General features: G+C 35.8%; 6 protein-coding genes across 10 annotated transcripts; 4 read left to right on the top strand and 2 right to left on the bottom strand.

Moving 5' to 3' along the window:
- Positions 1–32,260: 32,260 nt before the first annotated feature.
- LOC150097148 (small ribosomal subunit protein uS5) lies at positions 32,261–77,688 on the top strand. The gene is made up of 5 exons (XM_090407761.1): positions 32,261–32,522; positions 41,066–41,173; positions 62,486–62,659; positions 64,306–64,465; positions 77,491–77,688. Exons 1-5 carry the CDS (start codon positions 32,262–32,264, stop codon positions 77,649–77,651), a joined length of 864 nt encoding a protein of 287 aa, XP_090263887.1. The 5' UTR covers position 32,261; the 3' UTR covers positions 77,652–77,688.
- Positions 77,689–98,128: 20,440 nt separating this feature from the next.
- Positions 98,129–455,472, top strand: LOC150097146 (tether containing UBX domain for GLUT4). 2 transcript variants are annotated; one of them, XM_090407282.1, is made up of 14 exons: positions 98,129–98,273; positions 167,934–167,989; positions 184,634–184,843; positions 190,356–190,419; positions 248,730–248,803; positions 262,384–262,762; positions 272,144–272,201; positions 324,187–324,262; positions 339,724–339,869; positions 352,537–352,599; positions 400,871–400,920; positions 413,000–413,124; positions 430,992–431,173; positions 455,361–455,472. In XM_090407282.1, exons 1-14 carry the CDS (start codon positions 98,166–98,168, stop codon positions 455,369–455,371), a joined length of 1,602 nt encoding a protein of 533 aa, XP_090263408.1. In that variant the 5' UTR covers positions 98,129–98,165; the 3' UTR covers positions 455,372–455,472. The 2 variants fall into 2 exon arrangements, with proteins under 2 accessions (XP_090263408.1, XP_090263409.1); XM_090407283.1 differs by lacking the exon at positions 98,129–98,273 and adding an exon at positions 155,544–155,594.
- LOC150097147 (lysosomal cholesterol signaling protein-like) lies at positions 131,972–155,742 on the bottom strand. 3 transcript variants are annotated; one of them, XM_090407279.1, is made up of 2 exons: positions 155,665–155,742; positions 131,972–137,250 (listed from the first exon to the last, which is right to left on the bottom strand). In XM_090407279.1, exon 2 carries the CDS (start codon positions 137,216–137,218, stop codon positions 134,678–134,680), a length of 2,541 nt encoding a protein of 846 aa, XP_090263405.1. In that variant the 5' UTR covers positions 137,219–137,250; positions 155,665–155,742; the 3' UTR covers positions 131,972–134,677. The 3 variants fall into 3 exon arrangements, with proteins under 3 accessions (XP_090263405.1, XP_090263406.1, XP_090263407.1); XM_090407280.1 differs by lacking the exon at positions 155,665–155,742 and adding an exon at positions 155,059–155,132; XM_090407281.1 differs by lacking the exon at positions 155,665–155,742 and adding an exon at positions 139,939–139,987.
- Positions 455,392–568,994, bottom strand: DCTN5-p25 (Dynactin 5, p25 subunit). Its single transcript, XM_090407284.1, has 6 exons — positions 568,610–568,994; positions 560,809–560,877; positions 540,336–540,454; positions 523,431–523,542; positions 481,361–481,463; positions 455,392–455,617 (listed from the first exon to the last, which is right to left on the bottom strand). The coding sequence occupies exons 1-6, from the start codon at positions 568,655–568,657 to the stop codon at positions 455,520–455,522; spliced, it is 549 nt and encodes a 182-aa protein (XP_090263410.1). The 5' UTR covers positions 568,658–568,994; the 3' UTR covers positions 455,392–455,519.
- Positions 568,995–588,134: 19,140 nt separating this feature from the next.
- LOC150097144 (UBA-like domain-containing protein 2-A) lies at positions 588,135–611,894 on the top strand. The gene is made up of 3 exons (XM_090407038.1): positions 588,135–588,361; positions 606,436–606,546; positions 610,599–611,894. The coding sequence occupies exons 1-3, from the start codon at positions 588,254–588,256 to the stop codon at positions 610,836–610,838; spliced, it is 459 nt and encodes a 152-aa protein (XP_090263164.1). The 5' UTR covers positions 588,135–588,253; the 3' UTR covers positions 610,839–611,894.
- Positions 611,895–627,877: 15,983 nt separating this feature from the next.
- On the top strand, positions 627,878–964,077 carry RNaseZ (ribonuclease Z). Of its 2 annotated transcripts, XM_090407252.1 has the most exons (22): positions 627,878–628,270; positions 645,706–645,756; positions 664,063–664,133; positions 667,812–667,876; positions 712,731–712,785; positions 734,669–734,857; positions 746,796–746,860; positions 760,860–760,918; positions 767,789–767,849; positions 778,888–778,939; positions 794,233–794,395; positions 811,312–811,450; positions 834,373–834,461; positions 850,143–850,258; positions 860,019–860,112; positions 875,217–875,358; positions 895,022–895,170; positions 914,733–914,823; positions 927,418–927,535; positions 958,654–958,732; positions 958,933–959,077; positions 963,815–964,077. In XM_090407252.1, exons 1-22 carry the CDS (start codon positions 627,939–627,941, stop codon positions 963,971–963,973), a joined length of 2,484 nt encoding a protein of 827 aa, XP_090263378.1. In that variant the 5' UTR covers positions 627,878–627,938; the 3' UTR covers positions 963,974–964,077. The 2 variants fall into 2 exon arrangements, with proteins under 2 accessions (XP_090263378.1, XP_090263379.1); XM_090407253.1 differs by lacking the exons at positions 712,731–712,785; positions 734,669–734,857; positions 746,796–746,860.
- The last annotated feature ends 26,455 nt before the right edge of the window (positions 964,078–990,532 follow it).

The raw sequence follows: 990,532 nt of genomic DNA, 5'->3' as shown, positions 1-990,532 counted from the left end.
TATTGTTTCATAGCCGAATAAGAAACTAAAAGAGTTTCATGCCGAATATAGAAACTATATAAAGTTCGGCGAGTCCAAGCATAAGCAAATGCCTGGATAGTCCATATGGTAGTGTAAATCATAGTAAAGGTGGAGTAAGATCCGATCACTGTATATGGGATGTAATATCCCTTAACTTAAATAATTTTACGTCGCCGAATTGAAGCCTTTGGCTCTTCATATAATTAGTAATTTATTAGGAACCTTCTTGGCAATTCTTATAGTAGGGTATGTAAGTTCTGTTTGCTACAACTTTGTTAACTAGGTACCTACTCACTGATGAGACCTCAATGAAGGTTGAAACCGGTCTGGATAGTGACCTCTCATAATGTAGAACAGTAATACAGCTCCTAGGAGCTGGGTTTCATATTATGAGTAAATACCAAGAACAGTGATCGGAGCTTGCTCCACCCTTACTATGAGTTGCCCCGTGTTGCACTACCATATGGACTATCCAGGTATTTGCTTACGCTTGGGTTCGCCGAACTTTATATTATTATTATTATTATTATTATTATTCCTGATACCTCGAAGGAGTCCGAAAACTCATCGCAGGAAGACACCTACAACTGCCTCAACAACTACACCGAACCTCTACTATGAATCAACGCCATCTACCGCCCACCACCACCACAACTAGTATTTTTTGTCTGTAAATTGAGTGTGTTCTGAAGGCCTGATTTGTCTGTAATCAGGATGAAAAAATAGAGTTTCCGGGAGAAAAAACCCTGCTATAAGCAAAAACATTTCTCTTTACTCTGATAAAACAATAGTCTTCTTCCCAATCATTGTTTAATTTATAGGTTCGTTGATTTTTATTTGGATTACTCTGAAGGGCCAATTTGTCTGTATGCGGGATGAAAAACCCGAGTTTCCGGGAGAAAAAACCCTGCTACCCCCGTATGAGATCAGCTAACTCACCTTCGATTGAAATCGTCCAGATAAGGATTCCTCCCGTCGCGATAAGAATCTAACTTAGGCCTATTCCAATCGAAGGGTGCAATGTACTGTCGTTCTTCCGATTGCGCTTTGGAGTCGCTATATGATAAAAGGAAACAGAATAATAAGCAATATACATATATTTAAGCCAACGCTGATACAAAATCGCTCCAGGATTAGTGTATATAATGTCCAGTCTATACCAACTTTATTATATTGAAGTGAAACGTGTACCATAAAAAAGAATGAAAAACTCATTCAAACAACAGATAAAATTTCTCAGAAAAACAGCTGAATATACCAACTGAAACCATAAAACAAGTGAAGAAATTTTACAACCCCTGAATATAAAACTAATCAACAATACAAGACTGCCAAAAAATACTTGTACGCATAGAAAATAAATAAAGAATTGGAAGACCAATAAAGTAACGGTATGAGATCGGAACAGGCCATTTGGCCTAAAATCCATGATAAGGAGGAAAAAAGGGAGAGATTGCAAGGGATTCATCAGGATGGAATATAATTAATGTCAACGAAGGGGGAGACTCTTTCTAAGGTGAACTGAATGTTCATTATTTAGATGTGTTAAAATAAGGTTGAGAGCATGCAGGACATGTGTCTAAATGGAGACCACATCATCAACAAAACAGCCAAAGAGACTATGTGGGGCAGAGTTTAATGCTTTCTCTTCAAATCTTTCCATAAAGTAGGTAACTTGGTGGAGGGGGGCGGTAACAATATATTATACAGCTGTTGTTGTATAATATATTGATTCTCGTAATTCTGTAATTTGTAGCATTTACCGCGATTTACTGACTCCTAATATCAAATGCTAATTCCTCTTCCACTCAAACTCACTCTACACATCCCATAACTTGCAAACATTGCTTCTACACAGTTTACACATACTCTCATGTCAAAATTCTCCATCAATCGTTTAATATCCTCTTTGATACTTTTTCTTCATCATTACTATCCCCAAACTCGTGATAGATATATACCCTCGTAGTGTGTACAGGGTATGAAGTGATAGTCCTACATGAAAATGTTGCATTGTCACTAATTTCCTATTGACAATGTTCCTCCAAGTCAGTCTTATCTCTTAGGTCTCCAGTTGATCTTCTAAGGCACTTTGATATTCGGCCAACTGTTTGTTCTAATTTTCTCAGATCCCTCATATTTGGTTCAGTCTTTTATCAAATGTTTTATTTCTAACAGCTCACTACTCCATAACTTAAAATTGGTTTGAACACAGGCTTGTATACAACTGGCTTATTCCTCTTATATGATCCATATTTATTTATTCAGTTGATACCCCACAATATTGCGGTCTTTTTCGATATTTAATTTTCCATATTCACTAAAAATTGTGGCTAAATGATAGAAATGTTTAGCTTGGTCTATAGATCCTTCATTTAGGATGCGGTTGATGTTTTAATTGTTATTGCACATTTTTAGTCTTTTTATTGCTGATTTTCTTACCAAATTTATTACATCAGTTATTCAATTTAATCAGAGAATTCTGTAGATTTGAATACGATTTATATGAAAGGATAAAATATCTCATTAAACAGTTGATATTAACATCTCCAATTTTGATATCAGGTTTAATACTACTTTCATAATGAGGACCATGCAATTGATATGTAAAAGTGGAAATGTGCATCCTTCATGCATGATTTAACACGAAACCATCATCCTGCATTTCCTTCAATTCAACTAAAATATGGATTATATACAGGAAAACCTCGCTTAACGCGCTTAATTAAGCCATCAATTAATGCGCGTTAAGTTAAGCGAATACGATAAACAATAGGGATAATTATAATATATCCATCAGTTCAATTTTTTTTAAAAATTACTGTATAAGTGTAATGAGTCTTTGGACTCCTTGGAAGTATCAGGAATAATAATAATAATAATAATAATAATAATAATAATAATAATAATAAGCTACTAAGCTACACTGCTCAAAACAATCAGGGGATATTTTGGTTTTCTTGTAAATTATAAAGTTATAAAAATAATTTACAAATGTAACACATTTATTTTAAAATATTCTTAATATACAAGAGTGCTGCCGTCTCTTTGTACCTAACCCTAACAAGATATCTCACTCTCTGAAATAACGTGGGTATTACGGTCGGGTTTTTTTTTTGAGTTTACGCGATGAAAATCCCGAGTTTCTGGGAGGAAAATCAAGCTTGCCTGTGCCAGAGAACGATTAACTCGGGAAACTATCGAAGAAAGACTTAGAAAAAGTTCCTCCAGTCGGCGTCTAGACTTGAACTTAAGTCAAACTTCGAGCGACCAAGCGCAGAGGACGCAAGAGTCACTTCCACTGAGCTACACAGGCCTTCATCCATAAGTAAGAAATATTTATTCATAATTATTTGCAGAACTTTATAATTATCCAACAGAATGTGTAGCTCAGTAGAAGTGGCGTTTGCATTCTACGGCGCTTGACCGCACGAAGAAAGGATTTTGTGGTTCAAATCTAGTCGCCAACTAGAGGAAATTTTTCTAAGCCTTTTTTCGACCGGTTCCCGAGTTATTCGATCTCTGGCAAAGGCTAGCGGTTTTTTCCTCCCGGAAACTCGGGTTTCGTCCCGTAAATTCAAGAAAAATGACCATCGAACCCATATTATTTTCAGACATTAAAAATATTGTGTTAGGGATCACGAGATGGCGGCACTAACTTGTCGCCTTCTTCACTGCATACGATGAATCAGTGATAGCCTTGGGCCATCTATCTCTTTGATTGGCTACCAGTGGAGATTGAACTGCCCACTCAGTGTCCAAACGTCAGAAAGGGTAAATGGCCCAGTCTACTCCCTATACGGGAACAAATAGGCGTTAGCTGATTTTTTTTTTGAAACTAAAATATCCCTAATTGTTTTGAGCAGTGTATTATTATTATTATTATTATTATTATTATTCCTGATACCTCCAAGGAGTCCGAAGACTCATCGCGGGAGGACATCGACAACTGTATCAACCACTACACCGAACCTCTACTACGAATCATCTCCATCTACCGTCCACCTCCACCACAACTGGTATTCTATGTCTGTAAATTGCGTGTGTTCTGAAGGGCCGATTTGTGTGTATGTGGGATGAAAAACCCGAGTATCCGAGAGAAAAACCTTGCTATCTCCTTCGATTGCAATCGTCCAGATAAAGATTCCTCCCGTCGTGACGAGAATCGAACTTAGGCCTATTCCAATCGAAAGGTGCAATGTACAGTTGTTCTTCCAATTGCGCTACGGAGGATCCATAATTTGAAGATATTTTAGTTTCTGTTGGATAATTATAAATTTCTGAAAATAATTATGAATAAATATTTCTTACTTATGGATGAAGGCCTGTGTAGCTCGGTGGAAGTGACACTTGCGTTCTCTGCGCTTGGTCGCTCGAAGTTTGACTTAAACTGAAGTCTAGTCGCCGACTGGAGGAACTTTTTCTAAGCTTTTCTTCGACCGTTTCCCGAGTTAGTCGGTCTCTGGCACAGGCAAGTGGGGTTTTCCTCCCAGAGACTCGGGATTTTCATCGCGTAAACTCAAGAAAATCGACTGTAGCATAGTTCGCCCACCATTTGCATATATCTTCTTGGCATTTTGACAAGAATAGTCGATTCATGCTGAAGGGGAGAAAGAAATGAAGGATGTACGAATTAGTCGCAACATGCGAAATCACGTGCTTTCTTGCTGTCACTGTACTAACACTAGCTTGATTTTTGTTGTCGCTTTTTTGCATTTTTTTTTATTATTAATTTCTATGATGGATCCAGTACAGCCAACAAGTTCTGTTGGTAAACGTTTCAGTAGCTCTTGCAAAACAATATTGAATAATGTGCTGACATTCTGCGAAAAAGAATCGTCAGAAGGCCGTCTTCTTGTTCCCCTTTCTCAAGTCATAAAACGTGCAAGTGCAATTGCGGGTGTATCTGGATCGACTGTTAAAAGAATTCGTAGGGAATCAAAAGGTGAAGGTAAGCTAAAATTTAAATCTCATAAAAAAAAGCCCCAGAGAAAGAAAACCATCGAAACTGTAGCTTTGAATGATTTTTGATATAGACGTTATAAGAAGAACTATTCACGAATTTTACGTGGTCGAGAAAAGAGTGCCAACTGTTCCGAAATTGATTCCTGTGCTTAAAGAAAAAAATTAATTTTCTTTGGAAAAGAGAAACTTAAAGGAAAATACTTCATGAAATCGGATTTTGTTTTAAAAAGTCCCAGAATAAAAGGAAACTTATCATGGAGCGAAGTGACATTGTTTTATATAGAACTCAGTATTTGAGAGCAATAAGACGTTTTATGGAGGAGAAAAAGACCGATTGTGTATCTAGATGAAACTTGGATTGATAGTAATTTAACTTATGGAAAATGTTGGAAGTCTAAAGAATAATGTGGAGTGCTACAAACCGGAAATGCCTCACGGCGCATAATAATTTTGTGTGCAGGTGGAGAAATGGATTTTTTTTACCGAATTCAAACTTACTATACAAAGCCAATTCAACTACTGGAGATTACCATGAGCAAATGAATTCTACGAACTTCGAAAAGTGGGCAGAAGAAAAACTGATTCCAAACCTTCCTAAAAGTGCTGTTGTTATAATTGATAACGCTTCATTGATTAAACAAAGTTCCAAATTGGTCTAATAAGAAGCAAGTTCTTATGGATTGGCTCTCTGCAAATAACATTTCTCATTCCCCAGATATGCCAAAAATTGAATTGCTTAATTTGGTCAAAAGAAACTCGCCCACAACTAAACAATTTAAATTCGACATGATGCTCAAAGAGCATGGATTTCTAGTTTTGAGGCTACCACCATATCATTGCGATATTAATGCTATTGAGTATGTTTGGGCAGAAGTGAAAAGTTTTATTCGCCATCGCAACGTAACTGGTGATATTGACATGTCGAAACTTTTTAAGCTTTCAGAACAAGCGATTGAAAGTATTACAGTTCAAAACTGGGGGAAATATCTTTCATGTCACCTCATTGGAAAATATATATTGGGAGAGAGACGGAATTATTGAAGAATTATGCGAACCTTTGGTGATCAATTTAAGTGAAAGTGATAGCGATTCGGACACCGATTCAGATGACTCTGAAGATTAAAAGAATTTGACAATGGTATTTTTTCCAACATTTTTTTTTTTCATGGGTTCGTTAAAAGAGTCACAACAAGTCATAAATAATTAATCAGTTTAGGACATTAAAGTGTCTCAGTTCTCACAACTGTAAATTTAGAGTATCTAAGTTCATTTGAAATAATTTCTGTTTTTCTGTATAATTATTTTTATTTAATAGCTTTCTTAAAAATAAACTTAGTTACGTTTTTGTTTTATGCTATACCTTTTTTAATTTTGTTAACACTCTACGTACATTTTTCCAACTGTTATACAAAACAAAATAGTTACACTTTAAAAACAGCAATCTTCGTAAAAGAAAAGCTAAATTTTCCGACCCGTAATAATAAACAAACTCATCCCAGAAGACAGAGTGATTACGCTATTATCAGAATGGATTCTCCTTTTTCTGATATGCGCAGAAGTGCCGAGGGACCTTTAATCGGTGGGCGAACTATACCCACATTATTTCAGACAGAGTGACATATCTACGGAGGATCGGAGGAGTGTGTTAGAGAATAAAATCATCCAAGTTAAAAATCAATCGCTTAAATTTTTATTTAAAGTCTGAACATTTGACTGAGCTACTATTTTTACAAAAAAAAAAATTATGTAAAGATTTGAATAGTGTTCGACTTTTTCGTCTTGTCATGCAATTTGCAATAGCAGGAGACTGCTTTATCAAGATTTCGGCCGACTTCGAAGCTTCGTTCCCTATCAGGATCAGCATCAAACAAAATATCCTTAGCATGCTCAATGTGATTGAAAGTTAGCTCAACTTCTATTGCAGTTAACTCCTTAGTCCCAACATTCTCTTCTTGTTCGTTAAATCCAAATTATTTTCCAATTGTGCTGATTTGGTCAATAATGTTGAATCTTGGGTTTGCGCACGATAAACTAAATCGGGTTCAGTCAAGTCACTTTCTGCATTGCCTTCTAATAAAAGCGCGAAACAATATTTATATACTTTGTATCCTATTTGAGATGCTTCAGATTTAGCCAGGAAAGCTTTTGTCAGCATATGCTTCGAAAAGAGATCACTTTCGTCGACGTTGATTATATGACGATCGTCATAATGACCCTCTTGAATTTTCCTTTGCAATTCTTCAGGAAAGTTGGCCACAGAATCTTTATCAGCACTAGCAGTACTGATAAAGTTATTCTTATATAATGTAGTCCAGTTCGATTTTAAAACAGTGAAACCATCCTGAACTCGCATTAAAGTTTTCACTTTCCGCTTGAAATTTGGTCTCTTTCAATGATGTAAAAATATTGAAAGATTTTCCTTGAATATTTCTTGTACTAAGAGGTATACTTTTTTGGTTACAATCATCAGCCTAGAGTGAAAGAAGACGTTCTATCACGATCATTAAATGACTTCTATTTCGGGTGATTGGCGTGCTTAAAGAAGTAGTAGCAACTTTTCCTTGTTCTTTGCTCTTATTTAATATTGTCCGGACTGAAAACTAGCTGTATCCCCGTTCTAGAACAATCATTGTATTTCTAGCTATGCGAAAATATCAATGCAAATCCGGCTGTGAGAAGGCCAGGGTTGCTCAATATAATTGGCGTTTCCATGCATTGGTCTAAACCACTCGAAGAACGACTGTTCTAGATTCGATTTAGCCGCCGACTAGAGGAATTTTTTCTAAGCCAAAGTTCCAAAGAGTTCCGGAGTAACTTCATCTTTGGCATTCACAAATTGGTTATTTTCTTCGCATTTTTAATCCCGAAATTCAAAACCATCGATTTTACGACCCACACTGCTTCTGACAATATGATGCACAGCGTTTTGTATTGGAATTATGGATCATGCAATGTCGGCAATTACTACCCTACTCTTTTTACCGAATGTCATTTGAAAACATGTTAGAGGCTTAGGAGAAGATTCGTTCTTCTAGTATTTCGTCTGAGTCTCAAAAACATCTTCAGGGAATACGATAGGAGACTTGTCATACGAATGCAACGCAAAACTAATTGAAACACCTGGACGAATGACTAGAATCATAACTATCCAGGGCATCCTCTGCGGACATCTTTTCGAGGCTTCGGATATAAACTGCAATCTCGAAGCTTTCGTGTTGCTTCGAGATTTTCGGAAGTTTTATGAAACGATACCTAATCTATTGAGAACGATTTTAAACAGTTGTTCTGCTGCAGATTCTATGGAGTCCTCTTCTAAACTTACTCTAATAGCATCGCAGATTGTTTTTCAATAATGATTCATGTTAGATCTTTTTCAAATTGCCTGCAAGTTTCGAATAACCATAGTCATGATGTAGATAATGTATTTTTTATATTCTTCTATGCAGATGGTTGGTGATCTTGCTATCTATCTAGAATAGGTTGATTTCCAGAAATAGGTAACTCCATATACACCAGGAACTGAGAGAGAAATAACTTGGTCCTTAATGGAGATGATAGGGATAGTTAATTTCAAGTAGAGTTTAAAAGCTGTGGTGAAACTGTAGTTCATTAAGATTTTTTCTGATGTTCCTCGGACTTAAGGATTAGTGATAGCATCAATAAAATCCTTGTGAAGAGATATTTGTGTACTATGGAAAGGATAAATTAGATTTTTGATTGTAAAAAGGTAAGAAGGTATGGTGTGTATCGCTGAGTCCTGCTGCAAGTTAAGCCTCATCGGAACAAAGTTATAGTTATATTATTTGCTGTTTGATGATACCATATTGTTGAAAGGGAAGTGATAAGAAAGTGATAAAAACTTTCCTACTAAATGTGTATGCCTGTGTGAGTGGGTTTCCTGTATACTCAAAAGGACGAATTACCATTAAGTAGGAAAGTTACCAAGATTTCTAGTACGATCAATTAATTATTACTCTCCTTTTCTATGGTAAATTGGATATTTTGTTAAAGACTTAAGGTGGCAGAGGAAAGAGTCCAATGTGCCTGAGTCATGAGTCCAAATACAGAACACATCTCTAACATATCATATCCAGATGGAAATTTTGGGGCTAAATGAAGAGACTGTTTTTCAATTTCTTCAATGAAAAAAAAATTGGAGAGGGAGGTGAGAGGGAGAACAGATAGTGGTACCCCCTATCAATTCCTTTAATCCTTTCTCAATACTATTTCAGACCACTAAGCCCTCAACATGAATTCCTCCCAGTACAGCGCTAACACTCAGATACTGTTTAAAAATCATTAATGGTTTTGCGCAGGAATGTCTCATTTGTTAATAGTTGAGCTTGACTTCCTTCCAATAGTTTGATTGAGCTGAAGATACCATTCCGATTGCTTTTGAAAAATAAACAACTTTGGAGGATTGGTTTATACTATCTTATTTATTTATTTTATAGGGACGTGAGTTTAGAAATCAGGTGTAATATCACGGGAATATGGAAAGGACTTTGTATCACTTCTAACTGGAGGATGTTTACCATCCTCTAGTTAGAAGAGTTGTAGTCTCAGCTGTGGTAATTTCCCAAGGTAATTGGAAGGAGGTCAAAATATTAAATTTTCTACCATAATATTAAAGTCTCCTTTGCATAAAGGAGACTTTAATATTATGGTAGAAAATTATGGATCGAACAGTATCTTGATAGTAGTGTTAAAAGCATTTTAAAAGTTGGGTTAGAGACAGAATTCCGGGAAAGGTGGATTCCAGTATAACACTGTATGAGGAAAGCATGTCATTCAGAACGGTCATGCCGTTCTAATTTACTATTTTTGTATAATGGAGTGACAGTTGGGCAAAGATTCTTTCCACTGAATTCTGCTCCTGTATAAATCTCTCTGGTATATCTCTATTCACCATTTGTTATCAACATCCTGACTTCATATCCATTTCCATTTGCTTCAGTTTATGTATCAGCGTTCAATGCGGTATCCAGCAATATCACCTATAGTTAATTCCTTCATCCAACTGAAATGTCCCTTTATTATAAAAAGTATATTATTATACTAATGTTAGTATAATAAATTAACTTTATTATACTAATGTGTGCCCCTCATTCACAAAACCACAATTTCTCCAAACAATGTACCTTTCCTATGCACTCCAACTGAATTCTCTCTTTGACCATTCTCTCCAATTCTTTGACCACTCTTGCTGAAACGCTGGTCATTCGATAATTTGCTTCTTCTGTCTCGGAGCTCAATTTATGCAACCGAACTATTTTCCCCTCCTTCCATCCTGTCGATCCCTTGGGAACTGACCTGAACTTATTTCCTTGTCTTATTTTTTCTTCCTTACCATACCAGCCATCCTTCCAGCCTTAATACTGCTCATGAGCTTCCTTATTACTTTTTTCCTTGAATCTACCAAACACTTTTTTAAATTCCTTCTTATTACTGCAACGCATCCATTTAATTGCCTAGGCCATATTGTTCTTAAGTTTTGTTCTTACAAAACTTAAGAACAATATGGCCCCGCAAATAGATATAATAGAAGCACAATTAATTATAAAAAAATACGGGCAACTTTGTCAACTTATAGCCAAATCGAATTTAATCAAATGATCCCAGACTAGTGGAATCTGAGAATAATATGTCCTGTACATAAGAATGGCGATGTAATGATCTGCGCTAATTATAGAAGATCAATTTATTATGTACCACCTATAAAGTTTTCTCCAACATTTTATTCAAGGAACCTTACCTCTGTGTAGAGAATGTTGCTGGTGATCATTAGTGCGGATTCCATTAAGAAAGATCTACAAATTATCAAATTTTTCAAAATGCCAAATACTTGAAAAATGCAATGAAAGCACAATCTCTTCATAGATTTTAGAGATTCTGGATATATGACAGCATATCCAGATCTCATGTATTTATTGCAATGAAGGAACTACAGATACCTATTGCTTTATTTAAAGCTACATCGAGACACACTCAATATCAGATTAAAATTCAAAATATCTTGTCTGATTCAATACATATAAAAAATGGTGTTCAACAAGGAGATGCCTTTGCTTGCTTATTGTTTAACATATTGCATGAAAAGATTTTCAGATATTCTGGTATTAATACAAGGGGAACTATCTTCTACAATTCAATACAAGTTCTGGTGTTTGCAGATGATATCGATATTATAGGAAGGATACAAAAAGCAACGAAAGGAACATTTTTTAGCTTAAAAGAAGGCAAAAGAGAAGATGTATCCACAGATTAACTGAGAAAAAAAATACATGACGGTAACAAGAAAAACTTGTAATGATGATCCTTCAGAGACCATAATTCGCACCTATAAATTTGATACCATTCCAAAAATAACTATGTATTTTTGGTATGGTATCAAATATCAAAAATACATAGTTATATATTTATATTTAATATAAATATATTTTATATTATATAGAGCTTATATGATATAAAATATATATTTATATTTAATATAAATATATATTTTATAGAGCTTATATGATCAGCATTAACTTAGTTTACTGAAAACTGGTATTATCAACGGCAGATGAAAGACTGTTAGGTCTATTTAAAACCACGTTACCGGCCAAGACGTCTATAGAAGTCAAGGTTATCAGGGATACAAAGCCCATATTAAAATTGTGATACTATTGATATTACATTGAAATATATGATCGATACGAAGCGTGTCAGGATGCATATTTTATCCATAATGGCTGGTTAGGTGGTTAAAAGAAGGATTATTAAACATATTTTTGGAACAGTACCATAGAATGTTATGCTTAGAAAAAGATGCAAGTATAAATTATATAGATTATTTTATGAGCCACACATTACAGGCAGCCCTCGGTTTACGTCGCAGTTCCATTCATAAAAAAACAGGCGTAAACTGAATCGGTGTAAAACTAACCCAATTTTAATTGGAGGTATGAAGTGATGCTCTGCGCAGTCAAAAAATATGCACGATGTATAAAAAAAAAATCAGCTAACGCCTATGTTGTTCCTGTATGGGGAGTAGGCGGGGCCGTTTACCCTATCTAACTTTGGAGACTTAGTGGGCAGTTCAATTTCCACTGGTAGCCAATCAGAGAGATAGCTGGCGCAAGGCTATCACTGATTCATCGGTACGCAGTGAAGAAGGCGGCAAGCTAGTCCCGCCATCTCGTGGTCTCTAACCCTAACACAATATTTTTAATGTCTGAAAATAGTTGGATTCTACGGTCGATTTTCTTGAATTTACCGGACGAAAAACCCGAGTTTCCGGGAGAAAAAACCCGCTAGCCCGTGCCAGAGATCGACTAACTCGGGAACCGGCCGAAAAAAGGCGTAGAAAAATTTCCTCTACTCGACGACTCGATTTGAACCACCATCCTTTCTTCGTGCGGCCAAGCCGCTGTAGAGTGCAAACGCCACTTCTACTGAGTTTATTTGTATCAACAACAGTAGCTGTGTACATTTAAAAATAAATATATATACAGCTATTTACAATTTGTACATAGGCTGCTAATTCTATTAGGCATTTTCATTTACTCGTTACAATATACTTATGACACCTGTTTTACAATCACTGTTTAAATAAGATACAAGTCACATGCTCAATTTCTATTTTCCTTATTGTCCTATTGAGTTGTTTGAGCTGTTATTTTTGTTGGTATATGTTACATAGTGATTTCAGTCTATTTATAAGTTCCATTATCAGATCAGTCTTCGTATATATATATATATATATATATATATATATATATATATATATATATATATATATATATATATATATATATATATATATATATATATATATATATATATATATATATATATATATATATATATACACATCCACATACATATATACATGTATATACCTACATATACATACATATATATGTTAGCATTGACATTTTCCATATGTACAATTCGTTATACATATATCTTCATTCTATATCTTTGTTCACATGTTTTGGATGATTATTTTATTAACTTAATTTAAATGCACATCTTATTCTTAAAATACATACATTGCTTATGTCTTTATTTATATTTATATATGCATATATTTTGGTAGTATCTCTATACCTCATGCAGATTTTTTTTTTTTTTTTTAGGCACTCTTATTTTTTACAGAATGAATTCCATATTGCTTTAACATTATATTGTTTGCTTAACTTAAGAGGTAAATCTGTAATTTCTTATATACAAAAGTTTTCTGAATTGCAGAATTAGTTACAGGTCTGTAAATGGATAACATATCCTATTAACATTTTGGGTTATTATCATGTTATGAACTTATGTTATCTGCATTTCTTACAATTGACATTTCTACTGTCCTTGTGTCTGTATATACAAGAACATATACATATTTGTGGTAATATATCTTAATCTGCATATTTATTACTAGAATAGTATTGACTTATCTTAAGGAGTAATTGCTATTTACATTTCCATTTTTTTCCCCTTACACAATTAGATATACATATACAGTATATAACATTCTTATCCCTTATATATAGGAGTAACCTATATATTATTATTAATATTTTTATTATTTTTTTAAACTTTTATATATTTATTTATTTTAATTATTATTTATATATATATTTTTTTTTTTCAATTTATTTATTTTTATTTTTTATTTTTTATTAGATTTGATATCTTGTTGTCATTATTCCTCTCATTGTGGCGAATGGGCCTACGTTAACAGCACCTTTGTCTGGGATTATGCTTTTTGTTCAGATAGTGGGTTATCATTTTTGTTTACCACTAACTACGGGGGTTCCATTATCGGTATGAGTTTTATTTTTCCTTCTTCTTCTCCTTCTTCAATTAGGCCGAGTTTCCTCCATTGCTGTGTTGTTAAGCTTTTGGTTTGTGTAGTGTTTATGATAATTTCCTTTAAATAATTGTTAATTTTTGCTAGTATGTCTGGTCTGGTGTCTCTTCCGTGTATTTTGTCACATCTGTGGGACCATATTGCATACATTGTTATTATTATGATTATTAGTTCTGTTTTTTTTTTTTTTTCATTTTTTGGTTTTCCAACCAAAATAATGTGTTTTCAGAGAATAGTCGTGTCTTATGTAGGAATTTCTGTATGGTGTTCCATACTATGGACGTTTTGCTACAGAACATCATAATATGATATATTGTTTCTGGGTCGGGACAGAAATGACACTTCGCTGGGCCTTGTAATGGGATTATTTTTGCTACACACCACATTTTTGTGGGGAGACAGGCATGAGGTACTTTATAGAAGAATGTTTTGTATTTTGGTGATATTGGAAGTCGAAAAATTTTGCTAAGCACCGGACTTAGACTAATTTCTCCTTTTCTTATTTCCCTGTGTTGGGGAGGTGGGAATGTCACTTGACTTAATGTTTTATATAGTTTTCTTGGTTTGACTGTCAGTAAGGTTTCGGTATCTGAGTGTTTCATTATATATGTGTACCCTTCGGCTATTTCTTTGAACATTCTCGGGCTTGGTTTTTTTATATCTGGAAGTGAGCTTATAAACCTATGCAGCAAACACTTTTGTAAGAATGTTGCCGCATAGGCATGATAGGTTTTTGTGTGTGCCCGGACTGCTGTTATTGCCCTGCCGATGAGTTTTCAGATGGATGTTTAGCAATGGTAAACCTCCGGCTTCAACTTCATGGAAGAGTGTTCTGCGCATGGGTTCATACTGAGAGCCCCATATGTATGTAGCGCAGAGCCTGTGTATTTTTTCGGCCCACCTTCCGTGATACGGTGTTGTGTATCTTGTACCACAGGCGAGATGTTAGGCAGATGTTGCAAACCCGGGCCCTTCCTCTGACCGACAGCTGTCTAGGGCGCATTACATTAATTTTCTTCTTTATGCCGTCATGGAGTTCTTTCCACAGTTCTTCGTGTGATTCTGAGCTTCCGATGTTGATGCCCATAACCGGTATGCAATTATTCACATGTATTCCTGAAGGAATCCTTGGTTGGTTTTTCCACTTTCCAATTATTTTGCAGTGGGATTTTGCCAGATTCACATTCAGTGCTGAGGCTTTGCTGAAGTCTTTTATTATTTTGAGTGTTGTGTCCAAGGATTTTTGTGTTCCTAGTGTTAAAGTGATGTCATCAGCATATGCCAAAATTTTGGCGTCTCTTTCTCCGTATATGTGTTCCTTTGATATTGTTGCTTGTGTTAATGGCTATAACGAGTGGTTCATTATAGCCATTAACTAGAGCCATGGATAGTGGGTCTCCTTGCCTGATGGAACATTTTATTGGGAATGAGGCTGAGAGATTTTTATTAATGATCAGCCTACTTTCCGCGTTTCTGTACAAAAGCTTAATCATTTCTTTCCAGTTTACTCCAACTCCTATTCGGTCTAGTGTTTCAAACAGGTATTGGTAGCTAACTGTGTCAAATGCCTTTTGAATATCTAGTCCCATTACAATACATGGATTTTCTGTGAAAATAATCGCAAATGCATTGGAGGTGCATTATTGTGTCAAGAATATTTCTTCCTTTCACTGCACATGATTGTGCTGGTGAGATAAGTTTATGGAGGTGCTTTTGTATTCGGTTTGTAAGTATTTTAGATATTATTTTGTAATCAGTATTCAGTAGGGTTATGCCTCTCCAGTTTTTTATGTTTTGTAACTTCTACTGATCCCCAACCTTTGGTGGTAATACAATGTGTCCTGTGTTGAATTTTGCTGGCGTTGTCTGTGTTGTAATCATCGTGTTGATCATTTTAATAAAAATATGTTCAAATTTTGGGAAGTATTCTTTATAGAATTCGCCTGTTAGTCCGTCTTCACCTGGTGATTTGTTATCCGGGAACTGTTTCACTATAAGACGGCATTATGCTAAGGGGATTGGTGCGTCGATCTCCTCAGCCTCCTGCTGGGTGATTTTTGGGAGGAGTGAAAGGAATCTTTCTCTTTCTTCCTGACTGTTGGGTTTTTCTTGAAATAGTGAAGAAAAGTATTTTTGAACACCACAAATTATTTCGGAGTCTTTGTTTAGAGTTTGGCCTTCGTATGTTATGGTTTTTATTCTCTCTTTTGCGTTCCGTTGTTTCTCAAACAGCCATGCTGTCGAGGTCTTCCCTTCATCATTTTCAATTATTTTGAGACCAGCACGTAGCCACGCTCCTTCTATTTCCTGAAACTGTTTCGCTGTTATGCGGTTTTTAATTTCTTCTATTTCTGTTCTGATGTTTTCATTATTTCTATCATGGTGGTGATACAATTTTGATAATTTCTTTCTTCGTGTCGGCGTTCTGTTTGTTAATTTGTTGCTGCTTTTTTATTCTACTAATTTTGATTGCTGTTTGTTTTGTCATGTGTTTAAATTTCTCCCAGGCTGTTATAGCATTTTCTATGGATTCTATTTCCTCAACTATTTTCTCTATGTTATTGTTGAATTCATCGTCATCTTTAAGGTGTTTATTAAATTTCCATAGGGGGAAATTTCTGTTTGTAAACTTATCAGCTGTTCTGTTTGTTGATTTTGTAGTTCAGCCATCACCATATCGTGATCGCTGAACATGACAGGTGTGGGTTGTACAGTTTTGACCTTTATATTTCTGAATGTTTGGATGTATATGCGGTCTATTCTAGAGGCGTTTCCGGGTGCGAAATATGTGAATTCCTTCTTTTGGGGATGCAAGATTCTGAAGGCATCTAATAGGCCACAGTGGGTGAAAACTCTTGTGAAATATTTCTGCAGAAGTAAGTTTGGATGTTCTTGATCCTTTTGTGGTTGTTCTGTAAAGTTCATATCTCCTGCTATTATTGTTTTTTTTTTTGTTGAATATAGTGTCGCACTTCCTCCCAGAAGGTGGTCTTATGATTATGTGTGGCTGGTCCATATATGTTAATTATGTTGTGTATTTTTTTTCTGCCAAAAGAGCTCGACCTCCAGAACTCTATGCCTGATTACGACATTATGGGATAATATTTGGAGGTTACCCGATTTTTTTATTAGTGTAGTAACTCCACCTATTCCATTGGTCTGAGCGTCTTCGGCAACGATACGGTACATTGTTTGTAACTTGTATTTGAAGCTGTTTGATGGGTCAGTGTTGTTGTGTAGCCTAGTGTCTTGTATCATAAGTATATCGGGTCTGTGTTGAAAGATTAAATTAACTGTTAGTTGAATCGATGTTTTATTATTTAGCCCGATGATTTTTAGATTGTGAGTCATAGTTAGAAAGTTGAAAGTTTTCTAGAGCCTTTTCTTTCCGGACTCTTAGCTAATTTTTTTTCTTTGGGTTTTGACTTCCAGCTTTGGGTGATGTTAGGCGTAAACTTCATTTTTGCTCTCTTTACTGGGGTCTGTTTAGTATTCCATTCTGATTTCTCTACTTCGTTTTCTAAATCCGTTTTTCTTTTTTCTGTAATTTGTGTTACCGAGATGGTTTGAATTATTTCAATGTTTGGAAGTTCTTCATCTTCAACCAGGCAATTATTATTTAATTCTTTATTTGTATTATTCGGAGTGATTTTTTTTTCTCTGTAGGTTCAGGTTTTGTTACTTTTTCTGAATCTTAAACTGACCTTTGGCTGTTAGTATCCACGCCCGCCCGGATAATCCCTTCCTTTGCCTTTAGCGGAGAATTATTCTCATTACATTCCTCGTGACCGTAGGTGTTAAGCGCTGCGGTGCTGCTCTCATTGACCCGATTCTCTGCATCATATTCACTAGTTGAAGTTATTTCCTGGAAGTCTTCTGCTTTTTCAAGTTCATCGCATGTGTTCGGTTGACTTCCCGAAGGGCGCGCGGCCAACATGGAGGCATATGTCTTCCCAGGACATTGTTTAATATCGTGTCCGATTCTCTTGCATTGCTCACATTTCGATGCTGTGCATTCTCTTCTTAGCTGACCTACCTGCCTGCATCTGAAGCATACAGGAGGTCTTCCTGGAATGATCACTAAGCCTGGCATTTTAGAAACTTTTATAATGTACGGGATATTTTCTATTCTGGCATCGTCATTCAATGTAATAGTCAATCTTTTTTTGTTGGATAATACATGCGCCCATTCTTTATCTTTTATATTGGATACATTTTCAATACATTCTATTTTACCAAATGATTCAAAGTGCATGCCAACTAATCTACTAGATATTTGGGGAGGCAACCAATGAATTAAAATATCTAATTTTCAAGATCTCACAATGGGGATAATTTCACATGTATGGTTATTAACATTAAGCGATTTTAATTTAGCAAATTTTTCTTTCAAAGAAACATGTTTAAATGAAATTATGAAAATATAACTGAACTTTAAGGAGCCAAGGTGCCATACATCGGAACCTCTTACCTTGCCTTTCAAACTTTCAATGATATCCAGTTCTGTATATGGGGCGCCAGAAGGATCACACTTTAGGATGCAGGCCTTGCTCCACTCTAGTTCATCTGGGAGATTCAACGATGAGAGAACATCTGAATTGAAATCCTTCGTTGTACTGGCAGCAGGCGACTGAAAGACGGTCGCTGATGCCTGTTCCATTGTGTTATGTAGATTTGTTACTGTAGCGACTGGGGATGTATCCTTCAGATATCCAGTAGCCTTGGTACTTGAAGAGGTATTGCCAGATGAAACATTTCCTTCCGGTAGTTGTTGAACGCTAGTAGCCTTAATAGGTGAGTTTGTATTAGCAATTGAAGATTTTTCCGCGATCGACGACATGCTGTATGAAAGCAGACGGTACGTTAAGGGCAACGTGCCCGCACTGGTAAAGGCTTAAGCAGCACTAATCCTCTTACGCTCGAACACTAAGGAGCACACAAAAACACGTCTGCTCTGGTCTGAGTCAAACTTCTACTACACGCCACTTCTACTGAGCTACACAGGCACATGATGTATGTGTAACATTATTATATTTAAAGCTTTCATAATACATACATATATATTTGTTAAAATAAAATTATTAATAACGAAAACAAAACAATTATATACAAAAAATATGAAACTTCGAAAAGATATTACATATTTCTATGGTGAAGTTCCTGGTTTCGGATCACCTGCATTTTTTTTTAAAATGTATCCAGTGTTATCTGCCTAGATTTTCTTCTTTCTTTAAGGAGTTCAGTGAAAGAGAGCCTGTGTAGCTCAGTAGAAGTGGCGTTTGCACTCTACAGCGCTTGACCGCAGAAAGGATTTGGTGGCTCAAGTCTTCTTCACTGCATACCGATGAATCAGTGATAGCCCTGGGCCAGCTGTCTCTCTAATTGGCTTCCAGTGGAGATTGAACTGTCCACTCAGTCTACAAAAGCTAGTTAGTGTAAACGGCCCCGCCTACTCCCTATACGGGAACACCATAGGCGTTAGCTGATTTAACTTTTTTTTTTTAAATTAAAGTTCAGTGTAAGGTCGAATAGAAGCGATTGCAGTCCTTTTTACGTTCGCACTCCGTTCCCAGCCGTGGTCCATTTCGCAGTGTTCATCAGTCAATGTCTCTATGCTTGCAAGGATACGCTGTAAATCGGCCGTTTTCATATCTCTCAGAGGACCGCTTTCGTTTTCTTTCTCCTCCTTTGGATGTTGACTTAATTGTTCGGCTAATTCTTTTAAGTCTTCATTGGGAAGCGGTTTATCATGGCTCTCTAAGACTTCTGTCACATCTTCAGCTGTAATATCGCACAATCCCACCTCTCGATCAAGCGTGGCAACGCCTTCAATAACATTCTCCTCTTGCTCTAATTCCTCGAAGTCGAGCATAAATGCTGGAAGAAGTTTTCGCCATGCTCCTTTTGCTGAGATGTCGTTCCAAGCTGCCTCGATGTTGTTAATGCCCTTCAAAATATCGAATGACCGCCAATAGTCTTTAATAGTGTTTCCTGAAGTGTCCAAGTTTCTTAACATTTCAATAATTGTTATACGGAGGAAATAGTCTTTGAAGATTGGATTGATATAATCCCCTGATCTATCGGTTGCAAAAGCGATGTTGTGTTTGGGAGGAATGTAAATAACCTTTGCATCCAATGGTGGTATTACTTCAGCAAGGTTTTGAGGATGTCCAGGGGCATTATCCAAGAGAAACAATGCCTTGGCTGGAAAATCATTTTCATTACAGAAGAGAAGCACCGTAGGACAAAAATAATTTGTGTACCAATCTTTAAAAACGTCTTGTGTAACCCAAGCTTTCTTGTTCCATTTCCAATAGACTGGCAGCGTGGCTTTTAGACCCTTGAAGACTCGTGGTGTCTGTGAATGGTACACCAACATTTGTTTAAGCTTCAGAGTTCTGGGGACATTTGCACCCAACCAAAGCGTGTCTCACTTTTGCAGCTTTACAACCTGGAGCAGAACGTTCTTCAAAGGAAATGAAGGTGCTTGATGGCATTTTTTTTCCAGTAGAGCACAGTCTCATCAACATTAAAAATTACATTAGGAGGATAACTTTCTTGATCTACACAGTCTTGAAATTCTTTAGGAAAAGCAGCTGTTGCTGCAACATCTGGGCTTGCCGCCTCACCACCTAATTTGACACTATGGCACTTCGAGACTTAAATCTCATGAACCAACCTTTGCTTCCTAAAAATGTTTCTTCTCCTCCATCTCTCTTTTTAAGATCCTCAAAAATTGTTTTTGCTTTCTCAGTTATGACATCCTACATCAGAGGAATATTTTTCTGATTCAAGTCAGCCATCCATAATGATAATAATTTTTCCATTTTTTCATGAAATTTACCCCTCCCATAACTAACATGTTTTTCATTTAGTGCAGCCGTAGATTGCTGCGTAGAGTGTTTTATTCTATCTGCATTTTTCATAATTGTAGTAACAGTCGATGGAGGTAAGTTCATACTTCTACAGACATTAGCAAGTGTCTGCCCATCTTCCATTATAATAAATTTAGTTTAATCCTTTAACGAAGTGTGAGCAAACAAAGTTTCTGCCTGAAAATATCTTCAGGACTGGGGTAAGGTAGTACAACGCTGGGAAACTCGTAGCAAAGGTGGACCAAGCTAACTTCAATCCTATCTCAGTATCTTCCATAATGCAAAACACATCTCCATGCAGATATGTATAATGTTATGCATTAAGGGACGGGCCACTACTCAGACTTGTTTCGACTTTATTGAAGTCTCTTCAATGGGAGCCAGGTCCAGAAGTGGAGATACCAGGCAGAAGCAATGGCGAGGTCATCTTTACCTATTGGAGTTGCCAAAAGGTATGACACCTTACTGGGTATATTTCACTTGGTTAGAGTATAATAAATTCAGTTTAATCCTTTATCCAAGTGTGAGCAAACAAAGTTTGCACCTGAAAATATCTTCAGGACTGGGATAAGGTAGTACAACAACCGAGTCGTGAAGATATTTTCAGGCGCAAACTTTGTTTGCCCACACTTGGATAAAGGATTAAACTAATTTAAGTGAAAAATAAACTTTCACCATCTCCCATTTTTTGAATCACCTACATCTTGTTTTCAAGTGTAATTGTTTTCCGTGCCTTCTTAACACCAAGTTCTGCTAATTTTTTTTGCACTTCTATTATCAGACATGGTATGCAATTAGGTATTTTATCAAATCTTTTTTTTAAAATTTTTCTTACGTATGATTAATTTTACTTACGTACGTAAGTAACATTAATTTTTTTTACGTATGTACGTAAAAAAATTAATTAGAACAATTAGGTAGATTCAACATTAAAACTAGGTTTGATACATATACATCGTAGTAGCGCTGTAAACACTCAAACACTAGAGTGCCTGCTAGCGTCGTTTCTCAGTCAATGACACTACAGTAAGAAAACAGGCGCAGGCTACCGCGTTATTGTGAATCGGCGTAAACCGAGGGCTGCCTGTATTAAGTACATTAAAATCAATAGATTAATTTGATTGGGCGCATGGATAATAACACAGTTATTAAGAAGATATTCAGTCCTAGCCTGGAATGAAAAAAGAAATTTTGAAGACCTGAATTTAGATGGTAAGATGGAGTGATCCAAGATATTTATATTTTCATAGTTGAAAACTGGATAAACTTAGCAATGAATAATAAAGGCTGACAGTAGTTTCTGAAGAATGCCAGGGCCCACACAGGACTATCGAGTTAATGAAGAACACAAGCACGCACTGTATTAAACGAAGAGTACATTGCGTACCTAGAGATAGTAGTATCAATAAATTGAGAACAAAATGAATCATCATCATCAAATTCTCAAGTTATTAATTCTTCTATCTCTAGGTATGCAGTTTGCTCTTCGTTTCTTCAACACTTCCCATGCACTACTGAAATCTTTTTCCTTAAGTATGATCATTCTCACTGCTCCTAGCATTATCCTAAATATCTTGAGAAATTGCACTGTGAAAATTGTACATGTTCAGACTCCTCCCAGGCAGCGTTGGACCAAGGTAATTTTTCACCAAAGGCAGAATCCATGTTGGTCATATTGCAGGATCATTATATATACTTTCAGATAGTACTTTCAGAAACGAGAATAATATTCTCCCTTCTGAAAGTAATTTTATATAAACATGAGTCATTATACATTATAAACAGCTTGTGTTCAGCTGTTGTTCGGATTTAACCACAATACTTCGGAGCGGAAGAAAGTATAGCAATGCTTCCATTGCCAGGTAATTATTTTTGGAAGGAGCGCAGGATCTAAAGTCCTAGTACCAGTCTTAGTTTTAGCACTCTCTACGTTTAACGCCCAGGTAGGTGTCTGGGCAGCGCGCCCCTTACTCTGGCACTGCTCTTAGGTCAAAATTGAATGCCTATTGACGTTCTTGCTTATTGACGATATAGTATTTGCATATTATTTGTAGACAAATCTGATGTAATCACTAGTTCCAGAAATCTCGATCCAGGTTTCAATAACTATTCCTTAGTGGAAACTAAGGAATAGTTATTGAAGGCAGCACGTAATGAAACATAAGTGCCATAGTGTCAAAAAAAAAAAAAGAATGGTTATATGGATGGAACGAAATGGAACCATTTCGTTCCATCCATATAACCATTTTCTTTTCAATTTATATTTGCATAAATGACGTTCATCATCATGCATATCAAGGGTTTAGCCTAGAGTGGCCTGTTCCGGTCTTAGAAGTCATCGTTAAATCTTTTAAGAGGACGTCTGGTTTTATTTTTCCTCATGGCTTCTACTTTAAGGTTTGTTTTTGTAATGTTTCTGTTTTCATTCTTTGAACATGTTCCATTTATTTATGTTTATATATATTTTTTCCTATTCCTGATTTAATTCTTTCATAATTTCTTTTGTGATCAACAGTGTATACTTTGCAGTTTTTCTCATAAATTTCATTTCATAAACTGTTATTAATCTTTGTTTGTCGTTTTGTTTTATTGTCCAGATTTCACTTCCATACATTAGGACTGGTAGGGCTAATGTATTGTATACTTTTAGTCTGATTTGTTTTTGAACTAGGTTTGTTTTAAATATAAAGTTAATTACACCTGTTATTTTTAAGTATTTTGCAATTTTTAGGTTTATATCTTTTTTATTTCGATATGTAATGAAATAAATGAAGTTACCCGTAATAATTGTAGCTCTAATTGGGCTGTTTGTTATTATATTCTTAATTTTCACCACATGAGCGATGTGAATGCGACTTTCAGCGGATATTCCGAAGCGTTTTTCTGAATATCCTTTCTTTAGTCTTTTATCAAAGCTAAGAACTATACACGTAAGTACTGAAGTTGAATAAATCTCTATAATCTTTTTGTTAACTATTGCCGATGCTATTATACTGGTGTATACAATAACTATTATTCACAGAGCTGTTATTGCAAGAAATTATTTTATGTATTTATGAAGAATTAAAGCAAACAATGCGTTACATTTTCTCTTTATGTTCATTTAATTGCGTGTCATCAGTGTTTTGTTCGAAATGTGGAATATAAAACTTATATTTATTATTTATTATTATTATTAGATTAATAAAAGAAATTTATATGAATTTGAGCTTATACGCGTTAATTTCATCATACCCTAAAAGCTTGGGTTCATATTAAAAGAATTTCATGAACGAGTTTTCTCAATATTCGATATTGACGTGTATAAAAAAAAAATAGTTGAGTTTAATTGAACCTTACTAATCGTTGTGTGTGTTACACGATGATTTTGCTGAACAGGAAAATAATCCCATTTCATAAGGGAGGTTCTAAAACTGCAGTAACAAATTATAGACCAATCGGAATCCTTGGCCTAATAGTACTGAAAAAAATTGTCAAAACGAGAATTCATGAATGGATGAAAACGTGATACTGTATGATGGGCAATAAGGCTTTGTGAAGGGTCGGTCATGCCTTTAGTAATTTACTAATTTTTTATAAGAGAGTTAAAACTGAGTTGGATAAAATGTAAAATTTGAAATATAATTACACGATGATTTTGCAAAGGCATTTGACAGAATACCACATGGAACTCTTACGCAAATTAGAACAAATGGATGATACTGGTTAAGTGGATAAGGGGGTGGCTGCTGGACAGATATCAAAAAGTGGTATATGAAGGGGCCGAATCGAGGTGAAAACAGGTGACTGGTGGTGGACTGCAAGATTAATATGTACATAAATCATATAGGAAATAACCTGAAAGGAAATAATCAATAATTTGCTGATGATGCGAAATTAGGTAGTAATAGTAATGCACATAATTTTCCAAGGTTTTAGCAGCTTTGTGGGAAGTATTCAGCACATAATATCAATAAGGAGTTTAATACAACTGAGCAATTAAAAACTCAACAAATTTAATACATTTCGTACAAGACTTGTATCAGGTGTACATAAGTTTTACATCACAAAAGCCAATTAATTACACATATTTAGATAACTTATATTTATCAGTTTATATATAACAGTTTGTTATATTAAACTGATAAATATAAATTGTTAAATACATACAGTAAAATAAATTTGTTACTGTATGTGTTGGAACATTGCTAGTTGTTGCTATCACGTTCTGTGGTAACAACCATTCTATATCCTAGGTTCACGGCAGTTAAATTTTTGATGAAAGCAGATCATGCATGATTGTAAATTTAAACCTTGATTTTCGTTACATTGTGTAGGAATCCTAAGCATTTGTGAGGCTTCTTTAAATTTTCTTGTAAAACAGTTCCTATCTTATCCTCATCTGTTCCTTAGGGCAGGTTGGGTAACCCCCCCCCCCCATAATAAGAGGCTTATGATGAATTGCAGCTGGCTTGTCACACCTGCTGCATCCCCTAAGGGCAAGTATTCATAACTCTACATCCAGGTGTATTTATGGGGCCAGTTTGCTTTTTGACAAAAATCTGAGTTTCTGGGTGAAAAATCCCCCCCCCCCCCCCGTTCCTCCATATGAGACTAGCTAACTCGCCTTTAGTCGAATGAGACCAGGTGAAAGTTGCTCGTGTCTTGGACAAAAATGGAATCCAGGTCTTTTCGACCAAACTGCTTAATCTATACTGACTGAGCTACGGAGGCTCTGTAAAACAGTTATGATCAATATATGACATTTTTGTTTGTTGCCAGAGTACTTGATGGTCAGTAGTGGTTGTTGTGTGAATGCCAGGCATGAGTTATTCTCTTCTTTTTTTGACATCTTTTATGTGTTCAGACATCTGGATCTCTATTGACCTTTCCTGTCTGACCTACATAGCAAATGCCACAAGAGCAATGAATCTCATAGCTATCTGGTTTTTTCATGGGGTGATGTTAAGGTTTTGGTGGATGTAGGAATCTTGATATTTTTTCTAAAGGTAAATCCACTTAGTATGTGACATTCTTGATGTAAGGTAGCGTAATTATATTCTTGAAATCTTGTTGAAGTAAGGGAGTTGCAGATGTATTAAGAATTTTCCTGATTGTGTGAGATTGTTTCAGGTAATGCAGTTTTTTATTATGCCTATCTTTTGCAATGGATGGTGGTGTGAAGTGGCATTTAAAAAGCTTCTCATTGGCTGGATTTTCTGTATATGGAAAAGGTAACTTTTTTCCTTTTTGTTTATTTCGACAAGAATATCAAGGAACAGTAAATTTTTTGTGCTATTCTAGTTTATGAGTGAATTTTATATTGGGATGCAGTTCAGATGATCTTTGAAAGCAGTTAGCTCATCCACTGTTAATGACCAAATAATGAAAATATCATTGATGTAACATAACCAAATTTTTGGTTTCCTCTGATAAATTTTTTAATGCATTCTTTTTGAAATTTTCATAAACGGTTGACTAAGGCTGGAGAAAGGGGGGGGAACCCATTACAAGTCTTTTTTGTTCCCAATATTTGTCTTGAAAGTCCTATTCAAAAGTTCAGAACTTAGGAAATATTGATGAATATGAAATATTTGGGCAGATTAATATTGAGTGGTCATTATGGGAGATAAATACAGCAATATAAATTGGGCTGAGGAAACAATAAAACAGTATTTCTGGAATTCTTAGGACAAATGTCTTAGCATTGGAAGAGACACATGAGGGTCGAGTTTTGGATATGTGGTAATAGTATCGATTATGACAGATCCTTTCTGCCCAGTTGGTAGTTATATGATCTTAACTTGAATTGCATTTGATGGTGAATAAAATAGTTTAAGCAACCACCAAGTGAAAGAATTTGAAGGACATTGAGCAGTGTACTTGGCAGTTTTGGATGAAGGGAATGCCTAGGAGAATTGAACAGAAATTGTAGATTCTATTATATAGTGAAACCTGTGGAGTATTCATAACTAAACATATGCACGTAAACCACAGTAATTAAATATTTTAATAGGTAATATAGAAGTCTGCAAGATTCCCTGACTAAATTGAATAACTGTTGTAAGATAGTCAGCAATAAAAAGACCATGAAAATAGGCAGAATCGTTGAAAATGTCAACTGCGTTGTGAATGCGGAACCTGTGGAACAAGTAAAACATTTCAGCTACTTAGGCACGATTTTTACTGAAGATGGTAAATTAAATATGGAAATAGACAACAGAATCAACAAAGCTGGTATGGTAGGAAGTCAATTGAATAAATTCATGGAATAAGAGAGAAATTAGTCGGAAGACTAAATTAGCTTATACAAGACAGTGTTCAAACCAGTTTTAACTTATGGATCTGAGAGCTGGGTCAGAAGTAAAACACTTGACCAAAGACTAGAGACCACAGATATGCTAGTCCTGAGAAGGATTAGAGGCAATATCATATTAAAAACTAGGATATTAGGAAAGAACTTGACATTGTTAGCATCCAGGAATGTGTTAGCAGAGCTAATCTCAGATGGTATGGTCACTTAAACAGAATGGGCGAGGAAAGATTATCAAAACAAGTGTTCTCTGCCAGGTTGGCAGGAAAACGACCCAGAGGAAGACCAAGATATAGGCGGATTGATACAGTAAAAAGTGCCTTAGAAGACAGAAATATAAGAACTGATAATGTTGGAGTCTTGACAGGTAACTGATTTGGAGGAAAATTGTAGATAGGAAGTTAGTAATGATGTAAATTTTTCATGTAATACTTAGCATATCCTGTACACCCCTTGAAGGTACATGGCAGGAATTTGATGTAAATATTTTGTCCTAAGTAAGACATCAGTAGAGTTATTTCACACAATACTAGGAATAACATACAGTAAGGGTGTATGCTTACAATGGAATCCCACTATGCGTGCAGTATTGTGTTATAGAATTAAATTAAAATATCTGAAAAAAAATAAATTAGATTAAATTAAAATAACATATGTAAATTTATTTTACGCAATTAAGGATGACAATTTCCAGGACTTTAAGTATAGTAAGAACATCATTACGGTTTAAATTGGGTCTGTGACGTATGGTTTCAGCACTTTCTTTATATAAACGCACGTATATATAAGTATCTATGTGGAAGTTTGGTGGTTTTCCATTGGATCCTAAACTATAGGATCCAATGGTTATATGCTTATGTTTAATTAGAAATTGTAATGCTAAACCAAAAAAACTTATCGGAAAGTATAAAGAGAGGAAAGCAGCTAATATGGTAAAGATAGAAGAAATTAGAATAAAAGAAGACTACCACTACATTCTAAGCATTCATTGTGTGGTTTTTTGGCAGACAAATAGTTGTAGATCCTAGATGGAGATGGTGGTGATGACCTTCCTAGATGGAATAATGCAGATGTCAGTAGGAATTCTGGGGAGGGTGAATGAATAGTATATATGCAATACTGAATACTCTAGATGTCAGTAAGACTAGAAGACTTCCATTTGTTTTAAGGGAACGTGCTGATGTCACTGACTCAGCCATTTAATGAAAATCTTGCAACAAGAGGAATCCCCAAGTAGCAGCATGAGGGCAAGATAATCCCATTGTGAGGTCATAGTAGAGTGTAGACATAGAACTCTAGATCACTGTTTCTTCTTGAGTAAGTCTGGAGGATATTTATGAAAGTTGGCATGTTTTTGTCACAGGGTGACTTTGTTTTTTTAATATTCTGGTTGCCTTTTATAATCAAGTAACAATAGTGATTGATGAGAGAAAGGCCTTACTGTAATTGTCTTGATTTGTTGAGATATTTGATTGGATGCCAAATGACAAGTTGATATTTAAGTTGCAGTGTATGGGTTTAGATGGCAATCTAGGGGACTGATTTTGAAATTGTCTGGCATGGGCTAAGATCATTATTGCTCAATTGTTATTTTAATAGCTAATATAGCCTACTTTCATTTAGGAGTGCCCCCTTTTTTTTTTTTTTTCTACAATGTCATTGGCTCTACTCAAAACTTAGGGCATTACTGAAGTATTTTGCACATACCTTTTGTATGTTGTTTTCTGTCTCCTTATTCCGGTGATGTGCCTTCATATGCTGTTAAAGGTGGGGGGGGGATTATTTGAAAAAAACCTGGGTATTTTTATATGCATAAAAAATTTACATATAAGGTATTTTATATGCATATATATTATTATATCAGAGTAGGAAATGATTGTGAGACATACAAAAATATTTTGGGAAAATTTGGAGAAAAGAGCAAAGCTAATAATAATGGCAAATATCTGTTGGATTTCTGCTCAGGACATGGACTAGTTATTACTAACACCATGTTCCAACATAAAAATGTGCACAAATTCACAAGAGGCTAGGAATAAGAAAAGTCTCATTGACTATGTTATTGTTGATAGTGATGTTTTCTCCCTGGTGCAGGACACCAGAGTGTACAGAGGATTTGAAATTGGAAGTGATCACTATTTAGTCTTGAGCAGGATAAAATTGAATTTCATATTGAAAAGAATAACATGTAAGAAAGTTTTAAGGCGAATAAAACTTGAGCGGCTCTCAGATGTGAACTGTAGACTAAAATACACAAAGATTATTGAAGAAAAAATGAAAGAGTTTGAGAACAGGAATCAAACCTTGGAGATTCAGTGGCAAACTCTGAAGAAAACATTGATTCTGCCAGAGAGGCATGTGGTGAGGTTGTCTGCAAGGATAAAAAAAAATCAGAACTCCTTGGTGGACACAGGAAGTTAGAGAGGCAGTGAGGGAAAAGAAGAAAGCATATCAAAAGTTCCTGGCAAATAAGTCAGCTTGTGCTCTTTGAGAGATATATAGAGACAAATGCAAGAATGCTAAACACTGTGTAAAACTAGCTAAACAAAAGTCATGGGAGGACTTTGGCAAGAATATAGAAAATATCAAGAAGGTGGCAAAATATTCTGGAGGTTGTTGAAGAAGCTTAGGAATGGAGGAAAGAGTGCTGTAAAAGGAATTAGAGATGATAACGGTGACATGAAAATGGGAGAAAAAGATATCCTTGAAGTATGCAGTAATTACTTTGAAAAACTGCTAAATGAAACAAGCAGTGATGACAGCACAATGGTAAAAAACACTGACCAGGCATGCAGTCAGGAATACATATCCATACTTTAAGTAGAAAAAACCATCAAAGGCTTGAAATGTGGAAAGGCAGCTGGAGTAGATGATATTCGACCAGAAATGTTGAAGTAGTGGTATAAGAGTCTTACAGTGGCTGCAGTGCATAGTTCAGAAAGCCTGAACAGAGGGACAAATTCCCGATGATTGGAGTACAGCTCTCATAGTACCCATATATAAAAAGGGAAATAAAACTGAATGTGAGAATTACAGAGGTATTTCCCTACTGAGTGTTCCTGGCAAGATCTATGCAAGTATACTTGAGAAACAGTTGAGAAGAATTGTGGAAGAAAAGCTTGGCGAAGAACAAGCTGGATTCAGGCCAAATAGAGGCTGTCAGGATCAGATCTTCACTTTATGACAAATAATCGAGAAAGCACTGGAATATAACAAAGATCTGTATTTTAGTTTTGTTGATTTGGAAAAGGCATACAATAAGGTGCCAAGAGAGAAGCTGTTCAATACGCTACAGTTATATGGTGTCAATGGGGCATTATATCAAGCAATTCTTAGTCTTTATTTGAGTTTTAAGTCAGCATTTAGAGTTGAAGGAAGTACAAGAAGATGGTTTAATGTTAAATCTGGTGTGAGACAGGGATGTACGTTATCACCTCTGTTATTCATTATCTATATGGATCACATTATGAAGGAAAGTGGTATTAAACATGATATCAAAATTGGAGATGTTAATATCAGCTCTTTGCTTTATGCGGATGATATACTTCTAAATAAATCCACTACAAGTCTGCAAGATTCTCTGACTAAATTGAATAGTTGTTGTAATAGATATGGTATGAAGGTCAGCAATAAAAAGACAAAGACAATGAAAATAGGCAGAATCATTGAAAATGTCAACTGTGTTGTGAATGGAGAACCTGTGGAACAAGTAAAACATTTCAGCTTCTTAGGCACGATTTTTTACTGAAGATGGTAAATTAAATATAGAAATAGACAACAGAATCAGCAAAGCTGATATGGTGGGAAGTCAATTGAATAAATTCATATGGAATAAGAGAGAAATTAGTTGGAACACTAAATTAGCTGTATACAAGACGGTGTTCAAACCAGTTTTAACTTATGGATCTGAGAGCTGGGTCAGAAGTAAAACACTTGACCAAAGACAGCAGATATGAGAGTCCTGAGAAAGATTATATGCGTGAACAGATGGCATCAATGGCAATATCATATTAAAAATGAGGATATTAGGAAAGAACTTGATATTGTCAGCATCCAGGAATGCATTAGCAGAGCTAATCTTAGGTGGTATGGTCACCTAAATAGAATGGGCAAGGAAAGATTTGCAAAACAAGTGTTCTCTGCCAGGTCGGCAGCAAAACGACCCAGAGGAAGACCAAGATATAGGTGGATTGATACGGTACAAAGTGCCTTAGATGATAGAAATATAAGATCTGATAATGTTGGAGTCTTGACAAGTAACAGACTGATCTGGAGGAAAATTGTAGATAGGAAGTTATATAATGATATAATTTTTTCATGTAGTACTATCATATCCTGTACACCCCTTGTGGGTACATGGCAGGATTTTGATGATGATATATTATTATTAAAGGTAAGTAGAGAGTGTTTGGGGGTACCCCCCCAAAGAGAAGGATCTGAGGATAGAAATTATTTTTTTAGGGTAGAGGAGGGATTTAAGAGAAAAAGTCACGGGTGGGAGTAACAGGGTGTGAGCCATTTTGACAGGCATCATCATCTTCAAGCAATTATTGTTCAAGCTTTTTGTTACTGATATCACTGGGTCTCAGGAAGATATTCAGTTGTTCATTTAAAGATAATGTGAGGCTGGGGAGTTATTAATTTGAATAAGCTAGCAAGCTGGACAAATGAATTGGGATATTAGTTTAACATCAAGTTTTGAATTTAGGGACACAGGTAGGAAAATTTGGGAGGCATTCAAGAACTACACAACCCAGAAGATTGCTGCAATACTGGGAAGGAAGCTAACTACCATATGAGGGTGGTAGTTTCATTGTGTAATGCTCTGATCAGATCTGGTTTGTGATCAGAGGGATGATGACCAGAGATGATACAGAGGTGGGTAGAAAAAATGATAAGATTGTTGAAAATAGGTTATGAGGGGTTGATGAAGGCTCTCGAGAGTAATTGATAGAAGATGAATGAGCAATAGTTGTTTGTGACTTAAACTGTTGAAATTTATCAGATGGATATAATGGAGATATAACACATATGGAGATAAGTATATAATAGGTGCTCTTGTCATATATGAACATTGTGTGTGTATACATATATATATATACTAAATAAATTAACACAATTAAAATCAAAGCATGAGGTAATTCATAATTGCATACTGAATAGATTAGCATTCTCATTTCTTTCTGATAATAAAATTTGAACTGATCTAAAAAGTTCTATTACAGTTAATTTTAGAAATGAATCTTTTTTTATATATAGAATGGCGGACACAGGTCCAGCCGGTGGAGGAGGAGGAGGTGGTGGTGGTGGAGGAGGAGGAGGAAGAGGAGGTTTTCGTGGTGGATTTGGGGGTGGTGGTCGTGGTCGTGGACGAGGCAGAGGAAGAGGTAGAGGACGTGGTCGAGGACGAGGAAAGGAAGGTGAGAAAGAGTGGATACCAGTGACAAAGCTGGGAAGACTTGTTAAGGATGGGAAAATAAAGACAATTGAAGATATCTATTTGTTTTCACTTCCCATCAAGGTATGTACTTATAAATATTGTAACATATAGGTAATCTATAAATAAATCTTTCATATGATAAAATATTTTCTAGTTATTTTTATTTATTTTTTGTATGAATCCCCATTCATGAAATGTCAGATAATCAAGAAAGTGACCTTGTTGGATGCTGGGGATGTGGAGGAGTGTGATCAAGTTTTGTCACATGTGAATGAATTGGACTCATGATATGCTGTAGAACAGTGCTTCCCAAACTTCTGGATGTCAGGGCCCCCTTTGAAAAAATTAAAATATTTCATGGTCCCCCTCGGAAAAAAATCGTAATAGAGAGATATATTATTATAATATTTATTGTATTTATATTCAATACAAAACATACACAGCGAATATTGCAAAAATCAAATGCATATATTACATTTTTTGCCTCTTACTGTTTGGTTCTGAAGACGATGCGAGCTGTTCTGGAAAATATGAAATACTGTCTTTTTTTTTTTTTTTTTTTTTGAGTCTGTTTCTGCTTCTTCTGATTGTTCGCGGGATTTTTTTTTTTATTTTTTATCAGCCACTTATCCATCTTAGGGTTAAATTTTTTAACATAGAATAGATCAAATAATATCACCACTTACTGATACTGGTACACCACAGACTGATAACATGAGATTAGTGAATATTACCTGAATAAGGGAATCCCCGGACCAGGAACATTTTTCTCTTTTGTGACTTTTCTCCCTTTACGGTAATTAAGCCTAACGTGAAACAGACAGCAAAGGCAGGTTATTAAAACGTGCATATGATTGGTGCAGTATTAACAAATGATCGCGCAACCGAAAGATAAAAGCATAGCTGACAATTGAGTTGAAATGCTAACTCTCTTTAACCGAATTCCATATGTGAAACTGCCATAACATTCATTATATATATATATATTACTTAGTTTTAACACTTTTACGAATTTTAACACGTTCGGTTGAATTTTATTGCTGCCTTGGGAAATCGAACTCACACACACATCTAATTAATAACAATAATTTTTAGTTAGATACTGTGTTTGCCCATGCAACATATGGTTTTGTTTCAGTCTATACAGCATAGTTTCTATATGAGGGGACATGTGATTTCTTTAATTAGCGTGTATTTATCCCAGTTGTCTCTAATTGCACTATTTGTTGAGAAATATATTACATAGACTCCTCATACCTTATTCACTGGCATAATAAAAGTACTTGTTTTTGTTGCCTCTGCAGTATAGTGACTGTTAGGGAGGGTTGTTTACCAATGCAAGCGAGTTACTATCTCTCCACATGAACTTGTTTAAGCTTTTTTTCATGTGTGAAGTATATGCGAAACTTTTATTGGTAACAGAAAACTAGCTCGGATGACAGTGATAATATAAAACGAGTTTTGATACGTATATAAAGTCAATATCAACAGTCCTTGATTACGAACGTGTGATGATAGGGACAGGAAGATTTGGAGCTTCCCTGGAGAGCATTCGAAGTAAATACAATTAACTGCTTTGAAATGAAACATATGAATAAGCAATATTTACTAATATTCATTAAGCGCGAAATACTCAGGAAGCAAAATTTGTGAACCGACACCAATGTGTGAATTTTCCCATTAAAATATAAAAAATAACAAAAAAAAAGAAATAATAAATAATAAAAGTTAAATACGTTTCTTTTAAAATAAAAAAAATCTACTTAGTCTTAAAACATTTTAAATTTGTTTTCATTATATCACGGCCCACAGTTTGGGAAGCGCTGCTGTAGAAGATGCTAGTGATGTGACTTCTGCCATTTTGTCATTTGCTGGATGCTGTGGTTGTTTATTTGAAGTTGTCCAGGCCTTGTTGCCTAAGTATATTTTGAAGGGATCTGATTATGCAGATAGAGGAAAAATTATCAATGCATCCATCTGCAGATTCTGGTATCCATTCCTTTAACAGATCTGTGGTGAGGGATTACACTGTTAATAATTTGTGTTTATTTAAAGAGGAGATATTATCAATCTCTTTTTTTTTCTAACAATTATTTTTTTAAATTCCGAGTGTACCTATATATTATTATATGCACAAGGGTTCACTCCGATTGCAATGATCTCTTTTTACTATTTCTTTTAGAATCCAAATAAATCATTGACTCAAGACCAAAATACAAAATAAATACATTTAATATAACAAAAACAATATATATACACTTCAAACAAATATTACATAACTAACTACAAATTAATTGGATCCAAAGCCTTTTAAAAATAAACTTACACTTAAGACTAGACTAAACACTTTGTTTGCACAATCACAAAATGTTCATAGCCAGTTTCCTTCTCTGTCAAGGCCCTTTTCCAAAGATATATGACTTTATTTTTCATTTTCACAGGATCCTTTACCATCACTTATGTAGCACACATTAATTCTTTCTGACTTAATTCTGTCTCTTTTCTTCAGTAGAAATAATAGTCAGATCCAGCATCCTTAATACAGATGAAACTTCCTAATCAGTTTTCTCGAACATTCCTTTAGAACGTAAATAGCAAATTCTTCTTTTATTGAATAAATGCTTATTGACAGTCTTACTCTCCCAATTAAAAAAAACTTAGTTCTACGATTCCCTTTTCGGAATCTATTATAAATCTTTCAATTAGTGTTTCCTCCAATATTCCATTTAAAATGCATGTAGCAATATTTTCTTTTGTTTATCCACATTAAAACTTGATAGTTCCATGATTCCTTTTTCGGAATATACTATTAATTTTCCTCCGACTGTCACATAAAAAAACTCAAGTTCCTCCAAACCTAAATATCTGCTAGCCTGTGTTCTAATTTCTCTCCGAACACTCTCTTGTTTTTCAGCCATTACTCAGATACCGAACCCTTTCCTTGTCAGCTGTCAATCACACATCAAACTTCTCGGCGAGCATGCACACTCCACGAAACTGGTAAGCAAGAAGTTAGGTATAAATAATGGCTGACATGTTGTCTCCGTTAGTGACGAGAGAATGTCTTCATAAAAACAACTTATTCCTGTAAGTAATACAAATATCACATCTGATAAGTACATCAATTTTTTTAACTTCTTTATATATAATTTTTGACAAAACAATTTCAATAACGGGCGCATTGCAAGTGCAGACAATGCATGTTATGAAAACTAATAAATATTTTAACATAAATGATTCGTAAAAATATTCAACATTTTAATTATGATTATTTTTACAACACTGAGGGAGTCCACTTCCGCCAAAGCCTTGTGAGGGAAACTTTCATGAGAACAAGTGCAGTTCTACCAGGAAAGGAAGAAAGGTAATGGAAAAGAGAAACTTTAAAAAACAGAAGAGGACCTCTAAATCAAGGGATGATATTTTATATGGTGGTAGCATCAAAGATACTTAGTCCATTGTTTAAAATATACAAAACCCAAATGTATTAGCAACATCTAATAAGTGAAGAAATCGGTTTAGTTGTGCATATAGGATTACTGGGAGAATGTTAGGCAATTCAAAGGACTGAGTAAAAAAGAGATGTCTTTAAAGAATGTTGGCCGGGAGGTACTTGTGTCAGGAGTGTGTGACTAGAGCTATAAAGAGAGATGAGAATGTAGATGAAATGATTGTAATGGTTGGGATGAATGATTTGAAAGGCAAGGAATTTGAGGGAGATGTTAGACTGTTAGATTTAAGACCCTTTCAGAAGTTTGTAGATCTCAATGATATTGCCCTTCTTTCTACTGTTTGCTAGTGTCTGCAGTCTACAAATTCTCAGTCTGTTTTCATAATCAGTATTCCATAATCCTGATATCATTTTTAACACTCTCCTTTGTATATCAGAATCACAACGGAAACCAGGAGACCAGACCTTCGCACAATAGTCCAAGTGAGGTCTTATCAAGACCCTGTAAAGAGGCAAAATGACATCCTTATCTGTACATGTGAATGTTTGTTTCAGCATTGTAATTATCTTTTGAGTGGTATTTGCATTTGTGTTTGCTACATAGCCTCCTGAACTTCAACTTCCTGTCTACTAACATCCAGGATCCTTAGCCTCATCAGTTTCTTCAAGCATAATCCCACCAATATAATACAACATTGGATATCTAATCATGTCGAAGTGAATGACTATATATTTACTCACATTGAACTGACACCCATTTTCCCATGCCCACAATTACAGCCTATTCAGGCAGCATTCCTGATTACCCTATCTTTCATCATCAGCAAATAGCTGTATTTCGCTTGTCAAATCCTTCCCAATATCTTTCATGTATAGATTGAATAACAGTGGACCAAGCACTTACTTTAAATCTTGCAGATTCACATCCCCCATATACTACTTTAATATCTGTCAGTCAGCCATCTCTTATTCACACTAATATTCTATAATCCAAACCCACATCTTCAATTTATTCAAGTCTATCGTGTTGTATTCGTCAAAAGCCTTAGCAAAATTCAAAAGTATTATGGCATATCCATTGTTATAGAATGTGAGCATGTTTCTAAAACATGACCTTTCCTTAGTAAATCCATGTTGCTCATTGCAAAGTAGAGATTCACTGTCAACCCATTTTTTTGAATGTGAGCCCTCACCAATTTTTCCTAAATCTTCACCACCGCTCCGGAGATACTAATTGTTTGATAGTCGGATATATCAGTCTTTGCACCACCCTTGTGCAATGGAATTACCATACATTCTTTCCATTCCTTTGGAATCTTCCTTTATCCGAGACTCGTATTAAACAGCCTGGTCAAAGGAATGACCAGTTCAGCTGAACAATGTGTTAGTGTACATGTGATCTATATAGAGGTAACAGTCGGTTCACTGTTGCATACACCAGGTTGATAGCTTTTAACAAAATGGGCACTCATTAGTTGAACAACCTCTTCTGCATCTGTAACCCTCATGCTGTCTGCATTTAGAAGAGTTATTCTTTCATATTCACTTGCGGCATATAGATAGAATTCTTGTGGGTTGTCTTTAGCATGCAAAGATGTTGAAAGTTTTTCACTTGGTTATACCATTATATATAACCAAGTGAAAAACTTGGTTATATATAATGCCAAGAGATTATATTTTTGGTTTCATCCGTTATCCATGTGTAAGCAAACAAAACTTGCACATGAAGTAACTTCACAACTGGGCAACTTGTATGTAGAAGCTAATGACTTAAATGTGGGTCTTGTCCCCTGACAAGGAATCAAAGGATGAAACCAGTCTGGGTAGTGGCCCTTTCCATAATGCATAGCATTTTACATGTCTAAGGATATGTGCTTTGCATTATGAAATACTATATGAAGATACCAGGTCATCTAACTTTATAAACATTTTGACTTACATGTTGGAAGTACCATGTTTGGTGGTGTTATTTATATGGGTACTCCATGGAGTCAAAAGGCTCATCGTGTGAAACTCGCTTTATCCATTAACAATGTTTATCATACGTTTCCTTAAAATGGTGTGATGGGTAGCCAGCTGAATATCACTGGATGTAATCATAACCATCTCTGACAATCCTAGTCCGCACACCTTTACTTACCGCATTCTTTGACAACTTCCAAGTGTCATCCCTTGTTTTCCCTGTGCTTCCCATGTATTAACAAACCTTGTACATTCACTGTTATAGTTAGGTTCTGGGTTAAATTGTCATAAATAAAAAAAAAATAAAAAAAACTAATAGTATTTATCACATGTGGTCATGAAAGTAATATACTGATATACTCTGATCTATGTGGTAATTACTTTCTTGGGGAAGCCACATAAATCATAAAAATACAGATTACAATCAAGATTGTTGATTGTAATATGTTTTTCTAGCACCATTCACATTAAAAATATATTAATACTTTAAAAAGCACATGTAGACACTGACAGAAGGTGAATTGTCATCAGTGGCATCTCAACATTATGCTCAAGAGTAGAAACCTGCGTGTGCACATGTTGAATAAATGTTAAGAATGAAAAACTGCACTGTATAAAAATGTGTTGTGTATACTTGTATCTCATGCAACAACCTAGGTAGATCTGGAAAATGCAGACAACAAAGTGCCTAGAGAGTTGTTACTCAGCAGTTAGAATTGAAGAAAATACAGGAAGAAAGTTTTTAAAATTAAGATTGTCAATGATGCACATTACCTCCACTCTTACTCATCATCCATATGGATCACATTATGAAAGAAAGTGGCATCAAGCCTGATAATAGAATTGGGGATGTCAAACTGATTCTGCTTTATGCAGGTGATGTTCTCTTAATCACATCCAGTGCAAGTCTCCAGGATTCACTAACTAAATTGAATAACAACCATAACAAATTTGACATGAAATAGACAAATTATGAAAATAGGATCTATCTTCAGCTGCATTCTGAGGATAGATCCTATAGAACAATTAAAATATTTCAGCTATTTAGGCACAGTTTTTACTGAAGATGACAGGCTAAATCTGAAAATAAACAACAGAATAAGTAAAGATGGTGTGATGGGTAGCCAGCTGAATAAATTTATATGGAATAAGAGAAATTAGCCAAAATACCAAACTAGCCGTATACAAAGCCGTGTTTAAGTCAGTTTTTAGTTATGGATCTGAGAGTTTGGTTAGAAATAAAGTATTTGTTTCCCAAGTGCGTCTAATTACTAAGAGTTGTACATTCAATATTATCACACAAATGTAGGGAGTTTGGGAATACAAAAGATCACTAATGAAACAAGTGTCACCAGCAGAACGATTGCATTAACAGTCAGCTGTCGAAGGTATGAGGGGGGGGGGAAACACCTTGTGGAACCAAAATATGTTCAGAAGTAACTTATAAAAGAACCCTATTTTCTCATCAGTTTCCTGATATATAACTGCAAGGGGTTTTCAGGCTATTGTGCAGCACCACATGATTGATTACATTATTAATAATCTCATCAACAGTTTTTCTCCAAATCATTTTATATTTGCGAGCACTTCAATATTGTCATATCTAAGATGTGTCTCTAAGACACTTCTGACTGAATCAATCTGCCTAGACCTTGTCTTCCTCTGAGTATCTTTTCTACCATCTTGGGATCAAACACCTGTTTTTGTTAACCTTTCCTACATTCTATTTATGGTCATACCACCTTAGATTAGCTCTGTTGGTGCATTGTGGACAAGAGATTTTCGTCACTTTCATGGCATATGTCCAAAGATATTGAACAATGACAAAATCCATATTAGTGATTGTTTTAGCTGATTTACAGGTAACTAGAAGTTTATTATTATTACGTGACCCTCCAGGGAGTCAGCAAGGGAAGGTACCTACTCCACAGCTCTGCTTCCACCACTCAATCCACCAACCACAGTAAACTGCAACTACCATCATCATCCATACTGACACTATCTACTGCCCACCATCACCACTAATATTTTCACAATCGCAAACATCCATGCCCACGGTGAGATTTGAACCTGCGGCCTTTTGACTCGAGGGCAGGTACACTAACCACTCAGCCAACCCGGCCAGCAAAAATACCATGCCCACTGTGGGACTCGGTCTCACGTCCCTGAGATTAAGAGTCACGCTCTGAGCTACCCTTTATCAGGACTATGTGTGCAAGCCAGTCATATAGTAGTAGGAAGGTTCTTCCCTTCACCTCCAGAAAGTTACTTATTCCACACACACACACACACACACACACACAAAAAAACATTGTCCCAGTGACTTGTAATAATGATGCATGTTTTCTGTTTTACCGATGTCCAGTCACATGATTTTGAAAGTGTGTGCCATTTTTATATACAGTAGTCCCCTTTTATGGGTTTGCTTTCTGTATTTCAGTTACCTGCTGTCAACCCCGGGCTGTAAATATTAAATGGAAAATTCCAGAAATAAACTGGACAAAGGGATGATCCACAATTTACTGTACTGCATATGCTACCTACCCGTTAGTCACTTAGGGTTAAAATTGGAAAGAATTGAATACACCTAAAATTTGCATAACATGAAATTTCTTACCTTTTAGTTATAACAGTTCAACCAAAGAAAATTGGACTCCTCAGTACATATTGCATTAGTCCATTTCGAAAGTAGAACTCCTTCCCTTCCACTGGTCATTTCAATAACATAAGAGTTTATGGGAGACCACAGTGGATGCATCACTGCATGACTTATTACGGTATATCATTATACAACAATTGTTTTTTATTATTAGTTATTGTTGTTAATCACTGACTAATTTATAAATTAAACTCATAGGTATGCATATATAGTAAAAACATAGTATATATAGGACTCAGTGCTATTCGTGGTTTCAGGTATCTCGGAACGTATCCCCTGCAGATAAAGGGACTGCTGTATGAATATATAAAACTGGGTATATGGCTGTTGCCTTATTCTGTTATCAGTTAAGATTAGTTCATTGTTAAACTCTCCATTACCCGAGGGGAAAAAAATGAAAACTTTCTGTTTTCAGTGCAGTTTTGAGGGAGGAGGGGGGGGGTGGAACTATTTAAGCAGTTCTTTTTTTTTTTTTTTTTTTTTTTTTTTTTTTTTTTTTTTTGTAAGTTATTATACTTGAGTATATTTCATTTTAGTTTGTTTTGCTTATAGGAATTTGAAATAATAGATTTTTTCCTGGGTTCCTCATTAAAAGATGAAGTTCTCAAGATTATGCCTGTTCAGAAACAAACTCGTGCTGGTCAGAGAACTAGATTTAAGGTATGTGCATTTTAATAGCATGAGTTTTCATAATTGCTTACAATAATTGATAAACTTATCATTTTCCCAGTTTTTCTTGAATTTTCACTTGTCATTGGATTGTTTGTAGTTCACCAATTCTAACAAGATAATTTTGTAATTTGTTTTTAAATGTGAAATAGCATTATGAATATATAATCAAATTTACAAGCATTCCAGAAAATTATTTAAACAGTAATATTTATACTTAGCACTTGATTCTGCTGCAAGATTCATATTTTACATCCATCTGTGGTTGGATTCCAGTGTGAATTAATGTAGAGCCCTGATTTGCTAGATATTAAGGATTGTATATGGTGTGTGTGTGTGGGGGGATACTTAAGTAAAATCTGGATTTGGAGGTTGAGAAAATGGCCTGGAAAATCTCTTGAAAGGTATCTTCAAGTGAATGTGGGAAGTATGGTTAGCATGAGAGCTATATTAGTACCCATATCTCATCTATCTCCAGTAAAGCATTTCACTTTATTTCTCATTGCACAGAAGATGGACTTGCTACCACTAAAAATTCTCTCATTATAATAAATGTTTTTATTTTTTTTATTTTTTTATTCATTACAATTCTTGTAGTGGATAAAACATACGTAATAAACATATGTTGTAATACATAATACACACACACACCATATACAATCCTTAATACCTTAATAAACATACGTTGGTAATACATAACTGTCAGATTTTAGGGAAAGACAATGTATACTAGAATATTAATTAAACTTTAATTAATACATCCTATATTTTGGTAAGAAAATGATGGTACAACATGACAAAATTTCATGCCGGCTGGGGCGTCGCCCGGTTAAACAAGGCCCCCGTTGTTTTCCCCAGGGAACCAGGGCGAACAGCGAAAAGTCAGCTACTGGAACAAATCTGAAAACAAACCCCAACTCAACATCACCAGAGTTAAAGATCGGTACTATCAATGTAAGAAGCCTGAATGGCAAAGAAATGGAGCTAGCTGAGGAATTAGATAAGTACCAGATCGACATAATAGGGGTGACTGAAACAAAAAAGACCAAAACTGGTGAGATCTTTCTGAGCAATAAATACAAAATGTTATATTCAGGCAATGACAATCGAGGAAAAGGAGTAGCCATAGTATTCAACACAAAATACGAGGCTAATCTTCTTGAATGGCAGGCAGTCTCAAGTAGAGTAATGTGGGCAAATATGAGAATGGGGAACTGGACAATGAGACTTATTTGTGCCTATGGTCCCACAGAAGGTTCTACTAAGGTAGAAGTGGAAGAATTTTTTGAGGCTTTAGAAAAAGCAACTGACACAATGAAAAAGGAAAAGTTGGTCCTTGTTGGGGATCTAAATAGCAGAGTAGGAAATGATTGTGAGACATACAAAAATATTTTGGGAAAATTTGGAGAAAAGAGCAAAGCTAATAATAATGGCAAATATCTGTTGGATTTTTGCTCAGGACATGGACTTGTTATTACTAACACCATGTTCCAACATAAAAATGTGCACAAATTCACATGGAGAGAAGAGGCTAGGAATAAGAAAAGTCTCATTGACTATGTTATTGTTGATAGTGATGTTTTCTCCCTGGTGCAGGACACCAGAGTGTACAGAGGGTTTGAAATTGGAAGTGATCACTATTTAGTCTTGAGCAGGATAAAATTGAATTTCATATCGAAAAGAAAAACATGTAAGAAAGTTTTAAAGCGAATAAAAGTTGAGCAGCTCTCAGATGTGAACTGTAGACTAAAATACACAAAGATTATTGAAGAAAAAATGAAAGAGTTTGAGAACAGGAATCAAACCTTGGAGATTCAATGGCAAACTCTGAAGAAAACATTGATTGATTCTGCCAGAGAGGCATGTGGTGAGGTTGTGTGCAAGAATAAAAAAATCAGAACTCCCTGGTGGACACAGGAAGTTAAAGAGGCAGTGAAGGAAAAGAAGAAAGCATATCAAAAGTTCCTGGCAAATAAGTCAGCTTTTACTCTTACAGAATACAGAAACAAATGTAAGAAAGCTAAACAGTGTGTAAAACTAGCTAAACAAAAGTCATGGGAGGACTTTGGCAAGAATATAGAAAATAAATATCAAGAAGGTGGCAAAATATTCTGGAGGTTGTTGAAGAAGCTTAGGAATGGAGGAAAGAGTGCTGTAAAAGGAATTAGAGATGATAAAGGTGACATGAAAACAGGAGAAAAAGATATCCTTGAAGTATGGAGTAATTACTGTGAAAAACTGCTAAATGAAACAAGCAGTGATGACAGCACAGTGATAAAAAAACACTGACCAGGCATGCAGTCAGGATTACATATCCATACTTGAAGTAGAAAAAGCCATCAAAGGCTTGAAATGTGGAAAGGCAGCAGGAGTAGATGATATTCGACCAAAAATGCTGAAGCATGGTGGTATAAGAGTCTTACAGTGGCTGCACTGCATGGTTCAGAAAGCCTGGACAGAGGGACGAATTCCTGATGATTGGAGTAGAGCTCTCATAGTACCCATATATAAAAAGGGAAATAAAACTGAATGCGAGAATTACAGAGGTATTTCCCTACTGAGTGTTCCTGGCAAGATCTATGCAAGTATACTTGAGAAACAGTTGAGAAGAATTGTGGAAGAAAAGCTTGCTGAAGAACAAGCTGGATTCAGGCCAAATAGAGGCTGTCAGGATCAGATCTTCACTTTACGACAAATAGTCGAGAAAGCATGGGAATATAACAAAGATCTGTATTTAAGTTTTGTCGATTTGGAAAAGGCAAATGACAAGGTGAAGGAATGTGGTATTAAACCTGATATCAAAATTGGAGATGTTAATGTCAGCTCTTTGCTTTATGCGGATGATGTTATACTTCTAAATAAATCCGCTACAAGTCTGCAAGATTCTCTGACTAAATTGAATAGCTGTTGTAATAGATATGGTATGAAGGTCAGCAATAAAAAGACAAAGACAATGAAAATAGGCAGAATCATTGAAAATGTCAACTGTGTTGTGAATGGAGAACCTGTGGAACAAGTAAAACATTTCAGCTACTTAGGCATGATTTTTAGTGAAGATTGTAAATTAAATATAGAAATAGACAACAGAATCAGCAAAGCTGATATGGTGGGAAGTCAATTGAATAAATTCATATGGAATAAAAAAGAAATTAGTCGGAACACTAAATTAGCTGTATACAAGACAGTGTTCAAACCAGTTTTAACTTATGGATCTGAGAGCTGGGTCAGAAGTAAAACACTTGACCAAAGACTAGAGACCGCAGATATGAGAGTCCTGAGAAAGATTAGAGGCGTGAACAGATGGCATCAATGGCAATATCATATTAAAAATGAGGATATTAGGAAAGAACTTGACATTGTCAGCATCCAGGAATGTGTTAGCAGAGCTAATCTCAGGTGGTATGGTCACTTAAATAGAATGGGAGAGGAAAGATTAGCAAAACAAGTGTTCTTTGCCAGGTTGCAGGACAACGACCCAGAGGAAGTCCAAGATATAGGTGGATTGATACGGTACAAAGTGCCTTAGACGATAGAAATATAAGATCTGATAATGTTGGAGTCTTGACAAGTAACAGACTGATTTGGAGGAAAATTGTAGATAAGTAGTTAGTAATGTAATTTTTTCATGTAGTACTGTCATATCCTGTACACCCCTTGAGGGTACATGGCAGGAATTTGATGATGATGATGATGATATTTTGGTAATGTTGCATTATCATCTTCAGGGAACAAAATAATATGTGCACACAGGCACTAACACTACACAAATATGGCTGAAGACAACGACTGAAGTCGGTCTTTCCAAAAGGTTCCCCCTAGTGGACTAAATAGGGTTCTCTTGGTTGTTGGTCTGATCTTAGAATGCAAGCTTCCCATATTTGGGGCAGTCTCATGCAACCAAATTTGTTAAGGTTTGGGGAATTTTTAGACCTCAGGCTGATTCCAGGAATAATCTTGCTGTGGTTTAGTAAAGTGGATATCAAAATATAAGAATAAAATCTTATAATTGCACATATGCAATAGTCCACATTTCTTATAAACAAAATAAATTTGTTTTCTTTGCAATAGAAGTTTTTATGACAAACAATCTATAAATAATAAATATTATCTAAACACAATAATATTGAAATACATTATATTTCTCTTTTGTTTTTATACTTCAAGTAATAATCAACAGTACCAATCAAAGGGCATTTTTTAATTTCCATTTTTAACTTCTAACCACATGGGGTGCTTAAGGGTCAAAGCTGTATAACAGAGGAGACCTCCACATAGCCTTTAAAGCAATGCAGAGGACCGACCAGGGCTTCTGACCTAATGTCCAATCCTCACCTTCTCGTAGTGCACCCTGTTGGGTACCTACTTGGATATTGAACAAATGAGGATGGGCTGGCAATTTGGGATTTAGCTGACCAAATTGTATTCTTATTGGTTAAACCAAAAATTAAGACATGACAAAATTTCTTGCCAGCTGGGGCGTCACCCAGTTAAACAAGGCCCCCATTGTTTTCGTCAGGGAACCAGGGCAAACAGCGAAAAGTCAGTTACTGGAACAAATCTGAAAACAAACCCCAACTCAACATCACCAGAGTTAAAGATCGGTACTATCAACATAATAAATTTAGTTTAATCCTTTATCCAAGTGTGTGCAAACAAAGTTTGCACCTGAAAGTATCTTCAAGACTGGGGTAAAGTGGTACAACACCGGGCAATTCCTTGCGAAGGTGGAGCAAGCTAACCCTTCCCTTAATGCATAACATTAGACATCTGCAAGGAGATGTGTTTTGCATTATGGGAGATACTGAGATAGGAGTGATGTTAGCTTGCTCCACCTTTGCAAGGAGTTGCCCGGTGTTGTACCACTTTACCCCAGTCCTGAAGATACTTTCAGGCACAAACTTTGTTTGCACACACCTGGATAAAGGATTAAACTAAATTTATTATAGTCTGACCAAGTGAAAAATAAACTATCAACATAAGAAGCCTGAATGGCAAAGAAATGGAGCTAGCTGGCTGAGGAATTAGATAAGTACCAGATCGACATAATAGGGGTGACTGAAACAAAGAGAAGTAGTAGCCATAGTATTTAACACAAAATACGAGGTTAATCTTCTTGAATGGCAGTCAAGTCTCAAATAGAGTAATGTGGGCAAATATGAGAATGGGGAACTGGACAATGAGACTTATTTGTGCCTATGGTCCCACAGAAGGTTCTACTAAGGTAGAAGTGGAGGAATTTTTTGAGGCTTTAGAAAAAGCAACTGACACAATGAAAAAGGAAAAGTTGGTCCTTGATAGGGATCTAAATAGCAGAGTAGGAAATGATTGTGAGACATTCAAAAATATTTTAGGAAAATTTGGAGAAAAGAGCAAAGCTAATAATAATGGCAAATACCTGTTGGATTTCTACTCAGGACATGGACTGGTTATTACTAACACCATGTTCCAACATAAAAAGTGCACAAATTCACATGGAGAGAAGAGCAAGGAATAAGAAAAGTCTCATAGACTATGTTATTGTTGATAGTGATGTTTTCTCCCTGGTGCAGGACACCAGAGTGTACAGACTATTTGAAATTGGAAGAGATCACTATTTAGTCTTGAGCAGGATAAAATTGAATTTCATATTGAAAAGAATAACATGTAAGAAAGTTTTAAAGCAAATAAAAGTTGAGCAGCTCTCAGATGTGAACTGTAGACTAAAATACACAAAGATTATTGAAGAAAAAATGAAAGAGTTTGAGAACAGGAATCAAACCTTGGAGATTCAGTGGCAAACTGATGAAAATTGATTGATTCTGCCAGAGAGGCATGTGGTGAGGTTGTCTGCAAGGATAAAAAAAATCAGAACTCCCTGGTGGACACAGGAAGTTAAAGAGGCAGTGAAGGAAAAGAAGAAAGCATATCAAAAGTTCCTGGCAAATAAGTCAGCTTGTGCTCTTAGAAAATACAGTAAAAGCAAAACACTGTGTAAAACTAGCTAAACAAAAGTCATGGGAGGACTTTGGCAAGAATATAGAAAATAAATATCAAGAAGGTGGCAAAATATTCTGGAGGTTGTTGAAGAAGCTTAGGAATGGAGGAAAGAGTGCTGTAAAAGAGTTAGAGATGATAAAGGTGACATGAAAATGGGAGAAAAGGATATCCTTGAAGTATGGAGTAATTACTTTGAAAAACTGCTAAATGAAACAAGCAGTGATGACAGCACAGTGGTAAAAAAACACTGACCAAGCATGCAGTTAGGAATGCATATCCATACTTGAAGTAGAAAACCATCAAAGGCTTGAAATGTGGAAAGGCAACTGGAGTAGATGATATTCGACCAGAAATGCTGAAGTATGGTGGTATAAGAGTCTTACAGTGGCTGCAGTGCATAGTTCAGAAAGCCTGGACAGAGGGACGAATTCCCGATGATTGGAGTAGAGCTCTCATATTACCCATATATTATTATTATTATTATTACCACGGGCTACTCCAGGAGTCCTTAGACTCATCGAGGGAGGCCCTAAACATCATGTTCACGCAGCTGTTCAACATTCTCACAGTATCTGTCATACCTTGCCTTGAACTCGCTCACTGTCATAGCACCCACAACAGACTCTGGCAGCTTATTCCACTCATTTACCACTCTAAAAGTAAAGAACCAAGCTCTAACACCCCTGCTAACCACGCTCTTGTCCAGCTTCCATGGGTGTCCCCTAGTTCTCCCACCACCAGTCCTGATCTCAAAAATATCATCTGAATTAATCCTATAGAATCCTTTTAGCAATTTGAATGTCTCAATCATGTCTCCCCTTTTCCGCCTATCAACTAGTTTCTGCAACCCACAAATCTTCAACCTGTTCTCATATGGTTCATTCCATAGACCTGCTATCATCTTAGTCACTCGCCTCTGGATCCTCTCAACTTCCTCCCCATCAAGAAGGAACCGAGGTGACCAAATCTGGGCTCAGTAGTCGAGATGAGGTCTTATCAAGGCTCGGTACAGAGGTACAATAACTTGTTTTTCTCTGTTCGTCAAGGTATTTTTCAACAACCAAGTGAGTTGATGAGCTGATTTAGCTACTTTCGCAATGTGCCCCCTAAACTTCATCTCCCTATCCACCAACACTCCGAAGTCCCTGGCCTCATCAATCTCTTGGAGTACAGTTCCACCAATGTGGTATACTGCTGCTAATCTTTTCACTCCGAAATGCATAACCTTACATTTTGTCACATTAAATTGACATCCATTCTCCTTATATATAAAAAGGAAAATAAAACTGAATGTGAGAATTGCAGAGGTATTTGCTTTCTGAATGTTCCTAGCAAGATCTATGCAAGTGTACTTGAGAAACGGTTGAGAAGAATCGTGGAAGAAAAGCTTGGTGAAGAACAAGCTGGATTCAGGCCAAATAGAGGCTGTCAGGATCAGATCTTCACTTTTCGACAAATAGTCGAGAAAGCATGGGAATATAACAGAGATCTGTATTTAAGTTTTGTCGATATGGACAAGGCATATGACAAGGTGCCAAGAGAGAAGCTATTTAATACGCCACCGTTATATGGTGTCAATGGTGGATTATATCAAGCAATACTTAGTCTTTATTTGAGTTGTATGTCAGCAATTAGAGTTGAAGGAAGAACAGGAAGATCGTTTAATGTTAAATCTGGTGTGAAACAAGGATGTACATTATCCCCTCTATTATTCATTATCTATATGGATCACATTATGAAGGAAAGTGGTATTAAACATGATATCAAAATTGGAGATGTTAATGTCAGCTCCTTGCTTTATGCGGATGATGTTATACTTCTAAATAAATCCGCTACAAGTCTGCAAGATTCTCTGACTAAATTGAATAGCTGTTGTAATAGATATGGTATGAATGTCAGCAATAAAAAGACAAAGACAATGAAAATAGGCAGAATCATTGAAAATGTCAACTGTGTTGTGAATGGAGAACCTGTGGAACAAGTGAAACATTTCTTAGGCACGATTTTTACTGAAGATGGTAAATTAAATTTAGAAATAGACAACAATCAGCAAAGCTGGTATGGTAGGAAGTCAATTGAATAAATTCATATGGAATAAGAGAGAAATTAGTCCGAACACTAAATTAGCTGTATACAAGACAGTGTTCAAACCTGTTTTAACTTGTGGATCTGAGAACTGGGTCAGAAGTAAAACACTTGACCAAAGACTAGAGACCGCAGATATGAGAGTCCTGAGAAAGATTATAGGCGTGAACAGATTGCATCAATGGCAATATCATATTGAAAACGAGGATATTAGGAAAGAACTTGACATTGTCGATATCCAGGAATGTGTCAGCAGAGCTAATCTCAGGTGGTATGGTCACTTAAACAGAATGGGCAAAGAAAGCCCATTCTGTTTAAGTTCTCTGCCAGGTTGGCAGTAAGACCAAGATATAGGTAGATTGATACAGTACAAAGTGCATTAGACAATAGAAATATAAGATCTTATAATGTTGCAGTCTTGACTAGTAACAAACTGATTTGAAGGAAAATTGTAGATAGGAAGTTAGTAATGATGTAATTTTTTTCATGTAGTACTATCATATCCTTTACACCCGTTGAGGGTACATGGCAGGAATTTGATGAACTTCTAACCACTTGTACTGCGTTTTAAAATACAATGCTTGCTTCTCGTTCCAGCAATCAGGTAAATGAATTTCAAAAAAAAAAAAGTAAACAAGAACAATGCGCTGGCAAATTTCAGAAAAATTTAACAAAGGGCTTGCACAAGCCCCTTTTAGTGCACCACTGGGTATATGGCAGGAATTTGATTAGATCAAAGGTATCTTTTAGTGGGACATTGGTGAATAAGGAGGAGACATCAAAACTGACCATTATGTTAGTATGTTGGAGTGAGAAGTTTTTTATACTGGCTTTATAGTGGGCTGAATTTTTTGTGTGTGAAGGTATGTTGCCAATATATTGTGTATGCACTTTGGCTAAACATTTGGCCAATTTGTATGTGTGGGAATCAATGTCATCCATAATGGCACATTCTTCAGATCACGAAGCAACCTTAAGGAGCCTGTGGTTTTCTGATTTGAGAACTGGTAGGATCATATTCTATAGGGAGGTAGGTAGACTGATCTAACAGTAAAGAGGTAAGCCTACCTGTGTACTGTAGCATTATCCTTATTCGTTTTAATTATTATTTTACTGTTTTTATTTCCTGCAGAGCTTTAAATTCCTTAGGTTGCTTTTTGGTGGTTTAGCTTGGGCAAGAACACTGGCTACATCCAGTCTGATATTATTGGCAATATGGTTGGGAAGATTGCAGATACCATGTTCTACCTGTATCATTATTTTTTCGTTGTGCTGTGGCAAAGTTGTGGCCTAGTGCAAGTGCGCTGATTGCTTTTGGAATTCCTTTTCTGCTTAAGCATTCGAGACTTTAGAAAGGATAGTTCAAAGGTCGTTGTTTGCAATAAAGAGCTCTGCAACTCTTCTAGTGCAAATAGCCTCATTGGGTGGCAGCAATCTGCTCCCGTAATAGTGAAGCTAGTGTGTATATATGCGGAGAGCTTTAGGTGACATGAATCAGTGTTTTAATTTTACACAGTTAGGGATCACATTATTATCCTGGCAGCGTTTTAGAAAGGCTAATCGATTCATTTGTCTAGAGATCTTCAGTTTTAACTTGCACGCAATGGAATCTCTGTTGATTATTTTAATTCTTGTAGATAAACTTATACGTCGGTAATTTTAGGTAAAGACAACATTTACTAGAAAATTAAGTAAAAATTGTTTAATACTTCCTATATTTCAATAATGTGACATTACCAGTGGTGAGCTATAAGGGGCTCGCCCAAGCCCTTTGTTAAATTTTTCTCAAATTTGCAAGCCCCTTGTTCTTCTTGTTTACTTTATTTTTTCAAAAAAAAAAAACCCACAATTTTTTGAAATATATTAAGCGAAAAACTTATGGTAACCTAACAAAGTGATTTTATTAAATAAAATATTATAGTTACTGTAATATTTTATTACAGTAACTATAATTCTTAATATGTAAAATGGTATATTACATATTAAGAATTACATATAATTTTACATATAAGAAATCACTTTTGGTAATCGCATATAAATAAAATAGGACTATAAAATAAAAAACCCTATTGATTGGTACGGTTGATTATCATTTGAAGTATAAAAACAAAAGAGAAATATAACGTGCTTCAATATTGTGTTTAGATAATATTTAATTTTTATTTATAGATAGCCTGTGTAGCTCCGTAGATGTGGCGTTTGCACACCACAGTGCTTGGCCGCACGAAGGAATGCTTGGTTTCGAGTCTAGTCAGTGACTAGAGGAAATTTTTCTAAGCCTTTTTTTCGACTGGTTCCCGATTTAGTCGATCTCTGGCACGGGCAAGCAAGTTTTTCATCCCGTAAACTCAAGAAAATCGACCATAGAACCAACATTATTTTCAGACATCAAATATGAGTGTTAGGGTTATGGACCACGAGATGGCAGCACATGTAGAGCCGTCTCTCTTTACTGCGTGCCTCTTAATTAGTGATAGCCTTGGGCCAGCTATCTCTGATTGGGTACCAGTGGAGATTGAACTGCTCGTCTCCAAAAATTTAGATGGGGCTAAAAACAGTCTCGCCTTCTCCTTGTATATACGGAAATAAAAAGGCGTTAGCTGATTTTTTATTTATAGATTGTTTGTCATAAAAAACTTCTATCGCAACAAAGGAAATTTATTTTGTTTATAAAAATGCAGACGATATGTGCGATTATAAAAGATTTTATTCTTATATTTTGATAGTTAAAAAAATGTAAGATAAATTAACTGATTGTGTGCATATATTTCATGTTTAGATCATGAAAGATTTGTTTAAAAATTATAGCCTTTAGGTTGATTGTCCCCTCATACTTTTTTGATTGGCATTTGTATCAAGCTGTATTAATAGAAGTTTTTGTGTGAAATAGTTTTTTGCTCGAAGATGCGAGCCGTTTGTTAAAATTTCCATAGCTCACCATTGGACATTACCATCTTCGGGGAACACAAAATAATGATATCTGCACACAGGCACCACAATTTCAATAAGACCTGGTAGTTGATTCAAAACAAATGAAGGAAACTTTTTTTTTTGGCAAATCTGATTGGTATGTTGAATCATTGAATGCAGTGATGTTCCTTCCCTTGTACAAAATCATAAGAAATTTACTGAATAAAGATGCTTTTACAATGAGTATCCGCTTCTGTGATATCAACTTCTTATGAACTGGCCATTTTTTAACCTAATTGTAGTCTTAAGCTAGAAAATTCCACTCGCATATAAAACAAATGCGATGTCTTCTGCATTGCTTGTTATAGACACTCACTTAACATGTTCACCATAATATTCCACCTGTATTTAATGTAACTGATATATTTAAGAAGAAAATTCATATTCTCATAGAATTCATTTATATGGTTAGCACATACTGTTATAAAGAAAGATTTATAGAATTGACTTCAAAGTAAGATTTGAAGCATTTTACCAGCAAATGCCTTTCATCGGGATCTTCTTTCTCCTACATTGCCTTTATCCCACAAAACTAGTAAGAATACACCATTTACACACAGTAAGTCTGCCTCTTAGGCTTAGTTGCTTTAGTTATAGTTACAAAAAAAGCCATCTCCACATTTCCATAAATACTTCAATATTCTTGCAAAACACAAGGTCACCTGGAGGGGGGGTGGGGGGAATTTAATTTTGTTGTACTTTTGAAGCCAGGTGATCTTATGCATTTCAAGTAGTGTTCCAAATTGCAGTGTAGTCCTCAAGATTTCAGCTTGTGTTTAGTATGAACTCTATTCTGACATTATCATTCAGTGCTACTTGGATTATCAAATGAGTTGTTTTCAACTGCAAGCTGAAAATCTGGATCTGGTTACCAAGATGCACATTGAGATCCGTTGGTAAATGTCTTCATGCACAAGTTTCAGGTGGTTTGGGAACTATTATGAGGTACCAGTCTTATGATTGATGGCAAGTGTAACACTATTACATGATTTGACTTTCTGGAAAAGCCAGCAATATCTTAACAGAAGTAGCAACTTGCATGGGAGTTTAGGTGCTCTCCATACCATTGGGATAGCAAATGTGTGTGTGTACCCTTTAAATTGCATGCACACCTGCTTGTAACATGTAGTCATGATCTCTTCCTTTACATGCCAAGTACAATTCATGTTTTCAGATGCACACTGTCTGGTGATTCAGTCAATCACCAGACAGTGTGCAGCCTGAAACTTCAGAACTATCAAAATGTGGTCTAACCTTGCAAATACACTGAATTCCCAATATCATCATTTAAACACCATCAGTTAACAGAAATCAAATACTTGATAATGTGCCTGCAAAACCAGATGTGACATGCACATTCCTCGTGGTATGTCTTTTAAACTGATTTAGTACTATTGACTTATGAAACAGTATGTGGATTTCATTTTTGCATTCAAAAATGTTGGTTGGAGAATGGATTCATACAATTAATTTAAAATCACCTGCATTTATCTAAAAGCAAATTTATAGTGTAGTAGTAGTATTTGGATAGCTAAAGATGATGGTAAGAAGGGTAAGTATATTTTGTGAATATTTTATCTTAGGAAATATGTTATTTCATAAAATTGCAAGTTGCACTCTGTGCCAAAATATGGTTTTAAAAACCTTATGATTTGGTTCAATTTTTAAACTTGCAAAATAAAATACATTTGATCTTGAGTGACTTTGGATAAGTTGCTTTCATTACAAATGGAACAGAATTTATCAGTTGTGTATTTTATGCAGTAGTGTTAAGTAATGAATGAGCGAGTTACCATTGAGCATGCAATGGTATTGATTGATTTTGTGCTGCTTCAAAATGACCAATCTGTATTCTTTGCAGAATAACGGGTCTTTACAACTGAGTGCAGTTATATTTTTATTAATTATTCGAATGAAATTAATTAGTAAAGAATTCTATTTTGTTATTAATTGTATGATATAAAATACTACAACAGGAGAATAAACAATTTGAATGGTAACTTTTATGTGACTCCATTCACAAAAGATAGTAAGCTTATTGTACGTTTGCGGTGAGTGAGCTGAGCGGTCTGTATTTCTATCAAGTTTATACAGTCTGGAAACCCTGCTCTAAAAACATGGATCTTTTTCAAACTCTTTCTTGTAAACAGAGCGGTGGTTTCACACTGGGCAATGAAGTTCATCACTCACCTAATGACAATCACAAACAACAATGTCCACTGTGGGGTTTCAATCCACAGCATGTTGGTTGATTGTTCCAACTTGACACCTTATTCATGATTTTTTTGCGATTAATTTATTTCTGTTTCTGTACAGTCGACTCTTGTTAGCAAGCTCATAGGGTCCATAGGAATAGTATGGTATATATAATTTGCTATAGTTAATTTCATTTAAACAAGCAAGAATGTGCTTTGAGAGAATACAGAGAAAAATCTAAGAAAAAATTTTAAAAGTAGCTGAGAAAAAGTCATAGGAAGACTGGTAAGAATATACAAAAATATCAGGATAGCCTTGGTATAATGACTCCCTCTGGTTGGAAAAACCTGGAATTGAATCTGTCTAGGCTGCAAAGAACCTTTATCAGAACTTTTCAGTTGAAGATAAGTGAGCTAGTCAGGTGGCAGGATTTTCTTCATTCTGTTAAACAAGCATACTAACCAGAAGAACACACATTTTATAGATATTGCACATGATGGAGATGGATAAATAACTGGCTTATCCTAAGAAGGAAACAAGTTTTTTAAGAAGCTAAAATACTTGGGCTAGGGCTTAGACTACAGACCACAGATATGAGAGTCCTGAGAAAGATTAGGGACATGAACAGATGGCATCAATGGCAATATCATATTAAAAACGAGGATATTAGGAAAGAACTTGACATTGTAGCATTCAGAAATGCGTTAGCAGAGCTAATCGGGGTATGTTTGGTCACTTTAACAGCATAGGAAAGGAAAGATTAGCAAAACAAGTGTTCTCTGCCAGGTTGGCAGGAAAACGACCCAGAGGAAGACCAAGATATAGGTGAATTGATATTGTAAAAATTGGTGATGTAAGTTTTTCATGTAGTATAGTTCGCCCATAGTTTGCTTGGCAAGATGCCTCTGCTTGGCATCTTGCCAAGAATAGTCGATTCATGCTGAAGGGGAGAAAGAAATGAAGGACCTATGAATTGTTCGCCAGCACACAAAATCACATGCTTCATAGGTAAAATTTTCCAACTGTTATACAAGCAACATAGTTAACTACAATGATCATAAAAGAGAAGTTAATTTTCTGATGTGTAATAATAAACAACTCATCCCACAATACGGACTGATTACCTTATTATCGGAATGGATTCTCCTCCTGTTGACATGCGCAGAAGTGTCGAAGGGTCTCAAATCCGTGGGTGTACTATACTATCATATCCTGTACACCCCTTGAGAGTACATGGCAGGGTGGGCTAATGTATCTAACATGAAAGGCAAGATATGAAAATTTGTTATAAAATAGCATGTTTATAGAGCTTTACTTTACTATATTTGATAACAAAGATATCAAATAGTAAAAAAATGTCGAAACCGGTCTAGGTAGTGACCTCTCCTCATAATGTAAAACAGTAATACATCTCCTAGGAGCTGCATTTTACATTATGAGAAAATATTAAGGATAGTGACGGAGCTTGCGCCACCTTTGCTCGGAGTTGCCCTAGTGTTGTACTACCCAAGTGATGACTTACACTTGGACCTGCTGATAGTTCTTCGGCATGTAACTCCTAGATTTCGATCTCTGAGTTTCATACCCGGCTGTAAAATAAAAATAACACAGGATTTATTATCCCCTTAACTTAAATAGTAAAATGTTAAATTGAGATAATATTTCTGGAAAATTTTCACGGCATCCACTACCCATCATCAGCACTAGTATTTTTACAGACAATCGCAAACATCCATGCCCATGGTGGGATTCAAACCCGTAGCCTTTTGGCTGGAGAGTGGATACGCTGACCACTCGGCCAACCAGACCGGCGATATACTCATATTTTACTCAATATTCAGGGCATTACTGATCTTTTAAAGTGTAGATATATGAAGAATATAAGAAAGGAATAATTTTGGACATACCTAAAAATCATAATGACAAGCTGCAAAAGAAAGTTTGGGAACAAATGAAAAGAGGCCTTAGCGACTGAGATAACAAATTAAATGCATTATTGAAGAAAAAAATATATAAACATAAATGGATGGAACACGTTCAAAGAATGAAAACAGAAAGATTACCAAACAAGCCTTAAAGTACAAGCCATTAGGAAAAAGAAAACCAGGACGTCCTCTTAAACGATTCAACGATGACTTCTAAGGCCGGAACAGGCCATACTAGGCCTAAATCATCATCATGATACTCATGATGATGATGATTAAAGAAAAGAAAACAAAAATTGGCTCAACTGAAGACAATAGAATCAAAAATCGAATACCACTGAAAAATTGCAAAAGCAGCATGCAGAAGAATAAACAGAAACACATCGGACAATTTTGTAAAAAAAAAATTTGACTGTATGCTCAAAAGACCTAACACATAAAGATCTAAATAATGAAACTAGAGTAAAAGTACATTATTACCATTAAATTGGAAACATAGCAAAATTACTACCAAGATCTGTGGTATGATGAAAACATTCAAAACAGAAAATCACCCTTTGTAAACAACTTGAAAAACATCACTCTAGAAGCATTAAGCCAAAGCAAAACAGGAAAAGCTCCAGGAGAAGACTTGAATTCTCGCTGAGGTTACTTAACTTTTATAATATACCCACAAGATTGGACAAAAGCAGTAGTTATCCCCATCTACAAAAAAGGACATAAATCCGATTGTAACAATTATCATGGCATCAACTTACTTAGTACCTGTTATAAAGTATATGCAAAAATCTTAGCATATAAACTTCATCATCATCAAATTCCAGACATGTATCCTCAAGCGGTGTACAGGATATGATAGTACTACATGAAACATTTACGTCATTACTAACTTCCTATCTACAATTTTCCTCCAAATCAGTCTGCTTATTGTCAAGACTCCAACATCATCAGATCTTATATTTCTATCGTCTAAGGCCTTGGTCTGCCTCTGGGTCGTTTTCCTGCCAACCTGGCAGAAAACACTTTTGCTAATCTTTCCTCACCCATTCTGTTTAAGTGACCATACCACCTGAGATTAGCTCTGTTAACACATTCCTGGATGTTGACAATGTCAAGTTCTTTCCTAATATCCTCGTTTTTAATATGATATTGCCATTGATGCCATCTGTTCACGCCTCTAATCTTTCTCAGGACTCTCATATCTGCGGTTTCTAGTCTTTGGTCAAGTGTTTTGTTTCTGACCCAGCTCTCAGATCCATAAGTTAAAACTGGTTTGAACACTGTCTTGTATATATGTGTATATATATATATATATATACAGGGTGTTCGGGATAAATTTGACATATTTATAATTAATTATATTTTTCCGTAAGTTACATGTATTAACACACACTTCTCTTCATTTAAAAGTTTGGATTGGACCCTTCTTCATTCATATACAAGATGTCAGAAAGGATGGATAGCTGGAACCCACCTGAATCATGGAAGAGAATAACTTGTATCATGATGATTCGTGCCCGCCATCAAAATAAGGATATTACGACTGCTGCCCAATGCTCCCTGAATACAGTAAAAACAATCAGGCATGAACTAGAGACTTGCAATGGTGACTACGAGGATGTAGCAAGAAGAAAGATCCCTAGCAGACGATCTGATTGCGTTCGTACAGCAGAATTCCTCGCAAATCTGCAGGAACAGGTGTTGAAGAACCCTGGCATTGGAATTCGGGCTTTGTTCGTGGAGTTGCTAACTGTAGTCAAGCCCTGGATAACAAGGGTAGCCAATGGTAGGCCGTATGTATGGCAGCAGGATTCGGCCCCTTGCCACACCTCTGGGAAAAGTCAAAAATGGTTGTCTGAAAATTTCTACGACTTCACCAGTCCAAATGTTTGGCCTCCAAACTCCCCAGACCTTAACCCCATGGATTATTTTGTATGGGGCACAGTTGAAAAAGACACCAATCGCACTTCCAGTAATACAAAAGCCCAGTTAATGGATAAAATTAAAACAGTTTTTGCGGCCCTTCCCAGGGAGACTGTAGCATCAGCTTGTTCGAGGTTCCGAAGCAGAATTGAAGCTGTGATCGATGCTAATGGTGGTTATTTTGAGTAAATCTTGTTGATAGTATTGTAATTAACTCTGCCTGTAATGTTTTTTTGTCAATTCATTAAATTTAATAGATACAAAGAAGATTTTCTTTTTCCTTACGAAACTGTCAAATTTATCCCGAACACCCTGTATATATATATACACAGCTAATTTAGTGTTCGGATGGCTAATTTTTCTTATTCCATATGAATTTATTCAATTGACTTCCTACCATACCAGCTTTGCTGATTCTGTTGTCTATTTCTATATTTATAATAAATTTAGTTTAATCCTTTATCCAAGTGTGAGCAAACAAAGTTTGCGCCTGAAAGTATATTCAGGACTGGGGTAAGGTGGTACAACACCAGGACAACTCGTTGCAAAGGTGGAGCAAGCTATCAACACTCCTGTCTCAATATCTTTTATAATGCAAAACACATCTTGCAGATATGTCTAATGTTATGCATTAAGGGAAGGGCCACTACCCAGACTAGTTTCGACCTTTATTGAGGTCTCTTCAGTGGGAGCCAGGCCCAAGCTGAGATACCAGGCAGAAGCATTCATAGGTCATCTCTACCTATAGGAGTTGCCAAATGGTGTGCCACCCTTTTTTAATAAATTACTCTGGATTTAGAGAAAGATGTTGAAAGTTTATTTTTCACTTGGTTAGAGTATAATAAATTTAGTTTAATCCTTTATCCAAGTGTGAGCAAACAAAGTGACAGGAGTGTTGATAGCTTGCTCCACCTTTGCAACGAGTTGCCCTGGTGTTGTACCACCCCCAGTCCTGAAGATACTTTCAGGCACAAACTTTGTTGCTCACACTTGGATAGAGGATTAAACTAAATTTATTGTACTCTAACCAAGTGAAAAATAAACTTTCAACATCTTTCTCTAAATCCAGAGTACTTCCTTGTTTCACACCAGATTTAACATTAAACCATCTTCCTGTACTTTAATTCTAACTGCTGACTTACAACTCAAATGAAGACTAAGTATTGCTTGATATAATGCCCCATTGACACCATATAACTGTAGCTTATTGAACAACTTCTCTCTTGGCACCTTGTCATATGCCTTTTCCAGATCGACAAAACTTAATTACAGATCTTTGTTATATTCCCATGATTTCTCAACTATTCGTCATAAAGTGAAGATCTGATCCTGACAGCCTTTATTTGGCCCAAATCCAACTTGTTCTTCACCAAGCTTTTCTTCCACAATTCTTCTCAACCGTTTCTTAAGTATACTTGCATAGATCTTGCTATGAACACTCAGTAGCAAAATACCTCTGTAATTCTCACATTCAGTTTTATTTCCCTTTTTATATATGGGTACTATTAGAGCTCTACTCCAATCATTGGGAATTTGTCCCTCTGTCCAGGCTTTCTGAACTATGCAGTGTAGCCACTGTAAGACGTTTATACCACCATATTTCAGCATTTCTGGTCGAATATCATCTACTCCTCCTGCCTTTCCACATTTCAAGCCTTTGATGGCTTTTTCTACTTCAAGTATGGATATGTATTCCTGACTGCATGCCTGGTCAGTGTTTTTTACCACTGTGCTATCACTGCTTGTTTCATTTAGCAATTTTTCGAAGTAATTACTCCATACTTCAAGGATATCTTTTTCTCCTGTTTTCATGTCACCTTTATTATCTCTAACTCCTTTTACAGCACTTTCCTCCGTTTCTAAGTTTCTTCAACAACCTCCAGAATATATTACCACCTTGATATTTATTTTCTATGTTCTTGCCCGAGTCCTCCCATGACTTTTGTTTAGCTAGTTTTACACAGTTTTTTGCTTTCTTACATTTGTCTCTGTATTCTCTATGAGCAAAAGCTGACTTATTTGCCAGGAACTTTTGATATGTTTTCTTCTTTTCTTTCACTGCCTGTGTCCACCATGGAGTTCTGATTTTTCTATCCTTGCAGACAACCTCACCGCATGCCTCTCTGGCTGAATCGATCAGGGTTTTTCTTCAAGGTTTGGTTCGTGTTCTCAAACTCTTTCATATTTTCTTCAATAATCTTTGTGTATTTTAGTCTACAGTTCACATCTGGGAGCTGCTCAACTTTTATTCGCTTTAAAACTTTCTTACATGTTATTCTTTTCAATATGAAATTCAATTTTATCCTGCTCAAGACTAAATAGTGATCGCTTCCAATTTCAAATAGTCTGTACACTTCTGGTGTCCTGCACCAGGGAGAAAACATCACTATCAACCATAACATAGTCAATGAGACTTTTCTTATTCCTTGCCTCTTCTCTCCATGTGAATTTGTGCACATTTTTATGTTGGTACATGCTGTTAGTGATAACCAGTCCATGTCCTGAGCATAAATGCAACAGGTATTTGCCATTATTATTAGCTTTGCTCTTTTCTACAAATATAAACTTAAATATAATAAACCCACGATTAATGGAACAAAATGGATTCAGAAAAGGCAGGTCTTGCATAGACTCTGCATTTACATTAAAATTACTAATCAAAAAACACAAATCAACACAGTTTTTATAGATTACACCAGAGCATTTGATAAAATCATCAGAAAAACGAGAATTCTGAAGAATACGAAATATCAAACCGACTAGGCCTTATTTAATATTTATCAAGATAATAAATATCTGTGAAGTACTATAATTTAACATCAAGCTGGAAACTAATAAATAGATGAGTATATCAGGGTTGCCCTCTCTCACTGTTTTATTTTACCCTTTCTGCCCTAGTTATTCCAATTGGAATCACATTTTGGCTTTCGTAGTCCATATTATGTGGCAAATGATTCCATTTGGTATCGTATCGGAGTTCAATTATTTTAATATAATAACAGGTATGTATTATACGTATAAATCTTACTAATATCGGTTTTTATGACTTAGTAGAATAATATGTATATATTGGATTATAGAGTATAAGCTCAGAAGTTGAATATTTGCTACCAGAATATAATGATTCCATATGGAATCAGTCTGTCAGAATTCCTATCCTGAAATGTATTTTTCAGAAAAATACTTGATACTCTTGCTTTTTTAGACCTAAAGACAAAATAAATAGAAAGAAAAATTTTTTTTCATTTGGAAAAAAAAATTCAGTTTAGAAAGGGTTAATATATACATAAATGAATGGAACATAACAAATGAAAGAGAATTCAAGATAAACCGTAACAACAGATTAGCTACTCTACTTTTTGCTGATGACCAAATAATCCTTGGAAACAATGAAGATGAACTACAAAAAAAAATCATTATGCAGTCTTAAGTAATCTGATAAAACATGGTATGGAAATAACAACAGACAACAAAAGTCATGTGCTTCAAAGGTGCTAATCTAATAAGAAGCAAAATAGTAATAACAAAATAATAGAGCAAGTAAATACATTCAGATATTTAGGATGCACAGTATCATATGAAAATGAAGCTGATGTAGAACCAAAGCTATCAAACTTTTTTAGAAGTAACAGGCATTATAAATGAAATTTTGAAGCCCAGTTATGTGCAAAAACACATGAATAAGAATCTACAGTACAGTAGTTAAACCTCCCTTACTTTATGGTAATGAAGTAAAGTAAGGAAGAAAGAAGAATTGAATCATCCAAAATGAAATTTCTGTGCAGAACTGAAGGAGTCACAATAATGGATAGAATGAAAAGCAGCGAAATTAGAAACTTGAAATTACAAACTTCCTAAATGAAAATTATTTACAATAGACAAAAATGGAAACATGTACTGAGAATGAATAGAAGCAGAATACTTAAACAAATTCTAAATTACCATCCAAAAGTTACCTGATGCAGAGGAATAACCTTAAAAAGATGGAATTGAGCCTGGAACAACCACTTGGCTTATAAGCCTGGAAAGGAAGAAGACCTATGATATATCAGTTATGAGTAAAAATCTGGGTTTTGTAACTAAACACAACTGCTTCACTGATTTTCACTTCTGCAAATTTTCTTAACCCTTTCATTAATATTTCCTAGATTTCTCAGTAATTTGTCTAATTCTCATTCAGTTTTATTTCCCTTTTTATAAATGAATATCAAAATTTGCCCTTTTACAGGCTTTCGTAGCAATAGGAGACTCAAATGGCCATGTAGGTCTCGGAGTTAAATGTTCCAAAGAAGTAGCTACAGCTATTCGAGGAGCAATCATTTTGGCTAAACTATCAGTAATACCTGTGCGCAGAGGATACTGGGGAAACAATATTGGGAAACCACACACTGTTCCCTGCAAGGTAAGATGGGATTTCTGTTATTATATATTGCTTTGTGGCTTTTAAAGAAGTTTTTTTATAATGCAAAATAAAAAAAAATTGCATTATCTTCTGATACAGCTATTAATTAGTTTTCAGATACTTCTATGAGAGATGTGTTCCTTGGTTAGAAAGAATTGATTCTCTCTCTCTATTCATCATGTATTGAAAAATTTCTTTTATGTCAATCTTACAAAACCTCTTTAATAACTTTTTAATTCATATAAAATCTCCATTTGAGATGCAGTTAATGTTTTTGGTGTTACTGCCTGTTTTCATTGTCTTTTTATTGCTGATTTTCAGACCAAATTAAAGTGGTTATTCAATTTAGTCAGAGAATCATGCAGACTTGTTATTTAATCCTAAATAAAATGTATTTGCATAAAGTTGAACTCTGACATTAACATCTCCAATTTAACATTAAACCATCTAGGATCCTGTACTTCAATTCTAACTGACTTATAACTCAAATATAAACTGTGTATTGCTTAATATTATTTTCCATTTACATTATTTTGAACAACTTTCCTCTTGGCACTTTTTCATATGAATTTTCCAGATATATAAAACTTTAATACATATCCTTGTTATTCCCATGAGATTTCTCATCCTAATTGATTCTCAGATTAAATCTGATCCTGACACCTATTTTGATCTGCAAGCTTGCCTTCCACAGTTTTTCTTAACCTTTCTAAGCTATCATTAAATCCCTCTAATTGTCACGTTCAGTTTTATTTTTCTTTTTATAGATGGTATATGGAGGATGTGAGTACATGATTTAAGGTGACCAAGGTCGTGGGATACTGGCAATGGTATTTTGCATTTTATGGAAGATTGGCGAGAGGACATCCATGGAAGTTAGGAATGAATGAATGCAGTCAAGAAAGGGTGTTGGGAGTTAAATTTTTCTCCATTTGGAAGGTGAGTTCAGATAGTAATGAATTCAAGGAAAGTATGATATGATGTGAATGTGGCTACCTTAAATGAGTTCCTGACTCCCTGCAGGTCTCTAATAATAAGGAAGATAAATGTTTTGGGGGTGCTAAGAAAGCTATACTATTATGCCATGCTCTGAATTTGAGAGCTAAATGCAGTCAACTTGCCACTTGTACAAATTGCAGTCGCATATTCCGGTCACTTGGGTGCATTCTGTCCATTGGTTTCCCCTCTCCTCAGTAGTACTGTTGCAACAACTAACGACAAATCCTTCTGCCATCACTATTCTCTTGTGAACACCTTATCAGCTTCCTCACCTGTTATCATTGCTGGTGATTCTTAACAGATTGTTAGCAGATCTGTTAAGTATTCCAAGAACAGTGCATTGTATGTCACTGGTATAGCTTGCATACTTGCATGCCATTTTTATTTTCCCCTGCCATTGAGATATGATATGAAAGAAAACTGACTTTTCTGCTTTCTACATTTAATACAGATTTGTGCAACCTCTGCCAAGGGTTTTAATTATTTGCTTCTTTCTTTTAGACTTTATTTTTAAATATTTGTGCAATATGTATTTGGTCTTTTGTCATGCTTATTTTCCTCCTGATATAAGGGAGGAAAATAAGCAGGATTATGGCTAAATTGTCCAGTGATTAGCAAAAGTTTAATAGATAATATCATACCAACAGGTAACTGGCAAGTGTGGAAGTGTTTTGATGAGACTTATACCTGCTCCTAGAGGTACAGGTATTGTTTCTGCTCCAGTCCCTAAAAAGTTGCTAACTATGGCTGGAATTGAAGACTGCTACACATCTGCAAGTGGCTCTACTTCAACTCTTGGGAATTTTGGTATGATTTTATTGTTTCTTTACACTGTAATTTGAATCTTTACATTATATGTCTAATATTAACTATTTATTTATCTAAATAATTTTTATGGAAAAAGGTTCTTTTCTCTACAAGAGATTTTTTTGCAGAATTCTGTATTTGAATAATTCAAGATGCATTCTCTCTCTGTTTTAGTTTACAATGTCAGTGAAGTAAGTCTCATTAGTTGTGTATTTTAAACATGCACAAAAATAAGTATGATACTAATTTTAGGTCAGACAAGTAAATTTACCTATGTTCACTTTTAAAAATTAGTGCCACCAATACACCTGTGTATGCATGTCAAAAAAATAACTTAATTGTTCATTTTGTTTTGTATAAAGTTTTAAAAAACTTGTTTTCACTTAATTTCCAGCAAGTTATGATTATTAGCATTTCATTGCAAAACCATAACTGAGCATGAAGCATTACTTGTACAAAAGCTGACTGCTTATTCACTGATCTATACAGTATTATCTAAGCAAACATTTTCATGTGCTGCCTATAGTCTTTATTTTTTTTTTGTAGTTTCAAAAAAAAAAAAACACTGTTTATTTCAATATCAAATTCAAACAGGAAATGCAATTTGTCAGTGTGTAGTGGGCACAAAAGTGTCTTGTAAAATGGTGCAACTTACATTTGTAAAAATGTAAGTTGCACCATTTAGAATGACATGACTTTTGGTGGGTTAAAAATTTTAATTCCTGAAAAAAATTAGCAAAGAAACACTAGTTTATATGTAATTTGGTATCTATTCTCAGAATTAATCTTCAACAATTACCTAAATAGTCTTACACCTATATATATATAAAAAAAGATACAGTTTAATAATACTAAAATACATTAAAAGAACATTGTCACTCAACTATATCTGAACCTCTCTTGAATGAAACATTTTCCTTATCCCTTTGGTGGAAACAGTCCTTGGAAATAACTGTATATTTCCTATTCCTTGTCGGAGATGCAAAAAATTCAGACTTGAGAATAAAATCTCCAAATTTTTGAATGGTGTCTAGCATTCCTCTGTAAAATTCCTTACAGAAAAATCACAAAAATGTTTCTTCCTTCTACTTTCTTGTTCAAAATTAACAACCTTTTCCCCTCTTTGTGTGCAAAGAGGGGAAAAGGTTGTCAATTTCCAAGGAAAAATGATTGAACACTTAAAAATCAGCTTGCGGTATCTTCCATAACAATTGTTAAATCATTACTGCACTAATTGACTCTTCAATATCTGATAAACATTTCACCTCCTAAATGAGAAACTTCATTTATCAAGTTCCTATAAATTTATTCCACAACTGTTATTTCAGTTACTTTTGTAACATAACTAAACTTTCAAAACATTTTTCTTTCTGAAAGAAAACTACTAAAAGAATTTTTTCTCACTTGTTCCAAAAACTCTTCCACATCACTTATATATCTTTATCTCTGTTATTACAGCTGTTTACTAGTTATCACTTTCTTTTCACTTTTGTATGATACTTCCAGTTCCACTTCAGTCATGAAGTGAGGAAATCATTACCATTACATGTTATCTTCATGGCACTTTGCTTGAAAGGTAAAAACTCACATTTTCAATCACTGAAGTAAGTCTTATTAGTGTTAGTTTTAAATATGCACAAAAATAAGTATGATACTAATTTTAGGTCAGACAAGTAAATATACCTATGTTCACTTTTAAAAATTAGTGCCACTCATAAAGATATGTTAATTATACACAACTATATATATAAACAAATCAGTTTTGCTTTTCTACACAATGTATTGGGTTGCAAATGAAATGGCTGTTGAATGACTCAGGTTTCTACTGGTTGCTGAAGAAAGCAAGCGCTGAGGTATATGCAAATTTTTTATGTCATGTGACAGCATCACACGTGGGTGATGCAATTGTAGAATTTGTTTCGTTCAACGAGCATTAAACATCGAATACTACTGACATCAAGTCAATCATGGAACCCAGTCGATTAAGGTTGCTATACCTTTACGAGTTCAAATTGGGAAATTGTGCAGCGGCTGCAGTAAAAAACATCAATAAAGCATTCGGTGGAGGAACAACTAATGAGAGATCCACTTGGCATTGGCTTGCAAAATTTTGCTCAGGAGATTTGAGGCTACAAAACGAACCCCGTGGCCATCGTCCTTCCTCCATTGATTCGAATGAATTAAAGGATTTAATCGAATCAGATCCATGACAAACTGTACGAGAGATTGCCCAGACACTAAATGTACAGTTCTCAACTGTTTCACAGCACTTGGCAATAATATGAAAAGTAAGGAATCTCTACAAGTGGGTGCCTCACGAACTCATTGATGAAAACAAAGCACGGTGTTTGGAAGTGTGCTCTTCTCTCTTAAGAAGTAAAGAAGAAAGGTTCCTGCAACAAATTGTGACTGTGGGTGAGAAGTGGATATTCTACGACAATCGTACACGTTCGTCGCAGTGGTTTGGAGTGAAAGACGCTCCAGGAAGGACTCCAAAGGCTCTTCTGCTGGTGTTATTCATTACTCATTCCTTCCACGAGGTGAAACGATAAATGCAGCTTGATATTCTACAGATATGCAGCAAATGCATGCCAAATTGTGCCCTAAGCAACCAACACTTGCGAATAGACATGCAGTCCTATTGCTTCAGAATAATGGCCGACCACATACGGTAGTGTCAACCGTACAGCAAATTAACAATTTGGGATACAAAATTTTGCCTCATTTTATACTCTCCATTTCCCTAACAGATTACCATTTTTTGTCCAAGAAATGCTTTGCCAACGACACATCAATTTATCAGGCAGTGGAGGACTTCATCACTTCCAGAGACACTGATTTTTATAAATGTGATATAAATGACCTTGCAACAAATAAATGATGTTGGCAACAATGCATTGATGCTGCTGGAAATTACTTTGATTAAACAGGTATTCTTCTTTTTCAATTGGCCATTTCATTTGCAACCCAATAAATGCACTAATAATGGAAAATGGTAATTTGAAGCAGAAAATTTAAGTTTACACTAATTTACACAAAATTCTGTAGAACATCTGTTTAGATATACTTGTGGGCTACGATTTCATCTTGTGTTTACTTAAATTTTGCCATCATAACTCATTCCTTTTTTTTTCCTCCCATATGCTATCATATAGGATAAATTCTTTTTATATTATTTGCTACTTAGTTTCATTGATTACACTTTTATGAGTATGTGGAACATGCTTTTCTTTTTAAATAACTGGTCGATGAAAGCAGATATAGACAGGAGGTAAAAATTCTTGAACATAAAAATTAAGTATATATTGTTCCTTTCCCAACACTGATTGTAATTCATAATTGGATGTGTACAGCATAGATCCAGTAACACTACTGTCAGTTTAGTAGGTGGCACTTTAGAAGTTCTTTGACATGTTAAGGTATACAAATTATGCCTGTTAAGTAATGTGATACATCAAAACAAACAACTATATTTGGAATTGTCAATTTACACAGATATAATCACATATATTTACAATATTGTAAATCACAATATTTACACAAATAATCTCCCTCCAACTTCATAACGTTTACATCTGTCACATAGGTGTTCGAAGGCAAGGTGGCTGTCCTCACTGTCACTGAAAAGGAGGAAAAAAGCCTATGGGAGCCAAATCTGGTGAGGGGGGGGGCAGGGTATTTGATCACACAAATCAACTTTAAAGCCAGGAACTGTTTCAAGGGCAGTGCAAATAAAATGCTAATAAAAAATGTAATTTTTTTTTTTATTGGCAAAGAATTTCTTTTCCAATGTCAAGGGCATCTTCAGTGCGACTTTCAAGATTCAATATGAAAACACATGAACTGCACTTACATGGTATAGTAACTAAGGTCCTAACCAAGTAACTTTAAACAAGAGACTATTAGTTAATTGGTTCAACTATGAAACACATTATGCTTCTCTTTATAGGCATGTACATACAACTTTAGGTTTGGACAATGTAGCAAAATTTCACAACTTCCTTTATATAAGTTCTGTAAGGTAGTTACTTTTGTAAAGAACCTTAACCTTCCTCCAAAGGATTAGATGTTTGGGGGAAGCATGTTCTGCAGATTCTTGCAACTGTCAGGCTCATGGAATTTAATGTAGCCTAGATGTTCACAACACATGGCTGCCGATCTACCAGGGTGGGCCAAAGTTGGAAGTTTATCTTCTGCCTAGAAAAGTAGAAATTTTGTTAATAGGATGAGAGGACACTTGTAGGTTGCTGGATCTAAATTAGGCTGTACCGTTGTCATCACCGTGATAGTATGTGATAAATCTATAATTCAATGATTTTGTTGACATATGACATAATAAATCCATTTGTAAGAAAGGTGGACTTGATGTAATTTATTTCCTGAGAGCAGTGTTTGAGCAGAGAGTGAGATTGATGTACCAGTCTTAATGGTGCTAGATTTTTAATAAGTGTGGTGGTGTGAAAGAGCATGGTAAATTCTTATATGGGTTTTCTTTCTGAAACTGAAAAATGAAACTTGCCTGACAATGAGGCTGACAAAGTACAAGAACTAAAAAAGGTAATCTGATTATTCTCTTCAACCTCAGCATCAAACACTAGTTGGATGTGTACATCTAGAAACAAGATGGATCCATTTCCACTTGTCTACTGAAAACCAACTTTAACAAGTAGCTATATCCACAATACATCAGCCTACCATCCATCCATCTCAAAAATATGGCATAATTAGTTCCCAAAGTCTAGCACAAAATTTGTTCCTCTAAAGAATCTCTTAAACAAGAATTGAAAACTCTCAACTAAACAGCCCTACTAAATAGATACAATCCAAGAACAATATAGAAAACAATTAACTCTTCTATATACAGTAACTCAGACGAGAAATCCACAGGACTCCTATACCATATATTAAAGACATCTCTGAATAAGTGGCAAAAATTATGAGAAAATATGAACTCATTGCTCTCAATAAGTTCATATTTTCATATAAATTCAAAAAATATGAACAAACCCATCAACCAAATTCATAATCTGTTACCTTCTCCGAAAGACACCCATTGACATCTGGCCTATCCCAACATGGGAATGAAAATACCAACCAGGATCCAATGGGAAAATGCCAAATTACATAGATTCATGTTTATACAAGGAAAGTGCCGAAGCACTGTTTCATTGACTGAACCTCAATTGTAACCACTGTTTCACTATTGCTGTAAGTGTGAGAAATTGTCATCCTTAACTGCATTAAATAAATTGATTATTTTTAACAAAAATCCAATTTTAATTTTATTTTCAACTTAATAGTGTGTGTGTGGGGGGGGGGATTCCAATGTAATGCATGCAATCTTTGATTCAAATTCCTTATTTTTCTCTGTCCACACTGATGTCTTATATATAAGACAAAATATCTGCATTATCCATTTTTGCTATGGTGTACATGTGGTTCTATAATAATGGATATCCCACAGGTTTTATTATACGAGAACTACAAATCTGCTCCTAAATCTTAAGCACATTTTTTTAAGATGGTGACTTTAAAATGTTTGTACTGCCAATCTCAGCAAACTTATAAGGGGCTGCAGGAGTAGTTGCTGTAGTGAATTTCTTTCTTTTAAAATTACATTACCTGTGGAGCTTTGGTTAGTACTCCAGTAGTTTGCTTATAGTGAGTTGACTATTCTGGAATATATGTTGTACAGGAATACCTTGTATAGCGCGGTTAATTGGTTTGTAATAAACAAATATTAATTTGTTTATTACAAAAATTTAGGATAATAAAAATCTTTAAAAATGAAAAAAAATGTCATTTTTATTAACTGAATAACACATAAAATCCTTTTAATTTGATATAAAAGTTGTAGAAAACAAAACAAATATTGCTTCAATTTTAGCATACAGTAATTTACTTTTTACTAAAGTAGTCTTTTAGTGTTCGTTGAACTCCTTGTCTTCTTTGTCTCTTCAAATACTAGATCTCTGTAGCATTTGATGGCATTATTGAGACTTTGTCTCACTTTGATGCTTCTTTCCAAATTCGGGTCGGCATTTATGAGAAAGTGGGAAGCTTTGTCGATTTTTCTCACAAAAGTTGAAAGGTCAGCAAAGGAAAATTCTTCATGACATCAGTGGGGTCATCTTCATCGTCTTTTGCTTCATAGCTCGTTGTTGTTCCAACTCCAAAAGGGTTTCACATCCAGATTGTTTGAATGAGAATCAATATATTCGTTCACATTGTCACAATCGAAACTTATAAAACCAAGATCTTTGCACATCTGCACAATTTCTATTGAGATTTATGTGCTACAAAAGCAACAAAGTCCTTTGAACAATGCAGCAATATATTATGCCATACGACTCATGTTGCTTTGAGTCACCTCTTGCCAAGATTCATAAATATTTTGAATGGCATCTTTTATGTTAAATTTTTTCCAAAATTCACTCGAAGTCCAAGAATCTTCTTCTGCTGCAGCTTAAATAGCTTGATCAAAAATTCGTCTTAAATAGTAAGCCTTGAAAGTGGAGATAACGCCTTGATTAATCGGCTGTAGAATTGATGTTGTGTTTGGAGGGAAAAAATGAATCTTGACATTTTCATCTAAGTCAGTCAATAGAGTTGGATGGCCTGGCGCATTGTCTAATAAAAGAAAAATTTTAAAAGGAATTCTTTTTACAATAGCTTTTAACTTCAGGGCAAAAGTTTTAAACCAGTCTTCGAAAATTGAACGAGTCACCCATGCTTTTTTTATTCTTACACCAATGAACAGGTAAATTGTTCTTTGTAAAGCCCTTAAGAGCTCTTGGGTTTTCCGCTCTGTACGCTAGCAGTGGCTTCAATTTTAAATCACCTGATGCATTACCTCCTAATACAAGTTAAATCGGTCTTTTGACACTTTATACCCAGCTTGCGTTTTTTCCTTCTGCTAGAAATGTGCACGATGACATTCTTTTCCAGAACAAGCCAGTCTCGTCAGCATTAAAAATTTGGCCATCTGTGTAGCCTTCCTTCTCAATAAGCTCCTTCAATTCATTGGGAAATAATTCTGCAGTTCTAGTGTCAGCACTTGTGCTTTCACCTTGGAGTCCCATAGGCTTTTTGAAATTGTAGAACCACCTGCGACTTGCTATGAAAGTTTCACTGGTTGTACCTCCTTCATTTTTGCTTTCATTTTCTTTTATTTTGTCATATAGACTTGTTGCTTTTGCCTGGATTATCATTTGACTCAAAGGAATCTTTTTCTGATTACAATCTTCAATCCAGATCATTAGAAGGCGTTCCATATTTTCCATTGTAGAAGATCGATTTCTTGTGATCACTTTTGACATATAAGAAGTGGTGCTCATTCCATGTTGTTTAATCTTTTCTTTGCTCTGAATAATTGTTTGTATACAGATGACTCATTCATTGAATTCTCACGTGCTATTTTAGCAAACAAAGCACCATTCTCATGACATTTTATAATTTCAAGTTTCTTCTCTAATGTCAACCTCTTGCATTTTTTTGTTACTCCAACAGTGTCTTGTTTGTTTTGTCTCTTTTCACTCATACTTAAATAATAAAAAAATATTAAATACTAATATTAACGTAAATAAAAAATGCTGCGGGGAAAGAACGTGTCTACGTGAGAGCCAATGGAATAACGACTGCATAAACGTGGCTCTCGACTGTCACTTGCAGCGCCCGGGAGTCTTCGGTTAGTGTTGACAATGTTAGTGTATGTAATAATAAAAACCACACTATACAAGGTATTCCTGTATATGGTTTCAATTTGGACGTTGAAGATTCTGTTTTTTTTTTTTTTTTTTTTTTTAATATGCCACTTTCAGATCTTTGTATTGAGTATTATAAATGTAAACTTCTCTTTTTTTTTTATATTGCAATTTTTTAGTTTTACGGTGTGCTTTCTGATCATCGATGGTTCAATTTTGTATTAAGTTTTCTATTAAATCTTTGAAGTCTTGAAATTTTAGTTTATTCTTTTGTGCTATGCAATTATACTTCCATATGCATGTGACCTTTTTTCTAAGAACTTTTCTGTCATATTAGAAAGTTTTGCATTAAGAAGATCGATTTCTTGTGATCACTTTTGACATATAAGAAGTGGTGCTCATTCCATGTTGTTTAATCTTTTCTTTGCTCTGAATAATTGTTCGTATACAGATGACAAAATGCAGAGGTAAATTTTTTATTTTGCCCTCTATAAGTGTCTGAAAACACCTTACAGGTACTAGAGAGAGAGAGATGGGAAGAGTTTAGAAGTACATGAGAAAGTACATTTTCATAGAGCTTGGGTCTCAGTTTCAAACTCCTTCACTTTTTTCTTCCTGAATTACATTTGTATTCTGTAAAGTTTTAACACCAGCATCATCAATAGTTCAAATTATAACTGTCAGACAGACACATTAGAATATTAGAGTTCAGATTGTAACTAAATAGGAATTAACACTCACATAGCTAGTAAGGAATATTGTGAACTCGATTCTTGCCTAATTATCCACTTCATACTGGGTGCTCATTAACTACCTGGATATTGAACAAATCGAAATGGCCGCAATTTTGGAACTTAGCTGACCAGATTATATTTTGGGTTGTTTAAACCACAAACAAATATGGATTTTAAAAAAAAAGTGATGATTTTACAGGAAGCCTGTTGCTGTGTAGTTCATTAGTTAATCATTTGCTGTACTGTATTTTATATTTGTTATAAATTAGTACTTATAAAAAAGTACTGTTTCTTAGCGCAGAAATGTGTGCATTCTGAGGGGTTGGAACAAATCTATTTTTCCATTAAAACAATTTGCCTTTCAAAAATTTTACATGAATAATCCTGTTGAGCCAGTTTTCTTTTGGGGAGGGATTAAGAGTTGATACCTTCACACTGGCAAGAGTATATGTGGGGATTGAAGTAGGAAATGACCATTTAGTTATGAGAATAATAATAATAAAAAAAAATTAAACAAATTTTAAAAAGCAGCAGTCATAGGGTAGGTTGTAGATATTGATATATTGCTACATTCTAGAGTATAGTTCGCCCACCAATTAGAGGTCCCTCGACACTTGTGCGCATTTCAGTAAAAGGAGATTCCATTCCGATAATAGGGTAATCAGTCTGTCTTCTGGGATGAGTTTGTTTATTATTACAGGTCGGAAAATTTAGCTTTTCTTTTACGAACATTGCTGTTTTTAAAGTGTAACTATTTTGCTTGTATAACAGTTGGAAAAATGTATGTAGTGTTAACAAAATTAAAAAAGGTATAGCATAAAACAAAAATGTAACTAAGTTTATTTTTAAGAAAGTTTTCTATAAAATAAAAATAATTATACAGAAAAACAGAAATTATTTCAAATGAACTTAGATACTCTAAACTTACAGTTGAGAGAACTGAGACACTTTAATGTCCTAAACTGATTAATTATTTATGACTTGTTGTGACTCTTTTAACAAACCCATGCAAAAAAAATGTTGGAAAAAATACCATTGTCAAATTCTTTTAATCTTCAGAGTCATCTGAATCGGTGTCCGAATCGCCATCACTTTCACTTAAACTGATCACCAAAGGTTCGCATAATTCTTCGATAATTCCGTCTCTCTCCTAATATATATTTTCCAATGAGGTGACATGAGAGCAATATTTTCCCCAGTTTTGAACTGTAATACTTTCAATCGCCTGTTCTGAAAGCTTAAAAAGTTTCAACATGTCAATATCACCAGTTACGTTGCGATGGTGAATGAAACTTTTAACTTCTGCCCAAACATACTCAATAGCATTAATATTACAATGATATGGTGGTAGCCTCAAAGCTAGAAATCCATGCTCTTTGAGCATCGTGTCGAATTTAAATAGTTTAGTTGTGGAGTTTCTTTTGACCAAATTAAGCAATTCAATTTTTTGCATATCTGGGGAATGAGAAATGTTATTTGCAGAGCCAATCCATAAGAACTTGCTTCTTATTAGACCAATTTGGAACTTTGTTTAATCAAATAGAGTGACATGAAGCGTTATCAATTATAACAACAGCATTTTTAGGAAGGTTTGGAATCGGTTTTTCTTCTGCCCACTTTTCGAAGATCGTAGAATTCATTTGCCCATGGTAATATCCAATAGTTGAATTGGCTTTGTATAGTAAGTTTGAATTCGGTATAAAAAAAAAAAAAACCATTTCTCCACCTGCACACAAAATTATTATGCGTCGTGAGGCATTTCCGGTTTGTAGCATTCCACATTCTTCTTTATAGAGTTCCAACATTTTCCATAAGTTAAATTACTATCAATCCAAGTTTCATCTAGATACACAATCAGTCTTTTCTTCTCCCTGAAACGTCTTATTGCTCTCAAATACTGCGATCTAGATAAAACAATGTCACTTCGCTCCATGATAAGTTTCCTTTTATTCTGGGACTTTTTAAAACAAAATCCAATTTCATGAAGTATTTTCCTTAAAGTTTCTCTTTTCCAAAGAAAATTAATTTTTTCTTTAAGCACAGGAATCAATTTCGGAACAGTTGGCACTCTTTTCTTGACCACGTAAAATTCGTGAATAGTTCTTCTTATAACGTCTACATGAAAATCATTCAAAGCTATGGTTTCGATGGTTTTCTTTCTGTGGCGTTTTTTTTTTTAGGAGATTTAAATTTTGGCTTACCTTCACCTTTTGATTCCCTACGAATTCTTTTAACAGTCGACCCCGATACACCAGCAATTGCACTTGCACGTTTTATGACTTGAGAAAGGGGAACAAGAAGACGGCCTTCTGACGATTCGTTTTCGCAGAATGTCAGCACATTATTCAATATTCATTTGCAAGAGCTACTGAAACATTTAACAACAGAACTTGTTGACTGTGATCCATCATACAAATTAATAATAAAAGATAATGCAAAAAAGCGACAACAAAAATCAAGCTAGTACTAGTACAGCGACAGACAAGAAAGCACGTGATTTCGCCTGTTGGCGACCAATTCGTACATCCTTCATTTCTTTCTCCCCTTCAGCATGAATCAATTATTCTTGGCAAAATGCCAAAGAGGGATCTACAAATGGTGGGCGAACTATACACATCAACATTTAAGATATAAAAAGCTACGCTAGTGGCCAAAATTGTGGAAACCTTTCGGAAAAAGTGTATTTCTGAGGTTTGGTGGCTCATAACACCACTTTTTTTTTTTTTGAGTAATACCATAAAATTATATATCACTGAAAAGAATAATTTAATCAAGAATGTAATGCAATAACTTTTATGAAGGATTTTTTATTCGAACAGCAGTTATAAAGAAGAAAAGTAAAACATGGAAAAAATGAGATATTCAAATGTGAGTTAATACTTAGTTGGGTAACCTTTAATGTTAATTACGGCCTTACAATGCCTTCCCATGGAGTGAACCAAGTTTTTTAGTTCTGCAGCTGTTATAATGTGAAACGAATATTGAATTATTGCTTCGATTAATTGGGTTTTATTGGTGGGTTGCTTCTGACTAACAAGTTTCTTTAGTCGGCTTCATAGATTTTCGATTGGGTTAAGGTCTGGGCTATTCCCAGGCCATTCCAGCAGTGGAATGTGATTATCTTGAAACATTTTCTGCACACATGACATGGAGCCGAATCCTGTTGAAATATAAATGTTTGATTATCTTGGAAAAGATCACGTGCAGAAGGCTTCAGTTTGGGCTCAAGAAACTTGTAATCTAGCTGGAATTTATTGTTTTCAGCATGTAGTGCTAAAATATAAAGGCAAGAAATCTTTACACTGGTTAGATTCCATAATTTAAAAGGACTAGTGGGAAGGTTGTAAATCTGGATGATTGGAATTGAAAAGTCCACATAATATCAATTGCTCTTGAATATCTCTATCTGTACTGAACTCTTAAAAATTGCATATCATAAATTTTTCTATTCTATAAATCTCATGAAAAAGTTTGTATTATATACAGTAAACCCTCGCTTTCACAGACTAATAGGGGCTAAGGGGTGTCTGTTAAATCAAATTTTTTTAAATGAAGATATCTAACATTATACTTCCATTTTATCAATATTAGCACTGTAATAACAAAAAAAAATGTTTTACACAATATTCACACTTTTAAATAAGTTAATATTCGATGTTGAGGTGCTTGGTTTAGATAATCCTGCTTTGATAAAACTATCAATTTTTTTTTTTAGATATATATAATTAACTCCCTAAAATTACGAAAATGTGTGTAATAAAAGTGTCGCAGAAAGAACCAGTTACAGTGGATCATTCGCCGAAAATGTTTTATGAGCGGTGGCTCATTTATGTCGGCTAAATTACAACAGTGTTTTTACAACATATGATGGCCTATTCGCCAAAATTTGTTTAAAATAACAGGAAATTAATAACAAAAAATAATCTGTTAATTTAATTATAATCAAATCTTGGTTAAAAGCATTTTAAAATTAACAGGATGTTAATTTTCACGTGACACAGACTGGAAATTTTGTCCGTTAAATCGAGGGTTTACTGTAGTCTGAAATAATTGCTACATTTCAACTAAACTTGCAGGCAGCACTTAATGTGTAACCTATGCTATGAAAATAATGCAGGCCCTATACAAACTGAGATAAAAGAAATTAAAATTTAGAAGTGCTTAAATGTTTTTGGCATTAAATCACTAATATCGTCATGTGGAAATTTTTATGTCGATTCTTCTGAAATGAGTCAGCAAGCACCATATTTATAAATTTATTTTTATTTATTAATTAAATTTATAAATATAGAGATTGGAACCTTTTTTATTTTAGGTAAATTTTCTAAACTCCATCTTTGGCTCTTCTTTCTGCTTTAATATATATATAATGGAACAAATGAATATTTCACACAATTTAAATATTAAATTGTAATTGTTAAATTTTCAAGTATTGAAAATTCAGAGCTACCATAATCTGTATATATATATCTACATTAACGTTTTTATGGTAAGAATAATTTGTTATAACTGAGTCTAAACTGTATTATTCTTTACTTTTGTGTGCCTTTAAGTTCTTTTAATTTTAATTTAAACTGTTTTTCTTTAGCAAAAGCAACTTATCTGGCAATTCAACAGACATACAGCTATCTCACCCCTGATTTGTGGCATGAAAAGGAGCTGATAAAATCTCCTTATCAGGAATTTAGTGACTACTTGATGACCCACAAACCCATGGGTGCTGCACAACGTGATGAGCGAGCAGATTGAAATTTGAACATGCTGAAATAAACTTGAAGTATTTTTATCTGGTGTTTGTCTTCTTAACACTGAACTGGTATCATTTTTACAAGTAGGACTAATCAAAGCATCTAATTGAAGAGTAAACTTAAGGAGGTGCTGAAATTAACAGAAAAGATAATTTCACTCCATTGATATGTTTATCATCTCATGATCATGTTTGTTTACCAATCTAAGATCCATCAAATTTATATCTAAAAAATTACATAGTAATAGTTTATCTTTAAGCAAAGCATCCATTATTTTTTTCAGCCAAATATATTCAAAACTATAAAGTTTTGAAGATTTCAACAGAGCTAGTGAGAATACACTTTCAGCAATCAGTTTCCTAGATATTAATTAAAACAAGGAATGCAGGTTGCCCAGGCACCCACATATTCATCTTTTGTTTAGTACATTTGAATGTTTTGCATTAACTGACAGCTATTTAAAACTAGATCTCAGTGGATAAACAGAAACCTTACCCCCCCCCCCCAAACTCAATAATGCATCTTTTCAATATCACAAAATTGCATACTGAAATTGTAATCGGTTTTGAGAGTATAAAGTTTAGAAATGGTCAGAGCTTTCTCCTCCACATATTGCACCACTTATTGGACTATCCATAGAAGCTTTTATATTGCTGTAGAGTGTACTCATTCTCCAGTTAGTTTTAACTGGAAATTAATTTGGAAAACCAAAGATAGCTTTTTAAGTATTTAATAATTCTTTGAAAATTTACTAAATGAAATTAGTTCGAACTCAGTAAATCTAGTACAAGTACTGTTGGATACCCTGACTTAATTGAATGACTGCTGTAATAAATTGGGTATGAAAATCACCAGTAAGATTATTGAAAATGGGCAGAAAATCAGCAGCTGCATCTTAAATGGATGCTGTTGATGCAGAAAAAGTGAGCGAACAGGTGTTACCTAATGCATGAATCCATATGCCTTCCCAACAAAAAAAAAAAATGGTGGGGGAGCGCGCAAGATAATTCTGGGATTTGAACAAACTTGCTATCTTGGGTACCAGTCTAGTTCATTAAATTGGTCTTCATCTATTTACTATTAACAACTCTCATTGGGCTTAAAGCAGTCAGTATTTCATGGTGAGTTTTTACATTGCACCCAGCTGCAAAAGGTTACGTGCAAAGTATGTGTTATACCAATGGTGCAGTAAGGGTTCTTATATAATTTGTATTTCATTATATATATATATTTTACATAGTCTGGTTTAGAAACAACTTTTTCGAGTTACATAGGCTTCCAATAAGTGGATGACAATCTAATGCATGTATTTCTTACAAATATCATCTCTTTAAAAGTAAGCATAATGTAACAGGATGTTAAACCACAGTTGCCTTCAACCAGTTTCATACTTGAAATGTGGAATCTTACATTAGGCTTAATAATGCAACAGATGTTGGTATTACCGTATGTAATGTTGATTGAACAGATCTTGGAATTGTGATATTAACCAATTTATATAATCTTAGGTTAATTTAGCCAGAGTACTACTGATCTTTTCCTGGAAACCGTTTATCAATAGTCAAAAGTTCATGTTGGAGGTTTAATGGAATATTATCAACACAGAGGATTAAAACTAATTTTTAATGCTTCCAATATTTTGTCTCACAGAAATTTACATCTTTAGGTTATGTCTATAACAACACTAAAACAAGTGAGTGAAACTGAAGTCCTATCTAGGTGGTGCACCCTCTATGGGCGTTTGTGGCCTAGGATGTAAAGAGGGATCTCTGATGTTTCCCAAAATTTGGGAAGTTTTATTTTATTTATGCAACTATATTTGTTTAAATTAGGTTGATTCCTGAGTGCAGATGCAGATTCGTTTTGAATTTACTACAGTGGAGCATGGTGGTTTTTTCCAGAAGATCCTTCTGGGTTGTATCCAAAACATGGTCTGCAAGGCCAGATTGACCATAATCACGATTGCAGATGTATGACGTGTTCTAACTGGGATCTGTCTGTCTGAAGTAAGCCAGTTTACAGGAACAAGGTACTCTATATATATATATACTCCAGGCATTGCGGGAGCTGATCTTTGGTGGAACGGATAAGGGAAGTAAGTTTATGGTATGGCTTAAAAGCTGTATGGAGGTTGGCCATTTTCTACAATCTGACTATTTTTTCTGATATGCCACAGATGTAAGGTTTGGTGATAGCATTTCTGAAGAGAATGGGTTGGAGAAGGACTTGATTATTTTCTTAATTCAGTAATCACTGTAGCCATTGGAATGGAAGGTATGTGTTTGAGTTCAGTTGAAAGTGTGGTTTTACTGGAACAAGGATTGTGGGCTCTAAAACCTAATGATACAAACTCCCACCACCACCCCTCTCAATAATATGGTATTGTTAAAACTTGAACCAACAGAGCCCACAATCTTTGTTCAAGTGAAATATTTATTGTGTGCTTGTCTCTACGTATAACAAGTTGCTTACAGGAATGGGTTGAGAAACTACTACTTCATGGGTTACTAAATGGTCGTGGTTTAGCATTTGCTGATATTTTATAATTTATGGACGAGTTGGATAATGGAAATTGATATACTGATACTTTGCTAAAGCATTGCGCCGCTCGAAAGAAGTATAAACTGAAAAGTATGGGATTGAAATACAAACTATTACTTCATTTGGATAAGTAGTTGGATGCGTATTAAAAATGGTACGTTGAGGGTGTGAACGTACCATAAGATAACCAGTGATGTTCCCAGGGCCGCATTTATACTTTCAGAGGCCCAAGGTGCAACATCATTTGAGGCCCTCAAAAATAAGCATTTTTTTAGTTTATTGAAAATAAAAGTCAACATTTCCATAACTCATTTTAATAACACAATACAATATTGGTATACATATATTTGCATTTAAAAAAAAAGTATAAAAATAAATCATTTCAAATATAAATAAAAAAAAAGTTTTTTTCTGGGTTTGGTTTTAGCAAATATATCTATAATGTCATAGTTGATCGAGTCCATTACATCTGATTCAATGCATAATAACGACAGGTCACTTGTTTTATTTTGGTGCAAGTTGCTTCTTAAATAAGTTTTTATTCGTTGTTTCAACACTGAAAATGAGCGTTCAGCACTTGCATTTGAAATAGGCATCGTCAAAAATATTAAAATTGTTTCTACGTTCGGAAAAGTAGACCTTAACCCATCGTTTATAAATTTGTACACATTTTTAATTAAAGAATTTTCTTCCTTTATCATTATTAATAATTGCTTAACTTCATCAGTAAAATTTTCTGGATCAATATCAGTCCCATAAGTTTGTAACATTTTATCAATACTAGTCTTGTACTTTATATATTATATATATTCCTTCAAAAAAAATATCAAACATATCTAATATTCCTTCAAAAAAAATATCAAACATATCTAATATGCCGAAATAGCTTTTTGTTCTTTCATTAATTTCCAAAATTAGCTTATCGCAAATGACATGAAAAGTGTTTATAGCGAAATTTTCTTTCCCATGTAATATAATCTCATTGGAGCCTGTGTAGCTCAGTGGATGTGGCGTTTGCACACCACGGCGCTTGGCCGCACGAAGGAAGACTTAGTTTCGAGTCGGCGACTAGATGAAATTTTTCTAAGCCTTTTTTCGACTGGTTGCCGAGTTAGTCGATCTCTGGCACGGGCAAGCAGATTTTTCGTCCTGTAAACTCAAGAAAATCGACCGTAGAACCCACATTATTTCAGACATTAAATATATTGTGTTAGGGACCACGAGATCGTTGCACATTTGAGCCGTCTCTCTTCACTGTATCGCTTAATTAGTGATAGCCTTGGGCCATCTATCTCTGATTGGTACCAGTGGAGATTGAACTGCCCACTCAGTCTCCAAAAGTTAGATAGGGCTAAATGGCCGCGCCTACTCCCCGTATGCTGGAATAAAAAGGCGTTAGCCGATTTTTTTTTAATTTTTATTTACTTTTTTTTTATAATCTCATTGTTAGACTGAAACTTCGTCACTCATTTTTTTTCGTTTTTTAACTCTTTCCTTTTCATCTTTAAAATTTGTCTCATCTGTTAATAAATTCGCTTCATTTACAGCAGCAAAACTATTTCTTATATCTAAAATAAAACCAATTAAAGAGTGTAACAAATTATTAGCAAAAAACAAATCCATATCTTGTAGAGGTTTACTAGTAGCATTTATTCGTTGTAATGTAAAATAAAATTTTGTCCGACATAACTGTTAAAATTGCTGTTTCTGATTTGTCAAAATATTCAGCCAATGATGAGCTCTCTAATTTAGAAATAGGTTTTTCATGGGGAGAAATGGATAGTTCAACTAATGCGTCTTTAATTTGTTTATATCCACGTTTCAAAGCCAATATATAGCATCAGCTCTTGGAAACCACCTCGTTTCACTCAAGTCTTTTAACCGTTAAAGATTTTTTTTCTAAATGTTTAAGGAGTATACCCCCATCGTGTTGAAAATGAAAAGTAATAATTATATATATTATACATTTTGAAAAAAACAAAAATATTGCACTGCTTCTGGACAAGATTCCGCGGCACATAGTTACCAATTAAATTTCAGGAATGACTAGAACACGGTATATAATGTGCAGAGGGACTACGTTTTTTCAGCCTAGCTTGCAACCTGTATAGATACCTTTCATATTGGCAGCGTTATCATAGCTTGCCCTCTGCACATTTTTATATCCAAAGATAATTCTAATTTTGTTAATACTACCTCTTCTATCTAAATATAAAGAATTATATTGTATAATTCTGATGAACCTGATAAATGTTTCTCTAATGTCAGAATTTGGGCAACATACCTAAATATAGCTAGTTGGTCATTATGGGCAACAATGTCTGGCGTTGAATTGAGTATTATTGCAAAATAAGCAGCTTCCTTAATTTCTGATATTAATATTTCTCGTTTTTTTTTTAGCTATTAATGCTATGAATTCATCACAAGTATGGTAATAAAGATCTGCCAGAACCACAGTTGGCATACAGTTTCATGTGATGTTTTAAAAAATCATCAAATTTACTTAATGTAAACATGATAAATAATTTCCGCAAGAATCAGAAAAAATATCATTTGTATTTCCTCTAAATGCTTTGCTCAGTAACTTAATCGTAGCCATTCTTTTTAAAACCTCCAACAATTTTCTTCAGATTGTGTTTGTTTGATCAATTCGACCATTTACAGAACTTGATTTTCGTTTGCATATGTGCACATCGCTCGTATATGCTCAGTAGAATACTCGTTATCACATAAGTTCCGTGTTATATTTCCCAGTCATTAAAACCCCTTCATTAAGCTATTATTTGATTAGAAAACAATTTACAAACAAAGCAGTAAATTGCTTTGCTGGTTTCTAAAAAAATTAGCCACTCTCGTTTCTCCTTTGTTCCATTCGCTTTTTTTTTTTATAAAAATGTGATATATTTGCATTTCTGACATGTATTCTATTGCGTTCTGTGTATTCATTTTTTAAATTTTCGATTTCACCAACATTCTGGAGCATATTTATTAAAATATGCTCGATAAACTGTTCATTAATAGTAAGTGGCCACACTGCTGTATCGGAAGGATAAGAGATAGCTTGCTTGCTGGTCAGTACAGACTCCGATTGAAAATTTTCTTCAGAATGCTCTTGATTTGTTTCATGTACTTCTTTCTCTCCTATGTTTTCCATATGATTTTGATGTTCTTCATTTTCACTTTCATCTTCTGATAATGATACCAATCATTCGTTTTCATTCCGAGAACTGTGAAGTACAACTTCAGTTCTAAGAAATTCTTCATTTTCAGAACGCAAGAAAGACAAAATTTTGACTATTTAACTGTTTTTCATTTTTTCTAGGTTCGTTTTCTTTTACTAGTTCCGGATTCAAATTTTCTTGGCATCATGTGTATTAATCTATAAAAAGCGATATAAATATTTATTAAATCCAAAATAAACATATAAATAAAATAAACAATTACGTTAAAAGCTTAAAAAATAACAGTAGTATCTTGGTTTTGTTAAAATAAACGAATAACAGTAAAATAAGAATAATTAATTGAAAAATATAGTTGGCTGGATGTGGGCCGCTACAATTCGCGTATTTAGCAGGTGTAGGCCGTGGTTTTGTGCGAGGGATGGCTGTCACCACACTTTACGCACTTGTAATCTGCTTTACATAACTTTTGTGCATTCCCAAATTTTTGGCAGTGATGACATTGACCGGCGGATGCCTTTCTTCTGAGTGGTTCGGTCTTGATGAATAAGCTGCAGATTATCTTAAGGTCATAAATTTCTCTGTGGTCTTTACTGATCTCTAATAAGACCAGAGGCATGGGGCGCCTGTCTGTGCGGTACATGCATGGGAACTTAATTGGTTCAAGACCTTGTGATCTAAGGTCAGTAGCTATTTCATCAGATGTAATGGTTTCTGCCTGACCTCGGATGACTACTTTTAGGTTTTTTTTCACTCTTGAGTTGAAATGTGTGATATGGGACATTCAGTTCATCCATAATCTGGTGATCAGGTGGTAGTCCAACGCCCCTTCTGGTTGATTTCGGATTCCGTCATCTGTGTTCCTAGCTGATATAAATTTGATGTTGCTGTTCTTCATTGTCTCCGCGATTGATGACCATTTTTCTTTTAATTTTAGAATAACTGGAGGAATCCTCTCTTTGAGCTGTGCCCCTGAGTCCGTCGCTCTTTCTTCAACAGGTTGTGCTGTTGTGTCCATTGGAGCTGTATTTTCCAAGGATTGGGGTATTATTTCAGGATCTGCTGTGGGGGGCTTTTTCTTTCTCTTCTGACTTCCTGAAAGCCACTGGAGTTTCAATTGGGGATGTCTTCAGTTGTTGCTGGCTCGCTGGCGTTGTGATGAGAAGAGGGCTGGAGATTCTCTGTCTCTACTTCAAGAACCTGGTGTTTTCCGATTTTATCGGGATATTTTGTGTTTAGTACGTTGCCTAAATGCCTGAAAAGAGCCAATAGTTCTTTAAAACTGAGATTGTCAAAAGGCAAATCCATGTCAGGGCAAAAGCTTTAATGTGGGGGGGGGATATTGAAGTATTGTCAGTGGGAGCTAGGCTGGTCGAAACCGGTCTGGGTAGTGGCCCCTTGCCTTTAATACAAAATATCTTGCATCCCCTTCTTGGAGATGTGTTTTGGCATTAAGGGTAAATATTAAGATTAGTGATCAGAGCTTATGCCACCTTTACCACGAGTTGTCTTGGTCTTGCACTACCTGTAGGATCAGCTAGACTTGCAATACTTGCAGGCACAAACTTGACTTATTATTTGTCTGTTTGCTTACTTGCGAAATGGAGTAAAACCAGCTTTAAAATTGCTTGGTATTTTTAACATTTATTCTACCCAAGGTAAAATACCTTCTACATATATGTAAACATAAATAAGTTATAAATTATCATTGACCTGCTTGCTTTTTAAAAGTTCATATTGAAATATAAGAAAAATCTTATGAACTTGCATAGACTACATAAATTTACATGACCAGTAAATAGAAGTGGCTGTATAACGTTCATAAGCATTCATTATTCGTGAATTCGTAAAGAAAAGACTTCCCATGTCATTTATTTTGGTTGTACTGCTTTATATGATTTAGCGATTTTGATAAAATGCTGTTATTAATTTTAGAAATTCTGCATTGTCTAAATCCGTACTTTAAATTACGGAACTGAAAGTCCTGGGATTCCATGGAGATGTCATATAATAATAATAATAATATAAAACAATACTAGACATATGACTTGTAATTATCTTTGAAACAATGATAATTTATAAGTAATTTATGTTTACATATATATATATATATATATATACACATACATACACACGGATTGTTCTTGTTCATTAGTGTCTGCGGTCCACATATTCTTAATCTCATCTGCGTTTCAACATAACAATTATCTCCTATAGCATATTTGCAATTTTTTCTACATGACCAACAACTGGATAGGAATTTGAAATCAAATTCCCATCTTCCTATCCACAATTGTATGATTCCTAGCCTCATCAGTTCCTTGTATTATAATCTCGCCACTGGAAATATCACTTCACGCTTATTAAAGTGATAGCTAATTAATTTTTCCAAATATTCAGCCTGTTCAAATGCTAAGTGCTGTATATCAATATCATCCGATTGTTCTATCTTCACATCAGCAAATAATTGAAATCTGTCAGGTCCTTCCCGTTATCATTAACGTAGAATGAACAGCAATTACATATGCTTCATAGACTTCCAGAAGGCCTTTGACCGGGGAAAACAATAAATTGTTCAATATATTAGATATATCAGATAAATTAGACTAAGAACACCATGTATTCAATATATTTCAGTTATTATTAATATTATTAATATCATTATGGGCTAGTCAAGCTTATTTTAGGAGCCCCTAAATATCAAGACCTATACAACATTTGTGCAGTATGTATCATACTTTGCTATGAACTCATTCAGATTCATGTCACCCAAAATAAATTCACCCATTCACTAATCTCCAAGCAAAAGACCTAATTCTAACACCCTTGTTAACTACATTCTTACTCAGTTTCCATGGATGTCCCTAGTTCTCTCACAACCAGGCTTGTTCTGAACAATTTCACCTGAATTATTCTTATAAAAATCCTCAGTAATGTTTGTCTCCATAATATCACTCTTTTTCGCCTATCAATTAGTATCCATTACCCACAAATCTTCAACCATATTCTCATAAGGATCATTCTGTAGACCTGCTACCATCTTTTTCTCCCGCCTCTGGATCCTCTCCTCCTCATCTCCAAAAAAACTGGAGCGCAGAATGTGTGCAGTATTCAAGAAGGGGGGGGGTCTTATCTAAGCTTGATAAATGGCAACAATAACCTGCTTGTCATTGCTCGTCAAATTATTCTTCAGTAGCCAAGTAATCTGATGAGCCACTTTAGCCATTTTTGCCACGTGCCTCTAAACTTTAACTCTCTATCCACTAATAACCCCAAATCTCTAGCTTTGTCAATTTCCTGGAGTACAGTTCCTCCAGTGAGGTAACTGGCTGGCAATCCCACCATAAAATAAATAATCTTACACTTTGCCATATTAAACTGATATATATTCTCTTTTGGAAAGTCTGCCTAGTTATTCAAATAATCCTTAATAGAATCCACATCATCCTTAATAATCCTTAGATTAATACAGATAGAAATAAATAAATAAACTAATGCCTTTTATTCCCTAATAGGGAGTAGGTGAGGCCTTTATACCCTATCTAGCTTTTGGAGACTGAGTACGTAGTTAATCTCCATCGGTAACCAATCAGAGATAGCTGGCTCATGTCTATCACTAATTGTAGGTGACTACTGATGAAGAGACCAGCAAACAAGTGCTGCCATCTCTTGGTTCCTAACCCTAATATGGTAAGTTATTGTCTGAAATAATGTGGATACTACCATCGATTTTCTTGAGTTTACGGGACGAAAAACCTGAGCTTCTAGGAGGAAAAACCCGCTCGCCCATGCACAGAGATCGACTAACTCGTGATCCGGTCGAACATAGGCTTAGAAAATGCTCCTCTAGTCGGCGACTAGACTTGAACCTAGGTGTAACTTCGAGCGGCCAAGCGCAGAGGATTCAAGCGTCACTTCCACTGAGCTACACAGGCCTCTACAGATAGAAATTTCCATCTGTATTAACTGTTGCTCTAACCAACTTTGCTTCATTGGCAAATAACTGAACAGTTCCTCTCAGATCCTTTCCTGTATCGTTAAAGTACAAATTAAACAGACGCGACCTAGTACAGAACCCTTCGGCACTAAATTAGTCACCGACATTCTTTTGGACTCTAATCCCGAATAAACTACTCTCTAATATCTCTCCATGAACCATCCTCCTATCCACCTCATCAACTCCATATCCATTTCTATGTGCTGCAGTTTACTGATTAGAATTCCATGTGGTATCCTGTCAAAAGCTGTTGTAAAGTCCAGTAGTGTCACAGTTAAACCCTTTGTCTTTATCCAACTCAGCAGTCACTGTATTACAAAACGTGAGCAAATTACTGAGACATGACCTACTTTTCACAAAACCATGTTGTCCCCATACATTATCCCAATGCCGTTTACCAATTCCTTGGGAAAATAAATATCAGTAGAAGTATAAAAGTTTTACAGTGGCTACAATGCATAATTCTGAAGGCCTGATTCTAGGATCGGATTATGGATAATTGCAGTTCATAGTACCATCTATAAAAAGAAAAATAAAACTAACTGACAGTTACAGCAAAATCTCCACACCCCTACTAACACAACTACTGAGAGAGTGTTCCTAGTAAGATTTATGCAAGTATACTTGAGAAAAGGCTAAAAAAATCACGGAAGGAAAGCTTGGACAAGAACAAGCTGGGTTCAGGCCAAATAGAGGATGTCAGGATTGGATTCTCACTGAATTGAGAAACAAATCGTATCCTAGCCACTTCAGCCACCAATAATCATGATATATTTTTCTAATCAACATATTATTCATTACCTTATAGCTGTTAACGTTAATCAAAAACGAATATTATTAAACAGGTTATATCCGCTTCTGGAATAGCAGTACCAATTTTAAGTATATTGGTTCACTCACCCCCCCCCCCCCCCTCCAGCCACATAAGACACAAAAATATTATTATTGTTATTACTACTGTACGGACACTTCTCCTACTTTGTACTTCTCCTGGAAACCATTAATAGATGAAGCATTCACAACAGACCCTGGCTATCCATTCCAATCACTGACAACCCTCCAATCATAAAATCTAGTCTCCATACCCCGACTAACCACTACATTATTCAACTTTCAGGGATGACTCCTTGTTCTAGTACCTCTAGCCAATTGCAGAAACATTTCCCCTGCATCTATCCTATAAAACCTTTTAAGCAAATTAAATGTTTCTATCATATTCTCTCTTTTTCTCCTATCAACCAACTTCTGCCCACACACCTTCAGTCTGTCCTCATATGGAACATTCCATAAGTCACTCACCATCATGGTCACTAGCTTCTGAATCTTCTGCATCACTTCCTCATTCCCAAGAAACCCAGGACAACAGACTTGTGCACAGTATTCCAGATGTGAGTGTATGAAGCCCTTATAAATAGGAATAACAACTTCCTTATTACAACTTGTTGATGTGTTCTTCAACAGTCCAGTAATCTTATGGGCTACCTCAGCAACATGTCTTAAACTTTAACTCTCTGTCTATCACCACGCGTAAATCTCTAGCATCATCACATAGTGCCATCAATGTGATATACAGGTTATACTCTATTGATACCAAAATGTATAATTTACATTTATATGCATCAGACTGATACCCATTATCTTTTGCTCATACGAATGCCTATTAAAATCGTCTGGATTAACTATAGGGTGTCCCAAAATTCACGCAAGAAGTAATTTTGATAGAAAACACAGGTTTTTAATTAAAAATTGTAATTTCTTATTGATTTATAAAGTATACAGTATAGGGTTATGCATGGAATAGCATATCGGGTAAATGGCCTCCACGGCTTTGCTGGCACATACGCACTCTTTTGTCGAAATTTTCCATGACCGTTTTGCATAAATGTGGCTGAATTTCGTTGATACAGCGCTCAATTTCCGCCTTCAAGGCGTGGGTGGTCGTGGGCTTGTTGGCATAAACCTTAGACTTCAAAAAATCCCAAAGAAAAAAGTCCAACGGCGTTAAGTCACATGATCTGGACGTCCAATTCTGATCACCAAAACGTGAAATTACACGACCAGGAAATGACTCGTGCAGTAATTGAATTGTTTCTCGGGCTGTATGGCATGTGGCACCGTCTTGTTGAAACCACATGTCGTCCACATCCAGATCTTGCAATTTAGGCACAAAAAACTGGATTATCATGTCGCGATAGCGAGCACCATTAACTGTTATTGCCTTACCAGCCGCATTTTCGAAGAAGAATGGACCGATGATGCCTCCAGCCCAAAATCCGCACCAAAACGTGACATTGTGGATGCATTTGTTTCTCAACAATCACTCGTGGATTTTCTGAACCCCAAATGTGACAATTTTGTCGATTAACGAAGCCATCAAGACGAAAATGAGTCTTATCGCTGAAGATGGTTTTGCTGCCAAACCTTCATTATTTTTAAAATATTGCTCAACAATGAAAATGCGTTGTTCTTTCGTGTAGCGCTCCATTTTTTTCTCGTTGGCAACACTTTACCGCACAAATGGCGCTAAATTTAAATCTTGCGTGAACTTTGGGACACCCTGTATTACCCTACCCAATTTCGCATTATCAGCAAACAACTGAATATTTCCTTTCAGGATATTTCCTAAATAATTTATGTACAAATTAAACAGCAATGATCACAGGACTCAACCATGCAATACATCGCTAGTCATTATCTGTTTTCTCATCAAATCTATCCCTCCATATACCATTTTTTTATATCTGTCCAGCAGTCATCCTCTTATCCAGGTTCATATCAATCCCCCATTTGTTCTAAATTGCATAACAGAGTTTAATGTGGTATTCTTTAAAATGCCTTTGCAAAATCCAGAAGAATCATCATGTAGTCTTTTCTTTCATCCAACTCTGCTGTTGCTTCATTATAAAAAGACAATAAATTACTAAGGCATAACCGACCCTTCACAAAGCCATGTTGCCATTCATACTGTATCTTATTTTATACACTCATTATTAAATTCTCCTTTTCACCATTTTTTCCGGTATCTTTACCACCACACCTAATATATTTATTGGTCTGTAATTTGCTACTGCAGTGTTAGAACCTGTTTTATGCAATAGAATTATTTTCTCTCTTTCCACTCCCTTGGAACTCTACCAGATCTGAGGCTTAAATTATACAGCCTGGTCAGAGGCATTGCGAGTTGCCCAGAACATTCTCGCAAAACCCGAGCTGATATCCCATCATATCTCACAACTGTATTTACATTGAGATTCTGCAATATCCTAAGAATCTCCAATTTACTCACTTTTGTTCATGCATTAGTGTCTGTAATATACATTAAAGCAGTATACTCACCAAGATGATATACCGTTGCAAAGTGGTCACTCAGTAACTGAACTATTTTATCTGTTGGTCACTTCGTGAGTTTCATCACTTACTAAGGTTAATTTTTCATAGTTACTTTCCACGTTACGAAACATCTTTCTGGGATTTCCTTTGGACTGCTCAGTTAGATTCTTCTCATAATCTGATTTTGCCTTCCTTGCCATGTTGGTCACCTTTCTTGCCTGAGTCTTGTATTGTCCATGTCTTTGCTGGTCACCTTTCTCTTTATATACCCTCCACAACATTTTCTACTTCTGCAGCTCGTGCTTATTGATGTTACTCATCCATCTAACTCCTACCCGATTTACCTCCTTACCTTAGGTATACAATTTAATATTGCTTCTTCTTAGATGACCCTTACTATATTCTTGCACTACTGACATCCTTACCCTGCAGCGTTTTATGGCATGGCACAGATTTAAGTTTCTTCCTAAGTGTGTCATAATCATCTGCCCTGTAATTCCACATATACCCTTCTTGACAGAATATAACTAATGTTTTACATTTTCCCAAGTGAAGACCACATGGTCGCTTTCACCAAATGGAATTGATACTGCTGATGTCAATTGTAAATTGCGAAAGTGTCCGTGCAATTATTGGTAGATAGGGTGTATATATATAATGGGACTGTGCAGCTCAGTGGAAGTGGCACTTGCATATTCTAAGCTAAGCTGTCCACAGATGGACAGCTTAGCTTAGCTTATGTCCAAGTCTAGTTGTCAACTGAAGGAACTTTTTGTAAGCGTTTCTTCGACCGATTCCCGAGTTAGTGGATCTCTGGCATTGGTAAGTAGGTTATTTCTTCTAGACACTTAGGTTAGGTACCAAGAGACGGCAGCACTTGTTCGTCCACATATTCATTGGTTACCACTTATTAGTGAATAGTTGGACCAGCTATCCTTGATTGGCTACCAGTGGAGACTATACTGCCCACTCTGTCTCCAAAATCTAAATATATTTAAAGGGCCTTCCCTATTGCCTACTCCCTATAAAGGAATAAAAGATTTTATCTGATTGATAAAATCTTTTATCAATCATCTTTTATCAAACTATTCACTAATGATAAAAAATCTTTTATCAAACTATTCACTAATGATTATTAGTGAATAGTTGGACCAGCTATCCTTGATTGGCTACCAGTGGAGACTATACCGCCCACTCTGTCTCCAAAATCTAAATATATTTAAAGGGCCTTCCCTATTGCCTACTCCCTATAAAGGAATAAAAGATTTTATCTGATTGATTGATTGAAGCAATAATAGTAGTTACATTTCATTTGAAAAGAGTTTTCTGCAACCACCCACTGTAGAACGATAAGTAACTCAATTTTGAAGCATTGTCATGAAAGATCTTGAAGGTTGGAAGGTTTTAGCAATAAAACAGGAATGGAGAATACTATAGTCATGAAATCTATAGATAGGATTTCAATTCAGTTTATGAAGATCTTTCATTTATAGAAAGATTGTACTAAAAAGATTGTAGAATGAAGAATGACGATATCTTGCCAACTGGGCTTTGTGAATGATATTCTAGTAACACTAAAGCAGAGCAAAAGATGTTCTCTGCACTTCTGTTCAAGACAGTAGAGTTACACATGCTTTTGATGTTTGTGTGTGTGAAGGACAGTAGAAATCGTTTGGAGTTATGGAAATGGCATTTGCATCCATTCTACAGTCTATCTAATCACCTCCCCCCTTCCCCCAAAAAACATTACAATCTGAATCTTGTTGTCATCTGGAGGAACGTTTTCTTTTTATGACAGGTTCTGGAATTAATCGATCTCCAGGAGTAGTAGGTTTTTCACCCCCTTCCACAAACTCCAAGAGTTTGTGGGTGGGGTGAAAAACCCACAAATATACAAGAATCTATGCAATAATTATATTTGTATACAATTTCTTGTATACAAATATACAAGAAAATATACAAGAATCTAATATAGAACTCACCTAACAACAATTATACAAGTGATAAGGTTTAGGGTTACATGATGTCAGCAGTTGTCTGTCTGAGAAAATACAATGATGCATATTTAAGCATAAGATTAACCACCTTATACTAAAAATAGACGGTCAGTCTTAGACCTAATGGACTTGTAGCTATTACAGATTATGATGAATGAAATATTAGAATGAAAACATATTAGAATAAAAAGACAGTTGTTTCGAAGAACTAGTTAATTGCAGAGTAGATAAATGGAAGTTTAATGGATTAATATCATCATTAAGCTGGATCTACAAAAATAAAGAAACAATGGTTGAGCGAATTTTAGGGGAAAGGTGACCAGTTGGCACAAAGCGCAGGACAGAAGGATAACTAGTGTTGTAAGAAAGGCAAAAGCAAAGGATGAATAGAAGTTAGCAATACAGACTAAAGATAATCCCAAACAGTTCTTTTGATAAGTAGCAAGAAAAAGAAAGAATGTATATCGCAGAATGATTTTAATGAATGCTCATGACAGGGAGTTAACTGAATAAGTAGATATAGTAGAATTACTAAGTAAACACTTTGCAAGAGTATATCATCCCCATAGTGATATTGCAGGAATGAGAAAGAGACAAAGACTTCTATGGGAATTGAGCAAACGAAATAAAGGTGCATAGCATATTACAGAACTTTAATGTGAATACAGCTGTGGGATTGGATGGAATACCAGCTCGAATTTTACGTGAAGTGGCGAGGGAATTGTCAGCGCTCTTGACTATATTGTTTAATCTAGGTCTCAGCTCTTGATTAGTTGCTAGGGGACAGAATAAGGGGAAAACAGTTCCATTTCATAAAGGAGGCTCCTAGACTGATGTTGCAAATTACCCACCGATCAGCATATCAGGATTTTTTCTCAAAGTACTGGAGAAGTTGGTCAAGAGCAAAATACAGGAATAGATAAATGGAAACGGGATACTTTATGGGGAAGCATGATTTTTGTACCTTACTTGCTCACGTTTTATAATACAGTGACAGCTGAGTTGGATAAAGGTAATGGGTTTACAGTGATACTGCTGGACTTTGCAAAGACTTTGGTTCCAGGAAAATGAAATATGTAATGAAGTATTTATTAAATTACTCTACTAATTACTACAGCATTAGTAATTTGATGACATGTTGCATATGGCAAGGGCCATTCGTCTCTAACCTTACATCTTCCCGCTGATGGTCATATATCAAAAGAATCCTTGGTCTTATTCTTAGAGTGCAGTTAAATCTTTATCCAAATTCTAATTTCTCATTCCTAACTATTCTAGTTAGGAATGAGATATTTCGCCAAAATTGTTTTACACTATTTACTTTATGCATTATGCATAAATTCTTTTTTATCTGCATTTCCTGCTTGAATTCTTTAGTCATGCATGTTACCAGGTGTGTACCACATCCTTTTCTCTTGGGCTTATGTTATTTTCGATAAACCAGAAGATCTGCCTTTATTTGTCTTGAAGCATTAAACATCTCACATTAAATATTATGAGCCAAAACAGCCTGTACTTGCTGAGCATGCTATCTACACTAAACACATATCATGAGCCAAAACAAACTGTATTTGCTGAATATGCTATTTACCCTAAACATATATCATGAGCCAAAACAACCTGTACTTGGTGAACATACTATCGACACTAAACATAAAGATCATAGGAACAAAATACGAATCCGTCATTAAAGTCGTTTCAGAGTAGAAAGTCTCATATATATAAATATTTATATATAAATAAAAAATCAGTTAAAGCCTTTTATTCCCCTATATAGAGAGTAAGGCTTAAGCCCTATGTAAGGTTTTGATACTAACAGGGCAGTTCATTCTCCATCGGTAGTCAATCAGAGATATCTCGCCCAAGACCATCACTAATTATACATGCATCCGGTGAAAAGAGAAGGTTGACAAGTGCTGCCATTTTGTGGTTCCTAATCCTAACACTATGAGACCTAACACCGTTTAGAGTAATGTGGGTTCTGTAGTCGATTTTCTGAAGTTTATGGGAGAAAAATCACGTTTGCCTTTGCCAGGGATTGCCTAACTTGGGAGTCGGACGCAAAACAAAGGCACAGAAAAAAGTTTGGATATATTCACCATTTCAGACATATATCATAGGGTAGTAAGTTCAATTCTTGGTCGCCGACTAGAGGAACATTTACTAATTCTTTATTTGAATGGTTCCTGAGATTGTCGATCTCTGGCATGGACAAGAAGGTTTTTTCTCCTAGAAACCCATGTTTTTCGTCCCGAAAACTCAAGAAAATTGAAAACGTAGAGACCACACTATTTTTAGACTTTAAACATAGAGCTCAGATTACAGACCATGAGATGGCGGCACTTGCCAGCCGCATTTCTTCACCGCATGTCATCTATAATTAGTAACCTTGGGCTAGCTATCTATGGAGATTGAACTTCCCCTAAGCCTCCAAAAAAAGTTAGATAGAGCTAAAACGGCTTCACCTACTCCCTATATGGGAATAAAAGGCATTAGTTGATTTTTTTTCTCATCAGAGGGAAGTGTGTGGTTTAGTGGAATCAAGGCATATAAAAATTAACTCTGCAAATAAAAATTACCGAGTACTAGGACTAGTACTCTGTAATTTTTATACTCATCATATATAGGAAGTTTTGTTGGGATATTCAGTTGTTTGCCAATGATGCTAAATTGGGAGGGCAATATTTGATGAAAGTGATATAAATAAACTATAATCAAAAATATCATGTCGATGACAACTGACTAGATAGCATACCCTCTCCCACCAATGGGCTGTGGATTCGAAACTCGCAAAGAGCACGGATGTTTCTAATTGTTTTTAGGAGAGATGAATTTCGTCGTTGAATGTGAGACCACAGCACTGCTTATTGGATGGCGAAATGGCTTGAGTAGTTTCTATGTTTGGTCTACAGCAGGTTTCCTGACCACGTTAAAATGAATAAAAGTTACAACGAGAAGTAAATAAAAATAGATTTCATGTTATCTTTTTATATATAATATCGTTTATGGTGTTCTTTTACCTACTAAAAATAAGTCTCGCCAGCCTGGTTGGCCGAGTGGTTAATGTATCTGCTCTCCAACCAAAAGACTGAGGGTTCGAATGTTGCCGTGGCCATGGATGTTTATGATTGTCTGTGAAAATACTAATGGTGGTGGTGGTGGGCAGTAGATGGCGTTGGTGTAGTTGTGGTTCGTTGTATGAGTAGTTGGTGGATGGAGGGTTGGAGACAGAGTTTAGGTGCCCTCCTCGATGAGTCTTTGAACTCTTTGGAGTTCACATGATAATAATAATAATAATAATAATAATAATAATAATAATAATAATAATAATAATCCTTTCTGGTTTCTAGATAGTAATCCTTAGATATAGTAGAAGATAACCCCAACAATCACCAGGCTACATGAGATTATTCACAGGTTACATGAGATTATTCACCACGTTTGTGATCTCTAAGTGCACCTGTGATCTTAAACAAGCTCTGTAAACGATAACTACATAGACCATATCTCTCCTATGCAGGAAAATGGAGTCATTTTCAAAATACACGTGTATTCAACAACTGAAACACCTCATCTTCTGAATTAGTTCAGATAAATATACATGTACAAATATCAGTGGTTTAATTCTAAACGAATAAGTTCTGGGCCCTATTCAAAATAATCAATTGTATTTACCTTTGAATGCTATCCGGGGAAGCTCCAAACCTCCCAGTCCCTTTCATCACGCGTTCGTAGTCAGGCGACTGTTGATATTGACTTTTATATTTTAAATTTATCTTGCATTTTAAATTTTAAATTTATCTTGCACTGCATTTACTTTTCATATATCGTTTCAATTTTCTAGCGAAAGACATTTTCGGCGAATTTTTTCTGCGCTGAATTTACCCGCGATGAATTGTCCATGAACCGTGGGAGCGGAGTTTTAGCCTTGTATAACTTATGTAGACTGAAGGGACAATTAGAAATATTCGGCACAAGACAATCGCTAATTATAGACGACACCCGGTTTAGAAAGGAAAACAAGTATTGCTATTTCGTGGTCGCTAACCCTTACACAGTATATCATTTGTTTCAAATACGAGTTCTATGGTCGATTTTCTTGAGTTTACGGAACGAAAATTCCGAATTTTCGGGAGAAAAAGCCCGCTTGTCTATACCAGAGATTGGATAATTCTGGATCTGATCGAAGGAAGGTGTATAAAAAAAAAAAAAATTCTATATTTTTTTTCAGTGACTAGAATCGAACTTTGAACAGTCTTTCTTCGGTAATTCTAGCTATGAATGTAAACGTCATTACGTGGCAGCATTCTTAGTTATACCAGCTCCAGTAGTGTATATTAGTTGCTATTGTTAAAAAGTTCATAATTGGATTTGATTTTAATCAGGTGGTTACCCTGAACGATCTCACCAGTCCTCTTGATTCTCTACACCGTGTCTTGTGTGTCAGTATATTTATTTTGAAAATGATGGCAGGCATAACCCAGAATAATAATACATGTAGTAATGGAATAGGATTTTCTGCTTTTTTTCGGTTTTTGGAACACCAGCTAATGTTAGATAGTGGCAGACAGAAGGGCACATTCTTATTGTCAAGCTAGAGATGAAACACTTGAACCCCGGTAAGATGAACTACTGCAGAAACATTGGCCAAGAATGGCTTCATTAATTAATAACCAAAATTATAGTGGAGGCAATCAAACCTCCCTAGTTCTACCATTAACGATGGCAACTAACAATCCGCCTGAGTTCCTTAGCTGACTGGGCTAGCCTTCCGGAATACGAAGTGTTTTGGGTTCCTGGGATTGCAAACTAACTCTAAGAAGGTTGTACTTACACTTTTTCCTAGGTTCGCGGTGTTCGAAGCGCTAGAGTGCTCCCTGAGTCCCTCTGCATTGTTTGAGCACTTAAATGGTTCTAATTCTTTGACCCCCAGCTAGAGCCTCGTACACCTGTGCATAAGTACGGCCCTCCTGGAAGTAAGGCTGTATTGCTCAAACGTAAAGGTATTGAAAGAACGTATCCACTAGGAGTAGTCTGCTGCTTATTTACTTAGCGAACGAGAAAACTTCCTGGCGCTAGAAGGATTGACAGATTAAGATCTCTTTCTAAAATCAGTGGGTGATGGTTGTGCGTGGCCGTTCTGTTTTGGTGGAGAGATTTGGGTTTGTCAGTGAGTTTCGATAATGAATGAGGCCAAATTTATATACAAAATATGCCAAAGAAAGTGGATAGTATATCCTCTCTCCAACTAGCAAGTTGTGGATTTGAATCCCACGATGGATGTTTATAAAACTAAACTGTCGTACTTGTAAAGCTTGATCTGGGCAGAGCTTGTATAGCCCCCTTGAGTTTATAAGGCTTGTCTTCTTCTTCTTCTTAAGAAAAATTTACTTCAATATAATAGCTGATTTTTTTTTTTTTAATATTATGATATATTAAACATGAAAAAAAAAAGCGTGTGTTGTTATTAGATGTCACTGCAATACGATTTTAAGATGGCAACTATGTCTGTAGTAGTTTTATGCCCTAATGGCAGACGACAAACTGTTAAAGTATCTGCAACTTCGAGCTTGCTGCAGGTAAATACATCTCTTTATGAATAATCATCAGCTTAAAGCCTATGTGTAGGCGTATCTATAAGTATACATAATTGAAATATGCAAATAAAATTAAGTTAAATTGCTAAATCATCTTGCTGATACTTGCCTATCGATAAAGTTTACAGTTTGTTTATGTTCATAAATTATTATTATTATGTGACACCTCCAGGGAGTCCAAAGACTCATCGAGAGAGAGTGTACCAACAGCAGCGAACGATTAAACCTCTTCCAACTACTAACCGCGCTCAAACTTGCTTAACTTTTTGCGAGCCATCAGTAGCAGAGGCTCTACCAATCGACCAACCTTTCTTTTCTCTTTAACACTCCTGCACGTCTTTTCATCCTCCAAGTGATGACTACATGGTTACTCTCTCCAATGAGAGGTAAGGATGACATCTCAGATAAAATTGGAACTTCTAATAATGGAACCAAATCTGATGATCCTCGTGCTTCCTCTACTACACTGGCTATGACATCTGCCTCTCGAGAATTCCAGAAATTTCATTCCCTTATTACTGTTATGTTTCCTCTGCCCATTTATACTGCTATAATTAAAATCTCCCATACTGATCACTTATTAAATTTATCTGCCTAAGCATTTTCTAGAGGGGCACCAGTTAGGACTGTAGGAGCTCACTTTTTACAGTCTGTGTTTACCTTATTAATAGTAAGTTTCCAACATGCACATCCTCAATATGTCTCTTTGTGCCTGGTGGACAAGGTGAAATACTGGCTTATTAATCTAATTAGCTAAATAAATTCAGTTAGTTAATTATTAGCTTTAGACATCCATTTTTTCATTAAACAATGCAATGATAATAATTAAATGTCCAAGCATCTATACCAGATTAAACATTTTTTACTTGTCATCTGTGTGTTCCGTAGCCTATAGCAACATACCACTAAACATCCAGTCCTACTCACCTTCACTCACATCACGCTTAAAACCATCAGTATTATTTCCTTCTAAATTCCCTATTCTGAGAGGATACAACTCATCACTTCTCATTAGTAACACTCCACCATTCCCATTTACCCTTCCCATTGTACCAACATAAGCTATAGCCTTTTACTGCTATTAGAAGGATCTAAGTTAGAATCCTGTCTAGGACACAAAGAATTTTTATTAGTGCTTTTTCAATTATTCAGAACGTTCAACTGTCAACCATGTTTCATTGATTCCAATAATCTTTGGATAAGCTGAGGCTATCAGTGCTACCAATTCAGTCTTTATATTAACTAGCTTTGCAGGCTCCGATAAACACCACATTTAGGCTTCATATGTATAATGTCAAGCATTAGAAAACATGTGAAGACTAGTTGCTAACCAATTTCAAAAAAAAAAAAAAAAGTTAAAAAAAAAAAAGAGTGGTGTGTGTAGTTTGAGGAGGAAAGAGTTACTGAAAGAAAAGAGTGAAAGAGTTAAGATAGTGAGTCTGTTACCACGGTATGATAGAGTTGAGAACGAGGGCCATGATAGAATGAGTCAATGTATAGGTTATGAATGAGGAATGATGCAGTGTTTGTTGATATGTGGATTGAGTTTGATGGATGAAAGGACTTATACGAGGTGGATGGTTTGCATTTGAGTGGATTTGGTGTGTCAAAGTCTGGAAAAAGTGTTGGTGAATGAAGTAAAATTGAATGTGCAAAATCAGGGAAACTAGAACTTTTAGGAAGGAAGCTGTTTGACAAATACACAGATACCAGTGGCGGGGGGGGGGTTTGAGTGTAAGTGAAAAATCTCTATTAAATACTACGTGCCAGTACTTGTCAATTAGAAACGAAATTAGATTCCTTTTTAAACTTTTTTAAAACATTTTTAACATACTATAGTAATGAGCATTGTAAAATGTAATATGCATGTGAATTTGTATATTATTGTTATTACAGTAATCTTCAGAGAATCAGCAGACTCATAGGGTAAGATCCTCTTAACTAGTAACATGTCTGTTATATCGAACCCTGAAATTATTTGCACTCCTTGCATTTACAAAGCACGTTCTGGAATACATTCCTCACCTGCAACTTTCCATATAAAAAATCTACTCTTCGCACACACACATCTTCATCACATTTTTACACAGTTTCCAGGAATGGCTTCTTGTTCTTCCCACCTCATTTTATAATCCCTTCCATATTAATTTAGCAAAATTCCTTCACTAACACGGTCTCTTTTCATTTTACCATTTTACCTCTTTTTTCTCTTATCCACCAAACTCTGTAGTCTGCATTCCCCCAACATTCCAGAGTCATGATATTACTTTTGTCATTTGTCTCTGATTTTTTTTAGTGTTTCCTCATAACAATGAAAACTAGAGGCCAAATATGAGGACAGTAGTCAATGTGTAGGTTGACCAATACCTTATGCAGTGGCACCATCTCCTTATCTCTACTTGTCAATGTACTTCTTATCATAGAAGCAATACAATGCACAGTCTTTGCAACACTTGCAGTGTATCATTGGAACTGTAGTCTGCTGTCAGCGATTGTTCCATGATCCTGAAGCACAGCTACACCAATACATTATGTAGCCTTATATCTTTACACTCTAAATTGCAGCTCCTTGTATTTATTAATATTAAAACTACATTTCACTTATTTGTCCAAGTTAAAAGTCTGTTCAGATCTTCCTGTAGGAAATTAACATCAACAGTACTCCTCTACTTAACTTTTCAAACATTTGAAGATCAGCAGTTAATAAAGCTGATAAGGGCAATGCATGTATAAATCAAAAGGAATACAACAAAAAATACAGGATCTTATAGATGACACTTCTACTTATTAAATTATAGAAGAAAAAAAGGCCACAAATTATTGAAAAAAAAGAGTTACTTCTTGGCCCAAAGAAATCATTAACAAATTAAACATCATGCATATTAAACCACACTGTATTTATGGGGCCCCTAAATTTCATAAATTGAATACTCCCTATATCCTGTAGTTGGTGGTGTAGATAATCCCACTTGCAAACCTGCCTAGCAGTTAGCTAAATCATTCCCTCCTCTCATAGGTAACTCTTCTACTTTTATATACATATGTATAAAAATTAGGTTCATTTCAAATTTATAGTAAAAAATCACATCCTTATTTACTGATGTACTACTGACAGACATTTTTGTTTTAATAGAATTAATCCTTTCCCATTCTTTTTGAGTTATTCAAAATTTACTTGCATGTGGGTTACTTGGCAAGGAAAAGTCTACAAACAAATGGTGCTGAAATGTGCTCCCCCCCCTTCCTTTGGTTGATTTTTACATGGATCATTTCGAGAACAAAGCACTTAATACAGCTACTTTCAGACTTTTAATCTGGTTGCACTATGTAGATGATGTATTTGCCATTTGGCCTCATGGGCAAGACAACACCTAAACAGTCAATGGCCTCTATAAATTACTCTGTCTGAAAAGGAATCATAATCATATAACTGTTTTGCCCTTTCTTGACCCTATGACAGATTATTCACTATGTTTTCTATTTATAGAAAGCAAACTCACATAGAAGACATACATAAACAGTCACATCATTCAGCTCAACAGTACAGAATCCTCAAAACGTTAAAACAAGCTAAAGTTTTTTTTTTCTAGTGATGTAACTCTTGCCACAGAACTCAATTATCTTTGTTACTTTCTTGGCCAATGGTTACAGCTCCTACAAAATAGATAAAATACCACACGCTTCCCTCCTCTCACCTCAGACATGCAAGATCAAAGATCCACTATTCCTATCCCAAAAATCCAAATAAAAAAAAATCAGAAAAGATAGCTGAAGTACTAAAAAATGTAACCTTCACATCATGTTCAAACCACACTTCAAATTAGCAATCCTAATCTACTTGCCTAAGGACAAACTCCATCCTCTATCACATCCTGAAGTATCCTGTGATAGTAACATGGCCTAATGTGGACAGGCAAGCAAATCTGATAATCTACCTCACAGAACACAAGAAATACATTCACTACCGTTATTATGGAAAGTCAGAACTGGCAGTCTATGCTTAGGACATATAGTATGTCCTAAGTATTTAGGACATATACAGTATGACCTAAGTATTCACCCACAATTAGATGAGGAGAAAAAAAAAGTACTATATAGAAGTCGTTACAAGTTGGAGAGGCTATTTTTAGTGTGGCTATGAAGTACTCTCCTAACCTCAAGTATGGCTGCATTAATCTGCCAAAATTCTGGGAGACACTCATCTTAATCATTAAACCAGCAGCTGTAAAAACCTCTTCAATACAGCATTAGCAGGAGCCAAATTAGTTCTTTAGGTGTTTTGTTCATTATGATTTAAATAGTTTCATGTACTCATTATTGCATAGTTATGCTCTAAAGATGCTAGTTTGAAATCCAGTGAAATATGAGCTAGTTAATAATTTATTATTATTATCATGTGACACCTCCAAGAAGTCTAAGGATTCATTGTGTAGTGGTGTGTCCTCACACACCACTACACAAGTCACCATCTCCCCTACTTAATCCTCCAACTACACAACCACACTACTATCATCAACACAAATAATCATCTACTGCCCACCACAAATACCACCAACAGTATTTTTTGTCTGCAAATTGCATGGGGTCTCACGGCTGATTTCCCTGTATGCAGGATGAAAAATTCAAGTTTCCTGGAGAAAAAATCTGCTACCTCTGTATGAGATTGGCTAACTTGCCTTCAATTGAAAAAGACCATATAAAGATTCTTCTCATCATGATGAAAATCAAACTTGGTTCTTTTCCATTTGAAGGGTGCATTGTTCCATCGTTCTTCCAATTGCACTACAGAGTGGGATTTATTTTTTGTGTTGTAATACCATGAAAAAGAGGTGAATATCCACTCAGCCAAGTAGATAATGACTGTGCTCTCCAATCAATGGGTTACTGGTTTGAATCCCACTGCAGGCTTGGATATTTATGAGTATCTTAAGTGAAAGATAAATTTCATTGCTTGATGAAAGACTGCCATACCACCTAGTGGAGGCCCGAAATGGCTTCAAAAAAGGATATGTTACAGAAATGAAACTTAAAACATTAGAAGAAACACTTCCAAAAACGTTTTGTGGCATATAGGAGGAATGACTCATTAAAAAAAAAATAAAAAATAATATGGCTGGCCTGGTTGGCCGAGTGGTTAGCTTAGCGTATCCGCTCTTCAGCCAAAAGGCTGCAGATTCGAATCCCACCATGAGCATGGATGTTTGTGATTGTCTGTGAAAATGCAGACAATCATATGTAATAAATATAATAAATACAGTGGTAGATGGTGCTGGTGTAGTTGCGGTTTGTTGTAGTTGGTGGATCGAGTGGTGGACACAGAGCTGTAGAGTAGGAGCCCTCTCTCAGTGTGTCCTTGGACTCCCTGGAGATGCCATGTAATAATAATAATAATAAAAATAAAGTCTTCATTCATTTCAAATTTCACTCCACAAAAAATTTATATATGAATTCACTTCATGACAATATAGACAATTTCAAGATATTTGCTGTATCTGTAAAAAGAAATTCTGACCAGTACAAGTGAAACAGTTGATGATGGTGTTCAACAGTCTTCTGTATGGTTTGAGGAAATTATGTTGAACTGTCTATGAACTGCATCTGCTGTAGTCAACAGCATAGACATTCTGAGAAAATGTCTTGCCTTCTGTCTCTATAAACTTACTGTTACAGAACATTATATTTCAAGATATTTGCTGTATCTGTAAAAAGAAATTCTGGCCAGTACAAGTGAAACAGTTGATGATGGTGTTCAACAGTCTTCTGTATGGTTTGAGGAGATTATGTTGAACTGTCTATGAACTGCATCTGCTGTAGTCAACAGCATAGATATTCTGAGAAAATGTCTTGCCTTCTGTCTCTATAAACTTACTGTTACAGAACATTATACCAATGACGGTGCTATGTTATAAATTTTTCTGTCATGTTGAACTGCTTTGGTGCAGCTGAAATCTGTCAAAGGTTTGTTTTAGTGAAAAGAAGTTGTAAGAATAGCCTATATAGAAAGAGAACAATTGAACAAGATAAGAACATCTTCATTTTCACTTCTACTTATTACAGAAGTAACTTCAGTTGCACAGAAAAAAAAGTAAATAAAATACTCAGTTGATTGAGTTCTTCTTGTATATTAAAAGTTTTTCTAAGTTTTCCTTAAGTGGTTATAAGTTTCATATCTTTATGCTCTAGTTTTTTTTGCAAAAGCATTTTGAAATGCCTTGATCAAAAAAAAAAAAAAAAAAAGTTATCATTGTAGCATGATATTTCAAGGTCTAGCTATATTTGCTGTACTTTGTCTTTTAACCTCTCTACCAGCCATGGTGGATGAAATAGTGAGACCAAATTGCACTTCTTATCCATATTATTCAATAGGTGTTACAGAATTGTATCCGTATTTCTCTGAATGTCTATAGACATCATGGCCAGTTGTGGTGTTAATGGCGACTACTTGGTATGTTGTAGATCTGTAAATTAAGAGTCATTCAGATTATGGAATCATGCTAGTTATGTTTATTTCATTTTCCTACTTTTGGGTTGAAAGCTGGAGAATGAAGTAACCAATATTAACAATGTAAGACAGGATAAGGAAATGACTAATGGAGTGAATGATATTTGAGTGGATGAAATATGAGTGAGAGTATGAAATAAATGGCTGAGAGGTAATGTGGATGATGAGGCGACAGTGAGAAGAGAAATAGCACACTTTGTGGAGTCCTTTGCAGTACGAAACATGAGCTTGCGTGTTGAGAAATGGTGCATGGCAGAAACAAGAATGAAAGAAAGTGAATGGGAAAAGTACAAAAGAGGAAGAAACCGAGAGTAACAAGAAGGTATATTATAGAGATTTGATTATGAGAGGTGTACTTAATGACAATGTGATGAAAGTAAGTGAAGCTGTTTGCAGATGGGAGAGGTGAAAGAATTTATTATTTTGGCAGGCAAAAAAGATTTGAAAGGTGAGAAATATGCAATGAAAGAAGTTATGAAAGAGTTACTGATAGAAGCAAAAAAGAATTAAAACTTAAATATTGAGAGTCTGTTGCCTCAGTATGATAGGACTGGATTTAAAAGGGCTGCAATTGTCAATGAAGCGATTGTACAGGAGGAATAGTGTGCAGTTTGTAGACTAATGGAGTAAGCCAGTGGTCAACATCTTTACATAGTTCAGCAATTTACGTATATTGAATCAACTTTTTATTATCATCACAGTCAAATTTCTGATTTGTACCCTCAACAGGAATGAAGCAGGATAAGTTAAAGTACCATATGAAAAGATATTGTTACTAACTTCCTATCAACAGTTTTTCTCCAAACTAATCTATCTGTTATGACTCCAATATTGTCAGATCTTATACTTTGGTCTTTGGGGTGCCTAAGGGTCAAAGCTGTATAACAGAGAGGAGACCTCCACATAACCTTTAAAGGAATGTGGAGAACTGACCAGGGCTTCTTACCTAATGTCCAATCCTCACCTTCTCATGGTGCACTCTGTTAGGTATCTACCTGGATACTGAATGAACAAGGATGGGCTGGCAGTTTGAGACTTAGCCAACCAAATTGTATTCTTATTGGCTTAAACCGAAAATACAAAATGATGGTACAACATGACAGAATTTCATGCTGGCTGGGGCGTCGCCCGGTTAAATAAGGCCCCTCTGTTGTTTTTGCCAGGGAACTAGGGCAAACAGCAAAAAGTCAGCTACTGGAACAAATCTTAAAACACATCCCAACTCAACATCACCAGAGTTCAAGATCGGTACCATCAACATAAGAAGTCTGAATGACAAAGAAATGGTGCTAGCTGAGGAATTAAATAAGTACCAGATCGACATAATAGAGATGACTGAAACAAAAAAGACAAATACTGGTGAGATCTTTCTGAGCAATAAATACAAAATGTTATATTCAGGCAATGACAATCAAGGAAAAGAAGGGGTAGCCATAGTACTCAACACTAAATACGAGGCTAATCTTCTTGAATGGCAGGCAGCCTCAAGTAGAGTGATGTGGGCAAATATCATAATGGGAAACTGGACTTCTTCAAGTGTCATTCCCTAGAAGGAGGTTGGCAACCATGTCATGGAACTTTTTTCTTTCTTTTGCTGCTCTGGAACATTTATGGTAATACAAGCCAGTCCAATCCTTAATGTCTTCAAACCACATTCTCCTGGGTTTAAGTCTCTCCCTTTTTCCATCTAGTTTCCCTTCTAATATTAATTTCTGAATTCCTTCTTGTCTAGTTAGATGTCCAAAATATTTAATTTTTCATTCTTTAATTATTTTCACTAATGTTCTTTTCATTTTTGCTTTCTTTAAGACATCTTCATTTTTCATTTTCTCTGTCCATAATATTTTCAACATTCTTCTGATAGTCTACATTTTGAAAGCTTCTAATTTTTTCTCTGCTTCTTTTTTAGAGTCCATGTTTCACTGTTGTAGAGAAGACTTGACCAGATTAGCATTTTATTAATCTTTTTCTTGTTTCTATGTTAATGTCCTTGGATATTAGAACAGTTTTCATATCAATGAAGGCTTTTCTTGCTATCTCTATTCTTCTTTTTATTTCTTTAAGGAAATTTCCTCCATCTGTAAACATTTGTCCCAAATATATAAAAGACTGAAAACCTGTTCAATTTTCTTTTTGTTAACAGTTATGTTTAATTTCTTATGTATTGGTTCTTTTGAAATAATCATTCACTTTGTTTTCTTTAGGTTAATAATTAATCCCATGTCCAAGCTTCTGTTGTAAATTTCTGTGACTAACTTTTGAAGATCATCTTCAGATTCAGCTGTAAGGACTGTGTCATCTACATACTTGAAGTAGTTAAATTTCCTACCCCTTACTTTTACACCCTTCAATTCTGAAATATCTTTAAAAACTTGCTCCCTATATATATATGTTATACAGTAAGGGTGATAAGACATCCTTGTCTTACTCCTTTTATGATTTCAAAGTTGTCAGAATATGCATTTTTCTATCTTATTGAGGCCATTATTCCAGTTTATATTTGTAATTATACGTAGATCTTTTAACCCATTATTCTGCAGGATACGTATTAATTTTTTGTAATGTATTGAATCAAATGCTTTGATTTAATCAATAAAACAAAGATATATGCTTTTCTGGTTATTGAGGCTTCTTTCACATAATGTTTTCAAATTGAAAATTCCTTCTGTTGTACCTTTGTCTTTTTGAAAACCTGATTGAGTGTCTTCTATTTCTATTGACAAAAGTGCCTTTTATTCTTTATAGGATTATTCTCAGTAGTAATTTTGTAGCATGGCTTGTTAAACTTATTAGTCTACATTCTGAACATTCAAAAGTTCTTGGAATTGGGGAATAGTGACAAAGATGGATTTCCTTAGAACATCAGGGATGTATCATGGATGTTATCAAAAAATAACCTTTAGGTCATTAATTGTGTTTTCATTTAATTTCTTTAACAATTCAATAGGGATCTGATGAGGACCTGGTGTTTTACTTGTTTTCATTTGAATTAGAGCATATTCTATTTCTTTTCCAGCCTGGTTGGTCGAGTGGTTAGCGTATCCGCTCTGCAAAATCTGCTGTGGGCATGAATATTTGTTATTGTCTGTGAAAATACTAGTGGTGGCGGTAGATGGCATTGGTATAGATGATGAAGGTAGTTGTGGTGGAGATGGAGAGTTGTAGAGTAGGTGCCCTCTCTCGATGAGCTTTTCGACTCCCTGGGGGGTGTTAAGTAATAATAATAATAATAATAATATGTAATTGGTTCACCATCCATATTTTGTATATCTGGTGCATCTGTGCGATCCGAGTCAAACAGTTTTTTTCCCATATTCTTTAAATCTTTTTAAGATATCTTGTGTCTCCAATAGCATTTTTCCATTTTGATCTTTTTATACAAAGATTATGGGTTTTTTTTCCCTTTTTATTTGTCAGAGCATGAATTGACTTATGCATTTCTTTATTTGTTTGTTGTCCAATTCCTCTTATTTCTTTAAATTTTTCATTTCGCCACTTGTCTTTTACCTTCCTGCATTCATTTCTTATAATTTTAGGAGACTTATTTGTGTCTATAGTCCCACAGAAGGTTCTACTAAGGTAGACGTGGAGAAATTTCTTGAGACACAATGAAAAAGGAAAAATTGGTCCTTGCTGAGGATCTAAATAGCAGAGCAGGAAATTATTATTATTATTATTTAGGCCTCCATGAAGTCATAAGACTCATCGTGGGAGGTTTCTCCTAGGAAACACGAAGTCTATCATACCACTCCTTAAACTCATTGACCATTCTCACTCTCACCACTCTATCAGGCAATGCATTCCATAGTTCAACCACCCTCCATGCAAAGAAACCACTCCTCACCCTCTTGCTCACAGTTTCCTTTTGTAACTTCCAGGGATGGCCCCTTGTCATCACTCCTTCCCGCTGTTCAACCAAGCGAAAGAACTCCCCAGTGTCAACCTTGTAACCACCTCTCAACAGTCTAAAAGTCTCAATCATATCACTTCTCCTTCTTCTATCCACCAAACTCTGCAATCCACATTCCCTCAGCTGATCCTCATAATACAGTCCTGAAACCATCTTTGTTATCTGCCTTTGTACTCTTTCCACAGTTAATTTATCCCCTTCAAATCCTGGGACCAAATCTGAGAACAATAGTCTAAGTATAATTTGATCAGGGTCTTATACAATAGAATGATAACTCTTTTATCTCTACAGGTCAGCATCCAAATGATTGTCAGACATACAAAAATATTTTGGGAAAATTTGGAGAAAAGAGCAAAGCTAATAATAATGGCAAATACTTGTTGGATTTCTGCTCAGGACATGGACTGGTTATTACTAACACCATGTTCCAACATAAAAATGTGCACAAATTCACATGGAGAGGAGAGGCAAGGAATAAGAAAAGTCTCATTGACTGTTTTATTGTTGGTAGTGTTTTCTCCCTGGTGCAGGACACTAGAGTGTACAGAGTATTTGAAATTGGAAGTGATCACTATTTAGTTGAGCAGGATAAAATTAAATTTCATATTGAAAAGAATAACATGTAAGAAAGTTTTAAAGTGAATGAAAGTTGAGCAGCTCTTAGATGTTCTGAAAACTTCACAATTGTTCAAGCCTTCCACCCTCCCCACTTTTATTTTTTCATTCATATTTCGGTGCTCGTTATTCTCAACTATCACACTACTCGACACTCGAAGATTTCCCGTCCCTGATGTAACGATGTTATCGTAATATCTAAGTCACTAAATTCCTTCTGTTGCCTACATTTTGCACATAGACTTGAAGTAGAAAACTCCATCAAAGGCCTGGAATGTGGAAAGGCAGCAGGAGTAGATGATATTCGACTAGAAATGCTCAAGTATGGAGGTATAAAAGTCTTACAGTGGCTGCATGGCATAGTTCAGAAGGTGTGGACAGAGGGACGAATTCTGGATGATTGGAGTAGAGCTCTCATAGTACCCATATATAAAAAAGGAAATAAAACTGAATATGAGAATTACAGAGGTATTTCCCTACTGAGTATTCCTAGTAAGATTTATGCAAGTATACTTGAGAAATGGTTGAGAAGAATTGTGGAAGAAAAGCTTGGTGAAGAACAAGCTGGATTCAGGCCAAATAGAGGCTGTCAGGATCAGATCTTCATTTTACGACAAATAGTTGAGAAATCATTGGAATATAACAAAGATCTGTATTTAAGTTTTGTAGATCTGGAAATGGCATATGACAAGGTGTCAAGAGAGAAGCTATTCAGTACACTATAGTTATATGGTGTCAGTGGGGCATACTATGCTATATGTTCACTGGGCATCTACAGATGCCGTATGGTCACTCCGATGCTGCTCGGTGATGTGCCACACCAGGCCTTTCCATGTAGTCCTGTTGTTTGCTTATCTGGCGGCCTCAACTCTCTGAAGATGAGTCTTTCCACGCACACACCATTCATTCATCTCATTGATCATCTGTCCCTTCCTCTTTTTCCAGGATCTTTACCTTTTATTACTGTTCTGAGAAGTCCTCCTTCCATCCTTTCAATGTGCTCAAAATATTTCAACTTTCTTCTCTCAATATCGTTAAGGAAGCCTTAAAGTTCTACTGATCTTTTCTAATCACCCATTCATTTGTATGCCTTTTAGTATATGATATCCTCAACAGCCTTTTGTAACACCACATCTCAAAAGCAGATATCCGTTTCTTATCTGACTTCTTTAGCTACCAAGTCTCATATCCATCCATAAGTCCCTGTTGGAAAAACAACTACATCCAAAATCCTCAACTTTGTTCCCATGGAGATAGATCCATCCTTCCAGATTTTAGACAGGCCTCTGACTGTTGTTTTAGCCATTCCTAACCCTCTGACATCTTCTGAACACCAATTCTTCACATTAATAATGGATCCCAGGTATTCAAACTTGTTGACTTCCTCAATTCTTTCTCAATTAAGGTACACTTGTTTCTCAAGAGCTTCTCTGTTTGTATTTCCTTTGAGAAACATAATATTTGTCTTGCTAGGATTGAGTTGAAGTCCTCTGTTATTATTGATCTTGTTAACTTTGTCAAGAATTAGTCCTAGTTCTTCCATGTTATTACAAGGGAGTACTGTATTATTAGCATATCTCAGATTACTGATCAATCTTCCTCCTATCCTAATTCCTGTCCTGAGCTCATCCAATGCTACACTCATGATGTCCTCCACATATATACTAAACAAGTGAGAAAAAAGTAAACATCCTTGCCTAACTCCTTTTCCAACTTGAAGCCAGTCAGTCAATCCAACACCTGTTCTTACCGTGGCTTCTTGCTCCCTGTATCAGGTTTTCCTCAACCTGATAGTGTTTTGAGGAAAACCCATTCTTTTCATTACTTCCCACAGTTTCACATGCTCAACACAGCCAAAAGCTTTAGAGTAGTCTAAGAAACACATTACCAGGGGAGTCTGAATTCTTTATATTTTTCTATAATCTATCTAAGGCAAAGGATCTGATCTCTGGTGCCTTTACCTTTCCTAAAACCTGCTTGTTCCTCAGGCATCTCTGCTTCAACTTTGGCCTCAATCCTGTTTAGCACAATCTTCAATAAAATTTTGCTTGCATGAGATATTAAATTAATAGTGTTATAGTTCTTGCATGCCTTCATATCACGTTTCTTATATAGCGGTATGAAAGCCAACTTCTTCCAGTCTCTAGGCCATGATCCTGTCTCCCATATCCTTGTAATCAATCTATGAAACACTCTTATCCTTCCATCCCCTGTGGCTTTAATTAACTCTGCTGGGATTTCATGTGCACCTGGGGCCTTATTGCTGTTAAGCTGCTCTTTCAACTTCATGTCTAAGTGAAGGAGGTTCCAAATCAAAATTTTCCTGGTGAGAGAGCTCCACATTTTCTTTATCCACTCTGCTGTACAGTTCCTCACAGTATTTTTTCCACCTGTTTTTGATTTCCAACTCTTCTGTTAGTAATGCTCCATTCCTACCTTTGATGACAGTCAATTTAGGCTAAACTTGTGTTTTAAGTCACAAACTAAATAAAACATCCTTTTATAATTGTGCTTCCTCATCTGGAACTCTATCTCTTTACATTTATTAGTATAGAACTTTTCCTTGCCCTACTTGATGGCTCTTCTGACTTCTCTATGTAATCTCTTCTATTCTTTAGTCCCTATGTCTCTTTATTTTTCCAGCTGCTTTTTTTTGATTAGTTCCAATGTTGAATCTGATATCCATGGGTCTCTTGGTCTTCTTATTGGGCTGAGATACTTCTTTGCTGTATCCTGTATTATTACCTTGACTCCTTCCCAAAACATTTCTGGTGAGTTCTCCTCATTGGTCTCCAAAAAATTATCCAGCTAAGTTGATGTTTCTTCTGTGAATCCACTAGGAATTATTCTAACATCCATTCTAGTGGAATGTGCCTGACCTGGAAGTTTTCGGAGTCTTAGTCTTACTTTGGCTCTTTCTGTACCGCAATCTGCTCCAGGACAAGTATGCACATCAAAGATGCTCGTCTTCCACCGCTGGAGAGCAGGATGTAATCAATCTCGTGCCTTGACCTATCAATGTTAGACGTCCAAGTATAGGTCCATTGTGGATGTTTCTGGAAGCAGGTATTGGTAATAACTAATCTGTTAGCACGGGCAAATTCCAACAGTCTTTCACCATGGGTGTTACATTCACCCAGACCAAACATGCAACACTCCGGCCTGACTTTCATACTCTTTCCTACTTTTGCATTTAAGTCCCCTAAGATGTAAAGTATCTCTCTCCTTGGTAGGCAGTTCAAAACAGTTTGTAAGTTTTCATAGAATTCTTCACTCTCTTCTTCAGGCCTATGCATGTGGAGATATGCATAAACTACTACAATTGATACATTGGTAGGCTGAGCCTTAAGTAGAAATATCCTGTCATTAATGGGGTTATAACCAAAAAGGCTTCTTGCTTGAGCTGTATTCAGTATCACAGCTACCCCATGATGTTTTGAGTCACCACATGAGTAAATAACTAGCTTACCATCCTGTCTTTTGAAGTAACCTTCTCCATTCCATCTGGTCTCTGTAATTCCGAGGATGTCAATTTTTTATACCTATCCATCTCTTTATAGACGATCTCAAGAGTACCCATCTGTAGACCCCAAACATTCCATATGGCCAGCGGTGAGCTATGGAAATTTTAACAAAGGGCTTGCATCGTCGAGCAAAAAAAAAAAAAAAAAAAAAACTATACCATCGCCATCTTTCGCTGACCGCCATCACTAATATTTCCAGAGACAATCACAAACATCCATTCCCACGGTAGGATGTTTGTGAACGCTAATGAATGTTTATAAACAAAATACATTTGTTTTGTTTGCGATAGAAGTTTTTATGACAAACAATATAGAAATAATACATAAATATTATCTAAACATAATAATATTGAAATACGTTACATTTCTCTTTTGTTTTTATACTTCAAGTGATAATCAACGGTACTAATCAAGGGACATTATTTTATAGTCCTATTTATTTATATGAGACTACCAAAAGTAAATTCTTATTTGTAAAACTGTAGTAACAGTAACTGTAATATTTTATTTAATAAAATCACTTTTGAAACTATGAGACGATTTTACATGAAAAAAAAAACTCGCTGTCTGGTGCACATTTACTCAGAAAAAGCTCTCTCCTTTACAGGTTAACATTTACAAACAATTACTTTAAGGAAATACTTATGGCAAAAGCTGCCACACCTTATTTCCTCTTTCACGTCTTGTGTTCTTCTACGAGGATCTATAGCTGAGCGATGATTTTCTAGAAAAGATTTGACATAGGAATTCGGATTAAATTCATTCAAGGGTTTGCCATTTATACATATTGTCATTAAATTCGAAATATGTTATAGTGAGAGAAGATCTCTTCGTCGTTAAGATGTTATTCATCACACTAAAAGCTCGTTCGGCTTCAGCGCTGCAAACTGCAATTGTTGCCATAAAAGCTTTGGCTTTTTTCGCCATGCTGGGAATTTCGTTTTGTAACTTTCCAGTCAAAGCCATTTCCATTAAATCACTAAAATCATTAATTTTAATTTCATATTTCAAAATAAAATTTAAAGATCTTATCTTTTTTTTCCTTCTAACCATGGACACGTAACTTCTTCCATACTCCATGTTTCAGGATAACATACATTTAAAATGTTTTTGAGTTCTTCATCTTCCAAGTCCTCATAATTTTCATTTTTATGTTTAAAATTTCTTTGCTGGATTAATCTATCCTTTAAAGACATTATAAGAGAGTTTAGTAATGTTTCTCGCAGTAGTTTGTGAAATCTGATTTTGCTTTCAATTGCTGTTCCTTCAAATTGTTTTGATTTTAACATGGTATCAATTTTAGATTCACAAGAACCTACAGAATTTTTAAAATCATTAATTGCATTAATTGTTCGCATGATTAAGGAGTTAGCCCTTATAATACTTATATTGTGACTTTGTAGAGCTTCTGACAGATGTGATAATTCCTGTAGGATATCAATCATTAATGCTAGATCTTTTAAAAATTCAAATTGAGAAGTCGGTTTAAAAAGCACTTATATTTATCGTTCGATGCAAAATGCTTGCAGAAAGCTGAGTAATTTCTCCACACAGCAAGAGCCATTTGTAAACTGCAAGCTGCCCATCGTGGTCTAAACACACTGCCAATCTTTAAAATTTCGATACCAAGGTCTTTTGCAATCGTATTTAATTCTTGTTGATGTTTTGGTGATTGATGATGAAAAGCATCTAATTTATCCATAAATATTTCAAAATGATTTATTTCCTTAATGTTTTTTATCGAATCGTCTAATGCTAATTGTAAACGATGAGCTATGCAATGCCAAATCACAATGTTGGGAAATTTTTATAGAAGTTTGATTACAACATCCGATTTGTTTCCTGGCATTACACCAGCTCCATCAGAACAAAATGCAATGAGATGATTTTTTAAATTGTTATCAGAAAATCCATATGAATTTAAAGTAGCATGTATACATTCCGCGGTGGTATTTTCTAGTTCTGCAAGATCTACAAAAATCATACATGGTTCAGTGAGCTCAACTTGTATGTGAATAACAAAAACACTTTTTTTTCTATAATAGCAGACAAATTGACAACATTATCGATTCATCTGCTATTATAGAAATTTTGCATTTTTTTTTTCTAGTATTTTGGAGAATATTTCTAATTTTATTTGTTTAGAAATATGTTCAACTATTCTAATTCATGAGAATCTAGAATTCAGTGATAATCCTAGATCAATATGATTTTTAATTTGGAGCTCGATTAAATCTGACAAATCAGACATTGGTCGGTTTCTCTTCACCAAACTATAAACAGAATTAAGCATTCTTGAAGTTATCAAAATTTCTTTTTCATTTAGTTCGTCAATTAAATTTGGTAATATAGATTTGCTACATTCTTCATTTATTTTTACGATTTTATTATGAGCAAATAATTCATTATGTTTGGATAACTTTTTACGCAAACATGCAGTTCTTGAGTCTGTGGTGTTTCCATTTTGATTTCTACCCATTCCTTTGATGATAAAACAACTTTTTTCTCTTTCAACACTTAAGTTTTTATATTTTGAGCAAACACGACATCCTAATTTACCATTTTTAACTTCTAACCACTTATACTGAGTTTAGAAATGTGATGCTTGCTTCTCGTTCCAGCAATCAGGTAAATTATTTTCTTTTTCTCCTCCAACTTGTTGCATATTCATTGAATCAATGTGCGTATATCTCCAAACTTTATCTTCAACAGCAATAGAATCAGCAGAATCACTTTTCATTATTTTTTTTCCCCAAAAAAATTTAATATCATAAATTTCACTGTCTTTTCATGTTTCATGGGTAAAAATACTTTTACAATTATAAAAATAAAATTTGCTGAATCTACAGTTTTTTAATTTATTATTATTTTTAAATTTTAAACACAAACAATTGTTATACATCACAAAACTAAAGTCCAGTGGAACAGCCTGCTGATGACAGTTTTATGAAAACCTGATTGTCTAGTGGTTTTACCATGTGATTGCGTATTTATTTTCAAACTTTTGTTATAGAGGAGTTGAAACAATAATTCCAAATAATCTATACACTGCCGAATAGACTAATTTTTGTTAGGTTACTGAACGAGTTTGTGGCTTAATATATTTCAAAAAATTGTTTTTTTTTAAAAAAATAAAAAGTAAAGAAGAAGAACAAGGAGCTTGCAAATTTGAGAAAAATTTAACAATGGGCTCATGCGAGCCCCTTATAGCTCACCACTGCATGTGCCTATGTAAAATTCCCTTCTAAGATTAATCTTATACCTTCTGTGTTGCTCATTCACAGTATCACTGACTTTTGATAGTGACTGTAATATACTTCTTGAACAGGACCCTATGCTTAAGCCCTGAACGCGGCTCTGATTATTCTGCATGGCGACCGATGCAGCATGAGATGTGTTATAAGATACAACCATGTTAGCATTTTGGAGTGAAGTCATTGCAAGGAGAAAGCGTTAGGGTTGCAGAAGCCATTTCCTCATAAGATGAGAGATGGAATAGCAAAATAGGAAAGATCACCCCCTAGCCCTCGAATACTCTAATAGTATTAGGGGGAAGGAGCAAGAAGAAAAGAAAGAAAAAAGGGGAGGGACCAGTCTACAGATAATATAACAGATGTATATTATGTGAAGTAAGGCATGATCCAGCATCAGGTACCTCAGGTTTGCCATGCCCGTACTCACTAAAGTGAGCCCTTGAGCCAAATGGGGCATTATATCAAGCAATACTTAGTCTTTATTTGAGTTGTAAATCAGCAGTTATAATTGAAGGAAGTACATAAAGATGGTTTAATGTTAAATCTGGTGCCAGACAAGGATGTACATTATTCCCTCTGTTATTCATTATTTATATGGATCACATTATGAAGTTAAGTGGTATTAAACCTGAAATCAAAATTGGAGACGTTAATTGTCAGCTCTTTGCTTTATGCAGACGATGTTATACTTCTAAATAAATCCTCTACAAGTCTGCAAGATTCCCTGACTAAATTGAATAACTGTTGTAATAGATATGGTATAAAAGTCAGCAATAACAAGACAAAGACAATGAAAATAGGCAGAAGCATTGAAAATATCAACTGCATTGTGAATGGAGAACCTATAGAACAAGCGAAACGTTCAGCTACTTAGGCATGCTTTTTAGAGAAGATGGTAAATTAAATAGGGAAATAGACAACAGAATCAACAAATCTGGTATGGTAGGAAGTCAATTGAATAAATTCATGTGCAATAAGAGAGAAATTAGTTGGAACACTAAATTAGCTGTATACAAGACAGCGTTCAAACCAATTTAACTTATGGAGCTGAGAGCTGGGTCAGAAGTAAAACACTTGACCAAAGACTAGAAACCGCAGATATGAGAGTCCTGAGAAAGATTAGGGGCATGAACAGATGGAATCAATGGCAATATCATATGAAAAACGAGGATATTAGGAAAGAACTTGACATTGTTAGGAACCAGGAATGTGTTAGCAGAGCTAATCTCAGGTGGTGGTATGGTACTTAAACAAAATGGGAGAGGAAGATTAACAAAACAAGTGTTCTCTGCCAGGTTGGCAGGAAAAAGACCCAGAGGAAGACCAAGATATAGGTGGATTGATACAGTAAAAAATGCCTTTGAAGATAGAAATATAAGATCTGATAATGTTAGCATCTTGACAAGTAACAGACTAATTTGGAGGAAAATTGTAGATAGAAAGTTAATAATGATGTAAATTTTCCATGTAGTACTATCATATCCTGTACACCCCTTGAGGGTACATGGCAGACATTTGATGATGATGATACTAAGGTACTCCTTATTGTATCAATCCGTCTAAATCATGATCTTTCTCCGAGTTTTTTTTCCAGAAATCCTGGAAAAAATCATTTTGTCAACCGTTCCTCTTCCATTCTGTTTAAGTGACCATACAACCAGAGATTAGCTCTGTTAATATATTCCTGAATGGCAACAATGTCAGTTTCTTTCCTAATATCCTTGTTTATATTTTTTTTTTAAATTCAATCCTTTTTTATTATTAAAATTTGATGACGTATTTAGATTACGTTTGATTACATATAATACATACATTGATTACATATTTTTTTATTCAATCCTTTTTTATTATTAAAATTATGATTACATATTGTTATTGCATTACAATGCATATGATTTATGGATAAGAAAAGATACAGAAACCTAATAAAAAATTGCAAAAGCTATTCCAGGTCCTGACATCAGTAGTGACCATAACCTTGTTTTAATGAAAACAGAATTGAAACATAGGAAACAAATCTGAAGAGACAAACCAATAAGATGGAACCTTGAAAAATTAAAGAAGTAAAGAGAAGGTATCAAGAGGCAATTGATCACAACATTCCAGAAAACGTAAATAGTCAGAATAATATTGAAAACCAATGGAATATGATTAAAGAGATTATTACAACTTCATCAAATCAATTATTGAAAAATACAGAAAAAGAAGAAAACATTGGATAACAAATGAAATTCTTTGCCTTATGGATGAAAGAAGAAAATATAAAAATGGAAAATTAAAGAAGAAAATGTGGCCAAATACAGATATCTTAAAAATCAAATTACAAGAAAACATAGACAAGCTAAAATAAAATACCTGGAAGAACAGTGTAATAACATAGATGAATTATTTAAAAAAGAAAACATAGAGAGAGCCTATAAAGAAATTAACAAATTGACTTTCAAATTTAATAAGAATAGCAAAAAATGCCATCAAAGACGAAAATGGAAAATTACTTATACAATCTGAGGATATTAATGGAATGGAAGAATTATCTTGAAAATCTCTGTAATGGCAACAGACTAGATGTTCATATTAGCATAGAAAATCAAAATGAAGATAATCTAGGACCCCCAATAATGCGAGAAGAATCTGATAAAGCATTATCCAAAATGAGTAAGGGAAAAAGTCCAGGTGCAGACAATATTCCTAAAGAACTGCTACAAACTCTAGGTGATGAGACAAAAACCTTACTCTATCAATTAATAGCCCAAATCTATGATAGAGGAGAAATACCAAAGGAGTTCACGAAATCAACTGTAATACCAATACCAAAAAAGAATAATGCTAATAAATGCAGCCAAATCAGAACAATACAATAGCTTTAATCCCAAATGTTAGCAGAATTCTACTAAAAATTATTCAAAATAGAATTTATTCAAAAATAGATTGTCTGCTGGATGAAGACCAGTTTGGATTCAGAAAGAATAAAGGAACAAGAGAGGCAATACTCTGTTTAAGAACTATAATAGAGAGAAGAATAGATCTTATTAAAATAAGATCTATTCTTCTCTCTATTATAAGCAAATGTAAGAATAAGATCTATTCTTACATTTGCTTCCTTGGTTTAGAGAAAGCATTTGATAAAGTAAACCAGCAAATACTCCTAAATTGTCTAAATAATATTGGCATAGACTTGAAGGAGAGGAAAATAATTTATCAAATTTATAAAAATCAAAATGGACTGATTAAAATCAATGATAAGGAGAAAGAGTGGAATAAGACAAGGATGCATACTTTCACCACTTTTATTTAATTTATATATTGAAAATGCCATTCAGGAAACTAAAGATAAAATAAATAGTGGCATAAAGATAAATGGTGAGCAAGTCATGTGTATGAGATTTGCTGATGACATAGCCCTTGTAACAGAAGAACATTAAAAATAACCTATTATTTTTAATTACTAAATAATAACCTCGAAAAATATAAAATGAAAATCAACACAGATAATGCTAAAATCTTTATTACTGGCAAAACCTCTATCAATATAGAGCATATAACATCCACGGGAAACAAACAAGTAAAAAGCTTTAAATACTTAGGGAGCCTAATAACCTGGATTCTAGGCAGAGAAGACATAAGAAGATTGGAGGCTTTTGAAATGTGGTGCTGGCGTCGCATGAACAGAATAAAATGGACAGAGAAAAAATCAAATGAACAAGTCCTGAGAGAGATAAGTGAAGCAAGAAGTCTAATTAGATCAATCAAAATTAGAAGGGGTATTGGACATATACTTCGACATGATGGATTTGTTAAAAGAATAACTGAAGGCAAAATGGCAGGGAAAAGAAAAAGAGGCAGCCCAAGGAAAAGCTTTGTTGACCAAGTCAAAGAAACTTGGGCCTGAGGAGCTACCAAGAGATTAAGAAGAAAGCCAGTGACAGGACGGAATGGAGGAAATTGCTGCTGAGCTACCAGTCCCAAGACTGATGCAACTGATGATGATGATTTACATATGGTTACATTTTTACAACACTAGTTTTTTTTTTTTTTTTGTAACTATGAAATTCATACAAATTTTGCTTTTTTTTTTTTTTTTTTTTTGAAAGTTTATTTTTCACTTGGTCAGACTATAATAAATGGATTAAACTAAATTTATTATTTCCTTTTTTTTCTGTATAATGTATTAATAATACTGTAGTTGGTAATTTATAGTTGCGGTTGAATAACATTGCATTTTTACAGTATTTATACAATAACGATGAGTTATATATTTACAATTTTTGATTTAATGTATTTAAGTGCTGTAACTACAGCACTTACATGTAATATACGTATTTTTTTATCTTTTTGTTGATCTCAGTTGAGATGTAATTTCTCAGCTTACATCCTAGAAGCTTTTTTATTAAGCTTATCCGAGGATGACACCGGTTAGTTATTGTTTATTAGTTTGATTGCTGTGTTGGAAGTAGGCTGATGCTTGATAGGTCTGATATCCACTACAGCCGTAGGTTGAGAAATTCATTCACACACACGATAATTTGGAAAGTCATGACATGTCGCTGAACTGGAAGGCCTGAAATAATAAATTGTGTTTCATTAAGTTTGTATGATGTGTAGGGTGTGTGTTTCTTGTTTATATTATGATTTTATTATTATTATGGTTATTACATGACACCTCCATGGAACCTAGGAATTCATTGCGAGAGTGCACTCTACTTCGCTAAATACATCTTACCCTCTCCACTACTATTTAATTCTCCTACTATGTCCTTAAGGCTCTTTTCAGGCTATTGTAGTTTGTAAGGTTCCTGTATTCAAAAGGTAGTTTATTTAGCTTATCTGGATGTAGAAGCTTTGAGTGGCCTTTCCATAGTGATTATTATATTTATACGTGATGTAATTAGTTGTCTAAGGTCTTGTTATACGGTACGTATTTCTGGCTGTCCTGTAGTTGGCATTGAAATAATGTTTAGCATAGCTGTAGTGACACAGGTGTTTTGCCATTAGTATTTTGTGTTAATTTAGTGTTTTGACATTCCAGTGTATATAAAGCTGGTATTGTTTCTTTGTTCCCAAAAGATCAGTTTCATCATTTTGTACTGCAATGATGTTAATCTATTTAGTTTGCAGCCACAGAACGTGTACGTTGTTATAGCATTCTTAGTATATTTTGGCATAGTGCTTTGTATATTAGTGTTTTTAGGCGTTTGAGAACTGTCTTTTAATCTATAGAGTTTGCCAGTTATTGTTCGGAGTTTGTTTGGTAGATGGTTTCTGTGGCTATTCCAGTTCATATGAGCATCGAAGTAAATTCCAAGGTATCGTATTGTTTCAACCTGAGTGATGGTAGTAGTTTTGCTGTTCTGAGTGTATTTTATGTTGGAGTAATAATAATATTATTATTGTTATTACATGACACCTCCAGGGAACCCAAGAACTCATTGCGAGAGTGCACTCTATCTACTTTGCTAAATACATCTTGCCCTCTCCACTACTATTTAATTCTCCTATTACAACACTACCATCAACGCCATCTACCAACCATCATAACTAACAACAGTATTTTTTTGTCTGTAAATTTTATGTGTTCTGAAGATTGATTTGTCTGTATGTGGATGGCTTTGTTTACTGATAGAAAAGGCCTTATCATAGCTATTATTTATCATTCTATCTAAAAGTGACCATAAGTTTTTCTATCAGTAAACAAAGCCAAATCAAGAAATTCGATGTTCTTTATGAAAAAAATTTTCAGTCAAAACCTAGTTTGCACTGTTATATTTAATTACTTAAATACATCTTACCCTCTTAATTATTAATATATACTTAATATACTTAATTATAATTAAATACTTAATTATAATTAAGACAACACTGTTATATTTAATTGCTCCGATTGTGTTCTATCATATAGACCAGAAGTGAGTAATACTTAAAAAAGGCTTCAATTTTTCTATTACTCCTAATCTAATTCCTAAAGTGGACATTATATGCAATATAGAAAAGGTCGTTTCGTTGCTACTGGAAACCATAGCTAATGATCTCAGACTTAAAAGCAGTATCATTCTCTCTTCTTCAAGAGTTCCCCACAAAAATATCACTCCTCTAGAGAGAGAAGAGCTGTTTAGGTTAAAGAAAGATAAAGAAATCATCATCTTAAAAGCCAATAAAGGCAACTGTACAGTGATCTTAAATACTAGTGATTACAAAGATAAGATCGCCTACTTACTATCTGATACATCTACTTATAGTGTTTTAGATTCAGATCCTATTTTAAAGAATGACAATGATACCAACAATTTATTACGTAATATGGATAGCTGGTCAACAGATTTAAAACAGAGATTGAAGTCTATGCATCCACTAACGCTGAGATTATACGGCTTTCCAAAAGTTCATAAAAATGGAATACCATTATGCCCCATCGTTGATGGTATTAATTCACCTACATATTTATTATCTAAACACCTTGCAGGTCTTCTCAAAGCATACATCCATAATTTGGATACTTACATACGAAATTCACAACATTTCTTGGAGAAATTAAACAACATCTCGATCTCCAATACAGATCTTCTGGCAAGCCTGGATGTAACATCATTATTTACCAATATTCCAGTAGAGGAAGTGATCGACATTTTAGGAAACTTCTTCCTCAAGACATTACTTCTTTGCAGAGGCGTAGTGAGGCTATGGCCAATGTGGCCCTGGCCATAGGCGCTAATTTTACATAGCCGCAAAAAATGAGATTTTTAAAGTTTTTTTTTTTTTTTAGAACTGTGCAATTTTCTTTCCTGGACATAGGTGCCAAAATTCCTCACAACGTCTCTGCTTCTTTGTTCCATCATTGTTTAAATTCTAACTTTTTCCTATGGAATAAAACTTTTTACCAGCAATTAACAGGCCTTGCAATGGGAAGCCTTCTTTCACCACCTTGTGCTGATCTCTTTATGGAGAAATTTGAAAATAAAATTTTATCTCAACTGGACCCTAAACCAACAGTTTGGTGGAGATACTTTGATGATATTTTTATTGTTTGGGAAAATAAAAATACGGAAAAGGATTTGTTCGATTTCCTAAGTAAGATCAACTCTTTACATCACAAAATTAAATTCACTCTACAACTGGAGAAAGTTAGCCAGTTACCATTTCTGAACATTTTAATTAAAAAAACAAATAAATGGACGCATCAGCCTTACAGTTTATCGCAAACCTACCCATACAGGTAGATACTTACACTTCACTTCTTCACACCATATTTCTCAGAAACTTAGCATTGTACACATGCTAAAAAATAGAGCCTCTCTCGTTACAACTGATGATAAAGACCTCCAAGATGAACTATCCCTGATATCAAATATTCTTACAAAGAATGGTTATCCTAGGAGATACCTAGGAAATTGATCCACAAGATTCTTTTCTGTGACCCCCCACAAAGAAAACCGGAAGATATACATTACAATTCTACTATTGTGATTCCTTTTACAGGGACAGTTTCTAATAAGATTGCTAAACTCCTCAAGCCACATGGAATACAAGTAGCTTTTAAACCTTCACAGACCATTCGCCAGTTATTAAGATCCCCAAAAGATAGTCATCCTTTTTTCAAATATGCCGGAGTTTACAACATACCCTGCTCGTGCGGCTTAAACTGTATTGGCCAGACTTCAAGAAGTTTTGAAATCAGAAAAAAGGAACACATAGGAGACGTCAATAATAATAGAGAAGACAAATCGGGATTAGCCTTTCATTTTGCTATGACTAACCATGTTATAGAATGGGATAAAAGTTCTATGCTACTTAGAGGAGGATTTCCACTCCTGAATGATAAAAGAAGCCACAACGGTTCTCTGTTGAGAAGAAAACCTAAATAGAAACCAAGGATTAATTCTGCCGAGATCTGGAAGACCCTCATTAGATCTTTCAACATGCCAAAATTAAATTTTGCTGCTAGAAATTATAATAACTAGTAGATTATACATGTGCTATACGTGTGATGTACGCGTTCTGCTTTTATAAACATGCAATTGTATTCGATCCATTTATGGTTTCAGTGCAAACAGTTTTTAGCATTTAAGTGTTCTTACATTTATATAATTTTAACCCTGATGAAGCCAACAGCCACAGTTGGCGAAACTAGTTGGTATAACTTAATTTAAAATAAATATATTTGACCAAAAAAAAAAACCCAAATAGTAGTCATTCTCTCCTATAGTTCTCGTGGTCAAAAATAACCGTTTTATTATCATGATCTTTATTTTGATTTTGTTATAATATTTGGATGATTTCCATGTACTGTTTAGTTTTCTGAAAGCAGCATTTGCTTTTGTCAATCTTTGCATTATATCTCTGTCAGTTCCACCTTCAGCATTAACATTAGCTTCCAATATAAAACTCTTAACTGATTCTATTTCATGTCAATTGATATTTTAATTTCTTTGTGGCATTTAATATTCCGTGTAAGAACTTTTGTTTTCATCATATTTTCAGCTACTTTATACAAGGCTTCTGATTTTGCTTGTATATCATTGTATTTTTATATCAGAACTATGTTGTCTGCATAATCTAGATCAGCGTTTCCCAAACATTTCATATCCCATTCTGATCACCAAAAATTTATAATATTATAAGTACTTACGAGTGAATGCAGACTTTTTCTCCTGTGTGCTGGTAGTTTTCCCCTCCTTTTGTACATCCTGGAGATTGCTTTGTAAGCTGGTGGTGGATGACTCACTATCTGTTGCATCACAAACACTTTCAATAAGATTTCTTAATACCAAAATTAAACAAAGTCCCTTGTCTCTTATTCATATTAAAATTTAAATCTGCAGGCCTTTACTTTTTCGAAACTTTCACCCTACAATACGAACTTGTGAAGAAAGTATTCGGTATTACTAGATTTGAGAACTGGATACAGACTACCTTGATCTTCAGTTTTAGTGGAAAAACTTTCTTTATACTTCCTTGCTAATTGGTCACTAACATTCACAACACAGATATTATTTCTTTCAGTTTTGAGAACAGAGGATACGCCACCCATTGTTGTAATCGGCTTGCAGGCAATTTTTACGATCAGTCATAAACAGCGGTATTCCCTTTTCCAAATGTTGCAAGGTTTCGATGTGTGAAAATTGACAATAATTCATGAATGCTTCCATGTTTAAAAATACACGGCTTGGTCACTAACATTTGCTACATAGATGTTATTAGGTGTTCTGGGTCTGAGCTTTTTGACATATTCACGAATATTATTCTCCTCAGAATATTTTCACTATAAAATATTTATTCATGAAAAATGCTTAGAAAACTAAAATGACAAATTCCAAGAGAACTTATCGCAGAACACTGTTTGGAAAACCCTGATCTAGATCTTCCAGCTATGATATAGAATTCCATTTAATTCATCATCTTACACCTGCAACTTTTCTCATATAGTGAACCAGATATTACACCACCTTTTCTCACTTCACTCCTTATTTCAGATCATTCTGATGCTGTCTGCTGTACAATGGGACAGCTTTTTTTCCATTATACATTTCTTTCATTCTCACATGTTTGTCAAGAATTCCATAGCTTATAATAATTATTTATAATGTTTCTCTATCACCACTGTCAAATGCTTTGACAAAATATGTAAAATTTAGGTATAACGACATTCTAAATTCTGTGCTTTGTGCAGTGATACTCCTTAAGATAAAAATGTAATATACACACCCACTTGATCTAAACCTTGCTCATGCCTTAATATCTTTTTAGTTTCACTTCTAATCCTAACATAACAATATTTTACAGAAACGTGTGGACAGACTTATGTGTTCGTCGAACATGTTGTTTATTATTTTAACGGTATATTAGAACACAGAAACTAAGTAAATAATTAATTTATTAACTTATTGCTGATATTTCGCTGGTGTTATAACCAGCATCTTCAGAGCACAAAAAAACACTGTTTTTCACAATACGCGAGACTATAACAACATGGTGTACTTAAACAAAATTGTAGCAGCAACACAGACTAGAGTCCTGATTTTGATGCCCTCTATCTGAAGGAAAAAAAAAAAAAGGTATCATATATTACTAGAGTCCTAGAAAAGTGCTAGTTTTTTCTTAATATGACTGTCTCCCAGATCTTCGGCAAGTTAATACAGCCATATTTGTTGAGATTTGGAGTGTGTTTTAGGGCTTCTGTTACCTCTAAGAACAATCTCTCTGATTTATATGGGTTTCTGTGCAGTACTTTTGTGTTTTTCCAGTTGATCCTGTGTGCAGGGGGTATCCAGAGCATGGTCTGCTAGGCCCGACTTCCCATAATGATAATTCTGGACGTATCTTTTATGTTCGCTGATGCTGATGTTCACAGTTCTTCCTGTTTGACCGTAGTAGGCTTGATTACATGAGCAGGGTACTTGGTAGACTCCTGGATGTGATAAAGGAGGAATGCTGTCCTTGGGTGAGCGGATGAAGGTAGCTAATTTGCTACATGGTCTGAATGTAGTGCGTAGTTTATGTTTATTGAGAATTCTTGAGATCTTTTCGGATGTGCCTTTAATGTAAGGGATGGTGACTGTTTTGTTGTAGTTCTCTGTGGTGGATGGTGGGAGAGGTTTCTTAAGAGTGTTTAGTATTTTGTTTATTTTATGTGGATTGTAGCCGTTGGCCAAGAAGGTGTGGCGTAAGTGAGTCAGTTCAGCAGTGAGAGCCTTGTCATTGGAACAGATTGCTCTCGCTCTATGGGTTAGCGTTTTTAATATGCCATATTGTTGAGAAGGATGATGGTGTGATTACACTACCTTCTGGTATCTCTCCCTGAGCCATTCTCCTATCCATATTACCAGTTTAGTATCCATCACCATCTGCTCCAATTTGAGCAACAGTATTCCATGGGGTATCCTGTCAAAAGCCTTAGCAAAATCCAGAAGCACCACTGTGTAGCCATTTCCTTTGTCCAACTCAGATAAAAAGCTAATAAATTGCTAAGGCAGGATTGACCTTTAACAAAACCATGTTGGCCCCTATAGAGTATCATATCCTGATCCACCCATTCTTGAATTTTGTCTTTAACCAACTTTTCCAATACTTTTTAACCACCACTCCCGAGATGGTGATTGGTCTGTAATTAACTATCACAGTTTTAGAGCCACCTTTATGCAAAGGAACTACTTTGCCTTCCTTCCACTCCCTAGGGACTAGAGTTCAAACTTAAGTTAAATAACCAAGTAAGAGGCGTTGACAATTCATTTGCATATTCATGCAACACCCAAGTTGATATTCCATCTAAACCAACAGCAGTGTTTGCATTTAAATTTTGCAATATACTAAGTACCTCTGATTTCTTGACTTCAATTCTCACATTAGTTATTGCTACAGGTACAGAGATAACCTCGCTTGGATGATAGACTTTTGAAAAGTGATCACTTAGTAACTACTATTACATCTGAATTTGTCACCTCAATACCATTAGTACCCACTAAAGTTATCCTTCCGAAGTCATTCTTCCTTTTACTTGCCACATAGCAGAAGAACTCTTTGGGATTATCCTTAATCTCCATGGCTAAGGTCTTCTCATAATCTGATTTAGCTTTTCTTACTATGCTGGTAACCTTCCTAGCTTGAGCCTTGTACTGCTCGCCTTTCTCGTTGTAAATTCTCCATAACATTTTCTTTCTTCGCAGATCAAGCTTGATACTACTACTCATTCATCTAACATCTACCTTGTTTGTCTTCCTGACCATGGGGACACAATCTGATATTGCCTTCCTCAGATACCCACTGATTTTATCCCCTTTTATACCCCTTCTTAAAAGAGAAATCCACAGATTTTGCAACCTCCCAAGAATGATTGCTCTCACCAATTGGAGGTAACGAGGACACTTTACTTATGCATATATCCTCTGAACCAATGACCAGGTCCAACACTCTCACAACACGTGTCCCTTCAGTTATGTGCTGTTTCGGATAATTATCTCGTAGAAGATGTATGAAATACTATTCCATTAGGGAAGTGCCTGGTTGATGACACAATCACATTCACTCCATGATTTTGTGCTGTTTGTATTAAAAGTTTAAATTCAGGAACTTCAAAAACAAAAATTCATAATTTTTGTTTCTACTAAATGTATACAGTGGAACCTCAGTTGTTGAATGCCTCTGTTCTCAAACATATTTTCTGAAGAAAAAACGCCCAGGTTCCCAAACAGACAAACGGCAACCATGTGCTTAGCTGTAAGGTGGGAAAGCGTCAGCCTTGGTTCAGTGCAGACATCTGCTCGAATTTGCAGTGAGTTTTCTTTATGTTTTGTTGTTTTTTTTCCATAAATTATTATTAATTAAGCCACCATGGGACTGCAGAAGAATATTGATAGCAGCAAAGGGAAAAGAAAAGTTGTTAGAACCACCACGATAGAGATGAAAAAAGAAATCATATCCAAACATGAAAATGGTGTTCGTGTCTCGGATCTTGCTGTGCAGTTCGGTATGGTGAAATCAACGATCTGTATAATACTCAAAAATAAAGAAGCAATCGATTTTCGTCTATATTTTTATCTATTTATTGTGTTTATTCTTTTTATGTAAGATTTTATGCATTTTCATTATGTTTATATATACGATCTTATGCATGAGGTACTGTTGTAAAGGTTTAAATAAACAATCATCTGGGGTTCGGGAACGGATTAATCCATTTTACATTAATTCTTATGGGAAAATGATTTCAGTTTTCGAACAATTCGGTTTCCGAAGTCTTCGGGAATGAATTAAGTTCGACAACCGAGGTTCCACTGTATTGGCTTCATATAATTAAAAATACATTTATTAATTTTAAAAAAATCTTGTTTCACATGTTTATTATAACACAAATGTTAAAAAAATAAATGCTTGATAATTTTTGTTTGAATGAAATATAACTTCTCCCAAATTGCCTTTCACTGAGGAGTATGCCGGTGTTACTAAAATTTTAAACAGGGTACATGCATGGGTACTGAAAGTTTGGGAAACACTGCCTTATAGTAGCATTTACTTGCTTCTTTTCTTCAGAACATATTTTCCTTGTCATCTCGTTAAGTTTTCCAATGTGCTTTAATGCTGCAGCCTTTTGTACTGCTTCTGTCATACTCTCTACAATTCCTTTTATCTTCTCTTGTCAACTGACTTGTCTTTCTAATATTGCTCAAATGAATTTTATGTTTTTCTTCTATGAGTTTCCAGAAGTTGTCTGATAGCTAATCTCTGTTCTTTTTTTATAAGTTCCAAATTGCAAGCCTATGCTTGTTCATTCAGTATCCAAGTCAATATATAATAATGGTGTACACTATGAGGTACATATTGGACATTAGTGAACTGACCAGAGCTTCTGACTCAAGGGCTATGTAGAGGTCTTTTCCAAGTTATTTAACTTTCTCCTTTAAGCAACCTGTAATTCATCTACTTTTCTCCAATTATGTTAAATCACAGTTGCTATTGTCATTCTGCAGTTCTTCAAACTTGCAGAACAAATTGTTCTTCCCTGGTGATGTCATTCAGAAGTCTCCTCTTACATGAAAAAGAATATATAATCTGTGGGTCTTCTAATATCAAAAAGTTTTTTCTGATCACCTCAGCTTGCTACTCTTCTGCGGGACTAATGCTATGATACATTAGCCCTGTCGTAAAACTTTTTTTTTTGTGTAAAATTACCGTAAAATTAAAAAAAAATTGCTGCAAAGAGCAATTAAGTCAAACTCATTTACTCGTTATATTCAATAACATTTTTAAATTCATAATTATTGTTTTCATAAATGAAATAGGAGATATTAAAGATCCATCCTTATTTCATAGCTGAATATGTATGTAGAAACTTCAAATTTTGCAAATTGATTAGTGCTCATGACAACATATAATCTTCAAAAGACACAAGTGTTGCCCAAGCATCTTTTCATTTGCCTTTTATTAGTGCTTTTAAGATTTCGATAGCCTGACTGCTGTTTCAAACTATTGGAATTCTCATCAGAGACCAGATAGAAACTTTAAGAAGGCAAAAACCTTCATTCAATACCATTAACAATCATATTCAAATTATAGTTTTCATAGTTCTTAATTTTTCTACAAGTGTTTTAGAAATTTTCTAGTTCATGCTGCCACATCTGGTTTATAATACACGGTTTATTTGCTCCCCTTTCCCCATCACTAGAGTTGGAATTGTTTTCTGTTTTGCATTATTTCCTGCCAAAAATTGTCACACTATCATTTACTTCATATAAAGAAATAGGCAAGGTCATTACTAGATCTTATCTATCACAATAAGTTAGTAAGGATCTGCACAGTAGATTTTTTTGCTTGGAGAGTGTTGAATGGCTGAAATGGATTGTCTCCAAGTTAATTATGAGTGCCCTGACAGTAATGAGTTTAAGGAGAGGATATGATCTTGTTGTGTGAATAATGGTTAGTTTGTGTCTCCTATGTTGAGTTTTTTTTAATCCAATAGAGATGCCCATATAATAATTCTGCTGATTATCTAAATCATTCATGCCTGAATCTCCTTTTTAAGAAAGTTTACTTTTCTTTAACTATAAAGAAAATTTGTATTCTCATTCCCTTTTTTATTTTTTTATGTGACTCTTACTTATATAAACTTGTAGTACATTGCTTCAAAGTGTGGTGTGCATACCCACTGGAATACATGAAAGGTCTTTAGAGTAGGGGTATGAGGCACTTTTTTTTTTTTTTTTTTTTTAACTTCCATGCTCACAGCAGGATACAAATGTGCAGCCTATTAGTTAGAAAGTAAGTTGATTGTTTTGGATTTACAAAAGCCAGTGTATCATATCTGTAAATTGCATGTATTTATTCTTCTGGTCAGTTTTTCATCCTGTTGTAGGATGAAAACTTAAGTTTCTGGGAGGAGGAACCTTATTACCTCCATACATATCGTCCATTTTCATTTGAAAGTGGAGGATATGTATGTATGCTAACCAGACTGGTAAACAAGACTGCTTAAAAGAAAATACATTAAAACATCATTAGATATTAACAAAGGCCAGTTTCTTGATTCAGAATCAAGAAAAACTTTAAACGATGTTTTGTCACTGTTAAAAAGTTATGCTTTTCTTAGGTTGGCTCAAAATATAGATAACTGAGACATGGCACATTAACTTATTGGATATAATTATCATGGCAACCTTGTTTAGTCTGCTAATTATCTGTAAGTGACTGTAACATCAGAAGGCTTAGAAAAATCATCTTGCTTTAGTAAAGGTGGGAGGAGAGCTTTACTTCTTGACTGGATATTATTTTGGATAGATATCTATGTTAGGATAGGAAAGGGGGATCTGATGCTTTTATGCATACTTGACTAAACAAACTAGAATGTGATCTTGATAATGCGTATAAGTATAGTGAGTATAAGCTTACAATGGAGTAAAATGGTTCTATGGAATATATAGTGCAGCTACATAAAACTTTCCCACTATTTAGTTTCATGCGATGTGAGAGCCATGAAGTTTCATATGCAACTATTTTGTATTAATAGTTTCTTGTGAATTGCATTAGGTTGAATTTCAAAGGGAATCGTAGCATAGTTACACCAATTATTATTTGATAAATGTGAAGGAATTCAGCCTTTTTATTTGCTGTTGTACATGTACCAAAATTAATAATTGGCATAATCGTGCATTAAATTCCCTCTGAAATTCAACCTTCAATTCACACGAAACGTTTTTTATAATTTGTAAGGCAAAATTTGTTTAATTTAAAAGACAGTATCAATACAAAATAGTTTTTTTTTTTGTACATTCCATAATTAATTTGCAGCCTGATTTTTAGCTTTCTAATTTAAGAGAGGGAAAAAAACTTTTGTGCTTCTGTGTTCAAGTATGAGTAATTGCCATGACTGAAAGAAACAGTCCATTATTTTCCTGAAACACATTTTTATTATCATTTAACTTTTTTTTTTTCTATTTACATTAAATACAATTTTTTTTTTTTTTTTCCAAGTACAAGAACATTGCTTATTTGCAAGAGCTGCACATGTCTACTACTTGTTTACATTGATAGAAATGACAGATTGTGGGGAATGGTATTGGTTATCTGCACAGATTCAAGATATTAGGAAAAAAATTTGGGGATAAGCATGAAAAAAGCATTTTTTGTAAGTTAAATTTGAGGATGACACGAGACCTTTAAAATTTAAGCTTTATGCAGTAGACTAGAAAGTTGATGAACTAAAGGTAATGTCATCCTAACTGCACTACAAAAGTACTTCCTTACCCTATCTTTATAAAATGGTAGCATGGTTTTATATAAGTATGTGAATTTAATGTTACTAATTGTGCTGTCAAAGATAACGACACTCCTACTTAGCTGTGGGCTTTGTAGCTGATGCTAAGTAATGTTATCATCAAATTCCTGATGTTTGCAAAATACTGTTATAGTTTTGCACAAAAAGTTTATTTACATTATTACTAACTTCCCGTTGATAGGTTTCCTCCAAATTATTCCGATTCTATCAGGAACTACAAGGAACATTACCCTGACTACAAAATTTCACTATATAACAAAAGAGAGTTCAAAAACTTGAACTTAAATATGTGTCAATTACACAAATCATATATTCAGTCAAAACTTGTTTCTTGACCTTATACTGAATCTATTATAAAGAACATCTTGCTCTTTATCTTCTAATCCTCTTACTAACTTCTCTCCACTTTTTACTAGGCATTGGAAATAAGATATAAGTTAGGTCATTCATTTATCTCATCACATTTTAACCAGAAAGATGTTTCAAGAGAGAATTTTTCTTATGAAATGGCATTAATTACTTTTTTTGAGTAGAATGAGTAAACATTTTTATGTCCACCAATTTTTGCTTTTGATCTTTAATTCACATCTGCTTATTCTTATCAAAATAATACACATTTCATCAAGTTTATATTAATATGCATTAAGCTTTTTTTTTAAAAATCTTTTTATGCTGTCTTAAATTCTTTTACTTTTTGAATGTTCTTTTGTATGGTTAAGTTTTAGTTGCATTTTCAAAATGTTTAAGCACATATATTAATCATTTTTGTCCACCCATCATATGCATATAACAATTAACTCTAGCTGGATAAATGTTTATTCATATTTGGAATCTTTACTACCATTTTATTGAGGATCATTTTATTAAGCATCATTATGAGGATAATATCCTAAAAGATTTAGCTGAGTCGGAATTCAGAACTGGAAAGGAATGGAAGAAGTTGGTACATGCAGCAGAGAATCTTAAGAGGTTCAGCAAGCGGATGAAGAAGTTACATCATTATGAGTATCAAAAGAGTTCTAAATGTTTATTAGACACATGTATTCACAAGAATATAACAATTTTATTACTGCATATATTCTAACCAGAAACTAACTGGTCATCATTATATCAGTATAGTCACAAGGTAAAGCTAGAACAAAGAATGTCAATCCTATTTACAGAGCTGAGCCACATGCCAGAATGCCACCTAATGAGTGGTTACAGTGAAATAAGATTACAGTTAAGCCCCAAATTTAAAATGATACAGCATTATTAATTTTTTTTAAAAAAATTAACAAACAGGGAGAATGCACTGTTGCTTGCCATTTAAATAGAATTAATGTTCTTTGTTCTGGCTTCACCTTGTGATTGCACTGATGATGACCGGTTAGTTTCTGGTTGAAATATTTGCAGCAATAAAATTATTATATTCTTGTGAAAAGGTGTAATGAAATTTATTATGCTACAAGTGCCATTAAAAATTAGTTCTAAATAATAATTTCATTCTGGCTTGGATGGGATTTAATGAAAATTGGTATTTAGGATCTCTACTAAAACTTGAGTATTTTACTCAAGTTTTAGTAGAGATCCTAAATACCAATTGCTTCTGATGGTTTACATGCTTTAAATTATGATAAACTGTCTGCGGTTCATCTATGGGCCTTTTAACCAAGTGGATAGTATCTCTGCTTTTCATTACATTTTATTATCATCATTATAAAAGAATGCCATTGCAATATGGTTTTATGATAATCTGTGATCCATAGGTATTGTTTATTAAAAAAAAAAAAAAATTCTTCCAGCACATTCAAGCTTCTATGGCATTCATAATTTTCACTCTTGTAGTAATTGTTAATTTTATTTTACAATGCACTTTCTATTAATCTTGTCATTCCCTTACTGAACTGCAGCCTTATGCACAAGTAGGCACGGAAAGCAATGATTGTGATGATCTTACTGAACTATCACAGTATAATCAAGTGGTAGTTTGAGCAGCTCTTACAAGCGAGTCTCACTATTAAATCTATAGTACATTTTATTCTTTAAATTTTATTTTTAATTGTTCTAATTTGTATTTTTTAAGTCTCAGAATTAATACAGTTTGTGAGAAAATTGCCTACCAGCACTAATATAAATATAACTATGAATGTATCTTGAAAGAGAAAAATATCACTTTAATACTGCATGTGATTATGCCACAAGCGTTCTACAGTCAACGCTCACTACAGCACACAGTGCTATAAGAAATTTGCCCAGCATGAGCATAACAATCTACCAGAAAGTCCCCATAAAATTGTTATTCCTGTTCTGACAAGTTCTCCACAGTAAGAGTTGATCGCAGACAACACTAGGTTACAAATCTGTAGAGTTGAGAACTATCTGTAAAGTTTAGTTTTGCTGTAACATGTTCTATTATTCTTCCACACAATAGGTGCTTTCCATAATTTTCTGCTTCTTTTCTAGTATGTGCTAATCCTACAGCTATTACCCAGTCTATAAAATCACATCCTGAGAAAACAGATGTATAATACTCCAAACCAACACTCTTATCACATGGAAGAACTTCTATGCATTTATCATAATGATAAGTCAAAAACTGTTCACATGTATGTTGGGTTGCTGGCAAAAGATTATTTATATCTGGAAGAATAAACCTTTCTGTATCACTGTATATCTTTTTCCAAAGTCGCATAACTGCCCCAATCAATAGCTCTGAATCAAAGCCAAAGATAATGCATGAAAATATTCCTTGACCATAATTCATGATTACATCAAGAAACTCTAGCTCTATAAAAATTCCATTTGTGGCATCCATTACTAGTTTCCACAGACATATAGTTAAGCCAATAATCATAGACATGCACAGTAGTAACAGCAGTACAATGTGGCGTAAAATCTGATGTCTGTCTTCATCACCAATTTCTTGGATATTTTGTTTATCCTCATACTGTTGTACAAGTACAGCACATTGTTTTCTATTTTCTAGACTACACTGATAGTGTGAATCACACATCAGTTGGTTAGCTGGTTTACTGCTTTGTTCACCTATCTCTGCCTCCTCCTCCTTTTTGATTTCTTTAGGAGTTATAATCTTTCTCTCAAGACAGGTTTGAATAGAAAAGTTTTCAGAATTGCAAGTTTGGTTGTTATCTTCTGATGGTGTTAAAAGACCGAACAAACATGAACCAAGATCTTCCATATCAGGCAGGTGCTGTCTTGTTTCCACAGCTATTGTCTGTGAGAAGATTTTATCCTGCAAATCATTGTCCCAGTCACTTATTTCTGTATCTTTATCATCAAGTGGTTGGTAAGTTTTTTGACCCTGATGCCACTGTTGAATTATAAGACAAATGACAGTAATGACTAGACTTGTTACTATAATTATAAAAGAAACAATAGTTTGGCTTTTACCCAGCTGGAAGTTTGGATCTGTATTTGTTTTATGTGGGACACAGCCCAGTATTTCTGTTGCCAGTAGAACCACAAAAAGTAGAGATATACCGAAGCCCATGAAAATTATAATAAATCTTATGCGTAGCACAAAGCATAAACTTCTGCGATGCAGAATTGCCAACACTAATGCAAGAATTGCTGTCCAAATCCGAGATGCAAAAACTCCTCCAATTGATAACGAATACTGAAGATAGAATTTCCAGTCAGATTTATCAGAAATGGTCCACAGCATGCCTCCTAAAGCAGTTAACAACTGAGCACACACAAGACATAATGTTGTACCATGAGTCACCCTTTTCCATTTGTGGCTCACTATAAACACAATAATCACCCATAAACAACATAATATGCTAATTATGCTGACATAAGTAATAGTTTGCATCAAATGATGATGAAAGAAATTAAAACCAGAAACAGTCAATGTAACCATGCTAGCTGATGCTGTAATCAGTGGTGCTGAAAGTAAGGTACTAGTTACCATCCCAGATGCCACTACTGATGTTGCTATATCATACTGACTTGCAAAAATAAATGCTGTAGGAGCACATGGAAAAGTGCCATAGAGAAAACCAAAACTGCTTAAACTCTGTATTTCAGAGCTATTTCCAGATGCTAACTGGGTTACCACCTTTTGGATTAAAATAGGAAGAACTAAAATTTTAACTCCAACTAGTAGTGCTGGCACTATGAACAATTCTCCTTTTACACTGCTAATTTTTCCAACCATTGTCACTCCAAGCAAAAACAGTGCGGTAGCTGGAAATGCAGACCCTAAAGCATTCAAAATTTTACTCAAAAGTAATGGCACCTGATGATTAAATGCATAATTTCCAGTAATACCTGCAACAGTCATAATAATAATTGGATTGATAATTATACCCCTTAGAAGGCTACAAACAATGTTTTTCGTTGATGCACGTCTTTGTTTGTGCATTTCCATCAGTAATATACCCACTGGATTTAAAATAAGCAGCTGAACTGGAGCAAGAAGATATATGTAATTAGGGTAATCTGAATGATGTTTTGAATAAAGTGATATTAACAATGAATATCCAAGGGCAAAATCATTACTCTGAGTTGAAAAAATGCCATACAATCCAGCTTTTCCTATATGGAGTGGTTTGGTTAATATCATAGTGAGCAAAGCAACTGTTATAAATACTATTGCTTTTGAAAGAAAAATGCAGCCAATAAAGTTCCAGTTAACATTATTAAAGTCTACAGCTGCAAGAGAAGAAAATATTAAAGCTGGCAAGGAAAAATACTGAATAAAAAACTGCAAGCCCTTTGTATCACTACTAGTGACTAGGCAGCACCTTCCTGTAATATAGCCAATTAAAATTATTCCAAAACACTGAACTAGTGCAGGTAAAACATCCTTTGAAAGTACTTCTCCGGGAGCTATGGAAGTTCTGTTTTCAAACACTACATTCATGGTTCTTAATCAGACAAGGAGTTCCTTAGTGCCTGTAAAAGAATAACAAAATTAAAATGCTTAAATTTTTAAGACACACAAACTGATTAAGAATTGTTTAACCTGCCAAATAACAGAAAATTAAAATCTGCTGTTACTTGTCAGGCTTCCAATATTATTAAATCTTACATTTTAGTTTTCAAAAGCACTACTTACTGTCTTGGTCATCCTCTGGATCTTATTCCTACCATCACACATCTACTTTAATCTTTTCTCTCACATTTATGGTAAAATGACTATACATCAAATTCCTTTTTATGTGATTCTCCTACTGGTGTCATCTACTGCTAATTTCTTTTCAGAATTCTCTCATATCTAGATCAGCAGTCTTTGAACAACTGTTTTATTTCTAACCCTCATCTCAGAACTATTTGTTAAATTTGTTTGAATACCATCATGTAAACTGCTATCTTGGTTACTGGTTGATTTTTCTCTCTTATTCCATATACATTTATTAATGTGGCTCACCACCATACATGCTTTTTTACTTATTCTATTATTATACAGGAATCCGGAGACCCTACATCAGCCATTATTCACAGAATACCTTATTACCCTTCTCCTTAAACTCGATCACTATCAGGGTACTCAACAACTACATCTGGCAATCCATTCTGGTCATTTACCAATCAAAATACTTCAACCGGGGTATTTTACATCTGGGTTTACTGACGAGACCTCAACAAAGGTCGAAACCAGTCTGGATAGTGACCCCCTTCCCATAATGCATAGCATCATACATGTCTGCAAAGAGATGTGCTTTACATTATGGAGAATACTAAGGAAAGTGATCAGAACTTACTCCACTTTTGCCATGAGTTGCCCGTCCTGAAAGGTTGCTTACGCTTGGATCCGTTGAAAATTTTATAGTTTCTATATATTCAGCTTTGAAATAATGTTGGATTCATATCCACTTAATTAGTAGCAGATTATATTCAAGAGGAAAGCTAACCAAGTTTTCATCTATAAAAAGGGGAATAAAGCTGAATGTGAGAATTACAGAACAATTTTTCTACTAAATGTTCTAGGTAAGATTTATGCATGCATTCTTGAAAAGAGGGTAAGAAAAATTGTGGAAGAGAAACCTGGAGAAAAACATGTTAAGTTCAGTCCAAAATAGGCCAATATTAGAATCAGAGATATCAAACTTAGCTCTTTGTGCTTTATGCAGATGATGTTGTACTCCTAAGTACAGCTGGTGCCAGCTGTAACAAATTTGACATGAATAGCGATAAAAAGACCAAAACTATGAAAATACCAAGAAACACAGAAAACTTCAGGTGTGTTCTGAATGGAGTAGAAGCAAAATATTTCAGCTGTTTAGACATAGTTTTTGGTGAAGATGGCAAATTAAATATGGAAATAGACAACAGAATAATCAAAACTGGTGTGGTGGGGAGCCAGTAGAATAAATTTATATGGAATAAGAAAGAAATCAGCCAAAACATGAAACTAGTAGTATACAAGACAGTGTTCAAATCACTTTTAAGTTATGGATGTGAGAGCTGGGTTAGAAATAAAGCACTTGATCAAAGACTAGAGACTGCAGATATTGAACTTGACATTGTTAGTATTCAAGAATGGGTGAGCCAAACTAATTTAAGGTATACCACCTTAAGCAGAATGAGAGAAATGTTAGCAAACAGCTGTGTGATGCCAAAATGGCAGGAAAGAGACCCAGAGGAAGACCAAGATCTAAGTGGATTGATTCAGTCAGAAGTACCTTGGAAAAATGAAATGTCAGATACAACAATATTGGAGCGCTGACAAGTAATAAACTAATTTGGAAGAAAATAGTTGTTAGGAGATTAATAATAATGTAAACTTAATCATGTAGTGCTGTCATAGTAGCTGCCTGAATACCCCTTGAGAGTACATACCAGGAAATGATGATTAAAGTTTGCAATGGCTGCAATAAAAATCATTCTGAAAAGACTACCATAGCAGGAAACTTGCCCCATGTTTAAACAGCAGTTGTGTTCAGGTCCTGTTAAGACCCGCAACTTCTTTCCAACCTTATTTTCACTTGTTTTGAATCCTGCTGCCGTGTTACCTACATAAATAAACCATTTTTTTTTTCTCCAACTACTGTCTTAATATTTTAATTACAAAATTTTGTGGAATTTGTATATTATTTTACTCAACCAGCAGAGTCTCCTGGTTCTAATGGCATTTATCTGATTGCCCTAGAATTGACTTTTTCATGAAATCATCATCCACCCAGTATCATGTGTCTTATCTTCTCTTCCATTTGTCTGTATTATCTTTTCATGCACATAACAGTTTGCCCATGCTCTGAGCCAAAAATCTTATTTAAGCCATATTTTTAAAATTTCATATTAGTACACTCACCTGTATTCGCTACAATGCAGATCTGCAACATAGTGATTTTTCATATTTGGATATTACTAAATCTAAAATGGATTGAAATGGAGCCAGCATCTAACCAGAAAATTGTCATGTCAATAGAGAAAATGCTTTTTTCTGACCACCACCCATTTTTATTTTATTTCATTCTAACATTAATTTCCCTGAAGTTAAATCAGTTTTTACTTCTGTAAAGTAAAAACTGATTAGACTAATAAGTACACCAGTGTCAGCAACAGAGGAATTCTTAAAAAGAAAGCATAGCTAATTTTTATGATTTTAAGTAATAATTAAATCAGTGCAGTGACACTAACCTGTTGAAATTACTGAGTCCTAGGTCAGTATTAATGTTCATGGTGGATGGAAGGTGGCATTCAGTTCCTATTGGCAATTACAAACACTATTTCCTATAATTTTACATTTGGTACTGAATTAATTTAAATGTGGAGATAGTTTGGTTATTTTCACTAGAGGAAGTTATGTTTTCATATCTGAAAGCAGATAAATAATCTTTAAAAAGATTTTAAATTAATAACTCATGGCCTTAACTGCTAATATAAAAATATAGCTAACCTACAAATTGACCCCCCCACACACACACATTTAATATGCATTTCTATTTAAAGATACCTATAGTTCATACATGGTATAAGCATAAACAAATTCTTTATTGGTAACTTAAAACATCAAATATTTTGGAAGGTGTAACTAATTCTATTCTGCAGTGATATAAACTTATTTTAAGCTCATAAGTATGAATTTAAAATTATGTGAATTTTACACACAGATTTATTATTTTAGTTCCCTTTATAGGAGTATGACATTGCCTCTGGCCTGCCTTGAACAAATGTATGGACATGCTTCAGTGTTTAGCAGTTATTCCTCTGAGGTTTTGGAGTGCAAGTCAAAACACTAAACAAACAAAATAAGATTTTGTTCATTGTGATTTATACTTTATTTATTATAAATCACTATTAGAACCAATGTCAAGTACTCAAGCATTTTGTGTAAAGATAATGTGGGACTTCCTTGATGTTATCTGACACTTGTACACCACAGTAAATAAATTTATTAATCAAAACATTAACAGTTATTTCATGTCTCATGAACAGCGAAATGCTTGCACTGCAAGGTCTCACTAATGCTTACAATCTGAGGTCCCAACATATTGACCAAGGTAACAAACTCTATCCCTTCTTTTTCAGATACTCCTAGCATTTATGTATAGACATAATAATCTACTTGCATGTTCTTTTGTATACTCTTGTCTGCAGTCTGCATGACACAGTTGGACAACTTGCAGATCTCTATTCTTCTCTAGTGCTTTATACATGTAGACATCTTTGTACATGTTTGATGGGTCTGAACCAGACGAACACAAAGTTGAAATCATTTTATCCTTGTCAACATTTTCATGAAAAAGCCAATTTCCATCATTACCACAGTTATAACATTGTCACTCTCACATTCTCACCATTCCTCCCTTTATAATTTACTTTCCCTGACTCTATGTTAGGTCTCATACCAGTTATTAGTTTTTCAAGACTCCTGATACCAAACACATTCCTGCATTTTTAGCTAATGGCTATAGTTCATATAAAATACTAAACAGCCCTCCACCCTTCTCCACTAATAATATGCAGATTATTTGAAAAGGAAAATACACAAACACAACTGGATGACACTGCAATGGACCCCCCCCCCATTACTGTTTCTACATAGGACACATAGAAAACAAAGCATTCGACATAACCTTGCTCAAATAACTGTCTGCTCTTCTTATACATATTAGGCATACATCATCCAAATTGTTTATTACCTTTTTCTATTTACAAAAGCCAAAACTATTTATATCAGCAATTATAGACTCATTCAGCTCATAAACACTAACACATACACAGAGCCAGGACCATCTGTTCCAATGATGTAGCTCTTGCAACCAAACTCATCTTTGTCATGCATTTTTAACTAATGGTTATAGTTCATATAAAATAGATAAAATACTAAACAGACCTCCATCCTTCCCTTGTAACCAAGGCTGTAGCAAAATCATTATCATCTCCCTATATTTATACCATTTTTGAAAAGATAGCTAGTGCTTAATAAACATGAGCTCCACACCACATTCAAACCATATATGAAACTAGCAGACTCCATCCTCTGTTACATATAAGAGTAGATGAAGTGCTTGTGCCAGCTTATTATGGATAGGAATCTGTTAGCATCTACCTTTGAGAAAAATGAGAAATCCATTTGCTGCCACTGGCATTATTCTGCTAGTCCTGTTTATGGTCAGGACTGGCAGACTATGTTTTAGATAAAACCCAAGTGCCAGGAATCATTACAAATCAGAGAGACTACTGTTGAGTCAACAGCAGCAATTGAAGCTCTTACTAGACCCCAACAAGTATGGTTGCATTAATTTACCAAAACCTGGGATAGTCTTAAGATCAGCTTCTACTGAACATCTAACTTTTTATCCAAAATTAGAGGCTGTCAAAATAGGATGTTCATTCTTTTCTTATATCCATTTGCAACCTAATTAGTATTTGTGTACTTTGACAAATTGTTTGTGATCTGAAGATGCTGGTTTGAAATCAAACAAAATATCAGCAACTAAATAAATATCTTATTTGAATATGTTTCTGTGGTTGAGAAGTTCTGCAGCAAGCTTCCAGTACTCAGACCACATGTTTTTAGATAAATAACAAGTTTAATAAAATAAAAATATAACCCTACAAGTTTCGTAAGTAATCAGGAGTACTAGCAAAAGTTACACACACACACACACACACACACAAAAAAAAAGCCTTTCTTCTTTTTATTATTATTATTCTCTTCCATTCTCAACATGGGTTGAATCCCATGTGAATAAGAGCCTTCTGCCATTCTCTATCCACATATAAGGTTTGGAATCTTTCCTTGGGTCTTGTACCTTCCATAGTGCCCTCAAAAAAAAAAAAAATAAATAAATAAAAAAATCAAATCTAGAAACAATTAATTACACAGATGTTTTCAGAACTTCTCAATTGCCTCATACAAACAAGTAACTAGATTTTAAAAAAAATGTTAAATAAATTACTTTATACATGTTGGAACAATGCTAGTTGTTGCTGTCATGTTCTGTTAAATGTTGTATCCTAGGTCTGCAACAATTAGATTTTTAATGAAAGCAGACTAAACTTTTTTTTTTTTTTTTTTTTTTTTGTTACATTGTGTGGTGGGGATTCATAGCATTTCATAGGCTTCCCTGAACTTTTTCGTAAAACAATTCTGATCAATATAAGATATTTTTGCTTGTTGCCAAACTACTTGATGGATGTTAGTTGCATGGAATGCCACTAACAGACAAAAAGACAACAGAATTAATAAAGCTGGTATGGTAGGAAGTCAGCTGAATAAATTTATATGGAATAAGAAAGAAATTAGTCAAAACACTAAATTAACTATACAAGACAGTTTTCAAACCAATTTTAACTTATGGATCTGAGAGCTGGGTTAGAAATTTGTTGAGCAAAGACTAGAGATCTCTGATATGTGAATTCTGAGAAAGATTAGTGGAGTGAACAGATAGCATTGATGGTATCACATCAAAAATGAGGATATTAGGAAAGAACTCACCATTGTTAGCAGAGCTAATCTCAGGTGTTATGGCCACTTAATCAGAATGATAGAGGAAAGATTATCTAATTTTTTTTTTTTTAAATAACGAAACCTGTGGTGCGTTCATAATTAGAAGAAACACACGTATAAACCACAGTGAAAATTATTTAATTGTAAATATTATTATTATTCCTGACACCTCCAAGGAGTCCGAAGACTCATCACGGGAGGACACCTACAACTGTCTCAACCACTACTACGAATCAACGGCATCTACCGCCCACCTCCACCACTACCACAGCTAGTATGTTTTGTCTGTAAATTGCGTGTGTTCTGAAGGGCCAATTTGTCTGTATGCGGGATGAAAAACCCGAGTTTCCGGGAGAAAAAACCCTGCTACCTCCGTATGAGATCGGCTAACTCACCTTCGATTGAAATCGACCAGATAAAGATTCCTCCCGTCGCGACGAGAATCGAACTTAGGCGTATTCCAATCGAAGGGCGCAATGCACCGTCGTTCTTCCAATTGTGCTACGGAGGCTTAGGATATTTCATCCTAAGTATCTTAGGACATCATCAGTACAGTATTTAAACAAAAATTAGGAATAACATACAGCTAGGGTGCATGATTACAATAGAATCTCATGAAAATGTGCATAACGTGCTAAAGTAGTACAAAAAAAAAAAAAAAAAACGTTAATTATTTAACACAGTTTTGTATGATAATTTCCCATACTTTAGGAATAGTAAGAACATCGTTGCGGTTTAAGAAGACGAATGTGGTCTTGATGTTCCGAGATGCGTTTCTGAACAGACCTACCTGTCTGTCCAAAGTAAGATAATTTGCATGAGCATGGAATCTCATAAACACCAGGTAACATCAAGGGCGAGAATTTGTCCTTAGGAGAAGGTAATAAGTTGTAAATTTGGTTGATAGGTTTGTAAGTAGTGGCAAAATTGTATTTCTTCATAATTTTAGAAAGACGTTCTGAGATGCCTTTAACGTAAGGTATGGGAATCCTATGCACTTCTTCCTGTCTGGTTTGATGCATGCAGAAGTGACTGATGATTTTTTGAGTTGTTTTGGGATTATATCCATTTAGGATGGCTGTATTTTTGATAACTTCTAATTCCTGGTTTAAAGATTCTTCAGAGGAGCAGAATTTGTGTGCTCTGGAAACTAGTGATTTAATAATGCCAGATTTCTTAGATGGATGATGATGAGCAGAAGAATTGTGAATGTAGCAACCTGAGAATGTAGGCTTGCGAAAGACGGAAGTGGCGATGGAACTGTCTTCTTTTCTTTTGATGTGTAAATCCAAAAAAGAGATACCCTGTGGAGATTCTTTTTCTAACGTAAAGTTGATGCGATGATGAAGAAGGTTAATTTTATCTAGAAACAGTTGTAATTCAGGTTCGGGATGATTCCATACTGCAAATACGTCATCGACATATCTTAGCCAAATTTTTGGTTTGGGTTCAAAAGTGAATATTTTTTCCTCAAGGTGTTCTAGAAACAAATTTGCTAGGTTTGGTGATAAAGGAGATCCCATTGCTGTTCCTTCCTCTTGCTTGTAAATTTGACCTTTCCAGGTGAAGTAACCTGATGCAATAACAAACTTGAACAATTCAACTATATCAGACAGAAATTTTTGAGTTAGTAATTCTATTGTTTCTTTATGGGGAATGGGAATGTTAGTGAAGAGGAAGACAATGTCGAAGCTGATTAACAAGTCAGTTTTTGATACTTGAATGTCTTTAATTTTTGTGTGAAACAGTAGAATTTTTGATTGAAGCGACTGAGTGGCCTATGTGAGGGCGGAGAAGGTTAGATAAGAATCTTGATAACTTGTACGTTGGACAGCCGATACAGTCTACGACAGGTCTAAGTGGAACATTAGTTTTGTGTAGCTTAGGTAAGCCATAAATTCTAGGAGGTCTTGCATGGTATGTCTTAAGTTTTTTGATTGTTTCTTCATCCTTAGATGAAGAAACAATCAAAAAACTTACAAGTTATCAAGATTACAAACACCCTGTATAATTACATTCTTATTTTTAGAGGGACCTGTGGCATAGTATAATTATTAAAAACAACACATAAGTCCACAGTAATAACTTTAATTAATAAATAAGGTAGATATTTCGTACTAAAAATAATAGTACATCTTCAGTGTTACCAACAGATAGGAATAGAATACAAGTAACGAATATTCGGTGGATCACCTATTAAAATACAATGTTGTCTATTAACAATTAAGATAAACTGTCATCTCTGTCTTTGGCTGGCATTTACAAAATTCCTTGTGAATGCGATGTTTTTTATTTTGGACAAACTGGCCGTTCTGTGGAAAAAAGAATTAAAGAACATCAATATTATATTGATTACAACAACCCTCAGAAGTCTGGTCTAGCACAACGCAGTATTACCACTACCCATAATATCCAGTAGGATAAAGCTGTTCTGCTTCATAGATGCAGGTTCAAATATGAACATCTCTTTAAAGAAAGTTGTGAAGCTTTTTTACACCGACCGAATTTAAATCGAAATGATTGCCTCTCTCTCTTGAAGATCTGGGAGACTTTTATTTTATGTAATCATTAAAAAACTAATTATCTTAAATATTAATTATTTATTAATTTTATTATTTATTTATTTCATTTCCTAGCTCACGACAACATTTTAATAGGTGATCCACCGAATATTCGTTACTTGTATTCTATTCCTATCTGTTTGTAACACTGAAGATGTATATTATTTTTAGTACGAAATATCTACCTTATTTATTAATTAAAGTTATTGCTGTGGACTTGTGTGTTGTTTTTAATAACTGTATAATTACAGTTGTGTAGGAGTTGATCTTATGATAACAGTCTCCCAAATTTTTAGCAAATTAATGCAGCCATACTTATTAAGGTTAGGAGAATGCTTCATAGTCATTGCTGACTCTAAAAATAATCTTTCTTATCCATAATGACTTCTATATAGCACATTGGTTTTCTTCCATCTAATCCTGCATGAAGGAATGTCCATGGCCTGGCAGTCTAGGCTTTCCATAATAATAGCGGCACTTGTTAATGAATCTTTCTGTGTGTCTGTAACAGTCACAGGGAACTTCACATACTCCAGGATATGCTAGAGGATGGAGTTCATCTTTAGGAGAGCAGATCAAAGTTGCTAATTTGAGACTTGGTTTGAATGTGATATGAAAGTTATATTTTATTACTACTTTGGCTATCTTCTGTTAAATAATGCCATTAAAATAAATTAGGAATAACTTCCAAGAATATGATACCAATTTCAACATATGAATGTGTTTCACAAATGACAATCATAAATGAATCTGATTGTCAGCCCAACCAGAGCTTCATCAATGGCAAAAACAATTTCTTCAGTACTATTCATTAAAATTGTAGGTCCACTGCTGCCTCACTTTGATCCAGCAACATGTGTTGACTCATGGCTACTTAGGGAAATGGCATACAGTTGCACATCGTGCTGGATGAGTACTTAATAAATATTTGGAATTTTTTATAAAAAATATCACACATATTTTACTTATTTTTATATACTTGTATATAATAAATTTATGACTAATAAACTTTGTATTATTTGTGTCTATTATCTTCTTATCCGAAAAACATTATCACACTATTAAGCAACAATATGGCAAATAATTTTTTAGTTTTCTTTTCATGTCGTTTTAATCTTTAATTTTTCATGTTAGCAGAACGATTACTGGCACACTTTTTTTAACAAAAAAGCACTGCACAGATCAATGTAATAGTTTGGTGTTTTCCTTGGATCCTGTGACTGATGTTTTCAATCCCATGTTGCATTAGGCAAAGTTTTTGTTTGCTAAGCCAGATGTGATCTTATTATTCAGATATACATTTATTGACATCTTCCTATTTGTCTGCAGTAAGGCAAGAAGGTTTCCTCTCTGGGTGTTCACTACGTGACATTGAATAGCTTCTCTTCTTCAGACTGTCTTATCAATGCTGAGTTTCTCCTGGAAACTCATTTTTCATCCCACAAAACAGGAAAAGCAAGCAGAAAAGTACATGAAATTAACACTGGCCTCTTAGTCATAGCTTTGGCCACAATCCAAATAACTTTCAATGGCAGTATACTCTAGGGCTCTGTAGTTTAGTCTGTTCTCTTCCTCTTATCCAGTTACCTTCTCTTATCATCAAATTCCTGATATGAATTCTCAATGGAGGAAGGCACTGGAAGAAGATCTCCACATAACTTTTATCAAATGCTAAGAAAACTGACTTCTTTCTGACCTAATATCCAGTCCTTCCCCTTTTACATGTTGTGCTCTGTTAGTAGGCATTCATTGGCTACTGAACAAATGAAGATGGGCTGTCACATTAATGCTTAGAGCTGACCAACCTGTATACTTAGTATTAAATCAGAAACAAATATGATGGTAGAGTAGGATGAAATTTTTTGCTGGCAAGAGCATTACCTTGTTAAACAAGCCCCCCCCCCCCCCATTTTTACTAGGGAACAACTTAGGCTATCAAAGCCTGAAATGTGGAAAGGCAATTGGAATAAATATACAACTGGAATATATAATTGGAATGATATACAACCAGAAATCCTGATATATTATTTATATGGATAATCCATGGAGTCGAAAGACTCATTGTGGGAGACCCACTTTATCCATTAACACAATACCCATAATAAATGTATTCACTGTTGGGGCACTCACAACAACTTCTGACAATTCATTCCACTCATTTACCACTCTCCGAGTAAAGAACCTAGTCTGCACACCCTTACTAACTGCACTCTTAGACAACTTCCTAGTGTGATCCCTAGTTTCCCCCCTACTCTCATGTATTAAAAAATTTCTTCTATGTTAATCTTATAGAATCCCTTTAGTAACTTTCTATCCAATCTCTTCTGCCTGTTAGCTAAACTCTGCAACCCACAGATCCTCAATCTATGCTCATAAGGAACATTCCAGACCTGTCACCAGCTTGATCACTCATCTTTGAATCCTCTCCATCACCTCCTGAACAGTAGCCAACATGTGGCCAAATCATAGCCTTATAGAAGAATAATAATCTCCCTATCTTGTCAAAGTGTTTTTATGCATTCAAGTAATTTTGCTTGAATTGAGCTATTTTGCCAACTCTTGCAATATGTCATCTGAATTTCAAATCTATCTACCACCACTCCCAGATCACTAGCCTCATCAATTTCCTGTAAACTAGTACCATCAATATGATATGAAGTGTATTAACCTTACATTTTGCAACATTGAATTAACAGCTATTGTCATTTGTCCACACTCCCAATTTATTTCAATCATCCTGTAAGATATTTACACCACCTTTATCAAATATTGCCCTCCCTAGTTTTGCATCATCAACAAACAACTGAATATCCTCCTTCAAATCTTCTGCTATAAGTCATCACCCTCATTCGTCTTGATTCCACTCCACCATGATTCCTAAGTCTGTCCATCAGCCAACTCCCCCTACCCATTCCTATTTGCTCCAACTTATGTAAGTTTTCCATGCAATATTCTGTTAAATGCCTTTGCAAAGTCCAGCAGTATCATGGTATGCCATTTCTTTTACTCAGTTCTGCTGTCACCTTATTATAAAGTGTGAATAAATTACTGAGGCAGAAAGTACCTTTTGCAGAGCCATGCTGCCCTCATAGAATATCATATTCCCATCCACCTATTCCTGAATTTTACTTTTCCATACTTTAACCACCACTCCAAGATACTAATTGGTCTGTAATTTGCTACTTCTGTCTTGTAGCAACATTGATATTTTTCAATATACTGAGCACCTCTAGTTCATCCACCTCAGTGCATACGTCTCTGTCGCCTCAGTAGCTGCAAAGTCACCATCTGGATGATATGCCCTTGCAAAGTAACTGAAATATTTCTTTGATGGCTATCTGGATATCATGCTGCCATTGCTGTGGAAGTTATTCGGAAGTGATCCTTGCATGTTTCAGCACAACAACAATGCTCTATGCAATACTGCACTGTATTCGAGACTGAAAAACAACGTTGAAGTATTGAACTGTCCGGCTCAGAGTCCAGACCTCAACCCCCATCAAACATCTTTGAGATGAATTAGAATGCTTAATTTGTTCCAGACCACAGTGGCCGTCATCAGCAATGAGAGAAGCTTTGTGGAATGGAAGAATATTTCTTTTGCAACATATCAAAAATTGGATGAAAGCATTCCCCTTTGTGAAAAATTGGGTGAAAGCCGACATTTAGTGAGATTACTCGTGCTATCCGCATGCTGAAAAATAATAAGGCTCCAGGAGTGGACTGCATACCGGTGGGGCTCCTGAAGAATGGTGAGGACGTCCTGCTGGAGCAGCTGCACTGGCTCATCTTGATGATCTGGCGAGAAGAATGGCTGCCGGACGAGTGGAAGGAGTCACTGATCATCCCAGTATATAAGAAAGGAGATAAGGCTCAATGCGACAACTATAGGGGCATCTCACTGTTGTCGACTGGCTACAAGGTGCTGTCTAACATCATGCTAATGCACCTCACACCATATGCAGAAGAGTGCCTTGGTGACTACCAGACAGGCTTCAGGAGGAACCGTTCTACAATAGACCAACTCTTTACGCTGCGCCAAGTTTTTGAAAAGTGCTGGGAATATAACTGGGAAGTTCATAATATTTTCATAGACTTTTCTAAAGCCTATGACTCAATGATACACCCAAAAATATGGCAGGTGTTAGAAGAGCTGGGAATTCCTCGAAAACTCCGAAAAATGGCACAGGTGTGCGTAGCTGGTTCGAGAGCAAGAGTGAGAGCAGAAGGTGACCTTTCGGACTCGTTTCAAGTACAGACCGGTGTGAAGCAGGGTGATGCGCTTTCTACGATTCTCTTCAATCTAGTGTTGGAAAAAGTAATTAGAAACACAGCAAGTGGCAGGTGGAGTTGACATGGGGGTGCAAGTTAGGATTTTTGGGTACGCTGACGACCTGAACATTATGGCACATAACAGGACGATGCGGTGGCATTGGTTACTGCTATTGAAGAAGCTGCAGAAGAACAGGCCTGAAAATAAATGCCGAGAAGACAAAATATCTTTTTTATGAGTCGCCATGCTGCTCAAGATCCAGAGGGACCTGCAAAGTTGCTTTTTACACACATACATTACATTAGTCAGACGTTATCAGCCCGGGAGACTTTTGGCCTCAAGCACCACGTCGCCACTGGGCCCGGTCCTCTGCAACTGTCTGCCACGTTCTGGTCTCCAGCCCACGGTGAGACAAGCTAATCACATGAGAGTATTCAAGAACAAGATGCTACGACGTATCTATGGAGGGGTAATGGCAGACGGAGTCTGGAAGAGGCGGTCCAATGCTGCCATACATGCTTTATACAACTCGGCAGATGTCTTGATGGAGCTGCGAGCCCGGTGTCTCCAGTGGCTGGGGCACCTGTACCATATGGGTCCCGAAAGGACTGTGAGACAAGCGTGGGAGGCCCAACCCCGATCAGGGAGACTAGAAAAGAGATGAGCAGATCAGGAGAAGGAAGACCTGCAGGCTGTCAGACTGGAGACCAGAACGTGGCGGACAGTCGCAGAGGACCGGGCCCAGTGGCGACATGTGGTGCTTGAAGCCAAAAGTCCCCCGGGCTGATAGCACCTGGCTAATGTAATGTATGTGTGTAAAAAGTAATTGTAAAATTTGCGAAAAGCAAATTATAAAGCAATTCCTTATGTGGGATGTTGTTTTTGCGAGGCTTCGAATGTATTAACTATTTGCATGGAGCTGTCGAAAATCAATTCAACGCTCTACGTGACCAACTATGTGATATTTTAAACGTAGAACTGTGGGATATCCTTGACAGCATCTCTGACACAATGGCTAAAAAAGAATTTGTCAAAGTAAAAAACTGGCACCAGAAAAAAAAAAAATTGAAATTCTCCAACAACATAGTGCTACGAAACGACCACAATTACAAGATCGCATTGTTGTGAATTTATCATTGGTAGCCTTTTACTTGAAGGCAACTACAATATAGTTGCCTGTCTTCTTTCTGAAAGAAGACAGGCAACTGCATCCAAGAAAAGGTATGTGCAAATTTTCTTCTATTAATGCTACATATATTTGTCCCTAAAATACATCTGCAATGCCCTAAGGATTCTTGAGTAAAAAGCCAATGACATTAAAAAAGGGGCACTTCTAAACGAAAGCAGGAAAAATAGCTGTAATAATACTAAATGTTCCTCAACCCCCCGCCACACACACACACACCATCTACTACAGAAGACTACAGCAAAACTGTCACCATCTATACATTCAAGGCACATCTGAAAAAATAGTGCTTCACATAAAACGTTAAGCAAGTTTGAGCTCAGTTAGCAAGGGAGAGTGTGCCAACATCGATGCTGTTGGCACATTCTCCCTCAATGAGTCTTTGGACTCCCTGGAGGTGTCACATAATAATAATAAACATCAGTTATGCATTGTATTTAAATCTTATATTTAAATGTTCACCCAAGAACAGAATTCTTCTTTATCACAACCAGGAGTAAAGTGCCCTGTTTGTGTGATTGAGCCTATGAACAGACAGGAAGAACTGTGGACATCTGCCTTAAGAACATAAAAAATACATCCAGCACTGTCGTTATGGCAAGTTGGGTCTAGCAGACCATGCCTAAGATACCCCTGCAGACATGATGAATTGGAAAAGAACAAAAGTCCTACACAGAAGTCATAAGTCAAAGAGATTGTTTTTGGAATCAATAGAAGCTTTGAAACATACTCCAAACCTCAACAAGTATGGCTGTATAAATTTACTAAAAATGTGAGATACAGTCATTTTAATACCTAATTAATACCTGCTTTCTCTCTTTGCCCCCCCCCCCCCCCAACATAGATGGTGGCTAATTAGGACTTTAATCTTTGTGCTGTCCATTGCAATTGTTTATACTAGTCCCATTGTTATACCAGATTGTTGCTGTTTTGCGTACTGTGACAAACTGTTTTTGTGCTCTGAAGATGCTGGATATAATACCAGCAAAATATCAGCAGTAAGTTAATAAACAGTTATTTTCTCATTAATACCGTTAAAAATAAATTAATAGATACTATGGTAGTACAGTTTGATTATTAAGGTTTCGCGTTATTATTACTATTTTGTATTGATAGTTATTTTTTTCTTCCTTTTTTTGCCAGATTTGTTATTTGTCAGAACTCCAATATTGTCAAATTTCACTCTTCTAGGACACTATTAACTGCATCAGTCCTAGATCTTGGCCTTTCCCTTTTTTTTTTTTTCTTTTTACTGCCATTCTGGCATCAAATAACTGCTTTACTAGTCCTTCTTGTTGTATTTCTGTCGAAGTGACCACTTACCTTAAAATAGCTCTGTTCTCATTCTTGTATAAGATCATTAGCATATCGCTAATAATTTTTGCTCACCAACCTTAAATCCTAGTGAAAGTTTTTTTTTTAATGATAAATACCCATTTCTCTTTTTCATTTGACAAAACTTGATGATCAGACAAACACATAAAATTTTTCATAATCAGTATCAGAATGTTTCCTTGCTACATTCTAGTAAGATATGATAACTTCAGGGCTACTAAAACATTGTCATACAAGAAAGATCACACTTCACCTTAACTCATCTTTGTCGATAACCAGATCTTCTGGCAGGATTAAATCTTTCTTCTTCAGTTGACTTACAACTGTATGTTTTTTTTTTGAAAGTGAAAATTAATTGGAAATTTTTTATATGTATATAAAAAATGTGCACTAATTTGCAGTAGTTTTAAGTAGACTTTTGTAGGATATTCTTTTACAGCATTTAAACAGATTTCACAAATGACTTTGCATAATCACTACGTGTCACGATATCAGACTGACAACTGTCTCAATCAGCTTTTCCATGTCATGCAAAATTGCAGGCCAATGGCATGTAAAATGTTTGAATGTTATTCTAGTATTATTTGACAAGATCTTTGCTGTATGAAAGTGCATTATCATGTGGGAAAATATTACAGAAAGGAAAGTGATCCAAGGATAGAAGATATTTTTCTGGAATACACTTGCACTTTTCTACATTGGCAGGAGCCTTCAATAATGTGGAATTATCATATGCCTTTAGAATTAATGCAGTCCCACATCATAACACACACAGAAAATTTAACATTCCCAAACTGTAGTCTTGCCTCAAAGCATTGTTAGCCATATATTACAAATCTAGTCACTTGCTTTAGCATACAGCACACTAATCTTGGACTGACTGGTAAAAGTTACTTCACCTCAATTTTCCTGTGACTTCGCACTGTTTAAAGCATGAACTAGCAATCTTCTCTGGTACTGAATTCATTTGACCAGTGGTTTCGTAATAGGTTTATTATTATTTTTCTGCCCTCCATGGAGTCACAAGACTCATTGTCGGAGGTCAACAAAGTCTATCATACACTCATTAAACTCATCCAGTCTGCACACTCACCACCCTCTCAGGCAATGCATTCCATGCTCCTACCACCACTATCCATGCAACAAACTTCTTACCCTTTTACTCACTGCTTCCTTTTGCAACTTTCAGGAATGGCCCCTTGTCCTTATCCCCCCCCTTCTACCATATGAAAATTCTCCTCAGTGTTAACACGATAATAACCCTTCAACAGCTTAAATGTCTTGATCATATCCCCCTTTATCTTCTATCTGCCAAACTTTGCAGTCTGCATGCCCTCAGTCTATCCTCATAATCAACATTGTACAGTCCTCATATAATTTGTTATCCATCTCTGCACCCTCTCCAAGGTTACTTCATCTCCTTCAAATCCCATGACAGATCTGAGCACAGAAATACAGATGTGGTCTGATCAAAGCTTTAGACAATGGGACTAGCACACTTTTATCTCTCATGGTCAATGTTGTCTCCTCAACACTGCCACAATTTTCTGAGATGTCTTCACAACCTTTGCAATATGTTCCTGGAACTTTAAATCTCTATCCACAATCACCCCGAGATCCCTTGCTTCCTCCACTTCTTCCAGTATAACTCCACCAACTGAGTATGAAGCATCCCTTCTGTAGATCTCAAAATTTAAAACTTTACATGTAGTTGCATTAAACTGATATCCTGATTCGTTAAGGATGTCAGTTTAATATTCCTAAGAGTTTCTAAACTATTATTATATTACTGAATGCAAATTGATTCTCTGTCTTTTTGCAGCAAGTTGTTTTAACTACATGAACATGTTTTTTAAACTTTGCATCTGTTGATGTCAGTTTCCTAGAGATCATTCACTCGAAAATTTTTTAAAAAAATGGACATCTAGAATTGCTTACTTCTCTGGAATTGCAGAATGACTATGGAAAATCCCAGGCAATCACCAGTCTTTTTTCTATAGGCACCCTTTTCTTTAGGTTCAAATATTCCATATGCTCTCAATATGAAAATATGTCATATGAATCAGCAGATAATCTGCATCCTTTCAGGATACCACCACATCAGATATAACTTAGTAAAACCAAAGCAGTCTTGTATATGTACATTTAGGAACTTTGAATACAGCAATGTACTGAAAAGTTGTGTGTGGGGGGGGGAGCATTCTAAAGTTAATGAATCGTTACATACATGAAGTGTACCATGTTTGTTTGTTTTTTCTAGAAAAAAAAACTTGCACTAAATTTGCATGCGAAAAAGCATATGAGTTTATTTGTATTTTTTTTTCTCCTAGAATATTACAGAAATATAGTACAGTATGCAAAATAAACAGTAAGTCATTATTACTTATATTCAAATACTGGCATACATATTTGGAAAAGAAAAAAAAAAAACAGAAAAATGTCTTACCACAACCGTTTGTTGTAAATGTTCTCGTAGCGGTTAATTATTACCACCCAGCTTATCCCGCTAACTACTTTTAATATGTATGCATTGCTAGGTTTTTTTTTGATCAAAGACTGCAAAGTGAAAGCATGCATTCCAAGTACACCAAGTGCAGCTACTATTGTTATGGAATCTTTGCACACTGTGCTTTGAAGTATATTCAATTAAAAAAATGGACACGAGAATAAGGAGGCTTGCGTAATATAGGATTAAGCATAAGTTATGTATATTTCATAAATTTAATAATGACTTTAAAATAAAATTTTAATAATTAAATAACACTTTATCGTAGCTTGTATTTGCTGTTCGCCAATGTTAATTTTCATAACTTCAAATGTATATTCATTGGCAATCATCATCCACGTAGATAGTCTCACTTGCCTAACAGCAGCGAAAGTAGACTGCCAGCCATCGAGATGTTCGCGGCAGTCACGTTCTAAGAAACCCCTTGCTCTTCACGCAACATGGATAAAAAAATATCGCTGTTTGCAAGTCGAAAGGTTTATTAATATTTTATTTCACTTATTTTTATTATATTATAAGCGTTCGAATAAAAATAAAGTACATTACCGCATTATTTTCCTGGACATCATCAGATTTCATAAACGAAAAGTGATCACCGACACAGCGTCCTAAAGCTATTCTCCACGATTCATTTCTTCCACCTGGCGACACGTATAGTAGTATGCACTCTAAATGAAAATCGAGTGTTAATTTACTATTTGATAAGTACAATTTTGTAATGTAAATTAAATTCTTTATTTGGCTGAACTAAGGTGTTTTTAAATTAACTGTCTAGTTTTTCATTCAGATCTATATTTCGAATTGAAATTCAAAGTTAATGATAATTATTATCATCATCACCACAATAATCAACGATTTTTTTTAAACTCAGTATCCTCTTATCTAATTTGGCTCTGTTAAATTACAAAATAGTTGGTTGAGACGTTACATTTAAAAAATTTTTTTTTTTATTATGGTTAGCGTAAAGTATTCTTTCTCTACAGTGAATTATTATCGTAATGTTGACGTTGTCAGATCCTTTTTTTCTTCTTCTTCTTTTTTTTTTTTTTTTTAACCGTCATTCTTTTCATTTTCGTATTGGCTATAAACGACAGCGGATATATTTCATTACTAGATGCAGAATTTCATCTTGATTTTTCACCAAATACTTTTTTCCCCCCCGGGGATTACAGTAGACCAGTGCTTCCCAAACTTATGGGTGCCAAGGCCGCCTTTGGAAAAATTAAAATATTTCACGGCCCCCATCGAAAAAAAAATAATATAGACATATATTATTATAATATTTATTGTATTTATATTCAAGATTTTGCGTTTGTAATCTTTTTTGTGTTTCTTATCAATACCTTTGAAATGAAACTTATATGAATAAGCATATATTTACTAATATTCATTAATCGCCGAAATACGCAAGAAACAAAATTTGTGAACCATTACTAATGTGTGATTTTTTCTATTAAAATATAAAAAAGAACAAAAATAAATAATAAAAATTAAATACGTTTCTTTTAAGATTAAAAAAAAATCTACGTAGTCTTAAAACATTTTAAATTTGTTTTCATTATTTCACGGCTCCCCTCAACAAAACGTACGGCCCCCAGGGGGGTACGCGACCCACAGTTTGGGAAGCGCTGCAATAGACCATAATTTTTTGGTGTTTTTTGTTTTATTTTCTAGTAGATGTAAACCTCACTTCCGGATGACGTCATTCTGCGATGTTATTTTATTCTTACGCCACTTGTATGATGCAATGTCATGCTTCTGTGATACAGAAGCTCCCCTTCGTTGGAAAAGACCTGGTTCAATTCTCGTCATGACAGAACATTTTTTCTGGACTTTTTTAATTGAAGGTGAGTTAACTGGTTTCGAAGTTTTTATTCTGGCAAACAGGCTAGAAAACACGCCTGTTTAACAACAAAAAAAAAATGCTGTGTATATGTAGCATGTGGTGTAGCCTCCCACAATAAGCCCTGATTACTATTATTATTATTATTACGGGCAACTCCAGGGAGTCATTAGAGTCATCGAGGGAGGCCCCAAATCATATTCATCACAACTATTCGACATTCATACAGTATCTATCATACCTCACCTTAAACTCATTCACTGTCACAGCATCCACCACAGACTCTGGCAGTCCATTCCACTCATTCACCACTCTAAAAGTAAAGAACCCAGCTCTAACATCTTTACTAACCACACTTTTGCCCAGTTTCCATGGATGTCCCCTAGTCCTTCCACAACCAGCCCTGTTCTCAAAAATATCTTCTGAATTAATTTTATAGAAACCCTTCAGTAATTTGAATGTCTCAATCATATCTCCCCTCCTCTGCCTATCAACCAATTTTTGCAAACCACAAATCCTCAACCTGTTCTCATAAGGTTCATTCCACAGACCTGCTATCATCTTGGTCACTCACCTCTGGATCCTCTCAACCTCCCCATCAAGAAGAAACCTAGGTGACCAAATCTGGGCACAGTAGTCGAAATGGGGTTTTATCAAGTCTCGATACAGAGGAACAATAACCTGCTTGTCAACGTATTCTTTAGCAACCAAGTGATTTGATGAGCTGATTTGGCCACTTTTGCAATGTGCCCCCCCTAAACTTCAACTCCTTATCCACCTATGCATACTATCCTCACCATCTATTCCATCACCTGGTCTATAGCAGCACCCAATTGTATATTTTGTTCTGCTAGATTCTATCTCACACCAAACAGCCTCAAATGTGCTCTTTTCTCTATCCTGCAATTCAACTTCTATACTCCTTGGCTGCAACTCATCAGCTATCATCAGTAACACTCCTCCCCCGTTTTTATTCTCCCTGTCACTCCTGAACATGCTATACCCGTCGCATTCTATCCCACTAGCTTTATCATCTTCTGTCAGCCATGTTTCACTAATACCAATAACCTGTGGCCTGGAAGTGCCAACCAAGGCCAAAACTCTTCCTTCTTGTTCCTAATACTCCTGGCATTAGTGTACATGAATTGCAGAAGCCCATTAGTCCCATCCCTACTTTGATGCCTTATACTAACTATCCCATTCTGATTTGTTGTCCTTCGTACTCGCTCGGGCATATTTTACTCATTCATACACTTAACTGCCTCCCTAAAGTCTGCATATCTACTCTCCCCCCCCCCCTTAATAAATCTAGTTTCCCTGAGTCTGTACATCCACTTCCACATCATTCATCAACACTTTTTCAAGCCTCCGTACACCAACTCCATTCAAATGTAACTCATCCATCTTATATAAATCCTTTCACCCTTCGAACTCACTCCACACATCCACAAATTCCACACCACTCTCCATGCATAACCCACGCATAAAGTCATTGGCAATTATGGCCCTCCTTCTAAACACTTCACTGTCATACCGCGGTAAAATACTCGCCATCCTAACTCTCTCACTCTTCTCTTTTGCTACCTCAAGTAATTCCCTCACATTCTCTATCTTTTCCATTTTGTCTTCTTTCAAATCATTTGTTCCTGCCATGATTATCATCTTTTTCACCCTCTGTTTTTGCATTCGAATAGATTCACTGACGTCCTTTATGTTCGCACCCGGCTGGTACAATTACTGGTGGAGATGTCATATAATTATAATGTATGACACCATCAGCAAACAAAGTAAACATTTCACTATAAATCAATGAATTATATTTGGTTATCAGAATTCAAAATTAGTGGCTCTATTGTTCAATTGGAAAAATGATGTGCTTCCATTTGGAAAGACCTCAGTTTGATTCTCAGAATAGGATGCAAGGGATACTTGTACAGGCAAAATTATTCAACAATTGTCAATACCTGCACAATGTTTGTCATATTTTGCCTTGAAGTAATTCACTGGCAAAGGATTTACCCTGTATAGCAGGAAGAAAACCTTTGAAGAATACATGCAGTGTAAAAAATAATTTCCAAAGTAAATTAGTGCTGTGTAATGTAATATGCAGCATGCTTGAAAAAGAAAGCATTTAACATGTATTATTCCACTGTTTACCTATGCATGTGAGACATTATTATTATATATATATATATATGTGATAATCGGCTTTTACTCGGTTGTTGTGATACATTTTAAAAAATAGATTTAATGACTAAAAGCCGAAATAACTTATAAAGATTTTAATAAGAATAATACGACTAGTTTCGGCTTATAACAGCCTTCCTCAGGTATTCTTAAAGGACAAGAACAATAATAAACATTGAAGTATCAAAACAAACTGGAAATTACAGGTAAAAATTGCCACACATAATTGATACATAAAAAACGTATTTTTTTTCAAGTTGTTCTAACAGGCATGCCATTGTTTATTGCAAGCGTGCATGCAGGCTCACGTGAACGCCAATATTGAATAACTGCAGCATGGCTATCTGGGATGTTATAACTCAAACTGTTGTTTAAGTGGACAGGGTTCAGCAGGATTTCCCTCGATTCTACAATTTTCCTCTCAACCTCATCATTGCAGCGAAAGATATTTTCTGATCTATCCCAGCAAACGGAGTGGCTTTGCTGATCATCATTAGGATTATTTGAAAAAAGAACATGACTGGATAACGCAGTTGCATGAGATCTTTTGTAAGAGATGTCTCTCTTATGCTCTTCTATACGTTGTTCAATAGATTTGTTAGTTTGTCCAAAATAAGGGATATTGCAATCGCACCATAATTTATATATACCTGGATATTTTAGGTTGTGATGAGTAGGTTTTGGATGGCTCATTAGAGAACGGATTTTAGGAAGTGTGGTGAAGAACGTCTTGATATTATATTTTTTAAGGACTTTAGCTAATTTTTTAGAGACTGTGCTAATGTATGGAATGGAGATGCTACCTTTAAAATTAATATTTTCTGTTGTGCACTGCCTGGGAGAGTCCAGAAGAAATTTCTTAATCGTTTTTTTAGAGTATCCATTTTGTTTAAAGATAAGAGTGAGGTGATTTATTTCTTTTTGTAGTTCATCTGGGTCATTCAAGAGAGAGCCTGCTCTGTGTCCTAAGAATGACCCCTTTGTGGGTGCCTTCACACAAACTCACTTGCTTATGTTTCCCTGAATTTACATGTCGGCATGCTCGGTGAACAAAGCTTTCTCCAGACACCTAACACCAGAACCATTCAAATGCAGTCCATCTGCATTGTACAAATCCTTCTTTCCATCAAACACAGATCCACAAATCCTACTTTATTCCTTCTGCACAATCTACATATTGACTCATTGGCTATCAATGCCCTCCTTCTCAGTTTGCCTCTATCATAGCATACAATCTTTACCTTCTCACTTTTCCATTTTGCCTCTTCTAGCAACTCTTTACATCCTCCCTCATAGAATACTTCTTGTCTCTCAAATCATTTGTATACCAACCAAAACAATCATTTCCTTTGACTTAACTTTTTGAATCTGTATGGTGTGGCTAATATCGTGGATTTTTTCCCCAAAAAACATGATTTTTTCAGACTTTCGTTACGTACTCCCCTGATCATTGAGTCTCCATACATAATTTTCTCCTTAAGTTGTTTTTCTTGTTTGTCTGGCCTGTCTTTATTATTCCTTCGAACTGCCTGCTTTCTCTTTTCAGCCCTGTTAATCTCATGCCACTTCTGCAATTTTTCAGTTTTGTGCTTTGTCCTATGAAGTATAACATTCAAGCATGCCATTTCTTTATTAATATCCATTTCGTTCTCCTGTATTTCTACAGCTGCACATTCGACATTAATAACATAATTTCCCATCCTACCATTGGTACTCTCCACCATACTAATATTTGCTGCGTTCTCGTCACCTAACAGACACTCACTTTTGAAACACATAATACACACTTTCTTTTTTCACTTTCTTTCTACCTATCCTTTAATTTTCTCGACGAATACATTTCACACACACACACACACTGCACAGAATAAATTCCCTCAAATTCAAATCGCCTGACAACCGTGGTCTTTGCCGCCATTGTTTGTCCACTCGTTGGTGCCATGCTGACAGTGTCATATTTAAAAAAATAAAAATAATGGGTTTACTTATAAACTAACTTGCTCAGTCAGTCCCACACCCATTTAAATCTTTCTATCTTGCCTTACATCATTAATATTAGTTACTTCATTCTCCCGCTTTCCACACAACTTGCATTTATTGCAGTCACATGTGAAACATTTCTGACACACTCTCTCTCTTCATCTTGCTTTCATGTCTTAAATCACTCTTGGTAACAAGTGTATTGAACATTCATTACATCTTATGAAATCTCTCATGCTAAATTCTGTGAACAAGGAAGTGTTGGCCACCATTTCCCTTATATACATTGGTGCCTTAAAAAATTGCTTTCTGAATGATATCACATATTAAAATTCAGAAACATGCTCACTCAACTTTATAGTCTAAATAAGTAAAATACTACCAAAAATAATTACTAATATTTGCTAAAATAACGCATGTGTATCACCATCTGCACCACAAAAAGTACATCAGAAATGGAACAAATGTATATGAAAAATAATAAAAGTAAATTGTAAAAGAAAGAATGCCATAGCTAAAAAGGGACATTAGAACCATATATTGGAATAGCTGTTAAAAGAACAAGCACAATAACGATTATGAAAGTTTATGGAAGATAATGATTTTACAACTCAATAAACATCAATAATGAAGGAGAAACTAACACTAGATGAAGTTACTAAAATTCAAAGCTTGTGGGGAGGGGACCTCGAAAAATGATTATATAAATATGGAATTATGTAAATATACCAGCTTTGAATTTTATACTTTTTTTTTATTTTTATATAATTTTTATAATTAATTATATATAATTTTATAATTTTTGAATTTTATAAGTGATCATTAAGCTTATGGAAAATGGAAATCAGGAACAGCTTTAGTTGATTGGAAGAAATGGAGTAATTTCTTCCAGTGGAAGAGAATAAATTATTATTATTACCCCAAGACCTCATGGAGTCAAAGACTCATCTAGGAGGTCCTTTTATCACACTCACATCTCATCATACCGTGTCTTAAACACACTCAAACTCCTTGCAGACACCACACTCTCAGGCAAGGCTTTCCAATCATTCCCAACTCTGCACGAAAAAAACCTGCCTCTCACTCCCCTACTCACACCCTCTTTATACAGTTTCCAGGGATGACCTCTGGTTCTCCCCTGATCTCCCACTATTCTCTGTAGAACTTCTCCACCATTGATCTTATAACAACCCCTTACCAACTTGTAGATCTCTATCATATCTCCCCTCTTCCTCCTCTCCACCAGACTCTGCAAATTACATCTTCTCAATCTTTCCTCATACTCAACATTCCAGAGGTCAGAAACTACGTTAGTCAGTCACCTTTGGACCCGTTCCAACATCTCTTCATCCTTCTGAAAACCCAGTGACCAAATCTGGGCACAATAGTCCATGTGTGGCCTAATCAAAGCCTTATACAATGAAACAAGAATTTCCCTACTTCTACATGTCAGTGTCCTCTGCATCATTCCCAGAAACCTATGTGTTGTCTTCACAATTTTGGCGATGTGTCCCCTAAATTTTAGATCCTTATCCACCATCAATCCCAGATCTCTTATTTCCTCTACCTCCAACAATATATTCTCACCAAGCATAAATTCTGCATCCCAATTTTTGTTTTCCAAATTTTAAAACCTTACATTTTGCAACATTGAATTCACATCCCCATTTCCGTGCCAATCACTCAATCTATTCAAGTCTTCCTGTAAGGCCACAACAACTTCACTACAATTCATGGTTCGTCCCAACTTTGCATCATCTGCAAACAATTGAATATCTCCAGTTGAATAAATTCAGTTAAATAAACGTTTTTTTAACATAAACGTTTTTTTAACTGAATATCTCCATCCAAATCTTCACCTATATCATTAATATACAAGTTAAACAATAATGGACCTAAAACAGACCCCCTGAGGCACTCCACTAGTGACTTTCCTTTTCTTGGATATCACTCCCCCATACACAACTTGTTGATACCTATCAGATAGCCAGTCTCCAATCCAATGCACCAATCTAATATCCAACCCCATCTGCTCTAGTTTGACTGTCAACCTATCATGAGGTACTCTATCAAAAGCCTTTGCGAAATCCAAGTATATTACTGTCTATCCTTCTCCTCTGTCCAAGGAAGCAGTCACTTTATTGTAATAAATAAGTAGATTACTAAAACATGACCTCCCTTTAGCAAATCCATGCCATCCATCAAAGATAATACCATTGTTGTCAACCCAACTCTGGATCCTAGTTCTCACAAGCTTCTCCAACAATTTAACCACAACACCTGACACACAGATAGGCCTATAGTTTGATGCTTGAGTTCGATCACCTCCTTTATGAAGTGACACAATCTTGTCCTCTTTCCACTCCTTAGGAACTTGACCCAGTGCAAGACTCATATTAAAAATTATGTCAAGGCTGGCATCAACTCCGTGACTCATTCCTTAAGAATACGTGGTGATATATTATCAAGTCCCACAGCCTTATTTACATCTAGTTTGCTCAATTCCCCATACACCTCTTGCTACTTACAGTCAGTCTCTCCTCCCTATCATCAACTGCTCTCAATCTCTCCATGAAGTCACATTCAGAAGGTTCAAAGACCTTTATGAACTGCTCATTAAGTATCTCCACCACACCTTCCGCAACAGCTATCTTTATACATTTTCTCCAATCAATGTCATCCTTCCATAATCATTATTTCTTTTGCTGGTTACATATCGAAAGAACTCCTTAGGATTCTTTTTAGCTTCCTTAGCTAACTGCTGTTCATACCTCACTTTAGCTACCCTCACCAACCAAGTCACCTTCCTTTCCTGGTCTTTGTAATCCTCATGGAATTGGTTATTTCCACTTCTCTTATGCTGCCTCCATAATGCCCTTTTGTTCTGTATTGCATGCTTAATATATTTATTTATCCATTTCACACCTACCTTATTTAACCTTCTCACCCTTGGAATACATTTAGACATTGCATCTACTAGATAGTTTTTGAAAATCCCCCAAGCTGCATTGATCTCTTTTCCAGCTAACTCCTCATTCCATGCTACACCTGCAAGCTGTCTCCTGAGCTCTTCATAATCACCCCTCTTGTAGTTCCACATATACCCTTTTCTCTCAGGGGTCCTCGCACTTCTGGCAACCACCCAGGTAATCGCCTCATGGTCACTCTCACCAATTGGTGGATGATTTGACACCTCATTTATAATTACATCCTCTGATGAGATGACCAAATCCAAACCTTAATCCTCATGTGCCCTCTGTTACATACTGTCTGAGGTAGTTATCCCTCAAAAACTCAAGAAACTAATTTTCTTTACTTCCAGTTGCTATCTCATCATTCCAGTCTATATTGCCATAATTAAAATCACCCATAATGATCACCCTTTTCTTATTTGCTTGGCTAATTTGACTATACATTTCACTATCACCACCATCCACATTACCTGGTCTATAACAACATCCCACCAAGTATTTGATTCCATTCACCTCTATCTCACACCATACTGCCTCAAAACCACTGGCACTATTTCCATCTTGCATCTCTACTTTGTATGGACATAACTCTTTCTCTGTCATTAATAGCACTCCTCCTTCCTTTTTACTCCTTCTATCCTCACAAAACACATCATACCCTTCCATCTCTATTCCTGTCAGGATGTTATCCTCTTCCAACCATGTCTCACTTATTCCGACAATCTTTGGGTGAACAGACGCAATTAGTGCAACCATTTCATCTTGTTTCTTATATTTCTAGCATTGGTATACAAACACAACAGCTCATTTCTGGATCTACAGCTAGTTCCACTGATACCACTCACTCGATGTGATCTCTCCATGCTCGACTGGGGCCATTTCCCTTTCTGCTTCTTCATTTTAGAACCCTGTTCACTTCCAACTCTTTCCTCTTGATCCCTGGTCATCCCATTCCTTTCCTGCCTACACATGCTCTCACCTCCTCTTGGAGCATCCACCTTTCTCACACTGTGTACCCCTGTCCATCCTGAGCCTCCCCATTTCCCTGCTCCTCTTGCACACCCATTCTCTCATTTTCTGTACTCATACCACTCGCTTCCCCGTTCATATCCACTTCTTCAATCTCTCCTTACTCTCCTGCTTTTCCACATCACTCCCCTCTTGATCTGATTCATTCTCTCTATTCACTTCTCTACCTTCCAGCAGCAGTCTCTCCAAGCGACTCACACCATGACCACTCAAATGCAGTCCATCGCTCCCATACAGTTCACTTCGTCCCTCAAACTCATTCCACACAAGTTATGAATTATTATTCGCCCTCCATGGAGTCATTGACTTATTGAGCAGATGCCCACCTTAGACAACACATATACAGCTAGATTCTGGACAAAACATTTACAGCAATATCGAAAAAAAAAAAAATTAAATAGCTATATAAAAAATGTTTAGTAGAACAAAAGGGTTGCTGATATATTGATTGTCTTCACTTTTAAAACATTGGAATTCACCTTAAATACTTATACCCTATTCAAAGATGATCCAAACCCTTTGATTTAGTAAAACGAAATATTAGTTAAACCTGAATGACCTCCACAGTTAATAAAAAGCAATTGATGATATACCTGAAAATACAGTTGTAATACCATTACAATAAAAACCAGTGATATGACTATAGAATGGAAAAAAATCTGATTATATATGTGGAACTATAAGGCTGGTGATTATGCCAAACTCAGGAGACAGTTTGCAGCTATATCATAGAATAAGGAAATGAATGGGAAGGAGATCATTGCTACTTGGGCCCTACTAATGAGCTGTCTGACATAATGTCAGAATGTATTCCACACATCAAGAGGTTACATAAGGTAGGTCTGAAATGAATGACTGAAGACATGAGACATGCAATCAGAAAGAAGCCAGTATTATGTAGGTAGCACAAGGTGAATTTTAATAATCAGTTGCCAGAGAAGTACAAAGCACAGGTGAGAAAGTTTACAGAGAAAGCCAGGGATCCTGATGGATTCCTGCAGGCCCCATGAACACAAATGGATATAGTCATGAATATTGCCATTAGGGAATGCAGCAGAGGAGTGGTGAACCAGCTGCATCAATAGAAAGGGACTCAACCCATCCCAGATGGATGAGAAGGATAGGATTCCTTGAACCTGCTTCTGACTTCAAAAACTATCCTAACCTGAAGAAATTTGGTTGCATGAAACTGTCCCAAATTTTATTTGGGAGGTTCTCATCCTCTGTACTTCAGCCCACTAGAGGGCACTATTTATGACTTTAGGCTTGCTTTTTGTTGTCATGCTTCAACCTCATTATTAAACAAATGCAATATGCCTGCACATATTGTATTTGTTCCCTGATAATGACAATTTGACTTTGCTGAAATATTGAAAATATTAATTAAATTTGTTGTAGTTGATAATCGTCTCTACTGTAATTTCATTAAACAGTTGGGAATAGAATGTCATCAGATAGACTACAAAAATATGAACCAAAAGGTAAAAGAAATAGACAAACACTCTCAAAAAGATGTTGAAAGTTTATTTTCCACTTGGTTAGAGTATAATAAATTTAGTTTAATCCTTTATCCAAGTGTGAGCAAACAAAGTTTGCGCCTGAAAGTATCTTCAGGACTGGGTTAAGGTGGTACACACCAGGGCAACTCGTTGCAAAGGTGGAGCAAGCTACCAACACTCCTATCCTAGTATCTCCTATAATGCAAAACTCCTATAATGCTCACACTTGGATAAAGGATTAAACTAAATTTATTATACTCTAACCAAGTGGAAAATAAACTTTCAACATCTTTCTCTAAATCCAGAGTAATTTATTAAAAAAGGGTGGCACACCAATTGGCAATTCCTATAGGTGGAGATGACCTGCTAATGCTTCTGCCTGATATCTCGACTTGGGCCTGGCTCCCACTGAAGAGACCTCAATAAAGGTCGAAACCGGTCTGGGTAGTGGCCCTTCCCTTAATGCATAACAATAGACATATCCGCAAGGAGATGTGTTTTGCATTATAGGAGATACTAGGATAGGAGTGTTGGTAGCTTGCTCCACCTTTGCAACGAGTTGCCCTGGTGTGTACCACCTTAACCCAGTCCTGAAGATACTTTCAGGCGCAAACTTTGTTTGCTCACACTTGGATAAAGGATTAAACTAAATTTATTATACTCTAACCAAGTGGAAAATAAACTTTCAACATCTTTCTCTAAATCCAGAGTAATTTATTAAAAAAGGGTGGCACACCAATTGGCAATTCCTATAGGTGGAGATGACCTGCTAATGCTTCTGCCTGATATCTCGACTTGGGCCTGGCTCCCACTGAAGAGACCTCAATAAAGGTTGAAACCGGTCTGGGTAGTGGCCCTTCCCTTAATGCATAACAATAGACATATCCGCAAGGAGATGTGTTTTGCATTATAGGAGATACTAGGATAGGAGTGTTGGTAGCTTGCTCCACCTTTGCAATGAGTTGCCCTGGTGTGTACCACCTTAACCCAGTCCTGAAGATACTTTCAGGCGCAAACTTTGTTTGCTCACACTTGGATAAAGGATTAAACTAAATTTATTATACTCTCAAAAAGGTTATGTGAACTGGAAGAAGCCACAAAGCCTGTTCCATTTCACATCATATAAGGAAGTTGTGATAATGTTAATATCATCACATTTGGTATCTGATCTCATATATATTGGTATAGTTGATAATTTTGATTATTTAGTCATATTAATTTTTAAGTGAATTATTTGACGTATTTAGATTTCATAAACTCAAAAGAGTAGGTGTTTTGTTACTTATGCTGTTATTTTATCTTTAGGTTTTGGAAGATGCATGCAAAAAGCAAGGCTGTGATCCTCAGAAATATGATCTTAAGTAAGCTGGTTGTTAATAATGTCATCTAATAATGATCAGATAATAGCAAAAGATTATGAACTACTGTTGCATGGCTGAGTTTTTTTGAAGTCAAGTTACTATTCTAATTTTATTTTGATGATAACATCTAATTCTAATTGGATGTTAATAATGTCATCTAATAATGATCAGATAATAGCAAAAGATTATGAACTACTGTTGCATGGCTGAGTTTTTTTGAAGTCAAGTTACTATTCTAATTTTATTTGCCTTTATTGATATTAAACTTTATTTGCCTAATTGCACCATTTCTTTTGCAGTTTACAGAAAACCTACCCATACAGGTAGATATGTACATAAATTTTCCTGTTGTCCCCTGTCTCAACTATATGGTGTCATCAAAACCCTTGTCAACAGAGCCTCCACCCTCTGTTCTGCCCAAACTTCGCTTACGGAAGAACTCCTTTTATTTGCCAAACCTTTGTTTGGCAAATAAAGTTTAAATGCCAAAAAGATTTACAAATTATCTGTCTCCTTCCACATCTTTCTCAACATAAAGACTTCAGTAATGCCATTAATATTCCCTGTATCTGGGGCACTTCAGAAAAAATAGCCAGAACTTTAAAGAAATATAATCGCTGCACTACTTTGAAACTTCATTTGAAGCTGGCTTCCCTTCTCTGCTCTAAAAATTAAAGATGCCAAGAAATTATATTCTTGGTTTAATCCATCATCCAAGTGTAAGCAAACAAAGTTTGTGCCTGAAGTATATTGAGGGCAGAACAACTTGTATATAAAGGCTAATGACCTCACATCTATCCGATAATGCAAAGCACATATCCTTTCAGACGTGTAATGCTATGCATTATGGAAAGGGTCACTATCCAAATTGGTTTGACCTTTATTGAAGTATCATCGGTGTGAGCCAGACCCAGAAGTGATACCAAGGTTGAAGTAATGCAGAAATCATATTTCCATATACGAGTAGCTAAAAAAGTGTCATACCTTATTATTAAAATACTCTGGATTAGATATAGATATTGGAAGTTTTTCAACTTGGTTATACTATAAATTAAAGATGCCAAGAAATTGTATTCCTGGTTTAATCCTTAATCCAAGTGTAAGCAACCAAAGTTTGAACTTGAAGTATCTTCAGGACAGGGCAACTTGTATATAGAGACTAGTGACTTCATAGCGCTTGCGTTAATATCCCATAATGCTTTGCATTATGGGATACTAAGGCAAGTGATGTGCATAGCATTATACATATCCTTTCAGACATGTATAATGCTATGCATTATAGGAAGGGGTCACTACCCAGACTGATTTCAACCTTTATTAAGTTCAAAAAGTAAAGGAGTGCTCATCATAAGGTCCTAGAGTAGTTAGTATAGGGGTTCAAGAGAACTTGATAGTATTAGAAGCAAGAAAAGACAGATAGATAGAATGAGTAGAGTGAGAGAGAAAAATGTGAGTGGTCTACACCAGTGCTTCCCAAAGTGTGGGCCCTTGGGTCCGTGAAATAATGAAAACAAATTGAAAATGTTTTAAGACTAAGTAGATTTTTTTTATCTTAAAAGAAACGTATTTAATTTTTATTATTTCTTTTTTGTTATTTTTTATATTTTAATGGGAAAAAATTCACACATGGGTGCGGGTTCACAAATTTTGCTTCCTGTGTATTTTGACGCTTAATGAAATTAGTAAATATATGCTTATTCATATATGTTTCATTTCAAAGCAGAAATCTAAGAATTGCAGTTTCAAATATTTTACCTGATATTGGTGTAGCAATATTGAAACACATCCATCACATTAAATTGTTATTAAACTTCTTTTATGTTTTTAATTCTTTCTTTATCACTAATCGTTTTACATTTCATGTGCTTCTACTGCAAATGTACAATAACAATATATCAGTCTATATAAAAATATGAGATAATGTGCCATGTCAGATGCTAAAAATGTAATATTTGCATTTGACTTTTGCAATATTCGCTGTGTATATTTTGTATTGAATATAAATGCAATAAATATTACAATAATATATGTCTATATTACGATTTTTTTTTTGAGGTTGGCCATGAAATATTTTAATTTTTCCAGAGGGGGCCCTAACATCCAGAAGTTTGGGAAGCACTGGTCTACACCACCTAGTCAAAATTTGATATCTCCTAGAATGCTTCTTTCTAAGTACAAAAATCATCTGACTGCAGAGTAAAATTTCAATATTGTAACAAGAATATTATAAAGCATTTGGATGTCATATTGGTGTGGGTTGTTTTTCCCCCCCCCCCCCCCACTAGCACTGGTTTCTTTTTTTAAATAAATATTAAGATTGCTGGTAGTGCAGTCAATATCTGCATTACGGGATTACTTTTGGCAGTATCACAGCCGTCATTTTATAGTAGCTCAAATGTAGCATTTGCTGGTGATGTAGAATTTTTTCTATATCACCAGTAACCAGTTGTGCCAGCCTGGTTGGCCGAGTGGTTAGCGTATTCGCTCTGAAGCCAAAGGTTGTGGGTTCGAATCCCGCTGTGGGCATAGATGTTTGCGATTGTCTGTGAAAATAATAGTGGTGGTGGTCGGCGGTAGATGGCATTGATATAGATGATGAAGGTAGTTGTGGTTGGTGGAGACAGAGAGTTGTAGAGTAGGTGCCCTCCCTCGATGAGTCTTTGGACTCCCTGGAGGTGTCATGTAGTAATAATAATAGTAATAATATCACGGGATTATTTAATTCTCAGTCTTATGACTAAAAGGTTTTTTTTTCCTCTTACAATCAACACAGAGGTTTTAGTCTTTCTTCCTACTTGAGATAATGGTGCCAATTCCTCCAAGGATGCGAACTCTAGGAATTGAAATTCCAGGATGTGATGGAGTGAGACATGTGACTAAGGTTTTAAAAGAGATAGTTGGTGCCAACAAGATTTGTTCTTTCACCCCGTAAAGCAGAGGGAAATATTTAATTGTAGCTAAAGATGTGGAAACAGGGGACAAACTATTGTAGGGTTTTACATTCAAAGGCAGCACAGTTATTCTTGTAATGGTCTGGAGCCATGTTTAAACAATAAAAATCGAAGATTTCCAATAGGATATATAGAGAATAGTAATGAAATTCTTATACAGACATTCTCGAAATCTGGTAAGATTAGTAACATACAAAAGGATTTATCAGGCGAAGATCCTAACTGGTTTTCTGATGATGTCACCTTCACAATGGATATGAAGATGCCTGTACCAAATTTTGTCAACATCAGTACAACCCAAGTCATGGTGTTAAATTGTGAATGAAGCCATGTTATGTAATTTATTATTTTTCATTCACATTTAACATTGCTTATTAAATATTAATCATGGTTTATATAAAATTGTTTATTATTCCTTAAATAAGAATTACTAATTAAATATTTTGAGTAAATATTTAATTAGTAATTCTTATTTAAGGAATAATAAACAATTTTATATAAACCATGATTAATATTTAATAAGCAATGTTAAATGTGAATGAAAAATAATAAATTACATAACATGGCTTCATTCACAATTTAACATAGGCTCACCCTTTCTTTGAAAAATTTTTATTATAAGAAAAATTTTTCTTTTTACACTAGGCTCCTTTAAAAAAAATTGATTACATATTTCCTTTTCGATTTTTCAAGTAATAGCCAGTTTTACTGAAACTTGGTTCTTTATTATGTTTTGTGCCTTTATTCTCTTTCACTTTATCATCAATTCTCTTATTACTATTATTATCACTTTCTGCATGTCTTTCAAGTTTGTAGTATAGGATTCTCTTCTTTGAAATAAATTCACGTTCTCCATTATTAGAATTAAGTCTTTGTTGTCTCACAACCTGGCGGTTTGTTCTACGATATAGATTAGACATTTTACCAAAATTGACTTCAACCTTTAGTTTACTATCAGTGGTAAGTTCTGATTTGGGCTTTGTCACTACTACTTTTTGTTCATCAGTAAGAAAAGGAGTATCAGATTGAATATGTACATAAGAGTTATCACCACTATCTCTATTAGATGATTGATTCACAGCTGATTTTTCTTCAGTAGATGGTCCTGATTCAAGTGGCAATCTAAGCTGTTTTGTTTGATACTTAGACTTATCATAATTATGAATTTCATTTCTTCTAGTACATCTCCTTTTGTTCATCAGGGTTACTTCCTCCTTAGAAAAGTCACAAGAAAATTTATATCTTGCTAAGAAGTTTGTTCCCAAGATAATGTGAGAACTTAGATTGGAAGTAGTGGGGACAACAAGTAGGTCTTGCCACACGTACAGTCCAAATTCTGGCAGGTATATTCTTGCTCGAAGCTTTTCATATGCCACAAAGTTTGAGTCTGAGAGAGAAGTAATCCTTACAGGTTGTCTTAGCTTGGCAGTGCTCTTCCACAGTTTGTTTTTTAATGTTAGGAAATAATCCATCCTGATGGTAGAGGCATTGCATCCTGTATCTAATAAGATGTCACATTTAGAACCCAGGATTTCTCCTCTAACTGTCATCATTCTTTCATTAGGTGCCTGGTGTTTCTGAATTTCATTATTTCTTCTGTGGTTCACATATCCAAATTTTGAATTCCATCTGTTGTTATAGTAATTTTCTTTGTTATGGAAGCAGTTCCTGGCATAATGTCCAACTTTGTTGCAATTGTAACACCTAAGAGGATTTCTTTGCTTTATCTCTGTCTTGGATTGAGGAATAGCAGACATTTGTTGTCTAACATCATTTAATCCTCGCATTACTCTATCTAGACTACTTAAAATAGGTTGACTTTGTTGTTCAACTTGATGTTTGATCATCTCATCAATTTTATTTGTAGTAGGATTTTGATTTTCTTGAGATTTCAGAGTAATAGCTGATAACTGTCTCACAACTTCATTAAGACTATCCATTATAGGCTGCTTTAACTTATTCACTTCCTGGTGAATTAAAGTTTTTACTTCTGTCATCAGTTTCCTGTCCAATTGCTCTTTACTCTCTGTCACGTAGTTTACACTACTCGAATTTTCTCCAGTATTCTTTGCTTTTTCCTTTTCAACTTTACTTCTTTTTTCTATTTCTGATTGGTTGAATGAACTATCAGTTTTATTCACGACATTCACAAGACTTGCATTAGTTGAGGGATAAAGGTCTCCTAGTATTTGTTCTTTTTCCTTAACACTTTTGAGACACTCTTCTAAAGTAGAAATTTTCTTCTTGTAGGCTGTTTCTCTTAATTCTTGCCTAACACCTTGTCTAAATTGTTGGAACACAGCCCAATCTAAGTGAGGTTTATCTTCACCAGTAACATTCAAACTGTTGGCCAATGTTAATAACCGATTGTAAAAATCAGTAACAGTCTCTCTATCCTTTTGAACAATTTTCTGCAATTTCCACAAGTTAGGACCTACACTTCTAAGTTTACAAAATTGAGACAATAAGGTGTCTTTAAATTTGGAATACTCAAAAGTTTCTTGAAGTATTGGAGAAGAATGCAAAAATGTTTTTGCTTTACCTACCAATTTACTTCTAATCAGAACTAGTAATTGAAAATCAGTCCAACCTGCAATTTCTCTAAGTTTTTCAACATAGGTAAAGAAAAATAGTACATCATCTGATTCTTCACCTGAATATTGGGGAAAAACCTGTTGCGGGTTTACCGTACGAAAAAATTCACTGTCATTCATTTCAGAGCTTGACGTGACAGCCATAGTGATTAATAAATTACTATCTCAATTAATTCAATCTTTTTACTTTAAAATTAACTTTTATCTTTGCCTGAGTCCAAATTATAACCAGTTCACTGTGATTTAATTATTTCACTTTCTAAAATTTCAGGGAGTAATTCTACGATTATTATCACTAAACTTAAATTCAATTTCTTATCTTATAGTTGTTAAATTTAATTCCTACCTATTAAATCACATCCTGTCGACTGCACCATTTGTCGTGACGACTTTCTTCCTGTCGTGTTCTAACTCACCATCTAGTTTCAAGTCACTTTTATAATTAAAATAACCAATTGCGAAGTGATCACCGATCCAAAAGTAGGGAAATTTATATTTATACTGCGCCACCCTATTCTTAGATTAGTCTATATAAATAGTAGGATCAATTCTAAATTAGTTTAGCAGTCATCTCATTAGGCCAAATCATTTACTATCATATTCACTTGGGGTTCCCGCTAGATTCGAACATTTATGAACGGTGCAATAAAAAGGAATTCAGGCAAACACAATATTTAGATCAACAAAATAAAACATTTAATATATGATATGGTTAACAAATACAAGAACTCTATTTTAAAATGGAACTATACAATTAACTTAACACATCTTCTTAGGTCACTGATGCTAATTCAATGTTCTAACTTTCATATACTATTCACAGTCTCAAAAACACAAATCTTCTTATCTCAAGTTAATATAACAATTTCACATTTTATTCAGTCTTCACAAATCTTTCAGCTCAATGTTTATATTCACAGCAGGCAATAAACTACGTAAGCTATATTCCAAGCAAATATATTCCCGGACCTTGAGCATCGGAGATATATTACAGTTAATGCTAGAATAGAGAAACTTATACAACTACTCTTACCAGACAAATTCTTCAATACATCAAATTATTGAGAGAGCACTTATGAATTAACTTAATTAACATTAGCGGAACACACATAGCAAATATTCTCCATAGTTTAAACTGTATTACTGTAAGTCGCACTTCACTATTCCAAACAATAGTAATTAGGTACTAATATCTTTTCCTGTTCACTTTTCTCCAAGTAATCAATATAATCTCTTCCTAGGGCAACATAGAATTTAATCGTAATCCAGATTAACTAGAACTAATCAGAATTTTCGCATTGACTGTCCAGTTTCCTTTTATCTGATTACGGCATCAACCTTTCTTCATAACAACAGCAGTTTTCGCTTATAACATTAAACTTTATGTTTCACTACTTATAGGTTCACTTCCGAACACTATACTCATAAATCTCTGCCCTGAGGATTATATAATCTTGGTTCCGCAAAACTCTCTCCTCCTTAATAATAATTCTTCTCTATCTCCCTCTCTATATCTATGACCTTCACTCTTCTCTATATATCTATCTATCTGATCTTCACTCACACCTTACGTTCGAACGCCACGCTCTACTCCACTCGTGGTTGTTTACGCGTGCGTCTCCATGACAACAGACTGCACGTAAACATTTCGCTAATGTAATGTATGGTCTAATATTATTCATGAGTGATTACATAACATTAAATATTTCACAAATAAAAACAACAGAATATTTAAGCTACTTCTTTAACTTTTTGATTACGTATACAGTTAAATATAAATTAACACTTTACGTTACACCACATATATTTAGTTATACATATTTCTAAACATATTATTATTTTATAAACTAATAATAGGTCAAGTTTTGAATAAATATTTAATTAGTAATTCTTAATTAAGGAATAATAAACAATTTTATATAAACCGTGATTAATATTTAATAAGCAATGTTAAATGTGAATGAAAAATAATAAATTACATAACATAGCTTCATTCACAATTTAACAATGGTAAACTATCTTGGAGTACAAAGGCAGTGCCTGTGTTGTGGTTCATATGATCACTTGGGTGATAATTGTCCCAGACTAAATGTTTCAACTGCATGGATATCGGACATATCGCTAATTAGTATCTCAAATCCTGCCAGAAATGCGAATGTTCTGAACACTGCATTAACACCTATCCTTTTAGAACTTTTGCTGAAAGAGTGGGAGCACTGGTAGAACCAATTACAACACCAAATATATCAGAGAGGCATGAAGAAGAGTTCCTGGATCTTCCATTTCAGCCTAGTAAAGACAGCTCTTTTAAACAAACTACACTTGGTAAAATCACAAAAAATGCACGACTAAATCAGCTAGAAATTAGCCCCAAAGTTCCAGAATCTCAGCAGCCACTCTCCCAGCCAAATATGGATGGTACGACGTCAGTTGAAATTACCAATAATGAACCTAGTATAACAACTAAACAGATACAAGATGAAATGCAAAATCATGAAACCATTCTACAAGGAGAAACTGGAGAAGAAACCTTCTCCAGTTTCTCCTTGTAGTTCTTTCAGTTGTTTTGACAGACAACTGAAAGAACTTAATATTCAGACAATATCATCAAAAAGGAAAGATGAATTAATAAAAAAATTAAGGATAAACAAAAAAAAATGAACTACATCTAAAAGAAAAATAAGTGTAATAAAAAAATGTAAAGATGGAGACAGTTGCAGATCATCAAATGAAAACTCTTCAGGCTCAGAAGAGTTTATGGACTATGAAGAACCATCTGATGCTAATAAAGAAAAAACGAGATACAATTAAAGAAAAAATAATAAAGTTTACTGATTCAGAGTTTTCTCGATATGATTATCATCTACATGAAAAGAAAATAATTAGCTTCTAAATCAAGATCAGCATGAAATTGAAATAATGGAAAGCAACTGTAAAAAAAAACTGGAAAACAGTTTACAAGAAGCAGTCTACACAGTTGCACCTTCACAGATTGAAAACCTCATCAGGTTCATCCAAAATATAGAAGTTAAAGACTTACCACTGACACTTCACTAATCATAGCATCTCCTTTCTGCATTGCTTCATTAAATGTACGAGCCACATTTATACGGTGCCAACTACATCATATCAGCTGGAAACTGGAATTGTATTGAAAACCCCACATTTGATAAAATAGGAGGACACCTCAGGAGTGGAAAAGTGGGATATGCACAGTTAAAAACATGTCTCAACAGTGTTCAACTAGTAGACATTTGTAGGATTAGCAATCCTAATCTCCAGGTTTACATGTACATGAATCAAGGGATTGGTACCCATCTTGATCGAATTTATCTCTTCTTCACTTATAAATAGGATAATTCAGATAAAACATCTTGACATCAACATGTCAGATCATAATCCAGTTTTACTTAAGTTCCACTGCATGGAAAATGTAGAGATCAGTTCTGGACCATGGAGACTTCCATCAAATTTTCCATTGATCTTTTCAACTAAATTCCAGACCCTCTGTTCAACTTGGAATAATGTTACCTGGAATTGGGATATGTGGTTAAAATTCAAACAAACAGTAAAACAGAATATGATGGAATGGGGAAAGGAACAAGCTTTCTTCAAAAGAAAAAAAAGTTGAAAGACTTGTATAAAGAGAGAAGCTGGTTCGTAACAAACCAACGAATGGTATAGAATGTAGCAACATCATTAGAAACATTGACATAGAGATAAAATTGGAAAGACAGAAACAAGTAGAAGAAAGAAATTTTAAAATAAGAATACAGCAGCACTTAGCAGATAGCCCTTCAGCTGCATTCTTCAATAGACAATTCACTAAATTCTACAAAGAAAGGATTATCGCTCAGATCTGTGTTGATGCTGAAGACATGTCCACCACTCAAGACATCCTTAACTCCTTTCAAAAACACTACAAAAATCTGTTTGAAGACAATAGTACTGTTGGAAATTATACCTCTTGGAGCATTAATAGCTTTCCTCTTCATATCCAAGATGGGCTTGACAGACCCATTACAGCATCTGAGGTTACCACATCCTATAAAGAATGCCATACAAGAAGATTCCCAGGACCAGAAAACCAGTTTGGATTTTCACCTGATAAACCTTTTCGTATGTTACTAATTTTGAGAATGTCTGTATAAGAATTTCATTACTATTCTCTGTATTCCATTGGAAATCTTTTGATTCTTACTGTTTTAACCTGGCTCCCAACCATTACAGGAATAACTATGCTGCGTTCGAAAGTAAAACCCTGTAATAGTTTGTCCCCTGTTTCCACATCGTTAACTACAATTAAATATTTGCCTCTGCCATATGGGGTGAAAGAATAAATCTTGTTAGCACCAACTGTCTCTTTTGAAACCTTAGTCACATGTCTCGCTTCGTCACATCCTGGAATTTCAATTCCTAGAGTTGGTACCATTATCTCAAGTAGGAAGAAAGACTAAAACCTCTGTGTTGATTGTAAGAGAGAGAGAAAAAAAAATCCTTTCAGTCATAAGACTGAGAATTAAATAATCCTGTGATATAGGAAAAAATTGTACACCACCAGCAAATGCTCTATTTGAGCCTACTATAAAATGGCAGCCATGATACTGCCAAAAGTAATCCCATAATGCAGATATTAACTGCATTACCAGCAATATTAATATTTATTTTTAAAAAAAGAAACCAGTGCTAGTGAGGGGGGGGGGTGAAACCACCCGCACCAATGACTTCCAAATGCTTTATAATATTGTATCGTGGAAATTTTTTTATTCACTCAGATGATATTTGTACTTTTTTTAACATTGTATTTTTGACTAGGTGGTGTAGACCACTCACATTCTGCTGTATTCACCAAGGGGAGGTAAAATTTTGTCTATTTTTGCTATGAGAGGTTTTTTTTTAAATAGTTCCATTATCTTAATTCAGTGTGGTCTTATAGTCAATTGCAGAGATGACTGGAGAGCAATCCCGAGCAGAAAAGGCCAACTTAAATCGGTTAATTCAGATAAGACTAACCAGCTGGTTATCAGTCATCTTTGCGCTTTAGTTTCAATTGGCCTTTTGGTCATTCATCTATATGAGATTGGTGAAAAAGGAAAACTGATAGTCTTTGGCTATATGATGATATAAAAGAAGTTGATGTCTTTTCTCTCTTTCTCTCACACATATATCCGTCTTTTCTTTCTCCTAATACTATCAGGCTCTCTTTCACCCCTATGCTAAATAATCTAGGCCTATGATGATCACCCCTTTACTTTTTCACCTCAATAAAGTCAAAACTGGTCTGGGTAGTGACCCTTCCCATAATGCATATCATTATACTCTGTGTGTTGAGGCTTAAGTGCTGTGAGGACATCATGTTGGAGGCTTGATGGATTGTATGCAGCACTCAGAAAGGATTAGAATAGAATTTAATACTTCCTATATTTCGTTTGTCACTGAGACATTTTCAGGCCTAGTAATCATAGTATTAAAAAATAATCAGTTCCTCCCCCATTCCCCGGCCATCTCTTCAGAAAGAGTTTAGAAATGCCATCACCATACCCTACATCAGTGGCACATCAGAAAAAATAGCCAAGATTTTAAAAACGTACAACCTTCACACAGCATTTAACCCCCACTGCAAACTTGCTACCCTTATCTGTTCTAACAAAGATCAGCTCCCTCCTCTCTCAGTGCCTGGAGTTTATAAAGTACCCTGTTCCTGTAAGCTGGTGTACTTTGGACAGACACGTCATACATCTGAACATAGTCGTATTACCACGACTATGTTCAGTCAGGCTTGGCTGACCATGTCTTGGATACAACCCACAAGATCTCGGAAAAAAAACACCATGCTCCACTACAATAAATTCAAAAAAGAGAGACAATTTTTTGAATCTGCAGCAGCTCTCAGAAATCAACCAAATCTAAATAAATACGGTTGTATTAAACTTCTGAAGATTTGGGAAACATTAATCATCAGAGATCCCACCTTACATTCCAGGCCACCTACAACCACCCATAGAGGGCACACCCCCTAGATAGGACTTTCGAGTCACCCACGTGGTTGGCTTAGTATCGTGTGGCATTTGTGTATATATTACATTAGTTTTTTTGTAATCCCTGAAGATGTCTCAGTGACTGAGACGAAATATAGGAAGTATTAAATTTTATTTTAATCCTTTCTGAGTGTGCTGTATACAATCCATTAAGCCTCCAACATAGCATTATACATATCTGAAAGTATATGTGCTTTGTATTATGGGATACTATTGCAAGTGATGTGAAGTCATTAGCCTCTATTATACGAGTTGCCCTGTGCAAACAAAGTTTGCACCTGAAGATTTGAGGTGCAAACTTTGTTTGCTTACACTTGGATAAAGTATCAAACCAAGAATATAATTTCTTGGCATCTTTAATTTATAGTATAACTAAGTGGAAAAACTTTCAATTTCTCTTCTCTCCTAAGAATCTGCTTTCTTCCCTCTCTATTCCAGGTGTTTACAAGGCTCCTTGTTTTTGTAACTTATCATATTATGCTGGAAGATGTGCTAGCATTTGCCTGGATGAATACAAAAAACACATCTATTTCCACAACTATGGTTAGTGAGGTCTAGCAAACCATGCCTGAGATAACTTGACAGAATGGATGGAAGAAAACTATCTTTCTCCATCACAGTAAATACAAACTTGAAAAACTTTTTAAAATGAGTTCATTTAAAAAACATATTAATCTTAATGAATATGTTTGTATTAAATTTCCAAAGATTTGAGAAACTCGAATTCTTAGGTCTCCTGCCCAACATCTAAGGCTAGTAATTAGTACCCATAGAGGGGGGGACCCCCCTCATAGGACTCTTATATATAATCTAACATCAGTCTTCATATAATCTAACATCATTTCTTCTGCTTATTGTTTCTTTGTGTTTTTGTGTGTTATTACAATTTTAACATTGTATTCCTGAAGATGTCTCTGTGATAGAAACGAAATATTGAAACAATTAAACCTGCTGTTTAATTTTTTCTGTTTGTGCTGCAGTTATTCCATTAAATTGTATTATGAGTGTAAACCAACATCTAAGCCCAAATACTTCACTCATGTGTAAGTTGAGTCTACAATAATTTATCATTATAGGTTAACTTAATGACATTCTGTTACTGACATGCTGTTTAAACTCAGTTATTTACCAAATGAGTTTAATTCATGGTATCATGAATGTGATACCATGAATGATAGGGGAATGTGTGATTCTCCTATCATTCATGGTAAATTGGGGATGGTAAAATTCACAGTGGTAAAAGTATATAATGGCGAAGTAGAAGCATAAAATTAAAAATTAATGTGCCCAGTTGAGTTTTCCACAAGCTGCAGAAGATGGAAAAGCATTTATTATGTGGTATGGAAAAGATCATAGACATGTGAAAAGGAAATACATGGAATTAATTATTTTAATTATATCCTACACTAGTCTGACAAAGTTTCTTAATTTCTTTATTTTTTTACTGTGCGGTTTTGATAAACTCATTTGTCAAATATGTTCATAAATGTGTTGAACACCGAAAATGAGGTTTGGCAAATAAACTTGAATTTTGTAGTTTAATCTGTAATTCATGTTGAAACTAGTTAGTAGTGTTAAGTTTGTGAATAATCATGGTAAGGAATGCAAAAGTGTTGTAGAATAACAGGAAGGTATTGCTTACTAGAAAATAAAAATAAATGCAATAAACGCTAAAGATTTACTAAAGAAAGTTATTAAAAAAATCCAGGGATTTTAATATTTATGGCTATTTTGCCTATTTTCTTAAGGAATACCCCTTTTCAAAAATCCAAGGATTTTTTTTAAAATGTTGACCCCATACATGAAAGGTTACAAGGCCTATAACACTACAGTGCCATTTAAGGGTGAAAATAAAGCCTGTTGATTTGTTTCTTAAAGAGTGGGAGGTTGTACTCAATGGGAAAAACAGTATGGGGAAGATTGTTCCGAAGAATAGTGACAGATGGAATGAAGGAAGCTGATGAGAAGTTTGGTGTGTTCAAAGCTGAGAAAGTGTATGGGTGCTGGCCGGTGGCTACTTAAGTTCTTCTATGGTTAGAAGAAAGTGGAGGAATGGCAGCAGCCAATTCAGAGGCTCAATTCCCAGGATGGCAGTACAGTCAAACATGTGATTGGAATCTCTAGCATACATAACTCATTATGTATAGTTTGTAGATGACTGTCAAAGAAGAGATTAGATCTAACTACATGAGCAGAAGAGAAACTTCCATATCCCACCGTGGGCATGGATGTTTATATTGTGAAAATACTAGTGGTGGGTGGCAGTAGATGACGTTGGTATAGATGATGAAAGTAGTTGGTGGAGACGGAGAGTTGTGGTATAGGTGCCCTCTCTCGATGAGTCTTTGGACTCCCTGGAGGTGTTATGCAATAATAATAATAATAATAATAATAAAGTAGGTTTTCTTTTAAACTATTGTCTGAATATTTAAAGAGCTCAACACATATTCCTTCCAGCCCCTGGCTTTTTCTGTTTCTTGATTTTTTAAATTCTTTTTCTAATTCTTCCATTACTATCTTTTCTGTACTTTCCTGTATATTGATATCTTCACTTTTGTGAGTTTTGTTATTGTTTTCTATTTCTTGCTTTTCATTTTGCAATATTTTATAGTGTTCCATCCAATCCTCTTTGGAAATTAGATTATTTCTCAATTGGTCATTTTCTGCTGTTTGTAGTTGCCTGAAAATTTTGAAACCTGTTCCTTGTGGTCCAGTGATATCCTGCTCTAATGATTTAACGTATTTACTCCAATCTTCTTTGAATTGTTCTGATTCACTTTGTCTTTAAGATGTCCTCATTAAAAAAAATCCAAAGAATTGAGGTCTGGCGAATAAGGTGGCCAGTCAATTCCGCTTCCGTACTACTTTGGGTAATCCAAAGCAATTGCATTCCCATGGAAATGTTCATTCAGAAGCTGGAAAAGAAAATGGATTTTGTACGATGGGACAAGCACTGTCTTGCATGAAAAAGTGACCCGTGAGGCCAGAACCATAGAAGCCCTGAAGGAAAGGAATGAAATTGGTTTCAAGCAAGTTTCGATACCTCAGTGCAGATATGGTCCCCTTAGTAAAAACAGGTCCAAAAATGCCGACTTTTGACAAGGCATGCCCACAGTCATGTGTTTTGGGTGAAGACCTGAAGTAACTGAAATATGCAGATTTTCTGATCCCCATATTCACCAGTTCTGCCTGTTCATGAACCCATCAAGCCAAAAGCATTTGGCTTGATGGGTTCAAGCCAAATCAGATGAGGCACAACCATCTGATTTTCAGATGAGACCAGGGTCAATTTCTTGGTTTTCAATTCTTCTGATCATTGCATTAGCAAAGTCCAATTTTGCTGCTGTGTTCACCTCTGTGAGTGGTTGTTGGGTCTGGATTTTATAGGGAAACAAATGAAGATCTTCCTTGAGAATTCGCTGAAGACTGCTGTATTTGATCCCTAACACCCGAGATGCTCTCCTGGTAGACTTTTTGGGGCTTCTTTCAAATGGTTCCTGAACTTTTGTAGTGTTTCTTTCAGTCCTTGCTGTTGAAGGTCTGCCACGTTTAGAGTGATCGTCTAACACTGACCCAGTCTTGAGAAATTTCTTGATGAAATTTGATATTGTGTGCCTGTCTTGTCCAACTTTGACACCAAACTTTACCTGAAATGCTTTTCTAACCTTTACGGGGCTTTCTGATGATCAAATGTACTCTTTGATGATGAATACCCATTGCACAGTAGTGTAGGCTGACATTTTTCATACCCTGCAAAATGAAAAGAAAACACAAATGGCTTTTATGAAACACAAATGGCTTGATGGCTATAATGTGTCGGTAAAGTTTTTTTCTTAGTGAGTGATAAAAATGGATTGATTTATCAGTGTAAATGAAGAGTACATTTTCAGTTGAAGTTCACATGCCGATTCTTCTATTTTTATGCAGTGGGCATGTGATCATTGGCAACAAAAACCACATGGCAGGTCTTTATTGGTGTCTGTAACATCTAATTTACAGTTGTGACATTTGACAGTATCATTGGATTTATTAGTGCTGGCCAGCTGCACTGTGTTAGACATGCCTGGAACACTGTCATTACATAGATCTGTTGCCACCATCATTGATTTTTGAGGAAGGCATCAGCAGAGGCTTGCACCTGGTCGATATGATATGAGTAAAAATAGCACTAGTGGACACTTAAAGGGTACTTACAGGTTTCTCACTGATATTGAATATTTTAAGAACTACTACTGTACTTTCACTAGGTAAAATTTATTTAGGAAATCACTTTTAAAAGCAAGGACATGTTTAGGTTGACTTATTCTAAATTGTCACCAAGTCTAGAAGAATATCAAGATTATTATTATTATTACAAATCAAGGGAAAACAAAAAAAATGGCTAAGAATCAGCATGTGAACTTCAACCAGCCTTTCTTATGCTCACTGTGCCTCCCTTCAGTAAAAGAAAAAGTTCCTGAACTTAGAAAAATGTATTGAAAGCTTGGAGCAGTACCTCGCTGCTATTCACAAAACCTTCTCTCACAAAATAAAATGAATTGAAGACAACTTAGAAAAGATCCGTGATCAGTGCTTCAACATAAAATCACTCATCATTGTGATACCCACTTTCTCCATAGCCTCATTGCATTACAACTTGATTGTAGATGAAAAGAAACAAATACAACACTATTATACTCAACGTCCATACAGAAAGTGATGATACCCTCAAGGAAAATATCACCAAACTAGATTTTTTTCTTAGTGAGTGATAAAAATGGATTGATTTATCAGTGTAAATGAAGAGTACATTTCCTGAAAATCAGGTTAGGGGAGTCCTTGAAAGAAAGTTCTAATGCTGAATTGGAACTTTCTTGAAAGAAAGTTCCAATTCAGAGAAATTGGAATTTAATGATCACAGAGGAATGAAATTTAATGATGGTTTTCATCATTGGCAGAGTATTTAATTTTATTTCCATTATAATGTCACATGAGCTTTAACTAGCACTTAAGCCTATATATACATCTGATGTCTTTTTTTCCCCCCTTTTTTTAATTCCTTTAAATTTTTGTTGTTTTTAGACACTACAACAAAGTATTAGATCTGAGCTTATCAGTAAGGTATGCTAATTTACCTAATAATGCTCAACTTGAACTCTGTCCCTCCAGCAAGTCTAGACAAGAAAGTAATGTTATAATTCGACTTGATCCTGAATCTGGGAGAAAATTTACATGCGAGTTTTCACCTTCTTGTACTCTGTGGGATATAATTGATCAGTGGCAAAGCACAAGGTAAAAACTTTTGTATTAAAGCAAAATCTTAATATTTCTTTTTAATGTTTCTACAAATATTAATTTTATTCTTTCTTTGTAACGATCTGTATTAACATTTCTTGATCTCCCGTAATTTTTAACTGCAATTCTTGTGACTGTCCTATTAGTCATATAAATTCATCGAGTTTAGCATGAAGGATTTTGTATGATGTAGCATATGTTCTGTGTATTCATTGCAGAGTGTGAATGGGTTTTGGAATGAAAGTAAGAGTGTGTGTGTGTGTGTGTGTGTGTGTGTGTGTGTGTGTGTGTGTGTGTGTGTGTGTGTGTGTGTGTGTGTGTGTGTGTTGTAAATACATGTGCGAATGCAAGAAATGCAAGTCACATGGAAAGTGGGAAAATGAAGTGATGAATATTCACAATGTAAGGAAAGATAGTGAAAGTGATCTGGAGAATGTGGAAATAGTGACTGCTAGTGCACAAAATATGAATGAGAGCATGAAAGAGGTGGTTGAAGATAATGTGGATGATGAGGTTGACAGTAAGGAGTGAAATAGCACACGTACGTAGCATCCTTGTTTCCAGTTTCTCACACTTTCATACTTTCCCCAATTCACTTTTTCTTTCATTCTCCTGCCTACTATACCACAGAACAAAACGGTAGCTAGCAAGACTGGAGAAGCGATTGTTGTGTGGTATAGCAGGCAGGAGAATGAAAGAAAAAGTGAATTGGGGAAAGTATGAAAGTGCAAGAAACTGGAAACAAGAAGATGTTGAATGGAGATTCGATGATAAAAGGTATACTTAATGAGAAAGTGATGAAAACATAGTTTCCAGGTTCTAAGACCAAGGATATTAATGAAGCTGTTAGTTTGCAGAAGAGATAAGTGAAATAATTGATTGTTTTTGGAAACAAGTTCTTTGGAAGTGGAGTAATATACAATGAGGGAGGATATGAAAGTGTTGTTGAAAGAAGCAAAAATGAAGAGTAAGGAAGTAAGGATTATGAGTCTGCTGAATCAGTGTGATAGTACAGAATTGAGAAGAAGAGTGTAGGAGTATTGGCATGCAGTTTATAGATATAGAGTGAATTTGATGGACGAAAGAACTTATATATGCTTGATAAACTATATTTGAATGGTTTTGGAGTTAGATGTTTGGAGAGTGTTGTTCAGTGAGAGTTTGCAAAACCATGGAAACTACAGACTATAAGGGGAATGCAATCAAGCATGTGTTTGGGCCACCTCTGGGATAAATGAGTGTGTGCACAGAAATGATTATGACAAGCTGAATGTGATTGCACTGGTTTCTGATTCAAGTGGGGTGGTAATTATATTACACAAGGGTAATGTCATTACCCTTGTGCAATGTAAACTTGAATGATTATTGAGGCATTTCTGTGACTGACACTTTAAACAATCATAGGGGGAAAAAATTCTTTCCGACATTTGGTCAATCACAACTGAACATTTTGTGGGAAAGAAAGAAAGAAAATGTTCTTTAATTCATTATGAAAAATACCATATACTGATATCTTGTACGACTCTTTCAAAAGTTTGTAAGTCTCAATCATGTCACCTTCTTTCTCATGTTTGCTAGCAGCTGCAGTAATTCCACAGATTCTCAATCTCTCTTCAATCGGTATTCCATGATCCTTGACATAATTTTTAACACTGTCATTTGCACTCTCTCCACTGTATCATAATCACCCCACAAAACAAGGTAACAGACCTGTGCACACTAGTCCAAGTGAGGTCTTAACATGGCCTTGTAAAGAGGCAAAATGATTTCCTTATATTTACATGTCATGGTTTGTTTCAGCATTCCAGTTATCCTGTGAGTTGTATTTGCAGTATTTGCTGTTTGATCAATAATTTGATCAATAGTAAAACTCTATATAGTTATTTAATTAAGTCATCATAAGTAATTTTAGATATTATTTAATATTGTTTTAGTGCATATTTAATTTTTATTTAGTGCCTTTTTCCTGTTCATTCAATTCCACATATATCTCCTGCTCACTTACTAATAGTTCCTTCTCCTCTTCCTTTTCCACTGCATTCAACCTTGCATGATATCACATTCACAAGAATGAAATACCTTTATAAATTGCTCATTAAATATCTCAATTAAATCCTGCACAGCAGTTTTCATCCCTCCATTTTCACCAATCAGTGGCATCCTTCCATAATCATTCTTTCTTCTACTGGCCTCATATCAAAAAAATTCCCTAGAATTTTTTTTTAGCCCCCATTAGCTAACTGTTGCTCATACTGCACTTTTTGCTTTCTTTATCAAGCTAGTTACCTTCCTCATCTGTTCTTTATACTTCTCATACAGCTGGTTGTTATAACCACTCATTTTGTGTTTTTTCCATAATACCTTCTTCTTCCAGATTGCATACCTTATCTCTTGATTCAGCCATTTCACATCTGCTCTATTTACTCTCTTGACCGTTGGAATACATTCTGATATTGCCTTCACCAGATCGTTCTTGAGTAGGGCCAAAGCAGCATTGATAACCTTTCCATCCAGTTCCTCTTTCCATTATATTGCTGCAAGCTGTTTCCTGAGTTTTTCATAATTACCAGCATTATAATTCCACATATATCCCTTTCTAACAGACATCCTCAAATAGCTGGTAACTCTTCAAGTGATCACCTGATGGTTACTCTCACTAACTGGTAAAAAATTTGACACCCCGTTTATGATAACATCATCTGATGAGATGATCAAATAATTAAATGAACACTAAAGAAAATTAACACAGTGGTAAAAAAAAAAAAACACTCAACAGGCATACAGTCAGGAATACATATCCATACTTGAAAAACAGAAAGTCATCAAAAGCCTGAAATGTGGAAAGCCAGCAGGAGTAGATGATATGTGGCCAGAATTGCTCATGTATGGAGGTGTAAAAGTCTTGCAGTGACTGCACTGTATAGTTCAGAAAGCCTGGACAGAGAGAGGAATTCCAAATGATTGGAGTAGAGCCCTCATAGTACCCATATACAAAAAAGGGAAATAAAACTCAATGAGTTACAGAGATATTTCTATACTGAGTGTTCCTGGTAAGATTTATGCAAGTATACTTGAGAAGTGTTTGAGAAGGATTGTGGAAAGGAAGCTTAGTGAAGAACAAGCTAGATTCAGGTCAAATATCGTGGGAATATAACAAATATCTGTATTTAAGTTTTATAGACCTGCAAAAAAAGCATCTGACAAGATGTCAAGAGAAAAGCTATTCAAAATGCTACAGTTATATGGTATCAATGGAGCATTATATCAAGCAATACTTAGTCTTTATTTGAGTTGTAACTCAGCAGTTAGAAATGAAGGAGATACAGGAAGATGGTTTGATGTTAAATCTGGTGTCAGAAGGATGTACATTATCCTCTCTGTTATTCATTATCTATATGGATGAAGCAGTATTAAACTTGATATCAAACTTGGAGATGTTAATCTCAGCTCTTTACTTTATGCAGATGATGTTATACTTTTAAATAAATCCAGTAAAAGTCTGCAAGATTCCCTGACTAAATTGAATAACTATTGTAATAAATTTGGTATGAAAATAGGCAGAACATTGAAAAATCAACTGCATCATAAATGGAGAACCTATGGAACAAGTAAAGCATTTGAGGCATGATTTTTAGTGAAGATGGTAAATTAAATATGGAAATACACAACAGAATCAACAGAGCCGGTTTGGTAGGAAGTCAAATTAAATAAATCTATATGGAATAAGACAGAAATTAGTCAAAACACTAATGTAGCTGTATACAAGACAGTGTTCAAGCCAATTTGAACTTATGGATCTGTGAGCTTGGTTAGAAATTAAACACTTGACCAAAGATGAGAGATCACAAATATGAGAGTCCTGAGAAAGAATGGAGATGGCATCAATGGCAATATCATATTAAAAACGAGGATATTAGGAAAGAACTTGATATTGTCAGCATCCAGGAATGTGTTAGCCGAGCTAATCTCAGCTCAAAAAAATCTACAAGCTATCTCCTTGCTTTGCTCTACCTTTAAGCTCTTTGAACGAATTCTCCTTAAAAGAATCCCACCACTCATCAAAAGAGTACTCCTGATTGAACAAGCTAGCTTCAGGCCAAGAAGAAGTTGCTGTGACCAGTCCTGGCCCTGACAACACAGATTGAAGCAGGCTTCCAGAAGAAACTTAAATTTGGAATCACTTTCATTGACCTAACATCAGCTTATGACACAGTCTGGATCAGGGGCCACCTCCTAAAGCTAAGGCTTGCTGGAACAACCTGGGGTTATGGTGCTGATGTCTTGAGGTCATCGGCACTAGCCCTCACATTCTCTGCAGCAGAATACTGGGCCCCTGTCTGGGAAAGAAGTGTGCACACTAACATTATAGACACCCAGCTAAATTCTACCATGCACACAATTAGTGGAACACTGAGAAACACCCCTCTCCCCTGCCTGCCTGTTCTATCTAACATTGCTCCACCAAATATATGCAGAAGGCAAGCCTCGATTAAAGTATTTAATAAAGTAATGAGCAACCTGCCCCCTGCACCAGACTCTCATAAATCCACCTAGTATTCACCTAAAATCATGAAACTCTTTCTGTTCTATGGATGAACTCTCTTCAACTGCCTTACCATCAACACCTGACATGTGGAGAGAACACTGGTCCAACAATTCTTCCAACAAGTGGTTTCCTGGTTGAAAATCCCTGTGCTCTGCAGCCTGGTTTTGCCCTTCCTAGGAAGATTTGGTCATCTGTCAGCAGAATCAGAACTAACCAGGGAAGATGTGGCTACCTACTGCATAAATGGAGACTCAGACCACACTTATTGTGACTGTTCCCCTGTGGCCCAGACGATCACTCATATTTTGAATGACTACCCAAGGCACCAATTTCATGGTGGTGGCCTCCAGGACATCCACAAGGTTGACAGATGAGGCCCTGGATTGGCTTTGCGATTTTGGACATTGACCTGTAGCTGCTTTTGCCATAAGAATAAATAAATAAATCTCAGGTGATATGTCACTTAAACAGAATGGGAGAGGAAATAGTAGCAAAACAAGTGTTTTCTGCTAGGTTGGCAGGAAAAAGACTCAGAGGAATGCCAAGATATACTTCGATTGAAAGTAAAAATTGATTTATAAGACAGAAATATGAGATCTGATAATGTTGGAGTCTTGACAGATAACAGATTGATTTGGAAGAAAATTGTTGATAGAAAGTTAGTAATGATGTAAGTTCTTCATGTAGTGCTATTATAATATCCTGTACACCCCTTGAGGGTACGTGTCAGGAATTTGATGATGATGATGATGAAGAAAATTAGCACTGGTGCTTGACAAAGATGGCACCAAGAAACAACAAAAACCACAGTTGTGCTTCCAAAATACCCTACTTTGTAATTAATTTACTTTGATTAAGTTCATTTACTCAAAGGATGGATATCTAACTCAAGTATTTATTTATGCAGTATAATGTTAAGGTATTACTGAGTCACATAATGGTTAGTATTTACCTTTATCATAGGGAAAATGTTTCTGACGAAGAATTGGAAAATGGGGAACCTGTTTGTACTTATGCAGGAAGAGAGGTAAGGAAAGTATATTGAAATTAACTGCTCCATATAAAATACCTAATTTTCCTTAATGTATTATGCTTAATTTCTGTTAGTGCTAAGTAATTTGGCTTCTTATGTACCCAAGTTTTATGATGATGATGTGTAATAGAATAATCCCTAAATGGAAGAAGCCAGAACCTGATTACATTCTTACACAAACTAAATATAAAATCTGTGTGAACTCAGTGAGAACATGATCTTTCCCAGGTGCTGTTAGAAGTGACCATGATTTGCAAATTCTATACATGTTGTTTACAATGCCCCTGGTGATGAATTTTTTTAGCAGAAAAAAACTAACCCCCCCCCCTCTTCTCCTGAGGTGTCGCTTTCGCATGACATGCAGAGTGTTTCTGTGGAGTTTTTCATCGTTTGAATTGCTAGATGGTGCTCCATAGGACCTTGAGCTGGATACTTTGATTTAGATCACCTTGTGTATGTATGAATTAAAATAAATCAGCTAACGCCTTTTATTCCTGTATAGGGAGTAGGTGAGGCTGTTTTAGCTCTATCTAACTTTTGGAGACTAACCTAACCCTAACACAATATGGTTTTAATGTCTGAAAATAGTGTGGGTTCCATGGTCGATTTTCTTGAGTTTGCGGGACGAAAAACCCGAGTTTCCAAGTGATAAAACCCATTTGCCCATGCCAGCGATTGACAAATTCAGGAACGGTCAAAAAAAGGCTTAGAAAACGTTCCTTGAGTCAGCGCCTAGAGTGCAAACAGCACTTTTGTATTGAGATATACAGGGTGTCCCATAAGTTCTGAGATATTTCAGTAATTCATAAAAATCAGAAAAATTGGTATATTAGAGTGCAGTTTGCACGAAAGTGTATCGCAAGGAGGGGGATTTTTTTTGGCAGGGAGAAAAAAATTAGTTCAAATTTTCACCAATAGAGGGTGCTGTACTCCCATGCCCTATTTGCAAATATGTGCAAATGAGAGTTCTATAAAATGCAGGGTATACTGCTGATAACTCAATGAATGCGTGTGAATTCCCAGTCATTGGGACGAACAGAATTGTTTTTGTGAAAAGAAAAATTTGTTGATGTGATGCTTACATTGGTGGATAAGGCATTCTAACTGAAGTTGTTTTACGTAAGTGGGGAATTGGTAGCAGAAGTTTTACGAAAGTTTCGAATGTAGAAAAGAATGAAGAAAGGTCGATGTCCCATCACTCCTGCCAGACTACAGTCTCTAATACTACACTTCGAGAAAACTGGAAATTTGTCAGATCACCCTTGAACATGCAGACCAGTGTTATCCAAACCCATACCAGCATTGTGGTATCGCAAATGAATGCCCTAGCGGCACAATCAACAAGTGGTATAAGCAGTGCAAGAATCACAGACATAGCAAAAACGTCCATATTTTGCATCCTTCATGGTGCATAAGCATCACACCACCAATGTATGAATTTTTATGAATTATTGAAATATCTCAGAACTTATGAGACACCCTGTATATGAGGGGGTACACAAAAATAACCAGAATCTGAAGTTGCTGTGCATGCATTTTCTAGTTATGGATGATGCCACTAAGCATTTTGAGTACAGTTTTCCACACCAGTCTGGCAAGTGGTGTCATCCTGTCTGAACTGGTTCATTGTTCTGGCTGCTGTTGTGTTAGTAGTTACAAGCAAGTTTGCTGATTTTGTTGATGGCTGACCACAAGGAACAGAGAGTGTGCATGAAATTTTCTTTTCTTTTGGGTGAAACTATTGTTATGCATCAGCAAAATTTGAGAATAGTGATTTAGATAAAACGCAGGCTAATGAGTGGCTTTCCTGTTTCAAAAATGGAGCCATGTCAGTTGAAGACCAACCACAATCTGGCCAACCTTTGACAAGCAGAAATGATGAAAACATCAGTAAAGGCTTGCCAGGCAATCAGTGAAGATCATCAAAAGATCATTGAGCAAGTTTCTGAAGACGAATTTGTCATGAAGTTGATGTCAGTGAATTTTAACAGATTTGCAAATAAAACATGTTTCTGCTAAATTTGTGCCTCATTTGCTCACAGAGGATCAAAATAAAAAAATATCATGGGAATGTTTGCCATGATTTCAGGGAGCAAGTTCTTATTGGCCAGAACTTTCTTTCAAAAGTTGTGACCAGGGATGAGTCTTGGACTTGTACACAAAGAATTTGTTTCAGCTGGACAGACGAGTGAACCAACATTTTTATCTCAGCTGAGAAGACTGTGTGATAGTGTGTGTGACAAAAACGGCCAGAAATGTGAAATAGCAGAGATTGGTTGCTGCACCATGACAATATCCCAGCCCACATTATCATGGTGCCTTGTCCGTCCAACAGTTCTTGATGAAAAACAACATGGCAGTTGATCCCCTTCCCTTCCTACTTACTCAATCTCTCCATGTGACTTTTTTTTTTTATTCCCACCAATAAAGAAAACCATGAAAGGGCAGTGATTTGTTGATGTGGACAAAGTGAAAGAAAAGTTGCCAGAGGCCATAAAGAGCTGTTTCTTGGTATACTCCAAAACTGTGAATTCCTTATGTTTTCTTATGAATAGAATCAGAAATATCTCTTCAGTAACATCTAAAGTAAAACAAGTGTTTTTGTATGTATGTAATAATAATATTACATACATATGAATATGTTTCAGTTGCAGCAAAAGAACTGTTTCATAATGAGCCCTTACAATGAAGTAGTATGCCATCATGTTTTCACATTGAGGACTACTCACATTTAATAAATTATACTGTTTGCATATTTTTGTTTGTTCATTAAATTTTATTCTTTGTTCATCCTTTGCTACCAAACTGATGTTTCATAGTTGATCTCAGAATGTGAAATTTCTTTTATTACTTAATAATAAATAATATAAAAAAAATCAGAATAATAATATTAAAAAACACTTGAATAGGATAGAGGTTCAGGCTTACATTGTGCATAGCACTTTTTTTTTCCATCCACACAATGTAAATGCTTTGTGTTCCTCCAGTATTCAGTTTAACATACTTGATTTATTAATTAACATAAATGTCTCTCTTTTGTAAACTTCTGCTGTACTTCTGAAAGGTTAATTTTTTCTGAACCGGTTTATGGCATCTCAACATTATCTACGTTGATCTACAGGCAAATTGGCCTTGAGAACACGTTATTTATAGACAAAAAATATTCTAGTGGTGTTGGGCAGTAGATGACAATGGTAGTAGCAATTCTGTATAATTGGTGAATTAAATGGTGAAGACGGAGAGTTGTAGTGTAGAGTGTCTTCCCTTGATGAGTCCTTGGACTCATAGCATAATAATAAGTTTTAATAATGGCAAACCGTGAGCAGACATATAAATACAAAATTAATAACGGAAAAACTCACATAAAAAGATTATTTAATGGTATAAAGGCATCTTCAGTACATTTTAAGCTCAAATTAAACAATAACTGACAATTCCAAAAAGCGCCACCTAAGTAGCTAGTGTAAGATAACTAAAAAGTCAATAAATTTCCTAACAAAAAAAAAATTTTTAGAAAAATTAAAAAAATTATGTATACAATAAAAAGTTAGGAAAGATTAGCTGAATTATAAAGTACTATCTCCCATAAAGGGGATAGACGTAAACCATCAGATCTGTTTAAGTTAGACGAGTGAAGTAAAGTTTCACGTGTTTCTTTATAAAGCCGTTCCATAGAGGAACTGACTTTTGTGAAGGACTCTTGTCTTTTTCCAGTGAACTCTATGTCTAGTGATGATGGCATGTTCTGCAAGTCCAGACTGTTCAGGTTCAAGGTATTGAATATAAGACTGGTGTTCTTCTAGCCGAATAGAGGCAGATCTTCCTGTTTGTCTGAAATAAGATAATCCACAAGAGCAAGGAATCTGGTAAAACACCTGGATAATTACCAGTTTACCCTAGAAGTAGAATCAAATAAGCAGTTAGCCTTTTTAGATCTTCTAATTCTTTGCCAACCAGATGGTAACCTACATTTCTCAGTTCTATAGAGAGAGAAGACGCATACAGGCCATTATATCCATGATGAATCTCATCACCATCCCAGTCAAAAGGCAGGAACTATTAAAACACTGGTTCATCGTGCCCACTCCTTTTGTTCTTCAGACGATCTATTACAGAAAGCTGCAAATTTTCCTTTTTCTTCCTTTCTATCTAATGGATATAAGAATTCCTTCATCAAAAGAGCTTTCAGTAATTTTAATGTCTTCCTCTTCAAATACAGAAGAAATAATGCACATTCCTATCCCTTATGTACAAGGCATTTGTGAGCATATAGCAAAAGTTTTAAAACCACTAAATATTTTTGTTGCCTTTTGACCATTCAGAAAAATCTCCACCTTTCTCACTTCTCCAATGAACAAGGACAAGCTTCCACATCTTAATTATCCAGGTGTTTACCAGATTCCTTGCTCTTGTGGATTATCTTATTTCGGACAAACAGGAAGATCTGCTTCTATTCGGCTAGAAGAACACCAGTCTTATATTCAGTCCCTTGAACCTGAACAGTCTGGACTTGCAGAACATGCCATCATCACTAGACATAAGAGTTCATTGGAAAAAGACAAGAGTCCTTTATAAAAGTCGGTTCCTCATGGAACGACTTTATAAAGAAACATGTGAAACTTTACTTCACTCGCCTAACTTAACAGATCTGATGGTTTACGTCTACCATCAGATCTGTTATGGTATCTTCCCCTTTATGGAAGATAGTACTTTATAATTCAGCTAATCTTTCCTAACTTTTTATTGTATATATAATTTTTTTAAACTTATTTTTTATTTATTTATTTATTTTTTTTGTTAGGAAATTTATTGACCTTTTTAGTTACACTAGCAACTTATGTGGCGCTTTTTGGAATTGTCAGTTATTGTTTAATTAGAGCTTAAAATGTACTGAAGATGCCTGTGACACACAGGTGAAAATTATACTATTAAATAATCTTTTTACGTGAGTTTTTCCATTATTAATTTTGTATTTTAATAATAAATATTCTACGAAGAGAATGCATTATCAATAAACCTTAGATTAGCAGAAAAATTAGAGCTCTATAATAAGCATAGAAGATTTAAACCTCTTTGGAATATTGGGAACAACAATGAGCATCATGATTATCTGAACAGATTGATTAAAAGGGAGGTGAAATTTGAAGAAATAAAAAAGAAAAAGTGGTTACTCAAAACTAGCGAAGAAATCAGTTGTGTTGCTGGATATTTTCAACTTGGAATCCTAGATGTGATCATCTGGGATTCCAAGTGGGAGAATACTTTTACTTATTCATATAAGTTAGTTCACCTTAACAGTACAGTTAGTCTGTGCAGTGATTAATTATCATAGCCATTCCATCCCCAAACTTCATTTTAATGTCCACAATAGCTCCCAGCTCTCTCTCTCGAGGATTATTATGGACATATAGTCAAGAAATCATGGGAACATAATAAATTCTTATTAAGTTCTGATGCTTTCTTGACCATTTTTCATAAGTTAAAATTGGTCTTGCCAAACCCTTTTGGAGAATAAGACAGTTTCTTGTTCTTCAAAAAACTTGCTCTTCTTTCGTCCAAGATCTGTTTTCCACTTGTACACCTCCTAACACTCCTAAAAAAAAAAAAAAAAAAAAAAAAAATGCTATATGAAGAACATTATATGAAAAACTTTATCTTGATGGTGCTAAAATATATGATGAATTTGCATCTGCATCTTTGCATGGATTGCTTTCGCGCGCGCACACACACACCCACCCATATATATATATATATACGGGGTATATAATATACTGCTGTTGATGCCATCTGTCCAGATTAGTGTTAAAAATGAGTTATTAGGAGAGGACATTGTTAGCATTCAGGAATGTGTTAGCAGAGCTAATCTCAGGTGTTATGGCCACTTGAACAGAATGGTAAAGGAAAGATTATCTAAATAAGTATTCTTTGCCAGGATAGCAGGAAAAAACACCCAGTGGAAGACCAAGATGTAGGTGAATTGATACAGTAAAAAGTGCCTTAGAAGACAGAAATATAAGATCTGATAATGTTGGAGTCTTGACAAAGAACATGTTAATTTGCAAGAAAATTGTTGATTGAAAGTTAGCAATAGTGTAACTTTTCATGTAGTACTATTATAATATCTTGTACAACTACTTAAGGGTACACATCAGGAATTTGATGATGATATATATATATGCGTGTGTATATATTATTATTATTCAGGCCTCCATGGAGTCAAGAGACTCATTGTGGGAGGTCCTTCCTAGGAAACACAGTCTATCATACACTCCTTGAACTCATTGACCGTTCTTGCTCTCACCACTTTATCAGACAATGCATTCCACGGTTCACCCACTCTCCACTCAAAGAAACCACTCCACTCCACTCCTCATTAATAATAATGATATACATTATTATTATTATTATGATATATGTGTATGTGTGTGTATATATATATATATATCATCATCATCATCAAATTCCTGCCATGTACCCTCAAGGGGTGTACAGGATATGATAGTACTACATGATTTTCTACATGATATCTACATGATATCTACATGATATCAGTACTACATGATATCTACAATTTTCCTCCAAATCAGTCTGTTACTTGTCAACACTCCAACATTATCAGATCTTGTATTTCTATCGTCTAAAGCACTTTGTACCGTATCAATCCACCTATATCTTGGTCTTCCTCTCGGTCGTTTTCCTGACAAGCTGGCAGAGAACACTTGTTTTGCTAATCTTTCCTCGCCCATTCTGTTTAAGTGACCATACCACCTGAGATTAGCTCTGCTGACGCATTCCTGGATGCTGACAATGTCAAGTTCTTTCCTAATATCCTCATTTTTAATATGATACTGCCATTGATGCCATCTGTTCATGCCTATAATCTTTATCAGGACTCTCATATCTGAAGTCTCTAGTCTTTTGTCAAGTGTTTTACTTCTGACCCAGCTCTCAGATCCATAAGTTAAAACTGGTTTGAACACTGTCTTGTATACAGCTAATTTAGTGTTCGGACTAATTTCTCTCTTATTCCATATGAATTTATTCAATTGACTTCCCACCATACCAGCTTTGCTGATTCTGTTGTCTATTTCTATATTTAATTTACCATCTTCAGTAAAAATCGTGCCTAAATAGCTGAAATGTTTTACTTGTTCCACAGGTTCTCCATTCACAACACAGTTGACATTTTCAATGATTCTGCCTATTTTCATTGTCTTTGTCTTTTTATTGCTGACCTTCATACCATATCTATTACAAGAGCTATTCAGTTTAGTCAGAGAATCTTGCAGACTTGTAGCGGATTTATTTAGAAGTATAACATCATCCGCATAAAGCAAACAGCTGACATTAACATCTCCAATTTTGATATCAGGTTTAATACCACTTTCCTTCATAATGTGATCCATATAGATAATGAATAACAGAAGGGATAACGTACATCCTTGTCTCACACCAGATTTAACATTAAACCATCTTCCTGTACTTCCTTCAATTCTAACTGCTGACTTACAACTCAAATAAAGACTAAGTATTGCTTGATATAATGTCCCATTGACACCATATAACTGCAGCATATTGAATAGCTTCTCTCTTGGCACCTTGTCATATGCCTTTTCCAGATCAACAAAACTTAAATACAGATCTTTGTTATATTCCCATGCTTTCTCGACTATTTGTCGTAAAGTGAAGAACTGATCCTGACAGCCCCTATTTGGCCTGAATCCAGCTTGTTCTTCACCAAGCTTTTCTTCCACAATTCTTCTCAACCGTTTCTCAAGTATACTTGCATAGATCTTGCCAGGAACACTCAGTAGGGAAATACCTCTGTAATTCACATGCAGTTTTATTTCCCTTTTTATATATGGGTACTATGAGAGCTCTACTCCAATCATCGGGAATTCGTCCCTCTGTCCAGGCTTTCTGAACTATGCAGTGCAGCCACTGTAAGACTCTTATACTACCATACTTCAGCATTTCTGGTCGAATATCATCTACTCCTGCTGCCTTTCCACATTTCAAGCCTTTGATGGCTTTTTCTACTTCAAGTATGGATATGTATTCCTGACTGCATGCCTGGTCAGTGTTTTTTTACCACTGTGCTGTCATCACTGCTTGTTTCATTTAGCAGTTTTTCTAAGTAATTACTCCATACTTCAAGGATATCTTTTTCTCCCGTTTTCATGTCACCTTTATCATCTCTGATTCCTTTTATAGCACTCTTTCCTCCATTCTTAAGCTTCTTCAACAACCTCCAGAATATTTTGCCACCTTCTTGATATTTATTTTCTATATTCTTGCCAAAGTCCTCTCATGACTTTTGTTTAGCTAGTTTTACACAGTGTTTAGCATTCTTTCATTTGTCTCTATATTCTCTAAGAGCACAAGCTGACTTATTTGAGAGGAACGTTTGGTATGCTTTCTTCTTTTCCTTCACTGCCTCTTTAACCTCCTGTGTCCACCAGGGAGTTCTGATTTTTTTATCCTTACAAACAACCTCACCACATGCCTCTCTGGCAGAATCAATCAATGTTTTCTTCAGAGTTTGCCACCGAATCTCCAAGGTTTGATTCCTGTTCTCAAACTCTTTCATTTTTCCTTCAATAATCTTTGTGTATTTTAGTCTACAGCTCACATCTGAGAGCTGCTCAACTTTTATTCGCTTTAAAACTTTCTTACATGTTATTCTTTTCAATATGAAATTCAATTTTATCCTGCTCAAGACTAAATAGTGATCACTTCCAATTTCAAATCCTCTGTACACTCTGGTATCCTGCACCAGGGAGAAAACATCACTATCAACAATAACATAGTCAATGAGACTTTTCTTTTTCCTAGCCTCTTCTCTCCATGTGAATTTGTGCACATTTTTATGTTGGAACATAGTGTTAGTAATAACCAGTCCATGTCCTGAGCAGAAATCCAACAGATATTTGCCATTATTATTAGCTTTGCTCTTTTCTCCAAATTTTCCCAAAATATTTTTGTATGTCTGACAATCATTTCCTACTCTGCTATTTAGATCCCCAATAAGGACCAACTTTTCATTTTTCATTGTGGCAGTTGCTTTTTCTAAAGCCTCAAAAAATTCCTCCACTTCTACCTTAGTAGAACCTTCTGTGGGACCATAGGCACAAATAAGTCTCATTGTCCAGTTCCCCATTCTCATATTTGCCCACATTACTCTACTTGAGACTGACTGCCATTCAAGAAGATTAGCCTCGTATTTTGTGTTGAATACTATGGCTACTCCTTCTTTTCCTTGATTGTCATTGCCTGAATATAATATTTTGTATTTATTGCTCAGAAAGATCTCACCAGTTTTGGTCTTTTTTGTTTCAGTCACCCCTATTATGTCGATCTGGTACTTATCTAATTCGTCAGCTAGCTCCATTTCTTTGCCATTCAGGCTTCTTACCTTGATAGTACCGATCTTTAACTCTGTTGATGTTGAGTTGGGGTTTATATTCAGATTTGTTCCAGTAGCTGACTTTTCGCTGTTCTCCCTGGTTCCCTGGCGAAAACAATGGGGGGGCTTTGTTTAACCGGGCGACGCCCCAGCCAGCATGAAATTTTGTCATGTTGTACCAGCATTCTATATTTTGGTTTAACCAATAAGAATACAATTTGGTCGGCTAAATCCCAAATTGCCAGCCCATCCTCGTCCGTTCAGTATCCAAGTAGATACTCAACAGGGTGCACCACGAGAAGGTGAGGATTGGACATTAGGTCAGAAGCCCTGGTCGGTTCTCCGCATTCCTTTAAAGGCTATGTGGAGGTCTCCTCTGAGTTATACAGCTTTGAACCTTAAGCACCCCATATATATATATATATATATCAATTCAAAATACATTCACCCTGACAATACTTCGGATGTATGAAGTGGTACAGAGGATAATCTGCTTAAGAGATGAACTCATCTCTCTCTCTCTCTCTCTCTCTCTCTCTCTCTCTCTCTCTCTCTCTCTCTCTCTCTCTCTCTCTCTCTCTCTCTATCTCTCACACACACACACACACACACACACACTTATTCCAGTCACTTTCTCACAGTGTTTTGTGCCTTTTCTGCAAGTGCTTTGACCAGCAGTGTTCCACCAAACTGTGCATATTATTCTACTTTCCTGGAAATATGTAAAATAAACAAGCAGCTGCACGTGGTTAGCCTAGTGGCTATGCGCTTCGCAACCATATGCCTGGGGAAGGAGTGTCCTAGGTTCGATTCCCGTCAGTGATGTGAGGAGCTTGAAGGATCTTCCTCAGCCATAGCCAAGTTAGCCAGTCTTGGGCGTGGACAGCAGGGTTTTTTCCCCAGTTTATTCTGGGGTTTTTCATCCCGCAAAGCAGGCGAACTGGCCTTGAGAACTCAACACTACAGGCCATAGGATACACCGGGGCATAAGGCTGACCACCTTATCCTGTAAACGGAGTGAGGTCCGATGATCAATGAACCCTCGACACCGCAAGGTAAAAGAGGGTATAAGGAAGATGATGATGATGAACAAGCAGCTGCTAGTCAACATCCATTGTTTCACAAAACCTTTATACAAATATAGGAGAAGACAGGAAAAGAAAACAGGAGAAACTCTAGTGTGGAGGAGGGACTGATGGTGAATGAATAGGAAGTATAATCAGAATTAAGTAAACTTGATGTTATTAAAGCAATAGGACTTGACAGTATATTGCCACATGTTTTGAGGGTATGCTCTATGGAATTAATGACATCTTTGGCACACCTGTTTAACACTAGTCTTGCAACAGAGCAAGTCCCAAAGGAAGGTGAGAAAAATTGTTCCAAAGGGGAACAAAGGGGAGGTTTAAGACTGAGGCTATATATTATAAGTCAATATATGTGTCCGGGAGTTATTAAGATGGTGAAGTTGGTGAGGACTAGGATTCAGAAGTAGGTTGATAATAGCAGTATTCCTTATAATGCTCAGCATGGGTTTCTTAGAGGGAGGTCTTGTTTCAGTAATCTGTTTATGTATTTCAACAAGGTGACAAATTCACTCTATAAAGAAGATACATATATATATAGCAGCGTACTTGAATTTTTCAAAGGCCTTTGATAGCCTGCCACATTACTGTTTAACTTATACATTGAGAATGACTTAACAGAAGGTGTGCAGCTCTCTGCCAATGATGCAAGATTGGGAAGAGCTATGAGAAGTATTGCAGATGTAGCCTTGTAGGAGGATTGCAGTAAACTGTGAGTGGACAAATGGGTGGAGATATCAGTTTAATGCTGCAAAGTGCAAGGTCTTGAAATTTGGTAGACAAGACTGGGATTCAGAATATATAATTAATGGAACAGTTTGAAGGAGGTTGAGATCTGGGAGTGATAGTGGACAGAGACTTGAAGTTTAGGGGTCACATTGCTAAAATTGTTAACATCCCAACAGATTATGGAAATAATGAGGAGAACATTGACATGCAGAAGCAAAGAGGTTATTGTTCTCTTGTATTAGGCTTTGATTAGGCTACGTATCGACTACTGTGCACAGATTTGGTCACCTAGTTTTCAGGGGGGGGATGAGGATGTATCTTAATGAGTTCAGAGAAGGTTATGAGTTAGTGTCAGGTCTATAAAATGTCAGATGCCATGAGAGATGGAGGGAAGAGCCTTGTGAATAGAAAAAGAGAGGTTATGATTGAGACATAAGTTGGTGAGGGGGTTGTTGCCAGATTATTGTGGTGGAGATATTTCATAGAGATAGGCAAGGGTAGAACTAGAGGCCATTCCTGGAATCTTTATAAGAAAAGTGTGAGAGTGAAGTGAGAAGCAGGTTCTTTTCATGGAGAGTGATTAATGGTTGCCTGAAAGTGTGGTGAATGCAGAAACTGTGAATGGGTTTGAGGCATGGTTTGATGATCTTTTTGCATGAGAGAGTATAGACCTCTCACAATGAGTCTTTTGACTCCATGGAGGTCAGACATCAATAATAAAATAGAATGCTTTTGTGTTTGGCAAGTACCACATATGAGAAATTGACTATTTTTCATAATCTGAAATGTGATATTGCCAGATTTTAGCTTTTTTTTTTGGTCCAAATCCAGCTAGTTCTTTATCACTTTTCCCTTCAACAGTTGTTCTTAGCTTTTTTTCAAGTTTTCTTGCATAATTATAAGAGTTTTATCATGCAGCAATGCAGAAATTAATCTTTTCTACAACACTGACTAATAAACTCCTTAATTTTCACATTAGCTTTTATTTCTCTTTTTTTTTGTAAATTGATGTGTTCTGTCATATTGTGGCATATCGCATTATGACAACAAATTAATCTGGAGGAAAATTGCTTGATAGGAAGTTAGTAACGATGCAACTTTTTCATGTACTATCATAGTGATATCATGTACATTCCCTGAGGATACACATCAGGAATTCAATGATGATAATGTAAATTGATGTGATAAGAACTATTCTCAAGTCATCTGGTATTTGACTTTGACAAAACCCTTTGGATTATGTTTGCAGCCAATGCAATGTTAATTATACCATATTTCAGTGTTATTTTTAGCGAATATCTCCAACTGCCTTTTTCAGGTTTCTGAGTGCCTTTTCTACCATACTGATGTATGTGTGTGTACATTATATCATTCTTTCCTCCACACACATGATGTCACAAATCTATAATATTTCATATTATATTTCTCTTTGATAGTTTCTACTACTGGCCTTTTGTTATTTTAGTATTAGCATTGAGAGACTGTCCATTGCGAGACTTCTAAGTCTCCATGATGTCTGAAGACTCATCATGAGAAGTCAGACACTTGTCATCAGCCATTTTTCTGTCCACTGCTGGACAAAGACCTCCCTCAAAGTCCTCATTCAATTCTATTTTAAGCTTTTCTAGGCCATTGAATTCTAGCCATCTCTTTAATCTCATCCTCCCACTGTCTCTTTGGTCTTCCTGTAGCTCTCTTTCCATCTCTGGGATACCATTCAGATATCAGTTTTGTCCATTTTTTAGTGTTACATCTTGCAGTATGACCTATCCATTGATATTTGGATCTTTTAATGGCTGTTTATAATGTCTCTCATCCTAGTCTGCGCTCTGATCTAAGTATTGCACTTTCTCTCTGAAATGGTAATACCGAGTAATGATCTTTCCATTTTCCTCTGGGTAATCTTCAACTTATTAGTCAATTTTTTTTTGTCAAAGTTCACTCTTATACCACAATAACTAATTTTTAGAGAATTCTTGGTGGCACCACCCCAGATATGGGAGCAATATTCAATGGTCAGATGGATTTGCGATTTGTATAAAGTTAGGAGTTGTTTGGAGTTAAAAGTAATGATTCAAACAAAAAATGTAACTTTTTGGATGCAGAGGAGGCAATATTTGTAATATGTTTGTGCCAAGAGAGATTTGAGGTTAGTATTATCCCAAGAAGATAAATCTGAGCATGCGTGGGGATTTGGGTGTTGTCAAAAGTATGGCTGGAAGTGAAAAGTTCTTTTTTTGCATGAGTTTTGCTTGCATTGAAATTGACCAAATTATCCAAACCCAACTGATTAATGTTTTGGAGATCTGTATTTAAGGTGGTGTGGTGGTTAGGGCTCTGGAGATTGTGGTGATTGGTGCATTGCCAGGTTTGTCAAATAAAAGGGAGGAATGCAATGTGCTGTCATCAGCAAAACTATGTATTGGTTGGTAGTTTGCTGGAGTAAGTCATTTACAGTATATATAGAAGGATATGGGGTGAGAGAATAGAACCTTGTGGGGGTCCCCTGCATTGGTGGCATACTTAGAGATAAGTAAACACTCATCATCACCCAAAGTGAGCATTCAGTCAGAAAGTTGGCACTCCCAAGTACAGAAGTCAGGAGGTAGACCAAATGATGGGAGTTTACTTAACAGGCCTTTGTGCCAGACCTGGTTTAAAACCTTGGAGATATCAAGGGATATCTCCAAGGGATATCACTTGGGACTCGCCAAACTTTTCTATGGTATTTGTTCAGATTTGGCTGATATAAGTGAGTAGGTCACCTTTTGACTGACAGTGATGGAACCCATATTGGTGGTTATTTATTAGGTAAGGGTCTTCGAGATAGCATAGCAGTTGAGTGTTGATAGCTCTTTCCATTACTTTGGAAAAAAATGAAGTAAGAGAAATTGGATGGTAGTTTGAGGGTATTGATTTGTTTCTCTTTTTTAGGGATAGGATGAATATGAGTTAATTTCCATACTGTAGAGTAGATATGGCTGGAATAAGAGACTGTAAAAAGATGACAGAGAATGGAAGTGAACTCTGGAGCATAGGCCTACAATTGGGGAAAAGCCATCTGGAGCCAGGAGACTTTTTGGTATTCGGTTTGTGCAAAATTCTCCTGATCTCTTTTTGGCAACTGGGCATTGAGTGTAGAGTAAGAGGTTGGGGGACATAACCCCAAACCCCTCCTTTGTGGTGACACAAGTCAAAGCATGTGTAACTAAGAAAGCTGAGACGAGTAGTGCTTTGGGTTATAGTAATTTGGTTTTCTGTCAAGAAAAGCAAGTGGGGTTTTGTAGACGTGAGTTGGAAATGGACATATATTGATGTAGTGTATTAAGAAGGTTCTGCAAGGTTTGCTATCTGACTGCCATTTGGCATGTACATTTCCTATGCAGTGATAGAGTTTGAGTTTCTGAGCTGGCTAGTAGGACTGGATTTTAGCATTAGTACTCTTTTTTGTAGTTAATTATCCATGCGTCATCTCTTCCCTGTCATTTTTCTTCCAGTTGTTGCTGTAATTTTCTGTTTTGTTTCAGCTATTCATAGGTGAGATTTGGCCAGGCTCATATATGTGACATAGCAGTGGCACTTTCTAACATGTTTTTCACGATGGTTATAAACACTGATCTGCTTGCTGGTGTATTGCAAGTTACTTGGACTAGGCACGGGAGATTCTTTCCATCACTCCATGTATTTGTGAACCTAAAATTATCAGGTATCACACCTGTTTTGAAGTTAAGGTGCTAATTGAAATTACAACACCACACCACTACAATGGTGTTGTATTTTTAATTAGCACATTATACAGTGGAACTGTTACCTCCTTATCCATGCATGTTAATGTTCTTTGCATTATAACAACAATTTTCTAGCTATCCTTTACAAGTTTTCTGAAGATTCCCAGACTGCTTACCTCCTCCACCTCCTGAAACAAAATTCCTTTGATATGTTACAGCTCATTCCATCTTCTCTGACCAAAGTGCATTAATTTACATTTAGCAACATTGAAATGACATTTTTCAGTCCAAAGCACCAACTTATTCAAATCCTTTTGTACATCAGAACTTCCTGATATTGCTGTTTCTAATTTGGCATCATCATCAACAAACACTGACTGTCTCTTCTCTCACCCTGAACTATATCATTGATCAGAAATTAAAGAACAATAGTCCCAGATCAGAACCTGTGGTACCCCACTTGTTACCTTCCTTTTTCTGGACATTGCAATCCATACACAACTTACTGGCTCTTATCAGTCAACCATCCCTTTCTGCTCAATTTCAACAGTAGTTTATCATGTGGTACTTTATCAAATGCCTTAGCAAAATCCAGATGAATCTGTTCAGTATACTAGTCATTTTATTATAAAATGTAACCAAGTTACTAAAGTATGACCTTCCATTAAGAGATCCATGCTATTCTCTCGAAAGATGTATATTCTCATCAATCTAGATTTGTATTCTGTCTCTAGCCACCCTCTTTAACACCTTCACTACACCTGATATGCATGTTGCCCTGTAGTTTGACACTACTGATTTGGATTCTCTCTTATGCAATGTCACTATTTCTCCTTTCTGCATCCAGGTTATGTAAAGTCCTCAACTTTTCCCATTCTTGAACTGTTGATCTTCTGTTCTGTTTCCTATTATTGAAAACCACTCCTAACTCTATACATGACAAAATACCCTAACAAAATACTTACTGAACATTTCCACTATGTCTTCAGCAGCTTCCCTTTCTTGACCGTTTCTTCTACTAGCAATGTAACTCTAGATCTTGGGTTTTGCTTGCTTCACTGCTTCTTCAGCTAATTTCCTTTCATATGTCAGTTTCTCTCTCTCTCTCCTCACTACACTCGTCACTTTCCTACTCTGCATCTTATGCTTCTCTTACTGCTGAGGGATACCCTGTTGTTTATATCTCCTCCATAATGTTTTCTTTCTCAGAAGCTCTTGTATAATTCCATGATTCATCCATTTTACCTTTACTTTATTAATCTCCTAACCTTAGGAATATAATCTAATATTGCCATAAGTAACTGATTGTTGATCAAGTCCTAAGCACTGTTGACTTTTCTCCCCTGCTTTATAATTGCATCTCTCTCTCTCTCTCTCTCTCTCTCATTCCGTGAAGCTTCTACTTGCGTAGCAACTGTTCACACCAAAACCACATAATTACTCTCCCAAATCGGTGGCATCATGGTGATGTCCTTTATTGTCACTGCATAACACGATATATTATTAAATCTAAGATTTGAATCACATATGTTGCTTCACTTACATGCATAAGATAGTTGTCTTCTAAGTAGCTGAAGGAATTCAGTCTCCTTACTTGCATGATATTTCCACTCAATGCTTCCATAGTTAAAGTCAGCCATTATTATTACTCTCCTGTTGCTCACCAGTCTTATCTGTTTACACATTTAATCTTTTCTCTCAAAAAAAAAAGCAACACCCCACTAAATATCTAAAATTTATGCTTACCTCTACCTCATACCAGATTACTTTGCGTAATAATAATAAATAAATAATATTTTTCTGGTGATCCATGCCTTATAATGTATTTTTTTTTCTTTTCCAAAATGTGTTTCTGCAGCTTTCTTTATTTCTCTCCTTATAGATTCCCACTTTTCATTAATTTTTTTTACCATGTGGCTTCTGGGAATTTATTAAATTAATTTGTTTCTTCTCTAAAGTCTGAGCAAGCATTTAGATAATTAGAAATAATGCTGGATATTAGATCCACCATATATTCCTGTATTGTATATTTTGTATGGTTTATTTATGCATTATTTCTTCACTCATAAATAACTTGTCATGATGACTGGGCTATGGTCAGTGTTCACATATGCTTCAGAATAACTTTTACATATTTTCATATGGTTATGATATTTTTTCCAGATGATTTTATAGTCTAATTGATATTGTTCCATGTTACCTGCTGCAATCCATGTATATCTTCAATTTGGCTGTTCGAATAGTGTATTTTCTATGTTTAGCATGTGGCTTTGGCAGAATTTGATGATTCTTTCTCCTCTGCTGTTCCTTTTGCTAAGTCCAAATTATCAATAAGCTTCTCTTCATTTCCCTCTCCAACAGATGCATTTCAATCTCCCATCAAGATCCAGAGGAAGACCAAGATATAGGTAGATTGATACAGTAAGAAGTTCTAGAAGGTTGAATTATAAGATCTGATTTTACTAATATTGGAGATAACAGATTAATTTAGAGAAAAATTGTCAACAGGAAATTAGTAAAATTTTCATTTAATACTACCATAATATCATGTACACCCCTTGAGGCTATATCAAGAATTTGATGTTGATTAGGAGAAGAATCAAATTTTCACTTTAAGACAGATAGTTTAGAAATCATGTGAAAATAAGGATCTGTATTTGAATTTTGTAGATCTGGAAAATGCAAATTAATAGTTTAAAGAGAAAAGCTGTTTGAAATGCTGCAGCTGTATGGGGTACATAGGAGATTGGGTATTGACCAATTGATTGATTGGTCAATATACAATGTACATTGAATGATTATATTGACCAATACATGGTCTATATTCGATGTAATGTTTCTATCTGATATGGCAGTTTAATAGTCTTTCAAAATACTATCGAAATTCCTCAACATTTTCTTTTTTGGTGGGGGGGGGATTAATTAAATCTCCTTAGTTTTTAGTCAGTATTTGAGTTTGTGGTTTATATTCTCTTTTAAATATCCTACTGCATCTGAAGAACTAAGTCATTTGTATTATTTTCAATTGCATCAATTTTTCTCTGCTGGCATCTTCTTTCAATACAGTGTTTTACTAGGGCTAATTTCTGCAGCACTTGTAGTTGTCATTATTTTCTGGTGATGGGTCCTGTAGCATTTTTAATCTCATCTTATGGTTCTTTAATAACCCTTTTACGTGCATTATTATACCTTTGTGGCTACATGTGACTTGAAGAGTTTCTTTTGCACAACGAATAAAATATTTTTGTTCTGAGTCCATTTGCTTCTATTTTTCTATTTCATAGTAGACGGAGCTGAATATTGTATTTCCTACTTTATCTTTGCTATATATTTACATCCCATTACTTTTCAATGTAATATTGACTAGTATTTCTGTTAACATTTCTCCGTTTAACAGAAAGTCTTAGCTTGAAATATGCTATTACCAGGTAGTGATCAGAATGTGCATCAGCTCCTCTGGTTGTGCAGACATTTCTTATAATATGCCTTATGATTATTGCTTGTAATTACAAGGTCTATTTGGTTGCTTACTGTTCCATCTGGGAAGAACCAAGTTGGCTTATGGATATTTCTTCTGGGAAAGTACATACTACTAAGTCCTCTGGAAGATGCAAAGTTAATAGCTGTAAACCCATTGTATTATGAATGTTATGCAGACTATTAGGGCCAGTTATTCGAGCCTAAATACTGACAGATAGAATTTGATGCTCCTTGAGAAGGCTAGTTAGTTCAACTTGCCATCACACCCTAAAGTATCTGTGTTTGAAAGATGCAGTCAGTACACAATAATCTCAGGGGTATTTCCATGACGTGTAGAAAGGTGCAGGCTGTGAATTTTTCTTGAAGAGCTGCACACTAAAAGTTTTGACAAAAACAGAACCAGGATCTTGGAACAATGGAAATTGATCTTGTGAAGCGATTACATGTTACACACTTATCAAGTCAGTATTGTGGTAATGGAGTATGCTTTAGGAATTTTTTACCTTGAATGTTTTGTTCCAAAGAAAAGATTTGTGGTAGTTATGTAATGATGTTAAGTTTCCTTTCATAGTATGGTATGTCTACTGATCATAGATCATAACAACCCTACATGTCACTAATTTTGTCATGTTTGGTGGTTTAAATGTTTCAACACAGTAATAATCCATTCCTCAATGCAGTGATTGTGAACACGTGTTTTAAGAGCATATCACATCTGCATTATCATTGCTCAGAGTTCTGATAGAACATTTGAATATGAATTAGGCTTTGCGCTATCAGAATTAGGGCAACCAAAATAGTCATAATTTCATTAGTGAATGTTTATGATTATTAATGTCTCAGAAGAGTGGTTCAGAATACCACCAACTTGCTGCCAGAAATTAAGCATTAAATTCTATAGAAATTATTGCAGTCATCAAGCGAACAACGTGCTATAAATTTCTGTCATTAAAGACATGTATGTTTAATCTGGTATTTATAATTTATTATTTTTCTTCATCATTAGTAAACTTCAAAAAATGGAAGCAATAGAAGTGGAATTGAAGTTTTCATTCCAGAAAAAATAACTGAAGTTATTTTTGATTTCATGCATGATGGAATTCATGTTTACACTTTGAGGAGTATAACTGTTATTAGCAGCCTGCTTTGCATGCAATAATTCATTTTGGTAACAAATTGGCAATAATTGCATGCAAAACGAACACTATTCCCATTCAAGTGCCATCTCCTATCTAGGAAATTGACTACATGATTTGACTCATGGTTAACTACAGGCATTATGACATGTGGTGAGAATCTTATCTCTTCCACATATTGTTGTAAGTATTCATGGATGTAAACACATGTGTGTTCACAGGGTTGGTTTGCATGTTCTGGTGGACGAAAAAACCCCTACCTCTGTATGAAACTGGCTAACTTGCCTTTAGTCGAAAGAAACCAGAAAAAGGTTTCTCATGTCATGGACGGGAATTGAACCCAGGTTTTTCTAACCAAAGTCCATATTTGTTCATTTATTGTGAGCCATTATCATGCACAGTGAAAAGATACCTCGAAATTGTTACGCTTTTATAAATTTGGAGACATAACTGACATTGCTTGAATTCCTCACATCATGAGGAATTACCAAAACAGTCTAATAAAAAAATAGGAAGGGAAGTATTCATTGTTGAGGATGCATACAGAGGGCAGTAGTTATATAGGTGATGCAGAGTCCCTGTAGGATGATTTAAACAAATTGATAGCATGGACAAAGGATAATGTTTATCAATTCAGTGTGTGGAAAAATGTACAGTTATGGATGAGATGAAAAGATTACTACATTACGTTGATGATGTTGGAATACAGGAAATTATGAGGCTAGGAATTTGGGAGTGATGGTGCAAAAGGATATGATACAGCCACATCTTGATGACTGTGTGCAGATTTAGTTACCTTGGTTTCTTAGAGATGAGGAGATAGTGTATAGGATCCAGAAACAGGGGAGGGTAAGGGGTAATTATATGTGCAATACATCTCTAATACAGAGACTTAGCCTCTCCTTTACCAAGACCATGCTGCGTGGTGAAGAGTCACATCCTTCCAGAGGTGCCCCTATTTTCACGGAACAGTGTGAATCTAGACTGGAAAGTTGAAAAATATTCCAGAGGAAGGCAATGGCAAACCACTTCTGTACCTTTCCAAGAAAATTCTATGAACATGCCAAACACGAGAAAGTGCGATATGGTGCTGGATGGTAAAAGCCCCGGATCTGAAGGCATCCAACATGCAACTGGGGAAGAACAGAGGGTTTCCACAAGTAGAACTAGTTGTTATGATATGTCCATGTCAAACCCAGAAGGAAGCTTGGTCATGGATGTTGCTGGTTGGAAAAGGGAGGCTAGGCTCTCTGTTTTACAAGAATCCACATTGGAACTTGGATTGTTAGAAGTATGAACCAAGGTAAGCTGGAAATAATAAAGATGGAAACGGAGAGCAAGAAGCTGGATATATTGGGAATAAGTGAACTTAGATGGACAGGAATGGACAATTTTCAGGCTATATGGTGTATTACTCAGGACATGAGACAAGTCGTAAAAATGGAGTATCTTTCTTACTCAGGAAAAAAATTGCTAGGTATGTGTTAAGTTATAATTCAGTGAGTGACAGAATCATTTTTCTCAGAGTCAGTGGACATCCAATGAATATGACCATCATACAGGTTTATGCATCCACTATAGAGACATCAGAAGAAGACATAGAAGAATTTTATGGCAAGTTACAAGACGTGATAGATGCAACACCAAAGTGAGATTTATTGCTACTTATCAGAGATCGGAATGCAAAAGTGGAAGAAACTGAGGAACAAGGAATAACAGGTTGTTTTGGTTTAGGTATTTGTAACACTGCAGGGAAGAGACTAGTTAAGTTTTGTGCAGAGAATTCTTTGTTGCTAACACCTGCTTTAAACAGTACAAACGAAGATTGTACATGGATATCACCTGATGGACAATAGAGAAATCAAATTGACTATATACTTGGACAAAGAAGATGGAGAAGTACAGTTCAGCCTATCAAGACTTTTCCAGGTGCAGACTGTGGAACAAACCATAAATTATGTGGCTACAATACATGTGAAATTACAGAAACTGAAAACAAATGTCGATCAGATATGATCTTGGAAACATACTGGCTGAATACAATATTAGCATACAGAATAGATTCAACACACTCAATTTGTGTGAAAGAGAGTCAGATGAACTATGGGAAGAGATTAAAGATATAACACAGGCCTGCAAACTTTGAGTCATGGAAAGTTTCTGGAAACTATTAACTGTTTCTGATTTATTTTTGACTGCTGATTTCAAATATCTCTTCCATTTTTCTCTATCACATAAGGATTTTTCACGAAATGGATCTCAATATTATAGTATAAAATAGCTTTAAAATGCATTATATTAAGTAAAATAACAGTATTTAAAATTTTCTGTAAACATTTTTGAAATGAAAGTATTGGAAAAAATTTTTTTAATTAAAAATTAATCTTTAGTACATACTTTATATTTTGTTGTGGTGTCTTTTTCTTTTTCCTTCAAAGCTTCTTTTTGAAATTTTCTGTGAAATTCTTTTCCCAGGTCGTCTCTATGCAACATCTAGCAATAGTCCACCATCATGTTGACATTCCACCTGCTCTGATACCTTCTTTCCATCTCCTTGATATCTTGGTGGAATCGCTCTCCTTGCTCTTCGCTGACAGTTCCCAGATTCTCAGGAAAGTAGTCTAAACAAGAGTTGAGAAAGTGCACTTTTAAACTCATGGAGCATCCCAAATCCTTGCATTTCTGTAGCATGTTTCCATAATCATTTTATAGTTGGGGTCCTTGTGATTTCAAAGCTTTCCACGCTTCTTTTTCAACAGTTGCCATTTTTTCTTCATACAGTTTATCCTCCATAAGTTTTCTGATGTCCAGACCAATAAAAAGATCTTCCTTCAATTTTGCCGTAGATAATCCCGGAAATTTTGCACAGATGTATTTAAAAGACTCTCCTTCTTTCGACAAAGCCTTAACAAATTGCTTCATCAATCCCAGCTTTATGTGAAGTGGGGGTAAAAGGATTTTTTCCTGAGCAACCTAAGTTTCATGTAACACATTTTTACTTCCAGGTTCTGATGTGATTCTTTTTGGCCATTCCTTCTTGATCCAATGTTGCTCTCGATCTCAACTGTCCCACTTGCACAAAAAGCACGGGTATTTGGATCCTCTTTATTGTCCCAAAATCATAGACATTACTTTAAGATCACTGCAAACTGTCCATCCATGATCATTGTACTTAAGTTTGTTGAGAATGACTGCTAAATTTTCATATCGTTCTTTCAAATGCATGGAATGTGCTACTGTACTGAAGCATACTTATTGTAATTATGGAGTAGCACAGTTTTGAGGCTTCTTTTTGAGAAATCAATAAACAACCTCCAATCGATGACTTCATATTTTACGTTGAATTTGCTTATCAGTCCAAGAATATCGCTACAGTAAACTAAATCACCTTCCTCTGAAAAGTAAGGAAGAAAATCTCTTTCCTCTATATCTAAACCATGAGAAAGAAGTGCCAGGGGCTAACAAATTCTTTTCATTTAGTCTCGAGCCCAGCAGTTCTGCAGATTCCTTAGGAAGACCCAAATCTTCACACTAACTTAAAAAAATGTGCTATCTTTCAGAAATATGATAACCTTAGTAGTCAATGACTAAAGTTCAGCTAAAGAATCACACAAGAAAATGTGTCTGTGACAACAGGAAGGTCATCCGTTATCTCGGCGAAGCAGATTCAAAGTAGACTCCTGCACTCTTATCTGCATTCCTCCCTCCCATCTTAAAAACGAGAAGTTTTGTGGAAATTTCTTTATTTACCATAAAAAAAGGCACTTCAAAAAAGCACTTATACAACTAATTAGCTGTAAATAAAGGAGAATGAAAATAAATACCAATGCGCTGAATTTAAATCCAAATACTACTAATAAAAACAATAAAATTAGAAATTGGGTAAAATTGGTGGGTGATGGAATTTTTTTACTATTTTTTCTGAACTCGGCACCTAAAATTCTATAAGAATCAATTATTACTTCTCAGACAACTTTTCCATCACAGGCCTATGTAATTAAAACAGAAACAAAGAAGAATATTCCAACAGTTTGTAAGAAGAAGTTTAAATGGCTGTCAGAAGATGCCATCAAAACTGCTCAGGAAAGGAAAAAAATGAAGGCCACAGGAAATATGTAGGAAGTGCAGTGTTTGAATGCAGAGTTTCAACGGCAAGCCTGAAGAGACAAAGAAAAATACTGTAACCAGGAATGCCAACAAATAGAAGACCAAAACAAGAAAGGAAGAACAAGAGATCTTTTCAAAAAGATCAGGGAACTGACAGGAAAGTTCAGCACTAAGGTGACAATATTGAAAAGTAAACACAAAGGATATCTTACGGAAGCTGCAAACATCAAAGAAAGATGGAAAGAGTATACAGAAGTCCTTTATAGAAAGGACTCCAAAATTACTGAGAAATTTGAAGAGCAGGATTATACACAGGAGCCAATACCACTAGTGAGTGAAGTGAGGTGGGCAATGCATCAGCTATTCAGTAAGAAAGCACCAGGAGGGGATAGAATGCCTATTGAGCTGCTCAAAGCCCAGAGAAAAGAGGCAGTTAAAATTTTAACAGCTCCATGTCAGTGAATTTGGATCTCAACTACATGGCCTAGGGAATGGAAAAAATCAGTTTATATAACTTTATTGAAGAAAGGCGATGCAAGAGAGTGCGAAAATTACAGAACTATAGCACTGATTTCTCATGCAAGTAAAGTCTTACTTAAGATCATTCAGAAAAGACTGGAATCATTCATGAAGAGAGAAATGCCAGATGAATAGGCAGGATTTCGAAAAGGCAGAGGAACAAGAGATCAGATTGCCAATGTGAGATGGATAATAGAAAGAGCACAGGAATATCAAAAGAATGTCTACTTTTGTTTCCTTGACGATAGCAAGACTTTTGACTCTGTAGATCATGTGAGACTGTGGATTGTGTCAAGAACAATGGAAGTACCAGAGCATTTCATTATCCTTCTGAGGAATCTTTCTTATGAACAAGAAGCTACTGTCCGAACAGATCTTGGGTATTTCATAATAGGTAAAGGGATGCGACAAGGATGTATTTTATCTCCGTATACCTGTTTAACTTGTACAGTGAATACATTTTAAGAATGGCAGGGCTGGAGGAGTCTTCAGTTGGAATTAAAATTGATGGAAGAAATATTAATAATTTGAGGTACGCAGATGATACCGCATTGCTAGCAGAATCAAAGAAGATTTGGAGGAACTTATTATGAAAGTTAAAAAAGAAAGTGCTAAATATGACCTGAAACTTAACCTCAAAAAAACAAACAAACAAACAAAAATTATGGCAACATGTGAACTTAATGATTTTGAAGTAGATGGGAAGAAAATGGAAGTACACCTAAACCTCTTTTTACGCGATAGATACATTTCTAAAAATTACGCATAAGTAGAATTTGCGTAAAAAGAACTTCTGACTCCATAGAAAAAGGGACGATTGGCTCCAAACCTGAAATATAAGCAAAATAATGAAAAAAACAAATATTAAATTCGTTAGGATCATAAGATTTTTATTTACATTTCATGGAGAACACACATACATATAATGAATTTTAATAATTTAAAAAAAAAAACATATTCATTTCAGTTGTTTGCTAAGGATTCTATAAAAAAATTATGTTATTTGCTATCAGTTTCTGACAATAAATGCGAAAGCTTTCGTTTTCATGAGACTAATAATGGTATTATCATCATCGACTTCCGCCTCAACTTGTGGAATTCTTGTCATGTCTTGAACAAAAGACACTGGTTGTTTCAGTAGTTTTAGGCATGAACTCAGTTATTAATCGCTGTATTGATGCTTTAGATAAGTCACGATACAATTCTCTGTATGAAGACATTAACAACTTAAGCTCACGTGAAAACTTCCTGGCATATTCTTCATTTGGATCATGTCGGGCAAAATAATTGCCTAAATTACTGGCCAGTTTAAGACCTTCTTTAATTATATCAGCAGTAAAAGTGGGATTATCTTGATCATTATCATTAACTTCTTCGCTTTCAGGAGTCTCAGAAACAATCTCCACTATTTCGTCTTCACTAAGAGGTTTATCAATTTACAATTCTTCGATATCTGCCAACATCGAATCCTTCTCCGCCAATTTCAAATGCCAAACTTATTATATTGGGTAATTCTGCAGTATGATTGAAGGGAACAGGAGCATTCTCTTTAACACATGTGGGCCAAATAGCTTTCCAGCATGCATTCATAGTTTCTGGTCTCAATTCAGATAACGATAATCGAACCTGATCAATACAATCCGTAATTGAAACTTTTTTCCACACATCCATAACCGACAGTGTTTCATCATCGTTTAGCTTGTTCAAAACGTACTGAAATGTTCGCCTGACATAATATGTTTTAGAAGTCGCAATTATACCCTGATCTAGAGGTTGTAGCAATGATGTGGTATTGGGCAGCAGAAAAAAAAAATTGCACATTTGGGTGTTCTATGGCAGGATGACCAGGTGCATTATCAAGAATCGAAAGCACTTTAAATTCGAGACCCTTGTCATTCAAATAGCGTCTAACTTTTGGCATAAAATGTTTGTGGAACCACTCAGTTAAAATATCAATGGTCATCCAAGCTTTTTTGTTGGCCATCCAGTGAACTGGCAAGTTTTGAAAATCTATGCCTTTCATTGGCCGTGGTCTTAACGATCGATTTATGAGCAGTGGTTTTAACATCCGATCTCCTAAAGCATTCAAACAAAACAGGAGTGTTATGTGATCCTTTGCTGCTTTGAGCCCACCAACAGTTTTTTGCATTTTTGATACATAAGTTCTGTTTGGCATTTTTTTCCAGAAAAGGCCAGTTTCATCCATATTCCAAACTTGTTCACGAGTGTAACCTCCATCTTCAATTATTTTTTGTGGAAATGCTTTAGCAGCTGTTTCATTAGCAGAAGCCATTTCACCTTTAATTTTTATATTATGAAGAGCATGTCTTTTAATAAACTTAGCCAGCCAACCATTGCTTGCATGAAATTCATATTTTTTCCTCGATTGAGATGAAGTGTCTGACTGCAGTTTTTTAATCTGTTCATAAAATCTCAATGCTGATAATGTACAAAAAAGAATGCCAGTTGATGGAATTTCCATCAGCTGGCATTCTTTTTTGTACATTATCTTTTATCCATATCACTAAAGTTTTTTCGGTCTTTTCTAGAACAACATCTCCTGTGTATGATGATAATTTTTCACTCGATTTTGTACCAGAACATACCGCTTTTCTAATAGCCTCATTATTTTTCTTTATAGATCGGACAGTTGATTCATGGACTCCAAAATGCGTATCCACAGCCCTTACACCTTCCCCAGTTTGAAGACGATCTAAAATTTAAAATTTTATATCCAAGGAAATGGCTTTCCTTTTTTTTTTTTGGTTATCGGCAACATCGTGTGAGGGCTGGATTAAAATCTTCGGTTAATGAAATGAAAGTTTGAAAATTACATATAGCTTACCATTTATTATTTCTTGGCAAAATTGCAAATTTTATAACGCAATTTTTATTTTGATTTCACTTAAAAAATGCGGTAACTGTGTTGTCTACTCAAAAACCAAATTCAAACTGCTAAGAACTGCTTTTTTATGTGCAGTCAGTTATGTAATTCTGGGAATTCCCAATAAATGAAATTCGTAAGAATTTAGAATTTTTTAATTGAAACGAGAATACAATTCTACAAAATTCTCAGAATTTTCTAGAATTTAGAATTTTCTTAATTGAAATGAGAATGCAATTCTACAAAATTCTCAGAATTTTCTTGAAGTACGGATTTTTTCCTAACTTAAACTTTAGGTTGGTCGCGTAAAAGTGAATAAAAATCGCGTAAAAAAAAATTATTTTTAATATCCCAATTCGCGTAACTCCGAATTCACGTAAAAAAATTCCCATGAAAAGAGGTTTAGGTGTAGTCAACAATTTTGTGCTCCTAGGATCCCAAATTGATAAAGATGGGTATTATACTGAAGAGGTTAGAAGATTATTACTCGACAAGAAAGCAGTGACAAATTTAAGCAAGATCTTTAAAGATATTATCCTCGCAACAAAAATCAGAATCGTGAAAGCAATGGTATTCCCTGTGGTACTGTATGAATGTGAAAGTTGGACCCTGAGAAAGAGTGAAAGAAGGAAGATTGATGCATTTGAAATATGGGTTGCAATGCTTTAAGAATACCATAAACTGTAAAGCCACCCAATAAATTAGTGATAGACAGAATAAAGCCAGATTGCTCCCTTGAAGCTATGATTGTCAAGCAAAAATTGTCATACTTGGGACATATTATGCGAGCAAATGACAGTCTGGAGAAGATAATGATGCTTGCTAAAGGTGGATGGAGTTAAAGAAGCAACTGAAATGCACCTGGAAAATCTGTCCCTGGCCAAATCTGAAAGATATGGCCAGGGACAGATCTGAATGGAGAGTGTATGTTAATAGAATCACCAGGAGTTGAAAACGACTCGATGGAACATAACAAACACATCCAGAAATAAGTGACCAAGTTGGCGATAGCTATGCTGAAATATTAAAGGTGTTTGTGTGTGAGTTGCAAAATTTGCTTGATAGGTAGAAAAGAGGGGACATGGTAGAAACTTATAAGTTACTAGAGGGGTTTTATAAGATTGATACAAAAGGCATTTTCAATACATGATGAATAGAGAGATAACTAGGAGTCACCCATAGAAGTTCTGTACAAGCATGTTTAGTAAAGGTATGAGAATTAGATTTTTGTTTGGAGAGCAGTGAATGACTGGAATGGATTTCAAGAGGTAGTTGTGAGTGCTCTGACAGTGAATGAGATTGAGGGGTATGATAGATATTGTGGGAAAAATGTAGGTCTCCTATGGTGTCTTCCAAAAATTTTTTGTAGCCGGGTGGAATGAAGCATTAGCCGGATGTGCAAAAAAAGATACTGCGCAGCATTTTGTATTACAGTAAAACATCGAAGTTATGCGGTAGGTGGGACCAACAAAAAGCATGTAAGTCGAATTCGCGTAACTCGGGGTATAATTTTGCATGTAATTTATATATACAAACATACAAAATATTAGTTAATTGGACCAAAGGTTTACAAAAACACCTATATTTTTTAAGAAATATAATAATTGTAGTTTTTCATACATAAAAAAAAAAGAAAGTTATTTTGATGTCGATGGTTTCATAAAATCTAATAGATTCGTCTGACGGCATAATGGTTTTTCTTGTCATGCAAAATTTCTTCATAGCAAGCCAATGATTTTTTTATTCCTTGCCTTGTGGCTACAATTCGTTCCTCGTTAGAACCTATGTCCTCCAAAATCTGTAAACCTTTCTTAATTAAGTTGAGACCTTCTGTTAATTTTGCAATTGTCATGTGCTTTTCTAGTAGAACTGGATCTGAGGTTTCGGTCTCTTCAGTAGCGCTTTGGTCATGCATCTCTATGAGTTCGTCGATTGTAAGCTCCTTGTTATGTGAGTCTATCAGCTCACTGACATCTTCACTGTCGACTTCTAAATCTAATTGCCTTGCAAGGTTGACAACTTCTTCTATTCTCTCAGCAACTTGATCAGTTTCTGGCAACATTTCCGTTTCGCATTTAAAAAAGGATGGACTAAGTTTTTTCCAGACACCATTCAAGGTTTTTTGGGAAATTTCACCCCAAGAATCTCCGATAATCCTTTTAAAAGCATTTAAAACATTAAATTGTTTCCAAAACTCTTTAACAGACAGTTTTCTCATTTTGCCTCATAGCTTCATTCAGACTTGCAAATGAACAGCGTGTGTAGTACGCTTTGAATGTTTTGATAACTCCTTGGTCCATCGATTGAAGTAAGCTGGTTGTATTTGGAGGCAAGAAAACAACTTTTACACGTGGATCAAAATCAATTAAAGTTGCAGGAGGGTGACCAGGTGCATTAGTAATGATGAGCATAACTTTAAACAGAATTTTTTTAAACTGGCAATAACGTTCAACTTCAGGCATGAAGTGGTGACCAAACTAGTCTTCAAAAATAGAAGCTGTCACCCAAGCTTTAGAATTTGACTTCCAAATCTAAAGCTGGCAAGCCAGCTTTAGATTTTTTTTTAGAGCTCTTGGATTTTCATGGTGATAAATTAAGAGAGGTTTTAACTTGCAATAACCAGCTGCATTTCCACTGAGCATTACTGTCAACCGGTCTTTGGAAACCTTAAAGCCAGGAAATGTTTTTTCTTCACATACGATGAAAGTTCTCTTAGGCATCTTTTCCAGAACAAGCCGGTCTCGTCTACATTAAATATGGTTTGACTGCTATAGCTACCTTCCTTGATGATAGCCTTAAGTGTCTCAGGAAAAGAAGATGTAGCCTCTTTATCTGCACTTCCTCCTCTCCACTCTCTGCAATGCTGTGCTGCCAGTTACAGTGATTTTTAAATCAGTAGAACAAACCATTACTGGCCATGAAATTTTCTTCTTTGGCCGCTTCTCCAGCTTCTACTTTTAGTCTCTCAAAAATCAGCTTGGTTTGGCTACATATTGTCGTTTTATCAACTGGATAATTTTTTTACTCTCACTTGATTATCACACCATAATTTAAGCATCGTTTCCATCTCATCAATAATCCCATGACGTTTACGAATTATGCTTGAATTCAGTGATTGGGCATTTTTTACAGTAGCGAGAATATCTTTTATGATTGTTTTTATTGTGGATTCCTCTAGATCGAACTTCTTTGCTAGCTCACAAATTTTCATTCCGCCTTCAGAATCCTTAATAATGTTGAGATTTGTTTCCAAAGTCAATGTTTTTCTTTTCTTGCTAGCTGTAGAAGAATCGGACTTGCTTTTTTTAGACGACATTATTATTTTTTATGTGATAAAATTTTTATCCAGAACATAACATTAAACAATCGCGAGGTTTGTAGACTATAAAAATCTTGTATGAATAGAGGCTGAAACACGAAAACACGAAACATGTCAGTGCTTGTTCACAGCATGTGCGACACTGGCGAATGCGGCCGGCGCCAGAAAGATACAACTAGTGGTGAGGCGTGAAAGCTGGATGGGAATACGTACATATAAGAAACCGCGTAACTCTGGATTCACGTAAGTCGGGGTATTACTGTATTTGTAAATACAAGCCCTCTAATAACAGTGAAAGCTTCAGAATTTCAGTTTACTATTATCTTCATGGAATACCACCAACTAAAAGCTGATATCAATATAATATTAATATTGTAAATATAACTTTAGTGTTTGTTACATACTAAATAAACTTCAAATGCAAAAAGTTTCCATCATATTTAACTGAAAAATGAAAATTCCAACATCCATATAAACAAATCTTAACATAAACAAGTTAATCTTCAATAGAATATTATAAAAACACATATTTTGAATGAGTTAAGAAAGACCCTTTTTAACAAATTAAAATTGTAATTTTATTAGAAATTACTTCAAACAAGGATAATATTTTATATAGTAATTATAACAAACAAGGAGTCCGCTAAGTGGCGTCGGTGAATAAGCTTCTTCAAATTTGTGCTCTCCAATTTACTGTTATTGTGAGTGTTTTTCCATCGAAATTAACCATCAAACGGAAACCCAACAGCGGAATACTTCAGTACAAACTGTAAGTACCTATAAGTGTGTTAATCCAACTATTCTTCCAATTCTTAATCAGTCATGTGTAAGTGCACAATACCTACCATACGCAGCAAAGATGGCGGCATCAAAAGCCAAATGCGAACAAGCACCACGTGTCTCGCCAGCTCAGTGCCTTCGACTGCCACCGACATACCTACTATATGCCGCAGCTGGAAAACTGGTGTCACAGACAGAAAAAAGGGCATATTCTGCGAGTTCTGTTGCCACTGGTTGCATGCTTCCAGTGGCAACAGAAGAACAGCCGTTCTTCTGTTCGCTGTGCCTCCCTTCAGTAAAACAACTACTGAACATAGGTAAACTTGTCGAAAACCTCAAACAGCACATCAATGCTTTAAATGAAACTTTTACCTCCAGAATACAGGCACTCGAAACTAAGCTAGAACAATTTGAAAACCAGCGCAACACAAGCTCCACTCCGCCAACGAAAGAACTTCGCGATCTAATCGCAGCAGCGGTAAATGACTTGATGGAGGCTAAACAAAAAAACTCAATTCCATCATTTTGAATTTCCCGATGGGAAACGGAAAATCATTGCAAGTGGACATCAACAAACTCGCTGAAGAATGCGACATCTATCTTAAGAATATCGTCAGGTGCTACCGCTTCAGGCCTATAAATAAAAGGAAGGACGGTACGAACTTCCCGTGCCTAGTAAAAGTGACTTGCGACATGCTGACAACCTCATCAAAAATAATAACAGCGATCAACAACAAGTTCAAAGACAACTGCCCCCAATCGCACATACATGCACAACCAGACCTATCATTTGTCTTCAAAGACACCAGCTTTGAAGACAACTCGAAGAAAAACGTCAAAACGGTGACAACAACTGGACCATCGACTACAGACAAGATAAGCTGGTGAAAAAACCAAGTGATGCCACTAGCAGCCACCAAGGAGACTAGCATACAGGCACCACATAGGAAATGTGCAAGACCCATGTGGTCCAACATACGACACACAAAATCCTACACATCCACTTCACCAACATCCGTGGCCTAAACTCCAAACTGAATAGTGTCCACTACCTCCTACGGTCTACCAAACTCCACCTACTCTTCCTGGCAGAAACTCAAATCTCACCTCCCCGCAACACCACTTATCTCAACCTTCCAAACTACTCACTCTTCAACAACTTTCATCCAAAGGGTGGTGTCTGAGCATACATCTGCTCTGACATACCTTTGCAGCGAGCACCCTACCTAGAATCACCCAACTTTGACCTCCTTTGGTTGAAGATATCCCTACCCCACTCAGTCCAATTTATCTGCTGTCTCTATCGCTCCCCCAACCCAACCAACCACCCTGAGCCCTTTAATTTCCTCTCCCTAAAAATCGACTTTCTCCAATCCCACTTTCCCAACAGTGAAATCATCCTCCTACGAGATTTTAATGTCCACAACACTAGCTGGCTTTTCCCCTCCAGCTGTACAGATCTTGCAGACAGAGATGCCGAAACATTTCCCATCACTAACGACCTTACGTAACTTGTCCAGATTCCAACCAGAATACCAGATAACCCAAACCACTCCCCAAATACCCTAGATCTCTTCCTCACCAATGACCCCTCCAAATATACAGAGAAAGTAGTGAGCCCCCTGGGCAATTCTGACCATGGGGCTCACTCCTCCCCCATGCAACAATATTTACACAGACACTCCCACACAAGAGTAGTTTGGCACATAACAGTGCCAAGTGGGACAGCTTCCGCAACTTTTATGCCACATTCCCATGGTTGGACTATTGCTTCCAGCATTCCAACCCAAACATATGCACCGAGCTTATTACCATAATCCTCACCGGCATGAATACATACATTCCACACAGCACCCTGAACTGCCATTCCCTAATGAAACCTTGGTTCTCCAAAAGATGTGCCAAGACTAGAGCTGAAATACCAGACATACCACAACTGGCTGAAAACAAGAACCCCATCCTCGTTCTAAGCTTACACCGAAGCCCGTAATAAATGCAAAAAAACAATCAACACTTCCAAAACAGAGTTTGAAAGAGCAAAAAAAGCAGGAAACTAGCAGCCTGCCCAAACGGCAGCTGAGCTTTTTGGTTTCTCGCCAAAGCAATTGGCCATAATTTCTGCCCAACACTATTCCCACCCCTATCACACCCCGACAGCTCTACTGCATCATCACCCACAGAAAAAGCCAATCTTCTGGCCTCATACTTTGCTTCAAATGCATGCATAACTGACAATGGTAAATGTCCTCCAACCATTCCAGACATCCAACATACAGTGCCTCTAATCCTTTTGCCAGAATGAGATCAGAAAAATATTCCAAATTAGACACAAAAAAAGTCTCCTGGCCCCGATGGCATTCCCCCAATTGTTCTGAAAGTTTGCGCTCCGGAACTGACCCCTATCCTATGTCACCTATATATATTCTCCTACTCCACTGGAATCTATCCCACAAACTGGAAATTGGCCTATATTCAGCCCATCCCCAAGAAGGGTAACAAGTCACTGCTATCCAATTACTATCCTATCTCGTTTACCTCATTCCTGTCAAAGGTAATGGAAAAAATCATCAATTCCCAACTCCTACACTGTCTTGAAGACACTCACCAAATAAATGACTGCCAGTATGGATTCTGCCACTGCCGATCAACAGGAGATCTACTGACGTACAGTCACCCATCTCTGGACGAAGGCTATGGAGAGGTTTGGCGAATCTCAAGTGGTTGCACTAGATATCTCCAAAGCCTTTGACTGGGTCTGGCACAAAGGCCTACTAGGCAAACTACCATCATTCAGTCTGACCCAGGGCTTTTGTAGGTGGTTCGCCAGTTTTCCGTCTGGACGCTCACTCTGTGTGATGGCAGATGGCTCCCTATCCTCTCACCACTCAATTAATGCTGGGGTCCCACAAGGTTCTGTCCTCTCACCAACCCTCTTCCTGCTATATATCAATGACCTACTACAATTGACCTCCAACCCAATACACAGTTTTGCAGACAACAGCACATTACACTCTTTGCTTGCATTTGATAAGCCTTACCCTACACAACTCACCTCAACCTACAGAACATCAACCACCATGACCCTCAACTCTGATCTCCAAGCCATCCTTCAATGGGGTTCAGATAACCTCATAAATTTCAATGCCAATAAAACCCATTTCTGTACTATTTACCATAAAAAAGAACTATTTTTTCCCAATATCATTTTTAATGATACCCAAATCTCCAGACAGTTTGAGATCTCACTCCTTGGAATCACCCTCACATCAAACCTCTCCTGGCATAAACATATCTCAAACATTGCATCCTCAGCCTCAAAAAAACTAGAATTTCTCTTTCGCTCAAGACACGAACAGTTATGAACATTATACAAGTCACAAATCCACCCAACTATTAACTACTGCTCTCAAATATAGGGTGGGGCCCCAAAAAGATCTCTCAGAATGCTCGACTCAATACAGAGGAGAGCAATTAGACTTATCAATGATCCATCCCTTACCAACTCCCCCTCTTTCACACAGACGTATGGTCTCTGCAGTATGTATATTCTACAAATATTTCTTTGGGGAATGCTCATCGGAAATATCATCAATAATTCCTCCGCTCAGTACTAAACTCATTGGAACATGTACAGCTGCTGCACAACATCCCTTCACAGTTCACCTAGAAACAAATAGAACAAGTTTCTTTTCCTCTTCCTTCATCCTTGCAACTGCTGCACTGTGAAACAGTCTCCCACCTGCTGTGTTTCCCAAGGAATACGATTTAAAGTCATTCAAATCAAATGTAAACAAATTCATCCTTTCCCAACCCACCACCCATACACGTTCCTAATGTACTGTAGGTTGACCAACCAACCTCCTGTGTATGGGCTCAACATAAAAAAAAAAAAAAGAGACTAGGATTTTTCTTATTTTCTCAATAAGTAATGAAAAACCTTGTAATGCTCATGGCTTAAAATTCTATACATTAATTCTTCTCTTTTTCTGTCAGCAGTTTTTTCGTAATTAAAATTGGTTGGATCTGGTCCTTCCAGTGAAATTGGCATCAGATTATTTAGAGTGTTCTGACTGATGCAATTCCTCATACTGGTTTTTATCCGTTTTAATGCAGAGAAACCCCTTTCACATTCAGCTGTGCTCACAGGTATGGCTAGTCCAACAGCAGCTAGTTTTGCTAAATTTGGAAAAGACTCTTTGAGCTCAGATGTTGTTGCTAAATTCAGCAGTATTTGTCTTGGATCTAGATTTTTGTATGACTGTCCATTAATCGTTTTTGATGCAACTGCCCATTCTAGTTTAGTACTTTCATAGTTTAAAACTGCAGGACTTCCATTTCTAGAATAATAATCAAAAAGAATCTCAGAAGCCTCACATTGATCATGACTTTCTGCATTGAAAAGTCTTGAAAAGCAGGAAATGATTGGCATATCTGGAAATCTTGCTTCTAGGTGTTTAATAACTGTGCCTATGTATTTGTCATATATTGTAGCCTTAAACGTAATAACATTAGAATCTGAATAATCGATGTGAAGGTCTGACCATTTCACCTGAAAGATGCTGATGAAGATTTTGAAAATGACTGCCAGGAGTATCTTTCAATTCCATGATGGATAGTTTTCTGGCTTCTAAGATTGGTTCTATTTCAGCTAAGTCAACATCTTGTCTTTGCTATGATCTAGACAAGTTAGATAAATGCAGTAACACATCTTAAATAATCATTAGTGAAGCTATGAAATTATATGTTCTGATATATTTACTTAAACCTTCAGCTGTGATATCATTTTGTTCCGTGGCCTCTCTTTCCATTGCAGCTATAACACTCACCATGCATTCTCTTAGAGACTAATCAATCATGAGCCAGCCATCTAGTGTCATCACTAGCCGTTTTAAGTTTAATCTGAGGACTGTTCAGTATATTTTGGATTTGGGTTAAACCAGCCTTCCTCACTGAGGAATTTTGGAAGAAGAAAAACAATTGCCTTAAGATATCATTAAACATGACTAAATAAGGCACTTCAGCAGCTGCTTGGCCACTAGCAACAGCCAGTCGGTGGTTTACACAATGACAGTTGACCATGAGTCCATCTGTTTTATCTTTGAGCAGTTTTGTAACTCCGTTTTGATTTCCAATCATTACAGCTGCTCCATCAGATCCTAGACCTACCAGATTACAAGTTTTTAAGCCTTAGACTGTCAAGGGTTTCATTTACTTTGTTATAGTCTCAGCTTTGCTATCAGTGATATTGCAAGTTGATACAAAACTAACCCTGACCTCTTTTCTAAGTTGATAAACATATTTAATGTACACAATCAGCTGTTTTAAAACTGAGATGTCTGTAGTTTCATCACATAAAACACTGAAATAATCTGCAGAATGTATATTTTTCAGTATTTCAGATCTAATTTCTGATGCTAAAATATCAATCAACTCTTGCATTATTCCTTCTGAGGTATAATGTGCAATTTTACCAACGTTAAGATATTCTAAGTAGGAACAGTCCACATAGCCTTGCAATGCTCAAGCATTTTTTCAAATAATATATGTGGTAACTCATTTTTTGCTAACCAATATATGGATCTTAAAGCTCACAGAAAAGCATCTCTCTGCAAGTCATTCAAAATTGAAATTGATTTTTCAATTTGAACTATTCCAGTTTCTTCTAGTATACGTTTTTCAATTATATCTGAACAAGAATCAGTGTGTAACTTGCTTTGTTCATGGTCAACCAAGCTTTCTTTTCGACGTCTTGTGCATGACATAGTTATTATTATTATCTCGGGCAACTCCAAGGAGTCGACAGACTCATCGAGGGAGGTCCTAACATCATGTCAAGCGCAACTATTCAACATTCACATAGTATCTATCATACCTCACCTTGAACTCATTCACGGTTATAGCACCCACAACAGACTCTGGCAGCTTATTCCACTCATTCGCCACTCTCCAAGTAAAAAAACCTAGTTCTGACACCCCTGCTAATCACACTCTTTCCCAGCTTCCATGTATGGCCCCTAGTCCTCCTACCACCAATCCTATTCTCAAAAATATCTTCTGGATTAATCCTATAGAAACCCTTCAGTAATTTGAATGTCTCAATCATATCATCCCTTTTCCGCCTATCAACCAATTTTTGTAACCCACAAATCTTCAACCTGTTCTCATGAGGTTCATTCCACAGACCTGCTATCATCTTAGTCACTCATCTCTGGATCCTCTCCACCTCCTCCCCATCAAGAAGAAACCCTGGTGCCCATATCTGGGCACAGTAGTCTAGATGGGGTCTTATCAAAGCTCGATATAGAGGAGCAATAACCTGTTTGCCTCTGCTTGCTAAAGTATTTTTCAGCAACCAAGTGATTTGATGAGCTGTTTTGGCCACTTTTGCAATGTGCTCCCTAAACTTCAACTCCCTATCCACCAATACTTCCAAATCCTTGGCTTCATCAATCTCCTGGAGTACGGTTCCACCAATGTGATATACTACTGCTAATCTTTTCACTCCAAAATGCATAACCTTACACTTTGCCACATTAAATTGACATCCATTTTCATCACTAGTCACAAGCCGTCTTTTGGACTCCACTCCTGAATAAACCATTCTCTGATATCTCTCCATCAACCACCCTCCTATCCATCTCACCAACCTTATATTCATCCTCATCTGATCCAGTTTACGGATTAGAGTAACGTGGTATCCTGTCAAAGGATACCACATGTTATAGTCTCAGTAAATAATGGCAAGGTCCAGTAGAATCACTGTAAACCCATTACCCTTATCCAGTTCAGCCGTCACTGTGTTATAAAACGTGAGCAAGTTACTGAGGCATGATCTACCCTTCACAAAACCATGTTGTCCCCCATACAGTATCCCATTTTCATCTATCCAGTCCTGTATTCTTCTCATGACTAATTTCTCCAAGACCTTGACAACGATTCCTGATATGCTAATTGGCCGGTAATTTACAACAGCAGTCTTGGAACCTCCTTTATGCAGTGGAACTATTTTCCCCTCTTTCCACCCCCTCGGGACTAACCCAGACCCGAGATTCAAATTAAACAAAATGGTCAAGGGTACTGACAATTCTTTAGCCGCTTCACGTACGACACGAGCTGGTATACCATCCAATCCCACAGATGTGTTGACATTGAGGTTTTGCAATAGACTACTCACCTCCACTTCATTCACCACAATTCCCGTATAATCTATTGGTTCATTCATTTCTGCAATGTCACCACCTGGAAGATATATTCTTGCAAAGTGCTCGCTCAGTAATTCCACTATATCAGCTGATTCGGTTACCTCCCTACCATCGGCATTCTTTAAAATCATTCTGCCATATACATTTTTTCTTTTACTTGCACATATCAAAAAAACTATTTAGGATTCTCTTTAGCCTGCATGGCCAGTGTTCTTTCATAATCCTTTTTTGCTTTTCTTACCACTCTCGTTACAGGCCTGCGCTTTATACCTGTTGAAAGTTTATTTTTCACTTGGTCAGACTATAATAAATTTAGTTTAATCCTTTATCCAAGTGTGTGTAAACAAAGTTTGCGCCTGAAAGTATCTTCAGGACTGGGGTAAAGTGGTACAACACCGGGCGACTCCTTGCGCTTTATACCGTTCATGTGCCTGCAGGTCACCTTTCTCCTTAAATTCCCTCCATAGTTGTTTCTTTTTTTTTTTTTGCAGCTCAAGCGTAATGGTGTTATTCATCCATTTAACCCCTACTTGATATATTATTCGGACTCTAGGTATACAGTCAGCCATTGCTTCATGCCAACACTTCTTTACCGCCTCCCATGCTATCAACTTCTAGCCCTTGCAGTTGTACATGCCATGGCACTGAACCAATCAATCTCCTAAGCTTGTCATACTTACCAGCCCGATAATTCCACATGTACCCCATTTTAATTGTAAAATCCACACCTTTAGCCACCTCCCAAGTCAAGACCATACGATCACTCTCACCAGTTGGTGGCAATGTGGTCATATTTGTTATAGCCAAATTTTCAGATGCAATTACCAGGTCAAGCACTCTCTGACCCCTAGTATTTTCCATTACATGCTGTCGCAGATAGATATCCCTTAATAACCTCATAAAATCCAATTCCTTCCTTCCATGTGTCCTCTCCTCCTGCTAATCAATGTTACCATAGTTGAAATCTCCCATAATAATTACTCTCCTTCCACTTATTTCTTCTATTTGCTTATGCATACTATCTCCACCATCTATTCCATCACCTGGTCTATAGCAGCACCCAATTGTATATTTAGTTCTGCTAATTTCAATCTCACACCAAATAGCCTCAAATGTGCTCTTTTCTCTATCCTGCAGTTCCACTTCTATTCTTCTTGGCTATAGCTCATCAGCTATCATCAATAACACTCCTCCCCCCATTTTATTCTCCCTGTCACTCCTGAACACACCATACCCCCTCACATTCAATCCCACTAGCTGTGTCATCTTCTGTCGGTCATGTTTCACTAATGCCAATAACCTGTGGTCTGGAAGTGCCAACCAAGGCCAAAAATTCTTCCCTCTTGTTCCTAATACTTCTGGCATTTGTATACATGAATTGATGAAGCCGATTTGTCCCATCCCTATTTTGATGCCTTATACTAACTATCCCATTCTGATTCGTGGTCTTTCCTACTCGCTTGGGCATATTACACACATTCACACACTCTACTGTCTCCCTAAAATCTGCAAATATACTTTCCCCCCCCCCCTTAACTCTAGTTTCTCTGGTTCTGTAACTTCACTTCCACCACATTCGACAATGCCTTTTCAAGTCTCTGCACACCAAATCCATTCAGATGTAATCCATCCATTTTATATAAATCCTTTCGCCCATCAAACTCATTCCACACATTCACAAATTCCACACCACTCATCAAACATAATTCACACATAAAGTCATTAGCAATTATGGCCCTTTGTCTATACTCTTCACCGTCATGCTGTGACAACAGACCCACCATCCTAACTCTCTCACTCTTTTCTTTTGCTACCTCAAGCAATTCCTTCACATTCTCACTCATAGCCTTTTTATTTCCTTTCAAATCATTTGTACCCACTACCATTATCAATTCCTTCACCCGCTGTTTTTGCATCCTAATTGACTCGCTTGCATTCTTTACGGTCACACCAGGTTGGTACGATTTTGTTAAACTCTCAACTGACACACCTCTTACTAGGGAATCTCCATACAATACACACTCTTTCATTTTGTTTACACTCACTATCATACCCTTATTTTTTCTGTCATACTTTTGCCAATTATTAGTCAGTAAGCTTATTAAAGATTTTTGCCAACGTTCCAGTTGCTGGTTTACACTATATATCATTCCGTGTAATAGAGCTATTTCACTCATTGCGTCAGTGTCATCATTTTTATTTTCCGATGATTCATTCAATCGTTCTGTATGCTTAACTTCATTCACTCTATCAATGCCACTCTCACAGCTATCAGGTACTACTTCGCAAATATCCTTGTTCATACCTCGAATATCGCTGTTATCCAGATTCTCACTTTCTACAATATCATTCACACAACCTGAAACATTCTTTAAATCCTCATATTCTTTACACTTTTTGCACACATTCACTCCACAATCGTTGTTTAACCAGTCTCCAACCGCTCTTCTCGATGCATACATTTCACAAACAGAACACGGAATCAAGTCTTTTAAATTAAGATTTTCTGACAAATATGGTGACCTGGACACCATTTTTATGTTCCTCTTTATGGGAGCCATGAACACAGATAATCGATCTATCAGTTTACTGTTAAAATATTCAAAAAACACACAAAAATCACCCAGGCACGTTAAACTACTAAAGGAAACAATATTATGTACTATGTGATACTTAATATATACTTAATTATTCCTAGAATAACTTATCACAATCAGGAGCTCTTCTTAGACATGTCTACAGCGCTTTGCTCACTTGTGCCAACTTCCTTGTTTGTGGGTCGTCTCTTTCCGTATTTCATACATGTGGAACACATCATTCCATTATCTTTCACCACTAACCAATGGAATTTTTTAAACCATGCATTATTAATACCCGATAAGCAGTGTTTAGATGCACGTTTTACATTTGAAAGAGACTCTACAGAAGTTAATTCACTAGATGGACCAGCCACTACAATGTCTTTGTCAGAAATCGGCGATTCTGTTGTTGGTTTGGTGTTTTCGCTGCTATGCTTATCGGTTTCATCTTTCTTAAAATAACTTAAGAGTGTGGTTTTCTGATTTGACTTTTTACTCATTATGGGGTAATTTAATAAGTGCAAAATATCATTATTATTAAATTAATCAGAACAAATCACTGAATTGTGCACTCACAGTAATATCCAAGACACATGTGTTATGTCGCAATTTTACTATTTATAAGTATTACTTACTAGGAATGGTAATTGGTATCACTCGAGACTGACGTCATAGTCCTCGAGAGTTTCTAGAATTCTCTGAGATCACAACTATATTTGATGCACAGGCCTATTTTCTTTTACAAAATAAAATATTAAATACTTGACTCATGATCTTCGGACAAAAATCATTATTAAGAAAAATAAATGTAGATTTTTAACATCGATTTTTGCCTTCGATTCGAATTCGCTCATTTTTCATAATTGATTTCTTTCAAACATCAAAATTATGTCTCTTTCATAAAAGATCTTCTTTGCAACCGAAACTGTTGTATTCGAGATACCGAATTTTGTCTTATGTGTACAGATTGGTGTGCATCAAAGTGAATATCTGAAGTTCTCGAGATTGGCTTGCAATGCAAGAAATTGAGCTAGTCTCGCGAGTATTGAGACTCCCCAGTTTGATTTCTCATCACTATTAATTAAAAAATGTCTTAAATTATTTTTCTATTCTTGCTCATTATTTAGCCATGTCAATTCACAACATTAATTACCCGAGACACATAATGTGCATTATGTCGCAATTTTACTATTTATAAGTATTAATTACTAGGATTGGTAATTGGTATCACTCGAGACTCAATGCTTATATTAGATCAGCTCAACTTTTGCCCATCAAAATCCTCATAAGCATCCATACAGGAAAACTAATCTAAACCTAATAAAAGGCTTAGGTGATTATTTATAGTAAAAACAATAATAGAAGCACAGAATAAATAAAAAAATTCATTGAGTAAATAATACTTTATTGGATTTCTAACCAATATCTTCATAGTAAAATTATAACTGTTATAAAACATACATGACTTAACTAGGTTATTGCAGAAATAATTTCAATTCTAACTGAAAAATAATTATAGTCCTATAATAGTGTCCTCCACTGGATATAAAATGAATTTTATTTCAGAGAAGTGAGTTGAATTGCTATCTTCTAGATCTTTGGCAAATTAATGCAACCATACAAGGGGGGGGGGGAGGAGGATCTGGAAAGTTCTAATAAACATCTATAACAGAAATTATATTAAAGCAACTGATATAACCACAAGAAAGAACATATGAGGATATAAGAATATATGAACATAAGTTACCTTCATAACTCAGATACTCTTATGTTCTTTCTTGTGGTTATGTAAGTTGATTTCATATAATTTTTGTCTAGCTGTTTATTAGAACTTTCCAGACCCCCCCTCCCCCCCATACACGTTGAGGTTAAGACAGTTTTCAAAGCTGATGTTTATTTCTGAAAATAGTTTTTCAGACCTATAGAAACTGTCTGTGAAACATCTTCTTCCATTTAATCCTACATGTAATAATGCAGGGTATTTAGAGCATGGTCTTGCCAGTGCTAATTTGCTGTACAGATGAGTGCAAATGTATTTTTTATGTTTCCTTTCCTTTAGTGTTACATGGTGATCAGGAAATTAAAACAATTAAAATTAATTGTTTTAATTTCCCAACATTTTGACCTTCATATGTAGGTCATCATCTGGAGTATACACATATATACAGAGACAAGCTAAATTACATTTCACATATTTTTTTTATAAAATTTATAAAATTTTATAAAATTTAAAAAAAAAAAAGGGTGGCACACCAATTGGCAATTCCTATAGGTAGAGATAACCTGCTAATGCTTCTGCCTGATATCTCCACTTGGGCCTGGCTCCCACTGAAGAGACCTCAATAAAGGTCGAAACTAGTCTGGGTAGTGGCCCTTCCCTTAATGCATAACATTAGACATATCCGCAAGGAGATGTGTTTTGCATTATAGGAGATACTGAGATAGGAGTGTTGGTAGCTTACTCCACCTTTGCAACGAGTTGCCCTGGTGTTGTACCACCTTAACCCAGTCCTGAAGATACTTTCAGGCGCAAACTTTGTTTGCTCACACTTGGATAAAGGATTAAACTAAATTTATTATACATTTCACATAATATGCTGAAGAGACAATGATTTGATCAACGATTATTCTACTGTCCTGACCTCTAGTGAAAATAAAATATTGTAAGCACTCCAATATTGTCATATCTAACATTTCATTCTTCTAAGGTAGTTCTGATTGAATCAATCAACCTAGACCTTGATCTTCTTCTGGCTCTCTTTCCTGTCATCTTGGCATCAAACACCTGTTCTGTTAACTTTTCTCACCCATTCTATTTAAGTGGTGATACCACCTTAGATTTACTTGGCTTACACATTCTTGAATACTAATAGTGTGAAGTTCCTTTCTAATATCTTCATTTTTAATGTGATTCTGCCATTGATGCCATCAGTTCACTTTCCTAATTTTTCTAAACCACCATATCTGTGGTCTCTAGGTTTTGATTTAGTGCTTTATTTCTAACCCAACTCCTAGACGCATAACTGGTTTGAACACAGTCTTGTATATTGCTAGTTTGGTGTTTTGGCTAATTTCTCTCTTATTCCATATAAATTTATTCAGCTGGCTACCCCACCATGCCAGCTTTGTTTATTCTGTTGTCTATTTCCAGATTTAACTTACCAACTTCACTAAAAACTATGCCTAAATAGCTGAAATATTTTATTGTTCTATAGGATTTCCATTCAGAATGCAGCTGAAGTTTTCTATGTTCCTGCCTATTTTTCATAGTTTTGGTCTTTTTATTGCTGATTTTCATGCCAGATTTGTTACAGCTGTTATTCAGTTTAGGTAATGAATCCTGGAGACTTGCACTGGATATGTTTAGGAGTACAACATCTGCATAAAGCAAGAAGCTAAGTTGGACATCTCCAGTTCTAATATCAGGCCTAACGCCACTTTCTTTCGTAATGTGATCCATATAAATGATGAATAATAGTGGTGATAATGTGCATCCTTGTCTTCTCCCTGATTTTACATTGAACCATCTTCCCGTATTTCCTTCAATTCTAACTGGTCACTGATATCTTAAATATAGATGGTGTATTGCTCTGTATAATGTTCCATTCACCCAACACAATTGCAGTGTTTTGAAAATATTTTTCTCTGGACAACAAGTATGCCTTTTCCATATCTACAAAACTTAAGTACAAATCCTTGTCATATTCCCATGATTTCTCAACTGTTTGTCTTAAAGTGAAAATCTGATCTTGATAACCTCCTTTTGTCCTGAACCCAGCTTGTTCTTTTTTTTTATTTTTTATTATTATTATTTAACACCTCCAGGGAGTCCAATGACTCATCGAGGGAGGGTACCTGCTCTACAACTCTGTCTCCACCATTCACCAGCTGACCACAATTACACCAATGCCATCTACTGCCGACCACCACCACCACTAGTATTTCCACAGACAATCACAAACATCCATGCCCACGGTGGGATTCGAACCCGCAGCCCTTTGGCTGGAGAGTGGCTACGCTAACCACTCGGCCAGCCAGGCTGGTTCTTCTCAAAGTTTCTCTTCCACAATCTTTCTCGACTTCTTTTCAAATATGCCTGCATAAATTTTATCTGAAACACTTAGTAGAGAAATTCCTCAATAATTCTCACATTCAGCTTTATTCCCTTTTTTATAGATGGGTGCTATGAGAGCTCTATTCCAATCATTGGGAATTCGTCCTTCTGTCCAAGCCTTCTGAATTATGCAATATAGCCACTTCAAAACTTTTATGCCTCCATACTTAAGCATTTCTGGTCAAATATCATCTATCCAGCTGTCTTTCCACATTTCAAGTTTTTGGCGGTTTTTTTCATCTCAAGTATCAATATGTACTCCTCTTTGCATTCCTCTTGAACATTTTTCTAGTATGATTCTGTCACTGCTTGGTTTATTTAACAATCTTTCAAAGTAATTACTCCAGACATCTAGGATACCCTTATCTTCAGTTTTCGTGTCACTTTTATCATCTTTGATTTCTTTTACAGTACTCTTTCCTCCATTTCTAAGCTTCTTCAATAACCTCCAGAACATTTTGCCACCTTCCTGATATTTATTTTCTATATTCTTACCGAAGTCTTCCCATGACTTTTGTTAGGTACTTTTACATATAGCTTAGCTCGCTTTCATTTTTCTCTGTATGTTTTAGTGCATCTGCTGACTTATTTGCTAGGAACTTTTGATATGCTTTCTTCTTTTCCAGGATTGCTTTTTTAACTTCTTGTGTCCACCATGGTGTTCTCTTATTTTTCTATCCTTGCAGACAACTTCACCACATACCTCCCTAGATTCAGTCAATGTCTTCTTTCAGAATTTGTCAATAAGACTCGAAGGTTTGGTTCTTGTTTTCAGACTGCTGCAAATTTTTTTCCTTAATATTTATATAATTTATATATTTTATTTATAAATACAGGTAGTCCTCGATTTATGACGATTTACACTTACGATGGCCAAAAATTATTATTATTAAAAATTCCCTAATTTAATTTTGCCGCCAGCATATACATACACATATTACATTGCTTTTGTATACATATCACAACGTCGCCACTAGTCGACAAGCAAAGTCTATCACCGATACGCAGTAGCCGCTGCTATGATTCAAGGCTTTAAGTTTAGATGTTAAAATGAAGATCATTAAAGCACATGACAAAGGAAAGAAAGTCGGTGAAATAGCACAAGAAGAAAAACTATCGCATTCGACTATTTCTACAATCATAAAAGATAAATCAAGAATAATTGAGGCAGTTAATATGAAATGTACAATTTCAACGAAAAAAGAGAAGGGCCAATTCATGAAATGGAGAAGCTTTTGATGATATGGATCGATGATCAAATTAACAAGAATATTCCTCTCAGTTTATATACGATTCAAACAAAAGCATCAGCCTATTTGACAATTTAAGGAAACAACAAGAAGATAAATATGGCAAGCATACATTAAATATGATAAATACGGCGAGTGTTAAGCTAGTAAAGGTTGGTTTTATTGATTCAAAAGCCGATTTAACTTACACATAACACACGAATAACGGAAGGAAGCTGCTAGTACCAATTTTGAAAGTGCCGAAATTTTCAAGAAAAATCTTAAAGATGAAGGCTATTTACTAGAGCAGATTTTTAACGTAGATGAAACTGGACTGTTCTGGAAAAGAATGCCAGAACAAACTTACATTCACAGAGAAGCTACATCGCTGCCTAGTTTTAAGACATTTAAAGATAGGATTATGCTTTTTCTTGGAGGAAATGCTGCTGGTTTTAAATTAAAACCATTTCTTGTTTACTGTTCACAAAACCCAAGAGCTTTGAAAAACATTGACAAGAATAAATTGCCTGTTTACTACAGGAGTAATACTAAGGCTTGGATAACAATTGTTTTATTCGAAGACTGGTTCTTAAATTGTTTTATTCCAGAAGTATGTGCCTACTGTCTTGAAAAAAAACATTCCTTTTAAAATTCTATTGCTGCTTGACAATGCTCTTGGACAGTGGTCTCAAACTGGCAGCCTGCTGGCCACATTCAACCCCCGAAGCAATTTTACACGGCCTGCGAATACATTTCAATTATGTATTTGTTGTAAATACGGTGCTTATAGTTTTAGAGACATAGAGATATGGACTGAGCTTATGTGCGCATAAGCTCAGTCCATATCTACAATTTACAATCCGTAAATTTAGTTCACTAGCTGACAGTTGATGGTGCTTCAGTATTCTGGTGTTTCCTATGCACAGCTGCGCAGTTCATATTGCAATATAGATGGAGACAAACTAACGTACGGCTTATCAAACTTGTTTATTTGTGCATGTTGTTAGATCTACATTATATCAATACCTATCGTTTAGAATTGTGCATAACTTTTGAGTGTTGCTTTCATACGAAAATTCATCTTGTTGAATTAAAGTTGTAAATAAAATTATAATAGCGATTTTAATTAAGATATTAAACTGCAAGCCATCTCTTTAACAGAGAGTAAAAGAAAACTGCACGAAGAAGGATTCCAAGATAAATGGGAAATTATGTACCTTTGTGATGTTGTGCACAATAAAATGGTATGTTTTATTTGTAATAAGGGAATATCAGTTCCAAAAGAATACAGTTTACGTCGCCATTATGAAATGAATCATGAAGAATATTTTGAAATGTTGGAAAGCAAATTGAGGGAAGAAAAGTTAATTTCTGAAATCTGGCTTACAACGACAACAAAATTTTTTTACTGAAGCAAATAAATCCAATGAAGCAACAGTTCACGCAAGTTTTGCTCTTGTGCACATCATTGCAAAATGATCAAAACCATTTACTAATTGTGAATTCCTTAAAGATGGTTTGATTAAGTCTGCTGAACTTCTTTGTCCTGACAAACAACAATTATTTTAAAATATTAGTTTGTCAGCCAACATGGTAGCGGAACATATTAACGAAATCGCTAGTGATTTACGATGTCAGTTAAAAGAAAAAAGTATAGATTTTGCAGCATTCTCAATAGCAGTTGATGAGAGTACTGACATCGCAGATATAGTACAACTTGCCGTTTTTGTACGAGGTGTTACTGATGAATTTGAAGTGATTGAGGAATTATTGGAAATAATTCCTATGAAAGGAAAAAACTGGTGCACAGGATATTTTTTCTGAAATAAAAACTAATAGATAAATATAAATTAAGTTGGGATAAAATGGTTGGATTTGCAAGTGATGGTGCAGCTGCTATGGTTGGTAAAAAAAAATGAAAATTTTCTTCTTTCACTATATTTCTTAATTTTAAATATAGTGAAAGAAGAAAAATTTCAGAATAAATTTTGCACTATGCATTGCATTATTCATCAAGAAGCACTTTGTGCCAAAAGTTTGCAGATGGATAATGTTATGGAAACAGTAACTAAAACAGTGAACGTTATCCATGGACGAGCTCCGAATCATCGAGAATTTGTTGCATTGCTTGAAGAAATTGAAAGTGAGTACGGAGAAATGATTTATTATAATGAGGTGAGGTGGTTAAGTCGAGGAGCTGTTAAAACGTTTTTTGATTTAATAAATGAAATCAAAATTTTCATGACACAAAAAAATAAAACCATCGATGAGCTATGTAATGATACATGGATAACAGATTTAGCATTTATTGTTGACTTAACCAGCCATTTAAATATTCTCAATAAAGAGCTGCAAGGAAAGAATAATCTTATCACTGACATGTATGCTCGTATTAAAACTTTTAAAGTTAAATTGCAATTATGGGAAACACAACTGGAATCAAAAAATTTCGTACATTTTCTACATCTTAAATCCTGCCCAATTATTTCAAATGAAAAATCTCAAGAATATGCAAGAAAAATAGCATTATTACAACAAGAATTTGAAGAAAGATTTTAATGATTTGGAGTCCGATTTTACATTATTTTCATTACCATTAAAAACAAACGTGAATAACGCACCAGAAAATCTACAAATGGAGCTAATTAATTTACAGTGTGATATAAATCTTATTCAAAGATTTGAAGATACAGATTTAACTTTTATTCGTACTTGTCAAAAGATAAATACCATCCGTTACGAATTTTGCAATAAGAATAATCGCTTTGTTTGGGAGTACATTTATATGTGAACAGTTTTTTTCGCAGTTGAAAATTAATAAGTCTAAGAAAAGAACCCGATTGACCGATGAGCATCTACAATCCGTGATGAAGATAGTTTCTAGTAATTTTTCTCCAACGCTACAAACTTTATCAGAATCAAAACTCCATCAAGTGTCAAGTTGCAGTAAGAAATAAAGAAGTTTATAATTATTTACATAATTATACATATGTATTTTTTCTGTATGTGTCGAAGAAAAATTTAATAAATAAAAGAAAGAGAATAGGTTGTCATTATTTATTCTCAAGTTATAAAGGTTATAAAAGGGTTTCATGGATAAAGGGGTGGTATCCATACATTAGGAGCAAGTACGGTTCAATATATATGTATATATATATATATTCACTCTCATTTTGTTAAAAAAAAAAATTCCGGCCCGTCAGCTGCTTTCACATCGTGCATTCGGCCCGCATGCAATGCGAGTTTGAGACCACTGCTCTAGGATATCCTCTTCACATCCACGATTTGAATGAAAATATAAATGTGATGTATCTACTGCCCAATACAACAGCTGTGATTTAACTCGTGGATCAAGGGTTGAAATTAAACCATGGGCCAAGGTTTGATTGGTACATTCAAGACAAATTACCTGAAAACTACATTTTCTCAAGCAATAACAGCAATGGACAACGATGCTCTATCATTACATGATTTTTGGAAAAATTACGATATTAGCCAGTGTATCCAGAACATTGGAAATTCATAGAAGGAAGTATTGGATCAATGTATGCGAGGAATTTGGAAGAAGTTACTACTGCAAGAAACACTCAAAGAGTACAATGAGCATAGTATGTTAGAACAAATTCATGAAGAAATCGTTGAAAAATTGCAGGAAAACTGGATTTAGAAATCAGTATTACTGATATAGAAGAATTAGCAGATAACGAAGAAGGTGAACTGACTGATCAAGACTATTTTCCAAAATGAAAGAGTTGTAGAAGAAGAAAGGAATAATGAGGAAGATGAAGAGAAATCGTTAAAAAAATTTACTGTAAAAGGATTAGCTGAAGAATTTTCTAAACTAGATCAAGGACTTCAGCTACTCGAAAATATGGATCAAGACACTGATCGCTTCGCCAAAGTCGAAAAGCGAATTCGAGAAGCAGCCAGATGTTATTGTGAAATATATGAAAAAAAAAAAAAAAACTCAACAGACAACATTAACCAATTTTCTGATTAAAAAAGCTACTCCCGATCGTGAAAAATAACCATATCGTCCAAACGAGTGACAGTTGCTCACCTGTTTAATTAAAGACACCGTTAATAAGTTTTCTGTTAACTATTATTTAAAGGAATTTCAAATTAAAGTGCACCATTTTTGATATGTGTTTATGTATTTTTTTCTTAAATCTTTCTTTCTTAGTTTTGTATTTATGTATTTGTATGTGTTAATAATTAATTTATAAATGTTTATGTAAGTTTGTGCATTTTTAACCGTTTTAAGTTAAATAGAAACTTAATCTATGAAAATATTATAACAGAAATCAAACAAATCAAGAATTAAAAAAAGTCCTCGACTTGCATCAGAATCAACTTACAGCGGAGACGTTGGAACAGAACCCCGTCGTAAGTCGAGGACTACCTGTATATAATTGTGTGTGTGTGTGTGTGTGTGTGTGTGTGTGTGTGTGTGTGTGTGTGTTATATATACATATAGTTAATTAAAGAAATTTAATGACTGGAATTCAAGAAATACCAAAATAGAAAAAACTATTTATTATTTGAATGTGCAGCTCTTCTTAGAAGACTTCATTGGGTGCATAACATGTAAAGAGAAATATAAAAATATATTTCAATATATATATATATATAGAGAGAGAGAGAGAGAAATACATTCCAGAGAAACAACAGCTATAAATTAACTTGAAAATGTATTGCTGACATTTGAAAGCATTCTGGATGCCATAGTGTTGTTTGGCATGTTCACTTAGGCATGAGTTCATGAATGGCAAAGCTGAATAGCTGATGCATGACAATCAGGGGAGGGGGGATAGAACGTGATTAGATAATGCACTGGCTCTAGTTCTGCCATATGTAATGTTACACATTTTCTTCCATGTGCAACTTGGTAGATTTCTTTACCTAACCAAAATTGTGCATATTGCAGTTACACTAAAGACAATAAACTCCTGGAAACTTTAGGCTGTCATGTTTTGGTATAGGTGTACTGAGTAAAGAAAGGAGTTTGACAAGAGGAGTAAAAGAAGTTGCAGATTTTAAATTAGCTTTAACCTCTCTGATTGTCACTCTTTAGCTATCCAGCTATGACATTCATGAGATTATGCTCACGTGAATATACCTAACAATTTCTATGGCATCCAGAATGCCATCAAATGTCAGCAGCACGTTTGTAAGTTAATTTATAGCTGATTTTCCTCTTGTAATATATATTTTGTATTTTTCGTTTCTTTTCATGTTATGCACATTATGAAGTCTTCTAAGAAGACTAAACTAGTTTAACATCCAAATAATAAATCTTTAACATATAATAGAACCAAGGTAAAAAACTCAACACCTGTACTGAAGACGCCACTTAGTCAAAAATTTTACAATAAATTTTTACATGAGTTTTCCTCCTTTTTTATAGTTATTATTGTACCAATTCATGGTATTCCATTATCAAGACAAAAAAGGAAGCACATGTAGTATTTTCTCTCTTTTATAGGGATTGTATCCATTTGTTAAAAAAGTATCCACTGGTTAAAAAAGATATTTTACAGAATGTATACCACATAAATAACTTTATTCATCAGAACATTAACAGATATTTTCTTTTTTGCATCTTTTAAAACATCTTCTTCTTGTAGGCTAAAGAACAATAAACGAAATTTAAATACAATTAAATGAAACGTGAATAAAAGTTGAATCTCTTTGAAATATGAGGGTAGTCGGAAAAGTTCTCAGATTAACAATGAAAAACAAATTTATAATTTCAAAATTATTTTTATTTTTCAACATAATCTCCCTTAGGACTAATACATTTATTCCAGTGATGCCAGAGCCCTTATCCTGTCCCTGTAGTGGTTCTCAGTAAGATCTGCAAAATACCCCCCTACAGCTGCAATCACCTCTTGATTCAAACGCTGACCAGCGAGGAAGAGTTTTAGTTTTGGGAAGAGATAGAAGTCAGAGGGAGCCAAATATGGGGAATACGGTGGATGTTCCAACAATTCATAGTGCAGATCCCTTAATTTTCCCATTGCCAAAACATTTTTGTGGGCAGGTGCATTGTCCTGATGAAAGATGATTTTTTTCTTCTCCAAAACCGGGTCTTTTCTCACGAATTTTTTCATCTAGTCTGGTTAAAAGATTAGAATAATATTCCCTGGTTATTGTTTTAGCCTTTTCAAGATAATTAATAAGCAAAATGCCACCGATTCCATGACCTTTCCTGCTGATGAAACCGACTTTGTCTTCTTTGGCACTGAACAACCAGCTTCTGTCCACTGTTTTGACTGCTGTTTCGATTCTGGTGTGTAATGGTGAATCCAAGTTTCATCCATGGTAATAAATCTTCTTCTTGTTTCTCGTGGAAAGGCTTAGATGTTGGTTATGCATTTTTACTAAATAGCTTAAGGAAATTACGACGTATAATTATTATTATTATTATTATTATTATTACCACAGGCTACTCCAGGAGTCCTTAGACTCATCGAGGGAGGCCCTAAACATCATGTTCACACAGCTGTTCAACATTCTCACAGTATCTATCATACCTTGCCTTGATCTCGCTCACTGTCATAGCACCCACAACAGACTCTGGCAGCTTATTCCACTCATTTACCACTCTAAAAGTAAAGAACCCAGCTCTAACACCCCTGCTAACCATGCTCTTGCCCAGCTTCCATGGGTGTCCCCTAGTTCTCCCACCACCAGTCCTGATCTCAAAAATATCATCTGAATTAATCCTATAGAATCCTTTTAGCAATTTGAATGTCTCAATCATATCTCCCCTTTTTCGCCTATCAACTAGTTTCTGCAACCCACAAAGCTGATTTAGCTACTTTCGCAATGTACCCCCTAAACTTCATCTCCCTATCCACCAACACTCCCAAGTCCCTGGCCTCATCAATCTCTTGGAGTACAGTTCCACCAATGTGGTATACTGCTGCTAATCTTTTCACTCCGAAATGCATAACCTTACATTTTGTCACATTAAATTGACGTCCATTCTCCTTAGTCCAGAACTCCAATCTATCTAAGTCATCTTGCAAGACTTTGACATCTTCTGCATTCACTATCGCCCTACCCAACTTTGCATCATCAGCGAACAAATGAACTGTCCCACTTAGACCATTCCCTATATCGTTAATGAACAGATTAAACAGCAGTGGTCCAAGAACAGAACCCTGTGGCACACCACTAGTCACAGGCCGTTTTTTGGACTCTACTCCTGAATAAACTACTCTTTGATATCTCTCCATCAACTACCCAGCTATCCATCTCACCAACCCTATATCCATTCCCATATGTTGTAGTTTACGGATTAGAATTCCATGTGGTATCCTGTCAAACGCCTTTGCCAGGTCAAATGCATCCAATCCCAGCAGTATCACTGTAAACCCATTTCCCTTATCCAGTTCAGCCGTCACCCTGTTATAAAACTTGAGCAAGTTACTGAGGCATGATCTACCCTTCACAAAGCCATGCTGTCCTCTGTACAGTATCTCATTTTCATCAATCCATTCCTGTATTTTTCCCTTGACTACTTTCTCCAAGACCTTGACAACGACTCCTGATATGCTGATCGGTCGGTAATTTGCAACCATAGTCTTGGATCCGCCTTTATGCAGTGGAACTATTTTCCCCTCTTTCCACGCCTTCGGGACTAAGCCAGACCTGAGACTCAGATTAAACAACATGGTCAAGGGCACTGATAATTCATTAGCCGCTTCATGCAAGACTCGTGCCGGTATACCATCCAATCCCACAGATGTATTCACATTAAGGTTCTGTAATAGACTATTCACCTCCACTTCATTCATCACAATTCCCATATAAACTAATGGTTCCTTCATTTTTTCAACGTCACCACCTGGATGATATACTTTTGCAAAGTGCGCGCTCAGTAACTCCACTATATCGACTGGTTCAGTGAACTCTTTACCATCGTCATTCCTTAAAATCATTTTGCCATGTACAGTTTTTCTCTTGCTTGCAGCGTATTGAAAGAACTGTTTGGGATTCTCTTTTGCTTGCATAGCTAGTTTCCTTTCATAATCGGCTTTTGCTGTTTTTACCACACTCGTTACCCTTATAGCCTGTACTTTATACCGTTCGTGTGCCTGCAGGTCACCCCTTTCTTTAAATTCCCTCCATAGTTGTTTCTTTTTTTGCAGCTCAAGCTTAATGGTGTTATTCATCCATTTAACCCCTCCTTGTTTCACTATTCGGACCTTAGGTATACAATTAGCCATAACCTCTTGTAAATGCTCTTTGATCACTTCCCATGCTCTATCGACGTCCAGCCCTTGCAGTTGTACATGCCATGGCACTGATCCAAGCAATCTCCTAAGCTTGTCATACTTGCCAGCACGGTAATTCCACATATGCCCTGTCTTAATCACAAATTTCACACCTTTAGCCACCTCCCAGGTCAAGACCTTATGATCACTCTCACCAATAGGTGGCAACATGGTCATATTCATTACAGTCAAATTCTCAGATACTATTACCAGGTCAAGCACTCTCACACCCCTAGTATTTTCAATTACATGCTGTTTCAGATAGTTATCCCTTAATAATTGAATAAAATCCATTTCCTTCCTCACATGTGTCCTCTCCTCCTTCCAATCAATGTTACCATAGTTGAAATCCCCCATAATAATTACCCCCCTTCCACTCATTTCATCAATTTGTTTATGCATACCATCTCCACCATCTATTCCATCACCTGGTCTATAGCAGCACCCAACTGTATATTTTATTCTGCCAGTATCAGAATAATATACGTACAACGTATATTAAAATAAAATATAATTTATTTTAATATACATTAAAATAAATTTTAATACACTTCCAATATTTAGACAACGTCACATTGCCATTTTCACAGGAACTTAAAAACAAGACACGTGCATGCAAGCGCAACAAACAGTAAATGAGGACGAAGCAGGAAGCTATTCTTTCTCCTAAAAGTCCTGATTGTGCCTCCCTAGCAGGCAATTGGTATTCTTGGACGATTGGGCTGAAGGTCTTCTGATGTAGGTTTCCCAAATTTGGGGCAGTCTCATGCTACCAAATTTTTAGGTTTGGATTGTTTCTTAGGGCTGAGACTGAATCCATGAAAAGCCTTTTGTTTGAATTTACTACGGTGTATTATCGTGGCTTTCTTCCATCGTATTCTATGGTGAGTATCCAGTGCATGATAAGACCAGAGTGGCTGTATTGGTGAAACCGAATGTAGTTCTTGTGTTTTGAAATTCTGATATTAGCTGTCTTGCCTGTTTGGCCAAAGTAGGACCGACCTCCCCCTTAGACCTACCTGGTATACACCAGGTAGGTCTAGGGGGGAGGTCGGTCGTTAGTAGAGCAGATAAGGGATGCCAATTTTTTATAGGGTCTGTAACAAGAAGTTATGTCATGTTTTCTTAGGATTTTTTTTAGTCACCCACCAGCCTGATGGAACCTTGGTTTTCTCAGTCTATAGAAAACCCACCCATACAGACAGATACATTCACCAACAATTCCCCCCCCCCTCACAACAATATGGAGTCATTAAGATACTACACAACAGGGCTTAACTTATCTGTTCAAATGACAATGCCCTAACCACAGAACTAAACCACATTCTCAACACTTTTTCAGCCAATGGCTATCCCCCCCCCCACAAAAAAAATCCAAAAAATATTGAAACCAATAAACCACAACCCCCCCCCCCCCTCACAACAAGGATTACTCTAAATCCATCAATACCCTATATCTGAGGCCCCTCAGAAAAAATTATAAAAATCTTAAAAAAAACATGAATTGACCTTGTTACAGACCCTATAAAAAATTGGCATCCCTTATCCGCTCTACTAAAGACCTCCCCCCCTCCCCCCGACTTACCTGGTGTATACCAGGTCCCTTGCAGCTGTAAACTGTCTTACTTTGGCCAAACAGGCAGGACAGCTAATATCAGAATTTCAGAACACAAGGACTACATCCGGTTTCACCAATACAGCCACTCTGGTCTTGCAGACCATGCACTGGATATCCGCTATAGAATACGATGGAAGAAAGCCACGATAATACACCGTAGTATATTCAAATACGAAAGGCTTTTCATGGAATCAGCCTCAGCCCTAAGAAACAATCCAAACCTGAACAAATTTGGTTGCATGAGACTGCCCCAAATTTGGGAAACCTACATCAGAAGACCTTCAGCCCAATCGTCCAAGAACACCAACATTGCCCGCTAGGGGGCACCATCAGGACTTTTAGGAGAAAGAATAGCTTCATGCTTTGTCCTCATTTACTGTTGTGCTTACGTGCAGTGTCTTATTTTCAAGTTCCTGTGAAAATGGCAATGTGACGTTGCCGAAATATTAGAAGTGTATTAAAATTTATTTTAATGTATATCTTAGTATACGTTGTAATTTCCTTAAGCCATTTAGTAAAAATAGTAATAAATCGATGCAGAAAATCAGTTTTGTTCTTGTTAAAACGCTCCAAGAACTGTTCAGAGATTTTCATGCTAGTTCATTTTTGATCTGCTGTGAGCAAGCACAGCAGATCAAATGTTTAGTCATCTTGTGCAAAGCTTTTTCATATGCAATTCTTCATGCAAAATATATCCTCGCTGGTCATCCAATACCATATCATGCACTTAATCAATGATTTCTGGTGTTGTTACACTTTTTGGACATCCTTCACGTGGATCATCTTCAAGGCTGATACCCATTTCTTAATTGTCGAAAACGAAGGAGAAGAGTGTCTATAAACTTTTATGAACTTTGAATGAATTTATTTTGGTGTTAAATCTTCTTTTACAAAGAATTTTATAACTGCATGATACTCAATTTTATCCATTTCAAGGGATACCGACAACACTTTTGTTTCAGACAGCTGTATAAAACAAACTACTTGATAGAATGACTTGCAATTTCACATGGATGCTTATGACAGATGTACCAACATAGAAAAAAAAAAATTGTGCCAATAGTGTTGCCATCTATGGTCGAGACTGAGAACTTTGCAGACCACTATCCTCGTGTGTGTGTGTACACAGAAGGTGTGACAGTTTAATTCCCGGAATGGCTGTGTAGTATCGCCTGTGTGGTGATTTGGTTGGAGTCACTCAAGTAATCAACTGATTACTCGAGTGACTCCAACCTCGAGTTAAGACATGTAGAGAAATGTTTTAACTGATGCATTCATAAACAATAAGCTGATAGAGCCATTTGCTAATTGGCTATTGCAAAAACAATAGAGATTTGGAGCAGCATGTAGAGATTCAAAGATGGGTGAGAAGATGTGAATGAAAAACCCAGAAGTGGGTAGCCAAAAACAAAAATGACAGACAGAAATGTGACCAGAGTATGAGATTTGGTATGGTCTGACAGATGATTAAATGTGCAATTAATGGCTGAGGAATTGCAAACGAATCGAGAAACAGTCAGGGTAATTTTTACTGAAGAATTGGGTATGCATTGTGCTGCAGAGAAGTAACTGCAGATCTGAGAGAGTATTCTTAGAATTGTCTTTCTATGTTTCAGCTATAAAACACAGCCCTAACCTCAGTTGCATGATAGGACATCAGTTCCTTTTCTGTTAGAATTTGATTAATTTCTTTAACAACTTACTTGAGTTATGTGTGTGCGCATGCACCCATGTGCATGCGTGTTATTTCAACGTGCACACATGTTTCAGTGTTCAAAATTCAACTGTTACAATGCATGTATTGTAACAGTTGAATTTTGTGCTCTGAAGATGCTGGTTGGAAATTCAACAAAATAATAGTAACTTATTTTCTTGTTTTATTAACTATTTTCTGGTACTGAAAACAGTTAAAGCAATGTGCATCATATTCAGATATTTAAATTGCTATAATAATTATTTAGAATATAAATAAAGAAAATAAATTAAAAAGATAAAGAAAAATAATATAATTTTACTTTATTGGTTTAATAATTTTGCATGAAGCTTGAGATTTAAACTTCAGTGATATATTTTAAGCAATAAAAATATATACTGTTATATTTAGATTATAGGAGAACAAGATTTACGGCACGTAACTTTGCGTAGTTTAGGACTGACCCATGGAAAGGCTGTGATCAGGTAATATTAATCAGTACAAATGTATCTGTAATAGTAAGAAATGATAAATAATGTGTATGTGTTTGTGTGCAGTGCTTTTTTATTGGGGGAGGATGGTATGTCATAATGGTACATTTAAAAAAAAAAAAAAAAACAGCATGTGTGATATACAGATGCAGTACATTCAGAAATTTGTAATATTCAGTATTTTTTTTTTTATAAGTTTAGTTTAATGAAATTTGCATCCCCCCCCCCCAGTTTCTCGTGTTAAGATATTTGCTATATTAAACTTCATAACAACTTTTGGAATTTTACTACTTTCATGGATATTCTTTTCATCTGAGAAGTAATAAAATTTCTTCAACCCTAAAGTAAAAAAAATGAAAAGAATTATTAGTTTCTATTTATTAGTTAACTACTGAAACTGGCTCAGTAGTTAACTGTCAAAGATTGGTTTTCCTAGCAATCATTCCTTGCATCATATTGGCCATATCTGTGCCCAATAACAAGGTTCAAGTTGCTGGAAGTTTGATTAAAAAAAATTGGGCAGAGTATAACTGGGTGAATTATTTTTACGATCTGACCTCCATGGAGTCAGAGAGTCATTAGTACACACTATTGCATACAAAGCTCATCCAACTATGCCTTAAACTGATTCAATGTATCTACATTCACAATACACTCAGGCAATGCATTCCACTCTCCATGTAAAGAACCAACTCCTCTGCTCACACCCTTCTTATATGGATTGCTGTAATTAGTTATTATGATTACCCAAGACCTAATGGAGTCAAAGACTCATCTGGGAGGTCACTTTATCACACACACACAGCTCATCATACCGTGCTTTAAACACACTCAAATTCTATGCAGACACCACACTCTCTGGCAAGGCATTCCAATCATTCACAACTCTGCATGAAAAAAACTTGCTTCTTACTTCCCAACTCACACACCTTCTTTATACAGTTTCCAGGGATGACCTCTTGTTCTCCCCTGATCTCCCACTATTTTCTGTAGAACCTCTCCAGCATTGATCCTATAACAATCCCTTACTAACTTGTAGGTCTCTATTGTATCTCCCCCTCTTCCTCCTGTCCACCAGACTCTGCAAATTGCATCTTCTCAATCTTTCCTCATACTCAACATTCCAGAGATTAGAAACTACCTTAGTCAGTCACCTCTGGACCCTTTCCAACATCTCTTCGTCCGTCTGAAAACCAGATGACTAAATCTTGGCACAGTAGTCCATGTGTGGCCTAATCAAAGCCTTATACAATGGAACAAGAATCTCCTTACTTCTACAAGTCAGTGTCCTCTGCATCATTCCCAGAAGCCTTTGTGTTGTCTTCACAATTTTAGCTATGTGTTCCCTAAATTTCAGATCCTTATCCACCATCACCTCAGATCTCTTATTTCTTCCACCTCCTACAATATATCCTCACCAAGCATATATTCTGCATCCCGAACTCACATCCCCATTCCCGTGCCCAATCACTCAATTTATTCAAGTCTTCTTGTAAGGCCACATCTTTTCTACTCTTCATGAATCATCCCAACTTTACATCATCTGCATATAACTGAATATCTCCATCCAAATCTTCACCAATTTCATTAATATACAAGTTAAACTGTAATGGCCCCAAAACAGACCCCTGAGGCACATCACTAGTGACTTTCCTTTTCCTGGATATCACCCCCCCATACACAACTTGTTGATACCTATCAGATAGCCAATCTTCAATCCAATGCACTAATCTAATATCCAACCCCATCTGCTCTAGTTTGACTGTCAACTTATCATGAGGTACTCTATCAAAAGCCTTTACGAAATCTAAGTATATTACTGTGTATCCTTCTCCTCTGTTCAAAGAAGCAGTCACCTTATTGTAATAAGTAATAGATTACTAAACATTACCTTCCTTTAGCAAATCCATGCTGTTCATCAAAGATAATACCATTGTTGTCAACCCAATTCTGGATCCTAGTTCTCACAAGCTTCTCCAACAACTTAACCACAACATCTGACACAGAGATGGGCCTATAGTTTGATGCTTGAGTTCTGTCACTTCCTTTATGAAGTGGCACAATCTTGTCCTCTTTCCACTCCTTAGGAACTTGATCCGGTGCAAGGCTCATATTAAAAAATATGTCAAGGCTGGCATCAACTCCGTGACACATTCCTTCAGAATACGTGGTGATATATTATCAAGTCCCACAGCCTTATTTACATCTAGTTTGCTCAACTCCCCATACACCTCTTGCTACTTACAGTCAGTCTCTCCTCCCCATCATCAACTGCTCTCAATCTCTCCATGAAGTCACATTCAGAAGGTTCAAAGACCTTTATGAACTGCTCATTAAGTATCTCCACCACACCTTCCGCAACAGCTATCTTTATACATTTTCTCCAATCAATGTCATCCTTCCATAATCATTATTTCTTTTGCTGGTTACATATCGAAAGAACTCCTTAGGATTCTTTTTAGCTTCCTTAGCTAACTGCTGTTCATACCTCAATTTAGCTACCCTCACCAACCAAGTCACCTTCCTTTCCTGGTCTTTGTAATCCTCATGGAATTGGTTATTTCCACTTCTCTTATGCTGCCTCCATAATGCCCTTTTGTTCTGTATTGCATGCTTAATATCTTTATTTATCCGTTTCACACCTACCTTATTTAAACTTCTCACCCTTAGAATACATTTAGACATTGCATCTACTAGATCAGTGATGGCAAACCTTTTTACCCTGGTGTGTCAAACATCTTTTTTTTTTTAAATATTGACGTTGATGTGCCACTTGCATACATGCATTATAAATTTAACTACATAATCATAGATGGTTACTTATACATATTATATTAGTCTATTTATTTAATAGGACATTGATATAAAATCTGTGAATTCATATTATACAATTAATTTAATAAACTGAAATTACAAACTTACATTACATTTAATGACTTTTCTGTTGCTGAGTGCTTGTAGAAAGTTGCTTTATAGAAGGGCTATAGTGTGTACATTTTAATGCTACACAGGTCATTGCTCAATCTATTTTTCCCTTTCGATTTGATATTATTTAAGGCAGAAAATAGAGTTTCACAAGAGTATGTAGAAGAGAAAATTGTTAGAAGAGCTTTAGCAAAGATTTTAAGAGCATGGAAGTTTCCAGGAAGGCTATTCCACATGCTTAGAATTTCACAATCTGAATTTTTACCTGCAGTATCATGCAGACATTCCCGCTCAAGTTCTAATTCATTTCTAAGAGCAATAAACTTTCTTTTCCAGATAGGATTACACTGGAAGTCGGCTAGTTGCATTTCTAGATCTTTTAAATCCAACTACTCAAAGCCATCTAATTTAAGATCCATGAATTCTGTTTCATCAGGATTCTTTATGAATTGGATTGTTTGTTCCAACATTCGAAATTGCTCAAATCTAGAAGGAACTGCTCCGTTACTGACTTTAGAACTTTGATAGATTGGTTGATATGTTGTTCGCAATTTTTGGGGCTGGTTTTTTTAAAAAAATTTTTTACTCTTGGAAAATACTTAAAATTGGTACTTTCTAAATCACATTGAAATATTTTGAGTTTATTCTCAAAGCCAAAACCTACCTTCACCTTAACTGAGAGCGATCTTACATGATTTATCACAGTTTTTTCATCAGAATACCGATATTTTTCAACATCCAAGGTGTGTTGAAACACACTTGAGGGTTTTTTAGGTGTCACGTGAAACCCTCAAGTGTGTCAGTGCTGACACGTGTGTCATAGGTTCGCCATCACTGTACTAGATAGTTCTTGAAAATCCTCCAAGCTTCATTGATCTCTTTTCCAGCTAACTCTCATTCCATGCTACACCTGCAAGCTGTCTCCTGAGCTCTTCATAATCATCCCCCTTGTAGTTCCACATATATCCTTTTCTTACAGAGGTCCTCACATATCTTTATTTTTTTCTGGCAACCACCCAGGTAGTTGTGAGCATTCTGGCAGTGAATGAGTTTAAGGAGAGTTATGATAGGTATTTGATATGTATATATGTTAGTGTGGATCTCCCACGATTAGTTTTCTGACTCTATAGAGATACCCATATAATAATAAGATAAAAACTGAACAAAGTATCTCATATCAGGGTGCAGAGAGAAAGGTAGCTACTATGTTCTGTCCTGAAATCCTTTTATGCTTTTATGGTTTAAGTTTTGGTAAAATCTCGGGCATAGAAGTTAGAAGAATATAGATAAAAGGAATTTGTAAGATTAGAGTAGAAATCGTAAATTGGGACACAACGTAAATGGCGCAGTCGACAGGATGTACTTTAGCTAATAAAATCTTAATTATAAGCTATTTACAATAAGTTGGTTTTGGTAGCAGATCAGACAACTAAGAGGTAGAAATTTAGATAAGTTGTGTTAAGAATTTTAGAGTGTTAACTAGTGTAAACTGGATGCAAGTATGACTGAACCCTCCAGTAGTTTAGGCATGGATAACAGCGAATTCTTTCGTTACATTAACCCACAGCAGGTGTTCCCACAATTTTCGGACGAGGAGACTGATGACGTCCTAAATTTTTTAGTTACATAGAAGAGCTTAGAAGAGTTGGAGGATGGACTGATTTTCAGTTGCTAGTCCTACTCCGAAGTAAACTGGTGGGAAAGGCTAAAGCTTTCCTGTGTTCCTCCCCCATTCTCAAGGAAACCCTGGATTACTCCCGATTTAAGACAGTCCTAATTTCTGAGTTCTCAAAACTGGGAAGCTTGGGACCTAACTTATGGAAGCTCCAGAGGTGCTCTTCGGAGGAAAAGGAAAGTGTGGCTGAGTTCCATAACAGGTTACTGACGATAGCTAGTACCCTCAGTGTCAATAGTAAAGAAAAACCTCACTTGGACTGGGCCATTTTCCAACAATTCAGACAGGGAGTCAGACCTGAGTTGAAGGAAACAGCATTCGATAAGAAATTATCTAATTTAAGAGAATGTTACGATGCTGTAAAAGAGCGCAAACAATTGCTCGGAGACCTTCGTCCCGCACATGTTCATGGGTCAGTAAATATAATTGAAGAGAAAGAAAATTCTGTAAAGGAGCAAAGACAAATTAAAGAGAGTAAGGAAAGGAGAGAAAGATCAAGGACGAGAGAGAGACTAGAAAAGGACAAAAGGCAAGAGATAAACAATTTGACAGAATCTAATATTGATTCAGATAAAATCAGGGATATTGTAAAACAAGAGATCGAGATACTCCAGAAACCCATTATGGATAGGTCAGATGAGGTAATGAGACAATTAGGAACGTTATCTGTTAGAACCCCAGAGCCTAATTGTAGCAGAACTGAGGAAACAATTAAGATGATTAAAGAGGAAGTTGAGTGTCTGCAAAGACCCCTTCTAGATAGATTGGACTCAGTTATGCAGAAACTACCCAAAGTCGTACCACAGCAAGAGACAGTTATTTTCCAGAATCAAGAGAGAATTAATGAGCAAAGAGACAGAAGGGAGCCTCCTAGATGCTTCAATTGTAACGAGATAGGGCACTTAGCTCGTAACTGCTTTAGTAATAGGAGATCCTCCATGATAAATAATAGATATGAGCAGAAGTTTGGGCAAACTCCTCATAATTATGTAGATAGGCAGAGGAATCATGAACAACAAAGAAAGTCGAAAATGATAATTGAGGGTAAGATACAAGGTTTACATTGTGATGTATTGCTAGATACGGGTTCACAGGCCTCTGTCATATTGGAACATTATTTACAAAGAATAAAATCCCATGTATGGCGAGGCATTTCTAAATTAAAAGGACCGATCAGATTTTCGGGGATAGCGGCCTCAAGTGTTTATGTAAATAAGAAGGTTAGAGTGAAAATATACTTACCTGAGTTTAATATGTGTGTGTGGCAGGAGTTGTTGGTCCTCCCTAGGACGTCTCACCCAAGCTCACAAATTATTTTAGGAATAAGATTTCTAGAGAAGTATAAATTCTCATGCGACTTCTCTTGTAATGAAATGTTCCTTATGGGAAGAAAGCGGTCAGGTAAAGAGAGAAATAATAAGGTAAGGAAGCCTAGAGTATCACATCAAGGCAGGATGAAGGATGAGACTAGCATCGTACAAAGTGTACAGTCTAAGAAGGATAATGAAGAATGTTTTGATAACCAGTCTGATTCTTCATTAACTTCAACAGCCAGACGGAGATTTACCTCATAAAGAACGTCAAAGTAGTGGATGATCAAAGTGTAGAGGAAAGGAAATTAGAGGAAAGTAGTCAGGAAGAGGTCGATGTGAACTTAATAGAGAGATTTGAAAGGTCTAGAGGTTACTTTAAATGCTCAAGGTGGAACATGAACAGGAGAAAAGAAATAAATGTACAATCTAAGCGGCAGTTTATTTATGCCAACTTCTTATGTTTTATATTCAAGCTTAGAAGGACAATAAGTGAGTTATTAGTTTGTGATTTACCTCTTGCTATGAAGGCTGCACACATACTCACAGATTGTACAAGATTTGTAAATAATTCAAATGAGAATGGAATTAGGTCCAATACAGTACAAGATAGCAGTAGTCAAATGTAATCAGAAGGAAAGTACAAAAAAAAAGGGGGGGGAAGAGGAACACCTCAAAAGAGAAAAAGAATTTCTCTTAAAGAAATTTTTTTGTTTAAAGGGGGGACCATTGTTACACCTGATATCTTAGGAATATAGTATTCTCAGCTATCATGGTGTAACATGAAGAATAAATATCATAAATTAAAACCCCTGCATAAAAAAATTAGTTATTTAATGGAAAATTTCTTGCATCCAGTAATATGTATAAAACATAAGGGTTGTTGTTAAAGTAGCTGATAAAGGAAGGAATGTATTAATATTGTAATATGACTTAAAATAAGGAATTCTAACTAAATAAGTAGCTAACAAAGGAAAGTATAGATTAATATTGTAATACGATTAAAAATGAGAGAGTTAAGTAAATAAGTAGAAAGGGGTGAGTCATAAAATGCGTTATATGAGAGATTAAGTTATTAAGTAGAATTCATAGAAAAAGTTTGAAAGGGGATTAAGTCAGGCTAGCACAAGAAAAGCAAAGCTATCGCTTAGGGCCGATCTCCGGATTGAAACATTGAGAACGGGCTTGCCATTCAAATGATGTTTAGCGAGAAAACGCCACCCTAATTGGTCGATGATTGAAAAACAAATAGAAGGAGGAGAAAGGAAGTAAGAAAAGGTGCCGTTAGGGAAGCAGCTATAAAAGGGTTGGTAAACCCCTGGGGGGGGGGACCTTTTTTTGGATAGTCGCTTTTGGCCTTGGAGTTTGGTTTTGGTTCCGGTGGAGTTCATGGGGTTTTCCTGAGCGGCGACAGGGGTGATATCTCCTCGTCACAACACGGAAACGAAAGTGAGTGGGATTTCGATTCCCGTTATCCCGAGTAGGAAGCAAAGGAAAAATTGCCATATTTATTGGTTTCCAGCTTGATGTTAAATGATTGTACTTCACAGATATTTTATTATTATTATTATTATTATTCAGGCCTCCAAGGAGTCAAAAGACTCATCGAGGGAGGTCCTTCCTAAGACATAAAGTCTGTCAAGACTCATCGAGGGGAGGTCCCCCCCTGAGAAACACAAAGTCTATCATATCACTCTTTAAACTCACTGACCGTTCTCACTCCCACCACTCCATCAGGCAATGCATTCCACGGCTCAACCACCCTCCACACAAAGAAATCACTCCTCACCCTCTTGCTCACAGTTTCCTTTCGTAACTTCCAGGGATGGCCTCTTGTCATCACTCCTTCCCGCTGATCAACCAAGCGAAAGAACTCCCCAGTGTCAACCCTGTAACCACCTCTCAACAGTTTAAAGTCTCAATCATATCGCCTCTCCTTCTTCTATCCACCAAACTCTGCAGTCCACATTCTCTCAGCCGATCCTCATAACTATCCTTGTACAGTCCTGAAACCATCTTTGTCATCCGTCTTTGTATCCTTTCCACAGTTAATTTATCCCCTTCAAATCCTGGGGACCAAATCTGAGAACAATAGTCCAAGTGTGGTCTGATCAGAGACTTATACAACGGAATGATAACCCTCTTATCTCTGCAGGTCAGTGTCCTTCTCATAATAGCAGCAATCCTCTGTGTTACCTTCACCACCTTTGCAATATGTCCCCTAAACTTCAGTTTCTATCAATCATCAACCCCAGATCTCTTCTCCCCTACTTCTCTAGTATAACTCCTCCCATAGAGTATCAGCATCCCATCGATGTTTCCCAAACCTCAAGACCTTACATTTTGCTGCATTAAATTGACACCCCCATTCATTTGCCCATCTATCTAGCTTATTTAAATCCTCTTGCAGGGCTACCACATCTGCACTATTACTAATAATCCTTCCCAGCTTCGCATCATCCGCAAACAACTGAATATCCCCCTGCAATCCACTGGCTATGTCATTGATATAAAGGTTAAACAATATAGGTCCTAGTACTGAGCCCTGTGGGACCCCACTTGTAACCCTCTGCCTCCTGGAAATTGCTCCACCATACACAACTCTCTGATACCTATCAGACAGCCAATCCTGAATCCAGTTGACCAATCTGACATCCAGACCCATGTGCTGCAACTTAAATATCAGCTTATCATGTGGCACCCTGTCAAATGCCTTTGCCAAGTCTAAGAAAATTGCAGTATATGCCTTTCCCTCATCTAATGTTCTTGTAACTTTATTATAAAAGGCTAGCATATCGCTAAAACAAGAGCGTCCTTTCACAAATCCATGTTGATTCTCACAGATAACATTACCCTCATCTGCCCAATGCTGTATACGGTCCCTCACTACTTTCTCCAAGATCTTAACAACTACTGATGACACACAGACTGGCCTATAATTAGACACTTCCAGCCTGTTACCACCCTTATGCAATGGCACTATCTTACCTTCCTTCCATTCCCTGGGCACCTTTACCAAAGCCGGAATTTCATTGAAAAGCCACATTAAAGGTACTGTCAATTCCCTAGCACATTCTCTCAAAACTCGTGGTGAAATACCATCCAGTCCCACAGCTTTACTGACATCCAGAGTACTCAGTATCTGAAACACACTCTCCTCCTGTACCTCCAGACCTCGAACCAGTCCTATCTCTCTAGCATTAAAACTGACTCCTCTAGGATGAAATACTCCAATAAAGTGTTCATTGAACAATTCCACTATGTCCTCTGCATCAGTCACTCTATTCCCATTTTTATCCCACAATATCATTCTTCCACAGTCATTTCTCCTCCTACTGGCCAAATAGCTAAAAAATTCCCTAGGATTTTCTTTGGATCTTAGGGCCAATCTCCTCTCATATTCCAGTTTCACTTTCCTTACCACACTAGTCACTCTTCTGGCCTGTGTCTTATATTCCTCATGCATCTCTTCACCTGTCTCCTTATATCTCTTCCATAGCCTCTTTTTCGCATGCAATTCCTGTTTAATATTGTTTGTCATCCACTTTACTCCAAATTGTGTCCTCTTCTTCACTCGTAGTATACAACTTACCATTGCTGATAACAAATATTCTTTAACAATTTCCCACGCACTGGTGATATCCCAGCCTTCCAATTCCTCCCTCCATGAAACTTCCCAAAGTTGACGTCTAAGGCTATTATAATCACCTGCCTTATAATTCCACATAAGTTCCCGTCTCTTTGATACTCCTGCATGTCTGTTCATTTTCCAAGTCAACACCATATGGTCACTCTCTCCAACTGGTGGGAGAGACGTCAACTCAGTTATTATCAACTCTTCTGATGCTATAACCAAATCCAAAACTTTTGAACCTCTTGTTCCCTCTGTTACATGTTGCCTAAGACATTTGTCCCTCAAGAATTCTAGAAATTCCATTCCCCTATTGCTACATGCATCTTCCTCTCTCCAATTTATACTACTGAAGTTAAAATCTCCCATAACAATCATTCTTCTTGCACTTGCCAAACTTAGCTGTCTAAACATCTCCTGGTCCCCATCCTCTGTGCTCCTGGGTCTGTAGCAACACCCCACTAAATATCCTGTCTTGCCTACCTCTACCTCACACCATACGCTCTCAAAATCATTTGTCTCACTTCCTTCCTTCGTGGTGGTGGGGTGCTGCTTATGATAAGTGATGACCTATGAGGACATAGGTCATCACTTATCATAAGCAGCACCCCACCACTACGCTTTCCCCTCCTATCCTGACGAAAAATGCTATACCCAGCGACTTCTATTCCTGTTGTTATATCCCCTTCTGTCAACCACGTCTCAGTGATCGCAATAATTTTTGGCCAGGCTGATGCTATCTGCGCCACCAATTCCTCTCCCTTATTCTGGATACTCCTGGAATTAGTATAAAGCATATAAATGCCATTGTTTCTATACCCAGCATTATCCCTTCTAGACTCCACTGGGCTCAGTGTTACCTGACATTGTCTCCCTTCTCCCAAGTATCCATTCCCACAAGAGGCCACCCCTGCTATCATCTTCCCTGGGACACACTGACTCGTTCAGAACAGCAATCTCTCCAGATGACTACGTCCTTCCTCATTCAAATGTAAACGGTCTCTCGCATACAACTCCTCTCTTTCCTCAAACGCACTCCAAGCATCCACATATACAGTCCTCTCTTGTCGCACATTCTCGCTATTATGCCATTTAATATCACCGCTCTTCTGCTCAGCTCATCATTATCATACCCAGCAACATGCATACTATTTTTCCTCTCTCTGTCTTCTTCCGTACAGTCTCAAGCAAAAATCTCATATCTCTCGCTGCCCGACTTACATTACCACTCAAGTCATTCGTTCCTACCATCACAATCATCTCATCCACCCTTTCACCTCTCTTAATTGCCATAGCCACCCTTTCTATTGTTCCTCCTGGCAAACACTCCTCACGCATCCTATCTTGAACACCACGGATCATTGAGTCGCCATACATTATACCTCTTACCATTCCCTCGCTCCTATTGTTTCCATTCTCTCCTCTTCTTTCATTCCCATACCTCTCTCTTCTACTGTTTCCATTCTCTCCTCTTCTAGCACTCCCATACATCTCTCTCATTCCCTCTCTCCTACTGTTTCCATTTTCTCCACTTCTAGCACTTCCATAGCCCTCTCTCATTCTGTCTCTCCTACTACTGTTTCCATCCGCTCGTCTTCTAGCATTCCCATACCTCTCTCTCATTCCATCTCTCCTACCGTTTCCATTCTCTCCTCTTCTAGCACTTCCATATCTCTCTCTCATTCCGTCTCTCCTACTGTTTCCATCCTCTCGTCTGCTAGCATTCCCATACCTCTCTCTCATTCCCTCTCTTCTACTGTTTCCATTCTCTCCTCTTCTAGCACCCCCATACCTCTCACTCATACTCCCTAAATTCTCTCTCTCTCCTACTCTGATTTGCCTTGCATTTATCTCTTCCATTCTCCTAATCTTATCTTTCATACTTCTGCTCTCATTCACAAGACATTCCACCTCCTCTTTCAACTCATCTATCTCCCTCTGCAGGTCAGTCACTCTTAATCTAAATTCACTCTCCCAAACAAAACCATCTCCTAAACTTCCACAGTCACTCACACCTTCCACACTATCAACTATTATTTTCTCATTCTCTCCTATCATACTACTTGTCTTCCTACATTCATTCCCCGTTCCTGGAGCAACAAAGTCGGACATCGATATATCAAATGTACTTATTTCCTCCAACTGCCTGCATTTTGCGCACATACGCTCTCCACTCTCTTTAACAAGCCACATATGTAATTCCCGAGACGCATACATACCGCAAGTACTGCATGCCACAAAGTCCCTTATGATATTGCTAATAATTGAGTTCTTAAATGGCGGAGGACTTGGCGTTACACCACTTGCGACTGCTGCTGAATCCACCATCATTCCTTACTGCCGAGTAGCGTAATCTTTAATAATTATTCAATTAATAAATAAGAGGGAAAAAAAAAGTACAAACATCAGAACATTTAAGTACTAAATATAATTAAATAAAATGAAATATAACTAAATACAGTAACTTAGCTTCGTTTTGTCTTCCACCGTTACGCGTTCGATTCCAACGGTACCAGAATATATTATATCGCGACAGCAACTAACTTCCAAAAAAACAACCACTGAAGTACACTCGTATTCAGAGAAACAATTTAGCACTCAAAAACGTAGAAAAATGGGGAAAAAAGCAGACTATTCACCGATTAAAAATCACTTTCTTCTGCACAGCTCAAATTCACCGCCACGTGCTACGGCGACACTAGCGCCACAATCAAAAAGAAAACTCGCCTCCAGATGGACTCGAACCACCAACCTTCTGCTTAAGAATCAAACGCGCTAGCCGATTGTGCCACGGAAGTTGGTACAGTTTATTATCTTGATATATATTAAATAAGGCTCTAAAGAACTAGTTTGGTATTTCGTATTCTTCCAGGGTTTCCCATAGTTTTTCTCTAATAATTTTATCAGATGTTTTGGTTAATCTATATAAGCTGTATGTGTTTCTGTTCATTTCTCAGTGCTTTTTGATTAGTAATTTTAACGTAAATGTAGTCTATGCAAGACCTCCCTTTTCTGAATCCATTTTGTTCTTCTATTAATTTTGGGTCTTCTTTTAAGTTTATATGCTAAGATTTTTGCATATACTTTATAACAGGTACTAAGCTGATGCCATGATAATTGTTACAATCAGATTTGTGTCCCTTTTTGTAGATGGGGATAACTATTGCTTTTGTCCAATCTTGTGGGCATTTTCCTTCTTTTCAAATCATATTATAAAAGTTAAGTAACCTGAGAGAGAATTTAATTCCTGCATATTTGATAAGTTCCAAGTTTATATTGTCTTCTCTTGGAGCATTTCCTATTTTGCTTTGGGTTAATGCTTCTGTTAATTCTTCTAGAGTGATGTTTTCCAAGTTGTCTGAGTTGTTTTCAAAAGGTGATTTTATGTTTTGAATGTTTTCATCATACAGCAGATCTTGGTAGTAATTTTGCCATGTTTCTATTTTAATGATATTAATATCTGCTTTTTCTCTAGTTTCATTATTTAGATTTTTAAGGATTTTATGTGTGTTAGGTCTTTTGAGCATACAGTCTTGATTTGGTACAGAATGTTAATGTTTTTGCTCTATGGATTCCTCTTTGTCCAATCGTTGTGAATTTCTTGAAAAATGAACTTTCAGTAACAGTAACATTTATTGATTGTTACCCAACTGTTAGGGTGTACAGTTTTTATCATCATCCATTCACCTTTCAAATCAAAAAGATCTTTCCATTCTCTAATTGTTGAACTATTCTCAGTATGCTCTGGATACCATTGCACTTCATCATCTCAGCTGGTGCATCTGCCACCAGCTATCATATTATGTTCAAAGTTACTTAAATCGTACTTTTAGCTTGTTGAATTTTGTGTGCATATGTGTACACATCCCTTAGTGTCTGCATACATTTTATGTAGTTGAAACAGATACATGATGATATCTCTCAGAAAATTGTGCCTTCTATCAGTGACAATTAATTGCTCATTGTATATGTAGAGATTTTTTTAAGTCATTCTTTTGCATTGCTGGTGATCTGTGATATTTGTTTATTTTAGGTTGTTATATAGAAAAGCAGAATTGTTAAGACAGCAGGCTCATGTATATAACCCAGTAACTAGATCACTTTATAAAGAAAAAAGTGATAATAGTGCATTATTTTCAATACAAAATCAGCCTTCTATTGTAAATTATCCACCTGATTCTAATGTGGAAACAGTAACTTCTGTAAATTTTAATGCTGATAATAAAATGGATATCCAGGAAGCAAAGCAAGAAGATGATTCATATGTTGGAGAGATTGATTTGTCACTAAATAGCCAGTCTGAACAGCAGCATCATTCAGTATGTTTAGAAGAGGCTGAAGGTGATGCAGTAAACATGAATACTATAGAAGAATGGAAAGAGGAGGAAGAACAAGAGGAGAATATTATTTTTGTAAGTAATCTCTAATTATACAAATTTGTTGTTACTATTATAATCTTGATTAATTTTGGTAAAAAAAAATATCATTGTGTCCCAGGATACCCTTAAGCAATGCCATCCTTAGATCCAACAAGAGGGGAACCTGCCCTAAGCCACATGTTTGTAGCTGACATCTGAAATAGAACTAGAAAATTATACTGAAGTTAGAAGAGGGGAAAAAATTGAAGTCATTCCTTATGTTTTTTAAGTCTGAATAATTTATTTAGTACAAAATAAAAAATGTTTGTACAGCAATTGACCTTTTGCATTAAGGTATGTATAGAATACTTCAACAGTGATGAGTTTTCATTACTAATATCCCTCAATCCATTTATCCCAATTATTTCATTAATCATCATCATCATAACACTAATTATGGGCATACACCATGCTGGTCTGTTCCGGTCTCATTATCCATGCAATATCCTTTTCTACCCTGCCTTCTCTTTCCAGTTGGCTTATATTTTAGTATTTATTTCATTAACAATTGTTGATTCTTAATTGTTTGCAGAAAATGTTTGCTTCTAAAGTTGTAAAGTATTAATGAAGCGGTTAACAAAATTTAATTGTTTAGCAATGGTTGGTCAGGTTTAATTTAGTGTATTTTCTAAATGGAATTAGGTAGACATTGGCATCTGAAATAGAACTAGAAGATTACACTGAAGTTAGAAGATGGAAAAAAACTGAAGTCATTCCATGTTTTTTTCTCTTTTTTTCGTCTGAAAATAACGTTGTTGTACAGCAATTGATCTTTTGCATGTTATTCTGAGGTTTTAATTTTATATCACCCACTATGCTTTTTTTGACTTCTAAATCCATATTGTTCTTCAGAATGTTCATTTATTTATCAGATTTTGACATCTGTCTAATGCAGGGGTCGCCAAAGTCATTTGCCTGTCGACCCCTTCAAGCGTTTCTTGACTTTTTATCGACCCTCTATATTTTACTATTACATAATTATAATAGGACAAGCAAAAAAAGACGCTTATGTGAGTTTTTGGATTGTTTATTTTATAGTTACAGTGTTTATTGTATGTATAATATAGTATATATTATTATATTACTATTACTATCACTAGTAATATCACTGGTATTACTAGTGATATTAATAAACTACTGGTATTAATATCACTGATATTACTACCAGCACTGCTCAACTCTTCAACATAGAGAAGTTCAGTTCGTGAATGAATAACGATTGAATTATAATATGTATGTTGATGAATTTTAGAACATTAACGCTCACTTGTATGTCGATGCGCAAAAATGAGACTTGGATCGAACACTTGTAAGTATCAGTAAATAAGAACCATGCACATGTTGCAATCTCACCCCACTGCGCCGGCCGGCAGGAATCACTAACATCCGTTTATTGATAAATACGTCATTTTGGCTTACTTGATTGGCCTCAGTAACTATTTTCATGACCTTACTCCATCTTACAGGTCCTATTCATGGACCTGTTAGATGGAGGTACTGATCCCACAATTCACTCTTAATTGCATTGTCATTACCTCCATGTCTTTTGTCATGGAGGTAATCCAAGTTAACCAAATTAAATATTACCCATACAATGATGTCTTATATTTTCCTATTGACCCATGAGCCTGAATCGACCTCTAACAATGTCATATCGACCCCTTTGGCGACCACTGGTCTAATGGTATTTAATAAATAATTTCATGGCATTACTCATTAGCTAATTTTGCAATCTGAATGTCTTATTAAGTTTGCCTTTTGGTTAGGCTGACCATATTTCCTTGAGACAAAAATGGAAAATTAAAAATGGGACATTGGGATGGCAAAAACAGGACAGAGGTTAAGTAATATTCTGTATTAATGAAAATGTAAGATGATAAAAAAGTTTTATTACATAAACACATTATTTTTGCCAAGTTTTTTGCAACCACCAAAATCGGTGTTTGTGTTATCTGCATACAAAGCAACAGTTTTGTTTTGTAAGGCAAATTTGTCACTTACTTACTTCCTTCAACATTACACACTGTAGGTCAGATGTTTCACCAGGTAAGGAAATAAAGTCAATAATTTTGTCTTGAACACCACAATTTGACAAAAAGTACTGCAGAACGATTGGAAAAATGTCTTTTGTTTGTTTGATGCATCTAAACTGACTGTTTAAATGCATTATCAAAGAAATAATAGAGGATTATGAAATCCTCTATTATTTCACTCAATATATGTAGTGATAAAATGTTGATAATTCCTGCTTCTGATTTGGTACGTGCTGAAGAAAATTTTGGTTCATAAATTTTATCTATGAATTTCAACAAGCAGTCATTTTTGCGAAAACTTTGTCTGTGACGCACAGTATAATAAGCAACAAGAGCTTCACTTGTTGCAATTTTATCGCTTTCACTATCACCACGTCTCACCATAAATGAGCTGATGTTTACAACTGAAGCCAAAATCTTTTCAGCATCCTTATGTTTCTGGCTACATAGGTGTTGGTTGATGTCGCTTCTGCTTCCATGAGTAACAGAAAAATGGACATTACAATGTTGGCATACCAGTTTTGTTTCCATCACTACACAGCTTATCTAGTTTAATTAATTTGAATTCTTTCTGGAGATCATCATTAAAACTGCAGTTTTAATGACGATCTCCAGAAAGAATTTCAATGATGCCTCTTTGACATTGCAAGGATAGACTTAAGGCTTTAAAAAAATATGAAATTTAAACCACCAGCATTGAATAACAATGCCCACAGTTAGCATACAGGCAAAACTAAAAGTAACGCTACAGCAGAACAGATGGCACGTCTCTGAGATGTGCAAGTGTTGCCAATATGTATTTTTTAATTTTCTCTGAATAAATCACTGCAGATATCAATATATAGTATCAAACAATGCAATTCAATGGTTATACAAATTACTGGTGTTGGATTCTGATTATGTAGAGATTAGAGTAATTATTATTTGTTTCAGAATCCAACATGATCTTCCATCACAAAGGCTAGACTTGTAAATATTATTTAATGTAAACAACTTATTTTACAATTTAATATTCATATAACTACTTTAATTTTGTCTAATATCTAATTATTTAATCAAAGATATATGTATTAATAATGAAAAGACTGTATTAAATATTATTAAGCTATTTTAATTATTACTATGTTATATTATAAGAATTTGTATTTGATAATTTAACTGCGCATTAATTGAAATGTAAATATTCTCTATTTATTCCTATTTGTAGAAATTTAACGTTATGCTATAGCTCAATTTTATTATGTTTTGTTTTGTTGTCATGGAGACGTATGTAAGTAAGCGAGCACGAGTTTGGAACACCACGTGAGAGAGAAAGCTGAAAGTTTAGTTAAAGAGAGCACGTGAACAATTTAGGCAGGAAGAATGGATATAAAAAAGGAAGAACGCTGTATACTAAAAAAAAAAATAGATTAGAGAGGAAACAGAGAGAGAGAGCATTGGCATTGGGTTGGAATCGGAGCATTGGGCATTCAAGAATCAGAGTGCGATATTAGAGAGTCGGCAAATCACTCAAGCATCTATTTTAAGTCTACTAGTCGAGAAGCAGTTAGCTAATAAGTTGTAGAATAACAATTATAGCTACGAAAAACAGCCGAGAGACTATTAAATAGACTAGCGATACTTGAGTTGAGATTTAATTTCAGCACCGACCTTTCAAGGACATACGGAACCTTGAAGCAAAGTACGAAGTTTCTAGAGAATAGTAGAGGCTGTGAAGTTGAAGTTTACTGTTAGCTGTGTTTAGAATTATAGTGCCTAAAGAATTATTTGAATGCAGGAGGAATGAACAACTGTGCATATAAAACCTCAAGATAAGGAATTATTGTGTATTGCCATAATTCATGAGTGATCAGTAGTACTTCATGCAAGCACGTTTGTTTATGTGTATAGTGACTGATGATTAATTCAGTTATTGCTTAGAAGATTTATTTAATGAGTGCCGTATACTGTTTAAGTGTTTATAGTTATAAAAAGTGTTTACGTATAAGTAGATGAAGAAAAAAGATTATCGGTAAGATTATTCCAACCTTTAATAATTCTATACAGAGAAGTGTGTGAGTTTCATCCTAGAATTTCTCTATACTAACAGTAACTATTGCGGAAATTAGCTGAAGTGTAAATTTAAAAGTGTTTGTCTGTGAAGAGGTGTTACTGCAATTTTTGTTGTATTTGGAACTTAAGGAACTGCAAGGAGACTGTATTATAAAGATAACAGGTTTATCATTGTATGAGTTGTAAGATTGAATTTATCTGAAGAGTTAAAATGTTTGCGATATCTTAATTACTGATTTGAATCTAAGTGTAAAATTTATGATTCTAAAATTAAATGTTTGTTTTTGTTAATCAAAGGTTGTATTTTGCCTGAATCTCTTTTACTGCACCATTCATAAAATATTCGAACCAAAGCTGGTAAATTAAGTAAGTTAAATATTCTCGGCCAGTATATATATAATAACAACATATAAAGGAAGGGTAGTTGAGAGTTGGTTTATCCTCAATTCTTGAACTAATTCAGATATAAAGTGGCGCAGTCTTTAAATATAAATTTTCTTTATATTTGAATTAGAAATCAACTCACAACTTATCAATTAGTTAAGAACATCGTAATAGTAATCATGTCGGATCCAAAGTATAGATTGAGAAGAAGTAGGATCCAACACTGGTATCCATGATATTGCTATACGATTATAGGTTATGAATAATAATTTATAATTGACCAATATTAAAGTATATTTATAGTTTTTATTAAAAATGGGACAAATTTGACATTTTTATTAAAACGACGGGATGGCCAGGAAATATGAAAAAAAAAACGGTACTGTCCCATTCAAAACGGTACGTATGATCAGCCTGCTTTTGGTGAATCAACAATGTACCATAAATTAGACATTGGCATTTTATATTATATTTAATAAGATGCCAATAAGATTATATTTAAAACTTAAAACAAGATTATATTTAATAATTTAAATTAATAAATTTACATAATATTAAATTTAAAATGTTTTTTAATTCAGTGCTACTTATATCTTCTAAATTTTTTAATCTTTCGTTTGTACATAAATTTGTATCTGGTGCTTTATTTTTAACTTAATTTTCTTTAGTTCTTTTTAGTTAAAATTGAAGGTCCATCTATATTTTTACCATTTTTTTTTAGGTCTTGTCTAAATCAAATATGGTAGTTAATGAATTTGTTTCAGGGGGATGTGTCTGTCTCTTTGAATCTATCATCTTTTCATTTTTTATGCATTTGAGTTTTGTTCCTTTTCTTTCCTGTATACTCCTTTATCTTGTATTTTGTAAAATCACAGTGACATTTCATTCTCTTAACATTTGCCATTCTACCATGTTTCTTTTGCCTCATTATATTTTTGTGTTATTTCTTTGTTTATTTTTGTATATTTATTTTAGAGAAAAATCTTTATCATGTTTCTTCCCCCCCCTTTTTTTTTTAATTAATTGAATAATTTCATCAGTCACCATCAATTTATTTCTTTTTCCTTCTGATATTTTGTGCATTATTTTTGCAGTCATCATTATAACATTTGTTTCATTCTCACATTTTCCAGCATGTCTTTTCCCTTTGAAGTAATTTTTATGCCAGTTATTTGTATATAGTTTATATTTATTCAAAGCTTGTCTATCCTCCATTAATTTTGATTTTATTACTATCATATCAATTCCAGGTTTTGGTGTGATTATGTCATCACTAAGATGAGTTTTAACTTGTCTTACTGAATTACTAAACCTGCTTTTAACCACCAAAACATCCATAAGGATGAAATATATCAATTAATTTATGCTTCATCCTGTTATTTCAGTTGTGTCCAAATGTTATTTCAATATTAATGGGCGCTTCACATCCATATAATTGTGTAAGCACATCAAGACCTGTACAGTGGTTAATCATTATAAACTCAATTTGATTCTTGTTAGGTTTCTAGGTTTTTCCATGTATGCAGTCTTGTGTGTGGTTTTTGATATTAGTTATAAATGTAGTAGAGTAAATCCTGATTAATTGGTGGACCAATTAATCAGGACAGCTATTTTACTGCAACAAGTCTGTAAGAACAAACACTAAATGAGAATATCATAAGGATTTTCTTCATTTATTATTATTATTATTATTATACCCTCCATGGAGTGAACAGACTCATTGTGGGAGGTTCATTCAACTGACAACATATTTATCATATAGAATCTTAAAATCTTTAACAATCTTTGCATTAACAACACATTCTAGTAATTCATTCCATTCACTGACAATTCTCCATGTAAAAAATCTACTCCTCACACCCTTCTTCACCACACTTTTACATAACTTCCAGGAATGACCTCTGGTTCTTCTCCTCTCAGCTTCTACTGTTTTTATAATCCCTCTGGATTAATTGGATAAAATCCACTCACTAACTCAAATGTCTCTACATATCACCTCTCTTCCTCCTATCCACAAAACTCTGCAATCCACATTTCCTCAACCTCTTTCCTTAGCCAGCATTCCAAACTCCTGATATTGTCTTAGTCACTCATCTCTGGATCCTCTCCAATGTCTCTACATCACATTGAAAACCAGGTGACCAGATCTGAGCATAATAGTCCAAGTGTGGTCTGACCAGTGCCTTGTACAGCAGCACAACCACTTCCTTATCTTTGCATGTTAAAGTACTTCTTATCATAACAGCACTGCGATGTTCAACCTTGCGACACTAACAATATACCTTCTAAACTTCAGTCTACTGTCAACCATCACTCCCAAATCTCTAATCTCATCCACTTCCTGCAGTACGGCACCATCGATATAGTACACAGCTATATTTCTGCAATCCAAAATGCAACACCTTGCACTTATTGATATTAAAACAACCCCACTCTTTTGTCAATATTGTTCTTTCTTTGTCCACTAGCAGCCATTTCAAACACAGAACAGAATACTCTGATTTTGTACATGTCTATGCAGACAGTTCAAAACCAAAGAGTCTGGTAGAATCTGCAGCAGTCTTCTTGGAAACATATCTGAAAGTTTGCCTGTATTGGATCTCAAGCCACTTAGGATCAAGAGAAAATGTAGTTGCTGATGCTGCAGCAAGGCTAGCTCATTCCCTAAGATATCATCTGCCTGGCCCCTACACAGATTAAAGGCAGAATATAAGACAAAAATTAATACCCCAGTGGCAAGCATCATGGTATAGTGAGAACAACAACAAGCTTCATCAGATTAAGTCTGAAATTAAACTTTTGTAATCCAGTCTCCATAGCATTCATACAGACATAATTGTTCATACTCAGCTCTGCATAATGACTTATGCAGAGCTGAACATGAACTCATTATACTCATCTCACACACTATTGGCATGATAATATGCTTATGTGAGTGCTGTTTATTCACTCTAATTATTCATCAGATGTTAGTCAACTGATCTCATTATTTTAATGCTTTTAGTAATCTTACCTGGGCCTTATGCACTCATTCAGATTTTATCTAACTCAACAGATGTAACATATGTTTTAATTTTTTACAAGAAAACAGTTTATACATAAGATTGATATTTATATTTTTATTACAACTTTTATGTTTTAGCATTGCATATTATATTTTTACATATTTATATGCAGTTCTGTTTTAATTCTTTCTAAACTTTTGGCTTGGCTCAGTGGCTAATGTACCGCAAAAATTCAAATTGGTAAACTGGCCAAATAATTATATTCTTAATTAGTTCATTTATAGCTAATATTGTTTCTGGATTGTAAAATATATTATACTTAACAAGAAATTATATTCCTATTTATATTCCTCATGTTATCAGAGCTTAAACAAACAAAAGTTGCCCATGAAATATCTAGACAACTTGGCTACTTGCATATAGAGAGCACTTAACTTCATATTGCTCAGTCTTCCATAATTTACCACATACTTCCTGCTAAAGCATTTATAATGCCATGCATTTTGATGTCGGTTTGATGCCATATTTTTCTCTATAATGCATGGTGTTATACACATGTGAGAAGATGGTGTGTAGTGCATTATATGTAGTACAAAAAAAACAACAACTTGATGCAAAGTCAGCTGTTCTATATATACATGTGGCTTATTCATGAATATATCCCACATGTAGCTTTTGTTTACTTAGGCTTGGCTAAAAGGAGGAGGAAAATAGGAAAAATATTTCTTTCCAAATGTTATATAATAATCTTTACTCCTGTGATGACCTTTTTTGAGTAGGGTTTCAAGAGAATAACAATCACAGCTGTTCTTGAACCAAGTGAATTCATCACCCACCTGATAATCTGCTGCTGCCAGTAGCTTTTAAGCTTACATGTCTTGTAGTGATGTCCTGTTTTGTATTTAAAGCAAAGGTTCCATATTATTAATCTGTTTATCCACAGTTCTAATGATGTATTGATGCCTCTTTTGTACTTGGACTGGTGCTAACAAATGTACCATATCTTTCAGTTGGACTTGATAATTGTTTTCAGGATACACTGAGAGGAAAGATTCATACTTTATTCTTGCAGTTTGAATGAACAAGCGTGTTACTTCATTCTTGACTTTATTTTGTTATTTGAAAATTAAACATGGAATACTTGCTCTGTTGTTTAATTCTATATTTTCATTAATTTCAACAAGAACATGTAATATATCAGAAACACTATATATGCAATTTCTGTTTCTGTGCTGATTATATATTTCTTTTTCTGTTTACTGGTGAAGTTCTATTAAAAAAATAAATAAATAAATAAAAGAGCTCTGTGAACCTATCATTCAGATTTAGTCATTCTGTAGAATATAGTACTAATGATAGGCCAGTAAATGTTGACTGTTCCTTTGAATATGCAAGAAAAAGTTTTAGTGGAAGCTGACTTATGTAATCTTAGTTGAGGTCTAGTTTTTTCCCCTTCTGCAAAACTAATTGCACAGTAAACATAATTGATAGACATAATATATCTGTCTTACATCTATACATGCCTTGGTATTAATTTTGAATAACACAAATTTCAGTGTCTGCTTTCCATTCCACTGAATCAGTGGGTATGTTCTCTGAAAGTGACAAATTTCCAAGTTGCCATTTGGGACCTATTGACACCTTTGTAATATGTTGTTATTTTTTAATTAAATATTACATTCAAACCTGTGTGGCATGGCAGTAATTTATATCTATGCTGTGCTTTGGCTGAATGCCAATTACTCTTCAAGTAATGCTCAGTCCAGAGGTTTTAAATTGAAATGTATGTATTAGTGGCATTAATTCACTCTTTATATAATTGTTTCTATTGAAAAAAAAAATGCTAATAATAAAAATGCTAATAAAAAATGCTAGTAAAAATATCAATTTCATTTAAATAGGTTGGAGAGAGAGATGCAGTTGTGTTTAGTTTAGAAGATGTTAGTCAGCCACCATCAAGTAAGTGAAAGTTTGAAATATGTAAGTTCAGGAGTTCTTGTTGTTAGGACCCAGTAGATCATTTCAGAGTCTTAAAAATTATTACTGCCTACCACGGCCAAATTTATGCATAAGTTAGACATGCTACAGCTTAGGGCCTCTGCCTCAGTATAAAAAAGCTATTAAGCCTAAAGCTTGCTCAGCCAACCTAGTTGGTCGAGTGGTTACTTTTATCCGCTCTGCAACCAACAGGTCATGCATTTGAAACTCACTGTGGTGGATGTTTGTGATTGTCTTACCTTGTGTACTGCTATAACTTTTGATATGGTGCAGTATGACCTTTGCTGTCCTTGCACCATTAAAACCGTAAATCATCATCTCCTAGTGATGACACACCACTATCCTGCTCATTGGAGATGTGAAGTGACTGCTATCATGTTCCATCACCAGAGTTAGGTCTCCATTTTCTATTCAGTATAGAAAAGCTATTAAGCCTAAAGTTTATCAGTAGAGAAAGACCTCTTAAAAGTTATAGCTTGGAAGCCACAACAACTTTAAATCCAGCCTGACCACTACTGCAACAAGACTTAGGGATCTAGGTGGTGATGACACCACCATCCTGTTCATTGGAGGTGTGAAGTGACTACTATCATGTTCTGTCTCCAGTTTCTATATCCCCCCCCCCACTCCTTATTCCAATTTATAATTACCTAATAACTTTGTTATTAGGTAATTATAAATTTGTTATTAGGTAATTTATAAATTTGTTATTATATTATTTGTTATTAGGTAATTTATTTTGGCATGTTCAATATACTGTTGTTAATAAATTAGGAAGCCAACACCATCTCCTCTGTTTGGAATGGTACAGTAGAGTAATTTTGACAAGCCTATTGCTAATTAGCACATAGTACCAAACACAGTGATCATGCATTTCGAGTAGGACTTCTCAATTACATTAAGTAAAGGGCCACTAACCTTCAGTGTTGAATCTCTGGCAGACTAATCATCAGTCAGTGAGAGAAGTTGATACATTCAGATAAAAATTTTCAAATTAATAAAAAGTAAAAAAAAAAAATTTATAAAAATACTAAAAGAATGTAACTAAATTGTACGCTTTGCATAAAATTGTATATAAAACAATTGTGATACAGTTTCACCAACTGATGAAGGCTTCATTTTTTTTTTTTTTATATGAGCAAGCAGGTTTAAAAGCAGCTAACATAAATCACAGAAATTCTGAAACAAATTTTCCATTTTTTTTTTAATGGAAAAAAAAATTACAGCTACTCTAGTGTTGAAAAATAGTTCAATTTCGTACATTTATACTGAATTTATAAAATTCCTAATTGGTAACCATTAAATACCAGTTCTCAAGAAGCGAATTTTATCATGACAGAGATGCAGTGCTCTATTAGTGATATCAGTAATTACAACTATTATAACTACTACAAGCTGTTCTGAACTTGGCAGCAAATGGAAATTGACTTCTATGAAAACAAATTTATATTTATTAAATTTGTATTGATCTTTTCCATAGTTTCACTGGCCAGACGTAGCCTGCAGGCTACCATTTGAGATGCTGCTCAAATATAACTCTTCTGAAATGGCTTCTCTGCCATTTGAGAAACTCTGCTCTAGAGCTTCCTAATTACCTGGCAAGTAAACTTGTTGCTACTCACTTTGCTAGGTTTTACCTACAAGGACAAAGTATATTAGCATGGGGGAGAAGATACCGTTGAGGCCATGCTTAGTCTGAGCACTGTGTGAAAGTTATATGCAGAAATCCCTCACATCAGATGCATGACCCTGCCCTGTTGCACTAACTCAACCATTTGCTTTAATATAACCAAACAGTTACTAATATGGATTTAAAAAAAAAAAAGCTGCAAAAAAATTACAAAAAATAGAGCAAAATAATCACAAAAATAACAAAAATTATTTTAAAAAAATTGTCCACGTCCATTTCACCATCATCTGGGGCATCAGTACAAGCCTTAAAGATATACATTACCACTTTACAGGCATCAAAGCCTGATCTGCTGTTCTCTAACAAACCTAATTTGGCATGCTCCATATCTCTAATCCACCTCAACTCTCCCAGCAACATATTGCATGATGCTTTCTTTAAGAGTAAGAAGCATCTACTTTTGTCACATCAGGCATTCCTTACCAAAGCTTATCAAATGTGGAATCCCACTTTATGATCAGATCTGGCTCACAATACTTTATAGCATTCATTTGCCTTTACTACTCTCCTAATTCAGACAATCATGCTGCCCATTTTGACTATTTACCTCTAAAACTTGATTTCTTGTAGGTTAATTATCCAAACTGAGAGATTATCTTCCTATGAGACTTCAGTGTTTATAACATAAACTGGTTTCCTTTCTAACTTCACAGATCAAGCTGGAAGGGAGTCTGTTATTCGCTGACCCAAATTGTTCTAACCCAAATTGCTAACATGCCAGCCAGAATTCCAGATATTTCTCATCATTTTTCCAACACACTCTACCTTTTCTTAACCAGCTCTCCTTTCTTCACTCTAAATACACTGTAGATGTTTGCTGTTCTCTTGGCAACTGTAACCATAACCTTATCTGCATCTCCTGTTCTATAGATCAATCTCCTCACAACTAGTCTCTTCAAATAGCTAAAATAATCCTTACTGGATTGAAGGATTCCCCCTCCCCTCCTGCTCTCCCCCCCCCTCCCTCCCTCCAAGCTCTGGTTCTCTAAAAATGTGCTTTTTGCAATCCATTATAAAAATATAGCATACATGAAGTGGTGGAAGTTAAAAACTCAGCTTCTTACTCTGCCATTACTACAGCCCAAAACAAGTTTAAGACAAAATTTTCAACAAATCAAAAGAAGACATCGAAGGGCCAAATTTAATAAGCTTGCTTCCTGCTCAACTGGCAGATGAACTTCTGATCCCTCACTGAAGCTGTTGAGCATAACCTCTGCCCTTACTTGTTTCCACTTCTCTTACATTGTTGTGTGACGGCCATGGTAACATCACCCAAAGAAAAGGCTGACCTCTATCAGTCTTTTCATCCAACTCCTGTATAGACAAGGCAAATCAAATTCTACAATACTACTCATAGCAGCCTCATCTCATAGAACATCAGAAAAATCCTCATTAGCTTTAATGCCAATAAGATTCCTGGTCCAGATGTTATCCCTCCTGTTGAATTCAAAACTTGTGTTTTGAAATTAGCACCAAATATTATGTATAAAGGCTGTCATACACATCTGGTCTGTATCACAGCATCAAGCCTATTCCTAAAAATAAAAGATAATCAGTCAGACTGTCTTTCCATTGCTATCATCTCAATACTCTAAAAGGTGATAAAGAAAGTCATCAGCAACCATCTTCTCCACTACCTGGAGACTCACTAGTTAATAAGGATTATCAATATGGATTCTGCCATTCCCATTCTACAAACCTCCTCTCTAACTTGATCCACCTTTGTATACAGGACATAGAAAGATTTGGAGAAACTCATGCGGTTGCTCTTTATTTCATGAGCATTTGATCTTGTTTGGTATTGAGCACTTGTTACCAAACTTCCATCTTATCTCTCTCTCTCCATTAGTTATTCTTGTCAGCTTCCTCTCTGGTCATTCTGTGCATGTCATGATAGATGGCTTCCTCTTATCAGATAGTTTGATCAATGATCTTCTATTTTCAAATCCTATTCATAGTTCTGCTGGTGACAGTAGTCTTTATTCCAGAGGAATCCTTTTAGGTTTCTGAGTTTTTGAGATATAACACGGGCAACTGTGTAGTCTACAGACTCATTAGGGAGGCCCTAAACATTATACCAAGTTTTAACTCATTCACCTCTGGGGACCTATTCCACCCATTCACTACTCTGTAAACTTAAAATCCAGTTCTCACACCCTTGCTAACCATACTGTTGCACAACTTTCAGGAATGCCCCTTCCCAGTTCTCTCACCACCCACCCTCACATACCTGTTCTGAAAAATTTCCCCTGTATCAGTCATGTAAAAACCTTTCAGTAATTTGTATGTATCACTCCTTTTCCATCTATCAACCAATTTTTAAAACCCACAGATCTTCAACCTATCCTCATAAGGAAAATTCCATAGGCCTATGGTCATATTGGTCAATTGCCTCTAGATCTTTTCCACCTCATCCTCAAGAAACCCAGGTGATGACCAGATCTCTGCACAGTAGTCCAAATGTGATCTTATCAAGGCCTTATAAAGAAGTACAGCAGCCTTGTACTTTTTGGCTGTTTAGCTGCTTTTTAGCTAAACTCCAACTTGCTATCTACCAACACCCACAAATCCATGGCTTAATTAGTTTTCTGCAGTGCAATTTCATCATTATGATGCACAGATGGTAATTTTTTACCCCAAAATGCATAACCTTATGCTTTGTTATATTAAACTGATATCCATTCTCCTTAACTCATCTGCCAGTCTATAAAACATACTGCAAAATTTTAACATCATATGTATACTTTTGCTCTACCCAGTTTTGCATCATCAGCAAACAATTGAATATTTCTGCTCGGATCATTTCCTATATCATTAATGTGTAAATTAAATAGCAGTGGCTCAAGTACAGAGTCATGTGGCATGCCACTAGTTACAAACCTTCTACTGGACCCTACTCCTGAATAAACTACTGTCTAGTATCACTCCATCAACCACTCTCTTATTCACATCACCAACTTCACATCCATCTCCATTTGCTACAATTTATTAAATCAGAGTTCCATATGGTATCCTGTCAAAAGCCTTTGCAAAGTCCAGTATTATCACTGGATAATATACCCATTACCTTATTGAAGCTACAAGATTATTGAACTCTTGTAGCTTCCTTTATGCAATGGGACTGTTTTTCCCTCTTTCCACTACCTTGGTTGGGAGCAGTTCAGATCCAAAAGTTAAACAATGTGGTCATAGGCACTGCCAATTCCATAGCACTTTCTCGTAATACTCAAACCTGATATGCCATCTCACCCCATAGCAGTATTCCCATCAAGGTTCTGCAATATTCTATGTACCTCCAGTTCATGTGTCTGTTTCCGCATCAGCACTTGCCTTTCTTGTTACTGCAGTATTTCAGTTACCTTCCTACCATTGGCATTCATCAAGGTTATTTTTCCATAACAATTCTTCCTTTTTACTTGCCACATACTAAAAGAACTCTGAGATTATTGATTATTACTGAGATTATCTTTGGCCTTCACAGCTGATTTTCTCTCATTCTCTGATTTTGCCTTCCTTACTATCCTGCTAAAATTTCTGGCCTTTGTTTTGCTGATCTCATTACTCTGAATTCCCTCTGTAATTTTTTTTTAATTTGCTTCTGCTTAATGATACTATTCATCCATTTAACTCCCACTTTATTTATCCTACTGACTGTAGGTGTGGAGTTTGCTATTACTTCTCCTCACACACCTTTCATGCACTAGTAACATCCACCCCTTTCAGTATATCATGCCGTGGCATTGATTCACGTGGTCTCTTGAGTTTGTATTTACAGAAGCTCTGTAATTCTACACATATCCTCTCTTAACTGAAAATTCCATGCTTTTAGCACCACCTGTCATGTCAAGATCACCTTGCTGATTGGCAGCAGTGTGGTAATCTTGGTTGCAGATAAATTCTGTGATGTAATGTAATTACTAAATTTAGTTGTTTTAAAACCCCTCCACTACTTTCCATCATGTGCTACTTCAGGTAATTATTTCTTAGTAACTTCATAAATTCCATTTCTTTTCCTCCTTTCAGTCTGTATGCTCATAGTTGAAGCCCCTCACCCTCTACTCATTTAGCTTATTTTCTTATGCATGCTATTTGCATGCATCCACCAGTTATAGCAGCAACCAACTGTATATTTTGTTCTGTTGGCCTCATTCTCACACTAGATGACCTCTCATTCGAGGCCATCAGAGAATTTTCACTGACCTTCAGCCAACTTCCTACTCTTTTTTTGACTGTGGTTCATCATCTGTCATCAATAATACCACTCCTCTCATTCATTTCTCTCTCTCTCTCTCTCTCTCTCTCTCTCTCTCTCTCTCTCCTCCTCCTCCTCCTCCCTGAAAATACTATGACCTTCCCATTCTATCCAACTAACTGTGTCATCTTCTGTCAGCTATCTCACTAATGCCAATAACTTTTGGCCAAGAGGAACTAGCGAATGCCAAAAACTCCTCTTCTTTGTTACTAATGCTCCTAGCATTAGTGTACATAAAGTGAAATTGCCCACAGCTAGCTTTATAATAAATTATCCTTATGCTTTATATTAACTGTCCTAGTCTGGTTTGGTATCAGCAGTACTAATGTGAGCAATTTTTGTGCATTCTCACACTCACTCAGCTCGCTGGTATCTGTAGACTCATTCAACAGCTGCTCCACAGCTCTAGTTTCCCTAATTTTACACCTCCAATCTCACTTATTCAAGAGTATACTTTTTTCCAGACTCGGAACACTAGTTCTGTTCAACTGCAAACCATCCGCCTTGTATAAATTCTTTTATCCATCAAACTTGCTCTACATCATTCCTCCTGCATAACCTATGCACTGATTCATTTGCAATCAATATCCTTCTTTTCAGCTCACCTCTGTCGTATCGTGGCAACAGACTATCTTAATTCTCTCTCATGCTTCTCTTTTGCTACTTTCAGTAACTCTTTCATGTCCTTCCCTCATACCTCTTGTCTTCTTTCACTTCATTCATTTCTGTCAAAACATTCAATCCTTTCACTTTGCATTTTTGCATCCTAATAGCCTCGTTGACATTGTTAATCTTTGCATGCAGAGAACAGGAACCAAACCTTGGCGATTCAGTGGCAAACCCTGAAGAAAACATTGATTGATTCTGCTAGAGAGGCATGTGGAGAGGTTGTCTGCAAGGATAGTAAAATCAGAACTCCTTAGTGGACACAGGAAGTTAAAGAGGCAGTGAAGGAAAAGATGAAAGCATATCAAAAGTTCCTGGTGAATAAGTCACTGCCAACTTAGAGAATACAGAGACAAATGTAAGAAAGCTAAACACTGTATAAAACTAGCTAAACAAAAGTCATGGGAAGACTTTGGCAAGAACATAGAAAATAAATATCAATAAGGTGGCAAAATATTCTGGAGGCTGTTGAAAAAGCTCAGAAATGAAGGAAACAGTGCTGTAAAAGGAGCGATGATAAAGGTGACATGAAAACTGGAAAAAAAGATAAACCTAAAAAAAAAAAAATCCCTGCTCCTTTATATGACACTCTCTTTAACTCACCTTCATTTAAAAAAGTCCCAATAAAGACTCTGCATCAGAGAACCAAACCGAGGTCTTTTCCTTGAAGTATGGAGAAATTACTTCGAAAAATAGCTAAAAGAAATAAGTAGTGACAGCACAGTGGTAAAAAACACTCAACAGTCATGCAATCAGGAATACACATATCCATACTTGAAGTAGAAAAAGTCATCAAAAGCTTGAAATGTGGAAAGGCAGCAGGAGTAGATGATATTCTACCAAAAACGTTCAAGTATGGAGGTATAAAAGTCTCAGTGGCTGCACTGCATAGTTCAGAAGGCCTGGACAGAGGGACGAATTCCAAATGATTGGAGTAGAGCTCTCATGGTACCCATATATAAAAAGGGAAATAAAACTGAATATAAGAATTACAGAGGTATTTCTCTACTGAGTGTTCCTGGTAAGATTTACACAAGCATACTTAAGAAATGGTTGAGAAGGATTGTGGAAGGGTAGCTTGGTGAAGAACAAGTTGGATTCAGATTAAATAGAGGCTGTCAGGATCAGATTTTCACTTTACGACAATAGTTGAGAAATTGTGGGAATATAACAAAGATCTGTATTTAAGTTTTGTCGATCTGCAAAAGGCATTTGAACATTGAAAACATCAACTGCATCATGAATGCAGAACCAAACAAGTAAAACATTTCAGTTACTTAAGCATGATTTTTAGTGAAGATGGTAAATTAAATACAGAAATGGACAACAGAATCAGCAAAACTGGTATGGTAGAAAGTCAATTGAATAAAGTTATATGAAATAAGAGGGAAATTAGTCAAAACACTAAATTAGCTGTATACAAGTTCAAACCAATTTTAACTTATGGATCTGAGAGCTGGGTTAGAAATAAAACACTTGATATGACCACAGATATGAGAGTCCTGAGAATGATTTGGGGGGCGGGTGAACAGATGGCGTCAATGGCAGTATCATATTAAAAACGAGGATATTATGATAGAACTTGACATTGTTATCATCCATTTAAGTGACCATACCATCTGAGATTAGCTCTGCTAATCTCAGATGGTATGGCCACTTAAACAGAATGGGAAAGGAATTATCAAAACAAGTGTTTTCTGCCAGGTTATCACGAAAAAGACCAAGGTATAGGTAGATTGATATAGTAAAAAGTGTCCTAGAAGACAGAAGTATAAGATCTGATAATGTTGGAGTCTAGACAGGTAACAGATTGATTTGGAGGAAAATTATAGATAGGAAATTAGTGGTGATGTAAGGTTTTCATGTAATACTATCATATCCTACTATCATACCCTAAATCCTTGATACGTATGATGATGACTATCATATCCTGTACATCCCTTGAGGGTACATGTCAGGAATTTGATAATGATGATTATAATGGCTAAATAAGAGAAAAGAACAACTGTGGGTATGTAGAAAATACAATATTCTGTGAGGATCATGAGGCTTGCTTAAATATGATTTAAATAGTTTAAATAATAGGGAACATGTGTCATAACTGACACAGCAATTGAAAATTATGTGAATGTTCAGGATGTTGAAGTGATAGTGAGAAAAAAGTTCAGCTGATGATAAAGTGGACGATAATGACGTTGAAAAACAGAATGCAATTAACAGTAAGTTGGCGAGTGTGGTTAATGGTGAAGAAGTGTGTAACTTGTGATAAAATATCGAGAGTGAATGATAGCAAAAGAAGGACGCAAGTTTTGAAAGTTGAGTTGGTGAAGATGTGAGGCAGACACAGACTGAAATGAAGAGAAATGGAAATATGTATGGAAGAGTGAAGAAGAAGATAACAAAAAAACCCATGAGTGGCATTGTGTGGTGATGCAATTATTCGAAGTGTGGTAAGCAAAAAGATTCACATTGTTTTCCGGGAGGTAAAATGAATAGAGTTAGGCATTTGATATGAGGGGTATGCAAGCAAAGGATGTGGTAGTTGTAGTAGGGACAAATGACTTGAGTGGGAACAAGGAGAATGCAAGATTGGGTATCAGAGATTGTTGAGAAAGATAAAAGATAATAGTATGATAGGAAAGGTAGTCATTGTGTTGCCCAGGTATGACAGTGATGAGATGAGGCCAGAGAGCAAGAATTATGAATGATATGTTAGCAGAAATGTGTGAAGAGAAAGGAGTGCAGTTTGTTAATGTGTGAAATGAGTTTGAAGGAAAAATTGAATTAAGAGTGATGGACTGCATTTAAATGGTTTTGGTGTGAGTCATTTGGACTTAATGCCTATCACTGGCAAAATGAGTTCTGTTGTGTCATCATCTAAAATGAATCATATTACTTTCAAGACAGATAGCTCAAGGAAGTTAAATGGTTGTAATATGAAGATGAAGTTTCATTCTGTAATGTATAAAAATCTATCCTGGGACTGCTGATAGAAATTGTAGATTACTACAAGATTTTGAGGCCTTTAGTTCAATTTTAACAAAAATGTGTTGTGACGTAAGACTTGGCCAGAAATCTCGGAAACATATACTGCTTTCCAAATATGCTGTATTTGAAACTTAATCTTGTGAAGTTACCAAATCATTGCTTACAAAATTTCAAAACCTTACACTTTACAACATTGAACTGATAGTTCTACTTACCTGCCCATTCATGCAATCTGTTCAAGTCCTGCTGTAATGCCATAACATCTGCTCGACTCTGTATTGCTGTCCCCAATTTTGCCTCATCTACAAGCAGTTGCATATCACCAGTTAAACCCATCCAACATCATTAATATACAAATTGAACAGCAGTGGCCCCAATACTGATCCCTGCATAACACCACTAGTGACCTTCCTCTTTCAGGATATTGCACTCACATATACATCTTTCTGATACCTGTCTGACAGCCAGTCACCAGTCCAACTCAGAAATCTGTTATCCAATCCCATCCATTTCAATTTATTTAACAGCTTTTCATGTGGCAGTCTATCAAAAGCTTTTGCAAAATCTACCACTATATGCATCTCCCTTGTCCAAGACATTTGCCATCTTGTTATAATATATATGGAAGTTAGTAAAACATGATCTCTCTTTAACAAACCTTTGCTGACAACCACAGAATACTGCTGTTATCAACCCCATTTCTGTATGCTAGTTCTCACCAATCTCCAGAATATACAGATTGGCCTGTAATTTGTCGCTACAGTTTTATCACTACCTTTTTGCAGTGGAACAATTTTACCTTCTTTCCACTCTCTAGGAGCTTATGCTGCTGTAAGACTTTTATTAAACAGGCATGCCAACACTACTGCTAATTCCCCATGTGGTGATATGTCATCAAATCCTATTGCCTTGTTGACATCAAGTTTGTTTATTTCCTGATACACTCCTGCTCACTCACAATTAAGTCATCCTGGGTCACTCTCCTGGCTTGTTCTTTATATCCTTCATGTAACTGATTATTACAATTATTCATCTTGTATTGTCTTCAAATTACCTTCTTCTTCCAGATTTCATGCTTAAGCCCCAATTTACACCTATCTTATTCAGCCTTGTGATTTTTGGAATACAATTCACACATTGATGCTATTATGTATTTTTTGTCAGTTTCCATCCAGCATTTATTTCCTTACTGCTCAACTCCTCATTCCATGTGATAGTTTCAAGCTGTTTTCTAAACATGTTATAATCACTAGCTTTGTGCTTCAACATAAGTCCTTTCCTCACAGAAGTCTGCATATGGCTAGCCACAACCAAAGGTGATCACTCACCAAGTGGGGGAAAATGCAAAACTCCACTAACAATTACATCCTCTGATGAAATGATCAGATCTAAAGCTCTCGATCCTTGCATGCTATCCTTTACATGCTGCCTAAAATAGTTCTCTCAAGAACTGAAATTCATTTTCTTTATTCCCAAATGCTATCTCTTCATTCCAGTCTATAATGCCATAATTAAAATAGCTCATAATAATCTCTTCATCTGTTTACTAACCCAAGTTGTTTATACATTTCTTCATCACCACCCTCCACATTTCCTGGGCTATAGCAATATCCTACTAAATATCTCCTCCTGTTAACTTCCACTTCACACCACACTGCTCATAACCATTGCCAATATTTTCTTCTTTCATGCCTACTGTATGTGACATAATTCTAAACACTATGCATATTGCAGCTTTCTACTGGCCAAAATTCATTTCAGTATATTTCATTAACAATATAAACCATTAATAAACACAAAAATTAAAATTGTGCATAGTCTAATTAAATACTATAGTAGATTTATATATTTTATTCTTCCAATACCTTTTTCCCTAAGTAGGTGCACAATCGTAATATAATATTCTCCTAAGCTTGTTTACATGGCTCACAACATGAATTTAGCTAATGTAAATAAATGTTTGAAATTTTACATAATGAAAATCCTTTTTAATACTGTTATTTAAAAAATACAACTATCTTACAAAAGACACTTACTCATTGTCTGTTAATGTTAATGATCGTCTGTTAACATTAACATATAATGTGCTCTAAAGATACTGATTTGAGCCAGTTAATAAACATCTTTTTTTTTATAATTTAGTTCATTTGGTGTTATAATACCATTAAAAATAAGTTATGGAGATCAGAGAAGAGTATATGATGCAATATCTGGGACCTTCTTTGGTTGGTTATGAGGAGAGGTTGAACAAATGTAAATATGATACTTCTGTTCTCTCTAAAATTATGGAGAAAGTCATCAACAACCAACTGTTGAACCACCTAGAGTCCTACCAATTAATCAGTGTCCAGCAGTATGGATTCTGCCACTCATGATCTAGTTGATCTTCTGGGTTTCACCACCTACCTATATACTCAAGCCATGGAGACATTTGGAAAAACTCACATGGTTGCTCTCGACATTTCAGAGGCATTTAATCAGGTTTGGCACAGGAGCCTACTTAACAAACTGCCATCCTATGGTCTGCCTTCCTCTCTCTGCAACTGGATTGCCAACTTTCTCACTATGTGTCATGGTGGACAGATTTCCCCACCAATGCAGGAGTACTCCAGGGTTCTGTTCTTTCACTCCTGCCCTCTCAGACTTCTAATCCTATCCATAACTTTTTCAATGACAGTACACTCCATCCTCCTTTCATTTGATAAACCTTGTAGTGCTCAAGTATTGGAATCCTTGAGATCTTCTAGCTATATCTTAGTGAGGCAAGGACAACCTTTTAAACTTCAGCACCACCAAAACTCAGTCCTGTCTGATCTCTTGCAAGAAACAGCTTGCATTCCTCCTCCTCCTCACCTTCAGTAATACTGAGTCCAAACATGATGAGATTTCTCTTCTTGGACTGACCTGCACCTCCAATCTTTCCTGGCACACCATATTTCAACTATGGCTTCTGCAACTGCCAAAAAACTTGGTATACTTTTTTGCACAAGACACTACTTCACATCTTCACAGCTTTTAACTCTATACAAAGCCAAATCTACCCAAAGAATATTGCTCCCATGTTTAGGATGGATCACCAAAATCCTCTCTAATCTTGCTTGATTCTATTCCAGAAGAAGGCATTCTGGCTAATTAATGATCCCTCTCTCACATACCCACTTCAATCTCTCTCTCACAGATGTTCAGTTTCTGCCTTGTACCTCTTCTACAGATACTTTCATGGACAGTGCTCTGCTGAATTAGCCACTACTATTCCTCCACTCTCCTCCAAACTCATTAAAACAAGAGCTATTGCTAACCAACATCCCTTTGCAAGTCCGTCTTGAAACACACCAACCCAACTTCACTGCCTCCTACTTCATCCCATCCACTTTTGTCCTTTGGAACAGTCTTCCCCACTCTGCATTCCACAAAGATTACAATCCTCAGTTGTTCAAGCAAAATGTGAACAGACTCCTCCTTTCTTCTATTCTTCTTGACAACACACACACACACACACACTAATGTGCTATAGGTCTTGTGGCCTTTCGTTTGTGGATCAGATATAAAAAAAAATTTAAAAATTCAACTGACTTCCTAGCATACCAGCTTTACTAATTCTGTTGTCTGTTTCCATATTTTATTTGTCATCATCACTAAAAATTTTGGCTAAATAGCTTAAATATTTTATTGTTCTATAGTTTCTCCATTCAAGATGCACATGATGATGTCTGTGTTTCTACCCATTTTCGTTATCTCCGTCTTTTATTGCTGATTTTCATCGTCATCAACAACCATGGGTCCAGTGCCTGTAGGTGTTTGTTGCCATCTTGATATGATTCTTCCATTGCATTCTATTTTGTGCAAGATGACTCAGTTTGTGTATAGAGTTTCCGCACCATTTGATGATGTCATCACCCCATTCTCTGTTTGGTCTTCCTCTTTTGTTCTTTCCTTCAATCATTCCAAACAGCAACATTTTTAATTTTCTCTCATCATTCATTCTACATATATGGCCAAATAGACGTAGTTTCCTTTTGATTATTTTCTGGATCAGGTTTTCTTTTGGTTATATTCGTCTGTAGATTTTCTCATTGTTCACTTTCTGTATCCCACTTATTCTCAAGATCTTTCTATAGCACTTCCTCTCGAATGCCAATATCCTCTTTTCAGATTCTCTCCAAATAGACATAGTTTCCTTTTTTTTATTTTCTGGATCAGGTTTTCTTTTGGTTGTATTCTTCTGTAGATTTCCTCATTGTTCACTTTCTGTATCCAGCTTATTCTCAAGATCTTTCTATAGCACTTCCTCTCAAATGTCAATATCCTCCTTTCAGATTTTCTCAGAAGTACCCAGACCTCACATCCATAGAGCATGCTGCTAAAGATACAGGTTTCTACAATGCCCAGTTTAGTTTGCATCTTTATAGCTCGGCTCTTCCATATTTTGTCCATGGCTTTTAAAATGGTTGCTGCTCTGGCTATTCTAATTTTTATCTTTTTTTGGGGGATCCAAGTCATGCGTCAATAGGCATCCAAGATATGTGAAGTGTTCCACATTTTCCAGTTGAAATCTGTCTATCGTAACTCTGTTCAGTAACTCCTGTTGTCCAAATATCATTGTTTTAGTTTTTTCAAAGTTGACATTTAATCTGCATAGTGTATAGTGTTTGCAATGTCTGGTCCAGCCTTGCTGTGTCTTCTTCAATCAGGACGATGTCATCTGCAAAGCAGAGGTAGTTTATTCTCATGACATTTATTGAAATGCCTCCACCTTCTTCTTTAATCTTATCTAGTGTTCTTCCCAGACGTGTGATGAAGATGATTGGTGATATTGGATCCCCTTGTCTTGTGCCTTGACTAGTGGCAAACCAATCTCCAGTCTCACCTACTATTCTGATTTTTGCTTGTGCTTGGCTGTTTATATCTTTCAGCAGGTGGATCAATTTATTGTTCACACCATAGGATTCCAAGATATTCCGTGTTATATTTTGGTCAATATTATCAAATGCTTTTTGGAAGGCCACGAAACAATATATCTTTTTATTCTTTCTTCGAGCTTTCTCTGCTATTAGTCTTAGTGCGAGTATTTGTTGCACCGTACTTCGCACCGTACTTCGATCTTGTCAAAATCCGACTTGCTCATCCGGAAAATGTGCCTCCATATACCCCTTCAGGTATTCTGTTAGTATTTTCATCAGCACTTTGCCAAGATGCCTCATTAATGCAATAGTTCTGTAATTGACGTATTCTAAAGCACTGCCTTTCTTATGAAGAACAACCATGACCGATTTTTTCCACTCGTCGGGGGCATACCCTGATCTCCATATTTCATTACATAGTTTATGTATTTCTTTTGCAACTGATTCTCCCCCATATTTTAGCATCTCACCTATTATGTTGTCATTTCCAGGACTCTTGTTGTTCTTGAGATGTTTTATAGCCTTATTCACCTCCTCTTCCAAGATGTCATTTTCAAAGATCTCTGCTGGTATAGAGATTGCTTTTAGTTCTTTGATTACTTCTGTTGCAGTATCATTTAGTTGATTTTTATATAGTTCGCTGCAATATCTTGTCCATCTGTGTATGATTTCTGTCTTGTCCATCAATACTTTACCATTTTCATTTTTGACTGCTACTGATCTTGTTTGCCACTTCCTGATGACATTTCTTTTAAGTTTGTAGACCTCTAGTTTTGTGTTCTCCATAGTACTGTTCAATGTCTTTGCACTGGTCCTCCAACCATTTGGCTTTATCAGATCTTGCTGCTTTCCGTACTTCATTGTATTTTTGACGGTATAACTCATCTGCTGCCTCTGAATCATCTCTTTTAAGTTTCAGTTCTCTTTTCTCTTGATTTTCATACCAAATTATAAATTCAGTTTAGTCAGGGAATCCTGCAGAATTGATTTTGACATCTCTAATTTTGATAGCTTCAATACCACTTTCTTCATAATGTAATTCATGTAAATCAGGAGTTTCCAAACATTTTGGGCAGAGACCCTTTACGTAAAAATTCAGTAATAACAAAGACCTCCAAGAGCAATAAGCTTCAATTTAATTTATTTCATAAACAATTTTTTAGAACATCTATCCAATTGTGATTTGCAACACATACTAAAAACATTTAATGAATATTAACACTTATTGCATATCTAATGTGAAGAATGGGATTGATGTGTTTTTAGAAGGGAGGAAATATTCGGTTTGTTATTAGTTAGTTGTAATCTTAGATCTCCATTATTTTCGAGATCTAGTCGATTTCTCTGCTTGGTTAAAGTACTGTTAGCATAGCTAAATCCAGCTTCCCATGTATGAATTTGGAAAGGTCAATAATAAAAGCTCAACAGTTTTATTTTATACAGTTTGGGGTAGTTTTCAATAATATTTTTGCTTGTCCAAAATCCTCTGAAACTTTCTTTTGAGTGCAGTGATTTAGCCCCTTGGTACATCTTTGTTTGAATAATTTCCTCTTGCAAATCTAGATCTAAATCAACTCTATCATCCTCTGCATCAAATGGAGATATAATCCATTCTGGAACTTTCATATCTTTGAGATCCTTGAATCTATTTCTAAAATCCTCTTTTAAGCATTCAAGATGAGATACATAAATAAATATGTTGGCATCTGAAAAATTCCTAAATATGACATATTTGGAAAGAAGTGAAGATTTCTATGACTCAGTAAAGTTTTGAAGAGCATTAACTCTTTTTGAAATCCCAAAATAATTGTACAACTCTTTAGAATTGTTTCTTTAGAGAAACTTGTGACATTAAGATTATAATATATAGACACGCTTACACAAGAATATTATATTTTAATTTGCCAAATATTTCAGTCTGAAAATAACAGACTGTCTTCAGTGGCTACATAGGAACAGTTTTTAACAAGGTGGAATACCAACAATTGATCATTCAAAAGTAGAACGAGCCACGTGATGTTATATCACTAAGTATTAAAGAGAGGAAATAACATTTTTTATCAGAGTAATGATTAAATTAAAGATATTAATTCGCAAATTCATATAATAATCTTAATTTATAAATAACATTAGACTAATGTAAGAATTGAAATTCTTAATTTAAAAAAAAAAATTATATATATATTTATGTGTTATACTGATTAAACTTTCCCATATTTTTGATAAAGATATACAGTCATTTCAATTCAAGTTAGGGCGTTGAAGTAAGGCCTCGGCACTTTCTTTAAATAGACGTTCAGATTTATAGCGACATCTGTGTAGGAGGCGAGTCTTGGACCAGACGATGTTGTGGCTTGTCTCTATTCCGTGCTGAGCCAATCCAGACTTATCAGATTTGTTGTGCTGAATGTATGATTGATGTTCTTGAATTCTTTTTTCTACTGAGCATCCTGTTTGTCCAAAGTAGGGCAGATTGCAGTTACAAGGAACGTGATACACACCAGGCAGAGATATAGTTGAACGTTTATCTTTAGAAGAGGGGAACTAGTGGATATTTTGTTAATAGATATATAAGTGGCTGTTAAATCATATTTCTTCAGAATTCTTGTAATTGGTTCTGAAATCCCAGAAATTTAAGGAATTAGAACTCGACGTATTGAATCTGTGTTGTTTTGGATTGGCTTGTAAGAATCGAAAAGATGTTGTGTACTCTTTTCGGGAGAAGCCATTTAATTTCATGTGGTGTTTGATAGTTGAAGTTCTTTCTGTAATTCATGAGGAGTTGAACAGTTAGTTCTGGCTCATCTAGGTGTCGCTATAAATTTGAACGTCTATTTAAAGAAAGTGCTGAAGCCTTAATTTAACGCCCTAACTTGAATCGAAATGACTGTATATCTTTATCAAAAATATGGGAAAATTTAATCAGGATAACATATTAATATATATATAATTTTTTTTTTTTTAAGTTAAGAATTTTAATTCTTACATTAGTCATCATCAAATTCCTGCCATGTACCCTCAAGGGGTGTACAGGATATGATAGTACTACATGAAAAATTTACATCATTACTAACTTCCTATCTACAATTTCCCTCCAGATCAGCCTATTACTTGTCAAGACTCCAATATTATCAGATCTTATATTTCTGTCGTCTAAGGCACTCTGTACCTTATCAATCCACCTATATCTTGGTCTTCCTCTGGGTTGTTTTCCTGCCAACCTGCAGAGAACACTAGTTTTGCTAATCTTTCCTCACCCATTCTGTTTAAATGACCATACCATCTGAGATTAGCTCTGCTAACGCATTCCTGGATGCTGAGAATGTCAAGTTCTTTCCTAATATCTTCGTTTTTAATATGATATTGTCATTGATGCCATTTGTTCACATCTCTAATCTTTCTCAGGATTCTCATATCTGCAGTCTCTAGTCTTTGATCAAGTGTTTTACTTCTGACCCAGCTCTCAGATCCATAAGTTAAAACTGGTTTGAACACTGTCTTGTATACAGCTAATTTAGTGTTCTGACTAATTTCGCTTTTATTCCATATGAATTTATTCAATCGACTTCCTATCATACCAGCTTTGTTAATTCTGTTGTCTATTTCCATATTTAATTTGCCATCTTCACTAAAAATTGTGCTCAAGAAACTAAAATGTTTTACTTGTTCCACAGGTTCTCTGTTCATAACACAGTTGACATTTTCAACTATTCTGCCTATTTTCATTGTCTTTGTCTTTTTATTACTGACCTTCATACCTTATTTATTACAACAGTTATTCAATTTTGAATAACTTGAATAGTAAGTTATAACTTGAATAACTTACAAATTGAATAACTTACATTAGTCTAATGTTATTTATAAAGTAAGATTATTATTTGAATTTGTGAATTAATATCTTTAATTTAATCATTACTGTGATAAAAAGTGTTTTTTCCTCTCTTTAACACTTAGCGATATAACATCATGCAGCTCATTCTACTTTTGAATGATCAATTGTTGGTATTCCACCTTGTTAATAACCGTTCCTATGCAGCCACTGAAGATAGTCTGTTATTTTCAAACTGAAATATTTGGCAAATTAAAATATAATATTCTTGTGTAAACATGTCTATATGTTATAATCTTTATAATTGTAATGTCTTTGCCTTGCAGGTGTTTTTTTTTTTTTTTTTTTTTTTTTTTTTGTGTGTGTGTGTGCTTCATTGAATTTTGATAATATATCAGCGAGGTGGTTTTTTATTGATTAAATTTATCAGTTAATGATCTATCATGCTCAGACAGAAATTCCACCACTGAGTTATAAACTTTTACAAGCTTTTGCAAATAGTTACTTTTTGTCAACTATCTTACTTCTGTATGAAGGAACAGTTGGTCAAAATTTTCAACAGTTTTTTCATGTATCATAGCAAACAGTCAACTGTTAAGGACATTTGCTTTTATTTTATTTATTACCTAATACAAATTTGCAAAGTAGCATGCAATTCTTCACTTATGTGTTTTGCAACAAGGTTTTGTCTGTGTAAAACACAATGTATGGTTTGTACTTTAGGATTTTCTTTTATAGCTAAAGCTTAAAATCCTCTGTACTTACCTTGGCTGGAGCCTCCTCTATTGCAACTGAAGTTATATTACTAAAGGGAATGTCATTCATACTTTTCAAAATACTCTTGCACACATCTAAAAATTGTTTCACCTTTGGAATCAGTTTTTAAAAATTTGGCAAAACAGAACTCATCAATTACTTCTTTTTCACTCATACTGTAAAACCTTATAAATGACATTAAAATATTTACACTTCCAAATGTTGACTCATATAATTACATAGCAAACAGCCTCTTTCAGCTCTGAATTTACTGTTGATGTCTTGGACATCATTTGCCATCTCAACAATCCTCCATTGCACTGTATTATTACTAAGTGGAACGCTCCTTAAAACTGAATTAGTATTCTTTTGACTCTATGGCTATTTTTATAGAGGGTAGAATTATTTCTTCACCATGAGTATGTAACTTTCCTTTTTTTGCAATTAAGAGACCAATATCATATGATGCTTGTAGTTCAGCACTGACTACCGGTACTGTAGATGATTTTATAAAGGACTGAAGCATTGTACAATTTAAAAATTTTTCCTTCATTGTCTTATTGTTAAATATTAAATATTGAAATATTAAAAATTGTTAAATATTCAAGGTCGTTGTCACTTTTATAGTTATGCTGTTTTTTTCCTAAATGTGCTTTCATTCCAGTCATTAAATTTCTTTAATTAACTATATGTATATATATATATTACACACACACACACACACATATATAATTATATACAGGTAGTCCCGACTTACGACGGGGTTCTGTTCCAACGTCTCCGTTGTAAGTTGATTCTGATGTAAGTCGAGGACTTTTTTTAATTCTTGATTTGTTTGATTTCTGTTATAATATTTTCATAGATTAAGTTTATATTTAACTTAAAACGGTTAAAAATGCATAAACTTACATAAACATTTATAAATTATTTATTAGCACATACAAATACATAAATACAAAACTAAGAAAGAAAGATTTAAGAAAAAAATACATAAACACATATCAAAAATGGTGCACTTTAATTTGAAATTCCTTTAAATATTAGTTAACATAAACAAAAAACTTATTAACGGTGTCTTTAATTAAACAGGTGAGCAACTGTCACTCGTTTGGACGATATGGTTATTTTTCACGATCGGGAGTAGCTTTTTTAATCAGAAAATTGGTTAATGTTGTCTGTTGAGTTTTTTTTTTTTTTTTTTTCATATATTTCACGATAACATCTGACTGCTTTTCGAATTCGCTTTTCGACTTTGGCGAAGCGATCAGTGTCTTGATCCATATTTTCGAGTAGCTGAAGTCCTTGATCTAGTTTAGAAAATTCTTCAGCTAATCCTTTTACAGTAAATTTTTTTAACGATTTCTCTTCATCTTCCTCATTATTCCTTTCTTCTTCTACTTTCTTCTTCTAAATCAGTAATACTGATTTAGATATCAGTAATACTGATTTCTAAATCCAGTTTTCCTGCAATTTTTCAACGATTTCTTCATGAATTTGTTCTAACATACTATGCTCATTGTACTCTTTGAGTGTTTCCTGCAGTAGTAACTTCTTCCAAATTCCTCGCATACATTGTTCCAATACTTCCTTCTATGAATTTCCAATGTTCTGGATACACTGGCTAATATCGTAATTTTTCCAAAAATCATGTAATGTTAGAGCATCGTTGTCCATTGCTGTTATTGCTTGAGAAAATGTAGTTTTCAGGTAATTTGTCTTGAATGTACCAATCAAACCTTGGCCCATGGTTTAATTTCAACCCTTGATCCACGAGTTGAATCACAGCTGTTGTATTGGGCAGTAGATACATCACATTTATATTTTCATTCAAATCGTGGATGTGAAGAGGATATCCTAGAGCAGTGGTCTCAAACTCACATTGCATGCGGGCCGAATGCACGATGTGAAAGCAGCTGACAGGCCGGAATTTTTTTTTTTTAACAAAATGAGAGTGAATATATATATATACATATATATATATATTGAACCATACTTACTCCTAATGTATGGATACCACCCCTTTATCCATGAAGCCCTTTAATAACCTTTATAACTTGAATATAAATAATGACAACCTATTCTCTTTCTTTTATTTATTAAATTTTTCTTCGACACATACAGAAAAAATACATGTATAATTATGTAAATCATTATAAACTTCTTTATTTCTTACTGCAACTTGACACTTGATGGAGTTTCGATTCTGATAAAGTTTGTAGCGTTGGAGAAACTATCTTCATCAGAGATTGTAGATGCTCATCGGTCAATCGGGTTCTTTTCTTAGACTTATTAATTTTCAACTGCGAAAAAAACTGTTCACATATAAATGTACTCCCAAACAAAGTGATTATTCTTATTGCAAAAATTCGTAACTGATGGTATTTATCTTTTGACAAGTAAGAATAAAAGTTAATCAAATCTGTATCTTCAAATCTTTGAATAAGATTTATATCACACTGTAAATTAATTAGCTCCATTTGTAGATTTTCTGGTGCGTTATTCATGTTCGTTTTTAATGGTAATGAAAATAATGTAAAATCGGACTCCAAATCATTAAAATCTTTCTTCAAATTCTTGTCGTAATAATGCTATTTTTCTTGCATATTCTTGAGATTTTTCATTTGAAATAATTGGGCAGGATTTAAGATGTAGAAAATGTACGAAATTTTTTGATTCCAGTTGTGTTTCCCATAATTGCAATTTAACTTTAAAAGTTTTAATACGAGCATACATGTCAGTGATAAGATTATTCTTTCCTTGCAGCTCTTTATTGAGAATATTTAAATGGCTGGTTAAGTCAACAATAAATGCTAAATCTGTTATCCATGTATCATTACATAGCTCATCGATGGTTTTATTTTTTTGTGTCATGAAAATTTTGATTTCATTTATTAAATCAAAAAAACGTTTTAACAGCTCCTCGACTTAACCACCTCACCTCATTATAATAAATCATTTCTCCGTACTCACTTTCAATTTCTTCAAGCAATGCAACAAATTCTCGATGATTCGGAGCTCGTCCATGGATAACGTTCACTGTTTTAGTTACTGTTTCCATAACATTATCCATCTGCAAACTTTTGGCACAAAGTGCTTCTTGATGAATAATGCAATGCATAGTGCAAAATTTATTCTGAAATTTTTCTTCTTTCACTATATTTAAAATTAAGAAATATAGTGAAAGAAGAAAATTTTCATTTTTTTTTACCAACCATAGCAGCTGCACCATCACTTGCAAATCCAACCATTTTATCCCAACTTAATTTATATTTATCTATTAGTTTTTATTTCAGAAAAAATATCCTGTGCACCAGTTTTTTCCTTTCATAGGAATTATTTCCAATAATTCCTCAATCACTTCAAATTCATCAGTAACACCTCGTACAAAAACGGCAAGTTGTACTATATCTGCGATGTCAGTACTCTCATCAACTGCTATTGAGAATGCTGCAAAATCTATACTTTTTTCTTTTAACTGACATCGTAAATCACTAGCGATTTCGTTAATATGTTCCGCTACCATGTTGGCTGACAAACTAATATTTTAAAATAATTGTTGTTTGTCAGGACAAAGAAGTTCAGCAGACTTAATCAAACCATCTTTAAGGAATTCACAATTAGTAAATGGTTTTGATCATTTTGCAATGATGTGCACAAGAGCAAAACTTGCGTGAACTGTTGCTTCATTGGATTTATTTGCTTCAGTAAAAAAATTTTGTTGTCGTTGTAAGCCAGATTTCAGGAATTAACTTTTCTTCCCTCAATTTGCTTTCCGACATTTCAAAATATTCTTCATGATTCATTTCATAATGGCGACGTAAACTGTATTCTTTTGGAACTGATATTCCCTTATTACAAATAAAACATACCATTTTATTGTGCACAACATCACAAAGGTACATAATTTCCCATTTATCTTGGAATCCTTCTTCGTCCACTTTTCTTTTACTCTTTGTTAAAGACATGGCTTGCAGTTTAATCTCTTAATTAAAATCGCTATTATAATTTTATTTACAACTTTAATTCAACAAGATGAATTTTCATATGAAAGCAACACTCAAAAGTTATGCACAATTCTAAACGATAGGTATTGATATAATGTAGATCTAACAACATGCACAAATAAACAAGTTTGATAAGCCGTACGTTAGTTTGTCTCCATCTATATCTCCATCTCCATTTCCTCTGTATCGAGCCTTGATAAGACCCCATCTGGACTTCTGTGCCCAGCTATGGGCACCAGGGTTTCTTCGTGATGGGGAGGAAGTGGAGAGGGTCCAGAGACGAGTGACCAAGATGATAGCAGGTCTGTGGAATGAACCTTATGAGAATAGGTTGAAGATTTGTGGGTTGCAGAAATTGGACGATAGGCGAAGGAGGGGTGATATGATTGAGACAATCAAATTACTGAAGGGTTTTTATAAGATTGATCCAGAAGATATTTTTGAAAATATGACTGGTGGTGGGAGGACTAGGGGCCATGCATGGAAGCTGGGCAAGAGTGTGGTTGACAAGGGTGTTAGAGCTAGGTTCTTTACTTGGAGAGTGGTAAATGAGTGGAATAAGCTTCCAGAGTCTGTTGTGGGTGCTACGACCGTGAATGAGTTCAAGGCAAGGTATGATAGATACTGTGTGAATGTTGAATAGTTGTTCTTGACATGTTAGGGCCTCCCTCGATGAGTCTGTCGACTCCTTGGAGTTTCCCGGAACAATAATAATAATAATAATATATTGCAATATGAACTGCGCAGCTGTGCATCGGAAACACCAGAATACTGAAGCACCATCAACTGTCAGCTAGTGAACTAAATTTACTGATTGTAAATTGTAGATATGGACTGAGGTCTTAGGCAGCATGTGGTGGAGGGAACACGAGAATCGATTTGGTCTTAGCATTCTGGATTTGGTCATAGCATCAGATGATCTGATTGTGACTGAGATGACATACTTGCACCTTGGTGGAGTGATCATGTAGTTCTGACTTGGGGGATGAATAGGCATGGGGAGGTATCAAAACAGAAGGAAGTTATGTGGAAACCAGCTTGCAGCAGTGCAATAGATGAAAGAATTTAAAGGAAGAGGGATTGTTATTAGTGCATGGGAGATATTTAAGAAAAAATTGTTGACAGCAATTACATATTGCATACTTCAAGTGAAGAAGATAAAGCAAAAGAAAAAGAGATTATGGAAGGCGTATAAAGAGAGAGGTGGAGAACAATTACATGAGGAATATCCGACCAGGAAAGTGACTAGTATTGTAAGGAGAAAAAAATTAAAATATGAGAGGATACTACTGCAATCCAAGGAGAATCGGGTGACCAAAGCAGATGACCAAAACAGTTGAGCTATTTAATGATCACTTTATTAGAATGTACCATCCTGGTACTACAGGCTTTATTCCTACAAGGATAATGAGTGGTGAAGTTTTAGAAGTGAATGAAAAGGATATATTCTGAATACTGAGTATGCTAAATGTCAATAAGGCAGGAGGACTAAATGGAATTTAATGTTTAAGGGAATGTGCTCTGGAACTGACTGTGCCATTAACTTGGCTGTTTAATGAAAGTCTTGCAATGGGACAAGTTCCTGGAGAGTGAAGGAGGGTAAGATAGTAAGTACCATAGCGTAAGAGTGGTGGCTGTGGTAAAATGGAGGTATCAAACTATAGGCCTGTTTGTATTTCTTCCGTAGTTGTTAAGATTTTGGATAAATTGGTAAGAACTCATATGCAGAATTGGACAGATGAGGGTAATATTATTTATGCAGACCAGCATGGATTTGTTAAGGATGCTCTTGTTTTAGTAATCTGGTTTCTTTTTACAATAGAGTAATAAGAGCAGTGGATGAAGGTAAGGCATACACTCTCATTTTTTTGGATTTCTCCAAGGCATTTGACAGGGTGCCACATGACAAGTAGATTCTAAGTTGCATCATATAGGTTTAGATTTTAAAATTTGGGATCCACATAAGGGATGCTCCATACTCACTTGATGGAGTTATACTGGAAGAAGAGGAGAAGCAGCTGTTCTTGGGGTGGGGTGATTATGTAACAGGTTTAAAGTTCTGGGGACATATTACAAAGGTTGCAAAGAGATTCTCTGAGATGAAGACATCTCAGAGAATCTCAGAAGACTGTATAACGTTGATTATGAGGATAGACTAAGGTCATGCGGACTGCAGAGTTTGGTGGATAGAAGGGAAAGGCAGGATATGATTGAGACATTTATGCGGTGGAAGGGTTATTATTGTATTAACACTGAGGAGATTTTTCATATGGTAGAATGAGGGAAAGGAACAAGGACAAGAGACCATCCCTAGAAGTTGCAAAAAGAGGTGGTGAGTAAATGGTAAGAAGTAAGTTTTTGGCATGGAGCATGGTAGGAGTATGGGATGCATCACCTAAGAGGATAGTGAACATGCAGACTGTGGATGATTTTAAGCAGTGGTATGATAGAATTTGTGTTCACTAGTGCCGATCTCCCATGATGAGTTTGTGACTTCAAGGGGGTTAAGAAAATAATAATAATAACATGGGAATTTTCCCAGAAATAAAACCTATAATAATAATTTACTCCTAAACACTTCAGAACAAAAATAGCTAGGACACTAGAAATAGCACTGAAGTTTGACTACAGCAATGGCAGTAAGTAAAAAGAAACCAAACATGACTACTTGAATGAAAATCTGCTTAGACACTAACTAAAACAATTTGTTGAAAAGTTTTCGATGGCACAATTTGATGTGCTGCCAGGTACACAAGAATAAGCCACTTTGCTGACTTCCTGACTTAACAAATTGTTTCATTGATGATTTGTGTTGTTAAAGACTTTAGTTAACAACTTATTTTGTGTGCTAATTCTAGATTTCTAGAATTATCTTTGTGAGGAAATATTTTCTTTAAAGGTCTCTAAAATCTTACTAAACTCCCATTTGCTTTATTAGGAACTAAAAACTTCTTCAAACTTGCCAAAGAAGACTGCTGGAGTTGCTACTGACTACTTTGGACTCCCTGATGTAGATGATGAATAACAGTGGAGATAATGTGCACCCCTGTCTCTCACCTGATTTAACATCAAACCATCTTTCTGTATCTCCTTCAATTCTGATAACTGTCTTACAAGTCAAATATAGAATGTGTAGTTCTCTATAATATTTCATTTACCGCCATATAACTGTAGGCTTTTGAACAGCTTTTCTCTGGACACCTTGTCATATGCTTTTTCCAGATCAACAAACTTAAAATACAAATCCTTCTTATATTCCCAAGATTTTTCAACTATTTATCTTAAAGTGAAAATCTGATCCTGACAGTCTCTATTTGGCCTGAATCCAGCTTGTTTTTCACCAAGCTTCCCTTTCACATTTTTCTTAGCCATTTCTCACTTGCATAAATCTTACCATGAACACCAAGTAGGGAAATACCTCTGTAATTCTTGCATTCTACTTTATCTGTCTTTTGTATAGATGGGTATTTTGAGATCTACTACAGTGGAAAGAGGGTCTAATAATGCCAATTCCAAAAAAGGGTAACCTGAACAAACCTGAAAACTATAGAGGAAATACACTCCTTTCTACTCCACTAAAACTCTATAATAGAATGATATTAAATAGAATTGAACTACACATAATTCCATTACTTCGCACAAACCAGGCTGGATTCCTCAAAAAAACGTGGTACTCTAAAACACATTCACTGCATCAGAAGACTAATAGAGGGTTCAGAGGACAAGAACTTACCATTGATTTTGAACTTTATTGACTTTACTAAAGCATTTGATTCTGTTGATAGGGAACGACTGTGGGAAACTCTCAAACTTTATGGCATTCCACCTAAAATTATCAAGGCCACCCTACCAAGGATATCAAGCCATGGAGACAAAAGACAGTTTTCCTATCACCACAGGAGTCTTAAATGGAAATATTTGGCTCCATATCTATTCATCATAGTGATTGACTATATTTTTAAATTGATTCAAGTTAAATCTGGAATCCTCATCAAAGACCCATATATACAGATGCACCTTGAAGACCTGAGCTTTGCAGATGATATAGTCCTCATTGACTTCAACATTACAAATGCCCAAAACCACTTCAGCAGCCTTAGGAGAACCGCAGAATTATTGGGCTAAAAATAAACTCCCAAGAAACAAAGATATTAAAAAATCAGATAGATGGGCACATCTACATAAATCAATATGATCACCTTGATGAGGTAGAGGACTTTGTATACCTAACCTAGGATCACACATGAAGTATTAATAAAGTATGGAAGTCGAGCCTCATCTCAAAGGAGACGAAGAGTCCTCTTTACAAGTGCACCAGCCAATCTATCTTTCTATACTGCTCCCAGACCTGGAACATCTCAACAAAAGCAGCAACCAATATTATAAATAGCTACTTGTCTAAAAATATCCTGGATTACTCCTGGCAAGGCCACATTCCCAACTCTACTATATTAGGTGAAACCCAGCAAGATCCTCTAGTCAGCACTGTTCAAAGAAACCAAATAAAATAGCTCGTCACCAACTCAGACACCCACCCTCTGCACCTTTTGATGCTCTGGTCCTTTATGTAAGCCACTAAGATGGAAAAAGAAAATGAAGCAGACCCCAAACTCAATATTGGAAATACATCAGCAGTATTCTCCCAGTTTTCCCCCCAATTCTCCTCATCAGAGATCCATCAATTAGCATATGACAGAGAAGCCTGGCTTTCCTTCACGTCATAAGAACCTCCAAGTCCTGTCTTAGTGTACACAGACTACTTATTTGTTTAGATTGGTTCCTTATTTATAATTGTAAAATTATAAATAAATGATGATGACTATGAGAGATGACTGCTCCAATCATCTGGAATTTGGTCCTCTGAATTATGCAGTGTGCCATTGTAAAATTTTATACCTCCATATTTGAACATTTCTAGTCGAATATTAATCTACTCCCGCTGTGTTTCTACATTTCAGGTTTTTGATGTGTTTTTTTTGTGCCTCAAGTATTGATGTGTACTCCTGCTTGCATTTCTCTTGAATGTTTTCTACCCACATGGTTACTGCTTGTTCTATCAAAATAATTACTCTAGACATTTTACAATATCATTTTGGTCTAGCTCCTACTGAAGAAACATCAGTAAAGGCAAAAACTAGTCTGGAGAGTGACCCTTATTGATGTTTCTTCAGTGGGAGGTAATGGTGAGTCCATACAGAAGTCATATATTTTCCATATATATGTAAAATGGTGTATCTTCATAATATTATAATACTCTGAATTAGAGATACTGTAGTTGTAAAAAAGATTTTTTTTTCATTTGGTTACGAAGTAAATTATACTTGATTTACATAAATTTTGAAAGTCTAGATATTGTCCCTCCACATAATGCTTAGCAGTATAATTGTCCAAAAGGAAATGTGTTATGCATTATAGAATCCTGAGGGAATTGTTGCGAACTGATGGCAGTTGATATACATGTGGAGTGGCGAAGGTACTTCTTGATAAAACTTCATTTGTGCTTACACTTGAGTAAAGGATTAGAAAATAATATAAATTTTGGTCTAGTATAATTTGCTTTGCAATCAAGTGAAAAAACTTCATTACATCGCATCTGTCTGACAAACACAAAACTGTTTTATTCAGAAAAGAGATTTAAATTCTAGTGACATAGTGATAAGTTAAGAGCTCATAGAATGTCAAGTATTTCATTTTATCACTTTTATTATACATTGATGTATTTTGTATCTCAGTTAGCAAATCTGGAATGAGTAGATCCAATTGCCTTATTTAATTGGAACAAATACAATATTGTCATTATTGATCTACAGTTTGCATTATTTCAAAATAAAAATAAAAAAAACTTCTTTTATATATAACCAAAGTGTTTTATGTCACAATATATCTTTTAGTATATATATATATATATATATATATATATATATATCTGTATAAATTATTAGAATGTTGGTTTACTTGGTTTGTTATCATATTGTTAAATATTTAATGGCTGAACGCCGAGGATTTTAAAAACAAAACTTTAAAAGATCATACGACTAGTTTCGCCAGAACGCCAACTTCATCAGGTGTAACAGCATAAAAATATATAAAAAACAGAAAGACCATAAAAGCATTGCATTTCTAATACAACAGAACATGATAATTAGTTGTAAATAAAGTTTAAATGGGAGACTGAGTTCTAGTTGAAGTGTCACTCACATGCGTGCGTGTGAAATCGCGTGTGTGCTCCAATATTAAATGACAGAACTGTGAGAGTCTGGCAAACTATAACTTAGGTTGCTATTAATGTGGGAGGCATCAAGAACTACTTCTCTTTCGATTCCAGAATTCGTCTCTATAGGTCCTCATAATATCCGTGAACGTTGGTTGTTAAATCTCAGTGTATTTGATGCTGGAGACCATCATCATTAGTGTTTGCAGAAAATAATACAGTTTTACAGATCTTTGGACGGATAATACTGGAATCAAAAATAATTACACCAGAAACTTACAAAATACCTTAAATGATATGATAACAATGAAAGAATTAAAGGACAACCAAAATAAAATAAAAAATGGCAAATCAGCAGGAGAAGATGGGATAAACTCTGAACTGTATAAATTTGCTGGAAAAAAATTTCATCAAAGATTACTAAAATTTAAAAATAAAATATATACAAATGGACAAATGCCAATAGAATGGAATACAAGCATAATAATATCTATATTTAAAAAAGGGGATAAAACAAAACCTGCTAACTACAGAGGTATTAGTTTATTGAATACATGCTACAAAATATATAGCAGAATACTTAATGAAAAACTAAAAATATACAGTGAAAAAATATTATTAGAATATCAAAATGGATTTAGAAAAGGACGCTCTATAGTAAAAAGAAAGAAAAAAAATCAGCTAATGCTTTTTTTTATTTTTTATTTTTTTATTCCCGTATGCGGGGAGTAGGCAAGGCCATTTAGCCCTATCTAACTTTAGTTATATATAATAGTAAAAAGAAGAGAATTTAATTTGGAAACTCATCTTTTGTTTATAGAATACGAAAAAGCATTTGACAAAGTAAAAAGATATATACTGTTTGATATATTACAAAGAATAAATATACCTAATATTTTACTACATGTAATATTGAATATATATAAAGATAATGAAATAAAAGTAAATAAAAAGTTGTCTGAAAAACAATCTATAAACCAAGGAATAAAACAGGGATGCCCCCTGTCTCCAACACTTTTCAATATTTACATTAATGAAATATTAATACAGTGGAACACCTTAAACAATCAAGGTATAGAAATTTCCCGAAATAACAAAATAAATACGCTATTATTTGCAGATGATCGGGTAATAATATCAGATAAGGAAGACAATTTACAGAGAGCAATATATAATTTAAACATTATAGTAGAACAGTTTGGAATGAAAATTTCCATAGATAAAACTAAATCAGTGGCATTTTGTGGACAAACTCCAGTTAGAAACAAAATAGTTATTAATAATAAAATAATAGAACAGATAATACTTTGTTATCTTGGATGTGAAATATCATATGAAGGAGAAAAAGACATAAAATTAAAAACTTCAAAATTTTTTCAGATTTCACATTACTATATGGCAATGAAATTTGGGCAATAAACAAACAAGATAAACAAAGAATAAAAACAAGTGATATGAGATTTATGAGGAGAACTGCAAAATACATGTTATTAGATCAAAAACGGAACGACATTTTTAAAAGAACTAAAAACAAAATCAATAAAAGAAAAACTAAACAATTATAAACAAAAATGGATTGAACATGTAAAGCAAATGGCCAACACCCGAAATCCTAAACAAATACTAAAATATAAGCTAATTGGAAAGAGAAGGCAGGATAGCCTCAAAAAAAGGATATTGGATGGATAATGAGACCGGAACAGACCATGGTCTATACCCGTAATTAATGTTATGATGATGATGATGAATACAATGGAACCTCTGTATTCTTCGTCATCATCAGTTGTTAAACAACTCTCATCTCGAACAAATCAGTTCCCGAATGCATTTTCTAAACAAAAACACACGCCAGTTTCCGAACAGAATCTCGGTTCCCAAACATTCAAACCAGCAACCATGTGCTCTGTGAACTGAGATGTATGGCCAGAGATCGTCAGCTATGCCGCAGCCTCCGCTCAGTGCAGGCACCTGCTCGAATTTGCAGTGGCTTTTCTTGATTTTTTTTTTTATTTTTTTATTTTTTATAAATTATTATTAAATAAGCACCATGTGGCAAAACAAGAATAGTGATAGTAGCAAAGCAAAAAGAAAAGTTGTTAGAACCACGATAGAGGTGTAAAAAGAAATCATATCCAAACACGAAAATGCGTTTGTGTCTCGGATCTTGCTATGCAGTTCGGTATGGCAAAATCTATACAATACTCAAAAATATAGAGGCAATCAATTTTTGTCTATGTTTTATCCATTTTCTGTGTTTATTCTTTTTTTGTAAGATTTTATACATTTTCATTGTTTTTGTATACGATTTTATGCATGAAGCACTGTTATAAAGATTTAAATGAGCAATCATCTGGATTGCTTATTTAATCATGGATTAATCAGTTCGGGAACTGATTAATCCATTTTACATTAATTCTTATGGTAAAATGGTTTCCGTTTTCAAACAAATCAGTTTCCGAACAGCCTTTAGGAACGAATTATGTTCAACAACCGAGGTTCCACTGTATATGGCTGGACAGGGCACTAGCCCAAATTCTGATGATATAAGATATATCTCTTTGATGTTCCTCTAAGTGGAGAAGGATTGATTTTTCAGTCTGACCATACTATGGTTTACCGCAATCACACACAATTTTGTAGACACCAGGAAACTGAAGATTGTAATGTTTCTCTTTTGGATGTCTTAAAATTGACTGGAGTTTGGGAAAAGCTGTGAGAAAAGTCTTGATGTTGTATTTATTTAAAATTTTTGCCAGTTTTGAGGAGAGAGAACTAATATAAGGTAAGGGGATGAAGGCTTTGAAATTAGACGCCTCCTCATGAGGTGGTTGATGGTAATGGTGAAAAAGAATTCTGTTTATATACTTTTCTCAGAGTATCCATTTTGTTTTAAGGTACTTTGGAGGTGTTTCAGTTCATTTTTAAACTTTTGTTCGTCTAATTAGGATCTAGCCTGATGAGCAAGAGTAGAGATGATGCCGAATTTCTCTAGGGGATAGTGGTTGAGAGTCTGCATGTAGGTACCTGTTGGTATGCATAGGTTTTCTAAAGATGGCAAATTCAATGTTTTCAGTTGTCCTGATTAATTTAATATCTAAAAAAGAAAGGGAACTGTCCATTTCTAACTCTGAGGTAAATTTGATGTTAGGATGTATGGCATTTAGGTGATTAAGAAATATTTGAAGGTTATCTCGGCCCTGTTCCCAGATCAGGAAAACATCATCTATATATCGTAGCCAAATCTTTGGTTTCGATGAGCCTTTTCTTCAAAATCTTCAAGAAAGATGTTCGCAAGCACTGGAAGTAATGGGATACCCGTGGCCAATCCTGTATTTTGTTTGTAAATCATGCTTTCAAATATAAAATAGCCCGAATTGACACAGTGAGATACTAATGCGAAGATTTTTTTTGAAACCTTGTTTTTTAAAAGAGTAAGAACGTCTTGGGTGGGACATTAGTAAACAGAGATACATCAAAACTGACCAAAGTTTCGATGTTGATACAAAGTCTGCTGAGTTTTTAATGAAAGAAGATTTACCCGTGAGGAATTTTAATGAAGAAGCGAGATACTTCGACTATAGGTCTTAAAGGAGTATCTTCCTTGTGTATCTTCGGAAGACCATACAATCAGGGCCTTTTCAATTTTTGTGAGGAAGAATTCTTTTGGAATGGATCTGGGAGAAAGAACAAAAATGAGCCCTCTAGAAAGGACATTTTCTTCTGCTGCTGTGAGGTTATGGGAAGCTGTTTGCAGATGATGCAAAACTGGAGAGAGTAATGCACAGTCAGGCTGATGTTAATGCCTTACAAGATGATTTGGATAGATTGCATGAATGGGCACTGAAGTGGAACTGTCAATTCAGTGTTGCCAAGTGTAATGTTTTGAGATTTGGTAAGCAACAATGGGATGCAAAGTATTCACTTGGTGGGGAAACTTTAACAGAAGTAAAGGAGATGAGAGATCTAGGTGTGATGGTGGAGAAGGACCTGAAATTCAGAGGCCACATTGTACAAGTTGTGAAGACATCACATCAAATAATGGCAATGATGCAGAGAACCCTGACATGCAGAAATAAAGAGGTTATGATTCCATTGTATAATACCTTGATCAGGCCTCATGTGGATTATTGTGCGCAGATTTGGTCACCAGGTTTTCATGGTGATGAAGATATGTTGGAAAGGGTACAGAGAAGATTCACAAAGGTAGTCAGTGGACTTTGGAATGTGGAGTACGAGAACAGATTGAGGGAATGTAAGTTGCAGATCCTCGTGAATAGGAGGAAGAGGGGAGATATGATTGAGACATATAAGCTGGTCAGGGGTTGTTATCAGGTAGACATGGAAGAGATTTTTCATAGAATGGGAGAGGGGAGTAGAACAAGAGGCCATTGCTGGAAACTGTATAAGGAAGGTGTGAGCAAAGGAGTGAGAAGCAGGTTCTTTGCATGGAGGGTGGTTGGTAAGTGGAATGCATTGCCTGAGTGTGTTGTGGATGTAAACACATTGAATCAATTTAAGACGCTGTTGGATAAGCATTGTATGCAATAGTGAGTACCTCCCACGATGAGTCTCTGACTCCATGGACGTCAAATGTTAATAATAATAATAATAAGATTTATTAACAACTACTTTGTTGTGAGCGAGAGAATGATTGGTAAAGGAGGAATGTTCTGTAGACGTCTAAGAGATCGAACTTTTTAAAAAGTTTTGTTTTGTTGATGTTTTGTGCTGCTCTAGTTGCCAAAAGGTTGCTAATTTCTTTAGTGTTGTTCCAGGAAACATTGTCAAGGGAGATTTCTGTTCAACTTTCAAGCAATAATTTTTTGGTAAACAAGGATGCCAAAGTACGTTTAGTATTGCAGATCCTTTCAGAAAGGATTTGTAATTTAGCTTTGCGGTAAATTCTGTGAGCCCATTCTGTTTTAACGTTCTCTTTGAATTGAATAAATTTAGGAATAATGGAGTGGAACTTATTTTTAAGAAAATCAGTCGGTTGATGAAAAGTCCATTGCTCTTGATGGTCTTTTGGTATACTTTAATAAAATGTTGGGTATCCTCATCATCAGGAATATAATTATTATTAGAACGTTTAGTTTTTAATTAGTTTACTCTGTTTGTTATCATATTGTTAAATGTTTAATGACTGAACACCGAGGATTTTAAAAACAAAACTTTAATAGATCACGACTAGTTCCATCGGAATGCCGACTTCGTTAGGTGTAACAGCATAAAAATATATAAAAAACAGAAAGACCATAAAAGCAATTCATTTCTAATACAACAGAACACGACAATTAACTGTAAATAAAGTTTAAATGGGAAACTGAGTTCTAGTTGAAGTGTCACTGACATGTGTGCATGTGAAAACGTTCTCGATTTCAAAGTGGTTGTTAATAAATATTTCCATAACCTCACAGCTGCAGAAGAAAATGTCATTTCTAGAAGGCTTAATTTTGTTTTTTTCTCTCAGATCCATTCCAAAAGAATTCTTCCTCATGAAAATTGAAAAGGCCGCCCGTCAAATCCTAACCCAAAGTGCGAATTTACTGTGCATGGAATCCATTTTTGCAATTAATAGTGCCAGACCTTCTTGAGACAGTATTCTTCCTTGTGAATGACAAGCCCTAAAACAACTTAAAAACAATCAAATCAAGACATCATAATCCTCTCAGCTGACAAAGGAAATGCTACAGTAATTCTTAACAAAATGGACTACCGTCACAAAATCTTGGAGTTATTAGACTCGGACACTTACTCTCAACTTGATAGAGAGACCCCCACTAGGGAGCTTCACAACCGCATTAATAATCTTCTGAGAACTACTACAGAATTACCAAGAAACCTCTGCCTTTCTCTCTGCTCACTTCATCCACTTATTCCCCTACTGTATGGTCTTCCGAAGATACACAAGGAAGATACTCCTTTAAGACCTATAGTCGAAGGTATAGACTCGCCCACATACAGCTTGTCGAATTATCTCGCTTCTTTGTTGAAATGCCTCTCAGGTAAATCTTCTTTCATTAAAAACTCAGCAGACTTTGTATCCAAGACGAAAGATCAAACTCAACAACTGTGATGTTATGGTCAGTTTCGACGTTGTATCTCTTTACTAATGTACGCACCCAAGATGTTCTTACTCTTTTAAAAAAACAAGGTTTCAAAAAAGATCTTCGCATTAGTATCTCACTGTGTCAATTCGGGCTATTTTAAATTTGAAAGCATGATTTACAAACAAAATACTGGATTGGCCATGGGTATCCCATTACTTCCAGTGCTTGCGAACATCTTTCTTGAAGATTTTGAAGAAAAGGCTATTTCTTCTGCTTCGTTGAAATCAAAGATTTGATTACTATATATAGATGATGATTAAATTAACCAGGACAACTGAAAACATTGAATTTGCCATCTTTAGAAAACCTATGCATACCGACTGGTACCTACATTCAGACTCTCACCACTATCCCCCACAGAAATTCGGCATCATCTCTACTCTTGCTCATTGGGCCAGATCCTTGTTATTAGACGAACAAAAGTTAAAAATGAACTGAAACACCTCCAAAGTACCTTAAAACAAAATGGATACTCTGAGAAAAGTATAAACAGAATTCTTTTTCACCATTACCAACATCCACCTCATGAGGATACGTCTAATTTCAAAGCCTGCATCCCCTTATCTTATATTAGTTCTCTCTCCCCAAAAATGGCAAAAATCTTAAAGAAATACAACATCAAGACTTTTCTCACAACTCTTCCCAAACTCCGGTCAATTTTAAGCCATCCGAAATAGAAACATCGCGATTTTCAGTTTCCTGGTGTCTACAAAATTGTGTGTGTGATTGCAGTAAACCGTATTATGGTCAGACTGAAAAATCAATTCTTCTCCACTTAGAGGAACATCAGAGAGAGATATCTTACAGCAGAATTCAGACTAGTGCCCTGTCCAGCCACATATTGTTTTCTGCAAACACCAATGATGATGATCTCCAGCATCAAATACACTGGGATTTAACAACCAACGTTCACAGATATTATGACGAACTAGAGAGAGATGAATTCTGGAATTGAAAGAAATTGTTCTTGAAGTCTCCCATATTAATAGCAACCTAATTGTTTGCCGGACTCTCACAGTTCTGCCATTCAATATTGGCACACACTCATGTGAGTTGCGCTTCAACTAAAACTCAGTCTCCCATTTAAACTTTATTTACAGTTAATTGTCATGTTCTGTTATATTAGAAATGCAATGCTTTTATGGTCTTTCTGTTTTTTATGTATTTTTATGCTGTTACACGTGACGAAGTCGGCTTTCTGCCGACTTCGTCAGGCAGAAAGTGATGTGATCTATTAAAGTTTTGTTTTAAAATCCTCAATGTTCAGTCATTAACTATTTAACAATATCTGTGTGTGTTTGTATGTATATATTATTATTATTATTATTATTCATGACATCTTCACGGAGTCTGAAGAGTCATTGTGGGAGGACACCTACTGTACAATTCTCCGTCTCCACTACTACACAGAACCTCTACTACCAATCTCCTACATCAACGCCATCTACTGCCCACAACCACTACCACCACAGCTAGTATTTTTTTGTCTGTAAATTGTGTGTGTTCTGAAGGGCCGATTTGTCTGCATGCGGGTGAAAAAACCCATTATATATATATATATCATCATCATCAAATTCCTGCCATGTACCCTCAAGGGGTGTACAGGATATGACAATACTACATGAAAAAATTACATCATTACTAACTTACTATCTACAATTTTCCTCCAAATCAGTCTGTTACTTGTCAAGACTCCAACATTATCAGATCTTATATTTCTATCGTCTAAGGCACTTTGTACCGTATCAATCCACCTATATCTTGGTCTTCCTCTGGGTCGTTTTCCTGCCAACCTGGCAGAGAACACTTGTTTTGCTAATCTTTCCTCTCCCATTCTATTCAAGTGACCATACCACCTGAGATTAGCTCTGCTAACGCATTCCTGGATGCTGACAATGTCAAGTTCTTTCCTAATATCCTCATTTTTAATATGATATTGCCATTGATGCCATCTGTTCACGCCTCTAATCTTTCTCAGGACTCTCATATCTGCGGTCTCTAGTCTTTGGTCAAGTATTTTACTTCTGACCCAGCTCTCAGATCCATAAGTTAAAACTGGTTTGAACACTGTCTTGTATACAGCTAATTTAGTGTTACGACTAATTTCTTTCTTATTCCATATGAATTTATTCAATTGACTTCCCACCATACCAGCTTTGTTGATTCTGTTGTCTATTTCTATATTTAATTTGCCATCTTCAGTAAAAATCATGCCTAAGTAGCTGAAATGTTTTACTTGTTCCACAGGTTCTCCATTCACAACACAGTTGACATTTTCAATGATTCTGCCTATTTTCATTGTCTTTGTCTTTTTATTGCTGACCTTCATACCATATCTATTACAACAGCTATTCAATTTAGTCAGAGAATCTTGTAGACTTGTTGAGGATTTATTTAGAAGTATAACATCATCCGCATAAAGCAAAGAGCTGACATTAACATCTCCAATTTTGATATCAGGTTTAATACCACATTCCTTCATAATGTGATCCATATAGATAATGAATAACAGAGGGGATAATGTAAATCCTTGTCTCACACCAGATTTAACATTAAACCATCTTCCTGTACTTCCTTCAATTCTAACTGCTGACTTACAACTCAAATAAAGACTAAGTATTGCTTGATATAATGCCCCATTGACACCATATAACTGCAGCGTATTGAATAGCTTCTCACTTGGCACCTTGTCATATGCCTTTTCCAAATCGACAAAACTTAAATACATATCTTTGTTATATTCCCATGCTTTCTCGACTATTTGTTGTAAAGTGAAGATCTGATCCTGACAGCCTCTATTTGGCCTGAATCCAGCTTGTTCTTCACCAAGCTTTTCTTCCACAATTCTTCTCAACCGTTTCTCAAGTATACTTGCATAGATCTTGCCAGGAACACTCAGTAGGGAAATACCTCTGTAATTCTCACATTCAGTTTTATTTCCCTTTTTATATATGGGTACTATGAGAGCTCTACTCCAATCATCGGGAATTCGTCCCTCTGTCCAGGCTTTCTGAACTATGCAGTGCAGCCACTGGAAGACACTTATACTACCATACTTCAGCATTTCTGGTCGAATATCATCTACTCCTGCTGCCTTTCCATATTTCAAGCCTTTGATGGCTTTTTCTACTTCAAGTATGGATATGTATTCCTGACTGCATGCCTGCTCAGTGTTTTTTATCACTGTACTGTCATCACTGCTTGTTTCATTTAGCAGTTTTTCAAAGTAATTACTCCATACTTCAAGGATATCTTTTTCTCCTGTTTTCATGTCACCTTTATCATCTCTAATTCCTTTTACAGCACTCTTTCCTCCATTCCTAAGCTTCTTCAACAACCTCCAGAATATTTTGCCACCTTCTTGATATTTATTTTCTATATTCTTGCCAAAGTCCTCCCATGACTTTTGTTTAGCTAGTTTTACACACTGTTTAGCTTTCTTACATTTGTCTCTGTATTCTGTAAGAGTAAAAGCTGACTTATTTGCCAGGAACTTTTGATATGCTTTCTTCTTTACCTTCACTGCCTCTTTAACTTCCTGTGTCCACCAGGGAGTTCTGATTTTTTTATCCTTGCACACAACCTCACCACATGCCTGTCTGGCAGAATCGATCAATGTTTTCTTCAGAGTTTGCCACTGAATCTCCAAGGTTTGATTCCTGTTCTCAAACTCTTTCATTTTCTTTTCAATAATCTTTCTGTATTTTAGTCTACAGTTCACATCTAAGAGCTGCTCAACTTTTATTCGCTTTAAAACTTTCTTATATGTTATTCTTTTCAATATGAAATTCAATATTATCCTGCTCAAGACTAAATAGTGATCACTTCCAATTTCAAATCCTCTGTACACTCTGGTGTCCTGCACCAGGGAGAAAATATCACTATCAACAATAACATAGTCAATGAGACTTTTCTTATTCCTAGCCTCTTCTCTCCATGTGAATTTGTGCACATTTTTATGTTGGAACATGGTGTTAGTAATAACCAGTCCATGTCCTGAGCAGAAATCCAACAGATATTTGCCATTATTATTAGCTTTGCTCTTTTCTCCAAATTTTCCCAAAATATTTTTGCATGTCTCACAATCATTTCCTACTCTGCTATTTAGATCCCCAACAAGGACCAACTTTTCCTTTTTCATTGTGTCAGTTGCTTTTTCTAAAGCCTCAAAAAATTCCTCCACTTCTACCTTAGTAGAACCTTCTGTGGGACCATAGGCACAAATAAATCTCATTGTCCAGTTCCCCATTCTCATATTTGCCCACATTAGTCTACTTGAGACTGTCTGCCATTCAAGAAGATTAGCCTCGTATTTTGTGTTGAATACTATGGCTACTCCTTCTTTTCCTTGATTGTCATTGCCTGAATATAACATTTTGTATTTATTGCTCAGAAAGATCTCACCAGTTTTGGTCTTTTTTGTTTCAGTCACCCCTATTATGTCGATCTGGTACTTATCTAATTCCTCAGCTAGCTCCATTTCTTTGCCATTCAGGCTTCTTACGTTGATAGTACCGATCTTTAACTCTGGTGATGTTGAGTTGGGGTTTGTTTTCAGATTTGTTTCAGTAGCTGACTTTTCGCTGATTGCTCTGGTTCCCTGGCGAAAACAACGGGGGCCTTGTTTAACCGGGTGACGCCCCAGCCGGCATGAAATTTTGTCATGTTGTACCATCATTTTTTATTTTGGTTTAACCAATAAGAATACAATTTGGTTGGCTAAATCCGAAATTGCCAGCCCATCCTCGTTCGTTCAGTATCAAAGTAGATACCCAACAGGGTGCACCACGAGAAGGTGAGGATTGGACATTAGGTCAGAAGCCCTGGTCGGTTCTCCGCATTCCTTTAAAGGCTATGTGGAGGTCTCCTCTGAGTTATACAGCTTTGACCCTTAAGCACCCCATATATATATATATATATATATATATATATATTTAATGGGCTCATTCCATTTATGAACTTTTCATGTGAGAGTTGCAATCAAAATGTACAGTGAATGTTTAAATTCAAGAAAGTTTATTAACTTAAACATAAATCGATCTTCTTCAAAGTAGTCTTCTTGGCTTGCCTCACACACTTGTCGCAGCATTCCAGTCAATGTTTGAAACAGTTCTAGAAGTCATTTTTCTTTAGTTCTTTTGGACACATTGCAATGGCTGCAACAATTTCTTGTATTGCTGCAAAAACACTTTCCCTTCATCATCGATTTAAACTTTGGAAACAGTCAGAAGTTAGAGGATGCTAATTGGGCTGATGCAGTCACATTTTTTCATCCAATAAGAACTGTTGAATAAGAAGAAAAGATGTGTAGCACTTGGTATTCTAACTAATGAGCTTAGGTGTTGACAATTAGTCATGACTTATTTTTAATGGTATTATCACCACCAAATGAACTAAATGTTAAAAATACCAAGCAATTTTAAACCTGGTTTTACTCCATTTCCCAAGTAAGCAAACAGACAAACAAGTCAAGTTTGCGCCTGCAAGTGATGCAAGTCTAGCTGATCCTACAGTTTGCTTACTTGGGAAATGGAGTAAAACCAGGTTTAAAATTGCTTGGTATTTTTAACATTTATTATACCCAAGGTAAAATACTTTCTACCAAATGAACTATTTTAGAAAAATATGTTTTATTAACTTGCATATACTTTGCTGAATTTCAAATCAGCATCATCAGAGCACAACAACATGTATACTTGACAATGAGTAAGTGAAACAATACATTTGTAATTGACAAAAGATCTAAAGTCCAATTTTTGCACTCTCTAATGTTGTTTAAAAAAAAATTATAGCAATGTGGGAGTTGCTCTTAAGATAAGTCTCCCAAATGTTTGGCAGATTGATGCAACCATATGTGTTCAGGTTAGTAGAATGCTTCATAGGCATGGCTGTCACATGGCATCACAGTCATACAGAACTTGATACACTCCAGGGTGTGCTAGGGAGTGAAGTTTATCCTTAGGCAAGCGGATCATAGTTGCTAATTTAACAAGAGGTTTGAATGTGGTGCAAAGGCCATGTTTCATTAGTACCTCTAATGAAATATGGCCTTCATCAGCAATGTACAACAGATTGTATCTGATGTACCTCTGACATAAGGAATAGAAATGGTAATGTTGTGTTCCCGTGTATTGAAGGAAGGAGAAGTAATGGGGCTATTTAGTATTTTATCTATTTTGTAGGAATTATAGCCATTGGCTAAGAAAGTATGATGCAGATATTTGAGTTCTGTGGACAGAGCTGTATCATTAGAACAAATGGCTCCGGCTCTGTGTATAAGTGTTTTTAAAATGCCATGCGGTTGGACTGGATGATGATGTGATTGTTTATTTAGATGTCTGGCAAGAGCACTTCTCAGAGAACAAATTTCTGCTACTCGCATAGAGCTTAGTAACTTAAACAGCTCTATCACTGTTCTAAATGAGGAACTAATTAATGTTTTAAATCCTGAAATGTGGACCATCATACATTACATCTCCGAAATTGCAGCAAACATAGAATTCACAAAAGTTAAAAGCAGACATCTAAAGAAATATGAAATCCTACAACAGCGCCAACATACTACGTTCCGATCACAACTTCGAGACTGTGTGATTGTAAATTTATTGTTACAAGTGTTCACTGAAGAAGCCAAGAATGATGTAGGTGGAATGGGACATTTACAAACCTCCACTTGCAATGTTTAATGATGTGCATTTAGATGTAGCAAGCATCCTAAATAAGGCTAAACCACCAAAAAGTAATATAACACATAATGTAATAGTAATATACACACAAATATTAAAGGAAGGAGAAGTAATGGGGTTACGTAGTATTTTATCTATTTTGTAGGAATTGTAGTCATTGGCCAAGAAAGTATGGCACACATTAAGTTCTGTGGACAGAGCTGTATTATTAAAACAAATGAGTCTGGCTCTGTGTGTAAGTGTTTTTAAAATGCCATACTGTTGGATGGATGATGATGTGATTGCTTATGTAGAGACTGTGTGTGTGTGTGTTGTCTTTCTGTAAATGGAAAAAGATGGTTATCCATCTAAAATGTGGGTGACTAATGTGTCAAGAAAAGGTAAACAGTTATTAGATTCTTTTTCTGTTGTGAAGTGGATTTTGCAGTGTTGGTTGTTTAGGTAGGTAGCAAATGCATTCAAAGTGTCTTGTCCATGGGGCCAAGTGGTAAACTCATCATCAACATAGCATAACCAAATTAGGGGCTTGTATGTAGCTGTAGGTAAGTACTTTGTTTTCAAAGTGTTCCATATAAAAGTTTACTAAAGGGTGGGGAACCCATAGCAGTACCATTAATCTGTAAATTTTTCCTCCCCGTGTAAAGTAACCTGCATACCAGTGGCGACCGGTGAAATTTTAAGTGGGGGTGCTGCCTATACGAAATAAAAAAAAGTCTTTTTTTCCTAATCAGTAACCAATTTATTAATAAATAAAGCTACAGATTTAGATTTTTTTTTTATTTTGTATAGGCAGCATCCCCATTTAATATTTCACTGGCCCCCACTGCTGCATACATACTAAATTTGAATAATTTAAAGATATCAGGGGGAAATTTAGACTTGGTAAAATCAATAGTGTCTATTAGTGGTACATTGGTAAATAAAAAGGTGACACCAAAACTAACCATTATATCTGAATTTTTAAGGATATGAATTTTAACTAGTAATTTGAAATGGACTGAATTTTTTACAAAAGTAGAGGAGTTGTCAGTAAGGGGGGCAAGAGACTTGGCTAACTGTTGGGCAAGTTTAAGTGGGATTATCTATGCTATCGACTATAAGGCATAGGGCAATGGTGTTCAACCTTTTTTACTACGTGAGCTACTTTTCTATAAAAAGTTATTCGGTGATCTATTCTTATATAGATCACGTTCCCCCAACCTGATATCTGATTACGTACAAATAAATAACTAAAAAAAATACACAACTAAAAACTTTATTTGTGTATTTAAAAATTTATTTATCACTTTTAATTATTTTAATACAACAACAAAAAAAAAAACATATTGGAGTAAAATATTTTTCTATTTTGGAAAACCAAAGTTAGAAAAAACAACTGATTGATTACAAACTCACAAGTTAGGAAATGCTGGTTTAAAAAAAAAAAAAAAAAAAAAGTTAATGTGAAATTTGGCATTGTTTGGACCTCTTAATATTTTCATAGTCAAGTTGATATGAAGAAGTGGCCAATTGCAGACAATCATCCAAATGATCATTTGTAATTTGGTTTCTTAATTTTTTTTTTATGACGGTCATATTTGAAATAAAGCGGATTCTGACAAGTACGTTGATCTGAAACATGACAGAATTTTTCATGTGCATACTTCCAAATGACTTCATTGTTTATTGATTTTAAATGTAAACTATTCTGAATGTTTATTATCCCAAGTTCTACTTCAGCTTGGTTATATCAAACACCCCACTAATTTTATTTGAAATTTCTGTGATGTTCAAGTTTTCTTGAAATGGATTATTGATAAAAGATAAAATAATTTCAGTTTTATTAAACTCTTTAAATCTTGAATTTATTTCTTCCTCAACTAATTCTATTTCACAAATAAATTCTTTTAAATCATAGCGAAGCATTTCTTGATTTTGTTCAAAAATTTTTAATAAATATGGGAGATTTCTAAATTTCCAGTAATTTATATTTTTCTTTAATAAAGGTAAGTATTGTTGGAAAGCTTTTATTGAACTTAACATGTCAATTAATTTTTTATCTCTACCTTGTAACTCTAAATTTAAATTGCTTAATTTCATACAGAAATCTGCTAAAAATGATAAGTGTAACACAATCTTTTATCACTCAATTGTGGATAAATATCTCCTTTTTCATCAAGAAAATTTTTATATCGAATGCAAGAAATCTTTCTAAATATTGACTTCTGCTGAGCCAGCGAACATTATTGTACAACAGAAGTTCCCTATCATCATCTGCCTATAATTCAAATAACCGCCATTGCAGGTATTTTACAATTTACAATTTTAAATGTAATATCCAAAACATCTTTTGTGTTTACTATCTTTTACTACACAGTACTTGTTGGTGAATAATACAGTGGTACGTTAAAAAATCTGGATATTTGTCATCGTTTTTACATAATGAAATGAAGCCTGATTTATTACCTATCATTGCAGGAGCACCATCAGTAGTAATAGACACAAGTTTAAAAAGCAGAAGTTTGTGTTGTTTCAGAAATTCATCAAATGCCGAAAAAATGTCTTCTCCCCTGGTCCTTCCCAATAATAGTATAATTTTCAAAAGTTCTTCTTTACTTGAATAATCATGAAATACCATGTGATAAATACCATTAACTGAGCAATATCAGTGAAGTCGTTCGATTCATCAAATTGTAATGAAAATGCAACACACTGTGAATGTCTGACATTAGCCTGGCCTGGAAACTTTTCTCTGGCAATTGGAACTCTTCCTTTCGGCAATTTGAAACCTTGTCTGCAGCTTAGAAGTAGTCTCTCTCTAGGGATGTCTTGAACCGAGAAGCTCCTTTCTGGAAGCGGGAAACTCCTCTCTCAAGCAACGTGGATCCGGGCAGTCTCTCTGACGGCATCTCTGGAACAGGCACCCCTTCAGTGTCCCTTTTTATTAAGCCTCCTCTGAGATCTCGCATGAAGTTTGGCAACCCCCAAAGAATCGGTATGAGTCTTTCATCTTAAGTTTCAAGTTTGGCACGCCTTTTGTTCTCCTCTGCTTTCTTTTGATTGTAAGTTGCCGGCCATCGGAAAGTTGTTTGAACTCTTTCTGGCTGACTTCGGAGATGTTTACACTTAGAGCTTGCAAGCCTTTCTAATACATACAAGTTTCAGTAACAATCTTTCTAATGCCACCATGTACAGCTTCGGTGACAAAAACATTGCCTTTGTTTTTAACACTCTAACATATTCTTATTAAAGTAGTATATACAGTTAGCTTCAAAAGAGTTATTTACAAAAACATCTAATACAAACTATACCGAGACAAAGTTTATTTTTTTACAATATTCACATGGGACTTAACCTAAGAAAAAAATTGATGTAATGTGCTTTGGAATATTTAAGCTACAATCGAATTTTTACACTTTGCTTATAATTATTAACTCGGCTCGCTGTTTGACTTCCACTGATCCAAATTAATTCATTTACCTGGACTTATAAGAAAATTACTGATTTGACAATTTTAACGAAAAATAAATAAACAATAGCAAGACACTTAAAGCGAATTAAAAATAATACAAAATAATGATAAATAAAATATTATGTTTTCAGTTTTAATTAAATTTGTAAGTAAGGAGGAATACACAAGAGATCGACCAAAAATTGCTCTGCGATCGACGGGTTGAACACCCCTGGCATAGGGGGATATGTGGATTTCTGGTAATCCATTAATGTGGGGTGGTTTAACGTGAACTGGTTTTATTTTTTTTTTTTTTTGATGATTTATTTTGGCCAGGAAGTCACTTTTTTCAGTAATTTGCAGACTTTTTTTCTTTGAGACATAGTGGAGTCTTGATCTATAATTTGGTATGTAGAACTGTAACATAAGGGATTTTGCATTTTTTTGTTATAATCCTCTTGATCCATGATAACTGCATTTTCCTTATCAGTTTTTGCAATAACAATATTTTTATTCTTATACAACTTTTTTAATGGTAATGTTGGTAGCTATTTCGTTATGTGATTATATTACTTTTTGTGGTTTAGCTCTGTTTAGGATGCTTGCTATATCTAAATGCACATTATCAGCCATTGCAGGTGGAAGATCGTAGACGTCCCATTCTACCTTCATCATGATTTTTAATTTAGGAATTTGTTTGTACAACGTGGTGTAGAAATTTGGCGTAGCAGCAAAGTTCTGTTTCAGACTGAGAGCGTTCATGGCATCTTCAGTGATCACTTGTAATGATAAATTTACAATCATGCAGTCTTGTCAAAGTTGTGGTCAGAACATAGTATATTGGTGCTGTTGTAGAATTTCATATTTCTTCAGGTGTCTGCTTTTAACTTTTGTAAATTCTATTTTAGCTGCAACTTCGGAGATGTGATATATAAGATGGTCCACATTTCAGGATTTAAAACATTAATTAGTTCATCATGTAGAGTAGTGTTAGAGCCATTTAACTTACTAAGCTCTATGCTAGCAGCAGCAATTTGTTCCCTGAGAAGTGCTAAACTCACCAGACATCTACATAAACAATCACATCATCATCCACCAACAGCATGGCATTTTAAAAACACTTATACACAGAGCCATTTGTTCTAATTGGGAGAACCAATGGATATAATTCCTACGAAATGGATAAATTACTACATAGCCCCATTACTTCTCCCTCTTCTAATACATATGAACATTACCGTTTCTGTTCCGTATGTCAGAGGTACATCAGAACACCAAAGTACTAATAAAACATGGCCTTTGCATTACATTCAAACCTCGTGTTAAATTATTAAATCTGATTCACTCACCTAAGGATAAACTTCACCTCCTAGTACACCCTGCAGTATATGAAGTTCCATGTATCTGTGACTTGGCCTACTATGGGCAGACAGGAAGATATGTTAACATCCACCTGGAAGAACATAAAAAATACATTTGCTACCATTGTTATGGCAGGTCAGGACTGGCAGATCATGTTTTGGAGACTCCTTCACTCAGGATTAGATGTGCTATTTAGAAGTTGTTACAGATCCGAAAGATTATTTTTGAGTCAGCCATGGCTATGAAGAATTGTCCTAACCTGAACAAATATGGTTGCTTTAATTTGCCAAAAATTTGGGAGACTGTTATTTTAAGTGCAACTCCTATATAGCAGTATTTTTTTTTTTTACAACATTAGAGGGCACCAAAATAGGACTAGATCTTTTATCCATTACAATTATATTGTTTCACTTACTGTCATGTATACATGCTGTGTTGTTTTCTCATGATACTGATTTGAAATTCAGTAAAATATAAGCAATTTAATAAACCATCTTTTTATGAAATAGTTGTTAATTTTGTTAAAAATAAGTCATGCACTGAGTATTGTTGTGACAACATGAATCTATTCACCCACTTGTACGGTCTTTTTTGACGCACATCATTTCACAAACATCCTAGTATTCCTTTATAATATTCAGAGTTGACTGTAGTGCCTCTAGGTATGAATTGTGCTCACACAGTCCCCCTCCAGATAAAAAAAGACAGTGAAATAGGACGGTGTTTCTCAGACTTCAGATATATGCGTATCCTTCTTAAATTTTGATTATTACCAAGTACCCCCTTATCAGAATAATAAAGTATATTTCATTATAAATATCTATTTTACTTGAATTTATATATTCATGTAAACAAAAAATATGATTTTTAATAGAATAAAATTTGGAATAGGTTCCTCTTCATTTCCCGTCCATGAAAATCCACATTTCAATTAATTCATATCATACTTACGAAGATTTTTCATCTTCTTCCTAATTGATTCTCTAGAGATTTCAGACAACACACTCTTATCAATTTCATTTGATCCAGATACAATATCAATGTTTTCTTTGCTTACAGCTACTTGTATTTTCTATATTGCTCTCTTTTGTGCATTTTATAAATCCAGTCTTTAACCAATGATCCATACTTAAGAATTTGAAAGCTAAAAAAATTACCATATTTACTCGAATATAACTCTCACTTTTTTCCCAAAATTAAAGCTAAAAACTCGTGGTGCGAGATAATGTTGGTATTTTTGGAAACTAAAGTTTTCAGAAAAAAATTGAAAATGGTATGATTTACCGAGAAGCTCCTATTTGCTATTGCTACTTTTGACATCAAGAACAGTTTCCATGTGGGCATCGTCAAAGTCACCTATCCAAATAGCTTCATCTTCTTTCCCATTATTTCAAGCAAAAATTACCAGTAATTTACAAGACTTGATACCTAATGAACAATCCTTCACAAATGACTAATGAGAAGTAAAAGCAAAGCGCAAAACAGACAGCAATGGTAGGCCAATAGAGATAGAGCAGCTGTGAAGAAGTACATATAATGTTCATGACCGGGTTGGTGTCAAGCAAAACCATATGTTGCACCAGCAACATATGATTTTGTTTGTCTATATAGCAGTTTCTGTTGGAGGGGAGATGTGATTCATTAGTTAGTGCCGTTTTTACCTTAGTTGTCTCTAATTGCACTATTTGTTGAGAAATATATTACAGACTGCAAATGTCACTGTACCTTATTCAGTGATACAATAAAACTACTTGTTTTTCTTGTATCTTCAGTATAGCAATGCTGTTGTGGAGGGCATGTTGTTTACTGCAGGGAGCAGGTTACTATAATTACGTGGCGATAGTAACTCGCAATTTGAGTAAGAGAATTCATACATAATATAATAATTTATTGAGAAATATATACTTTTAAAATTCTTTTTTTCTTAATAATGATTCCATGAGTTAATGATGCATAGCCAAAAATTGTCGTGTACCCCCTGAAGACCTTTTGCATGCCCGGGGGGGGGGGTACGCATACCACACTTTGAGAAACACTGAAATAGGACTGACATTGAATTTTGAATGGCATTACTTCTTCAGCTGAGGTGAGTTGGGTATTTTTCATTTTGAACTCTGGTTGTTAGTCTCAGGATCCTAATCTTATGACCCAGATTTGTCTTCTATCATGATTAGGGATCGCAGACATCCTGTAAAATACCGAATCATCCCGGTTTTGGCTAATGCGTCCCATTGTCCCGCGAAAACTCTTTGGGACAGCTTTTTGTCCTGTATTTTAAAGTTCAAAACTGAATAACAAAATCGACAAGTTACAATTTCTATTCTATTACAAACATCACTCTTCGTCATTACAGGGAACTGTAGACGCGTTATTTTCTCAAGGTGAGTGATGGAAACACTGCAACAATGATAAGTTCATTAGCACAGTGCGCATGTGCATTGACATTTTGGCGTGTGCCGTGATACTTGCTCAGCTTTAAATAGCACGGAACGGTCCACTTGGCCCGCTCGATTTTAGAAGCTTACTCCAAGAGAAACAGGTTGGTGCTTGCAGAGTATTAATTACTCTACGGCTGCTGTTAAAATGTATGGTTTTTCAATTCTTCTGTGGCTCTGTTAAACGCTGAAAATGCCAAAAAGGAAGTGTAATTATGTAAATGCTTTAAAAACTCAATTTCCGTTTTTAAAAAAATCTACTAAATTGGGTGAGACAGATATTATGGTGGCTTGTTTAGCATCGAGCATGGAAGAAAGGCCGACATTACCCAGCACATTGCTATGAAAATACATAAATCTGCATCTCGAGCTAGTACAAGTGCAAGAGTCAGTGATTTCTTTACCAAGAAAGAGATGGGGGAAGTGGAAAAGAATCTTGCTGCAGAAGAAGCAACTTTCACGTATCACACGTGTTTTCACAAACCAGAGTTTTCGATCAATGGATTGTACATCTAAAATAATACATAAGTTATATGATAGAAAACTTACATGTGGGCAAACAAAAACACAAGCGTTAATTGTAAATGTTTTGGCTCCATTTGCAATCAAGCAATTCAGACTGGAAATGGAGAAAGCAAATTATATATCTATCCTGATTGACGCTTCAAACTTAGTGCCATTGATAGTTCGATATTTCGTTCCAGAAAATGGTATTAAAACCATGATTCTAGAATTTACAGACCTTCCTAGTGAAAGCACAGAATGACTTACGGATTACATATGGGACTTGTTAAATCTTGGAAGATTAAAGATAAAGTCATAGACTTGTCGACGGGAAATACTAATACTAACTTCGGTAGATGTTCAAGATAGGTAAGAAACAACGTGTACCATAAATTGAGAACTAGGTTTGGCTGCGGATTGATTGCAGTTGGTTGCTCAGCTCATATTTTAAACAATGCCGTGCAAACTGCAGCTGATACATTGCCTGTAAACATTGAGACTGTTATAGCTAAAATATTTCAACACTTTTATATATACTCTGTAAGAGTCCAGTCCCTAAAAGAATTTTGTGAATTTGTAGACGATGAGTATAAAACAGTTCTAGGACACTCAAAGACAAGTTGGCTGTCATTGCATCCAGCTATCAAAAGGTTGAATGAAATGTATGAAGGCTTAAAGCCTATTTTCTTTCAATAGATAAATGTCCAACAATGTTGAAAGATTTTTTCCAGAACTCAGTGTCGAAGCTGTTTTTCTACTTTTCTGGAGTCGCAATGTGAAATATTCCATACTACTATCAGGAGCATAGAAAGTGAAACGATATCTTTCGTTGAAGCACAGTCAATTATACAGTCACTGGTTGGAAAAATTGAAATGAGAAGATATTAAATTTGACAACTACCACCGAAAAGAAGCTACTTCTTGAGTTGCAAGAGGAAGGATTGATTAGTGAAAAGGCATTCCAATCTCATAAAATTGATTTCTACAACTTGTGTCATATATAAAAGAATGGTCACAGTATATGCTGAAATTACACATTATGTCTTGGGTGAAACTGAGAACAGCATTATGTTGGGAAAATGTTCTTCAAGCAGACCAAACTATTAATCACACCGCTGCCATATCAAACATTGTTGAATCTGATTTGTTTGATGAAGTAATGATAGTAAAAACAGCTCTGAAGTCCAAAGAAGATAGTGAAGTGAAGGACATATTGAAGGAGAACTATCGAATTTAAAGAAAGCAGTGGAGTTCGTTATATGTATCCCTGGAACAAATGCTTGTGTCGAAAGATTATTTTCTCGCATGAATGCACTGTGGACTGATTAGAAAAACAAATTGTCTGTAAAAACTGTAAAATCATTCTTCAGTGAGGATTGTGTAGCTTTTCATGACATGATTTTTAAAAACAAACATTTGTTAAGTGAAATTCATTCTTCAGAAAAGTATTGCAAGAGTGAGCAAGACTGATTGATTAATAAGAATATTGTCAGGTGAGAAGAGCATTACTGTATTAACAATCTATTTTGTATCTATAATAGTAAGTAAAAAACCATTTGAAGGCAACTTAAAGTTGCTTAATGAAAATATGCAGCCTAACAATTGGATTTACTATTTGTTTACTTATACTTAGTAAAGTGTGTGCATAGTAAACCTTACCACACACACACACACACTTGGAAAGTTAGAATCATTTTGTAAGACTGGCATATGTAATGGATGCGCATACTTTCACTCTCAGTCATAAGTGTCCCGTATTTTTTTCCAATGTATCTGGGATCCCTAATCATGATGTTTTGAAAAAAGTTCGATCTTGCTTACAACTAAGCAAGCAGACCAGTCAGCTTGAAACTGATCACATGACCGACAAATAGATTCTTCTCAGCTTTCTCTCTCTCTCTCCCCAGTTTATTGAGCACTGCAGCTACATTCACCATACTTTTTGAACATGCCTCTTATTTTTGCCATTAATTTGATTAACTTGGTAGTCCAGATGGTTAAAAAATACTCCTCAGGTTTATAAGTATCTTATTTTTTTCAAGCATTAATATATATATGCTCTTTAACTACTGACTTTTATGCATATAAAATTTTATTTATATAAATAATCTTTTGATTTTAGTGGACATTCCTGATGAATTTTTCGAGCTTACAATTGCTGATGCTAGATACTTGTTGGAGGATCTTAAGAAAAAGAGGTACTGAGACTAAGCACCAACATATTATTTTTACTTGAAACACAGAAGAATAATACTGGGAATAATATAAGAGAATAATATTATAACTAAGTGTTATAATAACATTATAACACGGTGTGTGTGTGATAATGTTTTAGTGTTATATATCATATAAATGTGTTACACAGAGGTTGAATGTCATCTTTATATCCATTATTTTCATGCAAGTTTCACAAACAAAAGACTAAAAATGTTAAGAGTTAAAAATATTTTTAAAAAATCATAATAATATAATAAAATTAGTATTTGGTAAAAATGAATATTATACAGTGGTATCTCGCCAATCCGAACCTCTTTATTCCTAACCCTCCAGTAATCTTACGAACTGCGGTTTGAAAGAAAAAGAAGTTTTATTTCTTACGTATTATTATTTTGTGTACTATTATTTTTATTTAATAATTATTATTTTAACTATTATTATTTATTTTATTATTATTACAGTACAGTATTTTTTTCATACTGTCGATTGGACGGTTATAGTGTAGGCCTATTTTGATTCATTGTGTGTTCACGTTTGCTTTTTTATACTGTATACAAATGTAAATTTCACAAACAGATATTATGGAATGGATTACAGGTAGAACTGAAAGTGAATTTGAAATCAAATCAGATGACACTACAGAATGAATTAGAAGATGATGATGACGATAAAGAACTCAAAGAAAAAAAAAAAGTAAAACATGAAGAGGCAGTTGAAAGTTTTAATATGTGTATAGAATGCGCTAAGCAGAATGTATCATTCTGTAATGCCGTATCGCCATTCCACAAAATTTTATTGCTAATGCAACTCTGAGAAGAAGCATTCGAAAAAAGTTTAGCTTCCAAGAAGCAAAAGAAAATCACTGACTTTTTTTACAAAGAAATAAAAAAACTTTTTTTGTGTTGTGAAGTGATTTTTTAAGCAAATTAAGTTACGTACTGAACTATACAATTTTATTAAATCAGAATCCTCAACAATACAGTTACATACAAACTAATCTTTTTACTAAAATAAACTTGTGTACTGTATTATTTTTTAAGTTTTACATTACACTACAATAGCTTTTTTCTATCAGTTACTTCATTCATTTACAGAATTAAATTGATGTACCATTAGAAAATCTGATTATTTTTGTATAAAATAGTAGTTATCTCTTGTGGGGAAATTCGCTAATCCGAACGAGCACGATTTTTATTAGTTTAGATTAGTGAGATACACTGTATTTACATAAAAATATAAAAAATAGTTAGAAATAACTGCAAAAAAAATCTAAATATCAATATTTGCAAATCCTTAGGAGAAACATCCTACGGAGTTTTTTGATATGTAGCAAGTAGAAAAAAGAATGATTATGGCAAGATGATATTAATGAGTGAAAATGGTAGATTGGTAACTGCTTCATAGGACATAGTTGAGGTATTCAGTGAGCAATCCATTTGGATGTTTCATTCTCATCAGTGTGAAATCATGAGATTTTCAAGTGTAGAGAAAATGGGAGAAGACTCACTGATGAGTTTCACAAGAGTCTTGCAGGAGCACACTTCCCAAAGGAGCAAGCAAAAGATATGTGAGGAGTTAAGTAAGCTTGATGTTAATGAGACAGTAGGACTTGATGACATATCATCATGTGTCTGTAAATTAAAGATGCCAAGAATTTATATTCTTGGTTTAATCTTTTATCCGAGTGTAAGCAAACACAGTTTGCATATGAAGTAACTTCACGACTAGGCAACTTGTATATAGAGGCTAATGACTTCATATCGCTTGCCTTAGTATCCCATAATGCAAAGCACATATCCTTGTGGACATGTATAACTAACGATTTGCCCAGTCTTAAAGTTACTTCATGTGCAAACTGTCTTTGCTTACACTTAGATAAAGGATTAAAGATACCAAGAATATAATTTCTTGGTATCTTTAATTTATAGTATGACCAAGTGGAAAAACTTTCAACATCTATCTATAATCCAGAGTATTTTAGTAATAAGGGGTTACACTTTTTGGCAACTCGTATATGAAAATATGACCTCTGCATTACTTCAACCTTGGTATCACCTCTAGGTCTGTCTCCCACTAATGAGACCTCAATAAAGGTCTGGCTCCCACTGGTGGCATTTATTAAGTAGAGTGGTTCTACTCAATAACAGGCTTTTGCTTGTCACTGGGTGAATCCACTGCTGAGTTTCCTGTCCTGGAGTGATTCAGGTTAGGAGTAATGAGTTTAGCAGTGTTCCTTTACAGTCACTCTGTGAGATTTAGAGTGATCTTGTAGATCATTCAGAGTTTTTGGAGAGTATCCCTGCACTTAAATCAATGAAGTCGAAACTAGTCTGGATAGTGACCCTTCCCATAATGCAGAGCATTATACATGTCCATAAGGATATGTGCTTTGCATTTCAGGATATTAAGACAAGTGATGTGAAGTCATTAGCCTTTATTGCCCAGTCATGAAGTTCACATGAAAACTGTGTTTGCTTATACTTGGATAAAGGATTAAACCAAGAATATAATTTCTTGGCATCTTTAATTTATAGTATGACCATGCGGAAAAACTACCATGTGTCTGTTAGAGAATGTTCCAGGTAGCTACCATCATATTTGGCTTCCTCTTTAACAAGAGTCTTGCAACAACACAAGTCCCAAAAGAGTGTTAGGAAGGCAAAATTTTTCCTTTTTCTTCAAAAAAAAAAAAAAAGGCCAAGTCTACAAATTACATGCTTATCTGTGTATCTGGAGTTGCAGTTAAAGCATTGGAGAAGTTGGTGAGAGCTAGAATACAGGAGTAGTTTCATAATAGTGGTGTTCTCTGTGATTGTCAGTAGGAGTTTATCAAGAGAAGTTATGTTTTTTTGAACAACGGAGATACCTATTGAATTAAGAAGAAGAGGTATGATGGCAACCAATTCAATGCGTACATTGTGTAGAAGGAATGGATGTAAGTTTTTGGATGTGTGGAGGATTGGAAGATTACTAGAAAAACTAATAATTGGTATGAAACCTAACACAGAAACAAAATTATAAAGGGAGGAATAGTGAGAATGTGAGTGTAAGAGCATCAATGTTATATAACTGTAGTAATGATGGGCTTTGTCATGGAAATATTCCCAAGAAGAGAACGATTTCAGCTTTGTTTTTGTCCAGTTTGAACCCATCAAATGTTTGTAAAGATGCCTGCATGTATAAGGCACTAGAGAGGAAGAGAGATCTGCAAGTTGTCCAACTGTGTCATGCAGATTGCAGACAATAGTTTACAAAAGAACATGCAGGTAGATTATTATGTCTGTACTTGTAGGCATTAATGAAACCTCGCTATCAGAATCAGGCATACTAACTGGTATCGAGTGTAAATGGTACAGTATTTTCAGGAGGGATGGAGAGGAAGGGGGTGTACTGCTAACGATATCAGATGACTTGAATCCAGTTAGAGTTGAGACCTATGATTGTACTACAATCATAGGTCTCAACAAACAAGATCAATTATATAGTGGGGTGTTGCAGACCTGGTGGATCATTTGCTAGTGATGAAGGAAAGATGAGAGCAAAAAGAGTAATCATAATGGGAGACTTTAATTATCCAAATTATCCAAATGAATATTGGGTAGCTAATGCTACCCAAAATTTGCTGTTGCGCAACAACTTACTTAAGTAAGCATGTGACAGAAGGAACTCTAGGTCAAAGAGTGTTAGATTTTATTATAGTGTCAGAGGATGTTTCAGTTAAAGATGTAACTATTCTGCCTCCAGTTGGTGATGGCGATCATGCTGTGAGAATTGACTAAGTTTATGAATGTTCCATTCAGAAAAGGTTACGTTCTGAACTACAAAGCAAGAAATTATGACCAACTGAGGAGTATATTGAGTTCACTGGAATGGAATCAGGTGCTGGATGGGAAGAATATTATTATTATTCAGGCCTCCATGGAGTCAAAAGACTCATCGAGGGGAGATACCCCCTAAGAAACACAAAGTCTATCATACCACTCCTTAAACTCATTGACCGTTCTCGCTTCCACCACTCCATCAGGCAATGCATTCCACGGTTCAACCACCCTCCACGCAAAGAAACCACTCCTCATCCTCTTGCTCACAGTTTCCTTTCGTAACTTCCAGTGATGGCCTCTTGTCATCACTCCTTCCTGCTGTTCAACCAAGCGAAAGAACTCCCCAGTGCCAACCCTGTAACCACCTCTCAACAGTTTAAAAGTCTCAATCATATCACCTCTCCTTCTTCTATCCACCAAACTCTGCAGTCCACATGCCCTCAGCCGATCCTCATAACTATCCTTGTACAGTCCTGAAACCATCTTTGTCATCCGTCTTTGTATCCTTTCCACAGTTAATTTATCCCCTTCAAATCTTGGGGACCAAATCTGAGAACAATAATCCAAGTGTGGTCTGATCATCGACAGTGCATGGGAAGCATTTAAACAATACTTAAATGATGGGATATCAGAATGTGTCCTGAGAGTTTGAAGAATAAATAGGGTAGGAGTCAAATGGATGTGAAATCTTATTAAGCAAGAGATTCGTAAAAAAAAAAAAAAAAAGGATGATGGGGAAGGAATACCGTGTGCATAAGGGTGACGTCCGTTATGAAAATTATAAGCAGCAGGCTAGAATAGTCACAACTGTTGTAAGGAAATCAAACTCTGAGTTATGAAAAAAAACTGGCTTTGTGTGCTAAAGACAACCTACAAGAATTCTATCGATGTGCTGCAAGAAAAAAAGAATGAATATGAATGAATAACTCTTCTAAATGCAGATGACTTGAGGGTTACAGATGCAGAAGCAGTTCTTCAACTAATGAGTCCCCATTTTGTTAAAAGCTATCAACCTGGTGTATGTGACATTGAGCTCACTGCAACTGCTTCACTGTATGAAGAAACTCAGGTGTATGAGGATGAGGCATTAGAGCTGTTGCACAAACTGAATAAGAATTCGGCAATATGTACTTATGGGATATCAACGCGTGTGCAGCTGAACTGGCTATTCCTTTGTCCAGACTGTTTAATATGAGTCTCAGAACAGGGAAGCTTCTGCAGGAATGGAAAGAATGTATGGTAATTCCATTGCACAAGAGTGGTGCAAAAAAACCGATGTATCTAATTATCCATCAATTAGTATTTCAGTTGTGGTGGTGAAGATTTTGGAAAAACTGGTTAGGACTGGCATTCAGAAATGGGTTGACAGTGATTCTCTACTTGACAATGAGCAAAATGGGTTTACTAAGGGAAGGTCATGTGTTAGCAACTTGCTTATATTCTATAACAATGTTACCATTTAACTAGACAAGAAGAATAGATACACCATGATAATTTTGGATTTTGCTAAGGCTTTTGACAGAATACAGCATGCTAGACTGTTGCATAAATTGGAAAATATGGATTTGGATTATAGACTATTAGTATGGATAAGAGGATGGCTGACTGACAGATACCAAAAAGTGGTATATGGGGGATGTGAGTCTGCAAGATTTACGGTAATCAGTGGTGTACCACAGGGATCAATGCTTCGTCCACTGTTATTCAATCTGTACATTAATGATATTGGGAAGGATTCGACAAGTGACAACATACAGCTATTTGCTGATGATGCAAAGATAGGTAGGGTAATCAGGAATGCTGCTGATATTCTGTACTTGCAGAATGATTCAAATAGGCTGAATTGTGAGCATGGGAAAATGGATTGTCATTGGATGTTGTGAGTGCAAGCAGTGTGAATGAATTCAAGAATAAGTATGATAGCTGGTGCATGTAGTATGTGGCCTCCCTCATGAGTCCCTGACTCCCTGGAGGGCTCTTTTATAATAATAATATACACTGTATACTTAGATTTCACAAAGACTTTTGATAGATGGCCACATAAGTCAGTAACTAAATTACAGATTGGTATTCTCTGTGATTGTCAGTAGTAGTTTATTAAAGGGAGGTTATGTTTTATGGACAACAGAGATACATATACAGTGTATACTAAGATTTTGCAAAGGCTTTTGATAGATGGCCACATAACAAGTTGGTAACTAAATTGGAGCAGATTCTGTTAGATGCTCGATTAGTAAATTGGATAGGTATCAACAAATTGTGTATGGGGTTGTGGTATCCCAAAAGAGAAATATCACTAGTGGTATGCCATAGGAGATTGTTTTTGGGCCATTGTTGTTTAACTTGTAAATTAATGATATTGGGATGAGTTTAACTGGAGATAATACAACTGTTTACTGATGATGCAAAACTGGGGAGATCAATGAAGCAGATATAGCCTTACAGGACTTGAATAGATTGTATGAGTGGGTTGAAGATCAAAAAGACGAGATCTGGGAGTGGTTGTGGACAAGGACTTGAAGTTCAGGAGTCACATTGCAAAAGTTAAGGTCATCGCATCAGATTATGGTAATAATTCGGAGGACCTTAATGTGCAGAAATAAGGAGTTTTTGTATCAATTGTATAAGGCCTTGATGAAGCCACATATCGATTATTATGTGCAGATTTGATTACCTGGTTTTTCTGGTGATGAAAATATATTAGAGAGGATCCAGAGAAGACTGACTGAGGTGGTAATTGGTCTTTGGAATGTGGGATATGAATACAGATTGGGAGAATGCAATTTGCCAAGCCTTGTGAATAGTAGGATATGATTGAGATGTTTAAGTTGGCAAAGAGTTGTTACTAGGTTATTAATGTGGAAGAAATTTTTCATAGAATAGGTTGGGGGTAGAACAAAAGGGGACCATTCCTGGAAATTATACAGGTGTAAGCAAGGGTCTAAGGAGCAGGTTCTTTACACGATGATTGGTGAATAGAATGCATTGCCTGACAGTGTGGTGATTGCAGGTACATTCAGTGAGTTTAAAGCACAGTTTGATAAGCTTTGTGTGTAACAGTGTGTACTTAATGTGGTGAAGCTTTTGCTCTATGGAAGTCTGGTGTTAATAATAATATTTGCAAATTTTTTATATGAATCTCACCCATGAAAGGTTAGCCTATAATACATTAGTACCATTGGATAGACTAAGATTATATGTACAAATCTTAACATATTGGTTAACAACACACTGTCTTGTGCATTTGATAGTAAAGAAGTTGACTTCCTGCTGCTGTTCTTCCTTTATTAAATTAAAATTGTATAACTGTCATCATCATCAAATTCCTGATATATACCTTCAAGGGATGTACAGGATATGATAGTATTACATCATTAACTTCCTATCTACAATTTTCCTCCAGATCAGTCTGTTACCTGTCAAGACTCCAACATTATCAGATCTTATAATTCTATCTTCTAAGACACTTTGTACCGTATCAATCCAACTATATCTACATCTTCCTCTGGGTCTTTTTCCTGCCAACTGGACAGAGAACACTTGTTTTGCTTATCTTTCCTCTCCCATTCTGCTTAAGTGACCATACCACCTGAGATTAGCTCTGCAAATGCATTAATGGATGCTGACAATGTCAAGTTCTTTCCTAATATCCTCGTTTTTAATATGACATTGCCATTGATGACATCTGTATATCAATTTCAGGCCTCTCATATCTGTAGTCTTTAGTGAAGTGCTTTACTTTTGACCCAGCTCTCAGATCCTTAAGTCAAAATTCGTTTGAACACTGTCTTGTATATAGCTAATTTTGCATTTTGACTAGTTTCCCTCTTATTTCATATAACTTTATTCAATTGACTTTCTACCATACTTGTTTTTCTGATTCTGTTGTCTATTTCCGTATTTAATTTACCATCTTCACTAAAAATCATGCCTAAGTAACTGAAATATTTTACTTGTTCTATTGGTTCTCCATTCATGATGTTTTCAATGTTCCTGCCAATTTTCATTGTTTTTGTCTTGTTATGACTGATTTTCATACCAAATTTATTTCAACAGTTATTCAATTTAGTCAGGGAATCTTGCAGCGGATTTCTTTAGAAGTATAACATCATCTTCATAAAGCAGAGCTGAGATGAACATCTCCAATTTTGCTATCAGGTTTAATGCCACTTTCCTTCATAATGTGATCGATATAGATAATGAATAGCAGAGGATAATGTACTTCCTTATCTGACACCAGATTTAACATTAAACTATCTTCCTGTATGTCTTTCAATTCTAACTGCTGACTTACAATTCAAATAAAGACTAAGTATCGCTTGATATAATGCCCCATTGACACCATATAACTGTAGTGTTTTGAATAGTTTGTATCTTGGCACCTTGTCATATGCCTTTTCCAGATCTACGAAACTTAATTACATATCTTTGTTATAATCCCATGACTTCTCAACTATTTGTTGTAAAGTGAAAATCTGATCCTGACAGCCTCTATTTGGCCTGAATCCAGCTTGTTCTTCACCAAGCTTTTCTTCCACAATACTTCTCAACCATTTCTCAAGTACGCCTGTGTAAATCTTACCAGGAACACTCAGCAGAGAAATACCTCTGTAATTCTCACATTCAGTTTTATTTCCCTTTTTATATATGGGTGCTATGAGAGCGTTACTCCAATCATCTGGAATTTATCCTTCTGTCAGGCCTTCTGAACTATGCAGTGCAGCTACTCTATGACTTTTGTACCTCCATACTTGAGCATTTCTGGTTGAATATCATCTACTCCTACTGCGTTTCCACATTTCAGGCTTTTGATGGCTTTTTCAACTTCAATTATGGATATGTATTCCTGACTGCATGCTTGGTCAGTGTTTTTTACCACTGTGATGTGGTAAAAAACACTGACATCACTGCTTGTTTCATTTAGCAATTTTTCTAAGTAATTACTCCATGTTTCAAGGATATCTTTTTCTCCAGTTTTCATGTCACCTTTATCATCCTTAATTCCTTTTATAGCACTCTTTCTTTCCTTTCTGAGCTTCTTCAACAACTTCCAGAATATTTTGCCACTTGATATTTATTTTCTATGTTGTTACCAAAGTCTTCCCATTATTTGTTTAGCTAGTTTTACACAGTGTTTAGTTTTCTTACATTTGTCTCTGTATTCTCTAAGCTCACAAGCTTAGTTATTTGCCAGGAACTTTTGATATGCTTTCTTCTTTTCTTTCACTGCCTCTTTATTTTCCTGTGTCCACCATGGAGTTCTGATTTTTCTATCCTTACAGACAACCTCACCACATGCCTCTCTGACTGAATCAATCTGTATTTTCTTCAGGGCTTACCACGAAATCTCCAAGATTTGGTTCTTGTTCTGGAACTCTTTCCTTTTTTCTTCAATAATGTTTGTGTATTTTAGTCTACAGTTCACATCTAGAGCTGCTCAACTTTAATTCGCATTAAAACTTTCTTACATGTTCTTCTTTTCAATATGCAATTCAGTTTTATCCTTCTCAAAACTAATTGGTGATTACTTCCAATTTCAAATCCTCTGTATACTCTGGTGTCCTGCACCAGGGAAAAATCATCACTATCAACAATAACATAGTCAGTGACGCTTTTCCATGTGAATTTGTGTACACTTTTTTGTTGGAACATTGTGTTAGTAATAACCAGCCCATGTCCTGAGAAGAAAACCAACAGGTATTTGCCATTATTATTAACTTTGCTATTTTCTCCAAATTTTCCCAAAATATTTTTGAATGTCTTACAATCATTTCCTACTCTGTTATTTAGATCTCCAACAAGGACCAAGTTTTCCTTTTTCATTGTGTCAGTTGCTTTCTCTAAAGCCTCAAAAAATTCCTGCACTACCTTAGTAGAACCTTCTGTGGGACCATAAGAACAACTAAGTCTCATTGTCCAGTTCCCCATTCTCATATTTGCCCACATTTCCCTACTTGAGATTGCCTGCCATTCAAGAAGATTAGCCTTGTATTTAGTGTTGAATACTATGGCTACTCTTTCATTTTGTTGATTGTCATTGCCTGAATATAACATTTTGTATTTATTGCTCAGAAAGATCTCACCAGTTTTTGTCTTTTTTGTTTCATTCAGCCTTATTATGTCGATCTGGTACTTATCTAATTCTTCAGCTAGCTCCATTTCTTTGCTATTCAGGTTTCTTATGTTGATAGTACTGATCTTTAACTCTGGTGATGTTGAGTTGGGGTGTGCTTTCAGATTTGTTCCAGTAGCTGACTCTTCGCTGATTACCCTGGTACCCTGGCGAAAACAACGGGGGGCCTTGTTTAACCGGGCAACGTCCCAGCCGACATGAAATTCTGCCATGTTGTACCATCATTTTTTATTTTGGTTTAACCAATAAGAATACAATTTGGTCGGCTAAATCCCAAATTGCCAGCCCATCCTCGTTCGTTCAGTATCTAGGTATATACCTAACAGGATGCACCATGAGAAGGTGAGGATTGGACATTAGGTCAGAAGCCCTGGTCGGTTCTCTGCATTCCTTTATAAAGGCTAAGCGGAGGTCTCTTCTCAGTTATGCAGCTTTGACCCTTGGTGAGGTCTATCCTGTTGAATATCATTACAGTGCTGGAATAAAAGCAAAATGTCAATAATATTTGACTGAGAATTGGAATTTTCAAGTTTAGACCATGATGATTCTTGTGATTATAGTTTGTGCCTCTATATTACTTAGCTAAAAAGTCACTGCTATGATCTCTAAAGTCCTACAAAGATCTAAACCACAAGTCACACACTAGCAACTAATAACTTACTGACAGTGGTATTTGCACAGTAACTCACTAATTATTTACAGTTTCTCTCCTCACATGCACAGGGCTTCAAAATTTTATGTGATTCTGTTCGATATCTGTCTTTAAATCTAAGCCCGTCACTGTATTTGAAATTTGAATCCCCCCCCCTTTAGTAACTGAAATGTCGATTCTTCTTCTTTCTTTATTATAGACTTGTTTGTGGGAATACATAACTCACTGAAAACCACTCCAGAAAGTACAGTAATTCTGAATTATGTGCACTCTGCACATTTTTTATTTTCTCTGGATGTTTAAGTCTCTGGATCCAAGTGTAAGCAAACATCCAGTCCTGAAAATAGTTCAGGTGCAAACTTGTTTGCTTACATTTGGATAAAGGATTAAACCAACTATATAATTTCTTGGTATCTTTAATTTATAGTATAACCAAGTGGAAAAACCTCCAACAACTGTCTCTAATCTGAAGTATTTTAATAATAAGGGATGACGCCTTTTGTCTACTCGTATATGAAAATATGACTTTTACATTACTTTAACCTTCTTATCACTTCTGGGTCTGGCTCCCACTGATTAGACCTTAATAAAGGTTGAAACTGATCTGGGTAGTGACTCTGCCCATAATGCATAGCATTATACATGTCCTCAAGGAGATATGCTTTGCATTATGGGATACTAAGGCAAGTGATGTGAAGTCATTAGCTTCTTTATATGAGTTGCCCCAGTCCTGAAAATAGTTCAGGCGAAAACTTGTTTACTTACACTTGGATAAAGGATTAAATCAAGTATATAACTTCTTGGTATCTTTAATTTATAATGAATTTAATATTGTCTGTTCTTTAGTGTCATAACATATTGAAGAATTTAAAAATTGCAACCCAGCTTTACTCTTATTAGCTGTCACTATATTATGCACCTTCATGATTTTGCATTTAGTGACTTAGTCCAGCCTTTGGCAATTTTGCTCTGTTGTGCAGAGCACAACAGAGAAAAATTGCAGGGCAGCTAAATATCATATGGCAACACACACATAATATGCCTGTGATATATTATATTTAACTCCTAAATGAGGGGTGCTTAAGGGTCAAAGCTGTATAACCGAGAGGAGACCTCCACATAGCTTTTAAAGGAATGCGGAGAATCGAACAGGGCTTCTGACCTAATGTCCAGTCCTCATCTTCTCATGGTGCACCCTGTTGGGTATCTACTTGGATACTGAACGAACGAGGATGGGCTGGCAATTTCGGATTTAGCCAACCAAATTGTATTCTTATTGGTTAAACCAAAATAAAAAATGATGGTACAACATGACAAAATTTCATGCCGGCTGGGGCGTTGCCCGGTTAAACAAGGCCCCCCGTTGTTTTCGCCAGGGTACCAGGGCGAACAGCGAAAAGTCCGCTACTGGAACAAATCTGAAAACACACCCCAACTCAACATCGCCAGAGTTAAAGATCGGTACTATCAACATAACAAGCCTGAATGGCAAAGAAATGGAGCTAGCTGAGGAATTAGATAAGTACCAGATTGACATAATAGGGGCAACTGAAACAAAAAAGACAAAAACTGGTGAGATCTTTCTGAGCAATAAATACAAAATGTTATATTCAGGCAATGACAATCAACGAAAAGAAAGATTAGCCATAGTATTCAACACAAAATACGAGGCTAATCTTCTTGAATGGGAGGTGGTCTCAAGTAGAGTAATGTGGGCAAATCAAATATGAGAATGGGGAACTGGACAATGAGACTTATTTGTGCCTATGGTCCCACAGAAGGTTCTACTAAGGTAGAAGTGGAGGAATTTTTTGATGCTTTAGAAAAAGCAACTGACACAATGAAAAAGGAAAAGTTGGTCCTTGTTGGGGGATCTAAATAGCAGAGTAGGAAATGATTGTGAGACATACAAAAATATTTTGGGAAAATTTGGAGAAAAGAGCAAAGTTAATAATAATGGCAAATACCTGTTGGTTTTCTGCTCAGGACTTGGACTGGTTAATACTAACATTATGTTCCAACATAAAAATGTGCACAAATTCACATGGAGAGAAGAGGCTAGGAATAAGAAAAGTCTCATTGACTATGTTATTGTTGATAATGATGTTTTCTCCCTTGTGCAGGACACCAGAGTGTACAGAGGATTTGAAATTGGAAGTGATCACTATTTAGTCTTGAGCAGGATAAAATTGAATTTCATATTGAAAAGAATAACATGTAAAAAAGTTTTAAAGCAAATAAAAATTGAGCAGCTCTCAGATGTGAACTGTAGACTAAAATACACAAAGATTATTGAAGAAAAAAATGAAAGATTTTGATAACAGGAATCTGACCTTGGAGATTCAGTGGCAAGTCTTGAAGAAAGCCCTGATTGATTCAGCTAGAGAGGCATATGGTGAAGTTGTCTGCAAGGATAGAAAAATTAGAAATCCATGGTGGACACAGGAAGTTAAGGAAAACAAGTTAAACAGGCAGTGAAGGAAAAGAAGAAAGCATATCAAAAGTTCCTGGCAAATAAGTCAGCTTGTGCTCTTAGAGAATACAGAGACAAATGCAAGAATGCTAAACACTGTGTAAAACTAGCTAAACAAAAGTCATGGGAGGACTTTGGCAAGAATATAGAAAATAAATATCAAGAAGGTGGCAAAATATTCTGGAGGTTGTTGAAGAAGCTTAGGAATGGAGGAAAGAGTGCTGTAAAAGTAGTTAGAGATGATAAAGGTGACATGAAAACAGAAGAAAAAGATATCCTTGAAGTATGGAGTAATTACTTTGAAAAACTGCTAAATGAAACAAGCAGTGATGATAGCACTGTGGTAAAAAAACACTGACCAGGCATGCAGTCAGGAATACATATCCATACTTAAAGTAGAAAAAGCCATCAAAGGCTTGAAGTGTGGAAAGGCAGCAGGAGTAGATGATATTCAACCAGAAATGCTGAAGTATGGTGGTATAAAAGTCTTACAGTGGCTGCACTGCATAGTTCAGAAAGCCTGGACAGAGGGATGAATTCCCGATGATTGGAGTAGAACTCTCATAGTACCCATATATAAAAAGGGAAATAAAACTGAATGTGAGAATTACAGAGGTATTTCCCTACTGAGTGTTCCTGGCAAGATCTATGCAAGTATACTTGAAAAACGATTGAGAAGAATTGTGGAAGAAAAGCTGGGTGAAGAACAAGCTGGATTCAGGCAAAATAGAGGCTGTCAGATTCAGATTTTCACTTTACGACAAATAGTCGAGAAAGCATGGGAATATAACCAAGATCTGTATTTAAGTTTTGTCGATTTGGAAAAGGCATATGACAGCGTGCCAAGAGAGAAGCTATTCAATACACTACTGTTGTATGGTGTCAATGGGGCATTATATCATGCAATACTTAGTCTTTATTTGAGTTGTAAGTCAGCAATTAGAATTGAAGGAAGTACGGGAAGATGGTTTAATGTTGAATCTGGTGTGAGACAAGGATGTACATTATCCCCTCTGTTATTCATTATCTATATGGATTACATTATGAAGGAAAGTGGTATTAAACATGATATCAAAATTGGAGATGTTAATGTCATCTCTTTGCTTTATGCGGATGATGTTATATTTCTAAATAAATCCGCTACTACAAATCTGCAAGATTCTCTGACTAAATTGAATAACTGTTGTAATAGATATGAAGGTTAGCAATAAAAAGACAAAGACAGTGAAAATAAGCAGAATCATTGAAAATGTCAGCTGTGTTGTGAATGGAGAACCTGTGGAACAAGTAAAACACTTCAGCTACTTAGCACGATTTTTAGTGAAGATGGTAAATTCAATATAGAAATAGACAACAGAATCAGCAAAGCTGGTATGGTGGGAAGTCAATTGAATAAATTCATATGGAATAAGAGAGGAATTAGTCGGAACACTAAATTAGCTGTATACAAGACAGTGTTCAAACCAGTTTTAACTTATGGATCTGAGAGCTGGGTCAGAAGTAAAACACTTGACCAAAGACTAGAGACCGCAGATATGAGAGTTCTGAGAAAGATTAGATGCCTGAACAGATGCATCAATGGCAATATCATATTATAAACGAGGATATTGGGAAAGAACTTGACATTCTCAGCATCCAGGAATGCGTTAGCAGAGCTAATCTCAGGTGGTATGGTCACTTAAATAGAATGGGAGAGGAAAGATTAGCAAAACAAGTGTTCTCTGCCAGGTTGGCAGGAAAATGACCCAGAGGAAGACCATAAGATATAAGTGGATTGATACGGTACAAAGTGCCTTAGACGATAGAAATATAAGATCTGATAATGTTGGAGTCTTGACAAGTAACAGACTGATTTGGAGTAAAATTGTAGATAGTAAGTTAGTAATGATGTAAATTTTTCATGTAGTACTGTCATATCCTGTACACCCCTTGAGGGTACATGGCAGGAATTTGATGATGGTGATGACAACTTAATATGCAATGCTTTTCTCCTGCTTGCTTCGTTAAGAAATTAATGCTCCAATAGAAAGTAAGCAGAGTCTAATTTATTGAGCTGACTAATTGCAAGTGTGTTTAACTGGGATAGACTTCAATGCATATAACTCATTTGTTCATAAAGAAATCACTGCAGAAATGGATAAACACTAAGAGGTATCAGTTGTTCATATTTGATATTATGTGAATGAAGTCCTTCAGGTATGTGTTTTTAATGAATACTATATGGATAATTGTAGGCCATGTGCAATGACAAGTGTATACATATTATATCTTGATTTTAAAATTAAGTCATCTCATAACTTACTTTACCATAGTTCATTTAGAGTCCATTAGAACTCCATTTGTTTTTATTATTATTATTACAGGTTAGCTCTGGAAGATCGTCCTCTAGAAACATCAACACAAAGAAATGCCAAACAGCAAGCAGCAGATCTTTCTAGGAAGACTATATTAAGGATATACTTTCCTGATAGACTAGTTCTTCAGTGCTGTTTTACTGCAGGAGATAGAGGTAACAGTTTAAAAGTCACTACATTATATGCATTGAATAACTGTTACTTATTATTGATTTTAATTTTATTTGAGACTTAGTTTTGAATATTGTGCTCTTTTTAAATTATTGTTCTTTCAGTTAACGTTTTCAGGTATCCTGAATGGTCTAGTTTACTGACTGTTATGTAAGTTTTTCACCATTGAAAGTTGTCTCATTACCATTGCTGATGGAGAACTATGTTCTATACAAATAAAATTTTTACCATTGTGTCTTTTTTTGTCTGTTCTGTTTTATTTACAATTGCATGTAGACCCACAACCAATGCTATTCAGACTCTCAAAGCCATATCCAGTGGAATATGATAGTTAAGTCTTATTCCAACAATGTGTTCTTCTGCAGGTTGAAAAACCCAGTCACCTCTGTATGAGACCAGCTAAATTGATATTCAGATGAAAAGTCAGAAGGGATCTCTGCTCAGAATATGGCTATTTTACCACTACTTGGTGACAGTGATTATACTGCGCTTTCCTGGGAAGTATCTAATTGTATTGATGCTGCGATTAGAACAGGTTACATGCTGAATTACAAAGCTGGAAATTATGATCAACTTAGGAGAATACTATCTTTGGTCCCATGGTATCAGTTACAATGGAAAAAATGTCAGCAATGCATGGGAATCTTTGAAAAAGTGCTTAAATGAGGCAGTATCTGAATGTATCCCTAGTGTTCAAAGAATAAATAGGTTGGAAGTGAAATGGATGTGCAACCTTATTAAGCAAAACATCCACAAGAAGAAGATGATGATGTGGAAAGAATATTGTGAGAATAAGAGAAAGAGAGAGAGAGAGAGAGGAGTTATGAAATGTATAAAGCTCAGGCCAAAAAAGTAACGAGTATTGTGTGGCAAGCTAAATCGGAGTATGAAAAGAAATTGGCCATGAAAGCTAAAGGCAATCCAAAAGAATTTTATCATTATACTGCAAGCATGAATGTGAAAGAATAACTTTATTGAATGCAGATGGCACTTTAGTGTCAGAAGTTAATGAGATTGTTCAGTTAGTGAGTGCTCACTTTGCTAAGATATATCAGCCAGGTGTATGTAACATGGTGCACAGTGCTACAGCTACATTGGATGAAGAGTTAGAGGTTTGTGAAAATGAGGTTGAAGAGCTGTTGCATAACCTGGAGAAGAATTTGTTTATAAGGACAGATGGAATATCAGCATGTTTGTTAAAGGATTTCTTGGGAAGTATCTAATTGTATTGATGCTCTGACTAGAACAGGTTACATGCTGAATTACAAAGCTGGAAATTATGATCAACTTAGGAGAATACTATCTTTGGTCCCATGGTATCAGTTACAATTGAAAAAATGTCAGCAATGCATGGGAATCTTTGAAAAAGTGCTTAAATGAGGCAGTATCTGTTTTATCTCTGTTATTATTCAATCTGTATATATCTGATCTTCCCATCACTACATCAAGGAAATTTTGTTATGCCAACGATATAGCAATAACTACACAGTGTAAATGCATAAGTCGTACAGAAGAAATTCTAAAAGCTGACTTAACTATTCTGGATGAATATTTTAAAAGATGGAGACTCTGTTTAAATAGGAGCAAAACAGTAATATCTTGTTTTAATCTAAATAATAACTTGGCAAATGTGAAACTAAAAATTGAATTGAACAACACTATACTTCCATATAATACATTCCCTAAGTACTTGGGAGTCATACTTGACCGTTCTCTCACTTTCAAGCAACATCTTTCAAACTTGGCATATAAACTAAGGACACGTAATAATATCCTACAGAGACTCTGTGGCACTACCTGGGGTTCTAGAGCCTCTACTCTTCGGACAACAGCCCTTACTTTGGTATTCTCAAGTGCTGAATATTGTGCTCCTATGTGGCTAAATAGCCCTCCCACAAGGATTATCAATTCTCAATTGAACAATACCTTAAGATTAATTACAGGCTCTATTAGATTGACCCCAACATGTTGTTTACCTCTTTTAGCAGGCATTATTCCTACAGAAATACGTAGACTGAATTCTTTAGTCCGTGAATTCCAAAAAATTGCTGGTAATCCGAACCTACCTATTCATCAGGATCTCCCAACTCTTTTAACGTCAATAGATTGAAATCTCGCCATCCATCACTACGAGCAGCAGAAGAACTAGTGCTAAATAATTTTAATCCTTTATCAAAGTGGGAAGAAACATGGAAAGAAAATATGAAAGAACATTTGCATAACATCTTTAAAGGTGATCAAATCATCACAGGATGATCTACCTCGCAAAACATGGACGATACTAAATGGAATTCGAACAAATCATGGCCTATATGGAGATACTCTCTATAAATGGAACAGACAAACATCTCCAGAATGTGACTGTGGTGTGCTCCACGACAGACCGTGCAACATATTGTAACAGAATGCACCTTCCGTGCTTATCAGAATGACTGGAATACAAGCAGCTCCTGAAGCTGTGACCTGGATTACGAACTTAGATCTGAATTTATAATGATATATATGTTTCTTTTCCTTATTATAACATATTAAGACTTTTACTTTTAACTCTTATTTTAAATTTCCAACTTCTTGGATTAGATCTGCATTTTCCTTCTTCAATTCTGTTAATATATAATGACATCATGATTCTCTTTTTTAACATCATGTTTTTGCCATGAGCCATGTATGTATGTTAAAGGATTGTTCAGCCAAATTGGCTAGGCCTTTCACATGTTTGTATAACTTGAGTCTCAGCTCAGGAATGGAAGTAATGTACATTCCTTGTACAATGGAAGTTCCATTGTACAAGGATGGCAAAAACTGGTGTGTCTAACTACCAACCTATCAGTATCTCTAGTGTGGTTGTGAAGATTTTAGAGAAGTCGGTAAGACTTCTCTAAAAGTGTCGCATACAGAAATGAGTAGACAAACAAGCTATACTCTGCAAGGAACGGCATGGATTTACTAAAGGAAGGTCATGATTTAGCAATTTGCTCATATGTTATAACAATGTTACGACTGAATTGGATAAAGGAAATGATAATGTCAGATTTTTCTAAGGCATTTAATAGGATACCACATGAAAGGCTGTTGCATAAACTGGAGAATATGGGATTGGAATATAAACTCTTGACTTCGATCAAGAAATGGTTGACAGCTATCAAAAAGTGATATACAGTGGGTGAATCTGCCAGATTTAAGGTGACCAGTGGCGTATCTCAGGGTTCGGTTCTTAGACCATTATTGTTCAATCTATACATTAATGACATCAGGCAGGGCCTAACAGATGTGCAATTGTTTGCCAATGATGCAAAGAGGCTGGGCAATCAGGGATGCTACTAATATTCAGCACTTTCAAAATGATTTGAATAGGCTGGAAATTTGGGCAAACGAAAATGGCTATCAGTTTAATGTTAGTAAGTGTAAAGTTATGCATTTTAGTGTGATTAGATTTCCAGCAGCATATTATTATATTTCAAAAAACTGAGAAGGCAAGGGATCTTGGCATGTTGGTGGATAGGAATTTGAAGTTCATAGGTCACATAACAAAAAGTTTCAAATATAACTCAGAGGATAATTGCGATGTTGAAGCGAACCTTGACATGTAAGGATAAGGAAGTCATTTTCCTCTTTATAAGGCTTCACACCTGTATTACTGTGCGCAGATTTGGTCTCCCGGATTCCAAGGGGATAAAGAAGCTGTGGAAAGGGTGCAAAGAAGAATTGCAAAGATTCAAACCAGTTTTAACTTATGGATCTGAGAGCTGGGTCAGAAGTAAAACACTTGACTAGAGACCGCAGATATGAGAGTTCTGAGAAAGATTATAGGCGTGAAAAGATGGCATCAATGGCAGTATCATATTAAAAACGAGGATATTAGGAAAGAACTTGACATTGTCAGCATCCAGGAATGCATTAGCAGAGCTAATCTCAGGTGGTATGGGTCACTTAAATAGAATGGGCAAAGAAAGATTAGCAAAACAAGTGTTCTCTGCCAGGTTGGCAGCAAAACGACCCAGAGGAAGACCAAGATATAGGTGGATTGATACGGTACAAAGTGCCATAGACGATAGAAATATAAGATCTGAATATGTTGGAGTCTTGACAAGTAACAGACTGATTTGGAGGAAAATTGTAGATAGGAAGTTAGTAATGATGTAATTTTTTTCATGTAGTACTATCATATCCTGTAAACCCCTTGAGAGTACATGGCAGGAATTTGATGATGATGATGATATCCAGATTATGGGATTTAGATTATGAGGACAGATTGCGAGTATGTGGATTACAGACTCTCATTAACAGAAGAAAGAGGGGGCGGGGTGATATGATAGAGGTCTATAAACTTCTGAATGGGCGTTATAGGATATGGTCTGATGGAATTTTTCATTGTATGGAAAGTGAGGAAAGAACACGCGAGTTCATCAACAGAATTTAAGTTTGTTCACAGTCAAGGAAGGGATAAGAGCTAGGTTTTTCTCTCACAGTGCAGTGAGTGAGTGGAATAATTTGCCTTTAGAGGTAGTGAGTGCATCTAGTGTGAATGAATTTAAGATAAGGATGACAGCTGGTTTGGGTGATTTATAGCCTCCCTCAATGAGTCCTTGACTCCCTGAATGTCTCAGATAATAATAATAATAATAAAATACCTGAGTAAGGGTACTTTCCCATATTCAATTCAAATTGGGTCTTTCCCAACCAAATTACCTTGTTACAGCTGAGATACAAAGGCTCTCATGTACAGAAAATGGAAATTAAGTCTTAGTGAAGCATTATACTCAATATGAAATCTGACATAAAAAAAAGATTCCAGTATGACAAAAGCCATGCCTATGTTGAAATGCTATTGATATTAGTATAGTTCGCCCACCGATTAGAGAACCTTCGACACTTCTGCACATCTCAGAAAAAGGAGAATCCGTTCCGATAATAGGGTAATCAGTCCATATAGTGGGATGAGTTGTTTATTATTACCGGTTGGAAAATGAACTTCTCTTTTATGATTATTGTAGTTAACTATGTTGCTTGTGTAACAGTTGGAAAATTTTAAATAAAGCACGTGATTTCGCTTGTTGGCGACCAATTTGGACGTCCTTCATTTCTTTCTCCCCTTCAGCATGAATCGACTATTCTTGGAAAGACGCGAAGCAGGGACCTACAAACTATAGTACAGTGGGCGAACTATAGTACATTTGGGATTAAATTTTTTTTGTTGCTTAAATGGGTTGTTTTAGCGAAAAAATTTCTTTATGGTGAACCCAGTAGGACCAGAGAAACTGCTTGTTATAGCACATGGTTTCTTACAGTGAACCTTATAAATATTTTAGTGCATGTCGTGAGAGGGGTATCGAATACCTTAAACTGTTAAAATTAATAACCCATTTTGTTTGCTGATCTGTATTTTCAATTATTTTACCTGCACCTATTTAAAACCACACAGGTTAATTCCAGGTTAGGTTCATACTCTGAGTATCATTTAAGTATCTGTGGTTTCCTTCAATATATTTATCTATACTGGTGTCCAAAAGCTATGGACATACTACATTTTTACCTGTATATGAAAACATTTTCATGACTACAGCCAAATGTAGAAAAAAATTTCCTTTTTATGTTTTATAAAATTGTCAGTTATACATATTGGCACAATCTGATTCATTTGAATTTACAGTTGTAATATTCAGAAATAGTGTTCGTCCTATTAGACTCTATACCCAGGGTCAGGAGTATAAATCAGATAGCAGTTAGATGGACAAGCAGTATTCATCATCATCATCATCAGCCATTATCGATCCACTGCTGGATGAAAGCCTTTCCAAGATTACTCTAACACTCTCTGTCCATGGCTCTCCTTTTCCATGTCACTCTTGCAAATCTGATAATATCATCAATCCACCGTGATTTAGGTCAGTGTCGTGGTCATTTTTCCTCTCGTGGAATCCAGTCCAGTACTTCTTTTGTCCATCGCTGATCTTGTCTTCGGGCAATATGCTCAGCCCATTGCCACTTCAGATGTTTCACTCTTCCTATGATGTCAGAGACTTTGGTTTGATTTCTTATCCATGTATTCCTTTTGTGATTCAATCTTGTGATACCAAGCATACTTCTTTCCATACTAAATTGTGTTGTTTTTAATTTTTGAATTTCCTTTGCATTCAGTGTCCATATTTCATAGCCATCCTATACTGACATATGGCTGTGAAACATGGACATGGATGTTGGTAGTTGACTTTTGAATATTGAATGTAATTTTCCAAATTCTTTCCACCCAAGCATCGCACGCCTTTTAATTTCATCCATGATATTTTGTTCCTGATTGTTTTGCACAAATCTGTGTTTTTGATTTTATTCTGTAGGTTAATTGATTGTTTCATTTCTCTTCGTTTCTTCAGAATCTTTATGTTGTTTCTGTTCTGTGGTACCAGCTATTTCAAGTGAGCATTGTAAAAGGTTTTGGATAATAATGTCATTACTTTCTGATAGATCAGCATTGTCATCTATAATAAGATGTTTAAATCTGTTGTTTAGTTCGTGTTGGTATATATCTTTTTTTAATGTTGAGTTTGTGTACATCTATGTTTTGCTTTGATTTCCGAAACATTTTTCTTCTTTCTTTTTTGGCAGTTTATTTGAATCTTACTGCGTACCATACGATGGTCACTTCCAATGTTGAAGGTATTTATAACAGAGCAGTCTTGAAAGATGTTTTTCTTATTGCTGAGGATAAAGTCAATTTCACTAGTTTTTCCATTTGGACTTTTCCATGTGCACTTTCTATGTGTTTTTTTTCTTGAAGAAGGAATTCATGATATACAGGTTTTCTTTTTCTGCAAATTCTATTAACTTTGCTCCTCTGTCATCTCTCATGCCATATCCAAAATTTCCCATTGGCTTTCATTGGAATGTTGAATACCAATTCTAGCATTAAAGTCTCCCATTACAATTCTGAAATGATGTTTTCCTTTATTGTAGAGCTGGGATATATCATGATAGAAGGCTTCAATATCTTCGTCAGTATGACTTATTGTTGGTGCATAGACGTGGATGATCATAAGAGTGTATCTTTTCAAGATTTGAACAACAATACTTGCTATTCAATCGGATACACTGTCAAATTCTATTATAAACAGAAACTGCAAAAAATAAAATGAAATAATAATAAATAAAAACAAGAAAGAAAATGTTGTGCAGGGTGTGTGTAGGTGTGTGTGTGTGTGTATATATATATATACACACACACACACACACACACACAGTAATTCCTCGATTAGTGCGCCCCTGATTAGTGCATCATTTTTTCGATACCCAAATTCGATTAGTGCACCTATATACATCTTAAAAATAAATGTTACAGATTTTAAAAATTTTCTATCTATACATTTTTATGGCTAACTAACTAAAAAAATCACTCACCAGAATGAAATAATTTAGTTACTGATTTAAAACATTTTATAAAGTTAGTTATTTTTAATGGCATACTACACTACTTCCATGTACACTATGTATACTATGTTCCAAATTTTTACCGCCAAAATTTATGTCGTCTGCTATAGCACGTCCAGACCCCTTCGACACTTCTGCGCATGTCACAAAAAAGAGAATCCATTCCGATAATAGGGTAATCAATCCATCTTCTGGGATGAGTTGTTTATTATTACATGCCAAAAAATTAACTTCTCTTTTATGATCATTGTAGTTTTTAAAGTGGTAACTATTTTGCTTGTATAACAGTTGGAAAATTTTATCTATAAAGCACGTGATTTCATGTATTGGTGACCAATTCGTACGTCCTTCATTTCTTTCACCCCTTCAATGATAACGTCCAAAAGTTAATTAAATCTCATTCTGAAGAATTGAGTGATTCTGACCTGCTAAATTTAGATGTACAGCAGGAAGATCCCGAAGAATATGAAGAAAATTGAACCACTGATAGTCAGCCAAAAAAGATTTCGCAGAAACAATTTGAAAATATTTTTCGTACAATCGAAGTTTTTAAGCAGCAATGCTTAGAGGCTGATACTGATGAAGAGAGAAGCAGTAAAATTTGCAGAAGAGTAGAAGAGACAATAGGGCCATACTGTCGGTTGTATGAAAAAAAGAAACAAAATGCCCACCAAACTATGTTAGCTCAATTCTTTATTAAGAAGTAGAATAATAAAATTTACATTCTGAATATGTTTTATTGTCCTTCAGCTTCATGGTTTTCCTTTAACTAGGCCATGAGACATACCTTAATTCTTTTATAAAAAAAAAATAAGGTTCAAGAAAGAAATTTGAGGAACGAATTATACTTTTTCCCATAGGTTATTGCATTCGATTAGTGCGTTTTCGATTAATGTGCCTGTTTTAAAGAATGCATTAGGCACACCAATCGAGGGATTGCTGTATGTATATATATATATATATATATATATATATATATATATATAGGAGAAAAGTGATCAAGTTCGTTAGCAGTACAAAGCATATCAAACTTCATAACTAATATGGTCAGGAAGACAAAATGAGATTATGAGAGGAAATTATCCAAGCAGATCAAAGGGATTCCCAAGGTCTGCTATGTGGAATAAAAGGAACATTGACTATGGAGAGAGAAATTTAATGAGTGCTGATAGTATGAAGGTAAAAGAAATAGACAAAATAGTTATATTGTTGAGCAATCACTTTGTTATAGTGTACCATCCCTCCCAAGTGGAGATATGGCAGCAGATAAGAGGCACTGATGTGAGAATAAAGATAGATGAACTAGAGGTGCTTCAGTTACTGCAGAATCTTCATGTGAATACAGCCAAGAGATTAGATGGGGGTGTTGGCTCATGTATTATGAGAGTGTGCAAGGTTAATGCTCATGTTAGAGGCTTAATGGAGTGAAACAGCACTGAGAAAGGATTGAAAATATTATTTAATTCTTCCAGTATTTCGTCTCAATCAATGAAACATCATCAGGGAGTAAAATATGAAACTTGTAACACACACAAGTGCAACACAAAACTAAGTAAAACACGTGGACAAAAGACTAGAGTTCTAACGTGGGGGCATCCTCTGTTGGCAGCCTAGAATGTTAACTGGGATCTCAAAGTATTAGTATTTCTCATATTTCGGGAAGTTTATTGCAGCTATATTTATTTAAATTAGACTGATTGCTGAGAAAAGCTGCAGCTTCAAAAATTTGTCTTTTTCTTCTAAATTTACTGTGATGGAGTATGAGCCATTATCTAAAGCAGGGTTTCCCAAACTGTGTTCCATGGAACACCAGTGTTCCGTGGAAGGTGAATAAGTGTTCTGCGAGAAGTTCTCCTGGAATTTGTCATTTTAGTTTTCTAAGCATTTTTCATGAATAAATATTTTATAGTGGAAATATTCTGAGGAGAATAATATTCATGAATATGACTAAAAGCTCAGACCCAGAATGCCTAATAACATCTGTGTAGCAGATGTTAGTTTCCAAGCCGTGTATTTTTAAACGTAGAAGTATTTATGAATTATTGTTAATTTTCACACATCGAAACCTTTCAACATTTGGGAAAGGGAATACTGCTGTTTATGACCAGTCATAAAAATTGCCTGCAAGCCGATTACAACAATGGGCGGCGTATCCTCTGTTCTCAAAACTGAACGAAATAACATCTGTGTTGCAAATGTTAGTGACCAATCAGCAAGGAAGTATAAAGAAAATTTTTCCACTGAAATTGAAGATCAAGGTAGTCTGTATCCAGTTCTCAAATCTAGTAATACTGAATACTTTCTTTGCAAGTTCGTATTGTAGGGTGAAAGTTTCGAAACCGTAGTGCCATGATTTTTTAAAAGTAATAGGTCTGCATATTTAGATTTTAATATGAATAAGAGACAAGGGACTTTATTTAATTTTGGTATTAAGAAATCTCTTAATGAAGGTGTTTGTGATGCAACAGATAGTGAGTCATCCACCACCAGCCTACAAAGCGATCTCCAGGATGTACAAAAGTCGGGGAAAACTACCAGCACACAGGAGAAAAAGTGTGCATTCACTCGTAAGTACTTATAATAATATTATAAATTTTTGGTGATCAGAATGGGATATGTCAATGAAAATCAGCAGAAATTAATTTAATGATGTTTATGTTTAATTGATGTTTAATTAATTAGTAATTAATATTCAATTATTAATTAATAATAAAAATCAGCTAAATTAACAATTAATTATGAATTAATACATTACTAAATAACCAAGGTGTTCCGTGAAAATTTCAGGATTTGTGTAGTGTTCTGTCGTCGGATATATTTTTTTGTGTTCTTCCATGCAGATGTTGGCTGATTTTTCTGTTTGTCCATAGTAGGCCAACTTGCAGGAACAATGCAGTTTATATACACCAGGCATAGAGAGAGAGAGGAGGGAGCTGATCTTTAGTAGAACATATAAGGTAGCAAGCTTCCAGTGGGGCTTATGAATGCTGTGCAGAGATTGTATTTCTTTAAGACTATGGCTATTTTTTCTGAAGTGCTTTGGACATAAGGGATGATAATAGCATTACTAAAATCTTTCTGAAGAGAAGGTTGAAGATTGATGGAAGGATTGATTGTTTTTTGATACTGTGGGAACTGTAACTGTACCCATGATGTATGTGATTAAGTTCTGCTGTAAGAGAAGACTCATTGGAACAAAGGTATAGGCTTTATTAGTTAGTGTTTTAATTATACCATATTGTTGAGAGAAGGGATAATAGGAAAGTTTATGAATCTATCCACCTGTGTTGGTGAGCTTCCTGTATACTGAAAAGTATAAAGGATCGGAAGTATACTGAAAAGTATAAAGTATAACCTAGAAAGGCTAAACTATTATTATTTTCTTTTGATACAGTTCTGACAGTATAAAAAAAATAATAATAATCGGTATTTAAATAAGGGACACTCCTAAACAAAAACAGCCTATAATAGCCGTAATTATAATAATAATAATCAGTCCTTCCCCAATCCTTAACCTTCTCTTCAGAATGATTTTAGTAATTCTGTCATCATCCCCTGTGTCCAAGACACTTCAGAAAAAATAGCCAGAGTCTTAAAGAAATACAAGCCTTGCATGATTTTCGAGATTTTCAATAAAACAGATGAATACTTCTTACTAAAATTCCCTTGTTTTTTCCATAATTCATCTCATGTTTGCACTCTGGTCTCTAGTTCATCTACCTTTCCTAAAGCCTGCCTGTTCTCCTGTCATTTCTCTATTCACATATGGCTCCAGCCTTTGTTGGATCCCTTTCAGCATACCTTTATTTGCATGAATCACCATCGCAATTCTCCCAATTATTGAAGAACTCACATCTGCTATCAATAATTCCAATGGCATTCCATCAGCATAGTAAGGAAAACAAAATAAGAAGAAATTAGCCACACAGGGGAAAGGAAATCTCAGAGCTTTTGTGGCAAGTAGGAGGAAGAATAACTTTAATGTGTGCAAAAAGTAGAGAGATGACAGAGGCAGATGAGTTGAGCTACTGAGTGACCACTTTGCAAAGATATATCCAAGTGAAGATAATGTTATGGTGTTTGACAGTATACCACATGGAACTCTGTTGTATGTGGCATGCTGGATATTACAAAATTGGTGATATGAATAAAAGAGTGGCTGATGGATAGATATGAAAAAGTACTCTATAGAGGAGCAGATTCCAAGAAGACAGTTGACTAATGGTGTGTTGCCTATTCCTTGTGCTTGGATTACTGCTGTTTAATATGTTCATAAATATGTTCATAGGAAATAATTTGAAGGGAGATTCAGTTGTTTGCTGATGATGCAGAATTGGGTAGGGTAATTGTTAATTGTGCAGAATTAATCAAGGTGATATAGAAAGCTTGGTGGATGATTTAAATAGGCTGACAGTATGGGCAAAACATGGATGTCAATTTAATGTGGAAAAGTAAAGTTATGCAGTTTGGGATACAAAGATTGCAAGCTGTATATCACATTAAGGAAACTGTACTCCAGGAAATTGATGAAGCCAGGGATTTGGGGGTAATAGTAATGGTCGATAGAGTTGAATCTTAGTGCATTGCTGAAGTAGCCGGGGTGGCTCACAGGATTACTTGACTATTGAAAAACTCACAAGCAGAGATAAGGGAGCTATCATTGCCCTTTATACAACTGCGTGTTGATTACTTTGCTCAGGTCTGGTCACCTTTGTTTCTTGTAGATGAGGAAGCAGTCAGTGGAGAGGATCCAGAATTGACTGACCAAGTGGTCTGTAGAATGCTCCCTATGAGGATAGATTGAGGGTTTGCAAGTTGCAAAAGTTGGTTAAAAGGCAAAAAAAGAAAGTTTCTGCTAGAAACATTTTTTAAGTTATTTAAGGATTTTATAGGATTAATACAAAGGAAAAATTTCATCACTTGCTTAGAGGTGGAAGAACAAGAGGTCATCCCTGAAAGTGGAGTAAGAATGTGGTTAGCAAGCATGTGAGAACTAGGTTTTTCGCTTGGAGAGTAGTGAATGAATGGAATGGGTTGCTTAAGTCAACCTATTCCATTAGTGTCTGTTAATGGTTTCAAGGAGAGGTACGATAATTATTGTGTTGATAGTTTGGGTCTCCAACAGTGAGTCTTAGGACTCTATCAGGGTGCCCATGCAATAATAATAATAATAATAATTTTTAAGATTGGAAACTTTATAGATACTAACCATATTTTTTTCCTTTCTAGTATGCAGTGTAATGAATTTCATCAGCTCCTTTTTAGAAAATCCTGAAAGTCTGTTTTATTTGTGTAAGTATGTCTTATGGATTATTACAACTCTTGTACAGTAGCTTTGATTAACTTGATTATACTGAAATTTGCGAATAATTTTTGTCAATAAATATGAGGTCTACACCCTTTGTGCAAAAAGAAACTGAACTTTTGATAGAAAATAAAACACAGGCCAATTATAATTATTCAAATCATTTATTTCAATCAATACTCTCCCTCAGCTTCGATACAGCGTTTGGCACGGTCAATTAATTCGTTAAATCAGTTTTTTATATCTGTTTTTGGGATAATGTTGAGAGTCATGGTTACTGCCGCTTGAACGTTTTCATTGGTGTCGTATCGTTTTCCTTTCATCAGCAAATGAAGTCGGGGGAAGAGAAAGAAGTCACAGGGTGCTAAATCAGGTGAATACGGTGAGTGATCCAACACATAAACTTGATTTTTGCTCAAAAACTGATTCACAGTGTTCAGGCGATGAGATGGTGCATTATCGTGCAAAAGTGACCAGCTGCCTGCATCACGATATTCATGCTGTATGCGACGAATTCTCACTATCGATCGCTTCAAAACTTCGAGATAAAACTCACCATTGACCGTTTGGCGGCAGAATGAATTCTTTGTGGATAATGCTCTTGGAATCGTAGAAACAAATCGACTTTTTTTCGGATGCCCCTCTTCTGGTGGTCTCCACTCTGGCACTTTGTTTTGGGCTCATACTCAAAACACCACATTTCATAACGATCGTTTCAAGAAAGTTTGAAGATGCTCAATTTGATACATTTTTCGGTTGTCGATCAACTTGTTGGGAACAAATCGCGAATTCAGTTTATGACGGTGCAAACTCTCAGTCAAAATGTTGTGCACAGTTGATTTTGGAATCCCCAATTCATCTTCAATCAATCTCACGGACGATTTCGGGTTTTCTTTGATAAAATCACGCACTTTTTGGATGTTAACTTCACTCAGTCCAGTTTTTGGATGGCCTGGCTTTTCATAGTCTTCAAGCGTCTCATGACCATTTTGAAATCGCTTAAACTACTCTTAAACTTGTGTACGGGATAAGCATTCATCACTCACCATATGAATTTCAGTAAAATTTTTACCAAGTTTAACACAAAAGTCAATCACAGTTCTCTGTTTGAAACTCATTTTCTGACCATTCGTCAAAACAACTGTCACTCTTGGCACTATAATTCGGCTTCTAATGAAAAAAATATCATAAACAGTTGATCAGCACTAATGAAGGTTGCCGCTTTCTTTAACAAAAAGGTACAACAGATGGCACCACTAGTTTCTTCTATTTTCAAAAAGTTTGGTTTCTTTTTGGACAGAGGGTGTATTATATTTATTTCTTTTGCCAACTGACTGAAAAATGTAGAAATTTGATAAATAAAGAAAAAAATTCTAAATAAAGATATTCTTTATTTAGAATTTTTTTTAAGAAATTATTACAATTAGTTTATGTACTATATTAATTATGTAAATATCATAGTATATATAATTATATGATCAATAGGTAAATAAGGGATACTTAATAAAAAATGTTACCATGCCCTGTAGGATTTGGATGGTTTGTACTCATTTGAAAGTCTGTAGAGTAGATTACCTTTTGTGAACTGAATTGACTCATCAGTATGCACAGGATAGTGTGTGTGTGTGGTGTATTTAAGCATGAGGGGAGGTTGTCATGTAACACAAGTTAAATATTTTTTGGGTGGCGCTAGTGTCCTTGGTAAATGTGGCGGTCGAGTTAAGCTAGTCTAGAAAACGTGTTTTTAAAGTTAAATATAGTGTGGCTTTTTGTCACAAATTGTGCTAAAATTGTGCATCGGTTAGAAACAAGTGTCCTTCAGTGGTATTATTGTTTAGAACTGTGTTGTATATATTGTGTTTTCACTGCCGTTTGTTTCACTATATCAACGTGTAAAGATGGCGTCCAACAAGAAACGTACGTCAGCGGCGCGCAGGACTTCTACTATTACACGAAAGGCTGGCTCAGCGTTAGATTTTTCGCAATGGATGCGTTGCGGAAACTGCTACATGTATGCACCGAAAAATGTGAAGGATCTGTGGTCGGTCTGGCAAAATGAAAAGAAAGAAAATGTCTACGTATGTGAGAAGTGTCGGGATAGGCTGGAGCGTTTAGGAATGGAAGCTGACATCGGGACCGTAGCGGAAGAACTTCGGCGGGAGTTTATGAAAATGAAAAATGACCTTCATCTTCTTCATGAGGAAGTGGAAGTGATCGGTAAGGAGATACTGGAAGTTAAAGCTGAGTTTAATGTGTTAAACAGAGAAATTAGGACTATAGAGATTACTTTAGCTGAAGTAACTAGAACAGGATTACATATGGGTGAGTCTTTGGTGAATGATTCAGTAATAAATAGTATGGGAGTGATTGGGAGTCAACATAATAAAACCACAAGTGGCCAAGAAGAAATGAGATGTAGTGAGAGTGGGGGGGTAAGTAATAGAGAGTTGAGTAATGAAGCTGGGAGAGTCATGCTGAATAGTGTAGAGAATGAGTCCATGAGTGTGAACTTGAATGAAGTTAATAGTGGTAAAATATATGGTGATTCTATGATTAAGGGTATGGAGAGTGGTATGCATGAGGAGTGCTTGGCTGATGGTACAATAGAAAGAGTGGCTTTAGCAATAAAGAGAGGGCATGAAACAGACAAGATGATAGTTATGGTGGGTACGAATGACCTGAGAGGTAGTATAAATCGGGTAGGAAAAGATTCAAGAACATTATTAGATATTGTGAAGAGGAAAAGTGTCAATGGGAGAATAGTGTGTGTGCTGCCTCGTTTTGACAATTACGAGTTAAGTAGACGAGCAATGATAATGAATGATATGATTGCAAGAATGTGCAGAAAAAGAGGTCTGGAGTTTGTTGATGTTTGGAGTGTGTTTGAAGGAAAAAGGCAGTTGTATGCTAGAGATGGACTGCATCTTAACATGGAAGGACATAAGAGATTGAAGAAGTTATTGTTTTCTGAACAGGTTGAAGTTATTGGGCAGGGAAACTAATATTGAAAAGGTTGAGTGTAAGAGAGAGAAACTTTAGCACTGATTGTGTATTTATTGATCCTTATAGGCAGAATAAATTGCAGAAGAGAGGCGGAAAAAATCGGCATAGGACTACGGTAGTTAGTGACTTATATATCAGTTCTAAAGCCGGTACAAGATCTAGAGGGAATCTGCAATTTTTGTATACCAATGCTAGAAGCATTAGAAATAAGAGAGAAGAATTTTTGGCATTAGTCAGTGAAATCTCACCAAAAGTTGTAGGCATTAGTGAAACTTGGCTGTCAGCAGAAGATGTGGTCACTGGAATTGAATGTGATGGGTACAGTATTTTCAGGGAGGATAGAGAAGATAGAACAGGAGGAGGAGTACTGTTGATGATAGCTGATGTGTTGCAGCCAAAGAAAGTAGTATATCATGATGATAGACATGTGAATGAGAGTTCATTTGAGGCAGTCTGGTGCGAAATAGTGACCAACGCAACCAAATATACAGTTGGATGCTGCTATAGGCCAGGGAGTACAGGGGGAGATATTGAATTCATGCATCAGCAATTTAGTGCAATGAGTGAAGGCTTAGTGATTATTATGGGGGATTTTAATTATGGTGATATCAATTGGAAGGAGGAAATATCACGTAGCAAAAAGGAAATGGAGTTCATACATCTGCTACGAGATAATTACTTGAAACAGCACGTAACTGAAGGGACACGTGGTGTGAGAGTGTTGGACCTGGTTATTGGTTCAGAGGTTATGTGCATAAGTAAGGTGACCTCGTTACCTCCAGTTGGTGAAAGCGATCATGTGGTATTGACTTGGGAGGTTGCAAAATCTGTGGATTTTTCTATTAAGAAGGGGTATGTACGAAACTACAGGTTAGGCAATTATAACAAGCTTCGGAGTGAGCTTGCAGCCATCTCATGGCAGAACATATTGCAAGGGAAAGATGTTAGCAGTGCTTGGGATAAAATCAGTGGGTATCTGAGGAAAGCAATATCAGATTGTGTCCCCATGGTCAGGAGGTCAAACAAGGCAGGCATTAGATGGATGAGCAGTAGTATCAAGCTTGAACTACAAAAAAAGAAAATGTTATGGAGAATTTACAAGGAGAAGGGCGATCAGGACACCCATGAGCAGTACAAGGCTCAAGCTAGGAAGGTTACCAGCATAGTAAGAAAAGCTAAATCAGATTATGAGAAGACCTTAGCCAAAGAGATCAAGGGTAATCCCAAAGAGTTCTTCCGCTATGTGGCAAGTAAGAGGAAGAATGACTTCGGAAGGATAACCTTAGTGGGTGCTGATGGTATTGAGGTGACAAAATCAGATGTAATAGTCGAGTTACTGAGTGATCACTTCTCAAAAGTCTATCACCCAAGTGAGGATATCTCTATACCTATAGCAATACCTAATGTGAGAATTGAAGCTAAAGAATCAGAGGTATTAAATATATTGCGAAACTTAAATGCAAACACTGCGGTAGGCTTAGATGGAATATCAGCTCGGGTGTTGCGTGAATGTGCAAATGAATTGTCAACCCCTCTTACCTGGATATTTAATTTAAGTTTGAACTCTGGTATGGTCCCTAGGGAGTGGAAGTTAGGCAAAGTGGTTCCTTTGCATAAGGGTGGCTCTAAAACTGCAGTATTGAATTACAGACCAATCACCATCTCAGGAGTAGTGGTAAAAGTATTGGAAAAGTTGGTTAAAGACAAAATTCAAGAATGGGTGGATCAGGATATGATACTCTATAGAGGCCAACATGGTTTTGTTAAAGGTAGATCCTGCCTTAGCAATCTATTAACTATCCATAATAGAATAACATCAGAGTTGGACAAAGGAACTGGCTACACAATGGTACTTCTGGATTTTGCTAAGGCTTTTGACAGGATACCCCATAGAACACTGTTACGCAAATTGGAGCAGATGGGAATGGATATTAAATTGGTGATATGGATAGGAGAATGGCTCAGGGAGAGATACCATAAGGTGGTGTATGGAGGAGCCGAGTCCAGAATGAGGCAGGTGACCAGTGGTGTGCCTCAGGGCTCTGTGCTTGGGCCAATGTTGTTTAATTTGTATATAAATGATATAGGAAACGGCTTAAAGGGAGATATTCAGTTGTTTGCTGATGATGCAAAGTTGTGTAGTGCAATAAAAAATCAAGCTGATGTTGAAAGTTTGCAGGAGGATTTAAATAAGCTGGTAAAATGGGCAAAAGAAAATGGATGTCAGTTCAATGTGGAAAAGTGTAAAGTCTTGCATTTTGGGATTAAAAGATTACCAGCTGTGTACTACATAGATGGAAAGGTACTCCAAGAGATTGATGAGGCTAGGGACTTAGGGGTATTGGTAGATAAGGAGATGAAGTTCAGAGGACACATTGCTAAGGTGTCCAAGATTGCACATAGGATTACTTGGTTGTTGAGGAACACACTGACATCCAGAGATAAAGAGGTTATTATTCCCCTTTATAAAGCATTGATACTTCCACATTTGGATTACTGTGCTCAGGTCTGGTCACCTGGATTCCTTGGAGATGAGGAGGCTGTGGAGAGGGTTCAGAGAAGAGTGACCAAGTTGGTGAGTGATATAAAAAATGCTCCCTACATTGATAGATTGAGAGCTTGTGGATTGCAGAGATTGGCTGATAGGCGAAGAAGAGGGGATATGATAGAAACATTCAAATTACTAAAAGGTTTTTATAGGATTGATGCAGGGGAAATGTTTCAGCTGTGTGATAGTGATGGAAGAACAAGAGGTCATCTCTGGAAATTAAAGAAGAGTGTGGTTAACAAAGGTGTCAGAACAAGGTTTTTTGCCTGGAGGGTGGTGAATGAGTGGAATTCATTGCCTGACTTTGTTGTGAGCTCTTCATCTGTAAATGAATTCAAGAAGAGATATGACAGATATTGTTTTGCTAGTTTGGGTCTCCCGCGATGAGTCTACTGACTCCATGGAGATACCTGTAATAATAATAATAATAATAATAATAATATTACACTGACATTGAAAATTTGGGAGTGCAACAGTGAAACCTACATGGAAGTGTTAACTTGGATTCAAATGAGGGACAAATGAGATGATGTGACAGGTAATGCATGCTAAGCAGAATGCAAGCAAAAATGGGGGTATTAACGATATTAACAGTATTATTTTAAAATGGCACTACTTCAAATTATTTGTTTCTTGTTTAGTGCTATAGGACAAAATGGTGGAGAGAGGGAGATCATTGCATAGCTCAGTGCAAAAAAACAAATTGAATCACATGGATTTTTCAAGACTAGTACAGTGCTTTGAGTATAATATATATATGGGGTGGGGGTTGCTGATGTTTATGTGGAGAGTAATCTCAGTAAACTTCTTTAATTTAACAATAACATGTATATCCAAATTTTTGGACTCCCTATGAGCCAAAATATTAGCAGTCAGCTGAATTATTCCTATCACACATAGAATCACAGTCCTTTTTCAGCCCTTCCCCACCCCTGCATCACCTTTTATGGCTGATACGTGGACGATATTCTATGCATTCGAAACCAACATGCATCACCACCTTAAAAGCATCCCTAAACGACTTCAGCAACAGACTAAGATTCACCACAGAAACAGAACAGGATAAATCCATCAATTTCCTAAACCTGACATTGGTTAGAATAAACAACAAAAATATTCCACAAACCCACACATATGGGGAACTATCTCCACTTCAACTCATACCATCCTTATTCTATTAAAAAAATCGGTGATCCTAGCACAGTTTATCAATGCTTACAAGTTTTCACCTAAACACAGAAATCAAGAAGTTAACACAGAATTTTCAAAATCGAAATTACCCAATACAACTAATAAATTATGCCAACAAAACAGCAAAAACCCATCAAAACAATCCAAAAACTAAAACAAACTTCTCAACATAAAAAATTATCAAATTACCATACATCACATACACATATAAAGCATACAAATACATTTTCAAACACACTGACTATAAACTGGTATTCACCACAAACCAAAAATTGGCAACACTTTTAAAACCTACAAATTCGTACACACACAAAGAAATATTAGAACACTACAATGTCGTTTACAAATTTCCTTGCCAAAAAGACTGATGACACCTATACAGGTTCTACTATCAGGTCTTTTATGGGCAAGTCTACAAGAACACTTCTGCGACTGTAACATCCCTATTTCAGAATATTTAAACAATAAAAAATGCAACAACCAAAAGAAAAACAGAATATAAAGTACATGGAAAACAGAAATAGCAGTCCACGCCCTACAACAGAAACATATCTTGCAAATTGACAAGGCCATAATAATAGATATACAAAATAACGAAACAATGCTTAGAATATCGAAAATGATAGCCATAAAAATGTGACAAAAATTCAATAAATTCGTGCGTGGAGCATAGCTATTGGTCATTTGACCTTAAAATTATATTAATTCATAACTTAAAGTATTCAAAGTTATCTACGATGAATTGCATTGGACCAATTAAGATGAGCACTGATTGTGCTATGCACTCTTAAAATTTTCATACATCAATAAAAATGCAATCATCTGGTCAAATTAACAACATGAATTTTGTAGCATGGGTTGCATAAGCTACACAGCAGCTCACCCAACCTCAATGGGGACATGATGCCACTGGTGTGTACTGTTAGCAGTTTCCATTGTTCTTCATTGTGTGGAGGAATTTTAGATATCTAGCATAAGAAATACCAAAGAAAAGCATGAATAATAATACCTCAGTTTTTTAGAAGTTTTACAAGATATTTACCTCTGGATAAATGCATGTATTAATACCCATATCACCAAGCATAGAATGAGAAACCTGAATCTGACCATTGCAATCTGCATGATGTCACACAGCATTCCTTAGGTTAGCCACAGAGAAATGTAAACAGTTAAGGTGTTGAGAAGGAGAGTATGGCATAGAGAGAGAAGTAAATTTGAAGTTATGGAGTAAAATGGAGGTTTTATTTAATAAGTGCACAGACACAGTCTGTCAATAGCAATAATATATGTTGGTATTTTCAAGATACTTGTTATAGGAATGTGTTCAATTGATGAATTAAAGGAATGGTTTTTGACTGGAATAGAAGCAACAAATATATGTACTTCCATTATTATGCAAGAAGTCATATTCTTCATTTTGTTTGAAAAGGTGTTTGAATATTTCAATGTGCTTTCTTCTGTTCTTTGATTGCCTCTTTAATTCCTGACTCCACCATGGAGTTTAATTTTTCTTTCAGCAGGCAACCTCACCACAGCTTTATGTCCATGTTTTCTGCATGATCTGCCACTGAAACTCCAGATTTTGGTTTTTGTTTTCATGCTCTTTCGTTTTTTCTTGAATAACATTTGTGTATTTTACTTATCTCAGAAAGTTACAAAACTGAATATCATATTAAAAAGAGAAGCATATAAGAAAGCTTTAAAAAGAATCAAAGTTGATTCTTTTTAAAGAATCAACTTTGAGGAGTTCCATACAGATCTGCAAAAAGCAGTACAGCAGACATCAACTCAAGATCTCCTAATTATAATGGGGGGCTTAAATACAAATGTAGGCAAAGACTGGGATACTTGGCCAAGAGTAATCGGACAGTTTGGGTAGAGAGAAAGCAATGAGCCTGGTGAAAGACAGCTAAACTTCTGCTCAAATAATAGACTAATAATAACCAACACTCTCTTTAAACAACCAAACCCCAAAGAAAATGGACATGGATATCACCAGACAGACGAACCAAGAGTATGATAGACTATATTATTGTAAACCAAAGATGGAAATCAAGATCCTAAATTGCAGCTCTTTTGCTGCTGACTGTGAATCAGACCATAAGCTAGTATTAACAAACTTAAGAATAAAGTTAAAATCTGAAAGCACTTGTAGAGTCAAAAGGAGACTGAATGTAAAAAAAACTACAAGACAACAATATTCTAAGAAAATATGAACTAGAACTAGATAAAAACCTGAAGGAACTACCAAAATAGAATATAAACATTGATGCAAATTAAAGGAAATAATATTAAAATTCAGCAGGAAATACAATAGGTTACACAGAAAGAGAAAGTAAAAAGGATTGGATCTCGAATGAAGTAAAAAAGTTAAGCGATCAATGGAAGAGCATGAAATTAAAACAGAACTATAACAGAAATGAATATAATAGATTAACCAGAGAAATTAGAAAACTAGTTAAAAGAGACAAGAATAACTGGTTAGAAGAAAAATACCAAATGGCAGAGAAGTTATCAAAAGAAAATAACCTCCATGAATTATATAAACAAATAGACCAAATTAGTAAAACATAGACAACAAAAATGATAATGATCAAAAACAAAGAGGGACAACTAATTGAAAGTAAAACAAAAAGAATGACCAGATGAGAAGAATACTTTAGAAATCTTTCTTTTAGGCTTACACAGTGATCAGAATACATTTTGGAAAATTATGGAGACAACTACCATGTTTGAGTAAAACTTTAGTTTAATATAAACCAAAATCAACACTCGACGTTTCGATCTTTATATCAAGATCATCTTCTGGAGCATATACACTAGATACAGAGAAACAAGCTGCACTACGAACTACATGGTTTGCTAAAGTTACTGACCAACCGTTACAACAATTAATGGCCTGACCTCTGGTGAAAAAAAAGAATACACAACACTTTATAAACAAAACTAAAAACATAACACTTGGAAAAGATGATCTATTAGTCAGTTTCAACGTTTCTGCTCTTTTCACAAATGTCGCAATCAATGACACAATTCTTTTCCTACAGAACAATTTCTGCCCGACATTACCGCTCTCTTTGTCCACATACTATGCTCCGGTTACTTCGTGTGGCAAAATAAATTTTACCTACAAAAAGAAGGTACGGCCATAGGCTCACCACTATTTACACTGGTCACACGTCTTCCTTCACGGTCTACCGCAAACCGACACATACTGGCCAATACATACATGCTAAATCATACCACCACCCATCACAAAAATATGGAGTCATTAACACCCTTAAAAACAGAGCTACAACAATTTGCTCTAATCAACAAGCTCTTAAACAAGAATTAAAAATTATTAGCAACACATTTATAAATAATGGCTACAACAAAAATACTATTAATAAAGTCCTTCATAAAACTTCAAAAAAAGAATTTAGATTACAGTAAAACCATAGCCATCCCATACGTTACAGGGTTATCAGAAAAAATCAACAGAATCCTACACCATTATAATTTCAATGCCACCTTTAAACCACCTCCAAAATTAAAAAACATATTCAACTCCTCAAAAGTAGGAAAGCACCTGGCATTGATCAAATACATGCAGAATTCTTAAAAGCAGGAAAGGAACAACTTAGAACCATTAAAAACATTATTTGAAAGGATCTACGGAAATGAAGCAATAACTACTAATTGGACCAAATCAGTTAGAACTCCTATATACAAAAAAGGAGATAAAACAGAATGCAATAATTACAGAGGAATTGGCCTCTCAGTATTCCAAGTAAGGTTTTTATGAAAGCTCCCAAAACAAATTAAGCCATATATAGAACTAGCATTAGTTCTTTCATCAGGCACTTGATTCAATCTGAAGAAAATAACTATGGGAAACTATGAAAGAATTTGGAATTCCCAACAAAACTATAAGAATAATAAAGAATCCATACGAGAAATCTGGAAGTGCAGTACGAGTGGAGGACACCTGGTTCCACACGGAGAGTGGAGTAAGACAGGGATGCAATCTGTCACTGGACCTGTTCGGTCTTACACTGGAAGACGCAATCAGTAAGACCTTAAACAAAGAAGACTCCGGAATCAAAATATATGGGAAAAATATAATAAATTTAAAATTTGCAGATGACATTGCATTACTTGCAAGCACGGAAGAAGATCTACAATGAATTTCTGATAAAGGAAGAATGTATAAAATTTGGATTAAACCTAAATATAGACAAAACGAAAATTATGCACATAGGAAAAAGAAACACCAATCTGAAAATTGAAATTGATAGTAAGGATCTAGAGCAGGTAGAAAACATCACCTACCTCAGAGGAGTAATTGAGTATACTTAATAAAATATGGAAGTCAAGAGACATCAAACAAGTAACAAAAGTAAGAATCTATGAGACAGTGGTCCACCCAATACTCCTCTATGGAAGTGAATGCTGGAATCTCAAAAAAGCTGAAGAGAAAAAATTATTAACTACTGAAATGGGTTGGCTAAGAAGATTACTTGGAGTATCTCTGCTGGATAGACTAAGAAATGAAGACATAAAGAAACGACTAAAAATGAAATAACAATAATAGACAAAATACAAGAAAGAAGACTGCGATGGTTTGACCATGTAACCAGAATGGGAACAGAAAGATTACCAACTAAAGCCCTGTATACAGCAATGGAAGATAAATGATCTAAAGGGCAGCCCAGAATTAGATGGATAGACAAAATAAAAGAGGACCTGAAAACTAAATCACAACAAGCTACACCAAACTGGACAGAATTGTTCGGATTTTCCAGGGACAGACAGAAGTGGAAAGAATTCATTCGGTCTCATCATCATCCACATAGATGATGGAAGAGAGAAGAAAGAGAAAGAATTCAGTTTTATTGTGCTCAAAATTAAATGGTGATCACTTCCTATTTTAGATCCTCTGTATACTCTTGTATCCTGAATCAGAGAGAAGATATTACTAATAGCATAGTAAATAAGCTTTTAATTGTTTCTTCTGTCATCTCTCTCTCTCTATGTGAATTTGTGCACATCTTTATGTTGAAACATGGTGATAGTAATGACTAGTCCATGCCCTGAACAGAAATCCATATCCTTCAGGTACTTTCCAATATTATTAGCTGTGCTCTTTTTCACCAAATTTCCCAAAAGTATATTTATATATCTGGTAATGATTTTCTACTCTGCTGTTTAGATCTTCAGGACCAACTTTTCTTACCCTTTTGTTGGCTGTCCCTCTAAAGCCTCAAAAATATTTCTCCATTTCTTCTTTAGTAGAATCTTCTCTGGGACCATAGGCACAAATAAGTGTCATTGTCCATTCATAGGAAAGAATTTATGGCGACACAACACATATTAGAATAATTACTTCACTTAACATTAAGCATGTAACAATCGACGTTTCGACATCTGTATTGAGGTCATCATCAGGAAACATACACATGTACAACCCATTTAGCAACCAGAACAACACTCCAGACAGAAGAAAATCTCAACACAAAAGGACTGTAGAAATTGTTTAATGTAGTTCTGTTTTTTTCTTCTTTTTCTCACCAGAGGTCAGGCTAGGATAAATAATTAACAAACATTTAGATTCATTTTACTTTTGTATAATGCAGCATGTAGCTTGTATATTGTACATATGTATGTTTCCTGATGTTGTTGTCTTGTCCTTTGAAGAGTCTTAGATGTTTCCGTGTGCTCCTTGTACTGCTTTCGCTATGTCGATGATTTTGTTTGTATAGAGCTGTTGTTCAGGATTAGGATCTATTTCTTACAAGGCTGCTGTAATTGCTGGACAGGTAAAGATGTGAGCGGGTGTCAGTTCAGTATTGGGGCAGTTGTTGCAGTTTCTATATGTTCTCGTATCATCTGTATTGATCTTCATTCCTTTATAATGTCCTGTTCATAGTCTTGCTATCGTGGTGGAGGTCTTTCTGTCAGCACTGATTTTGGGAATTTGATGTATCACTGATTTCAGTGGAATTAGTTTAGCTTTTGCTAGTGCATTGGCATGCAAAAGTTATCATGCGAGTTTCTTGGTTGAGTTCTCTGGCCTCTTTTGCTAATTTATCAGCTGATTCATTGTAATCAATGCCTATGTTTTCTGATGATGACTTCAATACAGAGGTCGAAATGTCAATTGTTACTTGCTTAATGTTAAGTAAAGTAATTATTCTAACACGTGTGTTGTATCTCCATATTCACTATAAATGCTGACCACTATGTAACCTTAAAAGAAAAAAAGTATCATTGTCCAATTCTCCATTTTGATATTTACCCACATCCCTCTACTTGATGTGGTGCCTGCCATTTAGGAAGATTATCCTCACATTTAGTGATGAATGTTGTAGCTACTCATTATTGTTACTTAAATATAAAGAGCCAATAGGCTTCATTTCGGCAATATAAACATTATTTAAATTAAGGGGATATTAAATCCTACATTGTTTTATAGTTTACTATATTCAGCATGAAACTCTCTGATTCCAATATTTGAGTTTCTTATTCGGTTTTAAAACAATGTGGGATTTAATATCCCCTTAATTTAAATAATGTTTATATCGCCAAAATGAAGCCTATTGGCTCTTTATATTTAAGTAACTTAATGGGTGCACCTTTTTGACAACTTGTATAGCAGAGTATATAAGTTCTTTTCGCTATACCCTTTGGTATTAATTTGGTCTAGCTACTCACTGATGAAGTGTCAATAAAGGCTGAAACCCGTCTGGGTAGTGACCTCCACCGTAATGTAATAATAGCATACATTTCCTAGGAAATATGTTTTTGCATTATGGAACCATGGCGCTTGGCCGCACGAAGGAAGACTTGGTTTCGAGTCTAGTCGGCGACTAGAGGAAATTTTTCTAAGCCTTTTTTTGACCGGTTCCCGAGTTAGTCGATCTCTGGCACGGGCAAGCAGGTTTTTCCTCCCGGAAACTCGGGTTTTTCATCCTGTAAACTCAAGAAAATCGACCACAGAACCCACATTATTTCAGACATTAAATATATTGTGTTAGGGACCACGAGATGGCGGCACATTTGAGCCGTCTCTCTTCACTGAGAACCGCTTAATTAGTGATAGCCTTGGGCCATCTATCTCTGATTGGTACCAGTGGAGATTGAACTGCCCACTCAGTCTCCAAAAGTTAGATAGGGCTAAATGGCCTCGCCTACTCCCCGTATACGGGAATAAAAAGGCGTTAGCTGATTTACATTATGGAAAATACCAAGAATAGCCATCAGAACTTTACCGCCTTTGCTGCGAGTTGCCCGAGTTTGTACTACGTACTAGGACTACTTGCATTAGCTCACGCTAGTAATCGCCAAAACTTTTATAGTTTACTATATTCGGCATGAAACTCTCTGATTCCAATCTTTGAATTTCTTATTCAGTTTTAAAACAATGTGGGATTTAATATCCCCTTAATTTAAATAACTCCTTATTGTTTATTGTCATTGCCTGAATATGATATCTTATATATATTCTTCAGAATAATCTTGCCTGTTTTAATGTTTATTTTGGTAATGCCTATCATGTCAATCTGATATTTATCCAGTTCTGTTGTTAGTTCCATTTATTTTCTATTGATGCTTTTTATGTTCGTAATTCCAATCTTGAACTCTGACTTGGCTCTCTGGTGAAAACAGCAGAGCCTTGTTTAACTGGGAACTCCCTAACTGGTATGATATTCTCTAATGATCATTTTCTTTTGGTTTAAGCCAATAAGAGTATGATTTTGTCATCTTAATCCAAGATTGCTATGTCTTTATTTGTATATATCCAGGTGGATATATATTAACAGGGTGCACCACAAGAAGGTGAATATTGGACATCATTTCAGAAGCCCTATTCTATTTTTTGTATTCCTTTAAACTATGTGGAGGCCTCCTCCCATTCAGTTACCACCTGTGAGACATTATATAGAACAATATTTAGCCTATACGTATGTTGTCATTTGCTTGAATACTGGGAAATACTGGAAGATAGTTTGATGTGAAATTAGATGCAATACAAGGATGTATACTATCTCCACTTTATTCATAATTTATGTGGATCACGTTTTGAAAGAAAGTGTCATAATCCTGATATCAAAATTGAAAATATTTGACTGAGCTCTTTACTTTATGCAGATGATGTTATACATCTCAGTAAATGCACTGAAAGTCTGCAAGATTCTCAAAATTGAATAATTGTTGTAGCAAATACAGGTAACCCTCGTATAACACGGATGTTAGGTTCCATAGAAAAGCCGCTTTATATAAATCGCATTATGTGAGACTTAGAGTAAAAAGTAGGGTTATGTTCAGAAATCGTTTTTTTTTTTATATAAACAACAATGACATACCCAACAAAAATATTTTTATTTAATTCAGGTAATTCATGTAAATTAAGAAAACATAAAACTAATACATAGTATAAAAATTACATATTGTACATAAATTTTATTGCACATAATGCATAAATGTTTTAGGCAAAATAAAATAAAGTGCATATTTTAATCATCATCACTGCCTTCAAAGCTAACATTTAGAAGATGTTCTTTATTTACGAGTGGCCAGACGTCGACATTATTTGTATAATTCTCATTGCATACTTCAGCTGGTTTAGTTATCAAGAAGTCTTTTTGCTGAAATTTGTTATTAAGTTCATAATATGGAGCTGAACAAATATCCAGTTGTCTTGTGAATTTTCCAGAGCACTCCATTGAGGAATCATTATCTGTAAAATAACTTCCTGACTTTCTCACCAAGTACAATCCTTCTGCTAATTTCTTTAAACTGAATTCTTTAACGGATTCATCACAATCAGAATCTTTCGCAAAACTTTCCCTGCCATTTGGTTCGATGTCATCTATTAATTGTATAGATGACATCGAACTCTTCCTCATTTAAATCTATTTCCTAATCAATTAATTCACTAATTTCATTTTCAACCATATTGCAAAAGCCCTCTAAGTGGCCATTACTATAAAAATAAAATGTTTACATAAAAAAAGCATTACATATTGTATGTAACTCACCAGAAAATAAAGTGCTCAGCTTGATATTAACACACTGATGATTTTTAATATACTTTCCTGGCAGAAAACGAAGACAATTTTTATCAATAAACACTTTATACGGTAACGAATTGACTTACATGCATGCTAAAGGGTATTTTCCCCTAATATAAATTCGCTACTTATAACTACATGCGCGATACGGGATAACGCAAATTTAATGAAGATAAATTTGAATTTTAAGTCCCGCAATGAAAAATATTTGAAAAGATAAAGGGTAGACAATTTGTAGACCTTGTTTTTATCGAAACCGCGTTGTATAAGTACTGCGTTGAGCAAGGGTTACTACAATTTGTAGACCGCGTTGTATAAGTAACACGTTATACGAGGGTTACCTGTATAATGAAAATCAACAAGGATTGCTAAAGCTAGATAACTAGGAGAGAAACCTCCACATAATCTTTAAGGAAAATGAAGAACCGACTAGGGCTTGTGACCTACAAATAGATTTAGAATTGATTTTTATAAGAGTTATGGCCTGCACTTGAATGCAGTTAATATCAAGAATCTGAAGAAATTAGCTATTGGTATGAGATCTAATTTTAAAAAAAAGTGTCAGGGATACTGGATTATCACTGTTTGCATGAGAGTGATTAAGTTATGAAATTATTAAAGATAAGAATATGTTTAATCAAGGAGGTGATTAGGATGAAAAGATGATTGCATGCTCATTTAGTGTGAACTTAAGGATATCTGTATATGTGAAGTGTTAGATATGAGCATGTGAATATACAAAAGTATGGATGTAACTTATTTTATCTGTACACAGATGCAAAGAGTATTAGAAACAAAGGGGCTGTGTTTGTTACCTTGGTAATTATAGTAACCTCAGATTATTAGCATTAGTGAGAAATGGTAATTAGAGGTAGATATATTAACTAGTATTAAGTGTAAAGGGTACAATATTTTTAGAAAAGATAGACTAGTTAGGAGAGGAGAGAATGTGATCCTAATAATGTTTGATTATTTTAGTCCAGTTGGGGTAGAAAGCTATAATTGAAATATTGAAATAGTGATATGGCTAACTATCACCCTATGACTATGTATAGAGTGGTGGTGGTGGTGAAGATTTTGGAAAAGTTGGTAAGATATTGCATGTGACAGTGAGTTTGAAGCTATTTGTGTGAGCTGGAGTGTAACAAGGTCAAATACATAGTGGGGTATTCCTAAAGCCTAGTGGATCAATTGCTAGAGAGACAGTGAATTGATTATCAAATAAACATGATGGGTGCAAAATGAGTAATCATTGGTGACTTTAATTATCTGAACATTGATTGCAGAGTGGTTAAGTCTCATTAAATCTCTCATGAGCTGTATGAGACAACTTTCTCAAGCAGCATGCTCCATGGTACCATTTGCTAGATAGGAAGGATATCAACAGTGCATGGGACACATTTTAAAAATACTTAAATGATTCAATACCAGAATGTGTCCCTAAAGTATGAAGAATAAATAGGATGAGAGTGAAATGGATGAGTAATCTTATTAAAGAAGAGATTATTAAGAAAAAGATTATATGGAAGGAATACTGTATGCATAAGGATGATATCAGGTTTGAAAATTACAAAGAGCAAGCCAGAAGAGGCTTGCTCCGGTAATTTTCAAACCTTAATTTTCTGTACAACTGTTGTACAGAAAATTAAGTCTGAATATGAAAAGAAACTAACTATCTCTGCAAGCTGAAGACAACCCAAAGGAATTCTATTGTTATGCTGCAAGTAAATGAAAGATGAGAGAATAACTGAATGTAGTGGTATACATGTGACATATGCAGGAGAGATTGTTCAAGTAATGAGTGTCCATTTTGCTAAAAGCTGTCAACCTGGTGTATGCAACATTTAGCTCACTGCTGCTGCTTCACTGGATGAAGAAACTCAGGTGTATATGAGTTTCACTGTTACACAAACTGAATAAGAATTGAACAATAGAAGATTGAATATCAGCATGGATGCTAAAAGAGTATTTAGCTGAACTGGCCATGCCTTTGACGTGGCTATATAACTTGAGTCTCAGCACAGGGAAGATTCCATAGGAGTAGAAAGAAAATATGATAACCCCATTGAACAAGAGTGGTGTGCAAATAATGATATGACTAACTATCAACCTATGACTATGTATAGAGTGGTGGTGGTGAAGATTTTGGAAAAGTTAGTAAGATATTGCATACAGAAATGGATTGATAAAGAATCTATACTTTGCAAAAAACAGCATGATTTAAATAAGAGAAGGCCATGTGTGAGAAAACTTGAGGGGTATTTAGAGTAGACAACTAAACACAAAGAAAAAATTGATCATTGTTAGAGACCTAAAGAGCAGAGGAGGAAATGATTACCATCATCATCAAATTCCTGCCATGTACCCACAAAGGGTGTACAGGATATGATAGTACTACATGAAAAAATTATATCATTACTATCTTCCTATCTACAATTTTCCTCCAAATCAGTCTGTTACTTGTTAAGACTCCAACATTATCAGATCTTATTTTTCTATCGTCTAAGGCACTTTGTACCATATCAATCCACCTATATCTTGGTCTTCCTCTGGGTCGTTTTGCTGCCAACCTGGCAGAGAACACTTGTTTTGCTAATCTATCCTTGCCTATTCTCTTTAAGTGACCATACCACCTGAGATTAGCTCTGCTAACGCATTCCTGGATGCTGACAATGTCAAGTTCCTTCCTAATATCCTCGTTTTTAATATGATATTGCCATTGATGCCATCTGTTCATGCCTCTAATTTTTCTCAGGACTCTCATATCTGCAGTCTCTAGTCTTTGGTCAAGTGTTTTACTTCTGACCCACTTCTCAGATCCATAAGTTAAAACTGGCTTGAACACTCTTGTATACAGCTAATTTAATGTTCTGACTAATTTCTCTCTTATTCCATATAAATTTATTCAATTGACTTCCCACCATACCAGCTTTGCTGATTCTGTTGTCTATTTCTATATTTAATTTATCATCTTCAGTAAAAATCATCGTGCCTAAGTAGCTGAAATGTTTTACTTGTTCCACAGGTTCTCCATTCACAACGCAGTTGACATTTTCAACGATTCTGCCTATTTTCAATGTCTTTGTCTTTTTATTGCTGACCTTCATACCATATCTATTACAACAGCTATTCAATTTAGTCAGAGAATCTTGCAGACTTGTAGCGGATTTATTTAGAAGTATAACATCATCCGCATAAAGCATGGAACTGACATTAACATCTCCAATTTTGATATCATGTTTAATACCACTTTCCTTCATAATGTGATCCATATAGATAATGAATAACAGAGGGGATAATGTACATCCCTGTCTCACACCAGATTTAACATTAAACCAATTACCAGACATATAGAAATGTTTTATTAAAATTTGGAAAAAAGAGGAAAAAAACTAATAATAATGGGAAATATCTACTGATTTTTCTATTTGGGACATGACTAGGCATTACTAACTCCATATTCTAACATAAAGATGTGTGCAAATTCACACGGGGAGAAGACATAAGAAATAAAAAAGCCTCACTGACTATGAGGGGGGGGTCTGGAAAGTTCCAATAAACACCTAGACAAAAATGATATTAAAGCAACTGATATAACCATAAGAAAGAACATAGTAGTAGCAGAGTTATGAAGATAATTTATGTTCTTATATTCTTATATGTCTTGTGGTTATATCAGTTGCTTTAATATCATTTTTGTTCTAGGTGTTTATCAGAACTTTCCAGACCCCCCTTGTATATTATTGTTGACAGTGATATTTTTATGCAGGCTCAGTGCAAAAGAGTGTACAAATGATTTGAAAAAGGATCACCATTTAGTTTTGAGAAGGTTAAAGTTGAATATCATGTTGAAAAATATATAAGAAAATTTTAAAAAGAGTCAAAGTCAAGCAGCTTTCAGAGGTGAAAAAATTGAAGACTTAAATTGAAGATGTTCACTACAGGGTGGAAGGTATTACACATTGTGCTTTTTGGTGCTGAAAAATGAGTTCTTTTTGAAAGTATTTACCAATGATTGACTAATTCTTTTTGCATTATTATATATTTATGAATGTTTGTTTAATTGTGGGGGTTGCTTGCTCAGTTGTATGTTTTTAAAGCTTTAATTTCTGTTTTATTGTATGCTGTATCATACCTCATGGCACTGAGGTTGCAAAAACAGTGACTGGTGATTTCACTACAGTGTGTTGAAATGTATGCATTTTGTTAGAATGAGATATTTATGGAAGAAGAAGGAAGCTAGTGAGTTGGTTTGTTGTAACTCTTTCAAGAGTAAGTGTCAGCAATATAAAGAAAGTAAGAAGAATGATAACAGCAAATTGAAAGATGAAATGCATGAAAATGCAATTGTTAATGGTGAGGTTGATGTTGCATGCAGTACGAGTGACTGCAAGATTGAAACAGTGGGAAATGGAGAGAATGGCAAGATTGTAATTGAAAAGATAGTTCACTTAGGTGGAGTTCTCCACAGAATAAAATGTGAGATTGAGTGATTGGAGAAATACCTGGCACATGACACAGAAGCAAAAGAAGAGGGAGATGCAAGAGAAAAGAAAAGTAGAATAAGCAAGAATAAGGATTGAATTTTTTATGGTGATTCATTGATAGAAGAATGTTTGAGGGGAGTGTGATGATCGTGTTTCCCTAGTACCAAGATTAAGGATGTTAGTAATGCTGTAAGGATGCTGAGAGTGAAGATGAAAGAGATGTTTATTTTGGCTGGTACAAATGATCTAGCAAATGATAAGTGTGGTATGCAAGAAGATATAAAAGAATTGCTAGTATATGAAAAAAAAAAAAGAAGGGTAAGAAGGTGCAGTCAGGGAAAGTAGAATGTTTGGGGGAGGGGGGGCACATGATTGTGGGTCCAGCCAACCTAAAGGTTAGTAAATGGGAGAGTGATCACAGGATGCTTAATTTAGCTTCCTAGGGGTCTTAAGTGTAGTGGACTAACCAACTCAATTTGTAAGAGGGGTTGAGGGATGAAGAGAGAATTGCAGTTTGTATATACTGATGCCAGATTTATGCAGCATTGGTTAGCTCATCTTGGCTAAAAGTTATAAGCATTAGTGAAATTTGGTTGACTGAGAATAATAATGTCATAGAAATAGAATATAATGGATATAGTATCTTCAGAGAAAACAGAATGGGGAGGGATTGCTAATGATTGCTGAAGAATTGAAGCCAAAAATAGTAGAAGTAGATCATGAGGATAGGGATGCAGAGGACAATCCATTTGAAGTTCTGGTGTGAGATAGGGGCCAGTAGGATGGAATATCTAATTAGCTGCTGCTATAATCCAGGGGTGAAGAGAAGGGAAGCATGTATTGGCAAATTAGCATGATGAGTGCAGTTAAATAATTATTATGAGAGATTTCAACTATAGGGACATAGATCAGGAGGAGGGGAGAATGGTCGCTAGGAGGGAAGGAAATGGAATTTATTTATACAGCTGCTAAGAGAAAATTACTTGAGACAGCATATAAAGGAGGGTAACGCTTGGTTTGAGAATGCAGGTCTGGTCATAGTATCAGAAAACATAAGAGTAACCAATCTGACTACACTGCCTCTGCTTGGAGAAAGTGACATATAGTTTTGTCCTGGGAGATTGCTAGACATGCAGAATTTTCTGTTAAGAATGGATATATGTGGAATTACAAAGCAGGTTATTAAAACAGACTGAGGAGTCAACTTTCAGCAGTGCCATGACATAAGAATTTGGAGGGGAGAGATGGTGGTGATGCATAGGAAATGGTCAAAGGGTGTTTGAAGAAAGCAGTACCAGACTGTATACCCAGGAAGAAAAATCAGATAGAAATTAGATGAATAGCATTAATCAGCAGGAGTTGCAGAAAAAGAAAAAGTTGTGAAGGAAGTATAAAGAAAAAGTTAATAGCATGCTCATGAGCAACATGTGGTACAGGCAAGAAGGGTGACTGGTATGGTAAGGAAGGTCAAAACTAATTATGAAAGAAAGCTAGCTGATGAGGCCTACAGAGTTATTTTGCTGTGTGGCAAGTAAAACAAGGAATGACTAAGGAAGAATGACTTTAAAAAGTTCTGATAGTGGGGAAGTAACAGATCCAAACTAAATAGTCGAACGACTGGGTGATCATTTTGCAAAGGTGTGCCATCTAGGTTTCAATATTTGCAATGCTGGATGACATTGACTGATGGGAGAATAGAAATTGAAGAATTGGAAGTACCTAGAATATCATAGAACCTCAAGACAAACACAGCCATAGCTCGTATATTATGAGAATGTGGAAGGGAATTATCAGCTCTGCTGACCAAGCTGTTTTTACATAAGCCTCAGTACTGGGAATGTGCCAGTGAAGTAGAAAGAATGCAAAATAGTCATCATATAGGCAGCTACAAGACAGAAGTTGCAAATTACATACAGGCCAGTGATTATCTCAGGAGTGGTGATTAAGGTATTGGAGAAATTAGTATAAGCCAGAATTCAATACTGTGCAGATAGGATGATACCTTATAAGGAGTAACATAGTTTTGTGAAGGGTAGATCTTGTCTTTGTAATTTGCTTACTCTTAATAATAAAGGAAGCAAATTATGAAGATAAGAGAAAAGACTATTCAGTGCTACTGATGGACTTTGCAAAGATATTTGATTCCACATAGAACTCTGTTGCATAAATTAAAGCAAATGAGGGTGGATATGAATGTGATAATTTAGATTGGTGGCTGGCTGATGGACTGATATCAAATGAGTGGGTTATGATGGAGTTGAATCCAGGGAGAAGGCTGGTGCTAGTGGTGTGTCACAGTACTTGTTCATCTGTTGTTTAATTTGTACATCACTGATATAGGGAATGATCTAATGGGAAATATTTAGTTTACTGATGCATAAATGAGAATAGCAATAGTAAATGAAGGTGATGTATAGATCCTGCAGGATGACTTACGAGGGTGGTTTGAAAAGTTCTCAGCCCTGACCATAGATGGCAGCACTATCGGCAAGCTTTTTTTTTCCTGATTTGGTACATCTGTCATGAGCATCCATGTGAAATTGCAAGTCATTCTATCAAGTAGTTTGTTTTATATAGCTGTCTTAAGCAAAAGTGTTGTCTGTATCCCTTGGAATGGATAAAATTGAGTATCATGCAGTTATAAAATTCTTTGTAAAAGAAGGTTTAATGCCAAAAGAAATTCATTTGAAGTTCATAAAAGTTTATGGACACTCTTCTCCTTTGTTTTCGACAATTCAGAAATGGGCTGCCGAGTTTAAGCGTGGCTGTACTACTCTTGATTGAAATGATCCACGTGAAGGACCTCCAAAAAGTGTAATAACACCAGAAATCATTGATCGAGTGCACGATATGGTATTGGATGGCTGGCGAGTCAAAGTGCATGAAATTGTTGAGACTATAGGCATTCCAAAAGAACGTGTAGAGTATATTTTGCATGAAGAATTGCAAATGAAAAAGCTTTGCACAACATGGGTGCTATGCTTGCTCACAGCAGATCAAAAACGCACTCGTATGAAAATCTCTGAACAGTGCTTGGAGCATTTTAACAAGAATAAAACTCATTTTGTGTGTCAATTTATTATGAGACTTGGATTCACCATTACACACCAGAATCCAAAAAGCAGCAGTCAAAACATTGGACAGAAGCCAGTTCAGCACCAAAGAAGACAAAGTCAGTTCCATCAGCAGGAAAGGTCATGGCATCAGTGTTTTGGGATGCTAAAAACATTTTGTTTATTAATTATCTTGAAAAGGGTAAAACAATAACTGGGGAATATTATTCTGATCTTTTAACCAGACTAGATAAAAAATTTGTGAGAAAGGCGCTGGTTATCAGAATAAAAAAATCATCTTTCAACAGGACAATGCACCTGCCCACAAAGTTTTGGCAATGGGAAAATTAAATGATCTGCACTGTGAATTGTTGGAACATCTGCCTTATTCCCCAGATTTGGCTCCTGCTGACTTCTATCGCTTCCCAAAACTAAAACTCTTCCTCACTGGTCAGTGTTTTTCTTCGAATCAAGAGGTGATTGCATCTGTAAAGGGGTATTTTGCAGATCTTACTGAGAACCACTACAGGGACGGGATAATGGCTCAGCATCGCTGGAAGAAATGTATTAGTCCTAAGGGAGATCATTGATTAAAAAAAATAAAAATAATTTTGAAATTATAAATTTGTTTTTTTCATTCATAGGCTGAGAACTCTTCAGACCACCCCTCATAAGTAGACTGGTAGTATTGGCAAAGGTAAATGGCTTCAAGCTTAGTGTGCACTTTGGGAATTGTACTGTAGGAAACTGATGATGCTGAGAACTTCGGGTGATTGTGGACAAGGAGAGTTTAGAGATATTTATATTGCAAAGGTAGCCAAAACAATTATATGAAACACATCAGATTACATGCTTGTAGAAAAACACATTAAGAAAAACACAGAGATAGGGAAAGTATTGTTACATTTGTATGGTTTAATAAGGCTACATTTGGACTATTTCTGCAGATCTGGTCACCTGGATTCCTTGGGGTTGAAGAAGTGGTGGAGAGGATCTAGAGACAATTGACAAATTTTGTGTCAGGTCTATAGAGGGCATCCTCTGAGAACAGATTGGTCTTTGGCCCCTTCAAAAACTAGCTAATAGGCAAAAAAGAGGAGACATGATATATGCATTTTTATATAACGAAACTTGTGGTGAATTCATCACTAAAAATACATGTATTAACCACAGTAATGACTATTTAATTCGTAAATATTTCATCCCAAGTATCTTGGGACATCATCAGTACAGTAGGAATAGTAAGAGCAATGATGTTCTTACTATTCCTACTTTAGGAATAGTAAGAACATCATTGCAGTTTAAATTTGGTCTGTGTAGTAGGGCTTCAGCACTCTCTTTATATAAACGTTCATATTTATATAAAGATCTGTGTAAAAGTTTCGACTTCTCCCAATGGATCCTATTGTTTGGATTTTCAACTCCGTGTTGGGAGAGACCAGATTTCTGCGGTTTGAAAAGACGAACGTGGTCTTGATGTTCCTAGATGCGTTTCTGAACAGACCTACCTGTCTGACCAAAGTAAGACAATTTACAGGAGCATGGGATCTCATAAACGCCAGTAACATCAGAGGTGAGAGTTTGTCCTTAGGAGAAGGTAACAAGTTATAGATTTGGTTGATAGGTTTGTAACTAGTGGCAAAATTGTATTTCTTCATAATTTTTGAAAGACGTTCGGAAATGCCTTTGACATAAGGTATGGGAATCCTATGGACTTCTTGTCTGGGTTGATGTATGGGAAGGTGACTGATGATTTTTTTGAGTTGTTTTAAGATTATATCCATTTAGTATAGCTGTATTTTTGATTATTTGTAGTTCTTGGTTTAGAGAATCTTCAGAGATGCAGAATTTATGTGCTCTGGAAACTAGTGATTTAATGATGCCAAATTTCTGAGATGGATGATGAGCGGAAGAATTGTGAATGTAGTAGCGACCTGAAAATGTAGGCTTGCGATAGACAGATGTGGCGATGGAACCGTCTTCTTTTCTTTGAATGTGTAAATCCGGAAAGGAGATACCCTGTGGAGATTCTTTTTCTAGCGTAAAGTTGATGTGAGAATGAAGAAGGTTTATTTTATCTAGAAACAATTGTAATTCCTGTTCGGGATGATCCCAGACTGCAAATACATCATCGACATATCGTAACCAAATATTTGGTTTGGGCTCAAAAGTGAATATTTTTTCTTCAAGGTGTTCTAGAAACAGATTTGCTAAGTTTGGTGATAAAGGAGACCCATTGCTGTTCCTTCTTCTTGATTGTAAGTTTGACCTTTCCAGGTGAAGTATCCGGATGTAATAACAAATTTGAATAATTCAACTATATCAGAAGGAAATTTTTGAGTTAATAATTCTACTGTTTCTTTGTGGAGAATATTCGTGAAGGGGGAGACAATGTCAAAGATAATTAACAAATCAGTTTTTAACAGTTGAATGTCTTTTATTTTTGCATGAAACTCTGTGGAATTTTTTATTGAAGAAGCTGAGTGGCCTATGTGAGGATGGAGAAGGTTAGATAAGAATCTCGATAACTTGTAAGTTGGACTACTAATAGAATCTACAATGGGTCTGAGAGGAACATTAATTTTATGAAGCTTAGGTAAGCCATAAATTCTGGGAGGTCTAGCATGGTATGTCTTGAGTTTTTTAATTGTTTCTTCATCTATGGAGGAGGTTTCATCAAGCAACTTGTTTAATTTCCTGAGTTGACGTTTTGTAGGATCATAATCCAGTTTGGCATAAGTATTACGATCTCGGAGTAATAAATTCATTTTTCGGTCATATGAATCAAGAACCACAGTGGTATTCCCTTTGTCAGCTCTGGTAATGATTATATTTTTATTCCATTTTAAGAATGCTTCTGCAAATTGTCTTACTTTGGTCAGACAGGTAGGTCTGTTCAGAAACGCATCTCGGAACATGAAGACCACATTCGTCTTTTCAAACCGCAGAAATCTGGTCTCTCCCAACACGGAGTTGAAAATCCAAACCATAGGATCCATTGGGAGAATTCGAAACTTTTACACAGATCTTTATAGTGCCCTAACTGTATGTTATTCCTAGTATTGCTTGAACTACTGTACTGATGATGTCCCAAGATACTTGGGATGAAATATTTACGAATTAAATAGTCATTACTGTGGTTATTACGTTTGTTTTTAGTGATGATATATGCATATACATTATAAAAGGTGTTTTATAGGATTGAAACTGAAGACTTTTTTTTTTTAAGTACATAGCAGGAAGAGAGAGAGAATGAGGGGTCATCTGTGGAAATTATATAAGAATATGGCTAACAAGAGTATTAGGATGAGATTATTTTGCTTGGAGGGTGATGAATGGGTGAATTAGGTTGCCAGAGGTAGTTGTGAGTGCTTCGTCAGTGAATGAGTTTAAGGAGAGATGTGATAGAAGTTTCAGTAAGGAAATACCGTGAGTAGACATATTACTAACTATTATAATAATGGAATTAACTCACGTAAATTATTCTTTATTCGTAGAATTTTCGCCTGAGTATCACAGGCATCATCAGTATAGGTACAAGGCTAATTAAACAATAATTGTTATATTCACAAAGCACCACCTAAGTAACGAAGGTTAAATTTCCTAAATTTATTTAATTATTATTATTATTTATTTATTTATTTATTTTATTTATTTTTAATAATTTAAATTTAATTATTAAATAATAATTATTTAATTATTCAATTATAATAATTGATTTTATTTTTATTTTATTTTTTATAAATATATATATATGTGTGTATACAATTATATGTTAGGAAAGATTTGCTGCTATATAAAGTACTATCTCGCACAATAGGGAAAGACGTAGACCATCGGATCTGTTTAGGTGTTAGGGGAGTGAAGTAATGTTTCACATGTTTCTTTGTATAGCCATTACATTAGGAACCGACTTTTGTGAATGACTTTTGTCTTGTTCCACTTAACTCTATGTCTGGTGTTGATGACATGTTCTGCAATTCCAGACTGTTCGGGTTCAAGGTACTGGATGTGCGACTGGTGTTCTTACTTATGATGCCTGTGATACTCAGGTGAAAATTCTACGAATAAAGAATAATTTACGTGAGTTAATTCCGTTATTATAATAGTTAGTAATGTGATAGGTATCATGTGAATAACGGAATTCTCACGATGAGTGTTCCCCCCTTCGTGAAGGTACCTGTATAATAATAGTAATAAAAATAACAGTAATGATGCACAAATATCGTTGAAGAAAAAATGAAAGAGTTTGAAAAGAAGAAACAAAACTTGGTGATTCAGTGGCAGACCCTGAAGAAAACATTGATTCAGCCAAAGAAACATGTATTGAGGTTATCTGAAAGGATTAAAAAAAAAAAAAATCAGCACTCCATGGTGAACTCAGCAAGTTAAAGAAGCAGCCAAACAAAGAAGAAGAATGTATAAAAATTTGCAGCAAGTAACTCATCATATGCTTTGAGAGAATAAAGAGAAAAATGCAATAAAGCAAAGCATTTGTAAAACTGTGATAACAAAAGATTTTGGTAAGAAAATTGGAAAGAATTAATACATAAGCCTCTGTGGTTTAGCAGTTCTGTAGCTTCCATTATTGAGACCACATAAATGAGAACAAGTAAATGAGTTTAATTAATCTAAACAAATATAAGCCTACAAGTTTGGTAAGTTGACGAATATACATCGTCAGGGGTATTAGCAAAAGTTGCACAAAAATAGACTAGAAACAATGAATTACACATATTAGATGTTATCAGAACTTCACAATTGGTACATATAAGTAACTAGAATGAAAACATTAATTGTTTTTATTCTGGTTACTTATATACGTGTATACATGTAACTTATATATGTATACGTGTTGGAACAAGCTTGTTGCTGCTGTCATGTTTTGTAGCATTACGCTTATCAAATCCTAGGTCCAAAGCAATTAGATTTTTAATGAAAGCAGACCAAACTTGGTGTAGGATTAAGCCCTAATTTTAGTTATATTGTATGGGGATATGCATCATTTGTGAGGCTTCCTTCAACTTACTTGTAAAACAATTATGATCAATATAAGGCATTTTTGTTTGTTGCAAAACTACTTGATGACCCATGGAAGTTGAATGGGATGTTAAACCTGATTTATGCCTTCTTTTTTCAACATCTCTTTATGTTCAAACATGCAAATCCCTTCCAACCTTCCCATCTGGCCTACATAGAAAATGCTGTGGGAAATGCCATAATTTTCAGAAAGGTGGCAAAATTTTTGAATTAAGATTTCTGATCGCTTTCAGAGTATTTACTCTGGAAGTATTCAGAAATCTTAGAAATGGTGGAAATTACTTTAATAGGAATCAGAGATGATAAAGGTGACATGAGAACTGAAGATAAAGATACTCTAGATATCTGAAGTAATTCCTTTGAAAGATTGCTAAATGAATCAGGCAGTGACAGCACAGTGGTGTAAGACAAAGAGGAATGCAATAAGGAGTATATATTAGTATTGAGGTATAAAAAAATCAGAAACCAGAAATGTGGAAAGGCAGTTAGAGGAGGAGATATTCACTCAGAAAGGCTTAGGTATGGCAGTATAATATTTGTAATGTGGGAAAAAGAAAGAAAGAAAGTTGAATGTAAAAATTTAAAATGACTTTCCCTACTCCATGTTCCTGGTAAGATTTATTCAAGCATTCTTGAGAAAACACTAACAAAAATTGCAGAAGGGAAACTTGGAGAAGAAAGAAATAGATTCAGGCCAAACAGATTGCCAGGTGAGATTTTCACTTTACTACAATTAGTTGAGAAATCATGGGAATATAACAGGGATCTGTGTTTACATTTTGTAGATGTGGAGGCATATGACAAGGTTCCAAGAGAAATGCTGTTCCAAAACACTACAATTATATGCTGTAAATGTGGCATTGTACTGAGCAATACATAGTTTATATCAGTTAGTATTGAAGGAGACATAGTCAGATGATTTGATGTTAAATCAGGTATAAGATGAGTGTACATTATCTCCACTGTTTTTCATCATCTATATGGATCATATTTTGAAGGAAAGGGGTGTTAATCTCAACTTTTTATTTTATACAGATAATGGTTTATTCTTGAATAAATCCAGTACAAGTAAGAAAGGTGTAGCAATAGCATTTACCATGTAATACTAAGATAAACTTTTTAGTTTTGGAAGCAGTTTTGAGGAAAAATTTCAAAATGAGAAATTGGACAGTGAAACTTATTTGTCCCACTTCAGTAAAGTTTTCAATTAAAGGTGATATAGCCAATTATCGTATGAGGATAGCGTGGTTTATTGTCCAGGAAATTTGGGTTTTTCATTTCATGTATAGGCAAATTGGACAAAGAACACAAGCAATTAACAGACAAATTCATATTTACGAATTTAAGGACACAAAACACATGTGATGAAATGATTATTTTACTTATTATTAATAAAATAACACTTGATGTTTCGACCCCTATATCGAGGTCATCATCAGAAAGATACATGTGTATAGGAAACCAAGCTACATGCTCTTGCACTCTATAAAGCAGTGGTATTCAACCTTTTTTACTACGCGAGCTACTTTTCTATAAAAAGTTATTCCGCAATCTACCCTCTTATATATAAGTCATTCGGTGATCTACTCTCATATAGATTACATTCCCCCAACCTGATATCTGATTACACACAAATAAACAACTAAAAAAATCACAACTTAAAACTTTATTTATGTATTTTGAGAGGTGGTTACAGGGTTGACACTGGGGAGTTCTTTCGCTTGGTTGAACAGCGGGAAGGAGTGATGACAAGAGGCCATCCCTGGAGGTTACGAAAGGAAACTGTGAGCAAGAGGGTAAGGAGTGGTTTCTTTGTGTGGAGGGTGGTTGAACTGTGGAATGTATTGCCTGATGGAGTGGTGGGAGCGAGAACGGTCAATGAGTTTAAGGAGTGGTATGATAGACTTTGTGTTTCTTAGGGGGGGACCTCCCACGATGAGTCTTGATAGACTGCGTTTCGTAGGGAGGACCTTCCGCGATGAGTCTTATGACTTCATGGAGGCCTGAATAATAATAATAATAAATAATATTTAAAAATTTATTTATCACTTTTAATTATTTTAATACAACAAATATTTTAATACAACAAAAAAAAAAAAAAAACATATTGGAATAAATATTTATTTCTCTGTTTTGGAAAACCAAAGTTAGAAAAAACAACCGATTGATTACAAACTCACAAGTTACAGGAAATGCTGGTTGATTAAAAAAAAAGTTAACGTGAAATTTGGCATTGTTTGAACCTCGCAATATTTTCATAGTCAAGTTGATATGAAGAAGTGGCCAATCGCAGACAATCATCCAACTGATCATTTGTAATTTGGTTTCTTAATTGATTTTTTATGACTGTCATATTTGAAAAAGCGGATTCTGACAAGTATGTTGATCAGAAACAAGACAGAATTTTTCATGCAATATCAGTAAATATTGGGAAATTTTCATGTGCATACTTCCAAATAGCTTCATTGTTTATTGATTTTAAATGTAAACTATTCTGAATGTTTATTATCTCAAGTTCTACTTCAGCTTGGTTTATATCAAACAGCTCACTAATTTTATTTGAAATTTCTGTGATGTTCAAGTTTTCTTGAAATGAATTATTGATAAAGATACAATCATTTCAGTTTTATTAAAATCTTTAAATCTTGAATTTATTTCTTCCTCAACTAATTCTATTTCATGAATAAATTCTTTTAAATCATAGCGAAGCATTTCTTGATTTTGTTCAAAAAATTTTAATAAATATGGGAGAGGTCTAAATTCACGGTCATTTATATTTTTCTTTAATAAAGGTAAGTATTGTTGGAAAATTTTTATTGAACTTAATATATCAATTAAATTTTTATCTCTACCTTGCAACTCTAAATTTAAATTGTTTAATTTCGTACAGAAATCTACTAAAAATGATAAGTGTAACAACCATCTTTTATCACTCAATTGTGGATAAATATCCCCTTTTTCATCAAGAATATTTTTTGTATCGTTAATTAATGCAAGAAATCTTTCTAAAAATAGACTTCTGCTGAGCCAGCGAACATTATTGTACAACAGAAGTTCCCTATCATCATCTGCGTGTAATTTAAATAACTGCCATTGCAGGGCATTTCCTCGAACAGAATTTACAATTTTAAATGTAATATCCAAAATATCTTTTGTGTTTAATCTTTTACTACACAGTACTTGTTGGTGAATAATACAGTGGTACGTTAAAAAATCTGGATATTTGTCATCGTTTTAACATAATGAAATGAACCCGATTTATTACCTATCATTGCAGGAGCACCATCAGTAGTAATAGACACAAGTTTAAAAAGCGGAAGTTTGTGTTGTTTCACAAATTCATCAAATGCCGAAAAAATGTCTTCTTCCCTAGTCCTTCTGAATAATGATATAATTTTCAAAAAAGTTCTTCTTTACTTGAATAATCATGAAATACCATGCGAATAAATACCATTAACTGAGCAATATCAGTGAAGTCGTTTGATTCATCAAATTGTGATGAAAATGCAACACACTGGTGAATGTCTGACATTAACCTGGCCTGGAAACTTTTCTCTGGCAATTGGAACTCTTCTTTTCGGCAATTTGAAACCTTGTCTGCAGCCTAGAAGTAGTCTCTCTCTCTCTCTCTCTCTCTCTCTCTCTAGGGACGTCTTGAACCGAGAAGCTCCTTTCTGGAAGTGGGAAACTCCTCTCTCAAGCAACGTGGTTCCGGGCAGTCTCTCTGACGGCGTCTCTGGACCGGGCGGCCTCCTCTCTGACAGCAGTTCTGGAACTGGGACCCTTTCAGTGTCCCTTTTTATTAAGCCTCCTCTGAGACCTCGCATGAAGTTTGGCAATCGGTATGAGTCTTTCATCTTAAGTTTCTAGTTTGGCACGCCTTTTGTCCTCCTCTGCTTTCTTTTGATTGTAAGTTGCTGGCCATCGGAAAGTTGTTTGAACTCTTTCTGGCTGACTTCGGAGATGTTTACACTTAGAGCCTGCAAGCCTTTCTAATGTCGCCATGTACAGTTCGGTGACAAAAACATTGCCTTTGTTTTTAACACTCTAACATATTCTTATTAAAGCAGTATATACAGTTAGCTTCAAAAGAGTTATTTACAAAAACATCTAATACAAACCATACCGAGACAAACAAAGTTTGTTTTTTTACAATATTCACATGGGACTGAACATAAGTAAAAAATCGATGTAATGTGCTTTGGAATATTTAATATTTAAAATACAATCAAGTTTTTACACTTTGCTTATAATTGTATTCACTCGACTTGCTGTTTGACTTCAACTGATCCAAATTAATTCATTTACCCGGACTTATAAAGAAAATTACTGATTTGACAATTTTAACGAAAAATAAATAAACAATAGCAATACACTTAAAGCGAATTAAAAATAATACAAAATAATGATAAATAAAATATTATGTTTTCAGTTTTAATTAAATTTGTAAGTAAGGAGGAAATCACAAGAGATCAACCAAAAGTCACTCTGCGGTCGATGGATTGAACACCCCTGTCCTAGGAGATGTATGCTGTTATACATTACGAGTGGAGGTCACTACCCAGATCGGTTTCGATCTTTATTGAGGTCTCATCAGTGAGTAGGTAGACCCAGATGTGAATACTGAGGTTGCAGTGATATGGAGGTTATTTCTTTACTATACCAGTCGCCAAGAGGTGCACCAATAAATATAACTTAAATAAAGAGCCAACAGGCTTCACTTCGGCAATGCAAAATTATGCAAATCAAGTGGATATTGAATCCCACATTACTACACATTACATTACACGTACTACTAGGTGTTGGCTTGTGCTTGGACTTGCCGAAACTTTATATAGTTTCTATATTCGTCATGAAACTCTTAAGATTTCTTATCTTAGAGTTTCTTATTTGGCTAAGAAATAATTGGGATTCAATATCCACTTAATTTGAATAATTCTGCATTGCCGAAGTAAAGCCTGTTGGCTCTTTATTTCAGTTAAAAATAATAATAATAAATAAAAAATAATTAATAAATAAAAAAACTACAATAAACTAAGAAGAATCTTAGTCCTCCTGTATTAAGATTCTTCTGGATTTGTACAGTTCGGATTGTTATACTACGATTTTCTTCTGGACTTGTACAGTTCAAGTTGCTATTTGAAAGTTAAGGAAAAAAAACACTTCATCAAGTCTTCTTCTTGTATTGAGATTTTTCTTTGGCTTGTTCTGGTTGCTATAAAGGTTGCAAATGGTCACCTCCACATTCTTGGAATGGTTAGACCATCATTTCTGTTCAGATTTGGATTATGTTTGAGCATTTCACATGCTTCTTTAAATTTCCTCTCGAACCAGGTTTTGGTGCGGTGTAGGGACTTGATACCTTTCCAATCAATTCTGTAGTATGTTTGGAGTGGGTGGTCAGAAAGGCCGGTTTTCCAAAATGGAGGTGTTTAATGTGTCGTTCGTGTTCGTCCTTCCTAATTAGGATGGTTCCTTCAATGAGTCCTGGTGTCACATAATAATAATTATAATTATTATTATTATTATTAAAATCTGACTTCTGTGGAGTCAGAGACTCATCGTGGGAGGTACACACTATCACACACAAAGCCATGTCTTAAACTGATTTAATGTGCCTACATTCACAACACAATGAGGCAATGCATTCCACTCACCAACCACTCTCCATGCAAAGAATCTGCTCCTCACAACTACGTATTCCAAAGACCACGACCACTTTTGAGAATCTTCTCTGTGCTCTTTCTAACATATCCTCATCACCATAAAAACCTGGTGACCAAATCTATGCACAATAATATATATGAGGCCTGATCAGGGTCTTATTCAGTTGCATCATAACCTCTTAATTTCTGCATGTCAGGGTCCTCCACATCATTGCCAGTATCCAATGTGATGTCTTCACAACTTGTGCAGTGTGGCTCCTGAATTTCAGGTCCTTGTCCATCACTACTCTCAGATCTCTCATCTCCTCTACTTCCTTTAAAGTTTCCCTCCTTGGCATCCCATTGTTGCTTACCAAATCTCAAAACTTTACACTTTGCAACGTTGAACTGACAGTTCCACTTCAGTGCCCATTCATGCAATCTATTCAGGTCCTCTTGTAAGGCATTAACATCAGCCTGACTGTGCATTGCTCTCCCTAGTTTTGCATCATCTACAAACAGCTGCATATCGCCATTTGAACCCAGCTCAATATCATTAATATACAAATTGAACAACATTGGTCCCAAAACTGATCCCTACTGTGCACCACTAGTGACTTTCCTCTTGTGGGATACTTCACCCCCATGTACAACAGTCTGTTATCCAATCCTATCCATTTCAGTTTATTTAACAGCTTGTCGTGTGGCAGTCTATCAAATGCTTTTACAAAATCTAAGTATACCACTTGCGTTTGCATCTCTTCTCCAAAACATTTGTCACCTTGTTATGATATATATGTAAGTTAATAAAATATGCTCTCCCTTTAAAAAAATCGACGCTGACAACTACAAAGAATATTACTGTTATCAGCCAGTTTCTGTATCCTAGTTCTCACCAGTCTCGCTAATACCTTCACACAACTACAGATTGGCCTAATTTTTTGCCACAACTTTATCACCACCTTTATGCAGCCTAACAATTTTGCCTTCTTTCCACTCTCTTGGAGCCTATGCTGCTGCTGTAAGACTCTTATTAAACAGGCATGCCAGTGCTACTTCCGTTTCCTTCAAACATTTCCCCTAAGATGAATGGTGATATGTCATCAAATCCAATAACCTTATTGACATCAAGTTTGTTTATTTCCTGACATACCTCCTGCTCACATACAGTTGAGCCATCCTCTGCTATGTCCTCTACAGTTGAGTTTCTCATGATTTCACCCTGATAAGGATGAAACACTCTCATAAATTAATCGTTGAATTCATCAAAAATGTCTTTTGCAGCAGTTTCCATTCTACCATTTTTATTGATTAACATTTGTCATAATATTAATAACAAATTAACAGCACATTTCTGTTTCACTTATCATAGCAGGTTTTGGTAACTAACAGCCTGAACACACATCTACATTCACTAAGATCTATGTCAGTTTTCATACATGTAAACATGTATATGTTACAGTACTTATTACTAAATCACTTAAGGAATTGAACAACGTAGATACGAATATGAATTAAATTAAACTTTAATAAATACTTCTGATATTTCGGCAACGTCACATTGCCATTTTCAAAAGGAACTTACAAAAAAGCACGTGCATGTAGGCACGTGCTTTTTTGTAAGTTCACACAGTAACTGAGAATGAAGAGATGAACTATTGTTCTCCTAAAAGTCCTGATGGTGCCCTCTAGCGGGCCAAGTAGGTGTTCTTGGCTGTTGGGCTGAAGGTCTGCTGATGTAAGTCTCCCAATTTTGGGGCAGTTGCATACAACCAAATTTGTTGAGGTTTGGAGAGTTTCTTAGGCTGATTCCATAAATAGTCTTTCGAATTTGTATTTGCTACGGTGTATTATTGTAGCTTTCTTCCACCGTATTCTACAGCGTGTATCCAGAGCATGGTCTGCAAGACCAGAATGGCTGTACTTGTGAAAACGGATGCAGTCCTTGTGTTCAGAAATTCTGCTATTCGCTGCCCTGCCTGTTTGGCCAAAGTAAGACAGTTTACAACTGCAAGGGACCTGGTATACACCAGGTAGGTCTAGGGGAAGTGGTTACTCTTTGGTGGAGCGGATGGAGATTTGATGGAGACCTTTGAAGAAAAAGCCTTAGCCTCTGCCCCACAAATACCAACCATATGGCTTCGCTACATTGATGATGTGTTCGCTATTTGTCCACATGGCTCTGAAACACTCCTCTCCTCTTAACACACTTAAACAACCAACACTACACAATCAAGTTCACCTTGGAAAAAGAGGAAAATAATAGCCTCCCTTTCCTAGACACATTAGTCACCCGCTAGCCTGATGGAACCTTGGTTTTCTCAGTTTATAGAAAACCCACCCATACAGGCAGATACATTCACCAATAATCCCCCCCCCCCCTCACAACAATATGAAGAGGTTAAAACACTATACAACAGGGCTAAACTAATCTGTTCTAACGACATGGCCCTAAACATTGAACTAAATCACATCCTCAACACTTTCTCAGCCAATGACAACTCCCCCCCCAAAAAAATCCAAAAAATATTAAAACCTACAAACCACAGCCCCCCCTCCCCCCTCCACAACAAGGATTACTCTAAATCCATCACCATTCCCTACATCCGAGGCACCTCGGAAAAAATTACCAAAATCTTAAAAAAACATGACCTGACCTCCTGTTACAGGCCATACAGAAAATTGGCATCCCTTATCTGCTCCACTAAAGACCAACCACTTCCCCTAGACCTACCTGGTATATACCAGGTCCCTTGCAGCCGTAAACTGTCTTACTTTGGCCAAACAGGCAGGACAGCGAATATCAGAATTTCTGAACAGAAGGATTACATTTGTTTTCACAAGTACAGCCATTCTGGTCTTGCAGACCATGCTCTGGATACATGCCATAGAATATGGTGGAAGAAAGCTACAGTAATACACCGTAGCAAATACAAATTCGAAAGACTATTTATGGAATCAGCCTCAGCCCTAAGAAACTCTCCAAACCTCAACAAATTTGGTTGTATGCGACTGCCCCAAATTTGGGAGGCTTACATCAACAGACCTTCAGCCCAACGGCCAAGAACACCTACTTAGCCAGCTAGAGAGCACCATCAGGACTTTTAGGAGAACAATAGCTTCATCTCTTCATTCTCAGTTACTGTGTTGTAGTGCCTACGTGCACGGGCCTTTTTGTACATTCCTTTTGAAACTGGCAACGTGATGTTGCCGAAATATCGGAAATATTTATTAAAGTTTAATTTAATTTATATTCATATCTACGTTGTTCAATTCCTTAAGTGATTTAGTAATGCATAACCAACGTATAAGCCTGTATACAAGAGTTACAGTACTTAATAACCATCAATCCTACACAAGATTAGATTTAACAATATCACAATACAAATACTAGTATAACTAATATTTTTATGCAAAATACAAACCACACACAAGATAATCTGCACTGCTTTTAAACCCTGAGGTAACCAGTGGTGTATCTCAGGGTTGTCCTTGGGACATTATCGTTATATTACTATTATTACGGTCGACTCCAGGGAGTCCTTAAATTCATCGAGGGAGGCCTAAAAATCATGTCCACAAACTATACGACATTCTCACAATATCTATCATACCTTGCCTTGAACTCACCGTCATAGCACCAACAACAGACTCTGGCAGCTTATTCCACTCATTTACCACTCTAAAAGTAAAGAACCCTGCTCTAATACCCTTGCTAACCACACTCTTGCCCAGCTTCCATAGATGTCCCCTAGTTCTCCCACCAGCAGTCCTGATCTCAAAAATATCCTCTGAATTAATCCTATAGAAACCCTTTAACAATTTGAATGTCTCAATCATATCTCCCCTTTTCCACCTATCAACCAATTTCTACAACCCACAAATCTTCAACCTGTTCTCATAAGGTTCATTCCATAGACCTACTATCATCTTGGCCGCTCGCCTCTGGATCCTCTCAACCTCCTCCCCATCAAGAAGAAACCTAGGTGACCAAATCTGGGTACAGTAGTCGAGATGAGGTCTTATCAAGGTTCGGTACAGAGGAACAATAACTTGCATGTCTCTGCTCGTCAAAGTATTTTTCAACAACCAATTGAGTCGATGAACTGATTTAGCGACTTTTGCAATGTGCTCCCCCTAAACTTCATCTCCCTATCCACCAACACTCCCAGTCCCTGGCCTCATCAATCTCTTGGAGTATAGTTCCACCAATGCGGTATGCTGCTGCTAATCTTTTCACCCCAAAATGCATAACCTTACATTTTGTCACATTAAATTGACATCCATTCTCCTCAGCCCAGAACTCCAATCTATCCAAATCGTCCTGCAAGATTTTGACATCTTCTGCATTCACTATTGCCCTACCCAACTTTGCATCATCAGCGAACAAATGAACTGTTCCTCTTTGATCCTTCCCTATATCGTTAATGAACAAATTAAACAGCAGTGGTCCAAGAACAGGACCCTGCAGCACACCACTAGTCACAGGCCTTCTTTTGGACTCTACTCCTGAATAAACTACTCTCTGATATCTCTCCATCAACCACCCACCTATCCATCATCTCACCAACCCTATATCCATTCCCGTATGTTGTAGTTTACGGATTAGAATTCCATGTGGTATCCTGTCAAATGCTTAGCCAGGTCCAGCAGTATCACTGTAAACCCATTACCCTTATCCAGTTCAGCGGTCACTGTGTTATAAAACTTGGTAAGTTACTGAGGCATGATCTACCCTTCACAAAGCCATGCTGTCCCCCATACAGTATCTCATTTTCATCAATCCATTCCTGTATTTTTCCCTTGACTACTTTCTCTGAGACCTTGACAACGACTCCTGATATGCTCGGTCGGTAATTTGCAACAGAAGTCTTGGAACCTCCTTTATGCAGTGGAACTATTTTCCCCTCTTTCCACACCTTTGGGACTAAACCAGACCCGAGCCTCAGATTAAACAATATGGTCAAGCGCACTGATAATTCTTTAGTTGCTTCACATAAGACCCATGCCGGTATGCCATCCAGTCCCACAGATCTATTCACATTAAGGTTCTGTAATAAACTATTCACCTCCACTTCATTCATCACAATTCCCGTATAAACTAATGGTTCCTTCATTTTTTCAATGTCACCACCTGGATGATATACTCTTGCAAAGTGCTGGCTCAGTAATTCCACTATATCGACTGATTCAGTGACCTCCTTACAATCAGCATTCCTTAAAATCATTCTGCCGTGTACAGTTTTTTTTTTTTTTTGCTTGCAGCATATTCAAAGAACTGTTTGGGATTCTCTTTAGCTTGCATAGCTAGTTTCCTTTCATAATCTGCTTTTGCTTTTTTTACCACACTCGTTACACTTCTGGCCTGCAGTTTATACCGTTCGTGTGCCTGCAGGTCACCTTTCTCTTTAAATTCCCTCCACAGTTGTTTCTTTTTTTGCAGCGCAAACTTAATGGTGTTATTCATCCATTTAATCCCTACTCGATTTATTATTCGGACCCAAGGTATACAATCAGCCATAACCTCCTGTAAATGCTCCTTGGCCACTTCCCATGCTCTATTGACATCCAGCCCTTGCAGTTTTACATGCCATGGCACTGAACCAAGCAATCTCCTAAGCTTGTCATACTTGCCCGCACGGTAATTCCACATATACCCTGTCTTAATTGAAACTTTAGATCATTACTTACACCAAATGCCTCTACTTCTCTTCCACCTTGGTCAGTAGAATTGCAAAAAGGAAGCCAATTAGCATTGTGGTCATTCAGATTACCAAGGAAGATGATTTCATTGTTAGGGAATTTGAATTGTAGGAAATCAAGTTTCAAGAAGAAGTCAAAGAGGTCAGATTGATTTTCAGGATTGGGAGAATGGTGGAGACAGAAATTAAATTATACTTGATCAAGCAAGGAAATCTTAAGCCCCACAAGATCAAAAAGGGGAGATTTAAGATTAGGCATCCTCTGGCAAGGAATATCAGATCACATAAAAACATGACGACCATGCTTGTTGTACTACTTGTGCTTTTGTGTAGTATAGCAGGAAATTATGACCCTGAGGAGTATGCTAGGTTCTGCACAATGGTCAGTTTTTGAATGGGAAGGATATTTTGACAGTGCATGGAAAGTGTTTAAAAAAATACTTAAATGATGCAATATCAGAATGCATCCCTAAAGTTGGAAGATAAATAGAGTAGGAGTGAAATGAATGTGTAATCTAATTAAGCAAGAGATTCGTAAGAAAAAAATTGACGTCGAAGGAATACCGTGTGCATAAGGATGATGGCATTTATGATAATTATAAGCCCCAGGCCAGAAGAGTCAAAAGTATTGTCAAAAGTATGAAAAGAAAAGTCCACACTTTAACTGATGTCACCTATGGACTTTTTTCGAAGTTGGATCGAATTATGGTAGCAATGTGTAGTATGATGTTCTCTCAAAAGATGTCATTACTCGGATGAATACCAGCATCAACACATCACTGGTAGGACAGTCAGACAGTCCACACCATAGCCGAGGAAGCAGGACTTGTTGATGCGCGAGGCCTTCTGGATCTTCCCTTGTGCACATCACACATGGTACCATGCAGTATGTTTCAAGGCTTCTCTTGATTCTAAGAACAATCTCTCTGACTTTTAAAAGCTGCTCTGCAGCACTTTAGTTTTCTTCCAGTTGATCCTGTGTGCAGGGATATCCAAAGCATGGTCTGCTAGACCCGACTTGCGATAGTGCCGGATGTATTTTTTGTGTTCAGTAAGGTGAATGTCCACAGTTCTTCCTGTCTGACTGTAGTAAGCTTGATCACATGAACAGGGTACCTCGTAGACTCCTGGATATGATAAAGGAGAGATGCTGTCCTTGGGTGAACGGATGAGAGTAGTCAATTTGACATACAGTCTAAATGCAGTGCATAGTTGATGTTTATTGAGCACTCTAGATGTCTTTTCCAATGTGCCTTTAATGTATGGGATACTGACTGTTTTGTTGTAGTTCTCCATGGTGGACAGTGGGGAGTATATGTCACAGCAATAAGTTACCTAACAGTGGCTCTCCAAGTTAAACAAAACCCAAAGGAATTCTATTGTTATGCTGCAAGTAAAAGAAAAAATAACTCAACTGAATATAGATGGCATGTGGGTGACTGATGCAGAAACGATTGTTCAACTAATGAGTAACTATTTTGCTGAAAGCTTTCAACCTGACATATGCAACATTGAACTCATTGCTATCTCTTCAGTGTATGAGGAAACTCATATGTATGAAGAAGTAGTACTGGAGCTGTTGTACAAACTGAATAAGAATTCTGCAATAGGAACTGATGGGATACTAACATGGATGCTAAAAGAATGTTCAGCTGAACTGACTATTCCTTTGACCAGGCTATATAATTTTGAGTCTCAGAACGGCAAAAATTTCATGTGAATGCTTTGTCTGTTAATGAATTTAAGAAGTCTGATAGGTATTGTGTGAATAATGGTTAGTGTGTCGATGTAGGGTCTCCCACGATGAGTCTTCTGACTCCATGGAGACACCTGTTATATTTCCCTCTTACGTGTTCTCCTTTGTTATTTTTGTTCTTATACTACGTGTGTTGTTTGTTCGTGGCCTTTTGCTCTAATTCTCTTCCTAAAATTTTTCTCTCAACTTTGTCTATCAAATACAATGTAGGGCCCTTAGATTACCCACTCTCTAACTTGTGTAAGGCATCCCCTTTTTTTTCTCAAACGAATTTATATACTGCGCCAGCCTGAGCTTAGGTACAGAGTATATCTTAACCTAGGGAGGGTCACAGAAATTAGATGCCACTAATGTGGTTACGACTAAATCAGAGACCATAGGTGTTCTAATCTTGCAGTCATAGCCCTTCCTTCTTAGCTTACTTTGGGTATCCCCACGTGCATATACAGATTAACAGGTTCGTAATTTTTATGAGTGGTAAGAGTCAGTCTACATGGTCAGATCACACACATATGAAACAATGAAACATATTTAATGAACTCATAAGTAATACAAGACATAGACATTATGTAAGCAATACTAAGTTAAAATCATCCAATGTTTCACTCACTCTCTCATACCTTAAATATACAAATTTCTCATTACATAGAATGTTTCCTTCAAATGGTTAAAATACTATATACAGTTGATCAGGTGCTCTTTAGGCACAAATACATTTTGTTTCCTTTTTGTATGGGTTAACACATTGGTTCTTAACAAATTCACGGTTCTCGGACTGTCAGTCTAATGAGATTTAAAATGTTCTATAATCTGCTTAATCTTCAAAGTTCAATTTTCATTCTGAAACACAAAATTTCTTCCATTCACAATCATCCTAATGTTTAAGGGACAAAGAATATGCAAAGTACTTATCTACACTGCACAGGTTTTCAGGGTTCCTTCCGTCCTTCCTTCATAGTGGAAAACTTTGTTGTTCAAGGTTTGCTGCCATGTGGGAATCACATGTATTTTTCGAGTGTGGCGCTCGCTTCTTCAAGAACTACATCAGTGCACTTTCTTTGCCGATGGCCTGCAATTTTATCTGCTGTACTCTGCTGCGATGCCTTGCTGGGACTTACGTTAGTCAACTCTGGGAATGTAGGAGTTGGACATCGTTGACCACTGAGGAGCACACGGAGAGAAAACCGGAACACACAAATGGGAGCGGATCCAGACCTTTGTTGCTGCATATATTCTCCCTTTCCAGCACCCTCTTTTCGAGTTAGATTTTGCATATTCTGTCCTTCGATTCGTCCCCGACTGAGGGACTTCATCGCACCACCATACGGGGCCTTCCATTTTTGGGAGTGTGTGCATCTAGATATTTTCCACGGGTGCTTACAATATTACGGTGGCATTTGAGCGACCTTGCCCTTTCTTAGACAGTGTACTGACATTTTTGCATGTGTAGTTATAAATCGCTAGTAATTATCTTTACATATATTCTCTTTGATTATTTTACATTACAATTCTAATTTAGATCTGGCAAAACTTATACCAAAATATTTCTTTCATCTTATTGATCATGATATTAATTCTTCTATGACATGAACTTAATTGCGGAAACGACAAGTATGCTCTCTTAGTGGGGCATATTCTGTTAGATTCTGGATGGGTGACTTCATTCTAAGTGAGTTTGCCCATTTCAGATCTAACACGCCATTATAATAATAATGTGTGTGTGTGTGTTCAAGATGTTAGTCGCCAAAACTTGCTATTTAACACAAAACTTTTTTGTGTTAAATAGCAAGTTTAATATTATGACAAATGTTAATCAATGAAAATAGTAGAATGGTAATGACTGCAGAAGATATTTTTAAGGTATTCAGTATTCATTGATCAATTTATAAGGGTGTTCCATCCTTATAAATTGATCCGAATGTATGATGTAAATGTATGAAATTTGTATGATGTATCGAACTATTGACCAATCAGCATCTCAGGATTGGCAGTAAAAGTTTTGGAAAGGTTGGTCAGGGCTCGCATTCAGAAATGCATTGATAGAAAATTTCTACTTTCCAATGAACAGCATGGGTTTACTAAGGGAAGATCAAGCTCACATTCTATAATAATGTTATCGGTGAATTAAACAAGAGGAATGATGAATACACCATGATACCTTTGGATTTTGCTAAGGCTTTTGACAGAATACGGCATGGAAGAATGTTGCATAAATTGGAGTATATGGGATTGGATTATGAACTATTGACATGGATAAGAAAATGGCTAACTAACATATCAAAAAGTGGTGTATGAGGGGTGTGAATCTGCAAGATTCAAGATGCCTCCCCAGCATGATTCGGTAAGGGATGGCACCAGACTCTTCGCTGGGTTCGAGTATATTGACCTTATCAGGATGAGGATCAATGCCCTGCCTATTCGAGCCCACACAGCTCGATGAGGTAGTGACGACACCAACTGTAGGGCTGGCTGCCACTACAGTGAGACATTGTCTCATATAGCCCAGTGTTGCTTCTGCACCCATGGGGGGTCCGCATGAGGAGGCATGATGCCGTGGTCTCCATTCTGAACAACCGCTTTAAGAACAAAAGTTGGGAGACTGCAGTGGTACCACATTATAGGACCTCCTTGGGTTTGCGTAAGCCAGACTTAGTGATTAAAAGAGATGGTGAGGTTTGGGTAGTTGATGCTCAGGTGGTGGGAACAGGACGCCCACTACCCTATAGCCATAATAATAAAGTAAATTATTATAAAAATAACCAAGATCTAGTTAGTAAGTTACAGGAGGAGTATGGGGTTTACTCCTCTGAGGTTTACCAGCGCCACCATCTCTTTACATGGCGTATGGAGTGCAGATAGTTATAAGGATTTAAAACAGCTTGGACTTACGCAGAAGGATATAAAAGTTCTTTCCTTGAGGGCCCTACAGGGCACACTGGTGGCATGGCATTGCCACCAGAGAATGACTACAATGATCATTAGAACAGACATAGGGTAAAACACTTGTAAACACTTAGTCCTATATCAAGTCTGGACGTGATGTAACGGTAGTACTTTCCATAACCAGTACAAAGATTAATTTAAAAAAAAAATAGCCAGTGGTGTGCCTCAAGGATCAGTCCTTGGTCCATTGTTATTCAATCTGTACATTAATGACATTGGGAATGATTTGATATGCAACATACAGCTATTTGCTGATGAGGTAGGAAAATCAGAGGTGCTGCTGTCATGCAGTACTTACAGAATGATGTTGGAATTGTGGGCATGTGAAAATGGTTGTCAGTTTAATGTTCATAAATGTAAGGTCATGGTTATTTTTGGATTAGATATACGCTGTTGTATTATACTAGTGGGATTATGCTAGAAGAAACTGATCAGGCAAGGGATCTTGGAGTTTTAGTAGACAGAAAGTTGAAGTTCAACGGTCATATAGCAAAAATTGGAAATACAGCTCGGGGAATAAGTGCAATGTTGAAACGAACCTTGACATATAATTATTATTATTATTATTATTACGGGCAACTCCAGGGAGTCATTAGACTCATCGAGGGAGGCCCCAAATCATATTCATCACAACTATTTGACATTCATACAGTAGCTATCATACCTCGCCTTAAACTCATTCACTGTCACAGCATCCACCACAGACTCGGGGAGCGCATTCCACTCATTCACCACTCTAAAAGTAAAGAACCCAGCTCTAACACCCTTACTAACCACACTTTTGCCCAGTTTCCATGGATGTCCCCTAGTCCTCCCACAACCAGCCCTGTTCTCAAAAATATCTTCTGAATTAATTTTATAGAAACCCTTCAGTAATTTGAATGTCTTAATCATATCTCCCCTCCTCCGCCTATCAACCAATTTTTGCAACCCACAAATCCTCAACCTGTTCTCATACGGTTCATTCCACAGACCTGCTATCATCTTGGTCACTCGCCTCTGGATCCTCTCCACTTCCTCCCCATCAAGAAGAATCCTAGGTGACCAAATCTGAGCACAGTAGTCTAGATGGGGTCTTATCAAGGCTCAATACAGAGGAACAATAACCTGCTTGTCTCTGCTTGTCAACGTATTCTTCAGCAACCAAGTGATTTGATGAGCTGATTTGGCCACTTTTGCAATGTGTCCCCTAAATTTCAATTCCTTATCCACCAACACTCCTAAATCTCGTGCCTCATCAATTTCCTGGAGCACGGTTCCACCAATGCAGTAAACTGCCGCCAATTTTTTCACCCCAAAATGCATAACCTTACATTTTGCCACATTAAATTGACATCCATTCTCCTTAGCCCAGACCTCCAATCTATCCAAATCATCCTGCAAAATTTTGACGTCATCTGCATTCACTATTGCCCTACCTGTGTTCCTCTCAGATCCTTTCCTATATCATTTATGAACAAATTAAACAGCAGTGGTCCAAGAACAGATCCTTGTGGCACACCACTAGTCACAGGCCGTCTTCTGGACTCTACTCCTGAGTAAACCACTCTCTGATATCTCTCCGTCAACCACCCTCCTATCCATCTCACCAACCCTATGTCCATTCCCATATGCTGCAATTTACTGATTAGAATTCCATGTGGTATCCTGTCAAAGGCCTTAGCAAGGTCCAGCAGAATCACTGTAAACCCATTACCCTTATCCAGTTCAGCCGTCACTGTGTTATAATACGTTAGCAAGTTACTGAGGCATGACCTACCCTTCACAAAACCATGCTGTCCCCGATACAGTATCCCATTTTCTTCTATCCAATCTTGTATTTTCCTCTTGACTATTTTCTCTAAGACCTTGATAATGATTCCTGTTATGCCGATTGGCCGGTAATTTTCAACAGCAGCCTTGGAACCACCTTTGTGCAGTGGAACTATTTTCCCTTCTTTCCACGCCCTTGGGACTGACCCAGTTGGAAAGATGGTCTCTTTCGATGGAAGGTGAGTTAGCCAATCTCATACGGAGGTTAGGGAGTTTTTTTGCCTTGGGACTGACCCAGACCCAAGGCTCAAATTAAACAAAATGGTCAAGGGCACTGACAATTCTTTGGCCGCTTCACTTACGACACGAGCTGGTATACCATCCAATCCCACAGATGTATTGACATTGAGGTTCTGTAATAGACTAGTTACCTCTACTTCATTCATCACAATTCCAGTATAAGCTGTTGGTTCTTCCATTCCTGCAAAGTCACCACCTGGATGATATACTCTTGCAAAGCGCTCGCTCAGTAATTCCACAATATCGACTGATTCGATTACCTCCCTATCCTCAGCATTTTTTAAGATCATTCTACCATGAGCATTTTTCCTTTTACTTGCAACATATTGAAAAAACTGTTTGGGATTCTCTTTAGCCTGCGTGGCCAATTTCCTTTCGTAATCTGCTTTTGCTTTTCTTACCACCCTTGTTACCATCCTGGCCTGAGCTTTATACTGTTCCTGCGCCTGATGGTCACCCTTCTCCTTAAATTCCCTCCACAATTGTTTCTTTTTTTGCAGCTCAAGCTTAATAGTGTTATTCATCCATTTAACCCCTACTTGATTTATTACTCGGACTCTTGGTATACAGTCAACTATTGCCTCCGATTTAATGAAATATATAAAGTTAAGGAAGTCATTTTGCTCTTTATAGTACCTTGATAAGACCTCACTCAGACAGGTGAGATCTCCTGCGCAGGTCTGGTCTCCTGGTTTCCATTGTGATTCTGATATATTGGAGAGAATACAAAGGAGTGTGTTAAAAATGATATCAGGATTGTGGAATACTGATTATGAAGACAGATTGAGAATTTGTAGGCTGCAGACTAGCAAACAGGAGAAAGAGGGGTGATATGATTGAGAGTTACAAACTTCTGAAAGGGTTATACAGAAGTTAGGCAGGTGGAGAAAAAAAGCGAGGGCATTCTTGGAAGTTGAAAATGAATGCTATTAAGAAGTTGATGAGGACTAGATTTTTCTCTCATAGAGTGGTGCGTGACTGGAATGGATTGCCATTGGATGTTGTGTGTGCAAGCAGTGTGAATGAATTCAAGAACTGGTATGACAGTTGGTGCGGATAGTATGGTCTTTCTCAATGAGTTCCTGACTCCCTGGAGGTTTCTCTTAATAATAATAATAATTCTTTTGTGTGGCTGGATGTGAGCAAATTAACCACTCAATTTTAATGAAATATATCAAACATTTCATTTTAATGAAATATATCAAACATTTTACACTTCATTTTCATGTTATTTTACTGGTATCATAACGTTATTTCAATTTTAGTGGCATTTTGCATTCCATGTTTTGATTGATGTATATACATGTCATAGCTCGGTGATTAGCTGCAGTTTGGTTTAAAGATTTTGTGTTGTCTTCCCCTATCATTGTAATTTTTTTTACACTCTTCAGTTTGATACCTTTCTATACTTAAAGCCAACATGCAATTAAAGTTCTCCAGCTATGAATGAATGAATCAGTCAGTCAAGCAAACAATGGTTCTCTCTTTAATAATATTCTGAACTGACACAGTTTGAGGGTTTTGTTATCTTTAAAAAAAAAAAAAAAAAAAAAAAATGGACATCTTGAAACTGAAAAATGCACTATAATCTCATAACTGGAAGTTGCACATTCATTCTGGTATCTTTGAAATATGCACACTCTGCTTGAGCATATTGTTTTGATTTATAAAATGACCATAGTATTGAAAATAATGTAATAATTAGTGTCTTTTTGAAAAAAAAAAAAAAATTTCAAGATATTAATTACCAAATTAGTTAAAAATGAATCTTTAAAATTTCAGATATAACTCCACCAAGAACAGTATTAGATCCTGATGTACAGTTGTTGCAGGTATGTGAAATGGATATAACCTCTTTGAATAGTACGTAATTTCTCAGATTAGACGAATGGAATGCTTGGTGTAGATGGATGCATGTGCATATAAGTTATACAAAGTTAAAATCTTGACCAAAACATTACTGCTAATTGTAGTTAAGTTTTTTTAAATTTATCACTTTCCTTGGACAGTGTTTTTTTAACTAGCATGACATTTAAAATTATATATAAACTCATTTTGGTAGAAAGGTTCAGAAAAAACAAATTTCGATTTTATTTCTAAAGACTATGGAGGATAGGATTATAATGGAAAATATGAGGGGTGCTTAAGGATTTGAGCTGTATAACTGAGAGGAGACCTCCACATAGCCTTTAAAGGAATGCCAAAAACCGACCAGAGCTTCTGACCTAATGTCCAAGCCTCAATTTCTTGTGGTGCACCCTGTTGGGTATCTACCTGGATACTGAACGAACGAGGATGGGCTGGCAATTTCGGATTTAGCTGACCAAATTGTATTCTTATTGCCTTAAACCAAAATACAAAATGATGGTACAACATGACAAAATTTCATGCCGGCTGGTGCGTCGCCTGGTTAAACAAGGCCCATATTGTGTTTTCGCCAGGAAACCAGGGCGAACAGCGAAAAGTCAGCTACTGGAACAAATCTGAAAACACACCCCAACTCAACATCACCAGAGTTAAAGATCAGTACTATCAACATAAGAAGCCTGAATGACAAAGAAATGGAGCTAGCTGAGAAATTAGATAAGTACCAGATCGACATAATAGGGGTGACTAAAACAAAAAAGACCAAAACTGGTGAGATCTTTCTGAGCAATAAATACAAAATGTTATATTCAGGAAATGACAATCAAGGAAAAGAAGGAGTAGCCATAGTATTCAACACTAAATAGGAGGCTAATCTTCTTGAATGGCAGGCAGTCTCAAGTAGAGTGATGTAGGCAAATATCAGAATGGGGAACTGGACAATAAGACTTAATTGTGCCTATGGTCCCACAGAAGGTTCTACTAAGGTAGAAGTGCAGGAATTTTTTGAGGCTTTACAGAAAGCAACTGACACAATGAAAAAGGAAAAGTTGGTCCTTATTGTGGGATCTAAATAGCAGAGTAGGAAATGATTGTCAGACATACAAAAATATTTTGGGAAAATTTGGAGAAAAGAGCAAAGCTAATATTAATTGCAAATACCTGTTGGATTTCTACTCAGGACATCGACTAGTTATTACTAACACCATGTTCAAACATAAAAACGTGCACAAATTCACATGGAGAGAAGAGGCAAGAAATAAGAAAAGTCTCCTTGACTATGTTATTGCTGATAGTGATGTTTTCTCCCTAGTGCAGGACATCAGACTGTACAGAGGATTTGAAATTGGAAGTAATCACTATTTAGTAATGAGCAGGATAAAATTGAATTTCATATTGAAAAGAATAACATGTAAGAAAGTTTTAAAGCGAATAAAAGTTGAGCAGCTCTCAGATGTGAACTGTAGACTAAAATACACAAAGATTATTGAAGAAAAAATGAAAGAGTTTGAGAGCAGAAACCAAATCTTGGAGATTCATTAGCAAACCCTGAAGAAAACCCTGATTGATTCAGCCCGAGAGGCATGTGGTGAGGTTGTCTGCAAGGATAGAAAATCAGAACTCCATGGTGGACACAGGAAGTTAAAGAGGCAGTGAAGGAAAAGAAAGACAAAGCATATCAAAAGTTCCTGGCAAATAAGTCAGCTTGTGCTCCTAGAGAATACAGAGAATGTAAGAAAGCTAAACACTGTGTAAAACTAGCTAAACAAAAGTCATGGGAGGACTTTGGCAGGAACATAGATAATAAATATCAAGAAAGTGACAAAATATTCTGGAAGTTGTTGAAGAAACTCAGAAATGGAGGAAAGAGTGCTGTAAAAAGAATTACAGATGATAAATGTGACATGAAAACAGAGAAAAAGATATCCTTGAAGTATGGAGTAATTACTTCGAAAAATTGTTAAATGAAACAAGCACTGATAGCACAGTGGTAAAAAACACTCAACAGGCATACAGTCAGGAATACATATCCATGCTTGAAGTAGAAAAAGCCATCAAATTCTTGAAATGTGGAAAGGCAGCAGGAATAGATGATATTCGACTAGAAATGCTTAAGTATGGAGGTATAAAAGTCTTACAGTAGCTGCACTGCATAGTTCAGAAGGCGTGGACAGAGGGATGAATTCCCTATGACTGAAGTAGAGCTCTCATAGTACCCATATATAAAAAGGAAATAAAACTGAATGTGAGAATTACAGAGGTATTTCCCTACTGAGTGTTCCTGGTAAGATTTATGCTAGTATACTTGAGAAGAATTGTGGAAGAAAAGCTTGGTGAAGAACAAGCTGGATTCAGACCAAATAAGGCTGTCAGGATCAGATTTTCACTTTACGACAAATAGTTGAGAAATCATGGAAACATAACAAAGATCTGTATTTAAGTTTTGTCGATCTGGAAAAGGCATATGACAAGGTGCCAAGAGAGAAGCTATTGAATACACTACAGTTATATGGTGTCAATGGGGCATTATATCAAGCAATACTTAGTCTTTATTTGAGTTGTAAGTCAGCAGTTAGAATTGAAGGAAGTACATGAAGATGGTTTAATGTTAATTCTGGCATTATACAAGGATGTACATTAACCCCTCAATTCATTATTTATATGGATCACATTATGAAGAAAAGTAGTATTAAACATGATATCAAAATTGGAGATGTTAATGTCAGCTCTTTGCTTTATGCGGACGATGTTATACTTCTAAATAAATTCACTACAAGTCTGCAAGATTCCTTGACTAAATTGAATAACTGTTGTAATAGATATGGTATGAAGGTCAGCAATAAAAAGACAAATACAATGAAAATAGGAAGAATCATCGACAATGTCAATTGCATTGTGAACGGAGAACTTGTGAAACAAGTAAAACATTTCAGCTACTTACGCACGATTTTTAGTGAAGATGGTAAATTAAATATGGAAATAGACAACAGAATCAACAAAGCTGGTATCGTAGGAAGTCAATTGAATATATTCTTATGGAATAAGAGAGAAATTAGTCGGAACACTAAATTGGCTGTATACAAGACAGTGTTCAAACCAGTTTTAACTTATGGATCTGAGAGCTGGGTCAGAAGTAAAACACTTGACCAAAGACTAGAGACCGCAGATATGAGAGTCCTGAGAAAGATTATAGGCGTGAACAGAAGGCATCAATGGCAATATCATATTAAAAATTAGGATATTAGGAAAGAACTTGACATTGTCAGCATCTAGGAATGCATTAGCAGAGCTAATCTGAGGTGGTATGGTCACTTAAGCAGAATGAGAGAGGAAAGATTAGCAAAACAAGTGTTCTCTGCCAGGTTGGCAGGCAAAAGTCCCAGAGAAAGACCAAGATATAGGTGGATTACTACAGTACAAAGTGCCTTAGAAGATAGAAATATAAGATATCATAATGTTGGAGTCTTGACAAGTAACGGATTGATTTGGAGGAAAATTGTAGGTAGGAAGTTAGTAGTGATGTAAATTTTTCATGCGGTACTATCATATCTGTACACCCCTTCAGGGTACATGGCAGGAATTTGATGATGATGATGATGGAAAATATGGAACATATCTCAATCCAGATTTTTGGGATGTTTAAGGATTCTGTATCTGTAGTATGGGATATGCCTTTCGAATGTTTAAAAATATATACACAGTCATGCTGAAACCAATATATAGTATTTTTAAAAATGCTATATATTGGTTTTTCCAAATTGATTAGATGAACTAAAATAAGAAAGGAAAGAAGAAATTAGTATTGATGGAAGAAATCCACAACAGTTAAACTATACCAAAAGACATATGACATGCAACAAAAAATTCCTCCTTTCACTTCATCAAGCATAGTGACCTAAATAGGAGCATAAATGATGTGGACATGACTTGCAGACATCCAGGCCTGTCCTGTTTTTAACTGAACCTCAGTTTGCAGCTGCAATAACCACTGTTCATCACAGCCATCCAAACCACATTGTATGATTCCCTCCACTTCAAGGATGGTAATTGGTCATTCATGTTATTTAATATTCCATATATACATGACTTGCAGACATCCAGGTCTTCTCTCCTAATCTTCTTAACTGAACTTCAACTTGTAGACAATTATGGTTCATTACAGCAGTCGAAAACTCCATGCTGTATGATTCCTACCACTTCAAGGATGGGGCTTGATCATTCATGTGATCTAACATTCCATGTCAGAGAATTCCAAATATAGAATTTCTGATGATCTGTGACTCCAAATTTCCTTTCCCATCTTTCTATCCTGTTTTCATTTGGTGTCTCTGTTGTTCTCCGAATTTTGAAAATCAGTCAAATCTCTTTTACTTTTTATCCCCAAAGCTGGATTTTCTGCAGTCCATTTTCTTCCAAACAGTGAAGTGATCTTCCTTGATAACTTGTCCACACTCTAGCTAGTTTTTTTCTTTTCCAGGTCCACTAACAGGTGAAAAGGCAGGCCAAAGAATTTTGTCATAAGCAATGACTTAGCACAAATCTTCCACCAGAATACCAGTTAATTCTCAGCACTCACATAATGCTTTTCATCCTGTCTACGTTTTTCATTTTTAAGTATACTGCATGCATGTGTGCTTGCTTCGTGACCTATGATGTTAAGAATAATCTCTGTAATTGCTGTTCTTCCTTTTTATAGTCAGATTGTTGTTTCTTCTCTTAGAAATAATTTTTCCTACAATGAAGCTTCTCTCCTAAATTATCCAAGTTCTGGTTTAATGAAAAATATATAACCAAAAATCTTTTCTATAACAAGTAGTCAGACTAGACAAAAACTTGGAGGAACAAGCCGAGTTCAAGATAACAGGACCAGATTTATACTTTGAGGCTGAGACTTATGTTAAATGACATCTGGAAATCTTTCATTAAATCCTTTATAAACATTGCTTCTCTTACTCTCAACTCCATATACTTTATAAGTCTCAGATCCAACCAACCTTGGAGTGTTGTTCCGACATTTGGGGTGGAGCACCAAACACCTTCCTAAGAATTCTTGATGATAGGTGCTCTGTTTCTGTACTATGCTTTTTCTAAGGTACTTTCGTGGGCATTGCTCCTCTGAATTGGCTGCAGCCTTTCCTCCACTCTTTTACAACCATGTAAGTATTAGAGCAGCCACTGGCTAACATCCATACGCTGTCCAGCTCACAACACACCGAACTCACTTCTCATCATCTTCCTTCATTCCATCCACCCCTGTTTTTTGGAACAGATCCCACATACTGTTTCTCCCACTGAGTACAACCTGCTTGTATAATAATAATGATAATAATAATATCCAACAAGTCTTTAAGAAACATATCAATAGGCTACATTTCTCCTTAATCACTTGTCCACATATGGCAATGTAGTGTTATAGGTCTTGTGACCTTTCATGTGTGGGGTCATCATAAAAAATATGCTGAGAGAAATCCAGAAAGTACTTACCATTATTATTAGCATTTGCAAACATTTCTATATGCCTGTTGGGATTCATTTCCTACTCAGCTGTTTAGATCTCCATTGAGGACTACCTTTCAGCTTTCTTGATGTCAGTTGCTTACTCTTTGTAGTTTGGAAAAGGATTGATTATTTTGATTTGATTCTGTAGGAACTGTAATAATTAGATATCAATGTATGGTTGAGTTCAATGGATGAGTTCTGCTCAAATGAAACCTCATTGGAACATAGATTGTTAAGGTTTTTATGATACTCTATTGTTGAGAAAGGTGTGAGAGGGAGGGGATGGTGAAGTTTGAACGTGAGTGGGTTTCCTGTATAAGTACCATTAGGAAGGTGTGTTATTTATGTCTCATGTTCTCAAAATGTTTCTGAAAATAATTCAAAAAAGAATATACAGAAAATGTGAAGACACCATCGGTGATACCCAATTCGGCTTTAGAAACGGTTTGGGAACGAGAGAGGCTCTTTTCTTTTCTCAAATCTTATTCCAAAAATGTAGTAACCAAAACAAGGAAGTGTTCATTTGCTTCATCAACTTCGAGAAAGCATTTGACAAAGTCCAACATACTCAAATGATTGAACTATTAAAAAGAATAGGATTAGATGGTAAAAACATCAGAATCATTGAAACTTATATTGGAACCAAAAGGCACCTGTTCAAGTTGATGACATTATTATTGCTCCATTAACATCAAATGAGGAGTAAGGCAAGGATGTGTGCTGTCATCTTTTCTTTTTAACATATACTCAGAAGCCATATTTCAAAAAATCTTAAAAGGAAGAGAGGAAGGGATTAATGTGAATGGTGAAATCATCAGTAAAACATTTGATATGCTGATGACACAGATTTCCTGGCTGACAATATTCAGGATCTTCAAAATCTTCTGGAACTAGTGAACAGAGAGAGTAAAAAAATGGGATTAAAAATAAATATTACCAAAACTAAATTCATGGTCATAATCAAGAAACCAATTCTTGATTCGGCACTTTCTTTAAATGGGAAACAAATAGAAAGAGTGACAAAGTTTAAATATCTCGGATACTAGTTTAATGAAGAATGCAATCCAGAAATGGAAATAAAAGTTAGAATTGAAATGGCAAGAAAAAATTTCTCCTGATGAAATCAACACTGTATAATGACAATTTACATTTAGAGCTTAGGGTATGCATGGTTAAATGCTATGTATGGTCTGTACTGCTGTATGGTGCAGAAACTTGGACTTTGAAGACGACATCAATAAAAAAAAACTTGAAGCATTTGAGATGTGGTTATGCAGACAAATGTTAAAAATCCCATGGATAGCAAAAACATTCAATCAAAAAAGTACTGGAACAAATGGGAAATCACATGAACTTTTAGATATCATAAAAAGAAGGAAAACTGCATATCTTAGTCACCTACTTCGTAATGAAAAATATAAGATACTTCAACTGATTATAAAAGGGAAGATAAATGGAAGGAGAGAACAAGGAAGACAAAGAAAATCTTTGCTGGCAGACATCAAACAGTGGACTCACTCAAAGAAGAAATTATTTATGTCTGTGAAGGTTATGCTATTGTTACTTTCCATTTACATCATAAATTGGGTTCTTGGATATTATTATCATTATTATTATTATTATATGAGCACCTCCATGGAGTCCGAAGACTCATCGTGGGAGACCCAATCTATCCATGCAATCTATCATATCTCTCCTTGAACCCATTAACAGACAAAGCACGCACAACTGACTGTGGCAGCCCATTCCACTCATTGACAACTCTCCAAGCAAAAAAGTGTCCCTTACATCCCTACTGCCACACCTTTATTCAACTTTCAGGGATGACCCCTTGTTCCGGTCCCTCTAGCACTCATGCTGAAACATTTCCACTGAATGTAGCATTAATCCTCAGGGAGCCCAGATTACAACCATAGCCTAGGATGGCACCCTACCTAGTTAGGACTACAGTTGTTTGTCTGTTACTTAATTTGTGTGTGTGTGTGTGTACTCCCTGAAGATGTCTGTGACTGAGAAAAAATATTGGAAGAATTAAACAGGTGTTTTTATAATTCTTTTCAAGTTTTACTTCATTAAGCCTTCATCCAGCTGGTATCCTCCTTTGAATATACCAGTCATTGGAAAAGCTTGGATTTTTGATTTGTATTGTTGAAATAGGAAACTTTTCTTCGATATTCTAACGAAGCCTAATGAGGAGCAATCTTGATTTGGAGGTGGTAGCAGGATTTTTGCTCCTCTAGCTTGACAAATTCGGCTGAGAACAACATACATAACAGTTAATAAGCATAACATATGGATATCTTAAATCATTGCAGTTAAATCAGATGCACATTTTCATGTCCATTAGTATGAAGGATCATAGGAAATAGATTTATAAGAAGCTAAGTATATAACCAGCTGTCATCCTTTGCTATGTACTTATGAGTGGTCATATTTTCATGTGGTGTTTTATTAGAGCTGTAAAGCTTATTACAATAAGAAGCTTTACAGCTTATTGTAATAAGCTTACTAAGTGTAAAAGTTACTAAATATATGTTTTGAAAACTCTCTTCAATACTGAACTTTGTCAGAATTTTCATAATTCTAACAGTCCTTAAACTATATGTATTGCCTTTTCTGGCATGAACTGGATCCACTCATTCCATTAGAGCAGATAAATGCAGATCTATTCTATAATTATTGTTAAAATCACAAAAGAATCAAAAGGAAGTTTTAAACAAAATGTGTTTCTTAGCATGTATCGACTGACATCAGGTGTTTGCAGGTTGATGACACAATTGCATTCCAGCCAAGTGGTTCGAACAGTTTGCATTAAAACTTTAAATTCAAATAATCTGACCACACATTTGGAATTCTCCACTAAATTTTGGAATCTTGTATCTTAAATTGTAATGGACCTCAGCACTTTTATTCACCACCTGTGAATGCATCTATGCATGTCTAATTGAGTTTGACATAAATTATCTTCTTGACAAGGAGGCCCCCCCCCCCCCAAATCTACTGCTAAAAAGTAACATATATATAGAACTGGATTTCACCAAACTAATTTCTTTCCAACAGAAAGAGTTTCATTCTTCTCATTAAACTTTTTTATTATTGAAAATTTAAATTTCCCATTTTTGTTTCTCCTGTATATGTATATTGGATTTGTATAATTAAAAATGTATTTAATAATTAAAAATTGTTTTACATATTTGCAATTTATTATAATGCAAATTTTAAAAAATAAATACATTTACAATTATTTGTGAATGTTTGAATGAAATATTAATATAACTTCCTCCAAATTTCCATTGTCGGAGAGGGAGTATGCCAGTGTTACTAAAATTTTAAAATGGGTACGTAGGTACTGAAAGCTGGGGAAACACTGCATTGGTACATGCAGTGATCATTCATATCCTTTGTGGCAGATTTCTTTCATACATGCCCTCTTGTAATGATACAAGAAGCATAAAGTTGATATTATCCAGTTACCAAAATTCTTTAGGTCAGTCATTGGACTTTGGTGAAATGTGATGATGGATTTTGTGATTGTGACTGGGGTTTCCTTATTTTTAGGCATGCTATATCCTCACCAATCTTGCATGAATTCGTACATTTTAAGTGAATGGCACATTCTTAAAGTAATAATAAAAATATAAATAATTCATTGTGAGTATAATTTTTTGGCCACTAACTTAATTTTAGAATAATATTACACTGCGTTTTTTATGGACCAATGAATTGAATGATAAATTATGCCAACAAGTTTCACCAACTGGGCTGTTTGGCTTCTTCAGGGCATACAAAATGGTAAAGACAACCCAAAGTCGCTAGTACATAGAACAAACGTATAAAATATAACATAAATTAAAAAGATGCATAACATCATATGCATGGATCGTGTGCTTCATTAGTTATTGTTGTGTGTGTGTGTGTGTGCATGCTCTGTAATTTGCAGCGAAATTAAATTCTGGCAAGCTTAGCGATCTTATTAAGGTTTTCCATATGTCAGGCAGGATCATCCCTTGATTTCTGTTTAGGCTGCTTTCAGAACGAAGAACACTGTGGCTTCTTTGAAATTGCGACACCGGAAATCTTCTTCTAGATAGGGCATGGAACTTTTGTCCCGTTCAGTGGTGTGGCTTGTGTTGAAGAGGTGGAGGGCTAATCCAGAGCTATCTATTCTGTTGTTTTTAACATCCCCTACATATTTTTTTTTTCTTATTTCAAGACTTCTGGATGTCTGACCTATATAATTTAAACCATAAGAGCAAGGGATGTTGTTTACTCCAGCATATTTGAAGACAATCCTAAACATATTAAGGTCACCGAAAGGCATTGCTGTCTTTTGGTGACAGGTGCATGCCAGTAGTGTCCGGCGCCTGTTTGCAAAACTCTAGTTGCTGCCCCTATACCCCTCCCCCAATAAAAAATCACTTTATAAAAACATATCCATGAATAAAAATGAAATACGAAATATATTAATTATAAGTTTATTGAACAAAAAGCAGAAATTACAAAAAAAAAGTATAAAAAACAATAAACATACAAGAAGGGTACAAAAACAACAAAATTAATTTGGAAAACAATAAATAATAAAATAAATAAATAATAGTAACTTACAAATATATAAAATAGGAACATATTAAGCATTATTGGGTAAAGAAATAGGTAAATAAATATTTAAACAGAAAGAAAAATCACTTCGTGAATTGAACTTTTCTAGTTTTCATTAATGAAAATTCTTGAATATCATGTATATAAAGTTGATCCAAAATATCTGACTCTATTGATATAATGAAAGATTTGAAAGTCTGTCTTGTACCATTGTGGAGCACAAGTAGTTTTTAATAATTTTAAGTGTAGAAAAGGACAGCTCTGCAGATGCTACAGATACCGGTAATGACAAAAGAATCCGAAGAGCAATTGTAAAGTTTGGATAAACTGTGATTAAGTCTTTTGAATAAATATACTGAATTATCTGATATATATCATTTTTAAAATTGGAAATAAATGGTTGACAGTGTAAAATTTCTTCGCATCAATTGTCTGCATCAATGTCTGAATGATTCTCATGTGCTAATTTTTGTCATAACTTTTTACAACAAGATAATAAATATTCTTTATTTTCACAAGTACTTAACAAATACAAAAACTGAAATTAATTCATAAGTTCTTTTAATAAAGTAAATCTTTCCTACAAAGATTGTAATGTTTGATATATTATGCAGAGAAAAAAAATTACTTTAAATGAAATTTTAGGATCTACTATATTTCATTTTCATGTTTGTAATCAAATTGTGTTGTCTTTTTGCATAGCCTTAGTGGTCTACTACTACAAAATACAGATTCTGTGTCAAATTTTACTACAATTAATTTTGAGTTTTCTACAATTTCTGTGAAAGTTTCATCAGACCTATAATCATTTAAAAATCGATTTAGATCCTTAATGGAGCTAAAGCATGTTGGAGATTCATAGATGAAGACTGCAGTAATTTGCTGATAAATTTCACTAATATCATATACCAAATCTTTGGCGCCTTTACTATCCTGGTGCCTGTGTGCATTGCACACATTGCACATATGGCCGGCGCATCCCTGTTTGGTGACCTTAATACGTTTCAGATTGTCTTGATCGGTTTGAAAGTTACTCTAATTTCAAAAGATTCGAAGAGTGTTGCAATCTTTTTTTGATATTGTTCCTGCATAAGGGATGCCAATTGAGAATATATATTGAGTCTTGACAGATTGTTGTTGTTGTGTGAGGTTGCTATGAAGTATCTTTTTTAATTGAATTTCTTGGAAAGCCGTTGTTTACCAGGGTCTGTGATATATGAGTTAATTTGTCCTGGAGATCTTTTTCTTCTGATATGATGCTGGTGGCTGGGTTTTTGAGAAATGTGGTGAGTAGACAAGAAGTGAAGATAACGTCCAGTATGGGTTGGTTTACAGTAGACTTTAAGGTTGATATGCCCATCTGCTTGTTTTTTGATTAGGGTATCTAAAATTGGTAGTTGTCTATCCTTCTCAAGTTCCAAGGTGAATTTGATTTTCTGATGGAAGGAATTTATCTTTGTTAGAAAGTAAAAAAGCGCTGTTTTGGTGTTTCTCCAAATTATAAATGTTGATGATGTTTTTATAGGTTGATCAGATAGGGTTATTTGTGTGGTCTGATTTTTGTTAATTTCTTTTATCATGTGGATGTAAGTAGGGTCCACGTTTATTTCCAGTAAGGCACTGATGACTGCATTGTGTTCTTTGGTATCAAATGCTTTTTTAAAATCAATAAAGAGGAAACATAGAGGGATTCGGTATTCTCTACATTTTTCTGTTAGTTGTGAAATGACCTGGATATGATCTATTGTGGAGAAGCCTCTTCTGAATCCTGCCTGCTCTCTACTGGAGTTGTCTTTGAGAGTGTTTTGGATTCTGTTCAATATTACTCTGTTCATGATTTTATATATGTGAGAGAGTAGACAGATTGGACGATAGCATTTTGTATAGCACAACCAAATATTTACTGATATATGTTTTATATTGTCCACTTTTTTTCCTCCCCTTTAGGCAGGTCTTGTTCCAGCTGCAGTAATCCACTTCGGCACTCAAACACATGGTCCTTATCTTTCTTCTCGGGTTAGAAATCAAATATCAACACCTACAGCTGCAAGCAGGGCTGCTACTATTGCCAGGTAGTCATAATTTCATTTTTAATTTGTGGACACCGTTTTTTTTTTTTTCCACTGGCTTATTATTTTTTTATAAATAAGAACTCTTAATTTGTTTACTTCATACTGAAAAAGAAAAGAAAAAGAAGAATTTTATTGGCAGGGCAATTTGATGATAATGATATGGTAATTTGGCAAACCACCAGGTGGTTCATGCTGGAGTGGCAGCATAACACGAGCTTACAGATGAGTGATTTTTTTTTTTTTATATATATAATTCACAATGTTATTGATAATTATTGGTAGTAACTGTGTAACTGTGGGTGTAACTGTGGGATTGAAAATGTTTTGCTTTTTGATAGATTTATACAGTATACTCTGCATAATTAGTGTTATATGGTGCTGAGAGAATAAGAACAAACGAAGATAACATTGCAGTCAGTTTGATGTGTGTGTGTGGGGGGATTTTGTGGTGTAGTGTGTGCACCATGTACCCCTTGCCGATAGAAAATAGATTGTGGTATGAAAGTGACAGTAGAGAGAAGGTGTGTCAGAAGTGTTTCATGAGCCAGAAACGCAAGACCTACACTTTTTATCGTGTATGCATTCGGAACCGAAATCCTACGGAATAGGTTGATTACTCCTTATTCCTGGAAGTATCCTATGTCTGTAGCTATGTGTGTTCATGGTGCCAGTTTGCCTGTTTACAGGAGGAAAACCCCAGATAAATTTGGGAGAAAACCGTGCGGTCCACGCCCAAGATCGGCTAACTTGGCTATGTCTGAAAAAGATCTTAAGCTCCTCATGTCAGCGATGGGAATCGAACACAGGACACTCCTTTCCCAGGCATATGGTTGCGGAGCGCATAACCATGCGAACATCCTTCGATTACAATGCCAATTTATTTTTAAATCATCCTGCAGGATATTCACATCACCTTTACCAACTATTGCCATCCATGGTTTTGCGACATCAGAAAACAACTGAATACTCCCCCCCCCCCCCCCCCCCAACATCTCGTCCTCCTTGCCTTTAACTCATTCTCAAGATCATTGGTTCCCAACCGGTGGTATGCGTACCCCCAGGAGTACGTGCTGGGCCGTTCAGGGGTATACGAAAAATATTCAGTAATGGCGGAAAAACAAGTAAAGTAAACAGAATGTAAAGTGAAGAAAAGTGTTAGTATTTAAAAACAAGGGGTACAATTTATAGAAATGGGTTTAAAAGGAGTAAACTAGTGTAAAAAGGTTGGGAACCACTGCTCTAGATCATTAATATGCAAATTAAAGAGTATTTGCCCTAGAACAGAGCTTTGAGGCACTCCACTAGTCACTCTCATTCTCCTAGATTACACTCCACCATATACTTCTCTCTCTCTGATAGGTCTGTCAGCTATCCCCATGCATTTATGCCACCAGTTTCATATCCATTCCCATTGCTCCAAATTTTGTAATAGTTTACCATGCAGTATTCTCTCAGATGCCTTTGCAAAGTCCAACAGTATTGTGGTATAGCCATTTCCCTTATCTAATTCTGCTCTCTATTATAAAATGTGCATCATTTATTAAGAAAGGATCTATCTTTTACAATGCCATGCCACCCACCATAGGAAGAGAATACTATTCCTATCCATCCTGCTGGATTTTATCTTTAGCCAACTTTTCATATACTTACACCAGTGCTACAGATATATTAATTGGTCCATAATTTGCTACTTTGTCTTGGAGCAACCTTGATTTAATGGAACTATCTTATCCTCTTTACTACTCCCTTGGTACCTTGCTAGAACCAGAACTTAAACACTAAATCAGAGGCACTACTAATTCTCTTGCACCTTCATGAAGCACTTAGACTGACACAGCATCCCAGTCCCATTGCTCTATTCTAATTGATATTTTTCAGTATGCTGAATCACTCCTGTTTATCTACCCCAATTCTTATATCAGTCTGTCACATCAGAACTGCAAAATCTCTACATGGATGATACACCCTTGAAAACTGATATCTCAACTATTTCTTCTGCTTCTGTCGCCTTCCTAACATCAGTATTAATTTGTCATCCTTCCATAATTGCTCTTCCTCTTATTTGCTATATAACAACAAAAAAAAAAATCGTAATAATGCTTCGTGGTATAAATGCATCTGCATGGTTAGCCTAGTGGCTTTGCGCCTCGCAACCATATGTCTGGGGAAGGATTTTCCTAGATTCGATTCCTGTCGCCGACATAAGGAGCTTAAGGAACTTCCTCAGCCATAGCCAAGTTAGCTGGTCTTGGGCGTGGACAGCAGCCCCCCCCCCAGTTTATCTGGGGTTTTTCATCCCCCAAGCAGGCAAACTGGCCCCTTGAACACACACACAGATCTACAGCCATAAATACAGAGAAAAGCGAGGGAACTCCATATGAATAAATAAATGGTATAAACAACACCAAGATAGGAAAAAATACATTTATTAAACTTACTAATATTTCACTGGTTTTCCACTCAGCTTCATCAGAGCACAATTATAACTGTGGCAGGCATGCAGCACTAAACTAATTATGAAAAACAAGTTAAATTGTGACTAAACACAGAACTAATGTCCTTACATGATAAATTAAAGATGCCAAGAAATTATATTCTTGATTTCATCCTTTATCCAAGTGTAAGCAAACAAAACTTGTGCATGAAGTAACTTCATGACTGGGCAACTCATATTTAGATGCTAATGACTTCATATCAACTGCCTTAGTATCACATAATGCAACACACATATTCTTGCAGACATGTATAATGCTGTGCATTATGGGAAAGGCCACTACCTATTTCAACCTTTATTGAGGTCTCATCAGTGGGAACTAGACCTAGAAGCGATACCATCAGAGGTCTCATCAGCGATACCACTGATGAGACCTCAATAAAGATTGAAGCCAGTCTGGGTAGCCCTTCCCATAATGCATAGCATTATACATGTCTGTAAGGATATGTGCATTGCATTATGGTACTAAGACAATTGATGTGAAGTCATTAGCCTCTGTATACGAGTTCCTGGTCATGAAGTTACTTAATTCTTGTTGAGAGGTTATGTTATGAAGTTACTTAATGTGCAAACTTTGTTTGTTTACAGTTGGATAAAGGATGAAACCAAAAATATAATTTCTTGGAATCTTTAATTTAAAATATAACTACGTGGAAAAACTTTCAACATAATGTCCTTACATGGTTCCCTCTACGGACTGGATAACCATAAAGTGATTTTAAAGAAGTCAGGCTATCAGGTCTCAAAATGATAGTCTCCCAGCTCTTTGGTAAATTAATGTAACCATACCTTTTAAGTTGGAGAGTGCTTCATAGCTGATGCTGCTTTTAAAAATAGTTTCTTAGACTTATAATGACTTCTATGGAATATAATGTAGATGTTTTCCTCCATCTAATGCTATGTGAAGGAGCATCCAGAGCATGGTCTGCCAATCCCAATTTGCTATACAGATGATCACAGATGTAATTTTGTGTTCTTCAAGGTATATGTTAACTAATATACCAGTCTGTCCAAAGAGGCTAAACTGCAAGCTCAAGGAAATTTCACCAGCACTAGAGGATTATTGGGCAGATTCATGATTAATATGAAATTAATAGCCACGAAATAATTCCTTGTCCAAAAGATAAAACTGAAGTTTTTGAATGCTGAGGAGGCAAATACTGGTAATATATGTGGTGGGAGAGAGAGAGAGATCTTATTGGAATTACTCTTGCAGGCAAGAGTAATCCCAATAAGAGAAATTGCATCTTTCCTAGAGATTTTAGATGTTGCCAGGAAGAACACCGAATAAGAAAGAGAGTTCTTTATTGCAAGAAATAAAACAGGATTTAGTGTTCCTATCATTGAAATTAACAAGATCATCATCAAGTACTCCAGCAAAGAATGGTTTGGAAATCAGAATTGAAGGTTGTGGGCATTAATATTCTGGAAGTTTTGTGATTTTTGTAGTACAAGGTTTGTTAAATGAGAAAGAGGAGGGTGCAATGTACTGTTATTAGCAAAACTGTGTATTACATGTGTAATCAGCTAGAGATGGTTGTTGATATGTATATATATAGAAGAGAGTACATGAAAGAACAGAGCTTTGCAAAACACCAGCATTAGTTGCAAGCTTTGTGGATAAAGATCCATCACCTGTAATATGTGTCCAGGCAGAAAGCTGGTAGCCTGATAAACAGACCGTATTATATCTGTTTACTTAACAGATGTGTCAAACCTGACCAGATGTCTTAGAGTTATCAAGGGCAACCACTTGAGATTCCTGAGACTTTTTCCATGACTTTTGTTCAATGCATAAGTGAGATCTCTTATTGATTGACATTAGCAAAATCCATACTGGCAATCATTTATTATTTATTTGCTGAGAGGCTTCATAGTAGTGCAGAAGTTACTTTAGAAAGAACAAATGAGTGAAATTGATGGTAATTAGATGACAAAAATTTGTTGCCCATCTTAGGAATAGGTTGAATGTGGGGTAATTTCCAAGCTTCCAGTGCAATGGGAAAGAATACAATGGAGACAGAACAGGATTTAATGCTGGAGCATAAATCTTCCACTTTGGAAAAGATTCCTCTGATCTGTTTCTGGCTTAAAATCAAAGGGGGACATTGAGATTTGCATGTTTGGAATGGTAGGAGAACATTTATCAAGATCATTTTTTATTATTATTATTCAGGCCTCCATGGAGTCAAAAGACTCATCGCGGGAGGTCCTTCCTAAGAAACACAAAGTCTACCAAGACTCATCGTGGGAGGTCCCTCCTAGGAAACACAATGTCTATCATACCACTCCTTAAACTCATTAACCGTTCTCGCTCTCACCACTCTATCAGGCAATCCATTCCATGGTTCAACCAACCTCCATGCAAAGAAATCACTCCTCGCCCTCTTGCTCACAGTTTCCTTTCGTAACTTCCGGAGATAGCCTCTTGTCATCACTCCGTCCCTCTGTTCGACCAAGTGAAAGAACTCCCCAGTGTCAACCCTGTAGCCACCTCTCAACAGTTTAAAAGTCTCAATCATATCACCTCTCCTTCTTCTATCCACTAAACTCTGCAGTCCACATTCCCTCAGCCGATCCTCAAAACTAACATTGTACAGGCCTGAAACCATTTTTGTTATCCGCCTTTGTAACCTTTCCACAGTTAATTTATCCCCTTCAAATCCTGGGGACCAAACCTGAGAACAATAGTCAAAGTGTGGTCTGATCAGAGTCTTATACAACGGAATGATAACTCTTTTATCTCTGCAGGTCAGTGTCCTTCTCATTATTGCAGCAATCCTCTGCGTTACCTTAACCCCGTTTGCAATATTTCCTCTAAATTTCGGGTTTCTATCAATCATCAACCCCAGATCTCTTTTCTCCCCTACTTCCTCTAGTATAGCTCCTCCAATAGAGTATGCAGCATCCCATCGATGTGTCCCAAACCTCAAGACCTTACATTTTGCTGCATTAAACCGACACCCCATTCATTTTCCCAATCTGTCTAGCTTATTCAAATCCTCTTGCAAGGCTACCACATCTGCACTATTACTAATAACCCTTCCCAGCTTTGCATTATCTGCAAACAACTGAATATCCCCCTGCAATTCACTGACAATGTCATTGATATAAAGGTTAAACAATATAGGTCCCAGTACTGAGCCCTGTGGGACCCCACTTGTAACCCTCTGCCTCCTTGAAGCTGCCCCACCATACACAACTCTCTGATACCTATCGGACAGCCAATCCTGAATCCAGTCGACCAACCTGACATCCAGACCCATGTGCTGCAACTTAAATATCAGGTTATCATGTGGCACCCTGTCAAATGCCTTCACTAAGTCCAAGAAAATTACAGTATATGCCTTTCCCTCATCTACTGCTCTTGTAACTTTATTATAAAAGGCTAGCATGTTATTAAAACAAGAGTTCCCCTTCACAAATCCATGTTGACTCTCACAGATAACATTACCCTCATCTGCCCAATGCTGTATACAGTCCCTCTCTAATTTCTCCAAGATCTTAACAACTACTGATGACACACAAACTGGCCTATAATTAGACACCTCCAGTCTGCTACTGCCCTTATGTAATGGCACTATCTTACCTTGCTTCCATTCCCTGGGCACCTTTCCCATTACCAGACTTTTACTGAAAAGCCAGGTCAAAGGAGCTGTCAGTTCTTTAGCACATTCTATCAAAACTTGTGGTGAAATACCATCCAGTCCCAAAGCTTAATGACATCCAGAGTACTCAGTATTTGGAACACATTCTCCTCCTGCACCTCTAAACCTCGAACCTGCCCTATCCCTCTAGCATTAAAACTGACTCCTCCAGGATGAAATACTCCAATAAAGTGTTCATTGAACAATTCCACTATGTCTTCTGCATCAGTCACTCTATTCCCATTTTGATCCCACAATGTCATTCTTCCACAGTCATTTCTCCTCTTACTGGCTGCATAGCTAAACAATTCCCTAGGATTTTCTTTGGATCTTAGGGCCAGTCTCTTCTCATATTCCAGTTTCACCTTCCTTACCATACTAGTCACTCTCTTGGCCTGGGTCTTATATTCTTCATGCATCTTTTCTTCACCTGTCTCCTTATATCTCTTCAATAGCCTCTTTTTCACATGCAGTTCTTGTTTAATATCGTTTGTCATCCACTTTACTCTAAATTGTGTCCTCTTCTTCACTCGTGGAATACAGCTTACTATTGCTGCTAACAAATATTCCTTCACAAGCATTAATGATATCCTGTCCTTCCAATTCCTCCCTCCATGAAACCTCCCCAAGTTGACGTCTAAGACTATTATAATCACCTGCCTTATAATTCCACATATGTTTCTTTGATACTCCTGCATGTCTGTTCATCTTCCAAGTCAAAACCATGTGGTCACTCTCTAAAACTGATGGGAGAGATGTCATCTCAATTATTATCAACTTTTCTGATGCTCTGACCAAATCCAAAACTCTTGAACCGCTTGTTCCCTCTATTACATGTTACCTAAGACATTTGTCTCTCAAGAATTCTAGAAATTCCATTCCCTTATTGCTACATGCATCTTCCTCTCCCCAATTTATACTGCTGTAGTTAAAATCTCCTATAACAATTATTCTTCTTGCACTTGCCAAGCTCAACTGTCTAAACATCTCCTGGTCCCCACCATCTGTGCTTCTTGGTCTGTAGCAACACCCCACTAAATATCCTCTCTTGCCCACCTCTACCTCACACCATATGCTTTCAAACATTAGTGTCACTGCCTTCCAAAGCCACTCTTAGAGGACATAAGTAATCACTTATAAGTAGTACTCTACCACATGCTTTCCCCTCCTATCCTGCCAAAAAATGCTGTATCCTTCTACTTCTATTCCTGTTATTATATCCTCTTCTGTCAACCACGTCTCAGTAATCCCAATAATCTTTGGCCAGGCTGATGCTATCAGTGGCACCAATTCATCTCCTTTATTCCGGATACTCCTGACATGAGTATAAAGCATAAAAATGCCATTGTTTCTATACCTAGCATTATCCCCTCTAGATTCCACTGGGCTCACCATTACCTGATGTCGTCCTCCTTCTCCCAAGTACCCATTCCGACAAGAGGCCACCCCTGCTACCATCCACCCTGGAACATACCGACTCGTTCAGAACAGCAATCTCTCCAGATGCCTATGTCCTTCCTCATTCAAATGCAAGCAGTCTCTCGCATACAATTCCTCTCTGCCCTCCAAACATCTACATATTCCAATCCTCTCTTCTGACACATTCTAGCTATAATGTTATTCAATATTAGTGCTCTTCTGCTCAGCTCATCATAATCATACCTAGGCAACACGCACACTATCTTTCCTCTCTATGTCTTCTTTCGTACAATCTCATATCTCTCGCTGCCCAATTTACATTACCTTTCAAGTCATTTGTTCCTACCATCACAATCATCTCATCCACCCTTTCACCCCTCTTAATTGCCATAGCCACACTTTCTATCGTTCCTCCAGGCAAACACTCCTTGCATCCTATCTTGAACACCACGGATCATTGAGTCCCCATACATTACACCTCTTACCACCCTGTTCCTCGATTGCTCACATGCATCCCTCTCTCTCTCTCTCTCTCTCTCTCTCTCTCTCTCCTCTAACACTTTCTCTCTGTGCTCCCCTACCTACCTGCCTTCCTGATATCACTCTATCCCTGGTTCCAGTGCTGCCTTGCATCCCTCTCTCCTACTGTTTCCATTCTCTCCTCTTCTATCATTCCCATAACTCTCTTTCATTCCCTCTCTTCTACTGTTCCTATTCTCTCCTCTTCTACCATTCTCATAACTCTCTCTCATTCCCTCTCTTCTACCATTCACATATCTCTCTCTCTCTCTTATATGGGAGTTATAGAAAAATTAAGAAACCAGGAGATTGATTTTTTTATGTGGGTAATGAGTAATGATGTAATAGAACCATCTTAATGTACAAGGCATGGAAGCAATCTTTGACAAAAGTTTTGTCAGAAGAGTGACTATTTGCAAATGATACCAACTTCCTGATTTTTAATCCTTTCATAATCTGTTTTTGGATGCATTGATAGTTTATGTGCAGTTGTTTCTGGCTTTGCTATAAACAGAAAAGGAAGAGTTTAATGAAGGCTAATTGTGATATACTCAGTGTAGAACCCAAAACTTAGATATGGGATGAAAATTTAAAGTAGAATGGGGACTAAATGTTTTCATATCAGTAAGAATTGCTTTAACATTAAATGCACTGCAAATGTTTGGATCAGAAGACTAAAAACTAATCCAAACAGTACATGAAATAGAAGGCATGAAGATCATCCCACTTATCATGGCTATAATGCCAGAATGTATGAAAAACTGCGACTATTGCTCTGCAGGAAAAGAAATCAACACTAGATTGTGGTTTGAATTACCTAGAAGATAAACAGCATTCTCCGTCTTCCTGCAAATTGACTTGCTTCGGACAGACAGTTAGGGGTACAGGATATGATAGTACTACATGGAAAATTTACATCATTACTTTCTATCTACAATTTTCCTCCAAATTGGATTTTCTTATCTGACCATTTTCAAAATGTTCTTTGTGGTGTGCAGTCTTAAGAATTCTTAAGACATGGATCCTCCAAACTAAAGATTGATATGTTGATGATAATTTTTTCTCTTGGATGAAGTGAACAGACATTTCAAAGGTGGCGATCGCATTTTTTTTTCTTCAAAGGAACTGTAAGAATATCTTAGTTTGACTAGCTCTGTTGACCTTTCCTATATGCAATTCAAAATACTTGGGAGCCTTGTAATGGCAGCTGTGAAAATCTTAATATAAATTTGTATTGTGTTGTGAATCTGTTTTGTTTGTATAAATTCTGTTTATTTTATTAAATTATTTTTATTTTGTTTTTACCATGACTCACATTATTATTTTGCAATATATGCTTATTCCATTTTTCTAAGATATGGATTAGAGATAGATGTTGAAAGTTTTCCCACTTGGTTTCCACTGGTTGTGAAGTTACTTCACATGCAAACTTTGTTTGCTTACACTTGGATAAAGGATTAAACCAAGAATATAATTTCTTGAAATCTTTAATTTATTGTATAACCAAGTGAAAAAACTTTCAACATCTGTCTCTAATCCAGAGTATTTTTGTAATAAGATGTGACACCTTTTGGCTACTTGTATATGGAAATATGACATCTGTATTACTTCAACCTTGGTATCATTTCTAGTCTCTCCCACTGATGAGACCGCAATGAAGATTGAAACCGGTCTGGGCTGGGTAGTGACCCTTCCCATAATACATAGTGTTATGCATGTCCATAAGGATATGTGCTTTGCATTATGGGATACTAAATCAATTGATGTGAAGTCATTAGCTTCTAAATATGAGTTGCCCAGTCATGAAGTTACTTTAGGTGCAGACGTTTTTTGCTTACACTTGGATAAAGGATTAAACCAAGAATGTAATTTCTTGGCATCTTTAATTTATAATATAACCAAGTGAAAAAACTTTAAAGACCTAACACTGACTTAGTAAACCTTCTCTGGACCCACTCTAATGCACTCTCATCATCATCATCATCATGCGTATCAAGGATTTAGGCCTAGCATGGCCTGTTCCGGCCTTAGAAGTCATCATTTAAGAGGACATCCTGTGCACTCTCATTCCCTTAAAAACCAAGCGAACAAATCTGCACTGTTGCCTGATCAAAGCTGTATACAAGGGAACAATAACATCTTTGCTTCATATCAATGTCCTTCATTATTGTCATAATTCATTGTAATGTTCTTCAAGTTCTAGCAATGTGACCACTAAACTTTGTCTCTGTCTACCACTACTCCCAGATCTCACATCTCTTGCACTACCTTAAAAATTTCCCCATTAATCTTATGCTCTACATCCCAGTGTCGTCTACCAAATTTCAAGCTTTGTGAATTAAAGACTTGATAACACCAGTTTTTTGAGAGGTGTGATGAGCAGAATTTTGATGAATGTATCTGCCAGTAAAGGAAGGTTTTCGATAAACACTGTTTGATAAATTACCGGAGGCTATGCATGTAAGAAGTATGTCCATTCCCTCCCTTCTTGCCCTTTCTATCCACATGAAAAATATCAGATCCTTTCATTTCTATCCTCATAAAGATATCATTCTCATCCAACCATGTTTCACTTATCCCAACTATTTTTTGGAACATAAACTAAATTAACACAACAATTTCATACTGATACTCCTGTTAATCACATTTCATTTTTTGGTCTATAACCAGTCTCATCCATGTTCCCTCTCATCTTTGACTTCTCCACACTTGCTACTCTTTGCTCATTGTTATCCTTTGTCCCATATACCCCCTCCTTCCCAGACTCAACTATCCCTGTGTATTTCACTCTTCCTTCCAGCAGCAGCAGCCTTTCTAGGCAACTCACTCTACAATCAGTCTATCACTCTTGTACAGTTCCATTCTCCTTCTAACTCATCCCAAACATTCATAAACTGCACTCCTTCTCTTCACATATTTCTGCTAACATTCCATTTAAGATCCCTGCTTTCTGCTTCAACTCATTGTCATACTTGGGCAACATGCAAACTATCTGCATACCACACTATTGCCATTCATTTTCCTCAATAATCTCCTGATATCCATCTTCGTATTCTTCCTATGCAATCCAAATCATCCGTTCCAACCCCTAACTCTCTCTCACACACTCTTACTTCCCGTATCCAGTGCCTCAATCACTCTGTTCATCCACCACACCTTTTATAAGAAAATCTCTACTAGTCATTTGCTACATCTTTTTCTCCACTATCTTTCCTCTTATTCTTTCGCACTCTTTCATTTGTATCCAACATATGTTTAATTACATTTTGTATATGCATCATCTCAATCATTTCATTCTTCATTTCTTGGATTCTAGTAATTGTTCCCATTATTGCTCTGTGGGAAGTCAGGCTTCTTACAGTCACGCTATCTCTTGCAGCTTCAGTCATGATCATTTTCACTTCCACATTTGCGCTCATTTTTCCTTTTTCAATCATTTCTGTATTAACTATCATATTCTCTGCACTCTATATTCTCACACTCACTCTTCTGGCTATCATTCTGTATTACATCCATCACTGACTTTCATCTGGTATTATTCATGACTTTCATTCAATTCCTGCAGTCCATTAATATATCACAGCTGCTGTGGATGCTACTCATCCTCTCACTTCATTTGTTTAATCTCACAACAAATGCATCTGCTACTTTCATTCATGCATACATATTACACTTCTGAACAATGAATCGTCTTAGTAAAATCCACACTGCTCAACATGCTCGATTTTCGTGATGTTTGTGTCTGGTTGTTCTCACCACCATTTTTACTTTTGTTATCTATTATACACAAAATTTTCAACAAAACCTAACAACCTGGATAATTAATAAACATTCAGTCTGAGTATCGTTCATTAAATAAATTGTTTTGATATCATTGTCCCATATATACAATTTTTATTTTTATTTCATTTTATTTTTTGTGCCCCTAGACTTTCATATGTTGCTGATGTAATAATAAGAAGAAAGGCCTCCAGGGAGTCAGGAATGCATCGGAGGCCATACTGTTCACACCAGCTGTCATACCATTCATGCTACTTGCGCGCACACACACACAACATCCCATGGCAATCTATTCCAATTATGCACACTCTAAGAGAGAAAAATCTGGCCCCCATCCCCTTCTTGACAGCATTCATTCTCAACTTCCAAGAATGTCCTCATGTCCTTTCCCCACCCTCCATAAAATGAAAAATTCCATTCACTGAAATTCTGTATAACACTTTAAGAAGTTTGTAACTCTCAATCATATTACCCCCTCTTTCTCCTGTTTGCTAGTGTCTGCAGCCTAAAAATGCTCAATATGTCTTCATAATCAGTATTCTACAATCCTGATATCATTTTTGATGCTGTTTTGTATTCTCTCCACTGTATCAGAATCACCATGGAAACCATGAGATCCGACTCTTATTAAGGCCTTGTAAAATGACTTCCTTATCTTTACACGTCACAATTCATTTCGGTATTGAAATAACTGAGCTGTATTTCCAATTTTTGCTATATGACCCTGGAACTTCAACTTCCTGTCTACTAAAACTCTGAGATCCCTAACCTGATGAGTTTGTTCTAGCCTAATCCCACCAATATAATACAGCATTGGATATCTAATCCAGTGTCGTAGTTCAAAGTGCATGACCTTACATTTATTAACATTGAACTGACAGCCATTTTTACATATAATTCCAGCCTATTCAAATCATTCTACAAGTGCTGCATATCAGCAGCACTCCTGATTATCCTACTTAACTTTCAATCAGCAAATAGCTGTATATCACATGTCAAAATCCTTTCCAGTGTCATTAACTTACAGTGAATAACAATGGACCGAAGACTGATCCTTGAATCTGCAAGATTCACATTCCACCATATAAGACTTTTTTGATATTTGTCAGTCAGCCATCCTCTTATCCATGCCAATTTCTTTCATATTATTCCATTCTTTGTTGATGTCTTTATTTTCTTATACTTTTTCTAAATAGTTATTAATCCTCTGTTGGTATAAATTTAGTGAATTTGTAATTAGATTTTGTTTCTCTAGTTTCTTTGTATTTTTTATAACCAATTTGTAGAAACCTTAATTTTGCCTGCACTAAAAACAATGATCCATGTTATCTATTTCTAGTCCTCTCCTAACTTTGTTAATCTAGGAAGACGCTTACCATTTTTTGCTATTGTTTTTGTGCTCTTGCACACCATGTATATTTTTATTTATAGAATACTAGGGAGCTCTGGCGCCTACTGTGCCCAACCTCCCCCTATGTTCCGGACTGATAGACCAGTTCTCCTTGAATTCTGATGACTCGAAAGGGGTTCCCCCCCAAGCACCTATTGCGCCTAACCCCCCCCCCCTGAGTTCCGGACCAGTAGGCCGTTTCTCCTTGAATTCTGATGACTCAAAAGGGGGATCTGCCCATGAGTTCTGCACCAGTAGGCCGGTTCTCCCTGAATTCTAATGACTCGAAAGGGGAATCCTCCCCCCTGGCACCTACGACGCCAACCCCCCGAGTTCCGGACCGGTAGGCCGGTTCTTCTTGAATTCTGATGACTTGAATTTCAAAGACTTGAAAAGGGGGGTACCACCCTCCCGACCCGGCACCTACGGCACCCAACCCCCGAGTTCCGGACTAGTAGGTCGGTTCTCTTTGAATTCTGATGACTCGAATTTCGAAGACTCGAAAGGAGGGTTCTGGCACCTAACGCCCCCCCCCCCGAGTTCTGGACTAGTAGGCCAGTTTTCCGTTCTCCCCTGAGTTTCAAAACGTTTCAAATAACTTGACAAAAAACGTGACACAAAAACGTTACAAAAAAAGCTTATCATTTTATATTATAGAGTAGATAAACAATGGATCGTTTTCTATTTTTGTTTACTGTTAATTCTCAAAATTTTTCTATATTATTATTCATTTTTTCCTTTCCTATTCTGGCATTAAGATCACTACCTATAATTATATTATATTATCTGATTTATTTAATGTTTTATATATTCCTTGTAACTGTTTGTAAAAGTCATCATTTTTTCTTCTTTTCCTTTTTTTCAGGGGTCTCTCTCTCTCTCTCGGATCTCCCCATGTCTAAGGACTCGTGACCTTCGCCATTTCTTGCTCTTCTGTGTTTTTCTTATTGGTTGTTCTAGTTTAAGTCCAGTGTTGATATTTGGTCAATCCATCTGTAGGGGTTTTCCTCTTTTTCTTTTCCTACATAGTTTACCCTAGATGATTATTTTTTCCAGGCAGTTACTTTCCCTTCTACATATATCTCCAAAATATTGCACTATTCTCGTGTCAATTATGTTTATCAGTCTTGTGTGGATATTCAGTTCTTCTAGGATACTTTTGTTTGTTCGTTTTTTCTGTCCAAGACACTCTTTACAATCTTCCCCAGCACCAGAGCTCAAGTGCCTCAATTCTTCTTCTATCATCTTTTGTCATTGTCCAAGATTCAGAAGCATAGAGAAAGATCGAATAAACTAAGGTTTCTACAACTTAATTTTGGTATTTTTGGAGATGTGCCTGTCTTTCCAGATCTTAGTTAAATCAGTCATCGCTTTCTTAGATAGTGCTGTTCTTCTTCTTATCTCTTTTTTTGTTATTATCACTTCAAGGTACTCCCTATATACGGGGAATAAAAAGGCGTTAGCTGATTTTTAAAATTTTTTTTTTTTCACTCCAAGGTAATTGAAATTGTCGACAATTTCAATTCCTTCTATTGTTTAAAACCATTATTTTGATTTTGTCTTGATTTATTCGTAAACCATGGCTTAAGCTTTCCCATTCTGATCGATTTAGGATGGATTTTAATTCCTGTTCATTTGTTGCTATTATCACTGTGTCATTTGCGTATCGTAGGTTAGTGATTGTTCGGCCACCTAATTTAATGCCTCCATCCCATAAAAGTCATCATTTTTTTCTTCTTTTCTTTTTTCAGGAGTACATTCCAATAATTGTTAGATTTGCTTTATTTAATTTTAATCACACTTCTAATATCCTTTCATTGCAGTGGATGCAATGGGTTATTTTTTGCTTTGATTTATAGATCCAAATCATCATGCCAATTTTTGTACATATTTATCTACTCCACTATATTTGATATAATAGTTAGTTGTTTCTTTTGTCCTTAAGTTTTTTTTTTTTTTTTTTTTGTAAGAACTGTGATTTCTATGTTTTCTTCATTTAAAATTTTATCTAATTCTTTATGTGTTGTGCTTCTAATATCCCATGTTTCACAACTTTTTCTTTTCCTAACATTTCTTAACCTTTTTCAATTTGCAGCCTTTTACCATGTTTTCCATCCAGTTTATTTGAGATATGAAAGTAATGTTTGTTTCCTGTATCAAGCTGCTTGCATGAAAATAGGTATTCTATTGGTGGAGCTACCACTTTTGGTAACTAGGCTTGACTCTTTTAGTAGATAGTTCAACTACGGTTTGAGAGGAGAGTTACCTCCTCATCCTCAATAACTCCAATAACACTGAGGGGGGGGGTAGAGAAAAGAATAGAAGACCAGTTTACAGATATAATATACCTAGTGTATATTATATCTTGTAGGAAGTAAGATCTGAATTCACTGATGTGAGTTCTTGAGATGGATATAAATGTGATGTATTTGTTTGCATCTTAATTTTAGAATACTGTTTCTTTTGGAGTGTACTTGATTGGTTAACTTTGTAAATCATACAGTTACTTTACTCAGAATGTTAACCCTATACCTTTTAAAAATTTATCCTAACCATATAATAAAAAGACATTCTTGCCTTTTGCAGCAAACAGAGAAATAGAGAGTTAGGTTGATTGATTAGCAATTCATCAGATTGAGATGGTTTTATATGTTCATCCAAAATCATACAGTGCTCCACCCTTTAACACTCTTTAACTATATTCACACAAATGATTACTGCATATGCTTTTCACTCTAAACTTTGTTTCAATTTCTTGCTTGATGTGTTTGTTGTATCTGCTTCAAAGAAATTCATATCTTTTTCTAATAAAGTGATAGCTTTTTTTGATTTTCTTGCCCATTCGTGTTCATATGCTTTCCCTTTCTAATTAGATCCCCCCCCAGTTCATTTTTCCCTAAGCAAAATCATTGCTAGATCATTACTATAAGCATTTCTTTTTTTATATGACTATTAAGCAAACAACAGTTGGAATATTCAGAATAGTGAATATTCCAACCATAGTAGCTACACCAGCAATTAAATAAACCTGGGATTGGCCTAATATGGATCATTTCAGGACAGTCAGTTTTACTTTTACACTCTAAAAATACCTAGTTTAGTCATAAATACTACCACTTGAACAGCATATAAACCTTTAATATCTATCAATAAATCATTTACAGTTTTCAGCACATACAAACCACATATATAAAGTGCATATAGCAGAGCAGCACTCAATGTTCGATATGTCCCCCTTTTGCCTTCATGCACACCCAAAGTCTGTGAATCCACTTCGATCCAGATCCACCTTCAGGCTATCAATGCTAGGGTGTCATTTCTTGCAGCTTACTCTCAGAAGCTCCGACCACAATTTCAAGTCCAGTGGATTGAGATCAGGACTTCCAGATGGTCAGTCAGAGGGTGATATGTGGTCTGGCACATTTGCCTCCAATTACTGTTGGAAGGTTCACTGCCCACCATGAAACAAGGTGTTGTTCAGGGGCCATACCATAGGTTCAGCATAGTGTCTTGATATACTTTGGGAGAGATTTTGATCCCTTTTTTGCAGGAATGCAACATGGATACCTCCTGATACGTCACCCCCCACTACCACCAAATCATCACTGACGTGAGGTGATGACCTCTCTGAATCCTGGGTGTTATGGTATGTGCTGTGCAACCATCCAGGCATATAGCCAATCATTTTGGCAGTTAAATGACTCTTCAATGTTGAAAATCTTCTCATCTGTGAAGAGAACATCTCTGTTTCTGTTATTTGCATACCATCAGAAAAAGGCTTTAATTTTTACGCATGGATAGGCTTATGGGTTCGTCAGACATTTTTGTAATCGATTTCGCGATTTGATATTAACACAGATGGATAAGAAAATAACTATTTATTAACTTAAAAGCTAATATTTCGCTGGTATTATATCCAGCATTTTCAGAGCACACAACACAAAGTTTGTTACAAATACAAAACAACCACAATCCAGTGTAACAGTGGGGCTAGTAAAAAAGCAAAAAAAAAAAAAAAAAGGGCTTTAATTTTATCACTCTCTGCCACATAAGTTGTGGTATTAGGAAGTGACCAGTAGAACGATGATAAATTCTTATCCTCCCCATGTCATCACTTAGTACATGTGACATCATTCTCTGCATAACATTCATCTTTCACATCATCACTTTCTACGTTCTCACAGTATTACAGCAGTGGCATGCCTTCACAGCCCGTACAAGCTGTTGGATCCTAATGCAGCATGGTCGACATGTTCTTTGGTGGTCAGATATATCTTCTGTATCATTATAACAGTTAATAGTCCAAATAGTCCAGTTCATAGCATGTTGAAAATAAAATGCTATTAACTGGACTATACAGTTAACTGCACGAGCATTTAACAGTATTTATGGCAAGACTGACTGTATAGAAGACATTGTAATTTTCTTGCAATCAGCTTGGACCACTCTAAAATTAGAATTGATGAATTAACAAGTTAACAGTTTGTAAGTTCTATATACCTGAAAACCTATGCATAATCTATGAAATTTATTGTAAATTCCATTTTTTTTTTAATCTTAAGTGTATTTAGAAAATTATTTTTAATAGTCTTATTGATATAATTGTAAAACATTTCAGGAACTCATCAGATTATGGAAATCTACCACAGTTTCATATATCTGATTCAGGTGAAAATAAAGTCAATACAACAACTAATCAGTCCTCCTGTTCCAGCGGTGTACATGAGGAAGAAGCATCACATAATGACAACCAAACAAGACAAAATCTTGGAACCAAAGTGCCTAAATGGTTCAAATTAGGTTAGCATAAAGTATTCATATTGTTCTGTAGAACTACAAATTTCTCTTACTAATTTAAGTCAAATGAAGATAGAAAAAGAAAAAAAAATCACACTTGGAAATTTAATCTGACCAGTCAGATTAAATCTTATATTACTAAATAATACTAATGCAGTGAACTCTGTGTTACCTAAATAGCTTGGGAAATGGTATCTTCAGATAGTAGATTTTTCTGTATACTAGCCCTCTCCCACTATCCTTTAGTATTAGACATTAATTTGACATAAATTAATGAATTGTCAAAATGTTCATTTTTACAATTAGAACTATTTTTTATTTCCATATTTTGTACTTTACTTTACAAACTGTTTTTTGCTGATATTTGATTAAGAAATATATTTATTCTTCCTTTATAAACTTGCAAAAACAAAAATTAAATGGCATTTAATTTTCAAAAATAAATAAGTTGCACAAATACAGCATGGTCCCAGCAATAACTGTCATTTCTACACTATAGAAGGGGAAACTTCCCATTACATAGTCCAAACTTGGTTTTGCTGTTACTTCACAAAATGCAAGAAGATGGAAGCAGTGTTTTTTACACCTTATTTTCTTTGTGCATTTTGTGCATTCTGTATTAATTTTCAGAGGTTAATATTTCACATTCCAAACAAAAAGTGCATAAAGGTATCTTACTCTCATCCCCATCAGTTTTGTTTTTAAAGAAAAACAAAATGTATATATTATATTATATGACGTAAAGTTACTGACCACTGTCAGTTATTTTACATCACATTTTAGTAGGTTTTATTAGGCCGTAATAGTACAAATGATTATACCCACTAATTTTTCCATGTATGCTATTGGCTTCTTCTGGGTTAGGAAGAACAGAAAATAATACAATAAATGGGTAAACGTGAATCATTACATAATCAAAAAAACAGAGCATGTAGGAAATCATTACACAAAAGTAAAAAACAGAAAACATGTGGAAGTTAGCACAGGTCAGTCATTGTTCGGTAAGTGTGTGTGAAAGTTGGCAGAAAAGTTAAAAGTCTGACATGCAGAAAGATCTAATAAGCAACTTCCAAATATCACACGGAATCATTGCTTGGTCTCTGATGAGCATGCCTTGTGAGTGGATAACCATCCACTCACAAGGAAAAAGATGAAGAGGAACCAGAAAGAACAGTGCTGAAGTTAAGTGAAGAAGGAAAGAAATATGGGCTGATAATGAACATCAATAAAACAAAAACAATGATATTTAGAGAGAGAGAGAATGAAAAAGCAATTCAAGGTTAACGGACAAGAGCTGGAAGAACATACCTAGGAAGTAACATGATATTTAATTTAGTAGCATGATTTAGACTGTAAGAAAGAAATAAGATCCTGAGTAAACCTACAGGCAATGGACAAGATATGGAAAAGTAAATCAGTGCGCCTTCTCATAAAGTTGCAACTGCTGGAAACATGCATATTCACGAGTTCTCTCTATGGTTGTGAGTCCTGGGTAATGGTCAAAGACTATGAGACGAATACTGGCTTTTGAAAGAACATCTTACAGAAATATTCTTCAAATTGGATGTGTACGAAAGGTAACAAATGAAGAACTGAATCACAAAGTAAACTGCAAAGGAAACTAAAGTTTTTGGACATATCTGCAGAATAGGATAACAACAAAAAGATCAAACTGTGATATTTGGTACAATGGATAGAAGGGGATGGCCAAGGCAAGAACAGGTAGATGATGTGAAAGAGTGGAGTGGAAAGTTTGCAAGATTTCAGTCATGTGGCGGTGGATAGAGAAGTGGCAAAGGATGGTGAAATAGACATCAAACAGAAACAGGCATTAGACCCATTGGCAATAATGATGATGGTGATTAAACAATGTTGATAATGCAATAATTTACCAAAAGAATATTGAAAACAGAGAAAATCTCACATAAAAACTTTATTACTATAGAATTTTTGCTTAAATATCATAGGCATCATCAGTACAGGATCACAGAATGGCAATTAAACGAAGCAGACAATTCTAAAATGTGCCACCTGAGTAGCTAATGTAAGATAACTGTATAAGGTCAGTAATTTCCTAACTTATATATATATATAAATAAACAAAATGAACTTCATCATTATCATCAAATTCCTGTCATGTACCCTCAAAGAATGTACAGGATATGATAGTACTACATGAAAAATTTACATCATTACTAACTTCCTATCTACAATTTTCCTCCAAATCAGTCTGTTACTTGTCAAGACTCCAACATTACCAGATCTTATATTTCTATCATCTAAGGCACATTTGTACCATATCAATCCACCTATATCTTGGTCTTTCTCTGGGTCGTTTTCCTGCCAACTTGGCAGAGAACACTTGTTTTGCTAATCTTTCCTTGCCCATTCTGTTTAAGTGATTAAACACTTAAACAGAATGGGCGAGGAAACCATTCCACCTGAGATTAGCTCTGTTAACGCATTCGTGGATGCTGACAATGTCAAGTTCTTTCCTAATATTCTCAATTTTAATATGATATTGACATTGATGCCATCTGTTCACGCCTATAATCTTTCTCAGGACTCTCATATCTGCAGTCTCTAGTCTTTGGTCAAGTGTTTTACTTCTGACCCAGCTCTCAGATCCATAAATTAAACCTGGTTTGAACACTGTCTTGTATACAGCCAATTTAGTGTTCCGACTAATTTCTCTCTTATTCCATATGAATTTATTCAGTTGACTTCCCACCATACCAGCTTTGCTGGTTCTGTTGTCTATTTCTATATTGAATTTATCATCTGCACTAAAAATTGTGCCTAAGTAGCTGAAATGTTTTATTTGTTCTACAGGTTCTCCATTCACAACACAGTTGACATTTTCAATGATTCTGCCTATTTTCATTGTCTTTGTCTTTTTATTGCTGACTTTCATACCATATCTATTACAACAGTTATTCAATTTAGTCAGAGAATCTTGCAGACTTGTAGCGGATTTATTTAGAAGTATAACATCATCCGCATAAAGCAAAGAGCTGACATTAACATCTCCAATTTTCATATCATGTTTAATACCACTTTCCTTCATAATGTGATCCATATAGATAATGAATAACAGAGGGGATAATGTACATCCTTGTCTCACACCAGATTTAACATTAAACCATCTTCGTGTACTTCCTTCAATTCTAACTGCTGACTTAAAACTCAAATAAAGACTTAAGTATTGCTTGATATAATGCCCCATTGTATCAGACATTCTTGATATAATGCCCCATTGTAACTGTAGCATATTGAATAGCTTCTCTCTTGGCACTTTGTCATATGCTTTTTCCAAATCGACAAAACGTAAATACAGATCTTTGTTATATTCCCATGCTTTCTCGACTATTTGTCGTAAAGTGAAGATCTAATCCTGACAGCTTCTATTTGACCTGAATCCAACTTGTTCTTCACCAAACTTTTCTTCCACAATTCTTTTCAATCGTTTCTCAAGTATACTTGCATAGACCTTGCCAGGAACACTTAGTAGGGAAATACCTCTGTAATTTTTACATTCAGTTTTATTTCCCTTTTTTATACATGGGTACTATGAGAGCTCTACTCCAATCATCGGGAATTCGTCCCTCTGTTCAGGCTTTCTGAACTATGCAGTGCAGCCACTGTAAGATACACCATATTTCAGCATTTCTGGTCGAATATCATCCACTCCTGCTGCCTTTCCACATTTTAAGCTTTTGATGGCTTTTTCTACTTCAAGTATGGATATGTATTCCTGACTGCATGATTAGTCAGTGTTTTTTACCACTGTGCTGTCATCACTGCTTGTTTCATTTAGCAATTTTTCAAAGTAATTACTCCATACTTCAAGGATATCTTTTTCTTCCGTTTTCATGTCACCTTTATCATCTCTAACTCCTTTTACAGCACTCTTTCCTCCATTCCTAAGCTTCTTCAACAGCCTCCAGAATATTTTGCCACCTTCTTGATATTTATTTTCTATATTCTTGCCAAAGTCCTCCCATGACTTTTGTTTAGCTAGTTTTACACACTGTTTAGCTTTCTTACATTTGTTTCTGTATTCTGTAAGAGTAAAAGCTGACTTATTTGCCAGGAACTTTTGATATGCTTTCTTCTTCTCCTTCACTGCCTCTTTAACTTCCTGTATCCACCATGGAGTTCTAATTTTTCTATCCTTGCAGACAACTTCACCACATGCCTCTCTAGCTGAGTCAAATAGGGCTTTCTCCAAGGCTTGCCACTAAATCTCCAAAGTTTGATTCCTGTTCTCAAACTCTTTCATTTTTCTTCAATAATCTTTGTGTATTTTGGTCTGCAGTTCACATCTGAGAGCTGCTCAACTTTAATTCGCTTTAAAACTTTCTTACATGTTATTCTTTTCGATATGAAATTCAATTTTATCTTGCTCAAGACTAAATAATGATCACTTCCAATTTCATATCCTCTGTACACTCTGGTGTCCTGCACCAGGGAGAAAACATCACTATCAACAATAACATAGTCAATGAGACTTTTCTTATTCCTAGCCTCTTCTCTCCATGTGAATTTGTGCACATTTTTATGTTGGAACATGGTGTTAGTAATAACCAGTCCATGTCCTGAGCAGAAATCCAACAGATATTTGCCATTATTATTAGCTTTGTCTTTTCTCCAAATTTTCCCAAAATATTTTTGTATGTCTGACAATCATTTCCTACTCTGCTATTTAGATCCCACAATAAGGACCAACTTTTCCTTTTTCATTGTGTCAGTTGCTTTCTGTAAAGCCTCAAAAAATTCCTGCACTTCTACCTTAGTAGAACCTTCTGTGGGACCATAGGCACAATTAAGTCTTATTGTCCAGTTTCCCATTCTCATATTTGCCCACATTACTGTACTTGAGACTGCCTGCCATTCAAGAAGATTAGCCTCGTATTTTGTGTTGAATACCATGGCTACTCCTTTCCTTGATTGTCATTGCGTGAATATAACATTTTGTATTTATTGCTCAGAAAGATCTCACCAGTTTTTGTCTTTTTTTCTGTTTCAGTCACCCCTATTATGTCAATCTGGTACTTATCTAATTCCTCAGCTAGCTCCATTTCTTTGCCATTCAGGCTTCTTATGTTGATAGTACTGATCTTTAACTCTGGTGATGTTGAGTTGGGGTGTGTTTTCAGATTTGTTCCAAGAACATCACTACCTTATTTGCTCAAGACGAGATGTGTCTGTTGCCATGACTGGATGAGGAATACTATTAGAATAATAGGAAGTAAACTGAATAAAAAAACATATTGAAACAGAAATTGTGTGGATAATGCAGACAAGCAACTGCTCATTTTTTTAACCATAATTTAGTGAAATTTTTTTCTAATGAAGAAACTAGGAAGGCTGTTTTCCCATGCCCAAGTGTAAGGGAAATAAGACTGAAATGCTTCCCCATGGAAACTGGAATTTTGCATCCCACAAAACAGAGAAACTAGCCAGAAGAACACCTATAACATGTATGATTCACTAGCCTCACAGCCATAGTTGCTTCACATAAATTCTAGACAAGTTGAAATGCAAAGCTCTTATGGAATGGTAACAGATTGTTCTTAATGGGCATACATACAATCCATTTTTCAATAGGTTAGTGATGATTTTCTCTTGTCTCCATCCAAGGATGGATAAGTTCCCTGCTTAGGAATTTATAGGCAGTTTTAATACAGGTGTCTTGTTATTTCTTTACTACATCCTCTAAGGTCAGTTGCTCCATTATGGTTATTTTGCAGGATGAAAAATCCAAGTTTCTGGACAAAAAACTATCTCACAGGAATCTGGTGTAATGGTTTAACTCACCTTGAATTAAAAAGATTCTTTGCATTCTAGATGAGTTTTGATTCAACCAAAGCATTTGGTTGGATCAAACTAATAAAATTGGTTTTGTCATTACCAATAAAACTACAGAAGTGCTATTTAGTTTTCAGCAGGATTAAAATGGATGTCATTCTAAAAAAGAAAATATGTATGAAAAACAAAATCAGAGTTAAGCAGCTTTCATAAGTGCACTATTAACTTGGATATACAAATATTATTGAAGCAAAAATGAAAGAGTTGAAAATAAGAACAAAATCTTTGAGATCATGGCAAAATCTAAAGAAATCATTGACTGATAAACAGCCATTGAAGCATATGATGAAGTCGTTTGCAAAATGGACTCAAGATGTTAAAGCAGACAGTTCTATAAAAGAAGAAACATATCCATTATACTAGACAATAAATTTAGTAGTTCAGTTGCCTTAGTACCCATAACCCAGTGTGCTCCTTTTGGACATATATATTGCTATGCATTATGGGAAAAATCACTGGTTTCAACCAGTTTTGACCTTGAATGAATCTCATCAGATACTGAGTCAGAAGATAGTGAGATTAAATCAGTGTAGAAGTCAAAAATTTTCCATATACAAGTAATAAAATGGTGAGACCTGTGTAGATAGTAACTCTTCCCATAATGCATAGCAACAATACATGAAAGGAAGTGTGTGTGGAGCATCATGGGATACTGAAGTAATATCAACAGCCTCTACGTACAAACATCCTGGTTGTGATATTTAACTCACAAACTTTGTTTTTATGCTTTGGTAAAGGACTAAATAGTCTTTTAGTATTTTGCCGGCCTAGTTGGCCGATTGATTAGCATATCTGCTCTCCAGCCAAAAGGCTGCGGGTTCGAAACCTGCCATGGGCATGGATGTTTGTGATTGTGAAAATACTAATGATAGTGGGCAGTAGATCGCATTGATGTAGATCAGCGTTTCCCAACCTTACTAAGCCCAAAGACCAGTAAAATGCCTAAAACAATTCTACAGACCACTAAGTTATGTAATATTTTTAAAATGTATGTGGGGATTACCAACATTTACATATAGATTTACAACATATACATATTACATACATTTACATAAATAAGGTTGGTCGATTGGTAGAGCCTCTGCTACTAATAGCTTAAGCAAGTTTGAGCGTGGTTAGTAGTTGGATGGGGCTCAATCATTCGATGCTGTTGGCACACTCGTGTCACATAATAATAATAATAATAAACATTTACAAGTACATATGGATACATAATTAAGTTGGAAGTAAACAATTAAAAGTGTATCATCACTGAACAAAGTTTTAATTTTTATTAAACAAAGTGTCATTGCCATCCCACTGGCACCTACCCCCCATTCATCTGCCCACGCTCATTAAGCTCACCCCACAACATTTATAGCGCCGTTGGTACCATGGGCAAATAAATGGAGAATGTCAGCGCTGTCCCACTGATACCTTCATCTGCCCACAATGACGTTTATCTTTAATCCCCATTCATCTACCCACAGCAACTTTTATATTTTATATGCTAACTAACCCCATTCATCTGCCCATACTCATAAAGCTAGCACCCACAACAACTTTTATCTTCACGCACTCTCTGATTTGACCTGCGACATGGTAAATGTTACCTTACTCCATTCCTCATAATACTGAATACGAACTTGACATCCATGGATTCCATCATGGATGACATCTCTTGTCCTGTCCAAACCATCCCCTGCATATACCCAAAAATTTCACTCAGAACATCCCAAAGCCATTAATGCTCCTCCCCCCCAATCCACACACACACATACATATTTCCGGCCTATACAAATCGCCTTATTTCCCTCAGGAGTTTTCATGACCAGCAAAAAAAAATGTAAGACATCCTGTTATGTGAGGTCATTCCTGATATCTATAAACAGTGCAACCCACGATGTCAGTCGCAAAGTGCCATCCACGTGGTCAGGCGCATTTTCCTGCCAGCGACCGTATGCATGTGATTTGTACTAATCATGTTATGATGGTGGTTTAATTATATCCATCCTGTTTTATCCAGAGGCACAACAGTAGCCATCGTAAATCTGGCAGATTCATTAATCGTGTGGTGGTTTTTATTTATATCCATCCTGTGTGCTGCTTGTATTCTTTATGTCGTGATGTGTGTTTCTGTACAATCCATGATCGTATAGATGTTGTTGTCTGCATGCAACGGATTCAGTGTGCTTGGCCGCATATTCCCGCAAGCGACTGTACAAGATACAGATCTTCACTAAATGGGACGTGGGCAGCTATCCTCCTCGCCAGCAGAGCTGAGTCTCACTGTGATATCACTTTGCGTAACTTTCGTTTCATCCCTGATTTTAGAAATGGATTAATTCCAAAACCAGTAAAGAGAATAATCGGAAACTGTAGTCCAAATAAATAATATGATATAATCATGTTACTACTTACTTTTAATGAGATGGTTGAGCTTCTCGGCCCTTGCAGAGTTGCTGGATATCTGGCTCAATATTGATCAACTTCAGTCAAAGATTGGCGCACACACACACACACACACACACACACACACTAAGACGATTTCTGTATTTTGTTTTTATTTGAAGAAGCGATAAAAATCCTTTCTCACAAAGATAGGTTGTAGAAAACTACATGACGATTTTCAATGCTGCAGATAATTCGGGAAATTCACTTCTCACTGAAGGCAAGATCCAGAATCGAGCCAAACCAAGATCACGGAATTGCATTTAAAGCCCACTGTCACTTGAAAGCTCAATTAACTGTCCTTTTTTCAATAACGAAAGGTCGTTCTCATGACTATAAGCCTGAAATAGATCTCGAACCCACAGAAATTTCTTATAAAAGTTATTCGGAAAAAATGTTTTGAGGTGGTCATAAACCCTTTCCAGAAACTCATAATCAACAAAAGATCATTTTCCACTAAAAAGGATTCCATTGTTGGAAAAGGTGCAAATTATCTGTCTTACATAACTAATGCACAACACCAGTTTTTTTTTTCTTTCTCGAATGCCTTTATTTTGTCGTAGGTATCAAGAACAGTTAAAGAATTTCCCTGAAGGGAGAGATTTAGTTCATTTAATTTCGAAAAAAATGTTTGAAAGATAGGATAGTGTTGATAACCATGCTTCGTTAACAAGGAGTGATGCAAAATTAGAATTACGTTCATTTACAAACAATAAAACTTCGTGCCTAATTGAAATAAGCTTGTTAGTACTTTGCCCCTGGAAATCCAGCAAATTTCAGAATGAAGCAAAAGTTGTATATATTCACTGTCCATCACAGAATACTGAATACTGAACATCACAGAATACTGAAAATAACCTGTTATTTAGCGGTTCCACTTTAATAAAATTAACTAGCTTTACAGTGTTGTATAGCACAGTTTTAAATTCTGGTGGCATTCCTTTGGAGGCCAACCTTTCTCTATGTATGAAACAATATACCCAATTCATATCGAGCCACTTCCTCGACCATAGAAACAACCCCCCAGCTATGCCTGCCTGTAAGGGTGCAAGCTCCATCCGAACAGAGGCCCATGCATTTTTTCCACTGGATCCCTTTGTGTATTATGTAATTATTGAGAGCGTGAAATATTTCTTATCCAGTTGTTCGGAATGACAAAGTTCTACAAAACAGAATATCCTCGTGAATGTTGTTATCATGCGCATATCTTACATAGCATATTAACTGCGCATCATCTGTAACGTTAGTAGTCTCGTCTATTTGTAACGCATAATAAGGGCTCTTCTTAACTCTTTCATTAACTGAGATTCTACGTTACCTGCCATATCGTTAATTCTGCAATCTACAGTGTCATTGAAAAAGGAGTCAAATCAACATATTTTAGTAACTTGTTGTTGAACATAGTTTTTACTACATCTTTTATAGCTGGAAGTACTAAATTTTCCCCAATAGCATGAGGTTTCCATTTTTGCTATGTGCAAACTTAAGAGATAGATGCTTCCATTGCCTTGCTATTAATCGAACCCATGGCCAAAACTACATCTTTCCCATGATTTAATGCTGCCAAGCATCGCTGAAATTTTTTTTTTTTTTTTTGATTTGCTTATTTTTCACATCACAATGTTTAGTTTCTAAATGTCGGAGTTTTGCAGATTTCATTCACTCGTTCAACAACACTTCATAATACAAAACACATTGAGGTTTCTGTTCTCTTTCATCTCCACACTGTTAAATTGTGAATGAAGAATTTTATGATTATTAATGCTTCATTTATGATTTAACATGAATTGCATTTCCTGAGCTAAGTTTGCTCCTAAATAAATTGTAATTTAAACACTTACTGTTATTTGTTCATTGAAATAATAATTGTAATTTTTTTTTTTAGTTATTTTATCTTGTATAAATTATTAATATAACTTGTAAATGTATCCTAAGCAAACTGTAATATATGGATTTTATTTGTTGTTATGGAAAGTGAAAGTATTTCTAATGGTTTCTGCTAATGTGATTTGATTGGCTGCTGTCAGAAAACTAAGTTATTTCACGATAGCGCATGCCTTAGCATTGAGAACTGTACAACGATCACATGATAATTTCGTGGTTTGGGCGGGAAAAAAGGAGAGGATTTATGAGATAGAGGAAGAAGGAACCAGGAGGAAAATGGAGTGAGTGTAGATAGGTAGTGAGACGTGACCTAACCTGAGATCGAACATCGCAACAAAGATTTGGAAGCTTGTTCAGATTTTAATGAATCTTACTTCGAACTCATAATTATTTATACTTTCCTGTCACCTAGTAAAGGAATTTACCTGAGTGAATGGATAATAATAATATGATTGAGATTTATCGTAAGACAAGTTATTACGAGCAAGAAAACATCATTTCCAGTCTTGGCAAATAAGTTGTTGAGCTCAGGGATACTACAAGTTTTGTGTCATCTATAGCAGAAGATTATCGAGTGCCTAGAAGTGATGTAAGAATTTTCCATAATGTGCAAGCTGTGTTGATCATACCGGTAAGAATATCTATTCTATAACTAACGTGTGATAGTGTTACTTGTGTCCGGAGAACCTGGTCAAACTTTGTGTTGCTGGAGCCAGCTAGTCAAGCTTGAATGAGTGATATTATAAAACATTTCCTTGTGAAACTAATGTGAGAAACTTCATTGAAGAATTAGTTTGTGTTTGAATGTATCATCTCACAATGTATATGTAAATTCAAGACTGAGCCTTTTAAGAGCTATTTTAATCCTCTGATAGATATTGATGATTTGATAAATTGAAGTTTATGAATATTTCTCTGAGACTAAAAAGAATTAACTTTTAAATGTTTTGCTGAATACTGATATAGTTTAAAGTGAAACTAAGTTGAAATCCTAATGGATGAGAATTGTGAAAGCCTTATATTTAAGTACTAGTAGTAAATGATGCACTCAGCTGAGTAGATTAATAATTCATTGAATGTATAAATTATTTTCTAATTGTATTGATCTTAATAAAGTTATTGTTTCTTATGTAAGAATAATTTTGTGAGAGAATTAAATATATTGTTTAACTTGATTCTTGTGCTTGCCTAATTTCAGTTTCATTGCACCTCATTAAAATACGAATCTTGCAGGAAACCCTATGTATAAGTAAGAAAATTTCAGCCTATAGTAAGTTCACGTTGTTGTGCTATTTGATGCTTGATTCCTTCGCAATAATTGTGTGAATTCAAACATAGAGTGGCGCAGTATAATAATAATTTTCTTTATGTTTGAATGTGGGGTCAACCAACAGCTAGCAAATATAAGGTTAGATGAAAGACAGAACCAACAACACCAAGTAAACCCGAATTCCAAATATGAACTGTTATATTTCCTGCTGTATTTTTCTTTGAATTGCTTGTTTCTTCTACTTTAATAGTATCAGATTTACTGACCGTTACAACACGTGTATCACAATTAGGGTTAGCATAGGGTTGCTCTTCTTTTCAAAGTCCTAGTTCTAAGCCACTTTTCCATTAAAAAACATTTCCGAAAAATATATAAATACTGGAGTTAACTCACGACACACTTTGTCCAAGTATCATTTAGCACCTCTGAAGGTATACTGAGCCTTAGTTGAAGAAGGAAAACCTTCAATAATAAAAATCAATAAACAACAAACAATTGGTTGAAATGTGGATAACACATGTTCACTTCAAATCTGACAAAACAGCAAGGGAAGGCAGAAGCAATAAAACTATGTTGTTGTTCACTTCACTCCTCTTATTATTCATCATTCTGCCACTACAAATTATTGTAGTGCAGAATGACGAGTAACAAGAGGAGGTGAAGTGAACAATATAGTTTTATTGCTTCCGCCTTTGAACATTCTGACGCTATTTGTTTTTTTTGTTTGTTGTTTTTTTGAAGTCTCCATTTGATTTCAATGATTTTTAGTTACTTATTCAATTTTAATTTGTTTGGATAATTAAAAAATATATATTTATTTATTTAATTAAGTCTGCCTGCTGACCACCTGTCGTTGCAGACCACAGGTTGAGAAACTGGTGTAGATGAGCAGTTCACTGTAGTTTGTGGATTGAGTAGTTGCAACGGAGAGTTGTAAGTCTGGGACTCCCTGGAGGTGTCAAGTAACAATAATAATAATTTACGTTGTAACCAAGTAAATTATTATTATTATTACTGGCATGGTTGGCTGAGTGGTTAGCATATCTGCTCTCCAACAGGTTGCAGGCTCAAATCCCACTATGGGCATGAATGTTTGTGATTTTCTTTAGGTGGAAGATGGATTTCATCGTCCAGTGTGTCTACCTGCTAAATGAAATAATCAGTGACAGCACAGTGGTAACACTGAACACAAGCATGCAATCAGGAATACATATCCATACTTGAAGTAGAAAAAGCCATCAAAAGACTGAAATGTGGAAAGGCAGCAGGAGTAGATGATATTCTGCCAGAAATGCTCAAGTATGGAGGTATAAAAGTCTTACAGTGGCTGCACTGCATAGTCAGAAGGCCTGGATAGAAGGACGAATTCCAGATGATTGGAGTAGAGCTCTCATAGTACCCATATATGAAAAGGGAAATAAAACTGAATGTGAGAATTACAGAAGTATTTGTATTTCTCTACCGGGTGTTCCTGGTAAGATTTATGCAAGTATACTTGAGAAACGGTTGAGAAGAATTGTGGGGGGAGAAGCTTGGTGAAGAATAAGCTGGATTCAGGCCAAATAGAAGCTGTCAGTATCAGATTTTCACTTTATGACAAATAGTTGAAAAATCATGGGAATATAACAGAGATCTGTATTTAAGTTTTGTAGATCTGGAAAAGGCATATGACAAGGTGCCAGGAGAGAAGCTATTCAAAATGCTATATAGGCATTATATCGAGCAATACTTAGTCTTTATTTGAGTTGTAAGTCGGCTGTTAAACAAGTATATACATTGTCCACTCTGTTTATTTATTATCTATATGGATCACCTTATGAAGGAAAGTGGTATTAAACCTGATATCAAAATTGGAGATGTTAATCTCAGCTCTTTACTTTATGCAGATGATGTTATAATTTTAAATAAATCCAGTACAAGTCTGCATTGCAGATTCCCTGACTAAATTGATAACTGTTGTAATAGATTTGGTATGGTCAGCAATAACAAGACAAAGACAATGAAAATAGGCAGGAGCATTGAAAATATCAACTGCATTGTGAATGGAGAACCTATAGAAAAAGTAAAACATTTCAGCTACTTAGGCACGATTTTTAGTGAAAATGGTAAATTAAATATGGAAATATTTAATTTACCATTTCCAGTAGAATCAATAAAGCTGGTATGGTGGGAATTTAGAAATAAAAGAATTGATCAAAGAATATAGAAACCATAGATATGAAAGTTGTGAAAAACTTAAAGGAATAAATGGATGGTGTCAGTGGCAGAATCATATTAGAGAAAAAAAAATAACATTCAAGATGTGAGCAGAGCTAATCTAAAGTGGTATGGTCATGGTCACTTGAGCAGAATGGGAGAAGAAGGGTTAGCTAAACAGGTTTATAGCAGAAAAAACTTAGAACACCAAGGTCCAGCTGAACCAATGTAGTTAGATTTTACTGAAATGTCACTACTCTATGTGAGGAGCCTGTTCATGGTGGAGGGAACCTCCCAGTGATGGTACCAGTCCTTTTCGTTCTTATTCTTTTCAGTGCTTTTTCTTCTTGTATTTTCCACTCCACTTCTCCTGAGTCTTTATTACCATCCTGTCTTCAAGACCATCATCACTGGAATCCAACGCTGTTTTTGCCATTGGTGTGATCCATGGACATCAAGAAAGAGAAATCCTATTAGACTAACACTATGAATGAAGAGTCCTGGATGGCCTTGATCAGGATCAGTTAGCTTGTCTGCACAGGTCAAGGGCATCGCAGTAAGTCTCCTTCCTCATGGTTCACGTCACGGACACGGCCCAAGGCTTTCTGTGGTAGCCCTGGTGTTCCACTTGCGAGCAATCATGCTTGCCAGAGAGTGAGCGTCCGTTTGTGGCTCTGTGGTGATCTCTGGCACTGAATCCAACTCCTCCTGGGAATGAACACCTTAAGTGTTCAAATTCAGAAGGAATTGGATTTAATGCCTTCATTCTCTTGTTTATCAGGAGCTCTCAACAAGCCCCAACCAGGTACAGAAATCATCAACAGAAGAACAACATAGCGTACCCTTCTTCAACCAACAGGTTGTGGGTTCGAATCCCACCTTGGACATGGATGTTTGTAAAAGCCTGCTCTAGATGAGCATGATAGCTCTTTGAATAGTCTCAAAGAGCTATCATGAGACAGCTTGTCTTGATTGTAAAGAGCATCAGAAGCTGTAATAAATACACCGTTTTTATTCTTATGCTCAACAGGAGATCATCAAATTGGAAAAATGTCATTTGGGTGGGTTGGCAGAATCTCCAAAATCTGTAACTGCATTTAGGACATATCCTTATGGAAACAGTTACAGTTGCACAATCAGAAAATTTACTCCATATGGGCAATTTTTCCAATTAGCCCACCTTCATCTGGGTGGGTTGGCAGGATCTCCAAAATCTGTAACTGCATAGCAAAATACTCTAACTGTGCAGACCGCCCAGCATACTTCCTAGCATGCCAAATGTGAAAGGATGAGAAGAAGATACAATAAAATAAAAACAGCAGTGTGTCACTTATCAGGAAGCAATATACTACAAAAATTGCAGCAAAATCTGATAAATCCTCCTACTCCAAGCAAATAAAGTCTCAATAGGAATCCAGACCCATATGTTGATCCTGCTTTCAAACAATTATAACATAGCTAAATGATATATGCTTTTCATCTCCTTTGGCTTGCCAATCAGTAAGGACTTAATCCTGAGGAAATGCCAAAGATGGTCCTGCTACACAAAAATCCACTAATAAAAAAAAGATCAGTGTACATTCCAGTATTTTTTTTAATTTAAATAAATGTGCCCTATAAAATTAAATGATAGTTTTATTGAGCCTAAAAGTCTTCATTCTGGCAACATAAATAAATAGAAGTAATAAAGATCCATGCTTATTTCATAGCCAAATATATATATATACAAGGGCTGTTCAATAAGTAATAAGACTAATTTTACTGTTGCAAAACCACTCATCACAATATTAATTTCTTTGGAATAAAGAAATGTTGCTGTCTGTATTAATTAACAAAAGAAGTTGATAGATGGTGTATACAGGCTGATGTGTCACGTGACTAAACACAAGCTTGTTTCGGCGCTCCTACGAACCTCGACCAGTCGTCGAAATGGAAGCGTCCTTGGAACAGCATTATGCGATTAAATTTTGTATGCGTTTGCAAAAATCGGCATTGGACACTTTTAACATGATACGCGAAGCTTTCCACGATGAAGAAATGTCAAGGGCAAGTGTTTTTCGCTGGCATAAAACTCTTAAGGAAGGAAGGCAAAATGTGGAAGATCTTGAACGTGAGGGAAGACGTTCAATGTCCATCATAGAGACAATGATCAACACAGCAGCGATTATCATCAAGGAGGATTGCAGAATTACAGTATGCCAGCTGCATGTTGTCCTGAATATTTCTGTGGGAAGTGTTCACTCATTTGGGACTGAAACATGTTTGCGCCCGATGGATTCCCAAACTCTTGACACCGGAGCAAATGCAGCACCGAGTGGATGTGTGCACAGAATAGAAAGAAAGACTGGCACAAGAAGGCGACAACTTCTTAAGCTTGTCCAATGCCAATTTTTGCAAACGCACGCAAAATTTAATCGCTCGTAGGCGCGCCAAAACAAGCTTGCGTTTAGTCACGTGACACTCTGGCAATTCAGCCCGTATACGCCATCTATCAACCTCTTTTGTTAATACAGACAGCAACATTTCTTTATTCCAAAGAAATTAATATTGTGATGAGTGGTTTTGCGACAGTAAAATTAGTCTTATTACTTATTGAACAGCCTACTATTAGGCGTGCCGAAACAAGCTTGCATTTAGTCACGTGATACTCTGGCACATCAGCCCGTATACGCCATCTATCAACCTCTTTTGTTAATACAGACAGCAACATTTCTTTATACCAAAGAAATTAATATTGTGATGAGTGGTTTCGCGACAGTAAAATTAGTCTTATTACTTATTGAACAGCCTACGTATATACTTGTGTGTAAACTTGGAAAGCGCTTCAAATAAAGACCAGAGAGCTTATGAGAATGCAATCCTCAGCATCAGAGTTGGCTTAGCTTATACTAGTTAAGAAACTTTTCAAGTTTCTATACACACACACACACAGTATATATACAGAGGGTGACCCATAGTTCATGGAACATTCTGGAGAAAGGACCCATTTTTGTGAAGCAAATATATTAATTATATATTATTTGGGCTATGAAATGTGGATTGATCTGTTTATTTTACAATGTAGAAATTAAGACTTTTAGGCTCTTTACTTATGAAAAGTACAACTCTCTGAAACAGGATTGCTGTAGTATTGAATGAGTATTCTTGTCATTTTAAGCTTTCAAACCAACAGTTTGACACAGCTGTCAATCATCTTAATCAAATATACTGACCCCTCCGATGCTAAGGATTGTATTCTCATAAGCTCTGGTCAATTTTCAAAACTTTAAAAGTTACTATATACTCATATATTGGACTCTGAAATAAGGATTGCTCTCTTTATTTTTGCATTTTCATATGGTTACATGATTAGGTGAAGTATTATTACATAGATCTTTTTTTTTTAAATCTTTCTTTGCAATCTAATTCAGCATATTGAATTAGAAAATATTCTGAATTAAATTTTATAAACAAATTTTTTGAACAAAAAAAAAGCGGGGGGGATATATATACACACACACACACACACACACATACGCACGAGGGTGTGCTGAAAAGTTGTGATAACCATCATGAAGGAATTGAGGTAGAATCATGTAACTTACTCATATTCCTCACAAAGTGTTATACACTTATTACAATGCTGCTGCATTATAATCATTTACAATCCTCTGAAAAAAAAAAGTTTTTCCATTGTTGCACAAACTAGTCCTCAGCTTGCAGATATGATTTCATTATCTGCGGTAAATTTTGTTCCTTTCAAGTGTTTCTTTAAATTTGGGGAACAAAAAATAGTCAGATGGGGGGGGGGGGCAGGTCTGGTGAATAGGATGGGTGAGGCAGATATTGAAAGTCCAAGTTGTGTATTATCTGTGGAGTTTCATGTGCAGGTGTGTTGTCTTGCAAAAGCAACACGCCTCTTCTCAGTTTCCCATCGCATTTTTCCTGCAGTTCTTTCAGAGCTGTTGAATAAACTATTGCTGTAACAGTTTCACCTTTTCTGAGGTATTTGGTAATGTTTACACCATCCATATCCCAAAAGACAATGGCAAGAACCTTCCCTGTTGACTTTTGTGTTTGGAACTTCTTTGGCCGTGGAGAACCTTTGTGTCTCCACCCCATTGACTATGGTTTGGTCTCTGGGTCATAGTGATGAAGCCACGTTTCATCAACAGTCACAATACAAACCAAAACAATTTGCACCTGATTTCTCAAAATGACCCAAAATCCCTTGAGATGACAGCATACATTCTCTCTTTTGGTCGGCATTCAAACATTTGGGAACCCTCTTCATTGAGGGCTTCTGCATGTCCACCATTACCAGATGGTGGATAATGGCCCAAACTTGTTTCCTAGATATCCTCAGAGTCTTTGCAAATGCTTTTGGCCGGTATTCGTCTATCATCAACAATTATGGCATGCACTGCATCGATGTTTTCAGGTGTGATCACTGTGAAAGGTCTTCCTGACCTGGGGACATCTGTTGTCTCAGGATGCAGCACCTCTGTCTTAGAATTTTTTCAAGACGTGACATGTCTTGTTATACTCATATATCCTAAAAGAAAAGAACAAATGATTAAAATTTGATGAAACACGGGGGTTAGAGGGTTTTAAGATATGTTCTTTCTTGTGGTTATATCAGTTGCTTTAATATCATTTTTGTTGTAGGTGTTTATCAGAACTTTTCATCCTCCCCCTTTCCTCACACACTTATAAAAATTTTTATCAAGATATCAAGATTTAATGGTTCAATGCATCTCTAACTTAAATGGACCCAACACTCTGTGGGACAGTGCTTGAACAAACATCAGAGGAAGAGTTGTTGAGCATATTATCGGTTCACCATCCCTTTTCTCAGTCTTCAAGTGTAAACTCAAGAATTTATTTGAAAGCGATTTCTTGCATGGGCAGCCATGCTCTCCATTCATGTATATCACAATGGAAAATTGAGAGAGCTGACTGGCTCACCTTCTCATCATTAGCAGACTTTTTTGATTTTACAGCAGTCAGATCTCCCATCAGTGAATCATGTGACAATGTATTACACAAGCTGCCATGACTGCAGTTCCTAAAACATCTAGTTGGTTTCCACATTTCCCTAAGCCGTGGTGGAATTACGATTGCACAGCAGCCAAAAAAAGTGTAGAAGAAAGCTCGGGGTATTTTTCGAAGATATCCCATTACAACAAATCTCACTGCTTTCAAACATTCCTGAGCTAGAGCAAGACATATCAGGTGTCAGAGCCAAAAGAAATCCTGGATACAATATACATTCAGCATAAGAACAACAACCAATAGAAAAGAAGTCTGAGACAAAATCCGGAGAAAGGAAGATATGCCACCCACTGACTTCTCTATCCACAGACACAATGGTTGCACAGTTGGTGATCCAACAACAATTGCCAACATACTCAGGGAGATTTTTGCAAAAATATCAGCAATATCTTCCTATTCCTTCCAAAAGTTCCTTGCCCAAAAAAGCAGAGCAAAAAATAAATAAATCTAGTTTTCTTTAAATAGCATTGAAGAATACAGCAGGCCATTCACAAAAGAAGAAATCAAAGCTGCTTTGCTTAAATGTCATCCAAAAGCTGTTGGACTAAACCAGGGGTCAGCAACCTGTGGCTTTGAAGCTGTATACTGCTCTTTGAATGAATAATTGCAGCTCTTTTCGTTATTAAACGATCTATCTAAACATAGAAGTAAAAAGAAATTTTTTGTAGGTCAAATGACCCCTAACCATATGTCGATACTCAAAAAACGTCAGTTTACATTGGGCACGATCAGCCAGGCAGAGCGCTACTTTGTAGCGAAAATCAATCGCTACAAATTAAATTAATTTGTAACGAGTGGCGATCGCTACGATTGAGCAGTTGGCTCGGACACATTTATGATGTCACACTAGGCTAGCACATGTAGCGTTACGGTAGCACTTGCCTGTCTGAACGCACCCATTGTCTTCGCATATAGTGCAGGTGTGGTCTGTAAATCTGCTCACTTTGTTAAAATAAGTAAAGGTTTTGTAGTGGACGTTGCAGTGCTTTTATTTACTGGTGATTGTGTTACGTAACGTGAATATCGTAACATTAAATTAAATATTAACAAATAAAAATATTTTTATGGTATTTAAAATGTCAGGAAAGAAGAGAAAGATACAAGAAAATCAGGACTTTGAATGGACCTATGCAATTGTAGCAAATACAGCAGGATTTCCAATGTGTTTAATATGCCACGAAAGCTTTCAAACAATAAAAAATCAAATATACAAAGACATTTTTTAAATAAACACGATACATTTGACAAAGCATATCCATGGGGAGATGAAAGAAAAAAAGGCAGTAGAAGAGTTGCAACGCAAAGTGAACCTAACTAAATGTTCATTTTCCAAATGGATAAAAGAATCAAGAAATACAACTATTGCTAGTTTTGTGGCCGTTCAAGAAGTTGTTAAACGAGGAAAACCTTTTACAGACGGCGAATATGTGAAAGAATGTTTTAGTAAAATGTCCAAATATCTTTTCTGCAATTTTAAAAACAAAGCGGAAATTATTACAAAAATAAAAGACATGCCATTATCTGCTAAAACTGTAAGAGACAGAACTATACGAATGCCAGAAGATATAACAAATCAGCAGGTTACAGATTTAAATTCAACACCAGGATTCTCCATTGCCTGTGACGAATCATGTGATGTGGATGACATTGCACAGATTGTACTTATTTGTAGATAGATAAACTCTCAAGGACCTCAGGAAGAATTATTCGATATACTGCCACTTACAGGACAAACTCGTGGAGAAGACATTGAATCTGCTGTTACCAATTGCTTGAAAAGCAAGGGTATTAATATTAACAAAATAATATCTATTGCGACTGATGGGGCGCTGAGCATGAAAGGTACAAAAAAAGGTTTTGTTTCTTTATTTAAAAAACAAATTTTGCATGACGTGTTTTCCTTTCACTGCATAATCCATCAAGAGATATTTTGTGCACAAACTTTTCCAAAATAGATAACAGTAGTGATGGATTTAGTTGTAGAAATTGTTAACAAAATAATGGCAATACCGCTACATCATCGGAAATTTTGTGAACTTCTTAAAGAAATCAATTGCAAATATTCCGATCTTTTGCATAACAGAATAAGATGGCTTTCCAGAGATGCAGTGTTGATGCGATTTGCCACTTGCCTTGGAGAAGTTAATTTTTTTTCAAAACAAAAGGACCTTGAATATGCACAGTTAGAAGATACTCATTGGTTATAAAAATTCTACTTTATGGTGAATATGACTTCCCATTTAAATGCACTGAATAAGAAACTACAAGGAAAGGGAAATACAGCAGTTTTGCTTTTAGAAGTGATTTTGTTTGAACAAAAATTATATTTGTTTGTGACAGACTTAGAGAAAGGCACATTATTATATTTTCCTACGTTGAAGAAATATCAACAAGAACAAGCTGATAATTCCATAAATTTAACCTTTTTCTAAGAAATTGTGTAAATATGAGATCTGAATTTAATGGGAGATTTGAGGAGTTTAGAAAGAACAACAAATTTTTATTGCGACCACTTGAAATGAATCCTGCCAAATTAAATTTTTCACCTTTTGCTGGAATTGATGAGGCTGCATTTCAACTTGAGTTAGATGACCTGAAAACCAAGGATTCGTGGAATTCAAAATTTAGAAATCTTAAAGCTGACCTGGAGGAGTTGGAAAGACAAAAATCTACCCTTGCAATATACAACACAAATGGTCTGAAATAGAAGATCTTAAAAAGCAGGATCAGATTGTATTTGACACATGGAATTGTTTACTGGACACTTACATTCAGTTAAAAACATATGCATTTGGACTTCTATTGATTTTCAGATTGACATATTTCTGTGAGCAAATATTTTCTAATATGAATTTTATTAAAAGTAAGTTGAGAAACCAACTAAACGACGTGAGTTTTTCGTCATGTTTGAAAATGAAAATTACGGCGTATTCGTGGCACATTGAGAAACTATCCAAAGAAGTTCAACAGCAAAAGTCACACTAAGAAGATATTTTAAATTAAAAAAATTAAAGAAATAAGTATGTTATTGGATTTTATACATATGCTTTTGTAAGAAGGAAATCTTTGTTTTATTATTTAATTCAACATTTTAAAATATAATTTCATGTGACATGTCACCCCTGTGTTTTACAAGTATAACGTGTTACTGTAAAAAAAAAAAAAAAAAACGTGCGGCTCCCTATTTTTTTAACAGATATAATTTTAAAAATGGCTCTTCACTCCAAAAAGGTTGGCGACCCCTGGACTAGACCATATCCATTACAGCATAGCAAAACATTTCACCATCATCCATAGATCAACTTACAACCTTTACAACAGAATTTTCTTAAGAGCATATTTCTGGTTGCTGTTCCTAAGCCAAGGAAAGATCCAAAATCCCCAAATAACTACTACTCAATTGTTCTGACCAGCTGCTTGTGCAGGATTCTGGAAAAAATAGTTAACTCTCGTTTTTTATTGTTTCTGCAGAGAAACAACATTTTTTCCAGAGCACAATCTGGCTTCTGAAAATATCATTCTATTACTGATCATCTAGTCCAGCTGCAGGCATCCATTAGAGATACCTTCCTAAAGCACAAGCACCTGGTATTGGTTTTATTTGATATGGAAAAGAATATGACGCTGCTTGAAGATTTGGAATGCTGAAATACTCATGTAATTTTGGTCTTAGAAGAAATCTCTCCCTTTTTATCAAGAACTTATCTAACCAAATTTTCTAAGTCCAAGTGGGAACTGCCCTCTCCCAATCCTATAAGGTTCTGTTTTAAGCATTAGACTTTCTGCAATCAAGGGCAACTCGATAACGAAATAACTTGCTACAACATTAAGCAATGCCCTATATATGGATGACTTTACCGTAATATGAGGGTCATAGAATGACAGCTACAAGCCAGGGCTAGACCCTATTCACTATCAAGCCATCAGAATTGCAACAGGAGCATTTTGCACATCACCTATTCCTAGTTTTGTAAGTTGAAGCAAACTCCCTTTGTTGTGCTTTGACATCAACAGCTGTCTCTGTTATACACGACAAAAATAAAATTCCTGCTGGATCATCCCATGTGCCCAACTGTTTTTTATCCACAATGGGAGAAGATTTACAACATTTAACAGACTGTCATAAAACCTTCTGGATTGTGGATAAAAGCTCTCCTACAAATTCTAGAGATTGCAGTATGCAGCTTCTCTTTCAGCAGACTATGAAATTTTCTGCTCCTCCCATTGTCTACCAGAAGCTCTTCGAAATTGGAGGACCAGCAGAATTTTCTCCTGTCTTTCCAGGCAATATTATATTTGCACAAATCCCACTGGAGTGTAACTTCACAGCTGAGCTGTATGCAATAGAGCTTGCAATAAAATACACTCAGATTGCATCACTACCAAAGGTGCCAGATCAGGTGAGTCAGAATATATATAGAGTGACCAAATTCTCTTGAGGCAATAAGAAGTCTAGAGTTAAAGAAACATCCAGTGCTCTCTTGAATCCAATGCCTCCTCTTTCAGTTATGGAAGCTACACTTTGATGTATGCTTCTGTTGGATTAAAGGAAACGAGGCTGCAAATACTGCAGCTACGTCAGCTCATTTCTCAAACCCACCATCTGCCTATACCATACACAGATTACCGAAAGATTATCAGACAAAAACTTCTATCCCAGTGACAGTTATCTTGGATCAAAGAGACTAATAAGTTCAAATTAAGCCTGAAATTAAATCATGCAGTCTAGTATGTGTAGGGTTCGATCAGAGGAAATCGTTCTTGCTTGGCTCCACATAAGTCATAGTTGTCTTACTCACTCCTTCCTATATCGAGGGGGTGATATGTCTATATGTGAGTTTCTCTTTTATACCCATCTTTTACATTTGTTTGTCCTGTTTTGCTTGCTAGTTAGTGGTAATAAGTGAGTAAAACAGCATATTTCATGTATGATTATTGCTATTATTTCAATTTTTATATATAGTTTTTGTATCTCTATGTATACCGCTTATTATTACGTGTGTGTTCTGGTGCAGCATGACCATAGATGTCCTTATACCAATAAACTGAAAAGTAAGATCTGACAGTATTGGAAGAAAAAAAAACTATTGATAAAGCATCCCATTATACGTCAACAGAAATTTGATGATCATAATCTATCTAAAAACAAAGCTCATCCCTTTGCATTATTCTTCTGTTTTCTACGTACCAAAAACAACGTACTGCATACCTCACTTTTCACTAGCCAAATTTTATTTATTTTGTACTGTTTATATCTTTCACCCTGCTATTTGTGTTCAAATGTAACATCCATTTTGTATATCATTAACTGTAGAGATTTCTAAACATTTTTAGTGCTATATAACGATGGCAAATTTGTGCTTTTAATTTGTAAAAGCAGAGAAGTAAGTGGTGTACAGTTTGTGAATATAAACTCTAACAAGTTATATTTTAAAGTAACATTTTGTTTTTTTCAACAGTTTCAATATGTGAGAAATGTTTAATTGATATTTTTTTTCTTTATAGGAAATAAATGAAGAAAACATGATTTCAATACTGGTGGTCATGAAATTTTTATTTCAACACAACAAAACTGTATTATTTTTTTTTCAATAAATAGTTGAATTTGAAGTCTGAAAGGATCTTGTTTTGTTACTATAAACATCTCAGCATTGTCCCACATTTCTAAGATTGCTGTGCAGGTCGGAAATGTTGATAGTAGCTTTTCGAGAAATCAATCATTAAATCCTGTGTACATTCTGGTAGCTCTCCATTAAACAAACCTAATATATAAAAATAAAATAAACTCATTTATATATTCTAAAGCAATGCACGTGTGCATGCAATAATCACACAACTAGTTTACAGAAGAGGTGAAACTTCAAGCATGATCAAACTTCTAAATATTTTCAAGTAACAAGTGAATTGTTTCCTAATATACATGTGTGTGTGTCTCAGAATCACAAATGGAGAACAGAAGTAATTCACGAACATTCTTTACTAGAGAGAGGGGGGGGGAAGGTTTTTTCCTTTCCCAAAGAACAACGGTAAAGAAAGATGAAAGAGGTGGGTTTGAAGTTTGACTGTAATGACCAGCTGCCACTAAGTTTTAATGAATTTTGAAGACCAATTCTGTTAAACAGTGACTGCAGCAATACTGAGACAGAAATGTGTATGACTATGGGAGTGAAGTGAGTGAGTGTTGACAATTAGCCAGATCTTCCTTTTATAGACAGAATCAAGAATTTTTACAAAGATGTCTAGTACTTCAATGTAACTGTGGAAAGAGTGGGAGGTGCTTGTGCAATATGAGCTCTGGATGCTTGAGGAAGCAAAAACAAATGACTAGGTTCTTTTGTTCCCTATGGCTGTAGAAGAGCTTGAAGTTTTGATTGTTTGAGGAGTGCATTAGTATCAGCAAAAGCCATGGCCAATATCTGGAGCCACTGAGCAAAGATCACTGATATATATATAGTAGCAGGAGAGTAAATGAAAGAATGGGGTCCTAGGGTACTCTTCCTTTATTAGGAAAATCAAAAGAAAGAAAGTAAGCAATATACCATTATGACACTTGCACATACAGGGAGGATAGGTAAGATTACATAATGGGAATATGCTGAAAAAGGCCTTTATGCCAGACCTAGAACCTGTCCGAGGTCTGTACCTTTCCATGGCACATATCCAGACGCACATAATATATTAAAGATTTCCAATAGACCAAGATTGTCAGAATACTATTTCAGATCACTCCAGTAGTGATGACAAATGCTGCTGAAGGGTTACCTCATTATTCTTGAGAGGATCAATGCAAAAGCAATAGAACAGTAATCTGCTTAAGACTTTTATTTCTGTCATAATTTTAGAATTCTTTTATTTTATTCATCACAAACCAAACCGATTACCACAACAAATTAACAGACCAACACACCTACCAAAAAATCCAAATTCACCCCACCCCGACCTCATTAAACAAATCAACAGTACCCTACACACCCTAAAAAATGAAAACAAAATAGACAAAACCACAATGAAAAACACAACCCCCTGCACCCCTTGTATGTTCGGAAAAATAAAACCCACAAAGACGGGTACCCGATGAGGCCAATAGTCTCCTATTGGCCTCATCGTGTTTATCAAAATTCATAGCGAAACTTCTCAAACCATTAATTACAACATCTAACTTCATGATAAAAAACATGGACGACCTTTTCAAAAAAATAAAAAACCTAACCCTATCACAGGAAGACATCCTCACTTCATTGGATGCAGCCTCTTTATACACCAACGTGGACATCCCCAGAACTTTAGACATCATAAACACACTACTCACAGAAGACCACACCCTACACTCTCGTACTAAACTAACTCCCAATGACATTATTAACTTAATAAAACTAATAATCTCGGCAAACTTCTTCAAATTCAACAACGACATGTATATTCAAATCTTCAGACTCCCCATGGGCCAAAACATCAGCAGACAACTAGCGGAATTATTCCTAGCACACATAGAATCACTCCTACTCCACCCCCCCTCCCCGCATCACCTTTTATGGCAAATACGTGGACAATATTCTGTGCATTGGAAATCCTACACACATCACCACCTAAAAAGTGTCCCTAAACAGTTACAGCAATAGACTAAAATTCACCACAGAAACCGAACAGAACAAATCCATCAATTTCTTAAACTTGACATTAACTAGAACACGCAACAAAATAGCCACTATATACCACAAACCCTCGCATATTGGAAACTACCTCCATTTTCACTCACACTACCATCCATATTCCGTTAAAAAGTCGGTTATCTTATCACAATTCATAAATGCTTACAAATTTTCAACCAATCAGAGTAATCTAAACGCAAAAATAAAAAAACTAACACATCTTCAAAAATCGCAACTATCCTACAAAACTAATAAATCACGCAAACAGGACGGCCAAAAACCACCAGAACAACCCTAGTACCAAAACAAACTTCCCAACACAAAAAATTATCAAACTACCATACACCCAAAACACATACAAAGCCTATAAATATATCTTCAAACATACTGACTACAAACTGGTATTTGCCACAAACCAAAAACTGGCAAATCTCCTAAAACCCACTAAATCTCGCACACAAAAAGAAATATTTGAACACCACAACGTAGTCTATAAATTCCCCTGCCAAAAAGACTGTGATATCACCTACACAGGTTCCACCATCAGGTCTTTATGGACAAGACTACAAGAACACTTCCGCGATTGTAACATCCCTATTCCAGAACATTTAAATACTAAAAAATGCAACATCAAAAAGAAAAATTGAATACAAAGCACAGGAAAAACAGAAATAGCTGTTCACGCCCTTGAACAAAAACATACCCCGCAGATCAACAAGGCCATCATAGTAGACAGACAAGACAATGAAACAATGCTTAGAATATCGGAAACAATAGCCATAAAATGTGACGCGAACTCTGTCAACGTACATAGGCCCTACATAATCTCCGAGGTTTGGAAGCTTCACAGCATAAAATTGAGGTCACAACCCCGACCAATAGGCGATAAGCAGAAGCACCTACCTGACATAGCATCCACTTCCTCCATGTGTTCAGACGACAATCAAGCATAGTCGAAACGGACCGCACCCCGTCAACCCCCCCTCCAAAAATCAGTTGCTGTTTTCAACCCCTTTCACCCTTTCCCACCCTATATAAATATAAAAAAATGCTCCGCCCATCCCTAATAATATAATATATATGTATATATATATATATATATATATATATATATATTATTCAAAAAACCCGGGTGTTTTCCATTTCTATTTTAATTCTCCCACATTGCCTCCCCCCCCCCACACACACAATAGTTTGGACATCGCAGAAAGAAGAAAAGCCACAACACCCAGAAAAAGGTATGTGTAAATTTCTCTTCCTTTATGCTACATATATTTATTGGTAAATATACATCTACAATGCCCTAAGAATCTATGAGTAAAAAGCCAATGACATTTAAATAGGGGTACTCCTAAACAGAAGCAGGCAAAATAGCCGTAAATATAATACTTTTATTTCCTTTTTTTTTTTGAAATATGATAAATATGAGCAAATTTAAGGATCTAACATATAATACCAATAAGTTCTTAAGCACAGACTTTTAGCACATATAGTAGGGTGCAGAAGGTCATCGTGATCATCACAATCAGACTTTCTGAAAGCAAGGCCAGTCAAGATTCTTCCAATTCTCCTCTCTGATAAAAATCAGTGTGTGTGGGGGGGGGCATAATTATAATATTGCTTATTTTGAAGTGAAAGAAGACACTGTGTATGGATTATTAATGTAGAAGTAGTGATGATTAGAAGACATCAGGATATGACTGGGGAAGAAGCAGATAGGAAGAAAATATATGCAGTGGCTTTGCTAAAAACCAGCTGAGACTATCATTTGTATATAAGATAAGTTTTCGGAACAAATATGAAAACAAACCCCAACTCAACATCACCAGCGTTAAAGATTGGTACTATCAATGTAAGAAGCCTGAATGGCAAAGAAATGGAGTTAGCTGAGGAATTAGATAAGTACCAGATCGACATAATAGGGGTGACTGAAACAAAAAAGACCAAAACTGGTGAGATCTTTCTGAGCAATAAATACAAAATGTTATATTCAGGAAATGACAATCAAGGAAAAGAAGGAGTAGCCATAGTATTCAACACAAAATACGAGGCTAATCTTCTTGAATGGCAGTCAGTCTCAAGTAGAGTAATGTGGGCAAATATGAGAATGGGGAACTGGACAATGAGATTTATTTGTGCCTATGGTCCCACAGAAGGTTCTACTAAGGTAGAAGTGGAGGAATTTTTTGAGACTTTAGAAAAAGCAACTGACACAATGAAAAAGGAAAAGTTGGTCCTTGTTGGGGATCTAAATAGCAGAGTAGGAAATGATTGTGAGACATACAAAAATATTTTGGGAAAATTTGGAGAAAAGAGCAAAGCTAATAATAATGGCAAATATCTGTTGGATTTCTGCTCAGGACATGGACTGGTTATTACTAACACCATGTTCCAACATAAAAATTTGCACAAATTCACATGGAGAGAAGAGGCTAGGAATAAGAAAAGTCTCATTGACTATGTTATTGATGATAGTGATGTTTTCTCCCTGGTGCAGGACACCAGAGTGTACAGAGGATTTGAAATTGGAAGTGATCACTATTTAGTCTTGAGCAGGATAAAATTGAATTTCATATTGAAAAGAATAACATGTAAGAAAGTTTTAAAGCGAATAAAAGTTGAGCAGCTCTCAGATGTGAACTGTAGACTAAAATACACAAAGATTATTGAAGAAAAATTGAAAGAGTTTCAGAACAGGAATCAAACCTTGGAGATTCAATGGCAAACTCTGAAGAAAACATTGATTGATTCTGCCAGAGAGGCATGTGGTGAGGTTGTGTGCAAGGATAAAAAAAATCAGAACTCCCTGGTGGACACAGGAAATTAAAGAGGCAGTGAAGGAAAAGAAGAAAGCATATCAAAAGTTCCTGGCAAATAAGTCAGCTTTTACTCTTACAGAATACAGAGACACAAATGTAAGAAAGCTAAACAGTGTGTAAAACAAAAGTCATGGAAGGACTTTGGCAAGAATATAGAAAATAAATATCAAGAAGGTGACAAAATATTCTGGAGGTTGTTGAAGAAGCTTAGGAATGGAGGAAAGAGTGCTGTAAAAGGAGTTAGAGATGATAAAGGTGACATGAAAACAGGAGAAAAAGATATCCTTGAAGTATGGAGTAATTACTTTGAAAAACTGCTAAATGAAACAAGCAGTGATGACAGCACAGTGATAAAAAACAATGACCAGGCATGCAGTCAGGAATACATATCCATACTTGAAGTAGAAAAAGCGATCAAAGGCTTGAAATGTGGAAAGGCAGCAGGAGTAGATGATATTCGACCAGAAATGCTGAAGTATGATGGTATAAAAGTCTTACAGTGGCTGAACTGCATAGTTCAGAAAGCCTGGACAGAGGGACGAATTCCCGATGATTGGAGTAGAGCTCTCATAGTACCCATATATAAAAAGGGAAATAAAACTGAATGTGAGAATTATAGAGGTATTTCCCTACTGAGTGTTCCTGGCAAGATCTATGCAAGTATACTTGAGAAACGGTTGAGAAGAATTGTGGAAGAAAAGCTTGGTGAAGAACAAGCTGGATTCAGGCCAAATAGAGGCTGTCAGGATCAGATCTTCACTTTACGACAAATTGTCGAGAAAGCATGGGAATACAACAAAGATCTGTATTTAAGTTTTGTCGATTTGGAAAAGGCATATGACAAGGTGCCAAGAGAGAAGCTATTCAATACGCTGCAGTTATATGGTGTCAATGGGGCATTATATCAAGCAATACTTAGTCTTTATTTGAGTTGTAAGTCAGCAGTTAGAATTGAAGGAAGTACAGGAAGATGGTTTAATGTTAAATCTGGTGTGAGACAAGGATGTACATTATCCCCTCTGTTATTCATTATCTATATGGATCACATGAAGGAAAGTGGTATTAAACCTGATATCAAAATTGGAGATGTTAATGTCAGCTCTTTGCTTTATGCGGATGATGTTATACTTCTAAATAAATCTGCTACAAGTCTGCAAGATTCTCTGACTAAATTGAATAGAACACTAAATTAGCAGTATACAAGACAGTGTTCAAACCAGTTTTAACTTATGGATCTGAGAGCTGGGTCAGAAGTAAAACAGTTGACCAAAGACTAGAGACCGCAGATATGAGAGTCCTGAGAAAGATTAGAGGCGTGAACAGATGGCATCAATGGCAATATCATATTAAAAATGAGGATATTAGGAAAGAACTTGACATTGTCAGCATCCAGGAATGCATTAGCAGAGCTAATCTCAGGTGGTATGGTCACTTAAATAGAATGGGAGAGGAAAGATTAGCAAAACAAGTGTTCTCTGCCAGGTTGGCAGGAAAACGACCCAGAGGAAGACCAAGATATAGGTGGATTGATATGGTACAAAGTGCCTTAGATGACAGAAATATAAGATCTGATAATGTTGGAGGCTTGACAAGTAACAGACTGATTTGGAGGAAAATTGTAGATAGGAAGTTAGTAATGATGTAATTTTTTCATGTAGTACTGTCATATCCTGTACACCCCTTGAGGGTACATGGCAGGAATTTGATGATGATGTTTTCTGATGTTCCAAAATGTGAGTTAGCTTTGGTATACTGTGAACTACACATAAGGAGGGGTAATGAGGTGCTTTTATATGCATGAATTCTAAAGCAGTATATTTGAATGGAATGAGAGATAAAGACTTCATTTCAATTGGGACAAATAGTTGTTAGATTACAAACTAATAATCTCAGGAAAGGCAAAAAAATATTGCAAAGACATTTCCACTTGGAATTACTGTACAGTCATTTCTCACTATAACAAACTACTGAAAAGTCCTGGCCAAAGATTTGCAGGTACAATATTATACTAAAAGAAATTCATAATAACAAACTATTCTGTGGTCCCTAGGAATAGTTAGAATAGATAAACGTTATATATACATTGTACCCAATGACACTCTATTAGTTTACAGAAAACCTACCCACGCAGGCAGATACATAAATTTTCCATCATCCCTCTCTCAACAAGTGTAATCAAAACCCTTGTCAGTAGAGCCTCCAATCTCTGTTCTACCCCTTACAGCTGGACCCTCCTGTCCCATGGTTACAATGCTAAAAAAAGATCAGCAAATTAACTGTTGCCCATATCCCTTTCAACATACAGACCACAACAAAGCTATTACTATTCCCTATATGCAGAGCACCTCAGAAAAAAAAATAGCCAGAACTTGAAAGAAATATAATCTCTGCACTGCTTTTAAATCTCATTTCAAGCTGGTTCATCTTCTACTCTTGTCTGTTCCAGGTGTTTGCAAAATTCCTTGTTCTTGAAACTTACACATTACAGTCAACCTGGGAGATCTGCAAACCTCTGCCTTGGTGAACACAAGAAATAGATCTGTCACCCCAAGTCTAGTTTGACCATGTCTTGGATACCTTGCACAGGATTAGATGATAAAAAACATTCTTCACAGCAAATAAAACTTGAAAGACTCTTGAGAATCAGCAGAAAATTTAAAAAAAAAAAACAACCTAATCTAAATAAATACGGCTGTGTTAAACTTTACAAAGATTTAAGAAACTTTAATTCTTAAGTGGCGATAAGTTCAGTATGAGAGAGGACATGAAAGGATTGTTGGAAGAGGTGAGAGTGAAAATCGTCAGTATTTTACCTTGCTATGATAAAAATGAATTAAGAAGAAGAAGGGGCTATGATGGCAAACAATTCGATGCATAGGCTGTGTAGAAGGAATGGATGCAAGTTTTTGGATCTATGGGAAGTTTGAGGGAAGATTGGATAGACGGCCTACACCTGAATGCGTTTGATATCAGGAGTCTACAAAAACTAATAACTGGTATGAGACCTAACGCACAGAGTCAGGGAAACTAATTTATAAAGGGACGAATGGTGTGAATGTGAGTCTAAGAGCGACAATGTTATATAACTGTGTTAATGACAGGAATGGGCTTTGTCATGGAAATGTTGATGAGATGATTTCGGATTTGTGGACCCATCAAATGTGTGCAAAGATGTCTACATGTGTAAGGAATTAGAGAAGAACAGAGATCAGCAACTTGACCAACTGTATCAGGAAGAATGCACACAAGACAACAAAAGAACAAACACAAACAAGTAGGTTATTGTGTCTGTACACGAATGCTAGGAATATCAGAAACAAAGGGATAGAGTTTGTTGCCTTAGTCAATATGTTGTGACCTCAGATTGTAGGTATTAGTGAGACTTGGCTATCAGAATCAGACCTACTAACTGGTATCGAGTGTGAAGGGTATTTTTAGGAAGGACAGAAGAGGAGGGGACGTGCTGTTAATAATATCGAGTGAATTGAATCCAGTTAGAGTTGAGACCTATGATTAGTAGTTGAGACTACTACTAACAGTATTTCATGTGGCAGTGAGTTTAAAGCCATCTGGTGTGAGGTGGAATCTAACAAGATCAATTACATAGTGGGGTGTTGTTACAGATTGTTATTGGTTGCTAGTGATGAAGAAATGCATCACCAAATAGAAAAGATGAGCAAGAAAAGAGGAATCATAATGGGAGACTTTAATTATCCAAATATTGACCGAGTAGCAGTAGAATCTCATGAGGAGAATGAAACTGAATTTATTGAGCTTTGCACGAAAACTTCTTAAGTAAGCATGTGACAGAAGGAACTCGAGGTCAAAGAGTGTTAGATTTTATTATAGTATCAGAGGGTGTCTCAGTTAAAGATGCAACTATTCTGCCTCCAGTTGTTGACAGCGATCATGTGTTACTCACTTCAGAAGTGACAAAGTTTATGAATGTTCCATTCAGAAAAGGTTGCATGCTGAACCATAAAGCAGGAAATTAATACCATCTGAGGAGTAGACTGAGTTCAGTGGAATGGGATCGGTTACTGGATGGGAAGAACATCAACAGTGCATGGGAAGCATTTAAACAATACTTAAATGATGTGATATCAGAATGTGTCCCAAGAGTTCGAAGAATAAATAGGGTAGGAGTCAAATGGATGTGAAATCTTATTAAGCAAGAGATTCATAAGGAAAGGATGATGTAGAAAGAATACAGTGTGCATAAGGATGATGTCCGTTATGAAAATTATACGCAGCAGGCTAGAATAGTCGCAACTGTTGTACGGAAAGCAAAGTCTGAGTATGAAAAGAAACTGGCTCTACGTGCTAAAGACAATCCACAAGAATTCTATTGATATGCTGCAAGAAAAAAAAAAGAATAAATAACGCTTCTAAATGCAGATGGCTTGAGAGTTACAGATGCAGAAGCAGTTCTTCAACTAATGAGTGCCCATTTTGTTAAAAGCTATCAGCCTGTTGTACACGACACTGAGCTCACTGCTACTGCTTCACTGGATGAAGAAACTCGGGTATGAGGATGAGCTATTTGAGCTTGTTATCTGAATCCTTATTCAATTTGTTGCACAAATTGAATAAGAATTCAGTAATAGGGACTGATGGGATATCAGCCATGTCTGCTAAAAGAGTGTTCAGCTGAACTTCCCATTCCTTTGACCAGGCTAATATGTTTAATATGAGTCTCAGAACAGGGAAGATTCTGCAGAAATGGAAAGAATGTATGGTAATTCCATTACACAAGGGTGGTGCAAAGACTAGTGTATCCAATTATCGACCAATTAGTATCTCAGGTGTGGTGGTCAAGATTTTGGAAAAATTGGTTAGGGTTCGCATTCAGAAATAGGTTGATAGTGAATCTCTACTTTGCAACGAACAACATGGGTTTACTAAGAGAATGTCACGTTTTAGCAACTTGCTCAAATTCTATAACAATGTTACCATTGAACTAGAAAAGGGCAATGGATACACCATAATACCTTTGGATTTTGCTAAGGCTTTTTACAGAATACAGCATGGTAGACTGTTGCATAAATTGGAGAAAATGGGTTTGGGTTACAGAATATTAGCATATTGGAAGCTTTTTTCCCACTTGGTTAGACTACAATAAATTTAGTTTAATCCTTTATCCAAGTGTAAGCAAACAAAGTTTGCACCTGAAGTATCTTCAGAACTGAGGCAACTCGTGGTAAAGGTGGACCAAGCTCTCATCACTCCTTGTCTTAGTATCTCCCATAATGCAAAGCACATTTCCTTGCAGACATGTATAATGGTATGCATTAAGGGAAGGGCCACTACCCAGACCGGTTTTGACCTTTATTGAGGTCTCGTCAGTGGGAGCCAGACCCAGAGGTGTGATACTAAGGTGGAAGCAATGGAGAAGTCATACTTACCTATATGAGTTGCCAAAAAGTGTTTCACCTTATTATTAAATTACTCTGGATTTAGAAAAAGATATTTGAAGTTTTTTCCCACTTGGTTAGACTATAAATTTAGTTTAATCCTTTATCGACGTGTAAGCAAACTAACTTTGCGCCTGAGGCAACTCGTGGTAAAGGTGTGACCAAGCTCTCATCACTCCTTGTCTTATTATCTCCCATAATGCAAAGCACATCTCCTTGCAGACATGTATAATGCTATGTATTAAGGGAAGGGCCACTACTCAGACTGTGAAAAAAACTTCCAACATCTTTCTCTAAATCCAGAGTAATTTAATAACAAGGTGAAACACTTTTTGGCAACTCGTATAAGTAAATATGACTTCTCCATTGTTTCCACCTTAGTATCACCACCTCTGGGTCTGGCTTTCACTGACGAGACCTCAATAAAGGTCAAACCCGGTCTGGGTAGTAGTCCTTCCCTTAATGCATAGCATTATACATGTCTGCAAGGAAATGTGCTCTGCATTATGGGAGATACTAAGACAAGGAGTGATGCGAGCTTGGTCCACCTTTACGACAAGTTGCCTCAGTCCTGAAGATACTTCAGGAGCAAACTTTGTTTGCTTATACTTGGATAAAGGATTAAACTAAATTTATTATAATATTAGCATGGATAAGAGGATGGCTGACTGACAGATATCAAAAAGTGGTATACGGGGGATGTGAGTCTGCAAGATTTAAGGTGACAGGTGGTGTACCGCAAGGTTCAGTGCTTGGTCCACTGTTATTCAATCTGTACATTAACGATATTGGGAATGATTTGACAAGTGACATGCAGCTATTTGCTAATGATGCAAAGATAGGTAGGTAATCAGGAATGCTGCTGATATGTAGTACTTACAGAATGATTTGAATAGGCTGGAATTGTGGTCATTAGAAAATGGGTGTCAGTTCAATGTCAAGTCATTCACTTTTGCGATACTAGATATCCAATGTTGTATTATATTGGTGTGATTAGGCTAGAAGAAACTGATGAGGCTAGGGATCTTGGAATGTTAATAGATAGGAAGTTGAAGTTCAGGAGTCATGTGGCAAAGATTGCAAATACAAGTCAAAAGATAATTGCAATGCTGAAACGAACATTCACATACAAAGATAAGGATGTTTATTTTGCCTCTTGACAAGGCTATGATAAGATCGCACTTGGACTATTGTGCCAGGTCTGGTCTCGTGGTTTCCATTGTGATTCTGATGTACAAAGGAGAGTCTTAAAAATTATATCAGGATTGTGGAATACTGATTATGAAGACAGATTGAGAATTTATAAACTGTAGACACTAACAAACACTAGAAAGACGGGGAGATATGATTGAGACTTACAAAATTCTGAAAGGGTCATACAGGATTACAATTGATGGAATTTTTCAATTTATGGAGGGTGGGGAAAGGACGAGAGAGCATCCTTGGATGCTGAGAATGAAGACTGCTAAGAAGGGGTGAGGGCTAGATTTTTCTCTCAGAGGGTGGTGCGTGATTGGAATGGATTGCCGTTGGATATGATGAGTGCAAGCAAAGTGAATGAATTCAAGAATAAGTGTGATGGTATATGTGTGCAACTTGCCCAACTGTGTCAGGAAGACTGCAGACAGGACATTACAAAAGAACAAACAGGCAGATTATTATGTCTGTACACGAATGCTAGGAGTATCAGAAACAAAAGGATAGAGTTTGTTGCCTTAGTCATATGTTGTGACCTCAGATTGTAGGTATTAGTGACACCTGTCTATAAGAATCAGGTATTTGTAGTATATGGCCTCCCCAATGAGTTTCTGACTAATAATAATAATTACTCCCCTCCCAACAGCACCCATAAAAAGAGAGAGAGAGAGAGCGCTCCTCATAGGACTTTATACTCAAAATGGTCTAATTTCTTCCACTTATTGTTGTGTGTGTTATTACAATTTTAATATTGTATTCCTGAAAATGTCTCTGTGACAGAGATGAAACACTCTAACCAGTAAACCTGTTTAATTATTTCTCTGTGCTGTATTTATTTCATTACATTTAATATTACCTTAGCCAAACAAAAATCATGGGAACATCTTGGTTAAAACACAATAAATAAGCATCAGGATGGCAGCAAAATATTCTGAAGGCTATTGAAGAAGTTTTGTGAAGAAGAAAAGAGTATGAAAGTAATCAAAGATGATAATGGAGATATAAAAACAAATTCCAGATGACAAATCATGCTCTCATAATTATTACCATCTGTAAAAAGGGAAATTAAATGCGAGAATTACAGAGGAATTTGCCTACTGAGTGTGTTCCGGGTAAAATTTATGCAAGCATACTTAAGAAAAGACTAAGAAAGTCATGGGAGGGAAACTTGGAGAAAAAGATGTTCAGGCCAAATAGAAGCTGTCAAGATCAGATTTTCATTTTAAGACAGACAGTTAAAAAATTATGGAAATGTAACAAGGATCTGTATATAAAAATTTTTTTTTTGATCTGGAAAAGGCATGTGATAAGATACTAATTGAAAAGCTGTTCATAATGCTAGTTATATGTAGTAATAATGGGAAATTTGATGTACAGGAATGTAAAACAATAAACAACATAACATGGATTTAACTTATGTATATATTTTTATTAATATCTTCGCCCCAGTAAAAGGGCATCTTCAGTATGACTTTCAAATTAAACAACAAGAACAAAAACCGGTATATTCAACAATTACATGTGCAAACTGCATGTACATGATGTAGAGCATCATGGTCTAATTATATTAGAACATAAAAATAAGTTGAAACAAGATGTAATAATAAATTTAAAAAAAAATAATTAAATTTAAGTTAATTCCAAAATTTGTGATGAACTATTTCTCATAAGAAGGATAATTTAAGTCCATCGTTCCTATTTAGGTTGTGATAACATGCTTGGCAAGATTTGCAGAGCACACTATCACCACCATACACCAAGTGATTTGGAAGAAAATTAAGGTTCATAAAAGTAATAATCTCTTGGAGCATGTATCCAAAAAGAGTTGTGAGACCTTGCTACACTGACCAAATGTAAACAGAAATGATGGACTTAAATTATCCCTCTTATGGGAATAGTTCTACACCAGTTTCTCAACCTTTTTTGGATCAAGCACCACCTCAACGTCTCAAAGATCTTGATGCCCCCCCCCCCTAGCATAATAGACAGCCAAATTCTGAAAAAGTATAATATAAATATATACATTTTCTAATTGCACCCCCCCTGTGGGACATACACTCCACATTGAGAAACACTGTTCTACACAAATTCCAGAATTAACTTAATTTTATTTATTATTAAATCTTGTTAAAGTTATTTTTATCGGAACCTTAATGTAATTAAGGTTCTGATAAAACTATAGTGGGGATCAGTGAGGACTGTGTTGGCTTCTATCTTACATTAGACACTCTGCACTGACTCTCCATACCCTGCTATTGTCTCCATGTCAGTCTTCCACTCTTGTTGGTCAAATTATTTTGCTATCATCAGCAATACACCCCTCCCTCGTTTTCTTTGTCTTCCCTTCATCCCAGAAGAGGAAAGCCATTAGTGGTACGTAAGGTTCTCTCCTTATAAGCCTGTTAATTAATAGTCTCACTAATGCCAATAATTTTAGGCCAAGTTGAATTGGTTACCCAAGAATTCCTCTCCCTTACCTTGAAGTATTTGTAAACAAGCATATTAATCAAGTAGATATTAGATCCAGCATTATTTCAAAGCTGAATGTAGAAACAATGAAAGTTTCATAAAAATAAGTTGACCAGAGAGCTTACGGGAATACGCCTACCAGCATTTACGAGTAGGCCTAGCACGGACCACTTTAGAAAACATGCACGCTGCCCAAGCATCCATATATTCACTTTCTAATTTGGTCCATTTTTTTAAGGTTTTGAAATAATGCTGGATCTACTTGATTTTTATAATTTGTGCATCACTAAACTGAAGCCATTGGCTCTTTATTTTAGTAAAAAGTATATTAATCATTTGTTAGGCCTGCAGAAATCCCAGCATCATGTAACCTGCAGTATACCAATCACTTCACCCCACCCCCATATGCTTAAACTTAACTTTCCGGGAATGGTTTCATTTCTTTCTGTTCTATTAATATTTTAATCACTTGCATCAACTGCATCCATAATTTATTTCTCAATTCCCTAACTCATCACATTCTTGCCCTCACAGACCAAGAATCTCTCTAAATGTCTAATTTCAAATCTTCTTTGAGGCAATTCATCCTGCTCATGTAATGTCTAATTTATGTCTGAGAACATACAAAGAAAATCTTGCAGAAAATGTTAAAAGTTTCTCATTTATCTTTTATGTCTTTAACCAGAAGATTTCATTCTTTCAAGCTAGATCCAAAAGTAACACTTGTTGCATCGACAGCACTAAGCTCTTTGTTAAGTTTGTATGGTTCTCGGCAACTTTGTGAAATCTGACTTGAATTATCCCTTAGATCTACAGAATGATTTTATCTTCTTGATGACTGTTCCATGTAGTGCTTGTCTTTTTCTTCATAATCAGGAATAATAACATTTAAACAAAGGCAACAACATATAAGATTTCCATGTATGGCACTGACTAACCTCAGACAGAATATTTAAGTATGCTATTTTATTTGCTTTTCCTTGGAAAAATCCTTGACTGTGAAAAATGGGAGTCCTCAAGGTTAGTTGCTACCAGATCTCAATAGTGTATACACACAGTTCTCAGAGAGACTGTATATAACTAAAAGAATCTTACCAAATACAACCACCACCAAACATATCTGCTTCAACCATTCCAAAGATCAATCACATTCTCTCTCTCTCTCTTTCTCATACAAACACACACACACACACACACCGAACTAGAAAAGCAGCTTTATGGATATGAAAAGATTCAGGCTGGATGATTGCAAAAGCAAAAGACCCTTCCAAAAAAGTAGAACAGAACAACATTGCTCTTACTGCACAGAAAATACACATTCAAAACAAATGCCTATTCAGAGAATCTGCCAGGAAATAACCAAAGTAATTGTTGCCAGAAGTTAAATCTGGAAGATAGTACTGCTACATTCAAGAAGCTCAACTATTAAGACTGCTGAATATGAATATAAGAGTATAACAATCAATCAAGAAACCATTCACATATCAAACTGATGGATCTACTGAAATTATATACGGTGCTTGTTGATGCTTATGGCTATTTTGTCTGTTTTCATAAGGAGAGTACCCCTTGTATTACATCATTGGCTTTTTTTTCCTCCAGTTAAATTAAAACATTGATGATGTGTATTATATAAGGCACTTTGTCTGGTTGGGGCGAGTGGTTAGCATATCAGTTCTTCAACCAACAAAGTGTTAGTTCAAATTCTGCTATGGGGCATGGATGTTTATGATGGTCCTTAGGTGGGAAATCACCTGGTGTGAGACCTACTGATTGGAGTCCTGATGTTTAGTTCCTAGGGAAAGATTTCTAGATTATGTAAAAATAAATAAAAATACAAATGTACACACACACACACATATATATATAAAATCTTAGCCCACCCAAGGTACTAATAGGTTTACAGCCTTTCCTGGGTGGGTGGGTGTGTTGGGGGGGTTACATTAAAAAATATGTACTGTCATTCTGATCCATGGAGATGAATATAATGAAAAAATCCAAAATACAGTAGCACTTAATTTATGGATTTCTTCTAGGCTTTTAATTTATTAATAAGTATACATTTCATTGAACCACTTGCAAAAGACATACCTGGGGATCCAGAAAAAACAGAAAATGATGGAACTACTGTTTCAGGAGGTAACACTGTATTATCAGCTATCATGCAGCAATCCTTTAGAACACATCTACGACCCTGTAATAATTTGGCACACGCACAAAAAAAATTCATGTTAGTTGTCAATGTTATTTTATTTCTAGTAAAATTATTAAAACAAACTTATTAATAAAATTAAGCATTACATGGAATAATTCTGCTTGCTTCATATGTTCATAAACCTAACAATCCTACTCACTAAAGGATGTAAAGCAAAAGCACATTAGTATTAATGTGCTTTAGCTTTACATCCTCCTCCTCCCTTCTTAAGCCACTTCATGGTTTTAGTGAAATGCACTGAGAGATGATCCTGTTTTGCAGGATCATCTGTCTGTGCAAGATTTCCAATACATAAAACACAAGTGCTACTACTCCACACTATTTATTTATTAGTAAAGCTTCGTACTGAATGAAAAATGAGAGGATGAGTGTACCTGATTATAATTGTAATCAGGTGTCCAAAACCTAAGGATGGACACTATTTTTGAAGATTACAACTGCAAATTCAGATGAATCGTTTTGTGGCAATTTGTATAACTGACTATTTTGAGTAAAAAGCAGGTAACACATTCAAATTTTTGGATCACGTGGTAGCACTCAACAGGATAAAAAGTGAAAGGATGCACTAAGTGAATTGCATTTGAAGGAAACTGTTTTCATGAAGATATAAAGTTGCAAAGTTGAATGTCTTGTAATGTCTTAAAGACATCATCTAGATGATTTCACACAGGGAAGAATCATTGGAAAGCTTGAAGGCCACAGAAATACTGATATTGCCAGAGAGAGAGAGAGAGAGAGTTTGGAATCTCACTTAGCACATCCAGGCTCTGGGAAGCATTTCAAACCAATGGAATGTGTTCTAGATATTTGCTAAGAGGTAGAAAGATTTTTGGTTATAACAACAAAACATAATCAACACACCACGGCAGGTCAGCTTGCAAGTTGGCTCCATTCAGGCACGGGTACCCAGATATCTTGACAAACTGTGGCAAGATATCCATTTATTCACAGTTCATCTTAAAGCATTTTCAGTGGCGATGTATCCATAAAAACTGGAAAAGACACCAATGGGCTAATGTGCTCATTAGAGATAAGAGTCATTTTAGTCTTTCCTCCGATTCTAGATGACACTTGATCTGACGTGAAAGTGGTACTGCTTACCATCGTGAGAATGTTCTTGGAAGGGATAAATATGGCAGTGCTGGGGTCATGGTGTGGAGAGGCATTATGCTTAATAGATGAACTGAGCTACAAGTGCTGGAAAAAGGGGACTATGACTGGTGAATGATATTACAAGTTCTTCAGTGTCATGTTTGATTGTTTTGTGGTGCTGTAGGCAAAGAATTCATTTTTTTGGATGGCAATGCCACTGCCATAAATGGGCAGTAGAGATACTTCTGGAGACCGAGGATATTAATCGAATTGAGTGGCCAGCACGTTCCCCAGATCTCAATCGCATAGAATACATTTGGAACACAACAGGGCAATGCAATGCTGCTCGAAATTCCCCTTGGTGCTAAGAATGGTACAATGCTGTGAGAGCTGCATTGCAGTTCAGGGTGGACATATTCCATACTGAAATGTCTCTCTGCATAGTTTTCTGTAAGCACTGTATATTAATTCCTGATCTAATTCCTTAGGAAATTTGTAACTTTTGCCAAAAATGTATTGCAATTTAATTTGTACAAAATTTATAACACATTTTTTGTGTAATAATTTATTATGTATGCCGGCAATAAATTTATGTCCACATTTGGCTGTAGTCGTGAAAATGTTTTCATATACAGGTAAAAATGTAGTTTATCCTTAGCTTAGATGGACACCAGTGTACATCTTTATAACAGGGCTCATTTTAGTATGTTTATAATTATATAGAGGTGGCGCTAGTGTCCTTGGTAAATGTGGCGGTCGAATTTAGCTAGTCTAGAAAACGTGTTTTTAAAGTTAAATATAGTGTGGCTTTTTGTCACAAATTGTGCTGCAATTGTGCATCGGTTAGAAACAAGTGTCCTTCAGTGGTATTCTTGTTTAGAACTGTGTTGTATATATTGTGTTTTCACTGCCGTTTGTTTCACTATATCAACGTGTAAAGATGGCGTCCAACAAGAAACGTACGTCAGCGGCGCGCAGGACTTCTACTACTACACGAAAGGTGGGGGGGGGGTGGGGGGGGGGGGGGGTGGGGGGGGGGGGGGGTGGGGGGGGGGGGGGGTGGGGGGGGGGGGGGGTGGGGGGGGGGGGGGGTGGGGGGGGGGGGGGGTGGGGGGGGGGGGGGGTGGGGGGGGGGGGGGGTGGGGGGGGGGGGGGGTGGGGGGGGGGGGGGGTGGGGGGGGGGGGGGGTGGGGGGGGGGGGGGGTGGGGGGGGGGGGGGGTGGGGGGGGGGGGGGGTGGGGGGGGGGGGGGGTGGGGGGGGGGGGGGGTGGGGGGGGGGGGGGGTGGGGGGGGGGGGGGGTGGGGGGGGGGGGGGGTGGGGGGGGGGGGGGGTGGGGGGGGGGGGGGGTGGGGGGGGGGGGGGGTGGGGGGGGGGGGGGGTGGGGGGGGGGGGGGGTGGGGGGGGGGGGGGGTGGGGGGGGGGGGGGGTGGGGGGGGGGGGGGGTGGGGGGGGGGGGGGGTGGGGGGGGGGGGGGGTGGGGGGGGGGGGGGGTGGGGGGGGGGGAATGGGATCGGTTACTGGATGGGAAGAACATCAACAGTGCATGGGAAGCATTTAAACAATACTTAAATGATGTGATATCAGAATGTGTCCCAAGAGTTCGAAGAATAAATAGGGTAGGAGTCAAATGGATGTGAAATCTTATTAAGCAAGAGATTCATAAGGAAAGGATGATGTAGAAAGAATACAGTGTGCATAAGGATGATGTCCGTTATGAAAATTATACGCAGCAGGCTAGAATAGTCGCAACTGTTGTACGGAAAGCAAAGTCTGAGTATGAAAAGAAACTGGCTCTACGTGCTAAAGACAATCCACAAGAATTCTATTGATATGCTGCAAAGAAAAAAAAAAGAATAAATAACGCTTCTAAATGCAGATGGCTTGAGAGTTACAGATGCAGAAGCAGTTCTTCAACTAATGAGTGCCCATTTTGTTAAAAGCTATCAGCCTGTTGTACACGACACTGAGCTCACTGCTACTGCTTCACTGGATGAAGAAACTCGGGTATGAGGATGAGCTATTTGAGCTTGTTATCTGAATCCTTATTCAATTTGTTGCACAAATTGAATAAGAATTCAGTAATAGGGACTGATGGGATATCAGCCATGTCTGCTAAAAGAGTGTTCAGCTGAACTTCCCATTCCTTTGACCAGGCTAATATGTTTAATATGAGTCTCAGAACAGGGAAGATTCTGCAGAAATGGAAAGAATGTATGGTAATTCCATTACACAAGGGTGGTGCAAAGACTAGTGTATCCAATTATCGACCAATTAGTATCTCAGGTGTGGTGGTCAAGATTTTGGAAAAATTGGTTAGGGTTCGCATTCAGAAATAGGTTGATAGTGAATCTCTACTTTGCAACGAACAACATGGGTTTACTAAGAGAATGTCACGTTTTAGCAACTTGCTCAAATTCTATAACAATGTTACCATTGAACTAGAAAAGGGCAATGGATACACCATAATACCTTTGGATTTTGCTAAGGCTTTTTACAGAATACAGCATGGTAGACTGTTGCATAAATTGGAGAAAATGGGTTTGGGTTACAGAATATTAGCATATTGGAAGCTTTTTTCCCACTTGGTTAGACTACAATAAATTTAGTTTAATCCTTTATCCAAGTGTAAGCAAACAAAGTTTGCACCTGAAGTATCTTCAGAACTGAGGCAACTCGTGGTAAAGGTGGACCAAGCTCTCATCACTCCTTGTCTTAGTATCTCCCATAATGCAAAGCACATTTCCTTGCAGACATGTATAATGGTATGCATTAAGGGAAGGGCCACTACCCAGACCGGTTTTGACCTTTATTGAGGTCTCGTCAGTGGGAGCCAGACCCAGAGGTGTGATACTAAGGTGGAAGCAATGGAGAAGTCATACTTACCTATATGAGTTGCCAAAAAGTGTTTCACCTTATTATTAAATTACTCTGGATTTAGAAAAAGATATTTGAAGTTTTTTCCCACTTGGTTAGACTATAAATTTAGTTTAATCCTTTATCGACGTGTAAGCAAACTAACTTTGCGCCTGAGGCAACTCGTGGTAAAGGTGTGACCAAGCTCTCATCACTCCTTGTCTTATTATCTCCCATAATGCAAAGCACATCTCCTTGCAGACATGTATAATGCTATGTATTAAGGGAAGGGCCACTACTCAGACTGTGAAAAAAACTTCCAACATCTTTCTCTAAATCCAGAGTAATTTAATAACAAGGTGAAACACTTTTTGGCAACTCGTATAAGTAAATATGACTTCTCCATTGTTTCCACCTTAGTATCACCACCTCTGGGTCTGGCTTTCACTGACGAGACCTCAATAAAGGTCAAACCCGGTCTGGGTAGTAGTCCTTCCCTTAATGCATAGCATTATACATGTCTGCAAGGAAATGTGCTCTGCATTATGGGAGATACTAAGACAAGGAGTGATGCGAGCTTGGTCCACCTTTACGACAAGTTGCCTCAGTCCTGAAGATACTTCAGGAGCAAACTTTGTTTGCTTATACTTGGATAAAGGATTAAACTAAATTTATTATAATATTAGCATGGATAAGAGGATGGCTGACTGACAGATATCAAAAAGTGGTATACGGGGGATGTGAGTCTGCAAGATTTAAGGTGACAGGTGGTGTACCGCAAGGTTCAGTGCTTGGTCCACTGTTATTCAATCTGTACATTAACGATATTGGGAATGATTTGACAAGTGACATGCAGCTATTTGCTAATGATGCAAAGATAGGTAGGTAATCAGGAATGCTGCTGATATGTAGTACTTACAGAATGATTTGAATAGGCTGGAATTGTGGTCATTAGAAAATGGGTGTCAGTTCAATGTCAAGTCATTCACTTTTGCGATACTAGATATCCAATGTTGTATTATATTGGTGTGATTAGGCTAGAAGAAACTGATGAGGCTAGGGATCTTGGAATGTTAATAGATAGGAAGTTGAAGTTCAGGAGTCATGTGGCAAAGATTGCAAATACAAGTCAAAAGATAATTGCAATGCTGAAACGAACATTCACATACAAAGATAAGGATGTTTATTTTGCCTCTTGACAAGGCTATGATAAGATCGCACTTGGACTATTGTGCCAGGTCTGGTCTCGTGGTTTCCATTGTGATTCTGATGTACAAAGGAGAGTCTTAAAAATTATATCAGGATTGTGGAATACTGATTATGAAGACAGATTGAGAATTTATAAACTGTAGACACTAACAAACACTAGAAAGACGGGGAGATATGATTGAGACTTACAAAATTCTGAAAGGGTCATACAGGATTACAATTGATGGAATTTTTCAATTTATGGAGGGTGGGGAAAGGACGAGAGAGCATCCTTGGATGCTGAGAATGAAGACTGCTAAGAAGGGGTGAGGGCTAGATTTTTCTCTCAGAGGGTGGTGCGTGATTGGAATGGATTGCCGTTGGATATGATGAGTGCAAGCAAAGTGAATGAATTCAAGAATAAGTGTGATGGTATATGTGTGCAACTTGCCCAACTGTGTCAGGAAGACTGCAGACAGGACATTACAAAAGAACAAACAGGCAGATTATTATGTCTGTACACGAATGCTAGGAGTATCAGAAACAAAAGGATAGAGTTTGTTGCCTTAGTCATATGTTGTGACCTCAGATTGTAGGTATTAGTGACACCTGTCTATAAGAATCAGGTATTTGTAGTATATGGCCTCCCCAATGAGTTTCTGACTAATAATAATAATTACTCCCCTCCCAACAGCACCCATAAAAAGAGAGAGAGAGAGAGCGCTCCTCATAGGACTTTATACTCAAAATGGTCTAATTTCTTCCACTTATTGTTGTGTGTGTTATTACAATTTTAATATTGTATTCCTGAAAATGTCTCTGTGACAGAGATGAAACACTCTAACCAGTAAACCTGTTTAATTATTTCTCTGTGCTGTATTTATTTCATTACATTTAATATTACCTTAGCCAAACAAAAATCATGGGAACATCTTGGTTAAAACACAATAAATAAGCATCAGGATGGCAGCAAAATATTCTGAAGGCTATTGAAGAAGTTTTGTGAAGAAGAAAAGAGTATGAAAGTAATCAAAGATGATAATGGAGATATAAAAACAAATTCCAGATGACAAATCATGCTCTCATAATTATTACCATCTGTAAAAAGGGAAATTAAATGCGAGAATTACAGAGGAATTTGCCTACTGAGTGTGTTCCGGGTAAAATTTATGCAAGCATACTTAAGAAAAGACTAAGAAAGTCATGGGAGGGAAACTTGGAGAAAAAGATGTTCAGGCCAAATAGAAGCTGTCAAGATCAGATTTTCATTTTAAGACAGACAGTTAAAAAATTATGGAAATGTAACAAGGATCTGTATATAAAAATTTTTTTTTTGATCTGGAAAAGGCATGTGATAAGATACTAATTGAAAAGCTGTTCATAATGCTAGTTATATGTAGTAATAATGGGAAATTTGATGTACAGGAATGTAAAACAATAAACAACATAACATGGATTTAACTTATGTATATATTTTTATTAATATCTTCGCCCCAGTAAAAGGGCATCTTCAGTATGACTTTCAAATTAAACAACAAGAACAAAAACCGGTATATTCAACAATTACATGTGCAAACTGCATGTACATGATGTAGAGCATCATGGTCTAATTATATTAGAACATAAAAATAAGTTGAAACAAGATGTAATAATAAATTTAAAAAAAAATAATTAAATTTAAGTTAATTCCAAAATTTGTGATGAACTATTTCTCATAAGAAGGATAATTTAAGTCCATCGTTCCTATTTAGGTTGTGATAACATGCTTGGCAAGATTTGCAGAGCACACTATCACCACCATACACCAAGTGATTTGGAAGAAAATTAAGGTTCATAAAAGTAATAATCTCTTGGAGCATGTATCCAAAAAGAGTTGTGAGACCTTGCTACACTGACCAAATGTAAACAGAAATGATGGACTTAAATTATCCCTCTTATGGGAATAGTTCTACACCAGTTTCTCAACCTTTTTTGGATCAAGCACCACCTCAACGTCTCAAAGATCTTGATGCCCCCCCCCCCTAGCATAATAGACAGCCAAATTCTGAAAAAGTATAATATAAATATATACATTTTCTAATTGCACCCCCCCTGTGGGACATACACTCCACATTGAGAAACACTGTTCTACACAAATTCCAGAATTAACTTAATTTTATTTATTATTAAATCTTGTTAAAGTTATTTTTATCGGAACCTTAATGTAATTAAGGTTCTGATAAAACTATAGTGGGGATCAGTGAGGACTGTGTTGGCTTCTATCTTACATTAGACACTCTGCACTGACTCTCCATACCCTGCTATTGTCTCCATGTCAGTCTTCCACTCTTGTTGGTCAAATTATTTTGCTATCATCAGCAATACACCCCTCCCTCGTTTTCTTTGTCTTCCCTTCATCCCAGAAGAGGAAAGCCATTAGTGGTACGTAAGGTTCTCTCCTTATAAGCCTGTTAATTAATAGTCTCACTAATGCCAATAATTTTAGGCCAAGTTGAATTGGTTACCCAAGAATTCCTCTCCCTTACCTTGAAGTATTTGTAAACAAGCATATTAATCAAGTAGATATTAGATCCAGCATTATTTCAAAGCTGAATGTAGAAACAATGAAAGTTTCATAAAAATAAGTTGACCAGAGAGCTTACGGGAATACGCCTACCAGCATTTACGAGTAGGCCTAGCACGGACCACTTTAGAAAACATGCACGCTGCCCAAGCATCCATATATTCACTTTCTAATTTGGTCCATTTTTTTAAGGTTTTGAAATAATGCTGGATCTACTTGATTTTTATAATTTGTGCATCACTAAACTGAAGCCATTGGCTCTTTATTTTAGTAAAAAGTATATTAATCATTTGTTAGGCCTGCAGAAATCCCAGCATCATGTAACCTGCAGTATACCAATCACTTCACCCCACCCCCATATGCTTAAACTTAACTTTCCGGGAATGGTTTCATTTCTTTCTGTTCTATTAATATTTTAATCACTTGCATCAACTGCATCCATAATTTATTTCTCAATTCCCTAACTCATCACATTCTTGCCCTCACAGACCAAGAATCTCTCTAAATGTCTAATTTCAAATCTTCTTTGAGGCAATTCATCCTGCTCATGTAATGTCTAATTTATGTCTGAGAACATACAAAGAAAATCTTGCAGAAAATGTTAAAAGTTTCTCATTTATCTTTTATGTCTTTAACCAGAAGATTTCATTCTTTCAAGCTAGATCCAAAAGTAACACTTGTTGCATCGACAGCACTAAGCTCTTTGTTAAGTTTGTATGGTTCTCGGCAACTTTGTGAAATCTGACTTGAATTATCCCTTAGATCTACAGAATGATTTTATCTTCTTGATGACTGTTCCATGTAGTGCTTGTCTTTTTCTTCATAATCAGGAATAATAACATTTAAACAAAGGCAACAACATATAAGATTTCCATGTATGGCACTGACTAACCTCAGACAGAATATTTAAGTATGCTATTTTATTTGCTTTTCCTTGGAAAAATCCTTGACTGTGAAAAATGGGAGTCCTCAAGGTTAGTTGCTACCAGATCTCAATAGTGTATACACACAGTTCTCAGAGAGACTGTATATAACTAAAAGAATCTTACCAAATACAACCACCACCAAACATATCTGCTTCAACCATTCCAAAGATCAATCACATTCTCTCTCTCTCTCTTTCTCATACAAACACACACACACACACACACCGAACTAGAAAAGCAGCTTTATGGATATGAAAAGATTCAGGCTGGATGATTGCAAAAGCAAAAGACCCTTCCAAAAAAGTAGAACAGAACAACATTGCTCTTACTGCACAGAAAATACACATTCAAAACAAATGCCTATTCAGAGAATCTGCCAGGAAATAACCAAAGTAATTGTTGCCAGAAGTTAAATCTGGAAGATAGTACTGCTACATTCAAGAAGCTCAACTATTAAGACTGCTGAATATGAATATAAGAGTATAACAATCAATCAAGAAACCATTCACATATCAAACTGATGGATCTACTGAAATTATATACGGTGCTTGTTGATGCTTATGGCTATTTTGTCTGTTTTCATAAGGAGAGTACCCCTTGTATTACATCATTGGCTTTTTTTTCCTCCAGTTAAATTAAAACATTGATGATGTGTATTATATAAGGCACTTTGTCTGGTTGGGGCGAGTGGTTAGCATATCAGTTCTTCAACCAACAAAGTGTTAGTTCAAATTCTGCTATGGGGCATGGATGTTTATGATGGTCCTTAGGTGGGAAATCACCTGGTGTGAGACCTACTGATTGGAGTCCTGATGTTTAGTTCCTAGGGAAAGATTTCTAGATTATGTAAAAATAAATAAAAATACAAATGTACACACACACACACATATATATATAAAATCTTAGCCCACCCAAGGTACTAATAGGTTTACAGCCTTTCCTGGGTGGGTGGGTGTGTTGGGGGGGTTACATTAAAAAATATGTACTGTCATTCTGATCCATGGAGATGAATATAATGAAAAAATCCAAAATACAGTAGCACTTAATTTATGGATTTCTTCTAGGCTTTTAATTTATTAATAAGTATACATTTCATTGAACCACTTGCAAAAGACATACCTGGGGATCCAGAAAAAACAGAAAATGATGGAACTACTGTTTCAGGAGGTAACACTGTATTATCAGCTATCATGCAGCAATCCTTTAGAACACATCTACGACCCTGTAATAATTTGGCACACGCACAAAAAAAATTCATGTTAGTTGTCAATGTTATTTTATTTCTAGTAAAATTATTAAAACAAACTTATTAATAAAATTAAGCATTACATGGAATAATTCTGCTTGCTTCATATGTTCATAAACCTAACAATCCTACTCACTAAAGGATGTAAAGCAAAAGCACATTAGTATTAATGTGCTTTAGCTTTACATCCTCCTCCTCCCTTCTTAAGCCACTTCATGGTTTTAGTGAAATGCACTGAGAGATGATCCTGTTTTGCAGGATCATCTGTCTGTGCAAGATTTCCAATACATAAAACACAAGTGCTACTACTCCACACTATTTATTTATTAGTAAAGCTTCGTACTGAATGAAAAATGAGAGGATGAGTGTACCTGATTATAATTGTAATCAGGTGTCCAAAACCTAAGGATGGACACTATTTTTGAAGATTACAACTGCAAATTCAGATGAATCGTTTTGTGGCAATTTGTATAACTGACTATTTTGAGTAAAAAGCAGGTAACACATTCAAATTTTTGGATCACGTGGTAGCACTCAACAGGATAAAAAGTGAAAGGATGCACTAAGTGAATTGCATTTGAAGGAAACTGTTTTCATGAAGATATAAAGTTGCAAAGTTGAATGTCTTGTAATGTCTTAAAGACATCATCTAGATGATTTCACTCAGGGAAGAATCATTGGAAAGCTTGAAGGCCACAGAAATACTGATATTGCCAGAGAGAGAGAGAGAGAGAGTTTGGAATCTCACTTAGCACATCCAGGCTCTGGGAAGCATTTCAAACCAATGGAATGTGTTCTAGATATTTGCTAAGAGGTAGAAAGATTTTTGGTTATAACAACAAAACATAATCAACACACCACGGCAGGTCAGCTTGCAAGTTGGCTCCATTCAGGCACGGGTACCCAGATATCTTGACAAACTGTGGCAAGATATCCATTTATTCACAGTTCATCTTAAAGCATTTTCAGTGGCGATGTATCCATAAAAACTGGAAAAGACACCAATGGGCTAATGTGCTCATTAGAGATAAGAGTCATTTTAGTCTTTCCTCCGATTCTAGATGACACTTGATCTGACGTGAAAGTGGTACTGCTTACCATCGTGAGAATGTTCTTGGAAGGGATAAATATGGCAGTGCTGGGGTCATGGTGTGGAGAGGCATTATGCTTAATAGATGAACTGAGCTACAAGTGCTGGAAAAAGGGGACTATGACTGGTGAATGATATTACAAGTTCTTCAGTGTCATGTTTGATTGTTTTGTGGTGCTGTAGGCAAAGAATTCATTTTTTTGGATGGCAATGCCACTGCCATAAATGGGCAGTAGAGATACTTCTGGAGACCGAGGATATTAATCGAATTGAGTGGCCAGCACGTTCCCCAGATCTCAATCGCATAGAATACATTTGGAACACAACAGGGCAATGCAATGCTGCTCGAAATTCCCCTTGGTGCTAAGAATGGTACAATGCTGTGAGAGCTGCATTGCAGTTCAGGGTGGACATATTCCATACTGAAATGTCTCTCTGCATAGTTTTCTGTAAGCACTGTATATTAATTCCTGATCTAATTCCTTAGGAAATTTGTAACTTTTGCCAAAAATGTATTGCAATTTAATTTGTACAAAATTTATAACACATTTTTTGTGTAATAATTTATTATGTATGCCGGCAATAAATTTATGTCCACATTTGGCTGTAGTCGTGAAAATGTTTTCATATACAGGTAAAAATGTAGTTTATCCTTAGCTTAGATGGACACCAGTGTACATCTTTATAACAGGGCTCATTTTAGTATGTTTATAATTATATAGAGGTGGCGCTAGTGTCCTTGGTAAATGTGGCGGTCGAATTTAGCTAGTCTAGAAAACGTGTTTTTAAAGTTAAATATAGTGTGGCTTTTTGTCACAAATTGTGCTGCAATTGTGCATCGGTTAGAAACAAGTGTCCTTCAGTGGTATTATTGTTTAGAACTGTGTTGTATATATTGTGTTTTCACTGCCGTTTGTTTCACTATATCAACGTGTAAAGATGGCGTCCAACAAGAAACGTACGTCAGCGGCGCGCAGGACTTCTACTACTACACGAAAGGCTGGCTCAGCGTTAGATTTTTCGCAATGGATGCGTTGCGGAAACTGCTATATGTATGCACCGAAAAATGTGAAGGATCTGTGGTCGGTCTGGCAAAATGAGAAGAACGAAAATGTCGACGTATGTGAGAAGTGTCGGGATAGGCTGGAGCGTTTAGGAATGGAAGCTGACATCGGGACCGTAGCGGAAGAACTTCGGCGGGAGTTTATGAAAATGAAAAATGACCTTCATCTTCTTCATGAGGAAGTGGAAGTGATCGGTAAGGAGATACTGGAAGTTAAAGCTGAGTTTAATGTGTTAAACAGAGAAATTAGGACTATAGAGATTACTTTAGCTGAAGTAACTAGAACAGGATTACATATGGGTGAGTCTTTGGTGAATGATTCAGTAATAAACAGTATGGGAGTGATTGGGAGTCAACATAATAAAACCACAAGTGGCCTAGAAGAAATGAGATGTAGTGAGAGTGGGGGGGTAAGTAATAGAGAGTTGAGTAATGAAGCTGGGAGAGTCATGCTGAATAGTGTAGAGAATGAGTCCATGAGTGTGGACTTGAATGAAGTTAAGAGTGGTAAAATATATGGTGATTCTATGATTAAAGGTATGGAGAGTGGTATGCATGAGGAGTGCTTGGCTGATGGGACAATAGAAAGAGTGGCTTTAGCAATAAAGAGAGGGCATGAAGCAGACAAGATGATAGTTATGGTGGGTACGAATGACCTGAGAGGTAGTATAAATCGGGTAGGAAAAGATTTAAGAACATTATTAGATATTGTGAAGAGGAAAAGTGTCAATGGGAGAATAGTGTGTGTACTGCCTCGTTTTGACAATTACGAGTTAAGTAGACGAGCAATGATAATGAATGATATGATTGCAAGAATGTGCAGAAAAAGAGGTCTGGAGTTTGTTGATGTTTGGAGTGTGTTTGAAGGAAAAAGGCAGTTGTATGCTAGAGATGGACTGCATCTTAACATGGAAGGACATAAGCGATTGAAGAAGTTATTGTTTTCTGAACAGGTTGAAGTTATTGGGCAGGGAAACTAATATTGAAAAGGTTGAGTGTAAGAGAGAGAAACTTTAGCACTGATTGTGTATTTATTGATCCTTATAGGCTGAATAAATTGCAGAAGAGAGGGGATAAAAATCGGCATAGGACTACGGTAGTTAGTGACTTATATATCAGTTCTAAAGCCGGTACAAGATCTAGAGGGAATCTGCAATTTTTGTATACCAATGCTAGAAGCATTCGAAATAAGAGAGAAGAATTTTTGGCATTAGTCAGTGAAATCTCACCAAAAGTTGTAGGCATTAGTGAAACTTGGCTGTCAGCAGAAGATGTGGTCACTGGAATTGAATGTGATGGGTACAGTATTTTCAGGGAGGATAGAGAAGATAGAACAGGAGGAGGAGTACTGTTGATGATAGCTGATGTGTTGCAGCCAAAGAAAGTAGTATATCATGATGATAGACATGTGAATGAGAGTTCATTTGAGGCAGTCTGGTGCGAAATAGTGACCAACGCAACCAAATATACAGTTGGATGCTGCTATAGGCCAGGGAGTACGGGGGGAGATATTGAATTCATGCATCAGCAACTTAGTGCAATGAGTGAAGGCTTGGTGATTATTATGGGGGATTTTAATTACGGTGATATCAATTGGAAGGAGGAAATATCACGTAGCAAAAAGGAAATGGAATTCATACATCTTCTACGAGATAATTACTTGAAACAGCACGTAACTGAAGGGACACGTGGTGTGAGAGTGTTGGACCTGGTTATTGGTTCAGAGGTTATATGCATAAGTAAGGTGTCCTCGTTACCTCCAGTTGGTGAAAGCGATCATGTGGTATTGACTTGGGAGGTTGCAAAATCTGTGGATTTTTCTATTAAGAAGGGGTATGTACGGAACTACGGGTTAGGCAATTATAACAAGCTTCGGAGTGAGCTTGCAGCCATCCCATGGCAGAACATATTGCAAGGGAAAGATGTTAGCAGTGCTTGGGATAAAATCAGCGGGTATCTGAGGAAAGCAATATCAGATTGTGTCCCCATGGTTAGGAGGTCAAACAAGGCAGGCATTAGATGGATGAGCAGTAGTATCAAGCTTGAACTGCAAAAAAAGAAAATGTTATGGAGAATTTACAAGGAGAAAGGCGATCAGGACACCCATGAGCAGTACAAGGCTCAAGCTAGGAAGGTTACCAGCATAGTAAGAAAAGCTAAATCAGATTATGAGAAGACCTTAGCCAAAGAGATCAAGGGTAATCCCAAAGAGTTCTTCCGCTATGTGGCAAGTAAGAGGAAGAATGACTTCGGAAGGATAACCTTAGTGGGTGCTGATGGTATTGAGGTGACAAAATCAGATGTAATAGTCGAGTTACTGAGTGATCACTTTTCAAAAGTCTATCACCCAAGTGAGGATATCTCTATACCTACAGCAATACCTAATGTGAGAATTGAAGCTAAAGAATCAGAGGTATTAAATATATTGCAAAACTTAAATGCAAACACTGCGGTAGGCTTAGATGGAATATCAGCTCGGGTGTTGTGTGAATGTGCAAATGAATTGTCAACCCCTCTCACCTGGATATTTAACTTAAGTTTGAACTCTGGTATGGTCCCTAGGGAGTGGAAGTTAGGCAAAGTGGTTCCTTTGCATAAGGGTGGCTCTAAAACTGCAGTATTGAATTACAGACCAATCACCATCTCAGGAGTAGTGGTAAAAGTATTGGAAAAGTTGGTTAAAGACAAAATTCAAGAATGGGTGGATCAGGATATGATACTCTATAGGGGCCAACATGGTTTTGTTAAAGGTAGATCCTGCCTTAGCAATCTATTAACTATTCATAATAGAATAACATCTGAGTTGGACAAAGGAACTGGCTACACAGTGGTACTTCTGGATTTTGCTAAGGCTTTTGACAGGATACCCCATAGAACACTGTTATGCAAATTGGAGCAGATGGGAATGGATATTAAATTGGTGATATGGATAGGAGAATGGCTCAGGGAGAGATACCATAAGGTGGTGTATGGAGGAGCCGAGTCCAGAATGAGGCAGGTGACCAGTGGTGTGCCTCAGGGCTCTGTGCTTGGGCCAATGTTGTTTAATTTGTATATAAATGATATAGGAAACGGCTTAAAGGGAGATATTCAGTTGTTTGCTGATGATGCAAAGTTGTGTAGTGCAATAAAAAATCAAGCTGATGTTGAAAGTTTGCAGGAGGATTTAAATAAGCTGGTAAAATGGGCAAAAGAAAATGGATGTCAGTTCAATGTGGAAAAGTGTAAAGTCATGCATTTTGGGATTAAAAGATTACCAGCTGTGTACTACATCGATGGAAAGGTACTCCAAGAGATTGATGAGGCTAGGGACTTAGGGGTATTGGTAGATAGGGAGATGAAGTTCAGAGGACACATTGCTAAGGTGTCCAAGATTGCACATAGGATTACTTGGTTGTTGAGGAACACACTGACATCCAGAGATAAAGAGGTTATTATTCCCCTTTATAAAGCATTGATACTTCCACATTTGGATTACTGTGCTCAGGTCTGGTCACCTGGATTCCTTGGAGATGAGGAGGCTGTGGAGAGGGTTCAGAGAAGAGTGACCAAGTTGGTGAGTGATATAAAAAATGCTCCCTACATTGATAGATTGAGAGCTTGTGGATTGCAGAGATTGGTTGATAGGCGAAGAAGAGGGGATATGATAGAAACATTCAAATTACTAAAAGGTTTTTATAGGATTGATGCAGGGGAAATGTTTCAGCTGTGTGATAGTGATGGAAGAACAAGAGGTCATCTCTGGAAATTAAAGAAGAGTGTGGTTAACAAAGGTGTCAGAACAAGGTTTTTTGCCTGGAGGGTGGTGAATGAGTGGAATTCATTGCCTGACTTAGTTGTGAGCTCTTCGTCTGTAAATGAATTCAAGAAGAGATATGACAGATATTGTTTTGCTAGTTTGGGTCTCCCGCGATGAGTCTACTGACTCCATGGAGATACCCGTAATAATAATAATAATAATAATAATAATAATAAAATAATAATAATAATTATTAACAAAAGACCTCCATGAAGTTTAAAATATAATTATTACCAAACCTTTATAGAGCTGTGAAGCTTCATTGCAGGATGTCAACTTCAGGCATCATAAAGTCTATTGTACCATTCCTTAAATTCATTCACTGTCTGCATTCACAACCCTTTCCACACACATGCAACTCCATGCAAATGACTTTTGGTATATAATTAATTTCTAAACATCAACTTATCAAAGCTACTGATAAGTGTTGAAGTATCTGTGACCTGTTATAGAGTGATCATGTACCATATTATAACAGGAACAATAACACAATAAATTTTAGTATTACGTACTTTTTTTAGTAGATCAGTTTACTCTGACTAAACTTTTTTGGGAAAGCAAAAGTAACATTCCAAAGAATAAAAAACAAGGAATAAGAAAAGTCTAACTGAATGTGTCATTGTGGATAGTGATATCTTCACACATCTTCAGGATTAGAGAGTATATAGAGGATTTCAAATAGGAAGCAATCACCATTTAGTACTGAGCAGAAAAAAAAGTAAATATCATATCAGATATTAGCTAATGCCTTTTATTCCCTTATAGGGAGTAAGCAAGGGCTTTTAACCCTATTTAGCTTTTGGAGACTGAGTGGACAGTTCAATCTCCACTGATGGCCAATCAGAAATATCTGGCCCAAGAGTTATTATTATTATATTATTAAAAAATTAAACCAAATATATAATCTCTTGGCATCTTTAATTTATAGTATAACAAAGTGAAAAAACTTTCAAAAAGTCTTGGGAAGCTGGTAAGAATACAGAAAATAAATATGAAGGTTGCAAAATGTTTTGGAGGCTACTAATGAAGCTTAGAAATGGAGGAAACAGTACTATAAAATGATTCAGAGATGATGAAGGTGACATGGAAACTGAAGATAAAGATAGTGAAAATGTTTGCAGTAATTATTTTGAAAGCAAATGAAAACAAAAAATGACAGGACAATAGAAAATATTCGGGATAGATGCAATCAGAAGGACATATCAATACTTAAAGTAGAAAAAGCCATCAAAAACCTGAAATGTGGGAAGGTAACCAGAGTAGATATTTGACCAGAAATGCTCAAATATGGAGATACAAAAGTTTTACTGTGACTACACCGCATAATTCAGGTCTGGTCAGAGGTTCAAATTCTAGATGATCAGAATAGAGTTTTCATCATACCCATATATTAGAAGGGAGATAAAAACCAAATGTGAGAATTGCAGAGGAATTTCCCTAATAAGTGTCCCAATTAAATCTATGAGAATATACCAAGGATCTCTCTCTCTCTAAGATTTATAAATCTAGAAAAGGCATGTGACAAGATAAAATAAAGAGAATACCACACAAATGTTACCTTAATATCACCTTTAAACCTTCTGTAAAACTAAAGAACTTATTCAACTCCTCTAAGGATTCCCTTCCTCCCCTGGCCCACCCTGGAGTATACCATATTCAATGCACTTGTAACCTGTATAGGTGAAACTGGATGCATAAAGGTTGGTCGATTGGTAGAGCCTCCGCTACAAACGGCTTGCAAAAAGTTAAGCAAATTTGAGTGTGGTTAGTAGTTGGAACCACGGGGATCAATCGTTCGATGCTGTTGGTACACTCTCCCTCAATGAGTCTTTGGACTCCCTTGAGGTGTCACATAATAATAATAAATCCTATCAATGAAAATGGAACGTAATCATTAAACAAGTTAAGTTTAATAACCAATGGAAAACTTGGATTTTCTGCTTATGCCCTGGATATTCTAAACAGAAATGAAATGAAAAGTACCTATTCATTACATTACACCAAAACCAATAAATAATTATATAAAATTTTAAAAAATATATATTATGTTTAAATTTGTAGGATTGAACACAAATTATTATTATTATTATAAAAAAAACAACACTTCCACTGTTCAGGGATCTCAGAAAGCACATGGAAAGCAAAAGGAGCTCTGAAACGGACCGAATGGTGATGTCACAAAGACCAGACACCAAAGAAAAGTAACGACGCACATCAAGGTAAGCCGCTTCCGGATCCTAAAATTATAGATAACTTTGATTCATTTAAACTCACGGTGAAAGACTTATTAAATGCACACATGGAACAAATTTACAAAAAATTCGAGGAGTATGAATATTACATACAGTTCAATAATGAGACCACTGAAGAAATGTTAGGAACAGTGCGAGAAATAAAGACGAAATTAACGGTAGCAATAGAAACGCAAGAAACACTCCAATGCAAAAATCAAGAATTGCGGAAAGAAGTAAACACACTCAATTGTCAAATGGAACACATGCTACAAAAAGAAAGAAAAAAAGATCTTCAAATTGAGGGAATAACGAAAGAAAATACAGACGACTTAAGCAACATAATGCAAATGATCGGCAGCAAAATTGGAATTCAAATCGCAACCACAGATATCACCTATATCAACCAAGGCCCACAAAAAAATAAAGAGAGACCGCCACCAATCATCGCTCATTTTACCAACAGAAATCTGAGAGACTCTCTTACAGCAAGCAAGAAAACAATCTATATAACGGAACACTGGACTCCATACTTCAAAAATCTTCTATACCAGGCAAGGAAGACAAAAACAGAAAAACTACAAGTTCCTGTGGACAAAGAATTCCCAGATATTTTTGAGAAAGAATGAAAACACTCGAGTATACATAATTACAAGTGAATCCGACTTACACAGCCTACCAATATAAAACACTAACTCTTTACATCCTTAAGAATAAGATTAGAACTCATTTAAAAACTATATAATGGAGATCTCAAACATAGGCGAACATATCCAGTCAGACAACATAAACTTCAAGGTCTTTGACTCTTTGAAGAAATGGTCAGACAACATTTCCACCAACACCAACTTCACTATCATACACACAAACATAAGAAGTATAAAAAAACACTGGCTTACATTGATAACACAGCTCAATTATACCATGATAAACACAGATGCGCTAATACTGACCGAAGTTGCAAAAAATGACACAGAAATTTACGCATACAACATAAATAATTATCAAACCTATAACTTATGCAGACCAAAAAAAAGAGGAGGCAGCATTGTGGCATTTATCAAAGAAAAATACAATGTGACAGAAAAACAAACTCACTTCGAACATGCAGAAACACTAATTTTAGAACTCACAAATAGCCACAATAGTATCAAATACACAATAAACACAATATACAGACCCCCAGATAATAATCCACTCAGTTTTCTTCACGAGTTAGAAACATGGCTGAGCGGCATCGAACCACGTACAACACATAGGCTCATCCTAATAGGAGACATTAACATAAATACTCTTGACCACGCTTCTTCAACCACTAACACATATCTTGATATACTAGGTCAGTACAACATAAACCCTACCATTAACTCCCCAACAAGAGAAGAAATACTCAATAACTCACTAGCACAATCATGCATTGATCATATCAGCATACGGGCTCCCATCCATACATATATATCATCAGTAATTAACGTAAAAATTGCCAATCACTACTTTGTCTCAACTTCGTTTTATTACGTTTCCTATCCCCCCCTCTCACCACCACAAAAGTCGACAAAACTCGATCATACTAAAGAGCATTATCGATAACCAAGTAAAAAATACAGACTGGAATTCCCTACTTAAAATAAATGATCCTGTAACATTATACGAGAATTTTCAACTAAAGTTCACAGAAATATACAAAAAAGCAACAAAACCTAAACAAATGAGGCAACAAACAGACAACAATCCATGGATAAATGACGACATACTAAATACTATTACTGAAAAAGAAAATCTATGGAAAAAACTTAAAAAGTCACCCAGTAACACACATTTACAAACCTTATACAAAAACACAAGAAATAAACTAACAACGAAAATTCGTAAGGCAAAAAGACGCTACTACTTCCAAAAATTCATGGAATATAACGACAACATTAAGCAAACATGGGCTACACTCAACGAATTAGTAACCTGAAAAAAGAAAACTTCAGCACAAGATTTTATTGCAAAAAGCTTCGGTCAGGACACAAACCAAGAGGAACTAGCAGACCCATTCAACCATGCTTTCACAAACAGCATCACACAACTCAAAAACGACAAACTACCAACACAAAGTCAACAACAAACGATGTATTTTCCAACAATAACAAAACAGGAGCTGAAAGAAGCACTCCTAAAACTAAAACCAAAGACCTCTCCAGGAATAGACAAAATAAGACTCACAGACCTTATTCGACACAGCCATTATTCCACAACAACTAAAAACTGCAGTAATTACGCCAATATACAAACACGGCAAAAGAAATGATACTCAGAACTACAGACCAATAGCTACACTATCAGTCATCTCAAAAATTCTAGAAAAAATAACACACACCAGACTACAGAACTATTTACAGAAGTACAACATCATCTCAAAAAACCAATACTACTTTCAGAAAACAAAAAGCACCATTACTCTATTAGAAGACATCGCCGACACAATAAACAAAGCTCTCGACAAAAACAAGTACGCAGTCCTTATACTGCTGGACCTAACCAAAGCATTTGACACACTTGAACATGACATACTACTCACCAAACTATACTCAATAGGTATAAGAGGAACACTGCATACATGGTTCAAGAACTACCTCTCAAACAGAACACAAGTAACAAAAATAGGTACATGTCACAGTCGGAGTAAACAAGTAAAACACGGTGTACCTCAAGGTGCCATATTATCACCCACTCTATTCAACATATACATTAACGATGTTCATTACATATCCATAAGAAGTCAAATATTTCAATATGCAGATGACACTGCACTACTAGCAATCCACACAGACATTAACACAGCTTTCTGCAAAGCACAAGACCTAAACGAAATCACAACATACTTCCACCAAAACGCAATTCTAATCAACGGCACCAAAACACAGATGTTGATAATACACAATCCAAGAATCATACACCCCGCATCACTGTCGATACATTGTCACACATACCGCTGCATTAACAACAAAAATACCTGCCAATGTTCAGAAATCAAACCTATAACACACGCAAAATACCTCAGTCTCTATATAGATTCCCACCTTAAATGGACAAAACATATAGAATACCTACACACCAAACTCTGGATCATCGCAGCAAAACTCTTCCAAGTTAAAGACATTATTCCACCCAACACAAAAAAACTTCTATATCACGGTATCTGTGAATCCCTCCTCATATACGGAATAACAGTCTATACAAATACATCAAACAGCCACCTAACAAAATTAGACAGGAAAATCGTGTCAACAGTGATCTGGACATCTTACACGCAACAACCAATATCTGACAAGCACATGGCGACACACAGAATTCTGAGCATTAAAAACCTGAAACACTACATGACATTAACAAGGAATTATTTCAACATCATCTATCAAAACAACAGAGATACATATCGTATAACACGACCTACAACAACTCTCTACATCCCTACACCCTTCAACAACTCATACGGTTCTTTTGTGAGATCACATCAGATACCCACGGAACTCAACAACCTACCAAGAAAGTTAAAACACGTAGATAACTACAGAACATTAAAAAACGAACTCTGGAAAATATACCAACAAAGTTAAGAAACCATTAACACTAATATACACATCACAAATCACTAGCATCCAATGCCTATATTCCATACATAAACTAGCAACAACACAAATAGTGAAGGCTAAATCCCACTCTCTTCATAAAAGTTGACCCAAGCTTCGAAGTAGGTGGGATTAACTTGCCTCACTCATCTACAAGTAATCATTAAAAGCAAATGCAGAAATTTGTATGTATAATCATTCTTTCTCAAACTTAAAAAATAATAAAAAATTATTAATATTTAAATTAAAGTAATTTAAATTAGATTACTTATCCGATCATATTTTGAAATAAGTATGTAAATCTTTAAAACAAAAATCAGGAAGATCAGAAAGAAAAATAAAAGGATAGAGTACAGAAAAAAAAAAAAAAAAATTACACCAAGACCTCATGAAGTCAAAGACTCATCTGGGAGGTCCTTTTATTACACACACAGCTCATACCATGGCTTGAACACAGTCAAACTCCTTGCAGACACCACACTCTCAGGCAAGCCATTCCAATCATTTACAACTGTGCATGAAAAAAACCTGCCCCTCACTCCCCTACTCACACCCTCTTTATACAGTTTCCAGAGATGACGTCTGGTTCTCCCACTATTTTCTGTAGAACTTCTCCAGCATTGATCCTAACAACCCCTTACCAATATAGGTCTCTATCATATCTCCCCCTCTTCCTCCTGTCCATCAGACTCCACAAATTACATCTTCTCAATCTTTCCTCATACTCGACATTCCAGAGGTCAGAAACTACCTTAGTCAGTCGCCTTTGGACCCCTTCCAAAATCTCTTCATCCTTCAGAAAACCAGGTGACCAAATCTGGGCACAATAGTCCATGTGTGGCCTAATCAAAGCCTTATACAACGTAACAAGAATCTCCTTACTTCTACACGTCAGTGTACTCCACATCATTTCCAGAAGCCTTTGTGTTGTCTTCACAATTTTGGCTTATGTGTCCCCTAAATTTCAGATCCTTATCCACTATCACCCCAAGATCTCCTATTTCTTCCACTTCCAACAATATATCCTCCCCAAGCATAAATTCTGCATCCCATCTTTGTTTTCCAAAGTCTAAAACCTTACATTTTGCAACATTGAACTCACATCTTCATTTCTGTGCCCAATCACTCAATTTATTCAAGTCTTCTTGTAAGGCCACAATATCTTCACTACTCTTTATGGTTCGTTCCAACTTTGCATCATCTGCAAACAACTGAATATCTCCATCGAAATCTTCACCTATATCGTTAATATACAAGTTAAACAGTAATGGCCCCAAAACAGACCCATGATGCACTCCACTAGTGACTTTCCTTTTCCTGGATATCGCTACCCAATAGGTATCAAATAGCCAGTCTCCAATCCAATGCACCATGAGGTACTCTATCAAAAGCCTTTGCGAAATCCAAGTATATTACTGTGTATCCTTCTCCTCTGTCCAAGGAAGCAGTCACTTTATTGTAATAAGTAAGTAGATTATTAAAACATGACCTCCCTTTAGCAAATCCATGCTGTCCATCAAAGATAATACCATTGTTGTCAACCCAACTCTGGATCCTAGTTCTCACAAACTTATCCAACAACTTAACCACAGCACCTGACACACGGATATGCCTATAGTTTGATGCTTGAGTTCGATCACCTCCTTTATGAAGTGACACAATCTTGCCCTCCTTAGGGACTTGAAGGAGTGCAAGACTCGCATTAAAAAAATATGTCAAGACAGGTGTCAACTCCCTGGCACATTCCTTCAGAATACGTAGTGATATATTATCAAGTCCCACAGCCTTATTACCATCTAGTTTACTCAACTCCCCATACACCTCTTGCTTACTTACAGTCAGTCTCTCCTCCCCACATCTACTGCTCTCAATCTTTCCATGAAGTCACATTCACAAGATTGAAAGACCTTTATGAATTGCTCATTAACTATCTCCACCTCTGCAACATTCTGCAACAGCAGTCTTTATACCATTTTCTCCTATCAATGTCATCCTTCCATAATCATTCTTTCTTTTGCCTACATATCGAAATAACTCCTTAGGATTCTTTTTGGCTTCATTAGCTAACTGCTGTTCATACCTCACTTTAGCTACCCTCACCAACCAAGTCACCCTCCTTGCCTGGTCTTTGCAGACCTCATGGAATTGGTTATTTCCACTTCTCTTATGCTGCCTCCACAATGCCCTCTTTCTCGTATCGCATGCTTAATCTCTTTATTCATCCATCTCACACCTACCTTATTTAACCTTCTCACCTTTGGAATACACTTAGACATTGCATCTACTAGATAGTTTTTGAAAATCCCCCAAGCTGCATTGATCTCTTTTCCAGCTAACTCCTCATTCCATGCTACACCCGCAAGCTGTCTCTTGAATGCTTCATAATCACCCCCCCCCCTTGTAGTTCCACATATGCCCTTTTCTCACAGACTCACGCTGCTGGCAACCGCCCTCATGGTCACTCTCACCAATTGGTGGATGATTTCATACCTCATTTATAATTACATCCTCTGATGAGATGACCAAATCCAAGACCCTCAATCCTTGCATGCCCTCTATTACATACTGTCTGAGGTAGTTATCCCTCAAAAACTCAAGAAATTCATTCTCTTTACTTCCAGTTCCTATCTCATCATTCCAGTCTATATTGACATAATTAAAATCACACATAATGATTACCGTTTTCTTATTTGCTTGACTAATTTGATTATACATTTCATTATCATCCACATTATGTGGTCTATAACAACATCCAACCAAGTATTTGATTCCATTCAACTCTATCTTACACAATACTACCTCAAAACCACTGGCACTATTTCCCTCTTGCTTTATATCTGTACTTTGTATGGACATTACTCTTTCTCTATCATCAATAGCACTCCCCCTCCATTTTTAACCCTTCTAACCTCACGAAACACATCATATCATGGTCAGGATGTCGTCCTCTTTCAACCATGTCTCACTTATTCCGACAATCTTTGGGTGAACAGATGCAATTAATACAACCATTTCATCTGCCTTGTTTCTTATACTTCTTGCATTTGTATACAAACACAACAGCTCGTTTCTGGATCTACAGCTAGTTCCACTGATACCACTCACTCAATGTGATCTCTCCATGCTCGACTGGGGCCATTTCCCTTTCTGCTTATTCATTTTAAAAATCTTTTCAATCCCAACTGTTTCCTCTTGATCCCAAGTCATCCCATATCTTTCCTGTCTACACATGCTCTCACCTCCTCTTGGAGCATCCACCTTTCTCACGCTATGTACCCCTGTCCATCCTGAGCCTCCCCGTTTCCCTGCTCCTCTTGCACACCCATTCTCTCATTTTCTATACTCATACCACTTACTTCCTCATTCATAACCACCTCTTCAATCTCTCCTGTCTTACTCTCCTGCTCTTCCACATCACTTCCCATGTGATCTGATTCATTCTCTCTGACTCTACTCACTTCTCTACCTTCCAGCAGCAGTTTCTGCAAGCGACTCACACCATAACCATGACACATATTATCACGCTATGTACCCCTGTCCATCCTGAGCCTCCCCGTTTCCCTGCTCCTCTTGCACACCCATTCTCTCATTTTCTATACTCATACCACTCACTTCCTCATTCATAACCACCTCTTCAATCTCTCCTGTCTTACTCTCCTGCTCTTCCACATCACTTCCCATGTGATCTGATTCATTCTCTCTGACTCTACTCACTTCTCTACCTTCCAGCAGCAGTTTCTGCAAGCGACTCACACCATAACCGTGACACATATTATGACACGTATAACCATGAGTATTAGGAACAAGAAGAAAGAATTTTTGGCTTTGATTGGCACTTCCAGACCACAGGCTATTGGCATTAGTGAAACATGGCTGACTGAAGATGATATAGCTACTGGGATTGAATGCGACGGGTATAGCGTGTTCAGGAGTGACAGGGAGAATAAAATGGGGGGGGGGGAAATATTATTGATGATAGCTGAAGAGGTGCAGCCAAGGAGAATAGAAGTTGAATTGCAGGACAGAGAAAAGAGAACATTTGAGGCTATTTGGTGTGAGACTGAGCCTAGCAGAACAAAATATAAAATTGGGTGCTGCTATAGACCAGGTGAAGGAATAGATGGTGGAGATAGTATGCATAAGCAAATAGAAGAAATGAGTGGAAGGAGGGTAATTATTATGGGAGATTTCAACTATGGTAACATTGATTAGAAGGAGGAGAGGACACATGAGAGGAAGGAATTGGATTTTATGCGGTTATTAAGGGATAACTATCTGCGACAGCATGTAATGGAAAATACTAGGGGTCAGAGAGTACTTGACCTAGTAATTGCATCTGAGAATTTGGCTGTAACGAATATGACCATGTTGCCACCAATTGGTGAGAGTGAACATAGGGTCTTCACTTGGGAGGTGGCTAAAGGTTTAGAATTTACAATTAAGACAGGGTACATGTGGAATTATCGGGCTGGTAAGTGTGACAAGCTTAGGAGTTTGATTGGTTCAGTGCCATGGCATGTAAAACTGCAAGGGCTGAATGTTGATAGCGCATGGGAGGCAGTTAAGAAGTGTTTGCAGGAGGCAATGGCTGACTGTATACCTAGAGTGCGAATAATAAATCAAGTAGGGAATAAATGGATGAATAACACCATTAAGCTTGAGCTGCAAAAAAAAAAAAGAAACAACCGTGGAGGAAATTTAAGGAGAAAGGTGACCTGCAGGCACATGAACGGTATAAAGCTCATTCCAGAAGGGTAACAAGTATGATAAGAAAAGCAAAAGCGGATTATGAAAGAACATTATCCATGCAGGCTAAAGAGAATCCCAAACAGTTTTTTCTATATGTTGCAAGTAAAAGAAAAAATGTATATGGCAGATTGATTTTAAAGAATGCCGATGGTAGAGAGGTAACCAAATCAGTTGATATAATAGAATTACTGAGTGAGCACTTTGCAAGAGTATATCATCGAGGTGGTGACATTGCAGAAATGGAAGAACCAGCAGCTTATACGGGAATTGTGGTGAATGAAGTGGAGGTGAATAGTCTATTACAAAACCTTAATGTTAATTCATCTGCAAGATTGGATGGTATACCAGCTCGTGTCGTATGAGAAGCGGCTAAAGAACTGTCCGTGCCTTTGACCATTTTGTTTAATTTGAGTCTCGCGTCTAGGGTAGTCCCAAGGGGGTGGAAAGAGGGGAAAATAGTTCCACTGCATAAAGGAGGTTCCAAGACTGCTGTTGAAAATTACCGGCAGATTACCATATCAGGAATTGTTGTCAAGGTCTTGGAAAAAATAGTCAAGAGGAAAATACAAGATTGGATAGATGAAAATGGGATACTGTATGGGGGACAGCATGGTTTTGTGACAGGTAGATCATGCCTCAGTAACTTGCTCACATTCTATAACACAGTGACGGCTGAACTTGATAAGGGTAACGGGTTTACAGTGATTCTACTGGATCTTGGTAAAGCCTTTGATAGGATACCACATGGAATTCTAATCAGTAAACTGCAGCATATGAGAATGAATATAGGGTTGGTAAAAATGGATAGGAGGGTAGTTGATGGAGAGATATCAGAGAGTGGTTTATTCAGGAGTAGAGTCCAAAAGACGGCCTGTGACTAGTGGTGTGCTGCAGGGTTCTGTTCTTGGACCACTACTGTTTAATTTGTTCATTAGCGATATAGAAAAGGATCTGAGACAAACTGTGCATCTGTTTGTGGATGATGCAAAGTTGGGTAGAGCAATAGTGAATGCTCAGGATGTCAAAATTTTGCAGGATGATTTGGATAGTTTAGAGCACTGGGCTCAGGAGAATGGATGTCAATTTAATGTGGAAAAATGTAATGTTTGCATTTTGGGGTGAAAAGATTAGCAGCAGTATATCACATTGGTGGAACTGTACTCCAGGAGATTGACGAGGCCAGGGATTTGGGAGTGTTGGTGGATAGGGAGTTGAAGTTTAGGGGACACATCGCAAAAGTGGCAAAATCACCTCGTCAAATAGCTTGGTTGATGAAAAACACTTTAACGAGCAGAGACAAACAGGTTATTGTTCCTCTGTATAGAGCCTTGATAAGACCCCATTTAAACTACTGTGCTAGATATGGGCGCCAGGGTTTCTTCTTGATGTGGGAGGAGGTGGAGAGGATCCAGAGACGAGTGACCAAGATAATAGCAGGACTATGGAACGAACCTTATGAGAACAGGTTGAAGATTTCTGGGTTGCAGAAATTGGTTGATAGGTGGAAAGGAGTGATATGATTGAGACATTCAAATTACTTAAGGGTTTCTATAAGAGTAATTCAGAAGATATTTTTGAGAATAGAACTGGTAGTGGCAGGGCTAGGAGGCCATCCATGGAAGCTTGGTAAGAGTGTAGTTAGCAAGGGTGTTAGAGCTAAGTTTTTTACTTGGAGAGTGGTAAATGAGTGGAATAAGCTGCCAGAGTCTGTTGTGGGTGCCATGACTGTAAATGAGTTCAAGGTGAAGTATGAAAGATACTACGTGAATGTTGAATATTTGTTCTTGACATGATGTTGGTCTCCCTCGATGAGTCTAAGGACTCCTTGGAGCTGCCCGTAATCATAATAATAATAACCACTCAAATGCAGTCCATCGCTCCCATACAGTTCACTTCTTCCATCAAACTCATTCCACACATTAACAAACTGTACTACCATCTCCTCACATGTCAGCCAGCATATCATTCATAATCCTTGCTCTCCACCTCATCTCACCACAGTCATACCTAGGCAACATGCTGCCTATCCTTCCTGTCACACTATTCTCTTTTATCCTTCTAAGCAGCCTCCTAACATCCATTCTGACTTGCTCTTTGTCCTCTGTCAAATCATTCGTGCCAATTAAAACCATCAACTCCTCATATCCAATACCTCAATCACTCTACTCATTTTACCGCCTGGAAAACATACCTTGTGTATCCTATCATCTAGCACACCTTTAATAAAGAATCGCCATATAACGCCACTCGCTCAACTTTCGTTAACTCTTTCATGCCATCATGATTAGTTTGAATAGTTTTTACCCAAATTTTCTTAATTTCATTCCACATCCATTTCATCTCTTTCCTCATCCAATCCAATTCAACTTCCAAATCTTGTGTCACATTCTCTCTATTATTCATTCTTTCAATTTTTTCCACTTTCGATTCCTGCATCATGCCATTTCCAGTTTTATTCATTCTCTCAATTTTGTTTCCTTCTGCCACTCTTGCCTCACTTTCGTCCTTATTAACATCCGTTACAGTTATTAAATCTCTCAGATTTTTTTACTGATTTTTTAACATTCTTTCGCCTCTCTTTCACACCATCCTTCTCTTTCGAATGTACACTCATTTTCCCTGCGACATTCTCGCTACTAACACTTTCTGTCATCAATTTCATATTTGCATTCATCAATTCCTCATTTAGGTCACACTTCACACCACCCTCCTTCCATCCACCCTAAACATCCATAAATCATTTAGGCTGCCACCATGTTTAATCTGCAAGTTACCACTCTAAAGTCTAATAATAAGAACGAATTCATAATTAAGTTTAAGCAAAACAAAATCTCCCACACTAATAATAATGGTAGCACACCACTTTTACAGCAGCTCTTACTCAAACAAACACTCATATAATTAATTATTCCAAGAATACTTATCTCAATCTGGAGCTCTTCTTACACAGGTCCACCATGCTTGATTCACGAGTGCCCTCTTTAAGGAGACCTGTGAAATTCTAATTAATCTCTCTCTCTCATCTCAATTATAATAATTCACTACGTAGACATAAAAACACGTTACTTTTTGGTTTTCTTGTAATAAAGTTATAAAAATAATTTACAAATGTAGCATTTATTTTAAAATATTCTTAATATACAACAGTGTAGAACATGCAACTGCATACAAAATCATGTTAAGACTTGTCGAAACGTGTCTTAGCCGTATTGGCATGTGGGGGGTATAAAAGCGTGGCTTGTTGCGCACACTTCCATAGTGCATAATTATCACTTCAATTATAAACTTGTGTCACGTACCACCCATTATTTTGTTAAAAATTGAAGAGCAATATGATATCCCAGAATCCATGGCTTGGAGAGTCATTGGTCAATTAGAAGCTGGACAAACACAGCAAGTTGTTATTCAAGTGTGCCATGTATCTCAAAGCATAATTTTGCAACTTTGGAATCGCTTTCTGGAGATGGGAAATGTTTGCCAAAGACAAGGTCAAGGTCGCCCATCATCAACAACTCCAAGAAACGATCAGTACTTGTCATTACTTGCCAGAAGAAATTGAACATTTAATGCAACACAATGTCGAAGCGAACTTGCCTCAGCAACAGGGAGGCTGGTGTTGGCACAGACAGTTCGAAATCATCTTCATGCCATAGGTTACATGCTCAAAGACAAATGATTTGCATTCCACTTACTGCAAATCACAAAATAGCCCGAAGAATTTCGGCACAGGAACACCGCAATTGAAAAAAATGAGGATTGGGCTCATGTACTTATTAGTGATGAGTCCAAGTTCAGTCTCAACCAGATAACCAACGTATCTTGATATGGCATGAGCATGGAACAAGAAATAATCCACAGTTTGTTCATTAAAGACCCCAACATCAAGGTGGCCATACTGATCTCTATTTTATCAGAAATGGTTCCTTAACAGCCCAAAGGTATCGCAATGAGATTTTGGAACTTATAGTTCGTCCATATGCTGCTGCAATTGCCAAGAATTCATTTTTATGGATGACAATGCTCATCCACACTGTGCAAATTCCTCAAACTACAAGAGTGGTTTGAGGAAGAAGGTACTGAACAAATGGACTGGCCTGCCTGTTCATCGCCAGATTGTAATCCAATCGAACATGCCTGGGATGCTTTAGGTAGGCACATTTGCTTGACTGATGCCACCACGATCGCTTCAAGAGCTCGAAATTGCTCTCACAGAAGAGTGGGGAAATATCCCATAAGAACTTTGATCATCTTATCCGGTCCATGCAATCAAGCCAAACAAAATAACAGCCAAAAATTCTGTTAATGGACCACACGCCCTATTCAAAATTAACAAAAGCATTTTTGGCTATTCTTGTTAAAATTATTTCATGCTAAAATGTATAATTTGCTAAATTTGTAATAAATATCGATTATTTAAACAATATCTTATCAATTACACCCTACCCGTAAGTAAGAAATATTTATCCACCACTCACCAACTACAATGAACCACAACTACACCAACGCCATCTACTGCCCACCATCACTAGTAGTATTTTCACAGACAACATCCATGCCCATGGCAGGATTTGAACCCGCAACCTTTTGGCTGGAGAGCAGATACGCTAACCACTCGGCCAACCAGGCCAGCATATAACCACAAAAAAGAACATACAAGGATATAAGAACATAAGTTACCTTCAATAGATTGAACATGTCTTTTGATTAATAGGAACTTGGGGATGATTGAAAATTCCCTACACCTTTTGAAAAAGAAAATTTTGAGAAATGCAGAAAGGATAAGTTACCTTCGTAACTCTGCTACTATTATGTTCTTTGTTGTGGTTATATCAGTTGCTTTAATATCATTTGTCTAGGTGTTTATCAGAACTTTCCAGACCACTCTTAAGAAAATAACACACAACATTTCAACCACTATATCAAGGTTGAAATCTACATCAGGAAAATATACATATAAACAAGACACAAGCTACATGACAATACACAAAAGTAAGATAAATCTAACTGCTTTGGTAATTGTTTCCACTAGCCTGATGTCTGCTGTAAAAAAATTAATTAATATGAATAATTATATAAAATTTAAAAATATATATATTATGTTTAAATTTGTAGGATTACTTTGTAATCCTACAAATATTAGGCAAATTAGAAAGTTGGCAAGAATGATAAACTATTATAGGAGATTTATCCCAAATTGTTTGGCCTATCTCAGTTCTCTTACTGATCTTACATAAAAGGGAGTAAAGTTTCTTTGGAGAAAAGTGCAATAACAAGCTTTTGATAATCTTAACTTTATTTTGATGAAACCACCTATTCTGATTCATCTTAAGTTAGGATCTAAGTTTTATATTTTTTTTTTACTTAGTGAAAGACTGTCGAAAGTTGCTGTTGAAAAGATAAGTTTTATTTAAGTTAAGGGATATTACATCCCATATTGTTTCTTAGCCGAATAAGAAACTCAAAGAGTTTCATGCCGAATATAGTAGAAACTATATTTAACTTAAACAAGTCATATGTCGCCGAATTGAAGCCTTTGGCTCTTCACATATCTAGATAAGGTTTATTTTTGTAGTAAAGTTTATTTTTCATAGCTTAGCATAACTGAGTGATTGTGGAGATTTGTGGGTTCAAAGAGACTTTTATTTTTATTATTTTGAAGCTTATAGTGAATAACAACAAAATGGCAGTACAAACCAGATCAGCTCATCGTTTGGGGCGAAAATCAAACGTAATTAACAGCGTTAACTTTTCGCGAATGGTAAATTGTCGTGAATGCAACATGTATATGTGATGGAATGTGGAGATTGAGTCTGTGAAAAGACAACAGGAGATGAGAGCGGGTATGGATATGTCGAAAGTGTGACATTTTGTTAGTCTACGAGTTATCAGTAAATGTGAAACTAGCAGATGAAAGAGCGCATAATTGAAGAGCAAATAACAATATGAATCATGGATAGAAGTAACTGCAGGAGTAAATGACTGTATAAATTGGAAACGGAAGCAAGCAGGACTATAGAAGCAAAAGAAAGTATAGCAGAAGAAACAAAAGTGAGTGACACCGTGGAAACGAAGGAAAGCTGGAATGACGAAACAAATGATAGACTGACAGATAGTATAACTGTCAGGATGCAAGACTGGAAAATTGAGTTGATCAGAATAAGAAGTGAAATGAAAGATATGTGTTAGATATCTAACTTTAGATACACAGATGTGAAAAATAGCATTGGCATGCCTGTTTAATAAGTCTTACAGCAGTACAGGTCGCAAGAGAGTGGAAAGAAGGTAAAATTGAGAAACTGGTAAGAACTAGGATACAGAAATGGGTTGATAACAGCAGTATTCTCAGTGGCTGTCGGCATTGATTTTTTTAAGGGAGATCATTATTAACACGTTCACTGCCAACTACGAGTATACTCGTAGTTGGTAAACCAGCTACACAAGCCAGCTACGAGTACACTCGTATGATGCTTGCCGCCGGCAACGAGATTACCGTACTGACCTTAAAGAAAATACAATGTTGTCACGATAAATGAAAGAAATTAATAAATAATTAATATTTAAGATAATCAGTTTTTTAATGATTACATAAAATAAAAGTCTCCCAGATCTTCGAGAGAGAGAGGCAATCATTTTGATTTAAATTCGGTCAGTGTAAAAAAGCTTCACAACTATACAAATGGCCGTTCTGTGGAAAAAAAGAATTAAAGAACATCAATATTATATTGATTACAACAAACCTCAGAAGTCTGGTCTAGCACAACACAGTATTACCACTACCCATAATATCCAGTGGGATAAAGCTATTCTACTTCATAGATGCAAGTTCAAATATGAACGCCTCTTTAAAGAAAGTTGTGAAGCTTTTTTACACTGACCGAATTTAAATCGAAATGATTGCCTCTCTCTCTCTTTCGAAGATCTGGGAGACTTTTATTTTTTGTAATCATTCAAAAAACTAATTATCTTAAATATTAATTATTTATTAATTTCTTTCATTTCCTAGCTCGCGACAACATTGTATTTTAATAGGTGATCCACCGAATATTCGTTATTTGTATTCTATTCCTATCTGTTTGTAACACTGAAGATGTACTATTATTTTGTACGAAATATCTACTTTATTTATTAATTAAAGTTATTACTGTGAATTTACGTGTTGTTTTTAATAATTATACTATGCCACAGGTCCCTCTAAAAATAAGGGAGATCATGTTTTACTTTCATATATATTATAACAAGATGACAAATGTCTTGGACAAGGGAGATGCATATAAGTGGAGTAATTAGATTTTGCAAAACTTTTGATAGACTGCCACATAACACACTGTTAAATAAACTGAAACAGAAGTTGAAAGTTTATTTTTCACTTGGTTAGACTATAATAAATTTAGTTTAATCCTTTATCCAAGTGTGAGCAAAAAAAGTTTGTGCCTGAAAGTATCTTCAGGACTGGGGTAAAGTGGTACAACACCGGGCAACTCGTTGCAATGCAAAGGTGGAGCAAGCTAACATCACTCCTATCTCAGTATCTCCCATAATGCAAAACACATCTCCTTGTGGATATGTATAATGTTATGCATTAAGGGAAGGGCCACTATCCAGACTAGTTTCGACCTTTACTGAGGTCTCTTCGGTGGGAGCCAGGCCCAAGTGGAGATACCAGGCAGAAGCATTAGCAAGGTCATCTCTACCTATAGAAGTTGCCAAACGGTGTGCCACCTTTTTATTAAATTACTCTGGATTTAGAGAAAGATGTTGAAAGTTTATTTTTCACTTGGTTAGACTATAATAAATTTAGTTTAATCCTTTACCCAAGTGTTGGCAACTCCCTATAGGAGTTGCCAACACTTGGATAAACATTATACATATCTGCAAGGAAATGTGTTTTGCATTATGGGAGATACTGAGATAGGATTGATGTTAGCTTGCTCCACCTTTACAATGAGTTGCCCGGTATTGTACCACCTTACCTCAGTCCTGAAGATACTTTCAGGTGCAAACTTTGTTTGCTCACACTTGGATAAAGCATTAAACTAAATTTATTATAAACTGAAACAGATGGAATTGGATAATAGACTAGTGAATTGGATTGGTGACTGGCAGTCAGATAGGTATCAACAAATTGTGTATGGGGATGTGGTATCCCAAAAGAGGAATATCACTAGTGGTATGCCACAGGAAAGTGTGTTCAACCTTTTTTACTATGCAAGCTACTTTTCTATAAAAAGTTATTCGGCGATCAACTCTCTTATACAGATCATGTTCCCCAAACCTGATATCTTTACACACAAATAAACAACTAAAAACTTTATTTGTGTATTTAAAAATTTATTTATCACTTTTAATTATTTTAATACAACAAAAAAAAACAATTCTATTGGAATAAAATATTTATTTCTCTATTTTGATAAACCAAAGTTAGAAAAAACAACAGATTGATTACAAACTCACAAGTTACAGGAAATGCTGGTTGATTAAAAAAAAAAGAAAAAAAGTTAATGTGAAGTTTAGCATTGTTTGGACCTCGCAATATTTTCATAGTCAAGTTGATATGAAGAAGTGGCCAATCGCAGACAATCATCCAAATGATCATCTGTAATTTGGTTTCTTAATTGATTTTTTATGATGGTCATATCTGAAAAAGCGGATTCTGACAAGTATGTCGATCCGAAACATGACAGAATTTTTCTTGCAATATCAGTTAATATTGGGAATTTTTCATGTGCATACTTCCAAATGACTTCATTGATTTTAAATGTAAACTATTCTGAATGTTTATTATCTCAAGTTCTACTTCAGCTTAGTTTATATCAAACAGCCCATTAATTTTATTTGAAATTTCTGTGATGTTCAAGTTTTCTTGAAATGGATTATTGATAAAAGATACAATAATTTCAATCTTCTTCCTCAACTAATTCTATTTCACAAATAAAGTCTTTTAAATCATAGCGAAGCATTTCTTGATTTTGTTCAAAAATTTTTAATAAATATGGGAGATTTATAAATTTCCGGTAATTTATATTTTTCTTTAATAAAGGTAAGTATTGTTGAAAAGCTTTTATTGAACTTAACATGTGAATTAAATTTTTATCTCTACCTTGTAACTCTAAATTTAAATTGCTTAATTTCATACAGAAATCTGCTAAAAATGATAAGTGTAACAACCATCTTTTATCACTCACTGTGGATAAATATCTCTTTTTTCATCAAGAAAAATTTTTATATCATTAATTAATACGAGAAATCTTTCTAAAAATTGACTTCCGCTGAGCCAGCGAACATTATTGTACAACAGAAGTTTCCTATCATCATCTGCCTGTAATTTAAACATCCAACATTGCAGGGATTTTCCTCGAACAGAATTTACAATTTTAAATGTAATATCCAAAATATCTTTTGTGTTTAATCTTTTACTACACAGTACTTGTTGGTGAATAATACAGTGGTACATTAAAAAATCTGGATATCTGTCATCGTTTTAACATAATGAAATGAACCCGATTTATTACCTATCATTGCAGGAGCACCATCAGTAGTAATAGACACAAGTTTAAAAAGCGGAAGTTTGTGTTGTTTCACAAATTCATCAAATGCCGAAAAAATGTCTTCTTCCCTAGTCCTTCTCAATAATGGTATAATTTTCAAAAGTTCTTCTTTACTTGAATAATCATGAAATACCATGCGAATAAATACCATTAACTGAGCAATATCAGTGAAGTCGTTTGATTCATCAAATTGTAATGAAAACGCAACACACTGGTGAATGTCTGACATTAACCTGGCCTGGAAACTTTTCTCTGGCAATTGGAACTCTTCCTTTCGGCAATTTGAAACCTTGTCTGTGGCCTAGAAGTAGTCTCTCTCTAGGGACGTCTCAAACCGAGAAGCTCCTTTCTGGAAGCGGGAAACTCCTCTTTCAAGCAACATGGATCCGGGTAGTCTCTCTGATGGCATCTCTGGACCGAGCGGCCTCCTCTCTCTGAAAGCAATTCTGGAACCAGGACCCCTTCTGCTTGCTTCAGTCTCTTTTTATTAGGCCTCCTCTGAGACCTCGCATGAAGTTTGACAACCACCAAAGAATCAGTATGAGTCTTTCAATTTAAGTTTCGTCCACGCGGTTAGCCTAGTGGGTTTGCGCTTCACAACCATATGGCTGGAGAAGGGGTGTCCTAGGTTCGATTCCCGTCAATGACGTGAGGAGCTTAAGGATCTTCCTTAGCCATAGCCAAGTTAGCTGGTCTTGGGTGTGGGCAGCAGGGTTTTTCCACCAGTTTATCTGGCGTTTTTCATCCCGCAAGCAGGCAAACCGGTCCGAGGACACACACAGATTACAGTCAGGAATACTGACCCAGCCATAGGTCTGATTCGTCAGCCTATGCCGGTTTACGGAACCCGGATAAAATTTGGGGGGACTAGATGGTACTGTGAACTCCCGTAAAAAGGGGGAACGCAGTATCATCATACGAAATTATTATTATCTTAAGTTTCAAGTTCGGCACGCCTTTTGTTCTCCTCCGCTTTCTTTTGATTGTAAGTTGCCAGCCATCGGAAAGTTGTTTGAACTCTTTCTGACTGACTTCGGAGATGTTTACACTAAGAGCCTACAAGCCTTTCTCATACATACAAGTTTCGATAACAATCTTTCTAATGCCGCCATGTACAGCTTCGGCAACAAAAACATTGTCTTTGTTTTTAGCACGCTAACATATTCTTATTAAAGCAGTATATACAGTTAGCTTCAAAAGAGTTATTTACAAAAACATCTAATACAAACTATACCAAGACAAACAAAGTTTATTTTTTTACAATATTCACATGGGACTTAACCTAAGTAAAAAATCGATGTAATGTTCTTTGGAATATTTAATATTTAAGCTACAATCGAATTTTTACACTTGGCTTATAATTGTATTCACTCGGCTCGCTGTTTGACTTCCACTGATCCAAATTAATTCATTTACCCAGACTTATAAGAAAATTACTGATTTGACAATTTTAATGAAAAATAAATAAACAATAGCAATACGCTTAAAGCGAATTAAAAATAATACAAAATAATGATAAATAAAATATTATGTTTTCAGTTTTAATTAAATTTGTAAGTAAGGAAGAATACACAAGAGATCGACCGGCTGATTGCGATCGATGGGTTGAACACCCCTGATCTACATTCTTCTCCACTTAGGGGACCGATATCCCTGAAATGCACCAAATCTGTTAATGCGGTTGGAAGTTGCTTGGTTACCAGAGATGCTTTTAGTTTTGTTGTGTGGGAAAGCTACGATAGTCAATTTTAATGGACGATAGTTGAAAGTGCTGTATTTCAGTTAAGAGAAGGCGAACATCCCTCGACCGTGCATTAGTAATGTTTGATATACCGATTCCATGGCAATCAGGAAATAACGCGACTCGCATCCGTTCGGTCTGCTCCAAAGCAAGCATGCAAGACAATTGGACATTTTTATCTAGTGCACATTCAGCATAGCCACTTATGCTGTGAGCATTGATGTTAATGATTGTCTCATCTCGTGTAATGCTCTAACCTTTGCTGCTCTTCTACCATTAAAACCATAAATCACCACCACTATGTCAATATGTTATAATCCAAACCCAAATTCTCCAATTTAAGCAACAGTCTTCCGTGTTGCATAGCAAAACCCAAAAATATCATAGTGTATCCATTCCACCCACCTTTCTAACTCAGTGGTAACATTATTATAGAATGTGATCAAGTTCCTAAAACATGACCTTCCCTTAGTAAACTCACGCTGTTCATTGCAAAGCAGATATTATTCATGAACCCATTTCTGAATGCAAGTCCTAACCAACTTCTTCACCACCACTCCTGAGATACTAATTGGTTGATAGTTGGATACACAGGTCTTTGCACCACCTTGTGCAATGGAATTACCATACATTCTTTCCACTCCTGGAATCTTGCTTGTCTTGAGACTCAAATTATATAACCTGGTCAAAGGAATAGCCAGTTCAGCTGATCATTCTTTTAGCATCCATGCTCATATCCCAGAGCCTTTGTATCATTCTGTACAGACGAAGCCCTTTGGTTGGAAAGATGTGGGTTCGATTCCCTTCCATGAAGTGAGGAGCCTTTATCTGGTCTCTTTCGATGAAAGGTGAGTTAGCCAATCTCATACGGAGGTTAGGGAGTTTTTTTGCCTTGGGACTGACCCAGACCCAAGGCTCAAATTAAACAAAATGGTCAAGGGCACTGACAATTCTTTAGCCGCTTCACGTACGACACAAGCTGGTATACCATCCAATCCCACAGATGTATTGACATTGAGGTTCTGTAATAGACTAGTTACCTCTACTTCATTCATCACAATTCCAGTATAAGGCTGTTGGTTCTTCCATTCCTGCAATGTCACCACCTAGATGATATACTCTTGCAAAGTGCTCGCTCCGTAATTCCACTAAATCGACTGATTCGGTTACCTCCCTACCCTCAGCATTTTTTAAAATCATTCTGCCATGAACATTTTTCCTTTTACTTGCAACATATTGAAAAAAACTGTTTGGGATTCTCTTTACCCTGCATGGCCAATTTTCTTTCATAATCCGCTTTTGCTTTTCTTACCACCCTTTTTACCATCCTGGCCTGAGCTTTATACTGTTCCTGCGCCTGTTGGTCACCTTTCTCCTTAAATTCCCTCCAAAATTGTTTCTTTTTTTGCAGCTCAAGCTTAATAGTGTTATTCATCCATTTAATCCCTACTTGATTTATTATTCGGACTCTTGGTATACAGATTATACCATTGCCTCCTGTAAACACTTCTTAACCACCTCCAATGCATTATGAACATTCAGCCCTTGCAGTTTTACATGCCATGACAACGAGCCAAGCACACTCCTAAGCTTGTCATACTTACCAGCCCGGTAATTCCACATGTACCCTGTCTTAATTGTAAATTCCACTCCTTTAGCCACCTCCCAAGTCATGACCTTATGGTCACTCTCACCAATTGGTGGTAACATGGTCATGTTCGTTACAGCCACATTCTCAGTTGCAATTACTAGGTCAAGCACTCTCTTCCCCCTGGTATTTTCCACTACATGCTATCGCAGATAGTTGTCCCTTAATAACCACACAAAATCCAATTCCTTCCTCACATGTACTCTCTCCTCTTTCCAGTCAATGTTACCATAATTGAAATCACCCATAATAATTATCCTCCTTCCACTCATTTCTTCTATTTGCCTATGCATACTATCTACTTCTATTCCATCACTTGGTCTATAGCAGCACCCAATTGTATATTTTGTTCTGCTAGATTCTATCTCACACCAAACAGCCTCAAATGTGCTCTTTTCTCCATCCTGCAGTTCAACTTCTATACTCCTTGGCTGCAACTCATCAGTTATCATCAATAACACTCCTCCTCCCCTTTTTATTCTCCCTGTCACTCCTGAACATGCTATACCCATCGCATTCAATCCCACTAGCTTTATCATCTTCTGTCAGCCATGTTTCACTAATACCAACAACCTGTGGCCTGGAAGTGCCAACCAAGACCAAAATCTCTTCCTTCTTGTTCCTAATACTCCTGACATTAGTGTACATGAATTGCAGAAGCCCATTAGTCCCATCCCTACTTTGATGCCTTATACTGACTATCCCATTCTGATTTGTTGTCCTTTGTATTCGCTCGGGGATATTATACTCATTCATACACTCAACTGCCTCCCTAAAGTCTGCATATCTACTCCCCCCACCCTTAATAAATCTAGTTTCCCTGAGTCTGTACATCCACTTCCACATCATTCATCAACACTTTTTCAAGCCTCTGTACACCAACTCCATTTAAATGTAACCCATCCATCTTATATAAATCCTTTCACCCATCGAACTCACTCCACACATCCACAAATTCCACACCACTCTCCATGCATAACCCAAGCATAAAGTCATTGGCAATTATGGCCCTCCTTCTAAACACTTCACTGTCATACCGCGGTAAAATACTCACCATCCTAACTCTCTCACTCTTCTCTTTTGCTACCTCAAGTAATTCCCTCACATCCTCTATCATTTCCATTTTGTCTTCTTTCAAATCATTTGTTCCTGCCACGATTATCATCTCTTTCACCCTTTGTTTTTGCACTCAAATAGATTCGCTGACGTCCTTTATGTTCGCACCCGGCTGGTACGATTTCGTCAAACTCTCAACTATCACACCTCTTAATAGCGAATCCCCATACAGCACTCGCTCCTTCATTTAATTGACGTTTACGAACATTCTATTATTTTTCGTAACAGACTTTCGACATTTATTAGTCGGTACGTTCAGCACACATTTTTCCATACGCTCCAGTTGCCTTTTTGCTCTGTATATCGCTCTGCTGAAACGTGCGATTTCACTACTCGCATTTATCTCACCATTTTCATTATCAATCAAATCATCCATTCGTTCTGTATTTCTACCTTCATTTACACTTTCAACGACGCTCTCACACCTATTTGGCACTACCTCGCAATTCTCTATCAAACCGCTATTTTCTACATTCTGATTGTCGTTAACGATATCACTCTCGCCACCCAAAACACGCTTGAGATCCTCATTCTCCTTACACTTTCTGCACATTAACTCCACTATCATCATCATCTAACCAGACTCCCACCGCTCTTCGCAAAGCATACATCTCACAGACAGCACATTACATAAACTCGTTTACATTAAAACTCTTAAACAAACATGGCGACCTGGCCGCCATTTTTTTTTTTATCGGTGCCATATGTACGCTATCTTATCTTAAAAATAATAATTAAAATAACACAGAAAACACACAAAAATTGCACAGACACACTAAGAAACAAAAAGCAAACAATACTATGTAAAATTCTAGTAAAATTGCCAATGATAACACAAATTACTACTAATCTTTTCAGGAATTCTCGACAAGCCGACGATCATATCAGTGCACCACCTGAATGAAGTCTTTGCAGAATGATCTGAATAGGCTGGAATTGTGGGCATAGGAAAATGGGTGTTAGTTCAATGTCAGTAAATGTAAAGTCATTCACTTTTGCAAGACTAAATATTCAATGTCGTATTATATTGGTGGGATTAGGCTAGAAGAAACTTTTGTTGATGATGCAAAGATAGGTAGGGTAATCAGGAATGCTGCTGATATGAAGTCTTTGCAGAATGATTTGAATAGGCTGGAATTGTGGGCATGGGAAAATGGGTGTCAGTTCAATGTTAGTAAATGTAATAAATTTAGTTTAATCTTTTATCCAAGTGTGAGCAAACAAAGTTTGCACCTGAAAGTATCTTTAGGACTGGGGTAAGGTGGTACAACACCAGGGCAACTCGTTGCAAAGGCGGAGCAAGCTACCAACACTCCTGTCTCAGTATCTCCTATAATGCAAAACACATCTCCTTGCGGATCCAAAGTGTGATCCTTTATCCAAGTGTGAGCAAACAAAGTTTGCTCACACTTGGATAAAGGATTAAACTAAATTTATTATACTCTAACCAAGTGAAAAATAAACTTTCAGCATCTTTCTCTAAATCCAGAGTAATTTATTAAAAAAGGGTGGCACACCATTTGGCAACTCCTATAGGCAGAGATGACCTGCTAATGCTTCTGCCTGGTATCTCAACTTGGGCCTGGCTCCCACTGAAGAGACCTCAATAAAGGTCGAAACTAGTCTGGGTAGTGGCCCTTCCCTTAATGCATAACATTAGACATATCTGCAAGGAGATGTGTTTTGCATTATAGGAGATACTGAGACAGGAGTGTTGGTAGCTTGTTCCACCTTTGCAACGAGTTGCCCTGGTGTTGTACCACCTTACCCCAGTCCTGAAGATACTTTCAGGTGCAAACTTTGTTTGCTCACACTAGGATAAAGGATTAAACTAAATTTATTATACTCTAACCAAGTGGAAAATAAACTTAGTAAATGTAAAGTCATTCACTTTTGCGAGACTATATTCGTATTATATTTGTGGGATTAGGCTAGAAGAAACTGATGAGACTAGAGATCTTGGAGTGTTAATAGAAAGGAAGTTGAAGTTTAGGGGTCATGCGGCAAAGATTTCAAATACAACTCAAAAGATAATTGTAATGCTGAAACGAACGTTCGCATGTAAAGATAAGGATGTTATTTTGCCTCTTTACAAGGCCTTGATAAGACCTCACTTGGACTATTGTGCACAGGTCTGGTCTCCTGGTTTCCATTGTGATTCTGATATATTGGTGAGATTACAAAGGAGAGTGTTAAAAATGATACGAGAGAATTATGAAGACAGATGGAGAATTAGCAGACTTCAGACACTAGTAAACAGGAGAAAGAGGGATGATATGATTCAGACTTACAAACTTATGAACGGGTCATACAGGATTTCAATTGATGGAATTTATGAATTTATGGAGGGTGGGGAAAGTACGAGAGGGCATCCTTGGAAGCCGAGAATGAAGGCCACCAAGAAGGGTGTGAGGGCTAGATTTTTCTCTCAGAGGGTGGTGCGTGATTGGAATGGATTGCTATTAGATGTTGTGAGTGCAAGCAGTGTGAATGAATTCAAGAATAAGTATGATAGCTGGTGTGTGTAGTATGTGGCCTCCCTCGATGAGTCTCTGACTCCCTGGAGGTCTCTCTCTTAATAATAATAATAATAATAATAAAGGATATAGGAAATAACCTAAAAGGAAAAATTCAGTTGTTTGCTGATGATGCAAAATTAGATAAAGTAATAGAGAATCAAGCTGATGTGAATAGCTTGTAGGATGATTTAAATAAGCTATCAGTATGGGAAAAAGATAACGGATGTTAGTTTAATATGAAAAGTGTAACGTTATGCATTTTGGAATAAACAGATTAGCTATGTACCACATTGATGGAACTGTACTACCAGAAATAGATGACGCTAGGGATTTAGAGGTGGTGGTAGACAAAGAGGTGAAGTTTAGAGGACATATTGATAAGGTAGCTCATAATATTACTTGGCTATTGAAGAATACACTAACAAGTAGAGATAAGGAATTTGTTATTCCTCTTTATAAGGCCTTGATATGTCTACATCTAGATTACTGTGCTCAGGTCTGGTCTCTTGGGTTTCTTGGGAATGAGGAAGTAGTGGAGAAGATTCAGAGGCTAGCAAACAAATGGTGGGTGGATGTGGAACATTCCCTATGAGGACAGCTTGTGTGTGTGTGTGTGTGTACTGCAGAAGTTAGCTGGTTGATAAGAAAAAGGGGGGAATATGGTAGAAACATTTACATTACTTAAAAGGTTTTATATGATTGATGCAGGGGAAACGTTCCAGCACATTGCTGGAGGAGTCAGAGCCTGAGGTCATCTCCAAAAATTGAGTAAAAGTGTGGTTAATAGAGACATGAAGACTAGATTTTTCACTTGGAGAGTTGTGAATGAATGGAATGGATTGCCAGAGTCAGTTGCTAGTGCTCTGTCTGTTAATGGGTTCAAGCGGAAGGAACGATAGATTGTTTGGATAAACTGGGTATCCCATGATGAGTATTCACACTATATGGAGATACCTGTACAATAATAATAAGATTTATATAATTAAACTTTAAAAATTATATACCTGGTTTAATCCTTTATCTAAGTGTAAGCAAACAAGTTTGCACCTGAACTATTTTCAGGACTGGGGCAAATTGTATAAAGAAGCTAAGACTTCACATCACTTACCTTAGTATTCCATAATACAAAGAGTAAATCCTTGTAGACATGTATAATGCTATGCATTATGGGAAGGGTCACTACCCAGACCGGTTTTGCCATTATTGAGGTCTCATTAGTGGGAGCCAGATCCAGAGGTGATACTAAGGTTGAAGTAGTGCAGAAGTATTCAGACTATATGGAGATACCTGTACAATAATAAAGATGCTAAGACTTCACATCACTTGCCTTAGTATTCCATAATACAAAGCACATATCCTTGCAGACATGTATAATGCTATGCATTATGGGAAGGATTACTACTCAGACCGATAGTGACCCTTCCTTTATACAAGTTTGGCATACAAGTTTGGGATGTATCGATGGGAGGCTACATACTCTACTGGAGGAAGCAAGAGATTTGGGGGTGTTGGCTGATAGAAACCTGACATTCAGGGAACATATTGCAAAGGTGGTGAAAGTAATCCAAATTACTGCTGCAATACTTAGAAGGATGCTGACCTACAGAGATAAAAGCGTTGTCATTCCATTGTACAAAGTCCTGATCAGACCACACTTTGACTACTGTTCTAAAATTTGGTCCCCAGGATTTGAAGAGGATAAATTAACTGTGGAAAGAGTGTACAGGTGGAAAACAAAGATGATATCAGGACTGTAGAATGCTACTTATGTAGGCTGAGGGAATGTGGACTCAGAATTTGGTAGATAGAAGAAGGAGAGGTGATATGATTGAAACTTTTAAACTGTTGAGAGGCAGTTACAGGATTGACACTGGGGAGTTTTTTGTTTAGTGGAACAGGCAGAAGGAGCAAGGCCATGGGGCCATCCCTCGAAGTTATGAAAGGAAGTTGTCAGCAAGAGGGTGAAGAATGGTTTCCTTGCATGAAGAGTGATTGAGCTGTGGAATGTATTGCCTGATAGAGTGGTGAGAGCATGAACTATCAATAAGTTCAAGGAGTGGTATGACAGACTTTGTGTTTTCTAGGCTGGGCCTCCCAAGATAAGCCCTGTAACTCTATGGAGGCCTGAATCATAATAATAATAATAAAAGTTACTAATACAGGACCTGCCCTTTACAAAGTCATGCTGCCCATGATAGAGTATTGAATCCCTATCTATCTATTTTTCACCAACTTTTCCAATACTTGAACAACCACTCCTAATATATTAGGAGTGGTTGTTCTAGTTTGCTACCTGTGTCTTGGGGCCACCTTTATGCAATGGTACCATCTTACCCTCTTTCCACTCTCTTGGAACCCTGCCGGAGCTGAGACTTAGATTGAATAATTTCATCAGAAGAAATGCCAATTTTCTCGCACATTTACGTAGTACATGGGCTAATATGCATCTATAACATCAGCAACTGTAAGATCACTACCTGGATGATATACTTTGTGAAATGATCACTTAGCAACTCAACTATTTCTTCTGGTTGAGTCACCTTCAGGCCAAATCAGACTATGAGAGAATTAGCCAAACGGGCCAAAGTCATTCTATCACAGTCACTTTTTCTCTTACTTGCTATATAATGAAAAAAACTCTTGAGTTTACTTTGGCCTATATGGCTAATTCTCTCTCTCCAGGGACGCGCCAGCCATACATGCAATGTGTGCGATGCACACAGATGCCAGGATAGTAAAGGCACCAAAGATTTGGTATGATATTTTAGATAAAGTGAATTTTGTCAGCAAAATACTGCAGTCTTCATCTATGAATCTCCAACTTACTTTAGATGCATTGAATGAGCTAAATCAATTTTTAAATGGTTAGAGGTCTGATGAAACTTTCAAAGAAATTCAAGGGCAAATGCTGGTCTTGAAATTCACGCTTGCTCTTGTTATCGTTCAGGGAGTGAGAGGCATGATTGAAGTCTGATTAGCGGAATAATGAATTACTGACCATTTAAAACTATATATTTAGAAATTTATGTACATTTAGTCATACAAATACAACATTTATTTTACAAATGATATTCTATCTTTTAAAATTTAACTACTTGAATGCAAATTCTACCCTACGGTTCTTCTTTATGAACTGGTCAATAACATCGTCATAAAAAGTTGGTTGTAACTTAATTTTCCCAAGCAACATGCACACTTGTAAAGGCCAGCTGAAGCTCACTGGCCAGAGCTACTTTGACTGCGTGTGGCCTTGTGTTTAAGATGACGTGAAGGGAGCAGAAATGGCTATGTGCGCGCGCATGAAATCACAGTGCTGCAGCGAGTACCTGGAAGCTCCTACAACCGAGCAAGCCAAGGCAGCTTTGACTAGACGAGCAAGCATCGACCTTTGATACACAATGCAAAGCTCAATTGTTGCCACGCAAGCTTAAGACGCCTTCTGTCTACAAAAATAAAAGGCTAAATGGAATGCTTATAAATGCATGCATTTATTAACAAATAAATATTACTTCTTTCTCAATTAATGAGCTTGCATAACAAGCATGGAGAATTCGCCACTGAAGAAATTGTAGAAAGCTAAAATTAATTGCAGCAAAATTTTACGCAGAATCTGTATTTTGTAGTAGTAGACACCACTAAAGTGACGTAAAAAAGACAACACAATTTGATTACGAACACGAAAATGAAAATATAGTAGATCCTGAAATTTCATTTAAAGCAATTTTTTTTCTCTGCATAATAGATCAAATATTACAATCTTTGAAGGAAAGATTTACTTTATTAAAAGAACATATGAATTCCTTTCAGTTTTTGTATTTGTTAAGCACTTCATGAAATAAAGCATATTTATTATCTTGTTGTAAAAAGTTACGACAAAAATTAATAATTGAGAATCATTCAGACATTGACACAGATGATTTATGCGAAGAAATTTTACACTGTCAACCATTTATTTCTAATTTTAAAAACGATATATATCAGATAATTCAGTATATTTATTCAAACGACTTAATCACTTCTTCTTTCTTCTTTGAGTGCCATCTCCTATCGGAGGTCGGTGACCACCTTGGCAAATTTTGAGCGATTCTCAGCTATTCTGAGCAGTCTCTCAGAGTTCATACCAGTCCACTGTCTGATATCTGCCAGCCAAGATTTTCTTCGTCTTCTTTGTCCTCTTCTTCCATTTATCTTCCCTTTTATAATCAATTGAAGTATCTTATATTTTTCATTACGAAGTAGGTGACCAAGATATGCAGTTTTCCTTCTTTTTATGGTATCTAAAAGTTCATGTGATTTCCCCATTTGTTTCAGTACTTCGTGATTGGACGTTTTTGCTTTCCATGGGATTTTTAACATTCGTCTGTATAACCACATCTCAAAGGCTTCAAGTCTTTTTATTGATGTTGTCTTCAAGGTCCAAGTTTCTGCACCATACAGCAGTACAGACCATACATAGCATTTAACCATGCGTACTCTAAGCTCTAAGTTTAAACTGCAGTTACACCGTGTTGATTTCATCAAGAGAAAATTTTTACTTAATCACTTAATCACAGTTTATCCAAACTTTACAATTGCTCTTCGGATTCTTTTCTCATTACCGGTATCTATGGAACGGTCCTTTTCTAAACTTAAAATTATTAAAAAATACTTACGCTCCACAATGGTACAAGACAGACTTTCAAATCTTGCCATTATATCAATAGAGTCAGATATTTTGGATCGACTTGATATACATATTCAAGAATTTTTATTAATGAAAACTAGAAAAGTTCAATTCACTAAGTGATTTTTCTTTCTGTTTAAATATTTATTTAGCTATTTCAGTGTGAGGAGATGGGAGTACAGTTTGTTAATGTGTGGAATGAGTTTGAGGGACGAAGTGAGCTGTATGGGAGCGATGGACTGCATTTGAGTGGTTATGGTGTGAGTCGCTTGGAGAGACTGCCTGCTGGAAGGTAGAGAAGTGAATAGAGAGAATGAATCAGATCGAGAGGGGAGTGATGTGGAAGAGCAGGAGAGTAAGACAGGAGAGATTGAAGAGGTGGTTATGAATGAGGAAGTGAGTGGTATGAGTATAGAAAATGAGAGAATGGGTGTGCAAGAGGAGCAGAGAAACGGGGAGGCTCAGGGTAGACAGGGGTACATAGCGTGAGAAAGGTGGATGCTCCAAGAGGAGGTGAGAGCATGTGTAGGCAGGAAAGAAATGGGATGACCAGGGATCAAGAGGAAACAGATGAAATTGAAAAGGGTTCTAAAATGAAGAAGCAGAAAGGGGAATGGCCCCAGTCCAGCATGGAGAGATCACATCGAGTGAGTGGTATCAGTGGAACTAGCTGTAGATCCAGAAATGAGCTGTCATGTGTATACCAATGCTAGAAGTATAAGAAACAAGGCAGATGAAATGGTTGCACTAATTGCGTCTGTTCACCCAAAGAGTGTCGGAATAAGTGAGACATGGTTAGATGAGGACGACATCCTGACAGGAATAGAGATGGAAGGGTATGATATGTTTCGTTAGGATAGAAGGGGTAAAAAGGGAGGGGGAGTGCTATTATGTCCATATAGAGATGCAAGAGGGAAATAGGGCCAGCAAGTTTTGAGGTAGTATGGTGTGAGATAGAGGTGAATAGAATCAAATACTTGGTGGGATGTTGTTATAGACCTGGTAATGTGGATGGTGGTGATAGTGAAATGTATAGTCAAATAAGCCAAGCAAATAAGAAAAGGATGATCATTATGGGTGATTTTAATTATGGCAATATAGACTGGAATGAAGAGATAACAACTGGAAGTAAAGAAAATGAGTTTCTTGAGTTTTTGAGGGATAACTACCTCAGACAGTATGTAACAGAGGGCACATGAGGATTAAGGGTCTTGGATTTGGTCATCTCATCAGAGGATGTAATTATAAATGATGTGTTAAATCATCCACCTGTTGGTGAAAGTGACGGTGATTACCTGGGTGGTTGCCAGCAGTGCAAGGACCCCTGTGAAAAAAGGGTATATGTGGAACTACAAGGGGGGGGTGATTATGAAGAGCTCAGGAGACAACTTGCGGGTGGAATGAGGAGTTAGCTGGAAAAGAGATCAATGCAGCTTGGGGATTTTCAAAAACTATTTAGTAGATGCAATGTCTAAATGTATTTCAAGGGTGAGAAGGTTAAATAAGGTATGTGTGAGATGGATGAATAAAGAGATTAAGCATGCGATACAGAGAAAAAGGGCATTGTGGAGGCAGCATAAGAGAAGTGGAACGGTATGATGATGAGGTGTGTGTGTGTGTGTGTGATAAAAGGACCTCCCAGATGAGTCTTTGACTCCATGAGGTCTTGGGAAATAATAATAATAATAATAATTTCTTTACCCAATATACTGATGCCTATTTAATATTTTCCTATTTTATATACTTGTAAGTTACTATTATTTATTTACTTTATTTTTTTTTTTCAAATTATTTTTGTTGTTTTTGTACCCTTCTTGTATGTTTATTGTTTTTAATACAGTTTTTTTTTTTTTTTGTAATTTCTGCTTTTTGTTCAATAAACTTATAATTAATATATTTCGTATTTCATTTTAACTCACTGATACATTTTTATAAAGTGATTTTTTATTCGGGGGAGGGGCAGCAACTAAAGTTTTGCACACAGGCACCAGACACTACTGGCGCGCCCCTGTCTCTCTCATAGTCTGAATTGGCCTTCCTTACAATACTGGTCACCCTTCTTGCTTGCATTTTGTACTGTTCATGATTATGCTGATCACTTTTTTCTTTATATTTCCTCCACAATGGTTTCTTTTTTTTTTTTTTGCAGTATTGCTTTATATCCCTACTCATTCACTTAATTCCAACTTGGTTTATCCTCTTGACCTTGGGTATGCAGTCTGATACTGCTACTCTCAAGCAATCTCTGATTCATTCATTCTTTCTTTCATTCATTCATTTCTACTTGCTACTGACATTCTTTCCTTGTAGCTTCTCAAGCCATGCCAATTGTTCCAAGATGACTCCTGCGTCTCATAATCATCAGCCTTATAGTTGAACATAAACCTCTTCTTGACAGAGAATTCCATATGATTGGCAACTTCCAAAACAAGACCACATGGTCACTCTCCCCAAATGGAGGCAGAGTATCTATCTTGGTTATGGATACATCTTCTGATGCTCTTATCAGATCCAACACCCTCAAGCCCTTTGTCCCCTCTATAACATGTTCTTTCATGTAATTATCCCTGAGCAACTGTATAAATCCCACCTCCAGCTTGCCATACCCACTTTCCACCCTGCAATCGATGTCCCCCATAGTTAAAGTCTCTCAGAATAATTGTTCAGCCTACATTCATTGTGCTAATCTGCCAATACATGACATCTACATCTTCCTGTGGACCCCTTGATCTATAGAAGAACCTTACAATGTATTTTGTCCTATTTGCCTCTATCTTACACCAGACAACCTCAAATAAACCATCTCCTTCAGACCTAAAATCCTCTTGAACCATGCTACCATCAAGGTTATCATGGATGCAAAGTGCATATTAAAATTGTAATACCATTGATATGACATTGAAATATATGATGGATACAAAGCGTATGAGGATGCGTATTTGATCCATAATGGCCAATAAGTTGGTTAACTTCTTGGTTAACCAACTTATTCTTCAACAGTTGGTTGTAATTTCTGCAGTTATCATCAGCAACCTCACCTCCTGTTCTGTTCCTTCTATCCTTCCAGAAAATATAATACCATTTACATTCTATTCCTGTAACTATATCATTTACAGTCAACCAGGTCACACTGATGCCTATAATTTTTGGCCAAGTCAAGCATACCAATGCCAAAAACAACTCACCCTTATTCCTGATTTAACCACACATTTACTCAATTTCCAAGGATGATTCCTTATGCTGTCCCCACCAGCCATATGCTAAAATATTTCCTCTGGATGAATACTATAAAACTCTTTCAGTAACTTAATGTTTCTATCACATACCTTCTTTTCTAGTTATCAACCAACTCTGTAATCCATAAACCCTCAGTCTATCATAAGGAGCATTCCCCAGCCCATTTACTATATCATTTGCCTTTGGATCCTCTCTACCAATTCTTCATCTACAAGAAATCCAGGTGACCACACCTGAGCACAACAATCCAGATTAGCCATAAGGCCTTAAAAAATAATGATAACTTCCCAATCTCCACTTGTTAGTATTCTTCAACAGGCAAGTAATATGGGCTACCTTGGCCACTATTACTCTCTGAATTTCAACTCCTTATCCAACATCTTCCAAATTACTAACACTTCAACCTGGAGCACTTCCATCAATACAGTACATAACTTGTAATCTTCTCATCCCAAAATGCGTAATGTTACACTTTTCCACATTAAACTGGTATTGACTTTTTCCTATACTGTCAAGTCTATTTAAATCATTCTGTAAGCTTCTTGATATGCTGTCCAATATTAGTAAACATCTGAATACTTCCCTTCAAATCAATTCTTATGTGATTTATGTACAAATTAAACAGCACAGATCCAATGTTTCATACCATTATCCACCTGCTTTCTCCTAGATTCTGCTGCTCCTCCACATATTACTTTTTGGTATCTATCCATCAGCCACCCTCATATCTATATCACCAGTTTTCATATTCATCACCAATTAGGTAGCCAGTTTTTCTCTCTGGTTGTTTGTTGTTCCATGCAATGATGGATAATGTTTCTATATCAGTCTATATTTCCTATATCATTTATACTTAAATAATATAGAAATACAATATAACAAATAACAGTTGTGTTTAATAGCAGTTGGATGAAAGACTACTTACAATAACACAGTTCTTTCCAATATATACATATGAGCCAATATGAGCAGCATTTACTACCGTATCTTCATTTACAAATACATGATCACCAATGTGAAGTGGAAAGAAAGCAACTCTAAAAATTAAAAAAAAAAAAAATCAGGATACTTTTAAAATAAGATTAAATTACTTTATTAATTATAAATTAATATTAAATACTAATAAATGAATATGTAATCACAGAAAATTAATTTGTTTGGTTGTGGCATCTTTCCAACTGCACTGAAACATTGTGCTCCAGAGATAACACATGTCCTTTATTGTCTCTACAATTTTCTATATTCAGCTGTTGTTATAACGTGTCGTCATAGGTAATATTTACTTAACATGGTTTACCTCCTTTACATAACTATCTCTTGAATAATTTGCCCTATCTCAGCAACGCCTATAATGTGGCTGTCTTTGTCTTACTATTATATACTTCAGCCCCTCACATTATCACGTGCATGAGTCTGATATACAAAGAAATTGTCTCAAGGTTAAGCCAACTCCTTAGTAACAAAGCTTCTGAAGTTAACTTCTCTTAAGGTTCTGGGAAAATTTATTTGTTCCCCTGCGCCACCCAGAACCCTTAGACTGGAAAACCTTCTCAGTCAAGAAGTTAACCTTCAGATATGCAAGTGGTTAATCTAATCTATTTCTATACTAAGTTATCAATTATCAATACCTTCTATAATCAACCATGTTTGCAGTCGTGGTTTAATTAACAATTATCTCCCGCTTAAATCCGAATAATTTATGAGTGGCACATCATAATTTATGAGTGGTGCATAGGTGGAGTGCCCTAGATAAGACTTTAGTGTCACCCACGTGGTTGGGCTTAGTATTGTGTGTTATTTGTTTTTATGTTACATTAGTTTTTTTTGTAATCCCTGAAGATGTCTCATTTACTGAGACGAAATATATAGGAAGTATTAAATTCTGTTTTAATCCTTTCTGAGTGCTGTATAATCCATTAAGCCTCCAATATGAGATACAATTATAATACATAGCACATTTGCTCACCGACTACGATTCAAATATCACAGTTCTGTCTTAATTTTAGATAAGCTCAAAACTTCATGAAGGTCTATGATTCTTAAGTTACAATTACCTTCCTCTCACACATTACTTGATTAAAGGTTTACTATACCGAACTCGAGGATTCCTCATGCTTGTCCTTTCAATTCTTGGATTCCTTTCCTTCCAAACATTTTTTTCCCTCTATGTTAAGGCTAAAATTCCTGTCAACTTAGGTTGGTCCTCATGGAGTCTGCATACCGATCATCTATGCCTAGAATATACTTAGTGCGAGGCGATTCTGCATCCATAAGGCACGCTACCTGGCCACTATCTTTTCCGGGAGTTGCCCGTTGCTTCGAAAATCCTCTATTCGTTCTCGTAGGGCATGGAATCCACGATCCCTCTAATCACGACCCGACACCTCCGACTTCTACCACCGAGAGAAAACAGAGACACCAGACAAAAAGTTTTTTCGGGGGTTTCCAGCCCTTTCATATCAACCCTTACCGGAACTCCTTGTAACCCTAAATTTTCACCCGACACGTTATTCCTTTGCACTCGTGGGTCTTGCCTTTTCATAGCGTCTTCCCCGAAAACTTAGGTCGTCACATGCCATATGTGCGTGTGACCGCTTGAGGCAACTTACTAATCCAGTGTCTTGCCTGCGTACTTTGACCTTATAATCTCAGTTGGTTATATGGAATTTACACAGTAATTCTTTTATATCTATTCTAACAGAAAATATGTATATAACAAATTCATTGTCTAACATACAATTTAGTAGATATTTTACACTAATTACGGTATCCAATATTTGTCAGGCTATATACAACTTATGCTAAAATACAAGCATATCATTTTTAAGGGTTTTAACTTGTCAAATTATGCATGAAACATTCCTTAGTGAATTGTATTCATTCACAATTTAACAAAGGTTTCCCCTCCCTTTAAAAAAAAAATTTTTTTCTTTGTATTCCCCACTTTCAATTCGAGGGGGAGAGGGGAGTCTTCGTCTTGAATTAATCTGTCTTTCAAATTGCTATTAGCCATGACTATGTTTCCAGAATTCCTTCCTTCCAGATTTTTCTCTCACATCATGCTGTGAACTCCTCTGATTATAAAAGTAACGTGTATTACCTGGATGTGTTTTATTTTTTTTTTAATGCTCTGAATATGATTTATTTCACTGCAGGCTCTCCTAATCCTCTTTTGGATGCAAACATAATTAACCCCCCAGCACTATAGGTTGAAATTCATCCAAACTCATGTTTGAGTCACTAATTATTTCTGATACCCTTCCAATTAACGAATTATTGCATGCTGGATGACCTGTCTCTTCTGACAAAGAGGCCTCCCCATGCTCAATTGATTACATACTAGGTTAATCTCAGATCTATCAGCCTGCTCTTCGTTACTCTGTCTCTGAAGCTTAAAGCTGAATGAGTCCTTGTCCTCACTGTAAGGCTGTGATTTACAATCTTCCTTGGTGATTCGTCTTCTTCCAAGAAGACATATCTCCCTCCTTGCGTAATTACATGCGAAGTTATATTTTATCAGGAAATCATTCCCTAGAATCAACTTTATGTGTGGGAGAGAACTTAGGCAGAACCAAAAACTCATGCCAAACACACAGATCGAATTCAGGTAAGTACACCTTTAAGTTTACTGACTTGGTCGCACGAATTGTGGAGGCTGTAATTCCAGATATTCTCATGGACTTCCTGAGATACGAAACTTCCCCTTTTACATGAGGCTCCAATATTCTAAAATAATCCCCTGAAATGATGGAGGTCTGAGAACCAGTGTCTATCAGAGCCTTACAATATTTCCCACAGACTCTTCCTTCTACTATCATTCCATATGACTGCCCTTTACATCTTTGACCTCTGTTCAAGTTCTATTCGCATATACATGGGACCTAGGCTCCTCATTGTAACCTTTGTTGGAGCGCCTCTTACTTCTGAAACAATTGCGGGCAAGGTTGCCCAATCTTGTCACAATTGTAACATCTGGGTGCTTCCCTTCTTTCATTCTGATCACTGGTCCTTCTTAGATTTGATGGATGTTCAGAGATGTCCTGTAAGGTCTCACAACTGTCAGTTTCTGCATGACTGAGTCCAGTTGATCAAGCAGAGGCTTTTGTAACCTCTCAACCTCTTCGTGAATCACCTTTGTAGTTCCTTCGTTCGTGTTGCTGGATGGTTCTGGGGCCCTCATGGATATTGCTCCCAGTTGTTTCATTACTTCGTCTAGTCTTTCCATAACAGGTTGCTGGAGACGTTCTACTTCCTGTTTAATTATAGATCTGACATTACATAGTTCAGGAATGGTTTCTGTTAATCAATTGATTGTCTAAACACCATTTCCCTGACTTCCCCTTTTATTCTTGGATTTATCCTTCCTCTCCCTACTTTCTTTCACCTATTCTTGTTGTTTAATTGAGCTGCGATCTTCCTCAACGATGTTAACAAGGCCGGCAGCAGTTGTAGGACGGATGTCCCCAAGCATCTGCTCCCCTTCTTTCACAGCATTGTAGCACTCATCCAGATTGGATATTCTTTTGCTGAAAGCTGTCTCTCTTAACTCTTGTCTCACCCCCAGTCTGAATTGCTGAAAGACAGCCAAGTCCAAGCGGGGTTTTTCCTCATTCGAGACGTTCAGGGTACTTTTTACAGTTAACAATCTGGTTTGAAAATCGGACACACCTTCTCTGTCCTTTTGAGAGCATCTCTGGAGCTTCCACAAGTTAGGCCCCAAACTTTTCAATTTAGAGAATTGAGAGATTAGGACTTCCTTAAATTTAGAATATTCCACAGTCTTTTTTAGAACAGAGGAGGAGTATAGGAAGTTTTGGCCTTCGCTACCAGCTTACTGCAGAGTAGCACCACTAGCTGAAAGTCTGTCCATCCTCCAGCCTTTCTTAGCTCTTCAATATAGCAAAAGAATGCTATAAGTCATCCATGTCTTCCCCCGAAAATTGTGGGAACACCTGTTGTGGATTTATACACCTAAAGAACTCTGTATCGTTCATTCCTGAACTACTAGTAGGAGTGGACATGCTTATACCTGAGTTTATAATGTACTAAACTAGAAAATATTCAACTTACTCAAAATTTAATTGCTCTTCAAATGCCTGGTCAGAATCTGAAACCTACTCATGTGAACTGTCTAAGATTTTAATTTAATAGTACAATTCACATCCTGCTGGCTGCACCATTTGTTATAATGTGTCGTCGTAGGTAATATTTACTTAATATGGTTTAACTCCTTTACTTAACTATCTCTTGAATAATTTGTCCTATTTCAGCAGTGCCTATAATGTGGCTGTCTTTGTCTTACTATTATATACTTCAGCTCCTCACATTATCACGTGCGCGAGTCTGATCTACAAAGAAATTGTCCCAAGCTTAAGCTAACTCCTTAGTAACAAAGCTTCTGAAGTTAACTTCTCTTAAGATTCTGGGAAAATTTATTTGTTCCGCTGCACCACCCAGAACGCTTAGACTGGAAAAACTTCTCAGTCAAGAAATAAACCTTCAGATATGCACGTGGCTAATCTAATCTGTTTCTGTACTAAGTTATCAATTATCAATACCTTCTATAATCAACCATGTTTGCAGTCATGGTCTTAATTAACAATTATCTCCCGCTTAGATCCGAATAATTTATGAGTGGTGCATCGGATTCTTAGACACAGGCAACCAAATTAATGAGAGCAAAAGATTTATTTAACATAATGATCACCATTCAGAATAAAGAACTCTCAATTATCTCCGAACTACTAGATTACAAAGTAAAACTAATCAATATACATCACACAGTAATTAATACTACAAAAACATTATGTTCAAAGATTCAAAGCTCGCATTCTTAGATTATAAAACCAATAATGACTTTTAGGTGTTAATCAAGCTGTCTGGATTAGACATCTCAACAGCCTCTTAAACATAGCTAGCAATAAACACAAGTACAATTATAATACACAGCACATATTGCTCACCAACTATGATTAAAATATCACAGTTCTGTCTTAATTTCAGATAAGAGTCTCAAAACTTTATGAAGGTCTATGATTCTTAAGTTACAATTACCTTCCTCTCACACATTACTTGATTAAAGGTTTACTATACCGAACTCGAGGATTCCTCATGCTTGTCCTTTCGATTCTTGGATTCCTTTCCTTCCAGACATTTTCTTCCCTCTATGTTAAGGCTAAAATTCCTGTCAGCTTAGGTTGGTCCTCATGGAGTCTGCATACCGATTATCTATGCCTAGAATATACTTAGTGCAAGGCGATTCTGCATCCATAAGGCACGCTACCTGGCCACTATCTTTTCCGGGAGTTGCCCGTTGCTTCGAAAATCCTCTATTCGTTCTCGTAGGGCGTGGAATCCACGATCCCTCTAATCACGACCCGACACCTCCGACTTCTGCCACCGAGAGAAAACAGAGACACCAGACAAAAAGTTTTTTGGGGGGTTTCCAGCCCTTTCATATCAACCCCTACCGGGACTCCTTGTAACAATAAATTTTCACCCGACACGTTATTCCTTTGCACTTGTGGGTCTTGCCTTTTCATAGCGTCTCCCCCGAAAACTTAGGTCGCCACGTGCTGTATGCGCGCATGACCGCTTGAGGCAACTTACTAATCCAGTGTCTTGCCTACATACTTTGACCTTATAATCTCAGTTGGTTATATGCAATTTATACAGTAATTCTTTTATATCAATTCTAACAGAAAATATGTATATAACAAATTCATTGTCTAACATACAATTTAGTAGGTATTTTACACGGGAATATTCACAAGTTTTACACTAATTACGGTATCCAATATTTGTCAGGCTATATACAACTTATACAAAAATACAAACATATCCTTTTCAAGGATTTTAACTTGTCAAATTATGAATGAAACATTCCTTGGTGAATTGCATTCATTCACAATTTAACACTGTCACTTATCCCAATGTATGGAAGCAAGCATTTACCCAACCTGTTCCCTGTTCCAAAAAAAAGGGGAGGAGATAAAAGTCTACTGTAAAAATACCAAAAAACACCATCGACCTCAGTCATCTTCAAAATGATGGAGAAAATAATCAACAGTGAACATCCCACTAACTAGAGGTCTGCTAGTTAATCCACAACCACAATACAGATTCTGCCAAGATCAGCTGCCCTCTTTGCCTACATCACTCACAAGACACGTACTATTGAAAGGTTCAGAGAAATAGGTGCTGTCACGCTTGACATTTCCAGAGCTTTTGATGGAGTCTAGCATCGAGGCCTGCTATGCAAACTGCTACCCTTCAGTCTACTTGCCACCCAGTGTAACTTGATAGCCAGCTTTCTCTCTGGCATATACCCTGACAATGGTCAGGGTATATGCCATCCCTAAATTCAAGAAAATACATACAAGTAAAAATAAAACACACCATTTTTATGCTTGAAGATACAAGATTTCTGGTTTGCTGCTCCTAGGCATTGCCTTAGTTGCTTAGTGGGTTTCAACAACCTTGCTATCTGGTCATTCACTGCATGTCATAGCAGATGGCACAACTCTTCCAGTTTCGGCACCAATGCAGGAATCCCTCACTGTTCTATTCTACAACCTACACTCTTTCTCCTATACATAAACAACCTACTCTCAATCTTTACTAATGATAATAAATGCCATTCCTCCCACTCATTTGACAAATCCAAGGAAACAAATCCTTGTCCACACTTTTACACAGAGAGTTTTGAAAAGCATACTGTGTATTCAATTTGGCTTCAGGAACAAATGAGCATCCAAGCAATCAATATCCAAGAATCCATTTTTACATGAAAAAAAGACCTTAAGACTAGCCTGGTCTTTTTAGAAACCTTAATAAAATGCCTTTCAAATGATAACCTTTCTTTGACTTTAATCTACTGAGTTCCACTTTACTTTGGGCACATGTGTGTTGTTACAACTGTCATCGTGTCACTAAAGATGTCTCTGGGACAGAGATGAAATACTGGAAGCATGAAACTGTTGTTTAATAATAAAAACTGCTATTTTCATTGCATTATGCACTGCTTGTAAAGAAGTCAATGGACATCCTCATGGGCATGCATCAAGCCAAGTAACGAATTATGTGTTTGTAGCCAGTATAAAGTGGAGGAATATGTTGCTCCCAAGTCAGTGCAACCAACTGAATTTGGGTGAAATGGTTGTAAGAGGAGAACTGATGGAGTTTGAAAGAGGCATTGTGATAGGATGCCATGTTGCAGGCCTATCTGTTCAGCAAACAGTTGACAAACTGGACGATCCCAGATCAATAATCGGTGATACTATGCTGAGAGGGAAGCGCAAGGAGTCAACTGCAAGTGTTTGTGTCTGTGCATGGTGGACAAACCCACCACACTCACTGAATATGACCATAGGGTGCTACAAAGACTAATATGTAAAAACCGCCATTCAGCTGACATGTTGAATGCAGAGTTCCAGGCAAGGAATGGAACACAAATCTGCATAAAAACATTCAGAACTGAAGCCCACAACATGGGTTTCCATAGTAGGACTACAATATGAAAACCTCACATTACCCAAACCAACATGCAACATCGTCATCAGTGGTGTGCAAAAAGAGCATGTAAAGTGGGAATTGGAAACTTGAAAAGCCGTGTAAGGAGCAATGAATCACATACACACCCTCTACTGAGCAGATGGATGGATGTGGTGGATTCCAGGTGAACTTCTCTTACCAGAGTGAGTAAACAACCAACTACGAAATTCAGAGATGGTGGTGGTGTGATCCTGTTTTTTCTGGTTTGGCCTTTGACCTCTGTTTGTGGTGCTACAAACACTGAACTCCAAGAGGTATCTAAACATTCTGGACCTGAACGATGCAATGCTTCTTACTTTGTGGCATTTCTACAGAACTGGCTATTGTCTCTTTTAGCAAGACAACGCACCGTGTCATATGGCTGCTACTGTAACTGCATGGTTTGTGAACATGAAGGTCACTACATTGGCTGGCCCTCCACAGAGCCCTGATCTCAACATTATTGAATTTCTGTGAAATGAACTGGAATTTTTGGTGAGGTCAAAGGACATCAGCTCCATTACATGCCTACGGGAAGAATGGTCAAAAATTCAAATGAGTGCTCACTTCACTAAGATCTATCAACCAGATGTATGTAACGGAGTGCACAGTGCTACCACTATAGCGGATGAAGAGCTAAAGGTATGAGGTTCTAGAGATGTTGCTCACCTGGATAAGAATTCAAAAATAACAACAGATGGGATTCAGCATATAGTAAAGGAATGTTCATCTGAATTCGCTCAATCCTTGACATGTTTGTATAATTTGAGTCTCAGCTCAGGAAAAGTCCCACAGGAATGGAAAGAATGTATGACATTATAAATAATAATAAATAAATACAGATGTCACTTAACATTCATTTATGATTTATTTCTGTAGAATTTTCGGCTATGTTTCATAGTCATTTTATACAGTAGGAAGAGATAAACATTAAAACGAACAACAATTAAATTGAATGCGCATGATATTACATATGCATGACATTACACATTACATATCTACTTCAGGAGGATAACTACATCTACATTAATAAATTTCAATGAATAAAATAAAATAAAAATAAAATAAAAATAAAATTTCAAATTTAAATAATTACTTAATTACAATTTTTTATTTTTATGAAACAGATGAATGATGGATATTATTAGGATAACTTCCCAAAATTGAGATATTTGATGCAATCATTTTTGGAAAATAGGATTGTGAATGAGTGCTTTGCAGCTTTCTTTATACCATCTTTCCAGAAAAAATAACTTTTGTGTAGAACTTTAGTGTTATCCCACTGCATTCTATGCTTAGTAGACAAAGTGCGACTAGCTAAACCAGATTTATCAGGCTTTTGAAGTAAAATATATTCTTGATGTTCTTCAAGAACAAATTTGAGAAGAATGATCAGTCTGTCAATAATAACACAGGCTGTTATCCAGGATAAAAGAGTGGAGGGTATTTGTCTTTTGGAGAGACAAGGAAGGTATTTAGTTTAAGAACTGGATGAAAAGAGACTTCAGATCAATCTGATGAAGAAGTCTTAGTATTTTTTCTGACAGTCCTTGAACACATGGAAGAGAAATTCTACAAACTTCTTCTCGAAGAGGATTAAGATAAAGGCCATAATTATTAATTATTTTATCAATATTATAACCCATTAGAGATGAAGGTAGCTTTGATAGTAGACAATTAATTTTTTTAGAAGAGTATAGTTGAACAAATTTTATGAGCTCTGTCAACTAAAGATTTAATTAAACAGTATTTCTGAAAGGAGGTGATGATGTGAAGTAGCATTAATGTATTTACTAGTATGAGTTGGTTTTCAGTATACAAAGAACTGTAGGTTTACAGAGAATGAGAACGTTCAGAAAAGGAAGATGGTTGTTATCTTTTAATTCAACTGTAAATCTGATTCTTGGATTTACTGAATTAATTTTCTCAAGAAATTCATGGAGATTGGACAAAAAAAAAGTTATGAATATGTTGTTCAAAATGTTCCATGATATAATAAATAATAATAATTGTAAGGAAAATGGAAGATCCCACAGCTGTTCCTTCTATCTGCTTGTACAATTCGTTTTTAACAACTGAAGTAGCCTTAATTAATGACAAAGTCGAAAAATTTTACAATATTGGGAGGAAAATCATTATGTAGAAATTTAATTGTATCAGCCAGAGGGATGTTTGTGAAGAGTGAAACTACATCAAAACTTATTAAAAGATCTGTGGGTTGTAAGGTTTCTTCATCCCAGTAACGATTCATGTAGGAGACTAATGAGTTTATTAATTTGCGTTTGAGTCAGGTCTCTATCAGTGCATCTGTAAGTAGTGTGATCTCAAAGTAGAAGACTAAGTTTCCTAAAGTAATTGCTTTTATCACAAACAACAACGGTGCAACCTTTGTTGGCTTATGTTCATATTATGTTTTAGAGACAATAATATCTGAAAATTATTTTTAGATAGATTGCTCTGTGAGGAGATACCAATTTAAATAAAACATACACTGATGGAAATATAATTTTACTAGCTAGAGAATATGGGAGGTTACAAAGGCATTTATCTATACTAACCATAAATTTCATAACAGGAATGGTTTTTGGAGATATAGCATAATCTAACCCTTTTGATAATACTGAGATTTCATCACTGGATACAGGACAGGCCAAAATGTTAATGACAGTTCCTGAGGAGTCAACATGGTTGTTAAGTGGAATAAGCTTATTCAACAGAGACTGAAATTTCTGAATACGTCATTATTTAACTATCATGAACACTTTTTTCCAGTGTCAGATGAAATCTTAAAGACTGCATCATATGCTTCAACAGATAAAACATAGGATAATTCCATTGTAATAGAATCACCACTGTGACTGCTAAAAAAAAGTTGCTTTCATGGATCTGATTAATGAGAGTAATGAAAAACTTGCACAGCTATATATGAAACATGTTTAAGGAGAATGAAAAATCTCTTTAATTTTGCAGCAAGTTAGAATTAACTGTGTTCTCCTGCAGCATTTCAAAAAGGTTATTCTTTTTGTATATTTTCTTTTCAATAGTTCTTTTCCTAATGCAGATATATTCTTGGAAATACAGGCCATGAGTTCAAATCCACTGCAGAATGGATGTTTGTGAATGTCTTTAGATGGTATATGAGTTTCATCACTCATTCTGAGACTCTCCTGTTTACTGGAGATTTGAAGTGGCCTGAAAAAATTCCATGTCTGATCTCTAGAGTTGAGCTACTGAAGTAATCTTCAGCCTACTCACTGTACTTCTGATTGATAGATTTACAACTTTTTGTGAGTGGGATTCACACTCAGTAAACTTTGTTTTTAGTTTATTTATTTTTAATATTAATTTCTTACATGTGATGCTGAAAAACCTACTGCACACTAGTGCCATGTGTAGCTTACCATCCTTTCCTGGGACTATTACCCCACCCCCATAATGTCCATGTCATATTGTTTGTGGCATGGTTTTAAAAACAGAAAGCACCCAATTAAAAGTAGTACCCAATTATACTTTACAGAGCACCTTTAGAAAGAATTAGATATGTATACCATAATTCTCAATTTTCAGTGCCCAATGTGAGAGTGACATTGTTTATTAAGCTTGAAACAGCTTGAAAAATCAACCTCATTTTGACTCTAGAGCAAGATTAATGAGTACTGAATGTGTTATATGTTAGCAACCCTTTGTGAGTAAACCTGGAATTAACAAGTTAAGTCAAAGTTAAACTAGCCATGTCCAACTTCAATATGGAAGTGCCAGCATTTTAGTAGGAAAATGGTGGCATACTGAAGCTTGTGAAAACAAAAGATTTGTGAAACACTAGTGTAAATGAAACATACTCTGACAGAAATGAAAGAAAATACAATATTTGCTACTTAATATATATTAACAATAATGTGAAATTAATGGATCTAGATCGTTCATTTGAAGTTTTTTCATATCCCTATTCTAGCATGCAACATTCCCAGCTACCCTAGCACAAAATAACAATTATGTCACAAAGCTCAGTTGATATGTACAAAATTTCAAAATTTTTTGCATCAATTTTTCCCATATAGTATGGAATAAATATAAAGACAAAACAAAAAACATTATTATTATTAAAATTTATGTGGAGAGAAGAAGCAAAGTATAAAAAAAAGTCTTACTGACTATGCTATTGTTGACAGTGATGTTTTCCCACTGGCTAAGGACACAAAAATATATAAAGTATCTGAAATAGAAAGTGATGACCATTCAGTGTTGGGCATCATAAAATTGAACTTCATATTGAAAAGAAAGATGTGTAAGAAAGTTTTGAAATTAATCAAAGTTGAACAGCAATCAGATGTGAACTGTAAACTCAAATACACAAACATCACTCAAGAAAACTGAAAGAGTTTGAAAACAAGAACCAAACCTTGGAGATTCAGTGGCAAACCTTAAAGAAAACTCGGATTGATACAGCCAAAGAGGCATATGGTGGGGTAATCTGCAAGGAAAGAAAAATCCGGGAAGTTAAAAAGTCAAGGAAAAGAAGAAAGCATATCAAAAGTTCATGGCATACAAGTCAGCTTGTGCTCTTAGGGAATATACAGAAAAATGTAAAAAAAGCTAAACACTGTGTAAAACTAGCTAAACAAAAGTCATGGGAAGACTTTGGTAAGAATGTATAAATAAATATCAGGAAGGTGGCAAATTATTCTGGAGGTTATTGAAAAAGCTCAAAAATGAAGGAAAAAGTACTGTAAAAGGAATCAGAGATGATAAAGGAGAAATTAATATTGAGGATAAAGATATTCTTGATGTATGGAATAATTACTTCAAAATATTGCTAAATGAAACAAGCAGCGGCAGTATGGTGGTAGAAAACACTCACCAGGAATGCGATCTGGAATATATATCTGTATACTTGAAGTAGAAAAAGCTATCACAAACCTGAAATGTGGAAAGGTAGCTGAAGTGGATGATATTCAACCAGAAATGCCCAAATATGGAGGTATAAAAGTTTTACAGTGGATACACAGTATAATTCAAAAAACCTGGTCAGATGTTTTTGAATTATTTATTCATCTGGAATAAAGATGAATGTGAGAATTACAGAGGAATTTCTCTAGTGAGTGTTCCTGGTAAGATTAATGCAAGTATTCTTGAGAAACAGCTAAGTAAAATTGTGGAGGAGAAGCTAGGTTCGAGCCAAACAGAGGTTGTATCAGATTTTCACTTTAAGACAAATAGTTGAGAAATCACGGGAATATAACAAGGATCTGTTTTATAGATCTCGAAAAGGAATATGGTTAAGGAGAAGCTAGGTTCAAGCCAAACAAAGGTTGTAAGTATCAGATTTTCACTTTCTAGTTGAGAAATCATGGGAATATAATAAGGATTTGTTTTATTGATCTGGAAAATGAATATGATAAGTTGCCAAGAAGAAAGCCGTTCAAAATACTACAGTTATCTGGTGTAAATGGGACATTATATCTAGCAATACATAGTCTGTATTTATTATTATTATTATTCAGGCCTCCATGGAGTCAAAAGACTCATCGTGGGAGGTCCTTCCTAAGAACATAAAGTCTGTCAAGACTCATCGAGGGGGAGGTCCCCCTAAGAAATACAAAGTCTATCATACCACTCCTTAAACTCATTGACCGTTCTCGCTCTCACCACTCCATCCAGCAATGCATTCCACAGTTCAACCACCCTCCATGCAAAGAAACCACTCCTCACCCTCCTGCTCACAGTTTCCTTTCGTAACTTCCAGGGATGGCCTCTTGTCATCACTCCTTCCTGCTGTTCAACCAAGCGAAAGAGCTCCTCAGTATCAACCCTGTAACCACCTCTCAACAGTTTAAAAGTCTCAATCATATCACCTCTCCTTCTCTCCACCAAACTCTGTAGTACACATTCCCTCAGCCGATCCTCATAACCAAAATTGTACAGTCCTGAAACCATCATTGTCATCAGTCTTTGTATCTTTTCCACAGTTAATTTATCCCCTTCAAATCCTGGGGACCAAATCTGAGAACAATAGTCTAAGTGTGGTCTGATCAGAGAGTTATACAACGGAATGATAACCTTTTATATCTGCAGGTCAGTGTCCTTCTCATAATTGCAACAATCCTCTGTGTTACCTTCACCACCTTTGCAATATGTCCCCTAAATTTCAGGTTTCTATCAATCATCAACCCCAGATCTCTTGTCTCCCCTACTTCCTCCAGTATAACTCCTCCCATAGAGTATGCAGCATCCCATCGATGTTTCCCAAACCTCAAGACCTTACATTTTGTTGCATTAAACTGACACCCCCCATTCATTTGCCCATCTATCTAGCTTATTCAATCCTCTTGCAGGGCTACCACATCTGCACTATTACTAATAATCCTGCCCAGCTTCGCATCATCCTCAAACAACTGAATATCCCCTTGCAATGTCATTGATATAAAGGTTAAACAACATAGGTCCTAGTACTGAGCCCTGCAGGACCCCACTTGTAACCCCCTGCCTCCTTGAAACTGCTCCATCATACACAACTCTCTGATACCTATCAGACAGCCAATCCTGAATCCAGTTGACCAATCTGACATCCAGACAGACCCCATGTGCTGCAACTTAAATATCAGCTTATCATGTGGCACCCTGTCAAATGCCTTTGCTAAATCTAAGAAAATTGCAGTATATGCCTTTCCCTCATCTAATGTTCTTGTAACTTTATTATAAAAGGCTAGCATATTGCTAAAACAAGAGTGCCCTTTCACAAATCCATGTTGACTCTCACAGATAACATTACCCTCATCTGCCCAATGCTGTATACAGTCCCTCACTACTTTCTCCAAGATCTTAACAACTACTGATGACAGACAAACTGGCCTATAATTAGACACTTCCAGTCTGTTACCACCCTTATGCAATGGCACTATCTTACCTTCCTTCCATTCCCTGGGCACCTTTCCCATCACCAGACTTTTATTGAAAAGCCAGATCAAAGGAGCTGTCAGTTCCCTTGCACATTCTCTCAAAACTCATTGTGAAATACCATCCAGTCCCAAAGCTTTACTGACATCCAGAGTACTCAGTATCTGAAACACACTCTCCTCCTGTACCTCTAAACCTCGAACCTGCCCTATCCCTCTAGTATTAAAACTGACTCCTCCAGGATGAAATACTCCAATAAAGTGTTCATTGAACAATTCCACTATGTCCTCTGCCTCAGTCACTCTATTCCCATTTTTATCCCACAATATCATTCTTCCACAGTCAATTCTCCTCCTATTGGCCACATAGCTAAAAAATTCCCTAGGATTTTCTTTGGATCTTAGGGCCAGTCTCTTCTCATATTCCAGTTTCGCTTTCCTTACCACACTAGTCACTCTTCTGGCCTGTGTCTTATATTCTTCATGCATCTTCTCTTCATCTGTCTCCTTATATCTCTTCCATAGCCTCTTTTTTGCATGTAATTCCTGCATAATATTGTTTGTCATCCACTTTACTCCAAATTTGAGCTGTAAGTAAGCAGTTAGAATTGAAGGAGGTATGGGAAGATGGTTTGAGGTAAAATCAGGTGTGCAACAAAGGTGTACATTATCGGCAGTTATTCATCATCTATATCGATCATATTATGAAAGAACACTACAAAGAACAGGATGCTGCAAACAAAACCTCATCAAATGGGGCTACCCAGTCCATGGAACACCTTCTTTCTTGTCCTTCTTCAATTGCCTTGCACAAAAGAGGATCTCATATTGTGCACAGAAAAAGGAGTTGATTGCACAATATAATGGAGGAATATCTGACCATATTTATTTGTATATAACTTACATATAGTTTCTTTTTCCTTCATATTTTACCTATTATTCCCTGTATAATTTACCTATTAAATTTAAGCTCTTCTCATTTGTAATGTATCCTAATTTGTAAATGTTATACCAATTACTTACTACTGTACCACTTGTGTTTGGATACAAAATAAAAAAAATATTATCAAAGAAAGTAGTACTAAACCTGATATCAAAATTGGAGATGTTAATCTCAGTCCTTTACTTTATGCAAACAATGTTACACTTTTAAATAAATCCAGGACAAGTCTGCAGGATTCCCTGACCAAACTGAATAACTGCTATAATAAATTTGGTATGAAAATCAGCATTTAAAAAGACAAAGACAATGAAAATAGGTAGAAACATTGAAAACATCAACAGCTTTCTGAATGGAGAACCTACGAACAAGTAAAACATTTCAGGTATTTAGGCACACTTTTTAGTGAATATGGCAAATTAAATTTGAAAATATATAGCAGAATTAGCAAAGCTGGTATGTTAGGAAGTCTACTGAATAAATGTATATGGAATAATAGAAAGATTAGTTAAAACACCAAACTAGCTATATATAAGACAGTGTTTAAACCAAGTTTAATTTATGGATCTGAGTGCTAGGTTAGAAATAAAACACTTAATCAAAGAGTGGAGACCTCTGATATGAGAGTTCTGAGAAAGAATAGTGGAGTGAATAGATGGTATCAATGGCAGTATCACATTAAAAATGAGGATATTAGGTAAGAACCTGCATTGTTAACATTCAGGAATATGTTAGTAGACCTAATATCAGTTGGTATGGCACTTAAACAGAACAAGAGAGGAAAGATTGGTTAAACAGGTGTTCTTTGCAAGGATGGCAAGAAAAGGTGGAGCAACTCCATGAAAAGGTGGAGCAAGTTAGTGAGGGATCTTGCTCCACCTTTGCATGGAGTTGCCCTGGTGTTGTACTATCCAAGTGATCATTTACACTTGGTTCCGCCGATAGTTTTTTCGGCATTGAAACTCTTTGGATGTTGATGGATTTCGACCCGAGTTTTGTACCCGGCTATAAAATAAAACGGGATTTAACATTTCCCTCTTAATTAACAAATTCGCCGGTAAAATAGCCTTTTGGCTTATTATCTTTGTAGTTAAAAATTAAATACATTTCTTTTAAGATAAAAAAAATCTACTTAGTCTTAAAAGATTTTAAATTTGTTTTCATTATTTCACAGCTCCCCTCAACAAAACCTACGGCTCCCAAGGGGGCCGCGGCCCACAGTTTGGGAAGCACTGCCTTAGAAGACAGAAATGTAAGGTCTGATAATATTGAAATGTTAATTTCAATTAACATTTCAATATTATCAGATTAACAGATGACAGGCTAATCTAGAGGAAAATTGTTGATACAAAGTTGTAATGATGTAACTTTACATGTAGTATTATCATAAGATACAGTACACCCCCCCCCGAGAGTATATGATGATGAAGATGATGATGATAATTACAATAAAATGACATCATACCCTTTGCTGAATTTCTTGAAAGGAGGTCTAATGACTGCTCGCCTACTTATGACACAGTGGCGGCCAATTCGAACATTAGCAAGATCTCCTCGTATAATGCAGTCAGCTTGAATGATAGTCTGAAATTAATTACACGTATTTTAATCTCAATTCCATAAAATCTTAGTTTGTAATCAGTGACATTTTCGTTAATCCCCAAAATAAAATACACTTTTACTATTAATGTGATTTTTACATAATCTATCTTAATTAAGTAAGATTTAACTCAGTCTTTTTTCACATTTTACAAAAATCACAGAAACTGAAAGACTTGCTATAAAAATGTAAGCATTTAGTTTCTAGTCTAGCTGAATTTTCATAAATCTTCTGAAATAGCTATCCTCTCTTGGAGTACTAGAAATCTGAGATAGAAAAATGTTTATGATTCAATCTTGAAACCAGAAGATTAAACTCATCCACAGTTGCATGAATATTATTATTATTATTATATTATATTAGGAAAAAGACATAGACACTAAAATATCAAACTTTGTCAAAGTAAATTGCATAATAATGGCACACAAGGATTAAGGGTATTGGATTTGGTCATCTCATCAGAGGATATAATTATAAATGAGGTGTCAAATCATCCACCAATTGGTGAGAGAGTGACCATGAGGTGATTACCTGGGTGGTTGCCAGCAGTGAGGACCTCTGTAAGAAAAGGGTATATGTGGAACTACAAGGAAGGTGGGTGATTATGAATAGCTTAGGAGACAGCTTGAGGGTGTAGAATGGAATGAGGAGTTAGCTGGAAAAGATATCCGTGCAGCTTGGGAGATTTTCAAAAACTATCTAGTAGATGCAATGTCTAAATGTATTCCAAGGGTGAGAAGGTTAAATAAGGTAGGTGTGAGATGGATGAATAAAGATTTTAAGCATGCGATACAGAGAAAAAGGGCATTGTGGAGGCAGCATAAGAGAAGTGGAAATAACCAATTTCACGAGGTCTAAAAAGACCAGGCAAGGAGGGTGACTTGGTTGGTGAGAGTAGCTAAAGAGAGGTATGAACGGCAGTTAGCTAATGAAGTCAAAAAGAATCCTAGGGAGTTCTTTCAATATGTAGCCAGCAAAAGAAAGAATGATTATGGAAGGATAACATTGATTGGAGGAAATGGTATAAAGTCAGCTGTTGCAGAATGTGTGGTGGAGATACTTAATGAGCAGTTCATAAAGCTCTTTCAATCTTGTGAATGTGACTTCATGGAGAGATTGAGAGCAGCTGATGATGGGGAGGAGAGACTGACTGTAAGTGAGCAAGAGGTGTTTGGGGAGTTGAGTAAACTAGATGTAAATAAGGCTGTGGGACTTGATAATATATCACCACGTATTCTGAAGGAATGTGCCAGAGAGTTAACACCTGCCTTGACACATTTTTTTAATACGAGTCTTGCACTTGGTCAAGTTCCTAAAGAGTGGAAGGAGGGCAAGATTGTGCCACTTCATAAAGGAGGTGATCAAACTCAAGAATCAAACTATAGGCCTATCTTCACTATATTATTTCAGGAAATTACAACGTACTAGGATATACATTAAAATAAATTTTAATATATTTCTATATTTCGGCAACGTCACGCTGCCATTTTCAAGAACTTAGGTACAAGATACGTGCACGCAGGCACAGCACAAACAATAAATGAGTAAGAAGAATGAAGCTATTATTTCTCCTAAAGTCCTGATGGTGCCCTCTAGTGGGCGATGTTGGTATTCTTGGGCGATTGGGCTGGAGGTCTTCTGATGAAGGTTTCCCAAATTTGAGGAAGTCTCATGCGGCCAAATTTGTTGAGGTTTGGTTCGTTTCTTAGGGCTGAAGCTGATTCTATGAAAAGCCTTTCATATCTGTATTTGCTACGGTGTATTATCCTGGCTTTTTTCCACCGTATTCTATGGCAGGTATCCAGAGCATGGTCAGCAAGACCAGAGTGGCTGTATTGGTGACACCGGATGTAGTCCTTGTGTTCTGAAATTCTGATATTTGCTGTCCTGCCTGTTTGGCCGAAATAGGACAGCTTACAGCTGCAAGGGACCTGGTACACCCCAGGTAGGTCTAGGGGGGGGAGGTTGGTCTTTTGTTGAGCAGGTAAGGGATACCAATTTCTTATATGGTTTGTAACAAGAAGTTAAGTTATGTTTTTTTATAGGATTTTTGTGATTTTTTTCTGAGGTGCCTCGGATGTAAGGTATGGTGATGGATTTAGAGTAATCCTTGTTGTGAGGGGGAGGGTTATGGTTTACTGGTTTTAATATTTTTTGGATTTTTTTTGGGGGGGTAGCCATTGGCTGAGAACGTGTTGAGGATGTGGTTTCGTTCTGTGGTTAGGGCATTGTCATTCGAGCAGATAAGTTTAGCCCTGTTGTGTAGTGTCTTAATGACTCCATATTGTTGTGAGGGGGGGGGCGATTGTTGGTGAATGTATCTGCCTGTATGGGTGGGTTTTCTATATACTGAGAAAACCAAGGTTCCATCAGGCTGGCGGGTGACCAGTGTGTCTAAGAACGGAATGCAGTTGTTTTTTTCCTCTTCCAGGGTGAATTTGATTCTGGGGTGTTGGTTGTTTAAGTGTGTTAAGAAGGAGAGGAGTGCATCAGAGCCATGTGGCCAAATAGCGAATACATCATCTACATAGCGAAGCCAAATGGTTGGTTTTTGTGGGGCAGAGTTCAAGGCTTGCTCTTCAAAAGTCTCCATATAAAAGTTGGCCAAGGGTGGGGAGAGTGGAGAACCCATGGCTGTCCCCTCTATTTGTTTGTAGAATTTTCCTTGCCAAACAAAGTAGCCTGAGTTCATTGTGAACTGAAATAGGGCTGTGATATCGGGAGGAAATTTAGCTTGGATTAGCTGCAAGGATTCTTTGAGAGGGACATTCGTAAATAAGGAGGAGACATCAAAACTGACCATTATGTCAGTGTGTTTGATTGTAAGGTTTTCTATGGCAAGGAAAATTCTACAAACAAATAGAGAGGACAGCCATGGGTTCTCCACTCTCCCCACCCTTGGCCAACTTTTATATGGAGACTTTTGAAGAGCAAGCCTTGAACTCTGCTCCACAAAAACCAACCATTTGGCTTCGCTATGTAGATGATGTATTGGCTATTTGGCCACATGGCTCTGATGCACTCCTCTCCTTCTTAACACACTTAAACAATCAACACCCCAGAATCAAATTCACCCTGGAAGAGGAAAAAAACAACTGCATTCCGTTCTTAGACACACTGGTCACCCGCCAGCCTGATGGAACCTTGGTTTTCTCAGTATATAGAAAACCCACCCATACAGGCAGATACATTCACCAACAATCGCCCCCCCCCCTCACAACAATATGGAGTCATTAAGACACTACACAACAGGGCTAAACTTATCTGCTCGAATGACAATGCCCTAACCACAGAACGAAACCACATCCTCAACACGTTCTCAGCCAATGGCTACCCCCTCAAAAAAAATTCAAAAAATATTTAAACCAGTAAACCACAACCCTCCCCCTCACAACAAGGATTACTCTAAATCCATCACCATACCTTACATCCGAGGCACCTCAGAAAAAAAATCACAAAAATCCTATAAAAAAACATAACTTCTTGTTACAAACCATATAAGAAATTGGTATCCCTTACCTGCTCAACAAAAGACCAACCTCCCCCCCTAGACCTACCTGGGGTGTACCAGGTCCCTTGCAGCTGTAAGCTGTCCTATTTCGGCCAAACAGGCAGGACAGCAAATATCAGAATTTCAGAACACAAGGACTACATCCGGTGTCACCAATACAGCCACTCTGGTCTTGCTGACCATGCTCTGGATACCTGCCATAGAATACGGTGGAAAAAAGCCAGGATAATACACCGTAGCAAATACAGATATGAAAGGCTTTTCATAGAATCAGCTTCAGCCCTAAGAAACGAACCAAACCTCAACAAATTTGGCCGCATGAGACTTCCTCAAATTTGGGAAACCTTCATCAGAAGACCTCCAGCCCAATCGCCCAAGAATACCAACATCGCCCACTAGAGGGCACCATCAGGACTTTAGGAGAAATAATAGCTTCATTCTTCTTACTCATTTATTGTTTGTGCTGTGCCTGCGTGCACGTATCTTGTACCTAAGTTCTTGAAAATGGCAGCGTGACGTTGCCGAAATATAGAAATATATTAAAATTTATTTTAATGTATATCCTAGTACGTTGTAATTTCCTGAAATAATATAGTGAAAATGCATAACCAACGTCTAAGCCTTTCCACGAGTATAGGCCTATCTGTGTGTCAGGCATTGTGGTTAAGTTGTTGGAGAAGCTTGTGAGAACTAGGATCCAGAGTTGGGTTGACAACAATGGTATTATCTTTGATGGACAGCATGGATTTGCTAAAGGGAGGACGTGTTTTAGTAATCTACTTACTTATTACAATAAAGTGACTGCTTCCTTGGACAGAGGAGAAGGATACACAGTGATATACTTGAATTTCGCAAAGGCTTTTGATAGAGTACCTCATGATAAGTTGACAGTTGGGGTTGGATATTAGATTAGTGCATTGGATTGGAGACTGGCTATCTGATAGTTATCAACAAGTTGTGTATGGTGGTTCGATTTCCAGGAAAAGGGAAGTCACTAGTGGAGTGCCTCAGGGGTCTGTTTTAGGGCCATTACTGTTTAACTTGTATATTAATGATATTGGTGATGATTTGAATTGAGATATTCAGTTCTTTGCAGATGATGCAAAGTTGGAACGAACCATAAAGAGTAGTGAAGATGTTGTGGCCTTACAAGAAGACTTGAATAAATTGAGTGATTGGTCATGGAAATGGGGATGTGAGTTCAATGTTGCAAAATGTAAGGTTTTAAAATTTGGAAAACAAAGATGGGATGCAGAATTTATGCTTGGTGAAAATATATTGTTGGAGGTAGAGGAAATAAGAGATCTGGGGGTGATAGTGGATAAGGATCTAAAATTTAGGGGACACATCGCCAAAATTGTGAAGACAACACAAAGGCTTCTGGGAATGATGCAGAGGACACTGACGTGTAGAAGTAGAGAGATTTTTGTTCCATTGTATAAGGCTTTGATTAGGCCACACATGGACTATTGTGCCCAGATTTGGTCACCGAGTTTTCAAAGGAGACCGACTAAGGTAGTTTCTGACCTCTGGAATGTCGAGTATGAGGAAAGATTGAGAAGATGTAATTTGCAGAGTCTGGTGGACAGGAGGAAGAGGGGGAGATACAATAGAGACCTACAAGTTGATAAGGGGTTGTTATAGGATCAATTTTGGAGAAGTTCTACAGAGAATAGTGGGAGATCAGGGGAGAACCAGAGGTCATCCCTGGAAACTGTATAAAGAGGATGTGAGTAGGGGAATGAGAGGCAGTTTTTTTCATGCAGAGTTGTGAATGACTGGAATGTCTTGCCTGAGAGTGTGGTGTCTGCAAGGAGTTTGAGTGTGTTTAAAACATGGTATGATGAGATGCGTGTGTGATAAAAGGACCTCCCAGATGAGTCTTTGACTCCATGAGGTCTTGGGGTAATAATAATAATACTAATAATAAATAATATATTTAAGCCATCCCTAGTACAAAAACACATAAGAATTAGACTATATGTCTTGTAAAAACCAATTCTACTATACGGAAGTGAAACATAGACCATAAAAAGGAAAAATTAAAAACGAATTTAAACAGCACAAATGAAGTTCCTCAGAAAAACAGCTGGATATACCAAGTGGGAGACCACAAAACAAATGAAGAAATCTTGCAATCCCTGAAAATAAAACCAATAATTACTACATAAGACAGTATAAAAAAAATGGCTAGAATATTTAAATCAAACAGACAACAGTAGACTACCAAAAATATTACACAGATACAAAATAAGTAGAAAAAGAAGAATCGAAAGACCAAGAAAGAGATGGCATGAGACCAGAACAGGTCACTTGGCCTAAAATCCATGTTAGGAAGAAGAAGATTATATTATTATTATTACAGCAGTCTCCTCCCGCCCTTATCCGAGGCCAACTCCAGTCTGAAAATAATAAATGGAAAATTCCAGAAATTAACAACTCATAAGTTTTAAATTGAGTTCCGTTCTAAGTAGCATGATGAAATCTCGCACCGTCCCAAGTAGCATGATGAAATCTCGCACCGTCCCACTGAGGACGTGAATTGTATATGCTACCCACCTGTTAGTCACTTAGTAGCCATCGGAAAATATTAAATGGAAAATTTCACAATTAAATAATTCATAAGTTTTAAATTGCATGCAGTTCTGAGTAGTTCTCGATTATCAGATCAAATGTCATGATATCATAGTGCTTGCGTTCAGGTAATCCTAATTTACTTAATAATGACCCCAAAGCATAAGAGTAATGATGCTGGCAATTTGGATATGCCAAAGAGAAGCCATAAAGATACATTCATTCACCAGCAATCACCCCCCCCCCCCAACAATATGGAAAAGGAGGATGACTGCTTTGATTTACATTTTTTTTTTAAATTTTAAATAGATACATTCACCAGCAAAAAAATAAATAAATATCAAGAAGGTGGCAAAATATTCTGGAGGTTGTTGAAGAAGCTTAGGAATGGAGGAAAGAGTGCTGTAAAAGGAATTAGAGATGATAAAGGTGAAATGAAAACAGGAGAAAAAGATATCCTTGAAGTATGGAGTAATTACTTTGAAAAACTGCTAAATGAAACAAGCAGTGATGACAGCACAGTGATAAAAAACACTGACCAGGCATGCAGTCAGGAATACATATCCATACTTGAAGTAGAAAAAGCCATCAAAGGCTTGAAATGTGGAAAGGCAGCAGGAGTAGATGATATTCGACCAGAAATGCTGAAGTATGGTGGTATAAGAGTCTTACAGTGGCTGCACTGCATAGTTCAGAAAGCCTGGACAGAGGGACGAATTCCCGATGATTGGAGTAGAGCTCTCATAGTACCCATATATAAAAAGGGAAATAAAACTGAATGTGAGAATTACAGAGGTATTTCCCTACTGAGTGTTCCTGGCAAGATCTATGCAAGTATACTTGAGAAACGGTTGAGAAGAATTGTGGAAGAAAAGCTTGGTGAAGAACAAGCTGGATTCAGGCCAAATAGAGGCTGTCAGGATCAGATCTTCACTTTACGACAAATAGTCGAGAAAGCATGGGAATATAACAAAGATCTGTATTTAAGTTTTGTCGATTTGGAAAAGGCATATGACAAGGTGCCAAGAGAGAAGCTATTCAATACGCTGCAGTTATATGGTGTCAATGGGGCATTATATCAAGCAATACTTAGTCTTTATTTGAGTTGTGAGTCAGCAGTTAGAATTGAAGGAAGTACAGGAAGATGGTTTAATGTTAAATCTGGTGTGAGACAAGGATGTACATTATCCCCTCTGTTATTCATTATCTATATGGATCACATTATGAAGGAATGTGGTATTAAACCTGATATCAAAATTGGAGATGTTAATGTCAGCTCTTTGCTTTATGCGGATGATGTTATACTTCTAAATAAATCCGCTACAAGTCTGCAAGATTCTCTGACTAAATTGAATAGCTGTTGTAATAGATATGGTATGAAGGTCAGCAATAAAAAGACAAAGACAATGAAAATAGGCAGAATCATTGAAAATGTCAACTGTGTTGTGAATGGAGAACCTGTGGAACAAGTAAAACATTTCAGCTACTTAGGCACAATTTTTACTGAAGATGGTAAACTAAATATAGAAATAGACAACAGAATCAGCAAAGCTGGTATCGTGGGAAGTCAATTGAATAAATTCATATGGAATAAGAAAGAAATTAGTCGGAACACTAAATTAGCTGTATACCAGACTGTGTTCAAACCAATTTTAACTTATGGATCTGAGAGCTGGGTCAGAAGTAAAACACTTGACCAAAGACTAGAGACCGCAGATATGAGAGTCCTGAGAAAGATTAGAGGCGTGAACAGATGGCATCAATGGCAATATCATATTAAAAATGAGGATATTAGGAAAGAACTTGACATTGTCAGCATCCAGGAATGCGTTAGCAGAGCTAATCTCAGATGGTATGGTCACTTAAATAGAATGGGAGAGGAAAGATTAGCAAAACAAGTGTTCTCTGCCAGGTTGGCAGGAAAACGACCCAGAGGAAGACCAAGATACAGGTGGATTGATACGGTACAAAGTGCCTTAGACGATAGAAATATAAGATCTGATAATGTTGGAGTCTTGACAAGTAACAGACTGATTTGGAGGAAAATTGTAGATAGGAAGTTAGTAATGATGTAATTTTTTCATGTAGTACTGTCATATCCTGTACACCCCTTGAGGGTACATGGCAGGAATTTGATGATGATGATGATGATGACATTCACCAGCAGACACCCATCTTCCAACAATATGGAAGGGAGCATCACTGCTGTGATTTTTATATATGATTTCTTCTCTTACTTGATTATCCATTAAATTAATAATCTCATTTTGAGTTATCCATCCTAAACAGTGATCAGTTGTGTTTCATTATTTTTTTTATCTGTTTTCATGTTTGGCCATTCTAGCTTCAAATTTCAAAATCATTATTATTATTATTATTATCCTGATTATTATCAGGATTATTAAATAACCCTGATTATTTAATGAGTCTTGCAGTGAGTAAAGTTCCTAAGAAAAGAAGGCAAAATAATACCTCTCCGCAAGCACTGTTCAAGAGCAGAAGTTTCCGATTATAGACCAGTCTGTATATCTGCAGCTGTGATCAAAGTGTTGGAAAAACTGCAGATATACAGACTGGTCTATAATCGGAAACTTCTGCTCTTGAACAATGCTTGCAGAGAGGTAAAGAATATAGGATTGGGTTGATGAACATAAGATTCCCTATGATGGTCAGCATGGGTTTGTGAAGAGCAGGTCCTGTTTTAGCAATTTACTTGTGTTTCATGATAAGGTAACAAGTGTGCTAGATAAGGGAGAATCATATACATTGATATTCTTTGACTTTGAAATCATTTGCTGGATTACCACATGATAAGCTGGTGTACAAGATGCAGAGAATAGGAATAGCTAGTATAATGGTTAGATGGATGGAGATTAGCTCTAAACTATACCAGCAAGTTATATAAGATGGAGCTGTGTCTCAGAAAGAGAAGGTGACCACTGGTGTACCTTGGCATTCTGTTCTTGGGCCCCTACTGTTTAACTTGTTTGTTAATGATATTTCATGTGGATTGACTGGGGATCTTCAAATGTTTGCTGATGATGTAAAGTTAGGTAGAATAATCAGGAACAGTGCTGATGTTAATTCTCAAAAGGAAGATTTGAATAGACCTTTAGCTTGGACAAATGAGTGGGGATGCAGTTTTAATGTTAATAAATGCAAGGTACTACACTTTGGGTTACAGATATATAAGGCTACATACTGTATTGGTGGAGCTCTACTTCAGTTGATGAGTATCAGGATCTTGGAGTGATGTTGACAGTGGATACATCACACATGTCTCAAAGACTGCACATTATACTGTTGCTATGATAAAAGTACATTGACATGTATTGATGTGGAGGTGGTAGTGCATCTATATAAGGTAGGGGTCTTCAACCTTTCAGACAGTGCAGGCCGCATTAAAAATTTCAATGAAGCCCGTGGATGGCCACTAAGTTATACTGCAGTATTTAGAATTGTAAGATGCTTTCTAGATTCACAAGGAATGCTGTGCATTTGATACTTTACATAAAAATCCTATAAAAATAAACAAACTCAGCTTTAAGAACGTAGGAAGGAGTAGGATTCATGATAAGTAAATACAATCAATACTTGAAAAATGATAATTTAATGAAGAAAACATTAAATTTTTTACAATGTCAATGGGCAACTTGGCAATGTTTTTCCTTGACCAGCTTGTGGATGTTGGCATTAATGTTGGAAGTCGCTACGCGCAGAGTATTCTCGAGATGTTGGTCCGTAATCTGAGTTCTTGTTTTGGACATCACATGCTTCATTCTGGAGAAGAACTGCTCACATAAGTATGTGCTTCCTAACAAGGTGCACATCTTCAAAGCATGCCAGCGAAGATTAGGGAATGCATCCTCAGAAATGTAGTCTTTGTAAGATGTAAGCAACGGCACACTGAATAATTTTTCTTTCAAAGAAGAGTTGTTTTGGAGTTCACACAGCTCCATTTGTACTGAGCCTGGCATTTGGGCAGCACTGACACTGAATGGCATTGAAAATAAATCTAAAGAAGACTGTCGGTTACGAAAATCTAAATCTCTCTTCAAACTCACTTCGCAACACGGCTAATTTTGTAGCGTATTCATCAGGAGACGAACAATTGGACTCAGCGAGAAGCTGAAAATGGGTTAAATCTTTTTTTGAGAGTTGTGCCTCCCAAAGTTTGAGCTTGGCAACAAAAACTTTGATGTGATCAAACAGAGTGAGTGGCCTATGTAAGGACGGAGAAGGTTAGATAAAAATCTTCATAACTTGTCAGTCGGACTGCTAATAGAATCCACGACGGGGCTGAGTGGAATATTATTCTTGTAAAGCTTAGTTAAACCGTATATTCTAGGAGGCCTAGCATGGTATGTTCTAAGTTTTTTTATTCTTTCATCATCTAAGGAAGTGGTTTCATCAAGTAACTTGTTCAGTTTCAAATTAAAAATTCACAGTTTCATGCAAAAATAAAAGACATTCAACTGTTGGAAACTGACATGCTAATTAGCTTTGACATTGTCTCCCTCTTCATTAATATTCCCCATAAGGAAACGTTAGAATTGTTAACTAAAAATTTTCCATCTGATATTGTTGAATCATTCAAATTTGTTATTATGTCCGGTTAATTCACTTGGAAAGAAAAAATTTACAAGCAAGAGGAAGGAACAGCAATGGGGTCTCCCTTATCACCAAACTTAGCAAACCTGTTTCTAGAATACCTTGAAGAAAAAATGTTCACGTTTAAACCCAAACCAAAAATTTGGCTATGATATGTTGATGACGTCTTTGCTGTCTGGGGTCACTCTGAAACTACACCTGTTTCAAGATAAAATAAACCTTCTTCATCCTCACATCAAATTTATGCCAGAAAAAGAATCTCCACAAGGTATCTACTTTCTGGATTTACACATCCAAAGAAAACAAAATGGTTCCATCTCCACTTCTGTCTATTGCAAGACTACATTTTCAGGTCGCTACATTCACAATTCTTCTGCTCATCATCCATCTCAAAAATTTGGCATCATTAAATCATTAGTAACCAGAGCACACAGATTCTGCTCCTCTGAAGAATCTCTAAACCAAGAATTGAAAATAATCAAAAATACAGCCATACTAAATGGATACAATCTTAAAACAACTCAAAAAAATCATCAGTGACTTCCCGACACATCAACCTAGACAAGATTGATGTTCGGAGATGTCAAAGGCATCTCCAAACATCTTTCAAAAATTATGAAGAAATACAAACTTGCTACTACCTACAAACCAGTCAACCAGATCTATAACTTTATAGAAAGGGGGATGGTAAATCCCTTTATGTTTTAATAGCCAGGTACGAAACTAGGATCGAAATCCATAGAGTTTCATGCCGAAAAAACTATCGGCAGGCCCAAGTATAAATGATCACTTGGGTAGTACAACACCAGGGCAACTCCATGCAAAGGTGGAGCAAGCTGCCTCACTAACTTTAATATTCTCTCATAATGTAAAATCCAGCTCCTAAGAGATGTATATATATTGTTTTACATTATGAGAAGAGGTCACTACCCAGACCGGTTTCAACCTTTTTTGAGGTCTCATCAGTGAGTAGGTAGACCTGGAACATCAAGGTTTTAAGTGAACATGTACTTACACACCTCTACTATCGAATTGCCGAAGTGGTGTACTCCTATATTTAATGTTAATTACTAATTTAATAATCCGAAAGGCTATTTCACCGGCGAAATATGTTAATAGAAAGGGGGATGGTAAATCCCTTTATGTTTTAATAGCCGGTACGAAACTCGGATCGAAATCCATGAGTTTCATGCCGAAAAAACTATCGGCAGGCCCAAGTTTGATCACTTGGGTAGTACAACACCAGGGCCACTCCATGTAAAAGTGGAGCAAGCTCCCTCACTAACTTTAATATTCTCTCATAATGTAAAAGCCAGCTCCTAAGAGATGTATATATATTGTTTTACATTATGAGAAGAGGTCACTACCCAGTAATATTAATAAGATTAATATTAATAAAATTAGTAAGATCTATAACTTGTTACCTTCTCCTAAAGATAAACTCTCACCTCTGATGCTACCTGCATGTACCAGGTTCCATGATCCTGTAAATTGTCTTACTATGGACAGACAGGTAGATCTGTTCATAAATGCATTTCGGAACATCAACACCATATCCGTCTTATCAAACCCCAGAAATCTGGCCTCGCACAACACGGAGTTGAAAACCCAAACCATAGGATCCACTGAGGAAAGACTAAACTTCTACATAGATTTTTATATAAACATGAACATTTATATAAAGAAAGTGCTGAAGCCCTACTTCACAGACCAAATCTAAACCGTAATGACATTCTTGCTATTCCTAAAGTATGGGAAATTGTCATACAAAATTGTGTAAAATAATTTTTATATATGTTATCTTATTTTAAAGAAATCATTTTTTTTTCTCCTCCAGATATATTTTAAATTAATTCTATAACATGCTACTGCACGCATATTGGGATTCCATTGTAATCATGCGCCCTAACTGCATGTTATTCATAGTATTATTTGAATTAACTGCACTGATGATGTCCTAAGATACTTAGGATGAAATATTTACTTATTAAAACTTATTACCGTGGTTATTACGTGTGTTTGTTTAGTCAAGAAAATAACTATTTATTAACCTATTGCTTATATTATGCTAGTATTCTAACCAGCATCTTCAGAGCACAAAAACAGTTTGTCACAGCACATGAGACAACAACAATCCGGTATAACAATGGGAACTAGTTTGAACAATGTAAATAGAGAGAGAAAGAAGTTATTAATTAGGTCTTAAGATGACTGTCTCCCAAATCTTTGCCCGTAAATTTATACAGCCATACTTGTTGAGGTTTGAAGTATGTTTCAAAGCTTCTGTTGATTCCAAATACAATATCTCTGATATCGCTTAGGTCTCTTACATTTTTCTCTGTATTCTTTTAGGGCATCTGCCAACTTATTTGCTAGGAACTTTTGATATGCTTTATTCTTTTCCAGAACAGCTTCTTTAACTTCTCGTGTCCACCATGGTGTTCTTTTCTTCTTTTTCTATCCACCAAATACCATTGTCTTTGTTTTTTACAAGTTCATAACAAGTTCAAACCTTCACCACAAACCTCCCTAACTGAATCAATCAATGTCTTCTTCAGAGTTTTCCAATGAGATTCCAAAGTTTGATTCTTGTTTTCAAACTGCTTCAAATTTTCTTCAGTAATGTTTGTGTAGTCAACTCCACAGTTTAACTGTAAAAGCTGCTCAACTTTAATTATATTTAAAACTTTCTTACATACTGTTCTTTTTAATGTAATATCCATTTTTATCTTGCTTAACACTAAATAATGGTCACTTCCAATTTCAAATCCTCTGTACACTCTTGTATCTTGAACAGCATGAAGATATCACTATCAAAAATGACATAAACAATGAAGATTTTTCTATTTCTTTTATTTCTTATGTTTTCTCTCATGTGAACTTGGTGCACATCTTTATGTGGATAATGGTGTTAATAATGACCAGTCCTTGTCCTGAGCAGAACAGCAAATACTTATCATTATTATTAGCTTTGTCCTTTTCCCAAATTTGACCAAAATGTTCCTATATTCCTGGTAGAATGCATCTCCTACGCTGCTGTTTAGATCTCAAACAAGAACAACTTTTTCCATTTTCTTTATGTCAGCTGCCTGTTCTAATGACTCAAAATATTCTTCTACTTCTTCCTTAGAAAAACCTTCTGTGGGACCATAGGCACAAATAAGTTTCAATGTCCATTTCCCCATTTTGAAGTGTGCACATATCGCCCTACTTGAAACTGTATTCCAATCAATAAGTTTATCTTCAAGTTTGGGTTGAATGCTATTGCTGCTACTCCTTTTCCTTAATCATTATTCATCATCATCATCACAAACCATGGGCTCACTACCCATTGGTGTCTGATGCCTCTTTCGCTATCTTCTTCCATCTTTCTTTGTCCAGTGCACAGTGTTGCAGTTTCTGCACACCCATTCCACAGTCGTTTATGATGTCTATCCATTCTCTGTATGGTCTGCCTCTTCTGTTCACACCATCCATAATACCAAACATGAATGTCTTTATCTTCTAGTCCACACTTATCCTGCAAATGTGTCCAAATAATTGCAGCCTGCGTTTCATAATCTTCTGCATTAGATTCTCCTTTGGTTGTATCTTTCGATAAAACTCTTCATTTGTGACTTTCTGTACCCATCCTATTCTTAGAACCTTCCTGTAACAAGTTCTTTCAAATGCCAAAATTCTTTTTCTTGATTCCTTATTTATTACCCACGTTTCAGATCCATACAGTACACCGCTAAAGATGCATGTTTCCAGTACTCTTAGTTTTGTTTGCATGCTGATCGCTTTACTTTTCCAGATGTTATCCATGGCCTTCAGATTTGTTCTTCCCTTTGCAATCCTGATCTTTATTTCAGTCCAAATCATATGTCATTTTACTTCCCAAATATGTGAATTGTTCTACATTTTCTATATCAATTCCATCCACTTGTATCTTTTGTTTCATGTTCTTCTCACCAAATACCATTGTCTTTGTTTTTTACAAGTTCATAACAAGTTCAAATCTTTTCCCTTCCTCGTTTAACAGTTTCAAAGTTTTTTGTAGTTCTTTTTTTTGCCTTCTTCAATAATAACAATGTCATCTGCAAACCTCAGATTGTTAATTCTCATTCCATGCAGATATTCCTTTTGCATCTTCCTTCATTTTATCCATTGCTCTTTCTAAATGTGCGATGAAAATGCTTGGTGATATTGGGTCCTCTCTGTCTAGTACCTCTGCTTGTTTTAAACCATTTCCCCAAAACATCACCTATTCTAACTGCTGCAACTGCATTCTTATAAACATCTTTTAATAGCTACTCTTTTTTTGTCAATTCCGTAGGATTCTAGCACTGCTAATGTCACTTTCTGGTCGATACTGTCAAATGTTTTCTGAAAATCAACAAAGCAAGCATATATGTTTTTATTTTTTCTCCTAGCTTTCTCTGCTATTAACTGCATTGTCAAAATCTGTTGAATTGTAGTTCTTTCCTAAATCCTACTTGCTCGTCTGCAAAGTATGCTTCCAATTGTGTTCTCAGTCTTTCTGTCAATATCATCATCATCACCTTACCAAGATGACTTGTCAAGGCAACTGTTCTATAATTTTTACATTCTAGCTTATTTCCTTTCTTGTATAATGTCACCAATATCGATTTCACCCACTCCTCTGGCATTTTTCCTTCTTTCCATACCAAATTACATTATTTGTGACAAGGAGTCAGAAGACTCATTGCGGGAGGACACCTACTGTACAACTCTCCATCTCCACTCCTACACAGAACCTCTACTACCTTACTAAATCACTTAAGGAATTGACAACGTAGATACGAATATAAATTAAATTACACTTTAAGAAATATTTCCAATATTTCGGCAATGTCACGTTGCCATCTTCATTCATTCTCGGCTACTGTGTTGTAGTGCCTACGTGCACGTGCCTTTTTTTATAATTTCCTTTTGAAGATGGCAACACGACGTTGCCGAAATATCGAAAATATTTATTAAAGTGTAATTTAATTAATATTCGTATCTACGTTGTCAATTCCTTAAGTGATTATGTAATGCATAACCAACGTATAAGCCTGTCTACGAGAATTAACCTCTGCTACCAATCACCTACATCAACGCCATCTACTGCCCAGCACCACCACAGCTAGTATTTTTTTGTCTGTAAATTGCATGTGTTCTGAAGGGCCAATTTGTCTGTATGTGGGATGAAAAACCCGAGTTTCTGGGTTTTTCATCCCACATCAGAAAAAAACCCCTGCTAACTCTGTATGAGATCGGCTAACTCACCTTCAATTGAAAAAGTCCATATAAAGATTCCTCCCGTCATGACGAGAATCGAACTTAGGCCTTTTCTAATCGAAGGGTGCAACGTACCCTTAGTTATTTATATAGTTGGGGCATTTCTGTAACCATACTTTTGCCACCATATTTAATCATTTCTCCAGTGATGTTATCATTACTAGGGCTCTTGTTGTGTTTTAGCCATCCTATTGCTTTTTCTACCTTTCCTCTTAAAATGTCCATATCATACTCATTACCTGGTGTTGATATCTGCTTCAATTCTTCAGTCAGTTTCCCAATGCCATCTAAATCTAGTTTTTCTTCATATAACTCCCTACAGTATCTTGTCCACCGCTGTACAATTTTATCTTTATTCATCAATACTTTGCCTTTTTCATCTTTAATTGTTGTCTGTTTTGGTTGCCACCTTCTATTAATGGTTCTAATCATTTTGTACACCTCCCTTGTTTTAAGCTCTAAATAGTACTGTTCTATATTATTGAATTGGGCTTCTAACCATTTCATCTTATCCATTCTAACTGCTTTTTTCACCTCATTACACTTTCTTCTATATTGCTCCTCTATTTGTTCTGATGTATCCCTTCTTATCTTCAACATTCTTTTCTCCTGTACTAACTTCAGTGTTTCTTGTCTAATCCACTTCTTCTTCTTGATCTTCTCTTCTTCTGGTACTATTTCTTCAACTGTGTCTTCTATCGACTTCATTACTCCTTTCATTCTTAGATTTGAATTTTTTTTCTTTGCCCACACTTTTAAGTTTCTCTTCTAACACTGTTCTGTACCTTCTTCCTATTTCTGCTTCACTTATTCTTGCTATATCTCCTTGTTTCTGATGATGAGGTTTATATTTTCTTTTTAATTTCAACTTTTTGAAATCACTAAACTATGATCCGAGTCTATATCCACTCCTTGAAAAGTTTGACACTGCTGTACTGATGTTATCCGTCTTCTTTTAATTGTAATCATATCGATCATATTCTTGGTTTTCCCATCATTTGATCACCACATTCATTTTCTACAGTAATCATTATTGCTTGAATATAACATCCCATTATTATTATTTAGTAAGATCTCACCTGTTTTTGTCTTCTTTATCTTAATAATGCCATTTATGTCTATGTGGTACTTTTTCAATTCTTCTGCAAGTTCAATTTCCTTTCCATTAATACTTCTTATACTAATGGTCCCTATCTTCAGTTCTTCTGATGGGTTTATTCTTCTTCTAGATGTTGAGTTGGAGTTTGTTCCAGTAGCAGACTTTTCACTGTTTGCCCTGGTTCTCAGACAAAAACAGCAGGGCCTTGTTCAGCTGGACGATGCCCCAGCCAGCAAGAAATCGCATCATGTTGTACCACCACATCCATTTGTGGTTTCAGCCAACAGAAAGTATCATTTGGTTGGCTAAGTTCCAAATTGCCAGCTCATCCTCATTCGTTCAGTACCCAGTAGATACCTAATAATGGGGTGTGCCACATGAAGGTGAGGATTGGACAGTAGGTCAGAAGCCCCAGTCGGTTATCTGCATTCCTGAAAGGCAATGTGGAGGAATGCTCCCGGTTATTTGGCTTTGACCCTTAAGCGACCCCTTTTCCCATATCATTGATATACAAATTAACAACACAGGACCAAGTACTGAGCTCTGTGGTACACCACTAGTCATGTGACATCTGCTGGCACTCCATTATAAAAAGTGAATAAATTGTTAACGTAGGTCCTACCTTTTACAAAGCCATGCTAACCACCTTAGACCATCATATTCCTATCCACCCATTTCTGAAATGTTACTTTAATCAACTTTTCTGATACTTTATCTACCACTCCTGAGATACTAAGTGGTCTGTAATTTGTTACTTCTGTCTTGGAGCCACCTTTATATAATGCAACTATATCACCTTCTTTCCACTCCCTTGGAACGTTGCCGGAGTGGAGACTTAGATTAAAACAACTTCCAGAGACATTGGCAGTTCTCTTGCACTTTCTCACAGCACCCAGTCCAACATATCATCCAGCCCCACTGCTGTATTCACACTGATATTTTCAATGTATTGAGTACCTCCAGTTTATCTACCTCAATTCTCATATCGGAAGATCACCTCAGATCTCTTGCCACCTGATTCACACTGCCTCTCAAGTTCACGCCAAACATCACAATCATCTCATACATCCTTTAACTTTACTTAATTACCATAGTCACACTATCTATCGTTCCTCCAGGCAAACGCTACTCTGGTATTCTATCTTGTACATCATGGATCATCGAGTCTCCATACATCACACCTCTTACCACCTTGTTTCTTTCTTACTGTCTCGCCTTTCTCTCATTCCCTCTCTTTCACTAATTCTCCTCCCTTCTATCATTCCCATAACTCTCTTAACTCTTACTCTGATTTGCTTTGCATTAACTGTTTCTAGGAGCCTGATCTCTTCTTTCACACTTTTCAAATCATTCCTGATACATTCCACTTCTTCTTTCAGCACATCTATCTCTCTCTGCAAGCTACCTACCCTTGCTTGCCATTCATCCTCCCAATCAACACCATCTTTAAAAATTTCACAAGGTTTCAAACCTACTACACTCCTTACTTTTATATTTTTATTCACATTATAACTCTCTCTCAACTCTTATTCTGATTCGCTTTGCATTCATTGTTTCCAGTTGCCTAATCTCTTCTTTCGCATGTCTCAAATCATTCCTGATACGTTCCACTTCTTCTTTCAGCACATGAGAGTGGTCTGAAAAGTTCTCAGCCTAACAATGAAAAAACGAATTTATAATTTCAAAATTATTTTTATTTTTCAACATAATCTCCCTTAAGACTAATACATTTATTCCAGCAATGCTCCAGCACCATTATACTGTTCCTGTAGTGGTTCTCAGTAAGATCTGAAAAATATCCCTCTACAGCTGCAATCACCTCTTGATTCGAAGAAAAATGCTGACCAGCAAGGAAGAATTAGAGTTTTTTGGAAAGAGATAGAAGTCAGAGGGAGCCAAATCTGGGGTACAGGGTGGGTATTCCCACTGCCAAAATACTTTTGTGGGCACCTTTTTCCCTTCTGCAAACCGGATCTTTCCTCACAAATTTTTTCATCTAGTTTGGTTGAAAGATCAGAATAATATTCCCCAATCATTGTTTTACCCTTTTCAAGATAATTAATAAACAAAATGCCTTTAGCATCCCAAAACACCAATGGCATGACCTTTCCTACTGATGGAACCGACTTCGTCTTCTTTGGTGCTGAATAACTGGCTTCTGTCCACTGTTTTGACTGCTGTTTGGATTCTGGTGTGTAATGGTGAATTAAAGTCTCATCCATAGTAATAAATTGATGCACAAAATCAGTTTTATTCTTATTAAAACACTCCAAGCACTGTTCAGAGATTTTCATGCAAGTACGATTTTGATCTGCTGTGAGCAAGCGCAGCACCCATCTTGTGCAAAGCTTTTTCATATGCAATTCTTCATGCAAAATATGTTATTTTGAAATGCCTATAGTCTCAGCAATTTCATGCACTTTGACTCACCGGTCATCCAATACCATATCGTGCACATGATCAATGATTTCTGGTGTTGTTACACGTTTTGGATGCCCTTCACGTGGATCATCTTCAAGGCTGGTACAACAAGGTTTAAACTTAGCAGCCATTTCTTAATTGTCGAAAATGAAGGAGAAGAGCGCCCATAAACTTTTATGAACTTCGAATGAATTTCTTTTGGCATTAAACCTTCTTTTACAAAGAATTTTATAACCATACGATACTCAATTTTATCCATTTCAAGGGATATAGACAATACTTTTGCTTCAGATTTGTATAAAACAAACTACTTGATAGAATGACTTGCAATTTCATATGGATGCTTCTGACAGATGTACCAACTTAGAAAAATAAAATCTTGCTGAAAGTGTTGCCAACTATGGTCGACGCTGTTTCTCAACATTCATCCTCCCAGTCAACACCATCTATACTTCTTAAACCAATTATACTTCTTACTTTTATATTTTTATTCATATTTTGCAGGTGTTCTCATGTGGGCATTAGAACACATGAACTCTTTCAGTTTAATGACACAAAGTCTTTTGGGAATGGCAAAAGATTTAAAACCCTTCATTTCATGAACAAGTTTTAAATGCTGAACTATATCTAGAATAACCTATAATTATCAGGATGATTCACTATTTTTTCTGCTAACTGATCTGAACCTGATTAAAATTCAGATCAATTTCATACTTTAAAATAAAAATTAAAACAATGATGCATATTTAAAATATCTCAAAAATCATTCAATTGATTTACAAGAGTGCTCTATACTGACACTGAAATGTGCACAAGATGAAAATATACCAACTCACCTTCCCACTAAGTACAATATTCTGGCTTCCACACAGTACTGATTGACGACTTACTTTGTTTCCAGAGGCCTATAAAAAAAAAAACTAAATCAATATATAATAAACAAAATGATATGTGGTTATGTATTCAAAGTCAAAGTAGATATCAGAGACTTTTTGCATCCTAAACTGCATGCATTAATTTTGAAACATCTAATTAATGTAAGTGTAAAGCACCTGTTATGCCTTCATGGTGATGGATATATAATAAAAACATTAATTTCCACAAAGACTAATTTAAGATGCAGATGAATGCAGGATAGATGCCATTATTATTATTATTACATAGAAACCACTATGGAATTCGAACACTCACTGCAGGAGACTCACAATAACCATTATCATATCATATCATATCATATCATATATGATATCATAATCATATCATAGGCACCTCTGTAGCACAAGTGGAAGAACAACCGTACAATGTGCCCTTCAATTGGAAAAGAACTGAGTTTGATTCTCATCGTGATAAGAGGAATCTTTATATGGGTTTTTTTCAATTGAAAGTGAGTTAGCCAATCTCATACAGAGTTAGCAGGTTTTTTTTTCTGCCAGAAAGTTTTACATCCTGCGTACAGGCAAATCGGCCATTAGAACACATGCAATGTATAGACAAAAAAAAAAAAAACTGTGATGAACAGCAGATGACACTGATAATGGTTGTGTGTAGTAGGAGAATTTAAGAAGTGGGGGAGACGTGTGTCGCATTTGTGTTGAGATGTGTGTAGCAGAGTGGAGTACATATCCTCCCTCAATAAGGATACTCAATGGATATTATTATTATTCAGGATCTCCATGAAGTCACAAGACTCAAGAGAGGCCCACCCTAGAAAACACAAAGTCTATACCACTCCTTGAACTCATTCACCGTTTGTGCTCTCACCACTCAACAGGCAATGTATTCCATGGTTCAACCACCCTCCATGCAATGAAACTATTCTCACCTTCTTGCTCACAACTTCCAGGGATGGTCCCTTGTCCTCGCTCATTCCCCTTGTTCAACCCATTCCCTTTGTTCAACCAAACATAAGAACACAGGGTGTCAATCCTGTAACTACCTCTCACAGTTTAAATGTCTCAATCATATTACCTCTCCTTCTATCTACCAAACTTTGCAATCCACATTCCCTCAGTCTATCATCATAACTATCATCTTTGTTATCTGATCAGGGCTTTATACAATGGAATGACAACTCTTTTATCTCTGTTGGTCAGTGTGCTTCTTGGTATTGCAGCAATTCTCTGGGTTACCTTCACCACCTTTGCAATATATTCCCTGAATATGCAGGTTTCTATCAATCACTACCCCCCCCCAGATCCCTTGCCTCCTCCACTTCCTCCAACAGAGCATGCAGCCACCCATTTATGTATCTCAAACTTCAAGACTTCACATTTAGCTGAATTAAACTACCCCCCCCCTTTCATTTGCCCATCTGTCCAGTTTATTCAATAAGGGCTACCACATCTGCACTATTACTAATAACCCTTCCCAGTTTCACATCATCTGCAAACAACTGAATATCCCTGCAGTCCATTGACACTATCATTGATATAAAGGATAAACAATACAGGTCCCAGTACTTAGCCTTGTGAGACTCCACTTGTAACCTTCTGCTTCCATGACAGAGCTCCTCATAATACATAACGCTCTGATAATTATCACACAGCCAATTCCCAGTCCAACTACTAACCTGACATCCAAACCCATGCAACTTGAATATCAGCTTATCCTATATTGTGGCACCCTATATTGTGAGTGCATCTTCAATGAATGTTTTCAAAACAAGATACGATAGGTATTTAGGCATTGTATGATCTCAAAGAGGTCCTCCTCAATGAGTCCTTGACTTCCTGGAGGAGACTGTATAATAGTCATTAAAAGATACAAACAGCAATGCAGGACAAACTGCAAGAAGCAATACTCAAACTGAACAACAATAACATCTGAATGATATCCAAAAGATGGAAAGAGGGCTACAGAAAACCAAAGTCATGCTGGAAGGATGAGAATAAAGAGATTTTAGAACTCAGTGGCATAAAAAAACTCAATATAAAAAAAAGTTGAGAAATCTGAGGACAGAAGACAGCTGATGAAGAAAGAAAGAGAAGAATTCACTCAGAGTATAAACCTGGGAATATGTAGGACATTGTTCACGAAATGCTATGAACTGGTTGTGCATGTAAAAGGTGATCCTATGGGAGATTTTAATTATAGGAATGTGAAGTGGAAGAAGTAGATAGTATATGGACACAAGGAGAGTGATTTGTTGAATTTCTGAGAGATAACTTATGTAGCATGTAATAGAAGGTTAGAACGTTGAATTTGATATCCCATAGATGTGTCTGCGAATGAGAAATCAAAATTGACGAGCTGGTGAGAGTAATCATAGATACTCATTTAAGAGGAGGATTACTAACTGTGGGGATATGATTATTACATGACACCTCCAAAGAGTCCAAAGACTCATCAAGGGAGGGCACTCACTCCACAACTCTCTGCCTCCACCAACCACAGTGAACTGAAACTACCATCATCCACACCAACACCACCTACTGTCCACCATCACCACTAATATTTTCACAGACAATCACCAACATCCATGCCCAAGGCGGGACTTGAACCCGCAGTCTTTTGGCTGGAGAGCAGACACGCTAACCACTTGGCCAACCAGGCCAGCAATATATCTGTGGAATTATAAGGTAGCTGATTATGGGGAAGCTCCATAATCAATTAGCATCAATACTATGGGTTGATGATTGATGAGCTATATGGAAACAGTCGAAAGAGTATAGGAGTTGACTAGGATGCATCTGATATCAATGTACAACCATATAGCAAGAATTAGACAAATAAACATAAAGACAGAAAGAATAAAAATTAATGAACAGCAAAATTAGGCAAGCAGAGTGGGCAAAGATATTATGAACGTAGTACAAAACAGTTCGTAGTGATCAGATGCATGAAGAGTATAAAATGCAAGCTGGAAGAACATAGTAAAAATAGAGAAAATACAGTATGATAGGAGATTTACCAAAAAAAAAAAAAATTTTAAGAATTTCTTCAGTACTTGGCAAACCACCTATATCAGAAGCGAAACTACATGTATTTACACAGGTGGATGGTTTTGGTAACAGAGTGAAGAAAAGGATGTAATGGAATTATTTAATGAGCACTTTGTTAGTGTATATCATGGTGTAAATGATGATGTGCAATAGCTAAAAGGGAGGCAAATGATAGTGAGATTAGTGAAAGAATCTGGGTTGCATCAAGTTTTGATTGGGTTAGGTGCTAATAAGACTATGTGAATATATAATATGTTGCCATACAATTTTAGGAAATGTGCAAAAGAGTTAGCTATGCCCTTGAAGTAGTGAATAAAATGGGGGAGGAGTATTAATTGATGATAGCTGATGAGCTGCAGCCAAGAAGAATAGAAGTTGAATTGCAGGATAGAGAAAAGAGCACATTTGAGACCATTTGGTGTGAGATTGAGCCTAGCAGAACAAAATATAAAATTGGGTGCTGCTATAGACCAGCTGACGAAATAGATGGTGGAGATAGTATGCATAAGCAAATAGAAGAAATGAGTGGAGGGAGGATAATTATTATGGGAGATTTCAACTATTGTAACATTGATTGGAAGGAGGAGAGGACACATGGGAGGAAGGAATTGGATTTTATGTGGTTATTAAGGGATAACTATCTGTGACAGCATGTAATGGAAAATACTAGGGAGGGGTCAGAGAATGCTTGACCTAGTAATTGCATCTGAGGATTTGACTGTAACAAATATGACCACATTGCCACCAATTGGTGAGAGTGATCATAGAGTCTTCACTTGGGAGGTGGCTAAAGGTGTGAAATTTACAATTAATACAGGGTACATGTGGAATTATCGGGCTGGTAAGTATGACAAGCTTATGAGTTTGATTGGTTCAGTGCCATGACATGTAAAACTGCTAGGGCTGGAGGTTGATAGTGAATGGGAGGTGGTTAAGAAGTGTTTGCAGCAGGCAATGGTTGACTGTATACCTCGAGTTCGAATAATAAATCAAGTAGGGATTAAATGGATGAATAACACCATTAAGCTTGAGCTGAAAAAAAAGAAACACTGTGGTGGAAATTTAAGGAGAAGGGTGACCTGCAGGCACATGAACGGAATAAAGCCCAGGCCAGAAGGGTAACAAGTGTGGTAAGAAAAGCAAAAGCGGATTATGAAAGAACATTAGCCATGCAGGCTAAAGAGAATCCCAAACATTTTTTTCGATATGTTGCAAGTAAAAGAAAAAATGTATATGGCAGATTGACTTTAAAGAATGCCGATGGTATGGAGGTAACCAAATCAGTTGATATCGTGGAATTACTGAGTGAGCACTTTGCAAGAGTATATCATCCAGGTGGTGACATTGCAGAAATGGAAGAACCAACAGCTTATACGGGAATTGTGATGAATGAAGTGGAGGTAAATAGTCTATTACAAAACCTCAATGTCAATTCATCTGTGGGATTGGATGGTATACCAGCTTGTGTCATATGAGAAGCGGCTAAAGAACTGTCAGTGCCTTTGACCATTTTGTTTAATTTGAGTCTCGGGTCTAGGTTAGTCCCAAGGGGGTGGAAAGAGGGGAAAATAGTTCCACTGCATAAAGGAGGTTCCAAGACTGCTGTTGAAAATTACCGGCAGAGTACCATATCAGGAATTGTTGTCAAGGTCTTGGAGAAAACAGTCAAGAGGAAAATACAAGATTGGATAGATGAAAATGGGATACTGTATGGGGGACAGCATGGCTTTGTGAAGGGTAGATCATGCCTTAGTAACTTGCTCATGTTCTATAACACAGTGACGGCTGAACTGGATAAGGGTAACGAATTTACAGTGATTCTACTGGATCTTGCTAAAGCCTTTGATAGGATACCACATGGAATTCTAATCAGTAAACTGCAGCATATTAGAATGGATATAGGGTTAGTGAGATGGATAGGAGGGTGGTTGATGGAGAGATACCAGAGAGTGGTTTATTCAGGAGTAGAGTCCAAAAGACGGCCTGTGACTAGTGGTGTGCCGCAGGGTTCTGTTCTTGGACCACTACTGTTTAATTTGTTCATTAACGATATAGGAAAGGATCTGAGAGAATTGTGCATCTGTTTGCAGATGATGCAAAGTTGGGTAGAGCAATAGTGAATGCTCAGGATGTCAAAATTTTGCAGGACGATTTGGATAATTTGGAGGACTGGGCTAAGGAGAATGGATGTCAATTTAACGTGGAAAAATGTAAAGTTTTGCATTTTGAGGTGAAAAAATTAGCAGCAATATATCACATTGGTGGAATTGTACTCCAGGAGATTGATGAGGCCAGGGATTTGGGAGCGTTGGTGGATAGGGAGTTATAGTTTAGGGGACACATGGCAAAAGTGGCAAAATCAGCTCATCAAATCACTTGGTTGCTGAAAAACACTTTAACAAGCAGAGACAAACCGGTTATTGTTCCTCTATATATCGAGCCTTGATAAGACCCCCATCCAGACTACTGTGCCCAGATATGGGCACCAGGGTTTCTTCTTGATGGGGAGGAGGCGGAGAGGATCCAGACGAGTGACCAAGATAATAGCAGGACTATGGAATGAACCTTACGAGAACAGGTTGAAGATTTGTGGGCTGCAGAAATTGGTTGATAGAAAGAAAAGAGATGATATGATTGAGACATTCAAATTACTGAAGGGTTTCTATAAGATTAATTCAGAAGATATTTCTGAGAATAGGACTGGTAGCGGGAGGACTAGAGGCCATCCATGGAAGCATGGTAAGAATGTGGTTAGCAAGGGTGTTAGAGCTAGGTTTTTTACTTGGAGAGTGATAAATGAGTGGAATAAGCTGCCAGTTTGTTGTTGGTGCGATGACTGTAAGTGAGTTCAAGGTGAAGTATGATAGATACTGTGTGAATGTTGAATAGTTGTTCTTGACATGATGTTGGGCTTCCCTCGATGAGTCTAAGGACTCCTTGGAGCTGCCTGTAATAATAATAATAATAAAGCTCTTAACTCTCTAATCAAGTGAATTAGAATACTTCCTTTTGAAATTCTCCTATTCTTTCCATAATCCATCTCATGTTTGCTATCTGGTCTCTCTAGTTCCTCTACCTCTGCTAAAGCATCTGTTCTTCTGGCATTTCTGTATTCACATCTTAAATTCCAACGAAACGTGCCTGTCATCATTAATGGAATAAGTTTAATTCTATTGTTCCAGCCTTTTTTGGATCACTTTCAGCATAACTTTAATTTTATGTGAAATTAGAGAAATAGTTCTGTAATTCTCACAAACTCTGGGATCTGAATTTTTAGGATGAATTAATGTGGAATACTGCATTAAAAACTGGTCAACTAGTTTCCATTTTGATGTAAAAACACTGGTGAAGATTCAGAGATGAGCATTATTATTATTTTATTATTATTATTATTGTTGTTATTATTACGACACCTCCAAGGAGTCCAAAAACTCATCAAGGGAGGACACCTCTCTATAATTCTGCCTCCACCACTGAAACCACCAACTACAGTGAATCAAATCATCTACACCAATGCCATCTACTGCCCACCACCACAACCAATAGTATTTTCACAGACAATCAAAACATCCATGCCCACAGCAGGATTTGAACCCACAGCCGTTTGGCTGGAGTGTAGATACACTAACCCCTCGGCCAACCAGGTCAGCACTAAAGTAATATAAAGTAACTAAAGTAATTAAACATAAATTAAAGTAATTACTAAATGAATAACTAAAGTAATAAAAGGCATCTGGAATATTGATTATGGGGAGAAGTCAAGAGAATGTAAATTGCAGCATTTGGTAGCTAGGTAGAAAGAGGTGACATGATATAGCTATTTTAAGTTAGTGAGCAGATTTTACTGGATTAAGAGAAAAGGGATAACAAGTCAGGAGGTTATCCTTGTAAGTTGTGTAAATGTATGCTGAAGAGGGAAGTGAAGTGAAGCAAAGCATATTCCGTCCTATTGCCAGGACAGTGCAGGATACATGAATGCTAGGAACGTGACAAATGAGTTCAAGGTTCAATATGAAAGATATTTTGCTTACTGAATAAGAACACCCATTATGAGTTTGTTGACTCCATAGAAACTTGTTAATAATAATAATAATTAATGTATTGCAGGTTTTTTTTCGCCCTGTTGTAGATGGGTTTATCATTTAAAACTATTACAGGTTTCATTAATCCAGGACTGCCGATCTATTTTATACAACCCATCTCCATATCTGACATACCATATTAACCTGATAAGAACATAGTGCACACAATCATATCCAAAAAGCATAGCTGTCATACATTTTTTTTTATGTACTTTTAAACTTTGTTATAACAATCAACGTTAATTAACTGATGAATGTTTTAAAGTGAATAATATATTCACAATATATATATATATATATATATATTGGGGGTGAGGATTCTATATGAAGGACCTAATTCTAGTGATCAAATTAGATGTTTACTTCTGACAGCGTAATCTTACGTACCAACCATGCAAATACGAGTGTGGACCATGAGGCACCGTTGATGTTTAAGAAAGTGCAATGAGTGTGGTTACCTGAAACTGCTGAACACTAGAAAAGTAGGTGGGGAAAAGGCTTCACTTAATGTCATTAACGTGTTTACAGAAGTTCTCTGCAGGTGCTGGCAGACTATTCGATTCATTTTAATACCCATGAATTAGATAACGTTCATAAAGTTTATTAACACTTACGGTTTCGATGTATTCTTGCTTAGTATAAAAGACGTCTGATAATTCCATATTTGTTCTAAATTAACAGAAATCTGACAGCATTTAATTAAAGACCTGATTTGTTAATGCAAGAACCTAATATATATATATATATATATATATATAATACTTCTTCACTAAAGTGATATAAATTAGCCAAAAAATATCACTCGACACACGATTTCCTACACGAACTAAGAAAACGCCAGAAGCTACACACACTGACGTTGCCAAATGACAACACACACGTAAATAAACAAAACAATCTTCACGGTATCCAATACACAAGGAAAGAAATTCAATAGTTGCTAATTAGTTATAATTATGATTAAATATTACAGATGTACTGCCTCTACGTTTAAGACATAAAGATTAACTGCAACGTTGGGGATTGAGACAGACACACTAAATTAAATAAAATAAAAAAATAAAATAAAAGTTCAGTTTATATTGAGATCACATGGGGGGAAAAAAGGACTACAGTTATGAAAAAATGAGCAAATGTCTTATAATGGTTTTATTAATACAGTATTATTATATTCTTGCCCTCCATGGAGTCACAAGTTTTCTCAGGTTTCATTGTCATTATTATGACTTTATTCACACAACTGATACAGTAGCGAACAAATTAATCCGAACAAGCCGAATTTTCGTCAAGTTTTTGGTTTTGTTTTCAGTTTACAATAATTTTGATTTTGGTTTTAGTTCGCTAGTTCGGTTGAGTGCTACGTGTTTTAACTGCTTCTACGATATTTATAAAGTGTTGTGCGTTTTTAAATAGTGTGAAGAAGTTGCTGTTCGTAGTGTTTCATTCATGTTGTGTAGCTGTAAAATGGATACATCTCCAAGAAAGCATTAAAAAATATGTATTCTTTCTCAGCACATATCCATTGACTCAAAGAAAAATTGCCAATGAGTGTGGTTTTCGTACTGTTAGTGATTTTAAAGAGGTTTAGGGGGAGTGGTACCTTTTCTCTTATAGAAAAGGAAAATTTGGGTGAAAAAGGAAACCTGCACTTACTCAAGATTGTTTACTAGTTAGGAAAAGTAAAATTAATCCAAGATTTTCTGCTGTAGACTTAAATAGAAGCTTGGCAGCTAGCTGGATTAATGTTTCTGACATGACAGTCCATTGAAGATTGTTGGAAGCAGGGAGACTGCCTACAGATTAAAAAAGAAACGACTCCTGATGAAGACTATGCAGAAAAAGAAGCTCCAGTGAGAAAAACTGTACAACGATTGGACTATTAAGATGTGGAAGAAGATCATATTCTCAGATGAGAGCCATCTCTTTGTCTCCAAGGAGAGCGAGTATCCTATTATTATTATTATTATTATTATTATTATACTTGATACCTCCAAGGAGTCCGAAGACTCATCGCGGGAGGACATCTTCAACTGTCTCTACACCTTACCTCTACTACGAATCAACGCCATCTACCGCCCACCTCCAACACCACCACAACAACTAGTAATTTTTGTCTGTAAATTGCGTGTGTTCTGAAGGGCCGATTTGTATGTATGCGGGATGAAAAACCCGAGTTTCCGGGAGGAAAAACCCTGCTACCTCCGTATGAGATCGGCTAACTCACCATCGATTGAAATCGACCAGATAAAGATTCCTCCCGTCGCGACGAGAATCGAACTTAGGCCTGTTCCAATCGAAGGGCGCAATGTACCGTCGTTCTTCCAATTGCGCTACGGAGGCGCTATGTTCTCAAATCAGCAGCTGAGAAGACTCCCAGCTAAAAAGATGTTTGGGGTTGTTTTACACATGACAATCCAGATCACTAGTGCCTGTTGACAGTATGACAAAAAGTTCAATACATAAAAATATTGGAGAAAACAGTAGTTCCACAGATCCAGAAAGAAAAAGAACTTATCTTCCAACAGGATTTCGCTTCATTTCACACTTCAAAAAAAGTGAAAGAATTCCTCAAAAATCATAACATCCAATTGCTTCAGTGGACAGGTAACTCTCCTGATATTAACACAATAGAAAATTTGTGGGCCATAGCGAAAAAAAGACTTGGAGAATTAAATTGTGATACAAAGGACAACTTAATACAATCCAGTACAAAAGTATGATTTCCAGGTGCAGACATAAAAAATGTGTTCTATGATGGAAGAGTCCAGGCCTAAATGAATTAATGAACTTATTTGAAACAGATTAGCACATATTAATTATTAAGTGAAGTTGGAGTTTAATTTTTATACTTATTTCTTCAAATTTAAAATTTTTCTTTAAAATGTGAATGTTCGGATAAATTTGTTCGATACTGTACACCGTCCAGACACGATATCATTCAAACAACAATTTGAATAATGATACAGTACAATTCAGATTCTACCCAGTAATCTAAGAATACTCTTTTAGGTAGCACAGTGAAATATGGACTATTTTTTGTATATCAGGTGTGGTCAGTTCACTGATGCTTAATTCTTGTAAATAGTTGGATAGCTTCTTAAAAATTGCACAAAGTCAACTGGTAACTATTGGTGCGTTTAAGACACTACTAGCCAAATTCGATTGCCAGATCTCGATAATTAATCTTTTTTTCCGTCTCAGTTCTTTTTTGTCGATGTTGTTACCAGTGGATACTGTGATGTAAATAATCTAAACTTGTCGAAGTTCAGTAATTGTGATGTTGGGTCTATTATGTTCCAAAGTCCTATCACTTTGTATTCTAAATTACAGATAATTTTTGCTGTTTTCTTATCCAATACTGTCTCTGTTTCATGCAAGTACGAAAACCATATTTTTTGCATGCATGCCAATGAATTCTTTTGGCCACTTGATCATGGCCATATTTATAATCAGGTTGAGATATCTTGATGCAAGCACTGATCAGATGTTAAAAAGTCTCTTCCTTCTGATCCCATAATCTCTATTTCCTGTTATTACTAATATTCTCAATTTTTACTTTACTTGCATTACTTTGTAACGCCTGTTTTTGAGCGGCTAAAATAAATCCGATTTCTTTCTTAATGAGTGACCACTTTGCAAGTGTATATCATCCTCGTGAATTACTGCTTTAGCATGTGACAGACAACAATGCGTGAACAGAGGTGGATCAATTGGAGGTTATTAGGATATTGCAGAATCTCAATGTAAATACGGCTGTGTGATTAGATAGGATATCAGCTAGGGTTTCGTCTTGCAATGCCTATGATTACGCTGTTTAGTATAAGTCTCAGCTCTTGTAGAGTTCCAAGGGAGAGTAAAAAGGGCAAAATAATTCCGCATTGTAAAAAGGAAGTTCCAAGACTGCGTAACAAATTATAGACCAATCAGTATTTCAGTAGTGATGGGAAAAAATAAAATAATAAATAAGTGAAAAATTAGTCAAAAAGAGAGACCTAAAGAATGGGTGGATAAGAATATGATACTGTATGACGGGCAACATGGCCTTGTGAAGGGTCAGTCATTCCTTAGCAATTTATTATATTTTTTTATAATTGAGAGTAACAGCAGAGTTGGAGAAAGCAAATAGCTACACAACGATTCTGCTGCATTTAGCAAAGATATTTGAAAGAATAGCACATGGAACTCTTATGCAAATTAGAACAAATGGGGATGAATGTGACACTGGTTAAGTGGAGATGAGGGTGGCTGATGGAAGATATAAAAAAGTGGTACATGGAGGGGAAGAATCGAGGCTAAAACAAGTGAACTATTGGTGTGCCGCACGGTTCGGTGTTGGCACAATTGCTGATTAATTTGTATAAATGATATAGGATATATGAAAATCTGAAAGAAAATATTCAGTTGTATGTCGATGATGCAAAATTAAGTAGAGGAAGAGTTAATGAATATGATGTGGAGATGTTGCAGGGCGATTAAAATAGGCTGTCAGTATGGGCCAAAGTTAATGAGTGTCAGTTTAATGTGGAGAAATGTAATGTTATACATTTTGAGAAAAATACAAGTTACAAGTTGTCTTTCCCACTGATGCACCGTACTCCAGGAAATAGATGAAATTAGAGATTTTGGAGTGGAGATAGACAGATAGTTAATGTTTAGAGGGCATGCTGCTAAGGTAACCCGCAAGATTACTTGGATGTTGAAGAACACATTAACAAGTAGAGATAGGAGAGCGGTTATTCCTCTTTATAAGGCCTTGATACATCCACATCTGGATTACAGCTCAAGTCTAGTGTTCAGGGTTTGTTGGAGATGGGGAAATGGTGGAGGGGGATTCAGATGCGAGTGACTAAATTGGTGAGTGTTCTGTACAATGTTCCCTATGAGGTAAGATAGATTGAGTGTGTGTGGATTGAAGAAGTTGTTTGATAGGAGAACAAGAGGAGGTAAGATAGAAACATTTAAGTTTTCTTAAAAGGTTTTATAGAACGGGTGCAGGGAAAATGTTTCAGCACTTTCCTGGAGGGACCAGAACAGTCTATCCCTCAAAGGTTATCCCTGGAAGCTGAATAACAGTGTGGTTTGGGTGGATGGAAGGATAGTTTTTGCGCTTGGAGAGTTGTGAATCAGTGGAATGAGTTTCCAGAGTCAGTTCTGAGCTTTATATATTAATGATTTCAAGTAGAGATATGATAGCTTGTGTGGATAATTTGGGTCTCCTGCAATGAATCTTCAAACTACATGAAACTGCCTGAACAACAATAACAATAATAATTTTGTTTTATTGATCCCTTAAATATTTACATATACTGTATACAATTATCATATTGAGTAAAATTCAGTATATTATTTTACAAGGTCCAGCACTAAGTGCTACATATAATGAAATTTCAATAATAATGATGATAATAACATAGTTTTTTTCCTATCTTTTAAAATAACAATCAGAGTAATAATTTACAATTATACAAGATGCAAACTTGACATACTTGTCTGTTTGCTTAATTGGAAAAAAGAATTAAAACCTAGCTGATAAAATTGCTTGGTATCTTTAATATACTATATACCCAAGGTAAAAAACTCTCTACAATTATATAGTTCAGAGTTACAGAAGTCATATAATATTACATGTAGTTTACTATTTTTAAAAAAAGGTTGAGAAAGAGTGATTATGCAACAGTATTTACACATATGAAATTAAAATATTATATTTCCAATTTCTCACAATCATACAATGTAAACTCATTATTTACATTTTTTAATAATAAGAATAGTTTATTACATTATTTTTTCATGTTACATAGTAATATTATATTAATGATATTATCACATAATAGCAGTATCTTCAGTACCTTCTTTATTGTTTTATATACTTTACTGACTGTTTTGTTACATTTCTGCATTTGATTATAAGGATTACGTGTAGATGAGTGAGGCTAGTTAATCCCACCTACTTCGAAGCTTGGTTTAGCTTTTATGAAGAGAGTGGGATTTAGCCTTCACTATTTTGTTGTTACTGTTTATGCATGGGATGTAGGCATTGAATGCTAGTGATCTGTGATGATATTAGTGTTAATGGTATATTAACTTTGTTGGTATATTTTCCAGCGTTCGTGTTTTAATGTTCTGTAGTTATTTGTGTGTTTTAAATTTCTTTATAGGTTGTTCAGTTGCGTTGGTATCTGATGTGATCTCACAAAGGAACTGTATGAGTTGTTGAAGGATGTAGGTATGTATAGAGTTGTTGTAGGTCGTGTTATACGATATGTGTCTCTGCTATTTCGATAGGTGATGTTGAAGTAATTCTTTGTTAATGTCATGTAGTGTTTCAGGTTTTTAATGTTCAGGTTTCTGTGTGTCGCCATATGCTCGTCAGTTATTGGTTGTTGCGTGTAAGGTGTCCAAATCACTATTAACATAATTTTGCTGTGTAATGTTTCTAATTGTGTTAGGTGGCTGTTTGTTGTGTTTGCATAGACTGTTATATCGTATCTGAGTAGGGATTCTCAGATACCGTGTTATAGGAGTTTTTTTTATGTTGGATGGAATAATGTCTTTTACTTGGAAGAGTTTTGCTTCGATGATCCGGACTTTGGTATGTAGGTATTCTATATGTTTTGTCCATTTAAGGTGGTACTCTATATAGAGACTAAGGTATTTTGCATATTTTACAGGTTTGATTTCGGGACATTGGCAGGTATTTTTGTTGTTAATGCAACGGTATGTGTGACAGTGTATGGATAGTGGTCTGGGGTGCATGATTCTTGGGTTGTGTATTATCAGTATCTGTGTTTTGGTGCCGTTGATTAGAATTGCGTTTTGGTAGAAGTATGTTGTGATTTCATTTAGGTCTTGCTGTGCTTTGCAGAGAGCCGTCTTGATGTCTGTGTGGATTGCTAGTAGTGCGGTGTCATCTGCGTATTGAAATATTTGACTTCTTATGGATATGTTATGAACATCGTTAATGTATATGTTGAATAGAGTGGGCGATAATATGGCACCTTCAGGAACACCATGTTTTATTTGTATACCCCGGCTGTGACATGTACCTATTTTTGTTACTTGTGTTCTGTTTGAGAAGTAGTTCCTGAATCATGTATGTAGTGTTCGTCTTATACCTATTAAGTGTAGTTTGGTGAGTAGTATGTCATGTTCAAGTGTATCAAATGCTTTGGTTAAGTCAAGCATAAGTCAAGTATAATAATAATAATAATAATAATAATAATAGTAATAATATATCCATATTGTAGCCATTGCCACGAGATAACCAGGTTAATTTTTTCCTTTGTCTCAAAGGAATTGGCTATGCAAGAGTTTAATTTCTAGCGCACATCTCCGTTTTTTGTTGTTCCTTTGGTAATCATATTTATTTCCTATTGTTCTTAGGAAGCCTTCTTGTGAAATGGCTTCAAGCATTTGCTCAGTGTTAATGTCAATGTAATTTTTTAAACTAGTTTCATCTTCTTCCACGTCTGTTTCACTTGCAGCAGACCCAATTTACATGTTCTTCTTGGTAGATACAGCCGGTCAACATCACTTTGTGGATGTAATGCATGATGCATAGTCATTAATTTTCGAGTTTTGCTGTCCAATATCTCTAAATCTCCTTTTGTCCAATCTGCTATGACAACCGTTTATCAAATAACAGGTATAGCTGAAGAGTTCCTTACTCGAATTTAGATCGATTCCTAATGTTCTGTTCTGAGAATATTGTCAGGAATATTTTGAAAACCTACTCTTTTAGTATATTCTACTGCCTGTTGTTTATCTTTCGAGTGGAGAATATCATTGGCTCTAATATTCCTATGTATTTATAGTATTATTTAGCAGAAATTGTTTTGATATATTTCTCTTGATCAAAATTAAAATTACCATCACGATTCATTTTTCCTCATTTACTAAATAAAATTTCACACTTTGACCAACCGAATTCCATTATTTTGTCTTGGCTGAAGTCATCCATATACAGCAGATTGGAAATTTTAATATTGTATCTAAAAATTTCATATCCAAGTTTTGTTTCTTCGAAATCATAGACAACGGTATCAAAGAAAGGTTGAAGAGTAATGGCCACAAGGAATCACCTTGGAAAATTTCATACTAATAATAATACACTAACGCGTTTTGTTCCCTTATTTAAAGTAGGTGAGATCTTTAAATCCTTTTTAGTTTTGGAGACTGAATGTGCAGTTTAATCTCCACCGGTAGCCAATCAGAGATAGTTGGCCAGTGACCATCACTAATTATAAGCGGCAACCGACGAAGAGACGGAAAAACAAGTGTTGCCATCTCTTGATTCTTAACCCTAACAGGATATGTTACTGTATAACATAATATGGGTTCTGCAATCTATTTTGTTTGAGTTTACAGGATGAACATCCCGAGTTTCTTGGAGAAAAAAAATTTGCTTGCCCTTGCGAGAGCTCGACGAAGATAACCGTAGAAAAAGATCCTCCAGTCGAAGATTACTGGCATTGAAGTCTATCTTTGGGCAACCTAGCGCAGAGGATGCAAGCTCCATTTCCAGTGAGCTACACAGGCCTGATGGAAAATTCCCTTTAATGCTAATATGACCAAACCGTTCATTATTTACTATTAAAGTAGTTTTCCATGATTTCATAGCAGCAACCAGAAAGGAACATATGTTTTTAGTAATATGAATCCAATTATTTAATAATATTTCTATAGACAAATCGTATGCAAATTCTGAACTCACCATACTACTCACTAACATAAGTATAAAAAAAATTGCCTACACTGTCAACACTACTCAGTAACGTCCTGACAAATATCGATGTTCTAATCTTGACAGAGATTTCTATATGTGATACAGCAGCGTCTGCATATAACAGTAACAATTATCGGTCCTACACCATATGCAAACCACTAGCAAGAGGAGAAAGCATTATCGCGATTGCATAAGTAAAGCACAGTTGACTGAAACCATAACCACATCCAAATATACAGAAACATTACTCTTGGAATTCACGATTAACAACAGACCTAACCACAAAAACACGATGAACAAAATATACCCATGCCCCAGATAAAATTCCACTAAGCTTCTTTCAAGAATTAGAAACATGGCACAAGACATAAACAATTGCGCAACTGATAGCCTTTTCGTTATAGATGACATTAACATAAATACTCTTGACCACTCTTCTTCAACCACTAACACATATCTTGACATATTAAGCCTGTACAAAATAAACCGACCATAAACTCCCCAACGAAAGAAAAATTTCTCAACGATTCACTAACACAGTCATACATAGACCACATTAACATTCGGGCTGCTATCACCACATAAACGTCATCAATAATCACGGACTAAAATTGTTGACTTAATTGCAACTTCATTCCACTTTTACATCCCCTATACACTGTAAAATCCCACTGTACTATCATAGTAAAGGGCATCGTTCATAAAAAAAAAAATTAAAAAAAAAACTGGAACAGACTACTTAATATAGATCCAATAACTTTATACAAAAAAAAAAAAAATCAGCTAACGCCTTTTTATTCCCGTATATACGGGAATAGGCGAGGCCATTTAGCCCTATCTAACTTTTTTGGAGACCGAGTGGGCAGTTCAATCTCCACTGGTACCCAATCAGAGACAGATGGCCCAAGGCTATCACTAATTAAGCGGTACGCAGTGAAGAGAGACGGCTCAAATGTGCCGCCATCTCGTGGTCTCTAACCCTAACACAATATATTTTAATGTCTGAAATAATGTGGGTTCTACGGTCGATTTTCTTGAGTTTACAGGACGAAAAACCCGAGTTTCCGGGAGGAAAAACCTGCTTGCCCGTGCCAGAGATCGACTAACTCGGGAACCGGTCGAAAAAAGGCTTAGAAAAATTTCCTCTAGTCGCCGACTAGACTCGAAACCAAGACTTCCTTCGTGCGGCCTAGCGCGATGGTGTGCAAACGCCACATCCACTGAGCTACACAGGCTCATATAAAGAATAACTTTATACGATAGTCTCAAATTGCTATTTATAGAAATATACAGAAAGACAACAAAACTACCAAAAAAAAAAACCAGGAGATATGCACTAAAAATCCATGAATAAATGGGGACACACATAACAGTATCGCAGTAAAAGCCACATTATGGAATAGAGAAAAAAAATCCTAACATCATTCACCTACAAATATTATATAAAGCACAGGAAATTAACTAATAGCTGAAATTAGGAACGCCAAAAACAGCACTATTTTCAGAAATTCGAGAATACAGATCACCTACTAGAGGAACGTTTGCTAAGTCTTTCTTCAACCAGTTCCCGATTTAGTCGATTTCAACAAGGATAGTGGGTTTTTTCTTCTGGAAACTCAGGTTTTTCTTCTCATAGAATCCAACCTACTTCAGACATTACAACTATTGTTTTACTGTTAGGGACTGCGGGATAGCGGCACTTAGCAGTCCATTCACTGAATGCCACTAGTTATAGTCTTGAGCCAGCTCTCTGATTGGCTACCAGTGGACACTGACTGCCCACTCAGCGTCCAAAAGTTAGAGAAGGATGAAAGGGCGTCGGCTACTCCCTATAAGGTAATAAAAGACGTTAGCTGATGATTGTATTCAATTTTGTATTGGCCAATATTGAAAGTTTGCCAAATTTGCAAATATGGAAAACAATATAATTTTGTAATGTCGTTTTTAGCATTAAATTTTAAAAGGATATCAATCATATGTCACTTACTAATATAATCAGGTATATATTCTCCATTTGAATCAATAACTCTCTTCCAACGTTTGAGAGTTTCATAATGCCATTTCAATAGAATTCAGGTTCGCAGGCAAAGACGTCGCATAGGCTCAATTTTAGTGCCTCTAATGTATCGTATTTTTTTTTTATTAATGATAAATGTGATGATGAGAAATAATGATTAATGATAAATAAAAAATAATTATTACTGATAATATTAATGATAATGAAAACTTAGAAATAAGTGGTAATCTGAAGATGCAAAATCGGAAGAATATGAATTCAGTTTTCTTTCAATTTTTTATATAATCGAACGAGTTGTTCACAGTATACTTCAGCTGTGATTGTTTCGTTTTGTGGCAAGAGTTCAAAGTGTATAATACCAGCTATATTCCACCAAATTCTTAACAAAACTTTCTTAGGGTGAAGGTCTTGTTTTGGCTGAAAATTAGCCTGGTTCCCTCTATGAACACACAGCCATCGGCACTTAATATTCTTGAAAAGTATCCACTTTTCATTATCAGTCACTACACGACTCAAAAACTGGGAATGAACCTCTCGAGAATGAAGAGCAGTGCCGGTGTTGATGCGCTCTCTTCGATTGTTCTTAGTCAGTTCGTGAGGAACCCACTTACTGAGCTTAGACACTATTCCAAGTTCTTGCAAATTGCGATGGATGGTTAATGACACTGAATATTTTGTTAAATCTTCAGCATTGGCATTTCTTGCAATAGTGGCTCCCAGCATATCATTATCAAGAGAGAGAGAGAGAGAGAGAGGACGCTCAAAGCGAGAGATGTCTTCCAAGCTAAAGTCCCGTTGTCGAAATTTTTGGAGTCATCGCTGCCACTTTTGCACATTCAAAACATTATCGCCAAACAATTCTTGCACATTTTTACAGGGTTAGCAGCATTGTAACCTTTATCGAATTCATAAATCATGATATGCCTAATGTGCTGTGCAGTGATCTCCAGTGACAGTAATAAAAGTTTATTTAGTTATTTAAAGAATAACTTATGTATGATGTTCCTGCAAGGTCGTATTCCTTATAACGGGGACGGCTCAGCTTAGCAATACTTATAAAGCTTTAAAAATTCATGTATAGACAAGCTGAGACATGTTTTAACAAGTACGGTATAAAAAAAGCGACATTATATTTGGGATGACCTGATATAATGCGAAATATAATTTTGTGTTATATTCATTGGTATAATGGCGCGAGATGAGTCAGATGCGTCTTTCTATGCTACTGCTGCTGAGATTTATGCAAGTTATCTATTAATATGCGCCTAACTTTTAATATTACTAGTTTCTCCAATTTAGGGGCTTCTGCGCATACTCGTAACAAGACCTTAAATACAACTGCTTTATATCTCGCCATGGTTGTAACGTTAGACTGCCTTTACTTCTATCGCTATAGCTATTTTCACTCGTATCTTTCAGTGTTACTATCATCTTCTGTTGATGATAGTAACACGTATCTTTCAGTGTTACTGTCATCTTCTGTTAATACAAATTGTTGATGAAATCGGCACAAAGTAGTGATCAGCGATTTTGGTGTTAATTTCTGACAAGGCGTATGGTGAGGGAACCCATATGTTGATATGATCAAAATACATGATTGTGTTAGGGAATTGTTAAGTATTTCTTTGTTGGAGAGTTTATTTATGGCACGGATTATGCTGTACTGACTTAGCACATCACGATATGTTTTAGTGGTTAGTAAGAAGCATGATCAAGAGTATTTTTATTGATTTCCCTATTATGATTTGCTATAGACCAGGTGATGGAATAGATGGTGGAGATAGTATGCATAAGCAAATAGAAGCAATGAGTGGAAGGAGGGTAATTATTATGGGGAATTCAACTATGGTAAGATTGATTGGAAGGAGGAGAGGACACATGTGAGTAAGGAACTGGATTTTATTCAATTATTAAGGGATGACTATTTTCAATTACATGCTGATGACTATATCAGCATGTAATTGAAAATACTAGGGGTTTGAGAGTGCTTGAACCTGGTAATAGCATCTGAGAATTTGACTGTAATGAATATGATCATGTTGCCACCTATTGGTGGGAATAATCATAAGGTGACTTGGGAGTGGCCAAAGATATAGAATTTTCGATTAACAGAGGCTATATGTGGAATTACCGTGCTGGCAAGTATGACACGCTTAGGAGATTGCTTGGTTCAGTGCCATGGCATGTAAAACTGCAAGGGATGGGTGTCGATAGAGCATGGGAAGTGGTCAAGGAGAATTTACAGGAGGTTATTGCTGATTGCATACCTAGGGTTCGAATAGTAAAACAAGTAGGGGTTAAATGGATGAATAACACCATTAAGCTTGAGCTGTAAAAAAGAAACAAACTGTGGAGGGAATTTAAAGAGAAAGGTGACCTGCATGCAGAAGAATGGTATAAAGCGCAGGCCAGAAGGGTAACGAGTGTGTTAAAAAAAAAAAAGCAAAATCGGATTATGAAAGGAAACTAGCTATGCAAGCTAAAGAGAATTCCAAACAGTTCTTTCAATATTCTGTAAGCAAAAAAAAAAAACTGTACAAGGCAGAACGAGTTTAAGGAATGACGATGGTAAAGAGGTCACTGAACCTGTCGATATAGTGGAATTACTGAGCGAGCACTGTGCAAGTGTATATCATCCAGGTGGTGACTTTGAAAAAATGAAGGAACCATTAATTCATACGGGAATTGTGATGAGTTAAGTGGAGGTGAATAGTCTATTACAGAAATTTAATGTGAATAGATCTGTGGGATTGAATGATTTACCGGCACGGGTCTTACGTGAAGCAGCTAAAGGATTATCAGTGTCCTTGTCTATGTTGTTTAATCTGGGTCGCGGATCTGGTTTAGTCCAGAAGATGTGGAAAGAAGGGAAAATAGTTCCACTGCATAAAGGAAGATACAAGACTACGGTTGCAAATTACCGACCAATCAGCATATCAGGAGTCGTTGTCAAGGTCTTGGAGAAAGTAGTCAAGGGAAAAATACAGGAATGGATTGATGAAAATGAGATACTGTACAGGGGACAACATGGCTTTGTGAAGGGTAGATCATGCCTCAGTAACTTACTCAAGTTTTATAACACAGTGACTGCTAAACTGGATAAGGGTAATGGGTTTACGGTGATTCTGCTGGATCTGGCTAAAGCATTTCACATGATACTACATGGAATTCTAATCCGTAAACTACAACATATTGGAATGGATATAGGGTTAGTGAGATGGATAGGTGGGTGGTTGATGGAGAGATATCAGAGAGTATTTTATTAAGGAATAGAGTCCAAAAGATGGCCTGTGACTAGTGGTGTGCTACAAGGTTCTGTTCTTGAACCACTGCTGTTTAGTTTGTTCATTAACGATATAAGGAAGGATCTAAGAGGAACAGTTCATTTGTTCGCTGATGATGCAAAGTTAGGTAGGGCAATAGTGAATGCAGAAGATGTCAAAATCTTGCAGGACGACTTGGATGGATTGGAGTTCTGGGCTAAGGAGTATGGATGTCAATTTAATGTGACAGAATGTAAAAATATGCATTGTGGGGTGAATCGATTAGTATACCACATTGGTGGAACTGTACTCCAGGAGATTGATGAGGCCAGGGACGTGGAACTGTTGGTGGATTGGGAGAGAAAGTTTAGGGGGCATATTACAAAAGTGGCTAAATCAGCTGATTAACTCACTTGGTTGTTGAAAAATACATTGACAAGCAGAGACAAGCAAGTTATTGAACCTCTGTACTGAGCCTTGATAAGAACTTATCTCGACTACTCTCCCCAGATTTGGTCACCTAGGTATCTTCTTGATGGGGAGGAGGTGGAGAGGATCCAGAGGCGAGTGACTAAGATAATAGCAGTTCTATGGAATGAACCTTATGAAAACAGGTTGAAGATTTGTGGGATGCAGAAATTAGTTGATCGGCAGAAAAGGAGAAATATGATTGAGACATTCATATTGCTAAAGGGTTTCTATAGGATTAATTCAGAGGATATTTTTGAGATCAGGACTGGTGGTGGGAGAACTAGGGGACACCTATGGAAGCTGTGCAAGTGGGTGGTTAGCAAGGGTATTAATGCCGGTTTCTTTACTTTTAGAGTGGTAAATGAGTGGAATAAGCTGCCAGCATCTGTTGTGGGTGCTATGACGGTGAGGGAGTTCAAGGGAAGGTATTATAGATACTGTGCGAATGTCGTATAGTTGTGTGGAGATGATGTTTAGGCCTCCCTCTATGAATATAAGGACTCCCTGGAGTCGCCCATAATAATAATGGTAATAATAGTAATAAAAATGTATGATCGAGGCCGAGAACTTTTCATACCAGCCTTCCTACATATTCTGATGATAACTTCGATGATGTTAAATCCCTTAAGAAAGAAAATAGAGGGTTCAATTCTACTAATCGCTCTTGAAGAAAGTTTTTAGCTGTTTGTATTTATTTTATTTGTTTGGCTAAATTGTGAATTTCTTAGTTATATTTCGACACTGACAACGAAATATTAACTGCCAAAGTGAAGATAAAATTCAACAGGAAAAACAATACCAGAAAAGAAGGAACCATCGACCTATCAAAACTAAAAGACAGCTCAAGCAGAAGTCGATTTTTAGAACACATGTGCATGAAATTAAAACCCTCTATCTTTCAGAACAGCGGAAAATACTGGGACGAAAGAAAACAAACAGTGTTATTCTCAGCAAAAGCAGTAACAATGATAAAGAACAAGATGACTGAAATTGGGAATATTGAAGATATAAGAAAAATATGGTCAAACCATTTGAAGACTGTCTTTTACCAAGGAAACAAAACTGCAATGCCAACTATAGAAGAAAATAATGATCACCCGAAAATTTTACAAGAAGTTAGATACGCAATAAAACAGAGCACAATAAAGCACCAGGAATTGATACTATCTCTACTTAACTGTGGTCATATGGAAATAGCACATCAATAGAATATTTAACAACCCTATTCAATAAAATACTACAAACAGGAGAGATTCCAGATGACTGGAGAACTGGAAAGTTCATCCCAATATACAAGATAGGTGACAAAAGAGACTGCAAGAATTAAAAACCAATCAATTTACTCTCGCACACCTATAAAATATTCGTGAGAATTATAGAAAATAGATTAAAAAACACCTATGAAGAGCTGATAGGCATAGAACAAGCTGGTTTCCGAACAATAGACCAGATTTTCACATTGCACCAACCAGCAGAGCTTTTATGGGAAGACCATAACGAACTATATTGTTGTTTTGTGGACTTTCAATAAGCTTTCGATAGAGAATCCTTCTTAATGTTCTACTAGAAAAAGCAATAGACAAATATATAATACAGCTTCTGTTAAAATATTACTCTAAAACAAATGCAATAGTTAAAAAGGACACACTCACAACAGAACCCATAGAGATCCAAAAAGGAGTAATGCAAGGATGCCCATTATCCCCATGGCTATTCAACATATATCTAGATAAGTTGTAAAGACGGCAATAGACTATGAGCCTGGAATCAATGTCAATTGTTAAAACATAAATAATATCAAATGTGCGGATGATCTCGTCGTTATTGTAAGAACCCAAAATGAACTACAGAGCTTGATAAACAAGCCCAAAGAAACCTGTATAACATATGATACGACAATAAATATACAAAAGACAATAGTGATGAAAATAGGGAGGAACAGAACTACCATCTCAACCACCCTAAATGGAGAACAAATAAAACAAGTAGACAACTTCATATATCTTGGATCAAAACTAACAGAAACAATAGATGAACTCTAAACAATCAAACACAGCATAGCAATAGAATGGACCACCATGGGAAAATTTCAGAAAATCTGGAAAACAAACAAGATATTCTAGGCAAGCCATAATCAAATTATATGAATTAATAATTATACCAACAGTCATCTTTGGAGGAGAAGCGCGGACAGTTTAGAAAAGACTGCAGGAAAAACTGCAGGCACTTGAAATGAAATGCTTAAGAAAAATAAATTGAACAAGGTTGGATAGAAAAGAAAACAAACAGCACAGTCAGACAAGAATTATTGTAGAAAAAGACAATAATAGAAAAAATTAGAATACAACAACTGCGATGGTTTGGCCCCACTGTATGCATGGACGCAGACAGACTTCCTAGCATACTAATCAATACTTTTGCAACTGAAAAATGAAGACCTGGAAGACCAAGAATTACCTGGCTGAAATCAATAAAGAACATTTTGGGATGCAGAACATATAAGGAACTTTTTCGAACAGCAAGGAATAGAAAAGATTGGAAGATCCTGCTCAAGAGAAGACTCAACCCATCTTAGACGGAACAGAAGAAGAAGAAGAAGATTTTTATTTATTCCAGAATAAACTTGAAAGCTTTTATAACCCTTAGAAATGGTATTTTCATCCATAGTACTTAAATGAATTTTTTGTTAGCTTTTCTTCGATTGGTTCCTGAGTCAGTCGCTTTCTGATTCAGCTAATTTTTTCAACTAAAAACTCGGTTTTCACATTATCAATATTTTTGTACCAAATCGGTGTTTTAAGTGAAGAAACGCCCAAAATATGTTGTTCGAAATGTTCCATAAAATAATTAGCAAGATTTGGGAAAAGGAAAACTTCCATAGCTGTTTTCTCTATCTCTTCATAGAGTTTATTCTGGTTACTAAAGAATCCTGAATTAATGACAAAGTCAAATAATTTTACAATATCAAGAGCAAAATCATTATGAAGTAATTCAATCGCATCTCTTCGAGGGATATTTGTTAAGTGTGAGAGTACGTCAAAACTTACTAGATCAAAACTTTCTGCATAAAAAAGAAATTACTTGCTTCATTAAAGACTTCCCTGTTGTTTGTAGATTCTGCATTTTCTTTTATTAATTGTTTGTCCCATCTCTTGTCAGTAGACATGCATCTTTTTTTCTATTTTAAGATAGCATTATTTTCCAGGACATCTTTATTAATGTATTTTTGGTAAAAAAGTTGTCTTTTTTTCCACTTTGAATATTTTCTCGTCAATGGTTTACTGGAAACTTTAATTGCCGTTTCCATTTAGTTGCATAATAAACAAATATTTGTTTCCTCGGTGTAGTTCCTTGTTCGGATTACTTTATTGCATTATTAGAAAATAAAAAAGAAAATAAAAAACTGCTAACGTTTTTATTCCTTTACAGGGAGGGAGTAGGTGAAGCAGATTTAGGCATTTCTAACTTTTTTTGGAGACTGAGGGGGTGTTCAATCTCCATTGGAGTTCAGTTAGAGATAGCTGCCCAAAACTATCACTAACAATATCTGGCATCCAGCGAAGAGAGGTGGCTCACAAGAGCCGCTATCTCGAGGTCCCTAATCATAACACTATAATTTATTGTCTGAGATAGTTTGGATTCTATGGTTGATTTTCTTGGGTTTTCAGGAAGAAAAATCCAAGTTTCTGGGAGAACCCGCTCGCTCTTGCAAGGGACCGACTAACTTGGGAACCAGTAGAAGAAATGCTTATAAAATGTTCCCCTACTCAGTGACTAGATTTGAACCTATGTCTTCCTTCGGGCAGTCAAGCACCATGGAGTACACATGCTTCTTCCACTGAGCTACAGCGGCTCACTTTTCATTATTATTATTATTATTATTATTATTATTATTATTATTATTATTATTATTATTAAATAATTAAACCTCCATGGAGTCAAAAGACTCATTGTGGGAGGTCCCACTGTTATACATACGCAGTTTATCATACCGCACCTTAAATATATTCACCATCTCCGTGCTCCCCACACTCTCGAGCAAAAAAAACCTTTCTAAAAACCTTCTCCTCACCCCTTTGCTTACCCCCTCCTTATACATTCAAGGATAATCTCTTTTTTCTCTCTTTATCTTCACCGATTCTACACAGAACCTCTTTGACATTAATCTGGTAATAACTTCTTAACAGCTTACATGTCACGATCATATTCCCTTTCTTCCTTTTATCCACCAATTGTGGCAAATTGCGTTTTCTCAATTTGTCTTCATACTCAGCATTCCAGAGACCAGAAATCACCTTAATTATTCATCTCTGGACCTTTTCCAATACAACTCCATCTTTTTGAAAAACCAGGTGACCAAATCTAGGTATAGTAATCCATATGTGGCCGGATTAAAGTCTTATACAAGGGAACCATAACCACAAGGGAACCTTACTTCTAGAAGTCAGTACCCTCTGCTTCATTCCCATTATCTGGTGTGCTGTCCTCACAATTTTAACAAAATGTCCCCAAAATTTTAAGTTCTCACATCTCCTCTACCTTTTTTCAAAATAATGCCACCAATTGTGTAATCTACATCTCATCTTTGCTTCCCAAAATTCAAAACTTTGCAACATTGAATTGATATTCCCACTCATTTACCTATTCAACCAGTGTATTTAAGTGTTCTTGCAAAGCCACAGTATCCATTCTACTCCTGATAGCTCTGCACAACTTTGCATCATCAGCAAAGACTGTATATTACTTTCAGACCTCTCCCAATATCATTTACCTACAAATTAAACAGTAGTGTACCCAAAACTGGCCATTGGGATGCACCACTAGTAACTTTCCTCTTCTGGGATATCGTCCTCCCTAACAACTTGCTGATAGCTAGCAGACAACCAATCTTCAATCCAGCGAACTAATCTACCGTTCAGGCCCATCCGTCCCAATGTACTAGCTTGTCATGTAGCAATTTATCAAAGGCCTTTGCAAAATTATTATTGTTATTATTAGTATTACGTGACACCTTCAAGGAGTCTAGGGACTCATGAAGGGAGGGTACGCTTCTTTTCTAAATACCCTATTTGATCACAAAAGAAATGAAGAAATTATGAAAGAATTAAACCAAGAACCAGTAATAGAAAAAAATTAAAAAATATAAACATAAATGGATGGAACACGTTCAAAGAATGAAAACAGAAAAATTACCAAAACAAACCTTAAAATACAAGCCATTAGGAAAAAAGAAAATCAGGACGTCCTCTTAAACGATTCAACGATGACTTCTAAGGCCGGAAGAGGCCATGCTAAACTTAAATCCTTGATATGCATGATGATGATGATGATGATGATGATGATTAGTATTACGTGACGCCTTCAAGGAGTCTAGGGACTCATCAAGGAAGGGTACGCTTCTTCTCTAAATTATTATTATTATTACTTTCGGATCACTTTTTTTTCTTAAATTCTTTCTTTTTTTTTTCTTTTTTCATTAAGACAAGTTTAAATAGATTAAAAAGACAATTGTTAATAAAATAATTATTAACAGTTGTCTTTTTTATTTATATAATCCTCAGGGCATAATGTCTGTTTATCCTATGATGTTGTTTTATACAAGGCATCCTCACTTCCTGTTTATGTTGTCTATTTATTCAGTTGACGTCCTTTTAATAAAACAGCATGAAATCCAAGGTCGTGACGTCAGAGCCATGATCTGTGTTGTTGTTGTCGTTACGTTTGTGTTAGATGTTTCTTCCTGAGAGCAAAGAAGGTAGTGTTAATTAAACCTGAAGGAATAATGGAGTCGCTTAAAGAACAAGTAATGATAAACCAGTTTGTATTAGCTGCTGGTTGTGGACAGGAACAGGCGAGACAAATTTTACAACGTGCACATTGGCAGTTTGAGGTGAGTTGGTGGCGTGTTTAATCAACAAACATGGCTGATGTAATGTGAACTCTTGCCCTTTGATGTTGTTGTGCGCGTGTTATTAGACGATATTATTGTCGTCAACTGATATTATTAGCAGTTTGTATCGGTTATTTAAGTAGACAAAAATGTTATCCAAGCTTAACTGTTCGTACTGAATGTATATTAGTTAAATATTACTTTTTTCACAATGTTTTCATCCACCACGTGAACTTTTTATCAGCATATTGATCGTTTTTAATTATTGTTGAAACTTGAGCATTTTTAACGTTCTTTATTAGTAAAACCGACATTTCGTGGCAAAAGGCCTTATTTTGGGTGATTGTTGTCTGGATTTTACTGAAAGCATTATTATTTTGTGGCATACATGGAGGCCAAGGTATCCATGCCATGTTTAGTGCTCTCCTTACCACAGGAGAGCACTAAACATGCCACTATTTAAGCTGCCATCCACAACATATGCCATCTACTACCCACCAATACACCACATAATCTATCATATAAACATTACGCTACATATCACTTACTAATAATAATTACTTGCATGTGTGTTCTTTGGCCAGTTTACCTGTATGCAGAATTAAAAAAATACCAAAAAAAAAAAAAAAAACCTGGTGCCTCTGTATGTTGCCTGCAACTTCCTCTGCAGTTGGCTAACTGAGCTATAATTGAAATAGAACATGTTCTACTGGGACTATTCATAACTTAACATACACACGTAAACCACAGTAATTAAATTTTTAATATGTAAATATTTCGTCCTAAGTATCTTAGGACATCATCAGTACATTTATTTCAGTTACAGTTATTCTTAGTATTGTTTAAAATAACTGTACTCATGATGTCCTAAGATACTTAAGAACGAAATATTTACATATTAATAATTTAATTACTGTGGTTTACATGTGTGTGTTTAGTTAGAACATATTATAATAATACTAAATATACCCTTTGTCATGAAGAGAATCAAAGTTGTCTTTCCCAGTTGAAAGTACGGCCCATCATTCTTCCAACTTCACCATTTTATCTACCATTTTGCATAGTGTAAAGTTTGTATGCAGAATCCCATTTATTTAAAAAAAGAAAGAAACCCAGTTAAGACCAAGAATAACATTACAGATAACTGCCTGCTGTTATATGGTTTTGAAAGATAATTGATGCTTTGAATCCCTGTTTTTCAAATCGTTTTTGAAAGATGTGTATTTTTCCTCCTACAACACAGGTAAACTAAGGGAAACAAGCTGTTCGTAGACGTAATACTATTGTGTCATCGGTTTCAGTTGCCCTGTTTTATTCTACATCAGCAAGAGCCAAATGCACTGATAACTTAACAGCTGTGCTTCACTGCTATTCAGACAAATCGCTAATTGAACAATTTGCTGTTCAATTCCTCATCTTTTTTTTTTAATATTCTTATGCTTGTAGTTATTGATTAATAATCTTTCATGATTTGGAGGTTGACATAATTTCAAAAATTTTTTTAAAATGTGGGCAGTTAGTGTGAATCTGATCATCTACGTGGGAAAAAATTATCCCAGAGTATCTACTGCACACTATAGGCTTGCATTCAATTCATTGTCTCACTACTGCTTGCTACAGTATATTGGTTAGAAAGGATATTAAACAAAAAAAGAAAGCTAGGCCAGCAAAACTATTAAAAAATAAAAACTGGATAGTGTAAGCAATATAAATAGATATACTTCGAAAATCAGCAAGAATAGTGGCATTCTACTTTATTCACCATTATAGACCCAGCCCAAGTTCTCTATTGTCAGCCATCGGTTCTATAATGGCATATGCCTCAGACTGCCTGGTACTAAAAGCTTTAATTATCTGTAAATTTTCACCATTATCTATAATTTTTATATAATTTTATAATTTATTTAGTTATATTTAAATATTGTAATATACCTGTATTGCCCTGTGGAAATGGCATTTGCTTCCATAGCACTAGGCCATTAGAAGCCTTTGTAAGTTTGATTCTACTTGCTGAATAAGAGCACATTATCTGGGCCTTTTTCTTTCAGCTGGTCCCTGAGTTAATGTTTTTAGCACAGGCATGTAGACTTTTACTCCCATAAACTTTTAACCCTGCAACTTGAGAAAAATCAAGGTTAGAACCCGTCCTATTTTAGACAATAATATATATATAGCAAGGGTGGCCACAATGTTGCTCGCATGACGCAGCTCTTCATGATCTGCCAGGAAAAAATGAACAAAAACAGAAGAGGAGACAACAAAAAAGAGGAACAAGATAAAAGAGAGAGGAGAGAGAGAAACGAGGTTAATAAAAATTACTGCAATAAAAAAGTTTAATTTGAAACACATTCAGTGGTTTACTTTGAACAATTTTAATCATTTTAAAGTCGAAACACAATAATTTTAGTTACTTAATTTACTAGTAGAGGTTCCTTGTATCCATTTTCTTAGTAAGCTCTTTAAAATTAGTTGTGTAATTAGTCAAAGCAGTTCTTATAAGCTCGTTACAACCTTGCATGCGCACACTCACTTACTCCCGTACCATCGCATCAGTTAAAGGTTGTAGCTCTTCTAAGTCTTACCAGAATTATTTTGGCTCCAAAAGGATGCTTAGTTGGCCATCCTGATATATAGTGTTAAGGTCAGAGACCACATGATGGCAGCAATGTCTGTTGCTTTCTTTCCTAGATTGCTTTGGATCATTGATAGTTTTAGGCCAGCTATCAAAGAGTGCAAAGGGTAGAGATTTGACTGGACATCAATCTTCAAAATAGCATTAAAATTGCCTCTCCTACTCCTTTTGGTGATAAAAGACATCAGTGACTTGTTTATTCATATATTCACACAATTGAAACAGAGCCAAAATAACATTAATATTAATCACAACAATTTGACTGCTTGTAAGGTTCAATTTATATTATTATATTTTATTATTACCCTAACACCCCCATGGAGTCAAAGACTCGTCTAGGAGGTCCTTTTGTTATACACACAGCTCATCATACTGTGCCTTAAACACACTCAAATTCTCTGCAGACACCACTCTCTTATTCCAATCATTCACAACTCTGCATGCAAAAAACTTGCTTCTCACTCCACTGCTCACACCATCCTTATACAGCTTCCAGGAATGACCTTTGGTTTTCCCCTGATCTCCCAACATTTTCTGTAAAACTTCTTCAACATTGATCCAACAACCTCTTACTAACTTCTAGGTCTCTATCATATCATCCCTCTTCCTTCACTAGACTCATTTTCTCAACCTTTTTTCATATTTGACATTTTCAAGATCAGAAACTACCTTAGTCAGTCACCTCTGGACCCTTTCCAACATCTCTTTGTCCGTTTGAAAACCAGGTGACCAAATCTGTGCACAGTAGTCCATGTGTGGCCTAATCAGAGCTTTATACAATGGAACAAGAATCTAATCTCCTTACTTCTACAAGTCATTATCCTCCACATCATTCTCAGAATTCATTGTGTTGTCCTCACAATTTTGGCAATGTGTCCTCTAAATTTTAGATCCTTATCCACTATCACCCCAAGATCTCTTATTTCTTCCACCTCCAACAATGTATCCTCACGAAGCATAAATTCTACATTCCATCATCGTTTCCCAAATTTTAAAACCTTACATTTTGCAACATTGAGCTGGCATTTCCATGCCCATTCTCTCAATCTATTCAAGTCTTCTTGTAAGGCCACAACATCTTCTCTGCTCTTTGTAGGTCATCTTAACTTTGCATCATCTTCAAACAACTGAATATCCTCATCCAAATCTTTTCCAATATCATTAACATACAGGTTAAACAGCAATGACCCTAAAATAAACCCCTGAGGCACACCACTAGTGACTTTACTCTTGCAGGATATTATTTCCCCTGTACACAACTTGCTGATACCTATCAGATATCCAGTCTCCAATCCAACACTAATCTAATATCCAATCCCATCTGCTCTAGTTTGATTATCAACTTATCATGTATTAATTTATCACAAGCCTTTGCATACTGTTTGTGTCCCTCTCCTCTGCCCAATGAAGCTGTAACCTTATTGTTATAAGTAGGTAGATTACTAAAACACAACCTCCCTTTAGCAAATCCATGCTGTCCATCAAAGATAATACCATTGTTTTCAACCCAATTCTGAATCCTGATTCTCAACAGTCTTTCCAAAACCTTTACTGCAACATCTGACATGCAGATAGGCCTATAATTTGATGCTTGAGTTCTATTATCTCCCTTATGAAGCAGTAAAATCTTGCCCTTCTTCCCTTCCTTTGCAAATCAACCCAGTGCAAGACTCGTATTAAAAAAATATGTTAAAGCAGATGCCAACCCCCTGGCACGTTCCTTCAAAATGTGTGGTGATATATTATCAAGTCCCACAGCCTTATTAACATCAGGTTTGCTCAATTCCTCATATACCTCTTGCTCACTTACAGCCGGTCTATCCTCCTCATCATCAACTGCTCTCACACTCTCTGTTGGTCACATTCACAAGAATGAAAGAGCTTTATGAACTGCTCATTAAGTATTTTCACTATATCTTCCACAGAATGCTTATACCATTCTTATAACATTTATTATACCATTTTTTCCAATCAGTGTCATACTTCCATAACCATTCTCTCTCTCTTTTTTTTTTTTTTTTCAGGCTATATATCAAATGAATTCCCTAGGATTCTCTTTTTGGCTTCATTAGCTAACTGCTGCTCTTCACTTTTGCTACCCTTACCAAGTCACCCTACTTGCCTGTTCTTTGTAATCCTCATGGAATTGATTATTACCACTCCTCGTATGCTGCCTCCATAATGCCTTTGTTCTCTGTTTCGCATGCTTAATCTCTTCATTCATCCATTTAATACCTACCTTATTTAACCTTCTGACCCTTGAAGTACATTCAGACATTGCCTCTACTAGACAGTTCTTGAATATCCCCCAAGCTGCATTGATCTCCTTTCCAGCTAACTCCTCATTCCATGCTGCGCCTGTATGCGGTCTCCTGATCTCCTCATAATCACCAGCCTTGTAGTTCCACATATGCCCTTCCTCACTGAGGTCCTCACACTGCTCATTATTCTATTCAGGTGCATATTCTACTCAAGAATCAGTTCTCTGGTACTGTTGTAAAATATGGACTGTTCCAAGTACTGTTTTTCTTTTCATATTGCTTATATTTATTTAAGTTGTCAATGATTGATTCTACATAATTTATGAATTCTTTGAAATTACACCAACTGCACCATAATAAATGAAATGATCTTGATCTGTTTAAATCACAGCTAAACTGCTTTTTTTTTTTTTTTATATCAGTACCACATGATAGGTTGCACAATCCATGGTACATTAATGCTGTGTTTGGACAAGAGTTAAAAAAGAATTAATTATTTATGCAGCAAAAAGTTATGCAATTTTGGATGTAAAGATCACATACCATGTATTATATTGATGATGTAGATTGTAGGAAATGAATGATTCTAGGGATTTTGCAATAGTGGTGGACAGAGTTGAAGTTCAAAGAACATATTGCAAAAGTTGGTAAAATATATCAAAGGATGTTGAACACATTGACAAATAGAAGAAAGTTATTATCAATCTTTATAATGCTATAATATAATATGGCAGGAACAATGGATGCCAATTGATGGAAGTATCGTGGAAGCACTTCCATGGATACTGTTAAAACAAAAGAGAGAGTTGACTGTAGTTGCTAATTAACAGTGTAAGACAGTGAAATGCACATGCTACCATTAATACTCCACTTTGGCAACAGAAATGCATAAATAAATTATTTTTTTATATATATATCTGGTCTACACATCACAAGACCAACCATAACCAGAAAGGCTACAAGACCTAATAGTGCACTAGTGCTGCGTGTGGGGCAGAGGAAAATAGAAGAAAGGAGGAAATAATTTGTTCATTATTTAATAAATAGTAAGCCTAGAGTTACTTATTAAATAAGTATGCCATCTGTGAATTTTTTATATTGATTTGCATACTTGAGAAGGACCTATAAGCACATTAGTGCTTATAGGTCCTTCTCAGGTATGCAAATTTGTGCAAATTATAACACATTAGTGCTTATAGGTCTGGAGTGCAGGTGAGTGCTCAGATGTTTAAACTAGATGCCAATAAGCTTCTACAATGTATAGAGGCTTATTGGCTTTTATTTATTTTATTTTATTATATTTATTATTTTTATTATTTTTTGTTTTTTTGAAGAGTTACAGGTTGTAGTTTGGAAATACTTCTTGCAGTAGGATGTTCCTGAGGATGGCGGTAGTTGGAATAAAAGAGGAAAAAGAAGAGCAGGTTTGGTGTGTTGTAGTTGACCAGTAAAGGGGTGCTGGGCATCTGCTGCTCTCATATTAATAGGTGCAACAAAAAATAGAGGAATCATTATTGCCAGTTGAATGGAGCAGTGTCAATTGAAGTACTTGTAGAATAGACACAGAGCTGAATTGCATCTGTGAGATAGAGGTGGAATTGAATCTGTAAGAGAATGATCATCTGCGAGCCAAATTAGTCTCCTCTGGACAGAGTCAAGAATTTTTAGAAAAATTTTAGATGCTCCACTCCAAACATGAGAGCAGTATTCTAAGCATGGGTGGATTTGTATATAGTTAAGAGTTGGTTAGGTGTGAAATTGCACCTTGAACAACAGAGAATGCCTAATTTTTTGAATGCTGAGGATGCTATTGATGTGAGGTGTACCAGGAAAGACTGGAGGTAAATGTTAGTCCAAGCAGAGATATCTGCTTTTGTCTGGCAAATTATATATACATTTGACTTGTTTTAAAAAAAATAATGATCTCATCCACAAATGCTGGGTGGGATGATTATTTAAAAAAATATATATATATATATATATATATATATATATATATATATTTAGTACCATAGTGGTCTTCGAGTTCATTCATTTAAAAACCCTGGTCTTGAGACTGAACATAATACTTTTTCAAGGCAGTAAAATTCATCTACCACCTAAAAACAAACATTCACACTATTGTTGGAATTTGAAACATAGGTTATGTATTGTGGAGGGATATGGTATTATCTACTCAGCTAACTAGTTGACTGTCTTGAGTAGTTATGGTTTCTGTATGGATTGTAACATGTAAACTTTAAATGAATAAAATTGTTTAGCATGAAAATCAAATCCGGAGGTTTTATTTTTAAATAACCTCTATACCAAGTTTAAGAGAGAAAAACAGCTTGTATGCACAACTTGCAGATATAGTGTACTTATTGTGAATAATAGGCTATCATGAATGAACAAATGATAATAGTTTGTGACAGTATTAATGTAGTATAACATAAGCACGTACACACAAGAAAGATATTTAATTATCCAAATATTTCGGTCTGAAAATTGCAGACCATCTTCAGTGGCAATACAAGAACAGTTTTAAAATACAAGGTGGAATACTAACAATAGATCATTTATAAATAGAACAAGCCGTGTAATGTTATATCACTAAGTATTAAAGAGATATATTTTTAAGCAGAGACATGATTGAATTAAAAATATTAATTAATAATTTCAATAATTTTAAATAACATAAAATTAATATGAATTAATGAGTTATCCTCATTAGACATTCCCAGATTTTTGATACAATATACAGTCATTCCGATTCGGGTTAGGACGATGGAGTAAGGCCTCTACGCTTTCTTTGAATAAACGTTCAGATTTATAGCGGGATCTATGTAAGAGGCGAGTTTTTGACCAAAGGATGTTGTGGTTAGTTTCTATCCCGTGCTGAGCCAATCCAGATTTTTCGGGTTTGTTGTGATATAGGGATTGACATTATTATTATTATTCAGGCCTCCAGGGAATCAAAAGACTCATCGTGGGAGGTCCTTCCTAAGAAACACAGTCTATCAAGACTCATCAAGGGGAGGTCCCCCCCCCCCCCACAAGAAACACAAAGTCTATCATACCACTCATTGACCGTTCTCGCTCTCACCACTCCATCGGGCAATGCATTCCATGGTTCATCCACCCTCCATGCAAAGAACTCACTCTTCACCCTCTTGCTCACGGTTTCATTTCGTAACTTCCGGGGATGGCCTCTTGTCATCACTCCTTCCTGCTGTTCAACCAAGCGAAAGAACTCCCCAGTGTCCACCCTGTAACCACCTCTCAACAGTTTAAAAGTCTCAATCATATCACATCGCCTTCTTCTATCCACCAAACTCTGCAGTCCACATTCCCTCAGCCGATCCTCATAACTATCATTGTGCAGTCCTGAAAAAACCATCTTTGTTATCTGCCTTTGTACCCTTTCCACAGTTAATTTATCCCCTTCAAATCCTGGGGACCAAATCTGAGAACAGTAGTCTAAGTGTGGTCTGATCAGGGTCTTATACAACAGAATGATAACTGTTTTATCTCTGCAGGTCAGTGTCCTTCTCATTATTGCAGCAATCCTCTGTGTTACCTTCATCACCTTTGCAATATGTCCCCTAAATTTCAGGTTTCTATCAATCATCAACCCCAGATCTCTTGTCTCCCCTACTTCCTCCAGTATAACTCCTCCCATAGAGTATGCAGTGTCCCATCAATGTTTCCCATACCTCAAGACCTTACATTTTGCTGCATTAAATCGACACCCCCATTCATTTGCCAATCTTTCTAGCTTATTCAAATCCTCTTGCAGGGCTGCTGCATCTGCACTGTTACTAATAATCCTTCCCAGCTTCGCATCATCTGCAAACAACTGAATATCCCCTTGCAATCCACTGACAATATCATTGATATAAAGGTTAAACAGTATAGGTCCCAGTACTGAGCCCTGTGGGACCCCAACTTGGATGCTTGGATTCTTTTTTCTAGAGCGCGTCCAGTGGAGAGATCACAGTTGCAGGGAATTTCATAAACTCCAGGAAGAGACATAGTTGAGTGTTTGTCTTTAGAAGAAGGAAAATGGGAAGATAATTTGTTAATAGGTGAATAAGTAGCTGTTAACTCATATTTCTTCAGAATTCTTCAAATAGGTTCTGAAATCCTGGAGATATATGGAATTGGAGCTCGACGTATTGAATCTTTGTTGTTTAGTGATGGATTATAAGAATAGAGAAGATGTTGTGTACTCTTTTCGGAAAAGCCATTGAGTTTTATGTGCTGTTGGATAGTAGAAAGTTCTTTCTGTAGAAAATTAGAAGTAGAACAATTAGTTTTGGCTCTTCTGATTAGACATTTTATGATTCCTGTTTTTTGACAAGGGTAATGGACAGATTCTTTAAGAATATAACGACCTGTGAACGTTGGTTTCCTGTAAACTGTAGTTGTAAGAGTATTTGAAGGTGACTGGATGAGGAGAATGTCTAAAAATGATAACTGGTTGTTTTTCCCATTTCCATAGTAAACTTTATACGATGATGTAAGGAATTGATACTGTTTAAAAAAAAAGGTAAGGAGTCTTTGTTGTGAGGCCAGTAAAGATGTCATCTATATATCTTACCCAAAAGGATGGTTGAGGGAATATAGATGAGAAGAGGTCTTTTTCTGGCTGTTCTAAATAAAAGTTGGCTAAGCAGGAGAGAGAGGACTTCCCATGGCCGTTCCTTCTACTTGGCTGTAAAATTTGTTTTGACATAAGAAATATCCAGAGTGTATTACGAAATTGAACAGTTTTATAATATCTTCTGGAAAGATGTCAGTGAGTAATTTTAAAGTCTCTTTGAGAGGTACATTTGTATATAAAGATTCTATATCAAAGCTCACCATAAAATCTGTAGATTGCATTGAGATATTTTTCAATTTTTCTAAGAAATCTGAGGAGTTTTTAAGAAAGGAACTAGAGTTGCCTATGTGAGATTTCAATAATTTAGCTAGATATTTGGCTATACGGTAAGTAGGAGAATCAATGCACTCTACTATTGGACGAAGAGGAAAGTCAATCTTATGTATTTTAGGAAGACCATAAAATCTAGGAGGTCTTGCAAAATGAGTTTTAAGTCTTTCAGTTGTGTCACTGTCTAAACTGATGACTTTATCTAAGAGAGAATTTAATTTCTTTAGTTGTGTGTTGGTTGAATCATAATCAAGTTCTTGATATGTGGAGCGATCTCGAAGTAAAAGAGAAAGTTTTCTTCTGTAATTTGTGGAGTCCATAACTACTGTTGCTTTCCCCTTGTCAGCTTTGGTGATAATGAGGTGATTGTTTTTTCTCAAGGACTGTAAAGATTTCATTTCAGAAGGAGGAAGTTTGGCCTTAAGTAGAGAAGAAGTGACTTCTAGGCGAAGAGCATTAGCTTTATTACTAGTTAGATGACTGAGGTTCCTTTCAACGTTAACTAGGAAATCTAGATATGGTATCTTATTAGGAACAATAGAAAAATCATGTACTTTTGAAAGGATGAGGGTTTCGCTATTAGTTAGAGGACATCCAGATATATTGACGATTCAATTATCTGGAGCTTTGAAGGACTTGAATTATTTAGAAGAAAGAGCTTCATATTTGCGGTTTAGATGTTGACTTAGTTTATTATATGCTCATTGAGTATATAATAAACCATCTGTGAAAGATGTGGATCCAAGTTTGTGGAAATATAGGTGCGAAGATCAGAAATATGATGACTGTTAATAGCAAGATCACGTTTAGCAGCTTTAAGTTGGTTACAGATTAAAGATAAGCTGGTGTTCCGGTAAATATTATGAGCTCCAGGAGATTTTATAGTTTCTTTAATCTTAGCGAAATTGGGAATAATCTTGTTGTCGTGGCATTTTTTAAAAAAATTGATCTTCGCTCGTAACCTACCTTGTATAACTGAAAATTTTCCTAATTTACCGGTTATTTTGGTGGCATTTTCCCTGTGAAGGATTAAAATCTGATATTTTAAGGATACTTGTGACATAAAGATTATATAATATAAGTTTATAAATAGAACAAGCTGTGTGAACACACGTGGCTTGTTCTATTTATAAATGATCAATTTTCAGAAATATTTTACTAATTAAATATCTTTCTTGTGTGTATGTGCTTATATTATACAATCTTTATGTTACAAGTATCCTTAAAATATCAAAGTATTAACGTAGAAATCTTATGTTCCAGAATTATCTGTTTATCTATCTTCAGATGGTGCTTTTGTCCCCTTATAAGAAGCACAGGAAATTATTGTTCTTGTCCTTCTTGTCTCATCACTAATTCGATCTGATTGTTTAGAGCAAGAGCATCAGATTTTTTTCATAAAAAGGGACTGTTGGACTGACATCTACCTCCCTTCCTGGCACAAACACAGATAACATTCATAGTCTTTAAAAAAAAAAAAAAAAAAACCTCCTTTTCTGTACAACATGCTGCTTCTCACCTATGAAATTGCTATACAAATCTACCCAGCTTTTAGAATACCTTTTGAGGTTTTGCACTAAAAACTAAACATTAGTGATACTGTCAGTAGGCAGTCTGATTAATTGATGACCCTTCCTTCTACATGCTCACTCCAGCCACTTTCTCAGACATTCTGTGAGACAAGTGTTTATGTCTTAAGTCTCTTCTTTAGATACTTTTATTGGTACTGTTCTACTAAACTGGCTACTATCCTGCATCCACTTTCTGATGAAAAGAATCGTTATAAGAGCTTTTCAGTTGAAGTGGGAAGGTCTTTTTTCTTCTAAAAATTTCAGATTGTTTCATCCCAGGAAACAACACTCAGTTAACAGACATAGTATAATGACCTAGCCTTAATTGTTTAGTTTTCATTCTAACCAAAGTATTCCTCTACATTCCTCTCTAAGTCTGTAAAAAGAAAAAAAAAAGCTACTAGTTATCATCCATTTGTACTTCAGCTTAAAATATATCTTACCATCTTCTCATCCTTCTCTTTTTTTTCCATTTGCCTCTTCTCTAGAACAGCTCTCCTCACATTGTTTCCTTTTTCTCAAGGATTAAACCTCTGACTGTTAAAAAAAAAAGTGTTCTTAGGCTAGTGTACCGATGATTTTTATATATTATTAGAAAACTTTTCGTGTTTTTCTGTTTAATTATAAGTTAACAGCAGAACTCAATTTTTATTTTTTATATGCTTGCCTGGTTGGTCGTGGTTAGTGCATCTGCTCTTCAACCAAAAGGCTGCGGGTGCAAATCCTGCTGTGGGCATGTGATTTGTGATTGTCTGTGAAAATACTAGTGGTGGTGGGCAGTAGATAGCGTTAGTGTAGATCAGCGATCGGCAACCTTTTTGGAGTGAAGAGCCATTTTTAAAATTATATCTGTTAAAAAAATTTTAGGGAGCCGCACACAGTGATGAGCAACCAGTGGTCCACGGTTGCATGCGGCCCACTCAGGTTTTTTGTGCGTCCACGATGTTCATTTTGTACGGCAGAATTAGTATATTTTAATTAAAAATCTATTTTATGAATGTTGATTTTTACATGTGGATTTATTTGTGCAGGTTAAAAAATTAAAATACATCTAAATAATGGAAAATAAATTAATACTTTCTTATCAAAAAAAAAGAAAATATTCTTTATGCCGAATATTTGATTTACTATTTAATTGCTCATCACTGCTTTAAATTTGGAAAGTACATTGAAAAATATTATAATTAAATTATTTATTCAGTTTTTTTTTACAGTAACACGTCATCATACTTGTAAAACACAGGGGTGGCATGTCACACGAAATTATATGATATTTTTAAATATTAAATAATAAAACAAAGATTTCCTCCTCCTCCTTACAAAAACATATGTATAAAATCCAGTAAAATACCTATTTCTTTAATTTTTTTAAATTTAAAACTTCTTAGTATGACTTTTACTGTTGAACTTCTTGGGATAGTTTCTCAATATGCAACGAATACGCCATAATTTTCATTTTCAAACATGACGAAAGACTCACGTTGTTTAGTTGGTTTCTCAACTTACTTTTAATAAAATTCTAATATGAATTTTATAAAAATTTTCAGGTCCTCTATCTCTAACCTTTTAAACTTCAGATTTTCTTGTTCTATCTTTCTCTTCTTTGCTGACATTTTAAATACTGTAAAAATATTTTTATTTTGTTAATATTTAATTTAATGTTACAATATTCATGTTATCTAACACAATTACCAGTAAATGAAAGCACTGCAACGTCCACTACAAAATCTTTACTTATTTTAACAAAGTAAGCAGATTTACAGACCACACTTGCACTATATGCGAAGACAATGGGTGCGTTCAGACCAGGTTGACTACTCAGCAAAAATATTTTGTACCAGCTTATGCAAGAAAAAGGTACTAAATCTGAAAAAAAGTACTAGATTTTTATTTCTTTCATTTCACTCTGTTTTGGGCGTTTTAGGATATCACTACCTTATTATCATAGATTAACTCAATGTAAAATCTCTAAATTAACACATGTACGACAAAAATGAAAAGAAAAAAGTCAAAAGTCATCTATGAGTCCAAGAGCTGCAGTTGTCATTCATCATAACAGAAGTCCCAGTTGTAACTCTAGCACTTAATATGTGTATTAATTTAATATATGACTTTTAGTGTTTAAAATAATGCAGTGCATATTTTTTAGTGTTTAAAATAATGTAACATTAAATTTTCAGTTATTTAATATGCTATTTTATATATACAGGGGTTCCTACCCACAAGAAAAACACTGGAAGTATTTATTCATTATTTTTAGCAGATTTCGCTAAATTTCTTAACTCTTCAGAAATAGTAAAATTTGTAGCTGATAAATGTTTCGATTTTTCTTTTATCAAAAGGAGTCCACATTCATCAAAGGAGTTTGTAGTTGATTTCTTATTTTATTCTTATTTATTTTCTCTGCTGAAAATATTCTTTCAGTTCCTGCTGATGAATGAGAGAGGTACAATACAGCTTTAACTAATGCCGTTAAATTAGGAAACATTAGTTCTCCTACAGCATTTTTCATTTCAAAAACTTGATTCCATAAAAACCTTTTTTTCAAATGCTTCTACAGTCTTCAATAGTTGCCATTCTCTATCAAGCTCTTCGTAACGCCCCTAGATATACATTTCTATGTCTAAAAACTGCCCATTGTCGGTTGGATTTATCTTTTCAATGGGGTCCAATTTATGCTGTGCATAAATAAAAGGTGGTTACTCATATTAAAATATTTAATTTTTCCACTTGTTTTCATTGCTGTAGTGATCTTATAATGCGCACGAGAGGTGTTTGAATAGCAAAGAATATATTTTCATTAGCTAATATCAGTTGAATTGCGTGAGTATTCGGGGGTGAGGAAGAGAAGGTTAGCGAACAGTGAGAAGGGGAGAAAAAAAAGAGAGAAATCATGCTTGTGTCACTGAATGTGACATATTGGGAGGTGGGAGAAGAGAAAAATATTAAACTCATATGTCTAACTCTCATGTTGTTATTATTATTATTTTTCGGAAGGAAGAAAGTACTAGGTCTGTTGGTCAATGTACTAGAACACTAAAAATCTAGTACGAAAGTACTAGATGTGGTCACCCTGGTTCAGACAAGCAAGTGCTACCGTAGCGCTACATGTGCTAGCCTAGCGTGACGTATTTGGTTTAATAAATTAAAACAACATAAAACATAACTAAAGTAATTTTAATTAGCATGAATAATTAAAACAAATATTTGACAAATCAGTGGGTTTATGAATTCTTGCATTATCCATGATAAAAATAGATTGTTTAATAACGAAAAGAGCCACAATTATTCATTCAAAGAGCCGTATGCAGCTCCGGAGCCACAGGTTGCTGACCCCTGGTGTAGATGATGATGCGGTTCGCTGTAGTTGGTGGATTGAGTGGTGAAGACGGAGAGTTGTAGAGTAGGTGCCTTCCTCGATGAGTCTTAGGACTTCTTGGAGGTGTCACATAATAATGATATTGAACCCTGGGGAAAAAAAAGAGGTCACACAACCTATAACATAACAGTTCCATGTGTGTGCTTTTTATATGCTTATATTTAAATATAACTCTACTTAATATTATCAAGGCTTTTTGTCCATATTTGATGACATTTGACATCCAATTAAACATAATAAGAATTATCTAATCCAGGAGTTTGTTCATACAAATTAATTGATAGTTAACAGCTTTAGCAAGCCTGATAATTATTGATAGGTTAAAATTGGTTTAAAATAAAGAAACAATTGGAGGCAGTCATGAAAAGGTTTATTTCATAATAGCATTCTTGTATATCGATACCATGACTGTTGAACCTAGAGCTGTTTTAAGCATATATATACATACATATACATACATCTTCAAGGCCCTCTTCCTAATTGGGTTGTGGGAGCAACAGCTGCAAGAGGAACTTCCAATGGTCACGATCCTCTGCCACCAAGCTCAGGTGTTCTGGTGGGATTCCCAAACGTGTCCACCCAAGGTTTTGGATATAATCTATCCAGCGAGTCCTTGGCCTTCCACGTGGCCTCCCACCCTCTGGCTTGGCAAAGAGGGCCTGCTGAGGGAGCCTCTCTTGTGGCATTCTGACCAGTTGCCCGTACCAATGTAACTGTGATCTCTCAACACGGAGAAGCAGCGGATGAGTATTGATGGTTTCCCGAATTGCAGAGCTTCTGACTCTGTCGAGTTTTGTCAGCCCTGCAACCCCTCGAAGGAACCTCATTTCAGCCGCTTGGATTCGTGTTTGCATTCTTTCAGTCATTACCCAACTCTCATGACCATAGGTGAGGATGGGGACATAGACTGTATTGAAGACAGCCAGCTTTGCCTTCTGACTTAACTCCCGCTTCAGGTATTTCTCCACCTGCTTCATTGGGACTCCACTTACATTTAGAGTGCACTGGGATGGTTGTTTTGAGACCACAAATGTTTCAGTTTTGGCCACACTGATCTTCATTCCGGCATCTGCACAAGCAGCTACAAACCTATCCAGGGTCCGCTGGAGGTCATCTGTGGAAGAGCTAAGCAGAACTAGGTCATCTGCAAAAAGCAGACGTCCAATGCTACATTTTCGAATTCTGACACACTCATTGCCTCTGCTGTGCCTATCAATCCAGTCCATAAATATGAAAAGGAGGGTTCTGAACTGTGAAAGGTTCAGACTTTGTGCTGTTTACCCTGACACAAAACTCTGGGCATTCATACAGGGCTTGATGGCAGCAAATAGTTGACCATCCACTCCATACTTCTGTACTGTTTGCCAAAGCTTATCCCGAGGAACCCAGTCATATGCCTTCTCCAAGTCCACAAAACATGTGTAGACATTCTTGGCATATTCCCAAGATTTCTCAAAGACTTGCCTTAAAGTGAAGATTTGGTCAGTTGTGCTTCTACCAGGACGAAAGCCACATTGTTCTTCCTGGAACTTTGACTCAACTATGCTCCTGCACTGTCTTTCCAAGCACTTAGCATACACTTTCCCAGGCAGGCTGAGCAGAGAGATGCCACGATAGTTACTGCAATCCTTCTGGTCTCCCTTCTTAAAGACTGGTATTATTATGCCTGTCTGCCATTGCTTTGGTGCTCGCCCAGATATCCAAGCAGCCTGACACACTCGAGTCAGCCAGAGAACACTGTCTCGATTTAAGGCTTTTAGCATTTCGGGCTGAATTTCAACATCGCCAGCAGCCTTGCTTGATTTTAGCGATTTTATTGCTAAATGGACCTCTTCTGCTGTGAGACTAGTCATTTCCCCGATCTGCACCTCTTGGATGTCCACAACTGCTGGGCCACTTGGGTTAAGAAGGCTCTCAAAGTATTCCCTCCATCTGTGGAGGATATCCTTCTTGGTTGTTAAAAGTGCACCATCAGAGGCCTTAATTGCCCTTGCTGTGCACGATTTCCTCCCTCGAAGGCGGCGGATGGTCTGCCAGAATACTTTGTTTGCATTTGCATAGGATGAGTCTAATCTTTCTCCAAAGGATTCCCAAGCCTTCTGCTTTGCTGTCTTTACTGCCTTTGCAGCAGCTTTTCGTGCCTCAGCATACTGCAAACGCATCTCAGGTGACCATATATATTATTATGGATATAATTTTGATTTGTGTGATTTATTGTTATTATTATGTGATGCCTCCAAGGAGTCCAAAGACTCATCGAGGGAGAGCATCTACTCTATAATTATCTGTCTCCATCACTTAATCCCCCAACTACACCAACGCCATCTCCTGTCCACTACCACGACTACTAGTATTTTTTGTCTGTAAATTGCATGTATTCTCAAGGCTGATTTGGCTGTGTGCGGGATGAAAAATCCTACTACCTCCGTATAAGATTGGCTAACTCGCCTTCAATTGAAAAAAAAAAAAGATTCCTCTCATCACGACAAGAATCAAACTCGAGCCTTTTTCCAATCCAAGGGCGTAACATACTTTCTTCCAATTGCGCGACAAGGTGCTAACCTAATTTAGACATTGAAAGATCCATTTGAAATAGCAGATTTTAATTCTAAATACCAAATTTCATTAATTTCCATCATGTTAGGGAGAAATTATCATTCCCAATAATTTTTCCATTAAAATGATCCAGAGTGGGTCAGGGAGGATGAAAGTGTATTTATATATATATATTTATATATATATATATATTATCATCATCATTATTATTCCCATTTCATATTGTTTTGTCAATGCAAATAGAATTATACCCCCCCCCAAAAAAAATTTCATTAAATAATGCGGATCTTATACATCTCAACACGAGATGTATAGTAGTACATAAAATCAGCCACGGTGTTGCCGTGGTACTGTGATGTTGAGAAATCCTGCCCTAATTTTTCCTCTGATGTAATTTTTCACTGAAAAAAAAAAACAAAACAATGGTTGTGTATTTTATGTCAACTATTCCACAGTTTTACACTTAGGGGTGGCATATGGACACTCACCTCTTTGTGGTAAAATATGACCTATCAGTAAAGGGATTAGTGGGCCACTGCCAGAAAAGAAGTTTGAGAAACAAACGCTGACAATTCAGTGAAATCAGCTACCATCCTTAGAATGTAATGAGGTAAATATAATTTTATGCAAAAACATGTTTTACTAAACCACTTTCCTTCATAGAAGTAAAAAATTAAAGGTACCAATTACAATTTTTGTAGTTAGTCAATTCAGATATGCCCTCTAAAATATGAACTCCATTATTTTTTATTTTTTTTAGACTGCTTTAAGCATTTTCTTTCAAGAAGCTGCTTTACCAAGTTGTCAAAATAATCACCACCACCACAGTCATCACTATCATCATCATCATCATCATGGACATATTAATACAGTGAGTATTACTATAACAGCATGATCCAACAATTTGTAGCATATTTAATATTAATTTTTTAGGTGGGGCTCACTCGCACAAGTTTTCTGTAAACAATACATTTAGGTGAGCTAAGGATTTTTTTTTTTTTTTTTTTTTTTTTTTTTTTTTTGTACATTTATTGTTAATTTGTGTGTGGGGGTGGTAAAGTAACTGCTTCTGAATTACAACTCATTTCCTGCCTCCTCAGTATGTGGTTGACTTTTTTACTTTAACATTTTTACTTGTAAAAAATAATGTTTATTATGATTCTGTATAAATATGTAGGAATATTTAGAATTTGAAATTTGATGCTTTTTTTGTTTTATGCCTGTGCCATTGAAAGTAACCAACCAACATATATTAATATATGTATATGCATAAATTTGTCTTCTTTATGAACATTGAGTTCTTTTGAGGCCATTGTAATGTCACTTACATTTGTTTCAGACTTCAGGCTTCCAATAAGCAGATGGCAGTCTCACATCAGTCATTGAAATTCATCTCCTGCCTAACAACATTTGCAAAATATCCACACCCGCAGCCTGTTGGTTGGAGAGTGAATATGCTGACCATTCATCTAGGCAGGCCAGTAGTACCTACAGCAAATTCATGGACATCATTGCCTCACCTCCCAAATGAAATGGGGGAGATTTGGGAGCAGTATAAAATTTATATGTATATATTATATAACATACACACACACTGAGGACTCGACAAATTATGCAAAATCCTACTTGTCATACATAAAATATGCTTTGTGGGTAGTTTTTGTTATTAAGACCACATTATGATGTAAATAAAGAGTTTAATAAAAAGTAAGCAGTTAAAACGTGACAGGTTTCGTAAGTTGTAAGATATCATCAGGAGTACTGGTACAAAAAAGTTTTCACAACAAAATCCTATTGACAATTAATTACATATTTCAGATATTTTGATAACTTCACAGCTGTTACATATAATAGATTAATTACACAAACTTGTCAGGTTTTAATTGCTTATTTTTATTATACTCTTTATTTACATCATAATGTGGTCTCAATACTGAAAACTAGCTACAGAACTGCTAAACCACATAAACTTGTGTTTTCATAAAATATACTTGCCAAGACTCCTTCTCCACTTTTTTTATTGTCTGAATAAGTCAGTAGTACTGCATTTGCATTTTTAACATTAAAAAGATTTGTGTAAAAAGTTATTTTTTTTAAATTAAATATGAAATATTCTATTTTGTTAGTCTGTGTCTACTTTCCAGATGGCCAAAATCTACTCACCACAGGCAAGTGGATGAGTATGTTTGTCAAGCCCTGTATACATATATAAAACGTGCAAATTATGTATGTCAGACCACATATTTACAATTATGATGTTCATCAGATAAGTGATCTTGTTTTTGTATCCTCGGGCCAGCCTGGTTGGCCGGGTAGTTAGTATACCCAGTCTACAACCAATCAGGTCATGGGTTTGAATCCCACTGTGGGCATGGATGTTTGTGATCGTCTTACCTTGTGTACTGCTATAACTTTTGATGTAGTGCACTGTGACCTTTGCTGTCCTTGTGCTATTAAAACCAGAATTCATCATAATCATCATTGTATTCTCAGAATAAATATTACAGATAATACTATTGATTTTCTGAGCAATGGATGGTCCAGCACCTCCTTTAGTCTGGACACAATTATGAGACCACACTTGAAATTCTTGTGACTACCTGAATACTTCAGTGGGTCAACACGAATATATTTAAATAATTACATGCATGCTCGCTTAATTAATGCAATGCTTGTGTTGAAAGATGGCTCCAAAAGTTTATGAAACATTTATGGAATTTCTATCCATAAAATTTGTGGTGAAAAATAATCTGCAAACTATGAAAGAGCTATTGAGTATGTCAATGAATTTGTTAATTGTATAACTGACGAGCACCTCAGTCCCGACCAAGTGTGTGATGCTGATGAAACTGCACAGGATATTAACAGTAGAGAACAAAAAGGATCCACAGGATTTAGACAATCTAAGGATAGACTTACTGTCCTAGGGTACTCAAATGCAGCAGTCATGCACAGATGTAAGCCACTAGTGATAGAAAAAACTAAATGCCCTAGGACTTCATTAATATTTATCCTAATATATCGTGCAAATAAAAATGGCCAGATTACCATTAATATTATTCTAGAATGGTTCGAAAAAACCTGAAACCTGAGCACACTGTTCATCTGTAAGTCTACTGGAAGATTGCAAAAACTCTTCTTGGACAACCTTTCATCTCATCCCAGAACTGTGAACACCTGTGTAAGAAAAATGTTTATATGATACATTTATCACCAAACTGTACATTCCTTATCCAAAACCAAGGAATATTATGTATACAAGTGAATCAAAATGGAGAAGAAAGGAAAATGCCACAGACAGCTGGATTCAGCTGAACAACAGAATCATTCAAGTATCACTCACTTTCCATGAAATGTTTGTTAGATGTAAATTCTGGCAAGACTGTAGAGGCATTTATTAAAGAATTTAACACAAAAGAAGTTTCATGTTCGGTTTCTTACTAGTGACTAGGAGAAGTTACAGTCGTCAACACTATACAAATGTTGTAGCCTGTCCTGGCTTTTGAGAATTCTCCAGATGATTGTTAATGATTTTACAGGATTTATGTCATAGGAAAGGAGAAAGAAGTTGTTCTTGAGTTGCTTGTGTATGCAGTGTTACGCCATCTGCTTCCAAGGTTATAGCAAGTAAGCTTAATGAAAAATATCTTGCCGAGTGGATGAACATTGACATTGCTCATTTGCTATACTGATTCTGAAATTATATTGTTTTGAATCCTTATATATTTCATTTAATCACTTAATTTACATTCATTATTTAAGTGATCACATGTTTTTAGGTCCATAGTGATTTAGAAACATGAGAAAGATATAATTAGTGGGTCAGAGATGCACCAATGAATTATTATTTCATGACTTCGGTTGGTCTGGCAAGATTGATACCGTGGGTGCTGGAAAATCACTGGCCTACTTGTATTAGTAAAATATTGTAGTAAATTAATAAAATAAGATGTGCTAAAAAACTAATATTTGTTAGTCATTCCCCTCCCTCCCCCTTCATTCTTGCTCAGCATTCAGTGATTCTTCTCCTAAAATTGACATTTGGATCCTTGCCTGCCAAATACATAATATTGCAGTAAACATTTTACTTAAGGCTTCATTGTGGACTGAAACTTAGTAACTCTTGGTCAATATTATCCCTGGTAAAAGCAATTAGAATCCATTATAGAAACATGTTTTATGGAAATACGAAAGATGGAGAATGGCTAAGTTGTTCTCTTTAAGAATTATCCTACTGTCACCTCATTTGTAAAGAATGCTGGTTTCTATAGCCAAGCAGATAGCATCTTCATTTTGCTACTAACAACCTTGAATTCTAGTAGCATGTTATTTTTATTGTCAAGTGCAGTAACATCTTTCTTCTGAACTCCTGAAATGACAAAAAAGTTTGGTCTCGGACACAGATCTTTTAGTTTATCTAATCCTTGATCTACTCATTGTACTATTGTGTTTCATGTATGGGGGAGAGAGACTCTCATTAAAGAAAAGAAAAAAAAAAGAATTAAATGATTTGATTTTTTTCTCATAAAAATTTAGAATAGTCATTGTAAAGATGAGAAGGTCCCCCCCCCCCAATGAGTATAAACTGTGTAATGATTTTGAACAGTTAGCATGAGACAGATAAGACTTACTCCATTTTTGGTGATCCAAGGATTGTATAAAAATGCGAACTTTACTAGCTCTGTTGTTTGGCAAAAAATTGAGTGATTTTATTGATGATACAACTTGTTAAAAATTCATTGTACATACACATTTAATGCAGAACAGTATAGAATTTGGAAAAATTGTTTTCCAAAACTGCAGCTTTTATTATATTCTTGCTTTATTATATACACTTGCATCATTAAATATCTTTCACTGGTAAATTTATATGCTCTTAATCTAAAATAATGTATGTTGAATGTTATGATTTTTTCTCAACAGATTTGTACTCCTGCCAATACTCCAGCTACACCACCAAACTTTCCAGAGACACTTCTGGCATTTTCTAACATGGCTACAACAGAGAAGATAAGTAGCTCCCCACAAACATTTTGCTCCATTTCTTCTAGTAGTAACAGTAATAATGGTGTCCCAACATTAACTAATAGCAGTTGTAGTAATTTTGGTTCTCACCAGGCCCCAACACCATCCATTGGAATGGAAGTTGAAGCACAAAGATAAAAAAAACTGTTATGAAATGAAATGCCACCTTGTATCAAAGTGGTTGACATTAGTGTGATGGAAATCTATTCAGTTGCTTAACATTGACTAAATTTGGCCCATTATAATAAACAAGTGTAGATTCTTCATTTTGTGATGTGGGCTAAGATTGTGCAATCAGGATTTGGTGGTCATCTTGTTATTCAGATTGATTTGATTTTTTGAACAGTTTTCTCTATCTTAAAGTTATTTACAAATGTTAATTTTCTTATATAAAATATAAGAGCTTCTTTAGGATTTTCATTGATATTAGAATAAAGTACTCATTAATAGGTATACAGATTATGTATATCAAATCACATATTCACAGTTATGACGTTCCTTGGATAAGTAAGTGATTCCTTGGTTTTCATAAATGTGCAGAGGTGAATATGGTTTCGGATATTTTTAACATACAAATGTTTTTGTAAAATATCAGCCTTGTTTGAAATATAATTTAAGTTTGTAACTTGCTTTTGAAAACTCAGTATGAAGGAACTTGTGATAAGTGTTAGAAGTTTGTGATCACTGTGTATATTTTTAAGATGGTCATCTCTGGTGACTTAAATGAATTTTGTATCATTGAACATACCAATCATCATTTTGAAAATGTAAAATTTTAATTATTTCTAATAGTTAACTCTTGATTATCCAAGCTTTGCAAGTTGGGGGAAGCAAGTTGCATATGTAACAGTATACATGTAATTTGAAAGTTAATATATACAAGAAATAGTCATATGGCTTATAGCAATACTTATGTATTATAGATAAAAAATACACTTTTGTATTTACTTATTACAATCATATAATTGGTGCTGATGCAACTTATTCAGTTTAAAAAGTGAGTTCTGACTTGGATTTGGGAAGATTTGGTGTTTTGAGACTACACAAGTCAGAGGCCAAATCTAAAAAATTAGATAAATTTCTAGATTTGGATTTAGATTTTATTTTCAAATAAAAAATAAAATGATTTTTTGAAAATAATTTGATTGTAAATAATTTACATTTGTAAATAAATTTGAATTGGTGAAAATTTAACATTCCCTCTATTTCATTTCATTATACTCCATTTTACTTAAACTTTTTTTTTTTGACACTGTAAAAAAAAAAAAAAAAAGGTAAAATGTGGCATTTAAGTAAAATGGAGATTTTACCTAAATGCCACACAAAATTATAGAACAATGACCCAGCATTACCCTCAGTGATAATGCAGATATCTAGATCATCTCACGTATCTGTTTTACATATCATCATCATCATCAGCCATTATCAATCTGCTGCTGGATGAAGGCCTTTCCAAGATTACTCCAAACTGTCTGTCCATGTCACTGCTGCAAATCTGATATCAATCCACTGTGATTTGGGTCGGAGTTGTGGTCGTTATTTCTCTCGTGGAATCCAGTCCAGTACTTCTTTTGTCCTTTGTTGATCTTGTCTTCAAGAAGTATGCCCAGCCCATTGCCACTTCAGATGTTTCACTCTTCGTATGATGTCAGAGACTTTGGTTTGATTTCTTATCCACGTATTCCTTTTTTGATCCAGTCTTGTGATACCAAGCGTACTTCTTTCTATACGAAATTGTGTTGTTCTTAACTTTTGAATTTCCTTTGCATTTAAAAACTTTTCTCTTCAGGCAAAATGGTAGTTGGCTTTTGAATATTGAGTGTAATTTTCCAAATGCTTTCCATCCAAGTGTCGTGTCTTTTAATTTCATCCATGATATTTTGTTCCATTGATATCTGTTGTCCTAAGTATATGTAATGATCTACTTGTTTAACCATACTACCGGCCAACACATCGATAGCAGTGAAGGTTATCATGGATGCAAAGTGCATATTAAAATTGTAATACCATTGATATTACATTAAAGTATGTGGATACGAAGGGTTTGAGGATGCGTATTTGATCCATAATGGCCGGTAAGGTGGTTAATTTCATCATTATTGAATTTTATTATTTCTGGTTGGACATGGCTATTGAAACATAACTTTACTCATTATTCAATTGTGGCACAATTCTTCTGTGCTCTTTTAATTTGAGGTTCCATCTTAAGTAACAAATTTTTATCCTAAGTCACTTTGTGTTTCCCTCCACTTAACATGAAGTTATCTGCCAAATAAAGGTTGCATCTTGTCTACTAAGTACTTCAGCAGTCAATCAGATTTAGTTTAGTGAATTGTTCAAATTGTGGAGCAATTGAATATTGAGGCATCTGATTAAATTTGCACTACAAATATCTTGAAGAATGTTTGACACTACCAATTTGCTTGCACTACAAATCTTCACTTTATGCCCCAATTCTTTATTTATTTTTATTTTTTATTTTTTTTTTAAGTCTTGAATTACTTGACCACATTTTGAATATTTTTAAATCATGAGACTTTTTTTTCCTGACAGTTGTTCCCAAAGCCTTTTCTGACAGAGTATATCACAAACTGATCAATGTAGTGTATAATTAAAATATTTAAAAAATAAAAAATAAAAAAAATTTAATTAATTTTAAAAAAATGCAGTTCATGATCATAGCTGAGTATGATGCATCATCACCACTTCCAACAACATGCTTCTCAAAATTGAAAGTGCCAAAATGATTTCTGACCTGTCTACCAGTTCAGAGTTGAATATGAATTATAAATTCAAACTAAACCAAGATAGTACTAGATAGCGGTGTTATCATAACATCCTGTACATCCCCTGAGGGTACCTGTCAGTAATTTGAGGATGACCAAACCAGGATTAAATGTCACTATAATTTCCATGCAGATTAATGTTGAAATTATATCTCATCTTTGTACTAATCCATTCATTGAGAGTGTGACTCGATCTCTGACCTTCATTTTCTTCTCATAAAAATCATGAATCGCATATCTTTCAGCCTTAAGCTTATTATGCCTTTACAAATAAAACTTGCTATTGTGATTACCCTTATTGATGTGTTGCTGTTATTATTAACATCTGACCTCCATGGAGTCAAAGAACTCATTGCAGGAGGTCCATACTCTCTTGCAAAAAATATTGAACTACTCCTTAAACCATTCATAAGTTCTGCCCTTTCCACACTTCCAGGCAATTTCCAATCACTCTTCATGCAAAGAACCTGCTTATCACTTCCCTGCTCATATCTTCCTTATACAGCTTACAGGGATGGCCTCTTATTCTAGAGGGAGACCCTTGTCTCCATCTACTATATGAAAAATCTTCACATTATTCTGATACCCTCTCACCAACTTATGTCTGAATCATATTCTCCTTCTATTCACAAGGCTCTGTAAGTTGCATTCGCTTAATTTCATAGACCTGACACTAACAGTAAACCTTGTTCAAATACATCTTTATCTCCCCAAAAAGCAGGCAACCAAATCTGTGTACAGTAGCCCTTATGTGGCCTGATCAAAGCCTTATACAAGGGAACAATCTCTTTGCTTCTGCATGTCAGTATCCTCCTCGTTATCACCATAATCTGTTGGAATGTTCTTACAATTTTAGCAATGTGACCCCTAAACTTAGTCTGTTCGCCATCTCTCCCAGACCTCTCATCTCCTCGACCTCTTTCAAAATTTCACCATTAATTGTATAATTTAATTGATAACTTGATTCATTTGTCCACTCACATATCTGACATTTTATACACCTAACACTGATTTAGTAAACCTCTGGACCCACTCCAATATGTTCTCATCCCCTCGAAAAGCAGACAGCCAAATCTGTGCATAGTAGTCCATATGTTGCTGATCAAAGCCTTATATGAGGGAAGAACCTTAACCTCTTTGATTCTGAATGTCAATGTCTTTCTCATTATTGCCATAATCCATTGTATATTGTCTTCCCAAATTTTAGCAATGTGACCTCTAAACGTGAAGTCTCTGTCCACCATCACTCTGAGATCTCTCTTATCTTCCGTCTCCTTCAAAATTTCCCCATTAGTGTATGCTCTGCATCCCAACCTTGACTAATAAATTTTAAGACCTTGCAGTTTACAACATTAACCACTGTACTGGGCTGGACACATATATGTCCATAATTACATGGATGTGAAGTGTCCATTGAAGTCAATATGATCTTTGGATATTATAATAAAAATGATAAGGATATGATGCGTATATTTGATCTGTGTGGCCTGTTAAACTGATAGCTCCACTAACTTGGCCATTCACATAGCCTATTGAGATCTTCCTGCAAGGTCACAACATCTCTACTTCTCATTACTTATTTCCCAACTTTGCATTTTTGGAAGCCAGTCCCACAATGTCATTAATGTACAAGTTAAACAATAATGATCTCTAAATAAATCCCTGTGGCACTCCAGTAGTGACCTTTCACTTTTGGGATACCGTTCCTCTATACACAACCTGCTAATACCTATACACAATCAGCTATCCAACTTACTAGTCTATTATCTAACCCCATCTAATCAATTTAGCTACCAGTTTGTCATGTGACAGTCTGTCAAAGGCATTTGAAAAATCCAAGTACACCACTATTTGCATTTCCTTTATCGAGTGAATTTGTCACTTTGTAATATGTAATCGCCAATGTGAGATGGATAATAGAAAGAGCACAGGAATATCAAAAGAATGTCTACCTTTGTTTCCTTGACTATATTAAGGCTTTTGACTCTGTAGATCATGTGAAACTGTGGAATGTGTTAAGAACAATGGGAGTATCAGAGCATTTCATTATCCTTCTGAGGAATCTTTATTAAGAACAAGAAGCTACTGTCCGAACAGATCTTGGAGAAACTGAATATTTGCTGTTTTAAGGATACTTGTGACATAAGACTGAATGATAAATGCACGTAAACACAAGAAAGATATTTAATTAACCAAATATTTTGGTCTGGAAGTAGCAGACCATCCTCAGTGGTATTACAAGAACAGTTATAAAAAAATACAAGCTAGAATATTAACAATAGATTGTTTAAAATAGAACACGCTGCGTGATGTTATAGCACTAAATATGAAACGGAATATTTTGAAGTAAAGACATGATTGGAAAAAAAAAAAAAATTAATGAGTAATCTTGATTATACTTTCCCAGATTTTTGATATAGATAGATATACAGTCGTTACGATTCAGGTTGGGACGATGGAGCAAGGCCTCCATGCTTTCCTTGAACAAACGTTCAAACCTATAACGGGATCTATCTAAGAGGCGAGTCCTGGTCCAAAGGATGTTGTGGTCAGTTTCAATCCAGAGCTGAGCCAATCCAGACTTTTCAGGTTTGTTGTGAAGAATGCAGGATTGATGTTCTTGGATTCTTTTTTCAAGAGAACGTCCAGTCTGTCCAAAATAGGATAGATCACAGTTGCACGGAATTTGATAAACTCAAGGAAGAGATAAAGTTGAGCGTTAGGAAAAGGAAATGAGAAGACAATTTGTTAATAGGTGAATAAGTAGCTGTTAAATCATATTTCTTTAAATTTCTTGCGATAGGTTCAGATATACCGGAGATATAAGGAATTGGCACTCGACGTATTGAAACTTTGTTGCTTTGTGGAGGATTATAAGAATTGAGAAATATTTGATTAATTGAATATCTTTCTTGTGTTTACGTGCATTTATCATTCAATCTGAATATTTCACAATAGGTAAAGGGGTGCGACAATGATGTATTTTATCTCTGAACCTGTTTAACTTGTACAGCGAATACATTTTAAGAATGGCATGGCTGGAGGAGTCTTCTGTTGGAATTAAAATTGCTGGAAGCAATATTTATTTGAGGTATGCAGATGATACCACCTTGCTAGCAAAATGCAAAGAAGATTTGGAGGAACTTATGAAAGTTAAAGAAGAAAGTGCTAAATATGGTCTTAAACTTAACCTCAAAAAGACAAAAGTTATGACAATATGTGAACAATGATTTTGAAGTAAATGGGGAGAAAATGGAAGCAGTTAACAATTTTGTGCTCCTGGAATCCCGAATTGATCAAGATGGTTATTGTACTGAAGAAGTTAGAAGATTATTACTAGGAAAGAAAGCAATGACCAATTTAAGCAAGATCTTTAAAGATAAAGATATTAGCCTCACAACAAAAATCAGAATTGTGAATGCAATGGTATTCCTTGTGGTACTGTATGGATGTCAAACCTGAAAAAGAGTGAAAAAAGGAAGATAGATGCATTTGAATTATGGGTTTGGATATGCTTACTAAGAATGCCATGGATTGCAAAGCAAACCAATAAACAGTGATAGAATAAAGCCAGATTGCTCCCTTGAAGCTACGATCATCAAGCAAAAATTGTCATACTTTGGATATATGCGAGCAAATGACAGTCTGGAGAAAATGATGATGCTTGCTAAAGTTGATGGAAGCAGGAGATGAAGACCAAGAATTAGATGGGTGGATGGAGTTAAAGAAGCAACTGGAATATGCTTGGAAATTCTGAAAGATATGGCCAGGAACAGATCTGAATGGAGAATCTGAATGATCATGGAATCATCAGAAGTCGAAAATGACTTGATGGAACATAAATATGTAGGCAGATTGCTAAAGCATGGCTTTCCTCTAACAAACCCATGTGACCATTATAAGAAATATGGCTATTATTAACCCATTACTGAATCTTAGTCCTCACCAACTTCTTTAACACCTTAGTAACTCCAGATACACAATATTCCTATAATTGGTAGCCTCAGTCTTATCCCAACCTTCTTTGTGAAATGAAATAATATTTCTCACCTTCGTTTCCTTTTACCTTCGCCTGCTTAACATGTTACAAAAGAGTAACATGTTAAGCAGGTATGCAAAAGTGCTGTTAATTACCTGGCTTGGCAATATACTGTCATGTTCTACTGCCTTATTAACAACCCCCAAACTCCACCTCAACTGTCCAAACTATACATTACACTTCTTTGTGCTGCAAGAGTGACACCATGCCAGAGATTGCAAATTCTTGAATCCAATATATTTGATCTGCTTTGGCTAAAAATTTCCATATTAATTAACCTATCCTCATATGATCTCTCTATTGCTTGTTAAACTCTGTTAACCATTCAGATCCTTCAACTATCTCTCTCTGAAGCTTGACTTTCTGCAGTCGAAATACCCCAATAGTGAGGTCATCCTTCTTGGGGACTTCAGTGTCCACAACTCATTGACTTCCTTTCTCCAATTTCACTGATGATTATTGCAAACAGGAATGCCAAGGTATTTGCCATCAGAAATGACCTACCCAAATCTTTAATCTCCCTGCCAGAATACTTGACAATTCCCTCCAGTTTGCCAAGACACTGACCTCTTCCTAACAAGCTCCCCTTCCAAGTATATTGTGGATGTCAGTTCTCCTCTTGGTGACTTGGACTGCAACATCATACAAGTCTCTTTTGCCACAGAACAACCTTCACCTACCAGTTCACAGTCGTGTCCTTTGGTACCACAAGGTGCCAAATGGGAGTACCTCCATAAATTCTATTCTTCCTTCCCATGGTCTGACTACTGCTTCAGTTCTGATCCAAACACCTGCTCAGACCAAATAACAGAAATCATCCTCATAGGAATGAAGACTTTCATCTCTTATTCCACTCCAAATTCTCAGACACCTTTAGAAGAAGCACAAGGCAGAAATTGAATGTGAGATACGGACTGAAGTTGATATGCGAGAGAGAGAGAGAGAGGGTCATTAATTATCCGGATTGCCTTGGATCTCCAAAAGTGTGCCAACACAGTAAAAGAAAAAAATATAGTCTTCCACCAAAAAAGAAATCAAAATAATAATTTAAAAATTCTTAATAACGAAAACAAAGCATCTGGTCCTAATGGTATCTGACCTACTGTGTTAAAAATTGTTCACCAGAAATAACACCTATCTTGTATCACCTCTTCAATCTATCCTGTTCAACTAGCATCTACTCTACAACATGGAAACAGGTTCACCTCCAGCCTACCCCAAAGAAAAGAGATAAAATTCAACAAACTACTATTCAATTGTTCTCTCTAAAATTATGGAGGAAGCCATCAACAACCATCTCTTGAACCATCTAGAGACCTATAAACTAATCAGTGAACAGCAGCATGGATTCTGTCACTTGCAATCTACAGCTGATGTTAATTTCATCTCCCACCTCTGCGCTCAAACCATGGAAAATTTTTGAGAAACTCGCATGGTTGCCCTCAGCAATTCGAAGGCATTGGATCAGCAAGAAAGAGCTCGCATCCATTGCAGTTACGTTCAGTAATATTCAGATATCCAAACAATCAGATTTCTCTATTTGGACTAAACTGTACGTGTGATCTTTCCAGTCACAACCACATTTCAACTATACAGCCGTATAGTTGAAATGTTTCTAACTTCATAGTTGCTAACCCTATACAAATTCTAAATCCACCCAGCCATGGAATATTGCTCGTGTATTTAGGGTGGTGCACGAAAATCCATTCTACGATTACTTGATTCTATACAGAAGAGGCAATCCGAATAATTAATGATCCTCTTTCTCTCTCACACACACATCCACTTCAACCCCTATCCTTCAGACGTTCAATTTCTGCCTTGTGCTTCTACAGATTCTTTTTCAGATTGTAGGTATCTGAAAGACCTGGCTATCAAAATTGACCTATTATCAGGTATCGAGTGTAAAGGGAACAGTATTTTTACGAAGAATGGAAAGTTTGGGGAATGCTGCTAATGATATCGGATGACTTGAAGCCAGTTAGAGGTGAGACCTACGTTTGTAATAGTACTACTAACAGTATTTCATGTGGCAGTGAGTTTGAAGACATCTAGTGTGAGGTGGAATCATTACATGTAATAGTACTACTAACAGTATTTCATGTGGCAGTGAGTTTGAAGACATCTAGTGTGAGGTGGAATCATTACATAGTGGGGTGTTGTTACAGGCCTGGTGGACCGGTTGCTAATGATGAAGAAATGCATCACCAAATAGAAAAGATTTGCAAGAGAATAATCATAATGGGAGATTTTAATTATCAAAAGATTGATTGGGTAATAGTAGAATGTAATGAGAAGAATTAAAATGAATTTATTGATCTGTTGCAGGACAACTTCCTCAAGCAGTATTTGACAGAGGGAACTCTAGGTCAAAGAGTGTTAGATATGATTATAGTGTCAGAGGGAGTTTTTAAAGATGTAACTATTCTACCTGTGGTTGGTGACAGTAATCATGCAGTACTCACTTGCGAAGTGACTAAGTTTATGAATGTTCCATTTAGAAAAGGCTACATGCTGAGCAATAAAGCAGCAAATTATGACCAACTGAAAAGTATACCGAGTTCAATGGAATGGATTGGTTGCCGGATGGGATGAATATTGACAGTGGATGGAAAGCATTTTAACTACTTACATGATGCGATATCGGAATTTGTTACAAGAGTTCAAAGAATAAATAGGGTAAGAGTCAAATAGATGTGTAATCTTATTAAACAACATATTCATAAGAAAAGGATAATGCGGAAGGAATACCGTGTGCATCGGGACGATATCCGTTATGAAAATTATAAGCAGCAGACTAGAATGCTTGCAACTGGTGTGCGGAAAGCAAAGTCTGACTATGAAAAGAAACTGGCTCTGCATGCTAAAGACACCCCACAAGAATTCTATCGATATGCCAGATGGAGTAAAGGTAACAGATGCAGAAGAGGTTCAACTAATGAGTGCCCATTTTGTTAAAAGCTATCAACCTAGTGTATGCATCATTGAGCTCTGCTACCTGGATCACTGGATGAGGAAACTCAGATGTATGAAAGTTGTTCCATAAACAGGTAGTAGTGTCGTACTTGGAAAATGAAGTAGTAGTAGTGGAAAGGATGAATTGTATTTAGCGAAGTAGAGCAGTGTGCCCTCCCACGATGAGGCCTTGGACTCCCTGGAGGTGTCACGTAATAATAATAATAAACTGAATAGAAATTCAGCAATAGGGACTGATGGGACATCAGCAAGTGTGTTAAAAGAGTGTTCAGCTGATCTGGCTATTCCTTTGGCCAGACTTTAACCGTCTTACCGGCCATTATAGATCGAAGACACATCATCATACGCTTCGTAACCATCATATATTTCAATTTAATATCAACGGTATTACAATTTTAATATGCACTTCGCATCCATGATAACCTTGACGTCTACAGAGGTCTTGGCCGGTAGCGTGGTTTTAGTATCAGAAGAGTAAATATTCTGCAGGCATGGAAAGAATGTATAGTAATCCCATTGCACAAGAGTGGTGAAAAGACCGATGTATCCAACTATCGACCAATTAGTATCTCAGGACTGATGGTGAAGATTTTGGAATTGGTCAGGGCTCGTATTCAGAAATGGGACGACAGTAAATCTTTACTTTGCAATGAACAACGTGGGTTTACTAAGGCAAGGTCGTGTTTTAGCAACTTGCTTACATTCTATAATAATGTTACCCTTGAACTAGGTAAGGGGAATGGATACACTATAATACTTTTGGATTTTGTTAGAGCTCTTGAAAGAATACAGTATGGTAGACTGCTTCATAAATTGGAGAATATGGCTTTGGATTATAGAATATTAGTGCCGATAAGAAGATGGCTGACTGACAGATATCAAAAAGAGGTATACGGGATATGTGAGTCTGTAAGATTTAAGGCAGCCAGTGGTGTACCACAGGGATCTTGGATTGTTTGTAGATAACCAGTTGAAATTCAGGGGCCTTGTAGCAAAGATTGAAATACCACTCAAAAGATGAATGCAATGCTGAAACGAACGTTCACATGTAAAGATAAAGATGCCATTTTGCCTCTTTACAAGGCTTTGATACGAGCTCACTTCATTTATTGTGCACAGGTCTGATCTCTTGGTTTCCGTTGAGATATTGAAATAGTGGATAGACTGTAAAAGAGAGTGCTAAAAATGATATTAAGATTGTGGAATACTGATTATGAAGACAGATTAAGAATTTCTGGACTGCAGACTTTAGCAAACAGGAGAAAGATGGATGATATGATTGTGACTTATAAACTTCTGAAAAGGTCATACAGGATTTCAATCGATGGAATTTTTCAATTTATGGAGGATGGGGAAAAGGCAAGCGTGCATTATTGGAAGCTGAGAATGAATGCTGCTAAGAAGGGGGATGAGGGCTAGATTTTTCTCTCATCATAGTGTGGTGAGTGATTGAAATGGATTGACACATTGGATGTTTTGAGTGTAAGCAATATCGATGAATTCAAGAATAAAAATAAGTATGATAGCTGGTGTGTGTAGCATGTGTCCTCCATTAATGAGTGCCTGACTCCCTGGAGTTCTGTCTTAATAATAATAATAATAATAAAATCATTATCATTATTATAAACAAGAGCCACTGTTAGCCAACATCATTATAAAGTCCATCTTCGAACTCATTGAACCAACTACACTGCCTCCTTTCATTCAATCTACTTCTGTACTTTGGAACATTTCCCTCAACTCTGCTTCCCCAAAGATTACAACCTTCAGCAGTTCAAGGAAATTATGAATAGATTCCTCCTTTCTTCTTGAAAACACGGTACTATCGTTGTGGTCTTTCGTGTGCTGATCAAATAAAAAAAATGTACGACTTCTTTCGCTGTGAAGATTGCAATAATCCTATGGGGGCATATCTTCTACAAGTCTACGATAGCGAACGATGGAAATTTTGAATCATTCTTCCTGTAAGCATGTAATGAGGACCTGAACTCTTGTGAGTTAACACTTCAGTACCTTGACATTCGCATCCATAGCGTTAGGCCACCTGACAATGACTGTTCTAAGTTCGAGTTTAAGCGCACGTGTAGCTTTGGGGAAGTGGCATGTGCTCTCCATGAACAAGAACGACTGAAGAAAGAGCACCATAAGTGCAATTCTACTCGACAACTAAAGGAACTTCGACAGATTCCGAGTTAGTCAATTTCTGACAAAGGCAACCAGGTGCTTTCTCTCGGAAACACGGGTTTTCTTCGCGTAAACTCAAGAAAATCCACAGTAGAATTCACACTATTTTCAGATAGTGAATTAGTTACCATTAGGCACCACGGTATGGCGGCACATGTCAGCCGCTTCTTTTCAATAAATGCTGCATATATATATATATATATATATATATATATATATTAGTGATAGTATTGGGCCAGCTATATTTAATTGGCTACTAGTGAATATTGAACTAACCTTGATTCGCCAAACGTTAGATAGGGCCAAACCATTGTCCCGTTCTACTTTGAAATTAACTATTGTCGCCGATTACGATAAAAATTAGCATAAAATAGATCAGCTAACGTCTTTTATTTCCTTCAAGGGAACAGACGAGGTCTTTTAACTCTATCAAGCTTTAGATGACTGAGTGGGCAGTTCAATCTCCACCAGTAGATAATTTGAAATGGCTAACCCAAGGCTATCACTAGTTATAAGCAATATGAAGGGTCTGCAAAGAAGTGCTGCATATTTTGGTATCTAACTCTGACAGGAAATATCGAAATAGTGTGGATTCTGCGGTCGATTTTCTTCTGCTTAGATGATGAAAAACCCAAGTGTTCAGGAGAAATAAACCCGTGCCAGAGATCGACTATTATTATTATTATTATTACTACTAAGGGCAACACCAAAGAGTCCTTAACTCATCAAGGGTGGCCCTAAACGGACTTGCTAAGGCCTTTAGGGCCTTAGCAAGGTCCCACAGTATCACTGTATACCCATTACCCTTATCCAGTGCAGCCATCACTGTGTTGTAAAACGTAAGCAAGTTAGTGAGGCATGATCTACCTTTCACAAAACCATGCTGTCCCTCATACAGTAATCCCATTTTCATCTATCCAATCCGTATTTTCCTCTTGACTATTTTCTCCAAGACCCTGACAAGGACTCCTGATATGTTGATCGGTGGGTAATTTGCTGTTGCAAATTACCGACCAATCAGCATGCAGTGGAAGTATTTTCTCTTCTTTCCACCCCCCCCCCCCGGGACTAATCCAGACCCAAGACTCAAATTAAACAAAATGGTGAAAGGCACTGACAATTCTTTAGCCGCCTCAAGTAAGACCACAGTTGGTATACCATCCAATCCTACAGATGTACTCACATTAAGGTTTTGTAATACACTATTCACCTCCATTTCATTCACCTCAATTCCCGTATAAGCTATTGGTTCCTTCATTTTTGCAAAGTGCTTGCTCAGTAATTCCACTATATCAACTGATTTAGTTACCTCACTACCATCGGCATTCTTTAAAATCATTCTGCCGTATAATTTTTTTTCTTTTACTTGCAGCATATCGAAAAACTCTTTAGGATTCTCTTTAGCTTGAGTGGCTAATTTTCTTTCATAATCCGCTTTTGCTTTTCTTACCACACTTGTTACCCGTCTGGCCTGGGCTTTATTCCGTTCATGTGCCTGCAGGTCACCTTTCTCCTTAAATTCCCACCACAGTGTTTCTTTTTTTTTTTTTTTTGCAGCTCAAGCTTAATAGTGTTATTCATTTATTTAACCCTTACTTGATTTACTGTCTCGAATCTAGGTATACAGTCAGCCATTAACTCCTCAAACGCTCCTTTACCACTTCCCATGCTCCAGCCCTTGCAGTTTCACATGCCATGGCACTGAACCAATCAATCTCCTAAGTTTGTCATACTTACCAGCCCAATAATTCCACATGTACCCTGTCTTCATTGCAAATTCCAAACCTTTAGCCACCTCCCAAGTCAAGACCCCATGATCACTCTCACCAATTGGTGGCAACGTGGTCATATTCGTTACAGCCAAATTCTCAGATATCAATTACCAGGTAAAGCATTCTCTGACCCCTAATATTTTCCATTACATGCTGTTGCAGATAGTTATCCATTAATAACTACATAAAATACAATTCCTTCCTCCCATGTGTTCTCTCCTCCTTCCAATCAATGTTACCATAGCTAAAATCCCCATAATAATTACTCTCCTTCCATTCATTGCGTCTATTTGTCTATGCATACTGTCTCCACCATCTATTCCATCACCTGGTATATATAGCAACACCCAACTGTATATTTTGTTCCACTAGTCTCAATCTCACACCAAATAGCCTCAAATGTGCTCTCTTCACTATCCTGCAGTTCAACTTCAATTCTCCTTGGCTGCAGTTCATCAGCTATCATCAATAAAACTCCTCTTCCATTCTTTTCTCTCTGTCCCTCCTAAACACTCTATATTATTCACATTCTATCCCACTAGCTATATCATCTTCTGTCAGCCATGTGTCACTAATGCCAATAACCTGTGGCCAGGTAGAGCCAACCAAGGCCAAAAATTCTTCCTTCTTGTTCCTGATTCTCCTGGCAATAGTATACCTATAGTGCAGATGCCTGTTAGTCCCATCCCCTATCTTGATGCCTTATACTAATTATCCCATTCTGATTTGTTGTCCTTCGTACTAGTTCAGGCATATTATACAGATTCTTACACCCTCACCCCCCAATAGCTCGAGTTTCTCTGATTCTGCACATCCACTTTGACTTTATTCAGCAACACTCTACTATCTTGGGAACCGGTCGAAGAAAGGGTTAAAAAAATTTCCTCCATTCCGAGACTAGAATTCAACTTAAGTTCATCTTCTGGCAGTCTTGCACAGAGGATACAAACATCACTTCGACTGAGATATTCAGGCTGAAATGTATGACCTTAAACAAATTGTATTACACATTTTTCTTGTATTTTCGTGTTAATTTGAAGAAACCTCTCATGGTACAAGTATTTCTTAAACAACAGACTAGAAGCAAAGGCATAATCGGTTACCAAAAACTGTCCATTGGAGCTTATGTAAGATATATGGTTTTCAAACTTGTAAAACCCCTCTGCTACACTTGTTGATAAGTTATTGAAAATGCAAACATATAATGGGACTTTAAAATTCAGACTGACAAATATCTGCAACATAATATGTTAGACGTCACTACAGTCGAACATGTGTGGTGAATAGATATGGTAATACCAGGGAATAGGAGAGGAAAACTGACCACGTATAGATATCTGGTGATTGAAGTTTAACATTGAACAAAAAAGGTAACGATAATAACAGGTCTAATTCTCATAAGAACTCTAGGGGAAATATCAAGAGCATTTATGAAACTTTTGGAAAAGCTGAACCTCCTAGATATACACACTATCTGAACTCCAGAAAACGGCACTCAGGGACGAATTATATTTTAAACGATATCTAGTAGATTCCTAGACATTACAAAGTCCAGAATTGACTCATTTGCCACTCAAATATTACATAATGCTGCTTCATGTTACTTTTTACTCTTCCGAGTCAAACTCTTTTTACTATTTACTATTCTGCCTATCGTTAGAGTGTAGTCGAGCTAGAGCGCGCCTGAGCGACGCCCTGGTAATTTTTTAAAACTATCAAAATTTTTAAATTCATTATAATAAATTAGAAGAATTAGAATAATGAGACCTGTGTAGATCAGTCGAAGTGCCGCTTGCGTCCTCTGCGTTTCGTTGCTTGAAGTCAGACTTAAGTTCAAGTCTAGTCGCCGACTGGATGTTTGTCTATCTCTGGCACGGGCAAGCGGGTTTTTACTCCCGAAAACTCAAGAAAATCGACCGTAGTACCCACCTTATTTCAGACAGTAACATATCTTGTTAGGGTTAGGTACCAAGAGATCGCAGCACTTGTTTGCCAGTCAAAAAATAGCAGCTTGCCACTCTTGTCATTTTTTTCAGAAAACAAGGCAATCTCTCTGCCATGTGGCCGTCGCAATAATAATAATAATAATGGCACACTTCGTGCTCTGGATTTTTGTTTCTAAGGTAAAGCAATGCCACTATTTCTTTTAGGACTACACCCCTGTCTATCGTTCAATATTACTCTATGCGCAAAAATATTACCACAAATATTCTATCGCTTTACTTCACTGAAACCTAATTTATCGAGATAAGATGGTTTGTCTTATCTCGATAAACTGCTACATTTTAGTGAAATATAGCATTTTTATGCTTTGTCTCTCTCTCTCTCTCTCTCTCTCTCTCTCTCTCTCTCTGTATGTGTGTGTATGTGTTCTTTAACACTCTGTATGCTTTGCAGGATGGAAATAGGAAGAATCCTAAAGGAAAACAAGAAAATTTATACCTTTGTATGAGACCATCAAACTCGCCTCTACTGTCTCCAATCAAAGGAGATTGTGCGCATTGACTAAGCTAGGATGTTACTAATTCTTCATCTAATTAAAAGAGGATCCTGATGCCAATTCGTGTATTCTTATCTGATCTTACCGAAATGATATTTTAATCTCTTTATTGTTTACATTATTATGTCTTACCTGCATGTGCACAAGCATTCATTGCAAAGTATACTCTAAACTGCTGACTCTACATTACTTAAATCGATCTACACAATTTACCATCTACACTCTCTCTGCCCACTAATACACTACATATTCTACTATCTACACATTCGCCATGATTGTAAATTTCGTGTATTATTTGCCTGATTTGTTTTTTTGAGGATGAAAAACCGATCTTCGGGGGAGGGGGTACTATTACCACCATGTGCGATAGACTTACCAACTCTCATTTGAAAGCGTACACATAAAGTATTCTCTCCTGAGTTCAATGAGAATGGAACTCTGGTCTTTGGTAGTCGAAGGGCAAATTTTTCGTCGTTTTCCATCTGCGCTATGGTGGTATCCACTTGTCTTTCTTTCTTTAATTCTTCCAAATGCGTACTTTATTTATTATGGGGATCGCATGATAACATTTTTTAGAGTTCTCAGGTCAAAGCAATGACTTTTTTTCGCTTTCTCGTCCCTTAACACTTAACGCCACAACCGTTAGAAGACAAACGACAATTCCTGTTTAGAATTACAATATTTATTTCTAGAAATCCTTTACCTCTATAGAATTGGCAGCCAGAATATCCGAGAAGCTGCTACCGAAATTAAATATCTTCACTAATGTATACTCAAAAATATAGACATTTCATAGTGTACTATAGAATTTAATGTACCGATTTAAAAAAAAAAAAAAAATCGCCACTGTTGCTAGGAGGTAAAATTAAAACGTGTAGGTGGTGTTGCTGTTCTCATTAGATCTCAAGCATGGTCGTGTGTTTGTGTATGTTTTTTCCTTTTTAAAAAACGTGGCATTTGTAATACGTATGTAATACTTGGATGTATTTTGTGGATTCGGTTGTGTTGTTCAACAGTTGGAAATTTCACAACCTGTTTTCTGTTGTTCTACAGATGAACTGTAGAAGTTCATATTTTAGTTTCCGTAGATTAGCAGGCCATAGTATTTGTGCATGCAGTATCAATCATTTACTTAGAAGAATGCCAAAACAATCTAAATCTTCTAATAATGAACTTCGCCATGTGAGGCTGAAGGCAAAAACCAGTTCTTTTGAAAAATCTATTAAACGGCCAAGTACTGTTTTTTTATCGGTTCTCGGAAATGGAGCAAATGGAACTCCCCGAGCTCTGTATATGGTAACGGATATAGGGAGGTAAATTTCTCATAAACCGTTTTTAATCCTTAATTATCTCACATTCTTAATAATATAATTGCATATATTTATAATTCTCCGTATACAGGTATACGAAACTCGGTGCTTTCCGAGAATGTAGCAAAATAACGTGATTTAACGCTACCGCAATTACCTTTATTTTTTAAATTAAAAAAAAAAGAATAGAGCAAAAATGCCACATAACATACAGTACAACACACACAACTAATGAGCTAGACAGTAGTAATAAATGGAAAGAAAACACTAACACGTGACTCATAACATCATGCTTATAAAATGAATAGACAATAATTATTGCACTAAACACTATTTTATACTTAGATAAGTAAAACACCAAGATGATTGAAAGGAGAAAAACAGCCAAAGAAAAAGGAAAATATAAATAATATAAGAAATACTGTTAGCATCAAGGCGAATCCAAACATAAACATTATAACAGCAAGAAGGAAAAATCACATGCCAAGAACCAAACATCTGTAGCTATTGAAAGCTAATTTGAACTTTTAATTAGTGAAACCAAATATGACTACCACTATGGAAACAAAAACAGCAATTGATACCAAAAATCCTATTCTGGAGATGTATCTACCAAAAAACCTACATTACTGAACATTTATCTGTGGTCCTCAAAAAATGCACTGATTAGTCACACAAAAACACATCTTAAGAAAAATAACCACACAAATACAGCATATAACACCTTTTGAAAAACAAAAGCTAATTGAAAACACACCACTACTACAAACAAACATTAATGCCAAGAACCGCATAAAAGTAAATAACACTGTCTTCACATAAAAAAGTTAACAAACTACATTCAGAATATATTGTTATGTATTTTGTATACTATGTGGCATTTTCTATTTTGTTTTCATATCTGCATAATGCTTTTTCTAATTCCTGGAATATAGTGTCACATGCTTGATGGTACTTCTGGTAATGTAATTGCTTGACTTTAGGAAGCAAACAGTGCAGTGCATTTGCTAATACCTTTCTTACCACTGTCTTTAAAATTTTTTCTTAAATGTTTTTAATATCCTTTCACACATGAGAGGTCAAAGAACCTATATAGCAGATTAATACTGTGAGAGGAGAGGGCATGTGTTAAAGAGAAAGAAAGAACATTTTCTTCTTGGTGAAAAGTTGATACCAAAGAACACACGTTCCATAATTTATGTGAAATAGTGTCTCCTCAAAATCACTCCAATTTTGAAATTATGTGACATAGCCTACTCTCCGGTAACTGCAACATAAGAAAAACCACATAACCTAGTGGGCAGTGTGTTGGTGAAATCACCTCCAAAGGTCATGGATGATCGATACACCATCATGCAGCAGACTTAGAAGGAATGTGCAGCCATATAGCTGAGTAGAATAGAAATCATTCCATGGCAAATTTTGAAGATGTTGAATTTCTAAAATTTATTTTCACAAAAATAAATGTGAGAAAATAGAAAAAACACCTCACAAAATAGTACCCATACATGTATCAGGTATAAAAGTAAACAAGCAGACAAATAGTAATGTGTCAAGACTTTCTGATGCTGTTTATGACTAAGTATATGCTACTAAATTATGTCCAAAAAAAAATCAGTGGAACAACAAGGAAAGGAGAAGGAAACAGGCAGTATTCTTCTACGTCTAGAGCAATATTTCTTAACGTGGGGCGTACGCCCCACAGGGGGACAATTTGAATATTTTGGGGACAATTGGAAAATGATGTTGCATTCGTCACCTCATCACTGATATACTCAAAACACTTACCATTGTTGGCAAGGGGAGAACATCAAAATCTTTGAGACTGGTTATGATCCAAAAAACATTGGGAAATACAGTACTGATCTAGAGGAATTTCACTGCGGAGAACAAGTAGAACAACAAGGAATGCTGAAAAATTAACAGAAGTTAATTTTTCAGCATTCTTTGTAATTCAATTAAAAGGCAAGTAAACAAAAGTTTGTATATTTTCAGTTAATCAAAAGAAAGATTGGAAGACATAATAGCATTTACGATATTATGGACAGTACTACCATTTCCAAGACAGTAAATATTAAGGAATGAACTGAAATAGACCATTGAATATTGCTCTCACATATGGGATGGTGTCCCTTAGCTTTCTAAAGATATTGGACTGAGTACAGAAAAGGGCAGTCAAATTGATTATTCTCTCTCTCTCTCTCGATTGCTCATTAATACACTTCACTCACTTTCACCTCAGTATCTACTACTTGCATCTTCTACAAATACTTCTATGACCACTGTTCATCAGAATTGGCATCAATAGTATCCCATTCTCTGCATGCATTCAAATGGATTTGAATGCATGCAGCTAATCAGCACTCTCTCTCACAGTATCTCCAAACCCAACAAATTTCTTCTCTTCTTTGTTCATCTCTTCCACTAATGCCCTCTGGAATATATCCCAAAGAATAAAATCCACAGCTCTTCAAGTTAAATCGTTACCTCCAGTTGGTGAAAGCGATCATGTGGTATTGACTTGGGAGGTTGCAAAATCTGTGGATTTTTCTATTAAGAAGGGGTATGTACGAAACTACAGGTTAGGCAATTATAACAAGCTTCGGAGTGAGCTTGCAGCCATCCCATGGCAGAACATATTGCAAGGGAAAGATGTTAGCAGTGCTTGGGATAAAATCAGTGGGTATCTGAGGAAAGCAATATCAGATTGTGTCCCCATGGTCAGGAGGTCAAACAAGGCAGGCATTAGATGGATGAGCAGTAGTATTAAGCTTGAACTACAAAAAAAGAAAATGTTATGGAGAATTTACAAGGAGAAGGGCGATCAGGACACCCATGAGCAGTACAAGGCTCAAGCTAGGAAGGTTACCAGCATAGTAAGAAAAGCTAAATCAGATTATGAGAAGACCTTAGCCAAAGAGATCAAGGGTCATCCCAAAGAGTTCTTCCGCTATGTGGCAAGTAAGAGGAAGAATGACTTCGGAAGGATAACCTTAGTGGGTGCTGATGGTATTGAGGTGACAAAATCAGATGTAATAGTCGAGTTACTGAGTGATCACTTCTCAAAAGTCTATCACCCAAGTGAGGATATCTCTATACCTATAGCAATACCTAATGTGAGAATTGAAGCTAAAGAATCAGAGGTATTAAATATATTGCGAAACTTAAATGCAAACACTGCGGTAGGCTTAGATGGAATATCAGCTCGGGTGTTGCGTGAATGTGCAAATGAATTGTCAACCCCTCTTACCTGGATATTTAATTTAAGTTTGAACTCTGGTATGGTCCCTAGGGAGTGGAAGTTAGGCAAAGTGGTTCCTTTGCATAAGGGTGGCTCTAAAACTGCAGTATTGAATTACAGACCAATCACCATCTCAGGAGTAGTGGTAAAAGTATTGGAAAAGTTGGTTAAAGACAAAATTCAAGAATGGGTGGATCAGGATATGATACTCTATAGAGGCCAACATGGTTTTGTTAAAGGTAGATCCTGCCTTAGCAGTCTATTAACTATCCATAATAGAATAACATCAGAGTTGGACAAAGGAACTGGCTACACAGTGGTACTTCTGGATTTTGCTAAGGCTTTTGACAGGATACCCCATAGAACACTGTTACGCAAATTGGAGCAGATGGGAATGGATATTAAATTGGCGATATGGATAGGAGAATGGCTCAGGGAGAGATACCATAAGGTGGTGTATGGAGGAGCCGAGTCCAGAATGAGGCAGGTGACCAGTGGTGTGCCTCAGGGCTCTGTGCTTGGGCCAATGTTGTTTAATTTGTATATAAATGATATAGGAAACGGCTTAAAGGGAGATATTCAGTTGTTTGCTGATGATGCAAAGTTGTGTAGTGCAATAAAAAATCAAGCTGATGTTGAAAGTTTGCAGGAGGATTTAAATAAGCTGGTAAAATGGGCAAAAGAAAATTGATGTCAGTTCAATGTGGAAAAGTGTAAAGTCTTGCATTTTGGGATTAAAAGATTACCAGCTGTGTACTACATAGATGGAAAGGTACTCCAAGAGATTGATGAGGCTAGGGACTTAGGGGTATTGGTAGATAAGGAGATGAAGTTCAGAGGACACATTGCTAAGGTGTCCAAGATTGCACATAGGATTACTTGGTTGTTGAGGAACACACTGACATCCAGAGATAAAGAGGTTATTATTCCCCTTTATAAAGCATTGATACTTCCACATTTGGATTACTGTGCTCAGGTCTGGTCACCTGGATTCCTTGGAGATGAGGAGGCTGTGGAGAGGGTTCAGAGAAGAGTGACCAAGTTGGTGAGTGATATAAAAAATGCTCCCTACATTGATAGATTGAGAGCTTGTGGATTGCAGAGATTGGCTGATAGGCGAAGAAGAGGGGATATGATAGAAACATTCAAATTACTAAAAGGTTTTTATAGGATTGATGCAGGGGAAATGTTTCAGCTGTGTGATAGTGATGGAAGAACAAGAGGTCATCTCTGGAAATTAAAGAAGAGTGTGGTTAACAAAGGTGTCAGAACAAGGTTTTTTGCCTGGAGGGTGGTGAATGAGTGGAATTCATTGCCTGACTTTGTTGTGAGCTCTTCATCTGTAAATGAATTCAAGAAGAGATATGACAGATATTGTTTTGCTAGTTTGGGTCTCCCGCGATGAGTCTACTGACTCCATGGAGATACCCGTAATAATAATAATAATAATAAAAATGTGAACAAGTTCCTTTTTTCCCAACCACTATAGATTGACTAACCTCTTGTGGACCAGGTTTAAAATAGCTTGGTATCTTTAACATATATATATGTATTCAAGATACCAAGTATTTTATATAAACTTGGTTTTTAATCCTATTATCAAGTAAGTCAAGTTTGCATTACTTCAACCTTACCATTGTCAGGTCTGGCTCCCAGTGACAAGACCTCAATAAAGGTCGAAACCAGTATGGGTGGTGACCATTGCCTTTAATGCATAGCAACATACATCTCTGCAAGGGGTTGTGCTTTACATTAAGGGAAAAATACTAAGGAAAGTGATCAGAGCTTAATCCACCATTACCACGAGTTGCCTAGAGTGGTACTACAATGAGTTGCCTCAGACTTGCACTATGTGCAGGCACAAACTTGACTTACTTATCTGTTTGCTCACTTGGGAAATAGGATTAAAAACCAAGTTTATATAAAATTACTTGGTATCTTGAATACATAATATAACCAAATTAAAAAACTTTCTACATATATATATATATATATATATATAATCAAATGTGTTTGTATAAATTAATTCTGTGAAAAAAAAAAGTTAAAAACTTCATGCAGGTTGTCCAAGTCAGATAAGATCTGCCTGAGTGTAATGTGGCTCAGCCAGATTAGTAAAAGTTTTATTACACTTCACCATAACATGGCAAATGGTGCGACTGCATTGAACTGGCTGAAGATACGTGAGAAAACAATAAGACAGAACAAGAAAAGAGGCAAGAACATTAAAAACAGCAGTAGCTGATTCTTTAATGGGGAAACCTATAGAAGAAATACAAACGTTTCAGCTATTTAGGTAAACTTTTTAGTGAGGATATGTCCAATTAAATATGGCACTTAATAACATAATAAGCAAAGCTAGCACGGTTACAAGTCAGCAGGATAAATTTATATGGAATAAGAGAAAAATTAGAACACTAAATAAGCTTTATACAAGACTGTGTTAAACCAATTTGAACTTATAAATCTGAGAGATAAGTTAGGAACAGTTGATCTGAGATGAAATAGAGTTCTGAGAAAAATTAGGTAGTTGGACAGATTGTAGATTCATGATAAAAATGAAGATTTTGACAGTGCTAATCTCAGATGGTATAACAGAATGGCTGAAAAAAATAATAGCAAAATTCACATTGATACAAGGGTAATAGGTGAAAGTCATCTGTGATACACCAACAAACACATCCAAATTAATAACGGCAATAAATAGCAAGCTAAAGGACAGTTGCCCCAATCGTGTGTACATGCTCAACCTGACTTAACCTTTGCACAAAGGGAATATAGATGCCAACTCCGAAGACAGCTAGAAGAAAAACGCCAAAATGGAGACAAAATGGAGAGTTTGTAGTCTATAGTCCAGCTGGACTACAAACAAACCAAACTAGTGGAAAAACCAAGTGACGCCACTAGTAGCCACCAAGGAGACCGCAGGCACTGCATAGGAAACTTACAAGACCCTTGCGGTCAAAGCCATGCCCCACAGACTCTTGCATATCCACTACACCAACATCTGTGGTCTCAACTCCAACCTTAATAGTGTCCACTATCATCTGCAGTCAACCAAACCCCACCTACTCTTCTTAACAGAAACTCAAATTTCACCTTCCCCTGCCACTATCCACCTCAACCAACCAAACTATACACTATTTAATTCCTTTCGACCCAAGGGTGGTGTGTGTGCATATATCCGCTCTGACATACCCTGCCAGAGAGCACCTAACCTAGAATCGTCCAACTTTTACCTTCTTTAGCTAAAAATATCCTTTCTCCACTCAGTCAAATTCATCTGCTGTCTCTATCGCTCTCCTAATACCACCAACCACTCCGAGCTCTTTAATTTCCTCTCCTCAAAAGTTTATTTCCTCCAGTCCCACTCTCCTAATAGTGAAATCATCCTCCTAGGTGATTTTAATGTCCATAACACCAACTGGCTTTCCTCTTCCAGTTGTACAGATCCTGCAGGCAGAGATGCTGAAATATTTGCCATCACCAACGAGCTTATACATATTGTTCACAAGCTGACCAGAATACCAGATAACCCAAATCACTCCCCAAATACCCTAGATCTCTTCCTTACCAATGACCCTTCCAAATATACAGTGAATGTAGTGAGCCCCCTGGGTAATTCTTACCACAACCTAGTGCTCACCTCCTGCCCCATGCAACAATGCTTACACAGTCACACCTGCACAAAAGTAGGTTGGCATTATAACGGTGCCAAATGGGACAGCCTCCATGACTACTGTGCTTCATTCCTGGTTGGACTATTGTTTGCAGTCTTCCAATCCAAACATATCACCAAAGTAATCCTCACTGGCATGATACCATACATTCCCCACACTTCTCTGAACTGCCATCCCCTATCCAAACCATGGTTCTCCAAGAGATGTGCCAAGGCTGTACAAATGAAAAATCAGGCATACCACAACTGACTCAAATTAAGAACTCCATCCTCCATCAGTGCCTATACTGAAGCCTGAAACAGATGCAAAAAAAATTATCAATGATTCCAAAATAGAATTTGAACAGGCAAAAAGCAGGAAACTTGCAGCCTGTCCTAGCGGCAGCCATGCCTTTTGGTCTCTTGCCAAAGCAATTGGTCGCAACTTTTGCCCTACACTACTCCCACCCCTATCATACCCAGATGGCTCAATTACAACATCACCCACAGAAAAAGCTAGTTTCCTGGCTTCACACTTTGCCTCCAATGCACGCATAACTGACAATGGCAAATGTCCCCCAGTCATTTCAACTGCCCAACATACAATGCCCCCTGTATCCTTTCATCAGAAAGAGATCATAAACCTGTTGTCAAAAATAGACACAAAAAAAAGCTCTTGGCCCTGATGGCATTCCTTCAGTTGTCCTGAAGGTCTGTGCAGCAGAACTGACTCCTATTCTATGCCGTCTGTACATCACTCTCTTACTCCACTGGTATATATCCCAAAGTCTGGAAATTGGCCTATATTCAACCCATTCCCAAAAAGGGTGAGAAATCGCTGCCATCTAACTACCGCTCTATCTCACTCACCTCAATCTTATCTAAAGTGATGGAGAAAACCATCAGTTCTCAACTCCTACTCTACCTCAGAGGCATAGCTAGGAAGGGGTGGGGTGGGTCTGCGCTTTGAACCTTTTTGAATTTTTGCAGTTAATTCTAAAATACAGTCTCGAGAACTCATTTCCAATTATTGTAATACTACTGCGAATTTTTCTCACAATTGCTGTAGCTGTTGCTAGTTGTGAGAGGAGTTTTTCTAAATAAAATAGATTAAGAATTACCTACATTATTATGAAATAGACCTTGCCAATGATTTTACTCACAGAAAAGCAAGAAAAATAACATTTTAGAATGTTGAAATTAAAGTTTTACTTCAAAAATAAACATAGTGTTTTAATTTATTTCCCTATATGTTCTTTTGATTTTTGTAGTATTTTTGGTGTGTATTGAGAGGGGTGACAAACTCAGGGACTGCCCCGGGCAGCAAAAGCTCTAGCTACACCACTGCTCTGTCTTGAAGGTACCCAGCTATTAAGCGACCTCCAGTACGGATTCTGTCGATGCCGATCAACAGGTGACCTGCTCTCATATATCATCCATCACTGGGCATATGCCATGGAAAAATTTGCCGAATCCCAAGTAGTTGCACTTGATATCTCTAAAGCCTTTGACCGGGTCTGGCACAAAGGCTTACTAAGCAAACTTCCATCATTTGGACTGTCTCAGGACTTCTGCAGATGGATTGCCATATTCCTGTCTAGATGCACACTATGTGTGATGGTAAATGGCTCCCTATTCTCCCACCAACCAACTAATGCTAGGGTCCCACAAGGTTCAGTTCTCTCACCGACCCGCTTCCTTCTGTACATCAATGACCTACTTCAGTTGACCTCCAACCCAATACACAGTTTTGCCGATGACAGCACTTTGTACTCCTCCCTTTCATTTGATAAACCTTATCCTACACAACTCACTTCAACCCACAGAACATCAACCACAATTTCCCGTAATTCAGACCTCCAAGACATCCTCCAATGGGGCTCAGATAACCTCAACTTCAATGCTAGTAAAACCCAGTTCTGTCTTATTTCCCACAAAAAAGAACCATTTTCCCCCAGTATTATTTTTGATAACACTCAAATTCCCAGACAAGGTGAAATTTCTCTTCTTGGAATTACATTGACATCAGAACCATTGCCTCCTCAGCTTCCAAAAAAATTAGGTTTTCTCTTTCGCTCAAGATGTTACTTCACTTCAAAACAGCTGTTAACCTTATACAAATCACAAATCCGCCCAGTTATCGAATACTGTTCTCACATTTGGAGTGGGGCTCCTAAAATCTCCCTCAAAATGCTTGACTCAATACAGAGGAGAGCAATTAGACTAATATATGATCCATCTCTTACCAACTCGCTTTCCCCCACTTTCACATAGACGTTTAGTCTCTGCAATTTGTATATTCTACAAATATTTTCATGAAAAATGCTCATCTGAAACAGCATCAACAATGCTCCCACTCTGTACTAAACTCATTGGAACACACACACAGCCACTACCCAACATCCCTTCACAATACACCTTGAAACCCACAGAACAAGTTTCTTTTCATTTTCCCCCTGATGTATTTCCCAAGGAATATGATATTCAGGCTTTTAAATCGAATGTCAACAAGTTTTCCTTTCCCATCCCACTACCCATATATGATACTAAAGTACTATAGGTTGACCAGCCAACCTCTCGTATATGAGCCCAACATAAAAAAAAATAAAATAAAATAAATAAAAAAATAGGAAAAAGACAGAGGAATTAAAACCTACATGGATTGATGCAATTAGAAATGTGTTATAAGAATATTAGTGTCCTGACAGTTAACAGACTACTGTGGAAATGGTTAATAGGAAGTTAGTAATTATGTAAAAATGTAGTCCTATCATTGTATTCTGTATTTTCATTTCTTTGTATTCTAACAGCATTGCTAATATCATTAATCTTTGTCATTTCATGACAGTTGTCTTTTATTGTCTTAGCTGGCACTTATCCCAGTGCATGGCAGCAAGCCTATATCCAATCTTTTTCAAAAAAGGAAATAAAAGTCTATTGTCAAACTACTGACCAACTGCTATTACCTCTCCAAAATAATGGAGAAAATTATCAACCGTCAACTTCCTCACTTAATAATAGATACTCGTCAGTTAATCAGCAACCAGTATGGATTCTGCCAGTCAAGATCCACATCAGAGTTCTCAGTCTAGATTAAGGGTCGGCAACTTTTTTTTCACTGTGGGTTAAATTTTGCAATTTGTATGCTCAACACTTAATTCACGGTCATACAGGGAGAGGGGGGTGATGTTAGTAAAAAAAAAAAAAGTTTATAAATCAAGTACTGAGGATTACAGAAAAACAAAACCTGTATTTTTCTCTACAGACGAATATTCAAATTGTTGAAATAATTCATTATATCAGTTACTAGCCCAAGTTTTATTAACCAAACATGATTATCAAGTTGCAGAAAATTTTTGCCTAATTCATTTTTGCCTAATTCATTTCAAAATATTTAAAAATATTTAAATATTTTTAAATATTTTGAAAGGAAACAAAAAGGCTATGAGTGAGGATGTGAAGGAATTGCTTGAGGTAGCAAAAGAGAAGAGTGAGAGAGTTAGGTTGGTGAGTCTGTTGCCGCGGTATGACAGTGAAGAGTATAGGAGGGCCATAATTGCTAATGACTTTATGCGTGAATTATGTTTGATGAGTGGTGTGGAATGAGTTCGATGGGCGAAAGGATTTATATAAAATGGATGGTTTACATTTGAATGGATTTGGTGTATGGAGACTTGAAAAGGTGTTGTCGAATGTAGTGGAAGTGAATGTGCAGAATCAGGGAAACGAGAGTTATTAAGGGGGAGGGGGAAGTAGATATGCAGATTTTAGGGAGACAGTTGAGTATGTGAATGTGTGTAATATGCTCAAGCGAGTAGGAAAGACCACGAATCAGAATGGGACAGTTAGTATAAGGCATCAAGGTAGGGATGGGACTAACGGCGTCTGCAATTCATGCATACTAATGCTAGGAGTATTAGGAACAAGAAGGAAGAATTTTTGGCTGGTTGGCACTTCCAGACCACAGGTTATGTGGTCTGGAAGTGCCAACCAGAAATATGGCTGACAGAAGATGACAGCTCGTGGGATTGAATGTGAGGGGTATGGTGTATGTGCAGGAGTGACACGGAGAATAAAATGGTGGGAGGAGTGTTATTGATGATAGCTGATGAGCTACAGCCAAGAAGAATAGAAGTGGAACTGCAGGATAGAGAAAAGAGCACATTTGAGGCTATTTGGTGTGAGATTGAAACCAGCAGAACTAAATATACAGTTGGGTGTTGCTATATATACCAGGTGATGGAATAGATGGTGGAGACAGTATGCATAAGCAAATAGAAGAAATAAGTGGAAGGAGGGTAATTATTATGGGAGATTTCAACTATGGTAACATTGATTGGAAGGAGGAGAGGACACGTGGGAGGAAGGAATTGGATTTTATGCGGTTATTAAGGGATAACTATCTGTGACAGCATGTAATGGAAAATACTAGGGATCAGAGAGTGCTTGACCTGGTAATTGCATCTGAGAATTTGGCTGTAACGAATATGACCACATTGCCACTAATTGGTGAGAGTGATCATAGGGTCTTGACTTGGAAGGTGGCTAATTCCACATGTACCCCATTTTACAATTAAAATGGGGTACATGTGGAATTATTGGGCTGGTAAGTATGACAAGCTTAGGAGATTGATTGGTTCAGTGCCATGGCATGTACAACTGCAAGGGCTAGAAGTTGATAGTGCATGGGAGGCGGTTAAGAAATGTTTGCATGAAGCAATGGCTGATTGTATACCTAGAGTCCGAATAATAAATCAGGTAGGGGTTAAATGGATGAATAACACCATTAAGCTTGAGCTGCAAAAAAAGAAACAACTATGGAGGGAATTTAAGGAGAAAGGTGACCGACAGGCACATGAATGGTATAAAGTGCAGGCCAGAAAGGTAACGAGTGTGGTAAGAAAAGCAAAAAAAAAGGATTACGAAAGAACATTGGCTATGCAGACTAAAGAGAATCCTAAACAGTTTTTTCGATATGTTGCAAGTAAAAGAAAAAATGTATATGGCAGAATGATTTTAAAGAATGCCGATGGTAGGGAGGTAACCGAATCAGTTGATATAGTTGAATTACTGAGCAAGCACTTTGCAAGAATATATCTTTCAGGTAGCGACATTGCAGAAATGAATGAACCAATAGATTATACAAGAATTGTGATGAATGAAGTGGAGGTGTTGGATCCTACTTCGTTTCAATCTATACTTTGGATCCGACATTGTTATTACAATGTTCTTAACCTAAAAAAATAGTTGCTAGTTGATTTCTAATACAAATATAGAGAAAATTTATATTTATAGACTGCACCACTCTATATCTGAATTAGTTCAAGCATTGAAGATAAATCAACCCTCAACTATTTCTCCTTAATATATATACTGGCTGAGAATATTTAACTTACTTAATTTACCCGCTTTGGTTTGAATATTTTATGAATGGTGCAGTAAAAGAGATTCAGGCAAAATACAACCTTTGATTAACAAAAACAAACATTTAATTTTAGAATCACAAATTATACACTTAAGATCAAAATACTAAATAAGTTATTATAAACACTTCAGCCTTTCTGACAATACTGTCATACAAACTCAGACATTGGTAAATCAGTTATCTCTAATACAGTCTTCTCACAGTTCTTTAAGTTCCAAATACAATAAAATCGCAGTAACACCATTTTACAAGCAAATACTTTTAAATTTACACTTAAGCGAATGTTCACAATAGTTACTGTTAACATAGGGAAATTCTAGGATGAAACTCACACACTTCTCTGTATAGGAATATTAATGGTTGGAATAATCTTACGGATAATCTTTTTTCTTCATAAACTTACACACAAACACTTTTTATAACTATAAACACTTAAATAGTATACAGCACTCATTAAAATAATTCTTCTAAGCAATAACTGAATTAATCATCGGTCACAATACACATAAACAAACGTTGTTGCATAAAGTACTACTGATCACTCATGAAATAAGGCAACACACAATAATTCCTTAACTTGAGGTTTTATATGCACAGCTGTTCATTCTTCCTGCATTCATTTAATTCCTTAGGCAATATATTTCTAAGCACAGCTAACGGTAAACCTCAACTTTACAGCCTCTACTATTCGCTAATAACTCTGTGCTTTGCTTCAAGGTTCTGTATGTCCTTGAAAGGTCGGCCCTGAAATTGAATCTCAACTCAAATATCGCTAGTCTATTTAGTAGTCACTCAGCTGTCTTCCGTAGCTATAATTGTTATTCTACAATTTATTAGCTAACCGCCTCTTGACTAGTAGACTTTATTAGCTGCTTGAGTGACTTGCCGACTCACTATTATCGCACTGTGATTCCCGAATGCTCCGATTCCAACCTAATACCAATCCTCTCCTTTCTCTCTCTAATCTATCTCTTAACAATTTCAGCGTTCATCGCTTATATATCTGTTCTTCCCGCCTAAATTATTTTCGTGATTTCTTTCTAAAACTTTTTTCAATAAACCTTCTCCTCACGTGGTGTTCCAAAACGTGCTCGCTCTTACATACTTCTCCATGACAACAAAACAAAACATAATAAAATTGAGGTATTGCATAATGCTAAACTTCTACAAATAGGAATAAATAAAGAATATTTATATTTCAATTAATGCGCAGTTAAATTATCAAATACAAGTTCTTATAATATTAACATAGTAATAATTAAAATAGCCTAATAATATTTAATACAGTCTTATCACTATTAATACATATATCTTTGATTAAATAATTAGATATTAGACAAAATTAAAATAGTTATATGAATATTAAATTGTAAAATAAGTTGTTTACAAGTCTAGCCTTTGTGATGGAAGATCAAGTTGGATTCTGAAGCAAATAATAATTACTCTAATCTCTACATAATCAGAATCCAACAGAGGTGAATAGTCTATTGCAAAACCTCAATGTCAATACATCTGTGGGATTGGATGGTATACCAGCTCGTGTTGTATGTGAAGCAGCTAAAGAATTGTCAGTACCCTTGACCATTTTGTTTAATTTGAGTCTTGGGTCTGGGTTAGTCCCGAGGGGGTGGAAAGAGGGGGAAAATAGTTCCACTGCATAAAGGAGGTTCCAAGACTGCTGTTGTAAATTACCGACCGATTAGCATATCAGGAATCGTTGTCAAGGTTTTGGAGAAATTAGTCAAGAGAATAATACAGGATTGGATAGATGAAAATGGGATACTGTATGGGGGACAACATGGTTTTGTGAATGGTAGATCATACCTCAGTAACTTGCTCACATTTTATAACACAGTGACAGCTGAACTGGATAAGGGTTTACAGTGATTCTACTGGACCTTGCCGAGGCCTTTGACAGGATACCGCATGGAACTCTAATCAGTAAACTGGAGCAGATGGGGATGGATATAGGGTTGGTGAGATGGATAGGAGGGTGGTTGATGGAAAGATACCAGAGAGTGGTTTATTCAGGAGGGAGTCCAAAAGACGGCTTGTGACTAGTGGTGTGCCACAGGGTTTTGTTCTTGGACCACTACTTTTCAATTTGTTCATTAACGATATAGGAAAGGATCTGAGAGGAAGTGTTCGCTTGTTTGCTAATGATGCAAAGTTGGGTAGAGCAATTGTGAGTGCACAGGATGTCAAAATTTTGCAGGATGATTTGGATAGTTTGGATGACTGGGCTAAGGAGAATGGATGTCAATTTAATGTGGCAGAGTGTAAGGTTATGCATTTTGGAGTGAAAAGATTAGCAGCAGTATATCATATTGGTGGAACTGTACTCCAGGAGATTGATGAGGCCATGGATTTGGGAGTGTTGGTGGATAGGGAGTTGAAGTTTAGGGGGCACATTTCACATCAAATATCTGTGAAAAAAAGTGGCTAAATCAACTCATCAAATCACTTATTTGCTGAAAAATACTTTAACAAGCAGAGACAAACAAGTTATTGTTTCTCTATATCGAGCCTTGATAAGACCCCATCTAGACTACTGTGCTCCACCTCCTCCCCATCAAGAAGAAACCCTGGCACCCAGGGTTTCTTCTTGATGGGGAGGAGGTGGAGAGGATCCAGAGACAGCAGGTCTGTGGAATGAACCTTATGAGAACAGGTTGAAGATTTGTGGGTTGCAAAAATTGGTTGATAGGCGGAAAAGGGGTGATATGATTGAGACATTCAAATTACTGAAGGATTTCTGTAGGATTAATCCCGAAGATATTTTTGAGAATAGGACTGGTGGTGGGAGAACTAGGGGCCATACATGGAAGCTGGGCAAGAATGTGGTTAGCAGGGGTGTTAGAGCTAGGTTTTTTACTTGGAGAGTGGTGAATGAGTGGAATAAGCTGCCATAGTCTGTTGTGGGTGCTATGACTGTGAATGAGTTCAAGGCGAGGTATGATAGATACTTTGTGAATGTCGAATAGTTGTTCTTGACATGATGTTAGGGCCTCCCTCGATGAGTCTGTCGACTCCTTGGAGTTGCCCGAAATAATAATAATAATAATAATTTCATTTCATCTATACAGGCTACAAATGTGATGTTGATTGGTGAAACAGTGTGTGTAGATGATAGCAAATTAGAAGCGGTATGGAATTGTATGAGAACTGGTGGCGAGTTAGTGGTGGGGAGAGTCAGTGGTTCTCTGTAGTGATGCGGAGAACACTGACACGTAGAAGTAAGGATGTTTTGATGCCATTGTACAAAGTTTTGATCAGGCTACGTGTGGAGAGCACAGATTTGGTCTTCAGGTTTTCAAAAGGATAATGAGATGTTGGAGAGTCCAGAGACAATTGACTACATTGGTTTCTGGTGTGGAATATGAGGACATTGAGAGAATGCAAATTACAGAGTTTAGTGGATAGAGGAAGTAATTACCAGATTAATGTGGATGAGATTTTTCATAGAATATCTGGAGACAGGAGGGAGAATGAGAAGCCATCCCTGGAAGCTATATAAGGTGGGTTAAGAGCAAATTTTTTGCATGGAGAATGGTGAGTGATTGGAATGCTTTGCCTGAGATGAGTTCAGGGGCAGCATTTAAGTTGAGGTATGATGAGCTGTTCATGTGAGAGTGGGACCCTCCATGATGAGTCTCTTGATTCCATGGACATCTGTTGATGATGATAATAAAATAAATATAAAATTTTGTCTCTGCTTTGCCATCGAACTTCTGAATGTAACAATAGATCTCCATATCCTAAGTCCATATCTTCCAATAAGAATTTGAATTGTCTGTGTATGAGAGCTGAACGTGCTTTGATTAAATTCATTATAATTACCACAATATTCATAACTTTACTTGTTTTGCAGATACCTCAGCACACAGGCTTTCTTCATGAATTATACAATGAAATGATAAAATTGGATGACAAAGTTTATTTTCTAAAAGCTTTATAAATCCAATATTTTTGCCACACATCAGTGGGGTGCTATCAATTGTTACAGACAAGAGTTTAAGTCTAATCATCTTCCTTCACCAGAATCTTTGAAATCCATATAGTTTTGAAAAATATTAGATCCTTTAGTAGTATCAAACATTGATTAATGTGCATAATTCTTCTTTGAATTGTTATGATTTAATTTGGCCTAACGAACCACTATTGCCAAATGAGCAATATTGTTAATATCAGTACTTTCGTCAAGAACCATTCTAAAAACATCACATGACAATAGATCATTTTTCATTTGCTCTTCAATATTTTTTCACATATCATCGGCTGTATGTTGAACAGTATGAGCTGACAAATGCATTTCTTTAATTCTTAATTATATTGTTTTGATTCTTAAAATCTTTAAAAAGTTCATTAGCACAGTCAATAAAAGCATTTTTCAGAAAATAGGCATCCATAAAAGGCTTTCCATATTTTGTAATACATAGGGATGCAATAAAGCCAACTTTTGTTGGTTTTTTATTGGGAATGACTCATTAAAAAAAAAAATAATAAAATGGCTGGCCTGGTTGGCCGAGTGGTTAGCGTATCCGCTCTTCAGCCAAAAGGCTGCAGGTTCAAGTCCTGCTGTGGGCATGGATGTTTGTGATTGTCTGTGAAAATATTAGTGGTGGTGGTTGGCGGTAGGTGGTGTTGGTGTAGATGATGAAGGTAGTTGCGGTTGGTGAGGTTACCCTCTCTCGATGAGTCTTTAAACTCCCTGCAGGTGTTATGTAATAATAATAATTTCCATGTGTTGTCTCATAGTTCCAGTCATTAATAGTAATGTGTGCTGTTTCTAAATATTTTTAGTAATTAGTAGTAATTCTTTCTCAGATAAACCTCAGCACAGCAGAATAAAGTGTGTACACCATTTATGCTGTAATTTGTAATTACATTCATTTAGAATTATATTTCTTAGACTTTTTTAATAAAAATAATACATAAGAGGTGCATATTTCATGGATTACACATGACCACCATTTTTTTATATATTTATTTTTTTTTTGTTACATTAATTTATGCTCAAACTCTGTTAAGTCTGTATTATAATATTCTATGATTTAATATGTCCATGTTTATATTCCTGATAATGACTTGTTCCTGCTTGATTTTCATTTTAGTTATCTGTTCAATTGTGGAGAAGGTACACAAAGATTTTCAAATGAGCACAAGTGAGTAAATATAAATTCAATATGAAATTTCATTATATTCTAAGAAAATATCATTATCAAACATTCAACTTTCTTTATGTATTATTCATACCCCTGGTGACATGGATAACAACATGAACTAATGGACAGATGTCAAAACCAAGAGAAGGCAGGTCACATTGATATTTCATTTTACAGAGCTTCACACTTGAACCATTGCTGTTTAATTTGTGCATTATCATTTCAGACAAATTATGGAGACTACAACCTTGTTAGAAATAATTATTTTAATTTCCCAACGTTTCGACTTTCATATTAAGGTCATCATCTGGAGTATACACACACACATATATATATATACACAGAGACATGCTATATTATATTTCACATAGTATGCTATGTGAAATATAATATAGGTTATTCTGGTTTGACCTCTAGTGAAAAAAAAGAATTAAATAAGAATTAATATAATTATTTCTAGCACGATTGTAGTCTCCGTAATTTGTCTGAATCAGTTAATTAATGCTGATCACTGTGTAACATTAAATGAAAGGATTGTGCATTATCAGCAATATAGGAAATTATTTTAAGGTGATTATCCAGTTTGAAGATGATGCAAGTCTGGGGAAGGCTGTAGTTAATAAAGATGCAGCACTATGTTTATGAGGAAGAATATACACAAACAAATATGAAAATCTTCTGATGGTCATATACATTCAATCAAATAGACCATATTATAATCAGTAAAAGACATAGGAATTCCCTTCAGAATATCTTGAGTCCTAGAGGAGCTGAGTTCTTAAAAATATATCAAGAAGGTGGCAAGATATTCTGGAGGTTGTTGAAGAAGCTTAGAAATGAAGGAAAGAGTGCTATAAAAGGAATTAGAGATGATAAAGGTGACATGAAAACAGGAGAAAATGATATCCTTGAAGTATGGAGTAGTTACTTTGAAAAACTACTAAATGAAACAAGCAGTGATGACAGCACAGTGGTAAAAAACACTAACCAGGCATGCAGTCAGGAATACATATCCATACCTGAAGTAGAAAAAAGCCATCAAAGGCTTTAAATGTGGAAAGGCAGCAGGAGTAGATGATATCCGACCAGAGATGCTGAAGTATGGTGGTATCAAAGTCTTACAGTGGCTTCACTGCATAGTTCAAAAAGGCTTGACAGAGGGACGAATTCCTGTTGATTAGTGTAGAGCTCTCATAGTACCCATATATAAAAAGGGAAATAAAACTGAATATGAGAATTACAGAGGTATTTCCCTACTGAGTGTTCCTGGCAAGATTTATGCAAGTATACTTGAGAAACGGTTGAGAAAAATTGTGGAAGAAAAGCTTGGTGAGGAACAAATTCAGGCCAAATAGAGGCTGTCAGGATCAGATTTTCACTTTACGACAAATAGTTGAGAAAGCATGGCAATATAACAAAGTTCTATATTTAAGTTTTGTTGATCTGGAAAAGGCATATTACAAGGTGCCAAGAGAGAAGCTATTCAATATGCTACAGTTATATGGTGTCAATGTGGCATTATATCAAGCAATAGTTTGTCTTTATTTTAGTTGTAAGTCAGCAGTTAGAATTGAAGGAAGTACAGGAAGATGGTTTAATGTTAAATCTGGTATGAGACAAGGATGTACATTATCCCCTCTGTTATTCATGTTATTATGAAGGAAAGTGGTATTAAACATGATATGAAAATTCATCATCATCAAATTCCTGCCATGTGCCGTCAAGGGGTGTACAGGATATGATAGTATTACATGAAAAATTTACATCATTACTAACTTCCTATCTACAAATTTTCCTCCAAATCAGTCTGTTACTTGTCAAGACTCCAACATTATCAGATCTTATATTTCTATTGTCTAAGGCACTTTGTACAGTATCAGTCCATCTATATCTTGGTCTTCCTCTGGGTCGTTTTCCTGCCAACCTGGCAGAGAACACTTGTTTTGCTAATCTTTTCTCGCCCATTCTGTTTAAGTGACCATACCACCTGAGATTAGCTCTGCTAACACATTCCTTGATGCTGACAATGTCCAGTTCTTTTCTGATATCCTCATTTTTAATATGATATTGCCATTTATGCCATCTGTTCATGCCTCTATCTTTCTCAGGACCCAGGAAGGTGAGGATTGGACATTAGATCAGAAGCCCTGGTCGGTTCTCCTCATTCCTTTAAAGGCTATGTGGAGGTCTCCTCTCAGTTATACAACTTTGACCCTTATCAAAATTGGTGGTATTAATGTTAGCTCTTTGCTTTATGCAGACGATGTTATACTTCTAAATAAATCTGCCACAAGTCTGCAAGATTCCCTGACTAAATTGAATAACTGTTGTAATAGATATGGTATGAAGGTCAGCAATAAAAAGACAAAGACAATGAAAAAAGGCAGAATCGTTGAAGATGTCAACTGTGTTGTGAACAGAAAACCTGTGGAACAAATAAAACAGTTCATCTACTTAGGCACGATTTTTAGTTAAAATGGTAAATTAAATATCGACATAGACAACAGAATCAACAAAGCTTGTATGGTAGAAGTCAATTGAATAAATTCATATGGAATAAGAGAGAAATTAGTCGGAACACTTAACTAGCTGTATACAAGACAGTGTTCAAACCAGTTTTAACTTATGGATCTCAGAGCTGGGTCAGAAGTAAAACACTTGACTAAAGACTAGAGACTGCAGATATGAGAGTCCTGAGAAAGATTAGAGGCGTGAACAGATGGCATCAATGGCAATATCATATTAAAAACGGGGATATTAGGAAAGAACTTGACATTGTCAGCATCCAGGAATGCGTGAGCAGATCTAATCTCAGGTGGTATGGTCACTTAAACAGAATTGGCGAGGAAATATTAGCAAAACAAGTGTTCTCTGCCAGGTTGGCAGGAAAACGAACCAGAGGAAGACCAAGATATAGGTGGATTGATACGATACAAAGTGCCTTAGAAGATAGAAATATAGGATCTGATCATGTTGGTGTCATGACAAGTAACAGACTGATTTGGAGGAAAATTGTAGATTATTAATGATGTAAATTTTTCATGTAGTACTACATATCCTGTACACCCCTTGAGGGTACATGTCAGGAATTTGATGATGATGATACATGCCTCCAATAGATCTTATCATTCACTACATCATTTGTTATCTTCCAAAACTATCAAGCAGAATTAAAGAGAAATATACAAGACAATCATTAGATCTATTGTTTTATATGGTACAGAAACTGGGAACATAGCAACCAAGATGCATAAGCATTGCAGATCTTTGAAAATAAAATCCTTGGAAAAATCTATGGATCTGTAAGAGATAACACAACAGGTGAATGGAGAAGACATAACCAAGAACTATATGAACTCTATAGATCCTCATTTCTAATTGATGAGATTTGAGCAAGCAGATTGAGATCGCTTGGACATGTGGAGAGAGAATGGCTAAATCAGCATTCAAGATGAAGCCTGATAGTAAGCAACCCAGAGGTAGACTACAAATGTGTTGGGTGAATAATATCCAAAAATGTTTAGCTGAGATAGAAACCAGAAGTGTAATGAAAGAGCAGCACAAGACATGAAGGAATGGAAGAAGTTGGTACTTGCAGCAAAGAACCTTAGAGATTCAGATAGCTGAAGAAGACAGTATGGGCAAAGGATAATGGTTGGTAGGTTCATGATTCAAGTTGCATGTTACACTGATGGAGTACTGCAAGAAATTGATGCTGGGGATTTTGGGAGTGATGGTGGACAGGAAATTTGAAGTTATGGAGGGGGCCATACTGCAAAAATGGATATAAGAGCTTAAAAAATTACTTGATGTTGAAGAATTCACTAGGCTCCAATACAATATGGAACATCAAGACAATGTGGAACCACAGAAAACATGGCAGAACAACATCCTATATTTACACATTACTGAAAATGTATAAATGTAGAATGTTTCATTAGAATACGTTTATAAAGAGTGAAAACTTCACTCCCCTAAAAAGTAAGTGTTGTTAAAGTTAGAGATTTTTTATTTACAATAGGTAAATGAAAAAAAAAAAATAATACTAATTTAGTCTTGAGTGTTCACTCAAGACTAAATTAGTATTATTTTTAATTAGTATCAAGACTCAGGAGTATTCACATTATTCTGAATACTCCTGAGGGCTTCTTTCCAGCAGGTGATGATAATATTTTAGAGACCGGTTTTGTATCATTTACTTTAATGATCCATATAGATAGTTTTTCAGTTTTGCCATTATAGGTTAAATATGTATTTTCACTAGCAGAGCTTGACAAATATGCACACTTGCCTGTGCCTGTGTTGAGTAGATTTTGCTAGGTGGCAAGTAACTGCAGACTGAACAAAATAGAATATTTTTTTATTTAATGCAAAATAAATATCTTCTCCAACCACAGTACAGCTAATCATTTTGTGCTACTGACTTATTTGGGACATAGATGGGTCAATTTTTTGGCATTGTGAGTAGGGTTTTTTGCATAAATTTGTTGATCCTTGGTCTCTAGTACCGTGTCATGGGTGAGGCAAGAAATAGACAAGTTGAGAATTTTGCTCTGAGGATCCAACATAACTTTATGCTACTTGCCCCTAGTAAACATGATCATCAGTTTCCTGATATGTATCCTCAAGGAGTATACAGAATATTATGACAGTACTACATAATTAAGTTTACATTATTACTAATTTCCAGTCAACTGTTTTCCTCCAAAATAGTCTATCACTTGTCATCACTCCAGTATTGTGTGTCTTATATTTCTATCTTCTCTGTCCCTTCTGATTTATCAATCAACCTAGTCTTGGTTCTTCCTGTAGGGCTTTTTCTTGGCATCAAGCACCTGTTTTGCTAACATTTCCTCTCATTCTATTTAAGTGAACTACCACCTTGCATGATCATGCATTCTTGAATGCTAACAATGTCAAGTGCCTTCCCAATATCTTCATTTTTATGATTCTATTATTGATGCCGTCTGTTCGCTTCTCTTTCCTCAGAAATCTCGTATCTGTGATCTCTGGTCTTTGGTCAACTAGTTTATTTCTAATCCAACTTTCAGATTTATAAGTTATAATTAGTTTGAACACTGTCTTGTGTTACAGCTCATTTAGTGTTTTGGTTAATTTCTCTCTTATCCTATATAATTTATTCAACTAAATCTCTACCATTCCAGCTTTGTTTCTGTTTTCTGTTTCTATATTTAATTTGCTACTTTACTAAAATTTGTGCCTAAATAGCTGAAATATTTTACTTGTTCTATAGGTTTCCTACTGAGAGTGCAGTTGGAAGATGGTTCATCTTCCTGCCTATTTTCATAGTTTTGGTCTTTGTATTGCTAATTTTTATGCAAAATTTGTTACATCTATTATTCAGTTTAGTTAAAGAATCCTGGAGACTTGTGTAGTAAATTTGTTTATGAGTAGTCCAGCATCTGTATCACCCACACACACACAGAGACACATTCTGCTTACTGGCTAAACTTTGTAATTCACCTACCAGTCACTATTTTTGTAATTTGCTTCTGGATCCTCTTCACTACTACTTTTATATCAAAAAAAAAAAAAAAAAAAATGCAGGAAGCCAAATCTCTGTGCATAATAGGCTACATCGAAATCTCTGGGTGTAGCCATATTAAATCCTTCTAGAGATTGATAGCCTCTTTATACCTGCTTATCAGTGTGTTTCTTAACATCAGAATGATTCTTTGGATGCCCACTTTCGTGATGTCTTCTGAACTTAGCTCTCTCTATCCACCAATATCCCCAAAATCTCTTGCTTCATCACTCTTGCAGTTACCTTGGTTATGGACAACCTGTCTGATAATGTTACCTCATCCAGTGCTCTAATACCCCAGGTCCCTTTCATCACATGCTGTTTTAGGTAATTATCTCTCAGCAACTTGCACTCTTTTCACCTCATGTCCTTTTCTCTATCTCTGTCCCCATAGTTGACATCTATAATGATTACACATCCTTTGCTCATCAAGCTTATATGCTGATACATGTCATCCACTTTTCTTCCCCCCCACACAGCATATATCAACAATCCACTATATAAATTGGCCTGACTCACCCTAAATAGCATTAAACGCACTGCCTCTCTCTCTCTCTCTCAATCCATGTTTGTGCTTAACTTCTGCTCTTGGTGGTTGCAGGCCTTTAGCTTTAGTATTATCCCTTCTCTGTCCTCTGAAAATACAAACTCTTTTATTTTAACCCACAACAGTATCTTTCCCTGTCCACGAAGTCTTACTAAATCTTATTTTTGGCAAAGTTAAACAAATCAATGTCAAAACCTCACTTTTTTTCCCAATGTTTCTGGGATTAGTACATATGCATCCATTGCATATTCCCCTGGGATCACATTCTGATCTTTGTTATTCTCACACGCACTCATCTGAAAGATTGGCCCTGCACACATGCTTCACTTCAGTCTAATAACTTTAATTTCCCTGATTTTGCATTTCTATTCTCTCAGTGACACCTTATCTATTCAAGTGCAATTCATCTGTCATATGTCCTTTTATCTCCATTCACATCTGTGATGAATACAAAAGGCTAAAACTGCATACTATTCTTGACTCCTGCAGTAATTACCTTCTCAATTCAATCCCATCATATTTTGGTATTAGACTTATAAACTTGACTCTTTCACTGTTCTGTTTCTTCCTGTAACTCATATCCTTTATTCCTTCAACTTTGAAATCATTTGTTCCTGCCAAAATTAACTCTATCTTTTTTGTCTTTGTATTCTGACAGCATTGCTAATGTCATTAATCTTCAAATTGAGAAAGCTGATTTCATTATGAACTCAACAAGGATATCCCTAATCATGGAATCATCGTACAGTATTATCTCCTCAATCTTCTATTTTCATTAATGCACTCCTTACTCTTTTCCCATTTACCTCTCCTTTCTGGCTCTTCTCTGCTGTTCTTCAAAAGATTTCATGTAAGCATGTTCTCTCTCTCTCTCTCACACACACACACATTGTGGCATCTAGCATTTCTTCTCGCCTTTCACCACTTCTTTTATATTATATTCTGATGCTTATGTTTGTCATTATAGTTTGTTCACCTTCACTCATTCCTATCTTCATTCTCAACATTTTTCACCACTTTTCACCAACAGTCTTCTTCACTTTTGCTTACCATCCACAAAACTCTCACTTACGATAGTTAATGCATCACACATCCAAACACACACTGCATCTCACAAAGCCCCTCATATTAAATTGAACAATAGTGTTTGACCATTCTCCTGTTACATTTTGGTGCCATTACCTGAACTGTAATATATGTGGGGGGGGGGTCTGGAAAGTTCTGATAAACATCTAGAACAAAAATGATATTAAAGCATCTGATATAACCACAAGAAAGAAAATACTAGCAGCAGAGTTATGAAGTTAAATTATGTTCTTATAATCTTATATCCTCGTATGTTCTTTCTTCTGATTATATCAGTTGCTCTAATATCATTTTTGTTCTAGGTGTGTATCAGAACTTTCCAGATCCCCCCCCTCCCCTCATATTAAACTAAATGTAAAAATGCATGCCAACTCTGCATTCTAAATTAAAACTTATAAACTACATCTAACAAATTACACATTAGTTCTAATTAAAAATTCTGTCATGTTGTACCATCATTTTAAATCGTTGATTGATTCAGCTAGAGAGGCATGTGGTGAGGTTGTCTGTAAGGATAGAAAAATAAGAACTTCTTGATGGACTCAGGAAGTTAGAGGAGTGAAGGAAAAGAAGAAACCATATCAAAAGTTCCTGGCAAAAAAGTCAGCTTCTGTTCTTAGAGAATACAGAGACAAATGTGAGAAAGCTAAACACTGTGCAAAACTAGCTAAACAGAAGTCATGGGAAGACTATGGTAAGAACATAGAAAATAAATATCAAGAAGGTAGCAAGATATTCTGGAGGTTGTTGAAGAAGCTCAGAAATGGAGGAAAGAGTGCTGTAAAAGGAATTAGAGATGATAATGGTGACATGAAAACTGGAGAAAAAAGATATCCTTTAAGTATGGAGTAATTACTTCGAAAAATTGCTAAATGAAACAATCAGTGACATCACAGTGGTAAAAAAACACTGACCAGGCATGCAGTCAGGAATACATATCCATACTTGAAGTAGAAAAAGCCATCAAAGATCTGAAATGTGGAAAGGCAGCAGGAGTAGATGATATTCGACCAGAAATGCTCAAGTATGGAGGTATAAAAGTCTTACAGTGGCTGCACTACATTGTTCAGAAGGCCTGGACAGAGGGACAAATTCTGGGTGATTGGAGTAGCTCTCATAGTGCCTATACATAAAAGGGAAATAAAACTGAATGTGAGAATTACAGAGGTATTTCCCTACTGAGTGTTCCTGGTAAGATTTACATAAGCATACTTGAAAAACGGTTGAGAAGGATTGTGGAAGAAAAGCTTGGTGAAAAACAAGCTGGATTCAGGCCAAATAGAGGCTGTCAGGATCAGATCTTCACTTTACGACAAATAGTTGAGAAATCTTGGGAATATAACAAGAATTTATTATTATTATTTGACACCTCCAAGATTCATCGAGGGAGGGCACCTATTCTACAACTCTTCATCTCCATCATCTATACCAACGACATCTACTGCTAGCCACCACCACTAGTATTTTTTTGTTTTTGTCTGTAAATTGCGTGTGACCTAAAGGCCGATTTGTCTGTATGTATTTGTGTATGCATGTATTTGTATTTAAGTTTTTGTTGATCTAGAAAAGACATATGACAAGTTGCTTAGTGCTGTAAATGGGACATTATATCAAGCAATACATAGTCTCTATTTAAGTTGTAAGTCAGCATTTAGAATTGATGGAAGCACAGGAAGATGGTTTGAGGTAAAATCTCCACTATTATTCATTATCTATATGGATCACATTATGAAAGAAAGTGGTATTAAATCTGATATCAAAATTGGTGATGTTAATCTCAGCTCTTTACTTTATGCAGAATGATATTATAATTCTGAATAAATCCAGTATAAATCTGCGAGATTCCCTAACTAAATTGAATAACTGTTGTAATAAATTTGGTATGAAAATCAATAATAAAAAGACAGAGAATGAAAATAGGTAGAACATTGAAAACATCAACTGTATCCTGAAGGATGAACCTATAGAACAAGTAAAACATCTCAGCTATTTAGGTACAATTTTTAGTGAAGATGGTAAATTAAATATGGAAATATACAACAGATTTAGTAAAGCTGGTATGGTAAGAAGTCAGCTGAATAAATTTTTATGGAACAAGAAAGAAATTAGTCAAAACATTAAATTAGCTACAAGACTGTTTTCAAACCAGTTTTAACTTATGGATCTGAGAGCTGGAATAAATAAATAAATAAATAAAAAAATAATGTTAGAAATAAAACACTTGATGAAAGACTGAAGACTTCTGATATGAGAGTTCTGAGAAAGATTAGTGGAGTGAACAGATGGCATCAATGGCAGTATCATTAATAATGAGGATATTAAGAAAGAACTTGTCATTGCTAGCATTCAGGAATGTATTAGTAGAGCTTGTCATTGAAGTTCTGATAACATGGAATATTGACAAATAACATATTAATTTGGAGGAAAATTGTTGATCCGAAGTTAGTAATGGTGTAACTTTTCCATGTACATGAATACCTTGTATAGCATGGTTTTGAACAACGCTGGTTTTATTATTACACTTATCATTATTACACTAACATTGTCAACACTGACCGGCGATTCCCGGCCGCTGCAAGTGATAGTCGAGAGCCACGTTTATGCAGTAGTTATTCGATTGGCTCTCACATAGACACGTTCTTTCCCAGTGGCATTTTATTATTTACGTTAATATTAGTATTTAATATTTTTTTATTATTTAAGTATGAGTGAAAAGAGACAAAACAAAGAAGGCACTGTTGGAGTAACAAAAAAATGCAAGTGGTTGACATTATAGAAGAAACTTGAAATTATAAAATGTCACGAGAATGGCGCTTCATTTGCTAAAATAGCATGTGAGAATTCAATGAATGAGTCATCTATACAAACAATTATTCAGAGCAAAGAAAAGATTAAACAACATGGAATGAGCACCACTTCTTATATGTCAAAAGTGATCACGAAAAATCGATCTTCTACAATGGAAAATATGGAACGCCTTCTAATGATCTGGATTGAAGATTGTAATCAGAAAAAGATTCCTTTGAGTCAAACGATAATCCAGGCAAAAGCAACAAGTCTATATGACAAAATAAAAGAAAATGAAAGCGAAAATGAAGGAGACACAACCAGTGAAACTTTTATAAAAAGTTCTACAATTTCAAAAAGCGTATGGGACTCCATAATGTAAGAATCCAAGGTGAAAGTGCAAGTGCTGACACTAAAACTGCAGAATTATTTTCCAATGAATTGAAGGAGCTTATTGAGAAGGAAGGCTACACAGATGATCAAATTTTCAGTGCTGACGAGACTGGCTTGTTCTGGAAAAGAATGCCATCGCCCACATTTCTAGCAGAGAAGGAAAAAACACAAGCTGGGTATAAAGTGTCAAAAGACCAATTGACACTTTACTAGGCGGTAATGCATCAGGTGATTTAAAATTGAAGCCACTGTTAGTGTACAGAGCAGAAAACCGAAGAGTTCTTAAGGGCTTTACAAAGGACAATTTTCCTGTTCATTGGCGTTTGAATAAAAAAGCGTGGGTGACTCGTTCAATTTTCGAAGACTGGTTTAAAACTTGTTTTTGTCATGAAGTTAAAAGCTATTGTAAAAAGAATGATATTCCTTTCAAAATTTTGCTTTTATTAGACAATGCGCCAGGCCACCCATCTCTATTGACTGACTTAGATGAAAATGTCAAGATTCATTTTTTCCCTCCAAACACAACAACAATTCTGCAGCTGATGGATCAAGGCGTTACTCCACTTTCAAGGCTTACTATTTAAGACAAACTTTTGCTCAAGCTATTAAAGCTGCAGCAGACGAAGATTCTTGAACTTTGAGTGAATTTTGGAAGAAATTTAACATAAAAGATGCCATTCAAAATATTTATGAATCTTGGCCAGAGCTGACTCAAAGCAACATGAGAGCCATATGGCATAATATCTTGCTGCATTGATCTAAGGACAACACAGAAAGAGGAAATCTCAACAGAAATTGTGCAGATGAGCAAAGATCTTGGTTTTACAAGTTTAGATTGTAACAATGTGAACGAATGTATTGATTCTCATTCAAATGATCTGGATGATGAAACCCTTTTAGAGTTGGAACAACAACGAGCCTATGAAGCAGAAGAAGAAGATGACCCCACTGATGTCATGGTTGTAGAATTTTCCTTTGCTGACCTTTCAACTTTTGTGAGAAAAATCGATGAAGCTTCCGACTTTCTCATAAATGCCGACCCTAATTTGGAAAGAAGCATCAAAGTGAGACAAAGTCTCAATAATGCCATCAAATGCTACAGAGATCTAGTACTTGAAGAGACAAAGAAGACAAGGATGGTTCAACGAACACTGAAAGACTACTTTAGTAAAAAGTAAATTACTGTATGCTAAAATTGAAGCAATATTTGTTTTGTTTTCTATAACTTTTATATCAGTTTAAAAGAATTTTATTTGTTATTTAGTTAATAAAAATACCAATTTTTTTTCATTTTTAAATATTTTTATTATCCTAAATTTTTGTAATAAATTAAATTGAAAACGTTTATAAATAGACCTCGAACAACGTGGTTTTGCATAGCGTGGACGCTTCTTGGAACCAATTAACCACGCTATAAGGTATTCCTGTACTATCATAATTATCCTATACACCAGGCCTGCACAACTTGATTGTCTTTGAGGGCCAAACCCAATTTGTATCACCTGACCAAGGGCCAGATCATTTCAGACCTTGAATCTTAGACTAGCCCACTGCAGCTAAACTTAAGTAAATTTGTTAGTCGGTCTACAGTAAATTCTAATTAATATGCATATTTAATTTTTTTAAAAAGTTACAATTAAAATTATAATCAAAATGATTTACAAACAGATATAGCTGCAAAATTTCTCAATAAAAACCACTTAAACATAAACACAAAGTTTACTACTAATTTCACTGAGAATATCACACTTATTCTCAGTGAAATATCTGTGACTGAATGTCATATTGTGACATTCAGAATGTTTCAATGTGACACATTGGATTTATTTGTTTCCACTATTTTATCAAAGTTTGGTGTCATGTTTGAAGTAGCCGTTCTTAATATGGCCTCTAAATTGATATCACTTAAAGATGAACGCTGTTTGGTTTTCTTCAAGTTCATGACTGAAAATGTTTGTTCACAAGTATATGTGCTCCCAAACATACAAAATACCTGGTAGGCAGTATCCAACAAACTTTTAAATTTATCTTGATCCAGAATAGAATAGAACTCTTGTAGAGTACTCTCCCTATGCTTGACCCAATAGTTTCAGAACACTGGCTATCAATAACTTCCATCTGGAGTTTGACAGGTAGATTTCCTGCTTCGACAGAAAATGGATCCTCGATCACTTTTATGCAGACTTCGTCTTCATTATTCAATGGCATTCTTTTCTGAAACTCTTCACTTAGAAGTGATATGTGCTTCTTATATTTTCCACCCACCATTGAATGATATTCTGATGGAATATTCTGTCAACAAGTTAAGAAATGTGATATATCCCCCTTAGCAACTTGATTTTCAAAGAAACTTAATTTCATTTTAAATGCCTTTATAATAGTCATTAACTGAAAAACAAACTTATTTTTTCATTGAAGCTGTAAGTTAAGGTCATTCAAGTGACCCAAAATGTCACACAAGAAAAATTAAATCTTGATTCCATTCTTCAGCTATTATTTTTGGGAATTTTTCCATATCTTCTTGAGATTCCAAAAATTCAACTAGTTCATTTTTTAGAGCAACAAAGCGTGACAAAGCTCAACCAACATACATCAATATGGTATGGTAGATCCCTGTACTCAGCATCATTTTCTTCTAGAAACGCCTGAAATATTCTGTGTTTAAAACCCTGAGCTTGAATATAGTTGACCAGAGCAAATACTACTTTAATCACATGATCAAACCGCAAAACCTTTGAACATAACACCTGCTGATGAATTAGGCAGTGAAATTTTGTCAATAGTTTACCTGCATTCTGTTCAATAAATGTTACAGCACCAACATTTTTTCCACACATTGATGGGGCACCATCAGTGCAAACTGCTACTAAATTCTTGAAATTTAAGGATAGCTTTTCTTTTACACACATGTTTACATTTTCTGCGATCTGCTTTCCTGTTGTTCTTCCTTTCATTGAACACAAACCAGCAAGCTCCTCTGTCACCTCAAAATTCTTATTAACACCTCTTACATATATTAAAAGCTGTGCAGTATCTTTCACGTCAGTACTTTCATCCATAGTAAGCGAATAATAGACAAATTCACTAGCCGATTATCTTTAAGATCCTCGGTAATATCAGCCACCCTGCGCTTGAACAGTCATACGGGACAAAACTGATATTTTCAAAATTATTTTTCTTATCAGGACACAATTCAGAAATGCAATCATCTGACACTTTTTTTTATCAACTCTCCCTCAGTAAATGATTTGCCAGCACAAACTATTTCTTGTGATATTTTTAAGCTTACCTCTGTGGCAACTTCATTTGCAGATGTCACTTTTTTAAAGGCTTGTTGCTCACCGCTAAGGACTTTCAATAACTGCTGTTTTTATTTGCTTTTCACTTGTATCCAACTTGCCAAGGTTAGGATGTTTCGATTCAAAATGATGTCTCAGATTGTACTCTTTTGGCACATCGATAGATTCCTGGCAAAAAAATGCACACTATTTTGTACTTAAACAATGTAAAAAAATATTTGTTTGTCCTCTCGGGGTTAAATGCTCGATGTTCCTAATCTATTTTATACTTTTTACTTATGCTCATTGTGTCAAGATTGGCAATATTAATTACAAAAAACTAATGATGAAAAACTCACAATAATGCAGGTTATGATAACAGTTATGTAATGTGTTGCTCCAGCTACAACCTACCACTACACTGCCAAAGCCAGTCAAGGCACGGCCAACTTTGTGTAATACAATTCATTCTCGTTCGTAGACATCAAGTCGTTATCACGGAGATGGAACTTTGAATTTCCCTGCAGTGACACTAGTGCTAACAAAAGCTAGAAGCGATTGTAATAATTTGTTATTAAATATGACAGTAGGAATAACTTCAAATGCAATTTATTGTCGAGTTGAAAGAAACATGATTGTGACATTAATCGCATGAACGTAAACATGCAGAATCTTAGTAAAAATTTAATTCAACGCTAGGAAAAAATCATCTAATTTCATATCCCTGTATGATTAAATAATTTCAATCAGGCAGACGAGTCAAAATAAATAGCATTACGGGCCGTATGTTGTGCAGGCCTGCTATACACCCTCTGAGAGTACATATCAGGAATTTGATGATGATGATGACTGAAAAACTGCTTCCTTAAGCAGCACATGATGGAAGTCATTAGCAATGCAAAAAGATTAGATCTGGTAATAACATCTGGGAATGGAATTGAACTGGTAAATGAAATAAATATTATGCCTCCAATTGGTTAAAGGGTGTAAATTGGTTGTAAATTAAATTAAAATGACAAGAAATTATATTCTAGTTTAATCTTTTATCGAAGTATAAGCAAACAAAATTTGCATGTGCAGTATCTTTGTGACTAGGCTAGCTATAGTAATACCCCTCCCTACCTTCTTAAATTGCCTGTCTTTCATGATTGCACAGTACCTGTCATAAAACTAGTTTGGGTAGTGCCCCCTGCCATAATGCATAGCATTATACAACCTAAATGGATGTATGCTTTGCATTATGGAATACTAAGGCAATTAATGCAAAGTCATTAGCCACTATATGCAAGTAGCCTGGTCGTGAAGATACCTCATGTGCAAAGCTATCATCCATCCTGGGAATTCTAGTTTCCCTGCATTGACACTCCAATTCATTCAGAAAAGGATTAAACTAAATTTATTATAGTCTAACCAAGTGCAAAATAAACTTCCAACATCTTTCTCTAAATCCAGAGTAATTCAATAATAAGGTGGTACACCTGTTGGCAACTTGTATAGGTAAATATGACCTCTCCTATTGCTTCTGCCTTAGTATCTCCACGTTTGGGTCTGCCTCCCACTGACGAGACCTCAATAAAGGTCGAAGCCGGTTTGGGTAGTGGCCCTTCCCTTAATGCATGTCCACAAGGAGATGTGCTTTGCATTATATGGGAGATACTGAGACAAGGAGTGATGAGAGCCTGGTCCACTTTTGCTTGGAGTTGCCTGGTGTTGCACCACCTTACCTCAGTCCTGAAGATATTTTCAGGTGCAAACTTTGTTTGTTTACACTTGGATAAAAAATTAAACTAAATTTATTATGATTAAACAAGAACGTAATTTCTTGCCATTCTTAATTTAATTTTCTGGCCTGGTTGACCAAGCAGGTAGTTTTTTCTGCTCTTTGAGTAGGTCATGGATTTGAATCTTTAGGCAAGTATTGAATTTCGTCACTTGGTTTGATATCATTATCCTGCTTATTGGAAACCTGAAATGCCTTGAAGTTTCCTCTTAGACTGCATCGTAGAGGAATCAATTCAGTAGAATTGGCCAACTTCTCCGAAGGAAGCTATAATTGACTGCATCACTAAAGTATTGAGAATAAATTGCATTGTGTGTTCAAAACTTTCATACTAGAGCTACATATAAAGAAAATGTTATGGAACCAGTATTGAAGGAAATGTGAACCAGACTATATTGAGCTCTATAAACAACAGGCTAAGAAATTGATAGCATGAGAAAGGTGAAATCAGATTATAAAAAGAATTTGCTAAACAGATCAAAAAATCTGAGAGAATTCTTTTTCTCGTAGTGAATGATTGGAAGAATGAGCATGGAAGGATAATTATGCTGCTGAAAACAATTAGGGGATATTTTTGTTTCTGTCAGATAATTATAAATTTCTGCAAATAATTATAACTATTCGGTACTTTATGCATGAATAAATATTTCTTACTTATGGATAGGATGTAACTGGTGTAATAATTGATATTTATTACAAATTTTGTTACATTTGTAAATTATTTTTATAACTTTATAATTTACAAGAAAACCAAAATATTCCCTAAATTGTTTTGAGCAGTATATAATGTTAGTGAGTACAGATGGTTGGAAAGTATCAAATGCACAGAAAATATCTGAGTTATTAAGCATCACTTTGGTATGGTATACTTTCTAGATAGGATACATTGGCTTCCAGAGAACTAATGTGTCTGTCTAGATAATGTATATTTTACCAAAGTTATTACTTAATAATTCAGCTATTTTTTGTACATTCAACACTTTCCTACCATCTGTATTCATTAAGATTATCCTTCTCTATTCATTTTTTCTTTAACTTGCCACAGTGAAAGAATTCTCATGGATTTCCTTTGCATTCAGAGATGGACTGATAACACTGATCCTTTATAGAGAACACCTGGGCTTGAGTAAGTCTAGTTTTAGCAGTCTTCAGCATTTTATTGGAAATCTGAAATTGCAGTTTAGAGCTGAATAAGTGGAATAGCAATACCATGATGCTCTTGGATTTTGCCAGAGGATTGATGGGAGGTTATTATACAAATTTTGACATGGGCATGCAAAATAGTTTTATGACATGAATAGGAGAGGGATTAAATAACAGGTATCAGAGTGATATATGCAGCTGGGTCTAAAAGGTCTAAAAGGAGAGTGATCAGTGGGTGCCACAGTATTCTGTGCTTGAACCATTGCTGTTTAACTTTTGTATTAATGACATTGTGGATGGCCTAGAGGGGAACATCCTGTTATATGCTGATGATGCACAGTTAGGTTATATGATAATGGATGTGTCCAATATAGAATCTTTACAGACTGACTTCAACAGGCTGATTCTCTAGGCAGACATTAATGAGTGCAAATTTAATGTTGCTAAATGTAGTCTTCTTCACAACTGAAGACATTGCAGATCCAATATTATATTAATGGACATTTGCTACAAGTGCTTCATGAAACTAGAAACCTAGGGGTGATGATAGATTGAGCAAGTACATCCTTAATATTTAATGAGAATTTTATTAATAAGCCGGAAGGCTATTTTGCCAGCGAACATGTTAATAGAAAGGGGAATAACATAAAGGGTAATTCCCTTTATGTTTTTAATAGCTGGGTATGAAACTCGGATCGAAATCCATAGAGTTTCATGCCGAAAAAAACTATCGGCAGGCCCAAGTATAAATGATCACTTGAATAGTACAACACCAGGGCAACTCCATGCAAAGGTGGAGCAAGATCCCTCACTAACTTTAATATTCTTTCATAATGTAAAACCCAGCTCCTAAGAGATGTATATATATTGTTTTACATTATGAGAAGAGGTCGCTACCCAGACCGGTTTCAACCTACTCACTGATGAGACCTCAAAAAAGGTTGAAACCGGTCTGGGTAGTGAACACAAACTTACATCCCTCTACTATCGAATTGCCGAAGTGGTGTACCCAGCTATTAAAAACATAAAGGAATTTACCATCCCTCTTTCTATTAACATGTATGCCGGTAAAATAGCCTTCCGGCTTATTAAATTAGTAATTAACATTAAATATAGGAGTACACCACTTCGGCAATTCGATAGTAGAGATATGTAAGTTCGTGTTCACTTAAAACCTTGATATTCCAGGTCTACCTACTCACTGATGAGACCTCAAAAAAAGGTTGAAACCAGTGTGGGTAGTGACCTCTTCTCATAATGTAAAACAATATATATACATCTCTTAGGAGCTGGATTTTACATTATGAAAGAATATTAAAGTTAGTGAGGGAGCTTGCTCCACCTTTGCACGAAGTTGCCCTGGTGTTGTACTATCCAAGTGATCATTTATACTTGAGCCTACCGATAGTTTTTTTCGGCATGAAACTCTATGGATTTCGATCTGAGTTTCGTACCCGGCTATTAAAAACATAAAAGGATTTACCATCCCCCTTTCAATTAGAGAATTTTATTAATTTTGCTGAGGAAACCCATTGGCCAAAAGTATTTGCTTTTGCTTTTAAGTTAAGTAACTTACTTCAAAAACCCAACAGTATTAGGTAGTTAAAATTATCTATCTCCTAAATGTCTGTTAACTGTTATAAAAATTAATAATTTTAACATACCACTGAAATCTGAATATCTGATTTGATGTATAATGTATATGAAAAAGAAATATCAAAATAATGATTTTTTTTTTCTTTTTCAGGCTTAAACTTTCTAAACTGGAACACATTTTTATTACTCACAAAATTTGGGATAATATTGGTGGTCTACCAGGTATGTTATTTAATAGCTCGAATCAAAATTTATTAATTATTATTTTAATAATTTATTAATTGCTATAAAAATTATTATGTGCCATTCAGTCATTTCTGAGTCTTAGTGATGTTATGAACAAAGGTTCTCCATCTCATGCGGTCTCTTGTCTTACCAAATGTGAGAAATGGCATGCATGCAATGGAGTCTTTTACAGGACATTGTAAGCTATAGCAACTGGAAAATCACCTCATAAATGATAAATTAGAAAGTAGAAAGAAAAATGTTAAAAAAACGTTTAATTTTCTTGACCAAAAAGCTCTGGAAAGACTTTTAATGGGATTATATTGATCAAGTGCATATAATAAACAACTATGTTATACCAACTAGTTTCACCAACTAAGGCTGTTGGGTACATGACTGATGTAAGGCACTAAAAAGTAAAAAACTGTTACAAACTATAATCAACCGATTCCAATTATATTAAACAAAGAACAGAGCGCGTACAATACATGCATAGAGCGTGCATGTTATCACTTGTTGTTATTTAGGAACGTTCTATAGTTGGCACTATAATTCAGTTCTGGCAAGTTGAAGGATCTGAAAAGGGTCTTCCAGATCACGGGCAAGATTAGTCCTTGGTTCCTGTTAAGGTTTTGTATACAGCGGATGTTCACTAACATCCCTGTGGAGGACATCATCAACATTTTAGGAAGTTTGCTCCCACAAGACATTACTTCTCTGTTCCGTCATTGTTTAACATCAAACTTTTTCTTATGGAATAAAACCGTATATCAGCAATTGACTGGCCTTGCAATGGGTACCCCTCTCTCTCCATCTTGTGCTGATCTCTTTATGGAGGATTTTGAAAGTAAAATCTTAACTCAAACAGACCCTAAACCCACAGTATGGTGGAGATACATGGACGATATCTTTATTGTTTGGAACCACACAAAAAAGGACCTGTTCAACTTTCTTAACAAAATCAACTCTCTACACCACACAATCAAATTCACTCTAGAACTTGAAAAAGATAACCAATTATCATTTCTGGAACACTTTAATTAAGAAGCTTCCAAATGGTGGTATCAACCTCTCAGTTTACCGCAAACCTACCAATACAGGACGTTATTTACATTTCACTTCCTGCTGCCACATTTCTCAGAAACTTAGTATTGTACACATGTTGAAGAACCGTGCCTCTCTCCTTACAACAGATCAACAAGACCTGCAGGAAGAACTATCCCTGATATCCACTAACCTTACCATGAATGGATTTCCTCGAAGACTCGTCCACAAGATACTTTTCTCTGAACCCTGATAAAGACAACAAGATGATATACGTTATATTTCTACCATCATCATTCCATACTTAGAGACAGTTTCCAATAAGATTGCTAGACTCCTTAAACCCACAGAAACGATTAGACAATTCTTAAGATCTCCAAAAGATAACCATCCTTTCTCCAAATATGCTGGAGCTTATAACATACCCTGCTCATGCGGCTTGAATTACATTGGCCAAACTTCAAGGAGCCTTGAAATTAGGCAAAAAGAATGCATAGGTGATGTCAATAATAACAGAGAAAAAAATCGGGGTTAGCTTTTCATTTCTCAAGAACGGACCATACTATAGAGTGGGATAGAAGCACAGTTCCTTACATGGAGGAGGACTTCCGCTCCCGAATTTTTAAGGAGGCCACAACAGTTGCCCGCTGTATACAAAACCTTAACAGGAGCCAAGGACTAATCTTGCCCGTGATCTGGAAGACCCTTATCAGATCCTTAAACTCGCCAGAACTGACTTATAGTGCCAACTATAGAACGTTCCTAAATAACAACAAGTGATATCATGCACATTCTATGCATGTATTGTACGTGCTCTGTTCTTTGTTTAATATAATTGGAATTGGTTGATAGTTTGTAACAGTTTTTTACTTTTTAGTACCTTACATCAGTTATGTACCCTGAAGATGCCAACAGCCTTAGTTGGTATAACATAGTTGTTTATTATATGCACTTGATCAATATAATCACATTAAAAGTCTTTCAAGGAGAAAGAAAGATATCAAAGTTTCCCAGAATTTTGAAAATTTTAGACCATCATTGCTATTTAGATTAGGCTAGCTGTGAAGAACTTCATTGTATTTTTTGTAGAGTCACTCAAATTTGAAAGGACTTTTGTGAAGAATTTTTGCATTGTTTCATAGCATTCTGGCTAGTTAGAACCTGCATGTTCTACGATACCAGATTTCTCACCTTGAAAGATTTCTTACAATACCAGATTTCTCACCTTGGACAAAATAGTGTAATATATGTTCTGATTGTTCAATATTTCATTCTTGTTTGATATTTCAGTTATACTATTTTGTTTTACACATTCATCGCAATGCTTAAATTTTATGTGATTAATATTAATAAAACTATTAATAGTTTTAATAAACTAGTTTTGTATAGCTCATTAACACTTTGAGTCCTAGACCTACTGGGACTTAAAGAACCCTGTGTCCTGACCATTTTTAGCTCTATTTAAAAAATTGCTGTGCAGTATTTCTCTGGAATATCCAAATAATTATTTTTTGTCTTTTAGTTAGCATCTTTGACAATTAATGAACAAAAATTTTAGTTATAGATCCATGGTATGGACTTCAGAAACAGGTTGCAAGAAATCAAGGTTTTTGAAAAAAAATAAAAAGTCAATTTCTTATTAGTTTCTACTTATATTTACTTCTTTAGTGTTCAAAATTCAACAATTTCAGTCAAAATATTGCTTATACATGCATTTTTTTCCCCTTGTACCACCCAGAGATATATTTTTTTACATTTTGCAAATCTTGAATCTTCACATAAATTGGAAAGTTCCAGATTTTACTTTTTTTATTATATATATTTATTATCAAAACTCCTTTTCAGTATTTTTTATACAAATTTTATAAACATTTCATGATATAAACATGAAATAAAGTATCTATAGCAAGTGTAACAATCCCCCCCCCCCCCCCAGTGTCATGATGTAGAAGTGTTTACAGTGCTGGTTTGGCTATTCTGAAGAATAACAACCCGAGTTTCCCAGTGGAAAAAACCCCCTACCTCTGTATAAGACCAAGTAACTTACCTTTAGTCGAAAGAGATCAGATAACGGTTCCTGGGTTCAGTTCCAGGTCTTTCTAGCCAAAGGGCCTCTTCTATACTTACTGAGCTACGAAAGCTCTTAATCAACACTTCCTGGCATGAATCTTATATATATATATAAAATATATATAAGACAGGAAGACTATTCATTTTATAGAAAGCAGGGATCAGTGAAAAGCATTTAAAAACATGATATACAGTTTTAAGATAATACTAAGGATATGCAGCAAATAAAAGTTTTGATGTATTTCAATAAATCTTATATAGGATTCAAACCTAGGTTTTTTTTTCCATTTAATGGGCAAGTAGTACAGAGAACTTGGGAAGCTACTTTGATTATAAAATAGCAAAATCCAAAACAGCTAATCTTAGAGGCAATTTCATAAAACTGTTAATTTCAGTAGACTTAACTAATTCACTTTTTTCATTTATATGCATTTTTTGTTTTGCAATTTTTTTTGGGTCATCTGTATGAACGCTTTTCTGATGCTTAAAAAGTAATAACTAATCCTCTAATTTTGTATCCTTTTGTTATTTAACTTCACATACATTTTTCTTCCCTTTAAGGATTGCTGTTGACTCTGCATGATATTGGAGCCCCAATAATCACCTTTCATGGACCTACAGATATTGTGAGTATATACCGATATTTTATTTTATTGCATTATTTTTATTATTTTATTTAATTTCATTATCATCATCATCAAATTCCTGGAATGTACCCTTGGGGTGGGGGTACAGGGTTACTAACTTCCTCTTGACAATTTTCCTCCAAATTAATCTGTTATCTGTCAAGACTTCAATATCATCAGATCTTATATTTCTTTCATCTAAGGGACTATTTACTGTATCAATCCACCTAGATCTTGGTCTTCCTCTGGGTCTTTTTCCTGGCATCCTCTCACAGAATGCTTGTTTTGCTAATCTTTCCTCGCCCCCTCCTCATTCTATTTAAGTGTCCATATCATCTGAAATTAGCTCTGCTAAGGCATTCCTGAATGCTAATAATATCAAGTTCTTTCCTAATATCCTCATTTTTAATATGATACTGCCATTGATGCCATCTGTTCACTCCCTCTTATCTTTCTCAGAACTCTCATATCAGTAGTCTCCAGTTTTTATTTTTAACCCAGCTTTAAAATCCCTAAGCTTTCTATTTCTCTATTTAATTTATCATCTTCAAGAAAAATTGTGGCTAAATAGCCGAAATGTTTTGTTTTATAGGTTTTCCATTGAGAATGCAACTAAAGTTTTCTGTGTTCCTCTCAGTTTTCATAATTTTAGTTTTTTTTATTGTTGACTTTCATACTAAATGTATTACAGCAGTTATTCAATTTAGTATGGAATTCTATAGACTTTTACTAGATTTATTTTGAAGTATACCATCATCTGCATAAAGTAGAGAGCTAAGATGAATGTCTCCAATTTTGATATCAGGTTTAATACTGTTTTTAATATGATCCATACAGATAATGAATAACAGTGGAGATAATGCGCATACCCTTGTCTTACACCTGATTTAATATCAAACTGTCTTCCTGTATTTCTTTCAGTTGAAATGTAGACTAAGTATTGCTTCATATAATGTCCCATTTATAATTATAACTAGCATTCCGAACAGTTTTTCTCTTGGCACCTTGTCATATGCCTTTTCCAGATCTACAAACCTTAAATACAGATTCCTGCTATATTCCCATGATTTCTCAACTATTTGACCTAAAGTGAAAATTTGATGCTGACAGTCTTTATTTGGCCTAAATCCAGCTTAGCTTATTCTTCTCAAAGCTTCCCTTCCACAATTTTTCTTAGCCTTTACTTACATAAATACTTATACTTACATAAATCTTGCCAGATTTATATAGTTATATACAAGTATACTTACATAAATCTTGCCAGAAACACTCAGTGGAGAAACACCTCTGTAATTCTCACATTCAATTTTGTTTCTGTTTTTATAAATGGGTATTATGGTTAGTTCTAATCCAATAATCTGGAATTCAACCATCAGCATAAGGCTGGTTACCATACCAAGTAAAATATTTCTGCAACTCAGACACTTGAACTGGAGAGTTCATCAGACCGAAACAATGGAAAACGACCAAGTAAGGATAAATGTAACCAATTAAGGATCTCTCATGTTTTAAAAGTAGCCACGTGGAATGCATGAAGCATAACAACAAAGGAATTAGAATTAGTAAAACAACTAAAAATATTAATATCAGCCTAATATAATAATGATAACAGAAACAAAAAAGAAATTAAAGGGAACGACAGATATAGATGGTTTTACTATTGCTGTATAATGGAGTGGACTCTAACATATCAGAGCTTCTAGCAGTTTGGCATTTTAATTGATAATAGATGGGAAAATAGAATACAAAAGTACAATTTTGTAAATGATCGAATTATAACAGTTAAATTAAAAACAAATAGAAGCTACTGAAGAAGGCTGGAAAAAGGATCCTAAACAGCAAAAATGGCTAAATAAACATAATAAAAATGACTGTATATTAATAGCAGGAGATCTTAATGCCAGAGTAGGAAATAACTTAATCCCAAGTGTCTTAGGAAAATATGGGGAAATTTCCACGAATAACAGTGGTCAAGAACTATTAGATTTCTATACTTTACTTTCAGTAATTTTAAAATAACCAATACTTTTTTTCAAAAAAAAGAATATAAATAAATATACTTGGAGTGTCAGAGGAACAAAGATCTGTAATTCATTATATCATTACTAATCAGAAACTAGCTCCAAAGTGTGAAATTTTTTCAGATCATTTATTTAGTATTCTCTAAAATAGAAATACTAGCAAAATGGAGAAAGAAAGTAAATAAGAAAAAACAAGAAACAGAACAAGTATACAAAGTATAATTGTACAAAAAAGAAGAAAGCATTAGAATGCTATGAATTTGATTAACAGATTACCTAAAAGAAGTCCAAATCAGTGAAGATATAGAAGAAGAATGGAAAACTTGGATAAAGATAATCTATAAAGCAGCCTCTGAAGTCCTTGGAAAGAAAAATAAAATATTAAAAAGAAAAACATTAAAAATCTGGAACACAAATATCGAAAATGCAATAAAAGAAAAACAAGTGGCATACAAATCACTCCTTCAAAAACATACAAAGGAAACAGAAGAAATATAGCTAAATAGTACAGAAAGCTCACCAGGATGCTTGGAACATATTTAATAAAATAGATGAAAAGACAAGATATAGCCTACAAAATATTAAGGAAATTAAACAACAAAGAATGAGATACAGCACAAATCAACATAATACAAGAATCCTTTATGTTAATGTTACGTGGGGATCAGCATGCATTCTACTGGCCTGACCTCTAGTAAGGAAAAAAAAAAAAAACTACATGAAAGCTATATTCTATTTATAACATTATCAGAGAAAAATTCATACAGCATTACAGCAAAAGTGGTGTTCTAATTTAACATGATAATTGTTCTATTAAGAGTTAAGATCCTAGATTACTTACAGTCCTATTTATAATTAACTCTTGAATAAAAACGGTTATCAGCTAAAAAAAAGTCAGCTAACGCGTTCCCGTATAGGGAGTAGGCAAGGCTGTTTTAGCCCTATTTAACTTTTGGAGACTGAGTGGGCAGTTCAATCTCTACTGGTAGCCAATCAGAGATAGCTACCCAAGGCTATCACTAATTAATTGGTATGCAGTGAAGAAGACGGCTAACAAGTGCTGCCACTTCATGGTCCCTAACACTAACATAATATTTTAAAGAAAAACCTGAGTTTCTGAGAGAAAAAACTTGCTTGCCCGTGCCAGAGATCAACTAACTACTAACTCGGGAACCGGTCGAGAAAAGGCTTGGAAAATGTTCCTCTAGTCGGCAACTGGATTTGAACCCAAGTCTTTCTTCGTGCAGTCAAGCTCCTTAGGGTGCAAATCCCACTTCTACTGAGCTACACAGGAATATGCGGGTAGAATATGTGCCTTCCATATTCTTGAAATTTTTAGACCACCATTATTGTTAAGATTAGGGTGGTTGATATGAATTTTACAGGCCTCCTTAAATTTATGTTCATACCACATTTTGGTGTGATGTAAACAAATGCCTTTCCAGTCAATTCTATGTAGAGTATTCAGGACATGATCAGAAAGGCCTGATCATGTCCTGAATACTCTACACAGTCCCTTCACCTATATAGAGCAAATTACAGGTGCAATGAATACGGTATACTCCAGGATGGGCCAGCAGAGGAATTGGATCCTTGGATGAGTTGAATAAGTTCTTTAATTTTGCAGGAGGTTTAAAGGTGACATTAAGGTTGTATTTCTGTAGTATTCTGTTTATTTTATCTGATACTCCTTTAATGTATGGAATGGTTACAGTTGTATTGTAATTGGTTTATTTTTGTTTTTAAGTGAGGTCTTGTGAAGAATTTTGTTGATGGTGTTTTGGGTGTAGCCTTTTTTAGGAAGATATTGCTGATAACTTTTAATTTATCTTTAAGTGCTTGTTCACCGGCACCAATCATCAAAGCTCTGTTTTTAGTATTATTGACCACCTACACTGCTCAAAACAATTAGGGGATATTTTAGTTTCTGTTGGATAATTATAAATTTCTGCAAATAATTATAACTATTGGGTACTTTATACACAAATAAATATTTCTTACTTATAGATAGGGTGTAATTGATGAGATATTGTTTAAATAATCAATATTTATTACAAATTTAGCAAATTATACATTTTAGTATGAAATAATTTTAACAAGAATAGCCAAAAACATTTTTGCTAGTTTTTATTAGGGCGTATGGTCTCCATTAACAGCCAAAACAGTGGTACATCTTGATTGCATGGACCAGATAAGATGATCAAACAGTTCTTGTGGGATATTTCCCCACTCTTCTGTGAGAGCAATTTCAAGTTCTTGAAGCGATTGTGGTGGCACCAGTCAAGCAGAAACGTGCTGACCTAAAGCATCCCAGGCATGTTCAATTGGATTACAATCCAGTGAACAGGCAGGCCAGTCCATTTGTTCAATACCTTCTTTCTCAAACCACTCTTGTACCAAATTTGCAAGGTGTGAATGAGCATTGTCATCCATAAAAATGAATTCTTGGCCAATTGCAGCAGTATATGGACGAACTATAGGTTTTTCTTCCAAAGTCTCATCACGATACCTTTGGGCTGTTAAAGAACAGTTTCTGATAAAATAGAGATCAGTATGACTACCTATACTCATTCCAGCCCATACCATCAAACTCCCACCTTGATGTTGGGGTCTTTCATGAACAAACTGCGGATTATATCTTGTTCCACTTTCACGCCATATCAATAGAAGTCGGTTATCTGGTTGCAGACTGAACCTGGACTTGTCACTAAAAAATGCATGAGCCCAATCCTCATTTGTTCAATTGTGGTGTTCCTGTGCCCAAATTCTTATGGCTCTTTTGTGATTTGAGTAACCGGAATGCAAACCATTGGTCTTTGAGCATATAAACCTATGGCATGAGGACGATTTCAAACATTTCCTGTCTCTAGAAAGTGACTCCAAAGGTCGCAAAATCATGCTTTGAGATACACGACACGCTTGAGCGACAACTTGCTGTGTTTGTCCAACTTCTAATCGATCAATGGCTTTCCAAGCCATAGGTTCCTGGATATCATGTGCTCTGCCATTTTGAACAAACTAATGGATAGTAGGTGACACAAGTTTACAATTGAAGTGATAATTATGCACTGTGGAAGTGAGCATAACAAGCCATGCTTTTATACCGCTATATGCTAATATGGCTAAGACACATTTCTACAAGTCTTAACATGATTTTGTATGCAGTTGCATGTTCTACACTGTTGTATATTAAGAATATTTTGAAGTAAATGTGTTATATTTGAAATTTATTTTTATCACTTATTAATTTACAAGAAAGTTATAATTTAAAGTAAATTATAACTTTATAATTTACTTATCAACCATTTACTTATCAACAATAATGATGGTCTAAAACTCCCAAGAATATAGACGGCACATATTCTACCCACATAACCTTTTTGTCCACGAGTTCATTATAAATAGGACTGTAATTAATCCAGGATCTTAACTGTGATATAACAACTCTCATGTTAAATTAGGACACCACTTTTGCTATAATAAAACTATCTATATGAATTTGTTCGGAGATAATGTTATAAATAGAAAATAGCAGGGTGCTTAAGTCAAAGCTATATACCTGAGAGGAGACCTCCACATAGCCTTTAAAGGAATGTGGAGAACCGACCAGGGCTTCTGACTTAATGTCCAATCCTCACCTTCTTGTTGTGCACCCTGTTGGGTATCTACCTGGATACTGAACGAATGAGGATGGGCTGGCAATTTGGAATTTAGCCAAACAAATTGTATTCTTATTGGCTTAAACCAATATAGAAAATGATGGTGCAACATGACAAAATTTCATGCTGGCTGGGGCGTCGCCCGGTTAAACAAGGCCTCTGTTCCCTGGCGAAAACAACTTGTTTTCGCCAGGGAACCAGAGCAAACAGCGAAAAGTCAGCTACTGGAACAAATCTGAAAGCACACCCCAACTCAACATCACCAGAGTTAAACATCGGTACTATCAACATAAGAAGCTTCAATGGCAAAGAAATGAAGCTAGCTGAAGAATTAGATAAGCACCAGATCGACATAATAGGGATGACTGAAACAAAAAAGACAAATACTGGTGAGATCTTTCTGAGCAATAAATAAAAAATGTTATATTCAGGAAGTAACAATCAAGGAAAAGAAGGAGAAGCCATAGTATTCAACACAAAATATGAGGGTAATCTTCTTGAATGGCAGTCGGTCTCAAGTAGAGTAATGCAGGCAAATATCAGAATAGGGAACTGGACAATGAGACTTATTTGTGCCTATGGTCCCACAGAAAGTTCTACTAAGGTAGAAAGTGGAGGAATTTTTGAGGCTTTAGAGAAAGCAAATAACACAAATGAAAAAGGAAAAGTTGGTCCTTGTTGGGGATGTAAATAGCAGAGTAGGAAATGATTGTCAGACATACAAAAGTATTTTGGGAAAATTTGGAGAAAAGAGCAAAAGCTAATAATCATTGGATTTCTGCTCAGGACATGGACTGGTTATTACTAACACCATGTTCCAACATAAAAATGTGCACAAATTCACATGGAGGGAAGAGGCAAGGAATAAAAAAAGTATCATTGACTATGTTATTGTTGATAGTGATGTTTTCTCCCTGGTGCAGGACACCACAGTGTACAGAGGATTTGAAATTGGAAGTGATCACTATTTAGTCTTGAGCAGGATAAAATTGAATTTCATATTGAAAAGAATAACATGTAAGATAGTTTTAAAGCAAATAAAAGTTGAGCAGCTCTCAGATGTGAACTGTAGACTAAAATACACATAGATTATTGAAAAAAAAATGAAAGAGTTTGAGAACAGCAACGTTTGAGAAGGTTTCGTTTGAAATCTGGCTGAATCAATCAGGGTTTTTTTCAAGGCTTGCAAATGGCAAGCCTTGAATAAACCCCTGATTGATTCAGCCAGAGAGGCATGTGGTGAGGTTGTCTGCAAGGATAGAAAAATCAGAACTCCATGGTGGACACAGAAAATTAAAGAGGCAGTGAAGGAAAAGAAGAAAGCATATCAAAATTTCCTGACAAATAAATCAGCTGGTGCTTAAGAATACAGAGACAAATGTAAGAAAGCTAAATACTGTGTAAAACTAGTTAAACAAAAGTCATTTGAGGGCTGTGGCAAGAACATAGAAAATAAATATCAAGAAGGTGGTAATATATTCTGGAGGAAAGAGTGCTGTAAAAAGAGTAAGAGATAATTAAGGTGACATGAAAAAGAAAGAAAAAGAAATCCTTCAAGTATGGACTAATTACATAATCCCCTCTTCTCCACCTGTAAGCTAAGCTTTACAACCCACATGTCTTCAATCTATCCTCATAGGGAACATTCCACAGCGCTGTCACCAGCTTGGTCACTCGTCTCTGAATCCTTTCCTCAGCCTCCTGATCCCCAAGGAACACAGGTAATCAAAAGTGGGATAATAACCTCCCTATCTCATCATTATCATCAAATTCCTGCCATGTACCCTCAAGGGGTGTACAGGATATGATAGTACTAGATGAAAAATTTACATCATTACTAACTTCCTATCAAAAATTTTCCTCCAGATCAGTCTGTTACTTGTCAAGACTCCGATGTTATAAGATTATGTATTTCTATCGTTTAAGGCACATTATACCATATCGATCCACCTATATCTCGGTCTTCCTCTGGATTGTTTTCCTGCCAGACTGGCAGGGAAAACTTGTTTTACTAATCATTCCACACCTATTCTTTTTAAGTGAATATACCACGTGAAATTAGCTCTGCTAATGCATCCCTGGATGCTGACAATATCAAGTTCTTTCCTAATATTTTCATTTTTAATATCATATTGCCATTGATGCCATCTGTTCACACCTCTAATCTTTCTCAGTACTTTCATATCTGCTGTCTCTAGTCTTTGGTCAAGTGTGTTACTTCTGACCCAGCTCTCAGATCCATAAGATAAAATTTGCCTGAATACTGTCTTGTATACAGTTAATTTAGTGTTCCGACTAATTTCTCTCTTATTCCATATTAATTCATTCAATTGACTTCCTACCATACCAGCTTTGTCGATTTTGTTGTCTATTTCTGTATTTAATTTACCATATTCTCTAAAAATCGTGCGTAAGTAGCTGAAATGTTTTACTTTTTCCACAAGTTCTCCGTTCACAACGCAGCTGATTCAAGGATTCTGCCTATTTTCATTGTCTATGTCTTTTTATTGCTGACCTTCATACTATATCTAATACAACAATTATTCAATTTAGTCAGGGAATCTTGCAAACTTGTAGTGGATTTATTTAGAAGTATAACATCTTCTGCATAAAACAAAGAGCTGACATTAACATCTCCAATTTTGATATCATGTTCAATACTAGTTTCCTTCATAATGTGATCCATATGAATAATGAATAACAGGGGGGATAATGTACATCCTTGTCTCACACCAGATTTAACATTAAACCATCTTTCTGCTTTCTTCAATTCTAATTGCTGACTCAAATAAAGACTAAGTATTGCTTGATATAATGCCCCATTGACACCATATAACTCTAGCGTATTGAAAAGCTTCTCTCTTGGCACCTTGTCTTATGCCTTTTCCAGATTGACAATACTTAAATATAGATCTTTGTTATATTCCCATGATTTCTCCACTATTTGTCGTAAAGTGAAGATCTGATCCTGACAGCCTTAATTTGACCTGAATCCAGCTTGTTCTTCACCAAGCTTTTCTTCCACAGTTTCTTAAGTATACTGGCATAAATCTTACCTGGAACACTCAGTAGGGAAACACCTCTGTAATTCTCACATTCAGTTATATTTCCCTTTTTATATATGGGTACTATGAGAGCTCTACTCCGATCATCGGGAATTCGTCCCTCTGTCCAGGCCTTCTGAACTATGCAGTGCAGCCATTGTAAGAATTTTATACCACCATACTTCAGCATTTTTGGTTGAATATTAAGCCTTTGATAGTTTTTTCTACTTCAAGTATGGATATATATTCCTGTTGAGTGTTTTTTACCACTGTGCTATCACTGCTTGTTTCATTTAGCAATTTTTCGAAGCAGTTACTGGCTCTGTTATCTTCAAGGATATCTTTCTCTCCGGTTTTCATGTCACCTTTATTATCTCTAACTCCGTTTACAGCACTCTTTCCTCCATTTCTAATCTTCTTCAACAACCTCCAGAATATTTTGCACCTTCTAGATATTTATTTTCTATGTTCTTGCCAAAGTCCTCCCATAACTTTTGTTTAGCTAATTTTACAAAGTGTTTGGCTTTCTTCCATTTGTCTCTGTATTCTTCAAGAGCACAAGCTGATTTATTTGGCAGCTACTTTTGATATGCTTTCTTCTTTTCTTTCACCGCCTCTTTAACTTCCTAAGTCCACCATGGAATTCTGATTTTTCTATCCTTGCAGACAACCTCACCACAGGCCTCTCTGGCTGAATCAATCAGGGTTTTCTTCAAGGCTTGCCACTGAATCTCCAAGGTTTCGTTCCTTTTCTCAAACTCTTTCATTTTTTCTTCAGTAATCTTTGTGTATTTTAGTCTACGGTTCACATCTGAGAGCTGCTCAACTTTTATTCGCTTTAAAACTTTCTTACATGTCATTCTTTTCAATATGAAATTCAATTTTATCCTCTTCAAGACTAAATAGTGATCACTTCCAATTTCAAATCCTCTGTACACTCTGGTGTTCTGCACCAGGGAGAAAACATCACTATTAACAATAACGTAGTCAATGAGACTTTTCTTATTCCTTGCCACTTCTCTCCATGTGAATTTGTGCACATTTTTATGTTGGAACATGGTGTTAGTAATAACCAGTCCATGTCCTGAGCAGAAATCCAACAGGTATTTGCCATTATTATTATTAGCTTTGCTCTTTTCTCCAAATTTTCCCCAAATATTTTTGTATGTCTGACAATCATTTCCTACTCTGCTATTTAGATCTCCAACAAGGACCAGCTTTTCCTTTTTCATTGTGTCAGTTGCTTTCTTTAACGACTCAAAAAAAATTCCCCCACTTCCACCTTAATAGAACCTTCTGTGGGACCATAGGCACAAATAAGTCTCATTGTCCAGTTCCTTATTCTCATATTTGCCCACATCACTCTACTTGAGCCTGCCTGCCATTCAAGAAGATTAGCCTTGTATTTAGTGTTGAATACTGTGGCTACTCCTTCTTTTCCTTGATTGTTATTGCCTGAATATAACATTTTGTATTTATTGCTCAGAAAGATCTCACCAGTTTTTGTCTTTTTTGTTTCGGTCACCTCTATTATGTCGATCTGGTACTTGTCTAATTCCTGAGCTAGCTCCATTTCTTTGCCATTCAGGCTTCTTATGTTGATAGTACTGATCTTTAACTCTGGTGATGTTGAGTTGGGATGTGCTTTCAGATTTGTTCCAGTAGCGGACTCTTCACTGATCACTCTGGTTCCCTGATGAAAACAATGGGGGCCTTGTTTAACCGGGCAACGCCCCAGCCGGCATGAAATTTTGTCATGTTGTACCATCATTTTGTATTTTGGTTTAAGCCAATAATACAATTTGTTCAGCTAAATCCCAAATTGCCAGCCCATCCTCATTCGTTCAGTATCCAGGTAGATACCTAACAGGGTGCACTACGAGACGGTGAGGATTGGACATTAGGTCAGAAGCCTTGGTTGGTTCTCCGCATTCCTTTAAAGGCCATGTGGAGGTCTGCTCTCATTTATACAGCTTAGTCCCTTTAGCATCTCCCTATCTTTACTTGTTAATGTGCTCTTCAACATCCAAGTAATCCTCTGAGCTACTTTGTCAACTCTTGCAATATGTCCTCTGAATTTCAAATCTCTATCCACTATTACCACCAGATCCATAGCCTCATTAATTTCCTGTAAAATAGACCATCAGTATGATACAAAGCATGTAAAAATAGAATCCCATTACCATATGTTTTACATTAAATTGACAACCATTGTCCTTGCCCACACTGCCGATTTGTTTAAATCATCCCATAAGATATCTACATCACTGTTATCAATTATTGCCCTTTCCAGTTTTGGGAGAGTAACATTAAAAAACTTCTCAGTTGATAACAGAGCCAGTTCTGTGATCAACAGAGAAGTTTTCCTTTTTTTATACTTCAAAATTAAAAAAAAAAATGTATATTTCAATATGCAATGAATAACCAGAGCGGAAGCTGGTAATCCTGTCATAAATTGGTGGAGGCAGATCATAAAATAGCTTGGTAAGAAGTCAAGGATGCAAGATTTAATGAAGCGCCTTGAAAATTATGGATTGGTAATGAGAGGGAGCACTTGGTCAGTCCTATAGGTAGCAGAATTAATACTTTACTGGATCTCACTTGGTATTGTGTTTGTATAATTTTGACAACCCACAGATCTGGAGGGAGTTATAAGGCTTAAGGTTTTAATATCTGGACTCATACAAAGGTGAAAAGTTTTTTTCCCCTTCAAAAATGATTACCAGGCATAATAAACTAGCTTCGTTGCTTTAGTTGTGAAAGATTGAGGATGGAGGGGCTGTTTTAATGGTGTAAAATTTTTGCCTTGGTATCAATGGCATCGTCAGCATAATACGTAATGAAACACAATTAAACTCCAAAACAAACATTTTGAAAAGTGCCAATTTCAATAACTTCCCAATTAATTAATTATAATTAATTAACATAATAAAATAAGAAAATAACAAATTAGGAATTATGATTTATATGGATTCTCTATGGAGTCACAACATATCGTGGGAGACCCACACTATCCATTAACACAATAATTATCATATGTCTTCTGAAATTTATTTACTCTTGTTGTGCTCACAACCACTTCTTACAAACCATTGCACTCATTTATCACTCTCCAAATAAAGAACGTAGTTTGCACACCCTTACTAACCACACTCTTAAACAACTTCCAAATGTGACCCCTTGTTGTTCCCTTACTCCTCATGTATTAAAAAATTTCTTCTGTGTCAATCTTATTGTATCCCTTTAGGAACTTATAAGTTTCTATCATATCCTTTCTCCTCTACCTGTCAGCTAACTCTACAACCCACATGCCTTCAATCTATCATAGATTGAAGGCATGTGTAGAGAATATATACCACAGACCTGTCACCAGCTTGGTCACTTGTCTCGGAATCCTTTCCACAACCTTCCAATCCTCAAGAAACGGAGGTGACCAAAAGAGGGATAATAACCTCCCCGCTTGTGAGTGTGCTCTTGAGCATCCACGTAATTCTCTGAGCTATTTTGCCAACTTTTGCAATATGTCCACTGAATTTCGGTTCCCCCCCCCCTCAGATCCATAGCCTCATCAATTTGCTGTAAAATAGTACCATCAGTATGATACACAGCAAGTAATCTTTTCAAACCCAAATGCTTTATGTTACATTTTATAACATTAAATTGACAACCATTGACCTTGCTCATTTGTTTAAATCATCCTATAAGATATCTACATTACATTTTATCAATTATTGCCCTCTTCAGTTTTTTATCATCAGTGAACAACTGATTATCTCCCTCTCACATATTCTGCTATATCATCAATGTACAAATTAAAGAGCAGTGGTCCAAGTACAGAGTCCTGGGGCACTCTACTAGTCACCCTCATTTGTCTTGATTCTACTTCACCATACACCACCCTCTAATGCATGTCTATCAGCCACATTTGCTCCTACTTATGTACTAGTTTCTCCATGTGATATTCTCTCAAATTCATTTGCAAAGCTCAACAGTATCATGATGTAGCCATTTTCTTTATCCTGTTCTGCTGTCACCTTATTATAAAATGTGAATAAATTACTGAGCCAGGACCTACCTTTTACAAAGCCATGCTGCCCCCTATAAAGTATTATATTCCTATCCATCCATTCCTGAATTTTGCTTTTAACCAACTTTTCTAATACTTTAATTGCCACTCCAGAGATGCTGATTGGTCTGTAACTTGCTACTTCTGTCTTGAAGCCACTTTTACGTAATAGAACTATCTTACTATCTTTCCACTCCCTTGCAACCTTGCCAGAGACTTAGATTAAACAACTTCGTCAGAGGACTCCCAGTTCACTTGCATATTCTCATAGCATATGAGTGGACATACCATCTAAGCCCACTGTTGCATTCATATTGATATTTTTCAATCTGCTGAGTACCTCCAGTTGAACTACTTCAATGCTCACATCAGTCTCTGTCACCTCAGTAACTGCAAAGTCACCACCTGGATGATTATACCCTTGCAGAGTGAACACTTAGCAACTGAATTATTTCAGCACTGAGTAAAATTATCTTTCCATAATTATTCTTTCTCTTATTTGCTTTGCTGCATAGCAAAAAAACAAAAACAAAAATTGGATTTACTTTAGCCTGCTTAACTAATTTTCTCTCAAAATCTGATTTAGCCTTCCTTCCATACTAGTTACTCTTCTTGCTTGTGCTTGAAACTGGTCATGGGCATGCTGATTGATCACCTTGTTTATATTCCTTCCACAATGCTTTTTTTTTTTATTGCTTCTGCTTTATATTGCTAGTCATCTACTTAATCCCTACTCATTTTATCCTACTGACCCTGGATATGCACCAGTGACATTTATCCCACGTAATTTCTTATGCCATAGCACTGCTCCAAGGTTGTCATAATGGCCAGCTTTATAGTTCCACATAAATCCTTTTTTGATTGAAATTTCCACATGTTGTGCAACCTCCCAAGACAAGACTGCATGCTCACTTTCCCTGATGGAGGTAGAGTTGCTACTGAAGTTTTAGACTGATCTTTGGATGCTATTACCAGATCCAACACTCTCAAACCCCTGGTCTCTTCCATCATATGCTCTTTCAGGTAATTATCCCAGTAACTGTATAAATTTCATTTAAATTAAGGGGATATTAAATCCCACATTGTTTTAAAACCGAATAAGAAAACTCAAAGATTGGAATCAGAGAGTTTCATGCTGATATAGAAAACTATGAAGTATCGGCGACACTAGCATTAGCCAATGCAAGTGACCCTAGTACGTAGTACAATACCGGACAACTCATAGCAAAGGTGGTGAAGTTCTGATCACCACATTTGCTACGAGTTGTCCGGTATTGTACTACGTACTAGGGTCACTTGCATTGGCTAACGCTAGTGTCGCCGATACTTTATAGTTTTCTATATCGGCATGAAACTCTCTGATTCCAATCTTTGAGTTTCTTATTCGGTTTTAAAACAATGTGGGATTTAAATAATGTTTATATCGACGAAATGAAGCTTATTAGCTCTTTATATTTAAGTAAATGTATAAATTTCATTTCCATTTTGCCATGTTCCCTTTCCTCCTTGCACTCTATATCAGCATAGTTGAAATCTCCCATGATAATTGCTCGGCCTTCACTCATTGTGCTAATCTGCTGATGCATGTTGTCCCCATTTTCTTCCGGACCTCCCAAGTCTATAGTAGCAACCAACAATATATGTCCTATTGTTGACAGCCTCAAATGAACAATTTCCATCAGATCCACAGTCTTCCTTAACTTCTATTTTTGTTGATTGAAGTTCTTCGCTATCATTAACCCTTTAACTGCTGATTTTATATTCTACTGGCATTGTCCCATGTGCTGAATTAATTTTGCAAAAAAATTATAAATAAAATCAATTAAAATTCTTATTGAAGGAAGAAGTCTGGACAGCATCATACATTCCTGATATGTACTTGTTCACTCACAAAAATGGCAATAATATTGTTTTATAAAATTTGCATAATCAAGGGTGTCCACTTGATTAAGCAAATTACACACATTAATTTATGTAGAATAACCAGGATCTTCTTCACCTGAAGTACACAATTCACTTAACTCAGATAATTCTTCTCCTGACTCATTTGTTGTTAACAATTCATCAATTTGGTCATCAGTAAGATAACGCAGATATTTACTGGTAGACACCATATTGTGACATCATGGAAATCCATGCAGTCACGTGGTTTATGCATTGTGCTGCATATCATCATCATCATCATCAAATTCCTGCCATGTACCCTCAAGGGGTGTACAGGATATGACAGTACTACATGAAAAAATTATATCATTACTAACTTCCTATCTACAATTTTCCTCCAAATCAGTCTGTTACTTGTCAAGACTCCAACATTATCAGATCTTATATTTCTATCGTCTAAGGCACTTTGTACCGTATCAATCCACCTATATCTTGGTCTTCCTCTGGGTCGTTTTGCTGCCAACCTGGCAGAGAACACTTGTTTTGCTAATCTTTCCTCTCCCATTCTATTTAAGTGACCATACCACCTGAGATTAGCTCTGCTAACACATTCCTGGATGCTGACAATGTCCAGTTCTTTTCTGATATCCTCATTTTTAATGTGATATTGCCATTGATGCCATCTGTTCACACCTCTAATCTTTCTCAGGACTCTCATATCTGCTATCTCTAGTCTTTGGTCAATTGTTTTACTTCTGACCCAGCTCTCAGATCCATAAGTTAAAACTGGTTTGAACACAGTCTTGTATACAGCTAATTTAGTGTTCCGACTAATTTCTCTCTTATTCCATATGAATTTATTCAATTGACTCCCCACCATACCAGCTTTGCTGATTCTGTTGTCTATTTCTATATTTAATTTACCATCTTCAGTAAAAATCGTGCCTAAGTAGCTGAAATGTTTTACTTGTTCCACAGGTTCTCCATTCACAACACAGTTGACATTTTCAATGATTCTGCCTATTTTCATTGTCTTTGTCTTTTTATTGCTGACCTTCATACCATATCTATTACAACAGCTATTCAATTTACTCAGAGAATCTTGCAGACTTGTAGCGGATTTATTTAGAAGTATAACATCATCCGCATAAAGCAAAGAGCTGACATTAACATCTCCAATTTTGATATCAGGTTTAATACCACTTTCCTTCATAATGTGATCCATATAGATAATGAATAACAGAGGGGATAATGTACATCCTTGTCTCACACCAGATTTAACATTAAACCATCTTCCTGTACTTCCTTCAATTCTAACTGCTGACTTACAACTCAAATAAAGACTAAGTATTGCTTGATATAATGCCCCATTGACACCATATAACTGCAGCGTATTGAATAGCTTCTCTCTTGGCACCTTGTCATATGCCTTTTCCAAATCGACAAAACTTAAATACAGATCTTTGTTATATTCCCATGCTTTCTCGACTATTTGTCGTAAAGTGAAGATCTGATCCCGACAGCCTCTATTTGGCCTGAATCCAGCTTGTTCTTCACCAAGCTTTTCTTCCACAATTCTTCTCAACCTTTTCTCAAGTATACTTGCATAGATCTTGCCAGGAACACTCAGTAGGGAAACACCTCTGTAATTCTCACATTCAGTTTTATTTCCCTTTTTATATATGGGTACTATGAGAGCTCTACTCCAATCATCGGGAATTCGTCCCTCTGTCCAGGCTTTCTGAACTATGCAGTGCAGCCACTGTGCTGCATATTATTATTATTATTCGTGATGCCTCCAAGGAGTCCGGAGACTCATCGCGGGAGGACACCTACTGTACAACTCTCAGTTTCCACCCGAACCTCTACTACCAATCATCCACATTAACGCCATCTACCGCTCTCCACCACAACTAGTATTTTTTGTCTGTAAATTGCCTGTAGAGCCGATTTGTCTGTATGCAGGATGAAAAATCGAGTTAAATCGATTTTTCATCGATCGAGTAACTCGACTGTGGCAATTAAAGGGTTAATAATACCCCTCCTCCTATCCTATTTCTTCTGTCATCTTTGAAAATTCAATATCCATTACATTCTTTTCAACTTCTCATTGAACAACACTTTCTCCAAGCATCTAACTTCAGAATCATCTAAGTCTAGTCCATCAGGAATATACAGGTCCTTATGTCCATCAAATTTACTCCACATATTTGTAAACTGCACAATATTCTCAATGACTCACTGGCAATCATGGCCCTTCTTCTAAATTCCGTCTGATCATACCAAGGCAGCAGACTCACAGTCTTTCTTACTCTTTTTTTTTTTTTTGCTTCCTGTAACAACTCTTTCAAATCCTCTCTCATTGTATATTTCTCACCTTTGAAATCATTTCTGCTTACCAAAACTAGTAATTTGCTCACTTCTATCTTCTACAAACTTACAACTTTGCTAATGTCCCTTATCTTCACACCTGGGAAACATGCTTTCATTACTTTCTCATTAAGTATACCTCTTATCGAATCCCCATACAATACTGTCTCTTTTCTCCTCAATACTGTCTTTTTTCGCACACTTTTATGCTTTTCCCATTTGCTCTTTTTTTAATTCTCTGTCCTTCTGCACACGCTAATCATCTCCCCAGTTGTTCAAGCTCACATTTAGTCCTGTGAAGGAGTCACAGCCTCTCTTCGTGCTAGCATCTCATCATCCACATTATTACTTTCAGCCACTTCCTTCAAACTCTCATTTGTATTTTGTTCATTCATTGCATCTTCACGGAAAATATCATAACCCACCATCTCTATTCCTGTCTGGATATCATCCTCCTTCAACCAAGTTTCACTTAGTCTGATGATTTTGGGGCAAATTGACCCAATCAATGCAACAGTTTCACTCCTCCCCTTATTTCTGATACCTCTCACATTGGTGTAAAAACATAATAAGGGGAGTGAAATTGTTGCATTGATACTACCTACACCACTTCGAAGATATCTCCTCAATACCCTCCTCAGTCTCTTCATCTATACCACCATCAATCCTACAACTCTCCCCAAACCCAAACACTCCCATCCCAGGCCATCTCTATCCTTTCTTTTTCAATATGTGTTTATTTTGTGCATATATACAAATGTGTATATAATACCTATGCATTCATAAAATTAACATATTTATTTTATTCATAATTGCATTATACATAAATTTTAATTAATCTATCATAAATTTTAATGAATCTCCTCTAGCCATAACAGTTATCTAACATATTCTTAATGGTGCATAAATTCACTGCTTCTGTAATCTGTTGATGAATGCCAATCCACTTGTTTCTGCCTTCGTAGAAAGAAAAATTAACTTTTTTTTATATTTGTTCTAATTGTTACCCAGTTGGGCCGAGTGGTTAGTGTATCTGCTCTCCAATGAACAGCTACATGTTTGAAGAATCCCACTGTGGTCATGGATATTTATGATCATCATTAGGTGGGAAATGAATGTGATACCCTGATGTGATACCAACATTCTGCTTATTGGAGGTGTGAAGTGGCTCGAAAAAGTTCCATATTTGGTCTCTAGAGAAGGGTTTTTGGACTATGTGAAAAAATAAATATAAAAATACAAAAATATATAAAATCGATAAAAATAGGTGAAAAAAAATCCTTAACCCCAATACCTATGGTACATTTGTACCATAGGTTTATGAATAAACTTTTTGTTGGTGGGAGCCACATTAAAAAATTAATTTCTCTTATTCTTTTCTTCACTATCTCTTTATTTTGTCCTCCCACACATCCTTGTTTAGCCAAGTGCAGTAGACTCTTGCTATCTATGTTATGCATTCTTTGAACTAATGTATAAACTCAGTTAAATATCCTTTGTCTCCTTTTAGATAAGTACATCAAATTGCAACTAACTAACTAACCAGTACTCTTATCATGATCCATTCCTGTCATATACTTATTCAGTCTTCTCTGTATACCCTTAATTTTCTTGATATTCATTGAAATTCATGGCAAGTAAAGTTGAAGCCATGATCCAGTTACTAGTATCATAACCTCCAACTGTATACAAGAAAAACCTATTTGAATTAAGCCTACAGTCTACTAAGCTTTACTGGTTATCTTACCATTATAATTTCTGAATTTAAATTTATCAACCAAAATACCCAGATTCTGTTAATATTCGTTAATCCCCCCTCCCCTGCTCCAATGTTGAAGAAGCTAAGAAATGGCAGAAAGAGTGCAATAAAAAGATTCAGATGGTAAGGGTGGTATTAAAACTGAAGATAGAGATATTCTGGATGTCTGTAATAATTACTTTGAAATATAGCTAAATAGAACAGTTGTAGAAAGTATTCAAGAGGAAAGCAATCAGGAATATATATCAATACTTGAGGTAGAAATACTGTCAGATACCCGAAATGTGGAAAAACAGCTAGAATAGATGATATTCTACAAGAATGCTCAAATATGGTAATATTAAAGTTTTACTATGCTGATGCTATGCTGCATAATTCAGAAGGCATAGTCAGAAGATTGAATTATAGCAGACTGAAGTAGAGATCCCATGGTACTATAAAAATAAAACAAAATTGAATATGAGAATTACAGAGAAATTTTCAAACTGAGTGCTTCAGATAAGATTTATGCAATCGTTCTCGAGAAGAGGCTAAAAAATTGTGGAAAAGAAACTTAGGGAAGAACAAGCTAGGTTCAGGCCAAAAATGGGTGGTCAGAATCAGATTTCACTTTCTGGCAGACAGTTGAGAAATCATGAATATAACAAGGACCTATATTTAAATTTTGCATATCTGAAAAAAATCAGATATTCTCCATCATATTTCCATATCTCTGGATTAGATAGCATAAATACAGAGATATGGAAATATGATGGAGAATATTTACATCACAGATTTTAAACTTAATAAATAACTGTTTGAGTAAATGTGATGTTCCATCAGATTGGTTAGAACTAAGGTTATATCTATATTTAAGAATGGAGACAGAGATGATTAAAGAAATTACAGAGGAGTAAGTTTATTAAATTTGGGTTACAAATTTAATAAACAAAATTTGAAATATTGCAAAGAATCTACTCTCAGAAGAACAAAACGGTGTCAGTGTATACACAATATTTATATATTAAAACAAATTGAAAAATGACGAGAATTTAATGTAGAGACTCATTTGGCCTTTATAGATTATGAGAAAGCTTTTGATAAAACAGAGAAAAATTATGCAACATAATGAAAAAACAAGGATATCCATTACATTTGGTACAAGCTATACAAAGTTTATATAAAGATACAAAAATACAGTTAGTTAATAAATTAACAGAAGAATTTGAAATAAATCAGGGCATCGGACTGGGATATAGCATATCCCCAACTGTATTCAATATATATATCTACTCTATAATATAAAATGATAAGCCTTTTTTTGTAACGTTTTTGTGTCACATTTTTTGTCAAGTTATTTGAAACGTTTTGAAACTCAGGGCTACCCTGAGTGTCGAGTGTTCAAAATTCGAGTCATTGGAATTCAAGGAGAACTGGTCTACCAGTCTGGAACTCGGGGAGGGGGGGTAGGCACCAGGGAAGCAGAACCCCCCCTTTCGAGTCATTAGAATTCAAGGAGAACTGGCCTACCGGTCCGGAACTTGGGGGGGGGGGTGGAGTCCCCTAGTGTGTGTGGTGCGTGTGTGTATATATATATATATATATATAGATCAGATTATTAAAATATGAAAAACAACAATAAAACAGGATATCTGATTAACTGTTATCAATACAGTGCTGTATGCAGATGTTCAGATTACATTACAAGATGGCATTCAAAAAAAGCAGTTTATGAGTTAAACAAAATAAGTCAACACTACAATTTAAAAATATCACAATAGAAAATAAAAGTCGTGACATTTAAAGGACAAGGTCAATTGAGATCAAAAATAGTCATAGAAAGTAAAATAATAGAACAGGTGACTCAATTTAATTATTTCAGCTGCATAACATATCTAAAAGATAAAATATAGATGAAAAAAAAAAAAAAGAAAGAAATATCAGAAAATCTGTGAAACAATTAAAAGTACACTGAATAAAAAAAGCAAGACGAGAAACTGAACTAAATTGTTGAAAGTTTATTTTTCACTTGGTTGGACTATAATAAATTTTAGTTTAATCCTTTATCCAAGTGTGAGCAAACAAAGTTTGTGCCTGAAAGTATCTTCAGGACTGGAGTAAGGTAGTACAACACCAGGCAACTCGCTGGAAAGGTGAAACAAGCTAACATCACTCCTATCTCAGTATCTCCCATAATGCAAAACACATCTCCTTGCAGATATGTATAATCTTATGCATTAAGGGAAGGGTCACTACCCAGACTAGTTTTGACCTTTGTTGAGGTCTCTTCAGTGGGAGCCATGCCCAAGTGGAGATACCAGGCAGAATCATTAGCAAGGTCATCTCCTTTGGCAACTCCTAACCTATAAGAGTTGCCAAACGGTGTGCCACCTTTTTATTAAATTACTCTGGATTTTTGTACCACCTTACCCCAGTCCTGAAGATACTTTCAGGCGCAAACTTTGTTTGCTCACACTTGGATAAAGGATTAAACTAAATTTATTATAGTCCAACCAAGTGAAAAATAAACTTTCAGCATCTTTCTTGAAATCCAGAGTAATTTAATAAAAAGGTGGCACACCGTTTGGCAACTCCTATAGGTAGAGATGACCTGGCTAATGCTTCTGCCTGGTATCTCCACTTGGACCTGGCTCCCACTGAAGAGACCTCAATAAAGGTCAGGACTAGTCTGGGTAGCGGCCCTTCCCTTAATGCATAACATTATACTATCCACTATCACATTATCCATAATGTTCCCCCACCCCTGCAGATGCATATCAGGAATTTGATGATGATAGAAAAAAAGGATGTAAAAGAACAGCCTAATGGAAACCACAGAATGAAGATCACTGACACGTTACACGTGTGAGTGATCCAGACAGATAGCTTGTGCAGCCCATTTGCAGAGATCATTTGATTATGTAAGGCATTCAGTTGTGCTTAGTATAGAGGCTTACCAAGCCTTTATGTTAAGTATAGGTGAATGCCTTGCTTGACTTGACTTACTTTGACTTATCTAGGCGTTGTCAGCCTGGAGGGACTTTTGACCTTAAGCACCACGTGACGCCATTGGGCACGGTCCTCTGCGACTATCCGCCACGTTCTGGTCTCCAACCTGACATCCTGCAGATCCTCCTCCTCCTGATCTGCCCATCTCCTTCTTGGTCTCCCTGGCAGCTTCCCCGATCGGGGTTGGGCCTCACACACTTATCTCACAGTCCTTTCAGGGCCCATATGGTGCAAGTGCCCCAGCCACTGAAGACGCCGAGCCTGCAGCTCCATCAAGACGTCTGCCTAGTTGTACAAACGTGTATGGCAGGATTAGACCGCCTCCTCCAAACTCCGTCTACCATGACCCCTCCATATATATGTTGTAGCATCTTATTCTCAAATGAGGTGGTCGGCTTGCCTCACTGTGAGAGTGAGATGTTCTCCTCTATGGTGCCGAAGCCCACGCTTTGGCACCATAGAGGAGAACAGGTCTGATCAAAGTCTTATGTAGTCCCATTTTTGTAGTCCAAGACAGTAAACGCGAGGCGAAAAGGGTATTGCAGCTTCAACTTTGTTGTCTTCAGTCACAATAGACCCCAGGTACCTAAATTTTGTCATCCTCTCAAACTGAGCAGCTCCTTCTAGATCTTGAGCAGCATAGCGCCTCATGAAAAGGTACTTCATCTTCTCGGCGTTTATTTTCAGGCCTACGTCTTCCACAGCTTCCTCAATAGCAGTAACCAGTGCCACTGCATCATCTCGTTGGTGCTCCATGACGTTCAGGTCGTCTGCATAGCTAAGGATCCTGACCTGCACCCCCCATGTCGACTCCACCCGCCACTTGCTGTATGTTCCTAATTACTTTTTCCAGCACTAGATTGAAGAGAATTGGAGAAAGCCGTCTGCATATGGTGCGAGGATCATTAGCATGATGTTAGACAGCACCTTGTAGCCAGTTGTCAGCAGTGAGATGCCCCTATAGTTGCCGCTTCACACCAGTCTGTACTTGAAATGGGTGTGAAAAATCACCTTTTACTTTCACTCTTGCTCTCGAACAGCTACACACCTGCACCATTGTTCAGAGTTTTCGAGGAATTCCCAGCTCTTCTAACACCTGCCACATTTTTGGGCTTATAATTCAGTCATAGGCTTTAGAAAAGTCTATGTAAATATTATGGACTTCCCAGTTATATTCCCAGCACTTTTCAGAAACTTGGTGTAGCGTGAAGAGTTGGTCTATTGTAGAACGATTCCTCCTAAAACCCGTCTGGTAATCACCAAGGCACTCTTCTGCATATGGTGCGAGGTGCATTAGCATGATGTTAGACAGCACCTTGTAGCCAGTCGTCAGCATTGAGATGCCACTATAGTTGCCACATTGAGACTTATCTCCTTTCTTATATATAGGGGTGATCAGCGCCTCCTTCCACTTGTCTGGCAGACGTTCTTCTCACCAGAGCAGCAAGGTGAGCCGGTCCAGCTGCTCCAGCAGGACATCTCCGCCATTCTTCAGAAGCTATGCCGGAATGCAGTCCACTCCTGGAGTCTTATCATTTTTCAGCATGCAAACAGCACGAGTAATTTCACTAAACGTTGACTCTTCATTATATGGTTCAGCAGTTTGGTAGGGAGTATGGTTCTCTGGTATTGATGTTCAGCAAGTTCTCAAAATATCTATGCCACTGAGCAAGAGCATCTTTTGAGTTTGTTAGAAGATTTCCACTCTCATCTCTTATGGTTGCCACTTGTATCTGGGCACCTCGCATGGCTTTGATCGTCCGGCACATTTCCCGCCCATTATTCATCACCCTATTTCTCTATATGCTGGCCACCTTCTCATTAAGATACTTCTGCTTTTCCCTGCATAGACATATATTCGCCACTCTTCTCACCCTCTCATATGCAGCCCTCTTCCTGCTGTCCGCTAAGTAGTTCAATAGTGCTTCCCTTTGTTTCACTACAGCTTCTTCACACTCTCTATTAAACTTTGCCTTTCTTCTTCTCTTTCTCTTTTCCACAGTCCTTGAAGCAGCAGATGCGACCGTATTTTTGATGGTGTCCCACATCCTATCCGGATCACCCTCCTCCTGTAGCTCCTCAAAGCAGTTCTGCAGCTCTAACTGGAAAGCCAGCTTGCCTTTTGCTGTTTTCAACTTGTCCAGGTCCCGTATAGGTCGTGTGGTAGAACACGAAGGCTTCTGGACAGCGATTCTGTGCCTGAAATTGTAGGTTACCAGGTAGTGGTCGCTATCTCCATCTGCTCCTCTAAAACTCCTCACATCCAAGATGGAGCTGTGGTGATGTTGATACACTAGTACATGGTGTATTTGGTTAGCTGTTCTACCGTTCGGCAATCTCCAGGTCTGCTTGTGGACTTCTTTGTGCGCGAACATAGTGCTCTTTACAAAGCATCCCATGGCTGAGGCAAAACTCGCAAGTCGGGTCCCATTATCATTGCACTCCTTGTGTAGACTCTCACTTCCCACAAAAGGGCGACAGCACGCTCTCTTCCCAACTTCGTATTGAAATCTTTCACCACTAGCTTGACGTCATAAGACAGTAGATTAACACAAGTGTGCTCAAGCACTTCGTAGAAACAATCTTTGGCTTCCTTAGCTCTCTTCTGTAGGCGCATAACAGTTCACAATAGACACATTTTGAAAACATCCCTTACTCTAATAGTGCACAGCCGATTGTTCACAGGTTTAAATTCTAAAATATTACACAGAACTGACCATTCAAAGTTCCTCAACCTTTTTTTTTCAAAGCATTTGTCCAAAAGTGGTTGGGTGAGTGACATTAAAAAACTTCTCTGTTGATGACAGAGCCAGTTCTGTGATCAACAGAGAAGTTTTTTTTTATACTTCAAAATAAAATAAAAAAAAAAAAAAAGCAAATAAAAAATGTCTATTTCAATTGCAATGAATAACCAGAGAGGAAGCTGGTAATCCAGTCACAAATGTCAGGAGGCAGATCATAAAATAGCTTGGTAAGAAGGCCAAGATGTAAGATTTAATCAAGTGCCTGGAAAATTATGGATTGGTAATGAGAGGGAGCAGTTGGCGAGTTCTATAGGTAGGAGAATTAATACTTTACTGAATCTCACTTGGTATTGTGTTTGTATAATTTTGACAACCCACAGAGAGGGAGTTATAAAGCTATAGGGGAATTATAGGATTATAAGGCTTAAGTTTTTAATATCTGGACACATACAAAGGTGAAAAGTTTTTTTTTCCCTTCAAAAATGATTACCAGGCATGATAAACTAGCTTCATTGCTTTAGTTGTGAAAGATTGGGGATGGGGGACTATTTTAATGGTGTAAAATTTTTGCCTTGGTATCAGTGACATCTTCAGCATAATGGGTAATGAAACAAACACAATTAAACTGCAAAACAAACATTTTGAAAAGTGCCAATTTCAATAAACTTCCTAATTAATTAATTATAATTAATAATTATAATTAATTAACGTAATAAAATAAGAAAATAACAAATTAGGAATTATGATTTATATGGGTTCTCTATGGAGTCACAACATATCATGGGAGACCCACACTATCCATTAACACAATACTTATCATATGTCTTCTTAAATTTATTTACTCTTGTTGTGCTCACAACCACCTCTGACAAACCATTGCACTCATTCACCACCTCCATGTAAAGAACCTAGTTTGCACACCCTTACTAACCACACTCTTAAACAACTTCCAAATGTGATCCCTTGTTTTTCCCTTACTCCCCATGTATTAAAAAATTTCTTCTGTGTAAATCTTATAGTATCCCTTTAGGAACTTATAAGTCTCTATCATATCCCCTCTCCTCCACCTGTCAGCTAAACTCTACAACCTACATGCCTTCAATCTATCATAGATTGAAGATATGTGTAGGGAATATTCCACAGACCTGTCACCAGCTTGATCATTTCTCAGAATCCTTTCCACAACATCCCAATTCTCAAGAAACGGAGGTGACCAAAAGAGGGATAATAACCTCTCTGTCTTTTCTTGTGAGTGTGCCCTTCAGCATCCAAGTAATCCTCTGAGCTATTTTACCAACTCTTGTAATATGTCCTCTGAATTTCAAATCTCCATCCATCATCACCCCCAGATCCACAGCCTCATCAATTTGCTCTAAAATAGTACTATCAGTATGATACACAGCATGTAATCTTTTCATCCCCAAATGTTTTATCTTACATTTTATAACATTAAATTGATAACCATTATCCTTGTCCACATTGCCCATTTGTTTAAATCATCCTGTAAGATATATACATTACTTTTTATCAATTATTGCCCTCTCCAGTTTTTCATCATCAGTGAACAACTGAATATCTCCCTCTCAGATATTCTGCTATATTATTAATGTACAAATTAAAGAGCAGTGGTCCAAGTACAGAGTTCTGGGGCACTTCATAGTCACCTTTATTCATCTTGATTTCATTCTACCACCCTCTGATATCTATCACTGATAGTTCCCCCCCCCCCCCCACCCATGCCACCAGCCACATATCCATTCCCATTTGTTCCAACTTATGCAATAGTTATCCATTGCCTTTGCAAAGTCAGCAGTATAATGGTGTAGCTATTTCCTTTATCTAATTCCATTGTCGCCTTATAAAATGTGAATGAATTACTGACGCAGGACCTACTTTTTTCAAAGTCATGTGCTGACCCCTAGATATCATATTCCTATCCACCCATTCCTGAATTTTACTTTTAATCAACTAGCTTTTCCAGTACTTTAAACCACCACTCTAATTAACTTTTTTTTTATGTTGAGCCCATACACGAGAGGTTTAGTACATTAGTACTGTGTATGTGTTAGGAAAAAGGTACTTGTTCACATTGGATTTGAATGACTGTATATTGTTATTGTATTCCTTAGGAAACATATCAAGGGAAGACTGTTCCATAGTATAGCAGTTGCAGGGAAGAAGGATGAGGAGACGAAACATGTTCTGTGAGTTTCAAGGTGCACTGTGTAGGGATGTTGAGCAGCAGCCACACGTGTTCCAACGAGCTTAGTACTAAGTGGGTGAATTATTGATGCTGTTTTGGATGAAAATAGTGTAGAGACCGATCATCTGTGCGAAAGTGGGGGGGGGGGTGAGTTGGTAAGAGATGGGTCATTAATAAGTCTGATTGCTCTCCTCTGTATTGAATCAAGCATTTTGAGGAGATTTTGGGGACACCAACCCCATATGTGGGAGCACTATTCAATGGTTGGGCAGATTTGTGATTTGTATAAGGTTTAACAGCTGTTCAGGGATGAAGTAACGTCTTGAGCAAATGAGAAATCCTAGTTTTTTAGAAGCTGATGATGAATGGTTGTTATGTGTTGATGTCAGGGTAATTCCAAGAGAAATCTCAGATTGTCTGGAAATTTTGGTGTTGTCAAAAATAATACTGAGAGTAAATGCTTCTTTTTTTATGAGAAATAAGACAGTACTGGGCTTTATTTGCATTGAAATTGACTAGATTATCTGAACCCCATTGGAGGATGGCTTGGAGGTCTGAATTGAGGGCAGTGGTGGTTGCTGTTCTGTAGGTTGAGGTGAGTTGTGTGGAGTAAGGTTTATCAAAAGAAAGGGAGGAGTGCAATGTGCTGTCGTCTGCAAAACTGTATTGGGTTGGTGGTAAGCTGAAGTAAGTCATCAATATATAGTAGGAAGAGGATTGGTGAGAGGACAGAATCTTAAGAACTCTGGCATTAGTTGAATGGCAAGAGGATAAGGAGCCATCCGCCACCACACACAATGTGCATCCAAACAGAAAGCTGGCAGTCCAACTACAGAGGTCTTGAGATAGACCAAACGATGGCAGCTTGTTTAGTAAGCCCTTGTTCCAGACCCGATCAAATGGCTTAGAGATATCAAGTCCAACTTCTTGAGATTCGCTAAACTTCTCCATGGCATTTGTCCAGAGATGGGTGACGTATGTGAGCAGATTTCCTCTTGATCGGCAGCGAGGGAATCCATACTGGCAGTCATTTATTAGATGGGTAGCTTAAAGATAGTGTAGAATTGGGAATTGATGATTTTTCCCATTACTTTAGACAGGACTGAGGTGAGCGAGATGGGGCAGTAGTTGGACAGCAGTGACTTGTCTATCTTTTTGGGAATGGGTTGAATATAGGCCAATTTACAGGCTGTGGGATGCCAATGGAGTAAGACAGTATATATAAGCGACACAGGACAGGAGACAGTTCTGATGTGCAAACCTTCAAGACAATTGGAGGAATGCCATCAGGGCCAGGAGACTATTTTCTGTCTAATTTGGACAGCATTTTACTGATCTCTTTCTGGCAAAAATATATATTGGGCATTATATGTTGATCATCTGGAATTGTTTGTTGGACATTTGCCATTATCAATTATGCGTGCATTGGAAGCAAAATGTGAGGCCAGGAGATTGCCTTTTCTGTAGGTGATGATAATGCAATGGAACCATCTGGATATGATAGAGGTGGGAATAGTGTTGGGGCAGAAGTTACAACCGATTGCTTTGGCAAGGAATCAAAAGGCTTGGTTGCCATTTGGACAGGCTGCTAATATCCTGCTTTTTTGCTCTTTCGAACTCTGTTCTGGAAGCATTGATTGTTTTTTTGCATTTATTTCGGGCTTGGGTATAAGCTCTAAAGGAAGATGGGGGTTCTTGTTTTGAACCAGTAATGGTACGTTTAGTTTTTCATTTGTAGAGCCTTGGTGCATCTTTTTTAAACTACTTTTGTTTTGGAGCCATGTTTATGTGATGGAACTATCTTATCCTCTTTCCACTTCCTTGGAACCTTGCCAAAGCTTAGATTAAACAACTTCATCAGGAGTACTGCCAGTTCACTTGCATATTCCAGTAGCACACAAGCTGATATATACCATTCAGGCCCACTGCCATATTCACATTGATATTTTTCAGTATACTGTGTACCTCCAGTTCATCTACCTCAATTTTCATGTCAGTCTCTGTCACATCAGTAACTGCAAAATTACGAACTGGATGATATACTCTTGCAAAGTGATCACTTAATAACTGAACTATTTCTTCTGCTTTTATCACTTTCCTACCATCAGCACTGAGTAAAGTAATCTTTCCATAATTATTCTTTCTCTTACTTTCTACGTAGCAAAAAAAACTCTTTTGGATTTACTTTGGCCTGCTTAGCTAATTTTCTCTCAAAACTGATTTACCATCCTTACTATATATACTAGTTGCCTTTCATGCTTGTACTTCATGCTGCATGAATATAGACAATTGATACTGTTCTTGTGTAAGAGCTTGGTTTTCTTCTAAAGGATTCTGTACTTAGTAGAGATGGCATGTTCAGCTATGCTAGCTTGCTCAGGTTCTTGTACAGGATATAAGATTTATGTTCTTCATTGTAGATAGCAGCAGATATACCCAATTATCTGAAGTAAGACAGGTCACATGAGCAAGGGATCTTGTAGACACCAGGAAAGTTAATTGAAGGATCTGGTGCTGTCTGCCATGAAGAACATAAATCTTATATCTAGTACAATGAACCTGAGTATTCTCTCTTAGCTTAACATGACATCTCTACTAAACACAGTCCTTTGGAAGAAAACCAAGTTCGTACACAAGAGTGGATTCCTTATAGAACATGTATATAAAGAGAGCTGAGACTTTTTTTACATTGTCCAAATTAGAACAAATTTGATGGCCTTTAGTTATCTCCTCTATGGGAAATATTAGTGTATCAATCCTCTGTTAATACCCGATTTATTGTTTTCTTATTGTGTGTGTATATATAATAAGAAAACAATAAATTTCTTATTATATATATAATATACACACACTCTTCCTCCATATTTTGCCTTAGAACTGTTTTTTTTTTTTTTTTTCATTCTGTTGACATGCTTTTTGCCATTCCTTTTTTTCTAATGGTTATCCATTCATTTACTGGTTGTAAGACACTTTGTGTATTTCTTCATTTCTGATTATGTCCAGTTTCATTTTTCCTGCAATTTAGTATTAGTATTACTTTCAAGCCTCCACCATGGAGTTTGAAGACTCATCATGGGCAGTTGAATGCTTGCAAACCACAGTAACTTATCATACCTTGCCTTGAAGTCATTAGCCGTTGGAGCACCACCCACTTTGGCATTGCATTCCACTCATTAACCATCTGCCAAGCAAAGAATCTCCTTTTCGCTTTCTTATTCACATGACCTTTGTTCAATTTCCAGGTATGACCTCTTGTTCTTGTATCACATATATTTTTCCAACTTTGATTAAAACCTTGCCACATTTCTTTCCTACAGACCATCCTTCCCCAACCAATCTCAGCTATAGAAATCTCAAATGTGATCCCAAATGGCACTGCAGTGCCATAGCATATGAAGCTATGCAGTGCCAATTGGGATCACATTTGAGATTTCTATACATTTTTTACATTCTCGAATTATTTTTTCTGCTTTCCTGATTCAAGCATTGGTCCTCATAAAATAACTGAAATAATTCTGACTAAAATGCAGCTGTTCCACTCAAATCCCCTACTGAAGCCCTTCTTCTACAACATATGTGTCAAAGCAGTCAAAAACAGAAATTAGCATACATTCTGTAGGTCAAGTTAAAAACTGCTGCTTCTCACTCAGTTTACATTATAGCCTATAATAACTGTAAAAAATAACATCAACTGATTTCAAGTAGACTCTAATGGCTGAGGAATATAGTAATTCCTCAGCCATTTAAATTAAAGATGCCAAGAAATTCTTGGTTTAATCCTTTATCCAACTGTAAGCAAAGTTTGCATGTGAAGTAACTTCACGACTGGGCAACTTGTATATAGAAGCTAACGACTTCACATCACTTGCCTTGGTATCCCATAACATAAAGCACATATCCTTATGGACATGTATAATGCTATGCATTATGGGAAGGGTCACTACCCAGACTGGTTTCAACCTTTATTGAGGTCTCATCACTGAGAGCCAGATTCAAGCTTACACTTGGATAAAGGATTAAAGTAAAAATATAATTTCTTGGCATCTTTAATTTATAGTATAACCAAGTGGAAAAACTTTCAACAAAGAATATATTAATCTTACCTCCTGCTCAATTGACAGTCAAGCTTTCTGTTTGCTCAACATGCCTGTTGGACAAATACCTGCTCTACCACATTTCTGCCTCTCTCTCACACACACACTTCCTATACAATGGTAACATCTGAAGCTGAAGGTAAGATAGACTTATTGGAATTAGTCTTTTCTTCCAACTCTTGGTTAAACAATCATCTTACTCCAACTATTCCACAAACTTCTCACAACAAACCTCTTTTTATGTTTTATCAGAAGACCATTAAAAAATACTCACCTAGCTTTGATACTTTTAAGTCTCCTAATACAGAAGGTATCTCTCCAGTTGTGCTAAAATCTTGTGCTGCAGAATTAGCATCCCTCCTGTGTCATGTATAATGACAAGAGGGATGGAATACATAATCTGAAATCTACCCAACAGCATAAGTCAGCCATCAAACTATTATCTCATTGTTATTATCTCATTGTTCTTACTTCAGTACTTTCAAAAGTGGTGGAGAAAGTATCAGTGATCACCAATGTGGATTCTGCCATTTGTTTTATGCAGACCTCCTTACTAACTTTCTTCATCTTTGAACTCCAGTCATGGACAAATTTAGAGAAACTGATGTGGTCATTCTTGATTTTTCCATGGCATGTGATCTTGTCTGGTGTCAAGGTTTTCTTACCAGGCTGCTATCTTATGGTCTCCCTCTTGTCTTTTGTGGATGGATTGCCAGTTTCCTCACTAGTTCATTGTCTGTCATGCCAGATAGCTTCCTGTCATCAGATTTCTTTAGCAGTGCTAGATATATAAAGAAATCTAATACCCAAATGATTCAAGCTTCAAGATTCTCTACAACTAATCTCTTAAACATTGATCTCATCACTGTTCTAAGTAAGATGAAGATAATGTAGTGAATTTCAGTGCTATTGAAATACAGTCCCGTGTTATTACCCAGAAGAAAGATACTTCTTTTACTCTAATGATGTTCAGATTCCCAGTCAAAATCAGTTTTCTCTTCACTGACTTTTGCATCTAGCTATATCCTGGTATCAATATATTACATCCATAACCTTCTCAATCTCCTAAAAATTTGGTATTCTTTTTCATGCATGTTTCTCTCTGGTTCAACTCCTAACCTTTAATTAGTCTCATGGGATCTATTTGACCCCAGCCGTCATTCAAGTTTGATTTCTGATAAAAACTAATGATGGATTTTTGTTGCGATTTTGAGTAGCTGAATTTCTTGCTGTCCCTGCTGAATCAGTCACGTGCCGGCCGTCAGCGTAATCAGTTGTGGAGTAAGGAATGATTTCTGACTTTCTGATCCCATGCGACTACTTACATGAGTATTTTTTGAGTGATTTTTTTTTTTTTTTCGATTTTGGACTTTTCTACATATTTTCTTGTTCTAGTCGCAATGATTACATTTGTTGACACTGCTACGTAATATGTCCAAGATCGAAGGATCGTAGAATAAGGTTTTGTTCTCATAAGCTCACCGATAAATTTTCGAAACTTCACTTTCTTTCTACATTTGCCTTTAAAATATGAATGGATCCATAATATCCTTCATTTCAATATAATAAACATCATTTCATTTCATAGAGAACATTGTATTTAAAAAACAGTACAGCATAGAAATGAGAACAAAATTTCACTTACACTTGTCTCTTCAAATGAAAATATTCTTTCCAGGAAAAGCTGGTAGCTAGAAGGAAAAATAAATTTGCTGAGAAAAGAGTCTCCGCAGCACAGTCAGTTTCGACAATGCCCTTTGGTTAAAAAGATCTGGGTTTGAATCATTGTTCTTACTTCTGTATTCTCAAAAGTGGTGGAGAAAGTATCAGTGATCACCAATGTGGATTCTGCCATTTGTTTTATGCAGACCTCCTTGCTAACTTTCTTCATCTTCAAACTCCAAAAAGCACTTTGAAAAGCACTCATAAAGGTTCTTCACATCTAGGATGTGAAGAACCTTTATGAGTGCTTTTCAAAATGGAATTTATTTTAATTGTGAAATATAGAGAATAATTATGGATTTAATAATCAAAATTAAGTTGCAATAAATTATGATGTAGGAAAATGAATTGTGCAGATTTTTTGGAATAGCATATGCCTAATTTCTTCATAAATATTTCCGACTGCTGGAAAAAAAAAAAAAAAAAAAAAAAAAACATCAAGGAAAAAGCTGGTTTTGCTGAGAAATTGTACTGCAGAATAAGTTGAAGATTCTCAACTTAATGAAATGGAGATGTGTTACTTAATGTATTGTCAGTAATATAAACAATAGTCCTACAGCAAAATTTCTGACCAAGTCCATGACCATTCAAGTATATGAATTCTTCATCGCAAAACACAAATTCATTTGTCTTGAATCAGTAAAACATTGTAGTATGTACAAATAGCATTAGTGTTTCTTTGGTTTTTGCAGTGCTGTCATAATTACTGCTATCATTAGTCATTTGGGCCTAAGGTTCTAAATTTGTAAGTCTAAGTGGTTAACATTTCCACTGTCTATTCAATAGACAGTGGAATTTCATTGCTTGGTGTGTGACCACCAGCACCTTGCTTATTGGAGTTCTGAAGCTTGAAAAAGCTCTCATGCTTGTTTTTTAAAGCTGATTTTTCTGGATTATTTAACTCTTAGTCACAGTACTGATACAAATGTACTATAAGCTAATATCCTTTCATGGGTGGAATTCATATTATAGGGAAAAAATCTTTATGTGCAGATGTTTCATTTGACAATCTTACATTACCAATGAATTTAAAAAAATAAAAAAAAATTAACAGGCTAAAATTTTAGAACAAATTTCTCTTTACATTTTGTTACTTAAGTGTGCTGATAAGGCTTATACATTGGCTATTTATAACTGTATTTTTAAGGAAATTACAATGTAGAGTAATATTAACTAAATTAATTTAATTAATGCTTCCAGTATTTCGCAAAGTCAAATTTCCATTGTCAGGGAACAAACTAAGCACCTAAACTCTGCCTCTTATAGACCCATTGTTTGGCTATGCATTTTTTTTTCTTCTTTTTGTTGTTGTTGTTGTTGTGTTCTCCATTTGGTGGCATGGTCTGGATGCTCTCAACATATCAATCATCAACATCCCAGGATCCAGTTCGCATTAGAAAAAGAAAATGACAACATTCTCCCCTTCCTAGATACTTAATTACATGCCAGCCTGATGGATCCCTGGCATTCTCATTTTACAGAAAACCCACACACGCACGCCAGTAGATACATTCACAAACAGTTACCCCCCCCCCCAACAGTATGGAATTATTAAAACTATATCATGAGGCTAAATTAATTAGTTCAGATATAGTTCCCTCTACACTGAACTTGACCACCTTCACAAAACCTTCTTAGTCGATGACTACAACTCCTACCATATCTAATCTAAAAAATATTACCCCCCCTCTTTAGAACAGAGACTACACCAAAGCATCACTATTCCATATATCCGAGGTACATCTGAAAAACTAACAAAAATCTTAAAAATATACAGCTTTTCAACCTTAGACCATCTAAAAAATTAGCATCCCATATCCATTCTACCAAAGACCAGTACCTAGACCTATCAGGTGTTTATTGACAGGTCTGTAGTTCCTAGACCTGTCAGGTGTTTATTAAGTCCCTTGTAGTTGTAATCAACTACAAGAACCAACCAATTTCGAACTGATTGGTTCTCTTCAGAGACCAGGCAGAAACCTTAACAGCTGTCAGGCCAGTGAAACCTTATCAAAATGGACCAATAAAAGGCGAGTATATGGACACTTGGGCAAGCACTCATGTCTTCTATACGGTCCGTGCTAGGGCAGCTCGTAAATGCACAGCAAGTGTATTCCCATAAGCTCTCTGGTCAATTTTTTTACGAAACTTTCATAGTTTCTACATTGGCTTTGAAATAATGCTGGATTTAATATCCACTTGTTTTATATAATTAAGCTTTTTTTTTAATTCAAAAACATATAGCAACAGAATGATTTTTGATATCATAAACTGATGATAGAATTATTATTAAACCAATAGTGCATGTCATGTGATTTCATTCAAATGATTCCTTATTGATCTGTGGTATGCAATTTCTATCATAACCTAGTGTCAAGTGGCTCAGGTGCTTTACATAGGCCAATCACAGTCAGTTTAAGATAAGGACTTAATTTTTATTATGCTATGTTGGGCATCATGTATTTAAATTTGCAAATCTAGCTGTTCAGTACACAGCATTCTTTTGCAAATGTTGCCAAATTGCATATGATGTTTTTTTATTAATAATATGAAAATCCAGGCTCATTTGTGAGCTCTCTTTTTTTTTTCTACATCTCTGTGAATTTCTTCCAAATGTCCCATTTGTCTGATGTAACAGATACCACATGTGTAGAAAATTTTATAAACACCTGGCCTTCACACCATTGAACAAAAGCTTCCATAAGAAAAGTTTAGAAAAAAATGGTCTGGTACCATCACTCTGAGGTCCTTCACTGTGAACAGATATCACACATGGATGAACAGATATCACACATATTGGTTATAATTCTAGTAAAACTTTTGTCCATCTATTGTTCTTGAATCTTGCGATGTGTCCTGCCCATTTCCATTTCTTTCCAAGTATGTTTTCTCCAATATCTAAAAATTTTGTTTTAGCTCTTATTTCTTCATTTCTTATTATCCCACATTAATAAGCTTTTCACTAGAATTATAACCAATAGAATAGAAACAAGACTTGATTCAATACAATCCTCTGAACAAGCTGGTTTCAGAAAGAACTTCAGTACAATAGATCATATTCAATCACTAAGCCTACTTATTGAAAAATGCAATGAATACAACCTTCCTCTTCACATGTCCTTCATAGATTTCAAAAAAGCTTTTGATTGCATTAAAACATCATCCATAATAGAAGCTCTTAGAGATTATGGCATTGAAAAACAATTTTATTAACATAATAAAACATATTTATGGAAATTCTACATCAAATATCATTTTTAATGAAATAAGCGAAACATTTCACATAAATCAAAGAATAAGGCAATGTCATTTCTCTCAAACTCTTCACATTAACACTGGAACATATGATGTGTAATTTAGAATGGTCCAATCAAGGAATCAATTTTAATGGAATTAAATTAAATAACCTAAGATTTGCTGATGATATCCTTATTATTACAAACAATATGAAAGATTTAAAAGAAATGATAGAAGATCTAACAACTAAATCACTAGAAATTGGATTAGACATTAATTCTGAGAAAACCAAAATAATGACAAACTGAAGAGGATACGATGAAAGACATATGAGTCTTTCATATGTCTTTCATCGTCATACAGATGAGTATGTATACTTAAAAAAATTGTTAACAATAAAGAAACAAGGAGTCATGGTAGAAGTGAAAAGAAGAATAGGAATGGGATGGGCAGCTTTTGGAAAATTGAAGAGATTTTTAAACAACAACATAAAACCTGAGAACAGAGCAAGACTGTTCATCTAATGTGTATTGCCTGTTATGACATAAGGAGCAGAAACCTGGCCAATCAAAAAAGGAAATAATAGATAAAATGCAAAAAACAGAAAGAAGAATGGAAAGATGTCTGCTAAACATAAGACTTAGAGATAAGTATCCAATAGTAATAGTTATCACCACTGAACTTGTGGCCATTTTTGGCATATATGCTATAAACATATAATATTGCTTTGCTTAATTTTGTTGTTAAAATAATCTGATTAAAATAAAAACTGTGATGACTTAATATGTTTTAATGGAGGTCCCAAATAGAAAATTTCATTAAATTCTGTTCATCCACAATTATTACAGGCAACCCTCAGATTTACACATGGTACATGTTCCAAGTAATCTGTGTAAAGCAGATTACTTGGAACATGTAATTCATTGTTATTTGTATGCTGATGGCTATTGATTTTTTATTTAAATCTTCATTCCATGCAATTAACAAATTTTCCCATTCTTGGATGGATGCACTTAATTTAAATTCTTTTGCAATGTCAGCAATCTTAAAACTAGACTCAAGTTTGTATGATTTTTAACATTGAGATGTGCTGTTATCCAAATTGATAACAGCAAATCTCTTTTTTTCCACTGGTGTATCATCATTGTTATGACTTTCCTTCACCAGTCTTATTGACATATTTAATATGGGTACAAGTTAAACCTATAATAAATTAAATACACATGGAAACAGTAGCAGTGGAAGTTTAGTGGATTTTGTTGAACTGAGTTGGACAACATGACATTTCAGCATCAGTTTTGAATTTATGCATATAGCTATTAAATTCATATATACATATATATATATATATATTCTTGTGAGTGGCCCAAGTATCTGATGGTATGAAATGCTAGTCAAGATTTATATGTCCCCCATTTTTTTCCGCATCCTTAATATATTTTTCATGTGCATCTCTCCTGATCAGAGATCCCATCTCTCCAACATAGCAGATGCTACATGCACAGAAAAGTTTGTACACTCCTAGTTTCTTAAGTGGTGAATGAGGCTGTTTTTGTGACTTCAGCATCATGGAGACTTTTGTCATTGGCATGAAGGCAACTTTTATGTTGTACTGTTTAAGCACCTTGGCTATCTTATCTATGACATTCTTTTATGTTAGGTAAAGAAACTACACTTTTGTATTCTGCATGTGCTTGTATTGCCAAAATATGTAATGGCTTTTGTAAAATGTTGTTGATAATTTTAAGATTGCAGCTATTTTTTAGGAGTATTTCTTTGAGGAGTACCTCAAGGAAGTACTCCTTGAGTACTTCCTTGATAAATTACTGTAAAATTAAATTATGGGTGGATAGTGGTGGTCTACTTTGTTGCCAACAGGCTGTTGGTTTGAAACCAGCTGTGACATGGATGTAAGCATACCAGGAATTAGACAGGTGATTTACATTTTTCAGTGTGGGAGTGCCACCTGCTTATTTACTAGTCACCTAAAAGGGAATGAAAGACTTGAAAGACATGAATGCCCCTTCAGGTGACCAAGAATACCTTTATTGCCATGCTGTAGGTTCCAGTTGTTCATAAGGTTGGATTATCATTTTTAAAAAAAGTGTACACACAGGGTCAGAAGGTAGCTGCGTACACCTCAGCTCCATATAAGATTAAATATGTAATGCCTAAAACTTTTATGAAATAATCATTATCAAAATCAATAACTGAAATAAGAGCCAACATGCTTCATTTCGGCGAATACCACATTATTTCTTAGCTGAATAAGAAACTCAAAGATAGGAAATCTGATCTAAGAGTTTCATGCCGAATATAGAAAACTATATAAAGATAAAGATCGGCAAGTTCAAGCATAAGCCAACACCTGGTAGTGCAATGCTAGGGCGACTCGTAGTAAAGGTAGAGTATGCTCTGATCACTGTTCTTACTATTTTCCCATAATGTAAAACACACCTCCTAGGAGATGAATTACTGTTCTACATTATGAGAGAAGGTCACTACCCAGACCGGTTTCGAACTTTTTTTGAGGTCTCATCAGTGAGTAGGTAGACCTAGATGTAATACTAAGGTTTCAATGGTCAGAACTTATATCTTAATTGTATGAGTTGCCAAAAAAGGTGCACAAATACAATTTGTATTTGTGCACCTTTTTTGGCAACTGATACAGTAAATATAATTTTGTAATTTTTTCCGAGGTGCCTCGGAAAAAATTACAAAAATCCTAAAAAAACATGACTTAACTTCTTGTTACAGACCATATAAAAAATTGGCTAATAACTGTGGCCTACTTTGGCCAAACAGGCAGGACAGCAAATATCAGAATTTCAGAACACAAGGACTACATCCGGTTTCACCAATACAGCCACTCTGGTCTTGCTGACCATGCGCTGGATACCTGCCATAGAATACGGTGGAAGAAAGCCACGATAATATATCATAGTAAATAAAAATATGAAAGGCTTTTCATATTTTTATTTACTACTAAGAAACAATCTAAACCTCAACAAATTTGGCTGCATGAGACTGCCTCAAATTTGGGAAACCTACATCAGAAGACCTTTAGCCCAATCGCACAAGAATACCAACATTGCCCGCTAGGGGGCACCATCAGGACTTTAACAGAAATAATAGCTTCCTGCTTCTTCCTCACTTACTGTTTGTTGTGCCTGCGTGCATGTGTCTTGTTCTTAAGTTTCTTGAAAATGGCAACGTGACATTGCCGAAATATTGAAGTATATTAAAATTTATTTTAATGTATATCCTTTTTTGACGTTGTAATTTCCTTAAATTATTTAGTAAAAAATAAAAAAAATAAGAAATAATGTGGTATTCAATATCCACTTAAATTTGAATGACATTATCAAAATGATTATTTTGATAATTACACCTTTTTGTTATAAATTAACCTTGCAAATTTCTTAGAATCAATCTTAAATTTTTCTTACAGATTATATGGGTTTGGATCTTCTGCCAATTAAATTGGTCCACATAGATCTCAGTTTTGTCTCAGCCTCTTTTCTGCTATCCTGGCATGAGATATCTCTTGTGCTTAACTTTCTCACTTCCCATTCTGTTTAAGTTACCATTGGTTATCTATGCTCACACATTATTGATTGCTGACAGTGGTAGGTTCCTTTCTGACATCATAATTTTTAATATGATTCTCTCATTAATACCATCTGTTTACTCTAATTTTTCTCCAAAGTCTAGTGTCATTAGTCTTTAATCAGCAGATCACCAACTATCAGATCTGTAAGTTAAAAATGTTTTGGCCAATTTCTGTCTTACGTAAATTTATTCAGCTGGCTGCTCAGCATACCAGCTTTACTTCTTCTGTTATCTCTTTCCATATTTAATTTCACCTTGACTAAAAATTGTATGTAAACAGCTGAAGTATTTTATTTGTTCTATGGCTGCACGTTGAGAATGCAGTTGATGTTTTTCAATTCATGCCTAAAAACATAGTTTGTCTTTTAATTGCTAATTTTCATACCATGCTTACAGCAGATATTCTTTTTAATTAAAGTCACAAAGACTTGTACTGGGTTTATTTAGAAATATAACATCTGCATAAAGTAAAATGAGTTTCAATATATTCAATTTTCATTTTTAATTTTCATAATATGATTCATATTGTTGATGAATCACACTGGATATAGTGTGCATTCTTGTCTTACACCTGATTTTTCATCAGACCATCTTCCTATCGATGCTGGAATTTTAACAGCTGACTTACAAAGCTACACTGGTGTTCAAAAACTAAGGACAAACTACATTTTTCCCTGTATATGAAAGAATTTTGATGACTACATCCAAATATGGACTTAAATTTATTGTCAACATACTAATAATTTCTTTTACACAAAAAACGTGTTATAAATTTTGTACAAATTAAATTACAATACATTTTTGGCAAAAGCAACAAATTTCCTAAGGACTTAGTTAAGGAATTAATGTACAGTGCTTATAGAAAACTATGCAGAAAGACATTTCAATATGGAATATGTCACCCTGAACTGCGATGCAGCTTTCATAATGTTATACCATGCTTAGCACTAAATGATTCAGGAGTTATTGAGGCAAACTGCCACACTCCTCCTTCAGAGCAAGGATAAGGCCTTGTTTGTTTTCTTGAGGAGAATTTCAAGCATCAGTGCATCTCCTTATTGTGTTCCAAATGTGCTCTATAGGATTGAGATCTGGGGAGCATGTTGGCCACTCGATTCGATCATTATCCGCAGTCTCCAGAAGTATCTCCACTGCTCTTGCACGATGTGTTGTGGTATTGTCATCCATCAAATTAATTCTCTGCCCACATCACCATGGAACAATCAACACGACATTGAAGTACTTCGTTGCAATATTGTTCATCAGTATTGGTGAACAATATTGCAATACCTTCCCATACCATGACTTCCCACTACCGTATCTATCCCTTTCAAGAACATTCTCATGATGGTAAGCGGTACCACTTTCACAATAGATCAAGTGTCATCTAGAATCAGAGGAAAGATTAAAACAACTCTCATCTGTGAAGAGTACATTAGCCCATTGATGTCTTGTAGAATTTTTATTGATACAATACAACTGAAAATGTAGTGTATGATGAGCTGTGGATTAAGGCACTGCTTCCCAAACTGGGGGCCATAGGTTTTGTTGAGGGGGGCCATGAAATAATGAAAACAAATTTAAAATGTTTTAAGACTAAGTAGATTTTTTTTTATTTTAAAAGAAACTTATTTAACTTTTATTATTTATTTCTTTTTTGTTATTTTTTATATTTTAATGAAAAAATTCACACATTGGTGTTGGTTCACAAACTTTGCTTCTTGCGTATTTCGGCGCTTAATGAATATTAGTAAATATTGCTTATTCATATGTTTCATTTCAAAGCAGTGGTTAATTGTATTTACTTCGAATGCTCTCCAGGGAAGCTCCAAATCTTCCTGTCCCTTTCATCACGTGTTCGTAATCAGGGACTCGTTTTATATTATCACTCTCATCCGAGCTAGTTTTCTGTTACCAATAAAAGTTTTGTATATACTTCACACATGAAAAAAAGCTTAAACAAGTTCATGTGGGGAGATAGTAACTCGCTTGCAGTGGTAAACAACACGCCCTTCCTAACAGCCACTATACTGCAGAGGCAATAATAAAAGTACTTTTATTATGCCAGTGAATAAGGTATGAGGAGTCTGTGTAATATATTTCTCAACAAATAGTGCAATTAGAGACAACTGGGATAAAAACACACTAATTAATGATTCACATGTCCCCTCATACAGAAACTATGCTGTATAGACTGAAACAAAACCATATGTTGCATGGGCAAACACAGTATCTAACTAAAAACTATTGTTATTGATTAAATGTGTGTGAGTTCGATTTCCCAAGGCAGCGATAAAATTCAACCGAACGTGTTAAAATTCGTAAAAGTGTTAAAACTAAGTAATATATATATATAATGAATGTTATGGCAGTTTCACATATGGAATTCGGTTGAAGAGAGTTAGCATTTCAACTCAATTGTCAGCTATGCTTTTATCTTTTGGTTGCGTGATCTTTTGTTAATACTGCACCGATCATATGCACGTTTTAATAACCTGCCTTTGCTGTCTGTTTCGCGTTAGGCTTAATTAACTTAAAAGTCACAAAAGAGAAAAATGCTCCTGGTCCGAGGATTCCCTTATTCAGGTAATATTCACTAATTTCATGTTATTAGTCTGCGGTGTGCTAGTATCAGTAAGTGGTGATATTATTTGATCTATTCTACGTTAAAAAATTTAACCCTGAGATGGATAAGTGGCTGATAAAAAAAAAAATAATAAAAAAAATTCCCACGAACAATCAGAAGCAGAAACAGACTCAAAAAAAAGGACAGTATTTCATATTTTACCAGCACAGTCCGCATTGTCTTCAGAACCAAACGGTAAGAGGCAAAAAATGTAATATATGCATTTTATTTTTGCAATATTCGCTGTGTATGTTTTGTATTGAATACAAATACAATAAATATTATAATAATATATCTCTCTATTACGATTTTTTTCGAGGGGGGGGGGCGTGAAATATTATAATTTTTGCAAAGGGGGTCCTGACATCCAGAAGTTTGGGAAGCACTGGATTAAGGGATGCAGACAATCTTTGGGCGTATAGGCCTCCTTGTCACAGACATCTTGCCACAGTTTGTCAAGATATCTGTGTACCTGTATTTGAATGAGACTGACTTGCAAGCTAACCTGCCAGCATGGTATGTCAGTTATATTTTACTGTTATAACCAAAAATCTGTCTTCTTGCTCCATGGTAGAGTGAGGACAACCTCTTATTAACCATCTGGAACACATTCCATTGGTTTGAAACTCTGTCTAGAGAGTCTGGATACAATGCTCTGTGAGATTCCAAATTCTCTGGCAATATCAGTAATTCTGCAGCCATCTTAGCTTTCCAATAATTCTTCGCCATGTGAAATCATCCAGATGATGTCTTTGAGACATTACAAGATATCTAAGTTTGCAACTTTATTCCTTTATGTAAAGAGCTCCATTCATGTAATATCACAACCTTTTGCCTTTTATCCTGTTGAGTGCTACCACATGACCCTTTTGCACGCAATTCGAAAATTTGAACTGCTTTCTACTTGAAATCATCATTTATACAAATTGCCACAAGCTAATTTGCTCTCTCTCTCTTAGGAATTCAGTCATTAGTACTTTTAATCTTCAGAAATAGTGTTTGTCCTTAGGTTTTGTTCGACACCAGTGTATATATTATATCAGTCTGTATATTGTCCCTCCCTTTTTTTTTTTTTTTAACATGAGTTGCATTGCACTTACAACTGTACACCGCATAACTGCAGCATTTCTAGCAAATTTTCTTTTAGCACCTTGTCATATGCCTTGTCCAGATCTACAAAGTTTAAATACAGATCTTTGTTATATTCCTATGAGTTCTTGAGTGTTTGCCTCAAAGTAAAAATCTTGTCCCGGCAATTCTTGTTTGGCATTAACAAGCCAGTTTGTTTCTCTTGAAATGTTTTTTTTTAGCCTCCTTTCACAAAAGCATGCCTTAAACATTGAATAAGGAAGGATATTAATTAATAATTATTTAAATAAAGAATACCCCTTCTTTCCTTTATTGATGATGTGGTGAAGAATCCCCTCCACACACACACACACACACACACACACACACACACACACACACACACACACACACACACACACACTCTCACTCACTCACTCACTCACTCACTCTCACACTCACTCACTCAGTAGATTAGCATTCTTTGACAGTTTAATGTGTAACATTAAACTGTCAAAGAATGCTAAGCAAAACACATTGTTACTGAACTTTCCACAATAAAATTTACATAAATAAAAAATCACAAACATAATTTAAATATTAAATATAAACAAAAAAACTAATTAACATTCCAATTTAAGATAGCATTATGAAGAAATATTTCAGAATAACCAGAGGTGCTTGCAGGGCTTAAGCAGTCAGTGCTGTTTGAGAAGTACATTACAGGTCATTGTCACCCGTGGACGAGTGACCATATGTTTTCTTATATCTAATGAAATTATTGTATTGGAAATAATACAATGCAAATTTATATATCACAAAATCCATATAGAACATCTAGTACTAACATACACCCTTGTAAATATACATAGGTAAAGTTACACAATACTTCTGTATTTTTTCTATTTATCTGTGATAGCATATACAGGAAAAAAAAAAAAAAAGGAAGAAACCTTTCACTTGATTGTATGCTTAGTGATAGAGAGAAGAAATTTGAACTTCGAGTTTTTTTATTTAAAAAAAAACAACAACTACAAATCAATCATTATTTAATAATAAATGATATAAAACTTTGATGATAATCCCACTCATGAAAGAGTGGAAATCTATAGCATATTAGTACCATGTGTTGCATATAGGTTAGATAATCTTGCATTTAGGCAAAAATCAATGGTTGAAATTGATTTTTGCCTTCAATCCATTCAATGGTTGAAACTCATTGAATGGATTGAAGATAGCAAGCAGGAATGAACTAATCGACAGTTTATTGGCTAGTAGTTTGTCACCAAGACATTTTTAAGATGACTTCTGTTGCCCTTTCTGTGAAACTTCAAGCTTTAAGTCTTAATCACTTCCACTTTGTTTGCATGTGTACTCATTACAGTTATTTTTCCCTTGATGATGTATCTGACAAAGATGAAATATTTTAGTCATTAAACTGTTGTTTAATTCCTTCCTATGTGCTATCTTTATTCCATTGAATTGTTTACTTATGTTTAAATAATTGAGCAATCCAGTTTTAGAATCCTTTTCTAAGCCACTTCATGCTTCAGTAAGCAGGTTGTTGGTCTGACAGCAGGTGATGAGATCATCTAATACATTCACAAACATCCATGCCACAGCAAGATTTGAATCCATAATCCCACCTGTTGGTTTCCAAATGGAGATTCTGTCTACTCAGCCACCCAAATAGATTATTATTACTCTGACGGTTCTGCAGAATTTTTAATATTAATACTTGTATTTGCATATGCTAGGAGAAACTGTGCACTTCAACTCAAGGATTCACAGCACTAGGAGAGCTACAAGTAGGTATGTAATGCAAACGATCATTTTAGCTTGTTTTATATAATGCTGTAGTAGTTGTTTTCTTGAGAGAGAAATATATTTATGGAATAATACAGGGTGGCCTATAAGTCATGGAACATTCTGTAGAAAGGACCAGTGAAAGGGTCTTTGTGAAGCCGAAAATGGATGGTATTTATGTGATGTGGTTTTTTCATAACTAATAAAAAAAATCTGGTGATGTTAAAAAACTTGTGCACAAAGATGGGCCTTTTCTACAATATGTTACATGACTTATGAGCCACCCTCTATTTTAAGTGTCCTAATAACACTGAAAATAAATTTGTTTTCAGTGTGGTATTACACCATAAAAGAGAATTTTAACTTTATGTAGAGTTTTTTAAGTAATGATTTAACTTAGTTTTTTTATATAAAATTTGATGTTTGCTTTTCATAACAATGTCTCCTCTCCACTCATAAATATTCCTTATTGCTATTTTTTTTTAAAGCCACACATATGGCTTTAAATCTAACATTCATGGATTGACCTGCAGTATAATAGCAAAAAAACTTCACTCATAAATATTCCTTATTGCTATTTTTTTTAAAGCCACACATATGGCTTTAAAATCTAACATTCATGGATTGACCTGAAGTATAATAGCAAAAAAAAAAAAAAAAACAAATTCTAGAATACCATAGGATAATAATCTTGATTCCCAACTTTTCCACGCATATTAGTTTTGAAATTATTTGAATGAATAGATGGTAGTTAAGTCCCTCTTGTTTTAGCAAGTCATGAGGAAAGTGGCAGAATTAAAAAAAAAAAAAAATGGTTATGTGTAATTCTGCCATTCCACTTTCCCCAAATAATTTTAGGCCCTTCACTTGGCCTAGCCTTGCAGCCTTAGGTGCTTTGACAGTTGATCAGAAACAAAAACTACAATCCAGTATGCAGAGGTTGAATCTTCACTATCATTGCTTTAGGTTGTAGAACAATTTTTATTCTTTAACTTGTATTCTTTAGTTTTGAAAGCATAGTAATACCCCACTTAAAGCTGTCCCATTTAGCACTGTTTTGCTGTAGTGCTCCTGCTTAGTTTCTGAAAGTAGCCTTTACTGCATCATCATTACAGCTGTTCCAGAGTGGCAGATGATCATGCAGTGGATGCAGATCACTGTATTCAGTGGGAAAACCTCCCTCTTCTATAGAAGCAGATATAAATCAGAGAAATAATTTTGGAATCTTCCACAGAACTACAACTTTCTCCAAACCTAAACATATTTGGTTGCATCACATTACCATTAATCTGGGAGACTATCATTTTGAAACCTTCAGCAGGATTCCATCACCTCATCCATAGAAGGCATCAGTTAGTGTTGTAGGAGAAGTGCCTACCTTTTGCAATCAGTATATGTTAGCCTTCCTGTTGATGTGTATACATTCATGCACATGCTTACTATATTTCTTTGCACCCATGAAGTTGCCTTGGTGACCAAGATGAAGAAGTGGGTTAATCTAATTATTATTATTATTATTCAGCCAAATAAATTTAGTTAATTATCTCCAGATGTGTGTTTTTTCCACTAAACATCAGCATGAGTGATTATCTGGATGGACCTGTTATTTCTTTCAGGATTCTCCATGAATGCAGGTAACAAAGTTTCCAACAATGGCGATCTTCTCCATTTGTTTCCTATCACTCCGGTCTTCCCATCTAGTTGGAGGTCTGCCAGGTTTTCTCTTGGTTGATATTGGATACTAGTTTGTGACACAAGTGGGATCTACCTGTTGTTGTCACGTCTCGCAATATGACTACCCACTGTGCCTTGTTGTCATGTATGGTTTTCACTACTTCTTTTACTCCAGTTAATTTTATGATAGCTATGTTTGTGATATGGCCTTTTTTACTTATCCGTAAGATTCTTCTTTCCATAGCATGCTGGTTGGTTTGAAGACTTAAGTTCCTCTTTTTGTGTGGTGCTCCAAGTTTCGGAGGCATACGTTAAAGATGGAAGGACATAGCTGTTGAAAATGCTAGCTCTTATTTTGATATCTAACTTTAAGATCTGTGATTATGGATTTTATACAGTAAAATGAGGTCCATGTAGCTCTTTTTCTTTTAGATATTTCTTCAGAAATATCATTGTCCATGTTTATTGTTTGACCAAGGTACGTGTATGATTCATTCTACACTTTCTATGATGATTTTATTTAGTTGGATGGTGTGGGTTTGGCATTATTTATTTTTCATCAATTTGGTTTTGTTAGGGTGAATTTTTAGTCTTGTTTTATTACAGGCATGGTGCACTTGATGAAACATTGTATAACTTGCAGAGAGTCTTGAGCTATAAGTATTATATTGTCTGCAAACATTACTATTTGTAGCAGCTCTCCATCGATGTTTAGGTCACCTTTTAAGTCAATTTCCCTTAAAGTGCTTTCCAGAGTGCATGTAAAAAGGTTTGGTGATATGACATTTCCTTGTCACACACCTCAGTTTATGGTGATAATTATTGTTCGTTGAATAAGGTTATTTGTGCAGAGCTACCAGTGTTGATTTCTTCAATTAGATTGATGTGGACTGGATCGATGCCTTGTTCTAGTAGTGTCTCTGAAACTGCATTATGTTCTATGGTGTCGAAGGCATTTTTAAATTTGATAAATAGAAAGCAAAGAGGGATCTAGTATTCTTTGCATCATTCACTAAGTTGGGTGACTACTTGTATGTGATCTATTGTAGAATATCCTTTTTTGAATCTTGTTTATTTTTTACTATTGTTTTCTTGAAGGGTGGTTTTGATTCTGTTTGATATAATTTTTGTCATTAATTTATATATATGTGATAGCAGACATATAGGACAGTAATTCTTAAATGCCTTCTATGTTGATGGTATTTTTCCTGCTTTTATGTATCAAGTAAATCTTTTGACCATAGCTTTATAGAGTTGTGGTCTTCCTCGTTGAATATCAGTTTTCATCTGATCAGTTCCTTGAGCTGTATTGGGTTTCATGTTTTTGAGTGCATATTCTTTTTTGTCTGTAAGCATTTCTGGTATATAGTATATATTATCAAGTTTTGGTTCAGGTATAGGATATTTTGATGCAAAAAAGGTCATTGTAGAAGTCTTGTACTATCTTTTCCTATTTTTGTTCTGTTTGTGTGTCTTTTTCTATCTTGAACTAGTAATGCTGTTGGGATTGGCTTTTCATAATTAATTCTCTTTTAGCTCTTTTTAGATTCAGTGGCATTTTTCAGCCCTTTTTCCCTGTAGGTGCCTTGTTCTAATAGTGCCTCTGGTATCTTCTTTCTTAATACTTTGCAAATAATTTTGTATTCAAGTTGTGAATTTGGTTTATCTTTCAATTCTCTATTTTAGTAAATTGAAGGTTTATATGGAGAGTCTTTTTTTTTGGGGGGGGGGTTCTTGATTGACTTCAGAATTTTCCATGCACTTGGATAGATTTTCCAGGAGCGTGTCATAATCCGTCATTGTCGTATTCAGTAATATTCCATTCTGTTTGATCAACACATTGCTTAAACAAATCTGGGTCTAAATGTTTGAGTGTCACTTTGCATGGTTTGCATTTGCCATATTTTTTCTTCCTTTGGTCAATTTGTAGATGGCTCTTAGTGGTTGGTGATCTGAATATGTCAAAATGCTTTCTACCAATTGTTCCTACATCTTGGACTATTCTTTTGCAGTCTGTTAGGATTTCATTTCTTATATTGTCATTTGGGGATTCCCAAGTTCACCTTTTTCTACTCTTTTATTGAAGAAAGTATTCACGATGAAAAATTTTTCTGCTTCTGCAAATTCTAGAAATTTCTTTCCACTTTCATTTCTATTACCTAGTCCAAATTGACTGATGAAGGTTTCTTGATTTATGTCCTTCCCAATTTTAGCATTAAAGTCGCCACAGACAAAAGTGTATGTGAACTTTTGCTGTAGCAGCTCCTCAAGATTTTTGTAGAATTCATTTATCTCGTTATCACTTCAGGCTGACGTAGAAGCATAACATGTGATGATTTTTAGGGTGGCCTTTCTTTCAAGATCTATCATCAGAGTACCAACTCTTCTGGAGAGAATGTTACACAAAATGTTCATTGTTAGTCTTTTAATTATAATGAATCTGACTCTGCCTTGTTTTTAATTGTTAGTTGCTGGGCCAAGGAAAATTAATGACTTGTCATCTCTTTTTGTTTTGTTTATGGCTAGAATATCTATTTTTGTGTTGCCTAATTCTTTAAATAGGAAGTCAATTTGAGTAGTCACTTTGCCAGAGTGTGGGTATTCGGAGTATCTACAGCCAAGGTAATCTTTCCAAAAGATGGATTGCCTTCATTTGTGGGATTGTTAGCACCCCTGACTCTTCCTTTTTCTTTTCTGCCATCGTAGAAAAGTGGGTGAAAGTCGCACAAGATTCAGGGCCTATTCTTCTGTTTTATTGTCATTTGCCATGTTATTGCTGCTGACTTTTGCTTTAGTTTTCTTAACTTTGCCAGCCTCGGTTCTGAAGTACACTACTTTCCTCATTCGCATCCTGTCTGAAGTACAGAGAGGATGACGGGCACCACATGAGATGAGGATAAGTTCAATTTGACTTCACTGGACTTGACCAAAATTCCCATGGTTGCAGGAATTATCAGCTCCATTACCATTTTTGATGTGACATGTCATAAAAGCTCAGTGAAGCTCTCCTCCCCATGAATGATTATCACCATCTAAGCATCATCATCAAATTCCTGCCATGCACCCTCAAGGGATGTACAGGATATGATAGTTCTACATGAAAAATTTACATCATTACTAACTTCCTGTCTACAATTTTCCTCCAAATCAGTCTGTTACTTGTCAAGACTCCAACATTATCAGATCTTGTATTTCTATCGTCTAAGACAGCGCTTCCCAAACTGTGGGCTACGGCCCTCTTCGGGGGGGGGGGACGTGAAATAATGAAAACAAATTTAAAATGTTTTAAGACTAAGCAGATTTTTTTTATTTTAAATGAAACGTATTTAACTTTCATTATTTATTATTTCTTTTTTGTTATTTTTTTATATTTTAATGGAAAAATTCACACATTGGTGTTGTTGGTTCACAAACTTTGCTTCCTGCGTATGTATTTCAGCACGCTTAATGAATATTAGTAAATATTGCTTATTCATATGTTTCATTTCAAAGCAGTGGTTAATTGTATTTACTTCAAATGCTCTCCAGGGAAGCTCCAAATCTTCCTGTCCCTTTCATGTGTTCGTAATTAGGGACTGTTGATATTGACTTTATATACATATCAAAACTCGTTTTATATTATTACTGTCATCCGAGCTAGTTTTTTGTTACCGATAAAAGTTTTGCACATACTTCACACATGAAAAAAAGCTTAAACAAGTTCATGTGGGGAGATAGTAACTCCCTTGCAGTGGTGATTTTAACCACACATTAATTAGTGTGGTTAAAAACACACTAATTAATGAATCACATGTCCCCTCATACAGAAACTATGTTGTATAGACTGAAACAAAACCATATGTTGCATGGGCAAACACAGTATCTAACTAAAAACTATTGTTATTAATTAGATGTGTGCGAGTTCGATTTCCCAAGGCAACAATAAAATTCAACCGAACGTGTTAAAATTCGTAAAAGTGTTAAAACTAAGTAATATATATATATATATAATGAATCTTATGGCAGTTTCACATATGGAATTTGGTTGAAGAGAGTTAGCAATTCAACTCAATTGTCAGCTATTCTTTTATCTTTCGGTTGCGCGATCTTTTGTTAATATCACACCAATCATACGAACGTTTTAATAACCTGCCTTTACTCTCTGTTTCACGTTAGGCTTAATTAACGTAAAGGGAGAAAAGTCACAAAAGACAAAAATGTTCCTGGTCTGGGGATTCCCTTATTCAGGTAATATTCACTAATTTCATGTTAAATCGTCTTTGGTGTGCTAGTATTGGTAAGTGGTGATATTATTTGATCTATTCTCTGTTAAAAAATTTAACCCTGAGATGGATAAGTGGCTGATAAAAATTAAAACCGGCAAACAATAAGAAGCAGAAACAGACTCAAAAAAAAAGGACAGTATTTCATATTTTACCAGCACAGTCCGCATTGTCTTCAGAACCAAACGGTAAGAGGCAAAAAATGTAATATATGCATTTTATTTTTGCAATATTCGCTGTGTATGTTTTGTATTGAATATAAATACAATAAATATTATAATAATATATCTCTCTATTACGATTTTTTTTCGAGAGGGGCCGTGAAATATTATAATTTTTGCAAAGAGGGCCCTGACATTCAGAAGTTTGGGAAGCACTGGTCTAAGGTATTTTGTACCGTACCAATCCACCTATATCTTGGTCTTCCTCTGGGTCGTTCTCTGCAAAAGTATAACATCGACAGAGAACACTTGTTTTACTAATCTTTCCTCTCCCATTCTGTTTAAGTGACCATATCACCTAAGATTAGCTCTGCTAATGCATTCCTGAATGCTGACAATGTCAAGTTCTTTCCTAATATCCTCATTTTTAATATGATATTGCCATTGATGCCATCTGTTCACGCCTCTAATCTTTCTCAGGACTCTCATATCTGTGGTCAAGTGTTTTACTTCTGACCCAGCTCTCAGATCCATAAGTTAAAACTGGTTTGAACAATGTCTTGTATGCAGCTAATTTAGTGTTCCGACTCATTTCCCTCTTATTCCATATGAATTTATTCAATTGACTTCCTACTATACCAGCTTTGTTGATTCAGTTGTATATTTCCATATTTAATTTACCATCTTCACTAAAAATCGTGCCTAAGTAGCTAAATTGTTTTACTTGTTCCACAGGTTTTCCTTTCACAACGCAGTTGACATTTTCAATGATTCTACCTATTTTCATTGTCTTTGTCTTTTTATTGCTGACCTTCATGCCATATTTATTACAACAGTTATTCAATTTAGTCAGGGAATCTTGCAAACTTGTAGCAGATTTATTTACAAGTATAACATCTTCTGCATAAAGCAAAGAGCTGACATTAACATCTCTAATTTTGATATCATGTTCAATACCACTTTCCTTCATAATGTGATCCATATGAATAATGAATAACAGGGGGGATAATGTTCATCCTTGTCTCACACCAGATTTAAAATTAAACCATCTTCCTGCTTTCTTCAATTCTAATTGCTGACTTATAACTCAAATAAAGACTAAGTATTGCTTGATATAATGCCCCATTGACACCATATAACTCTAGCGTATTGAATAGCTTCTCTCTTGGCACCTTGTCATATGCCTTTTCCAAATTGATAAAACTTAAATACAGATCTTTGTTATATTCCCATGCTTTCTCCACTATTTGTCGTAAAGTGAAGATCTGATCCTGACAGCCTCTATTTGACCTGAATCCAGCTTGTTCTATACCAAGCTTTTGTTCCACAATTCTTCTCAACCATTTCTCAAGTATACTTGCATATATCTTACCAGGAACACTCAGTAGGGAAATACCTCCGTAATTCTTACATTGTTTTATTTCCCTTTTTATATATGGGTACTATAAGAGCTCTACTCCAATCATCGGGAATTCGTCCCTCTGTCCAGGCATTCTGAACTATGCAGTGCAGCCACTGTAAGACTTTTATACCACTATACTTAAGCATTTCTGGTCGAATATCATCTACTCCTGCTGCCTTTCCACATTTCAAGCCTTTGATGGTTTTTTCTACTTCAAGTATAGATATGTATTCTTGACTGTATGCCTGTTGAGTGTTTTTTACCACTGTGCTATCACTGCTTGTTTCATTTAGCAATTTTTTGAAGTAATTACTCCATACTTCAAGTATATAATTTTCTCCAGTTTTCATGTGACCTTTATCATCTCTTTCCTCCATTTCTAAGCTTCTTCAACAACCTCCAGAATATCTTGCTACTTCTTGATATTTATTATTTGCTATGTTCTTGCCAAAGTCATCTCATGACTGACTTTTGTTTAGCTAGTTTTACAGTGTTTAGCTTTCTTACATTTGTCTCTGTATTCTCTTAAGAGCACGAGTTAACTTACTTGCCAGGAATGTTTGATAATGTTTCTTTCACTGCCTCTTTATCTCTTTGTGTCCTCCTTGGAATTCTGATTTTTCTATCCTTGTAGACAACCTCACCAGATGCTTCTCTGGCTGAATCAATCAGGGTTTTCTTCAAGGCTTGCCACTGAATCTACAAGGTTTGGTTTCTATTCTCAAATTCTTTCATTTTTTCTTGAATAGTCTTTGTGTATTTTAGTCTACAGTTCACATCTGAGAGCTGCTCAACTTTTATTCGCTTTAAAACTTTCTTACATGTTTTCAATTTTAATATGAAATTCAATTTTATTCTTCTCAAGACTAAATGGTGATCAAATCCTCTGTACACTCTGGTGTACTGCACCAGTGAGAAAACATCACTATCAACAATAACATAGTCAATGAGACTATGCTATTTTATTCCTTGCCTCTTCTCTCCATGTGAATTTGTGCACATTTTTATTATTATTACTACTATTATTTCACATCTCCAGGGAGTCCAGAGACTTGTTGGAGGGCACCTACTCTGTCTCCACCACTCAATCAACTAAATGACTGCAACTGCACCAATGCATCTACTGACAACCACCACCACTGGTATTTCCACATTATTATGTTCGAACATGGTGTTAGTAATAACCAGTCCATGTCCTGAGCAGAAATCCAACAGGTATTTGCCATTATTATTAGCTTTGCTCTTTTCTCCAAATTTTCCTAAAATATTTTTCTGTCTGACAATCATTTTGTACTCTGTTATTTAGATCCCCAACAAGGACCAACTTTTTCTTTTTTCATTGTGTCAGTAGCTTTCTCTAGAGCCTCAAAAAATTCCTCCACTTCTACCTTAGTAGAACCTTCTGTAGGACCATAGGCATAAATAAGTCTCATTATCCAGTTCCCCATTCTGATATTTGCCCACATCACTCTACTTGAGACTGCCTGCCATTCAAGAAGATTAGCTTCGTATTTAATGTTGAACACTATGGCTACTCCTTCTTTTCCTTGACTGTCATTGCCTGAATATAGCATTTTGTATTTATTGCTCAGAAAGATCTCACCAGTTTTTGTGTTTTTTGTTTCAGTCTCCTCTATTATGTCGATCTGGTACTTATCTAATCATCCTTACCAAATTAGTGATCTTACATGAAAGGATCATCAGTAGCTAAAACTAATAGTCATGAAATAGTACAGCCAAAAGTGTTCTAGAAAAAGTGGAAATTAGAAAAATAGAAAGCATGAAAAGCCTTATCTGAGACCTCTGAGGGAACTTATTTATGGAACATCAAATGATGACTTCTAGTACAGGGCAAACAAAATTCATGGATTTGTCGTGCCATCTCATGTTAGTAAAGGAAAAATATATAAAGAAAATCTTTTACAGTGATCCAAAGTTCTCACAGTAAAAATACCACCTACATGGAAAAAAAAACAAAAAAAATTCCAATTAAGCATAAAACATAGTCACAAAATGGCAAGCAATTGTGTAAAAAAAACTGGAAGGGAAAATTTACAACAATCAGAATACACAGCTGCTCCTTCACAAATTGATGACCACCCCAAATTCATCTAAAATCCAGAGGATAAAGACTTAACAACAATTCCTCATAGCAAGTCATCTTTCTTCTGCATCCATCCATCTATTCATTGAATATCAACAGATGCTGTATGGTCACTCAGATGATCCATGATGAGTGTATTACTCATCACTCAGATGATCCATAATTAGTGTGGCTCATCTGAGATGATCTCAGATGAGCCACACTAATTCATGCCAGGTGGTCCTACTGTGTGCTTTTTTTGAAGGCTTCCTCTGAAGATCAATCACTTCAGACACACCATCCATCTCATTGATTCCTACCCCTTCCTCTTTTTCCAGTAACTTTACCTTCTATTACTGTTTTGAGAATTCCTCCTTCCATCCTTTCAATGTGTCCAAAGTATTTCAACTTTCTTCTGTCAATATCCTTAAGGAACCTAAAAGTTCTGCCAATTCTTTCTAGCATCCATCTGTTTGTCTGCTTTTCAGAAACAGTCTTCTGTAACACCACATCTCAAAAGCAGCTATCCTCTTCCTATCAGACTTATTTAGGTTTCATAATATAATTAGTTTAATCCTTTTTCCAAGTGTGAGCAAACAAAGTTTGTGCCTGAAAGTATCTTCAGGACTGGGGTAAGGTTGTACCACCTTACCCCAGTCCTGAAGATACTTTCAGGCGCAAACTTTGTTTGCTCATACTTGGAAAAAGGATTAAACTAATTATATTATACTCTAACCAAGTGAAAAATAAACTTTCAAAATCTTTCTCTAAATCCAGAGTAATTTATTAAAAAAAGGGTGGCACACCATTTGGCAACTCCTATAGGTAGAAATGACCTGCTAATGCTTCTGCCTGGTATCTCCACTTGGGCCTGGCTCCCACTGAAGACCTCAATAAAGGTCGAAACTAGTCTGGGTAGTGGCCCTTCCCTTAATGCATAACATTAGACATATCCGCAAGGAGATGTGTTTTGCATTATAGGAGATGCTGAGATAGGAGTGTTGGTAGCTTACTCCACCTTTGCAACGAGTTGCCCTGGTGTTGTACCACCTTACCCCAGTCCTGAAGATACTTTCAGGTGCAAACTTTGTTTGCTCACACTTGGAAAAAGGATTAAACTAATTATATTATACTCTAACCAAGTGAAAAATAAACTTTCAACAAAAAAAAAAAAAAAAAAATTTAGGTTCCAAGTCCCACATCCATAAGTCACCATTGGAAAAACAGTTGCCACAATCCTCAATTTTGTTCCTGAATTGAGGATCCATTCTTCTAGATTTTAGACAAGTCTCTCGCTGTTGTTTTAGCCATTCTTTATCATCTTTTGATGTCTTCTGAACAGCAATTCTTCACATCTATAATGGATCCCAGGTTCTCAAACTTGCCAACTTCCTTAATTCTTTGTCGATTAAGGTACACTTGTTTCTCAGGTGCTTCCCTGTCTGTATTTTCTTTGAGAACCATAATCTTTGTATTGCCATGCCTGACTGATGTACTCTGTTCTTACTGATCTCGTTAACTTTGTCAAGAATTTTTCAATTTACCACCTATCCTAAATTCCTGTCTTAAGCTCATTGAATGCTACATGCGTAATGTCCTCAGCATAGATACTAAACAGACGAAAAGAAAGTAGGCATCCTTTCATAACTCCCTTTCTAACAAGCCAATCAGTTATCCAACACTAGTTCTTATCATGGCTTCTTGCTCACTGTACAAGTTAGCTGTCAACCTGATAGTATGTTGAGAAAAACCCATTATTTTCATTACTTCCCACATTTTCACATACTGAACACAGCCAAAAGTTTTAGAGGTAGTCTATGAAACACTTTACCATAGGTAGTCTAATTTTTTATACTTTTCTATGATCTGCCTAAGGCAAAGGATCTGTTCTCTGGTACTCTTGCCTTTCCTAAAAAACTGTTTGTTCCTCAGGGATCTCTGCCTCAACTTTTGCCTCAATCCTATTTAGAGTGGTCTTTAATAAAATCTTGCTTGCATGAGAGATTAAACTAGTAGTTCTATAGCTCTTGTTATCCTTCATATCTTCTTTCTTATTGTGGTGGTATGAAACTGATTCCTTCCAAACGGCCGTGATCCTGGCTCCCTTCTCTGTCATTTGTTAAATGTATGAGGATTCTACAGCCTATTCAAACAGGAAATTATATGGAAACCAAAAGCTGTCAAAACATCAGATTGCATTCTCCCATATTTCTCCAGATGTAAAAGTATTTATTTATTTAGTGTATGGCATAATAAAGACACATGCTATCAAAATATATAAATACATATTTGTGCAGACAATAAAAATGAAACAAGTAGTTTTGCATATAGAAATATCAGGTAAAAAAGTGACTAAAATTTTAAGTCTAGTTGAACTAGCCATTCAAAAGCTGAAGGATCTGCCTCAAAAAAGTCCAGGTTACCAGGGTAGGCTCTTATGCTGCAGTCCTCCACAATAGGCCAGATGGTTTATGACTCCACAGTCACATTGGGGTGTAGGTGATCTTCCCCACTTGTGTAAGCTGTCTGTGCAGATATCATGTCCTGTGCGTATCCTGTTTAAGCTTTTCCATAGATGACATGGAAGCTCAATTCCTTTCAGATTTTGATTGGGAAGGATATACTTTTTTAAGTCTGGTGGCAGTTTTCTTTCCAAATTTCTAGCCATTTTGAATTAATGTTGAAATTGCTATTTACTAGTTCTTCAGCCAGTATTAGTGGAGGCCATCTGTATTTAAGGCGATTTATACTTATATGTGGGAGGTCTTCATGTATTGGTAACAGGGGATTGCTGTTTATTTTTTTGTACTCTTTTACTAGAGCATCTGCCTGTGCAGGTTCAATGGTGCAGTATTGCAGAAAGTTGGAAGCCAGTAGAGGAGGAGTGGATTTGACACAACCTGTTATTGTCTTCATCGCTGCATTTATTTGCGTGTTGATTTTCTTGATATGAGGACTGTTTAGCCATACTTATGAACAATATTCTGCAGATTAGACTCCTGTATGGAGCATTGCAGTGTAATAGCAGAAGAATTCCATGTAGAACCACACAGTTTTTGTATGATGTTATTATGGGTTCTGATCTTTAAAGAGATATTCTCCAGATGTCTTTTGAAAGATAGTGTTGTATCCAAGGTAACACCCAGATATTTAGGGAAATCTTAGTGTCTCAGCATTGTGTTGTTAAAGCTGATCTGAAGTTTCCTATTTTCAAATTTGGTGTTTAGGTGAAAAGAGCTAATCTCGGTCTTATTGAGGTTTAGTGTTAGTCTCCATTTATGAAAGTATTCCCCAATGGTTCTAAGGTCATTTGTGAGAATATCTTCAGTTACTTTGCTGTTCGTATGTTGGGTGGCGACAGCTATATCATCAGCATAAGCAAATTTTCTTGACTTAGTTATCAGTAGATTAGATGTATATAAATTGAATAAAATTGGTGCTAATACTGAGCCCTGTGGGAGCCCATTGTTCAGCTTTCTCATTTTGTTTCTCGGTACCACATGAAAGAACCTGTCAGAAAGCATACTACCAATAAGTCGTATGATGGATTGGCATGGTATGACTTGTATAGCATCCCCTCTTTCTATACTGTGTCATATGCAGCAGTAAGGTCAACAAACACTACAGAAGTTTTCAAACATCTCTGAAAGTCTGCTTCGATATGGGTAGTAAGGCTTAGTGCAGTCCGACCACAGAAGGGAGAGCTCTCGTTGGCAGACTGCCAAGAAGAGTCAAGTCATGTTGAAGGGGAGAAAGAAATAAGGCAATGAATGAATTGGTCAACACATGCGAAATCACGTGCATTATAGGTAAAATTTTCCAACTGTTATACAAAGAAAATAGTTACCTTTAAAAACTACAATGATCATAAAAGAGAAGTTAATTTTCTGACGTGTAATAATAAACAACTCATCCCACAATACAGTGGGATGAGTTGTTTATTATTAAGTTGAATGGCTAGTTCAACTAGACTTAAAATTTTAGTCACTTTTTTACCTGATATTTCTATATGTAAACTACCCTATTATCGGAATGGATTCTCCTTCTGTTGAGATGCACAGAAGTGTCGAAAGGTCTCGTATCTGTGGGCATACTATACTTGGTCCGTACAACTACGTTGAGTCCTAAAGCCTTTCTCAACATGGATAACTTCAGATATTTTTGGCCTAATTCTGTTAAGGAGGAGTCTCTCGAGGAGCTTATAACAGCAATTGACGAGTGCAATTGGGAGATAGCTCTCTGCTTGATCTTGAGGCCTGTTGGGTTTTAATATGACTATTATTTTGGTTCTCTTAAAGACTGTTGGAAGGTTTCCTATCTTTAAAATGTGAAAAAAGAATCTTGTTAGCCATTGACGGACATTTTTTTTCTCCACAGTTAACTAAGAATTCAGGACGAATACCATCTAAGCCTGATGTTTTGCCTGTTTTTCACCTTCTTTAAGGCCTCAGTTATTTCGTCTGTGGTAAAATCTTTTGAAAATTGGGAACTATCAGCTGCACTTTGTCATAAGTTTTGAGTGATCTTTTAACCTCCCATGCATGTTGTTGATCTCGAGGGCTCTAGACAGCGAGGCTGTTCGACAGGCAGTGTGATCTAGGGTCATGAAAGGATTTTTACGAGTAATTGGGTTACTTCTGCCTAACTTCTTTAATAGGCTCCATGCTTTTCTACTTGATTTTTTAAAGTCTTAAGTCCTCTGTAGTTTTTATCCATGTTTTTCTGCGCTCGTTATCAAGCTTCTGGAGTAATTTGCCAGCTATGTCACAGTTGCCAGATTCTAAATAGACTTGGTTTAGCTCTTCACAGTCTTTATTCCAGCCAGATATGTATTCCTTTCGGAAATCCCTTGGAATATACTTCTTCGCTGTTGGTATGACTGCTCCAATGAATCTGTTTTAGTTTTCACTCACAGGTGTTATCCATCTTACTATTTTATCCAGTTCTTGAGAAAAATCAAGGTTCAAATAAAGGTTCCGTCGTTGTTTGCATCAAATATTAAGTTAAGATTGTTTTGCTCAGCCCAGTTTTTAATTCTTCACCATTTTATTCATTATTATTGTAATTTCACATGGTGTGATGGCTGTTAAAATCTCCTATGTAAATAGTAGGATGTGGAAATATGGGAATTACTTCAGGTGGCCATTCTACCAGGGAAGGCTTATAGATGTTAACCACTATGGGATCTTCAATTTTGGCTATGATAGTGTGTATATTCTGATTAATATGGGCTGATATTAAGTTCGCATTCTCTATATTATTGCATACGTAAGTTGCACAGCCATGATCTTGGTGATTTGTAGCTCTTAGTATATCATACCCTGCAGTTTTTCCCTCTAGATTTCAATTGTTGTTCATTATCTGTGTGCATCTCTTGAATAACAGCTATGTCTATGTGGTGTGACTATTAAATAAGGAGACAAGGTGTGCTATGAATCGTGTACTCATAGCAGTGGGATGCGCTTGTGCCATGAATGATTTTGAAGGTTCTAGAAGCAGTTGAAATTGCATTGTTTGCTGTCGCTTGTAGTTAGTTTCTAGGCAATTATAAAAGAAACACGTGTGAAGTCGCTTTGCTGGAATAATGTCTAACATTAAACTCTAGCAGTGCATTCATCTCAAATTCCTTGTGAAATTGAAGAAATCACCAGCTGAGTGTTTGAAACTATTCCTGGAGGTGTACACTGATAATGTAATGTCACGTGTGCGAATGTTTGAATAGCACAAATGCTTTGTTGAAGTTCGAGAAAACATTGAAGATGATGAACAACTAGGTTGCCCTGTCATGGCAGCAACCAAACAAAACATTGCAAAAATTAATGAAATTGTTCGCAACAATCGCCAATTAAGCATTCGGATGATACAGACATGGTGCACATTGATAAGGAGACTGTACAACAAATTTTGCATGAGCAATGGAACATGAACAGGAGCAGAATGTTTGAATGGCACAAATGCTTTGTTGAAGTTCGAGAAAACGTTGAAGATGACGAACAACCAGGTTGCCCTGTCACGGCAGCAACCAAACAAAACATTGCAAAAATTAAGGAAATTGTTCGCAACAATTGCCGATTAAGCATGCGGATGATACAGACATGGTGTGCATTGATAAGGAGACTGTACGACAAATTTTGCATGAGCAATTGAACATGAACAAGTCTGTGCCGAAACGGTTCCCAAAAACTTGTGTCAGGAGCGAAAGACGTCTGGGAACAAATTTGCACTGACATCATGGAATGGCTGACAACGGAGCCGGACTTGCAAGAGAAGATCATCGCATGTGATGAGACATGGATTTTGCAGTACGATCCAGAAACAAAGAGACAATCGATGCACTGGAAAACTCCCACGTCACCAAGAATGAGCAAGTCAAAACTGAAGGCAATGCTGATCGTTTTTATTTTAATATCAATGGCATGGTAACGGTTGAATGAGCACCAGAGGGTCAGACAGTTAACCAAAACATTATTACCTTGAGGTTCTGGCCAAGCTGAGAGAACGAGTGAGGAAGAAAGAAGAGACCCGATCTGTGGAAGAACAATGCTTGGATTCTCCATCAGGACAACACTCCAGCCCACAGTGCACTGTCTGTAAAGCGGTATCTGGCTGATAAGAAGATCCCAGTGTTGGACCATCCACCTTACTCGCTGGACTTAGCTCCATGCAACTTTTACCTTTTTCTAAAGTTGAAATCTGCATTGAAGGGCACCTATTTTCAGTCAGTCGATGAGGTAAAGGAGAAAACAGCAGCACTACTGAAGCAGATAATACCTGATGACTTGCAGCACTGCTTCCAACAATGGAAAATTCGTATGCAACAGTGTATAGATACACTAGTGGCCAAAATTGTGGAAACCTTTTGGAAAAAATGTATTTTTGAGGTTTGATGGCTCATAATAACACCACTTTTATTTGGTGTAATACCATAAAATTATATATCAGTGGAAAGATAATTTAATCAAGAATAATGCAACAAAGTTTGTTCAATTATCTGTATTCTATGAAAAGTTATAGCCAAATAACCAGAAAAAAGAAGCACAACTTGCTTAGGTTGATATGAACTAGCTTTCTTTCATTTGAATGTAGCCAATGAGCATAGGTGTTTAGAGAGCCAGTCAGGTGTCATCGTGTTTTGGCAATGAGTCAGTAAGGTCACAGTAGGATTCAGCTATTGATGTCATGTATTGGAGCTGAGAGGAGGACATTTGTCAGTGTGTTATGTGATTGCTATCGAGTTGGTTGTTTTTTTTTTTTGTGTTCTTTCATTTAGTTAGCTTGTAAAATATAATAAAATTAAAGAAATACTGCAAAGAGTTGACTGGTCACCCAGAAAGCGATGTAAAATAGTACTATTAAGTGAACAAGGCTACAGTTATGAAGAAATTAGAAGAAAAATTGGTGGAAACTTAACCAAAGGTGGTATTTCTAAATTTTTGAAGAGGTATGAGGAAACTCAGTCACTACAAAACGAGACTGGTAAAGGCAGGAGAAGAAAATCATCTGGGTGTATACAAGATGAAATGACGCAATACAATATGAAGTTGAGTGCAAGGACAGTTCGCCGCAGACTGCAGGAATTTGCTCTAAATGCTAGAATTCCATGAAAAAATCCATTTTTATCTCTCAAACAAAGGTTAAAAAGATTAAACTGGGCTAAAACCCATGTTAACTGGACAGCGGAACAATGGGATAGTGTTATTTGGAGTGATAAGACCAAAATCTCCCTGTTTGGTAGTGATGGCATAAAATACTTAAGGAGAAGAATTGGAGATTTGCATCCTGATTGCATTACACCTACCGTGTAACACCCACTTAGTGTTATGATATGGGGTTGTATGACATCAAAAGGTGTGGGCAGAATTTCCATGATTAATGAGAATATAAATTCCCCAAAATACATAAATGCAATACTTGAGCCCAAATTGAAGCCTTCTGCATGTGATCTTTTCCAAGATAATGAAGCATTTATATTTCAATAGGATTCAGCTCCATGTCATGTTGCTGTTGTGTGCAAAAAGTGGTTTCAAGATAATCATGTTCCACTGTTGGAATGGCCCCTGGGAATAGCCCAGACCTTAACCATTCGAAAATCTATGGAGCCGACTAAAGAAACTGTTAGTCAGAGGCAACCCACCAATAAAATCCAATTAATAGAAGCAATAATTCGATCTTGGTTTCACATTATAACAGCTGCAGAACTAAAAAACTTGGTTCACTCAATGGGAAGGCATTGTAAGGCTGTAATTAACGCTAAAGGTTACTCAACTAAGTATTAACTCACATTGTGAGAATTTTTGTATGTCTCATTTTTTTTGTGTGTTTCACTTTTCTTCTTTATAACTGCTGTTCTAATAAAAAAAATCCTTCATAAAAGTTATTGCATTACATTCTTGATTAAATTATCTTTTCATTGATATATATATATATAATTTTATGGTATTACTCCAAAAAAAGGTGGTGTTATGAGCCATCAAACTTCAGAAATACACTTTTTACAAAAGGTTTCCATAATTTTGGCCACTAGTGTAGAGGAGGGGAATATGTTGAAGGGGATAACAATTAAGTTGCACAATTGTAATAATAAATCACAATTTTGCAAAGTCTTGTTATTTAATAGCCACACCTCGTTTATCATTTTCTCGAAGGATTTTTGAGGGATATTGACTTTTAGCAAAGCTGATTCCTTCAATGTTGAGTTGGCAAATTCGGAAATTAACACCCAGTTTTCTTTTCTTGTGGTCCTGAAAAGGACCATTTGGTAATTGTATAGCTTGTGATTTCATGTGTGTCTGCCAGGAGATTGTTAAGATAGGTCTGCCTGCCAGCAATTGCTCTAGCTCATTTAGCATTACCCAGGGTGCACCACATGGAGGCGAGCTAGAAATACATCCCAATGTAAGGATAAAAACCTTAACTGACAGATATTGGTCCCTATTTTAATGCAAAATTAAAATTTTTCTTGACAATGCCCAATTAGCAGGCATATAGTATCTACCTGAAGTTACTATAGAGCCTATAAACAATGCAAAACATGGAAATCTCCAAGACCCAGACACTCTGTGTACAGAATTTTACTTCAAGGCCTGGGATTTTATTCTTTCTATTCTTGTTGCACACTTTAGCGTCTTTCTCTGTACAGGTCACATCCAAAGTGAATTTGTTGCCAGTACACCATTCTGATTTCAAAAACCAATAAAGATACCTTAATTAACAACAGAGGTTTCTTTATCTACATGATGTTTTATAATAAGAGGCTCAAAATAAAAATGTAGTATATAACCAAAAAAAGCACTCTGCTGTGCCAGTTCTAGACCATTTCGTAGAATATCGTCGTCATCGTCTGAGCAATTCAGGTATAGGGATTTTATGTCCTGTTCCTGCTCTGTAGATGAAGTTGGTCTTTCCATCTTAGTCTTGGATGTCCGTGGTCTCTTTTTCCTGTAGATTTATATTTATATGCTAGTTTGGGAATCCTATTATTATTTATCCTTTCTATGTGGTGTAGCCAATTTTGCTGATATTCTTGTATGATGCTCTTTGTATCTAATTGTTCTCTTATTTCTGTGTTTTTCTTTTTATCTAATCTAGTGAGTCTTAGGAGAGGTCTTAGAAACTTCATCTGTGCTGCTTCCAATCTTTGTCTGTTTCTTTGTTTTAGAATCCAGGTTTCACTTCCAAATTTGAGTGATGGTTAGAGGCCATATTATGTAATCTTAATGGAATTTCTTTAGTCATTTGTTTTCCAAAATTTCTTTTAATTATGCCATTCATTCTGTTGTAAATTTGTAGTCTTGTTTCCAAGTGTGAATCAGTGTTGTATTGCAAGGTTATGTTTTCCATGTATTTGAATTCTGTAACTTGTTCTATTATTTTATTGTTAAGCATAATTTTGACATTTTGAATGGTGTTCAAAATGTCAAACGGAGGGAGTGGGTCTTTGGGTGACTTTGAGTAAGCATTTTATTTTTGCACGAGGTTTAAAAGTTGTATTTCTGTAGTATTCTGTTTATTTTATCTGATGTCCCTTTAATGTATGGAATGGTTATAGTTTTATTGTAGTCTAATTTATCTTTGCGATTTAGTGAGGTCTTGTAGAGAATTTTGTTGCTAGTGGTTTGGCTGTAACCATTTTTTAGGAAAGTATTGCTGATAACTTTAAATTCATCTTTAAGCGCTTGTTCATTGGAGCATATCTTCAAAGCCCTGTTTTTTAGAGTATTAATGGCAACTAGTTTTTGTGTTGGGTGGTAGTAGGAGTTTATGTGTATATATTGGCCAGTATGTGTCGGTTTTCGGTAAATTAAGACGCTCTTTGTGCATGTATTCGTTCTGGTTATTTTGTGTGGCAAAATGCTTTCTACCTACAAAAAGAAGGCACAGCCATGGGCTCGCCATTATCTCCCCCCATTGCTAATTTTTATATGGCTCTAGATTCGTTGACGATGGTTTCGCTATCTGGCCCCATGGCCACCAGACATTAGACACCTTCCTCTGCCACACCTAAACAAACAACACAAATGCATACAGTTCACAGTTGAGATTGAAAAGCAGAACACACTTCCGTTTCTTGATACACTTGTCACACGTCTTCCCTTGGACAGTCTTTCCTTCACTGTTTACCGGAAACCGACAAATATTGGCCATTATATATGTACAAACTCCTACCACCCAACATGAAAACTAGGTATCATTAATACTCTAAAAAACAGGACTTTGAAGATATGCTCCAATGACAAGTGGTTAAAGACAAATTTAAAGTTATTAGTAATACTTTCCTAAAAAACGGTTACAGCCGGAACGATCATATATAGACCTGGCCTTTTGCCTAAAATTAATAATAGAGAAAAGACGAGAATACAATTTAGAAACACATATTGCATTTATTGACTTTGAAAAAGCATTTGACAAAGTTAAAAGAAACATATTATTTAACATATTAAAAGAAAGACAAATACCAAATAATATCCTAAAAACTATCACAAGTATATATGAAAATAATCAAATACAAATAAGATTAAATTACGAGGTATCATATACGAGAGAGATAAACCAAGGGGTCCGACAGGGATGCCCCCTCTCAGCAACTCTTTTTAATATCTCCTTAAATGAAATAATAATAAAATGGAATAAAAATTTCCATCGAGGTATTAAACTTTCTCCTACAGTAAACTTAAACACTCTCCTCTTTGCCGACGACCAAATAATAATTACAAATTCTGAAGATAACTTACAGAAAGCTATTTTAGATCTAAATGAGATATCCAAAGATTATGGTATGATAATATCAACAGAAAAATAAAAAACTATGGCCTTTAAAGGACAAGATCCAGCAAGAACTTAAATAGTAATAGCTAACAAGATCTTAGAACAGGTGAATTCATTTACGGTGAATATGTGAACGATCACATATGAAAAATTGCAAAATATTTAAAAATAACAGGTGTAATTAACTCTATATTTAAACCAAACCTAGTTCAAACACTAAAAGTATACAATACATTAGCCCTACCAGTCTTAATGTATGGAAGCGAAATCTGGACAATAAAACAAAAAGACAAACAAAGATTAACAACAGCAGAAATGAAGTTTATGAGAAAAACTGCAAAGTATACCCTATTTGATCACAAAAGAAATGAAGAAATTATGAAAGAATTAAACCAAGAACCAGTAATAGAAAAAATTAAAAAATATAAACATAAATGGATGGAACACGTTCAATGAATGAAAACAGAAAGATTACCAAAACAAGCCTTAAAGTACAAGCCATTAGGAAAGAGAAAACCAGACATCCTCTTAAATGATTCAATGATGACTTCTAAGGCCGGAACAGGCCATGCTAGTCCTAAATCCTTGATATGCATGATGATGATGATTTTACTGTAGTTACACAAGTTAAACATAACTTGCATTTGAAAATGGGGGTGGGGGGTTTAAAAGGTTTGAATTAATATTTCGTACTCTGTTTTTCTTCTTCTTCTCTTCTCAACCTATTAGTTGGTGGGTAATAACGCTACTTTACTAGGGAATAATTAATAAAGTGGTTTTCCATTGCTTTCCTTGTCCAACAGTTCTTTGCATCCTAAACATGATTCAAATCTAGGTCTTTCCAACCAAAGGGCTTTGCTTATACTGTCTAAGCTACGGAGGCTTCATTCTCTTTATATCCAGGCATGTTATAATACATTTATTTTGCATGATTGTTAGTCAACTTGATATATGTATATATATATATATGAGAGAGAGAGAGAGAGAGAGAATCAATCTATCTATCTTACTTGCTTAATTTGTTCATGTATATATTTATTAGCAAAACAAGATCATACAAGTGGACCATTTGTAGACGACTGCATGGAAGTGCATTATGTTTCTTTACATAGCAGTGTACAAGCAGTAAAAGAAGTGCAGAATTCACTAGAAAATAATAGTTGTTCCTTAACCAAGAAAAATAGCAGTGACACTGATAATAGTGATGAGGAAATTCCTAGGTTAGAACGTGGTATGTAACCTCCCAGTGATTAATTACATTAATTAATTGATATATCATTCATAATTTAAATGCCAAATGTTTATGTTTGCAATATGAACATGTTTCATTTCCTTCTTTGTTAATGCAAAAGCACTAATTGGATGATCTCGTCTTTTGCATATTAGGAAAATAACCTGTTGCAACCAAGTTGCCTGGTTTGCTGAGTGGATGGCATCATGCCTACCCTCAAACCAATAGGCTGCGGGCCTGAATCCTGCTACAGAATAGACGTTTGTGAATGTCTTGGTGTTAAATGTATTTCACTGATCATTGTGAGACCAACACCCTACTTCCTGGATGTCTGAAGTGGCTTGAGAAAGTTCAATGTGTCTAGTGCAGTGTTTCTCAGTGGAGGGTGATATCATCCCCTGAATGAGAGAATCATTTCTTTGGGAATGAAAATTAGCTTTTGGTGCAGAAAATATTAGGAATGTAACCAGCCAAGTACTTTCCTAATTCCAGCAAGTTACAGCCAGAATGTAACACTGCCAGATGAAAGATAATAGATGTATATAACAAATGAAGAAATATACTCTTAATTTTTAAATTCATTAATAAATAATAAAGTATCCCTTTGAGGCATACTGACATCAAATCAAATATTGGGTATTTAGCTAACAAGCATCAGACACAGGGATCCCATTGTACGAAACTAAGTATTAGTGTTATTCCTTTAAATTTCATTAGGAGACAGTTAGGAAATAAAAATCAACTGAAAAACAGTCTTCTAGGGATATTATTAAAGAAAGGTTGAGAAAATAGTCTAAAGTAGGGTTTCTTTTTTTTCTTCAGATACAGAAGGGAGATTTGGTTATAATTTTAGTGAACTTAGAAGAAATTATTTACCGCCCACAAATGCACGTAGTTGGCGTGCATTTCTCAAAGGAAATAATTTCTTGGTATTGGAAACTTTTAAACACCTGGAACCACAGTACACAGGTTGAAAAATGTAAATGTTATAAATAAGAAAATATTGTGAAAGGAAGATTTGAAACTTTACTTGAAAATAATTAAGGAAAATAAAGCAGATAAACATTTTAATAAGAAGTACATGAATATACAGTCTGAAAGAAATTGTCTGGTGGGGGGAAAAAAGTCCTCTAGCATGTTAGCATGTGATTACTAAAGGAAAATTGAGAAGCATGGACTTAAAAAAACAATTTGCTGGCTTGGTAGGCCAAGTGGTTAGCATATCACTCTCCAAACAACAGGTTGGAGTTCGAATCCTGCCGTGGACATGGATGTTTGTGATTGTCTTTAGTAGGAGATGAATTTCATTGCCCAGTGTAAGATCACTGCCCCACTTATTGGAGGCCTGAAGTGGCTTGAAAAATTTCCATGTTTGGTCTCTAGAGCAGGGTTTTTCCAGACTATGTAAAAATGAATAAGAAATTACAAAAAATATATAAAAAAATGATAAAATAGCAAAAAAAAAATCCTTAGCCCACCCATGGTACAAAATGTGCTAAAGGTTTTTAATAATCTTTCTTGGGTGGGAATCACACATTCATCAGATCTGTTGCTAACCTGACAATAAAACCAGTGAATAAGAACTAATCAGTGTCACTTCAGTAAGTTTTACTCATTTCTTCAAAAAAATTCTAGTATAATGACCATATGACAAGAAGTAATATAAAAAAAACTCTATTAAGCTTACAAATGCTGAACTAGCTTTGTATGTTGGCAGGGTACACTTCATCAGGAGTGTATTTACCGACCTGGTTGGCCAAGTGGTTAGCATACCTGCTCCCCAACCAACAGGTTGTGGGTTCGAATCCCACTATAGGTATGGATGTTTGTGATTGTCTTTAGGTGGGAGATGAATTGCATTGCCTGGTGTGAGACCAGCCTGCTGATTGGAGACTGAAGTAGCTTGAAAAAGTTTCATGTTTGGTCTCTAGAGCAGGGTTTCCAGACTATGTAAATATAAATAAAAAAATTACAAAATAATATATATAAAATTGATAAAAATGAGGGGGAAAGCTTTAGCCCACCCATGGTACAAATGTACCATACATTTACTAATAATCTTTCATGGGTGGGAACAACATAAAGATGAAAATTAAACAATAAATACATGAAATCAGATGTACTAGCTGGTACTGTTGCATTATACATGATACTTGTCATAGCCAAGTTGTTTAAACACAACATCATTGATGAATGATGGCCAAACTTGGTGCTTGGTAATGCAGTGGACCACATTGAGTGGGAGATGCATTACATTTTGGATGCTTCTTTAAATTTTTCAACAAAACAGTTATACTATGGCATTTCTATTTATTGCCAGAGTACTTGATAGCTGTCATTGGTTATGTGAAAAGCTCTACCAGATCTTTATTTTTATTTATTATTATTTTTTTCACATATTAAAAGACTTTCACATATTAAAAGAAAGACAAATACCAAATAATATCCTAAAAGCTATCATAAGTATATATGAAAATAATCAAATACAAATAAGATTAAATCATGAGCTGTCATATACGAGAGAGATAAACCAAGGGGTCCGACAGGGATGCCCCCCTCTCAGTAACTCTATTTAATATTTACCTAAATGAAATAATAATAAAATGGAATAAAAATTTCCATCGAGGTATTAAACTTTTTCCTACACTCTCCTTTTTTCCGACGACGAAATAATAATTACACATTCTGAAGATAACTTACAGAAAGCTATTTTAGATCTAAATGAGATAGCCAAAGATTATGGTGTGATAATATCAACAGAAAAATAAAAAACTATGGCCTTTAACAAGATCCAGTAAGAACTAAAATAGTAATAGATAACAAGATCTTAGAACAGGTGAATTCATTTAACTACCTATGATGTATGATCACATATGAAAATGAAAAAGATATAAACATAAAAATTGCAAAATATTTAAAAATTACAGGTGTAATTAACTCTATATTTAAACCAAACCTAGTTCAAAAACAAACTAGACTAAAAGTATACAATACATTAGCCCTACAAGTCTTATTGTATGGAAGCGAAATCTGGACAATAAAACAAAATAACAAACAAAGATTAATAACAGCAGAAATGAAGTTTATGAAAAAAACTGCAAAATATCCTCTATTTGATCACAAAAGAAATGAAGAAATTATGAAAGAATTAAACCAAGAATCAGTAATAGAAAAAATTTAAAAATATAAACATAAATGGATAAACATAAATTTCAAAGAATGAAAATAGAAAGATTACCAAAACAAGCCTTAAAGTACAAGCCATTAGGAAAAAGAAAACCAGGATGTCCTCTTAAAAGATTCAACGATGACTTCTAAGGCCGGAATCTTTTAAGAGGACATCAAGCCAGGCTAGGCCTAAATCCTTGATATGCATGATGATGATTTTTTTTTTTTTAACATGTTTAATTTCTGATAAGCAGTTTTCTTCCTAAATGCCCAGTTTGACCGGCATAATTTCTGTATACTAATGCCAGAAGTATCAGGAACAAGAGGGAGGAGTTTTTGGCATTGGTTAGTGCAACTTTGCCAAAAGTTATAGGCATTAGTGAGACTGGGCTAACAGCAAATGATGTTGTTGTTATCGAGTCCATTGAAGAGCTTCTAGATATGACTGTGAGCCTGTAGAACTGCTTTGGCAATCTGTTGAACTTTGATGGAGTAGAGCTTTTCTATAGGTTTATTGTCAATTTTCTGTAGAGCAGCAACAGTTGCTGGACTCCTGGACAGTTCTTGCATATTTCATAGCTTCTGGTACTGTCTGGCTGAATTTTCATGCCTTTAAAATGTTCCATCCTTAGTCTGGTGATGATTGTGGTTATTTCTCTACTTTCATTAATTTCGCTGATTTCACGTTTCCTCTTGATAGTTTGTTTTAACAATCTTACTTTTGCGACAGAATTAACATCAGTTAGTGGTAGTGGGATGATGATAGATTGGAAGAACTGATGAAGGAATTGGACCATATAAAATGGGGCATTGTGGGCCTTTCAGAGATAAGAAGGAAAGAAGAAACTGTCATGCGATTAAAAGATGGACATCTACTCTATCACTGTGAATGTGACAGAAACTCAACTAGTGGTGTAGGATTCCTAATAAATAAAACAATCAAGGAGAATGTCCTGTTTGTTAATAAAATAACATCAAGAATAGCTGAACTAAGTCTCTTCATAGATAAAAGATACCAACTGAAAATTATACAAATATACGCCCCAACTACGGACCATCCAGATGAAGAGATAGAAGATTTCTATGAAACATTAGAATGCACATTAAATAATTCTAAAGAATTCTACATAATTATAATGGGTGACTTTAATGCCAAGATTGGAAGCAGAGATGACCATCTGAACTCCATCAGTAAATTTGGATTTGGTCAGAGGAATGAAAAAAAGGAAAGAAACTTATTGAATTCACAGAGGAAAATAACCTCTTTATTATGAACAGCTTTTTCAAGAAGAAAATCAACCGAAAATGGACTTGGAGAAGCCCAAATGGACAAACTTACAATGAAATAGACTTCATCCTCTCCAACAGAAGATATATAATAAATAATACTGAAGTGCTTAATAGATTTAATACAGGAAGTGATCACAGACTAGTAAGGGCAAAAGTATGGATCAACAAAAAATGGGAACAGAATAAGCTCATAAGAAAAAAGTCCAATTTAATGAAACTACAAAACTTCTACCACAATAAAAGCTGTTATAGAGAATCACTCAAAAATGAACTAAAAAAAGTTAAACACAGCTACTACCATCGATGATGCTAATGAAATCTTAACAAAATCTATCTTGAATTGTGCACTAGAAATAGGAAGTGTAAAAAGGCACCAAAGAGAGAGGAAACACTAAGACAGGAAACCTTAGATCTGATGAAAAAAAGAAGAGATATGAAAAGAGATTTGAACAACACCAATAAAATAGAATATGAGGAAATTTGTAAAACTATATGTAAAAGGATGAAACATGAAATTAGATCATATGATACTAGGAAAATTAAAGAAACAATAGTAATATGAAGGTCCTAAGATGAACATTATCAGTTGGAACAAAAGAAATAGCCGCTGTAAGAGGAAAAAATGGTACTTATAAAAAATAGAGATGCAATACTCAAAAGAATTCAGGAATTTTATACTGAACTCTATGAAGACAAAGACCGAGACATCCAAGAATCATCTATGGATAACTTGAATGAGGAAGAACACGATGCCCCTGAGATCTTACAAGGTGGAGTGGAAATGGCACTGCAGGAAATGAAGAATGGAAAGGCCCCAGGAGAAGATGGAATTATGGTAGACTTCTTAAAACTGGGAGGAAGTCCTGTCATCAAACAGCTGACTAAACTCTTTAATAAATGCCTAAAACAGAGAAAAATTGGAACAATTCACTTCTAATATTAATTTTTAAAAGGGGCAATAAGGAAGAAATTAAAAACTACAGACCTATAAGCCTACTACTATAAGCCTATACTCCCCACCATATATAAAGTCTTCACAAAAATTATAAATAATAGAATAAAATCTAAACTAGAGGGAATGCAATCCTGTGACATTAAGACAGCTCATTGAAAAATCAATTGAATACAATAAACCCTTATGTCTGGCCTATGTAGACTACTAAAAGCATTTGATTCAATTAAAACATCTGCAACACACTAAAAGCACTTGAAACCCAGGGAACTGAGAAACCATATATTGAAACACTAAAACATATTTACAATAATGCAACTTCTGTAATTAAATTATAGATGGAGAAACATAAATGGAGAAAGGCTGCATCATCTGAAATTTGCAGATGGTATTGTCTTAATAGCAGATAATCCTGAAGATCTGGAAGAAAGGCTAAATCAACTAAATGAAGCCTCCAAAGTAATTGAATTAAAAATAAATAGAGAAAAAAAAAAACAAAAATAATGATGAATAAATACATAAATCATAGAACTGTCAAGTTGAAAACCATGAAATAGAACAAGTTACTTCATATGTATAATTGGGTCAATTGTTATCCTCTGAATTGCAAAAGAAAAGAGATTGAACGAAGAATTCACCTTGGATGGATGGTTTATAGGAAAATGAGAGACATATTCAGAAGTGACATCCCTATGAGTCTAAAAAGGAAAGCTTTCGACCAGTGCATATTTCCTGTCCTAACATATGGAGGGGAAACATGGACTTTAACAGAAGCCCTAAACAAAAAGCTGAGAACAACACAACATTGCATGGAGAGAAGTATGCTAAAAATAACATTAAGAGATAGGAAGACAAATACTTGGATAAGATCTCAAACAGGTGTCATGGATATTGTAAAATACATTAAACAGGCTAAGTGGAGATGGGCTGGCCATATTGTCGGATGCAGTGACGGAAGATGGACTAGAAAAGCAACAGGGTGGAGACCAATGGATGGAACAACACAAAGAGGAAGACCGAGAAGAAGGTGGAGGGATGAACTGGAACAAATTGCAGGAGTGAGATGGATGGGAGAAGCAGAAAACCGAGTGGTCTGGAAAATCATGGAGGAAACCTTCATCCAGCAGTGGACAGAACCAAAAAGTTGAAGAAGTGGTAGTGGATGTAATTTTTGAGGTGAGTATCTTGCTTCTTTGGTTTGTCTGTCTGCTCTCTCATTGCCTTTAATATTTACATGGGCTGGCATCCATTGCAGTTTACAGTTTTTATTTTTCAAATTTAAAGTTGTTAGATGCTCATGAATTTCCTGTATGAATTTTATTTTTTATTTTTTAATTCTTCAAGTGCAGATTTTGAGTCACTGAAGATGTTTATTACTGGATTAGAGAGATAGAACTTTAGAGCTGCTTGTATGGCTGTTAATTCACAAGTGAAGTTTGAAGCTATTTTGCCAGTTGTGGATTTGATTTGCATTTCCTCACCTCCAGGTAGAATTATTAAAACCCCTGCTCCTCCTTGATTATCCCCCAACTGGTCAAGCTAAAAAATCTGGATATGATTCTGTAATACCCATTGAATAACATCGATAAGAAGTGCAATTTGGTCTCACTATTTCATCTACCTTGGCTGTTAAGGAGGTTATGTGCTTCATCAGATGATTCATAAATGTAAGCGATGACATGGTTTAGTTTATTTAAGATGTATAGTGTCAAGTCCTTTTCTTTTATTTTCATGTTGCAGATCCTTTTTTGAACAAGGTTCTAGATTTAAATTGATCATTGTGTTTTTTGGTGGTATAGTGGGAAAGAATGGCTCTCTGCTTATTTCGATAGACAAGTGCTCTAAATCGATCTGTTTTCTAATTTCATGATCATATTGTAAAGTAGATGATCTCTTGAGTCTAGATTTTCCTGTCCAGGTATCGAAAGTCCTGAGTGAGATGTGACCCCATTGGTGGCTCCTCATTCTGTTAGTGAATTTAACTTCAGAGAGTTTTCTTCTGTCTTCTAGTATGTGAAGTCCATACTCCTGTTGAGCTTTTAAATTATTTGTGGATGAGACTACACCTATGATAATTTTTGCTGCTCTTCATTGTACTCTGTTAAATTTTTCTTTTGAGCTAGTAGAAGCTGGAGCCCAGGTGGATGAGGCATATTCCATAGTGGGTTGTATGAGTATTGTATATGTAGTTTTGAGTATCTTCGGTTTTGCACCCCACTTTGTTCCACAAAGCCTTTTGATGCTTTTTAAGAGCTTTATTAGATATATTTGTAATATGAGTTGTAAATCTCAGTTCAGTATCTAGAAAAGTATTTTGAAGAGTCTGTTTTTCCTATTTTGGTATTATATATTTTGATTTGGAGGTTGTTATTATGTCTATTTTTTCTATCAGTGGAGAAGATACTCAGTTTTGTTTTTTTGGGTTTATCTGTAATTTAAGTTCTTTTGCCCATCTTTCTAAGCCTTGTATCGATTCATTTAGGACTTTTTCAGATTGTTGAGGATTACAGCTTGTGTGCCAGATTGCTATATCATCTGCATAGCATACTACTTTTGTATCATTTATGATGTGAGAATGAATATTGTTCATATAGATGAGAAATAGGAGTGGGCTTAAAACAGAACCTTGTGAACTCCAGCCCAAGTCCAGTACATGTTGGAATGAATTCCATTGACTTTTATTTTTCTTCCTTTCATGAAGTCTGAAATCCAAATTAAAGCAAATGATACAGTTACAGGGATTGAATATGTTAAGGGTTTAGTATTTTCAGGGAGGATAGAGAAGATAGGATGGGGGAGGAGTACTGCTGATGATAGCAGATGAATTTCAGCCAAAAAGAATAGGAGACAGATGGGAGGATGGTTTTTCATTTGAAGCAGTCTGGTGTGAGATCAAGGCCCATTAGACAAAATATGCAATTGGTTGTTGCTATATGCCAGGAGGGGGGGGGGGGTGCTCCAAATGATCTGGAAGACATGCATTGGCAAATTAGTATAATGAGTGCAGATTGAGTGATTATTATGGTGAAATTCAACTATGGAGATATAGACTAGAAGGAAGAAATCACATGGCAGGAAGGAAATGGAATTTATACACCTACTAAGAGATAATTACGTATGATGGATGGGACTCAGGGTATTGGACCTTGTCATATGATTAGAAGAGCTGTCTGTGAAAAAGTCTCCCTATGAGGATAGATTTGAGGGTGCGTGGATTGCAGATGTTGGTTGATAGGAGAAAAAGAGTGGATGTGATAGAAACATTTAAGTGTTGGTTAAAGCAAAAGCCATCAAAAAACTGGTAAGAACATAGAAAATAAATATCAGGAAGGTGGCAAAATATTCTGGAGGCCATTAAAAAGCTTAGAAATGGAGGAAAGACTACTGTAAAAGAAATCAGAGATGATAAAGGTGACATGAAAACTGAAGATAAAAATATTCTGTATGGAGTAATTACTTTGCAAGACTGCTAAATGAAACAAGCAGTGTCAGCAGTATGGTAGAAAACTACCAACAGAAATCAGTCAGGAATACATCTCCATACTTGAAGTAGAAAATGTCATCAAAAACCTAATAAAAAAATCTAAAACCTAATAATAAAATGTGGAAAGGCAGCTGGAGCAGATGAAATTTGGCTAGAAATACTCAAATATAGAGTATAAAAGTTTTACAGTTGCTTCATTGCATAATTTAGAAGGCCTGGTCAGAGGGTCAAATTCCAGATGATTAGAGCAGAGCTCTCATCTGTTAAAAGGGAAATAAAAGGCAGCTTGATGAAGAACAATCTGGATTCAGGCCAAATAGAGGTTGTCAGGATCAAACTTTCACTTTAAGATGGAAATATAACAATGATTTCTGTTTAAATTTTGTTGATCTGGAAAAGGCATATGACAAGGTGCCAAGAAGAATTCTCTTTACAATGCTACAGTTATATCATGTAAATGGGGCATTATATCAAGCCACATAGTCTGTAGTTGAGTGTTATAAATGAGCAATTAGACTTCAAGAAAGTACAGGAAGATTGTTTGAGATAAAATCAGATGTGCAACATGGGTGCACATTATCTCTTCTGTTATTCATTAACTCTATGGATCACATTATGAAAGAAAGTGGTATTAAATCTGATATCAAAATTGGTGATGTTAATCTCAGCTCTTTACTTTATGCAGATGATGTTATATTTCTGAATAAATCCAGTACAGGTCTGCAGGTTTCCCTGACTAAATTGAATAACTGTTTTAATAAATTTGGTATAAAAATCAGCAATAAAAAGACAAAGATAATGAAGATAGGCAGAAGCATTGAAAACATAAGCTGCATCATGAATGGAGAACCCTTATAGACAAGTAAAACATTTTAGCTATTTAAGCAAAATTTTTATTGAAGATGGTAAATTAAATATGGAAATGGATTCGACAGAGGTTCATAATAGTTCATTTCCTTTCATGGATATAAAACTAACCAGATCATCATCTGAAAACTAAAAATTTTCTCCTATAGGAAAGGAGCTGAAAGAGATAGATTCTTTCCTGCCATATCATATTATTACAAACCTTAGAAATTATTGATCATTTCAACTCTTGGATCATGTTAGCAGCCCATTGATTGAATGGAAGTGTATCAATAGGCAAGGGGTTCATATGCCACTGTCATCATGGATGTTTGTGAACATTTTTAGGGGTAGTAGATGATTTTTATATCCAGTGTGAGACCATTTCCCTGTTTATTAGATGTTTGAAGTGGCTTAAAAAAGTGCTGCGTTTGGTCTCAGTACCAGGATTTTCAGATTATCTTACCATTATTAGCTCACCCGCAGTACTAATATTGCAACCTCAGTTAGTGTGTGGAATACACATTTAAAAAAAAAGTGCTTGTTATCCTATGAGATTATAAACTGTAAGAATGATTAGCTTCACTTCAGTTTCTTATTTACATAACAGAAAAAACAAACTGAACCACATGAAGATTTCTCAAATCGAAAGACACATTGTACATCTATCAATAATATCAAGGATACACTGCTTTCTCCTTTTGCTATCGTACTAGCCAAGACTCATATCATATACAAAAAGTAGGGTTGTGTTCCAAAATTGTTTTTTTTTTTAAAAAAAAAAAAATTATATAAACAACAATGACATATCCAACAAAAATGTATTTTTATTTAATTCAGGTAATTCATGTAAGTTAAGAAAACATATAAACTATGACACAAATACATAGTATAAAATTATAAAAATTACAAATTGTAATTAAGCTTCATTGCACTTCAATGCATAAATGTTTTATACAAAATAAAAATAAGTGCATATTTTAATCTTTCATAGCACGAGGATTCGAGGATCAGTTAATAAACATTAGTTTTGTCATGTAATCATGTAATCACCTGATGCATTACTACAAAACAGTAGAGTAATTCTGTCTTTGGAAACTTTGAATCCAGGAGCTGATCTTTCATTTTTCGAAATATAGGTGCGTTTTGCCATTTTTTTCCAATATAACCCGGATTCATCAGCATTGAACACCTGGTCTGCATTATAAATGTTTATAAACTTGGGGAGTTTTTAAGATTTCCATCCAAAAGAATTTTCTTTTGAGTGCATCTTCTTTCCAAATCATTAGAGATTTCTTCATTTTTCAATTAGAATATTGCGTACATGAGCAACAAACTTTGCACTTACCATCGACCCAGCAATAAACACTTTCTCGGATTTTATGTTCATTGTTTGATTGTTTGAATTGTTGGTTCATTTAAATTCAAAGTTCTTACAACAACTGGTTTTTCTCCATTTTTCAACCAATCCATGATTTTAATTTTTTTTCTTCAAGACTAATTTTCTTTTCAGTATTCATTTTTTCCCTTTCAATGCAATTTGTGGCCATTACTATAAAAATATTTTTTTTACATAAAAAAGCATTACATATTAATTATGTATGTAAGTCACCAGAAAATAAAGTGCTCAGCTTGAGATAACACATTTATGATTTTTAATGCGCTTTCCTGGCAGAAAACGAAGAAAATTTTCAACAATAAACACTTTATACAGTATACAATTGACGTAATGCGTGCTAAAGGGTGTTTCCCCTAATATAAAATCACTACTTATAACTACCTGCGTGATACGGGCAGACACAAATTTAACAAAGATAAAATTTGATGTTTAAGTCGCGCGGTGAAAAACATATGAAAAGATAAAGGGTTACTACAATTTCTAGACTGTGTTTTTGTCAAAACCACGTTGAACAAGAGTTACTACAATTTGTAGACCGTATTGTATAAGTATCGCGTTATACGAGGGTTACCTGTATTTTTATATTTGAAACATAATTTATACAAAGTCAGTGAAAAAAAAAATTGCTTAGCTAACTATGACATGGTTTTTGTATCACTTCAGCTGACTTTTCATATCCAGTTGTTTAATTTATATCAGTACAAATTTTTACTACTTGAAATACCTAAGTATTTATTTATTTTTGATGTATGTGCCTGCTAAGTAGTAAGAATTGTTTTGTTTGTTTGTATCACAATAGCAAATAAAAGGCAGAAATGTATGCCACCTTCTGAAGAAGATATTTCCATAACTTACATATGTAAGGTAAAGTATACTTTTCAAATACTTGGATGAATTAGAATATTTCCCAGTTATTATTTCTGCTGGAATAAATTGAGAACTCAGAAATCTAGAAATACAGATTATGATATTAAATTTGAATGCTTTTGGAAACATGAATGTTTCAGAAAGGGATAGGCAAACAATTATCTGTTTCTTTTTTCTAATGTGAAGTGTATTTTAAGATAGTGGCTGAATAAGGTCAACACCTAAAATTTAGTTGCTGATGTTTGTTCATATGAACTGCAAACATGCTGGGCTGTACTTGCCTTTTTCATTCACTATTATAGATTGTGGATACTTCATGAACACATTCCTTATACTCATCACTAATAGCATTCAAGCTTATTGGAATCATATCTCAAGATTGTTTCCACACCCTATGAGTTTGTATGCATCAAAAAAAATTTAGTCACCAACTTATAATTGTCTATTTTGAAGCTGCTTAGAAAAATTTTTGACACTACTCTCCAAGTAAATTTCATCAAACATATCTCTCAAATTCTACAAATATCCATTTTTTCATTTTCACAGTAGGCAAACTGTTCCATTCATTCACTGCTCTTTAAGAGAAAAATCTAGCTCTTGCCCCTTTCTTAACTGTGCGAAAAAGTTAGCTTCTGTGGGTGCCCCAGTGTTCCCTTCCCAACCTTCTATATAACAAAAAATTTCATCATTTGATATCCTGTAACACTGTGTCAGAAGGTCATCATATCATCTTCTTGCTCTTGTTCGCCAGTGTCTGCAGTTCACCTATTCATTCAGTCCTCAAAATATATTCCATAATCCCATTATCATCTTTGTTACTCTTTTGTGCACCCTATTCACAGCTTTTTTTTTATCCTCTTTGAACCCTGGAGGCCAAATCTGCAGAGAGTGGTCGAGGTGCAATTGTATCAAGATCTCGTAAAGAAGTAAAATAACTTTTTCTTTACAAGTCAATGTTTATTTCAGTATTGCAATTATCCTCTGAGTTTCATTTGCAAATTTTGTTATGTGACTTCTCAGTTGCAAATTTCTATGCACCATAACTCCGAGATCCTTAGCTTTCAGTTTTTCGTAGCATAATCCCATAGTATAATATGACATTAGAAATTTTATCATGCTGAAATACGTAACTTTCCACTAACTAATGTTGAATTGACAGCGATTATCATTTGCCCACAGTTCTAGCCTATTTAAATCATTCTGTTACTTTATATCACTAGCATCCTTGATAGCCCTGCCTATCTTTATATCATCAGCAAACAGTTGAACAACAGGGATCGAAGAACTGTTCCCTGGGTAAAGTTACCGGTCACCTTAAATCTGGCAGGTGACCCCCTTCACCTCTCCCCATATGTGTTCATCACCTGTGTAAGTCAATAGTTCATATTCCATTCTCATGTTCTTCAGCGTATACGCAACAGCCTTTCATGTGTATCTATGAAATGCTTTAGTGAACTCCCACAGTATATCACAGTTCATCAGTTCCCTTTATCTAACTCATCTGTAACATCATTATAAAATATGAGCAGTTTGGTAAAACATGACCTCCATTTAGTAAACCCATTTCTGTATGGAAGTTCTTACCAACTTCTTAAAATCTTCACCTCCACTTACGAAATACTGATAGGTCAGTAGTTCAACACATCAGTTTTTGCATACCCCTTGTACAATGGAATTCTGTGAAAAGTGCTTAAAGGAGACAGTATCTGAATGTATCTCTAGAACTCAAAGACCAAATAGGGAAGAATTGAAATGGATGTGCAATCATATTAAGCAAAAGATCAATAAAAAGAAAATGTGGAAGGAGTATTGTGAGAAGAGTGAGAGGGGTTATGAAATATATAAAGTGCAGACAATAAAAGTTATGAATATTGAACAGAAAGCTGAATTGGAGTATGAAAAGAAACTGGTAAAGGGTCAAGGCAATACAAAAGAGTTATGATTATGCCACAAGTAAAAGAAAAAATGTGGAAGAATAACTTTAATAAATGCAGTGATACCTTGTGTCAAAAACAAGCAATATTCAAATAATGAGTGCTCACTTCACTAAACTCTGTCAATTAACTCTGTCAATAACGCCCAATGCTACTACTGCATTGGATGAAGAGACAGACATGCATGAAAGAATGTTCAAGAACATTTCTGTGGGATCTTTCCTGAGCTGAGACTCAAATTATAGGAAAAAAAAAATATGGTCAAGAGCCTAGCCAGTTCATCTAAACATTACTTTATAGCATACATGCTTTATAGCATCTATCCCTATTACCAAATTCTTATCCAGGTTATACAATAGTTGAACATTCTTTCATGCATGTGTGTCTCTTCATCCAATGCAGTAGTAGCATTGTGTGCTGTGTCACGTATACCTCATTGATAGAACTTAGTGAAGTGAGCAGTCATTATTTGAATAATAGCATCTGCTTTTGACTCAAGGTACCATCTGAATTTACTGACGTTATTCTTCCACATTTTTTCTTTTACTTGTGGCATAATCATAATTCTTTTGCATTGCCTTTACCCTTTACCAGTTTCCTTTCATACTCCAATTTAGCTTTCTGTTCAATATTCATAACTTTCATTGCCTGCACTTTATATATTTCATAACCCTTCTCACTCTTATCATTTTCTTTTTATGGAGCATTTGCTTAATATGACTGCACATTCATTTCACTTCTGCCCTATTTGGTCTTTGAGCTCTAGAGATGCATTCAAATACTGCCTCCTTTAAGAATTTCTTCAAAAGCTTCCATCACATTGCTGATAGGCTTTCCATATATTTGGTTCATACCATGGAACCAAAGATAATATTCTCCTGAGTTTATCATATTTCCAGCTTTGTAGTTTAACATGTAACTATTGTAATTAGACTATCCAATATAGATAACTACTTTTCAGGACATGTCATGGCATGATCACTGTTACGAACTGGTAGCAAGACACTCACATCCTTAACTAAGACCCCCCTTCTTATGCTATGATGAAATTTAACACTGTTTGATGAGCTGCTCGAGAAATTTGCCTCACAAGAGCCCAATAAATTCTCTTTCATTCTTATCATGAGATTTCTCTTCTATTCATCCAATGTTTTGATAATTTAAGTCATCCAAGCATTGCATGGATAAAAGAGAAATCTCATTTGAGGTTTCTCTTCTATTTGATAGAGAAATCCCAGCAACACATCACCATATCTTTTATCCTGTTAGCCTTGACTCTAACTTCAAACTCAGTGCTACATGGGAAATTCTATTCTTACTATTATTATTTTCATGAGTTTCTAACCCTGGACTCAAATCATTGGATATCATCATCATCATCAAATTCCTGCCATATACCCTCAACGGGTGTACAGGATATGATAGTACTGCATGAAAAAAATTACATCATTACTAACTTCCTATCTACAATTTTCCACCAAATCAGTCTGTTACTTGTCAAGACTCCAACATTATCAGATCTTATATTTCTATCGTCTAAGGCACTTTGTAGCGTGTCAATCCACCTATATCATGGTCTTCCTCTGGGTCGTTTTGCTTCTAACCTGGCAGAGAACACTGGTTTTGCTAATCTTTCTTCGACCATTCTGTTTAAGTGAGATTAGCTCTGCTAATGCATTCCTGGATGCTGACAATGTCAAGTTCTTTCCTAATATCTTCATTTTTAATATGATATTGCCATTGATGCCATCGGTTCACTCCTATAATCTTTCTCGGGACTCTCATATTTACGGTCTCTAGTCTTTGGTCAAGTGTTTTACTTCTGACCCAGCTCTCAGATCCATAAGTTAAAACTGGTTTGAACACTGTCTTGCATACAGCTAATTTAGTGTTCTGACTAATTTCTCTCTTATTCCATATGAATTTATTCAATTGACTTCCCACCATACCAGCATTCCTGATTCTGTTGTCTATTTCCATATTTAATTTACCATCTTCAGTAAAAATCATGCCTAAGTAGCTGAAATGTTGTACTTGTTCCACAGGTTCTCCACTTACAACACAGTTGACATTTTCAATGAGTTCTGCCTATTTTCATTGTCTTTTTAATGCTGACCGTCATACCATATCTATTACAACAGTTATTCAATTTAGTCAGAGAATCTTGCAGACTTCTAGCAGATTTATTTAGAAGTATAACATCATCTGCATAAAGCAAAGAGCTGACATTAACATCTCCAATTTTGATATCATGTTCAATACCACTTTCCTTCATAACGTGATCCATATAGATAATGAATAACGGAGGGAATAATGTACATCCTTGTCTCACACCAGATTTAACATTAAACCATCTTCCTGTACTTCCTTCAGTTCTAACTGCTGACTTACAACTCAAATAAAGACTAAGTATTGCTTCATATAATACCCCATTGACACCATATAACTGTAGCGTATTGAATAGCTTTTCTCTTGGCACCTTGTATATGCCTTTTCCAAATCGACAAAACTTAAATACAGATCTTTGTTATATTCCCATTCTTTCTCGACTATTTGTCGTAAAGTGAAGATCTGATCCTGACAGCCTCTATTTGGCCTGAATCCAGCTTGTTCTTCACCCAGCTTTTCTTCCACAATTCTTCTCAACCGTTTCTGGAGTATCCTTGCATAGATCTTGCCAGGAACACTCAGTAGGGAAATACCTCTGTAATTCTCACATTCAGTTTTATTTTCCTTTTTATATATGGGTACTATGAGAGCTCTACTCCAATCATCAGGAATTCGTCTCTCTGTCCAGTCTTTCTGAACTATGCAGTGCAGCCACTGTAAGACTTTTATACCACCATACTTCAGCATTTCTGGTCGAATATCATCTACTCCTGCTGCCTTTCCACATTTCATGCCTTTGATGGCTTTTTCTACTTCAAGTATGGATATGTATTCCTGACTGCATGCCTGGTCAATGTTTTTTACCACTGTGCTGTCATCACTGCTTGTTTCATTTAGTAGTTTTTCAAAGTAATTACTCCGTACTTCAAGGATATCTTTTTTCTCCATTTTCATGTCACCTTTATCATCTCTAACTCCTTTTACAGCACTCTTTCCTGCATTCTTAAGTTTCTTCAACAACCTCCAGAATGTTTTGCCACCTTCTTGATATTTATTTGCTATATTCTTGCCAAAGTTCTCCCATGACTTTTGTTTAGCTAGTTTTATGCAGTGTTTAGCTTTCTTACATTTGTCTCTGTATTCTCTAAGAGCACAAGCCGACTTATTTGCCAGTAACTTCTTATATGCTTTCTTCTTTTCCTTCACTGCTTCTTTAACTTCCTGTGTCCACAATGGAGTTCTAATTTTTCTATCCTTGCAGACAGCTACACCTGTCTAGCTGAATCGATCGGTGTTTTCTTCATGGCTTGCCACTGAATCTCCAAGGTTTGATTCCTGTTCTCAAACTCTTTCATTTTTTCTTCCATAATCTTTGTGTATTTTAGTCTACAGTTCACATCCGAGAGCTGCTCAACTTTTATTCGCTTTAAAACTTTCTTACATATTTTTCTTTTCAATATGAAATTCAATTTTATCCTGCTCAAGACTAAATAATAATCACTTCCAATTTCAAATCCTCTGTACACTCTGGTGTCCTGCACCAGGGAAAAGACATCACTATGAACACTAACATAGTCAATGAGACTATGTTAGTGTTGATAGTTAATTTTTCTTATTTCTTGTCTCTTCTCTCCATGTGAATTTGTGCACATTTTTATGTTGGAACATTGTGTTAGTAATAACCAGTCTATGTCCTGAGCAGAAATCCAACAGGTATTTGCCATTATTATTAGCTTTGCTCTTTTCTCCAAATTTTCCCAAAATATTTTTGTATGTCGGATAATCATTTCCTACTCTGCTATTTAGATCCCCAACAAGGACCAACTTTTCCTTTTTCATTGTGTCAGTAGCTTTTTCCAGAGCCTCAAAAAATTCCTCCACTTTTACCTTAGTAGAACCTTCTGTGGGACCATAGGCACAAATAAGTCTCATTGTCCAGTTCCCCATTCAGATATTTGCCCAAATCACTCTACTTGACACTGCCTGCCATGCATGAAGATGAGCATCGTGTTTTGTGTTGAATACAATGGCTACTCCTTCTTTTCCTTGATTGTCATTGCCTGAATATAACATTTTGTATTTATTGCTCAGAAAGATCTCACCAGTTTTTGTCTTTTTTGTTTCAGTCACCCCTATTATGTCAATCTGGTACTTATCTAAGTCCTGAGCTAGCTCCATTTCATTGCCATTCAGGCTTATTATGTTGATAGTACCGATCTTTAATTCTGGTGATGTTGAGTTGGGGTGTGTTTTCAGATTTGTTCCACTAGCTGACTTTTCGCTGTTGCCCTGGTTCCCTGGCGAAAACAATGGGGGCCTTGTTTAACCAGCTGACGCCCCAGCAGGCCTGAAATTTTGTCATGTTGTACCATCATTTTTTTTTTTATTTTGGTTTAACCAATAAGAATACAATTTGGTCAGCTAAATCCCAAATTGCCAGCCCATCCTCGTTCATTCAGTATCCAAGTAAATACCCAACAGGGTGCACCATGAGAAGGTGAGGATTGAACATTAGGTCAGTTACCAAGGAGTAATTACCAAAATATGTCTGAGTGTGAAACTAATATGCAGTTGTGACCTTTATCTCGTAACTTAACAAAATCCCCCCGTGTGATTAGGTTCATACGTTGTTACAAGTGGTGCATTGAATGGCAATCTCAGACAACTGTATTTTCAAGGAACAAAAGTTTATTGAACTCTTAAACGTGATGCAATTCATTCTTTATCAAATAAAACTCAATTCAATACTAAGAATATATAATACAAATTAACACTAGCTAAACGTATTAGGTTAAGTAAAACAGGTTAATACAAATTAACATTAGCTAAACAAGTATTAGGTTAAGATCCTATATAAGAATTGTGATCATATCGCCATGACAGATTCTATACATACAAACATGTATAATTCTAGAACTAATTGACTTTTTTTGTCTAACCCCTTACTGATCTGATCACGCTATAATTCTGTATTTTCTAGGACATATATATTCAGTTACTCGGATTTTCTTACTAAGACAATATGGATTAAATTTATCCTTTCGCTGAGCTAATACACACTTTTGACCATTAAAACTCTCTTAAATAAAATACAGTGTACTTGCATAAATCTCTAGGCACATGAATACTTATTAATGTATAGTAACAAGCTCATTTTCATTCTAGTCTGACATGTGCTAAAGTCCTAGTATAATTCTCATTAATCCTTCAGCTGTTCAGTAATTGAACATGATTACAGTTACGTATGATTTGAATTGACACGAGATTTTACAGTACCTTTTGACTTGGGTCTTCTACACTGGTCTCTACCTTTTTCCGATTTTTTTACCTTCCTAGGATGAACTCTTCTATAACTTATCACTCCTAAGTTCTTTTGGCACTAAGATGGACTTTCACAATCTTTACCTTACATTCTTCAATCAAGGACATACATAGGATCATCTATTCTGTGGCTGTGAAGTTCACCACGTGGGCACTGACTTCTTTATAGAATTTTCTTTCTCTCGTTACAATCACTGGATGATTAAACACACTGACATTATCTTCTTTCTTTTTAACTAAATGGCATCCCTCATTTCTTACAATAGGAACACGGAATCGAAATCTGCACACTTTGTTTCCTTATTGTGTTGGATGGAGAAAACTCCTAATCCGTCACTAAGGAAAACTGGGTGAGACCTATACAAAGACTCGTGAAGAAAACTCTGAGGAAAAAAAAGGCCCCATGGGGGGGGGGGGTCTCTAACCCTTTTATACGATGATTCCTACCAGCACCTTCTTCAATTTCCTTTCTTTCCCCCTTACTGGAGTCGATTTCACTGACCAATTATAGTTGCGTTTTTCTGCCAAAACATCATGCAGTCCGTGTGCACGCGACTGACTCATGATGAAGTCTCAATTCGGGAATTATGACCCTGAGCTTTAGTTTTTGTTTAAGCTAACCTTTATGTCATCTATACTAAATTAATCCCCTTTCCAAAATTTTCTAAGAATTAACTCGAATCTTTAATCTCTTATTTCAAGTGTAAAAACTAGCCTCTCACATACAAAATCCTATGACTAATCTTCTTTGCTTTACTTAACCTTATTTTATCATATCACAACTGCAATAAAATTCCCTTCTTTTTTTTTTATTTAGTTCAACAAACAATTTCAACTATATTTTTCACTTGGATGCAAGCATATTTTTCTTTCTTTTAATTTTTTTGTATTCGCTACTTTCAAAGGCTCTTAACAATATCTGCTTAGGAACAAGCTTTCTTACTTAGTTATCCATACAGGGTTTTTATTTCTTCTCTTGTTACATCATGATAACTGAAATTTTCACATTCTTAAGTTATCGGGGTGTAACAATTTGTTTTAATTCATATATTCCAAATGTTGAGTTATCCTCACTGATATCATCAACATTGCTGCAGTCTGTTCAGCAAGACAAAGGTTCTTGTCTCCAGCATCTGCATTAACTTATGCTTTTGAGACTACTTTCTTCTGATAAGTTTTTAGTGCTATTTTTAAGATTATCTTAAATTAACAATATATATCTACAATTATATAAATCAAGTGGATATTTAATCCAATATTATTTCAAAACTGAATATAGAAACTATAAAAGTTTCATATGAAATTTAACCAGAGCTTATGGGAATACACTCGCCGGTATTTACGAGTTGCCTTAGCCAGATCTTATAGGAGACATGATCGCTTTGCCCACTCATCCATATATTCGCCTGATATTGGTCCATTTTTATAAGGTATCACTGGCCTGACAGCTTTCTGTATCCTGTAGTATCCAAGTTTAAGCAAAAAAGTTTGCTCCAGTCCTGAAAATAGTTCAGGTGCAAACTTGTTTGCTTATATTTGGATAAAGGATTAAACCAAGTATATATATATAATCTTCGTATCTTTAATTTATAGCATAATCAAGTGGAAAAACTTCCAACAACTTTCTCTAATCCAGGGTATTTTAATAATAAGGTGTGACTCCTTTTGGCTACTTGTATATGAAAATATGACTTCTGCATTACTTCAACCATAGTATTACCTCTTGGTCTGGCTCCTGCTGATGAGACCTCAATAAAGGCCAAAACTGGTTTGGGTAGTGACTCTTCCCATAATGCATATCATTATCCATACATGTAAGGATATGTGCTTTGCATTAAGGGATTACTAAGGCAAGTGATGTGAAGTCTTTGCTTCTTTATATGAGTTGCCCAGTCCTGAAAATAATTCAGGTGCAAACTTGTTTGCTTACACTCGGATAAAGGATTAAACCAAGTAAATAATTTTTTTGTTATCTTTAATTTATAACATAAGGAACTGACAGAAGATGTTCAGTTGTTGGCCAGTGATACAAAATTAGGCAGGGCAATCAAGAATGTTACTGATAATACAGCACTTATTATTGTATGATGAGATTTGCAAACTTTCAACTTGTTCAATCATATTGAACAAACTGAAAGAGATGAACATGTGGCTGTTTTGCGCTCATATTTAATCATTTTTAATTAAATTTTTGTTATATTTTCAATTTTTTTTTAGTTATCTTGTCAAGGAAAGATCACGAACATATTGCACATATTCATTATTAAAGCACCAACTATAAAAATTACATATTCGATGATTTTTATGAGGAAGTGGGAAACTTCCTCACAAAAGATCCCCCCATTGCTTTTCAGTAATGAAATTTTATGAATCTGACAACTGGTGAGTCACTTTTAACAATTTATTCCTGGGGGTAGAGAGACATTAATGATCCAAGTCTTTTTTACCTGTCATTCTTCCAAGAAAAATATGAGGATTGGTCTTTTTTGTTTGATGCAGTTACAGCCTTGGAAGATCAGAATGCAAAATCTCTCAGTATTAGACCTTGTCCAATATATCAGTTGTAGACAAAAGATTTGCAATGTACACATGCTTCTGTGAATTTAAGACACTATTACTAATTTAGTCTAGATTGTACTGTACAGACTTACATAGTTTGTGTTACTTGTTTAATTTAGTATTTGTGAAGTGACTCTGAAGAAGCCAATAATAAAGACTAACGACTTCTTTTATCACTTTCACTTTATTCCTTTCTAAAGGAATGGAGAAATCCATTAACATTGAACTCTATTTACAAATTGATAAATGATCAACAGTATGAATTCCATCACTTCTAATTCTCAGTAGATATTATTGCTTATGATACAAGCACATGCACCTGGATAAATTCCACAGGAAGATATGGAGAACCTTGAGTGGTTTCTGTTAATACTTCCAATTTATTATTATGTGATTAGATTTGTCCAAAAAAGCTCTCCTACCTTATGTCTCTATAGCAACTGAGTTATTAGCTCTCTTCCTGGCTAGATATTTATCTTTCAGTTTTTGCAACAAATGCCAGGGTACTATACTTTAAGCTCTATTATTTCATTTGTTCTTTTCTTTCTATATATCACTGACCTCAATGCAACTGAAACTCAGTCTTGTCTGATTTCTCACCACAAATAATGCTTTTCTTTCCATCTTATATTTGGTAATACTCACATCCAAAATTCCTTCTAATTTCTGCAAGTCCATGTGCACATGAAAACCATTTTCATGTACACGTGGGCAGATTTGTGTGATTTGTTTAGTGTCTACTGTCTAGACTGTAGACACTAAACAAATGCTCCTCTGCAACTTGCTATCTTCAGTGCCAATTCATCCACACAGTACAGGTAAAAGTAACTAATTATTAAGATGGAATGGTTTAGAGTAATATTGGAGTGGAAACATTAGATAAATTACTAAATAAAATAAATGACAAGTATCATTTATCATATAATTTGTTTTAACACGTTCGCTGCCAACTACGAGTAAATTCGTAGTTGGTATATGAGCCTCACAAGCCAACTACGAATATGCTCGTATGTCGACTCATACTGACCTTGAAGAAGTGAAAGTGCTTAGCATGCGGTAACGAACTGTGCCCGAGGAACCTGGCAGCGAACTATGAGCCTTACAAGCCAACTACAAATATACTCATATGTTGACTCCTACTGACCTTGAAGAAATGAGTGCTTAGTGTGCAGTAACAAACTATGCCCGAGGAGCGTGGCAGCAAACTATGAGCCTCACAAGCCAACTATGAATATACTCGTATAGCAACTCATACTGACCTTGAAGAAGTGAAAGTGCTTGGTGCGGTAACAAACTATGTGCAAAGAGCGTGGCAGTGAACGTGCATAGGCACTGTGGAACTGCAGCAACCCCAATTTTTCTCAATATATAAATATATTTGTTAATTTATTTATAATTGCTTGTAATATTTAATTGTATCATCAACAATCGTATACAATTCTCTTATTCTGTATAAAAAATAATAAAATCCATCTTGTAGCACTTAGGAGGGCAAAGGACGCTAGCAGCACTGTGTTTACCACAGTTTCATATTGCTACGCATGCAAGCATATGTACGTCATAGTGAGATGCAAGCTATTAGCGTAATGCAGCACTGTCCATTGCGCAGTTCCACTGTTGCTTATATGCAGTTTGTGCCAGTAGTAGAGTGTTCATAGTGCTTATCGTGTTTATGGAGTAAACACGATATATCCCATGATCAACAAAGAAAAACTTTAAACTGAACTTCGAGTATTCTACAATAGACCCGACATACAAGTAAATTAATTGACTTGTTAAAATTAATAACGAAAATAATTTTGATTGTGTTCTTCGTATATGCAGTTTGCGCCAGTAGTAGAGTGTTCGTAGTGCTTATCGTGTTTACTCCATAAACACGATATATCCCATGATCAACAAAGAAAAACTTTAAACTGAACTTCGAGTATTCTACAATAGACCCGACATACAAGTAAATTAATTGACTTGTTAAAATTAATAACAAAAATAATTTTGATTGTGTTCTTCGTATATGCAGTTTGCGCCAGTAGTAGAGTGTTCATAGTGCTTATCGTGTTTACTCCATAAACACGATATGTCCCATGATCAACAAAGAAAAACTTTAAACTGAACTTCGAGTATTCTACAGTAGACCCGACATACAAGTAAATTAATTGACTTGTTAAAATTAATAACGAAAATAATTTTGATTGTGTTCTTTGTGAAATTACTGTATTGATAAAAATTCTCTTGACAATTCCTATGACTACATCAGAACCTGAATGTTGTTTTTCAATATTAAAGAGAATAAAAACATTTCTGAGGAGCACTATGAATCAGGATAGGTTAAATGCACTTGCAATGATTTCAACAAAGAAAAAATTCTTCAACAGTCACACAAACATCAAGGAAAAAGTTATTGACTTTGTCGTTCGAAACAAAACAAGAAGAATGGATTTTATTTTTAAGTAATTTTGAATTATACCAAACTGTATAATTTTATCGATAATAAACAATATTTTTTCATGTTTAATTTTTTTTAAAATTTTTACCATAATTTTGATATTATATCCAAACACGTGTACACTGTACTTACAGTACAGTGTATGTATATTTCGAAAGTTGCAGCACCCCCACGATTTCAAGCCACGATCCTCCACTGCTTAATAGTATATTCAAAAATTATTGACTTTAAATTAGAAATTCTGAAGGTAAAAATTTTGTGCACAGTTGCTAGGTATAAGCATTCCTTTCACAGCACAGGTAAAAGTAACTAATTATTAAGATGGAATGAGTTAGAGTAATATTGGAGTGGAAACATTAGATAAATGACTAATAATGTGCATGCACAGCTTTGAGAAGGGACATTGCTTACATCTGGAGATGGGGAGGGGGGGAGATGTCTTTTTTTTTTTTTTTTTTTTTGAGCTAACTTTAACCACCACAAGTTTCCTCAGCATCACAAAAACTAGGTGTCTTTTTTCATCATTACTTTGAATGATTAACCTATACAAATAATAAATTTGTTCAGCTGTAGAATACTGCCATGAATACAGAACAGTTGAGTCAGTGACTCAACTTTCACCACTTCACTCTCTTTTTCATAGGTATTCCACTTTGCTGTATGCATTTTGTATTTCCATGGTTCCTGCTCATAACTAGCCACCATCTCTTTGTAACTTGGCTTTCTCTCACAGGTTAAATTTTTCATCTTCTCAGCATGTGAGGAGAGGAACACTTATAAAATTGATTGAAAGGTGAGTTAGTTAATCTCATATAAAGACAACAATGTCCATTCCCCACCACAAGAGGGATACAATGGCTGGATAATATAATATGACATAAAATGGGACATGAAATGCATTGCTCTTGGGCTTAATAACTAGGCCCCAGTAAAAGTATCTAATTACTAAGATGGAATAATATAATATTAAACAACTACCACAATCTCTTTCTTTATTTCTTTAGTTTTGTTTTCATTCTCTTCAACTGCCAACCTTCAGAATAGCAAACCTATCTAAAAAGTGTCATCTTCAGGTTTTTAGATTGATGTTAGTAAGTTTCTTCCTTGTGCCAATCCATGGTGCAGTTTCTCATGCTGAATGATGTTTCATTTATGCAATTACCATAAAAAAATACTCTTATTTTGCTAAGTATAGCAAAATATAGTACTTTATCAGCTGGATTACTTAAGTGGTTGGCATATCCACTCTCCAACAGGCTGTGGTTTCGAATCCCACTGTGGACATTGATGTAGAGAATTTCATCATACACTGTGTGATCGTTAACTTGCTTACTGGAGATGTGAAGTGGCTTGAAAAAATTCCATGTTTATGCTCTATAACAGGGTTTCCAGACTATATAAAAAAGAAATATAAAATTATTAAACAATATCTTAACCTATCCGTTGTACTGACTAAAGCCTTTCGTGGGTGAGAGTCACATTAAAAAAACTATAAAATATTTTATAGGCTAAATGTAAAATGTATCGTATGTACTCAGTTCCTTACTTAGTTGTTTTGTGCACTTATGAAAATAAATATGTAACATATAAAATGTATTCCATTCATGTAAATGTGTTATTTTTGTTGCAGTTACATAACAAACCAGGTCATTTAGTATTGGAAAAATGTGTAGAACTAGGAGTTCCTCCGTAAGTGTTTTGAATTAATCACTTATTACTATTTTAATGATTTTATATATACAGTAGATGCTGGTTAATTCATAGTTAATGGACTAAAAGTTATCAGCTTTCAATTAAAGTAATATAAATTTTATGAATGTTTAGAGAAAGTTGTTCAAGACCTATCTATTTTCCCCTCAATTCTGAATGGCTATATTGTTTTGAACAGCTTTTCTCTTAGTACCATGCTGTATACCTTTTCCAGATCTACAAAACTAAAATCCAGACCATTGCTACCTTCTTTTCTCAAGTATTTGCCATAAAATAAAATTTTATCCTACTACGGTTAGTGTGAACCTAGATTTCTCCTCTCTACTTCTCTTCCACAATTTATTATTATTATTATTATTATCTAAGACCTCCAGAGAATCAAGGCCTCATTGAGGGAAGCTATAAATCATCCAAACCAGCGCTTATACCTTCCCTTAAATTCATTCACACTACCCCTAAAGGCAAACTATTACCCCTTTTTTTGACTGTGAACAAACTTAACTTCCATGGATGCCCCTGCATTCTTTCACCACCTTCCATATAACAAAAAATTTCATCAGACACTATCCTGTAATACCCACTCAAAAGTGTATAGACTTCTATCGTATCACCTCTCTTCCTCTTGTTAACTAGAGTCTGTATTCTGCATACTCACAATCTGTCCTCATAATCTAAATCCCATAATCTGGATGTAATCTTTGTAACTCTTCTTTGCACCTTTTCCACAGCTCCTTTATACCCTTGGAATCCAAGAGACCAAATCTGTGCACAATAATCCATGTGTGGTCTTATCACAGCCTTATAAAGAGGTGAAATGACTTCCTTATCCTTACACGTCAAGGTTTGCTTCAACATCACAATTATTCTCCGAGTTGTATTTGCAACCCTGCCAATATAATATGCTGCTGGTAATCTGATCACTGCAAAGTGCATAATTTTGCACTTACTAACATTAAACTGATAGCCATTTTCATTTGCCCACATTTCCAGCCTATTCAAATCATTTTGTAATTGCTGAATATCAGTAGCATCCCTGATTGCCCTGCCTACATCATCGGCATACAGTTGCACATCTGATGTTATATCCTGCCTGATGTCATTAATATATAGATTGAACAATAATGGCCCAAGGACTGAACCCTGAGATACACCCACTGTATACCACTATATCTGTCTGTCAACCATCTCCTGATCCAAGTCAATAGGTTATATTCCAATCCCATATTCTCCAGTTTATGTAACAGCCTTTCGTGTGGTATCCTATCAAATGCCTTAGAAAAATCCAACATTATCATAGTGTATCCATTCCCTTTATCCAACTCAGCCGTAACATTGTTACAAAATATGAGCAAATTTCTAAAACATGACCTTCCTTTAGTAAGCAAATGCTGCTCCTTGCAGAGTATAGCTTGCTTTTCTATCCATTTCTGTATGCGAGTTCTTACCAACTTCTCTAAAATCTTGACTACACCCCAGAGATAATGATAGGTCAGTAGTTAGACACATCAATTTTTGCACCACCCTTGTACAACGGAACTGTCATATATTTCTTCCATTCCTGAGCTGAGACTCAAGTTATATAAATATGTGAAATTCCTATCATGTGAAGCCTATCGTTAGAAGATTGTTTTCTTTTGACAGAACTTGTGAAGATAGGTTAATCACTACTTTAGAGTGATCTAGATATTTTTGTTGTTTTTCTTTTTCTTGCTGAAGTAAATTGAATTTCCTTATTAAATTATATTTTCTCTGTTCAGCAACCGATGTGGCGTTATTGTATGTAATGTTATCAATATTATTCCAGAGGTCTGACGATAGTGAAGTGGCTAATTCACTGTGTATAGCAAACGTCTGATGGCTTATCATCGCAAGTTCAGATCTAGTGATTGCAATTTGTTCTCTTGAAAGAGCTAGTTCTGTTCTACGGTAGATTCTTTTTGCTTTAGTGGAGGAGAATACATGTTTAATTCTAATGAACTTTGGAATAATCTCATTATCTCTACATTGGATCAGAAAGCTTAAATGGTTGATATAGTTCTGATGTTTAATACGTAATTTCTCTAGTTGTGTAACTTTAGACCATAGGCACTCACTGTGAGCTTCCATATGTATGCGAATGTTTCTGTGGGTCAGTAGTTCGAGAGATAGATTCTGGTATTGAGACCACATGTTTATTAAAGACGAACAGGATATACAAAAACCTGACAAGTTTCATAAGTCATATGACTTACATCATCAGAGGAATTGGCGTATAAAAAAAGTTAAACACAACCAACAAAGATTAAATTCATAGTCCATGTTTCCAACTGTAACATTGAAAAAATTGAAACATTCGTTACTGAATGTTTGTTGGAACATTGTTGGAAAATTAGCTTTCCTGGATATCCTCATAGAAAAAAATGAAGAAGAAAAAAGTTTAACATTTTCCGTTCACAGAAAACTGACAACTACAGGAAGATTTCTTAATGAGGCTTCACACCACTACCCCTCTCAAAAAATAGGCATAACAAAAATCTTGAGAGACAAACCATATAAGATATTCAGCACAGAAAAAAAGTGAAATATGGAATTATACTACTTAACACAGTACCATACACTTAATGGATTTGATCCAAAAACAATCAAGAAAATCCTTAACACAGCTCCCACAGCCATTGCAGAAAAACAAAATTTCAAGAATGCAATCTCACTACTATGCATCAAAAATGTCACAGACAGATTTAGCGAAATTGCTCTGCAAGTGCAACTTAAAAGTAGCTTTTCTCCCTTTAGAAAAAATATCAAGATTCTTACATCCACCGAAACCTTCGCACCATCCCATACAAAACCAGGGGATCTATCAAATCTATTGTTCTTGTGGCATTTGTTACATAGGCCAGACAGGAAGGTCAGGAAAAATCCGTATGGCAGAACATAACAAAGACATAGAAAAAAGAAGAGAACACAAATCAGACCTATCTTTCCACATAACTTCCACTGGCCATAAAGTACTTTGGGAAAAAACAGTCATATCATATATTGATAAAAACTGTTTCACAAGAAAATTCAAGGAAGCGGCAAAAATGCTTAGAATTCCTACACAGTGCAACAAAAAACCAAGGTTTGATATTACACCAAGTGTGGTCAGCATTCATAAAAAATCTAACTTCCTCATATCTCGGAGGACATAACACACATGAAACACAGAATGTGACAGCAAATAACATTGTTCCAACAAACATTCAGTAATGAATGTTTCAATTTTTTCAGTGTTACAGTTGGAAATATGTACTATGCATTTAATCTTTGTTAACTGTGTTTAACTTTTTTTTATATACCAATTCCCTTGATGATGTAAGTCATATGACTTACGAAACTTGTCGGGTTTTCACGTATCCTGTTCATATTTAATAAACATGTAGTCTCAATACCGGAATCTATCTCTCGAAGTTATGGTTTTTTTTTTTTTTTTTGCTTTACAGCCTTGACACGCCTTTTGAAGAACCATGGCTTAGTTGGAGATTAGTAGTTCAGTGTAGTGTGGGGAATGTATGTTTCCATGCCAGTAAGGATTATTACTTCAGTAATATATTCAGTGTATATGTTGTAGGATGCAAAACAGTAGTCCAACCATGAGAGTGAAGCATAGAAATCACAGAAGCCATCCCGGTTGATACTGTTATAATGCCAGACCATTGTTTGGGAGTGGCTATGTGAATGTTGTTCCATGGGGTAAGAGACAAGCACTAGATTGTGGTCTGAATTATCTAGGGGACCCACTACATTCGTATTGTACTTGGAAGGATCACTAGTGAGGAAGAGATCTAGGGTGGTCTGTTCAACTTGGAAGAGGAAAGCCAGTTGGTGTTCTAAACATTAAAATCTCCTAGGAGGATGACTTTGCTGTAAGGGAAGCAGGACTTAGAAAAGCTCGCTGTTTAAGGAAAGGAAGTTAAAGAACTCATAATAGTAGTTCGTGGTATTTGAGGGAGTAATAGAGACTGCAAATGAATTTGACTTGGTAGGACAACGAGATTTTCAACCAAAGAAGGTCAAAGTCAGGTAATTCTAAGTTTGGTACTCTCTGGCATGATATATCAGAGTGGATATATGCACAGACACTCCCCTCTTGAGTTGAAAGAAGTCAAAAATGAATGTGTAGTCAGGAAAGCTGAGATGGAGTAGTGTATGGGGAGTGGTGAAATTTGGGTTTCTGCCAGGAAGAGTAAATGAGTTTGGTGGACTGGAGATGTTAGTATACTCTATTAAATTTGAAGTTGAAGCCATAGATGTTGTTGAAGTGAATATGAAAGGCTCTGTAGGTCATGTATTTGACTGCATTCTTGTTTCAACAGTTGATTTCTGTACTAACTCACCATGTTTGTAGGCAATCTCCATTTTGGTGTTTTTCTTCTAGTTGTTTTCACAGTTGATGTCTTGTTCTCTCTTAGTGAAAGTTAGGTCATGCCAAGCTGACATGTGCAATTGGAGGCATGTGCCTTTGAACTTCTTGTTAATCACTGTTATTAGTTTTGATGTGCTTGTTAGTGTGTCATAAGTCACTTTCACAAGGCATATTCATTCCATTCTTTCTTTTATTCGTGTGTCTGAAACAATGGCACCTGACAATATTTGTGGGATCAAAGTTGTATTCTCCTTCTAACTTAGTGATATCATTCTTTAGTGATTTTCCAGTTTCCATTGGAAAGTTCAGAACGAATGCATTTGAATTTCTTGTTTTTGGCCTCAGTCAAGTTATTTACCATTGATGTGATGAGGTCATGGACTTTGTTGGCATTGTTGGAGGTGGGGGGGGGGGGATTCTGTTGTGACACTTATTGTTGAGCAGTGTGAGCTTGACTTCCAGTGTTCTGATTTTGGAGCAGAACATTTTGTCCATAATGTTAAGGCATTGTTTGAGGCTTTTGATGCATTTTCTAAAGTTTAAAAGCTGCTTTATAGAAAGGAGGCACAGCAAACAAAAGAAAGGCTGATTGAGATCAATAAGTAGTTTATGTGCCAATTTCTCTATTTATACATAGCAAACATACAGTCACTGGCAATAGAAACCACACATTAAACCTTTTTTCTTGCCTGTAATATCTAGTTTGCAACTGCAACACGTTGTATCATCATTGAGTTTGTCAGTGATTGACAGCACTACTCTGATGACACCCAAAGTGCTCTCCCATCTTTGACCTTTGTTGCCACCAATCTTTGCTTCACATGGTAGGCATAGTGAGTGCTTGCATGTGGCTGATATTTCAGTAAGCAAATAAACTGATGTGATGCACTCTACTTACCGGTTGTATAGAAGCATTTCACTCCTTAGTATTCACTGTTGTGATTTCCATTTATTTGGTATTTTGAAGGGAAAACACTTTTAATAACAAAATATGGGGACACAGGTTTAGACTAACTTATTCCCAGACATCACCTCATTATGAAACCTAATTAAGAAACTGAATGACATGTGCATGTCATTCAGTTTCTTAATTACACACTGTATAATAATAACATTTAGGCAAAAGTAGGTGATTTGAATGTCTTCAAGTTGCTCGAAGTGACAGTATACGGAATACAAAAATTATTTGTATTGCTCCATCACCCACCGTTTGTGTAAGAAACATCTTGAGTTACACCAAGAGTTAGTTCAAGGGTAACACTATCCAGTGCATCTAGGTACGATTATGTCTTCTCATCATGTGGTATGCACTGCAATCACAATTCAGGGCAATAATTTTGTTCACATGCTTTAAATTCATTACCACTAAGATCAAAAAATAAGCAGATGTAAGGCTGCCACTCTGAATGGCACATATGGAATTTAGCATTGCTTTTTCTTAACTGGTGTTGTTGCTTGCGCAAAGAGCAACTGCATGATTTTGATCGTTGTTTGAAAGTTCCAGGATTCGAACTTTTGAATGTGTGAAACAAGTATTGAATCAGATTTATTTATTTCGTATAGGGTTCCCCCTTTCCTTCCCCATTCCTTAGGATGGGTTGAGCTCTCCTAATGAGAGATTAAGTATGTATTTTATGACTGTAGATCTGTATGTGTGTGTTCACCGGGCCAGCCTGTTCTGGGGAAGAAAAACCCGAGTTTCCAGGTGAAAAAGCTCCCTACCTCCATATGAGACCTGCTAACTCACCTTTAGTCGAAAAAGACCAGATAAAAGTTCCTCACATCTTGGACAGGAGTCGAACCCAGGTTTTTCCGACCAAGGGGCTTCGTCCATACCGACTGAGCTACAGAGGCTCATTGAATTAGATCAGGAAGGTAGGTAGGTGAATTGCAATTTAGATGCAAATGAGAGATCAGGAATAGACCTAGGCTCCCTACATATTACAGGAGGTGTGCACTGTGATCACTGTTTATTATTGTAATGGCACAGAGAGAGCTTAGAGACCATGCAAGTAGTTGCGATTTGTTCACAAATTGAGCAAACTGACCATTGTAACCATCTAGCAATATCAGTGCCACTGAAAAAAATAAATATCTGTGGATTACATTTAAGCCACATGCAAAAGCTGCGAAAAAACTTAAGATGAAATGAAAATGTTGAAAGTTTTATTTGGAAATTTTTGACTCCTTATGCACTTGAAAATATGCTTTGTTTAATACTGCATTTTATTTTAGTTTCTATAGCTAGAATGAAAACTTCTTTCAGAGGAAGGATGGGTCACACACATGCCATCCCCCCCACAAAAAGGAGGTTTTCATTTCCTCACATGCATATATACTCATGCACACGTGTGTATTTATACATAAATTTAATTTTGTGTATATATTATTATTTGTGTATATATATATATATACACACACATATAATTTTTTTTTTTTTATATAATTAAAAAATTTTTTTTAAGGGGACCTTTGTTGGGAGTGTTAAAAAATGGAAAAGATATCACATTGACAGATGGAAAAGTGGTAAGAAAATTTAATTAAATAATTTAGAATTTATGAAAGTAAAATTTTTTAAGAAGTAATCTTTAATAAATTCAGATTTAATATTCATTCAATACTAGATTTATAATTGAAATTTTTTTTTCTAAACTACTTAAAAATTTAGAATCTGATCACATCCTTATAGTGTTCAGACTTCTTTAAAAAAACTTGTAATATAACAGTATTTTTCCTGCTTAAAACTTTATTTATTATCTGCAGAACACACAAAATTAGATATAATATTCTCTTAGTTGCTCTCATAATCTTTGCTGCTTTGACATAATCTAGACAGCCAGTAGATATTCAAATTGGATTTCATTTAGTTTGATTTTCAGTAATGTGCTTGCAAAACTGTTATTTGGATTTTTTTTTTTTTTTTTTTTCTATTTTATTCTTGCATTATACTCGGACATCTTTGTAATCTTTTATCAGAATTGCAGTTCTCAGAACCAACATGTATAGCTTTATATTTTTGCATTTTGCTAATATATAAATCACTCAGATTCAAATGATTTTGAAACAGATCTTAAATATGTTTTAATCCTCCTTAAAATCATTATCATTGTCTGTTTTTACTTTGTTGTCACAATTCCTGTTTCATTTATATTTGTTTGAAAATCTTTCTAACATCAAGTTTTGGAAACTGATTTATTCAAAACCACTGGAGAGATTATGCTTTCAATTTCACACTCAGTTCAAATTTTGCTTGAGATTGTATCACACTCTATCCCATCTGGTTACTTTATACCTAAAGATGTCAAAAACATTGCAAAGGTCTTCACATAAATTAATTTCTTCGCCTGTCTAATTATTATTATTATGAATGAATAATGATTCCTCCTTGAACACACTCGATTCACTGAAGATGCACTTGCAACAACATATTAAGAGTAGTCCATTCCATGCATTCACCACATGCTAGAACTTGGACCTTACCTATTTCCTAACAAGACCTTTAGTTAGCTTCCAGGGATGATCCTTAATTCTACCTCCTCACTTTTGTCTATACTATAAGATTCCTTTACCAATATTTCTATCATATCTCCTCTCCTCCATATATTCCTCAAATTTTGAAGACTACATTCCCTCAATCTTTCCTCATATGTGCAATTCTATTGGCCAATTGTCATCTATGTTACTTGCTGCTGGATCTTTTCAAATGTCTCTCCATTTCTTTGGAATACAGTTAATAGTCTCTATAATGTCTTTTGTCTGAAATGTATAACTTTACACTTGGAACATTGAACTGATATTCATTGTCATTTACATATATAACCAGTCTGTTCAAATTGGATTATGTACCAGCTACATTTCTTAACACTTTGACTAACTTAGTATAATCAGCAAAAAAACACTGAATATCATACACATTAAAAAACAATGGCCGAAATACAGAACCATATGGTACACCACTAGTCACCATCCTCCTCATGCACTCACCACCACCACCATTTATCACTTTCTGATACCTGTTGGTAAGTCACTCCCCAATTCAAGTCACGAGTTTTTGCAATTCCATCCATCCCTTTGAGTTTGCATAACATCCTCCAAATCTGGTCAAATATCTTGGCAAAATCCAAAAGTATCGTGATATATTCATTCCCCTTATCCAACTCTACTGTCACTCTATTATAGAACAAGAGCAGATTGAAAATTGAAAGATCAGGACGTACCTTTAATTAACAAAACTGTGCATAAATGTCCTCTGTAAAGAATCCTAGTGCTGTCTGCCTACTTTTGGATGCAATATAATGTCGTGTTAAGTACGCTAGATACTAATTGTACTATAATTTGCTGCATCAGTCTTAGCTCCACTCTTGTATAATAAAATTATTGTGCGCACATTCCATTCCACTCACTGGGAAATTTCCATGTGCTGAGACTGTTGGTGGAACAACTCTTTTACCTATTCTTTCCCACAATGTTTTCATAATAACTTTGATACTTCTAACTCATTTACCTTTGACCTTTCATCCAACTCCTTCCTCAGCATCCAGAAAAAACAGTAGTCTAATCATGGAGAGGAGGAGTAAAAGTCTCGGATATCCTCCTGCTTGGTGTTGTTTTGCCAAAGTATATAGTACCATGGTTGTGACAACTAAACAGGAGGCATTCCAGTAGAAATTATATTTATATGCGATTGTGATCTGAATTATCAAGAGGAGAAATCAATGGAATAGTATACCTTGATGAAGAACTAGTTAAGAGAAGATTTAGTGTGTTGGGTGTGTGGAGACTATTGCTGGGTGTTCTAGTTGGTAGATGAACAATTTGTTATGAGGTTGTTGATACTTCAGCTTCTATTCCAACTTGTGGAATTGGAAAAAAGTCACCAATGAAGGTTACTTCATGGTCAAGGTTCACAATTGGATTGCAGGGAATCTAATTTTAAGGACAAGAAGTCAAAGAGGTCAATGTGATTTTTAGAAATGCAGAAGAAAAAAATAAATGATCCATAATCGAGCAAGGTAACCTTCATCATCATCACCATCATCAAATTCCTGCCATTTGTACCCTCAAGGGGGTGTACAGGATATGATAGTACTACATGAAAAATTTACATCATTACTGACTTCCTATCTACAATTTTCCTCCAAATCAGTCTGTTACTTGTCAAGACTCCAACATTATCAGATCTTATATTTCTATCATCTAAGACACATTGTACCATATCAGTCCACCTATAATACAATCCCTTGATTAATGCGCCTTCGATTAGTGGGTCATTTTTTTTCTATACCCAAATTCAATTAGTGCGCCTGTATATATCTTAAAATTAAATGTTACAGATTTTAAAAATTTTCTATCTATACATTTTTTATGGCTAACTATTTTAAAAAAATCACTGACCAGGGTGAAATAATTTAGTTACCGATTTAAAACATTTTACAAAGATTTTGAATGGTACACTACACTATTTCCATGCTTCTACTAAGCATGTTCCAAATTTGCCACCAAAATTTATGTCATCTGCTAATTACATAGCATTTTTATGATCCTATCTCATGCCTCCTTTGCAATTGTTTTCCTTACTTTTTTTATTTTAAAGTATTTTCCCAACCTTTCATCATGAGTAAAAGAATTAGTATGCAAAAAAAGTGGAAGTGTGAAAAATATTCAAAAAGTAATCTCATTTGAAGAAAAACTTGAAATAATAAAGAAAAAATGAACAAGGCGAGTCCAGAGCAAAGATTGCACAAGAACACAAAAATGGATGAATCAACTATAAGTGCAATTTTAAGCAAAGCTGCTGAATACAAAGAGAAAGGTAAGGCTGCTTCAGGTTCATCATGCATGCACTCAAAATCAAAGTATTATGATTGAATTAGAGACTTCTTTCTTTCTATATGGATCAAAGATTGTAACCAAAAACGGATCCCGTTAAGCACTGACCTTATCAAATCAAAAAGTCATTAAATCTCTTTGCAACGGTGAAAGAATGGGCTATAAAGTCGCAAAGAGGAATGAAATTACTGCTAGTAATATGCGAGCCATTTGGAAGCACATTCTTCCCCATTGTGCAAATGATTTTAGTGGCTTTTCAAATGAATCTAAGTTAATTAAATCTCATTCTGAGAAATTGAGTGATTCCGACCTGCTTAATTTAGTTGCACAGCGGGAAGATCCTGAAGAATATGAAGAAAATTTAATCACTGACAAGCCCAAAGAGATTTCACAGAAACAATTTGAAAATATTTTTTGTACAATCGAGTTTTTAAGCAGCAATGCTTAGCAGACCTTGATGAAGAGAGAAGCAGTAAAATTTGTAGAAGTAGTAGAAGATCAATAGGCCCATGCCATCAGTTGTATGGGGGGGAAAAAAAGAAAGAAACAGAATGCCAGTCAAACTACATTAACTCAATTCTTTGTTAAGAAGTAGAATAATAAATTTATATTCTGAATATGTTTTATTGTCTTTTAGCTTCATGGTTTTCCTTTAACTAGGTTCTGAGATATACCCTAATTCTTTTGTAAAAAAATTAAGGCTCAAAAAAAGAAATTTGAGGAACGAATTATACTTTTTCCCATACGTTATTATATTCGATTAATGCGCCCATTTTAAAGAAAGCATTAGGCGCATTAATTGAGGGTTTGCTGTATCTTATGGTCTTCCTTTGGGTAGTTTTCCTGTCAACCTGGCATAGAACACTTGTTTTGCTAATCTTTCCTCGCCCATTCTGTTTAAGTGACCATATCATAAGTGACCTGAGATTAGCTCTACTAATGCATTCCTGGATGCTGACAATGTCAAATTCTTTCCTAATATCCTCCTTTTTAATATGATATTGCCATTGATGCCATCTGTTCATGCCTCTAATCTTTCTCAGGACCCTCATATCTGCCGTCTCTAGTCTTTGGTCAAGTGTTTTACTTCTGACCCAGCTCTCAGATCCATAAGTTAAAACTGGTTTGAACACTGTCTTGTATACAGCTAATTTAGTGTTCTGACTAATTTCTCTCTTATTCCATATGAATTTATTCAATTGACTTCCTACCATATCAGCATTGTTGATTCTGTTGTCTATTTCCATTATTATTAGCTTTGCTCTTTTCTCCAAATTTTCCCAAAATATTTTTGTATGTCTGACAATCATTTCCTACTCTGCTATTTAGATCCCCAACAAGGACCAACTTTTCCTTTTTCATTGTGTTAGTTGCTTTCTCTAAAGACTCAAAAAATTCCCCCACTTCCACCTTAGTAGAACCTTCTGTGGGACCATAGGCACAAATTGTCCAGTTCCCCATTCTGATATTTGCCCACATCTTGAGACTGCCTGCCATTCAAGAAGATTAGCCTTGTATTTAGTGTTGAATACTATGGCTACTCCTTCTTTTCCTTGATTGTCATTTCCTGAATATAGCATTTTGTATTTATTGCTCAGAAAGATCTCACCGGTTTTTGTCTTTTTTTTGTTTCAGTCACCCCTATTATGTCGATCTGGTACTTATCTAATTCCTTGGCTAGCTCCATTTCTTTGCCATTCAGGCTTCTTATGTTGATAGTACCAATCTTTAACTCTGGTGATGTTGAGTTGGAGTATGTTTTCAGATTTGTAGGTAACCTTAAGCCACAGAAACTCAAAAAGAGGATACTCAAGAATTGGCATCCTCTGGCAAAAAATATCAGATCACTCAAAAGTACATGTACAATTCTTGTGGTAGAATGAATCATACAAAACTTAGTTTGAACACTAAAGGTTGGTTGGGTTGTTATAGCAGTAATTTGGAGTCCGTTCAAAAACAAGTTCAGGTGTGGTTTGGCTGTAGGTGATACTACTTATTTACTTATCCTCTTTATGCCCCATGGATCATAAAGAGGATAAGTAAATGATAGGCTTTTTCCTTCTGGGATCCATGTCAAAACTACTCATGGAATCTCTCTCTCTTCCCTGTCTGTTGTCCAGACAGATGTCCAGTCTATTGCTATATGTGGCTTTTTATTTCACTGGTGATAATTTTTGCTCTACATTTCGGTAATTTATCATTTGTTATACGTTGGAGCCAAAATGTTGCAAATCCCTCCATGTTTTTATCAATCTGCATTTCTGATCTATATAATAATATGGCCTTATAGCTTTGCTGTTGAACTCTTTTTATTTTGGTTTTATTATAATATTTAAATGATTTCCACATATTATTCAATTTTCTGAAAGCAGGATTTGCAAATGCAAATTTGTGTTATCCTGTCAGTTCTGCCTTCAGTCAACATTTGCTCCCAAGTATATAAAATTCTGACTTCTGCTGCATGTTTGTAATTTTAATTTCTTTTCTTTCTGCATTTGCTTTCAATTTAAGAACTTTTGCTTTATTTTTATTTAAGCCCAACTGTTTTCAGCTGTTTTTATACAATCATTTCGATTTTGCTTGCATATCTTTGTGTTTTGATGATATTTGTATATTCTGCATAATGTAGATCTTCCATTTAATTCCTCTCTTTATACCAGTAACTCTTCTCATAATCCAATCAATAACTGTGATAAAAAAGTAGTCCAGGCATTAGTCAACCCTGTCTCACACTTGTAATTATATCAAACTGATGTCGTTTGCATGTTTCTTTGACATGCCAAAGCATGACAGTACTTTGGACTGTGATGCTTTGGAAAAATCTATAAAATTTAGTATAATGATGTGCTAAATTCTATGCTTCGTTTTCTGATATTCCTTAAGATAAAAATATGATGTATAGCATTCCTACATGTTCTAAAACCAACTTATTCATCATCATCAAATTTCTGTTATGTACCTTCAAGGGGTATACAGGATATTATGATAGTACCACATGAAAAACTTACATCATTACCAAGTTCCTTTCAACAATTTTCCCTCCAAATCAGTTATTTGTCAAGACTCCACCATTATGAGATCTAATATTTCTGTCTTCTAAGGCACTTTTTACTGTACCAATCTACCTATATCTTGGCCTTCCTCTGGATCTTTTTCCTGCCAACCTGACAGAGAACCCTTGTTTTGCAAATCTTTCCTCTCCCATTCTGTTTAAGTGACCATATCACCCAAGATTAGCTTTGCTAATACATTGCTGGATTTTAATAATGTCAAGTTCTTTACTAATATCCTTGTTTTTAATATGATATATTGCCTTTGAAGCCATCTGTTCACTGTCCAAATCTTTCTCAAGACTATCTGTGGTTTCTAGTCTTTGGTCAAGTGTTTTATTTCTTACCCACTCTCAAATCTATAAGTTAACATTGGTTTGAACTCTGCCTTATATACCAGCGTTTCCCAAACTGTGGGCTGCACCTCACCCCCCCCCTTGAGGGCAGTTAGTTTTGTTGGGAGGGGGGTGAAAACAAATTTAAAATGTTTTAAGACTAAGTGTGCCATGTCAAAGGTGTATTAAGATGCTAAAAATGTAATATTTGCATTTCATTTTTTGCAATATTCGCTATGTATGTTTTGTATTGAATATAAATACAATAAATATTATAATAATATATGTCTGTATTACGATTTTTTTTTTTTTTTTTTGATGGGGCCGTGAAATATTTTAATTTTTCCAAGGGGTCCTTTACATCCATAAGTTTGGGAAGCACTGTTATATACAACTAATTAAGTGTTTTGACTAATTTCACTCTTATTCAATATAAATTTATTCAGTTGACTTCCTACCATACCAGCTCTGTTGATTCTGTTGTCTATTTCCATTTACTGTCTTCACTAAAAATTGTGCCTAAGTAGCTGAAAGGTTTTACTTGTTCTATAGATTCTCCATTCATGTTGCAGTTGATATTTTCAATGTTTCTGCCTTTTCATTGTCTTTGTCTTGTTATTGCTGATTTGCATACCAAATTTATTACTGCAGTTATTCGATTTAGACTAGGATCTTGCAGGCTTGTGCTGGATTTATTTAAAAATTTAACATCATTTGCATAAAGTAAAGAGCTGAGATTAACATTTCCAATTTTTATAATTGGTTTAACACTGCTTTCCTTCATAATGTGATCCATATAGATCAGCGCTTCCCAAACTGTAAGCTGTGGCACACTTGGGGGCTGTGAAATAATGAAAACAAATTGAAAATGTTTTAAGAATAAATAGGTTTTTTATCTTAAAAGAAACATATTTAATTTTTATTATTTATTATTTCTTTTTTGTTATTTTTTATATTTTAATGGGAAAAAAATCACACATTGGTGCGGGTTCACAAATTTTGCTTCCTGCATATTTCGATGCTTAATGAATATTAGTAAATATATGCTTATTCATATAAGTTTCATTTCAAAGTAGAAATCTAAGAATTGCAGTTTCAAATATTTCAGCTGATATTGACTTTTTGTGTAGCAGTATTGAAACACAACTATCACATTAAATTGTTATTAAACTTCTTTTATGTTTTTAATTCTTTCTTTATTACTAATCGTTTTACGTTTCATGTGCTTGTACTGCAAATGTGCAATAACGAGATAATGTGCCATGTCAAATGTGTATGTAAGATGCTAAAAATCTAATATTTGCATTTGATTTACAAATATTCGCTGTGTATGTTTTGTATTGAATATAAATACAATAAATGTTATAATAATATATGTCTATATTACGATTTTTTTTCGAGGTGGGGCTGTGAAATATTTTAATTTTTCCAAAGGGGGCCATGACATCCAGAAGTTTGGAAAGCACTGATATAGATAATGAAAAACAGAGGGAGTATGCACATACTTGTCTGACACCAGATTTGATATCAAACCATTTCCTGTACCTCCTTCAATTCTAACTGCTGACTTACAACTCAAATAAAAACTAAGTATTGCTTGATATAATGCCCCATTGACACCATATAACTGTAGCATTTTGAATAGCTTTTCTCTTGGCACCTTGGCATATGATTTTTCCAGATCTACAAAACTTACATACAGATCTTTGTTATATTCCCATGCTTTCTCAACTATTTGTCATAAAGTGAAAATCTGATCCTGACAGCCTGTTTGGCCTGAATCCAGCTTGTTCTTCAAGTTTCCCTTCCACAATTCTTCTCAACCATTTCTCAAGTATACTTGCATAAATTTTACCAGGAACACTTAGTAGGGAAATACCTCTGTAATTCTCACATTCAGTTTCATTTCTCTTTTGTATATGGTACTATGAGAGCTCTACTCCAATCATCTGGAATTTGTCCCTCTGTCTAGGCATTCTGAACTATGCAGTGAAGCCACTGCAAGAATTTTATACCTCCATACTTAGTATATCTCTGGTTTTATATCATCTATCCCTGCTGCCTGTCTGCATTGCAGGGTGTTGGTGGCTTTTTTCTACTTCAAGTATGAATATGCATTGCTAATTGCATTCCTGTTGAATGTTTTTTACCGTGCTGTCACTGATTGTTTCATTTAACAGTTTTTTGAAGTAATTACTCCATATATCAAGGATATTTTTTTTCTCAGTTTTCATGTCACCTTTATTATATCAGATCCTGAGTATAGGGTTTGATATCCATCTACAGTTTTTACTCATTCAAACTGTCCATCATTCATAAAATATCTATTCTGTTCTGTCTCTTTTCCTTAATAACTTGTCTTTCCAGTTTGAAAGATAATCGTGACATTCCATGTTGTTGCAGGCAGTGTGTTTTAATATATTTTTGTAGGTGATATAATAATTGAAGTTGGGTTTATGCTATACATGTGAGTGAAGTGAATGAAATCTTTTTCTTTTTTGAAGATGTGCTTTTTATTATAACTGTAGCAACACTGTGTGTGTTGCTACAGTTGTATTGTAGCAACACACACAGTGTTGTATTGTATTGTATACAGTTGCTTATTGCCATGTTAGTGTTTCAGAAGTGAAGAGAGGGGAAAAAAACATTGGGAACACCCAGTGGGAGTGAATAGATTCTTAGTCATGTAGGCATATCTTAGCCCATACAGAGAACAGCTGGTCTCTGCCATGAATTGCTTAGATTAACATTCATTATATAATTCTCAAAATATCCTACCCTTAGTTGTCTGACAACTAAAACTTAATGAACTTAGAATAAATGAGCAGCTATCAAATGTGTATAAATATGCATGTAGAAACAGATAATAAAATAAGAAAATCTGAAACCTTTTAAATGAATTTACTCTATATGGAAAGAGTGGAATCTACTAAACACAAGGATACCAGTATTTAAACTAGTTTTAACATATGAGGATTCTTGGTTGACCATTTTAAACAGAATGGGAGATAAAAAGATTTTTAAAAAAATGTATTTCAAAGAGAAATGGTAGATTTAAAAGAAGGAAGTTTAAAAACTGATCAAATTAATAGCCTAACAAATATTTTTTTTATGTGACTCCTACTCGAAGGTTGTAAACCTTTCATGGATAGGATACAGATTTTTGTTCTACTACATAATTTTTTTGTAATTTTAGTTTTTTTCATAATCTAGAAATCCTTCTCTAGAGACAAGCATGTAAACTTTTTTCAAGTCACTTCGGACTTCCACTGAGTTGGGGGAGTGGTTTTACATCTAAGAACGAAATTCATTCTCCCATATTTGAAGCTAGTATTGAAATTGTAATTTTTATGGATCTCATAGTACTTTCGATACAAAATTAATAACAGAAAAAACTCACGTACAAAGATTATTTAATAGTATAATTTTTGCCTGTGTGTCAACAGGCATCTTCAGTACATTAAGCCCAAATTAAACAATAACTGACAATTCCAAAAAGCGCCACCTAAGTAGCTGGTGTAAGATAACTAAAAAGGTCAATAACCTTTCTAAAAATAAAAATAATAAATAAATAAAAAAAAATAATAATAATAAAAAAAATCAATACAATAAAAAGTTAGGAAAGATTAGCTGATTTGTAAAGTACTATCTCCCATAAAGGGGATAGACGTAAGCCGTCGGATCTGTTTAAGTTAGGAGAATGAAGTAGAGTTTCACATGTTTCTTTATAAAGGCGTTTCATGAGAAACTGACTTTTGTGAAGAACTCTTGTCTTTCTCCAATGAATCTGTGTCTAGTGAAGATGTAGAATATTCATTAGAATATTGTGAAGATGACAGAACTTATACTTATATTGAATATACTTATATTGAATACTTTAAACCTGAAAAGTCTGGACTTGCAGAGCATGCCATCTTCACTATTTTTTGTATTGATTTTTATTATTATTATTATTTTTTTATTTTTTTTTTTATTTTTTATTTTTAGGAAAGTTATTGACCTTTTTAGTTATCTTACACCAGCTACTTAGGTGGTGCTTTTTGGAATTGTCAGTTATTGTTTAATTTGAGCTTAATGTACTGAAGATGCCTGTGACACACAGGCGAAAATTATACTATTAAATAATCTTTGTACGTGAGTTTTTTCCGTTATTAATTTTGTATCGATATGTCTACTCACGGTATACCTCTTTTAAAACTCATAGTAAGTTGCATACCTCCCCCCCCCTCCTCTGTCCCATTAAGTCACATTTCAGAGGATCGTTCATACAATTATTATTACATAATTTTGTTATTATCTCTTTATAAACCATGCTTCTCATTCTATTCTCTTTCTTTGTTTGTAATGCAGGTAAAATCACAGGATGTTCTAACTCCAGAAGAACCTGGGCCTGTATTTATTGGTAAAAATAAATTTGAAAATGAAAATTATAGTAATCATATCCTAAAATGTAGTGACCAATTTAAATAAATTTTTCAAGAACTAATATAGGCTAACTCTTAGGTTAACCCACCCATAGACACATTACAGTGAATGATTTCAAATGTTCATATAGCTTCAAATATTTTTAGAGACCAGTAATGCAAAATACCTCAATATCAACACCTCTCAGGACACATTACTGATTGTAGAAAGCTTTTTTATTATTATTATTTTGTTTGGTTAGAAAGCATATTATACATAATAAGAAATTATATTCTTGTTTAATTTTTCACCCAAACATAAGCAAACAGTGTCTACAAGTTAAGTATCTTCATGACTAGTCTACTTGTATATAGAGGCTGTTGATTCCACATCAGTTGCCACAATATCTCTTAATGCAAATTTAATGCCAAGGTTTAAATCAATATAGAAATCACATATATCCTATATACAAACACTAAAATGATGTATCACCATATAATTAAATATCCTGACATGTAAACATCCAAGTAGGTCATGAGGATATATCACTTGCAAACTTTGTTTCATACACTCAGGTAAAGGATTAAAACAAGAATAAGTAAAAGTGGTATTGTGAAGAGTGCACTGAATGAATATTATTATTGTATGGGAACATCCATGTAGTCCAAAGACTCAAACTATCTACACAATCTGTCATGCCTCTCCTTGAACCCAATAACAGACAAAACATTCACAACTGACTGTGGCAACCTGTTGCACTCATTGACAATTCTCCAAGCAAAAATCTAGTTCCCACATGCCTACTAACCATACCTTTATTCAACTTCCAGGAATGACCTCTTATTCTGCCTGTGATGGGGGGGGGGGGGCACAAACAAAGTTCTGAAATTGGTTGCTCTTCTCTGAATCTTCTCCACAGCTTCCTCATCTCCAATAAACTCAGGAGACCAGACCTGAGCACAGTAATCGAAATGTGGACATATCAAAGTCTTATAAAATGGAATAATAACTTCCTTATCTGTATTTGTTAGTGTGTTCTTCAATAGCAAGTAATCTTATTCCTACAGTAAGTACAGTTCCATCAATGTCGTACAGAGCTTGTAATCTATTTATCCCATAATGCATAACTTCACATTTCTCCACATTAAACTGACACCAATTATTGTTTGTTCATACTAACATCCTATTTAAATTGTCCTGCAAGCTCTCCACATCACTTGATTAACTATTACTCTACCTAATTTTGCATCATCAGCAAACAACTGAATACAAGCAGCCCTCAGTTTATGACGGTTCAATTTACGCCCATTCACAATAACACTGGATGCCTGCGCATGCTTTCTTACTATAATGTGGTCTAACTGAGAAACGATGCTAGCAGGCACTCTAGTGTTTGAGTGTTTCCCGAGCTACTACGACGTATATGTATCAAACCTAGTTTTACTGTTGAATCTGCCTAATTGTTCTATTTATTTTTTTTACATACATACATATTTAAATTGATAAAGTACATAATTACATACCATGTCTGGTAAAAGAAGTGCAGAAAAGTTAGCAGAACTTGGTGTTAAGAAGGCGTGGAAAGCAATCACATTTGAAAAGAAGACGAGGTGATTCGAAGAATGGAAGTTGGGCAGACACGTGCTAACATCGATGGAGGTAAGTATCTTAACAGTCGATGGAGGTAAGTATCATCTTACCTCCATCGACTGTTACTACAATTATGAAAAATGCAGATAGAATCAAACAGTCTGCTCAACAATCTATGGCAGTACTAAATGCAAAACATGTAAGTTATAGCAGGAGTAAACTTCATGAAAAAATGGAAAAATTATTATCATTATGGGTGGATGACTTGAATCATAAAAATATTCCTCTGATGCAGGCTGTTATAACTGAGAAAGCAAAAACAATTTTTGAGGATCTTAAAAAGACAGATTGAGGCGAAGAAACATTTTAAGGAAGCAAAGGTTGGTTCATGAGATTTAAGTCTTGAAATAAGTGCCGTAGTGTCAAATTATGTGGTGAGGTGGCAAGTGCAGATGTTGAAGCAGCTGCTTTTCCAAAAGAATTTCAAGATTGTGTAGAACAAGGAAGTTATCCTCCTGTGAGACTGGGCTCTACTGGAAAAAATTGCCATCACGCATCTTCATTTCCTGTGAAGAATGTTCCGCTCCAGGTTTTAAAGCTGCAAAAGATAGACTTAGGCTTTTGTTAGGCATAAATGTCTCCGGAACTTTGGAGCTTAAACCAATGTTTGTGTACCATTCACAGACACCACGTATCTTCAAAGGTCTAAAAGCCATGCTGCTAGTCTATTGGAAATGGAACAAGAAAGCTTGGGTTACACAAGACGTTTTTATAGAATCATCATCATCATCATCAAATTCCTGCCATGTACCCTCAACGGGTGTACAGGATATGACAGCACTACATGAAAAATTTACATCATTACTAACTTCCTATCTACAATTTTCCTCCAAATCAGTCTGTTACTTGTCAAGACTCCAACATTATCAGATCTTATATTTCTATCGTCTAAGGCACTTTGTATCGTATCAATCCACCTATATCTTGGTCTTCCTCTGGGTCGTTTTCCTGCCAACCTGGCAGAGAACACTTGTTTTGCTAATCTTTCCTCTCCCATTCTGTTTAAGTGACCATACCACCTGAGATTAGCTCTGCTGACGCATTCCTGGATGCTGACAATGTCAAGTTGTTTCCTAATATTCTCATTTTTAATATGATATTGCCATTGATGCCATCTGTTCATGCCTCTAATCTTTCTCAGGACTCTCATATCTGCGATCTCTAGTCTTTGGTCAAGTGTTTTACTTCTGACCCAGCTCTCAGATCCATAAGTTAAACTTTGAACACTGTCTTGTATACAGCTAATTTAGTGTTCCGACTAATTTCGCTCTTATTCCATATGAATTTATTCAGTTGACTTCCCACCATACCAGCTTTGCTGATTCTGTTGTCTATTTCTATATTTAATTTACCATCTTCAGTAAAAATTGTGCCTAAGTAACTGAAATGTTTTACTTGTTCCACAGATTCTCCATTCACAACACAGTTGACATTTTCAATGCTTCTGCCTATTTTCATTGTCTTTGTCTTTTTATTGCTGACCTTCATACCATATCTATTACAACAGCTATTCAATTTAGTCAGAGAATCTTGCAGACTTTTAGCGGATTTATTTAGAAGTATAACATCATCCGCATAAAGCAAAGAGCTGACATTAACATCTCCAATTTTGATATCAGCTTTAATACCACTTTCCTTCATAATGTGATCCATATATTATTATTATTATTATTATTATTATTATTACGGGCAACTCCAGGGAGTCATTAGACTCATCGAGGGAGGCCCCAAATCATTTTCATCACAACTATTCGACATTCATACAGTATCTATCATACCTCGCCTTAAACTCATTCACTGTCACAGCATCCACCACAGACTCAGGGAGCGCATTCCACTCATTCACTACTCTAAAAGTAAAGAACCCAGCTCTAACACCTTTACTAACCACACTTTTGCCCAGTTTCCATGGATGTCCCCTAGTCCTCCCACAACCAGCCCTGTTCTCAAAAATATCTTCTGAATTAATTTTATAGAAACCCTTCAGTAATTTGAATGTCTCAATCATATCTCCCCTCCTCCGCCTATCAACCAATTTTTGCAACCCACAAATCCTCAACCTGTTCTCATACGGTTCATTCCACAGACCTGCTATCATCTTGGTCACTCGCCTCTGGATCCTCTCCACCTCCTCCCCATCAAGAAGAAACCTAGGTGACCAAATCTGAGCACAGTAGTCGAGATGAGGTCTTATCAAGGCTCGATACAGAGGAACAATAACCTGCTTGTCTCTGCTTGTCAACGTATTCTTCAGCAACCAACTGATTTGGCCACTTTTGCAATGTGTCCCCTAAATTTCAATTCCTTATCCACCAACACTCCTAAATCTCGTGCCTCATCAATTTCCTGGAGCACGGTTCCACCAATGCAGTAAACTGCCTCCCATCTTTTCACCCCAAAATGCATAACCTTACATTTTGCCACATTAAATTGACATCCATTCTCCCTAGCCCAGACCTCCAATCTATCCAAATCATCCTGCAAAATTTTGACGTCATCTGCATTCACTATTGCCCTACCCAACTTCGCATCATCCGCAAACAAATGAACTGTTCCTCTCAGATCCTTTCCTATATCATTTATGAACAAATTAAACAGCAGTGGTCCAAGAACAGATCCTTGTGGTATACCACTAGTCACAGGCCGTCTTGTGGACTCTACTCCTGAGTAAACCACTCTCTGATATCTCTCCGTCAACCACCCTCCTATCCATCTCACCAACCCTATGTCCATTCCCATATGCTGCAATTTACTGATTAGAATTCCATGTGGTATCCTGTCAAAGGCCTTAGCAAGGTCCAGCAGAATCACTGTAAACCCATTACCCTTATCCAGTTCAGCCGTCACTGTGTTATAATACGTGAGCAAGTTACTGAGGCATGACCTACCCTTCACAAAACCATGCTGTCCCCGATACAGTATCCCATTTTCTTCTATCCAATCTTGTATTTTCCTCTTGACTATTTTCTCTAAGACCTTGATAATGATTCCTGTTATGCTGATTGGCCGGTAATTTTCAACAGCAGCCTTGGAACCACCTTTGTGCAGTGGAACTATTTTCCTCTCTTTCCACCCCCTTGGGACTGACCCAGTCCTGAGGCTCAAATTAAACATAATGGTCAAGGGCACTGACAATTCTTTGGCCGCTTCACGTACGACACGAGCTGGTATACCATCCAATCCCACAGATGTATTGACATTGAGGTTCTGTAATAGACTAGTTACCTCTACCTCATTCATCACAATTCCAGTATAAGCTGTTGGTTCCTCCATTTCCGCAAAGCCACCACCTGGATGATATACTCTTGCAAAGTGCTCGCTCAGTAATTCCACAACATCGACTGATTCAGTTACCTCCCTACCCTCAGCATTTTTTAAGATCATTCTACCATGAGCATTTTTCCTTTTACTTGCAACATATTGAAAAAACTGTTTGGGATTCTCTTTAGCCTGCATGGCCAATTTCCTTTCGTAATCTGCTTTTGCTTTTCTTACCACCCTTGTTACCATCCTGGCCTGAGCTTTATACTGTTTATGCACCTGATGGTCACCCTTCTCCTTAAATTCCCTCCACAATTGTTTCTTTTTTTGCAGCTCAAGCTTAATAGTGTTATTCATCCATTTAACCCCTACCTGATTTATTATTCGGACTCTTGGTATACAGTCAACCATTGCCTCCTGCAAACAGTTCTTGACCACCTCCCATGCACCATCAACATCCAGCCCTTGCAGTTTTACATGCCATGGCATTGAGCCAAGCACACACCTAAGCTTGTCATAATTACCAGCCCGGTAATTCCACATATATCCTGTCTTAATTGTAAATTCGACTCCTTTAGCCACCTCCCAAGTCATGACCTTATGGTCACTCTCACCAATTGGTGGCAACAAGGTCATGTTCGTCATATAGATAATGAATAAGAGGGGATAATGTACATCCTTGTCTCACACCAGATTTAACATTAAACCATCTTCCTGTACTTCCTTCAATTCTAACTGCTGACTTACAACTCAAATAAAGACTAAACATTGCTTGATATAATGCCCCATCGACACCATATAACTGCAGCGTATTGAATAGCTTCTCTCTTGGCACCTTGTCATATCCCTTTTCCAAATCGACAAAACTTAAATACAGATCTTTGTTATATTCCCATTCTTTCTCGACTGTTTGTCGTAAAGTGAAGATCTGATCCTGACAGCCTCTATTTGGCCTGAATCTAGCGTGTTCTTCACCAAGCTTTTCTTCCACAATTCTTCTCAACCATTTCTCAAGTATACTTGCATAGATCTTGCCAGGAACACTCAGTAGGGAAATACCTCTGTAATTCTCACATTCAGTTTTATTTCCCTTTTTATATATGGGTACTATGAGAGAGCTACTCCAATCATCGGGAATTTGTTCCTCAGTCCAGGCTTTCTGAACTATGCAGTGCAGCCACTGTAAGACTTTTATACCACCATACTTCAGCATTTCTGGTCGGAAAACATCTACTCGTGCTGCCTTTCCACATTTCAAGCCTTTGATGGCTTTTTCTACTTCAAGTATGGATATGTATTCCTGACTGCATGCCTGGTCAGTGTTTTTTATCACTGTGCTGTCATCACTGCTTGTTTCATTTAGCAGTTTTTCAAAGTAATTACTCCATACTTCAAGGATATCTTTTTCTCCCATTTTCATGTCACCTTTATCATCTCTAACTCCTTTTACAGCACTCTTTCCTCCATTTCTAAGCTTCTTCAACAACCTCCAGAATATTTTGCCACCTTGTTGATATTTATTTTCTATATTCTTGCCAAAGTCCTCCCATGACTTTTGTTTAGCTAGTTTTACACACTGTTTAGCTTTCTTACATTTGTCTCTGTACTCTGTAAGAGTAAAAGCTGACTTATTTGCCAGGAACTTTTGATATGCTTTCTTCTTTTCCTTCACTGCCTCTTTAACTTCCTGTGTCCACCAGGGAGTTCTGATTTTTTTATCCTTGCACACGACCTCACCACATGCCTCTCTGGCAGAATCAATCAATGTTTTCTTCAGAGTTTGCCACTGAATCTCCAAGGTTTCATTCCTGTTCTGAAACTCTTTCATTTTCTTTTCAATAATCTTTCTGTATTTTAGTTTACAGTTCACGTCTGATAGCTGCTCAACTTTTATTCACTTTAAAACTTTCTTACGTGTTATTCTTTTCAATATAAAATTCAATTTTATCCTGCTCAAGACTAAATAGTGATCACTTCCAATTTCAAATCCTCTGTACACTCTCGTGTCCTGCACCAGGAAGAAAACATCACTATCAACAATAACATAGTCAATGAGACTTTTCTTATTCCTAGCCTCTTCTCTCCATGTGAATTTGTGCATATTTTTATGTTGGAACATGGTGTTAGTAATAACCAGTCCATGTCCTGAGCAGAAATCCAACAGATATTTGCCATTATTATTAGCTTTGCTCTTTTCTCCAAATTTTCCCAAAATATTTTTGTATGTCGGATAATTCATTTCCTACTCTGCTATTTAGAACTCCAACAAGGACCAACTTTTCCTTTTTCATTGTGTCAGTTGCTTTTTCTAAAGTCTCAAAAAATTCCTTCACTTCTACCTTAGTTGAACCTTCTGTGGGACCATAGGCACAAATAAGTCTCATTGTCCAGTTCCCCATTCTCATATTTGCCCACATTTCTCTACTTGAGACTGACTGCCATTCAAGAAGATTAGCCTTGTATTTAGTGTTGAATACTGTGGCTACTCATTGCCTGAATATAACATTTTGTATTTATTGCTCAGAAAGATCTCACCAGTTTTTGTCTTTTTTGTTTCAGTCACCCCTATTATGTCGATCTGGTACTTATCTAATTCGTCAGCTAGCTCCATTTCTTTGCCATTCAGGCATCTTACGTTGATAGTACCGATCTTTAACTCTGGTGATGTTGAGTTGGAGTTTGTTTTCAGATTTGTTCCAGTAGTTGACTTTTCGCTGTTCGGCCTGGTTCCCTGGCGAAAACAACGGTGGCCTTGTTTAACTGGGCGACGCCCCAGCCAGCATGAAATTTAGTCATGTTGTACCATCATTTTTTTAATTTGGTTTAACCAATAAGAATACAATTTGATCGGCTAAATCCCAAATTGCCAGCCCATCCTCGTTCGCTCAGTATCAAAGTAGATACCCAACAGGGTGCACCATGAGAAGGTTAGGATTGGACATTAGGTCAGAAGCCATGGTCGGTTCTCCGCATTCCTTTAAAGGCTATGTGGAGGTCTCCTCTCAGTTATACAGCTTTGACCCTCTAGCACCCCGCTTTTTATAGAATTGTACGCAAATTATTTTTGTTCTACCGTGCTTTGCCTCTGTAAAGAAAATGATTTGCCAGCCAAGGTATTGCTTCTCTTGGATAATACCCCTGGACATCCTCAAAACCTTTCTGAAGTAAGAACACCATTGGATGTCAAGGTTGTGTTTACATGTCCCCAAACACAACATCGCTTTTGCAACCGATGGATCAGGGGATTACATCAATCTTCAAAGCCTGTTACCTCCGTATAACATTTATGGAAATGGTAAGAGTCTTGGACACCAGAAAGACTATTAAAGACTATTGGCAGTCATTCGATATTTTGAAGAGCATTAACAACATCAAGGCAGCTTGGAACGAAGTGTCAGCAAAGTGATTAAAAGGAGCATGGCGAAAACTTCTTCCAGCATTTATGTATGAGTTTGAGGAATTAGAACAAGAGGAGAATGTTATTGAAGACTTTACCAAGCTTGTGCGAGAGGTGGGATTGTACGATATTACAGCTGAAAATGTGACAGAAGTCTTAGAGAGCCATGATAAACCGCTTTCCAATGAAGACTTAAAAGAATTAGCCGAACAATTAAGTCAACATCCAAAGGAGGAGAAAGAAAACGAAGAAGGTCCTCTGAGAAATATGAAAACGGCCAATTTACAGCGTATCCTTTCAAGCATAGAGACATTGACTGATGAACTCTGCGAAATGAACCACAATTGGGAACAGAGTGTGAACGTTAAAAGGAGCGTAATCTCATCTATTTGACCTACACTGAACTTTTTAAAGAAAGAAAAAGAAAAATCTAGGCAGTTAACACTGGATACTTTTTTTCAAAAAAAAAAAAAAAGCAGGTGATCCAAAACCAGGAAATTCAACATAGAAATATGTGATATCTTTTCGAAGTTTCATATTTTTTGTATATAATTTTGTTTTGTTTTTGTTATTAATAATTTTATGTTAACAAATATATATGTATGTATTATCAAAGCTTTAAATATAATAATGTTACACATACTTCATGTGCATATTTTTTGACTGAGTGGAAAATAACTTTGTACCTCCCATTAAAATTGGGTTTGGTTTACGCTCGTTTTTTTAGGAATGGAAGTGAGGTATAAACCGAGGGCTGCCTGTATTTCCTTCAGGTTATTTCCTATATCATTTATGTACAACAAATTAAAGACAAAGCATTCACAACTGACAATGTCAGTTGTGAATGCTTTTGCCTAGATTCTGCCCCTCCATATACCACTTTTTGATATCTGTGTAGCAGCCACCCTCTTATCCACATACCAGTGTCATAGCTAGTGTCATGAATTTGCACTTTGGCATGCTTGATGAACAAAGCTTTTTCTAGACGCCCAACATCAGAACCATTTAGATGCAATCCATCAGCATTATACAAATCCTTCTTTCCATTAAACACAGACCACTGATCCACAAATCTTACATCATTCCATCTGCACAACCTACATATTGATTCAGTTGTTAATAATGCCCCTCCCCCACCCCTCCTCAGTTCCTAAATCTCTTGCCATGCTATGACAGACAGGAACTTGCTCTTCAGTTTTGCTGCTTCTAACAATCTCTTTACGTCCTCCCTCATAGAATACTTCTCGCCTTTCAAATCATTTGTGTCAACCAAGACAATCATTTCCTTCAGCTTAGCTTTATGCATCCAAATGGTGTATAACTAATATCGTGAATTTTTGCACCAGGGAAACACGAATTTGTCACACTTTCATTAAGTACTCCCCTGATCATTGAATCTCCGTACGTGATTTTCTTCTTAACTTGTTTTTTTCATTTGTTCGCTTTGTCTCTATTATTACTTCAGACAAAAGCTTCTTTCTCTTCTCAGCTCTGCTAATCTCTTGCTGCTTCTGCACCTTTTCAGTTTTGCACCTTGTCCTGTGAAGGATAACATTCAAGTGCACCATTTCTTTATGTCCATTTTGTTCTCCAGTATTTCCACCACCACACGTTCAACATTAATTCCAACATTTTCCATCCTACCATCGATACTGTCCGCTCTAATGTTTATGTGTAAGGAATACATATAAATATTAATATAATAAATATAATAACATAAATATATATATCCACATCAATATTGCAGGGAATATGAGAGAATCAGTCAGAACACTAAACCAGAACCAGCATATTATATTTTTACAAGAAATTATATTCTGTTTTAATTGTTACCCAGGTGTGAGTAAACAAAGTTTGCCCAGGAAGTATCTTCATGACTAGTCTATATAGAGACCACTTACTTCACATCTGTTGCCTTAATATTCCATAATGCAAAACATTCTTTCATTCAGATTTGCTCATTAATGCTATGTCACTATCCAGACCTTTGTTGAGGGAAACTAGTGGAAACTAGTTTTCATCAGTGGAAACTAGGCCCAGAAAGATGTGTAGATTAATTAACAATCCATATATTCTAGATACAATTAGTAAAATGGTTGGCTGAGTGGTTAGCATACCTGCTCTCCAACCAACAGGTTGTGGGTTCGAATCCCTCTCTGGACATGGATGTTTGTGATTGTCTTTAGGTAGGAGATGAATTTCATCTCCTGAAGTGGCTTGAAAAAGTTCCATGTTTGGTCTCTAGAACAGGGTTTCCAGACTACGTAAAAATAAATAAAAAAATTACAAAAAGTATATAAAATTGATAAAAATGAAAAAAAAAAAAAATCCTTAGCCCACCCACAGTACAAATATACTATAGGTTACTAATAACCTTACATGAATGGGAACCACACCTATATATATATATATATATATATATATATATATATTACTCATGCATGCATTTACCCTTTGCATCTTTCTGGGTCTAGCTCCTACTAATGATGAAACTTCAGTAGAAACCAGCCTGGATACTGACCATTTCCATAATGCATAACAATATACATGCCTAAAAAGATGTGTGCTTTGCATTATGGGCCACCAAAACACTCTATATACAGGTATGCTGTGATACCAGAAGGCAGATTGTTGCCTCCCACTACCACTAGCTTACTGCTACCTGTGGATCAAACAATAATTGCAATCTTCTGAAGCTTCTTTTTCTGCCATACAATTAGCTCAGCTGTAGAACTACCATCACAGATGAAATCGTGACCTTGAAAAACTTCTGGAACCATATCTTAGAGGCAGTCAAAAACATTAAACTTTGCTCAAAATTAATAAAGCCAACAACAGTGAACTGCAGTCGAACGAAATTCTGCTCACACTTTGTTTCTGGTTCAAAGGATTCTGAAGAAACTAAGAGAAAATCAGAATCACCTTGAAGTTGTAGAAATAGTATTGAAGTAGGACTTGGAAACGACTGCTTCAAATGTAGAACAGTAATCGATTTGCAATTAGTGTTTATACCAGAGAAGGCTTGGAGTGAGTCAGTCCGAGAAGAGAGATCTTGTCTAGACTGTTAAGTTAGTATTATCAAAGATAAGGAGAAAAGAACTGAAGTTTTTTTTTCTTTTCTTTTAAGGTTACTAAGTCACTTAAGGAATTGACAACGTAGATAAGAATATAAATTAAATTACACTTTAATAAATATTTCCGATATTTCGGCAACGTTACGTTGCCATCTTCAAAAGGAACTTACAAAAAAGGCACATGCATATAGGCACTACAACACAGTAACTGAGAATGAAGTGATGAAGTTGTTATTCTCCTAAAAGTCCTGATGGTGCCCCCTAGTGGGCTAAGTAGGTGTTCTTGGCCGTTGGGCTGAAAGTCTGCTGATGTAAGCCTCCCAAATTTGGGGCATACAACCAAATTTGTTGAGGTTTGGAGAGTTCCTTAGGGCTGAGGCTGATTCCGTAAATAGTCTTTCGAATTTGTATTTGCTACAGTGTATTACTGTAGCTTTCTTCCACTGTATTCTGTGGCATGTATCCAGAGCATGGTCTGCAAGACAAGAGTGGCTGTACTTGTGAAAACGGATGTAGTCCTTGTGTTCCGAAATTCTGATATTCGCTGTCCTGCCTGTTTGTCCAAAGTAAGACAGTTTACAACTGCAAGGGACCTGGTATACACCAGGTAGGTCTAGGGGAAGTGGTTGGTCTTTAGTGGAGCAGATAAGGGATGCCAATTTTCTGTGTGGTCTGTAACAGGAGGTCAAGTCATGTTTTTTTTAAGATTTTGGTAATTTTTTCCGAGGTGCCTCGGATGCAGGGAATGGTGATGGATACAGTAATCCTTGTTGTGGAGGGGGGAGAGGGGTTGTGGTTTGTAGGTTTCAATATTTTTTGGATTTGGGGGGGGCTAGCCATTGGCTGAGAAAGTGTCGAAGGTTGTGATTTAGTTCAGTGTTTAGGGCCTTGTCGTTAGAACAGATTAGTTTAACCCTGTTGTATAGTGTTTTCACCACTCCATATTGTTGTGGGGGGGGAAGATTGTTGGTAAATGTATCTGCCTGTATGGCCACGTGACTAGTGGGTCTAGGAAAAGGAGGCTGTTGTTTTCCTCTTTTTCCAGGGTGAACTTGATTCTGGGGTGTTGGTTGTTTAAGTGTGTTAAGAAGTAGAGGAGTGTATCAGAGTCATGTGGCCAAATAGCTAACACATCATCCACATAGTGAAGCCATATGGTTGGTTTTTGTGGGGCAGAGGCTAAGGTGTTTTCTTCAAAGGTCTCCATAAAGAAATTGGCCAAGGGTGGGAAGAGTGGTGAACCCATGGCTGTCCCCTCTATCTGTTTGTAGAATTTTTCTTGCCAAACGAATGAACTGAAATAGGGCTGAGATATCGGGTGAAAATTTAGCTTGGATTAGCTCTAAAGTTTCCTTGAATGGGAAATTCACATTTGTGAATAAGGAGGAGACGTCAAAGCTGACCATTATGTCACTATGTTGGAGTATAAGGTTTTCTATGCTGGCTTTGAAGTTTGCTGAGTTTTTTATGTGTGATGGTGTGTTGCCAATATAGTGTGTGAGGGCTTTGGCCAAATGTTTAGCTAATTTGTATGTGGGGAAATCAATGCCATCCACTATGGGGACTTAATGGCACATTTTCTTTATCTATTTTTGGGAGTCCATAAATACGGTGGGTATAGAGTTAAACGGCTTTCAAATGTGAAGTACAAAATGTTAGATATGATAATATTACACAAATAGTAGACTAATTTGGAGGAAAATTGTGGGTAAAAGATTAATAATAATTTAAACTTAGCATATAGTGTTGTCATAGTAGTCTGAACACCCCTTGAGGGTACATATTAGGAAATTGATGTTGATAAAAACAGTTCACAAGATCCTCTACAAAATTACCATAAAAAAAAAAAATTACAAGAATGCCATACCATACATTAGGGGCATATCAGAAAAAAATAGATAGAACACTACAGAAATACTATATTAAGGCAAACCTCCTGCAAAATTAAGACATTTACTAAGCTCATCTAAAAATCCTCTTCCACACCTTACCCACCCAGGGTTTACAAAATTCAGTGCACCTGCAACCTACCTTACATAAGGAGAAACAGGGCACACCTCCTTATAAGAAAAGATGAACACAAATGCCGCATTAAATTCCTCCACTATTATAAAACAGGCCTGTCAGACCACGCACTGTAAACATGTCACAGAATTGACTGGAAGACACCAAGTTCCTACGCTGCAGAAGGTTTTAAACTTTCTTTTAAACCAGAACCTGGTTTAAAAGAAAGTTTAAAGAAGTCTGTGAAATGCTGAAACATCATCTAAATCTAAACAAGAATGATTGACTAATAATTCAAGAATTTGGAGCACCCATCTTCAATCCAGATAGCATCCATAACAATTCCAAACAGAAGAAAACCCTAATATGAGAGGACTTTAGAAATTGTTTAATGTAGTTCTGCTAAAAGTTTTTTATCATCTGATTATCATTTTTTTATCATTTTGATTATACTGATATGTATGAAAAGTTTCTTTTATTTTGTGAATTAATTTTTAACTTTGTATATATTTTATTTATTTTTCTCCACCAGAGGTCAGGCTATCGTAAATATTAACAAAGCATTTAGATTCATCTTACGTATGTGTAGTGTCATGTAGCTTGTGTCCTGTACATATGCATGTTTTCTTGATTTTATCCAAAGAAAATAATATCCAATGCTTCAACCTCTGTACTGAGGTCATCATCAAGATGACCTCAGTGCAGAGGTTGAAGCATTGGATATTATTTTCTTAATTATAAGTAAAGTAATTATTCCAACACTTGTGAATGAAGTCTTTTTTGCTAGAAAAAACAAAACTGTTTTTGGATAATTGAAGGTAACTAGGTTTTTGTTTCTATCATCCCATTAAAAGATGAAGATCTGTGTTTAGGACACTTATAATAGTTGATCTTGAAGCTTGAGCTGTTTGAGCCCTGCAAGGTTTGTTATATGAGTAGGAAGAGTGCTGTCATCAACAAAACTCTGAATAGGATTTGGGCTGGGTGAAATTACAGAGCTCTGTGAAACACCTGCATTAATAGGAAAATCTGAAGAGAGAAAACTGGTAGTGCCTTAGGAAGAAGGTAGACCATAAGATAGCAATTTGCTTGAGAAGCCCTCAATGCCAAACCTTTCCATGGAATGTATGTGGAGGGGCAATGTAGGTAAGGAGGTATGTTATGAATTTTGATTGACAAAATCCATGCTGCTTTTACTGATTAGCTCAATAGTTCTCATGGATCGAAGTTGACTATTGATGATCTTTTCCATTACTTTATTCAACACTGAGGTGAGAATGATAGGTTGACAATTTGATAGTCGGCACTTGTTACTATATTACTATTTTTTTGCACTACGAGTTTGCTTCTATGTTGTAAGATGGATGCCAGCCGAATATATATATATATTCATGATAATCAGAGTAGGGAATGAAGGCCCTCATATGGTAATTTAGCATGGATAATTTAACTATTATAAAATTGCTAACTTTTTTGTTCACTGGTCTTATGTTAAAAAATACTCATTGGTGGATATTTATTCCACTAATAATAGTGGAATAATAAGTGTGTAAAATTGTTTGATTTGTCACCTCAGGTTTCCTATAGTTCCACTAAGCTATATAATGTAAGGGAAGAAAGAATGAATGTATCATAAAATATAAGCACATGTCAGAAATCTTTGAAGCTTATAGCTTGTCATCACTAAAACTTATGCCCTTAATTAAAAAAAAAAAAAAAATTTTTTTTTTATTCAAACTGTTTGAATATAGGCAAATTTCCTAATCTTTCCTATACTTAAGAAAAGAAAAATTAAAAAATCTGTATATTAATCCTGAATATAGCAGTACCCAATAAATTTACTTTATTTAATGTTCAATAAATATATATATCTATAAATGAAAAATAATATTTTTTATTTTATAGTGGTGGACTGCCCCACAAAAGACTTCCTTGATGCTCTTCTAAATGAAAAGAAATTTTGTTCACACCAGTCATCTGCACCAGAAAATGACATTGCAAAGGTAGTTATCCATTTCACACCCCCTCATGTTATGCTCCTTGAAGGCTACCAGGAGTGGATGGGTAGGTGAGTTCACTGTGAAGAGGTGGGGATAATGCATACAGTTTACAATCCACATTGATTATGTTTCTCATCTTCAAATTGTGTATTTTATAGGATAGACTAGATGAAAAACATCATCATCATCATCAAATTCCTGTCATGTACCCTCAAGTGGTGTATACAGGATATGATAGTACCAGATGAAAAAATTACATCATTACTAACTTCCTATCTACAATTTTCCTCCAAATCAGTCTGTTACTTGTCAAAACTCCAACATTACCAGATCTTATATTTCTATCGTCTAAGGCACTTTGTAAGCTCACTTTGCCACTGAGCTACACAAAGTGTAGCTCAGTGGCTGTGGCGTTTGCACACCACCGCGCTTGGCCGCACGAAGGAAGGCTTGGTTTCGAGTCTAGTCGGCGACTAGAAGAAATTTTTCTAAGCCTTTTTTCGACCGGTTCCCGAGTTAGTCGATCTCTGGCACGGGCGAGCAGGTTTTTCCTCCCGGAAACTCGGGTTTTTCGTCCTGTAAACTCAAGAAAATCGACCGTAGAACCCACATTATTTCAGACATTAAATATATTGTGCTAGGGTCAGGGACCACGAGATGGCGGCACATTTGAGCCGTCTCTCTTCACTGCGTACCACTTAATTAGTGATAGCCTTCGGCCATCTATCTCTGATTGGGTACCAGTGGAGATCGAACTGCCCACTCAGTCTCCAAAAGTTAGATAGGGTTAAATGGCCTCGCCTACTCCTGTATACGGGGGGGGGAAAGCGTTAGCTGATTTTTTTTTTTTTTTTTTTTTTTGAAGGCACTTTGTAACGTATCAATCCACCTATATCTTGCGCTTCCTCTGGTTCGTTTTCCTGCCAACCTGGCAGAGAACACTTGTTTTGCTAATCTTTCCTCTCCCATTCTATTTAAGGTAGCTTAAATAGAATGGGAGATTAGCTATACCATACCACCTGAGATTAGCTCTGCTAATGCATTCCTTGATGCTAACAATGTCAATTTCTTTCCTAATATCCTCATTTTTAATATGATATTGCCAGTGATGCCATCTGTTCACTCCTCTAATCTTTCTCAGGACTCTCATATCTGCGGTCTCTAGTCTTTGATCAAGTGTTTTACATCTGACCCAGCTCTCAGATCCATAAGTTAAAACTGGTTTGAACATTTGAACACTGTCTTGTATACAGCTAATTTAGTGTTCCGACTAATTTCTCTCTTATTCCATATGAATTTATTCAATTGACTTCCCACCATACCAGCTTTGCTGATTCTGTTGTCTATTTCTATATTGAATTTACCATCTTCACTAAAATTCGTGCCTAAGTAGCTGAAATGTTTTACTTGTTCCGCAGGTTCTCCATTCACAACACAGTTGACATTTTCAATGATTCTGCCTATTTTCATTGTCTTTGTCTTTTTATTGCTGACCTTCATACCATATCTAGTAAAACAGTTATTCAGTTTAGTCAGAGAATCTTGCAGACTTGTAGCAGATTTATTTAGAAGTATAACATCATCCGCATAAAGCAAAGAGCTGATATTAACATCTCCAATTTTGATATCATGTTTAATACCACTTTTCTTCATAATGTGATCCATATAGATAATGAATAAGAGGGGATAATGTACATCTTTGTCTCACACCAGATTTAACATTAAACCATCTTCCTGTACTTCCTTCAATTCTAACTGCTGACTTACAACTCAAATAAAGACTAAGTATTGCTTCATATAATGCCCCATTGACACCATATAACTGCAGCGTATTGAATAGCTTCTCTCTTGGCACCTTGTCATATGCCTTTTCCAGATCGACAAAACTTAAATACAGATCTTTGTTATATTCCCATCCTGAATCCAGCTTTTCTTCCACAATTCTTCTCAATCGTTTCTCAAGTATACTTGCATAGATCTTGCCAGGAACACTCAGTAGGGAAATACCTCTGTAATTCTCACATTCAGTTTTATTTCCGTTTTTATGAGAGCTCTACTCCAATCATCGAGAATTCGTCCCTCTGTCCAGGCTTTCTGAACTATGCAGTGCAGCCACTGTAAGACTTTTATACCACCGTACTTCAGCATTTCTAGTCGAATATCATCTACTCCTACTGCCTTTCCACATTTTAAGCCTCCTTTGATGGCTTTTTCTACTTCAAGTATGGGTATGTATTCCTGACTGCATGCCTGGTCAATGTTTTTTACCACTGTGCTGTTATCACTGCTTGTTTCATTTAGCAGTTTTTCAAAGTAATTACTCCATTCTTCAAGGATATCTTTTTCTTCCGTTTTCATATCACCTTTATCATCTCTAACTCTTTTTACAGTACTCTTTCCTCCATTCCTAAGCTTCTTCAACAACCTCCAGAATATTTTGCCACCTTCTTGATATTTATTTTCTATATTCTTGCCAAAGTCCTCCCATGACTTTTGTTTAGCTAATTTTACACGGTATTTAGAATTCTTGCATTTGTCTCTGTATTCTCTAAGAGCACAAGCTGACTTATTTGCCTGGAACTTTTGATATGCTTTCTTCTTTTCTTTGACTGCCTCTTTAACTTCCTGTGTCCACCATGGAGTTCTAATTTTTCTATCCTTGCAGAGAACTTCACCACATGCCTCTTTAGCTGAATCAATCAGGGTTTTCTTCAAGGCTTGCCACTCAATCTCCAAGGTTTGATTCCTGTTATCAAAATCTTTCATTTTTTCTTCAATAATCTTTGTGTATTTTAGTCTACAGTTCACATCTGAGAGCTGCTCAACTTTTATTCACTTTAAAACTTTCTTACATGTTATTCTTTTCAATATGAAATTCAATTTTATCCTGCTCAAGGCTAAATAGTGATCACTTTCAATTTCAAATCCTCTGTACACTCTGGTGACTTGCACCAGGGAGAAAACATCACTATCAACAGTAACATAGTCAATGAGACTTCTTATTCCTTGCCTCTTCTCTCCATGTGAATTTGTGCACATTTTTATGTTGGAACATGGTGTTAGTAATAACCAGTCCATGTCCTGAGCAGAAATCCAGCAGATATTTGCCATTATTATTAGATTTGCTCTTTTCTCCAAATTTTCCCAAAATATTTTTGTATGTCGGATAATTCATTTCCTACTCTGCTATTTAGATCTCCAACAAGGACCAACTTTTCCTTTTTCATTGTGTCAGTTGCTTTTTCTAAAGCCTCAAAAAATTCCTCTGTTTCTACCTTAGTAGAACCTTCTGTGGGACCATAGGCACAAATAAGTCTCATTGTCCAGTTCCCCATTCTGATATTTGCCCAAATCACTCTACTTGAGACTGCCTGCCATTCAAGAAGATTAGCCTCATATTTTGTGTTGAATACTATGGCTACCCCTTCTTTCCTTGATTGTCATTGCCTGAATATAACATTTTGATTTATTGCTCTTTCATTTTTTCATTTTTTGTTTCCATCACCCCTATTATGTCAATCTGGTACTTATTTGTTCCAGATTGATTCCAGATTTCAGATTTGTTCCAGTAGCTGACTTTTTGATGTTCGCCCTGGTTTCCTGGCGAAAATAACGGGGGCCTTTAACCGGGCGACGCCCCAGCCGGCATGAAATTTTGTCATGTTGTACCATCATTTTTTATTTTGGTTTAACCAACCCATCCTTGTTCGTTCAGTATCCAAGTAGATACCCAACAGGGTGCACCACGAGAAGGTGAGGATTGGACATTAGGTCAGAAGCCCTGGTCGGTTCTCCACATTCCTTTAAAGACTATGTGGAGGTCTCCTCTCAGTTATACATCTTTGACCCTTAAGCACCCCTAGATGAAAAACATACTTTATAATTTAATATTTTGTTTTTATTTACTTTTTTAATGATAATCCTACCACTATGAAGGCTAAATAATCTTAGAATCTTGTTCTAGAGATCAAACATGAAACCTGATCAAACCATGTCAGATCTCTAGTAAGCAAGGTGGTAGTCATGCTGGATGGTGAAAATTATCTACAGAGTAAAATTTGGTGTAACCATAATGAAATACGTGTCATGTTGACAAAATACATATATACCACAGTGAAATATTAATATATTAAGTACATTAACAAATATGCATTACAATGCATATTTGTTAATGTACCCTTTTAGACATGTAGTCACATAATAGCTAGATTAAAAGTATTATGATATCACATACACACACACATATATTTATGGGAAGGGGAGAGAAATAAACAATTGAAGATAACAGGTTCCCCAAGTTTTGGAATACTCAGGTTAAATTTAGTTTGTGGTAGAAGAAAGTAAAAGCAAGCCATCAGATTCATGTTTGATGAATATATCTAAAAAATAAATAAATATAATAAATATATGCTCTTGGTGATTCTTTCTCCAATATCTTCAATAAGGGGCAATATCTTCTTTTTTAAAAAAGACATTCATCAAACATGAACCTCATGACTTAGTTTCAGCTTTGTCTACTGCAAACCTACTTTTACTGGTCACTATATTATCTCATATATGCATTATCCATTTCAAAAATAAGGAATTATAAAATTCAGAATTTTGAGCACATGAAATTTACTCCTCTAAAATATCTTTTGACATAAATTGAAAAATATTCCAAATCTGCTGCCTTCACTTCCAAGAGACAAATTGTCATCATTGTTATTATCTGATATTTAGGAAGTTTCGTGCACCTACAACTTGTCTTATTTTGTTCAAACAAGAAGATCAGTTAAAAACTTATTTCACAACATATTCAGCTTATCATATCTCATGAATCTGGTGTGGCTCAACATAGAATTGACAACATTAGTCACAGGATCTGGTGGGATAGTACCAAATTCCTGTATAGCTATAATTCTAAATTTGGATATTTATTCAAAGAAAGTGCTTAACCCTTACTCTATCAGCCTAACTTAAATCATAGTGATTGTCTTTCTAGTCCAAAAATTTGGGACATTATCTTCAGCAGTCTTAAATATATATATATATTTTTTTTAAAATATACTCAATATAATCTGAGCTGCTATGTGACTGCATCTCTTAAAGGTTCCATCATGATACACACACACACATCATTTCACTGTTCTTTTGCATTCACATTTCTGTTATTGGTTTTTATTCTACATTTATGATGTTTTAGGAGAAGTAAAATAAAATATTTGTTAATATGATTAATAAATTAGAATTTCACTATGGCATACTTGTGTTGTAAATATGGAAGTCCCACAAGTTTCTTTATGCAAGAAGATGGTATATTGAGGAATTATAAACATTTGTAAATAAAGCAAAAGGAAAGATAAGCTGTGCATAACAGCTAACAGCACAACACTTATTAAAATGTCAGTTTCTCTTTTTTATATTAATCCCACCCACAATGCATTGCAAAACCAGTAATACATCATTGCTGTTTATGGACAAAGGTACTGATTAGGGATTGACCATAGAACGGACTATGAATAAATCACTTCTCTTTGTGGGCAGAGTTATTGATTAGGGATTAAACTGGGATAGATATGCAATTCATGATGTACTTTTCCTGAGTGGTTAGTTTTTTTTTATGGACGAATAAGACGTCACTGGAAGGAAGAAATAAGCTGGACCAAGTACTCACTGAAAAAACTATTCATTGTGACTAACCCCCAGGTTATGGAAGCGCTACAAGTAGTGATCACAATTTCCTGTCTTGGAATAAGAGTTAGGCCACTACAAGAAAAGAAAGGAATGGATAAGAAATTTAATTTTTGGACTTAAGAATATACTTATGTAACTGAGTCATGGGAAATGCTCAAGGAAGTTACACTTCTTATTCTTTTGTGCTTTCTAATATACACAATCATGCCACAAATACTGTTACAACTTCTGCACAGACCCACACAGCCAACATTTGAAAAATGAAAATAACAGCCACCTGTTATTTTCATTTCCATAGGATGTTTGTGTATCAGACTATTAACTGTTATAATGATACAGAGGACATATCTGACCACCAAAGAACAGGTCAACTGCACTGCATTAGGATGCAATAGCTTGTGAGAGCTGTGAAGGCATTCCTCTGCCATAATCCTGTGAGAATGCAGAAAGTGATATTGCAAGAGATGAACATTTCATAGAAAATGTGCCCTGGATGGTCACACAGCATGTGCCATAGCACCCAAGATTCATATAAGTCATCATTCCATGTCAGGATGGTTTGGTGGCAGGTAACATATCAGGGGGATATGTTACCCACCACCACACACATATCAAGACTCAGCTTAGAGGTATATGAACATTTGGAACAATGCAATTTTTTATTTTTTTAATACAATGAAACCTGTGGTGAATTCATCACTAAAAGAACACGTATTAACCACAGTGATAAGTTTTTAATATGTAAATATTTATCGTAAATAAATATCTGGGGTGCTTAAGGATCGAGGCTGTATAACTGAGAGGAGACCTCCACTTAGCCTTTAAAGGAATGCGGAGAACCGACCAGGGCTTCTGACCTAATGTCCAATCCTCACCTTCTCAAGGTGCACCCTGTTGGGTATCTACCTGGATACTGAACGAACGAGGATGGGATGACAATTTGGGATTTAGCCGACCAAATTGTATTCTTATTGGTTAAACCAAAATAAAAAATGATGGTACAACATGACAAAATTTCATGTCAGCTGGGGCGTCGCCGAGTTAAACAAGGCCCTCGTTGTTTTTGCCAGGGAACCAGGGTGAACAGCAAAAAGTCAGCTAGTGGAACAAATCTGAAAACACACCCCAACTCAGCATCACCAGAGTTAAAGATTGATACTATCAACATAAGAAGCCTGAATGGCAAAGATATGGAGCTAGCGGAGAATTAGATAAGTACCAGATCGACATAATAGGGGTAACTGAAACAAAAAAGACAAAAACTGGTGAGATCTTTCTGAGCGATAAATACAGAATGTTATATTCAGGCAATGACAATCAAGGAAAAGAAGGAGTAGCCATAGTATTCAACACAAAACACGATGCTCATCTTCTTGAATGACAGGCAGTGTCAGGTAGAATGATTTGGGCAAATATCAGAATGGGGAACTGGACAATGAGACTTATTTGTGCCTATGGTCCCACAGAAGGTTCTACTAAGGTAGAAGTGGAGGAATTTTTTGAGGCTCTAGAGAAAGCTACTGACACGATGAAAAAAGGAAAAGTTGGTCCTTGTTGGAGATCTAAATAGCAGAGTAGGAAATGAATTATCAGACATACAAAAATATTTTGGGAAAATTTGGAGAAAAGAGCAAAGCTAATAATAATGGCAAATACTGTTGGATTTCTGCTCAGGACATGGACTGGTTATTACTAACACAATGTTCCAACATAAAAATGTGCACAAATTCACATGGAGAGAAGAGGCTAGGAATAAGAAAAGTCTCACTTTGTTATTGTTGATAGTGATGTTTTCTCCCTGGTGCAGGACACCAGAGTGTACAGAGGATTTGAAATTGGAAGTGATCACTATGATCACTTCCAATTTCAACTACTTGAGCAGGATAAAATTGAATTTCATATTGAAAAGAATGGCATGTAAGAAAGTTTTAAAGTGAATAAAAGTTGAGCAGCTCTCAGATGTGAACTGTAGACTAAAATACACAAAGATTATTGAAGAAAAAATGAAAGAGTTTGAGAACAGTAACCAAACCTTGCAGATTCAGTGGCAAGCCTTGAAGAAAACCCTGATTGATTCAGCTAGAGAGGCATGTGGTGAAGTCGTCTGCAAGGATAGAAAAATTAGAACTCCATGGTGGATACAGGAAGTTAAAGAGGCAGTGAAGGAAAAGAAGAAAGCATATCAAAAGTTCCTGGCAAATAAGTCAGCTTGTGCTCTTAGAGAATACAGAGACAAATGTAAGAAAGCTAAACACTGTGTAAAACTAGCTAAACAAAAGTCATGGGAGGACCTTGGCAAGAACATAGCAAATAAATATCAAGAAGGTGACAAAATATTCTTGAGGTTGTTGAAGAAATTTAGGAATGGAGGAAAGAGTGCTGTAAAAGGAGTTAGAGATGATAAAGGTGAACTGAAAACGGGAGAAAAAGATATCCTTGAAGTATGTAGTAATTACTTTGAAAATTTGCTAAATGAAACAAGCAGTGATGACAGCACAGTGATAAAAAACATTGATCAGGCATGGAATCAGGAATACATATTCATACTTGAAGTAGAAAAAGCCATCCAAGGCTTGAAGTGTGGAAAGGCAGCAGGAGTAGATGATATTCAACCAGAAATGCTGAAGTATGGTAGTATAAGAGTCTTATAGTGGCTGCACTGCATAGTTCAGAATGCCTGGACAGATGGACGAATTCCCAATGATTGGAGTAGAGCTCTCATAGTACCTATATATAAAAAGGGAAATAAAACTGAATGTGAGAATTACAGAGGTATATCCCTTTTGGGTGTTCCTGGTGATATATATGCAAGTATACTTGAGAAACGGTTGAGAAGAATTGTGAAAGAAAAGCTTGGTGAAGAACAAGCTGGATTCAGGTCAAATAGAGGCTGTCAGGATCAAATCTTCACTTTACGACAAATAGTGGAGAAGGAATGGGAATATAACAAAGATCTGTATTTAAGTTTTGTCGATTTGGAAAAGGCATATGACAAGGTGCCAAGAGAGAGAGAAGCTATTCAATACCCTACAGTTATATGCTGTCAATGGGGCATTATATCAAGCAATACTTAGTTTTTATTTGAGTTGTAAGTCAGCAGTTGGAATTGAAGGAAGTACATGAAGATGGTTTAATGTTAAATCTGGTGTGAGATAAGGATGTACATTATCCCCTCTGTTATTCATTATCTACATGGATCACATTATGAAGGAAAGTGGTATTAAACATGATATCAAAATTGGAGATGTTAATATCAGCGCTTTGCTTTATGCGGATGATGTTATACTTCTAAATAAATCTGCTACAAGTCTGCAAGATTCTCTGACTAAATTGAATAACTGTTTTACTAGATATGGTATGAAGGTCAGCAATAAAAAGACAAAGACAATGAAAATAGGCAGAATCATTTAAAATGTCAACTGTGTTGTGAATGGAGAACCTGTAGAACAAGTAAAACATTTCAGCTACTTAGGCACGAATTTTAGTGAAGATGGTAAATTCAATATAGAAATAGACAACAGAATCAGCAAAGCTGGTATGGTGGGAAGTCAATTGAATAAATTCATATGGAATAAGAGAGAAATTAGTCAGAACACTAAATTAGCTGTATACAAGACAGTGTTCAAATGTTCAAACCAGTTTTAACTTATGGATCTGAGAGCTGGGTCAGAAGTAAAACACTTGACCAAAGACTAGAGACTGCAGATATGAGAGTCCTGAGAAAGATTAGAGGCGCGAACAGATGGAATCAATGGCAATATCATATTAAAAATGAGAATATTAGGAAAGAACTTGACATTGTCAGCATCCAGGAATATTAGCAGAGCTAATCTCAGGTGGTATGGTCACTTAAACAGAATGGGCGAGGAAAGATTAGCAAAACAAGTGTTCTCTGCCAGGTTGGCAGGAAAACGACCCAGATGAAGATATAGGTGGATTGATACGATACAAAGTGCCTTAGACGATAGAAAAATAAGAGCTGATAATGTTGGAGTCTTGACAAGTAACAGACTGATTTGGAGGAAAATTGTAGATAGGAAGTTAGTAATGATGTAAATTTTTCATATAGTACTATCACATCCTGTACATCCCTTGAGGGTACATGGCAGGAATTTGATGATGAAATATTTATCTCCAAACTTAGCAAACCTGTTTCTAGAATGTCTTGAAGAAAAATTTTTCACATTTGAACCCAAACCAGAAATTTGGCTGCAATAAGTCTACAATGTCTTTGCAGTCTCTGATCATTCCGAACAAGAATTACACCTGTTTCTAGATTAAAAAAAAAAACCTTCTTCACCCTCGCATCAGCTTTTCGCTAGAAAAAAGAATCTCCACAGGGTATCTCCTTTCTGGATTTACACATTCAAAGATAAGAAGATGGTTCCATTGCCACGTCTGTGTATCGCAAGCCTACATTTTCAGGTCGCTATATTCAAAATTCTTCTGCTCATCATCCATCTTAAAAATTTGGCATCATTAAATCATTAGTTACCAAAGCACACAGATTCTGCCCCTCTGAAGAATTTCTAAACCAAGAACTAGAAATAATCAAAAATACAGCCATACTAAATGGATATAATCTTAAAACACCTGAAAAAATCATCAATCACTTCCCCACACATCAACCTACACAAGAACAAGCCCATAGAATTCCCATACCTTATGTCAAAGGCATCTCCGAACATCTTTCAAAAATTATGAAGAAATACAATCTTGCCAGTACCGTCAAACCCATCAACCAGATCTATAACTTGTTACCGTCTCCTAAAGACAAACTCTCACCTCTGATGTTACCTGGTATGTATGAGGTCCCATGCTCCTTCAAGTTGTCCTACTTTGGACAGACTGGTAGATCTGTTCAGAAACGCATTTTGGAACATCAGGAACACATTTGTCTTTTCAAACTGCAGAAATCTGGCCTCGCTCAACACGGAGTTGAAAACCCAAACCATAGGATCTGTTGGGAAAAGACAAAACTTTTACATAGATCTTTATATAAACATGAACATTTATATAAAGAAAGTGCTGAAGCCCTACTGTACAGACCAAATTTAAACTGCAATGACGTTCTTGCTATTTCTAAAGTATGGGAAGTTGTCATTCAAAATTGTGTAAAATAATCTCTTTATATACGTTATCTTTTTTTTTTTTTTTTCAGTTATATTTTAATTTAATTCTATAACACGCTACTGCACGCGTGTTGAGATTCCATTGTAATCATGCGCCCTAACTGTATGCTATTCCTAGTATTGTTTGAATTACTGTACTGATGTCCCAAGATATTTGGGATGAAATATTTACATATTAAAAACTTATCGCTGTGGTTAGTATGTGTGTTTTATAGTGAGGAACAATGCAATGCTCCCTACTTTATGGCATTTCAATGGAACCAACTATTGTCTCTTTCAGCAAAACAGTGCATCATGTCATAAGGCTGTGCTGTAACGGTGTGATTTGTGGACATGAACGTCACCACACTTGACTTGCCTCCACAGATCCCTGATTTTAACCCTATTGAACATCTGTGGATTAACTGGAACATCAAGAGATATCTGCCGCACAACATTTCAGGGACTCTTTACATGCCTACAGGAAGAATGGTACAAAATTCCCATTGATTGCTATCATATGCTTGAGGAAAGTATGCCCTGTAGGATTGCTGCAGTCATCTCAGCGAAAGGAGGTCCTACATCTTATTAAGGTGGGAACGATAGCATCTTTTGACTTCTTTCCAAGTAACATATTTCACAGTCGAATAGGTTTTTATAAGTGAATGGCTACGACAATGTGTATTTTATTTTATTAAGCATTCAAAAAATATACAAGTACACAAGGACTTTTGATTGTTTGGAATTACAGTGAAAGCTCTAATGCACAGTATGTTAGCTATGAGGCTAGTGTGTATTGTGCTTCTAAATTGCCTGTGTTTTTTCAGGCCAATTTGCATGTTTTCAGTATGAGAAATCCCAACTTTCCATGAGGGAGCACCTTTCCATCTCTGTATGAAATCATCAGCTTACTCACTTTCTTTTGAAGGAAAAAGTTGTTTAAAACCTTTATAAAAGATGTTCTTGTTCTAGATAGGATCCAAACTCCAGTTCTTTCCCCAGCACAAGCCCCAATAATCACTTATTAAAAATTTAAAATTATAATGAATATATAAAAAAAAAAAAACTGATGGCTTATTTTTGTACCCTCTAATGTCATAAAAAGAGAAGAGGCTTATGTGTGTTGGGTTGGAATTGGTCTTAAAAATAATGTCTCATAGGTTTTTCATTAATTGATTCAAAAAAATCAGTCATGTAAAAACTTCTAAAAACTTTGCTTTTCTTCCATCTAGTGTGATGGGATTATCTGAAATGTGGTCTGCAAATTCACAGACTTAAGGGTCTTCATACACTCCCTGAATGTGAGTGAGAATGGAGTTTGTCCTTAGGTGAATGCATGAAGGCTTCTAGTTTGATATATGGTTGCAGAGCTTATTAAACTTTCTACCTCTTCGGAAATGTCTTGGATACGATGGTTAAGAATAGTGATACTCTTATGTCTTGGGGAGGTGAGAAAGATGGAGGATAGGGATTCTGTATTGTGACAAATTGTTTGTGGTCTGAAGATGTGGATTAGAAATCCAGCAGAATATATTAGCAGCTAAATATATAAGTACCTTATTTATTCCCCCCCCCCTTTTTTCTATTGTAAATTATACTAAAAATACTAGAAAAATACCATTTCTAGAGTCTTTTCATCCTCACTATTTTGAATGTTAATAGTAGGCTACACATGGATTTTTATACCTAGATGAAGAATTACATTTTAAGCTGCCAAATTACAACTGACATTTTTCATACCAGTATCGTATGAAATATCCTCTTTAAATCTGCTTGAATTTTTTTTTATTTTATATATTTTACTACTTTTTCCACTTTGGTGACATCTGAAAATCTGTACATAAAATTTTTAATCTCATCATGAATGTCATCATTAAAATTAAAGTAACAATAATGGATTCCTGTAGAATAGTACTTCATGGTAAATAACCATGCATTTGCATTATGGTTTAAGCCAATAAGAATAAAATTTGGTTGGTTAAATCCCAAATTGCCAACCTATACTTGTTCATTATCCAGGTATTTATCTAACAGGGTGCACCACAAAAAGAAACGGATTAGACATTAGGTCTAATAAGAAGCCCTGGTTAGTTCTCTGCATTCCTTAAAAGCTATGTAGAGGTCTCCTCCCAGTTATTCTGCTTAAGCACTCTGAATAACTCTTAAGCACTCCTCTATATGCAGTCACCCTTCCTTATATCAAGAATGTAACATATAAATTAGCCAAACTTCTCTACAAATACAACATAAAAGTGACTTTCCTGCCACTTGAAAAAATATCAAGTTCTCTTCGTCCTCCGAAACCTCCACATCACCCAATGAAAAACCAGAGGTTTATAATATTCACTGTTCCTGTGGCATCTGCTATGTGGGCCAAATGGGGAGATCAGGTTAAATCCGCATGAGCGAACATCAAAAGGACGTACAAAATAAGAGAGAACATAAATCGAGATTGTCATTTCACACAACCTCTACCAGTCATGATGTACTCTGGGATAGAACAAATGCAACAAAAACCAAGGTTTGATTTTAAATCAAGTTTGATCATCGTTTATTAAAAATTTATCAATTTCAGACCTCGGACAGAGAGTGAGTGTAAAACACAGAATTTCGACAACAAATAGCATCGTCTCCAGCTAACACGCATTAACAGTTGTATAGATCTGTTATTCGTTTTTTTAACAAACTTTTTGATGTTCATAATACCAACAAATGAACTTGTTTTTTCGTAATTTCTTATAGTTTGTGCTTTAAACTGTTAGTCCTCTTTACCCCTGAAGATGTTAGTCTTGCAACTAATGAAACTTGTCGGGTGTTGTTTTTAGTACTTGTTTAGTTTTAAAAATAGTTTTCTTTAATAAACACGTGGTCACAAAACCGGAATAACTATATTGAAGGGTGTATATTATCTCCACAGTTAATCATCATCTATATGAATCACATTATAAAGAGAATTAGTATTAAATCTGATATTAAAATTGGCGATGTTAATCTCACCTCTTTACTTTATGCAGATGATGTTATATTTTTAAATAAATCCAGTATAAGTTTGCAAAGTTCACTGACCAAATTGAATAACTATTGTAATAAATCATCATCATCATATTCCTGCCATGTACCCTCAAGGGGTGTACAGGATATGATAGTACTACATGAAAAAAATTACATCATTACTAACTTCCTATCTACAATTTTCCTCCAAATCAGTCTGTTACTTGTCAAGACTCCAACATTATCAGATCTTATATTTCTATCGTCTAAGGCACTTTGTACCGTATCAGTCCACTTATATCTTGGTGTTCCTCTGGGTCGTTTTCCTGCCAACCTGGCAGAGAACACTTGTTTTGCTAAGGGGTGCTTAAGGATCAATAACTTAAGCTGTATAATTGAGAGGAGATCTCCACATAGTCTTTAAAAGAATGCGGAGAACTGACCAGGGCTTCTGACCTAATGTCCAATCCTCACCTTCTCATGGTGCACCCTGTTGGGTATCTACTTGGATACTGAACGAACGAGGATGGGCTGGCAATTTGGGATTTAGCCGACCAAATTGTATTCTTATTGGTTAAACCAAAATAATAAATGATGGTATGACATGACAAAGTTGTAATAAATTTGGTATGGAAATCAGCAATGAAAAGACAAATTAAAATATGCAGAAACATTGAAAACATCAACTGCATCCTGAATAGAAAACCTACAGACAAGTAAAGCATTTAAAAGATGGCAAATTAAATATGAAAATAGAAAACACAATTAGCAAAGCTGGTTTGGTAGGAAGTCGAGTGAATAAATTTATATGGAATAAGAGAGAAATGGAGTTCTGAGAAAGATCAGGGGACAGATGATATCAATGGTATATTAAAATGGAAAGAATTTGATATGTGCATTCAGGAATGTATTAGTAGATCTGATCTCAGACTCCTCCTTGTGGGACTTCTGCCTGTGATGAAAGGGACCCCCCAGTGATGGTACTGGCCCTTTTCATTCTTCCTATTTTTCTTTGCTTTTCTTCCCATCTACTTCTCCCGAGTCTTTTACACGATCCAGTCTTCCATACCACCATCATTGGGATCCAGTGCCCTGCCACAGAGTTTGCCATGCAGTGCAACCCATGGACTTCCCGAAAAGGTTGGGGGGGGGGGTTTCTGGTAGTTTTTGCACTACTTTGGCAAGATGGGTGGTTGTGGATGGCCCAGCCAGGATCATTCAGCTAGTGGGCTTGCATGCAAGGGTCAGGGCTGAAAGCTTGCTATAGGTAACATTCAGAGTAGCCCTGGCATTCCCTCTCCAGAATGCAGTTATTGCTTGCCAGTGAGTAGCCATTGACATATGGCTCCATGGTTGGTGAAGAGCTCTACTGCTCAACAAAAAATTTCTTTGAGCATGAAGGTTTCATCCTCATTTTTCAAAGACCTTCACAAGGTCTCAACCAAGTACTGATACCATAGTCGCATCACTTGATTACAGAAGTAAAAAACAAAAGACATGTGACAACTGTATAAATGAACCAGTTTTTCTCATCATCCATGCAACAGGTGAAAAGGGAAAATGTCACTCTGTTTAATTCAAAATGGTTTAGATTGACTGGCAGAGAATTATTCTTTTCCATAATACTTTCTATGTTGGTGGTGCCCACCTTCAGTTCTGCTGATGTTGAGTTTGTTCCAGTAGCTGACTTTTCACTGTCTCCCTTGGTTCCCTGAAAAAAAGCATTGTTTATTTTGGGCAATGTCACAGCCAGCATGACATTTCATTGTGTTACCATCATGTTTGTTTCTGGTTTAAGCCCATACAGAATATAATTTGGTTGATTAAGTCCCAAATTGCCAGTCTGTTCTTGTTTATTCATCATTTAGTGGATACTCACTAACAGGATGCATCACTTGATGGTGAGTAATGGACATTAGGTCAGAAGCCTGATTTTATTCTTCACATTTCTTAAAGGCTATGACCCCTAAGCAAATCCTTTATTTGCTACGAGCACAAATATTTCTCTGTACTTCTGATATAGCATCATCAGTATGGAGGAACAATAACAAAACAAACAAAAAAAGTAACAGGATATAAATATAATTGCATGCAAACAATAGTCATTATATGTTAAATAAATGGTTTTTCATAACTCTGCATTTATTGTCCATTAAATCACCATGAAATCATTAAACTGTGTTTCAACAAACTCATTGAAATGTTTTTTCTTTGTTCCATTAGTATAATACAATAGAATATAACAGGGCCACAAATATTCTTAATTCAGATGGTTGAGGATGATATCACAAGTGGTTCTAATACGAAATGTGAAGATCATTGATAATGATTTTGATTTTCACACGCCTCTTTCTTTTAATACCAGCATCCATATTAGTAGTATTCTCCCAAGTGATTTAGATTCTCTGATGACCAGACCTTTCTGCATAAGTGACATTGGTCCATCCACTTTTGAACTACTCACATTCACCAGTTTATTTCTTGATATGACAACATTTCTTTCCACATGGAGACAATCTGTTGAATAAGTGCTTTCTTTTTTATATTTCACTGATTTTCTATGGGTAGAAAACCAGCAAAATATTAGTGAAATATTTAATAAATGTATTTTTTTCCCTCTTGGTGTTGGTTATACCATCTAAGCATTATTATGAATAATGAATGACACCTAAGCCTTCCTTTATGTATGTATTTTTTTCTTTTCAAATGACCTACTACTAATAAATGCCACTTAATATGAAATTCTGGGATAAAAATATCACACAGCATTTCAGTATTTCTCTGGTATGGACAACATAAATGGTAGAAAAATATTTTTCTGCCACCTGCCAAAAAATATTATGAAAAGCATATTTAGTATTCATCTTTCATTTGTATATCCTGAAATGTTTATAACTTAAAAAATCTTGCAAAAACATTTTGACTTGCCCTCATTTTTATAGTCCAGTGAATGTGTTGTTCAAATGTAAAATATCAGCATTAATTGAATTGGTTAGTAATTTTTTTTAATTTTGTATGCTACTAAATTTCCGCAACTGCTTAAATTGTGAACTGTGTTCATACATACTAATGATGTGTTATAGGTCTTGCAACCTCATGTGAAGTTTAAAAAATAATAATGAAATTAATGGTTTGAGTTTAATTTTAAGCATATTTCTACATGAAACATTTAGTTCTTTTCATTTCTAATTTAATATTTGGTTTAGGTTTCCAGTAAGCACTGTTCATCTCATTTTAAACTCAGCCAACAGTAGCCTCATTAGTATTGCTGTTCATCGGCTTCAACATCAGCTGCATCTTCTGCATTCAGAAATTTTTCCATTGTTAAAAGAAGATGCTGGCATGGTATGTGTGATTAACACAATTGAAATTCTCTAAATATTTTATTAATAAATTTTCTAACTTAATGTAGAAAAATTCAGAGAAAAAATAGTAAATATTAATTATTCTTTCATAACAATTTAGTTAAAATGTATACAAGCAAGCTTGATTTTGTGTATATGCCATGTTAATTTAATTAACCCCTTCCATAAAAGGTTGTAAACCATAATAATACATTACTATCATAGGTGGTCTTATGAGATGAATAATCTGGGATCTCATCTGCAGAGACCAGGCAAGGAAGTGTTCAAGATACTTTGGACTCCCATTAAGCAAAGTCGTGGTTTCACTTCAGATAATGAAATTCATCTCCCACCTAGACATTCACAAATATTCATGACCACAGCATATTAGTTGAAGAGCATAAGTGTTATCTGCTTGACCATCAAGCTGGTAGTACTCGGGTGGATGATGTTGATGTAAAAGTCAAAACATCAAGTAATTCATGTAATACAGTACAATCAAGCAATTAGATTTGTTTTTATTTTAAACGTATTACCCAAATACAGAGGCAGTTTTTCTATATTTGCTATATATACATTTCAGTTGTAATGTTATGCTGCGTTGTTTGCAACGGTTAATATTATATTAGAGACTTAATGGAGTCGAATAGCACTGAGAAAGGATTAAAAATAATATTTAATTCTTCCAATATTTCATCTCATTCACAGAGATATCTTCAGAAAATTACAGTATAAGACTTGTGATATACACACAAGGGCAACAAACTAAGTGAACACTAGGATGTAAACTGATATATCAAAGTATTAGTGTTTTCCGTATTTTGGGAAGTAATTTTATGCAATCATATTTATTTAAATTAGGCTGATTTTTTTGAAAGCAGCTGCAGATTCTAAAAAGTCTTCTCTTCTATATTTACTGCAGTGGAGCATGGCAGTCTTTTTCAATTGATTCTATGAACTGTATCCAAAGCATAGTCTACAAGACTCAATTGACCATAGTCATGACCGCAGGTATATTCTTTATGCTCTTATATGTGGATAGTGGCTAATCTTTTTGTCTGTCTATGATATGCCAATTTGCAAGAAAAGAGAACTCTATATACACTAAGAAAGGAGGGAGGGAGTTGGTCCTTAGTAGAACAGATAAGGATAACTAGTTTCTGGCTATTTCTTCTAATGCACCTTGAACAAAGAGGGTGATGATAGCATTACTAAAATTCTTCTGAAAAGGTTGTGGATAGTGGGGAGGAGTGATTATTTTTTTGATACTGTGGGAATTGTAGCCATTAGGTGAGAAGGTTGGTGTGTGTGTGTGTGTGTGTGTGTGTGTGTGTTTAAAATAGATATTTAATGACTTTAAACTGAGGTAAAATATTAAGTTTTAATGAGAATAATACAACTAGTTTCAGCCTTTTACAGCCTTCATCAGGTATCCACTAAAGGTAGAACACAATAATAAAAATTGAAGTTACAAAAAACTGAGAATTACAGGCAAAAATGCAATACATAATTGACATAAAAAACGTTGTATTTTTCAAGTTGGTCTATCCAATGCGGCATTGTCTGTTGCGTGCATGCTTGTAAGTTCTCGAGAACGCCAGTATTGAACAACTGCAGTATGGCTATTAGGGATGTTGTAACTTAAATTGCTGTTCAAATGTTCAGGATTAAGGTGGATTCCCCTGGATTCCACAATTTTCCTTTCAAACTCATCACTGCAGCAGAAAATGTTTTCGGATTTATCCCAGCAAACTGAGTGACTTTTGTAGATCATCATGAGGATTGTTTGAGAAAAGAACATGACTGGATTGCGCCGATGCATGTGATCTTTTATAGGAGATGTCTCTCTTATGTTCTTCTATACATTGTTCAATAGATTTGTTAGTCTGTCCAAAGTAAGGAATATTACAATCGCACCATAATTTGTATACACCTGGATATTTTAGGTTGTGATGAATAGGCTTCGGATGGCATATAACAACGGATTTTAGGTAGTGTAGTGAAAAACGTCCTGATGTTGTCTTTTTTAAGGACTTTAGTCAATTTATTGGAGACTGAACTAATGTATGGGATGGAGATGCTACCTTTAAAATTAGTAGTTTCCGTAGTACACTGCCTAGGAGGATCCAGAAGAAATTTCTTAATCATTTTTTCAGAATATCCATTTTGTGTAAAGGTCAGAGAAAGGGGTGATTAATTTCTTTTTGGAGCTCATCTGGTTCATTTAAAAGAGAGCATGCTCTGTGTACTAAGGTAGAGATAGTTCAAAGCTTTTGTGGTGGAAAGTAATGAGATTGACAGTGCAGATATCTATTAGTATGAGTGGGTTTTCTGTATATAGAGATTTTAAATCTATCAGAGCATCGTGTAAGAATTACATCCAGGAACGGAAGGCAGATATTTCGTTCGGCAGTGAATTTTATATTGGAATGCTGGTTGTTAAGATGATGAAGAAAATCCATGAGAGATGTGTGCCCATAACTCCATATAATGAAAATGTCGTCAACATAACGTCTCCAAAGTTTCGGCTTAAATGAGAAGGACGATATGACTTTCTTTTCAAAATCTTCAAGGAAAATGTTTGCTAGAATTGGGGATAAAGGGTTGCCCATTGCTAGGCCTTGTTATATATATATATATATATATATATATATAATCGAATTCTCTTACAAGAGAAGTCTCCTTGGAACAAAGTTATGGATTCTATTGGTTAGTGCTTTAATTATACCATATTGTTGAAAGTAGGAGAGGGGAAATTGGAAAGTTTGTAAATGTATCTACCTGCGTGATTGGATTTCCTATATATATATATATATATATACTGAAAAGGTCAAATCACCATTATTTAGGCATATTACCTTTCTGTCTAGAAAGGCTAGACTGTTATTAGTTTCTTTTTTGCATTGTAAATGGGATTCTAGGATGAAAACTATTCAAGTGACAGAGAAAAGAATAATATGCCTGGGCCTTGAGGCCAAATAGAGATACGCATTATCCACATTTTAACCATACCATATTTCTTGACGCCTAGTTTGAGACGGTCTAAATCAAGAGTTTGTTTATCAAAATATTCCATTAAAAAATTGGTGTAGGTGGTAAGAAGGGAAAACCCATTGAACTACCCTCTATCTGTTTATAAATTTTTTCCAAGAGAAATATCTGATAGCAAAGGAAAAGAGATCTGTGATATCACTAAGAAAAACTTTTTGTTTTAATGATAAGGTATCATTTAAGGGAAATTTAATGGTGGTGACCAGTGAGGTGATATCAATTTTCACTAGGATATTTCTATATTGTTAGCAATTAGATTTTCAATAGAAGTTTTAATATGGATAGAGTTTTTATGTATGATGTAGTATGGCCAGTAAGGAGGGTGGATAAAAGATTTTGCTAACTGTTTGGATAATTTATTTATAGCAAGGGGAATCAGTACTGTGGGTCTTAAGGAGGGGTATTGGATTTGTGGATTTTGGATAAGCCATAGGATTTAAGTTTTTTTTGTGATTTCCAGAGGCCATGAAGAAACTTTTTTCAGTAGACTTTTTAAGTTTTTGAGTTGAAATTTACTCAGAGAATGATATCCATTTTTCTGTTATATTCATCATCATCATCAAATTCCAGACATGTACCTTCAAGGGGGTGTACAGGATATAATAGTACTACATGAAAAATTTACATCATTACTAACTTCCTATCTACAATCTTCTTCCAAATCAGTCTGTTACTCGTCAAGACTCCAACATTATCAGATCTTATATTTCTATCGTCTAAGGCACCTTGTACCGCATCAATCCAACTATATCTTGGTCTTCCTATGGGTCGTTTCCTGCCAACCTGGCAGAGAACACTTGCTTTGCCAATCTTTCCTCGCCCATTCTGTTTAAGTGACCATACCACCTGAGATTAGATCTGCTGACACATTCATGGATGCTGCCAATGTCTAGTTCTTTCCTAACCATCCTCGTTTTTAATATGATATTGCCATTAATGCCATCTGTTCATGCCTGTAATCTTTCTCAGGACTCTCATATCTGCGGCCTCTAGTCTTTGGTCAAGAGTTTTACTTCTGACCCAGCTCTAAGATCCATAAGTTAAAACTGGTTTGAACACTGTCTTGTATACAGCTAATTTAGTGTTATGACTAATCTCCTCTTATTCCATATGAATTTATTCAGTTGACTTCCTACCATACCACCTTTGTTTACTCTGTTGTCTATTTCCATGTTTAATTTACCATCTTCACTAAAAATCGTGCCTAAGTAGCTGAAATGTTTTACTTGTTCCACAGATTCTCCATTCACAACACAGTTGACATTTTCAATGATTCTGCCTATATTCATTGTCTTTGTCTTTTTATTGCTGACCTTCATACCATATCTATTACAACAGCTATTCAATTTAGTCAGAGAATCTTGCAGACTTGTAGCGGATTTATTTAGAAGTATAACATCATCCGCATAAAGCAAAGAGCTGACATTAACATCTCCAATTTTGATATCATGTTTAATACCACTTGACTTCATAATGTGATCCATATAGATAATGAATAACAGAGGGGATAATGTACATCCTTGTCTCACACCAGATTTAACATTAAACCATCTTCCTGTACTTCCTTCAATTCTAACTGCTGACTTGCAACTCAAATAAAGACTAAGTATTGCTTGATATAATGCCCCATTGACACCATATAACTATAGAGCATTGAATAGCTTCTCTCTTTGCACCTTGTCATATGCCTTTTCCAGATGACAAAACTTAAATACTGATCTTTGTTATATTCCTATGCTTTCTCAACTATTTGTCGTAAAGTGAAGATATGATCCTGACAGCCTCTATTTGACCTGAATCCAGCTTGTTCTTCACCAAGCTTTTCTTCCACAATTCTTCTCAACCGTTTCTCAAGTATACTGGCATAAATCTTGCCAGGACCACTCAGTAGAGAAATACTCTGTAATTCTCACAATCAGTTTTATTTCCCTCTTTATATATGGATACTATTAGAGCTCTACTCCAATCATCAGGAATTCATCCCTCTGTCCAGCCCTTCTGAACTATGCAGTACTGCCACTGTGAGACTTTTATACCACCATGCTTCAGCATTTCTGGTCGAATATCATCTACTCCTGCTGCCTTTCCACATTTCAAGCCTTTGATAGCTTTTTCTACTTCAAGTACGGATATGTATTCCGGACTGTATGCCTGTTGAGTGTTTTTTACCACTGTGCTATCACTGCTTGTTTCATTTAGCAATATTTCGAAGTAATTACTCCATACTTCAAGGATATCTTTTTCTCCCCTTTTCATGTCACCTTTATCATTTGTAACTCCTTTTACAGCACTCTTTCCTCCATTTGTGAGCTTCTTCAACAACCTCCAGAATATCTTACCACTTCTTGATATTTATTTTCTATGTTCTTGCCAAAGTCCTCCCATGACCTTTGTTTAGCTAGTTTTACCCAGTGCTTTGCTTTCTTACATTTGTCTCTGTATTCTCTAAGAGCACAAGCTGACTTATTTGCCAGGAACTTTTGATATGCTTTCTTCTTTTCCTTGACTGCCTCTTTAACTTCCTGTGTCCACCATGGAGTTCTGATTTTTCTATCCTTGCAGACTACCTCACCACATGCCTCTCTGGCTGAATCAATCAGGGTTTACTTCAAGGCTTGCCACTGAATCTCCAAGGTTTGGTTCCTGTTCTCAAACTCTTTTGTTTTTTCTTCAATAATCTTTGTGTATATTAGTATACAGTTCACATCTGAGAGCTGCTCAACTTTTATTCGCTTTAAAACTTTCTTACATATTATTCTTTTCAATATGAAATTGAAAAGAATAACATGTAAGAAATCAGTTCTGGTGATGACTATACTGTCATCTTTGCTTAGCTTGAAGACACTGAATTGTCTGGATGATTGATTGCTTTTAGGAGGTGGAGATCTAGAGAGAATGCTGGTGATGTCAAGCCCAATGTTGATAGATATTTCTGAAGCCAAGTTATGAATTCTGCATTCGATGTTGAACATCTAATATTTGGTGTGGAACTGGCACTAAACCCGATGTTGAACATCAAATGCAGAATCCATAACTTGGCTCCAGAAATAGCTAACAACATTAAGCATAATGTCGCCAGAATTCTTTTGCTTGAAGCATTTGAAAGTTTATTAAACATTGCATGCATATTCATAATACGTAAAAGTATATTTAAAAGATAATTATGAGAAATACTGGAACAAGGCATATGTCCTTTGTTAATAAATTTTCTTCTGCATCGCAATTATCTTGTTTTCATATGCATGTTATTCATTGATGTGAATCAGGTTATTATCACTCAATTTTTCTAAATGCTAGTCAGTAATTTCGAATTCCTGAACATTTACAGAATCCATTTCATTTAAGCTTAACTCTTTTCCAATGTGTTTGCTATTTCTTCAACAATAGAATGCATCAGTTGGGTACTGCTTACAAAATCATTCCCACAATATAGCAATCTTTTCATTGTAATCATCTTGTTCTTCATATGTATGTTGGTTCACTGATGGTAATCAGGTCATTATTGCTCGATTCTTCTGATTGTAGATCAGTAATTCTCAAATTCCTTAACATTCACAGGATCTATTTCATTTAAGCTCAGTTCTTTTCATTTGTTAGCTATTTCTTCAACAACAGAACTGTTGGGTAAAGCTTACAATATCATTCCCACAATATGGCAGAAGTTTTTCTCCATACACCTCTCATGTTGCTTCATGTTACTTCACTTGGTGCTATTCTTTTTCAATAGAATTGTTTTATAATTTTTACAGAACTCCACCATTGTAATCAGCTTACTGCACATTGTTACTTGAATTGCCTGTTGAGAAATTCTTTTCATGTAATAAGCCTTAAAATTTGCAATTTTTCCTTGTTTCATAGGCTGTAAACTTAACATTTTATTTGGTGGTAAATGTATCACTTTTACTTTACGCAAATTATGGACTCTACAACCATGTTATAAATAATTATTTTAATTTCCTGACGTTTCAACCTTCATATTAAGGTCATCATCTGGAGTATACATATATATACAGAAACAAGCTAAATTACATTTCACACAGTATGCTGAAGAGACAATGATTTGATCAATGGTTATTCTACTGACCTGACCTCTAGTGAAATTAAAATAAAATTACAATAAATAAATGAAATAAAATAAATTAACTACATCAAAGCTGTATTCTATTTAAGATAACATCAGAGGACCATTTTTTTCATATAGATAGTTTTGTTATAGTAAAAATGTCCTAATTTAACATGACAATTGTTATATTAGATTTAGGATCCTGGATTACCTATGGTCCTATTTATAATTAACTTTTAGGGAGAAAGGTTAAGTGGGTAGAATATGTGCCTTCCATGTGCTTGGGATTTTTAGACCATCATTATTGTTAAGATTAGGATGATTGATAAGAATCTCACAGGCCTCCTTAAATTTACGTCCATACCATGTTTTGGTGTGATGTAAATAACTGGTGCTTTTCCAGTCAATTCTGTGTAAAGTGTTCAGGGCATGATCAGAAAGAGCAACCTCACCATAGTTATTATATTTAATGTGTCGTTTATGTTCCTTTTGTCTGATAGGAATTGTGTGTCCTGTTTCCCCTGTATAGGGCAAATTACAGGTGCAATGAATACAGTATAATCTATGGTGGGCCCATGGAGGATGAGTTTAGTAAGTTCTCTAATTTTGCAGGAGGTTTAAAGGTGGCTTTAAGGTTGTATTTTTGTAGTATTCTGTTTATTTTATCTGATATCCCTTTAATGCATGGAATGGTTATAGTTTTATTGTAGTCTTGTTTATTTTTGTTTATAAGTGAGGTCTTGTACAGAATTTTGTTGGTAGTATTTTGGCTGAACCATTTTTTAGGAAGGTATTGCTGATAACTTTTAATTCATCTTTAAGTGCTTGTTCATTGGAGCAAATCTTTAAAGCGCTTTTTTTTTTTTTTTTTTTTTTTTTTTTTTTTTTTTTTTTTTTTTGGTGTTGGTAGGAGTTTATGTATATATATATATATATTGGCTAGTATGTGTCAGTTTCTGCTTTTCAATCTCAATTGTGAATTGTATGCATTTGTGTTGTTTGTTTAACCTTTTTTACTATGCGAGCTACTTTTCTATAAAAAGTTATTAGGCGATCTACTCTCTTATATAGATTACGTTCCCCCAACCTAATATCTGATTATGTACAAATAAACAACTAAAAAAAATACACAACTAAAAACTTTATTTGTGTATTTAAAAATTTATTTATCACTTTTAATTATTTTAATACAACAAAAGAGGAAAAAAACAAATATCTTGGAATAAAATATTTATTTCTCTATTTTGGAAAACCAAAGGTAGAAATAACAACAGATTGATTACAAACTCACAAGTTACAGGAAATGCTGGTTAATTAACATAAAAAAAAAAAAAAAGTTAATGTGAAATTTGTCATTGTTTGTACCTCGCAATATTTTCATAGTCAGTTGATATGAAGAAGTGGCCAATCGCAGACAATCATCCAAATGATCATTTGTAATTTGGTTTCTTAATTGATTTTTTATGACTGTCATATTTGAAAAAGTGGATTCTGACAAGTATGTCGATCCGAAACACGACAGAATTTTTCGCACAGTATCAGTTAATATTGGGAATTTTTCATGTGCATACTTCCAAATGACTTCATTGTTTATTGATTTTAAATGTAAACTATTCTGAATGGTTATTATTTCAAGTTCTACTTCAGCTTGGTTTATATCAAACAGCCCACTAATTTTATTTGAAATTTCTGTGATGTTCAAGTTTTCTTGAAATGGATTATTGATAAAAGATACAATCATTTCAGTTTTATTAAAATCTTTAAATCTTGAATTTATTTCTTCCTCAACTAATTCTATTTCACGAATAAATTATTTTAAATCATAGCGAAGCATTTCTTGATTTTGTTCAAAAAATTTAATAAATATAGGAGATGTCTAAATTTGCGGTCATTTATATTTTTCTTTAATAAAAGTAAGTATTGTTAGAAAGTTTTTATTGAATTTAACATGTCAATTAAATTTTTATCTCTACCTTGTAACTCTAAATTTAAATTGCTTAATTTCGTACAGAAATCTACTAAAAATGAAAAGTGTAACAACCATCTTTTATCACTCGATTGTGGATATCTCCTTTTTCATCAAGAAAATTTTTTATATCGTTAATTAATACAAGAAATCTTTCTAAAAATTGACTTCTGCTGAGCCAGCGAACATTATTGTGCAACAGAAGTTCCCTATCATCATCTGCCTGTAATTTAAATAACTGCCATTGCAGGGATTTTCCTCGAACAATTTTAAATGTAATATCCAAAACATCTTTTGTGTTTAAACTTTTACTACACAGTACTTGTTGGTGAATAATACAGTGGTATGTTAAAAAATCTGGATATTTGTCATCGTTTTTACATAATGAAATGAAGTCTGATTTATTACCTGTCATTGCAGGAGCACCATCACTGATGGTGCTCCTGCAATGTAATAGACACAAGTTTAAAAAGCAGAAGTTTGTGTTGTTTCACAAATTCATCAAATGCCAAAAAAATGTCTTCTCCCCTAGTCCTTCCCAATAATGGTATAATTTTCAAAAGTTCTTCTTTACTTGAATAATCTTGAAATACCATGCGAATAAATACCATTAACTGAGCAATATCAGTGAAGTCGTTTGATTCATCAAATTGTAATGAAAACGCAACACACTGGTGAATGTCTGACATTAACCTGGCCTGGAAACATTTCTCCAGCAATTGGAACTCTTCCTTTCGGCAATTTGAAGCCTTGTCTGCGGCCTAGAAGTAGTCTCTCTTTAGCGAAGTCTTGAACCAAGAAGCTCCTTTCTGGAAGCGGGAAACTCCTCTCTCAAGCAACGTGGATCCGGGTAGTCTCTGGACCGGGCGGCCTCCTCTCTGACAGCAATTCTGGAACCAGGGCCCCTTCTGCTTGCTTCAGTCCCTTTTTATTAGGCCTCCTCTCAGACCTCGCATGAAGTTTGGCAACCCCTAAAGAATCACTATGAGTCTTTCATCTTAAGTTTCAAGTTCGGCATGCCTTTTTGTTCTCCTCCGCTTTCTTTTGATTCTAAGTTGCCAGTCATCGGAAAGTTGTTTGAACTCTTTATGACTGACTTCGGATATGTTTACACTTAGAGCCTGCAAGCCTTTCTCATACATACAAGTTTCAATAACAATCTTTCTAATGCTGCCATGTACGGCTTCGGTGACAAAAACGTTGCCTTTGTTTTTAACACTCTAACATATTCTTATTAAAGCAGTATATACAGTTAGCTTCAAAAGAGTTATTTACAAAAACATCTACCAAGACAAACAAAAGTTTATTTTTTTACAATATTCACATGGGACTTAACCTAAGTAAAAAATCGATGTAATGTGCTTTGGAATATTTAATATTTAAGCTACAATCGAGTTTTTACACTTTGCTTATAATCGTATTTACTCGGCTCGCTGTTTGACTTGTGTGTGGAGCCAGACCCAGAGGTGGTGATACTAAGGTGTAAGTAATGGAGAAGTCATATTTACCTATACGAGTTGCCAAAAGGTGTCTCACCTTATTATTGAATTACTCTGGATTTAGAGAAAGACGTTGGAAGTTTTTTTTCCACTTGATTAGACTATAATAAATTTAGTTTAATCCTTTATCCAGTAAGCAAACAATGAGGTGAGACACCTTTTGACAACTTGTATACTTAAATATGACTTCTCCATTACTTCCACCTTAGTATCACCACCTCTGGGTCTGGCTCCCACTGACAAGACCTCAATAAAGGTCGAAACCGGTCTGGGTAGTGGCCCTTCCCTTAATGCGTAGCATTATACATGTCTGCAAGGAGATGTGCTTTGCATTATGGGAGATACTAAGACAAGTGATGAGAGCTTGTCTTCCACCTTTACCACGAGTTGCCTCAGTCCTGAAGATACTTCGGGTGCAAACTTTGTTTGCTTACTCTTGGATAAAGGATTAAACTAAATTTATTATAGTCTAACCAAGTGAAAAAAATTTCCAAAGATATTTTAAGTTCAGTGGAGAGAGCTGTATCATTAGAACAAATAGCCCTACCCCTATGTGTAAGTGTTTTAAGAATGCCATACTGTTGGGCTGGATGATGATGTGATTGTTTATGTAAATATCTTCCTCTGTGTGTGTGTGGGGGGGGGGGGTTCTATAAATGGAAATAGATAGTGAACCATCTGAAAGCCAGGTGACTAACGTGTCAAGAAAAGGTAAACAGTTATTAGATTATTTTTCTACTGGGAATTTAATTTTGGGGTGTTGACTATTGAGGTAGGTAACAAAAGAATCCAGTGTGTCTTTTCCATAGGACCAAATGGCAAACACATCATCAAAGATAGCATCATTTTGTTACCTATATTATGGCAAGTTTGGACGAAGACTATGCTTTGGACACCTTTTCACAGAGGATTAGATGGTAGAAAATGAATGTGCTTTATAGAAGTCAGTACAAGTCAGAAAGATTATTTTTAGAGTCAGCAATGGCTATGAAGCATTCTCCTAACCTGAACAAGTATGGTTGAATTAATTTGCCAAAAATTTGGAGACTGTTATTTGAAGATCAACTGCTACATAGCTGTAAATACTACTTTTTTATGACATTAGAGGTTGCCAAATTAGAACTTTAGATCTTTTGTCCATTAAAATTCGAATTGTTTGACTTACTCATTGTTAACTGTAACATGTAATGTACTCTGAAGAAGCTGGTTTGACATCCAACAAAACATAAGCCAGTTAATAAACATCTTTTTATTTACTTAAATATAAAGAGCTAGTAAGCTATACACTTTGGTATTATGGTCTAGCTACTCACTGATGAAGCCTCAAAAAAGGCTGAAACTGGTCTGGGTAGTGACCTCCCTCCATAATGTAATAACAGCATACATTTCCTAGGAAATGTGTTTTTACATTATGGAAAATACCTAAGAATAGCGATCTGAACTTTCCCCACCTTTGCAACGAGTTGTCTGATATTGTACTATGTACTAGGGTCACTTGCATTAGCTCACTCTAGTGATCGCCGATACTTTATAGTTTACTATATTCGGCATGAAACTCTCTGATTCCAATCTTTGAGTTTCTTATTCAGTTTTAAAACAATGTGGATTTTATATCCCCTTAATTTAAAATATCTTTTTATTTTTTTTTTATAATTTAGCTGGTTTGGTGTTGTAATACTGTTAAAATAAGTTATGAATAATGTTCAATACCCAAGCTTGTCTGTTAGGCTTTCAGATATAATGTTTCTGTCTTCTAAGGTCACATTTTACTATATCAATTTACCTCGATCTTGGTCTTCCTCTGAGTATTTTTTCCTGTCATCCTGGCAAAATACATTTGTTTTGCCAATATTTCCTCTCACATTTTGTTAAAATGACCATACCACCTGAGATTAGCTCTGTTTACACACTCCTGAATAACAAGTTCTTCATAATATCATAATAGTTTTTAATCTGATACTTTCTTTGCCAATTGTTAACTCCCATAATCTTTTTCAGGACTCTCATATCTCTGATTTAAAGTTTTTGATCAAGTGCTTTATTTCTAACCTAGCTCTCAGATCCATAACTTTAAAACTGGTTTGAACACTATCTTGTATACAGCTACTTGAATGTTTAGAGTAGTTTCTCTCCTATTCCATATTAATTTATTCAGTTGACTTCCTACCATACCAGCTTTGCTAATTCTATTGTCTGTTTCCATATTTAATTTCCCACCTTCCCTAAAAATTGTGTCTGAGTGGCTGAAATGTTTCATCTGTTCTACGAGTTCAATGCCTATTTTCATACCAAATTTATTACAGCAGTTATTCAATTTAGTCACAGAATCCTGGAGACTTGAACTGGAATTATTTAGAAGTATAATGCTGGCCTGGTTGGTCGAGTGGTTAGCATATCCACTCTCCAGCCAAATGGCTGCAGGTTCAAATCTCTCCATGGATGTTTGTGATTGTTTGTGAAATACTAGTGGTGGTGGATGGTAGATTGTTTTGGTGTAGATCAGGGCTGTCCAAACCACCCCTGCCGGCCGGATGCAACCCACAGTGCGATTTTGTGCAGCTCGCCTGTGTGTTTTTTATTTTCACAAGCGAAAAAATAAAAGAATTTGAATCGAATGCATATTATATATTTTAATTCTATCGCTAATCGATAATCTCAATGTTGGTAATTTTATTGGTCTTGTCGTTAAGGACTCTGTCCTTAAAGCCAAGGCTGGCGCAGGAAATAAATTTGTCTGAGTGAATGTCTTATAGAGATCAGGGAATAGGTATTTTCTGGGGGCCCAAAATTTAGAAATTGTCAGGTAAGCAGTAAGATCATATACTCAGTGCTAGGCAGACGATTTAGGGATATATAAAGGTTAAAGATAGCAGACAGAGGCCAACATATATAATAAGGTAAGGGAAGGGGTAGTGATCATTAAATCAAGATAGCATTATACAAATGAAAAATAAAAACCAGACACATAACAGGTTGGAGAACCCTGATGTAGATGATGTGGTTCGCTGTAGTTGGTGGATACAGAGAGTTGTGCCATCCTTCGATGGGTCTTTGGACTCCCTGGAGGTGTTACGTAATAATAATATCATCTGCATAAAATAGAGAGTTGAGATTAACATCTCTAATTTGTATGTGAAGTTTAATACCACTTTCCTTACTAATATGATTCATATAGGCAATGAATAACAGTGGAAATAATATACACTCTTGTGTCACGTGACTCAAACCATCATCTTGTACCTCCTTCAATTCTAACTGTTGACTTACAACTCAGATATAGACTATTTATTGCCCAATATTCATCCCATTTACACCATATAACTGCAGTATTTTGGATAGCTTTTCTCTTGCCACCTTTTCATATGCCTCTTCTAGATCTACCAAGTTTAAGTACATATCCTTGTCATTTTCCCATGCCATGATTTCTCAACTAGTTGTCATAAAGTGAAAATCTAATCTTGACAACATCTATTTGGTCAGAATCCAGCTTGTTCTTCTCCAAGCTTTCCTTCCATAATCTTTCTTAGCCATTTCTCAAGTACACTTTCATAAATCTTATCAAGAACACTCAGTAGGGAAATACTTCTGTAATTCTCATATTCAGTTTTATTTCTCATTTTATAGATGGGTATTATGAGTGAGAGCTCTACTTGAATCATCTTGAATTCGACCTTTTGATCAGGCCTTCTGAATTATTCAGTGTAGCCACTGTAAAACTTTTATACCTTCATATTTGAGCATTTCTGGTTGAATATAATCTATTCTACTTGCCTTTCTACATTTCACATTTTTGGTGGCTTTTGTTTTATTCCAACAATTGATATATATATTCCTGATTGCATTTTAGTTGAGTGTTTTCTACTACCATGCTGTCACTGCTTTTTTCATTTCGGTCATTTAAAGTAATCACTCAAGACATCTAAGATATCTTTATATTTAGTTGTGATGTCACCATTGTCATCTTTAATTCCTTTTGTAGTACTCTTTCCTCCATTTCTGAACTCTTTCAATAGCCTCCAGAATATTATTTTCTATTTTCTTACCAAAGGCTTTCAATGACTTCTGTTTTTTGCTTTATATTCTTATATTTTTCTCTGCGTTTTCTCAGAGCACAAGCTGACTTACTTGTCAGGAACTTTCAGTATACACTTTCTTCTTTTCTTTGCCTGCCTCTTTAGCTTTCTGTGTCCACCTTTTTTTCTATCCTTGCAGATCACCACGTGCCTCTCTGGCTGTGTCAGGCAAGGTTTTCTTCAGAGTAAGTGTTTTATTTTTTTCTTAAATGTTTGTTTATTTCATTTTTCAGTTCACCTCTAAAAGCTGTTTAACTTTGTGCAAGAAAATTTTAAAAAGAATCTCTTCTTTTCAATATGACATTGGTGTCAAGGCTATCAGATGGAAAGACATGCTGTTAAAGTGCTCCTGAAAGATTTGTGATTTTTGTTGATTTATTAAGTGTTTTCTTAGATTTAATTGTGTATTTTTATTATATTATAGTTTTTAGTAATTATTGTGCTACAGCATTTTATAACATAATTGCAGAAATATTATTCATTTTTACTAATCTTAAAAATGGCATCAAAAATTCGTAACAAGGCAGCGTCTAAAGCTCAAGTTGTTGCTACTGAGGAGAACGTTTGTCCTGATGAACAAAAGTACTTCTGCAGTGATGATAGTAATTTATCTGAGGATAAGTTGACATTAGAAATATCTTGATTAAAAGAAACTATTAGAAAATCGACCAGGTAATTGAAAAGTGTGAAAAAATGTTTGACTAAACTTAGACAGGATAAGAAAAAGGATCAGAACAGGCAGGAAAGTACTGAACATGTTAATCAAAATATTAATAATAAGGTAAGTCAGATAAAATCTAAGAAAAAAGAGGTGATATGGTATGGTGACTCAATTTTAAAATTTGTGCTTGCAGAGGGAGTTACCACTTCTAGTATTCCCTGGAATTCGCCTGTGTAGCTCAGTGGAAGTGGTGCTTGCGTCCTCTGCGCTTGGTTGCTCGGAATGAGACTTAGGTTCAAGTCTAGTCACCAACTGGAGGAACTTTTTCTAAGCCTATTTTCGACCGATTCCCGAGTTAGTCGATCTCTGGCACGGGCAAGCGGGTTTTTCCTCCCGTAAACTCAAGAAAATCAACCGTAGTACCCACATTATCTTCATCGGTGGCTGCCTATAATTAGTGATAGACATGGGCCAGCTATCTCTGATTGGCTACCGGTGGAGATTGAACTGCCCACTCAGTCTCCAAAAGCTAGATAGGGTATAAAGGCCTCGCCTACTCCCTATAAGGGAATAAAAGACGTTAGCTGAATTTTTTTTGTTTTATTTAGTATTCCCTGGGAGAAAAAGCCAAAAAAGAAAAGTAAAAGAGATGGTAGTTCTGGTAGGTACTAATAATGTAAGTAGTGACAAATACAGTATGAGAGAAGATATGAAAGGTCTTTTGGAAGAAGTGATAAAGAAATGTGAGAGAGTAAAAATTGTAGGATTACTACACAGATACGACAGTACTGAGTTAAGAAGGAAGGCGATGATAGCAAATGATTTCACACACAGGCTTTGTAGAAGATATGGATGCAAGTTTTTAGATGTGTGTGGTGTGTTTTGATGGCAGTAAAGACTTGTATAAGAAGAATGACTTGCACTTGAATTCATTTGGCATCAAAAGCCTGGAGAAGTTACTTCTTGGTATGAGACCTAATGCAGGGAGTCAGGGAAACTAGATCATCAAGGGAGGAATGGGAAAAATGTGTGTGAAAGTTCAGCTATGATATGCAAACGTGTAAAGATATGAATGTCTTCGAAAATGATTATGTATGTCACGGAAGGGTAGAAAAATATGCTTTGGGTTTGAACCTTTTAAGTATGTCTGAAGAGGAAAAGAGAAAATTCTAGAACAAGAACCAAATAGATTGCATATCTAATTATAAGAATAGGCTAGGTGGTAATTTATTATGTCTATACACAAATGCCAGGAGCATTAGAAAGAAATGGGATTGAGTTCATTGCTTTGTTACATACAATGTGGCCTAAGATTGTTGGCATTAGGCTATCAGAATCAGACATGGTAAGTGGGAATGAGTATAATGGGCATACTATTTTTAGGAATGATAGAAGAGATAAGAGAGAAGGAGGAGTGCTACTAATGATATCAAATGACTTAAGTCCAGTTAGGGTAGGAAACACAAGAAAACAATGATGATAAAAATGTCCCATGTAGCAGTAAGTTTGAGTCTATCTGGTGTGAGGTGTAGGTTAATAGAATGAAATATATGGTGGGGTGTTGCTACAGACCTGGTGGCTCAGTTGCAAGGGACAAAGAAATTTATTGAATTGTTTGTTGCGAGACAACTTTCTCAAACAGCATGTGAAAGAAGGAACTCAAGGTCAAAGAGTGTTGGATTTGCTCATAATGTCGGAATGGCTATTTTACCACCAATTGGTGACAGTGATCATGCTGTACTTTTTTGGAAGTATCTAATTGTATTGATGCTCTTATTAAAACCGGTTACATGCTGAACTACAAAGCTTGAAATCATGATGAACGTGGGAGAATACTATCTTTAGTTCCATGGTATCAGTTATTGAATGGGAAAAATGTGAGCAGTGCAGGGGAATCTGAAAGAGTGCTTAAATGAGGCAGTATCTGAATGTGTCGCTAGTGTTCAAAGAATAAATAGGTTGGGAGTGAAATGGATGTGCAACCTTAAAAGCAAGAGATCCACAAGAAGAAAATGATGATGATGTGGAAAGAATATTGTGAGAATAAGAGTGAGAGGAGTTATGAAATATATAAAGCTCAGCCCAGAAAAGTAAAAAGTATTGTGAGGAAAGCTAAACTGGAATATGAAAAGAAATTGGCCATACAAGCTAAAGATAATCCACAAGAATTTTATCATTATGCCATAAGCAAAAGAAAGAATGAATGTGAAAGAATAACTTTACTGAATGTAGATGGTACTCGAGTGTCGGAAGCTAATGAGATTGTTCACTTAATGAGTGCTCACTTTGCTAAGATATACCAACCAGGTTATGTAACATGATGCATAGTGCTACTGCTACATTGGATGAAGAGTTAGAGGTTCAACAATGTTATGGCCGAGTTGGATAAAGGGAATGGATACACTATGATAATGTTGCTATGGCATTTGATAGAATATTACAGGAAAGAAAGCTGTTTCATAAACTGGAGAATATGGGATATAAATTCTTGACTTGGATCAGGGGATGGTTGACAGACAGATATCAAAAAGTGGTATATGGTGGGTGTGAATCTGCCAAATTTATGGTGACCAGTGGTGTACCTCAGGGTTCAGTCCTTGGGCCATTATTGTTCAATCTGTACATTAATGACATTAGGCAGAAGCTAACATCAGATGTGCAATTGTTTGCCAATGATGCTAAATCAGGGATGCTACTGATATTTAGCAATTACAAAATGATTTGAATAGACTGGAAATTTGGGCAAACAAAAATGGCCATCAGTTTAATGCTAGTAAGTATAAAGTTATGCACTATGGCATGATTAGAGTTCCAAATGCATGTTATACTATAAACTGAAGAGGCAAGGGATCTTGGTGTATTGGTGGAGAGGAATTTAAAGTTCAAAGGTCACATAGCAAAAGTTGCAAATACAACTCAGAGGATATTTGCGATGTTGAAGCAGACCTTGACATTTAAGGATAAGGAAGTCATTTTGCCTCTTTATAAGGCTTTGATAAGACCACACGTGGATTATTGTGCACAGATTTGGTCTCCCGGGTTCCAAGGGGATAAAGAAGCTATGGAAAGGTTGCAAAGAAGAATTACAAAGATTATCCAGATTATGGGATTTTGATTATGAGGACAGATTGCGAGTATGTGGATTGCAGAATCTGGTTAACAGGAGAAAGAGGAATGATATGATACAGGTCTGTAAACTTTTGAATGGGTATTATAGGATATCAACTAATGAAATTTTTTGTTATATGGAAGGTGTGGGAGAGAACACAGGGGCATCCATGGAAGTTAAGTTTGTTCACTGTCAAGACTGGGGTAAAAGTAAGGTTTTTCTCCCAGAGAGTAGTGAGTGAGTGGAATCATTTGCCATTAGTGTGAATGAATTTAAGGGAAGATATGATAGCTGGTTTGGGTGATTTATAGTTTCCCTCGATGAGTCTTTGACTCCCTGAAGGTCTCAGATAGTAATAATAATAATAATATTCAATTTTATCCTGCTCAAAACTAAATGGTGATCACTTCGAATTTCAAATCCTCTGTAAACTCATGCAGATGCTTAAGGATCAAGGCAGGATAACTGGGAGGAGACTTCTACATGGCCTTTTGGAGAATGCAGAGAACTGACCAAGGCTTCTGACCTGATGTCCAATCCTCACCTTCTTAAGGTGCACCCTATTGAGTATCTACCTGAATACTGAATGAATGATGATGGGCTGACAATTTGGGATTTAGCCAACCAAATTGTATTCTTATTGTCTTAAACCATACTTCAAAATGATGGTGCAACATAATGGAATTTCGTGCAAGCTGGGGCATTTCTTGGTTAAACAAGCCCCCCCCCCCCAGTTTTGTTTTTTTCAGGCAACCAGGGCGAACAGCTAAAATTCAGCTACTGGAACAAAACCCAACAAACATCGGCAGAGATCAAGATTGTTGCCATCAGCATAAGAAGTAATAATGGAAAAGAAATGGAACTAGCAGAAGAATTAGATAAATGCCAGATTGAGATAATAGGTGTTGCCGAAACAAAGAAGGCAAAAACAGGTATGATCTTTCTAAGTAACAAATACAAAATGCTATCTTCAGGAAATATGGAGGAGACCTCCACATGGCCTTTTGGAGAATGTGGAGAACTGACCATGCTTCTCACCTGATGAACAATCTTCACTTACTTGTGATGCATGTCATTGGGTATCTATCTGGATACTGAACTAACGATGATGGGCTGACAATTTGGGATTTAGCCCACCAAATTGTATTCTTATTGACTTAAACCATACCTCAAATTGATGTTGCCGGATGATGGAATTTCATGCCGGCAACATCATTTGGGGTGTCTCTCAGTTAAACAAGCTCCCATTGTTTTCATCGTGGAACCAGGTTGAACTGCGAAAAATCAGCTGCTGAAGCAAACCACAACTCAACATCAGCAGAGGTCAAGATTGGTGTCCTCAACATAAGAAGCATCAATGGAAAAGAAATGGAACTAGCAGATAAACTGGTAAGTACCAGATTGACATGATAGGTGTTACTGAAACAAAACAGACAAGAACAGGTGAGATCTTTCTAAGCAACAAATTTATATTCAGGAAATAACAATCAAGGAAAAGAAGGACAAGCTATAATATTAAACACAAAATATGAGGCTAGTCTTCTTGAATGGCAGGCAACATCAAGTAGAGTGATGTGGGCAAATATCAAAATGAGGAACTGGACAATGAGACTTATTTGTGCCTATGGTCTCCCACAAACGGTTCTACTAAGGTAGAAGTGGAGGAAATTTTTGAGGCTTTAGAGAAAGCAACTGACACAATGAAAAAGGAAAAGTTGGTCCTTGTTGGAGATCTAAATAGCAGAGTAGGAAATGATTACCAGAGATATAACAATGTTTTGGGAAAATTTGGAGAAACGAGCAAAGCTAATAATAATGGGAAGTACCTGCTAGATTTCTGCTCAGGACATGGACTAGTTATTACTAACACCATGTTCCAACATAAAAATGTGCACAAATCCACTTGGAGAGAAGAAGCAAGAAATTAAAAAAGTCTCATTCACTATATTATTGTCGACAGTAATGTTTTCCCACTGGTTCAGGACACGAGTATACAGAGGATTTGAAATAGGAAGCGATCACCTTTAGTGTTGAGCAGGATAAAACTGAACCTCAGATTGAAAAGAAGGGTGTGTAAGAAAGTTTTGAAACAAATCAAAGTTGAACAGCTTTTTATCATTTGTATTCTGGTTTCTCGATTATTTAACAGTTGTGAAGTTATAAAAACATCTAATATGTGTAATTAATTGTCAATAAGCTTTTGTTGTGCTAAATTTTATATACCATTACCCCTGATGATGTAAGTCTTATGACGAACGAAACTTGTCGGGTTTTTTAATTGTTTATTTTTAATAAACTCTTTATAACTGTTAAATAATCGAGAAACCAGAAGTTATGTGAAGTTATAAAACCATCTAATATGTGATCTCAATGTTTTAACTCTATTTTATGTAACTCTGAGAGCCTCCATAGTTTGGTTAGTATATCATCAATGCCCTTTAGTTGAAATGACCTCAGTTTGGATCTCTGATGTCTTTATTGGGACTTTTTAAATGAAGGTAAGTTAGAGAGACTCATATGGAGGAGCAAGGATTTTTTTCAGGTTATTCAGTTTTTTCATCCTACAAAAAACAGGTAAACTAACCAGAATATGCAATTTTTGACAATAGTAGACAATGCAGATAGGATTAACTGCTCTATTGTATGCAGTAATAGAGTTTCTAAGAAGCCAAGTTCTATGGCAGTGACAGGTCATTGAGCCTACATGAAAGGAATATAGTAAGTTAGCATTATATAACTCTGATCCTGACGAAGCAATAAGCGAATATTATTTTGTGGATATACCAAGTAATTCACTACAACTGATTTTTGACCATTCCCTCCTTCCTCGAAAGATTGGTGAAATATAGTATGTTTAATACCATGGATAAGCTAAGAATTGAATAATCTGGGAATGCTGCTCTAATGACCGAGCATGCAGATTTTTTAAAAGTTACTGCAGCCCTCCAATAAGTAAGGTTTGGTGGGTTTGGTGTTGGCCTCACAAATATGACAAAAATCATCTACTCTCATATAGATTTGGTTTCTATTTATGTATATATATAAATGGGAGCCAAACCATTATATATAACATTTGTTGCTATTGAGATTGGGTGGGATGCTGGAGTGAAAAAAAAAAGGTCTGAATTATCCCTCATATTGCATAAGATAATAGCGATCGATTAGTTCTGATTTTTACACATCTCCTGAGAGTTGAAATGATTAGACACTCATCTTGTACATTACTTCTCAAACATATTGCTAGATGTAGGTGAGAAATGAATTCCATCAACCCAGTGTGAAACCCTACTGATGTGGCTTTAAAAAAGTTCCATATTCAGCTCTAGAGCAAGGTTTCTGGATTATCTCAGCTGCACCCCACCCCCCATGGTGTTAATCTTCATGAACTTTTTTGGAAATGTTATCTTTTCAGGGACAGAATTCACTTCAAAAAAATTGTCTATCATATGAAGTTAATATCAGTCAGCCTTCAGTGCCATAACACCTTTCCCAAGATTGATGTGTATTATGACACACACACACTTAAAATAGTAACCACTTCCCTATCCACAAAACATTCACTTATATGTAGTGTGTGTCATATATCCTGTTCAAAAATATAACCAGCCAGTTTTATGAACCAGCATCTAATCTGTACCTAATGTTTTGTTCAAAAATGAACTGCCCATCATATTTTCCCGCAGGTTAGTATGTATATATATCTGACCTGTGTGAAAATTAGATTGATATACTGTATATACGTGTGCGAGTGTGTACATGTTACATATACACTCTCTCATCAGCAAAGAAACGGTGCCATCTGTCACCAAAACACACCCTTCATATCCAGTTCAGAAACATAATGCTTACACACTCCAAATTCTCCACTGTATGACTTCATAATTGCTCACTACCTTTCCAAACCCTTTCCAGCTCTCTCCTTTACCTCTTTCTCCCCTTCCTGCATGGTCATATGTGACCATCAGTAGCACTCTGTCTGACCATATTACTCAAGTAAAACTTCTAGTGTGTTTTTCTCTTTGTATCCAAATTCCATTAAAATAAGCAGGGCCTTTAGTTTGAACAATATGGTTTCAAATAACTTCTAGAATGCCAGGAACCTTTATAAAATCTTTGATGTGAAGGTTAGTTAGCCTGTATTATACAGAAACTGTACAGGCTGATATCTGTCAGTAGTTCCTTGACCTTAGCATGTTAAAAAGATGATAAACTAAGCAATGGCAGACTAAACTCTGCTGCTTACAGTTCACCACAAAATGTTAATAACAACACGCATTGCATCTACCCAATTTGAACCTTGATCACAATTTTAAATTTGATTTTACAGTTATGGTAAAGAATTATGATTATTAAACTAATAATATCCAAGTTAAAATTATAACTAACTCTTCATAGGTGATTTTTTGTAACTCTTAATTATATTTGATTTATTTTGAATTTCTTTAAATCCTGACAGCTAAAGCATGTTTTGCTTATTATTTTATTTTTATTTTTTTAACAGCCTTTAAACTCATTCCCAGAGCACCTTCAAGTTATTCAGGCTGACAACTTAGTTAAATTTTGGTTAAGACCTTTGGATGGATTTGACATGTAAGATTAAAATATATGTATAAAAAACATTTGCTTGATTTTATGTAAAAGAGAAACTTTGATTTTATGTTTAGAGACAGGCTACTTCCTCTCTGAAACAGAATTTGGAAATACATATAATTGAGCATTGTCCTAAAATTGAAATACATTGTGAAAATAAACATGAGCATACACTTAACACTTCAGTGTTAAGACCCAGAGGGAGACCAAGATATAGGTGGACCGATACAGTAAAAAGTTCCTTAGAAGACAGAAATATAAGATCTGATCTTGACAGATAACAGATTGATTTGGAAGAATATTGTTGATAGGAAGTTAGTAATGATTTAAGTTTTTCATGTAGTACTATCGCAATATTGCCAGCTTGGTTGGCTGAGTGGTTAGAATATCCACTCTCCAGCCAAAAGGCTGTGGGTTTGAATCTCACCGTGGACATGGATGTTTGTGATTGTCTGTGGAAATACTAATGGTGGTGGTCAGTAGATGGCGTTGGTGTAGATGATGCAGTTCGCTGTAGTTGGTGGATTGAGTGGCAAAGACAGAGTTGTTGATTCCCTCGATGAGTGAGTCTTTGGACTCCTTGGAGGTGTCACATAATAATAATAATAATATCCTGTACACTCTTTGAGGGGTACATATCAGGAATTTGATGATGATGAATTGAACGTGTTCTAGACATGTTTAAAACTTCACAACTTACACATGTAACAAAAAATATTGATTAAAATTCTATATACTTTTTGTTAGAATAATTCTATATACTTTTTGTTTTGAAAGTTTTTAAAAAAAGTCTAATTGGTTCCTTTTTCTGTTGCATCACGAATTTATAGGGTCATTATCTTAATTTCTGATAGTAGTATGTAAGTATTGGCTGGATGTATCTGAATTTTTTTTAATGTGAATTTCCTCCACGAAAGTTTGTAAAACCTATTATATATTTTAGTATTGTGGGTGAGCTAAAGGTTAAATAATACAGAAATCCTTCTTTTAAAGACCAAAAATAAGGCACTTTTCAAATTATTTCAGCTTCTAGTAAACAAGATGATGGTCTCATACTAGGCAGTAAAAATTGTGTACCACATAAAGACTTTCACACATATGCATGTCACAGTAGGATTTGAACTGTCATCCTGTTGACTGGAAACCAGATATGCTATACGCTCAGGATGAAGGTTATCTCAAGAAATATCTTCTCTTTTAGATTTTTGGTATTATCAAAAGTAAGATAAGGAAATGAGTTATTGTTGTTACTAGTGGATTGAAGTTTACAAGATTATCAGAACCCCACTTAAATACTGCTTTCGAAATCAGCATTTATAGTTGTATTAGATTTTGTGAAATATTCTAAAAGTTTTATTTGTTTGTGTAGTGTGCAAGGTTTATTAAATAAGAAAGAAGATTACATTCTGCTGTTAACAATGAAGAAACTATGCACTCTGCTGAAGATCATTGACAAAGCATTGGTGAAAATACAGAGCCATGCATTATCCCAACATTAGGCTAAAATTTTTATTTGAGGATAAAGAAAGATCCATCCACCATCAGATATGCAACTAAAGAAAATTCCGACATATCATTTACAAAAGATAGTCTATAAGATGAGAGCTTGCTTAATATGCCTTTCTACTAAATCTAATCAAATATCTTTGATATATCAAAAGCAATCACTCAAGTTTCAAGCTTTTTCATGATATATGTTAATTGTGAGGGGAGGAACTTCTTAGTTATATTGTTAAATTTTTGAGAAATTAAATAAATCAAGTGTATCTAATCTATTCTGCAAGTTATTACTGAATCAGTATTGTGCTTGGTTTAAAGGAACAATGTATATGGTATTGAATACACCATTTCAGATTAACTTTTTTGCTTCACTAATCATGTGAGTAGAAGTTCATTTGCAGCATCTTATTTTTTAAAGGGAGCTCATTGTCTCACACATTCACCTCAACTAAATCCTACTTGTCAATGTATCCTGTTTTCATATTGCAAGAACCAAAAAAAAGCAGAAAGTGATGATCATATATGAAATTTGAATACAAAGATTCTTTCCCAAGTCATCTTAAGTTCACAGAAACTCATTACTTTAAGTGCTTAACTAAATGATTTGATTTGAATATTGAAGTGAATTCATAAATTATATGGTTATGTTGCTTTCTGCCTTAAACAAATTTAGTTTTTTAAACATTAATATAATTTTGGTTCAATCTGTTATACAGCAATCCCTCGATTAGTGCACCTAATGCGTTCTTAAAAACAGGCGCATTAATCGAAAATGCACTAATTGAATATAATAACCTATGGGGAAAAGGATAATTCGTTCCTCAAATTTCTTTTTTGAACCTTATTTTTTTATAAAAGAATTAAGGTATGTCGCAGACCCTAGTTAAAGGAAAACCATGAAGCTGAAAGACAATAAAAACATATCCAGAATATAAATTTTATTATTCTGCTTCTTAACAAAGAATTGAGCTAACGTAGTTTGGCGGGAATTTTGTTTCTTTTTTTTTTCATACAACCGACGGTATGTCCCTATTGCCTCTTCTACTCTTCTGCAAATTTTACTGCTTCTCTCTTCATCAGGGTCAGCCTTTTTAAGCATTGCCGCTTAAAAACTTCGATTGTACGAAAAATATTTTCAAATTGTTTCTGTGAAATCTCTTTTGGCTGACTATCAGTGGTTAAATTTTCTTCATATTCTTCAGGATCTTCCTGCTGTGCATCTACATTTAGCAGGTCGGAATCACTCAATTCTTCAAAATGAGATTTAATTAACTCTTGGATTAACGTTATCATTGAAGGTGAGAAAGAAATGAAGGCCATACGAATTGGTCGCCAACATGCGAAATCACGTGCTTTATAGATAAAACTTCCCAACTGTTATAAGCAAAATAGTTACCACTTTAAAAACTACAATGATCATAAAAGAAAAGGTAATTTTCCAATGTGTGTAATAATAGGGTAATCGATAATTACCTTATTATCAAAATGGACGCCTTTTTGTGACATACGCAGAAGTGTCGAAGGGTCTCAAACCTGTGGGCGTACTATAGCAGATGACATAAATTTTGGCAGTAAAAATTTGGAACATAATATATATAGTGTACATATAAGTAGTGTAGTATGCCATTAAAAATAACTTTGTAAAATCTTTTAAATCGGTAACTAAATTATTTCATTCTGGTGAGTGATTTTTTAAAATGGTTAGCCATAAAAATGTATAGATAGAAAATTTTTAAAATCTGTAACATAGGCGCACTAATCAAATTTGGGTATCGAAAAAAAATTATGCATCAATCGAAAATGCACTAATCGTGGGATTTCTGTATATACATTTTAATGGAATATGATTCATGTATGTTATATGTATTGAAAAAAAAATTCATGCAGTATATAAAAGATGAATGAAGACAAGTACCAATAAATCATGATACATTTGATTAATAACACTTGAAGTATTTACCATAACAGTGTTTTTATCCTCATTTTTTGTTTTGTTTAAAAGCAGATACAGACATCTAAAGATAACATTTCATAGGCATGTTCATGAGGCACAACAGCACAAAGGCAGACATGGTCCAAAACATAATATATGCTAAAATGCATATATTATGTTTTGTTTAAATGATATTAATACTGTAAAAATCCCACATAATTGTTTTACTTATGTTGGTTTTTTACAGTATTATATATATACAGAGTGAAAATTTCATAAATAACATTTGTTTTCTTTTATATATAAGATAAGCTAAAAACGTATACGTATATTTGTTTCACATTTAGTGATACATCTATACATGTTAGTATTATCACAACTGCCAATGCAGTTAGGCTGTTCTCATACAAAAGAAACTTAAATATATTTTAAGTAGTAAATTTGTTTATCGTATTGTATAATATAAGCACGTACACACAAGAAAGATATTTAATTAGCCAAATATTTCGGTCTGATAATTGCAGACCATTTTCAGTGGCAATACAAGAACACTTTTAAAATACAAGGTGGAATACTAACAATACATCATTTATAAATAGAACAAGCCGCATGATGTTATATCACTAAGTATTAAAGAGAAATATTTTTAAGCAGAGACATGATTGAATTAAAAATATTAATTAATAATTTCAATAATTTTAAATAACATAAAATTAATATGAATTAATGTGTTATCCTGATTAGACTTTTCCAGATTTTTGATATAGATATAGTCATTCCGATTCAGGTTAGGACGATGGAGTAAGGCCTCTACGCTTTCTTTGAATAAACATTCAAATTTATAGTAGGATCTATGTAAGAGGCGAGTTTTTGACCAACGATTGTTGTGGTTAGTTTCTATCCCGTAGCTGAGCCAATCCAGATTTTTCGGGTTTGTTGTAAAGAATGGAGGCTTGATGTTCTTGGATTCTTTTTTCTAGAGAGCGTCCAGTTTGTCCAAAATAGGAGAGATCACAGTTGCAGGGAATTTGATAAACTCCAGGAAGAGACGGAGCTGAGTGTTTGTCTTTAGAAGAAGGAAAATGGGAAGATAATTTGTTAATAGGTGAATAAATAGCTGTTAATTCATATTTCTTCAGAATTCTTGAAATAGGTTCTGAAATCCCGGAGATGTATGGAATTGGAACTCAATGTATTGAATCTTTCTTGTTTAGTTTCTTGTTAAATTTCTTGAATAATGTTTGTGTATTTTAGTCTACAATTCGCATCTGAGAGGTTGCTCAATTTTTGTTCTCTTTAAAACTTTCTTACATGTTATTCTTTTCAATATGAAATTCAATTTCATCTTGCTCAAGACTAAATAGTGATCACTTCCAATTTCAAATCCTCTGTACACTCTGGTGTCCTGCACCAGGGAGAAAACATCACTATCAACAATAACATAGTCAATGAGACTTTTCTTATTCCTAGCCCCTTCTCTCCGTGTGAATTTGTGCACATTTTTATGTTGGAACATGGTGTTAGTAATAACCAGTCCATGTCCTGAGCAGAAATCCAACAGGTATTTGCCATTATTATTAGCTTTGCTCTTTTCTCCAAATTTTTCCAAAATATTTTTATATGTCTGACAGTCATTTCCTACTCTGCTATTTAGATCCCTAACATGGATCATCTTTTCCTTTTTCATTGTGTCAGTTGCTTTCTCTAAAGCCTCAAAAAATTCCTGCACTTCTACCTTAGCAGAACCTTTTGTGAAACCATAGGCATAAATAAGTCTCATTGTCCAGTTCCCAATTCTCATATTTGCCCACATCACTCTACTTGAGACTGCCTACCATTCAAGAAGATTAGCCTCATATTTAGTGTCGAATACTATTGCTACTCCTTCTTTTCTTTGAACATTTTTTGTCTCTTTTGTTTCAGTCACCCCTATTATGTCGATCTGGTACTTATCCAGTTCCTCAGCTAGCTTCATTTCTTTGCCATTCAGGCTTCTTATGTTGGTAGTACCAATCTTGGATTCTGGTGATGTTGAGTTGTGGTAAGTTTTAGGATTTGTTCCAGTAGCTGATCTTTCACTGTTTGCCCTGATTTCCTGGTGAAAACAACGAGGGACCTTGTTTAACTGGATGATGTCCCTGCTGGCATGAAATTCTGTCATGTTGTATCATCATTTGAAATTTTGGTTTAAGCCAATAAGAATACAATTTGGTCTGCTAAATCCCAAATTGCCAGTCCATCCTCATCCGTTCAGTATCCAGGTAGATACCTAACAGGGTGTATCACGAGAAGGTGAGGATTGGACATTAGGTCAGAAGCCCTGGTCTGTTCTCCGCACTCTTTTGAAGGCTATGTGGAGGTCTCCGCTCAATTATATAGCTTTGACCCTTAAGCATCCCTTATTAAATTCAGTATATGCATTTTTGTTTGTGGCCAAACAGCTTCACATCCATTTTGTTACATGGAAGATCAGACCTGAGTCATGTAAATTTTTTTGAATTATATCTTTTAAATTTTCTCTCATGTGTAATCTCCATGTGTAAAACAGATTGCCCACTCATGAACAGAATAACTTGCAGACACCTGATATCTTCAAAAGGTGATTGTGCTTGGGTGATTGTAAGATAATGAATATCTTCTTAAGGGATGTGAAGGCTACTTTCAAGGTGACACTGCTTCAGTACCAAGGCTCTTCTATCTGTTGCTTTTTTTTTTTTTTTTTTTTTTTTTTTGTAAGGTTTATAATTTTGAGTATTCTTGACTATCAGAGTTATTGTAAGAGAATATCTTATGATATCTCATTATGCTTGAAATTGCCTTTGTGTAGTGAACCCTATCCCTAATGCCTCAATGCCATCTTATAAGTCTGCTTATTATTTAGAAAGATATTACCTGTTTTTCTTAGTATCAGTAACATCAGTTATGTGATTTGCATTTTTGCAATCTTTTGCTAGTTCCACCTCCTTTTCCATTGAGGTTTCTCTAGTTCCAGTAGCTGACATTTTTGGTCTGTATTATAGGTCATTGACAAACCCTATAGGGAATTCATATAACTTGGGCTATACCCTCCCAACCAATCATGATAACTGATTTTGTTTCAGCCAGTATAAGGTATATGAAATGCTATTTTGTTTGGCCCAAATTTCTAGCTAATCCTCATTCATTTTGCATTACTACTCAAAAAAAAACCCTAGACATCAAAATGGATAGCTAATAGATTATACCACAAGAGCATGAGGATTGGCCATTGGGTAGAAAACCCCAATTTGATCTCTGAATTTTATAAAGTAATGAGGTGGGCTCCTCCAAGTCTGTAGCTGCATACCTTTAAGTGAGTTTTCTGATAGAAACTGAAGTTTGTTGCAAAGAAACGAAACCTAAGCAGCTTTGAATTCACTGATTATTAACACGAACAATCTACCTAACATCGAACTACCATTTTATTGTCCTTTCCTCTCTTTGTGTTTATATGACTATACCACCTTTTATTTGCTCTGCTCGTACATTTCTGAATTCTGATGATGTGAAGTTCTTTCCTGATATCTCCATTTTCAATATGATTTTGACATTGATATCTTCTGTTCATGCCCAGACTTTTCTCAACCCACTAGTGTCTGTGGGCTCTATTCTTTTAATTATCAGTTTTATTTCTAACCCAGCTCTCAGACCAATAAGTTACAATTGGTTTGAACACTGTCCTGTTTACTATTAGTTTATTGTTTTGAATAATTTCTCATTTCCATATAAATTTAGTCAGTTGATTATCCATCGTACCAGCTTTGCTTATTCTATTAGCCATTTACAAAGGCAATACATGTAGTCTGTTGTCTATGTTGATGGTAGAATATCAATGATAATGCAGAAGCTGCTGTGAGAAATTGTGTTGATTGCTACAGTGGAGGGTATAAAGAGAAAAGAATGGCCAAAATGAGAGTGGGTAGATGATCTGAAGGAGTGGTATGGAAAGTTTGCAGGATTTCAGTTACCTGACAAGGGGCAGAGAAATGGTAAGGAATGGTGAAAAGAGTTTGACACTAATAGGCATTGGACCCAGGTGCACTGATGATGATTTCCTGATTTAGTTTACTATTTTCATTAAAAAAAAGTGTTTAAATGTTTTACTTGTTTTGTAGGTTTCCTATATATTTTCCATTCCTGCCCATTTTCACAGTTCCGTTTTGTATTCATACCTCCTTCTTCTTCTCTTCTTCCTAACATGGAATTTAGGCCAAGTGGCCTGTTCCGGTCTCATGCCATCTCTTTCTTGGTCTTCTGATTCTTCTTTTTCCACTTATTTTGTATCTGTATAATATTTTTGGTAGTCTGCTGTTGTCCATTCAATTTGAATGTTCTAGCCATTTTTGTTTATACTGTCTTATGTAGTAATTAATTGGTTTTATTTTCAGGGATTGTAAGATTTCTTCATTTGTTTTGTGGTCCCACTTGGTATATCCAGCTGTTTTTCTGAGAAACTTCATTTCTGCTGTTTGAATTCGTTTTTCATCTTTCCTTTTTATGGTCCATGTTTCGCTTCTATAGTAGAGTTGGTTTTGACAAGACATTATATAGTCTGATTCTAGTGTGTTTTTGTACTAGGGATGGCTTAAATATATTATTTATTATGCCATTTACTTTGACAAAGTTTGATATTTTAGTGTCTATTATGTCTTTTTCTTCTTCGTATGATAGATCACATCCCAAGTATCTGAAAGTGTTTACTTGTTCTGGTATTTTATTATCTATCACTATTTTACTTCTTATTGGGTTTTCTCCTTTGAATGCCATTATTTTTGTTTTTTCTTTAGATATTATCATATTATATTGTTTTGAGATATCGTTTAATTATTTTAACGATCTTTGTAAATCATCTTCTGATGTAGCTAATACTATTTGATCATCTGCAAATAATAGTGTATATCTATCTTCATATATCTATCTTTATACTGTTTCCAGATTGTTATAATTTTATTTATATATTTATTGAAGTTCTGTTTGTAGCAAACAGAACTTACATATACCTTACTATGAGAATTGCCAAGAAGGTGTGAAACGGCATGAAACTCTTTGAGTTTCTTATTCGGCTATGAAACAATATGGGATGTAATATCCCTTAACTTAAATAAGTTTATATGTCGCCGAATTGAAGCCTTTGGCTCTTCATATAATTAATTATATTTTTGCATTTATTCCTTCTAAAGACTCCCCAAATTGTTTCCAGACTTCATGAAGAGGACGCATTCCAATGCATAAACATTGCACCACATTCGCATTAATAGTCTGGGCATGCATTCAAAATGCATACACCTTTGAGCCCTTTGAAAATATGTATAGGTGGTGCAGTAGGTCAAATTCTTAGTGTTCTAGTGGTTTTAAACTACTGTCTGAGACAATAGCACCTAGAGACTGTGATTGGTTATTGTGTCATCCAATCCAATTGAGCATTGTCATTTGTCATGAGTTGCTGTTTTTGTTTTCTGCATTTCATCTGTTTTGCATGTGTAAAGTGTGAACTGATATGGTAGGCAAGTTTTTAATATATAATTTTCGATAAATTTATAACTTTTTTGTCCACATTTACAATGGGAAACAGTATTGTAGTTGAAGGAGGTTAGCCTCTTCCTTCTCTTCCAAATTTTACACTTTTCAGTAATTCAAATATACTAACCAAATATAGCATTCTCCTTCATTATTGTTTTTTAATATACAGTATCTGAAAACACATTGTCCCTCACTGTGCAGGTTTTGTTATGATTAATTGATAAAGTATTCAAAGTTATCCTTATCCTACAGTTAATTACATTAGACCAATTAAGATGAGCACTGATGTGCTATACACTCTTAAAACTTCATACATTGATAAAAATACAATCATACGGTCAAATTGACTTGAATTTTGTAGCATGGGTTGCATAAGCCATGACAGCACACCCAACCGAATCTATTCTTGCCTAAATCATTAAACATTTTCTTAAGAGTTTGCTACCTAGTTCCAATGTTTGGTTCTTGTTTTCAAACCCTTTCATTTTTTTTCCTTGAATAATATTTGCATATTTTAGTCTACAGAAAGCTTTCACCTCTGAAAACTACTCAGCTTTACCCCCCACACACACAGCTTTTGTGCATGTATTTCTTTTTCAGTATGATGTTCATTTTTATCTTGCTCAAAACTAAATTGTGATCACTTTGTTTCATTCTCCAGTTTGTTCTTATACTGAACTATTATGAAGATATCACTTTCAATAGTAGCATAGTGAATGAAAGTGTTCTTATTTCTTGCGATTTCTCAAGTGAAGGCACACACTTTATGTTGGATCATAGTGCTCGTAAAGGCTAATTCGTGACCTGAACAGAAATTGTGCAGGTACTTCCATTATTATTAGATTCGATCCTTTCTCCAAATTTTCCTCAAACATTTCTGTATGTCTAATGTTCATTTCCTGATCTGCTGTTAAGATTTCCAAAAGAACTAACTTTATCTTAGTCAGCTGCTTTCTCTATTGACTTGAAAAATGCCTTTGTTTCTTCTTACAGAATTCTCTTCAAGACCATAGGCGAGAATGTATCTCATTGTCAATTTCCATATTTTACAATAAATTTGTTCTAATACTCTACAAGTCTGCAAGATTTCCTGATTAAATTGAATAACTGTTGTAATAGAACAAATTTATTGTTACGAGGGTTGTCTGAAAAGTTCTCGGCCTCAGCCATAGATGGCGACACTATCGGCAAGAGGGTTTTTTTTTTTTTTTTTTTTTTTTTTTTCCCTAGGTTTGGAAGGTTTAATGCCAAAAGAAATTCATTCGAAGTTCATAAAACTTTATGGGCACTCTTCTACTTCGTTTTCGACAATTAAGAAATGGGCTTCCAAGTTTAAGCATGGCCATACCAGCCTTGAAGATGATCCATGTGAAGGACATCCAAAAAAGTGTAACAACACCAGAAATCATTGATCAAGTGCACGATATAGTATTGGATGACCAGCGAGTCAAAGTGTGTGAAATTGCTGAGACTATAGGCATTTCAAAAGAACGTGTAAGAATAAATTTTGCATGAAGAATTGCAAATGAAAAAGCTTTGCTCAAGATGGGTGTGTGCCATACTTGCTTACAGCAGATCAAAAACGCACTCGCACATGAAAATCTCTGAACAGTGCTTGGAACGTTTTAATAAGAATAAATCTGATTTTGTGCATTGATTTATTACTATGGATGAGACTTGGATTCACCATTATACATCAGAATCCAAACAGTGGCCAGAAGCCAGTTGTTCAACACCAAAGAAGACAAAGTCAGTTCCATCAGCAGGAAAGGTCATGGCACCGGTGTTTTGGGATGCTAAAGGCATTTTGTTCATCCACGCGGTTAGCCGAGTGGTTACGTGCTCTGCAATCATATGCCTGGGTAAGGAGTATCCTGTGTTTGATTCTCGTCACTGATGTGAGGAGCTAAGATCTTTCTCACACATAGCCATGTTAGCCAGTCTTGGGCATGGACTGCTGGGTTTTTCTCCCCAGTTTATCTGGGGGTTTTCCTTCTGCAAAGCGGGTAAACTGGTCTTACGAATACAAAGCTTCACAGACAGTTACACATGTTTGAGCGTGGGGATAACAATCCCACCTCGTAGTGAGTTATGAAACCCAAAAATGGGAGGCCAAGGCCCTACATGGAGCTGTAGTGCCAAAGAAGAAGAAGAAAGGCATTTTGTTTATTAATTATCTTGAAAAGGGTAAAACAATAACCAGGGAATATTATTCCGATCTTTTAACCAGACTAGACGAAAAAATTTGTGAGAAAAGACCTGATTTGCAGAAGAAAAAAAATCATCTTTCATCAGGGCAATGCATCTGCCCACAAAGGTGTTTTGGCAATGGGAAAATTAAGGGAACTGTACTATGAATTGTTGGAACACCCACCCTATTTCCCAGATTTGGCTCCCTCTGACTTCTGTCTCTTCCCAAAACTAAAATTCTTCCTCGCTGGTCAGCGTTTTTCTTCAAATCAAGAGGTGATTGCAGCTGTAGAGGGGTATATTGCAGATCTTGCTGAGAACCACTACAGGGACAGGATAATGGCTCTGGCATCACTGAAATATGTGTTAGTCTTAAGGGAGATTATGTTGAAAAATAAAAATAATTTTGAAATTATAAATTCGTTTTTTCATTGTTAGGCCAAGAACTTTTTAGATCCCCCCCTTGTATGAAAGTCAGCAATAACAAGACAAAGAAGTGAAAATAGGCAGAAGCATTGAAAAATATCAACTCATTGTGAATGGAGAACCTATGGAACAAGTAAAACATTTCATCTACTTAGGCATAATTTTAAGTAAAGATGGTAAATTGAATATGGAAATAGACAACAGAATCAATAAAGCTGGTATGGTAGTAAGTCAACTGAATAAATTTATATGGAATAAGAGAGAAATTAGCCAAAATACTAAGTTAGCTATATCATACAAGACAGTGTTCACACCAATTTTAACTTATGGATCTGAGAGCTGGGTCAGAAGTAAAACACTTGACCAAAGACTAGAGACTGCAGATATGAGAGACCTGAGAAAGATTATGGGCATGAACAGATGGCACCAATGGCAATATCATATTAAAAATGAGGGTATTAGGAAAGAACTTGACATTGTCAGCATCCATGAATGCATTGGCAGAGCTAATCTTAGATGGTATGGTCACTTAAACAGAATGGGCAAGGAAAGATTAGCAAAATAAGTGTTCTCTGCCACATTAGCAGGAAAAAGACCTAGAGGAAGACCAAGATATAAGTGGATTGATATGGTAAAAAGTGCCTTAGAAATATCGGATCTGACATTGTTGGATTCTTGACAGGTAAAGATTGATTTGGAGGAAGATTGTGGATAGGAAGTTGGTAGTGATGTAAATTTTTCATGTAGTACTATTATATCCTATACACCCCCTTGAGGGTACATGTCAGTAATTTGATGATGATGATATTTTACAATTTGTCAGCACCGTTCTACTTGAAATTGCCTGTCATTTAAGACATCTGCATGCTTAGTTGTTCAGCGCATGCTCAGTTGAACATCTGCATGCTCAGTTGTTCAGTTGAATAGTATAGCTCCTTTGTTTTCCTGATCACTGTTACTTGAATATATAACATCTCATAATTTTTTTTACACTTAGTAAGTACCTCACCTTTTAGTCTTCATTTCTTAATACCAATTACATTGATGTGGTTTTTCTCTAATTCCCCTTTTAGTTCCACTTCTTGTCTGTTAAAATATATCAATGATATCTCTCTCTTCATTTTTGCTAATGTTGAATTTCAGTCTATTCTGCTTGCTGACTTCCTACAGTTCACACTGGTTTCCTATTGAAAACAGCAGTGTCCTTGTTTAATCTCCATTCCAATGAAAAGCACTTGCATACCAATCTCAAAGATACCAGTTATATTAATGTCCTCCAAATAATTATCTGGGATCTCCCTTAAATTAATTTATAGTGGCTACCACTATAATAATCAAGAATTGCCACTCATACCATTTATTAATCTCGTCACTCTGTTCTCTCCCCTTTACCTAACATGTCAGTATCCCTTCATGGATTGGGAACTCCAAACACTGACACTATACTCTTAAAGGAGCTAACCATTTCTTCATACAGCCATCTCTGATAATAACAGATACTGTGATAATGAACTCACTCACTATAATAAACTATTGAAAAGTCCCATATCATTAATTCTAAAGTAACTTCACTTTAAGCAAACCTTTTGCTATAATAAACTATTCCTTTAATACAAGTAAACTATATTTAGCTAAACAAAGGAATCATCTAATCTTTTTTGCATGAAACAAGTTTTGAGGCAGCCCCTTTTTAGAATATAAGAAACAAATATAGACCTCAAGTCTGCTATGTGTCTGTTACTGTCAGTGATGTGGAGAACTTCTTACAGACTTCAAAAATGAAGCATTATCATAGAATGCTATATTAACATTGTAGCACAGGAAAACCCAGTTAATTACTAAGGAGCCAAAGGCTGATATAAAAATCTTGCCATGTAAGGGAAAAAATCAGCCAGGAGTTCAGAACCTACTGGGATTCAGGTTAGCAGTAAGGCACTAAATTAAGAACTGCACACACCCAATAAGCTAAACATCAACCACAGTAATCAACATGAACTAAAATGGACTTTGTGATTGGTCTGTAGAACATTGTAGCTCTGATACAAAATAGTGATCCTGTTATACCTTTACAAATTGGATGGGTGAGGTCAGACATGGCAGATGCCTTGGTAAGGGTCTGTTATGACTCAAGCCTATTTTTTTTTTTAATATATTTTTTAAGGAAATACCATTCACCTCCAGTTTTGGTTGTAGAGATTAAAGATGAATTCCCATGAGCATGCAGCATTACCTGGATAATGTGATGTTTTTTGTATTTGCATCTGTGTCAAAAGAACTACTATGGTCAAGGAAAATGACATGGGAAAAACTTCACTGGCTTGCATTCCCTCCCACCTAAAGACAATAGAAACATCCATACCCACAGTATGATTCAAACCTGCAGCCTATTGGTTGGAGCATGAGTAACCTCTAACCACTAGTTTTGAATTGCAATTAACAGAAAACACCTTTGAGAAAAATTGGAATGTCAGCTGGGAGTCCAGCCATTGTTGCCCAACATTGGTACACGGACTGGTTCAAAATAAATACCTGACTCACATAGCACGTTGAAAGTATGCCCAGAAGAGTTGAAAGCAAAGCCCTTATAAAGGTTTGTTGCATCTTAGATGGAATTCAATACCATTTGTCTTTCCATTTATAGGATATCACTGCTTTCACTTGTTTGGTGGAGACACTGATAAAAGTGAAGAATAACAATGAACCAAACAGTTGTTTCTTTGGACTACACTAATTACAGGATCTCAAACATAAAGTTAGCCATTCAGAACCACTCTTTACTGGCTCTCCCTTAAGTCTCTCCTTAGCATAGCTCTAGGAACAACATGAGAAATTAAATGAAAGTGAGCTAGTTGGTACAAATATGGCACCCCCCCCAAGAAAGTTTGAATTTTAATCCTGCAGAACAAACTAGTCATATAACACACCCAACTAAAATATAATATAATACTAGCATCCTATCCTTGGTTGCTTCAGCATAATTCCAATTAAACTGAAGCATGTTTTCAAATAACCACTCCAGTACAGTAGTTTCCTGTTCAAAACAGCAAGGGCCTTGTTTAACCTCCATTCCAATTAAAAGTACTTGCATACCAATCTCAAGGATACCAGTTATAATTATTGTCTTCTAAATAATTATCTGGGATCTCCCTGAAATTTTAAGGATATGCAATATCACTATAATCTTATGCACAGTTCCTATACATGTTTTTCCCCACATTGAACAATAAGGTATTGAAGAACACTGGTGCAGTATAAATGGAATGTCTGTAAGAGTTTTTCTGTCTGGAGCAATTTTATAATAAAACTTTTTTTTTTTATAAAGGCATCAAGAATTTAATTGGTAGCCATTGTTTATTTTGAAAAATTGAATATATAGCAATGCTTTTTTAAGAAGTTGAAAGTTTAATAATAAATTTAGTTTAATCCTTTATCCAAGTGTGAGCAAACAAAGTTTGCACCTGAAAGTATCTTCAGGACTGGGGTAAGGTGGTACAACACCAGGGCAACTCGTTGCAAAGGTGGAGCAAGCTACCAATACTCCTGTCTCAGTATCTCCTATAATGCAAAACACATCTCCTTGCGAATATGTCTAATGTTATGCATTAAGGGAAGGGCCACTACCCAGACTAGTTTCGACCTTTATTGAGGTCTCTTCAGTGGGAGCCAGGCCCAAGCAGAGATACCAGGCAGAAGCATTAGCAGGTCATCTCTACCTATAGGAGTTGCCAAATGGTATGCCACCCTTTTTTAATAAATTACTCTGGATTTAGAGAAAGATGTTGAAAGTTTATTTTTCACTTGGTTGGAGTATAATAAATTTAGTTTAATCCTTTATCCAAGTGTGAGCAAACAAAATTTGCGTCTGAAAGTATCTTTTTTAAAGTAGCTTTTTTAAGAAGTTTGGAAGTATATTTTTTTAGATAAAGTTTGTAGTATCTGCTTCTTCTGTATCTTCTCTGCAATTTTTCCCCCACTTTAGGAGGCTAGTTCTGTATCCAAACTAATAATAAAATTAATTAAATACTTAGTTTTTAATTTGTTTTATGAAAAAATGAAATTAAAAGTAATACCTGTTAATTATTTTGTCGAAGCAGAAAAGAAAAAGTTCTCCTGAAAACTGAAGATTATGTGGCAGAAGCTAATGCTTTACCAGAATTTAAATGTTCTCTTAATGAGTTGAAAGAAAATTTGGAATCAAAAAATCATTCAGGTGAGAATGCATATTTATGAGCTTTGATAGTGTATTTATATGAGATATATACTTGCATTACTCATAATGCAAATAATATTATTAGGCACCATGGAGTCTGTAGACTCATTGATAGAGTTCCTAAACATGCCAAGTACTATCCAATATTTGCACAATATCTATCAACTTTGCTTAGAATTTTTTCACAGTCATTCACCTCTCTCCAATCAAGATATCTAGTCATCACCACTCTTGCTCATTTTTCTAGGATGGACTGTAGTTCTTCCACCACTGGATCTGTTCTGTTCCTCTGTATTAATCCTGTAAAAACCTTTCAGTAATTGGTACATCTAAATCACATATCACTTCTTTTCTACCTGTCAGCCAATTTTTGTAACCCACAACTCTTTAACCTATTCTCATAAGGCACATTCTACAGACCTGCCACCATCTTGGTCACGTGCATCAGGATTCTCTTCAGGTGACTAGATCTGTGCACAGTAGTCAAGATGGTCAAGATTGGTTACCAAAAAACACTTATTAGAGTGTTTTTCGGTAACCAAGTAATCCGATTAGCTGTTTAAGCCACTTTTGTGGTATGATCTCTAAATTTCAACTCCCTATCCACCAACCTCCCTCCTCCCCAACCACTGGGCTTCATCAATTTCCTGGAATACATTTCCATCAATATGATATGCAACTAGTAATCTTTTCACCCCAAAATGCATAACCTTACACTTTGCCACATTAAACTGACATCTGTTCTCCTTTGCCCAATTCTGGCCAGTTTATTTAAATCATCCTGCAAAATTTTAACATCATCTTTATTGACTATTGCTGTACCCAATTTTGTATCATCAGCAAGCAACTGAATATTTCCTCTCAGATCATTTCCTATATCATCAATACAGAAATTACATAGTAGTGACCAAAGATATGCTGTCTCTCTCTCTCCATCAACCATCCTGTTATCCACTTCTCCTAATCTTTATATCCATCCATAGTTTGGAATTTCATGCAGTATCCTGTCAAAAACCTTTGCAAAGTCCAGCTGTATTACCATTATCCAACTCAGCTGTCATTGTTTTATAAAAGATAAGTTACTGAGACATGACCTACCCTTCACAAAACCACGATGTTCCCATATGATATTCCATTTCTTTCTACCTATTTCTGGATTTTCCTCCTTTCCCCAGGAAAAGAGGAAAGGAGCCTTTATACAATGGAACCATTTTTCTCTCTTTTCAAATCCTCTCCCCTCCCGAACCACGTTACAGCTGAGACTTAAATTAAACAATGTAGGTGAAGGCAAGGCATTGCCAATTCCCTAACACCTTCTCATAATACTTGAGCTGGTATACCATCTAATATCATAACTGTATTCACATCAAGGTTCTGTAAATTCTATTCACTTCCAGTTTATCTATAGCTATTTTCATATAAACCTTTGCTGCTCTTTACTGCAATATCTCCGCCTAAATAAATATACCCTTGCAAAGTGCTCACTAAGTAATTCAACTATTTTGTCTTCTGCAGTTATCTCTCTATCGTTGGCATTCATAAAAATTATTCTTCAATAATCTTTGAGTTTTTTACTTTCCATTTACCAGATACCATATACGCTCTTTTAACATTTCAATTATTAATTTTTAACATTTCATTTATTATTTATAACATAATTAAAATAAAAAGCCAAAAGGCTATAAGAATCCTATATTGTTATATAGCCAGTAAGTGAAACTGAAGATCGATAACTACGATCTATGAGTTTCAATGCAGAAAAACTATCGGCGAAGGCAATTCGAAGCAAAGGTGGAGCAAGCTCCCTCACTATTCTTGATATTTTCTCATAATGTAAAACACAGCTCCTAGGAGATGTAATACTGTCATTACATTATGAGGGGAGGTCACTACCCAGTCTGGTTTCAACCTTTTTTGAGGTCTCATCAGTGAGTAGGTAGACCTGGAAAATATCAACGCTTAGTGAAAAGAACTTACATACCTTCACTATACGAATGCCAGGTGTGCTTGTATTTTGTAATTAAAATAAAAAGGCTAAAGTGAGTAGGTAGATAGACCTAAGCTTGAAATGTGGAAAGGCAGCTAGAGTAAATGATATTTGACCTGAGATGCTCAAATATAACAATTTTGCAGTATACTTTAGAATATTCTAAAAAATTTGAGAAGGTGAAACTTAGAGGAGAACAAGCTGAGTTCAGGCCAAATAGAGGTTGTCAGAATGAGATTTGCACTGTAAGAAAAATAGTATTTTGGTATACTATTTATTGACCATAGATGGCAACACTATTGGCAAGATTTTTTTTTTTAAGTTGGTACATCTGTCATAAGCATCCATGTGAAGTTGCAAGTCATTCTACAAGTAGTTTGTTTGATATAACTGTCTGAAGCAAAAGTGTTATCTGTATCCCTTGAAATGGATAAAATTGAGTATCGTGTGGTTATAAAATTCTTTGTAAAAGAAGTTCATAAAAGTTTATGGGCACCCTTCTCCTTCGTTTTTGACAATTAAGAAATGGGCTGCCGAGTTTAAACGTGGCCATAGCAGTTTTGAAGATGATCCACATGAAGGACTTCCAAAAAGTGTAACAACCAGAAATCATTGATCAAGTGCACAATATGGGATGACCAGCGAGTCAATGTGCAGGAAATTGCTGAGACTATAGGCATTTCAAAAGAACGTGTAGGATATACGTTCTAACTAAAATTCTTCCTCATTGATCAGCGTTTTTCTTCGAATCGAGGTGATTGCAGCTGTAGAGGGGTATTTTGAAGATCTTACTGAGAACCACTACAGGGACGGGATAATGGTGCTGGAGCATCGCTGGAATAAATGTATATTAGTCTTAAGGGAGATTATGTTGAAAAATAAAAATAATTTTTAAATTATAAATTAGTTTTTTCATTGTTAGGCTGAGAACTTTTCAGACCACCCTCGTATGTGATAGAACAGAGACCTGAAGCACTCCTGTATTGGTGGCAAAGCAAGGACGCCATCCGCCACAACATGCAGCCAATGGAATGACGAGAGAGAAAGCTAGCTTCCCAATTACAAAGGATGGCAGCTCAGATATAATTTAAGTTGCAATCAACATCTCTGGAAATTCAAGAATGGCAGCACATTTCTCTGAATTTTTCCATGTCATGTGTCCAGTTTTGAGTGATGTAGACTAAGAATTCAGCCATGGATCTTGAATGGCAAAATCCATACTGGTGGACCTTTAGTTAGTGGAGAAGCTGACTGTTAATGACTTTCACGGTTATTTTGGAAAGGACTGCGATGATGTTAAATGGTGTCAGTTGTTTGATGGTAGGCTTCTGTCTCCCTTTTTTTGAAATAGGCTGGATATATGATTTCTTTCACACATTGCAACAAGTGCCAGCCAGGTATAGAATATTGTAAAGACAATCAGGACAGGTTTTAGCTCTTTTAGCATCTCTCCAAATGTTTAGGTACATTTGGAGAGATGCCATCAGTACCAGAAGATTTTTTGATGTCCAAGTTGTTTAGTTTCTTCTAATGTATTTTTGCTAATAAACTGCAGATTTTGAAAGTGCAGGTGAACAGAAGTTGTACCAGTGACTTTAGTGAGGGATTAGAAGGCATGACTTCCATTTAGACAAGAAGCAAGTGTCTGCTGTTAGCTTTTATGAAATCAGATTTCGATTTTCTGATGATTGTTTTGCATTTATCATGTGCTTCAGCATATACTGAGTATGAAGCTGGGTTCTTGATGCAAACCACCTGTAGTAGGCAAAGTTTTTTTTTTTTTTCTGCTGTAGTTAACTTTCTGTCAGACCAGGGTTTGAAAAGTGGACAAGAATTTGGAATGAAGGCCCTCATGAAAGTGAGGATAATTTGTGGAACTTGCTCAGAGAAAGTATTTAGGTCAGAAAAGTGGAAGCAATGGTCAGAACATGGAAAGGAAGAGTAGCAGTTCTAAACGTTGCCCCATTCGGTGTCTTTGTAGCACCAGAAAGAGGAGAGATTACCTCTTCAGTGTAACTGGAAGTAGAGCTGGTTAAAAAAAAAAAAAAAAAAAAAAAAAAAAAAAAAAAAAAAAAAAAAGGGGGGGGGGGAGATTAGTATTGGATGAGTGAAGAGATTATCAGGAATTTGAGCAGACAAATGTATGTATGATCTGCATTAGGCCATTGCTTACAGTAGAGCAGGCCTGCACAACTTAATTGTCTTTGAGGGCCAAATCCAACTTTGACCACCTGACCAAGGGCCAGATCACTTTGGACCTAGAATCTTAGACTAGTCCACTGCAGCTGAACTTAAGTAGATTTGTTAGTAGGTCTACAGTAAATACTAATTAATATGCATATTTAAATTTTTAGAGGGTTATAATCAAAGTTATTTACAAACAGATATAGCTGCAAAATTTCTCAATAAAAGCCACTTAAACATAAACACAAAGTTTACTAATAATTTCACTGAGAATATCACACTTATTCTCAGTGAAATGTCACAATGTGACACATTGCATTTCTTTGTTGCCACTATTTTATCAAAGTTTGGTGTCATGTTTGAAGTGGCCGTTCTTAATATGGCCTCTAAATTGATATCACTTAAAGATGAATGCTGTTTGGTTTTGTTCAAGTTCATGACCGAAAATGTTTGTTCACAAGTATATGTGCTCCCAAACATACAAAATACCTGGTAGGCAGTATCCAACAAACTTTTAAATTTATCCTGATCCAGAATAGAATAAAACTCTTGTAAAGTGCTCTCCCTATGCCTGACCCAATAGTTTTCAGAACACTGGAGATCAATAACTTCCATCTGGAGTTCGACAGGTAAATTTCCTGCTTTGACAGAAAATGGATCCTCAATCACTTTTATGTGGACTTTGTCTTCATTACTTAATGGCATTCTTTTCTGAAACTCCTCACTTAGAAGCGATATGTGCTTCTTATATTTACCACCCACCACTGAATGATATTCTGATGGAATATTCTGTCGACAAGTTAAGAAATGTGACATATCCCTCTTAGCAAGTTGATTTTCAAAGAAACTTAATTTCATTTTGAATGCCTTTATTAGAGACATTAACTGAAAAACAAACTTATGTTTTTCTTGAAGCTGTAAGTTAAGGTCATTCAAGTGACCCAAAATGTCACACAAGAAAAATAAATCTTGATTCCATTCTTCATCCATTATTTCTGGGAACTTTTCCATATCTTCTTGAGATTCCAAAAATTCAACTAGTTCATTTTTTAGAGCGACAAAGCGTGACAAAACTTTACCGCGGCTCAACCAACGTACATCGGTGTTGTATGGTACATCCCCGTACTCGCATCGTTTTCTTCTAGAAATGCTTGAAACATTCTGTATTTCAAACCCCGAGCTCGAATATAGTTGAGCAGAGCAAATAACTTTGATCACATGATCAAACTGCAAAACCTTTGAACATAACACCTGCTAATGAATTAGGCAGTGAAATTTTGTCAATGGTTTCCTTGCATACTGTTCAATAAATGTTACAGCATCAACATTTTTTCCACACATAGATGGGGCACCATTAGTGCAAACTGCTACTAAATTCGTAAAATTTAAGGATAGTTTTTCAGTTACACACATCTTTACATTTTCTGCGATCTCCTTTCCTATTGTTCTTTCTTTCATTGAACACAAACCAGCAAGCTCCTCTGTCACCTCAAAATTCTTATTAACACCTCTTACATATATTAAAAGCTGTGCAGTATCTTTCACGTCAGTACTTTCATCCATAGTAAGCGAATAATAGACAAATTCACTAGCTGATTTTTGCAGGTTATTCTTTAAGATTCTCGGCAATATCAGCCACCCTGCACTGAACAGTCATACGGGACAAACTGATATTTTCAAAATTATTTTTCTTATCAGGACACAATTCGGAAATGGCAAACATCAGACACTTTTTTATCAACTCTCCCTCAGCAAATGATTTGCCAGCACAAACTATTTCTTGTGATATTTTTAAGCTTAGCTTTGTGGCAACTTCATTTGCAGATGTCACTTTTTTAAAGGCTTGTTGTTCACCACTAAAGACTTTCAATAACTTTGCTGCTTTTATTTGCTTTTCACTTGCATCCAACATGCCAAGGTTAGGATGTTTCGATTCAAAATGATGTCTCAGATTGTACTCTTTTGGCACATCGATAGATTTCCGGCAACAATGCACACTATTTTGTACTTAAACAATGTAAAAAAAATATTTGTTTGTCCACTCAGGATTAAATGCTCGATGTTCTGAATCTATTTTACGCTTTTTACTTAAGCTCATTGTGTTGAGATTGACAATATTAATTATAAAAAACTAATGATGAAAAACTCACAATAATGCAGGTTATGATAACAGTTATGTAATGTATTGCTCCAGCTACAACCAATACTACACTGCCAAAGCCAGTCAAAGCACGGCCAACTTTGTGTAATACGATTCGTTCTCGTTCGTAGACATCACGTCATTATCACGGAGATGGAACTTTGAATTTTCCTGCAGCGATACTAGCTAACAAAACCTCGAAGCGATTGTAATAATTTGTTATTAAATACGACAATGGGAATAACTCCAAATGCGATTTATTGTTGAGTTGAAAGAAACATGATTGTGACATTAATCACATGAACATAAACATCCAGAGTCTTAGTAAAAATTTAATTCAACGCTAGGAAAAAATCATCTAATTTCATAGTCCTCCGTATGATTAAATAATTTAATCAGGTAGACGGGCCAAAATAAATAGCATTGAGGGCAGCATTCAGCCTGCATGCCGTATGTTGTGCAGGCCTGCAGTAGAGGCTTTTGCATCTCATCCAGTTTTCTGAATGGTGTTGAAAAAAGGGAGCCAACTGAAATTGTAGACATTGATGTCACCTAATAAGATGATCTAATTATTTGGATACCAGATTGTAGATGGTCAAACTTCATGGAGAGGAAGAGATCTGAGTGGTTTTCAGTTTTTGGAGATTGGAAATGCAGCAGATGGAGGTTATAACTGAGGAAAGGAAACCTTGAGCCAGAGGAGGTGAAAAGCAGTAGATTCTAAATTAGGTATTTTCTGGCAAGTGATCTTACACAAGATGAGGTGCAATCCTTCTGAAAGGAACTGTGTAATTTGGACATTGAAGGTGGACAGTAGTAAAATGTAGCTGCAATTTGAGTTTCTGTCACAAGTATGATCTTATTCTGTCTTTATTGTTTGATCAGGTATACCAGTGTATTCAAGTTGATTTTCTTTCATGAAATTCTTGTTCCACTATCAGCAAAGAGTATATCTATGTAACATTTTTCTGTTTTTCAGAATATGCATTTGGCCATATACTTGGTATAAAACCTTTTTATATGTTTGTTTGGTTATAAAAATTTTATTTATAGAAATTTTTTATTCTGCATAGTATTATCATATAAACGATTATAGATAATAATCAGTGCTCATAGATATTACTGTTAAATTCTCTTCCCAAAATAGTTGACAAAATACTTTTCATTCTATTTTCACACTAAGATCAGTTTTCTTCTGTTCCTTTCCAGGAAATTATTTTAACCAGTCAAGCACTTTTATTATAAAGTTGAGTATAAAACGTTTAGTAAATGCACTGTTGTTAGTTACTGTATTTTGCTTATACTGATTAATCTAGGGGCACTTTTATTTATAATATTGAGTACATATCATAATGAAAATTATACTAGAATTATTTAGGATAACTGTAGTATAATTTTCATTATGAGACATAGTTATAATTTATGTACCATTGATATGTCTTACTTGTAAAATTTACCTGCTTTATGATATCTCTTTCAATATTGAATTGGTTGATTAGTTTTCCTTTAATTATTACTGTTTTTGTTTTTTGAACTTGAGTTATTATAGTCTTAGGAATATATCATCAAATTCCTGTATTCCCTGACATATACTCTCAGGGAATGTACAGGTTCTTACTATAATATTTATTCATTTGACTTCCTACCATACCAGTTTTCCCAATTATGCTATTTTCAAATTTAATTTTCCATCTTCACTAAAAATTGTATCTAAATAGCTGAAATGTTTTACTTGTTCTATATGCTCTCTCCATTCAGGATGCAGTTGGTGTTTTCAATGTTTCTGTCTATTTTTCATTGTCTTTGTCTTTTTAATGCTGACTTTTGTAAGAAATTTATTGCAGCAGTTATTCAATTTGGTCAGGGAATCCCTGCATACTTGTCCCTGGATATATTTAGGAGTACAACATCATCTGCATAAAGTAAAGAGCTGACATTAACATCTCCAATTTTGATATCAGATTTAATACCACTTTCCTTCATAATGTGATCCATATAGATGATGAATAACAGTGGAATTAATGTATATCCTTGTTGCACACTTGGCTTAACATAAAATCTTCCTGTACCTCCTTCAATTCTAACTGCTGATTTACAACTCAAATAGAGACATTTTTTGCTTGATATAATGTCCCATTTACACATATAACTGGAATGTTTTGAACAGCTTTTCTCTTGGTACTTTGTCATATGCCTTTTGCAGGTCTACAAAACTCAACTACAGATCAACTACAGCTTGTTCTTCTCAAAGCTTCTCCTGTACAATTTTTCTTAGCCATTTCTCAAGAATATTTGCATAAATTTTACCAGGAACATTCAGTAAAGAAATTTGTCTGTAATTCTTACATTCAGCTTTATTCCCTTTCTTACAGATGGGTGCTATGAGCACTTTACTCCAGTCATCTAGAACTTGACCCTCTGACTATGCATCTTGAATTATGCAGTGTAGCGACTGTTAAAACTTTTATACTGCCATATATTAGAATTTCTGGTTGAATATCATCTACTCCAGCTGCCTTTCCACATTTCAGATTTGTGATAGCCTTTTCTACTTCAAGTACAGATATGTATTCCAGATGGCATTCCTGTTGAGTGTTTTCTACTACCTTGCTGTCACTGCTTGTCTCGTTTAGCAATGTTTCAAAGTAATTACTTCATGCATCGATAATATCTTTGTCTTCAGTTTTCATGTCCTCTCTATCACTTCTAATTCCTTTTACAGTACTCGTTCCTCTATTTCTGCACTTTTTTTAACAACCATAGTACTACATGAAAAGTTACATCATTGCTATCTTCCTATCAATAATTTCCATCCAAATCTGTCAACATTCCAGTATTATCAGATTTTATATTTCTATCTTTTAAGACATTTTTTACTGTATCAATCCACCTACATGTTGGTCTTCCTTTCTGTTTAAGTGGCCATATCAAAACTCTTCCCAAGATTTTTATTTATGTAATTTTACACGATGCTTTGCTTTTTTATATTATTCCTTGTATTCCCCAAGAGCACAAGCTGACTTACTTGCCAGAAACTTTTGATATTCCTTCTTCTTTTCCTTTCCTTGATTGCCTCTTTAACTTCCTGAGTGGAGTTCTGATTTTTCTATCCTTGCAGATTACCTCATTTACTTACATTTACTTCTAACTGAATCAATCAAAGTTTTCTTTATGATTTGCCACTGTATCTCCAAGATTTGGCTCTTGTTTTCAAACTGTCAGTTTTTCTTGAATAATGTTTGTGTATGTAAGCCTGTAGTTCACATCTGATAGCTGCTCAATTTTGATTCATTTCAAAACTTTCTTATGCTCCTTTCTTTTCAATATTAAGGTCAATTTTATCCTGCTCATCACTAAAAAGGAATATATATAATATATATATATATATATATATCTACTATTTATCTTAAGTGAAAAACTTATGAAACTTTTTTTCTCTCCTTTTTCAGCATCTGACAGTTTTCCTGAAATTGCATTTCTTGGTACTGGATCAGCTATTCCTAGCAAAGTCAGAAATGTTAGTTCTATTTTAGTGAATATCAGGTAATAAAATGGTTAATGTCTTATGGTGTGCTTTTTAAAATTATCTGTTTTGTGTATTCATGATGCCATTATATATTAAAAATCAATGGCCGATTCCCCCCCCCCCACACACACACATACTCTCTCTCTCTCTCAGAGGAGTTTTGCATGTGTGGATTAATTTCAAGCAATATAAATAACTTTATATTGCTTGAAATTAAGAATGGTGGCAATTGTATGTTTCATCAAAAATTGTAGGTAGAGTTGCAGATATAAAAGATATATACAGTAAAACCCCTTTTTTACACTTTTCAGGGGACTGATGGAAAAAAGTGTAAATAGCAGGAAATTTAAAAAAAAAAAAAAAAAAACATTACAAAAAGGCTGAAAAATGACTTACTGCTAGTATGTGAGTCTACATACTAGATTACAAAATTTAATAACTGAAAAAAAATAAATGAATTTACAATTACTTACATTTATCTATTTTAAAAAATCTTTAATTGTTGATTTTTTTTTTATTTGACATAGTGTGACATTGCTTTGCATTGAGCTCAATGGTTGACCGGTTTTTTACTATCATGTTCAAAGTGGACATGGAGAGTCCAAGATCTTTTGCTAAATACACACGTGTTCTGGCATGCCAATCTACATGTCGCAGAATTGCCATCTTTTCTTCTACAGAAATACATTTTCTGTCTTTTTTCTCCATGTTACTAACTTGGATAATCCACCACTGCAACTTGAAAGCAACTTTCACACGCTAAATTACATAGCAGAAATTCTACAATATCAATTCGTACTGTCACATATCGCTCATCACTACATTACTGCTGCAAGTGTGCAAATCACCATGATGGCGGAAACAAAACTGCAGCCGAAAGCAATGCCATCTGGGAACAGAAATGCGCAGATTAATGCAGAAATTGATTCGAAAATCAGTATTGCTACCCGAGAAAAAAACGCAAATTATTTTTATTTGACAAATTATTAAACGCATATTACTGGGGGGGGGGGGGTTCCCCCATAATAAGATAATAAGATTCAGGCAATATCAATCAGAGTAAGGAAAAAAAAAAGTGGGATGTGGTGACAGTCAAAACAGTAAATGGGACTTATTTGTGGTGTCTTCCATCAAAAAAGGTTTTCAAAAGATGTAGAAATTTTTTGAGTCAGTAGAGAGGACAACAGAGTACAAAATTATCCTATACAAATGTTTTAGGAAAATTTTGAGATAGGAGCAAAGCTAATAATAAATATCTGCAAGATTTCTGTTTGAGTCATGGACACATCATTACTAACACTATGTTGCACCAAAGATATGTACAAGTTCACACATAGAGGTGAAGAAGTAAGAAAAATCTTAATGACTATGTTATTGTTGAGCGTAATATTATTATTATTATTATTATTATTATTACAGGATACCTCCAGGGAGTGCAAAGACTCATTGAGGAGGGCACCTAATCTACAGCTCTCTGTCTCCACCACCAGTATTTTCACAGGCAATCAAACATCCATGCTCATGGCAGGATTCAAACCCGCAACCTTTTGGCTGGAGAGCAGATACGCTAACCACTCGGCCAACCAGGCTGGTTAGCCGAGTGGTTAGTGAATGAACGTGTATACAACGAATTTGAAATATTGAAATTATCACCGTTTAATTTTGAGTAGAATGAGAAACGGAAAATATGTACAAAAGTTTTAAAAAGAAAGTTGATGGTCTTTCAAAGGTAGACCATAGACTGAAATATTATTCAGTTGAAAATGAAAGAATATGAAAACACGAAACCATTGCCACTCTGCTTTGATTAGAATCCAAGAACATCAAGACTATATTACATTTTTGAAATCCAACAAGTCTGGCCTTGCTTATCACATTATTGACTCCAGTACAGAGTTCTTTGGAACAGACAAAGATTCTTCATCCCAGCAGGTTCAGATTAGATCATCCTTTCCCTTGAAACATGTGAAATACTATGAAATCATCTGAACCTTAAACCTCTCTGACTATATGCTAATCTCCAAGTTTTGGGAAGTGATTACTATTAACTGTTCATAATTTTGTTATTTTTTTATTTTGTTTTTAATTTGTGCAAACTTTTACAATTGTTCCTTTGAACTCTAATAGTGTAATCTTGTTAGCTCCGCTGAAACCGAGAAACAGACTAGTAAACACTTGCTTCGTGACTCATTCTTATGATTCTTGTTTTAAAAGTAGTTACTGGTCTTTCTCCCTGATAACATCCATGTTACATTGGATGAAATATATCAGAGCTTTCGAAACTATATTTTTTCTACATGTGTAAGCCATATAAGTTTCTATAAACATGTGTAGTACGCATGTTCCCTTAAAACAATTAAGAACCAAATTTTACAGACCAAATTCAAAGAAAATGCTGATTCATTCAACTAGAGAAGCATAGTTTGTAAGTATAAAAAAATTAGAACTTAATGGTGAACTTGAAGTGAAAAAGAATTAGGGTAGGAAAGTCCTGGAAAGAAAAAAATTATATCAAAAGTTCCGGGAAAGTAAATCAATAGATGTCCTAAAAGAGTCCACAAATCTCAATTTATGAACATTATGTGTTTGTGAGGGAGGGCACCTAATCTACAGCTCTCTGTCTCCACCACTCTATCCACCAACACCATCTATCACCCACCACCAATATTTTCACAGACAATCAAACATCCATGCTTGTGGTTTAAAAACCTGAAAAATATAAGTGATAAATAGAAACTATAGACCAATTAGTATTCTCTCCAATCTGTACAAAATTCTCACAAAAGTAATAACAAACTGGTTGGCCCTTCTTCTAGACTCAAATCAACCAGTAGAACAAGCAGGATTCCATAAAGGCTTTAACATTGATATTCATGCAGTAAAACAAATAACAGAAAAATCAGAATAAAACCAATTACCTCTCTGTTTCGCCTTTATTAATTATGAAAAAAGCATTTGATTCCATCAAAACTAATGCAATAATCAAAGCACTCCAGAATCGGGGAGTTCCTGGAGAATATATGGTCCTCCTCCTCCAGGAAATATACCACACTGCAACAGCAACAATCCAACTTCACACGAGTAGCAATAAAATATCAATTGAAAAAGGTCCGACAAGGAGACTCTCTATCACCCAAAATCTTTACAGCAGTCCTTCAAGAAATATTTAATAAAACAATTATATAAACTGGACAAACCTTACTATAAAAATTAATAACAGCAACTTAACACACCTAAGATATGCAGATCTTCATCATCATCATCTTCCTTTTACCCTCTTTTACCTTGCGGTGTCGAGGGTTAGTTAATCGTCGGACCTCAAACCGTTCACAGGATAAGGTGGTCAGCCTTATGCCCCGGTGTATCCTATGGCCTGTAGTGTTGAGTTCTCAAGGCCAGTTTGCCTGCTTACGGGATGATAAACCCCAGATAAACTGGGGAAAACCCTACTGTCTACGTCCAAGACCGGCTAACTTGGCTATGGCTGAGGAAGATCCTTAAGCTCCTCACGTCGTCGGCGGGAATCGAACCAAGGACACTCCTTCCCCAGGCATATGGTTGCGAAGCGCACAGCCACTAGGCTAACCACGTGGACTAGATATGCAGATGATATCATAATTTTTGCAAACACTCCAGAAGACCTTAATATAATGATAGAAGACCTATATCATGAAAGCAGAAAAATCAGTCTAAAAATAAATGGAGAAAAAACTAAAATCATGTTTAATCATTTTGTAACACCAAAAAATATAATAATAGAAAACAATTCCTTGGAAAGAGTCTCTTCATATAGATACTCAGGTCATCTCATTGATCTAAACTGTGGACTCAAATAGGAAATAAATAGGAGAGTTCAACTTGCCTGGGGTGCATTCAGAAAATTGAAAAGCATTTTTCATAACAATGATGTTCCACTCTGTTTAAAAAGGAAGACATTTAACCAGTGTATGCTTCCAGTCATCGCATATGGTTGTGAAACTCAGTCACTAACAAAAGCACTTGCAAATAAACTAAAAACAATTCAAAGAAAAATGGAGAGGTTGATTGCTTCTATCTTTTAATTCACATTAAAAGATAGACGCCAGTCTCACGTCACTGACACCATTCTTCACCGTAAGCGACTAAAATGGAAATGGGCTGGACATCTATCCAGAAGAGAAAATGAGCGATGGATCACCGTACTAACGAACTGGATTCCAAAAGAAGGGAAACGAGGCCGAGCACATTCTAAAAGAAGGTGGAGTGATGAATTGTCAAATTTTGTTGGGAAAAAATGGTCAACCATTGCCAAGAACAGAGAAAGGTGGAAAGAACTGGAGGAGGTCTTCATCCAGCAGTGGACAGAAAATGGCTGAAAAGAAGATGATGTGTTTGTAAGATGAATGTTCGTAAATTCATTTTATTTTTTTCATAAGATATATTTTAAATTTGTTAATGTATTACTTAAAGTAGTAAAGATGTACAATTTAAAAATAATGAATTTTAAAAAAACTATTGTAAAAGTACATAATTTGAAATGATTAACTTTTTCTTTATATGTTTGTTTGTAGTAGGCAGCCGTCTGTTAGCACCACCTTTGCAGTATATAAAAGCATTATTCTGTTTTGATTGCAAGTCCAAATTGTTAAAGGGCATTCCATTTATTTGGATATCATTTCATTTTTTATATAAAATAACCAAAGACTGAACAGAACATGTACTGCAAATATTATTACACATTTTTAGTTTTTCTTTTTAACTTGCTGCAACTGTTAGATCAGTTTCATTAACAGTTAAATTCCAAGAGTAGCTAAAGAAAGTATTAGAAAAATCTGAAAAATATAAGTGATGAATATGAAGGTTGAAAAATGTTCTAATGTGAGAGAGAGAGAGAGAGTGTGCATAACCTTCTATCTGGTTAAAATATGTGGATGATATATTCTCTATTTTAACCAGATAGAAGGTTTGAGAGGGGCTAAATCATAGCTAAATTATAGCTTGTTTTCCAAAATATTTTATAAAGTTGGTGAGGGAGGGGATGAGTGATAGGGGAGAACTCATAGAGGTACCCTCTATCTGTTTATAGATTTTGTGCTTCCAAGAAAAATATCCGGAATGAATAGCAAAGGAAAAAAAGATTTGTGAGGTATCAGGAGAAAATTTTTTTTATGAGTGATAAGTTGTCACATAAGGAAATACTGGTGAACAGTGAGGCAATATCAAAGCTAACCAAATTATCTGTATTATTTAATGTTAAATTTTCAATAGAAGTTTTAAAATGGGTAGAGTTTTTATATAGGATGTGGTATGATCAGTGAGTATTGGGGGGGGGGGTAAAAGTACTAGTGCTACCCAAAATATGGGTAACACTAGTACTTTGAGATCTCAGTTTACATCCTTGGCTGCCAGCAGGTGCCCACAGAAGGTGTCTCATCTAGTTAGGACTCTAGTCTTTCATCCATTTGTTTCACTTAGTTTTGTGTTGCAGGGGTGCTTAAGGGTCAAAGCTGTATAACTGAGAGGAGACCTCCACATAGCCTTTAAAGGAATGCGGAGAACCGACCAGGGCTTCTGACCTAATGTCCAATCCTCACCTTCTCGTGGTGCACCCTGTTGGGTATCTACTTTGATACTGAACGAACGAGGATGGGCTGGCAATTTGGGATTTAGCCGCCCAAATTGTATTCTTATTGGTTAAACCAAAATAAAAAATGATGGTACAACATGACAAAATTTCATGCCGGCTAAACAAGGCCCCTGTTGTTTTCGCCAGGGAACCAGGGCGAACAGCGAAAAGTCAGCTACTGGAACAAATCTGAAAACAAACCCCAACTCAACATCACCAGAGTTAAAGATCGGTACTATCAACGTAAGAAGCCTGAATGGCAAAGAAATGGAGCTGGCTGAGGAATTAGATAAGTACCAGATCGACATAATAGGGGTGACTGAAACAAAAAAGACCAAAACTGGTGAGATCTTTCTGAGCAATAAATACAAAATGTTATATTCAGGCAATAACAATCAAGGAAAAGAAGGAGTAGCCGTAGTATTCAACACAAAATACGAGGCTAATCTTCTTGAATGGCAGTCAGTCTCAATTAGAGTAATGTTGGCAAATATGAGAATGGGGAACTGGACAATGAGACTTATTTGTGCCTATGGTCCCACAGAAGGTTCTACTAAGGTAGAAGTGGAGGAATTTTTTGAGGCTTTAGAAAAAGCAACTGACACAATGAAAAAGGAAAAGTTGGTCCTTGTTGGGGATCTAAATAGCAGAGTAGGAAATGATTGTGAGACATACAAAAATATTTTGGGAAAATTTGGAGAAAAGAGCAAAGCTAATAATAATGGCAAATATCTGTTGGATTTCTGCTCAGGACATGGACTGGTTATTACTAACACCATGTTCCAACATAAAATGTGCACAAATTCACATGGAGAGAAGAGGCTAGGAATAAGAAAAGTCTCATTGACTATGTTATTGTTGATAGTGATGTTTTCTCCCTGGTGCAGGACACCAGAGTGTACAGAGGATTTGAAATTGGAAATGATCACTATTTAGTCTTGAGCAAGATAAAATTGAATTTCATATTGAAAAGAATAACATGTAAGAAACTTTTAAAGCGAATAAAAATTGAGCAGCTCTCAGATATGAACTGTAGACTAAAATACACAAACATTATTCAAGAAAAAATGAAGGCGTTTGTGAACAAAAATCAAACCTTGGAGATTCAGTGGCAAACTCTGAAGAAAACATTGATTGATTCTGCCAGATAGGCATGTGGTGAGGTTGTGTGCAAAGATAAAATAATCAGAACTCCCTGGTGGACACAGGAAGTTAAAGAGGCAGTGAAGGAAAAGAAGAAAGCATATCAAAAGTTCCTGGCAAATAAGTCAGCTTTTACTCTTACAGAATACAGAGACAAATGTAAGAAAGCTAAACAGTGTGTAAAACTAGCTAAACAAAAGTCATGGGAGGACTTTGGCAAGAATATAGAAAATAAATATCAAGAAGGTGGCAAAATATTCTGGAGGTTGTTGAAGAAGCTTAGGAATGGAGGAAAGAGTGCTGTAAAAGGAATTAGAGATGATAAAGGTAACATGAAAACAGGAGAAAAAGATATCCTTGAAGTATGGAGTAATTACTTTGAAAAACTGCTAAATGAAACAAGCAGTGATGACAGCACAGTGATAAAAAACACTGACCAGGCATGCAGTCAGGAATACATATCCATACTTGAAGTAGAAAAAGCCATCAAAGGCTTGAAATGTGGAAAGGCAGCAGGAGTAGATGATATTCGACCAGAAATGCTGAAGTATGGTGGTATAAGAGTCTTACAGTGGCTGCACTGCATAGTTCAGAAAGCCTGGACAGAGGGACGAATTCCCGATGATTGGAGTAGAGCTCTCATAGTACCCATATATAAAAAGGGAAATAAAACTGAATGTGAGAATTACAGAGGTATCTCCCTACTGAGTGTTCCTGGCAAGATCTATGCAAGTATACTTGAGAAACGGTTGAGAAGAATTGTGGAAGAAAAGCTTGGTGAAGAACAAGCTGGATTCAGGCCAAATAGAGGCTGTCAGGATCAGATCTTCACTTTACGACAAATAGTCGAGAAAACATGGGAATATAACAAAGATCTGTATTTAAGTTTTGTCGATTTGGAAAAGGCATATGACAAGGTGCCAAGAGAGAAGCTATTCAATACGCTGCAGTTATATGGTGTCAATGGGGCATTATATCAAGCAATACTTAGTCTTTATTTGAGTTGTGAGTCAGCAGTTAGAATTGAAGGAAGTACAGGAAGATGGTTTAATGTTAAATCTGGTGTGAGACAAGGATGTACATTATCCCCTCTGTTATTCATTATCTATATGGATCACATTATGAAGGAATGTGGTATTAAACCTGATATCAAAATTGGAGATGTTAATGTCAGCTCTTTGCTTTATGCGGATGATGTTATACTTCTAAATAAATCCGCTACAAGTCTGCAAGATTCTCTGACTAAATTGAATAGCTTTTGTAATAGATATGGTATGAAGGTGAGCAATAAAAAGACAAAGACAATGAAAATAGGCAGAATCATTGAAAATGTCAACTGTGTTGTGAATGGAGAACCTGTGGAACATGTAAAACATTTCAGCTACTTAGGCACAATTTTTACTGAAGATGGTAAACTAAATATAGAAATAGACAACAGAATCAGCAAAGCTGGTATGGTGGGAAGTCAATTGAATAAATTCATATGGAATAAGAAAGAAATTAGTCGGAACACTAAATTAGCTGTATACAAGACTGTGTTCAAACCAATTTTAACTTATGGATCTGAGAGCTGGGTCAGAAGTAAAACACTTGACCAAAGACTAGAGACCGCAGATATGAGAGTTCTGAGAAAGATTAGAGGCGTGAACAGATGGCATCAATGGCAATATCATATTAAAAATGAGGATATTAGGAAAGAACTTGACATTGTCAGCATCCAGGAATGCGTTAGCAGAGCTAATATCAGATGATATGGTCACTTAAATAGAATGGGAGAGGAAAGATTAGCAAAACAAGTGTTCTCTGCCAGGTTGGCAGGAAAACGACCCAGAGGAAGACCAAGATATAGGTGGATTGATACGGTACAAAGTGCCTTAGACGATAGAAATATAAGATCTGATAATGTTGGAGTCTTGACAAGTAACAGACTGATTTGGAGGAAAATTGTAGATAGGAAGTTAGTAATGATGTAATTTTTTCATGTAGTACTGTCATATCCTGTACACCCCTTGAGGGTACATGGCAGGAATTTGATGATGATGATGATGATGATGATTTTTGTGTTGCCTGCATATGTACTCCCTGAATATCTCATTGACAGACAAAATATTGGAAGAATTAAATATTATTTTAATTCTTTTTCAATGCTCTTTAACTCTATTATGCCTCTGACATGAGTTTCACCTGTCACTTAAGCCTTTGCACACGGATTATGATTATTTGTGGTGAAAATGTACTGTGCAAGGCAAAACATTATAGTAAGTTGAAACTTTGATTGTCTAGAAACCAGCTTTTTTTTCTTAAAAGATGTCAGAATACAGAAATATTACCAGTGTGCATCCATCAGCTTCCTGCATTCAGAGTTCTCAGCTATCTGAATATTGAATTTTGTACCATTCTCTTTAATATTTCTGGTGTCACTCTGAGAAAGAATTCTTAAAAAAAAAAGAAAAACAAAAAAAGTACAACAGTCTTTTGAATTCTAAATCCATTCCTCTAGTTCAACATCTTCACACAGTAGATAATTTGTCATCAAAATGGTTTAATAAAGGTACAATCAGCTCCCTAAGTCTCAGCCATAATTTTGCCATTTCTCTGAAGCAAGTACTGACACTAGACCTAATTGTTCAACATTGAATCCAGTATCTGTAACTTAGCTCTGGAAGTAGCTAAGAACATTAGGCTTGACATCAAAAGCATTCCTTGCAGATTTTTGCCTCCTAAAACAAATCTATCATTTTGCCAACTCAGTGTCCTTAAGAAATTACGGAAAGATAACAGCATAATTGAAAGTTTATTTTTCACTTGGTTAGACTATAATAAATTTAGTTTAATCCTTTATCCAAGTGTAAGCAAACAAAGTTTGTGCCTGAAAATATCTTCAGGACTGAGGTAAGGTAGTGCAACACCAGGCAACTCTGAGCAAAGGTGGACCAAGCTCTCATCACTCCTTGTCTCAGTATCTCCCATAATGCAAAGCACATCTCTGACATGTGTACTGCTATGCATTAAGAGAAGAGCCACTACCCAGACCGGTGTCAACCTTTATTGAAGTCTCGTCAGTGGGAGGCAGACCCAAACGTGGGGATACTAAGGCAGAAACAATAGGAGAGGTCATATTTACCTGTAGGAGTTGCCAACAGGTGTACCACCTTATTATTGAATTACTCTGGATTTAGAGAAAGATGTTGAAAGTTTATTTTTCTGCTTTAGTATCTCCACGTTTGGGTCTGCCTCTCACTGACAAGACCTCAATAAAGGTTGAAACTGGTCTAGGTAGTGGCCCTTCCCTTAATGCATAGCAGTACACATGTCCACAAGGAGATGTACTTTGCATTATGGGATATACTGGGATAGGAGTGATGTTAGCTTGCTCCTGCTACGAGTTGCCTGGTGTTGTACTACCTTACCCCAGTCCTGAAGATATTTTCAGGCACTTACTTTGTTTGCTCACACTTGGATAAAGGATTAAACTAAATTTATTATAGTCTAACCAAGTGAAAAATAAACTTTCATCATCACAAAGATCTGCATTTAAGTTTTGTAGATCTGGAAAAGGCATATGACAAGGTGAAAAGAGAGAAGCTATTCAATACGCTACAGTTATATGGTGTCAATGGGGCATTATATCAAGCGATACTTAGTCTTTATTTTAGTTGTAAGTCAGCAGTTAGAATTGAAGGAAGTACAGGAAGATGGTTTAATGTTAAATCTGGTGTGAGACAAGGATGTACATTATCCCCTCTGTTATTCATTATCTATATGGATCACATTATGAAGGAAAGTGGTATTAAACATGATATCAAAATTGGGGATGTTAATGTCAGCTCTTTGCTTTATGCGGATGATGGTATACTTCTAAATAAATCCGCTACAAGTCTGCAAGATTCCCTGACTAAATTGAATAACTGTTGTAATAGATATGGTATGAATGCCAGCAGTAACAAAACAAAGACAATGAAAATAGGCAGAAGCATTGAAAATATCAACTGCATTGTGAAGAGAACCTATAGAACAAGTAAAACATTTCAACTACTTAGGCACGGTTTTTAGTGAAGATGGTAAATTAAATATGGAAAAAAAAAAGAATCAAAAAAGCTGGTATGGTGGCAAGTCAAATGAATACATTTATATGGAATAAGAGAGAAATTAGTCAAAACACTAAATTAGCTGTATACCAGAGAGTGTTGAAGCCAATTTTAACTTACGGATCTGAGAGCTGGATTAGAAATAAAATACTTGATGAAAGACTAGAGACCGCAGACATGAGTCCAGTTGTTTCTGCCATTAGCTAATATCCATCATCTCATGTCAAACTTTGTAGATCATCTTTCTGTCATCTTTTGGTGACCTGTCCTTCTTATGTATCCACCTCAGTGCTTAATTTTGTCCATCTGTTATCTGCTAATATGGCCCACCATTAGAGAGATGACTAGAGCATATCTCTAAGTATTGTAAATACTAAATTGATATCTTCTACTCTAGTGATATCTGTAATTCTATCCCTCTCTTTTTTGTGGCGTATTCTTGTCTTCAAAAATATTTTCAAAAACTTCTTTTTTTTTTTTTGCTGTTTATTATAAATTAATTTATAAAAGGCAAAATCTACAGGACAGTAGTGAGACCAGCTATGACGTATGCTATGGAAACTGTGACCCTTAGGAGCATCAACAGGATGGAGGTAGCGGAGATGAGAATACTTAGGTGGATGTGAGGTGTGACTAGAAAGGATCATCTGAGAAAGTTACGAACTTAGGGGCAAAGATACAGGAGGCAAGGTTGAAATGGTTTGGTCATGTGATGAGGAGGGAGGAAGAGTATGTAGAAAGAAAGGTCATGCAGATTGATGTACAGGGGAGGAAGAAGCATGGACGGCCAAAGAAGAGATGGAGGGAGATGGTGGAGGAGGACTTGAGGATGAAGAACTTGGATGTGGCTACAGCCCAAGACAGGAAGTTGTGGAGGAGACTCACCACAAACAGCCACCCTACTTAAGTGGGAAAACCTACAGAAGAAGAAGATTATATATTAATTTATACTAAGTAGAGCAAGAAATGTTTTTTTCTCCTGGTTTTTCATCCTGTAAACTCAAGAAAATTGACTGTAGGGATCATGAGTTAGTTCCACTGTCTATCTTTTCTTCATCAGATGCTGTTTAGTGATAGTGTTGGGTCAGCTATCACTGATGGCTACCAGTGGAGATTGAACTTCACCCTCAGTCTCCAAAAAGTTAGGGCTGAACTGCCTTGCATACTTCCTATAGGAAAATAAAAATGTGTTAGTTGATTTAAAAATGATTCAGAATTTACAAAAAAAAAAAAAAAAAAAAAAAAAAAAAAAAAACCTTGGCATGAGTTTATCTTGCTTCTGTTATTACTTAAAAGATACATCTCTACTAAAGTACATATATCCCCCTCTTATTAGTACTTTTAACTGAACTGACCAAAATGGGAGAATGAAAAACATTTGCTTCAAACTGTTTTTTTCTCATGCTTGAAATGTTTGTACTTTTTTTGTAAGTAAACTCTCGATCACTGCATGAATCATAATAATGAAAAGAGCCTTGAATACTTAAAATTGGCAATCAAGATTATTAAAACAAAAAGAATAATAAATATCCATTTAATAATATATGGTATTATAACTCAAGAGTTTCATCTTTTGCTTACTGTAGGCATTGGTAATAGAAGTTGCAAAACTAATTAAAAAATTTGTTTAGAGTTAGTCAACCAAAGTATCATTCTAGTAGTAAAGTGAATTCAAATGGTATGTTTGTATTTAAAGACAGGTTTGAAAAACAAAGCAGTTGACTAAAGAGTGTAAACCGTTGAAAGTTTATTTTTCACTTGGTTAGAGTATAATAAAATTAGTTTAATCCTTTATCCAAGTGTGAGCAAACAAAGTTTGCGCCTGAAAGTATCTTCAGGACTGGGTTAAGGTGGTACAACACCAGGGCAACTCATTGCAAAGGTGGAGCAAGATACCAACAGGCCCAAGCAGAGATACCAGGCAGAAGCATTGACTGCTATGTCCTGCTGATGCTTCTGCCTGGTATCTCTGCTTGGGCCTGGCTCCCACTGAAGAGACCTCAATAAAGGTCGAAACTAGTCTGGCTAGTGGCTCTTCCCTTAATGCATAACATTAAACATATCCGCAAGGAGATGTGTTTTGCATTATAGGAGATACTGAGATAGGAGTGTTGGTAGTTTGCTCCACCTTTGCAACGAGTTGCCCTAGTGTTGTACCACCTTAACCCAGTCCTGAAGATACTTTCAGGCGCAAACTTTGTTTGCTCACACTTGGATAAAGGATTAAACTAATTTTATTATACTCTAACCAAGTGAAAAATAAACTTTCAACATCTTTCTCTAAATCCAAAGTAATTTATTAAAAAAAAGGTTGCTATTTGGCCACATGGCCCAGATTCACTCCTCTCCTTCCTAACACACTTAAACAACCAACACACTAGAATCAAGTTCACCCTGGAAAAAGAGAAAAACAATAACCTCCCCTTCCTAGACACATTAGTCACCCGCCAACCTGATGGAACCTTGGTTTTCTCAGTTTATAGAAAACCCACCCATACAGGCAGATACATTCACCAACATGCCATCACCCCCCCTCCCCCTCACAACAATATGGAGTTATTAAGACACTATTCAACAGGGCAAAAATAATCTGTTCAAATGATCAAGCCCTAACCACTGAACTAAATCACATCCATGACACTTTCTCAGCCAATGGCTACCCCCCCCCCCAAAAAAAAAAATCCAGAAAATACTTAACCCAGTTATCCACAACCCCCCCCCCTCCCCTTCACAAAAAAGATTACTCTAAATCCATCACCATTCCCTACATCCGAGGCACCTCGGAAAAAATCAACAAAATCTTAAGAAAACACGACTTAACCACTTGTTATAGACCACATAGAAAATTGGCATCCCTTATCTGCTCCACTAAAGACCAACCACTTCCCCTAGACCTACCTGGTGTATACCAGGTCCCTTGCAGCTGTAAATTGTCTTACTTTGGCCAAACAGACAGGACAGCAAATATCAGAATCTCAGAACATAAGGATTACATCCGATTTCACCAGTACAGCCACTCTGGGCTTGCAGACCACGCTCTGGATACTCGCCACAGAATAAGATGGAAGAAAGCCACAGTCATACACCGCAGCAAGTTCAAGTATGAAAGACTATTCATGGAATCAGCCTCAGCCCTTAGGAACATGCCAAACCTCAACAAATTTGGATGCATGAGACTTCCCCAAATTTGGGAAACGATTATCAGAAGAACTTCAGCCCAAAGGCCAAGAACCACCAATATAGCCCGCCAGGGGGGCACCATCAGGACTTTAGGAAATCGTTAGCTTCCTAGCTTCAGTTCTCATTTGCTGTTATGTAGTACTTGTGTGCACGTGTCTTTGTATTAAGTTCCCAAGAAGATGGCAACGTGACGTTTGCCGAAATATCGGAAAGTATATATTAAAGTTTATTTAATTTATATTTCTAGTATACGCTGTCAATTCCTTAAATATTAGTTATCATAAAAAAAAATGTGGCACACCATTTGGCAATTCCTATAGGTAGAGATGACCTGCTAATGCTTCTGCCTGGTATCTCTGCTTGGGCCTGGCTCCCACTGAAGAGACCTCAATAAAGGTCGAAACTAGTCTGGGTAGTGGCCCTTCCCTTAATGCATAACATTAGACATATCCGCAAGGAGATGTGTTTTGCATTATAGGAGATACTGAGATAGGAGTGTTGGTAGCTTGCTCCACCTTTGCAACGAGTTGCCCTGGTGTTGTACCACCTTAACCCAGTCCTGAAGATACTTTCAGGCGCAAACTTTGTTTGCTCACACTTAGATAAAGGATTAAACTAATTTTATTATATTATTATAAAGAGTGTAAACCACTGATGTGTAAGTAGTGCTTATCTGAGGTGATGAGGTCATTGAATCAGAATGGGAGTTTGACAAATTAGCAGAACTGGTTTTCTAAAATGTGTCTTAGAGTGATTTTAATTTGCAATATGATCTTACCTATGGATTTTTTTTTTATTTTTAGAATTTCTTTTTTCAAGGTGTATATGATTTAATTAGGAAACTTTCTGCATTGCTACACTCAGCTATCACTATAGAAAACTCATAGAAAATACAGAAATAGTGTTCTATAATGTTCTTTACAATAGTGTTGTGCCTGTCAGACGTTAGTCAGCAGTTGCCAAGTATAATGTTTTTTACTATAGTGAAAGTCAAATGTACCTCCTGTTTCTATTGGTTTATTTATTAGAAAGATAGACTTAAAATTCAGAAGAGTATCACTTCTTCAGAGCAAGTAATATTCCTAATTATTCATTTTTATTTTAGTTCTACTTCAAGTATACTGCTTGATTGTGGAGAAGGTACATATGGACAGTTGTATCGAATGTATGGTCCTGAAGAAGTCAGAAACTTGTTAAGAAAAATGAATTGCATATTTGTATCTCATGCTCATGCAGATCACCATTTAGTAAGTTAATTATTTTTCCCTTTTTATTATTATTTTTTTTAATTACATTTGTGTGTGTTTGGGAAAGCTCTTTTGTTATACCTTGAAAGCCAAGCCATTGCATTTATTAACCAAATATGCCAAATAATATACTTTGCTTTTATTTTGAAATCTGCTTAAAATTGAATTTGAAATTTACAAAATTATATTCACTAGGCAGCATTTCTCAAAGTGTAGTATAAGTGCAAGTCTATTCTATAATTAATTTTTTCAATAACTAAAAAATCACCATCATCATCATCATCATCAAATTCCTGCCATGTACCCTCAAGGGGTGTACAGGATATGATAGTACTACATGAAAAAAATCATTATTAATTTCCTATCTACAATTTTCCTCCAAATCAGTCTGTTACTTGTCAACACTCCAATATTATCAGCTCTTATATTTCTATCGTCTAAAGCACTTTGTACCGTATCAATCCACCTATATCTTAGTCTTCCTCTCGGTCGTTTTCCTGGCAGAGAACACTTGTTTTGCTAATCTTTCCTCGCCCATTCTGTTTAAGTGACCATACCACCTGAGATTAGCTCTGCTAACGCATTCCTGGATGCTGACAATGTCAAGTTCTTTCCTAATATCCTCGTTTTTAATATGATACTGCCATTGATGCCACCTGTTCACGCCTATAATCTTTCTCAGGACTCTCATATCTGAAGTCTCTAGTCTTTGGTCAAGTGTTTTACTTCTGACCCAGCTCTCAGATCCATAAGTTAAAACTGGTTTGAACACTGTCTTGTATACAGCTAATTTAGTGTTCCGACTAATTTCTCTCTTATTCCATATGAATTTATTCAATTGACTTCCCACCATACCAGCTTTGCTGATTCTGTTGTCTATTTCTATATTTAATTTACCATCTTCAGTAAAAATCGTGCCTAAATAGCTGAAATGTTTTACTTGTTCCACAGGTTCTCCATTCACAACACAGTTGACATTTTCAATGATTCTGCCTATTTTCATTGTCTTTGTCTTTTTATTGCTGACCTTCATACCATATCTATTACAAGAGCTATTCAATTTAGTCAGAGAATCTTGCAGACTTGTAGCGGATTTATTTAGAAGTATAACATCATCCGCATAGAGCAAAGAGCTGACATTAACATCTCCAATTTCGATATCATGTTTAATACCACTTTCCTTCATAATGCGATCCATATAGGTAATGAATAACAGAGGGGATAATGTACATCCTTGTCTCACACCAGATTTAACATTAAACCATCTTCCTGTACTTCCTTCAATTCTAACTGCTGACTTACAACTCAAATAAAGACTAAGTATTGCTTGATATAATGTCCCATTGACACCATATAACTGCAGCGTATTGAATAGCTTCTCTCTTGGCACCTTGTCATATGCCTTTTCCAGATCGACAAAACTTAAATACAGATCTTTGTTATATTCCCATGCTTTCTCGACTATTTGTCGTAAAGTGAAGATCTGATCCTGACAGCCTCTATTTGGCCTGAATCCAGCTTGTTCTTCACCAAGCTTTTCTTCCACAATTCTTCTCAACCGTTTCTCAAGTATACTTGCATAGATCTTGCCAGGAACACTCAGTGGGGAAATACCTCTGTAATTCTCACATGCAGTTTTATTTCCCTTTTTATATATGGGTACTATGAGAGCTCTACTCCAATCATCGGGAATTCATCCCTGTGTCCAGGCTTTCTGAACTATGCAGTGCAGCCACTGTAAGACTCTTATACCACCATACTTCAGCATTTCTGGTCGAATATCATCTACTCCTGCTGCCTTTCCACATTTCAAGCCTTTGATGGCTTCTTCTACTTCAAGTATGGATATGTATTCCTGACTGCATGCCTGGTCAGTGTTTTTTACCACTGTGCTGTCATCACTACTTGTTTCATTTAGCAGTTTTTCAAAGTAATTACTCCATACTTCAAGGATATCTTTTTCTCCCATTTTCATGTCACCTTTATCATCTCTAATTCCTTTTATAGCACTCTTTCCTCCATTCTTAAGCTTCTTCAACAACCTCCAGAATATTTTGTCACCTTCTTTATATTTATTTTCTATATTCTTGCCAAAGTCCTCCCATGACTTTTGTTTAGCTAGTTTTATACAGTGTTTAGCATTCTTGCATTTGTCTCTTTATTCTCTAAGAGCACAAGCTGACTTATTTGACAGGAACTTTTGGTATGCTTTCTTCTTTTCCTTCACTGCCTCTTTAACCTCCTGTGTCCACCAGGGAGTTCTGATTTTTTTTATCCTTACAAACAACCTCACCACATGCCTCTCTGGCAGAATCAATCAATGTTTTCTTCAGAGTTTGCCAATGAATCTCCAAGGTTTGATTCCTGTTCTCAAACTCTTTCATTTTTCTTTCAATAATCTTTGTGTATTTTAGTCTACAGCTCACATCTGAGAGCTGCTCAACTTTTATTCGCTTTAAAACTTTCTTACATGTTATTCTTTTCAATATGAAATTAAATTTTATCCTGCTCAAGACTAAATAGTGATCACTTCCAATTTCAAATCCTCTGTACACTCTGGTGTCCTGCACCAGGGAGAAAACATCACTATCAACAATAACATAGTCAATGAGACTTTTCTTATTCCTAGCCTCTTCTCTCCATGTGAATTTGTGCACATTTTTATGTTGGAACATGGTGTTAGTAATAACCAGTCCATGTCTTGAGCAGAAATCCAACAGACATTTGCCATTATTATTAGCTTTGCTCTTTTCTCCAAATTTTCCCAAAATATTTTTGTATGTCTGACAATCATTTCCTACTCTGCTATTTAGATCCTCAACAAGGATCAACTTTTCCTTTTTCATTGTGTCAGTTGCTTTTTCTAAAGCCTCAAAAAATTCCTCCACTTCTACCTTAGTAGAACCTTCTGTGGGACCATAGGCACAAATAAGTGTCATTGTCCAGTTCCCCATTCTCATATTTGTCCACATTACTCTACTTGAGACTGACTGCCATTCAAGAAGATTAGCCTCGTATTTTGTGTTGAATACTATGGCTACTCCTTCTTTTCCTTGATTGTCATTGCCTGAATATAACATTTTGTATTTATTGCTCAGAAAGATCTCACCAGTTTTGGTCTTTTTTGGTTCAGTCACCCCTATTATGTCGATCTGGTACTTATCTAATTCCACAGCTAGCTCCATTTCTTTGCCATTCAGGCTTCGTACGTTGATAGTACCGATCTTTAACTCTGGTGATGTTGAGTTGGGGTTTATTTTCAGATTTGTTCCAGTAGCTGACTTTTCGCTGTTCGCCCTGGTTCCCTGGCGAAAACAACAGGGGCCTTGTTTAACAGGGCGACGCCCCAGCCGGCATGAAATTTTGTCATGTTGTACCATCATTCTATATTTTGGTATAACCAATAAGAATACAATTTGGTTGGCTAAATCCCAAATTGCCAGCCCATCCTCGTCCGTTCAGTATCCAAGTAGATATCCAACAGGGTGCACCACGAGAAGGTGAGGATTGGACATTAGGTCAGAAGCCCTGGTCGGTTCTCCGCATTCCTTTAAAGGCTATGTGGAGGTCTCCTCTCAGTTATACAGCTTTGACCCTTAAGCACCCCGAAACTAAACTTAACTTAACTAAAAAATCAATAAGATTAATTCCATCCATGGTTCAAACTCTGCTAATTTCATTCATCTTATTAATTTTCTAGTATTATTACTGAAAATTTAAAATTCATAATTTTGTTTCTACTGTGTGTATATTGGATTTGTATAACTACAAATATATTTAAGTTTTTGTGTTTGTGATTTATTATAACTCAAAACGCTTAAAAAAAAAACCCTTTATAATTATTTGGCTTTGAATGAAATATAATTTCTCCCAAATTGCCTTCCCCTGAGAGAGAGTATGCTGGGGTAATATAAAATTTTAAAAAAGGTAGTCAGCCACTCTTCAGCACTTCTGTAACACTGTCTGCCACCATTCGAGTACTCTATCCAGTTTGCAAATTGACACTAACATTAATAAATGAGATATAATTTACCTGGATGTTATTATTATTATTAATATTAAAAGAGATCTCCAGGGACTCATTGAGGGATGTCACATTCACTTTCACTCACAACATCCAAAGGCATTCCAATCATCCCCCCCCCACACACACACACTTTGAGAGAAAATCTAGTTTTCACCCCATTTTCATTGCATTCTTTCACAACTTGCATGATGTTCTCTCCTTGCCCTCCATAAATTGTAAAATTCCATCTATTGGTATCCTTTATGACCCTTTCAGAAATTGTAACTCTTAGTTATATCTCTCTCTCTCTCTCTCTCTCTACATTTCTGTATACAAGTTTTCATTAACTTTTAAAAAGTTAATGAAAACTCTTTGCACCACCCATTGGGCAATAGGATTATCATACATTCTTTCCACACCTATGGAATGTCCCCTATTCTGAGGCTCAAATTATATAGCCTAGATAAAGGAACTGCCAGTTCATTTGAATACTTCAGCATTTCACTGATATCCCATCAGTACCTGTTGATGAATTGTTATGCATTTTGTGCAACAGATCTAGTACCTCTTCCTCATACACCAGCTTTTAGCAAAATGTTTTCACCCCATTTTCACCCAAGTTTGAAAATCACTCATTAGTAATTTTCAAACTTGGACAGAAACATCAGTTTGTTATGATATCCAAAAAATCGGTTACTGTTTATTTCAAAGATTGAGAGTTCTAATAACACTCTCCTCATTAAGAAAAAGAATGATTAGTTAACTTGAATAATTAACCAGATTTGACTCATAGACTTTTTATTCATTAAAACTGAATTTTTAATGGAACTTGTGTCATAATAACGTTTATTAGACAATGTATTCACAAGAATATAGTAATTTTATTACTGCAAATATTTTGACTAGAAAGAAACTAACTGGTCACCATCAGTGCATCAGCATAATCACAAAGTGAAGCTACAACAAAGAATATTAATGCTATTTACGGAGCTTGCGCTTCTTCTTGCTGAATGCTTAAAACAGATTCTTCTCCAACATGTATCGTAGTCTGTATGGCTGACAGCATCTGCAGTTACTAAGGAATAATTACGTAAGGCAGCATGTGATGAAATATACTAAGGGTTTGAGAGTGCTAGAACTAGTAATTGCATCAAAGATTTTGTCTGTATACAATATGACCACAATGCCACCAACTTGTGAGAGTAATCATATGGTCTTGACCTGGGAGGTAACTAAATGTGTGGAATGTTCAGTTAAGAGGGGGGGGGGGGGTATATGTGGAATTACAGGGCTGGTAAGTATGACAAGATTAGGAGATTGCTTGGATCAGTGCCATGGAAACTGCAAGTGCTGGATGTTGGTAAAGAAGTTGGTTTCATGGGAAGTGGTAAAGAAGCATTTGAGGCAAGTAATGGCAGACTGCATACCTAGAGTCAGGAGAGTAAATAAAGTGGGAGTTAAATGGATGAATATCACCATTAAGCTGAAGCTACAAAAAAAGAAAAAGTTGTGGAGAAAATTCAAAGGTAACTAGTAGGCATATGAGCAGTACAGAGCACAGTCCAGAAAGGTAACCAGTGTGGTAAAAAAAGGCAAAAGCAAAGTATGAAAGGAAATTAGCAGTGCAAGCCAAAAATAATCCTGAACAATTCTTTCAATATGTTGCAAGTAATAGGAAGACTGTTTATGGCAGAATGATTTTAATAAATGATGATAAGGAGGTAACTGAATCAGTTAAAATAGTGGAATTAAGCGAACACTTTGCAAGAGTATATCATCCAGGTGGAGATATTGCAGTAACGAGAGAGACAAAGACTTATGTGGAAACTGAAGTAAATGAAATGGAAGTGGCATATATTACAGAACTTAATGTGAATACTGCGGTGGGATTGGATGGTATACCAGCTCGAGATTTACATGAAGCGATGAGGGAATTGTCAGTGCCCTTGACCATATTGTTTAATCTAAGTCTCAGCTGTGGATGAGTCCCGAGAGGATGGAAAGAGAGGAAAATAGTTCCATTGCATAAAGGAGGCTCCAAGACTGGTGTAGCAAATTACCGACAATCAGCATATCAGGAGTTGTTGTCCAAGTCTTGGAGAAGTTGGTCAAGATCAAAATACAGGAATGGATGGAAATGGGAAACTGTATGATTTTGTGAAGGGTAGGTTATGCCTCAGTAACTTGCTCACGTTTTATAATACAGTGACAGCTGAGTTGGATAAAGGTAATGGGTTTACAGTGATACTGCTGGACTTTGCAAAGGCCTGTGGCAAGATGCCACACGGAATCCTAATCAGTAAACTGCAGCACATGGGGATGTAGGGTTGGAGAGATGGATAGGAGAGTGGTTGATGGAGAGATATCAGAGAGTAGTTTATTCAGGAGTAGTGTCCAAAAGAAGGCCTGTGACTAGTGGTACGCCACAGGGTTCTGTCCTTGGACCACTGCTATTTAATTTGTTCATTAATGATATAAGAAAGGATCTGAGAGGAACTGTTCAGTTATTTGCCAATGATGCAAAGTTGGGTGGAGCAATAGTGAATACACATGATGTCAAAATTTTGCAGGATGATTCAGATAGATTGGCAAACTGGGCTAAGGAGAATAAATGTCAGTTTAATGTGGCAAAGTGTAAGGTTATGCATTTTGAAGTGAAAAGATTACCAGCTGTATATCCCATTGATGGAACTGTACTTTATCAGGAAACTGATAAAGCCAGAGATTTGGGAGTGATTTGGGAGTGTTAGTGAATAAGGAGTTAAGGTTTAGAGGGCACATAAGAAAAGTTGCTAAAGCAGTTGATCGGATTACTTGATTACTGAAGAATACTTTGATGAGCAGAGAAAAGCAGGTTATTATTCCTCTTTATCAAGCCTTGATAAGAACTTATCTTGATTACTGCATGCAGATCTGTTCACCTGGGTTTCTTGGTTATGAGGAAGAGGTGGAGAAGATTCAGAGGCATGTGGCCAAGATGATAGCAGTCTATGGAAAGATCCTTAAGAGAACAAGTTGAAGCTTTGTGGGTTACAGAAATTGGTTGACAGGCAGAAAAGGGATGGATATGATTGAGACATACAAACTACTGAAGGGTTTTTGCAAGATTAATATGCAGGCAAGGGTGTTAGAATAGATTTTTTGCTTAAAGAGAGAGAGAGAGAGAGTGGTGAATGAGTTCAAATGAAAGTAAAATAGATGTTGCACTAATGTTGGATAGTGCTTGGCATGATGTTTAAGGCAGGCCTCCTTTGATGAGTCTAAGGACTCCATGGAGTAGCCCATAATAATAATAACTATGTGCATGGAATTGCAAAGGATCAGCATTGGCAGTCATATGCCTATACCTGAAATAAATGTTTTTAATTCAGTAGCCGGTATGTGTATGATTGTAAATAAAACCACATTGTGCAATATCATATGTAATGTTTTATAATTTTACAATAAGTATATAAGGCATACGAGGGTGATCTGAAACGTTTTCAACCTCAACCATCGATGGCAACACTATCGGCAATTTTTTTTTTTTCTAAGTTGGTACATCTGTCATAAGCATCCATGTGAAATTGCAAGTCATTCTATCAAGTAGTTTGTTTTATACAGCTGTCTGAAGCAAAAGTGTTGTCTGTATCCCTTGAAATGGATAAAATTGAGTATCATGTGGTTATAAAATTCTTTGTAAAAAGAAGGTTTAAATCCAAAAGAAATTCATTCGAAGTTCATAAAAGTTTATGAGCACTCTTCTCCTTCATTTTTGACAATTAAGAAATGAGCTGCCGAGTTTAAATGTGGCCGTACCAGCCTTGATTGAAATGATTCTCGAGAAAGATGTCCAAAAAGTGTAACAATGCCAGATATCATTGATCAAGTGCGTGATATGGTACGGTATTGGATGACTGATGCGTTCAAAGTGCGTGAAATTGCTGAGACTATAGGCATTTTAAAAGAACGTATAGGATATATTTTAACTATATATTTTAAAATAGCCATAAATATAATATATCAGAAGAACTTCAGCCCAAAGGCCAAGAACACATAATATAGCCTGCCAGGGAGCACCATCAGGACTTTAGGAAAACGATAGCTTCCTCGCTTCGTTTCTCATTTGCTGTTATGCAGTACTTGCGTGCACGTGTCTTTATCTTAAGTTCCCATGAAGATGGCAACTTGCCGAAATATCGGAAAGTATATATTAAAGTTGATTTAATTTATATTTCTAGTGTATGCTATCATTTCCTTAAGTATTTAGTTATCATATCAATGAGTATGTTTCCATCTTTGTCCTTGATGTTATTAGACTGTGTACATTTTGTTTTTCCATTAAGTTCTTTCACTTTCAGGAATGCTTCTCTGGTTTTGTTCTTATTTTGTAATTCTTCTATCTCAGTGCACTGCCTATTTATCCAGTTTTCTTTCAATCTTTTATCCAAAGTTTTATATCTTAACCTTTCTTCTTCATTTGCTCCTCTTTTCCATGGTTTTTTTTTCTTTCTTTCTTCTTGTTTATTGATGTGGTTTTTAGCAGATGTTTTGATAGCTGCTTGTAGTCTATTCCACTGAGAGGGTTCATTTTCATTTTGCAACTGTGCAGACAGCAGTTTCGAAATATTTTCATTAAATTTTGATTTTATTATTGGATTTTGTACCATTTGCAGATCTCATTTTAGGGGTTGACTTCTTTTAAATTTTATTGTTTTCAGGTGAATATTCATCTTCATTAAGACCAGTCTATGATCAGATCCAGTCAGCACTTGGCATCACCTTTGAGTTCCGTATTCCTTTTGAAGTAATGTTAACTGACTACAATGACTACAATATAGTCTAATTGATTTTTGTATCCTCCATCTGGACTTTCCCTGTGTATCATGCTATTGGTTTTTGCTCAAAATAAGTGTTAGTTATGATGAGACTGTGCACAGAAATCAATCAGCTTTTGTCCTCTCTCATTCCGAATTCCTAGTCCAAATGGACCCACATGTGTAGATGTTCTCTCTGATCCAACTTTTACTTTTCAGTCACCCATAGCACAAATAACTTGATCTTTCTTGCCTCCGACTTCCTTTATTCACCATTCTATTTCATCATACATGATATCTGTTTCTGTTTTCTCATTCTGTTCTGTAGGAGCATATATTTGAATGATCAGCATATCTCTAGGTTTTGATTTCACTAGAATTGCCATTACTCTATCTGATTTTTTGATTATATGGATAATGTTTTTATTAGTTTTCTTCTCTACAATAAACGCTACACCTCTTCTTGATATTTCACCACCTGGTGTATATATTTTATATATCTTGCCATTTGGAAGTTTCGACTCAAAATCTGATGATCCATTCCAAAAAGTTTCACTTATTCCTAGTATACTAATATTCAATCTCTCTCATCACATTAGCCAATTCCCCACATTTATTCAATCCTCTTACATTCCAAGTAGTAATATTCAAGCAATTTCTGTATTTTGCATTATGAGATACTAATAATTTCTTATCAAGTATAATACGAAAGTATAATGTAATAGGATATGAAAGGTTTGTTGGCAGAAGCGAGAAAGAAATATGAGTAAAAATTGTAGGTTTGCTGCACAGATATGACAGTACTGAGTGAAGGAGGGCAATGATAGCAAATGGTTCAGTGCACGGGCCATGTAGAAGAAATGATGGGAGTTTTTAGATGTGTGGTATACGTTTGATGACACAAAAGACTTGTATAAGAGGAACAGCCTGCACTTAAATTCATTTGGCATCAGGAACCTAATAAATTTACTTATTGGGATTATACCTAATGCAGAGAGTCAGGGAAACTAGATTGTCATGGAAGAAATGGTGTGTGTGTGTGTGTGTGTGTGTGTGTGTGTGTGTGTGTGTGTGTGTGTGTGTGTGTGTGTGTGTGTGAGCGCGTGCGCGCATGCAAAGGGATAAAAATGTATGCTTAGGGTTTGGACATTTTGAGTATGTCTGGAAAGAGAAAAGAGAAAGTTCTACAAGGCCAAATAGATTGCATATCTAATTATAAGAATGGCAGGTGGCAATTTCTTATGTTATAAACAAATGCCAATATCATCAGAAACAAAGGGGTTGAGCTCATTGCTTTACAGAATATGTTGGTGTTAGTGAAACCTGGCCATCAGAATAAGATGTTGTAACTGGAATTGAGTGTAAAGGGTATACTATTTTTAGGAATGAGAGAAGAAAGGACTACTAATGATATTAGATGACTTAAGTCCGGTTAGGGTAGAAACACAAGAAAACATGGATGGTAAAAATCTCCCATGTAACAATGAGTTTGAGGCTAACAGAATGAAATATGATGGGGGGGGGTTGCTAGAACTTGGTGGCTCAATTGCAGGGGAATGATGAAATGCATTGCCAATTTAGCCTCATGAGTACTAAACAAGTGACATTATGGATGGTTTCAATTATCCAGACACTAAGTACAAGAGAAATCTCATGATAAGAGTGAAGAGGACTTTATTGAATTGTTACAAGACAACTTTCTCAAGCAGTATGTGAGAGAAGGAACTCGAGGTCAAAGAGCATTGGATTTATTCATAGCATCAGAAGGATTCTCTGTTAAGAATATGACTATTTTATTGCCATTTGGTGACAATGATCATGCCATGCTTTCTTGAGAAGTATCTAATTATATTGATGTTTCAATTAGAACAGGTTACATTCTGAACTCTAAAGCTGGGAATTATGATTAACCTAGGATAATACGGTCTTTGGTCCCATCATATTAGTTACCAAATGGGAACGATGTCAGCAATGTATGGAATCTTTGCAAAAGTTCAAAGATTCCATACATTCCATACTTAAATGAGACAGTATCTGAATGTATCCCTAGAGTTCAAAGAATAAATAGGATGGGAGTGAAATGGGTGTGCAACCTTATTAAGCAAGAAATCCATAAGAAGAAGAAGATGAGTGGAAAGAATATTGTGAGGGGAGTTATGAAATATATAAAAGTAACAAGTATTGTGGCAGGGAATTGTGGTTGGCCATGCAAGACTAAAGGCAATCCAAAGGAATTTTATCCTTATGCCACATGCAAAAGAAAGAATGAATGTGAAAAAATAACTTTACTGATTGCAGAGTGTACTCTAGTGTCAGACGCTAATGAGATTGTTCAATTAATGAGTGTTCACTTTTCTAAGATATATCAACCAGATGTATATAACATGGTGCACAGTGCTGCTACATTGAATGAAGAGATAGAGGTGCATGAGAATGAAGTTGAAGAGCTGTTGCATAGCCTGAATAAGAATTTGGTAACAGGAACAGATAGAATATCAGCACATATGCCAAAGGAATGTTCAGCCGAACTGGCTCACATGTTTGTATAATTTGAGTCTCAGCTCAGGTATGATACCACAGGAATAGAAGGAATGTATGATAGTTCCATTGTACAAGGGTGATGCAAAAACTGATGTATCTGACTACTCACCTATCAGTAGTCAGTATTTCTGGTGTGGTAGTGAAGATTTTACAGAAGTTGTAAGAACTAGCATACAGAAATGCACAGACAAGCTATACTTTGCAAGGAACAGCATAGGTTTACTAAAGGAAGGTCATGTGTTAGCAATTTGCTCATATTTTCTAACAATGTTATGGCTGAGTTGGATAAAGGGAATGGATACACTGTTAATAACGTTGGATTTTGTTAAGGCACTTAATTGGCTACTACACGAAAGGCTGTGGCATAAACTAGAGAATATGGGATTGGAATATAAACTCTTTAAGTTGGATAAAAGGATGGTTGACAGACAGATATCAAAAAGTGGTATACAGTGGGTGTGAATCTGCTAAATTTAAAGTGACCAGTGGGGTACCTCAGGGTTCAGTCCTTGGGCCATTGTTGTTCAATCTATATATTAATGACATTCGGAAGGGTCTAACAAGTGATGTGCAATTGTTCACCAATGATCCGAAGATAGGCAGGGCAATCAGGGATGCGATGCTACTGATATCCAATGGATGCTTCATCATGATAATGCACTCACACACACATCATTGCTAATCCATCAATTTTTGGCAAAACACAAAACAACAAAGAGTATTATCTTAGGTAATGCAATATCTTCGTAAGAGCATCAGAAATAAAAGGCCCGATACTTAGAGGGAAAACTGATGGATGCTTCATCATGACGGTTCCCACACATGCATAATTATTAATCCGTCAATTTTTGGCACAACATAAAACAACGATTCCACAGACTGCTTACTCACCTGACCTCACACCAACAGACTTTTTTTTTTATTATTTCCCAAATTGAAATAGATGTTGAAAGGCCAGTGTTTTGAGTCCATTGACTCAATAAAAAAATTGCCAGCAGAACTGCTTAATATCTCAAAAGAAGCATTCCAGAAATGTTTCAAAGGATGGAAGAAATGCTGGCAGTGATGTATACAAAGTAGAGGAGAGTACAGTGAAGGCAACAAGGCCTAATAGCTCCTAAGGTAGACATAAAATTTTTTTAAAAAAAGTTCAGGAATTTGAATTTCCTGGACAAACCTCATACACACAGGACACAAGCTACATAACACTACACAAAAGTAAGCTAAATCTAAATGCTTTGTTAATCATTTACGCCACAGTAGCCTGACCTCTGGTGAAAAATAAAATAAAATAATAAAAATAGATAGAAAAAATTAATGATTTAATTAATTAACATAAATAAAATATTTTTTATGCATATACAGATTTAAAAAAATTACTACATCCAACACATCTCTAACATCCTCTTATCTTAAGGCTTTCTTGTGTTAGGGTTCTGCCATCATGTTTTCTGGATGCCATATGGGTTGTAGGTGAGTCCTCCAGATTCTTGGAATTACTAATTTATCATTCATGTTGAGATTGGGATGTTTTAGTATCTCACAAGCAGCTTTGAATTTTCTTTCAAACCAGGTTTCGGTGTGGTGTAGGGACTTGCCACCTTTCCAGTTGATTCTTCAAAATGTTTCACGTGCATAGGCTGACCATAGTGAAGAAATTTAATGTGGCATTTGTGTGTTTGTCTTTTCTTGTTCGAAGAATTTGCTGCAATGAATAGGTGCTGAAGAAGGAATTTGAAATTATTAGACAAATGTTCATAAAAAATGGCTACAACAAAAAACAGTTCACAAGATCCTCCACAGCAATACAGTGAAAAGCAAAACAGAATACAGTAATAAATTTAGTTTAATCCTTTACCCGATTTACCCAATTACAAGAATACCATAACCATACCATACATTAGTGGAATATCAGAAAAAATAGAACACTACATAAATATGACATTAAGGCAACTTTCAAATCTTCTGCAAAATTAAAAAGTATACTGAGCTCATCCAAAGATCCCGTTGCCCACTAACTGTGGGTTAACAAAATTCACTATACCTGCAACCTATCCTCCATAGGAAAATTAGACACACTATTCCAACAAGAAAAGATGAACACAAATGCCACATTAAATTCCTTCACTATGTTAAAACAAATATGAAAATAAACCCCAACTCAACATCACCAGAGTTAAAGATCGGTACTATCAACGTAAGAAGCCTGAATGGCAAAGAAATGGAGCTAGCTGAGGAATTAGATAAGTACCAGCTCGACATAATAGGGGTGACTGAAACAAAAAAGACCAAAACTGGTGAGATCTTTCTGAGCAATAAATACAAAATGTTATATTCAGGCAATGACAATCAAGGAAAAGGAGTAGCCATAGTATTCAACACAAAATACGAGGCTAATCTTCTTGAATGGCAGTCAGTCTCAAGTAGAGTAATGTGGGCAAATATGAGAATGGGGAACTGGACAATGAGACTTATTTGTGCCTATGGCCCCACAGAAGGTTCTACTAAGGTAGAAGTGCAGGAATTTTTTGAGGCTTTAGAAAAAGCAACTGACACAATGAAAAAGGAAAAGATGATCCATGTTGGGGATCTAAATAGCAGAGTAGGAAATGATTGTCAGACATATAAAAATATTTTGGAAAAATTTGGAGAAAAGAGCAAAGCTAATAATAATGGCAAATACCTGTTAGATTTCTGCTCAGGACATGGACTGGTTATTACTAACACCATGTTCCAACATAAAAATGTGCACAAATTCACATGGAGAGAAGAGGCTAGGAATAAGAAAAGTCTCATTGACTATGTTATTGTTGATAGTGATGTTTTCTCCCTGGGGCAGGACACCAGAGTGTACAGAAGATTTGAAATTGGAAGTGACCCCTATTTAGTCTTGAGCAGGATAAAATTTAATTTCATATTGAAAAGAATAACATGTAAGAAAGTTTTAAAGCGAATAAAAGTTGAGCAGCTCTCAGATGTGAGCTGTAGACTAAAATACACAAAGATTATTGAAGAAAAAATGAAAGAGTTTGAGAACAGGAATCAAACCTTGGAGATTCAGTGGCAAACTCTAAGAAAACATTGATTGATTCTGCCAGAGAGGCATGTGGTGAGGTTGTCTGTAAGGATAAAAAAAATCAGAACTCCCTGGTGGACACAGGAAGTTAAAGAGGCAGTGAAGGAAAAGAAGAAAGCATACCAAAAGTTCCTGTCAAATAAGTCAGCTTGTGCTCTTAGAGAATATAGAGACAAATGCAAGAATGCTAAACAAAAGTCATGGGAGGACTTTGGCAAGAATATAGAATATGATATTCGACCAGAAATGCTGAAGTATGGTGGTATAAGAGTCTTACAGTGGCTGCACTGCATAGTTCAGAAAGCCTGGACTGAGGGACGAATTCCCGATGATTGGAGTAGAGCTCTCATAGTACCCATATATAAAAAGGGAAATAAAACTGCATGTGAGAATTACAGAGGTATTTCCCTACTGAGTGTTCCTGGCAAGATCTATGCAAGTATACTTGAGAAACGGTTGAGAAGAATCGTGGAAGAAAAGCTTGGGGAATATAACAAAGATCTATATTTAAGTTTTGTCGATCTGGAAAAGGCATATGACAAGGTGCCAAGAGAGAAGCTATTCAATACGCTGCAGTTATATGGTGTCAATGGGGCATTATATCAAGCAATACTTAGTCTTTATTTGAGTTGTGAGTCAGCAGTTAGAATTGAAGGAAATACAGGAAGATGGTTTAATATTAAATCTGGTGTGAGACAAGGATGTACATTATCCCCTCTGTTATTCATTATCTATATGGATCACATTATGAAGGAAAGTGGTATTAAACATGATATCAAAATTGGAGATGTTAATGTCAGCTCTTTGCTTTATGCAGATGATGTTATACTTCTAAATAAATCAGCTACAAGTCTGCAAGATTCTCTGACTAAATTGAATAGCTGTTGTAATAGATATGGTATGAAGGTCAGCAATAAAAAGACAAAGACAATGAAAATAGGCAGAATCATTGAAAATATCAACTGTGTTGTGAATGGAGAACCTGTGGAACAAGTAAAACATTTCAGCTATAAAAAGCTGAAATGTTTTACTTCAGCTATTTTTACTGAAGTTGGTAAATTAAATATAGAAATAGACAACAGAATCAGCAAAACTGGTATGGTGGGAAGTCAATTGAATAAATTCATATGGAATAAGAGAGAAATTAGTCGGAACACTAAATTAGCTGTATACAAGACAGTGTTCAAACCAGTTTTAACTTATGGATCTGAGAGCTGGGTCAGAAGTAAAACACTTGACCAAAGACTAGAGACCACAGATATGAGAGTCCTGAGAAAGATTATAGGCGTGAACAGATGGCATCAATGGCAGTATCATATTAAAAACGAGGATATTAGGAAAGAACTTGACATTGTCAGCATCCAGGAATGCGTTAGCAGAGCTAATCTCAGGTGGTATGGTCACTTAAACAGAATGGGCGAGGAAAGATTAGCAAAAAAGTGTTCTCTGCCAGGTTGGCAGCAAAACGACCCAGAGGAAGACCTAGATATAGGTGGATTGATACGGTACAAAGTGCTTTAGACGATAGAAATATAAGATCTGATAATGTTGGAGTGTTGACAAGTAACAGACTGATTTGGATGAAAATTGTAGATAGGAAATTAATAATGATGTAATTTTTTTCATGTAGTACTATCATATCCTGTACACCCCTTGAGGGTACATGGCAGGAATTTGATGATGATGATGGTAAAACAGGCCTGTCAGACAATGCACTTAAAACATGTCACTGAATAAACTGGAAAGGTACAAAGGTACACTGCATGGCTTGAAAGAAAATTCAAGGAAGCTTGTGAAATGCTGAAACATCATCCCAATCTCAACATGAATGATAAATTAGTAATTCCAAGAATCTGGAGGACTCATCTGCAACCTATATAACATTCCAACACAAGAAAACTTTAAGATAAGGGGATTTTAGAAATGTGTTTGATGTAGTTCCACTGTATTTTTTTTTAATCATCTGTATATTATTATAGCTATGTATAAAAAATTATTTTATATATATATATATATATATATATATATATATATTTTTTTTTATTTGATTTGATTTTTTTATCAGAGGTGTAAACACTCAACAAAGTGTTTAGATTTAGCTTACTTTGGTGTAGTGTCCTGTGCATATATGTATTCCTTTGATGACCTTGATATAGAGTTTGAAACGTTGAGTGTTTTTGGCCCCATAAATTCTGTACAATGTATAAAAAGTTTTGTTTCTCTCACTTTGTTTAATTACATAGTTAAAACAATGTAAATATAGCATAATCAGAAATCAGCTGCTATGACCTTTCATCATTACAGGAAAATTAGTATGGAGAGAAGAACAAATAAGAAACAAAACTTTTAACATAATTATGGATAATGATATTATCAAAATGGATAAAAATTCAAAAGTATATGTGATATTTAAAGTAGGAAGTAAGCTACCAGTATGTTTTGCACAGAATAAATATGAGTGACGTACTAAAATGAGAATATTTAAGAAAAATCAAAGTTAATTTTGTGACTCTGGTAGTAAATATGCAAAGCAAATTTTGGAAAGATCCATGTTGCATTTTACAATTTTTTTTTTCCTCCCACTTATAAGAATAATTGTAAGATGAAAAAAGAGAAAAAAAAATGTGACACCAAAAAGAAAATGCTGTTTGAATAGTCTGTTAAGTCAGTATTTTAACAGTCCATTTTCTCACTAACTTGTTTAATTTATTACCGCTGTTTTTTGAAACAGAGTTATTTTAATACATACGAGGGTGGTCTGAAAAGTTCTCGACCATAAAATGCAAAGCTATCAGCAATATTTTTTTTTTTTCTAAGTTGGAACATCTGTCATCAGCACCCATGTGAAATTGCAAGTCATTCTATCAAGTAGTTTGTTTTATGCAGCTGTTTGAAGCAAAAGTGTTGTCTGTATCCCTTGAAATGGATAAAATAGAGTATCTTGCAATTATAAAATTCTTTATAAAAGAAGGTTTAATGCCAAAAGAAATTCATTCGAAGTTCATGAACGTTTATGGGCACTCTTTTCCATCATTTTCGACAATTAAGAAATGGGCTGCCGAGTTTAAACGTGGCCGTACCAGCCTTGATTGAAATGATCCACGTGAAGGACGTCCAAAAAGTGTAACAACACCAGAAATCACTGATTGAGTGTGATATGGTATTGGATGACTTGTATTGGATGATCTGTATCCCTTGAAATGGATAAAATTGAGTATCTTGCAATTATAAAATTCTTTATAAAAGAAGGTTTAATGCCAAAAGAAATTCATTCGAAGTTCATGAACGTTTATGGGCACTCTTTTCCATCGTTTTCGACAATTAAGAAATCGGCTGCCGAGTTTAAACGTGGCCGTACCAGCCTTGATTGAAATGATCCACGTGAAGGACGTCCAAAAAGTGTAACAACACCAGAAATCATTGATTGAGTGCATGAAATTGCTGAGACTATAGGCATTCCAAAAAAACATGTAGGATATATTTTACATGAAGAATTGCATATGAAAAAGCTTTACGCAAGATGTGTGCCAGGCTTGCTCACAGCAGATCAAAAACGCACTCGCATGAAAATCTGTGAACAGTGCTTTGGAGCGTTTTAACAAGAATAAAACTGATTTTGTGCGTTGATTTATTACTACCGATGAGACTTAGATTCACTATTACACACCAGAATCCAAACAGCAGTCAAAACAGTGGACAGAAGCCAGTTGTTCAGTGCCAAAGAACACAAAGTCAGTTCCATCTGCAGGAAAGGTCATAGCATCGGTGTTTTAGAATGCTAAAGGTATTTTGTTTATTAATTATCTTTAAAAGGGTAAAACAATAACCAGGGAATATTATTCTGATCTTTTGACCGACTAGACGAAAAAATCCGTGAGAAAAAACCCGGTTTGCAGAAGAAAAAAATCATCTTTCATCAGGACAGTGCACCTCCCCACAAAGGTGTTTTGGCAATGGGAAAATTAAGGGATCTGCACTATAAATTGTTGGAACATCCACTCTATTCCCCAGATTTGGCTTCCTCTGACTTCTGTCTCTTCCCAAAACTAAAACTCTTCGTCTCTGGTCAGTGTTTTTCTTCGAATCAAAAGGTGTGTGCAGTTGTAGAGGGATATTTTGATGATCTTACTGAGAACCACTACAGGGATGGGATAATGATGCTGGAGCATCACTGGAATAAATGTATTAATGTTAACGAAATTATAAATTTGTTTTTTCATTGTTAGGCCAAGAACTTTTCAGACAACCCTCGTATAATACATATGGAAAGGCTTAGGTGTTGTTGATTATTCATAATCACGCTTCAAAGTATATAAATAACTCCAAAAGAGGGGGAAAATACATTTATTAAACTTACTAATACTTCATGAGTTTTTCTACCCTTAAAAGTACTTTGAAAATTCCTGATAGAAAACCAGAGAAATATTACTAACTTTAATAAATGTATTTTCCCCCCCTCTTTTGGCATTGTTTATACTGTGAAACACTAATACGAAGAGTTAAGTTTAATTTTGGATGTACATTTTTAGTAGTTAAGTTAGTTAATTAAATTTACAAAATAAAAGAATTGATATCAATGAAAAATTAGAAAAACAAATAAAAAAATCATCTAACTCCTTTTTATTCCCATATAGGGAGTAGGTGAGGCCGTTTAGCCCTATCTAACTTTTGGAGACTGAGTGGGCAGTTCAATCTCCACTGGCAGCCAATTAGAGATAGCTGGCCCAAGACTATCACTAATTAAGCGGCTCACAGTGAAGAGAGAGACAGCTCAACAAGTGCTGCCATCTCATTGTCCATAACCTTAACACAATATATTTTATGTCTGAAATAATGTGGCTTCTATGGTCGATTTTCTTGAGTTTACGGGACGAAAAACCCGAGTTTCCAGGAGGAAAAAACTCGTTTATCAGTGCCAGAGATCGACTAACCCAGGAACCGGTCGAAAAAAGGCTTAGAAAATTTCCTCTAGTCGACTACTAGATTCGAAACAAAGTCTTCCTTCGTGCGGTCAATCACTGTGGTTTGCAAACACCACATCCACTGAGCTAAACAGGCTTTCTAGAAAAACAAATTATTCTGATTAACCTAATTGGAATAATTTATTTATCGAATGTTGAAATTTACAAGGTTTTATTGTTAATAGATATAAATAATATTAACTTTTGTTTTATAAATTTCATAATATGGAAATTCAGATACGCACGTTGAAACTGCTAAAATTTTTCATCTTATTTTTTAAAGGGGTTATACCAATTGCTGTGGTCCAGAAAAGAAGCTTTTATTTCTATAAATATGGAATGTCCACCGCTGTATCTTTTTGCACCACAAGTAGTATACAACTGGCTATTATCTGACCAATGTGGCCATGAACCAGTTGTATCATCAGTAAGGTATATAACTATTAGTAATATGTGCTTCATTAAGTATTATATATTTAATTTGAAGTTTGTGGTCATGTACTTTAGCACTTAAGTACTAAGTACAAAGACATAAACTTCACTGGTTGTTATATGTAGAGGCATGATAGTCTGTAAATACCTATTGTACACCCACACTTCATAGAGCCGACCTTGGCTTTGTGCCAAGAAGAGTCAATTCATGCTGAAGGAGAGAAAGAAATAAAGGATGCATGAATTGGCCACCAACATGTGAAGTCACATGCTTTATACATAAATTTTCCAACTGTTGTACAAGCAAAATAGTTACCATTTTATGAACTAGAATTTTCATGAAAGAAAAGCGAATTTTTCGACTTACAATAATAAATACTCATCCCATGAAACGCATTGATTATCCTATTATTGGAATGAATTCTCCTTCTTTTGACATGCACAAAAGTGTTAAAGGGTCTTGCATCTGTGGGCGTACAGTACCACGCATTTTTTTGTTCAGATAAATTATCTATGTTGAAATGATGTCTGTCTGTTTGGACAATACACAGAAATGGCTGAATTGATCTTGATCTTAAACACTTTTCTTATGATTGCTTCAATCACTTATATATTCTTAGTATGTCCATTTTTTATTCTTATAATATAAATAATTTACTAAGTTCCTTGAACGAACATGCAGAAAAGCATATTTAATAACTCAAATTTAGCAGTGTTGATGAATAAAAACACCGAACATAATCTTTTGCACAATAACTGATATTTTAAACTCATCATCATCAAATTCCTGACATACCCTCAAGAGGTGTACAGGATATAATAGTACTACATGAAAAACTTACATCACTACTAACTTCCTATCTACGGTTTTCCTCCAAATCAATCCGTTACCTGTCAAGACTTCAACATTATCGAATCTTATATCTCTGTCTATTAAGGCACTTTTTACTGTATAAATACACCTACATCTTTGGTCTTCCTCTAGGTCTTTTTCCTGCCAACCTGACAGAGACCTTGTTTTGCTAATCTTTCCTCTATCATTCTGTTAAGTGACCATACCACCTGAGTTTAGCTCTGCTAATGCATTCCTGGATGCTAACAATGTCAAGTTCTTTCCTAATATCCTCGATTTTAATATGATATTGCCATTGATGCCACCTGTTCATGCCTCTAATCTTTCTTAGGACCCTCATGTCTGCGGTCTCTAGTCTTTGGTCAAGTGTTTTATTTCTAACCCAGCTCTCAGATCCATAAGTTAAAATTGGCTTGAACACGGTCTTGTATACAGCTAATTTAGTGTTTTGACTAATTTCTCTCTTATTCCACATAAATTTATTCATTTGACTTGTTACCATACCAACTTTGTTGATTCTGTTGTTTCCATATTTAACTTACCATCTTCACTAAAAATCATGCCTAAGTAGCTGAAATGTTTTACTTGTTCTATACCTTCTCCATTCACGAATGCAGTTGATATTTTCAATGTTCTGCCTGTTTTCATTGTCTGTCTTTTTAATGCTGACTTTCATACCATACTATTACAACAGTTATTCAGTTTAGTCGGAGAATCTTGCAGACTTGTGCTGGAGTTGTTTAGAAGTATAACATCACCTCACAGAACTGAGATTAACATTTCCAATTTCGATATCAGGTTTAATACTACTTTCCTTCATAATGCAATCCATATAGATAAAGAATAACAGGGGATAATGTACATCCTTGTCTGACACCAGATTTAAGATGAAACCATCTTCCTTCCTTCAATTTAAACTGCTGACTAATAAAGACTATGTATTGCTTGATATAATGCCCCATTGACACCATACAACTGTAGCATTTTGAATAGCTTTTCCTTTGACACCTTGTTTTATGCCTTTTCCAGATCTATAAAACATAAATACAGATCTTTGTCATATTCCCATGATTTCTCAATTAGTTGTTGTAAAGTGAAGATCTGATCCTGACAGCCTTTATTTAGTGTGAATCCAACTTGTTCTTCACCAAGCTTCCTTTCTACAATCCTTCTCAACCGTTTCTCAAGTATACTTGCATAAATCTTACTAGGAACAGTCAGTAGGGAAATACCTCTGTAATTCTCACATTCCATTTTATTTTCCTTTTTGTATATTGGTACTATGAGAGCTCTACTCCAATCATCTGAAATTTGACCCTCTGTCCAAGCCTTGTGAACTATGCAGTGCACCACCTTTTTATACCTAAATACTTGAGCATATCTGGTCAAATATCATCTACTCCAGCTGCCTTTCCACATTTCTGGCTTTTGATGGCTTTTTTTACTTTAAGTCGTCATCATTGTCTGAGCAATTTAGGTATAGGCTTTTTATGTCCTGTTCCTGCTCGGCAGATGAAGTTGATCTTTCCATCTTAATCTTCGACATCTATCTCTTCTTCCTGTAGGTTTATATTCTAGTGCTAGTTTAGAAATCCTCTTGTTGTTCATCCTTTCTATGTGGTGTAGCCAATTTTGTTGGTATTCTTCTATTTCTTGTATGATGTTTTTTGTATCTAATTGTTCTCTTTTTTCTGTGTTTTTCTTTTTTATGTAATATAGTGAGTAGAGTTGTAAGAAACTTCATCTTTGCTGCTTCCGATCTTTGTCTGTTTCTTTGTTTTAGAATCCAAGTTTCACTTCCAAATTTGAGAGGTGTTTTAGATATTATGTAATCTTAATTTTTCTTTAGTCATTTATTTTCCAAAATTTCTTTTAATTATGCCATTCATTCTATTGTAAATTTGTAGTCTTACTGCAATTGTGAATCAGTATTGTATTGCATAGATTATATTTCCTAAGTATTTGAATTCTGTAACTTGTTCTATTATTTTAGACATAATATTATTTTGACTTTTTGAATGGTGTTTCCACACATTGCCATAGCTTTTGTTTCAGAGATTTTCATTTTAAATTTTTCTGCTATTTCATTTAAATGGTTAGTTGCAATTTGGAGTTTATCTTCTGAATTTGAAATTTGCAAGTACTTGATCACCTGCATAAAATATTGTGTTTAGCTATATATTATTTGTTAATTTCATCTTTGAAAGTTGTTTTCCATTCTTTTAGGATTCTGTGTATGAAAATGTTGAATAGGATTGGGGATAAACCACAGCCATGTCTTACTCCTTTCTCATCATCATCATCATCATCAAATTCCTGCCATGTACCCTCAAGGGGTGTACAGGATATGACAGTACTACATGAAAAATTTACATCATTACTAACTTCCTATCTACAATTTTCCTCCAAATCAGTCTGTTACTTGTCAAGACTCCAACATTATCATCTCTTATATTTCTATCGTCAGAGGCACTTTGTACTGTATCAATCCACCTATATCTTGGTCTTCCTCTGGGTCGTTTTCCTGCCAACCTGGCAGAGAACACTTGTTTTGCTAATCTTTCCTCTCCCATTCTATTTAAGTGACCATACCACCTGAGATTAGCTCTGCTAATGCATTCCTGAATGCCGACAATGTCAAGTTCTTTCCTAATATCCTCATTTTTAATATGATATTGCCATTGATGCCATCTGTTCACGCCTCTAATCTTTCTCAGGACTCTCATATCTGCGATCTCTAGTCTTTGGTCAAGTGTTTTACTTCTGACCCAGCTCTCAGATCCATAAGTTAAAACTGGTTTGAACACTGTCTTGTATACAGCTAATTTAGTGTTCCGACTAATTTCTCTCTTATTCCATATGAATTTATTCAATTGACTTCCCACCATACCAGCTTTGCTGATTCTGTTGTCTATTTCTATATTTCATTTACCATCTTCAGTAAAAATCGTGCCTAAGTAGCTGAAATGTTTTACTTGTTCCACAGGTTCTCCATTCACAACACAGTTGACATTTTCAATGATTCTACCTATTTTCATTGTCTGTCTTTTTATTGCTGACCTTCATACCATGTCTATTACAACAGCTATTCAATTTAGTCAGAGAATCTTGCAGACTTGTAGCGGATTTATTCAGAAGTATAACATCATCCGCATAAAGCAAAGAGCTGACATTATCATCTCCAGTTTTGATATCAGGTTTAATACCACTTTCCTTCATAATGTAATCCATGTAGATAATGAATAACAGAGGGGATAACATCCTTGTCTCACACCAGATTTAACATTAAACCATCTTCCTGTATTTCCTTCAATTCTAACTGCTGACTTACAACTCAAATAAAGACTAAGTATTGCTTGATATAATGCCCCATTGACACCATATGACTGCAGCGTATTGAATAGCTTCTCTCTTGGCACCTTGTCATATGCCTTTTCCAAATCGACAAAACTTAAATACAGATCTTTGTTATATTCCCATGCTTTCTCGACTATTTGTCGTGAAGTGAAGATCTGATCCTGACAGCCTCTATTTGGCCTGAATTCAGCTTGTTCTTCACCAAGCTTTTCTTCCACGATTCTTCTCAACCGTTTCTCAAGTATACTTGCATAGATCTTGCCAGGAACACTCAGTAGGGAAATAAATCCGTAATTCTCACATTGTTTTATTTCCCTTTTTAATATATGGGTACTATAAGAGCTCTATTCCAATCATCGGGAATTCATCTCTCTGGCTGGGCTTTCTGAACTATGCAGTGCAGCCACTGTAAGACTTTTATACCACCATACTTCAGCATTTCTGGTCGAATATCATCTACTCCTGCTGCCTTTCCACATTTCAAGCCTTTGATGGCTTTTTCTACTTCAAGTATGGATATGTATTCCTGACTGCATGCCTGGTCAGTGTTTTTTTTCACTGTGCTGTCATCACTGCTTGTTTCATTTAGCAGTTTTTCAAAGTAATTACTCCATACTTCAAGGATATCTTTTTCTCCTGTTTTCATGTCACCTTTATCATCTCTAACTCCTTTTATAGCACTCTTTCCTCCATTCCTAAGCTTCTTCAACAACCTCCAGAATATTTTGCCACCTTCTTGATATTTATTTTCTATATTCTTGTCAAAGTCCTCCCATGACTTTTGTTTAGCTAGTTTTACACACTGTTTAGCTTTCCTACATTTGTCTCTGTATTCTGTAAGAGTAAAAGCTGACTTATTTGCCAGGAACTTTTGATATGCTTTCTTCTTTTTCCTTCACTGCCTCTTTAACTTCCTGTGTCCACCAGGGAGTTCTGATTTTTTTTATCCTTGCACACAACCTCACCACACACCTCTCTGGCAGAATCAATCAATGTTTTCTTCAGAGTTTGCCACTGAATCTCCAAGGTTTGATTCCTGTTCTCAAACTCTTTCATTTTCTTTTCAATAATCTTTCTGTATTTTAGTCCACATCTGAGAGCTGCTCAACTTTTATTCGCTTTAAAACTTTCTTGCATGTTATTCTTTTCAATATGAAATTCAATTTTATTCTGCTCAAGACTAAATAGTGATCACTTCCAATTTCAAATCCTCTGTACACTCTGGTGTCCTGCACCAGGGAGAAAACATCACTATCAACAATAACATAGTCAATGAGACTTTTCTTATTCCTATCCTCTTCTCTTCATGTGAATTTGTGCACATTTTTATGTTGGAACATGGTGTTATTAATAACCAGTCCATGTCCTGAGCAGAAATCCAACAGATATTTGCCATTATTATTAGCTGTGCTCTTTTCTCCAAATTTTCCCAAAATATTTTTGTGTCTCACAATCATTTCCTACTCTGCTATTTAGATCACCTTTTCCTTTTTCATTGTGTCAGTTGACCACCTTTTCCTTTTTCATTGTGTCAGTTGCTTTTTCTAAAGCCTCGAAAAATTCCTCCACTTCTACCTTAGTAGAACCTTCTGTGGGACCATAGGCACAAATAAGTCTCATTGTCCAGTTCCCCATTCTCATATTTGCCCACATTACTCTACTTGAGACTGACTGCCATTCAAGAAGATTAGCCTCGTATTTTGTGTTGAATACCATGGCTGCTACTCCTTTTCCTTGATTGTCATTGCCTGAATATAACATTTTGTATTTATTGCTCAGAAAGATCTCACCAGTTTTGGTCTTTTTTGTTTCAGTCACCCCTATTATGTCAATCTGGTACTTATCTAATTCCTCAGCTAGCTCCATTTCTTTGCCATTCAGGCTTCTTATGTTGATAGTACCGATCTTTAACTCTGGTGATGTTGAGTTGGGGTTTGTTTTCAGATTTGTTCCAGTAGCTGACTTTTCGCTGTTCACCCTGGTTTCCTGGCGAAAACAACAGGGGCCTTGTTTAACCAGGCGACGCCCCAGCTGGCATGAAATTTTGTCATGTTGTACCATCATTTTTTATTTTGGTTTAACCAATAAGAATACAATTTGGTCGGCTAAATCCCAAATCCCAAAAAAAAAATCCCTAAATCATAAATCCCTTACTCCTTTCTTTATATATATAATTATAGGTTCTGATAATTTTCCATCTTCAAATTTTTGTTTCTCTGTATAGACTTTTTATTGCTTTAATTAATTGAGGAGGTATTTTATCATCTTGTAATATTTTCCAGAGTAGATTTCTGTTCAAGTTATCATACGCCTTTTCACAGTCAATAAATAGAAGAAAAGTGGCCAGGTTAAATTCTTTTCTTTATTTTAGGATCTGTTGCATTGTTAAAGAGCCATCTGTGCATCCTCTCCCTCTTCTAAAACAACACCGTTCTTCTAAATAATTTTCTGTATATTTAATTAGTCTGTTCTTTAAGATGTTTGCATATAGTTTAGATCAGGCATTGGCAACCTTTCCTAGTTTGGGGGCCAAATTATCATTTTGTCTCCGAGTCAAGGGCTGGACCAAATTATTAAATGAATTAAAACAAGTTGCTACTTCATATTTCATTTATTTATAATATTATGAACGACATAACAATTTAATGTGAAGATTGGCCTTGTACTTCAACTATGAAACTATCAATATTGACGTTAATATTACTTAAGGATAATCGCATAGAATTTTCGAGGTTTTCGTCCGTTATTCTTGTCCGAATTTTTGATTTATTGTATTTCATCCTCGAAAAAAAACTGTTCACACATATATGTGCTGCCAAAAAGACAAATGATTTTTCTTGAAAAGGCGCATAAATTTGTATATTTTTCTTCCACCAAATAAAATTTATAAAAATCCGTCAAAGCAATGTTGTTAAATTGCGATTTTAGCACTAAATCCACCTGAAGCTCAATACGTTCCATCTGTAAGTTTTCTGGCACATTATTTACATCAGCATTCATCGGACGAGCAAATATAGCGAATGTGGAGAAGTCGGCAAACCTTGTATCAAATTGCTCTATTATTGCCTTCAGTTCATCTCCATAACAATTATAAGGGATATTTTTATGAGTTGCTAGAGTAGGAAAATGATAACAATTTTTAGTTCTTATCTGACTTTCCAACAATCTTAGTTTATTACAAAAAGCTTTGAAATGTCCATGCAGTTTATGAACCAATTGGCCTTGTTTTTCCAATTTAAGATTCAGTTCGTTTAGGTATCCGGTGAGATCTACAAGGAATGCTAAATCACACACCCACTCATCATCTTTTACTTGGTTAATTGTGTTTCCTTTTATGTCCATAAAATCTGCAATGTCTTGTCTCAGATCATAAAATCGTTTTAACATTTTACCTTTACTCAACCACCTCACTTCACAATAATAAGACACATCTTCATAATCCGAAAATAGGTCTGCCAAATACTCCTTAAATTGGTGGTGATTAAGTGCACATGACTTAATAAAGTTAATACTGGCTACTACAACTTCCATAACATTTGTGAATTTAATCGATTTTGCACACAGATTTTGTTGGTGGATAATGCAGTGAAAATTTGTTAAATTTTCTGGATGGATCTGTAGTTCTGTTGCTCTTTCATGAATTATTCCAATAAATTCCTTCTGTGCACCAACCATTGCAGGGGCTCCATCAATAGTAAATTCCATTTAAGCCCAAATCTCTCGAAGACTGTGTTGACTGTTTCAAATATATCTTCACTAGTAGTTGTTCCTTTTAACGGCTGAAGCGCCAATAATTCTTCTGTGATGTTGAAATCCGCATCAACTCCTCGAATAAATATTGCTAGTTGTGCTGTATCGGTGCTGTCATCTAAAGCAATTGAAAATGCTTCCAATCTACAATCTTCTCTTTTAAACTTTTTTTGATATCATCAGCCATAATTTCTATCTGTCGGACAACAGTACGTCTCGACAAACGAATATTCTCAAAGCCTTTTTTCTTTTCAGGACATATTATACTTGCAACATCCAACAGACATTCTTTGATAAATTCTCTTTCACCAAATGACTTAGAATGCTTGGTGATTTTTTCGCTTACCACAAAGCTGACTTTGACAATGCTGTGGTACTGCGTTCTTTGCTTGTTGAACATTTGCTGCTGGGTATCCAAGTTCTTCAACTTCTGTATTTCATCTTTTCATAGTTGTCCATCAATTTTTGGGTGATCCACATGTCTCGAAGTAAAGTGTCTCTTCAAGTTGTATTCTTCGTTGACGGATACTGATTCGTTGCACAGCAAACATACAGGCAAACCTTTATTTATTCAGAATAAAATAATAATCCACCGTCCAGTTGTCTTGAAATTGATGATTCTCTGCATCTACTTTTTTTTTTTTTTGCAACAACCCCTGACATTGTCCCAAATTTATAAGCGATATTCAAAACTGTCTTCTACACCGCAGGCACTGAACAGAACACAACATCAACGCAGGCACCGAACAGAACATAACATCAATGCAGGCACTGAACAAAGCACAACACCAACGCAAGTACCGAACTGAGACGTTGTAACAAATGACTGTTTCAACATCAACTCTGACTAGCACGTTAACACATGCCGCTAGTCAAAGTGAGAAAGAGACCTTGGTTGGAGAAAACATAGTGTGTTTTGCGCAAATCATATGATGTCAGCTTAATGTGAGTTAGTAGAACCCACTATGTTTTCTCCCACCATGAATCAGACAAACTTCGCTGAAATAGATTAGGGCCGGATCCGGCGAGGTGTTGCCCATATGTCGTTTAGATGCTGTTATTAAGAGAGTAATGCCTCTGTAATTTCCACATTGGTCCTTGGGACCTTTTTTGTGAATATTTATTACTATTCCAGTTTCCCATTCTTTTGGGATCTTTGATATTTCCAGATATTATTGAAGAGTTAAGTAGGTTTCCTTTTAAGCTTGTCTGCATATTTACAGAGCTCAACACATTTTCTATCCAGAACCAGGGTTTTTCTAATTGTTCCATTACTATTTCTTCTGTACTTTCCTGTATACTGATATCTTCAATTTTGTGAGTTTTGTCGTTGTTTTCTATTTCTTGTTTTTCATTCCACAATATTTTATAGCGTTCTATCCAATCCTATTTGGAAATTAGATTATTTCTTCATTGGTCATTTTCTGCTGTTTGTAGTTGCCTGAAAATTTTAAAGCCTGTTCTTTGTGTTCCAGTGATATCCTGCTTTAATGATTTAACATATTTACTCCAATCTTCTCTGTGCATACTTCTGGAAAGCTTTCTGACTTCAACCCATAGTTTATTATATTGTATATAGCAGTGTTTTTACTCTGCAGTTAGATTTCAAAAGCCAATCATGGATATGTATCCCTGATTGCATGTCTGTTGAGTGTTTTTTACCTTGTGCTGTCATCACTGGTTGTTTCATTTAGCAATTTTTTAAAGTAATTACTCCATATATCAAGAATATCTTTTTCTCCAGTTTTATATCACCCTTATCATCTCTAATTCCTTTTACAGCACTCTTTCCTCCATTTTTGAGCTTTTCAACATCCTCCAGAATATCTGTCCACCTTCTTGATATTTATTTTCTATTTTCTTACTAAAGGCTTCCCATGACTTTTGCTTGGCTAGTTTTACACAGTGCTTCGCTTTCTTACATTTTCCTCTGTATTCTCTAAGAGCATAAGTTGACTTACTTGCCAGGAACTTTTGATAATGTTTCTTCTTTTCTTTCACTGCCTCTTTATCTTTTTGTGTCCTCCTTGAAGTTCTGATTTTTCTATCCTTATAGACAACCTCAATAGATGCTTCTCTAGCTGAATCAATCAGTGTTTTCTTCAGGGTTTACTGCTGAATCTCCAATGTTCGGTTCCTGTTCTCAAGCTGTTTCATTTTTTCTTGAATAATGTTTGTGTATTTTAGTCTACAGTTCACATCTGAGAGCTGCTCAACTTTTATTCGCTTTAAAACTTTCTTACATGTTATTCTTTTCAATATGAAATTCAATTTTATCCTGCTCAAGACTAAATAGTGATCACTTCCAATTTCAAATCCTCTGTACACTCTGGTGTCCTGCACCAGGGAGAAAACATCGCTATCAATAATAACATAGTCAATGAAACTTTTCTTATTCCTTGCCTCTTCTCTCCATGTGAATTTGTGCACATTTTATGTTGGAACATTGTCTTAGTAATAACCAGTCCATGTCCTGAGCAGAAATCCAACAGGTATTTGCCATTATTATTAGCTTTGCTCTTTTCTCCAAATTTTCCCAAAATTATTTTTGTATGTCTGACAATCATTTCCTACTCTGCTGTTTAGATCCTCAACAAGGACCAACTTTTTCTTTTTCATTGTGTCAGTTGCTTTCTCTAAAGCCTCAAAATATTCCTTCACTTCTACCTTAGTAGAACCTTTTGTGAAACCATAGGCACAAATAAGTCTTATTGTCCAGTACCCAATTCTGATATTTGCCCACATCACTCTACTTGAGACTGCCTGCCATCCAAGAAGATCAGCCTTGTATTTTGTGTTGAATACTATAGCTACTCCATCTTTTCCTTGATTGTCATTGCCTGAATATAACATTTTGTATTTATAGCTCAGAAAGATCTTTCCAGTTTTCGTCATTTTTTTTTGTTTCAGTCACCCCTATTATGTCGATCTGGTACTTATCCAATTCCTTAGCTAGCTCTATTTCTTTGCCGTTCAGGCTTCTTATGGTGATAGTACCGATCTTGAACTCTGGTGATGTTGAGTTGGGGTGTGTTTTAGGATTTGTTCCAGTAGCTGACTTTTTCTGTTCACTCTGGTTCCCTGGAAAAATTATGGGGCCTTGTTTAACTGGCATTAAATTCTGTCATGTTGTACCATCATTTTATATTATGGTTTAAGCCAATAAGAATACAAATTGTTCGGCTAAATCCCAAATTGCCAGCCCATCTTCATTCGTTCAATATCCAGATAGATACCTAACAGGGTGCACCACGGAAAGGCGAAGATTAGACATTAGGTCAGAAGCCCTGGTCAGTTCTCCGCATTCCTTTAAAGGCTACATGGAGGTCACCTCTCAGTTATACAGCTTTGACCCTTAAGCACCCCATATTTAAACTATATTTATATATATAATTATATATATTTTAAACTACATTTATATAAAAAAGCTGCTTATATTTTAAACTACATATTCTTAGTACCTCCGTTTTTTAACAATAATAGAACGAGTCAAGTGACATATCAACCTTAGATTGTGTGGATATGTGTGAAGTCCAGACATATCCTTACTCCCTTCCTATAAATGGATCAGGTGGTGTATCACCCTTGGATTGTGTGTGTGTGTGTGCAAGGCAAAGAGTGCCACCCTGGTCCTCCAAGTTGGAGGTTGAGTATGGACTGACAACTCCATTTCATAAAAACTATGCTGATCACAAAACAATAAAGAATTTTCATTGGACAGACTTACATTACTAAAATTTCCTTTACATGCACTTCATCCAGTATAGTAGTAGAACTCTGCACCATGTTACATATACATACAACAGGTTGATAGATATTGGTGAAGTGAACACTCATTATTTTTAATTATTGCTTCTGAATAACTTTTCTAAATCTGCATTTAGAAAAGTTATTCTTCTACATTCATTCTTTCATACTCCAACTTAGCTTTCTGTACAATACTCATAACTTTTCTGATTTGAACTTGATAGATTTCATAACTCCTCTCACTCTTATTCTCATGATATTCATTCCATATCACCTTCTTCTTATGAATCTCTTGCTTAATAAGATTGAACATCCATTTCACTCCATCCTATTTTATTCTTCGAACTTTAGGTACATATTCAGATACCAGATCATTTAAGCATCTATTCATAATTCCTCTCATTGCTAATAACCCTTTCCTTTCAGTAACTGATACTAAGGAACCAAAGATAGTATTCTCCTGAGTTTATCATAATTTCTAGATTTGTAATTCAGCAAGTAGACCTGTCCTGATTGGAACATCCATACAGTTAGTTACTTTCGCTAGTATCGCATGATCACTGTCACCAACTGGTGGCAAAACAGTTGCATTCTTAACTGAGACACCTTCTGATGCTATAATTAAGTCTAACACTCTTTGTCCTTAAGTTGCTTCTTTCTCATGCTGCTTGAGAAAGTTGTCTTGTAACAGCTCAATAAATTCTTTTGTTCTTATTATGCATTATCTCTACTATCCAATCAATATTTGGATAGTTTGTCACCATAATATTACTTGTTTTGTACCTTGATGGGTACTAAACAAGTAATATTATGGTGACATCTTCATCCCCAGCGAATGGACCACCGGGTCTATAGCAACATCTCACTATATATTTCATCCTCTTAGCCTCCACACCAGATAGCCTCAAACTCACTGCATGGGACACTATTACTGTTTATTGCTTTCACGAGTTTCTGTTCTGACGATCTGATATCATTAGTAGTGCTCCCCCTTCCCCCACTTTACTATCTCTTCTGTCATTCCTAAAAATATCCTTTGCATACACTCAATTCTAGTTACCACACCCAACTCTGAGAGCCAGATTTCACTAATAATGCCAACAATTTTAGCCCACGTTGTATTCGCCATAGCAACAAAACTCAAGTGCTTTGTTTCTGTATGGATATAACAAGTTACCTCCTCCCTTTTTCTTATACATAAATCTACAGTGTGCTTGGCCCAGTTAGGCAGCTTTCTCTTTTTCCTCCCGAAGCACACTCAAAATGCCCAGAACCAAAGCATAATCCTTCCTTTCAACATATTCATAACCATGTTCACTGACATTCATATCACTTTTACATTTGCACATGCTAGCTGAACTTGCATACACATCCTCAACATTACTCCCAAGATCTGGTTTCTCTGACTGTGCAATTGGTCTCATTCCAGTAAATAATTTCTCTAGGCACTGATGCAAATCCAGTGAAATGCAAACCATCCCTCTTTTAAAGTATTTTCTTCCATCAAATTCATTCCATATATCCCAATTCTTACACGTATTTTTTTCTATATAGCCTGTGCATTGAATCATTTGCTACCTAACTCATTACTGCCATATCTCAGCAATAAACTAACCATTTTTATTTTCTCATTTTTGTTTTACTTCTTCCATCAAGTCTTTCATATCCTCTCTCATACTATGTTTATTGCTACTTAAATTATTAGTTCTGATTCATTTTCTATTTCTCTATTGCCTTTGTCACGTCATTTATTTTAGCTTCCAGGAAACTCAATATTTCACTGATGCAAATCCAGTGAAATGCAAACCATCCCTCTTTTAAAGTATTTTCTTCCATCAAATTCATTCCATATATCCCAATTCTTACACGTATTTTTTTCTATATAGCCTGTGCATTGAATCATTTGCTACCTAACTCATTACTGCCATATCTCAGCAATAAACTAACCATTTTTATTTTCTCATTTTTGTTTTACTTCTTCCATTAAGTCTTTCATATCCTCTCTCATACTATGTTTATTGCTACTTAAATTATTAGTTCTGATTCATTTTCTATTTCTCTATTGCCTTTGTCACATCATTTATTTTAGCTTCCAGGAAACTCAATGTATCGACTCCATTGTCAAACACAAATATACGATATGACTTATTTTTTCTTGTTTTAATTGACTTGTTTTATTATTATTCACTGATCACTTATGAATTTCTGCACTTTCCTTCCTGTTATTGTTCTCCTTGTTTTTCTGTTCCTGTCTTAGTTCTTGTAAACGTTTTTCTGCTTTCAACAAATCCCTATTTGATTTTCGAATAATTCCTTTTAATATCAAAATTTCCCATGTTAATTTTTCTTCATTTATGTCATCAATATAAAGGTTTTCAATTTTTGAGTTCCAAGTCATCCAATATCCTTAACTTTTGACTCTGCTCTATTTCTACCAGGTTTTTTGTTGCCATTTCTAAAAACTGTCTTAATTTACTAATTGTTCTGAAAATATATTAACAATTGCACCAAAATCAGTAAAAACCACAATAATATAGTAAATTACACTAACTAATCTAAAACAGTTTTCAATACATTTACAAGAACTATGTAAAATAAGCAATAAAAAAAATTGCTTATTTTACAAGAGCTTCAATTTACACATCTACACAGAAATAGCCTCAAATCAGACTGATCATTTGGTTTTTATCCTTGACATTATTCAAGAATATCGTTGGCTTGTGAGCTGACTTTAGCTCAATTTCCTGATAATATAACAAATATACTTTAGCTTTCTAAGAGGATAACTTGGGATAAAGTGCTCATTTCTCTATCATGGAATAATTCCTCTCTGAGCTGCTAAATTTCCCACTGAGGAAATAATTTGCTGCTGGCTTCAGCTTATCTCGAATTGCTCCACTACACCAGCAATAGAATTCCGTGAAGCAGTTTAAATATAAAACTTAAATCCTAACGTTTGGATGAATCAGAAGAAGTTGATTTGTCAAAATAGACTTAAGATCATCAAAATCCTTCTGTCGCACTTTTCCCCATAAAAACTTTACTCCCTTTTTTGTAAGATCAGTAAGAACACTGAGGTAGACTGAACAATTTGGGATAAATCTCATGTAATAGTTTGCCATTTCTAACATTTATAGGATTACTTAGAGAAAGAATTGCCTCAGTGTTTTCTTTAAGGTCTGATACCTTTCTTATCTATAATGTGCCCAAGTATTTAATACTTGGGCACATTATAAATGTTATTAGCTTGTCACTAATAACATTTCATAAAAGTCTACATACAAACATGTTCCTACCTCTTTTCATACTGTCTTTTTATTATTGATTTTCAGGTGCCAGTTTTCTTACAGCAGTTATTCAGCTTAGTTAGTCCTGAAGACTTGTTAGTAGACTAACTACTAACTTAAATGTAATTATAGGCTATATATTGCTATGGATGATGCTCCATTCACATAATAGGATTGGAATGTTTGAAAGAGTTTTTCCTCTTGGGACCTTATTATGTGCATTTTCCAAATCAACAGACCTTAATTTTTTTTATTTTTTTTATTTATTTATTTTTTTTTAATATCTGATTCCTCGATTATTTGCTATACAGTAAATACTTGGCCCTGATAACTCCCATTTGGTCTGAAACCTAGCTATTTCCTTTTGCAGTTTTCTGGAATTCAGTGTCTGACAGACCTTCTGAATAATGTACGAGGGCTGTTCAATAAGTAAGAAGACTAATTTTGCTGTCGCAAAACCACTCATCACAATATTAATTTCTGTGGAATAAAGAAATGTTGCTGTTCATCTATCAAAAGAGGTTGATAGATGGCGTATACGGGCTGATGTGCCAGAGTGTAACGTGACTAAGTGCAAGCTTGTTTTTCGGCGCACCTACGAGCTGCGACCAGTTGTCGAAATGGAAGCTTCCTTGGAACAGCATTATGCAATTAAATTTTGTGTGCATTTGCAAAAATCGGCATCGGACACTTTTAACATGATACGCGAAGCTTTCCATGATGCAGCAATGTCGAGGGCAAGTATTTTTCGCTGGCATAAAACTTTTAAGGAAGGAACGTCCATCACAGAGACAATGATCAACACAGCAGTGATTATCATCAAGGAGGATCGCAGAATTACAGTACGCCAGCTGCATGTTGTCCTGAATATTTCTGTGGGAAGTGTTCACTCAATCATGGCTGAACATTTGGGACTGAAACGTGTTTGCACCTGATGGATTCCCAAACTCTTGACACCGGAGCAAATGCAGCATCGAGTGGATGTGTGCACAGAATGGAAAGAAAGACTGGAACAAGAAGACGACAACTTCTTAAAATGCATCATTACAGCAGATGAAGCTTGGTTGTATTACTATGACTCTACAATGAAACAACAAAGCAGTGAATGGAAGCCTACCCCAAGAAAGCAAAAACTGTAAAATCGGCTGGTAAAGTTATGACCATAATGTTTTTGGACTACGAAGGCATTGTTTACTAACACGCTGTAGAACCCGGGAATACTGTAAACAGCTCATACTATGCGGATGTTTTACGGACATTGGTACAGTACATTCAAAAGGAAGCGTCCATTGCTGAAGAATGGCTTCTTATTGCACCATGATAATGCAAGGCCAAATATTGCTGGTGGTGTAGTGGAGCAGAACAACAACAGAGCTATCCTACCACACCCTCCATACAGTCCTGATCTCACACCGTGCGATTTCTGGCTGTTTCCTCAGCTCAAGAAACCACTAAGAGGCCGCCATTTTGAAAGTAATAAAGCATGTGTAAACGCTGCGGAGGCGGTTTTGAAAGAACTCTCAAAAAACGGATTTTCACATGTGTTTAAGAAGTGGACGCAACGTTGGGACAAATGCATCGCATCTCATGGTAGTTACTTCGAAAAAGACCATGTAAATGATGACGATTAAAGGTAATCTGTTTTCTGTATAAATATAGTCTTATAACTTATTGAACAACCTCTGTAGAAGGCCTATCCTTTTGTACCACCTTATTTAAGCATTTTCTGCCAAGTGTGGTGTCATCTACTCCAGCTAGCTTCCCAGTTTCAGATTTTTTTTGACAAAATGTATTATAAATGTATTGGTGTTGTGGTGGGTGCGAGTTTCTTTAAGATGTCTTAAGCGTATTTGTTAGAGAAAATGATATGGAATATTTAGTGTTATCGAAAGTTTTGAGAATACTGTGTTAGAACTATTGCATTTAAGGGACTAGCAGTGTTTTAGTTTTGTTCGGAGGGAATTTATATAGTTTTGGCAGTTTGCTTTGGGTTTTGTTATGGTTTTAAAGTGTTAGTCTCTCTTTAGAATGTACGCGGTGCACAGTACTTTTGTATGAAGATCTTGGGAGTCAGTTGTGTATCTGTGAATGTTGTGAAATTAATTGTAAATGACAGTTTTTCTTATGTAAATGGTGTTGTGGGAGTTGTGATTGTCTAATGTTGATTTTATTGCAGTTGTTTACAACAGTCATGCAAGAAAACCAACAATCAGTACAGCTTGTCAGCTTTAGTGATATGAATGTTGTGATGAGTTCATGAAGTTCAAGTTTATGTTATGCATTGATGGCTACATTAATTTTGAATGAAAAAAATAGATTATTATTGTATAACAAATCATGAAGTTTGTTTCCAGTCTCAGTGAAATGGTCATGTATAGAATAAATAGAGACATTTTATTATCTCACACGTAAGGCTTTCTCCAAGTGTATGAAGTTCATTTGCAGAAAGTTTATAGTCAGAATAATTGAAGTGTTAATAGCTACTGCACAGGGAAGAAATTTGTTGGGAAAGTTATTGGATTACAGTTTGAGATGGAAGGATAACCTGTTTATTTTGTATCATTCTAAACTGAATACTGATTTGTGTATGGTTTTGATAGCATGAAAGAGTTCCTGTCTTTTGGGTTTTAGAAGTGATTTTATATGTGTGAAGAGTTATTCCAGTTTATAAATTGATTTTTGTAAGCTGATTGTTCTTTAAAGTAGTGAACCAGAGTTAACACAAACCAGTGAATCTGCTATACCGATAATGGTATTAAGCATTGCATTTAACAAGAAAAAACACACATATAATAATGTTGTGTACATGCAGTTATTTTGGGGAATACAGTGTACAATTTGACCTTGAAAATGTGAAAGTAATGTGAAGAAGCTACATTAACTCATTTGACTTACTCATATCCCATCTAGAATACAAAAAATCTTAAGGAATTTACAGCTGAAGATGAGTTTGTCATTCTCATAGAAAGGTGAGGGGGGGGGGACACTCATCCTACAAATCAGGTTACCATTATTACCTTTAATGGGTTTTGAATCAAAATCCATTAAAGGTAATAAGTAGCCAACTGACAGAACAGTGTTTTGGAAATTATTATTATTATTAAGAGAGATCTCCAGGGAGTTAGGAACTCATCAAGAGAGGCCATAATATTCGCACCAGCTGTCATACCTGTTCTTGAATTCATTCATGGCACTTGCACACACAACGTCCAATAGCAATGCATTCCAATCATGCACTACTCTATGAGAGAAAAATCTAGCCCTAACTCCCTTCTTGACAGCATTCATTCTCAACTTCCATGCCCTCACATCCATTCCCCACCTTCCATAAAATGAAAAATTCCATCTACTGAAATTCTGTATAACCCTTTCAGAAGTTTGTAAGTCATTCATATTCTTATTTACTAGTGTCTGCAGCCTACAAATCCTCAATCTGTCTTCCTAATGTATTCCTCAATACTAATATAATTTTTGATATTCTCCTTTGCACTCTTTCCAATGTATCAGAATCACCATGGAAACCAGGAGACCATTCCTGCATGATATAGTCCAAGTGAGGTCTTATCAAGGCCTTGTAAAGTGGCAAAATGACTTCATTATCTTTACATGTCAAGGTTTATTTTAGCATTGCCATTATTCTCTGAGTTGTATTTATAATTTTTGCTATATGACCCTTGAACTTCAATTTCCTGTCTACTAAAACTCCAAGGTTCCTAGCCTCATTTCTTTAAGCATAATCCTACCAATATAATATGACATTGGATATCTAATCATACCAAAGTGCATGACTTTACATTTATTAACATTGAAATGACAGCCATTTTCATATGCCCACAACTCCAGCCAATTCAAATCATTCTACAAGTACGGCATATCAACAACAATCCTGATTACCCTACCTACCTATCTTTGCATCATCAGCAAATAGCTGTATGTCATATGTCAAATCCTTTCCAATGCCATTAATATACAGATTGAATAACAATGGACGAAGGACTGATCCTTGAGTCACATGATTTGTATACAAATCGAGAGATCACACATGAAAAAAATCCAACCTTCCAGCATGAGAACCAAGTCAAGCCAGTGAAACTGTTACTCAGAATTACTAATTAAAAATGAATATACAGGCTCCTGGAGAGACCAGGTCATCTTTTAATTACAGTATACCAAAGCAACTCTCATGCCAAAGGGTGAACTGTGATGTGTGATCTCAGTCACTTTACAGTGTTTTAAGTTTCTTTCAGAGACAAATGCCATTGTGCTGCTTGGCCATCAAAACAGTAATGGATATTTATTATTCTTCCTGTCTTTCTTTTAATTAAAAAAAAGCTTAATCATTCCATCCTTCACTACAGTTCTATATATGACTGGATTGATTGAATTGAATTCCAAGGTAGCACATTAAAAACAATATTATTAAAATTTGTTTTCCTCCTGTTATGTATGAGGCAACAATTTTTCAGTTAGTTGTAAATCATTTCAGTGATAGGCTTTTTAGAAAATATTTTTTTTGGAATAAATTAGTTAAAAATTTACAGCTCTCTTATGAAAATATTTTATTATAGGTTTATTCGGAATTCTTATATGAGTTACAAAAATCAAAAGTATCTTTTGGATGATTATAAGAGTTTAACTTATAAACTTGGAGTTACAGAGGTAAGTAAAAAAATTCATTTCTTTTTTTATGAAATTTCAGTGAGTTCTATGTTATTATTAGGTAATCTTTATCTGACACTTGTTAGATAAAGTGGGGAATGATGACCCAGTTCTCAGAAAACTATGACTGCAAGTACTGGACAGTGTATTCTCTGATGTTCTGAAGGATCCTTGACTACTTCATCAACAATGATAAATTGAATGACAAAGATAATTCTGCCTAATATTCTTATGATTGAAATAATGCAAATAACAATATCTGCAGTATAATTAAAAGGATTCTTGATGAGGAAGAGATCAAGAGTGATTGAGATTATGGAATTCTGCTGGCTATATGACTGTTTTTGTGATATTTTTGGTGATAGTAAATAGCTGAACCTGTATACCTGTTGGATCAATGCTTCAGATATGAATGTTAAAATAATCTAAAGAAGACTACTTCATTTTTCATCTGAATCTCACTCACAAAATTAGTTGTACATTAGTACCATGGATTGGCTAAAGATTAAATAATCCAGAAACCCTGTTGTAGAGTCCAATATGAAACCTGTTCAAGCCAGTGAGCAAAGTGGTGGTCAAATTATAATATTTACATACAACCTAAAGACATTCACAAGCATCTATACCCAGTGGAATTCAAACCCTCAGCATGTTAGTTGGAGAGCAGGTGCACTATCCACATGATTTGGCCAACCAGGCCAGCAAAAAATAAATATTTATCATAAGTATAAAAATTAAACTCCAACTTTACCTAATAATTTACAGTGCTCCAGTGTTCCTAATAAATTCGCTTAGGCATGGAATCTACCAACATAGGACACATTTTTCTTATTTCGGCATCTTGAAACCATACCTTTAATAATGAATTGTATTAAGCTATCCTTCGTATTACACTATATTTTCCAAGTCACTTTTTCACTATGACCCACAAATTTTCTATTCAGTTGTCAGGTGAGTTACCTGACCCTTGAAGCAATTGGATGTTGTGATCTTTGAGGGACCCTTTCACTTTTTTTGCAGTGTGGCATGGAGCAAGATCCTGTTAAGATGAGTCTTGAGTTCTTTGTCTTTCTGGATCTGTGAGACCACTGCTTTCTCAAATATTTTTATGTATGGGTCACTTTGATCGTATCATCAATATGCAAAGTGATCCCAGATGGCCATATGTAAAACAAAAACAGAATATCTTTTCAGCTTGGTGTTTAGGAGCTTGTTGAAGGTGGGTGTAAGAAGTCCTCTCAGCTACTGATTTGCAAACATAGGATACTCGCTCTCCTTGGGCAAAGAAATGGCTCTCATCTCATGAGAATATGACCTTCTTCCACTTCTCAATCTTTGTATACTTTTGCCAACTGGAGCCTCTTTTCTTCATAGCCTTTGTCAATGGTTGTTTCTGTTTTTTGTCCTCCCTATTTCCAACAATCTTTGGTGGACTGTCATGTCAGAAACATTAATCCCGTCTTGATCAATCTTGAATTCATTTTGCTTTTCCTAACTAGTAAATGATCTTGAGAATGCATAGGTTTCCTTTTCTGTCAGGAGAAAAAGTCTGTTCTCCTTAAACCTCTTTTAAATCGCATTAATAGTACCCAAACCAACACCACACTCATTAGCAATTTGTCTTTGAGTCATGGATTTGTGCTGAGAAAGAATACATATTTTTGAATACTTTCTTGGAGATGTATCCATTTTATAGCTACGCAGAATGAATGAAACACTATGAATAGCAACTTGTTTACACTATTTATAAACATTAGAGACAGTTAAAACATGCAGCACTCAACCAAAATAGTGAATGGAAGTCAAAACCGAAAATAGCAAACTAAAACCAAAAACTTGAAGAAAATTTGGCCTTAATTGTGTTAATTTTGGGTGGGGGGGGGTGAATGGGAGATAAAAAGTGATGAAGAGTCTGAGTTGAGTGCCTATTAGGGAAACTAGTCATGGTTGTGAAGGTCGGAGCTTCAATCAAAGCCACACACATATTAAAGAAATGGAACTAGGAAGTTTCATTTTTAGTCATGTTTGTATGTTAACAGCACCAATTTAGCTTTGTATTTCTGTTCATCTGGCTGAGAAAATAATAAACTGATTTTAATGCAGTTGACTCTTACCGTTGTAATAAAGGAAATTGATACCAAACTATCTACTAAACTTCTTGAATAATTGATATAAGACCTAACACAGAGAGTCAGAGAAACTAAATTATAATGAGAGGAATCTATGCGTAAGAACGACATTATTATGGAACTGTGTTAATGACGGGAATGGGCATTATCATGGAAATGATTATGAGAAGAGAACGATTTCAGTTTTGTTTTTGTCTGGTTTGGTTCCATCAAGCATGTTCAAAGATGTCTCCATATATGACACTAGAGAAGAACAGAGATCTGCAAGTTGTTCAGCTGTCTCATACAGACTACAGACATGTGTATACAAAAAAACAATCAGGTAGTTTATCATCATCATCATCAAATTCCTGACATGTATCTCAAGGGGGGGGGGGACAGGATATGATAGTACTATATGAAAAATTTACATCATTACTAACTTCCTATCTACAATTTTCCTCCAAATCAGTCTGTTACTTGTCAAGACTCCAACATTATCAGATCTTATATTTCTATCGTCTAAGGCATTTTGTACTGTATCAATCCACCTATATCTTGGTCTTCCTCTCGGTCATTTTTCCTGCCAACCTGGCAGAGAACACTTGTTTTGCTAATATTTCCTTGCCCATTCTGTTTAAGTGACCATACCACCTGAGATTAGTTCTGCAAACACATTCCTGGATGCTAACAATGTCAAGTTCTTTCCTAATATCCTCATTTTTAATATGATATTGCCATTAATGCCATCTGTTCATGCCCTTAATCTTTCTCAGGACTCTCATATCAGTGGTCTCTAGTCTTTGGTCAAGTGTTTTACTTCTGACCCAGCTCTCAGATCCATAAGTTAAAACTGGTTTGAACACTGTCTTGTATACAGCTATTTTAGTGTTCCGACTAATTTCTCTTATTTCATATGAATTTATTCAAATGACTTCCTACCATACCAGCTTTGTTGATTCGATTGTCTATTTCCATATTTAATTTACTATCTTCACTAAAAATCGTGCCTAAGTAGCTGAAAAGTTTTACTTGTTCTACAGGTTTCTCCATTCACAACACAGTTGTCATTTTCAACAATTCTACCTATTTTCATTGTCTTTGTCTTTTTAATGCTGACCTTCATACCATATCTATTACAACAATTATTCAATTTAGTCAGAGAATCTTGCAAACTTGTAGCAGATTTATTTAGAAGTATAACATTGTCCTCATAAAGCAAAGAACTGACATTAACACCTCCAATTTTGATATCAGGTTTAATACCACTTTCCTTCATAATGTGATCCATATAGATAATGAACAACAGAGGAGATAATGTACATCCTTGTCTCACACTTAGTCTTTATTTGAGTTGCAATTCTAACTGCTGACTTACAACTCAAATAAAGACTAAGTATTCCTTGATATAATGCCCCATTGACACCATATAACTGTAGTGTATTGAATAGCTTCTCTCTTGGCACCTTGTCATATGCTTTTTCCAGATCGACAAAACTTAAATACAGATCTTTGTTATATTCTCATGCTTTCTCAACTATTTGTTGAAGATCTGATCCTGACAGCCTCTATTTGGCCTGAATCCAGCTTGTTCTTCACCAAGCTTTTCTTCCACAATTCTTCAAAACCGTTTCTCAAGTATACTGGAATAAATCTTGCCAGGAACACGCAGTAGGGAAATACCTCTGTAATTCTCACATTCAGTTTTATTTCCATTTTATATATATGGGTACTATTAGAGCTGTACTCCAATCATCAGGAATTCGTCCCTCTGTCCAGGCTTTCTGAACTATGCAGTGGAGCCACTGTAAGACTTTTATACCACCATACTTCAGCATTTCTGGTCGAATTTCATCTACTCCTGCTGCCTTTCCACATTTCAAGCCTTTGATGGCTTTTTCTACTTCAAGTATGGATATGTATTCCTGTTGAGTGTTTTTTACCACTGTGCTATCACTGCTTGTTTCATTTAGCAATTTTTCGAAGTAATTACTCCATACATCAAGAATATCTTTTTCTCCAGTTTTATATCTCCTTCATCATCTCTAATTCCTTTTACAGCACTCTTTCCTCCATTTCTGAGCTTTTAAACATCCTCCAGAATATCTTTCCACCTTCTTGATATTTATTTTCTATGTTCTTACTAAAGTCCTCCCATGACTTTTGTTTAGCTAGTTTTACACAGTATTTCGCTATCTTACATTTGTCTCTGTATTCTCTAAGAGCAAAAGCTGACTTATTTGTGAGGAACTTTTGATATGCTTTCTTCTTTTCCTTCAGTGCCTCTTTAACTTCCTGTGTCCACCATGGAGTTCTGATTTTTCTATCCTTGCAGACTACTTCACCACATGCCTCTCTTGCTGAATCAATCAGGGTTTTCTTCAAGGCTTGCCACTGAATCTCCAAGGTTTGGTTCCTGTTCTGAAACTCTTTCATTTTTTCTTCAATAATCTTTGTGTATTTTAGTCTACAGTTCACATCTGAGAGCTGCTCAACTTTTATTTGCTTTAAAACTTTCTTACACGTTATTCTTTTCAATATGAAATTCAATTTTATCCTGCTCAAGACTAAATAGTGATCACTTTCAATTTCAAATCCTCTGTACACTCTGGTGTCCTGCACCAGGGAGAAAACATCACTATCAACAATAACCTAGTCAATGAGACTTTTCTTATTCCTTGCTCCTTCTCTCCATGTGAATTTGTGCACATTTTTATGTTGGAACATCGTGTTAGTAATAAACAGTCCATGTCCTGAGCAGAAATCCAACAGGTATTTGCCATTATTATTAGCTTTGCTCTTTTCTCCAAATTTTCCCAAAATATTTTTGAATGTCTGACAATCATTTCCTACTCTGCTATTTAGATCCTCAACAAGGACCAACTTTTCCTTTTTCATTATGTCAGTTGCTTTTTCTAAAATATCAAAAAATTCCTCCACTTCTACCTTAGTAGAACCTTCTCTGGGACCATAGGCACAAATAAGTCTCATTGTCCAATTCCCAATTCTGATATTAGCCTACATCACTCTACTTGAGACTGCCTGCCATTCAAGATTTGCCTCGTATTTTGTGTTGAATACTATGGCTACTCCTTCTTTTCCTTGATTGTCATTTTCTGAATATAACATTTTATATTTATTGCTCAGGAAGATCTCACCAGTTTTTGTCTTTTTTTTGTTTCAGTCACCCCTATTATGTCGATCTGGTACTTATCTAATTTCTCAGTTAGCTTCATTTCTTTGCCATTCAGGCTTCTTATGTTGATAGTACCGATCTTTAACTCTGATGATGCTGAGTTGGGGTATGCTTTCAGATTTGTCAGATCAGGTAGTTTATTATATCTATAAACAAATACTAGGAGTATCAAGAACAAAGGGATGCTCAATTCACTGGGACTTCAGATTGTAGGCATTAATGAGACCTGGCTATCAGAATCAGACATAATAATATCACAATACTATTATTATTATGTGATGATAAAGATTAATAATGTGATACCTTCAAGGAGTCCAGTCCTTGTATTGCAATGATTTTATATTTATATATATATACGAGAGTGGTCTGAAAAGTTCTCAGCCTAACAATGAAAAAACGAATTTATAATTTCAAAATTATTTTTATTTTTCAACATAATCTTCCTTAAGACTAATACATTTATTCCAGCGACTGTTGTTGACAGCAAAAGTTAGCTGACTGTTGCCAATGAAAATGCATATAGAAGAAGTAAAGCAGAAGTAGTACGACAAAATAATTGGTGTGAGTGGGGGATTGAAATTATTAGCTGCATTAGCTCCACATTTATTCCAGCAATCATGGCACCCATCTTGCACAAAGCTTTTTCATTTACAATTCTTCATGCAAAATATATCCTACACATTCTTTTGAAATGCCTATAGTCTCAGCAATTTCATGCACTTTGACTCGCAAGTCATCCAATACTATATCATGCACTCGATTAATGATTTCTGGTGTTGTTATACTCTTTGAATGTCCTTCATGTGGATCTTCAAGGCTGGTACGACCATGTTTAAACTCAGCAGCCCATTTCTTAATTGTAGAAAACGAAGAAGAAGAGTGCCCATAACCTTTTATAAACTTCGAATAAATTTCTTTTGGCATTAAACCTTCTTTTACAAAGAATTTTATAACGCACAATACTCAATTTTATCCATTTCAAGGGATACAGACAACACTTTTGCCTCAAACAGCTGTATATAACAAACTACTTGATAGAATGACTAGCAATTTCACATAGATGCTTATGACAGATGTACCAACTTAGAGGAAAAAAAAAATCTTGCCGATAGTGTTGCCATCTATGGTTGAGGCCGGGAACTTTTCAGATCACCCTCGTATATCTGACACACACATAAAAGAGAAGTTGGTTTTGTAAGTGTTAAGCTGGACTGTGAATCACTGTTGCTTAGCTGCAGCTCTTGTTCTTATGATTTTGGAGGAAAGTGGAGGAATGACAATGGCTAATTCAGCAGAGTACTGTTGGTGAAATTATTCAGCCTGGTTCCTGAAACAGGAGAGCCTGGTTCAACCAGCCAAGGACAAGATAGTAACTTCTAACAAATCAGACTTGCTACATCACAATTAGTCATACTTCTACTAATATATATATACAGTAGAATCTGCTTATTGTGATCATGGATAATATTATCAGTCGGTCCCAAAACACACCATTTAAAATGAATTTAAAATAATCCGTCTATTGTAATCAAAGTTCCAGTTATTGTTATCAAAATCCTTGAATATTTAGCCTTTTGCATCTCAGAATTCTAAGAAATAAGGGTTAATCAGGAGAAAATTTGACAAAGAACATTTGTCGAAATCTATCTTTTTTGTTAATCTTCTTTTAATCTTATTCTTCCATAAATCTTATATCTTCCAGGCAAATGCAGGTGATTAATCTTAATCTTTCTTTAATCTGCTGTTTTATTGTTCATAACAATACATTAAATTAAATAATGTTCATAACAATAAATTAAAATAAATTATGCACTTTTTTATATCCTTTGTTTAATGTTAGCACCTGGTTATTGTTATCAAAAAGCGACTGTCCCAAAGTGATCACAATAAGCAGCGTCTACTATATATTATATTATTTCATAACAAAGAGTTAGACAAATTATAATACATTAGTGCTATGTGTGATATGTTTCTTGAACAGCTGTGGGTTTTAGTCTTTGGAAGAAACAGCATGAGGAAGGCTGCTTCAACAGGTAGATAGAATACTGTGTAAGTCTGAAGCTGGACAGTGAATTGACGTTAGCAGTTACTATGTTCTTAAAGGAAAGTGTAGGAAAGATGATGGCCAGCTGACTGTTGCCAATAAAAATGCATATAGACGAAGTAAAGCAGAAGTAGTACGACAAAATAATTGGTGTGAGTGGGGGGATTGAAATCATTAGCTGCATTGTTCTCTTTAGATAGCACCAAAGCCACTTTAAGGAAGTTTTTGGTACACCATGCCAAATGTGTGACGAGTAGATGAAATCAGCATCTGGGACAATTTCAAATTTATATAGTTGAGAAGTAATATCTTGAGCAGTATCTTAGTTTTTTTAGAAGTTAAAGCAACAATAGCTGTGTTTGTGGCAGGAAAAACTAGAAGTGTAAGTCAGCCTAAAATGACAAATATGATCTTTGATTATATCTTGAGATCTAGATATAATCAAAGGTGATGGTGGGAAGGTTCTTTCTTACAGAAAATTTTCTTGCAAGATTTCTTCAATGGCACTCCATAAAGCACAGTGTCATTAAGGAAATTGAGGAGAGAAAGCCATCTACTATGAGGATATGCAGTGAATGACAAGAAAGGAAACTGGCAATCTAATTGCAAAGGATAGAAGATGCACCGTAAGATAATAATTTGGTGAGCAGATATCTGTGGGTGGGTATGGCTAGTGATCTACTATGGATTGAGTGTGGCAAAAATCTACATTGCTGGTCACTAATTAGTTGGAAGATCACCAGTTACCTGTTGATAGTTTGAGGGCTGAATATTTTGGATTGGCTGATAATATGCTTACTTCTATGCTGTAATGCAAATGCTGGTCAAGTAGAAGGCTGAAAAGGCAATATAGTATGGGTGTTTTTCTGGAACACAACATTTTAACAGAGTGGAAATCTCGTGCTCCAGAATTACCACCCATGCTATTTATGTGTGGGGGTGCATAAGGGGCAAAGCTGTATAACTGAGAGGAGACCTCCACATAGAGTTTAAAGGAATGCAGAGAACCGACCAGGGCTTCTGACCTAATGTCCAATCCTCACCTTTTCGTGGTGCACCCTGTTGGGTATCTACCTGGATACTGAGCGAACAAGGATGGAATGCCAATTTGGGATATAACAGAACAAATTGAATTCTTATTGGCTTAAACCACAATATTAAGTGATGGTATACAACATGATAGAATTTCATGCTAGCTGGGGTGTCGCCCGGTTAAACAAGGCCCCCGTTGTTTTTGCCAGGGAACCAGGGCGAACAGCGAAAAGTCAGCTACTGGAAAATATCTGAAAACACACCCAAACTCAACATCAGAGTTAAAGATCGGTACTATCAACATAAGAAGCCTGAATGGCAAAGAAATGAAGCTAATTCAGAAATTAGATAAGTACCAGATCGACATAATAGGGGTGACTGAAACAAAAAAGACCAAAACTGGTGAGATCTTTCTGAGCAATAAATACAAAATGTTATATTCAGGCAATGACAATCAAGGAAAAGAAGGAGAAGCCATAGTATTCAACACAAAATATGAGGGTAATTTTCATGAATGGCAGTCGGTCTCAAGTAGAGTAATGCAGGCAAATATCAGAATAGGGAACTGGACAATGAGACTTATTTGTGCCTATGGTCCCACATAAGGTTCTACTAAGGTAGAAGTGGAGGAATTTTTTGATATTTTAGAAAAAGCAACTGACAATGAAAAAGGAAAAGTTGGTCCTTGTTGAGGATCTAAATAGCAGAGTAGGAAATGATTGTCAGACATTCAAAAATATTTTGGGAAAATTTGGAGAAAAGAGCAAAGCTAATAATAATGGCAAATACCTGTTGGATTTCTTCTCAAGACATGTACTGGTTATTACTAACACCATGTTCCAACATAAAAATGTGCATAAATTCACATGGAGAGAAGAGACAAAGAATAAGAAAAGTCTCATTGACTATGTTAGTGTTGATAGTGATGTTTTCTCCCTGATGCAGGACACTAGAGTGTACAGAGGATTTGAAATTGGAAGTGATCACTATTTAGTCTTGAGCAGGATAAAATTGAATTTCATATTGAAAAGAATAACGTGTAAGAAAGTTTTAAAATGAATGAAAGTTGAGCAGCTCTTAGATGTGAACTGTAGACTTAAATACACAAAGATTATTGAAGAAAAAATGAAAGAGTTTGAGAACAGGAATCAAACCTTGGAGATTCACTGGCAAGCTTTGAAGAAAGCCCTGATTGATTCAGCTAGAGAGGCATGTGGTGAAGTTGTCTGCAAGGATAGAAAAATTAGAACTCCATGGTGGACACAGGAAGTTAAAGAGACAGTGAAGGAAAAGAAGAAAGCATATCAAAAGTTCCTGGCAAATAAGTCAGCTTGTGCTCTTAGAGAATACAGAGACAAATGTAAGAAAGCTAAACACTGTGTAAATCTAGCTAAACAAAAGTCATGGGAGAACTTTGGCAAGAATATAGAAAATAAATATCAAGAAGGTGGTAAGATATTCAGTAAGGTAAGAAGGTGGTGGCAACATTCTGGAGGTTGTTGAAGAAGCTTAGAAATGGAGGAAAGAGTGCTGTAAAAGGAGTTAGAGATGATTAAGATGACATGAAAACAGGTGAAAAAGATATCCTTGAAGTATGGAGTAATTACTTTGAAAAACTGCTAAATGAAACAAGCAGTGATGACAGCACAGTGGTAAAAAACACTGACCAGGCATGCAGTCAAGAATACATATCCATACTTGAAGTAGAAAAAGCCATCAAAGGCTTGAAATGTGGAAAGACAGCAGGAGTAGATGATATTCGACCAGAAATGCTGAAGTATGGTGGTATAAGAGTCTTACAGTGGCTGCATTGCATAGTTCAGAAAGCCCAGACAGAGAGATGAATTCCCGATGATTGGAATAGAGCTCTTATAGTACCCATATATAAAAAGGGAAATAAAACAATGTGAGAATTATGGATTTATTTCCCTACTGAGTGTTCCTGGTAAGATATATGCAAGTATACTTGAGAAACGGTTAAGAAGAATTGTGGAAGAAAAGCTTGGTGAAGAACAAGCTGGATTCAGCTCAAATAGAGGCTGTCAGGATCAGATCTTCACTTTACGACAAATAGTAGAGAAATCATGGGAATATAACAAAGATCTGTATTTAAGTTTTGTCGATTTGAAAAAGGCATATGACAAGGTGTCAAGAGAGAGAAGCTATTCAATAAGCTACAGTTATATGGTGTCAATGGGGCATTGTATCAAGCAATACTTAGTCTTTATTTGAGTTGTAAGTCAGCAGTTAGAATTGAAGTAAGTACAGGAAGGGTTTAATGTTAAATCTGGTGCGAGACAAGGATGTACATTATCCTCTCTGTTATTCATTATCTATATGGATCACATTATGAAGGAAAGTGGTATTAAACATGATATCAAAATTGGAGATGTTAATGTCAGCTCTTTGCTTTATGCCGATGATGTTATGCTTCTAAATAGATCTGCTACAAGTCTGCAAGATTTCCTGACTAAATTGAATAACTCTTGTAATATGGTATGAAGGTCAGCAATAAAAAGACAAAGACAATGAAAATAAGCAGAATCATTGATAATGTCAACTGCGTTGTGAATGGAGAGCCTGTGGTACAAGTAAAACATTTTTTTTAGTGAAGATGGTAAATTAAATATAGAAATAGACAACAGAATCAGCAAAGCTGGTATGGTGAGAAGTCATCATCATACGTATCAAGGATTTAGGCCTAGCATGACCTGTTCCGGCCTTAGAAGTCATCGTTTAAGAGAATGTCCTGGTTTTCTTTTTCCTAATGGCTTGTACTTTAAGGCTTGTTTTGGTAATCTTTCCGTTTTCATTCTTTGAACGTGTTCCATCCATTTATGTTTATATTTTTTAATTTTTTCTATTACTGGTTCATGGTTTAATTCTTTCATAATATCTTCATTTCTTTTGTGATCAAATAGGGTATACTTTGCAGTTTTTCTCATAAACTTCATTTCTGCTGTTGTTAATCTTTGTTTGTCTTTTTGTTTTATTGTTCAGATTTCGCTTCCATACATGGTGAGAAGTCAATTGAATAAATTCATAAGGAATAAGAGAGAAATTAGTCAAAACACTAAATTAGCTGTATACAAGTTTTCAAATCAGTTTTTAAACCAGTTTTAACTTATCGATCTGAGAGCTGGGTCAGAAGTAAAACACTTGACCAAAGACTAGAGACTGCAGATATGAGAGTCCTGAGAAAGATTATAGGCATGAACAGATGGCATCAGTGGCAATATTATATTAAAAATGAGGATATTAGGAAAGAACTTGACATTGTTAGCATCCAGGAATGCATTAGCAGAGCTAAACTCAGGTGGTATGGTCACTTAACAGAATGATAGAGGAAAGATTAGCAAAACAAGTGTTCTCTGTCAGATTGGCAGCAAAACGATCCAGAGGAAGACCAAGATATAGGTGGATTGATACGGTACAAAGTGCCTTAGACGATAGAAATATAAGATCTGATAATGTTGGAGTGTTGACAAGTAACAGACTAATTTGGAGGAAAATTGTAGATAGGAAATTAATAATGATGTAATTTTTTTCATGTAGTACTACTATCATATCCTTTACACCCCTTGAGGGCACATGGCAGGAATTTGATGATAATGATGCTATTTGTGTGTGTGTGGGGGGGGGGGGGGTTCACAAGGCTTTTTTGGTATCAGAACTCAACAGGATTTCTCTGCCTTTTGGCAAAAATACCAGAGTCAAAGCAGTGTATTCTTGGTACTCTTAGAGGTAGCTTTTCTAAGTTAGAGGAGAAGAATTCTGTTGGAGAAGCATTATGCCACATTATATTATAAATAATATACTATTATATATCCAAATATACTGGATGTTAATATTATCTTGAAAACTTATTCACTGCATTTATAGAAAACATTGCAGTCTTATCCATTAGTATTTTATACTGGTATGCTGGTCCACTCACATTATCTCATGCTTCACCCCTTTCTCAAGAAGGAAATATCTATATTTTGCAACTCTGATTTTATTTTAATAAGCTGTTTTAAGTTTTTGCATCTATATAAGTTATCTAGGTATAGTTGTATAGTCAAATTCTACTTGTAAAAATAAAGTACAAAACTAATGATGATGATGTTCACAAACTGCTAAGTGATGAATTTTAGCAATAAACAGTTTGTTGAAATAACATCACATTTATAAATTAAAATAATAATAATAATAATGCTTTTGTGAATTTATAGCTGAGTACAGTTCCTGTAAAACATTGCAAAGATGCTTTTGGTATAACTTTAACATCCTCCAGTTGGAAGATTGTCTATTCTGGTGATACTATGCCTTGTGATGCCCTCATAGAAGCAGGTAAATTTTAAAATGACTAATTCTCAATAAGCCCACTGCTGTTTGAAAAAAAACTTACATTTTCCTTTAGAAACAGTTTTTTAACTATAATACTGCCTTATTTTGACATTTACAAGTTTTCATATTAGTAGTAGTCATTTATTTTTGATAATTTTAAACTTTATTTTCTTTTATGCCAAAGGCTTTTATATGGTGCTAAGATTAGGACATATATATATATATATGTCCTAATCTTAGGACATATATATATATATATATGTCCTACTGTAGCTATATATGATTTCAGAATGTCAAAATATTGTAAAAAAAATTGGATGTTAGAGATTGGAAGTAGTCAAAATAAACTGAAATAAAAAAATATGGAACTTGCTCACTTCACCTGACAAACAGAACACTGATTTTAGAAATTTTTTTTCAAAATTTGGTGAATGTCATGAAATTAAATGCATCAGTATACAGTTCTCACATATGAGATAGCTCAATTAGCAACTACAAATTAGTATTAATTATTCTCAAGAGCAGTTGAGTGAATTTACACTTTCTCACACCACACGCATCCCATGGCTATATTCATGGTGAGATTTTGTTAATATCTTAAACACATCCAGTTCATTTATATCTATTCTCATGTCAATCCCTGTTACATCAGCTACTTCATTTCCACCAGGATGATACGTATTTGCAAAATAATCATTAAGTAATTTTCTTCTTCTTTTTCTGTATTCCCTTGCCATCTGTATTCATTGAAATCCATCATCAAAGAACTATGAGGTACTTAATGATTAACTTTGCATTGGCACTAGCTTCTTAGTAACAGTTTTCTTCCAGTTTAATGTATTGTTTATCAGGTCTTGATATCGTCAAATCTAGCATTTTGGACTTTAATGAACTATTAACATCAGCCGACGTAAGGCTAGATGTTATTTCTGCTGTCAAGCAACATGATTGGCTAACCTTTTCTCTCCCATTCTGCTTTATATATTTATATATATATATATATATTTTTTTTTTTATTTATTTATTTTTTTTTTTTTTTTTTTTTTTTTTTTTACATAGGCTGGAAACCCTGCTCTAGAGACCAAACATGAAACTTTTTCAGGCCTTCAATAAGTCGGGTGGTGGCCTCACACTGGACGATGAACTTCATTCCCATCTAAAAACAATTGCAAACATCCATGCCCACAGTGGGATTCATACCTGCAACCTGTTGGTTGGAGTTGGAGAGCGGGTATGCTAACCACATGGCTGTATCACCTTAAGATTAACTCTGCTCACACATTCATCAGTTGTAATGGACATGACATTGAAGGTGCCTTCAATGTCAGGTTTCTTTATTTGCTGTCTAACACCAAAAACTGCACTTAAATAGCTAAAATATTTTACTTTGCTCTTTGTCATTCCATTTGAAAATACGGTTCATATTTTCTGTGTCCCTGCTATTTTCATAGTTCTTGTCTTTATATCATTGATTTTCATGCCGAACAATACCAAGTAATAAGAACTCTTTAAATAAAAGAATCCTGAAGTTTTGTAATGAATTTTTTTAGGAGTATAACATCTGCATAAAATAAAGAGCTGAGATATACATCTCCATTTTTTATATAAGGTTTAATGTCACTTCTCAACACAGATGAATAACAGTGGAGATGACATCCTTCCTTAAGTATTATAGGTAACTCTCGTTATACACAGGGGCTGCATTCTCAAGGATCACCATGTATATCGAAAATGCATAAAATGGGAGGCTTATAACATGGGATAATAGAGGTTGGATTCCAAAAGGAGCAAGATTCCGATTTTTCGAGATTAATTCAATCAAAAATGCACCTATTTTTCATATATATTAAGGCATAACAGTAGTAAATAAAATATTCAGTACATATAAAACAAATAACTAGTAAAGTAGTTCTTTATTTTCATAATTAATGTATCATAACTACGTCTTAATCACATCTTAATTAGCTGGTATGCTGAAGTTAAAGACTTGTTAGAAGGTTTGAAGGCCACTTTGACAAGAATGTCAAGAAAGAAACAATGGAAACTGTTTCTTTCTTGACATTCTTGACAGAAGCCCTGCAGTTTTCAGCTTCTGCTTATAAGAAGATTCTTATAATCTTCTGATTATATTGCTTCTGCTATCTTTGCTTTGAGGAGAAATTCATAAAATTCTTCAGTGATCTGCAGCTCAGCCTGGCCAGTCATGTTGAGATTGTGGAATGCATAGTGAATGTTATAGCAGTCAAATCATCCACAACTTGCAGCAAATGGTGTCAGTTGCTTTTCATATTTCTTCAGATCTTCCTACAAATATTTTACCTTCTCTTGTATGACTTTCCCCTACAAAGGCATGTTCTGTTGGGTCTGCATGACATCAAGATTCATGGATGATTGAGCACTCTTTCAAATTGTATCTGCATTATCACTATAAGATCACTCAGTCTTGTGGTCCTTTGACTGTGAATGCTATGTTTCCTTCTATCAAACCGATTCAGAACTTCCAACTTCACCTATAAAGAATGGGATTTTCTTTTCTTCATTGGTCTTTATTGACATTCTTCTTTTCACTCTTAGTTTCCTTTGTTTTTCTCTTACCAGATATTTTTCTCAAAGGGTGCTGAAGTTACTTACAGATAAAGACAATACTGCCTAAACCAATAAGACATTAAGGAGACCTAAAATGGACACTGAGCACAGTGAATGGTGTTGGGAAACTAGGTGCATGTGAGGAAGCTTTCACACCTGGGATAGAAAAACAGCAATAATTCTTATGCACCATAATACTGAAAACATGGATAATGAAATTGTATATAATGAGGGTTACTTACTTGTATCTCATTTTATCTGATTTACACTATATAATTGCACAGTTTAAACACTTTTTTTGCACTTTATCTCCGCACACAAGTAATGAACAACTATACTACTTGTATATGAAGGGAGGTGACCACATTAAAATGTCCCAATAACCCATAATAAACAGCACACTTCCTTTTGGATGTATATATCACCCTGCGTTATGGAAAGGAATTACCATCCAGTTTTTTACCCTTTATTGAGGTCTCAGTGAGAGCTAAGCCTGTTGAGATACAGAGAGTTAAATCAATGGCAGAAAGATCTTTCCCAGTTTATCTCCCAGCTTCTCCTTCACACTCCCACTGATGAGATCTCAGTAAAGGTTAAAATGGTCTGGGTAGAAAATGATGCTTCCAATAATGCATGGTGATACGTACACATTAACAATAAGATTATAATTTCTTCTTGAATACTTTCTAACCAAATGAAAAAACTTCCTACAATTGTTAACAAATTCCTGATATATACCCTCAGGAAGAGTATAGGATATTTATGATAGCACTACAAGAAAACATTACACCATTATTATAACTTCCTATTGACAGATTTTGTCAAGACTCCTATATTATCTAATCTTATATTTCTGTCTTCTAAGGCACTTATTACTTTATCCATCATCCTAGATTTTAGCCTTCCTCTGGTTCTTTTTCCTGCCATTGTAACAAAATAACTGGATTTGTTAACAAATTCCTCAATTTAAGGGTCAAAGCTGTAGCATTTTAAGGAAAGTTGAAAACCAACCAGGGCTTCTGACCTAATGTCCAATCTTCTCCTTCTCGTGGTGTACCCTGTTAGGTATCTACCTGGATAGTGAATGAATGAGGATGGGCTGGCAATTTAGGATTTAGCCCAACAAATTATATTCCTATTGGTTTAAACCACAATATAAAATAATGGTACAACATGACAGAATTTCATATCAGCTGGGGCATCACCGAGTTAAACAAGTCCCCCGTTGTTTTCACCAGGGAACCAGGACAAACAGCGAAAAGTCAGCTACTAGAACAAATCCTGAAACACACCCCAGCTCAACAATCATCAAGATCGGTAATATCAACATAAGAAGCCTGAGTGCAAAAAAAATGAGCTAGCTTAGCAATTGGATAGGTATCAGATCGATATAATAGGGATTACTGGAACCAAAAAAAGACAAAAACTGGCAAGATCTTTCTGAGCAATAAATACAAAATGTTATATTCAGGCAATGACAATCAAGGAAAAGAAGGAGTAACTATAGTTTTCCACGCTAAATACGAGGCTAGTCTTCTTGAATGACAGGCAACATCAAGCAGAGTGATGTGGACAAATATGAGAATGAGTAACTGGACATTGAGACTTATTTGTGCTTATGGTCTCAAACGGTTCTACTAAGGTAGAAGTGGAGGAATTTTTTGAGGCTTTAAAGAAAGCAACTGACACAATGAAAAAGAAAAAGTTGGTCCTTGTTGGAGATCTAAACAGCAGAGTAGGAAATGATTGTCAGATATACAAAAATATTTTGGGTAAATTTGGAGAAAAGAGCAAAGCTAATAACAATGGCAAATAACTGTTGGATTTCTACTCAGGACATGGACTGGTTATTAGTAACACAATGTTCCAACATAAAAATGTGCACAAATTCACATGGAGAGAAGAGGCAAGGAATAAGAAAAGTTTCATTGACTATGTTATTGTTGATAGTGATGTTTTCTCATTATCCCTTCTGTTATTCATTATCTATATGGATCACATTATGAAGGAAAGTGATATTAAACCTGATATCAAAATTGGAGATGTTAATGTCAGCTCTTTGCTTTATGCGGATGATGTTATACTTCTAAATAAATCCGCTACAAGTCTGCAAGATTCTCTGACTAAATTGAATAGCTGTTGTAATAGATATGGTATGAAGGTCAGCAATAAAAAGACAAAGACAATGAAAATAGGCAGAATCATTGAAAATATCAACTGTGTTGTGAATGGAGAACCTGTGGAACAAGTAAAACATTTCAGTTACTTAGGCACGATTTTTACTGAAGATGGTAAATTAAATATAGAAATAGACAGCAGAATCAGCAAGGCTGGTATGGTGGGAAGTCAATTGAATAAATTCATGTGGAATAAGAGAGAAATTAGTCGGAACACTAAATTAGCTGTATACAAGACAGTGTTCAAACCAGTTTTAACTTATGGATCTGAGAGCTGGGTCAGAAGTAAAACACTTGACCAAAGACTAGAGACCGCAGTTATGAGAGTCCTGGAAAGATTAGAGGTGTGAACAGATGGCATCAATGGCAATATCATATTAAAAATGAGGATATTAGGAAAGAACTTGACATTGTCAGCATCCAGGAATGCGTTAGCAGAGTTAATCTCAGGTGGTATGGTCACTTAAATAGAATGGGAGAGGAAAGATTAGCAAAACAAGTGTTCTCTGCCAGGTTGGCAGGAAAACGACCCAGAGAAAGACCAAGATATAGGTGGATTGATACGGTACAAAGTGCATTAGACGATAGAAATATAAGATCTGATAATGTTGGAGTCTTGACAAGTAACAGACTGATTTGGAGGAAAATTGTAGATAGGAAGTTAGTAATGATGTAAATTTTTCATGTAGTACTGTCATATCCTGTACACCCCTTGAGGGTACATGGCAGGAATTTGATGATGATGTTTTCTCCCTGGTGCAGGACACTAGAGTGTACAGAGGATTTGAAATTGGAGGTGATCACTATTTAGTCTTGAGCAGGATAAAATTGAATTTCATATTGAAAAGAATAACATGTAAAAAAGTTTTAAAGCGAATAAAAGTTGAGCAGCTCTCAGATGTGAATTGTAGACTAAAATACACAAAGATTATTGAAGAAAAAATGAGACTTTCAGAACAGGAACCAAACCTTGGAGATTCATTGGCAAGCCTTGAAGAAAACACTGGTTGATTCAGCCAGAGAGGCATGTGGTGAGGTTGTCTGCAAGGATAAAAAAATCAGAACGACATGGTGGACACAGGAAGTTAAAGAGGCAGGAGAGAAAAGAAGAAAGTACAGTAGCACCCCCCGCCATATCCGCAGGGTTTGGTTCCATCGTCTTCTGTGGATAGTAGTGAAACACTAGTGAGACCCCGATTTTTGCACATATATAGCAAAATTGAAGCAGGAAGTTATTAGTAAATTGACTTATTCTCACGTGCTAGGACTGTAGGGTTCTTTAGTGAATATGTTATGTAGTTAACATATAATGTGTACACTAAATTGTATGGCTAAATAAATAATAATAAAAAGAGTTTTTTTTTTTTATTAAATGAAGTAATTTCTAGATTACCACTTTACCTGTGCTATCCAGGGATGTTATGTACCGCATTTGGATACACATTCCATTGTTCCTCGATAATAACATTATATATTTATTTAAAATTATCATGAAACAATTTTTATGTTTTTAGAATCTACGAGGAGCAATGGAATGTGTGTGCCCAAATGTGGTAGAAAGCACCCCTGAGTAGTACTGGTGAAGTGGCAAATCAAAAAAATTGCCTCATTCGATAAAACTCCATCTTTAGGCAAATAAAATTTAACCCACATAATAATTATGTAGAACGAAATGAGAAAATATGCTAATGAAAATGTAATTGTTAATAAAATCTTAGCATTTTTATTCTTATTAGGAGGAATCAACTGAGATCAGAACACCTTGTGTTCGGCCACATATTTATTCATCTTCCGAATCATTGGCAGTCAGTCGGCTGCTTGCTTGCCTACTGAACAAATGATGTGGACAGCTGAGGATCATCAATTGTAGAAGCTTTATCAACTTTTTTTTTAAAAATAGGGATCGCAGACATCCCTTAAAATACGGGATCGTCCTGTTTTTGGCTAATGCGTCCCACTGTCCCAAGAAAACTCTTTGGGACAGCTTTTTGTCCTGTATTTTAGAGTTCAAGACTGAATAAGAAAATCGATGAGTTACAATATCTATTCTATTAGAAACATTGCTCTCTGTCATTACATGGAACTGGAGACACATGAATTTTCTCAACGCGAATGATGTCAAATTCTGCAACAATGATAAGTTGGTTAGAACAGTGCGCTTGTGCATTGACATTTTGGTGTGTATCATGATATTGGCTCAGCTTTAAATAGCACGGAACGGTCCGCTTGACCCATGCCATTTTAGAAGCTTGCTCCGAGAGAAACAGGTTGGTGCTTGCAGAGTATTAATTACTGTATGGCTGCTGTTTAAATGTATGGTTTTTTAATTCTCCTGTGGCCCTGTTGAACGTTGAAATGCCGAAAAGGAAGTGTGATTATACACACGCTTTAAAAACTCAATTTCCATTTTTAAAAAAAATCTACTAAATTGGGTGAGACAGATAAAGTGGAGTGTATTGTTTGTGGTGGCTTGTTTAGCGTCAAGCATAGCGGAAAGTCCGACGTTACCCAGCACATTGCTAAGAAAAGACATAAATCTGCATCTCGAGCTAGTTCAAGTGCAAAAGTCAGAACTTTCACCCTCAGTCATAAGTGTCCCATATTTTTTTCAATGTATCTGGGATCCCTATTTAAAAACATTGTTAATAGAAGCTGCCATTTTTGTCTCTTCAGTTCAGTTAGCAGGTTCTACAAAGGTTCAAAGGCTTCTGTTATTGTGCGAGTAATTTTTATGCTGTGCTCCATCATTGAATCATAATCTATTATCTGTTCCTTTAATGTTAGAGCTGTTTGAAATATCATGGTAAATTTTTTGAGTGTCCACGCTGGTGGTTCTTGTTCACTTTCATCCTCATCGTCATCTTCTTCTGTAGAAGATTTGGCAAGATTTTTCAACTCCTTGTTAGTGAGCACCTCGCGATGTCCATCTATGTAATCATTCAATTCTTCTTCTGTCATATCATCAAATCCCTCTCCATATATTTTCTGTGCTGTGTTAATTATCATTGTTATCTGTGAGTTAATATCAGGGGCGTCTTGGGAATTATGAACAGCATCACTCCACAAATTCTTCAATCATGCGGTTACCATTTCTGGTTTCAATTTGTCCATTGCTCTCTTGATGAATACAATTGCATCTCCAGTTGTGAATGATTTCCAGCATTTCATGACTCCAACATCAGCAGAATCCTCAACCATTGCACAAATCATATCGAAAACCTGCCGAGCATATGAGGTTTTCAAGCATCTAATGACACTTTGATCTAGTGGCTGAAGCAATGAGGTCATATAGGTGGGAAGAAAACCACTTGAACATTTTCATCTTTGGTGACTAGTGACTCAGGGTGCCCTGGAGCGTTGTCTATTATCAATAAAACTTTAAATGGTAATCCTTCCCTTGCCAAGTATTTTTTCACCTCCAGAATAAAACATCGATGGAACCATTCCGTAAATAACATGGCTGTGACCCAAGCTTTCGGAATTGATTGCCAATAAACAGACAGACGATTTTTGTTTTTAAAGGCATGTGGACTCTCTTCTCGATAAACAAGGCCAGGTTTAATTATATGACCAGCTGCATTGCCACAAAGTACCAGCATCAATCTGTCCTTAAATGCTTTAAAGCCTGGTGCTTGTTTCATAGTTTTATGGATGTAGGTCTGTTGGGGCATTTTCTTCCAAACGAGGCTGGTTTCATCACAATTAAAAACTTGCTTAGGATGATAACCTTCCTCTGCAATAATTGTTTTAATTCTGCTGGGAACAATGCAGCAGCTTTCTCATCAGCCGATGCAGATTCTCCTATAATTTTTGTTTTTTAGATTAAACAACCAGCCCTTGCTTGCTGTAAATGACTTTTCTTCCTCTTCTGTTTCATCTTGTGACCACGTCTTCATATAGGATCAGTGCTTTTTGTCATAACGTGTTACTGTCAATAGGAATTCTTTTTCCTCATGTCTTCCACCCACAAATTCAAAGCTCTCTTTACCTTGAGCACAGGTTCCCAAACTTTTTCGGGCCACCGCCCACTTTGCAAGACACAAATTTTGTAACGCCCCCCCCCCCCCCCCATAAAACCCATAACGCCTCCCATAACCACATAAAACAGTATAATAAGTTTAGAATAATATTTGCTTTGTTTTTTTTCCCTCTAGTTAGCAATATAAGTTAGTACTAACTAGGCTAACTAAAATTTATGATTTTATTTCTTTCTTGCCATTATTATTTTTACTTGTTTATTTTTGTACAAATCAATTAGAAAAGTGGTTTTATATATTTTATATATATTTTGAAATGAAATATAACGAATATATTTGCTACTGTAAACATAACCTATTATACACACATATATTGCTCTATTTTCTCATTGACATAGAAAATTGACATCTATTTCTATCTGACATGGTAAATTTTCCAATGATTAAGTAATTGAAATAGAAAATTGATAAAAAAATTGATCGTGTAAGAACGGCATAAAATGAATTAAAATGCAATATTTAAATTTTAAATGATTATCTAATTGCAAAATCACGAAAATAATTAATTTTTAAATATATATTATTAATTTCTTCTATAAAGAGCCACCGACCCCTAGACCGCCTGAATACCCCCAAATGCTTCTGATTCCACTATAGCCCCCCCAAGGCTTCAGCACCCGCTGGGGAGCGGTACCGCCTACTTTGGGAACCTATGACCTTGAGTAATGCCTTATCACACACTGTACCTGTAACTTTTGCAGATTTGGGTGCATTGGGAAAGACTGGCACGAATTTTTTCTTTGTTCTTCAACACTTCACATATCGAAGATTCGTTTTTATTATAGATCTTGGCAACGGTTGCAATTGACTTTTTTTCTACTTCAATCATATTGATAATCTTTGATTTTTCACTAATACTGACCACTTCACATCTTCTCTTCAGTTTTGAAGTCATTTTAAAATTTTTCACAGTTTATTTGCTTGAATTTAAACACAATTTTTAATTGCAATGACAGACAATTGACTGCTTTCTTCAACAATTCAAGAGAAACTAAACATGAACAAACACACACGTTTAAGTCCATGCACCTGGCAAAAATAAATATCAAGAATGTGGCAAAATATTCTGGAGGTTGTTGAAAAAGCTCAGAAATAGAAGAAAGAGTGCTGTAAAAGGAATTTGAGATGATAAAGGTGACATCAAAACTGGAGAAAAAGATATCCTTGATGTATGGAGTAATTACTTCGAAAAATTGCTACATGCACGATCAGTAACAGCACAGTGATAAAAAACCTTCAACAGGCATGCAAGCAGGAATACATATTCATACTTGAAGTAGAAAAAGCCATCAAAAACCTGAAATGTGGAAAGACAGCTGGAGTAGATGATATTCGACCAGAAATGTTCAAGTATGGAGATATAAAAGTGTTACAGTGGCTGCACTGCATAGTTCAGAAGGCCTGACAAAGGGACAAATTCCAGATTGTAGTAGAGCTCTGCTCTCATAGTACCTATATATAAAAAGAGAATAAAATTGAATGTTCCTGGTAAGATTCATGCAAGTATACTTGAGAAATGGTTGAGAAAGATTGTGGAAAGGAAGCTTGTTGAAGAACAAGCTGGATTCAGGCTAAATAGAGGCTGATCAGATTTTCACTTAACGACAAATAGTTGAAAAATCATGCGAATATAACAAAGATCTATATTTAAATTTTGTAAATCTAGAAAAGGTATATGACAAGGTGTCAATGGAGCACTATATCAAGCAATACTTAGTCTTTATTAGTTAACAGTTTAAATTGAAAGAAGTACAGGAAGATGGTTTAATCTTAAATCTGGTATCAGACAAGGATGTACATTATCTCTTATGTTATTCATTATCTATATCAGTGTTTCTTAAAGAATGGTACACGTACCCCCAGGGGTATGTGAAAGGTCTTTAGGGGGGTACGTGATAATTTTCAGCTATGCATCATTAAAGGCATGGAATCATTATTAAGAAAAAAAAAAAAATTATTTTAAATGTGTATATTTCTCAATAAATTATATATTATGTGTGAATTCTCCTACTGAAATTGTGATAACTGTTTCATTTGAATAGTTTGCAAATTTTGGTATATGAACATACATTGCGAGCGTACGATAGCAACTGATAAAAAAAGTAATTATACGAATTAAATTTGTTCTATTAAAAATAAAGCATATTTTTTATTTACATGTACATCTAAATTCAAATAAAATAGATATTTACAATGAAATATACTTTTTTATTTATTATTATTTTTATCATTATTTTGATAAGGAGTACTTATCAAAATAATGATAAAAATGGTAATAATGGTAATAATGAAAATTTAGGAAGGGGTATGTGGATATCTGAAGTTTGAGAAACACTGATCTATATAAATCACATTATGAAGGAAAGTAGTATTAAACCCGATATCAGAATTGGAGATGTTAATCTCAGCTCTTTACTTTATGCAGATGATGTTATACTTCTGAATAAATCTGGTACAAGTCTGCAAGATTCCTTACTAAATTGAATAACTGTTGTGATAGATATGGTATGAAGGTCAGCAATAGCAAGACAAATACAATGAAAATAGGCAGAAGCATTGAAAATAACCAACTGTATTGTGAATAGAGAACCTATAGAACAAGTAAAACATTTCAGCCACTTAGGCACGATTTTTAGTGAAGATGGTAAATTAAATATGGAAATAGACAACAGAATCAACAAAGCTGGTATGGTAGAAAGTCAACTGAATAAATTTATATGGAATAAGAGAGAAATTAGTCAGAACACTAAATTAGTTGAATACAAAAAAGTGTTCAAACCAATTTGAACTTATGGATCTGAGAGCTGGGTCAGAAGTAAAACACTTGACCAAAGACTAGAGACCACAAATATGAGAGTCCTGAGAAAGATTAGGGACTTGAACAGATGCCATCAATGGCAATATCATATTAAAAAGGAGGATATTACGAATGAACTTGACATTGTTAGCATCCAGGAATGTGTTAATAGAGCTGATCTCAGGTGGTATTGGTCACTTAAACAGAATGGAAGAGGAAAGATTAGCAAAACAAGTGTTCTCTGCCAGGTTGGCAGGAGGAAGACCAAGATATAGGTGGATTGATACAGTAAAATGTGCCTTAGAAGACAGAAATATAAGATTCGATAATGTTGGAGTCTTGACAAGTAATAGATTAATTTGGAAGAAAATTCTAGATAGGAAGTTCTATTTTCAAACATACTCCATGCATCCACATATTTCAGATTCCTTTTTCTGCACATTCTTGCTACATCCAGATGCATACAGTTAGAAATTCGTGCTATATGGTTATAAATCGTTATATAAAAGATTTATCTATTGATAAGATTTATATAGCAGATATAAAAATTTTTATATCTGCTATAATTGGAACATGTCACTGCTATATCTGTAAGACTTATGAGTAATAAAACTAAAATATTTCTTCATGATAAATGAAATACTAGCATATGAGATACTGGTAATACTTGATATATTTATTGTTTCTGTTGTTGATTATGAAATTTCTGTATTATGAACCAACTGGTGATATAAGTTTTTCATGTAGTACTATCATATTGTACACCCCCTTGAGGGTACATGTGAGCAATTTGATGATTCCTTAATGCTAACAATGTCAAGTTCTTTCCTAATATCCTTGTTTTTAATGTGATACTGCCATTGATGCGATCTGTTCTTTCTCGGAACTCTAATATCTTTGGTTTCCAGCCTTTGATCAAGTGTTTTATTTCTTACCTCTAACGCTGAAATTCATAAGTTCAAATTAGTTTGCATACTTTTCTTGTATACAGCTAGTTTAGCCAAATTTCCCACTTTCAGTTCTTTGATTGATTGATTCAGTTCAACTCCTACTATGCTAGCTCTGCTAATTCTGTTGTCTATTTCCATATTTAATTTGACACCTTCACTAAAAATTGTACCTAAACAGCTCAGATATTTTACTTCCTCTTATAGATTCTCTGTTCAGGATGTGGTAGATGTTTTCAATGTTCCTGCTTGTTTTCATACCAATTTTATTACAGCATTTATTCAGTTTAGGTAGGGTATCCTGCAAACTTGTACTGGATTTATTTAGGAGTATATCATTTGCATAAAATAAAAAGCTGAGATTAACATCTCCAATTTAATATCACATTTAATGCCACTTTCTTTCATAAGGTTATCCATTAGATGATAAATAACAGTGGAGATAATATGCACCCTTATCTCACACCATTTTCTTGTACTTTCTTTAGTTCTAACTGCTGATTTCAACTCAAATGTTATATGTATTGCTTGATACAATACATACAATTATAGTAATTTGAATAGCTTTTCTCTTGGTACCTTGTCATTGTCATATTCCTTTTTCAAATCTACATAGTCTTACCATAAATACTGTCACAACTTATGCACAACTATGCATTAGATGATAAATAACAGTGGAGATAATATGCACCCTTATCTCACACCATTTTCTTGTACTTTCTTTAGTTCTAACTGCTGATTTCAACTCAAATGTTATATGTATTGCTTGATACAATACATACAATTATAGTAATTTGAATAGCTTTTCTCTTGGTACCTTGTCATTGTCATATTCCTTTTTCAAATCTACATAGTCTTACCATAAATACTGTCACAACTTATGCACAACTATGCATTGCTCACAGAATTGCACGAGCCCGGGTTCCGTCTGTGATGCTGTGTAAGCCAACATTCGCATGTTTATCAGTAGAGAGATGTCTAGCTGTATGGGTTAACATGCAGTGGGGAGATAATTGTGTAGTTGTAATAGCACTTCAGAAGGTTGGATTGCAGCCGCCTGTTATTTTCAACATGCTACAAACATTTGAGATCAGTACGATGTTTGTATATCAGACTATTAACCGTTATAACAATACAGAAAAATGTATCTGACCACCAAAGCGCAGGTCGACCAGACTGCATTAGGATGCAACAGCTTGTGAGGGCTGTGAAGGCATGCCTCCACCATAATCCTGTGAAAATGCAGAAAGTGATGTTGTGAAAGATGAACATTTTACAGAGACCTATGTCATGTGTACTAACTAGTGGTGAGAGCCTATCATCGTTCTGCTGGACACTTCCTAACACCACAACTTATGTGGTTGAGGGTGATAAAATCAAAGGCACTTCTCTGACAGTATGCAAACAACAGACACAAAGATAGCCTCTTCACAGATGAGATTTTCACTACTAGTGTCGTTTAACTGCCAAAACGATTGGGTATATGTTCCAGATAGTTGCACAGTACATGCCATAGCACCCAGGATTCAAAGAGGTCATCGCCCCGTGTCAGTGATAGTTTGGTGTGGGGGGGGGGATCCCAAGTTGCATTTCTGCGAGAAAGGGGTCAAAACTTCTAGCAAAGTTTATCAAGACACCATGCTGGAACTTGTGGTAAGGCCTCTGAACAACTTGTTTCACAGTAGGCAGTTGACCACACAACAGTGATTGGAGGCAAATATGCCCGACCACATATCGCCATCTGGAAGTCCGAATCGGAATCCGTTGGACTTCAAATTGTGGTCAGAGATTGAGAGAGTAGCCTGCAAGAAACAACACTCCAGCATCACCAGTCGGAAGGTGGATTTGGAGCAAGCACTGGAAGCATTTTTGTTGGATGTTGTGTGTGCGCGTGCTGCCATCAGTGTGTGGCCTCAGACTTCAGGCATGCATGAAGGCAAAAGGGACAAATTTTGAACATTGAGTGCTGCTATATTCATGTGATTTATTTGTATAGAAAGCTGTAAATGATTTACTGAAATGTGGATTCTTGTATATTCCTGTGATTTCTCAACTACAGGCAACTCGTTATACCTGCTTTTGTTACCTGCGTTTTCGCATGTATGCAGTTTCGTTTCAGCACATAACGACTTCTCTGTTGCCTATCCAGAAATTTCCATGCATGCACCTTGTTTTGCATCTCTGTCTGCTGAAGTCATTATCCATTTCGTATCCCTATTGCTTTATTGGTCTATGCATTATTGTTTTTATCTATAAATAACTTCTGCAGCCTGAACAATGAAGATTTTCTGGTTATGGAAAAGTACATTGGTAAGGAATCTAAGTCATGTCCTCTGAATGTTGAGCCTGAGAAAACTTACAGTGAAGGTGATGTCTGAAGCTGTTCAGCTGATAGATGTCATGAACCTCTTTGAAAACATGACTCAGATGACATGATGCAGTCTTAAATGAAAAAAGAGACTGAAAACATCCTTAAATACTACAAGAATGTCTACAATCAGAAGTTGAAAACTGCAAGTTAGGTATCCATTGAGAGATTCTTTTAAAAATGGCATTCCATCTCCTGTGAGCCATCAACTTCAGCATGTGATTAAGATGTGGTTACAGTGCTTGCTCGTTTGTGCAACCTCCATTATCCCATGTTAAATAAGTCTCTCATTTTACACATTTTCGATATACGTGGCAATTCTTGAGAAAACAACGCCCGCATATAACAAGATTTACCTGTATTTGTTTTAAAGTGAAAATCAGATCCTGACAACATCTATCTATTTGGCAAAAACCAGTATTCTCCTAATAAGTTTCTCTTCCACAATTTTTCTAAGCATTTTCTCAAGTATGCATTCATACTCAGTAAGGAAATTCTCACATTTGTTATATTTCCCTTTTTTATAGATGATACTATGAGAGCTATACTCCAATCATCTGGAATTAAACTTTCTCACCAGGCTTTTTGAATTATGTGTAGCCACTGTGAAACTTCTATAGCTATTGCTGGTCAAATATCATCTATATCAGTGGTCGATATCGATCCCCAGGGGTCGATATAACATTTTTAGAAGTCGATAGAAAAATATAAGACATCATTGTACGGGTAATATTTAATCCGGTTAACTTTGATTACCTCAATCATGAATGACAACGCAATTAAGAGTGAATCGTGGGAACAGTGACATGAATAGGACCTGTAAAGTCATGAAAATAGTTAAGGAGGCCAATCAAGTAGGCCAAAATGACGTATTTACCAATAAACTGATGTTTGTGGTTCCCACCTGGCCGGCATGGCAAGAGCGAGATTGCAACACTTGCACGGTTCTTATTTACTTATACTTACACGTATTCGATCCCAGTCTCATTTTTGCGCATCGACATACAAGTGAGTGTTAATGTTCTAAAATTCATCAACATATATATTATAATTCAATCGTTATTCATTCACGATTGAATTTTAATATATATGTTGAAGAGTTGAGCAGGACTGGTAAATATTCAAGAGGAATGCAGCCACAATTATATTACTATTACTACTACTATTAATATCACTACTAATACCAGTGATAGTAGTAGTAATAGTAATATAATAATATATACTATATTATACATACAATAAACACTGTAACTATAAAATAAACAATCTAAAAACTCACATAAGCGTCTTTTCTGCTTGTCCTATTATAATTACTTAATAGTAAAATAGAGGGGGTCGATAAAGAGTCAAGAAACTCTTGAAGGGGTCGATGGTCAAAGAAGTTTGATGACCCCTGATCTATATAATTGTGACTGCATTCCTCTTGAATATTTTCTACTACTGTGATGTCACTCCTTGTTTCATTGAGCAATCTTTCAAAGTAATTGCTCCAGATACCTAGAATATCTTTATTCTTAGCTTTTTTTAAATAGCCTGCAGAATATTTTGCACCTTTCTAATATATTTTTTTTCTTACTAGTCTTCCTGCAACTTTTGTTTGGTTACTTTTACATACTGTTTCACTTTCTTACATTTTTTTCTGTATTCTCTCAAAGCACAAGCCGATTTACTTGCCAGGAACTTCCTATATAATTTTTTCATTATATAGGAAGTGACTTTCTTTTTAAGAGTGTTTCATAGATTGATTACAAGGATATGGGAGACAGGATCATAGCCTAGAGAATGGAAGAAGTCAGTTTTCATACCACAACATAAGAAAGGTGATATGAAGGCATGCAACAATTATAGAATTATTAGTTTGATATCTCATGCAAGCAAAATTTTATACTTTGTTTCATTAACACTTATTGTATTGATCTGATACTTATTCTGATACTTTCTGTTTCTTTTCCATTGATGCTTCTTATGTTGATGGTACTAATCTTGAACCCTGTTAGTGTTGAGTAGGAATTTGTTCCAGTAGCTAACTTTTCACTGCTTGCTCTTGTTTTTTGATAAAAATGGACTAGGACTTTGTTTGACTAAGGAACACCCCAGCCAACATGAAATTCTATCATGTACTACAATTTTATTTGGTGTAAGCCAGTTTGTTTGGCTGAATCCCAAATTGCCAACCCATCCTTATTCTTTCAAAAAACAGGTAGATACCTACTAAGAGGATGAACCATCAGAAGGCCAGCAATGGACATTAGATCAGAAGCCCTGGTCAGTTCTCTGTATTCCTTAAAAGGCTACATGGAGATCTCTCAAATTATCTTTCTTTGACCTTAAGTGCCCCCCACCACTTAAATTTAAAATCTGATCCTGACCCCTGTTTTAGCATAAACACAGTTTGTTCTTCCCTAGTTCCACAATTTTTGCTTAGCCTCTTCTCAAATATGCCTGTGTAAATCTCACCTGGAAAAAACCTGATGAGAATTGAAATCTTACACTTGGTAAGATTTCTTTGTTTATGCTGAGGTAAAGATTAAACGAATATAATTTCTTCATCATCATCATCATCAAATTCCTGCCATGTACCCTCAAGGGGTGTACAGGATATGACAGTACTACATGAAAAAATTACATCATTAGTAACTTCCTATCTACAATTTTCCTCCAAATCAGTCTGTTACTTGTCAAGACTCCAACGTTATCAGATCTTATATTTCTATCGTCTAAGGCACTTTGTACCATATCAATCCACCTATATCTTGGTCTTCCTCTGGGTCGTTTTCCTGCCAACCTGGCAGAGAACACTTGTTTTGCTAATCTTTCCTCTCCCATTCTATTTAAGTGACCATACCATCTGAGATTAGCTCTCCTAATGCATTCCTGGATGCTGACAATGTCAAGTTCTTTCCTAATATCCTCATTTTTAATATGATATTGCCATTGATGCCATCTGTTCACGCCTCTAATCTTTCTCAGGACTCTCATATCTGCGGTCTCTAGTCTTTGGTCAAGTGTTTTACTTCTGACCCGGCTCTCAGATCCATAAGTTAAAATTGGTTTGAACACAGTCTTGTATACAGCTAATTTAGTGTTCCGACTAATTTCTTTCTTATTCCATATGAATTTATTCAATTGACTTCCCACGATACCAGCTTTGCTGATTCTGTTGTCTATTTCTATATTTAGTTTACCATCTTCAGTAAAAATTGTGCCTAAGTAGCTGAAATGTTTTACTTGTTCCACAGGTTCTCCATTCAAAACACAGTTGACATTTTCAATGATTCTGCCTATTTTCATTTTCTTTGTCTTTTTATTGCTGACCTTCATACCATATCTATTACAACAGCTATTCAATTTAGTCAGAGAATCTTGCAGACTTGTAGCGGATTTATTTAGAAGTATAACATCATCCGCATAAAGCAAAGAGCTGACATTAACATCTCCAATTTTGATATCAGGTTTAATACCACATTCCTTCATAATGTGATCCATATAGATAATGAATAACAGAGGGGATAATGTACATCCTTGTCTCACACCAGATTTAACATTAAACCATCTTCCTGTACTTCCTTCAATTCTAACTGCTGACTCACAACTCAAATAAAGACTAAGTATTGCTTGATATAATGCCCCATTGACACCATATAACTGCAGCGTATTGAATAGCTTCTCTCTTGGCACCTTGTCATATGCCTTTTCCAAATCGACAAAACTTAAATACAGATCTTTGTTATATTCCCATGCTTTCTCGACTATTTGTCGTAAAGTGACGATCTGATCCTGACAGCCTCTATTTGGCCTGAATCCAGTTTGTTCTTCACCAAGCTTTTCTTCCACAATTCTTCTCAACCGTTTCTCAAGTATACTTGCATAGATCTTGCCAGGAACACTCAGTAGGGAAATACCTCTGTAATTCTCACATTCCGTTTTATTTCCCTTTTTATATATGGGTACTATGAGAGCTCTACTCCAATCATCGGGAATTCGTCACTCTGTCCAGGCTTTCTGAACTATGCAGTGCAGCCACTGTAAGACTCTTATACCACCATACTTCAGCATTTCTGGTCGAATATCATCTACTCCTGCTGCCTTTCCACATTTCAAGCCTTTGATGGCTTTTTCTACTTCAAGTATGGATATGTATTCCTGACTGCATGTCTGCTCAGTGTTTTTTATCACTGTGCTGTCATCACTGCTTGTTTCATTTAGCAGTTTTTCAAAGTAATTACTCCATACTTCAAGGATATCTTTTTCTCCCGTTTTCATTTCACCTTTATCATCTCTAATTCCTTTTACAGCACTGTTTCCTCCATTCCTAAGCTTCTTCAACAACCTCCAGAATATTTTGCCACCTTCTTGATATTTATTTTCTATATTCTTGTCAAAGTCCTCCCATGACTTTTGTTTAGCTAGTTTTACACACTGTTTAGCTTTCTTACATTTGTCTCTGTATTCTGTAAGAGTAAAAGCTGACTTATTTGCCAGGAACTTTTGATATGCTTTCTTCTTTTCCTTCACTGCCTCTTTAACTTCCTGTGTCCACCAGGGGGTTCTGATTTTTTTATCTTTGCACACAACCTCACCACATGCCTCTCTGGCAGAATCAATCAATGTTTCCTTCAGAGTTTGCCACTGAATCTCCAAGGTTTGATTCCTGTTCTCAAACTCTTTCATTTTCTTTTCAATAATATTTCTGTATTTTAGTCTACAGTTCACATCTGAGAGCTGCTCAACTTTTATTCGCTTTAAAACTTTCTTACATGTTATTCTTTTCAATATGAAATTCAATTTTATCCTGCTCAAGACTAAATAGTGATCACTTTCAATTTCAAATCCTCTGTACACTCTGGTGTCCTGCACCAGGGAGAAAACATCACTATCAACAATAACATAGTCAATGAGACTTTTCTTATTCCTAGCCTCTTCTCTCCATGTGAATTTGTGCACATTTTTATGTTGGAACATGGTGTTAGTAATAACCAGTACATGTCCTGAGCAGAAATCCAACAGATATTTGCCATTATTATTAGCTTTGCTCTTTTCTCCAAATTTTCCCAAAATATTTTTGTATGTCTGACAATCATTTCCTACTCTACTATTTAGATCCCCAACAAGGACCAACTTTTCCTTTTTCATTGTGTCAGTTGCTTTTTCTAAAGCCTCAAAAAATTCCTCCACTTCTACCTTAGTAGAACCTTCTGTGGGACCATAGGCACAAATAAGTCTCATTGTCCAGTTCCCCATTCTCATATTTGCCCACATTACTCTACTTGAGACTGACTGCCATTCAAGAAGATTAGCCTCGTATTTTGTGTTGAATACTATGGCTAATAATTTCTTGTCAAGTATAATATACTTTGTAACCCAGCAAAAACACTTTCTAAATGATCCAGAGTATTTAATAATATTGTAATATACCATTTTACTACTTGCAATACAAAAAAAGTAAAAAGAAAAGCTTGTATAATAGAAAAGTGTTGAAGGATCAGTCATGCCTTAGTAATGTACTAACTTTTTATAATAGAGTGACAGCAGTTGGATAAAGAGAATGGCTACACTATGATACTGCTGGATTTTCCAGACAGGATACCACATTTAACTCTTTTTTTTTTTCTTCAACCAATTCAGAATTCTTGAAATTGGTTCAAGAATTCTGAAGAAATATGATTTAACAGCAACTTGTACACCTATTAACAAATTATCCATCCATATTCCTTCATCTAAAGATAAATGCTCAACCTTGTCTCTACCTGGTGTGTATCAAGTTCCTTGTAATTGTAATCTTTCCTACTTTGGACAAACTGGACGTTCTATAGAAAAAAGAATTCAAGAGCATCAGTTATCAATTCAACACAACAAACCTGAGAAATATGGATTAGCTCTGCATGGATTAGAAACAAGCCACAACATTCTTTGGTCCAAGACTCTCCTCCTACACAGATGTCGCTACAAATTTGAACGTTTATTTAAAGAAAGTGTGAAGGCCTTACTTCAACGTCCTAACTTGAATCGTAATGACTGTATATCTATATCAGAAATTTGGGAAAGTTTAATCAGAATAACACCTTTTTTTCTTTTTTTTTTTGTAAATTTCCTATATTAGTCTAATGTTATTTAATATTATTATATGAATTTCTGAATTAATATCTTTAATTATGACTTTAAAAATGTTTACTCTTCTAATATTTAGCGATATGACATCACGCAGCTCGTTCTATGTGTGAATGATCAATTGTTCGTATTCCACTTTGTTTTTTAAAACTATTCCTATGTAGCCACTGAAGATGGTCTGTAATATTCAGACCAAAATATTTGGCAAATTAAACATTATTCTTGTGCAAATGTGTATATATTTCTATCATTTAACTCTGTTATGCAAACTGCAACAAATGGGACTGGATATGAAACTGGTGATATGGATAAAAGGGTAGCTGATGGACAGATACAGAAAAGTAGCATATAGAGAAGCAGAATCCGGGAGAAGGCAGGTGACTAGTGGTGTGCCTATTTAATTTGTACATAAATTATATAAGAAATAATTTGAAGGGAGATATTCAGTTGTTTGCTGGTGATGCAAAGTATGGTAGGTTAATCATGGTGATGGAGAGCTTGCAGGATGATTTAAATAAGCTGACAGTATGGGCAAAACATAATGGATGTCAATTTAACTTGGAAAATTGTGAAGTTATGCATTTTGGGATACAAGGATTACAAGCTGTGTACCACATTCAGGAAACTGTACTCTAGGAAATTGATGAAGTCAGGGATCTGGGGTAGTAGCAGTAGTAGATGGAGAGCTGAAGTTTAGAGGGCATATTGCTAAAGTAGCCAGGGTAGCTCACACGATTACTTGGTTATTGAAGAACCCAGCAAAGAAAGGGAAGTTATCATTCCTCTTTATAAAGCCTAGATACGACCGCATCTGGATTACTGTGCTGAGGTCTGGTCTTCTGGGTTTCTTGGGGATAAGGAAGTGGTGGAGAAAATCTAGAGGTGAGCGACCAAGATGGTGAGTGGTCTGTGGAATGCTCTCTGTGAGGACAGATTGAGGATTTGTGGATTGCAAAAGTTGATTAATAGCCGGGGGGGAGGGGGGTTATAAACATTTAAGTTACTTAAAGGATTTTATAGGATTGATGCAGGGGAAATGTTTCAACACTTGGCTATTGGGGACAGAACAATAGCTTTTATCCCTGGTAGTTGGATAAAAGTGCGATTAGCAAGGATATCAGGACTAGATTTTTCACTTGGAGATGAACAAATGAAATGGGTTGCCTGAGTCAGTTGTGAGTGCTTTGTCTGTTAACAGTTTCAAGGAGAGGTAAAATGGATATTGTGTTGATGGTTTGAGTCTCCCACGATGAGGCTTAGGACTCCATGAAGGTGCCTAGGCAATAATAATTATTATTATTATTATTCGTGACACCTCCAAGGAGTCCGAAGACTCATCACGGAGGACACCTACTATACAACACTCCGTCTCCACTACTACACCGAACCTCTACTACCAATCACCTACATCGATGCCATCTACTGCTCACAACCACCACGACAGTTAGTATTTTTGTCTGTAAATTGCGTGTGTTCTAAAGGGCAAAACATAATGGATGTCAATTTAACTTGGAAAATTGTAAAGTTATGCATTTTGGGATACAAGATCAATAAAGGTCGAACCCAGTCGGTGTAGTGATCCTTCCCATAACATTTTGCACCATGGATACTGAGGCATTTATTATGAAGTCAACAATATATACAAATCTAACAGATAAGATTAGGTGTTGACAGTTATTCATGACTTATTTTAACAGTATTATAGCAACACCAAATGAACTATTTTATAAAAAGATGTTTTATGAACTTGTTTATATATCACTGAATTTCAAATCAGCATCATCAGAGCACAACACAGCATGTATATGTAAGTGAAACAATACAACTGTAATGGACAAAAGATCTAGTCCTATTTTGGTGCCCTCTAATGCAAAAAAAAAAAAAAAAACTTGAAAATTCAGTTGTATTAGCCATACGGCTGTCGATGCATATATTATAAAGTTCCATGTTTGGTCTTCAGGGCAGAATTTCTAGATGATTAACTATTTGCTCCCGACTCTACTAAAGTAAGATCACACTACATCTTCTCTCACTTTTGATAATAACCAAATTTGTATATGTAAGTTTAGATCCGGGGTGCTTAAGGGTCAAAGCTGTATAACTGAGAGGAGACCTCCACATAGCCTTTAAAGGAATGCGGAGAACCGACCAGGGCTTCTGACCTAATGTCCAATCCTCACCTTCTCGTGGTGCACCCTGTTGGGTATCTACTTTGATACTGAACGAACGAGGATGGGCTGGCAATTTGGGATTTAGCCGACCAAATTGTATTCTTATTGGTTAAACCAAAATAAAAAATGATGGTACAACATGACAAAATTTCATGCCGGCTGAGGCGTCGCCCGGTTAAACAAGGCCCCCGTTGTTTTCGCCAGGGAACCAGGGCGAACAGCGAAAAGTCAGCTACTGGAACAAATCTGAAAACAAACCCCAACTCAACATCACCAGAGTTAAAGATCGGTACTATCAACGTAAGAAGCCTGAATGGCAAAGAAATGGAGCTAGCTGAGGAATTAGATAAGTACCAGATCGACATAATAGGGGTGACTGAAACAAAAAAGACCAAAACTGGTGAGATCTTTCTGAGCAATAAATACAAAATGTTATATTCAGGCAATAACAATCAAGGAAAAGAAGGAGTAGCCATAGTATTCAACACAAAATACGAGGCTAATCTTCTTGAATGGCAGTCAGTCTCAAGTAGAGTAATGTGGGTAAATATGAGAATGGGGAACTGGACAATGAGACTTATTTGTGCCTTTGGTCCCACAGAAGGTTCTACTAAGGTAGAAGTGGAGGAATTTTTTGAGGCTTTAGAAAAAGCAACTGACACAATGAAAAAGGAAAAGTTGGTCCTTGTTGGGGATCTAAATAGTAGAGTAGGAAATGATTGTCAGACATACAAAAATATTTTGGGAAAATTTGGAGAAAAGAGCAAAGCTAATAATAATGGCAAATATCTGTTGGATTTCTGCTCAGGACATGTACTGGTTATTACTAACACCATGTTCCAACATAAAAATGTGCACAAATTCACATGGAGAGAAGAGGCTAGGAATAAGAAAAGTCTCATTGACTATGTTATTGTTGATAGTGATGTTTTCTCCCTGGTGCAGGACACCAGAGTGTACAGAGGATTTGAAATTGGAAGTGATCACTATTTAGTCTTGAGCAGGATAAAATTGAATTTCATATTGAAAAGAATAACATGTAAGAAAGTTTTAAAGCGAATAAAAGTTGAGCAGCTCTCAGATGTGAACTGTAGACTAAAATACAGAAATATTATTGAAAAGAAAATGAAAGAGTTTGAGAACAGGAATCAAACCTTGGAGATTCAGTGGCAAACTCTGAAGGAAACATTGATTGATTCTGCCAGGGAGGCATGTGGTGAGGTTGTGTGCAAAGATAAAAAAATCAGAACTCCCTGGTGGACACAGGAAGTTAAAGAGGCAGTGAAGGAAAAGAAGAAAGCATATCAAAAGTTCCTGGCAAATAAGTCAGCTTTTATTCTTACAGAATACAGAGACAAATGTAAGAAAGCTAAACAGTGTGTAAAACTAGCTAAACAAAAGTCATGGGAGGACTTTGGCAAGAATATAGAAAATAAATATCAAGAAGGTGGCAAAATATTCTGGAGGTTGTTGAAGAAGCTTAGGAATGGAGGAAAGAGTGCTGTAAAAGGAATTAGAGATGATAAAGGTGAAATGAAAACAGGAGAAAAAGATATCCTTGAAGTATGGAGTAATTACTTTGAAAAACTGCTAAATGAAACAAGCAGTGATGACAGCACAGTGATAAAAAACACTGACCAGGCATGCAGTCAGGAATACATATCCATACTTGAAGTAGAAAAAGCCATCAAAGGCTTGAAATGCGGAAAGGCAGCAGGAGTAGATGATATTCGACCAGAAATGCTGAAGTGTGGTGGTATAAGAGTCTTACAGTGGCTGCACTGCATAGTTCAGAAAGCCTGGACACAGGGACGAATTCCCGATGATTGGAGTAGAGCTCTCATAGTACCCATATATAAAAAGGGAAATAAAACTGAATGTGAGAATTACAGAGGTATTTCCCTACTGAGTGTTCCTGGCAAGATCTATACAAGTATACTTGAGAAACGGTTGAGAAGAATTGTGGAAGAAAAGCTTGGTGAAGAACAAGCTGGATTCAGGCCAAATAGAGGCTGTCAGGATCAGATCTTCACTTTACGACAAATAGTCGAGAAAGCATGGGAATATAACAAAGATCTGTATTTAAGTTTTGTCGATTTGGAAAAGGCATATGACAAGGTGCCAAGAGAGAAGCTATTCAATACGCTGCAGTTATATGGTGTCAATGGGGCATTATATCAAGCAATACTTAGTCTTTATTTGAGTTGTGAGTCAGCAGTTAGAATTGAAGGAAGTACAGGAAGATGGTTTAATGTTAAATCTGGTGTGAGACAAGGATGTACATTATCCCCTCTGTTATTCATTATCTATATGGATCACATTATGAAGGAATGTGGTATTAAACCTGATATCAAAATTGGAGATGTTAATGTCAGCTCTTTGCTTTATGCGGATGATGTTATACTTCTAAATAAATCCGCTACAAGTCTGCAAGATTCTCTGACTAAATTGAATAGCTGTTGTAATAGATATGGTATGAAGGTCAGCAATAAAAAGACAAAGACAATGAAAATAGGAAGAATCATTGAAAATGTCAACTGTGTTGTGAATGGAGAACCTGTGGAACAAGTAAAACATTTCAGCTACTTAGGCACAATTTTTACTGAGGATGGTAAACTAAATATAGAAATAGACAACAGAATCAGCAAAGCTGGTATCGTGGGAAGTCAATTGAATAAATTCATATGGAATAAGAAAGAAATTAGTCGGAACACTAAATTAGCTGTATACAAGACTGTGTTCAAACCAATTTTAACTTATGGATCTGAGAGCTGGGTCAGAAGTAAAACACTTGACCAAAGACTAGAGACCGCAGATATGAGAGTCCTGAGAAAGATTAGAGGCGTGAACAGATGGCATCAATGGCAATATCATATTAAAAATGAGGATATTAGGAAAGAACTTGACATTGTCAGCATCCAGGAATGCGTTAGCAGAGCTAATCTCAGATGGTATGGTCACTTAAATAGAATGGGAGAGGAAAGATTAGCAAAACAAGTGTTCTCTGCCAGGTTGGCAGGAAAACGACCCAGAGGAAGACCAAGATATAGGTGGATTGATACGGTACAAAGTGCCTTAGACGATAGAAATATAAGATCTGATAATGTTGGAGTCTTGACAAGTAACAGACTGATTTGGAGGAAAATTGTAGATAGGAAGTTAGTAATGATGTAATTTTTTCATGTAGTACTGTCATATCCTGTACACCCCCTTGAGGGTACATGGCAGGAATTTGATGATGATGATGATGAAGTTTAGATCCCTGTTCTTAGATTGACTTACACCTTAGCCGTTCCTAGCATAAACCCACCACATCTGTGACCTCCTCCTTCACTTCAAACAATTAGGTTTTCTTTTCAACTAAAAATGCTAGGAGAAGGCAATCTGGTAATTGATCCCTTTCTTACAGATGCACTGCAGTCACTTTCTCACATGTCTTTTGTTTTATTGTATCCCTCTTTCTTAGGTATTTTCATCAGCGCTGTTCTGCTGAACTTACTATCACTCTTCCTCTACTTTCCTTTATTTCAACATACTCGTATATAGATGAATTTCATCGCACGGTGTGGGTCCACCACCCAGCTAATTGGAAGGTTAAAATGGCTTGAAAAAGTTTCATGTTTGGTATCTAGAGTGGGGTTTTTCCAGATAATGCAATAATAAATAAAAAATTTTTTAAAAAAATAAAAACTGGTATTAAAAAAAATTCCTTAGCCCCCCCAATCCTGTACAGTACTAATGTACTGTAGGTTCAGGAATGTGTTAGCAGAGCTAATCTCAGGTGGTATGGTCACTTAAAGAATGGAAAGGAAAGATTAGCAAAACAAGTATTTTGCTAATCTTTCCTCTCCCATTTTCCTGCCAACCTGGCAGAGAACACTTGTTTTCTGCCAGTTTGGCAGGGAAAAGATCCAGAGGAAGACCAAAATATAGGTGGATTGTTACGGTAAAAAGTGCCTTAGAAGATAGAAATATAAGATCTGATAATGTTGGAGACTTGACAGATAAAAGACTGATTTAGAGGAAAATTGTTGATAGGAAGTTAATAATGACGTAAGTCTTTTGTGTAGTACTATCATAATATCCTGTACATATGTCAGGAATTTGATGACGATCGCAAATCATCATCAAATTCCCATAGTCTGATTGATGACTTTTCCATCTGTGTTTTCAGCATGTTTCTTATATGATAAGAGGCGATCAAGTGTAACTCCTAGGTATTTAGGATATTTGTTATGGTGTAGAACTGAACCTTCCCTTCACAAATGCATGGGATTGTTATCACTGGGTACAGTGATATCAATAATCCAAACCATTGATGTTCGATAATTGTGATGTCAGGTCTATCGTGTTCCAAATGCCGGATATTGGAGCCCAGTTCGTAATCTAAAGTCCCAGAGAATTATTGCTGTTTCGTTTTCCAGTACTGTCGCTATTTTATGCTGCCACTAGTTATCAGAAGTAGGAAAGCCATATTTTTTGTATACCCCTACTATGAGCAGACAGGAAGGTCTGTTAACATCTGCCTGGAAGAACATAAAAAATACATTCGCTACCATTATTATAGCAAGTCAGGACTTGGCAGACCATGCTTTGGAAATCCCCCTTCACATAGGATTAAATGGAAGAAAACTAATGTCCTATTTAGAAGTCATTACAGATCCAAAAGATTATTTTTTTGAGTCAGCCTAACACCTAACCTGAATAAATATTCAGGTTAAGTTAGGAGAATATGGTTTCATTAATTTGCCAAAAATTTGGGAGACTTATGTTAAGAGCAACTCCCAGATAGCTGTTTTTTTTTTTTTTTTTGTTACAATTATATTGTTTCACTTACTCACTGTCACATATACATGCTGGGTTGTGCTGACTTGAAATTCATCAAAATATAATTAAGTTTATAAAATAGTTTGTTTGGTGTTGTTAATACCCATAAAAATAAGTGAATATGACATAGACACTAGTCATGATGACATTTCACACATAAACTTTGTTTAATTATGCTTGGATAAAGGATTCAACAAGAATATAATTTCTTAAAATTTTATTATAATTCTTAATTAATATACAGAGATATTAATTCTTTTGTTCCTTACAATTTTGGATTGTTTCCACAATGTTTCCACTATGATGTTGGTACATCATAGTATCGTGTATTCTGTGTTGTTAAGTTTTGTGCTCTTGAAGATACTGGTCTAGCAAAATATCAGCTAATAAATTATATTTATTTTTCTGTGGTGTTATGAGTCAGTGACAAAAAGCAATATGAATACAGGAAAAATAAATGCAAATAAAGCAATTCTGTGAACATAATATGAATTAAAATTACAAGAGAGATCACACAGGAGGGTCACAATCTTCATATTGTAGCAGCAGCAGCATGTAGGAGTGTTTTCAGCAAACCCTTTCCTTCTATTAAATCAGTTTTACAAACATAGTAGTTGTGTACTGTACAGTAATACTTTAATAGATATTTATCTAAACAACTAAGGTTTTATAAAGATTTATTATAATATGCATGCTCATGATTGTCAGATCAAAATGTTGTCCACTGCTTATGGGCTGGAATGTTGCATCGAAAAGAAAAATGCAAATGCTGAAATTTTCAGGTAGCGGAAAAATTTTTTTTTTGAAAATTCATTCTTTTAGCATTTAATACAAATTAAAACTGAGATATTGCGATTATGCTCCATAAATATGTGATTATTTAGATTTACAGCTGAAATTACCAAGACTATGAGGCCAGCGTACTGTCTTTAAATTGCATGTGTGCTTCTAACTGGAGCCTGTTTTGCAGGATGAAAAAAAACTAATGTAGAGCAGGAAAGGAAAGGACATGCTTGTACATAGACAAATCCACTAAAATATTTATGATGTGTGTAAATTTCAGTTTTGCTTGTATGAAAGAGTATACTTTTATCTTTATTGCTGTGATATTTGACGTAAGTAAATTTATTATTATTTTTGTCTGTTCCATCCATAAAAAGCTGAAAACCTATAACTAGATAATGTAGAAATCCTACTCTAGAAACTAAACTCTGTATGTTTGTGTGTCAGTGTGTGATGTTTCTCTAAAACAAGATGTAGTATGAAGATGTTTTAAAATAACAGTGACAACTACAATATCCAACCTTGTTGGTGAGGTGGATAGTGTCTGTCCTTTGATCAGTAGGTTGTGGATTTGAATCCAGAGATGGCATAGTTGGTGGTCAGTACTTCAGGTAGTAGATAAGGTTGATTGCCTAGTATGAGACCTCCCCCTTTGGACTGAAGGCTTGAAAAATGTTGGGTTTAATCTCTAGAACAAGATTCCCAAATTATTTAACATTTAGCCTATCCATACGAGGGTGGTCTGAAACGTTCTTCGACTCGACCATAGATGGCAACACTATCGGCAAGATTTTTTTTTTTTTTCTGAGTTGGTACATCTGTCATAAGCATCCATGTGAAATTGCAAGTCATTCTATCAAGTAGTTTGTTTTATACAGCTGTCTGAAGGAAAAGTGTTGTCTGTATCCCTTGAAATGGATAAATTTGAGTATCGTGCGGTTATAAAATTCTTTGTAAAAGAAAGTTTAATGCCAAAAGAAATTCATTCAAAGTTCATAAAAGTTTATGGGCACTCTACTCCTTCATTTTCGACACAATTAAGAAATGGGCCTGCCGAGCTTAAACGTGGCCATACCAGCCTTGATTGAAATGATCCACGTGAAGGACAAATCTTTGATCGAGCATAGGATATGGTATTGGATGACCAGCAAGTCAAAGTGTGTGAAATTGCTGAGACTATAGGCATTTCAAAAGAACGTGTAGGATATATTTTGCATGAAGAATTGCAAATGAAAAAGCTTTGCGCAAGATGGGTGCCTCGCTTGCTCACAGCAGATCAAAAATGCACTCGCATGAAAATTTCTGAATAGTGCTTAGAGCATTTTAACAAGAATAAAACTGAATTTGTGTGTCGATTTATTTCTATGGATGAGACTCGGATTCACCATTACACACCAGAATCCAAACAGCAGTCAAAACAGTGGACAGAAGCTGGTTGTTCAGCGCCAATGAAGACAAAGTTGGTTCCATCAGCAGGAAAGGTCATGGCAGCAGTGTTTTGGGATGCTAAAGCCATTTTGTTTATTAATTATCTTGAAAAGGGTAAAGCAATAACCAGGGAATATTATTCCGATCTTTTAACCAGACTAGATGAAAAAATTCGTGAGAAAAGATCCGGTTTGCAGAAGAAAAAAAAAATCATCTTTCATCAGGACAATGCACCTGCCCATAAAGGTGTGTTGGTAATGGGAAAATTAAGGGATCTGCACTATGAATTGTTGGAACATCCACCCTATTCTTCAGATTTGGCTCCCTGTTGCTTCTTTCTCTTGCCAAAACTAAAACTCTTCCTCACTGGTCAGTGTTTTTCTTCAAATCAAGAGGTGATTGCAGCTATAGAGGGGTATTTTGCAGATCTTACTGAGAACCACTACAGGGACAGGATAATGGCACTGGAATAAATGTATTAGTCTTAAGGGAGATTATGTTAAAAAAACAAAAATAATTTTGAAATGATAAATTTGTTTTTTCATTGTTAAGCCGAGAACCTTTCAAACCACCCTCAGAATACTAAGTGTTCTGTGTGTTGCTTACTGACCTATAATTACAGGAAGGACAGATTCATATATTAAAAAAAAAAAAGGTCTTTTTTTTTTTTTTAATCCAGTGATATTTAGTCACGTATATTGGCTTTTTTTTTTTTTTTAATAGCAAGATTTTTTAATTTGGCATGGCTGCATTGATAGATTGTAATAGTAAATTGTAAATGTATTGCTGTTTAAAACATATGCTTGAAATCTTTCCTTTTTGCATCCTCCATAAAAAAAAACATTATCAAATGATATTTCAGATTAGAAAAATGAATATATTTATATTACAGGAAAGGGATGTTCTCTTCTTATTCATGAGGCTACCATGGAGGATGATCTTGAAGATCTTGCTCAGATTAAAACTCACAGGTTGGTAATTGCTTAAAAATTTGAATTAGAACTTTTGTTATAAAAAAAAAAACTGATTACTGCTATAAGCAATAGTACAAAAGATCATTTTTAATTAAATGTTTTCTTCTTATGTATTGGTAATGATTATTATTAATGCTACATTCTTGAGCATAGCTTTATTAGTCATATAATAAATTGCATTTTTCTTTTCAATTCAGTACTACAAGTCAAGCAATTGAAGTTGGCACAAAAATGGAAGCAAAGTTCACTATTCTAACTCATTTTAGCCAGCGGTATGCCAAAATACCAATATTCAATGAGAACTTTCATAGCTGTGTTGGATTTGCCTTTGATAATATGAAGGTAATAATTTTCTAAAATATATAAAACTTTTGTTAACATGTTTTTTAACAAATCATCTTAAATAGAATACTAAAACAATATTGACATTATGTGACTGCACAATATGATTGCCAGTCTGGTGGACTTGGGTGGTTTAGCATATCCTCTCTCTCCAACCAACAGGCTGCAGGTTAAAATCCCACCACGAGCATGGATGTTTGTGGTTGTCTATAGGTGGGAGATAAATTTCATAACCCAGTGGGGTGGGGGAACCATCCTGCTTATGGGTGTGCTAAAGACCATTAAGTAGGATTTCACTTAGTATTGTATTGTATTTGAGTGCATTGTTGCAAGTTATTTGTAATCCCTGAAGATGTCTCAGTGACTGAGACGAAATATTGAAAGCATTAAAATTAGTTTTAATCCTTTCCATTAAACCTCCAACATGTCCTCATAGCACTTAAGCCTCAACAAATGGACTATGACCAAGCATCCCATGTCAAAAATAATATAAGATTAATCTGTTTCAGAGCATATTGGAAACCAACAATTAAGGAAAATTCTATATTTTGTTGGTATATTTTAACATCGTCTGTGTATATATATTGGTAATCTCGTACTGCAGTGACACCCCCCCCCCTTTCCAATGAATGTCATACTGCACTGACACGAGTAACTGATGGTAGAACCTGTGTAGGTGATAGCACAGTCTTTTTGGCAAGGAAATTTGTAGACTACATTGTGGTGTTCTAACATTTCTTTGTGTGCGAGAGATTTAGTGGGTTTTAGGAAAGTTGCTAATTTTTGGTTCGTGGTGAATACTAGCTTATAGCCAGCGTGTTTGAAAATGTATTTGTAGGCTTTTTGTATGTATGGCAGTTTGATAATCTTTCGTGTAGGGTTATTTTGATGGGTTGTTGCTGTTCTGTTTGCATAATTTATTAGTTGTGTGGGATTGCGATTTTTAAAAATCTGTGTTAAATTCTTTAACTGCATGTTGAGAATTTGTAAGCATTTATAAATTGTGATAGGATGACAGATTTTTTTAACTGAATATGGATGGTATGAATTGAAATGGAGGTAGTTTCCGATATGTGTGGGTTTGTGGTATATTTTCGTGGTTATTTTGTTGTTAGTTCTGATTAATGTCAGGCTTAAGAAATTTATGGATTTGTTCTGTTCAGTTTCCATTGTGAATTTTGGTCTGTTGTTGTAATTATTAAGGGATGTTTGTAATGTGTGTAGGTTCTCCAATGCATAGAATGTTGTCCACGTTCTGCCATAAAAGGTGATGGGGGGAAGGGTGGAGTAGGAGTGATTCTATGTGTGCCAGGAATAATTCCGCTAGTTGCCCACTGATGTTTTGGCCCATAGGGAGACCGAAAATTTAAACATATATGTTGTTGAACCTAAAGAAGTTAGCTGATATTATGAGTTTGATCGAGTTTATGATGTCATTTAGTGTTAATTTTGTGCGTGTGTGCAGCGTGTGGTCCTCTGTGAGTAATGTGCGTACGATGTCTAATGTTCTGGGGATATCCACGTTAGCGTATAATGAAGTTGCATCCAACGAGGTGAGGACGTCTTCTTGGAATAAAGTAACGTTACTTATTTTCTGGAATAGGTCGTCCGTATTTTTTATCATAGTTTGACGTTGTGAGTAAAGGTTTGATGGGTTCAGCTACAAACGTTAATAATGGTGCTGTGGTTGTGTTCTTATAGGAGACTATAGGCCGTGTGGTGCAGGGTGTTATGTATAATGCCCTAAAAATTCTTGAGTAAAAAGCCAATAAGGGACATTCCTAAATGAAAACAGGCTAAAATAGCTGTATAAATAATAGTTTAATAAAAGGTTTTAGTGAATCTTTTTTTGTTAGGTTAATATGGTCACATAATTGTTTCAATGCCTTTCCAATTTGGAAAGTAAGATAAACCTTGTCCAATACCAACTAGGTTTATTTTCACATCAGCAATTATTCCTAACAATTGCATGATTTAAAAAAAATGCTAAATCAACTTAAGGTTGCTTTCAGCAACCTTAAGTTGATTTTGCTTAGTTTATGATGTTTCTCAATGTCTTTTTTACAGCAGCCTTGACTGGTATCTGATGTGTTTGATATGCAGCATTTATGTAATTAGTCTTAGACAGCTAAATACATTTAGAAGACAGTTTTGAAAATATTTAAACCTTAAGGTACACATTTCTCACTCATGTTGATTATTTCAGGTTGTGAAGCACTGGAACAATCTGAATGAATTTGATTTAATATTCTGTAAACAAAAACAGAAAAACCAGCTTATTTCAGTAATTTGCTCTCCAAATAACCCATTTCAGTTTCAGAAAAAATATTTTTATTTATTTTCTTTAAAGTATATTATTCATGACCATTATCTGATATGCATTCTCATAGCAATATACAAAGTAAAAGTTAAGTAAACCACAAAAATGTCAAAGATTAGACTGTGAATCTTCATTCACAGTTTCATTTCAGGGGATGTAAGGGATAAACCAAAAATGGAATTTTTTCAAGCTACTTCAGGTTTCCAATAAGTACAGTGATGATCTCACACTAAGCAACAAAATTTAACTGCCAGCTAAAGATCCTCTAAACATCCATTCCCACAGCTGGATTTGAACCCAAAGCCTGTTGGTGAGCGTGAATATAGAGAGTAACAAATATTGACAATAGGATGGAAAATGATGTTCCACATGCAGCCGTGGAAATAGAGGAAAATGTAATGGATATCAAAGAATAGGACAAAGTGCAAAATTGAAAACTGCAGAAGCAGCAAGAGTTAAGCAGGGCTGAAAAAAGAAAGAAGCAGGTGATCCAAAAGAATAATAAAGACCGACTGAACAAACAAGTAAAGGAGAAAATTATGTATTGAGACTCAGTAATCAGGGAAGTACTTAACGAAAGTATGACAAAGTCGTGTTTCCCAGGAGAAAAAATTCACACCATCCGGATGCAAAAAGGTAAGTCAAAATAGATTAATAGAGTAAATATATGACCTTATCAGTTTTGCATGATGTAGAATTATAACCATTCAAAGAGTATTTTTAGAGATTTCTTGTTTAAGTAAAGCCTTATATATATCTGTGCATCAGAGGACCCTGGTTAGTAAATCATCGATAATAGAAGGTAAGGAGGATAAGATGATGTATAGAGGAGTAATATGCATCATACCTGTGAAATTGATTTTCTCTCTCTAGCGGTTGCATTCAATATGAAACTGGTGGTGGATTTTTAACAAGAAAGGATAATTAAGCCTTTATGTTCTTTATTAACACGTTCGCTGCCAACTACGAGTATACTCGTAGTTGGTAAACCAGCTAGCTACGAGTATACTTGTATGACACTTACCGCCGGTAACGAGATTACTGTACTGACCTTGCAGAAGTGAAATTGCTTGGCTTGTGGAGCTAGCATCAAAACTGTGTATTCTCATAGATAGTATATGCTCTGCACAAGCCAACTACGAGTATACTCGTATGACACTTACCGCCGGCAACGAGAGTACCGTACTGACCTTGAAGAAGTGAAATTGCTTGGCAATCGGGAACAGACTATGCCGAAGTAGCGTGGCAGCGAACGTGTTAAATATTCTAAGATGGTAGAGTTGAAATTGAATACTGCCAAGCTATGAACACTTCATCAGCATGATGACGTAACATGGAAAAAGGAACAAACTGAAATAAAATTTTAATCATTTTAGTAACTGACTGATTTTGCTTTTGCATATAACCAGATTGTGTGATGATGTAGAAAGGATTTAATGGGACAGGAAAGCCTTCAAATAAAAACTGTAAAACACGACACAGTTGGGATACAAAACTAATTAGTGTATTTTGTTAGTTCCTAGCATATATGCATTAGTATCCAGATGATAATTACTTTGCACTTATACTTTAGACTAGGATCGGCCACATTCAACAATGAGGCTGCAGGCATTTAATTAAGAGAAAATAGTGAGTGAAAAAATACTTAAGTTATCAATTTTTATTATATAACACAAATATTAAAATTATCACATAAAAACAGTCTTGTGAAAGTAATGTAGGTTGTGTCTCTCTTGTGATTGTTTTCCCTTAGCCAAATTATCTATATCCACTTTACAACCTGAGGTGCAAATAATTCGAATCGAAGCATGCAAAGTTAATCAGTCAGGTCGAGAAGAAAATTTATTCACAAACGTATGTGCTTCCAAATGCGACTATCATCTTCTTTGCGAAACTGATTAATACTTCAAATTTTTTTGGTAAGCATCGATAAAATTTTTGGATATTTTCTAACGAAAATGCATCCTTTGATGTTTCATTGTGCTGTAATTCCAAAACTTCCATCTGTAGTTGGTTTGGTACATCATCAATGTTGACGTTAAAAGTGTTCAAAAATAATCGCATTTCGATGCTATTTTTATGAAAATCAACAAATTTTGTAAATCTTCAATAATACCAACAAAAGTTTCCTTTTGTTTGTACTTCTAAGTTGCAAAGAGATATCACGAAGTATAGGTATAAAATTATTTATATTATAAAATGTATTATTTAAATAATTCAACATACAGGCTACATGCCATGTATGGGCAACCTTTTATGGGCCGCATGCGGGCCACCGGTTGCCGACCCCTGCTTTAGACTGTCCAAGGTTGAAATATCAGTACTTTTAAGAAATTATTATTAGACCAATTTCCATTACTGTAGTAGAAATACATATAAATTCTCTGATATCTATCTCCCTGTTGAAATATTTCCAGGTTCAGCTGCATCACCTTCCCATCCTACCATTATTAACTCCTTCTATTAAGTGCTTATTTGCAGAAGAAATTGAGGAAATGGAAATGAAGAAGGCAAAACGGCATCAGAAGCAATTACTATTACAGAAACTGTCTACCAGTTCTGCATCAACTTCTTGACTGTACATTATTTTATCTGTTGTACATATGTACAAGAATTTTAATTCTTTTGTATCATAAGTTAAAATTCCCTACAAGTAATAAATTTTTTTAAAAAAACAAAAGTGATTATTGCATTTTTCTTGGAATGTAAATTTTTTTTTTTTTTTTTTTTCAAATCTGCAACTTTCTTTATCTCCCCCTAACACATTAAGCTCAGCAGTCTGTCACAACCAAGTAACCTGGCATCATACAAACCTAATTAATGCTCTACTATGGCAGTTAATCCTATCTACATGGGATTTAAAAACCCCAGGTATAAGTTCTTTTAGGATTGGCATCCCAACTGTTTCAGGTTTTAAGAAGTCTGAAGCAGTTGAGGTACCACTATTTTTTATACATTACCCCACATGCTTGAGAGGTCACCAAACCCATAATGCAATAGTGCCATGTAGTATGGATATGTAGTAGTAGTATTACCAAAATCACGTTTAAATTTAAATGTCTTTATTTGTAAAATTTTTGTGAGTAATAGTATAGTCTATCCAGAAGAAAATAGTTTTTGTGTTACTTTGGTTTTGTTCCACTGAATCCTGTGGATTCAGTGGAACAAAATAATGCATGGCTTGCTAAACTGGATTTAATGGGTTCTTTTAAGTGAAATGTATTCCTTATGTTCAAGACAAATTTGTGCAGAACAACTAGTTTGTCCAAAATAACATAAGCTAGTTGTTCTGGAAAGGGAAGAGAGAAGACTACCAAAAGAAGTAACAAAGTATAAACCAAAGGGGAAAAGAAACATACGAAGACCTAGAAAGAGAATGAAAATATAGCCTCAGGATGCTAAAAGCTTTGAGCTTATATCTTGAAAGAAAAAAAAAAAAAAAAAAAGTTTTTTTTTTTTTTTTTTGTATTTTTATATATATAATCTGGAAACCCTGCTGTAGAGACCAAATAAGGAACTTTTTCAATCCACTTCATTCCTCCAATGAAGTGGTTTCATACCAGGCAAATGAAATTCATCTCCCACCTTAAAACAATCACTATGCCTTAGTCTGTGGATTTGAATCCTTCTCTATTGTTGGAAAGCAGATATGCAGTATTCATGGGTGTGCGAACTGTGTAGTGGCACAGGGCCCTGCAAAGCGCAAAAAATTGAAAACAGAAAATTTTTTTAAATTATTATATAGAAAAATATCTGTATATAATTTTACAACCAACTGTTGTTGTTATAGTAAGCGAAATAAGATCATAGCGGTAGTATTTGAAACTACTCCAAGATATATAACAATATCGTACAACACGGGTGGTGAACCTACGGCACACCCGAGAATTTTGCTGGCACGTCAACGATTTACATATGGTATCCTTTTATACGCGTATAAATTATTCAACCTTTTTTTTTAATTGTTACAATATGTACAAGTTAAATTTTTTTTTTTACAGGAGAGAGCAGCTATGAAGACATTAATTCTATTGGTGTGGTATTAACAAAAAATCACGCGACCCTTTAAAGACAAATGGAACCGATAATTTTTGTTGAAATGCTAATTCTCTTCAACTGAATTCCATAGCATCTGTCATAACAACAGTCACTATATATTTCTTAGTTTTAAGGCATTCACGACGGGGTGTCATTTAACGTTCCGACAGAGCTTCTCATTACCGGCAGGCTCTACTCACACAAAGTTTCAACCCTTGGTTGATTTTTATTGCCTTATTTGCATTTGAGCTGGAACTCACACAAGCATTATATGGCATGTTTCAATTCGTGGTAGAATTTTGTTTGAAGTAAGCCTTTGTGATCTGTCATAATGACATCGAGAATTTCAAATGCAATCAAACATACACTTATTTCATGTAATTGAAAAATTAGACAGTTTTAGTTAGATACTGTGTTTCTGGTGTAACATATGGTTTTGCTTGCATCTATACAGCCTAGTTTCTGTGAGAGGGGTACATGTGATTCATTAGTTAGCACCGTTTTATTCCCGCTGTCTATAATTGCACTATTTGTTGAGAAATATACTGCAAAAGCCTCTATACCTTATTCAGGGATACAATAAAACTATTTTTTTTTCTTGCATCTACAGTATATAATGACCGTTGGGGAAGGCGTGTTGTTTTTGTGTGGGAGGTATATATGCAAAACATTTAATGTCTTTTTTCGTAAAGTGAAATCAGGGGTGCCAGTTATATTCGACGGTAAGCATTTGCCAACAAGTCGACATCCTTCTGCTGCTTTCCCTGCTCCACTGACTTCTATGGCGAGTTACAATGCATAAATATTTTTATCACTGCCGTTTTTTTTTTTTTTTTTTTTTTCAAACCAACATTATTAAAATCAATTTAATAATATAATAATCAATTTTATACTGAATAATATAAATTTTTGGTGATGAGAATGGGATATGTCAATGAAACTTACCACAAGTTAATTTAATGATGTTGGCCTGAGGAAACTACAATATTATAGCATTAGTCTTGTGATTGATAACTAATTTAAATGCATACTTTTATATTTTCAACATGCTACACCATATACATAAGTGTACTAATACTCTTTGATTATTCCATAATTAATTGTTATTTACTAAAATAAATAGCCAAAAGGCTTTACATCAGTGATACAAAATTATATAAATTAAGTGGATATTAAATCCAACATTAAACGTTAGTTTAATGTATGAACTTTAAAAAAATGGGAACGGTATTTATGAGTAGGTTTGTTGGGACTGGGCCCTCTAATACAGTAAGAATAAATATAAAAAAAACTAGCGATGGCTATATTATTAATTTTCTCCTCTACATATGCTTGAGAGTCAGTATTTTTTGAAATGAATTTTATAAAAGACAGTTTAAGAAATAGAATGACTGATGAATCTCATTTGGCATGTGTATTACTAACAGTGACAAAATATGAACCTGATATAAAGCATTTGGCATCTAATGTACAACAGCAAAAATCTCATTAATAAATTGATAAATTAATAAATTGATAATAGGTTTATTGTGTATACGACAATGTGTATGCCAAATTATGAGTTCATTTTTATGAAATTCTATGTTAATTTTTAAACTTGTCTCAATAAAATTCTGCAATTTTGTTTTAATTTTTCCCCTATTAAAAACTTAACAGCATGGCAGCAACTTGATTTGTAAATATTTGGCACGTGCCGACACGTCAGCAACTCGATCTGTAAACTTTTGGCACACGCACATAAAAAGGTTCGCCACCACTGTCTTACAACATAGTGTTAAATAGGGAAAAGTGCATTTAAAAACAGGTGTTTTTAATAATTTTAAGGAGTTTTTGAACAAGTATATACACATACTGTCATGGCAATTTTTTTTATGTGACATTACTTGCAAAACATCTTAAAAAATATATTTTGTAAACTGGTTTTTGGTTATCCGACATCAGAATTTTTTTTAAATAGCAGTTTTCAATCTATATATCTAAAATAGATAATATTAGAAAATAAATATATTTTATTTATCAGGTAAGTAATTTTGTTTTAATTTATTAACTTATTTTATAATTAAATCTATTGTATTTAATTCTAGAGTATGACTAGTCGTGAGAGAGATTATTATGGAAGAAAATACCCAAGTGGGCATGAAAAACGAAAGCGAAAATGAGAAAAAGAAGCGGCTGAGGAACGTTAAAGAAATTCACTGTTTAAATTTATGAAGTTGAACTCATATTTGTTCAGATATATCAGCTGATAACGGAAATTCTGAAATAACTATAAACAAACAGTTCTTTGGCTTCAACATTAATTAATAATGAGAGCTCTGAAATACTCCAAGGAAGCGGAGAACATGGCGCATTTGGTCAAACAATGAGTATTGAAGATCCTAAAACTGAGACACCAGAGGAAGGCGAACTATTTACTATTGATGATCCAACAACATGGCCCAAAATTTTGAACAACGCAACACTAACACAAATTGTACAACGTGGTCCACCGTCTCCTTTGACTGAAAATGATTTTCCAAAGATGGCAAGAGGTGTTTTTCCACAGCTCACTGTGTTAGGACAATTGCAAACAGAGAGAAGCAAAACAGAAGATGGCTTCTATATATTCAAACTCTTTCAACTCTATTTTTTGTTTTTGTTGCAAATTATTTTCTTCTGATGATAATTTTTTTATCTAATAATGGCTTTTCTAACTGGCAACATGTAAGTGAAAGATTAAAGTCGCACGAACGATATCCAGTGCACACGGAATGTAATTTAAAAAATCACAATACAATAGATCAGACAAATCAAAATGTCATAAAATTTGAAGCAAAACGGTTAAGAAATGTTTTAAGACGAATAGTAGCAGCAATTCTTTATTTATCCAAACATAATTTAGCTTTTAGAGGTAATTTTGATACTTTGTACACAGCCCATAATGGTAATTTTTTTGGAATCATAGAATTAATTGCAGAATTTGATCCACTTTTACAAGATCGTTTAATGCGATGTTCGGGAAAAAAAATTATAGTTAAGAAACAATGGAGAATTAAGAATGGAGGGAGAGTACTCTTGTCCCCATCTACAAGGGTAAAGGGGATGCACAAGACTGTAAAAATTACAGAGGAATAAAGGTGATGTCCCACACAATGAAAATCCTAGAAAGGGTTCTTGATGGAAGATTGAGGAAGGAGGTGGAGATTCCAAAGGAACAATTTGGTTTCATGCCTGGTAGATCAACAACAGATGCTATCTTTGGGTTATGGCAGATGATGGAAAAGTTTCGAGAGAAACAACGGGAGCTACATCTGGCATTTATTGATCTGGAGAAAGCATACGATAGAGTGTCAAGGCAAGAAGTCTGGAGGTGTCTGAGAGAGAAGAAGGTTCCGGAGAAATATGTCAGGTTGGTGCGGGAGATGTACAGAAATGTGAAGACAAGTGTTCGGACCTGTCTGGGACAGACAGAAAGTTTTCAAGTAATAGTTGGCTTGCATCAAGGGTCAGCATTAAGTCCGTTTCTGTTTAACATCGTGATGGAGGAGGTGAGAGAAGATGTGCCTTGGACAATGTTGTATGCAGATGACATCTTGCTGTGTGCAGATTCAAGAGAAGAAACAGGAACTAAACTGGAAAGATGGAGAAAAGTACTGAAATAGAGAGGTATGAGACTGAGCAGAAGTAAGACAGAGTTATGTGTTGCACAGTGGGTGGTGGCCAGGAGACAGATCTGGAAGGAAATGTCATCAGGAAGGTGAAGGACTTTAGATACTTAGGTTCAACAGTGGAAGAAGATGGAGGAGCTGAGAAGGAAGTGGGATGCAGGATACAAACGGGTTGTAGTGTTATGCGATAAGAGGGTGCCGAGCAATCTGAAAGGCAAAATCTATAGGACAGTAGTGAGGCCAGCTATGCTACAGAAACTGTGGCCCTGAGGAAAAATAACATCAGCAGGATGGAAGTAGCAGAGATGAGAATGCTTAGGTGGATGTGCAGTGTGACCAGAAAGGATCGTCTGAGAAATGACTATGTGAGAGGAACAGTGAAAGTTAGTAACTTAGGAGCAAAGATACAGGAGGCAAGGTTGAGATGGTTTGGTCATGTGATGAGGAGGGAGGACAAATATGTGGGAAGAAGGGTTATGCAGATGGATGTGCACGGAAGGAGGAAGCGTGGGTGGCCAAAGAAGAGATGGAGGGAGCTGGTAGAAGAGGACTTGAGGATGAAGAACTTGGATGTGGTGACAGCCCAAGACAAGAGGATGTGGAGGAGACTCATCATTAACAGTGATCCCACTTAAGTGGGAGAAGCTGCAGAAGAAGAAGTTGGCTGAGAGAGCAAATAGGTTGGTTATAGAAATCTGTACTAAAGATGTAAATGAACTGCTGAACTCTCATGAAAAAGAATAAACTTCTATAAGAAGAGACTTCTAGATACTTCTGAAAAAAAAATTAGTAACTGATGATCCAAATTTTGAAGGGGGATCAAAAGGTCTTAAGCCAGTGCCAGGGAATGGTTAGGAAACTTATCAAGAAATAAAAAAAAACGACTAGACATACTATACATGACCAAAAACGTGTGTGCTCTGCATTATGGGATAGAAAAGCAATTACTGTAAAGTCATTAGCTTCTATATACACATAGTCTATAGTTTGTGAGTATATTTCACACACAAACTTTATTTGCTTACACTTGGATAAAACAAGGATATAATTTCTTGGCAAGTTTAATTTTAATTTGCAACCAAATGAAAAACTTTCTACAAAGACTACTTACATCAATGAGAAAAGCCTGCATACAGATTTTCCTTTATCTACAAATGTTTCTTTATCAATTCATTACTTAAATGCTGTTTGATGGCCATTTCAGTGTAGTATTATTTGTCCAAGATTGTAATAACCTTCATGACACCTGACCTATAGAAAATTAGGATTCAGCAACTTGCTTAATGGGTGAAGCCCCAATATAGGAAACCGTATGCCCAGAAAATACCGAAACATAAATATTAAATGTGGGAGATATAACAAAAGAAGAAATAACTAAAGCAATAAAGAAAATCAATAATGGCAGAGACTTGTAGTGATAGGCAATGTACTAGCAGAACTACTTAAAGCAGACACACTGCTTGGACGAAAGTGTGGTGATGTTCATGTGCACAAACCCATGGAGTTAGAGAGCAGCCTTATGACATAGTGCACTGTTTTGCTGAAAGAGACAATGATCAGTTCCACAGAAATGGTTGGGAGACCTTTCTTAGGTAGTCTTGAACTAAGAACTAGTTTAACAACAAAACCTACTACCCAATAATTTTATTTACCATCTATGTTAGAGTTAATACCCCTTAAACTGTTTTTTCATCTAAAGGTGAATTAAATGGAGGTGGCAGAGATTTTCCTTTTGCAAAACAATCAAACCAGCCAAAGGAATACATGCAATTTAAAGATACACTATTTACCAATAATTGTATGGACACTAGCAATTTACACTATCAGCAGACAAACCCTAATATGAGGTATGTCTACCTTTGGCTTTGATCACCTCCTGCACTCTTTGAATCAGGCTTTCCACCAATGTGCAGCAGACATCAGGTGGAATTTGTCTCAATTCCTCCATCGAAACAGCAATGAGTTCAGTGACAGAGGACGTGCAACTCTGTACTTCAATTGCCACTCCAATTCATCCCACAGGTGTTCGATGTGGTTGAGGTCAGGACAGTCCTTTAACACCCATCTCTTCATACCATTCCATAACAGCTGCAGCTTTGTGGCATTGAACATTGTGATCTTGATAGTAACACGGGTCTGTTCCATAAAAATATTATCCAGAATATCAAGGTACTGAGCAGTCTTCATGGCACAACTGACGACCAGTGGTCCCACTCCAAATCAGCTGAACGTACCCCACACCATTACTCCACCACCACCAAACTTTACTGTGGGTACAACACACTGTGGTAGCACGTGTTCACCAAGCTGACTCCATACCCTGCCATCAGACTGAAAACAGGTGAACCTTGATTCATCGCTCCAGAATACTGTTTTCCACTGGTCAATTATCCACTTCACACGCTCTTTGCACTAGGCCAGACAAGCTGCCTTATTCGTTGTTGTGATGTTTGGCTTGTGTGCCGCTGCTCTTCTGTGGAAACCCAATAAATGGAGTTCTTTTCATATAGTATTAGTGCTTATCAGTGGAACTCATGGATGACAGCCACCCTGGGTGTTTTCCTGCACTAATGACCAGAACATCTTCATTTGTTGATCACATCTTCAAACATTGATTTTGGATCCTCTATTTGAGCAGCAATGGCACGTATGGACATGCCAACATTGGCATCATGTCCATACGTTCACCTCTCTCGAAGCCACTGAGTTCATGTCATGTTGCCATATCACCTGCTATGAAGAAATACTGCTCCCTACTATCTGTACCCCAGTTTGTATGTTTTTACAAACCTAGAATGTTCATAACTTCAAATAATCATCTGCAGAACTCACTATGGATGATGGCCACCCTGGGTGTTTTCCTGCACTAATGATGCCAGAATGTCTCCATTTGTTGATCAAAAGTGTTTGATCAACAAACATCTCCGACCATTGATTTTGGATGCTGCATTTGAGCAGCAATGGCATGTATGGACACGCCACCAATGTGACAACCCACAATGCCACCTCTCTCTCGAAGTTACTGAGCTCACATTGCATTGCCATATCACCTGTATTCAACTGCTATGATGAAATATGCTTCCTACTATCTATACCCCAGTTTGTATTTTTACAAACCTGAAATGTTCCATAACTTCAAATAATTGTCTGGTGGTGTCCAGACAGTTATTGATAGTGTATATTACACTGGTCTTGCAGCCTTAACTGCACTGCCATTGTCCAAAACAACAACTCTTAAAATTGTTTCTATACAATTACAATACTACACTGATCAGGTAATTTTCAATTTATCATCATTTTGTTTTCTGCATTTGAATTATCATGTCTCTGACAAAAGTTACATTATTCAAAAAAAATATTCACTGGTGGCCAGTGTTCCATCTAATTTTAGCCAGCCAATGTGTGCAAGTTTCCAGTCTCAATGTGTAACTAATGTAGTTACACATTGAGACTGGAACTCAGTGTGTACACTAATATAGTATTTTCATCTTTATGTTACCCTTTTTTTTTTTTTTTTTGGTCTAACTAGAACCAGTAAATAATAAATTTAGTTTAATCCTTTATCCAAGTGTGAGCAAACAAAGTTTGCGCCTGAAAATATCTTCAGGACTGGGGTAAGGTAGTACAACACCAGACAACTCATAGCAAAGGTGGACCAAGCTAACATCACTCCTAACTCAGTATCTCCCATAATGCAAAACACATCTCCTTGCAGATATGTATAATGTTATGCATTAAGGAAAGGGCCACTATCCAGACTAGTTTCGACCTTTATTGAGGTCTCTTCAGTGGGAGCCAGGCCCAGAAGTGGGGATACCAGGCAGAAGCAATGGCGAGGTCATCTTTACCTATATGAGTTGCCAATTAAATTACTCTGGATTTAGAGAAAGATGTTGAAAGTTTATTTTTCACTTGGTTAGACTATAATAAATTTAGTTTAATCCTTTATTCAAGTGTGAGCAAACAAAGTTTGTGCCTGAAAATATCTTCAGGACTGGAGTAATTGTTTGCTCACACTTGGATAAAGGATTAAACTAAATTTATTATAGTCTAACCAAGTGAAAAATAAACTTTCAACATCTTTCTCTAAATCCAGAGTAATTTAATAAAAAGGTGGCACACCTTTTGGCAACTCATATAGGTAAAGATGACCTCGCCATTGCTTCTGCCTGGTATCTCCACTTCTGGGTCTGGCTCACACTGAAGAGGAAGAATAATGTTATGCATTAAGGGAAAGCTCACTTTCCCTTAATGCATAACATTATATATATCTGCAAGGAGACGTGTTTTGCATTATGGGAGATACTGAGATAGGAGTGATGTTAGCTTGGTCCACCTTTGCTACGATTTGCCCGGTGTTGTACTACTTACCCCAGTCCTGAAGATATTTTCAGGCGCATACTTTGTTTGCTCACACTTAGATAAAGGATTAAACTAAATTTATTATAGTCTAACCAAGCAAAAAATAAACTTTCAACTTAAAACTGTAAGCCCTAATGTAATATTTCTTATATTATGTTACGCTTTTTTCATATAACTATAACCGGTAAATTTGAGAGTCCTAAATTAATTTATATATTTAGTTTAATCTTTTATCCAAGTGTAAGCAAACAAAGTTTATGCCTGACGTATCTTCAGGACTGGGGCAACTCTGGGAAAAACTACCCAGCTTGGTTTTGACCTTAATTGAGGTCTCTTCAGTGGGAGACTGACCCAGAGGTGATACCAAGGTTGAAGCAATGCAGAAGTCACATTTCCCTATACAAGTTTCCAAAAGAGTCGAAACCGGTCTGAGTAGTGACCCTTCCCATAATGCATAGCATTATACATGTCCACAAGGAGATGTGCTTTGCATTATGGGATACTAAGGTGAGTGATGTGAAGTTTGTCCACCTCTGCCACGAGTTGCCCCAGTCCTGAAGATACTTAAGGTGCAAACTTTGTTTGCTTACACTTGGATAAAGGATTAAACTAAATATATAATTTATAGTCTAACCAGGTGGGAAAAAACTTCCAACTAAATTAATTTGCTTAAATCCACATAGCTACATAGATTCATCACCAACTTCATGAGTTCAAGTGACTGAACTATCTAGACAATTGACATTCTAAACAAATATGCCTCTGCAACTTGCTGACATCAGCATCAATTTGCCCACATGCTGGGGGATAAAACTAACTAATTAGTATATTAAGTTAGAAATTACTAAATAAAATAGTGACAAGTATGATTTATCCTATAATTCATTTTTATGCTGCATTCAAAAATTGACTAAATTAGAAATTCTGAATGCAAAAATTTTGTGCTTGCAGTTAATAGGCTTGTACACTCGTTTTTGACAGTGTATGTCCACAGCTTAGAAGGAACATTAAATTATTCAGCGAAATAAAGGTGGATAGAATGAAATCTTAACATGAATAGAGAGGGAAGGAGTATGATGTGTTTTTTTTTTTTTTTGTAAAGACAGAAAAGAAGGTGGAATGCTGCTGATAACAGAAAAGGAGTTGTGTCCATGCAAAGGGGAAATGGTGAATGGTTTTGAGGCACTATAGTGTGAGGTAGAGGTGGATAAAAGGAAATATTTAGATGTTTTTATAGACCTGGTGATATGGAGAACAGTGGCAACAAAATGCATAAACAAATTAACCAAGCAAATAAGAAAAGTGATCGTTAAAGGATTTTAATTATGGTAATATACAGCAAAATGAAGAGACTAGCATCACATCCAAGAATAAGAGAATGAATTTCTAGTTTTTCAGGGAGAACTACCTTAGGCAGTATGTAACAGAAGGTGATCAAGGATCTTGGATTTCATTACCCTATCAGACAATATTTATAAATGAGATGTCCAATCGTCCATTTGGTGAAAGTGACTATGAAGTGATTACTTGGGTGGCAGCCAGCCATATAAGGAATTCTGTGAAGAAAGAATATATGTGAGACTATATATATGTGACGAAATAAATAAGTTCAGGAGACAGCATGCAACCATGTAAAATTGTTTGCCCACATACTGGCTTATTGCTTCTACTAAATAGTTTGTGAATAGCAATATCTAAGTGTCCAAGGATCAGAAAGTAAGCAAGACTTAAGGTAGGTATGAAACAGATGAAGAGGTTAAGCACGCAATCAAAGGAAGGCATTATGGAGATTGCATGAGGATCACAAAGATCTAGCAAGGAAGGCAACTCACTTGTTAAAGACTGCAAAACTACAGTATGAACAGCAGTTAACTAATGAGACCTGAAAAAAAAAAAAAACCTAAGTTCATTCAACATGTAGTCAGTAGAAGAAAGAAAAAGTATATAAAAATTATATTGGTCAGCAAGAATGACAGAAAGATGACCACTGCAAAGGTATTTCAACCTTGTGAATGTGACATCATGCAGAGCCTGACTGCAATGGGAAAGAGGAAGATATGTGGTTGAAGGTTTTTTCACTTGTTTTTCTATAAATTAAAGATGCCAAGAAATTATATTCTTAGATTTCATCCTTTATCCAAGTGGAGGCAAACAAAGTTTGCAGGTGAAGTAAGCTGATGACTAGGCTACTTGCATATAGAGGATAATGACTTCACATCAATTGCCTCAGTATCTCATAATGAGATGCATATCCTTGCAGACATGTATAATACTATGCAATATGGAAAGGGCAACTACCCAGACTGGTTTTGACGTTTATTGAGATCTAATCAGTGGGAGTCCCAGAAGTGATCCCAAGGTTGAAGTAATATTTCCAATATACAAGTAGTCAAAATGTGTCGCACCTTATTACTAAAATACTCTGGATTAGAGACAGATGTTGAAGGTTTTTTCACTTAGTTATATTATAAATTAAAGATGCCAAGAAATTATTGCTTACACTTGGATAAAGGATGAAACCAAGAATATAATTTCTTGGCATCTGTAATTTATGAAGAGACTTAATTGTGAGCGAACAGGAGGTATATAGGGAAACTGAGTAAACTTGATGTCAATAAGGCTGTGGGACTTGATGAAATATCACTGTGTTTGAGAGAATGTTCCCTGGGTAATAATTTAGTAATAATTCAACCAGGGTAATAATTTAGTTATTACCCTGGTTGACTTCTGCTTTGACATAATATACTAGTTTAATGTGAGTCTTGCATTATAAGGTAATCAACTGTCATTGCCACTGAAGATGGTCTGCAAGTTTCAGACTGAAATATATAGCCTTCTAGTCAAATAATATTACCTTTGCCTTAGGTTTTCATGTAAATAATTTATGTATAAAGACTTGATCAGGCCAACAAATTTGGTCATCCAGCTTTCTAAAGAGATATTGGAAAGGATCAGCGGAAATTACTGACTAATGTGGTTTCTAGGAATGTTGAATATGAAGAAAGATTGATAAAATGCAATTTGCACAGTCTAATGGATAGAAGGAGAAGGGATATATGATTGAGACAATCATATATCCCTTAATTAATCTGGTAATAATCATAAGTTGGTAATGGATTATTACCAGATTAATGTAGAAGAGGGTTTGCATAGAATTTGAGAAGAACGAGAAGTCATTCCTAAAAGCTGTATAAGGGTAATGATGTGAACAGGAGCATGAGAAGCAGGATTTCTGCATAGAGTAGAAATCCTGCTTCTCATTTTCAAAAAAAAAAATTTATGCGATTAGTGCATATTTTTTTGATACCCAAATTCGATTAGTGCACCTATATACATCTTAAAAATAAATGTTACCGATTTTAAAAATTTTCTATCTATACATTTTTATATCTAACTATTTTAAAAAATCACTCACCAGAATGAAATAATTTAGTTATTACCGGTTTAAAACATTTTACAAAGTTATTTTTAATGGCATAACTACTTCCATGTACACTATGTTCCAAATTTTTACCGCCAAAATTTATGTCGTCTGCTATAGCCCACAGATTCGAGACCCTTCGACACTTCTGCACATGTCACAAAAAAGGAGAATCCATTCCGATAATAGGGTAATCAATCAGTCTTCTGGGAAGCTGTTTATTATTACACGTCGAAAAATTAACTTCTCTTTTATGATCATTGTAGTTTTTAAAGTGGTAACTATTTTGCTTGTATAACAGTTGGGAAATTTTATCTAAAAAGCACGTGATTTTGCGTGTTGGCGACCAATTCATACGTCCTTCATTTCTTTCCCCCATTCCAGGAGTTAATTAAATCTCATTCTGAAGAATTGAGTGATTCCGACCTGATAAATTTAGATGCACAGCAGGAAGATCCAAGAATATGAAGAAAATTTAACCACTGATAGTCAGCCAAAGACTGCAATTGTTTGGCCATGTGACCGGAATGGGAACAGAAAGACTACCATCTAAAGCCCTGAATACAACGATGGAAGGTAAAAGATCCAAAGGACGGCCCAGAATTAGATGGATAGACAAAATAAAAGAGGACCTGAAAACCAAATCACAACAAGCGACACCAAACTGGACAGAATTGTTCGGACTCTTCCAGGACAGACAGAGGTGTTAATATTTTATTCGGCCTCATCATCATCCGCATAGATGATGGAAGAGAGAAGTCAGCCAAAAGAGATTTCACAGAAACAATTTGAAAATATTTTTCGTACAATCGAAGTTTTTAAGTAGCAATGCTTAGAGGCTGACCCTGATGAAGAGAGAGGTAATAAAATTTGCAGAAGAGGCAATAGGGCCATATCGTCAGTTGCATGAAAAAAAAGAAACAAAATGCCCGCCAAACTACATTAGCTCAATTCTTTGTTAAGAAGCAGAATAATTAAATTTATATTCTGAATATGTTTTATCGTCTCTCAGCCTCATGGTTTTACTTTAACTAGGCCCTGAGACATACCCTAATTCTTTTATAAAGAAAATTAAGGTTCAAAAAATAAATTTGAGAAACAAATTATGCATTTTCCCATAGGTTATTGTATTCAATAAGTTGCCCGTTTTAAAGAACGCATTAGGCGCATTAATCGAGGGATCTGTGGTCAATGATTGCATTATATGAGAGTATGGTGAGTGCAGATTAAGTATTTTAGCTACAGTTTAATGAGCTGTTACACTGCATCAAACAGTGTCTTACACTGACAACATTCTCCTCCGTCTACTCCATACTGTTAATCTTTGATTTTGAGTTCACAAACACACAAAAAAATTAAGATATTTAATTATCTAGTGACTAATATTTTGCTAATTTTATACCTAACATATTCAAAACACAAACAGTTTATCACAGTATACAAAAAGCAATAATTAAGGAACAGTGAAAATTGTTTTAAAATTTTAACATAGAATACACAAAAGTGAAGTCCTAATTTGTCACCATCTGTTGTAGGATAAAAGAGCATTTAAAAATATTAAGCTAATCTTAAAATGACTGTCTCTCAGACTTTTGGTAAATTTTTATAGTCATACTTAGGGTTTAAGATCTTATTTTCTGTGTGGTGTGAATCACACTACAAAAATTAAAGATAAGCAAATGCCAACACCAAGTTTTTCTACATGTCTACTCAGCTCTGCAACTATCTCCCATTACTCAAGTTAGTCTGCAAAAAATACAATCCCTACTGCTTCACACTTTTAATGACTAGTTTCCCACAAAAATAACTTGCTCAGAGAGCAACCTCTCTAAATACCCATACATATGCAACTCACTGCAGCACTACACATTATAAACCTCTATTCTTGCACTTTCTCCCCATCATGTCGTTCATTATCACAATATCATGCTGAGGTAACAAACTAATCATTCCCCTCCCCCATACACAATAAGACATCCACTGCACAGTTTAATACTGCTCTGTAATCCATCATTACCTCTCATGTTATTCATAGCAACCAATATCATTTCATCCATATTCTAAGTCTTTTCATTCCCTACAACAACACTTAAACATTCTACCATACACAATGTTTATTTCATAAATTTAGTATAGTAAATAAAATCCAATTACAATTCTTTCTGTAACAGAAAATTATTATTAACGAATGTATCAGACTTATAAAAAAATTATATTGCAATATGGAGTTCGAAGACCCATCGTGGGAGACCCAAACTATCCACACAATCTATCATAGCTCTCCTTGAACCCATTAACACACAAAGCACTCACAACTGACTATGGCAACCCATTCCACTCATTCACAACTCTTCAAGCAAAAAATCTAGTCCTCACACCCCTACTAACCACATTTTTATTTAACTTCCAAGGATGACCTCTTGTTGTGTCCTCTCTAACCAAGTGCTGAAACATTTCAACTGCATCAATCCTAGAAACCCTTTAAGCAACTTAAATGTTTCTATCATCTCCCCTCTTTTTCTCCTCCCAACTGCAATCCACAGACCACTCTCCATCTTGGTTGCTCACCTCTGAATCTTCCCCATCCCCAAGAAACCTAGGAGACTAGACCTGAGCAGAGAAATCCAGATGTGGATGTATCAAGGTATATATATAGCAAAGTAATATTATGGGCTACCTTAGCAACATGCCCTCTAAACTTAAACTCTATCTACCACCAACTCTAAATCTCTAGATTAATCAATCTCGTGGAGTACAGCTCCATCAATGTAGTACACAGCTTGCAATCCATTTATCCCAAAATGCATAACTTGACATTTCTCCATATTAAATTGACACCCATTTTCTTTTGTCCATGCTGATAGCCTATTTAAATCATCCTGCAAACTCTCCATGTTGCCTTAATTAACTATCACCCTAATTTTGCATATCAGCAAACAACCGAATATTTCCTTTCAGGTTATTTCCTATATCACTTATGTACAAATTAAACAATAGTGATCCCTGCACTGAACCTTGCAGCACACCACTAGTCACCTGTTTTTGCTTAGATTCTGCCCCTTCATGTACCATTTTTTGATATTTGCACAGCAGCTAACCCTCTTATCCAAAGTCTTGTCATCCACTTCGGATCGTTGAATTCTGCAATCGGCTTCCACTTGGTTTGTATGAACTGCTGTATTTCACTCCTTAATGAAATAAGGAGCGAAATACAGCAGTTCAAGCAAACCGTGTGGTTTATAACTATAATAAACCACATCGTCGTGATCCACTTCACACTCTCGGAATTGATGACGATTCAATCCTACTGCCCTAATAATGTTGACGACAGTCACAATAACTTTCATGACATTCTCAAATTAAATAGTTTTTTTTCGCACACAAATTCTCCTGGTGGATTAAACAGTGGTAATGGACGAAATCTTTTCCTTCTAGTTCCGGTTCTTTCCATAGAGAACAACAAACCCTTCATTCTTTCCCACCATTGCAGGGGCATCATCAGTTACCACACCCTCGAGGTTGGTTAAGCTGAGGTCAAAACGCTGGAGCGTTTTCTTGGTGGCTTCAAGAATATCAGTACCTTTCGTCGTTCCCTTCATAGGTACGAGCACTAGCAGTTCTTCTGTCACAGTGAATTGTTGATCAATGCCATGGATAAAGATAGCCAGTTGTGCTGTATCCTTCACATCTGTGCTCTCATCTAAAGCAAATGAATATGATGTAAATTCGAACGATCGTTTTTTTTTAAAGTTCCTTCAATGTCATTGGCAAGTTCTTCGACATATCGTGCTATAGTTACCCCAGACAAACTCTGTCTTTAAACACTTCCTTATTTGGGCACAGAATTTCCCTAGCAGCAATGAAACACCCTTTCACAAACTTGCCATCCAAAGAAGGCTTTTGATTTTTTAGCAATTTTTTCAGCTATTACAAAACTTACTTTGATGCACACTTCGCTCTCTTCCCTCTACCTTTTAAATGTACCTTGCTGGCATTTTAAATCAATTTGGAGACGGTTCACTTTGTCTACACGAAGCTGCCCTTGAAGGTGATCAAAATTGGACACGTCTTATAGTGTCAATTTATATTGTATTCTTTTGATACTGACACTGACTCACGACAAATTAAACACACTGGCTTATCGTCAATCAGCACAAAAAAGTACAAATTGGTCCACTTTTCATTAAAAGCCTGACAAGAATCACTTGATTTATGCTTTTTACTTGTAGATGCGATGATGGAAGGTGAACCCAAAAAATGAACCAAAATGGCCGTATAACAGTTATTATCCACTGAATATGTCTCTCACTAATGAAAAAAGTCTGGCAATATAAAACCACAATGGGCTATGGCTGACACGACGAACCTGCATGCGCTTATACACAAATATCACACTGTTCATGATTGACTGACTGTGTATAAGATTCTCTTGTATTTATATGAAAATAACGAAGTATCGAGAACCTTTAAGATGTATCTGGAAGGCACTAGACAGTGCACTCGAACGAACTACTGCTTCAGCCATCTACCAGCGCCAAGCGGTACTTAAGTACTAACGCCGCAGCATGTCTATTTAATATTTATAGGATTTTATGTAAAGTATCAAATGCATAGCGTTCCTTGTGAATCTGGCATGCATCTTACAATTCTAAATACCACAGTATAGCTTAGTGGCCTGCGGGCTTCACTGAAATTATTTTTTTATTTAATCGGGTTTTAATGTTAAGTAGTTATTTTTTCAAAATGGTCGGGGATCCAGGTGTAGAAGACCCCTGGTGTAGCCATTTCCTTTATCCAACTCGGCTGTTACTTTATTATTATTACGGGCAACTCCAAGGAGTCCTTAGACTCATCGAGGGAGGCCCTAAACATCATGTCAAGAACAATTAATCAACGTCCACATTGTATCTATCATACTTTGCCTTGAACTCATTCACAGTCATGGCACCCACAACAGACTCTGGCAGCTTATTCCACTCATTCACCACTCTCCAAGTAAAAAACCTAGTTCCAACACCCTTGCTCAGTTACCATGGATGGCCCCTAGTCCTCCCACCAACAGTCCTGTTCTCAAAAATATCCTCTGAATTAATCTTATAGAAACCCTTCAGTAATTCGATTGTCTCAATCATATCACCCCTTTTCCGCCTATCAACCAATTTCTGCAACCCACAAATCTTCAACCTGTTCTCATAAGGTTCATTCCATAGACCTGCTATCATCTTGGTCACTTGCCTCTGGATCCTCTCCACCTCCACCCCATCAAGAAGAAACTGTGGCGTCCAGATCTGGGCACAGTAGTCAAGATGGGGTCTTATCAAGGCTCGATACAGAGGAACAATAACTTACTTGTCTTTGCTCGTCAAAGTATTCTTCAGTAACTAAGTGATTTGAGGAGCTGATTTAGCCACTTTTGCAATGTGCCCCCTAAACTTCAACTCCCTACCCAACAACACTCCAAAACCCCTGGCCTCGTCAATCTCCTGGAGTACAGTTCCACCAATGTGGTATACTACTGCTAATCATTTCACCCCAAAATGCATAACCTTACACTTTGCCACATTAAATTGACATCCATTCTCCTTAGTCCAGTCCTCCAACCTATCCAAATCATCCTGCAAAATTTGACATCATGTGCATTCACTATTGCTCTACCCAACTTTGCATTATCAGCAAACAAATGAACCATTCCTCGCAGTTCCTTCCCTATATCGTTAATGAACAAATTAAATAGTTGTGGTCCTAGAATAGAACCCTGTGGCACACCACTAGCCACAGGTCATCTTTTGGACTCTACCCTTGAATAAACTACTCTCTGATATCTCTCCATCACCCACCCTCAATACAAAGTTAGTAAATTACTAAGGCATGACTAGCCCCTCATAAAGCATCATTTTATCCACCTATTCTTGAATTCCCTATTTGACCAATTTTTCCTGTACTTTTTACCACCACATGAGAGATACTGATTGATCTATAATTGCTACTTTAGTCTTAGAACCTCCTTTATGCCAGGGAATTATTTTGCCCTCTTTCCACACCCTTGGAATTCTACCAGGGCTGAGACTTAAATTAAACAACCTAGTCAGAGGCATTATCAGTTCCCTTGTACATTCATGTAAAACCCAGCTGATATCTCATCTAATACCACAGCTGTGTATTAGATGAGATATCAGCTTAAATTCAATGTAAACACAATTCAATGAGAATTGAATTTTCATTGAATCAGTGTCTGCCATATATTTTACAGCAGTAACCTCACTTGGATCATATACCCTTGCAAAGTGGTCACTCAGTAACTCAATATTTTATCTACTTCTGTCACCTCGTGACCATCACTCATTAAGGTTAATCTTCCATAGTCATTCTTCCTCTCACCTGCCATGTAACAAAATAACTCTTTGGGATTTCCTTTGGCCTGCTCAGCTAAATTCTTCTCGTAATCTCAATTTGCCTTCCTTGCCTGAGTTTGATGGTCACTTTTCTCCTTATATACTCTCCACAGCATTTTCTTCTTCTGCAGTTCATATTTAATAATATTGCTCATCTATTTCACTCCTACCTGATTAATCCTCTTCATTTTAGGTATACAATTTAATATTGCTTCCTCTAGATCAGTGCTCCCCAAACTGTGGGCTGTGGCCCCCCTGGGGGCCGTAGGTTTTGTTGAGGGGGGCCGTGAAATAATGAAAACAAATTTAAAATGTTTTAAGACTAAGTAGATTTTTTTATCTTAAAAGAAACTTATTTAATTTTTATTTATTTCTTTTTTGTTATTTTTTATATTTTAATGAAAAAAAAATCACACATTGGTGTGGATTCACAAATTTTGCTTCCTGCGTATTTCGGCGTTTAATGAATATTAGTAAATATATGCTTATTCATATAAGTTTCATTTCAAAGCAGAAATCTAAGAATTGCAGTTTCAAATATTTCACCCGATATTGGTGTAGCAGTATTGAAACACATCCATCACATTAAATTGTTATTAAACTTCTTTTATGTTTTTAATTCTTTCTCTATTACTAATCGTTTTACATTTCATGTGCTTGTACTGCAAATGTACAATAAAATGTAATATTGCATTTGATTTTTGCAATATTCGTTGTGTATGTTTTATATTGAATATAAATACAATGAATATTATAATAATATATGTCTATAATACGATTTTTTTAAAGGGGGAGGGGCATGAAATATTTTAATTTTTCCAAAGGAGGCCCTGGCATCCAGAAGTTTGGGAAGCACTGCTCTAGATGACACTTATCTCCCATGCACTACTAGTATCCTTCTCTTGCAGTGTTTTATGCCATGACACAGATTTAAGTTTCCTCCTAAACTTGTCATAATCACCTGCCTTGTAGTTCCACATGTATCCCTTCTTGAAAGAATATTCCTCATGTTTTACAATCTTCCGAGTCAAGACTGCATGGTCCCTTTCACCAATCGGAGACAATGTGGCCTTGGTTATGGATAGTTGTTCTGATCATAATATGACTAGGTCCAATACTCTCACACCATTCCATCACATGCTGCGTCAAGTAATTCTCTCAGTCGGTGTATAAATTCCATTTCTTTTCTGTCATGTGATCTTTCTTCCAGTCTATATCTTCATATATGGAGATATAGACTAAACAACGAGTACGGGTAGTTCACTCAACCTGTACTCACTGTACTAATTTGCCGATGCATGTATTCCAGATTGTTTGTGGAACTGCCTGACCTATAGCAACAAAAGAAAATGCCTGACCAAGGCTGACAAAAGAAAAATGGACAGTTGGCCCTTCTTCAAGATCTAAATAACAGAATAGGAAATGAATATCAGACACAGAAATGTTTAGGAAAATTTGGAGAAGAGTCAAGCTGGTGATAATGGTATATATCTGCTGGATGTAGTGGTGGGAGCGAGAACAGTCAGTGAGTTTAAAGAGTGGTATGATAGACTTTGTGTTTCTCACGGGGGGACCTCCCCTCGATGAGTCTTGACAGACTTTATGTCTTAGGAAGGACCTCCCTCGATGAGTCTTTTGACTCCTTGGAGGCCTGAATAATAATAATAATAATAATAATTTCTGTTAAGGACATGGACTAGTCCATGATCCAACATAAAGATGTGCAGAACCCAAAAAATTTCACTGACCTGATAAGAGCAACATGTTCATACTGGTTCAAATCACCAAAGTATATAGAAGGAATTTCACATTGAAAAAAAAAATGTACAGAAGGTTTAAAAAAAAATCAAAAAAAAAAATCAAAGTTAAGCAGCTTTCAGAGATGAAAGCTCAAATGTAAACTCAAATATATAAACACTATTCAAGAAAAAATGAAAGATTCCAAAAACAGGAACAAAAATCAATGGCAGACTAAGCCAGCATGTGCCCTGAGAAAATAAAAGAAAAATGTAAAAAAAAAAGGCTTACACATTGTTTTGCCTCTAAGAGACATACTGGTGTATTCAAACGATGTTAAGAAAAGTGTTTTTTTTACTCTTAATTATATTGTGTAAAGCTTCATAATAGCGATTTTTTGTGATAGTCAGGCTGGATATGATTATTATACTGTGAAGTGTTCACTTCAGTTGTTATGTTGATTAATATGTGCAAGTTAACGTTACAAACACAGTGGAAGTGAAGAAGCAGACACCAGCAATGCAAAAGGTTAACTCAGAGATAGGGTTTACCCCTGGATTTTTTTGCAGTGGATATGCTATGACAATTGTTATATGTATACAGCCAAAACTGTTAAAGATTTATGGAGTGTTAGGTTAAATGAGAAGAAGGAACATATTACGATGTGTGAGAAATGCAATAACAGATCAAGGCATTCCAAAAATGACAATGATGTCACCAGGAGCAATCAGAAAATGGACAGAAGTGTTGGCTGAAGTAGAAGAGCTTACGCAAAAGTTAAATTAATGAAAATGCAGAATGAGATGAAATGTATGGAAAAGGAAACTATCTAAAGAAGAGATTAACTGATATAAACAAGGAGGCTAATAGGAAGAAGCAAGTATCCAAAATTGATGATGGCTTTTTATAGTCATTAAATTATTTTAATTATAGTCATTAAATTTATCAGTCATCAAACATAACATGTTTTCCAGGTGGTGCAACAAACAAATATCTGATGCTTTGCATGGAAGGAAGGAAGGAAGGGCAGTGGGCACAAATGACTTGGATATGAGATAAGAAATGTGGAAAGCAGGGGCACGCCAGTAGTGTCCAGTGCCTGCGTGCAAAACTTTAGTTGGTGCCCCTATCCCCCCCCCCCTCCAATAAAACATTACTTTAAAAAAACTTTTTATTTCCTCCTCTTTCGCACCTTTACTACTATCCTGGCACCTGTGTGCATCGCACACATTGCACATATGGTCGGCACGCCCCTGGTGGAAAGGAATCTGAAGAAGTTGCAAAGGTTGGAGGATAATAGCATCATTGGGAAAGTGGTTAGTTTGTTGTACAAATATAATAACAGTGAACTAAGAAGAGGAGCAATGATACTGAATAGTAAGATGGCTGAATTATATCAGCTAAGGGCACTCATTCAGCCATATTGTGGTAGGTGCCATCGCTATGCTAACAGTTAGTGTAGCAAGTGCGGAAAGAAGTTTTTCCAAGCTTAAACTCATTAAAAATTATTTGCAGACAGCAATGACCCAAGGGTTTTCAATTTGTGAATATATAAAGTGGATTTGAAAGGAAGTTAGAATGGCTTAAAGCTGATGGATTACATGTGAATAAGCATGGTGTTGGACAATTTGGAGCGATTGTTGCTTGCTAAGAGTGCATAGTCGGTACCATCGACAAGGTGTAGCAAAGAGGTAGCCTGCCTCACGGCGCGGCTTGATAAGGGCACTCATTCAGCCATATTGTGGTAGGCGCCATCGCTACGCTAACAGTTAGTGTAGCAAGTGCGGAAAGAAGTTTTTCCAAGCTTAAACTCATTAAAAATTATTTGCAGACAGCAATGACCCAAGAAAGATTGGTTGGTCTAGCAACTATATAGACAGAGGTGGACATTGCTTATAATTTAAATTTAGAAGAGCTTATAAACAGTTTTATTGTGCAATATCCCCATAGAGCAAACATTTAATTAATATTATTATGTAATCGTTTTGCATTAATTTTCTCTTGTAATAAAAAAAAAAAAAAATAGCCTTTGGAGATTTTCTTAATTTTTGTCTTATAATCCATCAGGGGCGATCAACTCATGGGCTCACTTTAGTCAGTACAGGCATGGCAAACCAGAGGTACCTGATGCTGGACCATGCCTTACTTCATGTAATATACATCTGTTATATTATCTGTAGACTGGTCCTCTACCCTTCTTTCTTTTCTTCTTGCTCCTTACCCCCAATGTTATTAGAGTATTCGAGGACTAGGGGGTGAATCTTTCCTATCGTGCTATGTCATTTTGCCTATTGCAGCCACCGAAGGGGGCAAGCTAGCCCCAATAGGTGCTGGTCCCAAGCCCAGATAAATGGCAAGGGTTGATGTCAGGAAGGGCATCCGGTCATAAAACTTCACTGCCAGCTCTAGATATGATTAAGTGAGTCGAAAAGAAAGTGATACAAGGGCTAGGGCGTATCCCTTAAGCGACATACGCCACATCGCCCTATAGCTGCAAGAAGTGGACGAGGGCTACCGCATCAAGGGCGGATGAAGTTAAAGAAGCGAGCCCAGCAAGTGGGAACGTTGAAAGCATGACTGGAAGGGAAAGAGAGGTGGCAGACACGATGAGGAAGAGTAAGACATTTTATGCGTGCGGGAGACAAGGTGGAAGGGAGAAAAGGTGAAGGAACTAGGAGACGGGTATAAATTGTTCTATTCTGGAGCGAATAAAGAGGGAAGAAATGGTGTCGGAATTGTGGTGTGGGGCAGAATGAAGGGCAAAGTACTGGAAGTGGGTAGGAGGAACGACAGGATCATGCGAATGAAACTGGGTCTTGGAGAAGAGCAACTGGACGTCTTATGTGTATACACCCCACAAGTTGGCTGTACAGCAGAAGAGAAAGATGAATTCTGGAATGTGCTAGATGAAGAAATGAGGGAACTGGAAGAAAACGAGATGGTGATTGTCGGAGGAGACTTGAACGGACACATAGGGAGGCAGAATAGAGACTGTGAAAGGGTGCATGGTGGCCATGGAGTGGAAATGATGAACCAGGAAGGAGAGAGGATTTCTGGACACATTTCTCTGGAATACTACAGGGCGCACCCTTTGAGAGTTTGGACAAATTAGTGAGGTTGCAGTTTTAATATTAATAAATTCAAGGTGTTACAGCTTGGGGTATACTCAGATATAAGTTTACATACTGTATTCGTGGAGCTGTACTTTAGGAAGTGGATGAGATTCAGGATCATGTAGTGGTGGCAGACAGTGGACTGATGTTCTGAGGGCACATCACAAGTGCTACGAAGACTGCACATCATATTGCAGCTATGATAAAAAGTACATTGACATGTAGCGATGAGGTGGTGGTGGTGGTTCCTCTAAATAAGGCATCAGTCAGACTGCACCTGAACTATTATGCTCAGATTTGGTCACCTAGTTTTCATTGTGATGTGGAAACACTAGAGAGGATCAAAACATGAATGACCAAAGTGATATCGAGACTCTTTAGTGTTGGTTATGCAGAATGGTTGAGAGAATTTAGATTACAAAGTTTGGTAGATTAGGAGGAAAGAAGAGATGTGATGAGACTTTCAAGTTAAGTGATTCTACCAGATTAATACAAAAAGAATTATAAAAAGAGTGGACACTAAAATGGGAAGAAGGAGAGGTCATCCCTGTAAGTTGTATAAAGATGCGGTGAAGAAGGATGTGAGAAGTAGACTTTTTCATGAAATTGTTGTTGGACCTCCCATAATGACTCTGTTTACTCTGGAGGTCACTATAATAATCATAATTTTAGAACAGAAACCATCAACTTCTGTTCTAAACAGCTCACAGCTGAAGTTAATCGTATTTGTTGTACCTTATCTAACATTGTTTGAATACCAGATCTGTTTTACTAATTGCAAATTAGTGACTTTTTTGTCAATGATTTGGATTTTCACCCACCAAAAACAGAAAAGGTTGTATTTATTTATAGTCATAAAGCAGGTTTAGCAGCCTTCCACCTCTCTATCACTGATTCCTTTGTTGCTTGCCATAATGTTTTTTGAGTACTATTATCAGTGCCGTAATGAGGGCGTGGCAAAAGAGGCACACACCAAGGGTGCAAAACGTAAAAAAATAAATAGATATAAAAGTCCGCTATTTTATATTATATTTTTAAATTTCGGCAATACACCACTTTAGACACTAATTCTACAACTCATTTTGATGGGGTTAATAGTAAGTATTTAACATATTGCATTTAGTAAAATTTAACTTGTTATATTTAAATTTTTGGGTTAGAGGGGGTGTGCAAGTTAGAAACTTGCCACAGGTGCTTCATACCCTTGTTACTGTACTGACTGTCATTACTGCATATCTATCAGCAGGGATGTTCTGCTCTAGGATTCATTATGTTTATAGAAACATTTTGTTTGTCCACAGGCTTGGCATAACTCAGTTGAGACTATGGCTTTTAGAGAGAAAAAAAACAGGAAATGTATTAACTGTCCTGAAGGGACGGGAGAAAGAATTGGACATTAGATCAAGTACAATTAACAGATGACATGCAACAAATATGATTAAGGTTAGCTATGAGGGAAGCCTGTTTAGAACATAATTTATGGCTCTGTTAATAGTTTTTATTAACAGAATGAAATGAATCTGAAATTATATTTCTCGAAAGTTTTGGCTTTTTTTTCCTTAAGTGCCTCAGAGATATAGGAAATATTAACAGTAATTCTGTAAAGCATATATTGAGAGGGCTGTGGTATACTTGATCCTTCCTTCATACTTAAACAGTACCAATGTATTATAGGTTCACCAACCAGTCTCATGTACAGACCCCCACATTAAAGAAAAAAGTCCTCTCAACATACAGTTTATAGCAATACTGTTACTATTCTTATTTCTCTGGACACTTTGGAATTAAAAAAAAAAGCCAATATTTTGAAGAAATATAATTTCAAATCTCAAACTGCTGCCAGTATCTGCTCTCCAACTCCCTATCCTCTTATTCCAGGTCTACTTGAAACTCATCTTATTATGGGCAAACCAAATAAACACCTCCACTGTCATGCTCACACTGCCATTGACATCTGCACTCTATCAAAAAACATCATCATACTTTAAAGGCAAAAGTGCAAATTTTAGTCTGTTACTTAGGTCTTCTGCCTAACAACTATTACTGTCTACAAAAACCCATAGAGTATGTCCCTGTCCCTCCTAGGACTTCAGCCCATTTCAACAGTTTGTGTGCATGTTGCAACTATTGCAAGATATTTCCAATGTTTTTTGTGGCATTTCTAGGTAGTATTGAATTTGACCAATTGCTTCCATTCTTGGAAGCAAGAATTGCTTCCAACAATGCTGTCCTATTAATACCCATGACAACATGGTTTCATAATTTTCAGTGAAACCTATTTCACTAATTCTACAGCTTGAATCACTATAGTCACAGTCATAACTAATATTTTAAATATTACCCACCCACCACCCCAAGTGTTATTGTGTTGCCCATATTTAAGCAAAATCAGTTTATGAAAGCAATTTTATCTGTGTAAAATAAT

This window comes from Typopeltis vanoorti, chromosome 17, assembly GCF_054136105.1.
Source record: "Typopeltis vanoorti isolate ZY-2024b chromosome 17, IOZ_Tvanoo_1.0, whole genome shotgun sequence".
Taxonomy (NCBI): domain Eukaryota; kingdom Metazoa; phylum Arthropoda; class Arachnida; order Uropygi; family Thelyphonidae; genus Typopeltis; species Typopeltis vanoorti.
The sequence above is the reverse complement of the archived record's forward strand: the minus strand, read 5'-3'. Positions and strand labels throughout refer to the sequence as shown.

Excerpts from the sequence above, each read along its gene's own strand:
- LOC150097148 (XM_090407761.1), top strand. The coding sequence starts at position 32,262 with ATGGCGGACACAGGTCCAGCCGGTGGAGGAGGAGGAGGTGGTGGTGGT. Across the intron at positions 32,523-41,065 it reads TGTTTTCACTTCCCATCAAG|GAATTTGAAATAATAGATTT; the intron begins GTATGTACTTAT and ends TTTTGCTTATAG. Across the intron at positions 41,174-62,485 it reads GTCAGAGAACTAGATTTAAG|GCTTTCGTAGCAATAGGAGA; the intron begins GTATGTGCATTT and ends GCCCTTTTACAG.
- LOC150097146 (XM_090407282.1), top strand. The coding sequence starts at position 98,166 with ATGTCACTGCAATACGATTTTAAGATGGCAACTATGTCTGTAGTAGTT. Across the intron at positions 98,274-167,933 it reads CAACTTCGAGCTTGCTGCAG|GTTTTGGAAGATGCATGCAA; the intron begins GTAAATACATCT and ends TTTTATCTTTAG. Across the intron at positions 352,600-400,870 it reads TGAAAGTCTGTTTTATTTGT|ATATAACTCCACCAAGAACA; the intron begins GTAAGTATGTCT and ends TTAAAATTTCAG.
- LOC150097147 (XM_090407279.1), bottom strand. The coding sequence starts at position 137,218 with ATGAATGTAGTGTTTGAAAACAGAACTTCCATAGCTCCCGGAGAAGTA.
- DCTN5-p25 (XM_090407284.1), bottom strand. The coding sequence starts at position 568,657 with ATGGAATTATCAGACGTCTTTTATACTAAGCAAGAATACATCGAAACC. Across the intron at positions 560,878-568,609 it reads AGCAAGAATACATCGAAACC|GCCTCTGGAAACAAAGTAAG; the intron begins GTAAGTGTTAAT and ends TTTTTTTTATAG. Across the intron at positions 481,464-523,430 it reads TTGGAAAGAACTGTGTTATT|GGTCGTAGATGTGTTCTAAA; the intron begins GTAAGTAGTCTT and ends AAATTATTACAG.
- LOC150097144 (XM_090407038.1), top strand. The coding sequence starts at position 588,254 with ATGGAGTCGCTTAAAGAACAAGTAATGATAAACCAGTTTGTATTAGCT. Across the intron at positions 588,362-606,435 it reads GTGCACATTGGCAGTTTGAG|ACTGCTTTAAGCATTTTCTT; the intron begins GTGAGTTGGTGG and ends TATTTTTTTTAG. Across the intron at positions 606,547-610,598 it reads ATCATGGACATATTAATACA|ATTTGTACTCCTGCCAATAC; the intron begins GTGAGTATTACT and ends TTTTCTCAACAG.
- RNaseZ (XM_090407252.1), top strand. The coding sequence starts at position 627,939 with ATGTATTTTGTGGATTCGGTTGTGTTGTTCAACAGTTGGAAATTTCAC. Across the intron at positions 664,134-667,811 it reads TAATATTGGTGGTCTACCAG|GATTGCTGTTGACTCTGCAT; the intron begins GTATGTTATTTA and ends CTTCCCTTTAAG. Across the intron at positions 811,451-834,372 it reads TAAAAGAAGATGCTGGCATG|CCTTTAAACTCATTCCCAGA; the intron begins GTATGTGTGATT and ends TTTTTTTAACAG.